Source organism: Astyanax mexicanus, chromosome 7 (assembly GCF_023375975.1).
Source record: "Astyanax mexicanus isolate ESR-SI-001 chromosome 7, AstMex3_surface, whole genome shotgun sequence".
Taxonomy (NCBI): domain Eukaryota; kingdom Metazoa; phylum Chordata; class Actinopteri; order Characiformes; family Acestrorhamphidae; genus Astyanax; species Astyanax mexicanus.
The window spans coordinates 5,473,060-6,626,492 of record NC_064414.1 but is presented as its reverse complement, the minus strand read 5'-3'; the positions used below and the strand labels follow the sequence as shown (position 1 = coordinate 6,626,492).

The 1,153,433-nt window shown below is 37.6% G+C and overlaps 15 protein-coding genes and 2 long non-coding RNA genes across 28 annotated transcripts; 11 read left to right on the top strand and 6 right to left on the bottom strand.

Moving 5' to 3' along the window:
* The first annotated feature begins 30,242 nt into the window (after positions 1-30,242).
* fndc5a (fibronectin type III domain containing 5a) lies at positions 30,243-50,825 on the top strand. 4 transcript variants are annotated; one of them, XM_022685152.2, is made up of 6 exons: positions 30,243-30,547; positions 41,930-42,045; positions 43,793-43,991; positions 46,050-46,139; positions 47,152-47,285; positions 48,991-50,825. In XM_022685152.2, the coding sequence occupies exons 3-6, from the start codon at positions 43,808-43,810 to the stop codon at positions 49,063-49,065; spliced, it is 483 nt and encodes a 160-aa protein (XP_022540873.1). In that variant the 5' UTR covers positions 30,243-30,547; positions 41,930-42,045; positions 43,793-43,807; the 3' UTR covers positions 49,066-50,825. The 4 variants fall into 4 exon arrangements, with proteins under 4 accessions (XP_022540873.1, XP_049337411.1, XP_022540870.1 ...); XM_022685149.2 differs by lacking the exon at positions 30,243-30,547 and adding an exon at positions 31,942-32,927 and having other exon boundaries at positions 48,994-50,825; XM_007228994.3 differs by lacking the exon at positions 30,243-30,547 and adding an exon at positions 31,944-32,927.
* Positions 50,826-58,060: 7,235 nt separating this feature from the next.
* Positions 58,061-100,460, bottom strand: LOC103024034 (collagen alpha-4(VI) chain). Of its 6 annotated transcripts, none has more exons than XM_049481440.1 (43): positions 100,372-100,460; positions 98,586-98,682; positions 96,816-97,418; positions 93,846-94,418; positions 92,823-93,395; positions 91,951-92,562; positions 90,451-91,020; positions 87,637-88,188; positions 86,122-86,697; positions 83,818-84,405; positions 81,629-81,972; positions 81,308-81,386; positions 79,809-79,945; positions 79,607-79,699; positions 79,443-79,496; positions 79,225-79,296; positions 78,531-78,557; positions 78,378-78,422; positions 78,229-78,282; positions 76,302-76,364; positions 75,784-75,849; positions 74,161-74,214; positions 73,855-73,890; positions 72,762-72,827; positions 72,541-72,603; positions 72,374-72,436; positions 71,682-71,744; positions 70,862-70,912; positions 70,096-70,131; positions 69,892-69,954; positions 69,168-69,230; positions 68,936-68,971; positions 68,226-68,262; positions 67,958-67,969; positions 66,232-66,725; positions 64,637-64,712; positions 63,724-64,383; positions 62,672-63,091; positions 62,410-62,554; positions 61,260-61,513; positions 59,575-59,745; positions 59,315-59,356; positions 58,061-58,673 (listed from the first exon to the last, which is right to left on the bottom strand). In XM_049481440.1, exons 2-43 carry the CDS (start codon positions 98,659-98,661, stop codon positions 58,492-58,494), a joined length of 8,844 nt encoding a protein of 2,947 aa, XP_049337397.1. In that variant the 5' UTR covers positions 98,662-98,682; positions 100,372-100,460; the 3' UTR covers positions 58,061-58,491. The 6 variants fall into 6 exon arrangements, with proteins under 6 accessions (XP_049337397.1, XP_049337395.1, XP_049337398.1 ...); XM_049481438.1 differs by having other exon boundaries at positions 62,410-62,788; positions 62,828-63,091; XM_049481441.1 differs by having other exon boundaries at positions 62,410-62,671; positions 62,828-63,091.
* A 16,435-nt stretch (positions 100,461-116,895) lies between these two features.
* On the top strand, positions 116,896-121,472 carry LOC103045954 (protein yippee-like 5). The gene is made up of 3 exons (XM_022685155.2): positions 116,896-117,060; positions 118,883-119,048; positions 120,507-121,472. Exons 2-3 carry the CDS (start codon positions 118,908-118,910, stop codon positions 120,729-120,731), a joined length of 366 nt encoding a protein of 121 aa, XP_022540876.1. The 5' UTR covers positions 116,896-117,060; positions 118,883-118,907; the 3' UTR covers positions 120,732-121,472.
* Positions 121,473-140,887: 19,415 nt separating this feature from the next.
* Positions 140,888-151,315, top strand: slc30a10 (solute carrier family 30 member 10). The gene is made up of 4 exons (XM_049481444.1): positions 140,888-141,489; positions 143,981-144,055; positions 145,370-145,609; positions 146,887-151,315. Exons 1-4 carry the CDS (start codon positions 141,006-141,008, stop codon positions 147,327-147,329), a joined length of 1,242 nt encoding a protein of 413 aa, XP_049337401.1. The 5' UTR covers positions 140,888-141,005; the 3' UTR covers positions 147,330-151,315.
* Positions 151,316-163,310: 11,995 nt separating this feature from the next.
* lclat1 (lysocardiolipin acyltransferase 1) lies at positions 163,311-189,028 on the bottom strand. The gene is made up of 6 exons (XM_049481447.1): positions 188,689-189,028; positions 176,865-177,045; positions 175,779-175,977; positions 175,449-175,595; positions 172,234-172,350; positions 163,311-166,661 (listed from the first exon to the last, which is right to left on the bottom strand). Exons 2-6 carry the CDS (start codon positions 177,033-177,035, stop codon positions 166,132-166,134), a joined length of 1,164 nt encoding a protein of 387 aa, XP_049337404.1. The 5' UTR covers positions 177,036-177,045; positions 188,689-189,028; the 3' UTR covers positions 163,311-166,131.
* A 14,627-nt stretch (positions 189,029-203,655) lies between these two features.
* lbh (LBH regulator of WNT signaling pathway) lies at positions 203,656-231,703 on the bottom strand. The gene is made up of 3 exons (XM_007228999.4): positions 231,562-231,703; positions 212,838-212,940; positions 203,656-206,490 (listed from the first exon to the last, which is right to left on the bottom strand). Exons 1-3 carry the CDS (start codon positions 231,588-231,590, stop codon positions 206,266-206,268), a joined length of 357 nt encoding a protein of 118 aa, XP_007229061.1. The 5' UTR covers positions 231,591-231,703; the 3' UTR covers positions 203,656-206,265.
* On the top strand, positions 206,736-207,897 carry LOC125802959 (uncharacterized). The gene is made up of 2 exons (XR_007440002.1): positions 206,736-206,797; positions 207,758-207,897. It is a non-coding gene; the product is annotated as an uncharacterized LOC125802959 (long non-coding RNA).
* A 74-nt stretch (positions 231,704-231,777) lies between the features above and the next one.
* On the top strand, positions 231,778-240,621 carry LOC103046574 (immunoglobulin lambda-1 light chain). Its single transcript, XM_022684797.2, has 5 exons — positions 231,778-232,211; positions 236,914-236,993; positions 238,343-238,627; positions 238,895-238,924; positions 240,125-240,621. The coding sequence occupies exons 2-5, from the start codon at positions 236,936-236,938 to the stop codon at positions 240,463-240,465; spliced, it is 714 nt and encodes a 237-aa protein (XP_022540518.2). The 5' UTR covers positions 231,778-232,211; positions 236,914-236,935; the 3' UTR covers positions 240,466-240,621.
* Positions 240,622-243,668: 3,047 nt separating this feature from the next.
* LOC111195996 (immunoglobulin lambda-1 light chain-like) lies at positions 243,669-246,110 on the top strand. The gene is made up of 4 exons (XM_049481458.1): positions 243,669-243,756; positions 243,923-244,192; positions 244,471-244,524; positions 245,430-246,110. The coding sequence occupies exons 1-4, from the start codon at positions 243,708-243,710 to the stop codon at positions 245,756-245,758; spliced, it is 702 nt and encodes a 233-aa protein (XP_049337415.1). The 5' UTR covers positions 243,669-243,707; the 3' UTR covers positions 245,759-246,110.
* A 4,040-nt stretch (positions 246,111-250,150) lies between these two features.
* Positions 250,151-270,081, bottom strand: sh2d4ba (SH2 domain containing 4Ba). Its single transcript, XM_049481457.1, has 8 exons — positions 269,867-270,081; positions 268,483-268,642; positions 266,483-266,630; positions 260,562-260,700; positions 258,941-259,244; positions 257,442-257,569; positions 253,665-253,885; positions 250,151-250,581 (listed from the first exon to the last, which is right to left on the bottom strand). The coding sequence occupies exons 1-8, from the start codon at positions 270,042-270,044 to the stop codon at positions 250,489-250,491; spliced, it is 1,371 nt and encodes a 456-aa protein (XP_049337414.1). The 5' UTR covers positions 270,045-270,081; the 3' UTR covers positions 250,151-250,488.
* A 45,335-nt stretch (positions 270,082-315,416) lies between these two features.
* LOC103044280 (4-galactosyl-N-acetylglucosaminide 3-alpha-L-fucosyltransferase 9-like) lies at positions 315,417-318,685 on the top strand. Its single transcript, XM_007260212.4, has one exon. It carries the CDS (start codon positions 315,423-315,425, stop codon positions 316,533-316,535), a length of 1,113 nt encoding a protein of 370 aa, XP_007260274.4. The 5' UTR covers positions 315,417-315,422; the 3' UTR covers positions 316,536-318,685.
* An 8,642-nt stretch (positions 318,686-327,327) lies between these two features.
* Positions 327,328-372,551, top strand: LOC103042542 (4-galactosyl-N-acetylglucosaminide 3-alpha-L-fucosyltransferase 9). 3 transcript variants are annotated; one of them, XM_049481445.1, is made up of 2 exons: positions 327,328-327,467; positions 368,571-372,551. In XM_049481445.1, exon 2 carries the CDS (start codon positions 368,579-368,581, stop codon positions 369,767-369,769), a length of 1,191 nt encoding a protein of 396 aa, XP_049337402.1. In that variant the 5' UTR covers positions 327,328-327,467; positions 368,571-368,578; the 3' UTR covers positions 369,770-372,551. The 3 variants fall into 3 exon arrangements, with proteins under 3 accessions (XP_049337402.1, XP_007260268.3, XP_022540880.2); XM_007260206.4 differs by lacking the exon at positions 327,328-327,467 and adding an exon at positions 362,398-362,520; XM_022685159.2 differs by lacking the exon at positions 327,328-327,467 and adding an exon at positions 362,398-362,524.
* On the top strand, positions 328,067-352,533 carry LOC125802957 (4-galactosyl-N-acetylglucosaminide 3-alpha-L-fucosyltransferase 9-like). The gene is made up of 2 exons (XM_049481448.1): positions 328,067-328,169; positions 351,131-352,533. The coding sequence occupies exons 1-2, from the start codon at positions 328,160-328,162 to the stop codon at positions 352,264-352,266; spliced, it is 1,146 nt and encodes a 381-aa protein (XP_049337405.1). The 5' UTR covers positions 328,067-328,159; the 3' UTR covers positions 352,267-352,533.
* On the bottom strand, positions 329,837-334,715 carry LOC125802958 (coiled-coil domain-containing protein 106-like). Of its 2 annotated transcripts, XM_049481450.1 has the most exons (5): positions 334,636-334,715; positions 333,900-333,988; positions 333,453-333,605; positions 332,837-333,028; positions 329,837-330,819 (listed from the first exon to the last, which is right to left on the bottom strand). In XM_049481450.1, exons 2-5 carry the CDS (start codon positions 333,973-333,975, stop codon positions 330,497-330,499), a joined length of 744 nt encoding a protein of 247 aa, XP_049337407.1. In that variant the 5' UTR covers positions 333,976-333,988; positions 334,636-334,715; the 3' UTR covers positions 329,837-330,496. The 2 variants fall into 2 exon arrangements, with proteins under 2 accessions (XP_049337407.1, XP_049337409.1); XM_049481452.1 differs by lacking the exon at positions 334,636-334,715 and having other exon boundaries at positions 333,900-334,009.
* Positions 335,362-337,898, top strand: LOC111195988 (uncharacterized). The gene is made up of 3 exons (XM_049481453.1): positions 335,362-335,456; positions 336,071-336,278; positions 336,907-337,898. The coding sequence occupies exons 1-3, from the start codon at positions 335,440-335,442 to the stop codon at positions 337,366-337,368; spliced, it is 687 nt and encodes a 228-aa protein (XP_049337410.1). The 5' UTR covers positions 335,362-335,439; the 3' UTR covers positions 337,369-337,898.
* A 38,178-nt stretch (positions 372,552-410,729) lies between the features above and the next one.
* On the bottom strand, positions 410,730-1,016,945 carry LOC103042844 (pro-neuregulin-3, membrane-bound isoform). Its single transcript, XM_049481456.1, has 10 exons — positions 1,014,533-1,016,945; positions 623,620-623,749; positions 513,601-513,674; positions 477,007-477,033; positions 457,176-457,278; positions 453,498-453,606; positions 438,389-438,507; positions 436,409-436,416; positions 425,698-425,878; positions 410,730-412,367 (listed from the first exon to the last, which is right to left on the bottom strand). The coding sequence occupies exons 1-10, from the start codon at positions 1,015,242-1,015,244 to the stop codon at positions 411,860-411,862; spliced, it is 1,971 nt and encodes a 656-aa protein (XP_049337413.1). The 5' UTR covers positions 1,015,245-1,016,945; the 3' UTR covers positions 410,730-411,859.
* On the top strand, positions 853,947-854,846 carry LOC111190571 (uncharacterized). Its single transcript, XR_002649126.2, has 2 exons — positions 853,947-854,225; positions 854,728-854,846. It is a non-coding gene; the product is annotated as an uncharacterized LOC111190571 (long non-coding RNA).
* Positions 1,016,946-1,153,433: the final 136,488 nt, after the last annotated feature.

Here is a 1,153,433-nt window from a genome sequence, read left to right as displayed (position 1 = left end):
AGATGTACCGTATGAATAGTAAGGGTTTGATTTTTTGGTCGGGGTGAAAAATGCTCAGATGTAGTCTTTAGATGTGGTGTTTAATATATCTGGTACCACCCAGTTACTTTACCTCAAAATGTACCAGTTCTGAGAGTTCTGCATATGTAGATTTTAATACTAAAGTAACACAGACTATATAGAAAGACATATGGAATTATTTAATGAACCAAAAAGTGTTAAATAAAAAAAGAATATGTTTTATTATTCTTTAAATTAGGCCTCTTTTTTGTGACATTTTTTTCAGGCAGCTTTATTAGGTTGAGTCACCTGGAATGGCATTCAGATAACAGCTGTGCTGAACTTCAAGAGTCAAGAGTTAACTACAGCTTGATGTAGGGCATGTCAGTTTGTGTTTGCTGTTGTAACGACGGGAAAAGTACGCCTTCGCAACGCGAAACTTCCAAAAGGCATGTACGAATTTTCTTAATTAATCATGGGCGTGTTTTGGGTGTAACGTGTCACCAATCAGCATGTCACTTGTCATTCCCTTTAAGAGCCAGGTGAGCTGTGACCTTGGCAGATTGCTATTTTAAAGGTGCAGTGTTTCTGCTCTTTTCAGCTTTTCAGTGGAAAATGACCTGCTTGCTCCCTCTGTGAAGGTGCATGAGCAGGTCATGTATGAGGACAGCATGATTATTTTATGTTATATTCTGTTTGTTGTTAATTTAAAAGTTAGGTTTGTGCACTGCTGCATGTGTAACAATGTACTCATGTTGGTTGTGTGTTTGTTGCCAAGATAGCAATGAATGTCTGACTGTTGATGTCTGGTGACTGCTGAGGTTGTTTTTTGTCAGTGAGCCGCCTGTGTTTTTCGTTGCTGAGATAGCAATAAGCCAGAAATTTCCAGTCCACCATGTCCACTGTTGTAGATACAGCTCTGGAAAAAATAAGAGACCACTTAACAAAAGAAGAGTTTCTTTGATTTTACCAAATTGAAAACCTCTGGAATATAATCAAGAGAAGGATTGATGATCACAAGACAAAGTTATAAAGTTATCCAAAAGCAGTGTGTAAGACTGATGGAGGAGAATATGCCAAGATGCATTAAAACTATGATTAAAAACCAGGGTTATTCCACCAAATATTGATTTCTGAACTCTTAAAACTTTATGAATATGAACTTGTTTTGTTTGTTGTCTGTAGTTTATAGAACAAAACAACAATGTTAATTTAACTCAAATATATACCTATGAATAGCAAAATCAGAGAAATTGATTCAGAAACTGAAGTGGCTCTGTTAGACTGTTGGCAATATGTGAGATAGCAATGAGCATCGCGATGTGCCTTGTGCAGGGTATAAATTAGGGCCCAAAGTGTTCTTACGATGACTGCTTAGAGCTATACAGCCTAGCCTAGCTTATAACATAGTAATGAGAACCTTCAATATTCCTGTAAATACAATTTCAGATTCTTAGCATTTTGCGTTGCTGTTCTATATGTTTTACTGGGTGCAGTCTGCTGTTACCATGGTCTAACAACCACTTTTTTAACAAGCTTGGTCATAATGTGTTGCTCTTTCTTAGCCATTGAACAGTTGGCATATTAGCATTAGCGTTTAGCTTTTCTGGCTTTATTTCATTTTCAACTCAACTAGCCATTTCATTAAGACTTGAAAGGCTTTTTAGTGAGCTATGTACATTTGGGGGCTATTTTGGCTCTGGTTAATTTTATTATGAATGAAAAGACATTGTTTCAGATTTACAGTTTGTTTATCACTTTAATGTACTGCACTCATATTTGTTAACTGTGCCAAGAAATACAGTTTTCCTTTTTTCTATCGCACCTTTTAACTTTAGGTAGTGCCAAGACCTTATATGGTTGAATTTCATGGTAGCATCTTCCGCAACTTATTCTGCTTTATATTATGTTTTCTAACTTTTGCATACCCAACAGAGTTTGAAGGTAGATATTTTGTGACATTTATTTAAGCTTATTTCTGGCGGAATATGGTCCATATTTAAGTGAGCCAGACTTAGACACAGTACCCAGACGTTCTCTAAGCTCAGTTTCTCAGGACCTTTTCCACCTCTGCTGAATATGATGAATATACCTGACTGTGTTCTGTAACTGGGGCAGACTGTGTCCCACAGACACAACAGCTGCATCCTACACCTTTACCATAGCAGCAGACAAACTGCTACCACCTTGCGTATGTCTCCAACCCTGCCTCAGGAGAGCTAACATTCTGCAGACTGCAAGGTCTATAACCCTAATCTCCTCCACCTGATTCAGCTAATTACCACCTTCAGAAGTCCTTGCTTGTTTGGATGGCGAGTGTTAGAGTGGTAAATGTTGTATGCGAGTTAAAGAATCTTCAATAAATGTGTAGTTTAATTAAGAGCTTTAATTAAAGGCAATAATCTAATCTAATAATTGTGTTTGATTAGTTAGATATTGACAACACATTGAACTATCTCTGGAATATTTGGTCTAAATGAGAATGGTGTGTCTGTACACAGCCAGCTTTTTGATTGGATGTATAGTTTTCCAAAAGCAATTGTCATACACCTTCCCATTGGAATGAATCCTGCATGTCATAGCGAACACCTTGGGAATGGACAGATCTACAGGTATTACAAGTGAGATTCAAACATTCAGAGAGTGAAAGCATTACAGTCTCACTTTGTAATAAGTGTCTTTGTAATACACAGTGAGGAAACTGTACATTAGGAATAAGACCGTTAGATTAGACAGTTTATAGATATGACCTCAAGCTCAGTTGTACTTGGGTTCTGCAGCAGGACAATGACCTGCTTTTGCATATCTCAGGTGACTCTGTTTGTGTCATGCTTGCAGAAATGGCTTCTTTCGCATCACTCTCTCATACAGCTTCTCCTTGTGCAAAGTGCGTTGTATTGTTGACCGATGCACAGTGACACCATCTGCAGCAAGATGATGCTGCAGCTCTTTGGAGGTGGTCTGTGGATTGTCCTTGACTGTTCTCACCATTCTTCTTCTCTGCCTTTCTGATATTTTTCTTGGCCTGCCACTTCTGGGCTTAACAAGAACTGTCCCTGTGGTCTTCCATTTCCTTACTATGTTCCTCACAGTGGAAACTGACAGGTTAAATCTCTGAGACAACTTTTTGTATCCTCCCCCTGAACAACTATGTTGAACAATCTTTGTTTTTAGATCATTTGAGAGTTGTTTTGATGAGCCCATGATGCCACTCTTCAGAGGAGATTCAAATAGGAGAACAACTTGCAATTGGCCACCTTAAATACCTTTTCTCATGATTGGATACACCTGGCTATGAAGTTCAAAGCTCAATGAGGTTACCAAACCAATTTTGTGCTTCAGTAAGTCAGTAAAAAATAGTTAGGAGTATTCAAATCAATAAAATGATAAGGGTGCCCATACTTTTGCACCGGTCAAATTTTGGTTTAATGCATATTGCACATTTTCTGTTAGTACAATAAACCTCATTTAAATCCTGAAATATTACTGTGTCCATCAGTTATTAGATATATCAAACTGAAATGGCTGTTGCAAACACCCAAATATTTAGAACTAAAAATGATTAAGATTAATAGGGGTCTCCAAACTTTTTCATATGACTGTAACAAAAAAGCAAAAACAAAATAAATCTTTTCCACACCACAGTAGGTTTATTGCATTTTTGACTTTGTACTTTTATTTCATCATGTATAAATTTAAGATAAGCGTGTATGTGCTAACCTACTGTTGCTAACGACACCGTGCTAAAAGCTTCTGTGCTGTTTGTGATGCATCTAAATTATGTAGCTCAAATTTCTGCAAAGTGTCAAACTGACAACCAACATAAGTAAGGTTGCATCAATATAAGCCTCTGAAGGTTGGTTTGGATTAATTATCATTTAATTACGATCCTTAATTGCCCTCACCATGAATCTCATTTCAATATCAGCTGGGAAATGCTTCATGTGCTCATGACCTTATAGACACTTCAAGTTAACCTTAAAATACCCTAAAACAGTTGGGCAAATGATCCGAAAATAACCGTCCAATAACTGAAGCAGCTCATATTACATAACATTTATGAAATTAAGACTCGGTTCTTTGACTTCACAAAGTGGCTGAGTGAGTTCAGCGGTGTCCCATTAAAGAGAGAGTGAGGTCGGAAAAGGGAATGTGGGAGATTCTGCAGTTTTGAAGGGGGCATATTAAACCTGTTTTTAAAGATGTTAGAAAAGGTCTACACAAAACATGTTCATGAAGATCATATACATGAAGAGATCTCACCAGCTCTATTCCTGCCAGTTTTAGACAGTTTCTTGTCAGTTTAGCCAGTTTCTTGCCAGTTTTAGACAGTTTCTTGTCAGTTTTAGACAGTTTCTTGCCAGTTTTAGACAGTTTCTTGTCAGTTTCAGACAGTTTCTTGCCAGTTTTAGACAGTTTCTTGTCAGTTTTAGACAGTTTCTTGCCAGTTTTAGACAGTTTCTTGTCAGTTTAGCCAGTTTCTTGCCAGTTTTAGAGAGTTTCCTGTCAGTTTTAGACAGTTTCCTGTCAGTTTTAGACAGTTTCCTGTCAGTTTTAGACAGTTTCTTGTCAGTTTTAGACAGTTTCTTGCCAGTTTTAGACAGTTTCTTGCCAGTTTCTTGCCAGTTTTAACAAATTTCTTGTCAGTTTTACACAGTTTCTTGACAGTTTAAGACAGTTCCCTTGAGTTTTCTCCAGCTGTTTTCTTGACAATTGGTGTCTTGCAAGATGCAGACAGTTTTCTTGCCAGTTTTAGACAATTATTTACCAGTTTTAGACAGTTTCTTGTCAGTTTTAAACCATTTGTTGCCCGTTTCAGACAGTTTGTTGAAAGTTTTAGACAGTTTCTTGCCAGTTTCAGACAGTTTCTTGACAGTTTCTTGCCAGTTTCTTGCCAGTTTTAAAGAGTTTCCTGAGTTTTTTTGCCAATTTCGTGGCAGTTTTAGACAGTTTCGTGCCAGTTTCTCACAGTTTCTTGCCAGTTTTAGCTGGTTTCAGACGGTTTCTTGCCAGTTTCAGGCAGTTTCTTGCTAGTTTTAGACAATTTCTGTACAGTTATTATGTCCCAATACTTATAGTTCAGTTCTCACTGTACATAAGGAAACACATCCCTGTGTTTTAGTGTTGTTTTCTATGATTTGATTTCACAAAACGTTTAAGTGATCACTAATCACCATCATCCAGGATTTCTTTTGACCACATTCCTTCCTTGAAGATGATGTTCCCCTGTTGTCCTTACACTGGATTGGAACATTGATTTTAGTAGTTTCAGCTACAGTATCCTTAGATGTTTGTTTCTGCTTGATGCATACCAATAATTTATACATATATTCTATTTTGTTTCCCAATTTTTTTATGAATGTGAAGCTACTGCATCAGTTAGGGTTAAAAAAAAGTTGTTGCCAGCTTAAACAATCACCTATGCAGTAATTGGATTATGTGCAAACTGTCCAATAAAAAAATGGTACTGTGTTGAATCAATGTAGTTTTGCAAAATATAATATACTTTGTTGCAATACTTTGTTTTATTTCTCATACCTATAGAATAGGGTGTGCTAGATTTGGAATTTGCAGAACGGAAGGTCATTCTCCAGGAGAATTAGAGACCACTTGAATAGAGATATGAATGTAATAAGTTTTGACCCTTAAAAGCATGAACTACCTCACAATTTCCTCTACAGGAAAAAATAACAGAAGAGATGAAGGAGGAAGAAAACAGTTTTCGTAGGGAGAAAGAGAGAGAAAGAGAGAGAGAGAGAAAAAAGTGAGAGTGAGAGAGCTTAGAAGTAAGTAATAGATTGTCCAAAACTGAGCTCACAATCCAAATATAGAAGCAGTAAGTGAGGGGTGTGTAAGAGACAGTGGAATTAAATGATTAATAGTTCCTATTAAAATGTTGCTCCAGCGTTGCAGGTAAAGTCCCCTGAAAAGCTCTTACTCACTTTGCACCATGTGGTTTCTCATCTCGAGTGATTTCCTCATCCATGAATAAGTTCCAGCGGTTATATAACCACGCTTCCGAGCGGGGACCGGAGAGAGCAGGGCGCTTCGCATTTCATTTCTTTTTAACACTCTTAGGTCTCTCATGGTGGGAACGCCTGGAAATGCCTAAATTATTTCTCACTCCCAGCTCACAAAAACACAAGCCGAGGCCTTCAGTGGAAAGTAGAGATACTAACCTTTCACTTAAGCGTTTGTAAGAAGAGGAGAAAATGTTGTATTTTGATTTTAATTTATTAAAAATCACTTTTGTTGTCCATGCATTTGTCATGTTGTGTCATCCAGTCAAATAATAAAAAAAAAAAATCCAAAGTGTTGATGTGAATCTTTACAACAAAAACATAAAATAAAAAATACATTAAAATAATAAATAAAACATAGGCATGTAAGGTTATTCTTTATTTTTTGTAATTATATGTTTATTGAATTTTACAAACATTACAGTTGTTTCAGAACAGATTTTATATCCACATCAGTATCAGAGGAAGTTAACATAGCACTCACTTAAACTGAAATAGATTTTAAAAATTATAATTAAATAAAAAAATAGAAGTAAGACAAGGCAAAATAGAATTAAATACAGACATGATACAAAAAAAAAGAATCACAGATCGTCCAGTATTTTCCAGACTGATGACCAGATTTCACTTTACTGTTTGAAAGACGAGGAGAAAATGTTGTATTTTGATTTTAATTTATTAAAAATCACTTTTGTTGTCCATGCATTTGTCATGTTGTGTCATCCAGTCAAATAATAATAATAAAAAAATCCAAAGTGTTGATGTGAATCTTTATGACAAAAACATGAAATAAGAAAGAAAATAAAAAATAGGCATGTATGGTTATTCTTTTTTTTGTAATTATATGTTTATTGAATTTTACAAACATTACAGTTGTATTAGAACAGATTTTATATCCACATCAGTATCAGAGGAAGTTAATAAAGCACTCACTTAAACTGAAATAGATAAAAAAATTATAATTAAATAAAAAAAATAAGAGTAAGACAAGGCAAAATATAATTAAATACAGATATAATACAAAAAAAAAAGAATCACAGCTCATCCAGTATTTTTAAGACTGATGACCAAATTTTACCAAATACTTTGTGTCTACTGTGGATTTCAAAAGTGAGTTTGATACTTGTGTCGACCACATATTGAGTGAGGGAACATTTGGAGATATCCACAGCAGTAAAATATAGCATTTTTTGGCTAGATATGACATATGAACATTTTTATCTAAAACTTTTCTCTCTCCAAAACGTTTGAATTTTTTTTAACACAAAGTGTTTGATTTGATTTCCTAAAACTCCTGAAAAGAAGTTCAGAAGTGCAGATTTTATCATTTTTATTCATTATTTATATATTTTGAGAGTTTTACAGATTTAACTAATTTTTTTTAAATATAATTTTCTATTACAATTACAATTAGAATTTTCAGCAACAGTTCTTATAAAATTGATATATATATATATATATATATATATATTTTTTTTTTTTTTTAATGTAATGCTTAAATAGAAAGCCTCAAGGTATAGGCGAGTAATATGATGCAGAAAGTTGACAAAAGTACCTACTTGTTAAGGGGTTAAGGTGTGTCCAAACCCTTGACTTTAGGTGCTGTATGTTATTTTTAAAGGCACACCAGTGAAAATTGAATGTTAATCAAATGATGATAAAACAGAAATCTCTACAGGATTAAACAGGCACACAAGAGCAGATGAAGACATGTAGGAACCGAGAACAGAGACGCTGGAGTGTTTTCAGAGCAGAATGGCATCGCCGGGATGCAGAAGGCGGGCATGACTCAGAGGAAGACGGAGCTGACGCAGTCCTCCCACTGTTCAGCGGGCAGCTGGCACCATTCACTCCCAACAAACACCAAAACCACTCCGTAACAAGACGGCAGGGAGAGCGGCATTCAGCTTTCTGCAATTTATGTCTCACTGTTGTTAAGGGACTTTGCGTCATTTTGGCAAGCTGTGCCAAAAAAACTGTGAAACACTTCCTGTGACGGACATTTAGAAAGATTTAGAAACATTTCTCTTTTCAAAACAACAGTTTTTCATTGATTTCATGCAACAGAAGGAAGTGTATATTCGAACCCGAGCATGACTCAGCATGTTTTTTTTTTTTTTTTTTACATTTTTAGCCCTTTTTGGAACATTTTGGAAGGTTGTCGTCATGTTCCTAAGCATTAACTACTTTGGAAGATCACATCGCAAAATCCTAAAGCCTGAAAATGTATTATTTACAGAGCATTTTTTTTAAAGAAGGACAAAACATTATTCCTTTAATAAGTTATTTTGTATCCAGTATAAATTACACATTACTGTTTTGAAGAGCCTATTTGCAAACATTGATCATTCATTTTTAATACTTGGTTGAGAATCCTTTGCAGGCAATGATGACTGCCTAAAATCTGGAACCCATGGACATCTCCAAACACTGGGTTTCCTCCTTTATAGTGAAAAAAATGAAGGGACCTTCAGTTCCTGAATCAGTTTCTGAATCAGTTTCTCTGATTTTTCTATTTATAGGTTTATGTTTGAGTAAAATGAACATTGTTGTTTTATTCTATAAACTACACACAACATTTCTCCCAAATTCCAAATAAAAATAGTGTCATTTAGAAAATGTATTTGCAGAAAATGAGAAATGGCTGAAATACAAAAGATTCAGAGCTATCAGACCTCAAATAATGCTGTTTAGAAATCAAAATTTTGTGTAATAACCCTGGTTTTTAATCACAGTTTTCATGCATCTTGGCATCATGTTCTCCTCCACCAGTCTTACACACTGCTTTTGGTGCAAAATTTGGTAAAATCAAAGAAACTCATTTTTTTTCCCAGAGCTATATATTAAAGAAGCTTGGTTGGCACATTTGGCTCAAGTTTACTTGAGTCTCTGCACGGATCGTCTTCATACTAGACTACATACATACTTTGTCTGCTTTGTTCTTACTGGAGTGTGTAGGGGGGGCGTGACGTGATGTGCAGGTGTGATGGATCACAGTATAAACCAATAAGGAGTCAGAATGGTACTGTATATGTTTATACTTCTTTATATCCAATCACAATCAGATTCACTCTATCTGGATGGAGAGATTTATCTGGATAGGTTTTTTTTTTAAACAATGAGAAGCAATAATGAAAGTAAATGTAAAATGTAAAGAGTAGAAAGTTCAGATAATTGTGTGAAAATGTAAAAAAGTAGAAACTAAAAAACTTTAAAACTACAAAATAAAATAATTACTCTCTAGTAAAGTGTAGATAACTGACATTTCTTGGTCAGTAAGGTATTAAAGTATTAATACTTCATTGTCCATTTGTGTCATGTGTCCATTTAATCTGATCTAATATTGGCTTAAGGTGAAGGAGCTCTTTTAAGGGGGTTATATGGTCAAACAGTGTGTGATGAGATGTTTTAGGAGGTTCTTCATCTTTTGGTTTAATCGCTGAGCTCAGTGATAAATGCGAGTTTCAACACCAGAGGAAAGCGTAACCGGGAGCGCTCTAAAATTAGGCCGTTCATTTTTTGCTGTCGCCGAACTGACACCTCGCACGGCGTAACGGAAAGGGTGTGAAGGAGCCGGACGCTCGGAGAGATGACAAATGACCTGACTGACGTGAATACAGATTAACGATGATCAATTACAGATTAAGTGATGCGGTGATGGATGAAGGAGCCGTGGCCTGTCATAAGCTGTAAAATTAGTGCTCCGGAATTCAGCGTGAGCTTCTAGTGCGTGGCGAAGGGATATCGAGAGAGAGACAAAGCACATCGATCTTACCATTTGACTTTTTGTTTCTTGCTTCATCTGGAAGTGAAGAATGTTCATTACAGAAAGAGGCTTTTACATGATGAAAGTAACATTGCTTTCAATGCCTTTTTGGTGGTCTTCTCTCTGGAGAGATGACTGATATATGCATAGTATCCCCCCTTTCTTTCTCTCTCTCTCTCTCTCTCTCTCTCTCTCTTTCATTACTCGCTGTGGTTTTTTAATGAAATGGACCGGGCACTATGCAACATGGTGGAGCCTTTCCATTAGATAAGCTCAGAAAGGCTCTGGTGGGCTACTTAGGTTAAAGCTCTGAACCTGCACACAAGTTGCTTCATTAGGAAGAGTGGGCCAGATGGCAGTATATATAATAATGATGGGTTTATGATAATACAGGCAAGACAGAATTTGAAGGTGACTGAGGCACACACACTCTTACATGCACACACACACACACACTCCTACATGTGCTGGTAGAGAGGAGAGTTCCATTGACAATTTATACTTTTACATTACTTTAGCTTGATGCTTATGTACCTTATATTATATTCAAAGTAAATCTAATTCTAACCATTCACTCTTAAATATGTATAGTTATAAAGAATGCCCTGACCGATGCCATAGAAAAAGCTGTTTTTTCTTTCTGTACAACAGAATAAAGAAGAACCCCAGCCTGCATGGAATAACCTGAGAAATGAACCCATGTTATGCATATGTTGTGTATCAAAGGGTTAAGAATCTTCTTGGGTACCACTTTAAAATAAGACTACCTTTATAAAGGGTTTATAAATGGTTTACAATTCGTTTATTACAGGTTACTAATTACATTGTAAATGCCTTAAAATAATTAATAATCAGTTATAACACATACATAGAAATAACAACAATATAGACGGCTGTGGGTTCACTATCTGGCAAACAACAGGTCATTGTTGCCCTTTCTACGCATGTGTTATAACTGACTGATATTCCTTAAATATATCTTGTTTTGATTACCACTTATCAGTATTTTCATTTTTACTTTAGTACTTTATCAAAAGTACTATCAATAGTTTTTACTATACCATCACTGATCATCAGTAAATTTTGCATTTCATTTGTAAATCAAGGGAGCAGAGTCTGGAGGAAGAGTGGAGAGACACACAGTCCAAGCTGCTTGAGGTCTAGTGTGAAGTTTCCACCAATCAGTGATGGTTTGGAGAGACATGTCATCTGCTGGTGTTGATCCACTGTGTTTTATTATCAAGTCTAAAGTCAGTGCAGTTTTGTTTTCCCCAAAAATCTTACAGCACTTCATGCTTCCCTCCGCTGACAACTTTTATGGAGATGCTGATTTCATTTTCCAGCAGGACTTGGCACACTGCCCACACTGCCAAAAGTACTAATCAGTCTTATATAATATTCTAATTTTCTGAGACCCTGACTTTGAATTTTCATTGGAAAAACAAAAAAAAGCTTAAAATAGATCACTCTGTGTGTAATACATCTATATACTATATATGAGTTTCACATTTTGAACTGAATTACTGAAATAAAGTAACTTTTCAATGAAGATTTGTGCTTAATAAAAACAAGATATTTTCTACAGCATACTTGAAATAGAAAATTATTAATTAATTACTTATTTAATTCAGTTTGCCAGCTTTTGTCAGATTTAATTCTGCATTTTTATTTTTGGTTAGATGATACTTTAATGAGCAGATGAAGTAGACAGTATAAAACTCAGTATAAAAATCAGTATGTGTTCATTATTCACGTTTGTACCTCTAAATATCTGTCCTTGGCTGTGCTTTCTACAATATTATTTATCAAGCCAACTTTGAGAATGATCACAATTTTATCTAACAGTCTTTTTTTCTATTATAATGTTTCTGATTGATATGGGGCTTTATTCAAGTTACAGTGCCCTATGCAATGTGTGTGATAAGCATATAGGGCGGTCCAGCTCTGACTAAAGGCATAATCAATTAATCCATTAAAAAGTCACAAAATTACCTTTCTGGTTTGATTTATGTAGAAAAAGAAAGCAAAAACTACTGTTTGAACAAACTAATGCGCCAGTTTTTCTTCAGCCTTGGTCATTCTTTCTTTAGATATTGAAGAAATCAAGAGCCATTCGCTCATGCAGCTCACCTACTAATACCGATAAACAGTTTTAAACTCAGGGATAGAGTCCATCAGACGCCATAAAGAAACTCACTTTCTCCAAATGGCTTTGGCTATGACATTTTTATGGAGTCCATTTGCCCAAGAGACTCATACGCCCACTCCATTTAAAAATGACCAGGCTATTTGACATCCTTAAAAATGGCGTTCTTCAAGGGCTCTTTAGGAAAGGCAATACTTAAATATATAACACTGACCACTCACAGGACATTTCCAATGCTTGAGGTGTTTTTTTCAGGATGGAGATCCAGTTTAATGCGGTTCTTTGAAGAATCCGTATGCAGGTGGCTTTATAAAGCATTTAAAAGGGGGTTACTGTAAGTGTGGGCTTTTATATGAGACTTTAATTTGTCAAAACATATACTGGCTGTAATCAGTTAAAAAAAAGACAATTTTCACCACTTATCTGCCACTCCTTATCTTGGTCACTTTTGTCATTGCTGAGCCAAATATGCCTTTGTTTCTTTATTTTATTGATCCTATGTTTTGCCACTTTACAGTTACAACCAAAAAAATACAGGTTATCAGCCAATAGTTGGCTTTTTGTGTTTGGTTTTTCTCTCTGAGAAGAATTTCTCTGTAGATTAGAGATTATTATAGATTATAGACCAGTGTGTTTTATGGGTTGTTGTGATGTCTTTAAAATTTTACTTCTAATTTCTATCCCATTTTCTCCCCCAATTAACACTGCCAATTACCCAACCCACTCATTAGGACTCCCCTTGTCACTAGATATGCCCCAACACAAGGAGGGTGAAGACTAGCTCATGCCTCCTCCAATACATGTGAAGTCAGCCACTGCCTCTTTTTGAACTGCTGCTGATGCAGCATTGCTAAGTAGTATCACTGCACTAACACTCAGAGTAAAACGCAGCGACTCGGTTCCGATACATCAGCTCACAGATGCAGCCTTGTGCTGATCCACATCACCCTAGGAGGGATTAGGGGAAAGAGCTCCATCTTCTGTACCCACCCAGAGAGAGAACAAAGCCAATTGTGCTCTCTCAGGGCTCCTGCAGCTGATGGCAAGCTGCATGACTGGGATTCGAACCAGCAATGTCCAAATCACAGTGGCAGCACCTTAGTCTACAGTGCAAATAATCCACTAGTTTTGCCTAAAGTGTTAAAAAAGATTGTCTTTAAATTAAGTTAAATTAAGTTCAAGTTAAAATCAGAGATTAATTAGTAGTCTACTTTCTTCTTTCTAAGGGTGGCCTTACTTTTAGAACCATTATTTCATCTAAAGAAACCTTAAAGAATGCTATTTTTAAAGAAAACATCGTACAGGAAGCTCCCATTTTCAATTTCACCCTGATACTTTTTTATGATCTACACAGTCATGCAGATTTGTGTTATTTACACCTGTTTACATGTGTTTGTGTGTGTGTCTGTTTATGTTTGTACAGTATATGCAGGACTGTTGGAGGTATGAGCATGTATGTAAGCTTAATCTTCATCCTTGGATGATAAATGTGCAATAAGATCTGAAAGCAGTGACAGCCACTTGAGAGATGCTCATCACAATGAATATTTCATCCTGCAGGAAGAGCAGCTACTGAGCTGAGAAACACGGAGGCCACGCGGAAAACACACACACACACACACACACAAACACACACACAGAAAAATACAGCTTCCGTTCTAAAGCATCTAAACACCTCTAATGAGCTAAGCTTGATTAGCTCTTCTGGGTACATGCTGAGCAGAAATCATCAGATTTTTTACTTTGCTTTGCTTTACTTGAGAAAAGACCCAGATGAACTGTAGCCTATTTGGAAACCTAAACCAATCAGAATTAATATAAAAATAAATGTTAAACAAATTAACACTGCAGGTACTGGACATCATTTTACAACATTTTATATCAGAAAGAAACTGGACCGGTTTTGACGTTAATTTATAATATTACACTGACATTGTGCTGACAAATCATGGGATAAGAACTAGCATAATGTCCCATGACTTTTGTCATATCACGTGCAAGCTAAAAAAAACAGTGCATTGACATTCAAGATACTTCTGTTGGGCCTCCTGCATTAAATGTAGTGCTTACAACCACTGACCAGATACCCCTCTTGAGAGTGCAACCTTCAGCCCATACAGACCAAATTTAACCACCACCAAATCTACTGTAGAAACAGATGGAAAGCTAAAGGGAACACAATCAAAATAATACATTTTTAAGTTCTGTTATGCTATGATGCAGTCCCGCTCTGAACCTTTTCACAGGAGTGATCACACTAGTCAAATGAGCCACTCTTTGGGAGGTATCTGTGCCTGGGCATGGCACAGATTGCCTAGTATGAGTAGACACTAAGTTTGAGGGTGTTTTTTTCTTGCCACTGTTGCCACCATCACCGTGTGTCTTTCTCATAAGAAGCTTGTACCTGTATCTCTTTAAATCTGCTCTGTTATCTTTTTATATTTGTTGTAAAACGTCCTATATAAATAAATTAGAACTTAATTGAATTGAAAGGTCTCCTTCTGCTAAAATACACTTTTTGTTCTTTGTGAAATACAGTAAAATAGGTCTCTCTGAGTTGTATATGATGCTGCATATGAAACTGTTCTTCAACCCCCATTGTCTGCAGTAGCTGGTCAAAGAAAATAAGGAAAAGATAATGAGTCAATTAGGAAAAGCACACAGGTCTACGTTAACCCGTGAAATAGTATTTATGGCCTTGCCAACCTTTGCTCGGGACTACCCACAGGCAAAGCTGAAGCTATGCTGAAGTCATTAGCTAAGAAGGTGACAGCTCTGTTTAAACAAGATAGTTAGAGTTAGTCTTGTGCAAGTAACTATAGGTTTAAATTGGATCTCCGATGGATTCTGCATTGCACAGAGACCTTAAAAGTAAAGTACAAATCTTCTTGAGAAACAATTGGCAGAATGAGCTCAAAAACTATCAGCAATCAACCACAAAAATACAGATTTGACCATCACTGCTTGTACCTCCAGTGCAAAAATAAAGAATCCAAACTTTAGAGAAGAAATATTTGCTTTTGATTCCACTTTTAGAGACTGGAGAATTTTCACCTGCACTCCAGTCATTCATTCCCTAATGCGCTCTCTGCTTCTGTAGCTTTTCGCTCAGGCTGAATCAGTGGAGCACATGTGGAGGACTTTCTCCATGGCTTGGCTCTTAAAGCTGTGTTTGGTCAGGGCTGGCTGGGCAGTGATAAGGAAAAGCTGTTAGTCTCTAGGCTGCATGGTTTATGAATGCTGGGAGGAAGCAATAGACCTTGAGCAGAGTCCCTACGTCTGTGTGTGTGGGTGTATGTGGGTATTTAGCTTTTTATGGGGACCAAATGTCTCTGGGTGAGGGTCGGTTTTTGATTAACGGTATAGACCTCTGAACTAATGCATCATTCGCGTATTAGAACCTCTGAATACTGGATGGTTTTCTATATGAGGTCACTGTCACAAAGACTTAGCCACAGCCTAAAGCCTTAAAGGTGCAAAATCTGAAATTTTATTAGAATTTGCAGACGCTGGTTATTACTCTTTACTGAGACAAAGCATGACTTGTCATGCTGCCCTCTGCTGACAACTTTTTTAGAGATGGGGATTTCATTTTCCAGCAGGACTTTTCCTGGCACATTGCCCACACTGCCAAAATTACCAGTTGGTCATTCTGAGACACTGACTTTTGGGTTTTCATTGTCTGTAAGCCATAATCATCAACAATAAAAGAAAAAGATTGTCTTTAAGTTAAGTTAAATTAAGTTTAAGTTAAAATCAGAGATTAATTAATCGTCTACTTTCTTCTTTCTAAGGGTGGCCTCACTTTTAGAACCATTATCTCAACTAAAGAACTGCCAAAAGTACCAGTTGGTCATTCTGAGACACTGACTTTTGGGTTTTCATTAGCTGTAAGCCATCATTTTAGTAACTTTTTAGTCATATTCTAATTATTATATAGGATATGTGATACTCTTCCTTATTAGACAAATACTGACATTTTTAAATGTAAGGTATGTGTGACATGCTTTAGTAAACTGGAATGCTGAAACCCTATATGCTTTCCAGCAAATGCTGATGGTTTCCCTGAATAAAAGGGTCCTAAAAAGAGTCTAAAATCTGACTTTTTAAATATTACCATAGCAACTAATTAGAACTATACATTTGTTTTTATTGAAATACATAGTGGAGTGGACTGTAGTGTCCGGAGCAGAGAATGAAGCAATACCCCCTCTGTGTAAATTAAGTCCCTCCCTGAACAAAACTACCAAAGAACAATATATATATATATGTATTTTTTTTTCTTTTTTTTGGGGGGAGCATGATAACTGTAATGCTATAAAAGCATGTTGATTTCAATGCCGTTTAACCATGTTAGTGTTGAAACCATGATTCTAACAAATACAGCAGCAAAGACTGCTGTTCTAGAGTAAAATCTTTTGGCAATAAATATATCATGCTATTTTAATGCACCTGCTTCAAGGGATGTATTTTTGTCCATTCTAAGTGTTATGAAATTTCCTCACAAATCCAGGCCTAACAGACCTGGCATTGCATATTAGACTGTATTTCTCAAATCCAGCAGAAAAAGGCCTGACTCTACACTCTATAACTGTAACTGAAGCCTTGGGGCCGAGTACAGATGATGAAGTGATTCTGAGATTCTGACCTGATTAACTGTAATTACTTCACATCTCTCTCAAATCCTCCAGCAGAAATGATCCTCCGTTAGAGATCTATTAAAGGGATATGAAGGCTTCCTGTATTGGGCTCTGGAGCTTTGGAACTGCAGTGGAGTCGATGGTGCTCCACCCAGTACCTTTGCAATACATTTGAGATGAGCTGGAGGGGAACTGGAGTGATCTAGATTGAATAATCTAGATTTAGTACCAAATTCAGAACTACAGCAGCTAATTCAGAACCTGAAAGTTACAGAACAACTCTAGCAAAGTCAAATACATCCAATACATTCAGACCCAGACCAATGAGTTCAATGCATTTAATAACAACACATGCACATTTAGAACAGTTGCAGCAAATTCAGGACCACAGCAACAAAATAACAATAATGACAATAATATTGAGATTGATTAACTGCATGCTTTAATAAAACAAGATTTAGATTTGTTCAATTGAATATATAACAAGTCCAATGACTGTCCAATGAAAAACAAGTATCTCTAAAACAGCAACTTTACATGAGAGTTCATGTAAAAATAGTTTTTTTTTATTTTTTCAGGTAATTTTGGAGCACTTCTATTGGTCCATTCATTAGGACAATTTTGAGATAGTCTAAGGGACAGTTTGTGCGTTCAAATGTTGTAATAAACAAAAATAAAACTAGACAAAAATGGAGACACTTGTTTTTCATTGGACAGCGACGATATTTGTATTGTGATGTTATGTTTTTACCATGTTGCTTACCCCTATATCATACCTTGTTTCTACACTAAAATTGCTTTATTTTATTCATTGTTGTGCTAACCCATCTGTCCATAGTATTTTGGGTTTTGCTCCCACTTTATGATAAGTGTCTCTAATAACTGCATAATTACAAATTAAAAATACATGTAATAACAGTGTAACTGCTGGTTAAGTACACATCATTACAGATTCTTTACGGCTGCATAGGATATGTTATAAAAAAGGGTCAATTAGTAGAATCTTATGATGAAATCTGAATGATTTTTAGTATTCAAAAATAATCACAGACTTCATGACATATCAGACAAGAGCTGTTGGAGAAATGTGAAATTATACACAATTAATTGCACACACAATATGACACATGTGTAACATGTACACTCACCTGATTGCACACATGTTAAGTTTGACATACACCAGTGGTTACACTGTTATTACATAGTGTGTTAATGTGTAGTTACACAGTTATTAGAGACACTTATCCACTTCATAATAAAGTGGATTCTAGGTTTCTTTTCAAAGTTTTCCTGTCCTGTCACAGAGTTGGTTCTTCGCGTATCAGTAAACTAAAGGACATTATCAATGACTTTTCTTCATTCAGCCTCTCGTGATCACTGATACAGGCTGTGAAAGAGCGATAGGAACACTATCACACTCGTTCGCTCGCTCTCTCTCTCTCTCTTTTTCTCACATAGCCACACTCCCACCCACCCACACACACCTGCCATGTCAGCTGGAGATAAGGACACACACACATACACACACAAGCACGTTCTGGATCTTGTGTCCAGCCAGATGTCCTGCCATGACAGCCAGCTGTGTCAGCTTATGAATATTCATAACCAGAGAAAAGATAAAGGCTGTGTGTTTATTTGTTGGAAAGATGCTCCTCAGTGATGTCGCAGGTAATCAAGCAAAACTATGCATTCTAATAATATTCATTTATTAAACATCATACTAATATATAATACTATTAGTGTAACCTCTGACTGCATTGATGCCCTGCTAGAGCTGCTCCAGTCAACTACACTTACTGACAAAAAATAATGCACCACTTATGTTTCAGAAAGATACAGTATGTAAATGATTACTGCTGTGGTTGATTGGGTACTGGATCTTTCCACAAGAGGGTTTCTCAGAGGCTACTCTTGGATAGTGTACCTCTTGGTGAGTGATCATTAACTGCAAGACCTGCCTCTGTGAAGCACATTTTGAAAAGCCATGTTAAAAGTGACAGACTTTTACAACAGCAAGACACTTCTTCAGATGAAGCACCAGTTTCTATAGGTCTAGACCATCCATTATCCAGCAAACATCATCTTTGTTTCAGTGGTGTTGGCTGAAAAACAAGTTCTTTTTGGGATCCAACAATGGTTGGGTTTGAGTACTGAGGCTCTTAATCATGTCTTTGCTGTGGAGCAACTCATTGCCCCAACTGCTGGTGTGATGATCTTTTTATTTATTTATTAATTACCCAACCCACTCATGAAAACTCCCCCCATCACTAGTGATGCCTCAACACCAGGAGGGTGAAGACTAGCACATGCTTCCTCCGACACGTATGAAGACAGACTCCGCCTTTTTTCATCATTGCCGGAGAGCATCACAGTACTTAGAGGTTCCAATACATCAGCTCACAGATGTCTTGTGCTGAGCAACATCACCCTTTGGCTTTGGAGTGATATGGTGAGAGAGCATCATCTACCCACCCAGAGGAAACAAACCCAATTGTGCTTTCAAAGGGCTCTGGCAGCTTATGGCAAGCTGCATGACAGGGATTCGAACCAGCGATCTCCCGATCATAGTGGCAGCACTTTTGATAGACATATGTGATGACTCCTCAGATCATCACACCTCATCATCAGATCATCACACCTGAAATGATCCTGCTGAAAAAAGGCCAGTTGGAAGCCTTGCCAATGCTCAACCAAGCCAGATTATGCCCTTGCTCGTTCCAGTTCCCAATTTTATTGCTAATCAGGCATTTATGAGCCCAGCTGGGATGCCAGCTTCAGCAGCATATGAGTGTAGAGCAGAATCTACAGACCCAACTGCAACATATGTGGCTATATGTGCTGCAGATGTCCATACAGAACCTGTATACCTCCATGCCCAACCACATGTCATATTGTGTCCAGTAGTAGAAGTGTCCAACAAGGTAATACACTGTAAAAAATTATGAAAGGTTGAAAAAAACTCAAGATTCCAAGGCAACTTACTGTACTATATTTTTGAGTTTTGAGGGCAACTAAATTTTTTTTTGTTTCTAAGAAAACTACCACCAGTTTTGCCTAATATAAGTGTTATAAAATGTGCATTGTAAGTTCTGCTGACTTTAGTTATACATTTATTGCGTCAATGACATGTTTTACATTAATCAAATTCATGTAGTGAGCCCAGCACCATATTTTTGTTAATTTAAGTTAGAAACTGGGACTTTTTAATGACTTTTTGTCAGCCATATAAGCTTGTAGTAATGCAAATATGACCATTTGGACCCAACCAGCATACAGTCACACCCTGATGGTAAGTGAGAGGTGGAAGGACACGCCCAATATGCAAATTGAGCGTGACCAACATCAGATGAAAACCCCTGCAGAACTGCTCTGTAGACCCCCTTCAACTAAAGAGTCAAAATTAGCATGTGCAAAGTAGTTGGCTTGGCCTTAACTAGGGTACAAGTACAATTTATACATCCTGACAACAGATTATTTAGTTAGACTCAATGCAGTTACTGCATGGAAGTGCCTTGAAGCAACAATATCTTTCCTATGATGCATTAGACCAACCAAATTAAAAGCAAGGTTGCCAAGTGCTGAAGTTTGCAGTGCTGAAAAAATGGGACATCCTAAGATCCATCACTCCATCACTAAAAAGTTCCAAACTGTTGCTGGGTGAAGCAACACCAGCACCAGAACTGAGCGACATAAGCTTCATAAAGTTATTATCATGGCCAAACTGAGTATTTTTTTCCTCACACTGGCAGGGATTTGGTGTGAAGGAACTCCAGTGGTCTACAAAGAGATCTGACCTTAAGCCCACTGAACACCTTTGGGAAGATTGTAACATTGATTTGAAGCCAGGCCCTCTCGTCCAACATCAGTGCCTGACCTCAAATGCTATGCTGACAGATGGCACAAAATTCCCACAGACACACTCCAACATCTTGTGGAAAGCCAACCCAAAAGAGTAAAGGCTGTTATAACTGGAAAAGGGGGTCATCTCTATAATAAAACCATCATTTGCACACTGTACAGCTTGATGTAAGTCATCTCGGTGTGTCTTTGCTATCATAACGATGGGAAAAGTACACCTTGTGCCACTCAAAAAACACGCGAAAGGAATTTTTAAGTGCCTTAATTAATTATAAATAAGTGTGTGCATACGTTTTGGGTGTAACATAAAATAAATCAATCAGTGTGTCACTTGTCATTCCCTTTGAGAGCCAGGTGCGCTCTGACTTTGACGGATTGCTATTTCAGGGGTGCAGCTACCTGAATGGACGTATTTAAAGCTTTTTAGCAGAAGAAACTGATTTGCTCATTCACACTTGTTCATTCTGATTATTGTTGATGTAAAAGTTTGCATAGCTGCCAACAGGCACATGCTATTTGTATTTAAAACATATTGGGGATGCACCTAATGACTTACTGCCAAGATAGCAATGAACATCTCACTGTTGACTCTAACTCTTTTCATTTGTTTAGTCATTGGTTCACTTGTGTTTTCAATTACCAAGATAGCAATATGCCAGGACTTTACCTGAACACGCCTCAGTTCCAGACCACCATGGCCATCGGCATAGATATATTCACAAGAACTGTTGCCATTTAAACAACACAGGCTAAAGATGTCAAAATAGGCTCTTGGCGCTATGTAAGATAGCAATGAACAGTATAACATGCTTTGTGTGGGATGTAAGATAGGGCATACAAGATTTTTGCATGACAGGTCAAGCACTATGAAGGTTACAAATACTTTTTGGGACTTTAAAAATATTTCATTGTAGATTTTTTTTTTACTAAAAGCAGAATGAGAGGCATTTTCAGATCTGGGCATTCCATGACAGTCTGGAATGACCAGCCACCAGATTTCATTGCTGTCAATTGATTCCTTCTAGGTGCATATCAAGATATCTTTTTTTTTGCCCAGCCATAGTTGTGCATGTCTGCATGTGTATGTGTGTTCAATGCCCAATACTTCCCTATCCCATTAGGAAAAGGCATTATTTCTGGCCTTGCTGTCCGAACTCTTCGCATTTTCAGCTTTTTAAACCCTGACATTAAAGCCATGGCTCTGCTGGGCAGCAGCTCGCTGCTGTTTGGGCTTCCACACAGAGATAAAGCAGAGTTAAGGCAGAGCTGTGGACTCCAGCTAATGCCAGAGCAGCCCAGAACACCAAGCTTTAGAAAAGCTTTATATACAGCCTGACTGATCACAGCCGACTCTTACCGTTATAAAAGATGAGGAATTACAGCCTGTTGTAAATGGAGGTGTTTTTACAGTACAGCCTCTGGCCAGACCACTTCCTCATCCATCTGCAAACTGTGATGAATGAAGTTTACTGCATTAGTGGTGAATTCAAGAATATCCAGAGTTACACTGACATGAAAAATGCCACAGGATAGCAGTATGTAAACTGATCATGACGTTTTACCTCAGGGAATGCTTGGGAACACCCACTCTTGTATAACTTGTCAATTTACTTTAATACAATTATTTATTAACGACCACACAATGTGTGTGATCAATTTGAAATTGAAGTTTATGTTAACACTTTCTATGAATGTCATTTCTATTAGACGTGGAGTGAAGGTGTGCATATATAGTGAGGTGAACGGGTGAAATCAATACTCAGGTGATTGACTTAATCATTTCATGGTGGTGCTGTGTGCAATGTCATGTGTTTGCTTAAGGGAGGGATGTCCGTGGGAAGTGCATTATGGGTATCGTAGTCTGGAGGCTGGAGATCGCAGGTAGACGATGGCTTGAGAGGAAATGGAAATAATAGTTTCGTATATACAGTAGGTGAGCATGAAAAATCTACTTTAAATTCCAGCTTAAAGTGTTAAGCTGTAAATTGTTGTTTTGGCACCAAGGAACTGATTGGTTGGCCAGTTCACGACAATTATGCTTATTATTGTTGTATCATCTGCATACTTGAGGCTGTGTTCATTTCAGAAATGTTTGAAATTTAGATTTTTAACATTTTCCTATTTTTTTTATTATGTTTTTATTTAAACTTTGGTTAAAAAAAGTTACTGTGTGTAAAAAAAAACACAGCAGACATAAGAGGACAAAGAAATGAATTAGTCTCTTTGGAAGCTACTTTTATCATAGATGTCCTTTTCTATGTGTGTGTGTGTGTGTGTGTGTGTGTGTGCGTGTGTATAAAGGATGAAAGGGAATATATAACAGTTTGGCCTTGTGGATAAATAAAGTATAACCTTGGTCTGTTTCTGCAACCACAACATCTTTTGCTGTCACTGAGAGGTGTAAGGTCAAATCCGCCAGATGTCTGCTCTCTCTACACCTCACACACACACACACACACACACACACACACACACACACACACACACACACACACACACACACACACACACACACACACACACAGGTGTGAACACACATGTCAAAAGCAGTCAGCCACAGGACATTGACACTAGAGATCAAAATCGAGTTACCTTGTTTTGGGACAGGATTCATTATTTTGATGACATTGCAGATCTGGAGTGATGTACATGTTTCTACACACACACACACACACACACACACACACACAAAAATGTTCTTTTATGCAACATCAATTACTCGTATCATTAAAACCAATCCCAGGAACCACAAAGAATCAGGCCAAGTTTAGCTGAAGTTTGAGTATTTTGAGCCACATTTGTTTTGTTAAACATGGTGGTGGTAGTTTGATACTCTGGGGCCTGGTCAACTTGCTGTAATAGATGGAACCATTCTGAACCATTCTGCTCTCTACCAGTAAAATCCTCAAAGAAAATGTCTGTCCATCTGGTTGTGACATCAAGCTCAGACATACACTTGGGTTCTGCAGCAAGACAATGACCCAAAGTCAACCTCGAAATGGCTTAAAAAATAAAATAAATCAAGGTTTTGTGGATTAGTGACCTTGTCAAAGCCTGATTAAGATGCTGTGGCATGATCATAAACAGGATGTTCATGCTCGAAATCCCTCCAATTTGGCTGAATTAAAGAGTGGATCAAAATTACTCCGCAGACATGTGAAAGACTCGTTGCCAGTTATTGGTAAAGCTTGATTGCAGTTGTTGCCGCCAGGGGTGACACAACCAGTTATTAGGTTTAGAAAAATAGAGAAATGGCTGAAATAACAAAAAGATGCAGAGCTTTCAGACTTTAATTAATACAAAGAAAACTATTTTATATTCATAAAGTTTTAAGAGTTCAGAAATCAATATTTGCTGTTTTTCTATGCATCTTGGCATGTTCTCCTCCACCAGTCTTACACACTTTTAGAAAAAAAAAAGTAAGAAAATATGGTGGAAGTTCAACAATGTTTTAGGGTTGTTTTGCTGCATCTGGCCCTGGGTGCCTTAACTGTTTCAGAGATGATTTAGAGTTTTAGAGAAGACCCTGTCATCAAGCCGTTACATTCTGATTCTTGTCAACGTGTCTTAGATACTTACAGGGGTTGGACAATGAAACTGAAACACCTGTCATTTTAGTGTTTCATGAGGTTTCATGGCTTAATTGGAGCAGCCTGGTGGCCAATATTCATTAATTGCACATTGCACCAGTAAGAGCAGTAAGAGTGTGAAGGTTCAATTAGCAGGGTAAGAGCACAGTTTAGCTCAAAATATTGCAATGCACACAACATTATGAGTGAAAAACATGGCCAGATTGTTTTGAATAGATGTTTTTCCTTAATTAATGAAATCAGCATTAAACCCTGCTTTTTTAATAAAAATAATAATAATAATAATAATAATAATAATAATAATAATAATAATAATAATAATAATAATAATAATAATAATAATAATATGTGTTTGTTAATCTAAAAAATAAATGTATGTTTAAAAAGCAAAAGCAAAAGACATCTGTAAGGGGGCAAATACTTTTTTACAGCACTGTACATGACACATATGGCAATGAATGTGGTATAGTAAACATCTTTCTGCCTCACTTTTATTCTTTACTCTAAAGCTACGCACACACACACACACACACACACACACACACACACTACAATTCACACATCACTAAAGTGAGTGTGAGCGAAAGCTTAAAAAGATTGAAATGATGCCCAATCCCAAATGAGCTCCTCATTCAGAGCTGGGTAATGAGATTAGTCTCTGTACAGTCAGTCACTCAGCCTCAGTCTGAACTCAGCCCAAAGAGACGAAAAGCCGTCTACACCAGCCAAACTCTGAACACACGCTGAGAGCTGAGGCAGGAGAAGAAACACAGAGCAGCCTGGATCTGTTAGAAATGCAGAAGTGTGGAGTCTGAGAGTGAGAACATTCTTCTGTAATCCACTTAGAAATCGTAATTTTAAAATAAGCTCTCAGAGAGTAAAGGCAGAACGGATATATAAAGTTAAAGAAACTTTCAGGCATATTTTCATTGAGAGATACTGATTGAAGAACAGAGCAGACTGTTGAGAGCTGAGAGAGGAACATATCACACATTTTTTTTTTATGTAGACAAACCATTGGTCTTCATTTCATGTATCTACATAAAAAAAAAGATACAGTCTACAGATTGGGTTGAGGTGGTCTGCATATGCCATCATTGAGACATTATTGAGGCTTCTTCTATCAAGAAACAGAAAGACAAGGAATAACGCAGGCAAGTCTGTGATCCGGGTTAAAATGCAAATAATACATCATATACAGAAACGCTTAAATAGTAGGATTATAACAGTCAAACGTTTGGACATGTTCTTATGCAATGTTTTTATTTTTGTCTTGTTTTCCTACATTGCAAACAAATACTAAAATGATCCAGACCAGAGACTGTAAAAAAAGATGGACGCCGTGTCTCCGTTCCCATTCATTCAATGAAAATGAAGCCAAAATCTTCTGCCATGTTGGCGATCCCGAAACCCGAGTCTGCGCAGTAGAGACCAGAGGAAGGAGAAAGACAGTGGAGAGACAGACTACTCATTTAAATAACCCCGCCCCTGAGGGCTGCCTCACGGTCACAGACTGCAGAGCGGAGTGGAGCGGAGCTGACGGTCTATTATTGGTCCCGCCCATAAGCAGCCCTTTTACCATAACCACACCTTTTTTGAAAAGAGCTCAATAACGTTTTAAAAACCGAATTCTGTGGGGATATAAAAATTTGACAATATAAGCAGAGATTACACTAGCTGCTGCATTTAAATAATGGAGGTAGTATTACAGTATATTAGAAACAAACGTGATTTAATGTCTGTTTTGCCATTGAAACCTATGGGGATGGGTGGAGTTACACAGCTTTCTGCAGCCGAACAGCAGGGGGCGCCCGACCTGTGGTGGCTTCACTTTTGAAAGGCTATGCTCTGTCCAGCTATACACAGTCTATGAAGAAATACACAAGGAATCATGTAGTAACTTAAAAGTGTCAAACAAACCAAAATACCCTGTGAAGCATTTAGATGCTCTTATCTGGGGTGCTGTTAACATATGATTTCTGAGGCTGGTAACTCTTGGTCTTTCTGAGTGTTCCTAATCAGAGACAGTCTTATTGTAACATTTTTGATGTATTTAAAGTATTTTTATTTACTTAGTTAATTATTTATTACCATAATATGGATTAAAACATTAATCAAATCACTGTATACTGACTCTACCTCTTCACAAAACAAAGCTGAAGCTGTCTGAGAAAATATCAAGATGTTCAAAACTGTCATGTAAGCAAGAGGTTACAACTTTTGAGAATCTAAAAAAAATATATAAAACATATTCTGGTTTGTTAAACATGTATCTGTTTACTAAATGATTCCATATGTTTTTCTTCACAGTTTGGATGATACTACTACGTATGAAAACGTACTATACATACAATGCAGAATATTTTTTAAATAATAAAAAACAACTGGATTTAAGGTGTTTCCAAACTTTTGACTGCTACTGTGTCTGGTACTGGGACACCTGCTTCCTTATGGTTTCTTCTGAAATCAGTGGCATTAAATATTGTATGCTGCTTTTGCTATAAGAACTTGTCCAGGAATTACATATGTATAATTGCTGTGTAGATTTGATTGTACATTGACATATTGTGTATCTGCCTATGTTTAAACTGTTCTTTTTTTTAAAGCAGTTTTGTTTTAAACCCCATTAGATTTGGGTTTAAAGAGCTGAATCAGTAAATTGTGTGTATGGAGGAACTCAGCTGTGTGTTTGTATGCAAACATGCCAGTGTTTTATCCAACGGAACAAGTTACTTCACTTCGCAGGAGATGTGTGTGTGTGTGTGTGTGTGTGTGTGTCTGTGTGTGTGTGTGTGTGTGTGTCTTCCCAGACCAGCTCTAACCTTCATGTCTAATCTCCCAATGTGTTCACCCAGGCAGAAGAGCTCCAGCAGGCATGCCTTTATTTATTCAGCCTCTTTATGTAACAAGGTTCAGTCTTGGGATGAAAGTCAGGATCCAAATTTTATCCCCCCTCAAATTTCCACTAACTGTTTATTTTCTGAATATCTATAATATTTGATGTTAGAAAATGAAACGAATGGTCTTTCGTGAACCCACAACCTTCTGGTTACTTCCTTGGGTTTCTTACTTCAATGTTCTTCGGTGGAAGCCCAGTGGTTTGAACCTACAACCTTCAAATTGCTAACCTGTGTCTCATATAATTATAACAGGTTGGTAGCTTTGTGGTTTGAACCCACAACCTTCTGATTGCTCACTCAAGTTTGGTTCTGCTAGGATTGTAGAACTGTAGCACTGTGGTTTGATCTCACCACCTTCTGGTTGCTGGTTACTGGATTACGTCAATAACCAATGGTTTGAAGCCACAACCTTCTGGTTGTTTATTTGGGTTTCTTACCACTAGACTCTATCTGCCTGGTTGCCCAGTGGTTTGAAGCCCCAACCTTCTAGTTGCTTGCTCAGGTTTGTTTTTTTTTCTACTAAGTTTTTAGGGCATTAGTCTTCTGTGGTTTGAACTCATAACCTTCTGGTTGCTCATCCAGTTTTATTACTGCTAGGTTTGTAGGATAGTAGCCCAATGATTCGAACACACAACACTGTGGTTCCTGGCTCATGATTTTCTTAAATCAATTTTCTATTAGCCTGTCAGAATAATAGTTAAAAAACAGAACCTTCTGGTTGTTTGCTATTTTCCTATTTGCCCAGTGGTTTGAACCCACAACCATTTGATTGCTTGCTTGTGTTTCTTACTACTATGTTTTCGGGTGGTAAACCAGTGGATTAAACCCACAACCTTCAAGTTACTAACTCATGTCTCTTGTGATTAACAGGCTGTCAGCTTTGTGGTTTGAACCCACAACCTACTGTTTGCATGCTTACACTCTTATTACTAGGCTATCAGCCTGGTTGCCCAGTGTTTTGAACCCACAGCCTTCTGATTGCTCTTACTAATACTAATTCCTAATACTAGGTTTTTAAGACATCAACTCTGTGGTAGCTGGCTCAGGCCTTTTAACTACTACTAGGACAGTATCCCTTAGGTTTGAACTCACAACATTCGGGCTGCTCACTCAGGTTTGTTAGTAATAGGTTTATAGGATGGTAGTCCATTTGTTTGAACCCACAACATTGTGATTGTTTCTACAATCAGTGATGGTTTGGAGAGTCAAGTCATCTGCTGGTGTTGATCCACTGTGTTCTATGAAGTCTAAAGTCAGTGCAGTTTTGTTTTCCCACAAAATCGTACAGCACTTCACGCTTTCCTCTGCTGAACTTTTATCGAGATGCAGATTTCATTTTCCAGCAGCACTTGGCACACTGCCCACACTGACAAAAGTACCAATTGGTCTTATATAATATTCTAATTTTCTGAGACACTGATTTTTGGGTTTTCATTGGCTGTAAGCCACAATCATCAACAATAAAATAAATAAACACTTAAAATAGATCACTCTGTGTGTAATACATCTGAATAATTTATGAATTTCACATTTTGAACTGAATTACTGAAATAAAGTAACTTTTCAATGATTTTCATTGGCTGTAAGCCACAATCATCAACAATAAAATAAATAAACACTTAAAATAGATCACTCTGTGTGTAATACATCTGAATAATTTATGAATTTCACATTTTGAACTGAATTACTGAAATAAAGTAACTTTTCAATGATATTCTATTTTTTTAAATGTACTAGTACATATCCTAGGTTAGTGCAGTGTTCTAGAGTTTTTACATTCAGCATGCCTATGTTATATTATCATTACTTTATTGTTATTATCATCATCTCTACACTTATAAGGGTTAAACCACAATAGTAGAAGCTCTGGAGGAAGTGTACACTCTCAAGCCTGCCTCCTGCCATCACACACACCTGGATGGTCATTAGATACCAGTAGAATGCTCAGGACATAAAATCGGGCTCAGATGGTTACTGAACCATACGTGGGGGGATGGTATAAAGGGCTCACCACTGTCCATCTGATAGTGCTGGTCTTCCTTTCCCTCCCAGCAGAGCTCAGATGGTGCACTCTTTGATTAGAGGTGATAAAGCCAGTGCTGTGGAACAGATAGAGCTGCTGGAAGCTGGCCGTCCACTCGCTGCTTAACGTGCGTTCAGTATGCTGAGTTTGGAATAGTCAAAGGAATTACGTGCTTCACTGAGATGTTGCGTGTTTGTTAACGGCCAGTTTAATAATGCTTTGTTGCTTAATGCTTTTCCCCACTGGCCTTAAAGGGGCAGTTTGACATTACGCCGAGTACCAGTACCTAGAAAAACTATGCAGTTTCAGGTCCCATGACTTTTGCCACCAAAGAACACTGCACTGACCTGTGGGATATGAGTGTGGGGTCTCCTGTACATACAGTCCCCTAGAAAAGTATTGAAACAGTGAGGCCAATTCCGTTCTTTCTTCTGTAGACTGAAAACATTTGGGTTTGACATTAAAAAATGAATATGCAGCTCTGGACAAAAAAATTAAGACACCACTTCAGTTTCTGAATCAGATTTTCTGATTTTGCTATTTATAGGTACATATTTGAGTGAAATAAACATTGTTTTTTATTCCATAAACTAGGGACAACATTTCTCCCTCATTCCAAATAAAAAAAGATATTGTCATTTAGAGCATTTATTTGCAAAAAAAAAGAGAAATGGCTGAAATAACAAAACAGAAAAAAAGATGCGGAGCTTTCAGACCATAAATAATACAAAGAAAACAAGTTTATATTCATAACGTTTTAAGAGTTCAGAAATCAAATTTTGGTGGAATAACCCTGGTTTTAATCACTTTTTTTATGCATCTTGGCATGTTCTCCTCCACCAGTCTTACTCACTTTTAGAAAAAAGAGTCGTCGTGATGTATCAAGAGCCATGGTATCCAGGGTAATGTCAGCATACCACCAAGAAGGACAAACCACATCCAACAGGATTAACTGTGGACGCTGTAAGAGGAAGCTGTCTGAAAGGGATGTTCGGGTGCTAACCCGGATTGTATCCAAAAAACATAAAATCACGGCTGATCAAATCACGGCAGAATTCGATGTGCACCTAAACTCTCCTGTTTCCACCAGAACTGTCCGTCAGGACAATAAATTATTGTGCTCTAAAACCAGGTGTTTCAGTTTTATTGTCCAACCCCTGTACATATGTGTGCTCAAGAAACAAATAGCAAGGCTGTTTTCTTGCTGTGTAATACTGCATATCCACCTTATACAAAATAGCATTGTAATTAGTTCATTAGAATGAATGTAAGTGGTTCTAATATTTTGGCTGATTGGATTGTGTTTTGTGGCTTGGTTTCCAAATGTGGGCTGAGAAGTCGATGGGACATTTTTGGAAATTGTGGATATTTTGGGTCTCTCTCTCTCCCCCACCTCTCTCCTCTCACACACACACCACACACACACACACACACACAAGCACACACACACACACATTCAAGCCACACACACACATACAGAGAGCTGACGCTTAAGGTGACACAGAAGACAGTCGCCGCTTTTGCCTCCAAGCACGTGCACCTCTCGCTTCTCAGCATCGTCCAAATCCGAGTCTGGAGCATCTGTGCGGAGGAAAGCAGGACAGGTAAGCTTCCGATGAGCCGCTCACATCCGTTAGACTTGAGTTCTGTGTGGCTGGTGATCTGGAGAGCGTGGGTTGAGTTGTTGACGATGTTTGCGTGTGATTAGAGCACATCGGGAGAGTTACTGCTGATTAAGGCACGTGTGGGTAGACTTAATGGAGATCAGAGCTTCAGTGCTGATTAGCTTGTGATGAGCTTGCGGCTGCGAGAATAAATAACGGCAGCGACTCTGAGTGATGATCTGATTCTACTCAAACTCAGGGTTTGGTATTTCCTTAATACAGTTCTGTGTGAAACGAATTTCAAGCTTTACTTAAGAAGCCTAGAAAAAAAGTCGCAGTAAAGAGCTTAGTTTATGTCGTATTATTATAGAATCTCTGTTATTTAGAATCACTTTACTAAATCCTTTTTTAAGCCGATGGTTATGTGGTTAAGTTTGTAAGTCTGAAGGACAGTGTTTTTTGACTTTGTTTGTTTATGTCTGATGCCTGGTGTTTTCTCACACACACACCTTAAAAGCACCTTGTCTTGAGTTCTTTTTTTGCATTAGGAGCTTTGAAGCAGGTCTGAAACAGCCAGTCAGTGTTAATGCCTGCGTAAAGCTCTTAAAAGGATAACTATGAATGAATAAGATGCAAAAGCATCTGATAAAATACAAATATATACCATCATAATTTGATTTAATGCCTTCTTCTTTTTCCATTTTTGCTTTATTCCATCGCTTAGCCTGTTAGCTTATCTCCTGTTTACAATTTGTCTGTAAAATAGGACATTTTACATTTTTCAGATTCATAATAGTTAATGGTCATTTTAGTGCATGTGATAGATAGATAGATAGATAGATAGATAGATAGATAGATAGATAGATAGATAGATAGATAGATAGATAGATAGATAGATAGATAGATAGATAGATAGATAGATAGATAGATAGATAAATACCAGAACGTGTAAACAGTGTGAGAAAAAACGGTTGGGGAAAAGAGATAGAGAGAAAAAAGAGAGAAGGAAGGAGACAGAAAGAGAGTAAGCTTAAAGAGAGTTGGCTTATCTAAAATATAGCTTATCTAATGTTTACATTTATTTAAGATAGATAGATAGATAGATAGATAGATAGATAGATAGATAGATAGATAGATAGATAGATAGATAGATAGATAGATAGATAGATAGATAGATAGATAGATAGATAGATACCAGTTTTGCTATACGCCATCGCTTAGCTCATGTAATGTTTATATTTAGGCTCTAAAATATGAAAATTCAAATTCTCTGATCCATAATAGTTACTGGTGTTTGTAGTTCATGCATCCGATAGAAAGATAGATAGATGGATGGTTGGATGGATGGATGGATGGATAGATAAATCATCATTTTATTAAATACCTTCTTTTCTTTTCAGTTTTGCTTTATGCCATTACTTTGCTTATCTTTTTGCAATGCAAACAGACCAGCATGTGTAAATACAGTGAGAGAAATGGTTGGGGGAAAAGACAGAAGAAGAGAAAGAGAGAGAGAGGGAGAGAGAGAGAGAGAGAGAGAAAGAAACAGAGAGAGGGAGAGAGACAGAAAGAGAGTAATTAGGACCACCCCTACACCCCCCTCCCCATCAGTCCAGGCAGCACGCTTCTTTTCCGCTGCTTCGATACTGCAAGCCACATTGGAACTGCTTTGTCTTTTATTCGAATTGTATTTGAATTCAGACTGCAGGAGGCTGGCTGGGGATCAGGCGGAGAGGACCAGAGAGCCCGCCGTTTAAACCAGACAATAAACCAGAGTCAGCACTGCGGACAGCGAACATGTGCTTTAAGCGCTGTTCTGAACCGCCGGTGTAATTGGTTGAGGCGCTGTCCGTGGTGCTGAAACCGCCACTGTTATTGGTAGTAGCGCTATCCGTGGTGCTGAAACCGCGCGTTTTATAGACATAGAGCTGTCCGTGGTGCTGAAACCGCCACTGTTATTGGCTGTGCCGCTGTCCGTGGTTCTGAAACCGACGCCGCTATCGGTAGTTGCGCTGTCCGTGGTTCTGAAACCGACGCCGCTATCGGTAGTTGCGCTGTCCGTGGTGCTGTAAACCGCCAGCGTTATTGGTTGTAGCGCTGTCCGTGGTGCTGAAACCGCCGCTATTGTTGGTTGAGGCGCTGTCCGTGGTGCTGAAATCGCCACAGCTTGTAGTAGCGCTTGTCTGTGGTCCTGAAACCACCTCGTTCATAATTGCAGCTCTGTCTACTAAGCTGCCGAAACCACCACGCTTTCACAAGACTGCCGACGGAAAGCATTCCTGCTCTGATGCGAGTTCAAGCCTTGCGATGCTCTGAAGAAGGATGGAGATGTTCACTGTGCTTTTCCTGAGCTCTTTCAGCGTCTCTTTGGTTGCAGCTGGTAAGTGTGAAGCATATTCAGCTGTTGACGAGGCAACAGGCTGCGAGGGCTGTTAATGCGAGGCTACTGTGGCATGAACTGTTGATTGGGTGGATTAGTCAGAATGCGTTGGGTCAGACTGAGAAGATAAAAGGCTGGTCAGTCATGTTCACGCATGCACATGGGTGTTTTTGGTTTTTGTAGCAATGCTTGATTGATTAGTTTAGATATAGATACCATAGATAGTATAGATGTGGAGCGGATATACAATACAGTAGCAGCTTTTTTTAGTAGCAGCATCTATGCATGCTTTATGACAGGCGGGTACCTGTTGCACTGTGACTGATGTATGGACATATATATACACACAGAAACTGTACATGCACGCACACAGCAGTGCATAGGGAACTTGAAGCAGCTTGACATTTCATCAATTGCCTCACAAAAAGATCCCCTTCCAATTCTAACTGTCCAAAAAGGACAGAAAAAAATCAATTCAATTCAATTTAAATATGTGCTCCTGTCATTTTTGTGCTATGTGTGTTGTTTATAAAGTCATTTTGTTTGAGTCCAAATGGATAAATGCAACCAAAACACCAGCGTTGACCAGCATTTTACCTGTAGTTTTTGTTAAAAGACAAAAAAAGAAAAATCCCTAAATATCCACAATATGACACAATATATTATTGCTTTCCATCCAAGCTTATTCTAGCTTGCAGTTCTACCAAAGCAGAATTTACTGCTCAAATTCAGCTTCTAGCACTTCCATAAATATGTAAAATATTCAACACTTTATTAAATATTCAACACACTTCTTCCCTCTCGCTTAAGCACCGAAATTAACTTTTCATAGACAAGATGACAAAACCTTACATCATGTCTGCAGAAGGATGAATACATCCATCAGCCATATCATATAAACCACTGTCTGATGGAGTGAACATCATTGATGAACTGGTTACAATGACAACTGACAAGAAGTGTAATGTGCATCTTAGGCAGTAAGTGAACAGTCAGCTTAAGAAGTTGATATGCGTGGAAGCAGGAAAAATGGTCAAGCATAAGGATCTGAGACACTTTGATGAAAACTGTAAAGGCTACATAACTGAGGCAGAACATCTTCAAAACATGAGGCAGGTCTTGTTAAGTGGTAGTAGTAAATTATCATTGAAAAGTTACTTTATTTTAATTCAGCTGATGTGAAACTCATATATTATATAGATGTATTACACACAGAGTGATCTATTTTAAGCATTTTTTCGTTTATTGTTGATGATTATGGCTTACAGGCAATGAAAAACAAAAAATCAGTGTCTCAGAAAATTAAAATATTATATAAGACCAATTGGTACTTTTGGCAGTGTGGGCAGTGTGCCAAGTCCTGCTGGCAAATAAAATCCACATCTCCATAAAAGTTGTCAGTAGTAGAGGGAAGCATGAAGTGCTGTAAGATTTTATGGTAAAACACTGCACTGACTTTGGACTTGATAATAAAACACAGTGGATCAACACCAGCAGATGACATGACTCTCCAAACCATCAGTGATCATCAGTACATTTTGCATTTAATTGGGAAATTGAGGGAGCAGAGTCTGGAGGAAGAGTGGAGAGACACACAGTCCAAACTGCTTGAGGTCTAGTGTGAAGTTTCCACCAATCAGTGATGGTTTGGAGAAGCATGTCATCTGCTGGTGTTGATCCACAGTATTATATCCATTATACATCTGTATATCCAAAATCAGTATGCCATAGCAATGGATGCAACTTTAATAGTTGAATGCATTTATTCACAAATATTTGTGCATAGTGTAGTTTTAGAAAACAATATTCATATATATTGTTATATTATTATAATTTATTTGTGAGTATGTTTTTCTTTTTTACTACTATTACTTAATATACAAGGAAAGTAGTACTACAGAAAGATAGGGTGTGGCTTTATTCAGGCTAAAGGTTACACTTATACACTAATATAATATAAAACACTAATATAATGTAGAATTACAATATTGAAAAAGATGACATCTGTTAATGTTTGAGTTATTAAAATTCTGAAAGCGATTAGATGGCCTTAATGCACAGAATTAAATATAGTAATAAACCAAAATAAATTGTAAAAAAAAAATATGTAAGGTGAACCTCTGAAAACTCTAATTCTAGTGTTTTAGTACATTAATTAAGATTTACTATATTTTAATATAGTGAATATAAACAGTAAACAGTTGTAAACACTGCTGTCAGTACGTTCCTCTAATTTTACAGTATTTTTCTCACCTTAAAAATGTCTAAACGTAAATTGGCTGGCCAAAAAAAAGTCTCCATCTGGATTTAAGTAAGTAAATGATGTGGGGTTGGTTGATGCTGCAGTTAGTTTGCAGGTTTAGGTTCAGCAACAGTATGTGCTGAAAGAATGAGGTCAGCTGACTACCTGAATATACTGAAAATAGACCAGGTTATTCCATCAATAATTTTTTTTCTTCCCTGACAAACACGGACATATTCCAAGATGACAATGTCAGGATTCATGGGGCTGGAATTGTGAAAGAGTTCAGGGTTCAGGGAGCATGAGATCATCATTTTCACACATGGATTGAGAGAGAGTTCACCACAGAGTCCAGATCTTAACCTCACTGAGAATATTTGGGATGTGCTGGATGGAGAAGTGCTGCTTTGTGAAGGGATCAGACTCTACCATCATCATCATCATCATCATCATGCTGCTGCAAGATCTTGGAGACAAATTAATGCAACACTGGATTTAAATAAATCTTGTGACATTGCAGAAGCTTATCAGGACCTTTTTTTTTTTGGTGGCGACTCTTTTTTTGGCCAGGCAGTGTATTATAGATGTTTGTACTCTTCTGCTGAAGTAGGTCTCACAGCAGGAATAGCATACAAAAAAACTAGTTTACTCTTATAGAAAAGCATATAAATAAACATGAGCATCTGTGGCCTGCAGTGATGATCAGAACTGCAGGTTTCTTACTGACCCCGAACTGAGGGAAGCTCCAGAGTCAGCCAAACACGTCCGGCGCATTAAAGCGAGTGGCTGTAAATTAAACATACAAATCTGCTTCAGGGGGGAGCTGGAAGCAGGGAAGCCCATGAATCAGAGGCTGCAGGGTTCGGTCCAGCTTCCGCACACTTGGCTCCAACAAGAGCCAAAGCTTTTACACTCCGACAGCATCGGTGCGCGACCGCATCACTGCCAGAGCACAGCGCGACCTGACAGCCCGTTTACTGAAGTGCAGGAGGGGAACGCAGTTCTACAGCTGCACTGCTGCACAAATTCATACACAGATATGCACAAGTCTGGGAATCGTGGTAATTGCCTAGAATTCAGAGCAGACTCACTAGTATTTTAAATCATTCTCAAAAAATGTATGCATTCTAGATTACATCATGAAAAAGTAGCAGGCAAAAGTTAGACAACACCATGTATTTCTTTGCATTTCACTCAAATCGATCATTAAGTTACATTTCTAACTGTGTGCATACACTGTATAAAAAAAAGTTTGTGTCCTGTGGGCTAAGCGCTGCCACTGTGATCAGGAGATTGCTGGTTCAAATCCTGTTCATGCAGCTTGCCATCGGCTACCGGAGCCCCGAGAGAGCACAACTGACCTTATACTTTTCTGGGTGGGTAGATGGCGCTCTCTCTCCCCTTACATTAATCCAAAAGGTGATGTCGATCAGCACATGGCTCACTGTCTGTCAGAGGAGGCATGTGCTAGACTTGTCTTCACCCTCCTGGTGTTGGGGCTTCACTAGCGATAGGGGAGTCCTAGTGAGTGGGTTGGGTAATTGGCCTTGTAAATTGGGATAAAAATTGAAATATTTACAGATATATATATCACAGATTTTTAGTCACAGGCTAAGATTTCATAAAGACTGTGGATCTTGCAGGGTCACTATTTGCAACAATGAGATAATTTTTTACTTTTATTTATATACACTGTTATTTTTTTATACTTTTCCATTCTGTCTTGGTATAAATGGAAAGACATGTGAAAGAGACATTCTTGCTCACTCCACAGCTACACCAGTTTCTCCTCATTTTCTACACTACAAAGACTGACTTAAACCTTTATTCCTAACCACTTTACACTGAACCACCTAGATGATTCGACCACAACTCGACTCTAGCAAGACTCTCATGATTTTATCCTGACACTGGAAATTTGCAACAGTGAAATCACTTGAAAATCACTTGGTTATTCGATGTCAACATAAATTAACTTGAAAAAAAAAAAGTTGGTAAATGGACCGACTTACTTAAATGAACTGAGTCCAGACCTCAGTATCATTGAATGTGTTTGGGAGCGCTTGGATGTGGAGAGATCTAATCTAATCCTGCTTAATCCTTTAGTTTGAACAGTCTGATTGTAATAACTGTGGAAAGATCTTTTGAAAAATCCAGTATGAATCTGCAGTGTGTGTGTTTGTGTGTAATTCTTACAGTTTGACAGTAATAGCAATCCACAATGTATGTGTTGTGTGTAATTTGTACAGTCCAAAGATAATGATTGTAATTATAAATGTGGGAAGCAAATTGTGAATAGTTTTTTTTACAGTAATAACTTGATTTTTAATTGTGTAAATAATTTTCAGTGCATATTGAAAAGGTCTGGCTGACCCACATGCCAACAGTGCCTTTAACTCAGATTAACACTGGACTAAGTCCTAGTTTCAGCAGTGAAGAATTAGAAAAATTAGCCATCTAACAGGCGAAGTGCTGTAATAAATTCATAGCTAAGATGTAAAATAATAAAAAAAACAGCTTGTCAATTAAAATTACAGGACAATTAAAATATAGGGATGTTCTAAAACTTTTGACCAGTAGTGTTAAAATCTAAATCACTTTGACAAGAAGCAAACTGTGATGTTATAGATGACTGGGTCAGAACATCTCCAAAACATCAGGCAGGTCTTGTTGTTGTGTTTCTGGTATGCAATTATCAGTTTCTACCCCAGGATCTGCCCTGACGTGGTGCATTAAGGACATCCTTGATGGTAATGGAGGCTTTGTTTCACAACTTACAGAACTTTCAGGAGTGAGTGCTGATGTTACTCTTGATGCCAGATACTGCAAGACACCTTCAGAGCTCTCGATGATATCAAGCCTCACATCTGCTGTGATGACCTACATAAACAGTAGTCAGGTGGTGTTAATGTTATGGCCGATGAACAAGTCATTAGTGGTAGTTGTCCTTCTGCGTCAGCCAGTCAGGGTTTATAAAACGTCTTTCATTCATTCTGTAAAGCGTATAATAAGCAGCATTAGTAATTACACCGTGACATGCAGGTTCACACTCGGCACTCGGCTTAATGGAGCTTTTAATTAAACAGAAATTGGTTGGACATTAAACATGGATTGGTAACAGCGTTTAGTTTTTAATGGTTGCTGAGAGAGAGCGTGACGATTTAACCGGACTGTTTATTACTCTCTATAAACTTGATTTAGCTCTCTCATCCATCCAGCTGTGAGGAGAACACTTCAGTGGAAACTGGGACTAAAATTGGCTTTTCGGCACAAAGGCAATTAAGGGCAATTTTCCAGTGAAGTGCAGAAAAGTGGAGTTTTGCAGAAGAAGTGTTTTACACCCATTTGCATCAAAAAAGATGAACTGACTCAGATCTGTGAATCTTGTTATATTTCAGAAACAAACGTAATTATGTATTTTTGATTGAGTTATAACTGTCCTTCCACTCACAAATTCACTCACTCATTCACTCAATCACTCACTCACTCATTCACTCAATCACTTATTTACTTACTCACTCAATCACTTATTTACTTACTCACTCAATCACTCATCCATTCACTCACTCATTCACTCACTCAATCACTTATTCACTTACTCACTCATTCACTCACTCATTCACTTAATCACTTAGTCACTTACTTACTCACTCATTCACTCAATCACTTATTTACTTACTCACTCAATCACTCATCCATTTACTCACTCAATCACTTATTCACTTACTCACTTATTCACTCAATCACTCACTCATTCACTCAATCACTCACTCATTCACTCACTCATTCACTCAATCACTTATTCACTTACTCACTCATTCACTCAATCACTCACTCATTCACTTATTCACTCACTCACTCATTCACTTAATCACTCATTCACTTACTCATTCACTCAATCACTCATCCATTCACTCACTTATTCATTTATTCATTCATTCATTCACTTATTCACTCACTCACTCACTCACTCACTCACTTACACTCTTTGTTAATTAAAAATGTTGCCAGTCTCTGACCATTCAACTCACTAATACAACTTTACTAAATATAAACGGCTGTATTTTTATTACTATTACTAAAACTACTGTATTTCTACTACTATTAAAGCTTAAAAAAACAACACAGCTCTGGAAAAAAGCCCACTTCAGTTTCTGAATCAATTTATCTGATTTTGCATATAAAAATATTGTCATCTTGAGCATTTATTTGCAGAAAATAAGAAATGGCTCAAATAACAACAAAAAAAAAAAAGATGCAGAGCTTTCAGACCTCAAATAATGCAAAGAAAACAAGTTCAAATTCATACAATTTTAAGAGTTCAGAAATCAATATTTGGTGGAACAACTCTGGTTTTTATCTTGGAATGATCTTCTCCACCAGTCTTACACACTGCTTTTGGATAACTTTATGCCACTCCTGGTGCAAAAAGCTTTTCAATTTGGTAAAATTAATAATTCTTAGGTGGTCTCTTATTTTTTTTTTTATTACTACCACAGTAACTGTTACTTCTATTACTACCATTTTTGCTATTACTCTCTACTACTCTTACAAGTATTACTATTACAATCATCATCAATAGTGGCTATCAACATCACTACTATTAGATTACTATCACTACTATTGCAAGTGTTACCTTACAAGTCCTATTATCACTACTTTCACAAAGAAGAGTAAAACGCTATACATACAGTTCACTGCCTTCCCCTCAAATATGCCACTGAATATCATATAGGCTACTATTAATCTCTCTCTCTCTCTGTCTCTCTCTCTCTCTCTCTCTCACACACACACACACACACACTCTTTTGTTTGGAGGGGTCTCTTACACTGTGAGCTTCGCTGTTGTACCTGACAGCACGTCACACACTCGTAAGATCAGAAACACACATCATCTTTGATGCCACACCATCACCCAGTGTGATCAAAGAATGAAGTCAGCTGACAACAACCACCCACACACACACACACTCTCTCACACACACACACACACACACACGTCTCCATGCTGACATAAAGACAAGAGCAAGTGTTTCAATACATACATCCTTTTTCATCATCATTATCATCAGTTCGGCTCAGCAAGGTATTCTACTTCTTTTATTCTAGACACAGCCATTTATGCACACACACACACACACACACAGACACACACACACATAGACACACACACACACACACACACACTGTAGTATATTGCCACTCGCTCACAGAAGTCCAGTCCAAGGCCCTTGACCCAGTTGTATTGCTCTCATCCATAATTCAACATTCAGTAACTTTATAAGCTCTATCTCTCTCACTTGCTCTTACACACACACGCACACACACACACACACACACACACACACACACACACACACACACACACACACACGCATAAACTTAATTCCATTGAGATTTTTATACACTGTAATAAAACAAGCACTAATCCCCTCCACCTCTCTCTTTTCTTTTTCTTTCTCCCTCTATTACTCCTGCCTCTTTTCTCTCTTTTCTGTCTCCCCCTGTTATCATTCTCCATCTCCATCTCTGTCTCCATCATACACCTTTCCCTTTTTTGTCTCCTCGCTCTATTTCTTGTCTTCCTTGGTCATTCTTCCTTCTGTCTTCCATCTCTCTGTCCCTCATCTGTGTCCTTCTGTTGTTGTTCTCACTCTTTTGTTTCCAACTCTCTCTCTGTTTCTTGTTTGCATCTCATCTCCCCTTGTCTCCTCTTTATCGTTCTTTTCTGTCTCTATGGATCCTCCTGTTGTCTCTCTCTCTCTGCCGCTCTGCCCTCTCTCCTATATCTGTCCTATATTTGTCTCTTTCCCCATGTCTCCAATTTACCTTGGTTTTCTGTCTGTCTTTTGTATTCCTCCATCACCTGCATATCCCCCAACTTCCTCTGCCTCCCCCTCTGTTGTTCCTCTCCTTCTGTCTCCCATCTGTGTCCTAATTGCGTCCACTCTTCGCTCTTCCGCATATCTGTCATCCTTATCTTTTTCTCTCCATATCCCTCTGTCTTCCATTTCTGTCTCCCTTCTTTTCCTATTTCACTTTTCCCCTGGTCTTATTCCATGTCGCATTATCCACCTGTATTTCCTCTTCTTTCTCTCTTGTTTACCCTTTTATCTCTCTCTCTCTCTCTCTCTCTCTCTCTCTCTCTCTCTCTCCTTATCCTGCTGTCTTCCATTCCTGTCTCCCTCTTTTCCCATTTTTCTTGTCTCCTGGTCTTCCCGTCGTCCCATCATCTACTTGTCTTCCCTCATCATTCTCTCTTGTGTACCCTTTGATCTCTCTCTCTCTCTTTCTTTCTTTCTCTCTCTCTCTCTCTCTCTCTCTCTCTCCTTATCCCACTGTCTTCCATTTCTGTCCATGTCCCATCATCCACCGGCCCCTTTCCCATTCTGTCCTCTGTACCCATTAATCTCTACCTTTCTGTCTCTCTCTCTCTTTCTTTCTCCTTATCCCACTCTCTTTCATTTCTGTCTCCCTCTTCTCCCATTTCCCTTTCTACTGGTCTTCCTTTATGTCCCATCATCTACTTGTCTTGCCATCCCTCTCTCTTGTGTACCCTTTGATCTCTGTCTCTCTATTTCTTTCTCTCTTTTTCTCTCTCCTTATCCTGCTGTCTTCCAATTTTTGTCTTTCTCTTTTCCCATTTCTCTTTTCCTCTGGTCTTCCTCCATATCCCATCATCTACTTGTCTTCCCCCCTCATTCTTTCTTCTGTACCCTTTTATCTTTCTTTCTCTCTCTCTCTCCCTCTCTCTCTGAAGACAGCTTAGCTCCTCCTGTGAATGTGTCGATCAGGGATCTGAAGGCTAACTCTGCTGCTGTGACATGGGACATCCCCGACGGAGAGCCGGTCATTGGATTCGCCATCACTCAGCAGGTAAAGAGAGACAGAGACATGTCTTAGAGACTCGTTTTAGATTTTAATAGTTACACACTATGATACAATAGTTAAAGAACAATATTTTTCTTAATAGTCTGTCTGGCAAACAGAAGAAACTTACTACAATAAGCCCTTTCAGTTTGTGGGATTTGACTGGACTGATTTTAACTGAGTTTAAATTAAAAAACGGATCCAGGTTTGAGGACCTTTGCTCTAGAGGATCAGTGAAATAACGGTTGTGAGTCTCCAAATAGGGCCAATACATAAGTCACACAATATAAAGCTTCCTACAGATTCTCAGCTCCCCTCCCTCTGGACATACAGCGTCTTCCAGATCTCAAATGTCTGTAAATATGAAGTAATGAACACAAATAGATTTAAAAACTACCACATTTAAGATCAGCCCCCAAACCAGTATTAAGGATCTCGATATCTCACATCTAACACATCTAACATCTTAAGGCTCTACCCCAGTTTGTGTTTTTCTAGGACAGTACATCCAAGGGAAGAACTGTTTGAGAGACGTTATTCTCAAAAGTCCCAGAAATGAAGCTTCTAAGAGGAAAGGAAAGTCTGAGCAGACCCTTCAGTCTAACAAAAATCCTCTACACTTTCACTTAAACTTGAATCACTCAGAGGCTCTTTGAAAAATGTGAAAGTGTTAATAGTTAATTTAATCACTGCTGTAACTCTGCTGTAGGTGACTATGGAAGTGTTGAGCAAGCTTCTTTATTTTTTGTTTTTTTACATTTCCATTTCCTTTATATGTGTGCTGTCAATGATGTCACACAAACCACTGTTTATAAGAAAACTTAGGAACTGTACATTTTGCAGTGAGAGGTTTTCAATCCACCAAGCTTTTGGTTAGAATTTTGAACAGAATAAGCACAAATAATTGCAAAATGACAAAAAAAGGCAAATAATGCAAAATAGACAAGATGATAAAAAAGTTTTTTTTTTTTGTTCAATTAAACAAAAAATATAGTTCAAATATAGTTTAATTGAATGTAAATCAGCACACTATGTACACCTCCGCTCATTAAACACACACATATGGACGTGCTGCAGAGCACAAACCTGACTTTAAAGTCAACAATAAACAGAATAAAGAATAAAGTAATATTTCTGTTCCCTTAAATGAGCTGCTGGGATATCTTCACAGCATGAACACACAGGTCAGTATTCTCTGCTGAGATGCACCAAAGTGCCTCAATGGTAAGAAAAAACGTGCCAAAGTCAGAGCTCACCTGGCTCTTAAAGGGAATGACAACTGGCACACTGATTGGTTTATTTCCTATTTCACTTAAAACACACCCATGATTAATTAAAATAATTAGTTCATGCCTTTTTGTGCATTTTGAGATGCGCAAGGTGTATTTTTTGCACATTTTTTTCACGATACCAAAGACACACCGAAATGCCCTAAATCTAAATGCTCAATTGAACGGTGCACTATAGATCACTAAAATAGGGCCCCAAGACTTTTAGTAGTTGAGTCAGGGTAGTGTCCAAGAACATGACAAAACATTACAACATTATGACGTTAATATAATTATTATTCATTATTATTTAAATGTTATTTTAGTCAAACTGAGGCAATGCATGCAATGCTTTTGAGTATGAATGATATTAATGCTTCTGTGTCCCTGTTTCTCTAAAATTCAATCAGAAAATACAAAATATAAACCAACAACAGTTTTATTAGTAATCAGAGGGTAATGCCTGCTGCTCTTTCTCCACACAGAAGAAGGATGTACGCATGCTACGCTTCATACAGGAAGTGAACACGACCACTCGGAGCTGTGCATTATGGGATTTGGAGGCAGACACGGACTACATTGTGCATGTGCAGTCTATCAGTGTGCGTGGAACCAGTCCAGCCAGCGAGCCAATACACTTCAGAACACCAAAGGAAGCAGAGAAACAGGCCTCTAAGAGTAAAGGTATACACACCCACATGCTGCCTAAATATATAAGCTATTAAACCTTCCCGGACCCTCAATTATTGCAGAAAAGAGCATGTTTGTGGTTTTACAGTTAAATAAAGTAAATATGCCTTTATAATAATACATGAAATTAATAATACACTCACAAAAAATAGGAAAAATAATTATGTTTTAATCCATTGTCAGGTCTTATTATCCATATATATTGTATTTTGCAGGTCTTTGTTCAACTGCTAAAAGGCAATACATGTGTTGACTGTGTGTAGAATAAGTAAAACTAACATACCTTGTGGAGGAAGCAGAGTAAACACTTTAAACTCTATTAACTGGATAAACTTATAAATTTAGGCTGCGCCTTTTTGGTCATTAATTATTTAGGTTTTGATTTTCATGTTCATTAAGTTAATTCTTTAATTATTTCTTATTATAACTTTTGTATTATTACTGTGCATAAAAAACGAAATAAAGAAAATAAAACCAAACATCTTGAGAGTACATCACACAGCCCTGTGTAGTGAATATCAAAACACTAACCGGATATCCCTCACAAGAGTACAACAACATTTTAAATGTAGTTAATTCCAAGAATACAGTAAGAAATCCTACACAATGACACATTACCAAGTTTGCCTGGAATAGTTAATGTGTTTTCCAGTCTGGACATCACATCGGTGATCAGTAGCTCCCAAAAGCTCACTTCTACGGTGGAGAAGCCATCATCTAATTCCATCATCAACGTATAAAAGCCATAATATAAAAGCTGATCAATCAGACAGGGAATGAAAGCATGTTGGAGCTCTAGATCTGTATCTATCGGGTTCTGTCCTGACAAAACGGGCTCGTTTGAAGCAGGAATGATGGAGTTGGTTAGCATGCAGTGACCGGCTCCTGCTCCCTCCAACGCCTTCAGAATCAATATCACTGATCTGATGTGTGGTATTTGCTGGATGCCTTACCAAGGGGAAGGGGGCTAATTGGGGATTCTGTGTGTTTCCTCTCAACGCTTTTGTCCTCCTGTCTCTACTACCTGGAATTTTAAAAGGCGGCCTAAGAGATTCCTGAAGACCCATTGAAGCCAGACGACTTTCCCCAAAGCAATTTGAAATGTCGGATTGCAACAGCGTGATACAGGGGAACCTCTTTATATGCAGCAGAACCTCAGCAGTTTAGATATTTTTTGTTTCTTTTAACAGATACATAGTATGTATATAATTTATATTTATATAGAAAAACAAACAGAATGTATACAGTAGTATTATTTTAGTTTTATAGTTACATATTTTTTATCATTATTATTTTTAAACAATAGTAAACAATAGATCAGCACAGCAGTGCAAATATTACACATTATAGCATGACCCTTGAGTAAATTATTGCAATTATACCACAGTTCCATTATCACTGTTTTTGAAAGATTCTAAGTTAAAGACGATCTGTTTGGTTATAAACACTCCAGGAGTTAAAATAGTTCCATTGCTGCTCTGTTTGTAGCTGCACAATGTTTGTTCTATAATTCTCTTTTATTAGTCTTTTGCATCATGGTCTGCCTTGAAAGAAAAAAAAAACATCATATTTAAAATACAGTATATTCTGTATATTAGTTTTAATTTAAGTTTTACTAAAACTATATTCTTAATGCTATACAATCTTTTGACATTTTGGCAATGTCTTCAACTATTCCACGATTCTTTTGACCCATGGCCAATTTATTAAATTTATTATTTATTAAAAAATATATTATAAAAAATCTGAATTATGAGTATTAAATATCTCGTCAACTTTTTAACACATAGTAGATACCTGCATTCACGATTTGATAATTTGTGAAGAATTATTTTATTTCCTTCACTTATGCAATATTGCCAGTATCACTGGCAGCACCAAAATCCCTGGAATGTGATACACCCAACCCCATGCTTTACAGCTGGCAAAGTGTCCTTTTCACAAAAAATCCTATATATTTTTTCTAATTAGATTTCTAGATCTCATCAAGCTTTTTAAGATGTTCTCTTCTCAAGTTTTTTTTTTTTTTTTTTTTTTTTCATTTTTGTTCAGACGAAGTCACCATGGAAGAGGTGGGACAGACCACTCAACTCAGGGCGGGGGAGCTCATCATCATTGTGGTGGTGCTAATAATGTGGGCAGGTAAGCGATGTTTAGCATGTAGATAAAGAGTTAGCTGGATGCAGGTAGATAGGCGAAACTGAGGTGATTAGGGGGGAGTTTATTTGAAGCTAGAAGCAAGGCAGATACATTAGACCCTGACAGACACAGAGACCCCACGCCCTCTCATCTGGCTCCCCTTTCCTCTCTCCTCCAATCACACACTTCTCTTATATCCTAAATACAACAGTGCATTTTTTACACCCAGTAAATACAGAACATTACTGCAGATTCACTGCAGTATATTTATACTTTCTTCTTGCATCTTCTTGCAACTTAAACACTGGAGGGAGGTGTGCATGTTCTAGCAGAAAATACAGACACTATTCTGAGTTTCTATTAACTAAAGATAACAATATCAAGGTTGGTTGTTTTATTCTGTACTGCGACAAAATGCTACCTAGCTTCAAAAATACATCCAGTTATAAAATAGAGTTGCAGCAGCACATTTACAGAACTTACAGAAGTCCTAAAGGTGTAGCAAAGCTTCCAATAAAGTGAGTTTTGGCAAAACTGTAATGTTGAGGCGGCAGTAACTAAGTAATTAAAAAAAAGTAATTAAAAAGTAACTTAGTTACTTTTAAAATCAAGTAATAAATAAAGTAACTGAGTTACTTTTTAAAGAGGTAATCAATAATCAGTAATCAGATACATTTTTTAAAGTGACTATGCTAGCAGGGGTCAGTAATGTGTCCTCTTTTGAACTCTGGTATGTCACCCATAATGCTGTGTGCATTGCAATATTTTGAGCAGAACTGTGCTCTTACTCTGCTAATTGAACCTTCACACTCTGCTCTTACTGGTGCAATAATGTGCAATTAATGAAGATTGGCCACCAGGCTGCTCCAATTTAGCCATGAAACCTCCCACACTAAAATGACAGGTGTTTCAGTTTCATTGTCCAACCCCTGTATGTCTAGATGTGTTTTTTGTACATCCCCTCTTTCTAAATTTCCCAATTTCCTAATTTTTTTTATCTCTCGTTCTTCGTCAGGTGTGATCGCCCTCTTCTGTCGCCAGTATGACATCATCAAAGACAACGAGCCCAACAACAACAAAGATAAAGCCAAGAATTCCTCAGAGTGCAGTACCCCCGAGCACCCGTCGGGTGGGCTGTTGCGGAGCAAGGTATAACCGCACCCCCTCCACCCCCCCTGCTCCAGAGCTCAGAGGACTGCAGGCAGGTGAATCGTTCTAGTACAAAAATGAACGGCATGTTCATCGCAGCTCCACTGGATCATCCCAAACCAGCAGCGTCATTTAAAACAAGTATATATGTTAAATAGGTTTAAGCAATTATAGCAAGAATGACCTGCATGAAAAGGTAAAATTACTTTAGTATCTATCATTTTACATAATATTAGCTTCAAACTAATATTTATCATTTGTCACCAAAGTTAAGCTGTAATATGCTATGAGGATAATTAGGCAGACTTCATCATGGCACACTATTTGACTGTGTAGCAACACATGCACCTTCATGAAGTTAAGAGAAGTTAAGCAGAAAGATAGGTGGCTCCTATCTGGGATGCTGTTAACTTGCAGTTTCTAAGGCTGGTAACTCTGAGCAACTGTGCAACAAAGGAAACTCTTGCTATTCCTTTTCTGAGGTGGTCCTGATGAGAGCCAGTTTCATCATTTTGTTTTTGATAGTCTTGTGACTGCACTTGAGGGTAGAATTCAAAGTTTTTGAAATTGTTCAAATTGACTGACGTTCATAAAAAAAAGTTTTTTATTAAGTTGCCATAATCTGGATTAGAACATTACTCAGATTATTCACTGTATACCAACTCCTACCTCTTCACAACTTTACAACTGATGCTCTCAAACACAGTAAGAGGCTTCAAGTAATTAACTCTTGACAAATTCAGCACAGCACTGAAAGCTAGAATTCCAGCTGTCTCTACCTCATATATATAAAGTAACTAATTTACGTTTAAATTACTTTTAAGTTACTGCCGCCTCAACAAAACTAATTTTAATGGAAGCTTCACTGCACCTTTGGGACTTGTATAAGACAAGCGCGTGATTGGGAGAGAGCATGGGCTCTGTGTGTGTGTTCAGTCCGAGTGCTAGTTTTAGCCTATTAGCTTGTTAGCTTGCTAGCCTGTTGTTATTTTAGCATGGTTGTGGCTGCCAGCAACCTTTGTAAGTTCCAGCTGTAAACGCCTTTTGTTGTCCATCCTTTCAACGCTTCCTGCTGGGTGCTAAAATAGCTTTTTACTAAGTAAAAATTAGAAAATAGTAATGCACAGTGACTTGGATAAGTAACTTTAATCTAATTACTTGATTGGAAATAATGGAAGTAATGCGTTAGATTACTCATTATTGAAAAAGTTGGTCAGATTAGAGTAACACTTAATAAGCAACACATTACTGACAGCAAGCAGTAAAGACAATGAGTTTTATCAAATTTGAAAGTTAGCAGCCAATAATGGACAGTCAATTTACATAAATTAATACCAGTCATTCTTATTGGTTAGGAGAATCTTTAGGCTCTTAAAATCAGTTTTTCAAATTCATTGACATTCTTCATACAAGCCAAGCTCTCAATATTCATTCAGACATCACCTCAATTACCGTTCAGCGCTCCATTACGTTGAAGGACATTCGGCCAGAAGGCTTGAAGGGTACAAACTGGTCACTTACACCATCTATCACATGTACTGCAGTGTCAGGGCTACTAATGCTCCCATTAAGCATTCAGTACTCCACATTAAACATAATTCTCCATTTAATCCAATGCATTATTCTTCTATACATTACCCACCCCCTCATTCTCGTGATATAAAGATCTATGTTCTCTTTTTTTTTCTCTTCTCTCAACTTTTAGCAGCAGCAGCAGCAGTTCCACAAGAACCCCACTGTCGGCCGGCTGTCACCATCCGTAACCATTATCGAAGTGTGATGGATTGGCGTCTTTCTTCAGCAAAGGACTATAAGGCTTCAGTGCACAGCTGATCCAGCTGCTCCAGATGATCCAGCTGAGCTGAGCTGATCTGATCGCTGGGATGTTCCAGGTGATTATTGTGGCGACTGGCTCCAGCAAGCCTCGGAACTGGGTCAGAAGAACTGGAGACCTGGCCTCAGCGAGAGGCTTTAGTGAAAGGTCTGAGAGAAAAGCCTGATGAGGGAAAGGCCACGGAGCGTCTCCCCCCGAGCCTCCACAGGTTTGGGGGTTTGGGAGATAAAGCGAGAGCCGTGGCCGGCCTGCGGAGAGGTGATTAACTCCAGCAGGGTGCCACAGAATGAAAAGCAGGGCAGGACGATGGGCTTTTCTGCGCTTCTTATCAATAAACAACCAGCTGCTTTTCGGCATCATCATACGAGCACGGCTGAGGAGATACAGGAAACCCATAGGCTGACATCTCTTCCGCTCTTTTCTTCTGCTCCTAATCCCTCCATTTTTCTGCAATTTGCTTTTCTTGCAAATTTCTTTTTTTTGAGTCCGGCTTGAGTTCCATGCTTGTTCTCAAAGCTTTTCTTAAGCTTTTCTCCTTTTACAGCTTTCTAATGATGCTTTCTAGTAAAGTGTTGATCATAATAGTCGTCTTTCATCATCCTCGTCGTCTTCAGCTCCAGCTTTTGTTTTTTATAAAGCTGTTTGTTTTATTGATGCTGAACATTTGGATTTTGCTCAGTTGAGATGTTGAATTTATAACAATTCTAGCACTTATACTCTAAAAAAAGTACAGATTAACACTTGATTAGCACTTAATTTAATAATGACAGACATATCTAAACCCATTTTCAATTGATTTGAATTAATGCATTTGAATTAAGCTTATATGGACTTTGTTACTTCCATGTAAAAGTGTTTATATCTATATTTCATGTTGACATACTATATTTTTTAGACTGTGTCAACAGTCAAACAGTGTATCAAATGGGTGTATACCTTGAGTGTATGTATGTGAGTGTATGTAAGTTAAAAGCTTCTAATCTTCTTATTTAAGCTCTTATTTAAGCTAAGAAATGCTTTTTATGTCATTTTTTCATATATTGTGTTTATTATATCATATAAGTCATGTTGGTAGGTTGTAGGTGAAATTTTTGCACCACTGCTACACACAGTTTGACAATTTCAAATTTCTTGGCTTAATTGCCAAGAAAATGGCATTTTTTAGAGTTTAAGAGGGTTCCTACTCTAGACACTTTGTTTTAAATCTCATTTAATGTCAGAACTCTTGTCATTTCCTTTAAATTTTTTAAAGATTTCTTCCTATTTGAGGTAGTTTTAGTAAAGTTGGTCAGATTCTTAAACTTTTAACCACAAAAGAAAAATCTTATACCACTGAAAATGTCCAATTTTAAGGCAAGTGAAAGCCATATAAATGTACAATTGTACACAGATCAGCCATAACACACTTTAACATTAAAACCACTTGCCTAAAATTTGGTAGATTCCCCTCATAAGCTCAAAAAGCCAGATATGACTTGCTATAAACTCCACAAGTCCTCTAAAGGTGTTCTATAGCATCTACCACCAAGACATAAGCAGAAAATCCTTAAGTTGTGTAAATCGTAAGGAGGGCATTTATTTATTTTCTTGGGTCCTTTAAGCCTGATGTTTTGTAGAGGTTCTATCCCGATAATCTAAGCATCATAATTCAGTTTCTGTCAAAATGTCTCAGATTTCCAATGTTTCCTTCTGCAAAACATCACCTTCAAAAATCTTTTAATGTTTATGTTGTTTCAACGTCACGGCTGATTTCTGTTTTCCATCTCTGATGTAGAATAGTTGACGTAATATTAGCAACATCGCTGCGTTTGCATAATAATGCCCACAGTCCCCTGAATTGTTTAAAACCTTTCCTCTCAGGGATGGAAGCAGAGCCTGTCCAGGGAATGGGGGGCTAATTTTGGAACATTGCTGTGAGTCTGCGGGGTACAAAAGAGAAAAGATCAAGGAATGGTGCTGAATAATATTATAGCCTCTCGCTGTTCTGGACGGCCCACATGGGAGGGCTTGTTTTTCTTTTTCTTCTTTCTGCTTATGTAACTCATGCACGAGTTCATGCATATGCGGTTAAAAATAAATAAAAGTTTTTTTTTTTTTTTTTTTTTTTTTTTTAGCAATGCCATAGAATAATCACTTTCAGTTTCACAAACAACATATTTCTTAGTAGGGATGCTCTAAAAAAACAGGTACTCTAAAAAAATTAAAGTGATTGTGCTGTTTTATCTGGTACTGAAAGGAAGCAAAACTGTCACTATCAACAGTCATAGACTGTGTTCAAACTGCAGGCAAATTGGATTAGATTTGTGTGTCTGGTCATCACAAGCATATTTTAAAGGGTTTATTTGGTAAACACATATAACTAACCGCTCTTGCTTTTGTTAGACCCTCATATTTTCTCCACTCTGCGTTTGATGAGGGCATATTTTGTCACATTGAAATGTGATTCAAGCATCCAAATTGCGATGCGTTTTTACAAATTTAAATTTGATTGTAATTTAATTTAAAACCACCTTTAAATGTTGTTTGGACCCTTTTTTTGGTGTGTTCAGGTAAATTTCTGGTGTGTTGATCTTTTGGCGGTGAAAAACACAGGTGCACCCCTGACTAATTAAAACCCTGACAACAGTCTATCCTCAGAGTCTATTCCTATAGGTGCGCCCAGTGCACATATCTTAAACACACACACACACAGATGCGCTGCAGAGCGTAAACCCAACTGAGCTGCTGGTGTACTGCTGCTGTTAAGATACGAAGGCGCCAAAGTCAGAGCTCACCTGACTCTTAAAGGGAAAACACACCCATGATTAATTAAGAAAATTAGTTCATACCTTTTGCGCATTTCGAACCACGCAAGGCATACTTTTTGCACCCTTATTATACCAAAGACACTCTGACACGCCCTAAATCCAGCTGCGTGACCCACAATTGACTGATGTGCTGTAGATTGTTAAAATAAGGCCCATAAGTGTTTTTTATCGCTCACCTCTAAAAATGCTGTTTGGTAGATAATTGTTTTTCACTGGACAGTGTTAATACGCCAAAAATCAAATCATTCTGTCCAGTTTAAACAGCTTCCACTTGTCTTTAAACAGCTTTAATATAAAATGTCAACACCAGCTTATCTTAATACCCTTTCACCTCTAGAAAGGGAAAGATAAATCATTTATGTGTGTTAATAGCCTTTAAAAAAAGGGTATTATACTTAATGCCAGAAAATGAGTACTTGTTTGAGAACTTTGAAAGTATTGTCAAGTGTAGTCATTAATATAAAAAGACCATCAAAAATGTTATGATGAAACTGGCTCTCATCAGGACCGCCCCAGGAAAGGAAGACCCATGTTGCACAGGATAAATTCATCAGAGTTACCAGCCATCTTGCTTTATGGAACCAAAAGTGGTTGTTCTATGGCATTGCTCAAAGTTTAGATACATTAATTATGTCACATTTATCATTATGTAACAGTATCAGTCTTTTTGATTCTGACTATTTACTCATTACTCCTCTTATTATCTTGTATCACTCATTGTCTCATTGTCTCTTACCACAGGCTAGATTCATAGCTTATATAGTTATCCGAGTTTTGATAGAAAGCTCATCAACTTGATTCCTGTGTTATCTTCTATTTATTGAATCGTTTTTTTTTTTGTTTTTTTTTATGAAGCGAGTTCTACGCTGCCTATTAAAGAGGAGCGGATCTGTAATGAGGAGGCTGATGATGAAAGTGATTAAGGAGCTGCTGTCTTGCCAGTAATTAAAGACTCCTGGGGAAGAAAGCCGGCCCTCTCTTGCCCTGATCAGTCGGTCAGAGCTAAAGGACATGTCTAAAGGACATCTAAACGTCGCCTCGTCTGTCTTACGGATGCCGATATCTCCTTCGGGGAGGACCTCTTCTCCAAACAAGGGCTGAAAACACTTCACATCAGCAATAATAACCCACAACCACCGAAGCCAAGACTGGATTTCCATCAATACTGTGGAACTGCACAGTGGCGATTTTGAGGATGGAAAAACAAACAAACAAAAAAAAAAAAACACTTTTTACAATCTATCGTACATTATCATTTTTTTATTCTATAAAAGACGGTATGTTCTCATTGGGACTGATATGAGAATGAGGCTAAACACCATTACACACACCTGTTCTCCATGTATCCTTAAAAGAGCTAGAAGAGCTATTGCTGTTATTTGAATTACCATTTAAATGTAGCTATATAATTATGTAGTTCATTAGTTTGTTATGTACAGTATATCGTTTTTCATAGCTGTCCAATGAAAAACAAATATCTCCATTTTTGGCGATTTTTTGTTTACTTCAAAATATGAACTGACAAACTGTCCCTTACACCAGGTTAAAATTTCTTTTTGAACGGACCAATAGAAATGCTTCAAAATGACCTGAAATAAACTATTTTTACATTGGCTTCCATTGATAGCTTAGATGTTTTTTTCTCTCTCCTGTAAAGTTGCTGTTTTGAAGATACTTGTTTTTCATTGGACAGTGACGATATGTGTTTCCATTTTTTTACATTCCGTTATAGATTTGGATTTGAGCCCTTAATGATAAATAATATGGTTGAGCAGATTCATAAAACTATTAAAAATCTCAAAAATGTCAGAACTGGAGCAACATATTCTAATAAAAGAGCCACTTATTTAATTTTTGTTTTTTTAAGTATACCACAGATACAAAGTAACAGAAACATAAATTGAAATTAAAATGAATTACATCTAGAAAAGTGCATTTACCCTAATCCCAGGTGGTTGCTGTGGTATCCCAAATAAAATTGCTATTGGGTTGCCAAGTGGTTACTAGAGGGACACAATGCTATTGCTTGGTGGTTGACATGGATTCGCTTACTGTTTGATACACAGTTGCTAAAGCATCATAGGTGGTTGCTCTGCAAAAATGCAACAAACAGTAATGTTGTATCCACATACAGTACCAGTCAAAAGTTTGGATACACCATAAATTCAGTAGTTTTTTTTTTTTTTATTATTTAAGAAAAAAAATCTGCATTGGAGATTAATACTAAAGTCATCCAAACTATGAAGAAAAAGTAGAATATGTTTTTTTTATATATATTCTTCAAAGCAGGCACCTTTTGGCTGGATTTCTTCACTCAGCTTTATGATTTAGAGTCACATGGAATCCAGGCTTTCAGTTAACAGCTGTGCTGAACTCTTAAAGAGTTCATTACTGTACTTTAATTTTGCACCCATCATTTGTAACGTTGTAAAGAGGAAGAGTTGTTATTATGGCAAGAACTACTCAAGTAAAAGTAAAATTAAAACTAAAAGTATCCTCTAGTGCAGTCGCAAAGACTATCAAAAATGTTATGATGAAACTGGCCCTCCCCAGGACCCCCATGCCACATAAAAGGAAGACCAAGAGTTCCTCTGTTGCACAGGATACATTTATCAGAGTTACCAGGCTCAGAAACCGAAAGTTAACAGCACCTCAATGCTTCACAGCATATTTTGGTTTGTTTCTTCACTGTCTGGATGACTTCAGTATACATTTACAATGTAGAAAAAATATATATATTTTAAAATATTTGCCACATTTGTATTGGATTGGGTTATATCTCCTCACAATTGCTCTCACAAGTATTTGCTTTCTTTAGGACACCAACAAAAATACAAATATGGGTTTAGTGATTTTCCTCTTTATTTATTGAAGGGATTTTTCTGCTCTTATGTTAAATCAGATCAGATATTTTATGGGTTTGAAACAGTGATATTTGCTCCAGCTATTAGCATGCAAGCTTATACATAAGGCTGGCCTTGTGTGGCAGTGAGCACTGAAGTGTATGATCCACAGATGTCTTTAATTTAATTATAAATGGATGGTGAAATCCATACAGAATCACATTAGGCCACCACTCTGCATGAGCAGATCTTACGATGGGAGAATTGAAGAATATGGTTTTATATGTTAATAACTATTCATTCAGTAATTCAGCCGTACTTTTAAAGACTGGGCTACAGAATTTCAAAGCTGCCTTAATAATAAAGCAAAAGAGCCAGTTTTCTGTAAATAATTTAACCAAAAAAAAAAAAAAGTCATAAACCCGATTTTACTCTCAGACTCTGAATATTTATGCATATTACCTTTGAATATGTACCAGCATGAGAGTTGAAAATATGGTATGTGACCCATGTAAAGATGACAGACTTGATAATGGTCTTTGGTCTAAGCTAATGGCCATACTTACATACTGTACATGTGCATTAAAGTAAGTATTCAGTCTTTATTTGTTGCATTCACAGCTGAAACGTTGAGAAATGCATTTTGTTTTAATGTAAATTCTATTGTCTACTCACCAGGGCCATTTCTGGACATGTTGGAGTGGGCCTATGCTCCTTAATAAATGTTACTGTGTGTTTACTTTATATGGTCAAATACAGGGGTTGGACAATGGAACTGAAACACCTGTCATTTTAGTGTGGGAGGTTTCATGGCTAAATTGGAGCAGCCTGGTGGCCAATCTTCATGAATTGCACATTATTGCACCAGTAAAAGCAGAGTGTGAAGGTTTAATTAGCAGGGTAAGAGCACAGTTTTATTCAAAATATTGCAATGCACACAACATTATGGGTGACATACCAGAGTTCAAATCAGGGACAAATTGTTGGTGCACATCTTGCTGGAGCATCTGTGACCAAGACAGCAAGTCTTTGTGATGCATCAAGAGCCACGGTATCCAGGGTAATGTCAGCATACCACCAAGAAGGATGAACCACATCCAACAGGATTAACTGTGGATGCTGTAAGAGGAAGCTTTCTGAAAGGGATGTTCAGGTGCTAACCCGGATTGTATCCAAAAAACATAAAACCACGGCTGCCCAAATCACGGCAGAATTTAATGTGCACCTCAACTCTCCTGTTTCCACCAGAACCAGAATAATATTATCAGTTCAGTGGTGGTGGCGCTAGGAGCTAAAGCGCTAATGGAGTTTTGGCTTATTAGTATAGATGTGTTTTAAGTCTAAACATCACAGCAAAAAAGTCCAGTGTTAAATTAACTCCCACAGAGCTATTTTCCAGGGTTTATATACTGTAGCTCCACACTCTTTGGAGTTAAATCAACACTTTCAAAATGGTTAAACATTTAACAGCTTGCCTGAGTTCCTTTTTAACTCAGATACATATTTTTTATCACCATAGATTGTTAGACTAAGAGTAAAAATAAATAAATGAGAAGAATTTTAGTCAATTGATCACAATTTACAGTACAGACAATGGTAACTTGCTCTTATAGCCTACAACATGAGGCTAGGCAAACAACCATTATAAAAAATATAATGGAATACCCAATGGAAGGTAGCCCTGGTGGGCAAGACTACACACTGATGGTAAGTTAGGATCTGGGGGACACACCCATTATGCAAAAAAGTTTAATTGGGCAGAGTTTAATTACATCTCTGTGGAGCTGATCGGGATCAACACTGAAATATTCAACTCTGTCAAATAACTCCAACACTGGACACCATTTAAATCTGAATGAGCTAAAATTACACTTTGAGAAAGAAACTATTTAACTCTGAAATTTAAACTCCCCTGTTTCTGCTGTGTACAGATAGATCTGAAATACACTGGAGCTTTTCTATAACCCAGCATCTCTCATCCTTCCCCACCACTCTACCTCTCTTTCTCTTCCTACCTCTGAGAAAAAACAATCGATAGACATGCCTCCGCTTTCCACAGGATACTGACGACCACTTGGCAAAGTCTGGGATTCTGGCTCAAAGCCACGGCTGCAGTTCTTCTGGCTTTTTTTTTTTTTGTCATTAAATCTTTCAAGGACATCTGCTTTGGTCGACTCACTCTCTCAGCGGACATGTCTGGCCCTGGAGATTTAAGCTGCTTATGTAGCGCTTTTCACTTCAGCTGCGATTTCCAGAGCAATCCAACTTTCTGAACCGAAAAGTGAAGCCATTCATGCAAGCCTTAAACTGTATCCCTGCACTGGTCTTATATCCAAAAGAAAAAAAACTCACAGTGTTGTTTTATGGGTTTGCTGCATAAAAAAACAAGTTCATACATGCTGTTACTCACAGTTTTAGGCAGTGCAGTGCTCCACAACTTTCTATTAATGAAATTAATTTCACAAAAGCAACAAATGGAGGACCTGTACATGTGTAGCACAAGGGAAAATATTCCTTACCATCTTTACATGCAGACACATTTCCTGTTCTCATTCAAGTAGTCCATATATTCATCAGCCTGTTTTTATACTCACTGCTATGTCTGAGATAAAGAAAATTCAAATTCATTGCCAAAATTGAATTTATGGGTGCACTTGCTTTTTATTATTTGGTGATAACCATGTTTTTTTAAGAAAACCCTAAGGTTACTTACTACATAAATAAGGCAAAGCTTACTCCTAATATTAAAAAAATAGTAGGGTTAATTTTGAGGGCATATGACAAAATAACCGACTGCACTGACCATTCACTTCACTTGTATGCAGTAAATTGTTGTACTTTTTTTCTAGTTCAATAAATGAACCAACACAAATGTTCTAAAATGACTTAAAATTATTTGATTTTATAAAAATGTAAGTGTTAAATCTGCAGATTAAGTTGCTTTAAACACGATCAAGGTTACATGTTTAAAATTTAAAATCTGAGCCGCTACAGTGTTATCTAAACAACAAGTAAAATACTCATTTTATGTTAGTTTATTACTTGAATTTGGATCAGTATGTCTGTGTAATAATTGTGTAATACTATAACACCAAAATAAGTGTTGTATACTATTACTTTAGATAATTGTTTTTTTATGGAGTGTATTGTCACTATCACACACAGTGTTTAGATGGAACTGGTCTCCTTTGTTCAGGTAATATTTAATCCATATTATTTGTTTAAAACTAAAAATTGAAGTAAAAAGTGAAAAACTTTAAGTAAACGTTTCATATTTAATATTAATGCACCCACAAAAACAAACTCAAAACAAATGTTTATGAAATTCAGCTTTTATACACATCCAGCAACATAAATATTGCATAGAACATGTTTTTAATAAACCAAGATGTTTTCTGGTGTTGAATATATTCAAGTTTTTCCTTTTTTCCTCTATAACAATATTTATAAATCCAAACCAGTAAAATACCAGTACTCATATAGACAATGATTAATACAGCTTAAAACGTTTGACTCGTAGACTTTCAGTGATGTCATGGATTTGTCATGGATTTGTTCTAAACCTGCTTACTTTTTGCTTAGAGCTATCAGAGTAGTGATTAAAGTTTGGTAAATTAATTGATGTTAGAATAAAAAGAAATCCATTTATAATTACCACTTAAATTAACTCCACAACAACCAAGGCTTTGGATGTTTTGTCATATCTTGCAGATCTTCTCCTCTCAGAGTCTGTTCGGAGCTTTTAAACAGCGAGCCTCACACTCCTCCTGGGTCTCGAACCTGTTGCCATTGCCTCCACATCCTCCGTACCAGAACCGTGTGCACTCCTGAATGGACGTGTCAAAGTGCCATTTCAGAGCAAAGTTATAGCATTTGCCCAAGTCATGAGGAAGCTGGCACACATCTGTTTAGAGAAAAAAAAAAGTATGACACTTTGCAATGTAAGGCTCTTACTTTTTTTTTTAAATATCGGTATGCAAATGTTTGGGACTGTCAAACTTTCTGCTACAATGAATAGAATTTGCAGTTGTTACTGCTGGGCATCATGGTTTTAATCAGTCAGTGGCGCACCTGTTCTTTTTAACCGCCAAAATAGCAACATGACAGAAATGTACCTGAACACACCTCACATCCAGACCACCACGCCCATCAGCGTAGATTTATTCCTAAACTCTGACGCTATTTTAACAGTGCAGGTGCAAGGCGTAAAAATAGACTGTTGACGGGGTGTAAGGTAGCAATGAGCATCACTACATGCCATGCACAGGGTGTACGATAGGACACATAGTGTTGTTTTTTACTTCTTTACTTCTTTTACTTCTTTTTACTTCTTTACTTCTTTCTATTCTATTAATATCTCATTTCAGTTTCATGAATGAATGAATGAATGAACACCAAAAGAGGTTTGGTTTGGCCCTGCTAACACTGATGCTATGCGTTACATGAGCTTATTTGGTGATGATATCAAATAAGCTCAAGCATGGAACACGTTTCAGCCTGCTACTGTTAAATTTAAATAAAAAATAATGCATGCAAGGGTGTTACCCTCAGATATTGATGGCATATCCTTAAGAAGACTTTCAATATCTGCAGGAATAAATGGAGAAATTCTGTCAAAAGATGCATCTTTATTGCTAAAAAATATTTGTCAGTTCAATGTGAAAAAATACGTCATGTGATAACAAGCATTTTACTACTTTTTACACTTTGACAACTAAACTCTTTCAGTGTGTGAATAAGAGACCATCACCTCTACCTCCAGCTATATACGGAGTAGAGGACTATAGCTTTTAATGCTAACTTACCCAGTCCTCCACATGTCTCAAAGCACTCAGCCTCTGTAAGGAAGCGATTGCTGTTACCATCGCAGCCGCCGTACCAGAAATGAGTGCATTTCCCTGTGCGTCGATCATAAAACCACCTGGGCTCATAACTTGTGCACACCGTGCCCATATCTCTATCAAGCAAACAGTGAGCTGAAAAGCAAACATTTAGAAGTAGAAAATCATTAACTGAAATTTGGATTCTTTTAAGGCATTAAGTTTAGGCACACAAAGATATTTTTTAAATTTGTGAAAAGGTCTACAAAGAACTGTCGCCATTATTATGTTAGGAATATGACTTGTTTCCTATTATTGTTAGAAAAAGTTTGTCTGCCATGAACTCAGGAAATAACTGAGAAAGCAATGTAATTACAGCTACATTCATTAGTTTTTTTCTTAATTAGTATGCTTCCAAAATAAGAATGATTGGACAGAAACCCTATCAGAAACAAGGTTAAGTTTAAGTAAAGAGTAGATTCAATTTAGGTTGGTGTTTAGGTGTTGAGTTTAAATTTCAGGTTAGTTTTAATTTCAGGTTGAGGTTAGGTTTTGTTGAGGCTAGGTTAAGCTGAAGTTGAGATTGAGGTTAGGTTTAGTTGGGGTTATGTTTAGTTGAAGTTTAAATTGAGATAGTGGTTAGGTTTAGTTGGAAATATGGTTAGGGAGGTTAGGTTAGGTTGAAGTTGAGGTTGAGATTGAGTTTAGGTTTAGCTGGGGTTGAGGTTAGGTTTGGTTGAGGATAGGCTTAACTGAAGATGAGGTTAGGGCTTAGTTGGGGTTAAGGTTAGATTTAGTTATGGATGAGGTTAGGTTTAGTTGAGGTTAGGTTTAGTTTAAGTTGAGGTTTAGGTTAAATTTGGTTGAGGTTAGGTTTAGTTTAAGTTGAGGTCTAGGTTAGGTTTAATTGGGGTTAATATTAGGTTTGGTTAAGGCTGAGATTAGGTTTGGTTAAGGTTAGGCTTAGTTTAAGTTGAGCTTAAGGTTAGGTTTGTTAACCTTGAGGTTAGGTTTAGTTTAAGTTGAGGTTTAGGTTAGGTTTTGTTGGGGTTAATATTAGGTTTGGTTAAGGCTGAGGTTAGGTTTATTTAAGGTTCAGGTTGAGCTTAAGATCAAATTTAGTTGCGGATGAAATCAGGTTTAGTTGAAGTTGAGATTAGATTAAGTTGAGGTTGAGGTTATATTTTAGTGAGTTAATGTTTAGTTGAGGTTAGGTTTAGTTAAATCTAATGTTAGATTTGGTTGACATTGAGGTTAGGTTTATTTGTGGTAAAGGTTGAAGTTAAGATTAGATTTAGTTAAGGTTGAGGTTAGGTTTAGTTGAGATTAGGTGTGACTGAAGTTGAGGTTAAGGTTAGGGTTAGTTGAGGTTGGGTTTAGATTAGGGTGGGCTTGAGGTGTAAGTTAAGTTAATGTTTAGACTTAAGTGTAGGTTCAGGTCATAATATAATTTTGGAAAAAGGTACTTTGGAACATTCTCTCTTTGAATAGTTTTTGTTTGTTTAAGATGCAGTAGTAATATGTTAATACTACCCAAGGGTTGCACTATATTTATTATACATTGTATGATTACTGAAATTATCTTTTTGTTGCATATGTAGCATACATACCATCGTTTGTGTATATTATATTTACAGTATAGTGTGAAAATGCAAGTATCAATTAAGTACCTTTAGATTTGTCTGGCCCACTTTGGTGCTCCTCTACCTCTTTCTGTTCTTCATCATTCTCCTTGATGATCTCAGAATTCTCCAGTGTTTCTGTGTTTGTCTTCCTGTGGTCATTAATGTATCCATCCTGATACTCGTACTGATCTACAAAGGTGGACGTTTCCAAAAATGGCTCCAGTGTAAAAGCATCAACTAAGATGTCGATCTCTGTAGTTGCTGGAATGATGTCCGGAGCAATGGTGTACAGGTCAACACTGATGCACAGAAAACATTTTGTAAGTGTGCTGAAAATACTCTCATTCACAAAAAAATATATATAATTTAATAAATTGCTAGAAAAGTCATCCTGCATCCTGTTGTGTAAATTGTATAAAAAAAATGTGTTCTGATTAGATATTGGGTCTGCCCACAAGAGGGCATACAATTGCTTCCGCCACTGCTTTAAATAATAAAGGCTCTCAGAGGCTAAATTAAGAGACCACTTCAGTTTCTGAATCAGTTTCTCTGATTTTGCTATTTATAGGTTTATGTTTAAGTTAAATAAACATCGTTGTTCTATTCTATAAACTACGGACAATATGTCTCCCAAATTCCAAATAAAAATATTGTAATTTAGAGCATTTATTTACATAAAATGAGAAATGGCTGAAATAACAAAAAAGATGCAGAGCTTTCAGACCTCAAATAATGCAAAGAAAACAAGTTCATACTCATAAAGTTTAAAGACTTCAGAAATCAATATTTGGTGGAATAACCCTGGTTTTTAGTCACAGTTGTCATGCATCTTGGCATCATGTTCTCCTCCACCAGTTTTACACACTGCTTTTGGATAACTTTATGCCTTTACCCCTGGTGCACAAATTCAAGCAGTTCAGTTTGGTTTGATGGCTTGCGATCATCCATCTTACTCTTGATTATATTCCAGAGGTTTTCAATGTTGTAAAATCAAGGAAACTCATCATTTTTAAGTGATCTCTTATTTTTGTCCAGAGCTTTTATATCATTATTACATTTTAATCCAACAATTCCTTGTTGGTGGTTAATATGTTAGCCAATTAATGTAGAAATACATTATTAATGCATTAACATTATTGTTATTATTATTATTATTGCCAAATTAATTGATTTTTTCTGTTTTTGACTGTGTTACCCATCTGGTAGACGAACAGGACCAAGCCCCTCAAATGGACTTTCAGGTACACGAACAGGACCAAGACCTTCATCTGGACTTCGTGGTGGAATTACAGGACCAAGTCCTTCAAATGGTTGTTCTGGTGGAATAACAGGTCCAGGACCTTCTTCTGGTCTTTCTGGTGGTATAACAGGACCAAGTCCCTCAAATGGCTGTTCTGGTGGAATAACAGGACCAAGACCTTCAAATGGTTGTTCTGGTGGAATAACAGGTCCAGGACCTTCTTCTGGTCTTAGCGGTGAAATAACAGGACCAAGTCCCTCAAATGGCTGTTCTGGTGGAATAACAGGACCAAGTCCTTCAAATGGTTGTTCTGGTGGAATAACAGGTCCAGGACCTTCCTCTGGTCTTAGTGATGGAATAACAGGCCCAGGACCTTCTTCTGGTCTTAGTGGTGGAATAACAGGTCCAGGACCTTCTTCTGGTCTTAGTGGTGGAATAACAGGTCCAGGACCTTCTTCTGGTCTTAGTGGTGGAATAACAGGACCAAGTCCCTCAAATGGTTTTTCAGGAACCTGAACAGGACCAAGGCCCTCATCTGGTCTATGTGGTACACGAACAGGACCAAGCCCCTCAAACGGCCTGGGTTCAAAAGTGCTGCACTCACTATTTTGAGAGGAGGGTTTGGGGAAAAAATCTCCTGTGAACAGATAGAAAATAGAAATATTGTTGACCAGATTCATATAAAACACCATCAGATCTATCATCACTATAACATACAGGCACTTTCTCATTCATTTTACCATTAAAATCATATTAACATCATATGTGGCATTCCTACAATGGCGATGGTCAAAGCCAGATCTGTACCAAGAGCTCTTAGAGCTTCCAGTATGGCTCGGCTCGAACCACTATCCCTCAAAACCCACAGTAAACAAACATTCGACTCTTCTCTGTGCTGGAGGACCAAGGTGGTGGAATGAACTTCCACTGGGTGTCAGAACAGCGGCGTCACTCGCGGTCTTCAAATCCCGACTGAAGACTTTCTAAAGAGTTTCTAAACGAATCATAAAAACTTCCTAGGGTTCCAAACATGATCAAGCTCTGTGTATCTCTTGATCCTAGTCTACAAACTAGTTATGGATATTTTGAAGTAAACAATAAAGCACTGTTGTAAGTCGCTCTGGATAAAAGCGTCTGCTAAATACCTTAAATGTAAATGTAAATTGGTGATTTAAACCCTACACTGAAAAATTTACAAGAAGAAGCCCAAAAAGAGGACGTGTACATTAAAGTTTGAAAAAAGTTTTTTTTAATGCAGATGTTTCTTACTGGTCAGCATGCGAAGGAAGGCTCTGAGGAAACGCCGGGCGTACTTCAGCTCTCTCCGTTCTAGCCTTCCCAGATGCACTAAGTGCTGCACCAGTGGAGTGGTGGTCAGTTCCTCAGCCTGAGTCCAGCTGAATCTGTCTCCCACCGTCAGTGTGAACAGCACCACATCCTGGCATTCACACAGCTTAGAGACGTAGTCCAGGTAGTCTTTGTCCAAGTACCCAGAGTCCTCAGCAAGAACTGCCAGCACCATTTGCTTCTTCCTTGGGGCTTCTACTTCCATGATAACATTGGTTACCAACCACTCCAAAGCCAAGTCAAGGCGCGATGAGCCGCCAGCTTGCCGCATGTCTTCGGAAATGTATCTTCCCATCATTTTACGCTCTGTGAACGTATTGAGGCCGAATACTTCCTGGACGCTGAAGTTGGCATAGCTGGAGCTCTGCTGGTAGACACCGATGCGGGCCTTCCCATCTTCGATTCTGGGGTGAGCACTTACATCCACTTCCTCCACCAGTGAGCTCAGGAGCTCCTTCATCTTTAAGTACTGATCAGCCTGCAGGTCTGATGTCGCATCCATCATTACAGTCAGGTCTACATCCACCTCTTCAGGTGGAGGGTTTAGAATGATGCCACAGGACTGGTCTGGGTTGCAGCGATCTGTGGTCAGAAAAGATTATCCTTAATTCCATATATTCATCCGCTTTCTACAGTACATCCACTCACTAGGCAATTTATGAGGTCTACCTACTTCACAGATCTGCTGTATTGGGTTGCACAATTACAGAAAGTACCTCTATATACACAGTTTTACACTTTGTCAGCCTCCTTCTACTTCAGGTACCATTGTTCAGTGGATTGTTGAGCTTGTTTTAAAGCAAGCATTTCTTTACTCATGTGCAAGATGCTTTACCAAAACAGATGATGCACTCTTTAATCCGATGGTGTCTCTGGGCATCAAAAATCATGAAGCTCCTGGTTTCATCTGCCTGAGAAGCAACAAACAGAAAAACAAAATAATACAATGCTGTATGCAGTTATTGTCCATTTTAGTCTATCTTCAAATAAAAGATAGCGAACATTCCTGGGTGCTAGAGATTGAGTATACCTCATCTGGCAACCAGGATTAAGGTCTGGTGATGGTGTTGGTGGTCAGTCAAATTTGGCCCAATCACATTTCTTATTTATACCCTTATCCATTGTTTTTAAGTGTTTCACTTTCTTTGGAACAGAGCTGAACAACAAAAATGAAATGGGACTACTGCAAAAATCTAAGGTGGAATGAGAAATTTAGGCAACAGTAAATTTAGCTAGCTCAGTACCTATCAACTAAGACATATTACTAGCTATTTGTTATGGTTTCTATAAAGACAAAAAGCCATAATGCATTAAAACTAATTAAACTATGTTTAAAAATTGATTATTATAATTTCTTACAAATAAAATACTATGTTTGTGGGTTTCTTTAGTGGCCTCTGCCACTATCTTGCTTGGGATTTTTCAAAACTTTGCGTTTGGTTGTTCATCAGTAAGGAGGCCCAGACTTTAAACCCAGAAGTCTGTTTTACATAACATTTATATTTATAAACAATACTCAACTATTTTGAGTTAGTTGAACATTTGTGGGCACATATACTGAACTATTCAAACTGAGATCTTTGAGTTGAACCAATTTATACTAACTGAGTTTAGTCTGTTGTCATTAACAGCTTCTTTTCCATTGGCTTCTGTCACAATCTATTTGCATACTGGGTGTGTCCAACAGTTTTTGACAAACTCTCACCATCAGTGTGTAGTGATTCCCCCTGGCCTACCTTAGAAATAAATCAAGTTCCCCTTTAGTTGTAAAAACTTGATGTTTTAATTTATGCTAACTCAAGTTTTCTTTCCCATTACTTACAAAAATTTTAGCAATTCCGCTGCCTTAAAAAAGTTAAGTAAACTCAACTTATCCGGTCTTACAGTATAACAAAAATAAAAAAAAGTGAAATCAACTTATCATTTAGTTGTAATAACTTGATGTTTTAATTTATGCTAATCTATTACTTAACTTTTTTAAGGCAAATGGTTTCCTCAATTTTTTTAAAGTAAATTCAACTTATCCGGGCTTACAGTGCATGTAGCCCTAACACTTGACCCTTAGGCGTGAACAAGGAAATCCCAGGGGTAGGGCTTAGTGGTAGTGGCAAGGGTGAAATAAGATTTGGCCAAAGTGTTCCAGGGTTCGATCACATTTTTTGAACCAGTCACTCAGAGATTGGGACCTGGTCATCCCTAGTTATAAACATTGGTGGCTCATTGGTTACAGCACTGGGTTATTGATGGCAGGGTTGTGGGTTTGATACCCAGCTGCCACTTTTGAGCAAGGCCTAAACCCAATGGCCTACCAGAACTCTCACAATAGAACTGTGTGTGTGTGATCGATTGTTCTAAAAAGCACAGGAAACATCTCAACAAGTTCTTATGTTGCCCAAAAAGGACAAATTCTCCCATTTCACCATGAACTACCTGGATGGCTCGCTCGATATCTGGAACAGGGTTGAAGGCAATGACTCCCAGATGAACATCTAAAGCCTTGAACTCCAGCATGGCCGTGTTCAGGGCAGAGGTGTCATCTGACTGCCCGTTCGTGAGGAATACTGCCACCTTCCTCACGAGCTTCCCATCTCTGACCCGTTTGAAGACGTTCTGAGACACGAAGCGCATGGCCTGGCCAATGTTACGACTGTTCCTGCTCCTCTGCAGAGACAGACCCTTTACTGCCTCCAGAAGGAGCTTCTTCCGATGGTAGTCTGAGAAACGGATGAGGTAATTGGTTTCACTGTTGAAGGAAAGCACAGAGACCCGAGCTCCTGCTGGACAGTTCGTCTCAGAGATGCTGATGTCCTCCAATAGAGACAGGGCTGCAGAACGCATTCTATCAAACACCTGAGGAGTTACACCAGCAGATGTGTCCAAAGCGATGACCAGCTCAGTGGGGTACACAGGACATTTGGTGTGACCTAGATGCAATGCAAGAAAACAAGTAGCAATACTTAAATACAACAATAGTTAGCAAAATAACTAGACAACCTTATATCAGAAACATTTAGGACAGTGTGGAAAATGTTAATTAAAGTAAACACATTGTTTCTTATTGTTACTTTGACTTTGATTTCAGACGGTATAAACTCTATATATTTTGTGGTTTACTATGTCTAGAAATGGCCTCAACATTGATGGGCTCAGTGGCATCTGGGAGGGACCATCAACTTTTTTTTCTGGCCAAATTCCAGATACATCTAATTGCTTGCTATCCTCAGTGTTATCCTCAGTTACACTGCCTGGACAAAAAAAAAAGGTTGCAACCAAAAAAAAAAAAGGTCACACACTCTAATGTTTGGTTGGACCGCCTTTAGCTTTGAATGCAGCACGCATTCACTGTTTAATTGTTTCGATAAGCTTCTGCAATGTCACAAGATTTATTTTAATCCAGTGTTGCATTAATTTCTCACCAAGATCTTCCAGCAGCATTAATGATAGTAGAGTCTGACCACTGCACAAAGCAGCTCTTCTCCATCCAGCACATCCCAAAGATTCTCAATGAGGTTAAGATCTGGACTCTGTGGTGAACTCTCTCTCAATCCATGTGTGAAAATGATGAATGATGATCTCATGCTCCCTGAACCCTGAACTCTTTCACAATTTCAGCCTCATGAATCCTGACATTCTCGTCATCTTGGAATATGCTCCGTGTCTTCAGGGAAGAAAAAATTGAATACATTGATGGAATAAGCTGGTCTATATTCAGTATATTCAGGTAGTCAGCTGACCTCATTCTTTCAGCACATACTGTTGCTGAACCTAAACCTGCAGACCAACTGCAGCTTTAACCCCAGATCATTTGCTTAGTTAAATCCAGGTGGGTTTTTTTTGGCCAGGCAGTGTATAAAACCTATTTTAAGTGTTGTGAGAATGATTGGCAACATTACAAAGGTAAATACTCTACTGTTTCAACATTTTTGGACTGTGCTGCAGGCCTAAAATGCAGGAAAAGATGTATGTTAACAAATAAAATGAAGTTGGACAGAAAAACTTTAATATTGTGGGTTTAAAATGCCGGCAATGAAAAACAATTCAAAGTAAATGTAAGAAACACTGCATTTGTTTGGTTTGCATAATCCATACTGTCCCAACGTTTTCTGATTTGGGTTTACTGACTGATACAGTATATGGGTATATAGAAAAGACTTACCTACACAGCAAGCTGTTGAGATATAAGATGTCACAATCAGACCCACAGAAAAAAACACTAAATTATGTATAAGAAACCACTAGATGTATATTGTCAACACACTGTCTAGTCTACTGCGTGTCCAAATATATGAGGACCCCTACTTCAGCCATATCATATTGGGACACCTGATTGTTTATTGTTTGTTCTGAAATTAAGAGTATTAAAATGCTTTATTCTGCATTGGAATAATAAAAAAAAAACAATTCCAATTAACCAGCTTACTTACCACAGTTTTCACGTACATAATTCACAAGCTCACATTCCTACAAATAAAAGCACAGAGTATAAAAAAAGTAAAAAAAGACCATAAAGTTCTATTTAACATAGATTATTAATAGATTATTCAAAATAGTGATTATATCAATATAATTAAACATTAAAGCAAAATATAATGAGAGGAGCCATAACACTGGCAGCGCATGACCCCTGCCCATTCGCCACAAATCACCATCTCAACAATATGAAGCATGGTGGTGGCAGCATCATGCTGTGAAGATGCTTTTTTTCCTAACTTGAGACTAAGCATCTTGGAGAGCCATGAAATCTGCTGATGCTTCCCTCTGCTGACTTTAACTTTTATGGAGATGCGGATTTCATTTTCCAGCAGGACTTGGCACACTGCCCACACTGCCAAAAGTACCAATTGGTCTATGATATATAATATTCTAATTTTCTGAGACACTGATTTTTTGGGTTTTCATTGGCTGTAAGTCATAATCATAAACAATAAAATAATTAAATGCTTAAAATAGATCACTCTGTGTGTAATACATCTATATAATATATGAGTTTCACATTTTGAACTGAATTACTGAAATAAAGTAACTTTTCAATACTCTATTTTTTGATATTCTATTTTGTTTGAATGCACTAGTATGTATATGTGTGTATATGTGTGTTTGTATATATTTAAAAAAAAAAAAAGTAAAAACATACAGTTTTTGAGCTGGTTCCTGATAATCCTTTAGAGCCCTAAAGAGACAGTAAACATTTTATCACAGTTAGATATTAGAGAAAAAATATTTTTTGAAGGTTTTTACACATTTCTGATTATAAACACATGATTTACACATAATGTACACATGATTTTCAGACCATTCATTCATTGATTCTTAACATAATCTTATTAATATAATATCATCACCAAAAACAGACTACCAATACTAACCCTGTGTCCAACTGGTCCCGTCTCTCCAGGATCTCCAGGACGTCCCCGAATGCCTCTGTTCCCCTTTTTAATATTAAAAGTTATAAGTTATTTTTTTTATTTAATACAACAACAATGTAAACATAATACTAATGTAGATATTATAAAGGTATTGCCCTGGTGAGCTTTACATATTGACTATAATGAACTAAAATAATAAAAGAAAAAAGATATAAAGCTCTGGAAAAATAATAAGAGACAATTTCACTTTCTGAATCAGTTTCTCTGATTTTGCTATTTATAGGTTTATGTTTGATTAAAATGAACATTGTTGTTTTATTCTATAAACTACAGACAACATTTCTCCCAAATTCCAAATAAAAATATTGTCATTTAGAGCATTTATTTGCAGAAAATGAGAAATGGCTGAAATAACAAAAAAAGAAAGTTTTTAGAGTTCAGAAATCAATATTTGGTGGAATAACCCTGGTTTTTAATCACAGTTTTCATGCAACTTGGCATCATGTTCTCCTCCACCAGTCTTACACACTGCCTTTACTACTGGTGCAAAAATCCAAACAGATCAGTTTGGTTTGATGGCTAGTGATCATCCATCCTTCTCTTGATTATATTCCAGAGAAACTTATTATTTTTAAGTGGTCTCTTATTTTTTTCCAGAGCTGTATCTAAGACTAAATCTAATCTATCATAATACATGTATTTCTTAATATCTATATTTTTTTACCGGCATTCCTTGGTGTCCTTTGGGTCCTGTGTCTCCAACAGATCCTTTAGTGCCATCTTCACCCTAGAATTAAAGCATTAAAGAATTTGATTAATGCAATCAGCACAGTCAATGAGTTTGAAAATATGCACATCATACAGTGCATTTAGATACAGAGTAGATAGCTACAGAAATGAGCACAGATACTGACTAAGGAAAACTTACCACCAAGCCAGGATAACCAGGGAAGCCTGGAGTTCCCTGCAGGAAAACACATTTCAGTCTGTAATTATCACAACACAGCCACATACAGCAAAACACAACCTAAAAACACTGATTCACATATAAAAGTATTGAAGAAGACATATAGGGCCCTATTTTGGCAATCTATAGCTGGATTTAGATAGTGTCGGTGTGTCTTTAATATCGTAAGGGCCAAAAAATATGTTTTGCGCAGCTCAAAACATGTAAAAGGCATGAACTAATTCTCTTAATTAATCATGGGTGTGGTTAATTTCGGGTGTAATGTGAAATAAACCAATCAGTGTGTCACTCGTCATTCCCTTTAAGAGCCAGGTGAGCTCTGACTTTGGCACGTTCGTATTTTAACAGTGCAGTGCTTTTGTGCATCTCAGCAGAGGATACTGACCTGCTCGTTCAGGCTGTGAAGATACACCAGCAGCTCATTTAAGAGAACAGCAATGTTATTTTTTTTTCTGTTTATTGTTGAGTTAAAACTCAGGTTTATGCACCTATAGGAAAGGATTCTGACGATTGACTGTTGTCAGGGTTTTAATCAGTCAGTGGAGCTCCTGTGTTTTCTGCTGCCAAAACAGCAACACACCAGAAATTTACCTGAACACACCTCACTTCCAGACCAGCACACTCACCAGTGAAGATTTATTTCTAAACTCTGAGGCGATTTTGATTAAATTCAATTAAATACTGGGTGTAAACAACTGTCAATAAAGAACAGACACTGGAACAGTACTTTTTGTCCTTTACGTCCTGGAGGTCCAAACCCATCTGGACCTGGGTGACCCTGGTAAAAAAAAAAAAAAAAAAAAAGTACAATTATGCATTATTATTTGTCATAATGTGGTAATGAAGAATCATTTAAAAAAACAAAAAGAAAATCCTATATTTTTACAATCTATTTAAAAACTATACAAAAACATAACATTAAATAACTGTATAACAGTTCAATAAATATATGTAATTGTACATTAATAAATGCAATTTCTATCAATAATAACGTACACACTAGCAATAATAAGTAATTATATTTTGAATGAGATTATAACTTTTTAAACATTTACTAAGTAAAAAACTAAATTAAGATTTTAAATTTTAAATACACTTTTTTGGTTCCAGTGTATTACATACTCTTCTAATGATTTTTCACCACATATAAAGACATGTCTTCTTTTGTTTAATGTAAAACATGTGATATATACAAGCCTAAGAAGATCTTATAACTTAAGGTATAAAATGCAAATTAAAATGTAACCTTCTGTAGAACATTTTTAATGGCTAAATATATAAAAGCTGTATAAATACTGTATTTTCTGCTATTTATTTGTCATAGTCAGAAAATAATTGAATCTGAATATCTGTGGACCAAATCTTAAACTACTTCAATCTGAAATTATAAAGAAGAAATAATGTTAACTACATGAATGTTCAACCTTTAGAAGCTAAGCAGTATTCCTGTTGCGTTGTTTTATTATTTAAATTTAAAAATATATTTGTTATTACACAGAGGAGAAAGTAAAGTCAGTAACACAGTAAATTAATTGGGACAAACTAACCAGAGCTCCTCTAAAACCCTCTGGTCCAACATCTCCTTTCTCACCAGTTTCTCCAGGTTCACCCTGAAAAATCACACGTAAAGATTACAAATATAGACATTTTTTTTTATCTGTCTGTTGTTTTTTACATACATTCTCTCCCAAAAACTTCCTGTTTCTTTGGTGAGTAAAGAGCTTCCATTTTCAATATTAGATTTAAATTTTCATATTTTGTGTAAGGGCGAGTTTTCCGTAAAGTTTCTCCAGCGCTAAGGCTGGGTGCAGAGTATTAGCATTAGCCGCTAACGGCAGCGCTAGCGGGACCTGATAGCGCTAAACTGAGGAACCATGAGTGTTCTGGTAACCCAGGGTGCTATCAGTTAGCAGTTTGCCCCATGTAGCTTGTTTTAACACAGCAAACACACAGACTACAGTCCCAATATACACACCTCTGAATAGCAAAAGAGCTAGCGCTTTGGTTAGCAGCTAATGCTAATGCTGCTGCTCCCAGCCTTAGTGCTGGAGAAACTTCACTGAAAACTCACCCTTATTAGGCTGTACTTCAGCAGAGTGGCTTTACTGCTCCTTAATTACCTGACTGGTAAAATGTATACATAAGGCTCACTGTTGTTTTTTGAGGGAAAATTAAAGGATTCTAAGTGTACCTTTTAGTTCATAATATACAATACATACAGGAAGAGAAAAATACACACCAGTGGTCCTCGGGGTCCTTGCTTTCCTACAGATCCTTTACTTCCAACTGGACCATAGAGTCCCTATAGAAAAAAAATGATGGATACATTTAGATATATCATACAGATTTACTTTAATTATTTATGTCATCAAAACATGTAAATAAAAAAATAATTTAGTATAATACCCGAACTCCAGGTAGACCTTGATCACCTGTCTCTCCTTTAAAGCCATTAGGACCAACTGGGCCCTAAAGAAACATAATAAACATAAAGCAAAATATTGTTAAATAGCAGAGGAAATGTTTTAATTCCCAACACCCTCATTTGCTCTGATATTTAATATTATATAAATGAAATAAATGACTGTGTAAAGTAAAATTCTGTACGTATATTTCCCACTCCTTACTCGCAAACCTGAATACCCAGGAAGACCCTGTTGTCCTCTTTCCCCCTTTAGAGTGGAGGTCAATCCCTAGAGAAAAAAAAAAAAAACACGTATTACACACTTACAATGCTAGTAATAAAATATAGAATTAAATTAATTTACATTTTATATTTACATTGAAAAAAATAGGTTATTTTGACCTATTTTGAGAACATACGGTTCGAATGTGGCTAATGGTTTACAGTTAACTATACTAACGTAATACATTATCAGTACATATTTTCATGCTGTAAAACAAACAATTACTTTAATTATTGTATGGTTTACTACATTGTGCTGTACAAACATTTACCTCAAAATGAAAATGCTAAAAAACAGATTGTGCCATTTTAGTCCAGGCTATACATTTTTCCTTTATACTTTATAATTAAGTTCAATACATGTTCACTATAATGCACTTCTGTAAAAAAAAAAAAAAAAAAAAAAAAAAAAAAAAAACAGTGAATACACTGTTTTACAAATTGATGTTTTAATCACATTTTAATTTAAGATTTCCTCAAGCATATGTTACTTAAAGATTTAAAGTTTGGATATTAAGGATTAAAAAATTAATTTAAATATAAATGTTACATTATATTCAAGCAAAAAATATTTTCTAGCCTTAAACTTGTACATTTACTTTTTTTTTATTTTAATTTTAGACATTTGCAAGTAAACACCAAATTAACAGTTTACAGTATAGCCAAAATAGCCACATTAATTCTTTCTTCCCAATGGACTAATCAAACTATATATTTAATAACATTACAATCTTAGTAAGAGGAAACTGGCTATTTTTCATAACCAATTAAATAAGTCACATTATTTTGCCACTATTGGGTACATCAAATACAGTAAAATAGAGTAATTGAATAGCTATAGAGTAAATATTGTAAATAAGTACATATTGTGCAGACTAAAGTAGAGTACTTACTGTAATTACTAATTACACACATAATCCATAATTATATATTTGCTAATTCTGAATATATCCGATTCCAACATTTATAAATGCAATTGGAAAAGTACATTTAAACACTAAACCCCTACAGTGAACACTCCATTATTACATTACCGGAAGACCTTCTGGCCCCTTCCTCCCAGGAAACCCCTGAAACAGGAAACAGAAACATCACTGTGAAAAACGCTGCTTTCTGGCAAACTGTATCCGTCCACTCCAAATATTTAAGTCAGGCGCATGCTTTCCTGATGACACGACGTGTCCATCAGCGCGTGACCCAGACAACACCGCAGACTCCAGCAGACAGACACTGCCAAAGCTTTCCCCAGAACAAAGATGAGCACTGCTAAGCTTAAACTAAACATCAGTACATTAGTGGAGAAGCTGCACTGAAGATAAATGAGAGGCTGAAGCACTCACAGGCTCTCCGGGCTCTCCTCGTCTCCCTGGAGCTCCGTCTGGACCCTGGTCACCCTGAGAAGAGAGGGCAGTGTGGAACATAACACAGATTTAATGAGAGGTGTAATGCATTTATTCATACAGAGAAAATTCGACCTTAAGAAAGTTTAAAGAGCCACTAAACTCTAAATCATATAGATTTTTTTCATAAATAGCTGAAATGTGTTCATTTGAAGTAATAAAACTGCTAATTTTTTTTTTTTACAAACATTTCCTAAACTTAAAAAAAACGCTTTTATTTTGGTCATTTCTGCCTCTGCAGCACCCTCTCAGGTTCAAATGTGTTATAGGCGTGGATGATGTGTTCGTATAATTTGGTACACAGACACATCACAATATGCATTTCAGACAATCAATAATACCAATAGCAATAATACCCTGCTAACGTCCAACAATCTGCGTCTCGGAGCTCAGTCAATCAGCTTACCCTTTTGCCCTGCCTCTAAACCCATACATCACCCAGTGACCCTCCCAAACCTCTCCGATTTTTAGCTTTTTTCAAATTTGAGCTAAGAGTCAGCAAACTTCAGGGGGGTTATTGTCTGTTTAACCAACTGATTTTGAGTGTATACTGTATAAAAACTTAATAAAAACTTTTAATCCTTTTTAGAAGGTTTTAGAAGTCTACCTAACATTTCTTGGTCTAACACACAAGAAGTATTTTTTTTTTTTTGGCTCGTGGAATCATAATACACCTGCACCCCTTGCCCTAACTCACCACCAGTGTGTAGCATTGCTCAAAGGCATCTAGCTAATGCTTTACAAAATGAGTATTTTTTCATTGATGTTTGATGATTGATTTCAGTCACTCAATAAGACTAAATATGACTTGCCTATCCAGAGGCAGGTTTTTTTCCCCTATTTTAAGGGGGACTTAATCCAGCACTAGTCATACTCTGCAGACAAGAAAATTGGTTACTTGCTCTTACAGCCTACAACTCAGGTCAGGCATTCATAAAACATATCTGAATAACCAAGGCAAAGTAGCCCTGATGGGTCTAAGACTACACATTGATGGAGAGTTAGATTTGGGGCACACAAACATTATGCAAATAAATGATTCATAAAGGAGCCAATAGAAAATGTGTACTTTTTGTGAAATGAACTAAATAATGTTAGGTAGACAGTATTTTACTCTAACTTTTTAAATTTGCGGTGTATAATGTCAAATATTCTATAAACCTCTATGCTAAATGGTGAAAAATTGCTGTGAGGAGGATTAGATTTCATCCAGCCTCACAAGAGCATCAGTGAGGTCAGGTAATGATGTTGGATGATTAGCTCTGCCACTATACAGAAAAGTATTTAATGGAGCTCAATTCCAAAATTTCAGAGTGTTTATAAACCTTCTAGCCAATGCTCTGGACTGGATACCTTTACCACACTCTATAAACCCTTTACACTAAATGAACATTTCATAATGAATTGATAAATGAAAGTGGTCCAGAAATGCTTGAGGATCTTGCTAAATTAATTTTCATCATAATTAGGAATATGTTCAACTTACAGAAAATACTCGAGTTTTCCTCTGAAGGATGATTAAAATGAACAAAGTAAAATTTAAGAAAACACTTAAACACTTACTGGAAGGCCGAGATATCCCCGTCCCCCCTTAGGGCCTGGCACACTGCTGTCCACTCCTGGAACTCCCTGTGATGGCAGTAGAAAGATGCAAGTAAAAGAACATACAGATGTCCAAAATATTCCAAAAGACAAACAATATTTTAAAATCATCAGTTTAAACATTTTCATCAATTCAGGTATAGTTTTAAAATAACAGAAAAGGACAATGCTCTGAAGCAAAAAGTTTGTGCACCCTATATGGTCAGTACTTTGTAACGTCCTCTTTGGCAAGGATCACATTAGTTCCTGAATTTTTATTGGAAAAAAATCATCTAGTTCAGATTTTTTTAGTTATGAGTTCGGCAAGTTAATTTTCCAGGTGTTGTGATGAACTCTAGCTCTCTGTCAGAATTTGACTCCCCTTTGTCTACACACACGCTTACTTTACTATTCGCAGATAACAAGATTTTTAGATCAAGGGTGCCCAAACTTTTGCATGTCATTATAAATACATTGCAATTAAAAAAAGAAGAACTCACAGCATCTCCTCTGACACCTTTGTCTCCTTTAGGTCCAGGGGTCCCTCGAACTCCCTTTGCACCCTATAAACACACATGAGAGCAGACAGAAGCAGCTGTATGAATGATGATTTATTACAATTATAGATGTCCGGAAAACCAGATGTTTTTCTCTGTTTTTAAACCGTCACTCCACAGAGTTCAGGCTAAAGCTAATGCTAATACAAACTGACACAAAACAGCAGATATTAATCCAGAGTGTGTACCATTAAATAAACACAGCTACACACACACAAACACACTTGCAAAAAATTACTTGACTGCAGTGTTTTAAAGGAACTGAGAGTTACATTTTCTTACAAATAAGAAAAATGTACTTTATTTAATTAAATTAAATAATCAATTGCATCAGATCTAACATATTGAGCCCTTTCAACAAAGAATCATATATCAACCATTAAATATTTTCATTACTACTGTATACTTTTATTTTAAGTGCCTTTATATATGAATACATGTGTTTAAATGAAGCACAATTGGGTTTTCTTAAGCAAATATCTTCCATTAAATCAAAATAAAAAAAATCACTTATTTGTCCTGAATTAAAGAAATGGTTGGTGTATGGTTATTTGTTGGATTGGCTCAATTATGGTACATAAATATTAACTACAAACCATAGATTCTGTAATCTATTTTATTACAAACAAACTGTGAAGCTCAAGTTTAATTTACTATTCAATAAAAAAAACTTGATTTACTCACTAATTCACTGTTTTCTGTCAGACTGTGTTCTGGGAATATATCCCTCCCTGAGATCCTCTAATATGCTTTATGATTCATGTTCAGGTAGAGCTCAACACTCCCACAGTTCAGGATGACAGCTGTTGGGTGCATAGGTCTAAATCTGTATCAGCACTTCACCACATATGATGGAATGCTGGGGCACTTTGACTGACCAGAATTTCACCATATCTCAATCTGGAACAGCTGGAATTCAGTGCACTCAGTTGGTAAAAATCTTAAAGGAGAAATGTGGTTCAAAATGGACTTGGGGTGTATTTAAACATGATAACGAGTATGAACATTTGTCAAATAGCCCAACTCCATTCGCCCTTCGTATTCCCAAACAAAGTGCTTTTTGCCGATGCTCTCAACAGGCTTATTATGCTAGTGATAGGGGCATAGTGCAAAAAAAATCTCAATGTTTACACCATTAACAAGCTCAAAGTAGCTCCACACTCCATTGGTAGAATTCTTAGGGCTCTGACAATTAATTAAAAAAACTAAAGCTCAAGTCCATTTTACACCAGAAACCTCCTTTAATGCCAATTAAAGGACCCTACAGGATAGACCACCACAGAGCAGCTAATATTTGGGTGGTGGGTCATTATTCTCAGCACTGCAGAGACACTGATTAGCATGGTGGTGGTTAGTGTGTGTTGTGTTGGTAGAGTGAGTGGATCAGATACAGCAGCAGTGCTGCTGGAGTTTTTAAACACTGTGTTTAATCACTCACTGTCCTCCACTCTATTAGACACTTCTACCCACAGCTGCTCCACCTTGTAGATAAAGTGAAGTCAGAGACAGAAGCCCTGAATCGTTTCCAAATAATACCTGCTCTATGGTGGTCTTGTGGAGTCCTGCCCATAACAAAATATGCAGAGAACAGGAGTACAAACTGCTCCTATAAGATCAGAACAGCTAATCAAATGTGCAATGAGTGCAGAGACAAGGAGATGGAGGTGATGTTATGGCTGATAAATGAGTCATTTGTTAGCTTGTGTTTAGATGGGATTCTCTGTTGTACAGTCTCTTGAAAACTTCATAGCTGATACTAAGGGTAACAATGTCTATTTTGCGCTGCTTGGGAAATTTCTCTAAATAAAGCACTGGTAGAAAGCTTGAAGGAGTACAATAAATCAGATAAGGTGTGGTGAAATGTGTTTACATGGCGCCCTGGTTCTCCTTTTGGTCCCGCTGCTCCAACAACGCCGTAGGAACCCTGTTCAGAACAGAGAACAAATTTAATGAACCAGTGAACTTGTAAAAAGTGGGAAACACCTGCAATGGCTAAGAAGACTACTGACAGAAACGCACCTGCTCACCATCCACACCATCCAGACCAATCTCTCCATCTTCTCCCTAATAGACACATATTAGAATACCAAAAAATGGTACCACTCAACAGGGTGGTTATGCACAGTGTAATTCCATAGTAGATGAAGAGCCAATTCTGTTTAAGTTACTCACCCGTTCTCCATTGTAGCCTAATGATCCCTGTAGAAGACATAAATGGGTGTGTTAATGATTTTAAGAAGCTCTGCAGAATCCAAATCTACTAGTGCATCTCAAAAAACTCATACACATATTATATAAATGTATTACACAGCCAATGAAAACCCTTACAAAATTGTCTCAGAAAATGTAAATATTATAAAAGACCAATTGACAGAGTAGGCAGTGTGTCAAGTCCTGCTGGAAAATGAAATCGCATCTCCATAAAAAGTTGAAGATGATGGTTTGGAGAGACATGTCATCTGCTGGTGTTGGTCCACTGTGTTCTATTATCAAGTCAAAAGTCAGTGCAGTTTTATTTTCCCAGAAAATCTTACAGCACTTCATGCTTCCCTCTGCTACTGACAATTTCATTTTCCAGCAGGACTTGGCACACTGCCCACTCTGTCAAAAGTACCTACTATTAAAATATCCACATTTTCTGAGACACCGTTTTTTGTGTAGTCCAGCATTGATCTTCTGGTGAAATTCTTAATCAGACTGATAAGATCCTGGCCTCAGATATATCTCCCTTCCCTAAAAGCTAGTGCGTAAAATTAGATCTGATTCTGCCAAACCTTTTTTTTTTTTTTTTGACATGGGCGTTTCCTCACATTTTAAAAACTTTAAAATTATTAAGATTATTATGAGTTTTTGAATTGTGAGATACCTTGAGGCCTCTTTTTCCAGGGCAGCCCTGGTGCCCATGAGTTCCATTTAGTCCAGGCAATCCTCTTTTTCCCTGTGGCAAACAAAAACATGGGTAAATCCATCAGGCTTAATTAGTAAGCCTCTGATAAGAAAATAAGGATTTTTTATTATTATTATAAGCACATATAAGCAATATTGACTGCCTACATCAAATAAAACACATTAAACTTTACAAACCATGCTTCCTTCGTCACCAGGATATCCAGGATGGCCCCTGAGTCCTGGGATTCCCTGTACATTCAAACAAAATTCATGTCTTATTGAAGACAATTCCAAAATTCCCATTTATTTACACAAATAATGAGACCTAGTTATCAGTACTATAAAAGGCTATATCAAACCTTTGGTCCTGTGACTCCACGGAGCCCCGTGGGGCCGAAAGGGCCGCTACACGAACAAGTCACATTGCAGCACACGCTTGAAGCCACACCCTCCTGCATAAAGAGCAATGGGAAAAGGAAAAGGCTTAGTAAGATCAAGCTGTTTAATTTGTTACCATATATATATTTTTTTCTAAATAATGCTAAATAAAATAAGACTTACGATCTGTTCCAACAGAGCATTGCCCACATTCAGCATGTTGATGGACAGGGGTCTATTATAGGTGAAACCTCGGCCGAACTCCAACTGCTGGTAGTTCACATTACCATTCAGAGCCACAATCAACAGTGCATCGACCCCTAAATCACAGAGAAGATGGTTTCACATTAACTTTTAGCCAGGCCCGTTGCAACAGGGCAAGCAAACATTTAATTTCCTAGGGTCCCGAGCTGGAATGAAGCTCCCAGATAACGACTGGTTAAGAATTGAACGCAATGACAAACTGTGTAAGCGTCCATTTAATTTCTGTGAAGGTCACTGCAGAAAAAAGTCCAACAACACTGTTATTGGAATCCCCTTTAAAGGGGCCCTGCCCACTAGTGGCAAAATATGAATTATCAGCAATTATGAAGCAGATTACTGTATTTTTCATATTATAAGGAATTTTCATGTGCCTTTTAATCCAGTGCATGTTATTTATGAATTTTACCAGTCAGGTTGTAAGGAGCAGTAAAGCCACTCCACCAGGGTTGGTTTCTCAGACAAAGATCAATTATAAACCTGGGTGATTCTGTATCCCCACTAAAAGAATATGTTCTATGCAGTTCTAGAACACTCTGGTTCTCAGCCTTTATGCTCTGCTTGTTTCTCTTCATGGTCCTCATGTAATTCCACAGCTTTCTTCTGCCCTCTGATGGCAGCCAATAATCATTGCAGATGATGGTATTACACATGAACCAAAAAAATAAGCTTTAGCATGGTGTTTAACATCCAGAGGTAGAATTTTCCATTTAGGCATTTGTTGGCCATCAAGATTTGTAATTTTCTACTGAAACATACAATATTTTAGAAGCTTGATCAGGAGAAAAAAGCCTTTTGAGAGAGGTCTTTTGCATTGCTGTTAAGTTTGATTTTATGAATTGGTCTCATTTAATTGATTTTAGTTACAGCCTCATAATGGTAATTTATAATAATTTACTAACAACTGAAAAATTGCCATTTATGTTCAGTAAAATGTACAGTATTTTTTTTACAGTGTAACCAAAAGCCTCTACAATGGGAGGCTGGGACAACTCTAACGTTTAAAAACTTAGATTTGAGGCCTCCGAGGCACTGGGAGGTGCTGCTACTTTGACTGGGAGATCGCTAGGACAAATCCAGGTCATGCGGCTTGCCATCAGCTGCCAAAGCCCAGAGAGAGCACAATTGGCCTTGCTCTCTCTGGGTGTGTAAATGGCACTCTCTCCCCACATCATTTCAAAGGGTGATGTCAATCAGCACAAGGCGTCTGTGAGCTGATGTATCGAAACCAAGTCGCTGCGCTTTCCTCCAAATGTGCTGACTATTTGGTAATGCTGCATCAGCAGCAGATATACAGCTGACTAGTAGCTAAATCGGTAGGATAATTGGCCAGATAAATTGTGGGAAAAACAGAAGAAAATTGGAAATGTATTGTAATATAATGAATTAAAACATCTTAAAATCTGAGACAGTCATCATACCGCTCTTTCTGAGGCTCTCTGAGCTCTCCTTTAGATGCTCCAGTGTATCGTCAAAGCCATCTGTAAAGAGGATCACCACCTGGAGAACAAACAGATAAACAACAAAGCCATATGTTTAGAAATGAGCTCTTTTCCATCCAACAGATCACAGACTGCCTTCTGTGTGGTCCATGCATTGCCTGACCTTTACATATCTCATTCCTTTTGTATTTATGTCTGCTTCCTGGGTTTTCCTGGGTCATTTCTTGTGTTGAATCCACCAACAAGAATCAAGCTCTCCTATTCGAAACAACAACTTCCTGAACCCATACAGTTCCTTACCTTCACTCCAGCCTGGGAGGAACTGAGCTTCTGCATGAAGGAGTTCAGCAGAAAGGCGTTGAAAGCCGTGGGAGTCGCGGGACGCAATTCCAGCACCTTCCTCACCACATTCTCATCATACTTTTCAAAGTTAAAGTCATCTAGAACTCTTCCATCGCGTCCAGAAACCACTCGGAAGCCAATCTTGGTTTCAATTTTGTCGGCAGGCAGGCAGCAGAGCGCCCCCATCATAGACAAGTGATGGATAGCTGCAGCTACAAGGGGCTCACTGTGTGGTCCCAGCAGAGGCTGCGAGCTTGTTCTGCGAGATACATCGAATCCAATACCAATGTCAATAGAGCAACCTAGGAAAAAAGGGGGAGGGAAAAAAAATTACAATCATTTACCGTAGTCAGTGAGTTATAAATATTTAAAATTTAGTTTACTATGACTTATATGATCTTATATGAGCGCGTTTTATTTTAAAGCAGTATCTCAATCATGGTCCTGGAGCAGCCCCACCCTCTCTCTGATGGTTGAAAATACTCACAAATCACTAGTGCCCTCTAAAAAGGCAAACATGAGACAAAGTGTCCTATTGGCTAAAGAATGACCATCAAGGGTGCTCTTTCTTGCTATGATGATGTACCTTCTAAAGAAAGATCATTTAAAAATATGTCTTAATGAGTGCCAATATACAGATGATGACTTTTTTCATTCATATTGTCTTATCAAATTAGGTTTTGTGATTTCAATAATTTTATTGAAACATGGGCACTCTAATCTCTAAAGGGCATTTTCATACCAGCACTATTTTGTCTGGTTAAAATGGACTCTAGTTAGTTTGTAAGCTTAGTGCGGTTCGATTGAACAGGTGTGAAAACAGTAAATCTGGAGTGGTTCGCTTGTGGTGATAACGTGATCCAGTCTCGATCTAGCCCAGTTATCAAATATGCTCATTTTATTTGAGCTAAACTGCTGATAAGGTGCAGTTTAATCGGATATATTAGCCAGGTAACACTAATTACCACAGCTATGAACAAACGCTGTGTCTACTCCATGCTGTTTACACGCACAGTCTGTGCTGTGTTCACTGCTCTCAGCCTCATACACGCTGGAACACAGAATCATCTTACTATATTTACTTTCTTGCTCTAGGCCAGACAGCTCTGACCAATCAGAGGAGATAATGTGCTTGTGTGGTTTACTGGTGTGCATTTTGGTGAGTAAGGGTTTGTGCCTGTGTGAAACCAAACCAAACAGAGGGAGAAAATACTTCAAGAAAACAAACTCATCTACCGATACGGACATAGAAAGCAATTATACTCGTCCCCCAATTTGAATTATAAAGTTATATATAACTGCTTTATTACTCCATGTGGTGGTGCTTATCAAATTAATAGAGTAAACCTGCAATAAACACTGCTGGTTGTGAAACTCAATAAATCCAATAAATCCAAAAATCCTGATATTTAAGATTACTTAGGAGTATTTTATCCTCCTTAGTAACACAGATGTTGTGAAGTATTTTAGAGAACTGTCTTGTGATATGTCGAGTATTGCAGAATCACAGTATTGTGATATTATCATTATTATCGTGGGCAATATATTGTGATACATGAAATAGTCTGAGTCTGTACTGTAGACATTCTGCCCTGCATATGTTAGTGGATTCCATGCTTTTACACACTCATTGCAACTATGAAAGGGATTATAAATGAGCAGTTTACTTAAATCAGGTGTTTAAAAGCAGGGAACGCACTAAAATGTGCAAGGTAGTGGGCCTCCAGGACCAAGACTAAGAAATGTTGATTTATGGTAATATAATAACTAAATCTAAATCTAATTTACACATACTATGTGTAATACTGGAGAAATTGTTAGTTGGTGAAATAAGCAATATATCTGTACCTAGCCATATCTAAGTACTGTACAAATTATTTTACATTTACATTTTACGGCATTTAGCTGATGCTCTTATCCAGAGTGACTTACAAGGTAATTCCTATTACAGAGTTGGGTCTATGTAGTGTTGGGAGTCTTGCCCAAAAACTCTTATTGGTATAGCACAGCATCCAATCACCAAGACCTGGAATTGAACCCCAGTCTTCCACATGGTAGCTCACTGGCAGGCGGTGGTGTTATCCACTGCACCACACCAACCAACCACACCAACCACAAATTATAAAATAACTGAGTGAATAACTCACCCTGTGGATCCCGAATTTCATCCGGACTGCAAATGGCTTGGAGCACCTTGGCGGTGGTGGTCTTCAGTGGAAGGCTCTCGAAGCTCTCAAGGAAGACTCGCTCTTTTGATCCCGCTATTTTCAGAAGAGCATGGCGGTTTATATTTTTGCCAATTCCAACGGCAAATATCTCAACATTCTTAGCTCTGAGACTTGCTAGAACACCCAGATCCTCCTTATCTGTCGCTCTGCCATCAGTGATCAGCAGCAAATTCTGAGAAACTCTAGCGTTCATCCTGCTTCCGTGCTCTGGCTCAAAATAGTCCTGGAGAAATCTCAAAGCAGTCCAAGTATTGGTGCTTTGCCTCCTTTGGGAAAGAGCTCGTATGCCCTGTTCAACTCCTGCTAGATTGATATATTTGTTCAGGTAGAAGCGATCCGGCGCCGCATCGCCGAATTGAGCCACACTAACTCGCCATCTGTCCTGAGCGATTTCCAGTTTTCTGACGAGGTTGATCAAAGACGACTTAAGAGTTCCCCAATCCAGAGCACTAACCGATTCTGATCCATCAATTAAAATGACTAGGTCCGCCACCTCCTTCTCACACACTAAAAAGACAAAAAAAAAAAAACGATAGCTTAGTAAAAGACAAGACAACTACTGTATATTAGATTCACCATACTTATGCAGAAAACAAGCATCACACATGGCACATACTAGTGAGGTAGCACATACACACACACACACACACACACAGTAACACACAGGGGGCACTAAAAATATTAAATTAAGCTTCTCAAAGATTTTTTGGCACTTGGCTTGACTGCACTCATTTTTTCCAGTATAATAAGTAGTTTGATGGGTGCATTCACTGTTGACCGCTACCTCACGCTATCTCATACTACCTCACTCTGCTATGCTCTACCTCACTATACTTTATTCTGCCTCACTCCCTCACTCTACCACTACTCTACTTTACCCTATATCACTCTACATAGCTTTAGTACAATGTATCTCGCTCCAATTCATTCTACCACACTCTACCTCATGCTATTTAATTTTACCTCAAGCTACCTCACTCTACCTCACTCTACCGCGCTCTACCACACTCCACCTTATGCTATTTCTTTTTTCCTCAAGCTACCTCACTCTACCTCAAACTTCTTTACTCCGTCTCAGTCTAACTTGCTTTAGGACAATGCACTTTGTTCCACCTCACTCTACCTCGCTTTACCACACTCTACCTCATGCTATTTCATTTTACCCTAAGATACCTCATTCTACCTCATACTTCCTTACTCTATCTCACTCTACCTCACTTAGTACAATGTGCCTCGCTCCACCTCACTCTACCTTACTCTACCTTATAATATTTAGTTTTACCTCAAGATATATCAGTCTACCTCATATTACTTCACTCCAAATCAGTCTACCTCACTTCACCACAATGTAACTTGCTCTACCTCACGCTAAATCGCTCTACCGCACTCTACCTCATGCTATTTCATTTTACCTCAAGCTACCTCACTCTACCTCATACTACTTCACTCCACCTCACTCTACCTCGGTCTACCACACTGTATCTTGCTCTACTTCACTCTACCTTATGCTATTTTATTTTACCTCAAGCTACCTCACACTACCTCATACTACTTCACTCCACCTTCAGTCTACCTAGCTTTACCATAATGTTCCTTGCTCTACTTCACTCTACCTCAGTCTACCACACTCTACCTCACACTACCTCATTCCACCTCATTCTACCTTGATCTACCTCGCTCTGCCTAAATGTACCTCACACTACCAATGTACCTCGCCTTACCCTCACTCAGCCTTGCACAACCAGTGCCTTCATTAAAGCAGAATTAGAAGTCTAAATAAAACACATTTTATTTGAAAAAGTTGTCCAATTAAAAAAACAAACAAAAAAAAGATGACATTTAGTTATTCATTGGAAGGGCTCAAATAATCGGTACCACTTTAAAATAAGACTACCTTTATAAAGGGTTTATAAATGGTTTACAATTGGTTTATTAATGGTTACTAATTAGGTTGTAAATGCCTTAAAAATCATTAATAATCAGTTATAACACAAACGTACAAAGAGCAACAATGACCTGTTGTTTGTCAAATAGTGAACCCACAGCCATCTATATTGTTAACAGCGATCTATATTATAACTGATTATTAATGATTTTAAGGCATTTACAACTTAATTAGTAACCATTAATAAACTCATTGTAAACCATTTATAAACCCTTTATAAAGGTAGTCTTATGTTAAAGTGGTACCAATAATTCTTCCAGTAATTTTAAGGGCGTCACCTGGTTTAGTCAGATTGCAGAGCTGCTGAGTGATAGGTTTGCACAGTGTTTCCAACTGACTGTATGTGTCCACATAAAATGCCCTCTGGTTGTTTCCTGCGATTCTCCTGAGCTCCGCCTCTCGAGCTCCTGCCACCCCAACAGCAAACATGTTGACCTCTGAAGCTGCAAGATTCGCAGGCCAGTCTGCCAGACTGAAGGAGTCAGCAACTGGGCCTTCTGTGATTAAGAACAGGACTTGAGGAACGTGTTGGGCACGCCGTCCTCCGTATGCCGCAGAGAAGTAGGGCAGTGTGGATTTTAGAGCCTGGGCTGTGTTTCTGCGACCACCAATGGTGCGCAGCTTCGAGATGGCCTCCAGAACCTCACTCTTTTTGTAGTACTGGTTCAGGGTGAACACAGACTGAGCTCGGTCTGCGTAGATGACGAGGCCAAAGCGAACTCGCTTTTCTCCGACCTCCGTCTTGGTCACTACAGTCTCCATGAAGATTTTTATATCCTGGAATGTTTCTTTGTTAATGGCGCCAGCTCCATCCACTAGGAAGATTATGTCTATGAGCTCAGGTCTCTTGCACTCTGGAGAAAAGAAAATAAGTCATTGGAGAGTTTGTAACACGGGTTTATATACATGATAGCAACAAATCCATTAAACTCTGAAGGTAGGAGATATCTAAAGGAACTTAGCAGATCCTTCAAAAATCTAGATATAAAACTTTTTAAAATGTTCTTTTTTTAGAGAAAACTTTGGTTGTTCTTCAATTTAACACTGTGGAGAATCCTTGGAAACATTTGTCTTTAAAAAAAAAAAATCTTGAAAGTTTCTTCAGGTTCCTCCATAGTTTCAGATTGAAGAACCCTTAAAAGTTTAGACATTGCAAACCCACAGTTTTTATGATTTCCAAACAATACTCAACTGTTATCAGTTAGATGAACATTTGCAACCACTTCTTTTCTATTGGCTTCTGGCACAATCTATTTGCATACTGAGTTTAACCGTTATAGAGACATTTTTTTTTAAAATGTTCATTTTTATCTATTGTTGTAAATAATTGTCATTTCAGTTCATATCTTTCAAAAAACATGAAAAGCCAGCTGAGAACAGGTTTAAAAAGAGAAAAATGTGTCTAAAACATACGTTTATTTTATTTTAGAGTTTAGAGGGTCACGTGACACAAGTTAGTTAACTGAGACAACAAAAGACATCAGTATGATTCATGCCTATTATTTCTCATCCATTGGACCAGTGTTTCCACACTGAGTGTGTCTCAGTCCCTATGGGTTAATAAACTACAGTAGAACCTGCTTTTAGATAAATAATTTTACTTTTTAGCTTTAGTAGCTACAGGAGTGTATAGTTTTTTTTTTACTTTGTTGAAATTAGAACTGAAACTGAACTCAAAGTAAATGTAAAAAATACTGTCCGTCCTTTTACTGATATGGGGTTGTATTTAAGTATGGGCCTTGTGTACTTCTTCCAGCTCTTACCTGCATGCAACATATTTATTGCTAACTTACCAGTATTGCAGATCATGAAGACCAGTTCGCTGCCCAAAACCTGAAGAGAACCAAAGGGATTTTCCAAGTATGCTGTCTCATAGGATCCCGAGATATCCAGCAGCTCAGATTGGCTAGCATGTCCCATACCGACAGCATAAACATTGACGTTCTTCTCTCTGAGAGCCATAGCGGGCGCTACCACATCATCTTTAGACGAGCTATCAGTAACGACCACAAGGAACCGTAGAACATTAGGACGTCCTCCTCTGGACTCTTCGAATGCCTGCCACACTTCCGTAAGAGCTCTGCCTGTGTAGGTTTTGCCTTTGAGCTGCTTTATAGCTACTATTTGCTTCTGTATCCTGTCTTTGTCATAGAATTCATTCAAAGCAAATTCCACTTTTGTGTTTGTGCTGTACTGAACGACAGCAAGTCGAACCCTGTTTTCTCGAATGGGAAGCTTTTCCACAGCAAAGTCAATCAAATCCTTTGCCTGCTGGAAATCTGCTGCGTCAACTGCATCTGCACCATCAATAAGGAAGACCACGTCCGCCAGGAGATCGTTGCAAGCTGTAAAAATGAAAGAAATAGGCAGAAATTCCTGTCATTTAGACTATGTATTTTAGTAGCACATGGCAGAACCAATGACTGTAAAAATATATGGACAATGTGATTCCATTCTCTTCCATTTTATCCAAATTTTACCATAGCATGCCTATTAGAGACCAGATTTGCCTATTCATTAGGTAGACCCACTCCATTCTCACAGTACAAGTGTCTCAGACTGCCTTCATTGAGTTTGCTGCAAAGCCTTTAGGATGGAAAGGAAGTAAAGAGTCCTTTTGCAGTGGGCACCCAGTTTTCCAAGTAATTGTTCAAATATTGTAATATTAAAAATGCAGCCATTGCAGACTACAGTACTGGAGCTATAATTTGCTCTTTTGATCAATGAGATTAACCGAACCTACTACAATCCAGTTTAAGAGATTTAGCATGAGCTTGTGATGATTAAATAAAAGAAAAAAAATCATGTATTAAGCCCGATTTAACTGAAAATAAACTTGATAAGAGCAATGATCATCACTGAGTATAAGTACTGCCAAGCCAAAACATCTAACTACTCTAACTGTTAACTGGCTGGCAGAAAATTCATTAAACCACAATGGCCATTTTACACCTACAGCAGTCTATGAATGTCTATGAATGTGACCAACAACACAATAATAAAACGATTATTTGTATAATAGTGTGATTGGCTAGCTAGTTTCTGATGGCTTGACTACAATTCTTCTCCATGTATCGAGCAGAAAAAGTCCTGTAGATACAAAAAAAGCTTCTTTTTTTACTTTTTTTTTCTTTTTTTTTTTTTTACTTTTGACCCAACTTTAAACTTACTTAAACTTACTTTACACAATTAATACTGTTAAGCCCAAACTATTAATAAGTACTTTAAAAGGAGTTTACTTTGTATGGATGTTATGTCATTGTGAAAATATTGTATAAACACAGCAATAATCCATTCCACCTTAAAAGCTGAAGTGGTCAAGTTCGAAGCACCTGTCTCTGTGTCTACACAGCAACATTTACTGGTGGACAGGTAAATTCCTAAAATCTAACATCTTCATGTGGGTTTTTACGGACGGCAGTAAAGCGTAATTAAGAAAGCTACAGTCATATGAAAAAGTTTGGGCACCCCTATTAATCGTAATCATTTTTAGTTCTAAATAGCTTTTCCTCACAGTGGAAACTGACAGGTTAAATCTCTGAGACAACTTTTTGTATCCTTCCCCTGAACAACTATGTTGAACAATCTTTGTTTTTAGATCATTTGAGAGTTGTTTTGATGAGCCCATGATGCCACTCTTCAGAGGAGATTCAAATAGGAGAACAACTTGCAATTGGCCACCTTAAATACCTTTTCTCATGATTGGATACACCTGGCTATGAAGTTCAAAGCTCAATGAGGTTACCAAACCAATTTTGTGCTTCAGTAAGTCAGTAAAAAGTAGTTAGGAGTATTCAAATCAATAAAATGATAAGGGTGCCCATACTTTTGCACCGGTCAAATTTTGGTTTAATGCATATTGCACATTTTCTGTTAGTACAATAAACCTAATTTCAATCCTGAAATATTACTGTGTCCATCAGTTATTAGATATATCAAACTGAAACGGCTGTTGCAAACACCCAAATATTTAGAACTAAAAATTATTAAGATTAATAGGGGTCTCCAAACTTTTTCATATGACTGTAGATAGCAGCTTAGCAGACAATAAGCTCCTATCTAGCTTTCTTGATTATGCTTAATTACGTGAATATGAGTGAGGTACTTTAGGCAGGCAAGGGAAATGATTACCAAAATGGAATGGTATGGCCTAAAACAGGGATGTTTGAAATCTTATTATAAGGTTCTCCCATCAGGCCTTAATACTGTACATTTATTGTAATGTATAACATTTTAGGTAGGAAGGAAATACCCCGAACTATAGTTTTTACCCCTTTTAGGGGGGTTTAAGTCTTTATAAAAGGGGGAAAACCAATAATTCACACCCTGGCCTTGCGTTTTCACAATATGGCTTTAAAAAAGGGTTTTTAAAACAGATTTTGGGGGAAAATCATGACTATATTAGCACAAGGAAAACTAACTGTTGGAACAAATAGAACACAGTGTTGTAAATTGCAAATTGTAGCATATAGGGATGGGTGGAGCTACACATCATACCGCAACCAACCAGCAGAGGCAGTAGACCTGTGCTGGTTTTACTTTTAAGAGAATTTGTACTGTCCATTTTTTTCTAAATTCATTGAGCAAAACATTTACACAACACAAACCTTCAAATGAGCAAATTTCTTTAAGGATTTTGGTTTTGATAAGCTTCAGGGCGTCATAGTTTTGGACATAAAATGTCCTTTTAGGGCTGCCAGACATGTCTTCCAGCTCAGCCGTGTCCGCATTCTTCACTCCAACAGCATAGATAGTGACGTTCTGCTTCCTCAGTTCTTCAGCAGGAACCTTCACCGGTGTCCCTACCGGCTCAGATTTGCCATCCGTGATCACGATCAGCAACTCCCGGACCTTTTCTTTGCGGGTTTGTTCGGCCTGCTTGAACAGAGGGATCATCGCATACAGTCCCAAATCGGTCCTGGTGCCTCCTCCCTCCATGAAGAGGTCCTTCACGGCTTTTTCCACAGCAGATTTGCTGTCGTAAGTGTTCAGGCGGAACACGATGGTGGCGCGGTCCGCAAACTTCACCACGCCGATGCGCACCTGATCTGGGCCGATCTGAAACATGTGAAGGAACTCTAAAATGAACGCTTTCATGTCATCAAAGTCATCGTAGGTGATGCTCCCGGATTCGTCTAGTAGGAAGTAGATGTCAGCTTCAGCAGTGAACTTGCAACCTGAATTTTAGAGAAGGGGGAAGAAATTGGTTACTCAGTTCCATGTACATGCTATGAATGTTTTAAGTACAAGCACTAAGTATTTTTCACACTATAAGGCGCAGTCAAAATTCTTTAATGACTATATCAAACTGTGGACTGTGCGTTTACTGTCTTAAAACAAGCTACGTGAGATGAACCACTTGCTAATATCCCCCTGACTTATCAAAACACTCAGGGTTTCTCAGTGAAGTGCTGTCAGGCGGCATTAGCAGCTAACCATGGCTAGCGCTAGCAGATAGCTACTAATGCTAATGCTGCTGTACCTAGCCTTAGTGGAAATATGAAAACTAAGCTGACTCTAAGTAAACTGAAGGGGTTTTCTCACCCAAATAAACAGTTTTCAGAAATCTGTGTATATTAATATTCAGCAGTCGTTTCACTTTTAAAAAAAATGTTTTTTTTTAAGAACTTAGCTTTACAGCTCTCAACACCCAGCAGCAAGACCTGCTGAATTAGAAAGAAAACATGGCGACACCCCTGTTCCTTACTAGTGTCGCATAATGCGCCTTATAATCCAGTGTGCCTTAAGTATGAAAATAGAACAGAAAATAAATATTAATTGATAGTGCACCTAATAAACCTAATAATAGAGCCTTATAGTGCAAAAAAATATGACAGTAAAAATGATTTCAGAACACTAAGGTCATTTTAGTGAGTACTATAGTAGTATGTATAATTTCTTTTTACAATCAGATCTTCTTCTCTAAATAACAGGTATTATTTAGCAGGTAATTTATGTGCTTGAAACATATTTCACCATTCATTTAGATCTGAACTTTTTGATCTAACAGTATTTCTCTGTTTTTCTCAGTTTTCGATGTAAAAATAGTTATTTTTTTGGTAGCAGGGACAGAATATTAAGAAGAGACCATAACGGAAGTTACACACCTTTCTGAATGGTGATATTTTTCAACAGAGGGATGAAAACACTGGAGATGTCTCGACAAATCCTCTTCGTTACCACGCCTGATAGTGCGTTGAGCTTCGTGAAATTCCCCACGCTGAACACAAATTTGTCCTGTGGATAGGATGCCATCTCTTTCAAATTATCAAAGCTCTTAATCCCCACTGCAAAAACAGTGACGCCTGACCGGCGCAAATCTGCCGCCGGGGCGCTGACGTCGTCCGAGGACTTTCCATCCGTGACGACCACGGCTATCTGCTGAACGTACTCATCACTTCGACTCCCTCTCTCCTTGGTAAAAACATAGTCTTTGGCGTACTTCAGAGCTTCTCCGGTGTTCGCTTTCCCTCTGCCATAAGACAGCTTCTTAACATGCTGCAGGATTTCGCTCTTGTTGGAGAAGGTGTTCAGATACACGTCTGCTCTAGGTTCATCGCTGTAGTCGACGATGGCTACCCTCACTTTGTCCGTGCCAACGTCCAGGCCTGAAATGGTGTTCTGGAGGAAGTTGCGAACAAGCTGAAAGTTTTCCGGCCCCATGTTGCCAGATTTGTCCACGATAAACACGACGTCTGCAACCTCAGCTAACCTACAATCTGCAAAAAAAAAAAAAAAAACATTAAAGAAGTAAATCACCTTGTTTTAGAGGTAGACAAACATCCCAATCGAGCGGGGAAAAAAATTTACCAAGACAAAAACAGAATGGCAGTCCCACTTTTGTCTTAGCGAAGACAACCAACGAATTCCAGCAGGCCTTGTTTCATAGTGTGGGGTTGCAATTTCATTGTACAACATTTTATTACTGCTGTAAGAACTCGTTTTTTAAGAATTTTAAAGTGTTACCAAACATAGTTACCTTCTGTTACCTTGTGCCCCTCTGGAGAATCAATCACTGCCTTGATTTGCTGTGGGAGCACCGGCATTGTCCTGGAATCTAACTTGTAGCTCAGTGTGGGACTAGCAATGTCCTTCAGCTCATCCATGTCCGGTCGACCCACGCCCACAGCGATCAGGTTCACAGGCTCCTTTTTGATTTGACGAGATGGCTGAACGACATCATCGACAGAACTGCCTGCGGTCGCCACCAGCAGGAACTGCTTGAAGCCCTCAGCGATGCGGCTGCCGGCAGCAGGGGTGAAGAAGCGTGTGCGGGCATGGTTAATGGCGTTTCCAATCCGCCGTAACCCTTTAGGCTTCAGCTGTAGATTCCGGATGCTTGACACGATCTCGTTCTTGGTCTTATCATTATCAAATAGGAATTCTTCCTCAACGTTCTCACTGAATTGTGCCAGGCCAATGCGGTTAGTGTTCTTCCCTACGTTGAGCTGGTTGACCAGCCTTGATATGAAGTTCCTAATTTGTTGAGACTCTTGTCTCGATGCTGCGCTGTCGACCAGGAAAAATATGTCTGCAAACTTCAGTGAAAATGCTAAATTAATGAGAAAAAAAAAAACATTTAGAGCTGTTAAATCTTTCATAAAAGTCTACTTTCTAACACATTAAGGTAAATATTTAGGCTCAATTATCCTTTAATGATATCATGATAAATAACAATATTTAGGTAGATTAATGCATAGATACAGTTCCCTCCAAAAGTATTGAAACATTATATTTACAATATATTACATTACATTTAGGGCATTTAGCTGATGCCAATATAGTGTTAGGAGTCTTGCCCTCTTGGTGTAGCACAGCATAGTCACCCAGAGCAGGTATTGAACCCCAGTATCCCACATTGTAGCTCACTGGCAGGCAGTGGTGTTATCCACTGTTGCTTGCATTAGTGATTTGTTAAGCTAATCCTGGTGTAATTAATCAATGCCAGGATTGGCAAAGCATTAGATAAGAACATGGAATAAACCAAAGATGTGTTATTTACCTTGTGACTGGCTATCGATAGCGATGCACACTTTTCTGCGCAGGTTCTCAGCCAGTTCCTGCAGCTTTTGGTTACTGTCACCGCTAAACAGGAACTCCTGCTGGGGACTATTAGCGATAGCACGTAGCTGCAGAATATTAGCCTCTCCAGTCTTTACTACGAAGGTGATGACTCCCTGCATTCTGAGCTTCTGTGCAGGCTCCTCCACAGCATCACTAGACACCCCATCAGTGATCAGTACGGCAATATGGGGGACGTTTTTCCGGGCCTGGCTGAAGAAGCCCTCCCGAATGAAGTCCAGAGCAGCACCGGTATTGGCCCTGCCCCTGCGGTACCTGATGCTGCCCAGCTTCCTCAGCAGATCGGCCTTGTCTGTATACTCACCCAGGAGGAACTCTGGGTAGGGTCTGTCGCTGTACTGGGCAAGCCCAATTTTCACCTTGCCCACATTTACGTCAAGATCCTGTATAAAAACTCGAAGGAAGCTCTGGATTTCTCTAAAGTAGTTTTCTCCAATGTTGTCTGAGGAATCCACAAGCAGGACGATATCTGCTGCAGCAAACTCATTGCACTCTGGGAGGAAAGGACAAGGTTTTAGTGTTCAATATTAGTAGTAGTAGGCAACAGTTTTTTAACAGTTTATTAACAGTTTAAAATAAGCAGAGTTTTAGAAGGTAAATTTGAGAGTTTGATCCACGCCCTTACTCCTCCCACACTCCAACCTATATAAACCATCACTTCTTCTCTACCTGCGTGTTGAACAACCTCGCGCCCACCTCCTCCCCATCTTCCTCCTTCATTTATTTTCTCCCCTTCTCTTCCCGTATCTCTTTGTGAGGGGGGTCTTCAGCTTCACGCTTTTCCAGCAAAGCTGCCCCGAACTCCTGCCCAATCATCTGAGTTCGCCCCCCTTCTCTTTTCCTTCTCGTTCAGTCAAGGCCGTGGGGAAATACTAGCAAACTTTTATTTATTTACTTTAACACCTTAACAGGCCTGAGCCCGTATACTGTCTGTCCTCTCTCTGCTTCACTTAATAATTTCAGATCAATAACAGGAATCAAACCCAAATTCTGCATGTTTGAAAACAAACATAAAATCTAGACAACCATAATAAAACAAAAGGTTTAGAGGGCATGAAAAGTTTGATTTGTATTCAGGAATATATTGATTTTAAAATGAAATTTTAAGACTTATATTCATTATTTTTTGACAGATGCAGATTTACTTTAATTTTTACAAATATTTTCTTATTCCATTTACAATTACAATAGTAATCCTTAAGATATAAACAAAAGGCCTGCCTGTTAATTAATCAAGTGATGTTATTTAACGTTCTTCCACAATAGTAATTTCTCTTCCTGATCCTAGAGCACCTTAAATGATTTTCTGCTATAAATGAGAACTATGCGAATTCTAACAGTAGATGGCACTACATATCAAATATCGAAATCATCCAAACTAGTAAAGAAGTTAATATATTTTATATTTATTTTTTATAACAGCTGCGTTGAGATCATCAAGAGTCAATTGAATTTTTTGCTCGCGTAATGTGTTTGTTGGTATACAGTGAATAGCTCTCCATATTATGGCAAGAACTAAGCAAAGAAAGAAAATACTTTAAGAAATGAAGGTCAATCAGTCCGGAAATATTTTGAAAGTAAGAACTTTCAAGAAAGTATCGTCAAGTGCAGTCAGAAAAAAAGATGAAATTGGCTCTCATCAGGACCGCCCCAGAAAAGGAAGAGCAAGAGTCCCCTCTGTTGCACAGGATAAGTTCATCAGTGTTACCAGCCATAGAAACCGCAAATTAACAGCACATAATTTACACCTCAATCAAAATGTTAACTAAATCTACATCTCAAACATAAAGTTAAACTGAACCTACATCTCAACCTAAACCTAAAATAAATCTTCACCTCAAACCTAAACCTAAACTGAACCTACAGCCCCCACTAAACTAAACCTACACCTCAACCTAATTCTAAATTGAACCAACACCTCAATCTAAACTGAATTTACACTTTAAACATAAACCTAATCTGAACCTACACCTCAGCCTAATTCTAAATTGAACCAACACCTCAATCTAAACTGAATTTACACTTTAAACATAAACCTAATCTGAACCTACACCTCAGCCTAATTCTAAATTGAACTCACACCTCAAACCTAATCCTAATCTGAACCTAAACTAAATCTACTCCTCAATCTGAGCCTAAACTAATCTTACTCCTCAACTAAACCTTAACTAAAAATACACTTCAAACCTAAACCTAAATTGAACTAAAACTATCCTTCATCCTAATCCTAAACTAAACCCTTACCTCTTCCTAAACCTAAACGGAACTTACACTTCAGGCTAAACCTAAACTAAACCTACTACAAGTGCAAACTAATTCCTTTCTTAAAGCTTCATAATGGAAAAAAGCAACATTAACAAAGCTGTAGAAACTCTGTGTTCTGCCTTCGGTACCACTTTAAAATAAGCCTACCTTTATAAAGGGTTTATAAATGGTTTACAATTAGTTTATTAATGGTTACTAATTAGGTTGTAAATGCCTTAAAAAGCATTAATAATCAGTTATAACACATACGTAGAAAGGGCAACAATGACCTGTTGTTTGCCAAATAGTGAACCAACAGCCATCTATATTGTTGCCCTTTCTACGTATATGTTATAACTGATTATTAATGATTTTTAAGGCATTCACAACCAAATTAGTAACCATTAATAAACTAATAAACTAACCATTGTAAACCATTTATAAACCATTTATAAAGGTAGTCTTATTTTAAAGTGGTACCCTGCCTTCTTCCTCAGGTACATGGTAGGTTATTCTGTGTATGTTTTAAATCTTAAACATTGTAATGTTGCAAAAATATAGTGAAAATATAATGGTATATTTGGGGTACTTGGGGTACATTTTACATTTTGCCATTGCATCACACTCCTTAAACCACCATTCTCACCTGGCACTGAGTTAATCTCACCCTCCCTCTCCACTGTGGTGCAGATCTCCTGAGTGACGTTCAGCATGATACCCTGCAGGGCTTCAAAGTCAGATACACTGAACAAATGCTGATCGTACGGCTGGGTAGCGATCTCCTTCAGCAGCTTCTCATCGGCGTCTTTGATCCCAATGGCGTATATCTTGATTCCCTTCTCCCTCAGCTCCTCGGCGTATGGCTCGACCTCGTCCTGAGAGTTGCCGTCCGTGATCACCACGGCGATCTGGGGCACGCCTTTTTTGGCTCGGCTTCCCGCGGCCTCGACGAAGTGATGTTGCAGGAGGAACTTCAGCCCCTCGCCCGTGTTGGTGCCACCGGTTTTGTACGGCAAGACCTTGATGAAGTCGAGAATCTCCTGCTTGTCCTCGTAGGTGTTGAGGGAAAACTCGGTACGAGGCGTGTCGCTGTACTGGACCAGGCCTATCCTCACCTTGTTGGGAGCAATGTCAAAGTGTGTCACTAGTGACGACAGGAATTCCCTGATCTGCTGGAAGTTGGTCAGGCCAATGCTGGCAGAGCCGTCCACCAAGAAAACTATATCGGCCATGGCCTCCTGAGTGCAATCTAATAGAGAGATAAAGAAGAAGAGATCAGCATGTTTCTAAATGTTGAAGAGATGATTAGATCAATTATCTAGTTTCACTATTCTGTTTCACTTAGCAGAAACATGTTAAAATTATATATCAGCATAATTAAACATAACAAAACATAACATAATTATTGTCGCTGTCCTGTGAAAAAAGGGGACTTTCAATGGAAGTCAATGTAAAAAGACTTTATTTCAAGTCATTTTGAAATATTTCTATTGGTCCATTCATCAAGAAATTTTGGCACAGACAGTTTGTTCAAACTATTGACAAAAATGAAGATACTTTTTTCATTGGACAATGATGATAAGTGGAATATTGGCTTACTTCATCCTTTCTGACTAATTATATGGAATAATGATCAGATTAAATATGTGAATAATGGGCTTATATTTTCAGTTTACTCACTAAAAAATTGGAATAGTGGCTTATTTCCTAATTTATCCAACTAATAAAATGAAATAATGGCTTCTTTTTTCTGTTGTCTAACTGAATATATGGAGCAATAGCTTTTTTCTATATTTTTTATGTTTTTTGACTAAATCTGTGAAATGATTGGCATGAATGTGTATTGTCACAATTACCAAACTGAATATAAGGAATAGTGGCTTTTTTGTTGACGGAATATGTGGAATAATGTCTTACTCTCATAATAATCTAACTGTACATGTGTGATAATGACATGGTTTCAGAATTTTCTGAGGGAATATGTGTAATTATGTGGCTTATTGTCACAATTATCTTATTGAATCTATATAATTATGGTTTAATTTTCAAGAGTTCTTACTTTCTAAATCATTCTTTCTCTAATATGTAGAAAATTATGCATTTTTAATGAAATTCTGACACATAACATATCAAAAAGTGTAATCCTTCTAATGGTAATTACTTAAAATAGAGGCATGTAAATGGGCTTTTTGTTTATTATTATTTTATTTTCCCCAGGCCAATAAAAGCTACAATATTCTCTGATTCACATTTCAATTATACAGCAAGTGATTCTTCTATCAACTTAACTCATAATATAGAGTATCGTGATAATGATCAGATATCAGTATCAGTATTAAAATACCAAATATTAAAATATAAAAAATGTATGTATTTGAGTATTTGTTATAATGCATATTAAAGATATTTTTCCTACCAACTTTCTGGCCATGACTGAGAAGAAAGTATGATGAGATGACAAAGACACCCAGCAATCCATGAATCCCTCCCATCGTTAGACCGATCCCACTGCCCTGAAACACAAGACCAGAGAGCTTCAGATACAGCCATGAAAACAGCCAATCACACGGTTCTGTCCCTTGAAAACGTTACATTTCTTGTGGATAAAAGAACACACAAAATGACTAATCATTTACTGGGGTTAAGCAATAAAATATATTGATATCATGACAAATATCTGCTGACTTTTATATAATTAACACTGAAAGATGATATTCACAAATAGTGAAGATAGTGAATCTTAGTCTGTGTCTAGTGTGTGACTTGTCTCTAGATGTGAGAGGGTGTCAGACTTTAGTCTATTAAAGTCTTTCAGAGAACTCTGCCCTTTATCAACCAAAGTGCCCTTTTGAAACTTCTGATTTTACTGAGGCCGGTTTGAAATGATCTTTTGAAAACCTGAGCGATTAAAAACGAGTGAAAACTGAATGCCCTGAAATCAGCTCGCACACACCCGACCTCTCTCTTCCACCTACCACCAGCCAGGTAACATACACATCACGTAAAACCGTACCGTTTGCCCTCTAAGCCCAATGTGAAATCATTTTGTTGTGCAGTAAAATGTCTCATACAGCACCAAACTACTAAGCATCTTTAGCCGACTGGTCACCAGATAAACTAGCCGCTCTACCCCAAATCAATGATAGATAACGTGAGGATGAAAAAAAAGGGCCCTTTTTCCCCCCTGAGCACTTGCCCCCCAAAATTTTGGTGACGCCACTGGTTAGCATAAGTTTACATTAGCAAGCTGAGGTAACTGACCACCAGCATGAGTCTGTCTCTGTACATTTCAGCTACATGTACTGTAGCTTTCTGTGCCTATATGCAGATATTAAGAAGAATATCAAGATGTCCGTATGCCTACACAATAACTAACATCTGAGTTGTGAATAATGAAAAAAAATTAAAACATTAAAAAATTGAAAATACACAGGAGAAATATGTTTACTGTAGAATTGTCAATTTACTGAATTTCAACCACAATGAGTTGTATATCTTCAGTAATATGCTGTATACATGTTCTACATAATGGATTTATTAATTTTCAGTAAAAAATGCAGTCAAAAACTTGTCACAGTGCTGTTTATACCATAAGTAATACAATTACACTTAATGTATACTTTTAATTACTGTACTGTAGTTGCTGTACTGTTATAGTTATTGTAGCTGTTTTCTATGAAGAGATATTAAAAGGTTTAGAAAAAGCCTAAAATTGGGGAACTATAAAAACTTCCAAACCACAGATAAAATAAATCTTAAAGGTTTCAGATTACACATTTTGAGTAAGGAAGGAAAAAAGAAAGAAAGAATAAACAAAAGACATAAAAGAAACAAGGCTGTAACATCTGTTGCTCTGGGGTAATATTGATTTTTTTTCTCCTATATAAAAGGTGATTTATATAGGATTCACCTCAGTTGACCTCCATCTTTGGAATTTTACCATTGTAGTTATAGTAAATAATAAAGATACATTAGTATTTTGCATTATAAGACTTGCTCCCTTTCCCTTAAATAAATCTTTACATAAGAATCAATATAATGAGCCCTTTCTTAATTTGAGATATATTGTTAAATACTGTAACTAGCTTTAATAAAGTTATTTTTTGTATGATTTTACACTGGAATTGTGACTTGTTAGCTGATAATGATGTTAAATAAAGTCATTATTGTAAATAAAGGTTTAGAAAAAGTAAAGAACTTACCCAGGCCGGCGATCAGTCGCAGAGAGTGAGAGACTCCCACCCAGTACTTCAGGACAGCGCCGAATCCCCCCGTCCCGACTGAGTTGAGTGCTTTATCCAGCCACTCCTCAATGATTTGGCATGACACGCACACACCCACACTTCAGACAGTCTCACACACTTAAGCACACACACACACACTTTATACTGTGCACTATAATTATATTAAATGCTTAAAATTGAGATTACTAAGCAGCAGTTTCATCCAATCACCCGATACACGTAGTAACCACCAAAATCCTAAGCAAAAACACTTCCTAAAAACACTTTAGCAACAATGTGAAATACTGTACAATAACACTTGCCTTAGCAACCACCTGGTACACCCCAGCAACCACTAAGAAGAAACATGGACAGAACATGATAGCACCCACTCAGCAAAACATTAGCAACCCATGACCCAGACCATATAGCATCAGGCAAAGCATCCACCTAGAACACCTCGACAACCACCCAAGAAACACCATGGCAAACACCATAGAACCCACTCATCAAAACCTAAGCAGCTATCTAAAATCCCATAGCAATCACCTGAAATACCTTAGCAACTATCCTAGCAACCACCTGGTTATACCATAGCAATCATCTTAATTTTTTTATAAGACCCCATAGCGCCCACTTAGCAACACCTTAGCAAACCACCTGGAATATGCTAGCAATACCAAAGCCACTGCATAGGAACACTGTAAAAACCAACAAGAATGCCATAGCAACTGCATATCAACCCCCCTCCAATCATTAGGCTTACTATTAAAAACACATTTAACCCTAGAAACCACGTACAAACAGACATGCTCTCACATGCATTGATCCACTTTACCAGCAATAAAACAATAAAGGCTACATTCACATAGCACGTAAAAGTGGCCCAAATCCAATTTCCTGACCAAATCTAATATTTAGTTCAGGCTGTTCCCAGAAACTGTTTTTTAATTTAACCCATATCTAACATCTGTCTGATTGGTGCTCACTTTGTAAGATGCACACATGTGCAACAGAGCAATGCTTCATGTTAAGTTTCGCTTTAATCCTTGTCAGAATTTTAAAAACTATGAATGAGTTCAGAAGCTTATCAGCGAGAATTCACTCCAGCTTCCTGGAAAAAAAAAACACGCTATTCACCTCAGGTGACAGGTTTTCATTTTTTTTTTCATTTTCCCTTGATATTGTACCTTATAATCCGGTGCGAAAACACGGTATATAGTAAACCATTGTGTGCAACCATTGTGAGCACATAGCAACAGCCTTACAACCATTCTGTGCTTTTTTTCATTTAAAAACATCCAACCAAAATCATACCAGTGTGAATCGAAACTGCAAGAACTGTGCTTGATTGTCTTTCATTTATTTATCTGAACATTTACTTTTACTCTTATTTGCACAAGTATTTTTTTTCTTGGCTGAGTATTTCAGGACTCTTTAACAGAGTCCGACAGAATTTTCATTGTATCTACTTTTACTGCTGGTGGTTTACTACAGCAGAATCACTCAGTAGATAATCACAAGCCCTCAGATTTATGCACCAAGGTGTTCCAGGCCATGTTCCCTCATTTTCCCTTCAAAGGAGCAGCTTGAAGTCTTCATCTGCTGAAGCAGGATGATGTGTTTGCATTCCTGGAGCAGAACGCAGACTGGAAGGTTAGTGCTGTCTGGAGCTGCTGCTGAGTTTTGCTCCTTCATATTCCCATTTTTGTACTCAGTAGCTGGGTTTCCCAGTGGTTCCCCAGTGCTGAGAAGCATTTTGGTATTAGGATTGTTCTTTGGTTTGCAGCACACACTAAAAGAAAAGGTATATATGTATGTATATAGATCCAAAGAACAATCCTAATACCAAAATTCTGCCATGCAAAAATTCATGACCACAGTATGTAAATGTATTTATTTCAGTGTTACATCAGTGGATGGCTTGGAAACCACCACCCCACTGATGTATAAGTTGTGAGGTGCTATCTTGTAAGTGAGGTTGAACTATGGCAAGCATATTCATGACACAGCAATGTGAATAATAAGGGCAGGCATGAGGTCTGATAGTGGGTGCCAGATGATGAGTCATTCGATTTCTTAAGATGCTTGGGCAACTCTGGCAGAAATTGCATCCATATTCAGTGCAAAAATTCTGATAAGAGATCCTCCACGTTTTACAAACATAGGACAATATTAATAAAAAATAATATAATTATTTACCTATATATATATATATATATATATATATATATATATATTTACTGGGGTTGGACAATGAAACTGAAACACCTGTCATTTTAGTGTGGGAGGTTTCATGGTTAAATTGGAGCAGCCTGGTGGCCAATCTTCATTAATTACACATTGCAAGAGCAGAATAGGGTGACATACCAGAGTTCAAGAGAGGAAAAATTGTTGGTGCACGTCTTGCTGGCGCATCTGTGACCACGACAGCAAGTCTTTGTGATGTATCAAGAGCCACAGTTGTAATGTAACCACAGTTACATTAAATTCAATCTTTAGTATCAAGCAATATTAAGAGACTGGATAAGCATTATTTTGTGTTAAAATGATAAAAGAGGAGTGTAATCACCCATCACTTCCAAGTACTCTGTCTCTACACTGCTCTTCACAGAGCTTACTGCTTTACACTAGCGGAGTTTCATTTTGTGTTTGAGATTAATGCAGATAAAAATGCATTTGATGATGCAGATTTAAAATTTAAGGTGGAATGACTTTATCTTCTATATTTTAATTCTGCTTTAAATCTTGGTTCATGCATGTTAAACTGTGGCTTTTAAGATTGTGGAAGACAATTTTATGTTATTGATGTTCACAATCGGACCTCGGGAAGAACAATTAACAATTTACTCCACGGCTGTTTTTGCAGTTTTTGCATCTTGTGAAGTCTTTCTGTCTGCTTTTCTTGTCCAAAAGGACAGTTTTGCATCTTCTTCTGATTGATATGGGACACTGACCCCATTTAATTTGTGGAACCCTATGCAATATGCGATGCATATGTAACCCACATTTTAACAGTAAGGGGTTACATTTTCCTGGAGCAGGGAAACACAGCCCCACCCAGGAGCTGCTGAGGAAAAAATAAAAGAGCTCTGCATGCTGATTGGAGCAGGCTGCTGTGTTGGTAGTGGCAGCGAATCGGGACTGAGCAATTAGCTGCCCCGCCTTCATCACTGCTGCAGTTCCAGTCCCCTTCCCCCCTTCTCTCTCTTTTCTCTCGTGCTGTGGAGGACTGGAGTAGTCTGGAGCCTGGAAGCTGCTTAAAAATAAAAACTGTGAGAAATAGTTTAAAAAACTTATAAAAGTGGCTAAAACCCAGTGAGATAGGAGGCTGCAAACCCCCCAATTTCAGTGAAGCTGCGGGGAAGTGAACGGAAAGGCAGTAAATGGTGAGCTAACCATGTGCTCAGTAGCTAGCTAACCATGTGCTGAGTAGCTAGCTAACCATGTGCTCAGTAGCTAGCTAACTGTGGTTCTCTGTACATTATCTGTATTATACTTGATTTATAGCAGTTAATATAAGCTAATAACTAAAAAATACTTTAAATTGGTTAATAAGTTGATAAGATAAGTTGGTTTTAATTAAGTTTAAGCTAAAACACGGTGCTAATTGAGTGAAATGTTTTTACTCATAGCTGTTACTAACTAGAGCTGGTGAGAAGACCCAGCAGAGATTCCAGTTCATTCCAGAGGTAAATCTTTTCCTGTGTTCTAAAAAAAGGGGTTTTATTAAAAAGTATTTTTGAACAGACAGAGCCCAAACAATTAATTAATTTTATAAAAAAAGTTTATTTACATTTATGTATGTTGTGGGTAGACACATATACATTTATTTACACAGAGGTTAAAACCTGAAAAAAAAGGTTAAGTTTAATATATGTACATAAAAATTGTTAATACTTACCTGTTGATGTTCTGAACCTGTGAAAGAAAATATTAATTATTATAATTATTATTTATGTTGATGTATGTATTTTTTTATTGTGTTAAGAAAGTGCTTGTGAAAAATAATTAATTAAGTAGGGATTTAGCCCCCTCTAGCTAAATTTATTAAAATTGCTACATTACCTGTTTTATTTAAACAGGTCAGGTTTTTTTGTTGGGGACCATCAGAGCCTGGGGAGACAGAGTCTGGTGGATCTTCGAGAAAATAGATGGCGAGCCACCCAAAGAGTGAACTATTCTTGTGAGATCTCATCTTCACTACAAACTGGTGAAGTAACAGGATAAAAGATTAAAAGACTTTCTAGTTTTCTTTTTCTAACAAGCACCAGCACTTTTATTACTTTTGTTTATTCATTTATTGTTTTCCGAGTTTTCTGAATTGTATATGGGTTTTGTGTTTTGTTATTTCATTTGATATAAAGTGATATAGGTGATAAAGGGTTAAAACAGATATAAGTCCTATTAAACAAACAAGAGATAATCCTAGCTGTCTTAAATAATAATAACCAATTACATCTAAAACCAAGATAATTAATACATCCTAAACTATAATAATTTGATTAATTAAGCATAATTGAGTACAATAATTATTATTATAATAATAACAATAATAATTAATTTAAATAAACTAACCAAGTTATATAAAATTACAACAGAGGTTAAACCCAAACCTAAATAATTTAAAATAAATAAACTCTGAGTCAAACTTGAGTATTTTTTTGAGTATATTTGGGAAAATCTGTAAAGGAAACAGGTGAAATAAGTGTTTAAAAATCTATCTGTTTAATTTGTTTATTACTGTATCTTCTCTGTATTTTTTGTACACTGATTTTTCCATCACGGCATTTTGTCAGTAAAGTGGGCTTTTACTTTTCAACCTCACCTTTGTCTCCTGTGTATGCTGTCACACACCTACCACCTCCCCTCGAATCTAGTTATACTGGTCTATAGCCTTATTGCAGCTTTCGTATATTCATTGAACCATCCAATTTATAGGTTTGTGGTAACCAGCTACATTGCTGATGGTAAAGCAGTTGCTGCTCTAGTTTACTACTGCAAATAGGTGTTACATTGTGGCGAGCCAGCCAGGAGGTGGCGCTGTTGACAGCATCTCAGGTATTTTTATTTAATTATCACTAAACAAATACGGGTTTAACAAATGGAGGTTGTACAAGAAAAAAACGTAACTGTATTAAATTCCCTTTTAATTAGTGGCCTAACTTACACAAAAATAGATGAAGAGCTTTTTGAGTACTTGGGAAAGTACGGATCTGTAGCTAGATTAATACCTATTGAAACTCCAGGGTCTGATTGCAGTGGACAAGCAATACTAGAGTACAGTTACAGTACTGCTACTAAGGCAATAGAATCATTACTGCCCCTAGAGTTCAAGAGCACATCCAGTCCTGAGATAGTTTTCCATGTAAGAGCCCTTTCCAGTGCTTACCCATTTGAGGCCAGTGATGAAGCAACCCAGTCACACCATAAAGAGCTACAGAGTACTGCCCAGCTGAGTGGCAGGGGTCTAACAGCACTACTGCATGAAGTGCTACTCAAGACAAGCAAGCCTGTGTCTCAGGTGATTAGTGGCAACAGCCTTGAAGTCAACAGTGAAGATGATAATGGGCCCTTTGTTAGTGTGGATCACCATGACCAACTTACCCCTGTTCGTTCACCTCAAGCAAGTTATTCTGTAAAAGGTAGTCCTGTGAAAACCACTGTAAGGCTTTCCACAAACAGTAAAGAGAATGAGTTTCATTCAAACCCTTCCAACATCTACCCTCCAGAGGTGCAAAGAGTGGTAGTGGAGCACGTAGTGAGAGCTGGAGAGGTTGCATCACATCCATATGGTCAAAGCAGGCTCAGAGCTTTCTCTGGAAGAGTTCCATGTCCTTCCAACGAGGTCGATTATGATGCCTGGAGAACGAATGTCGAACTCTTACTTCAAGACCCTTCTGTTTCAGACCTGGACCGATCCAGAAAGATTATTGACAGTCTTTACCCACCAGCATCAACAGTCATCAAATCATTAGGTCCTTCTGCATTGCCCAAAGCTTATTTGGAGTTGCTTGACTCTGCTTTTGGAACAGTCGCAGATGGAGATGAGCTCTTTGCTCAGTTCCTAAACACATTCCAGGATGCTGGAGAAAAACCCTCATCTTACCTGCACAGACTTCAAGTGGCCTTGATGAAAGCTACCAAAAGAGGAGGAAACACTGTCACAACTTGTGAAAGCCAGCTTCTGAAACAGTTCTGTCGGGGATGTTGGGATCAATCTCTTCTCATTGAGCTGCAGTTAAGGCAAAGACGAGAGAACCCCCCTTCTTTTCCAGAATTTCTTTTAATGCTGCGCTCAGAGGAAGACAAACAAGCAGCCAAAGCCCACCGTATGAGACAGCATCTAGGTATGCCCAAGTCCAGAGTAGCAACCAATGCACAGGTAGTCTCTACTGAATCATCTAGTGACAGCTATTCATTCAGTAACACTGATCTTTCAGCTGAAACCCAAAAGTTAAAAGAACAAGTCGCACAACTGCAAGCCCAGTTGGCTAGATTAACTCCTTCTAACACCAACAAGCAGAAGAAACCTTTCAGTAAGTTTAGACAATCCAATGGTACCAACACCAAACCAAACCCTTTTAAGTCTGCTGATACTGACCTGAAGTCCACAGCGAAGCCCAGACCAGGGTATTGTTTCCTATGTGGGGAGGATGGACATGTGGCTAGTTCTTGTGAAAACGAGGCGAACCCAGCTTTAGTACAAGCAAAAAGAAGAGAGCTCAAAGCAAAACAGCAGCAATGGGAAGAACAGCACAAGACACATTTAAACTAAATGCAGTCTCTGTTAAGGGACTGATGGAGACTGAAGAAGGTAAATGTCCCACTAAACGTAACGCCAGACTCGCATGTACAAAAACTGAAAACACACATATGCCCATTCCAAGAGGGCTTGTGGGAACTAAGTGCACTGCCAATGTACTTATAGCAGGGAAGAGTTGTAGTTGCCTTTTGGATACAGGGTCGCAGGTTACCACCATTCCCCAATCCTTCTACCAAGCTCATTTGTCTGATCAAGTCATCCAACCTATAACCAATCTGCTAGAAGTTGCTGGAGCAAATGGACAACCAGTTCCTTATGAAGGGTACATTGAAGTTAACATCACATTTCCCAAAGAACTTTCTGGAACAAAGGTTCATATTTCCACCTTAGCGCTTGTTGTTCCTGATTTTCGTCCTGATGAGTCATCTCAAGTGCTTATAGGAACAAACACACTTGATGTCCTTTATGAAAGATGCCATCGAAGCAAACCCCCTCATCGTTCGTCACCATATGGGTATCAAGCAGTTCTAAAAGCCCTTTCTCTCAGGGAGAAGCAAGCCATGAGTGGTATAATTGGAACAGTCACATGGAAGAGCAAAGAACAAAAGATCATACCTGCTGGACAGACCGTTTGTCTTCAAGGAGTTGTCCGCAGTCGAGTCAATGTTGATAGATGGGCTGTAGTTGAACCCCCCTCTACCTCTACCTTACCTGGGGGTATCCTGGTGTCACGTTGTGTGCTGACCATTCCTTCACACACACCCTACAGATTGCCAGTCATTTTAAAGAATGAGACATCACATGAAATTACCATCCCAAACAACCGCATCATTGCCGAGCTACACTCTGTTCAAAGTGTAACATCCGATTCAGCAAAAGCACTAGATGTCAACAAGAGGCCAAGTCAGAGCGGAAACCTCACTTTCTGTTTTAGTGAGATGTTACCTGTAGAGTGGCAAGACAGGATTTCCACGAAGTTGAACGACATTCCTGAAGTATTTGCTCAGCACGACCTAGACTTTGGTCACACCCAAGCTGTTAAACATCATATCAAGCTTCATGACAAAACACCCTTCAAACACAAGGCCAGACCAATCCATCCACAAGATCTGGAGGCTGTGCGGAAGCATTTGAGAGAGTTAGTTGATGCAGGTGTCATCCGCGAGTCAGAGTCTCCTTTCTCCTCGCCTATCGTAGTGGTGCGCAAGAAGAACGGAGAGGTCAGATTGTGCATAGACTACAGAAGATTAAACCTACAGACAATTAAGGATGCCTACGCACTTCCTAACCTGGAAGAAACCTTCACTAAGCTTACTGGGTCGGAGTGGTTCTCCGTACTCGACTTGAAATCAGGTTACTACCAGATTGAGATGGCGGAAGCAGATAAACCCAAGACCGCGTTCGTTTGCCCGCTAGGATTCTGGGAATTTAACCGCATGCCGCAAGGGATTACTAACGCTCCAAGCACCTTCCAGCGGTTGATGGAACGATGTGTAGGGGAGATGAATCTAAGAGGAGCACTCGTATTCCTGGACGATATCATCATTTTCTCAAAATCTCTGGAGGAGCATGAGGAGAGACTGATCCAAGTTCTGAACCGGCTTAAAGACTATGGGCTGAAGTTGTCACCAGAGAAATGTAAACTGTTTCAGACCTCAGTCCGCTATCTAGGTCACATTGTTTCCCGGAACGGTGTTGAGACAGATCCAGAGAAGATTGCTGCCTTAAAAACCTGGCCAAGGCCCAGAAACCTAAAGGAATTAAGATCATTCCTAGGGTTTTCTGGTTATTATAGAAGATTTGTCAAAGACTATTCTAAGATTGTGAAACCACTAAATGACCTGACTTCTGGATATCCTCCATTGAGGAAAGGAGGAAAGACAAACGACAAGGACAAGAAGTACCGGAATCCCAAAGAGCCTTTCCAGGGTCGCTGGACATCTCTTTGTCAGCAAGCCTTTGAAACAATCATCGATCGGCTCACCACGGCGCCTGTCCTTGGTTTTGCTGACCCCAAACTTCCATATATTCTGCACACAGATGCGAGCACCACGGGGATAGGTGCTGCACTATACCAGGATCAAGGTGATCAGCGAAGAGTCATAGCTTTTGCAAGCAGAGGTCTTACCCATAGCGAGGCAAGGTACCCCGCTCACAAGTTAGAGTTCCTCGCATTGAAGTGGGCTGTAGTGGATAAGTTTAACGACTATCTTTATGGGAACACCTTCTCTGTGATCACTGATAGCAATCCGCTGACCTATATTTTGACCTCTGCCAAGCTGGACGCCACCAGCTATAGATGGCTCTCTGCACTCTCTACATTCTCTTTCAGCCTACAGTATAGAGCTGGCAAGCAGAACTTGGATGCAGATGCTCTGTCTAGGAGACCCCATGGAGAGCTAGTTAATGATCCAATTTCTCAAAAAGAAAGCGAACGCATTCGCCAGTTTGCTCTTTCTCACCAAAAAGAATCCTCTGGTCAAACCTCTGATCAAGGAGTAGTGAAGGCTATTTGTGAGAAGCATGTAGCCATGATGCAACCTAACTTTGCCCTGGTGGAATCACTAGCCTTGAACCCTTGTGCAATCCCTGATGAGCTTTCTGAGGAGCAATCTCTTGTTGGATGCACTATCCTCCCACAGTTGTCCAATTCAGAAATTGCTGAAATCCAAAGAGCTGATCAAATTCTTGCAGCAGCGATAAACCAGCTAGAGACGGGTGAAAAACCTTCTCCTACCTTACGGCAGGAACTCCCAGACATCCATCTACTCTTGAGAGAGTTTAAGAAGCTAGAGCTGAGGAACAACATTCTGTACCGACGTAGGCAAGGAGGAGATCAGACGCACTATCAGCTGGTGTTACCATCGGAGCTCAGACCAGTTGTTCTACATCATTTACATGATGACATGGGACACATGGGGGTTGAGCGCACCCTAGACCTCATCAGATCCAGATTTTATTGGCCCAGAATGGCTACTGATGTCGAGCGGAAAGTTCAGACTTGCAACCGATGTGTCCGTAGGAAGGCCCTACCCGAAAAAGCAGCTCCATTGGTCAATGTGTTAACGTCCAGACCACTTGAATTGGTCTGTATAGACTTCCTATCAATTGAGCCTGACTGCAGAAACAAACAAGATGTTCTGGTTATCACAGACCACTTTACTAAATATGCAGTGGCTGTGCCCACCCAAGATCAGAAGGCACGCACCGTGGCAAAGTGTTTGTGGGATGTGTTCATCGTCCACTATGGTCTACCAGAGCGTCTACACAGCGACCAAGGTGCAGATTTTGAGTCCCATCTTGTCAAGGAGCTTTGTGCTTTGGCAGGAATTAAAAAGTGCAGGACTAGTCCCTATCACCCTAGAGGCAATCCGGTGGAGAGATTCAATCGCACATTGTTGAGCATGCTTGGTACGCTCAAAGACAAGCAGAAATCCCACTGGAGTGATTATGTGAAGGCCCTAGCCCATGCTTACAATTGTACCAAAAATGAGGTCACTGGATTTAGTCCCTATGAACTTATGTTTGGGAGACAACCTCGCCTGCCGGTTGACCTTGCTTTTGGCCTACCTGTGGGGAACAAACAAAAATCACCCCATTCACAGTATGTGAAAGCACTAAAGTCACACCTGGAAGAGAGCTACAGACTAGCAACTCAAGCGACAATGAAATCTGCTCACAGAAACAAGGTGAGATTTGATAAAATGGTCACTGAATCTACCCTTGATGTAGGGGACAGAGTCTTGGTAAGAAATGTTAGGGTCAGAGGGAAGCATAAGCTTGCAGATAAATGGGAACCTGCTGTACATATTGTTGTTAAACGGGCTGGTGAGCTTCCAGTATATACAGTAAGGCCTGAAAATGAAGACGGACGCCTTCGTACTCTACACAGAGACCTGTTACTCCCCTGTGGATTCCTTCCGGCAGCAGAGCAGGAAACTCCTACTCCACCCGTAAAGCCCAAAAGACCCAGGACACGCCAAACTCCTTTAGATGAGACAAGTGATTGTATGGGTGATCTAGAAGATGAGAACAGTGGCCAAGCAGCATCCTTTGGTTTCAGTCATTTCCAACCACCAGAAACTGTCAAAATCACCTATGAATACAACACAGCTGGGGCTGGGGAAAAACACAAGATAAGCCATTCACAGGATGCCCCAGACTTGCAGAACATCCCTGTGACAGTTCCTAATGATTCCATAGAGGTGGATTCACTAGAAAGAAACCCTGCTGAAGGAAAAGTTCCAAACCTACCTACATACTTACCTCAGTCCACCGATGTGGAGTCTTTGCCATTCCAAGATCCTACAGGAAGCCCTAAAGGAGAAAAAGATACAAGCTTACCTAGAGACTTACCTCTGTTGGCTGATGCCGAGTCCTTACCTGTTTCCGAATCACCTGAAGAGGAATCCCATTGTGTGAAGGAAAACTTACCCTTGTGCACTCAGTCTGGACTTGATCATGCAAATACCCATGAGAAAGATAGGGAGTCACAAGCAATAACTTCACCTGTGGATGAAAGGAACTCACCTTCGAACCAGTCAGAACTAAACTCTGCGAATAATGCTGACAACCAAGATGTTGAAGCCGCAACTGACAATCCTATTAGAAGATCAAGCAGAGAAAGGGTTCCAGCTCGGAAGTTTCATTATCCTGAGTTGGGTAATCCCTTAGTCTCAATTGTAACTTCCTTGTTTCAAGGATTGAACACTGCTATTGTACAATCCCTTAATGGTACACAGATTGATGATTGTGACTTAAGTATGCCAGTACCACTGATGGAGCCAGTGACCTGCCAACCTAACGCATATGCACCGGGACGTGCACATGTTTAAGAGGGGAGAGATGTAACCCACATTTTAACAGTAAGGGGTTACATTTTCCTGGAGCAGGGAAACACAGCCCCACCCAGGAGCTGCTGAGGAAAAAATAAAAGAGCTCTGCATGCTGATTGGAGCAGGCTGCTGTGTTGGTAGTGGCAGCGAATCGGGACTGAGCAATTAGCTGCCCCGCCTTCATCACTGCTGCAGTTCCAGTCCCCTTCCCCCCTTCTCTCTCTTTTCTCTCGTGCTGTGGAGGACTGGAGTAGTCTGGAGCCTGGAAGCTGCTTAAAAATAAAAACTGTGAGAAATAGTTTAAAAAACTTATAAAAGTGGCTAAAACCCAGTGAGATAGGAGGCTGCAAACCCCCCAATTTCAGTGAAGCTGCGGGGAAGTGAACGGAAAGGCAGTAAATGGTGAGCTAACCATGTGCTCAGTAGCTAGCTAACCATGTGCTGAGTAGCTAGCTAACCATGTGCTCAGTAGCTAGCTAACTGTGGTTCTCTGTACATTATCTGTATTATACTTGATTTATAGCAGTTAATATAAGCTAATAACTAAAAAATACTTTAAATTGGTTAATAAGTTGATAAGATAAGTTGGTTTTAATTAAGTTTAAGCTAAAACACGGTGCTAATTGAGTGAAATGTTTTTACTCATAGCTGTTACTAACTAGAGCTGGTGAGAAGACCCAGCAGAGATTCCAGTTCATTCCAGAGGTAAATCTTTTCCTGTGTTCTAAAAAAAGGGGTTTTATTAAAAAGTATTTTTGAACAGACAGAGCCCAAACAATTAATTAATTTTATAAAAAAAGTTTATTTACATTTATGTATGTTGTGGGTAGACACATATACATTTATTTACACAGAGGTTAAAACCTGAAAAAAAAGGTTAAGTTTAATATATGTACATAAAAATTGTTAATACTTACCTGTTGATGTTCTGAACCTGTGAAAGAAAATATTAATTATTATAATTATTATTTATGTTGATGTATGTATTTTTTTATTGTGTTAAGAAAGTGCTTGTGAAAAATAATTAATTAAGTAGGGATTTAGCCCCCTCTAGCTAAATTTATTAAAATTGCTACATTACCTGTTTTATTTAAACAGGTCAGGTTTTTTTGTTGGGGACCATCAGAGCCTGGGGAGACAGAGTCTGGTGGATCTTCGAGAAAATAGATGGCGAGCCACCCAAAGAGTGAACTATTCTTGTGAGATCTCATCTTCACTACAAACTGGTGAAGTAACAGGATAAAAGATTAAAAGACTTTCTAGTTTTCTTTTTCTAACAAGCACCAGCACTTTTATTACTTTTGTTTATTCATTTATTGTTTTCCGAGTTTTCTGAATTGTATATGGGTTTTGTGTTTTGTTATTTCATTTGATATAAAGTGATATAGGTGATAAAGGGTTAAAACAGATATAAGTCCTATTAAACAAACAAGAGATAATCCTAGCTGTCTTAAATAATAATAACCAATTACATCTAAAACCAAGATAATTAATACATCCTAAACTATAATAATTTGATTAATTAAGCATAATTGAGTACAATAATTATTATTATAATAATAACAATAATAATTAATTTAAATAAACTAACCAAGTTATATAAAATTACAACAGAGGTTAAACCCAAACCTAAATAATTTAAAATAAATAAACTCTGAGTCAAACTTGAGTATTTTTTTGAGTATATTTGGGAAAATCTGTAAAGGAAACAGGTGAAATAAGTGTTTAAAAATCTATCTGTTTAATTTGTTTATTACTGTATCTTCTCTGTATTTTTTGTACACTGATTTTTCCATCACGGCATTTTGTCAGTAAAGTGGGCTTTTACTTTTCAACCTCACCTTTGTCTCCTGTGTATGCTGTCACACACCTACCACCTCCCCTCGAATCTAGTTATACTGGTCTATAGCCTTATTGCAGCTTTCGTATATTCATTGAACCATCCAATTTATAGGTTTGTGGTAACCAGCTACATTGCTGATGGTAAAGCAGTTGCTGCTCTAGTTTACTACTGCAAATAGGTGCTACACATATCCCACACAGAAGTCAGTTCAGTGTTCTTAAGCTTTCATGAGAAATGGCAAAAGTCAAGGGACACAATAAAAGTTACATGTTACACCAAGACTTTTTGCATGCTAGTGTAAGTGCAATTGTATAAAATGTTCAGTTGCAGAATGAACTGGGTTAAGTGCATCACTTTTTCCATCCGCAGTCCGCGTAAGGACACTCAGCTGGACTGTGTGACAGGAGTCTGGCCGAACGCAACGAGCCACAAATAAGCCCTCTTAATGGAGCTAGTACAAACAAGGCATCAGAACCACAACGCAGCAGAATTCCTACACTGTGTATGAAGTAAACGCAATATAAACATTGATTAACACAGCACTAACATCTCTCTCACACACACACACACACACACACACACAGAGTACATCCCTTGCTCTATCATAGCAGATGTACGAGCTCTTCAGCACTTAATCATCCTCTGAGATTTCGTGCTTTTTCTTTTGCCTTGTCTTGTCATAAACATTTGTCAGAAACTACATCCAGCCACCAGTCAGATCCGATATTAATCCCATTTGAAACAGAACGCACTGCAGTACATCTGCTTCACACGTACGTGAACATGCCTTAGGACTGTACTTCTCAACCCTGCTCCTGGAGGTCCAGTGCTCTGCACATTTTAGTGTTTTCTCTGCTCCCAGAATACCTGATACAACTAATCAGTGGTGTATTTCTTAATAACGATTTACGAAAAAGTTTAGGAACTAAGTAACTTTAAGAACAGCAATTTTGCATCAGTTTCCCCATAAGCCTTCTTAGTCTCTAAAGGTACAAACAAGTGTGAAGTGCTTCTTTGCTAATTCCACCATTCATGTACAGTAGATATATAGTGCTATGCATTATAATGTTTGGGCATTCCTGGTCGAAGATACTGATAAAGAAAAGAATGGGTTAAACAAAATACCAGGGAATTCTGGAAGCAAACATTACATTATCTTTACAAATGCAGAAAAAGAGGGTGAAAAAATGGTATTGCTAAATTGCTAAATATTTTGATCAGAAGTGACCAAATTTTGCACACCACTGTATTTCCTGCATCTGCCATGTATATTTTAAATGTGGGTCATGCTTCTTGCCATCAGCAGCCGGAGTCTGAGAGAGCACAGTTGGCCAAGCACAGGTGTCTGTTGATTGATGTATCAGAGCCAGGGATCCGACGATTTCCTTCGAGGATGCTGGCTACCCAGTGATGCTGTGTTGGTGACGGTTTGAAAAGCGGTAGTGTCTTGCTTCACATATATCGGAGGAGGCATGTGGAAAATTCAGGGAAAATTAGGGTAAACTTAGTAATAAATTACAAATAAAAAAGATTAACATTTCTCAAGTACAGCATCTAATTTTGCAGTCTGTTAGCAGCTTTTTGAAGTGTGATGTCTGTAGAGAACTAAAGTATTAAACAGGGTGAGTTATCTCCCTTTAGGTCCCTCATGGTTAATCTACAGAATACAAGACTATTTAGTTTAGATTTTGTACCATATTCTACTGTTCACAGGGATTCTTTGAAAAGAGAGAAAAATCCTTTTTATTCTTGGATGGTGCAGTGTTCAGACAGTGTGATTCAGCTAATGCAGCATTGTGGCTAGTCTCCAAATGTTCTTTTTACTCTGGTTAGTCCTACAGTGAAGGTGCTGAGCTCCTTCCATGATGATCTAATCCAGTAGTGGAGACGCAACAAATGGAACAAATCCTCAAATGAAGTCAGAAAAAAGATTCACAACCAATGAGTCGTTAGATTAGCTATCTGTAAAAGCCTTCTTAGTGAGTTCCTTAATTTACAGTACAGAAATCTACGGGTGGCACTATGGATAATATTAGTATGCTAAGCAAAAAATAAAGAAAAAACATGTACATTCCTAGCACCACACAGTGGAATACAATGCAGTTAAGCTGATTGCATTTTAAAGACTTTTGTGTGAGATTCTAATACAAATTCAATAATCAAGTGCAGTAAAATGTAATTTAATAGTGCTTTTGTATTTAATTTTGGCGAGTATTCTGCATGTGGTGTTGTGTGGAAAAGCAATGCATCTTGTGGATTGCATTTACAATTTTTCACGGTAGAGTTTGCATTTTAATTTGGCACTAATTCCTTCATTAAGAAATGCCCACCTTAATACTGGAAGCACAAGGTACGGGTTTCTAAAAAAAATAAATGTCAGTAAATGAAACCATATTGTGAATGTTTTTTTGAGATTTATATTCGTTTAAATAAAGAAAAAATATTAAAAAAGCACAAAAACTACAGCACTCTGCTTTTTGGCTATTCGTCACCACATTACTGTTTTCAAACAAACACTTTTTTCATTTTATACTCTTTAGCAAATCTACCAAAGACAGATTTAATCAGACTCATAAATAAATAGACTGCTATTTATAGGTTTATGTTTGTGTAAAATGAACATTGTTGTTTTACTCTATAAACTACAGACACATTTTTGCCCAAACAAAAAATATGCAGAGCTAAATAGTGCAAAGAAAACAAGTTAATATTTATAAAGTTTTGATTATATTTCAGAGGTTTTTTTTATTATTATTTTATTTGGTAAAATAAAAAAAAAATCATAATTTTTAAGTGGTCTTTTATTTTTTTTCCAGAGCTGTATATATATAGCAGTTTCAAATAAAGTGGTCAGTAAATGAAGGCATGTTATGGATGTTTTTTTTTTGTGTAATTAGTTTTTTTAATAATCGTTTAAATACAATGCATTTTGTTATCAAATATATTCTAAAAAAAACAAAATAAATAAAAAAAGTTTAATAAAAAAAAACTACAGCGCTATGCTTTCCGGCTGTACGTTACGTCACCACATGCCCGGATGTTGACAGCGCTGCTGAGAGACAGCTGTAGCAGAAAAATATAAACAACAGAGACAGAGAGAGAAGCAGCGGAGGCGCATGTAGAGGCTTCATCTCTGAAAAACGACTTTAAAATCGACCAGAACTCACCACCGGCGGCTAGATAGGAAGAAATTACGTGTATTATTTCTACCACAGTGAAGGAGGGTAAGACTTGGCTGGGTTTTGTGGTGAAAACGTCAAAAGAAAAGGTTGTATCCGCAGCAGCTGCTGCAGCGTAGCTGTACTAAAGCCTGTGGTTAACGCTAAAGTAGTTATATATAACGCAGATAATGCAGCAGCACTTCATTCATTTACCCAATTCTGATGAGTTTATTACATGTAAAGGTTTAAATAAGGTTGCTAATGTTTTCTTATGTGGTTTTATGTGTTTTTTTATGTTGAGTTGTCTGTAGACGTGGCAGGAGCAGCTCTGAGGGGAGATAGTGTGGGGTTTTAGCCAAGCCTGTTGGTTTCAGTTAGACAAAGCTGAACTCTGGGTTTTAGCTTTCTAGCTAGCTATCTAGCTATGTAATCGAAATAAAGCTTTTTCTTTGCTTTTAGTTACTTAATCCTGGACAGTAGTACTGTAAAATATCCCCCAGGGTTTCTTATTTGGTCAGATAATTTAAGCCCAATCTTAAAAAAGCCTTTTTTTTTTTTTAATAGCTGAAATGTATTCGTTAATAGTAATAACACATACCAGTCCTGCTTAATTTTTTATAAACATTTCCTAAACTTAAAAATAAAAGGCTTTTATTTTGGTAATTTCCGCTCTGCAGCGCCCTCTCAGGTTCAGCTGTGCTGTACGTGTGAATGATGTCTTCGTGTACTTTGGTACTAGTGATCGGGGGAGTCCTAATGAGAGTGGGTTGGGTAGTTGGCCGTGTAAATTGGGGAGAAAAAAATTGGAATAAAATTATATAGAAAAAAATATTACTGTCCCCCTGCTGATGTCCAACCATCTGCATCTCACCGCTATCAGAGACACTGCTGCTACAGCTCAGTCAATCAAGTCTCCCTCCTGCCCTGCCCCTAAACCCATACATCACCAAGTGACCCTCCAAAACTACCCCTCCCATTTTTTTTGTCTTTTTTAAATTTTAACTGAGAGTGGAGTCAGCAAAATTCAGTAGGTTTAGTGCCCATTTAATGTTGATGTTTAGGTTCATCATGCTAAACTGAGACATACTTTTTTTGTGAATTGTTAATTTTATAGTTTTCAGCACATCTACCAAATATCATTTAAACTTCTCAACAATCTACAGTACACAAAGGAAATTATTAATATCATATTATATTGGATTATTGACTTCTGGAAAAATCTGGTGAAAATTCCTGTATTGGTTAATATTGCAGTATATATGTATTTTGTTTATATTGTCTAATTCTGTTTAAAAAAAAATCATTGCACTCTTTCTGTTAAACATATAAACTTCATTTCACTTCTCAAATATTACTGTGTTCATCTGCTCTATGATATATTTACCTGGAATTGCTGATCTTAACAACCAATGATTTATAAAGGAAAGTCATGAAAAATTTATATACCTAAATACTAAAGTGAAGTACAGATACGGGAAACAAATACAATTGCATGTACTATAATAAACGATATTGTTGCATAATATGTAATTACAAATTGCTTTGGACAAACAAAGTATTTTTAATAGTTTCAAATATGAAGCTGTTGCAATCAGAATATAAAAATGCTTCAATGTCCTATATAAATAAACCAAATATAAAATGCTTATAAAAAAAATAAATGTTTTTTTTAAATTGACACACCAGCTCATTCATGTTAATGGTTTCTCTTTGCTAAGTAAAATCACAGTGTGTCATAATATTGAGGTCTGCAGAAATGTGTGAGGTTACATATACTATAGGATAAGTCACTAATATAATTATTGTGACAGGCCTGTATGGAAGGCCTTGTTTTATTCAGTGAATGCATGGGCATCATTCCAAATGTGCCGTTTAATGTCTGCAGGTCTGTGAGAACTGAGGAACAAGCCATGGGTCGAATCTTCCTGGACCACATCGGGGGCACGCGGCTTTTCTCCTGCGCCAACTGCGACACCATCCTGACCAATCGCTCTGAGCTCATCTCAACTCGGTTCACTGGAGCCACAGGCAGGGCCTTCCTGTTCAACAAGGCATGTATCTGCACCTGTTAATATAAACACAGACATACACACACCACGACCAGTATACAAACATTTAATCCAGATCAAGCCTTAAGTGCCCTCTTGTGTGTGTGTCCTCACTTTGTTTACTGCTTGGAAGAGACTCTGCTGCTGAAGCACAAACATCTGTATCTGTCCGCTTACATTCAGTAATGATGCAATGTTTAGTGCATAGATGTACCACAAAATTAGCACCACAGGACATCATGCTACACAGTAAGTGGTAAATCAGTTAAAATATCATAGAGTGGTAAACTAAGAGCACTGTGCGTTTTTTTTTCTTCAACACTTGCAGAAAGAGACTATTTATGAAGGTTGACAAGGAAGAAATGTGGAAAAACCACTTGTGACATGTCCCAGGGGCAGTCAGAACCATTCAATAAGTGAACTCAAATGCCCACCTATATTAGATAATAGCCTCCAACAATCCAGAATAGACGTAAACAAGCACAATAGCTTTAGTCTATGATGTGGGTCAGTCCTTGCCTCTGCAGCCTATAAATGACTTGCCCAGACTCACCGGGGGCATGTCGCATGTGGGGGCAGGCCCATTCTTCCTTCTTCACCTAATCAGCTGACACACTGTTAAAATGAAATTAATGCTATAACTAAACCAATCCAAAGCTGTGATTAAACTTCCTGATAAGTAGTTAGCTCATTGCAATGTGTCTTAGGCCCCGTCCACACAATTATGGATTTTTTTTTTTTTTTATATTTTTTGTCTGTGTATTTAAAAACATTTTTGTCCACATAAGCAGCATTCTTTATTTATTTATTTATTTATTTATTTATTTATTTTTTAATGTCCCTGTCCACACATAAAAAAAAAAACATTTAAAAACGTTGAAATAAACATCCACAGGCGATCTAATAACAGTTTATTTCCCTTCAAAGCAAGGTAGAAGCATTTCCTAGACATTCGGACGTTTTCTCCCCACTCAGCAACAACTACAACTTTTTTTTTAATTGTCCAACCAGGTGCTTGTTCGTTTAGACCAGGTCTAGAATATCCATTCACGGCAAGGTTTTTATCTCCAGACAGGAGGATTGGAAAAAACTGCTCACAGCACATTTTACATTTTACTGCCTCCACTGTGTTAGGTAATGTGATAGTAACATTAAATTAAGCTTAGAACATAATATTATTAAACTGCAAATTGTAGAGAGAACATAACCTAAATCTAAGGCTGACATGCTGTGTGCAATCAGCATTTTCGGAAACCGTTGTTTTCCCCATCCACACAGCTCTGCTGGTAGCAGAGTTTTCAAAATTTTCTCCACCTTTCGACAAGCTCCATTTTCAGTGACTGAAAACGGCATTTTTAAAAAATATCCAGATTTAAGTGAACATCTGTTATTTATAAGCTTAATGTCCATCCATTTAACTGTCTGTGTGTGTGTGTGTGTGTTGTTGTTTCCTGCTACAAGGTGGTGAATCTGCAGTACAGCGAGGTACAGGATCGCGTGATGTTGACGGGACGGCACATGGTGCGAGACGTTAGCTGTAAGAACTGCAACAGTAAGCTGGGCTGGATCTACGAGTTTGCCACAGAGGACAGCCAGCGCTACAAAGAGGGACGGGTCATCCTGGAGAGGGCGCTGGTGCGAGAGAGTGAGGGCTTTGAGGAGCACATCCCGTCAGATGCTTCTTGAAAGCAGGATCCAAAGCCCCAGTCTCTCCAGTCGGGTGGACCTTCTTCACTACCTGCTCTTCACTATGGTGTACCGAGGCTTTGTGGTCATGTTTAATATCTATGCCCAGGTAACCTTCAGTATGTGTGTGTTTGTGTGTGTGTGTGTGTTTGCAGGGCTGCATCTTTGCCCACTCGTACCTTCCTACGCTAAAAACATCAGAGCTTAAGATGTGAGTATGCGATATGAGCACACAGAACAAAACACAGAGCACCCCAAAGCCCTTCAGAGTGGGCTTCTTGGTATCTTAGTGGTCCAATGCTGTACTGCACATGTTCCACAGCTTCAGAGTACATGTACTGCACCTTTCAGCTCCTCTTATCTCCTCAGTGGTGTTTACAGTGTCGTGCTCCATCTCACTTGGCCGTAGTATTTGTGGTTGCTCTGCGGTGGTGCTCATTTCATTGTGGTCAGGAGGAGGAACCTGGTTGGACTGAGAAAGTTCCTGAATGTTTCTTTTTGACCTGTAGGCCCAAAAGTGAATGTAATCGCACTGCTTTTGGTCTGTGGTGGAAAGTACCCCAGGCAAACCATAATAACTCCACCTAAATTTACAAATTTGGGATGTCTAGACTTAGACAATGTACTACTAATGAGCTACTAATGATGTCTGGAAAAGCCTAAAACACTGTAGATTAGAACCAGGTCCAGTTCTAATTGTGAGGATCTACCACCCTGAGGAGGGTTTTTTTTTTTTTTTAAATGGCACTGAAAGGAGACCTAAAGCTGTGTCCCAAATAAATACCAAAACTATAAGGCCAGTCGTGGTCGTGCTGAACCTGGTGATCTCCCACCCTGCAGAGAGAGATGAGCTCCAACCCTAACCTACAGTCTTAAAAACATAAGTGCTTCAGATGGTTCTTAGAGTATTGCCATTAAAAAATAACACATTTGATTCCATTCCATAAAATAACATGTTTGCAATAGAAATTAGTGAGTGCGAAGAATGTTTTAACAAGTTTAAAGAAGGTCTGAAGGTTCTTCAAAGCAAAAATGGCTTTAGACATGTCAAAATCTTCTTTTAAAGCTAAAAATGATGCACTAACCCCATATTATTTTAGGGCCATACCGCCCACCCCTAGTACACATGTAACATTATAGATTAAGAAACGTTAAATAGCCACACAACTTCAGAAATGGAATGTCTCGTCCATCTGTCACCCTCTATCAGACCTCTCTCTCCAATTCCCATTATTTACTTAGCCTTGCCATGAGCACTGAGTAGAACACTGGTCAGTGTTCAGTCTTAATAACAAGATCACACCTACAACATATTGGGGCTGCAACTGATGATTATTTTGGTAGTCAATCTGTAATCTCACTCAAACACTTTTGGAGTTTGAGTGAGCTGTTTGCACATCTACTATTGCGTTTCTGTCCCCAGCACTTTGTGTAATGCTGGACTGTTACAAATTAAAGATTAGTCAACAGTGGAATTGGTAGTCGACAAATTTAATTAATCAACATTGTCGATTATATCGACTAATCGTTATACTGTCTACTGACTAGCCTCATACTGTAGGTTTTTATTTGGTGCACTGTACTGGATATTCGTCAGGCTTCAGTTCTCTAAGCCTGTGTGAGGTGAGGATAGCGGACGTATTAAAAGCCACGGCTGATTCTATTTAACTTTACTGTATTACATTCTGGGAAAACAGTGATCCGGTCCAGGATCGTGTTTCAGTTGTCTCGAGAATGTTTGTGGTTCGGTGTATGTATATGTTGAAGGGGAATTCCACCAGCTTTATTAATTATTTAATTCCTGTATTTAATTTTATTAATGTACACAAAGCCATTTAGAAAGGTTTTTGTTGTGAAATTGTAATTGTAGTTATTTTAAATTTAGAGAAATGTGGGGACTATTTTACAGCTTAGTCCCCTGCATGTAGTTATATATCATGTAATGTTTTTTTTATTATTATCTACATTACATACACATTCATATTAAAGACATCAGAACTATGAGAAAACATACTTTTTACATAATTCCTTATTTATTCCTTCATACTTTTGGCGTCTTGAATATTAACATACCATTAAAAAAAAGGAAAAAAAAAACATTATATTAAATTTAATTAAATTAAACGGTACCGTATATTTACCCTTATAACAAATAACCAAAAATAATTTCTACCTTTTGGAGGAAATCAGTTATTGTTTATTTTAACATTTAATTTGGACAAATATTTACATTAATAAACTAAATTGTGCTTCATTTACACTTATATGTTTTCGTTTATAAGGGTGATTAAAATAAAAACACACAATAGTTAAAAATAACTGACTTCCTCCAAAAGGAAGAAATGGTTGATATATGAACAATTTGGGTAAATAACTCTATTTGATGTAGCTTCTGGAGAAATAACTCATTCATATGGTTGATTCTATTTACCACTGATGTAAACTCTGAATGACTTTGTGTACATTTAACCATTTAATTATACAGAATTATTAAAGTCCATAATCCGTATTTTTAAAGGAAAACCCCTGATAGTCCACAGACGTAAAAATGTCCCTGTTTGTTTCTGTTTTGTTTTACAGACGGTGAATTTAAAATCAGTCGTTTTTCTGTTCTTTTTTTAGTACAGGAAAATGCAAAGTGCTGGGAAACCACCATCTGTGGTAATAGGTGGTATAAAACGACAGCAGTAGATGGAGATTAGCTTGAAAAATGCTGAAGTATTTCTTTAAGTGAGTTGCTTTGAAGGTCACAGTCCATTATTTGACATTAGTCCAAAGTGACATTTGTTCTTATATGATTTATTATTATGGTTGCTATGAACGTTAGTGATTGGTGAAATCATCTTGGTTTCATCAGACTTTACTCTTTATGACAGTAGTTCTTAGTAAGTATATTGGGTTTATTGATATTGTTCTGTTTTATGCTTATTGGTTGAATATGAAGAAAAATGTTCACCTTAAAGACACGTGGTATGTTTTCTGCATTAGCTTTGTTTCCTGATGTTTGTTGTTACTTTTGAATAAACAGAATGTCTTTCAAAACCACTCACTGTAATTCTGGCTCTTTATTTAGATGTGTATCAACAGGTGTATTAATACTGAAACTTAAATTACACATCTGGACTCTATTGACTTAATTGACCTTTGAAGACAACTGATTGCACTGTGTTTTATTTAGGGCTTTCGGAATAAAGGGGGCTAAATACTATGGCATGTCACACATTTCAGATTTTTATTTGATAAAAAAATCTATTAATATCACTTAAAATCTCAATAAATAACATTTAGCTTTGTGGTTGTAAGGTGGCATTAGTGGTGTGCTGTATCGAATCAAATGCAATAATATCGACAACATTTTGGAATATCGTGAACGATATTATACCCTGAAATATCGTGTCATATCACCCACCCCTAATTATCACATCAGGGTACTACTTTTGCTGTTTTTAGCAAAAGAAAAATTCAAATTGTACTAATTTCTCATTATATATCTACTATAAGACATGTTATGTCTGTCCAGTATCATTTATTTTACTTTAATCCTGCATATAAGGAGATATTTGGAGTGCATCATTATAAGTATCATGACATTCTGGATCGTTGACTTCTGTTACAAATTTGATCTGTTTTAATATCTCAGTTAGAGGTGTGCCATATCATACTGTATGCAATAATAAAATAAATAAAAAAAAATGGTACCACTTTAAAATAAGATTACCTTTATAAAGGGTTTATAAATGGTTTACAATTAGTTTATTAATGGTTACTAATGCCTTAAAAATCATTAATAATCAGTTATAACACATACGTAGAAAGGGCAACAATATAGATCAGGGATGGGCAACTGGCGGCCCGGGGTCCGCACACGGCCCTCGTCATCACTCAGTGCGGCCCGCGAATAGATCAAAAATAATTTCATAATTTAAAAAACAAAACAAAAAAAAAAACGTAATTCTACTTTTGACCGCTAGAGGGCGCTGCCAAACAACCACGAAAATTGACATTGACATCCAGTCCATTGTGAGCCAGCAGGCCAAACCACAGCTCTCTCATTAGCTTCAATAAATGTTGGGCCTCTGTGGTCTAGTTTTCTGCTATTATTGAATGAGCTATTTGCAATCAGTTTTTAAATCTTTTTTGTTCTTTGTTATAAATGAGTTCAAATGCCTTTTGCACTTTTATAAGCAAATGTTTTGTCCTTGTTGCTTATGAAGGACTTGTTATAATGAACTTATTTTACACAGAGGAACTACTGTATTTGCAATCAGTTTTTTAAGCAAACTTTTTGTTCTTTGATATGAAGGACTTCCTTTTTGCACTTTTTTTAAGCAAACAGTTTGTCTTTTGCCGTATTAAAATGCATTAATATGCAGAAAATAGTTGTTGATAAATGTTGGTGCTGTAAACATACAGATATAAATTCATATAAAATTTGTTCTTATTGAAAATCATTTGTAGCGTTTTTCATATTCAATTATTTGAAGTGCGAGGTCATGTGGCCCTCCAATGGTCATGCTGAAAAAAATGTGGCCCTCTCCATCACGGAAGTTGCCCATCCCTGATATAGATGGCTGTGGGTTCACTATTTGGCAAACAACAGGTCATTGTTGCCCTTTCTACGTATGTGTTATAACTGATTATTAATGATTTTTAAGGCATTTACAACATTATTAGTAACCATTAATAAACTAATTATAAACCATTTATAAACCATTTATAAAGGTAGTCTTATTTTAAAGTGGTACCAAAATAATAAATTATCATTTTGTTGCAGTAGTGTATTCTTGAAATAATTTTTTTTTATTCAGTGTTTTATCATATTGCCAAGATTATTGTTATCACGAAAATACTATGAAATATTGTGATATATCATGGTATACCATATCGCCCACCTCGAGGTGACAAAAGGTGAAAAGTTCAAGGGGTATGAATACTTTTGCAAGCCACTGTAAATGAACTCTAATAATATTATAGTGGCCTAAATCTCCATCTTTGTCCACTAGATGGCCACAAATCCAAGTCTTGCTTCAATTGTCCTGAAAGACTTTGACCTCCCAGCAGCGGCTTATGGAGCTGTGCAGTGGAAGTGAATTCAAGCCTTGTCCTGGAATCAAATCAAGAGGGATTTTTATGCAAATCCTTTTGTGTACAGGACCAGGACCTTAATGTGTGTAAGATAAACCTGTGACACACTTTTCAGTTGTAGTGTGTCTGTTTCTCTGTACTTTATTATCCTCCTTTTTCCCTGTTTCTTTAATGGTCAGGACCACCACAGCTTTGCAGAGCAGCACTGCAGTGACACTGGCAAACATGGTGGTGGTGTGTTATTTGGCACAAGTGAATCTGATACGGCAGTGCTGCTGGAGTTTTTAAACACCTTAGTGTCACTATTGGACTATGAACAGGGTTGCCAGGTCCAACAAAATTATCCAGCAGAAAATCAGTCTAAAAGTCTAAAAGCTTAAACTAGTCCAAAATATGTCTGTCACACTTTTGAAGCAAATGGCAAAACAACTATGTTGTTGAGTGTACGACTTGTGTTATATTTTCTTTATAAGGCATTTATTATCTGCTATTGGTTATTTATTCTGAAGTGATTACTAATATTGTAACATTAGTGTTTTATTAGTTTAGTTATAACAGTTTTATTTCCCAGTTAAGAACATTCAATAGTAACATAATTTGCAAAAAAAAAAAGGACTTACTTTTTCTAACTTATTTCTGTTCTTTCCCCTCCTGAACTCTCTTCTCTCCTCTTTAACATTTTTTATCGCCTTGTGATTTCTCTCTCTCTGTCTCTCTCTCTCTCTCTCTCTCTCTCTCTCTCTCGTTTAATTGTTGATTGATAATAGTGTTGACTTGTACACGTTTGCCCGCCATGTTGACGTAACATCCAAGGCAACACCCATTTTTTACTTATTTGGCGACCACTGTAATTTTTAAAAGTAGCCCAAAAAAAAAACACATTCCCGCCACCCCTGAATTTTTACCCATGACAGGATTTTTAAACAAGCCCAGTTTTGCGGGAAAACCGCAAACCTGGCAACTCAGACTGTGAAAAGTCCACCAACCAGAAATATCCAGTCAACACACATCAGTTTTTATAATATGTAGAGGGTTAGGCAGCTGCTCAGAGAAATTTGTGGCTGCCGATTGTTTTAAGTAAAAAGTTGCATCACTTGGCTTTTCCTAACAATGACTAAAAAACAAGCCATAGCCCTAACAAGCTAATTAAGGTTTGAGACCTCGGTTACAAGTTATCTGAGAGCTCAAGTCTCTTGTGGTGCCTCAGCAAGTTAAACCTCCAGAAAAATATATGTCATGTATTTTAAATGTTTTGTTGTTGAACTTTATTTTTTTTTTATTTTTTTTATTTTTGTAGATGACGTTCCATATCAGAGGCTATATTCAGACTGCCAGCATAAAAAACACATTTTCACATATCTAGAGTCTAGTGTCTAGACTGATTTTTTGAAAGACTAGGCAGCAAGGAACTACATAAAATCCTGTTTATTTTTGAAAATTGGATCCAAACTACATTTGGGGGTGGTTTGAAATGTGATTACAATCATGTACAGATGCGTCTTAAGGCAAATTTATACTTCTTCGTTAAGCTTATGCATCTGTGACTGTTCTGGACAGCCAGTCCTGCCTCTGAATATTATAGATCAATTAGCGTTGAGTTGAGCGCCTGACCCACGACTGAATACACTGGCCATGCTCTCCATGGACAGGGAACTGGTCAGAGGGGGATTAATTACTTTGCAGCTTTAAAAGCCAGATGAGCCAAATTATTATACTAGTGAGTGATGTAACTTTTATAATTGTGGTTGCACTTATTGTGTCTTCCAAACTGTTTAATTATATACATTTTTGCTATAATGAACCCTGCCTACGCGATGCGGGGAGGGGAACTGTGATGATGTTGCTTGGGGTACAGTTCAGAACAGATTTATTGCTTGGGGTACAGTTCTCAAGCCAGAGCCCCCCCCCCCCCCCCCCCCCAGTTAGGAGTAATGAAGATGAGTGATGAAGATGAGGGTGGTGATGGGGTGGAGGCGGGTGCGAGGTCGAAAGTCACGTAGGTGAGCACTTGGACGGTATATATAAAGGACCAGGGGGAGGAGCTCGGGAAATTGAGGCGTGGTTCAAATCTCAAAAGTTTGTTAATTCTTAACAACACTTATTTATTGCACATCAGCAGTCTTTATTCTGTATCTGCTTCACCTAAAATAAAATACAGTATGATAAAGACTGAATTCGAAAGTTGGTGTGAAGGCTTAATTTAATTTGATAATTAATGCTAAAGTAATCTGACAGACGTTGACTGACAGTTCCGTCATTATAGAACCAAAATTCAACCTTTTATTCAAGAAGATATACAGACCACAAAGACTGTAAAGTATGTAACTTTAAGATAAATATTCATATTGCTGTATAGTGATTACTACAATAGGTAATGCTACATGAGATTAATAGAAAATAAAAAATGAATGCAAAGTGACATTGTCAAGTTAGCCAGCTGATTAATTTGCACAGTGCACACAATTTGACTACTGTCTAGTACAGTGGTATGAAAAAGTTTCAGGCACTCCTGATAATTTTATTGATTTTTTAAATAAATCATTGGTTATTTCATTTAAATATACAGTATCATATAAGAGATGAACACAGTGATATTTGAGAAGTGAAATCGAGTTTATAGGATTTACAGAAATTGTGCAATAATTCTTTAAACTAATTTAGGCAGGTGCATACATTTGGGCTCTCTAACCGAAAAAAATTATATCAATATTTAGCAGATATTTAACAGCCTCTAAACACTTCCTATAGCTTCCAATGAGAGTCTGGCTGCTTCTGGTTGAAGGTATTTCAGTCAGGTTTGATGGTTTCTGAGCATTAACAGCCCCCTTTAAATCACACCACAGATTTTCAATAATATTCAAGTCAGAACGTTGTACTTTTATGGCGATGCAGATTTCATTTTCCAGCAGGATTTGACACACTGCCCACACTACCAAAAGTAGGGTACTACACCTACACACTAAGAAAAGTAAGTACAGATTTGTACTTAAAAGAGTACAAAGCTTGTCTCTGGGGCTGTACCTTATATTGAGGTACAAAAAAGTACCTTTCAGTGAAAGTCCTTTTTTGTACCCATGTTTTTTGTTCCAGTAAAGATTATAAAGATTATAAATATTATCAGAAACTGAATATGGCTCAAAAACTTGATGATCCAAAATTGTCTGGCTTTTAATTAAAAAATGTGCAATTAAAATATATATTGTTTATTAGTACAGTGATACAGAATACTGAATGTAACTTTTGGCTGGTTAAATGGTACAAATTTGTACTTATTGCTGTTAGAAATGACTTTGAACAAATCTGACCCTGTAAAGACCAATATTGTACCTTTGAGGGTACAATTATGAAGAGTGTACCTTTGAGTACAAAAAAGTACTCCTATCGTACCTCTGTTTTTTAGAGTGTACCATACATTTTTGAGGCATATTAAGGGAAATATGATGAACCTTATCAATGCACTATAAGGAGAAACTGTGAATTTGTGAATTTGACATTTCTCCAAACTGTACCTTTAAACCCTGAGATGGTCAATGAACAACCACACTGCACACTCATGGATACAGATCTTTACAACCATCCCAAAGCAACAATTCCTTCACTACCACTATTTCTCCTTCCCTTATCTGCACACTCAGCTGCCCCCATGCTGACAAGTCAGTGTCAGCAAGTTTATTTCAGCTTTATCATTAACCCTTTCACACCCAGTGAAAGAGTCTCAGATAGAGCCAGGGTAATAACCGGGCTGTTTACTACAGTTAGAGCCAGGTGAGCTTTGCTGCAGACTCACGCTGCTGTGTGATATAATGGGAACGTGTGCAGGCATGGGAGAGACAGTGAGCAGGGTGAGAGATACTTATTAACCGTGTTTGGTTTGGACGCTTCTATCAGTGTTGAAGGTTGAAGAGCGTTTAAACATAAGCTCAACTCTTTCCATTCAATGCAATGTTTTTATTTATTTATTTATTTTTTACAGCCACTCATTTTCAAAGTGGTTCTCACTGTCAGAATTTTTGTATTTTTGTTTACCGATGCATTACGACATATCTAGGGCTATTATTGAGTTTTGTCACATGGGTTAAAGCAACAAAGGTCCTAATATTAAAAGAAAAATATAATGATGTGTACACTAAGCATCCAAGAATTGCAATGATTTTTTTTTTTGTTTAAATTTTATACTAGAAAAAAAGCTAAGGATGTTTCATGCTAATTTTGTTGTTTTAATAAAATAGAGAATTTAATATTTCTGAAAAAAGGAAAGAACCCCAGTGTAATTACAGAGTAATAACTCAACATGAAACTAATGGAATATCGTGTCCCATGACGCTGCTGGTCACAATCATTATCACCTACTGCGCTGCCCACTGTGGGTGGTAATGATGCAAATAAGTGAGGGTTCTATGGTTTCCATGTTAATTCCCCGTATTCGTCAAAAAATCTCTGTTATTATTTTTAATAAACATATATTTTTACATTAGCTTTTAATTAGGCCTTATTCTTATTTTATCTTTTCTACCGTTCATTTAGACCCTTTTTTTATTATTATAACTGTTTTATTATTTGGTTCTGGTATTTTTTTACCCTATTATTATCTTATTTTTATTTTTCTATCTTTTAATTAGATCTTATTTTTTATCTGTCTGGTTTCGGTTGTAATTTTATTATATCATAATTTTCATTAATTTGTTTTTTTGTATTACATTTTATTAATGTTCATTTTAATTTACTTTTTTAATGTCTTTCTGGCTTGTTGTGCTTGCTTGCTTGTGTGCTATTTCTTACTCTCTTTCTCCCTTTAAGCTGCGTTTTTATGTATGAAAGGTGCTACATAAATAAAGTTTATTATTATTATTATTATTATTATTATTATTATTATTATTATTATTATTATTATTGTTATTATTATTATTATTAGTAGTAGTAGTAGTAGTAGTCGTAGTAGTAGTAGTAGTAGTATAAACATTTCCCAAAATCAAACTTATGAAGGTGCATTAGAATTGTATTATTTATTTATTTTTTTCAGTTAATTTTTCAGTTAAGTGCTAGTTAATTCAGTTTTTTTTTAGTGTGATTAGTATTTCACTTTTTAGTGTGATTAGTATTTCACGTATTTCACTTTTTTAAATGTTTTTAATGTTTTTGTTCCATTGTTTTAAATTTTACTTTGGCTGATTTATTATTTATTTCAATTTAACACTTATTATTATTTTTTACATTTGATATTTTACCTATTACGTCTGGTTTAGTTAATTTCACTCTTGTTCATTTATTTCTGAGTAAGTTTTCTTAATTAGTTGTATTGTTTTTCTTGCTAATTAAATCCCCATTTAGTAAATTATTAAGTATACTGTTTTTTTTTTGGTGGTAATTTTATGTCTTACATTATGTTGACTTGTTTAATTTGCTAATGTACCTCAATTTTTTTAGCTGCTAAATTTCTTTCTTTTAATCTCTGTTTATTTTTAATAGTTTTAATGTCCAGGTTCTGTATATGTAACAGTGTGTATACTTATCTGTTGATCTCTGGGGAGCGGAAGTATGGGTTCCCTGCTCTTACAGACAGAATATATGTGGAGGTTAAATCAGCTCTGCTAAGCGGCCCTGCAGGACCAGAGCTCCAGACTTCAGTCTATCCTACAGAGAGCAGAACCTGCTGTGTTTTGGTTACCAGCCGTCCTCTGGGCAACATGCTGAGTCACAGTGATAGTGACGATAGTGTGAGTGAGTGCTATGCTGTGTGTGTGTGTTTGTTTTTGTACACTTTCAGGACCTTAAAACATTGCAACATGCAAAATGAAAGAAAAAATAGGGGGAAATTATTCTGATTCTTTGTTGCATATTTGATTAAAATGAGAAAGAGTAACAATACTCCTGAGACTGAGATTAGGCTTATCTGTAGTCAAAACAAAAAAATATTAGCATATAGGTTCTTACAAACAATCTTTAGATCCTAGAACATTCTGGCCACAAGTTCCACCTTGTACCCTCATTTATTTCTTATTTTCTCCCCAATTCAGCTAGGCTGATTGTCTTACCCATTCAGCTCCTACTTAGCTATAGATCCCCATCACTGGTGATGCCCCAAAACCAGGACGGTGAAGACTGGCACATTCCTCCTCCGATACATGTGAAGTCAGACTCCTTTTCTTTTCGAATTGCCGAGTAGCATCTCATAGTGCACTCGGAGAAAAGCGCAGCGACTCGGTTCTGATACATCAGCTCACAGACGCAGCCTTGTGCTGATCGACATCACCCAAGGAGTGATGAGGGGAGAGAGCGTCATCTGCTGTACACACCCAGAGAGAGCAAGGCAAATTGTGCACTTTCAGTGCTCCGGCCGCTGACGGCAAGCTGCATGACTGAGATTCGAAACAGCGATCTCCTGATTATAGTGGCAGCGATTAGCCTGCTGGACCACTCAGCATCCATCCCAATACTTTTGTTCATACAGCGTTCAATAGGCTCATGTTTAATTGTTCTAGAGAGTCTTATTCTTTTGGCAGTACTTCTCTTCATGGACTAGACAAGCTGTGGGTGTGCATTTGAACATTTGAACAAACAAACAATTTTTTACATGTTATGAGAGTATAGCCCCATGTCCTGTAAATGTATAAAAACAAGTGTGTGTGTGTGTGTGTGTGTGTTTATGGATGTGTGTACATGCATACCTGCATGCTGGGACTCACTGATGATTTTAACTAGTTGGCTGGTTCTGGTTACTGCCCCGCCCCTGTATCCAGCAGTGCCACCATGAGTGGCGTTCTATGTTCCTTCTTTTATTATTTATGTTTGACAACTGAACCCAAGACATTGAAATGGCCTGTTTTTGGTCTTAAATTAGAAACAGGTAAGAGTCCTACACTAGAGAGATAAAAAAAAACAGATGAGTAACCTATTCTTGATCATCCAGAAACATCTGAATACAGCTCTGGAAAAAATAAGAGACCACTTAATTTAATTTAACCTAATTGAAAACCTCTAGAATATAATCAAGAGGAAGATGGATGATCACAAGCCATCAAACCACCAAGCTGAACTGCTTGAATTTTTTGCACCAGGAGTAAAGGCATAAAGTTATCCAAAAGCAGTGTGTAAGACTGGTGGCATAAAAAAAGTGATTAAAATGTTGATTTCTGAACTTCTGAATAAAACAACAATGTTCATTTTACTAACATATACCTATAAATAGCAAAATCAGAGAAACTGATTCAGAAACTGAAGTGCTCTCTTAATTGTTTCCAGAGCTTTATTATAGCAACATATAAAATGTTGATTTAGAAAAAAAAAAAAAAAAAAAAAGATTACATGATCCTCGAGATGAGTAATATGACAATATTTTTAGCAAGAGTTTTATCATTTAATTGAGTCACTGCTGAATAAATCAAATGCTTTTTGATTCATGTATCGACTGAGGCGCAATGAATGAATGAAAACTTGTGTAAGTTCTACTAGGAGACTCCTTGCGCTTTTCGTCCAATCACCAGCTTTCATTTGCTTTTAAAAGCCCTAACTCACCTTCTCTTTTTTAACTCTTCCAGGTGCGATGTTGTGATTTTACTCTTTCCTCCATATGGCCTCAAGGATAATCCCGTCAGTTGCCCAAGGGATAGGCTCCGCCCACCTGCTTTCCAGTCCAAAAAAACTTTAATTGCAGATAGTATAGAGTAACAGTAAAAAAAAGTTTGCACGCACCTTCTCATCCAATGTTTCCTTTATTTATTTATTTATTTATTTAATTTATTTTCAATAGGATTAATAAGATTTATATTAAAGACATGAAATTAATTAAGGGACACATATGAAACTGTGTAGTAAACAGTAAAAAAAAAAAAAAAAAAAAAAAATTGTTCATCCTCCACATTATTCCTTATTCCTATTCTCTGAAACCTGATGAACTGAGATGGTGATTTGAGGTGATTTAATTGGGATGAGCTGGAGCTTCACAGCGTGCAGGAAAAGCAGCAACTATTGTTCAGCACCTCCAGGAACTCCTTCCTTCAAGACGCTGAGAAAACTATTCCAGGTGACTCTCCCTCCTGAAGATACTGAGATTACAATCTCACCAAGAGTGTGCAGATCTGTCCTCAAAGGTAAATGTGCTACTTAGAAAAATCTAAAGTATAAAACATATTTTGGTTTGTTTAACACTTTTTGTTAATAGAATAATTTCACATGTGTTCCTGTATAGCTTTAATGTAGCCTTCAATATTAAATGTATCATGTTAAAAAAATACACTAAATGAGAAGAGGTGTGTCCAAACAGTCTGGATGGTCCTTTTTTTGCCTTTGGTCTTCCAAAACAGATCTGGAATACTGATTCTATGGTTTCAACTGTGTCATTGATTGTCTGGCTCAGACAAGATGTCATATGGTTTAGCACATGCCTCTAAAATCGTATGTAATTTCCAGAGTAATTTACAGCATTGACACACCACCTTTTATCCCGCCAGAATAAATATCAGTAAAAAATATATATTTTCATATCTTCAAGCTGTAATCAAATATCTTCATCAGTTGTTGCTCTTTTAAAGTGTTTTACACTGTTTTATATACCATAACAGGTAACAATGTGTTATAGGATTTACTTAGTAAAGATCTACTGGTGAAATCACTGGAGCTTCATATGATATGGTGGTCAGGTCACTTCCCATGTGATGTCACATGGTAAAACCGTGAGTAATCAGGAATTCCACAGGAAGTGACTGAAGAGGAATAGAAAACTGAAGCTTATAGAGAGCTTATAGGTCTTGTTCAGTTTATATTGCCCATTTACATAATGGTATAATTAGTAACTAAGTTATATAATAGGTTATATAATAAATGAATTCCTGCTGCAGTTAGACCCTATAATCAGCACTTTCCCCAGCACTAGAGTTAAGATCAGGCCCAAAAACTCCAGCCCGACCCTACAATAGAATCAGAATTTGGTAAAAGGGCCAATAGAAATGCTCCAAAATGATGTGGATTTAAAACTTTTTTACAATTTAAAAAATCACCACCAACAATTCTTTCTATCACTTCTTTCTATTTTCTTTATCATGTTTTTCACTTTCTCACATGATCTGAACCTGGCAGAGGATTATTACCTTGTATCCAAATCCCATGATAAATGGACCAATAGAAATGCTCCAAAATTACTCGGAATAAAATCTGTTTACACAGATTTTTTTTTTTTTTTTACTAGTCGTGATAATCAGTAAAACAAATTAATTAGACTAATCACAACAATATTCTATGATAAACTGCGATTAATCGCACTTGTTCTTTTTAAGATGCAATTTTTATAGTTGATATTTATATGTAAATAAAAGAATGAATGTAAGAAACGTGAAATGCATTTATATTTATAGTAGTGTTGTGAATTAAAATACTAGTATATACTTGTATGTAGGGAGATGCCAAGCCAAGAATGCATGAAATTGTCTGCTAATCACCTCAATAACAAGCCCATTAAGGACATTTTCATTGTAGTTGGTTTCTATGGTCCGGATCAGCTGATGAGTTTGTTTATTTGGAGCGTTTCTACCACTGTTTGGTTTGTTTTCACACAGGCTTATAAACCTAAAAGCACCAAAATGCGCACCAATAAACCACACAAGCACAGAATCTAAAAAGATTGTGTTCCAGTGCGTATATCTGTGCAGTTTATAATTGCTTTAAACACAGTGTTTTCAATGGAATGTGCATCACAGATGTGAGCAGTGAACGCAGCACAGCTAGTGTGTGGAAACAGCATGGAGCAGCAGAGGCAGCATTTATTAATTGCAGTATATTATCTGTCTAATATATCAGATTAAACTGCAACTTATCAGCACAAGCGAACAGCTCCAGAAAAACAATCTGCGTGTTGGGCGGGGGTAAGGCACATTAAGGCGGAAGTCTGGGTCAAACTTGGTGGGGTAATTCATTGCGTTAAAAAGTAAACCACAAGTTAATAACACTGATTCCAAATAATCACATGCTTTTTTTTTATTGCAGTTTACATTGTGTCAGTGTGCTTTGTTTTTGTGACAGTGAGGAAACCCCAATCTGTTTTATTTTCTCTGCTGCTAGTGATGAGTTATAAATGAGATCAGATTAAAGTGTAAGCGGTGTGTCAGGGAGCAGACGTCAGGGCTCAGGTTTTATATTTAAACTGTCCCGACTGTGCTGAATACAGCTGAAGACACGTAAACTTGTCTGGTGGGAAATGATTAGACTGAGCTGTACTTCATGTCCACACACTTTGCTCTAATGTAGTGACGCTCTGTGGTGGAGTTTGGAGAAAAAAATGTGTACCAAACATATTAACTTACATTTTTAAGCACAGGACATTTGTGCACTTTGTTTTACACCAGAGTTCTTTATTACTGGTGTGGCGTCCCCCTGCCCTGCACATTTTAGTGGATTGCCTGCTGTAACACACTCACTGCAGCCCAAAGGGCGTTTGCACACCAGTTCTATTTGGTCCGTGTAAAGCAGACTCTGGTTCGTTTGCATTCTTAGGGTGTGTAAATATACTCCAGACAGATCTGACCAATCAGAGGAGACAATGTGCTCGTGTGGTTTATTGGTGCGCATTTTGGTGCATTTAGTTTTGTGCCTGTGTGAAACCAAACCAAACAGAGGGAGAAATGCTCCAAATAAACAAACTCATTAACTGATCAGAACCAGAGAAACAAACTACAGGTATGAAAACGCCCTTAATAGGCTTGTTATTGAGGTGATTAATATAATTTTTTTCCCTCTGGATTCTTTAAGAAAAGAAATGGTTCAGACGTTTACATCATCTCTGCCTGGATAGGTCTAAAGTCTAAAGTCATGGGATAGTAGTATGCAAATTTATCATAAAGTGTTACTTAGTAACTTCGACACCTGTATTGTATAAGTTGTGAGGTGCTATCTTGTGAGTAAAGTTTTGCTGATCTCACAGCGACTCGGTTACGATACATCAGCTCACAGACGCCTTGTGCTGATCGAGGGGAAAGAGCGCCATCTACTGTACCCACCCAGAGAGAGCAAGGGAGCAAGCCCAATTGTGCTCTCTCAGGGCATCGGCAGCTGGTGGCAAGCTGCATGACCGGGATTAAAACCAGCAATCTCCCAATCTTAAAGCCCTGGACCACCCGGCACTCATTGTGGTTTAATTTAATGTATGTTTTATTTAATACTTTTTTTATTTATTTAGACAGTTAAAAGCCCATTGTCATTGGTTTACATTTTTTTGTGTTTAAAATGTTGTTTTAATTTTGTTACACTTTACAATAAGGGTCACAACTAACAGTACTTGCAACAGTAATAATGTCTCAGTTAATTATTGATTGACAAGGCGTTTATGTAAAGCAGTACTAAATTGTAATGCTTCAGAATGTGGTTATTAATAATGAATTGAGACATTAAATGTTTATTGCCCTTCAATAATGAGATGCAATTATATAATCATCACATCAGTGGCATACTGTAATGTGGAATTAAAATGACAACAATATATTTTATTGCAATAGCTTCTTTATTTATTTTACATAAATATGCAAATAGCCTCTCACACCATGTGAGATGTCTGTCACAAATGTACTAATTAAAACTAGCTAAAATAAAAAAGTTATGTATTTATCACATCTGTTATATAATGCACACAGTCTTCAATCTTCTTCCATCTTCCTCGAGTCACTGCATATCTCACACAATCTCTCGTACGAATTATCTGATCTCACCTGCAAACTCAAGGGCACCAGTAATACCCCGTCCATTCATTTGACCCGACACCTTCAGAAAACTTTACAGCAGCTGAGTGGAACCGGAGCTCTGCTGCTCCCTCACGTACTCATTTAATCACACAGGAGTCGGCTAAGGTTACCGGACAGGAGTCACGCCTTTACAGTGAGCACACGTGTCCTAAAGGTTTTTTTTTTTTTTTTTTTTTAGGATTTCTACACAAAATAACCCATTACAAAAATCAACAGGGATAAAATGCATAAGCATAAAAAACAAAATACATGTGAAAAAAATACTGTAGAATCATTTTACAGCAAATATAAGATTTCATTTTACAATAAATAATAAGATATAATAGAATTAATTATTAAAAAGCAAGAACACACCTGTGATGCTGCTGGCAGTTACTTGCCCAAAATGCACAGGATTTCCCACAGGATAGACAATAAATAAACAAATTAAATAATATAAGATATAAAACAGACTAGATTACCTGGATCTCAGAGTCTTATCCCACTTCTGACACCAAGTTAATGGTTTACTCTCTCGTCTGTAGTAAAACAGTTCTGAAACAGACTGTGATTTACATAATCTTCATTTTTTAGCTGATAAAGTTTAGTTATGAATTTGGGTTATGTGGCTTACTCTGTGTGTTTATTGGCTGATTGCAAAAATTAAATATGACTCTGAGATTATCATTAACTCAAATTATCTGATTACTCAAGATTATGTAAACACATCGGCCAGATTACTGGGCATCACTGATGTTCTGCAGTAAACGGATTGAGGGCATGCAGAGACAATATTTTAGTAGTTTTGAAAAAGTTTGGGTCTGAAATGGTTTAAATATAAACTATTTATATTGTATATAAAAAAATAAAAAAATAATATTTTTTAATGCTGAATGCAGCACTCCATAGACCTGCATGGTCCTGCACGTACAAGCATCTTTCCCTGCTGTAGGAGATTTTTATCATTTAATTTTCCCTTAACAGCTGTGGAATAATGGCTCTTTTTGACCAGTTGGACTGGTCTAGCTTGTACAGTAGCCCCGAGTCAAAGGAATTTCTTTAGTTTTAAATGTTTTTCACCACCGCGCCTACTTTAGTTTGGAGGTTAAAGAGGTTAGAACACTTTACTGTCACAGCAGGTCTGCACATCTTCAGCCCTGGATGTAAAGGTTTTAGGAAGATAAATTAAACTGATATAGAAGTCCCAGACCATAAAATAAGTTTCAAAATCTAGTCTGGCAAAAAGATGTGGAACGGCAGAGAGGTAGAACTCGGTGCAAAACCTGGTTAACACAGCTGGCAGTCTATTTGTGTTTGTTAAAAATGTCTAAATTCATTTAATTCGGACAGGGATCAGGCGTGCACATTCATAATAAAGGATTTATTAAAAACAGGCTATGCACAATCATAAACCAGTAAAGGCAGGGTCAGCAACAGAAGGCAAAGACAGAATGGTCTAGACCAGGGGTTGGAAATGGGCGGTCCATGGGCCAGATGTGGCCCGCAAGCATTAACATCCGGCCTGTGAGGTTTTTTGAACTATAATGATCGATACTGTAATAAATAAATAATAAAATGTTTCTCTGGCAGCTTTTGTTTACATCCCTCTCTTGTCTCTGTCGCGTTCGGCATGACTTTAGTTTTCACCCGTTCTTGTTTTTCTAGGCTCCTTATCTCCTTATAAGGGTGTTTTTTCCAGACATGTCCCAATTCACTAGCTGGGACAGTGATAGTGTAATGGACCGCGACCCTGACGACACGGGTTCAAGCCTGTGTGAGGAGCGGTGTGTTTATTTATTTATTTTTTTCCTTTCTTCTTGGGGTTTGATTTGAGATCAAATGTTCTTCAATTGGGTTCAACAGCCCTCTGGGCTGGAGAGCTACTAGTCTGTAGCACTCCATCCCATTACACTTCCTTTTCCAAAACAGAATATATATTTTTTTTGTGGCCCACCACATAATAGCTTGTAAAATATCTGGCCCGCAGCCAAACTTATTTGCCGACCCCTGGTCTAGACAAACCAAGGTAAGTAAAGTGGTCAAGGGTCGGGTCACGGCAAGGATAATCAAAGGCAGGGCAAAACTCCTGCAGTCGGTAAACAAAAACAGGATCATACACAAAGAAACCAACAATAGAACGCGTTTTAATGTAGGGATAGCCTAAACAATTCTTGAAAATACAACACACAAAGAACAGGTAGAATGAAACTGGTACATTCTGGTACATTCCAGGTGTTTTAGACAAAGAATAAAGGTGAATGAGGTTTGACTGCAATTCTGTTGGGTTGATGATGTGTGAATAAGCAGATGAAGACTGAGTTTGCCTTTCTGATATCTCCATGTTCTCAGTAGCTTTTGTATCAGCACCAATAACACAACATCGGTTGCTCAGGGAACCAGCAAAAGCCAGCTAAATCTTTGGGACTGCTGCTTTGAGAAAGTGTTACTAAACATGACTATTACAATATGAGAAAAATAATGAGTTTATATTGATTGCAGAACATGCAGCCTGTGTCTTCAATCCATTGAAAAAAAAATTACATTGACATTAGAAAGTACTAAAACAAACATTTAACAAACTTAAACAGGCAGCACTGTGTACATAGCAAAAATTCACCCCCACATCCCCCACATGAACAAAGAACGGTATAAAATGTACAAAATGTAACAATAAAGTGAAAAATCATGGTGATCCATATTTATAATAATGTGTTTATTGAGATTAGATGTTAAAAATGTGCACAGGCAGTTTCGGAAATGCATGAATTCCAGTGAGGTACAACTTTGGGTCCTAGGGTACAAAATCCTAACCCTAAGGAACAATAAGTAAGGGTACACATTTGTTCCTATAAGTAAACTATAAAGTAAACTGTCTGTAACTGTCTATCTGTAACCTTCATGTTTTCCACTGATATTCATTTTTCAATTTGTTCCTCTATCCTACCTATAGTTTCATGCTTGTCCGTCGACTTCCTTAAGTTACTGTGTGTATTAACCATGTTTTTTAACTTAATTTTTGATTTCTTTGCATGGGCAAGACTATGCCCCTATCGCTAGCATTGTAAGCCTGTTGGGAGCATCTGCTAAAAGTGCTGTATTTCAGAAGGATGGGGTGAACGAAGGTGGGCTATTCTACAAAAGCTCATACGTAATCTTTATCATGTTTCAATACACCGCACCGGATTTCTCCTTTAAAGTGAAAAGCAACACTATAACCACTGTGAGCAGCACCTTCCTTAGCCCCGCCCAGTCCGTCTTACCTGTTGCAGGTGCAGCTGGGGCTGAATGTTGAGTGGATGGACAGAGGAGGGGCTGTAGAGGAGGAGGAGGAGGAGGAGGAGGGAGTGAAGAGAGGAGGCTTTAAAGGGAGCAGTGGGATCTAAACAAGCATCAAGAACCGCCGCTCTCCCTCCAGCAGGACGCAGGAGAATGTTCCGAGGTTTAGACAGACAGTGAGACAGCCATACAGACAGAAAAACAGACAGACATGGGTCGCTACACGGGTAAGACCTGCCGCCTGATCTTCATGCTGGTGATCACCGTGGTGTTCTTCGTGGCGGAGATCGTGGCGGGCTACGCGGGGAACTCCATCGCGCTGGTCTCGGACTCCTTCAACATGCTGTCCGACATGGTGTCGCTGTGCGTGGGCTTGATGTCCGCCCGCCTGTCGCGCCGCAGCGGCTCGGAGCGCTGCTCCTACGGCCTGGGCCGGGTGGAGGTGGTGGGCGCGCTCTCCAACGCCGTGTTCCTGACCGCCCTCCTCTTCTCCATCTCCGCCGAGGCCGTCAAGCGCCTCAGCCGGCCCGAGCCCATCGACGACCCGTTACTGGTGCTGGTGGTCGGCTCGCTGGGGCTGGCGGTCAACGTGGTGGGGCTCGTCATCTTCCAGGACTGCCGGTGGCTGTGCGGGAAAAACCGGCGGGGCGCGGGAGACAAGACCGAAGAGAAACCGGTCATGAACGGCGAAGCAGGTTCTCGTATTTTTCCAACGGTTTCTGATTATTATAAACCTATTTTCGCATCGTTTGCGAGCAAAGTAACGTGATTTTTGCGCTTTAAATCACTTTAAAACTAGAATGCGATTACTTTAGTTTATTTTCCACCTGTTTTTCGACAAGCTGTCTGAAAGCGCATCGCGATTGGCTAGTCGCTCACACTCACGAGCAGCGTCAGCCAATCGCAGCACGGCGAAGGCGAGACCGTGCTGAAAACAGGTGGGAAAATCCAAGACGTATAGAGTGATCTCAGCTACGAATGATGACAAACCACATGCTCGTGTTTTTTTTACGGTTTCTGCTCTTTCGCTTGTAAAAACAATATTTGTTTTAACGAAGTTAGCGTTTCAAATCACTTTAAAAGTAATCCACTTTAGTTTATTTTTCACTCGTATTTCGACAAGGTGGATGAAAACGCTTCGCGATTGGCTAATCCACAGCTTCAGCCAATCGTAGCACGGCGAAGGCGGGACTTGTCCGAAAACAAGTGGGAAAATCTAAGATGTGCGTAATGATTTGAGTGAGTTTACAGCTCTTATTAGATTTCTTTAAAGCCACAAACGATAAAAAAACACGTGCTCGTTTTTTCTACTTTTTTGCCATTTGCTTAAAAAAAAAACTAAAGTTTTAACGAGTTAAATGCTTCAAATCACTAAAAGTAACCAACGCTTACTTTTGGTTTATTTAAAGGCGGGTACTGTCGGAAAACAGGTGGTAAAAACCAAGACGATATGAGCTAGGAATGATAACAAACCAAGTACTATTTTTTTTCCAAATCACGTTTCTGCTCTTTAGATTGTAAAAAAAAAAATCGTTTTAACGAAGTTATCGTTTTAAACCACTCAAAAACAATCCACACTTATTAAGTTTATTTTTCACCATTATTTTGACAAGCTGGCAAAAAACGCCAAAAAATCGCGATTGGGTAATCGCTCTCACTCACGGGCAGCGTCAGCCAATCGTAGCATGGCAAAGGCGGGACTTGTCGGAAAACAGGTAGAGAAAATCTAAGACGTACATAATAATTTGAGTTATCGTTTTTTTTAAAGATACAAATGATGAAAAAACACGTTTATATTCTTTCTCTAAACCTATTGCTAAACCTAATTTCGCTTCGGTTGCGTCTAAACTAACGTGAATTCAACGTTTTAAATCACGCTGAAAATAGCCTACGTTTACTTTCGTTTATTTTCCACCCGTATTTCGGCAAGGCGGGATTCTCGAAAAACAGGTGGGATAAAACAAGACTTGCGTAACGATTTGAATGAATTAGCGACTTTTTTCTTACAAACAAGACAAATAAAACACAGTCGTTCGCATTTCCTCAGCGGGTGTTGCTATTTCTCTTGTATAACACTCTCTTAACGTAACTAAGGGTCTATAGCGTTTTACGTTTACTTTAGCGTTTTCCACACGTACATTTCTACAAGCTGGCTCAAAACACTTCGCGATTGGCTAATATGTGTCACTCACGAGCAACGTCATCCAATCGTATCACGGTGGAGGCGGGACTTGTCAAAAACGGGTGGGGAAAAAACAAGAGTAAGGTTGTTTTGTGAGTCAGCGGTTTTTGATTGGGGTTGTTTGTATCCCTGGTAGCAAAAAAAACATTGAATAAACGTTACTTTTCGGTTACATTGTATAATTTCGGAATGATTGGAGCTCTCAGGTGAAAGGAGTTCCCCACAAACAGCAACAACAACAACAACAACAACAATACTACTACTACTAATACTACTAATAATAACAATAAAAACAATAATAAATAATAACAATTATTATTATTATTATTATTATTATTATTATTATTGTCTTTATAGTTATTCTTATTATTTAAATATTACTTTCTACACTTCAATAATGCAAAACAAGCAATAAGAATAGACTACACATAAGATATACACTACCGAATGTGCAGATTTTTTATTTTCCAATATTAGCAATTACTTTATTTCTTTATTTCTCTTCACTGATGAAACTTAGACTTAGTCCAACCTTAAACTGAGCTAAAGTCTTTGTAAATACATTTGCTATCTACAGAATCATGATATTTTTGCAATTTGGTAGATCTCATTTTAGATAAATTCACATATTTCTTAAAAAAAAAAGTAATATAGCCAGAGAGGGGGCAAGGGTGCCACTGGCCAATTCCAGGAAGACCGATACAAATTAAGATGAGACTGACGTTGGCCTGACTGTGCAAACGTTTAACATTACTATTCAAGTGTAATAGGAAATTAGAACTAAGTATAAAATGTATATATAGTTGGACAATGCAAATATGTGTACAGTATTATTTCTTTGTGTTGTTGCTAATTTGAATACTGTCACAATGCATAATGTAGATCTTGTGGAGCTTATTTGTAACCTTGTCCACACTGTTCTCCCCAGATCTGTGTAAGTGGTTCTTAACCTCCTGAATGCTTCCAGCAAGTGCGCTCAGCACTCCTGTTCTGTCCATCCACAGGGCCCCTCGCCCATGAGGCTGATTCACCGCAGAAAGATAAGAACCAAAGTGAAGGACAACCACTAAACATACGAGGTAGGAGCAATCTTTACACTGATCTCTCTCTCTCACGCAGTGTGGGCAGTGTGCCAGGTCCTGCTGGAAAATGAAATCTGCATCTCCATAAAAGTTGTCAGCAGAGGGAAGCATGAAGTGCTGTAAGATTTTGTGGGAAAACAAAACTGCACTGACTTTGGACTTAACATAACACAGTGTTCCAACACCAGCAGACCAAGGTTTGGAGAGACATGTCATCTGCTGGTGCTGGTCCACTGTGTTATATCAAGTCCAAAGTCAGTGCAGTGATTTCCGGCAAAATCTATATCAATGCATTTTCTGAAATGTCCTACATAATTATTCTACAGAGACCCTAAAGTATTAAGACTAATTAGATTAAAGGAACTAAAATTATGGACTATATTTTATATAAAACTCTGGCAACAACTTGAATGTTATAAGGGAAATTATTGTTGAGTTAAGGGAACAATGTATTATACATATCTGGAAAAAATAAGAGAGCACTTAAAAAGGACGAGTTTCCTTGATTTTACCAAATTGTAATTTTTGCACCAGGAGTGGGATGAAGTTATCCAAAAACCAGGCCAAGATGCATGAAAACTGTGATCAAAAACCAGGGTTATTCCAGCAAATATTGATTTCTGAACTTTTGTATGAACTTGTATGAACTTGTAGAACTTTTAGAGTATGAACTTGTTTTCTTTGCATTATTTGAGGTCTGAAAGCTCTGCATCTTTTTTTTTGTCATTTCAGCCATTTCTCATTTTCTGCAAATACATACTCTAAATGACAGTATATTAATTTGGAATTTGGGAGAGAAGTTGTCTGTAGTTTATAGAATAAAACAAAAATGTATATTTTGCTCAAACATAAACCTAAAAATAGCAAAATCAGAGAAACTGATTCAGAAACTGAAGTGGTCTCTTTTTTTTTCAGAGCTGTATACTGTAATATATGTTATACATAGTATTAAATATAAACAGCTTTTTTCTTTTAAGCATGTTTGAATTTCTGTTCCACCTTAAACCGTCCTTCCTTAAGCTATTCTTTTAAGGAGGAATGGCACATTTAAATATTTCCTGAGTGTGAAATCCTGCTTTGTGAAAGAACCCACTTGTCCTGTGTGTAACGAGGGTTTTACATGTACTGTACTACTGTGCATGCATCTCATTAAACATATCTTCTACCCCACACAGAGTGTGTGCTGTGTGTGCCTCCAGAGAAACCAGGAACCTGTGTATTTCTTTTTTCTTGCTACACGCTTTTCACCCATTACATGCGTTTTCAGTCGATTACACTTGTTGCTCTTTCTTGCCCTCTTCGCTCCTTCAGGAGTTTTACTCCACGTGCTGAACGATGCGCTGGGCTCCGTGGTGGTGGTGGTGGCCTCTGTACTGTTTTATGTGTGGCCCCTACCCCCCGACGCCCCCTGCAACTGGCAGTGCTATGTGGACCCCAGCCTGACGCTGGTGATGGTGGTCATCATCCTGGCGTCGGCCATTCCTCTGATGAAGGAAACCACTACAACTCTGCTGCAGATGACCCCACCGGACATGACTGTTTCCACCATATGTGAGTATATATACATATATACATACATCTAAGATACCAATTAAAACGTGGCCATTGAGAGACACTTATGATGAGTTAAAAATGATGAGTTTTTTTATTTTTTTTTTATTTTACCAAATTAAAAAAACTAAAAATATAATCCAGAGGAAGATGGATGATCACAAGCCATCAAACCAAGCTGAACTGCTTGAAATTTTGCATCAGGAGTAAAAGCATAAAGTTATCCAAAAGCAGCGTGTAAGACTGGTGGAGGAGAACATGATGCCAAGATGCATGAAAACTGTGATTAAAAAACAAGGTTATTTCGCCAAATATTGATTTCTGAACTCTTTAAACTTTATGAATATGAACTTGTTTTCTTTGCATTATTTGAGGTCTGAAAGCTCTGCATCTTTTTTGTTATTTCAGTGATTTCTCATTTTCTGCAAATAAATGCTCTAAATGACAATATTTTTATTAGGAATTTGGGAGAAATGTTGTCTGTGGTTTATAGAATAAAACAACAATGTTAATTTTACTCAAACATAAACCTATAAATAGCAAAATCAGAGAAACTGATTAAGAAACTGAAGTGGCCTCTCCATTTTTTCCAGAGCTGTATATACATAATGAATCATTTTTTGTGCGCAAATTAATCACACTATTAAGTTTACAGTACTGTAGAGTACAGAATGAAGCATGGATTAAATCTCATAACTAACCTCTTCTTGCAGAATTGTTTTGGTTCAGCCACATTGGAGGGTTTTCAAGCATGAACGTGCTGTTTAAGACCATGGCACATCATCTCAATCTGACCTTTACTAGGCCACTCCCAAACCTTAATTTTGTTTTTTTTTGTTTGAGCCATTCAGAGGTGGACCTGCTGGTGTGCCTCGGATCATTGTCCTGCTGCAGAACCCAAGTACGCTTGAGCTTAAAGTCGCAAACTAATGGCCGGAAATTATTATTTAGTTTTTTTTTTTTTTCAGGAATTTTTTGGTAGAGAGCAGAATTCAAGGTTCCATCAATTATAGCAAGTTGTCCAGATCCTCAGACTCAGTCTGTCAGACTACCACCACCATGTTTGACATTCAATATGATTTTTTTTTTTTTTTTTTTTTTTTAAGTGGTGTGTTAATTTTACAGCGCGACACAAACAAATGTGACGGGACACAAACCTTCCAGAAGGACACTGTATAATTTTGTTTTTAAATCATATTTGCACTAATTCTATTTCTGACGATTTCCTTTCTTTCTCTCTCTCTCTCTCTCTCTCTCTATTTGCTTCTTGTCATCAGTGGAGAAGGTACGCCGGTTGCCCGCAGTGCTCAGCGTCCACGAAGCTCACGTGTGGGAGTTAGTCAAGGACCGCAATGTAGCCACCTTGCACGTCAAAGTGAACTCAGAATTCAACAAGTTTGAACTCAAGAGCCTCCAATCCCAGATCAGGGAGGTCTTCCACAATGCTGGCGTTCACAGCGTCACAATCCAGGTGGAGATCAGCGACGGTGAACTGGACAGCAGCCAGTGTAGCAACCCCTGCATGTCCAGCGACTGTCTCAAACTGTCCTGCTGCCCCACTGAGCCTACATTAGCGTCAGACAGCAGGGTGGACCAGTCCAGCATCCCCTTGGGAGAAGTGTCAATAGACTTGGGCGATGGTAATACAAATCTGCTTCGGGAACGAGACACTAAACACATAAAAGTCACAGGGAAAGTCACAGAAACCACCAAGTTTTAAACCTCGAGGGCTGGCTTCTCAGGTCAGGGCGTGGTCTATTCCTTGACTCAAAGAGTTTTGAGTTCCTATTTTTTTTTCTTTTTCTTTTAGCCAAAGAATATGGCTGCCGTCACTCTGAGAAGCTGGCCCTGAATGCTTCAGACTGAAGCAAAAACAAAGCAAAAGAGCAAGAGACAAAAACAGGCACCTCAGGGAGAGTTATAGATAGTTATAGACCTTCCACTAATGAGTGCAATGTTCAAACTACTACTGTATTTATTAACCTGCTGCGCTTGTACTCAGACAGACTGATAGAGAGATCGAGTAGTTAGGCTTTACAAATCAATTACAATCCGTTTCCTGCTGCACTCGTTGAAAGCTGTAAGCAAGGCGAACAGTGCTGGAAACCAACTGCTGATAGAAACTAGTGAGATTCTTCTTATTCATCATTTATTTCTAATTTTATACTGTTATATACACTTTCATGTTATTTTTTCTACAAATGATAGCAGCAGAACAGCTTCAGTGAAAAGTGCTATTGTTGAAGATTAAGTGTAATGTTAGAACTGGGTGGTGTAGCATAGTGGATAACAAGACTACCTACTGTCCCTGTGCTAGAGAGTAGGGTTTTATTCCCTGGCAATTCCACTCAAACCTACCATGCATGCTACACACTAAGAAAAGCAAGTACAGATTTGTACTTAAAAGAGTACAAAGCTTGTCGCTGGGGCTGTACCTTATATTGAGGTACAAAAAAGTACCTTTCAGTGAAAGTCCTTTTTTGTACCCCTGTTTTTTTGTGCCAGTAAAGATTATAAAGATTATAATCATCATCATCAACTGAATATGTATCAAGAACCTGATGATCCAAAATTGTGTGGCTTTCAAATGAAAAATGTATAAGTAAAATATAGATTGTTTATTAGAACAGTGATACAGAATACAGAATGTACCTTTTAGCTGGATAAATGGTACAAATCTGTACTTACTGCTGTTAGAAAAGACTTTGTACTTCAAAGGGAACACAATTGACCCTGTAAAGACCAATATTGTACCATTGAGGATACAATTATAAAGAGTGTACCTTTGAGTACAAAAAAGTACTTATATATCGTACCTCTGTTTTTTAAGAGTGTAATCCACTTAGTGTCTTTAGTCCGTGTTTTTCTTCACAATCGTATGAGCAGGCAGACTTTCTGTGGTTTAATTTGCTAATTTGTCATCTACACTCCCGACTAATCACGGCTTCCCTGTGCGCTACATGGCAAGCGAAGGGCCTGTTCAATGACTTCAGTTGTTCGCTTTCCCAATTATGCAATTATGCTACATTGTTTGTTGAAGCTATTTGAACGCCGGCCTTTGTAAGTAATATGCTTAGGTATTAATGCTATGTCCATTTTTCACTTTTTTAATGCATCAACTAAAATAACTCACTGTTTACTTGCTGCCTAATATTAGATCCAAATTTTTGTGCTTTTCCCAAAGTGCTGCTTAGTGGTGTGTTGGCAAAACCTACCAAAATCCAATCTTCTTTATCATAGGGTGGTATGAACAGCAAAAAGCACACTAAATCTAACGTTTTCCATAAAGAAAAGCAAGAAAATGGAAGACAGCAGCGAGTGAGGGTTTCAGTGGTGTAATAGAAGGAAACAGACATCATAAATATTTGATATCTTTGTACAAACTGAATTAGAAAGCTTGTCAGTGTTTCCAAAGAAATTTCGAAAGAATTGGCCAATTACAGCCACAAGAGGGCGTGGCTGCCATATCAAAGGATAATGGCATAAACGCAAACAGAAGAAGTGGCCCAATAAAGTGCCTGTTTTACAGTGGATTATCGCAAAAAAAGCCCAGCTCTCAGCCGCTGCATCAGATTAGGAGCATGTACTGTGCAGACAGATGTCAGATACAGGTGTGAACAACCTTAAAACACCTGTTGAGGATTTGGGATTTTGCCTGATTTACTGGTTGACCTCTTTTGAAGCATTTTTGGTAGGTACTGACCACTGCATACAAGGGACATCAACATCAATATTTCTATTTCTATTGATTTAGAGCGTTTCTGTGTGTCTTTGCTATCGTAACGATGGGAAAAGTACACCTAAACTAATCAACATTTCCCTTTAAGAGCCAGGTGCACTATGAATGACTTTGGCAGATTGGTATTTTAACGGCGCAGCACTTCTTAAAAGTGAAAACTGACATGTGCTTTGTTCACACTGCCTTGCCAAGATAGCAACGTCTGACTGTTGAATGTATGTCTAGGTTTTGTTCAGTCAGTGGCGCAGCTGTGTTTTTTGTTGCCAAGATAGCAATACATCAGAAATTTACCCAAACTATTTTCACGAACACTGTTATTAGTTAAATGGCTTGAAAATTGACTGTTCGCAAGGTGTAATGTAGCATGTGCAGGGTGTCAAATAGGATCCTATCAGTATCAGTAACTGATTGTTCACTTACTGCCTGCCATATTCCACCTCATGACTGGTGAAATCAATAGTTATTCCCGTTAATTCTCCCCATTCAATTTAGCTGAGCCAATTAACCCACCCACTCACTTACTAGGATGCTCCGTGAAGAGGGAAAGAGCGCCACCTACCCACCCACAAAGAGCACTGCTAATTGTGCATGGCTATTTGTGTTATCTGAGGGTAGATATGAAGCAATTCTGATTCTACTAGACTTTTCACTGAAGCTGTTTTGCAGTTTGATACAAATACAAAAAAAGACTGTTTAACAGAAACCTTTGCTGTAGCCTAAGTTTCTATAAGCTGCTGATAAAATGTCTTTCCACACCCCAGCTCAACTTCTCAGCCAGAAAAGTTGATGTTTGAAGGCCTCATAATGAATTCCCTCAGAAGTGAACATGTACATAGTCTGCATACTTTATGTAGTGAATGCAGCCTTGTTCCACTGCCATCCGTAGCTGTTAGTACTGCTGATTCACTGCTAAAAAAACAGAATGTAGCAGTTTTAGCAATTCCTAAAAAGAAATTATAACACTTTCTGGGAATTCTATGAGACTTAATATTAGACTTAATAATCAAATTCAACACATAACACATTATAATAATGCATTCATAAGGCATTATAAACATGGTTATACTGGTTATATTTCTGAGAATGAATATCACATTATAACCACGTTAACTATGCACTATGAACTGGAATTAATGTAATAATTTATCATAAACTGTACTTGTTAAAATATGTTACAAATGTAAAAATATTAAATAAAATATTATAGATTTGTCACTATTAATAGTACATTCTAATGATCTGTCATTTTACTTAGAGTGTACAGTGACACATATAATATAATACATTTTAAATTAATACAAACAATTATAATATTTAATATAAGTACAATTCATGAGTGGTTAAAAGTAATTATAGCATGCTTTGTTGAGGTTCGTGGTATTGATATATGTCATCTTATAAACATCTTATAAAGTGATAATGCATTATGATCACAATCCATAATGCATAATAAACCTTTTTTATAATAAACTATTTTTATAGGCTCTATGAATGCATTATATCGTGTTATAAATATGTTTATAGAGTCTAATAGACATGACATTAATAGAAAGTGTTACCAAAGAAACTGTCCCTATGTTTCCTCTCCTTCAGTCTTCAGTACTGCCTCTCTGCTAGCCTCTCTGGTAGCTACATGGCTAGCCACAATCAAACGGGATCACAACTTCCAATGGTTCTCCAGCTGCTGTATGAAAAGACACAGGCTGACTTTCCCCGATAGTGCCTACTACTGTTATACTACCATTATTGTGTCTTGTTTATTTTTTGTCTTTAAATGTTAAAATGGAAAATTCTTTGAAATTGTATTTAAGCTAAAACCAATGTAACGTTGTATTTGTATTCTGATGATCGATCTTTGGACCAGGATTAAGTACGGTGTACAATCATTAGCACTTGAAGGTTGTGCTTGTGACGTTAGAATGTACTGTAAATAATATTAAAGTGTGTGTTGTTTGTGTAGCATTGTATATATGAAGCAAGAGCTCATTTCTTGACAAAAAAAGAGCCGCAATTAACATTTTAATTTTCTCCAATAATTAGAATATAATTGAAAAAGTTACTTTATTTCAGTAATTCAGTTTTAAAAAACTCATATTATATAGACGTATTACACACAGAGTGATCTATTTTTCTTTTCTTTTATTGTTGATGATTATGGCTTACTGCTAAAGAAACCCAAAATTCAGTATCTCAGAAAAATAGAATATTATATAAGACCAATTGATTCTTCTGGCAGGGTGGGTGTTCTTCTGGCAGTGTGCAAAATCCTGCTGGAAAATGAAATCCGCATCTCCATAAAAGTTGTCAGCAGGAGGTTGAAGGTGCCAACAACAAGTGCAGCTCCTGCAGCTCCCAGCAGACAAATAATGGAAAAGTCTGTCCGTCAGACGTTCCCTCCCCGGAGGCCTCTTCACTCACGTACAGCACTCGTCACACACACTGTTCCACACACACGTCATCAGCCTATAGATACTGCCTCTTTCATCTGTTACACTGAAACGTGATGTATTATGATGCTTAGGCTAACTATTATGAAAGTGTTCAGATTGTATTGTTAGTTTTTACTGGAGTTATACTGGCTGCAGTCCATCTCCAGTGTTTAACTCCAACAGTTAATTTTTTCTCTGCTAACCCTTTGTATAAGTGCCAGTACTAGTGCCAGTGCTACTTATGGCAACACAAGTAGCACATTTTAATTGTAATTAAAATATTTGTGAATGTAGTGTAAAAATTTTGCATTTGAGTGTTTTTTTTTTTTGCTTTGGATTTAAGTATACATTTTTTTAAGAATATTTTTTAATTAGGACTGTTTTTTAACGCAATTAATTTCAAGACCAAGTTTGACCACCCATCGCACAGATTTTTTTTTTTTTTCTCTGGAACGGTTTACTTGTTGGTGAGAACGTGATCTGGTCTCGAGTCCAACCCAGCTATCAAATAAATTTATTTTTAATTGAGCTAACCACAGTTTAATTTGATAAATCAGCCAGATAATATACTGCTATGAACAAAATCTGCTGATGTCACCTTCACGTCCAACCATCTGCGTCTCACCGCTATCAGAGGCAGACAGCATACTGCTGTTGCTGCAGCTCAGCCAACCAGCACTCCCTCCTGCCCTGCCTCTAAACCCATACATCACCCAGTGCCCCTCCCAAACTACCCCTTCCATTTTTTTGCCTTTTTTAAAGGGGTGGGGTGTTATATAATAATTGAATTAATAAAATAAAATAGCTATTTATATAATTTTTAATATTTTAGAGTGAAGGATAACATTCCTCTGTTACCTGTTATATATATATATATATATTGTTACAGAGTGTTTGTTTGTAAAACCCAAAATACACTTTATTGTAATATTTTATATTAACCCATGGCCAACTTTACCTGCTTTAGTTTAACCCTTTAAAATGCATTGTCCTCTATACAGGCTACAGGTGTTGGTGATACAGAGCCCTTTTTTTCTGCAATAAAATAAAAATAAAAATTTACACTCCCCAAATTCTGCATGTTTAAAAATAGACGTAAAAACTAGACAAATATAATGAAACTAAAGATTTGAGGGAGAAAAACTGTTTGATTTGTATTCAGAATTTGTATTGATTTTAAAATGAAGTTTAGGAAAGAGACAATTGTATTATTTTATTAATTATATTTTAACATTAGCAGATTTACTTACATTTTTTTTGATAACACGTTAAAATAAGACTACATTTATAAAGGCTTTATGAATGGTTATAAATTAGTTTATTACTGGTTATTAATTAGGTTGCAAATACTTAAAAAAAAACATTAATAAGCAGTTAAAATATATCTATAACAACACATAAATAGAAATGATATATAGATAGATAAATAGGCAGACAGACAGGCAGATAGATAGATAGATAGATAGATAGATAGATAGATAGATAGATAGATAGATAGATAGATAGATAGATAGATAGATAGATAGATAGATAGATAGATAGATGGGTGGATGGATGGATGGATAGATAGAGAGATAGATAGATAGATAGATAGATAGATAGATAGATCTAAATACTTAAATTAAATTACTAAGTTGATTTATATGACTAAGCAAACAATGAATCACTGTTGCCTTTTCAATTGATGTGTTGTAACTGCTTATCAATGGTTTTTTAAGCATTTACAATCTAATTAATAATAATTTATTAACTCAATTATAAACCACGTATAAACCCTTTATAAAGGTAGTTTTTTGGTATATTTTCTATTATAATAACAGTTATGCTTTTCAGTAATGTTCCTTATCAAACACCAAAGCTTTTTAGGTAATGCTTGAATAGAAATCCCTAAGATTTAGTGCTGTAATGTCAGTTAGACAACTGTCAAAAATCTTGACCTGTTAAGGGGTTAATAGCTTGTCATTTAAAGAATATTCTATGAGGTTTTCTCTCTGTGTATCTGAAAGGGTTAAGCCCTGAAACCATCATTTTCTGCATGCTTTACATTCACCCGGTGTCAAATTCCTCTTTACAAAGACTCCAGGGCTCGAGGAAGCGGGTTTCGGTGTCAGGACCTCGTCAGCAGATTAACCTTTAGTTAATTAGTTATTAAGCAGAAAAATAGACAAGCTAAGAAAACATAAAATTACAGTAAATGTGTTTTTGTTTTTAATCTGGATGCAGCTGATCAGTAACAGCAACTCCTCTCTCTCAACACCTGATGGCACTAAGAGACAGAGAGATATGCACAGGCTTTCATTCAGGGCCACTCAGCCAATCAGGAGGCTCAGAGAAAGGGCAGATAAAGAATGAAGAAGAGTCACCACCTGAATACTGAACAAGGTTTATGATGGCTGTGAACAGGGCTCAACCAATCAGATTTCAGAACTGTTAGGTATAATTATGTGTGGGTAAAAGCTCCTGTGTGAACATCATTAGTTCAATGGCATGAAAAGACACACACACACTCACACACACATATACACACCTCATTGTTTTAGGCAGATTATATTGAGATGCCACATCTGATATTACACAACACAACACGCTATACACGCTATGAGTGTATATAGAAGGCTGTTGTGCGTGTGTGTGTCTTTTTCAACGTGGAAAATTAGGTTAAATGGGAATTTCAGTCTAATTCTAAAATTTAATGTATACATACACATTAATCTTGTTATGTAATACTCTGCTATGTGGGGACTCCAAATGGCCCAGCGGACTATGGTGCTGCTTCCACTACGATCCGACGATCCCTGTTTCGAGTCCTGGTTATGCTGCTTGCCATCAGCAGCCGGAGTCTGAGAGAGAACGATTGGCCATGCTCTCTCTGGGTGGGTAGATGGCGCTCTCTTTCCACTCATCACTTGCCTCACTAGCGTGACGTTGGTTGGTCAGCACAGGCGTCTGTAAGCTGATGTATCGGAGCTGAGGATCTGGTGCTTTCTTCCAAAAGCTACCCAGTGATGCTACATCAGTGACAGTCATATATCAGAGAAGGCACATGCTAGTCTTCACCCTCCTAGTGTTGGTGGGCTTTACTAGTGATGTATGGCATAATTTTCCAACTATTAGTCGAATAAGGTCTAATTTGACCTCGGTAAAAACACAACATTACCACATGTACTTTCTCAGAGCTCAGGTTAAAATGCAGTGCACTCAGCCCTCTTCCCTGCATATCCGACCTGAAAGCTGACCTCTTTCACAACCTCTTTCCATTCAGGCTGTGCAGGTCAAACCACTGCCCGGGTTTAGAATTCTGGTTTGTGAGCAGTTCTGCATGTTTTGTTTTGCGAAGCCTCGCAGCTAATAGTTACCCTCGGCTGCTGTAAGTGAAGCGTAGATACAGCTCTGGAAAAAAATAAGAGATCACTTAAAAATGATGAGTTCCTTTGATTTGAAAATTGAAAGCCTCTGGAATATAATCAAGAGGAAGATGGATGATCAAAAGCCATCAATCCAAGCTGAACTGCTTGAATTTTTGCACCAGGAGTAAAGGCGTGACTGGTGGAGCAGAACGTGCCAAGATGCATGAAAAGTGTGATTAAAAAACAGTGTTCATTTTACTCAAACATAAACCTATAAATAGCAAAATTGCTATTCCATTCGCTTCCATGTCCACAGGCGTATAATAAAACCAAGCACCTAGGAATGCAGAATTCTTCTACAAACATGAGTGAAAGAATGGGTCGCTCTCAGGAGCTCAGTGAACTCCATCCAGCGTGGTACCATGATAGGATGCAGCACCAAGATAATGAATGTTTTGGCAAATGGTGAGGAACACATTCATTAGGAAAGTTTAGTTCATAAACCCCAAAAATGTAATATAATGTAAAGTGAACATTCCTAATGGTGAGAAAAAGTGAAAAAAAAAAATGTATATTGGCCCTTTAAACCTATTTAACTGAGTGAATGAAGCTGCAGACCTTCCCATACCAGTCCTCCTTCTGGCAAATGAACCGAGCTTAATGCAGCTAAAAGAATTAAAGGCTATGCTAAAAATATAATAAAGGGAACTCATATCCGCAATGTTAATATGCCAGCACTACATGTTCTGCTCTGTGTTTATGAAACGGACTTTGCCTTAGGACTGCTCTGACCTACACTCTGCACTTCTGCCTGCTTGTAGCTCACAGCCTTCGGGAAGCTTTGTTCTACTATTACGACTCTGGAAGTAAACGTGTTAGTTAAAAGGTCTTTTTCTGCTAAAATACAGTTTTTCTTGTTCTTTGTGTAAAACTATAGGTCTATATGATGATGTTGTATATGATGCTGCATATGAAACTGTTTTTCAACCTTCATTATTTGCAGCAGCTAAGAAAAGAAAATCCTCAGAAAAACAAGTTAAACAGAGAGATGTTCTATGTGTCTTTGTCAACCCATAAGTTCATGGCCACGCCCACCTTGGCTCAGGACCGCCCACAGGCAGAGCTGATGTCGGGCTGCAGCAGAGCCGACACTGTCTTATCAGCTGAGGAGGAGCGTACAGCTTCTGTTTACACAGCTAGTTAGCGTTAGCATAGCTATAGGTTTAAATTGGATCTCTGGTTGATTCTGCGTTTTACAGAGACTCCGATGTGGTGATTTAAAATTTTTATATTCATTAAAACAGATGCAGAGCTACAGGATCGTCTTTTTTTTTTACACAACTGGAGCATAACTACAACTTTTTAGCTGGTTAAAAAGCGCTATGAAGAGCAAATGCTGAGTATAAGCACCTGTGTTTAACCTGTGTTTTTGATAAACTTAATATTCAATGTTGTAATTAATAAATGTGTATTTACTCAATGCGTTTTTTGTGTTTTTAACTTGGATTTAAAATGAAGAAATACAATAATAAGCCAGAAGTGAAACATCGAAACATTAATGGAATTTATAGATTTATAGTTTTAATTTTTTAGTTTTTAAAATCTGAGAATTTGTAGTTGTATTGAAAAGTGTCAGGTAAATTTTAGGTAAATTAATATATATTTTATAAATATACAAACTTCTCATTTAAATACTTATGTCAGCTTCTGAGTTCCACAGATGGTCAAATAAAGTTTTAAAATTGACTGCGGGGGGAGAGCAGGTAGGCGTTCTCTGCTGCAGTGCTGTTAGCCAATCAGAGGCGATATGTTTGCATGTATAAATATTCATGAGCAAGAGCCAAAATCCTGTCTTTCTTCAGAGACCACTAATTCAGTGATCTAAAGCAGGGCTGAATAGAAACACCGAAACTCTCTTTTAGGTAATTTACCTTCCAAGTTGGGTAGAAAATGGAATAAATAAAAAATAAATTATATAGAAATAAATTATAAAAAAAGAACAACATAGTGTGAAGTATAATTACCCACTGATATTTAGGAGTGTGTAAAACTGACAGTGAGGTGCTACTATTATTGACAGGAGATACACCTTGGTCACACTACCCCTACTAACCCTATGTGTGTGAACTCACACAGAGTTATATTTGTCCTCTACAGCAATGTGTGTGTGTGTGTGCGTGTGTGTTCAAAAGGTCACATTAGGTCGCCAAACCTGCAGGCCTGCTCTCACCTCTACTGCACAGCACTGCTCTCACCAGCACCTTCATTTCTCCTGGTGATGTCAAAACAGACAGCTAAGGATGTGTGTATGCACACACACATGTTGGTTTTGTCATACTTGTGAGGACCTTTAGTTTACATAAGAATAACAGTAGCTATTTTTTTTACTCTCGGTAACCAAATCTAACTAATAATAATTTCACTAGAATACTTCAAAATAAGGGTACATTAATTAACACTAGTTAAGACATTATTAACCATTACATAATCATTTAATTCATATCATGTATTATTATTTAGAACATTATGAAGCATTAAAATTTAGTAATGTTTAATTTAAAATGAACTGAGACATTATTTAACTATTTAACAATGTTTATTATTGTCATAAGTAGTGTTATTTGTCATGTGACCCTTATTGTAAAGTGTCAATAATTTCAATATTTTATATTAAATTAAAAAAAAAAATCAAAGTTGTGAAGAGCATCAAAATGTTCTCATTAACTGACCAATTACCAATTATGGCATCTAGTCCTGACAAAGATAGGAAAACATGACCACATACACATGCACACACACACACACACACACACTGACCCACCAGCCATATGCCTGTGAGCGGTGGAAAGGGCGTGGAGCTCAAAAGAAACAAAAAAAAAAAGAACAGCAGACCCTTTTTGCATTGACATCACACTGCATCACGTTACCAAGCAACGGAGGAGTCAACATCAGTTGTCAAGGCAACTCGCGTTTCACCTTCAAACGTCCTATCCCGTCGACTCCCCTCCGTCCCGCTGTCTGTAAGTGTGTGTGTCTCTAAGTGTGTGTGTCTCTAAGTGTGTGTGTGTGTTGGGGTTGTGTAACACATCCACCCTAAGACACTGCAGGCATGCGATTGTCCTCTGCTGCTGCAGCTGCTGCGACTCAAACACACTTTCAGAACCAGTACCAGCCTGCAGACTGCAGAGTACACTGAACTGGAACCATCAAAGATCCACTGTTCTCCCCCAGTTCCTTCTCCAGTTATGAGGAATGGGTGGCGTTACGTACTAAGAAAAAGTCGTAATCGAATAATTCACAGATAAAGTGATGATTTTACATTGTCTGCTGAGGAGATATAGGAGCATCTTTTTCTTTACACCACTGGAGCATAACTACAACTTTTTATCTGGTTAAAAAGCGCTTAGGAGAGGAAAAGCTGAGTATTTAAGTATTTAAATTTGTATTTTGTATATTTGAATATAATCTGCATTCCGATTTTTGATTAACTTGAAATATTTGATGTTGTAATTAATAAATGTGTATTTACACAACACCTTTTTGTGTTTTTAACTTACAATAATAAGAAATGCAATAGTACAATGCAAATGCATTGGGTAGATATGGTTTGAATACGGTTTGATCTATTTATTGAATTTATGGATTTATAGTTTTAGTTTATATTTATATTTTTAGTTTTTATATCTGAGAATTTGTAGTTTTATTGTTACAAAAGTGTTTCTTTCAGCAGCAAATTGCACAACACCACATGTTCAAAACACATTAAAAATATTGTTTAAAAAATTCTAATTTTTCAATTATTACAAAACAAAAAAAAGTAAACCAAAAGTCCTACATTTTAGGGGGGAAAAAAGTTTTTTTTCCACATTTAGTGATTTGTTTGACAATATTGTTTTATTCAGATACAGTACCCTTCAAAATTTGGACACGTTTCCTCACTCAATATTTTTAATACTGAATTCATTGAGGCTATGAAGTAACACATAAGGAATCATGTAGTAACTTAAAAGTGTTAAACTAAAAATACTCTTACATGGGAAGCTGTTTCTGAGGCTGGTAACTCTAATGAACTTATCCTGTGCAACAGAGGGAACTCTTGGTCTTCCTTACCTGGGGCGTTCCTGATGAGAGCCAGTTTCATCATAATGTTTTTGATGGTCTTGCCATGAAACTTTGACAGCAATTGAGGATACTTTTAAAGTCCTGGAAAATTTTCAGACTGACTGACTTTCTGATTGATTTCTACAACTGATGCTCTTAAACACATTAGGAGAACAAAAAGGAGAAATTTATGTAATTAACTCTTGACAAGTTCAGCACAGCTGTTAACTGAAAGCCATTCCTCGTACAGGCCACTGGATTTCCAACATGGCACCTCATGGCAAAGAACTCTCTGAGGATAGGAGATACAGAATTGCTCTCCTCATAAAGATGGCCTAGGCTTTAAGAAGTTTGCTAACACTCAGAATCTGAGCTACAGTTACAGTTTCAGCTAGAAAATGGCCAAAGTCCTACAGCAGTTTTTACATCAAAACCCATGTGTGCATAATGGGTGCTGCGGTGATTTTTCAGCATTGTTGAAATCATGACCTTTCTGAAATTTTAATGAATCTAAAAAAAAATAAATACATAAATGGTACAAACACGTTACGTACTTTTTTTGTAGTTTATTCAGATGTTGTACAACATTTCTGTACACAAGATTTAAATCTCAGATTTACAATAAGTCTATTTTTTTTATATTATGACTCCCACCACCATTGCACTCAAGAGGTATGACAGATAGTAAGTAAGATGAGGCTTGAAAATGAAAAAAGTTACTGTATTTAAACGACTTTTGATATAGATATTGACTAACTGATTTATTAACAGTGTGGTGAAAGACAACAGTGGCTGAAAAACAACACGTATACCTGAGGATAGTGACCGTACTGCGAGATTCACCAACAAACACAGAAATACAAACGGAAAACAAGAAACGAGAGAGCGCGATAGACAGACCGAGCACTTCCTATCATATTAAGACTGATACACAAAGAGAAGCTGGTGAACCTTACAGACAACAACATTCTCCATCACAGTGGGCGGATCTTCCTCTGTTGTACTTTAACCATGTAAACAGCGTCAGTCCGTCTGAATCGCTCAGCACTGACAACATGTAAAATTACTCTTTTTAACAACAACGTTTAACAACGTAAGACTACAGGATAATTACGACAAACTCTAGACAAAGTCTACTGTTCTTATTTTAATATACATCCGCATTAATTACAAACAAACAAAATACAAACAAACAAGAAAAAATTAATGGATTGTCAAATACAGTACATTCCTAAATGAGAGGCAAATGAGAGTAGAATGCAAACGTTTGGGCAACCCCAGTCCAAATATATATATCAGTTTAAACAGTTTAAACAAGGACCCTTAAAGGTTTTATTTTTATAACATGATCAGATTAGTTTAAGCACTGACAGATTAAACTTAGTCTGCAGAGCTTCAGCCAGTATTTTCTTATTTAAACTGTACAGCAGTACATCACAGAAATCTGTGTCGTCTTTTATCCTCAGAATTTTCCCACTGCCATTCCCCCAGTCCCATTTCCACACTCAGGGCTGCCAGGTACAGACAACAGAAGCCATGGAAATGGGTGAGCTGGCTGTTTTTTTTTCTTCTGCTAAACAGGTAATCACTGAGCTTCAGGAAGAATGCTAACCATATGTGGGTTATTTACCACCACACTATCATAGTAGAGACACTGAAATGTATATATTCGCTTATTAAAACCAGAGTATGACTGATTGGGACGTATTGCCATTTCTCAATCTGGCAACCCACGCGAGCTTCACATCTGGGGAGGAGCGGGTGGGTCAGAAAACTCTATCCAGTGTTTGGAAGTTGGACACTTATACCCATTTCACACATTCATACGCATTTATTTATTGATTGTTTATTTATTAAAAAAAGATCGTCCAAAATGCTTGAATCAAACATTCTTTTCAGAAATTTGAGCACAATTAGGATTATTTGTACTATTTTTTTATATTCTTGATTTTAGAGTAAAAAAATTGGGAACCAAAGGCCAAAAATGGAAGGGGTTAGTGTAGGAGGGGCACTAGGTGATGTATGGGTTTAGAGTCAGGGCAGGAGGGAGAGCTGATTGGCTGAGCTGCATATTAAAAAAAAAGGTTTTATCATTTTTAAGTTCATGTCATTTGATCTATTAAGTCTTACAACATATTTAGACCAAGAGTTCCCAAACTTCTACACTTCTACTACTGTATAACTTTAATAGTGAACATCCGGATAAATGAGTTTGTGACAGGTGGTCCTAACTTTTAAAAAGTTCTATTAAAAATCTCTCAGCCTGTTCTGACTGTTACTTTCCTATATTCCTTTACTGCCAGGAGGACAATGGGTCACAACCCAACATGAGGTCAATGGTAACATGGATATTTGTATGTTGTTTAACAGCTTAAAGCTGGGTCATCTGCCAGTTTTGACCATAATCATCATATTTCTCCAGATTTATAACTGATTTTGTTTCAGAAAAGTTGTGTCCTACATGTGGTTTATATGGATTTTTGATTGAAATTATATGAGATTTTTAAAGTTGATGTGTTTGTTTTTAGAGCAGTATGTTAGGTGATCACTACAATACCTGAATTTAAATTAAACAATATAATTTAGCACATTTCCAACTTTCCACATATTTCTCTGGAGCGCTGATCAAGGTTTTACATTAATGATTCAACAGATATGTTCTCTCAAATCTAGAGATCAGCACTGCCTCCTCTTGGACCAAACTTAAGCCTTAGACTACGTTCAGACTGCAGGCAAACCGGATTTAACTCTCAAATCAGATCTGTTGAGATGACTGTCCACACACTGCTATTTATAAGTTGTAAGATCGGATTTGTGTGTCTGGACATTACAAGCACATCTGCGCGAGATGCTGTGGTATCATGGTCGGTGTCGGTAACTAACCTTTAACCTCTGTGTTGTGAGTGATGCAAAAGACTAATTTGAGAATCCAGATTATATGGATTGTCCAGACTGAGACACATCTGTACTTATCCGATTGTACCCCATTTCACATGTGCACATGTGGAGTTTTATGTACTTATGTACAAAAAAAGGTAAAATAACAAAAAAAAAAAAGAAAAAAAAAAAAAGTGTGAACTGTGTCCAAACTGTGCCCAATTATGTCGCTGTCACACATTGGTGCCATGTGACTTGTTAAGAGTTAGATTGTCTCAGGTGTGAATGGGAAGCAGGGCTGTTAAGTTTGCTGTTTTGGGTCGAATTGATTTATACAGGCCACTGGATATTTAACATGGCACCTCATGGCAAAGAACTCTCTGAGGATGTGAGATAGAAAACTGCTCTCTTCATAAAGATTGCCTGTTTATATTCTAGTTTCTTTAAAATAGCCACCATTTGCTCTGATTACTGCTTTGCACACTCTTGGCATCATTCTCTCAATGAGCTTCAAGAGGTGGCCACCTGAAATGAAAAGTTTTCCAATAGTCTTGAAGGAAGGAGTTCCCAGAGGTGTTTATTAGCACTTGTTGCTCCTTTGCCTTCTTCACTCTATGCTCCAGCTCACCCCAAACCTCAAATCTGGATTGGGTTCAGGTCCGGTGACTGTGGAGGTTCAGCTCATTTTTTTTGTTAAGTACATAAAACTCCACATGTGTTCATTCATAGTTTTGATGCCTTCAGTGAGAATCTACAATGTAAAAAGTCATGAAAATAAAGAAAACGCATTGAATGAGAAGGTGTGGCCAAACTTTTGGCCTGTACTGTATGTCAAAAATCTGATTTGTGCTGGCAGCCTGAACGTAGCCCAACACATCTCAATCTATATCGGTATCTATTTCTGATCTACCTGTGGTGGTAGACTATAGGTCACCGCCTCACACTGGCGCTTAAACATTCAGGTCATTTCATTTCTCACCGCAGCGCTGCTAAAGCTCGGTCTTTGGTTTTCTTCATGCAAGAAGCATTTGCGGCAGCCAGGCTTCGATGTTCTAATTCTAATGCTTCAGATGTTGCAGGAGAAGGATACATAAAAAAATCTATTATTCTTCTGTTTATAAAGCATTACAAATGACTGTGGACAGACCAGATGACACAATGTCCAAGTGCTTATTTACTATAAAGTCTTTTTTCCCCAAAGACCTCTGAAAAAAAGAAAAAAAAAAACGTCATCATTTCAAATCCAAATAAGGCACTCCGGGTCTGAGCTAGTGTTGGCTACAGCAAGAAAATAGAACATATCTTTGGACAATCTTTGCTGTTCCAAACTCTTGTCTTAAATAGAGTGAAAATGTGACTTTTACTAACTACTAACTAAGTAATTAAGTACCTTATCATAAGACTGGCAAATCGCAACTATAGGATATAAGCTGATGTAACTGGATATTGGCAATGATTGACCAGTTAACACAGTAACCATGCTTCAGATATCAGTTGGTATTTACAGGTAGCCAAGTTCTAAAGTTCCTCTGCAATCAACAAAGGAAAACCCTGTGTTTTTTGTGACATAAAAAATGTAATTTTTTGAAACCGTAATTAGTAAATCAGTTTACTGTTCGCATGTTTTCCTCGCCACTAGAGAGCGCAATCAGTTAACTAACAGCAAGATCTGACGAGAGAAAACAAAAGATAAAAATGATTAGTAATCTAAAAATCGGTATTAATATGGTGTAAACTGTAGCAAAATATAACTTCAGTAGCTTTGGCATTAGCAGAGTACAGTTTGAGTAGAGGACGCCTCTGTTTTACCACACCAAATCAGGAAAAAAAAAAAAAAAAAAAACAGTATGGGACAAAAAGTAAATAAGTACAGCGTTTCTTGCATTTACTTTGATCTTTCTTTAATTGCAGACAGTATTAATCTTAGATATTTTGCATTTTATATGGTCAACTTTGTTTAATGTGTCTATTTAATAAACATCTACTCCTGCATTGAAGGTCTGCAACACAATTATATAAAAAAAAGTTGGGACGGAGGAAATTTAAGGTTAGTAGTAATAATAAAAATAATAAAAAAAAAACAAAAAAAAAAACAAACTCAAATATATTTTGTTGAGAAAAATGTATATTTCAGATCTTTTTGGATAAATTTGGATAAACAGATGCCATGTGCTCCAGACCAAAGATGAAAAGGACCATCCAGACTGTTATCAGTAGCAGGTCCAAAAGGTGACAGGGTCTGTTATGATAAGGCGTTGTGTCTGAGATGCAGCATTAATGCAGAATTAATCTTAGAGCAAAATATGCTGCCTTTAAGATCACATATTTTTCAGGGACGGTTTTCAACAAGACAGTGCCAAACTACATGCTGCACATATTCCAAAGTCATGTCTGTGGTATTAGGGGTGGGCGATATGGCCCTAAAATAATATCATGCTATTTAATGGTATTTTTGCGATAACGATACTCTTGGCGATGATACTAATAGTGCACTCCAAATATCTTCATATATCCAGGATTAAAATCAAATAAATGATACTGGACAGATATAGTCAGTCTCTAATAGATACATAATCAAAAATGCAAACAGTGTCATTTTTTTTCTTTTGCTAAAAACTGCGTTGTACCCTGTTTGTCGTACCCTGATGTGAAAGATATGGGCGTGTGATATGGGTAATAAAAAAATGTTGGCGATATTATTGAATACGATACGATATGGCATACCCCTGGCAACCATGTACTGTTACACACCTTGGAACACTTCATTTATCGCATGGTATCCTCTGCCCTAAAACATTGTTTAAAATGTTATGAGATGAAATGGCAACATTCCCAACTTTTTTTGCAATGTTTTGAAGACCTAAATGCAAGAATAGATGTGTATTAATACATTAACTGTGGGTTAATACAGTCCGCAATTAAATTAGAATCAAAGTAAATCATTTTCCATACTGTTTCAAGTTCGTTTGACTTATACAAAGTGTTGATTGACACTTAAAGGTATTTTTTTCTTTTTTCCATGCAATGTGATTGCAATGTACAAGAGCTAGCTAGCTAGCTTTTAGCATGGATGTGGCATCATTTAATTGTATTTTTGCATTGCGTTTAATGACCTCCAGAAACATCCATGAGTGAGATTATGCAAAGTGAAATAATCCCTGCAGAGAAAAATTGAGCTTACACCCGGAGTTCCTTATTTGACTACAGAAAGACGCATGACTTCTACCTATTACAGTTCTAAGTGATGTATTACATTATTACAGTAATTGGCTTAGCTACATTGGGACTCTAAAGAACGAGGGTAAACAACAGTGCCTTATCACACAGCTACGAGGAGGTATGGCTGATTTCCTTAACTGTAAAACAAAGAAATAAAAGTCTATAAAAACAAAAGACAAAAAATCGGGCCATTGAGAAAATCATAAAAATGTTGACTTACAAAAGTAAAATGATTTTAAAACATGGCTAGAATTGTTTTACGAGTGGCTCGTTGCAATATGGCAAGTAACACAAGGACTGAGTGATACTAAATAAGAAGATAAGAAGAACATAATGGTGATAAACCAGACATACAAATATAAAACATGAAAATAAGACTAAAATGACAGGAAAAAAGGCAAAAGAAGAATAATAGGGAGAATATTCAGAAAAATGATGGCGCAGAATTCCTCAGATAAAAAAGAAAACACATCCACGTCCTCGTCCCTCGCATACATGCACAGTGACTAGTGTAAAAGTATATATTTTAGATGCTCCACTTCCAGGCTGGAACAACAAACCCGTCCCCTCCCTTTCTGTCTTCAAGCCATCACCCGTCATTGCAGTACTGAGGCGATGCTGAAGAAGCAAGAACGCTCCTTGCTCTTTTTCCTCCTCCCTCCTCAGACGATGGTAGAGCGAAGGATCCAGGATCCAGGGTGGAAAAAGCAGAGGTACTAGAGACTCTGCATCCATTGTGCACCCAGCTGAAGGCTCCACCTGCCTGCGATCCAGCTCTGTAACGGGAACAACTGGATTTGGTTCAACGTCTCACTCTTTCTTCACCTGAGGTCCGTCCTTCGTTCTCTTCCTGTCTTCTATCTGGTTCTTCTCGTTCCAATGGCGATGGCATGCCAGCTCCATCAGCTCAACCCCACCCATGACCTTCTGCTGCACGAAGAAGAACGTCATCACCAGCAACAAGTATATTCTGAGCGGCGTCCACAGCCAGAGGCCGACGAAGGACAGGGTAATGAAGGCGGTCCAGTAGAAGAGGGAGATGGCTTTGACCAGCGTCACCCTCAGCTCGCTCTTGCAGGGCGGTACCCGAGCCTCGGGATTGTCGAACAGCCGCGGAGATGCGGCGTAAAACTCTCGGAGACGCTGCTCCTTCTCCGCCCAGCGCTCCTGGCACCAGGCCTGCAGGAGGTCGGATTGTTTGGGAAGGACGGACAGTGGGTAGCGCCGCACGTGGAAGTGGATCTCGCGTGGGAAGAGGCCCAGCACCAGGTGGCGCTCCGTCTGAGGGATGTTCTTCGGGTACGCCACTGTGATGTCGTGGACTGCGTCCAGGTTGTTTCCTGTAGAATGGAAAACAGAAGAGCAGAGATGAATTTTGAATGCATTGTTTGTGACTGTACCCATCTTCAAAAATTAGAAGTTTTAATTCTATCGTTTTTTCATTCGTTTTAAAATGTCTAGTTGTGGTCTTTAGTATGAATGAAATCCACATGAGCCGTTTTTGTGTTTCTGTATAGTCCTGCTTTAGTTCACTGAATTAGTGGTCTCTGAAGAAAGATAGGAACAAGCAACAAGAAAAAGTGGATTTTAGCAGAAGAAGACCTTTAACATGACACATACACAAAGTGCAGCACACTCAAAAGTACTAGTGGGAAAAAAAAAAACATATCGATATCACAATATACTGTATCATTGTTCGCAATACGTGCGGTCAAATATCTATATTTTTTATTGAAACAGACGACACTCCATCATCATGCCAGTGCAGTCACTGCAGTGCTGACAATGACCCACCATCCAAATAATAGATGCTCTGTATTGGTTTTGTGGGGTCTTGACCACTGAAGAACAGGATAAAATGAGAATAACAATAAAGAATGAGACAAACAGACACAGAACTACTAGGCTAGGGATATGTCCAGTGAGTGAATGTCCATATAGTATGATGTAGGAAGCGTAGGCTTTCTTTCCGTAAGGAAAGTGAACTACAAGAAGGAACAGCAGCAGGAGCTCCTCAGATAAAGTGCTGTTCACATGAGAGAGCAAGATGAGCATTTGAATCCACAGAGCTGAGCGACCATCACTAGCTAGCAATAAGTTATCGAGCTGTATCTGCTTCTTTGGTGGTGCTGTTCTATACAGCGCTCCGTAGTGTAGCGATATGGCGGTATGTAAAAAAAAAAAAAAAAAAAAAAGCATACCAGTTTTATTTTTTTCGGATAACCGCTATTCCGCCTTTCACTACAATATAGGGATTTGATTAAATATATAAAGGCCTCTTAAAGAGTCTATTAAATAGCAGCATTTATTAAGGATCATTAAAGATACATTACTTTAAAACCACCAAGTAGTCAAGCAATAAGTAAAAATAAGGAAATCCTGTATAGAAGAATAAGATGCATCATGATGTATCGATAATCGTTTTATAATCATAATGGTGTCTAAAGATTATACAATATATTGACATGATCTCAATAATTTTTAGCTGTCTCTGAAATCATCAACTGTGTTTTCTTGCACAGAAATTATAATTTGATTTAATTTAATTATATTAGAATGATAAAAGTGGCATAAAATGATTTCAAAATGACAATAATATAATTTATCGCAATTATTTCTGGGAAAACGAAGACCTATTTACATGTGATTTTCTTTAATGCCATATTGGCTGTTTGTCTTCAAAGAAAAGGTTTCGCCAGCAGCATTAAAATATATGCTGATAAAAAGGTCAGAAGATGAGTCAAGTGTGTTTTTAAGTAGAGCATTTTACCAAGAATAAACCTTTAATTTAATGCAATGTTCTGAACCCAGTAAGGAACGGATAGAAACAAATGACGACTTGAACCATTTTTAGATCATATTCACCCCAAAAAAAGCGCAGCCCACATTACTGTGGTATATTTCTGGCAGAACACTTGAGTGAAGCTGTTTAAATATAGCACATAATCTCCACTAGCACACATCCACATACGCCATCGCCGCTCTGCTTACACAAGAGAGAGCTGCCAGGCATACAGTAGAGTCAGAGCATGACAAATGAGTTTAATAGATGACACATGCTTTGGCCCACACACACTCGTACCCTGGTACATAGCCGACAAAAATAGAAGCGCCGGTGAGGGGCCGCGCTTGCGCAGGGGGCAGCATGGCATCAGCTCTTGGAACCGACTCTAATGCGCACGACATCAGAGAGGCTGACACACCTGTTTAGTGGTGCATTAGTGTAATACAGATCCGTCTGCTTCAGACACTTGGTGGGATGCCAGCTTTACCTCATTGCAGGGTGACTGTGACTGTGTTAGTGTGTGTGTGTGTGTGTGTAATGTAAAATATAATTATTCCTGCATTTTCCCTGATAATCATCTAGATTTATGTTCAAACGGCTCCTAAAAGTGGTTGTATGTTCATCGAAATACTAGTGACATTAGTCTAATAAGAGTCTAATAAAAACAAGCTCAGGTTATATAAATCCCGTATGAATCGAAGCGTGGGTAAATCTAAAGTTTTTGCATGCTCAAAAAAGTGTTTTATTTTGTTTGGCACAGACAAAAAGAAGAAAACCTCAGGTGTTAAAACGACATACACGTCATCATCCATCTAAAGGACTTCTTAGAGATGCAATGCTTCTCCTACCTTTAGCCAAATGGTAGCAAAGTAGCCTACATATGTGTTATACACATGCATTGTTATTTATTGTTACTATAAATGGGTTATAAGTAGGGATGCATGAATACATGGGATGCTCGATAGCATCGACTGCTGAAATTGTTTATGGAGATGCAGATTTCATTTTCCAGCAGGACTTGGCACACTGCCCACACTGCCCACACTCACATTTTCTGGGACACTGATTTTTGGGTTTTCATTGTCTGTAAGCCATAATCAATAATCAACAATAATAGAAATAAACACTTAAAATAGATCACTCTGTGTGTAACACATCTATACAATACATGAGTTTAACATTTTGAACTAAATTACTGAAATAAAGTAACTATATATAATATATATATAGTAATAATTCAACAGTAATAAATATATGTGTTTTTGTTGTTTTACAACAATAACAGTGTATATTTTTCTGTCTTAATCAGGTATCTTTCATTTTGTCTGATTTCTGCTTTTAGAAATTAATTTGTATGATTTTTATTAGTGCTTTTAGGTGATTTAAAAATATATATGAATGACAAAGTATGGCTGCATGATATTAGGAAAAACTAATATATATATATATATATATATATATATATATATATATATATATATATATATATATATATATATATATATATATTAGGGGTGTCACGACTTCGATATTTCAATGAAATCGATCAAAATTATGTCATGGTCTCGAGCCTCGAAGTGAAAAAGAGGATCGATGATCCCTCCCTCTAAGCTACGCCAGCACACGCGCTACGCAAATGGCGCAGCACGCTGTAGCTGACGCCGCGGTCATTGTGACTGCTCAAAGAGCAGCCCTTTCTCCAGAGAATGGGGACACTCTCATCTTCTTAAAGAAAAACTTGAAAATATGAAAATAACAGTTGTTTTGTCTAGCCTCAAATATGTTAATAGTTTTGATACCTTAAGGAGCATCTTTCTCTCCGATAAAGTTAATAATATATATTTGTTAAAGAAAAAAACTTGTCATTCTCAGGGACCGAGTCTTATTTGTCATGTTTAACTGTTATAGTAGGATAGAGTTCAGTTTGTTAAGGCTCTAATTGTTCTATTATTTTGTACATAACTGTTCCTGTATTTTTTTATTATGTATTTTGTTATGTTGCACATTGCTGTTTTAATAATGCACACTGCTGCTACCAAAAAAAAAGGCGTTACATATATATCTTAATTAAATTATTTAAATTTGACCATTAGTGCCTAATGTGGTGTATTACAGATCGCTTGTATCACTTTGCCTTTTAAAATAAGATATTGTAATAGTAAAAACTATTAGGAGAAACTAAATATATATATTTTTCCTGGAAGTCAATGATCAAACACAAAATATATAATATTGGACAGATAAAATCTGCTTCTGGTAAATATCAGAGAAAATTGGAAAGTGCTATTTTTTTTATCTTTTATATGATGCAGAAAAAAAGTTGCAACAATTAATAAAATCTTGCTTACATTGCAATGATGATACAGATAATATACTGTGCAGCCCTAACAGAAAGTTTTTTTACACTGTGCTGAGATGGTGGAAGACCCACAGACATGGACATACACTGTAACTGCAGCATTTTCAAGTCGGATCTCTAATATTTTATACCATTTTTATTATCATTCTGCTTTACTTAGCATTAATGTATTAAATATTACACAACATTTGAGGAATTGACCTTATCATCCCCTAATCCTGTTTTGCAATGGTTTAATAACACAGAAGGGTGCTGTCTGTTACCTTTGCCTCGCAAATAAAAACTCTAGCTCTGATTGGACGAAGTCAGCCAGTGGAACAGAGTGTACAGCAAAAGCACTGGTTCACTCTGTACAAGTTCAGATCTGACTAAAGATGGAAGTATGAATGCATGTATTCCCCATGCTGACGGGATCAGGTGCAGGACATTTCCCTAATTAGAGAAGCCCCCTGAGAGACAGCAACACAGCAGGAACAGAACAGCTGCAGCAAGAGGAGCATCACTGCTGCAGGTTTACGCTGCTCTTTTCAGTGTGTTCTTTTAAACATTATTGTTCAGACAATAAAGTTTAATTGAAAAAAAAGTAAAAAGTTGATTTATAACTATAAACTATAAACTAGATTAGTCCCTGTATGAAAAAAAGTCTTAATAAAAGATCTGCTGGGCTAACCTTTATTCTGAGCCTTTGTGCTGGAAACTTGGGTGGAAAATGATTAGCAGCGTATCATCAATACTTTATGTTTAGCCTTTGCTAAGCTGCAGCTTTGCTTAGCCCTAGCTGGTGCACTGGTTTCTTTAAATTGTGCTTTAATCATGCTTTTTCTCTCGCTTGTGCCAAACACATGATAGTTTGCTGTCGGAGCTTCACTTACAACTAGGAGTACCATATTTTCTGCACTATAAGGCACACTTAAAATCCTTTCATTTTCCCAAAAATTGACAGTGCAATGAATTCTACCAGTCAGGTTGTAAGTTGCAAAAAAGAGCCACTCCACTGAAGTACAGCATTATACAGGAGTTTCAGGGAAGTTTCTCCAGCACCAAGGCTGGAGCAGTACAAGCATTAGTCACTTAGCGCGCTGAGTGCTAGCTCTTCTACATTTCAGAGGTGAGTATTATCGGCCTGTAGGTTTCTGTTAACCCTGGCTAGCACTAACCACGCTAAGTGCTAGCTCTTTCTACCGTGTTAAAACAAGCTATGTGTGATGAACCGCTATCTTATATCGCCCTGGCTTACCGGAACACTCAGGGTTCTTCAGTTTAACACTGTCGGGCGCGTTATTCGCTAACTAGTCATCCTAGCATTTTAGTTAGCTGCTAATGCTAATGCTGCTGCACCCAGCCTTAGTGGAAACCTGGAAATCTAAGCTGTAAACTGTAAATAAACAGAAGCACTTTTCTCACAGAAATAAACAATTTACAGGAGAGAAATCTGTTCTGTGTAGATTAATATCCAGCGCTTGTTTGACTTTGAAAGAAAAGGGTGAGTGGCGAGACCTGCTAAATTATAAAGGAAACATGGCGACACCCCTATTACTTACTAGTGTCGCATAATGTACCTTATAATCTGATGTGCCTTATGTATGAAAATAGGCCAGGAAATAGAAAATATGGTAGTTTTTGCTATACTGGGTCCAAAATGGTTATTTGGACCCCAATAATTGTGGCTTGCAATGTAAATTCACTAGAGACACTCAATTTATTTTTCTAACAGGCAATTGGTTTACAATGGTTTAATGAGACGGAATGCAGAATAACCATCACTGACCTTTCCGAAGGGTGTCCACGATGAAGGTGAAGCCAGTCGTCCGTGGGTGCAGCACATACTCGTACTTGGGGAGACCGTTCTTTTCTGCAAAGTCATCACTTCTGGCACGAGTGTTATCTACAGAGATATGAAAGATGAGAAGGGCTGATGGTGGTTAGTTTATTATGTGTATTTAAAAATCTGATTTTGCATTCAGGGTTCATGCACTTTTTAACCAATGAATTTCCAGGATTTTTTAATGAATTTTCCATGCCTTCAAGGCACATTTTCATAACCATACGATTTTTAAAACACCAGTGCTGACATGGAAAATAAAACCAAAAAAATCTACTAAAACTACAATCAAAATTGATTATAGTAGGCCTAAAATGAATCTAATAAAAAGGTTTACGCACAATCGTTAATAATAAAATGTGTCTGATGTTTCCTAAGAGCTCCATTGTATAGGGCTAAATTACTGAACTAACTCAAATAGATTTTCTTCATCAATAACAAAAACACAAATATTTATAGACCAAATTTCCAAGACTTTTCCAAAACTTTCTAAGCATTTTTATTTTCCTTAAGGTATCCAGGGCTGAAAATTGCTTTATTTTTTCTTTCAAATATCATGACTTTTCCGGCTTTTTCATGACGGTACGTTGCCTGTAAGTACATTGCATATATCTGTAATCTCTACATCATGAATGTTTGTATCAAAAATTATCACATGATTTATTTTCTTTTCTTTTTTTCTTTTTTTTACTTTGCTTCAGCAACATTCTGCCAATTTATTAGGAACACCGCTACACAAGCCTTCTAATATTGCTGAAACAGTGAAACAATCACCCCAAATATGTATGATGACAGTTTCCTCATTTTTCCACCACTGAAGTTCTCCAATCACTGTTGCTGTCATTTTTCCATTTCCCTTCTACTTACTGGCTTAATTCCTTCTCATTGACGTAAAGGTCGCATAAATTCCAATCTGCCTGTTCAGACAGAGTCTGACTGCCGCATACTGGATACGCATCAGATTTCTCTCTCTCTCTCTCTCTCTCTATATATATATATATATACCTGCTGAATCTGCTGTGTAAATGTAGCCTAAGTGAGTATTTGTGCTCAGGCTGGGTCAGTTGGGTCTCAGACTGAAAGCTGCTTTGTGACTATGCCAGTTACATAAATAAACTTGACTTGACTTGCCATTTATCACACCTGATTCCACTCTACTAATCTACTAATCTCTGCAGTGCTGTGACCTGGGAGGAACCTAGTCTGACCCCTGAGGTTAGGTTTATTCATAACTGTAACTGTGGGAAACAAATATTAATAAATAAATTGGAGTTAATGCAAATGTGGACTATGGATTTTAGCTCTGGTCCAGAATTGTTACAGCACTCAGATCCATTAGTCCATTAGAGTTAGCGATGCACTAAATATTTGGCAACCAAAGTTATTTAGCAGAAAATGGCAAAAAAAGGCTTTTAATAACAGCCAAATAAGTAAAAAAAAAAAAAAATAATAATAATAATAATAATAATAATAATAAAAATTGATCCATAAGAATGACTCATTTATTTAAAGTCACACTGCAGCGTTTTCTTTAAAATTAGGATTTTCTTTTTTTTTTTTTTAGCACCGGCTGCAAAACCATACACTTCCTCTCTTCTCTACTGATGATGCTGCGTGTCAAAAGCTGCTGCATACAAAACAGGAGACAGTTGGATTGTGGGAACCGAGAAATGTCAGGTTTCAGTTCTTTTTCACGCTCACATACCCATATACTCACATGTATGGAATTACTACCTTCACCAACGGGCTGTTTAAACCAAAGGAATTGACTCTTAACTTGACTTGAAAGATACAACTTGTATAAATCTTAACTCACACGTGACTTCAGTAGCACTGCCAAGGTCAATTTGAAAATTCTGAAACAGCAACTAGATTTTTGATTAAAATAGCACTACTGAGGAACACTTGTGACTAAAATAGCACTGCTGAAGTTTTTTTTATTATTATTAGCATAGCACTACTGAAGTAAATGTGTGACTATAATAGCACTACTGAGGTAAAAGTTAAAGGAAACGCCATTGCAGGAGAACCAGGAGGAACCAAACTGCTGACACAGAGACATAAAAAAGCTAGATTGCAGTTTGTCAAAATGTACGTGAGTAAGCCAAAATCCTTCTGGGAAAATGTCTTGTCGACAGATGAGATCAAGGCAGCTTTTTGTTAAAGCTACATAATTCTACTATTTATCAAAAATAGAAGAAAATAACACAGTACCTAAAGTCAAATATGGTGAAGGTTTAAATATGTTTTGGGGTTGTTGTGCTGCATCATGAAATCAGAAAAAGATTGCCAAAGAATTTGGGGTGGCAATGTAGGGCCCAGTGTCAGAAAGCTGGGTTTGCGTACTACTAGGCCATGGGTCTTCCAGCAAGACAATGACCCCAAACATACTTCAAAAAGCACTCAGAAATGGATGGAAACAAAGTGTCGTAAAAAATCCAGATCTTCATCCCACTGAACACCTTTGAAGGGACCTTAAAACAGAAAGGTCTGCTGTTGGGAGAAGCACCCTTTAAATATGAGAGACCTGGAACAGTTTGCTAAAGAAAAATGGTCCAAAATTACAGTTAAGAGGTGTGAGAATCTTGTTGATGGTTACAGGAAGCGAAAAGGTGTGCAATCAAATATAAGGTTGAGAGAGCCAATCATTTTGTCCTGTCCATTTTTGGACATTGGAAATTATATCAATTTTGGCCTTTCCCCTCTTGCTGCTTTCTGTTTTTTTTTTTTTTTTTACAGCCGCTGTCCAATGTAAAACAAGTACCTCCATTTTGGCGATTTTAAGATTACTACATAATTTCAACAAACCAACTGTCTTATACACTGTGTCAAAATCTCTTAAAGAATGGACCAATAGAATTTCTCCAAAATGACCTGAAATAAACTTTTTTTTTTTTTTTTCTATTGAAAGTTAAGGATGTTTTTTTTATCTCCTGCAAAGTTGCTGTTTCAGAGATACTTGTTTTTTTCTAATTGCAATAATTTACTAGGAGAAATACTGTATTTCCTGGAACATTTTAAAGCATGACTATATGTAGTAGCAGCATCTCATCTGAATGAAATTAAGTAGCAAGCCAAGCTGACACAATTAGTTAGGAGGCTTTCAGCCACTTCACATGGTCTGACCCAAATGCCCATCTCTAATGCTGTGTGCGTCTCACCGGTGAGGTCAGTGCCCTCGGGGAAGAGGAGCAGCTGTAAAGGTTCCCTGATGTCACAGAAATACTCCAGCATGTTGGCCATGTGGCTCCGGTCCTCCTCCCATTTGCGCTGGATAAAGATGAAGGAGGCCACCTGCATCGCCCAGCCTGAACAACACGTACAAAACATACAGAAAAAGCACTAAATTAATGCACACAGTTATCCTCTCACTGCAAATGCAATTACTCAGTCTTTTATACTACAGTCAGAAAGCTATTGTTGATAGCAAGTAACAAAACAGTGTGTGTTTGTGTGTGTAAAATGGGTTTACGTAAAAGTGGCTCACCCACCAAAACCAGGCACAGCTTTTAGAGCCGCTTTCAGGCAGATCTTCTCCAGGCGGAGGTAGCTGTAACGCAGCAGACAGCACCACAGAAACATCCAGTCGAGCCGTGTGCGATGGTTCATTATGATCACACTGCGCTCGCCTGGCACAAAGCCATCTCCTGTTATTACCACCTTCACCCCAAACACCACCTCCAGCAAAGCCTGGGGGGCAACAAAGATAGAAAGAGTGTAAAAATGACAGAGAGAGAGAAAGAGACAGAGAGAGCTATCACTCAGTCTTGGCACATTTTCACTAAGCAGGAATAAGTCAGGGGACAAATGCTAAATGTTTCCATATTAACACACTTTTTTTCTTTTTTTCTTTTATTATTATTTATTATATTAAGTATAAACACTTAAAAATGCACCTTGTATAAATGCTCACTTTATCAATATTTGTGTAAGTACTGTTTTATTTACCAAAAAAATTTCACACTATAAGGCGCACTTAAAATCCTGTAATTTTCCCCGAAATCAACAGTGCGCCTTATAATCCAGTGTACCTTATGTATGAATTCTACCAGTCAGGTATTAAGGAGCAGTAAAGCCACTCTGCTGAAGTACAGAGTTATACAAGGGTTTTAGTGAAGTTTCTCCAGCACTAAGGCTGGGTGCAGCAGCATTAGCATTAGCTGCTAACCGCAGCGCTAGCTCTTTCGCCATTCAGAGGCTATAATAAAAGAACTGTGTTCTTCGTGGTTACCATGTTCAAACAAGCTACGTGGGAAAGAACAACTAGCTGATAGCTCCCTGGCTTACCTGAACACTCAGGGTTCCTCAGTGTAGTGCTGTCAGGGGGCATTTACTAGCGCTAAGTGCTGCTAACTGCGTCTAGCGCTGCTTCTAACCACGCCTAGCGCTGCTACTAACCACTGTGTAGTGGACATGTTAGTAAAGGTTTTATGTTGTAAATGAAACAGATTTTTGAAAGCTGTATTGTAGCCTTTTGTGTGTCTTTGTACAGTGGCTGTGTACAAACACAAGCAGCACAGCACTGGTGATACAGTACAGCGCTAAGAGTCTATCCAGTGCTGAAGATGAGAACATACCACAGGCAGGGTCAGCCAGGTGGCCACGATGCGGTCAGTGAGCCAGCGGTACCAGGCTGGAGACAGCAGCATCAGGGGCAGCACAGGACCCAGCATGAAGGTGCTGCCGAAGAAGCTTCCCAGAAACAGAGTGATCAGAAAATACAGGCCGCGGACAGATACCATCGCCATGCCTGGAAGACTGAGAGAGAGAAAGAGAGAGAGAGAGAGAGGGAGAGAGAGAGAGTTACCTCACATGTACATTAGTGAAGAAAAATATCACACAAAAATGCAATAAATCAAATAAATAAATAAATTAAAAAATCAACAAAGTATTTTCTTCAACTGTGCACAGAAAGAAGGAAAGAGAGAGAGGAACAGAAAAAGCAGGCGGGAGAGAGAAATGGATGGAGGGAGAGAGGGAGGGGAGAGAAAGAGAGATAAAGAGACAGGGAGAGAGCCGTGGGAAAAGAAAGTGAGAGAAAGAGGGAGAGGAATGAGGGAGAGGAATTAGAGAGAGTGAGAGAGAGAGAAAGAGACAGACAGAGAGAGAGAGACAGAAAAAGACAGAATGAGACCGAAAGAGAGAGAGAGAGAGAGAGAGAGGGGGAGAGAGGAGATTTTTCATTTAAAAAGATAGAGGGGAGGAAGAGAGGAGAGAAAAATAGAAAGAGAAAGAAAGCGACAGAAAGAGAGAAAGAGAGCTGGAGGAAATAGAAAGTGAGAAAGAGGGAGAGGAGAAAAAGAGTGAAATAGTGTGTGAGAGAGAGAGAGAGATAGAAACATAGAAACAGAGCGAAAAAAAAGAGGGGGGAATTTTTAATTTAAAAACATCTTTATTGAAACCAATAACTAGGACTAACAATCTCACGTGTACATTACTGAAGAAAAAGATTCCCAGAAATTCAATAAAAGAGAGAAAAGCAGGAGGGAAAGAGTGAAGGATAGAAAAAGATAGAGGGGAGGGAGGGAGATAAAGAGAAATGGAGAGAGCAGGGGGAAGAGAGAGAGAGAGAGAGCGAGAGACCGAGATTCCGATCAGTTCTCAGGACTCAATCACAGAACCTGAATGGAACACCCGTTTGACCTCAATCAGTGAACAAGCCAGTGACCAGCAGGCTGATGGAGCTGGAAGCAGCGAGGGCTGATTTGGAAAATCCTCTGGGTGAATCAATACATGGAACAAATGGAAACCAGTAACAATGACTGCGTCCATACAATTCACTCGCCAAGAAGATTCACCAGCAGACCAGACTGATAACAGTCCTGATGATTCACTGCAGGCTTAAATCACTGACCTCAAACAACAACGATCAATTAACACTCCTTTAAAAAGATCAAATCATTTAGAATGCGGTGAGCTTCACGATTACTCTTAAAACCTCAGGACCCATTGGTCTTGTTAAGCATGAGAATAAACACTGAAATGACAATACGTTCAAAAAAATCAATGCCATTTTAAAGCCACCAGGTGCAAATTTGTGATAACGATGCTAAAGACCTGTGATCTCTGAGCCTTGCAGACACCACTGCATCAAGAACGGTCATTATTTATCTATTGCTGACATAAACACATGGGCAAGGGATTACCTTGGAAAAATCACTTATCGTATGATAAATGAACACAATGTAGATCATTTTTGCTGTCCTCGATATTGCTAATGTGTTCATTTTGAAGTCAATCAATTTTAAAGCAATCAATCGCCCGAATGTCACTTAAATATTCCCTTTGTTGTTTTATAGTAGAATTGTTCAGAGGCAAAATACAAATATCTAAAATATTAATATTAAGTGATTAATACACAGAAGGTTTAGTTCACTAATCAAACTACAGAGACTCAATACAAATATTTCATAATTTATAATTTAACGTGAGATGTGTTTATATCTGTCAAAAAATGCATGTATAAAGGCACCTTACTATTTTGATTTGATTAAATTATGATCATTACGTTTTCAATTATAGCTAATGTCCAGAAAAATGTTGTAGTTTGAGAAACTCTGAATCGTCCACGTCCGAACTGAGATGCATCTTAAGGCCTATCCGGATGGGATTAGTTTTTCAGGGGGATATTTCACACTTTTATTCAGTGATAAAACCAGTGAGTTTTTAGGCTTTCTCGGTCACGTGACATCATGTTCAGTAGCTCCTCCATTTCCACTCGCTGTTGTGTTTACCCGGATCTCTGTGGAAACGTGTGCGTGGCAGTGGACAAATAGCTATTTTATTAAACGTGAGGTGACAAAACTCAGAGATGTGAGTCTGGACAGGACTAAAATTACCGGAGGACCACAGAGTTCAGCGAAAAACAGTAGGTAATTCTGCCTGAAATTTTCTTAGAGGACGGCTAAGAAAAACACATGTATAGTCGTTCCGGACGAGAATAAAATCACAGAGGATCCCCCATAAAGGAGAAAAATTCCCCAGGACCTCCTGAGAAACTAATTTCATCCAGATAGGGCTTAAGAATAAAAAAAAAAAAATCCCCCAACACCTAATAAAGAGTGTATTTGTTCACGGGTGGTCCATTGGGGGAACAAGCAGAGCTCAGGAACAAGACGTGCCCATTTTTATACTAATACTTTTGCACATCACACTTTTCAGATTTTTATTATTTTTTTTATTAAAATTGTTTAAATGTCGGCTCCTCACTGCTGATCTCTCATACAGCATTTTCTGTTATACCCTGTGGTAGTGTGAGGACATCATCACATACCCATTCTGCCCCAGAGTCATCTATACAAATACAACATCTCTATTGGAAATTAGATCTTTCCACTGTAATCAGAATGACATCATTTCACATTTTGGTTGTGTTCCAGCTGTGAGAACATCTGAACACTGATTAATCTGAGATTATTCCCTCAGGCAGACACCATACATTACTCCCTAAGCCTGCTCTCTTTCTCCATGACTCAGCACACGGCACAAAGGTGAAGAAAGGCTGTTCTAAAATCACGTTTTTCCTCTCAGCAATGGAAAATCTGAAATTAAAGACAGTGATGAGTTGGCAAATGAAATGCATGCGATTACACCCAGTCTCGATGCGCTCCCACGCATGGGACAGCGGGTCCGGGCTTGTTCACACACTGACTTTTGAGGCCTCTGGACAGTGGGATGTGGTGTGTCAGTGGAACCATGGTGTTTTTGTTAGGACGAAAAAGGGGAGGATGGAGGGAACAAAACTTTCCATTATTGTTACTGCATACAAAGTGGAAACCACGGTTTTGATTGACAGTTTAACTGTTCCTAACAAATAGAAAGTTGCACAAAAATGGGGAGAAAAAAAATACATAGCCTTAATGTATTTTCATTGCTTTTCAAATAAAAAAATGACAGACTACAATTTAAATACATATTTAATTATTTAATTGTGCATTTTTTATATTCCAGCACACTACATTTAATTACTTGCAGTGCTATGCAGTAGCAGTGCTATCCTATTATCAAATTTACCCCAGCAATGCTAGTTACACATTCAGCTATCACAGCAGTTCAATATTAATCATGAATTTACCTCAGCAGTTTATTCTGATCATGAATTTACCTCAGAACTGCAGTGTTAACCATATATTTGCTTCAGCAGTGCTACTAAAGTAACATGTAAGTGGAATGTACACAGAGACAGGCAGCCAGTCCTTTGGTAAACAAACTAACAAATGCTAAGGCTAATTTAGCTTAACTAACATTACAATCCTAGTCCTGTACAGCTTGTATCTTTCAGCTGAGAAACATCCATTGTGTGAAGAGACAGTACACTGGTACTAAGCATTTATAATTGATCATTGATGCTAAATGTTTTATTTTGTTTAATTCAACCCAAGCAGACTGCAAAAGCAAACAAGACGATTAATGATTTCTTTTGACACTATTAAATAAATTACATTACTGTATTTTTTACTGTATTTTTTTGCTTTTCAAACAAACAACTATCACAAAACTACAATTTAAATATATTATATTTACTGAATTTCCTGAGTATTTTCAATATTCTAGCACACTACAGTTAATAATTACTTGCAGTGCTATGCAGTAACAGTGCTATCCTAATATCAAATTTATCTCAACAATGCTATTCGATTTAGACATTTGGCTAGCTAGCCAGCTGCCACGGATAAAAAACTAAAAATCCAAAGGTTTTAGAAAACACTACAAAATAAACAAATATTCATTGATCGATACAATTTTTTTTTTTACATACTAAACACTAAAAAGGCCATTTTTGGATGAATATTTTTAGTTAAAGCTAAATATTCGGTGCATCCCTAACAATTAACGCAATCACAGAAATGTATATTACTAATCCAGCATGCAAGTGGTTGTTTAGACACATACTGATAAATGGGATGATGCAATATAATAACATTTTTATGGTTTTACTGTGGATGCAATCAGTAATTCCACGTGTGCACAGCAGGAACTCACATTCAACCTACTTTCTCCTGTTCTGTTAATTAAAACCAACTAGTTGAAAATTACATTTCTGAGGCCTCTGGGAACCGAGCTTCTCTGCGGTTTGGCGGCGAAGAGACGTGTCACATTGCATGCAAAGGTCACCAGAGGTGACCCATCCCTCAAAAACCTGCACTTAGCCGCTTGGCAATCTGCTGAGCAACAGTGGAAAATCCAGCAGACTTTGACCCCTGTTACTGTCCCTCCAAATCTACATCCAACACACACACAAAGTTAATTACTGTCTGTGGTGATGAGGGCAGGCCATGGGAGGGGTGGAAACTCGGCTTTGATTGCTTTTTTCCACTGCGCTGCATGAGAACAATATCTAAAAGAGTGAATGGGCTCGAGGCATTCGGCCAGGACAGTCGCGCATCACGTCTGTATGGTGGGTGATTAATGATCGGACCGCCACAGCATGCACAAACAAGTCACACACTCATTATAAGACTTAACGGTCATAAGTAATTTGTAAGTTATAAGTGACTGAATCAGTTAACAATGCCACTTCTCCATTACTAGAACCAAAATCTTAGTTTGTCAGAACCAATCACAGTGTAAGGCTACATTCACATTACCAGGCTAAAGTGGCTCAAATCTTATTTGCTCAATGTGGCTCAGATCAGATTTTTCCATGGCTGAGTGAACGTGCTAAATCTGATTTTTTCAAATCAGATTCGAATCACTTTCATATGTGGTCCTAAATCGGATACGTATCCAAACCATGGACATGCGAAGACTACTCAGAACAAACGAGTAGGCCTTTAATGACCTCGGAGGTAATTTAATAACCAGTCACAGGTGGCCAACAGAACCAATCACAGCCTGGAGAAAGTCTTACAACAAAAATGGAGACTTTTAGAACCAATCACAGCCTTGGGAAGATCTCCAAAAAAACAAATGATGTTCGGCCGAACCAACCACAGCGAATCCTAGGGAAGGTCCCACAACAAATTAGGTGGTTGCCGGAGCAAATCACAGCCTAGAGAATATATCAGACGAAAACAGTGGCAGCAGAACCAATCACAGCCTGGGGAAGATTTCAATACAATGTTGGGGGTGATAACCAATAACAATTTGGGATAATCTTAGAACAAATTAGGTGGATATTGTTTACAGAATCAATTACAGCCTGAGAAAAGGTCTCAGAACAAGTCTAGGTTATTTTTAAGAAACTTTTTTCAGACTGATCACAGCATGGGGAAGGTCTCAAAACAAGTATGAGGGTTGTTGGAACCAATAACATTATGACAAAGGTTTAAAAAAAAACAAAAATCTGAGAGTCAAACAAATCTGAGAGTGAAACAAATCAAAGCCTGAGACCATCTCAGAGTAAAATATGCATCTGTTAGAACTTAGGATATCAAGGATAAAATCCTGGAGGATGACACCAAATCAAAACCTGTGGATTATCTCAGAATAAATAAAAATGTGAGTTGTTAGAAACAATTATAGGTCGTAAAAAGGTCTCGGCACAAATGTGGGGGTTGTTGGAACCAACCACACCCTGGGAAACAAACAGGTTTTTTTAAGACCACAGCCAAGGGAGGGTCACCAAATCAAAGCATGGGGATCTTCACAAAATAAACAAGGGATTGTTAGAACCAATCACATTTTAAATAGGGCCTCAGAACAAAACATATGTTGGGGTTTAGAACCAATTACCACCAGGAAATATCATCTCAAGAGCAAAATAGTTGGTTGTTGGGACTTATCACAGGCTGGGGAAGGTCTTAGAACATGAAAGATGGTCTTTAGGACCAATCCTGCAACCTTGGCATGTGGGAGAAAAACTAAAATGTGTTTTATATTTGAGATCATGGCTTGGTCTACTTCAGTTCACTTCAAGTTTGGGTCTAAGGAATTCTGATTTGAGACTCCATTTTTCCACTTTCTATAGTGGCATCGGTTCTAGACAGATGACTGGTGCCATGTCTATAACAAAAATTCAACTTACCTAAACGTGCTTCAGCCTCAACCAGCACATGATCTCATCTTATTACACACAACTGCTTTCTGGCTTCATCCTCTCGAAACGCCCTGAACCTTCTACTACAGGGTAAAAAGAAAAGCTTATAGAAAACATAATGAAACACTGTGGTCTCCAGCAGAATCAATCAACGGCCAAATCCACCAGGCACTAAAAGCAAGTCCAGATTCGAGAGTGTGGAATCAACATTAGAGCGCTTCATTTGGCTAATGGAGTCATAAGCAGGATTTGCGGTGGGATGGAGAATGTAACAAGAGAGTTTGAGTGAGATACAGAGTGTACTCTGGTTACAAAACAAGGGGAAACAATTTCATTCTCAGCATTGTTTTCTGAAAAGAGTTACATCACAAATCACCTTCGTGCAGGGCTGTGCGATAGGGCTGGATGTTGTTTAAAAATGCTCGATACCAGAACCAATACGACACTTTGAATTTGGTACCGATACCAAAGCAATACTTTTTCGATAACCCTTTCTAAATTGTAACCAAAAAATACAAAAAAACACGATAATTATTACTAGATGACGTATTTATTTATCAGCTGACATGAGTAATCTCATTCTCATACTGTCACCATGAGAGACTCCATCTTATTGGCTCTTGTTGGAACAAACAGTGAGAATATTTGTGGCACTTTACTAAAAAAATGATTGCTTGTGCTTAAACTACAAACATTTTCCTACACTTATTGCTTTATGCATTTCAGTGTTAAAAAATCTTAAAAATATATATATCAGCATTATACTGCGAAAATTACATTGTGGTGTCCAACAGTACAAAATTTTCTGTTTCATTTTTTTGTTGATTTTTCAAACTTGGAGCTGATTCCTGTTACTGATCTGAAATGATTTAGTAGAGTACAGTGTTAAGAGTCCTGTAGGAGACTCCAAAGCCCTCAAAGTACTCAGAATGTAAAATTTTTTTTTTTTTTTTGTGGCAGGGAAAAGGGTTTCGTATTACCTACACCTGTACCCCATATACAGGCCAAGGCCTGTACAGTTAAAATCCTTTCATTTTCCCAAAAAGTTTCCCAAAAGGAGTTTCAGTGAAGTCTGCGTGTTTGGCGTGTTAAAACAAGCTATGTGGAACGAATAGCTAGCGGCTAGCGCTGCTGCTAACAACGCTAAATTATAGGCAATCTAAGCTTATTGTAAGTAAATGGAAGTGCTTAACTCATACAAATAATCAGTTTTCAGGAGAGAAATATGTGTAGATTAACATCCAGCGCTCGTTTGACTTTGACGTTTGTTCTAAAAATTACAGTTTTGTTTACTTAGGCCCTGTTGATTTAGAAGGGAAACATGGCGACATCCCTTAAAATGTGCCTTATAATATGGTGCACCTTATAGTCTTTAAATACACTAAGAGTGTTTTTATATTTACCTTCTTTAGTTGAGATATTTCGTTTTATAATACTGTCTACATGCAGTTTTATGTAGTATTTTGTTTAAACCAAGCCCACTGTTCTGATTGGATAATCACTTTTATTTCAAACAGATTATATAAATATGATTATATGAATATGTTTTTAGACAGTTTTTTCTCAAATTTAACTAACAATCACAAATATATCCCCTTACTTACAGGATTACAATATATTGAATCTTAACTCATCATATTACCAAGATCCTGCCAATACACAGCCCCTATACACTAATTACACTCTCTGTAATGAAATGTACAATTGGGTCAGAGTTGAGTTATTTAGCACCGACACTTTCCTTCATTTGAATAAAAGAATACATCACTGATGTGATAGAAAAAATGTATCACAATATGATGATCTCTCTGATGATCTCTTTCATTTTTTGGATTGAAATAATCCACAAAGTTCCACAGTTGCAACCTGAATATGGCAACCTTTTTATACAATGATTGATAACACAGTGTTTGTTACGATCAGCATACCTAAGCCAGACCTGATTCCCCCCCCTAAACACACAGTAGCAGCTGAGTCGGTTCCACTGCAGTGCCACTCCTGTGTGGGGAAAGAGGAGCACGCTGCAACTGCAATCAAATAATCATAGAGGAGACAAAGTGGAAACTGCAGCGTTCGTCCTTTAGTGCACGCACCCCGCAGCGATACCGGCTCTCCTCAGTCCTGCAGAGGCTCAGACGTCACTGCGGGTATCAGAGCAGCTGTAATTGTTGCGAGCCCAGATTATGTGATTTAAGCTATCAAAGCATCGAGTAGCCAGATCGCTTTTCCATTTAGTTAATGGGTTTACAGAGGAGATAGCTCATATCTCCATGGACTTATGCCCAAAGACCGCACACACACGTTTATACATGTCGTCACTAATTAACAACAAGGTGCTAATACAGACCTACAGAGCCTGTATACACCTGCTTACTTCATGCAATATCTGTATCTGTATTTTATCTTGATAAGACAAATGCTCGATTATTTTTTTTGCTAAACTGAAATACGATTGCTGTGTGGGATGGAATATGCTACAATAAGCTACACAGTTGTTTACTGGTTCAGCATGTTCATGTGCTGTGCTAAAGATAATTGTTTGCTTGTTGCTTTTAAATTTGCAAATTTTTCATCACATTTCTTCACAAATTTCTCTACGTTTTTGATTATAATGAGAGGAGATGTTTTTATATAGTTATCCTCTAGAAACCCTACGTCCTCATAAGTGGACATTACATTTCTGCTTTTTTTGCACCATGATAATAAATTATATATATATATATATATATATATATATATATATATATATATATATATATATATATATATATATATTTTTTTTTTTTTTTTTTTAAACGTTGACCCTTTGGCCTCATATAGAGATACTGCCCATAGCAACTAGTGTTCACATAACAACATTATACTCAATTGATTTAAAAAAAGATGGCAGGAATCCCAATCAAAATGTTTTTACAGCCAGTCCAGGCAGATAAATGGTCCAGGTAACAATTCTCATTGAATTTTATGTTTGAATGTAGTTAATTTTACTTACTGTAGAGTTGGGTCCTTCTGATCCCAAATGGCAAGGATAATTTTTTTTATCGTTTTACTACTGTCCCCATATAAGGACATTGTTTTTTTTTTTTGTTTTTTTTGCAAAAACGATTTCCTGTACAAAGACAAAGTTTAGTTTTTATGCTTGGTAGGTTCTGCTAATCTCAAATAGCTAGGATAAATTTAAAATAAACACTAAGCAAAAATCTGGGTCTCAGGATATATAGTGTGGCCCAAATGCACCACGGTAGGGCTGCAGAGTACAATGTCAAAAAAATGTATGTGAACTCTTTGGTTATTTGTTGTTTTATGCAACATATAGGCACCAAAATCATAAACATGATCAAAATTAAGGGTATTGACAAATGTGCCTAAACTAATAACACAAGAAAATCTTTGTAAAGCCAGTAGATGACCTTAATAACTTATTCAGGAGTCACGTGTTTGAATAGCCTAGTTGTAGTCTTGTTAAATAAAAATGTGAACCATGCATCAGGTATGAAACTCACAACTTTGTAATCAATATTCTGGTAACATTAACCACTGAGCCATCACTGCCCACAATGGGATGTCAAACATAAGTGTGGAAAATACACTGCCTGTCCAAAAAAAAAAAAAAGGTAATATTTGGTTCTATTCTAATATTTGGTTGGACCACCTTCACACATTCACTGTGGTATTGTTTTGATACGCTTCTGCAATTTCACAAGATTTCTTTCAATCCAGAATGTGAACGCTGCACAGACACTCTATGGTGAACAATCCATGTGTGAAAATGATGATCTCATGCTCCCTGAACCACTCTTTCACAATTCCTGGCATTGTCATCTTGGAATATGCCCGTGCCATTAGGGAAAAAAGAATCCATTGATGGAATAACCTGGTCTATTTTCAGTATATTCAGGTAGTCAACTGACCTCATTTTTTTCAGCACATACTGTTGCTGAACCTAAACCTGCAAACCAACTGCAGCAGCAACCCCAGATCATTTGCTTAGTTAAACCCATTTTCTGGACAGACAGTGTAATTAGCTTAATTCCATTAACAAAATGTAAAACATGTCTCACTATTTTTTTTGTCAAAAAATGCAACTTTAAACAAACTGTAATATTACAGTAAAAAATGCTTTTCTATGCCTTTTGATGATCAATTTTTAGCAACAGTAACACAGATAGATAGACAGACAGACAGACAGATAGACAGACAGACAGGTAGACAGACAGACAGGTAGACAGATAGACAGGTAGACAGACAGACAGACAGACACTCTGTTTATCCCGAAGGAAATTTAGAAATTTTGACCAGTGGTCAAACGTTAAAATGACCAGTGAACAAAAAAATACAAACAAAGCTACCCAGTTTATTCGCTTAAAACTTCCTGTTTCCCCCTCAACGTCTCAATGTAGGAAACTGCATTAAAAACAGCCTGGAAATCCTCCATAGCGTCTAAAACGTCAATAATTACAAGCCACCACTACTGTCACAGACTGCTGCACCTTACCGTGCTAATCAATTGATTAGCTTTACTGCATCACCTGGACGGCCCTCCCCGTTCTAAGCAGCTTATGTTCAACACCAGTGACCAACAGCCAGGTTAAGGAACATTACAGCAGCATTCACATTAAATTAATTAACCTAGTTAGCTAAACTAACTAACCTACATGTGTTAGACTGACTAGAAAAACTTAATGACAGCCCACATGTTAGGATCAGTCAGTCTATTTCATGTCAGTTAGCATGGTAAATAGCAACATAACCATCTATGACTGTACAAATCAGGCTAAAGCTAACTAGCTAACTTAGATTGTTTATTTATTAAGCTATCTAGCTAACTGTGGTTAATTTAACGCTACTCCAACGAACAGTAGTGACAACATGTATAATAGACGTCAAACTAATCAAATACATGTGTTTTCTTGCCAACACTGCTTTTAAAAACGTGTCAGGTTCAGAAACTTGACGTCTGTCAAGTCACGTTTGTTCCGTTCCACCTTAAATGCTGCATCAGTTACATTCAGCTGGTGTAGCATTTAAGGTGGAGCGGATAATTCGATTGAGACGAATGTTCCCAGCTAATGTCCATTTTCTACAAATACAATATAACGCAAGCGAAGTTAGTTAGCGTTCGCTAGCTAATGAAGAAGTCTAAGTAACTAACTTAGTAGTTCAGATATATGTCCACAAAATAATCTTAAAATTTAGCTGTTAGCTACGTTAGCTGTCTTTAGCTATTTTAGCTAAGCTAGCTAACGTCAATTCCTACTACTGTTAATACGGTTAATTAAACAGCTTTGCTAGCTAGCTAACGCTAAGTTAGCTAGCTAACCCAGCTAGCTAGTTAGCTAGCTTCTTGTCTAGTCCGGCTAGTTTGTTTTGGTCCTAATTCAGCCACTTAATAAGTGAGCTAGTTAAGTTAGACAGCCACCTACCCAGCTAAGGAGCCAACCAGCTCCCTCTGCTAACATCCAGTAGTTCAGGTCCTCAGCAGCCGAGTTACAGCATGTTCTCCAGCTTCTGATTGTGGTCCACAAATCGGTGAGATCCGGAGATCCGTCTACTCTACGGTACATTCAGGCGTCTCAGCTGTGAGGATGCTTGCGGTGGACGCCATGGTGACTCTTTACTATTAGTATAACCTCTCAACTCTGCCTGAAGTCGTGATCCAGGGCTGTGTCAGTCAGCAGGGGCCGCCGTTCTGTGTGTTTAAAGCTGTGGACGTTTGATAGAAACAGGGAAGTTCATGAACTTCTAGTCAACTTTAGGTGGAGTGCCATGTGAAGCTACTTACTGTCTTAATGCTTTAACTCTGTTTTATACACATAACCTCACCCAGAGACTTTTATCATGGTGAGAAGTGGGGCTGGGCATTATTTATTATTATTTACTATGTATTGTCAAAAGTATTCACATTCATTACTCAGTTAGAAGTACAGATACTAGGATTTGAAAATACTTCTGTAGACGTTGAAGTGTCAACTCAAGTAAAAGTGTAAAAGTACGGTTTCTTTTTAAACTACTTAAAATATAAAAAGTAAATTCCACAGGGTAATATAGTGCACTTAATCTTAAGCCTGTTCGGATAGGACTTTTTTTTCTCATGGGGTCCTGGGATAATTTTCTCTTTTATGGGGGGTCCTCTGTGATTTTATTCCCGACAGAAATGGCCATGTTCCTGTTTTTCTCAGACGTCCTCTGAGAAAATTACACGCTAAATTACCTACTGTTACTCCGTGGTCCTCCGGTAATTTTAGTCCCATCCGGATTCACATCTCTGAGTTTTATCACCTCCCGTTTAATAAAATAGCTATTTGTCCACGGCCACGCACCGTAAATACACTTTACGGTGTATTACGGCACGTTTTTCCACAGAGATCCGTGTAAATTATTGAAACTCAAATGAAAACAAGAGCTGTTTTTTTTAGCCAGAATGACCAAGTTGGTCATCCTAGTTAACTGGTTCAGTCAAACCAGTCATACTCACACCAATCAACCTGCTAGTTAACAAAGGGTGGTTTTCCTGGTTGTCCTACCAATTAATTATACTCAAAACAATATATTGGTCAAAAGTTAAGATGGCTGACAAACATGATTCATCATGGTCATCAAGCTAATCAGAGAGTGTGGTCAGGCTGGTCTTGATGGTCAACCACCTTGTTCATTCTGGTCAACCCTTTTGGCCAAATGGTTTGTTTAGCTTGGTCAGTTTGGTAATGGATGTTGAACCATTTATCCATTAAACACAAACAAAAACATACACTGTTCTCGTCTGGTAAAACTCATTGACCAATTTGGTTTGAAGAAGCTTGTCATATTGGTAGAGTAGATTTAGCTACTCAGAAAACAGCAGTACTATTAAAAAATGAAATCGGGGCATTTTTGACCCATGTTGTGCATTAGAAGTGTAGTGATATGAAAAGGGTTTTTATTTAATAAATTAATAATTATTAAAATAATAAAAAATTAAATACAGATGTATGATGATCAAAAGCAAGTCTATTTATGAATACATTGAATATTAAATAATTCAATTAATTTATTACGAATTAAAATAAAATAAAATCACAACCGGGGCACTTTTGACCCATGTTTTGCATCAAAGGGTTAAGATGGTCTGTAATGGTCAAGATGACCAGCGTAGTGTATATTAAATAAGATTTTAGTCATGCTTGTTTATGCTGGTATTTATGCTTGTAGAAAAGTTAAATCATTAAACATACATACATACCCTACGCTGGTCATACCCTATGCTGGTTAATTGGTTAACCATTTCAACCAGCTAGAGCTGGCCTGGCTCTTTATTTTTTCTTCAGTTTTTTCAGCTGGGGAGCTAAACTGCTCTTTTCTGCGGGGTTAAAAGGGGTTGGAAACTATTAAATATCCACTGCAGACACTGAACAAATATATTAAGAGCTTTGTCCGCTGTCTCCTTCAGACCGAAGACAAGCGGTTGTGTAACTGGGACCTCCATGAGTTATCATAGCACTCCATTTAAGGGCAATGGAAAAATGGACAGCTCAACAAATAAACCCTTTTAATAGGGGCCAATCCTGCCATCACATTATCTCAGCACCAAAGGATGTGTGTGTGTTCGTTCGTGTTCGTTCGTATGTGTGTGTGTGTGGCCCCTCTCGCAGTCAATCTCAAGACTTTCCATGACCTGGTCGCTGTGGCATGTGCTTTATCTAAAGGGGATTGAGGAGTTTATCTGTAAACTGTACAAGGGTCAGCACATCAACAGAGAGGTCAAACCAGAGTCCCACAAATCGCCACTGATGCCAACTTGGCATCTCCTTTTCTCTCCCTGAAGCCAAAGGCCAAGATGAAAAGCACCAAAAACATCCCATAATTAAAAACTGTCTGTCCACTATGCTAAAAATGGCCAGTGTTCGGGTCTTAGCTTACCTTACATGGTGTAACAGCAAGCATGAGACTCAGGCTACATCATTTCAATGGCTAGCTTCTACTGCGTTAAGGTTTTTTTTTTTACCTGCTAAGCTTCATTCTGATGCAAAAAGTTAGCCTGATAGCTTGTTTAGGGCATCTAACACAGTTAAACTCTACTATATGTTAACAAGCTAATTCTTGCTTACCTTGTTTTCAATGTAAAAGATGGGTACAGTTAGTTAGTTTCCAATGCAAGTTGAATAACTAACTTATATAAAATAAAATAACTTTTTTGCACATTTACTGTATCTAACACAAGATGTAATTATTTGCTAATCTTGTTTGCTATACACTATACGATTATTTTTGTAATGCAGCTGTGTCTCCACTCTTCCTCCAGACTGGTGGTCAGTGATGGTTTGGAGATCCATGTCATATGCTGGGGTTGGTCCACTGTGTTTTATAAAGTCCAAAGTCATTGCAGTGTTTTACCGCAAAATCTTACAGCACTTTAATGGGGAGCTTAAAGAACTCACTTTTTGATAGAGCACTTTTGTATCTCCAGTACTTTATACATCTTATACATGGTAGTTACTGTAGCTTAAACTGCGATATACAGCTCTGGAAAAAATAGACCACTAAAAATGATGAGTTTCTTTGATTTTACCAATTTGAAAACATCTGGAATATAATCAAGAGGAAGATGAATGATCACAAGCCATCAAACCAAGCTGAACTGCTTAAATTTTTGCACCAGTGGCATAAAGTAGGCATACAGTTATTCAAAAGCAGTGTGTAAGACTGGTGGAGGAGATCATGCTAAGATGCATGAAAACTGTGATTAAAAACCAGGGTTATTCCACCAAATATTGATTACTAAACTCTTAAAACATTATAAATTAGAACTTGTTTTCTTTGCATTATTTGAGGTCTGAAAGCTCTGCATCTTTTTTGCTATTTTGCCATTTCATTTCTCTTTTTCAGCAAATAAATGCTCTAAATGACAATATTTTTATTTGGAATTTGGGAGAAATGCTGTCTGTAGTTTATAGAATAAAACAACAATGTTCATTTTACTCAAACATAAACCTATAAATAGCAAAATCAGAGAAACTGATTCAGAAACTGAAGTGGTCTCTCTTTTTATTTTTTTTTATTTTATTTTTTTATTTTCCAGAGCTGTATATTTTTGCTTGTTTGTGTTTTGGGCGTGTATTTTCCAGGTTGTGATTGGTGGGTCTAAGTGCATTGTTTGTTAGCAGCATTAGTCAAGCATCTCCTATTGTAAACTAAAGAAAGACACACCAGGTCCAAATGAGAAATCTAATTATAATGGAATTATAATTAATTGCAATAACGGAAGCTTTTTCTTTGTTGTTGACACTCGCTCACATGGCTTGCTGTGAGCACATAGCGATATAGAAATCTCCAGTTCCCAGTTCATTCCGTCTGATGCACCAAATTCATTTCCCGTGAATCAGTCGCCCTTTTGTCTTCTCATCTCTGCCATTTCCTCTTGGCATATTGGATCAGCCTCATGTTTTGTCACCATTAGCAGAGCAATGAAGTGCACATGGAGGCCCAAAGCAAGGACAAAGCGGAGCCGTTTGTTTGAAGCGGCGTGACCTGGTCGCTAATAAAGCAGCAGATGACCAGATACGTGACAGAAAGCACTCCTCTTGGTAGTGTGGTGCTGAAGGATGTGCTGGAACACTGTTATTCAGAAAGTGGAATATAATAAAATGGATTTAGTTGATCTCAGGGATGTCTTGCCTTGTATTTAATGAGAGGGGATAAAACATCATAGCTTTAAAAGTACGATTAATCACAGTATTAATAATAATTGAACTATATAAAAGCCGACAGACTCGCTGATTGATTTAGAGACCTCGCAACCATACTCTTTAAACCATCACTGATTGGTGGAAACTTCACACTAGACCTCAAGCAGTTTGGACTGTGCATCTCTCCACTCTTCCTCCAGACTCTGATCCCTTGATTTACAAATCAAATGCTAAATTTACTGATGATCAGTGATGGTTTGGAGAGTCATGTCATCTGCTGGTGTTGATCCACTGTGCTTTATTATCAAGTCTAAAGTCAGTGCAGTGTTTTTTCCCGCAAAATCTTACAGCACTTCATGCTTCCCTCTGCTACTGACAACTTTTATAGAGATGTGGATTTCATTTTCCAGCAGGACTTCCAATTGGTCTTATATAATATTGAAACTTTCTGAGACACTGATTTTTGGGTTTTCATTGTCTGTAAGCCATAACCATTATAATCATTAACAAAAAAATTAAATAAACACTTAAAATAGATCACTCTGTGTTTAATACATCTATATAATATATGAGTTTCTCATTTTGAACTGAATTACTGAAATAAAGTACATTTTCAATGATATTCTAATATTTTAAGATGCACTAGTACCTTAGGAAAGATTAATCCAATTCTACAGTTAGCTGATAGCAATACTCCAGCCAGGTCTTCCATTGGTCAGCAGTTGGTGGAGTCAGCAGCACTTCCTGTGTAGGAAGAGCCAAAGGGCTTGCACGTAACACTGAAAAAAAAAATACTAAACAATAAAATTAACATCTTTTGAGATGTTTTTTAGTCAACATATTTACCATCACATACAATGACATGCCAGAAGTCATGACATAGCAGACTGTTAATTTGTCGAGCAACGATAGGTCATTGTCTTTAACAAATGATGTTTATAAGAATAAATCGACTATTTAATCATAAGGGACAATTTATTGTTAATTTGTAACAGCCCTGCGCTACACTAAGTAGATGGAACAATCTCAAGTCTAGGCATTGTGGTTATATTAGCATATACAGTACATGGGCATGCACATGCACTGCAGCGTTCTAGAGCTTTCCCTAGAAGTAGCACTTCATGATCAATTTACATACTGTACTGCTATCTCATGACTTTTTGCATGCCAGTGTATATGCTAATACAATGCAACAGTGCATATAACCTGTTCCTTTAAAGTACCAGTAACAGTATATCGGGCAGCGGGGTTCTCTGTGTGCAGAACTCCCCCATTGACTATTAATGGGAGTTAAAAGTGACCTTGTTCGTGACTCTGCGTGTGTGTATTCATTATGAGGGGGAGTCTTCGTGTGATTCTTAATGTGCTCGTGCGACCTTGTGGTGTCCTCTGAGTGTGTGTGTGTGTGTGTGTGTGTGGTGACTGACAAGAAGGGGGGAAAGGGCCTCAGGGGAGTCAGAAAGAAATGGTACAGAGAATTTTTTTTTGGACATTGCGTCTCAGCCCAAGGTTTATTTTAAAAGCCGGCTATTGATAGCGTTTTAATGAGACTTTATTGGAAAGAATCCGGCCACGGATTGTTGTTTCTATTCAACATTCTTGTCAACCTTTGACCTTTCCCTTTTTTAGGAAAAGAGAGGAAGGATTAATCATGCCAGAGAAGGGCCACATCACATTTATTTTCCTTCTGTCCTTCCTCCTAATCTGCATTCCAATCTCCAGTATTCCATTCCTCCTCAGCGTCCTGAAGCTTCTCTGTGCCGGTGATGCTGTATCCCGTTTAATTTGGCTTCGGGATCCACTCAGGAGGAGGCTCGCACACAGATATTGAGATATCATGCTTCTTCGCTGTCTGTCTGAGTGCACTTTTTTCCACCGTGGTCTCCAAGCGCAGAGGATTACCGGAGGACAGCGGCCACCTATTTATATCAGTGACGATGGATGGACGCAGACCGTTGAGCAGATTAGCACATTAAAATATTAAAAACACACGCATGCAAGCCGCACCAAACGGATGATGCAATGAACAGAGTAGCAAATCATCCATCTTTCCATCCTTCCATCCATCATCTATCTGTCCAGCTGTCTCTTTAGCCATTCAAACATCTAGACATCAGTCTATCCATCCATGAATTCATATAGCCAAAAATGGACCAAAAGACCAGACATGTCATCTTTTAACATGGTGAACAGCACAGTGGCTAAGTGGTTAGCACATTCACCCCCCCAGCCTTGGGGGCTTGGGTTCAAGTCCCTATCTAAATGTGGAATTTTCATGTTTTTCTGTGTCTGCTTGGGTTTCCTTTGGGGACACTGGTTTCCTCCCACAGTCCAAAGACAGAAAGATCAGAAAAATTGGATCTGCCGCTAATGTCTTGTTGCCAGATATCACAGCACTCGTTTAGAGAGTCCATGACTTGATGTGTCAATGGTGTTCTAGTGGCGTGGGGGCAGGTGGTTTTAATAAACATGGACAATTGTGTTAAATTATCCCACTTTGGGACTAATAAGATATATTTTTTTGTGTTATTGTCAATCGATTCATTCATCCAACCCTCCATCCTGTCCATCCATCCATCCATTTCTCTATCCACAATTGATTTATCCATTCATCCGTCCTGTCTATTTTTGACATCTATTTTTTGGCAGTCGTGGCTCAGAAGTTAGAGCAATGATTCAATGACAGCAAGGTTGTGGGTTCAATGCCTGGATTTGGTGGGCTGCCACTATTGGGTCCTTGAGCCTCATTGATCTCTGGGCACCACAGCGAAGGATGCCCACCACTTCAGGCATGTGTTCTACATCACTTTGTATGTGCCCTTTGAATTTACTCAGTAATGTGTTTTTTTCTGCATGGCTGGGTAATATTATCCCACTGTGGGACGAATAAGGGAATTATTATTAGTATTATCACTCCATACATTAAGCAATCCTTTTTATCTAGTCACCTGTGCACAAATTGTTTCATTCATCCATTCATCCATAAATCCATCAATTCATTCATCTATGCATCAATCTATCCATCTATTCATCAATCGATTTATCGATCCACACATTTATCTATTCTTTCTATTTGGTCATCTATCCATCAGTCTGGTAATCCATTCATCCATCCATCAATCCATTTACCTGTCCATCCATCTAATCCATCAAATCCACCTTAGCACTCAGTACAATCTGTGTAACTCAGCAGTGCCCACACGTTTATATATACAGACGTAACTAAAATAATCAGCTGTTTTCCACACAGCCTGTAGCGATCACTTTCCTTCACACTTGTACATTCCTGGGAACAGAATCTCCCTTTCCACACAGTACAGTCTGTGCAACACACACACACACACACACACACACACAAACAAGGACACACATTTTTTTTGAAGTCAAAAAAGGGACTCACACAGGTCAAGACCAACTATTTTCATGTAGATTGATTCATTCTGTTGTTGTGTTGTTCTGCTGTGCCATAAATCTAAATCTCCTCAATGACCAGATCAGTGTAAAGGACGATGATATCAGAGAGAGACAGAGGGCAAATGGACAGTCCTTGTTTCTTTGTGTGTGTGTGTGTGGCTTGTGTTAGTGAGAGATGAGTGAGAGATGAGCAGTGTGACGAGTCGGTCATATGGGCATTAGGTCATATGTTAATAATAAATAAGCTTTTTTTTGTACAATTTTAAAGAATAATACATATTATTGTCTTTATAGAATATGTATAGGCAATATATATATATATATATATATATATATATATATATATATATATATATATATATATAGTTCAGTTATTTATTGAGGAAAAAGATTCAATTGTACATATCTGTAAGTGGCAAAAATATTTGAAAATTTGCTTTGCATGTCTAGCTTCACTTTCCAATAAATGTTGATTAGCTCTGCCCATCGACTTGGAGGAATTATAGCCCATTCCTCCATACTAAATAGTAAAATAGAAAAATAAGCCCAAACCGTGAAGCTACCACCACTATGTTTCATAGAGAGGGTATGTTTTTTTATGATGGAATGCAATAGATGCAGGAGCATTAACATTATCCAATCTGAGAAAGGCCTTCAGTTGTTTAGAAGTTACCTTGGGTTGCTTTGTGACCTCACAGATCTTTGTTGATTGGACATTCCTGGAGAGGATGATGATGATGGTCTTGAATTTGCTCCATTTCTACACAATCTGTCTCACTGTGGATTGGAGGAGTGTGTTTTTTCTGAGGTCAAGATGTTGGATGATCTTAACCCCAACTCATCTCCAACTCAACCCAAAAGTATTGGATGGAGCACCATCATTCCAAGGAACAGAGTTCCACTGCTTCACCGCTCAATGCCGGGGTTTAGACCCCTCTAGCCCACACCTGGCATTAGTCACGCTGCTAGTCGGTTCATGTTTATCTACTCTGGGGAGTCTTATTCTATTGGCAGGTACAACCATGCATGGACTACATGCTGTTCCTGTTTGAGTTTGTACAACTGTGTCAGCAATAGTGGGTAAATGCATTTATTAAGACGTATAGTGTATATACTGTTACTAAAATGGGACACATGTATGACTGCACTTCTTAAGCTTGTATAAAAACAGACCTGTGTGTGTGTGTGTTGTTCCTGACACCTATAGCAAATAGCATTATTTCTGGAGAGAGAGAGAGGGTGCTGCTGTGTGTGTGAGGACCGAAGAGGGTGCGAGTGTGTGAACTCAAGTGACAGGCCTGGAAGTGTGAGCAAGGGGTGTGTGTGTGTGTGTGTGTGTGTGTGGAGTGGTTCAAAGTGTGCTGACAGACAAGGATCAGTGGCAGATTGTTTCCACTGGAAAGAATTCTAGGAATGAGAGAGAAGAGCTATCAGTGACTGAGCACTATGACCCTGACAATAATTTAAAACACACACACACACACACTCCAAGTCCATGTGGCTTGGAAAACACAAACATTGTCCAAAGTTGTTTTAAGCGTAGACTAATTATTTAAATTATATTTAGTATTTTACGTATTATATGTTCAGTACCGGTCAAAAGTTTGGACATACGTTCTCATTCAATTACACAGTTATCCTGTGTAACAGAGGAAACTCTTGCTCTTCCTTTCCTGGGGCGGTCCTGATGAAAGCCAGTTTCATCATCATGTTTTTGAAATCTTAACGACTGCACTTAAGGAAACTTTGATAAAAAGTTAAAATTTGAAATGTTTAGGATTGACTCACCTTCATTTCTTATGTAATAGTAATTTCTTTCTCAGCTTAGTTGAGTAGTTCTTGCCATAATATGAATTAGAACATTACTGTATACCACCTCTACATCTTCACAACACAACTGATGCTCTCAAACACATTAAGAGGGCAAGGAATTCAAGAAATTAATTGATCAATTAAAGCTGTTAACTGAAAGACATTTTAGGTGACTCTACCTCATAAAGCTGACTGAGAAAATCCAGCCAAGATGTGCAAAGCTGTCGTCTTAGCAAGTGTTGACTACTTTAAAGAATACAACACTTTTTTTGCTTACTAAATAATACTATATGTTTTTGCATGGGATGGATTATCGCTGGATACCATTAGGAACCTCTACAACTTTATGCTGAGACTGATAGTATGATGCATTACACATATATTACATGCTACTTCTGTACATATGTGTAGCTCAATACATATTGTCCCTGGTAACATTTATCTTTTTTCAGATTAGCATTGCAATGCAACACTTTTTTTTGTGTGTTAATTATTTATGATGGTTCATGTTTTACCATTTATTGGTCCATACAATTCACCATAATGGTCCAAACACTATCACTCTCCCATTGTGTCAACCCTGTCTGGGTGTCAGTGTTAGGCACACAGACAGAATGCCACTGTGTAGAGGTAATCACCTGATTTCAACCACACCTGTCATCCTGTTCATTCTGATGACTTTACTGGTTGCCTTAGTGAACTGTAACATTGTCCACTGTATAAATATAACTCTGCTGTGGGTAGCAGTTTTCCAGGAAGAGTCTAACAAGAGCCTCTATCAGGGTGGAATGTCAACTCACTCTTTCCAGGAAGTAACCTGAACACCTTGGCAGGGAACCATGTCTTCACTTAACCCCCCCTGTCCAACAATTGATCTGTGATCCGTGATCCATGAGCCATGATCCGTCTCTCCAACCTGTTACCTAACTGCTGGAAAGATGCCACAAGAAGGCTGAATCTTCTGCAACCCTGCAAATCCAAGCACCCCTGCACTTTAAGCTATAGAGCCCACCACCCCAAAGTCCTCCAACAAACACCAACTAATCCAAACACTGGAGATCAATTTGTATATGATTGTTGGATATGTCTACAATGTTCCGTTTTATACACACTGTTTAATTTGGATTGTTTGGTCATGTTCTAGAGGAGTAGGAAGCCTATGCACTAATGGTTCTCAAACTGGACCATAGGGACACCCTATCTGTCCCTAAGAATGAGTTTGATTGACATTTTGGGTTGATATTCTGTACTCATTTACATCACACCAATTCTGGAGGGCCTGCCGAAGAAAGCTGGCTATGAACACTGTGGTAAATTAGACAGGGCATTGTGAATGACAGATTATTACAAAACAGGGTAAGACTATTCTAGAATTCTAGAATTCTGTCTTATGGACACTTCTAGAATGTGCTTTTGTTCAGTGCCCTAGAATGCTCTGCCTCATTAACAGAGTTCTGGAAAACTTTTTTTATTCAGTACTCTAGAATGCTCTGCCTCATTAACATTGTTCTGGAATGTGTTTTTCATTCAGTACTCTAGAAGGCTCTGCCTCATCAACAGAGTTCTGGAAAGCTTTTTTATTCAGTACTCTAGAATGCTGTGCCTCATTAACATCGTTCTGGAAAGTGCTTTCATTCAGTACTCTAGAATGCGCTGCCTCATTTACACAGTTCTAGAAGGCTTTTTCATTTAGTCCTTTAGAATGCGCTGCCTCATTCACGCAGTTCTACATGCTCTACCTCTTTCACACAGTTCTAGAAGGCTCTGCTTCATTCACACAATTCTATAATATGCTTTTATTCAGTTCTCTAGAATTCTCTGCTTCATTCACACAATTGTAGAGTTCTCTTTCATTCATTGCTGTAGGATGCTCTGCCTCATTTACATTGTTCTAGAATGCTCTGTCTTACTCACACAGTTCTAGAAAGCTTTGCCTCATTAACACAATTCTAGAATATGCTTTCATTAAATGCTCTAGAATTCCCAGCTTTATTCAAACGGTTCAAGAATTCTCTTTTATTCATTTACTCTAGAATGATTTTCACACAGTTCTAGAATGGCCTGCCTCATTCTCAGTTTTAGAATTATCTTTCATTTAATGCTCTAGAATGATCTTCACACTGTTCTAAATGCTCTACCTTTTTCATACAGTTCTAGAAAGCTTTGCATCATTCACTCAATTCTAGAATACGCTTTCAGTGCTCTAGAATTCTCTGCTTTATTCACACAAGTGTAGAATTCTCTTTCATTCATTGCTCTAAAATGCTCTGTCTCATTTATATTGTTCTAGAATCCTCTATCGTATTCACATTGTTCTAGAATGCTCTTTGCAGCAATATTGGATTCTAAACTCTTGTTTTTTATTCCTGTTTAGAATTTACAGGTTATTGTTAATGTTTATATACAAAATATCCCAGTGGACTAAAGCGCTGCCACTATGATCCAAGGATCGCTGGTTCGAATCCCAGGTCACGCTGCTTGCCATCAGTAGCCGGAGTCAGAGAGAGCACCATTGGCTATTCTCTCTCTGGGTGGATGTTGATTAGTACAGGTGTCTGTTAGCTGATTTACCAGAGCTGGGTCGCTGTGCTTTGTTTTGAGTTTTTACAGGCTAACCAGTAATGCTGCATAAGTGGAATTTTGGAAGAGGCAGAGTCTTTCATAACTAGTGCATAACTAGTGATAAGAGGGGAGTCCCTATCACTAAAGTAAGGAAACTAATGTAAGGAAATATATATATATTTTTTTAATTTTACATTTTAGTAAAGATTATAAATGTAGTTGATTTGTCTGATGCACCCAGTTAAGGCTTAAGTCAGAAAAAGCAATGAAACTTATAAAAAAAATGTAAGTAATAAAAAGGTACTTACATTTACTTTGTCTTTTACCTGATTGCAGAGTATTTAAAACCAACATATTTCAGATTTTGTCTGCTCAACTTCATTTTATTTATTAAAATAGATCAATTTCTCTAGTTCAGGCCTGCTACACATTCGAAAGAAAAAGAAAAAAAAAACACATTTACAAGCATTTTATCATACTGTTTGTACTTTTGTCTGATTTGGGGGTGTAGTAAAGTATTCAGAGTAAGAAAGTGCAGTTAACTTTACTGAATACTGAACACTAGACTTTAGCTTGGACCCTCCACAGCAGCAACAACACAAGCCCCATCAGACAGCTGTTTGGTGAGAAACAGAGGCATGACAAATGTCAGCCTGCAGCTTCTGGAGAGGAAGTTTACAAAGCCTGAGGTGAGTTTAGGAAGGCAGGAAGGCAAGCTGTGGTTACTGCAGCTAAATACAGTATGCATTTAAATACTGCACACAAAACACACACACACACACACACACACACACAGTCGTGCACAGTGTTTTGCAGGAAGTTGCACCACGTCGCTTTAAAACCTCTCCATCAAGTGAGACGAGTTACTGCAAGGGAAGTGAAACTGAAAGGAGTTTAAAAGTTAAGCAGGTTTCCTGAAAGACACAGGCCAATGAGAAGAAACTGAAAAAATAGCCCCACACAGATGTACCCTTAAAATATGTCTAACTGCAGAAACAGCCCAAAAAAAAGCCACTCTGCTGAAGTGCAGTGTAATACAGGAGTTTCAGTAAAGTTTCTACAACACCAACGGAGTAGTATTATCATTACCCGCTAACCATGCTAAGTGCTAGCTCTTTTGCCATTCAGAGGTGAGTATTATCAGTCTGTAGTCTGCTGCTAACCCCAGCTAGCACTGCTGGAGCAGCGTTAGCATTATCCAGAAACCGAGCTAAGCGCTAGTTCTTTCGCTGTTTAAAGCGGAGTATTATTGGCCTGTAGCCTGTGTGTTGTTTACCATGTTAAAACAAGCTACGTGGGATGAACTGCTAGCTAATATCGTGCTGGCTTGCTGGAGCTCTCAGGGTTCCTCAGTGTACAGCGTTGGGCAGCGTTAGCCGCTAATCATGGCTAGCCTTAGTGGAAATGAGAAAATCTAAGCTTACTGTAAAAACTCACCCAAATAAACATGTTTCAGGAGAGAAATCTATGTAGATTAACATCTAACACTTGTTTGACTTTAAAATATTTTTTAAGAATTATAGTTTTACAGACTTTACAGGTCTACCTGCTGAATTAGAAGGGAAACATGGCGACACCCCTGTTCCCTACTAGTGACACTTAATGCGCCTTATAATCCGGTGCATTTTATGTATGAAAATAGACCAGAAAATATACATTTATTGATAGTGCACCTTATAAACAGGCATTTTTTCTGCCTTATAGTGCGAAAAACAGTATATATATATTGTTTTCCAAATTGCAGATTGTTCCCGTTCAGTAAACTATTATTAAAACTAGCTTTCAACATTAAAGGAGCAATCAGTAATAAATATATGCAAGTGTTTATTCAATTCAAACATTGTATAGAGTTTTCTGACCCACCCGCTCCTCCACAGATGCAAAGCTCATGCAGGTTGCCAGATTGACACACAGTGGCAATCAATGAGTAGCTGATCAGTGAATATATTTCCATTTCATTGTCTCTACCATGCTAGTGTGGTGGTAAATGACTCAGCTATGGTTAGCAACCTTACTGAAGCTCAGTGATTACCCGCTCAGCAGAAAAGTAGCCAGCTCACTTGTTTCCATGGCTGCAGCCACTGTTTGCATGCTGCGGTGTTCTGCACCTGGCAACCCGGGCTGTGCAAATGGGACAGGGGGAATGGCAGTGGGCAGAAGCGAAAGCCACAACACACACAGCTTTCCATGATGTAACACACAGTTCAAATAGAACATACTGGCTGAAACGAGAGCTGATAAGTGCTGCCAGTGCTTAAACTCAGCATGTTTCCTTAATATATTATTATACATCCTGATCGTATGAGTTACTACAAAAAAGATTTCATGTGTTAATCCGGATCTCTCCAAATCATCACTGATAGTAGAAACTTCACACTGGACCTCTAACAGTTTGGACTGTGTGTCTCTCCACACTTCGTCTAGACTCTGCTCCCTTAATTTACAAATGAAATGTAAAATTTACTGATGATCAGTGATGGTTTGGAGAGACATGTCTGTCATCTGCTGGTTTTGATCCACTGTGTTCTATTATCAAGTCTAAAGTCAGTGCAGTTTTGTTTTCCCCTTAAAATCTTACAGCACTTCATGCTTCCCTCTACTGACAACTTTTATGGAGATGTGGATTTCATTTTTCAGCAGGACTTGGCACACTGCCCACACTGCCAAAAGTACCAATTGGTTTTATATAATATTACATTTTTTTTGAGGCTTGATTTTTGGGTTTTTATTTGCTGTAAGCCATAATCAATCTTAAACAATAAAAGAAATAAACACTAAAAATAGACCACAATTTTTTGAGATGCACTAGTACATGTTTAAATGATTCTAGTTACTTAAAAATATTAAATCTAAAGGTTCCTATAGCTCAGACTTGAATTTAGACCTCCATATATGCAAAAAAATGACTCAAGCAAAGAAGCACAGACACGGATTTGCAAATTACGTTCAAAAATGTTTATTTACAACCTCTGTCCATCACAGAGAAAAGTGGTAACAAGAGAAATCAAGAATGAAAAAGATGGCAGCTATTCTCCCTGAGCTGTACACAAATACAGAGCGAACAAATCTACAGGTGCTTCACACAGGAGAGGGGGTCCTCAACATTACAACACACCGCCCGCCCAAAACATACACACTCACACACACACACATTCACCATTCACATTCACACACACACACACAGAACTTACATCAAAGCCTCTATACACAGGTTATGACATAAAAAAAAAAGAAATTAAATCAAAAGGAAACAAAAAACACTGAAATAAAGGCTAGCTGTCCCGCCTCTATACGCCAATATACAAGGTGCTCTCAGTGTCCAGGTGACCTTTCAGGACCTTTCCACTGAGGGGAGGAACATAAAAAAAAATAATAATAAATGTCAGTCAGGTTCTCAATGTGCATAAAAATAGCCCCCTCCTGACACCCCAGTGGAAGCAGGAAGACTCAATTAAATCAATTGCAGTATTTCAGTGGACAGAACGTAGGTCAGCTAATGCCTCCCGTAAAGAAAAGATAAACGGTGAATAAATGGAAGCGTTCTGATGTAAGAAAGGCTTTATAAATGACATCGATTAGATTTTTTTTCCTCCTTCACATCATCAAAACACACGTCCAACCGAACGCCACACGACTGCTATCAGACGAGAAAACCGGTATCTACAAAAAAAGACACACAACAGGTGCGGGATATTCACAGTGAAATGGATTATGTCGGCATACAGCAACACTATTTACAAACAGGAGCTGTGGAAGCTCACTATCGGCTGGTAAAGCAGGAAAAAGAATGAGAAAAAAAAAGAAATGTGAGAAAATAAATAGACGCATCTCAATTTGTATCTCAAACTAATGACCATTTCCTTCAACATCTCAAAATAAACATTTTTTTTAAGGTTTGTAATTTGAATTGACTGATTTTAAGCAAATACTAGATGTTCAAGAAAGTAAATCATTTGTAAATTAAAAGAGAAGTCCATTAATCCACATTACTTTCAATCATTACTTTAAGGTAACAGAATAAAACACTGGTTACATTTAGAAAAGATTGAACAGTTTCAGGGCAATTAGTGAAGATCTTGAGATAGTAGTCTTGTGTTATGTTAAGATAATAAGTCAGTATTATTGATGCAAAGTCAAAATTTGGACATACAGGTAAAAAAAAAACAAGAGGCAGAGAAAAAAGCATGGTCATGATTTTTTTCCTAATGTTATTTTTGGGAATAGGCTTCAAAAAGTATTTATTGCAAAGAGGACAGAGAGAGAGAGAGAAAAAAAAAAGATATATTTTAGGATAAACAAAAGTAAAAAATGACTGAAATTCCGGATTTTATCCAGAGAACAAAATATGTTTCCATAAGTGCTCTTCAATTACCAGTGATAAATGTAGACAGTTTCCCACTTCCTCACTTACCCTAGATGTAAATAAAGGCCAAATACATGTTTAGTATCCAAATTTTGCTTGTGTAGTTTGAGCTACTAGAACAACGTTAATTTTAATACCACTCAAAGTAAGGCCTAACCAACAGCAGAGTCTGCACCACCTTAATGAAGACCTGAACATGGTTTGAGCTGGTTAGGCGAAGTGTTTGAGGTTTAGGCATTGACTGCGAGTTTCCCCAACAAAAAATAAGTTTAGTCTTGGACTACACATGATGTTTAATGGAGATTTTCCATTAAAGATAAAATACAGTCTACAACTAAACTTAATCCCAATCTAGGAAACTGATTTTACAGTTTTCTACACCATGCTTGTCTTGGCCAATCTCAAACTAGAGGTAGGGATTTTGGGAAAACTGAGTAAATTTGAAATTACTTTCACCAAACCATTCCTTTAACTTTCCACCACTTTCTTTAGCTTATCTCAAACCCCACATTCCATCAGATCACCATCAACCATTACAACTCAATGGCAACTTCCTTAAACCCATTGACAAGTTCAACCAATCAGGATGAAGGAAAATTGACAAAAAAACAGAAACAAAGGCAAAAAAAAAAAAAAAAAAAAAAAAAACACTGGCTCTGTATCAAGTCCTAGTCAGAAACATCTCCATTGGTTTGCAGGAGGACCAGACGTGGCTTTCTTGAATTTTTCGTTCATCCGATCTTGAAGGAACGTCCTTGGTGGTCAAGAATTGACAAAATTGGACAGAAAGGACTATGGAGGTCCAGGACACCAAAGGCCACTCCAGTCTCCAGCACATATATGGCCGTGTGTGCTCGTAGATAATTAGGTCATACTGACGTGAGAAAAACAACATGGGAGTGTGTTAGTATGTAAACATTGGGGGACTACGATGGGGGGGCCTACATAGGAAACGTGCAATGTGGGTTTCATCATGTTTACTAAGCAAATGGGCCATATTCATGAATCATCTCATCCTTCAGGTTAGCACCAGGTGGAAGATCTGATCTGGGTGGGCGGAGGGAAATCCGAGACTTGAAACAACTTTCTTTAAGATTTTCGATGAATACAAACCATTAGAAGTGTGTGTTTTGTGTGGGGGTGGGTGTGTGTTTGTGAAAAATACATAGTCAGTCATTTAGTCCGTTCTAGTGCTGAGAGTTTTGCACTTGTCCCATTGGCTTTCCATTGCTCTCCTCCTCCTCTTCATCTTCGTCGTCATCTTCCTCCTCTTCCTCGCTGACGATAAACTCTTTTGGAGGCCAGCGCAGCTCCCCGCTCTCCACCTCGCCGTCCGTGGGCTCCACCACGATGGAGGGAAGGCGGTCCTTCACTTTGCAGCAGCGCTCGAAATCCGAAGGGTCTGGGAAGATCTGAGAGGGACGATAAGAAGGTTAACAAAGGGTTAATATGGGATCATCCTCAAGGATCTAGCAACATGTAATGAAAGCTTTTATTAGGGGTGTGCTGATCTGATAGATATTCAGTATCAGTATCTGTGCAGTACTGGGGAAAAAGGAAAAAACAAATGGATAAGGAGGCAACAGATGTACTGATGGGAATGAGGATAAGCAGTACATCAATTGCAAACACACCACAAATCAATCACACAGAGGGATGTGTCGTGTTTGTGAAGAGATATTTCTTGCTCGGAAGAAGGAAAGTACACTATGATCAGAGGTTTACTGGCTTTTGTTGACAGATGGGGAAAAAAAGAGTCAGTGGGACCACATTTAAAGAAAAAAAAAAAGACACTATAAGAGAAGGAAAGAGAGATATATCAAAAAGTCAGAGAGACAAACATGATTAAAAAGAGTGAAAAAGACAGGGACAGATAGAAACTAAAAGAGACAAAAGGGAAAGCAAGAGCGAGACAGACTAGGGAAAGAGAGAAGAGATAACAGCAGGGAAGAAAGGGACAGAGCTACAAAAAGAGGCAGACAGAAAGAAAGAGAGGGAGAGGATAGTACAATAAACAAAAGGACAAACAACAAGACAAGGAGAACAGAAAAGGACATGGAGAGACAGGAGAAAACAGAGCAAGGAAAAAGGGACAGATAGAGACAAAAAGAGGCAGACAGAAAGAAAGAGAGAGGATAGGGACAAGAAACAAAGAGACAGACAGACAAGAAGAACAGAGAAAGAGACAGAAGAAGAGTAAGGAGAAAACAGCAAGGAAAAAAGGGACAAATGGAGAATAAAAAGACAGAGAGAGAGAGAGAGAGAGAGAGAGAGAGAGAGGATGAGGACAAGAAACAAAGGGACAGACAGAGACGTAGAACAGAAAGGGACAAAGTGGGACAGAAGAGAGAACAGCAAGGAAGAAAGGGACAGATAGGCAGAAGGAGAGAGAGAGAAACAGAAAAAAAGAACAAACTAACGAATAGAGTGGGCGAAAAAGGCAAATTGAAACAAAGAGACAAAAAAAGAGACAAACACAAAAGGAAGGGAAAAGAGTCAGATTAAGAAAGGTTCAGACAAAAAGAGACATGCATATATAGAAACAGAGTGAGAAAGTAAAGGATGGATGAGGATTAAAAAGAGACAAAAAAAAGAGTGAGCAACAGATCCAGAAAGCCATGCAAAGACAAGAGACAGGGACATACAGAGACGGAGGAAGAAAGTACACTATGATCAGAGGTTTACTGGCTTTTGTTGACAGATGGGGACAAAAAGAGTCAGTGGGACCACATTTAAAGAAAAAAAAAAGACACTATAAGAGAAGGAAAGAGATATATCAAAAAGTCAGAGAGACAAACATGATTAAAAAGAGTGAAAAAGACAGGGACAGATAGAAACTAAAAGAGACAAAAGGGAAAGCAAGAGCGAGACAGACTAGGGAAAGAGAGAAGAGATAACAGCAGGGAAGAAAGGGACAGAGCTACAAAAAGAGGCAGACAGAAAGAAAGAGAGGGAGAGGATAGTACAATAAACAAAAGGACAAACAACAAGACAAGGAGAACAGAAAAGGACATGGAGAGACAGGAGAAAACAGAGCAAGGAAAAAGGGACAGATAGAGACAAAAAGAGGCAGACAGAAAGAAAGAGAGAGGATAGGGACAAGAAACAAAGAGACAGACAGACAAGAAGAACAGAGAAAGAGACAGAAGAAGAGTAAGGAGAAAACAGCAAGGAAAAAAGGGACAAATGGAGAATAAAAAGACAGACAGAGAGAGAGAGAGAGAGAGAGAGAGAGAGAGGATGAGGACAAGAAACAAAGGGACAGACAGAGACGTAGAACAGAAAGGGACAAAGTGGGACAGAAGAGAGAACAGCAAGGAAGAAAGGGACAGATAGGCAGAAGGAGAGAGAGAGAAACAGAAAAAAAGAACAAACTAACGAATAGAGTGGGCGAAAAAGGCAAATTGAAACAAAGAGACAAAAAAAGAGACAAACACAAAAGGAAGGGAAAAGAGTCAGATTAAGAAAGGTTCAGACAAAAAGAGACATGCATATATAGAAACAGAGTGAGAAAGTAAAGGATGGATGAGGATTAAAAAGAGACAAAAAAAAAGAGTGAGCAACAGATCCAGAAAGCCATGCAAAGACAAGAGACAGGGACATATAGAGACGGAGGAAGAAAGAGACGGTAAGATGTGGTATAGAAAGTGCAGCAGGAAGCTGGTGTGTGTGTGTGTGTGTGTGTGTGTGTCACAGCAAGCAGTAAAAGACTGATAATAAATCCCCCTCCTCAAACCCGACCCGACTCAACAGAGGCACAGCTGTGTTGTTTGCGGCAAAAGCGCTGTGAGGAGGCCTGGGACTGACACACAAACAGACGACTGAAAGGAAGACTGCAGGGGACGTCCAAAATAGAGCCCACCAAGGACGCTGCTTTGTACCAGATAGGACACGTAATTAAAAACAAACAAACAAGCAAACAAAAAGCCAAGAAGCTACGGGGCAAAATGAACTGAAAAGACCAGCAAATTACGAACACCACTCACATCCATTACACAGCGGGGTAGTCTGCACAGATAAGCAGGTAAACTAACATACTAACTACAGATACAATTCAGTGACAATTCCATAAGTTGATGTAAAGAATCTATCCTAGTTAAAAATATATATTTATTCACCTCTCAAACTTGTGTAAAATGAGGTTCATGGGCTTTACAAAACACAAATCATCTCACATAAAGAGATCTCACAGTTATATATTGCCATTCTCAGGTCGGTTACATCGCCCTCATCTGCTGAATTTCCATGAAGAGTAGGTAGAGATCCCTCCTTCAAACAAAGTCTGCTGGCTAATTCTGCTGTGTACTGTCTGATGTTCTCAACCAGCGAGGTTTCAAGAATCAGCTGAGACCGCCCCTTAAGCTAGATGTGAAAGGTTTAAGAAAACATTAAGTTGATGTAAAGAATATACTAGTTTAAAAAATAATTATTCACCTCTCTTTTTTTGCAAAAATGGTTGTTTACAGAACCAAAAGTGCTTCTAAATCTACAGCATCACTTAAAAAAAGACAAGTAAATCAGATGTTACAGGGGACACAAAATCTCTTTTTGCACAACTCTAAATAGATCTATGGGCTATAAAAAAACTTAATCATCTCACAGCTCAATTCTTGCCAGTTTCAGTCAGTTACATCTGACCCTAATCTTCTGACTTTCCATGAAGAGAAGGTATAGATCCCTCCTTCAGACAAAGTCTGCTGGCTAATCCTGCTTTGTACTGTACTGTCTGAGGTTCTCAAACTTTAAAAGGATTAAGAAAACCTTATGTTCATATAAAGAATCTATACAAGCTTACAAAGATATTTATTCACCTTTCTTTTGCAAAAAAGTGGTTTATTGAAGCAAAAGGGATTCTAATTCTATGGCATCACTTTAAGATAAATCAGATGTTATACAAGTTTGAATAGGTCTATGGGTAGCTTTATGTTAAGTCATCTAACATAAAGCTATCTCACAGTTCTATTCTTGCCAGTTTCATTCAGTTACATCTCCCACAAATGCTGACTTGCTATGGACAGTAGGTACAGATCCCTCCTTCAGACAAAGTCTGCTGGCTAATCCTGCTGTGTACTGTCTGAGGTTCTCAACCAGCAGAGCGAAATAGATGAGCGAGATTTTCTTCATAACATAAAAAAGCATAAAAAATAAATCCTAGTAGTTCGATTCAGTGGCTGGCTAGCTAGATAGCTCACTTTCCCATTCCACCTTAAAATAGTGCAATACACTGCAGGGGCTGCTGAATTTAAGGCGGAACCTGCTCCAACCCTTTCTGAAGACATACGATAAAGCTAACTAAAGTTAACTAGTTAGCCAGCAGCATCTAATTTGATTAACTTTATAGTTCCACTGCTATAGTTTCTATCTGTATCAAGTGCTTGAAGGTTTGTCCCAATTCTCTTCATGGGAAGAGTTACACTTAAAAACAAGGGGTAGGGATATAAAAGAGAAATGGGATTGAGCCTAAAGCACACAAAAATTTAAGACCAACTATAAAAAGGACATTTACCAAAAATACATGCAACAGAACACACACACACACACACACACACACACACACACACACACACACACACACACACACACACACACACACACACACACACACACACACACACACACACACACACACACACACACACACACACACACACACACACACACACACACACACAAACACACACACACACACACAGAGAGTCTGCAGCTTTAAATAGCTCTCCTCCGAGAGCCTGAAATATTCCTGCTTGCGTATCTAAGCCCTGCAGAACTTATTGCGGAGGGGTTAGCAAAACAAACCCCAGCACTGAAAGGAATGAGGGAGCAGAGGGGTACAAAAAAAAAGAAAGAAAAAAAAATAGAACCAGGACCAGATCTCTGAGGAGCCCAGCTAGACGTTCAGGCCACCCAGCCTCTGAGTTCTTCTCCAGGATGGAAAAAGCAGTCTTGAGAGATAAGCTAAAGTGGAGTCTGGCTAACATGCTAATGGGTTAGAAGAAGCAACAGTCGCTTACAGAAAATAAATGTTACCTTCTCTTATCAGGGTTCATACACTTTTTAACCAATACATTTTCATGATTTTTCCATGCCTTCAAGGTAAATTTTCATGACCATTTAAAAAAAAAAACATGCAGACATGGACACCAAAAAAAAATCAACTAAAACTATAATTAAAATAACTGAAGTAGGTCTAAAATGAATCTGATAAAATGTTGACACACAATCTTTAATAGCAAAATGTGTCAGATCCTGAGAAGTCCATTATGTAGGGCTGAATGTAAATTACTGAATTAACTCTGAGCTGATGTATTTGTTAGCTCAAAATACATTTTCCTCATCGATAAACTGAAACAAAAAGATTTGTAGACCAAATTTCCATGATGTTTTCTAAACTTTCTGGGTATATCTATTTTTCCAAAACTTATCCAGGCCTGGAAATTGCTATTTTCTAATTCCATGACTTTTCCAGGTTTTTCATGACCAAACGAACCCTGTGTTATGATTATAACAGCATATACTGTACATAGTGGTATATAAAAAAAAAGTTTGTCACCCGTGATCATTTTCTTGATTGTCCTTTATAAATCATTGGTTGTTCAGATCAGCAATTAAATATCAGTTAAATATACAGTATCATATAGCAGATGAACACAGTGATATTTGAGAAGTGAAATTAATTTTATAGGATTTACAGAAAGTGTGCAAAAATTCTTTAAACAAAATTAGGCAGGTGCATACATTTGGGCACCTCAACAGAAAAATGAAATATTTAATATTTAGTAGCTCCTCCTTTTGCAGTAATAACAGCCTCTAAATGCTTATTATCGCTTCCAATGAGAGTCTGGTTTCTGGTTTAAGGTAGTTTGGATCATTCTTCTTTACAAAACATCTCCAGTTCAGTCAGGTTTGATGGTTTCCGAGCATGAACAGCCCCCTTTAAATCACACCAAAGACTTTTAGTAATATTGATGATTGTTTTTCAAAGGAAGGCATGCCAGTTCACTTAAAGAGAAGCTTTTTATGTTTCGTTTCATGTGCATTTCAAGTCACTAGTATTTTACATACAATGCTCTCCCCATATTCCACTTTTTTTTTTAATAAAAAAAAAAAAATTTAAACATTTTCGAACCTTTAAAAAGCACTTTTATTTGTGGCCATTTCCGCCTCTGCAGCTCCCTCTCAGGTTTAACTGTGCTATAGGCGAGGATGATGTGTCCATGTACTTTGGTACGCAGACACATCATCACAATATGCAGATCAGTCTATCAATAAGAGGCACACTGCTGCTGCTGCATCTCAGCCAATCAGCTCTCCCTCCTGCCCCCCATCTAAACCCATACATCATTTAGTGCTCCTTGCAAAACTACCACTGCCATTTTTTTTTTTTTTGCATTTTTCAAATTTGAGCTAAAGGGTGGAGTCAGCAAAAATCAGGGGGTTTAGTGCCCCTGTAATATGCAAAAGTGTGGTTTAATCTGAACACAATAGTAAAAGCACCCCTGCAATCAGCAGTTTCCTTGAACTCATCACTGTTATTCTGAGCTTATTTTGGAAAACTAAAAGCTTCAGTTCTGAAAGGAAGCCCACAGTGGAAAGACAGCCCGGGGCTTTTTTTCGAAATGACTGGGACCTGAAAGCACTGAGCTGTTTCTAGAAATCCTAAAAGCTCCAAGCTGCTGTGTTTTTGTCTTTTTTTCTTTCTTTTTGATATATTTTTGTTCTTTCTGTGCAGATGTGATGTGGAGCAGAGGGCAGGTCGTACCTGGAAGGCGAGGCTCTCTTTGCCGGGGCTGAGCCGCATGTCCTCCATTGGAGTGGCGCTGATCATCACTTCGGTCATTTCACGACGCGGCACAAACGCAGGGCTGCAAACACACAAACGGAGAACGCAGAGGTCATTTTTTTGTTGGTATAAGCTGGTGGAGTTGTTCAGTTTTCTTCAATTTTGTTTGGTCTTTGCTTAATGTGTCCATAACTTATTTCCATACCATCAATGCACACAAATCACACACTGCCTGGGCTGAGCGAAAATGGTAAAAATATTTTATAATATAATTGCATTTATAGACAATTTTACTATACATACAATTTTTTTATGACAATATTTAGCCATTCAGACAATTTGCATATAAATAACTCTTATTCAAATTCTTCTTTATGCATAACACGATGATTTATATCCAGTTTTTGCAGCACATCATCCAGACTAACAGGATTTTTTTTAATAACAACAGCGTTTGCCGTGAAATGCACAGATGGGCAATGTTCATGAAGCACTGATGAATATGCTTATTGTCAGTATGATAACCAAATTTAATCACAATGTAATAAAATAGATATTGATATAATCCCCAGCTCTAAATATAATGTATAATTTTTCTTTATTTGTGATTTGTGACATATCCAGTTCTCCTAAGTTTGGCTTCAGTATTGTTTGTTTAGTACCGATTTAATATAATTTAATATAATGATCTGCTTAACTCAGTTTGATCAGAAGTGAAAAATGCTTCACAGCTTTAAAGAATCCAAAGAAAAATCCAAAGATTTACTGTAGAAATGCTGAGAATTTTAAATGCTGGCTAAAATAAGGAAGCAGTATTTGTTTTTATTGGGTGGTGTCCTTCTCCAAACTGTAAAACCGTTCTAAAGCAACACAATGATTTTTATATGGCCGATTTTGGAACATTGCTGTGAGAGTTTGATTGTGTTTGTTCATGAGACAGACAGTGAGGACAGGTACAGATGTTGGTTGATTGGTTGGTTGAGCTCTGCCACGCCAGCTTTTTTTTATTAAAAAGGTATTGATTGGAGCTTCATCATCATTTGAGAGAGCACGGTTCCATTACTCCACAGCCTCTAGACTGGCGACCTTCGGACTAGGGGTGGGCAATATTATATCGTATACAATATATCGTGAGACAGAAATATCATTTTATCATATTAAAAATCCATGTCGTGATAATAGGGCTGTTCTGTCTTAAAAGTAGTCTATTATTTACTGTAAAGCTTTAGGTGCATTTATTGTATAATTAATGTTTTAGTTTGCAGTTTATATGCATGCACTAAATAGTCTGCATTATATTATTTTATGCTATATTATTTATTTTGCCACATTATGATTATTCTGTTATACTATTATACTATATTCCTGAAATGAATTAATTATTTTAGTTTTCCTATATCGCCAAGTATATCGTTATCGCAAAAATACCCTGAAATATCGTGATATTATTTTAGAGCCATATCGCCCACCCCTACTTCGGACTGTGTGAGACATCTAAGAAGGCAACCACAAACCTTTGAAATGATGCATTTTATGCATGTTAAAATTCCAAAGTCCATTTACTGTAATCTGGCATGACAAACACTAGTTAGCATCCCCTTACAAGGTCCTCACACTAAACGTACTGACTAGTCTGTCTCTTTTATATTTATATATCATTGATATACATTTATACACCATTAAGTGTGTGCTGTTTAGTCTGCACTCAGTGAAACATTAAAAAACACAGAGGCCACTAGCAGTCAGCAGGACGCACCACAACTGGGCCAGTGGTTAGAACTGCAAAAAAGACTCCTCATATACTTTAAATACATTTATATACACACACATACATTTGTGTGTGTGTGTGTGTGTTAGCACCGGTGTACACACTTTATAGTCATTACGAAAGTAAGCTGTGGGTGTGCAGAGGACGCAGTCAGCCTGTGCACCACAGACGAGCTCGCTAATCTGGTACAGTGAGAGAGATGGACAGGGCCAATATATATATATATGACACACACTGGGGTTTGCATGCTAGAGATGGAGATGGATAAAACGCAACTTCAAAAAAAATCAAAAAGCTTTTGCGGGCAGGGTTTGACTCAAACATATATAAAAGTCATTAATAAGAAAAAAAAAAAAAAAATCACAGTGACTTAATGCTAGTGGTTTACAGGCCCTATAGTTTTGTAATGCATCAACAACAACAACACTGCCATGGCTTAATTTAACCATTTGAGGCAATTGGAAACATATTTTTTATTTATTGTATTACTTCTCTCAGGTCCTATACATTTTTGACCCATACATTCTTATGGGTAAAATCTATCCTAAAAACAGCTTACAATGCTCATAAATGTCATAGCTTTCCCCAAATGTCGTTTAGAAAATAGCGGTTCAGGAGATCGACGGTTCGAATCCTGTTTATGTAGCTTGCCATCAGCTACCGGAGCCCTGAGAGAGCACAATTGGCCTTGCTCTCTCCGTGTGCACGCTGTGATGCTACTCAACAATGCTGCACCATCAGCTGTTCAAAAAGAGGTGGGGGCTGAATTCACATGCATCGGAGGAGGCATGTGCCTTACATGTGTCTTCACCGGGAGTCCGAATGAGTCCTAATGAGTGTGTTTAAATATAGAAAATATCAATTAAACATTGGTTTTAAGGTCTAGAAAAGCAAGTTCCCCCCTCTTTATTTTAATCAGTAATCAAAATCAGGCCTTGTTTCAAGTCACATTTCATAACTCACATGCTCTTTCTTACCCTGAGCATTTTGGACACTGTTTACCCTTACTCACAAGATAACACCTCACAACGCACAACTCCCTGAGGTGCTTGATTGACTTGACACGCAGCACGACTGGTCAACTTGACCTCCACCAATCTTAACCCTCACTGACATCACAGAAGAAAGATATGGATGGTCAGGTCCTTTAAATGTTAATACTCCACTTATAAAATATACTGCATGTCCAACCCAAATCCAGATGAAATGCTCTTTAAATCCTCTTTTTTACGTCACCAGGTCATCTATTCCTGTCCGAGCAGAGCCGAGACTCGGCCGCAGCTCCTTTCTCACGCCGGTTATTTAAAGTCCGTCGGTGTAGTGGTCAGTGTGCAAACATACACACGCTCTCGCAGCCAAGACCGAGCCACAGATCAAGGGACAGCTAAACAAACGCGAGCAGGAGCGCTTACGTAAGCATCGGACCAGAAAAGCCTGTCCAGACAGGAAAAATGTTGCAGAATTCTCACAGAAAAAATGTTCTGGTACCGAAATAAACGCTACAGGACACGGAATCAGCTTCCGCCAAGTCTGCAGACAAATGCATATACTATACAGATTTTTTTTTCCAACTAAATAAAACATAATAATTGCACCAGATCAGCATTAATAGTATTGCAATTGCATTTTGTAGTTTTTAAAAGTTTTCACGAAGTTTGATCATGACTATGGCCACCGGTCTTTAGCATTCATAACAATTAACAAATTCAAAAATGAATAGATTAACTGATTTATGAATTTGAATGAATTGTAATAAAATAAGTACTTGTCCAAGATAAATTACGTTAATTGTATCAGTCATTTCCATTACAGTAGATAGTCAGTCACAGATATGAACAGATAGAACTTTGGGATACTAGTGCATCTAAAAAAAAATGAATATAGCTAAGAACTTAATTTATTTCAGTAATTCAGTTCTAAGAGTGAAACTTATATATTCAATAGATGTATTCCACACATCTATTGTGGTCTATTTTAAGCGTTTAATTCCTTTATTATTGATGGATGATTATGGCTTACAGCCAATAAAAAAACCCCCGCTAAAATCAGTATTTCAGAAAATTTTAATACTGTATAAGACCAATTGGTACTTTTGGCAGTGTGGGCAGTGTGCCAAATCCTGCTGGAAAATGAAATCTGCATCTCCTTAAAAGTCAGCAGAGAGAAGAAGTGAGAAGTGCTGTAAGATTTCCTTTAGGTTTGATAATAAAACACAGTGGATCAACACCAGCAGATGACAGACATGTCTCTCCAAACCATCACTGATTGTGGAAACGTCACACTAGAACCTCAAGCAGTTTAGACAGGGCGCACCTGTATATCAAAAGGCAATTCTTGATGAAACTTCACTTTTAATTAAAGGAATAAATATCTTTAAAATAAGCAAAATTAACAGGACAACCAATATTCTTCACTGCAGGTTCATCCTATTTATTTGATTAGCGCCACCACATGGATTAATGAAGCAGTAGCTTTATTGAGTCTTTGCGAGTTTAGAGATCCTATGCATGTTTTAATAAATATATTAACATTTAATTCCACCTATTTATACAATAGAAACTATATATATATATATATATATAGTATTTCGCAATATCGATATATTATGTAGCACCACTAATTCGAATATTCTAAACATTCTAAAATTATAAAGCACATCTGAAACTAAATATATCTTTTATATTCATACATATATACATACACATGTACATACACACACATTATACAGTTGTGGTCAAAAGTTTACATACACTTGTAAAAAAACATAATGTTATGGCTGTCTTGAGTTTTCAATAAGTTCTACAACTCTTATTTTTCTGTGATAGAGTGATCGGAACACATACATGTTTGTCACAAAAAACAGTCATAAAATTTGGTTCTTTCATAAATTTATTATGGGTCTGCTGAAAATGTCACCAAATCTGCTGGGTCAAAAATATACATACAGCAACAAAATTTGTCAATTTTGGTGATGTAGCGAGTTGTGTCAATCAAATTAGCTTCATGTCATGGCCTCTTCACTTCTTGTAAGTGATTCTGATTGACTACAGCTGTTGACTTCTCATGAGCCCATTTAAATAGGGCTCATTTGACCCAGTGATTAGACTCAGCTACAAAAGCTACAATGGGAAAGTCAAAGGAACTCAGTGTGGATCTGAAAAAGCGAATTATTGACTTGAACAAGTCAGGGAAGTCACTTGGAGCCATTTCAAAGCAGCTACAGGTCCCAAGAGCAACTGTGCAGACAATTATACGCAAGTATAAAGTGCATGGAACAGTTGTGTCACTGCCACGATCAGGAAGAAAACGCAAGCTATCACATGCTGCCGAGAGGAGATTGGTCAGGATGGTCAAGAGTCAACCAAGAATCACCAAGAAGCAGGTCTGCAAGGATTTGGAAGCTGATGGAACACAGGTGTCAGTCTCCACAGTCAAGCGTGTTTTACATCGCCATGGACTGAGAGGCTGCCGTGCAAGAAAGAAGCCCTTGCTCCAGAAAAGGCACCTTAAGACTCGGCTGAAGTTTGCTGCTGATCACATGGACAAAGATAAAACCTTCTGGAGGAAAGTTCTCTGGTCAGACGAAACAAAAATTGAGCTGTTTGGCCACAACACCCAGCAATATGTTTGGAGGAGAAAAGGTGAGGCCTTTAATCCCAGGAACACCATGCCTACTGTCAAGCATGGTGGTGGTAGTATTATGCTCTGGGGATGTTTTGCTGCCAGTGGAACTGGTTCTTTGCAGAAAGTAAATGGGATAATGAAGAAGGAGGATTACCTCCAAATTCTGCAGGAAAACTTAAAACCATCAGCCCGAAGGTTGGGTCTTGGGCGCAGTTGGGTGTTCCAACAAGACAATGACCCAAAACACACATCAAAAGTGGTAAAGGAATGGCTAAACCAGGCTAGAATTAAGGTTTTAGAATGGCCTTCCCAAAGTCCTGACTTAAACCCCATTGAGAACATGTGGACAGTGCTAAAGAAACGGGTTCATGCAAGAAAACCATCACATTTAGCTGAACTGCACCAATTCTGTCAAGAAGAGTGGTCAAACATTCGACCTGAAGCTTGCCAGGAGCTTGTGGATGGCTACCAAAAGCGCCTAGTTGCCGTGAAAATGGCCAAGGGACATGTAACCAAATACTAATGTTGCTGTATGTATATTTTTGACCCAGCAGATTTGGTGACATTTTCAGCAGACCCATAATAAATTTATGAAAGAACCAAATTTTATGACTGTTTTTTGTGACAAACATGTATGTGTTCCGATCACTCCATCACAGAAAAATAAGAGTTGTAGAACTTATTGAAAACTCAAGACAGCCATAACATTATGTTTTTTTACAAGTGTATGTAAACTTTTGACCACAACTGTATATTGTGGTTTGAGAACTAGCCCAGGACACTAGATAGATCTAGTGTCCTGGGCTAGTTCTCAAACCCCAATAAAATACACTGTGATCCATCCCTGTATCTTTCCATCTTTCCATCCCCGCATGCCTGCAATATCGAGCGCTGTGATGTGATGACGCGTTTATGATGCTGCCTCATGCCTGTTGAATGCGTGCGCCTGCTTTAAAGCCCTGGATTACCATCCGTAACCCCAGTAAATCCCTGTTTTACAAGCCAAACCCATGTATTTAGCATTTCGCACAAATGGGTTAGGAGTTCACGATGCCGCGAGTGATTGAGAACCGCCTGCGCGCCGCTGCGCCCGGCTCGGTATGTACATTAGAGACGGAAACTCGCATACTCCACATAGTCCGGGCTAATATTTGCTCAGTGCGAGCGCTGTTTGCCTCCTGACACCTTCATTACAAATGGCTGCGCAGGTTGTGCAGAGTCAGGCAGATGGAAACAGAATGTGACTGCACTGGAGAGTTAGCGTTCTGCATGGGGAGGGGGTCATCCTGTTCAGAAGAGCTATATTAAAGAATATGACTCATCACTGAGCGGCTGCTGAGCACCGCAGGCCGGCTTTACAGAGCTGGAATGAACCAAAATCTACTCCGCAAATGACTGCAGCACTAATTTTAGGCCTAAAAGTTCATTACATGCTGCATTCAGAGGGAAATAACCCAACAGCAACATATGATGTACACACTCAGACTCACATAGAAGAACCGGTTTTGGTTCCACAAGAAGGACTTCATGTATTAAAGCAGGACTAGGTAGAATTTCCTTGATTTTTGATCTTTTTAAGGAAGTAAAATTACAGCTTGAAACTCACTGCAGCGCTGCACTGAGGTGTAATAGAAGGAATAGCGGTGCTCTCCTGTCTGTGCCGGAACTCCTCTGACCTCAAACCAGACTCTGTAAGTTATCCTAGGCGGCCGCGACCAACGCTCGCAAGAACTGCGACCTGCTTTCCTACCTTTAGTTATTTAGTTCTACAAGAACTACTGGTACATTCTTTACAAACATACAGACACTCTGGCAGAAGCTGGAAAGAGGCCGAATATGTCCAGAAAACCAGAAAACGAGAAATCCATTTGAATCCAAGATGGCCGCCATGCACATCAACAGTTGTAAAAGCATCAGTATTATCCAGCAGGGGTACATGCTTATCCTGCATTTTCTGGAGAACTGTACCCGTTTATACAGTTTCTACAGATTTTCTACTAGATGTTAAAAGCATTGCTGTGAGGATTTGATTGCATTCAGCAACAAGAGCGATGGTGCATTGAACTGGATTTGAGAAGCCAGAGTATCCAAACTGAGACATCTAAAATGTGATTAAATATCAAACCACTTCTAAAACTGGTTTGGATCTGGTTTGCAAAATCTGCGAACCAGGATTTCATGCTTTTTTTTTTTTTTTGCTGTTCACACTGGGATATGCCAAAAATCAAAAATCTGATTCGGGCTGGCTGTCTCAACATAGCTTCAGAGCCTCTGGAGTTTCTTCAGTCCTTTCCCAATGTTCCCCCCCCCCCCCCCCCCCTCTCAGATCTTCTATATAGCATCACTCAACAAACCATTTTAAGAGCCTTTTTCTGTGTGTGTACATAGCTGTATAAACATTTATGGTTCCATTATGGCATCACTCAGAGAATTACTGTCTTGACTGTCTTAATTTTAAGAAGGTAGGATGAAATGAAAAAAATCTATATTTATAAATGCTGTGAAGAGAAAGCAAAAAAAAAAGAAAAATAGACAAATGCGGTGAGGGATGTGCAGAGAATTACCTAGACCTGTGCAGAAGAAGCCTGAAAGCTAAACACTCGAGCGCTGCCAGCGATATTTCAACTCCGAGGCCACATAAACATCCTGCTCGGCTAAGAATAACAGAACATCACCCTAATAAAACACAAAGGGGCACAGGAGGAGAGGAAGAAGGAGAGGAGGAAGAGAAAGAGAGCGAGAAAGAGAGAGAGAGATGGAGACAAAGCGTAACAATTCAATATATCACTGGTAAAAGAGTCCGGGCTGCTGTTGCTCAACATTGCCCCACTTTTTCTTCTTCTTCTTCGCAGTCGGAACTGGAAATTTCTCCGAGCCCGAGCAAAAGTGCTCTTCACTAAAACAAACATAAGCCAAACGCGTGGCTCCCAGCCAGGACGAAGAAGAAGAAGAAATTAGTGCTGGGAAGGTCTATTCTTAGCGGGGACAAAAAAAAAAAAAAAAAAAAGAATAAAAAAAAAAAAAGTGAGCAACATTTTCCAGCGCCCGGTCAGGATATTAATAGCGGATTGTTGACATTCGCACGGAATACTTTCAATCACGCTAATTCTCTGGAATTAGGATAGCATGAGAGGGGGTAAGGGTGCACATTAATACCAGATATCAGCTCTAAACCCTGTGCAAAGCATCACTAGAGTGACTATTAGTGCGAATGAAGGAGAGACGAACCAACGTCAAGCCTGGACACTAGTCCATTGAGTTTTACAGGATTGGAAAGAGGATTCCGTGGCCTTATCTCCCTCAGGCTGTTGTGCATGACGTACACGCTGAGCTCTAGAGCTCACGACGAGCACCTGCTCACCTAAACACGAGGCCCACGTGCCACGTGCCAAGCAGGCTAATGCCTCATCAGCCGGCGGGGCTGCTGGAAGACTGGATGATGGACAGGAGCTCTGGTGGATTGGCAGCAGCTTGGGCGCGGCAAGATGATTAAGTCAAAGTAGATATGTACACTAAGCAATCAATCAATCAATCAATCAGTCTCGATGTTACCACCACTAAAATTTGATTAGCCTTCTATCTTGTGATATACAGCTCTGAAAAAAATAAATAAATAAGAGACCACTTCAGTTTCTGAATCAGTTTCTAATATTTTGCTATTTGTAGGTATGTTCAAGTAAAATGAACATTGTTGTTTTATTCTATAAACTACAAACAACATTTCTCCCAAATTCCAAATAAAAATAAATAAATTAAATTAATTAATTAATTGTTTGCAGAAAATTAGAAATGGCTGAAATAACGAAAAAATAAAGACGCAGAGCTTTCAGACCTCAAAAGACTTTGATACTAGTCAGTATGTGAACAATTCTTGAAGCTGATTTGTTAGAAACGGAAAAAAGAAAAATAAGGGGCAAAAATACGATTCAGAGACAGTTGCTATAGAACTGTAAAACAAAATATCGCAATTTGATACAATATTGATATTTTCTTATACCTACCCCTACAGCTGAGTGCTGATTGGTTGAACCTGGTGTGCTTGGAGAAGGGAAATCACTCAAATATACAATTAGTTATTGACAAACAGTGGGATAGATGACTGATAAGAACATCTTCAGAACATCTCCAAAACATTAGGTACTATTCTTTTTTTTTTAATAGAATGTTCCCAGTATGCAAAAGATCAGTACCTACCCAGCATGGTACCTAAACGGGTATGTGGGACCTCTGATGCTTACAGTATAGAACTTATAGTACAGGTGGCATTCCCAAGCCATCCAATATTATACCTATAATATACTTATTATAGTGATCTATTTACATACTGCTGGTCTCTTGACCAACTAAAACAAGCTAGACAAGCTTGTCTTGAGAAGTCACAAATTTGACTGTGTCAAAACTTGAGACCAACATTTGGCTAACAAACCCACATAGACTATTGTTGAGCAGAATCCAATGGGTTCTAATCCCAGAGCTCATCATCTGGCTCGGGTCGGCTGAACTGCACTAGATGCGAACGTTTTCTTAAGCTCCAGGCAGGTCATGCAATGTTACCAGGCTGGCAGTCAAATCTCTTCATTCACTTTAACAGGAAACACAGGGCATACAGCCGAGAGTATGAGTGGATTACTCCGACCCTGAGCGGCTTGCGGGAATAAGGCTTTGTTCTTCAGTGAGTCGCCGGTAATTTCCTCCACATTGTGCATCATCTAAACAAGCGAGGACTGAGACCAGACATTATTCAGAAAGGTAGGAGACTGGAGGACATATCTGGGCAGATATCTGGAGTGCTAGCTGAGCAAAAGCTTTCCTCTGGGTTTATTTACAATGTAAATCATCTATGCCAGTCAAGCTATATACACTCAGAAAGTATATTATGGTCATTTCAAGACCACATAATCTCACTGATTTAATGACAATATAATGGCAAAATAAAGGGAAAAGTACTTTTTTCAATAACAGCTAATAAACGTATATATATGTTTTTAAATCACACATAGTTTAATGTATTGATGTCCTGGCCAATGTGCAATTAGTTCATTCCTATGTAAACAAGTACACAAGGAAACACAATGGACAAGATCAAGGTCGGCCAAAGTTAGAGGTCATGTTCATTTATTATACGATAAGTTGATAACGCAATTATCTAGGCATCCAGACGTCACGATTTTTTCGTTATCGACTTACAATCGTACAATTAACGGACAAGACCTCAATAATATTTGAAAATGTTTGAATAATGTTTGTTCACATTTGTCTCCCATTTCCTCCATAATTTATAAGCCCAATTACCCAACACCAGAAGGGTGAAGACCAGCACATGCCTCCTCCAACACATGTGCAGTCAGGCGGCGCCTCTTTTTGAACTGCTGATGATGCAGCATTGCTGAGTAGAATCACAACGCTTTCTGAGGAAAGCGCAGCGACTCGGTTCTGATACATCAGCTCACAGATGCCTTGTGCTGATCAACATCACCCTTTAGCGTGATGAGAGGGAAAGAGTGCCATCTACCCACCCAGAGAGAGCAAGGCCAATTGTGCTCTCTCAGGGCTCCAGCAGCTGATGGCAAGCTGCATGACTGGGATTCGAACAGCAATCTCCCAAATCACAGTGGCAGCGCTTTAGATTGCTGGTCCACTCTGAGCCCTTTTGTTCACATTTAAAAATAAAAGTGAACAAAGACTATTTAATTTTGAAGTATTGTTAAAAAAAGTATCAAAAAAGCACACTGAGATTTTTGCTGATGATACAATAATAGTGTAACTGATACAGGATTTATTTTTTGTTTTTATTTAAAATGTAATAATGAAAAATGTCCCACACAGGAAAATGTCCCAATTTTCTGTGATCAATGTATAAATGTCCATCAACTGATACAGACCATATGATCAGACCATCGTAAGGCATTCCCAATCTCTCTAAACCTGGACTAAAAGTAATTGACAATTAAATAAACGTTACTGATGGCCTACCCTTTGAACACAGTGGTATACTAAGTATAAGAGCATTGTGGGTAAGACAGACTTAGAGAGATAGAGATATACTGTAGAGATAGAGATACAGATCTTAGATATACAGTTTGTTCCCATGCCCTTGACATATGATACAGTAGACATATGATACAGTGTGAGAACATTTCAGAGAGTCACAACCAGTTTCAAGATGTGCCAAAAACAAGACTGTCCAATTCTATTTCAGGGTTTATGATCCACTATTTTCTGCTGACATCATTCATCCCGATACTGACTGCTAGCATCAAATTGGAACATTTCTACCGCTGGTTATTCCAGCGACATTCAGTCATCTGTATGAAATTAAAGATTTCGGATTAATTAATACAACCCTAAATTAGGGCTGCACGATATTGGAAAAGAATTACATTGCAAATGTTCTTTTTTTGGCGATATATATCGCAATATTAAACAATGCAGGGCCCATGACGTCACCAGCCCCGCCCTCACCTGTACCTGAGTCAGCGCTGCACACTTAAAACCCAAGAAAAAAAAAAGCAAAACAACAGTAATCGGCCCTTTAATTAGGCCTTTAAATGGCTTTTTTTTTAAAAGAGTTTTTTCTGGGATTAAAAGCGTGAATTCTGCTGCAACTGGAAATATCTGTGCCGCAAACCTGTGCTGGACTTATGCACATTGTGTCAAAAGCTGTGCACTTTGCTGTGTATTTACAAGCACGTGCCCAACCATGTGGATGGAGGCCATGTGGTTACCTTGTGTTAACCACGTTACTCCTATATGCCCCCTCCCCCTTGTGCTTCCCAGGCAGCAGCAGCCCATCCCTCACACAGACACAGAGACAGAGACAGCGCTGTGTATCTACTGTACTTCTTGTGTCAAGAATCAATCAAAACACTGCAACATGACGTGTTTGATTTGATTGCCTTAAGCGACATCACGTTCTGATGACGATGCTTAAATGATATATCGAGCAGCTCTACCCAGAATCCCTCAGTGCTGATCTACTGTACACACACACACACACACACACACACAGAAATGACGTAGACACACTGAACACACACACACTGAACTCATCCCTGCAGCACGCGCCGAGGTATTAGCTCCTGCATTACTCTCATTGTTTCCCATCTGCTGCGGCCGTAAATCTGAGCAGTCAGTGTGGCGGCCAGAGGAACGGAAGCTGGCGCCGGACACCCTCACTGGCCAGAGCACCGAACGGATGGAACTGACGTAGGCGCCGCGCCGGAGCCAGGAGTCCAGCGAGGGGTCAGCAGGAACGGAGGGAAGTCATTGCTCATAGCGGAGCCAGTGGAGCACTCTGAGACAGCAGAATTCACAGAGACCTGAGAGCAGCGATCCATAAAGAGCTAATTATCAGAATAGAACTGGACCAAGTTTGGACACACTTTCTTATTCACCTCATTCTCATTCAGTGTCTTTCTAAATTTCATAATTTCATTATTTAAATCTGAGATGGTGATTTTTTATATAAATTTGTTAAATACACAAAAAAGGTTTTTGTGCAAAGTTCAATAGTCAAATATTCAGTGTATATCTCTATTAATTATAATTTATTCAGTCATATCACCCACTTTTTCTACCTCACAGTTAGCTATATAAACGCTGCACTACAGTAGGAGTGGGCGATATGGCTCTAAAAGAGTATCACAATATTTATTGGTATTTTCGTAATACTGATTACTCTTGGCGATAGGACATAAAAATATATATTTCAAGAATACACTACTGCAACAAATTCAAATAGAAAATTAAATGTTGCTATTGCATACAATATGACATGGCACACCCCTCACTGAGATATTAAAAAATAAAAGAATTTTATCAGATTTGTAACAGAAGTCAATGATCCAGATAGTATACTCAATGATACTAATAATAATGCACTCCTCCATATATCTCCATATATCCAGGATTAAAGTAAAATAAATGATACTGGACAGATATAATCTGTCTCTAGTAGATATATAAAATGGGAAATTCAATAACAAGTTTAACTATTTTACAATACAATCCAACAAAAGTCTAAACTAAGTTTTGTGCAGCAATTTAAATCAATATGTAAGAAATCAGTTTTAATCAACAACAGCACAAACTTAGTAGACTTGAATTTACAGCAGGAGGCATATATGCAAGGTGTAGTTTGGCACAATAGTACCCAAATATAACTTATTAATTAAAAAATGGATAAACTTTGCAATTAACTTCCATTAAAAATGACCACAAAATGGTTTATGGATCCATGGCATCACTCACAAAACCATTTAATTGCATCTTCACTCTTGGGGTTGGATAGTAAAAAAGTAAATACTATATTTTTGCTGTAGTCAAGGTGACTACAAAAAAAAAAAAAGATAAAGTTTCTCTATGGTGCATGTTGAAACGTCAACCATGGAATTATGCAGATATTTTTGAAAAATCTGAGGAAACCCCCTCAAACTAGAAACTCAGCAACACTTTACTGTGGTTCGGTCTTAAAAGAGGTGAAGCAAATGTTAAAAAGGAAAATTACCCAAAGTTACCTTCAGTCAGACACCTACAGATTCACCCAGGTTTCCTTAAAAACACGCGTGACGGGGCTGAGAGAGCTTTTCGAGGCTGTTTAGAGAGGAACACAAGCGGTTCGAGCTGAGGAGAGCTACGTGAGAAGATAGATCAAGGGCCTCTGCAAACAAAACCACCAGCGACTGCAGAGAAACAGTTAACTGCAGAGACGCAGCAAGACAAGGGCTGAAATTCACTTTAGGAGGTTAGGTTCACACTTCCTGCCCAAAACACAACTCATAGTGGTTGAAGTGATTATGTAAAAACAATGCAACACTGACACATTGCTACTGCTAATGAAGGGTCACGATGTTAACCTGCTGTTTTGTTTTTGTGTTTTTATGAATTCTCTCAGCAACAGGTAAAAAGCTAGTCAGAAAAAAAAATAAAAATCAAAAAATGAAAAAAGTGGTGTGAGGCCTGTGTACTCCTCCATTTTCCTCTGAAGTAAGCTAATTGTTTCCTTCAGATGCTCAAAGGCTGAAAAAAAAAAACGAGCTAAATCCACAACCCCTGCTTTCTCACTGGGGTTTTCCACTGCAAGCTAGCTTGTGCTGCTAAACACATTGAGCAGAAGCTCAGAAAGTGTGAAGATCAGGGGAATAGGCTGCATCAGTAGTGCAAACCTGAACTGCGTCCCAAAGCTCAGGCTGCATTTCTGAGCCACAACAACACAGAAGACGGTTCTAGAAAGAAAGAACTTCTTGAATATAAACAACTACGGGTATACATTACAAACTAGGGGTGGGCGATACGGCTCTAAAATAATATCACGATATTTCATGGTATTTTCATAACGATACTTTTGGCGATATGACAAAACACTGAATTAGAAAATTATTTCGAATTTTATTATAGCATGCAATAGGATATGGCTAACTGAGATATTAAAAAAATAATAATAATAATTTTATCAGATTTGTAACAGAAGTCAATGATCCAGAATGTCAAGATACTAATAATAATGCACTTCAAATATCTCCATACATCCAGGATTAAAGTCAAATAAATGATAATACTGGACAGATGTAATCTGTCTCTAGTAGATACAGTATATAATGGGAAATGAGAACAGTGTGAATTTTTCTTTTGCTAAAAACAGCAAAAAGGTAGTACTTTGATGCAATAATTAGGGGTGGGTGATGGGGCACAATATGTCAGGGTATAATATCGTTCACGATTTTCAAATTTTTTGACGATATTATCACGTACGATATGATATGGCACACGTCTAATACAGACCAAAGAAAATTAAGATCCAAAATTATTTTAAGCGCCTTTTCTTCACAGTATAAGAAGTAGATTGGTGTGAGAGTCTGAATCTGAACCTCTACCTCACTCTACCTCCAGCTTTGGTGTGTCACATGATAAGCTCCCTCTGTTGCTACATTCAGGTAACACAGTTTGCTGGTATTCATGATGATGTTATTGCAGCTCTTTTAAAGAGTTTATTAAGAAAACACATATTATGATACCAATTAGATTTATTGTACAACCCAACAACCAATGCAAAAATAAACATTTAATTAAATAAATAAAAGCAGCCAACAGGCACAGTGCAAAACAAATCCATCAAGTTTGGCTCCACCACTAAATACAAAAGAAGGAATCTTTCTGAAACAGTATCACCATAAGGCACCACTACACCACTATATTCAATATTCAATATTATATAACTAAAGTCTACCAAGAAAGAGTCTTCATAGGAGGACAGTACTACCAAGGACATAGGCTGGAACTCCAGTCTGGTATCATGTTAAAAGATGACCTGATTGAGAACAGCCAAGATCCGTATAGGCAAGTCAGTTCACTCAGTGACCAACATGGAATGGATGCCATGATGAGCGTTGCAAGAACTCTCACATACAAACAGTGGTCAGTGGGTGGTGGTCTTCTCTTGTGACAATATCAGAGGGCCAAATGCGAGGCTAACGTAAAATCAATGTAATGGTGGATTTAAGCCAATGTAAAAACATTAAAAATAAGCCCGTGGGTCATTCACATGGATGTCTAACTCATGAAAAAGAAATGTAGTTAAGATACTGTGTTTTTCGGAGTATAAGGTGCACTTAAAATTCTTTAATCTTCGCAAAAATCATCAGTGCGCATTATGTATGAATTTTACCAGTCAGGTTGTAAGGAGCAGTAAAGCCACTCCGCTGAAGTACAGCGTTATACAGTAGTTTCAGTAAAGTTTCTCCAGCACCAAGGCTGGAGCAGTATTGGCATTATCCGCTAACTGCAGCGCTAGCTCTTTCACTGTTCAGAGTTGTGTATTTCGATCTGTAGTCTATACTGTAGTTTACCATGTTAAAACAAGCTATGTGGGACAAACCGCTAGCTGATAGCATCCTGGCTTACCAGAAGACTCAGGATTCCTCAGTGTAGCGCATAATTGGGTGCGCCCTATAGTCTGTAAAATATGATAACTTCCAAACATCGTACAACTAAACAAAATAAAATGCAACAAGCGCAAAATAAATAAAAAAAAAATGCAGAATTGATATAAAAACAATGCAAAATTTCTAATGTTAACCTTCCAAACGATTCAACCAAGGCTCAATTCAAATACACTAAGAAATATAAACAGTTATGTTTTAACTACATGTACATTAGATACTGTATATGGTGTATGAAAGTCAAACCTTGGAAGAATTAGGTAGATATAAGCTTTTTCTCATTCAAATCAATTTAGATTGATCAGACATGAGGGAGGCAGTCTGCTGTTTAAAACGACTGTAATTATTACACTAATATTTAGCTTGCATTGTTGTTATTCCATAATGACCAACAATCTTTAGATCCAATCCACAAAAATCTATAGACTTTATTTCTACTGTATGATAGTATATTGTAGTTTGTACAGAGTACACTGGAGCAGTCCTTTCACTGTGGAATGTGACCTTTTGTGCAGAATAGGAAGGTATCAATCTTGTGACTCACATCCACCGCAGCTCTGAACTGGAGTGGAAACAGCATTTTGCCTCAAATACATATGTATGTTCCACTGTGAGTCACACACTTTGCCTAATATATGGATTATGCTGTTATGTATTTGGCTGAAGCAAAGCTTTCTGGTGAATTTCAGTTCACAGTTTTACTGAGCGTAGATCATAAAAGAGGGGGAATCAATTGCACATAAACACATTTCAGGAAATACTTTCTAATATATTATGAAGGACTAATGTGAGAATTTATTTGTATTCAGCAGCAACAGCGTTAGAAAGCCTTAGATACTGGGGATGAAGTCATCAATCCATCCCAAAAGTAAAGGATGGAGCACCATCATTCCAGAGAACACAGTTCTACTGATCCACAGCTTAATTATGGCAGCCTTATCCATTAGGAAGGTTTGGCATCAGGTATGGTGTCAACAGGTTCATGATTATCTGCTCCAGAAAAATGGAACTGTGCAAATTAAATAAATGAAACGTAAACACAAAGCCATTTTTTTCTAAAAACGACATGCATGTTAGATACCAAAATCATGTAAAATTGAGCTTTTGGCTATTCAAACCAACTTATAGTCCCTAATAACAATACTCCTTTTTAATTAAAGGTTGCTACACACGTTATATGAATCTTGGATATTTTAAGGACACATAAAATTTGGTAAAAAAAAATGCAATCCTGCACAAAAAAAAAAAAAAAAACTTTCACCATTCGAACATACATTACAAAGCAAACCATTTTAGACATTACAGCAGAATGAAGCTAAAAGCAGTGTTTCAGCCTGAGAGCAACAAATCAGAGCAAAGCTCATTTACATACATCAGTCTTGTCATAGGGGTCATAGATCAGGAACACAGCCTGTTTCTTTATGGATGAAAACTGATTGGAAAAAGGTAATTTAAAACCAGTTTTATTACTTTTAGATATATAGGGCAGGAGCAACAAGTGATAATAAAAGTTTAAAATATATAGAACATAGCTACATATTTGTATTTATTTTTCTAACTACAAATCGTGGGCTACTTTGTCTTTTTTAAGTTGTTATTAATCAGAGTTTCTACAATTTTGTTATTTATAGGTATATGCTTGAGTAAAATGAACAGTGTTGTTTTATTCTACAAACCACAGACAACATTTCTCCTGGCTAAAATAACAAAGATGCAGAGCTATCAGAGCATAAATAATGCAAAGAAAACACAAGTTCATATTCGTAAAGTTCTAAGAGTTCAGAAATCAATATTTAGTGGAATAACCCTGTTATTTTTAAATCACAGTTTTCATGCATCTTGGCATGTTCTCCTCCACCAGTCTTACACACTGCTTTTGGATAGCGTTACGCTTACACTCCTGCTGCAAACATTCGAGCAGTTCAGCTTGGTTTGATGGCTTGTGATCATCCATCTTCCTCTTGATTGTAACGTTATTCCAGGAGGTTTTCAAATCAACAGTTTAACAACAACTTAAAGCAGCAGTAAACGCGGCATGCTTTGACAATCGCGTAAGTTATTAGCGTTTAATCGATTTGATTGATGCGATACAAAAACGCGTAAAATGCGTAAAATTGCGTTTCAACTAAAGCGCGTACGTAAACGTACGTACGTAATATTGCACGAAACGAAATTAAAACACGTGTATTTATTTATTTTTTATATAAAAAAACATGACTCGAGCATCGCTAAACTACACGACAATAGCGTTAACCTGCATAAGTTATCTGCATGGCTGCTTGTTGCACCCTAAAACTCTACAGTACTACAGACCCTTACAGACCATTTACTTCCATTATAACCAGAAATATTGCATATTATCTTAATATCTTACCAGTAGACTTGAGGACAATACACAGACATGTAGATCTTCAGCCTGGGGGCTTCACGAGCTTTCTTCAGCCTATTAAACAACAGGAACAGCAACAGCAGCTCCACACTCACTCACTGAGTCCATCCACAGCTCTCACACTATCCATCTCCGCCAGCTGAGCCTCAACTTTTATAAAAGGGGGCGTGTCCTACAGCTCTGACCACGCCTATTCCCAAATCTTCTCAATGGCAGCATGAGAATGAAAGAGCTGGCGTAGCTGCAGCATCAGCCTATCAGCGCGCGGCACCGCAGGCGCTGGATGACGACAATGGACAAGGCTCGTGCCATTGGACGGTGGAGAAACAATGCAGCACACGCAGCCAGGCAGACCGACACAGACAGGAGGATATGCTCTTCTCCAACTGGGAATAAACCACTGCTCCCAGTTTGACTGACTATATATATGCGTGCCTAGTTATTATAGAAGGTGCTACCAGTCTTTTTTTTAAGATTTTTTAAGGTTAAATAGGTTTAAAGTAGAGATAAATGAAGAAGAGACAGCTGAAGATGAGCTCTGACCCTGGTCCAGCCTTCATCCTCTGAGAGTCTCAATGACTCATTGAGCTCAGAGAGATGAGAGGTCTGGAGGATGATGCAGACAAATCATAACGGTTAGTATGAGGGAGCTATATATAAATATATATACAAAATATATATACAGCTCTGGAAAAAAAAATAATAATTTCATTGATTTTACAAAATTGAAAACCTCTGGAATATAATTAAGATGAAGATGGATGATCCCAAGCCATCAAACCAAGCTGAACTGCTTGAATGTTTGCACCAGGAGTGTAGGCATAAAGTTATCCAAAAGCAGTGTGTAAGACTGGTGGAGGAGAACATGATGCCACGATGCATGAATAAAAACTGTGATTTAAAAAAACAGGTTTATTCTATCAAATATTGATTTCCGAACTCTTAAAACTTGAATATAAATATGAACTTGGGTCTGAGAAAGGTCTGCATCTTTTTTTATGTTATTTCAGCCATTTCTCTACTATTTTCTAAATTTTATAAATGACGATACTTTTTATCAAATTTGGGAGAAATGTTGTTTGTAGTTTATAGAATAAAAGAACAATGTTAATTTTACTCAAACGTTTACCCATATAATAGCAAAATCAGAAAAACTGATTCAGAAACTGTAGTGGTCTCTTATTTTTTTCCAGGGGCTGTATAGAGGACACTTTTGGCAATATAATGTATGCACATCAGATTTATTATTTTTTTTCTGAAATATTGTTAAAGAATATGTGCAAACCTTTGGGAGTTTAACAGGCTCACAAATGCAATTATAACAAACATTTTATAATGAACTAAACAATGATTTAAAGCCTTTGTTTTCCCCTCATTATTGCAAAACACAAAACTGAAGCTCAAATTTTAGATTATCTCAATAATAAATCTCAATAATAGTTTGTCGCATTATGCCCAAAAAATTCTGCACATCAACCTTGATTTGTCAGCTTGTTATGGCAACTGCACTTGCACGTATCTCCACATCGAGAGGGAGTTTTAGCCTCTAGCACATGCTAACTCTCCTCCGCTCGCAGTGTAAGCAGCAAGCTGATTTGCTCTTGTTGTTGAAGGGTAGATTTTTATCTGTAAACAGACGTCATGGTAAGTGTTATGAGAACTCCCACATCTTTGTGTCAAAGCAGCATGAATTAATATTTATTTATTATACCACAGTTCGTTCCGACCCTGCAATGTGATTGGCTGAGAGGTGTTCTACGAGTACCGTTATCAGCCGGTAATGCACTACTGTAACCGAAGCTCTCAATGTATTACTCCACCACATGCAGGTAACCTAGAAACGTTGCAGCGCTTACAAGCCAAACAGCGCAGCTACAAACAGAGCAGCAATGGAATTATTTTAGCTTGCAGAGTGTTTATAAACAAGCCGATTGTTGGTTCGCCTGCGGCCTTGTGCCTAAGACCGCTGCACAGCAGTGTCAATATTATACCTTATAGCATTCCCTGTTGTGTGCTGTTGCTTAAATATCAAATTAGGATTTTAAATAAACTTTGAAGTATCGTAACACCCCTTGTACTGGTATTGGAGGTGTTAATAAGCACCCTCTGCTGAAATCGGGGTCAGTTGGCTAAACACAGATTATACATTAGCCTGTAATCTCCACAGATCAACACTGTCAACAGATCAGGAAGCTCTGGAGAAACCATATATATATATGTATATACATATTGAAACTACAGTATATGGTCACCAACTACAGCAGTATAAAGCCCCCAACATCCCAACATGAATATGTTGATACCATGCCTAATATCAGGGGTGTAAACCCCCCAGTGTTAGAACAGCTGTATAAGTTGTAAGGTGTTATCTTGTGTATCTTGAGTGAAGTTTAGTACTGGCCACCATGCCAGTTTTTCGATAATTAAGAGACTTATTTTTTTTTATTTGTCATCAATATTTTGTATGAAATAATAAGATTAGACATTTGACACATCTTTTCACTTTATGCAGTTTTTATATTTGTATATCTTATAGTTTTAAAAAAAAGGTAACAGAGTTGATCTGAAGATGGTGAGAGACACTAAAATGACATATTTTACAGAAAATAGATATTCTGTGGTATTAAAGTAACTAATCTTGAGCTTTTAGAAGAATTTTTAGATTTGTAAAAAAAGAAAGTGAAGACATTTAAAAATGTGAGGGTTTTGAGTCATTTAGTTAATTTCATATGAATAAAGAATAAAATGTGCCTAAAATCTAGGTCAAGCATTTTTAATAGTATTTTAGTGATAATTAGCAATATTATTAGATAGTGGGAGATAAAAAAAAAGTTCCCCTAATTTTAGAATGACTTATTTACACTTATTCTGTGGGTTCTGAGCCATTTCCTTCTTTTCTTTCTAGGGATATAGAATTACCAGTTCTTGCTACTCTTCTTTCTCAAATGAACAAAAGCAAAAATTAGGAATTTTTAGGAATTTTAAGGAAAAATCGAATGAGATCACCAGCAATGACATTGTACCGCCATTGACCTATTTAAACAGATTTTCTCATTGTTACTGTCCTTCACCTCTGTTCTTGATATGGAGGCCCATTCATACATTCCCAAAGCATCATCTCAGCATTATTATTATTAGTCAATCTTATTTTTATTGAGGTCACAGTGCCATCTGCTGGATTTATGATGTGTTGTGTTTAAATCCAGACTGGACCCTACTGGATATGTGTGGTACAACATTGTATTACTCTGCTGATGGAAATTCTGGGCAATTCCTCCATATTTCCACCCAAAGTTTGAGGTTTAATAAATGACATTCACAAAGGGTTTAAAGTGATAAATGTAATCATAAAGAAATATTTTGATTTAGACTTTATAAGAATGGTGGTGAATGTTTAATCATGTTTCAGAACCGATCCAAGGCATACTGGAACTGTGGCCACCTAGGGCCCCCATGCCACCAGGGCTTGTACAATGAAAAACACTTATCTCCAAAACAGCAACTTTACAGGAGAGAGAAAAAACCTTGTAAACTTTCAATGGAAGTCAATGTAAAAAGAGTTTATTTCAGGTCATTTTGAAGAGTTTCTAGTAGTCGGTTCATCAAGAAATTTTGGCACAGTGTAAGGGACAGTTTGTCTGTTCAAATTATGTAGTAAACTAAAAATATATAAAAATATATTTAAATATATTAAAAGTACATTATTATTATTTTGCTTTCATCAAATGTTTGAAAGTAAACTTTGATCATACTTTTTAAAAAGAACAATATAGTATATTTAAAAAAAATAGACTACTATGAAGTACACTTTTAGTTTAATGTAATTCAGTATACTTCTAAAATACTTATTTCCAAATATGCTTTTGTACATTTTCAGCAAAGTATGTTAAAAACAGCTGTTACAGTAGTTCACTTAAAGTACAATGTATCATGTAACTTCTTAAAAAGTAAATTAAATTACTAATAATTTAAAAAAATAAAATTGAATTTGAATTTCTAACACACTAAAAATTGTAGTACAGTATGTTAAAACATATATTTTATACCCAAAGATGTATACTAGAAAGGTGCTACTTACAAAAGACAGGAACAAGAAGCATATTTGTACTATAATAGTGATACAGTTCTAATACTCACTAAATGTATTGTAATTTTACTGTAAGCATGTTTAAAATATATGGTTACATACATGAAGTAATATGTTTAGATGTTACTTAAGATGTATATTTAAAATAGTTCCATTTTAGTACAGTTAAGTACACTAAAAGTATAATAAGTACAAAAAAGTTGTTCAATTTTAGCACTCTTTAAATATACTGATTAATAATAATAATAATGTGGCTACAAGATCACTTTAGTGCACTTTAGCATAATACTGCTTAGTATACTTTAATCTACTTTATTGTCACCAGGGTTGGTGCATTCTAGTTTGTGAACCCTTCATAATTTTCTACATTTCTGCATAAATATGACCTAAATCATCTTCAGATTATCACACAAAATCCTAATAACTCCTAGTAAAGGTTACAAAGGAACCCAGAGCAACTTCAAAGCAACTGAAGGCCTTTTTCACACTGGCTTAGGTTAAAGGTCATGAGTCCACCATCAGTAGAACACTGAACAACAATTCTGTACATGGTAGGGTTGTATGAAGAAAGCTTCTGCTACCCAAAAAAGAAGATTGCCTCTTGTCTGCAGTTTACTTAAGAAAGAAAGTTTCGTGGATCGATAAGACCAAGTAGAACTTTTTGGTGTGAAGAAGAGTTATGTGTGAAGAAAGGAAACCACTGCATTTTAGCATAAGATCCTTTTCCCATCTGTGAAACATGGTGGTGGTAGTATAATGGTTTGGGCCTTTATAATGGCTTGCCTTCATTGATGGAACATTGTACTTTGAATTAAATCTGATCATTTTAAAGGAAAATGTCAGGACATCTGTCCATGATTTGAATCTCAAGAGAAGTTGGGTCACTCGGCAAGACAATGACCATTTAAAAAAAAAAAAAAAGATAAAAAATAAAGTTAATGTTTTGGAAAAGCAAAGTCAAAGTTCTGACCTTAATCTTATGAAAATATTGTGGAAGGATCTGAAGTGAGCAGTTAATGTGAGGAAACCCACCAACATCCCAGAACGCTCACACACAGTGCTGAGATTCAGAGAGGAACTGAAACACACATGCAAATATACACAGATGCAGGTGCACACGCTCTCACCAACACCCCCATACACTCACACACACACCATCTACATCCATCCCTCCCCTCCACCCACTTACTGACTCAACGTCTCAGTCCTGTCCTTGTTATAAACCACTGTCTCTCTCTCTCTCGCTTCAGTTTGACCTTTAGTTTGGAAAAAATGACCATGATGATCCTCAACTTCAGCTCTATCGCTGGACTCCTGCTCACTCTGACTGGTAAGACCTTTCAATTCTAGAGTTTAGGACATTAAAAATTCAAATTTTATTGTAGTACATTCTTTAAAAAATTTGGTTCTTTTAGGGTTCTTTAGTAAGTATTACAATAGTAATAACTATATATATATATATATATATATATATATATATATATATATATATATATATATATACAGAACCATGACCACTTAGTGGGACAAACATGAGCAGGGAGGTCCCAAACAGATTTCTTCTTCCCAGAATCTGATTTGAGTCTCTAATGTTGAGGGTCAGCCATTACTGATGCAATCTGATCTGTTATTTGGATTTGTTCAATCATTTTATTTTAAGTAACAGTTTTAAAAAGGTAAATTCTGGACTGACGTAGTTTAGTAGAGATTTTATTATTCATATTTATTTATTTAAAGTGTGCAGCTAACTAAACTCTTTCATTTACCTTCTGAGAACTCTCCTCAGTGCAGCTTTAGGCCACAATATGATGCGATGCTCTGAACTCCATGGATGAATAAACATCTTGAAACTGGAATAGGAATAAAATAGGCTATACCTCAAAGTTTTTGATATGCCTGTATTGGTTCAGATCCTGATGCAATGGACCCAAAAGTGTAAAAAATAAATACATTTAAAAAATATATAAAATATATCTGTTTTTGTAGTCGTCTTTAATATTTGGAAAAAAAACGCATAAAAAGTTTTTTTTTACTAATGTATTCAGAGATATGCAGAGAAGTGAAGTATCTCATTTTGTGGCTTTTATTTATTGTGTGCAGTTTTAATATTTTATTTTATTGTAGCAACTTTTATACATGTAGTTGTCATGTTTCTCCTCAGTTTCTTAAAATAAATTGCTCTTAAATTCACTTTGCATGAATATTGTCGCTGTCCAATAAAAAACAAGTATCTCCAAAACACTTTACAACTTTTAATGGAAGTCAATGTTAAAAAAAATATATTACAGGTAATTTTTATATTTTAATATATTTTTTTCTATTGGTCCATTCATCAAGAAACTTTCGCACAGTGTAAGGGACAGTTTGTCTGTTCAAATTATGGAGTAAACTAAACATCGATAAAAATGGAAATCCTTGTTTTTCATTGGACAGCGATAAAAGGTTTGTTTAAATAGGTTTTTAAAAAATAAATCTTTTTGGGTTTTGTATCCTATAAAAGTGGGTCGCAGGCTGAGACCAGTTGAGAACCACTGCACTAGATCAGATCAGGACGTCTCTAGTTATGAGCAATATCTAATAAGACAATATCTCACCTATGTCTAAGTTTACACAAATTTACACTAACCACAGCTTCCACATGTTTCATTCACACTTATTAATAACTCTTATTTCCAGCAGGTCTGTCTGCGTACACACTGACACAGGAGAAGTCCATGTCAGTGACCCTGAAGAGCACAGTGAAGATACTCTGCACTGCAGAAGATGATACTAATTACATTTCATGGTACCAACAGAAAGCTGGTGCTGGTCCTCAGTTTTTGCTGGTTAACGATGATAGAGCAGATGATTTACCCAGCAGATTCACCTACACCGACTCAGGCAACCAGGACTATCTGAACATCAACGGAATAGAAGCTGAGGATGAAGCCACCTACTACTGTGGCTGCTTTAACAGTGCACACAGTGCTGCAGTCTAATGAAGCTCTCGTACAAAAACCCTCGGAGCTGATCTGAGCTTCTACAGGTCTATCTGATCACTGTCTGCCCAACATGATCTCTAAAACAAATGACTGATGACTTCAACACCAGTTCCATCTGAAATCGGATCATTTATCCTGTTTAACAGACAGGAATTCTGCATTTAAGAGTCACAGTGTGTCAGGATTCAGCAGCAGCAGTAACAGCCTGCAGCACTGAGGTTTTTGTACGGCCTTATAACACTGTGCGCAGATACAACTTTTGGCCAAGGCACGACTGTCGGTAAGTAAAACATTTGATCTTATTTGTTATTTAATGTATGTAACTTATACAGTTACAGCGTGTTTTAGTCTGTTTTATCTATTATTTCTTAAATGGCCCATAAGAATAAGAGAATAAGAGATAATATATGCATTTATACATTGGAAATGTATAAAAATTGGCAATGTAGTGTAAAGGATTTAAATAAATTTGGATATTTGGAAAAAAAAAATATTTTGAAATATATTTCACATTTCAATTACAAATACACAGCCAAATATTTCTTCCTATTTTTTTTAACAAACCACAGAATCATCATTCTACCAATTTTCACATATTCAATTTATTGAGTTTTAATATTTCAAAAGTGCTTACTAACTGCTATATAAAATTGATTCTCTTTTATATAGATTAAAAAATAACATTTAGATAATGTTATGTTTCCTAATTTGTATTTTCTGTTGCATATTGTATATATTACATGCATTTGGAAAATTTACTATAACTTGCTTTTGGAGTTTCATTTTGCAAATTTTATTTTTATTATAATTTTATAGTAAAAGCTCTTACTACAAGTTTACTATAACTACATTAAAGACTTTAATTTTGCTAAAACTTAGGTGTAGATTTTACATGTACTATAACTTTAGTCTAGAGTAAGATCATTTTGGAGTAATTTTGCTATAAAGTTATTTTTAATTTTAAGTTACTTATTACTTTAAATATTTATTTATATTCATTCTGAATTGTAATTTTAGAAACTTTTATTTATTAATTAATTAATAAACCAGTCTACATACTAATTTTACTATTATAAGTTAATATTCTAGATTTTAAATTTACTACAACTATTGTGGAATTTAAGTTGACTAAAACCTAATTAAAGAGTTACATTTTACTTTTTAATGTACTGTAACTTTATTCTGGATTTCTTTTTTACTGTATATTATATATTTACTGTATATTCTTCATCTTCTTCTTCTTCTTCTTCTTCTTCTTCTTATTATTATTATTATTATTATTATTATTAAGGTGTCTTTTAATTAGCTCATTCTTACTTAATTTTATTTTTATCTGTATAAACTGTAATCTGGTTCTGGACTTTAGGTTTGCTAAAAGATCTTTGTATATTTTAATTTTACAATATCTTTAATTTTACTAAATCTTGACTGCTGATATACATTTTTATAAACTTCTCCTGTGGTGTCTCTCTGTACTCAGTGATCTCTGACCTGCGTCCAGCGTCTCCTCCATCAGTGGTCCTGCTGTCCCCCTCTCAGTCGGGCTCCTCTGGAGGTGAGGTCAGTGTGGTCTGTGTGCTGCAGGGCTTCTACCCTGACAGCGTCACTCTGTCCTGGGCTGAGGACGGCAGAGCCGTGGCCGATTCTGAGGTCCAGACCGGACCGTCCCGGCGCCGGGCCGACGGCACCCTGTCCCAGAGCAGCGTCCTGAAGCTGAGCGCGGGACGCTGGAGCTCCGGACACGCCTTCACCTGCAGAGTGACCCATCCTGCACTGACCAGCCCACTGACCAAGAGCACCAGTGCAGCACAGTGCAGCTAGAGCCATCACATAATAATACACTCACATACATTTAATATAGCACGCTAATGCTAATGCTAACACAGCTAGCTAGCTATGTATTTGTTTATAAATAAAAGTTACGATAGAGGTATATGGTTTATTTACTGTGCTATGCTATGCTAGTATAATAATAATGTACTGCTGAGTTTTGTTGAATAAAATTTCTCATCAAACTCCTGAGTCCTGTATTTGATATTATTTGTATTCTGTACAATGGGTGTGGTCATTCAGGTGTTGGGTACAGTATATATAAACCCTCCCACATCCACGTGTTTGTGGATTTGCTTTTGTGCACTGTTTGTTGAAGCATTGAAATCTCCTTTCACTGGAACTAAGGATCCGAGCCCAGCTCCTGAAAAACAACCCCACACCATAATCCCATAATCCCCCCTCTACCAAATTTTCTTTAATACAAGTATCATTTTCATGGCAGTCAACAAACCCAGACTCTTCCATATGAATGCCTGACTGAGAAGCATTTTTCATCACTCCCGAGAACATGGAACATGATATATAATGAATTGGATGGTTGAGCAAATTATTTCGGCAATATATTGAATCAATATTTTAATATTGATACAAAATTCTAAATGTAATCAGTTAAATTACTGTATTTGGGAAGCTCATTCATTTTTTCTTTTTTATTGTAATAAAAAGGGCACATGACTGTATATATATATATATATATATATATATATATATATATATATATATATATATATATATATATTAATAACCATATATATACTTCCTCATTTTAACTATTTTGTTTTTTAGAAATTCATCATCATATCATCATACACCAGAATATGGCATGTAAAATATTGAAGCATCTGAATTGTCATCATCATTTTTTTTTATTATTATAGAAAATAAAACATTATACACACAATTATTGTATCCGTACTGTTATGTGTGTGTTTGTTTTTAAGTAACATAAAATATAATTTATGTTTTTAAGTAACACAAAATATCAGCTGTTTACAAACTTTTTACATTGTTTCAAATGAATGGACAAATGAATGGACCAATAGAAATGATAAGGAGTCTGCTTCAGGTTACCTAATGGAACTCCAAATCCCAGAATTCCAAGATCTAATCAATGTGATCCAGGTACATGTGTTGGAACTTGTATGTAAGGCCATGAAAACCACTCACATGTTACATGTTTGTTTATGAGTGACCAGTAAGGTATGCTGTGGTGAAAAGAAAAAAAAAATATTTAACAGAATTAAAAGAGAGATAGAATAAAATATATATATATTTTAATTCAGAGGACTGTTTATGTTGGTCACCATTTTGGTATTTTGGAACTATTTTATTTTTTATAAGTTTTTTTCCTGTTCCTGTAAAATGATCAGTTTTTTTTTTTGATAAACAGCATAGAACATGTATTAAAATCATAACATTAATTAAGAAATGTAGATTTTAAAATGACTAAACTATAAAATATCAAGAAATACTTTTAATACAATTAATATCAGGAAAGTCCTCTATTTCTATTTCTATTGGACAGATGGAGCTTATAATGTATAAACAACAACAACAATATATTTGGATACCATTTTGATCATTACTAAGAAATAAATAAAAAAATAATAATATTATATGTCATCTGATTTATATGCCATGATTCTAGATATTAGGACAGAACTTTGTTGGTAACAGTAGCTGATTCACAGCTGTCTGTTATAAATTCAGATCTGAAAGCAGAATTCTATTAAAATGAGTTTCAGTTTGAGCCTCCAGAGGTCAGATTTGCATGCAGTTTCTGTTCTTGTTCTTGTTCCTCTAACGGCTGGATCGTCATGGTTCACTTTCCACTGCAGTTTAAAAAAGAAGATGCAGACAGAGATACATCTTTCATACCTACTAATCAATGTAGAACTGCAAAGAAGTGAAAGAAGTTCTGTCGTTTGAATCTGTATTTCATGATAAACAGTTGAATAGAAATGCTCTAAAATCATTTGAAATAAAATTAATATATTTTTTATTTCCCTTTAGACACACCCATTCTTTTATGTTTTCTTTAATACTTACAACATGGTAAATTAATATTGAAGACTTAAAAACTATGAAGGGCACATATGCAATGTTACAGTACCAGAATCTGTTTTATTTTATTTTATATTTTGTAAAGTAGCAACTGATCTTAAACTCATCCCAAATGTATCTAAAACTCATCCCAAATTTATCTTAAACTAGTCTCAAACTGATCCCAAACTCACTCCAACTTTGTCCCATGGGATGAGTTTAAACTTATTTTAAACTCATCCCATCCTAACCCAAAACTCATCCTAACCTAATCCAAAATTCATCCCAAATTTATCTTAAACTCTCCCCAAACCCATCTTAAACTCATTCCAAGCTCACCCCTAACTCTTCCCAAATTCACCACAAACTCATCCTAAACTCATCGTATACTCATCCCAACCTAATCCAAAACTCATCTTAAACTCATCCCAAACCCACCACAGAACTCATCCCTAACTCGTCCCAAACCCACCACAGAACTCATCCCTAACTCGTCCCAAACCCACCACAGAACTCATCCCAAACTGACCCCTAACTTTTCCCAAACACATCTAAATCTCACACAAACCTATTACAAACTCATCTTAAACTCATTCCAAGCCCATCCCTAACTCTTCCCAAACCCACCACAAACTCACCCCAAACTCCTCCTTAACTCTTTCTAAACTGATCTCAAACTCATTTCAAACTTCCCCCAACTCGTCCTAAACCCACCACAAAACTCATCCCAAACTCGTCCTAAACCCACCACAAAACGCATCCCATAATCTTCCGAAAGTCAACTTAAACTTATCCCAAACTCAGCCCTAACTTTTCTCACGCACATCTAAATTTCCTCCCAAACCAATCACAAACTCACCCAATACTAATCACAAACTTCTCCCAAACTTATCTAGAACTCATGCATTACTCACTTAAAACTCATCTATGACTCATTCCAAACTCACCCCAAACTAATCCCTAAACTCTATCTTTAATGTAAAAAATAAAGAATGGTAATATATATGGATAACCTATCATAGTTAAAGTTGCTACCACATTGTCTCCAGGCACTGCACTTGCATGTGTGTTTAGTAGGTGGAGTCATGAGAAGTGTTATGCTGTCTCTCTTTATAAGAAGCTTTTGAAAGCATGCATTTTATTTGTGATCCTCTTCAGCATCTCCAGGTCTAACAGTCCTCAAAGCTATGATCCTCAAAACCCCTTCTCTGGCTGGACTTTTGCTCACTCTCTCTGGTAAGAAGCGTTCCTTTAATTATCATAAAAGGATAAAAAAAATATATATTATTAAAAAAAACATAAAGTGTTTATTACCACAGAAACTAAACTGATTTCGAAGTTAATCTGTGAAATGGACTGAAACAATATGGATACAATGTTTTATTTTCTTGTATTTTCATAGGGCTGGAGGCCATTGTGCATCTGACAATGGAGAAATCCATTGAGTTCACTGTGGGTCAGAACGTTCAGATTCTCTGTGGAAAAAGTGAAAATGGCTATAGGATTTCATGGTATCAGCAGAAGACTGGAGAGGCTCCTAAATTCCTACTTGCTGACAGCTATAGGGCCAGTGAGCTTCCCAGCAGATTCACCTACACTGACAATGGCGCAAAAGAATATCTGAACATCAATGGAGCTCAGGCTGAAGATGAGGCGATATATTATCATCTGTATCATCTGTATCATCTGTGACGATCATCACAGTGCTCCAGTTCAATGATCCACCCCTACAAAAACCTCCAGATCATCACAGCTGGTATTTAGCCTCCTCTGAAGAAGTTCAATAGATACGTTCTAGTGAGGATGACCTGGATCATGATTTCTCCATGATCTCCTCTATGATTTATGAAATATTTCTCCTGATTGGCTCGTTATTTACCCAGCAGAATGAGCACTCAGGTGATCAGAGGCAGCAGCAGTATTAGGGAACATGGCGGAGGTTTTTGTACGGCGCTGTCTCACTGTGGCATGGCAGCATTGGCGACGGCACAGAGTTAAGGATCGGTAAGTTCTATTTATTATTGTTTCTTCATCTAAAATTACAAAAAAATAAATAAAAAAATTAATTAATGATAGCTCTAATATATTTTTCTCAGGTTGTTGTTTGTTTTTTTATGAAAATTAGGCTTATGAAACTTAAGACATATGGTGTAAACAGACATATTATAAGGTAAAAATTGAGAACAGCAACAAAGGAAATACAAGTGTTTGTGTTTCAGTGAAGATATTCAAAATGTATGTGTAGTAATGAAAGAAAAAATACATACTATTTAAAAAGACAAGTTTTACAGTTGTGGTCACAGTTTTATTTCCCCATAAAAGCAGCACATTGTTAAAATGTTTATTTGTTTGTTTGTTTATTTATTTATTTATTTAATTCATATTATTAAAAAGCATATCACACATAACACATCTTTTAAAACATTATTAACAAAAAAATAGTCAGTATTTTAACTTTTTTTGATTTTGTGATTTAATTTTGTTTATTAAGCTATTTACAGAAATAAATTACAATTGCAATTTTTGAATATTCTAAATAATTAAAGCTTAATTTATCTTAATTATTTTTAAAACAATATTGTCCAAGTCTAAATGGCCTTTAGAATTAATGCATTCTGGACAGGAGGATCTTTTTTTTAAATAATATATATATATATATATATATATATATATATATATATATATATATATATATATATATATATATATATATATATATGTCTTAGGTTTATGTTTATGTTATATACTTATGTTATATATATATATATATATATATATATATTTATGTTATGTTTTATATGGTATATAAAATATTGAGATTAATTTATTGCACAAACTAATACAAATGCAAAATTCCTACAACATTCTGTTGTTCTGTTGTTCTAACTGGTCCTCCTCCTCTTCTGTAGCTCGTCCAGCGTCTCCTCCATCAGTGGTCCTGCTGTCCCCCTCTCAGGGGGGCTCCTCTGGAGGTGAGGTCAGTGTGGTCTGTGTGCTGCAGGGCTTCTACCCTGACAGCGTCACCCTGTCCTGGGCTGAGGACGGCAGAGCCGTGGCCGGTTCTGAGGTCCAGACCGGACCGTCCCGGCGCCGGGCCGACGGCACCCTGTCCCAGAGCAGCGTCCTGAAGCTGAGCGCGGGACGCTGGAGCTCCGGACACGCCTTCACCTGCAGAGTGACCCATCCTGCACTGACCAGCCCACTGACCAAGAGCACCAGTGCAGCACAGTGCAGCTAGAGCCATCACATAATAATACACTCACATACGTTTAATATAGCACGCTAATGCTAATGCTAACACGAAACAGCTCTTTCTGCATCATTTCCTTTCAAACTTATTAAAGAGAATTATAGAATGTTGCTTCTGAGTTATAAAATGTGATTTACTATATAGGAAATTTTAGTTTATTGAAAGGAATTTATATATATTTCATTTCTTTTACCTTTACAGAGTAAAATTCATATTAATGAGTAAAAGTCTGTGGAAAAGTGGAAATTAAACTTTTTGGCAGAATAAAATTTGTTGCTGATTAAAGTTTCTGTTGCTGAAGTTTTGCTGAATAACTGTACAATTACTGAACAATAATAATAAAAAAATCATCACTGAAGTGTTTTGAAGTATGATGAATATTTCCAAGTTAACAGTTTTAATTTGTAACGTCTATTTATTTATTTATTTTTAATTTCTAAGTAAAATGTATAATGTATTGTAATGTAATGTAAGTGTAATGTATGTCATTAGATACAATTAGCATTAACGTACAGTTCCAATTCAGAAAATATATCTTAATGAAATAATATTAATTTTAGCGTTTATTTATTGTTAAATAAATTAATAATTAGTGTATAAAAAATTATTTCCAAGTTTTCATAAGTGAAATTTAAGAAGTATGTAGTAGAAATTATGTTTATGAAAGTTTCCAGGTAAAACATATATATTAATTGGTAAATTTCATTTATGCATTTTTTTTTATGTTAATATTGTTTAATAACTATATAATTATGAGACAGGATATTAATTATATACTTGTAATTATATAGTTATTTTACAAAAAAAAGATAAATAAAAAAAAATCTGAAATATATTTAGATTTATATAATAATATTTATTTATATACATATTGTTTATATTTAATTAAGAATATTCAGTTTGGCTGAAGTTAAGTACGTTAAATAAGTTAAATAAGAGCATCAACAAACTGCTAATTTAAAGACTGGGACAGTTAATGTAAAATCTTGGTAAAATCTTTAATTAGGCCTATATAAAATATGATAAAATAATATAATTCCACACAAAAATAAAACATCAATTATATTATAATAAAATATAAACATTTCTGGGACAAAAAAAGTTGACAATATAATGAACCCTCAGAGAAAAACCTGAATCCAAAAACAGAAGAGAAGAGGTATTGCTCTTGTATCATGGCGCTCTCTGGTGGTCGTACCGGTTTACTACAGTAGAAATATCTCATTACTGCTGGTGATCTGAACATCTATTCTTATCAATTAAACAGGAAACAGAAAACTGAAACTGTGCACATCTTCTAACAGCTGTCAGCTTTATACAACACCTTTATAACACCACAGAGAAGTGTTGCACTATATATGGAGGAGGTTTTAATTCTAGAGTCTCTGATTTGCATGTGTTGCTCATTAGTGGTATAACAGCTGTAAATACACACTGCATACTGCATACATATATAAACTCACATACAGAGCACAGGTGATGAATAGTGAACAGAACATAGATATATGGCCTTTGTAGCTTCTAGAGTCACTGATATTGTGGCCAGTGTCCTGTGAGCTATATTTAATTACTAGGTGGAGTGAACGATAAGTGGACACCATGTTTAAAACTCCAGCAGCACTACTGTGTCTAATGTTCTCGCAGACATCCCAGGTACCCTTGATTATTTAGTCCCCTGTGGGCAATGGTAAAATCACTATTACAAACTGTACAGTGGGCACGAATTTCATTGTTTTTTTTTTTCAATTTTACCACACAAGGATATACTTTAGAGTAGTCTGAGGTGAAATGAGTTTTGATGGGAGCCATGATGCTCCTGAATGCATCCCATTTCCCCCACACTGAAAACTCTGTTTTGCATGCGCTTCACTGATATGCACACAAGGGGAGTGAGGATGAGGATGCCCCATAGGTGCTTGATTGGGTTTAAGTATGGAGATGTTCTTGGCCAGTCCATAATCTTTATCTTTGGCTTTCTGGTGATGGAAAACTGCCTTACAGCCAAGTTTTCAAAGTGGGAGATTTTGCTTGGCTTCAGAATGTCAAAATACAATTTAAACTCAAGGAGCTCCAGTCTATGATGCTACCAACACCATGCTTTGCTTGAATGTAGGCCTTAGATGCGCTGGCATTGAAACAGTTATGCTCGGAAACAGTTATAATTGTGCTCTCTCTGGGCTCCAGCAGCTGATGGCAAGCTGCATGATCAGGATACGAACCAGCAATCTCTGAATCATTTCAGCTCTTTAGATGTTCTTGCTGCGTTTTTGCAAGATTTCTGTATTTCAGCTGTGTGACCTTCTTTGTGGAGAGAAACCATTCTTTAAAACTACTTGAGGATGGCATGAATAGCATTAGCTTGGTAGTATAACAGGGAAATCTGACACCCAAGGCATGATGGCCTGACCACGTCCCTCACAACTACAGCAACCTAATTTCCAAGGAGGACCTTCTCAAAATTCTTTCCAAAACCTGATCCTATGAAGGCTGTTAGAACACGGGCTATGGACAGTATTTCGTTATTGAAATCCTCAGAGCACGAGTGTTCACCATCTGCGTTCAGTATGGAAGAGCGCTGGTGTGCTGAGAAGAACTAGCAGATTGGGTTTCTCTTTGTGGGAACGGAAACAGAAAGGCTATCTCCCGCATGGAAAAAGCTGTCAGGCCTATACAACAACTCTGATGGGAATACTACAGAAACTGCTTCTTTCTGCCAGGAAGAACCAGCTCCAGTATTTCTTTAATTCAGAGCTTTTCCATCCATATTTCCCTACCATTTCCTTTCAGACCCTGCATCCATTACAATGGACATTATGCATTTTCTTTATTTTCAAATCTTCCATTGCACATAACACTATTTGAGAGCTGTTGTCCATCATTATATACAGTGAATCAGCCAAAAAACAAGTTTATAAACCAATGAACCAGTACCAGAGTTAGCTTGGCCCCATCCACTGCAAAAACACTGGGAAAACAGTAACAGCACTAGAGCCATCGAGTAACAGGAAAGTAACAGCTAATATTACTCATTTAATGTGATTTAGAACACTTTTATAAATCCTTTTTTACTGTTTAGGGGTGGTTTATAAAATAAAAAGGTCAATATGAAATACAAAATATTTAAAGATTTTAAATATTTTATTTAATTGAATTTATTTGCTATATAGATTTTCTAGTAGAATATCAGAATCTTCTTTTCTGTGCATTACAGACAGAAAACAACATTCTTACATCTTACCTTTTTTCCATCACTGAAGATAATTTACGTCTGAAAGGGTTAAATGAAAAAGCATTTAAAAGATCTAAAAAGCATTAATTTATACAAAAATTGCTTTAATAGTACCAATCAAAAGTTTGGACACAATGTTTAGTTTTTTCCTGATGAGAGCCAGTTTGATCAAGTTTTTGATGGTCTTTGTGTCTGCACGTAAGGACATTTTCTGAGTCATTTTTACTTAGTTGAATATTTCTTGTCCTAATATGGATTAGAACATTGTTCATATAGTGCTATTCACTGTATACCTGTAACTCTACCTCTTCACAACTTTACAACTGATGCTCTCAAACTAGAAAGGACAAGAAATTCAAGTAATTAACTCTTGACTCTTGAGTTCAGCACAGCTGTTAACTGAAAGGCATAAAGCTGTGACTGAGATAATCTGTATATGTGCAAAGCTGTCATATAAGCAACAGGTGCTACTTTGAAGAAACTAAAATATTAATCATATTCTGGTATGTTTCTCTTCATAGCTTGGATGGCTTTAGTATTAATGTAGAATATTAAAAAAAAAAAATGTATAATAATGGCATTTTCCAAAATAATTTAGTTTTACATAATTATTATCATAATTTTTTTTTAGTTATACATATTATCACCATATTGTAATATTTTTTAAATGAAAATCAAAGTCCATATTTTTAAATACATATGTAAAAATATATATATATATATAGTTTGCTCCAATTTTTAATATGACTGCACACTACTGACATTCTTGAATTGAATCAAGAATGGTCATCTTTGGGGACAACTTCGGACACACCCACATGTGTATAATTCATGATGTGTTATCTTGTGAGTGAAGCTGAACGCTGGTCAATGTGCTCATGGCAAGGCAATGTGAATTATGGGGTTATGGAATATGCCCGAATATGGCATATCTTTTATATCTCTGAGCTCAGTACAGTGTTCTTCAGCCTTCATGGGACATGGGGCAAAATCCCAGGACATGATAACAGTTCTTGTCCCATGACTTTTGGCATGTCAGTTTAAAACCATTGTAGGACATCAGAGAAAGTTAGCAGTTAACTAATTACAAAAAAAAACATGTTTTTGAGCATGTACTGAATGTTTTTTTTATTGGTTAATAAAGTCAAGGTCAAGTCTTTGTGCATTTGAGCATCATCAAATACATAAATTCATACTGTAATGTTGGGATTTTTTTTATATATTCCAAGGCAAATTAATTCATATAATTCCATTCGTAGATAGGAAGACCATGTGTTCAAACGACCATCCTGGCATGGCCATTTTCATTTCCACAGAGTGCATCAACTGCCGTCCACAAGTTCAGTATATCCGTACGTCATGCTTCACGGTGCTCACTGAAACACATTAGCTTATGTATCTAATATATTAGCTTAAATACAAAATACACTTTCACTGTAAACGTCATTAACAATAGCTGATATGGTGCCCAGTTGAAGGTCTGGGGAAGTTATGGGAAGAGTCCTCCATAGTCTCCAGTGGATGAAGTCTGTTTGCAGGCCTCCTGTAACAGCTCCTTCCCCGTGGTGGTGATGACTTCCTCCTAAGAAAGGACAGTGAATAAAAGTGAATGCAAGCGTAATACAGTGGTGACAGTACTGAAGTAAATGTAATTCAGTACTGTACTTTACTTACTTTAACTTCCTTTAAATAAAATAAGTCTATGTTTTATCTGAAATGAGATTTTTTTCTAACAGACTTTTATAATTTAAAAAGATTTATTCATTTTACATTAATACTAAAGTCATACAAACTATGACGATAATCTTCTAATCCATATTATGGCAAGAACTACTCAACTAATCAAAGAAATAATTACAGGTAAGTCAGTCAAAAAAATTCAAGAACTTTGAAAGTGAGGAAACTGATGAAATCATTGGGACCTTCCCTGGAAAGGAGGAGCAAGAGTTCCCTCTGTTGCACAGGATAGGTTTATCAGAGTTACCAGCCTCAGAAATCACAAGTTAACAGCACCCCAGATAAGCTAAATGCTAATTGAGCACAAAAAGAAATAAGAAAATTGCATGAGAAGGTGTGTTCAAACTATTGACTGGTATTGTATGTATTTGTACACTTGAGATAATGACATAATATTTTATGTTAACCTTAGTTTGAGAAGATGTAGAGACGCATCACGATATGATATGATGACAAGACAGGACATGGTAGGGGTTGTGCTAGTCATCACCCTCCAGGGGTCTGGAGAAATCCCTGCTTAAACTATGGACACGGTTCATGAAAGACAGAATCTGGTTATATGATCCAGGTGTGATCCAGGCTCTAAGTAACCTTAGCTCCCCAGAGGGCATGAGGGTAGTTAGAGGGTATTAGAATTCTGCAAATGTATCGAAGCATTGGCCTCACACAATTTGGCTGAATGTAGTTTATACTTGGCAACCAGACTGTTGGCACATGCATCTCGGGCTAATTTCCATATTATATTTAGCAACCGGGGTGTTGGAACAAGCGGCATGCATGGGACAACTCCCATACTATACTTGGCAACCGGGGTGTTGTCAAAAGTACCATGAGCTGATTCCCATACTATTCTCAAGCACAAGCACAGTTGGCTAGTGCAGTGCTATATATTTGGCAACCAGGATGTTGGCACAAGAGGCACAAGACAATAGTTGTATTATATTTAGCAAATGTAGGTGTTGGCACATACTCCATACTCTGTAACCAGGGTATTGACACAAGTGCTGTTGGCCAATGCCAGTACTATACATTCGGCAACCAGGGTGTTGGCACATGCAGCATGGGCCTATTCCCATATTATACACAGCAACCGGGGTGTTGGCACAAGCAGCTTGGGCCTATTCCCATATTATACACAGCAACCGGGGTGTTGGCACAAGCAGCTTGGGCCTATTCCCATACTCTGCAACCAGGATGTTGGCAAAATTGCTGTTGGCCAATGCCAGCACTATAAATTCGGCAACCAGGGTGTTGGCACATGCAGTTCTGGCCTACGCCCATATTATACCCATATTGGCAAAAGCCACATGGGCCTATTCCCTTATTATACTCAGCAACCGGGATGTTGGCACAAGCAGCTTGGGCCTATTCCCATACTCTGCAACCAGGATGTTGGCAAGATTGCTGTTGGCCAATGCCAGCACTATAAATTTGGCAACCAGGGTGTTGCACATGCAGTTCTGGCCTACGCCCATATTATACCCATATTGGCAAACTCAGCAAACAGGGATGTTGGCACATACTTACCAACCAGGTTGTCACATGTTATACTCTGTAATGGGGTGTTGGCACATGTAGAACTTGCCCAGATATGTGCCCAGCATTTGGCTCAGATTCATACCAAAGTCAAAGTGGTATTTGGCCCAGAAATTACTCAAATGATTTTTGCTAGAATCCTAGAATACCTGGACGTGGCATTCAGTCTGCTTTACACCAACGTGCTAAGATATTAAGATATGCTGTAAGTATCAGTATTGAATATTTATCTGTATTTTAAATTTCAGCTAAAATCCCAGAGCATCTTTTAGAGTCCCCTTCTGCCTGCTCTTACTATTCTACAATATTAGCCTGGGGAAGAGAAGCCCTGCTGACAGTGGTACAATGCGTATCACATTTGCATAGAGCTAATGTCACAGATATCACTGTTTATGCCTCAGTCTCTGGCGGCTTGTGCTGGCAGTGAAAAATGGCTGAATGGTTACAGAGGTACGGGTGCAGTGACAAGTGGATTATCCAAACAACAGAACCCTTTTAGGAAGGTAGACACATGTCTGCTTTGTGGGGCGCTAATGGTTTACTGTACAGCACTTAAAAATAGATCTAAAAAACTACAATCTCACTGAATGCCTTGTTAAAAATGACCTGGTGAGTTTTACCAAATGTGACTTATCAGGTGAACTCTGGAAACATTACATTCTGGAGTATTAAACCAACATACTGTTGACTTTTTGCATTGGCTGCCTTCAGGTAAAATGATGCCAGGAGGCCTCAGTGTTTGGCATCTGTTACAGAATGCCTCTACACTCATTGTGGGAGGTTTCCCAGACCCACATTAAGCCTAAACTGAATTTAAATAGAGTTTGTTGTAAAACACCGTTAAAGAATTAAAGCCTCTACACCTCTAACTGATTCATATTGTAGCATTAACAGAGTGGAGTGATGAGGCCAAGCCATAGTTCCATATGGCAACTTTATTTGAACTGGAAGAGAGACAAAAATAACTATGGATGAACATTGGTTCTCTTTTTAAAATGGTGTTGGAGACCTTATTCTCCCTTTTACCCAACACCAAAAGGATTCATAACAACTAAAGAGTTCCTAAAGTGTCTAGCAACCACCTAGGTTCAATAATTTGAAAAGGCTGTAACAACCACCAGGAAAAAATTATGGGTAAAGGTGGGCAGTAACTGCCAATCTACAAACCCACTCAAAGCCCATGCCATTCTGGAACCCAGCTAGCCCAGATACCACCCATGTGAGCCCCACTCAAGTAATCTGACTAGGATATTGGTGGCACTAAAATTTGAATCTGTAGCAAACTGGAACAAGTCTTAAGGATGATGACATACCCACATTTAGGTCAGCAAACACAGGCCGATAACACGTTGGCTGAACTTCTGCATGCTCCACAGCCTTAAGCTAGCCTACCTTGTGGAAGTGGATGAGGTCAGTAAGAGTAGCGTGGCGGTTCTGGTCGACTCCCAGAAAATTGTAGCAGTCGCCCGAGGCGTCGATAAGGAAGTGCTTAAAGCCGCTGGCCGTGCGATACGATAGAGTGTATCCCCAAATCCTCTCGCTGACACGGACCAGGAACGACCCTTCAGCCTCGTTCATCAGTAACTTCTCGGATTCCTCTCGCGTAATGATTCCTGCAGGGGGAAACCATAGCCGTGAGATAAGGAGGATGTCTGTGAAGGCATTTTTGTGAACACTGACCCAAATGTCCATCATCGGTTTTGGAATTTAAGGTGTCAGGAACCAGTTTGAGCAGTTTAAACTTCTACAAGGGAATACTGAGGGTTCTGTATGGATGGGTTTAAAAATATAGAGTACCAGTCAAAAGTTGGAACATATTTTCTCATTTGTTTTATATAGATACATTATTAAGTGATCCAGACTATGAAGGAACACATCAGGAATCATGTCGTAACTTAAAAGTGTTACTCTTACAGTATCTGGGGTGCTGTTATCTTGTGAACATATCCTGTGCAATAGAGGAAACTCTTGGCATACCTTTCCCGGGGTGGTCCTGATGAGAGCCAGTTTCATCCTAACATTTATGACTGTCTTTTCGACAGCACTTAAGGATACTTTCTAAGTTCTTAAAATTCTTCCAATTGACTGGCCTTCATGTCTAAGTATTAAATATATATTTTTTTTACCAAGGTGAGTGGTTTTTCATAATATGGATTATAACATTACTTAAGTAGGGCTGTTCACTGTATCACTGTATACCAATTTTATGTCTTCATAACTTTACAACAGATGGGCACGAAATTCAAGAATTTAACTCGTGATGAGTTCAGCACAGCTGTTAACTGAAAGCCTGAATTCCAGGTGAGTCTGCCTCATAAAGCTGAGTGAGAAAATCCAACCAAGATGCGCAAAACTGTCATCAAGCAAGAGGTGCCAACTTTGAAGAATCTAAAATATAAACCAGGTTTTATTTACTAAATAATTCCACATTTTTCTTCATAGTTTTCAGGACTTACTTAACCCTTGTGTGGTGTTCGGGTCTGTGGGACCTGTTTTCATTTTTCATCAAATGATACTAAAAAAATATTTTTTCTAACTCAAACTCATTGGCATTGGCTCATTTTTTTGTGAGAAACATATATCAAAACACAATTTTGATAAACACACACTGTACACTCCCCCCCCCTACACATTTATATTACATACAGTATGTTTGGCCAGGGGTTAATAAACATTGCTTCATTTGTAAATTTGAAACTAAACAGATTTTCTACTCATATCTTGAGTTTAATTCATTTTCTTTTACATTTTATTAAAAAAACGAATAAAAAAAAGAGTAGCACTTTTTAAAAGAAATGTAACATACGAAAGGTAAAGGGCAAATATTAACCATGTAAGCTGTTTATATTGCTTGAAATTTAGGTGAAGCAAGCATGTGTAAAGCATTTTAATGTAGAATTGCTTAATTTTGCTGAATTAAATACAAGTAACAAAGTAAACGAGTAACAAAAATATGAACACCGCACAAGGGTTAATATATTAAAATGTAATGCAGAAAATAGACTAGTAGACTAGCCTGCCTACAGTCCTGATCTGTCCCAATTATTAAGTTTGTGGAGTGTGGAGGGCCTTTTAAGTGTGGAACATTTGTGAAGAGTTGTGAGAAACAATGGTGACTACACAAAATGGTAAAATAAGAGTCAAGGTAAAATACTGTTTTTAAAATGGTTTAAATCCATCCATACAGTCCCAACTTTTTTTTGAAAGATTTTTTAGTGTCAATAAAAGCTCCACCCAGAAGTAACCTAGAGATGAACCTTTTCACAATTCTTTGCACAAAGACTCAGAGTAACATCTGTTGTTATCTTGTCATCTCTTCACGAGACAAGGAATCAAGCACAGGTTGGGGAGTAGTTACCATGTTTCCCATAGTAACTGATCCAGCATTGTTGATTGTTGTAACTCTATCTGGTAAGCTGGGTGCTTGTCTGCGCACATGTACTCTTATCTAAAAGACTCTTCATTACGAAAAGAAAGCGCTGTGTTCCGATGGAATTTCTGACACTTGCGAGCCCATTAATCAGCTTTCTTGTCAATTAAGCAGGAGTCACCCACTATAAAGCATCCCGAAAGGACAAAGCACCAGGAGCCGTGCCAGTAATTAGCTTAGTAAAGCCTCTGAATTATTTAGGGCTCCCCTCCATCCCTCTCTCCTGACCGTGGGCCGATGCACACACCGCACTGCCCTCCAACTGCCTGTTAGAGAGTCTCTGGTTACAAAACCAGGCCATCTGTTCTCCATTTCACTCGCTCTGTGCATTGTTACACATGCAGGAGAGAAAAAAGACAAGCTTGTTTTCCAGTCTTAAGAGCAGTGATAGATGTCCTTGTTTTTTTAGAAACAGTGAATGACTTCACTCTCCAGCTCATTCAGTTCCACCCAAGGGACCCAACCTCCAAAAAATGTCCAGTTTTGAATAGACTGAAGTGATGTGATCATATTGAGGTTGTATGTTCCAGAATTTCCCTTTGGGGATCAATGAAGTATCCATCCATATGTCCATCCATCCATCCATGCATCCATTCATGCATCCATCCATCCATCCATCCATCCATCCATCCATCCATCCATCCATCCATCCATCCATCCATCCATCATCCATTTAGCCAGGCAGCCAGCCAGCCAACCATCCAGCCATCCATCCATACATACATCCAGCCATCCATTCAACAATCCATCCATTCAGCCATCCAGCCATCCATCCATCCATCCATCCATCCATCCATCCATCCATCCATCCATCCATGCATCCATCCATCCATCCATCCATGCATCCATCCATCCAGCCATCCATCCATCCATCCATCCATCCATCCATCCATTCATCCCTGCATCCGTCTATCCATCCATCCATCCATCCATCCATCCATCCATCCATCCATCCATCCATTCATTCACCCATCAATGCATCCATCCATCCATCTATTCATCCATCCATGCATCCATCCATCAATCCATCCATGCCTCCATCCATCCATGCATCCATCCATCCATGCATCCAGCCATCCATCCATCCATCCATCTATCCATCCATTCATCTATTCATCCATCCTCATAAAGCTGACTGAGAAAATCCAGCCAAGATGTGCAAAGCTGTCATCTAAGCAAAAGGTGCCACTTTACAGAATTTAAAATACAAAACATATGTAACACGATTTTGTTTACTAAATAATTCCATATGTTTCTTCATAGTTTGGATGTCTAAAAATAGTTTGGATGTTTAAAATGAACAATTTTAAATCATGAGGAAAAAATAATAGAAGGGATATTCAAACTGGTAGTATATACCCAATATCTTTACAAGAAGAGGAGCTGTGCCTATGGTTGGAGGCACTAAATAAAAAATAAAAAAAACATTCACTATTAATCTAAACCTAAACATACTGTTAACCTAACCTAAATATGCACCTTCACCTACATCTTAATCTATGCATAAATTTAATCTTAACCCTCATTTTAAATCTAACATTTACCATAGTGAAATGACGAATCCTTAACCTTTCTCCATTAATTTCATTAAATCTTTTGTTCTAATCTTCAAAAAGATCACAAAGATCAGTATTTCTCCAGCATTGTCTCCCAGCCCTGTTTTATCAATTCTTCTTCAAGTACATAACCAGACAATTGTGTGTATGTGTTTGAGTGTTGTTTGCTCTACAGAGTTTTACCGTGAAACCAGGGGGCGATGGTGTCACTGTTTCGTTCGTAGCCGGCTCGCTTGGGCTTCTGGTCTTCACAGAACCACAATATAACAGACTCTCTGCAGTTTGGATGAGGAGATCGCACCCAGGCAGGACTGGGGAAAATACAGAAAACATGAGAGTTATATTAGAGTCATACTAGCTGATAGCTGTGTGATATAGTGTATTTTAAGCTCATGTCACTTTGCCTCTGAACCATTTAAATATTGCTGTATGTTTACACGATGGATCAAAAGTTTTAGAACAGTCCCATTTTTTTCTTTTCATTTTTCAATTTGTTTAGGTCCAGTCAATAATCGGTAATGGTATTAAAAAAAGTATGAATGTTACACATTTCTGTATGTAGTAGTATGTAGTAAAAAAAAAGAAAAAAAAAAAAACTATTGGATCAAAATAATATCTAACAGCAATGGAAATAAACTAAGCTTTGAAAAGGAATAAAAATAACAATTTACAAGGCTTTGTCTGTAATAAAGCAAAGCTGGAACAGACTGTTTTAATACTCTCTCTATATACGCTATATACGCTCTCATATATAGAAAAACACACAGAAACACAGAGAACTCTGTAACTATTAAAAGTATACGTCTTTTCTTTAGAGAAATTACAGATGAAGCCAGAGAGCGGTAAGTACTGTTTCCTACAACTTCAAAAGGTTTGCTCTAGGAAACTGGAGAAAATTGGTATAGGAAGAGCATGTCTGACTGGTCTGTCTGACCCAAATGGCAACAGCAACTTTAGCCTTTAAAGCTCCACTAGATAGGATTGAGATTTTGTGCTCGTGGGTTGCAGAGTGTAATAAATTAGGCTGATTTTAGTTTCTCTTTCTTGTTTTCTGGCTTTCACAGACATATTCGGTCTCTTTCCAGCTTCTGCCAGAGTGTCTGTATGTTAGTTTGTAAAGAATGAACCAGTAGTCCTTGTAGAACTGTTAGAACTAAAGGTTGGAAAGCAGGTCGCAGTTCTCGCGAGCGTTGGTCGCGGCCGCCTCGTAAAAAACTTACAGAGTCTGGTTTGAGCTCAGAGGAGCTCCGGCACAGACACGAGAGCACCGCTATTCCTCCTATTACACCTCAATGCAGCGCTGCAGTGAGTTCCAAGCTGTAATTTTACTTCTTTAAGAAGATCAAATATCAAGGAAATCCTACCTAGTGCTGCTTTAACTCTTAGCCCCTTTAGCCTATAGCATGACTGGACTAAGTCTAAGTTTGAGCAGTGAAGAGAATACTTAGAGTTTAATAAAATAAAAAGATAATACAATAAAAAAGAGCAGCTTGTCTGGCCTATAGTAGGGCTGTAGTAGGTCTAAAACTGTGGGACCACTATGGAACACATAGGCACTGGACCATGAACTAACCTAATATTAAAAAAGTTCATTAAGACGTTTCTGAAGCAAATTGCAGCAAAAAGTACTAGTAATGTTTCTGATCGTTTTCTGCCATGACCCTGTGGTGCAAACCACTCACCTGTCCATCAGCGGCTGGGTCGCGATGGTGCTGTGCCTGCGGCTCTGTCTCCGGCGGTAGAGGGGCGGAGCCGCAGGCTGGAGGCCAGGTCGAGGACGGCTCTCGCTGCAGGGTGATGGTTTCTCGCTCTGCTCTATGGCTGAACTGTGCCTCCTGCCCATGTGGGGCTGCTGCTGCTGGAAGTGCCCGCTGAGGACGGCCACATGACCTTGCTCAATAGCTCGGAGAGAGTGTCGCTTATACTCGTCTCTCGCCCACTGGGCCTTCCTCGTCATCTCCTCGTCTGCAGCCTTCGAGCGCCGCACTGGATAAAGATAGGTAGACGGGGGTGAGTAACAGAAAAGTAACGCAATAGTTACTTTTACTGGTAACTAGTTACTTTTATAGTGGAGTAACTTAGTTAGTAACTCAGTTACTTTTTTGGAGACGTATCTAGTAACTATAACTAATTACTTTTTCAAAGTTTGCCCCTCAAACCTAAAATAACTTGGCTGTGGCAAAACTGCAATCAAGCTTTACCGATAACTGGCAACCTGCCACAGCTTCTCAATCATACTTGACAAGGCTGATCCAAAAGCTTCATTTAGTTTGTTTTTAAGCCATTCAGAGGTGGACTTTGGTGTGTTTGTGTGCTTCGGGTCATTGTCCTGCTGCAGAACCCAAGTATGCCTGAGCTCGAGGTCACAGGCAAACTGACAATTGACAACAAAGCAGCCCAGACCATCACACTACCACCACCATGTTTTATGTTCAGCATGCTGTCCTTTCTAAAATTCTGTGTTGGTTTTATGCTAAATGTAGTGAGACACACACCTTTAATAAAGTAACACTTTTTGTTTGATATTAAAGTTTGTTTGATAATCTGAAAAATGTAAGTATGAAAAAAATGCAAAAACAAAAGTGTAAAATCTATAAGAGGGCAAATAATTTTTCACACCACTGTATAAAAGCTCTGGAAAAAATTAAGAGACTATGTGAGTTTCTGATTCAGTTTATCTGATTTTGCAATTTATTTTATTCTATAAACTACCGACAACTTTTCTCCCAAATTCCAGATTAAAAATGTTGTCATTTAGAGCATTTATTTGCAGAAAATAAGAAATGACTGAAATAAGTTAAATGATGCTGAGCTTTCATTTCACAAGTTCATATTTGTGAAGTTTTAGGAGTACAGAAATCAATATTTGGTGAAATAACCCTGTTTTTTTACTTTTTAATCACAGTTTTTATGTATCTTGGCATGTTCTCCTCCACCAGTCTTACACACTGCTTTTTGGATAACTTTTTGCCTTTACTCCTGGTGCATCAAACTCTTTTTAATGGCTTGTGATTATCCATTTTCCTCTTGATTATATTGCAGAGGTTTTCAATTTGGTAAAATCAAAGAAACTCATCGTTTTTTAGTGGTCACTTTTTTTTCTTTTCCAGAGTTTTATACACAGTACAGTACAGTATAACAAAATAATACAGTAATAAAGTGGATGTTGAGCATTAGATGTTTATGTTCAGTTCAGATTCAGATACAGTATTTGGGTTATTAAATCATGTCCTATCTGTTATGCAGTGGCGGTAGGATGTAAATGAGGTTTGGGAGAAAGGGAAAGAAGTGAGAGGTACTTGCATTGTTCTTCCCACTCTTTATTATCCTGCTCGCTGTTCTTCCGCTCTCGCTCCAGGGAGATGTATAGCTCTCGCGCCCGTTTCTCCTCCACACGCCGCACCTCTTCCTCTCCTTTCTGCCGCTCCTCCTCCTCCCGCCGCTGCGAGCAGAGCACTCGTTCATTTCCGACACACACAGTCACCTCCGCAATAGCGGTTAGCATGCGACCAAATGAGCAGTCACCTTTCAGCACCGCCTTAGTTTACCACGCTCGCCCCAGTGGAGCAGGGTTTTTTTTTTAGCAACAGTAATCATGCGCTGGGGCTAATAGCACTGATAAATACATGCCCATAGTTCATCTTCTACGTAGTGGAAATAATTTGGCGGAATAATCCAAGCCCAGGGGTCTGACTTGCGCCCTTCTCGTAATGAGTCAATTAAACTTCATAATTCGTGTCAAGGGCTAATTGCCACAAAGGTGCGGCTTTGGAAGGGAGGCCCACTGGCTGGGCTGTTCCAATAAAGTAGAGAAAATTAAGAAAGAGCATGGGTATCCCAGTGCATTCCCTTTTTGACCAACTGCAACATGATTGTTCAATGTTTTACCTGCACAAGAAACTTGCATATCTCCACCAGAGATGATTAATATACATTACTTCAGCTTCCAACTCTTTTCACCAGAGTTCATTGAGAGAATTATACTGGAGATGACAAACGGGGAAGCGTCTGTTTGGGGACACCTGAAGAGAAATCGACCTGGTAGACTTCCAAGCCTACATAGGTCTGTTGATTTTAGCAGGAGTATATCTCCCATACAATGAGGCTCCAAAAAGGGAAAAACAGGGAAACATGGAATAAAGATCTGGGAGGGTTAATCGAAACTCAATCAGTTCAAGTCCAATAAATAACTTAAAAAAGTCCAAAGATACGTGCTAAACTTTCAAAGATTTTTCCATTTAGAATTTCAGAATTTTGTGTATTCAGGTAAACTTCTGCTGTGTTGCTATATATTTTGGTGGCGGAAAACACAAATGCTCCACTGACTGATTTAAACCCTGTCAACAGTCAGTCATTAGAGCCCATTCTTATAGATGCATGCAGCTTTAGAATTAGCTGCTAATTGTGCTATTTCCCCGTTCAGAGGTGAGTATTATCAGCCTGTAGCCTGCTGGTAACCCCGGCCGGCTAGCACTGCTGGAGCAGCATAAGCATTACCTGCTAAACGTGTTAGAACTTTAATCACCAAAAAAAACAGTTTTCAAAAGAGAAATCTGTGTAGATTAATATCCAACACTGATTTTGGAGGAAAATGTTTTTTGTTTACTTAATTTAGCTTAGTTTTAGTGTTAGCTTTATTGCTGAATTAGAAGGAAAACATGGCGACACCCCTGTTCCTTACTAGTGTCACATAATGTGCTTTAAAATACAGTGAGCTTTATGTATGAAAATAGACCAAAAAATAGACGCTTATTGATAGTACGCCTTATAATCTGGTGCACCTTATAGTGTGAAAAATACAATAATGTATATATATATATATATATATATATATATATATATATATATATATATATATATATATATATATATAATACTAAATAATGCAGAAAGTACATATATAGACTTGTGGAAATCCAACAGTAAAACTGTCAATTCATTCAGTGATAAATAAGCAAAGGAGACAGTGGTAATTAACAGAGTGACATTTTTCTTAAAATCGACTCTGAGAAATCCACTATACTTAGAGGCGAGAGCTAATAAGACTTAGCATAGCCAGCCATTAAAAGGTGTAAACATGTTGGTGTAATATCTGATTAGTAAAGACGTTTGTGCAGGAAGCAATCTTTGTTCTTTTCACCGTTTTTCACGTCGACATTCCTTTCCGAGATTTCCGTGAAGGGCCGGGAGAGAAAACAGTTAAAATTTTAATGACTCAGCTCCTTCCAGCAGGGAGGCCGATCTGCGCGCGGGCCGTGATAAACGAGCTCTTTAATATTTGATGAGTTTCTTAAGAAGATCTCATTACTGGGTCCTAAATAATCTGTGACCATCAAGGCCAGAATGGGGATCTATTGAGTAGACAATATTGAAAAATGTAGCTCATAGTACCCTGTCAGCCCTATCTCCAAAGCGAGCTTTATTATCCGCTTCTCTCTCTCTCTCTCTCTGATAAAGTTTCGGACGATAACGCCGCCCCTGCAGGCTCTGAGAGAAGAATTGCTCAGCGTTTATGGAAGCCGAGGCTCCAAATTTCTCTTTTCTCTAATCTAAATTAATGTCAAGCAAAGTCTTTCACACTAATGTCACATTAATTTGTTCCCTAAAGAAATTGGGTTTATTGGGTTTACGGAACTACTGTGTTTTTTTTATCTGTAGACAGAAAAATAGACTTACCTATCACAGGAAACTGACCAGTTATTTACACTGCAAAAGTTATTTTAGGGTTAATTAACCCCATAACAGGCCAGGATTTTTGTCAATTGTCTGCCTGACATTACACCACTGAATCTTGAGGATTTCTAATCAAGCATTACATAAAGCGCTTTCATGTTTGATAAGGAACATTAATAAAAAGCATAATTGCAATTATAATAAAAAATATAAAAGTAAAATCTGCTAATGTCTAAAAATTAAATTTTACAATAAATAATTTCCTGAATACAAATCAAACAGTTCATGTCTTCCAAACCTTTAGTTTTGTTTTGTTTGTTTAGTTTTTACGTCTATTTTCAAACCTGCAGAATTATATTATATTATATACAATTATTAAGTGGAGCAGAGAGAAAACAGGCAGTGTCCAGCCCAACTGTCCCTTCAATTTTTTTATGTTTTGTATCACCTACACCTGTAGCCCATACACAGGACAAGGCATGTTAAGGGGTTAAGTAGAAGTAGACATACCTTTAAATATCTCTCAATTACTTATTAACATTTAGTTTTTATCAACACTCTATCCCTACTCTAAAATCTGTAGGAATATTCAAGCTGCATGGGATGGATCACTGCAAGACACCATTAGGAACCTCTACAATTCAATGCCAAACTCTGGAAACTCTGGAATTGCAGGACTCATTGATTGAAATTCATTTTTCCTGGTAACATTTTATCTTCATTTAAAAATAGCATTGCAAACCAACAATTCCTTCTGGGTGTAACTACAGTTTTTTTGGGGGGAATGAGGTTAAATTCTCTTACTCATCAAACTATTGGAATGAAAGCAAGACCTGATGACAGTGATTGACAGATGGATGGGACATTCCATGTCTGAAGGTGTCCAGGAAATACAGTGTATCATACATCTATCTGCATTGTCATGTACTTATCTGGAATATTTCATAGAATGCATTAATAACCATACGGAATGGATCTTTAGTTTTTTTTATGTTTAAGTCTCTTCTTTGGGCATTATCTATCTATTTATCTACAATACATATATTTTCTCGTTTTAATGTTTAAGTGTCTTCTTTTGATCTGTCTGTCTATCTGTCTCTCTCTCTCTCTCTCTATCCGTCCATCCATCCATCCATCCATCTATCTGACAGCTAATGGGACCTGGCAGGTAGTGTGTCATAATTCCTATGAGGTCTGTGCCCCATTATATTTGGCTAATATTTGTAAATATATACCATATACTGTATATCCACATATCCACCCATTATTAGTATCAAAAGCCTTTAGAAATTCATTAGCTGCAGCAAGATCTGGAAGCACTCGGTTTGCATTCAACACATGGAAGCAGATCACTCCCCTGCTGGACTCTTATTCAGATTGTATACTGGGTTATTGATCGCTCAATCTTTTGCTCATATCTCAGGCGTCCAGTGAGATCTGGATGAATCCTCTCTGTACGTCTCTGACCTCGAACTCAGGGGGGCTAAATATTGCCGAGCTACTGGTGAGCAAATCATCCAGCAAATGAACGATCTATAAAGTGGATATCAGTGTGGGTCTTTTAAGAATCACTGGGTGTTTCGATTACTTTGAGGCTGCAATTGCCTGGTTTCTACAGTGTGTGCCAACCGTGTGTTCAATTGGTACCATGCTATTGGTTAATATTACACAGTTGTCTGTGTGAGAAGTTAATCTAAGCATACACTAGAAGACAGAACAGGAAAAAAAAGATTTTTTTAATCTTAAAGCTTTGGCCCAGAAACAGGAGCAAAATATCTGGATTGTATTAAAATAAGGCTTCTTCTTTCCATGATTCAGCTTTAATTTCTATTTTTGGATTGAAATTTCTGAAAGTTTTTCTGAGCCAATAAAGTGATTTCCAGTAAAGATTCATGCCTGTTTTTAACGCAGTGGCACCAGAGGCACACTGCTGGTCTTGTCTCTTGTTCAGAATGATTTCTTCAGATTTTCTGAATCTTTTGATAATATAATTTTCTATTCAAAAAGAGTCATGCGAAAGAACAAACAGAGTCGCCTGAGGTGTGCTTTTGCTTTTGCATACCTCAGGCGACTCTGTTTGTGGCGTGCTTGCAAAAATGGCTTCTTTCGCATCACTCTCCCATACAGCTTCTCCTTGTGCAAAGTGTGCTGTATTGTTGACCGATGCACAGTGACACCATCTGCAGCAAGATGATGATGCAGCTCTTTGGAGGTGGTCTGTGGATTGTCCTTGACTGTTCTCACCATTCTTCTTCTCTGCCTTTCTGATATTTTTCTTGGCCTGCCACTTCTGGGCTTAACAAGAACTGTCCCTGTGGTCTTCCATTTCCTTACTATGTTCCTCACAGTGGAAACTGACAGGTTAAATCTCTGAGCCAACTTTTTGTATTCTTCCCCTGAACAACTATGTTGAACAATCTTTGTTTTTAGATCATTTGAGAGTTGTTTTGATGAGCCCATGATGCCACTCTTCAGAGGAGATTCAAATAGGAGAACAACTTGCAATTGGCCTCCTTAAATACCTTTTCTCATGATTGGATACACCTGGCTATGAAGTTCAAAGCTCAATGAGGTTACCAAACCAATTTAGTGCTTCAGTAAGTCAGTAAAAAGTAGTTAGGAGTATTCAAATCAATAAAATGATAAGGGTGCCCATACGGTCAAATTTTGGTTTAATGCATATTGCACATTTTCTGTTAGTACAATAAACCTCATTTCAATCCTTAAATATTACCCCTTTTTCTTCCCTCCCCTCTCTGTTCTCTCTATCTATCTTTCTCACATGTGCTGAGACGCCTGGCCGGCCGGTCTTCCTGGATGTGTCCGTCTGTGGCTCCAGCTTTCAGGAATCAGCCCTGTCCTTCTACTCATCAGAATTATTTCACAACACTTCTAACTTCTGCTTTTTTTTCTCTTCCTTTCCTTTCTGTTTTCTCTATCTATCTCTTTTACATGTATGGAGATGCCCTGTTCCTGATGTTCCCAGCCTGGCTCTCCACTGCCCGCTGTGTTGTTCTCCAGATCTGCAACCCTGCACTGATTACCATTAACACACTCAGTATCTGTTTCTGTATTAGCCATAGCTCTATAGTTTGTGCCCATCACATTCTTATATTCATAAATTACTACCTGTTATATTAGCCATAGTTCACATTAATTCTCTGTACTGTTTTTGTTCTGTTATTTGTTTGTTGTTTGTTGTTTGTTTGTACTGAGCGGGTCAACCCGAGTAGGATGGGTTCCTTGGACTGAGTCTTGGTTCCTTCCAAGGTTTCTTCCTCTTAAAGGGAATTTTTCCTTGCCACTGTGTCACCATAAAATTGGCATCTCTGTGGTGCTGCTCATAAGAGGCATGGACCTGTTTTTCCTGTAAAGCGGCTTTGTGACAACCTTTGCTGTAAAAAGCGCTATATAAATAAATACAAAGCATATAATCAATTTTTTGGCAGATTTTATATGATTTATGGGAATGACGGTAATCACAATAGAGGTGGGATGTCTGATATTTACAAAAGCCAATCATTTTCACTAATCACGATGAAGCAGCTCACCTTCAGCTCTTCCTGTATTCGTTCTTCCTCACGTTTAGCCGCCTTCCTGTCCTCCGCTTCCTCCTTCCACTTCCCTGCAACCAGCCGAGCCTTCTCCTTAGCTACAGCATCTCTGAACTTCTGCTTGATTTCTGCTTCTTTTCTTTGCCTTAAGGAGACAGAAAGATGCTAAGAAACATTAATGACCATTGTTTTTCCCCCAGAAACTGGGATAAATGTTTAATTTTCTATACTTAATTTGACATATATCTAGCCTAGCAGTGAGGAACTGTGACTGATAGACTTTCAGTTTAGGCCATAAAAGTAAAACAAATGAAATAAAATCCATTTCTTACTACGCTTCCTCTGAGTTCAAAGACTAATTCTAATATCACCACTAACTCTAGCTTTATCACTTTCTAAGTCTTGATCAAGAGCTGGAACCATTGAATTAACAATGACTGATGTGTATATTTTAGAAATCATTACGCTTTCTCTAAACGCTCATAATGCCCTGAGGGTTTTACAGTAAGATCCAATCTTCCAGTATTCATTTTAAAATAGCACTCATATGTAATGTGTGAATATCATATACAGTATTAAACGTATTTATTAATATTTTAACCTCTTCATGTCTGTAATGCCACATTCCGAACCCCAGCACACTGGTCAGGCTGCTAATTCTCTTCTTAATCAGTACAGAGTGAATTTGAAATTCTCCAGATTTTTTTCTTCTGAATCTTTTGATGATATAATTTTATATACATAATTTAACATATACTGCGATGGATTGGCGGCCTGTCCAGGGTGTATCCTGCCTTCCGCCCGATGCCTGCTGGGATAGGCTCCAGCCCCCCCCCCCCCTCGACCCTTCACGGATTAAGCGGTTGACAATGAGATGAGATGAGAATTTAACATATATCTAGCAACTTTTAGTTTAGGCCATAAAAAACAAAATAAAACAAATGAAGAAGATCCATTTTATTATGCTTTTTCTGTGTTTTTAGACTATATCAAAGCTAACTCTATTTTTCTCAATAACAAGTTTTTGTCAAGAGTCGGAACCATTACACTAAAAATGACTGATGTGTATATTTTAGGAATCATTAGGCTTTCTCTAAAGGCCCATAGTGCCCTGAGGGTTTTTCAGTAAGATGCAGTCTGTTCATTTTATAGCAGCACTCACATGTAATGTGTGAACATCATATCGTTGCTGTCCAATGAAAAACACTTATCTCCAAAGCAGCAACTTTACAGGAGAGAGAGAAAAACTTGTAAACATTCAATGGAAGTCAATGTAAAAAAGTTTATTATGGAGATAAGTGTATTTATAGGGCAGTGATGATTTACTGTACAGTATTTAATGTATTATTATTTAATGTCTATAATGCCACACCCCGAACCCCAGTGCACTAGTCAGGCTGCTTATTCTCTTCTGAATCAGTAAAGAGTGATTTCTCTAGATTTTATTTTTTTTCCAGAATCTTTTGATGATATAATTTTATATACATAACTCAACATATATCTAGCAACTTTTAGTTTAGGACATAAAAAAAACTAAATAAAACAAATGAAAAAAAATATATATTATGCTTTTTTTGTGTTTTTAGACTATATCAACACTAATTCTAGCTTTCTCAGTCTTGATCAAGTCTTGATCAAGATTTTCTGAATTTAGATGATATAATGTAGTCATTGCAATTTTGCATTTAAGATATATTTTTAGATGCTGTTATGTTTTTGCAGATTAGTGAACCTCTGCCCATCTTTGTTTCTTAAATTAAAAATGCTCTTAAAATACTCTGAGCCCTATCTTACACCCTGCATAAGTTAACAGTCTGTGTTCATTGCTATCTTGGCACATGCCCATGAGTGTAAACACCAATTGTCACTCACACATGGACACACAGCAGTGCAGTGTTGGCAGCTATGCAAAGTTTATATCAACAATAAACAGAATACGAAATTAAAAACAACATTTATTCTACACCAAAAAGGTCTGAAGGTCTCCTGTTACTCACCACAGTTCCTGAGCTTCGAGCTGGGCCTGCCGTCGGGCTCTCTTCTGAATCAGCTCTCTGATGATCTGCTCGTAAGGTTTGTCTCCAGTATCTTCACCCATCACCCACACCCACACCTCACCGTCACCGCCATGCAGCCACTGCACACACTTTCTCTCACCTGGGGAAATTGGCATTGATCATTGTTAGAAAACCCTTTTGAGTAGATTAGTGGTTACTAGTGCTGGTTATTGTTCAACTTGTTGCTCAAGAAAGGGTTTGAAAAAGAACTCAGAAAAAGAAAGTTGAGGCCTACTGCCTAATTATTTTTTGCATAGTTTCACCCATACCCTCTTCTTCCACAGCCATGCTTTTGCAATGTGTGCAGCATTTGATTTTGCATTGTCTTGCTGAAAAATTCATAAACATTCCTGCCAAAGATGGTGGGCCCTATTTTAGTGATCTATAGGCAAACCGTCAACCGCAGACAGTGCAGTTTGATTTAGTGCATGTGAGTGTGTCTTTGCTATCGTAACAACAGGGAAAGTATGCATTGTGCAGCTTGAAATGGGCAATGTACTAATTCTCTTAATTAATCTTAGGTGTGTTTAGAGCGGATTGTGAAATACACCAATCAGTGAATCACTTGCCTGGTGGATTGGTATTTTAATGGCGCAGAGCTTCTGCGTGTCTCTAAGCTGCATGATCAAAAGCAATGATCAAACCAAGCTCAACTGCTTGAATTTTTGCACCAGGAGTGACAGCATAAAGTTATCCAAAAGCAGTGTGTAAGACTGGTGGAGGAGAACATGATGCCAAGATGCATGAAAACTGTGATTAAAATAAAAGGGTTATTCCACCAAATATTGATTTCTGAACTCTTAAAACATAAAACTATGAATCTGAACTTGTTTTTTGCATTATTTGAGGTCTGAAAGCTCTTCATCTTTTTTTTTTTTGTTATTTTAGCCATTTCTCATTTTCTGCAAATAAATGCTCTAAATAAGGAAATATTTTTGTTTGGAATTTGGAAGAAATGGTTTGCACAGTTTATAGAATAAAACAACAATCTTTAGTTTACTCAAACATATATCTATAAATAGCAAAATCAGAGAAATTGATTAGTAAGTGTGAAGTCTTTTCATTGTTTAGACAAAAACAAAGGATTTAATGCAAAGTATGAGAAGTGCAATATGGCGTGTAATTACACAGTAATTCTCAGGGTCAGAAAGAAAGCCTCTTTTTTTTCTCCCTTCATTTCTGGCTGGAGGAGCTACAACATGCACGCCGCTAGTTACCACAGCGTGATATCAGACTGACAATCAGCTTATGGAAGAGACCCAGCAACATTTGTTCACAAGCTCTTGAGGGGTCATCTGAAAAGGAGAATGCTGGCTGCTCTCACCCTCTTGCCGCGGTGGAGCTGGGCTCCGTTCCCAGCCATCCTCCTGACTCTCGCGCTCCGTCCAGCGCCGCACCTGCTCCTGTCGGATCTTGTAGAAGAGGATCTGCTTCTGAACCTCGTTCAGCTCCGCCAGCAGCTCGGGCTGCACGTACATGTCTCGGAGGATCTGCTGCATCATCCTGACCTCGGCCTTCAGGACCAGGCTGGGAGAGCTGCCAGTTGCTTTGAGGGCAAAAAAAAAAAAAAAAACATTTCAAATGAATGATTCAGAACCTTAAATAACCCTAGGTTACGTTTCAGTAAGTAAAGATTGTGCAATCTTTGCAGATGTCTGAAATGAAGTTGGTGGCTCCTACTTTTGAAACTTTAAGGGTCCTATCATGCACCCATGCTTATTGCTATCTTTACACCCTGTCAACAATCTATTTTCACGCCTTGGAAGTGAGGTGTGTTCAGGTAAATTTCTGCCATGTTGCTATTCTGGTGGAGAAAAACACAGATACACCACTGACTGAAATAAACCCCCGTTTGCTACACATATTTGAGTAATGTTCTAATACATATTAAGAACTACTCAACTCAAACTCAAAGTTAAGAAAAAAAATGACTTAAAGAAATGGAGGTCAGTAATCCCAAAAAAATTCAAGAACTTAAAAAAAGCATCTTCAAGTGCAGTCACAAAGACCATCAAACATTAGGATGAAACTGGCACTCATCAGGACCGCTCCAGGAAAGGAAGAGCGAGAGTTTTCTCTGTTGCATAGGATAAGTTCATCAGAGTTTCCTTGCAGAGTATTTTTGGTTTGTTTAGCACTTTTAAGTTACTACATGATTCCTTATGTGTTCCTTCATAGTCTGGATGACATTTACTGGTACTGCAATAATTTATCAGACATGAGTTAATAATCATATTTATCAGACAAATATGATTATTTAAAAAATACAGTAATAGGGGAATTAACTTAATGTACAGTTGTACAGGTTTCTGCAGAAATTGGCCATTAAATGTGTTCTGATCTTTATCTACGTCACAACAATAGACAAACACAGTCTGCTTAAACTAATAGCACACAAAAAAATTATATGTTTGCATGGCTTTAGATTTATTGAACACAAAATGTTAACATTCACAGTGGTGGAGGGGGGAAAAGTATGTGAAGCTTTGGATTTAATAAGTGGTTGATCCTCCTTTGGCAGCAAAAACCTCAACCAAACGTTTCCTGTGGTTGCAGATCAAACCTGCACAACAATCAGGAGGAATTTTGGACCATTCCTCTTCGAAAAACAGTTTTCGGTTGTTGATTCAGTTCGGTTGTTTTATGCTTTGGGTGGTTGTCCTGTTGCGTCATCCATCCTCTGTTGAGCTTCAGTTTTTCTGCGAAATCTTGGTAAAATGGGAATTCATTTTTCCATTGATGACGGCAATCCGTCCAGACGCTCTAGGATTCTTCCTCACCTCATTGATCATTCTGTGCTGTGCTCTTGCAGTCATCTTTACAGGATGACCACAGGTTCTAGTTCATGTTGAACTTTCTGTCTTACCGTGGACACATAAACATCAAGGCTTTTAGAGATCTCATGACATCCTGGCTCCAGTTAGCTCTTAGAAAAATCATTAGCCTAGAGGTTCACATACCTTCCCCCCTCCTCACTGTGAGTATGTTAACATTTTGTGACATTTAATGACCAATTCATGCAGAAATCCAAGTGATGCCAAAGGGTTCACATACTTTTTTCTTGCAACTGTAAATTTAAAATAGTTTATGAAAGTATGAAAAGTTTGCTGAAGAAGCTCTTCACTCATTAAGGTTAACCTTAATCTTAATCCATACCTTAAACATACCTCAGATACTGATCTGAATTAATCCCGAATCCTCATGTCGTTGTTTTTTTCAGATTCCTTAGTGATGAGCCAGCTTCAGGTCTCGGTCTGTGTCACAGAAAGCTGGACTGAATCCAGGAGGATCTTGATGAACATGGTGACTCAGAGTCATGGTCCAGAAAGCGATTGATGAGCGTGATCAGAATAGCTGTAGCTGAGCTGTGATGACCCCTGTCCTGCTGTCCTGACTCCGATGGGCTTTCAGGTGACTGCTGTCCACTGCTGAAGGACAGGACGAGGCTGCTGTCAACCAATCCTGCTAGAGCAAAACATGCCAGTGCAACTGGATCTGTGTGTGAGTGTAGGAGTGAGTGCAGGAGAGAGAGAGAGAAAGAGAGGAAGAGAGAGCAATCCTACCTGGAAACTAAATGGACCATTACCTGTCTCTCAAGTTCGTCACAATGTCCATCCTTTCATTATAAACAAGTGATAATTCCTGTAGTGTATTTTTAAAAGTAACTTCAATATAAAAAGTAAATATGTAAAGAAAAAAAGTTACTTTCTTTCAGTAATTCAGTTGAAAATGTGTGCAAATATGTGCATATCTCAGGCGACTCTGTTTGTGGCGTGCTTGCAGAAATGGCTTCTTCCGCATCACTCTCCCATACAGCTTCTCCTTGTGCAAAGTGCGCTGTGTTGTTGACCGATGCACAGTGACACCATCTGCAGCAAGATGATGCTGCAGCTCTTTGGAGGTGGTCTGTGGATTGTCCTTGACTGTTCTCATCATTCTTCTTCTCTGCCTTTCTGATATTTTTCTTGGCCTGCCACTTCTGGGCTTAACAAGAACTGTCCCTGTGGTCTTCCATTTCCTTACTATGTTCCTCACAGTGGAAACTGACAGGTTAAATCTCTGAGACAACTTTTTGTATTCTTCCCCTGAACAACTATGTTGAACAATCTTTGTTTTTAGATCATTTGAGAGTTGTTTTGATGAGCCCATGATGCCACTCTTCAGAGGAGATTCAAATAGGAGAACAACTTGCAATTGGCCACCTTAAATACCATTTCTCATGATTGGATACACCTGGCTATGAAGTTCAAAGCTCAATGAGGTTACCAAACCAATTTAGTGCTTCAGTAAGTCAGTAAAAAGTAGTTAGGAGTATTCAAATCACTAAAATGATCAGGGTGCCCATACTTTTGCACCGGTCAAATTTTGGTTTAATGCATATTGCACATTTTCTGTTAGTACAATAAACCTCATTTCAATCCTGAAATATTACTGTGTCCATCAGTTATTAGATATATCAAACTGAAATGGCTGTTGCAAACACCCAAATATTTACAACTAAAAATTATTAAGATTAATAGGGGTGACCAAACTTGTGTGTGTGATCCAATGTGTTATACATATGACTGTATAACACATTGGATCAACACCTGCAGATGACATGATTTCACATTTTATTTGAAAAACAAGGGTCTAGTGTGAAGTTTCCACAATCAGTGATGAATCATCAATCCTTTACCAAATTTCACAGTGGGTGCAAAACACTGTTGCTGAAAATTGGACTCATCAGAGAAGATGATCCTACTTTAATCTCTTATAGTCCAATCCTTGTGTTTTTTTTATTTGCAAACTTCATCCTGGTTCTTTTATTTTTTGCTACTCATTGATGAAGAGCATTTTTCAAATTTTACATGACTTAAGCCCTGATTCTAGAAGCATGTTTCCAACTGTTCTTTCAGAGCACTTCACCCCAGCTGCCATTTGCCATTCTTTTTGTAGGTCACTCGTTGTCATCCTGTCATTGCTGGCTGACATTCGAAAATAAGTTGACGGTCAACCTCCAGAACTGAAGTAGCTTAAAGTCACCCAAAAGCAGTGAGAAAGACTGATGGAGAGCATGCCAAGGTGCATGGAAGCTTTGATCAGTGTTGTTCCACCAAATATTGATATTTCCAAACTCTTTCTGAGTATTAAACATGTGATTGATGGTGATTAAAGAGAGAAAAAAAAGACATTTGCTTCCTGGTTGACGGTGCCAGGAGCCTGTTGGAGTTTACCTGTTAAAGGTTGAACTGCCCAAACATAAGGCACAGCCTAAAGATTACAATTTCTTTCATTTTTTATTATTGACTAAATATAATAGGAAATAAGTATGCATGAACTACATAAAATAATAATCTTTTCCTAATTCAAATATACTTTTTGTGATCCTTAGGTGTAAAGATAGGTTCATCCCAGCTCCCAGTAATAGACAGTAATAGAAATTCATCTTTTTAATGAAAAGTAATTGATTAATTCAGGTCTCTCAGAATGCACAGTAGATTAAGACCTCACAGATAAAAGTCTAGGACTTTTTCTTGCCTGAAAGTACAGCAGGCCCAGTGAGCATTTAAATTATGCATCACAGTGACATGTGTTCTCTGCTCGCTCTGAACCTTCCAAACCTGCAGTCGCACGGCTCATGCTAAATGGCAGCCGAATTGTGAAAGTTGCCACGGCTGACATTAATTGCTGGTAAATTGTGCCCTCACGGGAGGCACTCATAAATGATGAAAGGATCGAATAGCAAAGTCAATTTTTGATGTTGGTAAATAGAAGTGAGCAGGCAGAGACCCAGCTGAAGATGAAGGCCTCATTCTTCAGCTCCTGTCATTAGGCTGACTGCTCTCTGCTGCCTGTGCTCTTTATATGTTCACATGGTTTCCTTCAGACCAGAGTTTTACGGATTCTACACCAAGCCAAAGCTCAACCTTGTCCTTGGTTGTCAGGCAAAAAATATTTTCATCATTAAGTATTCGATGTTATTCAATGTAGTTGTTTTTAAATCTGTTTTATTGGATTTAACAATATAGCATATAATTTGTCCATGCACATCTCAATACCCACAATCTTATTTTTTTAAAAACCCTTTTTAAAAAAGGTAAAGTTTAGTAATAACAAGTGACATTTGTGGACCCAGGAAATGACATAAAATACATTGTATTATTAAGCATTGTGTCTTGTACATTGACCCAATTGCAAAAGTAAAATATATAATTAAAAAAAATAAATAAATAAATAAATTTGTTACCTGTCCCCACTTTCTGCCTATAAACTTTACTATGCAATATAATTATTAAAATCCTTCAGATATGTATTTTTTTGCATTGTTGTGTGACTCCAATTTCCATCTATGCTTTAAAAAAAAATATATATATATATATATATATATATATATTGCGCTCCCTCAGGGCTCCAGGAGCTGACGGCAAGCTACATGACCGGGATTCAAACCAGCAATCTCACAGTCATAGTGGCAGCGCCTTAGTCCATGATTATTAAGAAGATATCAAATAAACAAGAAATATCAGGGTTCCTTGCAGCGCTTTATAGTCAGAGCGGCCGGATTGACAACCGATGTTGCCACCTTAACTCCGCCCAGTGCCCAACCTCAGCAGACATATTGGAGAGGTGGATTATGATTTGATTAGCGGAGACAGTGAACCAGGTCTTCTTGTCTAACATCGATATCTGAGCTCACAAATGCACTTCTAGAAAAATGGTAAAAAAAAATATAAAAAACATAAACATAGTACTAAACCTAGTAGAAAGCCTTTCCAGAATTTCCAAAAGAGTTAAAGCTGTTAATGTTGCAGACGGTGGGCCAATATCATACTAAACTCTACACTGTAAACCCATACGTTGTTTGAACATAAAATATTTACATACAATTGGATATTTTGAGTTAGTTGAACGTTTGTGGGCACATAAACTGTACATTCAAACTGAGATCTTTGAGTTGAACCAACTTATAATAACTGAGTTTAGTCTGTTGCCATTAACAGCTTCTTTTCCATTGGCTTCTGTCACAATCTATTTGCATACTGGGTGTGTCCAACAGTTTCTGACTAACACTCACCATCAGTGTGTCGTGATTTCCTCTGGGCTTCCTTAGAAATAAATCAACTTCCCCTTTAATTGTAGCAACTTGATATTTTAATTGATGCTAACTCAAGTTTTCATTCCCCATTACTTACAAAAATTGAGCGAACCGGCTGCTTTAAAAAAGTTAAATAAACTCAACTTATCTGGTCTTACAATATAACAATAATAAAAAAGTTATATCAACTTCCTCTTTAGTTGTTATAACTTGATGTTCTAAGTTATGTTAACGTAAGTTTTCATCACCCATTACTTAACTTTTTTAAGGCAACCGGTTTCCTCAATTTCTTTAAAGTAAATTCAACTTATCCAGGCTTACAGTGTATGGATTCAGAATGGACTACATCAACTTTTGGGCTGTAATTTTCATTTAAACATAAGTATTGTTTAATACTGTAAGAATATTGGGTTTAAACGACAATTCTCTTTGGTTTTAACCTTCAGCGTTTTCATTTACTGGTAAGACTTATGAATATAAACCTGCTAACATAACATTTGCTAACATAAAAAAATGTGTTACAGACCCCAGATGGTAGAGTTAGTGTGTGTGTGTGTGTGTGTGTGTGTGTATGTGTGGGAGAAAGTCAGTAAAGAAGCAGGAGAGACTTGGGTTCCCAGCAAGTGAGGTGTTGCTTCTGTTTCACACATGGATATTTCAATATTAATATTCAGGATGCCCACAGTCCAACATAATGCTCTCCGTATGATACCACACACAAGCTCTGTTATGCTTTGCCACACAAATACAATGGCATCTATAAATAACACTTATTTATATGATTATCATGCTTTTACAACGCCTTAACAAGTAGCTGCCAATTACCTGGGTGCTAATTAGTAGCAATGGACTTTACATTATTATGCCTAATAATATTTAATAATGAATTTAGTGTCCATTGTTTATGTATAAAAACAAATACTATAGTGTATAAATAAATATATACTCTATATAATCTATATACTCTATATACAGTATTCTATATACTATAGCAGTGATTTATAAATATATGTACTCTATGTATAATTTATATACTCTATAATCTCTATATACTCTATATACTATAGCACTGCTTTAGACACGTGTACTCTATGTTTAATCTATATAATCTATTTACTTTACATATTCTATATACTATAGCACTGCTTTATAAATATATACTCTATATAATCTATATAATCTATATACTCTGAATATCCTATATGCTATAGCACTGCTTTAGACACGTGTACTCTATGTATAACCTATATAATCTATTTACTTTACATATTCTATATACTATAGCACTGCTTTATAAATATATACTCTATATAATCTATATAATCTATATACTCTGAATATCCTATATGCTATAGCACTGCTTTAGACACGTGTACTCTATGTATAACCTATATAATCTATTTACTTTACATATTCTATATACTATAGCACTGCTTTATAAATATATACTCTATATAATCTATATAATCTATATACTCTGAATATCCTATATACTATAGCACTGCTTTATCATTAACATTTAAAAGGTGTGTTTTCCTTTTATTGCCTCAGGTCAACATCATGCAGTTAGAACTCTTTTTTTTATTCAAAATTTAATTGTCTTAAAATAAAATTCTAATTTTAATCCTTGGTTTCATGTTTGTCAGTGGTGTTTAGTTCAGTATATTAATCTATATTCTGTATTTACATCTGAATCTCTATGATTGCTGTCGTGAACTGAATCCATTCTCTAAATGAATTCGCTGTTGGGAGCTAAATCAATGCGATTGGCAGAATGAACAGAAACATCTATAGGTGTTATAGCTGTGTGACTAATGGCGTTTTGCGCTATTTAAGCAGTGTTTACCTCTTTTGCTGCCTCTAATTTCCTCACCAGATGCCTGGATGCAGCAGATGCGTGGTGTGATATAGATGCGGACGGATTCCAGACCACACAGATGCTGTGGAGTAGACAAGCTGCAAATCCTGGCCTGCTTTTCTCATTATTGGAAAAGATCAATGTATGTTCAATAAATTGAACCTCTGAATGATGAAACCATGCACATGTTTTGCTTGTTTACTGGGTTGCAATGATGCATTGCATGAGATGTGGAGTGTAGACTCAATGACGTGACACCTGTTCGAGTGCAGCTGAACATAGCTGAACTATGTTTAATAAAAAAAAAGGTTTTAATGCGTAAAATTAGCAGGTATTAAAATCTGGATCTGTTACACAGTTCAGAAGTTAGCACTTTTTGTCTGAACCCAACCATTTTTTGTGAATAACAGTGAATAACAAAGCCTGTGACCCATTGACAAGAAATTAAATGTATTTTGTATTATATTGCTTCTTAATGAATCTTCAATCAATGATGATATTAAAAAAAAAAATAATAATAAAATAAAATAATATATATATATATATATATATATATATATATTTTTTTTTTTTTTATTTTTTTTTTATGGCTATTAAGTCTGAATTTAAAGAACCAGGCAAGATTCAAGCTGTGTTTGTATTCTATTTAAAACAATAACCATTTAATAACAAGAGTCTATGTGCACACAGGAAGACAGGGGGCAGTGTTGAACTGGCTCTCAATTTTTGGAAATCAGAAGAAAGGAGCTACTTCCAAACCGGCACCAATCAAGAGCAAGGCTCCCAAACATTAAGGACCAATCAGAAGCAAGGCTACCACGGCCAGCTTGGCACTACCCGTCAGTCACAGTCTAGTGCCAGGCTTTGAGTAATGGTGTCTGCTACTCCTTCTCTCGTGGTCCCAGGGTGCCTCTCTCTCTCTCTCTCTCTCTCTCTCTCTCTCTCTCTCTCTCTCTCTCATTGTTCTCTATATCTGTCTCTTTTCTCTCACTGCTTTTGCTCTCCTTTCTCGTTCTTTCTTCTCTGGCCTCGTTCTTTCACCTTTCTCTTGCTCTTTGGACTCCATCACTCAATTCATCTTTTTTTCTCAGCCATATCCATCCATCTGTTCCACTGGCAGAAGGAGCTGGTGGAGAATTTCTACACTGTGTGTAGGTTCTTAAAATATTAATAAGACTTAAAAGTGATATTTCCAACGTTAAAACATTAATATTACAGCAAATGCAACATTTTAAGCATCAATAGAGCAAAAAAAATGCTTTTATTCTATGTAAAGATAGTGGTAGTGGAGTAAAGATATCCTGGGCAGAAAATGAAGCCACGCCCATGTTCATGCAGGTTAGTCCCATCTTGTAAAAAAAAAAAAAAAAAAAAAAAAAAAAAAAACGAAAGGAAATGACCGCGCACATAGCACTGTGCATGAAAGATGACTGTCTAGGTCCAAACTAACACTCAGGGTTAGTGGCATTGCTAACAGCTGGGCTTAGCAGAGTTGGAGTCATGTGATGCTATCAGGGACAGCAGCCAGTATAGTATACACTAGGTTGGAGCAGGCTAGTCGTGACGCTAACAGCCAGCCTCAGCAGGGATGAAGCTGTGATGCTAAATAATGCAGCTGGGCTCAAAAAGTTTTACATAGGATAGCCGTGATGCTAAGAGCCAGGCTTGGCAGGGTTAGAGTGGGTTACTTGTGATGCTAACAACCTGATATGTACTTTAGTATCATATTACAATGACGGATACAGCTCAGTGTAAAGTGTAACGTATCGATTGTGGTTGATGAGCACTACAGCTTGGCTTATATCTTCAGCCACAAAGAGTTAAGACCAATTTTAGCATCTGCATCAAATCTACGTCAGTATCCACTGTTAAGATCCAGGCTTGGCAGGTTTGGAGTGGGTTAGTAGTGTTGCTAACAGATGCTAACAGTTGATATGCACCTTGTTTCTTCACATTCCTGCCTTTGCAAACTTTGTTTAACTATTTATGTGCAGAGTGATACCAACACAGAAAAATTATAAAGCAAAAGTATAAATGCTCAGAGCAACGTAGGCTATACACACTTAAAAAAAAAATTATTATCTTAAGTTAAATCAAATTATCTCATTCTAAGGCTATACATCTTATTTTCTGTCTTACTAAGCATTGTAAATTAGGTAAGAATATTATAGGAATAATGATATAGGAATAAGATGTCTTACTTTACTCATTTTTAGACTTTGAGATTGCTTTTTTTGGTACCACTTTAAAATAAGACTACCTTTATAAAGGATTTATAAGTGTTTTACATTTAGTTTATTAATAGTTACTAATTAGGTTTTTAATGCCTTAAAAATCATTAATAATCAGTTAGAACACATACGCAGAAAGGGCAACAATATAGATGGCTGTGGGTTCACTATTTGGCAAACAACAGGTCATTGTTGCCCTTTCTACATATGTGTTATAACTGCTTATTAATGATTTTTAAGGCATTTACAACCTTATTAGTAACCATTAATAAACTAATTGTAAAACACTTATAAACCCTTTATAAATGTAGTCTTATTTTAAAGTGGTATCCTTTTTTGTAATGCTATACCAAGATACTTAATAGAAACATATACATTTCAATATACATATATTATGTCTCATTTTTTATTAATGTATTTTTTTTTTTGCAGTGCACTCTCACAGGATACGCCATTAAGCTGTGCATCACTTCAACCTAGAAGTATAATCCAGCCTTTATATGGATAAAGAAATGAATATAGTGATAAAGGTTGGCTATTTTTTTAGCTTCACATTTGTTGTTGCCACATTCCATTCAGTGATGCTCCCCACTGTCCTGATTCACTCAGAATCCACTCCTTCCACTCTGCTTCTGCCACTTGTGAGCCACAAGTGAGAAATAATTCAACACAATGTGTGGTATACATCACTGGGAGATGTAGGAGGGATAACAGAGCGGCGGGAGTTTTATCACTGGCCTCTGATTGCATGTGAAACACACAAGTGAGAGCATGTTGGCAGTGACCACAAAGAGCAGTGAGCTGGGTAGAGCTTTAGTGGATGAAGGTCAGAGAGAGTCCATTTACCGAACTTCAGAACGTGGAGATGTGCTGAAGGTGGGATGTAGCAGCGTCTGGAGGGTCAGCATTGTTATACAGGATTAAAATGAAGAGATATAGGATGTGAGGCTTAGCGACACATGGCTGATGCTATGCAAACCTGCACTTATTGGATGACAGTTTAAATACATAGCTTTAATGCAAACCACACCCTAAAACAGTTACTATTACTATTATTATTATTAACAATGACATGAAAGGTTGTTGGATTGCAGTATGTACAGTTTATCAGTCATAAAATCCCCTACTTTGGAGGATGGGTTGAGATTCCCCACATCTGTATATGTTGTGAGGTGTTACCTTGTGAGTGTGTACTCGTGGCGACATACCCATGTCTGTTCACATGGACAAATTTAGCCAGATGCCACCAATCGCAATCATTTCCATCCACTGCACTGCACCATAGGCTGTGTATAGCTGGACAGAGCATCGTCTTTCAAAAGTGAAGCCACCACAGGTCGGGCGCCCCCTGCTGTTCGGTTGCAGAAAGCTGCGTAACCCCATCCATCCTCATAGTTTTCAATGGCAAAACAGACAACTTTCAATCACGCTTTTTTTTTTTTTTTACAATATACTGTAATTCTACCTCCATTATTTAAATGCAACAGCTAGTGTAACCTCTGCTTATATTGTCAAAATTTTATATCCCCCCAGAATTATTTTTTAAAATGTTATTCAGCTCTATTTAAAAAGGTGTGGTGGGGCCAATGACTGTATGAGCTCTGTGGAGGCAGCCCTCAGGGGCGGGGTTATACAAATGAGTAGGCTGTCTCTCCACAGTCTTTCTCCCTCCTCTGGTCTCTACTGCGCTCTACAGACTCGGGTTTCCGCATCGCCAACATGGAGGAAGATTTTGGCTTCATTTTCATTTAATGAATGCGAACGGCGACACGGCGTCCATCTTTTTTACAGTCTCTGCACTGCACTGTCCACTGGGGACGATAATACCTTCCATGACATATTCTGGGAACACATCACACTACCCACCCACCATCCATTATCACGCCTCACTCCAATTCATAAATCAGCTACACCCAACAGATAATAACTTCTCACAACATGTGCTTCCCACTGCTGGTGAGCTTTATGGAGAAGCAGATTTCATTTACCAGCAGGACTTGACAACTATGCACACTGCCAAAATGATCAATACCTGGTTTAATAACCACAGAATCAATGTGCTTGATTAGCCAGTAAACTCGCCTGAACTAAACTGCATAGAGAATCTATAAAGTATAGTCAAAAATAAGATGAGAGACACCAGACCCAACAAGGCAGATGAGCTGAAGGCCACTGATAAAGCAGTAATTAATGCAAAATAGAATTGACCAAATATTGAGTATTTTACTTTAGTAGGCCAACATTTCTGTGTTAAAATCAACCTATAATTTGGTCTTATATACAGTATGTATAAAATCTATTTATCTGAGATACCCTCTTGGACCCAATACAATTTTTTTAGGATATTACAAATTATTTATAAAAGACAATGACATGTATTTGCATCCATTTGCCCATGTTTTGATTAAAAAAAAAATAGCAGCTCTTTTTTTTAGTATACTACAAAACTATACTATAAAACAGAAATCCTATAAGGAAATTAAAATGTAGGATATTTTTGAACTGCATCAATGGTAATGTTGTATCATACTATATTAAATACATTGATAAATATATTTATAACACGTATTTTGGGATGTTTCTGACTTGTTCTCATGTCTTTAAATGCTGAAACAACCCATCATATTTAGAAAATACTTTTTAGAAAAAAAATAGAATAAAAACAAATATAAGTTTCCTCATCAGCACCACCCCCCACATGTGCTCGCCACACATAATGAGTCATAATTCAGTGTTTTGATTTACTCTATCGCTCAAAGAACAGAAAACAAGACAATAAGACATTTAAAAGATGGTGACATTTAAACATTACTTGACATTTAAACAGAAACGGCAGACGAGTAGACTCACAAATGATTCAGATCACGAATTAAGTGCAAACTCATTTCAATGATTCAAGACCATGGTAGGCTCTACCATTTCTATTTATATATGGTTTATGGTTTATTTTTGAACACAAAATGTGTTCCAGAGTGGAATAAATGCTTAAAAATCACTCATTCTGTGTGTAATGAATTACAGAATCAAATAAACTTTTTTATGATTATATTTTAATTTATTGAGATGCACCTGTAATCATACAAACATATTGATGTCCCATGACTTTGAGCTCAGTAGTGATTATCCAAGTAAAATCCAAAATAGTATTCTAGTTGTTGCGTTGAGTGGAAATATGTACTGTATGTGAGAAACAACTGTGTTAAAAAAAAAGAATCCGCAATTACTGAGAATCATTAGGGTTTAAATCACATGAATACATTGAATAAATAGAGTCATTTTGTTGACATGAACAAACGCAGCGTGTTCTGCTCTCAGAGATAATCAGCGCAGCTTTGAATCACTCCATCAGTACGTTTCGTTTTGTAGTTTGCCACTCGTTGTGCCCCAGACAAATGGTCTAAAACCACTGCCGCTATAATGATCACGGCTCTGGAGAATGCAGAACAGCGGTAATTGCTCTTTCTCAAAGCATCAGCCTCCACATTATTCACATTATAGCCAAGAAATGAACGTATAAAAGCAGCAGAAAAGCTGCAAAATTGAAATGGCACACAGTTTAGTGTCCTATAGCTGGTGCATTAGCTTTTCTAATGAACGGGGCCTGTTTCTTTCATGTAAGAGATAATGCTTTATCTTAGTGTTTAATGAAGCCCAAATACTTAATGACAAGGACAGAAATAGGACACTGATATTTCTAATATTTCTAATGATCAGAAGATGGGACACAGAAGAAATTGTAATAAATGAAAGGCGCAGACCGGAGGATGCGTGCCCTGAATGAGTTTATCGAGTCCAGCAGGGATAATCCAATTAGCCGGATGTCATAACAAAACCTCTTATCTCTCAAATTGGACAGAATGGTCAGGAGGGGAGCTGATGGACCAGACTAAAGGTGGAGACACACCAAGCTAAAGAGAAATAACCAAATAAGAAAACCCAACAAGTTCATTAAATTTAAAACTTTTGTTGTAACTGATCACCTAAGAAATTCTAAATTCATGTAAGTTAATATAATTTTTAAGCACAGTGAACTTTTTTGTGCTGAAAAAAAAAAAAGAAATCTCAAGTACTATATACTACAGTGGTTTTAGTACGAATAACATGATTAATGTAATGTCCACCAACTTAACCATAACACAAAATATTTTACAGTATATATATACAGCTCTAGAAAAACTAAATAAGAGACCACTTTAAAATGATGAGTTTCTTTGATTTTAACTAATTGAGAACCTCTGGAATATAATCAAGAGGAAGATGGATGATCACAAGACATCAAACCACCAAACTGAACTGCTTGATTTTAGTGGCATAAAGTTATTCAAAAGCAGTGTGTAAGACCGGTGGAGGAGAACATGATGCCAAGATGCATGAAAACTGTGATTAAAAACCAGGGTTATTGCACCAAATATTGATTTCTGAACTCTTTAAAAAAAAAAAAAAAAAAAAAAAAAAATCTGAACTCTTAAAAATCTTTTTTTTTCTCATTTTCTGCAAAAAAATGCTCTTAATGACATATTTTTATTTGGAATTTGAGAGAAATGTTGTCTGCAGTTTATAGAATAAAAGAACAATGTTCATTTTACTCAAACATAAACCTATAAATAGCAAAATCAGAGAAACTGATTTAGAAACTGTATGTATGTTTTGTTATATCAGTTGCTTTGCATAATAGTTCTATTTTAAATGTGATCGTTGGGTAAATAAAAGTGTAGATTTGTAGTTAGTCTTCACTTTGATTTTATTTTAAGTATTTTTTTAAAATGCTTATAGAAAAGTAGAGTATACAGTATGATCTACAAATTTACCTACGGTAGCCCAGGGGAAACACTACACACTGCCTCTCCTGCTACTCTAAACTTTGTGTAGATTGTGTAGGTACAGCATGCTGAATTTGGCAACACGAGGTAGCTTCGTGGCTGGGAAGGGGTGGGCGGGGCACACTACTCTCTGTGATGTTTTGAAATTGGACTGCTGTGGCCATTTCACACGCTCGCTCTCAGTTCCTACAGAATGTACCTTTAAATAAAAATGTTGACGTAATACAGGCTTCATTTATTTGAGTTCAGACAAATAGAGGGTTTACAGTGTTGGGCTGAGCGATGATCACGTTCCATAAGCCCCCCCCCCACACACACACACATTTCTGTGACTGACCTTGGTGCTCAGGTGCATGCTATTTACATAGGTTTATATACTGTAGGTGCATGCATGGCTCAGTAACAGCCTGGTTACAGAATTCCTGCACTTAAAGACACAGCAGCCTGGTTAAGACCATGACCATCAATGATACTATTACCTAGTTTTCTTGTAGTTATTTTATTAGAATTGCATTAGAATTCTATATGAGTAACATATCAGAATGTGGCTCAGCCAATCAGACTACACATCTGTTTTATAAAAAGTCAAAGTCTCACCAATATGAAATAAGACGAAAATGATATTCATTGTGGAGACATCATCTGGTCAACTTGAAGTTTTTATGGCTTCAGAGATGTCCTCTAAGCAGAGCTGTGTATCAGCAGTGTTCTAGGCCATCAGTAATAAGCATTTTATGTCCCTCTTTGAGGACAGGGCTTGAGACCAGGCCGGGTTTGATCCCTCTTTCAAGAGGCGGCGATCCAGCATTTAAATCAAAGGATGGCGCGCGATTGCCAGCATTGATTTTCATGTTTTCGCTAATGCCATGCTGTAGAACACTATCAGTGTGTCAGTGGCAGTAATAACAGATTGTAAAACTGCAGAGCTTCAGGGAAGGGTGTTATGAAGGATCTGCGGCTGAACAGCAGTGCCATATGGGAAGGGTTTCTTTTTTTTTTTTCTACAAAAGCAATTTAATCGACTTTAAAATGCAATTTACTGACTTTAAGAGAAAAAAAAAAGAAACACCTCACATAACCAAAAAATGCAAGGCAGTAAAATAACAATACAGGTTAGTTTACTCCGCGCTGTCAAAAATAACACAATTTTAAAAATAGTGGAGTTATACAATGTTTATTTCTTGGCCAGCATGACCTGACCTGCCTGTCCTTTTCTAATGTAAGCCAGATTCTTACCAGGTTCTTCAGAGTTTAGATTTAAACAGTACTCTACATATAAAACTAAGGCTACATTTAATTTTTTTTGTTTATTGTCATACTGTATGCAACCATTCTATGTCATTTCTGAGGGTGTGAAAACAGTAAAAAAACAATAAGTCAATAAGTGGTATTGACACCCGATTTGCAGTCATGTGATTATCTCTGTTAATCAAATAAAATGTCAATACCACATATTGAAGTGGCCCAGATCTTCATTAAAAATGTCAGTATCTATGTCTTTTTTACTGTTTCCACATCCACACAAATGACATATTAAAGTTGCATACGACATTTGCAGTCATGTGATCAATTAAATCAGAATTCATGCAACTTTTATGTCAAACAGAAGGAAAAAGACAGCTAGGAGAAAGGCAAATGAGCATGAGTAGACAGGAAAAAAAAAAACAAAGCGAAACTTGCATGCATGCTATGTCAGGCATGGGTCACATTAAAAAGATTTTGTGAACAGCCTAAACCAAATATCAGTAATTTATCTTCGCTGAATTAATTCTTTTTTTCTAGTAACCTTTTTGCATACATAGTAACTTTTCTGCATGCAATTTCTGCATACAATATTACCTAATTGCAATTATTTAATATAAACAATATTACTGAAATTTAAATATTTTCATTAAAACACACATTCAAATATTTACATAATCTCAAAGATTTATTTTGTAAACGGGCCAAGTCTCAATGTCTCAACAGATGGATGGCATGTAATATGTGTGTTTTAACTAAAAATATTTAAATTTCAGGAATTATGATATATTATGTATCATAAATTATTTGAGTAATATTGTTTAAATTAAGTCATTGTAATTAGGTAATATTGTATGCAGAAATTAAATAAAAGTGACTAAAAGAAAGGATTGATTCAGCTAAACAAATGAAGTAAAGTTTACTAAAAGAAAGGATTGACTGAAGTTCAGTTCACTTATTTACTCTATGTAACATTTAAGTCTTGAACCCGAGTTGAAGTTACTTAAATTTATCTGAAATTAAATTTACTTAAAAAAAGCAAATGCAGAAAGTTGCGAAACTTTTTTTTAAGTAATTTTTACTCATCATTTTTTAGTAGAATGTTAGATTTATGTACAAATTGATATTGTCTCCTCATCAGTTAGTTCTTCTGTTTTAATGAACCTCATTTACTTTTAGGAAGGAACCGCCTCCGTACTGATGAGGACAACTGGATTCTCAACCCCTTTAATACATAACATATTTTTTCTGCTGCTGCTGCTGATGCTGCAGGTGATTTTCCCGACTGTGCTCTGACTCATCTTGATTGTGAATGTATTGTGAACGTCATCAGAAAGCAGAGGCTCTTATTAAATTATCTCAAAGCGCCATCCACCTCATGCAGACTCTGGCTTTTCTGACCGTGAGTGCTGCAGCAGGACCGGTGATCGCAAGAGTCCATTGTTTGGGCCCATTTTGAGACAGTAGGGCAATCTATAGCTGCTCTGTAATGTCGCAGGGCTAGCATCACTGACCTGTGTAGTGCTACTGAAGGGCTCTAATGATACACTCCAGTGCCCTTCAGTGGCGCCCATTTACCACTTGCCGAGTGCTGGTTATGACTTCAGAGTGCTTGCTTTAAAGCTGGAGAAAGTGCTTTTAGATTTTTTCTCCTTTTCTTCTAGCATAGTAGCTTCACTATAGTTGTTTTTTGTTCAGATCGTATTATTGAACATAATATGACACAATATATGGAAAAAGTAAATTAAATTATGCCACAGTTAGTTCTGACATCGCAAAATTACATTATTAGCCGGTAATGCACTGTAACCAAAGCTCTCCATGTATTACTCCACCACATACAGGTAGCCCAGCATCGATGCAGCACTTACAAACCAAATACAAACCAAATGCAATGTCCTTATACACCACTGGGGGCCATTGGATCCAATAGAGACACAGTGCAGAAATGCCATGTCTCCAATAGGCACAGCGGGAAAAGACAAGTTCCACAAAAATAAATAAGCCCAGCGATTTGAAAATACGCATTATTACACACATTATCAGCCACCAATATCAGTTTGAGAGTTGTTATTATTAAAATAAAAGCATAAAGTACATATATTTTCCAGTTAATATGGGGTATTGTAAGCTGAATTTAAGGTGGACTCTTGTAATTCTGCAGGTCTTGCCGCTGGGGGGCGCCGACGTAAACAAATTTTAGTCAGTTACTGTAAACTGAAAAATGCATAAAATTTACTTAAAAAACATTTCGCAACTTTCTGCATTTGCCTTTTTTAAGTAAATTTAACTTCAGATAAATTTAAGTAACTTCAACTCAATTTCAAGACTTACATAGAGTTAATAAGTGAACTGAACTTCAGTCAATCCTTTCTTTTAGTAAACTTTACTTCATTTATTTTTCCTGAATCAATCCTTTTTTTTAGTAACCTTTACTTACAATATTACCTAATAATTCCTAAAATTATAATACAATTATAATATTTTTTAAACTGTTTTAAAACTGCAAAAGTCTCTCTGTCTCAACACATGGGTGGCATGTAATACATAATGTATAACATTGTAATAATGTATAACTATAATGCATAACTTGCAATCCATGTGTTGAGACAGTGTAATATGTGTGTTTTAACTAAAAGTATTTAAATTTCAGGAATTATATTATGTATCGTAAATTATAAGTAATATATATATATATATATATATATATATATATATATATATATATATATATATATATATATATATATAAGTTTACTAAAATAAGTTAAGTGAAGTTTAATAAAGAAAGGATTGACTGAAGTTCAGTTCACTTATTTACTCTATGTAACATTTAAGTCTTGAAACAGAGTTGAAGCTATTTAAATTTACTTAAGAAAAAGTAAATTCTATGCATCATTTTTTTCAGTTTACAGTACCTGACTAAACCTGACTGAACCAAACTCAGTTAAGGTTTCTCTCGTTTCTCTCACAAGGAAATGTTCAGGTGTTTTGGCTCATCTTTACTAAGGGCTTTTACAGTGTGAGCTGCACAGCACTGTGGCCATGTCTAATTAGAATGCAGCCGGTTGCATCATCTAGTACCCCTGGCTGTGAATTTGAAGGGGTGGAAGTATGAAAGCTCCACAGGATGCCTGTATTTCCGCCGGTGTGGTCCGGTTAATTCCAGAGACTCAGCACGCTGATTTAATGTGGGTTCCCTTTTTATTAGAAGGAGAGCTGCAGGTGGAGGGAATGGTGTTTAGAGTGACATCACTCTGCAGTATCTGCAGTACTGAGTGTTTATAGGGCACACCTCAGGGGGACTACCACTACTGTTGTAGCAGGGAAACACTTTTCAGTAACAGGTTTGTGTTTTTACTATTTTCTCTAACTTCCATCATTAGGCATTTAATAATTTCCCATATAGAAATGCTGGGGTTGGACAATGAAACTGAAACACCTGGTTTTAGACCACAATAATTTATTGTGGTGATGGACAGTTCTGGTGGAAACAGGAGAGTTGAGGTGCACATTGAATTCTGCGTGATTTGATCAGCCGTGGATTTATGTTTTTTGGATACAATCCGGGTTAGCACCCGAACATCACTTTCAGACAGCTTCCTCTTACAGCGTCCACAGTTAATCCTGTTGGATGTGGTTGGTCCTTCTTGGTGGTATGCTGACATTACCCTGGATACCGTGGCTCTTGATGCATCACAAAGACTTGCTGTCTTGGTCAAAGATGCTCCAGCAAGACGTGCACCAACAATTTGACCTCTTTTGAACTCTGGTATGTCACCCATAATGTTGTGTGCATTGCAATATTTTGAGTAAAACTGTGCTCTTACCCTGCTAATTGAACCTTCACACTCTGCTCTTACTGGTGCAATAATGTGCAATTAATGAAGATTGGCCACCAGGCTGATCCAATTTAGCCATGAAACCTCCCACACTAAAATGACACTAGTTCTATATTTGAAGAATGGGTATTAATAGGACTGGTCCATGAGTGGTCCAGCGTTTTTAAACGCTGCCACTTTGATCAGGAGCTTGCCAATCGAATCCTGTTCATTTAGCTTGCCATCATCTGCCAGAGCCCTGAGAGAGCACAGTTGGCCCTGCTCTCTCTGGGTGGGTACAGTAGATTGCGCTTTTTCCTCTCATCACTCCTAGGGTGATGTCGATCAGCACAAGGCTGCGTCTGTGAGCTGATGTATAGGAACCGAGTCGTTGCGCTTTCCTACCTTTAAGAAAATCCTAAAGACCAAGCTCTTGAAATATACTTTTCTTTTCGCACACGTTTGCCACTCAAAGATACTGGAGAAGTAATATTGGAGAGTTGTCTTCAATAAATAAATGTCCTCCTAATCTACCTAAGTTTTAGGTTAAATTTAGGAAATTTAAGAACTTTTAAGCAACTCTGTAGATCTGGACAGATATTGACTGCCCTTCTTTCTGGCTTCTGCTTTTTTTTAAGCTCTGTGTAAAGAAGCTAATTGACACGACCAACTTCTGGAAAGCAGAAGAAGAACTTACATGAACAGCAGAGTTACTGTAATGAGCTTGTAGCTCTGTCCTCGTTTTCCCTTTGACATTGTTGTGATAATGAATATCAAAGCGCTGCATTAATGATCTTGAAGTGCTGATAATTAACTTTTGTTTTTGAGCACTGATTAGAGAGACTGTGGCAGGGAAATCCCTGTAAGAGCGTGAGGAGGGAATAGAGACCGGAACTTTTGAAGACTCAAAGAAAACTCCTCCTCTTACAAGAGCATAAGGAAGAAAAACTAGCTGTGTTTCCAAACGTCTGGGCTTTAAAAACTCTAAGGGTTTTTACACCCAAAGAAATAAGATCGCATCGAGGACCTCTAGGACTCTGGGCTCGTTTGGGCGAGGGGTTTATTATTACAAAGCTGAGCTTATTACAGTACCCTCACTCAAGTTCGTGCTTTATTGTGCTTTATTAGCATATACTGTACTTACAGAAAGAAGAAGAAAGTACTAAATCTGCCCAGGTCTGGAAAAATAGTGTACTATAAAAAAATGCCCAAAAATAAAATCTTCAGAACTTTTTTTTCTGTTGTTTTCATTCAAATTTAAATCCAAATACCAGCCATATCTCTCAGCTGTAAAAAAAAAAAAAAGGATCCTTTTCTTTGGAATCACCTTATTTGATGCAGATTTCTGCAGTTATCTGATTATTTATGTAGTCATGTAAAAGCATACTCTGATTTCTTAAGTAATCTAAACATAACCAGATGTCTGCAGTTATACTATTATTCAAGTAGTCATGTGAAAATGTGAAGCTCATATCTTTTAATAGATGTATTAAACACAGAGTGATCTATTTTAAATTATTATTATTTTATTGTTGATGATTATGGCTTACAGCCAATAAAAACCCAAAAATCAGTGTCTCAGAAAATTAGAATATTATGTAAGACCAATTGGTACTTTTGGCAGTGTGTGGGCAGTGTGCCAAGTCCTGCTGGAAAATTAAATCTGCCTCTCCATAAGTGTGAAGTTTCCACAGTCAGTGATGGTTTGGAGAGACATGCGATCTGCTGGTGTTGATCCACTGTGTTCTATCAAGTCCAAAATCAGTGCAGTGTTTGCGTTTTCCTGGAAAATCACTCTGCTAAAAAAAGAAACTTTTATGGAGATTCGGATTTCATTTTCCTGCAGGACTTGGCACACTGCCAAAAGTACCAATTGGTCTTATATAATATTCACATTTTCTGAGACACTGATTTTTGGATTTTAATTGGCTGTAAGCCATAATCCTCAACAATAAAATAAATAAACATTTACAATAGATCACTCTATGTTTAATGCATCTATATAATATATGAGTTTCACATTTTCTATTTTTTTTTTACAATACACTAGTAAACATGTGTACCCTATGTAATTAAGTACATGTAAAACACATTGAATATAGTACAAAAATAATATAAATAAAAATGAGAGAACTAAATGAGAGAAAGCAGGTCTTAAAAAAGGGAACTTTTCTTTTTCTGAGTTACAGCACATACTGCAGACAGGATACAAGTAGGACAGGTTTACAAGGAACATTAGATCACACGGGAACAAACAATAAACCAGAAACTATAAAAATGCATCAAAGTTCTGAAACACAAAGAGATTTTTTTTCACTTGGCCTGTTTTGTCAAGATTCATAAAAATCAACACCTATGCAGCAGCCTGATTTCAAAACCGCAGCAACCACAACAGAGCTCTACAGTAGATACAGAAGACCTGATTTAACTACTGGTAAAAAGTTTTAGGACACCAACATTTTTCTCTTTATTTTTGTTAGTTAAGGTCTTTAGGTTCAGTCAACAACTGGAAATACAGCCAGTAAGAAGCAATGTAAAAAAAAATAGGCTTTGGAAATGGATTTTAAAAAAATGTCAATTTACGAAGGGTGTAGTAAAGTCTGTAGTAAAGCAGTGCTCGAATCCCGGTCATGCAGCTTGCCATTAGCTGCTGGAGCCCTGAGAGAGAGCACAATTGTCCTTGCTCTCTCTGGGTGGGTATATGACGAGCTTTCCTCTCATAACTCTTAAGGGTGATGTCGATCAGCACAAGGCTGCATCTGTGAGCTGATGTATCAGAACTGTTAGAAAAGTCGCTGCGCTTTCCTCTGAGCGTTAGCGCTGTGATGCTACACAGCAATGCTGCATCAGCAGAAGTTTGAAAAGAGGCAGTGGCTCCAACTTCCCATGGATCAGAGGAGGCATGTGCTACTCTTTACTTTTCTTGTGTTGTGGGATTGGGAGAAAATGGGTGAAAAAATCATTGTAAATCAAAGAAAGAAAACTGACTTCTCTTTTCCCACTCAGGAATACCGTCTTAACACAAGACTTTAGCATGCATATTAGCATCTGCTTGCATTCTAAGACATGTTTGTCCCATTTGGAGACTCTCCATTGCCAGAATTTCCTTTTTGGAAGCATATTTCTTCTCTGCCTCGTCTCATCACTATGCACGCTCACATCCTTGCTTTGGTCACGGAGTTACCCGCAGAGAGTCGGAGATGCACTTTCACAAACAAACAAATAAAAAAATAAGAATAAAGAGGGCTGATGACACTCTCTGATAGAATATTTGCACATTATGCTCCTTTTGTGAGCTCATAACAAAAGAGAGGCAAACTGCATTGGCGTCACGTCCGAGCATGCATCCACTCCAGAGCCGGCCGGCCGGTCGGCACACGCGGGCAGAAGCATCCCTTGGGTAATTGCTGTTTCTTGGTGACTAGACAGATCTCGACTGCAAATTCAAATTGCCAGCGCCTCTCGGAGGCATGCTCATAAATTTGAACACAAGCATTGGAATCTCAATTGGGACCCATACTGAGCGCAGCATGTTTTACCAAATGTTGATGTCGTAATTGTGCCCTGGAGTGGCAAAGCTCCATGTAACTGGTGTAATTGGCTGAACTGGCAGGGCCGTTTCAAATGGAGAATTAATGCCGGAAAGTAATTCTGCATTAAAACACAGTACACTCTAAGAAATATAAGTACAGATTTGTACTTAAAAGAGTACAAAGCTTGTCGCTGGGGCTGTACCTTATATTGAGGCACAAAAAAGTACCTTTCAGTGAAAGTCCTTTTTTGTACCCATGGTTTTTGTGGCAGTAAAGATCATAAAGATTATAAACATTATCATCAACTAAATATGGCTCAAAAACTTGATGATACAAAATTGTCTGGCTTTCAAATAAAAAAATGTGCAATTTAAATATATATTGTTCATTAGTACAGTGATGCAGAATACTGAATGTACCCTTTGGCTGGTTAAATGGTACAAATTTGTACTTATTGCTGTTAGAAATGACTTTGTACTTCAGAGGGAACAAATCTGACCCTGTAAAGACCAATATTGTACCTTTGAGGGTACAATTATGAAGAGTGTACCTTCGAGTACAAAAAAGTACTCATGTCGTACCTCTGTTTTTTAGAGTGTAGGCAACAAACTGGGGCACATTCTAATGCAAAAGCCCTGTAGCTCATAGCCTTTTCTAAATATACAATGATGGAAAAGGGTGTCCATCATTTTACCATGCATGAAATATTTTTTAGTTCAAAATAATATTTTAGTTCAAAATGCAGGGAGCCACAAAAAACTACTTTCTTGTTGATTCAGAATTCATTGTTCCATCCATGATAACAAGCAATTCTAATCCATGTACACCAAAACAGGCACAAATCATGATACTACCAGCACCATGTTTCACAGATGGTATAGAAGCTAAAAGAACGCCACCTGGATTTAAGTAAGTAAATGATGTGGGGTTGGTTGATGCTGCAGTTGGTCTGCAGGTCTAGTTCAGCAACAGTATGTGCTGCTGAAAGAATGAGGTCAGCTGACTACCTGAATATACTGAATATAAACCAGCTTATTCCATCAATGGATTATTTTTTTCTTCTCTGATGAACACGGCCATATTCCAAGATGACAATGCCAGGATTCATGGTGCTGGAATTGTGAAAGAGTTCAGAGTTCAGGGAGCATGAGATCATCATTTATCATTTTCACACATGGTTTGAGAGAGAGTTCACCACAGAGTCCAGATCTTAACCTCATTGAGAATCTTTGGGATGTGCTGGATGGAGAAGCGCTGCTTTGTGCAGTGGTCAGACTCTACCATCATCAATGCTGCTGCAAGATCTTGGTGAAAATTAATCCAGCAACACTGGATTGAAATAAATCTTGTAACAAGGATAACTTTCAAATAGCCATAACAGTTATCATATGTCATTTTTTTGTGTGTTTCCTGGTTGTATCAGTACCGTAGTGCTTTGAGAACTTAAGATTTCAGGACCACGTCTTTTACTGGGATTGTCACGCCTTGTGCCTGCACTGTTAGAATAGCGTCAGAGTTGAATAAATAGGAATACATTTACACTGATGGGCGTGGTGGTCTGGAAATGTTGTGTGTTAAGGTAAATTTCTGGTGTGTTTCTATTTTGGTGGTGGTGAAAAAAAAACACAGGCGCTCCACTGACTAATTAAAACCCTGACAACAGTCAATCATCAGAGTCCATTCCTAAAGGTGCTCCCAGTGCTGCATTCACCCACACTCATTAAACACACACGCATGGATGTGCTACAGAGCGCCAACCTGACTTTTACCTCAAAAAATAAGAAACAGAATAAAAGATAAAATAACATTGCTGTTCCCTTAAATGAGCTGCTGGTGTATCTTCACATCGAGAATGCTTAGGTCAGTTTCCTCTGCTGAGATGTGCAAAACTCCGCGCTGTTAAGTTAGGAACGTGCCAAAGTCAGAGCACACCCGGCTCTTACATTAGTAATTAGTAAATGCCTATTTTTTGTGCCCTCATGATACCAAACACACTTCAACACTTCCTAAATCAAGCTGTGCGATCCACAATTGACCGGTGCAATATTAATCGTTAAAACAGGCCCTCTGTTTTTTTTATGTTGCATTGGTAATTGATGAGAATGAACAGGTGGAGCTTCATTGTTCTTTTTTACTCTTTATCTGAGGAGCTCTTTATCTGTGTTTACAATATTCCACACAGCTTTCAAATCTCTCGGGGGTCTACATGACTTATGGTTGCAGGATTCACGTTTCTCATGGAGACTGCAATCTATGGAAAATCAAACGCTCCTGCTCTAAACAAACAAACCATAAATCAAAGAAATTAGGCTGTTAATATCTATACAGTGGACCTGTAAAATAGATGTGCTTTATAGAGGGGCCTGTGATTGAATGTATGAATGTATTTATATTTCCTTTCTTTAGGAAGGTTCAGGGTATAGTATTGGTAATTCCCTAAATCACTTACTGCACTTGGAATGATTTGTGTCCAACGGTAAATGTATACTCTCAAGAAGCATAAAAAAAGCATCTCACTACACTGAATAAAATGATGAATAAAATTTACTTAAATAAGGTTTCGCAACTTTCATAAACTTCGCAACTTCACCAAATATTGATTTCTGAACTCTTAAAACTTTGTGAATATGAACTTGTTTTCTTTGCATTCTTTTTTTTATTTAAGCAATTTCTTATTTTCTGCAAATAAATGCTCTAAATGACAATATTTTCATTTGGAATTTGGAAGATATATTGTCTGTAGTTTATAGAATAAAACAACATTTTACTGAAAAATATTCCTTTACATCTTAACTTATCTTAACTTGACACATTTTGAATGTCCAATATGATTTTATAATTGTAAAAAAAGTAACATAATGCATTTATAAATGTATAACATTATTTTTTTCTTTAATTCTGTTTCATTTTCTCATTAATAGTATGTGATTAAAAAGTAATGGAAAAGCTTGTGTTATAACATGTTCATTAGACCAGCGTTTCTCAACCTTTTTTCTATCACGGCACCCTTTAAATATATGCGAGATGTCAAGGCACCCCAGTTTACGGACGGGGGGGGGGGGGGGGGGGGGGTTGGGGGGCTGGGGGGGTGCTGGCGCAGTACTTCAGGTGAGAACGAGGGGTGTTGCTGGCGGAATATGAAATAAAATAGCGCGTGCATCGCGTGGGGGGACAAAAACTTTACAGTGTGTCCCAATTTAGGGGCTGCATCCTTCAGAGGCTGTATTCGAAGACAGATTGCGTCACAGCTGCACAGTAATACACCGCCTCTGTGGGTCGCATCCTTCAGAGTATGCTGCCTGTGAATTGGGACACACCCCGACACGAGCTGACTCTGGAAAGGAAATATGCACGTGAGGCGCAATATTTTGACGGCACCCCCGATGAAGCCAGACGGCACCCCAGGGTGCCGCGCCACCCTGGTTGAGAAACACTGCATTAGACCATTATAAGAGCACTATAAAAAAGCACTACATGAGTTTATAACCATGCTTATTACAAAACATTATTACTGAGTTCTTAATGAGTTATAACAGCATTTAAAATTACTTACAAATACAGGCTTCATAGAAAGTGCTACCGGAAATTCTAGGTAGTTCACGAGAACCACTTTAAACCTCATTTTAAGGAAAATCAATGTTTTCTTTTTGCTGTTTTCTGAAACCGAATAGAGGACAAAGAATAAAGCAACACACTGAAGGTCTACGTGTAGTAAACCTGAAATCTGTGAAGCAGCAATTCAAGATAATATCACTCTCTCTCCTCTTCTTTATCTTCCTCTAAACTAGGAACATTTTGGGCCCACAATTTCCTGCTCTTCTGAGCTTTTCAGACAGACCTTAAGAGTGCAAAGATTCTTCAAATGCAAAGAGCTTTAGATTTTACACCTTTTTTTTTAAGGTGCAATGATCATCCTGTCCTTTATAAGCAATATAAGCTCTCCACTCACCGGCCACTTCATGACTATATAGGTGTATGATTACAGACTGAGTCTGTCTCATATTTTACTGCACATGGAGGACAGTATCTGGACAGAGCTGAGTAGAATATCATAGAAAAGTTACTTTATTTCAGGAATTAAGTTCAAAATGTGAAACTATATTCCAAAGATGTTTTATATAGATGTATTCCACACAGAGGGATCTATTTTAAGCAATTGTTTTCTTTATTGTTGATGGATGATTATGGCTTACAGCCAATGAAAACCCAAAAATCAGTGTCTCAGATACTCAGAATATTATATATTATATTCTTTATATTTCTTAGCCCTTAATCAACCCTAAAATCTAACCCTACACCTAACCTTAACCATTAATCAACATCAATCCTAAATCCTAACCCTAACCTTAACCATTAATCAACCCTAAAATCTAACCCTACACCTAACCCTAACCTTAACCATTAATCAACCCTAAAATCTAACCCTACACCTAACCCTAACCGTAACCCTTAATCAACCCTAAAATCTAACCCTACACCTAACCCTGACCTTAACCATTAATCAACCCTAAAATCTAACCCTACACCTAACCCTAACCGTAACCCTTAATCAACCCTAAAATCTAACCCTACACCTAACCCTACCCTTAACCCTTAAATCTAACCCTACACTTAACCCTAACCTTAACCATTAATCAACCCTAAAATCTAACCCTACACCTAACCCTAACCTTAACCATTAATCAACCCTAAAATCTAACCCTACACCTAACCCTAACCGTAACCCTTAATCAACCCTAAAATCTAACCCTACACCTAACCCTACCCTTAACCCTTAAATCTAACCCTACACTTAACCCTAACCTTAACCATTAATCAACCCTAAAATCTAACCCTACACCTAACCCTAACCGTAACCCTTAATCAACCATAAAATCTAACCTTAACCCTAGCCATTAATCAACCCTAAAATCTAACCCTACACCTAACCCTAACCGTAACCCTTAATCAACCATAAAATCTAACCCTACACCTAACCCTAACCGTAACCCTTAATCAACCCTAAAATCTAACCCTACGCTTAACCCTAATCTGAACTTTAAATCTAACTCTAAACTCAATCCTAAAATGTTGAGGTTAGTGCTTGGGTTATAGTTGGTTGTTGGGTTACATTCAATAGAGAATCATTTACTTTGAGCATTTTCAAATGGACCGTCCAAGTAAAGTGTTACCGAACTTCATTTGGAACTGTAGCATTTGTAGAGCAGTTGTGCTGCCCTTTGGCCCCTATGGTTCCTCCTACTTAAATATTTTTCTTTAAGTATTTTCACCCTTAACCACCATCAGTTTATTCACAAACTGCTACATCTGCATTAAGGAGCCCGACACCTCACCACCTTGCAGACTTTTTTGACACGCTTAGAGACTCAGTGCACAGCCAAATATGGTAGGCGTCAACTTCTCATCACACCCACCAGTACAATGTGAGACCACCTGTCACGGCAGGTCACGCTCTCAAATCGCTCTTCCCGCACTCTGCATCTATCTCTCGCGCCGAGTCTGAAGCATGAAGCTAATCGTAGCATCACAGTCAAGTGTGTGTCTGGACTGTGGAAAAATAGCCCTTGAGCTTCAGCTTGTGCTTGTCGGAGGCTAACAACACACCTGCTGTATGTGTGGAACATGTGTGGGACATTAAAAAGTGCCTACCACACCAGAACACACTCTCAGAAAGCCCAGACTAAAGTGCGTAGACACTCCATCTAATCCTACCCTGCTGCATAAGACCCTTGAGACTGGCTTGAGATGCTGCTTCTGCATGTTCCAATTAGAGCCAACGCTGTACATTATTTAAAAAAGGACAGGGTAGGTTTGGTTCAGTTTAGCACTGACCACTGGAGGCCACTGTTTTCCTGCTTTGCCAGATTATGGTGGATTGTGTAAGATCAGAAATTCAAAAAAAGTGGGGTAAAATGAGCCACAGCTCCGTTTACACCTGATCACTTTTTCGCACCACTTTTTTCTATGTTCACACAAAAGGAGAAACGCTGCACACAGCAAAAAGGCAAGTGTTAAATTAACTTCCACAGAGTTGATTTTAACTATTTTTCAGGGTTTATATACTGTAGCTCCACACTCTTTGGAGTTAAATCAACACTTACAAAATAGTTAAACATTTAACACCTTGCCAGAGTTCATTTGTAACTCACAATTGTATTTCTTTAACTTCGTAAATTGTTTTACTAACTGTAAAGAGTTAAATATATATATATATATATATATATATATATATATATATATATATATATATAAATGAGAAGATTAGTCAGTTGATATGACTTTTTATTAGGACAGGTTAGCATGTAATTTTCCATTGTATTTCTTAGGGCATTACCAACACTCTCACAATTTACTGTACAAAGGATGGTAACTTGCTCTTATAGCCTACAATATAGTGGCTAGACAAACAACCATTATACAAAATATAACACAATACCCAATGGAAGGTAGCCCTGGTGGGCAAGATTTCACACTGATGGTAAGTTAGGATCTGGGGGACACACCTATTATGCAAATAACGTGTTTAACTGGGCGGAGTTTAAGTAAATCTCTATGGAGTTGGCCAGTATTTATTGGGTTTAGTGGGATTAACACTGAAATATTCAACTCTGTGAAAATAACTCCAACATTGAACACCATTTAAATCTGAATGAGCTAAAATGACTCTTTGAGAGTGAAAATCAACTCTCAGCTGTGCACAAATCCGGAATTTCTCAACAGATCTGATGTTGCTTAAAATTTGTATAAATCTTTCTTAACATTAAAAAAAAAAAAAAAAAACATTTTTATTGTGGTAATTTCCGCCTCTGCAGTGCCCTCTCCCAGGTTAAACTGTGCTTTATGCTTCACAATATACAGCTCAGCCAATCAGCTCTTTTCCTCCTGCCCCGCCTCTAAACCCATACATCACTTGGTGCCCCTCCCAAACTACCCTGCCCATTTTTCAGCCTTTTTTAAATTTGTGCAAAATTCAAATGGGTTTTGTGACTCTGAATTTGACACATAATTGTCTCACTTTCCCCCAAAATTAAGATTCTGATTGGTTCTGCTTTTGAATTTGACTCATTATTGTCTCACTTCTCCCCAAAGTAAAGATTCTAATTGGTTCTGCCTCTAAATTTGACCCTTATTTGTCCTGCCCCTTCCTGAAATGAAGATTCTGATTGGTTCTGCTTTTGAATTTGACTCATTGTTGTCTCACTCCTCCCAAAATCTAAGATTCTGATTGGTTCTGCCTCTAAGTTTGACCCTTATTTGTCAAGTCCCTCCCTGAAATTAAGGTTCTGATTGGTTCTGACTCTAAGTTTGTTTCAATGTGTCTCCCGTCTCCCCAAAATTAAGATTCTGATTGGTTCTGCATCTGAGTTTGACCCTTATTTGTCCTGCCCCTCCCTGAAATTAAGATTCTGATTGGTTCTATCTCTGAAGTTGACTCATAATTGTCTCTCTTTTCTCCAAAATGAAGATTCTGATTGGTTCTGCCTCTGAATTTGACTCATTGTTGTCTCACTACTCCCCAAAATAAAGATTCTGATTGGTTTGGTTTGACTCTTTTTTGTACACTCCTTCCCAAAATGAAGATTCTGATTGGTTCTGCCTTTAAATTTCACTCATTGTTGTCTCGCTTCTCTCATTCGTTCTGCATCAGAATTTGACCCTTATCTATCACGCCCCTCCCTGAAATAAAGATTCTCATTGGTTCTGTATCTGAGTTTGACCCTTATCTAACATGCCCCTCCCAGAAATGTGGATTCTGATTGGTTCTGCCTCTGAATTTCACTTATTGTTGTCTTGCTTCTCCCCAAAATGAAGATTCTGATTGGTTCTGCATCAGAATTTGACCCTTATCCATCACATCCCTCAATATAACAAAGATTCTGATTGGTTTAGCCTCTGAAAGTGTCTTTGTTTGGAAGTTTGAAACATGTATTATTAAGGGAGTGCACACAGGCCCTGAAGTTTTTTGGCACTGCTGAACGCGTGAGTTACTGCTGATGCATAAATTCATAAATGCAGAATACATGAAGATTACGAGAGGTTAAGTGCACAATTAGTGTTCTTTTACATGCTTGTCCAAGAAATTACAGCAGTGCAGTTTGTGCCAAAATCAAGCTGGAACTGGATCCAGCGCCTCCCAGATTGGATCTGGCACGTGTTTGTGTGTAAAAGCTCATCAATTGCTTCAAAAATGATAAAACCTCACTAATTCTATGCTTATCACAGCTGAGGGTGGATAATGTTTCTATGATTATGCTGTTCCATCAGGCTTCAAAAAAAGCTTATTAACACCCGAAAAATAAATCTAATTAATACAAATATTCATCTAAAAACAACATAATAAGGAGACACTGAGCTGTTCGATTGAGCTCCAGTTTTTGGAGACTGAAAATGCTCTCAAAGGTGGAGATTTTGGAAACTCCCTGAGTGGTGCTGTGTGAACAGAGAAAATATCACTCCATCCATCCATCCATCCATCCATCCGTCCAGCCAGCCAGCCATCCATCCATCCAGTCATCCATCCATTCATCCATCCATCCTGTTAGCCAGCCATCCATCCAGACATCCATCCATCCCTCCATCCATCCATCCAGTCATCCATCCATTCATCCATCCATCCTGTTAGCCAGCCATCCATCCAGACATCCATCCATCCCTCCATCCATCCATCCAGTCACCCATCCATTCATCCATCCATCCTGTTAGCCAGTCATCCATCCAGACATCCATCCATTCATCTATCCATCACTCCATCCATCCAGCCAGCCAGCCATCCATCCATTCATCCATCTATTTATTCATCCATCCATTCATCATGCCTTATTGGCATTTCTAGCATGTTTCTCAAGCAATCACAGACATTGACTGCTAGTCTACACCTTGCGCAAGGTGCGTCATGATGCTCATTGCTATTTTACACCCTGTCAACAGTCTATTTCCATGTTCTGTACCTGCACCTTTAAAATTGCGTCAGAGTTTAAGCATAAATCTACACTGGTGGTGGTAAGGCGTGTTCAGGTCAATTTCTACCACAATGTTTCTATCTTGGTGGCAGGAAATACAGGTGCGCCACTGACTGATTAAAACCCTGCCAACAGTCAACAGTCAGCCGTCCAATACTATTTTAGCCATGCAGGAGCACAAAGTCAACTTTTACATCAACAATAAACAGAATAAAGACCAAAATAGCATTGATGTTCCCTTAAATGAGCTGATGGTGTATGTTAAGATATCAACGTGCCAAAGTCATAGCACACCTGGATCTTAAAGGAAATTACATTTTTTGTGCCCTTATGATACCAAAGAAACACCAATGTGCCTTCCAATATCCAGCTGTGCGAAGCACAATTGACTGGTGCGCCATATAGATCGCTAAAATGGGGCCCATTATTTAATTACATTATGTTTTACAGGTTGATCTTCCTAGTTAGCAGCTGTTTTACTCCAGGGCTCTCCCACGAATACCTCGTTTGCTCAGTTTCTTTCTAATTCTGCTTCTGTTCTGGATTCATAAATTCTGACCTTATTTGATATGCTGTGCACGCACTACTTCCATGATGCTAATAAATGAAGCAAAGCGCTCACCACTCACTCACACACTCACACTCACTTCTGCTGCCACTGTTAGAGGAATTGGCTTTGATTGTGTGTCTGAATGCACCGGAGCCTAATTAAGCCGGCTTTGTGTGCTGTTTTGTTGTCCGCTAATGTGTGAATGTGAACCAAACCTCTGCTGTCTTCTTCTTCTTCTTCATCACCGAGGCAAACACATCATTTCCATGCATGTAAATAAATTCCCTCTCCGCAATCACGCTCTAATTTTCCGCGGAGGACGTCTACCCTTGCTCTTCGCTAATCTTTTCAAGCAGTCCTCTCAGGTCCATCCGGCTCTTAGGTGCTTATTTGTTTGCCTTTCAGTTTTGTTTTTTTTGTTGTTGTTTTTTTTTTCAGTACAAAAGCTCCGCTGAGGAAAATGTTGGCATGCTATGTAGCGAGAGTCAAGAGGGCTCACCACAGGCCTTGGGTTTGCTTCTTATTCGAAAGAAAAAAAAAAAAAAAAAAACATCACTCCTTCTAAAAGCATAAAACGGGGCTACAAATTATACATAATGCTCCAAAAAAAAAAAAAAAATGCTGGATGTGCTACGCGAACAACATGCTAAAACTTTGTATACCATGTACCACCAATAACCATGCTAAAACTTCCACCTACAAGCAATAAAGCAAATACAAGTATGAAGTACTAGAGACCCAGACTTGAGTAAAAGTACAAGTACTCTGTCAAAAAAGGGACTCGAAAAGAAGTAGAAGCGTTCTTTAAGCATCATACTTAAGTAGAAATACTAAAGTATTCAAAATTGTTTGTACTCTAATTGTCTACTTAAGCACTGAAAGTAAAAGTACAAGTACTATGCATATATATATATATCACCTATAACTATCACTATTGTAAAATCAACTAAAGCTGTTGAAGGCCAAAAGATTAGAGCAGCTTCATCAAACCTGGTGGCAGTGTAGAGCATCTACTGCTCTGAATTTTGTGAAAATGTGGGTTTGGCATGATTTATAACATTATTGTAATTTTAATGAGCAGGATTCTAGGGATTCTATTTTTTTGGGGGGGTTTTGAGAACACGTCGAATTAAATCAGAAACAAACTATTATGTACAGGGGGCAGGTTTGTTACTTTTTTTAAAACATATTTACAGATTATTTAAATATTTCTATCAAAAAATACTTCCTAAAGCTGAAATGCTACTCAAAAGTCAAAAATGTATTTTTCAGGGCATCTGAAAAATCGAGTCAAGAGGGCTCGATTCTCAATCCACCCTAATCTCAACGCAAACAGTCGACGCCACTCTGATTGGCTGAGGCAGCACTTCATCATAATTCAACAAGTCAAAAAAAGTTTGTTCACTATAAAACAAACTTTTACGTTTAGGGGAAGGTGTTTTTGAACCATTGATTTGAGCCATTGATTCAAAGTCTTTACAGAAGTTCTTTGTTTTCTCTGAAAATCTCTGACAAAAGCAGAAACAATGTCCGCCAGGCGTTTCAGCCATCATCCTGCACTGAGCAATAAAATACCATTTTTTATTTATTTTTTACCTAAATATGTATTTAAAATATGTAGTGAAGTAAATTGGAAATAGGTTAAGAACAGATACAGCATTTTACTATATATACAATAGTTAATTAGTTCTACTTCATTACTATACATCTCTGCCTACAAGCCATTTTACAGAAACATGTGTAGTTACCACACACATGCTTATCTATACACATATATAATCTAGACATAGTATAATCCACACATTCTGTATAAATAACATCATATCGGTTGCCAATTGTTCTTCTTCTGTTGTGTGGAGCTTGCCTGCTTTTGCAATCAGTAAGTTTGAATCACCAATGTATCTATTTTTTATGTATGTATTAATTTATTTGGAAATCCATTTTTTTTTAAATAATGGTAGGTCTACTTGTGATTTTAATTCATAAACGCCACCCTCGATTGGCTGAGGCCACACCCTTATCTCAATGCAAACAGTCAACGCCACTCTGATTGGCTGAGGAAGCACATGATCATAATTCAACAGGTCAAAAAAAGTTTGTTCGCTATAAAACAAACTTTTACGTTTAGGGGAAGGTGTTTTTGAACTATTGATTTGAACCATTGATTCAAAGTCTTTACAAAAGTTCTTCGTTTTCTCTGAAAATCTCTGACAAAAGCAGAAACAACGTCCGGCAGGCGTTTCAGCCAGCAGCGAGGTACGTCTTGACTGTTTTCCAGAAATCCCGATGGCAGTCTTGCAGCGCTGGCGCTCTGAAGGAGATGGCAGCAGAAAGGCTGTTGGCTGCAGTTTCTGCTATCTTTCCGCATGAGATACCATTAATCACTCAGCTTCCAGTGGTTTGGTTGGACGCTTCCAGTGGAGCTCACCCTGAGGGACAAAGGAACGCTCAAGTGATGTTCCTGAACAGCCGTAGAACAGGAGAACTGCCATCGTCCTACAAACTAAGCTCAGCTTATCTAGTGTCATTTAGAGCCCTGTTTTAGTGATCTATAGCGCACCGGTCAATTGCAGATCATGGAGATTGATTTAGGGCTTGTCAGTTGTGTCTTTGGTATCGTGAGGGTGCAAAAAATACACCTTGCACAGCTCGAAAAGCATAAAAGGCATGTACTAATTCTCTTAACTAATCATGGGTGTGTCATGGTAGGGGTGTGGGAGAAGCTAAGTGCAGAGATATAACCAAAGGGTTTTACTATAATTTTTGGATCCTTTTCCTTTATTAATAAAGGAAAATAAACAAGTGAACGCCCTTTCGGCGCGACAAAGCTAAATAAATAATGCCTCTGTCTGAAATAAAATAAAGACAGTAGAAACAGAAATCAAGAAAATAAAATTACGCTTTTTCTTCTGCGCCTTGCAGGGCTTTCCCTTATCTTTTCGCCTTGCAAGCTTTCTTTTATTTTCTGTTTTTTTATTTTGTTTTCTGTTTTTCCTTATCTTTTTCCCTTTCAGCCTTGCAAGCTTTCTTTTATTAATTAATTAATTAATTTATTTCTTCTTTTCAGCTTCGCAAACTTTTTTTTTTTTTTTTTAGCCTTGCAGGCTTTCTTTTTTTCTTTCTTTCTTTCTTTTCAGCCTTGCAAGCTTTCTTTTATTAATAAATTAATTTATTTTTTTCTTTTCAGCTTTGCAACCTTTCTTTATTTTTTTTCTTTCTTTCGTTTCAGCTTTGCAACCTTTTTTCTTCTTTTATATATAATTTTTTTCTTTTCAGCTTTGCAGGCTTTCTTTTATTTCTGTTCTTTTCCGCCTTGCAGGCTTTCTTTTATTTCTGTTCTTTTCCGCCTTGCAGGCTTTCTTTTATTTTGTCTTTCTTTCTTTTCAGCCAACCTTTTAGACAACCTCAACATCTGGATCCCAAACACAATTAATAAGCTGGCACAATAAAATTATTCCAATTATCTCTGATAAACAAACATCTCTATGGAAAACTATTGTATCTCAAGAGATTAAAAGGCCAGGCTGTTCTTCTTTTCCAACATAAGTAATCCTTTACTTTATTTACGAATATTGATCTAAATCAGACATGCCCAATGACCTCAACGCCAGCCAATGAAGTTGCTCACCTCAAAACAAGAGGCAGAAGATGGTGATGTTGCCTCACACACCTGAAAAGTTCTTGCAATGTGACAGTGTAGATGCAGACACCAATCAAGACTGTGAAAACTTTGATGCACATAGAGAGTCCAGTATGCATGTAGAGAATGTCTGGGGACAACAGAAAAGGTGTAACAGGAAAGGGTCTGGAAAATGTAATATACTGAAATGTAATGTTATGAATTAATTCATAGAGACTTATAGAACTAAGAGGCTTTAAATCATTCTGTTCATGGCCTTTCCTGTAAACAATTGAGCAACCACTGAAATAAAAGATATTTCAGTCCTCCCAGGACTGTTACAGTGGCCATATGGTGGATGACAAGTCTATTTGGATGCTTCTCAGCAGAACTGACAGATGCTTGTTTTTTGTGCATGAAAAGATACACAGTAAAAAAGAAGCACTTTGGCAAAACTAAAATCTATTTAGAGGCTTAATAACACATTTATAACCATTAAATAATACAGTTATAAAGTAATGCTCTAATATTTTTTAATAGCTTATGCCAGGACTTCTCAGTGAAGGTATTATTAGTGTAAAATGTTCAACGGATCATTCTTAAAAAGATACCTGTCGTATTTACTCCACCTCCTATTAAAGTGATGCCTTAAAAGATAAAGATGTTATACATGAAGCAAAGGTTTATCACTTTAATGCATAAAAAAGTGCATCAGAGTTCTTCATAAAACTAAAAAAAAACATACTTCTTAACAAGTGAGCAATATTCTGATGGCCGTGAGGAGTAAAATATATGTTTAGTGTTTTAATAAAACTAATAAAACGACTATAGGTAGCTCAGTAACATTTTGGCTGCTTATGAACAAGTAGTTAATGCATGTTTATAAGCAGAATTTGTTTGATATCTTCATATACTTTGAAGATATGATGATTTGTGTGGGGAAAACTACAGGAGATTTTTTATTTTTATTAAATTATCAAAATATATAATCAATAAGAGGTTATTTAATTTACCAAATAGTGAAAACCAATGGGTCATATGAGCCATTAACCAGCAGGGTTACAGTGTGTTAAAAAAAATCGGTACCACTTTAAAATAAGACTACCTTTATAAAGGGTTTATAAATGGTTTATAATGAGTTTATTAATGGTTACTAATTAGTTTGTAAAGGCCTTAAAATCATTAATAATCAGTTATAACACATACGTAGAAAGGGCTACATTGACCTGTTGTTTGTCAAATACTGAACCCACAGCAATCTATATTGTTGCCCTTTCTATGTATGTGTTATAACTGATTATTAAACATTAATTTGGAGTAATTTGGAGTAACTGGAGTAATTGTTTATTTTTCAGACGACTTTTTACTTCCACTTCCTACATTTTTACCCAATTATCTGAACTTAAACTACTTACATTTTTAAAAAAATAGCCTCGTTACTCCTATTTCATTTCAGCTTGTTTTTGATTCCGGTTTCTCATCGTTCAATAAAAAAAAAAAACCCTATCCAGATAAATCTCTCCATCCAGATAGAATGAATCTGATTGTGATTGGATGTAGAGCAATATAAACATATACCATTCTGACTCCCTATTGGTTTATACTGTAATCCATCACACATGCTCACATCATGTCATGTAAATCACATGATGTCATCATCGCCACTGATTCCTCAAAGTGTTAAAAAAGGGTCTTTCTCCACAAAAAAAAAAACAAAAAAAAAAAAAACATGCAATTTGCTTTTCCCCAACCAATATTATTTACCTTTAGTGCTTCAAGCATATTTATATGATGTTTGAAACCAAATAATATCAGTAAATGACTCAAACGTGTCCACAGAAAAAGTGTGAAACTACCTGCTTTACTCAAACTAACGCTAGGTATGGTGTGCGCACTACTTTATATAGTTTTATATAATTTTACTTGCACATTTTACTAAGTAGTTATTTTGCACTAAACATTTTTATTAATTTTGAGTAAAAAGTTTACATTTTTGTACATAGTTTTTTTGTGTGTCCTAAATAAAAGTATTTTACTCATCATTTTGTGGAATATATAACTTTATTATAATATGTGTTGTTATTATAAGTAGCTAAAATAAATATATAGTTTAGTAAATGAGTTTTGTTAATAGTTGGAATTTTGGCCATATTGGTCCTGATTAAAATACTGAAAGGCATAGGCTGCTCTGAGTGTCAGGTTTTTAGTGTCTACATGTATCCTAGAGGTGTGATTATTGATTATCAAAAAAAATAAATCCGCCTGATGCTGTTTCTCCATGTATTTTGTCAAAGTAATAATTACTAAGCCATGTAATGAACTATCTATCATCAATATTCTTATGCTTTCAACTCATAAACACTCTAGTCTAACCATTTTTGAAAATATATCTTAGGTGTGAATATATTCAAAGTCTATACTTTCAAAAATAAGTAAAAAAAAAAAAAAAAAAAAAAAAAAAAAAAAACAGGCGCTTGGTAAAATGTTGACCAAAACATGATCAGTTCCAGGGAAATATAACAATTCTGCTTCCTTTTACATTTTAAATGATTATATTTTTGAGCAGCCGTATGGCTTCTGGAGTAAAAGAGATCAGGGCATGTGTCTGTCTGATATAATTACTGTGTTATAAGACCTGAAAAAGGAACTAACAAAAAAAAAAAACTGAGAAAAAATAAACTAAAACAGGCTGGAGTTCAAAGGGTTCAACCCTGGAATCTACACCTCTACATACTGTATAGTAATGCATGCAAATATTTTAGACACCTTTGACTTTATTCAGGCTTAGAGTGTATCACTTTACACTTCCCCTCAATCCCAACAAGACAATATCAGGACTCCCTACGCTACTAGGCATAACTCACAAAACAGAGGGGTAGGATCATGTGGTAGAGCTGAGGGGTGAAATGAGAGAGGGTCTTCTTCTTCTACTTTTATTTTTTTCAAAGTAAAGACAAGCCCTAAAAACCTAAGAAATGTGATGCTATCTAATGGTATTTGATCTCCAGTCAAACACAAACATTTTTAGATGTTCCCACACTACCAGAACTGGTTGGGTACAGGACCGGGTATCGAAATTCAATACCAAAAACCACCGACCGACCGAAATGCATGTTTTCAATACTTTGCATAAAACTTGCATAAAGTCAACCATAGATAAAATCACCTGCTCTCTCTCTCTCTCTCTCTCTCTCTCTCTCTCTCCACTGAAAAAAAATCATGAGTAAAATTTACTTCAAAAAAGTTTCGCAACTTTCTGTATTTGCTTTTTTTAAGTAACTTTAATTTCAGATAAATTAAAGTAACTGCAACTCGGTTTTAAGACTTAAATGTTACATAGAGTAAATAAGTGAACTGAACTTCAGTCAATCCTTTCTTTTAGTAAACTTTATTTCATTTATTTTTGCTGAATCAATCCTTTCTTTTAGTAACCTTTACTTAATTTCTGCATACAATATTACCTCATTTCAATCACTCAATTTATACAATATTACTCACATCATTTATGATACACTATATATATATATATATATATATATATATATATATATATATATATATATATATATATTCCATTTATTCACAGTAAGGTTATATTTCCAATATTTTGTCTAAGGGTGAGTTTCCAGTGAAGTTTCTCCAGCACTAAGGCTTGGAGCAGCAGCATACGCATTGATTTTTTTTTGGGGAAAAAAAATAAAATAAAGGATTTTACCTTACCTTACCTTATAGTCTAAAAAATACAGTAATAAAATACAGCCATTAGTTTTCTAGTTTTTTGCTTTAAAAAGAATCAACTGTAATCTGCTTTGGAAAAGAGGTTGTTTGTTTGTTAGAATGAAAGGTGCCACTATGCTGTGATATTTATCTCTGTTTGCATCACTGCTATTTAATGCCTCCCTGTCTTTTTTTACTGTTGGCGTCCTCTTTTTGTTCTTTGTCTCACACCCGTATTTGATTCCAGAGCATTGTGTTCATCCTGTCTTTCATTTCTTTATCTTTTTTCCCCTGTAGGATAAACGACAAACTATTGATATCAAACTACATCCTATATTTCTCCCTATGCCCATATTTGGCATATATATATATATATATATATATATATATATATATATATATATATATATATATATATATATATTAGCATTTTGTGGTAAATTATTTAATATGTTCAGAACCCTATACATTTTATATATTCTTAGAACATGGCTGGAGATGTCATGCTTATATTACTATTCTACTACTACTATACTATTACTTTATTTAAGTATTTCAGCTCAAAATCTAAAACTCATATATTTTATACAGTATATGTATTACACATGGAGTGATCTATTTTAAGCGTTTATTTCTTTTATTGTTGATGATTATGGTTCACAGCCAATGAAAACCCAAAAATCAGTTGACAGCAGAGGGAAGCATGAAGCCTGGAAATTGAAAAGCAGAAGCATTTCTGAGTGGAGAAGTGATAAAATATAGTGTTTAAATGGTACCAGTGTGCTGGAACCACCATCCCTGCTAAGCCTAATACAAGATATATATATATATATATATATATATATATATATATATATATATATATATATATATATATATATATATATATATATATATATATTTTTTTTTTTTCATAAATAAACTAATAAATAAACAGGATGCTGTAAAATGGTTACAATCATGTCAGACCTCTGTCCATAACTAAATATGTGTGGTTATGGACCCTATATATGTTTTGCTGCATACCTTATTATGGTGGCATGGCACGGTGGTGGTGGTGTATCAGGTCTTAATGTGTGTTGGGCTGAAACGAGTGGATCAAAAACAGCGGTGCTGCTGGAGTTTTTCAACAATTATTACACACACACACATATAGGGGTTGGACAATGAAAGTGAAACACCTGGTTTTAGACGACAATAATTTATTGTCCCTACAGACAGTTCTGGTGGAAACAGAAGAGTTGAGGTGCACATTGAATTCTGTCGTGATTTGATCAGCCGTGGTTTTATGTTTTTTGGATACAATCCGGGTTAGCACCCAAACATCCCTTTCAGACAGCTTCCTCTTACAGCGTCCACAGTTAATCCTGTTGGATGTGGTTGGTCCTTCTTGGTGGTATGCTGACATTACCCTGGATACCGTGGCTCTTGATACATCACAAAGACTTGCTGTCTTGGTCACAGATGCTCCAGCAAGACGTGCACCAACAATTTGTTCTCTTTTGAACTCTGGTATGTCACCCATAATGTTGTGTGCATTGCAATATTTTGAGCAGTAAAATTGTGCTCTTACCCTGCTAATTGAACCTTCACACTCTAATGCTCTTACTGGTGCAATGTGCAATTAATGAAGATTGGCGACCAGGCTGTTCCAATTTAGCTATGAAACCTCCCACACTAAAATAACAGGTGACATTAACTAACCTCATCATGCCTTTTACAATCATTTAGTCCCTCGTGGGCATTGCTAAAATGACTGTTACAAACTGTACAGAAGGCAAGACTTTCATTGTTTTTTTTTTTTTTTTTTTTTTTACTTTTAGCAGACATGGATATACTTTAGAGTAGTCTGAAGTGAAATGAGTTTTGAAGGGATGCATGACTCTTTGCAGAGAATAGGCCAATCAGAACCCTCTCTATTTAGCATGTGCTTCATGAATGTCCACACGAGGAGAGCGCCTTTCTTTCATTCTTTCTCTCTTTCCCACATTTGATTGGGTAAAAAAGTCTGTGTCGCGTATGTGGGTGTTTTTATTCACTCCTAGGAAACTCGTTGTTGATTCCGGGTGATTTCATCTGATTTTTGGGCTTTGTGGGCATCAGGGAGCCGCAACTTCCGGGAGACTTGGCAAGTCTGCATATCAGTTTCACTGCAAAAACAAAAAACTTATTTACTTGTTTACAATAATGCAAAATGTCAGACAAGTCGATTTCCATTTCCTGTCAAAATTGGTTTATTATTCTCTCAGTTCCACAGTTTCACACTTAAGAACCTCTACATGTTGGTCCAATTTCCACAGTTTTATCAGTGTGGCTCTGGAGTTTTGGAGTTCACACTGCTTGGAGTCAACTCTTCCCAGAAAAAAAACTGACTCCCACCTCAAGATTCCTGTGCTTCAGCTCTAGAGGAGGGGGGTTGGGAATGGTAGGCCCGCCCCCACGCTGCAGGTTTCAGGTGAAGTCGTGTGAAATTGGATCCATGCTGTTGGGTTGAAAGCCTGAATGTGATCTTCCTACTTTATCTTCTTCACAACTTTCGGCAAACTTCCTTTTCTCAAATATTTCCGCGTAAGAAATGAAATGAATGCTCTCTGGTGAGTGAAAAAGTGTTTTACTCTGGAACTACGTTAGCTTCATGCTAACCTGACTGTAGATGATAGTAATTGTGTGTGGTGGAACTTGTGTGCTGGGTTTACGTCTCTGTTACAGTCCTAGCAGCTCTGGGAGGTTAAATCGAACTGATTTGATTAATTGAGTTACTGTTTGTAAAGCCATTTGATATAATGGAAACTACCAGCAGGTAGGCTTGTGCTTCTGTCAGGGCTTGCATAGTTTTGACTTTGAAATTGAAAGTAAATGTAAAAGAAACCTCACATAGAAATACTATTATTTTTTCATGTTATATTTTCAGTTGTTATGGAAATGGAAAATTGATCATTTATTTGATGAATATTAAAATGTATTTTTAATTTTGTACAATATCCCTCGTCAAGCTAACAAAATTATGTTCTTAGAACATTATCCAATATTATATTTATATATTATGTTTTGGAAAAAAAAAATCCTTACATTGAGGGAATTTTAAACAAAGTTGTTCAATGTTACGTTTACAATAATGTGAGAACCTTTTTTCATAACGTTTGGGGAACTTTGAACTATGTCACATTTTTGTAATGTATCCTTTTAGAAAGGTTCCATTAATCTTATTGTGGGAAGGATTTCATCTAACATTTGGGGAACTTTGAACAAGGTTTTGTAACATTTTTATAATGTTACATTATTTTTGTAATTGTGAGAACAATTTCTCCTAACATTGGAGGAACTTTGAATGAGGTATTATAAAATTTTTAGAACGTTACATCAACGTTATTGAGGAAATATTTTTTTTCTCCTAACATTGGGGAACTCTGCACCCAGTCTTTAAACCATTTGTAGAATGTTACATTAACATTCTTGTGAAAACATTGTCTACAAACTTTTTTAAAATGTCAAACTAAGGTTATTTTGTAAATGTTTTCACCTAACATTGAAGAAACTTTGAACAAAGTCTTGTTACATTTTATAAATGTTCTATAAACGTTTTTGTGAAAACATTTCTCCTAATATTGGCAGAACTTTGAACAAAGTTTTAGAATGTTGCATTGACATTAGAATTTTACATTAATGTTATTTTGGGAATGTTTTCTCCTAACATTGGAGGAACTTTAATCAAAGTGTTTTAACATTTTAAGAATGTTTTCTTCTGACATTGGGGAAACTTTGAATGAGTTTTTGCAACATTTCTAGAATTTTTCAATGTTTTATTGCAGGAAATTTGTAACAATTTTAGAACATTCCATTGACTTTTTTGTGTGAATGCTAGCAAATGTTGTGGGAATGTTTCCTGTTAGCAGAGCAGCCCTAAGTCCTGCTATAATCCTGTATACGGCTATTTAGTCTTAGACCAGCCAGCAGACGGGCGTTTATAAGATGCAGCTGGATCATGTTATGCTGTTAAACAATCTATAGTAGCAGCTTTGATGCATTTTCTTGTTAATACTCCTCTGAGGCAGACCTTATGAAAAGGAACCAACTAAGGCATGAAATTTGTTCACGGCATCTACAAGCAAAAAGTCAATATGTGCTGAGAAAATGAAACCTGGAGGCTCGGTCTGGGCTGGCTGAACAAAAATGTGTGGATAAAATAGACCAATTCTGCTTTAGAGTGATTTGGGAGGCTGGGGTAATTGCACATTTGTGTATTATTGTCTTGCAGTGGCTGCTGAGCTGGGAAAGCTGGGAAATGTGGTCTTATTTGCTTCTAAAAAAACAAGAAAACAATATGGTAATTAATTCCAGAAATGATATCACTGCAGCACTTTGTAAATGTTATTATGGTAATGGTTACAAATGTCAAGTATGGTAGATTTTAATGGCAACACCCTGGTGAAAAAATGACACTTAATTGGACTTAAAGCATACTCAGAAATGTCTAAGATTTATGTACTTACTTAAAATATATTAAAAGTTACAGATTAACTACAGAGATACAGGTTATGTAATTGCGCATATATATATATATATATATATAAAAATAGGAAAGAAGAACACATACATATATATATATAGTTATATACCAAATTATAGCTAAACATAAACCAGAATTATGAATGATTTTGCTACAGTTTATCTTGTGTTGGATTATTGTGATTTACTGTAATGCTTGAATATAGATGTGTCCAAATTGGGTTTTAATCTGCGTTTATGGTGCGTTCTGAGTGTGTGTCTAGAGAGAGAGAGTCTGTTAGTAGATTTTTCCAGTGACAGATGGTAATTTTTTGTTGTTTTTCAGCTCATGAGGATAATTTTCTTGGTGATGACGAGCCACATTAAGATTATTCTATTGTTTTGTAGTGTTGTATTAGCAGTGTTGGGCATGTTACTAATAAAAAATTATTAGTTATAGTTACTAGTCACTTCTCCAGTAACTGAGTGACTAACGGAGTTAATTTACTATAAAAGTAACTGGTTACCAGTAAAAGTAACTATTGCATTACTAATGCGATAACCTGGACGTTTTATTTATTCAAATCAAGCAAAATGTGTGGTCAATCGTAAATTAAAGATTTTTTATCAACCTTACTGTGATCTACAGTTCTATAAATCCGTTTTCAGCTTCTCCTCCGTGGCGCCGTGTATGTGAGGCTCGTATCACAGACAGCTGACCTTTTTGCCGGAGGGCGGGGCTGCGCTCATGCAGCGGCTCTCTCTATTGAAATGAATAAGATGTGTTGTGCTGGTGGACGGGCAGAGGATGCGTCTTTCTTGCGGGCTTTTCTTATGGCTCAGCAGCTTCATCCAACCTTACAGTACATTATCAAGCACAAGGCACTAAAGGCAGTATATTGTACCTACTACTTATATACCATACTAAACATTTACCTTTTTTTCTTCTTTTAAGGTTTCACCAGAATGCATCATTACTTGCTGATAATCACTGTCTGGCTTGGAGGAATTGGGACGTGCATGCTCTTCTTCCAGTACAACTGGTCAGGTTGTTCATTTCAAACTGTTCCATCTGATCTCGCACCAGTTTTTCGCCAAAGCACAACCACCAGCGATACCTCGCCATCAACAACCCCAGCAGATTCTCATCCAGAGAAACCCATTCTGCTGGTGTGGGTCTGGCCTGAAACGGACAGCTTCAAATTCGACCCCGTTGAGTGCAAACGCCGGCACGACATCGACGGCTGTTTCTTGACGGACGATAGAGATCTGTACAACCGTTCAGATGCGGTTCTTTTCTACCACAAGGGAATCAAAAAGGATCTGTCCAACCTTCCCCAGACTCCACGTCCTCCTTTCCAGAGGTGGATCTGGTTCAACCTGGAATCGCCGACCAACACTCGGCCGAAAGCTGGATTGGAGAACCTCTTTAACTTGACTCTGACTTACAGAAGAGACTCGGACATTTCTGTGCGATACGAAATGACTGTCAGGAAACGCCCATTTGAGAACATCGTGATCCCCAAGAAGGACAAGCTCGTCTGCTGGTTTGTTTCCAACACCAACCCCGGTACTGGAGCGTGGGCTAGAATACAGTACTACGAAGAGCTCAAGAAACATATCCAAGTGAATATCTTTGGAAACATGGCCGGACAGCGCTTAAAAGATGAGGACTACTACCCTACCATGTCCAGCTGTAAGTTCTACCTCTCTTTTGAGAATTCCATCCATAAAGACTACATCACAGAGAAGTTCAACGGTCCAATCGCAGCAGGGACTGTACCAGTTGTGTTGGGACCACCAAGAGAAAACTATGAACAGTTTGCTCCCGGTAATTCCTTCATACACGTCAATGACTTCCCCAATGCCTCACTCCTCGCCCAACATCTGCTTCAACTGGACAAAGACAACGAAGCCTACAGTCACTACTTCGACTGGAGAAAACACATCTCAGTGGTTCCTCACTATTCAATTTGGAATGAAGAGTTTATACTGCCTATCTGTCAAGCCTGCGATTATATTTCAAGACACAAAGAGTACAAGCAAGTGCATGATCTCTTCAATTGGTATTCTTCGTGATTATTTCCCACTATGATAGAGTGCAATCATTTATTTTATTTTTTTTTAAATAGGAACAAACATCCAAAGCAAGCAGAGCAGAATATATCAAACATACTGTATGATAATAAATATAATATAAAAAGAGATATGTCACTTTATTACCTGATATCCAGGGCACTTTAAAATAAGACAACCATTAATAAAATTTATGCCAATTTTAATGTTTATTTATTTATGGGTATTCTACATACACACAATTGTCAGCTCATATTAGTCTCTGCTATTAAAGGTCACATGTTCTTCTTTGCTGTTAAAGATCACATATGTTTTATATGTATCTACAGTAAAGAAAGAAAACACAGTTGTTCATAAAGGATATTGTCTTTGGCTCTGTTGTATCACTTTTATATGGCATTCAGGAAATTGAACTTCAATGCAAACCATCAGGTTAAGACAGCATGGTAAAGACAAAACAATCAAATCAAAGAAACAGACAAACAGACAAACAAATAGAATAACACTGTTTTTTTTAATTCTTTAATTCTTCATGTAATGTAATTCACAGTTATGTCCATCGATGTGAAACAGTTTAGGGTCATTGTTGTCATGTTTTTCATTTCAGAATTCTCCACACAATCTTTATTGAGCACCCTGCACCGTTTTCTTCCTCAGCTATGCCTTAAAATGTGCAAAATGTCCTCAGCACCTTATTCCATTATTATTAAAGCTGGCTTTAGCATACCTCAAGCGACTTGTGGCGTGTGCCCCAAAAAAAAGGCTTCTTCCGCATTACTCTGCGATACAGCCTCTTCTTGTGCAAAGTGCACTGAATAGTGAATAGTGAATAATGAACAATGCACAGTGACACTATTATCTGCAGCAAGATGATGTTGTAGCTGGTCTTGTGGTCTGTTGACTATGACTGTTCTTATAATCTTTCTCCTCTGCTTATCTGAGATTTTTCTTGTTCTGCCACTTCAGGTCTAACTAGAACTAGAACTGTGTCTGTGGTTCTTCCATTTCCTCACTGTAATGTTCCTCACAGTGGAAACTGCAGCTGAAATCTCTGAGATATGTAGCTTTTTGTATCCTTCATTTAAACCATGATGTTGAAGAAACTAATGTGGCAATTGGCCACATTAACCCTTTTATCATAACTGGATTCACCTGTGTGAATGTAGGTCAAGGGTCAATGAGCTTACCAAACTAATGTTGTGATCCAATAATGAATTATAAAGCTAATAAAAACAATAAAAAAGACAAGGGTGTCCAAATGTATGCACCTGCCTATTTTTGTTAGAATTATTAATAATTATTGCACACTTTCTGTAAATCCTATAAACTTCATTTCACTTCTCAAAAATCACTGTGTTCTTTTGCTATATGATACATTTAACTGAAATTGCTGATCCCAACAACCAATAATTTATTAAGTAAAAATCATGAAAATGATCAGGGCTGCCCAAACTTTTTTATACCACTGTATGCTAAAAACTGAAGATCTTATTTTAGAATAACTTATTTTATATTTTATTTTATCATCAAAGCTATTTGTGGATACTGCTTTAGTACCAAATTATGAGTAACATTTTATAGTAATTTTCATTAATATACCATTAACCAATGATTAATAATTTTAAGAAACTAAAAACTGGCAACATTAACTGCAATTGATAATCATTTGCCTGGTTTAAAATTCATATTTACTAGTGATTTATTAATCTTTAAATTCTGATTAGCTGATGATTTGCTATCATTTTAATATGAATATCCATGCTGATAAATAAGTGTCACGTGTGAACATTTGTTAATATTCAAATTCTGATGAACTACTGCTTTGTTCACATCTACTGATCATTAGTTTAAAATATATTAATGAAAGTTATTATAAAGTGTTACCCAATTAAAATTGCAATCACATGTTGACATCACCTATTTGAAATCACATCATTTTTTTTTATAATGTCATTACTAGCCATAAACTGCCCCCTTTTTAAAATGCCAAACTTTTTTTTCTGGAATGTGTTGTAGATCTGAAATGCAGGAATAGCTTTATATTCACAACTTCAATGTTCACCAGGCAAAACATGAAATATACTGAGTCCTTATGTCTGCATTCAAATACAAGTCAATGTAAATAAAAACAGCACTGTGTTTGTTTTGTCTTGTTTTGTTTCTGTTTTTTTTTTTTGTTTGTTCGTTTGTTTTTAATTTGCATTTTGCATATTGTCCCAACTGTTTACTGACCTTTACTGTTGCTGTGTAATGAAAGATTCAGTTACAGTGCGAATGTTAATTAGAAGTGAATTTGTTTCTGTATAATGTAGCTTTAATGTTTACAATATTACATTTACAATGTAAAAGAAGATATATTCAATTTAAAAAAGGGGGTGTCCAAACTTTTTTACTTTAATAAATAAAATTGTCATTTAAAAAGTGCTTTTTATATTTACTTAGGTTGTCTTTGTCTGATGTAAAAGTTTGTTTGATAATCGGAAAGATATCTATATGAGACAAAAAGCAAAAACAAAAAAAATATGTTGGGGTCCAATACATTTTTTACGCCACTGAACTTAGTAATATGAGGATGGCGACAATATGCCCTCGTTTTATTATTTTTTTCTGTCTTCTTCTATCAGTGGTAGACTAGAGTCAGGTGTCTGGTCTGTTGGTAAGTTGGTGGTAAGACGAGCCTGTTTTGTGTTTTATTATGAAACCGATAGCTGTAGCACCTGGGAAATGTTTATATTCTAGAGAACACATGAGGAAGTACAATCCAGTCAGATAGTTCCTTAGTTACCAGCAGATATACCCTGCTTCTGTCCATCTTTCCAATGGTTTGGTTTGATGAAACCTGTAAGAGAAACAGTCTAGAGGGTGCAGGAGTTAGACAAAGGCGAAGGCAGGGATGGGAATTGGCTTTAACTTTTTTATTTAAATGTATTTATTTAATTAAAACTGATAATACACATTAGTCAAAGTGCTCCTTTTCATAAGCAGTTTACTGTATGTCAAAGTTGCAATCCTGAAAAACACTTAGTTACAACACAATTTAATAAAGCATGTTTACTGTATATAAAAAATCATTTCTAATTTAAATTTCATACAACACTGTGCAACAATACATTTTACAAGATTTATAGAGGAATGTTAACCTTCTTAATTCTTCCTAATTTGGAATTAGAACCATGTTATTATTTGTTTTTAGGCAAATTAATTATTAGTTTGATTTATTGATATTTAACATTAGAATTTAGTTCAAATGAATTCATGTATGTTTAGAACAGTTCTGTTTACACTAGTTAAAAACAGAAATCCACCCTGGGTTTTGTTCCAACTCCCTGGGCGGCTCTGCTGAGGCTCAGCCAACAAAACCCTGGGGTGGGTTTTTACTTTCTGGACCTGAACTCTACCCTCCTCTGTGTGTAAGTAACTATAGGTTTACATAGGATCTCTGGTGGATTTGGCGTTTTACAGAGACTCTAAGACTCTAGATCAGTGGCTGAACTGCACTTAACAGAGCATGTATTACACATGTTGTAAAGTAACTTATGACATTGAAAAGATTGTTATTATCTGGATGGAGAGATTTATCTGGATAGGGTTTTTTTCTGAAATTAAACAGGAGTAAGGAGGCTATTTTTAAAATGAAAGGAACAGAAATTAAAAAATCATCTGAAAAAAAAAATGAAATAAGTTATAGATAACCAGCATTTCTACTTCAAATTTTCTAACGTAATAAATACGTTTTGATCCAGACTTGAGTCTAGTGCGAATTACCAGGTGAATACAAGCCAAATAATAACTGATTACAAACTATTAAAAACGATGTTTTAATCTTTAAACAGCACTATTCTTAAGCACATACAGGTTTTATAAATAAAATAAAACAACAGTAGCCCACAATATTTACCAAGGACTACATGTTGTTTGTAGAGGGGTGGGTTAAAGCACGTTAAGGGGGGGCTATAGCCCCCTAAAACCAGTCTAACCATATCCACAAGATTCACTGTGCATTCTTGTGAGCTAATAGTAACCTTACGGTAAGCCATTATCACAGACTTTGCATTAGTCAGGATCTACTCCACTGCTGGGCTGGTAAACTGATAGTTTGGTTGATCCTCTAATCAACCAGTAGTTTTGCCTGTAACCTGCCGTGAGAGAGGAAGGAAAGGACTTCCGAGAATTTACATAACGATGTACCCTGGGAGATGAGCGTGGTCAGGTGATTATTGTTAGCAGTGGCCACCGGACTCCGCCTTCGTCTGTTGTCATGGACACAAGTTAAAAGCAGAGCTGCTTTTCCTATCTCTGCATCCTACCTGCCGCCCGTTACAGTCTGTTTCACACCAAAGCCTGCAGATTTGTAGAGAGGTTTACACAATAAAAGTCTCTGCAGCACTTTATTTTTTGTTGTATTTAAATATGAAAAAAATACATTTTATTCTATAAACTACAGACAAATTTTTTCCCCCAAATTGAAAAAAAAAAAAAAAAAATATATATATATATATATATATATATATATATATATATATATATATATATATATATATATAGAGAGAGAGAGAGAGAGAGAGAGAGAGAGAGACCATGAGAATAGCTAAATGAGAGAAACTGATTTAAAAGCTGTGCTTACATTGCTACAATCTGGTTTTCTTTTTCTTTATCAAATAAAGTTGTTATTCTGAATATATAGGGCCTATCTTATACCCTGAGCAAGGCACGTCATTGTGTTCATTGCTATCTTACACTCCGCCAACAGTTTATTTTCACACCTTGCACCTGCGCTGTTTAAATAGCAACAGCACATGCTGAAATTAGGGGTATTGCTAGTGTATTGCTATCTTGGCAATGGAAAACACAGGTGCGCCACTGACTGAATACAAACCAAATAGACGTTAACAGTCTGATGTTCATTGCTATCTTGGCAGGGAATTGTCAAAACCGAGAAGCTGCACGTTGCACAGTTGACGGCTCACCTAAAGATCACTAAAATAGCCCATGATGTTTTTATGTGACACTTAACTTCATACAGGAAGAACCAGACAGATCAGCCATTCAAAGCACCCTACCAGAGCACCAGGACACCCTTATTTTTAGTGATAACACTGTTTATGGTATGTTATGGACACTACTGACTAAAACACACAACAGTGAAAAGGATCATTGTGAAAGTTGGCTCATGGAAGAAGGTGTAAAAAAAAGGGTGTTAATGATTAGAGAAAAAAAAGAAACCCAGTGTCCCAAACCCAGTGTTTATCAGTGGTGCTCGGTTTTCAAGGCTGCTGGAATTAAACATCTGGCTACAACAAAGCTGCTGTTAGAATGGGCTAAATTTTACTGACAACTAAAAATAAATTACCTAGGCTATATGGAGTTACATAATATAGCAGAAAATAGGACATATTTCAGTATTTCTGACAAAGAATTTACATTTCTTCTTGTTCCAAAGGTCTTGAATCTTAAAATTAACCCTTAAATTTGAACTTTAGGCTGTTTTGTCGTGTTTTTTCTCCGTTTTTCTCTGCTCCTCTTTCAGGTCTTATAACACAGTAATTATATCAGACAGACACATGCCCTGATCTCTTTTACTCCAGAAGACATATGGCTGCTCAAAAATATAATCATTTAAAATGTAAAAAGAAGCAGACTTGTTATATTTTCCTGGAACTGATCATGTTTTGATCAAAATTTTACCAAGCGCCTGTGTTTTTTTTTTTTTTTACTTATTTGTTACTTATTTTTTAATGTATAGACTTTAAATATATTCACACCTAAGATATCTTTTCAAAAATGGTTAGACTAGAGTGTTTATGAGTTAAAATCATAAGAAAATACATGGAGAAACTGCATCAGGTGGACGTTTTTTTTTACATATGTTTTCTTTGTGTGTCCTGATCAAAATACTGAAAGGCATAGGCTGCTCTGAGTGTCAGGTTTTTAGTATCTACATGTATCCTAGAGGTGTGATTATTGATTATCAAGAAAAAAACGTCCACCTGATGCTGTTTCTCCATGTATTTTCTTATGATTTTAACTCATAAACACTTTAGTCTAACCATTTTTGAAAAGATATCTTAGGTGTGAATATATTTAAAGTCTATACATTAAAAAATAAGTAACAAATAAGTAAAAAAAAAACAAAAAAAAAAACAGGCGCTTGGTAAAATTTTGAGCAAAACATGATCAGTTCCAGGAAAATATAACAATTCTGCTTCTTTTTACATTTTAAATGATTATATTTTTGAGCAGCCATATGTCTTCTGGAGTAAAAGAGATCAGGGCATGTGTCTGTCTGATATAATTACTGTGTTATATATATGAAATGGACTTGGGCTGTAGTGAAAGATAATAACAAGTATTATCTTTTGTTGAATAGTCCACCTCCATTTGCCCCCAGCAATCTGAAATACAATACTTTTAGCTGATGCTATTAACAGGCTTACAATGCTAGTGATAGGGGCATAAACAAAACACTATTTTTACAACATTAACAAACTCAAATAGCTCCAAACTCGATTGGTAGAATTCTAAGGGCCGTATCATTTAAAATAAAGCACCTTAATTTTCTCCTTACATTACTTTTACTTTTTACTTTAAGTTGTTTTTAAATCAGTACTTTTACACTTTTACTCAAAGAGTAAAAAGCTTAAGTTGATACTTCAAAAAATACTTCCACAGAAGTATTTTAAACCCTAATATCTACAATATAATTCTTCCTACTGTAGAGTAATGAATGGAGATACTTTTTTACACTTTTGCTGAACTGTGGCTTTGGGCGCTAACTTGAGTTTCACCTTCCCCGCCCAACCACACACACACACACACACACACACACACACAAACACATGCACACACTTCTTCCCATAAGGAGACATGTGTGAAACACTAGTATGTGAAACAGGCCTGACTTGTTCTTATGCCTGGGCAAGACGTGCTTTACTGAGGTAAATTAAGGAATTGCGGAACATTGTTAAGACCTGTTGTTTTCTTTCTTTCTCAAGAAGAGTGTGATCATGTCATTCCACGCCCACAAACAATCCTGGTGGTGCTTCTTTACAAAAGTCAAAATAGTACTTTTATAGTAGGATTTTATTTAATATTTTTGCCAGACATGTGCCAAGAGTTCTGTTGGCAGACAGAATAAACGATTTAAAGATTTTAAAGATTTGTTTAACCTCCAAAAAGCGAATTTTTTGCATGGCCTGCAATTTTTTTATTTTTTTATTTCTCTTTGCTATTTCAGCTAAATGGCACCTGATTAGAGCTTAGATTCTCTTCCCAAATCGGGGCTCAAAATAAAATAATCTGTGACGTAGGCATCTGTTTTTAATGCTATTTTTATATTTTAAATAAAGCTGTGCTACACTGTACGCCCGGATAAGCTGAATTCACTTCAAAACATATCATATGAGGAAAATTTAAAAAAGGTCGCCTTGAAAAAGTTAGGTAAAAGTTGGTTTTATATAATATTCAGATTTTCTGAGACATTGATTTTTGTTTTTTTTATGATGCATAAATACATTCTTGAAATAGATCACTCTGTGTGTAATACATCTTTATAATATAGTTTTTTTTATCTTTATATATAGAGTTTTACATTTGAATTACCGAATTTCTAAAATAAAGTCACTTTTTAATGATATTCTAATATTTTGAGATGCATTTGTATATATATATAAAATGATATAATTTTGCGTCTTATACAGTATTGCGTCCTCTTTAAAGAGCTTAAAATAAAATAAAAAAACATTACCTGTTATTTGAGTTGATTTGTGATGCAGAGGTATTCTTACCATTTGCCATCCTGTTATAATAATTCATCACGATGATTTGCCTTTTTTGCGGGAAATGAGAGAATTCCTTTAATACCGAAGAATACCCATATAGTAGTGATTAATTATAATTTAATAAAAAAAAATACTTATTCCAAAGTCTTTTTGGTTTTTAGTCGCAACACTGTTAGCATATGCTTGTTAGCAAGCAAAAGTGATTGTAGCTGGTTAGCTTTTAGCCTTGCCCACACTCGCTAGCCCAGATTTGTTTTTTTTTTTTATCTTTTGATGTGTGTTTAGCTTCAGATTGGTTCAGCTTAGTTGTAGTTGTAGGTTGAAGTTTCAGTATATATTTATTTAACAAAAAAGGGACCACTAAAGCATGAATGGAAAACAAACACAGAAACAAACTTAAAAACCAATAAAAACTAAGGAAACTAAATAATACTCGAATCAAAAACAAACCATACGAATACACAACAAAGTAGCACACAAAAGACTCCAAACAAAACACTGAAACAAAGGGGCTTAAATACACGAGGAGGGTGAGGAACAACTGGCACCAGTAAACAAGGGGGCGGGGTTACAAACAAGACACAAGTTGGCAACACTAATAACTAGGGCGGGGCTAGGGCGGAGACAGGACCATGTGCTTGCACAGCACATGGAGTAAGAAAACAAAACAAGGAAAATAGCAACGAACAGAGAAGCAGGACAGGAACTGAAAAATACAAGCCATAAAGTGCTAAAGGTGTGACCACAGTGGACAATTAAGATAAAGACAATTAAGACAATTCATTAAAGACAATTAATTTGATAAAGACTAGCATTGGCTAACATGTTTTAGCCTGTTTTTTTTTTCAGCTCTGATGCACAGCTCTAATTTAATTCTGATTGCTCTTTGAAGGAGGAACAGCAGTATTTGATATTTGTGGTTTTGCCACTTCCATGTAGTGTTCTTATAAAATAACTTCATTTTGGGAGGAGTAATATGCTTAAGCACCTCCCCTTTATGATCTAACTTCCTAAAAATACCATGGACGTCTCTTATGTGTCATGACAATTGTTTGCAACACTTCACTGCCCCGTCTTCTCCATTTATCTCTGCTATCTCTTCATTGTTCTGACTCTTCTGACTCTACTTATATAAGAGAGGGGATTTGCTTTCTAAGATACCGTATTTTTTGCACTATAAGGTAAACTTAAAATTTAACTTTAATTTTCCCAAAAATCGATAGTGTGCCTTTTAATCCAAATTACAGTGTTATTCAGGAGTTTTAGTTTAGTTCTCCAGCACTGAGACTGGAGTAGCATTAGCATTAGCAGCTAACCACTATTTCTTTTACAGTTCAGAGGGGAATATTATCAGCCTGTAGCCTGCTGCTAACCCCGGCTAGCTCTGCTGGAGTCGTTAGCTGCTAATGCTAATGCTCCAGCCTAGTGCTTGAGAAATTTGTGAATCTAAGCTTACTGTAAATAAATAATAATTAAATAATTAAATAAGTTTTCAGGAGATAATCTGTGTAGATTAACATCCAGCACTTGTTTGACTTTGAAACAAAGACTTTTTTTTATTTAAATTTAGTTTACTTAGGTTAACTTTACTTAACTTTGGCATGTTTTGAACTAGCAAAGTGACAGTTTTACCACTGAACAACTACACTCACTTGCCACTATATTAGGTATGCCTGTCCACCAGGTTATTAACAATGCAGTTCTGTGGGCGCAAGTGCCTCTTTGATGCTTGTTGATGCTTTCGTTTTACTGTAAGGTGAAGCCTTGTTTTAAATGGAAGTAACTCAACCCAAGACAATTAGTCCCCACCCACCTATTGCTGCAACTGTCCAAACCCTTTTTAAACAATGTAACGTGAAGACAAGCCCAACTTCTTCTCATGATTAAGAGACTACCACAGCTTTATCATTGACAGAAACACCAGAGGATGATCATAAGATATGTCACGCCTAATAAAAACAGGACAGACTGTTCAAAGTTCAGTGTGAGCTGCAGGGCAGTTCAGAAACTGGCACAGCACGAACAACCCTTTCTATTAAAAAAATAATTTGTTTATGTAAATTACATAAACAAATGTAAAAGAATGTGTTTGGAACTGGTTACATTTTTAGTTTTTAAATATTAATTCATATCTGTATCCAAAGGAAAAATCACATTTCAATAATCTTTTTCAAACCGAAATCTGACAAAAAATATATATAGTTTTTTCCTTTGAACATTTGTTTTTTCTGTATGTATAAATAACAACTAGTAAATATATGTAATAAATAATGGATTTGTTATATGGTTGGCATATGGTTGTTTATTGAAAAGGCTTGACTTTGTAATTATTTATACTGCTATGCTGCTTAAATTGTTTATATGACAAATAATAAATGATCATGTGGAAAATATATATATATATATATATTTTTTTTTATTTGGTGGAGTTGAGGTGCACATTGAATTCTGCCATGATTTGGGCAGCCATGATTTTATGTTTTTTTTTTGGATAAAATCCAGGTTAGCACCCGAACATCCCTTTCAGACAGCTTCCTCTTACAGCATCCACAGTTAATCCTGTTGGATGTGGTTGGTCCTTCTTGGTGGTATTGCGACATTACCCTGGATACCGTGGCTCTTGATACATCACAAAGACTTGCAGTCTTGGTCACAGACGCACCAGCAAGACGTGCACCAACACTTTGTCCTCTTTTGAATTCTGGTATGTCACCCATAATGTTGTGTGCATTGCAATATATTTTGCGAAAAACTGTGCTCTTACCCTGCTAATTGAACCTTCACACTCTGCTCTTACTGGTGCAACGTGCAATTAATGAAGATTGGCCACCAGGCTGCTGCAATTTAGCCATTAATTTTTATCTTATTTTATTATGTACACACACACACAGGTACATCCTCAATTGCAATTGTGCTCGTCACCACTTTTCACACTTCCTAGTTACGGCAGCGGAAATCCAACCCCTCCTGATGCTTGGGCCCCTGAGGTTTGATGCAGTTACCTGAGAGCAGGCAGTGGAAGTTCTCCAGTGGGTGGAGTAACACTGAAACTGAACACTCCTGGGGGGGAGGTGGACTTTCACAGCTGATCTTCTCTGCTGATCTGCTGCTTTTGTTGGACACCTTTCAGAGGAAACTCAGGAGTGAAGGATTTAAGGTAGGTAGGTTTTAAGGTTTCTTTTAAACAGTCTTATTTTTGGCAGATTTGGAAAGGCCAGATCATGCTTTTAATGAATACCCAGAATCCCAAAACTTACGGATATCAGCTTTAATTAAACTTGAAACTTTATGTTTTTATCAGCGATGTCAAACTCTAAAGTATGATATTTTGAACTGAATCGATTAATTTTAAGTACAATGTTTAAATACACTGCTTTTTAATTTTTTTGGAAAATGAAAAAAAAAAAAAACAATGTATTGAAGGTAGGTTACTACCTTTATTTCATAAGGAAGTGCAGTTAGGTTTACACTACATATTGTACCATAAAAAAAGATCCCAAAACACCCTACAGCACAAGAGCTAATAAAGCTAATGTATGCTAATGCTAATGAGTCGTCTGATGTTTACTCTGATCACAACACACCTGACTCTACTCAACGGCTCATTAACGGCCTGAGAAACACAGGAAGGACTCCCACCTCAAGCTTCCTGTGCTTCAGCTCTAGAGGAGGGGGGTTGGGAATGGTAGGCCCGCCCCCACGCTGCAGGTTTCAGGTGAAGTCGTGTGAAATTGGATCCATGCTGTTGGGTTGAAAGCCTGAATGTGATCTTCCTACTTCTTCCTATCTTCTTCACAACTTTCGGCAAACTTCCTTTTCTCAAATATTTCCGCGTAAGAAATGAAATGAATGCTGTCTGGTGAGTGAAAAAGTGTTTTACTCTGGAACTACGTTAGCTTCATGCTAACCTGACTGTAGATGATAGTAATTGTGTGTGGTGGAACTTGTGTGCTGGGTTTACATCTCTGTTACAGTCCTAGCAGCTCTGGGAGGTTAAATCGAACTGATTTGATTAAGTGAGTTACTGTTTGTAAAGCCATTTGATATAATGGAAACTACCAGCAGGTAGGCTTGTGCTTCTGTCAGGGCTTGCATAGTTTTGACTTTGAAATTGAAAGTAAATGTAAAAGAAACCTCACATAGAAATACTATTATTTTTTCATGTTATATTTTCAGTTGTTATGGAAATGGAAAATTGATCATTTATTTGATGAATATTAAAATTTATTTTGAATTTTGTACAATATCCCTCGTCAAGCTAACAAAATTTTGTTCTTAGAACATTATCCAATATTATATTTATATATTATGTTTTGGAAAAAAAAAAAAATCCGGTAGCACTTTATTTTACGGTACGGTAACTACCTAGTACTTAATAGGTAAATAGTCAGTAAATACCAGTGATTTTATGGTACGTACATAGTAAGTCTATAGTAACTACTAGTAAAACTACCAGGTATGTACAGCAGTACTTATTCAGAACTTAATGGTAAATATGTAGTACCTACAAATAATAATTATGTACTTAACAAGTACATAGTAACTAATAAAAAAGCTATAAAGTATGTACAACAACAACTGCTCAGATGGTAATACTTATTTTTTAGTACTTACATATGAATACTTTGAAAGTACATGGTAATTCATCTACAGCTACCATGTATGTACATCAGTACTTCGTACAAAACAATAATGATTTAGAATTGAATGTGCAGTAAGTACTTTTAATGTTAAAAATTACAAAGTTTGTACAATAGTACTTACATGGAAACAGGTAAGCATTATTACCAATTTAGCCATACTAAAACCTCTGCATTACAGTGCCTATTAGAGTTTACCAAGCTGTATCTGACTTTAAGAAATGAGACCAGAAAATGTAGGTTACCTGCCTTTGTGTTTCTAGTCCTCTTCAGGAGATTCTTTCCATTCTTTTTATGCTCCAGGAAATGGAAGATTTTCATATTTCATATTAATTGGCACATTCACTGCTAAAAGCTCTGTAAACCTGAGGTAACAGAACTGTACATTACTCTGAGTTACTGTGTGGTGATCAAGTAGTAGCTTTTTTATATACCTAGACTCAGTATACGCTAGCATGTTATAGTAATTAATCAGTAAGTAACAAGGACTAATATGCATCTTTTGCTCATGTAGCATGTAACACAACAGCATAAGTACAGCACAATTACCAGGTAAATACACTTGTAGATACTGAGTAATACTACAGAAACTGGACCGTAAAATAAAGTGCAGTTTTGTACATAGTAATTAATCAGATAGTACCTGTTATTTATAGCATGTAACCCAAAATACTAAAACTATAAGCAGAGCACAATTACCAGGTAAATACACTTGTATGTACTGTGTAATACTACAGAAACTGGACCGTAAAATAAAGTGCAGTATTGTACATAGTAATTAATCAGAAAGTACCTACTATTTTTCTGTAAAATGCAAAACACAAAAACATTTATACAGTGGAATTTTTCACAAGAATTAAGGTTGAAATGAATAAACTCACAGAGATTGACAACATTTTTGGCTGGTTTATTTATCAAATAACTACTGCAAACATATGTCTAGCAGAAAAAGCAAACAAAATAAATGCAGTGCATGCTTTAGTTAAGAAACATATTTAACCACACTTTTTTGGGTAAAGATTATACACTTTTTTAACAGGTAACAGAAGCCATGTTTTTAGCAGAACATCATTGCAAATAGTTTTGGCATACAAAAATCAACGGAAATTTCCAAACAAACATCAGAGAAAACAAAATATTATTTTTCTATAATGTTGAAATTTCTGCCAACTACTCCTCACTATTACTAGTAATGCCCTCAAAACTCCTCCTATAAGAGTGAACACAGCTACTGCTGCTTTTCCAACTGCTCCTTATACAGGAGGGATGGAGGAAAGCGCAGCAACTCAGCATTGATATATTAGCTAACAGACACCTGTGCAGATCGGCATCAAAATAGCAGTGATGTGGGAAAGAGCACCATTTACCCACCCAGAGAGAGCAAGGCCAATTGTCCTCTCTCAGACAATGAATGCTTATGGTAAGAATAACCTCAGAATAACTTCAGATTATAGTGGCCTTAATCTGTTGGACCACTCAAAACCCAGAGAAAACGAACTATAATAAAATGCAATGCAAAGAACAAAGGATGTTATGGTCAGGATGGTTAATTGTCTGCTTTTCTAAATTTGTACTTTATGGGCAACAGACTGTGCTTCTTTTTCATTTCTTCAATTTTTAGCGCAAGATTTGGATTTGAATCCAAATATTCTTTGCACCTTTGTGCATATTGTTGCAGAGTACCACCTTGAAACTCAGGGATTTGGAGTTCTGGTGTGGCAACAATCTGTAGCTCAGCTATGATGGCAGTGAGAGCGATTGTGTTTCGGTCGATGTTGCTTCTCTCACAGCTTCGGGAAACACTCTTGGTTCTCTGGAATGACCTCAAAATGGTCTTGTACCGTTGTAATACCTCCAACGGGGTTTGGACTGAAAAAGAGAAATTAAACTTTCTTTAGAAACTTAAGATATTAACACGATACACACTGAACAGAACAGTTGCTATGGTTTAACAACTATAAGATATCAAAGAACCAAAAGCATGCTTAAAATACTTGATTTCTAAAAATTGGGTGCTAAATTTGTGTAAGTAATTTTTCAGTAACCAATTTTGTTCCAATTAGAAAACAGTTTAATATATGCTAAACAACAGAGGAACACCACATTTCTATGCTGTAATTCTGCTCATAAGCTCTCATTTTTCACTAATTATGAAAGACTTTTACTTTTAAATGGGGACATGTCTGACATAATACAGGTTTGTCCTGTATGCAGTTGCACTGTCCTACAACAAAATAACAGTTGAGTTGATTCATGTCAATTTAAAATCTTATGAAAACAAGGCATGCAAATCAATGGCATTTAAAAAGGCAGTCAACCATTACATAAAAGAAACACATTAAGTGCTTGTGAAAAGATGACACACCCTTTATGCAAATAGATGTGCCAGGAGCCAATGGGTAGGTGAGAGTTTTACTCATAAATGTTGCACTGACAAAACATCAATCACACCCTAAAGATCAGCATTTTTAACTGAAACAGCTTGTCTGACAATGAAACCATCCATGCGGTCTCTTTTTCTTTTCTAAACTTCCGCAATATGGCCACCAAACCTGTCTGGAGCGGTAGACTGAATGCGGCTATAGAGCATTCTCACATCACAGCCTTTGTTATTATTTATTGCTTTTAACTTATCCGATCTTAAAACACCTGTAAAAAATTCTAACGTTTTTTTTTTCCTTCCAAGTAACTGGAATCTAAAACAGCCAGCAGGAAGTGTGTATATTTTGTTACCTGAGGAAATTTTACTATTTTTTTAATCATGGCAGCCATTACATTTTAGAATATTTAAATAACTTTTAAAGTAAAATCTTAACAAAGGTAAATACAAATTCTGCAGATTATTTCACAATATTCAACATGGCAAACTATTTTAAACAGATAAGCTGACTTGTATTAATCATCACAATCTTTCATTTAATGATCCGATCATGTGATCAAGGGTCAATCACGTTTTTTTGCTGAACTAAGATCAGCACACTGAGAGGAACTGACAATTTACATGAAATGCAAGAATTTCAGGAATTTAAAACTTCACACTGAAGAAGTTAATCAACAAATTTAACTTTATAATGGAAGATAATAAACAATACAGTCTCTCATTAAGCTTACTTCACCTATACATCTTCAATATAAACAAACTGTCCATTATGGAGCTCTTTTTTCAGCATGCTTAGCAGGGTGCTGTATGTTTACTTTTTGACCAAATTCAATAATTGTAGGGAAAAATACATTGAACCATTAAAAAGAAGAAGAAAAAAAAGCTATTTAATTATATTTACAAAGTACTATTAATACTGAGTCTAATGAAGAATACTGGATATTGGTATTCAATGTTTAAAATGACAAGTCTCTATTTTATTTTATTTTATTTTATTATTTTTTTTTGTTTGTTTGTTTGTTTGTTTTTTGTTTAGTTTTTTTTTTTTTTGTTTTCTTTTCTTTTCTTTTTCTTCTTCTTGTACCCCCCTCCTGTACCTCACACTCCGATCCTTCCAACCCTGAACTCCCACAACTATATCCACACAAAATATATATATATATATATATATATATATATATATATATATATATATATATATATAAATAATAATAATAATAATAATAATAATAAATAAAATAAATAAATAAATAAATAAAAATAAAGTATTAATTGTCCTCCGAAGAGGGGGGGTGGTGGTTGGGCCAAAAAAAAAAAAAAAAAAAAAAAAAAAAAAAAAATGACAAGTCTCCCTTTATAGGACCTCTTTTCTCCTAGAGTGTTCCGTGTCTTAATTTTGGTTGGATCACCCATTTGATAAACAGATAAATATCTGCAAGATAATTCTGCTCTGTGATGCCTAATGCAAAAAAAAAGAGCTTTTTTTCCATGTCAATTCAGTCTTACCTCTCCGTGCAAAGTCATCTTTCTCCTTCCAACCTTTGTGCTTTCTACTTTTGGGCTTGCGCTTGAGTTTTCTTTTTCTGCTCTTTGAAGATGCAGATGAATCGGACGAATCGGACGTTGAGCTGTCCTCTGTGTCTGAGCTGTAATCTTCATCATCCTTCCTTGCACACAGCTTTCGTTTTGCTCCTGAAACTATTTATATACAATATGTCAAACACAAAGAAAACAAAAACACAAAAATGGGTTCATTGTTTAAAAAAGCAAAAAACATACAGATTTCTGGACCTGAATGTAAAATACATCTTTTACCTGTGTGCTGTCATGCATTTTTGTGGGGCAGCTAAAGCTTGAACATAATTGGACCTTCACAAAAGGACAGTATCAAACCCACAACCTTGTCATTGAGGGCCCTGTGTTCTAATCGCTAAGCTACCACTGCTTGTACACTTAAGTGACAACAAACCTGATTACCTAATATTTTTTGGTTAAATTAGTATTGTTTGATATACTACTGAAAGTATACACATACATTTTAGTGAAAACATAATTTCTACTTTCTAATTATTATATGCTAAAGATTATATGCTAAATAAATAATGCTTAAGTCTTTTCTAACCTGTCTGTTTGGAGCTAAGGGTGTCCTTTAGTTGCTCTCGAAGAAAGTCCCGCTCCTCTTTCAAAAGTCTGTTTTCCTCTTTCAGTTTTTCCACCATTGCTGCAGCAGTTGGTGCAACATTTAAGCGGGGTGTTACTGGGGCAGATGGACTTACTGCAAAAAAAAAAAAAAAAGATAATGATGAATATACATCAGGACTACATCTATATCTATGTATATTGGTTAATATAACAGATAGCACTGAACTTGAGGTTAAATAAACTATAGGTTGAGGTTATGTATATCTTGGTAAGTAAACTGTTTTACTTCATCATCTTCCTCTATAAATAGTTTAACACAATCATTATTGTTACTTTAATTATTATTGGTTATCTCAATGTTGTAGGCCTGCATATTGAGCAAGATCTTTTATTTTTACAACCTGAAGAATGAAATATACACACCCACCTTCAACTATTTCACCTTCAGCATCACCTTGCTGTTTATCCTGAGCTCTGCGCCGTCCACGTCTTGTGTTTGGCATCCTCAATTTTGAACTTAAAAAAAAAGATTGATGCTGATTTACCGATTGACATACACACTTCAGTCTTAATACGTAGGGGTGTAAAGGATCACAAACCTCACGGATCAAATAAGAATAAAAAAAGAATTTAACAAAATGTACATTTGTTTTCTTTTTAATAAAACAAATAATTAAAAATAATATTAAATATGATTATTTTTGTTTATTTTATTCATTTATTGTACGTTTATTCTCCCTGTCCAGTTTTATACCTTTACTTATTTAATAAAAAGTGACTCTCCACTTTGATGGAGAGCTGTCTGTCTGTGGTTATCCTGTGGTGTTCATAATGATCTGGCATGATCTTCGCAGTGAAGTGAGGGTTGCTTAAACACTTTCAGCATTAAAGCCGGGGTCCTGGCTCAGTAATTAACACCACAGCAGACACGTGGGTAACAGTTTTAGTCTGTATTAGGACTAAATGTACAGTGCGGACCGAACCGTGAGGACTGATCCATTACACCCCACCTACACTGCACCTTTAATTACACCTAGACACGCAGCGCCACTGCCTAAACACATAAAACCCCCTCCTGCTGCTGTAAATTAGTCGTGTAGCTGACTAATAAACTACATTTCTAGCAAATACAGTAACCTAGCTGAGCTAACAGGCTTACTTACTGAACTGCGCCTCCAGGATTTCTGACTAAATCCCCCGGTACTCTCTCTAGCTTATTAACCTGCTTCAGACACGCATCTAAACAAGCTAGGTCCGCCCACAGCAGCAGTCCTCTCTGATTGGCTGCCTTTCGTTATTGCCCATCCAATGACCAAACTTCGTGCTGTTTGAAAACAGAACAAGCCAATTAGATACTACTTTCTTTAAATTTACCGGGCTTTAGTTGGCGCGTAGCGTCAACTACTCCAGAGCTCTGTATGTGCCCATAGAAAATAGTACAGAAAAATGAGTCTGATAAAAAAGCTCCTGCGCAGGACAGAACGAAAACACAGCAAAAAGAAGCTCATTAAATGGCTTCAGAAGGAGAGACTTCTTGCCAGAACACTGAAATGCCCTAGATGCGGGAAAAAGATGCATTTTAAGAAGAAAACCAGCATAAAGGATGGGTACACATGGTGAGTTTTTCTTTATTTATTTTAATGCACAAATAAATAATAAAAATAATAATAATCACCATCATCATTATTATATTTTTTTTATTATTAGTGTTGTTATTATTGTTGTTGTTCTTAATAATAATAATAATAATAATAATAATAATAATAATAATAATAATAATAATAATAATAATAATAATAATAATGATGATTATAAATAATAAGTTAAATTAATTTTTATTAAATTATGCACATATCTATCCCCATATACTTAGGATATGTAGACGGAATCATCATCGGCAGAATAAAGTTCGTTCCATTCGACACGGATCAATTTTTAGCCGAAGCCATGTTCCACTGGTGTCATATATGAAACACATTCACAGGTTGGTAAATTATACTCATACTTTTTATGTAAAAACTATTCTGCGTTGTTGTTTTAATAATATAAATGAAAAAATAAATAATCAATGTTACAAAGTAAATTCTACTGATTTACAGTTAACCTTTTCCAGGCCACATGTTAACACTAATTAGAATAAAAATAAATTATTTATGCTGAGTTTGGCATTCAGAATGTTATCAATGAGAAATGAATAGAAGTTATGTCAATTAGCAAAATATTATAGATGTACTTTTTAATTTCTATGGGTCTTTAAGTTGACATACATATACAAATATACATACAATGTTGATAAATATAAAGAATATATCTAAAGGATGCAAAATCCCCCTAGCATAACACAAATAATGGAATTCATTATGGAGTAATTGTCTTTCATTAAAAATAAAATCTTTAGAATAAACATGTGCCTACGTAACTTTGCAGACTAAGAAGGCTTTTGCAAACCAAGTGTAACATTTTAATTCTTAAAGTTATGTCTTATAAGGTAAGATTATTTGTTATCGGTAAAACCATAGTGTATAGGAAAGGATGTATCAAAGAGGGGGTGTTCTTTTTAACATGACTGCTTGTGAGAGCTTTGTCACTCTTTTCTAGATTTGCCCAAGGACTGCGGCTCCGGCAGGTAGACATGGTTGAGGAGGGACTTTGTGGTAGTAGTGCTACAATTACAAAATTAACCCAGAAGCTTAAAGGAGTGTGTGTCAATGCTATTCGCAAAATGAAGAGGCAAAAGAAGATGCAAATTGGTGGAGGAAGAACATATGTTGTTCTTGATGAAAGCAAGTTTTGCCACAAACGGAAGGTATTTCTTAGAAAATAATTAATTTTATTAATTTTATTTTGCAATTATGTTATGTTGGTTTTCTAAGTTGAACTGCTTCTTTAGCACTTGTCCACAACATTTGTTTATGTTTCTAACATTTCTAATATGTTGTCTATATAACTTTATTATTCCTTAACCTTTCTTTGGTAGTACAACTTGAGAGTTTAGGGTGCTTCTTGAACCACATTCTCCTGAGATTTAGCTCACATCCAGATATCTTGACATTTTCCTTCAGAATTTGCTGGAATAATTCAGAATTCATTGCTCCATAAACTATGGCAAGCCATCCTGGCCCAGATGCAACAAAGCATCTACTTTTAGGACTTTCAATAATCTGGTGAAGTTTTAGGTTATATATATGCAGAAAGATAGAACATTCTAAAGAGTTCACCGACCACATTGAAGCACCACTGAACCGGAACAGTATATTGAGCTACCTGTAATAGTTGCTAAATATGCAACAGAGAATTCATACATACGTAGTTTACTTCAATATATGTTGCTCGGATGTCAGCTCAGAAAAAAAAGAAACTACATACTAATATAAAAGGCTGGTACTACAATATGTCTAATAACTAATTTAACAAAACTGTTGCTCTGCTTCCAGTATGCACGTGGCCGTTTTGGAAACACCTGGCGAAGAAAAGCATGGGTGTTTGGCATGATGGAAATAAAGCGGAATCGCAGGAGACCCCTCCTAAAGGTGGTTAAGAGAAGAACAGCTGCAAAGTTGATTCCTGTTATTCAGAAATATGTGCGTTGTGGAACCACTGTGATCAGTGATGAATGGCCAGCTTATAAACAACTAGGACAACACGGTTACATTCATTATCAGGTCAATCACAAACGCTTCTTTGTACATCCACAAACAGGAGCACACACACAACACATTGAGCGAGCATGGAGAACATTCAAGAACGAAGTGTACCGTTACAGGGGTAACTTGACAAAAAAATCATTGAAAGACCAACTTGCATTCATTGAATGGAATTACTGGAGGGGAAAATCACATCCAAGAGGTGTCCTTGGATGTCTCTTTGAAGACATTGGACTGAAGTATCAGGTGTAACCCTTTAAACATCAAAACCAGAAGTAAAACGTGCTTCAACCAATATTGGATGAGGTGCAACCAAAAAGAAAAAAATGACTCTATATCAAAAATGGTGCAAAAACTTCTTTATTTAACTAAAAACATGACATTTTAAGGCAATGCTTCAAGGCCAACATCATGTTTTATAAAAAAAAAAAAAAAATGCAATAAGCGTTGCACAATTTTTGATGAACAGCCCCTTAAACTGCCAGGTTCTCCCATGTATCCAGTCTTCCATGTCTAATTACTGTTACATACAAATAAACCAGTTGGTATTTTTCCATGTAGGTACTGAACAGTAAGCCTTCAAATGTGATTAGCATTAAAATCATTGATAAAAAAGATGGTTGTATGAAATAGCAAATAATATTTGTAAGTATATGTACTGAAATAAATATTTTATTGATTTTATGGATTCACTCTGTACAAGCTATTTAACAACACACTTTCTGTTTCTTTTTTCTGTACATGCCAAAGTCAAAAATAAATTACTTACCTTTTCTACAGAATTTTTAAGGATCTGCATGTGAATTTCTTTAATTAGACTATTTTGTACAAAGGTTAATTTTATTTTACGGTCCAGTTTCTGTAGTATTACACAGTACATACACATGTATTTACCTGGTAATTGTGCTCTGCTTATAGTTTTAGTATTTTGGGTTACATGCTATAAATAACAGGTACTATCTGATTAATTACTATGTACAAAACTGCACTTTATTTTACGGTCCAGTTTCTGTAGTATTACTCAGTATCTACAAGTGTATTTACCTGGTAATTGTGCTGTACTTATGCTGTTGTGTTACATGCTACATGAGCAAAAGATGCATATTAGTCCTTGTTACTTACTGATTAATTACTATAACATGCTAGCGTATACTGAGTCTAGGTATATAAAAAAGCTACTACTTGATCACCACACAGTAACTCAGAGTAATTTACAGTTCTGTTACCTCAGGTTTACAGAGCTTTTAGCAGTGAACGTGCCAATTAATATGAAATATGAAAATCTTCCATTTCCTGGAGCATAAAAAGAATGGAAAGAATCTCCTGAAGAGGACTAGAAACACAAAGGCAGGTAACCTACATTTTCTGGTCTCATTTCTTAAAGTCAGATACAGCTTGGTAAACTCTAATAGGCACTGTAATGCAGAGGTTTTAGTATGGCTAAATTGGTAATAATGCTTACCTGTTTCCATGTAAGTACTATTGTACAAACTTTGTAATTTTTAACATTAAAAGTACTTACTGCACATTCAATTCTAAATCATTATTGTTTTGTACGAAGTACTGATGTACATACATGGTAGCTGTAGATGAATTACCATGTACTTTCAAAGTATTCATATGTAAGTACTAAAAAATAAGTATTACCATCTGAGCAGTTGTTGTTGTACATACTTTATAGCTTTTTTATTAGTTACTATGTACTTGTTAAGTACATAATTATTATTTGTAGGTACTACATATTTACCATTAAGTTCTGAATAAGTACTGCTGTACATACCTGGTAGTTTTACTAGTAGTTACTATAGACTTACTATGTACGTACCATAAAATCACTGGTATTTACTGACTATTTACCTATTAAGTACTAGGTAGTTACTGTACCGTAAAATAAAGTGCTACCAAAAATCCTTACATTGAGGGAATTTTAAAGAAAGTTGTTCAATGTTACGTTTAAAATAATGTGAGAACCTTTTTTCATAACGTTTGGGGAACTTTGAACTATGTCACATTTTTGCAATGTATCCTTTTAGAAAGGTTCCATTAATCTTATTGTGGGAAGGATTTCATCTAACATTTGGGGAACTTTGAACAAGGTTTTGTAACATTTTTATAATGTTACATTATTTTTGTAATTGTGAGAACAATTTCTCCTAACATTGGAGGAACTTTGAATGAGGTATTATAAAATTTTTAGAACGTTACATCAACGTTATTGAGGAAATATATATTTTTTCCTAACATTGGGGAACTCTGCACCCAGTCTTTAAACCATTTGTAGAATGTTACATTAACATTCTTGTGAAAACATTTTCTACAAACTTTTTTAAAATGTCAAACTAAGGTTATTTTGTAAAGGTTTTCACCTAACATTGAAGAAACTTTGAACAAAGTCTTGTTACATTTTATAAATGTTCTATAAATGTTTTTGTGAAAACATTTCTCCTAATATTGGCAGAACTTTGAACAAAGTTTTAGAATGTTGCATTGACATTAGAATTTTACATTAATGTTATTTTGGGAATGTTTTCTCCTAACATTGGAGGAACTTTAATCAAAGTGTTTTAACATTTTAAGAATGTTTTCTTCTGACATTGGGGAAACTTTGAATGAGTTTTTGCAACATTTCTAGAATTTTTCAATGTTTTATTGCAGGAAATTTGTAACAATTTTAGAACATTCCATTGACTTTTTTGTGTGAATGCTAGCAAATGTTGTGGGAATGTTTCCTGTTAGCAGAGCAGCCCTAAGTCCTGCTATAATCCTGTATACGGCTGTTTAGTCTTAGACCAGCCAGCAGACGGGCGTTTATAAGATGCAGCTGGATCATGTTATGCTGTTAAACAATCTATAGTAGCAGCTTTGATGCATTTTCTTGTTAATACTCCTCTGAGGCAGACCTTATGAAAAGGAACCAACTAAGGCATGAAATTTGTTCACGGCATCTACAAGCAAAAAGTCAATATGTGCTGAGAAAATGAAACCTGGAGGCTCGGTCTGGGCTGGCTGAACAAAAATGTGTGGATAAAATAGACCAATTCCGCTTTAGAGTGATTTAGGAGGCTGGGGTAATTGCACATTTGTGTATTTGTTTGAGGGGCGAGACTCAGTAATAAGGATTGCTGGTTGAGGCGGTAGACCATGGACTATGATCCCCGTTAAAAGATCAAGGCACTAGACAGAGAGATCCCTTCTTTCTTCTTTATTGAAGGTTGTTGGTCACTTTACAAAGTGTTTGTGTATGTATATGAGTGTGTGGGTGTGATGTATGTATGGCGTGTGTGTGTGATGTGTGTGGTCTGAAACATAAAGGAAATGTAATACAATGTATTAGACTACTGATATTATAATATTGTTCAACAATAACACATTAATAAATAAACTGTAATGTAGCATAATACAGTGACAGAGGTGTAATGTTAGTCATTATACAATTGCCAATACAATATTAGCAGATACTTAACAGCATAATGTTATGAGAATAAACAACGAATATTTACAAATTCAAGCAGTTCAAAGTAAGCTAGTCACACTCATAACAATAAACTGTGTAACAATATTAACACTACAAACAGTACATTCATCATTATTAAGCCATCAAGCATTCAAACTTAGCTGCAATGCTAACAAGAGACAGGGCTAAACTACTTAGCTGCAGGCTTCTTAGCTAACTCAACAACAACATATATTGTAATTAAAACTAACACAAACTGCAATATTAATCAAAATATCCATAACTAAGAAGGTGGAAATTACTCACATTTCCTCAAGAACGCACACACGATATGAGAAACACGCAAAGAAAGTCCCAGCAGCTTCAGTCAGTTCACTGGTTGCTCTATTGCTCATCAGTGTGACTGGGCATGCCCAGAACATGTCCTGACTGCATATCTTGACTGCAGTACCGCTGTTTCACCAGTAGATTGCATTCCACAATTGGGCTTTCTCACACAGCCGCCCCCAAATGTCTATCTTGAGGACATTTGAACTCCCAGAGAAAGTCCATCAGTTGGTGTCAACCTCAGAGTCACTGATCTTGGGCAGCTGGATGAGCCGGGCGACAGGTCGGACGTATGTCTTTTCCTTAACCTTGACCGTGGCTGTTCTGATGTTCCCATCAGCTCCAGGATGGACTTCGACCACTGTGCCCACTGGCCAGAGAGCTCGTGGGAGCTGTGGATCAACTATTAGAACGACCTGGTCCACGGCCAGCTGGCCTCCATCAGTCTGCCACTTAGATCGTCCCTGTAGGCTTGGCAGGTACCGCCGGATGAAGACTGACCAGAAGTTGTCTGCTAGAACCTGACTATGCCTCCATCGTCGTGTCCCCAGAATACTGCTTGAGTCGTACAAGGCCTGCGGCAATGAGGAATCACGACGTCCCATTAGTAGAACATGCGGTGTAACTGGGTCAGGGTCAGCGGCGTCAGCTGAGACGTATCCGAGTGGTTTAGCATTTAGAATCCCTTCCACTTCAACAAGAAGGGTGTACAGGACCGACTCTGGTACTGACTGATCTCGGAGGATGACTCTGAGCGCAGTTTTCACAGATCGAACTTCTCGCTCCCAGGCCCCGCCAAAATGGGGAGCACTTGGTGGGTTGAAGTGGAAGGAGATTTTCTGTTTTGCAAGCTGATCTCGCAGCTCAGGTGCCATGGCATCAAAGGCCTCCCGTAGCTCCCGTTCTCCCCCAACAAAGTTGGTACCATTATCACACAGGAGTTCAAACGGAGTGCCACGCCTGGCTATGAATCTGCGCAAGGACAGCAGGAAGGCATCCGTGTCGAGACTCTCTAGCAGGTCAAGGTGGATGCACCTGGTAGTTAGGCATTTGTAAATAATTCCCCACCGTTTCTCATTCCTGCGGCCGATCTTCACGATGAATGGGCCAAAACAGTCCACTCCCGTGGAGTAGAATGGGGGTTTGTAGATGCGCAGCCTACAGAGTGGTAGATCTGCCATCTTGGGAACGTCTGGCTTAGCACGCCAGAGCTGGCATCCCCTGCAGCTGTGCTGATGCTTCCGTATCGCCTCCCTACCACGCAGGACCCAATACTGCCTTCGCATCTCGGCCAACACCCGTTCAGGCCCTGGATGGAGAAGTTTGTCATCGAAGTCCTGGATCAGCAGTTTGGTGATTTGGTGTGCTGGGTCCAGAATAATCGGATGGATAGCATCTGCTTCCAGATCCTCTGCATGCCGCAGTCTACCTCCAACACGAAGTAGTCTTGTGGCTTCGTCATATTCAGGTGACAGTGTGATCAGCCGACTGTCAGCTGGGACATGTCGATTGGCCTTGAGGGCTTTTAACTCCCCAGGGAAAGAGTCCTGCTGAGCCTGGGCCAGGAGTAACTTCTCAGCGGAGATGTAGGTTGCAGCATCTACGGCCTGACAGTCACCAGAGGCAGCCGCCCCATGAAGGGATGTGACAATAGCCTGGACTAGCTCCTTCCAGGTCTGGAACTGCGCTGGATCAGGTAGGTCTGGGTTGCGAACCGCTGATGTGATACCAACAAGGGTGGACTTTCGGAGTTCAACAGAGTCAGGTTCGTCTTCTGCTGCTATGGGCATCACTGGCCACCGGTCTGGAGGCTGATGGAGGAAATCTGGACCATTAATCCATCGGTGTGGATGAACCATATCCAAGAGCCTCAGGCCTCGCGTTATGTCATCTGCCGGATTTCTCGCTGAATCTACATACCTCCAGCTGGCTACCTCAGTTAGAGTTTGAATCTCTGCGATGCGTGTGCCAACAAAGACCTTGTAACGGCACGACTCTGATCTCAGCCATTGGAGCACCGTAGTGGAGTCTGACCAGAGGAATGTCTGCTGGATGGTTATGGTCAGCTCTGTCTGGATAAGCTTGGCGAGCTGAGCACCAGTGAGCGCTGCACTAAGTTCCAGACGTGGCATGCTCAGGTGTTTCTTCGGTGCCACTCTTGATCTGGCTAGCACAAAGGAGATGTAAACATGATTTTGGTCATCAACGGTGCGTAGGTAGGCCACTGAACCATACACTCTCTCTGACGCGTCGCAGAAGACATGAAGCTCCCTGGATGCAGTAGGCTCATCAGCACATGGAGGTGTGTAAGTTCGTGGAAATTGGAGGTGGATGAGATCAGGGAGCTCCTTCACCCAATCTGTCCACTGCTCTCTCAGAGACTGAGGTTCGATTGGATCATCCCATCCGATGTCTTGCTTCCAGATATCCTGGATGATGACCTTAGCCCTGGTGATGAAGGGATTGATAAAGCCCAGTGGATCATACTGACTCGCTAGGGCTCTATAGATGTTCCTCAGGGTTGGTTTAAGGTGGTCCACTGGACGATACTTAAAGCTTAACGAGTCGGTGAGACAGTTCCACTGGAGGCCCAAGGTCGACTCCTGCATGTTGTTACTGCCCTTAGACAGCCAATGCTCACATCGGTCTGATTTGGCTTCTGGTGGAAGATGCTTGATCACTGCTGGCACATTACTCGCCCACTGCCTGAGATCAAATCCCCCTTCCAAGAGTAGCTTGCGTAGGTCTTCAATGAGAGCTTTGGCTTCAGCAGCAGTGTAGGTGCTGTGTAGACAGTTGTCCACATAAAAGGAGTGCTCCACAATTTTGACCAAGTTGAACTTGTCACCACAGTTATCTCGAACATGCCGTTGGAGGGCATATACAGCGCAACAAGGGCTGCATGTAGTGCCGAACGGCAGCACTCGCCATTCGTAGATAGTTGGCTCTTCCTCCCTCTGCATGTCTCTCCAGATGAACCTCAGCACTGGTGTGTCAGTGGGCTGCAAGCGGATTTGATGGAACATTGCCTTTATGTCTCCACTCACGGCGACTGAGTGCTGACGGAATCTCAGTAAGACACCAAGCAGAGAAGGCCCCAAGGTTGGTCCAGGCAACAAGAGCTCATTTAGTGACAGCCCTCGGTATTGGAAAGAACAGTCAAAGACCACTCTGTCCTTTCCGTTGTGGTGGACCATGTGGTGTGGTATAAACCATGACTCTAGCGACTGGCTGGCTTCTTCTGATGAGACCTTTGACACATAGCCTGATTCCTCCAGCTTACGGATCTCAGTGCAGTAAGACTTAGCTTGTGTAGGGTTCTTAGCAAGCTTCCGCTCTGTGCAGCGAAGCCTGGGGAGTACTGCGTCTGCAGGAGCCCGGAGAACTATGTCAGTCGTACGGCGAAGAAGAGGAGTTGCATAGCGGGGGACACCATCTACAGTCACTCTAGTGGTGGCTGTCTGGAGCAAAGCGAGAGCTTGCTGGTCTTGCTTTGAGCGAGTGACAGCTTTCTCATTGTAGGGCAAGGTATCCAGTTGCCACAGACGTTCCACGTTCCTGAGAAGCTCGCTGGAAGCTGAGGCTGTGGCGATGTGCAGGCACTGTTGGAGTCCAGATGATAGCTGGACAGTATCAACTGGCCCCTGAAGCGACCAGCCCAGCTTCGTGCAGATGGCAACAGGTGCGCCTGATGGTCCTGCGTGCACCGGTTGGACTGGAGTTATCAGGTGGGGCATATCAGACCCGATTAGGAGCAGAGGTTGGGCACGGTTCACGGAGGGTAAAGGAAGTCCTCTGAGGTGTTTGTATTTCTGCTGCAGCACACTGATTGGATACGTGTGCTCAGCAAGAGCCAATCCCTCTGCGGTAAAGGCATGGGGTATCAGGTGCTTCTCGTATGGCCGCAGCAGTGATGATACTTCCAAGGAGACTGAGGCGCCACTGAGTTGCTTAATGCTTTGGTGCACAGTCTGCAAGGGTAGAGTCTCCGGAATGCTGACAAGGTTGAGCTGTTGCACCACTTGAGGAAGGACGATGCTCCTCTCAGAGCCGTCATCGAGAACTGCATAAGTCTCCATCCTTCGGTCACCGTTATGGAGGAGGACCTTGACCACCTTCAGCATTACTCTTTGAGATCTGTTGGGTCGATCCAGATACACCTTTGTGGGGATTAGGCTGACCGTGTACACCTTTCGTTTGGTTTCCTGGACTGACTCGTGCAGGATGGTAAGGTGTGTCTCCTTGCAGGTTTTACAGGGGCGCTTAAGCGTGCACCGGTCCTCGGTGTGATTACGTCCACATTTTCGACACCGTTTGCCATCCTTGAGCCACTTCAGGATCTGATCAGTGGTCAACTTCTTGAATTCCTCACAGGAATTGAGGTAGTGGTCCTGACTGTCACAATATGGACAGAACGGTTTAATCTTGGGTTTGACCTTTGTCTGTGCAAACTCTGCAGAAGATGTCTCTTCTCTGATTACCCTGTCAGCTACATTGAAGCACGCAGTATTTGGCTTCTCTCTGGGTTGAGCAGTTCGCTGATCCTTCCTAGCTGGTCGGGGGGTATCCGTCTGATACAGGGCTGCTGCTCTACTGGAGATCCGCCTTGCTTGTGACTTTGTTTGGAGCCAGGTAGCCAAGTTCTGAAGGGTGTAGGTTTTGTCAGTGCCAGTCTGCAGAATACCATATCGTAGGCAATACTCAACGAAGCCATCACGGTAAGCAGGAGGCATCTTACTGAGCAGACGATCAACGTGGGAACCACAGTGGAGCTCATATCCATTCTGTCCTTCAAGTGTCTTTAACATGCCTACCAAAGACTGAACAGACAAGGCAAATGAGTCAAAGGCATTGGCATCACCAATTTTTAGAGCAGGCGTGTTAAGTATGGCACCTAGCTCACTTTGAACCAGCTGTCGTGGTTGCCCGTACTTATCTTGTAGAGCCTGAAGCGCACTCGTATATGGTGCTGGGTCATGCATGTACGCCTTGGCAAGCTGCAGCGCGCTTGGGAGCTTTATGTGTCCAATCAACACTTGATATTTATATTGCTCGCTGAGGTCAAGATTGCTCCCCAGTACACTGTCTAGTGCAAGCTTGAGCAGAGCAAAGTCACTTTCCCGACCACTCTCGAACACTGGAAGGGAAGGTCGAGGGATTCCAAGGGCTGATGCTATGAGTAACTCGGCTCCGGGTAGTGGTGTGTAGCCAGGGTAGGGAGCGGAGAGAACTGGAGCAGGCAGTTTCCCATGGTGAGTCGAAGAAGGTGGTAGAGCTCCATAGCTGGCATGCTGAGCAGTGTTGAGGAGCTCCATGGTTGGTTGGCTGTAGCTATAGGCTGGTTGGTACATTACTGGATAAGCAGGAAATTGTTGGTTAGAGTGTGCACTCGTTACTGGTGCTGGTCCACCGGGACGTTTTGACTCAAAGGATGACGCCACTTGAGGTGCAGGATGAGCTAGAGGTGCTGAGGTGATGACATGCATTGCAGGGTGTGGCACTGGTTGTGGCGCAGGAGCAGGTGTTACCACTGGGCCAGGTTGTAGTTTCACAGACATAGATGCCATGGGTACTGGACTTTGGGGCTGAGCTGTTGGGTTTGCTGTAGGAGTTGGTCTAGCTGGGGTGGCCACAGGTTGCGGCAGTTGCTGTGTTCCAACAGGAAGCGCCATAGAGAATGGAACTGGAGTGACTTGATGCATCACTTGTGGGGAAGGAATAGGTGGTTGAACAACAGGAGCAAGTGTTGGAAGTGACTGGGTTGACCGCAGCTGGGAGGTGGCTGGAAGTACGTCAACCTGTTGTACCTGCATTGGCGTGGGTAGGCCCAGGAAGGGTACTGACTTGTCGGAGTTTGAAGATGAATGTGCAGCTGTCCAGCTACTGGAAAGCATAGAAGAACGAAGCTTAGCGATCTCAAGGTCCTGTTCAGCCCTTGTCAGGCGCTTCTCTCTTTCTAGCCGCTTAGTGAGGGCTTCTCTGGCTTTGAGTGCTTCCTCCTGGAGTCGCTGTGCTTCCTTGGCTTGGTCATCCAGCATTTTACACTCAAAGTCAGCTTGAGTTTCATGCTCGATCATACGACGCATATCTTCCAGCTCCAACTGCTTTATTCTCTCTTCCAGGATTGCAGCTTGTGCGGTGGAGAGACCCTGATTGGGATACGTACCAACTGAGTAACATGTACGCCTACTAGATCTGCTATGCATGTATGAACTTCTGTTGGATGACCTGCTATGGTTACTGCTGTGGTGGCTGCTAGAGCGAGAAACAGCAGTTGGTAGGTCCATGTGCGCAGGTGGTTGGAATCCAACTTGGTAGTCATCCAGGTAAGCAGGTAAGTGACGTTCTCTCTGTGGACGTCTTCGGGGCTCTGTGTTGCCTGATGCTGCATTGTCCATGATCCTCCTCTTAGGTCGCACTCAATCCGGCTCGAAGGACCAATGTTTGAGGGGCGAGACTCAGTAATAAGGATTGCTGGTTGAGGCGGTAGACCATGGACTATGATCCCCGTTAAAAGATCAAGGCACTAGACAGAGAGATCCCTTCTTTCTTCTTTATTGAAGGTTGTTGGTCACTTTACAAAGTGTTTGTGTATGTATATGAGTGTGTGGGTGTGATGTATGTATGGCGTGTGTGTGTGATGTGTGTGGTCTGAAACATAAAGGAAATGTAATACAATGTATTAGACTACTGATATTATAATATTGTTCAACAATAACACATTAATAAATAAACTGTAATGTAGCATAATACAGTGACAGAGGTGTAATGTTAGTCATTATACAATTGCCAATACAATATTAGCAGATACTTAACAGCATAATGTTATGAGAATAAACAACGAATATTTACAAATTCAAGCAGTTCAAAGTAAGCTAGTCACACTCATAACAATAAACTGTGTAACAATATTAACACTACAAACAGTACATTCATCATTATTAAGCCATCAAGCATTCAAACTTAGCTGCAATGCTAACAAGAGACAGGGCTAAACTACTTAGCTGCAGGCTTCTTAGCTAACTCAACAACAACATATATTGTAATTAAAACTAACACAAACTGCAATATTAATCAAAATATCCATAACTAAGAAGGTGGAAATTACTCACATTTCCTCAAGAACGCACACACGATATGAGAAACACGCAAAGAAAGTCCCAGCAGCTTCAGTCAGTTCACTGGTTGCTCTATTGCTCATCAGTGTGACTGGGCATGCCCAGAACATGTCCTGACTGCATATCTTGACTGCAGTACCGCTGTTTCACCAGTAGATGGCATTCCACAATTGGGCTTTCTCACAGTATTATTGTCTTGCAGTGGCTGCTGAGCTGGGAAAGCTGGGAAATGTGGTCTTATTTGCTTCTAAAAAAACAAGAAAACAATATGGTAATTAATTCCAGCTATGATATCACTGCAGCACTTTGTAAATGTTATTATGGTAATGGTTACAAAGCTCAAGTATGGTAGATTTTAATGGCAACACCCTGGTGAAAAAATGACACTTAATTGGACTTAAAGCATACTCAGAAATGTCTAAGATTTATGTACTTACTTAAAATATATTAAAAGTTACAGATTAACTAGAGAGATACAGGTTATGTAATTGCGCATGTGTATTAAGGTTAATTTTGACTTGTGTAAGTACACATGCGTACCAGGGTGAGTGTACTTACACACGTAATAGAGCAAGTGTACTTACACATCTCAAAATTAACCTTAATACACATGTGTAATTACATACCCTGTACCTGTGTAGGTAATCTGTAACAATGTGTACTTCATAAGTAGTTACACTATAGTTACATAGTTTGTTACCGTGTAACTACATAGTACTAAGGGACACTTATTATAAAGTGGGGCCGAATATAGTGACAAAATGTAAAAAAGGTTCAAGGGGTACAAATACTTCTGCGAGTCATTCTACATTTATCAAGATCAAGACATGACTCATGTTGGAGTAGATCAAATTTTAAGCCTCCGCTACTTATTGCTTTGATGGTTCTTTGGAAAAGACAATGGAAAGGTATTGTTTCGGGTTTCTGTTCATTCTATTGTCATTCTAGCTTGACTATCAACAATTGTTGTGATTGTGAATAACATGCCCACATGTTTTACCTTCCTTAGAAATACACTCAATTTAGACATGTGAAGGAACAAAGACTTTGAGCACTATTTTAGCGTTCTATAGCACACCGGTCAATTGCACAGCTGGATCGCACAGCTGGATTTAGGGCATGTCATTGTGTCACAAAAATGTGTCTTGCACAGCTCAAAATGTACAAAACCACTTGTCGTTCCCTTTAAGAGCCAGGTGAGCTCTGACTTTGGCACATTCGTATCTTTATGCTGTGAAGGTATGTCAGCAGCTTATTTAAGGGAACAGCAATGTTATTTTATTCTTTATTCTGTGTATATGGACTCTGACGATTGACTATTGTCAGGGTTTTAATCAATCAGTGGTGCACCTGTGTTTTCCGCCACCAAAACAGAGACATGCCAGAAATTAACCTGAACGCACCTCACTTCCAGACCACCACACCCATCAGTGTAGATTTATTCCTAAATTCTGAGGCTATTTTAATGACGCGTGCGCAAGGTGTAAAAACAGTCTGTTGACAGGGTGTAAGATAGCAATGATCATTGTGACGCATCTTGCACAGGGCGTGCAATAGGGCCCTTTTTGTGTTTAGTTTACTGTGTTTAACTGTGTTGTACCTGTTGCATAGAAGCATAGAAGACCGTTTTGATGCATTTTCATAATCCATTTATAATCCTATTATTAAAATGTCCCTTGTAATTATGACACATGACATGTAAAGACAGTGAAATCTGAGCTAGTCTAGTTAGTGTATGGTTGCTATGTAGGTTCTGGTTGCTTTGCAGGTGCTATGTAAATATTCTCTCTCAGGGACAGTATACAAAGATGGACAGAACATTGTTTTTAAAGTGAAGCTACTGGTTGCAGTAGGATATGTAGCTCCGCCCATCTCCATACATTTCCAATACATTTTTTCCCTTTAAACTGTGCATCTCTTTCTAATTCTTTCTAATTCTACCAGTTAGTTGTTCCTGTGCTGATATATATATATATATATATATATATATATATATATATATATATATATATATATATATATATATATATATATATATATATATTTTTTTTTTTTTTTTTTTTTTTTTTTTTTGGCCCGCCACCACCCCTCTCTAGTAATACAAGAATTTCTTTAATATATTGTTTGTTCATTTGTTTGTTTAATTTATGTATACATATATACATTTAACATAGTTAAAATAGTTTGTTGCCAAACAAACAGACAAAAGCATACAAAGAAATAAAGAGAAAAAAAAACTGAAAAAAATAGGAAAGAAGAACACATATATATATATATATATAGTTATATACCAAATTATAGCTAAACATAAAACAGAATTATGAATGATTTTGCTACAGTTTATCTTGTGTTGGATTATTGTGATTTACTGTAATGCTTGAATATAGATGTGTCCAAATTGGGTTTTAATCTGCGTTTATGGTGCGTTCTGAGTGTGTGTCTAGAGAGAGAGAGTCTGTTAGTAGATTTTTCCAGTGACAGATGGTAATTTTTTGTTGTTTTTCAGCTCATGAGGATAATTTTCTTGGTGATGACGAGCCACATTAAGATTATTCTATTGTTTTGTAGTGTTGTATTAGCAGTGTTGGGCATGTTACTAATAAAAAATTATTAGTTATAGTTACTAGTTACTTCTCCAGTAACTGAGTTACTAACGGAGTTAATTTACTATAAAAGTAACTGGTTACCAGTAAAAGTAACTATTGCATTACTAATGCGTTAACCTGGACGTTTTATTTATTCAAATCAAGCAAAATGTGTGGTCAATCGTAAATTAAAGATTTTTTATCAAACTTACTGTGATCTACAGTTCTATAAATCCGTTTTCAGCTTCTCCTCCGTGGCGCCGTGTATGTGAGGCTCGTATCACAGACAGCTGACCTTTTTGCCGGAGGGCGGGGCTGCGCTCATGCAGCGGCTCTCTCTATTGAAATGAATAAGATGTGTTGTGCTGGTGGACGGGCAGAGGATGCGTCTTTCTTGCGGGCTTTTCTTATGGCTCAGCAGCTTCATCCAACCTTACAGTACATTATCAAGCACAAGGCACTAAAGGCAGTATATTGTACCTACTACTTATGTACCATACTAAACATTTACCTTTTTTTCTTCTTTTAAGGTTTCACCATGACTTCTTGGAGAATGCGTCAGTACTTGCTGATAATCACTGTCTGGCTTGGAGGAATCGGGACGTGCATGCTCTTCTTCCAGTACAACTGGTCAGGTTGTTCATTTCAAACTGTTCCATCTGATCTCGCACCAGTTTTTCGCCAAAGCACAACCACCAGCGATACCTCGCCATCAACAACCCCAGCAGATTCTCATCCAGAGAAACCCATTCTGCTGGTGTGGGTCTGGCCTGAAACGGACAGCTTCAAATTCGACCCCGTTGAGTGCAAACGCCGGCACGACATCGACGGCTGTTTCTTGACGGACGATAGAGATCTGTACAACCGTTCAGATGCGGTTCTTTTCTACCACAAGGGAATCAAAAAGGATCTGTCCAACCTTCCCCAGACTCCACGTCCTCCTTTCCAGAGGTGGATCTGGTTCAACCTGGAATCGCCGACCAACACTCGGCCGAAAGCTGGATTGGAGAACCTCTTTAACTTGACTCTGACTTACAGAAGAGACTCGGACATTTCTGTGCGATACGAAATGACTGTCAGGAAACGCCCATTTGAGAACATAGTGATCCCCAAGAAGGACAAGCTCGTCTGCTGGTTTGTTTCCAACACCAGCCCCGGTACTGGAGCGTGGGCTAGAATACAGTACTACGAAGAGCTCAAGAAACATATCCAAGTGAATATCTTTGGAAACATGGCCGGACAGCGCTTAAAAGATGAGGACTACTACCCTACCATGTCCAGCTGTAAGTTCTACCTCTCTTTTGAGAATTCCATCCATAAAGACTACATCACAGAGAAGTTCAACGGTCCAATCACAGCAGGGACTGTACCAGTTGTGTTGGGACCACCAAGAGAAAACTATGAACAGTTTGCTCCCGGTAATTCCTTCATACACGTCAATGACTTCCCCAATGCCTCACTCCTCGCCCAACATCTGCTTCAACTGGACAAAGACAACGAAGCCTACAGTCACTACTTCGACTGGAGAAAACACATCTCAGTGGTTCCTCACTATTCAATTTGGAATGAAGAGTTTATACTGCCTATCTGTCAAGCCTGCGATTATATTTCAAGACACAAAGAGTACAAGCAAGTGCATGATCTCTTCAAGTGGTATTCTTCGTGATTATTTCCCACTATGATAGAGTGCAATCATTTATTTTATTTTTTTTTAAATAGGAACAAACATCCAAAGCAAGCAGAGCAGAATATATCAAACATACTGTATGATAATAAATATAATATAAAAAGAGATATGTCACTTTATTACCTGATATCCAGGGCACTTTAAAATAAGACAACCATTAATAAAATTTATGCCAATTTTAATGTTTATTTATTTATGGGTATTCTACATACACACAATTGTCAGCTCATATTAGTCTCTGCTATTAAAGGTTCTTTGCTGTTAAAGATCACATATGTCTTATATGTATCTACAGTAAAGAAAGAAAACACAGTTGTTCATAAAGGATATTGTCTTTGGCTCTGTTGTATCACTTTTATATGGCATTCAGGAAATTGAACTTCAATGCAAACCAACAGGTTAAGGCAGCATGGTAAAGACAAACCAATCAAATCAAAGAAACAGACAAACAGACAAACAAATAGAATAACAGTGTTTTTTTAATTCTTTAATTCTTCATGTAATGTAATTCACAGTTATGTCCATCGATGTGAAACAGTTTAGGGTCATTGTTGTCATGTTTTTCATTTCAGAATTCTCCACACAATGTTTATTGAGCACCCTGCACCGTTTTCTTCCTCAGCTATGCCTTAAAATGTGCAAAATGTCCTCAGCACCTTATTCCATTATTATTGAAGCTGGCTTTAGCATACCTCAAGCGACTTGTGGCGTGTGCCCCAAAAAAAGGCTTCTTCCGCATTACTCTGCGATACAGCCTCTTCTTGTGCAAAGTGCACTGAATAGTGAATAGTGAATAATGAACAATGCACAGTGACACTATTATCTGCAGCAAGATGATGTTGTAGCTGGTCTTGTGGTCTGTTGACTATGACTGTTCTTATCATCTTTCTCCTCTGCTGAAATCTGAAATCTGAGATTTTTCTTGTTCTGCCACGTCAGGTCTAACTAGAACTAGAACTGTGTCTGTGGTTCTTCCATTTCCTCACTGTAATGTTCCTCACAGTGGAAACTGCAGCTGAAATCTCTGAGATATGTAGCTTTTTGTATCCTTCCTTTAAACCATGATGTTGAAGAAACTAATGTGGCAATTGGCCACATTAACCCTTTTATCATAACTGGATTCACCCGTGTGAATGTAGGTCAAGGGTCAATGAGCTTACCAAACTAATGTTGTGATCCAATAATGAATTATAAAGCTAATAAAAACAATAAAAAAGACAAGGGTGTCCAAATGTATGCACCTGCCTATTTTTGTTAGAATTATTAATAATTATTGCACACTTTCTGTAAATCCTATAAACTTCATTTCACTTCTCAAAAATCACTGTGTTCTTTTGCTATATGATACATTTAACTGAAATTGCTGATCCCAATAACCAATAATAATCAGGGCTGCCCAAACTTTTTTATACCACTGTATGCTAAAAACTGAAGAACTTATTTTAGAATAACTTATTTTATATTTTATTTTATCATCAAAGCTATTTGTGGATACTGCTTTAGTACCAAATTATGAGTAACATTTTATAGTAATTTTCATTAATATACCATTAACCAATGATTAATAATTTTAAGAAACTAAAAACTGGCAACATGAACTGCAATTGATAATCATTTGCCTGGTTTAAAATTCATATTTACTAGTGATTTATTAATCTTTAAATTCTGATTAGCTGATGATTTGCTATCATTTTAATATGAATATCCATGCTGATAAATAAGTGTCACGTGTGAACATTTGTTAATATTCAAATTCTGATGAACTACTGCTTTGTTCACATCTACTGATCATTAGTTAAAAGTATATTAATGCAAGTTATTATAAAGTGTTACCCAATTAAAATTGCAATCACATGTTGACATCACCTATTTGAAATCACATCATTTTTTTTTATAATGTCATTACTAGCCATAAACTGCCCCCTTTTTAAAATGCCAAACTTTTTTTTCTGGAATGTGTTGTAGATCTGAAATGCAGGAATAGCTTTATATTCACAAATTCAATGTTCACCAGGCAAAACATGAAATATACTGAGTCCTTATGTCTGCATTCAAATACAAGTCAATGTAAATATAAACAGCACTGTGTTTGTTTTGTCTTTGTTTTTGTTCTGTTTTTTTTTTTGTTTGTTTGTTTTTATTTGCATTTTGCATATTGTCCCAACTGTTTACTGACCTTTACTGTTGTTGTGTAATGAAAGATTCAGTTACAGTGCGAATGTTAATTAGAAGTGAATTTGTTTCTGTATAATGTAGCTTTAATGTTTACAATATTACATTTACAATGTAAAAGAAGATATATTCAATTTAAAAAAGGGTGTGTCCAAACTTTTTTACTTTAATAAATAAAATTGTCATTTAAAAAGTGCTTTTTATATTTACTTAGGTTGTCTTTGTCTGATGTAAAAGTTTGTTTGATAATCGGAAAGATATCTATATGAGACAAAAAGCAAAAACAAAAAAAAATATGTTGGGGTCCAATACATTTTTTACGCCACTGAACTTAGTAATATGAGGATGGCGACAATATGCCCTCGTTTTATTATTTTTTTCTGTCTTCTTCTATCAGTGGTAGACTAGAGTCAGGTGTCTGGTCTGTTGGTAAGTTGGTGGTAAGACGAGCCTGTTTTGTGTTTTATTAGGAAACCGATAGCTGTAGCACCTGGGAAATGTTTATATTCTAGAGAACACATGAGGAAGTACAATCCAGTCAGATAGTTCCTTAGTTACCAGCAGATATACCCTGCTTCTGTCCATCTTTCCAATGGTTTGGTTTGATGAAACCTGTAAGAGAAACAGTCTAGAGGGTGCAGGAGTTAGACAAAGGCGAAGGCAGGGATGGGAATTGGCTTTAACGTTTTTATTTAAATGTATTTATTTAATTAAAACTGATAATACACATTAGTCAAAGTGCTCCTTTTCATAAGCAGTTTACTGTATGTCAAAGTTGCAATCCTGAAAAACACTTAGTTACAACACAATTTAATAAAGCATGTTTACTGTATATAAAAAATCATTTCTAATTTAAATTTCATACAACACTGTGCAACAATACATTTTACAAGATTTATAGAGGAATGTTAACCTTCTTAATTCTTCCTAATTTGGAATTAGAACCATGTTATTATTTGTTTTTAGGCAAATTAATTATTAGTTTGATTTATTGATATTTAACGTTAGAATTTAGTTCAAATGAATTCATGTATGTTTAGAACAGTTCTGTTTACACTAGTTAAAAACAGAAATCCACCCTGGGTTTTGTTCCAACTCCCTGGGCGGCTCTGCTGAGGCTCAGCCAACAAAACCCTGGGGTGGGTTTTTACTTTCTGGACCTGAACTCTACCCTCCTCTGTGTGTAAGTAACTATAGGTTTACATAGGATCTCCGGTGGATTTGGCGTTTTACAGAGACTCTAAGACTCTAGATCAGTGGCTGAACTGCACTTAACAGAGCATGTATTACACATGTTGTAAAGTAACTTATGACATTGAAAAGACTGTTATTATCTGGATGGAGAGATTTATATGGATAGGGTTTTTTTCTGAAATTAAATAGGAGTAAGGAGGCTATTTTTAAAATGAAAGGAACAGAAATTAAAAAATCATCTGAAAAAAAAATGAAATAAGTTATAGATAACCAGCATTTCTACTTCAAATTTTCTAACGTAATAAATACGTTTTGATCCAGACTTGAGTCTAGTGCGAATTACCAGGTGAATACAAGCCAAATAATAACTGATTACAAACTATTAAAAACGATGTTTTAATCTTTAAACAGCACTATTTTTAGCATTAAAAAATAAAGATTTTGCTTTTTTTACGATCTTAAGCACATACAGGTTTTATAAATAAAATAAAACAACAGTAGCCCACAATATTTACCAAGGACTACATGTTGTTTGTAGAGGGGTGGGTTAAAGCACGTTAAGGGGGGGCTATAGCCACATCCACATCCACAAGATTCACTGTGCATTCTTGTGAGCTAATAGTGAGCTTACGGTAAGCCATTATCACAGACTTTGCATTAGTAGGCTGGTAAACTGATAGTTTGGTTGATCCTCTAATCAACCAGTAGTTTTGCCTGTAATCTGCCGTGAGAGAGGAAGGAAAGGACTTCCGAGAATTTACATAACAATGCACCCTGGGAGATGAGCGCGGTCAGGTGATTAGTGTTAGCAGTGGCCACCGGACTCCGCCTTCGTCTGTTGTCATGGACACAAGTTAAAAGCAGAGCTGCTTAAACCTGTTTCCTATCTCTGCATCCTACCTTCCACCTGCATCCTACCTGCCGCCCGTTACAGTCTGTTTCACACCAAAGCCTGCAGATTTGTAGAGAGGTTTACACAATAAAAGTCTCTGCAGCACTTTATTTTTTGTTGTATTTAAATATGAAAAAAATACATTTTATTCTATAAACTACAGACAAATTTTTTCCCCCAAATTGAATATATATATATATATATATATATATATATATATATATATATATATATATATACGTATATATATATATATATATATATATATATATATATATATATATATAGAGAGAGAGAGAGAGAGAGAGAGACCATGAGAATAGCTAAATGAGAGATTTAAAAGCTGTGCTTACATTGCTACAATCTGGTTTTCTTTTTCTTTATCAAATAAAGTTGTTATTCTGAATATATAGGGCCTATCTTATACCCTGAGCAAGGCACGTCATTGTGTTCATTGCTATCTTACACTCCGCCAACAGTTTATTTTCACACCTTGCACCTGCGCTGTTTAAATAGCAACAGCACATGCTGAAATTAGGGGTATTGCTAGTGTATTGCTATCTTGGCAATGGAAAACACAGGTGCGCCACTGACTGAATACAAACCAAACAGACGTTAAAGGTCACCTTCCGCGAAAATCCGATTTTTCTTGTTTTTTGTGGAATACAGTAGGTCTCTCCGAGTTGAATGTGTACACCTGCACATTAAACTGTTTTGCAGCCCCCATTGTCTGCAGGAGCTAAGCAAAGAAATCCCCCCTCCCCCCCCTCCGAAAAACGGGTGAATTTTGAATTATCTTTCTGCCTACGTAGGCAGAAACTCACAGACCAGCCCACCTTGGCTCGAGAAACTCCCAGAGGCGGAGCTGAAGCGACGCAACATCACCGCTCATCAGTTAGGAGGTGGGAGGCAGTGAGCGGCAGAGCGGTGGAGGGGCGTCGCAGTGCTCCTAGCCAATCAGAGGAGAGATATTTGCATTCTGTTTGCATGTATGAATATTCATGAGCAAAGCTGGAATCCGGTCATTTTGGACACACCCCTAAAACAGTCCATTAAAAAAGAGCTATACAGAGACACCTGAGCACTTTTTTTTTACAAAAACGGCTCACATGTCATACTAGAGACCACAACTAGACATTTTAAAATGAAAGAAAAAACGACGGAAGGTGAGCTTTAACAGTCTGATGTTCATTGCTATCTTGGCAGGGAATTGTCAAAACCGAGAAGCTGCATGTTGTACAGTTGACGGCTCACCTAAAGATCACTAAAATAGCCCATGATGTTTTTATGTGACACTTAACTTCATACAGGAAGAACCAGACAGATCAGCCATTCAAAGCACCCTACCAGAGCACCAGGACACCCTTATTTTTAGTGATGACACTGTTTATGGTATGTTATGGTCACTACTGACTAAAACACACAACAGTGAAAAGGATCATTGTGAAAGTTGGCTCATGGAAGAAGGTGTGAAAAAAAGGGTGTTAATGATTAGAGAAAAAAAAGAAACCCAGTGTCCCAAACCCAGTGTTTATCAGTGGTGCTCGGTTTTCAAGGCTGCTGGAATTAAACATCTGGCTACAACAAAGCTGCTGTTAGAATGGGCTAAATTTTACTGACAACTAAAAATAAATTACCTAGGCTATATGGAGTTACATAATATAGCAGAAAATAGGACATATTTCAGTATTTCTGACAAAGAATTTACATTTCTTCTTGTTCCAAAGGTCTTGAATCTTAAAATTAACCCTTAAATTTGAACTTTAGGCTGTTTTGTCGTGTTTTTTCTCTGTTTTTCTCTGCTCCTCTTTCAGGTCTTATAACACAGTAATTATATCAGACAGACACATGCCCTGATCTCTTTTACTCCAGAAGACATACGGCTGCTCAAAAATATAATCATTTAAAATGTAAAAGGAAGCAGAATTCTTATATTTTCCTGGAACTGATCATGTTTTGCTCAAAATGTTACCAAGCGCCTTTTTTTACTTATTTGTTACTTATTTTTTAATGTATAGACTTTAAATATATTCACACCTAAGATATCTTTTCAAAAATGGTTAGACTAGAGTGTTTATGAGTTAAAATCATAAGAAAATACATGGAGAAACAGCATCAGGTTTTTTACATATGTTTTCTTTGTGTGTCCTGATTAAAATACTGAAAGGCATAGGCTGCTTTGAGTGTCAGGTTTTTAGTATCTACATGTATCCTAGAGGTGTGATTATTGATTATCAAGAAAAAACGTCCACCTGATGCAGTTTCTCCATGTATTTTCTTATGATTGTAACTCATAAACACTCTAGTCTAACCATTTTTGAAAAGATATCTTAGGTGTGAATATATTTAAAGTCTATACATTAAAAAATAAGTAACAAATAAGTAAAAAAAAAAAAAAAAAAAACAGGCGCTTGGTAAAATTTTGAGCAAAACATGATCAGTTCCAGGAAAATATAACAATTCTGCTTCTTTTTACATTTTAAATGATTATATTTTTGAGCAGCCGTATGTCTTCTGGAGTAAAAGAGATCAGGGCATGTGTCTGTCTGATATAATTACTGTGTTATATATATGAAATGGACTTGGGCTGTAGTGAAAGATAATAACAAGTATTATCTTTTGTTGAATAGTCCACTTCCATTTGCCCCCAGCAATCTGAAATACAATACTTTTAGCTGATGCTATTAACAGGCTTACAATGCCAGTGATAGGGGCATAAACAAAACACTATTTTTACAACATTAACAAACTCAAATAGCTCCAAACTCGATTGGTAGAATTCTAAGGGCCGTATCATTTAAAATAAAGCACCTTAATTTTCTCCTTACATTACTTTTACTTTTTACTTTAAGTCGTTTTTAAATCAGTACTTTTACACTTTTACTCAAAGAGTAAAAAGCTTAAGTTGATACTTCAAAAAATACTTCCACAGAAGTATTTTAAACCCTAATATCTACAATATAATTCTTCCTACTGTAGAGTAATGAATGGAGATACTTTTTTACACTTTTGCTGAACTGTGGCTTTGGGCGCTAACTTGAGTTTCACCTTCCCTGCCCGACCACACACACACACACACACACACACAAACACATGCACACACTTCTTCCCATAAGGAGAAGTATAGTATGTGAAACAGACCTGACTTGTTCTCATGCCTGGGCAAGACGTGCTTTACTGAGGTAAATTAAGGAATTGCGGAACATTGTTAAGACCTGTTGTTTTCTTTCTTTCCCAAGAAGAGTGTGATCATGTCATTCCACGCCCACAAACAATCCTGGTGGTGCTTCTTTACAAAAGTCAAAATAGTAGTTTTATAGTAGGATTTTATTTAATATTTTTGCCAGACATGTGCCAAGAGTTCTGTTGGCAGACAGAATAAACGATTTAAAGATTTTAAAGATTTGTTTAACCTCCAAAAAGCGATTTTTTTGCATGGCCTGCAAATTATTATTTTTTTATTTCTCTTTGCTATTTCAGCTAAATGGCACCTGATTAGAGCTTAGATTCTCTTCCCAAATCGGGGCTCAAAATAAAATAATCTGTGACGTAGGCATCTGTTTTTAATGCTATTTTTATATTTTAAATAAAGCTGTGCTACACTGTAAGCCCGGATAAGTTGAATTCACTTCAAAACATATCATATGAGGAAACCTTAAAAAAGGTTGCCTTAAAAAAGTTAGGTAAAAGTTGGTTTTATATAATATTCAGATTTTCTGAGACACTGATTTTTGTTTTTTTTTGATGCATAAATACATTCTTGAAATAGATCACTCTGTGTGTAATACATCTTTATAATATAGTTTTTTTTATCTTTATATATAGAGTTTTACATTTGAATTACCGAATTTCTAAAATAAAGTGACTTTTTAATGATATTCTAATATTTTGAGATGCATTTGTATATTGTGGTAGGCCCCTGGGGTTAGGGGCGTGACCACTGTGACCCGGAAGGAGGAAGCTCACAGAGATACACAGACACGGGGATTAAATGAACTCAAAACGTACCTTTATTGGCTTTTAACGCCCTCCACCACACCCAAAATAACTCAAATAAACATCTACGGCCCAATGGGGCTCTAGAGTTTAGTAAACTTAACTTTAGTTTAAGTTTACAGGTCCGTGCAGCCTCAGCCCTCAGCTCCCCAGTCAAAGTCCCCCCAAATGATGGCGGAGGCTGAGTATATATGCCTGTCTCAACTGGCGGCTCAATCAGCCCTCATGCGGGCCAGCTGAGACAGGCATGGCTTTGCGCTCTGGCGTGGGGCGGACCCACAACTCCCCCGCCTCCTCACGCCACAATATATATAATGATATAATTTTGCGTCTTATACAGTATTGCGTCCTCTTTAAAGAGCTTAAAAAAAAAGAAAAAACATTACCTGTTATTTGAGTTGATTTGTGATGCAGAGGTATTCTTACCATTTGCCATCCTGTTATAATAATTCATCACGATGATTTGCCTTTTTTGCGGGAAATGAGAGAATTCCTTTAATACCGAAGAATACCCATATAGTAGTGATTAATTATAATTTAATAAAAAAATTACTTTTTTCAAAGTCTTTTTGGTTTTTAGTCGCAACACTTATAGCATATGCTTGTTAGCAAGCAAAAGTGATTGTAGCTGGTTAGCTTTTAGCCTTGCCCACACTCGCTAGCCCAGATTTGTTTTTTTTTTTTTATCTTTTGATGCGTGTTTAGCTTCAGATTGGTTCAGCTTAGTTGTAGTTGTAGGTTGAAGTTTCAGTATATATATTATTTAACAAAAAAGGGACCACTAAAGCATGAATGGAAAACAAACACAGAAACAAACTTAAAAACCAATAAAAACTAAGGAAACTAAATAATACTCGAATCAAAAACAAACCATACGAATACACAACAAAGTAGCACACAAAAGACTCCAAACAAAACACTGAAACAAAAGGGCTTAAATACACGAGGAGGGTGAGGAACAAATGGCACCAGTAAACAAGGGGGCGGGGTTACAAACAAGACACAAGTTGGCAACACTAATAACTAGGGCGGGGCTAGGGCGGAGACAGGACCATGTGCTTGCAGAGCACATGGAGTAAGAAAACAAAACAAGGAAAATAGCAACGAACAGAGAAGCAGGACAGGAACTGAAAAATACAAGCCATAAAGTGCTAAAGGTGTGACCACAGTGGACAATTAAGATAAAGACAATTAAGACAATTCATTAAAGACAATTAATTTGATAAAGACTAGCATTGGCTAACATGTTTTAGCCTGTTTTTTTTTTTCAGCTCTGATGCACAGCTCTAATTTAATTCTGATTGCTCTTTGAAGGAGGAACAGCAGTATTTGATATTTGTGGTTTTGCCACTTCCATGTAGTGTTCTTATAAAATAACTTCATTTTGGAAGGAGTAATATGCTTAAGCACCTCCCCTTTATGATCTAACTTCCTAAAAATACCATGGACGTCTCTTATGTGTCATGACAATTGTTTGCAACACTTCACTGCCCCGTCTTCTCCATTTATCTCTGCTATCTCTTCATTGTTCTGACTCTTCTGACTCTACTTATATAAGAGAGGGGATTTGCTTTCTAAGATACCGTATTTTTTGCACTATAAGGTAAACTTAAAATTTAACTTTAATTTTATTTTTTTACGTGCAATTAATGAAGATTGGCCACCAGGCTGCTGCAATTTAGCCATTAATTTTTATCTTATTTTATTATGTACACACGCACACAGGTACATCTCTGCTCTTCACCACTTTTCACACTTCCTAGTTACGGCAGCGGAAATCCAACCCCTCCTGATGCTTGGGCCCCTGAGGTTTGATGCAGTTACCTGAGAGCAGGCAGTGGAAGTTCTCCAGTGGGTGGAGTAACACTGAAACTGAACACTCCTGTGGGGGAGGTGGACTTTCACAGCTGATTTTCTTTGCTGATCTGCTGCTTTTATTGGACACCTTTCAGAGGAAACTCAGGAGTGAAGGATTTAAGGTAGGTTTTAAGGTTTCTTTTAAACAGTCTTATTTTTGGCAGATTTGGAAAGGCCAGATCATGCTTTTAGCTTTCAGAATAACCTGCAGTTAAACGGTATGAAAATCTCAGTTGTATTGCGTTGTACTTTTTTTACCTATGCCTAATGTTGAGAAAGTCAACATTAGGTCAACATTAGTTTAGATTTTTTATTTATTAAATGATTTAATTTTTTTTTTTTTATTGAATATATGTTTTAAAAAACAACAACATATTAACACTTTCAATCAGTTTACAAGTAAAACGCTACAAAAGGATTCATGTGTATTTATCTCATCATTTGTCTGCTCTACAGCTCTACAGTTGAGTCTAGTCCTAACTTATTATTATTTTTTTTTAGGTAAAATAAGAGAAAGTTTATTTCAATTATTAAGTATTTTAGAGCATTTTTATCAGTGATCTAATCATGCAGAATTGTTAAATACAGTGTATAGATCAGCAACTGAGTTCAAATAGTGGATACAAGTAAAAATAGACACAAATGAAGAAAGAAAATGACATAAAAACACAAAAACAAATGTCAACTAGTATATATTTTCTAGCATTATATTTCAACTTTCTTTACATACACAGTGATGTGGATGACAAAACAGTGCTTTCTGGCTTGGTCTAGTTTGATATTGAACAGTTACATGATGTGAAGATGTTGGTTTTATCATTTTTATTCTTATGCAAATTCCTACCATTGAAAAAACAAAAAAACAAAAAGGGGCATTTTCCAGATTTGTAATCATTATTTTTTTTGATAGATTTAATAAAATATGTTTTTAAAAATTCTGAACATTTACAAACAGTTCAGAAGCTAAAGCTACAAGCTATAATTGTCGAATAGGAAACCCGAGTACCAGAGAAAGGCAGACAGAAATATGAGCTAACCTGCTGTTGGGAAACATGAAGCTTAAATTAAATTGCTTAAGGGAGTTTCACAGCTTATTATTATAAGCTCGGAAGTAGTTTTCCACACTTTGGATTATGGAAAATAATACTTTCTATTCTATGTCGCTGTCCAATGAAATACATGTATCTCCAAAATAGAGACTTTTAAAGAGAAGGCAAAAAATGTGTATTAACTTTAGTATAAAAAGTATAAAATAAAGAATAATAACTTCAAATTTATGTTTTGGGTCAAACTGACTCGTTTAAAAGTTTGAAGATCTAGAAAAAATAGTTAAAAGTTTTTTTTTTCAGTATAAAACTTCTCCTGCTTGCCTTAATTAGTATAGTGTAATCAACATTTAACCCCCTGCAATAAACAAACACTAAAACACATTTCTGTTCTGTTCGATTTTAATGTTATGTAATGCTATTATGTCTAATATGTTGGTCTTTCAAAAGTAGTAAAGTAGTGAAATATAAAAAAAAGCTTAAACATGTCTTTTATTTATTTTTTCTTTATTTTTGAAAAAACTAGTGTTTATCCTGATTGAAGCATTACCTGTTAGAGGTGAGGAACATCATTGCACTAAATATTGAAAGAATAATAAGCAATGTTAGTTAGTTATAAAATATTCACACTGTTTGTTTGGATGTTTCTGAGTGATTTTTATTTGGGTTAATTATTATTTTGAATATTAATTGGATAATTAAACATGCACCGGATAAAGACTTGCTGTTTTGTGACCAAGAGAGCAAGGCTTTGTGATGCATCAAGAGCCACGGTATCCAGGGTAATGTCAGCATATCACCAAGAAGGACCAACCACATCCAACAGGATTAACTGTGGACGCTGTAAGAGGAAGCTGTCTGAAAGGGATGTTCGGGTGCTAACCCGGATTGTATTCAAAAAATCACGGCAGAATTCAATGTGCACCTCAACTCTCCTGTTTCCACCAGAATTGTCCATCGCCACAATAAATTATTGTGCTCTAAAACCAGATGTTTCAGGTTCATTGTTCAACCCCTGTAGATAAGCAAAGAAATAACGCTCAGCATGCAGCTGAACAACAGGGGCATTACTTTGCAAAAAACTGGACAAACAGACTGGTATATATACAAGGACACCAGTAATTACTCAGAACACAGGTGAGGCTGATCTAACAATCAAGTGCTGATTGGCTGGCTGAGACACATGACACACGAGAGATGCATTCTGGGAGTTGGAGTTTGTGAAGGTGGACAAGTCTGTAGAGACACTGGAAGGTGTGATCTTTTCATAGATCATTTAACAGAAGGGTACTTTTATCATTTTTTTTTCCACTGTAGAAGAGCCATGTTTGGTCATTTTCATGCATAAGATATATAAGATATATGAGATGGATTTTTATTATTATTATTTTTTTTATTCAGAGTGCTTTCGCCATTGGAAAAACCTGATATTCTGCAATTTTTGACGCTTCTTTGTGTTTTTATCATTTGCAAGATTTGTAACGCAACACTGATCTGCGAAGCGCCTGAGAATCTGAACCTGGAAATAAAAATACCCAGAAGCAAAAGCTGAGTGCGCTTAGTGACCTATTTCATGGCATGCACTGTACCTTCTCATTAAGACAAAACATACTCTCCATGCCTAAACGTGAAGCCCACTTGGTAAACAGATTAAAAACACACCCGACGGTTTGTTCAACCAACAAACACCTAAAGAGAAACCCAGTATTTAGCTGCATTGTGAATGTAAAAATTCACACACTTGCCCATGTGCCTCTCATGTTACTAGGGGCTTCCACAAGGGGCTTTCACTTGGGGCTTCCGCTAATTGCTTCCACTAGGAGCTTACACTAGGGGCCTCCACAAGGGGTTTCCACTAGCAACACCAGCAACAACAGGTTGTACAGGTTTTTAGGAGCTACAGAAGGTAGGAGCTGCTCAGTGCCTACATGTGTATGACCAGTAAATGCAGCAATGGCTAGTGCAAACATGTAGTGGAAGCATCTAGTGACTGAGAAGGGAGGGGGAGAGAACGCGAAACCTGTGCAAAATGTGGATAACCAACAGTTAAACCACTTGTGTGACACCTTAAAACATCTTAGGTGTGGTAAATTTTGAGACCCTATTGAACTGTATAGAGCTAGAGCTGCTGACAAGGGAGCTGTGTCTGACTCTAAAATAGTTATTGAATTAAAAACCTTTTGTAGTTTTTTTTTGCTGGTGTTTTTATGTTATGTAGCCCTGTTAAATGACCCTGTTATTTAAATCAGGTTTTAGAGGAATTTTACAAAAGTTTTTTTTTTTGTACAATACATTATCTGAGAGAACGTAAAACGTGTCTAAAAAGTGGATAACGAACAGTTAAACCACCTGTGTGACACTTTTAAAACATCTTAGGTGTGGTACATTTTGTATATACACAATTTACCAAAGACTTTAGACTCAAAAAGGCATGTGGAAACGATGCTAGGTAAAGCATGATGGGTTTTTTCTTGTGTCTTGATATGTGGTTAAAGTTTGTTAACTTAATTAAGCCCATTGAACTGTCCAGAGCTAGAGCTGCTGACAAGGGAGCTGTGTCTGACTCTAAAATAGTTATTGATAGTTATATAAATTAAAAGCCTTTGTATTTTTTTTTCTTGTAGGTGTTTTTAATTTATAGCTTATGCTCATGCAGGCACAGCTTAGATGCAGATAAAGACTCGATACAGACCTGATTTTCCAGTTGGAAACAAAAGCGCTGGACTGAAGTCTCAGCAAAGACTCATGTTCTCCTCTCTGGGTCAGTTAATATACGAAAAGACTTTGTGACTGATTGCCAGAGATTACTGGAGTATTATTTTCATTCCAATCTGCACTGTTGCCAGGTTTGATAAAGCTCTTTATCACTGAGTGAATCAAGCGATCAAGCTGGTTTTATACAAAGACCAACCAAACTGCTCTTATTTTCCACTGCTTTGTGTAATAACTACACTATCCCCACAGTACTGTACTTTTACTTTCAGTACTTCAGTGCTACATTTAACAATAAACTACTTAAGCAGTATGTTGAATACTTTAGTACTTCTACTTAAGTGTGGAGCTTAAAGAACCTTTCAATTTCTACTCAAGTCTCTTTTTTTTGATTGAGCACTTGTACTTTTACTCAAATCTGGGTTTTAAGTACTTTATACATCTTGGCTGATCAACCATGTAGTTTACAAACCACACCCACTAAAACTAATATTCCCACTAACAAGGAAAAAGGTGTATAGTGTCAGAAAGCTAAAACAAATGTTAAAAGACATTAAGAGACATTGGTAAAATGGGTTATCTGAGAGCTGAAAAAATATGATTTTTGCACTTTAATTGTATTAACCCTCCTGTTACGTTCTGGGTCAAATTGACCCGTTCTGAGGTTTAAAGATCTAAGAAAAAAGGTTAACAGTATTTTTTCAGTATAAAAACTTCTCCTGCTTGCCGTAATTAGTAAAATCAACATGAAATATGAAAACGGTTCATCTCACATATTTGCAACCACCCCTTGAAAAAACACTGCAGTGTTATGTTTCATTGTTATGTAAAACTATTGTGTTTTATATGTTGGTCTTTTTAAAAGAAATAAAGTAGTGAAACATTTAACAAAGTTTGAACATGTATTTTTTAAATGAAAAATATGAGTCAATTATCCTAATTGAAGCATTACCTGTTAGAAGTAAGAAACTCTAGTGCACTAATTATTGAAAAAAATAGTAATGGAGTTAGTAGTGAAATATTCACACTGCTTGTTAGGATTTTTTTGGGTTCAGACATCTTTTGGATAATTAAACATGAACCAGGTCAAACTGAGCCGTGAACACCATTGCTGTTCCTGATAAATGAACATAATAGGAGGGATAAATGTTGTTTAACCCTTTCATGCATATAGGTCACTACAGTGTACAGCTGTTTAATTTTTTTTTTCTTTAAATATGCTTGCAATTTTGGGCACTGCTGCATATAGTCCACTGTAGTGGAAGCTATTGCATCATCCTATACAAAAAAATCCCATTGGTTGGTCATTGTAATGGGAAAAAGAAGTCAATGAAATCAAGATGGCCGGCAGACAGGGAAAACCACCAAACACCTTGGCTATTTTTGTTTCTACCTTTTATAAAATTATATCACTGCAGGTAAAAAAATATATAATTACATCAAGTAACATCTAAGGTGACATATTATGTAAAGATTTTCGAAATTTTGATTTTATATTTGAGGGAATTGTAGATTAATCATCTGTCCACTTAATTGTACATCATGCATCATTAGCTATTTTTCAACTTTTATGCAATGTCAATTACTTCCAGTGTTGTTTTTAAAATAATTCATATTGTTTAATGTTTTGGCTGTAAATCAACTTCTTTAATTGAGGAATGTCTGCCAGTACAGACAGTTGCAAGCAGAGAAGTAGGGTCAAGCAGTGATAGTGAAGGTGAGTCTGGAAATGTTACTGAGGGAGTTGAGGCTGAGGAACGGAGATGAAGGAGATGAGGCTGTTGAAACTAAGGGCACCCCAATATCCAGTATGCCCCTGGAAACCACTGGCCCCAGCTCAAGAAAGTATAAAATGCCAGCACACGAAGAACCAAGTACATCAGCATGCAGTGTCTTGTAGCTTTGTGCCCTGTATGCTTTGGCAACCATCATAGAAAATAGTCTCAGAAATTAGCAACAAGCATGATTTGACAGGAAATATGATACATGCTATAAAATACTATAAGAGAATATGCTCACTTAACAGTTCAGAGACTTGACAAGAATACAGTATGATAATACCAGTCACAATCAAGATTCTATAAGGTTCTACGGTTCAGAGACATTTTCTTGTGTCACAATATCCTCCTCAGTTCCACTATTCCAACAGAATACCATATTACAACTGTATAACTGAATTACATTTGTGTTTTTTTTACAACAAAAAATGCATGAAGTACACTTGAGTGGACAGATAAATATTTCTTTATCGAATAAAGATAGAATATATATTTTTTTCAAACCTTGTTTTACATCCCTAAGGATGTATAAAAACACTTAGAAAAAAAATCCTGACTGAGTTTATTATAATTCATGCATGAGAGGGTTAAAATGTTTAAAATGTTGACTTAATTCTTCTTCTTCTTTTTTTTCAGAACCAGCAATGCCTCCTTCTTCAAAAGCACATCAAGTTGTCCTGATAGTAACATGCTGGCTTGGTGGAATCGCCACTTGTTTGCTGTTTCTCCAGTACAGCCAGAGGAACTGTCAATCTTTAGCTTTTCCTTCAAAGCAAGAAAAAACCTTGAGTGAAATAAGCTTGAATGGCATTAAAGATGATCCCAAAGAGGTTACAAAAGAGGCTCTCAAAGAGGTTCTCAAAGAGCTCACCAAAGAGGTTCCCAAAGAGGCTACCACTCCAGCAGTTCAGAAAGAAAAACCCATCTTATTGGTTTGGGTCTGGCCTGAAAACTTCAGATTTGACTTAAGCGACTGTCAAACCTACTACAACATCGATGGATGTCGTATTATAGATGATCGGAACCTGTACAACCAGGCGGACGCGGTCCTTATCTTCCACAAAGCTATCAGTTGGGATCTATCTAACCTCCCGCCATCTCCTCGCCCTCCTTTCCAGAGATGGATTTGGTTCCACGTTGAATCGCCGACCAACACTCACCGAATTCCAGGGTTGGAGAACCTCTTCAACCTCACCCTCAGTTACAGACGCGATGCCGATATCTCTGTGCGATATCCTCTCACTGTCAGCAAAACGCCAATCGAGGGGTTCCAGATTCCCAAGAAGGACAAGCTTCTTTGCTGGTTTGTGTCCAACACCAACCCCAGTACTGGAACAGGGACCAGGATGAAGTTCTATGAAGAGTTCAAGAAACATATCAACATAGACATCTTCGGGAACATGGCCGGAAAGCGCTTGAAAGATGAGGAGTACTTCCCTACCATGTCCAGCTGCAAGTTCTACCTGTCCTTGGAGAATTCCATCCACAAGGACTACATCACCGAGAAGTTCAATGGCCCCGTTTCCGTGGGGACTGTGCCTGTTGTGTTGGGACCCCCAAGAGAAAACTACGAACAGTTTGCTCCACATAATTCCTTCATTCACGTGAATGACTTCGCTAGTCCTTTAGAACTAGCCAATTATCTGCTTCAACTGGACAAGGACGACGAGGCCTACAGTCGCTACTTTGAGTGGAGAAAACATGTGACTGCAACCCGTCATCTGACCACTTGGAATCAAGAGTTCGTTACGTACATTTGCCACGCCTGCGAATACATCGGAGTGCACAAGGAGTATAAAGAAGCTCACGATATATACAAGTGGTATTTTTCGTGATGCAGAGCTGCACATTTATTTTTTATTATTTTTTTTTTTACAATGCTGAGACATTATAATGGAAACAAACCTCTACATGGGAAAAGCCATACATGGGAAATGGGCAACATAAAACAGTATATTGCACAATATTTATAACAAAACAAACAAAAAAAAAAACGTATTCTACCCTCAAACAAAGAACTTTTCATTTCATTTCATTTCATTTCAATTTTTTCCTATTTTCTCCCCAATTTACACAACCAATTACCCAACCCACTCATTAGGACTCCCCTATCACTAGTGATGCCCCAACACACCAGGAGGGTAAAGACTAGCACATGCTTCCTACAATACATGTGAAGTCAGACACCACTTCCTTTCAATCTGCTGCTGATGCCGAGCACCATCACAGCGCGCTTGGAGGAAAGCGCAGCGACTCGGTTCTGATACAACAGCTCACAGACACCCAGTGCTGTGAACATCACCCTAGGAGTGATGTGGGGAGAGAGCGCCATCTACCCACCTGGAGGGAGAAGGGCCAATTGTGCTCCCTCTGATCGCAAGGCTGCATGAGCGGGGGTTCGAACCTGCGACCTCCCGCTCATAGTGGCAGCGCTTTAGACCGCTGGACCACTCAGCACCCTTTAATGGAACTCTTAATGGAACTCTTAATGGAAGTCAATGTATACAATGATTGTATTCCTTTTGTATGCTGGTCTGCTCATCCTGGAACTTGAATATAATATAAATGACAAATGCAAGGTTTACACTACATCCAAAAAGGGAAAATGGAGGTCGAGATATCGAAACAAGCATTTTTGCACATATCGTGTCATAACATCAGATGTTTATTTTTAAGTGTTAATGGTTTCGTAAAAACATTTTGTTTCAATTTGTCCCCATTTATACCACAGTTATGAAGCTTCATTTCCATGCAGTTATTACAATGTAATTATAATGTATAAGCAAATTTTGCTTTCAGGACCACTTTCAGAACCAAGGCTAGGTCAAGACTGGTCAAACCGAGACTGAGACCAGGAATGGGTGAGATTGAGACTAGGCTGAGACCAGATAATTTTTTTTTTTTTAATTTTATACAAATTATGAGACGAAAAAGGAAAAACAGAAGTTAAATAATTTGTAACTCATTGTACATTTATCATCTTTTATTATATAAGATATCATGGGACATAATTATTCAATATATTTTGCTATGTCTTCTATATTCTAAAATATAAAATTAATCAATATATCCCTTCCAGACCTGCATTATCTCCAGAGATGTAAAATTTGTAAAAAAAAAAAAAAAAAAAAAAAAAAACGCTGTTACTTTCCCTTAATTACTCCAATACTACTGTTTTTACAGTGCAGTGGGCGGGGCCTAATTACTGTTTCATTGCTTTATAAACTTGTTCATTGGCTGGTTCATGGTCTATTCTAATGGACAACAGGGCTCAATTAGTGTTGAATAAAAACAAAACGTTTAAAAATGAAGGAAGTACATGATGTCCACTATAATGAATGCAGGGTCTGGATATGAATTTTATGGTGCTCGGTTTAATATTATCAGCTATCTAACTAGACAATAGTCTAACTGCACTTATGTAAATTAATCAGCAGTTAATTTGACATTGTCACCTTGCATTACATAATGCATCATGGTAAGTCACACAAACCAAACACTGCACTTGTAAGAGAGCACTTCAATTTCTGAATCAGTTTCTCTGATTTTGCTATTTATAGGTTTAAGTTTGAGTAAAATGAACATTGTTTTTTTATTCTATAAACTACGGACAAGATAAAAATATTAAAAAATATTTTGAGCACTTACATTCATAACGTTTTAAGAGTTCAGAAATCAATATTTGGTGGAATATCCCTGGTTTTTAATCATAGTTTTTTTTTTTTTTTTAATCTTGGCATCATGTTCTCCTCCACCAGTCTTACACACTGCTTTTGGATAACTTTATGCTGCTTTACTCCTGGTGCAAAAAAAATAAAGCAGTTCAGCTTGGTTTGATGCCTTGTGATCATCCATCTTCCTCTTGATTATATTCCAGAGGAAAAAAATAATGGAAAAAATAAAAGAAAGAAATAAAAATGAATGCATGGAGATTAAGCTTCATAACAGTCTTTAAAAGGGAATGATGTCAAACCTTGATACACTGTCAATTTGATTGTTGATGTGTACAATACAAAGATGTCATGTCATGTCATGTAAACCCTTCGCCTTTTCTCCTCATCAGACATGGTGGACTAGGTGCCATACAGTCCTCATCGAGATGGATGCTTGGTTTCCCAACCTTATTTGCAGTATTCTGTTCGCATAGATGTGTAAAAAATGGATGAAGGATGTATAGATGGTGTTTTTATATATTTATATAAATATATATATAAACTATTGAAATTGAAAATATTGCATTATTATTCTTTTTTTTTTTTACAGAGGTCAATTGTTGTGTATTTTGAAGAAGAGAGATACAACCTTCTTAACTTTCAATGGAAGTCGGTGTAAAAAAAAATATATATATATATTTTTTTTTTCAGGTTATTTTGTTAAATTTCTATTGGTCTATTCATAAAGAAATTTTGACAGTGTGTGAAGGACAGTTTGCATGTTCAAATTATGTAAACGACAATCGATTAAAAATCATGTCCGATCTGTAAAGCATGTCCAATAGCATCCCACGCATTTTCAATCAGGGATAGGTGTGGCCATGGCATGAAATCTGTGTTTTCAAGGCAAGCGTAGAATATGGTCTGAATTTAAATCAATAAAACTATTGAATTTTTTATTGAATTTTTTTGCACTTTGTGCGTCTCAGCAGAGATCCTGACCTCCGCGTTCACGTGTTTACCTGTGAAGCTATACAGCAGCTCATTTAGGGGAACAATAATGTTATTTTATTCTTTATTCTGTTTATTGTTGAGGTAAAACTCATCCATGTGTTTGTGTGTTTAACAAGCGGGGGTGTACACATGCTGAGCGCACCTATAGAAATGGACTCTTACTCTTGACTGTTGTCAGGGTTTTATTCAGTCAGTGGAGCACCTGTGTTTTCGACCACCAAAAGAAATTTTGCAACACGCCAGAAATGTACCTGAACACACCTCACTTCCAGACCACCACACCCATCAGTGTTTATCAGATTTATTCCTAAACTCTGACACTATTTTAATGTTAATGACACCAGCTTCTCTAGACATGCGATACATTGGAACAAACCATTGATCTTGGTGATCAATTGATTTGTTGGTCATCTCCACCAATAAAAATTGGGATTCTTGGTGAAAATCCTTAGAAACTGCATGAATATTCTGCATGAACTGCATTTGATGAACAGCAAGAACCCCAAGGCCTCTAGCCTGTTGCGTTACTCAGCGACCAGGGCAATGATTTGAATGAACTTCATGTAAACCAAACAAAAACCAACAGAGTAGAGCAAACACCAAAACCCACATCAGTATTGCGAGCTGAACACAGATAACAACTGCAGATACCTTGGATATATATAGAAAAGAATAGCATCGAGGAACAGCTTCGAACAATAAACCCAGAGATAAGTTACAGCGTGTACAAAGGTGACAGTAATGGCAGTGGGGCGGAGCTTAGATGGAAAGACAGCTGGAGGAAAGAATGGGGTGGAAAGCAAATGAGAAGATGAGCATGATAGAGAGAGACAGCTGTTAAACAGGTCCTTTTTGTTTTACATTTTTGGATTAATCATGCATATACAACTCAGAGAGACCTATAGTATTTCACAAAGAACAAGAAAAAGTGGATTTTAGCCTTTAGCCTTTTGGTGGAAAAGCACTAAATTAGTAAAATTGGCTGAGTGAAAACCCCAGAGAAGTAACTGAAGACAAAATAAATAAATAAATAAATAAATAAATACAAATAAATAAATCCAATTCAAGGTAGGTTTATAGTAATAAAACACAGTTCTGGCCCCAAACCATGATCCTCACTATGATTGAAAACATAATTTATAAGCAGCTTCTATCATAACAGGAAGTTTGCATTTCCAGGTTTACAAATATCACTTGTTCTCCATTGTTAAGATCTTGATTTGCATATCAAAGGTTCAGGTTGTGGTGTTGGTTTAGGATTTTACACTCTGTAAAAGCAATTCAACTGCTTTATTTATAGACATGCAAATAAATCAAACAAATGACTCCCATTAATCCTGAATGATATGATATAGCCAGGCTTTAGGGGCGGAGTTTAAAAGGGGCATGGAAGTGACATAACATCCAGAAAGAAATGTATTACAAAATCATATACAACGCCGATATTCCGACATAACTCACTGATAAAAATATGATTTTTTAAATAGGGACTCTTTGATGCCTGCAAAATACAGCTCTGGAAAAAATAAGAGATAAAAAAAATGGAATATAATCAAACCAAGCTGAACTGCTTGAATTTTTGCACCAGGAGTAAAGCAGCATAAAGTTATCCAAAAGCAGTGTGTAAGACTGGTGGAGGAGAACATACCAAGATGCATGAAAAAGAACTGTAATTTAAAATCAGGGTTATTCCACCAAATATTGATTTCTAAAACTTTATGAATATGAACTTATTTTTTGTCTTTGCATTATTTGAGGTCTGAAAGCTCTGAATCTTTTTTTGTTATTTCGGCCATTCGAAATTTGGGCGAATAAAACAACAATGTTCAATGCTCAAACATAAATAGAGAAACTGATTCAGAACTTGAAGTGTTTCTTCACGAACACACATGAAACACACACAAAAGCAGTATTAGGTAATTACTCAATTCTCTGAGATCACATCTGCATTTGCATCTCTGTCAAGGTATTTGAATGGAAAATTGTTGTTTTTCTTTTCTTTTATTTTTTTTGTTGGCAATTGATTTAGTACATACATCACATTGCTTTGTTTTAGTTGCTCAAATTAACCTTAACCCACAACTAACCGCAACATGACCTAACCACACCCTTACCCCAATTCCCTAATTGATTGATCCATAGTACAATGTAAAATTGACACTGTTTTCTCAATTCTTCTTTGAGTACCTGACAGACAGAAAAAAGTACAAATTTGTATTTCAAATTTTGTTTTGTATATTTTTTTATAATTTTTCCTGGTAGTGGATTTGATGTGATTTTGCATTATGTTTAGTCTCAGAGCAAAGGAGTAAAATGTTGAATGTAGCCATATGTAGCTCATCTTTTTTTTTTCTGAATGGAAATGGAACTGCATGAGGATGGGGTCCTCTAGTGGCATCCCCCTCAGTGATCTGTAGCAGCAGCCTGGTGATGAATGGCTCTGTGATCTGTTCACTCCATCAATGTCCCCATCCAGTGACATTTATAAAGCACATGACAGCCCTGCGAGTTTTTCAGAACGGAAGAAAGACTGTGTTTATCGATGGCATTCTCTCTGTGAATGGAAGAAAAGGCTTTTGAATAAACGACGGGAAATTAAAAGGTTAGATTATCCAGGGGTTTCGGAGTGATAAAGTAAGATGAAAAGAGACAAATAGGGGGATTTTAGGGTCGAGCTTTGGGAACAGACCGCTCACAGACGAGAGCTTACAGATAAATCATTACTGCATGAGCTATAGGCGGAACCTGGCTGCCCGTCAGGACTAGCCAGCCGGGAGTCTTGGGGATGGCCTGGCCTTGCTTGTCAATTCTCATATACACTACACTATGTTGTGAAAAGTGTGAAAAGTGCCCACTTTCCTGCATTGCGTTGGCTGATGTGAGGCTTGGATGGAGCTGCTCAGCCATTGGAAACCCATTCCATGAAGTTCTCTACGCTCTAATGTTATTTAACTAATCTGAAGGCCACATGAAGTTTGGAGGTCTGTAGTAATTCACTGCAGAGAGTTGGTGGTTGCTTGTTATGGACTAACAACTACTGCTTTTGTTCCCAGTCGCTTCCTCTTTGTTATAATATCACTGACAGTTGGCTGTGGAATATTTAGTAGTGACAAAATTTCACGACTGGACTTTTTGTACCATGCTGGAGTTCACTGAGCTCCTGTGAGTGACCAGACCTCCCTGACTCTGCTAAACATGTGACAATATGGCCTTCCCGCTCCCCTAGTTACTGATTGTTTCCACCTGGCCTATCTAGTATAAATAGTGATTGACTGCAGAAAGTTGCTAATGTGCTAATTGCTTCCACCTGCTATGTCTACTATAAATACCCCTCAGTTTGCTCTGTTCTTGGCCGAGACACACGACAGCCACTGGCTGATACCAAACACACAGTTTGTTAACAAAGGAAATAGGCTTACAGGAGTAGTCAAGGACCGGCAGGGTCAGTAACAGTAAGGCAGCAAAAAAAAAGGTGCTAAAGTGCTAATTGATTCCACCTGCTATGTCTACTAAAAATACCCCTCAGTTTTCTCTGTTTTCGGCCGAGACACACAGTAGTCTGGGACCGGCAGGGTCAGTAACAGTAAGGCAGCAAAAAAAAAAAAAAATGTACCAGAGCATATTCAGGCAAAACAGGGTCATACGCGGTAAATCCCGCAGAGAAGTGGCGAAGGCTAAAAAGAGTAGTCGAAAATACAAAAATAGTTCAGTAGCAGAAATAAAAGGGATAGAAAGAGCAAGGCAAATATTGATAGTCAAAAACAAAAACATGTTTGTAACATGGCATGGAACAGAGCAAACTGAGGAGTAGTTATACTGAATAGGTCAGGTGGAAACAATCATTAACGGGGGAGCAGGAACACTGTAGCATCACATGCTCAGCAGAGTCAGGGAAGTGTGGTGTAAGTGCATTCTGGGAAGTCTGGGAGTCTTTTTTGAGTAATTCAAAGTCCAAAGCAGGCAGACTGACAATGTCAGGACTGACATATCCACTATAAAAACTTGTGGCTTAAGAAGAACAAGTGTGATTAACTGCTGCTTTCTCCTCCCTCAACATTCACGACTGAAGAACCCTTGAGCCAGACACTTAACCCCAACTTTCTCCCTGAACTCTGAGGTGCTTGCCCCCACTTCCAGCTGGGTTTGGGCTCACTGCCCCTATTCACTAGTGTATATGTTCACTACTACAGTTGGGTTAAATTAGTTTTTAATCCATTCTCTCATCCTGACTCTGTTTACCATCTTTCTTCCTTCCTCTCTTATGCAATTGATCAGCGTCTGAAGTTAAGCTGTTTCTCTCTCTGCGTTGAAACTTTTCCCCGCCGCTGCCGGGGCTACGAACAGACCCTGCCGTCCCTCGAGGAAATCTTTTATTTAAACACCTCCTCCTCAACCCTGTCCCACAGGAAACAAAACTGGGTACAGCAGCCTTCCCTCCTGGCAATGTGGAATCGTGGAGCTGTCACCACCATGACAGGACAGTTGAGGCCAACCCACCACATGGCATCCTTATTACCCAGCGATCTCGCTGAGTGACAAGGCAGAAAATGTTGCAGTATGAAACATGAGCATGAAACCCACCATCATCTCAAGCTTTGTGATTTGTATCACCACTTTAGAGTTTAGAGCTTAGATCGTCTCATTTGTAGCTCAATCTTGCTGATATTCAGTTCAGTTAAAGATTGTAGCTCATCTGTTGTAGCATAGTTTGCAATTTTACAGTCCACTGTAACTTTCTAGCCCAGTGTCCATGAGGTTATTGGAATTATAATGAACGATAATGAAAAAAAAGTAAAATAAAATAAAATAAAATGCTTCTCTGGTGAGCTTTTGTTTACTTTCCTCCCCTTTCTCTCTCTGTCGCACTCTGCTTTTTTCCCCAAATGTTCTTGGGCTCCCTATCTCCTTATAAAGGCGTTTTTTTTTCCCTATACATGTCCCAATTCACTAGTCGGAGCAGCAGTAGTGTACCTTCGCAACCCTGAAAACATGGGTTTGATCCCACGTGAGGAGTGGTGAGCTTATTTATTTATTTATTTTTCCCTTACTTCTTAGGTTTACCTGCTTTGAGATCAACTATTCTGCAATTGGGTTCAACAACCCTCTGGGCTGCAGAGCTACTAGTCTGTAGCACTCTATCCCATCACACTTTTCGGAAATAGAATTTTTTTGTGGCCGCCACATAATGGCTCGGAAAATATCATATAATATATAATCAATAAATTCCAAAAAAAGACAGTACAACCCATGTCATAAAGATATGTTGGTGCAGAGAACTCCAAGCTATGTAGTCCCATTCATTCTTCCTGCAAACACATCTCAAACTGTGCTAAAAAATATCTCCACATACTCTCTATTGGCCACAGGTCAGGACAGGACAACTGCATCATAGTGAAGGGAGGATGAATGGGGTCATGTATGGTGATATTTTGATCGACAACCTACTTCCCTCACTAAGAGCATTGAAGATGGGTCGTGGCTGGGTCTTCCAGAATGACAATAACCCAAAACATACAGCCAGGGCAACTAAGGAGTGGCTCCATAAGAAGCATTTCAAGGTCCTGGAGTGGCCTAGCTAATTTTCAAACCCAAAACCAATAGAAAATCTTTGAAGGGAGCTGGAACTCAATGTTACACACTGCTTTTGGATAACTTTTTTTGCTTACACTCCTGGTGCAAAAATTCAAGCAGTTTAGTTTGGTTTGATGGCTTGTGATCATTCGTCTTTCTCATGATTGTATTCCATAGGTTTTCAATTTGGTAAAATCAAAGAAACTCATCGTTTTTAAGTGGTCTCTTCTCTTTTTTCTTCTATAGTTAAAGACTGACCAGTCACTGTCTTCCACTTTTCCCCCACAAATGGCATCCCAGCACTCCTCCATCCATTGCAGCAGTGTGATCTGTCTCAGGTAAGTGATTGCAGCGGTGTTGACAGTCAGCAGGCAGTGGAGAGGAGAGGTGAGGAAGAGAAGTCTGGAGAGACTGGGAGAGAGAGAGTGCAGCAGGGAATCAGACAGGCAGAAATCAAAGCCAACTGCTCTCACTTCTCATTAGACCACTTGATACTTACTCAGCCGGGGGGATCGGCAGACAGCTCTCCATATTTAAACATTAACGCAGCAGAATGGAGTAAACTCCAGGTGCACCTCATCCTGGCACGGATCAGTGCGAGGATTAAGGCTGGGTGAAATCCACATAACACTTTTTTCTCACCGGCCCTGAATTCCAATAAAGTGGATTCGCCGGTGGCTCAGGCCTCTTTTCCTCTCGCTGGAACTACTTGAAGCTTTCAGAGAGCGTTAGTCACATTCAGACTGAACAAGAAGAAGCGCTAAGAGGGCATCACTGATAGCCTTACACTCTAAAAAACAGAGGTACAATATGAGTACGTTTTTGTACTCAAAGGTACACTATTCATAATTGTACCCTCAAAGGTACAATATTGGTCTTTACAGGGTCAGATTTACATTTACATTTACATTTATGGTAATTAGCAGACGCCCTTATCCAGAGCGACTTACAACAGTGCTTCGATGTTTCTTCAAATATCCAAAGCTAGTTTGTAGACTAGGATCAAGAGATACACAGAGCTCAATCGTGTTTAGAACCCTAGGAACCTTTTTTTTTTTTTTTTTTTTGATTAGTCTAGGAACTCTTTGAAAAGATGTGTCTTCACTCGACGTTTGAAGACCGCGAGTGACTCTGCTGTTCTGACAACCAGTGGAAGTTCATTCCACCACCTTGGTGCTCCAGCACAGAGAAGAGTCTGGATGTCTGTTTTCTGTGAGTTTTGAGTGATGGAGGTTCGAGCCGAGCCGTACTGGAAGCTCTAAGAGCTCTTGGTGCAGATCTGGCTTTGACCATTGCCATCAAGTATGAAGGAGCTGGTCCGTTTTTTGCCTTGTAGGCCAGCGTCAGGGTTTTGAATCGGATGCGGGCAGCAACATGGAGCCAGTGGAGGGAACGCAGCAAAGGAGTCACATGACTGAACTTCGGAAGATTGAAGACGAGTCGTGCTGCCGCGTTCTGAATTAATTGTAGTGGTTTGGTGTTTAGATTTGTTTCCTTTGAGGTACAAAGTCATTTCTAACAGCAATACGTACAGACTTGTACCATTTAACCAGCTGAAAGGTATATTCAGTATTCTGTATCACTTTACTAATAAACAATATATATTTTAATTGCACATTTTTCATTTGAAAGCCAGACCATTTTGGACCATCAAGTTCTTGACACATATTTAGTTGATCATAATGTTTATAATCTTCATAATCTTTACTGGCACAAAAAATATGGGTACAAAAAAGGACTTTCACTGAAAGGTACTTTTTTGTACCTCAGTATAAGGTACAGCCCCAGCGACAAACTGTATACTCTTTTAGGTACAAATCTGTACTTTTCTTAGTGTGTACTGCATTTAACGTATAAAATAATTTCAAGTAATATGGAGTAAATATTAATTTAACCATTTGAACTCTAGGCTGTTTTAGTATGTTTTTTTCTTCGTTTTTGTTTTCAGTTCCTCTTTTAGGTCTTATAACACAGTAATTATCTCAGACAGCCACATGCCCTGATCTCTTTTACTCCAGTAGACATACGGCTGATTAAAAATATAATCATTTAAAATGTAAAAAGTTCCTGGAACTGTAAACCCATTTACAGTAATAAACCCATTATAGACATGTTTATTAAGCATTATGACCTGTGATCATAATACATTATAAGCTGTGTTTATAATATATATGTTAAAATAGTATATCTCTATCATTAATCATCTAGTCCTACAATGAAAGTCTGGCACTTTACTTAGAGCGCACAAAGACCTGTTATAATACATTATAATTGGCTATAACTAATATTATATTCAAGACAAGAATGGTAACACTTTCTATGAATTTCATCTTTATTAGACTCTATAACCACATTCATAATATATTATAATGCATTCATAAGGCATTATAAACATGGCTATACATATTTATAAAAATGCATAACCCACTATAGCCATGTTTATTAAGCATTATGATCATAATACTGTGATCATAATACATTATAAGCTGTGCTTATAATATATATGTTATTCATAGAAAAGGTTACCATATTTTAATTAGTTTGATGATCATTTAAGAGCGTCAACCATGCACTTTTTCACACTAGTATATTTGGATTTTGCTATTAATTTAAGTTCTATCTGAATTTCTACAGAAATGACTTCCCAAACTACTTCCTTTTCAGTAGAAAAAACATGCTCCTGCTCATGGATCAGTGCATTAGTGTCTTCACAATGTTAATGAGTCTTTTCGGTTTAAAGGAATTTAAACGGCATTTCATAGTAAATCAGTTACAAAAGTGGGAACAGCTGTGCTCATCAAACTTTATCACTCACCAAACGTTTTTCACACTCCTTAGTAAATATAATTCCAAGGGCTTTCAGTAGCACTTTAATCAAGGTGAAAATGAGAGAGGGATAGTCTTGCATGCGGATTTGAAGATGAAAGCATCTTCAAATAAACGTTGTGTAATTGAAAGGATAAAAAGTCAGAAACCATGAGGCTCACAGAGCCAGAGAATAATCATACTGAATTTCTACTTTCTTCAACCAGCCTGTAAACTCACAGAAGCTTATGAGATAAAATTTAAACCTACCGCAGAGGCTTTTTGTGCGTAGGAAACACAACATACATTTTTTTGCTTTTTGTTTTCTAATGCTACGCAATGCTTGAACAATGTCTCACCAGTAGAATGAGAGAAAAAAATACGAAAAAATAAATCAGAGTAAGTGCATATGTTCTGAGCTATCAAACTATATATATATATATATATATATAAATCATATATTATTGTATTAAGGTCTAAAATACGATTGAAAAAAAAAAAAAAAATATATATATATATATATATATATATATATATTTTTTTTTTTTTTTTTTCAATCGTATTTTAGACCTTAATACAATAATATAAGATTTTTTTATTCATTTATTTATTTGTTTTTGTAAACACATTGCTATTTAATAAATTTAGGATGACCACTGGGACACGATAATACAAATACAGACAGTAGATGATATAATGCAAAACATAGGTATACTATTATTGCAAAAGAAAATAAAAAAAGGAATTTTATATCATAAGATTCTAATATCTGACCATAAAACCATAATTACGGTTTTAAATATGCTTTTTAGTAACGTCCTGAATAAACAGATAATAAGCAGAAATCTGATTATGGTTAACTTAATCTGCACCTTGTGTACAAACATTGGAAAATCTTTGAAATACTTCTTAAAACCCATTTAAGTATTTTTTCTTTATTATTATTTTGACATTTATTCAGCTTACAAGGACATTTGGATGAAACAGGATCAATGATTTTAGTTTAGAATAAGGACTTTTATAAAATAACAAATTTAAGAAAGTTTGTAGAAAGATATTGCTGTTTATACAACGGTTAGTTCCTACCTCACACTCTGATTGGTTGAGAAGTGTTCTAGCCTTCTCACACTAAATCTGTTTCACTCCGCGGACGTGTTGCAGAGTAGCGGCATATATACACACAAGACATTTTTTTATCAATATCTCCACCAGCACCAGCACCAGCAGCAACAGCATTAGCTTAGCACAGGCTAGCGCCTAGCCAAAGAACGCTTGCCTAAATCCCGCAGTGCTGGCTCATCTTCTGTGGAAAAAAGAGAAAGAAAATCCATCAGTCTCTTCGGCTGCAGTCTGATAGCCGGAACGCAACCAGCCAGGCTAAGCTAAGCTAAGCTAATGCTGAGCTAAAGCAAGCTACGCTAACCTAACCACAGCTAGCTAATCAACACCACCAACCAGCAAACAGGCAGAAATGCTCACAAACGCGTCGCTTTCACATGAAGACGACTCAGCGAAGCAGGAGAGAAAAGTATCCGCATTATTTCACGCTCTTAACGTTTACATTTAACCCCCTTAATCCCCAATTTTGATTTCAAGCTAACGTATAAATTTTACGCCGTTTTGAAGCCACAGTTCTGTTACAGTTCATTTGTTGTGGAACTACTTTTTGGCGGAAGGCACAATTGGTATCAAAGCGTATTCATTATACATTTTTTAAAGGAGCCTTTTATTTTCTTTATTCATTTTGTAAAAAAAAATAATAATAATAAATACAATGTTGTATAAAGGCAATAGAACACAAGAGGGAGTGGGTTATCATGAATGACATCACAGCTGTAATTTGGTTCGGGATAACACACTTTCTCTTGTGTTCTATTGCTTAAATAAAGCCCAATGTAAAGTTCACAACATTATGTATATAATAATAATAAAATGAATTTTCTCAAAAAAGCCGCTTATTATTTAATTCAATAACAGTTCGTTACAAATGCACAATCCTGTACTGATACATTAAATGAAGCTGAAACACCGGAGTACATATGCTGACCCTGAGCGAGGTGAGCTGGATCTGAGTGAATCAGGAAGCCCGGCTCGGCTGTTCTGAGGTGCCCTCTGACAGCACCTGTGTTTGCGCTGATTTGGAGGGTGACCCCCTGCTGGAGAAGCGTATGTTGCAGGGAGCTGGTGATGTGATGGTGTGTGACAGAGTGTGTGCTCCAGCTTGAACTCAGGTCACCACATAGGTGTGGAGGCATCTGTGGGCAGCACTGATCAGCTGACCACTGTCTTTTTCCCCCGTAAAAAATGTGCTAAATTGTAAAAAAATAATGTGAATATTGATATGATCCTTTTTTAGGGTCTACAGGTTCTGCCATATTTAAGCAATAGAACATGAGAGGGAGTGTGTTATCGCAATTATAACATTACGGCTGTGATTTGTAGGTTGTAGGTCGTGTTCTATTTCTCTTATATAACAGTTTTTTTTTGTTTTTTTCTACAAAATGAATGAAGAAAATACATACAAAGAACCTTATGAAATTCATAATTCGCCAAAAAAGTAAACTGTAACAAAACTGTAACTAAAAAACGATGTATGGTTTATATAGGTTAACACCATGAACGTTAGCTTACAATCAAAATTAGGAATAAGCGAAGAACAGTGAAAGTTAAGGTGTTTGGTAAATGTTAGGATAGTGGAAAAAAAAACGCTAAAACTTCCCTCTGTCGGTTAGCTAGCCGGCTGGACTGTGGTTTGGTTAGCATAGCTTTCTTTAGCTTAGCATTAGCTTAGCTTAGCCTAGCCTGGCTGGTTACCATTCCAGATGTCAGACTGTGGCCGAGATTAAATGATGAATTTTCTTTCTCTTTTCCTTAGGCAACAAATCACTTTTTGGATGGTCACGCTGTCTCCTAAATGATTTAAAATGTAAAAAATCAGTATATTTTAAGCATATTTTACTCTTGAAACAGGTACTTTTCTATTTTTTTTTATCTTAGGGCAACATTACACAGATATATCCCAGGGCAATCATTCTGAAGCATACTGAAGCAAGCTCCTTACAAACAAACAAAAATATCATGCTAATTAACTAAGGATTGAACAAGTTAAGTTCTGATATCTTGTTTTGGGTCATCTGGGAGCTTAAGTTTTTTGGGGATATTATTTTCCCAGCTAGAAAATCTATAATTTTTGTTCTATGATATGTTTGTGTACTTACAGACTAATGTCCATTTTCAGTTATGACTCTTTGTAGAAAGTGTTTGACAGGTAGGTTAAAAAAACGCCCTTATTATGCCAGGCCCAGAATCTATTTAATTTTCTGTCTTTTTATTTTCTGCAGAGTAATCGTTTACAGCCTGCAGTGAAACCTTATGGTGTACAAGGATTTTCAACACAGTCTGAGAAGAAAAAAAAAAAAAACAGCACCAGTCTTATTTCTCTTTTTATTTTCCATGAAATGACTTTTATTCAATTTCCCCATCAGCCCTCCAACTCTAAACCTTCCAACTTCAGTTCCAAACGTTTAATTCATTAACAAAATAAAATAATATGAAAATAACAAGTAGATATTGCCTCTGTATTTTGTATGCTCTAAAAATGTGAGCTACTATTAGACCAAGAATAAAACGCTTGTTTAAAAAAAAAAATAATAATAATAATACTTTTGGTAATATGTCTGACTCCACATCCTCCACACTGATTTCATGCTGCTGATTGAGCTGTAATATCAAGCTATGATGCTTCATACTTTTGTTTTTGAAGGTGGCCACAAAATGAGCACCGTCCTTTCCCAAATAATTTCAAATATCGATCTCCGAGGTGCATTAAAAAGCCACCGAGGCTCTTAAGCAACATTTATGTGTATTGTGAGAGACTGTGTCTAAATAAAGCATTCTCCGGTGAAAGCCTGCGCCATAAAGTTCCTATTGAGATGCCCTCAAGCTAAACTGCCCAATCAATACTGATGCAAAGGGAAGTTAGCAAAGAAATCGATTGTTCCCAGAGGGAGAAATATGTTTCTGCCAAATCCATCAACAACCTGGTAAAAGTGCATTTGTACCACCCTCAGAGCCACTGCCTCCTGAAGAGATATGGCATGAGGTAGATAAGTATTTAAACTCTAAATAACATGGAGGACTGGGTCCTTACTGGTTTATGTGCAAACCCTGAGACAAATAAAAGTATACATGTGGTTTCTTTCAATCTTAAAGGTGCCAAAATGGAGCAATTCCACTGGAATTGGTACAGTAGTGCTCAATAGATTAAAGTTACAAGAAACTAATTACATGTATAAGGATTACCAGTTTATAAGGTGCAGTATGCGACACTAGTAAGGAACAGGGGTGTCGCCATGTTTTCCTTCTAATTCAGCAGGACTTGCCACTGGGTGATGGTGGTGGGGAAGGGAGTAAATAAGTTAAGTAAAGCAAGCCTAAGCTAAGTAAACAAAACTGTAATTCTTAAAAAAAAAAAAAAAAAAAAAAACATTTTCTTTGAAAGTCAAATGAGTGCTGGATGTTAATCTACACTTTCCTAAAAAAAAAAACATTTAATATGGTGAGTAAAGTGCTTCAGTTTATTTGCAGTAAGCTTAGAATTCCATATGTCAACTAAGGCTGGGTGCAGCAGCATTAGCTAGTGCTAGTTGCAGTTAGCGCTACACTGAGGAACCCTGACTGTTCCGGTAAGCCAAGGTTATATTAGCTAGCAGTTCATCCCACGTAGCTTGTTTTAACACGGTAAACGTGCAGACTACAGTAATTAAATCTGAACAGCGGAGGAGTTATCGTTTAGAGTGGTTAGCGGCTAATGCTAATACTGCTCCAGCCTTAGCACTAGAGAAATAAACTAGAACTCCTGTATAACACTGTACTGTTCAGTGGAGTGGCTTTACTGCTCCTTGTATGTATGTATGTATGTATGTATGTACTAAGAAATGTTAAGTGAACTTTACCTGTTTTTGCTGTGTTTTAACTGTTCCAACTCTGTGGTTGACTCCAACATAGCTGCCGGCTGCTACGCCAGAAGGCAGGCTACTTGATGTCTATGTATACACGTCTATGCTCATGATCAAAAAAGTGATGGCGGCACCCAGAGCTGAAGCTAGCATTATGGGATGTAAACAGTGTTTTTAATAAGCTTCTTCGTACTCTTTATCATGTTTTACTACACCAAAAATCCATTTTACACCAGCATACTCCTTTAACCATAATATACTGTATGACCAACAAGTTTATATAAGATAGCACGTGGGGAATAACTACACACACCCAGTATGCAATGGAAAAAAAGCTGCCAGTGACAACCAAGTTATAACTCAGTTATAATAAGTTATAATAAGTTGGTTCAACTCAAAAAATCTCTATTTCAATGTGCATGTTCCCACAAGTATTGTTTAGAAATATCCAAACTGCACTGTAAAGCCATACCTTGTTTGAACTCAAATGATTTAAGTCTGTTTTACATAAAACAGGATATTTCTAAACAATACTCAACTATTTTGAGTTAATTGAGTAAACAATTTTTGGCACATATACTGTACTATTCAAACTGAGATCTTTGAGTTGAACCAACGTATAATAACTGAGTTTAGTCTGTTGCCATTGGCAGCTTCTTTTCCATTGGGTTCTGTCACAATCTATTTGCATACTGGGCAGTGTTGGGAGTAACGGCGTTAAAACTAACGGCGTTACTAACGCCGTTACTTTTTTCAGTAACGAGTAATCTAACTAATTACTATGACTGTAACTATAACGCCGTTACCATTTCCGACACCCCGTTACTGCACGTTACTTTAGCCGCTCTATGAACTTTTTTTTTTTATTTCGTTTTGCCCTGGTTAACCCCTCCTCTGTCCGGTGAACTTGAGCTTCTGGCCGCTGTGCCTGTAGGTTTAGGTGGTTTGGCGTGGTGAAGTGAGGCACAATTGTGACGATTTGCGTGCTCTAATCAATTCAGTGATTGCCGTGGACAACCCAAGTTCCGAATTAAGGACGTTAAGCTCTTTTTAGCTGCTCCGGTTTTTGTGGTGCTGCTGCTTTCTATTTTAGAGCTTAGATTCTCTGCCCGAATCCCACCTGACCTGAGGACCGACCCGAAATCAGGCTCCTATTTTTATTTTATATAAAGCTCTGGTGTGATAATCACAATGTTGCTAAGTAACCAATTATTATTGTTCACTAAAGCGAACGAAATAGCGAAAATTGAAAGTGAAAAACATTTGTGTTAACTGAATCTAATAAAAACGGTAATTAAAAGGAAAAACATAACTATCTCGAACTGTATTTTGTGTTTATAAAACTAACTAAAACGAACTGAAATTACTGATAGAATACCCTCATTTTTGTGTTTAATTTATTTATAAGCGCTGTTGTACAGCGGAGTTGTACAGCGGGAGGTGTTGTGCCGAGCGTGCGGCACTCGTGGCCCGTTAGTTCTTGTGTAAAGCGCTCGCGCTAGCAAGCCCACCCTAAAATGAACAGAAAAAATAAAAACAAAATAAAATTAAACTATAATAAAAATGAAAACTGTAATCACGTAGCTCTGGGCGCACGTGAACGCCTCCGCGTTTGACTTGCAGCATTGTGTGTAGCTGTTCTTAAAAATCATTTAAATTAAATAATAGTTCTATGCTTCTATGTTACAGTGTTAATTAACATAATTCTGATTATATTTCGCTCATTCAATCAGCCCGAAAACAGACAGTTTATGGGGCGGATCGGGTCAGGCTCATAATGACAGTTTATGGTTCGGGCTTGGGCAGAATGTGCACGGGCTCCGGCTGGGTCGGATTTTTTGGGCATGATCTAAGCTCTATTCTCTTTTGGTGAAGCTGTTATATTAATACCATTTTAACGGGCATTAAATTGTTGTTTTTGTCCATTATTTTGTTTTATATATACATATTTCTTTTGAGTGTGGCTTGGTTTGTTAAATTTCATCCCCAGACGCGTTTTTCCGCTTTTTTCAGTATTACAAGTTTTAGTAATTTTCTTTGGTTGTGTGGAGAATTTCGTTTTATTTTTTTGAAATTTGTTAGATTATATTTTTGTCAACATTTTGGGTTTATTTTCGTTTGTTATTTTTTGTTATTTTTCTAATAATAATAGTAAATGCATAATTGATTTCCTTTTTTTGACGCGAATAATAAAAAGTAACGCGATAGTTACTTTTACTGGTAACTAATTACTTTTATAGTGGAGTAACTCCGTTAGTAACTCAGTTACTTTTTTGGAGAAGTAAGGAGTAACTATAACTAATTACTTTTTCAAAGTAACGTGCCCAACACTGATACTGGGTGTGTCCAACAGTTTCTGACAGACACTCACCATCAGTGTGTAGTGATTCCCCCTGGGCTACCTTAGAAATAAATCTTAAAACTTACCCTTTAGTTGCAAAAACTTGATGTTTTCATTTAAGCTGACTCAAGTTTTAATTCCCCATTACTTAATTTTTTTTTTTTTTTTTTGCAATCCGGCTGCCTTAAAAAAGTAAAGTAAACCCAACTTATCCAGTTGTAAAGTATAACAAAAATAAAAAAGTTAAATCAACTTCCCCTTTAGTTGCAATAACTTGATGTTCTAAGTTATGCAAACTTAAGTTTTCATTACCCATTACCTAACTTTTTTAAGGCAACCAGTTAACTTAATTTTTTTAAGTAAATTCAACAGTGTGGATGTGATTAATTTAGGGTGATAGTGAGGTTTTGAATAAGTTTAGCAATTAGTAGCATCCACCATGATTGGTGTGTCCATGACTGTACTGTATGTTCATGTAATTTAAAAAAAAGGATGCTTTAGTCACTGTTGGAGCGTCTTGTGTGTTTACTCCACAGCAGAGTTATTTCAAGTGCAAGATAATAGCAGCAAGGTGTCACGGCGGTGATCCTGATTGTCCACAATTAAAAAGCTCTTTGGAACGAGTCTCTCATTAATCTGCGTTAAACAAGAGGAAGTGCGCGAGAAGCCAAAGCGAGTGGCATAAATCATATCCCAGTGCTGATAAAGCGCCATTATTTTTGGGGCTCTTTCATCTCTTAATCCTCATTATTTTCAACTCACTCGAGCATGTGGCGGCCCTAATAAGGATGCGGCCTGGAGAATGTGGGAAATGAGAAAGATGCCTGGAGGAGACCGGGGGCTTCTGGGAGTTTCATCAGGCTTACGCTAGCCGGCATGAATATCAGGTCAGTGATTATAACGATTATTCTGATTCATAACAGCACACCTGAACACAAACGTGTAAATAAACCTGGGTGATTAAGAAACACTCGGTAGGAAAAAAAAAAAGAGAGCAGGGCACAACCTACACTGGAAAAAAAGAGAAAATAAATAAATAAAATAAATCAGAGCCAGAAGAAAAAGAAGAAATAATTCTGGCTCAAGGAAGCAAATTAAGGTCAGCAAAGCTAGAATATTAATCTTGATTTAAGCATTACTGTAAGAATTACTGGTACTACTGGTAATGCTTTTGGAATGCAGTTATAATGCATTAATTGGCATAATAATAATACATTATAATGGCTACCATAAGCTTGTATCATAACTTACTACTTATAGCAACCTATACACCATGGTATAAAGTACAGTACAGAAAGTACAGCTCTGGGAAAAAAGAGACCACATCAAAATGATCAGTTCATCTGATTTTAAATATATAGGTATAAAACTCCAAAACTAAAATTAAGGCCAGCAAAGCTAGAATCTTAATATTTGGCATAACTGTAAGAATTACTGGTAGTTCCTCTCTACCTCTGTTCATAAGCTTGGAAAAATGATTAGGTTCTCTGATTTTACATATAGATAGATAGATAGATTTATTTGTCAGGAATATGCCTTACTGTAAAGTCTTATAAAGCATTATGAGTGCTCTTTACTGGCTTTAAGTGAAGTGTGTTTTCAAATGCCCACAGTAAGGCATAATAACATTTACTTCATGTTTAAAAAGCATATGAAAAAAACTTGCTTCACGTAAAGTCAGTAATGAGTGTATATAAGGCTTTATAATGTGTTACACACTTATATAAAAGCGTAATTTGAGAAATCATAGCTGCATATTATAATGCATTATACCAAAATATACCAAATCTGTGTTATAGTGTATTACAACACTACATTGTACATTGTCTGTACAATGAACAGACATTATGAAGCATTATAAGCCCTTTCTTAATAAACCCTTATACTTGTAGTTTATAATGTGTTATGAAGGTCGTTGGAAGTACTTATGGGTTATTATACAGGCTTATTACATTCATTATAAGGTACTATGCATATATATATATATATATATAATGCATTATGAATATGAATACAGGGTTCATAGGACGTGTTACCAATCTTTTTTGAAAATTTATATTATTTTTAAATTATTACTTTATTCATGCAATTTAAAGCAGAAAGGTGAGGCTGTATGTTCACTGTTCTCTGTGGGTGAATCAGCAATATAAAGAGAAAACCAGACAAAACACAGACACGTGGGAGAGTAAACAAAAAAAGAGACTATCAGCAAACATGAGACTTGAAAGAAATGACGAAAGCAGCACAAGAGACAGTAACATCGCAAAGCCGAGGAAAGACAAGACAAACACTGAGAGAATGCAGGAGAGTGGGAGGAATGAAAAGACAGGGCAGTGTCCGCCAGGCCTCTTGAGGGAAAACATGGTAAGAATGGGAATAGAATGGGCTTTAGAAAAAAAAAAAAAAAAAAAAAAAAAAAACTCTCTGACCCAGATTCTGTCTGCTGTCTGAAACCAGTCGGTTTGAAAGCTTTTTTTTTTTTTTTATATATATATTTACGATGATCACAACTGTTACATATAAACCCATTTTGTCCAAGGCCAACTACAGACACTGTAAAGACTCTTATATGTTTTTTTTCTTCTACATCATTTTATTTTTCATTTTTATCCAATTTTGTCCCCAATTTACATGACCAATTACATAACCCACCCGTTAGGACTCCCCCTATCACTAGTGATGCCCCAACACCAGGAGGGTGAGGACTAGCTGCATGACCGGGATTCGAACAGCGATATTGGTATTGGCATATTTTTTTTTTCTTATTTTCAGCTTTTTAGTTGGTAATGTGCTTTAGAAAGGAGTAAGTAATTCATATTTTGTAAAACTTATTCCTGTTACTTTCATTTCTGTTACTCATAACATATATTATATTACATTATTATTTAAACAATATATATATATATATATATATATATATATATATATATGTATATATATATATATATATATATATATATATATATATATATATAAACAATATCTATTGTTTGAACATGCAGTCAACCATTGTTTTTACATTAACACTTTCATAAGAGAAAATCAAAGGAATTAGTGAATTTTAAATGTCTTATTAATTTTGGTAAAAAATGAACCTTCAGATTAGAAACCATGTACAAAATTAAGCAAAGCTGCCTGTGATTGACCAGTACATGTTTTAAATAGTTTTATATATTTTGTATTAGATTTGTATTAGTTGAAAAAAATATATAAAAATATATATTAAAAAAATATGTTTAACTTGGAAGTTTTACAACAAGCAAAAGGCACCCATTCATTGGAATGGCTCAGATATATATATATATATATATATATATATATATATATATATATATATATATATATATATATATATATATATATATATATATATTCACAAGCACTCTTGCTATTTAAACAGTGTGAAAATAGATTGTTGGTGGGGTGTAAGATAGCAATGAGCACTGTGATGTGCATTGTTACACAGGGTGCAAGACAGTAATTAAACGGTCTTAAAGGGCCAAGCTTTATATTTGAATAATATAAATTGCTTGCTTGATTATGGTATAAAAAAATTGAGAGATGTCATTACAGCACATAATACAAAATCTACAAAAAAAAGAACTTTGTAAGAGAAGCATGTTTCTTTAGATTTTGGATTTTGGATTTTAGATTTGGGCTCCCTGGAGGTGTTTTCCTCTACATCTCCACACAGAAAACAGAAGTAGGATATTGTGTGACTGCAGGGAATCTCATACAGCACATCCTGGTTAAAAATAACCCACATGAGACAAGCTTCTTTTACAGCTCCAATTGCTCACAGCTTGACACAAGCACACAAAAGACGATAAAATGCGCTTACGCAATCGAATTCGGCGGATTTATTTACCCCTTTCATATTTACGGTAAATGTGGCAGCTTATGAATCAACAAGCTCATTTGCATCAGGCAAATTGTGGCGCTGGGCGTACGAGCGCCGGCTTGATTTATGCTTTAGAAACGCCCACAGCCGGCGAGTTCACGCAGACGACCCCCCGCTGCTGGAGGCTACGGCTGCTGATTCTCTCACTGAGCTGGATAAACTGTCATTTAGCAGAAACTGATCCAGTGTCCTACACTGAAAAAAAAAAAAAATATAAAAAAATTTACGTAAAAAAAGTTTCCCAACTTTCTGCATTTGTTTTTTTTTAAGTAAATTTAATTTCAGATAAATTTAAGTAACTTCAACTCAGTTTCAAGACTTAAATGTTACATAGAGTAAATAAGTGAACTGAACTTCAGTCAATCCTTTCTTTTATTAAACTTTACTTCATTTATTTTTTTTTCTGAATTAATCCTTTATTTTAGTAAAATGTGACATATGACATGCATAATACCTTATAATGACTGTAATAATGTATAATAACTCATTAATACTTACAGCAATATTCATACCACATTATAAATTACAAGTGTAAGGTTTTATACAAAAAGGGCTTATAATATCTGTTCATTACTACATTGTAAAATGTAGTGTTGTGATGCACTAGAACACAGATTTGGTATGTGTTGCTATAATGTATTATCATAATATGCAGCTATGATTTCTCAAATTAAGCTTTTATAAAAGTGTGTAACACATTATAAAGCCTTATATGCAGTCAATACAGGCTTAAAGTGAAGTGTGTTTTCAAATACCTTTTCAAATGCCTACATTAACGCATAATGACATTTACTTTACATTTAAAACACACTTCACTTAAAGCCAGTAAAAAGCACTCTATATAATGCTCTATAAGACATTACAGTGAGACATAATAAATGTAATTTACATCACGTTTATAAAAAAAAAAAAAACATAATAAAACTCACTTCACTTGGTCAGTAAAGACTGTATATAAGGCTTTATAATGTGTTAAGCACTTTTTTAAAAGCTTAATTTGAGAAATCATAGCTGCATATTATAATGCATTATAGCAACATATACCAAATATGTGTTCTATTGCATAGCAACACTACATTGTACAATGTTCTTATAAGCTATTATACAGGCTTATTACAGTCATTATAAGGCATTATGCATCGCATATAATGCATTATGAATGTTTTTATAACTGCATTTCACTTAAACATAGACCTATAAATTAGAGAAACTGATTCAGAAACTGAAGTGGTCTTTTCATTTTTTTCGAAGTTTTAAGGCAAACCTTCAAAAATATCTTTCCATTTTTCTCCCCAAACCTATTTAATCTCAATAAATCTCCTCTTTTCTGACCCTGGTTCTCCACCTGTGTTCATTTAGAGACTGTGTGTTTGAGTTATTGAGTCTTGACGGCACCTGTCAGAAGAGGAAGCCTGCGTTCCTCTCACAGCAGGTGGTTTTATCTGGGAATGTCATTGGTAGATGTCACTTCACTTCTCTTTTAGAAAGGATGCACTCGAGTATCCTTCAGCCCTAAGCCCCCCCCCCCCCCCCCCCCCCCCGCCACTGGAGGGGGTATCTGAAGGACGCTGCGGCTCCAGCACTCGTCTCCTTGACTATTGGGACAGCACTTAACAAGACTGGCAAGCCAATACCTCCAGGTTGCTAGGAGACGAGGGAACAGGGGGAGGTGATGAAACCGGCCATTTGGGAAGCGAGCGACTCACACACACTGCTCTCACACACACACTGCTCTCTCACACACACACACACACACACACACACACCAAGCTCTCACACACATGGCAACCTCATGTACAGCTTAATACCTGGGCCTAAAATACAGGAAATGGGTTGAGAAGCTGGCTAACACTGAATCAGTATAAATTAATAATACAATTAATTCCATTTTCTTATATACTAAAATATAACATGAAAAAATATACAGGGGTTGGACAATGAAACCGAAACACCTGGTTTTAGATCACAATAATTTATTGTCCTGACGGACAGTTCTGGTGGAAACAGGAGAGTTGAGGTGCACATTGAATTCTGCGTGATTTGATCAGCCGTGGTTTTATGTTTTTTGGATACAATCCGGGTTAGCACCCGAACATCCCTTTCAGACAGCTTCCTCTTACAGCGTCCACAGTTAATCCTGTTGGATGCGGTTCGTCCTTCTTGGTGGTATGCTGACATTACCCTGGATACCGTGGCTCTTAATACATCACAAACACTTTCTATCTTGATCACAGATGCACCAGCAAGACGTGCACCAACAATTTGTCCTATTTTGAACTCTATTAGAAACTTCTACCTACAGTAGCTGCTCCACAGGACGTTGCCAACAAGTTGTTTCCTCAGTTTAAAACTCCACCAGCACTGCTGTCCCTCAGCGCAACTAAAATAATGGATACTGAGTGTAAAAACAAGAAGGTGGTCTCAATGTTATGCCTATTAGTGTGTACTCAGTTTTGTTTTACTACATACAGTAATTCCAAATGTGTAACTCCACAGATGTCTTGATGTCTTTCGTATTCAACCACAGGGTAGAAAGTTATAAAAATAAAGTAGACTACTGTGGATAATTACATGTCTGATTTGCTGGGATTAACAGTGTATGCACAGGGCTTTTCTTAAAAGTTTGGCTTTAATTTAGCAGTATGACACATATTTGACGATGTTGGCATTTTGCAACTTGAGTTTCATAAATTCTAAGTACAAAGCAAACAGCTGGCAGTTAAAAGCTTTTAAAAGTTAAGACTTTAAGACAGTATGGGCCCTATTTTAACAATCTTCACATGAACCTTTAACCGTGTGCCATCCAGGTTGATTTAGGGCGAGTCAATGTGTCTGTCAATTGCTATGGTAACGACAGAAAAAGTACACCTTCCATGTATGAGTTTTGGCCGTAAAGTGCAATAAACCAGTCGGCGTTTCACTTGCCATTCCCTTTGGCGTATTGATATTTCAGTGGTGCAGCGACCTAAAAGGACCAGACTGAGAAACAGCTTCATTCCAGAAGCTGTAAGATTCTTAAACTCCACCTTGCAACACACTGCAGTCATACAGGAATTCTCCCATATTTATATTAATGTCTATTTATCTATTTTATCCTTAATTTTATATTTAATTCTTTGTTTTATTTTAGAGTGGAAAGTAAAATATAATGGGTGGGGTGAGGTTTTGTAAAAAGGCAAAAAAGTAGGTAGACACAGGCTGAGAATATAGTATTAATAAGTGGAAATAGGAACAAGTGATAATACTAAATTAGTAGCAAATAAAATAAAGAAAAAACAGTTGAAAACTAATTCTGAGAACTAATTCTGAATAAAACAAAGCAACAAAAAAGACATTGTGTTTTTATGGGATATTCTTCAATCGAATTTCAACAGAAATGACTTGTTTTACAGGATAAACTTTATTTTTAAACTGAAGAAAAAAAGGTAAAATTATGAAAATTCATAAAATAAGGACATTTCCTGTGTACTGCACTAAACATATAAAACTAAACTTTTAATAAAAAGATTAAACAATACAAAATATTACATGCAAGTAACAAGAAGCTATGAATGTCACGTCCTGGCCTTCGTCTCATGTCTCTGTGTGTGTCCCACGTGACCTGTGCCCCTGTGTTCTGTCTGAGTACTTTTCCACCTGTGTCAATTTTTAGCTCCGCCCCCAGCCCCAGGTGTTTCCACTTCCCTTGTGTACTATAAAGCCTTCCTTTGTCTCTTGTCCTTCGTCGGTCTTTGCACTAACTCCTGTTGTCTGTCTTTCCTCGTTCCCTCGTTATTCATAGTGCTAGTTCCTTGTTTATCTTCGTTCGGTGTTTATTCCTAGTTTATTTTCCCTTGTTCTTATCTCGTTTATTTCTAGTACTTTCCCTGTATATATCCCTGCCTTGTTTAGTTTTTATTTTTTAGTATTTATTCAGTCCCTCGTTTGTTTCTTTGTTTATTTACTCCCGGTTTGTTTATGTTAGTTATTATCTATCGAGTTTAGTTCCATGTTGTTTTCCTTGTTTGTTTTTTGTTAGCCTCCCTGTTTGTTTTCTCATTAGTACTTCTTGTTTGTTTAGGTTTATGTTCTCTAGTCTCCCTCGTTTGTTTAGAGTTATTTCTGTGTTCCGTGTTTACTTGCATCTTTGTTTATTTGTTTATCTTGTTCTTTGTTATTTATATTATATATTTATTAGATTTCCCCTTTACCTGCACTTGCGTCCGTCTCCTCGTCTCCCTGCCTGGGTCATCCGTGACAATAAAACTATTTTTAATGTGTTGCAAGGCTAAAATGCAGGAATTAATGTATTTTAACAAATAAAATCAAGATGAGCAAACAAAACAGTAAATATCTTGATTTTATACTTTCTGCAATCAGATAAAAGTAAAATAATGAAACACTGAGGTTTTTTTTTTTTTCGTTTTATTTCAATACTGTCCAAACTTTTTTCTGGTTTGGGGTTAAATGTATAAACATTAAGTAAGAGTTAAGTAAAAGTTAAGCAGTAAGAAGTACATGTTTTATTTTTCACTGTGAATATTAACATGCTGTGTTAAAAAAAAACATGCATATACAACACAAACATATACAAAACAAACATATATTTGTGTGTAGTATAATTTTAGCAGACTGTGTTTGTCTATTGTTGTGACTGTTGCTTCGTGTATAAACTATGGAGCTTACTGGAATGGACTACTTTTGGATTACTGGACTTCTGTTGAAAATGTAACACTCACAACTGACCACACTTCTTCTAAAAAGACACTTTATCTTGAGAAGCTGATGAGATGATGAGATAGTGACTGCCTCGTCCATCTTCCACAGCGACTGAGTAATGAAGCAGGAATAATTGGCAGAATAAGAAAGAAAAATTATAATGATGGTGTTAATAATCAACAAACACAACAATAAAATTCTCTCTTTCTCTCTCTCTCTCCAACACATTAACACCCACTCACAACAAAATATGAAAGCCAGCGTTCATCTTCATCTCCATTCCAGGACCGGAATCTTTCCTCATCTTGATCAGCATTTAGAGAAGCATTGAGGAATCCACAAAAATATTCTAATACTTTTATGCAATTACTTGCAATCATATTTATGCAGGTATCTAATTATTAAATTGTCATTAAAAACAGCATGCTTTTATTTCCATTTCCTAGATTTCTAAGGCCTAAAAATTTGATTATAAAATGCAAAGAGAACTGAGAGATATTTAGCTTCATAACTGGATTCTAAACATAAGTATGCAATAAAAACAATATAAAAATATGTGTATTTAAAATCAATGTTTAGTGATAAGTTTCTTTGATTTTACCAAATTAAAAACCTCTGGAATATAATCAAGAGGAAGATGGATGATCACAAGCCATCAAACCAAACTGGATTGGAGTGGCATTAAGTTATCCAAAAGCAGTGTGTAAGACTGGTGCAGGAGAACATGATGCCAAGATGCATGAAAACTGTGATTAAAAACCAGGGTTATTCCACCAAATATTCATTTTTGAACTCTTAAAACTTTATGAATATGAACTTGTTTTCTTTGCATTATTTGAGGTCTGAAAGCTCTGCATCTTTTTTGTTATTTCATTTCTCATTTTCTGCAAATAAATACTCTAAATGACAATATTTTTATTTGGAATTTGGGAGAAATGTTGTCTGTAGTTTATAGAATAAAAGAACAGCGTTCATTCGACTCAAATATAAACCTATAAATAGCAAAATCAGAGAAACTGATTTTAACTTTTACTGACAAAATCAAATCGTCCAATAGGTGCTTTTTATTATTAAATTATTAAATTAGGGCGCCGAGTGGTCCAGCGGTCTAAGGCGACTATGAGCAGGAGGTCGCAGGTTCGAACCCCAGCTCATGCAGCTTTGCCATCAAGCTGCCGGCGCTCAGAGGGAGCAAAATTGGCCCTGCTCCCTCTGGGTGGGTAGATGGCGCTCTCTCCCCACATCACTCCTAGGGTAATGTCTGCAGCACAGGGCGTCTGTGAGCTGATGTACCGGAGCTGAGCCGCTGTGCTTTCCTCCAAGCGCGCTGGCTGCTCGGCAATGCTGCATCAGCAGCAGCTCGAAAAGAAGCTGTGGCTGACTTCACATGTATCAGAGGAAGCATGTGTTAGTCTTCACCCTCCTGGTGTGTTGTGGCATTACTAGTGATAGGGGGAGTCCTAATGAGTGGGTTGGGTAATTGGCCGTGTAAATTGGGGAGAAAAATGGGAAAAATTAGAAATAGAAAAAAAAAAAAAAAAAAAAAAAAAAATTATTGCATGCATGTAAATGCACTTATTGTGTCTGATTTATTGTGCTAGATTTTTTTTCCTTTTTTGTGAATAATTGTTTTATTAGTTTTTGGTTAGTCAGTATTATTTTCACAATAATATCAACATAATATAGAAGCAAACATCCCCTCCCCTACCTCTTCCTCTTGCCTTTTCCCTTAAATCATTAACGGGAAGAGATTAATAATGTTCCAGCGATCTGTAGCACTGCCACTATGGTCAGGAGATCTCTGGTTTGAATCCTGGTCATGCAGCTCGCCATCAGCTGCCGGAGCCCTGAGAGAGCACAACTGGTCTTGCTCTCTCTGGGTGGGTACAGCAGATGATGCTCTTTCCCCTCATCACTCCAAAAAGGGTGATGTCGATCAGCACAAGGCTGCGTCTGTGAGCTGATGTGTTGAAACCGAGTCGCTGCGCTTTCCTCCGAGTGTGCTGTGATGCTACTCGATGTATCGGAGGAGGCATGTGCTGGTCTTCACCCTCCTTGTGTTGTGGCATCACTAGTGATGGGAGAAATACAGCTAATAAAAAAACAAAAAATAAAAAAAATAAAGAGAAGCGCCACTGATGCATTCAAACCAATGCTGTGACCAAATACAAAAGCTATAATATTTGAATGGTGAACCATTATCAATCTGTCTCATCTTGCTATTTTCCAAAATAACCCTAGATATTCAGAATGAATTCAATAGAAAATAAGGGTAGAACTCTTCTCTAGGCAATGGATAACTACCAGCCCTGGTGATGAAGTGATTGTGTGGTAAACTAACAGCATGCAGAGCTCTATCTGCTGATGGGATTCCAAAGCCATTAGAAGTGCAGGCAGAAGAATATTATTATTGATTTTAATCTTGAATTACAGTCTGTTGAATCTGTCGAGTTATTTCTGCACAAAGGCTTATTATCTTCCTGGAATTAAAAAACCCACTGCAGGCATGTCTTAATAAAATGGTTTCATGGCTCGTTCACTGAGAAAATTTAAAAGTTATTTTTTAAGTGGTTCTTTAGAAAATAAACCAAATTTATGAAATGCATGGACTCCCAATGACCTCTGAATGTGTTCTATGGTATCTAGCACCAAGATTTACCAAGCAGCAGATTCTCTGTCATCAGTGTACTAGCTGTCCTTCCTTGGAGCACTTTTGGTAGGTCCAGTCTAGCTGTCAGGTATTAGTGTTGTAGTTGTAGGCTGTAAGAGCAAGTTACAGTTAAATTATAAAATCTAAAGGTCTAAAACAGAGCCCCATCACTGTAGTTTTACAAATGTAGTTCAATTAATGCATGCTCACAAAAGTTTGAAACTATTTAATTAAACTGTTAGTTAGTATTATTTTCAAGATATATCAACATAATGTAGAAGCAAACAACCCTCCCCTCCCCTACCTCTTCTTCTTGCCTTTTCCCTTAAACCATTAAGGGAAGAGATTAATAATGGTTCAGCGATCTATAGCACTGCCACTATGGTCAGGAGATCGCTGGTTTGAATCCTGGTCATGCAGCTTGCCATCAGCTGCCGGAGTCCTGAGACAGCACAATTGGCTTTGTTCTCTCTGAGTGGGTACAGTTGATGGCGCTCTTTCCCCTCATCACTCCAAAAGGGTGATGTCGATCAGCACGAGGCTGCATCTGTGAGCTGTTGTATCAGAAACTGAGTCGCTGTGCTTCCTCCGAGTGGGCTGTGATGCTACTCGGTTTGAAAAGAGGCGGAGTCTGACTTAACATGTATCAGAGGAGGCATGTGCTCTCTCTCTCTCTCTCTCTCTCTCTCACTCTCAGGTGAGTCATGGGAGAGAATTGTGGGTGGAGACTACAAAAGGACCTGGACCAAGATGGCCGACAGAGAGAGAGGACCATGCGGCACGCTCTTGTAGCCTATTTTATTGTATTACTTCTCTGATGTGGTTCATTTAACGCCTCTTTTTGGCTAAAAGACAACTCACTGTCTTGGCTGTACCACCTGGGTTTGCAAACAGGTAAGATTTACCAAATATTCTGATAAAATAAACCATGTTAAGTACGATAATAAAAAAAATGGCTAAAAAAGACGCCAAATAAAGTTGTATATAAAGTTCTCAAGACTAAATTCTTCAAAACCAATGATACTTGAAATAAATAAATAAATACAAAGTTGAGTAAAATAAGAGTGTTGTGTGGTAAATAATAAGACTCTTCAACTCAAGTTGATGACCTGAGTAGAGTTTTTTTTTGCCTAAAGTTTTCACAATTCGATCAAGGAAGAGAAGGTTTATTTAACTTGCATTCATTTACCTTTTTTTATACATTTCCTTTGAACCGTTTTACGGATATTTGCACTACAAACCAAATATGTGTCGAACTGTGTTTGCTTTCAAGATAACTAGTAACTGAATGCTCCTTGCAATGACTGTTATCTTTAGAAAATAAAGACTTCATATCCTGTTTAGGAACTTAGATAAATAGAATATCCAAGTTTTTACCATAAAAAAAATAAGTTTTGTTTTAGTGGTTCTTTAGTAAAACATTGATTTAGGTTTGGACTTGGTATCTGGCACTAAGACCTGCCAAGCAGAACATTCATTGATTCCCTGAACAAGCTTTCATTAAATGATTTTTAAAGAGTTATAAGTCATTTAAGCCATTTGAGTCATATTGTTACTTTTGGCAGTGTGGGCATTTTGCCAAGTCCTGCTGAAAAATGAAATCTGCATCTCCATAAAAGCTGTCAGCAGAGGGAAACATGAAGTGCTGTAAGATTTTCTTTGAAAAAACTGCACTGACTTTTGGACAACAAAGTAGCACCACTGGCTTTCATGTAAAGCCCCACTAGATAGGATTTTCTTGATTTTTTTTATCTTTTTAAAGAAGTAAAATTACAGCTTGGAACTCACTGCAGCACTGCATTGAGTTGTAATAGGAGGAATAGCGGTGCTCTCGTGTCTGTGCCGGAGCTCCTCTGAGCTCAAACCAGACTCTGTAAGTTTTCCAAGGCGGCCGCGACCAACGCTCGCGAGAACTGCGACCTGCTTTCCGACCTTTAGTTCTAACAGTTCTACAAGGACTACTGGTTCATTCTTTACAAACTAACATACAGACACTCTGGCAGAAGCTGGAAAGAGATCGAATATGTCTGTGAAAGCCATAAAACCAGAAAGAGAAACTAATCCGCCTGAAACATTTATTACACTCTTACAACTGTAGGGGGAGCCCACGAGCACAAAATCTCAATCCTACCTAATGGAGCTTTAACAATTACTTTAACAATTACTTTTGCACCTTGCTTCATAATGTGATTAAGAGCATCAGTTGCAAAGTAGTTAAGATGTAGAGTTACAGGTATACAGTGAATAACTCTATTTGAGTAACGTTCTAATCCATATTTTGGCAAGAACTACTCAACTAACTGAAGAAAAGCATGTATATATATATATAAAAATGAGGATTAGTGAAGAACTTCAAAAACAAATGTTATGATTGAAACTGGCTCTCATTAGGGCCACCCCAGGGAAGAAAGAGCAAGAGTTTCCTCTGTTGTACAGAATAGGTTTATAAGAGTTACCAGCTTTAGAAACCAATATTAACAGCTCCCCAGATAAGAGCATCTAAATGCTTCTTCACAGAGTATTTTGGTTTGTTTAACAGTATTTTTAAGTTACTACATGATTCCGTATGTGTTCCTTTATAGGCTGAATAAATTCAGAATTAATTTACAATATACAACACAGATTGTATATGGTTTCCAATGGAATATTTCTATTCAAAATGCTGTGTAGTCTAAGATTAGGACACTTTCTGGTCTTTTTTCCTACTTGGGAAAAACCCTAATAAGACATGTATCCGGTATCCGGTATCTGTCATGTATCTGTTCTGTACACAGTTTGCTCAAGGAAGTTCAAAAGTTTTTTTTGTGAAGAATGACGTTTAATCATAGTAGTAAATAAATATTTAATGAATTTTCATTGGAATGTTCTACTCATATTTGCACTGCATACCAGCCAGCATTACAAGAGTGTTTGCCTTCTTATGAAACAAGTCACTGCATGCCCGCACTGGGTCAACACTCTATAGGATGTGAACAAGGGATCCTGTTTCCGAGTTTTCAGGGTCTTCTACTGCTACTGATATTTGATTACCCATATAAAGTATGCTTGCTATTTAACTAGAATTCTTGAGTGGGGTTGAGAAACAATATCGTAATAAATGAACATCCAAATATATACACTAAAAAAACAAAAATGTATGTCATTGAAAAGTTACTTTGTTTCAGTAATTCAGTTCAAAATGTGAAATTCAAATCCTGCTGAAAAGTTGTCAGAAGCAGAGGGAAGCATGAAGTGCTGTAAGATTTTGTGGGAAAACAAAACTGCACTGACTTTAGACTTGATAATAAAACACAGTGGATCAACACCAGCAGATGACATGTCTCTCCAAACCATCACTGATCATCAGTAAATTTTACATTTCATTTGGAAATCAAGGGATCAGAGTCTGGAGGAAGAGTGGAGAAACACACAGTCCAAACTGCTTGAGGTCTAGTGTGAAGTTTCCACCAATCAGTGATGGTTTGGATGGGTTTTTTTTCAGATGCACAAGTAAATCTCTTTTTTTTTTCATCCCATTAGGTGATAACAAAAAGACCTTTCTGAGAAAAAGTTAGTAGTTTTAGCAGCATCTTATGTCAACAGCAGTTCAGGTTAAAGTAATTACATACCTGATAATTATAGACCTTTTTTTCTTGGTGATGATGATGTAAAAGGGTTAAAGCAATGTTTATGTTTTTTTAACTAGTCATTAGTTACTTTCAGAATTTCTTTAACACGATTTTATCCCTTACCATTTATTTACCATATATTAAGTTTTTCTAATTTAGTTTCATCAAACATGGACCATCATATGAGTCACTATCATCGTAGTTTTTAAAAGTGAACAACTTTTTAAAAAGGTTTGAACTGAAAAATTCCATGTGTTCACATCTTGTAAGGAAACTCTATTGTTCTCTATTGAAATTGAAAATGGGTCTTCCCATTTCTAAACAGCCAAGCCAGGAACTAGTTTAGGATTTTTTTTTTTTAAGAAGGAATAAAAGTGAGATTAGCTGACAATTCCACCTCATTCCAGTAACTGAGGACAAAGCCTCACATCAGAGGCCTTTTTCTGCCAATTAGTATGCTAGGCTAGGTCTGGTGCATTTGAAGGGGGGCTTAAAATTAATTGGTGTGAAACCCAGCAAAAAAATTACCCAGATTTGTTGGATTTTCTGCAAAATTCAGGCTATTTTATACCTATTCTTCAGGTCTATTCATAACCTTACACCTTTTGCAACCTGATCCCAAACCCTGGTCCAAATTCTGGTCCAAAACCATTAAACATCTGCACAGACACTGTAATGTATAGTAGTCTACTGAAATAAAGTTGGACAGACCTACCTGTTATCAGCCAAAGCTCACTGTAATCAAATTGTGTTGATTGGACATCTGGTAGTATATGATGATCATATCTGACAAAATTAAACATTTACAATGTTCCAATATTTACAGATCGTCATAAATGCGTGTGATGAGTCATGGTGTGCATTCATAACAGTCATAACTGTTTGACACAATAAATCCCGTGGTATTAACCTTGTACAGTGTGTACACATTATAATAAGCCTACTTTACAATGGGCTGTAGTCCAAGAAAAGGATTTGAGTCATTAATTATGTTCATGGCCTTGGACACGTCAACCTGGCAACGTTTTAAGACATTTCCTAGGAATTGCCTTCAAAGTACTCAGTTTTTTTTTTTTTTAATCGTCTGTTTCACATTTTTCCCAATTGGCCAATTGGCCCACCCATTCAGTTGCTACTCAGCTGTATATCGTCCATCACTAGCAATGCCACAACACAAGTAGGGTGAAGACTAGACCACGCCTCCTTCGACACATGTGAAGTCAGACTCCACCTCTTTTCAACCTGCTGCTGATGCAGCATTGCCGAGTAGCATCACAGCGCACTCTGAGGAAAGCGCAGCTACTCAGTTCCGATACATCAGCTCACAGATGTCTTGTGCCAATTGACATAACCCGCCTCGGAGGGATGAGGGTAAAGAGCTAAATGTGCTCTCTCAGGGATCCGGACAGATTCTCTCAATAAGCTTCAAGAGGTGGTCACCTGAAATGAAAGGTTTTCCAACAGTCTTGAAGGAAGGAGTTCCCAGAGGTGTTTATTAGCACTTGTTTCCCCCTTTGTCTTCTTCACTCTGTGCTCCAGCTCACCCCAAACTATCTGGATTGGGTTCAGGTCCGGTGACTGTGGAGGTTCAGCTCATTTTTTTGTTAAGTACATAAAACTCAACGTGTGTTCATTCATAGTTGTGATGCCTTCAGCGAGAATCTACAATGTAAATAGTCATGAAAATAAAGAAAATGCATTGAATGAGAAGGTGTGTCCAAACTTTTGGCCTGTACTGTATATGAACTCCCCCAATCACTAGTAACACCTCCAACACTAGGAGGGTAAAGTCAAGCTTTTATTAAACTGCTGCCAATGTCTGTGCCAATGTGCTGGATCCCCAGCTCTGATACATCAGCTAACATAAACCTGTGTTGACCAATGTCACATTGGGAATGATGAGAGGAGAGAGTGCAATCTACCTACTCAGAAGGAGTGGTCACACTGCCAATGGTGCTCTCTCTGACTTTGGCTCGACTGCTGATGGCGATTTGATCTAGCAATCCTCAGTTCATAGGAGCAGCTAGCAGACTACCAGCTATGGGTTGCATGGCTAGTCATTTTTCCTTGTTAAGTAGCTCTTAAATTGAACCATTAGCATTCTAAACTATCTAGGACTCACCCACCAACTTGCCTTACTAAAGTTACTGCTTCATTATTCTACATTATGGCACTAATAAAACAAATAAAGTAAACCTGCAGGGAAAAATATAGTTTTTTAAATTCTGTGAAATTCTAAATCAAATTGTCTTAAGCATAGGTTTAACTCTGTTCACTTGATTATTACTAATGTCACATTAGGAGTGATAAGAGGAGAGAGGGCCATCTACCCACTCAGAAAGACCATGGCCAATGGTGCTCTCTCAGACTCTGGCTGCTGATGGTGAGCAGCATGAGCTGGGATCCGAGCTAGCCACCCTCAGGTCATAGGGGCAGCACCCTGGCTAGCACTGCTGGAACATTATTAGCATTACTGGCTAACTGCGCTAAGTGCTAGCGGTTAGCCGCTAACACTAATGCTCCAACCTTAGTGCTGGAGAAATTTGCAAATCTAAGCTTACAATCAATAATTAGAAGCTCTTTACTTACCCGAATAAACTGTTTTCAGGAGAGAAATCTGTGTAGATTAACATCCAGTGTTTGTCTAACTTTAAAAGAACATGTTTTTGTCTTTTTTTTTATGAATTACAGCTTAGCTTTACTTAACTTAGTAAGCCCTGCTGAATTAGAAGGAAAACATAGCGACACCCCTGTTCCTTACTAGTGCCACATAATGTGCCTTATAATCTGATGCGCCTTATGTATGAAATTAGACCAGAAAATAAATGTTCATTGATAGTACGCCTTATAATCTGGTGCGCCTTATAGTGCAAAAATTATGGTATAATTAAAATACATTGAGGTAGAAATCAAGACAAGTGATTTTCAACACTGAAGATCCATCTTTATTGAAAAAAAAGAGAGTTAAAAAAATAAAATGAAAGGAAATAAAATGAAAAAAATCCACTATTTCATTTGAAGGGGGAAAAAATCATGAAAAGTCCGTTAAAACGAGAATGACCAAAAGAGAGCATTTCATTCTTGAATTTGAATTCGAATATGCCGTATGACATTCGGAATACATTTCTCCGGGTTTGTTTCACAGAACCACGAGACGTCTCGTGGGCTGAAGACTTGAGACGTTGAAGCACCCTGTACCTTGTGACTTTCACTGGTCTATTTTTCATGGTTCCTTTCATTTTTGAGGTGAGTTTTAAGGTTTTTTGAGGCTTTTTCTCTTTGTTTGGTGGTTCAACTCCAACCTTGATTTATAATGACACGTTGCTTTCAAACCATTCCAGCTTTCGATGAGCTTCAGACGGCTCAGATATTCTCTGGAGGAGTGTTATTCATTATTACACAGAAATCAGCTCTAAGAAAACAGTGAGTGATTTTGAAATCAGGTGTGAACAGGGTAAAATCAGGGTAGAACAGGACCTCCATTACTTCATAGACAATGCTTATAACAAGAAGTATAGGATAGCAGCAGCATCATCACTCTAAGGATTCTTTGTGGCCTGTTATGATGGTGCCCTCTACTGGTAGAAGAAGAGAAGAAAAGGAAACAAATGGAAAAAAAAAAAAACAAGAGCTGAGAACAAAAGCTGAAGTTTGGGCACCCCTGATCATTTTCATGATTTTCCTTTTTTAAATCATTAATTGTTTGGATTAGCAATTTCAGTTTAATATATCATAACGCAGATAAACACTTAGTTAAATGAAGTTTATAAGATTTCAAGAAAGTGTGCAAATAATTATTTAAACCAAATTAAGCAGGTGCATGAATTTGGGCACCCCAACAGAAAAAAATTATATTAATACTTAGTGGATGCCCCTTTTACAGAAATAACAGCCACTAAACGCTTCCTATAGCTTCCAATGAGAGTTTGGCTGCTTCTGGTTAAGGGTATTTTGGACCATACTTCTTTACAAAACATCTCCAGGCCATTCCAGAACGGTGTACCTGTTCCTCTAAATGAATGTGATTAGCCTTAGGAAAGTATAGTCTTGGGACTGTCTGTCTTAAGGTTCCCAATCTTTAATTTGGAATTAGGCTTACTTAATTTACTAGGCTCTCCAAACTCATGAATGAAGGTTTGAACAAGCAGATCCATTTTAAATGGAAATTAACTTTGATAAACCATTTATCTTCTACTGTTGAGGTGTTCTACAGAAGCTCCACAGTTAATATAAATGGTGTTGTAATAGATATCATAATATAACCACCTTTTTGTAGTGCAGCACTGACTTGCTTTCTACAAGCAAATGGAAATGGAAGCAAACCAACAACCATACTGTAGATGACCAGAACATCTCCCAGATAAGCCTAACCTCCTTGCCATTTTCAGAAAGATTATACTTTCATACCTATTTATATCAAGCATTAATACGGTAGAAGTTGAGTCAGCAAGAAAACATTTTTAGATATCTGGTACCAAGGGTTTTTTCTTTGTTTCGCAAGGTAAACACTAGAAGTGACACTAGAACAAGTATGACCTTGGTGAAAGAGTCAACTAATGAAAACCTTTACTTTATACTCAACATAAAATTCAGAATGAGAAATTCTCTTTCTTTGTCTGACTCAAATAACTCAAACTCAAATAACTTTTACCAAGTGGTGTGGTGGAGTGGTGGTGCACTGTCCTACTATACAAACATGATCTTCACGAAAGAGTTATCAAATATATATAAAAAAATGGACCTGTGTCCTTACTGAAATAAATAAAAGTAAAAATCCTTTTATTTTCCCCAAAAATCTGAAAATGGATGTTTATTGAATTTGGAGAAAAAAGAGTGCAGAAAAAAAAATCAGCTCTCTAACTGTTAAGCATGGGGGTGAATGGATCAAGTCTGGAATTAATTTTTCTTGTCTCACACACTACACTCAGAATAGACCCAAATTACATTTTATAAAGTAGTGTGGTTGAGTAGTGGTGCACTGTCCTACTGTATGCTAAAAAATCAGCATCCAAAGTTTCCAAGAGAACATCTAAACAAGCCAGGTGCAATTAAAAGGCATTGAGCAAAAGTATATTTAGACAAAAATGCAGAATGTTACCCAAAATTAAAACCTCTCCTGAAACTGTTAAGCATGGGGGTGGGTGCACCAACTAAAAAGTGGACAAGCAGATATTTTGAATGGAAATAAACAGTGCCATAAACTATGTTCTCCTATTGATGTGTTCTTCAGGCTCTCCACAATCAATAAAAACTGTGATGTTTTAATGCATAACATGACTTGACCATTTCCTGTTGCTCAGCACTGACTTTTACAAGCAGACATAGCAGTTCATTCACGACCAGAAGTTTGAAATGCTGAAGGGCATTTGAGTGGCTTCTCTCAGATAAGCCTAACCTTCAAACCAAGCAAAGGTCAGAAGAGATCAAAACCGACTTTTACCCATCCGCACCGAGGGTTCAATCTGTTACACTCTGAGAATCGGTGCATCTTTATTCCAGGCAAAGGGGAAAGGAGTGGCATTTGAACAAAACCTTTCTGTTGAGGTACAGTAGGTAGGTTGCCCAATTTAACCCCTGCTTACCTCAGTAGAAAGGTTTTACTCAAATTTCACCACTCCTTCACCTTCGACTGGAATGAAGACGTGGGATTTCTCAGCGGTTTGCTGGATTGCATCTCCAAGGGCAGATGGGTAAAGATGGGTCTGCTTTGATCTTCTTTGACCTTTCATTGTGACACTTGCTAAGCATGTTGAAATGAGACGTATTTATGGATAAAAGTATGGATCTGAGAAGATTAGGTGTAAATGGAGCTAGTTATGGATACGTAGCTTCAACCTTTCTTCCAGAGGATTCTGGTAGAATGCTACATAACCTAATAGCCAACCAATCACAGGCTTCCACCTACACCTAACCTCTTTCCATCCATCCTCCTCTTCCATGCCACCAGGCTGGACCTGCTCATTTACCAAAGGGTTTGGCTCCAAATCAGAAAACTCAACATAGATGGAAACAGAGATTACTAAATGTCTGGAATGTATGTGGTTGTCATTCGGACATTATCCTTTTTTAGACCCATATTTTGTTAGCTTGCTAGCTTACCTTGCTAACTGCCCTGCTAGTTTGTGCTTATCTGTTGAAAATGAATGGCCTGTAGTAGCTTTAGTAAATAAAGGCACCTATAGTAATTATAAGTAAGTTTATTTTTAAAAACTAGAATCCTGGGTCCTCATGTACTAAAGCTGCATACGTACAAAAACAATGCGTAGGCCAGTTTAATTTTGTATGTACAGTACATTTCTAATGTGTTTTAGCAACACTTAAATGTGATGCATTGCAATTGCAAAATAGCGTACGCAAAATTTTAGCAGGAATTCTACACAAGTCTTAGTACATGACGTCCTTGGATTTGGTCTTAAGACTGTTTAGACCACAGACTGTGTATAGTTGGACAGAGCATCGTCTCTCAAAAGTGACACCACCACAGGTCGGGCGCCCCCTGCTGTTCGGTTTCAGAAAGCTGTGTAACTCCACCCATCCACATAGGTTTCAATGGCAAAACAGACAACTTTCAATCACGTTTTTTTTTTTTACAATATACTGTAATTCTACCTCCTTTATTTAAATGCAACAGCTAGTGTAACCTCTGCTTATATTATCAAATTTTTATATCCCCACAGAATTCGTATTTTAAATCATTATTCAGCTCTATTTAAAAAAGGTGTGGTTATTGTAAATGGACTGGGTTACACCTAGCTGGGGTGGGACCAATGACAGTATGGGTGGGATCATAGACTGTGTGAGCTCTGTGGAGGCAGCCCTCAGGGGCGAGGTTATTTAAATGAGTAGGCTGTCTCTCCACAGTCTTTCTCCCTCCTCTGGTCTCATTTTCATTGAATGAATGGTAACGACAACACAGCGTCCATCTTTTTTAAAGTTTCTGGTTTAGACTGTTAAAAAAAAAAAAATATATATATATATATATATATATATATACTATATATATAATAATAATAAAAATTTAAATTTGATGAACCAGAGAGATATCACTCACTATCTCTAAACACATATTAAATGATTTTCAAGTTAATCAACTGTTGGAGTTTTACCACCTCTCCATTTATGTCATCCTTGAAGCTAAAGGCAATTAAGTCCCAATATAAAACAATGCCCATCAAGACTTTTAACTCACCGAACATCTTAATCCCAATCATTTTCTCCACATCGTACATCCATCAAATAAGATATCAGGGTGCGGCTTCAGGTTCTGTGAGCGAAACCCGTGAAATGTAGCCCTTGTTGGCGTGACTTTGCGAAAACAAATATCATTGACATGCACAATTTCGTGAGATCTGGGGCCGGAGAACCATAGTAAACAAACGAAGAGAAGAAGCTTCACCAAAAGATTCATTGTTCACCTTTTTTTTTGTTGTAAATTCAAAACAGAAATTGTTCGTCCCGATCCAAAAGTACCACACAAACTTTTTTTTTTTTTTTACCGTTTTTAGTTTTTTTTTTTTTTTACTGTTGTTTGTTTGCAACTGTTCCTTCCCGTTAGCCCCTCCCCCCTGGAAAGCAGCAGATCATTCACCAGAAACAAAAAAAACACACAAGCTCCTCCCCTTTTGACGCGGCAGAGAGGGCGCCCCCTGGCTTTTGGAGGGTACTGCAGACGTGTCCGTCTGTCAGATGTCCGTCCCTCGCCCTTCGTATACAGAAGGACTTGCCCGGGCTATGGTGTGGTGCATTTCTCCAGACCATACTGTCTGACGGTCTGACTGGCGAGGAGCTTTGAACACACTTTGAAGTACAAAACAAAGTAAAAGAAAAGAAAAAGAAAGAAAGAAAAAAAGAACCTGGACAGCATAATACTCCATAAAACTGAGCGACAGATCCGTCTGTTCCTCCGGAAGTCTTGAGGCAGTGTTCCACTGTCAGATTCAATGTCAATTTCTAGATTTAAAGTTTTTTTTATTTTTTTTTATTTGTCTGTTTGTCCATTTGTTTGTTTGTCCAAATGTTTGAGTTTAAGTTCTGTCATATTCCATGTGTCCTTATGTGAAAGAGGTGCATGGTTTCCAAGGCAGAATGAGATTTTTGAGACATTTTCCTTGGCAGGGTAAGTCAGGGATTTGTGGGTGCCGGTAGGTAAACTCAGTTGTTGAAGCCGTAGCTTAGCTTAAATTCCAAAGATGGAGATAGAGGTGCAAAAATAATGAAAAAAGAATCGTAATCAATCATAATCAATGGTCTGAGCCTGCAAGACGTGGTGGAGGAGACGTGGTGGAGGAGTCGGTAGAAAACGAACAAAAGTTCAGCATCATTCCCATTTTTCCTTTTTTGTGTACTTGGTCACCATTTTTAATTCTGATACATTTATAGCCATTTATATAGATCTATGTATATTTTTTTTATTTTTGTTACATTAAAAACACCATAGAGATGACAGACTATTTGGTTTCTTTTTTTTTCTAAGTAGAAGCTTCTCCTTTAATAAATGCATATAAATAATAATCTTTTTGTTCTTCAATTTCGAAACTGTCACTCCACACATTGATTTCCCCCATATTAGGCCTTTAAAGTGTTCCTTTTATGTTCGATATTCAACAGAATCAACACAATTCAACCATTTATTCATTCAGTTCAGTTCAATTCAGTTCAGGCAGACGTTTGGCGGCCTTCCTCTGGAGATGGGCGGGACTTTTGAGACTGGTCCTCAAATGACCCTCTCATTGACTGGGCTGTGTAGAGTCTTTGTGTGTGTCTCTGGGGGTCACTAACTGAGTCTCTGTGGGTCCGCTGGGGGCCACACCTCCATTCGGCCCTCCGTTGACGAGAAGAATGCACACTGTCTCTCTTGCCCCCGGAGGAACAGGAAACGCAGCGTCCTCCTGCTTCCTGTTGGCGTGGGCCGGCAATCTGAGTTGAGCCTGGGTCTCCTCCAGCAGGTGGGCCGCCTCCTTCTGCTTTCCTGGGCCGGTGGGTTTCCCTACAGGTGCAGAACTCTGCCCACTTCTGTTGGTGTTGTTGTTGGTGGTGGTGGTGGTGGCAGTTTGCATGCAGGAAACCTCGTCCTGGTGCGAGTGGACGGAGGGGATGATGGGAATGGAACAGTGCCGGTATGGAACAGGAGGACTCTTCCCAGGGACGCCAGAGCAAAGGTTCCTCAGGGAACCCATACCTTGCATATGGTGGAAAGAATCTTGATGCAGGTCACTGTCAGACTTCATGGTGTTCCTGGAAATAAAGAAAGAGAGAGAGAAGATCAAAAAGGGACACGATTTAGAACAGGTTTCCAGAGGTTTTCAACTTGGTAAAATCAAAGAAACTCATCATTTTTAAGTGGTTTCTTATTCTTATATTATTTTTCCAGAGCTGTATATATATATATATATATATACATATATTTTTTTTTTAAGATGATCGAATGTGAAAATTTGGTGAACATTACAAGCTAACATTTGCTTGTTCAGGTTTGTATGAATCAAACAGTCCCTACTTGCTTCCCAATGAATGAATAAATAAGCTACTGCAGGAAAGACTCACAAAATGACTGAACAACAGCATCAACATCAACATCCCTCCTCTAATCAGATACTCAGAGTGAGGATCATCACACTGAGCATACCATCATCCACATACAAGCTCCAGCTTCCACACTGCAATATTCATACAGCAGCCTGAAACAGGGCGGATGAAGTTCGGGCTGCTGAGGTGTTTGAGAACAAATGAATAAAATAGAGGCTGGTTTGAAACTATTGCCATTAATTATGACATTCATTCCATTTGCTCATCACCCAGAAGATGCCCCTCGTTCGCACTTCAGCTGGATGGCACGTCAGCCTCATGGACGGATCTGCAGGGGATTTATTCGGCATGCAGAACACTTCCACGACTGACAGAAGGTTCTAAAGAGATTCAAGCAAAATGGACCCTCCTCACTGCTAACGTACCGGACTGTGTCCCGTTCCTCTTATCACTCTGTAATAAATCATAATCCCAGTCAGCACGCAGCTTTCCACACCGCATCAATATTTAACCTAGAGTCCTGTTCGCTTGTAATACCCTAATCAGAGTTAAGCCTCCATCACGTGGGGAACCAATCATGTGAACTCTGCATCAGGAAGACAAAAGACAGCGTGAAAGAAGGAAGGGACAGTTTAGTAGACTTAAACTCTGATAATAATGAGTAAGAAGATTAATAAAAGAAGTGATCACTGTCTCACAGCCATTCGGGCTGTACAGTATATTTCATACATATCCAGTAACAATTCAACCTTTAAGCTCAAACGTTGCAATGAAATGAAACACCAATGTTGGGTTTTCTAAAGAAGTGGTTCTCAAACTATTTACAGGCTTCTTCTCTTTTCATGTCTGGAGAAGAATTTTAGGTCCCACTTTATAGTAAATGTCCCTAAGTACTATGTAGTTACACGGTAACAATCCATGTAATTACAGTGTAACTACTAATGCAGTACACATTACAGATTAACTACATAGGTACAGGTTATGTAATTACACATGTGTATTAAGGTTAATTTTGACTTGTGTAATTACACATGTGTACCAGGGTGAGTGTACTTACACAAGTAATAGAGTAAGTGTACTTACACATGTGTAACAATGTGTGTACCAAGTGGTACCAGGTTCGAGGTACCAAGTGAATTTGGTATCTGTTTGTACCTTACAAGAACCTAAATAATACCCAAGAACCTTTTGGAACCTTGGTAATCCTGCCATTGAAACTAAGGGGAATGCTTGAAAGTTTGTGAACCCTGAAGAATTGTCTATATTTCTGCATAAATAGGAACTAAAACCTCATCTGAAGTTTTATGTCTGGAGGATTTTTTTTAAATATTCCCTAACTTATACCTAATAAAACTCTTGTGATGCAATAAATAAAACATGTAGGTAAATCAGGTGGTTTCTTTCCAGCACAGATGGAGAAAAAAGTACATAAAAAATCATTTGTAACTAAGCAGCTAATTTGAGTAAACTTCTAGGTTCTTGGTAACCAGGTGAATTTGGTATCTGTTTGTACCTCACAAGACCCCAAATAATACCCAAGAACCTGTTGGAACCGTTTGCTAATCCTGCCTATGAACACCTAAGGGGGTGTTTAAAAGTTTGTCAACCCTATATTTATTCATGAACAGGGCCTAAAACATCTTTCTATGTTGTAAGTCCTGGTGTGATTGGGCATTCTGTTTTATTGAAAAAAAAAATGTGCTCTTTATATCACATGTTTGAGGAATCATATCGTTGCACAAACAAAGGAGAACTCTAAAGACCTAAGAAAAAGAGTTGTTGATAATCATCAAGCTGGCAAAGGTTACAAAACCATCTCCAAAGAGTTTAAACTCATCAACCAATGAAGTAAATTCAATGGTCACAGAGGTCACAATGGAACCTAGAGTAACTTCTAAGCAACTGAAGGCCCCATGAGTCCCCACCAGGAGAACACTGAACAACAACATCTCATGAGTGCTAGCATAGACCTGGAGCTCTAAAATGTGTTAGTTAAGGGCTACCAAAAAGTTAGTTAGTTAGTTAAGGGCGACCAAAGTTATCCAAAATGACTATTATGTAAAATACTCTACTGTAACATTAAAAACTTCAGCTTTACTGATAGGGCAAGCAAAGTTCAATGAATCCCAAAGCCTGCTTTGCCTATTGCCTATTTAGAGCTATTTTTTTGTTTGCGAAAAAATAAATATTTCAAATGTCAGCTTAGTTTCCAGAGCAGCCCATTTCAAAAGCCATGAGTGGCACGGACCATGCTGTGATCCCTCATTTCACGAATGCTTTATTAGTGGATTTATATGCAATTTCTTTGCTATTTTCTGATAGGCGGCTAAGAATAAATGTATAAACATTTAAGCAGCAGTTGGTCTGAGATGTTCTCCAGAAAAGGTCATGATATTATACCCTCTTTAGCCAATTCGTACCCTGTCCAAAATGCTTACTTGTTCATTAAATTCTGCCTTGGCCGTGGAGGGACATATTGCCCCAGCTGCTAGTGTGATTATCTGTGGAGGCATCACTTAGGGAAGTGGAGTGGTCACTACTATTAGTGATATGAGGGACACTAGCAACAATGCCAGCTTCATGAGGACCATGGACCATAATATGATTCCTCATTTCACATTTCAAATGCTTTCAGTCCTGACGCTATCAATCTGAACTCTAAACTTAACAACAAAGACTCCAATTCCCAGCATGCACTCACACCAGACTACTAGACTGGCTTCATATGAAGCTATTCCATTCCCACTCCCCTAGTTTCTGATTGTTTGCACCTGTTCTTTCATGTGTATCTACCCCTCTGTTTTCTCTGACCTTTCTAGCTCTTCTATTAAGTGTTTCTTTTGTTTGTTTCATTGTTACTGGCCCTTTTTTGTTGTGTTTGTTAAAGTTTCAGACCCTTATTTATTTATTTTTTGACTACTCTTTTTTGCCTATCCTTTTACCTTTTGGATTCCCCGTGTATGACCAACCCTTTTTCCTGCTCACTCTGGTATGTTGTTAACTATCGCTACCATTTTGATACTGACCCTGCCTGTCCCTGACTACACATGTAAGTCTAACCTCTTTGATATTTTTGAAATTTTTGATTGCTGTCTGCGAGTGTCTCTCTATTGCGAGTGGTTTGGCCAGCGTAACAAATGCTTTATAAGTAGATTCATAGGCAAGTTCTTTATATTGTGCTTAATAATTATATTGTGGTATTTTATTGGTATATTAGTCTTTATGTCGGTCTGTGAAAACATTGTATTTTCTTCATGAAATGCGTATCTATTTTGTTGATTAGTCTCCCTGTTGCCTTGGATAATTTCAGGAGTACCTTATGTCTTGACAGGGTTATAATTGTTTTGAGTTTTGAGTGACTTTCACATTCATACTATTTGTCTACTACATTTCTACATACACTTATGGATTAATTACTTCCTGTCCAAAACTGGGTACTGCTTAAGTGTTAATTCCTTTGGTCTAAATAAGAAAAAACGAAATGAATGAATGAAGCACGAATGCTGAATGAAGCACCACCCACTGCCATGCCCCACCACAAGGCCGAGGTCATTTTACAAAGCTCTTTTCAATCAGGACTCGAGACTATGCATTGATGCCGATGTTGTCAAGCAGATTCGTCGCCGCAGGTTGTGATTAAGTAGAATCAATTTTTTTTCTTTTTTCTTTTTTTTTTTTTGATCAGGTAGGAGATTAAAGCCATTGAGAGTGAAGCCATGGCGTGCAGATTTATCTCTTTTTAATGATGCGCTACCTGTAATCTCCTATTCAGTGTGTCTTTTTCCAGACACCCGCTATCCGTCTCTCTCCCGCTGAGGCAAAGAATTAGAGACTCTTGCTGCCTGGGGAAATGGTGGGAAAGAGTGGTGCACCAAAGTAAGTCAGTCCCTGTAAGCTGCGTAGCGTGGGCATCCTGGCCTAGCGCAGGGTTAATCTGTAATTTTAATAGATGCGACATGCACCGGGAAGCTGGCGCCCGGCCGCAAGTTAATTGGCAGTAGCGGGGAAGCTTGTTTTGAGGAAGCCAGGAGGACGGCTACAGCATGGATTAGCACGTCTGCTCGTGTTCTTCTCCAGGCTAATGACGGCTGAGGCGGTTGAGGCGGTTGAGGTGATTGAGGCGGTTGAGGCAGTTGCTCATTGCTATAGTATGTACAGTTGTATTGTCTTATTCTACCATGCTAAGCCTCGTTTTTCCCTGCTAGCCATGAATAAAGCCTAATACGAGGCTGAAAACAGGCACAGCCAAGGCCGTAAGAAAGGGCGCTACCAAGAAATATGAATATATGAATTATATGACGGATAACAGTCCAGCTTTGATGACAAATTCTACCAGAATCCACAGTAACACTTTCTACGAACCAGGTATTTATCAGGGGTGTGCAGTAAGACCCTTTTAACCCTTCGGAGAAGGAGTGACAATAGGTGCATGTGAATCATTACGTAATATTTAATCAGGAAATATATATTATAGTTATTGTAAACTATAAACATATACTTTATCAATTATCACAAATAAAAAAACAGCAACTACTACAAAGCATTACTCTTCGTTTTTGAGTTGCTACGGGACTCTTAACTGCACGCCACTGGTATCTATAAAGCATTATAAAGGCATTCATAAAGCTTCATAATACTTGACAAAAGCCTTTCTAACTACACATAAATGTTTATAATCTCAAACATAAAACGTTATAACACCACAGTATAAAGCTTTATATCACAAAGCGATACAATGCATTATAATATATTTGCATTTGCTGTTCTTAACATTAACATATTGGCGAGACCTGTTTCATAAAGCTTAATATATGTTGAGTTCATTCACATAATGCTTTATGAAAATCCACAGCTTTATAAAACAGGTCTCACCAATAATGTTAATGTTAAGAATCAATGTCAAGCAAATGCAAATATAATATAATGCATTATATCGCTTTGTGATATAAAGCTTTATACGGTGGTGTTATAACGTTTTATGTTTAAGATTATAAACATTTATGTATAGTCATAAAGGCTTATGTCAAGTGTTATAAGCATTATGAATCTATATCTATACCTGATTCATAGAAAGTGCTACCGAATGCACTCTAATGAGATTTTTAGAAGAGAACAGCAAATGCAAATATATTATAAAGCATTATGAATGGTTTATGAAGCTTTATGAATGCATTTATAATGATTTATAGATACCTGATTCATAGAAAGTGCTGCCGAATCCACTATAATGAGGTTTTTAGATGTGGACACATTGCCAAGACCTGTTAGACTGGCACCCAGGAGTTTCTGACCGTGTCCTTGCACCGTGAATCATTTACAGCAAAGGTAACCTTGTAACACTGAAGCAAGGCTGCATTAGGCTGGAAGTGCAGGACTCTGATGGATGTTATTAGAAGCTCACTCCAACGCGCCGTACGTGACTAGGTGGCTCGGGCGTCAGCCGTGAATTAGCATATTTGAATAATGACTATGTACTTTAACTCTCCGGCTTGAGGGGAAATACCAGCAACAATAACGCAGCGCCGAATACGCTCCCATTCAAAGCTATTTTACAGCGATAGCGGCGAAGTTTCTGACAGGCAAGGAACAAAGCTACGTACACATGAATACTGTATATGTTCTGCACCTAGAAAGACGTGTAGGATTGCTATGCTATTCAGAAGGGAAGGGAAAAGTTACCAGGATGAGCAAGAAATTGAATCGAATTTAGAATGATATGGGCAATGTTCATTGAGTTCCACATACACTGAAAAACAATATTTACTGGCTCAACTTAATGTACAGAACTATAAAATGTTGGTTGTCTCAGGAAAACAGGACAAAAGCAGAAAGAGTGGTTGTAGCCCCCAAATTTAGCTTGGCCTATTGCCGAGTAGCATCACAGCGCGCTCCGAGGAAAACGCATTGACCTGGTTCCGATACATCAGCTCACAGATGTCTTGTGTTGAGTGACATCACCCTAGGAGTGATGAGGGGAAAAAGTGCCACCTATTCACTCAAAAAGAGCAAGGCCAATTGTGCTCTCTCAGGGCTCCAGCAGCTGATGACAAGTTGCATGACTAGGATTCGAACCAGCAATCTCCCGATCATAGTGGCAATGCATAGCCTGTTGGACCATTCGGCACCCTATTACAGGCATTTTAAAGGTGAAATCTGGTGTGAAATGGCCTTGGGGTGAAGTGAAGTTACAATGCTAGTGTTGGGGGCAAAGAAATCACGATTTTACACCATTAACCTATACCAACAGACTTATCCCCAACTGAAAATGTGTGGATGCTATTGAACGCTCGCTCTATTAAAACTCAACCTCATTGCAAAAAAGTGCAAGAACTGAGTGATTATTTGAGCTGCATGGGATTGATTATCATTGATCATTGGACACCATTAGGAACCTCTACAACTTAATGCTAGGCTGAGATGTAGAGGTAGAGTCTAGTATGATGCATTACACATGCAATACACATGTGTTACACACTACAAATACAATAAATATTGCCCATATCAGTCTTTTTTCTTTATGAATGAATGAATGAATGAAGTTCAATATATATAGCACCTTTCCAGAAACCCAAGGATGCTTTACAATTTACACATATTACACACATCCATTAATAATCATCACTCATCCACACACTGGTGAGAAGCGGCAGCCAATAGCACACAGCGTACTCTCAACCGGAATAAACCCCGTCCACACAGAGGACTGCATTAGGCAATACAGCATTTACCCAGGACAGAGTGTCAGAGTATTTTAGAGTATCAGTATTTCTGGGCAATTAAAGTATCCAATTTACCAGATTAATTTAGCATTTTTTATTTTTTTTTTATTTTATGAGTTGTCGTTCTTGTCATTAAATGTATATATAGTTTGCTCATATGCAAAATAGTCCCTTTTCCTTTCACCCACCCTCCCTCGCTCTACCTCTCCACATCTCTCTCTCTTTCTCTCGCTCTTCTCCATCCCAGCCTGTCTCCATGACAACAGGCTCGTTCTCAGGCGATGGGTATTCTTGTGCAGGCTGTGGGACTACAACCAGAAATAGGCCAAAGCTGACACCCTATAGAGGTTCTCAGTGTGATCTAGTGGCAAGCTGGGGCCCGCACACCCAGTCACAGCTCACCAGAACCACGGAGCAATACCTCCTGAACTGGGCCAGAGGATGCCTGATGGGCAATCCTGGTCCACAAACTGGTCGTAAATATTCAGTAGCACTTTATTGAAGGACACTGTTAAGAAGGCTACATGATATCTCCATCTCCAAGTGACGAGTTCATGAAGACCAATGGCACCCATGACATTTTTCCAAAAAATGAAGCATTTCTCCCAGAACTTTATTGCAGTTTATGTTTATGTCCTCAAGAAAAAAAAAAAGATATAATTGATATAATTTCACATTATTTGCAACTTCTCCAATCACTTCCTATAACCATCAACCATCAAGTTTCTTATACCTTTAGAGCTCAATTCTTTTGCAAACTGCTCCAGATATCTAATATTGCTTCTCTCAACAACAAGTTTAAGATTTCTTCAGACCAATTCGTAACTCTCCAATGCTTTGTTTCCATCCATCCCTGGCTGCTCTTTTTGAAGTATGTTTAGGGTCATTGTCATGCTGGAAGACCCATGATAACCTAGGATGCAAACCCAGCTATCTTCAGATTTAATCTTCAGATTTAATAATGCCTTGCACATAGTCAAGGAACTCAGTCCCAGAGGCAGAAAAACATCCCCAAAACATCTTTGAACCTCCACCATATTTGACTGTTGGTTTCATGAGTGTTCTTTTCTTTGTAGGCCTTATCTGTTTTTGTTAAACAGTAGAATGATATGCCTTGTCTGAAAAGTTCTATCTTGATCTCATCTGCTTGTCTCAAGACTTCCCAAAAGAATTTTGGCTTTTTAATGTACATTTTAACAAGCTAAGTCTAGCTTTTTAATGTAGTTTATAATATAAATTAAGTTTCTGGAAACAATACTTTATTTTCTGGAAGGATTTTAGGGGTACCAACACTTTTGACCAAGTATATATGAACACATATATAGGCATATTCTCATGGATCGAATATCACAATTTTTTATCCCAGTCCCTTTTTGCCCCTTATTAGCAGACATTTTTGGCCAGCCAGAAGAATTGAGGAGAGTTCTCAGAAGGTAAAAAAAAAAAAGACTTAAGGCTCTATTGTACACCCTGCACAAAGAGTGTCACGATGCTCTTTGCTACCTTACACCATGTCAGAAGTATATTTTCACTTCTTGCCTCCGTGCTGTTAAATAGCATCTGAGCTTGGTAATATATTTATACTGATGCACGTGGTGGTGTGGAAATTAGTGTGTTTAAATAAATATTTGGTGTATTGCTATCTTGGCGACAGAAAACACAGGTGCGCCACTGACCGATTTAAATACTTAACAACAATAAACATAATAAAGAATTCTTCCCGTAAGATATGCAAAGCACAGTGCTGTTAAGATATCAATGTGCCAAAGTCAGAGCTCACACTGATTGGTTTATTTCACATTATGTGAAAGACAGTTAGTGCATGCCTTTTTTTTTGCGTTTTGAGTCGTGCAATGCATGCTTTTTGCGCCCTCACGTATGGTCAGTACATACTAACATGCTCTAAAAATTAAGATGTGCAATGCACAATTAACTAGTGCAATATAGATCACAAAAATAGGGCCTGAAGCTTTGTAAACTGATGTCAAGCTGACATAGCAGCTAACTGAAGTGACATTTCTTATTTTGTAATGAAATTAGATTGCCATGACATTTTAGTTCACTATAATTTGTAGCTCTTTTTCTATATTTGCTGTGTCAGGGTGACACAACACTAATGCTGTGACACAGCTTGCTAAGATCTGGCAGTGGGTCACACTGAGCAAAAGTGAGAACACGACTTTTGAGGTAACTATGACTTAAAAATGAAACTTCTGTGCAAATATTACAGTGGAAAATGTTTATATTAATTTTCCTACATAGTAAATGAATACCGATGTCATCCAGACTATGAAGGAACACATAAGGAATCATGCAGTAACTTATTAGTAAGTGTTAAACAAACCAAAATACTCTGTGAAGTGTTTAGATGCTCTTAGCTCAGCTGCTAGTGTGCTGATTACATTGAATTTTCTCAAAAAAAAAAAAAAAGAAAAAAAGAGGAAACTTGTTGCCTTAAAAACGTTAAGTAATGGGTAATGAAAACCTAATTTAGCATAACTTAAAACATCAAGTTATTACAACTAAAGGGAAGGTGATTTAACATTTTTTTAAATTTTTGTCATACTTTAAGACCGGTTAAGTTGAATTTACTTAATTTTTTTAAGGCAGCCGGTTTGCTCAATTTTTTTTTAACTAATGGAGAACGAAAACTTGAGTTGGCATAAATGAAAACATCAAGTCATTACAACTAAAGAGGAACTTGATTTATTTCTAAGGTAGCCCTGGGGGAATCACTACACACTGATGGTGAGTGTTAGTCAGAAACTGTTGGACACGCCCAGTATGCAAATAGATTATGACAGAAGCCAATGGAAAAGAAGTTGTTAATGGCAACAGACTAAACTCAGTTATTATAATAAGTTGGTTCAACTCAAAGATCTCAGTTTGAATATTACAGCATATGTGCCCACAAATATTCAACTAACTCAAAATAGTTTTTAAAAATATACAATTTAATGTAAAACAGACTTAAATAATTTGAGTTTAAGAGTGTACAACAGAAGCAATTCTTGGACTTCCTTTCCAGGGCGGTCCTGATGAGGGCCAGTTTCATCGTGACATTTCATCATAACATTTGAAATAAAACATTTCAAATTGACTGACCTTCATTTCTTTCCCTTTTTCTTTTTTTTTCTTTTTTCTTTACTTAGTTGAGTAATTAACTCTTGGGGAGTTCAGCACAGCTGTTAACTGAAAGCCTGAATTGCAGGTGACTCTACCTCATGGAAAATGCCAGGATGTGCAAATCTGTCATCTAAGCAAGAGCTGCCTGCTTTGAAGAATCTAAAATATATATAAAAAAATCTATTTTTTGTTCAACCCTTTTGTGTTTAATAAATAATCTCACATGCTTTTATTAATTGTTTGCATGGCTTTACTATTAATCTACAATTTAGAAAGAAAAAAAAAACAGAATTAAAGGTGTTTTCAATATTATTTTTTAATTGGCTGTAAGAGTGCCAGTCATGCCTTTTTTTGTATGCACTCCTTTATTAGACCTCACACTGGGCTATCTATGGCAGCACAAAATCCCAGACGCACCTTTCTGAAGTGTTTGTAGAGAAATGCTCAAAGCTAGCAAATCCACCCAGCTGGCACAGTTCCATATGCTTATAATGTGCTATAACATAATAAAACAATGTGCCGGCTGTATTTTACACAGCCCAGCTCTAAACGAGACATAAGAAGTATAACATACAAAATGAAGGTGTATTTTTATCCATTGTTTCCAGGCCTTGGAGACCTAAGCCATTGTCATTATAGCAGCAAAGTTAAGGCTGAGCCAATGGGAGGAAACCGTGGTTATAAGTGAGGATGAATCATAGGTGGATAACCTTTTAACTTCCAGCTTGAAGCTTGAAGTTCTCGGGAAGCCACAAGCTGTTTTTTTTTCCCCAGAAATCATCTTTTTTACTTATAAAATCAGGCTAATAAGGCCAAGAAGGTGATAGCTGATGGGGGTCAAAGCCAAGTGCCAAGATATACAGTACAGGCCAAAAGTTTGGACACACCTTCTCTTTTTCAATGCGTTTTCTTTATTTTCATGACTGATATTTACATTGTAGATTCTCGCTGAAGGCATCAAAACTATGAATGAACAAATGTGGAGTTTTATGTACTTAACAAAACAAAAATGAGCTGTCCTCCACAGTCACCAGACCTGATCCCAATCCAGATGGTTTGGGGTGAGCTGGAGCACAGAGTGAAGAAGGCAAAGGGGCAACAAGTGCTAATAAACACCTCTGGGAACTCCTTCCTTCAAGACTGTTGGAAAACTTTTCATTTCAGGTGGCCACCTCTTGGAGCTCATTGAGAGAATGATGCCAAGAGTGTGCAAAGCAGTAATCAGAGCAAAGGGTGGCTATTTTGAAGAAACTAGAATATACATATATTTTTTAGTTATTTTACCTTTTTTGTTAAGTACATAAAACTCCACATATGTTAATGTGCTAATTTTAATCATTTATGTTCCAAACTGTGTGTGTTTTAAAATATTAGTCAATAGTATTTCTACTGCTTCCTCATTTTTATATAAGCTATTGTTCTTCAGAAACATTAGCTAGCACCACTAAAGAATTGTGTGAATCCAGGAGAGCTTAAACAAACACTGAACTAGGACTATGTTCGTGAACATTTTAATTGGGACCCCCTGTATTTGATGCTATCACATTCTCACTTCAACTTAAGAGCCCCAGAGTTCCTCAATGGTGTGGGCAATCCTGTAAAGCTTTGCTAAGAGCTTGAACCATGAAAGTACCTTGAGATTCTACAAATTTGGAAGGTTACCAGTTCAGATTACGATCAGAACCAAAGACGTTAGGTTAGGTTTATGCGAGTCTTCAGTGGGAAGCCGGGAATCTGAAAGCACTTGTGCGGCCTTGTGGCTTAATGGTGTGGGAAACGCTTTTTTGAAGCACTGCTCAATGACTCAATCTGAACTGTAATGGAGGACTGGCCTGGAGGCACATTCTGACTCCAGTAATTACGCTCTAAAGATGGGAACTGTAACCACTTTTCCACCAGTGTTGGCTGGAGGGGAAGGACTCGAGTGAAAATCTAAACAAGAGCCTGGAATAAAATAAAACAAATGAATAAATGTATTAAACATCCTTGGCCATGGTTTGTCGAGGTCTTGGAAGAGGGAAAGAAAGTGATTTAAACCCAGGTGAGCAGTCAAGATGAAGCTGCAAGGTGCATGATGGATGGCTTGCCTAGATAGATAGCATACATCACTAAAATATGGTGTATAATAGTGTGAGCTTCACCAGGAAACTGGAAACTTCAAAAGTACTATAAGGTTCTGAGGCTTATTGGTACGAGCCATATCTGCTATAAGTCAGAAGTCAGAAGAAGGTTGTCAGTTCAAGTCAACTTCAAGACAAAAGACTTTATGTCAGTTTTTTTTTTTTTGTGAATCTTCAGTGGGAAGCTGGAAATCTGAAAGCACTTGTGAGGCTCCATGGATTAATGGTGTGAGAAATGCCTTTAAAGCACTGTGCCGCTGCCTGCAAATTCAGAGGACTGTCAGTTCAAATCATGAGAAGGACAAAAGACTATAGGTCACATTTCTCCAGTCTTCAGTAGAAAGCTGGGAACTTGAAAGTGCTGCGAGGTCTTTGGCTTAATGGCGTGGACCAGGCTTTTGAAGTCAGGAGGTTCTTAGTTTAAATTTGATTAAAACAAAAGTTAAAATATGATTTGGAGTTTGGCCATGTTTCTTAACAGCCAATGGGAGCCAAAGACAAGATGAGGTGACAGGAAAATATTCCATATTATTTCCATTGTCTTTGGGGTGGTTTTGCAGCATATCAGTGCACAAAAAAATTGAATATCATTGAAAAAGTTACTTATTTCCATGACAAACATCATTGACCATCAGTAAATTTAGCATTTCACTTGAAAATCAAGGGAGAAGAGTCTGGAGGAAGAGTGGAGAGTCACACAGTCCAAACTGCTTGAGGTCTAGTGTGAAGTTTCCACCAATCAGTGATGGTTTGGAGAGACATGTCATCTGCTGGTGTTGATCCACTGTGTTTTATTAAGTCCAAAGTCAGTCCAACTTCACTTTATGGAGATGCGGATTTCATTTTCCAGCAGGACTTGGCACACTGCCCCTACTGCCAAAAGTACCAATTGGTCTTACAATATATATATAATACTCTCATTTTCTAAGACACTGAATTTTGGGTTTTCATTGGCTGTAAGCCATAATCATCAGCGTCTAAACATTTAACTGGTACTGTATGTCCGCAATTGAAAGATGAATCAAGGCATCTATCATGGTTTAAATCTTCATGCTGATAAAACATCTCACTCACACTCTTCCAGATTCCACCTCCCGCTCCGACCCTTCCGCTTCCTGCAGGTGCTGGTAGGCGGGTCCAGAGTCTCTTGAGCCTCCGATTGGATTGAGTCGTCCTCTGGGAATGGGCGGGGTTCTGCGAGCTGCTAGGCGGAGAGTGGATCGATTGTTTCTTTGTTCGCCGCTGTGTGAAAGAGGTTCATAATAATAATAATAATGACATACAGTCGAGATTTACCTCATACCTGCATTTTTACAAATAGAAATTACATCATTTGATATACTAAAAAAGTATGTATATATTGAAGTTTTGAAATGCAGGCTAGAAAAAGTAAGTTAACACTTTAGTTCAAAATGAATTAATAGAAAACTAATGACGTTAAGTCTATATACTGCCTTTCAAGAAAGCCAAGGGATCTTTTAAAACAACACTCAACACAATCATTGACACTCAACACCAGTGACTTCTGCAAAACCAAATTACTCCAAAGTTCTACACAATATCACTTGATAATAATGTGATTAATAATATAGAAAGTCTTTTTGAAGAAAAAATGGTGTCATTTGATAACAGTTTGATTGTATGGTTTTATTGGACTCCAAAAACCTGGCTTATGCAAAACGAACACTAGAATGGTTTCCCATTACTCCAAATTGCTACATTAATATAACAAAAAAAAAAAAAAAAACAGAAAACATTAAATACATAAAATTAGATCTTTTTTGTTTAGATTTTTATGTTTTATAGGATTCCAAACTTTAACCCATTAATTTGCAGTTTTATTAATTCAAATTCCTTAAAAAAATATTTAAGATGTCAGTGGTGTTATTTGATATGCCTTTGATTTTTTTATTTTATAGAAGTCTAAATTCATGTTTGTATACAGCCTTTTTTGGGGGCTTTTTTATTTAAAATTTTTGCCATTTAGTTACTCCACATTCTCAAGATGTCAATGGTTCCATTTGATAACATTTAGATTTTTTTTCTTAGTTAAGATGGCAAGCTACATGACCAGGATTCGAACCAGCGATCTCCCGATCATAGTGGCAGTCCTTTAGACTACTGGACCACTCGCCACCCCACGAAAAAATAAAATTAAATAACGTTAAATTATGTTTATTAAGCTGTACAACTTGTTTCTTTTGCATATTCAGTCTTAGCAGGAGAAGCGTGAACCTCTTTTAGAGGCTGTACGTGTGACTTTAGTACATAAAGACATGTGACGTGGTCAGAAGAAGAACTCCCACAAAAAGGTCGTTTCAGCAAACTGGTACCAATAAACACCATATTTTATCCATATTCTTTTCCACTCAGAAATCTGAAAGAAAAAAGTTTAGAAACAAAACAAAAAAAGCAGAAGTTCTCATTGTTGCGGAGGAATTTCTAAGTTTTAGTTTATCGGTATTTAGAGGATGTCTTGCATGCACAGCCCTCATCAGGTCATGCAGTCGCATCTCAAAAGGTCTAAGATCAGGACCTTGACCCGGCCATTCCAAAACATGAATCTTCCTCTTGATAAACCCTTCGTTATTTGGTTTACCTTTGTGCTTTGGGTCATTATCCTGTTGCATAACCCAATATCTCTTGAGCCTGAGGTCATGGCTTGTTGCCCTTACCTAGACTCTGTTGTTTTACTTGAAGTTTTTGAATCATTCTAAAATAAGGCATGTATATAGCATTAATGAGAGTTTTTTTTTTTTTTTAAATTATGATTAAGTCACATATTATAATTTTGTATGCTCTGAATTTTTCAGATTTTTCTTGTATTGTCTATTGTGTTTCTAGATAAATCTGGTGCAACACATCTTTTGTTACTAAGATTAATGCCATTTTTGCATGATCCCTGACAAAATAAACACTTTTATTTAATACCTGAAATCACGCACCCAAATCTTGAGGTTTTCTACTAATGCATTACATTAACAAGTTTCATATTTTAATGATGTAATCTTACTGAAACACCTTAAAAAAAAAAAAAAAAAAAACATAAATACATTGCAATTAATTAAAACTGTCATACATTTATGTTTAATTGGTGCTTTTTTTAAACCTCAACTGGAATAGGAAGTGAACAGGGAGCTTCCCCAGGTGTCCATATGGAGTGTGCAAAGTCCTGTTATTATCAGATTACTAAAGAAAAAAAGGTTAGGCATTATCAATAATTAAGACATGTTACGGGGTTAAACAATAAACACAATTTTCGTAAAGTGTATTAATTTATCTTTACATCCATTGTTTCAGATGCATTATATTCTTGATGCTCCCTCCACCGTGCTTCACAGTTGTGATGAGTTTCTGATAAACATACTGTATGTTCCATTTTGTCTCACCTGTCCAAATGAATATATTCTCAAAAGCATTGTGGAGCGTCTAACTTTCATGCAATCTTCTATGAACAGGACATTTTTCTGTTTTTATTTTTTAATCTTTGACACATGATTTAACAGATTTAGTGGATATTTTGTAGAGATATCTGTAGATCTTTTGCAGTTTTTTTTTTTCCACACCTCTTTTGCGATTACCATTTAATTCTCCATTTAAAAACAATACAAGCGCATTTGTGTTATTAATTTAAGATAGATTGTGACAGTTTTGTTCATTTCAGATATTTAAATAATAACTAACACACAAGTTCAGGTAGGTCCAAGTGGTTCACTTACTTTTCAATGGCAAACTGTATAAAATGTGCCTTAAACAGATGCAGCCCACATCCATCTCATTTTATCATTTTATGATCTAAAAGAAATTGATCTTTTTTCAAGCAGATATTTTGATTTCTGCACAGTTCTGTTCAGTTCAGTCCCCCCGAATCTATTCAGTTAAATGGGAGAAAAATGGCGCAGCGTCTAGCGGCGCTAAAAACGCCTCCCCGCACCCCGACTACATTTAAAACCCCCTCTTTCAAAAATAGCGAAGCACTGAACCCTTCAGTTCTCTGACAAACGATGTGCTGTATGCAGAGTCACCATCTGCTGCGTTTGACCAACATTATAATGCCTCATTGCTGCTCTATCCACACATAAGGGCTGTATTCTCCACTCAATTACACCAGTTTCTCTCTCTCTCTCTCTCTCTCTCTCTCTCTCGTTCCGCCGGCAGGTGTGTTTTATGAAAACGTGGCTGGTAATATTGACACACACTCCAGTCAGTAAAGGGCTGGAGAGGCACTCGTGTGAAGAGGGCTTGCGTCCCTCCAGCCTGGCTGTCCTCGTTCTCACTGATCCCATTCCTAAACACGCCACTGAGCTGCGACAAAAACGACATCAAATTAGATCAATTCTGTAATTAAAACAGTCGAGACTCAGGAACCCTGTTTTAGCGTTCTTTAAGCTCCATGCAGCTTTATTTAGGGCCTGCCAGTGTGTCTTTGCTATCGTAACAACGAGAAAAGTATGCCTTGCATGGCTTTGAAGGTTCGTGGTTCAGAATGCATGTACCAAGGTTATAGTAGTAGCATTATAGCATTTTTCACTATAGATTAAATTTATGTTGTTTTCATTTTTTTTCTCCGATTCAGTTAATTTATTTATAAGCATTGTTTGTGATGTGTGATGTAATGTATGTCCTAACTGATATTTCAAGCAGCAATATTAAATTTTTGTGCACAGTTGGTTGTTTAACAGTAACTGAGTATATATATATATATATATATATATATATATATATATATATATATATATATATATATATATATATATATATTATTATATTATTATTTTTTTTTTTCTTTTGTTGAGTTTTACTACATAATATCTTTTTGTATCCTGCACCTCACAAATAACCCAACATATGAAAAAACTAAAACTAATACTAGAATTAATAAAAATGAACTAAAACTAAGCACTAATACAAAAATAAAACTAATAAAAACTAGCAAACCCATTCTTAAAACTAATTAAAACTAACTGAATTACATCACACATCACAAACAGCGCCTATAAAACAAAGGGTTTTCTGTTATTTCAGTTTGTTTTAGTTAGTTTTATAAACTCTCAGTTCAGTTCCAGTCAGTTACCTTTTTTTTTTTCTTTTAAGTACCGCTTCTATTAGTTTCAGGTAACAAAATATTTTTTTCCCTTTCAGTTTTTGTTATTTTGTTCGTTTTCATTAACGATAATAACCAATCAGCGTGTCACTTGCCATTACCTTTAAGAGCCAGGTGCGCTCTGACTTTGGCAGATTGCTATTTCATGGACGCAGCTCCTTGGACTTGGACGTGTTCAAAGATTCTCAGAAGGAGGACTCTCAGGAAACAGACCTGCTGATTCACACTTTTCCATTCTGTGTATTGTTGATGTAAAAGTTTGCATAGCTGCCAACTAATATAGACTAAGACAGAGTTTGTTGCACCATTTTAAAAGTCAAATTTAATGCTTTTTAAGACATTTTTAAGACGTCAATAAATATCCATATAAGATATATGGATCCAAAAATGTAGTCATAATTTCTTAAGTTCTCTCCCTGATAACATGAGCTAACTTTTTGCTGACGTTAGTATGCTAGCTAATTTGCCGCTAAGGTTAGCTAACTTTCTAACATTAGCTAGCTTGCTTAAGCTAGTTAACAACAATGTTCATTTTACTCAAATATATTTCTATAAATAGCAAAATGCAGAGAAAATGATTCAGAAAAGTGAATACACTATAAAAATTGAAGAACAGTGTGCCTCCAAGACCATGCAGGGCTGAGAAACAATGGTATAATGTTGGGTAATGTAGTGGATAACAGCACCATAATAGAAAAAAGTCTAGAAACACATTACATGTGCTTTTATTGGGTAAGCCCGAGGGTGTAGCACATATAACCGAATAAGGTCACTCACACAACGTTGAGATTACGTGAGTTATTGGAGTAGCGATGATGAGTTTTTCACCCTCCAATGAAATGGCTGCATTCGGGCTGAGTTTTTTTTTTTCCTCTCCAGCAGCGCCGTAATTCTCTCCATATCTAAATCCTTCCTTAAGCCGAGACAAGTGCAATCACTCAGACTCTGATGATCCTTTTGAAGACATAAGTTAGGGGTGAGGGAGGGGTGGTGGAAAGCGGCCTCTGCGAACGAATTACGGACGGTCACAGATTGCGAGAGCGCGCCACGCCGCAAACAACGGCCGAAGCGAGGCGAAGCTGTTGGTGCTTGAGCTTTAAAATGAATAGTGTGAGAGAGGGGATTATACGAGCTGGACGCAAATGGCTTTTTGGCCGCGGGCCCTGTTCAATACACACTTACAAATACAATTCCACTGATTTCTGATTGTTGAGATGCAAACAACGCTGCCACCGAGAGCAGAGCGAGCTCGAACTCAGAAGCTCAAACTTTTAGAACAATTCACAAACTCATTTGGCTTTTACAAGCCAACTTTTTTTTTTTTTACAGAGAATTACAGAATCAGTGATAGGAACCAGTGCAAAGAGTTTTAATGCATCTGCAATCAGTTTCCGGGTGCATGAGACTTAAATTAAAAGCTTGATTGAAGTATTGAAAGTTTTCCTCTTTTTCTTTTCTTTTTTTCTTTTCTTCCACTTCTTATTCATATTCTTCCCACTTTTGTCCAGTTAACTCTAAGACTGTAATTCTTGAGAAATTGCCTTAACGATGGGAAAAGTATGCTTTGCATGGCTTGAAAGTATGTAATGTACTCAAAAGTAATGTACTAATTCATAAACCCATAAACATGCCAATACCTCTAAGAGCCAGGTGTGCTCTGATTTTGGCGGATTGCTATTTCAGGGGTGCAGCTACCTGGACATGGAGTCAACTGACATGCACTATGGGTCAGCTCCAGTTTTTTTTTATTTTTTTTTTTATGTTTTTTAAGACCAGTCATCTTTTAGGCCAAATTATTGTCACCCCATATTTGAGCTAAAAGCTTGTGGACTTTGCTTTGCATTGCACTACAACATTTAGACACAAGTAATCGTATAAAGCATATCAAGCCTTACTAGCAGCCAACACCTAGTAACACCAGAGTAACACCTTACCTTAGCAACCCTCTCACAACTTCCTAGCAAATACCTAGCAATGGCTTAAAAAACACACACACACCTATACCATAACATCACCTTAGCAACCTCATAGGAACACCCTAGAAACCAACTCCTATACTATATTAACACCCTTGTAATCAGCTATCAGCAACACCTTAGCAACCATCTAGATTCACTTTCCTGAAGCCCTTTTGAAGGAAAGTAGGGGTTATGAACGGCCTTTAGCAGGCCGTTCATAACGCATGTATATGAAAAAAAAAAAAAAATCAGATCAAATCATTATTTTCAATAAATCATGTTAATGTTACTGCTTCTCTGCATCATGACACTTCCTGTACCATCTAGTGGTCAAATGCCAACATTACACTCAATTAAAATATTAAAATAAACTAAATAAAATTATATGTCCCCATTTGAGGACGTATTGAGGACATTTTGTACAAAGACAAAGTTATTTTGTTTTATGAATAAATGATTATTTTTTGACAAAGTGTATTAATGGTTACTAATTAGGTTGTAAATGCCTTAAAAATCATTAATAATCAGCTATAACACATACGTAGAAAGGGCAACAAAGACCTGTTCTTTGCCAGATCTTGTTAGATACTCAACTTACTTTTTCTTCTCCATCTAACTCAACTTGCTTCTCCATCTCCGTATTCTCCATCAGTCAACATCGGTTTAACCATTTAGCTCCCAAGTTTAATCATTCCACCACTAACTCTTTTAGTCATTTATAAACAACAGGTCTTTGTTACCCTTTCTATGTATGTGTTATAATTGATTATTAATTTTTAAGGCATTTACAACCTAATTAAAAATTATTTATAAACTCTTTATAAAGGTAGTCTTATTTTGAAGTGGTACCCATTATTTGAAATGAATCCTGTTCATCATTCCCAAAAAACACACTTAAATGAACATAAATCTGAGTAGGTATAATTACACCCAGAGGATTAACACACACTGTAGCTGTAGCTGAGTTCTAAACCTCTGCAGGTGGTATTTTTCTTACCTAATTGGAAAGTAAAAGTGAGAAAATTTACATTTCAAGACAAGCCCCCGCCCCCCAGACAATATACGTAATATTATATAACACCTGCACTGACAAAACACCTCCATTACACCATATAATGAGTGTAGACATGCACACACGCACACACACACACACACACACACATACACACTCAAACACACACACCTTATTCTGAAGCACCTGCATGAAAATTTCTTGGCATCTCATTACAATAGTTATTTATTTATTTATTTATTTATTTCTGCTTCTTAATTTAACTTACTGTTAATGAGGTGTGATAGAGCACTCCATTGTTGCATTTATCATATATTTAATTAGGAGCTGTAATCAATTACACTTGGCTACTCTAAAATCTTTATATAGTTTTTTTTAGCCATTCAAAGGTGGACCTGCTGGTGTGTTTTGCTGGTGGAACCATTGTCCTGCTGCAGAACCCAAGTACACCTGAGCTTAAGAATATCACAAACTGATATCTGTACATTCTCCATCATAATTTTATGGAAGAGAACAGAATTCATGCTTCCATCAATTACAGCTTACCGTTGTCAAGGTCCTATAGCAGCAAAGCAGCCGCAGACCATCATACTACCACCACCATGTTTGACTTGTGAGATGGGCCTTTGTGCTCTTTCTGGTCAGCAGTGGTTTTTACATTGGAACTCTCCCATAGATACCTTTTATGCCCGGTGTCTGCTGTTCTTTAGATACTGTTTCGGCTTCTTTTGTGACCTCCTGGATGAGTTGCCCATGCCCTTTCTGTGTAATTTTTCTTTGTGCACTAGTCACTCCTGGGAAAATTCACCACTGTTCCATGTTCTCTGCATTTGTGAATAATTGCTCACTCTATCAAAGCCTTAGAAATGGGTCTGTTTGATAATTTGCAGTATGTTTTTTTTTTTAACCCTTCTGTTAAAACGTTAATTTGTCAGGAGCAGCAGGAATAGTGTTCCTGGGTCAGTTTGAGCCGGTGCATGTATAATTATTCCAAAAATGCCAAAGAAATCCTAAAAGAAATCCTAACAAGCAGTGTGAATATTTCATTACTAACTCCATTACTAATCAATATTTAGAGCAATGGTATTCCTTACCACTAACAGGTACAGTAATGCTTCAAATAGAATAATTCAATCCTTTTTCATAAAAAAAAATACATGTTCTATTTTTTTTTTTCGTTTCCCTACTTTTCTCATTACTTTTGAAAGATCAACATATAAAACACACTTGTTTTACATACCATTAAAACATAACATTGCAATTTAGTTTTAGTTTTAGTTTTTGCAGGGGGTGGTTTCTAATATGTGAGATGAACCGTTTTCATATTATATGTTGATTATACTAATTAAGATAAGCAGAAGTTAGTTTTAATTAGTTTTAAGAATGGGTTTGCTAGTTTGCTAGAAAAAAATACTTTTAACTATTCAATACTTTTTTTCTAGATCATCAAACTTTAAAACATAACATACCATACCAAAAGCAAAAACAAAATAAATATGTATAAAAATGCTATTTTTTTAGGCACTGTAGTTTCTTTCATAAACTCTGAACCTTACTTTTTCTGAAAAGGAAATCTCTCTATTTGTTTCTTCTCTATATTTTAATGAGAGTTGTCATCTGTGAAATTGGCTCATACTAGAAAATATATCACAGTTTGGATGTCAATTCTGTTGGTTACTTTAGATGCATTTAGGACACATTATGAATCATCATCAACCCGTCAACGTGTGCGCATAGGAAACTGGTGAGAAAAAAATGAACAAAACGGACAAAATCCAGCAGATACTTCACTCCTCATAATCGCTGCTGTTCTCATATGATTTGTGCTGGTGGTGTATTTATATAGGAGAGGTTTAGGGAAAGACGGCGTGTGTGTTTAGTCGTGTAAAATGTCGATTCTGCTCAGATCAGTTTTTATCGCAGGCTTTGAGGTTTCACTTGTTGGAGCTGCAGCGTTCCAGAGCTCTCTGATCAGCTCGGTGAGTCGAATCGGAGCTGAAGGGAAGAAATGACAGGGGGGGGAAATACACAATAATATCAGTATCACAGCCCTGAGGCGTGAAATCCATACTGGACGCCATTTTCCAAACACGAACTGAAGATTCAGACAGCTCAACCTTTTCCATTCCAACCCGATCAGACCTGCCGTTCTGACTCTGTTGGCCGCTGTCGCCGGCGATCCTTTAGATTTAGTTTTTTTGCTTTGTTTAAGGATGAATAGTTCTTGTGACAGTATACAGTGAAGTACCAAAGCCTGGCCAACCTTGGTCAAAACTTCAATTTTTACTACTGTGACAACTGTAGATAAGTGTGGATTAGTGTGAAGAAATGCAGCCAGAGCCCTGAGAGAGCACAATTGGCTTTGATCTCTCTGGGTGGGTACAGTAGATGACGCTCTTCTTTCCCCTCATCACTCCTAGGGTGATGTGGATCAGCACAAGGCTGCGTCTGTGAGCTGATGTATCAGAACCGTGTCATTGCGCTTTCCTCTAAGCATTTGCGCTGTGATGCTACTCGGCAATGATATAAGCATCAGCAGCAGTTGGAATAGAGGCGGAGTCTGACTTCATATGTATCGGAGGAGGCATGTGTGCTAGTCTTCACTTTCCTTGTGTTGAGGCATCACTTCTGTAGTGATGGGGGATATACAGCTGAGTAGCAGCCGAATGGGTGGGACAGCTGGCCAGTTAAATTGAGGAGAAAATGGGAGATTTTTTTTTTTTTTAGTTTAACATCCTGTAGTGTCAATTCAATTTTATATTCATTTATTTGTTGCACAAATATGACTATTAGAAGAAAGACCACAAAGAGCTGTTATAATACATTATAAATAAAAATATATATAAAATATATGGTACCACTTTAAAGTAAGACTACCTTTATAAAGGGTTTATAAATGGTTTACAATTAGTTTATTAATGGTTACTAATTAGGTTGTAAATGCCTTAAAAATCATTAATAATCAGTTATAACATATACGTAGAAAGGGCAACAATATAGATGGCTGTGGGTTCACTATTTGGCAAACAACAGGTCATTGTTGCCCTCTTTACGTATGTGTTATAACTGATTATTAATGATTTTTAAGGCATTTACAACCTAATTAATAAACTTAATAAACTAACTGTAAACCATTTATAAACCCTTTATAGAGGTAGTCTTATTTTAAAGTGGTACCAAATATATAATATATATTTATAGTATTATACAGGGTGTGTTTATATGTTGGAAGTTTTTTTTTTTGTCATAATGCAAATTTCTGAAAGCTGGGACTGAGTTTATTGGTATTGACGTGTAACATGTTATGAACACTAATCTATTAATGAATTATGAGCACAATTCATGATGCATAATAAACAGGGCTTTGATGGGTTATATGGGTTTCATAGGACAGCGACGATATTATAATGCATTATACCAAAATATGTGTTATAGTGCATTGCAACACTACATTGTAAAATGTACTTATGAGCTATTATACAGGATTATTACAGTCATTATAAGGTATTATGCATGTCATATAATGCATTATGATGAATACAGGGTTCATAAGAAGTGTTATCGTGTATTTTTTTTAGAACTCTCCGACTCCGGCAGCCAGAAAGCAGCAGCGTTTAATATATTAAACACACAGTTGATTTCAATTCTGCAGTGGGCCGATAAATGAGACTGGAGGTGGTCGGTGGCGGCTGCATTCCGATTCGTCTTGATCTCCTGCTCTTCTGCCTGGCGTGTCGGCATCACCACCAGAAATTCATATTAAGGTGTTTATCACCAATTACAATTACGATCTTTCTTTAGCATTCAATAAAAGTGCAATTATCACAGGCGGCGCTGCCGTGAAGATAATTCCATTTCCTCTCTGCTGCCTTTCAGCACAGTTACAGTCAGACATATCCTACTGGTGTTTTTGTGCCCATCATTACAATTGCCATTATCATCAAGCGCGTGTCTAAAAGGCCGTAAACGCGTCGCTGGAACGCGAGCCGCCGATGAATTTCTGCCGATTCGCATTCCAGGCTGAATCAACATCGGCCTTGATGACTGAACCTCAACTGAGAGCTGATTTGCAGATCAGATATAGATTAGATATGTGGACAAACCTGTGCATTACCACAAATATAAAATCATCATAAAAATATAGTGTATGTTGCATAAAGCTACATTCATACTAGTGCAGGGGTGTCCAAACTTTTTTTGTTGGGGGCCAAAAGGAGAAATATATTTGAAGTTACGGGCAACACTCTGTAATAAAACAAATAATGAAATATACCACTTTAAATAATACTTTTTTCCTGATTACTTTCATTCACACACCATTTTACTTGACATTATCTTTATCTATCTTTGACAGTGTTGTGTAAATTACGATGTTTTAAATTGATGTTTAATTTCATGATGTCTCTTAATATTAAACTCCTTAATTACGGCAACTATTAGACTCTTTTGCCCCGTTTATCTGCGCTAGAAATGTGCACCCTCTCCGCTTTTAGACTCTTTTGCCCCGTTTTTCTGCGCTAAAAATGTGCACCCTCTCCGCTTATAGACTCTTTAGCCCTGTTTTTCTGCGCTAGAAATGCACACTCTCTCCGCTTTTAGACTCTTTAGCCCCGTTTTTCTGCGTTAAAAATGCGCACTCTCTCCGCTTTTAGTCTCTTTGGCCTGTTTTTCTGCGCTAGAAATGCGCACCCTCTCCGCTTTTAGTCTCTTTGGCCCGTTTTTCTGCGCTAGAAATGCGCACTCTCTCCGCTTTTAGTCTCTTTGGCCCGTTTTTCTGCGCTAGAAATGCGCACTCTCTCCGCTTTTAGTCTCTTTGGCCCGTTTTTCTGCGCTAGAAATGCGCACTCTCTCCGCTTTTAGACTCTTTAGCCCTGTTTTTCTGCGTTAAAAATGCGCACTCTCTCCGCTTTTAGACTCTTTAGCCCGTTTCTGACACCTAGCGTTCAAACTTTGAATCTCACATTATAGAAACCTGCTTAACAGCGGGCCAACTTTCATTCTATTTCTAAAATACCTCGCGGGCCGCTCCAAAAAAGGAAACGGGCCGCAAATGGCCCGCGGGCCGTAGTTTGGACACCCCTGTACTAGTGCATCTCAAAAAAAAAAAAAAAATAGAATATCCTTGAAAAGTTGCTTTTTATTTCAGGAATTCAGGAATAGACTGTTGGTGGGGTGTAAGATAGCAATGAGCATCACACCGGCACCTTGCGTAGGGTGTAAGATAGCGCCTTTAGTGTTTTTTTATTATTTATTATTATTATTTTAATGCATTAAAACCTCAGAAATGTTGATAGGGCCCATCTTCCAGGACAGGTCAAACCTGTTTAGATGTTTTTTTTTTTTTTTGTTTTTTTTTTAGGTCTAATCTGACCTTTCTGTTGAGGTTTGTGTACCAGAGCTGTTCAGACATTGTTTGGGTGTTTGGCCGATCTCATAACAGACGTGACAGTGGCAGAAGGGTAGATACAGCAAGATGTATCTCCCAACAAGGTGTCCCTAAAAGCAAGATATTTCTGAATCCACCCTCTAATCCTGTAATCTTGAACTAATTTGACATAACGTCCCCCAGTCTTATAAACATAATTCACTGATGAACCTTCTGAACCTCCACCAGGAGCTCATTTGCAGATTAGATTAGAGATATGGACAAAACTGTGCCAAAAGCAGTTCACTAATCACTAGTAGACTCACCTGTGGTGTCTTCCTGCTGATAGACTTCTGGGAAGGGTTGAAGCGGTGGAACTCGGAGCGAAGCTGGACTCGTGGACAGAACCTCGGAGTGGTGGGGAGGACCTTGTGCTTTTACAGTACTGCAGAAACAAGAGATATGTCTAATTAATATCTAATTAATAATAGGTTCTCTTTTTTTTTTTTACTTTACTTTTACTTTATACACTATGGAATGGGCCTCTGTTGATCATTCACTGCCTAGATAGCAATGAACGTCTGACTGTTAATGTCTGAGTAGGTTGTATTCAGTCAGTCTTGCACCTGTGTTTTCTTGTTGCCAAGATAGCAATGCACCAGAAATTTACTTGACTGTTGGCAGGGTGTAAGATTGCAATGAGCATCCCAACGCACCTTGTACAGGGTATAAAATAGGACCCTTAATGTTTTTTTTTATTATTATTTTAATGCATGAAACGTCAGAAATTTTAATATGTTGAAAATAATTTGCTTACTTTTGATAATTCCACCAAAAAACAATCCACATAGGAGGAGTGATTAATGGATGAGAACAGAAAAGTAAAAACAGAAAACCTAGTATACCTAGCATGCCAATTGGTAGAGATGGTGCAATTCTACATTTTCTTCCTTAATGATTGACAGTGAATCAAACGTCCTCTACAAAATGATTGTGGGGACATTAAAGGATGAATTATTTGATATTAAGACTAATAAAATTCAGTGTTTGTCTTTTTAGGCCTGGTTTTCTATGATATCTTTCTTTTCCCAAACTGTACCAGTTGAACTTTGTTCATGTCTATTGTTGGTCCACCACTGGTCACACTTTTAGTTTATTTTTTTTTTTTTAGCACAGTCTAATTTGACCTTTCAGTTGATGTTTGTGTACCAGAGCTGTTCAGACATTGTTTGGGTGTTTGGCTCTTCTCAGCACAATAATGGTAGACACAGCATTATGTGCCCCAACAAGGTGTCCCTAAAAGTGAGGGGTTCCTAAATCCAGCCTCTGACTCCCTCTAATCCCATAATCTTCAACTAAATTGACATAACGTCCCCCAGTCTTATAAACATATTTGACCTGTTTAATGTGCTGTGTTATAAAGAAATGTGTGAACTCTCCTCGGTGGACACACCAGTAAATCCTATTGCAGCTCCACACACTGAAAGCTCTTCCCCATAAAATCCCATTTCTGCAGCCAATGCACCACAAAAAAAAAAAAAGTCTAAATGTCACTGTGGTACTTAATCTTCTCTCGCCCGTGGAGACACGAGGAGCCGGGCAGAGGAGAGAATCCGCGAAAAGAAAAAAAAAAGAGAGGAAGAGAAGAAAAGAGAGAAATATTAAAGAGGAAAAGAAAAAAAAAGAATGAGAGAGATGTAGTGTTGTAACAAGATGTAAAAATAAGAAAACATAAGACATGTATGAAGAAGAAAAGAACTAAGTAGAGACGAAATGTGGACAAATGTGAAGAGAAGATCAAAACAGACACAAAGAGAAGTGAAAAAAGAGAAGAATGGACAAAAAAGATGGGAAGTGAAGAACTGAGAAGGAATAAAAACAAGAAGAAAAAAGAAAATAAATGATATGAGAAAAGAAGATAAATAGGTAAAGTAGATTAAATAACAGATTAAAACATAACAAATGGAATAACTTAGAAAGTTAGAATAGAGATGAAGAGAGCAAATATGAAGAGCATAATAGAGCCATGAAGAGAAGAGAAAAGAACAAAAAAAGAACAAATTGGAAGAAAGGAGAAGAACACATAAGAGAAGAGAACAAATGAGAAGAAAGAACAAGTAACAAGAATAGGAAATAAGAAATGAGATCATGGGAGGATAAAACAAACTAGAAGAAAGTTCTAAATTCTAGACAAGACAAGAGCAAATTAGAAGATAAGAAAAAGGTAGAAAAGAGAAGATAAAAGAAGAGAAGAGAAGAGTAAAATGAGGACAAATGAGAATAAAGCTATAAAGTAGAGACAAGAAAAGAGAAAATAAGAACATTAGAAAAAGTGAGAAGACAAGAGAAGAAATGAGAACAGAAAAGAAAAAAGAAGAGAACACAGAAAAGAAGAATAGATAAGAGAAAAGATGACAAGAAAACAATGTGAAGAGAGAAGTACAGATGTGAAGAGTAGAGAAATGTAAAGAACGCAAGAGATGTGAAGAAGATATGAAGTAGAAACATAAACAAACCAAATAAGAAGATAAGAAAAGCTAGAAAAGAGAAGAGAACCAATGAGAAGAGAAGAGTAAATTGAGGACAAATGAGAATAAAGCTATAAAGTAGAGACAAGAAGAGAGAAAATAAGAAGAAGAGAAGAAGAGAAGAAAGGAGAACAGAAAATAAAAAAGAGAACACAGAAAAGGAGAACGGATAAGAAAAGAGATAAGAGACAAGAAAACACATGTGAGGAGAAAAGTACAGATGTGAAGAGTAGAGAAATGCGAAGAACGCAAGAGAAGAACGATATGAAGTAGAAACAAAAACAAAGCAAATAAGAAGATAAGAAAAACTAGAGGAGAAGAGAAAAGAAGACACAAATAAGCAATGTAGAGATAAGACACAAATTAGACAATAAAAGAAGAAAAGAAGAGAAGAAATTAGTAAAGAATAGAAGAGAACAGAGGAGGACAGAAGGAAAACCAATAAGCGAAGTAGAGATACACAAGTGAGATGAGATGATGACACAATTGAAAAGATATAAAAAGGGAACTAATGACAAGGGAGGAGCAGAGTGGTGTCATAAAGAAATAAAGAAAATAAATGAAGGGAAGGAATGAGAAGAGGAGGAGAGGAAGAGGGTAAGAGAGGACACATGGCCGGCTGTAGTGCAGATGTGTGAATGAAGAACTCAGTCAGGGCATTAGAGTCAGTGTAATTGGATAATGCAGTGGATCCAGCTCAGCACATCCAATGTGTGCGTGTGCGCTGCCTGATGGCGGTCACGCGGGGGGCAGTATGTAGAGCACAGATAAGCTTCTATTAAAGCACTCTTATACAACCGGGAGCACACAGCTCACTCTGCACCAGCGTGGATTTCTGTTCACAACAAAACTTCATCAAAGGGAGGGTCCTGCTGCCGCCCCCCTGCCAGAGGAACACTCTGAGTTACGCACAGTAACTAATGCAGGACTTTTTGGAGTGAAACGCCTTGAAAATTGCAGTAAAAAGAGATTTTGGCAGATCTGTGTTAACCCTAGAACACTTGTTAAATGTTAAAATTAGTAACACCATCACTAATGTTAGGTTTACACTGTATGACAAGTTTTGGAACCCTTCTTTTTTTCCCATTTTCTCCCCAATTTACACGGCCATTTACCCAACCCACTCATTAGGACTCCCCCTATCACTAACGCCCCAACACACCAGGAGGATGAAGACCAACACATGCTTTCTCCGATACATGTGAAGTCAGCCACCGCTTCTTTTCGAGCTGATGCTGATGCAGCATTACTGAGCAGCATCACATTGCGCTCGGAGGAAAGCGCAGCGCCTCGGTTCTAAAACATCAGCTCACAGACGCCCTGTGCTGTGGACATCACTGTGGACATCCTAGGAGTGATGTGGGGAGAGAGCGCCATCTACCCACCCGGAGGGAGCAGAGCCAATTGTGCTCCCTCTGAGCGCCGGCAGCTTGATGGCAAAGCTGCATGAACGAGGGTTCGAACCTGCGACCTCCCGCTCATAGGAACCCTTCTTTAATTTTACAACATACAACATCACATAAAATAACAAAAGAGATACCGTGGATGATCCTATACTATAAAAAAGCAGAAAAAAGAATTGTAAAATCGGGTAATCCTTAACAGGTAATGTCCTAACAAAAAAAGTAATAACTAAATAATGATGCTGGGAACTTGGTCTTGGGTCTTTGGTAAACCACCCACTCCTGGGACATGTGAGCTCCTGATTTAAACACACAAACACTAACGTACAGTACATCAGGTAAATTACACCCATAAAACATTTTACTCTCCATCACTAACACCTGATAAAAAACACCCTTACTCATGTCTCTTAAAAAAAAAAACATAGATGGGAGGAGGAAACCAACCATAACAATAATGACATCAATGTTCATTGCCCTGAAGTTACAAACCCAAAGTCCCATACAACTTAGACAGCAGCAACACAATGAAAATCACATGAAAATGATGTGTGTGGGTAAAAAACCAACCGGCATCAGCATTCTAGGGTTAAAGAAATAAAGTGCTGGAAGAAAAGTAAACATTACCAGGAACACTATTTGTCTATTTGGATAGTTGTCTTGCTGCAGAACCCATGTACGCTTGAGCTTGAGTTGTGTGTAGAGTTACATTCAATAGAGAATCATTTAGGGCATTTTCGCTCCAGCGCCTTCCGGTTAAAATGGAAACCAAAACTTGGTTTGTTTGTACTTTTGGTGCAGTTTCTTTCAGTAGGTTTTAATTCAACAATTGTACTCAGGTTTGGACCAAAACAATGGAGGTGGCCGTTGTCCACTCCCAAAAAAACTCTGAAGCAGTTTGTTTGTGGTAAGAATGTGTTTCGTTTTCGATTTGACCCAAATGCCAAACATACCCTTTTAATTTTAGCTGAACTGCTGTTCAGATGCAGCAACGTACAGAATTATTACATGACGGCTGCTAACATTAGTCCTATGCAGTGATAGACAGGTGGTTATTTAAGCAATAGAACATGAGAGGGAGTGTGTTATTCACGATAACCCATGACCTCAAGTGTTCTATATTGCTTTTATACATCAGTTTTTTTTGTTTTTTTTTTACAAAATGAATAAAGAAAGCAAAAGACGCTCTGTGCCTTCTGCCAAAATGTAGTTCTGCAACAAGTAAACTGTAACAGAACTGTAACTACAAAACAGTGTATGCTTTATACAGGCTAACACCACCAACGTTAGCTTAAAATTAACATTTTTTGGGTTAAGTTGGTTGGTAAAAGTTAGGACAGTAAAATAACTCTGAAACTCTCATCTCCTGCTCCGCCTAGTCCTTTTAATGTGAAAGCTCCACGTTTGCTATAGCTGCACCTGCTAGACTGTGTTAGGTTAGCATAGCTTACTTTAGCTTAGCATTAGCTTAGCTTAGCCTAGCCTTGCTGGTTATGATGGATTTTCTTCCTTTTATTTCAGAAAAGACGAGCCACCGCGGCAGGCCGCAGGTGAGCGCACCTTGGCTGGATGCTAGCCTGTGCTAAGCTAATGCTGCTGGTGCTGCTGGAGGTGATTATACAAAAATGCCTTCTGTGTATATGCCCTGTAACCCTGTATACTATGCAACTTGTCCGTGGAGTGATACAGTTTAGTGTGAGAAGGCCGTGTTAGAACACTTCTTAACCAATCAGATTGTGAGATTTTGAGAACTAACTGTTGTATAAAACATTATAGCTGATTGCATTCTTCAGTCCTGTCTTCAAAAAAAAAAAAAAAAGTATTTTAGAGGCAGTAGAAGCAGGAGTTTTATAGGTGTGATGATGCAGCTGGGGTGTTTTTGGACTGTTCAGGTTGGAGGCTGTTTGAAAGAAGCCAATCTCTCTCTCTCTCTCTCTCTCTCTCTCTCTCTCTCTCTCCATCTCTCTCTCTCTCTCTCTCTCTCTCTCTCTCTCACAGCAGACAAGCAGTGACCCCTCTCCGCAGGCCAGCTCCCCGAGCTCTCCAAACAAGAAAAACAGTGTCTGCTACACCCCCTCACCCCCTTTTCTCTTTTTCTCTCTCTTTTCTGTTTTTTTTTTTTTCTCTCTGTTCTCCAGACTGAAAGAAAAGGTCAGTAGATGAATCTCTCTTTCTGTCTGCTGTGATATAAATTCTTACAGGTGTTTAAAATTAAACACTAAAATGTCCCCACTAATGCACTGAAGCCAAGGACAGTGCCTTTACTTTAACTGCTGCTGGAAAGGCACTTATTTATTTATTTATTTATTTACCGTATTTTTCTGAGTATAAGGCGAACTTAAAATATTGTAATATTCCCAAAAATCAACAGTGTGCCTCATAATCCGGTGAAAATTCTACTAGTATGAATTCTACCAGTTAGTTATTAAGACAAAGCAAAATCACTCTGCTTATAACAGTGTTATAAGGGTGAGCTTTTCATAAAGTTTCTCCAGCACTAAGGCTAGGTGCAGCAGCATTATAAGAGTTCCTCACACTGTAACAATATCAGGTGGCATTTACTAGCGCTAACCGCGCCCTGCACTAGTGCCTAACGCTAGCAACCAACCGTGGCTAGTGCTGCGGTTAGCGGCTAATGCTAATACTCAAATCTGCACCAGAAGGAATTGCCCAACAGGAATCTTAGCACATTTTTCCTGCAGAACTGCTTTAGCTCAGTCTTGTTCCTTGGACATCTCAAGTGTGCATCTCTCAAGTGTGGACAGCTCAAGTGCGCATCTTTATGTCGACCCTATAGATCATATGAGATCTGCACTCAGAACTTGGCCTCTCCAAAAGGTGGATTTTGAAATTTAAGTCATTCTAATCTGGACTTGCTCTTGCTCTAGTGATTTGGGTCATTGTCCTGTTGTATCACCCAACTTCTACAGAGTTCTGTAGCATTTTATTACAATTAGGAATTCATCTTATCCTTAATGATTGTAAACTAATTGTAAACAGCTTAATCTCAATCAGAGATCATCTGAAACTCTTTTTGGTGTAGCGTGGCTCAAGATCAGAGAGCATTTTATGACAGTTTTTGCAGAAAACCATAAAATTGCAGTGTTCATATAGGGTTTCTTGCTACTGTATTCGATTTTAACAACTTGATTTTTTTCCACTAAATGTCAGTGAGTGTCAGGGATCGTAGGCAGGAAGACATGGAGGCGGACATATGTGCAGGTAAGGGAAATATATATATATTAAATAATTAACACAGAACCAAGGAAACAAACCAAAACAAACGAGGGGGTAACGATAACATACAACAGGGAGGCTAAACAAAGAAACAAACTAATAACTAAAACTAGATAACAGAACAAGGAAAATAAACAAGGAACTATAGATACGGCAGAATAAACTAACAGGGCAGGGAAAATAAACAAGGAGAAATAAACATAGAAATAAACGAGGAATAAACAAGGGCTAGGACTGAGAACACGAGAACGACAATACAACAGAGGTTGGTGCAAAGACAGACGAGGACAAAGTGACAAAGGGGGACTATAAATACAAACAGGAAACACACACTAAACACGAACACCTGGGGAAAGGGCGGAGCTACAAATGGGACACACGTGGTGGAAAATTACTGGGGAAGAAACACAGAGGAGCACGGGTCACATAGGGAAATAACACAGAGACATGAGAACAGACAAGAAACAGGACCAGGATGTGACAGTGAGTTTATTATTATTATTATTATTATTATTATTATTATTATTATTATTATTATTATTGTTATTATTATATACTATTTACTATATACTTTATAAAAGCTGTTTATTTTTACTGACTGTCTCTAACTAAAAGCTTTTGTTCATTTAACATTTATCTGTATTCTATTAAGTAAATGTCAGTTGATTGTCACTCAGATTCTGAAGCGCCTGATGTCTGATTAATTCAATTCAGATTTAATGTGGAACATTTTGAAAGGCATTAACATAATTCATGTTTTAATTATGTAGATTAGAATAGAATGTTGAAAAAAAGGGAAGAGGACAGATGTAGTGTGATTACAGCAGCACTGAAATAGACTCATTCACTTTATTACAGCTGGCAAGATGCTATTTATGTTTGTTGCGTTGCAGGAACCCTCGCATTCTGAAGAACACACAGGAACAGTCTTAGTGTACTGGTCAGGTTCTTTCAAAACAGTTAAACTACATATGTATATTGTGTAGTAGCCCATGTTATTTATTTTGTATTTGGTGATGTAATATCCTATGGCATTCCCAAAATAACCCTAATATCTAAAGAAAGGATGATAATAGAAAGGAACATAAAGGACATTATGTCCTAAATGCATGTATTTGTGTAAGTTGAACTCACTACACTGAATAATTATTATAATTATAATTAAATATTAGTTAGTTACTTAAACCCTTTCAAACCCTGCGTCCATTACAATGGACATCATGTACAGCTCTGAAAAACAATTGAGACACAGTTTTTTTTATGCATCTTGGCATCATGTTCTCCTCCACCAGTCTTACACACTGCTTTTGGATAACTTTATGCTGCTTTACTCCTGGTGCAGAAATTCAAGTAGTTCAGCTTGGTTTGATGGCTTGTGATCATCCATCTTCCTCTTCATTATATTCCAGAGGTTTTCAATTTGGTAAAATCAAATAAATTCATCATTTTTAAGTGGTTTCTAATTCTTTCCCAGAGCTCTATTTCTATCTCTATTTCTTTAATGTAGTGTTGCACATAACCCTAATTGAAACTAACTGCCCATCAGAGTAGAGCATGAACTAGCCAATAAATATGTTTATAAGCCAGTGAAACAGTAGCTTAGCCCCGCCCACTTCACTGGAACATAAACAGCAGCTAATTTCTAATTTCTAATTTAATGTAATTTAGAGTTTTACTCTGTAGGATTTTTTTCTGTGTAGGAACGGGTTGTAACATAAAAGGTCAATATGAAATATAATATTAAAAATGTTAAACACAGGCTTTCAATTAAATGGATGTAAAAATAAACAATTCAATATTTTAGTTTAATTGGATTTAACTGGACTTTAGTATTAGATTCTTCTTTTGTGTGCATAACAGGCAGATTATATTTTCTATCACTGGAATATAACTCTGATCTGAAAGGGTTAAAAGGAGCATGGTCTGATGAACCATCACATTTAACAGGTGTGGTATGTACAGGACAACCCACTATCTTATGTGTTGCATCTCATTGGCAGGGCTTCCAACTGTCATTTTCCAGCAGGATAATTCTCATCCACACAAAGCACATGTTTCCCAGGAATGTCAGAAGTATTCAGTCATAAACACTGATTGATTAAGTGGCTTCTTCTTTCATTTTCAATTACTTTGCAATGTTATTGTTGCCCATATCCCATTGTTTTCCCAACATAGCCCAGAAATATCTCTAAAGCAAGGACGATACTAGAAAATAATGAACCTAAAGTACAGTGTGTCCTCTTAAATTAGCATATGACCTCGGTGAAACCTAAATGCATACATTTGCTTCAGTTAAACTCACTGCACTGAATAAAATTAGTATGTAAAAAGAGCATTTTCAGTAAAGATAATAATGAATTCCCTGCACTGCCTAATGCATTTGTTTCTATGAAGTAAACAAAAAGTCCACCTCCTTTCAGTAAACAGTGACTCATCTGTTCAGTCATTCTATTAAAGAAAAAGGAACTGCTCTCGCAGTCTGAAGGACTGTTCAATACGGACCATTATGTGCCAAAAGAAAAGCTCTGGGGGCAATCATGCCTGAGAGGTTTGTGCTGGTGAATCAAACGGAATGAGAATGATCGGTATATAATACAGCATCCTCCCAAATGTCTCAGATGTTCATTTTATTCTAGATGACCCAGTTTCCTCCGAAAACTGAATATAACCTCCATTAGAATTCCAAAAAAGCAACTACTTTATTTGTAATATACAGAAAGCATGAGAAGATTCGATATGTTTCGATTATAGATCATAAGGGTGATTCAGAGTAGGGAGATCATGAATAAGATACTGTAAAATTGTGAAGCTACCATATGACCAAACCAATCAAGGGGGAGGTCTTGGAACAAATCCAGGAGGTGTTTAGGACCAATCCCAATCAGGGGGAGGTCTTAGAACAAATACAGGGGATATTTAGGACCAATCCCAGAGAGGGGGAAGTCTAAGAACAAATAAAAAGAGATGATTAGAACCAATCACAGTCAGGAGAGGTCTTAGAACAAATACAGGGGGTGCTTAGGACCAAAACCAGTCAGGGGAGGGCTTAAAACAAATACAAGAGGTGATTAAAACCAATCCCAGTCAGGGGAAAGTGATGGAACAAATACAGGAGTTTTTTTAGAGCCAACCCCATTCAGGGGAGGTCTTGGAACCAATAAAGGAAGGGTTTAGGACCAATCCCAGTGAGAGGGAGGTCTTAGAACAAATACAGGGGTGATTACGATCCAACCCAATTAAGAAGAGGTCTTGTTACAAGTCCAGGAGGTGTTTAGGACCAATCTGAATCTGAGAGAGGTCTTGGAACAAATATAGCAGGTGATTTGGTGGGGGGGTCTTAGAACAAATACAGGAGGTGTTTAGGACCAGTCCCAGTCAGTGGGAGGTCTTGGTACAAATACAGGAGGTTTTTAGAGTTAACCCCATTCGGGGGAGATGTTGGAGCCAATAAAGGAGGTGATAAGGATCAATTTCAATCAAAGAGAGGTCTTGGAACAAATACATGAAGTGTTTAGGACCAATCCCAGTCAGGAAGTGGTATTTTAACAAATCCAGGATGTGATTAGGACCAATCTAAATCAAAGAGAGGTCTTGGAACCAATACAGGAGGTGATTAGAACCAATCCTAGTCAGAGGCTTATCTCAAAGCAAATAACGCAATGACTGGCACATAGTAAATGGGACATAATTAAACAAAACTATATGGGAACAAGATCATCAAGCACAACAAAGCTAAAACCTCTCGACTTTAGATACAATCATCAAAGCAATTGCCTCTAGTGAATGACAGCATGTAGCTAATGCTACAAAAAGGTACAAAAGAAAAACTCTTGACCTTCTCTTTTACACTGCTCACGGCAGGTATTTACCACAACAAAGCAAAGGTTACATAAGGTGTAATAAATGCGCCTCTGACATCTCTGAGGGGCAGTTACGCTTCAGAAAAGGCGAGAGAGAGTGTGTTGAGGTAATAGATGTTTTAATCTAGTGGAAGATAGCGCCGGCCCGCTAATGCCCGAGCTGGACACTTTGTGTCAGGCTGTTATGATTTGTGGGGTGTGCGCTTGGGAAGATATTTTCCGTTTGCTGAGTACTCGGCGAGTGCTGGGAACACCAGAGGTGAGCTGCCTTAATGGACAGAGCCAGGGACACTAAAGGCAGGACGGACGGTAATTGGTTTGGAGTCAGAAGTGTATCATTCGTGTCAGGGAAGGCCGCTCAACTCATCCGACCTTTTGACAGGAGTAGCCGCATGGGATAGCATTAGCTACACTGGGTAGGGAGCTTGCACTTCCAAAATCTAATCAGAAATAGGTTCATTTGCTATGGAAGCAACAGCATTATACTGACACTGTCCAACTTCAGAGCTCCGACGATGTAAAATAACTCAATTGAACCTCTCCAGACCTTGTTTGGTACCAGACCAAGATCTCCTCCTCTAGCTGGTCTCAGTCCGGTTCTTTTGATCCGCACCCAAATGCAATTACTGTTTTTACACCTGCTCAATCGAACTGCACTAAAGTTACAAACGGACCAGAGTTTGTTTCAACTGGACCAAATAGTGCTGGTGTAAAAACGCCCTTTATCAACATCGAATGGCTTTGATGTTGAAGGATGACACAATGTTTAAATGGAGACTTACTTTCTAACGTCTTATATAGTTTTCAACAAATAATACCAATAACTAATGAGTCTGTGTGTTTATACATACAATTGGTCTCTTATGACGGTCATTATAATACGCTATGTGTGCTACATAATGCATTATGCATACAGAATTCATGGGAAGTGTTACCAGATACCAATCTCTTCACAATTTTGTTTCAACATCTTAGTTTTCCGCATCAATTTCTGCTTAATTAGTTTTCAACAATTAATGCTAATAACGGTAACACTTTCTTTGTCTCTCATGTCTATTAGAATCGAATAAACCCTTTAGAATTTGCTAGTTTTACAAGTCCTACAAACAAACAAAAGAAAAAATATCCAATATTACATTTTTGTAAGAGGAAAATAAACATTGTCTTACTGCATGACCCACCTTCTCTTAAGATTCAGTTCATGAACAGATATCCTGATATTTTTCTTCTCTGGTGGCTTTTCTGATGTAATTTAGAATTCCTTGTTCCATCAATGAAGGAAAGTCATTTTGGTCCATATAATACTTCCACCACCATGTTTCACAGATGAGATAGCTAGGATTCTTATGTTAGAAAGCAGTGTTTTCTTTCTATAAATATAAAGCTTTTCATTGAAACCAAAAAAATATATTTTTTGTATCATCCGTCCACAAAACATTCTTCCAAACAGCCTTGTAGCTTGTTCAGGTGGCTTTCGTTTAATGTTCTTCTGATGGTGGACTTATGAACATTAAGCTAATGTGAGAGAGGCCTTCAGTTGCTTTGAAGTCACCCTGAGGTCTTTTGAGACCTCAATGACTAGATAGGTAGATCACTGACCACTCTTGGGGAGGGTAACAATGTTTTTGAAATTCCTCCATTTGTGTACTGTAATCTGTGTGGTTGTGGATTGGTGGAGTCCAAATCTTTTTGGATTTTGGCTTTTTGAGCCTGATTATTATCCAATTGATTGGAAACACTTAATGCTAGTTTATCCTTCAAAGTAATCCTGCTAATCCTAGAGGTTTACATACTTTTGCCATTCACAAATATGTTATACTGGATCATTTCCATCAATAAATAAATGACCAAGTATGATATATATATTTTTTTTATCATTTGTTTAGCTGTGTTCTTTTTATCTACTTTTAGGACTTAAGCAGAGATATACAATATTCTGAAGGGATCATAAACTTCAGAGACCCACTGTTCTAAGTGTATTTTTGTAGGCAATAGGAAACCACAGCATCTAGAGCAAAACTACTTGGACACATAGAGTAAACACAACTTCTCATATCCTGTAACTGGAGAGGGGATCAAATCCACAACCTCAAACAATTCCACTGTACAGTATACAAGAACCACGTGTGTCAAACACTGTTGATTTAGATTGAGGCTTCCAAAGGTACTGGACATTTACTGTGATGCAGGTTTGGTAGCAGTGCTTCTTATATACGCAGTGCTTAATGTCAATATATATTTAAAAAAAAAAAAGAAGAAATCATCTGTCACAGGAAAAAACAATAAATGTCACGGGAGCACCGTCTCCATTCTATTTCTACGAGGAAAAAAAAAAAAGCTGGAGCATCCTTGTCAGCAGAGCGTTTTTGATTGGTTGGCTTGGCATTTGCGAGTCTCCTGACAGAGTGTGTGATTGCTTGTGAGATTAAGCATCCCTGAGTCACTGAGTTTGACTGACATTCAAATTACAGCTGTGTTTGCTATGCAAACAAGCCAGATTGGCTTATGTGAGATGGATCTGTCGACAGGAGCTATTGGGCAGGTGATAAATGGGAACAAAGCCCTCCCAGGAGAGGTGAGCGACTGACTGACTGACTGAACAGGTTTCAGTCCCAGGAGTTACCCACGGGTTACCCCAGGGGCTGCTGGGCAGGGCTGGGGAGGGTGCACCCAGGCTGACAATGCAGTCATTTGAACGTATGCGGCCGCGACCAACGCTCGCGAGAACTGCGACCTGCTTTCCAACCTTTAGTTCTAACAGTTCTACAAGGACTACTGGTTCATTCTTTACAAACCAACATACAAACTAACGAGAAGGAGAAACTAAACCGCCTGAAACATTTATTACACTCTACAACTGTAGGGGGAGCCCACGAGCACAAAATCTTAATCATACCTAGTGGAGCTTTAACTTCCAATTCATGAACAAATCTGGCTGTAATTGCGTTTCAAATAAAAAATGGAACATTACATAGTTTCTGGCTGTCCAGACCATCAAAAATTTAACTGGATACAATATAGATATGCCAAAAATGTAACCTGTTTGAACACAGCCTTAGATGTTCCCTCAAAAAATCCTGCAGGAAAATACTTCTATCTTTTTTTTTTTTTTTTTGTGAAAGAGTAGGGATTAGAATTGCCTCTCTAGAAATCTCTATACCAGTGATCCTCTCAGAAAGCATCGCCCCCTATGGGAAACTAGTCCCAGCTCTTAAATTATGAATAACACATATTTACAGCTTAATTAATTCATGAGTTCTCCACAAAAATAATGTTTCACATAAATGTTCGCCTTCGGGAACTCAGCAACTGCCCAGTGGCGTCTATTATTTGTTTATTGTGCTTTTAAAATTCATATTCAGAGACATGCATCGATATTATTGTTGTGGTAACCTACTGTGCAGTATAAATGTAGGGGTAACTTTTAATAGTTCTCTAAGTGCTTTAGCCCTCCAGTTATATTCTAATGAATAGAACAGCATTGAAGTTTCCAGGTCAAATTGATCTGTGTTTAGTTATGTGTAACAATTTAAAAAAGCAGTTAAAACAGTATTTTTCTACATAAACATTATTTTTATTAGTTTTGCTCAATTTATATAAATATCATCAATATTTAGTTTATCCCTTGTAGATAATGATTCACTTATGCTTATTCATTCTTAAGTTTTGGTCTACATGATATATTTTTAACTGTGTACGCCTCTGTTGTCACTACTGGGCCAAAACTAAACAATGCAAATAAACACATTAAATTAGTAATTTTACTTTTTTTTTTTTGTGAGATCTGATGAAAATGTCAAAGGCGCACATATGTTCACAGATCAACAGGTTGTTTGAAAAGGATAGATAAAAAAACAGACAACCAGGAAAACAAGAGAAAAGCACGAGCAAACAAATCCAACATTAGTGAGTCAAAGGTGAAGTTGAATAAATATAAGCAGATGATTAAATCCACCAAATCAATCAGACCCTGGCAAACAAACCAGGACAAAGGACGAAGGCATGGATAAACAGCAAAATCCAGAAACCATTAACAGGAATCATAAACGAAACATTCTAACAGAAAAGATACGGTAATACCCAGTATGCAACTACAAGGGTTTGTTGGCAATACTTCGCAAATTGAAAGTGAAAACAGAGGGTTATGTATACACAGGTAAACAGAGCTCACAGGTGAGCGGAATCTAAATTTCAGGTGACTGTGATTGAAAAAGGAAGCTGTCTGTTATTGGTGGAAGGTGAGCATATGCGAGACAGAGTTTTTTTTTTTTGTTTGTTTTGTTATTATTTATGTCTTGAGAAATACAGTGAGAATATTTACCATTCTAAATATATGTAAATGAGTGATTAAATTTGTTAAAATCCAAAATTAACGGATTAAAAGCCAAGGGTCTCCCAGGCACTTACGTTTTGCAGCTGGAGGCCAGATTTGCAGGGGAGGCTGGAGGAGCTGTGGCTGTAGTTCTTCAGACTGCGGCTTTCCTTCAGATGAGCCTGAAGCTTTTCCCTGCGTCTCCTGCAGGGGGCAGAGTGATTGTGAATGGATCTGGTCATTATAGCTTAAAAAAAAACAATGAATTTAAGATGTGTCCAAACTTTTGACTGGTACCGTAATGCACTATAAAACTATAAAAGACCACTTAAAAAAGATGAGCTTCTTTGATTTTACCAAATTAAAAAACCTCTGGAATATAATCAAGAGGAAGATGGATGACCACAAGCCATCAAACTAAGCTGAACTGCTTGAATTTTTTGCACCAGGAATAAAGCAGCATCAAGTTATCCAAAAGCAGTGTGTAAGACTGGTGGAGGAGAACATGATGCCAAGATGCATGAAAACTGTGATTAAAAACAGGGTTATTCCACCAAATATTGATTTCTAAACTCTTAAAACTTTATGAATATGAACTTGTTTTCTTTGCATTATTTGAGGACTGAAAGCTCTGCATCTTTTTTGTTATTTTAGACATTTCTCATTGTCTGCAATTAAATGCTCTAAATGACAATATTTTATTTGAAATTTGGGGGAAATCGAACATATACCTACAGTATAAATAGCCAAATCAGAAAAACTGATTTAGAAACTGCAGTAATCTCTTAATCGTTTCCAGAGCTGTAAATGCATTTAAAATGTCTTATCAATACAGGATTAATAAAAAAAAAATACTTTTTAGAGTTATTTCAGTGTTTTTAGCATCACCACATGAGAACTAATTAAATAAAAATCATAAACAAATAAAAATAAATGGCTCTTTTGATGGTTGGCCATCAGATGAAACATTTGAGAACCCCTGATCTACTGTATTTCACACATTCCTGCATGTTTAATCCATAATAATTCCTCAAATCTAAGATCACAGATAATCACTTGGGTAATAAATGAATTTACACAATCATGGCCTGTTTGTGCTTTAGGCAGTCAAACATGTCAGTATGTAATTTTTATTTTAAAACTGTAGTGAGTGATTTTCTGGCTGTTCTGATCTTTAAGCCCTGAGTGACAGCAGTCCGTTATTCCTGCCGTGTCTGTCCAGCGTCAGGATGGACAGGATCTCCTGCCCGGCTATGTGCTTTCAGGTAGAAAATTAGAAAGATTTGATCAGCATTTAAAATAGTCTCATTCCATGCAGAGATCAAATAGCCAGACTAATAAGCCATAAGCTGCAGTATATTTGGCTGCTGCTGCATGTTCCATACAGCGGACAGTCTGTGGGGCTGCTTTGAAGATACCGACACGGCACATGGATAATGAAGTGGGCTGCAGTTCGCAAAAAAAAAAATCAATCCATGTTCAACCCTAAAACTGATGTATTTATTTATTATTTATTAATTCATTTACTCATTCATTTTTTAATTCATTTAGCTAGTATTATTATATACATATTGAATTTTTTAAACCTCCCTCCCTGTCATTTAATGGTCCATAGAGCAGCTACAATAAGGTTGGAAGTTTATTCTCAGCACTGTACTGATACTGGCATGGTGGTGGTTAGTATGTGTTTTGCTGGTTTGGGTAAATCAGACAGAGCAGTGCTGCTGGAGTTCTTAAACACTTCAGTGTCCATGCAGGACTGAGAAGAGTCCACCAACCAGAAATATCCAACCAACAGTGTCCTGTAAGCAGTATCCTGTGGGCAGCATCCTGTAACTGCTAATAATGGACTAGAAGATGACCAACACAAAGTTTGCTGGAACAGTTTCAGAGCTTCTTTCTCTGACTTTACTTTATCTACAAGGTTGGAGCTGTTACAGTAGGAGTGTGTAATAGAGTGGAGGACACAGTGTTTAAAAACTCCAGCAGCACTGCTGTGATTTTGATGCTATTTGTTGATGGGGTTGTGGTAGATTGCTATTTGTTTATGGTGGAGATCACATCACTATTTGTTGATGGGGAGATCACAGCGTTATTTGTTGATGGGTAATTTAGGAGATTATGATGCTATTTGTAGATAAGGGGGTTTGCAGCACTATTTGTTGATGGGGGAGATCATTGCACTGTTGGTTAATTGGGGCAGATTGTGGCGCTATTTGTTAATGAGCAGATCACTTCACTATTTGTTGATGGGGGAGATCACGGCGCTATTTGATGATGGGGAAGATTGCGGCGTTATTTGTTGATGAGTGATGTTGGAGATTACGACGCTATTTGTTGATGAGGAGGGGGTTTGTGACACTATTTGTTGATGAGGATGATCGGTACGCTATTTGTTAGGTGATGGGTAAGATTATGGTGCTATTTGTTGATAGGGTAGGTAGTAGCACTATTTGTAGATGGGCAATGGGGAGATTATGGCACTATTTGTTGATGTGATTATGGCACTATTTGTTGATGGGGAGATCATGGAGCTATTTGTTGATGCAGGATATTGTGGTGCTATTTGTTGATGGGGAGATTGCGGCACTATCTGTTGATGGGATAGGTTGTGGTGCTATTTGTTGATGGGTGATTGGGAGATTGTGGCGCTATTTGTTGATGGGTGATGGGGAGATTGTGGCACTATTTGTTGATGGGTGATGGGGACGTTGTGGCGCTATTTGTTGATGGGTGATGGGGAGGTTGTGGCGCTATTTGTTGATGGGTGATGGGGAGGTTGTGGCGCTATTTGTTGATGGGTGATGGGGAGGTTGTGGCGCTATTTGTTGATGGGTGATGGGGAGGTTGTGGCGCTATTTGTTGATGGGTGATGGGGAGATTGCGGCACTATCTGTTGATGGGATAGGTTGTGGTGCTATTTGTTGATGGGTGATGGGGAGATTGTGGCGCTATTTGTTGATGGGTGATGGGGAGGTTGTGGCGCTATTTGTTGATGGGTGATGGGGAGATTGCGGCACTATTTGTTGATGAGGAGATTGCGGCAATATTTGTTGATGGGATAGGTTGCGGCACTATTTGTTGATGGGGGTTATATCACGACACTATTTGATGATGGGAAAGATTGCGGCACTATTTGTTGATGGGGGTTAGATCATCATGCTATTTGTTGATGGGGTAGATCGTGGCACTATTTGTTGGTGGGGGCAATTGCGCTGCTATATGTTGATGGGGTAAATCACCGTGCCATTTGTTGATGGATAATGGGGAGATTATGGCATCGTTTGGTGATGGGGAGATCGCGGCACTATTTGTTGAAGGGGGTATGATCCACTATATTGTTTATAATTTGCGGGATCAGGATGCCCCTATTAAAATGCGTGAGAATCTCTGATCTTCCAGGATAGGTAGGGCCCTTGCATACAGCAGGTACAAGTAGCACCTTGGTATTGAAGATACTCTTCTGCCTGATTTAATTTCAAACTGGTGTTTCAACCCAACTCTGGTCGCCAAGAGGAAGGCTAGCTCATATCCGGATAAAGCCCAGTCCCTCAGGATGGCCTGTGCTAAGCCCAGCAAAGTGATGTAATTCAAAGCTGTTTTTGAAGGAGCTATTTTTCATGAGAACCTTGTTCTACCTCTAGATCATTATGTTTCTTGGGTTGTTCCTTGCCAGATATTGTTAAAGTGCCCTTTCCCTCTCTTTCTCTCTCTCTCAGCTGTTAAGACTCCAGGAGCACATTAAACACTTACGATGTTTGAGCTATACTCACTTGTTCCGGCAGTAGAGAGCCATACAGAGGGTTCCCAGGAAGCTGATCCCCATGGCGATGCAGGTGATTGACAGCACTTGCCTCTTGTACACTTCTTTGCTCTCTGTTTGGGAAAAGATAAGAAAAAAAAAAGAAATACTGAACAATGAGTATGTTTACAAGCACTTAATCTGATTATGAATGGATTTCTGCATTGATCTGTGCAGAGATTTGCGAGATGCACCATTTTTCTGGTGCCTTTCTTTTAAGCACTTCATAAAGAAATGAAAATTCAAATTTAACACATAAGGAATCATGTAGTAAACGTTTGGATTGGCTCAAACTGGTAACTCTGATGAACGTATCCTGTGTAACTGAGATAACTCTTCACCTTCCATTCCTGGGTCGGTTCTGATGAGAGCCAGTTTCATCATAATGTTTTTGATGGTCTTTGCGACTGCACTTGAGGACATTGTCCTTTCTTAAAGTATTTTTTCTATACTTATATAAGTATTTCTTGCCGTAATATGGATTAGAACATTACTCAAATAGAACTATTCACTGTATAACTGTAACTCTACCTCTTCACAACTTTACAACTGATGCTCTCAAACTAACATTAAGAGACACGAAATTTGAGTAATTAACTCTTGGCGAGTTCAGCACAGCTGTTAACTGAATGCCTGAATTCCAGGTGACTCTACAGCCAATATTCCATTGCATGTCTATTAAACGCAACTGAGGAAATGATTATCGATTGAATGTAAAGCTCAATCCAACCAACACAAATACTAATCTTAACTAATCTTATCATTAGGCTAGATTTAGATTTAAGATTTAAGGTTAAGGTCTGGGTTGGGGTTGGGTTTAGGGTTAGATTTAAGGTTTAGGTTAAGGTTTAGGTTGGGGTAAATTTTTAGGTTTGATTTTTGGTTGAGGTTAGGCATTAGGTGTTAGGGTTAGAATTGGGTGTAGGCTTTGGTTCTATTTTGAAGAATTTACTCTCAATTTTAGGTTGCATTTTATAGACATTCAGGTAAATGTTTGTTGAATGTTAATGTGAATTTTAGCATCTACTCTATGTGACATCTATAATGGACCATAACGTTCTTGAAATTCTAAATTCTTGACAGGTGGGTACATTATGAGCTCTAAAGCACTGTAAACATTAGGGGCGCGAGTGCATTTGATTGGCAAAATGCTCACTTATGATCTGGCACAATGCGCCGGGTTATTGGCTGGGAACAATATCATCAAATCAACGCAGTTGAAAATCAAGCCCTGAAAGAGGCTGATTGGAAAGAGCAGAGTAATGAGTGCTGTTTCTCCATGGGGACTGGCGTCACTGGAGAAGACTTAAGGCCTTAATGGACACCATTAAGCATGAAAAATGGCAGCTGTCTCTTCTCATACGAAAGAGTAAATCACGCTCGGCTTCACAGCCATTAATAGGCAATCAATCAGATTATGCTCAGACACAACAGACTTTACAAGAAAGGTGCCACGAAAAATCACATTGGGAGCAGCGATTGTGATGAATGGGCGCTCAACACGGAGCCAGTGTGATTAGAAATCTGATGATTTCATTTATGAGGAAGGTCGTAATTGCAGCTGTACAATAAACATTTGAGATTGTGAGAGAAAAAGATTTAATAATCTTTATTATTATTAAGATAAATTCTTGATGACCCTACAGGACATTGCATTGTCAATCATTTGTGTCCTTTCTCACCCGAGGAGTAAAATCAACCATTGAAAAGTTTAAGAAACTTAAGCTAATTTAGATTTTGGCAAGACAATCAGAAAGGGTTTGGGGAAATGTAGACTTGTACTCATGTACACTTAATCATACAGTTATCTAAACAGCCAATCATGTTCCAGCAATGCAGTGCATGACATCCTGTAGATAAAGCCCAGCAGCTTCAGAGCTTCAGATAATGTATATAAAGCATCAACCATCAGAATGCAGATAAAATGTGTTTGGTAGGTAGTTACTTGGATAGATGGATGTATGGGTGGATGTATGTATGTATGTATGGATGGATGGATGGATGGATGGATGGATGGATAGATGATTAGATGAATGGATGGATGGGTGGATGGATGGATGAATGTATAGATGGATGAATAGATGAATAGGTGGATGGATGGATGGATGGATGGATGATGGATAGATGGATAAATGATTAAATGAATGGATGGATGGTGGATGGATGGATGATGGATGGGTGGATGGATGGATAAATGATTAAATTAATGGATGGATTAATATATGAATAGGTGGATGGATGATTAATGAATGGATGGATGAGTAGATGATTAGATGAATGGATAGATGGCTGCATGGATTAATAGATGATGAATAGATGGATGGATTGATAAATAGATAGATTGATGAATAGATGAATGGGTCGATGGATGGATGGATGGATGGATAGATGAATGGATGGATTGATGAATAGATAGATGGATGGATGGATTGATAAATAGATAAATTGATGAATAGATGAATGGGTGAATGGATGGATGGATGAATAGATGAATGGGTGGATGGATGTATGAATGATTGGATGAATGGATAGATGATTAGATGAATGGATGGATGAGTGGATGGATTGATAAATTGATAGATTGATGAATAGATGAATGGGTGGATGAATAAATGAATGAATGAATAGATTCATAGAATAGATGGGTTGAATCTCATTAAAAGAACTGACCTTTTATCAGCCAAGAACAGAAAGCTGAGGCTGCAAATCTGGTCTGATTAATCTGTTTTTTTTTTTTCTATGAATTCCTACACATGGTAGATGATGGATCAAAAATTGGCACCAACCGCATGAATCCCTAGACTCTGCCTTGTGAAAACCTGCCTTGTGTCAACAGTGCTTGAATGCCACATCCTTATTTAGTATTATTACTGACCCTGTGCATCCCTTCATGGCCATGTTCGACCATTGGTCTTACATGGCTGAATCCAGCGTGATGTTGATTCACTGTGTTATAAAGCAAAACTAAAACTGAACAAGAATCTAACAGAACAAAACTTTGTGAATGTCGGATGCCCAATGCCTCATTTATACCTGATGCATTGCAAAAGTTGCAGTCATTTATGAGGCTAAAATGACGTCATGCATTCGAACAAGCCTTCATGTATCAGTTAATTGCCATGATGCTGAGGTTGTGTTTGGTTTAACTCCGCCTCTTTGTACAATTCACATTGTTTTCATTGTTTTTTTTACACCTAGTGTCCTAGTGGACAGTAGAATATGAACACCCTCTGATTTGAGCAACTGAGCTTTACGTTGCATTCTCATTACGAAAAATTAGTGCCGTTTCCATCATCATTTACTCTTACTAATACTTGATGCAGACAAAATAATACAGGCCTAATGACCTTGTGCTTTCACACAGCAGTTACATTGTCAGGGGACCTGAGGTAAAAACCTAATGCTGCTCCCACATTGCACTTCTTCCCTTCCATCAGCACCTCTTATCCTCTTTGGTGGCTAAAGTAAAACCTTAACAAAAAAAAAGAAATAGCTGGAAATTGCTGAAATAATTGGCAATAAATCCTTTTCCTTGCAAGGTGCATCTCTTTTATCCAGCGCTGCATGGATTTCTCTTTTTCTTTTTTGTTATTTTTAAACTCGGTTCAAGTCATTTTCTAAAGTGAAGTCCCCAGACTGTAACAGCATGTCACATTTATTTATTAAACTTTTTAAACTCTTTTCTTTTACTTCTGTAAGACACATTTGGAGTGCCCAGGGAGTACAACATTAATGTTGTAGCTGATGGAAAAAGAAAATTGAACATTAGCTTGAGACTTGAGAGTTTTTAATAGGTAGTGCTACTTAATAATAGCAATAGTTCTTCCCTGAAAACCGTAAATCTGTATTTTCCCTTTAGAAAAACACTTATAATTGAAATTATATGGAATGTCATGGCAATGTTGGTCTTGTAATGATGTCTTTGACCTTTGGCCTGAATATCCAACATATATCACATGCCAAAAGTCATGGGATAAAAGTATGCAAGTATGCAAATTGATCATGTAGTGTGACCTCAGGTGACAGCATTGGAATGCCCAAATCTGTATAAGTTGTGAGTTGTTATCTTGTAATAAGGCCTGATAGTGGATGCCAATTGGATGGGACGTTTCATTTCTAAAGTTGTGCCATTTCTACATTTGTTGAGCTATGACTTCTCAAATTAAGCTTTTATATAAATATGTAACATTTAATATTAAGCCTTTTATAGAGTCATTACTGACTTTAAGTTAAGTGAATTTTAATATGCTTGAGAAAGCATAGCTGCATATTATAATGCATTATACCAAAATGCATCCAAATCTGTGTTATAGTGCATTACAGCACTACATTGTAAAATGTTCTTATGAACAGATATTATAAGGCATCACAAGCTCTTTCTTTATAAACCCTTATACTTGTGGTTTTGTGTAATGTGTTATGTACTTATGAATTATTATCCAGGCTTATTACAGTCATTGTAAGGTACTGTGCATGCCATATAATGCATTATAAATGCATTTCTAATATATTATAAATACAGGGTTCATAGGAAGTGTAACCAAATGTTAAACACAAGCATCCAATGCAATGGATTAGACTGTTAGAGTCTTCTTTTGTGTGAATTGAAGACAGAAAACAGCATTCTTATTTTTCATTTGGTAACACTTTCTATGAATGTCATCTTTATTAGACGCTATAACCACATTCATAACATATAATAATGCATTCATAAGGCATTATTAACATGGCTATAAATGTTTATAAAAATGCATAACCCATTATAGCCATGTTTGTTAAGCATCATGACTTGTGATAATAATACATTATAAGCTGTGCTTATAATACATATGTTAAAATAATATATCTCTATCATTAATAATCTAGTCCTACAATGAAAGTATGTCACTTTACTTACATTATAATTGACTATAACTAATATTATATTCAAGACAAGAATAATTTATCAGTGGTTGAAAATATATTTACAGGATTACTAAGGGTGTTTAAAAGTTGGAAGCTTTTTTAGTCATGATAAAGTCTGTAAGCTGGGACTGAGTTTCTTGGTATTGATGCATAACATGTTATAAACGCAGCTTAATATTAATGCAATATAATCACAGTTCATAGTGCATAATAAACATGGCTATGATGAATTATACATTTTTATAAATATGTATAGCCATGTTTATAATGCCTTATGAATGCATTATAATAGTCTTATAGAGATGACATTCATAGAAAGTTTTAGCAAAAAATCTTCTAAGAGAAAAGTGGTCACATTTATGACCTTCTGCTGAGGTTTTCAGCAGTTCCCCAAACATAAACTTCTGCACAATGAGTATTGTTGCAAAATGAATGTTTTTTTTTTTTTTTACAGAAAACCTTGTAAACCCAATAGGTTTACAAAGGCTAAATTCATTTTTTATTATGGTTTCTCATACAGATACTCTCATGCTGGCGTAACTTTAGCATCTAGCCCATACAATTAAACTTGTAATCTGCCATAACGAAATCATTTCATTTTCAAATTCCTGAAAAGTAGCGCCGTGTTAATACGACTGACCTCCACAAGTGTTTCATTAAGAACGTCAGAATAATGGCTTCCAGAGAGCGGGCAATTTATCTCAATTACATGGTGGCGAACGCTTGGCGCCGTGCAACCCCAGCGAGTGGCGGTTTTCCTTGCGCCGCTATCCTGTTAATTCAAGAGGTTGCTAATGAAAAAAAAAGTACCAAAGACAAATAGGACTGCTCTTTTTCTCACTTGAGTCTTTAGCTGTTATTCTTCTGCTTAATTCATACAGAGACTACTTGGCGGATATACAGTACTAAGCCTTTGTGGAAGGATTTGGGGCCTAATTGGTACAATTCTGCTTAATAAAGCATAGTCAAAATAAAATGTGAAATAAGCAGATTATGTGCTGTGTTCTTATATATACTAGTGCATCTCAAAAAAATAGAATATCGTTGAAAAGTTATTTGATTTCAGTAATTCAGTTGGAAATGTGAAACTCATATATTATATAGATGTATTACACAGAGTGATCTACTATTTTAAGCGTTTATTTCTTTTATTGTTGATGACTATGATTGTGGCTTACAGCCAATGAAAACCCAAAAATCAGCATCTCAGAAAATTAGAATATTATATAAGACCAACTGATACTGTTGGCAGCGTGGGCAGTGCGCCAAGTCCTGCTAGAAAATGAAACCCGCATCTCCATAAAAGTTGTCAGCAGAGGGAATGAGCATGAAGTGCTGTAAGATTTAATTTTTTTTTCCCTTAATTTTCTTCAATTTCCCGCTCATCAATAGTGATTTCACAACACAACATAAGGAGGGTGAAGACTAGCACATGCCTCCTCCGACACATGTGAAGTCAGACTCCGCCCTTTTTCTGATGCTGCTGATGCAGCATTGCCAAGTAGCATCACAGCGCTAACGCTCGGAGGAAAGCGCAGCGACTGGGTTCTGATACATCGGCTCACAGACGCAGCCTTGTGATGATCAACATTACCCTAGGAGTGATGAGGGGAAAGAGCGCCATCTACTGTACCCACCCAGAGAGAACAAGGCCAACTGTGCCCTCTCAGGGCTCTGGCAGCTGATGGCAAGCTGCATGACCAGGATTCGAACCAACAATCTCCCAATTAAAGCAGCAGCCCTCAAACATTTTGCATCAACATTCTCTAAAGATGCAGAGCTGCAGTTATGCGATATGCTTGGTCATTAGGAGAAGCGTGATTTACTCCATTGTTTCTTCATGCATGCTGCGCTCATCCCGCCAGCGTTTGCCAGGCTGTTTCTCTGCAGTTTTTCAGAGGTACTGCACTGAATCGAGATGTCACCGGGACATGATTTGTCCAACTTGTCACTCCATGTCAGCTGAAAGACTTTGTGCTTTTCTCTGACCTGTCAAGCCTGAGGACGAGAGCTTCAGCAAAGAAAGTCTTAGTGAAGCTCAGGGAAACTTTGCCCTGAAACTATATTTTCATTTATTTTTGAATGCATGGGTGCAGAAATTTGCGATTCAGTTTACACCTTGGAATAAACCCCACGGTTCGGTATGTTTTCGGTATGGTTGGTGGAAAAGATAAAGAGGCTTTGAATTCTGTATAGCCTCACCTTTATTGACTTCATAATAACAATGGAGCTTCATTATAACCATGTTCATTATAACTCATGCTGTCATCATGAGAGGCTCCATCTATTGGATCTTGTTGTAAGTACACATGTGTACTAGGGGGAGTGTACTTACACATGTAATAGAGCAAGTGTACTTACACATGTGTAACAATGTCTTTGTACTCAATCAGCCCTAATTACATACTAGACAATAGCTGCTGGATAAGTTTATATTCAACTTATCACACACACACACACACACACACACACACACACACACACACACACACACACTATTACACATGTGTAAGTACACAAACACTATTACACATGTACAAGTACACTGACTCTATTACTTGTGTAAGTACACTCACCCTGGTACACATGTGTGCTTACACACAAGTCAAAATGAACCTTAATACACGTGTAATTACATAACCTGTACCTCTCTAGTTAATCTGTAACAATGTGTACTTCATCAGTAGTTACACTGTAGTTACATGGATTGTTACCATGTAGCTACATAGTACTTAGGGACACTTATTAGAAAGTGGGACCCATTTTACATATTTATTAGATTTTTTATTTTTATTTTGTTTCGATATCTGTTATTATTAGCCATTGGTGATGGCTCAAAATAATAAATAATTATTTATAAATAATGATTAATTCTATGAGAACCAATGGTGAAAAAAAGGTCATAATCAGACATACTGATACAAAATAAAAAACGTAATTAATCACAAAAGTTAATTCGATTTAAACAGTAGAGCAGAACAAGACAGTAGAAAACAACAGGCTGGCTTTGTCCTGTTCATACAATCCATAAAATCCTCCATGTCCTCAGTATCTTTTTTCATCCTGAGTAAAAGGCAAAGTAATGGGCTAATGCATATTCATGAATAACACTCAGTCAGTACCTATTTTCAGGTGCCAAAATGGACTAATGGCAAATGAAAGAAGCTTTTTTACGCTTTCTTCAAATATAGCAGTGAATAAAGCCCGGTAGGCCTGACTTTACACCACTCGCATTACATCCATCACGGAAAAACATCAAATCAAATCAAATAAAATATTTGGTAACACTTCCTAGGAAACCTGTATTCATAATGCACTATATGACATGCATAGTACCTTATAATGTCTGTAATAAGCCTGTATAATAGCTCATAAGTACTTACAGCCACATTCATAACATAACAAATATAAACTACAAGTTTACAAGGGTTTAAAAAGAAAGGGCTTATATCTGTTCATAAAAACATTGTACAATATAGTGTCGTAATGCACTATAACACAGATTTGGTATAGTTCGGTATAATGCATTATAATATGCAGCTATAATTTCTCAAATTAAGCTTTTATAAAAGTATGTAACACATTATAAAGCCTTATATACCGCCATTACAGACTTTAAGTGAAGTGAGTTTTCATATGCCCATTAAACGTAAAGTAAATGTTATTAAATGCCTTTTTGTAGGCACTTGAAAACACACTTCACTTAAAGCCAGTAAAGAGCACTCATAATGCTCTATAAGACATTACAATAAGGCGTAGTAAAATTTACTTCACGTTGAAAAAAAAAGCATATGAAAACTCACTTCACTTAAAGTCTAAAGTAATGACTGTATATAAGGCTTTTATAATGTGTTACATACTTTTATAAAAGCTTAAAAGCTGCACATTATAATGCATTATACCAAAATATACCAAATCTGTGTTTTAGTGCATTACAACACTATATTGTACAATGTTTTTTTTTTTTTATTTGAACATGTTTAAGCTCTTTCTTTATAAACCCTTATACTTGTAGTTTATGATGTGTTATGAATGTCACTGTAAGTACTTATGAGTTATTATACAGGCTTATTACAGTCATTATAAGGTATTATGCATGTCATATAATGCATTATGAATACAGAATTCATAGGAAGGCACTTACTATAGGCACTTGTAGGCACTTGAAAACACACTTCACTTAAAGTTAGTAAAGAGCACTCATAATGCTCTATAAGACATTACAATAAGGCATAGTAAAATTCACTTCACTTAAAGTCTGTAATGACTGTATATAAGGCTTTATTATGTGTTACATACTTTTATAAAAGCTTAAAAGCTGCACATTATAATGCATTATACCAAAATCATTATACACCTGCAATCATTCCGGCTATCACTCACACGATCAATGCCTCTTTAACTTCTGGTGTATTCCCCACTGCTTTCAAACAAGCACATGTGACACCACTGCTTAAAAAGCCTTCTCTCAACCCCGCCCAGGATGACAACTACAGACCGGTCTCACTGCTACCCTTTCTCTCTAAAACACTAGAAAGAGCAGTTTTAAATCAGGTCTCTGGCTTCCTCTCCCAGAATGACCTTCTGGACCAGAACCAATCTGGGTTCAAAAAAGGACATTCTACCGAGACGGCTCTGTTGTCTGTGACTGAAGCGTTGAAAACTGCCAGAGCTGCAGGTCAGTCCTCAGTGCTCATTCTGCTGGACCTCTCGGCCGCATTTGACACAGTCAACCATGACTTCCTCCTAACTATACTCTCAAACATGGGGATCGCAGATAATGTGCTGTCATGGTTCAGATCATACCTCACTGGGCGCTCGTTCAAGGTGTCGTGGCAAAGACAGCTGTCCTCAGCCCGCTCCTTATCCACTGGGGTTCCCCAAGGTTCGGTACTGGGACCCCTTCTCTTCTCCATATACACCACCTCTCTTGGTCAGGTTATCCGCTCACACGGATTTTCCTACCATTGCTTTGCTGATGACACCCAGCTATACCTGTCGTTCTCACCTGAAGATCACTCAATCTCTGCACGGATTTCGCAGTGTCTCTCTGACATATCCTCATGGATGAGGGAGCATCACCTTCAATTAAATCTCTCAAAGACTGAACTTCTGGTCATACCAGCAAAACCATCTTTTCAACACAAATTCTCTATAAGTATCGACTCTCTCTCTCTCTCACCGACAAAGGTTGCTAGGAACCTGGGTGTTCTGGTTGATGACCAACTCTCCTTCACGCACCATGTGGCCTCAGTTGCTCGCTCCTGCCGCTTTGCGCTCTATAACATCCGAAAAATTAGACCGTTCCTGACGCAACAGGCCACCCAACTCCTGGTGCAAGCGGTCGTCATCTCACGCCTCGACTACTGCAATGCCCTGCTAACTGGCCTCCCGGCCTGTGTAGTAAAACCACTCCAGATGATCCAGAACGCAGCAGCACGTCTGGTCTTCAACCAGCCAAAACGGGCACATGTCACCCCGCTGCTCATTGAGCTCCATTGGCTACCAGTTGATGCTCGCATCAAATTCAAAACTCTTACAATCGCCTACAAGGTGATGACAGAACAGGCTCCTTCCTACCTGCACTCGCTCCTGAAGGCTTACGCTACCTCCCGGCCGCTGCGCTCCTCCAGTGAACGTCGCCTAGCTTTGCCAAACATTCACACAAAGCAATCCAGACTGTTCTCATACAGAGTTCCCCAATGGTGGAACAAACTACCTTCCACTACCAGATCAGGAGAATCTCTCACTATCTTTAAGAAACTCCTGAAGACAGAGCTCTTCAAAGAGCACTTACTCTCCTAACACCTCTAACACACTAACTACTTCTAACCTCATTTCCTTCTTCCCCTCCTTCACTCCTCTATCCTATTATTCCCCTTTGTCCTCCTTTTATCCCTATCCAAAGATGTTTTTCCTTTAAACTTATTTTACATTGTACTTGACTATTGTAAGTCGCTTTGGACAAAAGCGTCTGCCAAATGTAATGTAATGTAATGTAATGTAATGTAATGTAAAAATAAACCAAATCTGTGTTTTAGTGCATTACAGCACTATATTGTACAATGTTTTTATGAACAGATATAAGCCCTTTCTTTATAAACCCTTATACTTGTAGTTTATAATGGGTTATGAATGTCGCTGTAAGTACTCAGGAGTTATTAATCAGGCTTATTACAGTCATTATAAGGTATTATGCATGTCATATAATGCATTATGAATACAGAATTCATAGGAAGGCACTTACTATAGGCACTTGTAGGCACTTGAAAACACACTTCACTTAAAGTTAGTAAAGAGCACTCATAATGCTCTATAAGACATTACAATAAGGCATAGTAAAATTCACTTCACTTAAAGTCTGTAATGACTGTGTATAAGGCTTTATTATGTGTTACATACTTTTATAAAAGCTTAAAAGCTGCACATTATAATGCATTATACCAAAATAAACCAAATCTGTGTTTTAGTGCATTACAGCACTATATTGTACAATGTTTTTATGAACAGATATAAGCCCTTTCTTTATAAACCCTTATACTTGTAGTTTATAATGGGTTATGAATGTCGCTGTAAGTACTCATGAGTTATTATACAGGCTTATTACAGTCATTATAAGGTATTATGCATGTCATATAATGCATTACGAGTACAGAATTCATAGGAAGTGTTACTAAATATACATATTTTTATTAAATAAATAAATAAATGAATGAATGACCCCTTGACACTCACGCCCGACTCCCCCAGCCTCACCATGTGTCCACACAGATCCAGCTGCACCCTCTTTAAGGAACGCCAGGCGTTTAGATTTAGCATTTTTACAGCTCCAGCAATCACAGAGAGCTTCCATTCAGAAGCAGCTGCTCCCAAATCCAGCGAATGTGAAAAGGTTAATAACAGAGCGGTAAATGGAGCACGCACTGCGGACCTAAAGTCCACTCGGACGCCGTGCTATTAAACGCAAATGGCCCGTCTTTAGTGTTTGTGCTGGCATGACAGATGTTCATTTAACAGATGCACAGATTTTTATGACCGATTTTTACCGCACTTCTTATTGCATTACGAACCCTCAGATTCATAGTCTCTTTAAAGGAGAACTCCGGTGTAAAATAGACTTTGAGTGTAGTAAAAAAAAAAACATTAAAGTACTTACCTTTGATGAATAGCACATCTCTGTTATCCCACAGCATTCCGAGATCAATACAATTTAACTAAAGGGTTTGTCCAAACCCCTTTCAGACTGGGTGACATGGGGCATAATTTGCCCCCGGTAAATTTCCACTGCTTTTTCCACCGTTATCCAATGTCTTAAAGTAGCTCCACACGAGGCATTAATAACTTAAAAAGTGCACAAGACAAGAAGCTTATTAAAAACTGCCACTGTTTACATCCCATAATAAGTGCTTCAGCTCCGAGAGCCGCCATCACTAACCTGATATTAATAATAATAATAATAATATTCTGGTTCTGGTTGAAACAGGAGAGTTGAGGTGCACATTGAATTCTGCCGTGATTTGGGCAGCCAGTGTGGTTTTATGTTTTTTGAATACAATCCGGGTTAGCACCCGAACATCCCTTTCAGACAGCTTCCTCTTACAGCGTCCACAGTTAATCCTGTTGGATGTGGTTGGTCCTTCTTGGTGGTATGCTGACATTACCCTGGATACCGTGGCTCTTGATACATCACAAAGACTTGCTGTCTTGGTCACAGATGCTCCAGCAAGACGTGCACCTACAATTTGTCCTCTTTTGAACTCTGGTATGTCGCCCATAATGTTGTGTGCATTGCAATATTTTGAGCAAAACTGTGCTCTTACTCTGCTAATTGACTTCACATTGCCAGCCTCCTGGCGCCGGCTGCTACGCTATGTTGAGTCTATGTATATATATCTGTCATTATAAGTACAGTGATGGTGGCGCTCAGAAACTCGCGTTATAGGATTTTTAATAAGCTTCTTGTGCATTTTTTTAAGTTATTAATGCCTCTTTTTAAATGTCAGGGCTCTCCGGATTCTACCAATGAAGTGTGGAGCTACTTTGAGCCTGAGTAATGGTAGAAAAAGAGATTTATCGGGGCAAATTGTACCCCTTGCCACCCAGTCTGAAGGATGTTTGGACAAACTGTTAAAATTTCTGGATCTCGAAACGCTGTGGGAGAACAGAGGTGTGCTCTTCATCAAAGGTAAATACTTTTTATTATGTTTTACAACACAAAGAGTCCATTTTACACCGGAGTTCTCCTTTAGGTCAGTAGCACACCTGTACAGTGGATATTATATAATCTATACTGCTATACAAGCTGTACACTGACAACTACTCTATTCACTTATCTGAACAAGATTTTTCGACTAGATTTAAGACAGCTTTATGTGCCAATATCTCGTTTTATTGCAGAATATAGGTTTGACAAGGAATTTGTAAAGCAAAAAAACAAATCAAACACAAGAGAATATGCAGTGTTTTACGTGTCAGATATGACAAATTCTTGCCTTCCCAGATAAAAGTAGAAAAATCAGAGCTTTTTTTTTCTGAAGCAGCTCAGATGTTTTATTGTTTTTTTTTCTGCTCCTCATGATGAATCTTTCTGAGACTCTGAGGCTTCAGGCTTCTCGGATGGAAATGGAAAATCAACATAGGCGAATCCGGACTGACTGGATCGCACGTGAGCCAATCAGCTGGCAGCACTAAGATCTCCTCCACGAGAGAGTTCGCCAATCAAAATATTGACATTTGTGTAGACGTTGCATTAAACCAGAAGAGCTTACAGAAGGCCTGGTCCTGGTCTTCAGAGGCTACGAGATACAGTTCCTTCAACCGGGAAACAGCCGAACCCGCCCTCAGACGACTTGAAAGCTCTGAAAGCCGAGATGTCGGATAGATTATGCTAATACGGGCCTCGCGCTTTAGACTAGCGCTGTAATGAAATATTGACAAGGTATAGAGTGCAAGTCAACAGCGTGTACATGAGCTAAAGCCTTTCCGCTTTCAGATCCATCTCCCACTTCCACCAAAAAATAGGTCATAAACAGAAATACACAATCAAAGAAATAACACTCAAGTTTGCAGCTGAAACAACAAGGGCAAAACTTTGCAAAAGGCAAAACAAACAGAGTGGTTTATATAAAAGGGAAAACAGCTGAAAGGAATCAAAACTCAGGTGAGCCTGATCTACCAATCTGGTGCTGATTGGCTGGCTGAGACACATGACTGAGAAGTGCATCCTGAAATTGGAATTTGTGAAGATAAAACATTTCCTGAACTGATTTGAATCTGATTCACGTGGTCCCCATACGATTCAGTTTGATTTTTGGTTTGATTAGATTCAATATTGATTAATTTACGAATATTTCAGTTACATTAAATTATTAAAAAGTAGGGCCCTGTATCACAACTGATTTCCTTAATCTACCATCATTAGAAATATTGTCTCATGCATAAATAATTAACCCACAGCAGTTACACTACTTTTATCTTTATTACAGCTTTGCTTTTTACCAAAATAAGCTAATTTGAGGTTTATAAGGTTTATATAGTTTCTAATTTCAGATCAATCTTTTTATTTGGTTTATATGAATTATTATCTTATCATTAAAATAAAATAATTTAAACAGTTTTTTTTTCTTTTAATTAATGCTTATTAAGACATAAAAAAAAAATATTTTTTTGCTAAACAGACAAAGATAAAAATTTTCTTCGTATAGATTTTGGTTTAAAACTAAGATAAAAAATTGTAATAAAAAAAAAAACATTTATCTAAGGTCTTTATTTTTTTTTATTTAATGTTTTGTTGTTTGTTGAAGCTACGTTCCATTTTGGTTGAAGGTAAAATTCCATCTTTTTGATGAAATGTCTTTGCATAACAGCAAATTTTACTTATTTCACATATTTTCTATTGCTTATTTTATACAAACAAACACATGAGCGATGTTCATCAAGAGGGACCTTTAATAAATAATGCTACTTTAGCATTAGCATTGGTGACACTCTGTGTGGGTTTGTTTGCGTGTTTTTCTCTCAGTCGGGCGGAGATATAGCCGCAGTGCTGGAAGGCTTACAATAAACACTGAAGTCTGAAATCTGTGCTTTGTTTTGTTGTTTTCCTTCAAGGTCTGTCTGTACGCAGAGCACAGCGTTTCAAATGAAAAGTCAATAAAAGGCTTTTAAATAACAGTAATAATTGAAGAAGATGTTTTTTTTTTGTTGTTGTTTTGGTTGTTTGTGTTATAATGTAATGTTATGTTCTGAGATTTTTATGAGTGTGATTTGTTTTGAAAGCTTGACTGTGAGATATATATATATATATATATTTACCGTGTAACTCCAATAAATAACATTAGGGGAATTGAAAACGTATTAAATCTAGTCAGTTTATTTATCTATACTTTTAAACAGTTTGGAGAGTTCAGTCTAAGGGCATTTTCACACCTAACGCTGAAAGAGACAGTGACTGATTGTTGAGTTGTTTTTTTCAGGTGTTGTGCTGAATCTGACTCTCTTCAAACACGGGCGAATCAGGCAACAGAATGAATTTAACCCATTCACCTTCAATTTCACTTATTTCTGTTTATAAATAAAATGTTAATCTACAGATACAGTAGATACAAAATCACAGTTTGTTTGAGTGAATGAATGAATGTGATTTATTATGTGAGTAAGTGAATGTGTGAGTGACAGAATGAGTGAATAAGGGAATGACTGAATGAGTGAGTGGTTGAGTATTTGAGAGTGTGAATGAGTGAATTAATGAGTAAATTAATGACTAAATAAGTGAGTGAATGAATGAGTGAGCGAATGATTGAGTATGTGAGTAAATGAGTGAGTGAGTGAGTGATTGAGTCAGTGAATCAGTGAGAGAATGAGTAAGCAAGTGAATGAGTGATTGAATGAGTGAGGAAGTTGTATCTATTCTCACATATGAGTAAGTGAGTGAGTGACTGTAAGAGAGTGAGTGAATGAGTATGTGAGTGAATAAATGAGCGAGGAAGTGAGTGAGTGAATGAATGAGTGTGTGAGTGACTGTGAGAGAGTGAGTAAGTGAGTGAATGAATGAGTATATAAGTGAGTGAATGAGTATGTGAGTGAATATTTGAGTGTGAGTAAATGAGTGAGTAAATGAATTAGTGTGTGAACAAGTATTTGAAAGTGTGAGTGAATAAGTAAGTGAGTAAGTGAATGAGTATGTGAGTGAGTATTTGAACGTGTGAGTGAAAGAGTGAGTGAGTGAATGAGTGAGTGTATGAATGGGTATTTGTAAGTGTGAGTAAGTGAATGAGTAAGTGAATGAGTATTTGAGAGTGTGAGTAAATATGTGAGTAAATGAGTGAGTGTATGAATGGGTATTTGTAAGTGTGAGTGAGTGAATGAGTAAGTGAGTAAGAGAATGAGTATTTGAGAGTGTGAGTAAATGAGTGAGTGAATGAATGGGTATTTGTAAGTGTGAGTGAGTGAATGAGTATTTGAGAGTGTGAGTAAATGAGTGAGTGAATGAATTGGGTATTTGTAAGTGTGAGTGAGTGAATGAGTAAGTGAGTAAGTGAATGAGTATTTGAGAGTGTGAGTAAATGAGTGAGTAAATGAGTGAGTGAATGAATGGGTATTTGTAAGTGTGAGTAAATGAGTGAGTAAATGAGTGAGTAAATGAGTGAGTAAATGAGTGAGTGAATGAATGAGTATTTGAAAGTGTAAGTGAGTGAGTGAATGAGTATTTGAGAGTGTGAGTAAATGAGTGAGTGAATGAGTGAGTGAATGAATGGGTATTTGTAAGTGTGAGTGAGTGAATGAGTAAGTGAGTGAGTGAATGAGTATTTGAGAGTGTGAGTAAATGAGTGAGTGAATGAGTGAGTAAATGAGTGAGTAAATGAGTGAGTAAATGAGTGAGTAAATGAGTGAGTAAATGAGTGAGTGAATGAATGAGTATTTGAAAGTGTAAGTGAGTGAATGAGTTAGTGAGTAAGTGAATGAGTATTTTAGAGTGTGAGTAAATGAGTGAGTGAATGAGTGAGTGAATGAATGGGTATTTGTAAGTGTGAGTAAGTGAATGAGTATTTGAGAGTGTGAGTAAATGAGTGAGTGAATGAGTGAGTGAATGAGTGAGTGAATGAATGGGTATTTGTAAGTGTGAGTGAGTGAGTAAGTGAGTAAGTGAATGAGTATTTGAGAGTGTGAGTAAATGAGTGAGTGAATGAGTGAGTGAATGGGTATTTGTAAGTGTGAGTGAGTGAATGAGTGAGTGAATGAATGGGTATTTGTAAGTGTGAGTAAATGAGTGAGTAAATGAGTGAGTAAATGAGTGAGTAAATGAGTGAGTGAATGAATGAGTATTTGAAAGTGTAAGTGAGTGAATGAGTAAGTGAGTAAGTGAATGAGTATTTGAGAGTGTGAGTAAATGAGTGAGTAAATGAGTGAGTAAATGAGTGAGTAAATGAGTGAGTAAATGAGTGAGTGAATGAATGAGTATTTGAAAGTGTAAGTGAGTGAATGAGTAGTGAGTAAGTCAGTGAGTATTTGAGTGAGTATTTCAGAGTGTGAGTGAAAAAGTGAGTGAATGAGTGAGTGTATGAACGAGTATTTGGAAGGGTGCGTGAGTGAATGCGTGACTGAATGAGTAAGTAAATAAGTCAGTGAATGAGTCAATGATTGAGTGACTGACTGACTGACTGACTGATTGAGTGAATGAGGGAATAAGCCAACTGCCTAAATTCTAAAAATAAATCTACAAATAAGCTAAATAAAATTATTGCAGTTCAGCAAAGGATTTGTGGGGCTTATCATTGCTTCACATCAGTAGGAGTGTGTGTGTGTGTGTGTGTGTGTGTGTACTCTAGTGTTTGTTGGTTTATGATTAGGCTCTGTTATCTCCATTGATTTGGATCATATGTGAGAATAGATGATGAATCTGCTTTTATTGATTTAACCCCTGTCTGTTGGAGTGAGCTGGATTTGCCGGGTTAAAATCATCCTGCATCTTAACCTTCTGCTACAGTCAGTCTTGGCTCCACTACTCTGTTAACTTGGGTGGTTTAGGAATAAAAACTGGCAGCCGAATCAAACGGCGATCTGGCTGAATTCTCCCTCCCAGGACTTTCCACACACTCCTGGAGTTTTCATACAGAGCCGTTCTGTTAGTTACAGGGCCAACAACATCGCATCTCCAGCAACTCTCCTCTGACTGTTTCCAAGGAGACTGCAGAGCATTAGTATTCTGCAGGGATGAACGAGGCAGATGATTGGAGGAGAGCGGGAATCTGAGCCATATCTACATCCCTGAAATCCGTACATCTGAATCCCAGAACATGACAAGTGTGGATAAAGGGATGGGACGTGATTATCATAGATGATTGCGGAGAGAATGGAAGAGCGGAGAGGATTTGAATGCTTCAGTAGGGTCTCTAGTAGAGGAATACATTCATTTTAAACATGTACCACAAACACAGAGGGAGATGAGTTGACTAGTTTAACAGAAATGACGGAAATGAAGGCAAACAATGATTGTAAAGTCCATTTTCTGATAGCATGGACCATTGTTAATATTAAATCAATAAATCAATCAATTAACCTTTATTTCCACTCGATAAATACAGTGCATTGAGGGTAACCCTCATTTTCAATGTAGCCGAGCTTATATAAAATTAAAGGGATTGAAAATTACGTTTAAATAATAAAAAACAAGCAAACAATGTAAGATTTAATTAAGAAAAAAATAAAATAAAATAAAATAAAAGGATATGCAAACAGGCTAAAATGTAGAGCAATAAAACAAAGAGATAAATACGTGGAATAATAAAATATAACCCACAGTTAAAGAAATAAAAGACTAAAATAACCACAATTATAAAAAAAGTAAATGGAGGAACTAGAATAAATAATAATAGTAGATAAAAAATATATATATATATATATTAAAAAAATTAAAGGACAAAAATAAATAAATAAAAAGGTAAAAGGCCAAAAGTAAAAGCAGTAACATAACAAATAAAATGATAAATTGAATGAAAAATAAATCAAATAAAAGGGCTAAAAGGTAAAGCATAAATTTGGATAAATAAAAAAAGTAAAAATAATTAAAATAAATAATAGGGTAAAATAAAAACTCAAGTAAAACTAATGTTACTGGTTCCGAAATCTACTTTTGTTGGTGAAAATGCGGCAAACGGTTCAAAATTAGGTTCGTGAACAAACACTGTTTTAGAAAAGTTCACAATGTTCCTTCTGACCATCTGATTTTCAGCCTCACACACAGTCACACAAGATAGCACCTCACAACTTGTTGTGGTGCTTTCTCAAGCTGTCCCCTGAGGTAAAACTTCATTGTTGTCAATCTACAATAAATGCTGCTATGCAACTGGCTTCTTTAATAAGTTAAAGAATCAAAATAGATCAACAGAATCTCAAACCTGAGACAAATTCATAGCCTCATAACTCCGGATGTGGATGCGAGTCACGTTCAATCATGCAACAAGATGCAATCCGAAGGCTAGAGTCTACAGATTAAGAAAATATATTTAAACTGTATTTCTGAACTGCGCATTTTTTTACAAAGATAACAAAAGAAACATCAACAGATTTTGACACACCAATGGACGTTCGTCCAACCCAGAGGGTCAAATTCAGATGTTCTTCTTTGAACTTTTGCAATAAGGGAAGGTTATTTGATCTTATCAAAAATATATATCAGTTATAGCAATTTAGCTCTTCTAAAGCATGACCTTAATTTTAAAATTTAGACGCACACAAACACACTATTCCATTCAACTACACAAGAAAGGAATGCAAGCATGTGCATGGACATCCTTGGCACTTGCACAACAGCAGCAGTCTGAGTGTTCCTGGCAAACACTGAATCTCCCAGCATGAGTCATTGCCAACAAGTCAACAAGAAAAAAAGTTTTTCTTACCCATGAACTCGATACCCAAGTGGTCCGCTGTTCCAGCGAAGAGCGAGGAAGAGAAAGAAAGAAAGAAAGAAAGAAAAAAAGATAAAAATAATGTTATTAGCAACTTTCTACAAAACACAACATACAGTCTATAGCTTTTATATGCTTGCATAACTCTAAAATATATACAGTACAGGCCAAAAGTTTGAACACACTTTGTCTTTTTCAATGAGTTTTCTTTATTTTCATGATTATTTCCATTGTAGATTCTCACTGAAGGCATCAAAACTATGAGTATATAAATGAACACATGTGGAGTTAACAAAAAAATGAGCTGTCCTCCACAGTCACCGGACCTGAACCCAATCCAGATGGTTTGGGGTGAGCTGGAGCACAGAGTGAAGAAGGCAAAGGAGCAACAAGTGCTAATAAACACCTCTGGGAACTCCTTCCTTCCTTCAAGACTGTTGGAAAACTTTTAATTTCAGGTGGCCACCTCTTGAAGCTCATTGAGAGAATGATGCCAAGAGTGTGCAAAGCAGTGATCAGAGCAAAGGGTGGCTCTTTTGAAGAAACTAGAATATAAAAATACTTTTTTGTTAAGTACATAAAACTCTATGTGTTCATTCATAGTTTTGATGCCTTCAGTGAGAATCTACAATGTAAATAAACATAAAAAAAAAACAAAAAACGCAAAGTTAGCATTTTGCATTTAGCATGGTACACAAGTGAGTACTGTAAGGCTGTATTCTAAATTGTGGCTCTGAATTTTGCTTAGTTAGTAAATCCCAGAGCACAGTGTGCAGTAAGCATGAAAGGGTGCATTGGCCACACAGCCCTTGGGTAGGTTTCCCAATAATGGTGGCTCTCAGGGTTAATAAGTGGGTTAACGAGGTTTTTAAGTGAGTTAGACAGATCCTTAAGCCAGTAGCACACCTCTCTAGCAATTACGCTAAGTAAGCAAGCAAGCAAACAAGAAAGCATACCAAGCAGAAGTACAGTACATCAATAGTAGCGTAATAGTTTTGCTTCAGCTGTAAAATACAAACAGCAGAAACACTGTGCACAATATTATCTGCCTAGTGATATTGTTATTATATTAGAAATAGTTATTTAGAGCATTTATTTGCAGAAAATGAGAAATGGCTGAAATAACAAACAAAATGCAGAGCTTTCAGACTTTAAATAATGCAAAAAAAACAAGTAATTTTTTTTTTTTGAGTTTAAGAGTTCAGAAATCAATATTTGATGGAATAACCCAGGTTTTTTAATCACAGTTTCTTGACATGCCAGTCTTGGCATGTTCTCCTCCACCAGTCTTACACACTGCTTTTGGATAACTTTATGCCATTACACTCCTGGTGCAAAAATTCAAGCAGTTCAGCTTGGTTTTATGGCTGTGATCATCCATCTTCCTCTTGATTATATTTCAGAGGTTTTCTAATTTGTAAAATCAAAGAAACTCGTCATTTTAAGTGGTCTCTTATTGTTTTTCTAGAGCTGTAGGTCAAAATTATTTAGTTTTTTTTTTTATTACGTTTAACTTCCATTCTACTCTATTTACTTACATGGGATTGGGAGGTAGGCACCTTGACTTACACAGTTCCCCTGAACAGTCATTTTAATGACAATTAGAAAAAATATTCTTCATATAGTGTTATATAGAGTTTTCTCTTCTTTGTTTGTTATAAAAATGTAGAGTAACTGTGAATTAGGGTTTGCTCAAAAAACAGTGTATTATCTCTGCAATCAAAAGTTAAGTTAAAGAGTTTTTTTTTTTTTTTTCTGATAGAAGGGAAACCTGTTATAGGTTCAATATGGTAACACAAAAAGAAAAAAAAAACTGTATTTTTTGCTATATAGAAGCTCATATTGGTAAGAACGTGTTGCCGTTTCCATTCATTCAATGAAAATGAAGCCAAAATCTTCCTCCTTCCATGTTGGTGATCCTGAAACCCGAGTCTGTAGAGCGCAGTAGAGACCAGAGGAGAGAGAAAGACTGTGGAGAGACAGCCTACTCATTTAAATAACCCCGCCCCTGAGGGCTGCCTCCACAGAGCTCACACAGTCTATGGTTCCACCCATACAGTCATTGGTCCCACCCCGGCTATAGGTGTAACCCAGCCCTTTTACAATAACCACACCTTTTTAAATATAGAGCTGAATAACGTTTTAAAAAACGAATTCTGTGGGGATATAAAAATGTAAAAATATAAGCAGAGGTTACACTAGCTGTTGCTTTTAAATAATGGAGGTAGAATATACACAGTCTATGGTAAGAATGTAAATAAAAAACACCACCAAACAGGAGCCGGTCCAAAGTCCCGTGTTCACCTATATCAGAGTGTCTTTTTTATTTTCCCCTTCGCGTGTTTGGTTGACTGTACTTTTAAATGGCTTCTCCAAACTACAGTGCTCTGCTTCACAGCTGCCTGACTTTCTGATTTATTTTTCCCCCTCTTTCTAATGCAGTCGAGCAAACCAGCACAGCATCGGAGCAGCAGATCAGATCTTTCAAGCCTCTGTGAGCATGTCTGGAGTGAAACAGAGATAAGAGAGAAACTCAGATCTCACAGCGGATCATACACGCATGCCCTTTGTGCTCTTCTTGATAAAACCAGAATGATTTAGATGCTCCCTGTTCCCACTATCTCATTCAAACTGACGCTACCCCATATACTGTATATACATACACATTCTAAACAAGCTCCAGCTTTAAATTAGTCATGTGCAGGGACGCAGGTCGAGATGTGAAGCTCCAGAAGCTCCAGATGCTGCAGTGGATGCGACTGCCGCTTGGATCTGTCTATGGGAACTGTGGTAAAAAAAAAAAAATAATAATAATAATAATTTTATCAGTAAATATCAGGTGTCGTGGGCTAGCGAGAGAGAGATACGAGCTAAAATTACATTTCTGTCTAGACGGCGTGGCTGCGGAAGAAATGACGTGATATTTAATGGCAGAATTGTAATGAAGTTTTAGGAATTGCTGTCTGCAATTCTAAAAAAAAAAAAAACATAACCATTACCACACGAGTCTTTATGTAGAAGTGGAAACATGGGATCATTTTCAAATGAAACTTTGCTTTAGAACACTGTAAAACTTTTTTTACAGCATTACTATATATCATATTTTTTTGCAATATATGGCTCACTTAAATTTTTTTAATTTGACCAAAAATAGTTATTAATGCACCTTATAATCCAGTGCTCTTTATGTATGAATGTATGCATTATACCGGAGTTTTAGTTTAGTTCTAACCCCTCTAACTGCTGCTAACCCCCAGCTAGCACTGCTGGAGCAGCATTAGCATTATTCACTAACTAGTCACTAACGCTAGCTCTTTTGCACATTCAGAGATTAACATTAAAACAAGCTACGTGGGATGAACCGCTAGTTAATATCTTCCTGGCTTACCACAACATTCAGAATTCCTCAGTGTTGGCGCAGTTAGGTGGCATTAGCTCCTAACTGTGACTAGTGTGGTTATCTAGCTGGAAATCTAAGCTTGCTGTAAATAAATGGAAGCACTTTACTCACTGAAATAAATGTGAGAAATTTAAGTCGCCTGAGGTATGCAAAAGCACAAAGCACACCTCAGGCGACTCTGTTTGTGGCGTGCTTGCAGAAATGCCATCTTTCGCATCACTCTCCCATACAGCTTCTCCTTGTGCAAAGTGCGCTGTATTGTTGACCGATGCACAGTGACACCATCTGCAGCAAGATGATGCTGCAGCTCTTTGGAGGTGGTCTGTGGATTGTCCTTGACTGTTCTCATCATTCTTCTTCTCTGCCTTTCTGATATTTTTCTTGGCCTGCCACTTCTGGGCTTAACAAGAACTGTCCCTGTGGTCTTCCATTTCCTTACTATGTTCCTCACAGTGGAAACTGACAGGTTAAATCTCTGAGACAACTTTTTGTATCCTCCCCCTGAACAACTATGTTGAACAATCTTTGTTTTTAGATCATTTGAGAGTTGTTTTGATGAGCCCATGATGCCTCTCTTCAGAGGAGATTCAAATAGGGGAACAACTTGCAATTGGCCACCTTAAATACCTTTTCTCATGATTGGATACACCTGGCTATGAAGTTGTCAGTAAAAAGTAGTTAGGGGTATTCAAATCAATAAAATGATAAGGGTGCCCATACTTTTGCACCAGTCAAATTTTGGTTTAATGCATATTGCACATTTTCTGTTAGTACAATAAACCTCATTTCAATCCTGAAATATTACTGTGTCCATCAGTTATTAGATATATCAAACTGAAATGGCTGTTGCAAACACTCAAATATTTAGAACTAAAAATTATTTTTCATTCATTTTTCATTTCAGGCAGATTGACAGCTTAACATTATGTGTTAATAAGGTCCTGCAACTAGTGTTCCTACCTTTACTGTTCCTACACACTCTCTAGTGGACTAGTCCAACAGGAAAATACTCCTCTAAGATACTTGAAGCATCACTTCTTACACTTTTTTTAACATTTAAAACAACATGCTTCATGTTCAAAAACTAGATTAGAAATGATTACACAATTGGGACGCACCCCGTATGTTGCTACACTGCTTGAAGGACACAGTACATAATATATATATTTATAAAACAGAGCCATGTGGCCTGTTACTGATTCAACAGCATCATATGGAGACTTCCTAAAAAGACTGTGGTCTTCCTGCATGAGTGAATAAACGGTACGAAAGGGCAGCAATATGGATGACCCGTGATGTCACAGCGTGAGGGGAGGCAGACGGTGGGGCAGGTGCAGACTGTAGGGTTTCGGACTTTTACTTCCCCCGTCCACCTGTATATCCACACAGCTCTAAAAATAAAGCCCGTCCACCTGTCTGTTCCACAGCTACTCCTTACCCATACACAATTATCTCAGGGAATAGTTCTTGGGCGGCAGGTGTTTACGCTCCGAAATCGGAGGATTTTCCACTCCAGTTCTCCTAAACTTCAGCAAGGGTCAGAATTTATCCATGTGGATACGGCTTTAAACAAACAGGCCTGAGGACAGATATTCGTGCTTTATCGCACAGCCAGCTGGTGTAAAACTGGCGCTAAACGGTGAGACGGGACATGAAAAAAAAAAACAAACCAAAAAAAAAAAACGATACAAGCGTATTCAGCTTCTTCTGTCTGAGAGAAACACAGAAGCTGCAACTCTAAACTGTCTTAGGACCAATCCCAATAAACCCATTTCACCCCTTGCCCCTATCCTTTACCCTTACCCCTCTATTTTGCGTGTGCATGCCAAGGAATAAGGGGTAGGGGTAGGGGGAAGGGATAAGGCTTGTTAGCCCTTGAAACTGAGATTCTTCTGATTCACATTTCAAACAAATGGGTTTGAGAATCTCTGGTAAGAAACCCACAAATGTAAGTATTTTCCTTGTTAAAAAAAAATGATGATTAGCTCTATTTCACCATACTTTAATGTATGGTTTCAATGTTTTATGGCCAGATTCTTCATAACAAGCATAAAAAAAAAGATCGCTAGTATTTTGGCTCAGTAGCTAGCTAGCTAGTTAGCTAATTTTCTCATTCCACCTTAAATGCAACAGTGCAAGAGACGGCAGGGGCTGCAGCATTCGAAGCAGAACAGAAAAAGTTAAATAAAAGCTAATCAAAGCTAATTTTAGCTTACTCTATCTATCTTGTATTAATTGTAGCTTGTAAACAAACCAAGCAGAATGTATTAATTTAGCTATATCACTATATAGCGATATACATACCTAGATATATCTCCTCTCTGCCTGTGACATCCTGTTTTAAGGTGTTGTGTGATATCGCTAATGGAATCAGTGCAGGGAGCTAGCCAAGGCTACCGCTTCACTTCCTTTTGTCCTTGAGGAAAGCACTCGACCGTAACGGCCTCAGCCACCGGCTAGCCGTGGAGATGCATCACAGTTCCTTTACGCTCGAACACCAACTGTCCAGCGTAAGGGTTCTCCACTGAAATAGAGACAAAACTATTCATCTGCTGAATGACGGTGTCCCAGGGAATTTATCTATATTACCGAAGAGCAGTTCAATTGCCGCTACTGTCAGTTGGAAGCCTCTCTTATCTGTAGGTTTCCATCACAGAGGACCGGACTGTGAGATCTTTCTTCTTCTTGTTATTTCATGTTATTTAGCCTCCTCTCCATCTCTCACTTGCTCTTTCTCGCTCTCTTTCAAGTCCTCCCCCTCTTTTTTTCAGAGCAATCACAGTCAGCATTCTTTGTGGAGTGGTTGTTAGCTCTTTGTAAATCTATAGGTGTAAAGTTGCAAAGTTGCAGCATGGAAGAAGTGCTGCAATACGTCATGTTCCTTCCCAGTCCAGTAAAATTAAAAAGGTGTCCATGAGCAGAATGAAGGCATCACAATGCAAACTAATTTAAAAGGTGCAAAATAAAAGGTCCTCATAGTCCCTGGTGCCAAAATATCACCATAAATATGACCAAAATGCACAAGGTTATTTGGCTCAAACTGCAAGCGTATTTGCATATGAGATAAACATTTTAATGAAAGGAAATCATAAATAATAATAATAATAATAATAATAATAATAAGAAAAAATGTCCAAGTAAAGTAAATAATGTGAGATTTCAACAATATTACTGTTTTATTTTAGCAAGATATGTTTGGCAAATAAGGGTGAAGAGTTTCGTGATAAGAAGGCCTCGTCAACTGTTAAGCATGGGGGTGGATGCATGCATCATGCTTTGGAATAGTGTTACAAAAAGTGGGACTGGGGGCAATTTAGTGGTAGAGGAACTGATGCATTTAATTAAAAAAATACTGGCAAATTTTGGAAACAAACATCACACCCTCTGTACGTCAGAATAATCACCCTAAACATACCTCAAAAAACATAACTATGCCACAATAAGTCAAGTGGAGCAAAACTTATTTAAACTAATATTCCATGATTCTCTTTACATTCTCTCGGTATTCTTGTGGAGTGGTTGTTAGCTCTTTGTAAATCTATAGGTTGCAGCATGGAAGAAGTGCTGTAATACAGAGTTTGGACAATGAAACTGAAACATCTGGTTTTAGACCACAATAATAATTTATGTTTTTTGGATACAATCCGGGTTAGCACCCGAACATCCCTTTCAGACAGCTTCCTCTTACAGCGTCCACAGTTAATCCTGTTGGATGTGGTTGGTCCTACTTGGTGGTATGCTGACATTACCCTGGATACCGTGGCTCTTAATACATTACAAAGACTTGCTGTCTTGGTCACAGTCTTTTGAACTCTGGTATGTCACCCATAATGTTGTGTGCATTGCAATATTTTAAGCTAAACTGTGCTCTTACCCTGCTAATTGAACCTTCACACTCTTACTGCTCTTAGTGGTGCAATGTGCAATTCATGAAGATTAGCCAACAGGCTGCTCCAATTTAGCCCTGAAACCTCCCACACTAAAATGACAGGTGTTCAGTTTCATTGTCCAACCCCTGTACGTCATGTTCCAGCCCAGTCTGGCGAAATGAAAAGCTGTCCATGAGCCGAATGAAAGCATCACAATACTAAAGCACATCTATTATCTATCTAATCGTTCTCCTACGCATAAACCCAGAAACGAACGACTGGAAGGTCAAGAAGCCTGCAGGTCTACACAAACACTCCACAGCAATGCAGCAGCGCAGGTCATTTCCTGTGATGAATGGGTTTAATGAGGTGTTTGTCCTTCAGATAAAATAAAAACACAGTTATCTGTTATCTCTTTCTTACCATGAAAGCAATGCTTATATTAAAAAGAACACATTATAGAATCTGGAGGAGTGTTCACCAACCTACAAAACCTGTGAAGAACTGTGAAATAAGACAAATCTGCCAGTTTTATGTGGGATGTGTATAAATGTGTGTTTATCTGGGCATTCAGTACAGATTCATGTACAGATTAAGATAGACTTTCTATATTAGAATTATGTTGTCCTCTATCTGAGAAGCTCCGCCCACTACCTTTGTGAAGGCAGCTGTGGGGCCAAGCTGTCTGATAGCAGAATATGTTTTTCAGGCCTACTTTGAAAATGGGTGCTACTTGTTCATTTGTTTATTGGTTTATTTTATTTGGATGTAATGATAGCAGCTATTCTTCCTGGGGTACATCAGACATAAAACACGCAAACAATATACATACACAAAAAAAAAAAAAAAAAAAAAAAAAAAAAAACATACTCTAAGTACATTTCAAATGTATACAATAGAAAAAAAAATATATATAAGGTAAAAAAAAAAAACAGTAAAAAAAAGTAGAAATAAAATGTCATCATAAATCCAGTATCCTCACTATTCCTATTGAAAAAAAAAATTCCCTACTCTACTTTTCACTTTTATTTATTTATTTGATTTAACGCTTAGGAATCAGTTAAATAGTGTTTTTTTTTTAGTTGTTGTTTTTTTAAACATATTTTATTATCAGTTTTGAGCAGTGAGTCAGGTAAGGAGTTCCATTCTGTAATAGCTCTGAACATCACTGTTCAACACACGTAATTAGTTTTATCTCTAGGTAATTAAAAGTATTTTTTTGTTGAATATCTCATTGTTTTGTTTTTTCTCTTTTAGTCGTATAAATTGATCATAAAGGCTCAATGGGTATTTTATCTCACATTTATATGCCTTGTTAGGGCATATAAATAATAAATAAATGTGTAAATATGTTACTTAATAATAATACTTAATACTTTTCATTCATTATGTGCAGTATGATTAATCAAACTGTAAGAATGTGAATTCTTACACATTTTATTTGAGGCAACAAATAAAAAAATACCCAAGGTATAAATGAAAACAAAACAGCAAAAATAGGCTTTAAAATAAGTTTCAAAACGTACTTCTTTACATATTACTTACTTAACATTTAGGTGACATTTAGGTAATAATTACAAAATATATATATATATATATATTTTTAAATACTTAAAAACCATGCTGTAGAGGATCAATAAAAGGAAATCTCATCCACTGTTAAGCATGGGGGTGGATGTATCATGCAATAAAAGTTATTTCATGGTCAATAATCTGGATTTGTGGGTGCACTTTTTATAAAGCTGAGCAGCAAGAAATCCCAAAAGCCTTTCACACAAACTCCAAACGTTCCTTTATAAGATACATAAGACTCAAGGACATCTAATGAAACATTTAGTGAAATCTATCAAAAAATACAAAATGTGACATTTCGACAAAACGACAGCTGTAACTGTCTTACGAAACAACTTACGAAAAAATAATATATATATAAAAAACTATATCAAAAAAGAACATGGACCTGAGAGTTTTTTTTCCTTTATATTTGTGATAAGGAAGTCCTTGACGCTGTTAGATTCACAGTGTAGAAGAGTAGCACATCTCCAATACTAATTCAATTCAGTCAAAGTAATGTAATACACTTGATTGCTTGTTTGTTGTTTGTAGTAAAGTAGTAATAACAATGAAGTAAACCTGCAATAAAGGAAAATACACTGTATGTTTGAGCGAATATAAAGGGGTGAAGGATTTTGTAGAAAGAAAATCTTGCCAACTGTTAAGCATGGGGGCGGGTGGATCATGCTTTGGACTTGTATACAGTATCTTATCAATAACCACAAATAAAACTTTTTAAATTTTATCACCAGCCAGACAGATAAGGACCAGAACCAGACAGAGACAGCTGGATAAACTCAAACTTTTTTATTTTCTTAACAGGGAATTAGCAAACTCAAATTAAAGTGTTATTTTTTCTGTAGAGAGGAAAAGCAGCGGTTGGGCGAGGGAGGGAGAAACACACCGGCAAGGAAAAAAAACAAACACACCGCAAAACACCGTTGACTCCCTGGCTGCACACACTGAATTGGACAAAAAAAAAAAAAAAACGATTTGTGCAAACTCTAAGTGTACTTGCAAATATCACATGCAAGGACACTACAAATAAAAAGCACAGTTCCTTTCCATAAAATAAAAAATGCCCAAGTAAATAAAGTGAGATGTTGGTTTTGCATTTGAATAGAACACTCACAGGTATAAAGATGAATCAGGAGGTGAATGGTCTTGGACCTGAGAGTGCTGTCCTTTATCTCGGTGGTGATGAAGGCCTTGATGTTGTTATATTCACAGTACAGAAAAAATAATAATAAAAAAACGTCTACTGGTGAAAAGTAGCATATCTACTGTAATAATTCCCTCTTTCTCCTCCTCGCCTGAGCTCTGGCCAAATCCAGTCAGAAGTAAGCCACTCTCTGTTCCGTTTTATTGTGTTTCACACAAAGTCTGCTGTGACAGCGACACAGAGGACACTGTCATTTCCCAGATTTTCTAAATGTGACCAGAATACTGTGACAACTCCTCGCGTTTCTCTTTCTTAAAGCACACAATGCTCCGTCCTCTCCTAAATGACAGTCCTCGCACTCCAGCTGCTCAGATAATTAAAGAAATGTAAATTAAGACGCATTTGTGCCTCCGACTGACGACGGCAGGCAAGAATATAAAGTTGTTTCTTTTGCAGAAATCGACAGAAATTAATAGCTTTGTAAATTGCATTAAACTGATAACTTCATACAATAGATAATTACGCCTCAATTTCACCTAATCCACCAACCACAGAGCTCTTTAAAAATGACACTACTTGGAAAAAACTACACGTTTTCACGACTCCAAGCCAGATCTAACAAACCATTCAATCAAGGACTTACAGGGGTCGGACAATGAAACGGAAACACCTGGTTTTAGAGCACAATAATTTATTGCCCCGACGGACAGTTCTGGTGGAAACAGGAGAGTTGAGGTGCACATTGAATTCTGCCGTGATTTGATCAGCCGTGGTTTTATGTTTTTTGGATACAATCCGGGTTAGCACCCGAACATCCCTTTCAGACAGCTTCCTCTTACAGCATCCACAGTTAATCCTGTTGGATGTGGTTGGTCCTTCTTGGTGGTATGCTGACGTTTCCCTGGATACCGTGGCTCTAATTCCCTCTAATTACCTGTATCATATTTGTTTACATGGTTAGAACTGGACATGGAATGGTACTGGTTTAACTGGACCTAGCTTTTCACCTATACCACTGGTAATGCTGGTAAGTTTGATCAAGATTTTAGATCCAATATATTGGATCCAATATATTGAGCTAGTGTTACATGGTCACTAAACCATCCTCATCTCAAGTTTAAAAAAGGCTAAAAAATAGGAGGAGGGGCAGTGGGTGATGTATGGGTTTAGAGACAGGGCAGGAGGGAGAGCTGATTGGCTGAGCTGAGCTGTTTGTCAGCAGGGGGACGGTATTATTGAATATTGACTGATCTGCATATTGTGATGTCATGTGTCAGCGTACCAAAGTACACAGACACATCATCCTCACCCATAGCACAGCTGTACCTGAGAGGGCGCTGTAGAGGCAGAAATTACAACTATAAAAGTTTTTTTTAAGGTTAGTAAATGTTTATAGTTTGGTATGTTTTATTACTTCAAAGGAACAAAATTTCAGCTATTATTGGAAAAAAAAAAAAAAACATGGTTTAGAGTTTAGTGGCTCTTTGAGGACTTTTTGAGCAAGATTGCTTTCAGGCTTATTTAACAAACCTAGTCCTAACAAAATGGCATTTTGGGTATTTTAGCTCCAGCATATTCAACATTTACTTTGCAGATCAGATGTTATCCACATGGTATGGCATTTTTATTGATTTATCAGGACCAAGCTTATGCAGATCTGCCTCAGAGAATTTCCTCTAATTTGACGACTTTCAAGAATTCCTGAACAACAAACATTAAGAACGCTGATTGTGTTTATAGTATGTTGCTCCTCTGAACTATGTTCGGAGTTTTTGAAATGTCGCGTGGCGTAACAGTAGAAGCAGATGATTTATTTATTCACAGCGACTCTAATGAGGAAACTTGACACAGTTCTGATAGGTAAGAAGAGTTTCAGAATAATTGTATTCTCCGGTTATTTTTTTTTTCTTCTCCGGCGGATTTCAAAGGATCTCATTTTTGATGAAAGTCGAGAAAAGCTCCTCCACGCTACTGATGAAGATAATGTGCAGTGAGGTGCTTCCGAATGTCTCGCACGGATATCTGATGGAACAGCAAGGTGTACACACGCCTCCCTGAGACTGTCCCCTGCTCTGATATGAGCCCCGATAACAGGAGATTGGGTCTTATATCTGAAATCTCATCTTGCCAAACACACACTTGCTGTAATAAAAAGAGAACGATGGAGGAGGTGTGGAGTAGATGTGTGGGGCCGAAAGCAACGGGAGTCAGAAAGAAGAGGAAGAAAAAAAAAAGCAAGGAAAGACAAGGAGAAACCACAGGCAGAGGCATTGGCGTAGGAAATAGGAAATAGGTGGATTTGTCCCACCAACAAAAATGATACAGAAAAAGCAGAAAAAGCAGAAATTGATTTAAAATAATCTTTTTTGAAATTTTGAAATCAAGCCAACATATGCAACCCCACAATGAAAAGCACCTCCTCTCAAGAGCACACTTCTAATAATAGTTAGTTAATAATAAAAAGCAATTACCTCACGGCGCTGCCGTGAAATGGTGCTTTTCCTGGCGGGGGTGCAAATTACGACGAAACACCAGCTTTTTACACGCGAGGTCAGAGATGAGAGCATTGAATCGCAACAATAACAATATATATATATATATATATATATATATATATATATAAATATATATATACTATATATAAAAAAAAATATATATATATATATATATATATATATATATATATATATATATATATATATATATAAAAGACTTTTGGATAATGTTTTGTTCTGCTAACAGACTGGGAGAGTTTGGGTTACCTAATGATGTTTATATTAAGTGCTGCATTCTATTAATAAAAAGGACATAATCTTAAGAACTGATTTTAGTAGATTAATTAGATTTTTTTTTTTTTTAAGCGTGGAGAAAATGTAGTAAAGTATACAACAGAATTGACATGACAATACTACTACTTCTACTACTACTACTACTACTACTACTACTACTACTACTACTACTACTAATAATAATAATAATAATAATAACACAATTTGTTGTTATATTATTTTAACTGATCAGTTTTGTCATATATGTGTATACATCAGACATTGCACACATCATTTTTTTTTCTAACAACAGTAAATGTAATGTGGAGTAACATGTTTAGTTTGTAAAGTGGCCTTTAGCTGAATTTAACTAATAATAAACAGACCAAAAAAAAAAAAAAAAAAAAAAAAAAAAAAAAAAAAAAAAATATATATATATATATATATATATATATATATATATATATATATATATATATATATATATAGTGATTTAGAACAACATTTGAGGAATTATTTTACAGTTAATAGCCCAAAAAGAAAAAAAAAAAAGAAAAAAAAAAATATATATATATATATATATAATTTATTTTTTTTTTTTTACAGTTAATCGCCCAAAAAAAATATATATATATTTTTTTTTTCTTTTTGGGCTATTAACTGTAAAATAATTCCGCAAATGTTGTTCTAACTCACTATAGGGTGGGCTTTGATTTAGATTAGCAAATGTGTTCCCTCCAATGTTAAACCCACTTCTACGCCTTTTGGCACAGGTATCGATGGAGAAAGACAGAGCATGAGAGAAAGAAAAGAGAGAGAGAGAGAGAGAGAGAGAGAGAGAGAGAGAGAGAGAGAGAGGGAGAGAAAGAAAGAAAGAGAGAAAAGGGAGAGAGAGAGAGAGAGAGAGAGAGAGAGTAGGGCAGCAAGACAGTAAAGGTCACAATGAAGGACATGATTATCTGAATGTGGACTGAGTTTCATCGGATTCCTCCCAGCCCCCACCCCCCACCTCCTCCTCCTTAACATTTCAGGACAGCAGGTCTTATGCCAGCCGCGGTCTCCACAGACACACACTGACCACCAGCTCTGCAGTCTCCACACGTCAACACCTCAGCCTCAGGTCACACCAGACACGAGCAGGTGAGCCGTACCTGATGGTGGCTGGCCACCGCAGACCGTAATTAAACAGTGGGCTATTGAGTCGTGCGGAGGGGCTTTTGACCAGCATGAAGCAACAGAGCTCACTGGAAAATCAAATTTGCAAGGCTAATGTAGCTAACAAGCAATGTTAAGATAATATCTCACTAATTAGCACTGAGCAAACTACAGTACAGGCTGCAGTCTACTGTACAGCAATCATCACACTCTTTAGCCTTTAGAGCTGTTGAGTATTTTTTGTAGTTTCTGTCACATTACAACACACTGAGACAGAGAAAAGGTACAAAGCTAAAGCTAAAAACAGAAGCTAAAACCTACAAGCTGTGCAAGCTTGAATTTCACTACGTTTAATTGAATTAATTTGTTTATTTTGCAGTGTTATAATTAATACATAGAGAATAAACAGAGACTAATTTGTGTAAATGAGCCAGAGTTAGCCCTGAGTAAGCATCTGTAGCCATTTTTAAAAATGGCAACCTAAAATAAAAACAATTAGTCAAAATATCACATTCAAGACAACACAAAACAGAAAAAGAGCTCCAACAAAGGCAACACAAATAATGCAACAAAACATAAAATTACATTACATTTGGCAGGACACAAATGGTCATTAGGCAATGTATTTTCTAATGTTCTCATGCAGTATTTGATTGCTAACAAGCCACAGTTCCAATTGAACAGTAAAAACACAACAAGTATTGTAACGTTTGGAAATGGTGGAACCATGGGTCCGCCTCATGATCCACAGCCCCGGTCTGCCCCAGCTGGCACGCATTGGACTGGTCAAGTCAATATATCCATATATCCAGAAGCAAGATACCCATATTAGAAAGGCCAACCCTCCAAAAGAAATGATTTTTTTATGAGTATATTTGCGATACATTTTGTGAAAACAAGTTGTGACATTAAGAAATCTGCTTGCAAGACAGCTCACATTGTGAAACAAGCGACCACAATTTCTGGAATGTCAGAAATCCCTCCTCTTGTCCAATTGCTCATTCGAAGCTCGTTTGGGTAGTTGGACATTACTTTTCCGCTCTCAAACTGCATGACAAACGATGCACGATGAAGATACAATTTAGCCTGATCATGAAATTCAGTTGCATCCAACCAGATCTGGTTAAAATTGGGCTAAAATAATGCAGTTAAGTCACATCCATGTACAATATACAACCTAGGTTTGGCCCAGGTTTAACCCCTTCTGGTATAATTGTCCCTATTGAACTGACCCCAATGGAGCCATCTCTGACATCCATATATAAGAACAACAAAACGGAACCCATGGATATAACATTCTGGCTCCTAATTGGGCTGCACACACACCGTCCCCACATAGACATGTTATGTCTGGGTTATTAAACCAAATGAAGATGTTCAGAGATGCTGCTCGTCTGATGTAATGCGTTGATAGTTGGTGTTGGTGGTGATTCTAATGCACAGCAGCACATTTTCAGGCGTATTTTTAGGCCTCAGACTCGTTCAGACATGCAAACACTCACGCTTGGTTGGGTTGTCAGTTTGTAGAAATTGATATGAATAGTATGCATTCTGTTCGGTTTTCCCCCGACCATGAATAAATTCCCAAACAAGACACTGTCAAAATACATCGAGCCATATATGACAACTGTGCTGCATTCATTTCTTATATTTTTCTCCCCTCCACCCTGGTGAAAAAAAAAAAATAATATATATATATACTTAATTATACTTAAAACATATTGAGAAATGTCTAAGTATGCTGTAAATATACTAAAATATTTATGTACCTACTTATTATTTCATCAAATGTTTGAAAGTTAAATATGATTATGCCTTAAAAAAAGTACAATCAAGTGTATTTTATATAAATAAATAACTATAAAATACAGTTTAAAAGTTAAACATTTTAAAGTTAGTTTAATTTAATTCAGTATACTTCTAAACGAGTTATTTCCAAATATACTTTTGTACATTTTCAGCTAAGTGTTAAAACCAATGAGCTATTAAGGAGCAGTAAAGCCGCTCTCTAACGCTGAAGTACAGAGTTATGAGGGTGAGTTTTCAGTGAAGTTTCTCCAGCACTAAGGCTGGGTGCAGCAGCATTAGCATTACAATTAGCATTAGCCGGAGAAGGAGTCCTGCAGGTCGGTGATTGAAACAAACCAGCAGGACCTAAAAAGTAGAGTTTACCTGTACAAACAAGCCCAATACAAATAATGCAACAAAACCACAATTCATTACGATAACTTTTTTTTAACAACAAGAAGCAACAAATGGTCGCTAGGCAAATTATTTCTAGTATTCACATAATTGATTGTTAACAAGCCACAGTTTCAACTGAACATTAAAAGCACAATACTGTAAGGAGGTGGAGGAACCGTGGGTCTGCCCCACAGCATGATGCACAGCCCCGGTCTGTCCCAGCTGGCACACATTGGACTGATAAGGCAGCATTCAAACCCTGTTTAATTACAGTGGGGTCAGTAATGACAGTGGGGTCAGCAGATTTCATCAAATCTGGGCCTTGAGTTTAATTTTAAGTTTTTGAGAATTTAAGAATAAAAGTCTTCATAAAGACAAGCACAGAAGTTTTGATTTTATGATATACCATATTATTTCTGTATAATGAAAAATACTTATCTCCAAAACAGCAACTTTACAGGAGAGAGTAAAAACCTTGTAAACTTTTAATGGAAGTCAATGTAAAAAGAGTTTATTTTAGGTCATTTTGAAGAGTTTCTATTGGTCCGTTCATTCCGAAATTTTGACACAGTGTAAGGGACAGTTTGTCTGTTCAAATGATGTAGTAAACTAAAAATCGACAAAAATGGAGATGTGTTTTTTTATAGGATAGTGACGATATGTTTCAGACTATAAAGCTTAAGACGTGAAATCCTTTAATTTTCCCCTTAAAATCATCAGTGTGCCTTATATAAATCCATTGCGCATTATGTACTGTATGAATTCTACCAGTCAGGTATTAAAGAGCAGAAAAGCCACTCCATTGAAGTACAGCATTATGAGGGTGAGTTTTTAGTGAGCACTAAGGCTTGGTGCAGCAGCCTTAGCATTAGCATTAGCCGGAGAAGGAGAAAAGAGATCTATGAAGATAGACAGATCTATTGTGAGAGCTAGATAGAGGAGGAAGAAGTGGAAGAAAGAAAGCCATAACAGGCAAACCAGCTTGAAGGCAAAAGCAATTGAAGGAGAAAAAAATACAACAGGCTTTAGCTGCAGAGGATAAAGATAAAGCGAGGGGACGTTTAGAAGCTGGAGTCAAAAGCAGATATTGTGTTTCTGCTCTCTTGATCTGCAGACGAAACGAAACGAAACGAAAGCAAACGAAGCCCCCAGAGACTAAACACTCCTTCCCAAGCTCGCCTGAAGCTAAAAACTGACCGGCCCAACCTGCTTTAGCGAGCGCTAACTGCGCTAGAATCCTGCGAGCTGCCGAAACAGCCAGCTAATTTGATTCTGCTGCACAGCGGAATCAAATGGAGTGTGTATGTGTGTACGTGTGATCACATGTGTGGGAGATTCTGAGAATTGGCAGGCCAGTAAAAGCAGATTTATATTCATGTAGGTGAAAAAAAAAGAAATGGAAGAAAGCATGTCCCTGAGCAGTTTCAGGGAAGGTGAACTGATAAATTATTCAGCCGCCAAAGATTTGATTTGCGCATCGCTGTAGTGCCGCATGCAGTAATTCACTAATTCAGAATATCACAGCCGTGATTTAATTTGTTTCCTGGCATGAAAGATAATGAAAACGTAGACGAGGGAATCTGCACACATGAACCTCGGTTAAAGAAGCCTTTTATTGAACTGTAAACTGAGTCAAACATACAGTAATTATAAGATGAATCTACAGTAGAAGCATCAAAATGTACTGTACTGTACACTGACATGCCAATTTAGTCTTAGTAAAAGTATCAAAAGTATTAGCATTCATTACTCTACAGTAGGTAGAAGTATATTAGAAGTATACTCAGGGTTTAAAATACTTCTGTAGAAGCTTAAGTATCAACTCAAGCTTTTTACTCTTTGAGTAAAAGTATAAAAAAGTACTGGTTTCAAAACTTACTTTTTATACTTTACTACTTAAAGTATAAAAGTAAAAGTAATGTATGGGGAAAAAATAATGTCAGGATTTGCCGGCAGGGAGAAGAAATGTATTAAATAAATAAATAACAAAGAAACAAATAAACAAAAAAAGAAACAATAACCAAAACTAACAAGTGAAACAAGAGAACATAAACTAAACAAACAACTAGGCAAACGAAGGAAACTAATAACTATAACTAGATAAACAAAACTAAACAGGGCAGGGATATATATATACAAGGAAATACACAGGAAACTAGAAAATATCAAGGATAAACAAGAGAATAAAGAAGGAGGGATAAACACAGAAATAAACAAGGAATAAACAAAGGCAATGGCTACGAAAACGAGAAAGCAAACGCGGGAAAGACAAACAACAGGGGTTAGTGCAAAGACCGACGAATAAACACAGACAAAAGGGGACTACTTATACGCACACCTGGGGAGACATTTAACGAGGGGCGGAGCTACAAATGGGACACACGTGATGGACAATTACTGGGAAAGAGACACAGAGGAGCACGGGTCACGTGGGGGAAAACATACAGAGACATGAGAACAGACAGGAACAGGGCCAGGACGTGACAAATAAAGCCATTAAGAACAAAAGCTTAAATGTGCAGAGTCCTAAAGTGCACTACTCAAGTACTTCTACTTAAGTATGGTTATAAAGTATATGTTTTTTTATTAATTGACACCTCTAGACTGTGGATCAAGGAATGTTTCATGCCTGCACAACTTCCAAGAAATGAAATTTCCAGGGTTCAGCCTCACAACTAATACACAAATGTGGGCATTGCTGTTTTTTGTGAAGTTTCTCCAGAACTAAGGCTGGGTGCAGCAGCATTAGCGTTAGCCACTAACCGCAGCGCTAGCTCTTTTGCCATTCAGAGGTGAGTATATTGGACTGTAGTCTGTGTATGTAATGTGTTAAAACAAGCTACCACTAGCTGATAGTGCTGATACACTCAGTCTAGCACTATCAGGTGATATTTACGTTCTGCTAGGGCCGGGGTTAGCAGCTAATGCTAATGCTGCTGCACCGAGCCTTAGTGCTGGAGAAACTTTACTGAAAACTCACCATTAGACTGAATATTAGAAATCTAAGCTTACTGTAAATAAACAGAAGCACTTTACTCACCCACATAAAAGGTTTTCAGGAGAGAAATCTGTGTAGATTAATATTCAGCATTTTTTTTACTTTGAAAGAAAATGTTTTTTTTTAAGAATTAAAGTTTTGTTTACTTAGGCGCCTCCCCATTAGAAGGGAAACATGGCGATATCTTTGCTCACTTCAATGTAGAACTTCTTACCAGTGTCGCTTAAAACACCCTTGACCTCTTTCTATGACACTCCATACCTCATCAACTTCTAAAAATGCCATCTGTCTAAATCATGTTGTGGATTTCTGCCAATAAAAGCATTTTTTGTGGATTTGTTTGTTTGCTGTTCTTCTCTCCGTGCTGTAGATCTAATTACCCCCTTGTAGCTTTGTTTCTGAAAGCTTTTCTGCTGAATATATTTACATTAATACAAAGTTTCTCATGTATAGATCGCCTGCGGGGGATCTGTCTTTGCTCATCACTAATGATTTGGGTTTTTTGGAGAGATGGCATTCATTTATATTAAAGTTTCAGCCCATGCTGCTCTGTTTTACACTCACACACACTGCTATGGCTCTGAATTCATGCCATTGAGGTGGTGTTAATTATTTTAATGTGATAGCAATGTCATTTGCATGGCTGGAGTCATGAACTAAAAATAAAGGAATTAAATCTCAATAGGGCTTTTTGAGTGAAAAATAACTTGTTAATGAATGTCCACAAGCTAAACCTAAATATATCTAAATATAGATAACAAATGTTGCCTAAAAGTCCAGTTCATGAAGAACATTGAATAATTTTAAGTGCACCTTATAATGCAAAAAATATGGTAGATATATTCATAAGAACGATGCAAGCAAAAAGCGTGGAAATAAATTCATGAGTGTTGGCGGGGTGTAAGATAGCAATGCGCATTGTGACGTGCCTTGTTCAGGCTTGTTCTCAGCAAGAATCTTACATTAACAGTGACCAAGGACCAAGAACTTGGAAGCTGAATTGAATATAAGAATTGAATTATTCTTAAAGGTTTGTTTTATTTAGGATAGTTCTTCTCCAACTGGTTTTCAGCTTCAGCAAGAAGATCCATTTGTCATGGCTCCAACACAACAAGCAACATTTAAACATTGTGATACAGTAAATATTGTATTTGGACCTTTTAAAGGCATCCAGAGGACTGATTGGAGAACTATTGGTCTAGACAGCTCACTGTAAACCCACAAGTTGTTTAAACTCAAATAATTTAAGTCTGTTTTACATAAAATATGGATATTTCTAAACGTTACTCAACTATTTTGAGTTAGTTGAACATTTGTGGGCACATATTATACATTCAAACTGAGATCTTTGAGTTGAACCAACTTATAATAACTGATTTTAGTCTGTTGCCATTGGCAGCTTCTTTTCCATTGGCTTCTGTCGCAATCTATTTGCATACTGGGTGTGTCCAACAGTTTCTGACTCACCATCAGTGTGTAGTGATTCACCCGGGGCTACCTTAGAAGTAAATCAAGTTCCCTTTTAGTTAGTTAGCAAACCGGCTGCCTTAAAAAAGTTAAGTAATCTCAATTTATCCAGTCTTACAGTATAACAAAAATTAAAAAGTTATTACAACTAAACTTTACAACCCTTTAGATGTTCTAAGGTAGGCAAACTTAAGCTAACTTAAGTTGTGGTAAATTAAACTTATCCGGGCTTACAGTGTGGCAGGATGCCTGCAGAATACTGTATATCTACTGGCCTCTTAAAGTAAAAAAAAAAAAAAAAAAGGCTAAAACTATCTCCAAAATAGCTATTCTTCTTCTGCAAATCATTAGTCAATTAGCCAATCTCTGGTCCTTGAGTACATAAGGATATGTAAAGTGATTTAGTGAGGGTTTATTAAAGCATGAAGACTGTTTACTGTTATATATAAAACACACTGGAAAGAGAAATTCAACTCAAACTACGCAGAAGTACCTTAGGCTTGGACTACGATGGACTGATGTAACAGCATGTTCTTTTTCTGTGGAAAACACGAGAATGAAGCTAACCAAAAATGACGAGGCAGTCTTGCGAAATGCCAAAGGTGGCTGTCAATCAAAATCAGTCTCATAGCGGGACTCAGTCATGCCGAACCTTTGTTTCTCCACTCCATGACAAACACACATTGGATCTTGTGCCCATACCAAAAAAATAAAAAAATAAAAAAACGGGCGAATCGGACCAGGTCCAAGTCCCCGAGGTCCGCTGTGTCAGTTCTGAACACACCTCTCTGGGCAACCTGGTGGTGCAGGCCCGGCTTAGCCGGCCGAGTCAGCTGCCCGAGGCTGGAATCTGTCTCAAAAGTCATCTGTCAGAGACTGAAAAGACTGTTCGTGATATTTGAGCTGCAGTGAAGTCGACCAGGTTTCCGCGGGCATTTTTAACGTGATTACAGCGTCCAGGAGACGACTGGACAGCTCCATGCACTCGCCATGTGCTGTAGATGGCATGACCTTTTAAAGATGGATGGTTTGTTTGGCCATATGTACCAGTTCTGCAGGGCATATTATGCTGTGGTCCATTAGCTTGGATATTGTAGCTGGGGATGACGACACAACTGAGTTTACTGTACTAAGTTTAAGTGGTTCGAATCCCGGTAATGCAGCTTGTCATCAGCTGCCGGAGCCCTGAGAGAGCACACTTGGCCATGCTCACTCTGGGTGGATAGAAGGAGCTAGGGTAGATTCCCCTCATCACTCCTAGGGTGATGTGGATCAGCACAAAGCTGCGTCTGTGAGCTGATGTATCAGAAGCGAGTCGCTGCGCTTTAATCCAAATGTGTGCTGTGATGCTACTTGGCAATGCTGCATCAGCAGCAGTTCAAAAAAGAGGAAGCATCTGCTAGTCTTCACCCTTAGTTACCTGAGTCAATATCAGTATAACATTTTTGTTTTTTTGTACATTTTATACAGTTTTCTTTGATATAAGGAGTTTGCTATGTCTGCAGTGTCCAAGTTGAATAATTTCAATAAACTTGCTTTTTAAAGCAATAGCAATTCTATTCCTCATTTAGCTATTTTTATGTTCATTTGCAGTTTCTGAAGATGGTAATTCTGATGAATTTGTCCTGTGCAGAAGAGTCGGTTCAATTCTTGTTTTGTTTTTTCTTTCCTGGGGCGATTCTGATGAGTGCCAGTTTCATCATAATGTTTTTAATGGTCTTTGCAATTGCTTAAAGTATTAAAAGTTCTTAAAATATTTTGAATACACTGACCTTCATTTCTAATTTTTAATCTGGATTAGAACATTACTCAAATAGAGCTATTCACTGTATACCTGTAACTCTACCTCTTCACTACTTTACAACTGATGCTCTCAAACACATTAAGAGGCAAGAAACTCAAGTAATTAACTCTTTACAAGTTCAGCACAGCTGTTGACTGAAAGCCTGAATTCCAGGTGACTCTACCTCATAAAGCTGACTGACTGGAGCACCTAAGAGACATTGCTCAGCCACAACATTAAAACCACCTGCCCTACTGTGTTTTGTGTAGCCCCCCCATAAAAATGGACTCCACAAGACCTCCTGAAGATGTCCTGTGGTACCTGATACAAATGAATTAGCAATAGATCTCCTGCAAGTCCTACAACCTTCATAGATGTTTTGGAGATGTTCTCACACAGTCATTTTGGCTCTTGTCAAATTTTCAATATGTTTCCATTCAATTTGATGATTACAGCATCCATTAGATGGTGGATCTTTGGATTCTCTTCACTCAATAAATCTATCTGTTTAACATGCAGGTTCAGAAGGCATTTTATTTGACTTGCAAATACACTCCAAAGACAGCGCACTATGCGTTTGTGTTTGCTCTCAGTAAACTTGTTAGGTGCGTAGACAAACAGTCGGAATATATTAGCCAGCCCTAATGTGTGCAAATCGAGCTTAAAGACGTAAGTGGTTTGCTCCCGAAGCTTAATGAGTGTGTGTGAGCGCGGCTTTTCGATTAGGATTTGAGAGCACGGGGCCGCTAAACATCTCAAACTGCAATTGATTAAGCCGTTATGATGATTTTATCAAACGCGATAAAGCAGCTCCTGAGTCTGATTGCTGAAGCTCCACTGACACTTTATCATCACTGCTGTAACTGTAGACCTGCAGAAGTTTAAAATCAGTGTTTTAATATAAAAGCAGTTCAGCCGCAGAGAACAGTGTAAAACCATCCCTGTGTTTAAAAGAGAAGTGCTTTCAAATCATTCGTAAGACAAGATAACATTTAGATTAATTTACTGTAGATATAGATGAATATTACATTTTCTTTCTTTCTTTCTTTCTTTCTTTCTTTCTTTCTTTTTTACTTCAAAGTTTTGTTTCTTATTTTCAAGTTTGTTTGTTCTGATTTTCTTTCAATCTTTTATCAAGCTTTCTTTCTTTTTTTTTCAAGTTTTTTTCAAGATTTCTTTATTTCTTTCTTTTATTCTTTCTGTCTTATTTCCAGTTTTCTTTCTTTCTTTTTTCTTTTTTTCTTTCTGTGTACTTTTTCTGTGTTCATACTACCTAACTAGACATAACTTTTTGTTTCATTGTTTTTTTCCTTACTTTTCCTTTTCTTTATTTAACTTTTTAACAAAAAATTAATTTAGGTTTTATCTACTTTTCTTATTTGAGATTTTTCTCCTTTTATCTTTTTATTTTTTTTATTTCTCGCCTTTCCTCACATTCTTACAATGTCTTTCTTCCTTTTCTTCCTCGTCCTTTTATTTTATCTCTCTAACTTTCAACTTTCAAGCTTTCTTACATTTTCTTTCTCATATTTTGATTTTCTTTATCATTTCTTTCTTACTTATTTTTTCTTTTATACTATTTTTTTCTGTTTCTTAATGTCAAAATTACTTTGTACTATTTTGTTCCTTAATTTTACTTTTTTACATTTCCTTGTTCAAATTCTTTCTTTGTGTTTTCTCTACATTTTTTCTTTTATAATTTCTTTTTCTTTCTTACAGTGCCTTTTTTCCTTTTTTATCTATCTAACTTTCTCTGTTCTATTTTTTTGCCTGTTTTTCATGTTTAAGCTTTCTTGTGTTTTATTTTTTCTTACTTATTTTTTATTTTTCTTTCTTTTTATTTTCTTTTTTACTTACTTTCTTTCCTTCAATCAATTTTGTTTTTATTTCTACCTTTTTTTTCCTTTGGTTCTTATTTTTTGACACTTTTAGAACCTTTCTTAGTTTCTTTCTGTCTTTCGTTCTTTATTTTGATTATTCTTTTATTCTATTGTTCTTTCTTTCTGTCATTGTTTTGTTGGAGCTTATTACTTTTTGATTCTTTCTCAATCTTTTACAACATTCTTTCATTTATTTCACCCTTTTTACATCTTTCTTTTCTTATTTTTCTTGCAGCCTTTTCACATTACATCAGCCCTGCCGGGCAGGCTGTCATTCTCAGCGCTGGTCTGTCACTGGCAGCAACAGGGGAAGGCTGTTCTTTTTTCAGCCTCTTTACCTGCGATCAGCAAGGTGCTCTGGAGCTCCCCGCGGCCGGAGGATTACAATGGAGAAAGAAGCACCGGGGCAAAGAGAGGAGACAGTGGCCTTGAGCCGGGACAGATGACTGACAGGTCGCAGGACAACAGGGAGAAGAACAGGCTCAGGGTGAATTATTAAAGCAGCGTCTCATAATGTGTTCAGACATGCAGGAGAGAGCTGGATGGACGGAGCAGAGCCTGTGGTGATGCTGAAGCTTGAAATCGGATCAACGTTGACCTGCTTTGACTGCAGTTAATGATCTAAAGATACCTGGTTATTAGATGTGGACTGAATTATGACACAATACTATTAACAATGAACAATATATAACCTTCCTTAAAGCTTCTATCTACTTTTTCAACACAACCACACAAAACCTAGACAGTACATTTATTTTTAAAAGTAATTTTTTTAATTTGAATATAACAAGTTTAGAAACCCTCATACATGTGATCAATACTAAGGATGCTAATTTGTTTCTTTGTTTGTTTCTTTCTTTTTTTCTTTCTATTTCATCTATAATTTATTTCTTACTTCCAACCTTCACTTTTGTTTCTTTCCATCTAGCTTTCTTCTTTTTTTTTTCTTTTGTTTCTTTTGGCTTCTGTTCATTTCTTTTAACATTCTTTTAATCATGCTTTTAATTTCTTTTCACACATTATTTTTTTTCCGTCACATACTTTGCATACCAAGAGTATACAGTATATTGAACCTTCCGTAAAAATCTCCTAGTTATTTTTCAACAACCCTACAAAAGCTATTCGTTTTTAAAAGTACATTTTGGATTTTTAATATTGGGCGCTAAGCTTATCCTTGTGATGTCATAAAACTATATGTTGTAACAAAATACCAAAGTGAGGTGTAAGACGAGAAGAAAGTCTTATAATAAAGACTAAAGGGATAAAGATATCATAGCACTATGGTTGCAGAGATTATGGAGTCTTATTTTACTGATCTATAGGTTATCCATGAACTGTGCACTGTGCAGTATGATTTAGGGCATGTCAGTTTGTCTTTGCTAATGTAAGGATGGGAAAAGTACACCTTGCTCAAAAGGCATGAAATAATTTTCTTAATCAATCAAAATGTTATTTGGGCGTAACATGTAATAAACCAATGAGTGTTTCCCTTGCCATTCCCTTTAAGAGCCAGGTGCACTCTGATTTGCTTTCTTTCTTTCTTTCTTTCTTTCTTTTTTCCAACCTTCACTTTTATTTCTTTCTATCTAGCTTGTTTTTTTTTTTGTCTTATCCTTTTAATACCTCTTTTTCTTTTTTTTTTCTTTTTTTACATATTTTCTTCTTTTAATCTTGCTTTTGTTACGACCCCTGGTCGTATTGGTTTTTCTTTGTGTGTCCTCTGTGCTGTTTGTGTTTGGTTTTTGGTTGTAGGACCATGATTGGCCACCAGGGGCGCACTCTATAAAAGGGCAAGAGAAAACCTGACCTGGGAGAGACGTTCAGGGCTCCTCCCCTTTCCTGACCTGGAACAACTTCCTGCTCAGACCAACCCGGCACCTCCATTTTGTTTTCTGTGTGTTGCTTTAGTTTTTGCTTCAATATACGTTAGTCTTTGGGTAAAGTAGGGGGTGAGTGCCATTTTGTTTTGCTACCTTTTTCTCCTGTTTTGGTGACAGGGATTCAGGGTAGTTAATGTATTTTGTTTTCTTTATTTTGCAGGTTCAGTTAGTTTTCTTTGCTTGTTAGTTGGTTTTTATTTGTTATTTTGGCCTATGCTCACTCCTGAAGTCACATTCCCTTATTTTTTATCAATAAATTCATCCTGTTTTAATTCATTTTCAGTGTCTGGTGTTTGGTCTGGCAGAGGGTCTGGGGAAAGAGCCCACTCTCATTTTCTGTCATGGCCTGACCCTAGACCGGGTCGTAACACTTTTTATTTCTTTTTACTTTTTCTATGCGCAAATCTGACAGACAGGGATTGGAATCTTCTCCTGTACACGATTTGAACTCTCTGCTGTAAACTCCATGAGCAGTAGTGACCGATGCATAATCCAACCAATCTATACAGTACTGAGATCCTCAAAGATGGGCACCATTGTATGCTAATGGATGTCTGTCAATCACGTCCAGCACAAACGCTGCCTTTATGAAGGGTTGATATATTACACATATATTAGAGTCAAAATGCATGAATCTTGTTTGCTTTGATCGCGGCAAATCAAATACATGGTGGTTCGGTGACAAGCGTTGAATTGATGCCAGATGGAGGCTATATTAAGCTGCTGCCTGAACGTTTCTCAGGTAGCAGTTGGTGAAAGCGTGGCAGGCTTCACTCAGCGTCGCTCTGGTGCCTGATTGCACAGAAGAAACTGGATATATTTTGTCAGTTCTGCCATTCATTTCAATGACGGCAGCATTATACGATAAAATTCCTCACAGTCGCTGTTGCGAGAATGAAAATATATGTGAAATCCGCATACAAGTCGCGTTTTTGTCATTAGCAAGCATGTTGACGGGATCCATACCTCAGCGTAAACGGCCTATCCGAGGCTATTACCACAGGCTTGCATAAATACTTCACATGCATGAACAAGGAGGCCCTGGCAGATGAATTGCAGCAATCAATATAGATTTCCTGTTCTGCTCGTGCTATTCTTTTCTGTGCGGGCGAATGTAAATTGGCTTTGGCGACGGCAATCCATTAAGACCCACGAGCACGGCAATGCTACATTTCACCCCTCGCTCGGTCAATGAGAAGACCGAAGGCAACATGCCTGCACGCCTGCTGGATGCTGGAATCATAATGCGGGACCACACGTGTACCAGGCGACGCCGTAATATGGAGAAATATTATGGCAGCAAGCAATGATGCGTTTGTTTAACTATGACATAAAGCAAGATGATAAATCGCCACATGAAATGGTAATTACGTACTTAATACTGAGACACATTGTGTGCTCACGGGTTTTTAGTCTGGGTTTTTTGTAAGCTTTCCACTACATGTCTAAATTTACACAGAATTAAATGGAATTAATAGTACTTTAGTACTTTCAATTACTGTAGGTTATTTAAACAAGATCTCATTAAATATGTACAGTGCAAAAGTACTAGATACTAGAAAGTTAAATTAATAAAAAAAAAAAAAAAATCTGCATTGTAGATTAATAATAAAGTCATCCAAACTATGAAGAAAAACATATGGAATTATTTCGTAAACATAAAAATGTATGTTTAATTATTATTTAAATAAATATAATGTGATAACAGTGTAATTAACAATGAAATTTGCATTGCTACATATTGCTATAACTGTTTTAATTGATTTTTTTCTTGTAACTTTTTATTTATTTTAATATTTTTGTCTTTTTATTTATCTAATTTTATGTTTTACCAAAAGGTAAAACATAACCCCCCCCCCCCCCTTATTTTGTATTTATTTTATCTCTTTATTTATTTTATTACTTGTTTTACATTTGGCCTTTTACCTTTTTTATTTCATTTATTTCATCCTTTCATTTTTGATACTTTTTAAATGTATTATTATTATTATTATTATTATTATTATTATTATTATTATTATTATTATTATTATTAGTAGTAGTAGTAGTAGTAGTAGTAGTAGTAGTAGTAGTTATATTAGTATTATTATTATTATTATTATTATTAGTAGTAGTAGTAGTAGTAGTAGTAGTAGTTATATTAGTATTATTATTATTATTATTATTATTATTAGTAGTAGTAGTAGTAGTAGTAGTAGTAGTAGTAGTTATATTAGTAGTAGTAGTAGTAGTAGTAGTAGTAGTAGTTATATTATTATTATTATTATTATTATTATTATTATTATTAGTAGTAGTAGTAGTAGTAGTAGTAGTAGTAGTAGTAGTAGTTATATTAGTAGTAGTAGTAGTAGTAGTAGTAGTAGTAGTTATATTATTATTATTATTATTATTATTATTAGTAGTAGTAGTAGTAGTAGTAGTAGTAGTAGTAGTAGTAGTTATATTATTATTATTATTATTATTATTATTAGTAGTAGTAGTAGTAGTAGTAGTAGTAGTAGTAGTAGTAGTTATATTAGTAGTAGTAGTAGTAGTAGTAGTAGTAGTTATATTAGTAGTAGTAGTAGTAGTAGTAGTAGTAGTAGTTATATTATTATTATTATTATTATTATTAGTAGTAGTAGTAGTAGTAGTAGTAGTAGTAGTAGTAGTAGTAGTTATATTAGTAGTAGTAGTAGTAGTAGTAGTAGTAGTAGTAGTAGTTATATTAGTAGTAGTAGTAGTAGTAGTAGTAGTAGTAGTAGTTATATTAGTAGTAGTAGTAGTAGTAGTAGTAGTAGTAGTAGTAGTAGTTATATTAGTAGTATTAGTAGTAGTAGTAGTAGTAGTAGTAGTAGTAGTAGTTATATTAGTAGTAGTAGTAGTAGTAGTAGTAGTAGTAGTAGTAGTAGTTATATTAGTAGTAGTAGTAGTAGTAGTAGTAGTAGTAGTAGTAGTAGTAGTAGTTATATTAGTAGTATTAGTAGTAGTAGTAGTAGTAGTAGTAGTAGTAGTAGTAGTAGTAGTAGTTATTTTAATTCCAATCTGTTACTTTTTGTGTTAATGATTGTGGTGTTATTTTAGTCCTCTATTTCTTTAAGTTTGGTAATATTTCATTATTTTAATTATTTTAATCTCTTTGTTTTAGAGTTTTACATTTTATCCTGTCTGCATATCCTTTTATTCTGAATTATTTTATTTCTTCTCAAATAAATCTTATATTGTTTGCTTGTTTTTTTATAATTTAAACTTATTTTTCAGTCCCTTTTAATTTGGTAAATGCTTGGCTGTATTGAAAATGAGGGGTACCCTCAGTGTACTGTATTACTGAGTAGAAATAAAGATTGATTGATTGATTGATTAATTGATTAATTAATTGACAGATTTTTTTTTCTCCAACAGCTTTTGTGCTGTATGTATTTTTTTTTTGCAATTGTTTTTAAATACAAAACAAATAGTTCAATATGGAAAAATACTTTAGATTTCAATATATTAGTACATTACATTATATACAATATATTCAGTACATTACCTGTACAACTGTAATAAATCTGTAGCAATATGTAGTTGCAATGTTATTACATGATAGTTAATGTGTAACTATACAGTTATTCGAGAAATTTATTATAAAATGGCACCAGTGGTTTAAATTTAGTGTTTGTAGAAGAAAAGGTAGATAGTAGAGGTCGAGGATTTTTTTTTTTTTTATCCAGTGTTAACTGCTTCAGGCCGAGCCTGTGAGCTTCAGCCTTGTGCCTTCAGCTATTTCATGGGTAGAAACTTTGGCTGCTGAAAGATGAATGAATGAATGAATGAATGAATGAATGAATGAATGGCTCAATTAATGCATTCCAGTGTCAATCGACTGGTGCACCTTGAACTAAAGCTAAATTCTATTAAATGCATTGGGTATCCTTGAGTTTTGAATATTGATGTAATCAATAATGCCGGTAACTATTATTGGAAATAAATTAAAATTTTATAGTCATGAAACATATAAAAAGAAAAAAAAAGTCCATTATTTCCAGGGTGACTCAGAGATAACTCCTGACACTCTGAACCACCAACACACCTTTTAATTCTGATGCCAATTACTGTGTCTTTTCACTTCTCAATGCTGGGAATTTTAATGCCCTTTCACTTAACAGGCGATGTCACTGCCATCCAATTTTCTCTGCTTTCACTAATGTGTAGTGACAAGGTTACGGGGCACCAAAGGGCCACGAGGAGCAAAGGAAGGCCATAGGATCATTCAGTGCAGGTTTCAGAAGATGGAAGTAGGAAAACTACTTGGTTATGTGTCAAAACTTTTGTCTTCCACTTATTTCTACCCTTCATTCTCTTCCTTATTTACTCAAAAGATGCATATAATTATTTTAGTTAGATAGAAGCATCCATATTGGAATTAAATGATTTCTGTTTTTATAATTTTTTTCCCAAGTTTCTCTCCAATTTACACTGCCAAATACCCAACCCACCCATTAGGACTCCCCCTATAACTAGTGATGCCCCAGGAGAGAAACACTAGGAGGGTGAAGACTAGCACACGCCTCCTCCGATACATGTGAAGTCAGACTCTGCCTCTTTTTAAACTTCTGCTGATGCAGCATTACCGAGTAGCATCACAGCGCAAACACTCGGAGGAAAACGCAGCGACTCGGTTCTGATACATCAGCTCACAGACGCAGCCTTGTGCTGATCCACATCACCCTTTGGAGTGATGTTGAGAAAGAGTGACATCCACTGTCCCCGCCCAGAGAGAGCAAGACCAATTGTGCTCTCTCAGGACTCTATCCGACAGCAAGCTACATGAACAGGATTTGAACCTGCAACCTTCCGTTCATATTGACAGCGCTTTAGACCGCTGGACCACTCGGCGCCTTTAAGTACACTAAAAAGAATGATGAGTAAAGTTTACTTAAAAAAAAATTATTAATTATTATAATTACTGAAATTGAAAACACAATGGATGGCATGTAATACATTATTTATACTAATATACTAAAAAGATAAATGAAGTAAAGGTTACTAAAAGAAAGGATTGGCTGAAGTTCAGTTCACTTATTTACTCTATGTAACATTTAAGTCTTGAAACTAAGTTGAAGTTACTTAAATTTATCTGAAATTAAAATTACTTTAAAAAAAAAAGCAAATGCAGAAAGTTGTGAAACTTTTTAAAAGTAAATTTTACTCCTTTTTTTTTTTTTTAGTGTAGCACTTTTTAACTACTGAGTCACCACCGCCACTGTGCTGCAACAGGTTACAATCACTAACTCTACACCGACTTCATGCAGCTGAAAGATATTGGTTTCTGAAGTGGCCAATTACAGTGTATATATAATCATATTCTGAGCCAGCCTTGCACTTTTTCACCCTGGATAATGATGTAAGTTCTTTTTTCTGCCTCATGCCGTTGGCACTGTGACCCAGACTATGCCCTGCAGGCGCACCTCTAAAACACACACGAGTGAAAGAAAAGAAAAATAAAAGAACGAGAAGAAAGAGAAAGATGAAAGTGAACAGAGAGAGAGACGGTTTGACCGGAGGAAGACGGGTCCTGCTTATACCCTCACCTCAGTTTACCTCCGAATATTGTTTCATTTTCTACTCCAACATTTTGGAATGAGAGTCTCGGAACAATCTATTCCAGCCGACCCAATCTCAGTCCCGGCCGGTCTTAACTCCGTAATCTGAGGAGTGTCCTGGTTGATTTGTATTCAGGTGGATAATGTCACTGGGCAGTGTGTCGCTTTCTCTTTATCCAGAGTGGAGCAAATGGGAAGATAATCTGTTGTGAAGACTTTGATGCTGAAGTCTGGGCGAGTGCATTGGAGTTGGGGAGGAAGAAATAGAAACAGAGAGGAAGTGATGTCTGTCTGCTGAATTTAGGGATACAGAAAGTGTCGTCTGGTTCTGTGGTAGACTTATGGTTCCAACTGACTGACTGCACTAACTTATCTGAACTAAAAGTGGATTTATTCTTCTGATTTAAGACAATGAAGAGCCTACGGTGTTGCCTGTCAATGGGCCTATGCCATTATGAGCATTTATACTTGTGCATTAGTGTCACACCTGCCTTAGCTCATTCTACCGCTCCTGCCGCTCCCGGTGTACCTGGGAGTGATATTTTCCCCAAAGACTACAATCCCCGAACTCTATGGACTACAAATATGATGACGTCACCGATCACATGCCGTGGCGCTGCGAGACATCACCAGAATGGTAATTTGGCGCACCTGTTCCCCAGCCTACTTAAGGACGCTGTTTTTCATTGTTCTTCTCCACGTATTGCCTCCATGCGAACTCCCTTGCTATTTTCTATGTGTTTTTTCCATGTTTGACCCCTTTTGTGTTTTTTGACTTGATTCTCTCTTTTGACTCTTGCTTGGACTCTGTTTACGCTTAAGGATTATCTCTGATAGTGTTTTTTGCCTGGTTCCCAACCCTGCTAGCTGATATGTGTATTTATTAATTAGCTTTTGATTCTTTTTGATTCTTTTTGATTTGATTCTTTTTGTACATATTTGTATATAGTATAAATAAAAGTTCTTTGGCACTATAAGGCACACTTAAAATCCTTAAATTTTCCAAAAATCGTTAGTGCGCCATTTAGTCCAGTGCGTCTTATGCATGAATCTTACCAGGTCAGGTATTAAGGAGCAGTAAAGCCACTCCGCTGGAGTACAGCACTATACAGGAGTTTAGCTTACTTTACTTAGTTACTTAGTTAGCTTCCCCCCACCACCACCCAGTCCCGAGACCTGCTGAATTAGAAGTTCTAGCTCTCTTCAAATGTTGACTAAAGACCCATGTAGTCACAGGTTTCAAAATTAGCATTTTTCTTTTCTAGGTGTCTATACAGCATCACTACATTATGTCTGAAACACTATATGATACCAAGTTTCTGCAGCTACAAACAGTATCTGCAGAGGGAGGGGTGAGTACAGATAAAGTATGACATGTGGAATATCCAGAATTTAACAAACTATTATCTAGATTACACTTAGCCAACAGCATCAGGAGGCTGCTAGAAGTAAACACCATTTGTTTTCCAGGGTTGCATTTATGGCACTGTTCCCACCTTTCGGTGTGGAAGTCCACGGTCAAAATGTGCGTTTAAACACAAGAAAAAGAATAAATAATACTATCTCTATAAACGTACGGGACCACTTTACCAAAACATTGCATGGCTGGAGTGGGAAACTGCTTGTTCTACTGTGTCTAATTCGATTTTTCTAAATCCCGATGTGCAACTTCTTGACCAGGCGCCAGGAAATATAAGTTAAGATTTGGCATCTTTACAGTGCAACAGCAAGCCGAGCCATTTACCCAGTGAAAAAGATTAGAATATCAACCTCAAACATGAAAGAAACAGAACTATAAAAGAGAAACAAGGCTCAAATATGCAGATACTGTAGTCTAACCTTGAGAGGAAGAATACCGTATAGGAAGCAGTCTGAATAAGATTTGAAAATCAACCTAAAGCTATGCTTTTATATTGTAGAAAATATGTACAGTGTATTCAAGATTGATGCTTCAGACTGTATGTTTATGTTCATGGTCATACAGTAATGAGTTTGAGATTTAAATATGGATTGGATCACTGTTTTATCAAAGCACATGAATGAAAGTTCAAAAGTAAAGAGCCTGATGTTGAATAGGTGACTCATTTTGATTTGTTTGAGTTGGAAAATAGTAAAGATTGAATTGAATATTTAATTGTAACTATATAAAAAGAGTAGTAGGGTTTGAGAGGGGTAGTTTAACCCTCCTAACACTGGGCATAAAGTAATTTGCTGGACATGCAGTAATCTGATTGCTGAGGTCAAGATTAGTGGTACCAGGATTGACACATATTTGAGTAAAAATCATGAATAGAGATGTTTTAAATAAATGCATGCATATATATATATATATATATATATATATATATATATATATATATATATATATATATATATATATATATATATATATTACACATACTGTATGCGTAGCTCAATAACTAGCACTAAGAGATGCACATATCAGTCTAATCAGTCTAAATATTCAATAGTTTATTGTTTCTGATAGCCTTTATCTTCTCTGGAAATAGCATTGTATTTCAATACTTACTTTTGAGCACAACTATTTTTAATGCAAGTTTTAGTACTAATATTGATGTAATATAGTATTACAAAGGTCAGCATTTGGCAACAAGATAAAAAAAAAAATCTATATCTCAATAAAAAAAGGCTCAGTGCCCAATTTATTTTAGGTTTCCCAGGATACAAGCAAGCCTGAACCATAATAAGTTTCTGATTTTGGTAACACTTTACTTGGATGGTCTATTTTATGGCCTTGTTGATGCTTAACTGACATTCAACTAACACTGAATTGAATGACCATTACATTTAACTTAACCCTATGTTGAATGTAAATGACTCAAAATAGAATCTAACCCTACTCTAACCCTAATCTAACCCTAACCCTAACCTTAACCCTTAATCAACCATAAAATCTAACCCTACACCTAACCCTAACCTTAACCCTTAATCAACAATAACATCGAACCCTACACCTAACCTTAACCTTAACCCTTAATCAACCATAAAATCTAACCCTACACATAACCCTAATCTTAACCCTTAATCAACCATAACATCGAACCCTACACCTAACCCTAACCTTAACCATTAATCAACCCTAAAATCTAACCCTACACCTAACCCTAACCTTAACCTTAACCCTTAATCAACCCTAAAATCGATTAGAGTTTGGATTAGAGTTGAATGTAGGGTTATATTCAATAGAAAATCATTTACTTTCACCTTTTAGTTCATTTGCATTTAATAGACAGGTAGTTGAATGTTAGTTGAATGTCAGTTGAGCGTCAAAGAGGCCATCAAATGGACCATCCAAGTAAAGTGTTACCCTGCTTTTGAACAAAAAGGTAAAATCTGGATAAACAGCTTTAGAATACATCATTCTGTTTTGCCGTAAGAGCTGGAGAAGTATTTTTACTACAGCTGACCTGACGATGTGAACTCTGGACAGTATACACTACTCGACATATGGCTCACGACTTGGCGCAGTCGTCACAGTGCTAACAGCTCGAGTTGGGACAATTCCAATGCATAACAGTTCATTAACACTCTACAGAACCCAAACACAACAATACAGAGAATCTCCAACATCTCAGATTCAATTAAACATCGCAATACAGCAGATCTCCTATTATCTTCAGAACAATGGCTTATTGTTCGGGCTGATAACAGACACATATTTACTGAGAAGCTGAGATGTTTACAGATACGACTCGTGTCAGATTTTGGAGGAAACCACTGCCTGCAATGTCAGACTGAAGAGGACTGAATCTTTGATGAAGTCAGTATGAGTGTATGAGCTACTGGGAGGGTGCAGATTCATTTCCAAGGCTTCTCAGATAAAAAACTTGGGGAAAAAATAGGAAGTTGACATTTTTAGAACTTTCTAGCCAAACCCTATTGAATTCCTTCAGTTTGAAAAAGTTCTTGTACCTAGTGGAACTGAATCAGATACTATTTGCCCATCTAAACCAAGAACCAACAGATCAAGACCGTGTCATGGCCAACCCAATCTCTTTAGACCTGAATCCTATTGGAAAACCTTTGGAATATAATGAAGAGGAAGGTGGAAGATCATTAATTCATCAAACGAAGCTGAACAGCTTGAATTATTGCACCAGGAGTGGCGTAAGGTTACCCAAAAGCAGTGTGAAAGACTGGTGGAGAGCATGCTAAGGCAAATGAAAGAGGACGAAACATTAAACACCATCAGGGTTATTCCACCAACAATTGATGTATGAACTCTTCCAAAGTTTTTTTGTATTATTTGAGGTCTGAAAGCACTGTATGTTTTTGTAATTTTGTACATTTCTCATGTTCTGCAAATAAAAAAATGCTCTTATTTATGATTTTTAAATTGCAATTAAATTACAAAGCTTGTCGCTGGGGCTGTACCTTATATTGAGGTAGAAAAAAGTACCTTTCAGTGAAAGTCCTTTTTCGTGCCCATGGTTTTTGTGCCAGTAAAGATTATAAATATATTAAACATTATAATCAACTGAATATGGATAAAAAAACTTGATAATCCAAAATTGTCTGGCTTTCAAATGAAAAATGTGCAATTTAAATATATATATAGTTTATTAGTAAAGTGATACAGAATACTGAATGTACCTTTTGGCTGGTTAAATGGTACAAATCTGTACTTATTGCTTCAGAGGGAACATCTGACCCTTTAAAGGCCAATATTGTACCACTGAGGGTCCAATTATGAAAAGTTTACCTTTGAATACAAAAAAAGTACTCGTATCGTATCTCTGTTTTTTTTTAGTGTGCAGTAGAACTTTTGATTACTAAGGTCATGGCTAGTGATAACAGATTCAAACACTTGTATATATTAGCACATAAAAACACCTCACAAAGTCAGAAATTCGCATATGTTTGTAAATGCATTAAAGAAATAAAAAACTTGAGCACTTACTCGGATCAGACAGGATGGAGTCTGTCTTGGGCAGGAACTGGTCACAGCGAATCCCCTGGAAACCTTCTTTACATCTGTGGAAAATACAAACAAAAAGAACTCATCAGGACCCCACCTATAGTCAATTTCCATGCCTTGCATCGGCATCTTGAATAGCAAAGCTGCTTGTGAATATATATATATATATATATATATATATATATATATATATATATATATATATATATATATATATATATATATATATATATATACAGAACTTCAATGGATGTGGTGGTTTGGAAGTTTCCTTTGCTGAGAAGTAAAGCATTAAAATAGCAATGCATCAAATTCAGGCTCTTAAAGGGAACGGCGAGTATTTGCCTTTTGCGCACTTTGAGCCGTGCAAGGTGTACTTTTCCTGTTGTTACGATAGCAAAGCTGTGTGGTGCACGGTTAAAGGCTCGCTTATAGATTTCTAAAATAGGGCACAAGGTTTGCTAAAGCAAATAGACCATCAATATTTAGGAAGTATATTAATATTTGAATAATAAATAGACGAAAAACAGAAGTAGCCTTATAACAGCCGAAGAAGAAGGAATGAAAATGACAGATTCACCTTATGTCAAAAGTAAAAAAGGAGGAGATTTGCAGATAAAAATAAAGCAAATTTTAAGCACAATCAAGACAAACATCCTGCAGATCTCATGTGAACTGTTCCACTGAAGGCCAAACCATTAGAGTTAATATTTCCATTTCTCTACAAGGCAGTGACATCTCTAACAAAGAGAGTTCCTTACTCGTGACTGATTTAAATGCAGTGTCTCGAACATGAAGGTCATTGTCAGGATTTAAATCAAGCTTCGGTGCGTTCTGTGGGCTGTGGGTGGTAACTTCGTCATCGGGACATGATTACTCAGTCACGTTCAATGGAAAGTGCAAAGCCTTGATGTGTGAGCAGGGGGTGTATTCAGCTTGGGTTGTTAGTCAGAACAGTGTTGACGTTCTTTTCAAAGCCACCACAGTTCATGCGCTACAAATATCAGCATACTTGACATTTCTGATCACCAGGCAGTTGACACTGTGAGCCATAATGGTGCTGGTTTGAGCCCACAAAGCGAATTCCTTTAACAGAAGCTTGGAAACGATACAACAACCCTCTACAAAGGGAGGAACTCATGGCTTGGCATCAATATCATCTTGTTTTTATTGATAACTCAAACTATTCAAGCAGTTAAACCATTTTTATAACGTCCTGCAACCCAGGAGGTTATAGAGTTTTGCTTAGTGTGTGTTTTTAATTTATCCTAGGTTTTGAGATTTGAGATTAGCAGGACCTACCAAGTATTAAAACTAAACTTCGTCTTTACAGGAATTGTCCTAATATGGGGACAGTAGTAAAACAATAAAAAATTACCTTTGCCATTTGGGATCAGAAAGACCCAACTGTAGAGTAAGTAAATAAACTTTCAAACATAAAATTCAATGAGAATGGTTACCTGGACCATTTATCGGGCTGGACTGGCTGTAAAAACTTTTGATTGGGATTCCTGCCATTTTTGTTTTTGTTTTTTATCAATTATGTATAATGTTGTTATGGGCAGTATCTCTATATGAGGCCAAAGGGTCAATGTTAAAAAAAAAAATATATATATATATATTATCATGGTGCAGAAAAGCAGAAATTTAATGTCCACTTATGAGGACGTAGGGTCTCAAGAGGATAAAGTTGATAGTTTTTTTGTGTTATGCATATTATAAGTGGCAGTCTGTATTATTTTGTTTCTAAAATAAAAAAGCAGAAGCATTTTTGAATGTGGAGAAGCGACAAAATATTGTGTTTAATGGTACCAGTGTTAAAAAGAAAAACTACCATTCCTGCTCAGCCTAATACAATATATTCATTCTAAAAACTGGGGTGTCGGGCCACTTTCCATGAGAGTTCTTCTTCTGGTCACGTCACGCATATCGTCTTTACGTACTTACGTCAGACGTACAGCCTCTAAAAGAGGATCCGGCTCAGTTTTACTGAACGCAAGCGGCTGGTGGAGCAATGGAGACTTCAGAAGAGGAAACTCAGAGCTCAGTAGCTCATTTAATCAAAGGAAAACCAAAGAAACGAATGTCTGTTATTGTTTCAACGCTGAAACAAAGTTGAATCAACATTTAATATTAAATGGCTGTGCAAACATTGAAATTTAAACATTGAATCAACATAATGTCCTCAACCTTCTGCCTTTTGAATCAGCATTTTACATTTTATCACCATATTATTTCTAAAACGCTTGGATGGAGGAATGAAAAAGTGTTTTACTTCTATTTGCAGTAACTGCTTTTTAATTTTACATCATGTTTATGTTCTATTAATTTTACTGTTTTAACGTTTTTTTTTAGATCAGATGTTCAGTAATCAGATTGGAAGTGGTGGGTAACTTTCTTTATTCTCAGATTTACTGCAGTGATTTAAGTTTATTATTAACACTCTGTTAATTATAGGATTTCCGGTACCACTTTAAAATAAGACCACCTTTATAAAGGGTTTATAAATGGTTTACAATTAGTTTATTAATGGTTATTAGTTTATTAGGTTGTAAACGCCTTAAAAATCATTAATAATCAGTTATAACACATACGTAGAAAGGGCAACATTATAGATGCCTGTGGGTTCACTGTTTGGCAAACAACAGGTCATTGTTGCCCTTTCTACGTATGTGTTATAACTGATTATTAATTATTTTTAAGGCATTTACAACCTAATAAACTAATAACCATTAATAAACGAATTGTAAACCATTTATAAACCCTTTATAAAGGTGGTCTTATTTTAAAGTGGTACCGGAAATCCTATAATTAACAGAGTGTTAATAATAAACTTAAATCACTGCAGTAAATCTGAGAATACCATTAATAAACTAATTGTAAACCATGTATAAACCCTTTATAAAGAGTCTTATTTTAAAGTGGTACCGGATTTTCTAGTTTTAGTGAACTTTGGTTTATTAAAGGTTGAACGTATGACGTTGAAACAACGTTTCTTCATCAACATTGATTCACTTTTCAAAATCAACACCAAATCCAACACTGTTTTAACTTTAACATCAACATCAATGATTCAACGTTGAAATGCCAGCTGGGAAGATACACAGATGTGGGCATTTCTAAGACGTACTAAGACATACTGCTGTCCCGTGACTTCTGCCATGTCATTGTATATACTATAAAAAAAAAAAAAATAGCAGCCCCTTTCTAAGTGTGGTCTGTTCTACTATATAAACCCTATTATCCCTCGTTGCTCGCTGTCCTTTCTCGTCCTTTTTTTCCCGCTCCCCTGCTCTCCTGAGAGGCACTGTGGGATAATCCCTGTCAGGCACTTGAGTCAGGAGACAAGAAGAAAAGAAACGAGAAACATCCCTCGCTCCAAACGCCAGAGGAGACACACACACAAAAAAAAAAAATAAATAAATAAAAACACGTCCATGACCTTTAGTTTACACCATGGACGACAATAACAACCTAAAAGCTTACGCCAGCCCCTCCACCAATGACCAACCAAATACCAAACCAAATACCAAAGACCCTTTAGAGCCGCTTCAACATCTCTAGTTCTATATATATATGTATTTCCATCTGCTGGGAACAAAAGAAAAAAAGAAAAAGAAAAAGGAAATACAAAGGTAGAACATGTTTTTTTTTTTTTCACATGTCAGGCACATACGCAACACTTCCACTGCCTCAGCGTTTTTTTCTCACCCAGGCCATCAATAACCATGAAGGCTCAGTGGATGCTTGGGATTTTCTAGATTTAAAATCTTTTTTTCCCTCCTTTTTTTATTAGAGCTGTACGAGCTTTCGCAGATTAGAGTGGACACCGATTCATCAGAAAATGAATAATTTAAGGAAAACTAAATGAGAGATTTCAAAGAAAAGCCATTTTCAAACCGTGAGAAGAAAGGACCCGCCGTGACGAGTCCGGGCGAAATAATTACCTGTGAAAGTGTTGGAGAGAGAATTCAGTAATGAAGCAATTTGCAGAGGTTAATTTATTTAAGGTAGTTAGTCGGATGTAAAATCTACATTTATTTAATCAAAGAAATCAAAAAAGACTATTGTCAGGGCCAGGAAGGGATGAGAACAGCACAGGTAAAAGAAAAAGCCTTTATTGAAAATTGGGTAACACTTTATATGACTTATATATCATTTTCTTTAATATATTTTTAACTAATGATCAGTAGATGTGAACAAAGCAGGGCTTCATCAGAGTATTATTTGAGTATTAACAAATGCTCCCAGATGCTCACTTATTTATCAGCATGGATATTCATACTAAAAATGTTAGCAAATCATTCATTAGCTCATTAGATTAGATAAATTTGAACATTAATAAATCGCTAGTAAATATTTATTTTAAACCGGGCAAATGATCAAATTGTAGCTCATGTTGCCAATGCGTCCCTTAGTATTTACAAATGTGATAGCAACTTTTTAGTTTCTTAAAATGTGAAAAATAACAGTTATTAATCATTAGTTAATGGTATATTAATGAAAGTTATTATAAAGGCAGGGTATAAACCAAAATACAAAAAAAATAAATAAATAAAAATTGTAAGGCAGCAAACATACTAAGGGTATTAAGACCTAGCAAGGCAATATCAAACTGTAAAAGTTATACACACAATATGCTCATACACACAATATACACAGAAACATAGGTTAGAATAAGGCTTTGTAAGTTTCACGGACTGAACCATATCACATACTCTGCCAGAAGCGTGTGTGTGTTGTAAAGGGGTAGTTATAATAAGTGCAACAGGTGAAATAAATATTCTGGTGCTCTGGTAAATTCATTGTGTTGTGTCATGTGATAGAGTGAGTGAACGATGAATGCCAGTATGTGGTGCATTCTGGGAAATGTAGTCCGTGGATGTTAGACACAGGTGCCAGCTAAACATATTACCATTTCTACCTTACAAAGTAGTTAAGGGCACTGGGGGGATACATCATCAAAACAAAACAACAAAAGCCTATATTGTAGTTTTATTGTTGATTGTTCAAGTTTATAAGCTACTAACATTTAATAGAACAGCTATTACAGTATTTTGGTGGTGAGTCATCCTATAAATCAGATGCAGCAGTGCTGCTGGAGTTTTTAAACACCTCAAAGCAACTGCTGGAAACTAAAACTGTGGACATGTAGAAGATGCAGGGTTTAAAACCTCCAGCAGCACTGCTGAGTCTGATCTACAGTACTTGTACCAACTCAAGGGCTCAAAAGTGGCAGCTTTGTGAATCTTAGTATTGAACCAACAACCCAATTATCAATAACCTGGTGCTTAAACTACTAAGCAACCACTTAAGGTAACACTTTATTTTAAGGAACACAAATTAGGCACTTATGAATGTATTATTATTTGCTTAATAAAGCCTTAATTAGACATTTGTAAATTATTTATTCATTACTTATTAGGCTTTATTCTGTGTTAGTGTTATTGGTGCTTAATGGGCTCCTTGCACTCACGGCTCTGACGCATTTCCGTTTTCAAATAATGCGGCTCGGACGTTTCCGGTTGTATTGTTTACATTCGCCTGTATAGGCAAAACGTACATTTTTTACTAGCGAGAGGTCAAAATGAGTATCCAGCGTGAAGTTTTCAAGCCGTTTTCAGCACTGTTGTGTTCCTTTTTGCACGGCGTCTGCTAAGTTTTAAGGAAGCTTTAAGCTAATAAATCTAATAAACAGTGGCTAATGAACATTTTTCGGGACCACTTTACTATTTCGCCGTTTTAAAGGTCTGTAGCAAACATTTCATACCAGACTACCTGGTTAAACCAGAAACGTCAGAAGCTTGGAGACGACTGGCAAAGCATGCAGTGCCACTGCTTTTTAAATGGAATAATTAACGTTACAGCACCCAGGCTCCATGTATTTGGGAGAGGAGATCAGCGTACTTGCCTGAATGATCCACCAGCTAGCATTTATTATTATTATTATTATAGCGAGATATTATTATTATTATTATTATTGTTGTTATTATTATTATTATTATTATTATTATTATTATTATTATTATTATTATTATTATTATTATTATTATTAATATTATTAAAATGTTATAGCTAGCATTTGTATTCTTATTTTTTACTAATATAGCTAGCGTTTTTATTATTAGTATAGCTTGATATTATTATTATTATTATTATTATTATAGCTAGCATTATTAGACTTCCATTTGATAACAGGAGAAACTATCAATAATGCACCTAGCAAGCTAGTTAGCTATACTAGCTAATGCTGAGCTATGTGGGCTAACGTAAAATATAAGAAAAAAAACTTTGTACTGTGTAGGTATGATATAGTTTATAGGCATATAGTTTAAAGCCTTTCTCTAGTTTTCTAGTGGTAGGCTTTACTGGTCTCCTTGACGTTGAGGTTAATTTTTAGAAGCTCTTGTAAACACCAGCTGATAATATTGCCATAACGAGTGTATTGGAAAAGCCAAACAGGAAACGCTGGAGCAGCACTGATGAGAATGCGGAAGTAGTTGTGCAAAGAGCGCATTAGTGGTCTGTTATGTGGAAATGACTAAAAATGGCTGTATTCGTTCTTATAGTGCACAATAAACAGTTATGTTACATCTAACAAAAAAAATAATTTCTGTCTATTTAGTGATAAATGATAAAAACAGAACCTCACATTTTGGTCTATTAGTGACTTATTAAGCCCTTATTCTCAATAAACTGCAGCACAGCCATAACCTTACCAAACTCACATAGATCAAAAGTTAATGCTGAATAATCTGCTTAACAGGGTGCTAACATAACTGTTTATTGTGCACTAAAAGAACTAATACAGACATTATTAATCATTTCCTCATAACAAACCCCTACTTTAGCACCGATAACACTGAATACACAGAACAAAAGCCTAATAAGATGTGAATAAATCACTTACAAATGTCTAATTAAGGCTTTATTAAGCATATAACAAGACATAAAATAAAGCATTACTATTATTTTGTTTTTCTTCATTTTATATTTTATAAATTATTTACTTTTTATGTCACATTTTTACGTCATATTTTTTTTTCTTTTTACACATATATTTTAGTTATCTATATTAAACGTTGGTTTTAAATTTGTATTTCTTTTATTTCTTTATTTATTTTAATATTTTGTTCCTCATTATTTTTAATTTCTTATTAAATATTTTCAATCCCATCAGCATTGTAAATGAGGGTCACCCTCAATGTTTTCCTGAGTGAAAATAAAGGTTGATTGATTGATCGATTGATTGACTGATTGATTGATTGATTGATTGATTGACATTCAGTGCTGTAAAAACTGTTCAACCATTAAAAACACATATTAAACACCGTAATACTAAATTACTAAATTTACTTACTAAATTCTATATATAAGGATCTGCAAAGATCCTTATTTCATGAGATAATTTGCTTCCGGCATGTTCACGTATGTCTGTCTGTCTGTCTGTCGCACGTAGTTACGTCTCAAACAGCCACCAGTCACATTTACACTAATTGTGAACGAGGTGGTACGATCGGACCGTGAGTCAGCACCCGGGCGGAGCGGTGGCTTCTCCAGAGTCTGTGTTTTGTCATGCTGGAGCATGTCTGCTCAATTAAGTGGCGTCAGAGGGACCCGGGGCTGAGGAGAGTCACGGAGCCCGGAGTTTGCAGAAGCACCATTTGCACCGGAGGAGCATCATTAGAGCGGAGAGGCCTGGTCATTAGGCAGTGCTGTGTATGACAAGGCGTACGTGGCAATTAAAGCTCAGACAGCGGTTCCGGCGGGTTCGGCGGCGAACACGGAGACGGGTCACGGTCAAGAACACCAGGGTCAAGGAGAACTTCTAAAAAAAATCTACTCTGTATCATTTTTTTTTTACACCAGTTAAAATGCAACTTGCTTCACTTTCTGAAAACTTTTTTTTTTTTTTTTTTTACTGAATTGATGATTGGACATACAGTATTTAGTCTACCCTAACAAATGTTTCTAAAATAAGGGAAGAAGTTTAAAATGTTTCCTTTTTTCGGCTCAGTATTAATATAAAATGCATTTGTGTCCATAGCAGAATCATTTAAATTCCATAAAACCTTCTTTTATATATTTTTAGGATGGTTGTCCATGCCCAAAGTGCTGCCTTTAAGCTGAATAAATCTTTTAATTCGTAAAAAAAATAAAATAAAATAAAATAAAAAAATACAAAAATAAATAAATAATAAATAAATAAATTAGTACACTCCTTTTTGCGTGTTTCGAGCTGGGAAAGGTGTATTTTTTTGAGCTCTCACGACAAAAAAAAAATACTGGACACGCCCCTAAATCAAGCATTAAGATGTGCTATAGATTGCTAAAATAGAGCCCTTATTGTTTAGCGCTGGGATATTGGGTTCAAGTCCCTATTGGGGGGGGCTTCCATGTGGGAGAAAACTGAAGTTCTGTGTCAGTTTCTACCAGGAACATGGAGATCAGGGAAATTGGATGTTCTAGATTGTCCTGGTGTATTTGTATCACCAAGAAAAAAATAAAATAAATTGGAAGCCAAACAAGTACAATATTTTATATTTATTTTTTTTTCACTTGCTTAAGCCAGTTGATTTAAGATCTTGTATTATGAATAGAATGAGTCATATTAGTCAGATTAGCTGGCACACTCATAATTCCTTTTCATTAAATCACCAATTTGTGCAATTCATAGAATTTTAAATATTAATAGTATGCTTATAATATATTAACAGCACATTAAAAGCCCATCCGAAGGTAATTAATAATGCAGTCAGCCAAATGCTATTATCATGAAAATGTACGTTTTAATGAAGATTAATATTTTAAAGTATTGTCAAGAAAGCCCAGCTGCTCACATCATGTATGATGATCTAATAGATTGTACAACTGTAACCCTCTCAATCAAATACCCAGTATTTACATGATTAATAACATGGCTTAAAAAAAAGTTTTATCAGTTTACCACTGAAAATTCAACCTCACCAAGCAGCACTAGGGACCTTCTTCTCATTCAATGCGTTTTCTTTATTTTCATGACTATTTACATTGTAGATTCTCACTGAAGCATCAAAACTATGAATGAACACATGTGGAGTTTTATGTACTTAACAAAAAATGAGCTGAACCTCCACAGTCACCGGACCTGAACCCAATCCAGAGGGTTTGGGGTGAGCTGGAGCACAGAGTGAAGAAGGCAAAGGAGCAACAAGTGCTAATAAACACCTCTGGGAACTCCTTCCTTCAAGACTGTTGGAAAACTTTTCATTTCAGGTGGCCACCTCTTGAAGCTCATTGAGAGAATGATGCCAAGAGTGTGCAAAGCAGTAATCAGAGCAAAGGAGGGCTATTTTGAAGAAACTAGAATATAAAAATACTTTTTTGTTAAGTTCATAAAACTCCACATGTGTTCATTCATAGTTTTGATGCCTTCAGTGAGAATCTACAATATAAATAGTCATGAAAATAAGGAAAAAGCATTTAAAAAGAGAAGGTGTGTCCAAACTTTTGGCCTGTACTGCATATTTATAGTGTTTTATCAATCATTCACAGTAGTGAAAACAATGTCCAGAGATGTCTAAACCTTTTCATGCCACCATATAGACTGGAGAGTGAATGTATGGCACGTTTTAACCCTTGTGTGGTGTTCATATTTTTGTTACTCGTTTACTTTGTTACTTGTATTAAATTCAGCAAAATTAAGCAATTCTACATTAAAATGCTTTACACATGCTCGCTTCACCTAAATTGCAAGCAATATAAACAGCTTACATGGTTAATATTTGCCCTTTACCTTTCTTATGTTACATTTCTTTTAAAAAGTGCTACTCTTTTTTATTAGTTTTTTAATAAAATGTAAAAGAAAATGAATTAAACTCAAGATATGAGTAGAAAATTTGTTTAGTTTCAAATTTACAAATGAAGCAATGTTTATTAGCCCTTGGCCAAACATACTGTATGTAATATAAATGTGTAGGGGGGGGGGGGGGGTGTACAGTGTGTGTTTATCGAAAATGTGTTTTGATATATGTTTCTCACAAAAAATGAGCCAATGCTAAGTTTGAGTTAGAAAAAATATTTTTTTAGTATCATTTGATGAAAAATGAAAACGGGTCCCACAGACCCGAACACCACACAAGGGTTAAAATGTTAACAATCATGCAAATCAAAGTCTTTTATTCTTTTACTTCAAAAAACAAGGAACACCGACTTTCCCCCTGATCCAGCACTTTTAAGGCGGGGCTGCTACAGCTGTAGACACAGATATGTTGTGTGGAGGACAGTCGATGGCGTGCTTCAGAGGCTTGATTTATGTGGAGAGATGTGACATTCAGCTCGGCGGGGGGTGCTTGTGTTACTCAGCATGCAGTGCTGGTGGCGCGTCTCTGACATCTCTCTCTCTCTCTCTCTCTCTCTCTCTCTCTTAAATCCTCTCTCTGTCTCTCATTTTTTTATTGTCGCACATATAAAACACATTAATGCTACATGATAGATTGCAAAGTCCTTAGATTGATTTTTTTTTCCTCCGCTGTGATGGGCCGTCACTGTTACATCGCCCTCTGGATAAAACCTGCTCATGTTTTTCGCAGCATGTGGCACCGCTCTCTCGCGCTCTCTCGCGCTGTATGCTTTAGAGTGGCTGCCCCCGCCAGTGAAAAAGCAATATAGACGAGAAAACAAATACGCTGTTTAAGATATCATGAGGTAAAAGCTGAATTTGGGCTTGCAAAGAAAAATATTTAGCAATATTTCCCACATAAAAATAATTGCTGTTTACAACACCAGCGAAAATACCAATTACTTCACAGCATGGAAACTTTGCTCAGTACATAATAAAGTAGATATATTTTAAAGCAAACCTTTAAAAATATAAAAAAATGAAGTTTAAAATGTGTAAAAAAAAAAAAAAAGAATTATTGCTAGTGATACAGTAAACAAACAACTCATGGTTTTCTATAGTTATAAGGGATGGCACGATATATGTATTGAAAATATATATATATTGCAATTTTTTTAACAATATATATCACAATATTAAACAATTTGTCTACGTCTTGTGTCAAGAATCACGTTCTGCAGTGTGACTATCGTGCATGCGCACATTGCGATGACGATGCTTTAACAACACATCGTGCAGCCCTAATAGTTTTCTATTAGTTTAATTTATTTATCTGTTATTTATCAGTTTCTCTGATTTTGCTATTTATAGGTTTATGTTTGAGTACAATGAACATTGCTGTTTTATTCTATAAACTACAGACAACATTTCTCCTAAATTCTAAAGAAAAATATTGTCATTTAGAGCATTTATTTGCAGAAAATGAGAAATGGCTGAAATAACAAAAAAAAAAAGCAGAGCTTTCAGACCTCAAATAAAGCAAAGAAAACAAGTTCATATTCATAAAGATTCAATATTTTGGTTGAATAACCCTGGTTTTTAATCACAGTTATGGCATGTTGTCCTCCACCAGTTTTACACACTGCTTTTGGATAAATGTATGCCTTTACTCCTGGTGATGAATTCAAGTAGTTCAGCTTGGTTTGATGGTTTGTGATCATCCATCTTCCTCTTGATTATATTCCAGAGGTTTTCAATTTGGTAAAATCAAAGAAACTCATCATTTTCAGATGGGCTTTAATTTTAAAGAGCTATATAGTGTACCTGTGCCTGTGCTATTAAAAGGAAAATGAAATGTTTGAATGCTTGAAAGGAAAGAGGAAAGGTCCACTCTGCTGTAGCTTTTATATAAATATATATATATATTTTTTTTCAGCTTTATAGCTTTTACACCGCTGCAATGCTTTCTGAATAAAGCCTGTTCATGTTTTACACAGCATGTGGTTCTTCTCTCTCTCCTGCTGTTTGATTTAGAAAGGGGGTACAGAAGAAAACAAGTAAAAAAGCAAAAAAAGTCTGTGAGAAAAGAAATACACTATTTAGGCTAACATTTGATACGATTTAAATCTGAGTTTATTTCGACTGCAAACAAATATATATATATATATATATATATATATATATATATATATATATATATATATATATATATATATATATATATATATATATATTTATATATATAGGTGCTTTATATATAGGGTTCTTTACAAAATGCCATTGAAAAACCTCTAGCGCTGCTGCTAACTGCACTAAAATACTGGAAATCTAAGCTTGCTTTAAATAAACATAAGCGCTTAACTCACCCAAAAAAAAATAATGGTTTTCAGGAGATAAATCTGTGCAGATTAACATCCAGCAGTTGTTTTTAATTTAATTTAATTAATTTATTTATTTATTTATTTTTTTATATTTATCAAAGTTAGGCATCCCCAGTGGTGAGACCTGCTTCAATTAGAAGGTAAACATGGCGACACCCTCGTTCCTTACTATTGTCGCTTAAAATGCGCTTTATAAAAGTATGAAAACAGACCAGAAAATAGACTTGCATTAATAGTGAGCTCCTTATAGACCGCAGAATACAGTGCTTTATTATACAGTATACGAAGATTTGTATACTGTATCTGGGCTGGCCAACAGTGGCTCAATCACACAGTATAATGCAGATGCAGAGGAATCTGTTAGCTAATGCAACAGAGCTGATGATTAGTGTTCTCCTACAAGCATGTTAAGCTTCTAAATAAAAGTGATTTTCTAGGTTCAGGGGACGCAGTGGAAGCACATACAGTACTATACCCTTCACCTTCACAGTAGTTTGCATGCTAGTAGCATTGTGTCTTGGGGACACCTAGCTGTTGGGTGGGGATCAAAAAAGTGACTAAAAAAGTTTTGAGAAAAGAGAGAAAAGTGGGGAAAGTATATGTATTGCAGCTGGCTGCTACGGGCTACAGTTGCTTAGTGCTTTTATTTTTTATTTTTACATCAACCCACAATCTGTTTAATTGCTTTTTGAAGATGGTATATAAGCTCTCTCTCTCTTTCTCTCTCTGTTTTCTTTCTCTTTCTCTCTTTGCCTTTGTCACTCGCTCTCAATTTCTGTACTGTTGCTCATTTAAAAAGTATGGTAATGCTACAAGATGGCTTATGATGGTGTTCGATTGATTTTTTCTTTCACTTTTTTTACGGTTCTCACAGCATGTGGCATTGTCATCTCTCTCTCTCTCTCTTTCTTTCCCTTGCTCTGTCGCTCTCAGCCTCCCTCCATCCCTCAATATCTTTATTGTCGCACATATAAAACACCTTAATGCCATATGATGGGCTGTGATGTCTTCTGATTGATTTTTTTTTTCCCCCGTTTGAAACCCTGACACTCTTGCATTACCCTTTGGATAAAATGGGTATTGGATGTTCCTCACAGCATGTGGTGGTTCAATGCTCTGGTTATTTCTCTCTCTCTCTCTCTCTCTCTCTCTCTTTCTCTCTCTCTCTCTTTCTCTCTTCAGCCCCCTCGTACGCCCAACCTGCTCTGGCGAATATTCATTAGTCTCGTAGACCAGGCGCATGGAAATGGTAATCTTTCTCGAGGAGGCAGGATGTATTGAGTGTTGCTTGCTTTTTAATTAACGGTAAGTCATTAATTAGCGGGAACAAACAGCGGAGCGGTGGCACCGGGGCGGCTTTGGATCACACCAACTCAAGGCATGTGAAGAGACGGCTCAACAGCCAGAGATAAATATAAATCCAGCAGGCCCCAGAGCTGTCAGGCTCAACGCAAGAACGCGAGGACGAGAACGTGCCGCTAATGACTGGGCTTATTTATCGCTTTTAGAACAACCACATGGACCCGTTCTACGAAGAAGTGCCATGTCTTTAAGCAGAAAAACTAGCTAACGTGTGAAGCGGAACGAAAAAGAAACGAGAAAAAAAACATTCAGAACAAGCTCATTTAGCAGCTTAACACGTAGTTAACACGTGTGTTAGCCTTTGCCGCCAAATGATACCCAATCAAAATGCGATACAACAGTCATGTAGCTATTAGTGTCGCATTTATCGCCTGATGGAGCTAACGTCAAGACCCGTTTTAACTCTGTGGAACCAGTGAAATGTGTTTAAACTCATTTTTAAATAGTACTTTTCATATTTTTAACACATTTTTGGCATTCTAGACTTGGAGCTGAATTGACTCGACTGTTTTTGAGTAACCTGAAGGCTTGAAGAACATCAGCACATTCTGAGATCTAAGATCTAACTCTAAGATCTAAATGTTTTTGGGCAACACTTTGCTTGAATGGTCCATGGTTGACGCCATTGTAGATGCTCAACCCTATACCTAACCTTACACCCTAACCTCACCTTTTAAGCTTTTAAGAGCTAGGTTTAGGGTTAGAGTTAAGTTTTAGGTAAATGTTAGATTGAGTTGGGTTAGGTTTATATTTTAGGGATAATCAAAGGTTCAGGTTAAGGTCATCCAAACTAGGAAAATAAAAAAAACATATGGAATTATTTAGTGAACAAAAACGAGTTAAACAAACCAGAAAATGTTTTATATTTTAGATTCTTCAAAGTAGGCAACACCCTTCCACAGTCCCGTCCATTAAATCAGTTGAAGATACGCCATTTCAGTCTATTGATTGAGAACCTCAGACAGTACACAGCAGGAATAGCTAACAGACTTCTTCTGAGGGAGGGATCTGTACCTACTCTCCATGGCAAGTCAGCAGATGAGGGAGATGTAAGTACTTCCAAATAATGAGTTTCTGTTCGAATCCTGTTCACGTAGCTTGCCATCTGCTACCGGAGCCCTAAGAGAGCACAATTGGCATCGTTCTCTCTGGGTGGGTAGATGGTGCTCTTTCCCTTTATCACTTTAGTGTGTGATATCGATCAGCACAAGGCTGCGTCTGTGAGCTGATCTATCAGGAGCGAGTCGCTGCACTGTCCTCCAAGTGCACTGTGATACTACTCAGCAATGCTGTATCAGCAACAGTTGAAAAAAGAGGCGGAGTCTGACTTCACATTTATCTGAGGAGGCATGTGCTAGTCTTCACCCTCCTGGTGTTGGGTCCTAATGAGTATGTTGGGTAATTGGATGTATAAATTGGGGAGAAAATAGGAAAAAAAAAGTTATAAGTTAACTTCTGAGGGCAATTGGTCAGATTGGATTTTATTTATATGTATAAGAATACTTTAATATCTGAATACTACAAATGTTTCAGATTTTTATTAATTAAAACCTTTAAAAAATACGTACTGTATCGTTGTTTTTTGTTTGTTCTTTTACTTCAGAATGTCTTGCTACTTTGTGTTGGTCTACAGTATCTTCTAGAGTGAAATCCCAATAAAAGTTTGCAGGTTTCAAATGAAAAAAAAAAAATGGAAAAGTTTAAGGAGTATTTTTTTCCTAATTTTTAGAACCTATACAGTAAAGTATGGTGATTTTTTTTTTCAAAGTGAAATAATCTCCACCAAATGTCCAGTTAATACTTTTTAGAGCCATAAGCTACCATTAGGTAGAGTCAGGTAAAAAACACAGGGGTTTGCCAGGGGGTAATATATTACCAAAGCTCTAAGAGCACAAAGAAGCTATTGGAAGCTATTGAAAGTGCTCTGGGAGGTTTCAAACTAAAAAATGGGATTATGGATTGCACCCTCCAGCCACTGAGCGTTTTGTCCACTTTTATACCTGTGGCCTCATTGTCCATTTACACGTACACAGAAGGTGAACCAATCGATTCTCGATGGCGTGAAAAAGCTATTCAGAAGGGCTCCTGTGCTGAGCCATTTCCTGGGCTGGGCAAAATTTCATTTGAGTGGGCTGGGCAGTGGGATATTGCTGCAACTTGCTCTGCTTATGCCATCATTTTCACACATCCAGCGCATCACGCCGTGCCGTGGAGTGAGCTTGGCAGGCCGGAATGAGGATATCTGTTATTGTTAGCGCTGATTCCGCCATTCATTTGCCGGGATCCGCTATATTGCTGATTGAGTAGAGCTTAGGGCGTAGAATAGCTCCCCAGAAAGTGCTGGAAACTGCACAGGTATAGCTGGCCAAGAGCCCAAACAAGAGGTTAAGCTGTAGCTTCTCGAGCATCCATCCACATCCTGTCAATACAATAGGCACCGGGCAGCGCTATTTTCCACAACTTGACTTCCACAGCTCGGAGAAAGAGATAACGGAAGAAGAAACAAATCTATTTTCCCTCTTCTTCTCTTATCACATGGCTGCAGTCTGAGAGGATCCTTATTACATTTATCGCTACTGTTTGAACAATCACAGTCAAATTACGCTAGATCCACTTTTAGAGGTTTCTCGGTTTCCGCATATCACCACTCAACGGCATGTCATCATATCACGAAAATACGCCCAACATAAAGCAAATGATTTCTCTTTGTTTTAATACAATTCTGGAAAGTGGTGTTTGAAACTGTGAGCCCTATTTTAACCATCTACAGATGACCCATTAACTGTCACCCATCACCCATCACAGTGCAGCTTGATTTAGAGCATCTTTGCTATCGTAACAACGGGAAAAGTATGCCTTGCACGTCTCTACATGCACAAAAGTCATGCACCTATCTGCGTGTTACTTTCTCTTTAAGAGCCAGGCCGAACATAAAACATAAAACAATCAGGATTGGCCTTAATAAAATTTCTCCTTGATTTAATACAATCACTACTCTATCTTTTGATGAGAATCTGGAGTATTCTGGAAACTGGTGTTTGAAACTACGAGCCCTATTTTAACCATCTACAGATGACCCATCAACTGCCACCCATCACCCATCACTGTGCAGCTCGATTTAGAGCATCTTTGCTATCGTAACAACGGGAAAAGTATGCCTTGCACGTCTCGAAACGCACAAAAGTCATGCAACTATTACTTTAATGAACCATCTGTGTATTTTGGGGGCATAAAGTGCAATAAACCAATCTGCGTGTTACTTTCTCTTTAAGAGCCAGGTGCACTCTGACTTTGGCAGATTGCTATTTCCAGGGCGCAGTGCCTCTCAGCAGAGAAAACTTTAACCTACTCGTTCAAACTCATCCATTCTGTTTTCCACAGGTCAGAGAAAGAGAATTGAAGAAGAAACAAATCTATTTTCCGTCTTTTTTTCTTATCACACGGCTGCAGTCTGAGAGTATCCTTATTACATTTATCGCTACTGTTTGAACAATCATAGTCAAATTACACTAGATCCACTTTTACAGGTTTCTCAACGGCATATCATCATATCACGAAAACAGGCCGAACATAAAGCAAACGATCATGATTTGTTTTAATAAGATTTCTCCTCGTTTTAATACAATCGCTACTCTATCTTCTGACGAGGCGATTAAATATGTATATCCGCCGGTAATATCCAATATTCTTTCATTTTCCTGCCCATGAGGAGGCTTTGCTAATAATCCAGGTATTAATCTGATCAAATTGGGCTTGTTATGATCAAGACCAAGTCCAATTTTGCATGTCTGTCACTGAGCTTGCCAAAATGAGAAGAGTCAGGTTTCGCTCTACGCTGAGCTGAGTGCTGTAACTAACGGAAAAAAGAGAAGATCCAGACGTAGAAAAAGGTGCAGTTCTATTTATTACATCAGGAAATCTCATGATAATTAAGTAAGGCTCAGTCTAAGCAATTCTAGACTCTAAAGGCTTGTCTATGATACCTTGACTAATCTGATAAACCATCACCCAATGGGTCCACAGCTTATATCAGATCTATTATAACTGTGACAAACTGTGGACCACAAAACTGCTGTTCTTCCTTCAAACTATGTTAGTCTAGATTTTTCTCGATAAACTGTTTCTTCTGTGCCCATGTTGCTCTCTGTGTTTGGTTACCTTTCCTCCTCCATGCCTGTGTGTTCCGCCCATGTCTCCACCTTAAGTATTTTCACCTGTGTTTCATTTGTAGCTCCGCCCTCTCGTTACCTTTGCCCAGGTGTTCCCAGTTTCCTTTCCCGCCTTGTGTCTGTATTTATAGCCCTGTGTTTCCTGTTTCTTTTATCGGTTCTTTTACGTTTCTACATCTGTTTGGATGGTGGTTTTCTTTTTGGCTTCTAGTCTCTGTGCTTTTTTGTAGTGTTTCTATGGTTTGTTTATCTCATTTTATTTCTGTTTTGTCATTGGTTTTCTGCTTTTATAATACATTACTTGCTTTATTTGCGTCTGCTCTCCACATTCTCTCCTCACCCCTGCTGCACCAAACCTGACAACTAGACAACTGACAATTTTAAGCCTTTATTTATTTTATTGTTGATGATTATGGCTTACAACCAATGCAACCCTAAAAAAATCAGTGTCTCAGAAAACTAGAATATTATATAAGACCAATTGGTATTTTTAGCAGTGTGGGCAGTGTGCCAAGTCCTGCTGGAAAATGAAATCTGCATCTCCTTAAAAGTTGTGAGCAGAGGGAAGCATGAAGTGCTGTAAGATTTTGTGGAAAAAACAAAACTGCACTAAAACACAGTGGATCAATACCAGCAGATGACAGACATGACTCTCCAAACCATCACTGATTGGTGGAAACTTCACACTAGACCTCAAGCAGTTTGGACTGTGTGTCTCTCCACTCTTCCTCCAGACTCTGCTTCCTTGATTTTCAAATGAAATGCAAAATTTACTGTCAATGGTAGGTGTGTCATGGCTACTACTTTTAACTTGTCATACAATATATGGGCCTTTTAACCTTGATATTAACCACTGTGATCACAATGAACTTCACTGTCATGACCGAGCAGGGAAAAGGCAAGCACAAAAGAAGTGCAGGTTTTATTAAAAAGGGCAGATCCCAAAATGTCAAAAAGTCAAAAACAATGCAGGTTGGCAACAGAAGACAAAAGCTCTAAAGAATGAAAATACCAAAATGTACTCAAACCTGTGAGGGTCAAACACAGTAGAAAAAATGCAAATGGTGACACAGGTAAAAAGTCAAAACATGAAAAAACAAAAGTTGGGATGTTGGGAAATCAGGTGATTCAGACCGAAACAGTGCCATGCAATCTATAGTGGATGTATTCTGAGAGACTGGAGTATTCTAGAAAGTACGAGCCCTATTTTAACAATCTACAGATGACCCTTCAACCATCACCCATCACTGTGCAGCTTGTTATCTTTGCTATCATAACAATGGGATAAGTATGCCTTGTACCTCTGGAAATGCACAAAAGGCATGCACTTACTCTTTTAATAAATCATGGGTGTGTTTTGGGCGTAAAGTGCAATTAACCAATCCACAGGTCACTTTCCCTTTAAGAGCCAGGTGCACTCTGACTTTGGCGGATTGCTTTTTTTTCAGAAGCGCGGCTCCTGGGACATGTTTAGCAGCTGTGTTGTCAATTCACTGCCAAGATAGCAATGAATGTCTGACTGTTGACATCTGTCTAGGTTTATTTCAGTCAGTGGCGTGCATGTGTTTTCCATTGCCAAGATAGCAACACGCCAGAAATGTACCTGAGCACACCTCATTTCCTGACACCAAGCCCAATCTGCGTAGATATATTCACAAGCACTGTTGCTATTTAAAGAAAGCAGAGGCTGAAAATTGAGGGATGAAAATTTTATTGACTGTTGGTGAGGTGCAAGATAGCAATGAGCATCAAAATGTGCCTTGTCCAGGATGTAAGATAAGGACCTCACGGGTGCTGGAGTTGCCAGGTGTGACATTAATCAATGTTTCTGGCAGTCGAAAAAAATAACCAGTGCATTTATAACTGCACCTCCACAAAAAAAAAAAAAAACAGAACCCCCAAAATATTATTAAACAAAAGCTCACTGTCCTCTAAAAGAGTTGAATTGCATTATTGTATTAGCGACATTAAATAGACAAAATATAAATAATACTAATATAGTTTACTGCAACTGTTTCTGGAACAGTATAGCGTCTATTTAAAATACTGTAGTTATTGAGAAAGGCCTAAACACAGTTGAGATGAATCAGTAATCAGGTGATGAAGAAGAGTAATAGAGTGGTGAGTGGCAACCTGGGTAGTGTAGTCCATGGGTTTGAAGTACACTGAACAAAGGTGATGAGTAAAATTGACTTTAAAAAAGTTTCGCAACTTTCTGCATTTGCTTTTTTTAAGTAAATTTAATTTCAGATAAATTTAAGTAACTTCAAGTCGGTTTCAAGATTTAAATGTTACATAGAGTAAATAAGTGATTGTAATATTGTAAAAAAAATAAGTAATTGTAATTAGGTAATATTTTATGCAGAAATTAAGTTTATTAAAAGAAAGGTTTGATTCAGCAAAAATAAGTTAAGTAAAGTTTACTAAAAATAAGGATTGACTGAATTTCAGTTCACTTATTTAGTCTATGTAACACTTAAGTCTTGAAACTAAGTTGAAGTTACTTAAATTGATCTGAAATTAAATTTACTTAAAAAAAAGAGCAAATGCAGAAAGTTGTAAAACTTTTTAAAAGTAAATTTTACTCATCACTTCTTTTTTCAGTGCAGTTTAAATTTCATGGACTACACTACCCAGGTTGCGACTCACCACTATGTCACTCTTCTTCATCACCTGATTACTGATTCATCTCAACTGTGTTTAGGCCTTTCACACTAACTACAGTATTTTAAATAGACGGCATACTGTTCCAGAAATAGGTGTAATAAACAATATTATTATTATTATTATTATTTATGCATAATTTTTTCAGTGTATAACCCTGTAACATTGGTTGTCGTATGCTAACTTTGCTAAAAGTGGGCTGGCTAAGGTTTCATGAAGGGATCAGTATAAACACTGCTAGTGCAAATTTGCGTACATGACTGCTCACAAGCCTCTAGCTTTCACTTTCTCTCTTCTCTTTCTCTTCTCTCTCGCCCTCTCTTACTGCCCTCTCAACCGAGATGAAACATGTTTAATAATTCACACTGAGATACAGACAGACAGCAAACTCGAATAAAAACATCTCGACCCTCATCTTCACCTTCAGGCAACCCACACCTCCACTTCCAGAGTCCAAAAAACCTGAGAAGAGGCTTCTTCCTCCGCCTCAGGCTGAGCATCTCTCGTGGCAGCGTTGACTTTGCGGCGCATTTGCGTCCGCCGCCGTCGTCTCGGAAGCTCGCTCTTAAACTGAAGTTAAGTGGGACGTTAGCGGATGCATCTGAGACAGCACTTGTCGGATAAGAGCAGAGTTATGAACCACTGATCAAAGCAAAGGCGATGATGACAGACAGGCCGGAGCTGCATTTTGCACTAAAATGGAAATGGTATGACAACCATCACTGCCGATACAAAAAAAAAATAAATAAAAAACTACCTGGCCTGTAGTTTAAAGATGACAAAAAGTGAAACACCTCTATTTCCCTTGGTATAGAATTTAAAATTTAATTAAGAAAGTTTGGAGTTCTAAATGCAGTATATAGAAGTGACAAACTCTGAAACTCAAATCTCTTCATTAGAAACAGGCCAGTCCTATGTACATACATTTAGCCGGCTAGAATACTAGAGAATAGAACAGCAGAGAAGAAAACAGTAAAGGAGAGAAGAGAAGGATCCAGTAGATAAAAGAAGAGAAAACTAGAGAAGAAAAGAGTAGAGAAGAGTACAGTAGAGAAGAGTACAGTAGAGAAGAGAACATTAAAGAAGAGAAGAGAATAGAACAGTAAAGAAGAGAAGAGAACGGTAAATGAGAGAAGAGTAGGATACAGTAGATAAAAGAAGAGAAAACGAGAGAAGAAAAGAGTACAGTAGAGAAGAGTACAGTAGAGAATAGAACAGTAAAGTAGGGAAGAGAACAGTATATAGGAGATGAGAAGAGAACAGTAGAAGAGAATAGAAGAGTAAAGAAGAGAAGAGAACATTATATAAGAGAAGAGAACAGAAGAAAGAGAAAAGAACAGTAGAAAAGAGAGAAGTGAGGAAAAGAACCGAACAGTAGAGGAGACAATCATACAGTAGACACAAGAAGAGTACAGTAGAGAAGAGAAGAGTACAGAAGAGAAGAGTACAGAATACAAAGAGAACAGTAGATAAGAAAATAGTAAAGATGAGAAGAGTACGGTAGAGAAGAGAAGAGTACAGAATAGAAGAGAACAATAGATAAGAAAACAGTAAAGAAGAGAAGAGTACGGTAGAGAAGAGAACAATAGAGAAAAGTAGAGAAGAGTATATTGATTGTTGGGATGATCTAAACGAGGACTAATTCTGAGGCAGTTGGGGGCGTGGCCTGCTCCTCTGTAGAGAGGCTCAGGGGAGTTACAAGTGTATAAAGCTATAAAAGCCTGATAAAGCAATGCAAGACTGTGTGAAGGAAACAGGCCTGTTCCAGACAAGCCCTCCATAAGCCACACTAAAGCCCGGATTCTCCACTCTGAGACCCTGGACCCAACCTCCTGATCTCACTGATACTCACTGATACTCTCTCTCTCTCTCTCTCTCTCTCTCTCTCTCTCTCTCTCTCTCTCTCTCTCTCTCTCTCTTTCTCTCTCTCTTTCTCTTAGATCAAACCTCCATAAAGACTAAGATAACCTGGCCATTCAAATGTGCTGCTTATCAGTAACTACTGGATTACAGTTCCAGCTCACAGCTTAGCTCCAGTTATAATCTGCGGCGCCCGTGATTCGCTGATGGAGTTAATAGAATTTCTCTTGTTCCCATCATTATTATTATTATTATTATTATTATTATTATTATTATTATTATTATTATTATTATTATTATTATTATCAATGCTTAAATGACTCATTTCCAGCTATCCAGAAATGTTATAAATAGGGATATTATAGGAAAATGTGGTAGGAAGGTAAAGGTCCTAGATAAAAAAAACAAAACATCTGAGGCAATTTTTCCAATGCTAAAAATATAGATGATAAATACAAAAATGACTAAATTGATGCATAACCTGTATTCAACTATATTTACTATACTTACTAGAGCCACCCCCTGTCCCCAGAATGGTGCCGTGACCCGGATAATCACGATGATTTAGATTTTCTTTTTTTCTAAATTGTACACTGATTAAAAAAGTAATAATAATGCATTTCTTAATGAAATATACCCACCAAATGTAAAAAAAAAAGGTATACAAAATTTATAAAAAATAAATAATTTAAGTAACTTATCTTGACAGTAGAATACTGTATACTTGTGCTGACAGCACAGATGAGACACCACTGTCCCCAGAATGGTGCCGTGACCCGGATAATTACAAAGATGTCATACTGATTTTTCTTTTTCTGAAATAAAACTGATTAAAATAATAATAATAATAATAATAATAATAATAATAATAATAATAATAATAATAATAATAATAATAATAATAATAATAATAATAATGCATTACTTTATTAAATATGTCCACCAAATATAAAAGAAAAAATAGATATAAAAAAACAATATTTTTATTAAATTATCTTGACAGTAGAACATTCAACATTTAAGAAGCAAGTATTGCAGTATTCCGAATGTTCATATAATGATCTGCTAACCAAAAAAATAATAATAATAATAATCTAGCTATGTTGCCTGGTTATATGACTCTTAAAACACAAGGACAATATCTTACTGTGTTACAGTATCTATATATAAAGGTTTGATGGCAACACACATAGACCAGCAGTAAGGGTGAACATATGCATACACTCTTTTTGAAACAACTGTTAAACATGGTGGTGGGAGCATCGTGCTCTGGGGCTGTTTTGCCACTAGTGGACAATGTGGATGGAATAAAATAAAACAAGAGAGGCTACCTCAGAATGTTTCAGCTTAGAAAAAAAGGTTCATAAAAATGTGTTTTTAAATTGAGTTTTTCCATCTGAAATCATTTGTCAATGAAAGACAGCATTTTGAAGGAATAATAACCCAGTGAATGTGAAAAAAAAATAGTCTGCTTTTACTATTTTCAGAGAAATAATAATTCAAACGTTTTATGAATAAAAATAATTACAGGAATAAAGACCCAGTGATGCACTTAGAGTTCAAATTCTGTCACTGAAAACACTTTAATCAAGGACAGAATTCTAAAATAAATAAGTAATAATAAAAATAAATAAATAAATAAATAATCCTTTCATTTAGCCAACACCATCATCTTCAGAGTTAGCAAACAACACAGTAGTGTCATTTTTTTTTTTTTTTTTTTTAAACTGGGCCATCTTCTCCCCCGCTCTGATGAACGTGAAATTACAGCCTCGCAACAGAGTTCCATATGGAGAGTAATTACGGCTTCAGTGCGTCATGTCAAAGACTTAAGCTTAATCGGAGCACTCGCACTCTGAAGTGGATCGCAGCGGAAGAATGTGAACCAAGTGGGACTTGAGGCTCAGAAGTGATGTTATTGTAAAGTAATGACAGGTTTAGGTATATATATATGGCTGTGCGTGATAGGTCTACTTTATTAAATACATTCACTGAGATCACTTTCAATCTCTACCTGACTCACAGGTTACTATTCACAATATTCACACAATTACAGTGGTGTAAAAAAGCATTGGCCTTCTTACAGATTTCTTTTGTTTTCGCATTTTTGTCATACTTACATTTTTCAGATGATCAAAAAACTTTAATATCAGAGAAATATAACATGAGTAAGTATAAAAAAGCACTTATTAATTGATGATTTCAGACCTGTAGAATCAAGAATCACAAGAAGTCTCAAAGCAACTAAAAGATCTCAAAAAAGCAACACATGTATGCCCTGATCTGAAGAAATTCAAGAACAGATGAGAAAACAGAAAGTCATTGACATCTATCAGTCTGGAAAAGTTTACAAAGTAATTTATAAAGTGTTTGGACTCTAGCAGACCACAGTTAGAGCTATTATTCACTAATGGAGAAAACATGGAATGCTGCTGAACTTTTCTAGGAGTGACCGGCTGACCGAAATTACTCCAAAAGGGCATCAACAACTCATCTATGAGGTCACAAAGGAACCCAGAACAACATTCAAAGAACTGCAGGCCTCACCTGCCACAGTTAAGACCTAAATAACCTGTTATAATTGTACACAAACCTACATAAACCAATAAATACCTATATAAACCCACATAAAGTCTTACATAAACCTGTACAAACCTACATAATCCCTTAAAAGCCTTTACGACCTAAAAAAAACCCTATATAGATGTACACAAACCTACATAAAACTACCAAAAACCTTTATAAACCCACACAAAGTCTTGCATGAATTTGTATAAAACTACTTTATCCCAAATAAATCTAAATAAACATGAATAAACCAACATAAATCATCAAAAGCCTATATAAACCCACATAAAGTCCCTTAGAAATCTGCATTGTCCAGCATAAGCCAACATAGACATGCATACGACATAAATTATTATGTGAACATGTTTAAACCTACATAATCCCTTAAAAGCCTACATAAACATGCATAAACCTACACATGACATCATAAAAGTTAAATAACAAACATAGGCAGCCCTAAATAACCCTTTAGAAATGTACACCAACCTACATAAACCTTCAAAAACCCTCATAAATCCACATAAAGTCTTATATTAACCTGTATAAACCTACAGGTACATTATCCCATGTAAGCCTACATAAACATGCATAAACCTACATAAAACAACATAAACCTTCATTGCCATTCATATGTAGACCTAAATATCCCTTTATAAACGTACACAAACCTACATAATCCATCAAAAGCCTAAATAAACCCACAAAAAGTCTTATATGAAACTGGATAAACCTACATAATCCCACATAAACCTACATAAACCTTCATAAACCTACATAAAACAACATAAACCTTCATTACCATTCATATGTAGACCTAAATATCCCTTTATAAACGTACACAAACCTACATAATCCATCAAAAGCCTAAATAAACCCACAAAAAGTCTTATATGAAACTGTATAAACCTACATTATCCCACATAAACCTACATAAACCTGCATAAACCTACATATGTAAACATAAACCTTCATAACCATTCATATGTAATCCTAAATATCCCTTTATAAATGTATACAAACCTACATAAACCATTAAAACCTTTATGAACCCACATAACGTCTTACATAAAGTCTGAATAAACCTACATAATCCCTTATAAGCTGGCAAAAGCCAACATCAGCCTTTATGACAAGCTAAAGTAAGTCGTATAGCTTTGTGATCATTGCTTTTCTGTGAAGTATTAATGAATGTCAGAGGGAGAGGGAGGTATAGAGAGAGAGAGAGAGAGAGAGAGAGAGAGAGAGAGAGAGAGAGAGAGAAAGAGAGACAGAGAGAGAGAGAGAGAGACATAGAAGACGAGTGGCAGCGGTGCTACATGGTGACTCATGCACCACCTGTGTTGAGAACGACATGCTTTTTTGAGGAAAGCTGTCGGTTCTCCAGCTTTTAGTTTTAATCATGTTTGGATCCTGATTTATTCTTATTTTATTTTTATTTCAATTTTTATTGTTATTCTTTTGACTTCTTTTTGTATTTTCTAATTTGTAAAGCACTTTGAATGACCGTTGTGTATGGAAGGTGCTATAAAAATAAACATGCCTTGCCTTTTACAAAATTATGAGGTTTTTAAATTTTGTTTAAGACAACGACTTGTCATATGACCCTCATTGGTGCACCATTCATATTTACATTTACAGTTATTACAAGGTTATTTCTATTACAGAGTTGAGCCAATCTAGTGTTAGGAGTCTTGCCCAAGGACTCTTATTGGTGTAGACCATCATTTGGTCACCATGATGTAGTAGCTCACTGGCAGGGATTGGTGTTATCCATTGCGCCACACCAACCACCATTCAAAAGTATTAAGCTATTAATCAGAAACATCATGTGAACCACTAATAAAGAGCTAATGAAGAATAGCTGACCCAAAATCACCCTGGATAAAGCTGGACGTTCCTGGCATGGGTTTCCGCAGTGTGGCTCTCCAAAGCTAACGATCAACTCCAAACTGATAACGGTGCCAGAATGTGATGTTACAGAGTGTAGTGCACCCAAACAAAGCGCTGAACCTTCGAGAGGTCGTTTTTAACGGCGCATTCCACAGCTCTCCAGCAAACCACGAGTGCCACTCAGAGGCTGTTGTTTACAGACAGTTCGGTCGTTTATTTTACTTTATGGCTCTCGTGTCTCGTAAATGGGCAGGTGCCAGATGTGTAGAGATGGCCGGGTGGGCCGTCGAGCCGTCGAGCCGTCCGCATCTCCTCCAAGGTGGGCGGCTGCCCATTTGTATCATTAAAAACTCTGCGAAACATCACATCACCCCGGCGGCGGCCTCATTAGGGCATTTCCGTAACGTGCAGCTAACATCTGCTCTGGCTAATATAATCAAAGTCACGCTCATATATCACCCTGCTCTCACGTGCGGCGTGAGGGGCAACGAGGCCATGCGTGATAGAAGCTAGACATGTCATTTCATTCTTTTCTAATAAGTGCTCATATATTATTTGACCTCTTTGAGACTATAAATGACGTTTCTGAAGCCATCTCAGAAGGTCTGGAAGGTTAATTGCAAATTACAGAATTTCTTACAGCAACGGTGGAGCTGAACATCTTTTATATACAGTATTTTCCTTTTAGTCCCTTTTTTTCTGTATAGGTGAGGTGGTTCTATTTTCTTCCAGAATATTGCATGTTGGATTCCCCTAGAGGTCAAAACCATCTTTGCTTATATAGCAATAGTTTCATGCTAATGGTCTGCTGTGATTACTGCTAGTGTGGAAGTAGAAACATAAAAAGGAGAAATAAAACTATGTCAAATTAGAGATGTCAAAAATTCTAAAAACTAGACCTTCGAAACAAACATAAGCATTCAAAACAGCTTACAAATTACATGAACCTAAAATAAAAAATAATAAAAAAAAAATTGGAAAATTCCTACAATTCATGGAAGGGTCAACCTTACAAACCACATGCGAAAAGCTAAAAGCTAAAAAAACTAATATGTGTCAAATGCTAGTGGATGTAAAAATATACTCTTTGGGTTCATAATCACTGAGAGGTTTTATAAAAAAATATGTAATAAGGCAAAAAGTCAAAAGCAAAACATGAGTCAAAATCAGCAAACAAATCCATAGGGCAAAACATTTAGCGGACATGTTAGTTTATCCACGAGTCCTCAACAATGGACCATCCAAGTGAGGTGCTATTGTTGTATCCCAAAAATTGCTCTGAACCTGCTTTAATAGGCTTTATATGAAGGGGTCTTCTATAACATGATAACCAAGCAGATCAACCCACAACAACAGAAAGACCACCAAGCTCGACAACCAGCATGACCAGCATGACCTAAATCAAATGCAGCTGAAGAAAAACTGAATCTAGTGAAGAGTTGGTTAGCCACTTTGACCATCAAAGACCAGCTTAGACCATTTTAAAACAGCTACCAGCAAAAGCAGATCCCAGCATAAACTGGAAACATGCCTACTTGTCTGTTGGCAGTGCCCAATAAGTCACTAAAATCCAGAGAAACTTCCTTTTGAGTGATATATCTGTCACAGTTTAGCCCGTGTCTGTCTCGTTGTGTCTCCCTCTCCTGGTCTATTGTGCTCCTGCCCCTCTGTTTTCCTGTCATGTTTCCCAGCCATGTGCTACTGTTGTGTTTTGGTCCTGTCTCCGCCCTAGCCCCACCCTGTCATTAGTGATTTGTAACCCCGCCCCCTCTTGATTGATCCTCAGGTGTTTCCAGTTTCCTGTTCCCTCCATGTGTATATAAGCCCCTTTGTTTCAAGCCTTCTTTGTCTAGTCTTTTGTTAGTTCGTTTGCTGTCTGTGATCAGGTTTGTGTGATTCCTTGCTGTGTGTCTGTCAGGTTGGTTTTTGTTTCTAGAGTTACTGGTTTCTTAGTCTTGATTTATACTTTATTCTCATCTTTGTTATTTTAGTTATTTCAGTCTTGTATTTTTGTCTTGCGTTTACCCGTGTTTATTTTCTGATTATATTCAGTGAAACTTTGGTTTATTTTGTTTGTTTGTTAGTTTGTTTTAGTTTGTTTAATAAAATAATTATTCTGCACTTACGTCCATCCCCTCACTTGTGTAACATAAGACTAGACCTAAAAATATGGACGTAGCAGAATATCTTCGCAGAGGTGGGCAGGGTTTGGGGGAGGAGTACTGGACCTTCGAAAGACTGCTTGAACTGGATGAATACCTGTTCCAGGCTTCCCAAGTGCGTGGTCCATCCTCCCCAGCTCCAGCAGCACCCGCCGCCTCTGCTTCCGCGCCTGCCCAAGCTGCACCCGCCGCGCCTGCCCAAGCTGCACCCGCCGCGCCTGCCCAAGCTGCACCCGCCGCGCCTGCCCAAGCTGCACCCGCCGCGCCTGCCCAAGCTGCACCCGCCGCGCCTGCCCAAGCTGCACCCGCCGCGCCTGCCCAAGCTGCACCCGCCGCGCCTGCCCAAGCTGCACCCGCCGCGCCTGCCCAAGCTGCACCCGCCGCGCCTGCCCAAGCTGCACCCGCCGCGCCTGCCCAAGCTGCACCCGCCGCGCCTGCCCAAGCTGCACCCGCCGCGCCTGCCCAAGCTGCACCCGCCGCGCCTGCCCAAGCTGCACCCGCCGCGCCTGCCCAAGCTGCACCCGCCGCGCCTGCCCAAGCTGCACCCGCCGCGCCTGCCCAAGCTGCACCCGCCGCGCCTGCCCAAGCTGCACTCGCCGCGCCTGCTCAAGCTCCAGCACCAGCAGCTCCCGTTGCTCCAGCCTCAGCTCCAGCAGCTCCCGCTGCTACAGCTCCAGCACCAACAACTCCCGCTGCTACAGCCACAGCTCCAGCTCCTCCCGCTGCTCCAGCCACAGCTCCAGCTCCTCCCGCTGCTCCAGCCACAGCTCCAGCAGCTCCCGCTGCTCCAGCTCCAGCTCCAGCAGCTCCCGCTGCTCCAGCCTCAGCTCCAGCACCTGCTGCCTCAGCCTCAGCTCCAGCACCTGCTGCCTCAGCCTCAGCTCCAGCACCTGCTGCCTCAGCCTCAGCTCCAGCACCTGCTGCCTCAGCCTCAGCTCCAGCACCTGCTGCCTCAGCCTCAGCTCCAGCACCTGCTGCCTCAGCCTCAGCTCCAGCACCTGCTGCCTCAGCCTCAGCTCCAGCACCTGCTGCCTCAGCCTCAGCTCCAGCACCTGCTGCCTCAGCCTCAGCTCCAGCACCTGCTGCCTCAGCCTCAGCTCCAGCACCTGCTGCCTCAGCCTCAGCTCCAGCACCTGCTGCCCCAGCTCCAGCTCCAGCACCTGCTGCCCCAGCTCCAGCTCCAGCGCCAGCAGCTCCCGCTGCTTCAGCTCCAGCGCCAGCAGCTCCCGCTGCTTCAGCTCCAGCGCCAGCAGCTCCCGCTGCTCCAGCCTCAGCTCCAGCACCAGCAGTGCCTGCCGCCCACGTGGTACCCACTGCTCCTGACCCTGTGCCCGCGGCTCCGGCCGCCTCTGACCCTGTGCCCGCGGCTCCGGCCGCCTCTGACCCTGTGCCCGCGGCTCCGGCCGCCTCTGACCCTGTGCCCGCGGCTCCGGCCGCCTCTGACCCTGTGCCCGCGGCTCCGGCCGCCTCTGACCCTGTGCCCGCGGCTCCGGCCGCCTCTGACCCTGTGCCCGCGGCTCCGGCCGCCTCTGACCCTGTGCCCGCGGCTCCGGCCGCCTCTGACCCTGTGCCCGCGGCTCCGGCCGCCTCTGACCCTGTGCCCACTCCCAGAACTTTGTATGCCCCCAGGCCTATCCCCAGGCCTGCTCCCAGGTCACGGGCTCCTAGGCCCGCCCCAAGGCCCCCGGACCTCTGCCCAAGAACTGTGCCCAGGCTGGCCCCACAGACTTTAGCCAGTCCTGGGCATCCCCAAGTTTTGTTTGTTCCCATGTCTCTCCCTGTCCTGGTCCCAGTGTCTGTGTCTGTTCCCATTCCTGTCCCCGGTGGTTTTTCTATTCCCGTCCCTATCACCATATTCGTGTCAGTCCCAGTAAGTGTATTTGTCCCAGTTCCCCTGCCCAGTTTTGTCCAGTCCCAGTTCCCGGCCACTGTCCAGTCTGTGTTTCAACCCCCTATCCAGTCTCCGTCCCTGTGTAGTGTCCAGCCCTCTGTCCAGTCTACTGTCCACTCCTCTGTCCAGTCTCAGCCCTTTGTCCAGTCTGTGTCCCCTGTCCAGTCTAAGCCCTGTGTCCAGTCTTTTGTCCAGGCCTTGTCCTCTGCCCAGTCTCAGCCCTTTGTCCAGTCTGTGTCCCCTGTCCAGTCTAAGCCCGGTGTCCAGTCTTTCGTCCAGTCTCCGTCCCCTGTCCAGTCTTTGTTCATGTCCCCTGCCCTTTCTGCATCCCTGCCCAATGTACAGCCCTCTGTCCAGTCTCAGTTCTCGTCCCCTGTCCAGTCTCTGTTTTTTCCGCCTCCCCAGTCTCCATGCCAGTCCCAGTATGTTTCTCCTGTCTAGTCTCCTGTCTCAGTTCCTGCCCCTGTGTTCTTTCTCTGGTCTTGTCTAGCCTTGTCTTGTTTTTTTGTTCCCTCTCTCTCGGCGCCTCTGGTAGTGGCGCCGTTGAGGGGGGGTAATGTCACAGTTTAGCCCGTGTCTGTCTCGTTGTGTCTCCCTCTCCTGGTCTATTGTGCTCCTGCCCCTCTGTTTTCCTGTCATGTTTCCCAGCCATGTGCTACTGTTGTGTTTTGGTCCTGTCTCCGCCCTAGCCCCACCCTGTCATTAGTGATTTGTAACCCCGCCCCCTCTTGATTGATCCTCAGGTGTTTCCAGTTTCCTGTTCCCTCCATGTGTATATAAGCCCCTTTGTTTCAAGCCTTCTTTGTCTAGTCTTTTGTTAGTTCGTTTGCTGTCTGTGATCAGGTTTGTGTGATTCCTTGCTGTGTGTCTGTCAGGTTGGTTTTTGTTTCTAGAGTTACTGGTTTCTTAGTCTTGATTTATACTTTATTCTCATCTTTGTTATTTTAGTTATTTCAGTCTTGTATTTTTGTCTTGCGTTTACCCGTGTTTATTTTCTGATTATATTCAGTGAAACTTTGGTTTATTTTGTTTGTTTGTTAGTTTGTTTTAGTTTGTTTAATAAAATAATTATTCTGCACTTACGTCCATCCCCTCACTTGTGTAACAATATCTTAAAGGTAGGAAGAGCTTTTCAGAAATTACCAGAGCTTTTGAGAGGATAATACTTCATACTTGGTGGGCTAATGCTGGCTAACTCCTGCAGAAGGGAGGAGTAGAACATCATGTGCATTTTATTTAGGCTTTAAGTTTTTTTTAGTTGCTATGCTAGCATTGCAAAACCGGATGAGGCCGAGGTTCGCCATGCACTGCTGCAGAATATATATATATATACGCATATATATCTGCCTGACAAACATATTAAAAGCCAGTTTTAGGCCTTGAAAATGCCCTTGGATATGCTGAATAAAAACGCGGCAAATAAACAACAAATAAAACGCCAACCATTACAAATCTCTCAGCCTCGTATTCCAGCTAATGGTTTTGGAGGTCAATGAATCATGTCGAGATACAGCCAGACCAAAGAGGAGGAATAAAGGATAAAGGGGACTATTCAGAGTTCTTTTTCTTGGATAAGATCTTTCTTCCTTCCTCCTTCCTCCATTATCTGTTCTCTCTAAACAGGAAGTGCTGGGCTTGTTTATGCATTCATAGCCGGACGTGTTATGGGCACTTGCAAATGTGTCACGCTTAATTTACGCCGGGATGGCTGGGGCTTATTGGCTGTAAATGTATTGCAGCAGCATAGCGGAGGAGATATTACAGTAGTAAAGGCTGCGTTCGGGAGACTTGCCAGCAGGTATAATTGGGCCGACGGTGAAGCGTTGGCTTTGAAAGCGGCTGGCCTACTTTTGTTTTTTAACCCTCCTCCTGTTATTTTGGTGGGAAAAGACTTGGCAAAGCTTGCAAACGAACAAATCTCGCACCAACTGGAACGGGCCTGCGTGAGTGAAAACGTCTTCCACGTGAAATCTCCATACTTTAAGGTGGAACAAGACAGCTGGCTCAGGGATTGTAGATATACGCAACATAAATACGCCATAAGGAAATTCTCGCTATAGCTTTAGGTAATGACAGCAGGCATGGAAGCGTGTGGTTTGATAGGGCGTGGTCAACTGACTTGGAGATCAGAATGTGTTATCAACATCTGGCTAAATTGGAGCAGCCTGGTGGCCAATCTTCATTAATTGCACATTACTGCACCAGTAAGAGCAGAGTGTGAAGGTTCAATTAGCAGGGTAAGAGCACAGTTTTGCTCTAAATATTGCAATGCACACTACACTATGTGTGACATACCAGAGTTCAAAAGAGGACAAATTGTTGGTGCACGTCTTGCTGGAGCATCTGTGACCAAGACAGCAAGTCTTTGTGATGCATCAAGAGCCACGGTATCCAGGGTAATGTCAGCATACCACCAAGAAGGACCAACCACATCCAACAGGATTAACTGTGGACGCTGTAAGAGGAAGCTGTCTGAAAGGGATGTTCGGGTGCTAACCAAAGACATAATACCACGGCTGATCAAATCACGGCAGAATTCAATGTGCACCTCAACTCTCCAGTTTCCACCAGAACTGTCCGTCACCACAATAAATTATTGTGGTCTAAAACCAGGTGTTTCAGTTTCATATATATATATATATATATATATATATATATATATATATATATATATATATATATATATATATATATATATATATAGTAGCATCAAAATCGCATTAATAAATAAAAAGAGAGTGCAGCTTTTCCATCATGACTGTATATAATAGAATAATACTGAGAACAAAATCAATATCAATACTCTCTTTACACCAAACAGACGCCATCTTTAACACAGGACCCCCCCCCCCATCACCTCCCACCTCCCCGCTCTCTGACCAGGTAACAGGAAACACATCCATCCATCATGTTCCAGCAAAAGAGAGCATGGTGTCTTTAAAAGGAATACTCCAAACCTTCTACAACCTACAGCTTCCACTGGAATAACAAAAACAAAAAAAACACACACACAGGCCTCTGTATTTACAATTCATCAGCTGCACATGAATAAAATGTGTGGCATCTAAAATTCTTCGGTTGAAGGCAGAAGCCAGTAGACAGCAATTACATTGATGTAGCATGTTTTATTTATGCGCGAAAGTACGACACATCTGAGTCATGTAAATCCAAAACCACTTTAATTCTCTTTGTACAGTCGATTACCATCGACAGTAATTTCACCATCTCCCTGAACTTCAAAAAAACCAGAAAACACTAAAATGTCATAAATATACATGATTCATTCTTTCAGGAATGCCACTAGTTTTGCAGTGTGATGAACACAGCATCAGTAGTATCAGTATCAGTGTTCAGTTAACAGCTGTGCTGAACTCATCAAGAGTTAATAACTTTTTTTTTTTTTTTTTTGGCTCTTAATGTGTTTGAGAGCATCAGTTGTAAAGTACTGAAGAGGTAGAGTTACAGGTGAAAAGAACTACTCAATTAAATTTCCTAAAGAAAGGGAAAAAAATACTTAATATCACTGAAACTATCCTTAAGACCATCAAAAATGATGAAACTGGCACTCATCAGGAATGCCCAAGAAAAAAAAGTTTAAGAAAAAAGTGACACTATAAAAAAAAGTATAACGCACTTTAGAGTGGGGGGTGTTGGGGGGAAATTAGATGATTTTGGATTTTGCTCAAGAATATTCATACATGCCAACATATCGCCTCTGTTCGGCTTACAGCACTGCGAAAACAGGAGGCAGCGAGAGGGACAAGAGTTAGAAATGGTAAGAAATGTAAAAAATTTAAAGACATTTTTACACTAATAACAGTCTTTACAATGTCATATGTTACTTTATAACATGTGTAATAATGCCCTGCTTAAGTGCAGTTCAGCCAATGACCTAGTCTTTAAATCTCTGCAAAACACAAAATTCACTGGAGATCCTATTTAAATACACGGAAGTGTGTAAAAATTTTAAGTTTACTACATGATTCTTATATGTTCCTTCATAGTCTGGTTGACTTCATTATTCATTAACATATAACCCTATCAAAAAATGTGGCATGGGCTTAAAGAAGAACCCATAGCGTAACCAAATATCTGGCCACTGCCATTTTTTATCTTTACCCTAAAATGGTGGTGCCCAAAGATTAGCTTCCTGTACAATTTTAAAGTTATTAATGGCTCATTATAAATGTAAGGGGTCTCCAGATACTACTAATGGGGTTTGGAGATACTTTGAGCCTGGATAAAGATGTAAAAAATCTATTTATCTGCAGGGGTAAAATATGCCCAATATCATCTATTTTAAAGCATGTTTGGACAAACTGTAAAACATTACTGGAACTGGTGGGCTTTATTTAACAAAGGTGATGTTTTACAACACCAAAAGACAATTTTACACAGTTCTCCTTTAATAATTGGGTCCAAACTGGAAAACCAACTGGTAAGGTTGGAAAGGTGGTCTATATTCAGCTAGAACTCTAGCTTTGTTACCTTGTTGATAGCTAACCAAAGAGTCTGATGCGATTTGCTAAAGGCCCTGTCCCACTGCGATTGCGTCTAAATATCCACTAAAGTACGTCCAAATTTATCAGAAAACACTGCGTCCACTGAGTGAACTCATATAGACGCAGCGTCCAAATATAGTGCGTCCAAATTACGTCCATATTCCGTCTAAATTGAAGTTGGACGTCGACTTCTAAATTTGTACGTCGACTTCCACTTTTTGGACGTCGACTTCCAACTATATATGGTTGTTTTTTCTAGTGAATCATCATTTCTTCTTGAGCTACAAGAGAGAGCACATCTATTCTCTTCTACACAACCATGGACCACAGATTCATTGCAGTGATGGTGCAGCAGCAGAACATAGAACTGAGAACTGAAACTGGAACTGGGAGCTGGAACTGCCTCCTCGGAAAATCGCTTGGCGGCGGCCGTCTTAGCGGAACCATTCCTCTTGGCTGTCATCTTGGAAAGTGTGGAAAAGCGATGGACGCCAGAAAAATATTTTTATGGACGTCGACGTCCACCTGTACGTGCCGTCCAAATATCCACTAAAATACGTCCATACTGCGTCTAAATATCCACTAAATTATGTCCATATTAGTCGCCGTCTATTCCGAAAATTTTGGGAGGTACCAAAACCACTTTTGCGTCTAAAGTGGACGGCAACGTCTAAACTACGTCCACTTGGACGGTGCCGTCCAAATATCCACTAAACTACGTCCAGATTGCGTCTAAATATCCACTAAATATCCACTAAACTGCGTCCACTGAAATTTTGACATACTTTAGTGGATATTTAGACGCAATCGCAGTGGGACAGGGCCTTAAGGAACATTAACTCAATAACAGAAATGCAGTATGTATTTCTTTATGGCAATTATGGAATACTTAAACGCAACGTATGGGCACATTATATGTCCAAGGTACAATTAATTTAATTCTCTGGTATATGACTCTCCCAACAGAGCTCACTTGGCCTTTCAAACCACCTTCTAATGATTCAGCATGACCTTATCCAGGTCTAATTGAATAATAAATGGCCTCATTCTGTCAGTGAATAAGTCACTCATAAGAGCTCTATTTTCACAACACATTGTGCCATTAAACATGCTTTATACTCTTCGGTACCTTTAATTAAGGGGCATATTTATTTTAATATATTACTCTGCAGTTGTTTTACTCCCCATTTTAAGATACTCAGTTGAACCTGACATATCATGCTGTACCTATAAGAAATGCAACAAAATAAATGGGCCAATTATAACTGAAACTGAAACAGTACTGTAAAATTCTTGACTCTTCATATTTATATCCCAAGACTTTACAATAATGATGTGCAATAAAATATTAAATAGCAATGATGCAATAAGAACATAAGAACAATGTTTTTCAAACAAGTACACTATACCAACTGTTAAGCTTGGTGGCGGTAGCATTCCACTATGGTGCTACAAGGATTCTTTCACATAACCTCAAACCATCAGCTTGAAAGTTAAGACATAGACACACCTCACAAAAAAACTCTGCTCACTAGAAACTAGAAACAGTGAAACATATTGGGCCATTTCAAGTGAACATGGTGTTGTTGATACTGGAGAGCAGCTCATCACCTCTATGCTTGCTAGTTATGGAACAGGAACCAGTTCTTGTGACTGTGGCTATTCCTGAGCTAGCAGCTCAAACTCAGCATAAGCAAAGCAAAGCATTATGCGGTCCTGATGAGAGCCAGTTTCATCAAACCGTTTTTGACGATCTTTGCGACTGCAATTGATACTTTCAAAGCCATTTAAAAGCCAGGTGACTCTACCTCATAAAGCTGACATACAGTAGGCTGTCGTTCACAGTTTGGGTGACTTTAGTAATAATCTGCAATGTAGAGAATTGATAAAATAATGAGAAGAAGATTCAATTCTGACTGGTAATCTTTTAATGAGAGGACACACAATGGAGGAAAACTGTTTGTTTTATGGAAACTATTTTTTTTTTTCAGTTTATTTATTTATGTTTTGCAAAAAAAAATGCAATAATTCAAATAATCAAACTGTCATTTAAATGGTTAAAATCCTGAAAATTATTATTTTTTTTTTTAGTTTTTGGTAGTTTTGAGTAGGTTTGAAATAGATTAAGTGATTTATGAAAAAAAAAAAAAAAACACCCGTAGTGTGGGAGGTTTCATGGCTAAATTGGAGCAGTCTGGTGGCCAATCTTCATTAACGGCACATTGCACCAGTAAGAGAGGAGTGTGAAGGTTCAATTAGCAGGGTAAGAGCACAGTTTTGCTCAAAATATTGCAATGCACACAGCATTATGGGTGACATACCAGAGTTCAAAAGAGGACACGTCTTGGTGCACGTCTTGCTGGCGCATCTGTAACCAAGACAGCAAGTCTTTGTGATGTATCAAGAGCCTTGGTATCCCGGGTAAGGTCAGCATACCACCAAGAAGGACCAACCACATCCAACAGGATTAACTGTGGACGCAAGAAGAAGCTGTCTCTGGTGCTAACCCGGATAGTGTCCAAAAAACAAAAAAACACGGCTGCCCAAATCACAGCAGAATTCAATGTGCACCTCAACTCTCCTGTTTCCAACAGAACTGTCTGTCGGGACAATAAAAAGTGTAAATTTTTGCCAAAAAGGTGTACAGAAGGTGCAAAATTTGAGGAGGGCATGAGGGTTAAAATACCTAAAACATGTTTCTTTGACACTTCTAATGCTTCCAAAAAAAAAAAAAAACTTAATACAATGTATTATGATTCCACGGCAATTCAAGGCCAAAGCTTTTCGAACAAACCGCATCCCTAAGCCAACAGATAGAGAAAGAGAGAAGGAAAGAGAAGAAGAGCGCGAGAGCTATTTATAAATAAATAAGCTATTTCACACACAGCAAAGTCTAGGTTATGAAATCCTGTGTGAAAAGCCGCGGCCGGAGCGCGAGTGCTGAGTATCCTGAAGCTGAGCTGGCCTTGAGCCGCGAGTTAAAGGAACAGAAGAGGAGCGACTGAGTTCTCTGTAAGCAGCTCAGGCTCCTTCATCAGCCTCTAACAGGATTTGCTGTCCCTCAGAACCCTAATAGAGGAGGGTGGGCTTTGCTCCCTGAGCCAGCAGCTTCTTTCCCCACATCCCCAGTGTGCTGAGCAGCCGGGCAAAAAAAAAAAACAAAAAAAAAACTGCTCCTCAGGCAAGTAGCAGGCCCAGCGTGATGGCACCACAAAGCCTGCGGTCAGTGGGGAAAAAAAAAACCCACGGACAGATCAAAGTTTCTGGAGGAACTTGGCAGTGGCCTGTCTGACAAAACTGTCTGAAACGGCATCAAATACCCCAGTAAGATCCGGGGTCTCGCTCGGTTATAGCACACTCTCCAGGGGGGTCGTGGGCTTTGAAGAGTCCTGCACATATGCTACAGTATGCAGAGGATAACATTAGTCAAACTCAACTGGTTCCTCAAAGACTCGAAGAAAGTAGTGGAGACTTCTTTTCTCCAAGAACTAAGATCTGTAGGGTCTAAAGAACATTTCTGAAGTTGTAATGCACCTCCATATACTGAGGAAGTGTTAAACGATGAGATCTGAGAGCTTGCAGGGTGATTACAGATGCATCGCAAGCCTCCGACAAATATAGTATATCTAGCAGGTTCAACAAATGTTAAACTTGGTGTTGGTAGCATCATGCTTGGGGTTGTACATTGAATCCGAGTACAATACCTCTCAATTCTTAGGCACAATCACAGTAAACGTGGACCCATTGAACACATTTGTGGCGATTAAGGCTTTTAGAATGGCGTTCCTATGTTTTGGCCCTAACCATATAACAAAATTGTGTCCTGGGCCGATTTTAAAGGAGAACCCGTAACATTGCCGTTATATCTGGGTGCCACCATCTTTTACCTTTATCTTAAGATGGATTTTAATAAGCTTCTTGTGCACTTTTAAAGTTATTAATGCTTTGTTTTCAATGTCAAGGCTCTCCAGATTCTACCATTAAGCTGTGGTGCTACTTTGAACCTGGAAAGAGATTGGTGTAAAAAGCGATTTATCTGCAGGGGCAAAATATGCCCCATATCTTCCAGTCTAAAGCATGTTTGCTTTAGAGTTTGGACAAACTGTAAAAAAATGACTACATCTCGGAAAGCTGCAGGACAACGGAAATGGACTATTCAACAAAGGTTAGCACTCTTTATTATATTTTACTACACCAAAAGTCAATTTTACACCAGATTTCTATTTCAATAGTTGAGTCCAAACTGGCCAAACGGAACTGAATCAATCAATTTTACAAAGAATGGTGGTCTATATTCAGCTAGAGCTCTAGCTACTCCAGTAGCTTTGTAATAGCTAACTAAAGAGTCCGACGCAATTTGCTGAGGGAAATTAAACACAAAACCAGTCAGTGACTCTAAATCCAGAAGTGTGGGCCAATTTCAATATACTCTCCAGAGTGCTAATCACACTCAGCTGTTTGTATCAGTCAATTATTTAGTTTGTATAATAGTGCATCTCAAAAAATATATATAATAAATAGAATATAATTGAAAATTTGCTTTATTTCAGTAATTCAGTTCAAAGTGTGAAACTCATTTATTATATAGATGTATTACATACAGAGTGATCTGCTATTTTAAGCGTTTATTTCTTTTATTGTTGATGATTATCTATTATCTATTGGCTTAGAGCCAATAAAAACCCCAAAAAATCAGTGTCTCAGAAAATCTGGCTATTATATAAGACCAATTGGTACTTTTGGCCAATTGTGTGGGCAGTGCGCCAAATCCTGCTGGAAAATGAAATCTGCATCGCCATAAAAGTTGTCAGTAGCAGAGGGAAGCATGAAGTGCTGTAAGATTTTCCGGGAAAACAAAACTGCACTGACTTTAGACTCGATAATAGAGCACAGTGGATCAACACCAGCAGATGACATGACTTTTCAATGATATTCTAATTTGTTGAGATGCACTAGTAAATTCTTGTTCAGTTTCACACATTCCTATTGCCAAACCTCTCCAACTGCATATTAAGCGTTTTTTTTTTTTCAGTTTCTTCTGTGTATTATCTTTTCTTTGCCTTTTACTCTTGGTTACTCACTTTTTTTAGTCTTTATCATTGGGTTGTTTAGCTTTTCTGGTTTCTCTGTTTTTTACTCTTGCATGCTCATTTGGTTTTGTCTTTGTCTTTGTATTGTTTGTTTTATTCCAATCTTGGATATACAAGTACGAGTGTATGTACAATATATCAATAGAGTATCAAGTTGGAACGTACTATACATATTAAAATGAAAAAATAAAAAATGATGACAGTTTGTTTTTCCTAATATTAAAAAAGTTAATGTTAAATATGTATTGCATGTATTTTTTACTGAATTAAACAATAGTTGAGCCTTTCCAGTGAATAACCATCTGAAAAATCAGTTACTAACTTTACTTTTTTTTTCCATAGAAAACTAAATTGTGCTTTATTAAGACATACAGTATAGTTTCTTAATAGTTAATATATCATTGTTCTTTGGAAGACCGTAAATGTATAGAATAATTAAATATACTGTGATAAAAGACCCTCTTTGTCCTACAACAGTACCCTGTAGTTCCGACTCCATCATTCTCTAGTACCCAAAAGTACCCATATATAGATTAAATCCCTTCTAATCTACAATGAAAAGCAATGTAATGTATAGAAAAGCACCAACAGAGTCTAAATATCTCATTATTTCATCCACAATCAATCTCTGAGCTCACTCTAGGTCTAACATCTTAATTATATTAAATAGCAGCCTAGCGAACAGTGCTGTGTATGTGTGTATGTGTGTGTGTGTGGGGAATTAGCCGTTAGCGCTAACTCCCTCTTATAATCCCTTTCAGCCGCTGCCTGCATGCGGCTCCTCACGTCTTTCTGCCACCTGGTTGCCAGGGCAACCACTTCTCTATCCTGCGGTAGGTGGAAACGTGTTCTCCAGCAACGTGTCGGCCGCCTTGTTAGCGTCGGCGCTGCTTTAGCAGCTGTAAACGCAGCGCTAGCAGAATCAGTGCCGCTACACACTGGCAGAAGGTAACAGCTGCAACCAGCTACAACCGTCGGCAGAGACAGCCGTTAAATAACGGTGACAGCGGAGCTGGGAGTGAAGTAGATACGCTGTATGTATCCGTCGAGCCTTTCCCTCTTTACCTGGTGCGACCAATCGGATTCTCTCCATTCGGTTCCTGAGTGAAATTGCACTGGATCCAGATGTCACCGCAGAACCTGTGACAGCTGGAGGTGAGAATAGGCCTCGTATAGAGCCATTTACCAGATTTCTCCGCACTCTGGATATTAAGCTGAGACAAATCGTGCACAGAAAGATGCGTAGGCGAAAAAACGAGAAAACGAGAAAACGCTAAGCCAAATTCTGTACTGTTCTCCACAGTCAGAACAATACATTCAGCCTTTCTGCTCGGTTCTGCCAATAACATCTCCCAACCCACATAGAAAACTGGGAGATAAACAACTGACACGCCACTGAAGAGGCACTGAAGACTATGGCGATGTTTAAATGCCAAGAACTGCAGTCTAGCATCATGTCAGAAATGCGTTTGAAAAGTCTCCTACACTCCAGAAGCTTCCAGAAATCCTTCAATGACCATAATAACACATTTAATGCCAATATTTTATACACAAACTAGGGCTGTTAATGTTAAAGCAATAATGCACAGGGTTAACTACACCAACCTCCACTAAACTGCCCTGTTCCACCCAACATGCAGATTTTTTTTTTTTTTTTTTTTTTCTGGAGGGGTTTGCTTGTGGTGAGAACCTGATCTGATCTTGTTCCGATCCAGCTTTCAAATAGAATTATTTTTAATTCAGCTAAACTGCTGATTAGGCGCAGTTTAATCTGATATACAGTATTAGACAGAGAATAAACTGCTATGAACAAATGCTGTCCTTGCTGCTCCATGCTGTTCACACACTGCGGTAGAGTGCGGTATGTGCAGCGTTCACTGCTCACACAGAATCTTCTTGCTAATGCACCAGACAGCTCTGACCAATCAGAGGAGAGAATGTGCTAGCTTGGTTTATTGGTGTGCATTCCGGTGCGTTTAAGTTTATGCCTGTGTGAAACCAAACCAAACAGAGGGAGAAACGCTCCAAATAAACATAAACAAACTCATCCACTGACCCGGACCACAGAAACCGTTTCACTACATTTGTGAAAATGATCCTTTTATACTCAGCAAATTAAGTTCTAATTCAAAAATCCTTACAACCAAGCTGAGATGATTATAAACAATAAAGTAAAAAAAAAAAAAGTTTTTTTTTTCTATCCCATTTATCATGCTTTTTTTTTTTTTCAGTGGCCCACGTTGGCTTGATCTCCCCTTTAACATATGAGCATATACTAGTATTTTAATCGACACAACTAATATGAACATCATCGACAGCGACGAAATCCACTATAAAAAAAGATCTTGCATCTTAAGAAGAACAAGTAGAGAACATAGAAACTCCACCCAGATAGGGACTTGAACCCAGGACCTCAGCTTTGGGAGGCAAACTAACAACTGGGAGTGCTAACCATTAACCACCATGGTGTTGCCCAAGAATGTGCTTCAAACGGTTCTCATGTCAATCGATGCAATAGGAGAACCACTGCTGGTTCAACAAAGAAAGGATTCCCTGTAGGAAAGCCTCAATATTATATATTTTTTATAAATATTATAGACTTCTTTTTTTTATTATTATTTCTTCTGCAATTACAGGATCACAGCTGGATCTGAAAAAGCTCTGACTGGCTATGAATCATCAGAATCCATCCCTGTCCACTAAAACACATTACAATGATGAGGGAGTAAGAGCTCCTCTGGTGGTCCTACCTGAAACATGGACCCCTCAACTCCTATAGGCCTACTGTGCCTGAGTGTAAAGGAAGCAGATATTACCCCACAGCATCTTCTGACCTGACACCAGGCCATGCTATGGATCGTTGTTGGAGGGAAAATCCTCTTTGCGGTATGAGATATAGTGCGTATCCAGAGGGAACATGGCATAAGCGTCTATTTACATGCAAATAGGAGCTGCGGGGGGCTTCGCAAGCTTATCTTTACTCCCCATGCTTATCAGAGGCAGCTGTCAGCACCGCTGGGCCCCGAGCGGAGAGGCCCTTATGCTCTTACACTCTTACACCAGAACATATACGACAGAACAGGAGTGTAAAAGCAGAGCGGCAATGATTACACTTTTAAAATTAAGAGGCTTCCAACGATTCTTGGAGGGATTCCATAAACTAACCACTTTTGGTCTAAACTTGAAACCATATCTGCCAACCCCAAGAAGTCTATGTCTCATAAAGTGGGTTTCCAACCAGTTGTCCTGATCTAGTACATCCATATCAATGGGAAAGGGATTGGATTTTAAACCAATGTGATTTGTGCATCCTTGTATATACAGCTCTAGATGAAATAAAGCGACCACTTCAGTTTCTGAAACAGTTTCTCTGATTTTTCCATTTAGGTAAATGTTTGAGTAAAATGAACATTTCTGTTTTATTCTATAAACCACAGACAACATTTCTGCCAATTTCCAAATAAAAAAAAATCTCATTTAGAGCAGTTACAGTATTTGCAAAAAAATGAGAAATGGCTGAAATAACAAAAAAATAGTATCCAGATGTCAAAGTATGCAAAGAAAACAAGTTCATATTCATAAAGTTTTTAGAGTTCATAAATCAATATTATGGAGAAAAACTCTGGTTTTTAATCACAGTTTGCATGCATCTTGGCATCATGTTCTTTTCCACCAGTCTTACACACTGCTTTTAGATAGCTTTATGTCTTTACTCCTGGTTCAAAATTCCAAGCAGTTCAGTTTGGGTTGGATGGCTTGTGATCATCCGTCTTCCTCTTGATTATAGTCCAGAGGTTTTCAATTTGGTAAAAATCAAAGAAACTTATCAAGTGGTCTAATGATTTCTTTTGTTTTTGCATTTTTGTCATACTTACATTTTTTTTTTAGATTATCAAACAAACTTAAATATCAGACAACATCATAACCTGAGTAAATATAAAAATCACTTTTTAGATGATGATCTCATTTATTAAAGGAACAAAAAAAACCTATCCAAACCAGTCTAGCCCTTTTGGAAAAAGTGTTTGCTCCCCCATAAATTAACTGTGATTAATCATACTTTTTAGAAAGCTGAGTTAAATTTAACTATTTCATCACAACCAGCCCTTATTACTACCAGACCTGTAGAATCAAGACATCACAACATGACAACATGAAGCAGATAAATATCTTAAAAAAGCAACTCTCAACGCTTTATATCTGAAAAAAAATAAAAAAATATATATGTGAGAAACAAAGTTATTGATCATCTATCAGTCTGTAAAAGGCCACAAAGTCATTTCTAAAGCTTTAGAACACTGGTGAACCTTCCCAGGAGTGGCTGGCTACCAACATTACTCCAAAAGGGCATGGACAGCTCATCCAGGAGGTCACAAAAGACCACAGAATTACATTTAAAAAGCTGCAGGTCTCACTCGCCTCAGTCAGTGTTAATGATTCAATAATAGGAAAGAGAGTTTCTAAACTATGTAATAATCTCTTTATAATGGAGCCTTATTTTACAGTGGTACCTAATATGGAAATAGTTGAGCTAATGCTAGTCTGAGCTAACTCAGATAAATACAGTTGGTTGGTTAAATTTTTTCACCAACACAGCACAATTTTATTTGAACTACTTACTAATTTGCGCTCATTAAATTAAAATCTGCCGTGTCATATTTGATCCTCCAGTGTTTGGGAGAAGCCTCCTCAGTCTTCACTGATGAGTCTGTGACTCTCAGCAGTTCTTAATTCTGCTAATGTTGCACACCTGATTCAGTTCATCAGGCCTTCAGCATCTGAACGGAGGAGTGAAAGGGATCTGATTAGAGCTGCAATAAAGCTCAGCAGGAGAATCAGCAGGAGTTAAATGAATGAAGAATCAGTTACTGCACGCATCACTGCTACTCATATTTACTCCCAATCCGCTCACTAATGCATCAATTCTACCTGTTATATGCTTTTTTTTAAATCAGGTTTAATCTTAATTGTCACGTTTGAACTTAAAATAAAAATAAATCGCTAAATATATAAAAGAAATAAAGGAATAAAACAAGAGAAGTTTAAGTAATCGCTTTCAGGTGGCTGCTAGGTTGCTGTGTATTGTTCCTGCTGGTTGCCAAGGTGGTTCTTGGGAGTTTATATATTTCAGGTGGTTGCCAAGGTGTCCAGATCAATACTATTCCAGGTGTTCCAGGTGGTTGGTATGGCAGTTGTTAAGATGTTGCTGAGGGTGCTATGGCTTTGGATGTGCATTTTACTTGCATGAAGAGATGAAAGGCAATTGCTATGTTACAGTATTTTGATTGGTTGCTAAGGTGCTTTGTGTGGACGCTAAGGTGTTGCTAAATGTGTGGTTCCTGATGGTTCTTAGGGACTATAGTATGTTTTAGTCCCTAAGAACCATTAAGAACCACAAATTTAGCAACACCTTAGCATCCAAACACAAAGTTCCAAGTTGTTGCTAAGGTGCTCCAGCTGTTGCTAAATTGTGTTGCTTTGGTGTTTTTTGGTGGCTGCTAGGTTGCTGTGTATTGTTCCTGCTGGTTGCAAAGGTAGTTCTTGGGAGTTTATATATTTCAGGTGGTTGCCAAGGTGTCCAGATCATTACTATTCCAGGTGTTCCAGGTGGTTGCTATGGCAGTTGTTAGGATGTTGCCAAGGGTGCGATGGCTTTGGATGTGCATTTTACTTGGATGAAGGGATAAAAGGCAGTTGCTATGTTACAGTATTTAAATTGGTTGCTAAGGTGCTTCGCGTGGACGCTAAGGTGTTGCTAAATGTATGGTTCCTGATGGTTCTTAGGGACTATAGTATGCTATTTGTATTTTTTGGTGGCTAGTAGGTTGGTTGGTTGGTTGCAATGGTACTTCTGTTAGGACGTTATAAACATTGTTGTTTTAATCCTGGTTTTCAATCACAGATCTCATGCATCTTGGCATCATGTTCTCCTCCACCAGTCTTACACACTGCTTTTGGATAACTTTATGCTGCTTTACTCCTGGTGCAAAAATTCAAGCAGTTCAGCTTGGTTTGATGGCTTGTGATCATCCATCTTCTTCTTGATTATATTCCAGAGGTTTTCAACTTGGTAAAATCAAAGAGCTGTATATAGAGTATATACAGTGGCTTGCAAAAGTATTCCTACCCCTTGAACATTTTTTTTTCTTCGCATTTTTATGATCTGTGACCTGTCTGATGAGTTCCTTGGTGTTCATGAGGCTGTTTGTTCACTAGAGTTCTCCAACAAACCTTTGAGACCTTGACAGAGCAATGTAAATTCATTCATATAGACTAAATTACACACATCTGGATAAAGGAGGCTGAATACTTTTGCATGTTACACTTTTCAGAATTACCAGAATTTGATTTCAATTTTGAATTCAGTTTTTGTTCCACTTCACAGTTCAAGGGGTATTAACACTTTTGCAAGCCATTGTATATATGTTTAAATGCAGGCAGTTCTTAATGCAGCTTTTCTGTAGTAGGAGTAGCGTGTTCCCGGCATCACTCTGTTAAGCTTGGGAGGAGAAACAGGGTCATGAAAGTGGAGACAATTGGAAATTACATCCATTTACGGCTTAAAGTCTCCCAGCCCAACTCCGGCGGCGGGTCCCGGTGCCCGTCGCCATGGTAACGGTGCCATACGGGGCAGGAGTTGCCGGGATAATAGGAGGCGGTGGAGAGGAGAGCCTCTGGGGAGCGAATCTGCATCCTGTCCTAATACACTTCACGCTTTCAGACTGCAGGAATTCAGGGATTATAAAGGAAGCTGTTCCGATAAGCTCACAGCTTTAGAACGTCTGTATATAAAAAAAATAAATAAATAAAAAAAAATACTTCTCCCGACCTTCAACCCCTCGGCCCGCCCGGATGTGTCTGGAGCCCGCGTGAGGGGGCGTGGCGAGGCGGCTCTGCTGCAGGGGGAGCTGCTAATTAGCAGGATTAATTGATGTTTTGATTTACGTGTAAATAGCGGGACACTGTCGGAGCCGCCGCCCAGGGAGAGGATGGCATGAAAGTGGATTAGCGGTGTCGGAGCGGTCGGGGTGGCGGTAAGAAGGAGAACTCTAATGTGATGTAATGAGGGGAAGCTTATGCAGGAAGCCGGAGCGGAGTCTGGAACGCCGGCCACCTCTGCGGAATTCTGAACGCCAGGCCTCCGAGGCTCTGAATCACTTTGTAGTCGGTGATACAGGCAAATAAGCTGTTTTCACCACTTAGGAAATTTAATATCATTTTATTAAGCTGAATCTGAAAGTAAACAGAGGTACGGAAGTGGTCCAAAGCTCGTCTACTAACACTAACTGGATTATTTAAAAAAAGAAAATCAATTAATCAACAATTAGAATAGGTAGAATACATTTTATTCCTATATCTTTAACCTCTAACCTGTGCCTTGAGACCTATTGTACGTCCTGCGCGAGGCGCGTTGTGAAGAATATGCTCATATTCAAATCAAAACGATTATAAATCATACTATTTGATATGGATTTATGGCTCGGGGGAAAGAGGGGATGAGAGCAGAATTGGAGGATAAAAAAAGAACAGAATAAGGATGCCGTCATCTTTTTCTGACATCAGCTTCCCTCTAGACGTTTAGTAAAAAACTCCTCTGATCTGACAGGATGTTGTGCGTCTGGCATAATACTCCCTTTCTTTCTCTCTCTCTCTCTCTTTCTTTTTCTTTCTTTAGTCCCGCTCTCTCCCTCACCTCCGTCCACCCCACCGACCCCCCGCAGCTGAATAATTCAGAGTAAAGCCTGTGTTTTAAAGGAGGGAGAGGAAGGGGAGAACAGAGGGATGATGTTGGCGGGTGGAGGAGAGGATGAATACTGGATGAGGGGCAGTAACTCGGCTCCGGCTGCCCCCAATTTATTTATTTGATTAGCTCCAGCTTTGGCCAAAACAGTCGCATGCACAATAAGCAGCATGCAAATGAGCACAGAGTCTGTCTCTCTCTATCTCTCTCTCTCTCTCTCTCTCTCTCTCTCTTTCACGCAGTCTCTCTCTGTAATCCTCTTACTCAGTCTTTTTTGTGTCTATGTCTCAGGCTTCCCCTGTTGTTCACCCCTCTGTTTCTCTCTCTCTCCCCAACACACTTTCTCTGTCTGTAGGTCTCTGTATGTCCTTTTAGACTTTCTCTCTTTTTTCTAACTTCCCCCTATCTCTCGTTCTTCGTTCTCCACCTCACAGGTCCCATTGGGCTCTCCCTCCCTCCTTCCATTCTTTCTACTGTGTCTCTTTCTCTTTTTCTCTTTGTTGTGTCCCCCCACCTTTCGCTCCTGCTCTCCCACACAATCTCAAACGTCATCACATAGGTCTCACCCCTCTCTCTCTCTCTCTCTCTCTCTCTCTCTCTCTATTTCTTGCTCAAACACACACTTTCTCTGTTTGTAGGTCTCTGTCTGTCCTTTTAGTCTTTTTCTCTTTTTATGCAGACTGCCCCTATCTCTCGTTCTCCACCTCACAGGTCTCAGAGGGCTCCTCTTCCCTCCATTCTTTCTCTGTCTCTTTCTCTTTTTCTCTATGTTTGGGCCCCCACTTTTTGCTCCCTCTTTCCCACAAAATCTCTCAGTCCCATAGGTCTCTTTCTCAGCATCTCTCTCTCTCTTTCTCTCTCTCTTTCTGTCTCACTAACACACTCTCTGATAGATCCCAAAGGTCTCTCACTCCCTCCATTTTTCCCATACACTGGTCCCATAAGTCTCTCTCTCTCTCTCTCTCTCTCTCTCTCTCTCTCTCTCTCTCTCTCTCTCTCTCTCTATTTCTCTCTCATTTAAACACAGGTCCCTTAGCTCTCTCTTCACCGTCTCTTTCTCTCTCTTTTTGTTTTTCTCAGGCTGCCTCTTTCTCTCATTCTCCACCCCTTTCTCTCTCTCTCTCTCTCTCTCTCTCTCTCTCTCTCTCTCTCTCGGTTGTCTGACTCCCTATCCCTTCCTTCATTTTCTCATCAAAATATCTAACATATTGGTTTTAACTAATTATAATAATTTGGTTTACCTGCTTTGAGATCAGCTGTTCTGCAATTGGGTTCAACAACCCTCTGGGCTGGAGAGCTGCTAGCATTCTGTAGCAGCACTCCATCCCATTACACTAACATTCTCTAAACTAGTGAACATTAAGCATAGAGAGCCTATGTATCTGATGATGACAGAATTTAGTAAAGTTCTTTATTCTATTCACTAAACCGGAAAACATGAACAAAACATTAATCTTAGTGTAAAAAAGAGCCTTGAATCAACTAAATGTAGAATAGCCAGTAGCCATGTTGGACCAGGTTGTTAGTGATGTGGGAGAAGGCCTGTAACCAGGGTGCTAACATTACTGTAGTGGTTTGGGACGAGGCCGGTATCTGGCACGAATATTCACATCTCTCCATTTTGCATTTAGTTATATAGTTATGATCTGTTCTGCAAATAAGCATAGGGGAATGATTAAAATAAAAAAAATCCATATGTCTATCACTTTTCTTTCTACTAACTCTCTCTCTTTCTGCTCGTTATCTCCTTTTAATTCTCTCTAAATCTGAATTCTCTCTAAATCTATCCCTACTTCTCACCATTCCACTCTCTCCCTTATTTTTCCCTCTTTCGCTCTATACAGGTCTCTTATGTCTCTCCCTCCCATTCTCTCTCTCTCTCTCTCTCTCTCTCTTTCTTCCTCCCTCCCGCTGGAATTCATTACTGCTGCTACTATGGCCAGCAGTTCAAAGTCGCCAGCTTTGCGATGCCAAAAAACAACAACAAAAAAAGCAAGAACACAGTGGGCACTGAGAACCGCAGTGAGGGTCCTCAGGCTCCTGAAACTGAGCTTCAGAGAGGGAGACCCTGGGGAGCTGTCTGTGGTGCTGATGATCTCTAGCATGTTCAGGGCTGTCTGACTTGCTGATACACTGATTTATTGCAAGAAAATCAAGGTAGGTACAGATAAAGACTAAAAAAGATACATATAAAGTTTGATATAGATATAGATTGAGTAAAATAAAGATTAAGATTGAGGTAGGTATAGATAAAGATTGAGGTAGTTATAGATAAAGATTGAGGTAGATATAGATTAAGATTGAGGTAGATATAGATTAAGATTGAGGTAGATATAGATAAAGATTGAGGTAGATTATAGATTAAGATTGAAGTAGATATAGGCTAAGATTGAGGTAGCTATAGATAAAGATTAAGGTAGATATAGATTAAGATTGAGGTAGATATAGATTAAAAGTGAGGTACATATAGACAAAGCTTTAAGTAGATATAAGTAAACATTTAAGTAGATATAGGTAAAGATTGAGGTAGATATAGATTAAGATTGAGGTAGATATAGATAAAGATTGAGGTAGATACAGATTAAGATTGAGGTAGATATGGGTAAAGATTGAGATAGATATAGATAAAGCTTTAAGTAGATATATGTAAAGATTTAGATAGATTAAGATTGAAGTATATATAGGTAAATATTGAGGTAGATATAGATAAGGCTTTAAGTAGATATAGATGAAGAGATTGAAGTCGATATAGGTAAAGATTAAGGTAGATATAGATTAAAATTGAAGTAGATACAGATAAAGATTGAAGTCAATATAGATAAAGATTAAAGTATATATAGATTAAGATTGAATATTTATATATATATATATATATATATATATATATATATATATATATATATATATATATATATATATATATATATATAGGTAAAGATTAAGGTAGATGTAGATAAAGCTTTAAGTAGATATAGATAAAGATTGAAGTCAATATAGATAAAGATAAAAGTATATATAGATTAAGATTGAATATTTATATATATATATATATATATATATATATATATATATATATATATATATATATATATATATATATATATATATATATATATATATATAGGTAAAGATTGAGGTAGATATAGATAAAGCCTTAAGTAGATATAGGTAAAGATTTAGATAGATATAGATTAAGATTGAAGTATATATAGGTAAAGATTGAGGTAGATATAGATTAAGATTGAAGTATATATAGGTAAAGATTGAGGTAGATATAGGTAAAGCTTTAAGTAGATAAAGATTAAGATTTAAGTCAATATATGTAAAGATTGAGGTAGATATAGAGAAAGCTTTAAGTAAATATATGTAAATATTGAGGTAGATATAGATAAAGATTTAAGTAGATTATTAATAACCCCTTCTTCTTACACTGAATGACTAAGTCCAAATTTGTAAAGCCCCCCTGATTTCGATCACTCCCTTTACCTTCCATCTTGTGTAACAGGAAGCTCAGCCGCTCCAGGCTGTGTACTCTGGTTCATGTTGCACACCTCTCGGCGAGGGATGAGTCGGAGGATTCCCGCTCAGTGTCTCATGTAGAGTTATCCTCTGATTTACTCACCATGCCACTCTCAGCTTGGGACTGCAGCTCCATGGGAATTCTGTTTGTTTTTTTTACCTTTTTCATCTGACAGCTCAAAACTGCTGTTAGCTGTTATTTTTCTTTAAAAAAAAAAAAAAAAAAGCAAACTTGTTTCTGTCAGTTTTTTTTTTTTTTTTTTTTTTTTTTTTTTGCCTGATGCTATCCACCCCCACCCACCCCTTCTGCTGAGCCCACCTGAGGCCTGCACTTGAGCTACGCTGGCATTAGCTGCTTGGGTATGGCTAGGCCCAGGCTGATTTTCCACCACCCTGCCTGGGTAGCGATGCAGTAAGTGCACCTTCAGTGCAACATTATATGTCGATGATGCCCTTCTACAAGTGGCTCTCACTTTATTGAACGCTCACTTCACTGTGCTTTTTTACCAGGACAATGTTAAGTCTACATACGGGTGATGTCTCAAGAGCTTGACTTGTCTCAAGAAACAAGATACAATGCCAGCCAATGGACAGCCAAGTTAATTTTTCTCCATCTTCCCTGGACAGCATTGGAGTTAATGCACTTTCAGGTTGCAGTCAAAATGGGTTATTGTCAGTTTATCAGCTGTGCTAAAACTACAGTCTGTGCTTCTTTTAGCATAAATTCTCAGCACTAAACAGACCTGTCTCCTACATAAAGATGTTGCAAAATCAAGAATTTATAGCCTACAAGGATTCAAGACGGTTTGGCCATAGACAGAGAAAGATCAGGCTGTAAAACCTTGCCTGTAATAAACTGACTGGATGAAGCACGTCATTGTGGGCATCCATTGCTTATCCAATATGATTCTATGTCAGACCTGTTGTCAGATAAATAGATACATCTATAGGTGCAGGTCCTACAACCAGTGACCCTACCTATTCTGAACTTTTATGCACTATTTCAGCAGGACAATGCAAATCCAGATACTGCTGCCATTTCAAAAGCTTGCCTTTAAGTCACAGATACCATGCCATGGTCAGTTGTATTGCCAGGCCCATTAGAGAAAACTGTGTGGGATTCTGTTGGACATGCTTTCAACACGCCATCTCTAACCCAATGGATTGTCACAGGACACCCTTAAGAACCTCTACAACTCCATACGACACATGCAAGACCCTCAACTTCTCCACTTGTATCTCAATAAATATCAAGCTCTATACCCACCTCCACCACCTACCACTAATAATAATTTACCACTACCGACTCTATATACCACCCATATTTATAGGTTGTTATAATACAGCCTATGAAAACATAGAACATTTTACAAATAAGGAAAATAAAGGAAATCCCCTGTCAGTTCAGGCCATACCAAAGCTGTGTGATACATCTCTTTTTCTTCCCTCTCTTTCCGTAGCTAACGTTCAACACACTCAGCATTTTTCCCAGTCTAACATCAGAGTCTATTTTAGTGCTCCACAGCCAAACAGGGCATACGTGTAGCTGTGCTTTATTATGCTGACCATACACATATTAATTATTAACAGAGAAATGCTATTAAAAAAAAAATCCTGTTGTACTTTTAACTACGGATTTGATCCAAAAATATCTTAAACATCATGAAACTATATGGCACATCAGACTTCATGGTAGACATAATTGTGGCCTAAAAAGGTTCTATCTGAGTCCAAATGTAGGCCAACAGAAAACAGTCTGAACCAGACTGTAGCCCACAAATTTAAAAAAGTTTGAAAAGTTTGAGCCCAATACTAGCCCAAAAAGATTTTATCCATCTGTAGCTCACATAAGAACCATCTATGCCCAATAGTAGCCCAAAAAGGTATGTATGAACCCAATTGACTGTAGCTAAAGAAATTGTTTTCAATTTCCAATGTGAATGAAATCCAACATGATCTGATCTAAACTTGACTGTTGCCTAAAAAAACAATTTGAATCTGAGTGTGACCCAATAACATTTCAACTGGAATCATCTACACCAGACAGTAGCCCCAATATATATATATATATATATATATATATATATATATATATATATATCTATATATTTCAATCTGAACTTAAACCAGCAAAACCCAATCAGAATTTGACAGAATCTGAACCTGAATGAAGCCTAATCCCAAAACAGGAATCCATGCATGGACCAATCTGAACCCTAGTCTGAACAGTCTGAATGTCTCTCTGGGTTTAAACAAAGATTTCCTAACCTTTGTGTCATAGACTGATATTTTAACATCTCCCAGAGGATCCATGACAAACATAAACTTGCAAAGAAGAAATAAAACCCAGGTGACAGTTATGACTCATGACTCAGAGGGTCTGAGCATCAAACGACTGACCTGTGACAAACACAAACTTCCGTTCTCCAGAGGCCTGTTTAAAAAAACCTCCTCAAAAGAAATTGAGAAAATTTATTGGTCATGACGGGCACTTCTTTTTTGGTCTGGGGCGCAGGTACCGTACCAGTACAATGGTCCAACATGAAGCCACTGCCAACCCTTCAGCCTGGAGGCTGTGGAGAGCATTGGTAGATTGCAGATTTGATTTAAAGAGCTGTGTGGGAGGCCACGAGTGGCACACAATGAAGAGGTCAACTCTATCAGCCTGAATGAGATGGACCTAATGCAGAGGGTCAAAGGGTTCAAAAGTCTGTCGGGTTCATTCAAACAGAACACAAGAGAAGAAAGGTAGAGTCACTAATGCAACACAGAGAATGACCCTGTAGAACGACGTGACTTAAACTATGGTAAGTGTTCCATTGATGGTACGTCAAGCATCTCAAGAAATACACCAAATGACCTTAGAAACTACAGAACTATAATAATCAGTAGAACCATGTGAAACTCAAAAACACAAAGTGTTGCATTAGAATACATAGCTAAAGTTCTAGGTCTTGGTTCACTGGTGGTATCCCAGTTTCCTTAGAAAATGTACCACATGCAGAAAAATAGTAAAAAAAAACACCTTTCCTAACGTTTCATAGACCCTACAATAGAACCCAAGAAATAAAATCCCCACAAGTTTTACAATTCAGACTAAAAGGCGGACCGGACTGTAAGGCACACTGTCAATAAACATCTATTTTCATACATAAGGATTATAAGGCACATTAATTGACACTAGTAAGGATGCCTACATTAAAGTGAACATGGGGGTCACCATGTTTTTTTTCTTCAAATTGGGAAGCTGGGGGACGCGCCTAAGTAAACAAAACTGTAATTCTTACAAAAAAAACATTTTCTTTCAAAGACAAACAAATACTGGATGTTAATCTACACAGATTTCTTTCTTGAAAACTTATGTTTATTTACAGTAAGCTTAGATTTCCAACATTTTGTCCAGGCAGGACGCAAATGCCGCCCGATATCGCCACACTGAGGAACCCTCAGTTCCAGTAAGCAAAGGCGCTATCAGCTAGTAGTTGATCCCAAGTAGCATGTTACAACATGGTAAACCCGCAGACTACAGTACAATGTTCTTACCTCTGAATGGCAAAAGTAGAACCATGCTGAGGCTAGCGGCTAATGCTAATACTGCTGCTGCACCCAGCCTTAGTGCTGGAGAAACTTGATTGAAAACTCACCCTTATTAAGCTGTACTTCATCATAAAGAGTGGTTTTACTGCTCCTTAATACCTGACTGGTAGAACTCATACATAAGGAGCACCAGATTATACACGTTGCACTGTTGATTTCTGGGAAAATTAAAGGATTTTCCCTTTAATTGCACCTTATAATCTGTAGATTGTAAAAATGTGCATCATGCATGATTGCATGGTTTTGTTATATATATATATATATATATATATATATATATATATATATATATATATATATATATTTTTTTTTTTTTTTTTTTTTTTTTTTTTTTTTTTTTTTTTGAGGTAACTTACTGTTAGATGCCAGAAGTTGGTGGCTTGTTTTATGTGGGCAAACTTTATTTTTCTATGTTGATTTCAGTCTATTGGTCGTCTAAATACCCACTCAATAAATAAGCAAACAAGCACAGAACACCATGTCCAGGAGAGGATTCTCTGCATCGTTTGTTCCCCACTTTATCGCTCGTTTTTTTGTTTGGCCGGAGACTCGGCTTCGCTTGAGAGCAAACCCTCGAACGTCCACGTTTATTAGGCCACCGCCACGCCGCCGTGTTTTGAGAAGCCTGTTTAAAGCCTGTTTGATGAACTCGCTAGATCAATAGCATAATAGCTGCAGAAAGAGCCAGACGGCATCAAATATTTATCCCCGCATGATCCTGTCCAGGCCTTCACCCAAGGTCCACCATGACTGCTGCCTTCAGGTCTGTGGACACTTATTCATAGCAAATTTTATGGTAGCGCTCTTGACTTGAGTTGCTCAGACAGAACGAGCATCTCTGGACCTCCTCGGAGGGGCAGAATTCAGTCAGGGGGCGGAACAGTGAAGTGATGTGAATGAAGTGATGTGATTTGATGTGAGCGGCTCAGGGAGGGAGACGATTAGGGCTAAGTTTCATTAGCTTGCTGACAAGTTGCGACTGAAAGCACAACTTGAAGGATGTTGTTTTTTTAGGCCAGGAGAGTCCAGTTATTTAACCCTTTGAGGAACTTTCTGTTACAACCCTTTATGCTTATATGAACAGGATTAGTTTTTCCTGGTGGGGTTCTGAGGTAAAATTTTGGGTACCACTTTAAAATAAGACTACCCTTATAAATGGTTTATAAATGGTTTATAAACTAGATTATTAGGTATTATTGATTAGGTTGTAAATGCCTTAAAACCATTGATAAGCAATTACAACACATCAATTGGAAAGCCAACAGTGATCCGTTGTTTGCTTAGTCATGTAATTCAACTCAAGTCATTTAATGCATAGTAAATAGTTAAACACACTTACAAGTTAAATGCTGATTGATGGAAAACACAAAGTAAGATCAGATCAGTATCTAGAAAGATCTGAGGTTTGACAGTAGAAATGAGTGTGGAATCACTACTTTGCCATTTTTTTCTATCCATGTTGTTATTTATTTATTAACTGGTTATTAACCATTAATAATCTCCTTTATAAACCATTCATAAACCCTTTATAAAGGTAGTCTTATTTTTAAGAGGTACCAATTTTTGTTTTATGGTGCCAGTGTGGTTCTATGCACAATTTCTTATTCATTGACATTTATTGGATGTGTGAATTAGCAGTGCAGTGTCTTTTTTAGTGACATAGGGATTGGCAAAAGTCATGGGATATGATACCAGCTTCTGTACCATACCTTCTGAAACATGTATTATTAGTGTAGGCCATATGTTTTTTTTTTTTTTTTTTTTTTTTTTTTAACATTGCTACACAGTATAAAACAGTTCAATCAGCAGATCAAATTAGATCAGCATCTAGTAAATGTTGATCAATACTGATTATTGATAAGGATTTATATGGTCAAATCAGCTCACAGTGAAGGACTGAAGGACTGTCAAAACTCAGCTGGACTCCATTCTGTGTAAATGCTGCTGCTGATTGGTGGCAGTACCATTATCTGACAACAGGAGGAGATGTAGGGATGAAGATAAGAGAGAGAGTGTGTGGATAGAGAGAGAGAGAGAGAGAGAGAGAGAGAGAGAAAGAGAAAGCCAGCTCCTGATTCAAAGGCTGAGAGATCGTATACATTCTGTACAAACATATATATATATACAGCTACAGCACACAGTGAGAAAGAGCGAGAGAGAGAGAGATAGAGAAAGAAAGAGAGAGCGAGAGAGAGAGAGAGAGAGAAAGCGCTGGATGGCGAGAACATTGTAGCAGATGGATACACATAATGAGAAGAGGCGGTCTTCTCTGGCATCGGCTGTGTTTACATGGCCCAGAGAGAAACAAGGAGAGAGAGAGAGAGAGAGAGAGAGAGAGAGAGAGAGAGAAAGAAAGAGAGAGAGAGAGAGACAGAGAGGGAGAGAAAGACAGAGAGAGAGATGCTTTGAAAAAAAGGGAAAAAAAAGGAGGGGAGGGACTGATGAGGTGGGGTGGGGAAATGGAAGGGATGAACAGAATTTGAGAGACAGAAAAAGAGAGAGAGACAGAGAGAGAAAGAAATTAAAGGACTAGTATTCAGCATTTTTGTGTTTTTAAGGTCTGCCGTAAGGTTCTTGCACTATAAACAACCCCAATTCCAAAGTTGGAATGCAATATAAACTCTGAATACATGTGCTGTAAATAAAGCAGAACAGTAGGTACAGATCCCTCCCTCAGGTGAAGTCTGCTGTCTAAAATGACCAAATATTCAACTGATCTAGTGGGTGGGGCTCTGGTGGGGGTTGACAGGTTAGGAAGGGGTGCCAGTGTGGTTCTATGCACAAGCATATGATTCCCTACGCCGAACTCTTTCAAATGATTTACAGAAAACATATGAATGGATTTTTTTTTTTGAGCTTGAAGTGATTATAGGGGCAGTAAAGACCCAAATAAAAATCAGTAAAATCAAAACCATGCAAAAAAAGTGTGTTTTGCATAATATGCCCTCCTTAATATGCAGATTTTGTCCACTCTGATTTGTTCATCATATGATTTATGCATTTTAAAAGGCCAGTATGAAGGAGGTTTGGAGGGAGGGGGGTTTGATGGAACATAATTACAGATGAAGATAAAGAGCTTAATGAAAGAGCAGGTAAGCCAGCGGATTAATTGAATATTAAATTAGCCTTGCATATTGATCGCTCTGCTGGAGCTGAAACGGTCACGTCGCATATCAGGGGGATTCAATTACGGCCCGATAATCAGCTATAAGTTCCTCAGATCAGAGAGTCAGACAGACAGACAGACAGACAGATAGACTGATCTCTTCTTCATCGGTAGTCTAATCTAAAGCAATCTTCCTTTTATCATCCTTTTTTGTCTATTTCTCAATATTTACCATGAGATTCTTTGGTAACACTTTTTTTATGACTCCTGTATTCATAATGGAGTATGAATGCATTTTTACTTGCATTATATTTCATACACAATACCTTATAATGATAATATAATAATTAATAATAATCACAAGCTTGTATAAGAAATCATAGGTAGGTTCAGTACCAGTCAAAAGTTTGGACACATCTTCTTTTATTGAAGGTTTTTAATTATTTTTTTCTACAGTGCGAATTAATACTGAAGTCATCCATGAAGACTATAAAGAAACACATAACAAATCATGTAGTAACTTAAAAGTGCTAAACAAACCAAAATACTCATCCTGTGCAACAGAGGGAACTCTTGCTCTTTCTTTCCTGGGGCAGTCCTGATGAGAGCCAGTTTCATCATTATAATGTTTTTGATGGTCTTTGCAGTGACTGCACTTGAGCGTACTTTCAAAGTTCTTAAAATATTTCGGATTGACTGACGTTCCTTTCTTAAAGTCATTTCTTTACATTTATTTAATTGACTAAATAATTAATCTGTATAGCTTCCTTTTATTCTAATAAAGGGGTGCCAAACAAAGTCTATTGGCTGGAACCAGCCTAATTAGGGTTGTAGTAGAGCTACAACAAATACATTTAGAACCCATGCTCTCAACAACATATATTTAATTGAATTAATACCATGTCTCTAAACCACATTAACACTAAAATATAGACATGGACAGTGATAAATTCAAAGTCTAAAGCACAGAAATCCAATCGGAATCCTCATTCCAGGAAGGGGTGGACCAACAGAGTCTAACTAAGATGGAAAACCATTAAAAGAAATGCTGCAGCTCATTAAGTACATGGCTATAATTATTACAATGTACAAACTAATAATAATACAATAATATGTTCCAAATCAAGATATATTCTAATTTTCTTCAGAAATGTTAGCTAGAACTGTTAGAACACCATGAATCCTGCAAAACTAAAACAAACTCTGTCACTGCACTGCATACTGCATAGTTCAAGAATTAGCATCCCAGTTTCTGTTAGCAGGCCTTTTGCGCTACATATCATTAATATATGTTTAATGTATGAACGTATTCTGTGGTAGCTGGCATAAATTATGTGAAGCGTGAAGCGAATAGATGTTGCCAAACATGTCAGACCTCAAACAGAATATAGAAAAAAAAAAAGCTGCCAGCTTGTTAGCAGTTTGCCAGCACACTAGTTTATAGGAACCCATTCTCATTGTAGCTCCAGCTACTCATTAGTGATAAAGTCCTCATCAATAATAATTTATCAGTGAACCGTTAATTAAATTTTAAGAGACCATATTTCCTCTCCTGGCCGGATTTCTTTTGGTGGTGTTCCATTCTTAACCAAAACCATAACTACAGTATCTTCCCAGGGTCCTTTCTTCCAATGCTTTTTATTGGATTAACAGAGCCTCAATATTGTATTTTAAAGAAACCTTTTTCTCAAAAAAATATATTTGATGGAGTCAAACATGGAAATGCTAATGTCCAAGAATCTAGATCTAGAGAATTAATTGGATATTTAAGATCAGAATAAGTACTATAAGTCATTATAAGTATACATAGATATCTTTCTTAATTCCTATTGCATTTTAATGGGTGCCCATTGGTTCCCATGAGAATTTGGTACCTTGATAACAAAATTACCTTGGAAAATATATCTGTAGATACAGTACCTTGGGAACATATGTTTCTGGAAAAATGGGGCCTTGGGAATACAAGGCCAAAAAAAAAATGGCCCAGGGGATACGATGCCCTTGAAACATGCTGTCATTGTCAGATAGAATCCTGCAAAATTGCCATCATACAGAAATATATATATATATATATATATATATATATATATATATATATATATTGCATTTCATCAGAAGTCATAGTGAATAATGTTTTTTTCCAAATGATTTAGAGCATTTATATTCGCCATTCTTTGTGATTTTCAAACCAACAAATGAAATGGAGATAAATGGAGAAGTTAACCGGGACTATATGTTCCTGAGAATATAGGGCTATAGAAATATAAAGAGCCCTAGACACATATGGTTCTGCAGCAAATGGGCCTTGGGAATATATGGCCCAAAGGGATATGGTGCCTGGGAACTTATGGCCCTTTGGAAAATAGAACCTTGGGAATATAAATCCCTGTAGAAATTGCTCTGGGGATACAATGCATTGGGAGTATAGGGCCATGGAATGTGCAGCACTGGAAATATATAAACCTGGTAGGAGAGGGCTTGATGTATATATGCACTCTCTTTGCACTCTATATATTAGAATATATATAAAAACCCTGATATATTGGCTTTGGGGTGTCCTAGTGACATAATATACTGTATATCCCGTGGTATATGGTATTAGGTCATTGAGGACTTAGAGTCCCAAGGTATATGCAGGTACAGTATATATCTTGGAAATATATGACCCTAAGAGTATAGGGCTTTGTTACTCTAAGGTCCTGAAACAAATTGTTCTGGAGGTACAGTGTCCTTGGATCATATAGGGGCATGGAAATACACAGCACTGAGAACTGAATCTTATAATACAGACCATATATATTGAAATATACAATGTCCTGGATAATGGCTTTGAGGATCACTTGGGATTATATAACCCAGAGCACATACTAGGTGTTTGAGGGGATTATGGACCCAAAAATATAGAACATTGGGGATTTATGGACATTGGGAAATATGAAATCTTGGGAAGATCCTGAGAGTATAGTACAGTATGTTTTATAGGGTGATAAAAGGTATTGGTATAAACCTGGCAACATGGTGCATTAAGACCATTTATGTTGGAACAAATAAAACCCTGGTTCAATGTCTTAGGGGATGACCTGGGATTATATATTCCAGAACACATGCTGTGTGCTTGAGAATTTAGGGTACTTTGAATTATGAAATATTGGGAATACATGACCCTGGGAATATAGGATTTTGGTCTTGTATGGTCCTGAGACATAGGGCTTTGGAAATGTGGAGCACTGGGAACTAAACCTTGTAATATAGACCATATATATTGAAATATACAAGGCCCTGAACGATGGCTTTGAGGATCACTTGGGATTATATAACCCAGAGCACATACTAGATGATTGTGGGGGTCTGGGACCCAGAAATATAGAACATTATGGATTTATGGTCCCATGAAATATAACATCTTGAGAACACAAGATCCTGGGAGTAGAGTGTAGTATATATTATAGGGTGATATAAGGTATTGGTACAAACCTGGCAACATGGTGCATTAAGACCATTTATATGAGAACGTATGAAACCAATGTCTTGGGAGTATATAAACCAGAACCCATACTGTGTGCTTGGGGATTTAGGGGACCAGAGAATATAAAGTCCTGAAAATATATGATCCTAGGAAAATAGGGTTTTGGCACTGTAAGGTCCTGAGACATAGGGCCTTGGAAATGTAGAGCTCTGAGAACTGAATCTCGTAATATAGACTCTATGTGTTGAAATATACAAGGCCCTGAACAATGTCTTTGAGGATGCCCTGGAAATGGTATATACCCTGGATACATATTGTACATACTGTAGGTCTTTAGGGATTTAGGGCCCCAAAAAAACATGGAATCTAGTGAAAAAAGATTCTCAACTCAGACTATTTATTTCCTGCCAGAATCAGCCATGTGTTCTCAAACTGACCAATAATAAATGTGGCTAAATGCTAACTGATTTGCCTTTTAATTGTCACCATATGCCTCTCTTGGCATGCCTGCATTCAATCCAAGCCATGTGCCTCATTGTTTCCAAAAACAATTCACCGTCCCTTTTTTTGTTTGTACCTCATCTTCTGAATATGCATACTAACAGATGCAGGTCTAACCCAAGGCACAACACGTAAACATGGCTAAGCACAGCATTCCTCATAGAGATGTTCACATCGTGTTCCTCCTGTCAGTGTTTCTTGACAAACTGCGCCACATTTCTTTGGTTTTTGTCACTCTGAGCGTGGCAGGAATCACAGTTTGGCTCGTACGACTGCAGATGAGCAGAGCTCTTTGGCGTAATTGACAGGCTGTGAGCCATCTGTGCCAGAGTCCGAGGGTGTGTGATGCGCAGGTACGCTAAAGAAACGAGGGAATTCCAGGCTGCAGAAGGTTGGAGACAGATGAGAGCGGATGTGTTCTAGTTTACACTGCCAGATCCTATGAGTATCTAATGGCGCAGCTCCATTGTTTAGCGCACAAGCTTGACCAGACACCACTGATAAACCAAGCGATGTGGATGAAACCGCATGAAAAGCGAGCAAGCAGTTAACAAGAGCTGAACAAGAAAAGCTCAGATATCCCCTGTGGTGGTAAAATACCAAATTTAATCAGACCAGCCATCCTGCTGGCAGGCCAAAATTTCAAGCTGTGTTAAGATCATTGCTTTGACTCAAAGAAACGCAGTTGTTTTCCAGCAAAACTAGCAATACTCTGCTAATTAAAAACCACAAGTGTGTAAAATCGTAAGAAAAAAATGAAAAGAAAGTTCTCCATTGTTTCATACACTAGATCTGCATTCATTTGCTTCAGAATGAGGGCTCTGCTGTGTTTTCCCCATAAATTATGTAAAAAGCTCCAATTTGTGTTCCTTTGGACCAATATCCCACTTCAAAGAAACTCCAAAGAGAAAGTCCAAAGATATTCAGATGCTCCTTTGGAAACACAGGTTCCATTATCTACATAGAAAAGCATTGCCAATGTAGGCCAAGCTCACCATGCCCAATGGTAAATGGCATTCTCTGGATTATTGAAGCATCTTCAAGAACTTTGGTGAGAACCCCTGGTCCAGAACCCATCCAATCAACATAGATACCTGTTCTAATGTTTGTGTGGCTGAATGCAGAATGCGGTCATACCCCTACGATAATACAGAAGTAAAAAATATAAAATAAAGTTGAAAAAACTGTTCAAATATCTTCCTTTGGACCAATGCCTTATATCAAAGAAACGCCAAAATCCGAAGGCTTCCAGATGCATGTTTTGAAATACAGCTTCTATTGTCTCCATAGAAAAGCATTGCCTATAGTATGTGATGCTCTGGAGCATTCACACATAAGCTCAAGTTCACCATGCTCAATGGTGAATGGCATTATCTGGATTATTGAAGCATCTTCAAGAACTTTGGTGAGAACCCCTGGTCCAGAACCCATCCAATCAACATCGATACCTGTTCTAATGTTTGTGTGGCTGAATGCAGAATGCGGTCATACCCCTACGATAATACAGAAGTAAAAAATAAATAAAATAAAGTTGAAAACAATATGTAAAATGTCTTCCTTTGGACCAATAGCAAAGAAATGCCAAAATCCAAAGGTTTCCAGATGCATATTCTGAAATACAATACTTTATATTATCTCCATACAAAAGCAATGCCTGTAGAATGTGATGCTCTGGAACAGTCACACATAAGCCCAAGCTCACCATGCTCAATGGCAATTGGCATTCTCTGTAGTGCTGGAACACTGCAAGAGTTCAAGAACCTACTGGATGAGCTGAAGTAGCATCCAGGAGCCAGAACTCCTCCAACATCTGTGCTGGATCTGACCCTGGGTCAGACTGCACGTGAGGCTGAATCTAGTTAAATCCTCACAGCCATGTTCGGAAGTCTAAACTGTGCCAGACTCTTTCCTGTGCCACAAAAAAGAATTGCCAAAAGAATAGAATGTTCTGGAGCATCTGTACATGGTGAAAAGCAATCTTATTATGTTTCTGATGGAGCCAATGTAACAACTTTAGGGATGAGGTAGAAAAGCATTCTCGATCCATAACTCATCTGACATCATTTGATGATGAATTGATCTAATGTCTGTGTGTTTGGATGCAATTAAGTACTCAAAGCAATGTGCCACAATACAAAGAGGGTGAAGACTAGCACTAGACTAACTAGATTAACATGCCTTCTCCGACACATGTCATCACAGTGCATTTGGAGGAAAGCACAGTGACTCGGTTCCGATACGTCAGCTCACAGACGCAGCCTTGTGCTGATCGGCATCACCCTAGAAGTGATGAGGTGGGTAAAGAGAGCTATCTACTGTACCCACCCAGAGAGAGCAAGGCCAATTGCGCTCTCTCAGGGCTCCGCCAGCTGATGGCAAGCTGCATGACAGGGATTCTAACCGGCAATCTCCCGTTCATAGTGGCAGCATTTTATACCACCACTCGGCATCCAAATGTGCAAAATTGTGTTGTTTTGGACCAATATCTTCTCTAATGTTCGCGATCCAGAACTCCTTCAACATCTTTTCCTGACTTAGTGTCAGTGTGGTAAAAATGCTCTGGCGCCTAGTGTCAGAAGCCTGCAATAATGATGTAAAAAAAAACATCATTAATACCCATAAAATTATCCAATCTTGGGCATAATTAGGTGTCTTCAAACATAGCAATTCATTGACATATAGTACCCCCCCCCACCCAACAACAAATCTCCCTTTTGTTCACCTATACCCCCCCAAGAGCTTTCAAACCAACAACCTGAAATTAAAGATGGGACTTTTTACAGCACGATAGTACACACTCCGGAAACCAGCGCAGACCACACTCGCCCCAACCGTTTGCTGAGGAGCAAACTCTCAATTTCTAGCGATCCTTTTAACCGCCCTCTCTCCATTCTGATCCAATTTCCTCTCATCATTTATTCATTAGCCCTATTTATTTAGCTAGCAGTCCCCGGCCTGCCGATCAATGGCTTATTTACTGAGAGCGAGCGGCCATTCTTAAGAGACGCAACGTTATTAGAGGCAAAGCCAGATTAACCAGGGCTTCAAGAGCGAACCAATAACCTAATGAATCAAGGATGAAGTCATTTAGCCATACTGCGTGGAGCCTCGGGTCAATGCACACATTGACCTCTAGTTTAAATTCAGGTATTCTCACATATGTTGTTCATTATATAGCAACCAGGTTGTTGGAGAATGGTAGGAGTTTAAAGTGTAAATGGAACTGAAATCGTGTCCCATGACTTTTGCTATTTCCAATGGAAGCTAAAGAATATGTGTTTAGGGCCGTCTGCATTGAATATGGATTTGATTTCTGATTTCCAAGTCCACGATTTCCAACTGATCACAATTATTTCCACCCACTGTCCAAACATGGACACTAGTAAATGCCCACATAACTTCCAGTAAAAGAATGTCCCATCCATATGACACCTACTATCATCCCTTTCCAAAACTACTGATAATTCACATTTCCTTGCCATGAGCATGCTGGCCAGTGTTCAAGAGTATGCAGCCTCAATAATAAGATAACACCTCACACCATATGCAGGTGTAGTCATTCTCAAGCCACAACTTCATCAACACTTGCTCAATACTGCTGTCCAATGTTTATTTTCTATTGTTCATCTTCCTTACAAAGATATTTGGATGACAAGGAATTTGAGGAACCCTCAAAGACACTATATCAACTGTTAAGCATGGTGGCGATAGCACAATGCTCTGTTTTGCTGTCATGCAAATGCAAAAGCCTTCTGAAGAAAGTTTTATGTTTAGATGAGACCGAGATGTTTGGAGAAGTGTGGAGAAGTTAAGGTGTTTAAACTTAAGAATACTGAACCAACTGTAAAACATGGTGGTGGTGGTATCATGTACTGGGAAATGGGCCTTTTCTGCTACCAGTGAAACCTGATAACCTGCACTAATTGGATGGATTTGTGAAAAAGGAGGATAACCTAAGAATTTTTCAACATTAACTCCAACAATTATCTACAAAACTTGGGCACAACTCGGATTTTACAACATGACAATGACCCCAAAGACAAAATAAATTTAAATTGAATACAAAAAAACAGACTTATATTAAGGAACCTTTGATGGTAGCATGATACTCTAGTGCTGTCTTGCTTCCAGTGGAACTGAAAGTTGTAGTAGTAAAATACAACAATGCAAAAGCCTTGTGAAGCAAAGTTTTATATTTAGATAAGACAAAGATGTTTGGAGAAGTAAAGTTAAGATTTTCAAACTAAAGAATACTGTGCCGACTGTAAAACATGGTGGTGGTGGTATCATGCACTGGGGAATTGAGCTTTTCTGCTGCCAATGAAACTGGTAACCTGCACAAAGTGGATGGAATAGGGAAGAACATTAACTCCAACCATAATCTACAGCAACTAGACAGCAGCTTAAACTTGGACACAACTTGGGTTTTACAACATGACAATGACCCTAAAGACACAATAAAGGTGCAGTTGATTACATAAAACAGGCTAATCTTAAAGAACCTTTGTTAAGTAATGGCCTTCCAAATTCAGCTGTACGTTCATCTGTCTTAATAAATGACTCATCTTCACTTTCTACAGTATCTATCTGCCCCAGGTTAATCCAAAATTGCCCCACTGGTGCCACCAACACTCCTTTACCACCTCGGCCTCTCTCTTCTCTTCTCCATGCTTGCTTTCTGTTTTTTCTTCATGTGCTGCGCCGGCATTCAATTACCGCCATATAATCACTTTTCATCCCCAAGGCTTGACGTGTCCTCCGGTCCAAAAGAGAGAGAAAAAAGTCTAATTACTCTCTGACCTTGACACCACCCAACCCCCCCCCCCCCCCCCCGTGCCTTCCTCCTCTCCTTCTCCGAGGGTGTAGGTTTGTAGGTGGATGCTCGGCTTCAAAAAATAAAAAATCTGAGGCGTGATGTTCTCCCCATGCTTCGATCCATGCCTCCTCATGATGGTGATCTACAGCGAACATTACATTTCCTTTTTATGAAGCTGAATAGCCCCAAAGAGCTGCTGGACAACATTACACCATTATGCCAAAGATAAGTGCGTAAACGCTTCATAAGCACACAGTGGAATTGGTTTATTTTTCCACGATGGTGCGTTATCCTTCACCACAGCCCTATAACGGTATAATCATCCCCTGCTATAATTAACCTAGAGGCAGGTAATCATGGCTTAGTGGATACTGATGACTGGACTGGGTTTGACACCATCAGCAATTTAAAAGATCATTGAGATTTTTAACATTGATCTTTGGCTTATAACAAGCCCCTCTCACCGTTTTTACGAGCTCATCTTTTTAAAGGAACATCCTGCTGAAAAAAACTACTGGATTCTGTGAATGAATGACTAAAATACATGAAGAACTTAAGAAGAGCCTTAAGTCTACACTGAAAAAAATGATGAGTAAAATTGACTTTTGAAAAAGTTTCGCAACTTTCTGCATTTGCTTTTTTTGAGTAAATTTAATTTCAGATAAATTTAAGTAACTTCAACTCAGTTTCAAGACTTAAATGTTACAAAGAGTAAATAAGTGTGATGGGCAGTGCTGCACCACTGGCCACCAGCAGGGGAGCTGGGCAACAGAGGGGAAAAAGAAGTGGCATTGGGTCCCGAAACTCCAAGTCCCAGAATCCCCAGCGGTGATCAGTGGCAACCAGCGACACCTGTGCAGCACTCTATATAAAGCCCAGTCAAACCACTCATTCTCGTCGCACCTTTAAAGAGGGGTGACCGGTAACAGAGGGTGTAAGAAAATAAAATAAAAGAAAGAAAGAAAGACAGAAGAAAATAAAAGAAAATAAAAGAAAGGAAGAAGAAAAGAAAAGAAAAGAAAGTCGCACAAAAAAATATATAAAAGATCTCAAAAGAAAGTAAAAGTAGAGGTCTGAGCTGTGCTCAGTCCGTTTTGAGTTTGATTGTGTTTTGGTTTGAGTTATTTGAAGCTAAAAAGCTGTGTTTCAGTTGTACATGCCATTTTGTGGCATTTCCTTTGTTCTGTTTCCCGCCTTTTTTTTGTGCACCTCTTCAGAGTTTTGTTTTCCACCTATTTTCCAGTTTCCTCTGTGGAAAACCAAACCAAGTTCCACAAGCACACCCTTTTGACACAAACAATATTAAAACATATTTATAAATATCAGAAACAATTGAGTAATCAAATAATTATAAATATACCTAAGCAAACATATATGACTGAAGATATAAATTATTAAATACATCCCAATACAAACAACCATTTTGCTCTGCACTTGGATCCAACACCACCCTATCCCGTAACAATAAGTGATCTGAACTTCAGTCAATCCTTTCTTTTAGTAAACTTTACTTAATTTCTGCATACAATATTACGTAATTACAATTACTTAATTTAGACAATATTACACTTTTAAAAGAATGTATTACATGCCGTCCATGTGTTGAGACAGTGTAACTATGTTACAGTGTAACAGTATTTTAACTAAAATATTTAAATTTCAGGAATTATAATATATTATGTATTATAAATGATTTGAGTAATATTGTATAAGTATATGTATTAAGTAATTGTAATTAGGTAATATTATATGCAGAAATTAAAGTAAGTAAAGTTTACTAAAATAAAGGATTGACTGAAGTTCAGTTCATTTATTTACTCTATGTAACATTTAAGAATTGAAACCAAGTTGAAGTTACTTAAATTCATCTGAAATTAAAATTACTTTTTAAAAAAAGCAAATGAAGAAAGTTGCAAAACTTTATTAAAGTAAATTTTACTCATCATTTTCTTTCAGTGTACAAACTGCTGCTGATGCAGCATTGCCAAGTAGTCAGCGCACTTGGAGGAAAGTGCAACAACATCATCCTAGGAGTGATGATGGAAAAGAGCCCCCAAAGAGAACAAGGCCAATTGTGCTCTCTCAGGGCTCCGGCAGCTGATGGCAAGCTGCATGACCGGGATTCGACCTAGCGATCTCCTGATCAAAGCTTCATCTTAACCTTGTTTTGAAGCGCTATTGACTTTTCTTGGCTCAAAGGCATCTGGGATGCACTATTACACATAATATCACACAAACATGTACTATGTGGTCAATTGTGTATATTCTTCTTTGGAATAAATCAACAACAAGTCCAAAACCTCATGTGATGGATGTAATTCAATGTGCACTGAAAAGTTCACTAAGATTTTAAAGCAACATATGCAGCCTAGAAGATTAGAGACTTCCATGCAATGCACAATTATATGCTGCAAAGAAAAGTAATAAAAAATAAAAATAAAAAACTTTATATTTGAAGAACATTAAAGGCAGAATGTTGGACAGAGTGGACCTCGTTGAATGCTTAGTGTACCTAAAAACTTCAACCCACTATCAAGCCTCCCATAATTCCTGTCATCTTGCCACCAAAACACTCCCTGACAAAAAAAAAAAAACACCTCACAACTTCACAACAGCTGTGAGCATTCCTGAGCCATACCCTAAGGCAGGGGTCTGCAAAAGGCAGCCCATTAGCCAGATGTGGCCCACAAGCATGAAACATCTGTCGGCCAGATGTTTTTAGAACTAGAATTATAGTTTTAAGAACTATAATTAATGATAATGAAAAAAAAAAAAACCTAAATAAAATGCTTCTCTGGTGAGCTTGTGTTTACATTCCTCCCCTGTCTATAGTTTCCACCAGTTCTCGTTTTTCCTCCTGTTCTTGGGCTCCCTATCTTCTTATAAGGCCCTTTTTTTTCCCGACCGTGTCCCAATTCACTAGCAGGGAGAGCATTAGTGTATTGGACCATGACCCTGATGACACTGGTTCGATCCCGCATGAGGAGCGGTGTGTTTATTTATTTATTTTTTCCTTTCTTCTTTCTTCTTGGGTTTGCCTGCTTCGAGATCAACTGTTCTGCAATTGGGTTCAACAAACCTCTGGGCTGGAGAGCTACTAGTCTGTAGCAACACTCCATCCCATTACACTTCATTTACCAAAACAGATTTGGCTTGGAAAATATCTGGCCCACGGCCAAACTTAATTGCCAACCCCTGCCCTAGGGTAACACCTTATGACTCAAAGGTTTTAGAACCACTGTCTTGTTCTATTGGCATATAATGTCAAGCAAAGATTTCATGAGTAAATGCTGATTAGAAACAATATAAAACATATTTTTTATACTATTTCTACTAGATTTGAGATTATTTCATGTGCCAATACATCATTCATCATATTCTGATTCCACTATCCTAAGGTGGTTTCAAGGCTTGGTTCCTCTCAGTGGTTCTTTCCCATGCTCCTTTGGTTCATTGAGTTTTATATTTATTTAAGTTTTTTTTTCATATTTAGTTAGTCGGCTGTATATCCCCCATCCTAAGTGATGTCACAACACAAGGAGGGTGAAGAATAGCACATGCCTCCTCCAATACATGTGATACATGTGGACATCGAACTGTTGCTGATGCATCATTGCTGATTTGCATCACAGTGCATTTGGAGAAAAGCGCAGCGACTTGGTTCTGATACATCAGCCCACAGACGCAGCCTTGTGCTAATCCACATCACCCGAGGAGTGATGAGGGGAAAGAGTGCCATCTACTGTACCCACCCAGAAAGAGAGCAAGACCAATTGTGCTCTCTCAGGGCTCCGTCAGCTGATAGCTAGCTGCATGACCGGGATTCGAACCAGCAATCCCCCAATCAAAGTGGCAGTGCTTTAGACTACTGGACCACTCGATGTTCCCTTTGATTAAACATTTAATTGATAAGAGAAGGCATATGTTCCTCTTGGGTTAAAAAGTCATGGGATAGCAGTATCTAAAGTGATCATGAAGTGTTACCTAATGGGACTGCTTTGGAATGCTCACACCTGAATAAGTTCTGTGGTGTTATCTTGTGAGTGAGGTTGATTGAACAACGACCAGTGAGCTCATGGTAATGCTAGGTAAATTCCGGAAGTTTGATTAAATGCACTATAATGCATTCGTAAGGCATTATAAACATGATCCTAAGCTTTTTTAAGACTAAATAACAAGGTGAAGCCATGCTTATTATGCATCATAAACTGTGTTTAAAAGATATAACAACCTGAACAAATCTGCCTTGTTTATGCATAATATACTTATATTAAATATTATTAATTTATTATTAATTTATTATGTATTATTCATTTGTAATAATGTATTATAATGTGTTGTTGTACACTCTAAGTGTATTCTAAGGAATGTAATATTAGTAGCATATATATGATAATTTAACCCAGATGTGTCGTTTATATTACAAACGCAGCTTATTATGCATTATAATCAAAATTCATAATGGATAAAAAAAAAAAAAACATGGCTATAATGTGTTATAGATTTTTTTTGTACATATTCATAGCCATGTTTATAATGCATTATGAATGCATTATGATGTGTTGTGAGTACGTTTATTTAGTTTAATAGACATGTGACAGCAATCCAGCCTGTGGAGATATTATTAGCAACAGATACATGATAATTTAACATATGTGTATTACAAGCACAGGCTATGATGCATTATAATCACAATTCATAATGCATTAAAAACATGGCTATAATGTTTTATAGATATGTTATAATACAATGAATTATTGGACATTCTTCACCTCATGCTAACCATGCTAATCATTTTTGATTGTCTTTCAAACCCAGGCTAAAAAGGCCTTGTGAGGAATATAGAGATTTCAAGTCCACGAAGACACAAACGGGCAGATCAAAGATGTCTCTCCAGACTTTGTGCTACTATCTCTTGCAAGAATAACTCAAAAAGTAACCCAGAAAAAAAAAAAAAAAACTTCCTCCCCATCAAAGGCAAAAAGGTGACCGGTAACGGCAGTGTGACTGGAATGGGCTGAGTCCATCTGCCCTCCCTCGTACCTCTCCTCACTGTCATAAATAAAAATCGGACGCTGGCCTGGAGTCGGCCTGCTGCATTTTTCACGTCCTAAGGCCACCGGGGCTCCAGCGAGCGAAGAGAACCAGGAATCTGAGCAGACATGAAGGAGAGGGGGATCTATGCGGGAAGGGTACAGATAGAGAGAGAGATAAAGAAAGAGAAATAGAGAGTCTGTGGACTCCTGAACAGAAGAGCACAGAAGGTGAGATCAAGGTCATATAAACCACCCGGATTAGAAGCCAAAATCTGTAACACTTTAATTGGATGGTCCATTTTATGGCCTTGTCAAGTCAAAGTCAAAGTCAAAGTCAAAGTTGATGCTCAACTGACGACATTCAACTAACACTGAATTGAATGTCCGTTAAATTGTATTTAACCCTATGCTGAATGTAAACAATTCAAAATAGAACCTATCCCTACACCTAACCCTAACCTTAACCCTTAATCAACCCTAAAATCAAACCCTACACCTAACTCTAACCTTAACCCTTAATCAACCATAAAATCAAACCCTACACCTAACCCTAACCTTAACCCTTAATCAACCATAAAATCAAACCCTACACCTAACCCTAACCTTAACCCTTAATCAACCATAAAATCTAACCCTACACCTAACCCTAACATTAACCCTTAATCAACCATAAAATCAAACCCTACACCCAACCCCAACCTTAACCCTTAATCAACCATAAAATCTAACCCTACACCTAACCCTAACCTTAACCCTTAATCAACCCTAAAATGTCCGTTAAATTGTATTTAACCCTATGCTGAATGTAAACAATTCAAAATAGAACCTATCCCTACACCTAACCCTAACCTTAACCCTTAATCAACCCTAAAATCAAACCCTACACCTAACTCTAACCTTAACCATTAATCAACCCTAAAATCTAACCCTACACCTAACCCTAATCTTAACCCTTAATCAACCCTAAAATCAAACCCTACACCTAACTCTAACCTTAACCCCTAATCAACCCTAAAATCTAACCCTACACCAAACCCTTACCCTAACCTTAACCTAAGCTTAAAATCTAACCCTAAACCCAATCCTAAAATATTTGGATAAGCATTTGGGTTAGAGTGGAATGTAGGGTTATATTCAATAAACAATCGTTTACTATCACCTTTTAGTTCATTTGCATTTAATAGACATTTAATAGTTGAATGTTAGTTGAGCATCAAACAGGCCATCAAATGGACCATCCGAGTAAAGTGTTACCCCAAAATCATCCCTGCCTTAAAAGAACAGGCTAGTTAAGCAACATCAAACAGACTGTAGAAGATCCAGACTCCTGGATTACAACTACTACTACAGTTAACTATGCAACATGTTTTTACTTCATTTGTATTCATACCGGTGAGACGCAGCGAGAAAAGCACATAAGCAAGTCTATTTGAGATTATTTAAAGAGGAACTCTGCTCAAAATTAAAAATTGAACCATCGCTGCTTCTGTCGTAAACATGGCGACTAGCCTGCAGCAGTGCAGCTGTAGTCTGTGGAGCGAGACCTGCTAGTTGAAAAAAAAAAGGGAAAAAAAACAACCTTGTCATTCCATGCTTTTATTTATTTATTTATTTTTTGTATTTTGTACTTTTCCTACATTGTAAATGAATACTGACTTCCTCCCGACTATGAAGGAACACATAAGGAATCATATAATAACTTTAATGTGTTAAACAAACCAAATACTATGTTTTTTTTGTTTTCTGAGACTGGTACCTCTGATGAATTTACCGATTGCAACAGAGGCAACTCTTGGTTTTCCTTCCCTGGGGCAGATCTAATGAGTGCCAGTTCCATCGTAAGGTATTTGATGGTCTCTTCGACTGCAAAGTTCTTGAATTTTTTCAGATTGACTTACATGTATTCATTCATTTCTTAAAATCATTTTTATCTTCATTTAGTTAGAGTAGTTATTGTCATAATCTGGATTAGAACATTACTCAAATAGAGCTATTCACTGTTCACCAACTCAACCTCTTCACAACTTTACATACGACTAATGCTCTCAAACTAAACACTAAGAGGCAAGAGAGTCAAGTAATTAAGGTCATGACGAGTTCAGCACAGCTGTTAACTGAAAGCCATTCCAATTGACTACCATTGGAAATGCCAAGATGTGCAACGAAGAAAAATTGACTGCTAATGTATACTGATGCAACACAATTCCCATATACAATAAATTGTCTGTTTAGGATACTTTATTGAGTTTGGTAACTAGTTTTTATTACATTTTCTATCCATACGGTACATTTTGACTTGGTCAATAATTTTGAAGGGTTTCTGGCTTAAGTGTGCATTTTCAGAGCTTTGTGATCCATTTTTTGTCTATTGCTTGGACAGTGCACCATTGATACACCTCTTGCACCTTCCCATTGGCTCCAGGGACAATCTATTAAGCACATTGGGTACATTTTTCTCAGAAAGAGAATAACTGAAGTATCACATTTCTCTATACCGTACTGAATACGTAGATGCATTCTGTAGATCCTGAGCACCTCACCCATTCCATTTAAGTTTCAAATCCTGCCACTGTGCCACAGAATACACTTTAGCTATAACAAACAGCTCCATGACAACATGATACTGCACTGAATAGACTCAGGAAAGGCTGACAGTTCCACTTAACTTTAGATTCCCCACAGAGGTGTTTCAATTTTTCCCGGACTCAAATGAGCACAGAGAGTGAGACAGTCACTGTCTAGACATCATGACTGGAAAAATCATGCTTCCATTAACAGCCAAAAGTATTAGTGCTGGAAACTCCTAAAAAACCCGAAACTAGTTTGTAACGGTAGTGTAGATGGTTTCTGAGGGTCTAAGAAGAGTCACTGTAGTAGGAAAGCTGATCAAATGCAGTAGTTATGATTAACCAGATACCCAGATACAATAGGGGTATAGGTTGCCCAACTAGAAACCAGAATGTTTTACCCCAAACACATTAACAGTATAACTGCTGGACACATGCTTGCACTATTAATAATTTAATGAATATATTTTAAACCAGTCAGTTTCACTGCTAGTTTTAAAATTTGGTCAGACATTGACCATTAATGAAGGGCCAGAAGATGCCCATGGCCTACAAGATGGGTTACAATCTCTCACTGCCCACATCTCTTAACTGCATAAAACTCCCAACTAATGGTTTGAAGATCACATCAACAATCATGTGACAAGCTCATTTGGACGATGCTGCTATTTTTCACCAAATCTAAAAAAAAAAAAAAAAAAAAAGGTCCATTATAACCGAGAGTGAGCGAGAGCCTGCCGTGTTTGTGTGGTCTATATCCCTCCATTGATGCGTTTAGGCTCATGAATTAAGGGCTCAGGCAGGAGGATGTATTATCAGTCATCCTCCAAAGCCCCCCCCCCCCCCCCCCCACACACACACACACACACACGCCATCCGACCACAAAGATTTATAATGCACATTAGGGCACATTCAGTTTACTTCACACCAAATCGATCTGTTCCTTAGATCTCCATAAGCTGTCTCACAGTATACTAATAGAAGGCTGTAAAGTTCCTTTGTGGCCTTTTTTAAAAGCCTTCAGCGTCTGCTTCCCAAAGCTTTGATGCTCTGCGTTATCTGGTATGTTAAAAAAAAAAAAAAAAAAAAAAAAAAATATATATATATATATATATATATATATATATATATATATATATATATATATATATATATATAACACGGTAACACTTCCTATGAATCCTGTATCCATAATGCATTATGAATGCAATCGTTCATAATACCTTATAATGACTGTAATAAGCATGTCGTAAGCATGTAAGTACTCATAAGTATTTATAGCGACATTCATAACACATTATAAACTACAAGTATAAGGATTAATAAAGTAGGGACTGCACTATAACACAGATTTGGTACATTTTGGTATAATGCATTATAATATGCAGCTATGATTTCTCAAAATAAGCTTTTTCAAAAAAAGTATGTAACACATTATAAAGCCTTGTATAGAGTCATTACAGACTTACTGAGTTTTCATATGCTTTTTAAACATGAAGTAAAGTGTATTATGCTTTATTGTAATGTCTTATAGAGCATTATGAGTGCTATTGACTGGCTTTAAGTGAAGTGTGTTTTCAAGTGTCTACAGTAAGGCATAATAACATTTACATTTACATTTGCTTCACTTGTATAAGGCTTAAATATGTGTTACATACTTTTATAAAACCCTAATTTCAGAAATCATAGATGCATATTATAATGCATTATACCAAAATATACCAAACATGTGTTATAGTGCATTACAACACTACTTTGTACAATGTACTTTCTTTATAAACCCTTATACTTGTAGTTTATAATGTGTTGTGAATGTTACTGTAACTACTTATGAGCTATTATACAGGCTTATTACAGTCATTATAAGGTATTATGCATGTCATATTGTGCATGATGAATTAACATACATATCTCCCACGGTTTTAGCGTGTCAGTGAGTTTTCCAACATAACCCTTCATATTTTCCTTTACTGATTGTGTTATGTTTTATACAATTGAGCTCAGAGCATTCATTTTGACGGACAAGGACATCACAGACAAGGTCGCCTCCTTTCATTCTCTGGTCTTATTTTGTTTATTATTTATTTTGCTGTATATTTCCAGAGTAAGTACGCACTCAAGCAAAAGGCGCAATATCTCAAACCTCATTCATATTCATCACAGCGAGGACTTCTGGCTGAATACACAGAGGTCAAAATGGAAAAGAAATAAGTTTTGAAGGCACTGTGTGAAGAGCAATATTAGCATTTGATTATAACTGCTACAATATATCCATGTAAGCATTCGCGCTACGGCGCTTCCAGCAATCTGCAGCATTATGCTTGCATTGTGGTTATTGCGAGTGTTTCTGATGCGACTGTAATCCAGCTTTTTTTCCGTGTTTATTATTATCATCATTATCATTTTAGTGAGTGCGTCTTGAGGAGAGCATCCCCAATCCCAGCTAAAATTATAAAGAAATAAAAGAAAATCAATGCAGGATGTAGCCTTTGCTGTGTTGTGGCTTTGTATTGCAATGATCAGCCATAACATAACAAAACCACTGCCTAAGTCTTTGTAGATCACCAAATTTGCTCTCACCAACTTAAACTTAACTTGGATAACCAGTTTTTCAACCACTTTAATCAAAATGACCAGTCTAGACTATCTGACACCATCATTAGGGGTGTATTCACCTTTGGATGACCAGCTTATCCACCAACCTGACCATCATAAAAAAGCCTAGACCATCTAAAACCAGTATAGGTTATATGTTTACCCCTGTTTACCAATTACCAACTACCCTGACCAACAAAGGCCAGCTTAGACCACAGTATTTGAAACCAGTATAGAGTATGTGTTTTTTTTTCCAACTAACCTCAACATTTTAGATCAACGTAGACTATTTGGATGTATATTTATTTTGTATAATCAGCCTTTCCACCAACCTGATCACTGATCACCAATATAAACAATCTAAAATCATCATAGGATACATGTTTTCCCCTAGATGACCAGCTTTCTTAGCAAAGACCAGCTTAGAACATCTAAAACCAGTTTAGAACATCTGAAACCAGTATAGGGTCTGTGTTTTCCCTCTGGTTGACCAGCTTTCCCACCAACCTCACCATCAGACACAAGACTGACTTAGTACTGAAACAGTATTGGGTGTATTTTTACCTTTGGATGACCAACCTGACCACCGAAGACCTGCTTAGACCACCTGAAACTATCCTAGACCATCTGAAACCAGTATTGACTGTATATTTTAACCCTTGAATGATTCACTTTTCCACCAACCTGACCGTTAGCGACCAGCTTAGACCGTCTGAAACCAGTTTAGGGTCTGTGTTTTCCCCTGGATTATCAACTTTTCAACCACTCTCACCATCAATGTCCAGCTTAAACCATCTGAAACCAGTATTAGGTGTATATTTACTTCTGGAAAAGAAGCTACCACACCAACCTGACCCAAAATGACCATCTTAGACCATTTAAAATCAGCTTAGACTATCTGAAACCAATTTAAAACATCTGAAACGAGCTTAGACCATCTGAAACCAGTATTGTGTGTGTATATATATATATATATATATATATATATATATATATATATATATATATATATATATATATATATATATATATATATATATATATATATATATACCTTTGGATGATTAGCTTTTCCACCAACCTGACCATCAATGTCCAGCTTAGACTATTTGAAACCAGCTTAGACCATCTGAAACCAGTATTTGGTGTATATTTACCTTTGGATGACCAGCTATTCCATTAACCTGCCTATCACTGATCAGTTTAGGCCATCTGAAACCAGTATAGGGTATGTGATTTCCCCTGGATGACTATCTTTATCAACCTGACCATCGATGACCAGCTTATACCATCTGAAGCCAGTATTGGTGTATATTTACCTCTGAATGACGAGCTATTCCACCAATCAGACCATCGAAGACAAGCGTAGACCACCTGAAACCATCCTAGAGCATCTAAAACCAGTGTTGGGTGTATATTTACCTCAGGATGACCAGCTATTCCACCAATCAGACTATCAAAGACCAATTTAGACAATCTGAAACCAGTTTAGACCATCTAAAACCATCTTAAGCCATTTAAACTCAGCTTAAACAACCAAAAAACAGTATAGATTATGTGTTTAACTCGGAATGGTCAGCTTTTTAACAGCTGAGTGCACTCATGACCCACCGAACTGATGTTTTGGACAAGCCGAGGCTGGTGTAAATGTTCAGAGTGGGATAATGATGCAGTAACAGCACTAACTAAGAGCGCCAACACATCTCTACACAACCACATCATTATCACCGGGTGCTCTGTCTTCACCATCATTAACTCACTACCACACCTGCAATTACAGCTCTCTTTCTTTCTCTCTCTCTCTCTCTCTCTCTCTCTGTCTCTTGTTCTCTCTCACTCTCTTTGGTTTTATCTTTCTTTTCTATCTCATTTGGTCTCCCTTATATAAATGTACTGACTTTTTGTAACATATCTCTTTCAGCTTTTTTCCCTTTTTATCCACCACCCTCTCGCTTCCATTTGTTTTCTCTATCTCTTCATCCTCACTCTTGTTCTTTCTCTTTTCTCTGTGCCTCAGCAGCTCAGCATGTACTCTGTAAGAGCAAGATTCAGAAATGGGTTTTGGTTGGCTGGATTTTGCACTTGATTTACCCCTTTTTATTAGGGTGCTCTTTTCATGTTGTGTTTCTGACTTCTGTGCAATGCTTTTAGGATTTTTTTTCCCCACCCGTGTGCAAAAATACCCTCAGCGTGAAGAAAACAGCTTAAAGAGCTCATGCTGTACACAAACTCCATACATTCAGAGGAACATTCAGTGAACATTATCATTATCAACAACAAAAAAAATTAAAAAATGTCAAGTTCACGGTCAAAAGCCCTGTTCACACCTGGCGCTAATTATCCACCCTGGGCGATTCAATCTCCAATGATTACCAAAGGGCATTACCATTCACAGTTGGCATTTATAAATGAGTGCTTGTGATCTGATTTCTCACATCATTTCCTCTGGAGGAGGCGTGGCCGGTTGTGAAAAAAAGTTTCCAGTGTTCTTTGGATGGAGTCGTCAGTCCAAATCCAGAAAAGGCTCATTAAGACTATGAAGGAACACATAAGGAATCAACATACTCTGTTTTTTAACTGGGATGCTGTTTACTTATCCTGTGTAACAGAGGTAACTCTTGCTCTTCCTTTTCTTGGGTGGTCCTCATGACGTTTTTTAATGGCCTTCGCGGATTTTTTGCAAAATTGAGGGCTATTCACTGTATACCAACTTTACCTCTTCACAACTTTACAACTGATGCTCTTAAACACTTTATTAAGAGACAAGAAATCCAAGTCAAAGTAATTAACTCTTGAAACATTCAGCACAGCTGTTAACTAAAAGCCATCACTGATTGGTGGAAACTTCCCACTAGACCTCGAGCAGTTTGGACTGTGTGTCTCTCCACTCTTCCTCCAGACTCTGCTCCATTGATTTCAAAATGAAATGTAAAATTTACTGATGATCAGTGATGGTTTGTTTGGAGAGTCATGTCATCTGCTGGTGTTGATCCACTGTGTTCTATTCTTTAAGTCTAAAGTCAGTGCAGTTGTCTGCTGACAACTTTTATGGAGATGCAGATTTCATTTTCCAGCAGGACTTGGCACATTGACCACACTGCCAAAGGTACCAATTGGTGTTTTAGAATATTTCAATTTTCAGAGACACTGATTTTTGGGTTTTCACTGAGAAAATAAACACTTAAAATAGATCACTCTGTGTGTAATACATCTATATAATGTATAGGTTTCACATTTTGAACTGAATTACTGAAATAAAGTAACTTTTTAATGATTAACCAATGAGAGAAAGCAAGAGTTGGCTTAAGATGAAGACCATCAGCATTACAGCACTAAACTCAAACACAAGATCCGTGAACAACCGTACCTGGAACAACTGTACAAAGGCAATGATGCTACACAAAAGCTTTTTTTTTTTTTGTGCATGGCAGAGATTTCATAACCACTCTCCATTCAGTCACCACTGATGGATTTTTAATGGCAGCCACAGCTAGCGGACGTGCTAGCTGCCTCTCACGACACACCTTATCCATTACAGAGCAGAAGAGGGCCGTGAAAATGGAGCACCCAATTAGCGGCGCTCCTGAGCACCTCACGAAACGTAATTTCGCAGAGAAAAGAGAGAAGCACTTTTTCGCCAGCAGATATTGTTTTACGCCTTCTGCTTTACCAAGCCGGCATAGGCTGCCTTCCTTTGTAGAGCTCTTCTGCTTCAGACAGCCCAGGGCCTCCTCCATCTCATTAACAAGAGCAGGAAGAGAAAGTAAACAGAGCAGCTACTTTGTACTGAATCAAAAAAAAGAAAAAGAAAAGAAAAAAAAATACACACAGACACGGAAGGGAAATGGAGGTGTGGAAATCTAGACCCAGAGAGGTCACCTCTTTGCCATCACCAGCAAGCAGGATGAAAGCTTTCAAAGACTCCATGCCGCCGCCTCATAGGGTGCAACGGACAAGAAAAGGTTGATGTGTGAGGCTGAACTGGGGCACATTCCCAGTAGGTCCAAGCTTTTCCGTGGCTCAAGGCTAATTCCATGCCTCAGACTAGCTGTGTTTCCTTATTTCATCATGTCCATGGTGCTGGTAGGGCTGTGGACAAGGTGTGTGCTGAATTTGAAGGTCTATCAATGGCCAGTGTTGGCGCTCCATCCAAATCGATGTGAGACCGGCAACCTTCTGGTTTGCAAAACTAATGTTGAACTATTTCGCCACATTTCCACCAACAGAAGTAGGTTCTTTAACCAGAATCGCTCTTTTGAAGGTTGGAACCCAACGAAAAATAGGTTCTTCAGCATGAACCATCATTGGTACTGTTCACTGCTTCTGTAGAATGCCCTCTGTTGATGACGTATGATGTACTGTTTTGAGGGTTCCACTAAAATTGTTGGAAATGAGGGCTTATAAGCCTTAACTGAATTGGTTCAAGGAAAATCACTGTGTGTAGGGCATCAAATTAACTGTATAAAGTTCTTAACATAAATGATGTTTATGAATGTTCTAATTAATTCTTCTTCGAATCTAGTAAGAAGATAACAGTATACATGAATGTGGATTCATTGTTCGGTACACAACAGGCCACTGTTTCTCTTTCTTATTTGTGTTATAGCTGCTTCTTGATGGTTTATAACCTAATTTATAACATAAAAACCTCTTTGTAAACTATTTATAAACCATTCTTTATAAAGAAACCAGTACCACTTTAAAATAAGACTACCTTTATAAAGGGTTTATAATGATTTATAATGATGTTGCCCTTTCTACGTATGTGTTATAACTGATTTTTAATGATATTAAAGCATTTACAACATAATTAGTAACCATTAATAAACTCATTGTAAACCATTTATAAACCCTTTATAAAGGTAGTCTTATTTTAAAGTGATACAAAGCTTTGTATGGTTTGGAGTGTAGAGTGTAGGCACCCTTTTGGCACAATTCACATTCATAACAGTCCCTGTATTTGTCGTCAGCTGGGAGTTTGTCCTGTTTTGCGTGTACTCCCTTACTGAGACACCTGTGTTTTGAGTGGAAAATAAGTGATGACAAGGTAAAAAAAAAAGGGCTTCTCTTTTATATGCAAATCTTCAGACGAGCTGCAGGTCTGAGGTAAAGTATTCTCGCCAGGTCTTCTTTTTTCATTCCTTTGCTTCATTCACTCTGCCTCAGTCTCAATTCCTCACAGTCAGACTGACCTCCTGAATTTGAGAACTCTGCTGCAAATTGAATCATGATGGAGTGGCTGTACACCAGTCTGGAACACATCCCGCTACCGTGACTAGATTACAGTTGTCAATCAGTCGAAACTGGGAAACTGGTGATTCAGTGTTTCTGTTTTGGAAAATAAAGGCAAATACAGATTGAATTACTCTTCAGAATGGGGTTTGTTTTACATGGGGTTGTGGAACAAGGTCATTTTACCTCAGAATATCAGTAAGTATCGCTGATTCTCACAAGACATAAGATCTTACAGAGATTGGAAAGGATGGGTTTGAACTTCCATCATGGAAACAAGAATGCACCTAGAGCATGTTGTACTGCTTACAAGTTGATAAAGCTTATAAATCTTAACCAATCGTAACCATTCTCTTAGCTGATGGGCATCATGAAAGCTCAGGAGGTAGTTTGAGAACCACAAAATTCTGGAATTGGATCATCAAAGTGTCCCTGTTCCTGTTTCAAGTTGGTTGGAGACAAATCTAGACTCTATAGAAGGACTTCTAGGACAGGTTTAAGAACAGCTGATCTATAAACATCTGAATTATCTTATTCCAGGGATAAAACAAGACATAATCCAGACAGAATTGATTCAACTAACTTTCTGAACAATCCTGATGAGTATGGACTCTCCAGACAAGTTCATAACTTTAAAGCCGCAGTTCTATCAAAACACATGACTCATTATTGTCCAAGAAGGCGCCCATTTGTTTGTGAAAGGTCTTCTAGGACAGGTTGGAGAGCCACTGATCTGTAAGCCATCTTTTCTTTTTGGAATATGACCAGACACTGGTTATGAGCTATGAAATTTAGGATCATTAAAATGTTCATGTTCCTGTATTTAGTTGGTTGGAGACAAATCTGGACTCTATAGAGGTCGTCCAGGACAGGTTTAAGAACAACTGTTCTATAAGCAATCTGAATAATCTTATTCCAGGGATAACACCAGACACAATTGAGCTGAGCTATGACCAGACCTGATAAACTATGTAAATTAAACAATTCTCATTAGGACAATCCAGACAGAATTGGTTCAACTAACTTTCTGGTCAATCCTGATGAGTATGGACTCTCCAGACAAGTTCATAACTTCATAACCGCAGTTCTATCACAACACATGACTCATGCTTGTCCAAGAAGGCGCCCATTTGTTCGCAATCAGCAATTGTGTTTCCCTCTCCAGCAGTGTCAGTTCAGTTCAGTAACGTATTAATTGAACAAGGCTCGATGTCCAATACCATCTGAGCACAGAGGGGCGAATGGTGTGTTTGGTGATGGATGCTTTGCCCGGCTCGGTGACACGCTCGCCATTACTCAGAGGCAATAAAACCCTCACTTTGAGCCCAGACACGTAACGGACCCCAGGCAATATCAAACGCTCTTCAGTACACAATAAGCCTGACACGTCTGTGGAGCGAAATGAAAAAGAATGACACAATTACTCCTATGTCTCTATAGAAGGATATTATTCCTGCGTTGCATGGAGTGGTGCCGCCGTTAATTCGGCCACTGCTTGATCACTGCCCTGGCTCCATTCAAGGTGAATTAGGATTCATTAATCACATGCAAACAAATCTAATTGTAGCACTCTTACTCCGGCGGAATAGAAAGGCTTTTAAATGAATAGAACGAGGTGAATGCAGATGGCTCGTCTGTTAATCCCAGGCAACAATCTTAGATTTAAGAATAAGAGTGTCTACGGTTTCATCAGCTTATTGTTTGCATATGGTACACTGCCTGGCAACCTGGATTTAACTAGTAGCAAATGATCTAGGGTTGTAGACTTGCAGTTGGTCAGGTCTAGGTTCAGCAACAGTATGTGCTAAAAAAAATGAGGTCAGCTGACTTCAATACCTGAATATACTGAATATAGACCATGTTATTCCATCAATTGTTTTTTTTTTCTTCATATTCCAAGATAAGACAATGTCAGGATTCATGGTGCTGGAATTGTGAAAGAGTGCAGGGTTCAGGGAGCATGAGATCATCATTTTCACACATGGATTGAGAGAGAGTTCACCACAGAGTCCAGACCTTAACCTCATTGAGAATCTTTGGGATGTGCTGGATGGAGAAGTGCTGCTTTGTGCAGTGGTCAGACTCTACCATCATCAATGCTGCTGCTGCAAGATCTTGGTGAAAATTAATGCAACACTGGATTGAAATAAAGCTTGTGACATTGCAGAAGCTTATCGAAACAAAGCTATTAGAGCTAAAGGCGGTCCGACAATATATTAGAGTGTGTGACCTTTTTTTTGTGGTGGCTACTTTTTTTTTTTGGCCAGGCAGTGTATTATACTCCTTTTCTCCCTGTTCTTAAATGATCAGGACACAGACCAATCACATAGCAGCTGTTAATTTGGTGGCATGATGGTGTGTTTTTTTTTTATTTTTATAATGAGCGTTGTGCTGGTATGAGTGATTTAGATACAGCAGTGCTGCTGGAGTTTTTAAACGCTGGAGAGTTTCCACTTACTGCCCACTACTACCTATAGCTGCTCTACCTTACAGATAAAGTAAATTCAGAGACAGAAGCACTGAATCTGTAAACTGAATCACAGTTTACAGTGTTGGTCATTCTCAAGTCCTTCACCAATGGTTGCAGAACACTTGGTGACCACATACTACCCATCCTGGTACTCATTGATTACGTCCCAGAAAATAAAGCTCACAGACCATTCCACTTCTCTCTGTCCAATGGCATAATGGCAAAAATCACAAAATATTTTTGTATGCATCATAGAGATCCTGTATGATTAGCATTTAACGATCTCTCATTAAGAGGTACACTATCCAAAAGTAGGCTCAGAGAGTATACAGTATGACCAGCTTGATCTGGAATGCTAAATCCTGAAGACCTTCCATCCTGAAGAATTCCTATCCAGCACACCTGGTTCCAACATCCTACTGAACTTGAAGGACTTCATTAACTGAAACCAGTATGTTAGATTTGTTATGTTATCCTTGTGATAAATTGACCAGTTTGGCAAAGTGCAGTCTTTCAATTGTCTACAGACTCTCAGGGACCCCCAAAGTGTCCACCTACTGTATTTCCTCTATCCCTGTTCTGAGAATTACTGGTTAGAATTTGAACTGTCTACAGGGTCCTCGTAGACTTGTTTGTGAAGCACTCTTTCATAGGCATTTTCAGTTTAAACAAGAGAGATGCAGCTCTATTTTGAGAGAACTGGCAAGCTCCAAACGTGACCATTTCCATCTGTCACCAAACCACTGTGTAAATTTGCTGAAACATGGCTGCTTGTCCAGCTGCCTTGTGCATTGTTTGCTCTACTGCAGGGGTGGGGAACTCAGGGCTGGAGTCCAGAACTCTAAGCTGAGAAGCTGAGCTCTCTGCTCGGATTCTGTAGAGTTGAATTATCTGGGTTGAAGCAGGAACATACACTAGCTCTATTATGTTGTTTATCATACAGCATCCTAGCGATATATTATATGTGATTAAAAAAGTGATTTTAGTTTGGTCTGAACTTAAAAAAGTAGGTGTGGAGGGTGTGCAAACCAAAAACAATTTGCATTAAGTTAACCAAGATTTGGTTTGTTTGCAAACTCTTTTGGGCCAATAATTATATTTTATATTGACCTTTTAATGTCAAATCCCATTTCTACACAGTAAAATAAACAAAAATTAGCAAGAATTAGCTTTTATAATTTAGCCTTGTTGGCGTTTTTTTTTTTTTTTTTTTTTTCTTCAGTGAAGTGTGCAGGCTAAGATACTGTTTCATTGGCTTATAAACTTATAAATCTATTTTGATGGACAAAAGTTAGTCTTAATTATAATACAATAATCTCCCTTACAATGATGTCCATTGTAATGGACGCAGGGTTGGGAAATGGTTAGGATGCTTTAAGATTGGATGAGTCTTTCACTTCCATTCATACAGTTTGTGGATTCTTGTTATACTTTAGGCTCTCAAGTAGAAATAAAGCCTTTTTTTGGTTTACTGCTGGTTGATTATTATTTTTTGTCTATTAAATGTGTTTATCCTGCCAATCGATAATGAATTTATCAGTGGGCCTACTCTAGATGGCAAGTTCCTTCCAGACAAGTGTAGGTGTTGGTTTCAAGTTCTTCTGTCCTGTTGGGGCATGAACACCACAACACCTCCCCAACAGCCACCAAAGGCTTTCATTTGTATCTGACACCAAGATTTTTAATTAGCTGCAGATCCTTAAAGTCCTGTAAGTCCTGTAAGTTGTGAGGTTGATGGGACTTCCACAAGCATTAGTGAACCTTGGTCACTCACGCCCCAATAGTCTTTATATATACATAGTCTCGATTTACCAGTTGTCCTTCCTTACCAGAAACAAGACCCAACAAGATCTGCCTGGTGTTTTGTAGATGTTTTGACCCAGTTATTTAGATAACAATATGGTTCTCAAATGTCTCAACATGCCAATTTAATGCGATAACCATTATGATTAAAATTAGAATTCACTTCACTTCCCATCAGTGGTTTCAATGCTCTTGTTCAAATTCTCCTCCGCACAAGAACTTCTCATGTGAGGCACTGCAAATTTGGTGAATGCTAATCTTTCGAGACTGGCTAACGTACAGATCTCAGCTTGCTGCGGTGAGTAAAGTAGCACGCTCTCGCTACAGGCCCAGATGGAATGCGATTACATGCAGCCTGCGTGTCTCGCGATGCGCCGCGATGATTGTCATGCAGTTTCTGCCTCATAAAACTGTCTGTGAGGAGCAGCAGAGCAGCGTGATGCTCTCCCTCGCTCCAAAATCCCTCCTGAGCGAAAGACGAGGTTTTGGCGTGAGGGTTTTTTTCCGTGCTCCGCAGGCTCAGCTTCAGGATCCACTTCAAAAGAAACAAACAACAAACATCTCGGCTGAAAGTTGCCCAGGAAACTGCTAGCTGAGGAGCGGCTAAGCCACTAAACTGGGGACAACCACTCACCTACAGTTGCCAACCCAACTTGGCAGTGAGACGCTAATACAGCACATTTGCAAGAAAAAGTATGTGAACCCTTTGGGATTATACTTGGATTTCTGCATAAATTGGTCATTAAATGTGTTCTGATCTTCGTCTAAGTCACAACAATAGACAAACACAGTCTGCTTAAACTAATACATCACAAAAAATATATGTTTGCTTGGTTTTATTGAAACACAAACACACACACTTACTCAATGCATCAACGTTATGGGGTGTATTTGTTGTTAAATTTGCCTGCAATGTATTAAATTATGATAAAAGAGATTTATGATAACATTCCTCTGCTCAACTGCATTTCATGTATTAATATACAGTACCAGTCAAAACTTGGGACACACCTTCTGATTCAATATATTTATAACACATAAGGAATCATTAATCATGGTAACTTAGAAGCGTTTATCTAAAATACTCTTTGAAGCATTTAGATGGTTTTTATCTGGGGTTCTGTTAACTTGCGGTTTCTTTTCTTTGGGCTGTCCTGATGAGAGCCAGTTTCATCATAGTGTTTTTGACAGTCTATGTGACTTTACTTGAGTACACTTTTATAGGTCTTTACATTTTTCAGATTAACTGATTTTTTTTTTCCTTTTTATTAATTGAATAGTAGCCAAAATATGCCATGATATGGATGAGAACATTACTCATATAGAGCTATTCACTGTATACCAACTCTACATCCTCACAACTTTTTAACTAATGCTTTCAAACTAACATTAAGAGACAAGAAATTCAAGTAATTAAATCTTGATGAGTTCAGCACAGCTGTTAACTGAAAGCCTGAATATTCCAGGTGACTCTACCTCATAAAGCTGACTGAGAAAATGCCTGTAAGATTTGCACAGCAAGGGAGATGCAGAGGCCGACACAATGATGAGTATTATTTAATAGTAAAGCAAAATACAGTCAAACAGGAAACAAACCAGGAAAAATAAGGACGAAACTGAAAAAAACTAGATCAGAATATGAGGAGATAAGGAACAAGAGACACTAAAACAAAGGGGCTATAAATACAAATGGGAAACAGGAACAGGAAACAGGAAACACCTGGGGTAGGTAACAAGGGGGCAGAGTTACAAAAGGAACACAGGTGAAAACACTCAAGACTGAGGCAAAGACACATGAGGAACACATAGGGCCATGTGTAGGGGAGCGTGTGGGAAAAAGAACACACAGGAGACCCGAAAAAGACAACTACTCCTTTAAAGAATAAAATTATATATTATACATAATATAAAATATATAAAATAGGAAAAAAAAAATACTAATAAATAATTCCATATGTCGATGTATATGACTAGTATTAATCTGTAATGCGAAGCATTTTAAAATAATCAAAATAAACACTGAAAACACTGAATTGTTTTAAGAACATCCTCATATAACATATAACCAAACATCTAATCCAATAATCTTTTAGGACCCTTTATTTTTATGACTCTGATCTCACCCACGCCTGATCTTCAGGCTGAAGAACTGGACAGCCCACTCTTAGAAAGGTCTCCAGGACACGCAGTTCGATTACATGAACATTTCCACTGGAAGCGAAGGAGACAAATCCACCTCTCCAGATAAACCGACACCCTCCACTCTCCTCCAATCAATCCTTCACCCCTGTCCTGTGAACTATAAATAGAGGGATGAATGGACGGCTGGAGAGACGGACACGTCTATCCTTCCAGCGACACGCTCCCCCAAAACCTAGCAGAGCCACAAATGAATACATAGATCAGTGCGATCGCCCTCAGCTTCAGCACTTTATCATCACACTAAATATTTCAGCTCCCTCGTCCACTCCAGCCATCACTCTGCTGCTCCACTGAGGAACTCAGCACTACTGCACTCAGTAGGGGTGGGAGGAAAATAATGTTTTGAAACAGTTTCTCTGATTTTGCTATTTAGAGGTTTATGTTTGAATAAATGAACATGGTTGTTTTATTCTATAAACTTCAGACAACATTTCTCCCAAATTCCAAATAAAAATATTGTCATTTAGAGAATTTATTCATAGCAGAAAATGATAAATAGCTGAAATAATAAAAAAAATGCAGACCTCAAATAATGCAAAGAAAACAAGCTCATATTCATAAATGTTTTAAGTGGTAGAATAACCCTGGTTTTTAATCATAGTTTTCATGCATCTTGGCGTGTTCTCCTCCACCAGTCTTACACACTGCTTTTGGATAACTTAGTGCTTACACTCATGGCGCAAAAATTCAAGCAGTTCAGCTTGTTTTTTTTTATCGGCTATTGATCATTCATCTTCCTCTTGATTATATTCCATTGTACTGTATATAATTATACAATTATACTAGCAATAGCAAAGAGACAGTGTTTATTGAAATGCATTCTATTTTATTGATAGCTAAATTATAACTAAAGGGATGAAAGAGAATGCAAAGCTTCTCAGCACCTCAGGAAAGGAAGATCAAGAGTTACCTCTGTTGCGGCCTCGAAAACCTCAAGTTAACAGCTCCCCTGCTAAGATCCATATGTTTCAAGACACAGATGAAGTGAGTCTTTTGAGGATAGCTCTCATTTTCTAGCAGTGCAGCTCCATCTTTACAGTGTTTCTTTGTAAATGGACTCATCCAATCTTGTATAAGTATCAAATCCAATATTAAAATCATTCACATATTGAATATTAGATGTAGAAGGTTATTCCAGGCTATTTATGGATTCAGATACTAGTCCACAGCATACATTAGGATTTTTTTTTTTTTCGTATTTTTCAGTATTCTTTCATTGACAACATATTGTAAATCTAGTCTTATGAAGTGTTCTTAAAAATAATAACCCATTATTTTAAGATTTTTAATTTTTTTTTGCCTTCATCCTTTTAAAACCAACAATTAGCCATGAAGGGACTTGTTCCTACCCTTCCTTCACCTCTTGTAACCTTCTGAAGCTCATCCGGTCTTCTGAATTCTCTTTAATTTCATCAGCAGAGCAGGCCGCCGCCCCCGTCAGCACAATCCTCCCTCTCTTCAGGTTTTTGAGGTGTTTAAGTGTTTATGGCATATATGGAAAGTTAGCCCAGGATGTTTTAATTACTTTTTTGTCCTCTCAGTCCTGGATATTTATAGAAGAAAATCACAGTGTCTGAGAGCGAACGAGGGAGCGAGGGAGGCGAACGAGAGAGAGAGAGAGAGAGAGAGAGAGAGAGGCCTGCACAAACTCAATGGGAGTTTTTGGGCGAAAGCAAGGTTCATTTGCATCCATTTGCATGTAATTAGCACATCAAACCTCCTGACTTGAAAGGAATGCCTTGATTAGAAACACCACCATTTCTCTTCCCATCATACAGACTTGCACTTTCTGTGTTCGGTTGTGTGTGTTAGGCACTTTTAACCATGTTTGTCTGTGTGTGTGTGTGTGTGTGTGTGTGTTTTCAGTGTTCATTACAATGTTTGTCCTTCGACCAAAGAAGATGCATCACTTTTCCTCATCCTCTCTTGACCCTCTCTGACTCCACCTTCACCTCTCCTCTCCACCTCTATGATCAATTCACACACTGTAGTCCCATGACTTCTGCCATGTCTTTCTTTCATTCTCCTTCTTTCTCTTCCCCCTTTTTAACCAATCTTCCCATTTACCTCTCTTTATCCATGTCATATCAATCCTTCCTCAAGCCTCTCTCTCTCTCTCTTCTTATTCTTACATTCTCTCACCCTTTTCCCATCTTTCTCAATCTGTTTCACCCCCTCTTTTTTAACCAATCTCTCTCTCTCTCTCTCTCTTTCACACACATCTCTCTCTCTTCTTATTCTTGTATTCTCTTACCATTTTCCCATCGTTCTCTATCTCTTTCACACCTCTTTTAAACATAACTCTCTCTCTCTTTCTCTCTCTCTTTCTTTGTCAAATTCTCACTGTCTTTTTACTGTCCCCATTTTTCTCCCTTTTCCAACCAGCCCCTCTCTTTCTATTTTACATTTCCTCACTCTTTTCTCATCTTCTTTCTTCATCTCTTTCACCCCCCTCTTTCCAATGAATCCTTTCTTTCTTTCTTTCTTTCTTTCTTTCTTTCTTTCTTTCTTTCTTTCTTTCTTTCTTTCTTTCTTTCTTTCTTTCTTTCTTTCTCTTATGCTTCCACAGTCTTTATCTCTCTCTCTTACTCTCCCTCTTACTCTCCTTACCCTGAATGCTGATTGGATGCTCTCCGCTATCTCTCCTCGTTAACACAATCACTCAATTATCTGGTTAAATTGTATTAATTAAAATAACATCACTAATCAGTGGAAGGGTTCAGTAAATTTCACAGCAGCCCAACCTTCGCCTCAGACCAGACCGGAGGTGGAAGAACAAAACCATCTCATTCAAGATTTATTCAAGCAGAGACATGGCAACCCACAGACGGATCAGAACCAAAAAGCAAGGGGTAGCTTTGCTTTTCCCAATGTGGGTGGGTGTTCCTAATAAAGTGGCCAGTGATCAATTATTGGATGTTTCTAATAAAGTGGCCATCAGTGAGTGAAAGCATAAGGTTTGTATAGGTGGATATCTGTTTCTAATAAAGTGGCCAGTCCGTGGAAGTACAAGGTTTGTAAGTGAGTGGGTGTTTCTAATAAAGTGGCCAGTGATCAATTAGTGGATGTTTCTAATAAAGTGGCCATCAGTGGGTGGAAGCACAAGGTTTGTAGGTAAGTGTGTGTTTCTAATAAAGTGACCAGTGATCAATCAGTGGATGTTTCTAATAAAGTGGCCAGTGTGTGGAAGCAAAAGTTTTGTAGGTGAGTGGGTGTTTCTAATAAAGAGGCCGGTGAGCAATTAGTGGATGTTTCTAATAAAGTGGCCAGTGAGTGAAAGGTTTGTAGGTGAGTGGGTGTTTCTAATAAAGTGACCAAAGAACATTTACTGAACATTATGGTTAATGTTTTTGGAATGTTCTATCTGTTTCTGGATGTTCATAGAACGTTTTTGTGGAATGTAACTTCAGACATTTTTTTCTAATGTTAGTTTTCTTCTGTTTGGGAATGTTATGTGATACATTTTTAATAACTTTTAATTAACCATTATTACATCACACTGCATTATTCCTCCTGGAAACTTTTCAAAACATATAAAAATGTTCTTATAACTTTCTTTTTTTAGCTGGAACATGCCTCTTGTCCACACAAGATGTTCCAGCTAGTTTTCAGTAGATGCTCTAGTGCTCTTCGCTGGCACATTTGTGCCAGTGTGAAAACTGTATATAGCTGTATATAGTGGCTGTTCATGTGCTATTCTGTCTTGGCGTGGAGGTGTGGAGTGTTCATAAGTCTATTATTGCGTTGGTGTGTGTGTTTGAGTGTGTGTTTGTGTGTGTGTATGCCACGTCCCCCTTTGATGAACTATCCAGTGAAGTGCTGCTGACAGTTAGACCTCGACCTTGCGCTGTCTGGAACCACACGGGATGAAGTTTTGGAGGTTCGTTTTATCCTTGAATACGGCGTCTTGGTGGCGAAACACTTAGCGTGATAAATCATACTTAGTGTTGCGAGGGGAAGCTGTGAGGTGGACGCCATTGAATGCTGATGGCTAGATCTCTCTCTCTCTCTTTCTCTCTCTCTCTCTCTTTATTTTTTTTCTCTCTGTATCTTTTATGAAAGACACTTAACCCTTTGAACCCTAGACTGTTTTGTTGTGTTTTTTTTCAGTTCCTCTTTCAGGTCTTATAACACAGTAATTATATCAGACAGACACATGCCCTGATCTCTTTTACTCCAGAAAACATACGGCTGCTCAAAAATATAATAATATAAAATGTAAAAGGAAGCAGAATTGTTATATTTTCCTAGAATTGGTCAAATTTTTTTACCAATTTTTAAACTTTTTTTATTTTATTTATAGACTTTAAATATATTCACACCTAAGATATCTTTTCAAATTTGGTTAGACTAGAGTTTATATGAGTTGAAAGCATAAGAATATTGATTATTTGAGTTCATTAAATGGATTATTAATTATTACTTTGACCAAATACATGGAGAAACAGCATCAGGCGGAGTTATTTTTCTTGATAATCAATAATCACACCTCTAGGATACATGTAGATACTAAAAACCTGACACTCAGAGCAGCCTATGCCTTTCAGTATTTTAATCAGGACACACAAAGAGAACTACTGTATATACAAAAATGTAAACTTTTTTTAGTCTAAATAAATAAACATGTTTAGTGCAAAATAACTACTTAGTAAAAATGTGCAAGTAAAATAAAGACTATATAAAGTAGTGCGCACACCATACCTAGCTTTAGTTTGAGTAAAGCAGGTAGTTTAGTCACACTGTTTTTTCTGTGGACACTTTTGAGTCTTTATTTACTGATATTATTTGGTTTGAAACATCATATAAATATGTTTGAAGCACTAAAGGTAAATAATAATATTGGTTGGGGAAGGAGATTTTTTGTAGATTTAGCTTTACCGCACTGGGATGTCATCAATATTTTTAAAAAGAGTAAGCTCCGCCCTTTCTAACCATATATGGATTATGTTTATGTGTGAAAGGATTTCCTGAGTAATCAAGCTAATAGAACTCAAGGTGCAATTTTGAATGGAAAATCCATCCGTCCGTAGGGTTCTAAGGGTTAACCCTTTCAGACCCTGCATCAAATACTATAAACATCATAAAATAAATAAATAACTAACTAAATAAAATCAGCGACTCCAACATTAGGTCATATCAGCACCACAGAACAAATAAGGTAAATAAAGTAATACAAGCTCATTTTTGCTCATTTGATTGTATTTTAGAACATTTTTTTTTATCATATTTAGGAATAAAAACTACATTAAATAATTTATCCATTGGATTTATTATACGTTTTATTAAACACATGTTACTGTTCACAGTGCAAGGTGGAAAAAGTGTGTGAACCCCTAGGCTTATTACTTTTGTAAGAGCTAATTGGAGCCAGGAGTCATCCAACCTCATATTATTTTATATTATATTATATTATATTATATTAGGGTAGTAGAGTAGGTAGTAAGCAACATTCTAATACAGGTCTGAAAGGGTTAAAAAAAAAAGAAAATTCAACCCCCAAGAAAACTCATTCTGCTGTATCCTTTGCTGTGCCTGTTCTATATATATATATATATATATATATATATATATATATATATATATATATATATATATATATATATATATATATATAAACACATTTTCTAAGAGGTATATGGCATGCTTTAATACACAGAGAAACTTCTTTTTCTTCTCTACATTATATGTTAGGTTCTCTTATTATTATAAATGAATTTTCAATAGACTCTCAAGATCTCATTTCTCAAGAGCAGTTACTAAGAGTTTTGAAAAAAAAAAAATACTCACATCCTTTTTTCCTTCTTCTTCACATTGCACTTCACTTTTTTTTTTTTGCAAAGAAAAACACATTTTAATGCAATTTCACATTTTTTTTCTATTTATTTAAATGTGTCAGATTTTTTTTTTTTTTTTTTTTTCAGAATTAAAAAAATTGTATAGTCTATTTTGCTTGTGGCATCTTCCTAAAAATAAACCATAAACATTTATTTATTTATTTTTTTCATGTTTTTCAGGAAACATATGACATAAAACATATGACAGTTGCTATGGATATAAAAAATAAATAAATAAATACAATATATATATATATATATATATATATATATATATATATATATATATATATATATATATATATATATATATATATAAATATTTGAAGATTATAGTTTTTCATACAGTTGAGCAGTAGAACCAACCAGAAAAAAAAAAAAATCCTAAATCAAATTCTAAATATTGTGTAATATAATAAGTGGTTCAGCACTCTATGGCACTGCCACTATGGTTGGGAAGTGGCTGGTTCGAATCCCAGTCATGCAGCTTGCCATCAGCTGCCGGAGTTCCGAGACAGCACAATTGGCCTTGCTCTCTCTCTAGGTGGGTACAGTAGATGGCACTGATTCCCTTCATCACTCCTACGGTGATGTGGATCAGCACAAGGCTGCGTCTGTGAGCTGATGTATCAGGACCGAGTCGCCGTGCTTTCCTCCAAGTGTTAGCGCTGTGATGCTATTCGACAATGCTGCATCAGCAGCAGTGAGAAAAGAAGTTGAAATTTGACATAGAACATTATAAAAAAATAAAATAAAAATGGAACTCTGTTGAATTTATTACCAGAAATGTATTCCTGTCCCAGCAGAGATGAATCCGCACGTTCGTACAAATATGTCTCCAGCGTTAAGAATATATTAATGCTAAGAATATAAATGGAATGAATATAAATCCTAGATGAAGTGTTTGTGCTTCTAGCTGCTTGACGAAGATGACAAGTACCTTTCAGCGCTCAATTACTGCGTTCTCTTTACCACTGACAAAAAGCGCAAACACTCGGAGCAGGAACTCAAGCAGAAAGCTGCGATTGCATCTGTAAGAAGTGCGTCTTCTCCAACCTCCCTCGCTTCCTCTCCTTTATTCCCCCTCTCTCTCTCTCTCTCTTTTTCTTTCTTTTTCCCATCTTTCCGTTGCTCCTCCTTTCCACAACAAAGCTCGCTGCCAGCCCTTCCTTTTCCATCGTCTCTCTTTAAATGTTATTCAGCTGAGCTCCTTCTCTTTCAGTCTTATACAATATTTATTCCAACCAATCCAATGCGCTCGCTCTTCCTGCCCCTCCCCCTCTCCAACACAGAACCAAAACACTGCAGCCATTCAGTAAGCACTTATTTACTTATTTACTACTTGTTTGTTTGTTTATTTATTCATGCCGCCGCACAAACACAAACTGCACTTTATTTGATATCATCCAGAGCTAAGTATATTATACAGTAAGGATATTTAGTGAACTAAGAGGAAGATGGATAATAAGTAGAACTTGAGTAGAACTTCCTCTTTCAGAGTCCATCCAGCATCTACTAAAAAGGACACTGTGGTCTAAAATATATTTCTGAAGCTCCAAATTGACAAGAGGCAAGCAACAGTAAAAATAATAAATATATATCTATGGACCCTCTGCACACTGTAAACCCATACGTTGTTTGAACTCAAAATATTTAAATCTATTTTACATAAAATATGGATATTTCTAAACATTACTCCACTATTTTGAGTTAGTTGAACATTTGTGGGCACATATATACATTTAAACTGAGATCTTTGAGTTGAACCAACTTATAATAACTGAGTTTAGTCTGTTGCCATTGGCAGCTTCTTTTCCATTGGCTTCTGTCACAATTTATTTGCATACTGGGTGTGTCACCATCAGTGTGTAGTGATTCCCCTTGGGCTACCTTCGAAACAAATCAAGTTCCCCTTTAATTGTAATTAAAACTTGATGTTTTCGATGAATTTATGCTAACTCACGTTTTCATTCCCAATTACTTAAAAAAAAAAAAAAAAAAAAGAGCAAACCGGCTGCCTTAAAAAAGTTAAATAAACTCAACTCATCTGGTCTTACATTAAAACAAAAATAAAAAAAAAGTTAAATCAACTTCCCCTTTAGTTGTAATAACTTGATGTTCTAAGTTTTTATTACCCATTACTTAACTTTTTTTAAGGCAACCGGTTTCCCCAATTTTTTAAAGTAAATTCAACTTATCCAGGCTATACAGTGCAGGAATGCTTTAAAAACACACTCTCCACGGGTCACCATGCCCAATGCCAAATATGTCCTGTGGAAGTGAAAAACCCTCCTGTACTGTGCTGTGGGACAATAAACCTACATTCTCTCTTGAGTGACGGAGCTCCATTAAATACCTCTGTGATGAGCTGGAGCTCCAGAACAAATCTTCCAACATCAGTACCTGACCTCGCTAATACTCTCCTGAGGATAAATGCAATCAAATCCTCTTCACACATGTTCCAACATCTAACGTAAAGCCCTCCCTGCAGAGAAGAGGCTGTTACGGAAAGGGAAACAGCACCAAATCCCTGTTAATACCCTCAATTTCAGAAGCAACGTCGGGATGAGCAGGTGTCTACAAACCTTTGAATAAATAAACCAAAGCCAGCACAGCTCATACACTCGCAGCATTAATAATAATGGAGAGGAGGGCTTTACAAACCCAACAGAGAAGAGAGATATGACTGATTTGCACTGACAGGTGATGTCATCTGCTATCTCAGAGTGCTATACGTATCAGGAGGTTAAGACGTGCTGTCATATCTGATTTTTCTGCCCACGTTTGATGTGTTTCTGATGTTCTAAACTGTAAAAAAAAAAAAAAAAAAAAAAACAGCAGCGAATGAGAAAGGCTGATCCAATCTATGTAATTCACCCTGACCTCTGAACGCAACCTCACTGGATGCTGTGGATGCTGTGTTTTGAAGAGGAAAAATCTCGCAATTTTTAGTCTAATATCTGGTCGCAGCATTTACCAACTACACAACAGGTTCTAGGCAGTTTTGACCAAGGAATCCAAGGAAATACATCAAATATATTAAAACAATACAAAAAATATGCTATAAAAGATGACAGGAAATGCATATTAAATTCTGGATTGTTCATGTATTAAAAAAAAAAATACAGTGTCACTACTCTATAATATAATGCAATTACCGTATTTTTCACACTGTAAGGTGCACTTAAAATCCTTTAATTTTCCAAAAAATCGTGGGTGCATCTTATCTAGAATTTCCTCTCGGGGATCAATAAAGTATCTATCTATCTATCTATCTATCTATCTATCTATCTATCTATCTATCTATCTAGCTATCTAGCTATCTAGCTAGCTAGCTAGCTGCTAACCCCAGCTAGCACTGCTGGAGCAGCATTAGCATTAGCCATTAAGCGTGCTAAGCGCTAGCTCTTTGACTGTTCAGAGGTGAGTATTATCAGCATATAGCCTACTGATAACCCCAGCTAGCACTGATGGAGCAGCATTAGCATTAGCCGCTACCCAAGCTAAGCGCTAACTCTTTCGCTGTTCAGAGGTGAGTATTATCGGCCTGTAGCCTGAATGTTTCCCGCGTTAAAACAAGCTACATGTTGTTTTACCCAGCCGTAGTGAAAACCTGGAATTGTAAGCTTACTGTAAATAAATGGAAGCACTTTATTCACCCCCCCAAAAAAAACAGTTTGGGAAATCTGAGAGAAATCTGTGTAGGTTAACACCCAGTGCTCGTTTGACTTTAAAAGAAAGAGAGTTTTTTTTTTAAAGAATTACAGTTATTTTTACCTAACTTAAATTAGCTTAACTTAGAATTGAACTAGAAAGAAAACACGTCGACACCACTGTTCCTTACTAGTGTCACATAATCCAGTATGCCTTATGTATGAAAATAGACTAGAAAATCAATGTTCATTGACCGTGCATTTTATAATCCAATGCGCCTTATGTATGAAAAATACAGTACTAGATATTTTAAATAGTTGAAAATGGGTTACATCCTGTACGAAGTCACACTTTGCGATAAATGAAACTGTAACTTGCTCTCATGGTCTAGAACACAATGGCCAGGCAGTCAGACATTATATAAAACATAACTGAAAACCCAAGAGAAGGTAGCCCTGGTGGGAAAGACTACTCACTGATGGTGAGTGATGCACTCTTTTACACCTATAGGGAACTACACTGAAATTACTTAAGATTTTAGGGGGTGTTAACAAGTTGTACACAATGTGTTTACACCGTGTGAACACAGCATAAGCTCACAGTACCTCTGGAAGGCCACTCCCTCACCAACTTAATTTACCCAAATTCATACCTATAAAACCCCAATGGGCTCCTTGTTGACTAAGACCATTCGTAGCACCACTACAATCACGCAACACAATGCACTTCTTCACTAAAGTGACATAACTCCATAACACTAGCCTCCATGGTATACCTATACCCAAGCCCCATTGGCACCATTAGTCAATATTATAGCCCATCATAATCACCTGTCAAAGCTGCTGAGCCAGATATTAGATATTAATACACTGCATCAAATGGGCAAACACACTAATCCAACAAACCTACTCATTATCCATTATCGGAATAACATTCTCAGTCCTTAATGGATGTTTTTTTTTTCTTTTCTAATATATTTTGAGAATTAATGTATTTATTTAGCATGCAAAAACAGCCCTGACTGTTGAAGCATAGACTCCATAAGACATAGCCAGCATTACATTTTTCTGCAATTTGTGCTAGGTCTACTGTGAAATTAGACCAGGCGGCCTAGCCGTTGCTTCCCACTCTGCATCAATGAGCTTTGGGGCACTCCTGACCTGGTTGCCGATTGATTGGTGGTCCTTCCTTGGAGCACTTTTGGAAGGCACTGCATACAAGGAACATCCCACGTACCCTGTTGTGATATTCTGGAAATGTTCACAGCATTGACAAATATTGTCAAAATCAGTCAGATCCTTAAAGTATTTATTTGTCCATCTGTCTGTTTGTCTGTCACCAAGAAGGATTGCAACACTATTGGTTATTGGACAGTGTTGGATACATAATTTGAAATGAGTATGCTGATTTTTGTACATAAGTAAGTAAGCATGAATAAGACTTTGGCCTAAAAAAATGTGGTCCAACATTCGTGGACCTCACCGCAAAAAAAAAAACACAAGTAAGAAGCAGAATGTCTGTGACTGTTCTGTAGAAGATCAGTCAACTGGAAACACAGCAGGAGCTAGCAGATAGCATCATCCTCAAAGACTGGAAAAAAGGATGAAGTTAGCAATTCACTGGTGGCTAAGCATCGCCTAACTTTCTTCCAAAGTCTCCTGTCATAAAGCAGCTGGCACGTTGTGGGAGGGTGGGCTAGCGTGGACTAGGCTGTTAAGCGTCTATATCAGAAGTGCTATGTGCTATGTTCTTTTTTTTTTTTTCCTTGAGAGCTACTCAGTCTGTTCACAAAGGCCCTACAACATACTCCACCGGTAATTGACTTGGAGCCTCCAGGCTTGACGGATACAGACAGTGGGCTAATTGGCTTATCAGACCATCACTCAAACCTGTTCAAGGTCTAGACCTCCGTGTCCCTGTGTCTCTTAGCACATTTAATGAATGTCACCATTACTCGGACTTCTTTCCATTATGCCAGGGTGGGGTGTCATGTCAGGACCCCAACCCACCCTCCCCCCGAGACCTGAAGAAGCTGCTGAAATGTCAGCGGGACTGACAGCACTTGCTGCGCTGATCAATGGGTTACAAATTGCATGCCCTGGATTTAGCAATAGTTTCTTTTCAGTCTGAATCTTCCTCAAACTGATAAGATTTTAGTGGATGTCTTGGAGAATGAGACACTCCACAAGTGTTACCTCAGGGAATGGCTTGGGAAGGATGTTGTGAGGTGTTATCTTGTGAGCAAGGCTTAAATCCAGTGTCTTTCCATGTGCTTACAATGTGCAAGGCAATGTGAATTATCGAAATTTGGGCGTAAAGTGGTCAGTGTTTTTTAAAGCACTGCCACTATGATGGAAGATTGCCATCAGTTGCAGGAACCCCGAGAGAGCACAATTGGTCTTGCTCTCTCTGGGTGGGTAGATGCCACTTTTTCCCCTCATCACTCCTAGGGTGATGTCACTCAGCACAAGGCGCCTGTGAGCTGATGTATAGCAACCTAGTCGCTGCGCTTTCCTCCGAGCGTACTGTGATGCAATCCAGCAATGCTGCATCAGCAGCAGTTCAGAAAGAGCCAGTGGCTGACTTCACATGTGTCGGAGGAGGCATGTGCTAGTTATCACCTTCCTTGTGCTAGGTAGCAGCTTAATCGGCTTAGCTAAATTGGGAGAAAATAGGAAAAAAGTTATTGGCCCCTACTATTGTAGCTTTAATTGTAGCCTAATGTACCCTTTCATCAATGGTTAGGGTCTAACCACCGGCTCATAGCCATTTGAAAGCATTTGGGACCCAAATTTCATATTTTGCCGGCTGCAAGAATAAAAAAAATTGGCTAACTGGCTGCTGTCAGCAACTAGTAAGAGCACCTCCTTTAGGGGGATTGTGATAACAGTGTCATTGTACTTTCCTGCTTTGACCATCACAGAATTTAAAGAGGCACTTACACAAGTTGGCATTGTTTTAAATTCTTAACCAGTTGTTTTCTGGGGGCTTCAGGCCAACTTGAGGCTCTAGGCAATTGATTGGTTTGCTTGCCTTGTTGCAACGGTCCTGCACAGACCTACTCTTGGTTGGACAGTCTTTGGGAAATAGGCCTAATCTGTCAACTCTGCAATGGTCTTGACACCTGTAACCATATTTATGTCAATGAAGGTGGCAGTAAAGAATAGCGTGTCAAATGTATTGTTGTTATTACTGTTAGTTACATGGTTATTACTAATGTATTACACATAAACATTAACAAATCTGTATCACCTTATTGAAGACATGGATGTTGGTCGGGAGAAGTCTGTGACTACTGTTTTTTAGACTTTGTTGAACCAGGTACTGATGATGTTTGATAAGAATCTGTGGTCTTTACTTAACACCTGAGCAAGCCCTGAATTGACGTAAAAGTAAAAAAAAACCTTCAGGACCAGAACTGTCTGGAATCACTGTGCCAGAGAGGTGGTGGACCATAATTTTGAAAGTGTATGATGTAAATAAGGTTTTCTAACAAGGTTTTAAGTGGCAGAGATTGTTTATTGTTATGAGTATAGTCCATTTTGATGTCCTTATTGAAATTGAGAATCTTTTGTTTTATCTCTCAAAGGGTTTTTCTCAGCAACTAAAAAACCTTACCATACAATCCATGATTGTTACTTTATTGTAACACTCCTACCATGGCCTCCTGCTGAAATCATGCCCTCGCTATATCACCTTGTCATCTTGTCCTCTGTTTTTTTTTTTTTTTTACGGGCAGGAGAAAAAAAAGAATAAGATTATCCATCTACATTCTGAAACAGTATACAGCAGCATCCAGCAGCCTTGTGAAATGAATCCAGTGCGCCATAGAGCACACTTTCCATAGAGGCAGTGGGGGCAGTGAGCCTCAATGATATTGGCAGGGGCTTTCCTCGGCTTTCAGGCGCGCTTTCAGACCCAGCAGTGGCTGCGGAATGAAAGGTGGGATTGGAGCGGTGCTGCGGTTGCGCTGGAGAAAGGCTTAGTGTCTGCACTAATGAGAGCCGGGCTTTTACACGCTGACTGGAGGCAGGAAAATCCAATGTCGACCTCCGAGATGGAATAAATAAACAGAGCTGGAGTGCACAGCTCCGCTTGCTTAGAGAGCAGCTTTTCTTCTTTCCCTCTCCACTGGCTCTTTTCTTCTAAATATTCCTGCTGTTGCAAGGCTGTGCTGCCCTACAGAGACAGCTGAACTAGGGTGCACTGATAGAATAACTCATATGACCTCTAATGATCCAATAGATTCATCTCATTTGAAATGTTGTACATATACAGGGGTTGGACAATCAAACTGAAACACCTGGTTTTTTTTTTATTTATTGTGGTGACGGACAGTTCTGGTGGAAACAGGAGAGTTGAGGTGCACATTGAATTCTGTCGTGATTTGATCAGCCGTGGTTTTATGTTTTTTGGATACAATCCGGGTTAGCACCCGAACATCCCTTTCAGACAGCTTCCTCTTACAGCGTCCACAGTTAATCCTGTTGGATGTGGTTGGTCCTTCTTGGTGGTGACATGCTGACATTACCCTGGATACTGTGGCTCTTGACACATCACAAAGACTTGCTGTCTTGGTCACAGATGCGCCGGCAAGACGTGCACCAACAATTTGTCCTCTTTTGAACTCTGGTATGTCACCCATAATGTTATAGTGTGCATTGCAATACTTTGAGCAAAACTGTGCTCTTACCCTGCTAATTGAAACTTCACACTCTTACTGCTCTTACTGGTGCAATGTGCAATTAATTAAGATTGAACACCAGACTGCTTCAATTTAGCCATGAAACCTCCCACACTACTGTTCAAAAGTCAGGTGCGCTGCTGACGGAACTGAACATATACACATGCTGGCTGAGGGTATCCAGGCGAAATGTGGAACAAAACTTTGTTTTACAGCTTGGCTCAGAATACATAATACTTTCCTAAAAATGAGAATTCCTTGTTACTTTTAACTGTATGTATGTTTATTTGCATCTTTTTAAATCATATTTGGTGCTTTTTTCAGACAAAAACACTCTTATTGCTAAGATAAATGGATAAGTTGTACAGCGGCAAGACTAGCGTGGCTGTCTGTGCCGCTGTACAACGCCCTCTATTGATGACATATGATGAGACGTTTTGAGGGTTCCACTGGGCTGCTTTGATTAAAAGCACCATGGTTCTTATAAGCCTGAAAGGAACTGGTTCAAGAACCAGAATTCTTTTGGTGGAAAAGCACTAGAAATCACTTCTTCTAGTCTTGGAGTTAGATGCCCAATTCCAAGACACTAGGCAAAAATGATCCCCAAAAATGATCTGGTCGTTTTCAAGTTCAATGCTGTTCCATACCCCACTGGTTTCTAGCATAAAAAAACACTTTTTCTCTATACCCCACTATAATCTGTATCTCCCAACCTTCACCTGGCTGCTCAGAGCCCCTCAACACTAACGTTCTTCTCCAGCAGAAACCCGGGGAGCGTATTTCTCTCACTGGGTCTCATTGAGCTGTATGGCATACACTCTGCCAGTGTGCCCTGCTGCTGGCACTTCTTAGAAGCACAGTGATGTAAGTGATGTGAAAGTTGCGGAGAGCTGGGAGGCATATCCAGGTTTTGTGAGAGGTGGCAGAATGTGGAGAGGATGACTCATAAAAAGGCTTGATTCCCGCAGGTATGTAAACAAAAGGCTTTGTAGACAGTTCAGCAACCAACAAATAGCTTTCCTTAAATGGGTTCTTTAGGGGGACCGATTTCTAGATAGCATAGGAATGGTGGGAATCTCCAGATAGTGATTTGCCAGACAGTCCGGATAATGGGAAACAGACTGGGGGCTTCTGGTGTAAATATGAATCGTGGCTTTGTTAGACGTCTTGTAATATCTTCCTAACTCAACTGGAGAATCCAATATCATTGTGGTTTAGTAAGCGCCATTCATCTCAATACAATGAGAGAATGGAGCGGATTGGAGTCTCATCGATCTGTTGTTGCTCGCCTCACCGATGCTTCATCTTCTGAAAGCTCAATAGTTCACAGATTGTTTTCTGAAAGCTCTCCTTCTGAAAATGTCAAATTGATAGTTCAGTTTTGAACAAGCTCCAGATTGGAGCTGTAGATCACATCAACATTTGGATCCAATTCAGGAATTTAGACGGTTCATCAGCTCCTGGTTGATTCTGGCAGTCGACTACATCTTCTACTTGGTTATAGACTCCTTTCAGTGGTAGATACTCCAGGTTCAGAAGGTAAAAAAAAAAAAAAAATCCATGATTTCCAGGTTTCAACTACCTAGCTGGTTAAAGCTTCGGTAGGTTGACAGATTCAGGTTGACAGATTTTTTCCTTTCTGGACCTGGATTACCAGAAAAATAAAATCCGCAAACAAAATTCTAAGAATCAAAATGAAAAAGAAAATGTTACAAATTTAACAGGAAAAAAAAAATATAGCAAATACTATGCAGCACTGAAAAAGAGACCACTTTCTTTTGATTTTACCAAATTGAAAACCTCTGGAATTTAATTATGAGGAAGATTAGTGATCACATGCCATCAAACCAAGCTGAACTGTTTGAATTTTTGCATCCGAAGTAAAGGTGTAAAGTTATCCAAAAGCAGTGTGTAAGACTGGTGGAGGAGAACATGCCAATATGCATGAAATCGAATTAAAGAATATGAACTTTCTTTGCATTATTTAAGGTATGAAAGCTCTGCATCTTTTTTGTAATATCAGCAAAGTTTTAATTTTCTGCAAGTAAATGATCTAAATGACAACATTTTTATTTAGAATTTGGGAGTAATGTTGTCTGTAGTTTAAAGAATAAAACAACAACTCAAACATAAACATACAAATAGCAAAATCGGAAAAACTGATTCATAAACTGAAGTGGTCTCTTAAGTGGAGTTATGTATCCATAACTAAATTTTGGGAGTTGATCCACGCCCTCACTCCTCCCACTTCCTTCCCTATTTAAATCGTCACTTCCTCCCTACATGCTCGCTGAACAACCTCGCAGTTGAACGACGGTTCATCCTCTGGCTTTCTCAAAGACTACAAGGTCGCACTTCCAACACTCAGTTGCTGGAGTTCCCAAGCCTTTCACAGTCAGACCTCTTCTTAAATCCTTGCAGCGGTCGAAAGATCTGATTAAATTTTTTGGGGCTTCGGCTTCACGCTTTACAGCGAAGCTGCCCCGAACTCCACCCCAATACTCTGAGTTCGCTCCCCCTCTTTTCTTCTTCTCTGCCCAGTCAAGGGCGTGGGTCAATACTAGCAAAGTGGAGTTATGTATCCATAACTAAATTTTGGGAGTTGATCCACGCCCTCACTCCTCCCACTTCCTTCCCTATTTAAATCGCCACTTCCTCTCTACATGCTCGCTGAACAACCTCGCACCCACCTCCTCCCCATCTTCCTCCTTCGTTAATTTTACTATTTTTCCTCATGTATCTCTTCATCAGAGGGGGGGCTTCGGCTTCACGCTTTACAGCGAAGCTGCCCCGAACTCCACCCCAATACTCTGAGTTCACTCCCCCTCTTTTCTTCTTCTCTGCCCAGTCAAGGGTGTGAGTCAATACTAGCAAATTAGTTACTTTACTATTCTTTCCAGCTATTTGAAAATTATTTCAGTTTGGATTTTGCCAGTATTTTCTTTCATTTTTGTGTTTTTGTGGATTTTCTGTGGATTTTGCCGCTAAAGACTAAAGATTTTTGCTTCTGGACTCTCTCATTTGCTCGTTTGCTTCTCATTTGCTTCTTTTGGCACAGTCTTTACAGGTGAATGGGTTTGCTATAAGTACTTATGAGTTAAAATAGAAGCTTATGACCACCACTGTAAACTTAACAAAGTACTCTACACTGTTAAAATGAAAAAGTTGAGAAAACTTAACATTTCAAGGCAAGGCACTAGATATTTGAGTTTTGAGGCCAACTAAAACTTTTAGGTTTTTAAAGAGAAAAAAAAAAGACAGTTAAGTTAAGTTGTGCTAAGGAAGATTGAAAGATGCTCGATAGGACAAGACAAGACAAGACAAGACAAGACAAGTCTTTGGTTTGTTTTATCTCTTACTGTACAACTATAACAGTAATGAACCAAGCTCTGAACATCTTTCCTTACAGTGAAGATCAACATTTTACTACCCTTCTTCTTCTATCTTCTTCTTATATCTGCTAGCACTTTGCTAATTATATGTAAATTTAACTTCTGCTCACTATAGGAAGTTCTAACATGAGTTTATGGAGAGAGTCATTAATATTAAATGTAATTTTTGTGCATCGCGTCTTCACAAAACTCACCGCGATGGGTTTTTCAGAACAAACCCGGAACATGTAGCTTTCAGTCATAGAAAGTGAAGCGTATTCTATCAGAGCGCATATTAATGGAGGTTTTATGCCTCCACAGTGCGAGTCTAGCTCCATACAAATCACAAGCGGCAGGCAGACGGAGCTGCTGCCCACCTTGGTCGCTCTAACAATGAGTCTGAGTGGGTAAAAAGCACTCCAGCTCACTTTGAAAGAGCGTTCACTGGTGAAAATGTCAGAGTGGGTCAGGAGGAAACTGAACAGCTTATTATGAGCTGACCTTGGAACGGGAGCGAGGGAACATGAGGCACGAGGCGGCATCCGAGCCATTCGTTTAGCTTCTCTGCTGCATAAGTTGGAGCGCTTGTATCACTTCCTGTTTAAACAACTTCAAGGCTGACCGGCCAACGCCACTTTATTCACTTTATGTTATGCACCACAGGTGTTTCTGTGGCAACCGTGAAAATGTCATTAGAAGAAACGTGTGACATTTGACACTGTATCTGTAAGGTATACACTTAAAAAAAAGTTTCTAAATGGTTCTTTAAACAACTAAATTATTTATTAGCTAATTAGCTAATTCACTTAATTAGTTAATTAGCTAATTGTTCATTAGTTAATTAGCTAATTTACAAAGTGACTCATTTATTAAGTTATTCCAGTTATTCCAGAGGTTGACCAATGTAGTGTTAAAACAATGGAGTGTAGCCCAGCATAGTCAGACCAGGACCAGACCAGGAATTGAACCCCAGTCTCCCACATGATGTGGTAGCTTACTAGTAGCAGGTAGTGGTGTTATCCACTACACCAAAGCACCCACAATTTACTAATAATGCTTCCTGAGTTAAAGGTAGTGCTTTCACAATAAATCACATTGAATAATATTGTTATATTATAACAGCTAGCTTAAACTGCATTTCCCTCGTACAGCAAAAGACAGAGAGCGCTCTTCACATTTGTCTTCTCAGTTGTCATGTGACATAACTAGGCTGGAGATGGAGCGAGGCAGACTAAACTACTGCACTTTTTACTTGGGGACAAATAAGTGAAGCAAACTAATTTATATTTAATTTTTTTTCTCCTAATTTATCTAGGCCAATTATTTCACCCATTCAGCTGCTACTCAGCTGTATATCCTCCATCACAGGTGATGGCACAACACAAGGAGGGTGGAGACTAGCACATGCCTCCTACTCCAACACAGGTGAAGCCAGATTCCGCCACTTTTCCAACTGTTGCTGATGCAAAATTGACGAGTAGCCAACACTCCATCAACCTAGGAGTGTTGGGAAAGTGGAAAAGAGGGATCTACAGTACCTAGGTTTCCAGCATCTAATGGCAAGCTGCATGACCGGGATTGGAACCAGCAATCTCCCGATCTTACTGGCAGCGCTTTAGCCTGCTGGACCACTCGGCACCCTCTAATTTAGAATCTAAATTCATTCATCAATATCAGGATATTCAACATGGTAATCACATACTGCATTTGTTGTCCATATTGTAGACCATATACACTGCAAAAAAACTAAATCTTAGCAAGTGAAATTTTCTAAATTTAAGGCAATAAATCTTATTTTCTTCTCTGATAAGACTTTTTGTCTTACTAAACATTGTAAGTGTTAGATTATTTTGCTTATTTTAGGGATAATTATCTTAATCATTCTTACTTAGAATTTGTACCTTATTTTTAAGTAATTTGAACTCACAATAAGCACAATCAAGCAGCAATCAAGTTATTCTGATTCTTGTGTCCAAAAACAGTGACATTTTTGCTTGATTTAGGTGTTACTTCACTCATTCTGAGACTTTGCCATTGCTTCTTAAAAGAAATCTTACTAAGAAAATTTTGCTTAATATACATATATTTGTCTTAATTTGCATAAATTTTGTCTAGTTTTTTGCCAATGGATTTTTTGCAGTGTAACACCCCCTGGGACCATAATTAATATTTTACAGGACATCAAAACACGACTAACTATGCAGAGGGTCAACAACACTCTTCAGCAAAAACACTGTTCAGATTGCAAGCAAATCAGATTTGTTTCTTGTGTCAGAAATGTTATGAGATATGAGATGACGCCCCACACTGTGGTATTAAAGTTGGTACCAGTTCCAAAACTGCTCTTTTTGGATCCCCACATTTCTGTCACTTCTCTGGATTTAATGAGGTTGTTGTTTGTTGCATTGAAATATTTTGAGTATATGAGTAACCAGAGGATCTGGACTGAGATATGCCAAAAATCTGATTTGGCTTGGCAGTCTGAACATAGCCCATGACTACTGGCTTAGATTATTGGAAGCCATATTCAGTCTTGGAGACCTCTAAACTCTGGGTTGAAGTTTGAGTACTTTATTTATTCTAATATTTCTGATCCAACCAATCTCTGAATTATACAATTCTTCTTCAACTAAAAAAGGGAAAACCGATGCTTTGGACTGCTCCTGTTTCTGAAGCTTAGTATGAAGACCACAGCACAAAGCTCCTCAGGTTGCAGCTTAATGGGGTGTTTGTTCAGGGACTTAATTAGTGGCAGACATTTTTGAAGAGGTTAAGCACCTTCGTGCAGGAGTCAAATAAACAGAACACCTAGAACAACTCTGCCAATTACCAGCACTCAAATGAGAACACTTGTCCCCGGCTTCCTCAGGACCCGTCCGTTTCCACTGTTTGCTTATTCCGCCTTTAACGAAGGAGATGCCTACTCATCCAGAACCTCTGGCATTTATTTGACTTTCATGAACAGGCAACTAGCTCAAAAATGAAAAAAAAAAAATGTTGGCACAGTGAGTTCATAGACAATCCAGCAGAAATGCCTACCAAAAACGTGCCCGTCTACCGCTTCCGTTTCCAGGTTTGGGAAAAGAAGCAGGCATCACCAAGGCAACCTGCCTATAATGAACTTCTGCAAAGTGCCACTTTTAATTAGCAGGGAAGGGACCTCAGACAATTCTCAGGCTATGACAGAGCTGTCATCGTTAGCATGACTAAGCGCTCCGAGCAAGAGGCAGAGTCCCAGAGAGAAATAATCATAATTAGATGGAGATAAAGAAGGAGAAAGAGGAAAAGAAGAAAGAGACGAAAAAAAAAAGCAAGAGCCAAAACACTAGAACCGTCTGACAAATTGTTCCAGAAGGATCATTCTTTCGGAAAATGGAACATGGAAAACCCCATCAGTTTAACACCATTGAGCCAGAGCTTGACTCCTTATTCTCCCCAGTTTCCTACCTGCAGTGCTTGTGAGGGCCACTCAGGGTCTCGATGACGAAGCATTCCCCGTCATTCAGGCAGTAGGCCAGGTCTTTTTCCTGACAGGGCTTGAAGTGCTCCGATTTCAGAGGTGGGAGGGTAGGGGCCGCTGCGAAACAAAGAAAGGGAAACACAGGTGGCTGGTTAGTGCTGAAGACGTTCATCATACACTCAAGATATTGCGAACATACACTGTAAAAAGTGAAGCATGGAGCTGTTCATTCAAGCTAATAAATATGATTGAACACATAGTACAATTATTGACTTTATTGTGAAACTCAACCTTTTTGAATTTTGATGTGTCAATTTTGATTCAGACTAAATTAATTACAATTCTGAAGGAAATAAACCAAATGTTTTGGTTCCACTGAAATCATACTCGAAGAAAAGAGATAAGGATGTAATATTTTTAATTTGAATCAAACATGAATTGCGCATGCGCACTGTGGAGCACGGGAGAAGTTGTAGAGAAGTGCTTCAGAGCACTGAGGGAGAGAGGGAGAAAGTGCCTGAACGCGCTCGCGAGAGAGAGAATGAGAGAGGGAGAAAGTGCCTGAACGCGCTCGCGAGATAGCAACGCATGCTTATGGTATTGTGGCGTCGGGACTGGAGGGGGGGCGCAAGGAATTATGGGAGCTCACCCTGTTGGGGGAAGTGGGTGTTTTTCTGCGTGTTTATGTTACTGTTTATCCCAGAGTTTCATGTCATGTTTTATTATCACTGTTCTAGTATTATTCATGTAGTTATCAGTTATGTGGTTTGTGTAAGTGCCTCACCCTTTGTGTGTTTTCTGTGTGTGGGAGTGGGGTTAGCTGCGTTGGAGCTGTAGTAAGTTTCACTTTCAAAAGTGGAATCCCATGTAAATCCAGCTCTTAGTGTCCTCCTCAGAGCAAAATAAAAAGAGCAAGAGAGCACTGAAACGAATCTCGCTGGTAATCCGTCCTCTTCCACGCCACAGTAACTTCTGGAACTTCTGAATATGCTGTCATGATTTTTTTTTAAGTTCGGTTCAATTTAAATGTATTAGTTTGGTTCCGAAACTGAAATGTAAAGAATTTAACTTGGATCAAGGTGAATAATTAATATTGGGTCGAGTGAAGTAATATGGTTTATGTCAAAATAAAATAATCAGGTTGTAACAATTGACTTTATTTAGATTGAGTGAAGTCAAATAGTTTAGATGCAACAAATGGACATCATTTTTTTTAATTTGAGCAGGGCTACACTTTTTACAGTGTACTGTAGGCCCTGGATGATGTACAGTGGTTGGACAATGAAACTGAAACACCTGTCATTTTAGTGTGGAAGGTTTCATGTCTAAATTGGACCAGTAAGAGAAGAGTGTGAAGGGTTCATCAGCATGGTAAATATTGCAATGTACACAACATTATGGGTGACATACCAGAGTTCAAAAGAGGACAAATTGTTGGTGCACGTCTTGCCGGCGCATCTGTGACCAAGACAGCAAGTCTTTGTGATGTATCAAGAGCCACGGTATCCAGGGTAATGTCAGCATACTACCAAAAAGGACAAACCACATCCAACAGGATTAACTGTGGATGCTGTAAGAGGAAGCTGTCTGAAAGGGATATTCGGGTGCTAACCAGGATTGTATCCAAAAAACATAAAACCACGGCTGATTAAATCACGACAGAATTCAATGTGCACCTCAACTCTCCTGTTTCCACCAGAACTGTCCGTCAGAACAATAAATTATTGTGGTCTAAAACCAGGTGTTTCAGTTTTTTTTTTTTTTTTTTTTTTTTTTGTCCAACCCCTGTATATCTAAACCGAGGCCAGGGAAACACTGTCCCAGGCTACTGACCCGGCCTGTAACTTCTCTAGGACTATAACCTAAATGCTTTCCCATTACTCCGAGCAGAATCTGTCATTAGGCTGGGCAGAGGCAGCGCTACAGCGTACGGTGTGCAGCGTTAATACAATGCGCTGGGTGTTTGCTTTTCTGCTGATCCGTGACTGTGGGAAGATGGATGAGGGAGAGGGATAATCGCTCTCTGTGGCTTAATGAGATTAATATAGGAAGCAGTCCACTGTTCGGGAATAAGACTCCATCATGATGAATAGAATCAGGCCCCGCGTTCTCGCCAAAGTCGAGAGTAATATCAGAAGCCCTGTTCTTTTTACTCTCCCCTGACACACACACACACACACACACACACAATCATTCCACTACTGAGACATTGATCTGTCAGCACTGTGATTGTAAAATCTCAAAAAGCGCTCAGACAAATCAGACGACTGTCAGGGAGCTATTGTTCAGTATGCAAACACATGTATTCATATGCCATAATTTATAATCCATGGTTAGTTTATTAGTTTATCACTATTTGTAATCATTTCTATTTAAATAATACATGTATAAAGATTATAATCTACAAAATCAAAAGGTTTTATTATAATATGATTAATAATTTTGTATTTTGGTATTTAATTAAAGGCACAATTTCTTTTATAACGCTTCGTTATACTTGATATAGCGGTAACACTTAACTTGGATGGTCCATTTTATGGCCTTGTTGATGCCCTACTGACACTCAACTAACACTGAATTGAATGTCCATTAAATTTAACTTAACCCTATGTTGAATGTAAATGATTCAAAATAGAACCTAACAGTACACCTAACCCTAACTTTAACCCTTAATCAACCATAAAATCAAACCCTACACCTAACCCTAACCTTAACCATTAATCAACCCTAAAATCTAACCCTATACCTAACCCTAACTTTAACCATTAATCAACCCTAAAATCTAACCCTACACCTAACCCTAACCTTAACCATTAATCAACCCTAAACTCGAACCCTAAACCTAACCCTTACCCTAACCTTAACCTAAGCTTAAAGTCTAACCCTAAACCCAATCCTAAAATATTAAGATAAGCGTTTGGATTAGAGTTGAATGTAGGGTTAGATTCAATAGAGAATCATTTACTTTCACCTTTTAGTTCACTTGCATTTAATAGACATGTAGTTGAATGTTAGTTGAATGTCAGTTGAGCATCAAAGAGGCCATCAAATGGACCATCCAAGTAAAGTGTTACCGATATAACAACATCAGTACCATAGTTAGAGTGGTATATTATTAGAAAGGTATACCATAGTTTTACAACTGTTATACTACTTTGATTTTATTATTCCTTGCACCTTCACTTAATACTGGTATTATCAATGCAAAATGCAACTTAACAGAGAAATCAACCCATTTATTTTGTACAGTTTGACATCCAATCAAACATTCTATTATTCAGGAAATTAGATAATTTATCCATAGTAATGAATGTATTGTTACCAGCCCAATCTTACATAAACTTCAATTAAGAAATTATTTAACGCTTTAAATATAGCTTTGCGATGGGTTGGCTCACATAAAGGCTCACATAAACATGTGAACAAGGTAGTGATAGTATTTTATGGGATGCTACATTAGGAGGTGGGGCTTCAGATTGGTTCCCCCCAAAAATTATGCAGAATATGAAAGTTGCGTCAAATAATCTGAATATTTCTTGCACCAACACTTCAACCAGTTGGTCTTCATGAACACTGGAGGATTTAACCATGAACCATTGGAGGATTCAACTTCTTCAAGGCAGCACACAAGCACTCAAATGCTTGCCTAGTCTTTGCAAAAGCTTACAATTCCCACAGAAGGGGATGATGGTAGAAAAGTAATGCTTTCGAAGTGGTTTTCAGCCACTGGGCCAGGTAACCTTGTCAAAATAAACGGCCTCAAGAATACTGTTAGATTCTCAAGAAACACATCAGGCAGTCTGCCTGAAAACCTTGGTCTTGGGCAACCTTTGGCATCTCATTCAACAGAGATTCAAGTAAATGATCTAAAATGTACAACCAATGTGAACATGGGGCAGGGTTGGTGAACACTGCTTTAAAATGGGCAAAACACTGAAAAAATGTGTGCTTGCTTACGATTGGATGCGTATGGATTCTACCAGGAATTGGGAACTCAGGACCAGAGTCAAGAACGGTTTACTGACTAACAGCCTTATTTTAGTGATCTAGATCTGATTTAGGGCATGTTGGTGGTATGTCTTTGGTATCGTAATCATGGGTGTGGTTAAATTTGGGCGTAACATGAAATCGTCACCAATCATTAGTGTGTCACTTGCTCATCATTCCCTTTAAGAGGCAGGTGAGCTCTGACTTTGGCGCATTCGTATCTTAACAGCGCGGTGCTTTTGTGCATCTCAGCAAAAACAGATACTGACCTTTGCGTTCAAGATGTGGAGGTGCACCTTCAGCTCATTTAAGGGGACAGCATAATGTTCTTTTATCAGTTGTTCTGTTTATTGTTGAGTTAAAAGTCGGGTTTGCGCTCTGCAGCTTGAAGCACACATGGCACATCTATAGGAATGGACTCTGACTGTTGACTGTTGTCAGGGTTTTAATCAGTCAGTGGCGCACCTGTGTTTTCAGCAGATGAACACACCTCACTTCCAGACTACCACGCCCATCAGAGTAGATTTATTCCTAAACTCTGACGCTATTGGCAGTTGAAAATAGACTGTTAATGGGACTGTTAATCAGACTTAATCAGGCAATTACCCATCCAGTTGAATCTACTATGTTTGAGAACGAAAATTGCCAATTTAAGCAGGAATTCTAGAAAACTGAATCTTGCTGGATGCAGAGTTCCATAAACCAGAAGCACATTTTACAATGACAGATTTAACTTATCTCAAAGGTGATTTGTTCTGGAAATTCGCAACTAATATAGTGGGTCTGGGACATGATTCTCACTCCATACCACTCCATTCTGAACATTTCTGCTGATAATCCAAGCACTGCAACATAATCAGAACAGGGAGAACAGATGCCGCTCAAAACAGAAGCATGGTCAGATTAATATTACTAACAATATAACAAGAAAAAGACTACTAGACACAGTCATGATCAACCCAGTCAGTTAAAAAGCTTCATAGGTACACAGCATCACGATGTACCAAGTGCCCACTGAACCGGGTGTAATGAAACCTGGAAATGGACCGTAATGGGCCTTCTCAGTATACTAAGCTTGGAGAAACTTTAGCGAGAACTATGTGTCATTGTAAGTTCTTGTCCTCTGCTAAAAGCTTTTCGCCCCATCTCTTAAGAGGTCACTTGCAATTTCCTGCCTCAAAAAGACGGACTGATTCTCTTCTTTCATTCCACTGACCATTCAGTGCCAATAGCCCTTTCATCAGCTGATTGGTCCAGGGCTCTTTTATTTATTTATTTATTTATTTATTTTTATCCAGCCCTTCACGACAGAACAGGACAGAACCCAAACCCATGAGGGCCAGAATACTGCATTGCTTTATCTGCAGGGTTTTGGGCATCACCAAGAAATGTTAATGTCGATGTGTAACCTACTTGAAAGTAGACTACAAACTTTAGATTTAAGATAAAAAGATAAAACAAATATATTAAAGATCTGCATCTTAGTTGAACCATGTGCAATAAATGTGTTATGAATTGCAATGCACGCTAAAAACAAACAAAAAAAAACATGCAAACAAATATCCTTATTCATTAATATAGCTTGGAAGTTCCAAACTATTTCCAACAAACCGTTAACTAAAGATTCTTATCAGCTTACCAGAAATGGCTAGAAAATCTTTTTACCAGTATTTTACTGTGAATGTAACCAAAATCTGCCCAGGTTATCATGGCTACAGGTGCATCTAAAAAAATATCATTGAAAAGTTACTTTTTTTCAGTAACTCAGTTCAAAATGTAAAACTGAATAGATGTAATACACACTGAGTGATCTATTTAAAGTGTTTATTTCTTTTATTGTTGATGATTATGTTTTACAGCCAATGAAAACCCAAAAATCAGTGTCTCAGAAAAGTTTAAAATTATATACCAAGACCAATTGGTACATTTGGCAGTGTGGGCAGTGTGCCAAGTCCTGCTGGAAAATGAAATCTGCATCTCCTTAACAATTGTCAGCAGAGGGAAGCATAAAGTGATCTAAGATTTTTTTGGAAAAACACAACACTGACTTTAGACTTAATAATATATCACAGTGGATCAACTCCAGCTGATGACGTGGCTCTCGATTTTTTTTTTAGATGCACTTGTATAATTGTCAATGTTAGCATTGTTAGCGATTGCTATAGGTAATGATACATTCTGCAGCCTTTTGTACAGCAAACACAATTTAATCCTGTTCACAGATAGAGGTGATTTTGTCCACAGATTAGAACATAGATAATAAATAGGAATTAAACTGTATAAAATTAGAGTATTGAAGTTGATAAGGTTCTTCTGACTTTGAGTTTAAAATTGGTGGAGTTGAACATAAACAAATCTAAACTTCTTGCTCTTTTCCATTTGTTTTAATATCAGGAATTGACAGCAGTTTACTTTACTTTTGAGTAGTGTAAGTTAGCAGGCATTGGTGACTTCTACCACCTGGAAAACACCAAGGGCCATGGTGTTCCATCCACCAATGTGCCCAAGGCAGAAATACCCCTAGCACAGGGCACCAGTTCATCACAGGGTATCACACAAAATCATTCATTCATTCAGGCTCTCACACCCAGGGGCAATATAGACTGGCAAGCTCAACTACTGTGTGTGTTTTTGTAGAAGGCTGGAGGAAACCCAGAAGAATCCCCTCACACCAAAATCCTCACAGACAGTGAATAGAGTTGCGATCACACCCACAAACCCAGAGCCCTGGAGCTACGCAACACATCAACTCCCTGGGGTGCAACCTTACCACCCTGAAAAAAACACACCTGATCTAGCCTTCAGTCAGCTGTATTGGATTCTAACTCTACAGAGTGAAAGATTTCCAACACCAAAACTGGACAACCCTGTTTTAGAAAAAAAAAAAAAAACTGGCCAAATTGGGTTTCTTTACAGTGTTCTTTATCAATACTAATGTGACTTGATTTGGACTCTAGCCAACGGAGTTGTGGCTTGACTTAAACTATTGTGTGCAGACTTGTGAGTTCATTTGAAATATAGGCTAAGGATCTGTGGTTTGACTGGGACTCTAGCCAAAAGACTTGTGACTTGACTAAGACTTATGTCTAAAGACATGTGGCTTGAATAAGACTCTTGTCTAAAGACTGGGGACTTGAATTGGACTCTAGCCAACAGCCTTGTTGCTTGACTTGGACTCTTGTCTAAAAACTTGTATCTTGATTTCTAGTCTAGGCTACAGAAATGTAGCTTGACCAAGACCTTTGTCTAAAGATGTGTAGCTCTTGTCTAAAGACTAGAGATTTGATTGGACTCTAGCCAACAGATGTGTGGCTTGAATTAGACTCTTGGCTAGAGTCTGGGGGCTTGACTAAGAGTCTTGTCTAAAGACATGTGACTTGACTTGGACTCTAGCCAGCAGACATGATTGGACTCTAGCCTAAACACTTGTGGCTTGATGTAGACTCTTGTCCAAATACTTTAGGCTTGATGTAGACTCTTGTCTAAAGACTTGAGACTTGATTGGACTCTAGGCTAAAGACTTGTGGCTTGACCTGAACTCTAGCCAACAGACTTGTGGCTTGACTTTTACACTAGCCAACAGACTTGTGGCTGTAATTGTATTCTTGTCTAAATACTTGTGCCTTGATTTGGACTCTGGGCTATAGACCTGTGTCTTGATTTGGACTCTAGGCTAAAGACTTGTGGCTTGATTAGACTCCTTTCTTAAGACTTGTGACTTAAATTAGACCCTTGTCTTAAGACATGTGGCTTGACTTGGACTCTAGCCCGCAGACATGTGGTTTGACTTGAACTCTAGGCTAAAGACTTGAGACTTGACTTATATTCTTGTGTAAAGTCTGGTGACTTGACCTAGACTTTTGTCTAAAGACTTGTGGCCTGAGTTATACCAATAGTAGGAATTCTTATCATAATCCAAACCCTGGTCATAATCCTAACTTCTGAGTCTAATCTTATGTTTGTCCTGGATGTATTTGACCATTACCTTCATCCTGCTCATAATGTAGGTGGCTACAATATAGTCAGAATGCCTTATGTAAGAGACCAAAATGAGTCTGAGTGGTACATTTCCTCCCAAGTCTAGACTCATGATTATAACATTAATGCACTATGGAATAGCATCCTTGAAATACAGTAACTCATAATGGTCATTGTGAACTCTAACACAAGCATGTATCAATAAGCCCAGAGCCTGACAACCCACATCTCAATCCATCAGTGACTCACTGAGGAGCTGAAGCAGAGCAGAGTCACGTAGCCAGGCATTCATACACACTGAAAACACGCTTTCGTGAAATAGAACTGTTCAAAACACACACCTACACAAACACAACAAATAGGAGGAAGGTAAAGCTGTCCCTAAAGCCAAGCCAATCTCCGAGAAATAACACCTTCCCTCCTTAGACAGCCACTCCACTACTACACATATTGCCTCGTCCTATGAATCTGTAACCTGAGCTCAGAGGCTAGAAGACATGTCAGTGTGTGTATATGTGTGTGTGTGGGTGGGTGGGGGTTTGTGTGTGTGTGTTACGGGGGTGTGGACAACTGCCAATATTTCCCCCAGCCCTGAGTAATCTAATAAAGACAACATAGCTCTTCTTCTGCCTTCATATAGCCTTCCAATCAAAACCTGATAAAAAAAAAAAAAAACTAAAATCAAAACTGGTGCCATAATTTTGACCCTGGCCCTAATCCTAATTCTGGCTATTAGCATAACTCTGGCTCTATTTCTGACTATGGTACTGACTTCTTATGTCATACTCCCAAAATTATATGAAATAAATGTTTATATGACATGCTTTAGTTGTAATTATAGTATTTAAAACACCATATATATGCTTTATGAGAGGGAAAACTGTTATTTAAGGTATGAAAGAACATTTCCAATGCATAACATGTCTACTACCCTGTAATAAATGTGGTAATAATGGAAATTGTAGATGGAAAGATTGATTTTTTTGTCATATTGTGAGAAATAGCATAGGCTAGTCGTAAATATCCTACTACTGCTTTATAAGCATGTTATTTAATGCTTATAAATGTGTTATTAAGCCTCTGTGCAGATAGCCTTTAAATATAGTGTATCTGTAAGTTCTCATGTAACAAATTCAGGTATCAGTTCACAACTTCACATTCCAAACAAATAAAAAAAAAATGATAGCCACTTACTTCAGCATTAACTTCGGCTCTATTTCTGACTCTAGTACTGACTTCTTATGTCATACTCCCAATATGATATGAAATCTATGTTAATATGTCATGCTTTACTTTTAAATATAGTATTGAAAACATCATATATATGCTTAATGAGAGGGGAAAGTGTTATTTAAGGTATGAAAGAACATTACCAATACATGTGGTAATGTGTTGATTGTATTCCGCTTAATGAAGGGGATATGAATGGAAAATGTAGATGGGAAGATTTAATTTTTGTCCTATTGTGAGTAATAGCATAGGCTAGTCGTAAATATCCAACTACTGCATTATAAGCATGTTATTCAATGCTTATAATGCAATTCAATGTTATTAAGCCTCTATATAGGTAGACTTCAAATAGTTCAAAAAGTTCTCAGGTGACAAATTCAGGTATCAATTCTTCACACTTCAAATAAGTTGAACACAAATCATAGCCACTTACTTCAGCATTAATTTTGGCTCTATTTCTGAGTCTAGTACTGACTTCTTATGTCATAATCACAGTATAATATGAAATACGTGTTCATATGTCATGCTTTACTTATAAATATAGTATTTAAAACGTAATATAAATGCTTTATGAGAAGAAAAACTGTTATTTAAGGTACGAAAGAACATTTCCATTACATAATATGTCTATTTTTTGTCATGTTGTGAGTAATAGAATAGGCTAGTCGTAAATATCCAACTACTGCTTTATAAGCATGTTATTCAATGCTTGTTAACGTGTTATTACACCTCTACATAGGTAGCCTTCAACTAAAGAGTATCTGTAATGTCTCCGATGATCAAATTTAGTTTAAAATAAATTAAAAAAAAACTATTGATAGCCACTTACTTCACTTGTGCCCGTTTTGCCTTGTCCTACTGTATGTATCTATAGCCTAAACTCAGAGGCCAAAAGACATGTCTGTGTGTGCATATATATATATATATATATATATATATATATATATATATATATATATATATATATATGTGTGTGTGTTAGGGGGGTGTGGAGAACTGCTGCTATTTCCCCCAGCACTGAGTGATCTAATAAAGACAGCAGCTCTTCTTCTGCCTTCATATATCCGTCCAATCAAAAGCCGCTGAATCATCCCCGCTGATATTGGCCCGGCAGGTCGGCGAGCTCCAGAGCCACCGTGGCGTGAGGAGTGTGTGCTGGTGGCTGGGCGTGTGTGTCTTTATAAAGCCGGGCTCACTCTTTCGCCTCTATATTATGCTGTAGTCAATTGGAGCTGCTAGCATGCGGAGACATAAAGGCAGTCGATAGCATGCATGCGGGCACAACCGCTGCACCAGGGGCCTGAGCACCGAGTTTACCTTTAGGGGTGCTGTAGTTCATGTCGTGCCACAAAGCAGCCCGTGCCATCTTTCTGAATTCATCCAGATGTCTTGCAAGGAAGTTAGAAGTGATCGATGCATTTCTAGAGCAGGATAAGAGCTCAGTAGCATCACAGTGCCCTCGGAGGAAAGCGCAGCGACACGGTTCTGATACATCAGCTCACAGACGCAGCCTTGTGCTGATTGACATCACCCTAGGAGTGATATGAGTAAAGAGCACCATCTACTGTACGCACCCAGAGAGAACAAGGTCGATTGTGCTCTCTCAGGGCTCCGGCAGCTGATGGCAAGCTGTATGACCTGGATTCAAACCAGCGATCTTGTGTGTTGCTACAGCTTCATTTACGCTGCTTTCCTAAAAAAAAAATAAATATTTATTTCTTTAACATTTCCATTTTTTTTTTCCTTTGAGGGGGTGGTTGACACCCCACCATACACACTGCAATGGCAACCTTGACTTCCTGTGTTACCAGTTCCACATGACAACAGTTATGGTGCTAACATTTTCTATGTACACTACAGCTTTAGTCCACTTGTGGCGCTGTTTTTCAGCCATTTGCACATACAGTACTATTTTCACTTCAGTTCCTGTCTGTCCAAATGTGGCACTGTTTTTGCCTAATGAACACAAACTGTCTGCCATGTACTTGAAAAAGAATTGAGAAAACAGTGTTACTACAGCTCTATTTATGCTGCTTTTCTAAAAATTAAATATTTATTATTTTTTATATTCCCCATTTTTTTCTTTCTTTGCTTTGAGGGGGCATTGGACACCGCACCCTACAAGCTGCAATGTCCACTTATGGCGCTGTTTTACAAAATGAACAGAAGCTGTCTGCCCTGTACTAAAAAAAAGAATTGAGAAAACAGTGTTGCTACAGCTCTATTCACGCTGCTTTTCTATGAACATATAAATATTTTTTTTTTTACATTTTTCATTTTTCTTTTCTTTTCCTTGAGGGGTGGTGGACAGCCCACCCTACATGTTTCAATGTCCACTTGTGCGCTGCTTTAAAGACATTTAAACATATTGTACTGTTTTCACTACAGTTCCTGTCCACTTGAGGCACTGTTTTGCCAAAGGAACACAGTGTTGCCAGAGCTCCATTTATGCTGCTTTTCTAAAAATTTAATATTTATTATTTTTTATATTTCCCATTTTTTCTTTTTTTCCCTTGAGGGGGTGTTGGACACCCCACCCTACAAGCTGCAATGTCTACTCGTGGTGCTGTTTTGCCAAATGAACACAAGCTATCTGCCATGTACTTGAAAAAGAATTGGGAAAACACTCTTGCTACAACTCCATTCACTCTGTTTTTCTATGAACAAATAAACATTTAATTACATTTAATTACATTTTCCATTTTTCTTTCTTTTCCCTTGAGGGGTGGTGGACAGCCCACCCTACAAGCTGCAATGTTCACTTGTGGTGCTGTTTTACAGACAATTGCACATATTGTACTCTTTTCACTTCAGTTCCTGTCTGTCCACTTGTAGCACTGTTGTTGCCAAATGAACACAAGCTGTCTGCCATGTACTAGAAAAAGAATTGAGAAAACAGTGCTGCTACAGCTCTATTTATGCTGCTTTTCTATAAAAAAAAATATATTTAATTTTTTACATTTCCCATTTTTCTTTCTTTCCCTTGAGGGGTGGTGGACAGCCGACCCTACATGCTGCAATGTCTACTTGCGGCGCTATTTTAAAGACATTTTGTACTATTGTCCACTTTTGGCACTGTTTTTTTGCCACATAAACACAGCCTGTGTGTCATGCACTTGAAAAAGAATTGAGAAAACAGTGTTGGACACCCCACCCTACAAGCTGCAATAGCAACCTTGGCTTCCTGTGTTACCAGTTAGGCTAAACAAGCATTGGAGACGCAGAGCAGTGCCACATGACAACAGTTATGATGCTAACATTTCCTGCATAGGAATACACTCATGTTTACTGCATTAATCATTTAGCTTGAGTCGATGCGCTGCATTTTAAATGTTAAGGCCGGTGCCAGGGTAGACTCTCCCTCGCCCGCCTACAGGAGGGGCACATTCTCCTCTCCTGCTTATTTCTAAGAGGCCTGTGGCTCCCTGGAGTCCCATAGAATTCTCATCCAAATGTCACCTTTTTACTGAGAGTGTGTGTGTGTGTGTGTGTGTGTGTGTGTATAAATGGTCTATATATCCAATATGCAGGAAGACACACAGGCTGCAGGGACGTTAATAGTTGAGAGAGGGAGGAGTTCTGGCCTCTGGCTCACTAGCAATTACACACACACACACACACACACACACACACACACACACACACTCACAGACTGTGGGCTGTGGGCGTGGAGCTTCCTCCGAGGCCGCCGACGCTGCTGCATTGCAGATGTGATGAAGAGCAGAGATGTGTGACAGAAAAGACACACACACACACACACACACACACACACGCAGACGCACACATCCAGCTGCAGACACACACTGACACAGACATACACAGTCTCTCGCTCACAGACAAGGTGTAAACACACTTTCATCACTGAAAAACTGATCGCTTCCTTCGTCAACTGCTGCCAGATTTGGGGGTGTGGCGCTGAAATGGAGCCTAGTTTATCCGTCTACAGAAAAGCTCCTGCCTTTAATTCTGTTTTTTCGAATAAACATAAGCAACCAATTCAATAAATTAATTCAAATTTGACCATAAATTTACCTCAAAATATTAGTAACATTTGCCCAGATATTTCGTACATATTGGATATGAATCACACAATGGCTCCCATCCATGGGTGGCGCTCTTTTAAGGACATTTACACATACTGTACTAAATGCATACTATATACAGCTTCTGTCCACTTGTGGCGCTGATCTACAGACATTTTCAAATATTGTACTATTTACACTTCAGTTCCTGTCCACTTGTGGCAATGTTTTGTTGCATGAACACAACCTGCTCTATCATGTCTACCATGTACTAGAAAAATAATTGAGAAAACAGTGTTGATACAGCTCCATTCATGCTGCTTTTTTGAAAATGAAATATTTCATGCAGAAATAAAAAAAAATAATTTCACATTTACTTGGATGGGGGTGTTGGTTACGTATAGGTTTAGGTTCAGGTTCATCTTTCAGCTTCCACTGAGCTTTTCTAAAGTCATAGGGCATGATAGGAAGTCCATTGGGAGTACCAGCTGTTTTATATTTGCCCTGTTTGTTGTTTCAAGCAGTGAATCCTTCAGTTTACTAACTGTTAAGATAGGAAAAGCAAAAAGCTGGTAATTGCGATGAGCAATTGACCGGTGCGCTATAGATAGCTAAAACAGTGTCCAGTAAATGAACAGTTTTCAACAACTTTTATCAAGTTTACAAAAGAGAAACTGCACTATATTCTGATCATTTCAGGACACATACTAACGCTAAATTATATTTTTGTGCTTTTCTGTGTATTCTCTTCTGTGTAATCTTTTAAAGTTGTCCTATAAAAAACACTTCTCTTTATTTTTGTCGATTTTTAGTTTACTACATAGTTTGAAAAGACAAACTGTCCCTTACACTGTGCCAACGTTTCTTGATGAACGGACCAATAGATAGTCTTCAAAATGATCTGAAATGAACTCTTTTTACATTGACTTCCTTTGAATGTTCACAAGGTTTTTCTCTCTCCTGTATAGTTGCTGTTTTGGAGATTTTTCAGTGTTTTTCAATGGACAGTGACGATATTCAGGTTTCCAAATGGCTTAATGTAGAATTACTCTACTCTTTCATGTATTTCTTTATACTTGGGACGAATTATGTACAATGTTGTAGCCAGATTAGCACATTTCAGCTGTTCTCATTGCTGCCACATTCATTATACTCTCATATTTGTCTCCATTGAAAATTAATAGGAGGCGAAACAAAAAAGAAAAAGAAACTCTATTAAAGCTTGTGCTGCTCTGGCTGCCAGCGCTATACCAATAGCCATCGGCAACGGCTGGCAGCGGTACTATATGTGCATCCATCTGCAGCTTAACAAGTAAACGGCCTCTGTCTCTCAGATAGACTCTACTTCTACCTTCTGTCGACAAGTTTCGCTCTCTAACTACACTGAAAACAAGTTTAGCAACTTTCTGCATTTGCTTTGTTTAAGTTAATTTAATTTCAGATAAATTTAAGTAACTTCAACTCGGTTTTAAGACTTAAATGTTAGATAGAGTAAATAAATAAACTGAACTTCAGTCAATCCTTTCTTTCAGTAAACTTTACTTAATTTCTGCATACAATATTACCTAGTTACAACTATTTAATTCATACAATATTGCTGAAATTTAAATATTTTTTAGTTAAAACACACATTCAAATATTTACATAATCTCAAATATTTATTTTGTAAACAGACCAAGTCTCACTGTCTTAACACATGGTTAGCATTTAATATATATACTTTTTTTATGTATACTCAATAAAAATATGTATTACACGCCATCCATGTGTTGAGACAGTGTAATAAGTGTGTTTTAACTAAAAATATTTAATTTTCAGGATTTTTATGAAATTATATATCGTAAATTATTTGAGTAATACTGTATAAATTAAGTAATTGTAATTAGGTAATATTGTATGCAGAAATTAAGTAAAGTTGACTAAAAGTAAGGATCGATTCAGCAAAAAATTAATTAAGTAAAGTTTACTAAAAGAAAAGATTGACTGAAGTTCAGTTCACTTATTCACTCTATGTGTAACATTTAAGGGTCCCACTTTATAATAAGTGTCCCTAAGTACTATGTAGTTACACAGTAACAATCCATATATAACTACAGTGTAACTACTGATGAAGTACACATTGTCACAGATTAACTACAGAGGTACAGGTTATGTAATTACACATGTGTATTAAGGTTAATTTTGACTTGTTGTAAGTACACATGTGTACCAGGGTGAGTGTACTTACACAAGTAATAGAGCAAGTGTACTTACACATGTGTAACAATGTGTGTGTACTCAATCAGCCCTAATTGCATACTAGACAATAGCTGCTGGAGAAGTTTACACTCAACTTATCACACACACACACACACGATTACACATGTGTAGGTACACACACTGTTACACATGTGTAAGTACACTTACTCTATTACTTGTGTAAGTACACTCACCCTGGTACACATGTGAACTTACAACAAGTCAAAATGAACCTTAATACACATGTGTAATTACATAACCTGTAGCTCTGTAGTTAATCTGTAACAATGTGTACTTCATCAGTAGTTACACTGTAGTTACATGGATTGTTACCGTGTAACTACATAGTACTTAGGGACACTTATTATAAAGTAGGACCCATTTAAGTCTTGAAAGTCTTGGGTTGAAGTTACTTAAATTTATCTGAAATTAAGTTTACTTACAAAGAAAAGCAAATGCAGAAAGTGGTGAAACTTTTTTTCAAGTAAATTTTACTCATCATTTTTTTTCAGTGTACTCGTACGAATAAATCGATCGCTGTCCGTTCCACACACAAGCTACTTTTCATATCTAACCCTCCACCCAGCCTTCTAGCCGTCGCTTCATCCGGCCGTCCATCTGGGCGTCCGTGCCGGGCTCCCGTGGCCCGACTCCAGCGGCAACAGCATGGGCTCTTTTGATTAGCATTCGATGGCCTCCTCGCTAAAGTGCATTAGACTCTCTCAAGCTCATAAATAAGCAAGCTAGCCTGTAATGCGGCCATCTATATGCTGCCAAAATGGAGATCTCTCTCTTTCTCTCTCTCCCTCTCTCTCTTTCTCTCTCTCTCTCTCTCTGTTTTATCCGCAGGCTTAGTCACACCTGGCTTTCCCCGCACTGTGCTGTGGATTAGCGGCCGCGCAAACACAAACACTATAAACTGCCCCTAGATGGAGTTGGCTGCCTGGTACGCTAGCAGCCGGGCTGTCTGATCTGACCGATGGCAGCCTTCAGAGTTGGACCTGGACAGTATTTACAGGCTTAAAGGAACACCGTAAAACTACAAAATACAAAATACAAAATATATAATTGAAAAGTCACTTTATTTCAGTAATTCAGATCAAAATGTTAAACTCATACATTATTTATAGATGTATTAAAAACAGAGGGATCTATTTCATGAATTTATTTATTTTATTGTTGATTGTTGATTATGGCATACAGTCAATAAAAGCCCAAAAAATCAGTGTCTCAGAAAATGTGAATATTATATAAGAATTATATAAATACTTTTGGCAGATGTGGAATTCATTTTCTAGCAGGACTTCTAGAGGCACACTGCTTTAGTTCATCAGTCTTTAGATCTTCATCTTCATAAATTTCTGTTTTGTAGAGGTTAATTTTCAGTAAGATAAGGAGGAACAAAACTAAACTGTGGAATAATTTAAAAAATTCTCAAAAATAAAAAAAATAAAATAAAATAATCTATTGTGTAGAATATAATTTAATAAATGCTTTGTAATTTTTTTTTTTCATGTATGTATACTCATTTACTGTTTTGGAATTATTCTATAAACTACAAACAACATTTCTCCCAAACTCCAAATAAAAATATTGTCATTTAGAGCATTTATTTGCTGAAAATGAGAAATGACTGAAATAAAAAAAAAATGCAGAGCTTTCAGACCTCAAATAATGCAAATAAAACAAGTTCATACTCATATGATATTTTTTAAGATTTCAGAAATCAATATTTGGTGGAATAATTCTGTTTTTTAATCCCAGTTGTCATGCATTTTGACATCCTGTTCTCCTCCACCAGTCTTACACACAGCTTTTGAATAACTTTCAAGCAAATTCAAGCAGTTCAGTTAGGTTTGATGGCTTGTGATCATCCATCTTCCTCTTGAATATATTATATTATATTATTTTTTTAATTGGGTAAAATCAAAGAAACCCATTACCAGAGCTGTATATATAATAATATAAATATTAATAATATATCAGTTTTTCTTTTTTCTTTTTTTTTTTTTTTTTTTTGCGTACTTGCATATGTTCTTTTATTTGTATTTTGTGTTTGTTGTTTTTTGGTTGTGCAAAAATATTCAAAATTCAGAATTCAATATTCAAAAGGCGAATGGCTCTCAGACATAGTGGTCCGATTCATTATGGGAGATGTAGTCTCTTTACTTATGGGCAAATGTTATACCAATATAATGTATCCTACTACATTCATTATAAATCCTGTTAGGAAATACCTTACTAAGCCAACAAATCTCTCAACCTCTCAACATCTACATAAAAAGAGATATAAATACATAGTGGGATAATTAGACTAATGGCTCACAGACAGACATAGAGGTCAGATGCATTATGGGAATTGTAGTCTCTAAAATTTAACAGGCCAAAGAACGCAAACGGAGAGCACGCCAGTGTGACACTCAAACTACAGAAGTTAAAAAGAATGAACTTTAGACACTGAACTTGTCAATTCCTTTGTGCTCCTGTGACTTGATATCAGTCTGCTTTCAAACACTGGCTCTGCTTTGTTATCCAGCTTTTGCTACACCCTTCACTATCTGACTAAAATCAATTCCCACCGATCAGCGTCTGGCTTGCAAATGTCACCCGCTGTGCTTTTCTTTATGGAGCAGGATCTCATCTTCAGTAGTGTCACAAACCTAGCAAGATACAGCGGCATCAAAAAGCCTTTCCAGGCCCATCTAAATGGGGTGTTGTAATAGCTGCATTGTCATTTCTAAAACTGTATTAAAGCACCAAATCAGAAAAGCTGCTGATAGATTTCACACTATATTTGTCAGTACCCTCACAAAGACATAAAGGGGTTGGACAATGAAACTGAAACACCTGTCATTATAGTGTGGGAGGTTTCATGGCTAAATTGGAGCAGCCTGGTGGCCAATCTTCATTAATTGCACATTATTGCACCAGTAAGAGCAGAGTGTGAAGGTTCAATTAGCAGGGTAAGAGCACAGTTTTGCTCAAAATATTGCAATGCACTCAACATTATGGGTGACATACCAGAGTTCAAAAGAGGACAAATTGTTGGTGCACGTCTTGCTGGCGCATCTGTGACCAAGACAGCAAGTCTTTTTGATGTATCAAGAGCCACGATAGCCAGGGTAATGTCAGCATACCACCAAGAAGGAGGAACCACATCCAACAGGATTAACTGTGGACGCTGTAAGAGGAAGCTGTCTGAAAGGGATGTTCAGGTGCTAACCTGGATTGTATCCAAAAAACATAAAACCACGGCTGCCCAAATCACGGCAGAATTCAATGTGCACCTCAACTCTCCTGTTTCCACCAGAACTGTCCGTTGGGACAATACATTATTGTGGTCTAAAACCAGGTGTTTTAGTTTCATTGTCCAACCCCTGTACAATCTTCAACAAAAATATTGAAACAACAATAAGGACAATCCCTATATTTCTGCTGTAAACTGAAAACATTTAGATTTGATGTAAAAAAAAAAAAAAAAAAAAAAAAAAAAAATTGTGTCCATCTTTTTACCATCTCTGTGTGAAATCCAAATGTTTTCATTTATGGGATAATGGGTCTCACTCTCAATACTTTCAAAGGGGACTGAACAGACAGACAGACAGATACTCAGATAGACAGAGAGACAGATGGATATGTATATAAGAAAGGAGGGAGGCTTCTGTTCAAAGGCGTGTTATCTTGACCCTGTATCAGTGTATTGGCCCACATCAAGAAGTCAAACACGTTTCTATCAAGCAAGATGAGCTTTATCAGGATCGATATTTTTGATCTTCTCTGGCCGTCTTTGTATCGGGTGGATTGATCTGTTGTGTCTGATCCGAGTCTCTGGAGTCCAGTCTTTCTTCAGCTGCAAAAACAACTGCAGTGGCAGTTGATTGCATCAGTGCAGCAAGACGTCAGATAGCATGTTTCTCCTTATAGACCTGAAAGACCAACGTGGAAAAAAAAAAAAATATATATATATATATATATATATATATATATATATATATATATAACAAAATCACCAGGGTCCTGGTCTGGTTTCCTTGGCCAGGCAGAACAAAGATTGGTAGAGATGCTGGAGTGATCTTTACTGAGTAAACAACAGAGATCACACTCTGAGAGAGTGGTCTTCAAAGACATGCACACTGCAAAAGTCAGGGGATAGCAGTATGTAAGTCTAGACAATGCTCACACCTGTATAAGTTGGGAGGCATTGTCTTAAGTGTGAAATTTAAGATATTGGGGAATGGCCATTGTGCTCATGGCAAGGCCACATGAATTATCATTGGATTTGAAGTGAGATCCCATAGTGGGTGCAGATGGATGATAGGAAATTCCATTTCTAAAGTTGTGAAGGCATTTAACATTCCTTGACCCACAGTGCCACATGCAGAGGTGGAAAGTAATTAATTACATTTACTCAAGTTACTGTAATTGAGGAGATTTTATGATCCAAATTATTATGTGGAATAATAGTTCATTAAAAAAAAAACTATTTAATTTGTTTTTACTTTTTTAACATCAAATAATTAAAAGTAACTATGTAACTTTTACTCAAAGTGCATTTTAAATTAAGTACTTTTTTACGTTTACTCAAGTAGATTTTTAGATGGGTAGAATTTTAGCAAAGTAAAGGTACTTTTACTTAATTACAATTTTTCTGTACTTTTTCAACCTCTGGTCACATGTGACCATGTCATACAAGACACTGGGCTCTATTGTACACCCTGTGCAAGGCGTGTCGCTATGCTAATTGTTATCTTACAACCCGTCTAAAGTATATTTTCATGCCTTGCACCCGCACCGTTACAATAGCGAGATTAGTCAGAGATTAGGAAGGTATCTTCACTGATGGGTGTGGTGGTCTGGAAGTGAGGTGTGTTCAGGTAAATATCTGGCATGTTGCTATATATTTTGGTGGTGGAAAACACAGGTGAGCCACTGACTGATTAAAACCACGTCAGCAACAGTCAATCGTCAGAGTCCGTTCCTATAGGTGTGCCATGTGTGGTGCGCATTCCAACATGTTGGAAACAGCTGTTTCCTTAAATAAGCTGCTGGTGTATCTTCACAGTGGGATAATGTAGGTCAGTTTCCTCTGCTGGGATGCACAAAGTGCCCCATTGTTAAGATACGAACGTGCCAAAGTCAGAGCACATCTGGCTCTTAAAGGGAATGGCAGGTGACACACAAATTGGTTTATTTCACATTATGCTCAAAATTAACCACACCCATGATTAATTAATAGAATTGGTACATGCTTTTTGCGTGTTTCGAGCTGCGCAAGGCACATTTTTTGAGCGTTCCACAATTACTTTTGTTCATGTTTATATGTTAACAGTATGGCTCTTTGTGCGTCTCAGCATCTCTTTGGTTCTTTTGGTTTTTTGAGGCTTCATCTTTTCCACAGAAGGTGGTGGGTCTTCAAACTTTGTAGACATGTCTTACTCTACTACTCTACTCTACTGTTGCAACTCTGGTTGCAAATTGCAAACGGACAATTTTGGCATCACTCCTTTTGAATGGATAGGAATGGAACCATGGCGTCCATGTTTTTTTCACCAGTCATTGGGTCAAACTAAAATATTGCAGGCTATTAAAAACCACCAAGTCATCGTTTCCTTCCAGAGGAACTCGCAACACTGTCCGCACCACTGCTCCAAAAGATCTTTAGGGTATTGTTTTATTTAAGAAGCTCACATTTAGCGTCTACCACGCCACAGTAATAGCAGTGCATGTTTCCACCAAGGATATGAAGTTGTGGCACACCATCACTCATCGCGAGCCGCCGGCCCCAAGCAGTGTTTCGGAAAAACGAACGCACGCATATTCCGTGACCTTCCCGAAAGCGTCGGCGGGAATGAAGGGGAAAACACACGTCCTGCCTGAGCTGAACTACAAAGCAGCAAGCATGTCTCCTGATCTGAGAGAGATTAGAGACTAAAGAACCTATAGGGCGTGTTAAGTCCTTCACTAAGTTCGGTACAGTAGTGTCAAAGACTTCTGAACACTGTCTGTACGAAAGTCACGGGAGAATCATTGGAATCCCTACCTTTGTTCCTTTATACCTTTTCAGCTCAGTATCCACTTGATGAGTACCTTATGAGACACTTCATAGAGGGACTCTATAGGTAGCTATAGCTGTTTTGATCAGTTTTGTCAGTGTTGTTGGTTTGATTTTGCGAGTCAGGGACAATCTTATCAATCTGAACAAATGAGTACTTATTTGGACTAATGACAGTCCTAGAAAGGCCTTTTTTGATGTTCTTTGCTATCTTACACTCCATGAACAGTCTATTTTCATGTCTTGTACCTGCGCTTGTACTCTACTGATGTAGATATATATAGGTGTGATGGTCTGAAAGTAAGGTGTGTTTAGGTAAATATCTGGCATTTTGCTATATATTTTGGTGGCGGAAAACACAGGTGCGCCATTGACTTATTAAAACCCTAACAACAGTTAACCATCAGGGTCCTTTCCTATAGGTGCACCCAACACCTTTTAACCTGACTTTTAACCTCAACTATAAACAGAATAAAGAATAAAATAACATTACTGTTCCCTTAAATGAGCTGCTGGCGTATCTTGCACATACCTAACACACAACATCATGCTCCAAATGCACTATGAATGACTAAATAAATGAATGAAGTTTAACTTATATAGCGACTTCTAGAAACCCAAGGACACTTTACAATTCACACATTTTTTTATGTACAACCATTCGAAGTCAGCACTTATCCACACACCGGTGAGAAGCAGTAGCCAATAGCGCACAGCGTACTCTCAACCGGAAACGACCAGGTGGAATCTCGTTGGGAGCACAGTGAAACATACATTTTACACACACACAGACTTACATACATACCACACACCTCACACATACACACCAGATCAATTTAGAGTATCCAATTTACCAGATCTCCATGATTTTGGACTGTGGGAGGAAACCGGAGTCCCCAGAGGAAACCCACACAGACACAGGGTGAACATGGAAACTTCCCCACCCAGATAGGGACTTGAACCCAACACGGGTAACACAAAAGTAACGCAATAGTTACTTTTACTGGTAACTAGTTACTTTTATAGTGGAGTAACTCAGTTAGCAACTAATGAACTTTTTTGGAGAAGTAACTAGTAATATAACTAATAATATAACTAATTACTTTTTCAAAGTAACATGCTCAACACTGGGACGCTCAATGCTGGGAGGCGAACGTGCTAACCACTAAGCCATTGTGCCACTACAGATCGCTAAAATGTGATGACCTTGATGTAAACGTCAGCAGCATCACCAAACACTACAAAAAAAAAAGACATGCCTTACAACAGTCTCTGCACTACATGCTTTTAAGAAAAGAACTACTGAGACTCGTCTTTCTGTTGCATCACTTCCTCTCCTCGCAGACTAGAGCCCAGAAATGTTCTAATCGATGCTCCGACACCTTTCACATGTGGGCAAAGCTACGAGTTTCTTAATTAAGCTGAAGAGGAAGCTATTACTTTTGGGACAGGTTCAATTGTCTGCTCTCTGCTGCCTCGACGGCTATGCATGTGATAATGGGAGAGGGGAGAGCAGGGGATAGAGGGAGGGCGTGAGAGAGCGAGAGACAGATAAAGAGAGAGAGAGAGAGAGAGGCGGCGGTAGAAGGCAGTCTGGCTCTCTCGCTCTCATTTTCACTCTCGCTCAAAATAGGTTTCATGAGGAAGGAGAACAGTGTTCATGTTTAATTTAGTGAGAGAAAATAAGATAGGGACTGTTCGGATGAAGGGGGAGGAAAGGGCTTGAAAAGAAGCCGATTTTCCTGCTGGCGCTGACGCTGACGTCGGCTCAGGTGCGCACTGTACAGCTGCTCTGTTCAGAGTCGAGACACTCGAAGGAAATTTAAAGAAATGTCCTAATTGACAAAGCTGCGCACCTTGCGTCTTGAGCCTGAGGGTTCGTGTATTTACTGTAGTTCTTTGTGGGGACCGAATGTCAAGAGAAATGTGGAAAACAGAAACATTTTGACAACATTGTGCTGCTTCCCATTGGGACTGTGAACCAGTTTAAGAAACAAAACCAGAAACACAGTTGTTAATCTGCTTTATGTCTTTATTTTAAAATGGCACAGTGCTGCAGTAGGTAGATAGTGTGTTCCACACAGCTTTAGGGGCTGTGGGTTGTTTTTTGTGGGTTTGTCACTTCAGGTACTTTAGTTTCCGCCTAACTCTGCCCAAAGTTGTTACTCGATATGCATGTTCTTGGGTGTTTTTGCGTTTTACTCAAGATCGCATTTACTCTCAAACAGGCAAGACTACGGACAGATAAAAATCACAAAGTTTATTACAAAAGGGAGTAGGCTTACAAGGATTGTGAGGGACATGCAAGGTCAGTAAGAAATTAGCAGCAAATGTAAACAACATACCAGAGAGTAGTCAGACAAAGCAGGGTCATATACGGTAAATCTAACAACACAAGGGACAAGGCACAAGAGAGGTCCAAAAATACAAGACCGTTGGCAACAGGTAATCAATAGAATGGGCAAGGCAAAAGACAATAGACATTAATACAAAAAAAGGTCAGTAACACGGAAGGGAAATCGATGAAGCGAATCGTAGAAGAGCTATGAAAACTAGACTCAATACTCAGCAAAGGACTGAGCAAACTGAGGGGTATATATGTACACTTATGAGTACAGATGGAGCCAATTAGAAACCTGGAGTGGAAATGCCATAGCATCATGTGATCAGCGGAGTCAAGGATGTCTTGTGTGGGTGCATGCAACTGTCAGAACGGACATTTACCAAGAGTAGTGCCTGGAAGTGTGATTGGTGACTCGCCAGTGCATCTAGAGTGGTTCTTCTTTCAAAAATAAGGCGAAAAACATAAGGCATCAAATTTTAGTTTGTATGATTGTTTTAGTTCACTGCTATGTTGAGAGGCTTGTATACCTTGTTGTGGTAGCTTTAACCAAGCATGGTAGCTTTTAATAATAGTGGCTAACCTACAATAAAGGGGGATTTTATGTATAGTACACAGCACGGTTTTATGTTCTTGCAAGGTAACCGTCCAAGAACATTCTTCCCAAGAATACAAGTCAATTCTTTGCATTATTGGTGTTGAAAAACACCTCAAAACACATATGGTAAGTCAAATGAACAGAGCCAAGCTAGCTGTAAGTTTAAATCGGTGAAGGTTACTTACTCTACATGAGGTGGAGTCACCTGGAATGGCAGTTTTAGTTAACAGCTGCGCTGAACTTGTCAAGAGTTAGTGACTGTCCCTAATTTCTTGCCCTCTTAATAAAGTGTTTGAGAGCATCAGTTGTAAAGTTGTGAAGAGGTATACAGTTGGTATACAGTAAGTAGCTCTATTTGAGTAATGTTTTAATCCATATTATAGCAGGAACTTCTTAAATAACTAAAGAAAAATGCCTTTAAGTCTTTAGGAGCTGAAGGTCAGTCAATCTGGAAAAAAAACGTCAAAAATGTTAAGATGAAACTGGCCCTTATCAGGACTGCCCCAGTAAAGGATGTCACATGTCACAGTTTTATCTCATGGTGAACCATGGTCTTTAGTCTATTATTACATAAGTAAGAGGTGTGACCACCTTTTTTTTTCAACGTTTTATAACACCAATGGAGTTCATTTCAGGCCTTGTACAATAACCAAGATCTAAAAACCTGTGGATTTGGGTGAAAGGATTGAGCTTTCCCTGAAAACTAATAACACAATGGCAGTCAGAGTCCTGAGTGCATTTTAGACTGACCTTTAGTTCAATATTGATCAACGTTGTGCATCACAAATGGCCCAAATTCAGTTTAATCCCTCAGTTTAATACTCATGAGGCTCGCATCTCACCGGCCTATACCTGTTAAATATGGAAACTGAGGTAAGCCGATACACCGGATAGGAGACAAGAGAGGAATTTTCCGAAGTGTCCACTCCGAATGAAGAAAATAAGGATCCAAAAACCAGACAAGTGGAAAAAACAAACTTGTTTTTGGACCATGCCATGTTTTGAGAAGGTTCCTGAAACTCCCTGAACTGACAGGAAGCTGGCATAGAGGAATAACACAGGCCGTCAGCACTGTAGCACTTCCACTATTATTTATTAAAGTTGAAGTGTTTTAGTCTGCAGAAGCAAACAAACTGCAAACACAAGCAATACTGAGAGAGAGAGAGAGAGAGAGAGAGAGAGAAAGAGAGAGAGGGAGGAGAGATGACGATGTTGTGAAGGACAAGGGCACTCAGCGTTCAAGTGCAGAGGAAAGCACTAAAAAGAGAGTAAACTGGACATCTATAAACGTTAACCTTTCTTCTGACCCAGCTCCTGCATTATTAATCGAGCCCTCGTCAAGGATACGCTCAGAGGCCTTGCCTTCAGATCTTTCCATAAAGTAGTTAGATGTAGAATTTTAGGAAATAAACACGTTTTTTTTTTTTTTGCCTCAGTTTGTACTAATATACAGTGTTGGGCACGCTACTTTGAAAAAGTAATTAGTTACAGTTACTAGTTACTTCTCCAAAAAAAGTAACTGAGTTACTAACTGAGTTACTCCACTATAAAAGTAACCAGTTACCAGTAAAAGTAACTATTGCGTTACTTTTGTGTTACTCGCCCCTGTAACCCACGTAAATAGGTAGTAACGTTAGTAAAGTTAGCATAACAAAGTAACTTTGAGGTGATGGAAGTAACATTAGCTCTATTACATGAGAATGATGAGCAATGGCTGATAAAATAGCAAACAGTCAAGACTGAGAAGTGCTAGAAGAGCAGCAAGTGTATATTTTAGGCTACATCATTGTATTTTAGATATAGTTTTATAGAGTTTTGTAGCCTCTATGCTGTGGTTTAGCATGTTTTAAAAAGCACTAAAACAAGTGAAATAACAGATTTTAAAACTGATAAATGATCAGTTAATGTCAGGGTTTGACCCAGGCAGAGAGACGTGGAGGCGGACGTATTCACAGGTAGGGCGAATTTATTAAATAAACAAGTAAACAAGAAACAAAGAAAAACAAGAAACAGAGGCGAGCTAAAACTAACAAACAAACAAGAGATACTAAAGATAAACAAACGGGGAGACTATAAAACTAGGCAGGATAAACAAAACAGGGCAAGGGAATAAACTAGGGAAAACACAGGGAACTAGAAAATAACAGAATAAACAGGAAGATGAATATATACTACAAACAAATAGGGAGGCTGACGAAAACAAACGAGGAAAACAATAAGGAACTAAACTAGATAGATAATAACTAACAAACAAAGCAGGAGTAGATAAACAAAGAAATAAACTAATAACTAAAGCTAGACAGGGCAAGGGAGTAGACAAGAAACTAAACAGAGCTAAGAACTTAAACAGGGAATAACTACTAAACTAGGAACAAAATAACAAGGGAAGAGAGCTAACGGCTACGAGGAACAAGGAAACACTAAGAATCTAAGAAACGCAGAGAAAGAGACAAACGACAGGAGACAGTGCAAAGACCGACCAGGACAAGTGACAGAGGAAAGCTATTTAACTAAACAGGAAACACACTGGGAGTGGAAACACCTGGGGAAGGGGTGGAGCTACAAATGAGACATGAGGTAATGGAAAATCACAGGCAGAACACAGGGGCACGGGTCACGTGGGACAACACAGGCACGAGGACAGACAGGAAACAGGGCCAGGCGTGACAGTTAACTTAAAAAAGTAAGTGTAAAAAATATAAAAGTAATATTAGCAAAAGGTATGCCCACATGCTTTTAAGACATAGCTGCATTGCATGAATTTATAAAGCAGCCCTGTTCGTAGCCTGACACAAATACATGTTATAGCTGTTTAAAGGAGGAAGCACCTTTAACCTGAAGAATTAGAATTGAGCTGTTATATAAGAGAAGATCAGAAAATACATATTAGACATGAATTCAATAAAAACGCTTAGAATCAATTTAAATACGCAGAGCAGACAGAAATGATGGCGTTAACAATAGACTAAACAAAAGACCTAACTTCTTATATTTAATATGTTGATGATTCACTATGCTTCTATGTAACGCTACATACATAAATTATAAGTCAGTTGTGCTCCAAACCAAAAATGCCAGTGCCGATTTTTTTCGTCCCAGTCCTGCCCTGACCACAGTACAGTGACACAACTAAACCATAACGCCCATTTCAGTGTACTTTAAAAATCTGAGAGCGGTTTCCCAGGAGAAACATAGCTCTGTTTTGAGTTTAGCGCTAAGTGTTGAGAAAGAGCCGTTTGAATGATCTACACTCTACAATCATCCGGCACGTCTGCAGGGCTCCATCCAGGACGTCTCGCCCAGAGTTAGATGGATTAACTTCATAAGCTCAGGTTCGTGTGAAGGGCAGCAGCTACGTCAGTCACCGACTCCAGCGTTTCAAGCCAAAACGGTTCAACTCAGCGTCGTCCCAAAGGACCTCCATTAAAAAAAAACAAAAAAACAAAAAAAAAACAAAGTGAAGTTCTGATGAGTTTGCCGTGTCTGGGCTGCGTCTGAAGGAGCCACGTAGGAACAAGTTTCCTAATGACAGCAGGTTCTTTGATAGGTTTCATCATAAAGGGGGACGTGGGAGCTGCTGCAGGGGGTGGGAGGTGGAGTGGGGCAGTTGATGAAGTGACTTTTGAAAAGATCATGTTTGTTAGGGAGATGTGTTACAGTAACGTTTTCTGGGAGGTTCTGTAAGGAGGGCATTGTAAAAATAAATAAATAAATAAAAATAATTGTGTGCATGCCTCTGAATTCTTGCATTCTTTAAAAGTGTTTTTATGTCATTCTTCTAGAGTGTTGAGTATTAGTTTGTCTTATTTGTACTTATTTTGTACGTATTTGTTTTTTAATATCTGTCTTTTGTCTTCTATCTTGATTCCTCTAGATGATTCTTCACTGCAATGCAAATCCATTCGCAAAATTGTACAATATATAAAATATTGTACACTACAGGGGTTGGACAATGAAACTGAAACACTTGTCATTTTAGTGTGGGATTATTCATGGCTCAATTGGACCAACCTGTTGGCCAATCTTCATTAATTGCACATTACTGCACCAGTAAGAGCAGAGCGTGAAGGTTCAATTAGCAGGGTAAGAGCACAGTTTCACTCAAAATTGCAATGTACACTACATTATGGGTGACATACCAGAGTTCAAAATAGGACAAATTGTTGGTGCACGTCTTGCTGGCGCATCTGTGACCAAGACAGCAAGTCTTTGTGATGTATCAAGAGCCACAGTATCCAGGGTAATGTCAGCATACCACCAATAAGGACGAACCACATCCAACAGGATTAACTGTGGACGCTGTAAGAGGAAGCTGTCTGAAAGGGATGTTCGGGTGCTAATCCGGATTGCATCCAAAAAACATAAAACCACGGCTGATCAAATCACGGCAGAATTCAATGTGCACCTCAACTCTCCTGTTTCCACTAGAACTGTCCATTGAGACAATTAATTATTGTGGTCTAAAACCAGGTGTTTCGGTTTAATTGTCCAACCCCTGTATATTAAAGCTATACAGAAACACCCGTGGAATTATTTTAGAAACAAAATGTTTTATACTTTAGATCCTTCTAAGAAACACTGTTGGTATTGTCTTCATGAGGGAGAGTCACCTGGAATAGTTTTCTCAGCGTCACTGGGTAAGGAAGGAGTTCCTGGAGGTGCTGAACAATATTAGCTGCTGCTCATCTCAATAAAATCACCTCAAACCACCATCTCAGTTCATCAGGTTTAGGTTCAAATGTGTCCCTTAATTATTTCCATGTACTTAATATTAATCTACAACATAGAAAAAAAGAGAAAAAAAGATATTTGAATGAGAAGGTGTGTCCAAACTTGACTGGCTTTGTATGTAAATTGAAATGTACTGTATATGCTTATATTAAGCAAAAAACACACCTTTTTGACTGGTGACTTTTTGTCTTGAGTCAAATTCAAATGACCTAAAATAAGACTGATTATTGTCATTATTTTTAAAATAAGCAGAATTATTGTACACTTTTTTTTTAAATATGCTTAATAAGACATACATTTGTATTAGATAAAAAAAAGTATTGCCTTGAAATTCCATTATTTTACTTATTTGCATAACATGAGTGTTTATTCATATTTCAAGTGATTTTTCTGTTCTTGGTTCTTCTCAGTGTTTTTTTTTTCTAAAGATTTAACTGTAAAATATATAAGAGTAAAAAAAATATATACATATTCATCTATGTTTAAAAAGAAGTGTCACAGGTAAAAGTACCCCTTATCATAATTTTTGCTTGGGGCCCCAGGGGCCCAAAGTCTGTACTGGCTTTTTCTCTGAGTGAGGAGGAAAGAGCCGAAAATAAAAAAAATAAAAAAAGTAAAAGAAACAGTAAGGTATCACAAAAGGCTACATATTTGTTTTTTAATGTTGAGCATAAATGTGTTTCAAGTGGTTCTCAAACAAATTCTGTATAAACTTTAGCTGATTTGTGCCCAAATCTCTGTTTAACTGTAACTGAAGAGCATCTTAAAGCTCTTTATGTTGTTTTCTTAATTTTAAACAAATAGGAAACATCCCATAATAGCACTTCTACTAACAGCGGGCCACTGTAAGTCTGTAACCACACATAAAAATAACCTACAATGAGCTGAAAGCCTCTGATTTGATTCGTTTAAGCGCGCGCACACACACACACACACACACACACACTATCCATTATTGTAATCAGTACTTTGCCCTTTGCTGATTAGACAGTTTTGAGTTAACCTCTCTCTCTCTCCCTCTCTCTCTCTCTCTCTGGGGATAAAGCCTGTTTTCTGGTCTCTCCTCCTCCGTGTAGTTGGAGAGCAGAACAGGCTGGTGTGTGTAAAGCGCTGCCCTGCCTGGAGGGAGCTGAACTGGGCCGGGTTTTTCTTTGTCCTCGCCAAACAAACCCAGGCTAAAGAGACCTGAACCAAACTGTGCAGTGATAACAAGCAGTCGATAACCTGAGAGCTGAGAAAATGTCCCTTTATTTCCTCCAAACCATCTGACTCTCCTGTGGTGAGATTAGTGATGTAACAATGCAACAACACACTGAACTCATTGAACTGACTCAACTGCACTGATTTTCAAAAGTTAGAACCAATTATTATCAATTATAATATTTTTATCATTATTAAGTTCTTTGTCTGGAAGGATGTTTAAAGTTAAGGACTTTGAAAAATCATATTTTTATAATTATTGTGATTTTAAGTGGAGTGAGTTAAAAAGTAGTAGAATGAGTTAGAGGTAGTTTGGGTGAGGTAGAGAGAGGAAGAGTGAGGTGAAGTTTGAGGTAATGTGAGGTAGAGCAAAGTAGGGTGAGGTTGTAGAGGTGTGTGTAGAGTGAGTTAAAGAGAGGTTGAGTGAGGTAGACTAAGTCAGAAAGAGGTAGAGTGAGATAGGGACAGTAACAGAGCATTAGAGTGAGTTAGAGTTACTTAAAAAGTGAGTTAAGGTGAGGCAGAGCAAGGTAGGGTGAGGTAGTGCGAGTTAGTGTGCATAAAGTGAGTTAAAGAGAGGTATAATGAGGTAGACTAAACCAGAGAGGAGTAGAGTGAGGTAAAGAGAGTTAGACTGAGGTAGAGTAAGGTAGAGTGAGGTAAAGTAAGGTAGAGCAAGTTAGGGTGAGGTAGTGCGAGTTAGAGTTGAGTGGTGCATAGAGTGATGGTTAAAGGGAGGTAGAGAGAGTTAAAGAGAGAGGTAGAGTGAGTTAATGAGAAGACTTTCTTGGCCTGCCCAGTCACCAGATTCACCATTAATTAAGCAATTATGGCACCAGGTGGGTCACCAGTTTGAGTTTGCAGGATCTACAGTCACAACTACAACATCTGTATATAAAAGTGCTTCAGAATATCATTAAAAAAAAAAAAACATCTATGCCTTCAAGCTCAATCATCTTTCATCCTCTATCCACCAATAAAAACAAATACTTTTACTTTAATACAGTTCTTTAATACATTCTTACATATATCTTCATTACACTTACATATATACGGTTTAATTTAATTTAACATCCCTTTTTTTGGTGGGTTCTATACATAGACAGCACCTTTCACTCATCCAGCTACAGCAAAAACACACATTTAAAATAGAAATGAATGTGAGCCCCCTACCAGCACAGGGATGCGTTCAGTTCCACCTGATTTACCCTCATTAAACACTGATTTACCAAACCAGGTGTTGATATGGTATGATTATCATATGATAAATATAAATAACACCAGACTCCCCGGAGGAGAGCCTTTGAGATATTTTATGTAAAATCCCAGATATGTAAATCCGCAGCTTTTTGGTACGAATGTTATTTTTATGTGTTCTAATATTAACTTTTCACTGGGTAAATAAACGCTTACTGCTCAGCCGAGGAGCTGTTTTTTTTCTTCTAATTTCCACAGACGCCTATAAAGGGTTATATATAATAATTGAACGATATTTTACTCCTTCCCTTTTTAAATGCACTAATTTATTGGACAGGAACACAGCAGTGCACATTAATAAACAGCGTCGACAGAGCTGTGAACGAGCGAGCATTAGCCCGCCGTTCTCTTTTCCATCTGCTGTTCCTGGCCAGATGTTAAAAAGCCCCTTAAAATAGCTCAGATTTAAAAGCACATATTTAACTCTGTCATACAAACAGGCTGATTACAACCACAGAGCACACAGTGACACGACACCAGAGCTGTTTTTCTTCTTACTTAATTCATGCCCAACAGCGAGAGAGAGAGAGAGAGAGAGAGAGAGAGAGAAAGAGAATAAGTGAGAGTTTAAACAGTGACTAAATATTCAGACAGTAAAAGAGCAAAGCAAAAAAGAGCAAAGTAAAAATAAGCAAGCAATTAAGATTTTATCAAATTGAAAACCAAACCTCTGGAATAGAATCAAGAGGAAGACGGATGATCACAAGCCAACAAACCACCAAACTGAACTGCTTGAAATTTTGCACCAGAATTAAAGGCATAAAGTTATCCAAAAGCAGTGTGTAAGACTGGTGGAGGAGAACACGATGCCAAGATGCATGAAAACTGTGATTAAAAACCAGGGTTATTCCACCAAATATTGATTTCTGAACTCTTAAAACTTTATGAATATGAACTTGTTTTCATTGCATTATTTGAGGTCTGAAAGCTCTGCATCTTTTTTATTGTTTCATCCATTTCTCTATTATTTTCTGCTTAATAAATGCACTAAATGACAATACTTCCATCTGGAATTTGGGAGAAATGTTCTTTGTAGTTTATAGAATAAAACAACAATGTTAATTTTACTCAAACATAAACCTATAAATAGCAAAATCAGAGAAACTGACAGAAATTGTATACCTTCGCTTTTTCTCACAAAACAAAAAACAAACAAAAAAAATCATTAGCTCAAAATGTATAGAAACGAAAAACACTTGTTTTGTGTACCCTCACGATGTTTTGCATTTTTTTTTCACAAAACATGCATTATCTTGCAAAGTTTTGCATTCCTTTGCAAACAAACAAAAAAACACTTACAAAAATGGTATACCCTCAAAAGGTTTTGCACTCCTTTGCAAAATAAATTGTTCTCTCGCAAGTTTTGCATTACCCCAAAAAATAATTCACTCTCACACAAAAGTTTTGCATTCTCCTACAACATGTTTACTCTCTCACATATGTAAACAGTTTACATTCTCTCACCACAGAAACTGTGATCCTGACCTAAAAAAAGTATTTCCTTAGAAAAGCAAACAAAAATGTTATTCCCCACAAAGTATTGTATTTGTTTTAAAATAAAGACACTCTCTTGCTAAATTTTTGCACTCCCTCCAAAAAGCAGCATTTTTTTCAGGCTTTGGGATCGGGAAGTAATAGTTAATTCTCATTAGATTATCCAGCTTTATCATAAGAGATGAAAAATGAGAAGAGATGTGGGGACCACAGTGCTCTGTTTCTCCTCTCCTCCCTCATCCATTCATCTTCAGCTCCACCCCTATTGCTCTTTAATTATTCCTTTTTGGCCGTCCCCACCCCTAAATGAATTGTCTGAAGTCCCAAAACACACTCACACATTCACACACACACACACACGCCGGGCCGTCTCCCATGGGGACAGTGGTTATTTATTTTCGCAGCATCCCTATCCTCTAATCTCTCCGTGTGCAAAGTCGGGACTAAAATTCCTCCCCTCCTGAATAATTCCTCCGCTCCTGCTGAAAGGTTAATGAAGTAATTAAAAGTCTGTTTGGGGAATTAAGAGCAGAGAGTGAAAGTGTTTCGCTGCTCGATCGTTTTTTGGGATAACTTTCGCTTGGCGCAGGTGCAAACATCTGCAGAACGTCCTGAGAAGCGTAGTGACCTTCCTAATCGATGTGTCGCATGATGTCAATGTACTTTAAAATGAGTTACTGATTCCTTTGATCAGTCTGTTAGCCACAGTTTGGCTCTGTTAGCCAGCATCAGCTATGTTCAAGCCTACACTGATCAGCCAAAACATAAAAACCACTAATGTGATGTAAAATTGAAATCGAAAACCTCTGGAATATAATCAAAAGGAAGATGGATGATCACAAGCCATCAAACCAAACTGAACTGCTTGAATTTTTGCACCAGGAGTAAAGCAGCATAAAGTTATCCAAAAGCAGTGTGTAAGACTGGTGGAGGAGAACTTGACAAGATGCATGAAAAATATGAACAACAACCAGGGTTATTCCACCAAATACTGATTTCTGAACTCTTAAATACGTTATGAATACAACTTGACAACACCCGCAACTGTATAAGATAAGAATTGTTAAGTTGGAGTAAGGCCTAAAAGTGGGTGGGGCCAGATGGACGGAACATTTCATTTCTGAAGTTGTGCAGACATGTAACATCCCTCCCTCAAAAACGTGTCCAAGGAATACGTCATAGAAGGCAGCACTGTCGGTGGCAATGATGGTGACCAGCATTAGGGCTCAGGGGTCAGGGCTCATAGAAGGCCACTTCAGAATAGCCCAATGTTTTCCTCTTAGACATTCTTGAATGTTTTAGTTGTGTTTTAGCATTGAATTCTGTCGTGATTTAAGCAGCCGTGGTTTTATGTTTTTTGGATACAATCCGGGTTAGCACCCGAACATCCCGTTCAGACAGCGTCCTCTTACAGCGTCCACAGTTAATCCTGTTGGATGTGGTTGGTCCTTCTTGGTGGTATGCTGACATTACCCTGGATACCGTGGCTCTTGATACATCACAAAGACTTGCTGTCTTGGTCACAGATGCGCCAGCAAGAAGTGCACCAACAATCTATCTATCTATCTATCTATCTATCTATCTATCTATCTATCTATCTATCTATCTATCTATCTATCTATCTATCTATCTATCTATCTATCTATCTATCTATCTATCTATCTATTCTCAAAACACATGGATAAAGCTATTGGCCTAAAAAGTTTTTGTTATTAATTTCAGAACACTGCTAGTTACTGGATTACCAGATTTTTCATAGTGAAAAATATTGATTATGACTTTCTTACTTGCCCAGGGCTACTTTGAATTATATTGCTGATTTAATATGATTTAATAGTGCGATAATTTGAGATTATTAGTTTAAGATCCATAAGACTGTGAAGTATGACTGCAAACAGTGGTGCAGAATTAGCACCAGTATTAACATTAACATTATGCTACTAGCTTTAGTCTTTTCGCTCTATTTGACTCTATTTGAATTCTCTCCATCTTTTCTCTCCAACACACACACACACACAACAACACACAAAAACACACACACACACAGGTGTATGACGTAAATGCAAGCTAGCAAAGCCATACCATCTCCCCACTGTGAGTTTTAATTAATCTCTCTGTGAGGGGCAGGCAGCCGTGGACCTGAGAGAGCACGCGAGAGAGAGAGAGGGGTGAGGGTCGGCCATAAACGTGAGCTAATTTAGAACAAACACACCGACTTTAGGCTCCGTAAAGTGAAAAAAGATCAGCTCAGATCCAACTTTAAACCATTCTCTAAGCGGTTGATGAGCTTAGACCAGTTTAATGTCTACCGCTTGACGTTTCGCGCTTCTCTGGAGCTACGTGGCTAATGTGGCTGACAAGTAATGGAGGCTAATCTAGTTAGCATGGTGTAAACTGCTGGCGTAAATGCTGGCACACTCACCTCTGGCTTGTGGAGGTGTTCAGCGATGTCTAATGGACTTGTTTATGTGCTTTCTGACACTGTATGACTCACTGTTGTTTAGAAACAATGGCTAAAGCACAGGCCGACTCGCAGCGGAGCTGTTTCACAAGATTAATTTAGCAAACTGCTAATGGTGATTATTTTCAGGTCACAGAAGAATAGGTCGCAGTTTCGCATAGAGCTACATACTGTACATCTTCAGGTATGTTGACTTTTTAAGTAAAAAAAAGGAAAACTAAAAGAACTGCTATGCTCTTAGTTATCATTTTGTACATATATTTAATAGAAAAATGGTCTATAAGTGTTTCAATTTTGTTAGCTTTTGGCTATTGTGAAATACATTTCTATATTATTATTTTTATTTACATTTCTATGCACCAGTATGCATAAGGGAAAAAAAATATGTCCAGTTTAGATTTTAACCTACATATACAGCTCTGAAAATAATAATAATAATAATAATAATAATAATAATAATAATAATAATAATAATAATAATAATAATAATAATAGACCAATTCATTTTCTGAATCAGTTTCTCTGATTCTGCTATTCATATGTATATATTTGAGTAAAATAAACATTGCCATGGACATTTCTCCCAAATCCCAAACAAAAAATATATATATTATTTACAGCATTTACTTGCATAAAATAAATAAAAAAATGGCTGAAATAACAAAAAAGATGCAGAGCTTTCAGACCTCAAATAATGCAAAGAAAACAAGTTCATATTCATAAAGTTTTAAGAGTTCAGCAATCAATATTTGGTGGAATAATCCTAGATTTTAATCACAGTTTTTATGCATCTTGGCATCATGTTCTCCTCCACCAGTCTTACACACTGCTTTTGGATAACTTTATGCCTTTACTCCTGGTGCAAAAATTCAAGCAGTTCAGTTTGGTTTGATGGTTTGTGATCATCCATCTTCCTCTTGATTTTGTTCCAGACGTTTTCAATTTGGTAAAATCAAAGAAACGTATCATTCTCATTGGACATATCTTCATCCTGTACAACAACTTATCCTGTACAACAGAGGTAACTCTAGCACTTCCTTTTCTGGGAAAGTCCTGATGGGAGCCAGTTTCATCATAATTGTTTTTGTCTTTGGTCTTTGCAAATGCACTTATGAAAACTTTCTTAAAGTTCTTGATTTTTTTTCAGATTGACTGACCTTTATTTATTACAGTATTTTTTTTCTTTACTTAGTTGAGTAGTTCTTGCCATAATATGAATTTGAGCATTACTCAAATAGAGCTATTCACTGTATACCTGTAACTCTACCTCTAACTCACAACTTTACAACTGATGCTCTCAAACTAAACATTAAGAGGCAAGACATTCAAGTAATTAACTCTTGATTAGTTCAGCACAGCTGTTAACTGAAAGCCTGAATTCCAGGAGACTCTACTTCATAAAGCTGACTGAGAAAATCTAGCCAAGATGTGCAAAACTGTCTAATCTAAACTTAAAATAAATATATAAAAAATATAAAACATATTCATAGTTTGGATGACTTTATTATAAAGGTGTTAATTAAATTACTTTACCAGTTTTAGAATTCTAAAGTCTCCAAAGATGGAAATAATGTGTCTTTAACGTTAACTTTAACATCTTTAATCACATCGCCAAGTGTGACAGTACCTTATTTTTATAATTAAATGAGTTGGCGTATTGTCATCACAGAAACTCAAGGACGCAAATATATTACATTTATTTACAATTAGCTTTGAGAGACGTGCATTTAAATCTGGCAACATGCTGATGTTTTAAAAGTTTCGCAAAACTGTCTTTACTGTCTTTATATATAACTGGAAAACTGTATTTTAAAAAGGATAAAGACATATCTTAGAGACAGACTCTAAGAGAATTGACATATTTAAGCCCGTAAAACACTTAACTACTAATTAGCATTCTTTCAATGGAATGACTTGTCTGCTGTTTTAGCCTTGCAGCGTACTTTAGTATATATTTATAGTTTTTGGTGTCACAACTCATATAAGCAAGCGCATGCATTTGTGATTGCTGAACACCTCCACACGGTTGAGGCATGATGAAAACGCTTGCAGATTTAGTCATGCAGTTAGCACCACGCTAATTAAAAAAACATATTGTTATAGTAATATTTTCCTTTACTCATTAGCTACATTACATCTATGAATCTTAAGAAGCTCAAGACTAGTTTCTGCTTGTTGTAGATGATATTTGATAGTCAAGGTAGATGAAAAGCTGGTCATCCAGGTCAAAATATATCATATATTTCAGAATATATATTTTATATATATTTCAAAATATATCATATGCAGCTAAGCTAGCTGGGTAACCAGATTTCTGGTTACCTGAGTAGTGTATTATGCATTTGATTTTGGACCTATTTTTCATGCTGGTCAACAAGCTTGATCAAGCTTGGTCATACTGGGTTTCTTACTTGCGGAACAGCAAAAAAAATATTGTTTGTCATCTTGTGCTGGTCTAAAAAATCGAATATAATTAACCAGTTTGACAAAATTATCTAGGCGCTGAGTGGTTCAATGGTCTAAAGCACTGTCACTATGATCAGAAGATCGCTGGTCCTCCGAGAGCGCTGTGATGCTACTCAGAAATGCTAGTCTTCGCCCTCCTTGTGATGAGGGATATATAGCTCAGCAGCAGCCGAATGGGTGGGACATCCAAAGCGACTTACAATAGTCAAGTACAAAAGTAATATAAGTTTAAAGGTAAAACATCTTTAGATAGGGCTTAAAGAAGGTCGAAGGGAAATAATGGGATAGAGGAGTGAAGGAGGGGAAGAAGGAAATGAGGTTAGGTAGGTAGTGTGTTAGAGGTGTTAGGAGAGTAGGTGCTCTTTAAAGAGCTCTGTCTTCAGGAGTTTATTAAAGATAGTGAGAGATTCTCCTGATCTGGTAGTAGAAGGTAGTTAGTTAGAGGTGTTAGGAGAGTAAGTGCTCTTTGAAGAGCTCTGTCTTCAGGAGTTTATTAAAGATAGTGAGAGATTCTCCTGATCTGGTAGTAGAAGGTAGTTAGTTAGAGGTGTTAGGAGAGTAAGTGCTCTTTGAAGAGCTCTGTCTTCAGGAGTTTATTAAAGATAGTGAGAGATTCTCCTGATCTGGTAGTAGAAGGTAGTTAGTTAGAGGTGTTAGGAGAGTAAGAGCTCTTTGAAGAGCTCTGTCTTCAGGAGTTTATTAAAGATAGTGAGAGATTCTCCTGATCTGGTAGTAGAAGGTAGTTAGTTAGAGGTGTTAGGAGAGTAAGTGCTCTTTGAAGAGCTCTGTCTTCAGGAGTTTATTAAAGATAGTGAGAGATTCTCCTGATCTGGTAGTAGAAGGTAGTTTGTTCCACCATTAGGGAACTCTGTATGAAAACAGTCTGGATTGCTTTGTGTGAATGTTAGTTTGATAAAACGAGGCGGCCGGGAGGTAGTGTAAGCCTTCAGGAGCGAGTGCAGGTAGGAAGGAGCCTGTTCTGTCATCACCTTGTAGGCGATTGTAAGAGCTTTGAATTTGATGCGAGCATCAACTGGTAGCCAATGGAGCTCAATGAGCAGCGGGGTGACATGTGCCCGTTTTGGCTGGTTGAAGACCAGACGTGCTGCTGCATTCTGGATCATTTGGAGTGGTTTTACTACACAGGTCGGGAGGTCAGTTAGTATGGTATTGCAGTAGTGGAGGCGTGAGATGACGACCGCTTGTACCAGGAGTTGGGTGACCTGTTGCGTCAGAAACTGTCTAATTGTCTAATCCTGTCGAAGCGGCAGGATCGAGCAACTGAGGCCACATGGTGGCAGAGTAGTGTATGATGCATTTGATTAAGCTACATGATTCCTTATGTGTTCCTTCATAGTTTTTTCAGCATCAATTTACAATGTAGGAAAAAAGAAGGCGTATCCAAACCCTTGACTTGTACTGTATACACTGTTAGCGTGTTTAATATATTAGCTTTGTACATTAGCCTTGTATCGAATAGACTGTCAGGAAGTTGCTTCACAACATCCTGTTCCTTTTCAATTGTGTGGACGATGTTTCGGCTGGAGAGTGAGAAGATACAGAGCTGAGATTTGGGAATAAGAGTGGCTCAGACAACAACAAAAAACAACAACAAAAACAACAACAACAACAACAACAACAGCAGCAGTAGCAGTAGTAGCATCCCTCTCGTCCAGACGTTTACCTGACAGGGCTTGTAAGCAAACTAGCATCTGAGCTGCAGAATCTCAACGGTCCATAAGCAATGTAGAGACACACACACACACACACACACACACATCCCAAGCCATTACTTTGCCTGTTTTACTGCTCCACACCCCACTGCTCTCTAACCACCCCCCCACTCCACCCCTTGCATTATCACATATCAAACCAGTGAGCAAATCTGATTTCAGCTGAGACTCCCAAATCTCATCATTTCCCTCTTTTTATCTCACTCTCGCCGTCTCATCTCTCTCTCTCTCTCTTTGTCTGCCGCAGCTCTCGCTGAATATTTATAGAAGCATTATGCAGCCTGGTTGATGAAAAAAAAAAATAAAAAAAGGCCTCCTAATCAACAGTTTAGCCGAGAGTGAAACAGCAGGGTTGACCACAGAAGACAGATGGACACCCTCGCGACTGATGACCCCGCCGGTCATTCCGCTTTTCGCTATCTATGCACGCAAACAGGGCGTATAACTGCACGTAGTACGGAATAAAGGGACGAGTTCACGTGTCCACATGTTCACGACAGACACACCAGCATGAATCAAGTCAGCATCTTAACTAATAAACCAATTTGTTCAGCCCTACTGAGCCTGTGACACTGCCGTGGTGGTGGTGGTGGTGGTGGTGGTTACTGTGTTGTTATGCTACCACAGTTAGTTCCAACCCTGCAACATGATTGGCTGAGAGGCATTGTATGAGTGCCGTTATCAGCCGGTAATGTACTGTAATCGAAGCTCTCCATGTATTTCTTCACCATGTACAGGCAACCTAGCAACGATGCAGCGCTTACAAGCCAAACTGCGCAGCGACAAACAGAGCAGCAATGGAACTATTGTTTATAACAAAATAAATTGTATTTTCTCGTCCTCTTTAACTTAAAATCTTTCAATAAACAGTGATAATGGAACTGTGGTATAATCGCAATAATACACTCGATGTTCGTGCTATATTGTGTAATATTGGCACTGCTACAATCACCTAGCAACATTCTAGTAAGCATTTACATGTATGTAGCAATACCAGAGCAACCTTTAAGCAACATCAAATAAGCCACCTACAAGCAGTGTATGCACTCTTCTAATTGTATTGAATATAGACTTAACATTTAAATATGGGATTTTTTATCTACATTTTCCAAAATTTCATGATAGGTGGACCAATAGAAATGCCTATTTATACCTATTACCTAAACTAATACCTATTTATAGGTATTAGTTTGAACATTGTTGTTTTATTCTATAAACTATGGACAGCCTTTCTCCCAAATTCCAAATAGAAATGTTGTCATTTACAGCATTTATTTTCAGGGAAATGAGAAATGACTGAAGTAACAAAAAAGATGCTCCTCCACCAGTCTTACACACTGCTTTTGCAGAAATTTATGCCACTCCTGATGCAAACATTCAAGCAGTTAAGCTTGGTTTGATGGCTTGGCTGTTCCAGAGGTTTTCAATTTGGTAAACTTAAGAAACTTATCATTCTTTACGGTGTATATAGGCTGGTAGCATTTCCTGAGATGAAAACTCTTTCTAGGTGTACATTTCTATCGATTTAAAGCTACATTGTCTCCCAGGGTTACTGGTCTGTTACGTAGCATGTTAGCTACATCTGATTAGCCTTACTTTAATGAGGGCTGGAGGTTGCCCAGTCCTAAAGAACACAAAGCAACAAATAACGAGGGCTCATTAACAGCTGGTTTTGTTTACCTCTGTAGCATGAAGTCTTTTGTACATTTGGACTTTGATTTGTTCTGTTGTGTTCGCCTTTGTTCAAAGAGAATCAGCTGGACACGACTGAGTCACCTCTGCCCCCGGCGTGAAAATGAATCAGCCCTCCAATGTTCAAATTAATCGAACAAACCGCGCTGAAAGAACCAGTTCAGTAAAACAAATGTAACCTCCCATCATTAATGAGCGCAAACCTGCCGAAAATACAGCTGCTGTAGCGGGATCTCATTTTGCTGCTCAAGCTGTGATCACCAAAATAGGACCCTTAATGGCTTTACAGGTTTAATGGGTTAATGGCAATCACAGTGTGAACGGGAAACACAGACAGATTGGGCTTTTTTTTAGCAGATGTGGAGGTTAGCTTCCAGCCGTGAGAGAAAAAAAAAACAAAAAAACAGGCCTGCTCCCAAAACGTCAATCATGCTTGCGCGAGACGTGGAGCTTTAACCTGCACAGGAACTAAAATATGATCATAAATCCACCCTGGAAACACATAAGCTGACAAACAATGACCTCAAAAGGGTTTTTAGACACTTTAGTCATTAAACAGTTGGTCGATTTAATGGTCAATTTAAGTTCTTCATACAGTGTTCGACTAAATTAGGCCTGTTTCTGAGGAAGACACTTTTATCATCAAACAGATGGTAGACTCTTTGTGCAGAAAGAAATAATTAAAAAAAAACAAGGCCTGGAGAAGAATTCCTCCCAGACTGTGCTGAGGGAAGTGTGGAGTAGGGATTTATTATGTTTACACATCGCAAAGCATATATTATGACCTGATTATTCCTGTTTTCTGCCAGTTTTTTTTTTTTTTTTTTTTTGTCAGCTGACTCATCTCACATTCTCTGAGATATCTGAGATAACTTCAGCAGATGTTTCAACAATCTCAAGATTGTTAACAAGCACCTGGCATACCACAGCAACCGTCTAGCAGTCACCTAACAACATTCTAGCAACCACTTACTACGTAGCAACAACACAAATCACCACAAAAGGGTTTTAAACTGAAATTTCAACAGGACCTAGAAATCACATAGCAACCAACATACATAACGTGGCATAACACCTAGCAACACCATAGGAGCTACTTAGCAACTAACTAGAAATCACATAGCAACCAATCGTGCAATCATATTCCAGGATAAAACAGCAACAACTTAGCGACCTATAGCAACCGCATGGAAACAACCTAATACCATACCATAGCATGTGACTTTACCACAGCAACCCCATAGCAACAGACTGGCATAACATAGTAACCACCAGGAAACTAATACCCACATGGCAACTATCTAGCACTATCATAACATTGTATCAACCACCTATGATACCAGAGCAACCACCTAACAACACCATAGCAACCACATGCTGTAGCTCTAGACTTTTCCAGACTAAAAAAAAATATCTTTTTTTTTTAATTATGCTGATTTGTAAATCCGTGCAGCAACATATAAGTACAGTTTGTACATACAGACCTACAGTTTGCACCTATATGTTAGGTATTTCTGATTATGTGGCCAATAGTGTAACTATACCATAACAACCATGTAGTAACACCATAATAACCACCTGGCATATTAGAGACAGCACATCATAACTACCTTACCTATCACTATGTTGCATTACAGAAACCACCCTGGGATACAACAGCAACTCCATAACAGCCAACTTTCATAACATAGCTACTACATAGTAACACCATAATAACCACCTGGCACAACACATAGCAACAACAGCAACGGGATACCACAGCAACGGGATACCACAGCAATCCCTAAGAAATGAACTGGCATAACATAGCAACCACCAGGAAACCAGTACCCATATGGCAATTAACTAGCACTATCATAACACTGTATTAACCATCTACAATACCAGAGCAACCACCTAGAAGCACCATAGCAACCACATGCTGTAGCTCTAGGCTTCTCCAGACTAAAAAATACCTTTTTAAATCTGTGCAGCAACAGATCAGTACAGCCTGCACATATACACCTACAGTTTGTACCTATATGTTGTATGGTACTTCTGATAAATAGGCCAATTAGTGTAAACAGCAACCACCTGGGATACCACAGCAACCCCATAGCAACAAACTGGAATAGCATAGCAACCACCAGGAAAACAGTAACCATATGGCAACTAACTAGCACTATCATTACATTGTATCAACCATCTAAAATACCAGAGCAACCACCTAGCAACACCATAGCAACCACATGCTCTAGCTTTAGACCTCTCCAGACTAAAAAAATAACTTTAAGTGATGTAAATGTAGCTGTGAATCTGTGCAGCAACAGATCAGTACAATCTGTACATATAAACCTACAGTTTGTACCTATATGTTATATGGTATTTCTGATAAAGTGGCCAATTAGTGTAAACAGAAGCGCACTAAATGCACAGGCAGCCCAATGCAGGTAGTTCACACTTGCTGTTTACACGCAGTACACATGTACCAACACCACAACGATTTGTTAGGACTTGCAATCTTCCCACTGTAAGAAGCAATTAGTGCCTGCTTGAGCTTTATACTTAGGCTTCGCTATGACAGCTCACACACACACACACACACACAAACACACACAAACACTTGAACACATCACATATACACACATACACACACACACACACACACACACACACTCGATCGCATACACACACACACACACACACACACACACAAAGCCATAATAAGCCTTCCAAACAGCCTGCTTGACATCCTGTAAAAAGGCTGACTTGCTTGACCTTGCCAACAACCTCCATATAATAGCCGCTCCTTCTGGACCACCATACATACAACCATACATACACAGTGTATATATATATATATATATATATATATGGTCTGCCGCCTACGAACAGTTCTGCACATACACACAGCTGCGGACATCCATAGGGGCATCTCTGTCGAGTTTTCTTCTTCACGCCGTGTGGAGATTACATCACTCTTCAGTGGGTTCATCTGCTCCATGTTAACCCCACAGCAGTGGCTCTACTGTTGGGGTATCTACAGTACTGTATGTTGACGTTCTTTCATCCCTAGAAATTCAGCCAGCTTTCTAAGAAAGTCCATTTCAGGGAATCATCCATGAAACCTTTTTTTTTTCATTCCTGAAAACTTGGCACAAGATTTATGAGCATAAATTGCACAGATTTCACTTGCTATTACTTTTTCACTGCTATAATCTACGCCTTTACATTACAAATGGCCACAACATAAGATAGTCCTTGTAGAGATTGTGATCTCTATATGTCTTTAAAAAAAGCAAAAAAAACCCAAACAAACAAATAAAACAAAACAATATGAGGAAATCATGTTCAACTGAAAAAAAAAAAATCAATAAAAATAATTATTTATGTCTTGCCGATTGTTAAACAGTGATTAGGGTCATTGTCTTGTTGAAGTATCCAGCTCCCGGTGCAACTTCAACTTTGTTACTGAATTTCGAACATTGTCCTCAAGAATCTGCTGATAATGACAGATTTTGACTCAAGAATTTGCTGATTTTGACTCAAGAATCTGCTGAAATTAACTCAAGAATCTGCTGATATTGACTGATATTGACTCAAGAATCTGCTGAAATTAACTCAAGAATCTGCTGATATTGACTGATTTTGACTCAAGAATTTGCTGAAATTAACTCAAGAATCTGCTGATATTGACTCAAGAATCTGCTGATATTAACTCAAGAATCTGCTGAAATTAACTCAAGAATCTGCTGATATTAACTCAAGAATCTGCTGATATTAACTCAAGAATCTGCTGATATTAACTCAAGAATCTGCTGATATTAACTCAAGAATCTGCTGAAATTAACTCAAGAATCTGCTGATATTAACTCAAGAATCTGCTGAAATTAACTCAAGAATCTGCTGATATTAACTCAAGAATCTGCTGATATTGACTCAAGAATCTGCTGATATTAACTAAAGAATCTGCTGAAATTAACTCAAGAATCTGCTGATATTGACTCAAGAATCTGCTGAAATTAACTCAAGAATCTGCTGATATTGACTGATATTGACTCAAGAATCTGCTGATATTGACTCAAGAATCTGCTGATATTGACTCAAGAATCTGCTGATATTGACTCAAGAATCTGCTGATATTGACTCAAGAATCTGCTGATATTAACTCAAGAATCTGCTGATATTGACTCAAGAATCTGCTGATATTGACTCAAGAATCTGCTGATATTGACTAAAGAATCTGCTGATATTGACTCAAGAATCTGCTGATATTGACTCAAGAATCTGCTGATATTGACTCAAGAATCTGCTGATATTAACTCAAGAATCTGCTGATATTGACTCAAGAATCTGCTGATATTGACTCAAGAATCTGCTGATATTGACTGATATTGACTCAAGAATCTGCTGATATTGACTAAAGAATCTGCTGATATTGACTCAAGAATCTGCTGATATTAACTCAAGAATCTGCTGATATTAACTCAAGAATCTGCTGATATTGACTCAAGAATCTGCTGATATTGACTCAAGAATCTGCTGAAATTAACTCAAGAATCTGCTGATATTCACTGATATTGACTCAAGAATCTGCTGATATTGACTTGAATCCATGTGACCCTCAACTTTAACAAGATTTCCGGTACCTGCACTGGTGACACAGCCCCACAGCATGCTGGAACCACCACCAAATTTTACTATGGGGAGCAAATGTTTGTCTTGGAATGCTAAGTTCTTTTTCCGCCATCCATACTACCATTCAAATAACTCAATTTCTAAATTTCATCTCTTTAAAAAAGATGCAAGAAAACAATTATTCTCATGAGGAAATCAACGTTCAATTGAAAAAAAAATTGCACTGTCTTTCGACATTTTCTATTTTCTTTATTTCTCACCAATTGGTGAGCAGTGTTTAGGGTTGTTGTGTTGTTGAAGTATCAACTTTTCATCATTGATTCTTGAACCATGTTCTCAAGAATCTGCTGATTTTTACTGAAATCCATGTGCCCCTTAAGAATTATTAGATATACCATATAAAAAAAATATGAACTGATTTAAAACAAAAAGGAAAATGAATTTTGAACAGTTGGAACAGCAAGGATGCAAAGTACAAAAAAATAGTCCTTCCATTTGTATTGCTGTTGTATTGTTCTTTGTTCACTGGTTGGTAACCAAAGAAAACCATACCGAGTTGGTACAGTACGGAATGTTCTTCCATTGCTTTGACTACACTGAACTCTACAGTGTTAAAAATATAACACTGCAATAAACAAAGACATATCCTTCTGTGAGTGTCTTTACTTTTGACTGGTAATGTACATGCCAAGATACCCGAGAGAGGGTCGATATGTTTCCTCGGTTGCTATCAAACCATCAACATTCGCTATTTATTTTGACTGCTGGAAGAGAAGCAGTAGGAAGGTGATTTATCTGTTCTTCCCCTATGGAGCAATAGAAGCCATGAACCGCTGCAGAGGCAGAAATAATAAAAAAATAAAAATAATAATAAAAAAAACACTATGAACTAGCTTCTGTGGAGCTTCTGTGGCGAGGTTTCATTGCTTGTTTACCTAGCCTAGCAGCTACCTTACCTCACTCTTCCCATTCCTACATGAATATACAGGGGTTGGACAATGAAACTGAAACACCTGGTTTTAGACCACAATAATCTATTGTCCCGAAGGACAGTTCTGGTGGAAACAGTAGAGTTGAGGTGCACATTGAATTCTGCGTGATTTGATCAGCCGTGGTTTTATATGTTTCGGATAAAATCCGGGTTAGCACCCAAACATCCCTTTCAGACAGCTTCCTCTTACAGCATCCACAGTTAATCCTGTTGGATGTGGTTGGTCCTTCTTGGTGGTGTGCTGACATTACCCTGGATACCGTGGCTCTTGATGCATCACAAAGACTTGCTGTCTTGGTCACAGATGCACCAACAATTTGTCATCTTTTGAACTCTGGTATGTCACTCATAATGTTGTGTGCATTGCAATATTTTGAGCAAAACTGTGCTCAATATATATATATTGGTATTTCTCCTCAATGTGAACCATAAAGAAAGAGTGTAGACCATCGCACTTTACCTCACTATCTCCTCGTCTGTTTTTGGAATCAGCTACAGAAATCTGCCTTTTTTCCCCCCACAATTCCTTGCACACTTAGCTGGGCTCTACATTAAAAGGGAAGGTGTTGGAGCCGAGAACAAAGACCTGGAGAAGTGCACCAGCACCTCGACTATTCTCTCAACACCGAAGAAATGGCACTGAATTTATGACGAGATCCAGAGAGGACAGTAAAAGCCCATGCTGCTTCCATTCTCGGCAGCCAGAAATTCCTCCACTGGCCTGAGAGGAGCATTAGCACAGCCTGCAGCCATTTGTTCCAGCTCACTGCGTGTCTCACTGGTCATCTGCACACCTATTTTTGAAGCGAAAGGAAAGAACAAATCTGTGCTTTGACGTCAAGATTTCAAGTATTGCTAACTCGGTTTCTTCCAGCAGAGCAGTAGGGACAATATTCTGGGGCTTTTCTGGGCTTGTACCCAATGTCCACTGATGTGCCGCTAGATGTGGCACATTCAGTTCAGGTTTATTGAGGACAAAGAATTGCTTGAATTGCTTGGGCCCACCTGGAATTTATGCAATTTGAGCTCTGAAGGAGTTATGTAGGCTATGACTAAGGCTACACTTTCACTTTTAGCTGGTTTTGGATGGTCTTCAAGAACATATGTATACTGGTTAACCAGTTTGTGACCAGAATAATGTAAGTTGTATTTGATTTTGGACATTCATGGCTTGTACCATTAATATCTATTGATGTGCTGCTAGATGTGACACATGCAGTTCAGACTTTTTGAGGACAAATGACAAACAATAGCTTGAATTGCTTGGGCCTACCTAGAATTAATGCAATTTGAGCTCTGAAGGAGATACGTGGGCTAAGATCAAGGCTAAACTTTTGCTGTTAGCTGGTTGCTGTTGGATGGTCTACAGTGAGTTGGTCTTTGATTGTGTTTGGTCATTAAGAACATGCTGTATATTTACTGGTTATCCAGTTTGTGACCAGAATAGTGTGTGTTGCATGTGATTTTGGCCATGCTGTTTGTTAATGGTTGCCATGCTGGTAAACCAGCTTGGTCATGTTGGATAAAAGCCCTTCGACTTTGGTTTGGGAAGGAACGTGTCAATTTTGTTTTGGGAATTTTACAATTCAAACACAATGACTAAACCTGGTAAATCAGTAGAGGGGTTGGAATTCAACAAACTGCTAGATCCTGTAGAATTAGTTCTGTAAGAACTTCTGTAAAGTTGAAGAGCCTGGCTGTAATCCTTCATCATTGACCAACTCACCACTGGATTGGCAATTTTTTTGCAGTATTCAATTCACAAACCATTATGGTTATGCTTTAATTACTTTAAAAACTGGATCCATGACCATCCTTTGAATGTTGGATTGGGCATCACCCAAATAAAAACCAGAAACTGACCAATGGTGAACAAGGACAAGACTGACTAACAGGGAGTGTGGAAGGTATGGGTTCCTAATAAAGTTAATGGAGAACATGGTTTCAACATGGTAATTTGGAATAAATGTGCAGATGCTTTGCACTGGCATCCACAACGTGGCCACTGATTTCTCTGTACACCATTGGCACCATCACTGATTGAGCTATAAGCCTGCAAAGCTACCTGAAAACGAAGAGAAAGATCCTTGATGCCAGTTGTGACAGATTGGGGTCAGGGAGCGAGAGAGATTGATGAATGAGGGATACCGGGGTTCAGACAGACGGAGATCTGGGGTCATTTGGACAGAACGAGTGGGTTTGCGATGGGTTTCCCACTGAGTTGGCAAGAAAGGGCCTCTGCAATCTTTGATACCCATCTCACACAAAGCTGTAATCTCCAACGAAGCCCTGCCTCAACCTCAAAAATGGAAACCTGCACTTACACTCTTCAGACGTGCAGAAAAGCATACCAACTATCCTTTTTCTCCATTTATTCATGAAGAATACTGTACTGCCATACGTCTACTTTCAAGCATCGCGATTTAATATTCAGCCGTGTTTCTAGTGGATTTGCCTAGATTGAGTCTGCAGACGCCTCCCGCAGAGCTTCATCCTAGACGCGGAGCATTCATCCATAGCCGATGTGGGGTATGGCAGGAAGGATGAAAAGCAGGCATCAAACTTTCAAAAAAGCCTCACGTCATTTGGGGCAGAGTGTGAAGTTCAGGCCAAAAACGTAATGATGACATACTGCTATAAAGCTTGCATATGGTTACAAAAAACAAAGAGACTGTTTCAATTGCGGTTTGAGTGGTTTGGATCTGTGGTCTTTAAAAAAAGGTACCAAAAACTAAATTAAAGAACTAAATTTGGATGGTTTCCGAGTTGTTTGTCAGTTTACATGGATAATTCTTGCCAGATGCCGCTGGTCACAATCATTCCCACCAACTGCCCATTCCACTGTTGGTTTGGTAATGTGTCTAGGATGTATATTTAGTACATACAGGACACTGTGGATTAAGGAATATTAAATAACCACACAAACTTCAGAAATGCAATGTTGCATCCATCCATCCATCTTGATTTTTTTAGCAACACTACAAGCAGAACATTGCATTTAAGGTAACTGCTACAGTATGTCTTCTGAACTGCTCAACAAAGACTCCACTTCCCAGCATGCACTCACGCCAAACTTCCCTGACTTCCCTGCTGAGCACCTGACACTATGGCGTTCCTGCTCCCCTACTTTCCCCTACTGATTGTTTCCACCTATAGTATCCAATATAAATACCCCTTAGTTTTCTCTGTTCCCTGCAGAGTATTGAATCGAGTTATCTAGCTCTTCTACAACACATTTCCTTTGTGTATTGACTTTGTTAAAATTTTCGCCTTGCCCTTTCTATTGTTTATTCGGTCTCACACACATATACTGTATATGACAACATGGCGGTTGACACGTCCCTACGTGATTTGATTCCCAGACAGAAAATGGCTCTGCCTCAACAGCGGTTACAGGGAGGGTCTCGGCGACAAACACAGCTATGAACAAGTCCTCTCTGTTTTGCATACAAATTGTGCATGCATAATTCATGAAGAGTGTGTGATTTACATGTTGAGGCATACTTCAAGCAAGCTGCGAACCAAAGAGGAGTGTTGATTCCCAGAAAAGATGTGACTGCAGGTAATTAGCCACACGCCCAGCAGCGGCGTTAAATATTCGGAAAGGGGGCTGTTGACCCGTTTGAAAGGTCCGGGCGCTCTCCGAGACGGATCCAGGCATTTGAAAGCGCTCGAGTTTTGAGGTTCATCGCTGAAACATTTAACGTTTCTAAGAAGGGGTCATAAGCAATGTGGTAATGGGCTTATTCCTGGAATACTGACGACTGTGAAGCTCACTCCTTGAACATGAATAACTTACATAAGGCACCAGACACCTAGACTAACATAGTTAAAAGATGCAGCGCCAGTACAGAGCTTACATTAATACCAACAAATTGATTTAATTAGGGAAGCATATTGCACTCAGCAGGAACTGGATGTGTGAGTCTCACAGCTGCTGGATCTTGCAGTGTCAATGTTCAGAACAGCACATAGAGCATACAGTAGACATAGATAGAGATATAAATAGCGCACATGCATCCGGCAGATGCTAGACTTCATTCCATTCGGAGAGCGGAATGATACATCGGTGAAAAAAGGGTAAGGTTTTAGCTTTGGTTCAAGATTAAGGCTGAGGTTCAGTTTAGGTTTAGGTTTAGATGTAGTGACTCCATATACAGGTGCATCTAAAAAAAAGTAATATAATTTATTTCAGTAATACAGATCAAAATGTGAAACTCATATGTTATAAAGACGTATTACACACAGCATGATCTGTTTTAAGCGTCTCTTTCTTTTTTTGTTGATAATTATGGCTTACAGCCAATGAAAAAAACTAAAAAACAGTGTCTCAGGAAATGTAAAAAAAAATAAATATAGACCAATTGATACTTTTGGCAGTGTGGGCAGTGTGCCAAGTCCTGCTGGAAAATGAAATCCGCATCTCCATAAAAGTTGTCAGCAGAGAGAAGCATGAAGTGCTGTAAGATTTTGCCGGAGATCACTGCACTGTCTTTGGACAGTGGATCAACACCAGCAGATGACAGACATGTCTCTCCAAACCATCACTGATCATCAGTAAATTTTACATTTCATTTGTAAATCAAGGGAGCAGAGTCTGGAGGAAGAGTGGAGAGACACACAGTCCAAACTGCTTGAGGTCTAAAGTGACGTTTCCACCAATCAGTGATGGTTTGGAGACTCAGTGCAGTGTCTACCAGGAGATTTTACAGCACTTCCTGCTTCCCTCTTCTGACAACTTTTATAGACATGCGGATTTCATTTTCCAGCAGGACTTGGCACACTGCCCACATTGCCAAAAGTACCAATTGGTACCAATTTTCTGAAAATGTCAGTTGAATGGTACATGAGAAGCTACAATGCTCTGAGCGCCGCCATTGCTGAACCTAAAAAAATAACGTAGACATATACATATATACATAGATTCCGTATAGCCTGCCTCCTGGCGCCAGCTGCTACACTATGCAGAGTCTATGTATATATACTGTATGTCTATATCTATAGCGGCGCTCAGAGCTGAGGCTAGCATTATAGGATGTAAACAGCGTTTTTTTTATAAGCTTCTTGTGCACTTTTTAAGCTATTAATGCCTCGTTTTAAATGTCAGGGCTTTTCGGATTCTAGCAAGGAGAGGTGTGGAGCTACTTTGAACTGGATAACGGTGGAAAAAAACGATTTATCGGGGCAAATTATGCCCCTTGTTACCCAGTTTGAAGGGTGTTTGGACAGACTGTTAAAAAATTCTGGATCTCAGAAAGCTGCGGGAGAACGGAGGTGTGCTGTTTATTAAAGGTAAGTACATTTTATCATGTTTTAGTATAACAAAAGTCCACTTTTACACCGGAGTTTTCCTTTAATTTTGTAAATGCTTGGCTGCATTGAAAATTAGGGTTATCCTTAATGTATTTCCCAAGTGGAAATAAAAGTAAATTAATTGATTGATTGATTGATTGATTGATTAATTGATACGTACCAATAGCACACACTACACTATCAGAGTCAGCGCTGTGCCGAGAACAGGTCAGATCCCAATCTCCCAATTGATAACGTTAACCTGTACGGCAATATATGGACCTCAATATATACATCTACAGCATAAAGTGAATTTGTATAGCAGGTGGAGCTTAAAGCTGGCAGTCAGTGAATAAGAGCAGCAGGTGAGGGTTTCTAATAAAGTGGATGCTGAGTGTACTGTATTTCCATTGTCCCGACCTCCTCGGACGGAGTGATTACTTTGCTCAGTTGAGGAAAAAAATCACTCTGGGAGGAATCGTGAGGAGTTTTGACGACTCCTTTGGTCCAGCGAAATTGGCAGGATTTGAACATTTGCATGCATAGATGTGACTGGACTGCTGAGCAGATAGAGTTCATATGCAAAAGCATCCCAGGATCTGGAGCTTATTAATAAAACTCACAGCGTATGTCCGTCCCAGCCATGCTTCTGGGCTGGTCCTGGAATTTTTCCATTTTTGGAAATACACATAAATTAAATTTTACATGAAAAAACTGGAGTTTTAAAACTGATTTTAGACTGTACAAATCAGGTGAGGTGTTTGGATGCACTTTAAGACTGACTACAAGGTAACCAGTATGAATTATTCATCGTACACTATGCAACTAATACAGTAATACAGGTTTATGTTCTGAGAACATAAATTTGTGTGTGAAGCGTATTTCATGTATTATGCTGTTTTTTTTCTACGTTTATCTCAATATATGTTCCCTAGCAACCAGTATGAATTATTTAGTTTCTACTACAACAAAGATACAGTAATATGTAATTTATGGTTAGTGAAAATAAGGAGCCTGAAGGTATAACTTGTGTAATTTTACCTTACCCTTATTGGTACCACTTTAAAATAAGACTACCTTTATAAAGGGTTTATTAATGGTGTACAATTAGTTTATTAATGGTTACTAATTAGTTTGTAAATGCCTTAAAAACCATTAATAATCAGTTATAACACATATGTGGAAAGGGCAACAATGACCTGTTGTTTGCCAAATAGTGAACCAAATAGTGAACAGCCTTCTATATTGTTGCCCCTTTACATATGTGTTATAACTGATTATTAACGATTTTTAAGGCATTAACAACCTAATTTGTAACCATTAATAAACTAATTGTAAACCCTTTATAAACCCTTTATAAAGGTAGTCTTATTTTAAAGTGTAGTGTAGTACCCACTTATCCATTTGATGACTATGTGCACTATCCCTTTTATGACCAGTATGAATTGTTATACCATATATTTACTATGAAACTAATATGTTGTTTATGTTGCTACATAGTGAGCGAGGAACTAGGATGTATATTTCAACATTCTACACTTTAGAAGCAGCATACTGTTATTAATATCTAATTTATCTTCAGACTTAATATTTTACTAACCAGTATGAATTATTCCTTAGCATCTATGAAAATTAGCAAAGTCCAAAATGCTAACACCTTCAGATGCAGACATATTATCATATTATTCATCCTAAACCATGCTCCCCAGTAACCAGTATGAATTATTTAGTAACCACTGCAGAATTAATTTGTAATATATGTTCTGTGAGAGTGAATATGCTGTTATCCATTTGAAGCCTACATACTCAAAAACCAGTATGAATTGTTCTCTAACTACTACAGTATTCAACAAAAGTAAGTACACCCCTCACATTTCTGCAACTATTTTCATTTATTTAATGATGATTAATGATTATGACTTATTATGACTAAAAACCTAAAAATCTCAGAAAATTTGAATATTAAATAAGACTAATTGATACTTAGATACTGAGATTCTGAGATTTTCTGGGGTTATCACTGGCTGTAAGCCATATTCATAAACAATAAAATAAATAAATGCTTAAAATAGATCACTCTGTGTGTAACACGTCTATATAATATATGAGTTATATCACATTTTAAACTAAATTACTGAAATAAAGTACCTTTTCAATGATTTTAAATTTTTTTGACATGCATTATTACATACAAAAGTGTTGGCAGCCCTCATGCAGCCCAAGATCATGATGCTACCACCACCATGCTTGACTGTAGGCAAGTGACAGCTGTGTTTGTACTCATCAGACCACAGGACATGGTTCCAGTAATCCATAGTCTTGGACTTCTAGTCTTCAGCAAATTGTTTGCGGGCTTTCTTGTGCATCAGCTTCAGAAGAGGCTACCTTCAGGGATGACGGTCATGCAGACCAAGTTATTGCAGCGTGCAGTTTCCAGTTTGAGCACTGCATGCTGACCTTCCACTTCTTTAAGCTCTGCAGTAATGCTGGCAGCACTATTTTTTTTTTTTATCAACCTCTGGATATGATGCTAAACATATGGACTCATATATGACTTTGGCTACTGTGCTGTATCTCACTTTTGGCTTTGGCTTTAGCTTAAGGTCATAGCCCAAGCCATATTAGTAGGAAGAATAATTCTGTTTCTCACATCCTCAGAGAGTTCTTTGCCAGGAGGTGCCATGTTGAATATCCAGTAGCCAGTATGAGAGAATTGTAACTCGAACAACACAATTGGGCACCATTTGGACATATTCACTGTGAGGTGAGTTATACTTACACGTCAGAAACATTATACTGTTATTTATCTTAAGATTTTTTATTCACTAGCCGGTATGAATTATTCCTAAAGATCTATGAAAGTCTGTAATTTAGGTTTAATGCCAGTGAGGAGCTGAAATTGGGGAAACATAAATCTTTTACACCTTTACCTTCAGGCTTCTTATTTTACAACTTATCTTATTCATCTTACAACTTATTACTCAGCAACCAGTATGAATTATTTAAGAACTGCTACAAAATGAATGTGTAATTTATGTTCAATTAGAGTAAGGAACTGAAATGTGAGCCTGAAAGTATAAATCATGTATTTCCACCTTACACTTCACATGAACAGCATCCATATTAAAAGTACTGTATATATTCAGTAACCACTATGAATTATTTTATAACCATGGAATACAGTGACATTAATATGTGTTTTATGTTGCTTTGCCAGTCAAATTGGAATTGGAATACCTCACACTTTAGATACTGATACTGTATTATGATGTTATTCATATTACAACTTATTTTTCAGTTACCAGTATGAATTATTCTGCGACTATTACAAAACCCATTTGTAATTTATGTTCAATGTAATTGAGAAACTGAAATATGCATTTGTAATATAAATCATTGACACCTTTACCTCCAGGCCTTTTATCCAGTTATTTATCTTACAACATATTACTTAGAAACCACTATGAATTATTCCTTAAATTTGATTAAATTAGTGTAAAAAGTGTAACTCAAGGATTAGAATCTAACGAAATAAAATGTAGGTTAAAATAAAATCTTAGTAACTTAGTGGGGGAGATATCGGATAAACAAGCACACAGTCCAGTTAATAATAAATTACATAAATTAGATTTTAACTAAAAAACAACTTAAAAAAAAAGTAAACTACACTAAAGTATACTTTAAGCAGTATTTCATATCAAGACATAAAGCTCTGGAAAAAAAATAAGAGACTACTTAAAAATGATGGATTTCTTTGATTTTACCAAATTGAAAACCTCTGGAATATAATCAAGAGGAAGATGGATGATCATGAATTAAGCCATCAAACCACCAAACTGAACTGCTTGTATTTTTGCACCAGGAGTAAAGCAGCATAAAGTTATCCAAAAGCAGTGTGTAAGACTGGTGGAGGAGAACGTGATGCCAAGATACATGAAAACTGTGATTAAAAACCAGGGTTATTCCACCCAATATTGATTTCTGAACTTTCAAAACTTTATGAATATAAACTTTTCATTTTCTTTACATTATTTAAGGTCTGAAAGCTCTGCAACCTTTTTTTTTTGTTATTTTAATAAATGCTTTATTAATATTATTAATAAATTACTTTTTTAAGCATATTTCATTTGATGGAAATAAAGGGAAAGTATATTTAATGTGTATTTTTTTTAAATCATTAACACCTTTACCTCCAGGCTTTTTGTTCAGTTATTAATCTTACAACTTAAAAAACTTAGAAACCACTGTTAATTGTTCCTTAAATTTGATTAAATTAAAGTGTAAATTAGGATTGTGAGGAATTAAATGATTAAAATGTAGGTTAAAATAAAATCTTAGAAACTTAGTGGGGAAGCTATCGGATAAACAAGCACACAGTCCAATTAACTATAAATAGCTAAATGTAAAGGTTCAACTAAAGTGTGTAGCCAACTTTTAACAAGAAACTGAATAAACTGCAACATCATATGCTGAATGTACTGTATCTGCTAGTATAATAATAATAAAAGGTTAAATAAACAGTTCTCACGTATTTTGCTGTGTACTCGCTCCACATCATCAGAGCTAAGCTAATGTCTGAATGGCCGCTCAGCCCCTTGAAATGAAACGGCAAATTAAGAAATGAAAAACACGGGATTTCTGAAGCGGCGGAAGTAATCCGCCGCAGCTAAGAACCCGCTGCTCTCTCTGTCAAATGTCTTCTGCAGCCTGTTCAACACGATTAGTATTTTTAGGCAGATAACGCTTAATGAGGCAAAACTTGTCGTAGTGCTGTGATTAATTTGGCCGGCGAGTGAAAGATAAGTTAATTACGGTCCAATCTGCAGTCATGTTAGTCTCCCCGAGTCAAAATCTTCTCCAGGAGGCGTGCGCGCACACACACACACACACACACACACACACACTTGCATTTAAGTATATTTTTTGAAAGTATACTTAACATGAAAAAGTGTATACTTTTAACATTAAAAATAATACACACTTACTTACATACTATTTGTACTATTTTGTTAGAACTTATGGCAACTTAAGTCTATTCCAATTGTAATTAAGCTATATTAAAATACAACATAAAAGCATTAGATTTTTTTATATATGTTTTTTAAGTATGTGTTTTTTTTAAACATTATATGGTAACACTTTATAATAACTTTCATTATTATATTTTTGATATCTAATGATCAGTAGATGATGTACAAAGCAATAGTTCATCAGAATTTGAATATTAACAAATGCTCACATATGACACTTATTTATCAGCATGGATATTTATATATTTAAAAAAAAATGTTTGCAAATCATTCATTGGCTCATTAGAATTTAAACATTAATAAATCGCTAGTAAATATACATTTTAAACCGGGCAAATGTTTATCGATTGCAGTTCATGTTACCTATGTGTTTATTAGTATTTACAAATGTGATAGCAACTTTTTAGTTTCCTATAATGTGAAAAATAACAGTTATTAATCATTAGGTAACGGTATATTAATGAAAGTTATTGTAAAGTGTTACCCAATATTTTTAATAAAATGATGCATATATTGTGCACACCTTAATGCTTATGAAAAAAAATACACATAAGTTCACACATAGGCAATATTTAATGCCAGGAATAAAGGCTTAAAGTTATCCAAAAGCAGTGTGTAAGACTGGTGGAGGAGAACATGATGCCAAGATGCATAAAAAAAAAACTGTGATTAAAAACCAGGCTGTCGTAAAGATGGGAAAAGTAAAGAAATGTACCTGAACACACACCTCATTTTGAGACCACCATACTACTTACGCAAATAATGCAAGCGGTGTGAACTGTTCCTGTAGACTGTTGGTGGAGTTTAAGATAGCAATGAGCATTGCAACGTGCCTTTAAAAAAGGGCCATTTGAACTTTAATACAATTTGTACTTTTATTCAAGCGAAGATCTAAAGGAAGGACTTCTTTTAATAAATAAGCCCTGAATTCAGGCGACTATGAGTAATTTGACAGTTGTAATGAAGCCACTGCTTTATTATCTCCTACACAAGAGAGCAAATTAAGTCTGGAGTTGATTCTATCTGCGGCATTTACGTCTGCTGATCCCGCCGATGCTGTCTGTCAACATCAGGACCAAATAACTGTCAGTAAAATCAGGAGGCTGAAAGTCAGAACAAATCAATCAACATGACACTCACTCAAATGACAGTGGACGTACTGCAGTGGACATCCTGCTTTCTGCAGTTCATTTCAGATGCAGTGTGCTTCAGCATGTTGGCTTTGGCAAAGCTTGGCTTTTTACATGAAGGAGATCTTTAGGATAAAGTAGGCTTTGAGAAAAAGCCAGTAATGGGAGAGGGCATTGGCTTGAATTGAACCGTTAAAGACACTTCTGGCTGTGTTTCCTGTAGGATAATGAAGCCCAGCATTGAACTAACAATATAATAATACAATATAACTATAACTTAAAGAATGAGCATTTCCCAAAACTTTTTGAACCACAGTATTCTAAACTATTCATATTGAAATCATATCGTAATCACTACCAACACTGCCAATTTTAAAAACCTAGGTTGCTGATACCACTAATAAGAATATGTTGTCCTCTCCCAACACTACTGCTTTTAATGTAAAAGAAAATTAATATTAAGGACTGCTACTTAAAAAAAAATACATTAGGAGATACATGATCCAAACACAAGACATTCTCATATTTCTTACAATAGGATTTCTATTAGTTTTCAGACTCCTGTTATTGTCTCTATGAGAACACAATCAACATAAACTAAAGTAACTTAACCACATGTCTGCAACTGTAGTTTGAGGAACCATGGAACCACAGTTTTGGGAAACAGGAGCTTAACAATGGTTTGCTCTATATACAGTACATTATCAATGTGTTGTACCTAAATAGCATTTAGAACATTGACCCAGAATGGATACTCACTGTGTGGGAAGAAAACCTACATGGTAATAGGAAAAATATGGAAACTTCACACAGGTGGGGACTTGAACCGAAGACCTCAGCACTAATAGCGCTTTTCCAACAAAAGAACTATGGTTCTTGTACCAGTTCCGTTCAGAAGTTATTTTTCGGTGAACCAGCTCATGTTTCTAACAGTTTTTAGTGGAACCATCAAAACTTCACATCATACTTAATCAACACAGGGCGTTGCACATCGGCAGTGAGAAGAAACGGTCACGGTTCATGCTAAAGAATCTAGTCTTCTTTGGTTTCCTCTGAGAAACAAACGTTCCTGGTTCAAGAACCTACCTTTGTTAGTGGAGACGTGATGAATGGTGACAGAATGGTTCCATATCGGTTGAAAAGCTATAGAATTAAACATGCTAAAGATAGAATGGCTTTGACAAACAACATGATGATACAAAACCATCCATCCATCTTGGTTGCGTTGGGTCTGGAGCCTACCCTACATTATTGGAAGCAAGTACAGAACCAAGACAAGGCACCACTCCATGGTAGGGTTCTACACACAACCATTCACACCTAGAGACACTAGACATGAGCGCAATTAGTTCTGGGAAACGCTTGCATTAAAACGGCACTGTTTAAACTATTTACTTTATGGTTTTCGGAAATGCACCCCAAGTTAGCTCTGTCTATAGCGTAACAGGAATACATTTCATAAAAGACGAACAAACTGTGAAGGAAAGGAGATATTAGAGGATGTAGAGGAGTGATGGAAGAGCAGCAGATGAAGGAGGTGAAGAGGAGAGAGAGTTAAGAGCAGATGGTTGCTGGACTAATTACAGAGGAATCTGAGAGCGAGGCAGGAACACCTGGATTAGCCAGAGACTCCGGAAATGGACCAGCTGAGAGACCACCTTCATTCATTACTCTTTGATTGTGGCTAGGAGAGAGAGAGGGGGGCTATTCCCATAATTATCCCTGTGGACCTCTGAAGTGCCGTCCTTTCAAAGTTGTAGTCATAGCTACAATGTTACAAACTCACATTTTAAGGCCCTTTAAAATAGATATAAAGCTGTTTTTTTATCAGTAGAACAGCAGTAACCAACATTTATTTTCCTTTCTTTTAAACTAAAAGCAGTTGGTAGGGGATATAATATTTTAAACAATGGTATCAGTGTCCTCGTATGACCATGCCTCCAGCATATAATCAATTTATGCTACTTTTAGCTTTTTTTTTAGCTGCTTTCATAGCTTCTATACTTACTTTGGCTGGTCCATCTCCCTTCTCTAGTTGGCCTAGCATTTAGTCTTTTTTGCCTCTCACTCAACTTATACACTCACTGTTTTTGGTCTTTCACCTTCCTTTAGCTGGCCTACCATTAGCTTTTAGCTTTTTTAGCAGCTCACTCATCTTCTGTACTCACTGTCACTGGCTATTCTTTCTTCTCTAGTTGGCCTAGCAATTGCTTTTAGCCTTTTTAGCTGATACCTTAGCTTCTACGCTCACTGCGGCATTAGCTTTTAACCTACTAGATGCTCCCTGATCTTCTAGTACTAGCGTCTACAATCATTGTGGCTGGTTCTTCTCCCTTCTTTAGTTGTCTAGCATTAGCTTTTAGCCTTTATTGCTGCTCTCTCAGCTTCAACACTCACTGTGACAGGTCCTTCTCCCTTTTCTAGTTGGCCTAGCATTTTTAGCAGCTTCCCTCAGCTTGAGCTCACATTTTTTGAGCCTCTTCCTTCTGGAGATGGTCTATATTGAACATTATTTCTTAGCGTTTTAATCTTTTGCTTCCACTATCTCAAAGATGCCATTGCATTTAGCCTCAAATGTCAATCACCAGTAAGCTGGGTGTATTTAACTACATTTTAAAGGCTTAAGGAAAATGAAACAAGACTGTTTTCTAGCAGTTATTGAGCTGTTTATAGTTGTTTGAGTTGTTTTTGGTTCTGTCGGATGTTCTTTTCAATAAGATACAACAGTGTCTGAGGTTTTCACGTTCATGCCCTAAACTCTCATTATTTCCTTCTGCCAAAAAAATACAGTTTTCCAATCTACACCCCCTTTAAAATGTATGGCAACAAAATGATAATGTTGTTTACATATCAAATAAAATGTGCAGTTTCCCACCGTAGAGAAATATCTTTAATAAGGGAGAGGAGTAGTGACACAGCATTTGAGTTAATGAGGGAAAAGTAGCCGTACCTGGATTAGTCACAGGCTAGGCTAGGCTAGCAGGCTAGCACTGCTTAAGCAGACATAATACCGGCTGAGGAAGAGGGCCCTGTGTGAACCGCCGAATGTGATGACCTTACATCGATTACTGCTGTACGCTGACTCAATCCTGCCAGGCCCTAAATATAAAAGCAAATCCCTTCAGGGTAGATTTCGGAAAACTGGATTTACTATCTCGGGTTGGTTAATCCCATCCATTGTGGGTGCAGTGTGGTGGTTATGCTGCCTAAGGGGGGGGGGCAATATAGCTTAAATATAATGTGTGTAAGTGTATAAATACAGCTATGGATAAAAAGAAGAGACCACTTAAAAATGATGAGTTTCTTTGATTGTACCAAATTGAAAACCATCAAACCTATACTTAATTGTACTTAAAACCTATTGAGAAATGTCTAATATGCTGTAAATATACTAACATATTTATGCACTCACTTGAAATATAATAAAAGTCCATTAATATTATACTGTCAATAAATGTTTGAAAGTAAACTTTGGTCATACTTCTTACAAAGTACAGTTTAGTGTATTAAAAAAAATAGATTACTGTGAAGTAAACTTTTAGTAAAATGTGATTCAATATACTTCTAAAATATTAATTTTTCAATATACTTTTGTACATTTTTAGAAAAGTGTGTCAAAAACAACTGTTACATTAGTTCCCTTCAGTGTTGGGCACGTTACTTTGAAAAAGTAATTAGTTATACAGTAATTATAGTTACTTCTCCAAAAAAGTAACTGAGTTACTAATGGAGTTACTCCACTGTAAAAGTAACTAGTTACCAGTAAAAGTAACTATTGCGTTACTTTGTGTTACTCGCCCGTAAAAAAAAAAAAAAAAGAAAATCAATTATGTATTTATTTTTATAATTAAAAAAAACAAATTAAAATAAATCCAAAATGTTGACAAAAATATAATCTAATGAATTAAAAAAATAAACACAATTCTCCACACAACCAAAGAAAATTACTAAGACTTGTAATACTGAAAAAAAAATTAAAAAAAAAAAAAAAAAAAAACCGGAAAAACGCGTCACGGTGTCACGGAGACCCAGGCAGGGAGACGAGGAGGCGGACACAAGCGCAGGTACGGTGAAATCAGTAAATAATAATTTAATAAATAAATATAAATAAACCAGGAAACGAGAAACAAGTAAACACTTAAACATAAAACAGGGAGATATATACAAGGATCAAGGGAGTGAACTAAAATTAAACTAGATAAACAAATAACCAAAAACCAAAACAAACGAGAGAAACCAGAGAACATCAACTAAACCAACAAGAGATAATAAATAGCAAAATAAACTGGGAGTAAATAAACAAAGAAACAAATGAGGGACTGAATACAAAGAAACTAGAAACTACCAAGAATAACCAAGAAGATAAACAAAACTAAACAGGGCAGGGATATATATTTACAAGGGAAAACAAACAAGAAGCTAATACTAGACAGTGAAAAACTAGGCTGGACAATAATAAATAAACTAAGCAGAAAGGAACTAAACACTAAGCAGGGAACTGGGGAAACGAGGAAGAAACAAGAAACTAGAAAACTAAACAAGAAATAAACACGGAGCAAGAACTAGGGCTATGAAACGCAGAGAAACACAGAGAGACAAAACAACAGGGGAAGGTGCAAAGACCGACGGAGACAAAGTGGTAGACGAGGGCTATTTAAAGAAACAGGAAACACTCTAGATTTGGAAACACCTGGGGAAGGGGCGGAGCTACAAATGAGACACACATGGAAAAGTACTGAGACAGGAGACACAGGGGAGCACAGGTCACGTGGGGAAGACACACAGAGACACAAGACGAGGCCAAGATGTGACACACGGATAAAATGAAACAAACCAAACCACACTCAAAGGAAAAATGTGTATATAAATAAAACAAAAGAATGGACAAAAACAACAATCTAATGACCATTAAAATAGTATTTATATAACAGTTTAACAGGCAATCACTGAATTGATTAGAGCACGCAAACCGTCACCATTGTGCCTCACTTCACCACGCCAAACCACGTAAACCTACAGGCACAGCGGCCAGAAGGTCAAGTTCACCAAAAAGAGGAGTGGTTAACGACTTCCTAAACCCTCCCACTACCCCTTTTTATAGGGTTAGAGCGACCATCCCACCATCAATCCATCTTTTCGTCCTTGTGAATCACACGCACACTTGCGCCTTTGTCTGTATGCGCGAAGTAAAAAAAAAAAGTGAGCTGCTAAAGTAACGTGCAGTAACGGGGTGTCGGAAATGGTAACAGCGTTATAGTTACAGTCAGAGTAATTCGTTAGATTACTCGTTACTAAAAAAAAAGTAACAGCGTTAGTAACGCCGTTTATTTCAACGCAGTTATTCACATCACTGGTTCCCTTAATGTAGAATCATGTAACTTTATGTAACTTTTTAGAAATTAAATAAAATTCTACAATAATACATTTTAAAAGTTTAAAATACTCTTCGGGTTTTACAGTGTAAAACTGAGGACGGTTCAGTTGTGCTCTGCAACTCTTTGCCCAATCACTCCACTCCTATAACTTACTGTGTGAGAACTTGCTAACTTTCCTCCTTCGAGCTGAAGTGCCACCCACGGCTCGGCGAGGGGGAGACCCGCCTCCAGCTAATGCTTTACTGAGTGCAGCTTTGCCACGGGGGTAAACTGTGGAGTTTAGAGTTCAATTTTCTCTTGGAGAGGACAATAAAGCGAGGCACTATCATCTATATGCTAGTGTCTGGAGGGAAGCTGTTAGCAGCATGCTCGCACAACAAACCCTCACTTAAAACAGAGAGAGGCGTGCCACAGAGACAGATTACTCAGCCCTGAAATGAGGCCTGCTGTGTTAAAACCACAAACGTCTCTGAGGGACTGTGTCTCACCTCCACATACACACATACAGGCTGGTCATTTTGGTCTAGTGGTGTCGATCTGCTCATCTGGAAAACCAAAGCAAGTGCTCCAACCTTTTTGCGCTTCATTGGCCTCATTAGCCTGTAGTGCTAATTGGTGGGATTGGTGGGATATGAACTTTAAATACATATTAGCTATGTTAGACTCATAACGTAACAGCGTAAGTATCAGATCCCACTATTGGTTTGATACTTTAGTCTCATACAGGGGATTAGCTCCCCATCACTAGTGATGCCACAACACAAGGAGGGTGAAGACTAGCAAACGTCTCCTCTGATACATGTGATAAATCAGCTACCACTTCGTTTTAGCATCAGTGCACTCTGAGAAAAAAGCGCAACAACTCGGTTTCAATACATCGGCTCACAGACGCATCCTTGTGCTGATCCACATCACCCTAGGAGTGATGAGTGGAAAGAGCGCCATCTACTGCACCCACCAAGAGAGAGAGAGCAAGGTCAATTATGCTCTCTCAGGGCTCCAGCAGCTGATGGTGAGCTGCACAAACAGGATTCAAACCAACGAGCACGCTGTGATGCTACTCGGCAATGCTGGACTAGCAGCAATTCATCAGCAGAAGCTGGCTTCGCATGTGTCAGAGGTGGCGTGTGCTAATCTTCACCCTAGGGACAAATGGCCTAGCTAAATTGGGAAAAAATGTGAAAAAATATTAAATCTAATAATAAAAAAAAATGATAATTGACCATTCACTTTACTTTCAAGCAATGAATTATTGCAGGCAGCCCTACATAAGGTAGACTTATGAAGTGGACTTTCAGTGACATGGTTATTCTCCTATAGATTCCAGTACTTCTTAGTTACATTAGCCTGATAGCACCAGTGCTAATTTCCGAGGTACAGGATTCCACTACTTGTTATCTAGCTATGTTAGCCTCATAGCATCAATGCTAATTTCTGAGGTACAGGATTCCATTACTTGTTATCTAGCTATGTTAGACTCATAGCACCAGTGCTAATTTCAAATCAAAGAATGAAAGAACTAGAAAAGATGTCTAGTGAAGGGAGAATTTTAATTTTATTTTTGTATTGTTCCTAATGTTAAGGAAAACTTTGTTTTTTGTTACTGTTCCATTGTATCTAAACAAATATGTTGATGGTGAAAATAAAGTATTTTGTTGTCAGGTACAATGTTTGGCGAAATTTTATATTAGGTCTTTTGAATCTTTTGGATCTATGAAGCTTAAATATTAAAAAGTATCGGTATCGGTACCGATATCGGCAATACTGACCCTGCATTTGCACACTGGCCCAGTATTGCACACCTCTACTGCCAACAGTACCAATTGGTCTTACATAATATATTAATATTCTGAGACACTGATTTTTGGGTTTTCAGCTATTTGCTGTGTTTGTGTTTGTGTGTGTTTGTTTGTGTGTGTGTGTATGTGTGTGTATGCAAGCTTGATTGGCCAACAAAACCATCACTAGCTTTACTGTGAATCATCGGCTGCTCCTCAGGCCAGACTGGTTCTTACAACCAGCAGGAAGCAAGCCCAGTGTCCAATGTCTCCAAAATTCAAAAAGACAATGCTTCCATGCTACTCAAAGCAAATGCCCACTCAACGCTCTGACGGCCAAAAGCGGCTCTGGCTAGTCACATTAAGCAGCGAGCGAACGGTCAGCGAGTGGCCGATAGCAGCCGGGCAGGAATCAGAGGAGCTGGTGCGATACGATGTGGCTCCTCACTGGAAGACAAGCAGCGAAGAGAAGAGGACGAGTGCTGCAATCACTCCCGTCTTCTCTAAAAGAGGCTACGGCCCATTTCATCTGTACGTCCGCTCCCCGCCTCGCCTCCCCTGTCCGCCTCCATTCCAGTCTTGCGGAAAACACTTTTTCTCTTTTATATATATGTGCTGACGCTAAGCAAACCAGGACAGCAGAAACAGACATGGCAACCCAGTTCACCTGTCCTACCTGACTGTGGATTTATTGTATTGTATTTTTATTGTTTTGCTTACTTCATCATTCAAACGATAATGCTGAAGATGTCAATGCTGAAGAAGGAAGCTTCTAATGAAATGTAAATTTAAATCATTTAGTTTAAATTTACGTTATAATTTAAAAGCTGTGTCCATCTGTGTAATTGCATGGAATGATTAAAAAAAAACATATATTAAAAAATACATGTATTCATAATTCCTCATTTGATTATCATTGGTTGCCTCTCATTATGCCTCATTCAAAAAAACAATCCAGGCTAAAAAAACGACTTATTACTTCTGTATAAATAGGTGGAATACATTATATATATATATATATATATATATATATATATATATATATATATATATATATATATATATATATATATATATATATATGTATTCCACCTTTATATATTATGTATATAAGATGCTGGTTACTGTACAAAAACAAACAATGACGATATAAATAAGTGAATTAATAACAATAACAATTATTGGTCTTTAAAAATGGGTCTTACAGAACATAACTTTATTAAAGGAATTTTGAGGGGGTTCTTTCGGTTATGTAATGTTACCCCTATTAGCACATTTTAGGGGTTCTTTGACTTGTGAAGGGAGTCTTATAAAAATATATTTAAAATATATGTCACACCTTAGCTTTTGTATGTCTTGTTTTTTTTTTCTTTCTTTGATGTTCCTGTCCAGCTTTTCAGCTTGTTTCTCTTTTTCTCAGGCTGTTTTATTTTCCTTGCCATGTGTTCCTTAGCATATGGCTCTGTACTGTTTCTCTCTTAGTCATTAGTATTTCCACCTGTCCCATTTGTTACCCCGTCCCCTCATTTTCTTCCCTAGTTGTTCCCACTCTCCCAGTTTATATGCAAGTCATTTTTACTTTCCATTTCAACAAAAGAACAAAAATAAAGACTAAAAAACAACTAAAAAATGAGAAAATGATCAATGATTGTGGGAACTTCACACTACCTCCAGACTCCGCCAGGTCCCTTGATTTTCAAATAAAATGTAATATTTACTGATGATCAGTGATGGTTTAGAGGAGAGACATGTCATCTGCTGGTGTTGATCCACTGTGTTTTATTATCAAGTCTAAAGTCAGTGCAGTTTTGTTTTCCCACAAAATATTACAGCACTTTGTGCTTCTTCCCTCTGCTACTGATAACTTTTATGGAGATGCAGATTTCATTTTCCAGCAGGACTTGGCACACTGTCCACACTTCTGAAACCCTTTATAACTTGGTGTTGTTGATGTCTGTTATTAACATTTGTAAAAAAAAAAAAAAATGTGTGTGTGTTTAAGGTTTAAATTAATCCTAATGTTGGGACTCTACATCAGATACTTCCTATTGTACTGTGAAGGGGTTCGTCGACTTTGTACTAATAATGGAACCCACTTTGCATTATTATAATGACTACAATTACTGAAATTAATTATTAAAATTAATGACAAGTCATTCAGGCCATAATTAACCCATGCATTGCTATACATCATCACCCCTCACGTTCCGGCCGGTGTGATATGAAGCTAATATGAAGGCAGCGTCCTTGAGGAGCTCCTTTAAAGGCGGCACTGGAGACTTCATGCATTATTGAGAGGCCTGACCGCCAGAATGCCCGAGAGGAAGAATGTTTTAAAGGAAAAATCAGAACATGTGCATACAGGCACACGCGCATCTGCAGGGCCACGCTGTTTATATAGCCTACCTACAGTATTTTACTGATTTATCTGCATATTTACCATTAAAAATGTCCATATTTGTTGCTGATAGATAAAATCTGCATAAATTATATTATAATACCATGTTACAGCTCAATCTTTTCTATTAAACTGTAAAAAAGAATGATTTTTTTCCAGTACATCATTAATTTGAGTAGTGAAGAGAGAAACAGAGCTGTAGATGTTTTAATTGGCAAAAGTTGTATAACACTAAATTAATTATAATCAGAAATAAAATCAGACCAGAAACTTGACAAGAAACGTCTCCACAAAAATCATTAAACAATATAATTACTTCTAGCTGCTCTCAAAATAGTAGTACAAAAAATATATGTTGGCCTTTTTTGGTTCTGCAAAGAAATTAAATGTTTGCTCAATTCAGCCAAAAGTTTTGCCTTTTGCACAATCCTACCAGCTATTGCAAAGTTTCTTGATCTTCCAGACCTCAACTTTTCCTCCACCATGTCTGCCATTTCTTAATTACATTACAATAGGAACTGGGGAACGTTTCTCTAGAGCGTTTCTCCCTCTGTTTGGTTTGGTTTCACACATACGTGAACCTAAACACAACAAAATGCGCACCACCAATAAAGCACGCGAGTACATTGTTTCCTTTGACTTTTTGAATGCATGGCTGCAAGTAGTGAATGCAGCACAGACTGTGCGTGTAAACAGCATGGAGCAGCAGAGACAGCGTTTGTTCATAGTTGTGGTAATTAGCGCTATCTGGCTAAAATATCAGATTAAACTGCGCCTTATCAGCAGTTTATCTCAAATTAAAGTATAAAAGTAAATTTGACAGCTGGGTTGGATTGAGACCAGATGACGTTCTCACCACAAGCGAACCACTCCAGAGTTCGTTTGGGACCAGACCGAGACCACCTCCACTAGCAGGTCTTGGTACAGTTTTACTGGGCACAAACGAACCGCTTTTGAGTCCGTTTTAACCAAACTAAATAGTGCTGGTGTGAAAACGTCCTAAAAAAAGTTAGCAAGCTACATTCTTGCTATACATTGTTTTCTACAGGTTCTTATGTTTCACTCAAAAAGATTGAGAAATCACAAGGGGAGGAACTTGGTCTTTCACTTCATATTGTCCCCCCCCCCCTCTTCCACTCAGGATTGCCAATGTACCTGCCATTTTTTCCCAACAATGACTGTAAACAATCCGTATATAAAAAAACAAGTTAATTATGTCTCAGAGCTTGTTGAAACATTTATACAATTAAAAAAAAAATTATTATAATTTATTATAATTGACATCTTGATTAGTAATAAAGCCATCATAATTCAGTTCACATTGGTTAATCACATACTTACATACCCAGATTACAGATTATACATGCCCATGTGGGACCAGAATATAGATAAACATGGGCCCTCTCTCTGTTTTGTACACTTTACATGGGACCTAGAGGGGACTTATGTATGATTAGAATAAGGTGGGTGGTAAAAATGGGGCTCATTCAGGAACTACCAAAACTTCTTATTTATTTATTTATTTATTTAATAATTTATTTATCTGCAGTCGCAGTGTGCTGCCAATAGGCGGCAGTGTTGAGCGTATACAGATAACACAGAAGCTGCCCAGTAACTCTGAATGGACAGAAATAGCAGCAGCACCGGCCCCGGCATTACCCGAGCGTCTCCGAAGAAGAGCAGCAAATGAATGGCATTGTTTTGTCTGCTTCCGATGTGATTCATCTCGTCCTCGCAGGACGTCGAAGCCGTGATACCCCTCCCTCTCCCCCAAGCGCCACAACTCAACCCCACCCCCCCCCCTCCTCCATCTCCCCAGAGCTTTATATATATGCTAATGCATTAACAACAGCTGGAAAGCACATTTGAGTCCATAAACTCAGTATAGAGCACGCTGGCTTTCGTCGAGCTCATACATATGCACCTGGTGGCATATCTACCTCCAGCCTGGACCGTATCCATTTCCCTGCCAATCATGTGGGCGTCTCTCGGCCTTGTCCATCACTTCATTTAGCTGTAAGGATTGTCTGCGGTAAGAGCTATCATGTCCAATTTCACGCTAGATAGAGGAGAAAAGAGGAAGGAAAACATGAGGGCTGTATCACCCAAATAGAACAGAGAGAGAGAGAGAGAGAGAGAGAGAGAGAGAGAGAGATGTGGAAAGCACACAAGCTGCCAGGAGTATTTTTTTTTTCTGGGCCATCTCCTAATAAACAAGCAAACACTGCGCTAGTTCTTTCAAGTCACACTCAATGTTCAATGTTATAGCAAACTGCTGAGCCACTGGAAACACTGGGAAGTGATGAATTGCTAAAACTCTCAACAGCTAAGCAAACCCCCACTAAAAATATGTCTTGGATTAATTGGGTTTCCCCGTCTAAATTTAGCTGTTGGCCCTATACCAACAGTTATGTACCAATTGTACTGTAGGTCTCGCCATGCCCTACCTACTGTACATGTGAAGCTAGCACTTGCTTAGCTTACTTCAAAACATTTGGCTTAAGTTTTCTGGGCCGGAAATGGATTAAAGGTGTTTACACACCTACCTTGTTTGGTCTGGACTTTATCAGGCTTTTCAGTTTGGTCTAAACCAAAGTAGTAGGTGTGAAAGGGACCAAAAACCATGGTCCAATGGACCAAAGAAGTGGTCTCAGTCCTACTGAGCTACTGAACAGTGGTCTGGTTCGTCTGCGGTGTGACTTTTAGACCAATTACAAGAAGTTGTTGAGAAAGTCTTTAAACAAACGAGAAAAAAAAAGAACTAGTGTTGTGCCAAAGGAGACGCAAAGGGAAGTCGGATTCTGTCTAAGTTGCTTTGTCTTCTCAAACACTGCTAAAATTGGTAGGGATTAGTAGTTTTGAGTTTTTATAATTTTTTATTCTACTTGAACTACAAGTAGAGTGACACATAATTTAATAATACTGCCTTTATTCATGTAGATCATATAACAGCAGCCGTAAAACTGAAGAACACCGCAGTCTAACCCTTCACTCTCATTTCATACTCCCCTACTAAGATCTTTAATGCATCACCTGGTACTTTCTCACCACCCCATGTTTTAATCAGCTAAAGGCCAGCACTCCCTCACCCCTGGCTGACATGCAATACGGGTAATTGCCTGGAAAAGAGGTCATCCATGTGCGGTGAGAAGACAGAGGTCCAGTATGTGAGTGAAAAGGCAAAGGGGCAAAACGTGACTTGACCGCAGTATGGACGTGCAATGCATTCCAAAAAGATACTCACAACATTTAAGATGCTGAAGACGGAAACAGAAGAAACTGCTGTTATATTGCAACATATTTTAATTGAGATGAGATGCATAGGTAACATTTCTCTTGCTTTGTAAAACACGATTGGCAACATTTTATTGGGTTGCATCTTCAAATAAACAGACATTTTGCTCTTTGATCAAATGCAACACTAGTAAGGAACATGGGTGTTGCCATGTTTCCCTTCTAAATCAGCAGGTCTCGCTGCTCGGTGGTGGTAGGGGGTAACTTTGTTAAGTAAATATAAGTTAAGTAAACAGAAATGTATTTCTTACAAAAAATAAGAAAAAAAAAATGATCTACACAGATTTCTCTCCTGAAAACCTCCTGTTTATTTGACGGGTGAGTAAAGCGCTTCCATTTTTTCACAGTAAGCTTAGATTTTCAGATTTCCACTAAGGCTGGGTGCAGCAGCATTAGCCTTAGCAGCTAACTGCTAGTGCTAGCCATGGTTAGTCCTAGTAAATGCCTCCCGACAGCGCTACACTGAGGAACCCTGAGTGTTCTGTTAAGCCAGGGTGATATTAGTTAGTGGTTTGTCCCATGTAGCTTGTTTTAACACGGTAAACACGCAGATTACAGTTCAATATACTCACCTTTAAATGGCGAAAGAGCTAGAATTTGGCATGGTTGGCGAATAATGCTAATGATTTTTGGAAAAAATAAAGGATTTTAAGTGCAAAAACTAGGGTAGTCTTTTTACTTTTGTGAAAAGGCAGAGTATGTGGTACTTACCACTTAGTATCTGGTTTAGTATCTGGTCCTCACCACTTAGTATGACATGAACCTACAGTTCTTTAAAAGCAGCTAACAATCTAGCATTGAGAGTGCACTGTGTTAGAAAAGAGCATGGACCATCCAACCTCACCCAGACTCCTGGCCATTGATGGCTACATCATCACTAAGGGTCATCACTAGCTGTTCTTTATCAGCAGATCCTGTTGGCCATGTGATGGTTTGTACGATAATCCCGTCTTTATGTCTTTATATTTAGATTTGCAGTGAAGAAATGCACAAATATTCCTCCCCCATGGCTTTTCAACATCTTGTTGAAGGTTCTTTGTAGTTCTACGCATCCAAGAGAACTACAGATCCCACTTCTGACACCACTGTGGTGAAATAGAAGTCACAATAAAGAAAAGTGCTAATGCTTAACTTTTACTGAGCTTGCTCTTAAAATGGGTGTGTTTAATAAAGTAAAAAAAAAAAAGACTCCAGGGCATGACTGGCCACTTTCTCTCCTCCTAAAAAAAGCAGATAATTAATGTTTTGTTTTGTTATTTTATTCAAATGCTCCTTTAAGTTCTTCTGTACAAGCAAAAAATAAATGCCTGCATAGCACAAAACTGTTTGTTTAGTACAAGATAACAACTTTACACATACAATTCAGATTTTTTGGACAAAAATGCATCTTAAACCTGCTGCCAATGGCTTTTTGCCTCTGGCCATAAGAGAAACAACTAAAAACGGTGCAATTGTGTCAGCTCTGAACAAAAAACAGCATTATTGGCTCATTAAAAGCCAACTGCGTTCTCTTCCAGAGGACCCCGCAGACCCATTGACAAGAAAATGTGACAGAGATGGGCAGTGACTCTTTTTATCAACACAAAAAAGCCTTCCGAGCAGCATTTGGTCCATTTAAGCAGCACAGCGGGTCCACAGCGGAGCACTCGTTGTCGACCGGACAATGAAACAAAGGCTCATGCACAAGCTTTTGTAAAGAAGATCAAACATGGGTTATAATCAAAAGAAAAGAGATAGTAAAGTAGCATCTTTAAATAAGAGTGTGGTGCTCATATATTCATGTTTTGTTGCAACCCTCTTTAAGGGATGCCGCTGCTGACTGAGTTAAACCCAGTCACACCACATGGACATTATTCAATCACTTAATTCTCTATCTATCTATCTATCTGTCTGTCTGTCTGTCTGTCTGTCTGTCTGTCTGTCTGTCTGTCTGCCTGCCTGCCTGCCATGCAAGCCCAAGCCATGACACTCCACTGTGCTTCACAGTTAAGCTGTTATTTTAGGGATCAAGTGCAGATTCTTTTTTTTTTTTTAATTCAGACTAAACTTTTCCATCACATTAATAAAGGTCAATCTTTGTCCCAACAGTCCATAATCAGTCAGTAGGCTTTTCTCTGTACTTCATGGCAAATTCCTAGCTTTTCTTGCTAATTATTATTATTTATTTTTATGTAATCTTCTAGTAAAGTCTCTGTACTTTTATTAATGAAGTCTTCTGTGAACAGTTGATCGTGAGACCTTCACTCCTGCCCTCTGGACGTTGTTGCCGATGTGACAGCTATTTTAGGATCTTTCTTTTCAGGTAGTGCACTCACAATGTTTCTCTCATCAACTGCTATTGTTTTCTTTGGTCCACCTGTTCAACATACGTTCCTTAGTACACCAGTGATGACTTTCTTATTCAGGACATGTCAAACAGTTGTGCAATGGCTCTGATTGATTTTCCATCTTCACTCATGTTCACGATTGCTTGTTGTTGGTTACTCCTCTACTAACTACAAATGTAGATATTCAGTGCTATTTATTGTTTGACTAATTAAACTTTTGCCAGTTACAAGAAAAAAAAAAATGGGTAGATTCATATAAAAAGCGTTATCTTCTGAACTGTGATTTGGATCAAGATGTAAATACCTGGAAATAAAAGCTGACATGTTGATGATTCGTCTCATCTTTCAATAATGTCAAAAGCATAATCCAGGGATCTGCCTCACTGTTCCAATACTTTAGTAGGGGACTGTAGCTGTTGAAATTAAACTGATTTAAAAGTTGCTGATGTAAGTTTTAAACTTTTATAAAGGAACCAGAGCTTTTACTGAAATTTGGGTGCAGCCCAATGAGCCTAATGAGCATTACCCAGGGAGATGAGAGCAGGAACTGAGATTAAAAAGGAACTCCCTTAAAACAACGAGGAAGCACGGGGCAGAATTCTGCCAGCAGAACAGGAAGTCTTAGTGAACTACTCGGATATACGCAGCCACAGATCCACACAGGAGAGGCTGGAGTTTGCAGTGAATCTGAAGGTGGTGTGTGGATTGGTGTGGAGTAAATGGTCCCATAGCTAATGTATCTGCACAGTGTAAAGTGGCACATATTAGCAGGTTAGATGCAGTAAAATTACTATATAAAGCTGAGAGACTACTTCAGTTTCTGAATCAGTTTCTCTGATTTTGCTATTTATAGATATATGTTCATATTTATAACATTTTAACGTTCAGAGATCAATATTTAGTGCAATAACCCTGGTTTTTAATCACAGTTTTCATGCATCTTGGCATCATGTTCTCCTCCACCAGTCTTACACACTGCTTTTGGATAACTTTATGCTTGGTTTGATGGCTTGTAATCATCCATCTTCCTCTTTATTATATTCCAGAGGTTTTCAATTAGGTAAGATCAAAGAAACTCATCATTTTTATTCCAGAGCTATATATATATATATATATATATATATATATATATATATATATATATATATATATATATATATATATATATATATATATATATATATATGCAGTATCAGTCAAACTTAGGACACACCTCTTCTTATTCAATGTGTTTTTTTCTGTTTAAAAGGTTTTTCATTGTAATTTTTATAGTAGAGTCACCTGAAATAGTTTTTTCAGCGTTTTCTCAGCGCTCCAGCTCATCCCAGTTAAATCACCTCAAATCACCATCTCAGTTCATCAAGGTTTAAATCAGGAGATTGTAGAGATATATATTTTTTTAACTATTTACTACATTAAAAAAATGATGAATTTCTTTGATTTTACCAAATTGACAACCTCTGGAATATAATTAAAAAGAAATGGATGATCACAAGCCATCAAAGTAACAAGCTGAACTGCTTGAATTTTTTTTGCACCAGGAGTAAAGCAGCAAAAAGTTATCCAAAAACAGTGTGTAAGACTGGTGGAGGAGAACATGTCAAGATGCACAAAAAAAACTGTGATTAAAAAACAGAGTTATTCCACCAAATATTGATTGCTGAACTCTTAAAGCTTTATGATAATGAACTTGTTTTCTTTGCATTATTTGAGGTCTGAAAGCTCTGCATCTTTTTGTTATTTTAGCCATTTCTCATTTTCTGCAAATAAATGCTCCAAAAAAGGACATTGAAGAGAAATGTCTGTAGTTTATAGAATAAATTAACAATGTTTATTTTATTTAAACATATACATATACAACTGATTCAGAAACTGAAGTGGTCTCTTAATTTTTTTTTTTTTTTTTTTTTTTTTTTTCCAGAGCTGTAGATGTCTTTCTGCAAATTGAAGACATAATCTGACCAGCCATTAAAAAAAAAAGAGAGAGAGACTGTAGCTCATAACTGATTGATGTTTCTTTCTGATTTATAGCGATTTCAGCAGAAACAATTGATAAAGATGATAAAGAATGTTTGTGTTGGTTAGATAAAACCCTCGCGTCAGTCATGTTCTTCCTCTGATTGGATCTGCAGTCCACAAGGCCAGTCGTTACATCGCGCAATTTGCTAAAATAACTGTGGGGCTACTATAGGATCTAATATGATTTAAATCAGAAATGAAAACATCTGCTGAACATGATTGCTGTTTAGACTTGAAAGGTAGTATGCGCGTATAGGATAAACACAGCACAAACCGAACACCATCTGGCTTCAGCTGCACGTTAAATCAAAACCAAATTGCTATATTACACATCCTGCTGTCTTTATTAAATGAAGGGAGGACAGTGAATGATTTTCCACAGCTACAGTAGGTGTAACTTGATTAACGCTCATATTCTGAAGGCTGTAGTAAATAGCATAGGTGTGTTGTAGGGGTGGGCAATATTATATCGTATACAATATATCGTGACACAGAAATATCATGATATTAAAAATCCATATTGTGATAATAGGGCTGTTCTGTCTTAAAAGTAGTCTATTATTTACTGTGAAGCTTTAAGTGTATTTATTGTATAATTGTTTTAGTTTGCAGTTTATATGCATGCACTAAATATTCTGCAATATTTTTGGGTGCATTATATTATTTTATGCTATATTATTTATTTTCCCACATTATGATTATACTGTTATACTATTATACTATATTCCTGAAATGAATGAATTATTTTAGTTTTCCTACATCGCAAAAATACCCTGAAATATCGTGATATAATTTTAGAGCCATATCGCCCACCCCTAGTGTGTTGTTTTCTGTCAGGTAACCAAGGTTGTCAATGTTGGGATGTTAAGTAATCAAAATTCAATTCAATGTCTTCTAAATGTTATGTCATACATCCTATTGAGACTGTGACTGTGTTATCTATATCTGATTTCTAACCAACATTTAATGTCTGTATAATGTTGGAACCTGATAAAAACAAACGTTTTTAGCGGATCTGTGATTTTTTTTATTTTTTTTATTTCTTTTTGTTTATTGAAAATATAAGCAGTGGGACAGGTCAGTACAGTGGATAATGTGAAACACAAATATAGACCATATACACATAAAAATAAACATAATTATGCTGAACTCTGATTCAATATAGGCAAAAGAGAAAACATAAAAACAAATATATAATTGTTTTTTTATTTTTTTTTTTTTTAAAGAAGAAGCCTGTTACGAAAAAATTCTAAATTGGCTCATAATATCTTACCATATATTAAGGGTAGTGGATCTATGATTTTGACTCTTAGCTGCCCGTACACCGCTCGTTGCTATCTTACACCCCGTCAACAGTCTATTTTCATACATTGCACCCACACTGGATATACAGCTCTGGAAAAAAAAATAAGAGACCACTTAAAAATGATTTATCAAATTAAAAACCTCTGGAATATAATCAAGAGGAAGATAGATGATCACAAGCCATCAAACCACCAAACTGAACTGCTTGAATTTTTGCACCAGGAGTAAAGCAGCATAAAGTTATCCAAAAGCAGTGTGTAAGAGTGGTGGAGGAGAAAAACATGATGCCAAGATACATTAAAACCAAATAGTCTATTATTAATAGTCAAATATTGATTTCTGAACTCTTAAAACTTTATGAATATGAACTTGTTTTCTTTGCATTATTATTTTTTTTTTCTGTTATTTCAGCCATTTCTTATTTTCTGCAAATAAATGCTGTAAATGACAATATTTTTCTATGGGATTTGAAAGAAATGTTGCCTGTAGTTTATAGAATAAAACAACATTGTTCATTTTACTCAAACATTTAGCTATAAATAGCAAAATGAACTGAGAAACTGATTCAGAAACTGAAGTGGACTCTTGTCCATGCTTGGTCCAGAGTAACAGAATTTACAATATCCCATACTCACACAATAAAAAAAAAAATACACTTCTTATGTACTTCCTGCTAGTCTGCTTCCATATCTGACCTCATCTACTCATCCATCCCCGCTTCCTCTGAGAGTCCGAGTCTGATTCCGAGTCTGAGTTCAGTAAAGCCAGACAACGGCTCTGCTGAATCATTCATTCAGCCTGTTTTTATCGGAGCTCATGATTAAGTGAAGTCATCGCATTTAGAAATCATCAGCATGAAGGAGTGCGGGAGCTAATTACACCTGATTGCTATCTAACTCATCATCAGTGTAATTGTTATAACAGAGTTAACCTTTGGCGTTGGTGGAAGGCCGGGGTGGAAGTGTAATTGCACTCGTAGGGAGGTCAGAGTTGTTGCTGAAGCAGAACATCCTTCTCCCCGTGCAGTTCAGAAAAGCCTGGGAACAGGGGTTAAAGAGGTGTTTGGAAGCTGGTGAAGAAGTGGGGGGAACACATTGTTGAGGGAACTTGCTAGATAGATTCATGTATTGTATTTTTTTTTTTAGATTATGAAGTGCACTATCAATAAACGTCTATTATCTGCTCTTATTTTTATGACTATTAGGTGCACTGCAGGTGTTAATTGTACTTAAAACATATTGAGAAATGTCTAAGTATGTTGTAAATATATTTACTTAAAATATATTTAATGTACATTAATATGACGCTTTTATCAAATGTTTGAAAGTAACTTTTTACTTTTTACTTTTTTACTTTACTTTTTAAGATGTACAATATAGTGTATATATTGTATAAAATAAACTACTCTGAAGTACACTTTTAGTTTAATGCAATTTAATATATTTCTAAAATACTTATTTCCAAATATACTTTTGAAAAAAAAATATTATATACTATTTTTAGTTTGTTAAAAACAGTAGTTCACTTAAAGTGCAATGTATCATGTGACTTTTAAGAAAGTAAATTAAGTTACTACATTGGTAAATAGAAAAAATAATAATAATAATAATAATAATAATAATAAAGTATATATATATATATATACTAGGCTCATTCCTCTACATGTGTGAGTGTATCCGTAAAGCCCACGTGTTAATTAAAGCCAATTCTCAACCTTGAGGTTAAATTCAAGGATAGCGGTGTAATATTTCATGCATTAATTAAGGTATTAAGGTAGCTAATTAAAGTATTAAGCTCTTAGTCCTGACTTATCTCTGACTTGTTTTGGCCTCTCCAGGCCACAGAAGCTTAACTTTGGTCAAAATGTACCCTGCGAATGTCTATATGCGTATGAAAATGACAGTTATGCTCGTCATATCATAATATTATGCACATTTTAATTCTATTTGACATAAAAAAAAAAGTTTTATTCCTGCATATATACAGGAGTAGGGCCAGTGTAGACATAGAGCCTTAGATTAGTATGGATGAGCCAACTATCTGCTTTAAATTTAAATCCAAAAGTAATTGAGCGCTATGTCTATATACTGTATGTAACCCTTTAGCATATGCTACTAATAAATCAAGCTAAAAATAGCTTTTGCTGGTAGCTGGTTTTTAATGGTTTAAGCTGTTTTTGTATTGGTCAATGTGGTGGAAAAGCTTATGAACATTTCAGTCATTTAATGTGAAGTCCCAATTTACGGTACCAGTCAAAAGTTTGGACACACCCTCTCATCCCAAGTCATCCAGACTAGGAACAAACGAATAAGAAATCATGCTGTAAACGTGTAAAAAGTGTGTAACAACCAAAATACTAATGAAGCATTTTTATCAGTAGTTCTTATCTGGGGTGCTGTTAACTTGTAGGTTATGAGGGTGACAACTTTGATGAGCTTATCCTGTGCAACTCTTATCTGAGGTAACTCTTGGTATTCCTTTCCTTTTAGGGCAGTCCTGATGAGTGCCAGTTTCATCATAGTGCTTGATGCTCTTTCTGACTGATCTTGAGGATGCTTTCAAAGTTCTTGATTTTTTTTCTACATTGACTGACCTTCATTTATTTAAGTATTTTTTTTGTTCTTTAGTTAGTTGAGTAGTTGTATACATTTTAGTTTTTTTCTCTGCTTTTTTTGTGTTGTTCCAAAACACACAAACTAAATAAACATGTGTACAACAAAACATGTACTTGTGCATCTATACAAAAAAAAAAAAAAGAATATCTTTGAAAAGTGACTTTATTTCCGTAATTTAGTTCAAGATGTAAAACTTATTTCTCTTATTTTATTGTTGATGATTATGGCTTACAGCCAATGAAAACCCAAAAATCAATCTCTTAGAATATTAGAATATTATACAGTATAAGAGCAATTGGTACTTTAATAAGTGTGGAAGCCAAATCCTGCTGAAAAATGAAATCTGCATCTCCATAAAAGTTAATAGCAGAGGGAAACATGAAGTGCTGTAAGATTTTCTGGAAAAACAAAAACAAAACACTGCACTGACTTTAGACTTGATAATAAAACACAGTGGATCAACACCAGCAGATGACTTGTCTCTCCAAACCACCACTGATCATCAATAAATTTTGCATTTTCATTTGTAAATCAAGAGACCAGAGTCTGGAGGAAGAATGGAGAGACACACACTCCAAACTGATCGAGGTCTAGTGTGAAGTTTCCACCAATCAGTGATGGTTTAGAGGAGAGACATGTCATCTGCTGGTGTTGATCCACTGTTTTCTACTATATTCATCTTGAATTCACTTCCAGTTTTCTGTAAGTATATCATGTCGCCCTGCTCTTGTTCCTAGCTCATTTTTATTCTCTATTTTTCAGTCTTTCTCTGTTACCCGTGTCTTTTATTCCCCCTCCTTTACACCTATTTATTTCCCTTTGAAGAATAGATGCTAAAATTGAATGTAGTTGATAATAAGGTTGCAGAGCACAGACGTAATAAAAGCAAAACAAACACAGCGGTAGCGGCTCCTGGAGGCTGGCCATTCAGCACAGCAGTCTTACCCAGACCCAGATGCACTGCAACACTTCACTGTTGACTCTCAGCTCTCATCTCGGTGGACAATATAACCAAATTACACATAATTGTAGATTCCAAACAGCCTGGGCTGCATCTTTACTGGAGACTGTGGAGTTTGGATGAAATGTCCTCAGCTTTCAAAAATGGGCACAAATCTGGCCAGATAAGGTCTATCTGTCTTGGAACATATCCATAATACTTGGCAATCAAAAGAACTGAGAAAGAACTGAGCCAAAATAAATGTCAAAAGGTATCCTTAAGGTGTTTGAAAGAAATAAGTAAAAAAAAAAGACCAAATAATTGATATTGAGCAATGTCTAATTCACTTAAAGCCATATTGCAATGTTTTGCAAAGTCTTTAATATTAGAACTGTTTTAAGCAGCATGCCTTGTAGTTTGTTCAAATTACTAGGGATGCACTAGAGATTAATATTTGGCAACCAACATAATTTGGCCAAAATGAAGCCAATTGACCCCATGGAAAGCTGACAAACTGCCAGCTAGGCCTGTCACGATTAGAATTTTTTTGTGGACGATATATTGTCCCAGAAATTATTGCGATACACTATATTTATGTAATTTTAAGACTATTCAATTCCACTGACATAATGATAACAGAATAGCATAAAAAGCAATTATACACTTTTTAAAGACAGTAAAAAAGTAATTAATCATTTATTATGAATAGTTAGGGAACGATATGCGTATTTCTTAACCTACTTTAGTCCACACTGTGTGTATGGAGTCAAAATAAACACAGTAGACGAATAATATCACGAGTATCAAAAATTATTGAGTTCATGTTCATTTATTGTACGATAAATTATAAAATATAAATTATATATTGTGATAGGCCTACTGCAAGCTCATTTTTACACTGTATTGACATTAAAGTTAAACAAAATAAAGTATTCAGCTCAATTTATCATGCTTGGTATTAGTTTACTCAGTTTTATGAATCTCTTCATAACATATGTGAGCTCTACAGGTCTAGGATAGTAACGTTACCTGAGCTAACTTGAGCTAGCTTTAGCAATTTGTTTGTTTACCAAAAAACTGACTACCTTTCTAAGTGCAGATTTTACTCTCATGTTTTGTTGGTGTTTTTTTCATTTGTAAATCAAGGGAGCAGAGTCTGGAGTAAGAGTGGAGAGACACTCAGTCCAAACTGCTAGAGGTCAGTGATGGTATAGTGTATATGGTCGCTGTCCTATGAAAAACACTTATCTCCATTTTTGTCGATTTTTTGTTTACCACATAAGTAGTAAAAAAAAAGTGATTGAAAGTTGTCTGTTTTGCCATTGAAACCTATGGGGATGGGTGGGGTTACACAGCTTTCTGCAACCGAACAGCAGGGGGTGCCCGAACTGTGGTGGCGCGTCACTTTTGAGAGACGATGGTCTGTCCAGCTATACACAGTCTATTATTTGAACAGACAAACTGTCCCTTACACTGTGCCAAAATTTCTTGATGAACGGACCAATAGAAACTCTTCAAAATGACCTGAAATAAATTTTTTCCAACTTTTTACATTGACTTGCATTGAAAGTTTCCAAGGTTTTTTCTCTCTCCTGTAAAGTTGCTGTTCTGTAGATAAGTGTTTTTCATTGGACAGCGATGATGTACAGTTATTTCACTTTCTACCCACATTTTTCAATTTTATTTTAAATGTTAAACTATATTTTGGCACAGTTAGCAAAAACTCTCTGGGTCAAGTGTTTGAGAAGCCCTATCCGAGAAGTCCTGTGGGGCTGCAATTGTAGAGGTTCAGCTGGAGGCGTTAGCGTTGAGAAGCTTTCCAGCCCCATTGATTTCATATGCAGTCCGTGAGCTCAACCTAGGCTTCTGAGGCGCACAGCTTGCGCTGATCAGTTTACACAGTTGGTTACGTGCTGAATGGCAAGGGCTATTGCTTGTTATTCGCATTGTGATGCTGGAGGAAGGGATCACCTTCAAAAGCGGCGTCCTGTTTGAGTGGTTGGAGCTGTCTTGGTGCGAGTGCGGCGATGAGGCCCTGTCAGAGCATTAGGATATAAGAAACAGGCTGTGAAGGGCATGCGTATATACATTCGCCCACTTCTGAAAAAAAAAAAAAAGCAGCCGCTCAAATATAGACAATGACTAATATAAACACGCTGGCGGTGGATCTCTGCCCGTCGTAGCGTGAAGGTAGGTTTGAGCTGTCTCCACCCCTGCTGAGATTTACACTCGGCAGCAGGTGAGCCATTAAACAAAAAGGGCAGGAAATCTGTCGCTTTCGGAGACGTCCGTAACACCAAGCAAGAAAAAAATGCTTAGGCTTTCTCCACGCTTAGGCTGAGATCAAATGGATCAAGCAAATCAACGTGCGAGCACACTCCGCTAGTCAGATGGCTCCTATAGCGTGTAACATCTAAATGATTTAATTGATTATAATTGCCGCTACATGCTCATCCTAATCATTAGAACGTCCACCATCTCGTTAAACCGTCATTCACTCTGATTCAGGGGTAAGCGAGGGTGACAAAGGCCAGAGAAGGCCTTTGTTAGTGTGCTTTCTTCTGACTGAAAGCAGCTGCGCTAGCATTTGCACTACAGTGGCTAGTGTTTTAATCAAGACTGCTAGAGCCGGACATGTCGAGTCCGTGTCAAGACCAAGACTTTTAGTAGTTGAGTCCGAGTCAAGACCAAGACTTTAAGTAGTTGAGTCCGAGTCAAGACCAAGACTTTTAGTAGTTGAGTCCTAGTCAAGACCAAGAACGGTGAAAACCAAGACCAAGACTTCAGTAGTCGAGTCCGAATCAAGACCAAGACTTTTAGTAGTTGAGTCCTAGTCAAGACCAAGACTTTTAGTAGTTGAGTCCTAGTTAAGACCCAGACCGGTGAAAACCAAGACCAAGACTTTAGTAGTCGAGTGCGAATCAAGACCAAGACTTTTAGAAGTCGGGTCTGAATCAAGACCAATACTTTTAGTAGATGAGTCCGAGTCAAGACATGAAAAGTTTTAATAATTTAAACAGAACAATATCTAATTAATTGTATTTCCTCTAATATTGGATTGTTTTAGACAGTAGCTGTGCTGAGGTAAATTTGTGATTAGAAATGTATTGTGATAGGAAAATGCATCAAATCGGCGAACAGAGGATGCCTGTGCTGATCAACATCACACTAGTCAGTGAGGGAGCACCATCTACCCACCCAGAGAGAGCATTACCAATTGTGCTCTCTCGGACTCTGGCTGCTGATGACCAGCAGCGTGATTTGGTATACTATCTGAAAAATCCCTGAATTATGAATAATGACATCTGGACCTTAGTCTGCTGGACCATGTGGAGACTAGGCCGCCAAACAGTTTTGTGGACTCAAGTACATCTAGCTAACCATTCTCTTAAAAAATTAGCCTTCATGTTCAGAATCGGTTATCCTAGAATTGGAAAAATTGTGCCATTGCTGTGTAAAAAGGCCCCACCTCACAACTTGCACACATGCTTTTGCTGGTAATGTCTTGGTGCCAGAAAACCTTAAGAGGTCTTGTGGACCTTAAGAGGACTCAATGCTTCAACGGAACAGAGCTGTTTTGGTGGTTAAAAAAAGAGTATCTACACAATATTAGCTCAACATCACTTCCATAAATCCTCAAAAACAACACAATACATAACACATATATCTGCCAGAGCTGCTCTAGCTGGTATCGTCTTCCCGACATTCATAAAAGAGCAAAGAGAGACAGAGAAAAAACAAGTGTGTTGTGTTTTTAACAAGCTCAAAAGGCTTTCATGTTGTTTTAACTGATGCTGTGTATTCATCTTTAAGCTTTAATGCCAAACCTGCTACAATCAAGAGCAAACAGAGCTGTTTAAAATGCAACAGGACTGACTCACCCCGCTCCGTCTGTAAATACCACAGAGCCCGATACCAGCCAGATCCGCTACACGGCAGTTATTAATAATTATAAGTCATTCCGCACCACCTCCACCTCCACCACCAACCCGACCCCCTCAGGCCCTGGGGCTACAGCGTGCATTGTGTTGTCTGTAGCATGTGTGCCAGTGTGTATTATTAATGCTTTCTGATGAAAACAAATCTTTTATTTATCCTGGGTATTTATCCTGTGTCCTGGATTAGCGGGTTTAGCATCAGCATGGCTCTCCGAATCTCTCAAGGGACGTTTTCCCAGAGAGACAAAACCTCTATCATGACCAAGACTTTTTGTAGTCGAGTCTAAATCGAGATCAAGACTTTTAGTAGTAGAGTCCAAGTCGAGACCAAGCCTTTTAGTAGTCAAGTCCTAGTCAAGACCGATACTTTAGTAGTTGAGTCCAAGTCAAGACCAAGACTTTTAGTAGTTGAGTCAGAGTCAAATCCAAGACTTTTAGTAGTCGAGTCCGAGTCAAGACCAAGACTTTTAGTATTTGAGTCAGAGTCAAATCCAAGACTTTTAGTAGTCGAGTCCGAGTCAAGACCAAGACTTTTAGTAGTTGAGTCCTAGTCAAGACCAAGACTTTAGTAGTTGAGTCCAAGTCAAGACCAAGACTTTAGTAGTTGAGTCCGAGTCAATTCCTAGACTTTTAGTAGTCGAGTCAGAGTCGAGACCAAGACTTTTAGTAGTCGAGTCCGAGTCAAGACCAAGACTTAAGTAGTTCAGTCCGAGTCAATTCCAAGACTTTTAGAAGTCGAGTCAGAGTCGAGACCAAGAATTTTAGTAGTTGAGTCCGAGTCAAGACCAAGACTTTTAGTATTTGAGTCAGAGTCAAATCCAAGACTTTTAGTTGTTGAGTCCGAGTCAAGACCAAGACTTTTAGTAGTTGAGTCCTAGTCAAGACCAAGACTTTAGTAGTTGAGTCCTAGTCAAGACCAAGACTTTAGTAGTTGAGTCCTAGTCAAGACCAAGACTTTAGTAGTTGAGTCCTAGTCAAGACCAAGACTTTAGTAGTTGAGTCCTAGTCAAGACCAAGACTTTAGTAGTCAAGTCCTAGTCAAGACCAAGACTTTAGTAGTGTAGTCGAGGCTGAGTCAAGACCAAGCCTTTTAGTAATCAAGTCCTAGTCAAGACCAAGCCTTTTAGTAGTTGAGTCCAGATCTAGACCAAGACTTTTAGTAATTGAGAATTAAAGTTAAGAATAACTAAAGCCCTTCCCTTTGGGGGTGAATTATTAGCGTATGCTATGCTAATTAACATAAGCGTAAGCACGCTTGTGTTATCAGTGTTTGCTTAGCTTTCTGATTGGTTTAATAAGTCTGACACAGCGCATATTCAACAGTTTGGGTTTAAATCCAAGCACCGGAACAAAAGCATAGGTCAAAGAATACACACACACAGATATATTTTGAAAATGATTGTGACAGGGATGTTTTGCATATCAAAACTCAAACTGTAGCATCACAGAACTCAAAGTTTTCCATTCAGGTTTACTTAGCCTTGGCTAAAGCGAGGTGAGAATCCTTTTTTGAAAGCTTAGCATTAGCCCCGAGTCACATCCGAGCATGAGAGAGGCAGCGCGGCCATGTGTGAAAGCAGACGAGATGGCCTGCCCGGAGATTACTCTGAGGACAGCTCCAGTCCATTGCCTTTAAGGAATCCTTCACTTTGTGGAGAATTAAGGTCATCGTGCTGCCCTCTGTGGTGCCTGTACACCCACTGAGGGCTTTTAGCCCTTATCTTCTTCAAGCAGCTAGTGCTAGTGCTGTAGCTACATGCTAGCCTTCTCCAAACAAAGGCAAAATAAAAAAATAAATAAATAACTAAGAAACCAAGAAGAAAGAGCTAAACACAAATCTACCAGTAGTGTAACTCTTCTTTTTGTAGCTTTATGGCTAAGCTAACGCTTACCACACCACACAAACTGCCTGAAAGGAGCTGCGTTAGCCGTTTGCTAAAGCTAAAACTGGGAAAACAGCCTCTGCTTCTGATGTTCTAAATGATTTTTGGCTCCACAGGACTTTGAATGTTTACAGCCAGAGACATTGTGCGAGATTTAATGGGCAATTCGATAAGGTTTCAGGGTCATTCTGTTCAATACCCTGAAGAGTGTTTTCTGAGACGCTAACAGTGCTAGCTGCCTGAAAGAGATAAGCGCTAACAAACCTCCACAGAGTTTTAACAGATATGAGTCTGTTAATTCTCTCAACAGGGTTTTAAATAGATTTTTTAGTGTGTTTGCTAGCACCCAGCTGTGTGTATAGCCAGAGGAAAAAGTGAATGCACAGCTAAAAAAAAAAAAAACATACTGTATGTTTCTGAAGTTTTAGGTCAAAATTAAGGCAGAAAAATCGGAAATCAAAAAAGGGATCACAAGGTTTCAAGCACCACTATACTGAATAATGATATACAGTATGAGTGATACAACACGTAGAATTCTCTTATCTCTTGTTAAGCATATTCACTTTTGAGAAATGAAAAATACTTATTATGGACAGCAGACACTTCTAGGAATAAGCATTTATACACATTTTACAAATATTTTGTCTACCAGCTTTTTTATTATAGCGCTATTGATCATATGCATCACATTGTAGTTCTATAGTTATAAATGTCAGTCTTATTGTGTCTACGTATATGCTATTGTCAGGAACCCACAGTCCTTGTATAGTCCTTGTCCTCTGCATACATTATTTATTTTAACAGCTTTAATAGATTTTCAAAATATATGTATTTTTCAGATTGTATTTAATTATTTTTAGATTTAGCAGATTTAGCAGATTTCCACATGCATATGTTATTGTCAGGACCCCAAAGGACCACCACAGAGTTGAATAGATGGAGTTGAATTTTATAAAAAAAAAAAAAAAATGCAATATAAAAATCTTAATATTTTAAATCTGTTAAAGCTATAAAAACCAATTGAAGCTAATATTTTAAAGTTTTTAAAATCTACTGTAAATCTATTGAAGGTACTGAAAACATACTAAAGGTACAGAAGATATACCAAATATACTGAACATCTATTAAAACTACTGAAGATATACTGAAGAAACTGAAAATCCACAAAAGGTATTGAGAATCCAGTGAAGCTAATCAAAATCTGCTAAATCTACTGAAGCTACAAAAAATTAAAAATAATCTAAAAAAATATTTTAAAAATCTGTTGAAGCTATAAACATCAATCAAAGCTATAAAAAATATATTAAAGCTACTAAAATCTACTAAAATTCTCTTGAAGCTACTCAAAATCTGCTCAATCTACTGAAAATCGGCTGAAGCTAATCAAAATTGTCTGAATCTACTGAAAATCTACTGAATCTACTCAAAATCGGCTAAATCTACTGAAAATCTACTGAAGTTGCTGAAAATCTGCTTAATCTACTGAGTCTACTAAGTCTACTGAGGATATAGGAAACATTCTGAACATGTACTGAAACTACTGAGAATCTACCAAAAGTATTGAAATTCTACTGAAGCTACTCAAAATCTGCTAAATCTACTGAAAATCTATTGAAGCTACAAAAATTAATTGGAGCTACAAAAAAAAAATCAAATGCAATCTAAAAAAATATTTTGGATAAAATCTGTTGAAGCTACTGGAAACCTTTTGAAGCTACTAAAATCTACTGAAAAGGTATTAAAGCTACTGAAACCCTATTAAATCTATTTAGAACATACTGAAAAGACAAGAATAACCACATCTAATGCAGGAGGCGCCACATGAACGTCCCATAGGTCAGTCCATGGGACGTGGCAAAAGTAATGGGACACAGTATTAGCTCCTCTCCATTATCTCAGTCTAATTTTACATTAGATCTTAGAGTAATATATAATGCTATAAAAAAACACATAACAAACACCTCATCATCCTGCATCTTTCTAGAGCATGGTAGCGTCTGTTTGTGCGATCGGAGTGCATTAGCATTAATGACGTCTCGGCTGATGCTAATGGAGGTCGAAGGGATGTTCTCCCTTTGGCATGTTCTGATGAAGTGGGTGCGCATTAAGACGCTTGGCATCGGGCTGTATGTCATGACATTGTGGCTCCGGTGGCCTATAGGATGGGAGGAAATGGTCCATTTGAATGAGTGTCATGAGAGTTGACGAGATGTTCGGCATGTCAGAGCCTCTCGGAGATACATGGGTTTGTTATGGGCCTTCCCAGCCATCTCCTTCTCTCCGTACTTCTGTATATATATATGTCAATCACTTCCACGCCGGTGACAGGGACGGTAAGATGAGCTGGTAACTATGCAGAATGCATCATCCCAGAGACATATACATGCCTTTAAATCCCTGTCATGCAGCAGCTCATCATCCGCACACGGATGGATAGATGGATTCCCTGATCCTTCACAATGAGGTATGCCATTAAGAGCTGACGGATGACAGTAAACAAGTAAAACCACCTGCCTGATAATGTGTAGGTTGCTAAAACAACTCTGATTTGTTGAGGCATGGACTCCAGAAGACCTCTGTAGGCGTTCTGTGGTATCTGCCACAGGCAGAAGACGTGAGCTGGAGATCCTGCAAGTCCTGTAATGGTAGGTTCATGCTACATAACGTTATAATTTATTCTTAAACAAGTTAAACAAGTGCTAGATGTTAATCTACATAGATTTCTCTCCTGAAAACTGAGTAAAGGACTTCCGTTTACTTAGAGTAAGCTGTGCTAGCAGCATTTAGCAGTGCTTAGCGCTAGTAAATGAAACCCGACAGAGCTACACTGAGGAACCCTTAGAGTTCAGGTAAGCCAGGGAGTATACTCACCTCTACATGGCAAAAAGAGCTAACGCTACTGTTAGCAGCTAATGCTAATACTGCTCCAGCCTTAGTGCTGTAGAAATTTCACTGAAACTGCTTCTTACAACCAAACTGGTTTAATTTATAGATAAGACGCCACGGATTATAAGGTGTGAGATTGATTTTGGGGAACATTTTAAAAATTAAAAATTTTAGGTGTGCCTTATACCCTATACTATATGAAAAATATTGTATAGAATGGAATGGAATGCTCCCAACACTACAAGTGTGAGGAAACTATGCATGTCTCCTCAGATACTATACATGTGAAGTCAGACAACGCCTATTTCATAACTGCCGTTAATTGATAATGCGTTACCACTAGAAAGCTAACTTTTACCAACCTTGGAGGAAAGCACCACATCCCCAGCTCTGATACATCAGCTTAACAGACACCTGTGTTGACCAACATAATACTTTTAGCAATTTACCCACCCAGAGAGAGCAAGGCCAATTGTGCTCTCTCGGACTCCGGCTGCTGATGGACGAAAAGCCGCGTTCCGCATGACTCTGGATTTAAACCAATGAAAGCCTAGGGTGGAGTTACACAACAGTAATTACCTTAAATATAATTTTATACCTCATGCATCATCTCATCCATAGTCTTTTCTTTACCTACAGTTTGTTTCCATTTATGAAACTAAACTGATCTATCAATACAATCCAGGATGGGAGCGTTTTATAACAACAATCAAATACTTTATATAATAATCGAAAAAGTCACATAATTAACACATACATTTTTGTGTCTAATTTCTTTATTTTTCCAGCTTTATCTGAGACAAACTCCTATAAAAAAGACCCCAAAATAAAAACTTTACTCTTATTTTTAGAGGGATTGGGACTACATTTTTAGGGGTGATTGAAACCCCCTAAAAATGGTTCATTGTTAGAAGCTGCTGTCCTGCTGATGACAGAACTAATAAGAGAGAGAGAAAGAGAAGAAGAGATAGGACTCTATCTATCTGTATCTTTCTTTCTGTCTCTTTTTTTTACGGTAAGGAGGTTGAAACCAACTTTCCTAATGATTTTAATGAAGGAAGAAGATTATAATAACCAGGCTCACTGACTGTCCCTAATTGGATCTTTGTGAATCTCTCTCTCTCTCTCTCTCTCTCTCTCTCTCTCTGTGTGAGTAGAAGCGTAACAGGTAATTGAGCCGGATGGGCCTGATGTACGTTGAAATTGTAAGTCATGCCATGCGAGGGGAAGAACGATAATACACGTTCTGTAGCCGGAAATGAGAAAAGTGTAAAGGCGTTCAGAGAATGTGGGAGTCCATAAATCATTCCTAATGATGAAGAGATAACCTGACGTATAAGATAAGACGAGAAAAAGAGGAACTTCAAACATTCTGTTCTACACAAAGATTTTGTACACAACGTTTTATATAACTTAAAAAAATGAATATTAATTTGTTAATTTTGACTACAGGGTTTACACTATACAAACAAAAGAACTGAGACAGCTCTGCAGTTATTGTGCAACAGAGCGTTGGACATTTTTTCTGCACTATGCTTCTCAACACTCGAACACCCTGCTCTGTAATTTAACATGACTGAATACTTGAAAAAAAAATGAACAAATATCTACTAAAAAATCTGACAAAGCAACAAAAAAAAAACAACTGAAACTACTGAAACTCTAGTGTATATATTTTTAAAATCTGTTGAAGCTACCAAACATCTAGTGAAGGTCCTGGAAATGAAATGTCATTAAACGTCTAAAAGTCTACTAAAGTTACTGAAAATCTACTGAAACAACTGAAAATCAATTAAAGCTGCTAATTTATGGGGATTTATGGGGAAATCTATAAATCTAAACTACTAAAAACTATTATAAAAATCTACTGAAATCTATGAAATCTATAAAAAATATTGAATCTAGTGAAAATCTATTGAATCAACTGAAAACGTATTGAATCCACTGAAAATATATACTGAACCTTCTGGAAATCTACTAAATCTACTGAAAGTCAACTAAAACTACTAAAAATCTACTAAAACTTGATTGAAGATACTAAAAATCTACTGGAAATATATGTAAAAAAACCTTCTGAAGCCAAATTCATGGGAAATCTATTGAAGCTACTAAAACTCTGTTGATGCTACGAAAACTATTAAATCTACTGAAAATCTATTGAATCTTTAAAAATACTGAGTCTATAAAAATCTATTAAAGATACTAAAATCTATTGAAGCTATTAAAAATCTTTTGAATCTACTAAACATCTATTGCATCTATAAAAATTTACTGAAGCTACTAAAAACTAAATTTACTACAAAAATACTGACTCTACTGAATTTACTGAAAATATACTGGACCTACTGAAAATATACTGAATCCACTGAAAATATACTGAATCTGCTAACATATTTATTGCATCTATACAGATCTATTAAAGCTACTAAAAATCTAATGAATCTTCTGAAAATATACTGAACCTACTGAAAATCAATTGAAACTACAAAAAATCTGCCGAATCTAGTGAAAATCTTGTGAATCTACTGAAAATCTACAGAATCTACTGAATCCACTGAAAATATACTGAAAAAAAAAACGTCTGAAGCTACTGAAAATCTACTGAAGCTACTAAAATAGTCAATCATACCTACTAAATCAGGATTTATTTTTTCACACGTAAAATGTGTGTCATATATCATACATAATATCATACAGATCTGCAGGACTTCCCATCTGTAAGTATAGAGATTACAGAGCTTATAATTAAAATGCTTATAATCTTAAACTAGCTTAAAGGTTTTTAAGTAATAATCTTCATACCAAAAATGCTAATTCTGTTTGAATATCTTCAATTGATTAATACTGGAGCTTTCATGAGCTACACAGTGTAAACATACAGTACATCCAACGTGACTGTGTCTAAAGGCTCTTTGTATTTCTACAGGTTTTAAAGCAGAAACACAAAAGACAGAAGACTTCTGACTCCAGCCTTTCAGAAAGAAGAGACGTGACATCACGGAAGGGAAGAGGAGGCAGAGGGAGAGATGAAAAGATGAGTGGATAGTGCAGTGAAGAGAAAAGTAGCTGTCAGGTCGATCTGATTCATCACTTCTTTACAGCAGTGTATGAGTCAATGATCACAATTCCCCAAAGCTGCGAGGCACAGCCGAGCAATCAGGCTGCACTCGGCTTAACTTCTGTACGGGATTATGTACATTGAGGGAGTCGTTGTTGCACAATAAAGCCAGCCAGCATGGTTATGAAACCCTGATAGAAAGCGCAGACTTTACTTTCCGTCTGAAATCAGTGGAGAAATCAATAAGGCGGTTAGGAGGTTTCATCAAGGCGACAAAGTTACTTTTAAAAAGCTTTAAGAACTTCAAATGTGTTCCCAGGTTTATTTCTACATTAAAATGAAGAATCACATTTCATTTTCTCACAGACAAACTTCACACTGGCCAATTTAAAAGAAACATCTATCTTCCACTTTCCCTTATTGGCCACTTTATTAGCAACACCCGCCCTGTTTCAAATACTAACCTCTACCAAGCACAAGGTAGGTATTTCTAATAAAAACAAAGTAGGTGTTCTTAATTAAACGGACAGAGTGAAAGTATTATGTAGGAGTTCCTGATCAAAAGGAAGTAAAAGGTTGGTGTTTCTGATAAAGCGGCCAGAGAATGGAAGCAAAAAGTAGGTGTTTTTAAGTGCCCAGTGAGTGGAAGTACAACATAGATGTTTCTGATAAAGTGGCCAGTGAGTGGAAATACAGTACAAAGTAGGTGTTTCTAATAAAGTGGCCAGTGAGTGGAAATACAGTACGAAGTAGTTTTTCTAATAAAGTGGCCAGTGAGTGGAAGTACAAGGTAGGTGTTTCTGATAAAGTGACCAGGAAGTGAAAGCAAAAGGTAGGTGTTTCGGATAAAGTGGCCAGAGAGTAGAAGCCAAAAGCAGATGATTTTAATAAAGTAGTCAGTGAATGGAAATAAAGTGCAAGGAAGGTGTTTCTGACAAAGTGGCCAGGGAATGGAAGCAAAAAGTAGGTGTTTTTAATGAAGTGCCCAGTAAGTGGAAGTATAACATAGGTGTTTCTGATAAAGTGGCCAATAAATGGAATTACAATACAGAGTAGGTGTTTCTGATAAAGTGGTCAGTGAGTCGAAGAACAAGGTAAGTGTTTCTGATAAAGTGGCCAGTGAGTGGAAGCAAAAAGCAGATGTTTTAATAAAGTGACCAGTCAGTGTAAGGTAGGTGTTTCTGATAAAGTGGCCAGTGAGTGGAAAAACAGTACAAGGTAGATGTTTCTGATAAAGTGGCCAGTGAGTGGAAATAGAGTACAAAGTAGGTGTTTTTAATAAAGTGGCCAGTGAGTGGCAATACAGTACAAAGTAGGTGTTTCTAATAAAGTGGCCAGTGAGTGGAAATACAGTACAAAGTAGGTGTTTCTAATAAAGTGGCCAGTGAGTGGAAATACAGTATAAAGTAGGGTTTTCTAATAAAGTGGCCAGTGAGTGGAAATACAGTATAAATTGGGTGTTTCTAATAAAGTGGCCAGTAAGTGTAATTAGAATATATGGTAGGTGTTTCTGATAAAGTGGCCAGTGAGTGGAAATACAGTATAAAGTAGGGTTTTCTAATAAAGTGGCCAGTGAGTGGAAATACAGTACAAAGTAGGTGTTTCTAATAAAGTGGCTAGTGAGTGGAAATACAGTATAAATTAGGTGTTTCTAATAAAGTGGCCAGTGAGTGGAAATACAGTATAAAGTAGGTGTTTCTAATAAAGTGGCTAGTGAGTGGAAATACAGTATAAATTAGGTGTTTCTAATAAAGTGGCCAGTAAGTGTTATTAGAATATATGGTAGGTGTTTCTGATAAAGTGTCCAGTAAGTGTAATTAGAATATACAGTATGGTAGGTGTTTATGATAAAGTGGCCAGTGAGTGAAATTAGAATATATGGTAGGTGTTTCTGATAAAGTGGCCAGTAAGTGGAAATACAGTACAAGGTAAAGCAAAAAGTAGGTGTTTCTGATAAAGTGGCCAGTGAGTTAAAGTACAGGCTAGGTGTTTCTGATAAAGTGGCCAATGAGTGGAAGAAAAAAGTTGGTGTTTCTAATAAAGTGGCCAGTGGGTGAAAACAAAATGTAGATGTTTTTAATAAAGTGGCCAGTGAGTTGAAGTACAGGCTAGGTGTTTCTGATAAAGTGGCCAGTGAGCATGTATGACTCATAGCTCAGTGATCACTATCAGAAAGGAATGGCCTTTCTGTCGGACAGATGAAACCTGCGCAGTCGACAGCGCATTCATCTGTAATCAGTCTGCGAGCGGAGCTGCAGGAGGGCCGCTCAGGGACAAAGAGGCAGCGGCAGCATATTGTCGTTTATTATGAAAACACATTCGTCCGCATTCATATTCCGAGAGCATGCAGATCATATCGCCTGTAAGAGCACACCTGCACACAGCATACAGATGTGTGACTGACAGCGGGCTTTAGGGGGGTTATAAAATACCAGCATCATTCATATACCCACACACACACACACATACACACACATACACACACAAACAAATGCAAACATATACAGCTCACCCCGTTTAACCTCTGTACATATATACACACTCTATCAGTCAATATCAGTATAGCATTCCAGTTCTACTTCATACTACAGGTCCCTTATAACTATGTAGTTACACGTTAACAATCTGTGTAATAACATTGTTACTACTGGTAAAGTATGCATTGGTACAAACTACTAAACATATTAATATTGCATCATATGCAATTGCATAACCTGTATCTATAAAACAAATATTAATCTCTTTTAATGTGTACTTCATGAGTACTCTTATGTTATTACATGTATTGTTAATATGTAATCACACATTTATTAGAGATACTTATAATAAAGTGAGCCCAACATTCCTATATATATATATATATATATATATATATATATATATATATATATATATATATATATATATATATATTTTTATATTTGCTCTGATTGAAGACATAATTACACATACAGAGGAATATTATCCCTCACTTTAAAGAACTGTAAATACATTTTATACAATTGTCTATGTATTTATTTGGCTATGTTCATATGTTTAAAGATGTATTTTCTGTCTATCCTGTCAAGTTTGGGTAATCCCGCCCCATTAAAAAAAATAAACTTTTATTTTCAGTAATGAATAATATTATTCTTTCTTTAAATAGCTCATTACATTGTTTTTGCACTCATTTTAAAATGCCTAGTTGTGGTCTCTAGTATGAATGAATGCCATGTAACCTGTTTTTTTTTTTTTGTTTGTTTTTTTTGCTCTGGTGATTCAGTATAACGCTGCTTTAGTCTGGTGGAGGAGTGGGCTGGAAAAAAAACAATAGGATTTCAGCTCTTGCTCAGAATATTCATACATGCAAATTTATCACAGCTGATTGGCTAACAACACTTTGACACCAGAAGGCAGCGAGATGGACAACAGTTAGAAATGTTTTAAAATAAAGACATTTTTACACTAATAACAGTCTTTGCAATGTCATATGTTACTTTACAGCATGTGTAATAATGCCCTGCTAAGTGCAGTTCAGCCACTGACCATGTCTTAGACTCTCTGTAAAACACAAAATCCACCGGAGATCCTATGCAAACCTAGATACTTAGACAAAGGTGGAAAGTCCAGGTCCAGAAAGTAAAAATTCACCCCGGTAAAGTGGATTTCAGTTCTCTTTCCCCCAACATGGAATGGGCACTGTTCTGGTTCATGCACCTAAGTCTGAACCATTTGGTGCATGTCCACTAACAAAAGTAAGTTCTGGAACCCAAAAAGTTGACTATAGATAAGAATATTTGGTTATTTTTCTGTATCCTTGTTTCCACTAGAACATAGGCTGGTTTACTTTTAAGCCTGAACAAAACAATGACAGGAAATACAAATCGAAATTAAGAAGTGATTTTTGTTTAATCTGAAGTCTTACAAAAATGATAAATTCTTCATCAAAATATAACGTTTTTGGACCAAAAGGCACATTGTTCTGATAATGGCCCTCTTATACATACAGCTCCACATTCAACAGTTCGTCTGAAAGTCAGGTCTGATTTAAAGATGCTGTTTTTTTTTAACGAATGCTTGCAGATCATAAATCATAAGAGGTGGACGGGGGTTGAAACTGAAAGGCCTGTATTGATTGGGATGCTACTGCTGCAGAATACCGGCTCTTCAGAGGCCTGGGCTGATAAGGGTTGAGATTATAGGATGATGGACGGGGTGATTGATGGATTAGTTGTTTATTTATGGCTGTCATGATTGCTCTACTCAACTCAACGCAGTTTTAAAAATGCACTTTCTTGATGTATTAGCAGTGATCCCACGGAAATCTTTTTTTTTTTTTTACCATATTGTACCATATATTTTCATTTATATTTCTATAAAAAAGTTATATTTAACTTGGATAAATATATTGTTATATAAGATATATGCATTAATACAACAGCACTGTACAATAATAATAATCATTTAGAAGGGTTCACATAAATTCACTACACTTCATTTAAAGTAATTGCAATGCAATTTAAGTTGAAGTATTATAATACACTAGAAAAGTACAACTTTTTAAGAAAAACCTGGGCTTGCTATGGTATACAAAGTGGTTGCCATGTTGTTCTTAAGGCGGTTCCTGTGGTGTTGTAGGGTGATTTCCATGACATCCCAGGTAGATATTAGTTTGGTGTTATAGTTTTCTAGAGTAGTTCCTATAACTTTTTAGGTAATTGCTATGTGGTTGCTTGGCAGCTATTATGGTATCCTAGGTGGTTGATAGGGTATTGCAATTTGTTGCTGATGTGTTGCTGACTGGTTGCTATGGTACTCCAAGGTTAATACCATATTCGACTTATAGTATCTCAGGTGAATCCTAGATTGACGTGATGTGATGTGATGTGATGTGATTATTATGGTATCCCAGATGTGTCCTATACTGTTGCTGGGTGGTTGATATGGTCTTGCTATGGTATACAAAGTGGGTGTTCTTGTTGTTCTTAAGGTGGTTCCTATGGTGTTGTAAGGTGATTGTCATGGTGTCCAAGGTAGGCATTAGATTGGTGTTATAGCTTTCTGGGGAAGTTTCTATGTTCTTTAAGGTAATTGCTAGAAAGTTGTTATGGTATCCTAGGTGGTTGCTGAGTGAGGTGTTGTTGAGTGGTAAATGATTGATGAGGTGTTGCTGAGTGGTTGCTAGGGTACTCCCAGGTTAAAACCACATTTGATAAAGAATCCCAAATGAATCCTAGATTGGTGCAAAAGTGATGCTAGGTGATGAGGTTATTATGGTATCCAAGATGATTCCTATAATGTTGCTAGGTGGTTGATATGGTTTCCATTCTAGATGGGTTCTAGGAGCCTACTAGCAGGTGCTTCCTATAGAGTTGCTATGTTGCTAGCTGGTATTTCAGGTTGATGCTGGGTGTTTCCAAGAGGGTTGCTGTGATACCTTAAGAAGTATGTTAGTGGTTACCAGTGTGTTTCAATCACTTTGTCACTTTCCTTTGAGAAAATCCATGCAGAAATGATAAGTAAAAAAAGCTAAATACAATCTGAAAACACAAACTTAGATTTTTTTATTTGATAATCAGCTCAGTTCTCGTCATGAACAGATGTCCTCAGTTCCAGCACTGTTTTAGATTGGCAGAAAGGGGACATTAAGGACAAATACAGAACATTAGGGTCAGCTGGGGATATTTTACACTTTTTTTCCATTTGGAGATGAGCAAATTTGAACAAATCCACAAAGTGCCATGTACATTTTGCCTGCAGCTCTATTATTTAACAGCATTTACATAGTTATCTCCATTTCCCCGCTGACCAGCAGGACGCTAAGAATAGTCCATGTCCTTAACTGACTCACTGTCTGATTCACTGAGTCATTTCATTTCTCAAAACTGAACACACCAATGGAAAATCACTACTGTTCAATCACCACACATTTTTAAAGGTAGATATCTATTGAAGTTTTGGTACCACTTTAAAATAAGACTACCTCCATAAAGGGTTTATAAATGGTTTACAATTAGTTTATTAACGGTTAGTAATAAGGTTGTAAATGCCTTAAAAATCATTATTAATCAGTTATAACACATACGTAGAAAGGGCAACAATGACCTGTTGTTTGCCAAATAGTGAACCCACAGCCATCTATATTGTTGCCCTTTCTACATAAGGCACTGTACTAAAATGGAACTATTTTAAATACACTTAAGTAATATTTAAACATACTACATGTATGTAACCCCATATTTTAAATATGCTTACGGTAAAATTATAATACATTTAATGAGTATTACAACTGTGTTATACACCAGGTATATTTGAAATGTACTAAGAATTGACGTTAAATACAGTATATTTACATTAGAGTATAAATATGTTTTTTGTTCCTTTCTTTTGTAAGTAACATATTTCAACTATACTTCTTTGGGAATAAAAATATATTTTAATATACTGTACTACAATTTTACTACAAAGAAATTTAATTAACTTTCTAAAAAAGTAAGTGAACTACTGTAACAGTTGTTTTTAACACACTTAAAACGCTAAAAATGTACACATGTACACAAGTATATTTGTAAATAAGTATTTTAGAAGTATATTGAATTACATTAAACTAAAAGTGTACCATATTTAAATATGCTTACGGTAAAATTATAATACATTTATTGAGTATTACATCGGTATCACTATTATACATCAGGTATATTAGAAAATGTACTAAGAATTGATGTTTAATATATATTTAGAGTAGCACACTTCTTTGGGTATAAAAATATATATTTTTTAATATACTGTACTACAATGTTTAGCATGTTACAAATCTATGTTATATTTTTTTAAATGTAGTAAATTCATTTACTTTCTTAAAAGTTGTATGATACATATTTTAAGTTCACTTTAAGTGAACTACTGTAACAGTTGTTATTTTAACATATTTTGCTAAAAATGTACAAAAGTATATTTGGAAAAAAAAGTATACTGAATATAATTAAACTAAAAGTTTACTTCATAGAAGTCTATTTTTTTTATACCCTATATCGTACTTTTTAAAAAAGTTAAAAAGTTTACTTTCAAACATTTGATGAAAGCTTAAGATTAATGTACTTTTAATATATTTTAAGTAAGTACATACATCTGTTTTTACATATATTTACAGCATACTTAGACATTTCTTAACATGTTTTAAGTACATTGAAATATATATATATATTTTTTTTTTCACCAGGGCTGCCTTTAAAAGTTCAAACTTTCTGTAAAGAACAGGAAACTTTATGTCTTTATGACAGAAAGAAGGATTGAAAGCGATTGGGACTGAGAGAGCAGCGGCAGAAGCAAGGGAACAGAAGAAGAAGAAGAAGAGATATGGAGCGAGAGAGCTTTGGTTGGAAAAGTGAAGATTAATGCTGCAGTCAGCCTGAGGAGGGACCGGGTGTGGAGAAGCATTTCAGTCTGTCTCTCGCTGGTGAAACGGTGGGAAAAAGCGGGAGGAGGAACGGTACGTGAGAAGCCTGCCTTCAGCAGGACTAATCACATCTTGGTGCTCCAAAGCCTGAGGGCCAACTCGGCCCCACAGTGGCCCCGACCGGCCCAGCATCAGATTTGCCCCTGCCACTCGGGTCCCTTCAGTCCATCCTCTCGTTCCCTCTCTCACTCTCTTTTTCTCGTTCCCTCTCTCACTTATTTCTTTTTTTTTTTGATACTTTCTATCTGGATTCTTTTTTTTTTTAATCAGCCTCCTGCGAATTTTGCAGGAAGCTTTCAAACCGTGTGTTTGCTTCACTCGCTAGCCCTGCCGCTTCATGCTAACTTTCGTTTTTTCTCCCTTACTGTTGCTCACACCTGCTTGGGCAGCATAATTCTGTTTCTTTCTTGTGTTGTTTCCCGTCCCTGTTTCACACAGTCGAGTTCCCCTATAAATTGAACTTTCCTGAGCTGAAACAAGTGGTCATTTCCCCCAAAAAACAAGCTGTAATTAACATGTGAAGCATGCTAAGGAGGTAGCTCGGCTGAAAAACTGACTAACCAGCTAGACAGACTGTCACGTCTGGTCTGTAGGCACTCCTGATCCTTCCACACTGAGCTCCAACGGAGGTTTACAGCCTAACAACTACACTACCCAGAACGCACCACACGCTGACATCACGCACACACCTACGAATGTGACACGTCACCTGCTTCCACCAGGAAGCCTCGAGTATTGATTACCCCAGGGTATTTAAGGGCACTTCACGAACTCCTTGCTGACGCGTATTGTTGGTTCTACCTCATTACAAAGCGTTACTGATTACTTGTCTCTGATATTTCGTGTATGACCTTGCTTTTGTTTTTCTCGACGCCGAATTTTGGATTATCTCTGATTGTAGATTTTTCTGTGTATGACCTGGACTGTTTCACGTTTTTTGATTATTGGATTATCTCTGATGTTGGCTCCCTCATGTTTGAACTCTGGACTGTTTCTCACTCATGGTATGGTTATTTCTACGTTGCTTCTGTTTGCCGGTGCTCTAAGTGTGTTTGTACGACTACCCGTTTCTCTGCCCAGTGTTTTAATAAACAACCCCTTTTACTGTATCCACGAGTGACTGTATTCTGTGCACACCATGACACAGACTAAGGATGTGCTACTTCCATTTTTATTCCAATTTCAAATTTTTGGTATTTTTATGGTTGTAATGTTTTGCAGGTGAAGCTACATTAATTCTTGATTTTTGAGAGCTGGCCTCTCTCTTATGCATTTTCCTAGCACAAGGTGACAGATAGCCCTCTGACAATTGGCAAGATGAGGGAGTATGGTCCTCAGGATCCTAGAATTTCATTTCCTGGTGAAGGGTTGTTAGGTGTGGTTTCAGGACATGAAGCTAGAAAACCAGTTTACCAGTTTACCAGTTTAGGCAACCTTCTTGACCATGCTGGTTGACCGACATGACCAAGCATGTTGACCAGCATCACCAAGCTGGTTGACCAGCATAAGCATCATCACCACATTTGATATTAACAAGTGGTCATCCTCTAAAAAAAACAGGATGTAATTGTGATCATGTGAACATATAAAGCATGCTAATAAGTTAGCTTAGCAGAAAAAAAAACAATGTATAATATTGCAGAATATTTTACATTTATTCATTATTTTAATTCTGTAATTTAAGCAGGTTGCTTTTGTTGCTTTTATGATTTAGGATTTCAGATCTTTTAGGATTCAAGTCTGTCATACAGTTTATCCCTACAAAAAAAATCCTATCCAGCTATCTCAAGCTAAGTGGCTAGAGTGGCGAAGTGGATAACACCACTACCAGCCAGTGAGCTAGCCTATCACGTGGGAGACTGGGGTTCAATTCCCGGTCTGGGTGACTGAATGCTGCGCTACACTAATAAGAGTGTGATAAGAGCATTAGATAAATGCCTTGAATTAACGAAATAATTTAAATGGCTTTTATTTCCATTTGAGAGTACGCTGTATGTGATTGGCTGCTGCGTCTTGCTGTTGTGTGAAGGATGAGTGTAAATGATTATGTAGATTAATTATTGTAAAGAACCATTAGGTTTCATTCATTCATTCCTTCATTCATTCTTTAATAAAAGCAACACTATAAAAAAAGTCTGTGTAGTTGTATGTTAACTATCATGTAATAACAGTGTAATTACTGGGGAAGTACGCATTGGTACAGATTGTATACAGTCATACAGGTTATGTAATTGTCTGTTATGTAATCTGTTACAAACATAGCAGAATATTATGTCCAATTTACTATTATAAATTGTATAAATATATAAATATTGTTTTTTTTTTATAATATTAGTAAGAATTTTGTAAAAAAAATACATTTTCACACAAAAATGAAAATTGACATTGACACGTATACAATTGAATTAATCTGTAGCTGTGTGTCTTGTTCACTAGTAGTTACTCTGTTATTACATGGGTGTTAATGTGTAACTACACAGTTGTTAATGACAAATTTTAATAAAGTGGGTCCTAATAATATATTTCTTAATAATAATAATAATAATAATAATAATAATAATAATAATAATAATAGTAATGGAAATGTAGCGTGACAACGCCAACATTAGTTGATGATGAAAGCACGCTCTGACTGGTCACCTCTGATCACTGTGGTTTATGTTAATGAGTTAGCAGCTCGTTAACCTTAGCTGGTCTCATTTAGGTTCTGGAGGTGGTTGACACACGCTGCTCACTAACCCAGCATTGTTTTGGATTAATTAGAGGGCGACTTGGTAATTCCCTCAAGTAGAACCACCAGGAAGGTTTCAAATTAATTTTACAAACCCTGGCAACTGGCAGCTCCCCAGCGACAGCAGGGTGGGAGTGATAGAAGCGAAGCGAAGGGAGGGAGCGAGGGAGGATGGGTGAGTGAGGGAGGGAGAGAAAGAGTAAGAGATTGAATGTAATAAAAGTATCTGACATTTGTGAGAGTGAGTGAGTGATTGAATGCAGTGAGAGGGTGTGTCCTTTCATGTGTGAGAGAGGAAAAGAGATAGAGAGAGAGAGAGAGAAAAAAGATAGAGAGAGAGAGAGAGAGAGAGATATTGAAGGAGGGCAAGCAATGAAAGATGTTAGGCTCAGGCACACTTGAATAGTCCTCTCGTCTTAGTTCGTCTCCATCTTTATCTACCTTTCCCCTTTTCTCCCTCTCTCTCTTTATCTCTCTCTCTTTTTTCTATGGTCTTGCAGTGGCAAAAGGGCTGGCATAATCATTTAAGGGCAAATTGAGTCCATCAATAAGATGGCACAGTGGAAAAGGCGCAATGATAGGCCATTAGGTAGGGCTACGGCCCACTCTTCAATTGCATAACAGTCTGTCCACCCACCACAGAGGGTTTCCTAGCTTAGTTTAGCACAGTCACAGTGTGCACAGTCAACTCTTGTCAACCAGTGATGGTCCAACAAGTTCAGCCACTGGATGATAAATGTTGCTTAGGAAACCTGGAGACCCGTAGAAAAACCCCTAACACAGGGGTCTCCAATGATGGTTCTGCATGGCTGGTGCTTGGTATGGACCATCCTTGTGGGGCAACATGCTCATGTGGGGCTCACATGAGTAAAACAGGGGTTAGGTGGGTTCAAGATGGGTTTCAGATGGGCATGGGCTATAGCTCTAAGTGACTATTGTACCAAAACATTTCCAAGCTTAAGTTGGTCCTATCATGGACTCATGTTCAGTATTTAACCCACCGTTTTCAGTCATCATCACTGACATCCACTTGTATGACCAATCCAAGGAACCCAAGGACAAAACCCACTGGTTCCTAGTTGGGCAACCAATACAGGGAATTCTCTTCAAGGGCATGTTTTGCCATGTTAAGTTTGTTGAGTTTTAATTTAAAATGCCTACTAAGCTTGTTATTTACCCGATAAGTAAATCCAAACCAATACCAGATCAAATCAGGTGCTTTTGAGAAGGTAAATCAACAAACTATGTTGGACATTGACCCTCCTGAACTCCAGAATTGAAAAAATCTCAGCCCAATTACACATGTCCACATTGCTAGTAGCTTTTCAGTGGTTGACACAGTGTGCACAGTCAGCTCTTGTCAACCAGTGATGGTCCAACAAGTTGAGCCTCTGGATGATAAATGTGGCTTAGAAAACCTAGAGACCCGTAGAAGAACCCTAACCCAGGGATCTCCAGTGATGGTTCTGGGCTGATGATTGGTATGGACCATATGGAGGGGGGAAAATGCTCATGTGGGGCTCACATGAGTAGAACATGGGTTAGGTGGGTTCAAGGTGGGTATGGTCTCTGAGTGACTTTCTACCAAACCAATTGCACAATTTGGGCAATTTACTACAGCCCAGCCTAATCTTAAATTGGTCCTATCTAGGACTTATGTTCAGTGTTTAACCCACTGTTTCTGCCCATCATTACTGATATTCAAGTGTATGGCCAACCCAAGGAACCCAAGGACAAAACCTACTGGTTCCGAGTGTGGCTACCGATACAGGGAATACTCTTCAAGGGCATGTTTTGTTTGTTGAGTTTTCTTTGCAAATGGTTACTAAGCTTGTTATTACTGGATAGGTCAATCCAAACCCGAAACCAGGTCAAATAAGATGTTTTTGAGAAGGTAAGTCACCAAGCTATGTTGGACACTGGTCCTTTAAGACTCCAGAATTGTCCATCTCCACATTTAGACATATGTAATTGGGCACAGTTAGATATTTTTGAGAAATAAATCCCTCTCAACCTAGTGATGTGCAATGTTCAAACCCCAGTGTCACATATATATTAAAATGTAAGTAAAATTTGACAGAAAGTAGGCATGTAAGGATTCAACCAGAGAGGGATTTGAACCCATGTCTTATTGTTTGTAGAACAGCCACCTAACTGGGTGAGCTATCTAGTAATGGTAGCTAATAGGACCCAAGATCAGATTAACTCCCTTGTTTGAGCAAAGCAGGTCTGTTTAGAACATTCCAGGACAGGTTGAAAAGAGGTGAGTCCCAGAAATGGGTAGGAAACAAAAGATAAGCTCACACCATGTGTACGGGTTTTACTGGGAAAATGAACAAAGGATGCCACAGAGGAGCTGGCTTTCCTAGAAGCGAGGGAACATGGACAAACAAAACGAAATGGCTCCTCCAAAAATATAAGGAAACGACATTGCCTTCCTTCCAGAGCTAAATGGACCTTTTTCTTTTTTTTTTAAGAGACGGAAAGAAGAAGAGAAGAAGTTATAGAAACCCAAGATCTTGAAAAACACTCATACACAAAAAAAGACAAATGCAAGAGCAAATACTGGTCTGTGTTTCTTCATCTTTTAAAGGCAAGGCACAAGTGTTACTGGTTTGGCCTGATTGCCTCCAGAAGTCACCTGTTGACCCCATCTGGTGGCTGAAGGCTGCCTAGCCCTGGAGCCAGCCCATACAAAGCATTTTACAGCATGAAATTAGTCATTAGTAATTAGAATTTCCAAGCCCATTTCACAGACCTATCACTTACCCAACGTCATGCTTGCAGAACCACACTGGCCTCCCTGGTCTAAAAGGTCATGCCAAACTTCACTGTTATACCTATAAACCTGATTGTACACCAAACACCTAGTTCCTCCAAAGCAAGCCCAAAGACATACACAGCTTTATACAGTACAGTTTTCCTGTTCAAGCATCTCCGATTCATCAAACCCTCTTAATTGCAAGGCTTACTCAAAGCAAGAGCATCACCAAACCGAGCTGGCCCTCGTTCCAAGGAATCCCTTTAAAGAGCCCTTTAAAAAAAAGCACAGTTCCAATCTTTTAAAGTCCCCACAGCCGTGTCCTTTCTTGAGCTGTTTCTGTGGAGTGCCTACACAGGCCGCTAGCAGAATGTCCTTTGTCAAGCTCCGGCCAAAATCTGAGACGCCGGCATTTGTCTTCCCTGCGATATGTGGGAACAGGTTGAAAGCCATTCATCAGCTCCAAACACCTGCCATCAGTTTGTTGCTAAAAGCAAAGACTCTGTTTGTTCCTTGTCGGGCGCGAGAAGGAGATATAGCGAAAGCTTGAGTTTTTGCGGCAGAAAGGTCAGGCCAATGCATCAAGCTCATTTCCAGCTAGATTTTCAGCCTGAGAAATACCACACTCACCTCCGACATGTCAGTTATGACTGGCTGCAAGTGTGGAAGGAGATGCGAGTATATCTTATAGGTTGAATTGGATTCTGAATTGGAATTGGATTTGGAGCTGCCTACACATAGAAAACTCATTCATATTCGTACAATGGGTTGATTGCGCAATTCCATGACTGATTTTTATTTTTTTTTATGTACATACATTCACAAAATGTTGAGAATAAGCCTTGTTTGTCAGCTGCTTTCTACAATTTTGCTTGGACGCAAATACTTAAGCGGTAACAAACTCTTCCTTTGTGATGTATGGCTTGAATGAACCAACCACATAACCCTACATGCAGCACTGGGAGTGAACAGCGCCTCACCACAGACCACGAACCATAGACAACCAGTATTAGGAGGACACAAAATCAATGTTCTAGACTTCTTTAAGTCTCAGAAACAGCTTTTACACTTGGCTAAAGGTAACAAACTCAAGCAGCATCTCATTCATATCCCACTCAAGTGTTTTTTTTTTTTTTCAATAAACCAGCAAACATCCCAATGTGTCCACAGCACATAAAGTAATGGAAACCGTTACAACGCCGTAAACAATGCTGATTTCTTACCACCAATGACCAACACTGAAGGTAAAGAAGGGAAAAACTCAAAAGCAACCGTGCTTGGTCATCAACATCCAGAGAAATGCTTCAGCAATGTAGAGTAAATAATCAGTACTTACCTAAAAGTGACAAATACAGTGGAGAAGAAGTTGGTATCCAAGCATCCAGAAGGCCAAAAGAGGCAGCATAATGGGGGAACATAGAGAAAAGAGAAGAAGAGAGAAAAAGAGAGATCAGTTAGATACAGTGAGAACTTAATTTTTGAATTATTTGAAAGCATTTTAATCATTACCCTCAGATTGTATTCTCTTAGGCTGTGTAAACTCATTAGGTAAAAGTCGCCCAAATTCGATCATCTCACCAAATCCAATGTTCCAACCTCTATCTTACACACAACTGAAAAGTTGAACGCTGTTAAACTGTCTGCTATGCACAAAAAGGCAATGCTTCACATGAAGATTCGGTTTCATCTTCTCTAGGATCACAAGAGCTGTTACATTTTTTTAAGCTTTTTATCGATCTTTGACTGCATTTGGACATATCAGTGCGACACAAGCTTTCTATTTTAGTTTGAACAGAGCTATCACTATTTGCACAACTATTTATGAAGACTGTTACATTATTTTCCCTAAAATTTTCACAAAAACCCTAACTCACTGCTGTTTTCCATTTTTAATTCTATGTTCTACTCAGATCATTGGTTTCTGTCTTTTTTATATAAATCTTGCATGAATTTCAATGAACGCATTGAGTTGCATTGTAACAAATCTGATATGCATTGGATTTCTAAACCACATATTGAAGTGGCCCAAATCAGGAACTGAAAATGCCAGATTTAGTGTGTTTCTGCTGTTCACACTGCTACACACACACCACATCTATATCACATATGAAGCAAAAGAAGTAGAAGAAGAAAAAAACTTGCTTTCAAAAGAAAATCAGGTGGATTCAGAGGCCTGCAACTCTACTGCAACAAACGCTTGGGTCACTGCAAATGTTCAGAAGGCAAGGCAAGTTGATGTGGGCTGGCTAACAACATGTATATATGTCTGGTCTGTTGCCATAGAAACAGGGAGGATGGATTTTTACCAGGATACTGGTGTGAAATTGATATTCTCAGACAGAACAGGAGGTAATATTCCTTCACATCAGCGCCGGTCTGACTGTGACGCCGTCAATCTTGTGCCACTTTTAAGACCTAGGCCTTGACCTCTTGAACCCTGAGAGTGGAGTGGCAGCTATGGCAGCTATCAATGTGGATATCGTAAAGCAGATGTTTCTGATGTTTTTTGACTGAGATCTGAGCTTTTTTAAAAACAATAGAAGATGTTCTATGAGATTATTTTATTATAAAACTCTAGGAGTGGCATAAAGTTATCCAAAAGCAGTGTGTAAGACTGGTGGAGGAGAGAATATGCCAAAATGCGTGACAACTGTGATTAAAAACCAGGGTTATTCCACCAAATATTGATTTTTAAACTTTTAAACTCTCATTTTTATCATTTTTGTCATTTCAGCCATTTCTCATTTCCTGCAAATCTAAATTATAACTTTGGAATTTGTGAGAAATGTTGTCCATGGTTCATAGAATCAAACATTTCATTCACTTTACTCAAATATATACCAATAATTAGCAAAATCAGAGAAACTAATTCAGAAACTAAGGTGGTCTCTTCATTTTTTTTTTTTCACGAGAGTTGTATATATACTGTATATTTCCAATGCATTTCGTTTTTTTTTTGAGATCTCACAAAACAAAATGAAAGAGGAAAGAAAGAAAGTTCATATAAATGATTAAACATACATAATTAAACTGAGCACAGAAATAACAAAGAGTCTAAAAGTCTGGACTGGGAAATGATGCATATTCTTCTGTTATTAATAAACTCTCTCATTATTTTACTTTGCAAAAGGGCTCATTTTAACGATTCATAAACTTAAAAAAGAAGAAGGATACACTCTTTTGAAGATCTAATATGATTTAATAACACACATTCCAAGTGGGAGCCATATTAATAAACAGTTTTATAATTTTAAGTATTTAAGCCGAAGATGCTCCCTCCACTCTTCAGTATAATCGTCTGCAATCATGCAGAGGGTACTAAAGAATACAGTGTAGGCCTATTACTGTGAGACGACGCCTTTCTAAATTGTATGCACTAGTGCTTAAAAAGTGTAATAAAACTCACTAAACCATGTGCAGTGAATGTGATTTATTAGTTTGGCATGTTCTGAAGTTGCTGTAACTCCATTTAACTTGGCTCATCCTCTATTTAACCAGAAGATCGCTTGGTATTAACATCTCTTTTTAGAGGAGACATGGCCAGGTTGGCACACTATTCCAGTTACTAAAAATTACATCAGTATATTTACATAAACATATTCAAAATACAGCTCTGGAAAAAAATAAGATATCACTTAAAAATGTTGAGTTTCTTTGAGTTTCCCAAATTGAAAGACGGATGATCACAAGCCATCAAACCAAACTGAACTGCTTGAATTTTTGCACCAGTAGTAAAAGCATAACGTTATTCAAAAGCAGTGTGTAAGACTGGTGGAGGAGAACATGATGCCAAGATGCATAGAAACTGTGATTAAAAGCGAGGGTTATTCTTCCAAATATTGATTTCTGAACTCATAAAACTTTATGAATATGAACTTGTTTTCTTTGCATTATTTGGGGTCTAAAACCTCTGCATCTTTTATTGTTATTTCAGCCATTTCTGTCATTTCAATCATTTTCTGCAAAAAAATGTTTTAAATTATAATATATTTTTATTTGGAATTTGGGAGAAATGTTGTTTGTAGTTTATAGAATAAAACAGCAATATTCATTTTATTCAAACATATACCTATAAATAGCAAAATCAGAGAAACTGATTTAGAAACTGAAGTGGTCTCTTAGATTTTCCAGAGTTTTAATCAGTCAGTGGCGCACCTGTGTTTTCCGACCCCGAAATAGAATCACTACACATATTTACCTGAACACTCCTCATTTCAAGACCACCTCACCCATCAGGGTAGATATAATCCTAAACTCTGATGCTATTTCAACAGTGCACAAAACACAGGGCGAAAAAATAGACTGTTGTCGGGGTGTAAGATAGCAATGAGCATTATGACGCGCATTGGGCAGGATGTACTCTAGGGCCCTCAGAGTTGCTTAAGCATTTGTTCTTAATGGCTTTATTTTTTCCCCTTACATTACTTACTTTTTACTTTCATACTTTAATTAAGTGGTTTTGCAAACTTTTACTTAAAGAGTAAAACGCCTGAGTTAATACTTCGACTTCAACAGAAGTATTTTAAACTCTAGTACCAACAGTATACTTCTACCTACAGACTAATGGATGTGAATACTTTTCACACCTTTGTATATACTGTAATGTCTAAAAAGGTATGTATAGGTAAGTGGTCAATGAAAATGTCCTTTAAATGTTTTTTTTTTTTATTATTAGAATTCCACATGTGAAGGCCATAATGTAGCATGTTTGGACTGCTGAGATTGCGCCTATGCATGCTTATTGGAATTCCACCTGGGATTGATTTTGATGGAAGCTTCTCGGAATGACACTTCAAAGCGCGAGCCCGAGCTATCCCCTGCCGACTCTCTGTCATTCCGTAATTGGCACCGACATCAAGAGCAGGAAGTCATCGGGCCCACTCCACTCTGGACTCTTCCAGCAGGCACCGGAGCCGGCGCCCGTCCAGCCGCTGATCAATGGCGTAAGTATGGAGAGGCTGCTAGCTGTGGGAAAATGCAGACTAATTGGAAACTTGGAGGCGAGCCAGGCGGGGAAATTTGCACAGTGATGAGATATTCCCCGCCATCATTTATATATGCTGTTGGCGCCGGGCTTGGGAAAGAGTGGTTCTTTTTGTTTTTAGGGGTCTTTTTTTGGCTGTAAGCATGCTTCGGTGCGGCGCTCGCTCCAACATGGTGTTCCATTTGGAAGCGTTTTTTACCCATTTGCTTTATTATTCATTAATCAACGCAAATGCTCCGCTGATGACCTTCCCATTATGCATAATTCAATCTTGTATTTTCTCTCAATTTCATTTATAAATGATATTTACTGAGAGAGAGAGAGAGAGAGAGAGAGAGAGAGAGAGAGAGAGTGGGAAGAGCGAGAGAGAGAGAGAGAGAGAGAGAGAGAGAGACAATAAGGGCGGAAGCAGGAACACAATCAAGATCAAGCGCTCCGCAGTATAAACAGTTGACGAGATAAACAGCTTTTATTGCCTATTGATGCTGACAGCAGGCAGCGGGATTCATTCCTTCTCTGGCGAGCGTTTATCTTGCCGTTCACAAGATCGAAACTCAGGATAAAGAGCATGTGTGTCTCCACAAGTCTGAATTATATTGTTTATATTGTGTATAAGGAAGGCTTAGGACAGAAAATGAAGATTATAAGACTTACAAAGCATATAGTTACCGTGATATACTAGTGCATTAAAAAAAAAAAAAAACATATTATTGAAAAGGTACTTTTGAAAAAATGCTCTTCTTCTTCAGTAAATATGTTTAAAATGTAAAACTCATATATAATATAGATGTATTACACACAGAGTGATCTATTTTAAGCATTTTTTTTTTCTTTTACTGTTGATTGTTGATTATCAATGAAACCCAAAAATCAGTGTCTCAGAAAATGTATAAGACCAATTGGTACTTTTGGCAGTGTGGGCAGTGTGCCAAGTCCTGCTGTAAAATGAAATCTGCATCTCCATAAAAGTTGTCAGTAGCAGAGGGAAGAAGCATGAAGTGCTGTAAGATTTTGTGTGAAAACAAAACTGCACTGACTTTAGACTTGATAATAAAACACAGTGGATCAACACCAGCAGATGACATGTCTCTCCAAACCATCACTGATCATCAATAAATTTTACATTTCATTTGTTAAATCAATGGAGCAGAGTCTGGAGGAAGAGTGGAGAGACACACAGTCCAAACTGCTTGAGGTCTACTGTGAAGTTTCTACAATCAGTGACACAATCCCCTTAAACGTATAAATATACAAGTATATACTAGCATTTTAATTGACACCACTAATATGCTGTAAATGTTATTGCATTTAATATATATTTTTACATTAATTCTTTTATTTACATTTAAAGAGACATTAAACCCTAAATCCTATATTTTTGTCATTAATGGCTGACATATAACAATTTTTGTAAACCTTTTTCTAACCATTAAAAAACGCTTTTATGGTGGTAATTTTTGCCTCTGCAGCGCCCTCTCAGGTTTAACTGTGCTATAGATGTGGCGGATGTCTCTGTGTACTTTGGTAAGCAGACACATCACAATATGCAAATAAGTCAATCAATAATACCAATAATACCGCCCCCCAATCTGCTCTTCCTCCTGCTCCGCCTCTAAACCCATACATCACCCATTGCCCCTCTCAAACTATCCCCCTCCCCATTTTTTTGCCTTTTTTATATTTTAGCTGAGGGTGGAGTCAGCAAAAATCAGGGGGTTTAGTGCCCCTTTAAATTGTCACTATAATAGAGTTAAAGAAAAAACAATTCTAATGACTAATTACAGATCTAATTACATTTTTTAATCGATTGACACCACTAATATATATATATATATATATATATATATTATATATATATATATATATATTATGTATAGGTTTCACACAACAATTTACTCTTATAAAACACATAATTTATACAAAAAAATAAAAATATTTCCAGGCCAAATAAGTATAAAGCTGGTGGGGTGGATCGAGAATAAAGAAAATTGAAAAAAAAAGAGAAAATGAAACCTGAGCTCTGACAATAAAGAACGTTCAGATGGAATATGATGTACAGACTAAAAAAGAAGAGAAAGAGAAGCAGATTATTTTTTTTTCTTCCCACCAGGGATCCCCCGGTCCTGGTTTGTTGACGTGTATGTAATTGCCTATAAATCATTAATATTAGTTTTTCACCCTTATTGCCTAGAGCCACACACTCCGCTAGAGGATGTACAGTGTGACACTATGCTGATTACTACATAGAGATATACACACACACACTCTTACACACACACTCTTACACACTTACACACACCATTCTTCAGTGCTGTTACTATATGGTGGAAGAAAATGACACAGAGGGGTACAGGTAACTGGATCTCCTGGGATTTGATGTAATTATAACGCTGAATGAATTCCAATACCTGTGACCTCCCGAGGCATTTACGACTGGAGGAATCGATCAGGGGATTCAGAGCAGAATCTATGCAATTTCACTCTGCATGTCAAAGTAGTGTGTGTGTGTGTGTGTGTGTGTGTGAGAGTGTGGAGTGCTTGTGTGGGTGACACACACTGCATCAACACGACAAACTGTCACTCCTCAAACCTAGCAGGTGAAAAATAAGCTAGAAAAAAATGATTTCGCTTCTAAATAAATGATTTCTCAACAGAAAATATTACATATTTTAAGTTTATACATCTATATAATTGTATATTGGTATTTTGTTGGTAGTTAGTTAGTAAGTAAATGCTAATATACTTTTTGATCTCAAAACACAAAACCACTGGTTATATCAAGTCCAAAGTCAGTGCAGTATTGTTTTACCAGAAAATCTTTCAGCACTTCATGCTTCCCTCTGCTACTGACAACTTTTATGGAGATGCAGATTTCATTTTCCAGCAGGATTTGGCACACTGCCCACACTGCCAAAAGTACCAATTGGTCTTATAATATAATATTCTACTTTTCTGAGATTCTGATTTTTGAGTTTTCACTGGCTGTAAGCCTTACAAAAGTGCTTTGTTGTTTACTTTTAAAAAATATATTTAGCTACTTTGTAGAGGCTAAACTAAAAAAAATATGCTAGAAGCTAGATTCTGCAAAAAAATAGTATAGAAACCTACACTGTAACCCCAAAAAAAAAAAAAAAAAAAACTTCTAAACTTTAAACAAAAGTCAAAGTCAATAGAAGTTTATTTTTGAGGTCATTTTGAAGTATTTCTATTGGTGCATTTATCAAAACAATTGTGACAATGTAACGAACAGTTTGTCTATTCTTATTATGTAGTAAACTAAAAATCAACAAAAATGGAGATACTTGTTTTCATTGGACAGCGATGATATACATTCAAACGTACTGTAGATCTTTGAGTACAATCAACTTATAATAACTGAGTTTAGTCTGTTACCATTGACTGCTTATTGTCTATTGGCTTCTAGGAAAATTATATTTGCGTACTGTTTCCAGTTATATATATATATATATATATATATATATTGTATATTATATATGTAACATATATTATGATTTACTACCGGACTTCAATGTTTTGCATACAATTTTGACATAATTAAAACTAAAAGTTTGAGTCTAATTAACTACATTAAAAATACAGTGATCTTAAGAAATAATAAAAAAATAAACAATAAACAATACAGTACTTAAAAAAAAAAAAATCTGTCAAACATTGTTGGTTTGGGAAATATTGGGGAGCAGAGCGCAGTTGAGTCAGGATTAAAATAAAGCGATAAAATAACAGCTATAAAATATTAACGTCCATCTAATTTGGTTGCCCTGTAAAGCAGGTCACCGGCTCACACTGAGCTACACTTGTGGGAGGGGGAAATTTATCTATATTGATGTCCTTTTTACATTTTTAATGTTGTTTCTAGATTACAATGTTGCGCGGTCAATGCAGAATATGAGGCAATTAATGCAGATCCAATCACTTTCAGCCAGCTGGGAAAGTGAATTACTGACAAGGCCCGGTGACTGCTGGGATATAAATACAGAATGGAGGTCAAACAGGCTAGAAAATACAAACATAAACTTAAGACCCTGTATATGCTTCATTTTAAGATGATAAAAAAATAAATTAACAGATTAATCCCACCAGAAAAACTGTGGCAAATTGAATAAATCTTAATATAACTACTGCATTTAAATGATTTAAATTAATTCCAGACCACTTACTAACTTACTATTATTCAACATCTGTCCACAGAGATGTGAATGCAAGTATGTATACAGCAGCATGCACGATTAGACAATTAGGAAAAGACCACAATGCAAAAGTTTAAGAACCCCAAGACATGTGAGCTGTAAGACATTTATATACAGTAGAGGCCAAAAGTTGCGTTTTCATTATTTTTATAACTATTTACATTGTAGATTCTCACTGAAGGCATCCAAACTATGAATGAACACATGTGGAGTTTTATATACTTAAAAAAACAAATAATAATATATATTCTAGTTCTTCAAAATAGCCACCCTTTGCTCTGATCACTGCTTTGCACACTCTTGGCATCATTCTCTCAATGAGCTTCAAGAGGTGGCCACCTGAAATGAAAAGTTTTCCAACAGTCTTAAAGGAAGGAGTTCCCAGAGGTGTTTATTAGCACTTGTTGCCCCTTTTCCTTCTTCACTCTATGCTCCAGCTCACCCCAAACCCTCTGGATTGGGTTCAGGTCCGGTGACTGTGGAGGTTCAGCTCATTTTTTTTGTTTAGTACATAAAACTCCACATGTGTTCATTCATAGTTTTGATGCCTTCAGTGAGAATCTACAATGTAAATATCAGTCATGAAAATAAAGAAAACACATTGAATGAGAAGAAGGTGTATATATATATATATATCCCAAGGTTTCAACTGGTTTCTGTTAATAATAGTAGTGTTTTTTCCCCTGTGTTGAAAACATTGAAATGAAAGATAACAGCATAAGTATAGCTAACAGCCAGAAACATGGGAAGCTTGGGTGCCCAAATATCTTATAAGATGCCTCAGTAGATACAACAAAACATCAGCCTTGTTTTGTTGTATCTATTACATACTCCACTGCACAGGTAGACACTTCTCCATGAACACTTTCTGTACATCCGTTCCATTAGCAGCAGTTATTTTAGACACAAAGTGCAGGGCAAAATACGTCTTAGTCTATGCTGATTCACTCTCATTATCTGAAACTGTGGACATAAATACTTAGTAGAATCAACATTCATATGTTTAAATGACATGGGAGGCTGTAATTGAGGGGTAATTTAGGCTTTAGTGGGACTAGGACCTACGATAGGCATGTGACCTACGATAGCTTCAGCATGGAATATACTTATTATATAGGCTGTCAATTTCAAAGCGTGCATTAATGCATGCGATTAATTTGTAATCAGTAACGCTTTATTATTTTTAAAGTGCAAATTAATGATGCCACCAAGTTTGACCCTAACCTTTTTTTATCTGTAGCAGTTCACTTGTGGTGAGAACGTGAGATCCGGTCTTGATCCAACCCAGCTATTAAATACACTATAACTATAACTATAACTATAACTGCCACTTACATACAGTAGCATCACTGGGTTGCCAGCACACTTGGAGGAAAGCGCTGGATCCCCAGCTCTGATACATCAGAATGGATGCCATCTAGTGTCATCTATGCATCTATGCTAGAGAGAGCATGGTCTATTGTGCTCTCTCAGACTCTGGCTACTGATGGCAAGCTGCATGACTTGGATTCAAACTAGTAGGCCTCAGATCATAGTGATAGAACCTTTCAGAACCTTGAAACTTGTACATTTTAACGATTCACCAAACATTGTTGGCAAATATTGGGGAGCACAGTGCAGTTGAGTCAGGATTAAAATAATTAAAAATAATTGCGGTGAGAACGTGAGATTTGGTCTTGATCCGACCCAGCTATTAAATATAGTAGTATTAAACATACTTCTTTTTAATTGAGCTAAATTGCTAATAGGCCTCTGCTGCTCCATGATGTTTAGACATACTGTACTGTGCAGCGTTCACTGCGTATATCTTGAAAACACTGTTTGAAAGCACAGCAGCAATTTTTTTAGCGGTTTGTGTTAAAGCAGCTTCAAAACTGTGAAAAAACAAAAAAGTCAAACGAGCACTGAAAGTTCATCTATGCAGATTTCTCTCCTTAAAAACATGTATTTGTGTGATTTACAGATTTATAGCTTAGAGTTCCAGTATTTTAGCATGTTTAGCAGCAGCACTTAGCGCTAGTAAATGCTGCCTGACGGCGCTACACCGAGGAACTTTGTGTGTTCCGGTAACACAGGGCGCTATCAGCTAGCGATTTGTCCTACGTAGCTTGTTTTAACATGATAAAAACACGCAGGCTACAGTCCGATATACTTGCCTCTGAATGGCGGAAGTGCTAGCACTGCTATTAGCGGCTAATGCTAATACTGCTCCAGCCTTGGTGCTGGAGAAACTATACTGAAACTCCTTTATATCGCTATGATTCTGCGGAGTGACTTTTCTTCTACTTCTACTTCTACTTCTACAACCTGACTGGTAAAATGTATACATTAGATGCACTGGATTTAAAGGCACATTGTTGATTTTTTTTTTTTTTTTTTAGGAAAATACAGGATTTTAACTTCACCTTATAGTGCGAATACTATGTTACCTTAATTTGAATTGTTTTTGGCCACGATGCATACAAAAAAAAGTTTATTAAAACTGAACTGAGCTTCGTTAGCAATACTAGAATTAACAAAGTATTAATAAAGTATTATTTTTCATTAAAAAAAAATAATAATTTCTACTGGTTTATCCTCACAACAACACCACAATAAAGCCCTTCAACAAAAACCCAGCAGGCCCAAAGTGCATATGCGCAACATCCCGGTACATGGACCCATACAGGGCGGTAGATTGGGCGCATGCTGCTCATGTAGATAGAGGATTAGCATTGCTAACCTTGTAACACGGAGCTCCCTATACATACTGTGCAAAACTAATTAGCCCTGTTTAAAAGAGCTGACTGTGGCTGAGAAGCCTTTCCAAGGGCCTTGTGTGTGTTTGTCTTGGAATATCTGCATTGTTTTTGCATCGAGACAAGCTGCGGCCTCCAACGGAGGCCTGTAATCCAGTTATAAAGGACCCTTTATGCTCTGGCAGGCAGTGCTGAATGCCTGTAGAGGGGCTGTTTGAACAGATGCCTCATCACAACCTTAGGTTACAGCTGGGACCGCTTTGGATAGCGGTCGTACTGGTCATAATTTGCTGGCCTTGGAGCCTTGTTATTACTTTAGCAGGTTTGTTGCAACAGGAAAGGCAAACCAAGCAATTGCCTAGGGCCCCCGAGATGACCTGAGACCACCAAAAATCGACTGGTTATGAATTTAATGCAGAAAAAACGACCTCAGAGACTGTTTAATTCCTGCGACGGTCAATGCAGGAAAGTACAACAACACTGTTATCAGAATTGCCCTCAAGTGGGGGCCTCCCACTAGTTACTGACAGTAACTACAGCATATAACCAGACTGGAACATGTTCAGCAGTATCCATGCACACCAGCTGTTCACTGATCATAGAAACAACACACCAAAACCTTAATGTATCCTTTATATTTGACAATATTTGATTAACTTTGCTTGTCCCTATACACTGTAAGCCTGGATAAGTTGAATTTACTTAAGAAAATAGAGGAAACCGGTTGCCTTAAAAATGTTAAGTAATGGGTAATGAAAACTTAAGTTAGCATAACTTAGAAAATCAAATTATTACAACTAAAGGGGAAGTTTTTTATATAAATAAATAAAATACATAAATCAATAATATATATATATATATATATATATATATATATATATATATATATATATATATATATTATTATTATTATTATTATTATATATATACTCAACCTATCCTTTATATAGTATTTGATCATATTTGATCAACTTTGCATGTCCCTACTCCACGCACTGAGAAAGAGACGAGGTGCAGTGCTTTTTAAAACACTTTGGCTCATTGATCAGATGTTTTAAATTAAAATGTTATTTAATTTTTGACGTTGGCACAATGCCATGTGCTCTGCATTGCTTATTTTCTCAAAATGTGACCTGGTGATAAAAACAAATGCTAACATATACCATTATAGATCTATGTAGGGAGGAGATATGGTATGTGATGGGGTCCGTTTTGCTTGGGACCCCCAAATGCCTTGAAACAGCCCTGTACTTTAGCATCCAGTATGAATCACATAGACACATAGATGCCGTGAAAAAATACTGGAGAAAAAGCCTGACCAACTGTAGCTTTTGGCCATTTTATTCATTGGGTCATATCACTCATAAGAGTCATAAGAACCATATATTTTTTTAAGAAGTACTGAACAATATTCACCAAATATTTTATTTATTTTTTTATTACAGATCTCACAGGGTAAAGTTCCATCCCATGAAGCATTATGCCCGCAACTAGAAATGGGCTACAAATTTCTCAAGTCTGTTTTTCAGAAAATAAAACAAAGAGCAGCATTTCCCAACAGGATGGCTTGCGAGAAACAAACCCATTGCTCTAGGAGACAGATCTCATAATGCGAGAGACTTTTACCGGTGCCAAGATTGCTAGCAGGAAAAGCCTGGCAGGAGTGGTGGGAAAAAAAAAAAAAAAAAACCTATCCATCAACCGGGTAAGTAACTGGCAGCCATATAAACAGAGGGGGAGGAAAAAGGAGTTTCAATATTGTCATCTTCCAGGAGGGATACCATGGGGATTCAGGTTTAGAGTTATAGTTATAGTCAAAGTATGAAAAAAATATTTGAATATAGAGGTATTATTTTAAAATGGCATGATGTAAGATGTTCAACATCTCCATATTGTAGTTTATAAACTCATGTACAGTAGCAGTCAAAGTTAGAATGCTTCAGAATATGAAGAAACACATGAAAAATCATGTAGTAAAGTTGTCTGGGCTGGTCCTGATGAGAGCCAGTTCCATCATCATAATGTTTTCAAATGTTTTTGTGACTGCACATGAGGATACTTTCAATGTTCTTGGAATTTCAAACATCTTGACCGACCTTCTTTTCTTGAAGTAAATTTTAAAGTATATTTACTTAGTTGAGTAGTTCTTGCTTCTCATAATATAGATTAGAACATTACTCAAAAAAAGCTATTCACTGTATACCTGTAACTCTACCTCTTCACAACTTTACAACTGATGCTCTCAAACTAAACATTAAGGAACAAAAAGGTGTCGTAACAGAGATAGAAATCTAGATAATACTCAGCGAGGAGCAAAGAAAACAGAGGGCTATATATACAGGTGAACACAGGTGCGGGAAATGAACAATCAGAAGGCTGAACGCTGCAGTGTCACGTGTTCAGCTGAGTCATTGTAGTCCATGGGCTCTTTAGTAGAACAATTGTCCTGAATAGATAGATTGACAGCGTCAGGACTGATACATTCTAAATACGTCAATACCACAGCAACCCATGAAGGCTTTTGATGACTTAGCACACAATCTGATCCGATCACTTGCCAATAAAAGTACAAACCTGATTTAAAAAAAAAAAAATCTGATTTGCCTTTAGAGTTAAAATAACCCTTGTTTCATCTCCTAAGCAAAGTGTGATGGTATAAACTAAATAATTACAAATATGCACTCATGCACCAAACACTAAGGCACTAAATATCTGCACAAAACATGATTTAATTAAGCTGTTCAACTGCAGGCTAATTATTCAATCATTAATTCTATCAATGCAGAAATCTACTCATTAATCTAAAGGTCAAATCATGAAAATGGACTAACCTGAGTAATACAACACAAAACATGATTTTACTGACATTATACAAATACCCTGGAAAAAAAGCCCTTAATTAATTAGAGGGCATTCGTGATTTAATTAAGCAAACTCTATCAGAGGTGAAATCTAATGTTTTCTCCCTATTGTGTTCTGATTTAAAAGTTAAAGAGTTTTAAAGAATGTAAATCAAGGCTCTGAGTGGACCAGCGGTCTAAAGCGCTGCCACTATGATCAGGAGATCACTGGTTCGAATCCTGTTCATGTTGCTTGCCATCAGTTACCGGAGCCCTAAGAGAGTACAAATGGCCTTGCTCTCTCTGGGTGAGTAGATAGCACTTTCTCCCCTCAGCACTCCAAAAAAGGGTGATGTCGATCAGCGCAAGGCTGTGTCTGTGAGCTGTTGTATTGAAACCGAGTTGCTGCGCTTTCCTCCGTGGCAATGATGCATCAGCAGATGTTCGTAAAGAGGCGGAGTTTGACTTCACATGTGTCGAAGGAGGCGTGTGCTAGTCTTCACCCTCCTGGTGTGCTGGGGCATCACCAGTGATAGGGTCCTAATGAGTGGGTTGGGTAACTGGCCATGTAAATTGGGGAGAAAATTGGAAAAAAAAGAAAGAATGTAAATTACTGATATATAATAAATGTCCATGACTGAGGGTTGGGGGGTTCCAATCTTGACCTCTGCCCTATCAAAAAATGCTGTACATAGATTGTGATTAAAAGTAAGAAATTTGTAATAATTTCTTAAACTAAATTCAGTTAAAATGGCTAAGGGTCATTTAATCAAATAGTCAAATCAATGACAGTGCCATACTTATTGACGACATCACATGTACTGAAGGAGATATGTCTTTGTCCCCACTGTCCTACTGTTGGGAGCATTGCAAGTGAGAAATGAGAGTATGGATACTCATTGCTATCTAACACCTACACCCTACACCAGCTTTTAATGAGTATATCTTCAAAAATAGGGCCAATACAGATTTCCTAATGTGAGTTTGCACTTATTCTATGAGTTTATTGGCTGGTTGCAAATCAAAAATCTGATTATTATTATTATTATTATTATTATTATTATTATTATTATTATTATTTTGCATGATCTGATTGCACAAGATAATTGGTTTACTAGTAAACTCCGATGTTCTGCAGTAATTGGCTGTATAGTACACTATTTTAAATCTTCAATGGCATACAGTAATAATCATTTCATAAGCAAATGCAATGATTAAACTGGAGCAATTGGCACTTGGCACTAGACATATCCCAGTGCAAGCATATCCCACAAGACAATGCAGTGTTCTTTATCTTCCATTAAACAAAGCATCGGCATTGGCAATGGCATTTCTGTTTATATATGCTGCCCTTTTAATATATGCATTCAGGTACTTTATGTTGCACACATGTAAAACCAACACAGATGTAAAAAAGTAGTGGACAGTCATGCAGAAAATATTCTAGTTCATTGTTTAAAATGTGTTAAATTACATACAGTAATAATCATTTCATAAGTAAATGCAATGGTTGAACTTGAGCAAATGGCAGCAACTCTAAACATATCCCAGTGCAAGTCAATGCATTGTTCTTTAGCTTCCATTGAACTAAGCATCGGCATTGGCAATGGCATTTCTGTGTATATATGCTGCCCTTTTAATGAATGCATTCAGCAGACTCTGATGTAAAAAAGCAGTGGACAATCGTTAAAAAAGCCTTAAATTACATAATAAATAATTTTATAAGCAAATGCATTGGTTAAACTGAAGCAATTGGCAGCAACTCTAGACATATCACTGTCTAAGCCCAGTGCTGCATTAGATCTTAAAGGCCTCTAATTTCTCTACAGCTCTGAATCACACTCTCAGACAAACACGGCTGGTTATTTGTTCCCGAAGCCAGACTGCGATGACTGGCCTTTCGCTGTGCCCTGGTTCCATATTTCACCCGTGTCTGAGGATTTGCTGCTAGCCGTGCACTGCATCCCACATGCTCTTTTAGACCCCGCCAAACCGAAAGGGAATAAACGCCGTCTCGCAGACCACCAAACACCACGAAATCACCATCTCGGAAAAGCTGTGGGCGTGCACACTGGGACTTATTTCTTGGGACTCAGCTTCAGAGAATCAAAGTGCTTTTCTAGGATCTGTTTTGTCTTTTCTGTGGAGATGAATATGGTTTGAAATTAAATAATATGCCCTGCTTTACCGATCTTTAGGCTAACAACCAACTGTGCAATGCGCAGCTTGATTTAGGGCGTGTCGGTGTGTCTTTGCTATAGTAAGGTATGCCGAGTAAATCTCGAAATACTTAAAAGGCATGTGCTAATTCTCTTATTTAATCATTGTGTGTGTGTGTGTGTGTGTGTGTGTGTGTAACAAGTGAGGGTGTACGCACGTTGAGTGTGCAGCATGTGGTGCATCACCAAGATAGGAATGGACATCCGAATGTTGACTGTTGTCAGGGTTTTAATCAGCCTGTGGTGCACTTGTGTTTTTTTCACTGCCAAAATAGCAATACGCCAGAAACTTACCTGAACTCACCTTACTCCTGCAATCTAGTTATGTTTCAAAGTCTTTTATCGACAGTAGAGACACTTTTTTCCAACAAAAGCAAGATAAACTCGTAGAATGTTTTCTGAACATTAGAATTGACAATCTAATAATGTTTATTCTGTAAACGTTTCTGTATGTTTTAGATGTGTTACATTTTAATTTAACATTGCTGCAACATCACTTAGGTCAATGTTTTAACTGTTAGTTTTGAGAATGTTACTTTTCATAATGTTAGTATCCCACATGCCTCACCAAGATAGGAATGGATGACTGACTGTTGACTGTTGACTGCTGCCAAGATAGCAATACGCTAGAAATTTACCTGAACTCACCTCACTTCTCCAATGTAGTTGTGTTTCAAATTCTTCTGTGGACAGTAGAGACAGCTTCTCCAACAAAATAAAGATATACTCGTAGAATGTTTTTTGACATTAAAATTACCATTCTAAAAACATTCTGAATGTTTTAGATATTTTAGGCTTTTATTTAACCTTTCTTAAAGATTGTGGTAACATCGCTGCAACATCACTTGGGTTAATGTTTTAAATTTTGGTTTTGCAAATGTTACTTTTAACTTTTTTTTTATGTTACTATCCCTCATTCGTCACCAAGATAGGAATGCATTCCTGACAGTTGACTGTTGACTGTTGTAAAGGTTTTAATCAGTCAGTGGCGCACCTGTGTTTTCTGCCACAAAGATAGCAATACACCAACAAATATACAGTTTACCCGGAAATATCTCACTTCGAGAGCCCCACGCCCATCAGTGTAGATATATTCTTAAACTCTGTCGCTATTTTAATGGTGCAGGGGCGAGGTGGCTGTTTACAGGGTATAAGATAGATGGTAAACCATCAATATGTCACATATTAAAAACACAGCTAAACGTTCTTATCATGCATATAAATATTGTAGTACTATATTCTGTGTGATTTATTTTTTTTGTATAAAGTACATTTTAGCACTACTTTCTCCCCTACTCTCTTTCTGCTTGTAACATGGGTATGGGTAAGAGACCTTGGAAGGGTGAATCAAATGTTTTGAGGACATCTTAGAAATGGAAATATGAAATATGGGCTGAGACAGGAATGGATTCACTGGCCCTCGTTGCTTTGATGCTCACTGCTTCATTCATATCCAATGCACTGGGCTCAAACAATACTTATCGTCTCACTGACCAATTATTTATGGCCTGCATTGTATCTGCGATGTGTGAAGTAGCCATTTTTCCATTTACTCACACACACACTAAGCGATGGAGTGTTGTGTCTGATACGCCGTGCATTGTGCAGGGAGTGAATCAGAGCTAATGCGTTGCAGGAAGTGGCCCGGCAGCTGAAGCCCTACTTCTTCCAGCTGAAGCACCTGAGCCTCTGACCCTCACACATGCGGAAGTATCGTAATTGGAACACCCCACTGTTCTGAAGAGTGGAAGAAGAGGCCTTGTTCTCGTAATGCATCCTTTTTTTTCAGCACTTTTCTGCAATGTAAACGAAACTAGAGCCTCTTAAATCCTAAAGAGCCAAAAGTGTACTTTGGAGCGACGCCATGGACCACTTTTGGTTCCCTAGCGTATAGCGTATAGCATATAGCGTATAGCGTGTCCATAGCAAGATCCGAATGAAAAACTTTCTAGGTTGTAGTAAGTTAAAAAAAAATATATGTAAAATTTACTTAATTTTTTTTAAGTAAATTTAATTTCAGATAAATTCAAGTAACTTCAACTCAGTTTCAAGACTTCAAGTAAATAAGTGAACAGAACTTGAGTCAGTCTTTATTTTTTACCTAATTATAATTACTTAACTTATACAATATTTCTCAAATAATTTATAATGCATAATCTATTATAATATTAGTTAAAACACACTTATTACACTGTCTTACAATGGAACGGAAAAAATAAAAAATAAAAAACTTAATAAAAAGCTGGAAGATAGAAGATACCTCTGAAGTTGCCAGATTAATCCAGTCAAGAACCAATAAAGAGGATACTTTATTTTTTTTTTTTTTCTGTCAAACAGAAAAACACACATATGTGGACCTATTTTTTTTTTCCTTTTTTTTTGCATCTGGATTTAGGGTGTGTCGGTAACAAATACGCCTTGCATGGCTCAAAATGTGCAAAAGACATGTACTAATTCTCTTAATTAATCTTGAGTGTGTTTTGGGTGTAATGTGAAATAAACCAATCAGTGTGCCAGTGGGCATTCCCTTTAAGAGGGAGCAGGTGAGCTCTGACTTTGGCATATTTGTATCTTAACAGTGTGGCGCACTTGTGCGTCTCACCAGAGGATTGGGCGGCTGACTGTTGACTGTTGTCAGGGTTTTAAACAGTCAGTGGCGCACCTGCATTTCCTGCTGTCACAATTCCAGACCACCACACCAGACCATCGGGCGTGAAAATACACTGCTTACAGGGTATAAGATAGCAATGAGCATTGCGAAAGACCTTGAACAGCGTGTACAATAGCGATAGGGCCCTCGGAGTCACAAGTTTCCAGTCATGACCAGACAGTCCTTAACAAAAGCAATATTTCATAATACAGTTGCATCTGTAGACGAGCAGGCGCATTATAGAGCAGACATGTCTGAACATTCTGGAAAGGTCAGGAGAATCCTCACAGGACTGGTTCACTGGAGATGCTAAATATGGAGGGATAAACAGGGAAGCACCGCTGATTTATTTCTTTATTTATTTGTCTCCCATTTCTGCCATGACCCATTCAGCTCGCCCGCTCGAAGACAAAGACTGTGCAAATCCTCGCGAACAAAGGATAAGACAAAGCATGCAGCATCTAAAAAAACATGCAGCATCTAAAGCTGATTATTACTCATTGTGTTCTTTACACGAGATAAAGCTCCATTAATGCAGGAGATTACTGACTTGGAATGAGTTCAGTTAGCTTGATTCTTTGTGTCGCCCAGAAATGAACAGCATTAAAAATTTTACCTTAAAAAAAGATTAAGACGTAGACTAACCAGATCATTAAAACCAGCTCGTTTTTACACTCATTGTCCATTTGACCATTTGTCCACTGATCATAAATAATGGTGGTGTTTTAGCGTGGGTTGTGCTGGTACACGTGGATCAGATACAGCAGTGCTGCTGGAGTTTTTCAACATCTCAGAGTCACTGCTGTAGAGCTTAGATCAGGCCTGACCCGGGCCGAGCCTGAATTAAACCTGAATTAAAAAGAGGACAAATTGTTGGTGCACGTCTTGCTGGCTCATCTGTGACCAAGACAGCAAGTCTTTGGATGTATCAAGAGCCACGGTATCCAGGGTAATGTCAGCATGTCACCACCAAGAAGGACCAACCACATCCAACAGGATTGACTGTGGACACTGTAAGAGGAAGCTGTCTGAAAGGGATGTTCGGGTGCTAACCCGGATTGTATCCAAAAAACATAAAACCACGGATGATCAAATCACGGCAGAATTCAATGTGCACCTAAACTGTCCTGTTTACACCAGAACTGTCCATCGGGACAATAAATGATTGTGATTTATAACCAGGTGTTTCAATTTCATTGTCCGACTAGCTAGTGGAATCTAAGCTCTATACTGCTGGACTGAGAATAGTCAAAAAAACAATGGCCAGTGGGCAGCATCATGTGGATACTGTGTTTAAAACTCCAGCAGCACTGCTGCAGTGTCTGATCCACTTGTTCCAGTACCCAAATAATACAGTACCTGTTCTGTGGTGGTTTTCTATCCTGTGGAGTCCTGAGTATTGAAGAACAGGGTAAAATAAAGATAATATATGAAGTATGCAGAGAAACAGAACTAAATTAGTGGTTCTATATGATCAGTGAAGCAGTTGAATGGGCAATTCCTGCACAGAGATAGTGTTAACGCTATGACTGTTTGGTCTATATATTCTATATGTATCATTGTTAATGGGTAATGGTGCGTTTATTTTAAAATCTGCTCGACTGGAGCTCATCCTGGAAGCCGGTGGGTGAAAATCAGTGGTTAGTGTTCGGAAAAAAAAAGTAGAAAATCCAGTCCTCTTTAAGCAAAGGTCAGTCTCTCGGTCAGTCATTCACACCCCTCTGAGATTCAAAGACCCTAGAAAGGTTAACTAATTATTGTAGTTCTCCTTCTCTTGAGAGAGACTTTTGTGCTTTTATTCCAGACATGCAGACATGAGTGGCCACAAGCTCACAGCCAGTGGGACATTTAAAGTCCTGTTCATGTGAACAAAAGTCCATATGAACTATTTGTGCCCCTTTTTCCTATGGAGGGAACCCTGGAATTGGGGTCTAGACCTTTTCCTTATGAAGGAGAGCCACATAAGACCCTACTTGTTCAGTAGGGCCACATAAGACCCAATTTTGTTTCCATTAAGAACATTTTTGTTAAATACAAATGTGTGTAAGAACCAATTTTTCTTTGGCCAAAGAAAAATATGTGTAAGACCTGCATCAGCAGCCAGAGTCTGAGAGAATATGACCAGAGATAATTTTGTTTCCATAAAGAGCTGTATTTTTCACATTTTTTCGTAAGGGGCACCAGATTATAAGGAGCACTATCAATGAACGTCTACAGCTAATGTCACCCGACAGCACTACAATGAGGAATCCTGAGTGTTTCGGTTAACCAGGGTAATAGTAGCTAGCGGTTCGTGCCACATAGCTTGTTTTAACATGGTAAATATGCAGGCTACACTGAAAAAAATTATCACTTAATTTTTTTTTCAACTTTCTGCATTTGCTGGTGGTTTGCTGACATTACCTTGGATACCGTGGCTCTTGATACATCACAAAGACTCGCTGTCTTGGTCACAGATGCGCCAGCAAGACGTGCACCAACAATTTGCCCTATTTTGAACTCTGGTATGTCATCATAACATAATGTTATAGTGTGCATTGCAATATTTTGAGCAGAACTGTGCTCTTACCCTGCTAATTGAACCTTTACACTCTGCTCTTACTGGTGCAATAATGTGCAATTAATGAAGATTGGCCACCAGGCTGCTCCAATTTAGCCATGAAACCTCCCACACTTTCATTGTCCAACCCCTGTATCTGTCCCATGCACAACCAAGCTAAACATCTCAATGGGCACCTCCACACTTCACTATTCTGTCACTGTTTCCTTTTACACAAAGGAGATACATTATTACTTTATAATACATATTATTAGCTGCGGAGCATCAAGTGCAAAACAACCAGACTGAGGAACAGCTTCCTTCCAGAAGCTGTAAGACTCTTAAACTCCACCATAACTCCATACTTTATCTTTTACTGCTCTAATTCCATTTTCATGCTGCTATAGCAAACTTGCACTCTGGACTTCATGTTGCTGCTACCTGTCTACTCTTGGGGTATTTATCTATTTTGTATACTGTATTTTTATTGTATTGTTTTATTTTATCTTATTTTATCTATATATCTATTTTAACAGCTCTTGGGTGTAAAGTGGATCGTGAGATCACAATTTCGTTCCACCTCATGTACCACATGTGATGCGAATGACTATGATATCTCCTTGAATCCTTGAGATCTCAATCAGATCACTCTTCATTCTTCTTTTTCCCCCTTTTCTTCTCTCCATCTCTCTTTCCTTTGGGTCTGTTATATTGTTTTAAGAAAGTGAGAGCAAACAACTGAGGTAAATGTCATTCCTTCTTATTACGAGCAAACAAATGCCTTTGGGCTTTCTAATAAATTTGTGTTGTCTCGTCTCAAGCTCTTTCACATCTTCCGTCAGGTCCTCTTTTTTTTATCTCTGCTTCACAAACATGGCATTTTCCCTGCACTTAGGCTTTATGGACCTGGACAGGGAACAGATGAACAGGGAGGAGGAGAGGAGAGTGCTGGGACTTTCTGCAGAGCTTCAAATGAGATGTCACAGTTTTTAACCAAGTCGTTGAAATTCGGCGACTTGCTGAGGGTCAAAGTTCAGCCTCCAAAAGCTGGACATCGAAGCTACAGCCAGCCTGTCCTCGGCAGGGAAGTACATGAGGAAGTGTGTGTGTGTGTGTGTGTGTGTGTGTGTGTGTGTCGCAGGGCAGTCTGGTGGCAGGGTCGTTTGATTAGAGGGAGCGCAGTTCCTGTCTGCTTGGCACCAGGGAGCCATTAATCTCACGCTGGCCCAATGTTTCAGAGATGAGGAAGCTAGTGCCACTGACCTGCTCTCCAAATACACCCTAACCCACAATGCAATGCCATCCTCCTCAGGCACAGTTTCTCACCGCCTGGCAACTCCAACTTCACTCTACACTTCAAACTGCTCTGTAAACCCTAATAAGTTTATTTAAGTCTACTCAAATCATTTGAGGTCATTTCTTTTTCAAAACTATTTTTTTGTTTCTTAGATATTTATAATACTGTATGGAGTTGAACCATCGTTCTTCTTTAGGTTCAACAGACAAACCACAAGTACTTGACACTGAAAATGTGGTGAACCTGAAACTTAACTTTTTAAAGTAAAAAGTAACTTCAACCGCTCTATCTTACTTGTTTAGGTATGATTAAATTAAGTTGTTTTCACTTAACATACAGAATGCATATTGTAGTTAAAGGAGCACCACCAAAAAAAAAGGAAAAACTTTCCGCCCTATTTTGCATTGTTTGGTGTCTGGACACTGAAAAAAGGGAAATTTATGTAAAGAAGTTTCACAACTTTCTGCATTTGCTTTTTTTAAGTAAATTTAATTTTAGATAAATTTAAGTAACTTCAACTCGGTTCCAAGACTTAAGTGTTACATAGAGTAAATAAGAGAACTGAACTTCAGTCAGTCCTTAATGAAAGTCCCTTAACCCTCACCACTCCAATATTTAAAAGAACAGGATGAATTGATCTGCAATTCATTGTGAAATGAAGCTTTAGAGTTCACATTCTCTTATACGATCAAAGATTCCTCCTAGACTATCATGTATCAAAGATATAAACCCTATAAACTAAGATCCACCAATATTTCTACACTGGTAACAACTAGGTAACAACCTATTCCAGAAAATCCCAGATTTATACAGTTGATTTTTGCATATTTAAACTCTTAAACTCTAAAACACCTTTGAATATCATTAAGAAAATCTGCTCAATAAACTTTGTTTTGCATAAATGTTCCGCAACAGCCCAATGGCTTCTTTTGAGCCTGTTTTAAATCAACAAGTTTTCTGTTCTTGTCAAGTATCAGGAAATGTGTCAAATTTGTTTTCCACGCTAATCAACTCTAAACAAGACGTACGGTGAACAGAGATTAGTTTGACTAATCAAGTGTTTCTTTTAAGCAGTGGAGGCTAGCTCAAACGGAAATGTTCATAAACAACAACAGACAGCATCAAAGCTTTAACCCTGTATTGTAAATGGTTGGTGAATTTGCTACACTAATCTGCTCCCTGGTTGTGATTAAATGGCTGAGTTTGGTTCCTTACGATGGGTCCAATGATTTTTTTCCCTAGAAAGCTCTGGTCACAAAGCAACCATATCTAGGAAGAAGTGGATATGAAGATGGATGGATGCATAGATGGATTGCTTTTCAGTAACTTCATGCAAAGTAAAAGCAAACACTTGAGCTTCAAGAATGGAAAATCACTTGATCACTTTATTGGGATGGTCCATTAAAGATGGCTTATAGATGTTGGTAACACTTTCCAATAAGGGTACATTAGTTAACAGTTCTTACAACATGTATTGTGTCCTGATTCATTAATATTTTAGTTAACGTTAGTAATGTTTAATAGTAATGTTTAACTTGTCATTTAATAGTTTAATAGTTATTACATGCATTACTTAACCATTTGACAATGCTTATTACTGTCATAACTATTGTTATTTGTGACCCTTGTTGTAAAGTGTTACCTAGATGTTTACCTAACATTCAACTTGCATTCAACTGCATGTTTTCTATCATTTTATTTCTCCCTAATTTACACGGCTAATTTCCCAACCCACTCATTAAGACCTATCACAAGTAATGCCCCAACACACCAGGTGACACATGTGAAGTCAGACTCCACCTTTTTTCAAACTACTGCTGATGCAAGACCTGGCAAGCTGCATGATTGGGATTCGAACCAGCAATCTCCAGATCATAGTGGCAGCACCTTAGTCCAATGGACCACCTGGAGCCTATGCTGGTGATTTCTGTATCTACTGTATCAACTGTAGATTAACCCTCTAATCTGATGGTAATTTATTTTGCTCTTGCTTGCTCTTTTTTTGCTGTTTGAGGTTCATACACTCAAAATAAATCTGCGAGGCAGAATTTGGAACAACACCTGACTATGCATTATACCAAACTGACAACATTCTACACACCAATCAGGGACCAGTATGGGGGTGTGACAAAGAAGCAAAGTTTACTTGCTACCCTGTAGAGTGAAAACAAGTCGTATTGTACTAACTGAACAAAAAATACAGGTTACATGTACAGTACAGGCCAAAAGTTTGGACACACCTTCTTCTTATTCAATGCGTTTTCTTTATTTTCATGACTGATATTTACATTGTAGATTCTCACTGAAGGCATCAAAACTATAAATGAACACATGTGGAGTTTTATGTACTTAACAAAAAATGAGCTGAACCTCCACAGTCACCGGACCTGAACCCAATCCAGATGGTTTGGGGTGAGCTGGAGCACAGAGTGAAGAAGGCAAAGGGGCAACAAGTGCTAATAAACACCTCTGGGAACTCGTTCCTTCCTTCAAGACTGTTGGAAAAGTTTTCATTTCAGGTGGCCACCTCTTGAAGCTCATTAAGAGAATGATGCCAAGAGTGTGCAAAGCAGTAATCAGAGCAAAGGGTGGCTATTTTGAAGAAACTAGAATATAAAACATATTTTCAGTTCATCTTTCACCTTTTTTTGTTAAGTTACAAACACATTATCATTTTACAGGTGTCAAAAGGCCATTAGAGGTTAAAGATCAGGACTAAAACTTAACCCTTTCACTTCAGTACTTCCAATATCTAGTCTGCATCTTTCTACACAAAAGCTCCCCACTCCTGATTTCTCTGTAATCTACCTCCTCTGCCTCTTCTCCTCCACATTTTAAACATCTTCTCCTCATTACTATTCTTATTATCTCTCATTATAGAGCTGAAGGGCTGCCGCGAGAGGCAGTGAGACAACACCGTCCAACTCCCAACTAAATTACTAAATTAAGTTTTACCCTGCCTGCCCTTCACCCATTCTTCTCAGCACATTCAATCCTCTGAACCTCAGTCCAGCAAAGGAGGCATCATCTGGACTCCTGACCTGTTCTCAAAAGATAATAGGAATGTTGGTTATAGTCGTTAGTGCAGTAATTACATTTATTGTCCCGAGCTGTTTGAGATGTTGTGTGTGCGCTTTAACATCTATGTATTTTTTTAACCAAATGAATGTTCTTTCTTTCTGTTCTTTCTTCATAAGTGCATTCACACACTGACATGCTGAAAGCCATTGGATAGCAGTATTTAAATTAGCATAAAATGCTACCCTAGGGGATGCAAAAGTTTTAAGAGTATTATCATTCATTACTCTGTAGGTAGAAGTATACTGTAGATACAAGAGTTTAAAAAAAATACTTCTGTAGAAGTATTTTTTGAAGTGTCAACTCAAGCTTTTTACTATTTAAGTAAAAGTGTACAAGTACTGGTTTCAAAACTAATTAAAATACAAAAGTAAAAGTAATGTAAGGAGAATTAAAATACCATTAAGGACAAAAGCGTATTCAGTGCCACTGGAGCCTATAGTGCAATACACCCCCACCCCTACACCAAAAAAAAAAAAAAAAAACATTTTGGAATGCACCAGGCTCCCTGTTTCAACTCCATAAACAGTATGCCCATTGGAAATGAATGTATTTTAGTGTAATGTTAAAGAAGCTTAGTTGGGACATTTTGTTCATGTTAGTAGCCTAAAAATGGGGGGAAAAAATGGGGGAAGGCCTTTAGACACTATCATGGTCAGGCTGGTCATTGAGGTCTGATGCCCATTAGAATAGACCATGAACCAACCAATGAACTTGTTTATAAACCAATGGAACAGTAACTTGGCCCTGTAAAAAGAATAGTTCTAGAGGGAGCCATCGAGGCAAAATAACGGCCGATCTTTACTAATTAAATGTGATTTACAACACATTCAATCATATTTTACTTTTTTTTTTTACTATTGGTTGGTTTATGGGATGTTTTATGAAATAAAAAGGTCAATATGAAGCATCAGATATTCCACACAGGCTTTAAATGCAATGGAAAAAAAAGAAGAATTTCACATATATATATATATATATATATATATATATATATATATATATATATATATATATATATATATATATATATATATATATATATTTATTTTTTTCATCACTGGAGATCTTTCTGGTCTGAAAGGGTTAATTATATTAACTTCAGTACCTCAACAATGAGCTCTTGCAAAGCCACACAAACTCCAATTCCAAGTCATGACAAGCAAGGACAAGCACTTCCACCCTAAACACCCTAAACAACTCTAGGGAATGGATTTAGTTTAACCCTTGTGTGGTGTTCATATTTTTGTTACTCGTTTACTTTGTTACTTGTATTTAATTCAGCAAAATTAACATTTTACATTAAAATGCTTTACACATGCTTGCTTCACCTAAATTGCAAGCAATATAAACAGCTTACATGGTTAATATTTGCCCTTTACCTTTCTTATGTTACATTTCTTTTAAAAAGTGCTACTCTTTTTTTATTAGTTTTTTAATAAAATGTAAAAGAAAATGAATTAAACTCAAGATATGAGTAGAAAATTAGTTTAGTTTCAAATTTACAAATGAAGCAATGTTTATTAGCCCTTGGCCAAACATACTGTATGTAATATAAATGTGTGTGTGTGGGGGGGGGGGGGTACAGTGTGTGTTTATCGAAAATGTGTTTTGATATATGTTTTTCACAAAAAATGAGCCAATGCCAATGAGTTTAAGTTAGAAAAAATTATTTTTTTTGTATCATTTGATGAAAAATGAAAATGTGTCCCACAGACCCGAACACCACACAAGGGTTAAGGACGCAAAGACAAATCATGACCACCAATGCATTCGATAAGACAGGGATAACCACTGCCAGTGTGGAATTTTGTGTCCATTCCTCTGGGATTTGAGCACAGGAAGGGAAAATGTCTCCTACGTTGGAACAAAAGAGTCCGGGTCAGATTAAATCAAGCGTGCCGGAGAGTCATCCCGGCCTAAACGAGCAGCCAAACAACAGGCTCAGCCAGAATTGGCCCGGAACACGGCACCTATACTCCAGGAGCCGCGGCCAGTCTGAGAGATTATTCATGCGCATCAAATCAGATAAACATCCTCCCAAATCTGGGTCTCGCTAAATAATGAATATAACCACTGTGTATGTGAGCACACACCCCCACCGCATTAGTGTGTGTATTTAGCTGGAAATTACAACCCTGCTCTAATTGTGCCCTCTGATGGATGAATTCAGCCCCCGCCAGTCTGCGCCGAATATTGAAAATGTGTGTTTTCATGCTAATTTCTGCATTCCGCCGCTGTCCCCACAGAGGCGAGCACCTCCTCTCCCGCTCATCCTCGATTCATCTGGCGAACGAGTGTCATCTGGAGAGAAAATTTACACGAGCATCACTCCCTAAATTGCGTTGCTGAGAGGAGACGAGTGGGAAAAAGGAGAGAAAAAAAGATGAAAAGTGAAAGTTGATTACGTGCGAGAGATTTCTAATTACTTTCGTGTCATGCTTCCTGAAAGCAGACTGCTGTAAACAAGCAGCAAATAAAGAAAAAAAAGGCGCCGCGCCACCACGTTCAAAAACATCCGACCTGCAGCCGGTTCAGAGCAGACCAACCTGAAACCTCTGAATGAGAGACTTCAAACGGAGACTGAGGGGGGCAATTAATTACGAGCAGCATTCTGCATTACTGGAGCAGGAAAAAATGCTTAATGGAAGACGACTGGAGCTTCAAAGCTTTCGCAAAATTTGCGTTTCCTCGCCAAACAATAGCACCTGCAGGGTATCTAATCACTGAGGCTTCCTTACTGGGTATGAAATGCTGCAGAAATGCAGGTGTTCCGCTGTTTTCCACCCATACCAGTAAAAATCAGAGAGAGAAAGGAAGAGAGAGAGAGACAGAGAGAAAGAGAGAGAGAGAGAGAGAGAGAGAGAGAAAGGAGAGTCAAACGTCACACTTAAATTTCACAAAAAAAATCAATCAATCAAATCAGAGAGAAAAAAGAGTGAAAGAACAGAGAGTCAATCATCACACATTCGTGAGAGAGAAAGGAGAGAGAAAGAAAGAGGAAGAGACATAGAGAGAGAGAGAGAGAGAGAGAGAGAGAAAGTAGAGAGAGTCAAACATCACACTTAAATTACTCAAAAAAAATCAATTAATTAACGAGTAAAATAAACTCAAAAGAAAGAGGGGAGAGAAAGAGATAAAAAGGGTGAGTGAGAGAAAAAAGACTGAAAGAAAGAAGAGAGAGAGAGAGAGAGAGAGAGAGAGAGTTAGAAAGGGAAAGACATATGTCACACTTAAATTCTGCAAAAAAAAATAAATAAATCAATGAGTAAAATACACAAAAAAAAGCAGACAGAGAGGATGAAGAGACATTAGGCATAATATGAATAAATTAAAATATACAGAAAGAGAGAGAGAAAAAGAGAGCGAGAGAGAGGGAGAGAGAGAGAAAGAGAGGGAGTCGAACATCACACTAAATTTTCCGCAAAAAAAAAAAAAAAAATCAATCAATGAGTAAAATGAACTCAAAAGAAAGAGGGGGAGAGAAAGAGAGGGAAAGACAGACGTCACATTGAAATTCTGCAAAGAAAAAAAAATCAATAAGTTAAATTAACCCACCCCCCCCCCCCCAAAAAAAAAAAAAAAAAACAGACATAATGAAGAGAGATTAGGCAAAATATAAATAAATTAAAATATACAAAGAGAGAAAGAGAGATAGAGTTAGAGAGAGAGAGAGAGAGAGACAGAGAGAAAACCAGTGTGGACAAAACCACAGAATATAAAAAATATATATAACAAATGTACTGTTATTACCTATTTATTCCATATTATTACACATTTATAAATGCTACACACACTTTTTTTTTTCCTTTTCTTGTCAATTATCATTCATAATAATTGCTAATCCAGCAAAAAACTCAAGTCCTGTTGTTGTAATTGTATCCATGTATGTAATCTTTCTTTCTTTTTTTTATGTGTATTTTGTTATATGCAATCAAACAGTAATGGATATGATATGATATGATATTACAGGGTTAGTTGTCACTTAATTGCTTATAAAAAGTGTGTAAAATCACTGTACAGCAGGCCTGAGTGAGTGAGGAGGAGATCAGGAGCCAGCTGGCTTCAGACTGAAGCTCCCTCACTAACTCATCTTCTCGTGCTGGGTGCCAAACTCAGACAGAAAAATAGCTGTGAGCTTCATTACCTGTGGGATTCATGTAGTGGAAGATGCGCTCGTACTTTGTGTAAAGCTAATGCAGCTGCCAAGATCTCAACGCTTACTAATGCACTATTATCACTATCCACTCTCTTACTGCAGTCACTATTTACACAGACTGCCTGTCTATCTGTCAAGATGGTAACCATGCACAAAATTAACAATAGCAAGGTCTCAATTTAATTCAGAAAAATATAATATAATGTATTCACAGGGGTTGGACAATGAAACTGAAACACCTGTCATTTTAGCGTGGGAGGATTCATGGCTAAATTGGATCAGCCTGGTGGCCAATCTTCATTAATTGCACATTATTGCACCAGTAAGAGCACTAGAGTGTGAAGGTTCAATTAGCAGGGTAAGAGCACAGTTCTGCTCTAAATATTGTACACAATGCACACTACAACATTATGTAATGGTGACATACCAGAGTTCAAAACAGGACAAATTGTTGGTGCACGTCTTGCTGGTGCATCTTTGACCAAGACAGCAAGTCTTTGTGATGCATCAAGAGCCACGGTATCCAGGGTAATGTCAGCATACCACCAAGAAGAACCAACCACATCCAACAGGATTAACTGTGGACGCTGTGATAGGAAGCTGTCTGAAAGGGATGTTCAGGTGCTAACCCGGATTGTATCCAAAAAACATAAAACCACGGCTGATCAAATCACGGCAGAATTCAATGTGCACCTCAACTCTCCTGTTTCCACCAGAACTGTCCATCACCACAATAAATTATTGTGCTCTAAAACCAGGTGTTTCAGTTTTAATTGTCCAACCTCTGTATGCATGCATGTATAAATAACCATTCTTCAAAGTGGGACATAAAATTATTATTATGCACCTACTGCATCTATCTATCTAGTGTCAGTCTCAGTCTAGATTTGGTGTGTGTGTGTGTGTCTACTCCATTTGATGCATGTGTGTGTGTGTGTGTGTGTGTGTGTGTGTGTGTTCTGCTGAGAGAGAGATGTGTGTGTAGATGGAGTTATCAGGCTGGGCAGATGTGAAGGATGAGAGCTCTCAGACAGCACTAATTTTAGCTCCTGCTGCAATGTAGGTGACACAGCGCAGCCACTGTAAACTCTCATAAACACAAACACTAATACACTCATAAGAACGGCAGTAAATGGAGCACACCATGCAAATACACGCCCCCCCCCCCACCACCACCACCACCACTCGCCATGCACGAGTTTAAGCACACACCTCCACAATACATAGACAGTATTCATCTAGAGAAGAGTACAACCAGTAGAAATTATATGGTTTGCAAGGAAATTAAGTGAAAATATATGATGTTGTTGATACTGGAGAGCAGCACATCACCTCCAGACATTAGCTGAATGCTAGCTATGGGAATATGGCTACAGTAAACAAGCCTCATGAACCCCCAGCATTTCCTGTGCTAGTGTCATAAAGAATATGTGCTAGGCTAAACATTAACAACAAAACAACACATTTTTTTTTTTTTTAACTCAAAAAAAGGCAAACCTGGGAAAAGTGGCAGGGTTCAAGCTAACGGCTAACTAGCTACAGCTATCTCTTCAACCTGCTATCAGCATACCATGCTAAGATGACACAACGAGAAAATGACAGCACTATCCAAAAAGAAAGACAACATTAAAACTATGATTGGATAAGAAATCTCAGCATAAATTAATGAGATGGGAGAGGCTACTCAATTTATGCACTGCCATCACCGACAAAAGCTACACAAACAACATTGAATTGCATCCTGATTGAGGTTGATGACACTAAAAGAGGATGATAACCTTATATAATAGTCTTATAACCAACTAATAGTAATAATAATTAAATTTGATGAAATAATGAACCGGTTAATTTGTTGAATCCACAAGATCATATATCTGATGGTGTTCTGTGGTAACTGAGACACTGAGAAAATTATGTAAGCCCTGTAAATGTTGGAGATGGGGAGATTTCACAAATTGGCCAGTTTTGGAGATCTGATCTGGTCCGATCATGTAAAAGCATCTCAATTTAGCCCTGTATCTCTTCCAAAAAATGGTACCAACCCATACTCCCATAACTAGCACCCAAAGGTTGTGTCATCTTAGCATGGTATGCTGTTAGCAGGTTGAAGAGATAGCTGTAGCTAGTTAGCCATTAGCTTGACCGCCTTCACTTTTCCCAGGTTTGCCTTTTTTTGAGTCTTTTCAGAAAAAAAAAAAAAAAACGTGTTGTTTTGTTGTTAATGTTTAACCTAGCATATATTCTTTGTGACACTAGCACAGAAAATGCTGGGTTCATTAGCCTTGTTTACTGTAGGTGATGTGCTGCTCTCCAGTATCAACAACATCATATATATTTTTTTAACTTAATTCACTGGCAAATTTGATCATTTCCTGTTCTAGTGTGTCAACAGGGATGTGTGCTAGACTAAGCGTTAACACTGGCCAATGCTAGCTTTTACCTCTTTATCTCTTCTCTCCATTTTCCAAAACAAACTCTGGAAAACAAATACTGTATAATCTAAAGTTACTGTATCTTTACAGCTCATTTTACAGAAGGTAAACTATGAATCTTACTGACTCCTGGGAAAATCTAGTAATAATTGCATTGCTCTACCAACCCATTTACAACTAATCCTGTCTAAAGAGGGCTAAAGGACAGTTTCAAATACTTCTATAACTCTGTGTCAGGTTCAAATAACAAAGTTTGACAGGCCAGTGTTACCTGCTTTGCATAAGTAATCCAGTCAGGTCTGGTTGTTATTGCTTCATTTAAAGGCCTCCATTGCATTGCATTTCATCATCAGACTCATCAGCTGTCTTTTGTTGCCGCTTGAAAGCGAGTGGAGTGGGAAGCCAGGACTGTACCCACAGGACAGCGCAGTAACGAAACAATCCAGACGAATGCTCCAAACCATTTCCCCTCGTATTGGGGGATAGTTAGAGCTGTTTCGCAGCCACTTCAAAATCTGCATCGCTCTGCGCGCTTATTGGAAAAAAAAAAAAAAAAAAAAGCATGCTGATTGAAAAAAAAAGAAAAAAAAAACGCCCTGTACTTTTGTGCGTGGCTGTAAAGAGATTTGATTTATGTCCTCGTCTTTATATATTCATGACCGTTTTTTGCCGCATTCCATCGGAAATGAATGATTTAGCCGCACACAGTTGTGATTGAAATCCAGCCCAGATGTCTGATTTGGCTGATTTGAAAACCACTCGAGTTCAAGAGCTTGGTGAATACAGATTTTTTTGTTGTTGTTCTCGTTCTGCTGTTTCTCATTCCAAAGCTAGTGCAGGCATTGTCTTGGAGGCTTGAATAGAAGTCCCTGTTTTGACATCAGTGGCATTTCTTTGCGATAAGAAGCCTAAATAATCTGCCTTTGAAGTGCATGGCCAGCCGAGCAGATTGACAAGATACTGTGTTTCCTTCCCAATATTTGTGGTGCTCATCAACTCCAGACTCTAGTTTAGTCCTAGTTCTGAGAGTATGTGTTGCTTCAGGAAACAGACCTTGTGGAACCAGGGTTTACTGTGCCAGGGTTAAAGAAGATGAACTCAAAATTGTCACACAATGAAGCAAAAGCCTTCAGAGCAATTGGGATGCATGCTAGGCTAAATCATAAAACTAGCTAGTGCTTGTTTTCACCAAGCTTGCTTCTTAAAAAGTAGATAGATCACTATGCTAAACCAAACTGGAGCTATACACATATCTGAAGGAAGAGCATTGGTTTATATTTTTACTGGTAAAATCTGAGAAAGCCAAACCTGGGGAATGAGTGGAGGCAAGGCTAAAAGCTAACTGGCTACAATCTCTTCAGCTTGTCTGATTATATGACTGATTTGGTTGATTTGAAAACAACTTGAGTTAAAAAGTTTGATGAGTACAGATGTTTTTTTGTTTTTTGTTTTTTGTTTTTCAGACTGTAGCTAAGGTCTAGGTGTATAGGTTGCTTCAGGAAACAGGCCTTGTGAGCCCAGCAGTGTCCAAAGAACATATATTCAAAGTCTTTGGTTAAATTTAAGCAGACTGGACTGTAGTTAAGTGCTAGTTATTAAAGTATGGGTTGCTTCAGGAAAAAGGGGTTCCATATTGTCACACAATGAAACTGAAAGCCTTTGGTTTAGCTACAGCAAACTGTACCTAAAGAGACACCAGTAAGGAAAAAAAAACTGGCTTATATTTTTTGTCAGTAGGAATTGAGAAAGGCAATACTGGGGAAGTGAGTGGAGGCAAGGCTAAAAGCTAACTTGCTACAATCTCTTCAGCTTTTCTGATTATATGTCTGATTTGGCTGATTTGAAACCCCCATGAGTTCAAGAACTTGGCGAATGCAGACTTTTTTCTTTGTCTTATTTTGCTGTTTGTTATTTCAGAGCTAATGTGGGCATTGTCTCTGAGGCTTGAATAGAAGTCCCTCTTTTGTTGTCAGCGGCATTTCTTTGCCGCTAAGAAGTCATAACCTGCTTTTGAAGTCCATGGCCCACCGAGCAGAGTGACAAGATTCTGGTACTTTCTGGTCATAGTTCTGAACCAAACTGAAGTTAAACAAACATCTGAATTCGAAACACTGGATTATAATTTTACCTGTTAAATACGAGATAGCCAAACCTGGGGAAGTGAGTGGAGGAAAGGCTAAAAGCTAACTGGCTACAATCTCTTCAGCTTGTCTCATTATTTGTCGGATTTGGTTGATTTGAAAACCACACAAATTCAAGAGCTTCGCAAACAAATGCTAGTGCGGGCATTGTCTCTGAGGCTTGAACAGAAGTCCCTGTTTTGACGTCAGTGGCATTTCTTTGCCGATAAGAAGTCATAATCTGCTTTTGAAGTGCGTGGCCGGCCGAGCAGAGTGATGAGATACAGTAATTCTGTCGCCGGCTCGCACAGATTGTTCCAATGTTTGTGCTGCTTGGGCAGCTGGGTACGGTCACAGCTCTGCAAATGTGGACAGCTCTTGTGACCTTGTTGACCCAGCTGTAGAGGCGCTGATGCATTCCACCAAAATAAACTCAACTCAACAGTAAACACAGACGCGCAGAGGACAAAGAGCAGAGGGGACGCGTGGGGGCGGAGTCATTAGGGATTAATGAGAAAAAGGGGAAAAGGAAACTGAGCGAAAGGGCCTGGAGAGGTCAGTTTACGGTCAGTTAAAAGACACGGCACAGTGCTTGACAATGACTTGGGTTTGACAGTGAACAAGACATCATCTCCTTATGGATATTTGCAAGAGAGAGGGGGAAGAGAAAGATAGAGAGAGAGAGAGAGACAGAGAGAGAGACAGAGAGAGAGAAAGAGAGAGGGCAAGAGACAGAGTATGAGACAGATCGAATAGGACAAGTCAGTCACTTACAGAGTTCAGGCCAAGGCTAAAGCACTAAACATAACAAACACTACAGAAAATTGCTCTGAAACATACAGTGTAGCGATAAGACAGGAACTTAAGTGGTCCACTAATATGCTACTTCACGTTAAAGATACATCAGATCATAATCATTCCGTCTTCTACTTCCAACTGTAGCCCAACAGCACTCTCTCCGAACCCGACTGGTTAATCCAAACACAGCTCTTATTATACTTATAATCATGTTCCCAAAGATGTTCTGTAGGAATTGCTCTGGGAGTATGAACCAATCCCAAGTAAAGGAATTTGCGTACTTTTAAGGTCTTGTTGATGGGTGATTGTGTCTTAGGGTGAGGCAAAATTAGACATTAAGTTCTTGATTTACTAATCCATCCATGTTCCTTCTAAATTGACCAAACTGATTAATAAAAGAGGCAGTGATCCTTCACATTGAGAGGAGACAGCTGAGGTGGTGTGGGCTAAGGTGGTCTAAGAAGAATGCCCACTGGTGCCAACAGCTACATTTTTTTGTTTTTACATGCCCTACTGATAATGATAAGACAACGAGAAAGATTGCAAACCTGTCTGTAGTCCAATAATAAAAAAGAAGAACAGAACAGCAAAACAGAACTTGTGCACCCATTACTCTATTCACAAAGAGATGCTATGGGTAGTGCTCCAAGAGAAGGAACCAATGCCAAGTGGAGGAATTTAAATATTTTGATATCTTGATATCTGATGGGAAGAGGGAAAGATTGTGGTGAAGATAAATAGGGACATAGGCCTCTTTGCTTGCCCTACTGACCAAAATAAATGGATAAAGATGGAATTTCTGCCTGAACCCTAAAAAAATACCCCAAAAATACCTCAATACCCAATCGAAAAATCTGTCTCAATCCAAATGTAGACCACATTTCTTATAGTAATGCTTGTGTTCCCAAAAGACATTCTATGGGTAGTGCTGCAAGAGTATGAACCTATGCCAAGTAGAGAATTTAAGTATTTTTACATCTTGTTGATGGGAAGAGAGAATAAGAGATAGCAAGACTATAACTGGTGGAGGTGGTGGAGGTGACTAGGGACATTGGGCGCCAATAGGCCTCTTTGCTTGACCTACTGACTATAATACTAGAATGGTGATGGAGTTCCTGCTCAAACTCTACAGAAAAACCACCAAATATACCCAACAATACCTCAATAGCCAAACAAAACAAAACAAAAAAAAACATCCTGTCTCAATCCAAATGTAGACCACAATTCTTATAGTTACTGTATGCTCATGTTTCCAAAGACAATCTGTAGGAACTGCTCCAGAGGTATGAACCTGTAAAGAATAGAGGAATGTAAGTGTCTCAAGATCTTGGGATAAGAGATTATTATGAGATTGACTGCAGATTTTGTCCAGCAGCTGCAGTAACGAGGGATATCTATAAGCTTTTTGATAGCTCTGTTAACAATGGGAATAAAATGAATGATATGATGATAACATTAAAGTATCTTGAGGTCTTATTGATGACTAAATTTCTTGAAGAGTGATTTCTAGGAACTCTAAATCTTGACTAAATTGGCTAAAATGGTTTTAGAGGCTCAATGTGGAGTCACTGTCCTTCATATTAAAAGGTGGCAGCTGATGCAGCGGGTTTAGGCATCTGAAAAGAATCCCCACTGGTGGCCTCGTGTTGAAGGTGTACCAGGTAGACCGTTGATGGAGGTCTTGTTAGAAGGATTAGATTGACTACATGTTAGAAACAGCTGCTAAACAGCTGAAGTAATGAAATCTCTATAACAGACCACAGTGGTGGGAAGGAAGCTGGACCATTGGGCAAAGATCTCAATTTACCAGTCAGGAAAGAAACACCCACTGGTTGCCTCTCGCTGAAGGTGTACCAGGCAGACTGAGGACTTGCTAGAGGGATTATATCCCAGTTGGCCTGGAAGTGCCTAGGGATTCCCAGAAAGAGATGAGCTGGTGGAGGCAGCCAGGGCCAGGCGTGCCCGTAGGCATCTTTGCTTTTCCTGTTGACAATGTCAAGATGACGATGATGAAAATTCGGTCTGAACCTGACTGTAGCCCAACCAGAGTATTTGCTGTGTACCTGTACCACATCACAGTTGTGAGAAGGGAGAATGTTCTCAATTTACCAGTACACCTATAGTCCCTCACCTATGGTCAGGAACTTAGAGATTTCTCTGAATTGCCCAAAATGATTTAAAAGATACTTTTAAAGAGTATAGTGATCGCTCCTTCAAGTTGAGAGGATAGAAATGCCCACTGTTGCCTCCTGCTGACAATATGCTGTCAGACTGAGGACTTGCTAGAGGGATTATCTCCCAGTTGGCGTGGGAGTGCCTAGGGATCCCCCGGGATGCGCTGGTGAAGGCAGCTAGGGACACGGAAGCCTGTGGGCTTTGTTGCTTTCCCAGTTGACAATGTCAAGGCGATGATAAGGACTGTGCCCAACGAGTATTCTGTTTACCCCAAACGTCTCAATTTTAATTGATTGATTCCTATTAATTGCAGAACAGATGTAAGAGATTGTAAGACTATAACTAGACGTGGTGGAGGTGACTAGGGACATTAGGTGCCAATATGCTTGCTCTTTGCTTGCTCTACTGACTATAATAAGAGGATAATGATGGAAATTCGGTAACACTTTACTTGGATGGTCCATCTGATGGCCTTTTTGATGCTCAACTGACATTTAACATACTAACATTCAACTGAATGTATATTAACTGCGACTTAACCATATGTCAAGTGTAAAAGATTCAAAGTAGAACATAACCCTACATCTAACCCTAACCTTAACCCTTAATCAACCATTAAATCTAACCCAAAACGTAACCATTAATCAACCTTAAAATCCATACCTACACTTAACCCTTACCTTTACCCTTAATCAAGCCTAAAATCTAACCCTACACCTAACTCTAACCATGACCTAAACTTTAAATCTAACTCTAAACCAAAACCTAAAATGTTAATGATTGGAGTTTGGGTTAGAGTTGGATTTTGGGTTACATTCAATAGAGAATTTACTTTCACCTCTTAGTTTAATTGCATTTAATTCAAATGTTAGTTGAATGCCAGTTGAGGACCATCAAATGGACCATCCAAGTAAAGTGTTACCGGAAATTCTGCCTGAACCCTACAGAAATACCCCCAAAAATACCCCAAAATTACCCCAGAAAGTAGACAAAAATAAAAAAGGGTATAACCAATGCTATGGAGATAAGTACTGAGAAAAGTACCAGAGTAGCCCAAAAAAGATGCTTACTACCAACACTATCTACCACCACCCCAGGAAGCTTTGGGTTTTTGGCACCCGTAGTCCCATACTGCTGGGTGGGAGGAGCAGCAGGCCTATCTGTCCATACTCAGTTCAGGCAGATGGCTCTATAATGCATGGATGGGCTTGCAGCCCTAGAGTGGAACATTTTCTGCCTGGCTGTTTGTTTTAGAGGCAGAACCTGTGGCACCAGTGTTCAGCTTTCATTTAGCCTCAGTGCTATATTCATCTGCTGTAAAACCAGACAGGAAAAAAAAAAAAAAAAAAAAAAAACGTTAAAAAGAGATACAAGACGCAAAAGCAATTAGCTGGGAAACAGGTGTGGTGGGTTGATGGGGCGGTTGTGAGTTATTGTGTTGGTACAGTGGAAGAGCAGAGGGGTGTCTGGGAGTGTTTCAGTCTCTAAGGGAAAAGAACAGTAGCTCACAGGAGCTCTGGAGAGATTCAATCTCAGGAACCCCCCCATACTGTGTGTACAGATGGCATCCCGGCCTTTACCTGGCTGCGATCCAACTGTGCTACCTGCATAGAGTCCTGTGGGGAAAGTGGGGAAGTGTGAGCTGGGCGTATACATGTTTATAGACTGCTTTAGATTTCTAAATTATCATTTATAGAGTGAAAAACTTACTTGTACACTGGAAAAAATGATGAGTAAAATTTACTTCAAAAAACGTTTCGCAACTTTCTGCATTTGCTTTTTTTAAGTAAATTTAATTTCGGATGAATTTAAGTAACTTCAACTCGATTTCAAGACATAGATCAAATAAGTGAACTGAACTTCAGTCAATCCTTTCTTTTAGTAAACTTAACTTATTTTATTCTTGCTGAATCAATCCTTTCTTTTAGTAACCTTTACTTAATTTCTGCGTACAATATTAGCTAATTAAAATTACTTAATTTCTACAATATTTTATTTATCAAATAATTTATGATACATAATATATTATAATTCCTGAAATTTAAATGTTTTTATATTTTTTATATTTTTATATTTTGTATACTAAAAAAAATGTATTTCATGCCATCTTGTGTGTTGAGACAGTGAGACTTGGTCTGTTTACAAAATAAATATTTGAGATTATGTAAATATTTGAATGTGTGTTTTAACTATAATATTCAAATTTCAGGAATTATAATATTCTATGTATCATACATTATTTGCGTAACTAATCAAATGCATATGAATGGGTTCTTGTGGTAACAAGGTAGGCGTCAGAGAGATGTAATAATAATAAAAAAAAAACTAAAAACTATTTTTTTAATCATTAGGAATTAGTAGTAAAAAAGAATAGCTTTCCAATAGTTTTTTTTTTTTTATTATCTAAAACTTGAATCTCCAAGGACAAAATTGGAACAGTAAAAAAGCAGCTTCTCACGTTCGTGGTAGATGTCATGAACACACCTTCAATTCTTTTTTTGTTTGTGCTGAAAACCGCAGTGATAATGCATGCATGCTCCTTCCATGGTGATCAAAGTTCAGCCAGGGGCAGTTTGGCCCCACCGCCGCTGTTCTGGCACCTGCTGGGTTTCGCTGCGTTTGTTGTTGTGAAGGCTGCCCACCTCGGTGAGCTTATACAGGAGAGAAACCAACAAAGCCTCCAACAGGGGTTTTACAGGCATGAACTACAGAGATTACAGAATGGCCTGTCCAGTTAATTACAGGATAACAATCAGACAAGTCCTCCGTTATAAACCGTATCGCTGTATCTGTCAGTTCACAGGCAGACACGGGTCAATCCAGGCTTGGAGGCTTAGTGCTTGTATGAAGAATCTGCCCTAGTAAAAGTTGGGAGATGCTTGGCTTTTTTTAGGCAAGGCAATGCAAGCGTATTTGTTGAGGCAAGTTTGTTTGAATAGCACATTTCACACACAGTGGCCAAATCAAATATAAAACTGATTTTAAAGCTCCACTAGGTAGAGATTGAGATTTTGTGCTCACGGGCTCCCCCTACAGTTGTAGGGTGTAATAAATGTTTCAGGCTGATTTTAGTTTCTCTTTCTCGTTTTCTGGCTTTCACAGACATATTCGGTCTCTTTCCAGCTTCTGCCAGAGTGTCTGTATGTTAGTTTGTAAAGAATGAACCAGTAGTTCTCGTAGAACTGTTAGAACTAAAGGTGGGAAAGCAGGTCGCAGTTCTCGCGCGCGTTGGTCGCGGCCGCCTCGGAAAACTTGCAGAGTCTGGTTTGAGCTACTAAACTACTTTAAAAACCGACAAACCCAAGTTAAACAAGCTGAACAATTGACAAAAGCACAGATTTAGAAATAAAGCCAAAGTCATGTATTTATTCCCTATCCTTTCCAATGAAGCTGGTGTGTTAAGGAAAGTTTTAAATTAGACTTTTTTTTCAGTCTATGCATCTTAAGGAAATGTGGATTTTACAAGGGCATGGATTTACCAAAAATACAATGATCAATGTACATTAATCCACAGTTAACAAGTTGTATACAAATGAAAATAAAAGTCCAGGACTCTTTTATTCTAGCTTTTATTACTAGAAGTAAGAAAATCCTGTAAAAGAGTCTTAGAAGAGTCAATCACCCAACATAACAGCAAAAGAACTAGAGAAGGTCAAACTCAGAAAGAAAGAAAGTGTGTCCACTATTAGAAAAACATTGCAATGTTCATGAAATAATATTGCACACCCTCTTCAGAACCTTATTACACCTGTGAAACATGGTGGAGGGTGCATCATTGTTTGAGGCCACTTTACATTAAAAGAAAGGACTAAAAGGTGTATTAAAACATGTTACAAGATACATGTATACAGGTAGAAGAAATTGTGACTTATCCATTTTTCTTATAAATTAATGCAGATATCCTGGTCATTCCAATGGGATCAATTATTACTATAGCAACTAGCAAAAAATAATAATGCAGTAGGCATGGCTAAACCTAATCATTTCACATCATTATTCTAATACTATAATCTTCACCCAACATTGCTCCATTTTTTTAAATGAAAATTAAGTCAGTTGCGTCAATTATAGTGAAGGAAAGCGCATCATGTCTATAAGCAGAGGTCACATAGGGATAAAACGGCCCTACCCCTGGTCACTGTCCCATCAGGGTGGGTTTCGCAATGTCCCATGGCTTGAGATTATGGCCTGAACGCGTCACTGATTACACCGGCGTGGCGTACGCCACCGTCCAGGACGAGGAGATAAGCAGAGGCAAAGCTGGACTTGAAAAAGGCACCAGTTCTGAGAAGCAGGCCGAGGGTGATGTTTGTATTGGATGCTAAGCCGTAAGAAGATTTAGGGCTGATATCACACGCTTTCTTTCTCTCTCGCTCTCGCTTTCCCTCTCCTTTCGCAATGATCAGTGAAGCTGAAAGAGTAAAGATGATGCTGGATTACCCGAGGCGGGGGGTGGGGGGGGGAGCGGTGTTTGGAGCTGAAGGCAGACTAGAAGAGATTTCATGCAAAATAAAAAAAAGAAGAAACACAAACTGAAACACATACAGATAAACTCAACACCTCTTTACACCAATATGAGACTTAATACTGGATCAGAGAGAGGAAGAGAGAGAGAGAGAGAGAGAGAGAGAGAGAGAGAGAGCAAGTGGGGAAGTGAGTAGTGAAAGAAAAAGAGAATGAAATGGAGAAATGACAGAAAAGAAAAGAAACACGAAGCAAGAAAAACAGGAGAAAAGGAACTTGCAGTTAAGGGAGGGAAAGAAAAAGAGAGACAGAGAGAGAGAGAGAGAGATGGGAAATGAAGGAGATGGGGAAAGAATACAGACAGAGAAGCAGACAAAAGAGAGTGTCAGAGAAAAAGGGAGGGATAGGAAAAAGAGAAAGAGAAACAGAGAGAAAGAGAGAGATAGAGATAGCAAGTGAGTGGTGAAAGAAAAAGAAAATGGGATGGAGAAAGAGAGAATAAGAGACAGGAAATGTCAGAAAAGAAAAGAGACACAAAGCAAGAAACACAGGAGCAAAGAGGAACTTATCGAAAAGAAAGAGAGAGAGAGAGAGAGAGAGAGAGAGAGAGAGAGAGAGAGAGAGAGATTTCTTAGGTAAAATTGGAAATGAATCATGAAAGAATAAGATGCACTGATAGAAAGAAACACAAAAAAGAGAGTCAGAGATAAAGGAAGAGAGAGAAAAAACAGAGTGAAAGCAAAGAGGGCAATAACGAAAGAAAAAGAGAATGGGACAGAGAAAGAGAGAATACGAGAAAAAGAGGAAATGACAAAAAAGAAAAGAGACACAAAGCAAGAAAAACACAGAGGCAAGGAGGAACATACCTACATAGGTAGAAAGATAGATAGATAGATAGATAGATAGATAGATAGATAGATAGATAGATAGATAGATAGATAGATAGATAGATAGATAGATAGATAGATAGAGAGGGCAAAATAGTACGATATGAAGAAAGAGAGATAACAGATAGAAAGAGAAGTGCAGATTGACAGGTACAGAGAGCGAGAAACAGAAAATATAGATAGTTATAGAGTGAGAGGTCCAGATAGACAGATAGATAGCAAAATAAAAACATAAAAAAATAGTAATAATTAAAAACATATATGTAAAAAGCTAAGTGTATGTGCTGTTTAACAGCTATAAGCTAAAGCAGGTGAACCCTTTTACCGTGGTTTAAAATATGCCCGATGCCTGAGGGTCAAAATGCGTCTAGAACAAATAGATAAAGTGGTTTAATGACCCGCGCAGAGCTCTGAGTTCTCCTGACCCTGACCCGCCACAGTCTGAGCAGCCGGAGATGAAGGCTGTTTATTTCAGTTAAAAACAGCATCATCAGCTCCAGACAGCTCCATCTCTGAGCTGCAGCTGTAATGAGCTCATCTGATCACCGCGCTCCGCAGCCAGCATTCATTCTGATGAAGAAGAGTCGGGCCCGGCCGCAGGGTGGAGGACAGCTGACGCTAAACGATGCTGGAGCATTTCGGGGCTCGTTAGTGTCTGGATCACACTGATGTTAAGTGAGGTGGGATGCTGGGTCTTTATTTATTGGGTGTTCTTGCAAATCGGACACAGTCCACAGTTCATGGGAGGGGTCAGAGTACGAGGATATGAAAAACAGCACTGGTGATATTCAGAATATTCAGCTACCAATAACTACCCAGTGAGAAATTATAAAGTAGTATTATGACATGATTATTTTTGAGGTGGTTTAGTGTCCCATGACATTTGCCATCTCCCAAGGAAGCTACAGAACGATGCACTTGTCTGTTTGCATGGACAATTCTAGCCAGATGCCACCACTCACGATCATTACCACCGACTGTGGGTTGTAATAATGCCTCATATGCCTCATATTCATGGTGCACAAGTGACTCTGTGTTCATAAAGAAGTCTTAAATAGCTACATAGCTTGGAAAATGGAATGGAAATGGAATGTCCCATTCATCTGGTACCCACTATCAAACATACCTCCAAACTCTGATCGTTTGCGTTGAATTGCCATGAGGATGCTTGCCAGTGTTCAACCTCACTCACAAGATAGCACCTCACAATATATATATATATACAGAACTGGGTTTTCCCAAAGTCGTCTTCGGTATAGTAAAAATAGTGCTGTAGTAGTGACCTTCTTTAGTACAAGTCAACAACAAAGCATTTGAAACCCATTTACTGTATTTTCAACAATTGAGTGTAGACGGTCTGTACTAACTGAATCATTTGGTTAACATTGGTGGTCCAGCGGACTAAGGCACTGCTACTATGATTGGGAGATCGCTGGTTCGAATCCTGTATATGCAGCTTGCCATCAGCTGCCAGAGCCCTGAGGGAGCACAATTGGCTTTGCTCTCTTTTTGGGTTGGTAGATGGTGCTAATTTCCCCCTTTATTACTCCTCTAAAAGGATGATGTTGATCAGCACAAGGCTGCATCTGTGAGCTAGTGTATCAGAACCGAGTCACTGCACTTTTTCCTTCGAGCGTGCTGTGATGTTATGCAGTTCGAAAGGAGCTAGTGGCTGACTTCACATGTATTGGAGGAAGCATGTGCTAGTCTTCACCCTCCTGGTGTTGGGACATTACTAGAGTTCTAATGAGTGGGTTGACTAAAAAAACAGAGGAATAATGCTTTAATAATAAATTGCAATACATATTAATAATATTTTACCCTGTCGCAACTCCTGCTTTAACCATGATACTGTAAGATAACCCTACTACCTCCCAGTGAGTTACCACATCATGTGGGAGACTGAGGTTCAATTCCCTTTCTGGGTGACTACTCTGCTCTACACCAATATGAGTCATTGGGCAAGAACTTCTAACACTACAACACTGGCTCAACTCTGTACAAGAAATAACATTGTAAGTCACTCTGGACCAATGCTTTTTGTCTTTTATTGCTATACTGGCCCTTTAAAAAGGTTCTTATTGTTATACTGGCCCTTTAAAATGTTCTTAAGCATGGTGCAGCTTTATTTATTGCAGTCAGCATGTTGTTAAACTGTATTTTCCCATCAGTCGCCTGCTGTTCGCCGGTGTGACTGGCTGACAGAAACAAATAGGCCTTTTCCGTTGACAAGCATGGGTTGGCGGATCATTGGGAGTAGATGAAAGAGTGAGCTCCCGAGCTAACAACGTTCACAGGTTTGCGTATTTTACTACCGAGATTCGCTCCATGCAGAAATTGTAATGTGCGAACCACACGCGAGTGACGGGCGGTTTGCAGGGAGGCTGCGGTGGCTCCGGAATGAGATACAGGGTTAAAAAGCACGTTCTGGAAAAGTAAGTGCACTCGACCCTTGCCGGATGTGGCTGTCAGAATGCTAAATAACCACCAGGAGATACGCTGATGCATATCTTTGGTACATGGACACGGGCGCAGAATGGAGTTTTGTGGAGTGTGATAGGAACTCCTGCAGTGACTGACAGGCTTTCATATGAAGCCCGTGTCACTCTGATGGATTAGCGCTCATCTCCAAGTGTATACTCTTCACTCTAATCCCGCGAGGCCCAGCTCAACGCTGATATCAGCTCGGAGGAGTGCGGCGCTGGGCACAATATTGCCGACTTCTGATGATATTGCATTCGCTGCTCTGCGGGAAAAGAGAGAAAGAGAGAGAGAGAGAGAAAAAAAAAAAAACGAGGCGGCACATGAAAAGGAAGAAGGAAAACTAATTTATTAACATTTCTTCTTGTGCCAAAAGGTTCATTTCATGCTGGCTGGATAGAAAGTGTTCAGTGTTTGCAAGCATCTTCAAAGTCACCTTGCTTGTCTGGAATCGACGACTGAAGCGCCTCAAAGGCACGCGGGCTCTGCTCGCATCCAAAGCGGCCGCATTAATGCAAAACAACAGAACTGACAACAGCTGTAGGGCTCTGCTGTCCCCAGCGGGGCCGGTATATGGACTGGGTGCTGGTACAGTTAGATCGTTGGTGTAAAGCCAGGATTTGGTGTTTGGTGTTTGATGCCACCAAAGCAATGTAGTCCACAGCTCTGGTGTCTAAAGCTTGAGCTTCTTCTTTTTTCACAGCTTTGTGCTGGAGCTATGTAAACTGCGTTATCCTTGGCATCACCACTAATCCCCAACAGACTTCTTTTATTGGCTCTGTCAGGCTTAAAAAAAAAATGTATCTTCAGTATTTTACAAGCTGTTTGACTTTTTCATATAGTTTGAAGCTGAGGGTTCCTTTTTTTTAAAACATTCCATATTGTGCAGACCAATAGAAATTATATAAATTCATCAAGAAGGTGGCATGAAAAATCTGCCCTAATGCAACTCATTAATCAAAACCTTTTAGAATACAGTTCCAGAACTCCAGCCCTTCTACCTTTATGTAAATGTTGGATCCAAACCTAATCCGTTCCCCACATCCAGGTTATTTCAACATTTACATTCAGATGTCCTTGATTGGCTGAATAGAGTGCTTTAGGTGTATCTGATATTTGGGTTGAAGGACTCAGGGAGGGAATTGCTGAAGACCACTGCAATTCCATCATAATGCTCCTTTAGGTTCAATATTAAATAAAGCTATGTATGAGTATAGAGTCGTTATCCACACTCTGAATTTCATAGATATGTATTAACATTTTATAAAAGCATTTGGATGTTGGCGTACTGTATCACTGGAATTTATAATGGCAGTGTAGACAATTCTTTAAATGAAACATAGCACTCATATATTTGTTGTTTTTTCATAGCTAATTTCTCCCACTTTAGCTGCACACCTATTCTACATTGGTCATTTGGTGGTTCCAGGTCCACAATGAAATTGTATGAACATTTTATGAACTTTTTTGGCTCGACACATGTTCCATTTTCAAGGCAGGGACTATTTCATCAAAGTTTAGGGAATATTCCCTCAAATTTTAGGAACTATTCCATCAGAGTTCAGGGACTATTCCATCAAAGTTCAGGGACTATTCCATTAAAGTTTAGGGACTATTCCATCAAATTTAGGGACTATTCCATCAAAGTTTAGGGACCATTCCATCAAAGTTTAGGGACTATTCCATCCAATTTAGGGACTATTCCATCCAATTTAGGGACTATTCCATTAAAGTTTAGGGACTATTCCATCAAATTTAGGGACTATTCCATCAAAGTTCAGGGACTATGCCATCAAATTTTAGGAACTATTCCACCAAAGTTTAGGGACTATTCCATTAAATTTAGGGACTATTCCATCAAAGTTCAGGGACTATTCCATCAAAGGTCAGTGACTATCCCTTTAAAGTTCAGGAACTATTCCTTCAAAGTTTTGGGACTATCCCTTTAAGGTTCAGGGAATATTCCATCAAACTTTAGGGACAAAGTTCAGGGACTATCCCTTTAAAGTTTACGGACTATTCCATCAATTTAAATCCCATTTTGACCAGGGCTATATTTACAAGGCAGGATTCACCACTTTTAAATGTAACAGCGTCCCCATGATTTTCAACTTTTTTTTTTTTTTTTTTGTCAAAACATGGTCAAATTCACACCGATATTTCAATTCTGTTGATACTTCTCCTGAGCATTGCAGTATATGAGATGTGTGAATATCTCCTATAAATATTTAAGCGATATTATTTAAAAGAACGAAGGTAGTTCAACCACCAAAATTGGGTTGTGAGCCCACGGGGTTAAAAGAAAGGTGAATATAGTTTATTCTGAACTAGGCCATCAACGCAGTTTCTGCCTGTCATGTTTCCAGGCTATAACGGCAGCTTAGGATCAGCCCAGCCCATACGGGACGTACAACCAGACGAGGAAACAAACAAAGTCTCTAAATCCGGCTGTAAGTCTGCCAGAACAGTGCAGTGTCTGCAGGGGCTCCCCAGGGGCCCGCGGGCCCAGCTTGGGTCCCTCCCTTTGCAGGCTGTTTCCTGATGCACGGAGCTGAAACAGGGGCTTCCTTCTGCCCAGCTCGAGATGGGGGCTCAGGAAGAGGTCGGTCGGATACGGAAAAGGCTTTCATGTGCAGATGAGGCACAGCAGGAGGGCCCAGGCTGGTTCTCCTTCACCCTCGTTCTTTCACTCATTCCCCCTCTCTGTTTTTTTCCACTGTCTCCCACCGTTTCATATGCTGAGAACTGTGGAAGCATGATTCTATTGGAATTTCATTAATAGTGCATCCCTTACACCTACACCTACTTGTACTATACACTGTGCCCTATCATACAACCCGTGCAAGGTGTGTTGCGATGCTTGCTGCTATCTTGCACCCCTTCAATATATATGTATATACATATATATACATATATATATATATATATATATATATATATATGTATATATATATATATATATATATACATATATATATATATATATATATATATATATATATATATATATATATATATATATTTACTGTCTTCTGCTCTATGTGAGCAGAAACACAGGTGCGCCACTGATTGATAAAACCATGACAACAGTCAACAGTCAGTCTCCTTTATACCTTCCTTAGCCATACACTGTTAAGATACCATTGCGCCAAAGTCAGAGCGTACCTGCCTCTTAAAGGGAATGACAAGTGACACACTGATCACACTGTTCATTTTGTCCAAAGCCCACCCATGATTAAGTAAGAGAATCAATATGTGCCTTTTGCGCATTTTGAGCCACGCAAGGTGTATTTTTTGCACCTTCATGATACCAAAGACGAACAAAATCATGCTAAATCCAGCTGAGCATTATGCAATTGACTGTTGCACTATAGGTCGCTAAAATAGGGCCCAAGTAAATAGCATGTATCTGATCAATATCAGGGTATGTAGTGTGTTTTACAGCAACTTAAAGCAGGACATAGATCATCAGTTAAGGTGGTCAGTTATGAAAGCTAAACAATGGCAACAAAGCCAAAAGATCATTCCACAGCAAAATGATCTCAGGTCGTGTTTGTGCATTTCCACCAAGTGGTCCACTTGGTCCACTGATATGTCAAACATCATGGGATAACAAAAGTTTCTTCAAGCAGTACCATATAGTAACCCATTGTGGTTCCATATAAAAGTGTTTTGATTAAACTTAACACTTTACCACCTTTCGATAGAAACCCAAGAAATCTAATGGTGCTTTACAATCAACACTTGATACAATTGCTAGCACTCAACTAAAGACATACACACAAGTGCACAGCATACTCTTAACTGGAAACAACCACACAGTTCAGAGTAACCAATTCACTTGATCTCCATGTTTTTGGGCGATGGGAGGAAACCACCATGGAGCATCACATTGAGAACATGCAAACCTCACCCAGATAGGGACTTGAACCCAAGACTCCAGCAAAGCAACAGCAGGCAAACAAGGTAAAAACTAAGCCAAGTCCAATTAAGATTTGTGCCCAGTTCTAAGAGTGTGATAAACTTTTAAATGGGTGTCCAACCAAGGTTCTTCACACTCATATCTTGGAACCAGTGAATTGTCTCCAAGATTTCCCCAGATTGAATCGCGCTAATCACTCTAATGAACGCAACCAGCACTGGGCCTGTCTCAGAAACAGTCCACTAATAAAAAAAAGCTAAAAATAATTGCGCACGACAACAGATGGGCTACTGAACCTCCCCGTGCAAAATATACTGTGCCTGTTGTACGAAGTGAACATCCAGCACTGTTTTTGTTCTGCCAATGGCCTGAAAGCACAATCGCTGAACTCTCTGTATTTGCTGTCAGCTTGCAAATTAGTCTGTTTAGTGCCAAGCATGAAAAAAGCAGTAAAAAGCCAAATTAAAAACATTTTGGACAAACTGGGTGTGCAAGACTGTGTGTGTGTCCCTGACAACTTCGATGAAACAGCCTAATTTAAGAGCACATATGCTTCCTGGGAGAGGAAGCAGTCAGGGGAAAGCTTGTACACACACTCTTCGGTCAGAAGCTAACACTCCTGACCTTATTAAAAGACCACACCGGCACAGAGTCAACACCAGCTAATTCCACTGTAGACCTGGAAATTGTTTAATAATCTCATTTAATTTCATTCCATCCCTTCTATCTTAGCTATTTCTCTCTACCTCTCTCTCTATTGCTCTTACTCTATCTTTCTCGCTTTATAATTTTTTTTGTCACTCTTGCATTCTCTTTCTGTGGCCAGATTCAAATTTTGTCACATGCTACGTATTGAATTGGCCAGTAGACATACTGTTTTAAAGAACATACACATGCTAGCATCAATCTCACTTTTCTCCAGAGAGTTATTAGATCTTGACACAGATTTACATTTGTTACCACCTTTTGTTTGCCATTTTTTTTTTACCATATTTCTGTACAGTTCACTACTGTACTTCTTTACCATCCTTGGGGAAAGTTGGGTGATGCATTGGTAGGTGGCTTTTAGATTTGGTGTGGTGGGGAGTTGGTCTTGTGTTGGTGTTTTTAACAGGTTCTTAAACCCCTAATTGGTTTACCTACAACAGTGACTTAATTCAGGGACTATTTTAGAGTCAGACACAGCTCCCTTGTCAGCAGCTCTAGCTCTGTGCAGCTCACTGAGCTCTCCACACAATTAAGCTTAACTAAAGAAAAAAAAAAAAAAAAAACGTTCAACCACATTTCAACACACAAGCAGAACCACATCATATTTTCATTAAATCATTTCATATTTATCCCCACTGAGATAGCTATCAACCAAATACACAATTTACCTCTTCAAAGATGTTTTAAAGTGTCACAAAGGTGCTTTAACAGTCCATTAGCCATATTCTGGACATGTTTTGAGCACCAATCTTGCTGCTGTGCCACATGGTAGAATTTGCTTTCTCTCTCTCTCTCTCTCTCTCTCTCTCTCTCTCTCTCTCTCTCTCTCTCTCTCTCTATATCTATCTATCTATCTATCTATCTATCTATCTATCTATCTATCTATCTATCTATCTATCTATCTATCTATCTATCTATCTATCTATCTATCTATCTATCTATCTATTTCTTCCTTCCTGCCCAATACTGAGGCTTTTGACTGACCAATCATCTTGCGCCAATTAAAATGACTTCAATAACTAGTGAATTAAAGTATTTGTGCACAGATAATCTATTGTACAAACAGTACAAATGTACTGTACATAAATATATAACAGTATATATAACACTTTTTAGACATAACAGGGAAATTCAACAGGGCTAATGACATGGGGTCCAAACACATACCCCTCATATTCAATGGTGTTGATCCCCATGGTTTACACTACCACACAGCTACACTCTATGTGTCTCTAAATTCTAAATAATTTGCACACTGTCTTTATATTAATAACCCTCATATTGCGTAATATACTATTTACACTGGGAAGTATCCGTATTTTGTAGTTAAGTAGAAACACATCAATGGAATTTAACAGTGGAATAAAAATTCCTTGTGGATATAAACACCAATAAATGGCCAATAAATGTTATAAGCAGAGCCCTTTTTTTACTTTCCACCCCAACACCAGGATGGTGAAACATGCCTCCATACTGGTGAAATAAGCCCAACAAAACCCCAACAAACAAAAAAGAGCTAAAAAAGTACAACAATGTTCCACCACTCCATACTTTGTTACATCTTCCTGAACTCAGGAACATATCCTACACTCTAAAAAACAGAGGTACGATATGAGTACTTTTTTGTACTCGAAGGTACATTCTTTATAATTGTACCCTCAAAGGTACAATATTGGTCTTTACAGGTTCAGATTTGTTCCCTCTGAAGTACAAAGTAATTTCTAACAGCAATAAGTACAAATTTGTACCATTTCACCAGCCAAAGGGTACATTCAGTATTCTGCATCACTGTACTAATGAACAATATATACTTACATTGCACATTTTTTATTTGAAAGCCAGACAATTTTGTATCATCAAGTTTTTGAGCCATATTTAGTTGATGATAATGTTTATAATCTTTATGATCTTTACTGCCACAAAAACCATGAGTACAAAAAAGGACTTTCACTGAAAGGTACTTTTTTGTGCCTCAATATAAGGTACAGCCCCAGCGACAAGCTTTGTACTCTTTTAAGTACAAATCTGTACTTATATTTCTTAGAGTGTATAGTAAAATAACTGTTAAATAAGCATTGCTTGTTCCAACAGCATCAATTTTCTGCACATCTCCATTTACGTATTTGTGTTTATTTAAAGGAGTGAATTTCGAGTGAGTTCAGAACGAGGTGAGAATTGAGTGGTTTATTAGTGGTTTATTAGAGTGTGTTATGGTGGGATCAGACACAGCAGTGCTGCTGGAGTTTTTAAACACCTCACTGCATTTTGTTGTGGAGTGAAAGACAGAAACAGTCGAAATGCAAATTCCTTGTGAATATCAACACAATTGGCCAGTAAAAATTATAAGAGAAGAATGGTGAAACATGCCTCAATAACTGGTGGAATCAGATAGAAAAAGAGCTAAAAAAAAAGTACAACAAAGCTCCACCACTCCAGACTCTGGTACATCTTCCTAAAGTCTTGCCATCAGACCATTTTGTTTTATTATTTAATTAACATACATTGAAATGTAACTTTTTTTGCCATTGTAAAATAACTGTAAAACAAGCATCAATTGTTCCAACAGCATTCATTTACTCCATTTTATCTCCATTTATGTTTTTGTCTATCAGTGACCAAGAGGTGGTTATTTAATAGATGGACTGTTATGTCCAGATTTTTTTTTTTTTGGCCCCGCACTCACACAAAAACCCACACACACAAAAAAAAAACCCAAACACTGGAGTGGATATTGGAGTGACCAATGCGCCATCACAGTCCACCTTCAAAGCAACACTTCATCTTCAAAGCGAGCCTTCCCTCTATCTCTGCAGACAGCAGATATACAGCCCGAGAAGAAGAAGAAGCTTCTACAAAGAGAAGAAGATGAACAGAAAGAGCCATATTCTATACAATACGAACAATACAATGAGCCAGAATACAACAGAAACTCTTTACTGCGCTTTAATGTCTTGGTATTGACGTTGATTTGTGAGTTTATGATGCTTTATGAGTGAAATCCAACATGACTAGGATGTGTTACACATTTAAAATAAATAAAGCCATGTTTTTAATGGCTTATGAATGCATTATATCATTATATTGTGTTATCATAGAGTCTTATGGAGTCCAATACATTCCTAGAAAGCAAGAAACTGTTTCTTTACAGAGCAATGAGTAACTTCAACTTCTCTACCACACTGTGTCTGCCAATCATCTGCGGGAGGATTTGTAGGCTGTATAGACCATAGACCAAAGATGGGTCTGACTCAAGCAATTCACATATAAATACTGATAAATAATTCATGCACATGGAATAAAATACAATCATTGACAATACATTTGAGCAACAAGCCCAGCATAATTGATTTAAAAGGCCTTTGTCAGCAGACTGATGGAAACAGATAAGAAGTGTTTTTTTTTCTTTTCTACAGAGAGAAGTTTTATAAATCTACAGACAGCGTAGAGAAGAAGCGTAAGGAAAAGGTCAGTTGTATTCTTGGCTTTGTGAAATAATGAGGAGATGTTCTGACATGTTGTTGCACAGATTTTGCCAAAGCAGTGAATTTCAGAATGAGGTATAGTTAAGAACTTCAGCTTCAATGTACAATTTTCGGCACATCCATCTTTGGAGATACAGTATGTTGTAAGCTATCTCTAAAACTGTATTATCAAACCAGTCAAAATTTGGATATACCATAAATTAAGTATGTTAAGTGAGTGTGTTGTGTTGATATGAGTGAATCAGACACAGCAGAGCTGCTGGAATTTTTAAACACCTTAGTATATAAGGGGGGTTGCTAGAGTGATGCTAAATATGGGTGTTTTCCCTGTACAAGTGCAATGAGCTCCTGCGTGACTAAGATATGATTGGGTGGCTGACTGTTGACTGTTGTCAAGATTTTAATCAGTCAGTGGAGCTCCTGTATTTCAGACCACCAACCCCCACAGGTGTAGATTTATTCCTAAACTCCAATTCTATTTTAACAGCGTGGGCACATGGCCTGAAAGTAGACTGTTGACAGGGTATAAGATTGCAACAAGCATCGTGTTGCACCTTGTGCAGAGTGTACAATAGGGCCCTAATACTTAATTCAGTGTTGTTGTTTTTTTTTTTTTACTTTATTTGGTGTCTTTCTATATCACTGACCATGAAACAGCTCTAAAACAATCTAAACTCCTTCAACAAACTCTTATAGACCTGCTACTGACACCGAAGCCTGTAACTGGAGATTAACTGGATTAGAATGAGATCTAGGGGCCAGATTTATTTCTTAAAGTTTTAGATTGAATATAGGGTTAGATTGAATATTGGTTAGATTGAATATAGGGTTAGCATAATCAGAGGAAGTAAGATATTAGGTCTATTGTAGGTAACATATCAAGTATAGCACATCTATCTACTAAATGTGAGTTATGCATTAACAGTACGTCTTCAAGATATTTACCACAATATTTATCATTTTATTCAGAAGCTTTACTACTGATACTACATTGATTGTTTTTTACTGTGTTACTGATGCATTGTTAAGCATTTATTAAACATTTATAAAGGACCACCCTAAATAAAGTGTTACAGAAAGAACCCTTGGACTAGAGGATGACCAACACAAACAAAAAATGAGTTCCTGTCTCTGATTTAATGTTATACATAAACAGGGTGCAGGAGATGTATGTAGCAGTGTCTATTTGAATGGAGAACCATGATTGGACATAGTGTTTAAAAACTCCAGCAGCACTGCTGTATCTGATCCAGCTGATGGGCGAACAACAGGACCGGCATCTCAGTTTACCACACTTCCTATGTCCATGAACCCCTGGATCTGCAGCCTTTATCTAGGCAAAAAACATTAATTACCAAAAGCTAAACTAAACAAGTTATTTTTAGTCTAGACTTAAAGATTGAGACTGTGTCTTAGTTCAGAACATATTTGGAAATATTATTTCAGAGTTGGGGAGCTTTATAGAGAAAGCTCTTCCTCCTGCTGAACTCCACTGAATTTTGGGAAGTACTAGGAAACCAGCAGAAAATCACAGGACTCGATTAGGAACCTCTACAACTCTACAACTCATATCATTGTCAATGCAATGCTGACAATTATCTCCCACCCAAAATGCCCTGCAATACAAAAACATATATAATGTATGACATTACACATATATGTCTAACCAGATATTATATCACTCACAATTCATCATATTTCATTATTATGGTTTACCATGTATCCATGCTCGCTACTTAAAGTAGAAAATAAATAAATAAATAAATACAAAGCAGTGGCCATTAACCTTCCTGCAGGTCTCCCAACAAACCCAAATCTACCACACATTCAGCTCATTCAGCTAATCAAGGACCTCTGAAGCCAATAATTAAGAAGTTGGGGTGGGGTTGATTAGGGTTCGAACCAAAGACTGTGTGAACACAGACCTCCAGGAGCAGTTTGGATGGCCGCTCATGCAGAGCCATTTGAGGTTCATTTACAAGGTTCACAGTGTCCAATTTTCACATATTAGAGACATTTAAGCCCAGGCATTTTAGGTTAATTACAAAAGCAAATTAATTAATTCATTAAATAAACAGTAAAGCCAAAATACAAGCTCTGCTGCTAATTTGGTGCAAGGAAATATTTCGCAGGAGGTACTATTGGTAGGGCTAACTGATGTACAGCTGATTTTTGATTCAATCTGTTCTTCCCATTTGTCTTCTACTCGTAAAATTTGTCTAATGCCACTGGCTTCAGCACAAGCTCAAACCTAGAAAAAAAAAAACTACAGCAAAAATCACAATCCTGAAGATTGCCAGTTCCATCAGTTTCGTTTTTAATGTTTTGTTAATTTTTCTTTTAAAAGTTATTTGTTTCTTTACTTAGTTGAGCAGTTCTTGACTCTACCTCTTTACAAATTTATACCTGATGCTCTCAAACACACTACGAGGGCAATAAACCTTTTTTTTTAAATAATTTACTTTTGATAGTTCTAATGACTTTAATACTAGTCTACAATGCAGCACTGCATTTGAAATAAGTTCACACTTTTGACTGGTACTGTACTTCATGGTTAACAGATAGAGAAGTATTCTTTTTTATGGAATTCCGCACGTCTTTGTCTTAATGAAGGTCATATTTGCGTCAGTATTGCTGCACAGTATAACAGTGCACCACTACTCTAGCAAATTTCCTTGCTCTACCAAGTATCTTATCTTGGGTGAGACCTTTTTTCCGACAACAGCCATGTCTTAATTACTGTACATTATGAACTCAGGTAACAGGTACCTGAAAATACAGCATTGCTATCTTCTTTAAAGTCTTCTCCTGCTTTGTGGACATCAGTTATGTTGATTTGGTTTAGAGTGCTAGGTAGCTGCTTAGAGGAGCTCATGGCTTCTTGTTCTTGTTGGGACAAGGCTGACAATGTGAGCCCACTGAATTTCACTGTTACTAATCCCTTCCCATGTTGGGAAAGTCAATAATCATCTTCTAGTCTTTTAGTCCTGCCATTATCTGCTTCTTCGCCATGTTAAAATATACAATATACTCTTCCCCGGTTGGCTAGATGCAATGTGGCGGACACCCTTGATTTCATGAAGTTGAAGCTGATGAGCTTTTCCTCCATACGGTCTCTCTTCTTCAAAATGAATAGGATGCATGGAAGCAGAATGGCAAATATATATGAAGAAGGCTTTGATAGATACAGTATTTGCATCACCTGGTCTTTTTTATACCAATGACAATATTACCAACAGACCATAGCCAAAACAAACTAAACAAACAAACAAACAAAAACATGGTAAAAGTTCAAATCTAAAAGCTCAAATCTCTGGGGCTGCCAGAATACTGTATGTGCATAGTGTTCCTTTTCGTTTTTCATGCCTCTGGTTTAGTAGAATCTACAAAGAACAGAGTGATCCCTCCCATAATTCTCTTGTAGTCAGTTTAGAAGTCTTATTTTGGTGTTTAAAAGCAAGGATAGATGCATTAAAATTCTGGTCATGTTCAGACCAAAGCAATGTCTTTATTCCATTTCTGGCCATGGCTACCGTCCAGATCTACAGTACAAAATGTTATCTTCTCAGATCAAGTAGAAATGGAACTGATTCAAACAAGGTACGATATATATATATATATATATATATATATATATATATATATATATATATATATTTTTTTTTTTTTTTTTTTTTTGGTACTTTTTTGTGACTTCTGTGTTTGCTGTTCCTTTTTCCGCTCTCAGTTGCTGTTCCCAGCAATCAGTGCTCACAAACTATGCCAAACGATTTTCTTGCCAATTTCAACAGAATTGCGCTCGACGGCCTTGCTCCTGAATCGACGGCAATCTCTATTGTGCGTCCCTCTCGTTTAGCCTCCATTCGACAAAGGGACTAATTTAATTTCTGTAGCAAATCTCATTGTGTAATGACTTTGATGTACGCCCCACAATGGTAGCGTCCTCTGCAAATTGCCCATGAATATGTGACTAGAGGATAATGGTCAGTATTAGAAGTGTTCTCTACACGATGAATGTTCAACTGAGGTCTTCTTTTCATTCTTGCACTTTTTAAAAAGTACTACATTCACTCCTTCTTGGTCCATTGCTTGGAAAATGAGGATTAAAACGACTACTGTCACGATAACAGTTTTTTTGCAAACAACATGTTGTCCCAGAAAGGATTGAGATAAACAATATTGTTGGCATTTTAAGACCATTAAATGACACTAATATAATAATAACATAATAATAGGAATTACACCCTTTTAAAGACAGTAAAACAATGTGCGGCCACGGCCTGTCCCAGCTGGCTCGCGTTGGACTGGAATAAAGACCTTGCTTTATTTTGTAAGTGCAAACACAATGGATGATATCAAAGATGAGTTACTAACTAATGAATAAAATGACTTACTTACTTAAATAATAACTCAGATCAGCTTAACACACATGTTTCTACTCTATATAGCACCAACAGGTTTTAAGAGAACTTCTAAATTATCTTAGAAGAAGTAAAGTGGGAAATATGGCAATATTTATTATTATTTATTATTTATATAGACTTTCCTATCATATCATCTGTCACATTCCTAAATTCTCCCCATGCCTCTGTTGAGACCAGTAACTACATTTCCCAGAATGCTCCACTCTGGGTCCATCACTAACACAGGTGTTTCCACTTCCAATCAAAGACTGATTGCTTTCCCAGCTTCCCCTGAGTACTGATTAGAAACACTTGTGTTTTTAGCTCTGTTTTTATGTATTTATGTATTTATCACTATGCTTTTCACTTGTGTTTTTGTGTTTGGGAAGTATTGAAAACTTTTTTTTAGTTTATTAGTTAATGACTGAGCATGTTTTTTGCATGTTTTTTCTTATTTTTGCCTGTTTTTAACAGTTTTTTGCTTACATTTTAAAAAACTGTATAGACTAAATTTGTTCTAGGATTTTTTAGGAATGCCACACAATGTGATTTCCATTATAAGGAAGAACATTTATTGTTTTTTGAGTTTGAGTACAGTTCTATGCATTGTAAATAATTCATGCCTTCACTTTTACTTTTAAGAACCCCAAAATCACCCCTTTTTTAATTGGGAAATACATGGAATTTGGTAGAATGTATTATTACGCAGTCATTATGCAGTAATACACTACCCAATATTACACTACACTCCCTATAATAGCTTATATTGTTCTATACTCCCCTATACTTCCCCTATACAATTCCAATAATGACTAATGACTAATACATTATGGTGGAATCATGTAGTACCTTCCAATGTCATGGTATAAAAAAAGCGAAAATCTTTTGTGTGATTATTGCAAAAAGATTGCATGTGTTTACAGCATTTAAAAGCTAAACTGGGTATGAATATACCCAGACGTGGGAGGTAGATTCCAATTTGGGAGCAGAAGACCTGGCAACATGGGTGAAAGAATCAATTAGCCAGTGAACTGGATGTTTATAAGCATCACCCACATTGCCCAGCTAATGTATGAATGAGTATGAATTCACTAAACAACCCATTATTGAGAATTTTTTCTAAGAAGTTAAGGATCTGGCAACCTGAAGCTTGATGAATTGGAAAATTAATCAGGAAAATGTATTGTGTTTTTCTGTGTGAACAAGATTAGCTTACATAAATTTTACTTTAGTGTTTTTTGTACATATTTGCATTTTATCTTGCTAAGGTGATAATACCTCAATACATTTACTTAAATATATGTTTATTTGTTATTCTGCTTTACCTGTCTCCTCTACTAATTAAAAAAAGGACAATGTGAAAACTGATCATTTTTGAGTAAACTCTACTTTATGCTCAAAAAGAAACAATAAACAACGACTAGATTATTCACAACACGCCAGAACGTACTGATTTCAAAACTGGGCATTAAAAACAGACCTTTTTTGAAGATAGTTCTAATGAAAATGCTTAAAAAACATCTTTTTGATGAGGCCGTTGCATCAGACTGACAAGCCCATTTTCCAAACTACTCAGACCTCAACAGCGTTCATTAGCGTGATTTATGGCGGAGCCAGAAAAAGACATTTAATTATGATTCTTTACCTTGATTATGAGATTCAGTCAAGTGTTGAATATGTTGACTGTAATAATAGGTTGTGTTAACTTGAATAATCAGAGTCAGGGGTTGTAGGTGATGTCCGCCACGGAAAAATATGCACAGAATCATACATGTTCTGCTGAGAGCTTGATTTTCCTGCTAATGCATGGTTTTATTTTATAAATTATTTTATAATGACTCATATATTGGGGAGTCATGCAGCTCTTACAGAAATCATTGCATGGGGGAAAAAAGAGCTCTTTTAATGTTGTTATTGTGAAAATTAGTCAATTGCATTAAATATTGCATTATAAAGGTATAACAAAGGGGACACATTATGCAAAACTCACATTTTGCTTCATTTTCTTCCCCCTTCGGTCTCAATTGCCCCCTATAAACCCTCCAAGCACAAACAAACAAACAAACAAAAAACATTTTTTAACCCCCACCAGAGCCTTTACCACTAGATCAGTTGAATATCTACAATTTTGGTCATTTTTCATTGATAACTTTAGATAGTTCACAGCAGGATTAACCAGCAGACTTCTTCTGAGGGAGGAATCTGTACCTACTGTCTATGGCAATTCAGCAGATATGTAAGGAATATAATTACTGTATTTTTTTTATACTTTTTGAGTTTTGTACTTCTATAGCAGTAGACAATACTCCCTTGTATGTATCTACAGTATATAAGTTTTATCTCCCTTCTGTAAATCTGTTTATTTTTAAATACATATTTGTCATTGGATAGTCATTGAATAATATTCTCCCTATACTAAAACATAGTCCAATATACTCCCATCTATGCTACCCTATACAGTTCTATTAATGATTCATGTACTGTGGAATCCTGTAGCATCTAGCGATGTCATGGCACAGAGCAAAGCATTGTGGGAGAAAAAAAAACTATTTTGTGTGGCTATTGCAAACGAGCTGGAATTTCTGTCGATCAATTTAAAACCGAATGAATGCACCCAACATAAGAGGAAGATTCCAATATTGGATGCAGAAGACCTGGCAACCTGGGCGAGAATGATTATTTTGTTTATTTTTTTATTTTTTTTCCCAGAAATCAATTAGCCACTAAACTGGATGCCTGTAGGCATCACCCACATCGCCCAGCTAAAGTGAGAGTATGAATTCTCGAAAAACATCCCATTACTGAGAATAATATGAGTCCCGGGAAGCTTTCCTGGAAGGTAAGGATCTGGCAACCTGAAGCTGGGTGGAATTTACTCAGGAATCAATTAGGCGGTAAACGGGGGCTCCCACAGCAGAGGAGAGCCCATTACTGAGGGACAGGGGAACACATCCATGCCTGTGCACCCCCCCCACCCCCCACCCCCCACATCCAGTCCCCCCACTCCGGCCCACACTCCACCGCCTGGCCTTCTCTCAAAACCACTTTCACGCTCCAGAACTGCCGAGTGACCTTAAATTGGTTCCGTCAGGAATGGTAGTGAGACGCGTCAGGGAGCACTTAAGAGCTGCCGAGGTCTGGTGGACCTGGCAACCCGACAGCCAGAAAGACTACATAGCCGCCGCGATTGGCCACACACAAGGAAGAACTAGAGAAAGAGATGCAGGGAAGTTCTTGAGAAGTTGATCAAGCAAAGCAAGACAAGGGGAAAATAAATGAAAATGTCTTGGACTGATAATGGACACAGGATGCAAAATTCACGGTTTCGTGAACAGAATTCATAAGCTCACATGTTTGTGTGTTTCTGTATTTTGAGAGCTTATTGGCTGACTGAGCTTGAAAATGTGACCAAGCCCAGCCTCTTTCTCAGGCATGTCAATATGTGCATCTTGAAACGTGACAGTACTGATGAGCTTGTGAACACTGAGCTTGGAATAAAGAGTGAATAAAGCGTTTTAGTTGGCTCTTCTTATCTGAGGCTGGTAACTCTGATGAACTTATCCTGTGCAACAAAAGTAACTATTGGTCTTCCTTTCTTGGGGTGGTCCTGATGAGAGCCAGTTCCATCATATCGTTTCTGATGGTCGTTGCGGTGACTGCACTTGAGGATACATGAAGTAAAAAGTTCTTGAAATTTGAAAGTTTTGGACTGACTCACTTTCATCCCTTGAAGTAAATTTTCTTCAAACTAGTTGAGTAATTCTTGCCATAATATGGATTAGAACATTACTTAAATAGAGCTATTTTTCACAGTATACCTGTAACTTTACAACTGATGCTCTCAAACACATTAAGAGGCAAGAAACTCAAGTCATTAACTCTTTGACAAGTTCAGCACAGCTGTTAACTTAAAGCCTGAATTCCAGGTGACTCTACCTCATAAAGAGCTAGAGTTACTACTTTGCAGAATCTAAAATATAAATATTTATAATATTCTGCCCACACTGCCAAAAGTACCAATTGGTCTTAAATAATATTTCACATTTTGTGAAACTGAATTACTGAAATAAAGTAACTTTTTAATGATTTTAAAGTTTTGTAAGATGCACCGGTACACAGCCATGGAAAAAAATAAGAGACCACTTAAAAATGATTTATCAAATTAAAAACCTCTGGAAAATAATCAAGAGGAAGATGGATGATCACAAGCCATCAAACCACCAAACTGAACTGCTTGAATTTTTGCACTAGGAGTGGCATAAAGTTATCCAAAAGCAGTGTGTAAGACTGGTGGAGGAGAACATGATGCCAAGATGCATGAAAACTGTGATTAAAAAGATTTTAGAAATAATATAATAATGTAGTTTATAGAATAAAACAACAACATTCATTTTACTCAAATATATACCTATAAATAACAAAATCTTTTAATTGTCTTTTAACTAAAATGGTCTTTTTTTTTTTTGTTCCATCTACAGCCCTGGCAGTTTACTGCTAACTTTTGTACCATTTAATTTTGTTGGATTTTGTACCATTTGAGGTTATTTATAAATAGAAGCAAAAGAATGGCGGTGTTCTAACAAATTTGAAGCGTATTGTATGCTTCCTTTTATTCATATACGAAACTCTACCATGCTACTAGTTTGCACGATTGTGTCAAACAATTTCTCAGTTATTAAAAGCTCTAAATAGTGGACTTGATCCCTCCCAGACGGCAAATCCGTTCAGCAAAACAGCATCAGCATCAAGGTCTGAGGAAAACAGATTTCCTCAGAAAAGTTTTAGTAAGCCAGAGTGACCAGATTTACTGTAGATGGCCAATCCTGTTGCGAGGCTCTGGGGAAAGAAGAAGATGAAGAAGAAAAAAAACGAAATGACAGTTCCAAAAAACATGTGTTGACAAGATTTGGAGCAGACATTCCAATCAAAATCTCGCAAAAACGAGGAAAAATCTAACCGCATTTGTTGACCGCATTAACCTTAGAGTGTGGCAGGGCCACGGTGGCCATTACTGGCTGGTGGATCTCCCCGCGGACCTTCTGGCAGACAGCGACTTAGCAGAAAAAAAAAAAGAAAAAAAAAAAACATCTCTTGCCATTAATGTCTGTTTTCGTTTCCTCTCGTGTCTGGCAAATAAACCACTCTTCCCTGGACCACTTAGCTCGATGATATCAGTCAGCTCTGATGCCAGCTTCTGGAGGACGTGCCCTCCCAGACGCGGGCGTTTCAGGAGAAGGCTCAATCAATAGGACATTTCTTCCTCGTCTGACACACTCATCTTGCCCTTTCTTTCAATTTCCCGAGGATGAAAAAAAACAACAACAAAAAAGAGGTAAAAAGACATACTCCTGCGCTCAGCACAGAGAAACACAGCTCAGCTCCTGACAGCTGATGGAGGGGGTTCGGGAAAGTTTGAGGAACCTGACAGGCTCCAGTTGGCTGTACTTTGTTCTACATTTGTGACAGAGAGAGAGAGAGAGAGAGAGAGAGAGAGAGAGAGAGAGAGAGAGAGAGTGGAAGGAAAGTGAGGAAGTGCGGGAGATGCCTGCATGTCACTATACCTTGCCTACACAGCATTTTTATATCTTTTTCTCCTCCTCCTCCTCTCCTCCGCTGATTCTAGGATTTATGACACATCTGATGACGTCTGTATACGAACACCAAAAGCCAGCAGCACACGGGCGAGAGTGGAGCTCAGTGGAAAGAGAGAGAGAGAGAGTAGGAGGACGAGAAGATAATAAGAAATGCCCACACATTTACCTTAGTTAAGTCAGTTCTATTCAATTCTACTTGAGCTTAATTAAACCTTTTAGTTTCTTCTTATTTAGAACCCTTCTTAGAACCTTACGGACAGATCGAACGTCCAAAATCGCACCTTGTGTTCTCAGCTCAATTACTCAGGAATCCCTTCACACATTAATATAATCCATATTTGGTTAGGAAGGGCGGAACTTACTCTTTCTAAAAATATTGATGACATCCCAGTGCGGTAAAGCTAAATCTACAAGAAACCCATTGAGGAAAAGATCTAAAAAAAGTGAAAAATCTCCTTCCCCAACCAATATTATTTACCTTTAGTGCTTCAAACATATTTATATGATGTTTCATATAAACCAAATAATATCAGTAAATAAAGACTCAAAAGTGTCCACAGAAAAAACAGTGTGACTAAACTACCTGCTTTACTCAAACTAAAGCCCATTTTGACATAGTTTTGCACATTTTTACTAAGTAGTTGTTTTGCACTAAACATTTTTATTTATTTAGACTAAAAAAAGTTTACATTTTTCTATATAGTTTTCTTCGTGTGTCTTGATTAAAATACTGAAAGGCATAGGCTGCTCTGAGTGTCAGGTTTTTAGTATCTACATGTATCCTAGAGGTGTGATTATTGATTATCAAGAAAAATAACTCCACCTGATGCAGTTTCTCCATGTATTTTGTCAAAGTAATAATTAATAAGCCATGTAATGAACTATATATCATCAATATTCTTATGCTTTCATCTCATAAACACTCTAGTTTAACCATTTTTTAAAGATATCTTAGGTGTGAGTATATTTATATAAGTCAATACATTTAAAAATAAGTTAAATAAAAACAGGCGCTTGGTAAAATTTTGAACAAAACATGATCAGTTCCAGGAAAATATAACAATTCTGCTTCTTTTTACATTTTAAATGATTATATTTTTGGGCAGCCGTATGTCTTCTGGAGTAAAAGAGATCAGGGCATGTGTGTGTCTGATATAATTACTGTGTTATAAGACTTTAAAGAGGAGCAGAGAATAACGAATGAAAAACACACCAAAAAAGGGTTCAAAAGATTAATGACTAAATCAAGGTCTTATCAAGGTTGAATCGGTGTTGAAATGCTGTATGTTTTTTTTTTTTTTTTCGATTTTGAGGGATAAATCCCACATTTAATCAATTAATTAACATGTTTTTTTTTTTTTATCACTCAATGACCTACAGTATTCTAATGTATGTAAAAAGAGGTATAATAAAAGGTGCCCTTCAATATGTCTCTTATTTTCTCCATATTTAAATAAAGCTAAAGCTAAAGCTGTCCACCTGGCCATTGTATATTATATAGTCATCTCAAGGTTGAATAAATGTTGACTTATGTTTCAGTTTTGAGGTTAATTAACTTTGGCATCGCGACATATACTATAGATTAATCTTTTCATTCTACTTAAAACTTTACACATTTTACAGGTGTGAGTCAGTTGAAAGAATTTGAAAGTGTCAGGAATCATATGTTTTTTTATATGCACCCACTAGATCAGTTGAAGAAACACCATTTTGGTTGAGAAGCTCAGACAGTAAACAGCAGAATTATCCTGAAGACTTTGTTTGAGGGAAGGATCTGTACCTACAGTCTGTGGCAATGTAAGTTTTGTGTTTCTATTGCAGTGAAGCATAGAGTAGCTTGTTTGAGTTTTGCCATTTAGAACAAGCTAACACCAATGTTTGGTCAGCAACAGCTTATTTGCATTAAAGTGACAAAGCCCTTAAATGACTTATTCTAATAGGGCAAACAGGCAAGAATAGAGATAGTGGGATAGAATAGAAATAGAATAGAGATAGTGTTATAGAACAAACTTTGAGTGTATTATTGTGATTATTCCACAGTTCCATTATCACATTATCACTGTTTATTAAAAGATTTTGAGTTAAAGAAGACGAGAAAATACGATCTGTTTGGTTATAAAGACTCTGCAAGTTAAAATAGTTCTGTTGCTGCTCTGTTTGTAGCTGTGCTGTTTGGCTTGTAAGCGCTGTATCGTTGCTAGGTTACCTGTATGGGGTGGAGTAAAACACGGAGAGCTTCAGTTACAGTAGTGCATTACCGGCTGATAACGGCACTCACAGAACGCCTCTTAGTCAAGGAAACACATTGCATGGTCAGAAACTAACTGTGGTATTATAAATGTTGTTCAACCACGTTTCAAAACTGAAGGTCAATCATATGATTGAGTGCCAGCTGGGTCTGTTCTATTTTTTTTTTCTTTCATAACAGAGATTTAACACAATGGATTGTCTTTTTAATAGTCTTCTATCTTTGTTTTCTGCCCTTTATTTTATGTCATCCCTAAAGACGCTTTTGAGAAGTGTAGTGCTAACAAGCGCACGTGTGAATCTATGCCATCCCGGGTGATATGCCAACACTCTCTCCTTTCTTTACAGCTCCTTTCCACTCTTCCTTCCCTCTGCAAATCTCTTCCGAGTCACCTGGTTGACCAGCTGAAGCCCGCTAAAGCTTCTCGGCAGGACGCTGGGCCTTCCTCGTCACGTCTTAGCATGACGCGGTGAGCGCCCGGCAGCATGACACAACGATTCCAGTCAGGCATGCCAAAGCGCCGTGCCACCCAGGCGGGAGATTACGCCAGCAGCCGAACGCCGGCTGATAGTGCAGGCAGAAGGTAAATCTTTGACCTGGCTGTGGATTAGAGCCTTTGTAATATGCTTTCATCAAAGCCCTTTCAAATCCACCCGCCCACTCCCGAGCCTACGCTTCTCATAGGATCCTGCTGTATGGCCTGGAAGTGAACGGGTGATGAATCGGGAAGGATTCAGCATTCTCTCTCTCTCTCTTTCTCTCTCTCTTTCTCTTTCTTTCTCTCTGTGAAATACTGTATATACACTGTAAAAAATAAATAATAATAATAATAATAATAATAATTACTGTAGGTATACTGTATGACTTCCTGTGTAAAATTGTACATCGTCGCTGTCCAATGAACAACACTTGTCTCCAAAACAGCAACTTTACAGGAGAGAGAAAAAACCTTGTAAACTTTCAATAGAAGTCAATGTAAAAAAGAGTTTATTTCAGGTCATTTTGAAGAGTTTCAATTGGATCATTCATCAAGAAATTTCGGCACAGTGTAAAGGACAGTTTGTCTGTTCAAATTATGTAGTAAACTAAAAATCGACAAAACAATGTATATCATAAAAATGTCAAATTACATGTCTTTTGAAGTAAATAAAAGTAATTTGAATGTCATTGCACTATTGTCTTCTGTCTTACGTATGTCTACTGTGTCCTTGTTGTATTGTACATATAATGTCTCCCTTTATTTTATATTATATATCCATTTTCTGTACTTGCTCTAATTTTTGGGAAGTGATAGATTTTACATTCTTTTTCCGAGTGAAACCACTTATATTACCACAGCCTAAAACCCAGCCAGGTGGATAAAACTGCTATGAAACTACTTTATGGTGAGCCCTCTAAACTGAACATCTAATTAACATAGCCACGCCCCATCGTCAGCCACATGCTGTTGTGCATGCTGGGTTACGTTGAACCCTGCCCTCCAGTGAAAAAGCAGCGAGGCTTAACTTTATTCAAATGAATCCGGCGGCCGCGCTGCATCCAGCCAATCAGGGAACAGCAGGCTGTGATGTCACACATATAACTGGCACCTTTTAACCACAGAATAGAAGCTGAAAATGGGGGAATATAGATTTACAGAACTACAGATCACAGTGAGGTTGATTAAAAATGAAAAATATTAAACTTATAATTGACTACTACTCCTGTTGCATCCTTCAAATTAAAAATTGTCACAGACACGCCCACATCCACATGAGCTGAGAGATCCGGCACAGCGACATGCGTTGAAGGAAAGTGCCAGTGGACACGGACCTTTATAAAAGAGGCCACAAAACCAATAAAAACACACAGAAACACTCTCACACCATCACAGTACATTCCAGCCAAGAGGAATAAATGCTTGTGAACAAAAAACAGTGTTTAAGTAAATATATATATATATATTTTTACAGTTAAGCAGCCCTGAAACTTAATTAATCAGTTAAACTGAAGATTTTTATTATTTCCAGAAAAAATAATAATAATAAAAAAAATATATATATATATATTTTTTTTACAGTGTACTCTCTCATCCAGAACTGCTCCTACCCCGCTCCGCCACTGGGGTCAGTAGGGATTTGCTCTGTAGGTATACGTGACAACTGCGAGCCGGGATAAAAGAAGTAAAGCAGCTTACGTCCGCTCTCCCCTGCGCCCGCAGATTGGCGATTTAGCTCCGATTGGGATGAACAATGCGGTCCTGCAGCCGGCTGAACAGCGCCGGGCAAGATATATACATTTGACTGCTTTCATGCAGTGTTCAAGTGTCCCTTTATACTGTGTGTGTGTGTGTGTGTGTGTGTGCGCACATATGCAGCATGTGCGTCCTAATCTGTACTAATCCCTGCAAAAGAGGATCCAAAGCCCTAGCCCCTGCCTCTGTATCCTCTAATCTGAGAGACAAGACCATGACGACGCCTGGACTTGCTATAATAGCAAAGAATTTGCTGCCCTAAGTTGCTCTACTTGCTCAGTCACATCATGAAAACCTCTATAGTAACTGATAGGGATGACCCAATCTGTCGGATTTACATGAAGAAATACATATGTACCTCAGTTGCATATAATAAATATATGTTTAACTTATTCACTTAATTAATTCATACTGAAAACTTATCATTGTTGTTATTGTTTTTTTTTTTTTCCACATGTTTGGGAATGTCCAAATGTAGCATGTAAATTATATGGATTTCTACAGTAAATATATTACTAAAATGGATATTATAAATGGTCACTAAACTTTAACATTTCCTTTAAATGAAGGATGCTAATAACAGGTTTTTACAGCTACCCAGAAAAAAATACGTTTTTAAATTTCACCTCAGTTTTCAACTATACAATTTTGGATCTTTAAAATTACCTAAAAAAAAAAACAAAACACCTTTATCACAATAATTCCTGGGACGATATATATCATCCTCCAAAAAAAAATCAGGACAAACCTACGTTACAGACAATAATAACAAAGCAAAATCTTTGACAGTTATAGTAGTAAATATGAGACCTTATGTGAATTTATTGTGGACTAGCTTTATGTTGATTTTTTTATGTGCTTTTTTAATTTTGTTTTTTTGTATGGTGTCATAAAAGGGCAAGGTTGCTTGTTGTAAACTGTCAAAAGCAGTAGTGTACAGTTTATAATTTCAAACAATTGCCAGCCTTTTCTTTTGGCTAGGCAAAAAGAGATGTCTAATTAGAAAAATAAGGGTCAGCAACGGTAAAGGAACAGAAGTAGGGGCAAGGCAAAAGAGTAGTTAAAATTGCAAAAACGAGTCGGTAACTAGATTTGATAACCAGCCTTGAGCTGCTGAAAATGAGGGGTATATATACAAACAGGACCAGGTGTGGGTAATCAGAAGCTCGGCGAGTTAGAGCGCTGTAGCGTCACGTGATCAGCAGAGTACAGAAGGTCTGGAGTTGAAGTCTTTAGAGGGTGTATCAGAGTTCATGACAGGAAACTTAGATTTCAAGCCGTTGTTATGCTCCATATATATATATATATATATATATATATATATATATATATATATATATATATATATATATATATGTGTTTTTTTTTCTGCTTGGTAAAAAATACAAAATCCATTTGTTTAACAGATCGCAAACCCTGATCACCAAAAAGAAAGCAACCTATAGACGATGATAATGAAATTTGATATTTTTAAGGTTGTCCAAATTAACTGATGCTGATTGCTGATTTAAGAAGCACTGGGAAATAAGTTGTATAATTATACAATTTAAAGAGATAATAGACAATGATCTTTAAATAAAAAGCAGTGAGAGTCTTATCCACTGAAGGCAAGCTCTATCTGTATCACTGCCAGAGACACAGAAAGAGATGCATAGAGCTGAGAAAAAGAGATGAGACGGCAGGAATAAAGACAATACGATGTGAGAGGAGAGAACTGCAGAAACATCTGCAGCGCCGACATCTTCTCCTGCTCAGCACAAGAACAGGAACATTGTCCACAATGCATTTTTCTCCTGTACAAATGTTTGAGCTTTGACCCACTACCATATACAGTAGTGCGACTACTGTATTTGATGGGTTAGCATAGCTATTAGCATGCCATGCTATGATACAGTGGCTTGAACTTTTCCACATTTTGTCACCTTTGTTAAAACCACAAATTTAAATGTATTGTATTGAGATTTTAGGTGACAGACAAACACAGAGTATTACATAAGTTTGAAGAGGAATGAAAATAGTAAATAAACACTTATCTCCAAAACAAAGCAACTTTACAGGAGAGAGAAAAAACTTTGTAAACTTTCCATGGAAGTCAATGTAAAAAGAATTTAATTTTAGGTCATTTTGAAGAGTTTCTATTGGTCCATTCATCAAGAAATTTTGGCACAGTGTAAGGGACAGTTAATCTGTTCCAATTACGTAGTAAACTAAAAATTGACAAAAAAATGGAGATGGTGTTTTGCATAGGACAGCGACGACAATGGTAGAGCCACCATTCGCTGCAATTCTAACTATTCAACTTTGTTCTCATCTGATCACATCACCATCTTCCATATGTTTGCTGTATCAACAGTAGCTTTCTTCTTGCCACTTTTCCATAAAGGTCAGTTTTGTGGCGTGCACCAATTTTTAGTCGTCCTGTCGACAGATTCTTCCACTGGAGCTGTGGATTTCTGCAGCTCCTCCAGAGTGACCATGGGCCTCTTGGCTGCTTCTCCGACCAGTGCTCTCCTTGCTCAATCTGTCAGTTTGAATGCACCATAACCATATTTTTGTAGGTTTTTTTGTAGTTTTTGTAGAATTTTTTCTATGTTTGGATGATGGATTGATAAAACATCGCTCCTTAGTTTACTTTAGGTTATTTTGAAGAGTTTCTATTGGTCAATTCATCAAGAAATTTTGGCACAGTGTAAGGGACAGTTTATCTGTTCCAATTATGTAGTAAACTAAAAATCGACAAAAATGGAGGTAAGTGTTTTTCATAGGACAGCGACGACAATGGTAGAGCCACATTTATAACTATACAACTTTGGTCTCATCTGCCCACATCACAATCTTCCATATGTTTGCTGTATCAACAGTGGCTTTCTTCTTGCCACTTTTCCATAAAGGCCAGATTTGTGGAGTGCACAACTTTTTTTAGTTGTCCTGTGGACAGATTCTCCTTCTAGAGTTGTGGATTTCTACAGCTCCTCTAGAGTGACCATGGGCCTCTTGGCTGCTTTTCTGACCAGTCCTTGCTTGATTTGTCACTTTGAGTGGACCATGGCCATGTTTTTGTAGACTTTTTGTAGTTTTTGTAGAATTTTTTCTATGTTTGAATGATGGATTGATAAAACAGTGCTCCTTGGGATCAAGTTCAAAACTTGGAATAGGCTATATATTTTAAACTTCTTCTCCACAACTTTATCTCTCACCTGTCTGGTGAGTTCCTTGTTCTTCATGATGCTGTTTGTTCACTAGTGTTCTCTAACCATAAACCACTGAGGTCGATACAGAAGAGCTGTATTTATACTGAGACTAAATTACACACACAATAGATCTACGAATCTATTCATTTATTCAGTGACTGCTGAAGGCAATTGACTGCACTGGATTTTTTATTTAGGGGGTTCAGAGTAAAAGGGGGCTGAAAGCACCTCCTGATTTTGCCAAGTCGGGGCTGTCCTCAGGGCAACAACTTTCATGATGTCCCAGGACCAACAAATCACACCAGCCAATCAAAATCTGAGTCTTATTTTCAAATTCAACTGAAACAGGGGGGAGAGCTAAGCTTCCAGTCTTCAGGTAGGCACAATGTTCTTACTTTTGTGTATTTTCTTGTTATAAATTGATGGTTAGGTATGAATATATTCAGCTTTTCTGTTTATTGAATATAACTACCACAGGGAATGTTAGCAAACTTTAGCTATGTAAGCTCAGTAACTTTGTGAGCATTTAGCTTGTCTGATTACTGAGGCTACTGAGCCAGTTAGCTAATGAATTATCTGACCATATCATGAAAATAGTCACATTGTATTTACATCGAACAGCACTTAGCCTCTTTGGTAACACTTTACTTGGATGGTCCATTTGATGGCCTCTTTGATGCTCAACTGAAATTCAACTAACATTCAACGACATGTCTATTAAATGCAAATGAACTAAAAGGTGAAAGTAAATGATTCTCTATTGATTATAACCCTACATTCAACTCTAATCCAAACACTTATCTTAATATTTTAGGATTGGGTTTAGGGTTAGACTTTAAGGTTAGGATAAGGTTAGGGTAAGGGTTATGTTTAGGGTTAGATTTTAGGGTTAATTAAGGGTTAAGGTTAGGGTTAGGTGTAGGGTTAGATTCTATTTTGAATCATTTACATTCAACATAGGGTTAAGTTAAATTTAATGGACATTCAATTCAGTGTTAGTTGAATGTCAGTTGAGCATCAACAAGGCCATAAAATGGACCATCCAAGTAAAGTGTCACCGCCTGTTTTAATATAACAATTATGATGAAAGCTAGCAATAATTAGCTATATAAATACATTACTGTTGTCGTAACAGAAGCTAGCCAAGGGGCTGAAATAGTTTTGCACATCACACTTTTCAGATTTTTTTTTTTTTGTATAAACATTGTATATCATTTTTATTTCACCTCACAATTGTGTGCCACTTTGTGTTGGTTTATCACTTCAAATCTCTATAAAATACATTTAAGTTTGTGGTTGTAAGTTGACAAAATGTGAAAAAGTTTGAGGCCCTGTTTTTTTTTTTTTTTTTACTGTAGAAAAAGAAGGAACTGGAAGAAACTTCAGAGTTAACCCCGCCAGACGGCCTGCAGCACAACTGTACGAGCACAACTACAGACAAGGCCAGTGAGTAACAGATTGAATTAAGTTCTGAAAGACTTACCTGAAGGGGTGAACATGAACACAGCGAGCGGCACGGACATAAAGAAAATAAAAGAAGAGAAAAAAGAGAGAGAAAAAGAGAAATAGGGATTAGAACAAACAACAACAACAGTACAGAATGCTTGTAAATAGTCACTTGATGCTATTTATTACGTTATCTTCACTTGCTCAGAAGGACTATCAATGCTTTTTTCTTTGTCTATTAAAAAAAGGAAAAAAAAAACAAATAAATAAATAAATAAATAAAGGATGTTATTTTTCAATTACAGCAATTGTACAAATGAATCGCAAATTAGGCTTTGCGCTCTGGGCCTGAAACGTGCTTCCCACATTAAATCCCTCCGAACGGAGGGAACCCGCAATCGCTCTGAGAGAGAGATAGGAGACGAGAGCGAAGCGGCGAATCCCGACCGGACACACCAGAGGACCAGAGGTGTGGTAATGAATAGACAAAAAAAAAATTGCTTTTTTAGTTAGTTTTCAACACATAGAAATGGTTATATGTAGTGATTATGAATGTATAATGTTTTTTTGTTGGTTTGTTTGTTTGTTTGGCTGTTTGTTTGTTTTTTTTTGTTTTTAACTAATGGAAATTGTTATATGTTGTGGTTATAAATGGAAATCATTTTTGTTTTGAAAATTGTTCTATGTAGTTCTTATGAATGGGCGATATTTTTGGTTGGTTGGTTGGTTTGTTTGTTTGTTTTTAACTTATGAATATTGTTCTATGTAATACTGATGAATGGGTGATATTTTTGGTTGTTGGTTGGTTGTTGGTTGGCTAGTTGGTTGGTTAATTTGTTTGTTTGTTTTCATTTAACTCATGGAAATTGTTCTTTGTAGTAGTTATGAATGGATAATATTTGTGTTTGCTTGTTTCCAACTCATGGAAATGCTAATATGTAGTGGTTAAGAATGGATAATAATTTTATTTGTTTGTTTTCAACTGATGGAAATTGTTCTATGTAGTTCTTATGAATAGGAGATATTGTTTGTTTTTTTGTTTGTTTTCAACTAATGGAAATGGTTATATGCTGTGGTTATAAATGGAACTCAGTTTTGTTTGTTTGTTTGCCTGTTTTTAAAACTCATACAAATGGTTATATGTAGTAGTTATGAGTGGATAATACTTTTTCTTTGTTGGTTTGTTTGTTTTCAACTAATGGAAATGTTTAAATGTAGTGGTTATGAATGGACAATATTTAATTTTTATGGTTTATGGTTATAACTACTGTAAATGTAATTAGTTATGTCATGGTTATGGAAGGACAGATTTTTTTTTCTACTCATTTGTTTAATTACATGTTCTCATCTGCTATAAACAGTTATGAGTATGAATGGACAATGTGGACTTTGTGTGTGCGTTTGCAAATGCTGTTAGTGGTTATATTATGGTTATAAAGGAACAATGATTTTTGCTTTATGGGTTTGTTTGTTCACACTTTATAATAGGTATCTAATAAATGTGTAGTTACACAGTAACAAACATGTAATAACAGTATAACTATTGTTGAAGTACACATTGCTACAAATTTGTCACAGTTTCACAAGTTATAAATTGCACATGTGTCTCAACATCAATTTTGACTTGTGTGTAATTGTGTTTTTCACGTGTAATACTTTGTGTGTGTGTGTGGAATAAGTTGTGGTATAGTTGTGGAATAATGCAAATATTCTGCTCTGTCTTGCTGACATACTGTAAGTATATAACCTATAATTAAATTAATTAAATATATAACAATGCGTAATTCACTGGTCGTTACACAGTTATAACATGGCTTGTAAATGTGCAACTAGACAGTTACTAGAGGCGCTTATTATTATTAAAGTTGGATCATTTGTTCTCTACTGCTGTAAATTGTTTTGCCATGAACAATGAATGAACAATGATTTGTTTGTTTGTTTGTTTGTTTGTTTGTTGATATAAATAGCAAAGGATAATTTTCTCAGGTTAAATTGCATTTAAAGCAAATTTGCCAACAAACACAGCGAGATGGCGCAATTAAATTTAATCAGCCTCCTAGGAAGCTCTCTTACACACACACACACACACACACACACACACACACACACACATATCGGTTTTACCTAAACCGCCAAAACAGTAGGAACAGCACTTTCTGGGAGAGGAGTCCTGCTGTGAATAATCCGAACAACGTCCCACTCAGACTAAAACAGCCAACATAACACACACACACACACGCACACACACACACACCACACTAATGCAACATGAAAGGTTGTATAATACATAATACACAGAGCTATGCAAGACAAGAGACTCGCAACCAGGCGCAATAAGACGAGATTTAAAACAGCCTGACACATGGGAGGGATATCTCTTTCTCTCTGCAGAGGAAAACACACGGGCAGGTGTGCGATTGTGTGCACACACACACACACACACACACAAACAAACACACACACACACACACACACACACACATCACACACACACACACACACAAACAGACTCTGTCAGTGCTGTCTTTGTATTAGCATCATAGAAAAAGAAAAAAAAGAGAAAGGGACAGAAATAGAGAGAGAGACCATTAAGTTTTCTTCTTCTTTTGAAAATGTGCATTAAAAAAATGAATGAATAAATCAAAGACAAAAACACCTACATTAAAAAAAAAATTATATATATATATATATATATATATATATATATATATATATATATATATATATATATATATATATATATATATATATATATTTATATTGATGCTAAGACAAGGTAGAAAGATCAGAATGTCAATAAAGTCAAATATAGAGAAAAAGATTGATGGAAAAGGGTTTCTTAAACAGGCACCTCTGGCACTTCTGGCAAAATACAGTTTTCATTACTTTCATTTTTATTGCTTAACATTCTACATATACACAGCATTACACTGTTCACACACTCACACACACAAATGTTTTGCAACTATCCTATACTTACACTATACACTATACTACCCTATATCCCTTATAGGACATTACAGTACCCTATATTATCCTATATAACTACTCTATACGCTCTAATTCTTAAAAAAAAAAAAAAAAACATACAAATAAAAAATAAAGTAAATTAACTCAATGTTAATCTACACAGATCAAATTTTTCTCCAGAAAAAAAAAAGTTTATTCATTTAAGTAAAGCAATTCTGTTTGTTTAAAGTAAGCTCAGATTTCCAATATTTTAAAGTTTCTCCATCACTACGGCTAGGTTTAGCATTAGCTGCTAACTACAGCGCTAGTGGGATGTAAATGCATCCTGATAGCGTTAGACTGAGGAACCCTGAGTGTTTCGGTAACCCAGGGCGTTATTAGCTAGCGGTTTGTCCCACGTAGCTTGTTTTAACATGGCAAACCCCCAGACTACAGTGCGATATACTCACCTCAGACAGGGGCAAGAGCCAGAGCTGCGGTTAGCGGCTAATGCTAAAGCTAATGCTGTTGAACCCAGCCTTTAGTGCTAGAGAAACTTTACTCAAAACTCACCCTTATAACTGTGTACTTTAGCAGAGTGGCTTTACTACTTCTGGTAAAACTCATACATAAGGTGCACTGTCGATTTTTTGGGGGGAAATTTAAGGATTTTAAGTGCACCATACAGTCCAAAAAATATGGTAGCTGTTTCTAATAAACTGGCCAGCAAGTAGTGTACAGTATTTTATGCTCGAAGGAACACAACTTATCTCCCAAGTATCTGGCCAGAGGAGACCATTTCCATTTCCATTTCCATCGACGTCACACCACCTGCATCTGGAATGCTAATTGCTATGCTAATTCCTAAATAGCCACTGGTCAGACGGACCCTCGTCCATTTCTGGAGCGAGGAGGGAGGCTGTGTCCTGTGATGAAGTGAGACAATTACAGCCTTCATAGTTGCTCACTGATGACTTTTTAATCTGGCTCTAATCACTGTGACATAATTGTGACGTGAGGCGGGCAGAGAAAGAGAGGGTGGGATGGAGAGAGTGTGAGAGGGAGAGAGAGAGAGAGAGAGAAGGAGAAAAAAGGGGGAAATGAGAGAAGAGAAAGAGAGAGAGAGGGCAGGCGATCGTCTCGTCCGCCGCTGTAATGTGTTAATGATGATTAAAGTGCTGAGTGCCTCGCACCGCCCAGCTCTGGCGGCCACGTCTCACACGGATGCTGCAATCGCGTGAAATCACTTACATGAGTGATGGAGAGAGACAGGAGGAGAGAAAGTGGAGGAGACAGAGAGAGAGAGAGAGGGAGGGAGGAAGAGGGATGTGAGGGATTGGGGCAGGGAGAGAAAGAGAGCAAAGCGAGAGAGAAAAAAAGAGAGAGAAAAAAAGATTAAGAGGTCAAAGATGTATCAAGAGTATCAAGAGACATAAAGCAGGAGAGGAGTAACACACTATAAGCCTTTATAGGTTGACTTAACTTATATATAACTTTATAAATGGTTTACAATTAGTTTATAAATAGTTACTAATTAGGTTGTAAATGTCTTAAAAATCATTAATAATCAGTTATAACACATACGTAGAAAGAGCCAAATAGAGCCAAATAGTGAACCCACAGCCATCTATATTGTTGCCCTTTCTACGTATGTGTTATAACTAATTATTCATGATTTTTAAGGCATTTACAACCTAGATAGTAACCATTAATGAACTAATTGTAAACCATTTATAAACCCTTTATGAAGGTAGTGTTATTTTAAAGTGGTACCAATTACTTTATGTATATTTTATTTTGTTTAATGAAAACATGAGTCATAAATCCAAAAATGTTGAAATGTTTGAAATATTAATAATAATAATAATAATAATAATAATAATAATAATAATAATAATAATAATAATAATAATAATAATAATAATAATAGTAATAATAATAATAATAATAAAAAAACAATCTTGTTTCTTCAGCTGCTTCTGGCAATGAACTCTACTGTAGGGAACTGTAGGGAACTCCAATTCCCATAATTCCATGGACTCTGACACTAGTCACTCCACTGATCACATGGCAACACCACCGAGAGCCATGTCACAATTTTGTTAAATGTTAATTAGTTTTAATTGCATGTTTATTTGTACATACAGTACCAAAAGTCAAAAGTTTGGACACATCTTCCCATTCAATTTTTTATTATTTTTATATGTATTTTTTCTACATAGTAAATCAATACTGAAATCATCCAGACTTTAAAGAAAGCGTAAAACAAATGAAAATACTCTGTGGATTCTGAGGCTGGTAAATCTGATGAAATTATCCTATGCAACAGAAGTAACTCTTGACCTTCCTTGGGGCAGTCCTGATGAGAGCCAGTTTCATCATAGCATTTCAGATGTTCTTTGCGACAGCACTTGAGGATATTTTCAACTTTATTTCTTAAAGTCATTTTTGTTGAGTAGTTCTTTACTCAACTTAGAATCGTGCTCAGTTATGACTATGTACAGTACCTTATGCTTTTCTTTATTAAAGCCTCTTTTGCAAATCCATTATATAACTCTAATCCCGGTTTGGTAGTGACACAGATTTGTGTTTGGTTTATTGCAGTTTAGAATTAAACAACAAAATAAAAAAAAATCAATGTTAAGGAAATATTGAATGTAACAGAATGAACCCACTTTTTTTCAAATCTATATTTAGTTTTTAATGGAATAGTATTAGCTATATGTCAAATACTGACAGCATAATTACAGTATGTTGCAATACTACACTACACTACTACTACACTACACTAGGCAGGTAAACATCATACAATATATGATCTAATATATGAAGTTCACCTACGGTAGCCCTGGGGGAATGACTATACACTGAAGGTAAATGTCAGTGTCTCAAGGACATAACCTGCATGCAAATAGATGGAGTAAGTCAATGGCAATCGACTAAACTCAAGTCAAGTCATTTTAAATTGAATTAACTCAAATATGGCATTTGAGTATATAAAAGGACCTCAAATGTCCACCTAACTCAAAATTGTTGTGTAATGTTTGGACATATATTCAGTTAGTTTCATATATAACTATAAATATATATATATGACTTGGGGTTTACAGTGTAGCCCTGTGTTCAGAATGGGGAAGAGAGAGGAAATAGAGTGAGATACGCCAGAGAAAAAGTGAGAGAGCTAGAGAGAGAGAGAGAGTGAGCCAGCCGACCCTTTGATGTGCCTCACTCTTGGCTGGTGTCTGACTGATACATGGGCAGATAGTGTCGGACTAGCGGCGTGAACCGCGGCCAGTAACTGGCACAGCAGCTGGATAAAGCCACTGTCCAGACGAAGCTTCCAAACTACAGCTCTTGGGAGGAACCTACGCAGTCAATCAGGCCAATCGAATCTTTCTTTCCTGATTACATCGTCAGCTGGCCAAAGTGAGTGTCCAACTGTGTTCTACTGGTGTTAATTTATAATTATTGGGTGCAAAAAATGAGTAATGGAGTGAGGTTGACACATTTAGTCTGTATCTGTTAGCATACATGCTAATAGAACTAATGTTAGTCACTGGGTGGTTCTATTATACTCTCTATACAAAGCAGTGATCATTCAGATAACAGAAAGCCGAGAAGTTTAAGAACCTTTATGAAGGTTCCGTTAGAAAAATAGTAGAGGCGAGTGTTGAACCCACAACCTTGTGGTCAATAACCCAATGTTTTAACTACCACTGACTCTCTGTTAAAACAGTTAAAACTGTTCTAGATGCACATTCTAGCATGGAAAGCTGGTAGCAGAGAGCTATGATGGCACCGAAGGAACACAGAAGGCGTAGGGACCTTTCTGAAAGTCCCAATAGTGTCTTGGATCTGGGTAATGGATCTAGAATCCATGTGATCAATAGATCTAGAGTCTTGAAATTCCAGTATGGAAAGCTGTACAATGGTTAAATGGGGTACAATGGTTCCAAAAAAGGCCCTGGATCTGGGTATAAAACCCACAATCCTGGCATCAATAATTCAATGACTGTTGGAAACTGATGAGTCATTGGAGTTTTAGAGATTCCAATGAATTTGCTGATTCAAAGCTAACTTCAGGGATCTACCAAGGCACACACTGAAACAGAAATGGCTTAGAGCTAATAGTGGCAGCTTAGTGAAGCCTAGTATCAAATCCATTACTTTGGGATCAATACCCACCACTCTAAAAAAAAAGTTAAAACTTTAAATTCGTTCTTTCTGCAAATTCCAGAAATTTGGGTCATAACACAGGGATAGCTATGGCACCTCTTAAATCCTTGCTTAATGCCCCAAAAGTGACAGGTAGCAAACCTGGACATTGAACATACAACCCTGATATCAATGATACAGTGATCTAGTCCTTTAGCCATCATTAACTTTTAAAAAATGGCTTCTTTTTCAGGTTCCAACATGGAAATCTGGGATCCGATGGAGCAGAAAAGGCTGGAGCTTGCTCAGAGGTTCAACAATGGTTGCTCAGTAGATTGGGGTACACTGTAAGCCTGGATAAGTTGAATTTACTTAAAAAATTTGAGGAAACCGGTTGCCTTAAAAACGTTAAGTAATGGGTAACGAAAACGTAAGTTAGCATATCTTAGAACATCAAGTTATTACAACTAAGGCAGCCAGTTTGCCCATACAGTCATTTGTCCCACCCATACAGTCATTGGTGCCACCCTGGCCAGATGTAACCCAGCCCTTTTACAATAACCACGCCTTTTTGAATAGAGCTGAATAACGTTTTAAAAAATGAATTCTGCTGAAGTATAACTAAAACTAAAAATATAAGGTTAGAGTACAATATAAGGTTAGAGTAGCTGTTTCATTTAAATAATGGAGGTAGAATTACAGTATATTGGAGAAAAAAGTAAAAAAAATGTAATTGAAATTTGTCTGTTTTGCCATTGAAACCTATGGGGATCGGTGGGGTTACACAGCTTCCTGCAACCGAACAGCAGGGGGCTCCCGACCTGTGGTGGCTTCACTTTTAAGAGACAATGCTCTGTCCAGCTATACACAGTCTATGGCCTATAGCAACTGAAAAACGCAGACTAATGCTTTGAAAGTATAACATATATGCTTACAATTTACTATCAATATAACCTAATATATATTTCCTGATTAAATATAATGAAATGATTTACATGCACCTGTTGTCACCCCTTTTCAGAAGGCTTAGAAGGACCTTAGTTCACACCACAGCACAAACTTGAGATAAGGGTCACTGAAGGTCTTGAAAGCTACACCAGTGGCATCCTTCAGAAATAATGGTCACTTTTCTCTGTCGCATTCCACCGAACGGAACAGCCTTCGGTGATATAACAGCCGAGCGATGCTGCCTTCCCTCGCTGCAGCCAAGGCTCTGGGACACAGCTGCTGTTTTTCAAATATCAGAGATGAACATTAATAAGACGAGTGACACAGCTGCTGTGCGGTGAATGGTTGAGAGCTGTGTCAATTCGCAAACAGCTAACTGAATCAAATGATGTTAAATACAGTGCTTAAACAGGGGGAGCTCTATAAGGCAGGGGTTGCAGATTCTGCCCGAGAAGCGTCGCTGTGGCTGCGGGTACATATCTAGTCCAATAAAGCAGAAGCAGATCCTGATTCCACTTGTTTATTTTGAACAGAGATCAGATGTGTTGAAATGAAAAAAAAAAAAAAAAAACCTGCAGCCACAACAGCATTTCACAGATAAGACTGGTGACCCCAGGTCAAAGGTGTGATCCGTCCAATCAAAGTCTTAAATTACGACTAGAACAACAAAATAAAAATGCAGTGCTATCTGACCTTGAAACGATGGAAGTAAATAAGCCGAAATAAACTACACAACTGGTGGGAAGCAGCCCACAAGCATACCTGAAGGTAGTTCTAGGAAATTTGTTGGTCATTCTTTACTATAAACTTGTAAATCTTGAGATGAAGAAGATTGGTCAGGTCCTCTGATCTAAGCCAATGTGGAAGCCTTAGACCTTCTGAGAAGACCCAGTGGTGATTGTTAAGATTTAATGGGAAACAAAAGCCAAAAACTGATGACGACACTTGTCTTACATAAAAGGGCAACACAAGATGGTTAGAAACATGGTTGTATTAAATATAGTAAAACTATTAAACCTTTAAAAACACTACAAAATGCTTTATTTTACGCATATAAAATGCTTTACTTTTACCAGCCCTGGTTCTAGACTGCTTTGCTTTGGGGGGCAGTAGGACATAATGGGTGGGCATGCATTATAAGGTTTCCTGCAGTGTATATTTATTGAATGAACCATTCATAAAATACATGCAGAGGGGTATCAAGGAAGGAGTCCGTGTTAAGAGAGATTAGCTGCTACTAACCAAGTTAAAGAAGGAAACATCTTCACTTTGCACAGCAAAGCAAAGCGTTTCTGTGATTGGCTCAGATATTTTTTCTGAGATAAATTAAAGAAAATAGTCTTTGCTTGCATTGCACTTGGAACCGGCCCTGACTTTTACCCTTGAGTATTGTGCTCGTACAAGTGGATAAGATACAGCAGTGCTGCTGGAGTTTTTAAACACTGTGTCCTACATTCTGTTAGATGCTCCAATTTAGCTGATCCAGCTTGTAGATTTTAGAAATTAGAAACAGAAGCTCTGGATCTGTTGCTGCACACTTTGTGTTGGTCATCTTCTAGTCTCTCATTAGTGCTCAGAAGACGCTGCCCACAGGACCATTTCTGGTTGGTGGACTATTGAGGTGTTTAAAAACTCCAGCAGCACTTCTGTATCTGATCCACTCACTGTACCACAAAAACACATTAACACAGCAGGTGAGTGTAGAAACAATGAGCTGGTCATAATATTATAGTGAATTTATAGAATATATATATATATAAAATTAGATTTTTCCCCATTTTATTTTAATAAGCAGTGCTGCATTTGCACAAGTAGATTAGCCACTGCTGCTGCAAAGTTTATAATGCATTATTTAATGCTTTTTTTGTTATGAAACTGTGTGAAATGTGAGGAGCGTTACACATCTTTAGACGTCCTGTATTTCTTTCTGTTGCTTTGAATGGATGCAGAATGGACGGGGTTTGTGTGTATCGGTTGATAACAGGTTTATGTGTGTGTGTGTGTGTGTGTGAGAGATAGGAGAGTTAGTGTGTTTCAATACAGAGAAATGAAAGGAACCAGACAGACAGCATCAGAAGAGAGAGAGAGAGAGAGAGAGAGAGAGAGAGAGAGAGAGAGAGAGAGAGAGAGAGAGAGAGAGATTATTGCACGCACAGGATTACTGAAAAGCTGTGTATGATTTTATTAGTGAATTGTGCATTTATGTGCATGTGTCTATGAGAGAGAGACAATGAGAGAGAGAGAGAGAGAGAGAGAGAGAGAGACAGAGAGAGAGAGATTACTGCAAGCAAGCACAGGATTACTGAAAAGCTATGTATGATTTCATTGGTGAATTGTTCATTTATGTGCATTTTTGTATGAGAGAATGGGTTGAGAGAGAGAAAAAGAGAGAGAGAGATAAAGAGAGAGAGAGAGAGAGAGAGATGATTAGAGCATTTGTGCATATATAGCTCTACTAAGAAATGTGTGCGTCTTTGCAAGATTATATCATTTGCATGTATATGATGTCATTGGTAAATATGGAATAGCCTACCTATGACTAACTATGATTTTATTAGTAACTGCTGATTTTATTAATTACTTTACAATTTGTGTTTCCTTGTTTGAGTTCACGTGTGAAAGAGACTTGGTATATTGTGTAGTGAAACATAATAAAGAGTACTGCACACCTCTGTTTACCACTAGCATTCCGAAATACAGCACTTTTAGCCGATGCTCCTAACAGGCTTACAGTGCTAGTGATGGGGGCATAGCGTTGCCAATGCAAAACAAAGAAAAATAATCTTTATTTTTACCCCATAAACAAACTCAAAGTAGCTTCACATATTGAGTCAAATATCGGTTCCTATTACACATTTAGAAAAAGTATATAGCTCTGGAAAAAAAAAAAAAAAAAAACATAGGAGACCACTAAAAAAATCTGAGTTTCTTTGATTTTACCTAATTGAAAACCTCCGCAAAATAATCAAGAGGAAGCTGGACAATCACAAGCCATCAAACCTGAAGCTGAAAACCAAGCTGAATTGCTTTAACCTTTGCACCAGGAGTAAAGGCATAAAGTTATCCAAAAGCAGTGTGTAAGACTGGTGGTGGAGAACATGATGCCAAGATGCACGAAAACTGTGATTAAAAACCAACCAGGGTTATTCCACCAAATATTGATTTCTGAACTTGTTTTCTTTTCATTATTTGAGGTCTGAAAGCTCTGCATCTTTTTTGTTATTTCAGCCATTTCTCATTTTCTGCAAATACAGTAAATGCTCTAAATGACAATATTTTTATTTGGAATTTGGGAGAAATGTTGTTCGTAGTTCATAGAGTAAAACACCAATGTTCGTTTTACTCAAACATATACCTATAAATAGCAAAATCAGAGAAACTGATTCAGAAACTGAAGTGGTAAAATATACTTTTTTCAAAGTATAATGAAATACAGATTAAGCTGGTAGAAATGTATGTATACATAGAAAAAAGTATACTTATCTGCATAAACTGTAATACTCAAGTACACTATTATTATATTATTAATATATTTAAAAACACAACTTTTTTCAGTATGAAAAGCCCTTAGGGTTAAGCTACAGTAAAGTGGGCTAGCCGTAGTCATCACCTCACTAATGCGATATCTCTGAGACATTACTCTTCCTAGCTGCATTTTACAGCCTAACCCAAAAATTGAGTTTTATCTATCTGTGTGTGTGTGTGTGTGTGTGTGTGTGTCTGTGTGTGTTTAATGTGTTTATGCTGAGCAGTGCCTGCACTCAGGTGTCCCAAGGCACTTAATCTTTTCATGGATCAGAAGACGGGTGGAAAAGCAACCAGCAGACACAAGAGCACCCTCCGCACACACACACACACACACACACACACACACATGGTCATGCTCTGCTGCACAACACACAGGTAAATAAAATCACATAGCCTCCTCAGGGACCCTCTGCGCTCCTGGTCTACAGGCGATCTGGAATGTGTTGCAAAAATAACTGCACACTTCTCATCAGTAGTGCCGTGTGCAGCCAGTGTGCAGCCAGTGTGCAGCCAGTGTGCAGCCTGCTTTTTATTTAATGCTCTGCAAGCACTAATCAGAGGCCTGATAACGTCTAAATACCCCCTCCCTCAGCGATAGCCGCTGCTGATCAAGACATATGAGCCCATATTATAAACACTCCATCACTGCAGCAGCATGCTAATTCACAGACAGCCCAGCGTCAGGTGGAGAGAGTGATGAATATCAGTCTAGTGCTGTTAATAAAAGAGTAAATAGGGGACTGGCAGAAGATCGGCTTTAATGACAGTGGATTATTATGGAGTGTGTGGAGGTTCAAAAAAACACTCAAAACTCTCAAACTCACCCTATCCTCAAACTTCTCTCTAGACTATCAATTTTACAGCATTTTTTTTTTAAATAAATGCAGTTTAAGGGCTCTGTCACTTTCACGGAAATAAGCTTTTTACACTGGGCATTCACCACACGTTGGTGTTAGCTTGTGCTAACTGTCAAAACGTGAGCAACTAGCAAGCTAGTTCTTGCTTAACTGCGATAGAATTATTTGAAGGTACTTACAGTTCTGGAAAAAAATAAATAAATAAATAAGAGACCACTTCATTTTCTGAATCAGTTTCTCTGATTTTGCTATTTATACCTATTTATAGGTTTATGTTTGAGTAAAATGAACATTGCTGTTTTATTCTATAAACTACTGACGTCATTTCTGCCAAATTCCAAATAAAAAAATGTCATTTAGAGCATTTATTTGCAGAAAATGAGAAAAAAAGTTCAAGTTAAAAAAAAAAACTCTTAAAGTTTTAAGAGTTCAGAAATCAATATTCAAATCAGAAATCAATTTATGCATCATGCATTATTATCGTGGCATGTTCTCCTCCACCAGTCTTACACACTGCTTTTGGATTTTGGATAAACTTAAGCAGTTCAGTTTGGTTTGATGGCTTGTGATCATCCATCTTCATCTTTATTATATTCCAGAGGTTTTCAAATTGGTAAAATCAAAGAAACCCATCATTTTTAAGTGGTTTCTTTTTTTTTTTTTAGACTTCGAGGTTCACCACTAGGTCTGTTTTAAGGCATTTGGAAACCCCAAGCAAAGTGGACAATTTTTATTAACCCTTTCAAAAAAGTTGCACTAAGTAGTTTGTTGCTAGCATTGACTGCTAGGCGGGTAGCTAACATTACCCATATACTGTATTTTGCTGCTAGCCTACCTGCTGCTAAATTACATCATTTTTACAAGACTTACCACTGTCCTGTTTTTTTACTTCTTCTTGTTTTCTCTCCCTTTTTTCTGGCTTTGGGATGAAGTTTCTGAAATCTCATATTTTGTCGCCTGCAGGAATGACGAACCTGGCTGCCTGGCTGCAACTTTCAGAAACTAGTGTGAGCGCCCCCTTAAGGGGGATTCTGATTCTGATAACATTGTGTTGTTCTATTTTAATGCATTGACCATCACAGAATTTACAGCGGCTTTCACACAATTTGTGATTGCATTCGGTTCCTAACCAGTTTTTGTCTTGGTGCATTAGGCAATTGATTGGTTTGCTTGCCTCGTTGGAATGGGCCTGGATGATGGTGGCTTCACTGCACTGCACTGCACAAAAAAAAAAAAAAAAAAAAAAAACTGTCTATGAGCAGCTGGGCGGCTGCATTCTCTAACAGTACACAAGAGAGATGTTTCAGTTAAAGTGGATGGTGTGTGTTTAACAGCCGTATTGTTTTAAGAGCAAAGGCTTAAGAGAAAAGTGCTTATCTCCATCTCCTCCAGCATCATGATAGCCTCTCTCGCCCCATCAATGCTGCCTTCATCCCCTCTGCTGATGCTACCTACTATCTATCTCTCTCTCTCTCTCTCTCTCTCTCTCTCTCTTTTCTCCTAAACTCAGCAGGTAGATGCCAGACAAGCTGCTGGGCCTCATGGGATATCACACCCGCTTACAGAGGAGACAAGCAAAAGCCTTTGATAACACATCAGACGGAGAAAGAGAGAGAGAGAGAGAGAGAGAGAGAGAGAGAGAGAAAGAAAGAGAGACAGAGAGAGAGAAAAAAGAGAGAGGCTAGGCCAAAGCAGTCATAGTGCATACAAACACTCACTCTCACAACTGGGTTCTGATGCTTCCCTGTAGAGCGCAGAATGGCTCATCACAGGGTGGGGTGTAGGGGAAGTGCATTAGGCTCTGTTTACACGCTGCAGGTAAGGGTGCCGCATGTTATTCTTCCTTATCTGGTAAAATTGCTTTCTGCATGGTTTGCAGTACAAAAAAAAAAAACCTTTGATGAGTAAAATTTACTTTAAAAAAGTTTCGCAACTTTCTGCATTTGCTTTTTTTAAGTAAATTTAATTTCAGATACATTTAAGTAACTTCAACTCGGTTTCAAGAGTTAAATGTTAAATAAGAGTAAATAAGTGAACTGAACTTCAGTCAATCCTTTCTTTAGTAAACTTTACTCCATTTATTTTTGCTGCATCAATCCTTTCTTTTAGTAAACTTTACTTAATTAATGCATACCATATTACCTAATTACAATTACTTTTTTTTAGTTAAAACACACATATTACACTGTCTCAACACATGGATGGCATGTAATACATTCTTTTTAGTATACTAAAAAGAATGTATTACATGCCTTCCTGTTTAAAAAAAAAATCTCTCTTTGAGATTATGTAAGTATTTGAATTTGTGTAAATTTCAGGAATTATAATAGATTATGTATCATAAATTATTTGAGTATTATTGTATACATTAAGTTATTGGAATTAGGTAATATTGTATGCAGAAATTAAGTAAAGGTTACTAAACAAAAGGATCGATTCAGAAAAAATAAAAAAAGTAAAGTTTAATAAAAGAAAGGATTGACTGAAGTCCAGTTCACCTATTTACTCTAACATTTAACATTTAAGTCTTGAAACTGAGTTGAAGTTACTTAAATTGATCTGAAATTAAATTTACTTAAAACAGCAAATGCAAAAAGTGAAACTTTTTTAAAAGTAAATTTTGCTCATCTTTTTGAGTCTTGAAACTGAGTTGAAGTTACGTACATTTTTCTGAAATTAAATTTACTTAAACAAAGCAAATGCAAAAAGTTGCGAAACTTTTGGGTAAATTTTACTCATCATTTTTTTTTTTCAGTGTAAAAACTCGCCATGTGGTGCTCACATGAGTGGAAAGTGGACTAGGTGGGTTTTATTTTGTACATTGTGTGTCACTACTGGGATCCACTTGGGTTTCCCAAATGGTTTCAGTCATTGCAGCCCACCTTTATCTCACAGGGTTTATCCCCCTTGAGATATGGAGTCTCCAAGACTTCTCAAGGTACCTGCAGTATCAGACACAAAGATTCTTGAATTCTAGGATGCAATGGATAGGAATAATGCTTGTTGTTACAACAGATCCAACAAATCGTACAGATGCAGGGTATTACTTAAATCTGGGGACATAGAAGACCAGCATGGACCCCAAAAGTAATGTCCTCTACAAGAGCTCTGATGGTGTTTTATGGAATCAGGCATAAAGACCTTTAAAGCTCTGCTAGGTAGGATTGAGATTTTGTGCTCGTGGGCTCCCCCTACAGTTGTAGAGTGTAATAAATGTTTCAGGTCGGATTCATTTCTCTTTCTCATTTTCTGGCTTTCACAGACATATTCAGTCTCTTTCCAGCTTCTGCCAGAGTGTCTGTATGTTAGTTCGTAAAGAATGAACCAGTAGTCCGTGTAGAACTGTTAGAACTAAAGGCTGGAAAGCAGGTCGCAGTTCTCGCGAGCGTTGGTCGCGACCACCTCCCAAACCATTTCAAAACAGCTTGTATATTCAGGGAATACCATCACCATAAAGGGGCTGTCCAAAAGTAGACTGATGAGTTTCCAAATTCCTGGCACAAGTTTGTGGTTTGTCCCTTTTTAAATTACTGTCAGTAGGTACTCAAAACTACTGACTGGGAGTCCTCCACAAGCCTTGAGGTTTGTCCAGTAGCCAACAATGAAGAATGTACCATAAAACATGAAGCAACTAAACAAATAAATTATAACTAAATGGAATCAGCTAGCAAATTCCCAATGCAAATCCAAGCAAACATTGTCCAGTAAGCTGGATTTCTACAAGCTATCTCTAAATGTCTTTAAATAAACTTATTTCTGAGGTAACTATGTCCCTTTTTTTACATCTAAACTTAAAATAAACTTTTTTGCACTGAGACATGCATGGATTTTATTTGAAAAAGTATTTGCAGCAGAATGAGAACCATACAGAATGAGAAAAAAAAAAAATAGATGAGTGTAGCAGTTTTACATCACTCCCTTTTCCCCTGATTCCCCCTCTCTTTAACTCATCTCCATTTTCTGTTCTTTTCTTTATTTATACTGTTATTTTTTACATCGTCTCCCCAGCATTTACTAGTTAATTCATCTTCTCTTTCCCTCATCTGCCCTCTCTATTTTCCTCATCCCCATTTCCCTTTCTGTCCATTATTCATCCTTTTTTTTAACTTTTCACTTATCCTTTCTCTCTTTTCTTGATCTACACACACACTTCTAACCTCATCTGCCCTCTCTTTACTTCATTCCCCCTTTCTTTATCTCATTTTATCTCTTTTTGGCTTTGATTCTCTCTTTTTCTCTCCTTTTTCCTTTACTTATTACTTCTTTACACTCGTTTTACATCCTCCCACCTTTCTTTACCTTATTTCTTACCTCTTTACCCCAATCTATCTCTCTTTTTTACTTCTTTTTTTTTTACTTCTTTTAATTCCCCATTCATGCCCATCCCACCACTCTTTATTGCGACCTCATATTTTTATCTACTCTTAGTGTTTCATTTTAATTACAGCAGGTGTGTGCTGCTGTAATCTCTCTCTCTCTCTCTCTCTCTCTCTCTCTCTCTCTCTTTTTATTACAGTCACAGAATGAAACTGAACCGAAGGCACAGTGTCTTCCGGCATGTTCCTGAATCACAGCAACACTCAGCAAACAGCCCACAGCTGACTTTATTTCCCCTGTTTTAGAGCTAAGCGGGACACGGCACGTCACGCCGCCTTCAGTCACTAAATGTTTTTACAAAACGACTAATGAAAGATGCATTTCATTAAGTGTGAGTGGAGAATTTCCATCAGGCATAAGTGCACAGCAATTACCAGGTGTGACGTTAAACCATCTGCAGTTGTGTGTGTGTGTGTGTGTGTGTAAATGCAAAGCTTTTAATGTGTGTTCAAGAACAGAGAATGTCAGAAAAGGTGTGTATAGCTTTAATTTTGTAAATGAAAAGAGCCAAAATAATGGAGAAACCAGTTATTTAATCAGGTAAAGTGAATACCAACCAGCCAACTTGCTCATGTAAAGCTGACTTAAAGCCCACCCGTGTATATCCCCCAACACAAGAAGAGGGAAAAGACTAGCACATGTCAGGCACTGTCTGTTTTCAAACTGCTGCTTGCCGAGTAGCATCACAGCGCGTTCAGAGGAAAGCTCAGCGACTCGGTTCTGATATATCAGCTCACAGACGCAGCCTTGTGCTGATCCACATCACCCTAGGATTGATGAGGGGAAAGAGTGCCATCTACTGTACCCACCCAGAGAGAGAGAGAGAGAGAGAAAGAAGAACAATTGTGCTCTCTCAGGGCTCCGGCAGCTGATGGCAAGCTGCATGACCAGGATTTAAACCAGCAATCTCCTGATCATATTGGCAGCGCTTTAGACCACTGGACCACTCGAGTATAAAACTGAGATGACGCCCATGTTTAACCCTCCTGCTCCGATTTCAAACCCTATAAGGGCTCATTACTAACATCACCAATAAACATCTCCATTCCCAGTATGTGGTGGCCAGTAGCCATTAAGTGAGGCAAGTGGTTTTAATGGTATGGCTGTAATCTGTAATCTATTATAATCTAGATAGATAGATAGATAGATAGATAGATAGATAGATAGATAGATAGATAGATAGATAGATAGATAGATAGATAGATACTTTATTGATCCTCGAGGGGAAATTCTAGTAGTAGTATTACTAATCTATAGTAATCTATCTCTTTATATTGTTCATGATCCAAATAAGGTAATATTGCTTCTATTATTTATTCTTTCATCCATATTTCTTCACTTCCACTTAGTCCCAGGCGTGATGTTACTTCATCCGTAGGTGAAGAACTTGATAAAGTTCCAGATGAATAAAACTGGAATAGACTGGAAAGATATATGCAAATGCACATGCTGGAAAATCCATAGTTTGACTTTCCATAGTTGGTTGGGTTTACAAATCATGGGTTTTTAACTCCCAACAGTGAATTCTGCACAGTTTACAGACTGTAATTGGGATTAGTTGTGGTGGTTCCATTGGTAGAGCATAATTTGCACTGTTGGTGTTGGGTTCTAAGGTGGATAAGGGTCTCCACCAGTGAGCTCCACCATGGTAAGTCTTAAATCACGCTGTCTCCAGTTTGGAATGGTGAAGTCTAGTGACACTTTCACTTTCTACATTGTCCACAAGAATTCAAATTGAGATTCATTGTTTAAGATCGCATCTGACCACCTCAAACCCTAGTAGTGGTCCACAGAATGTCGCCATAGAGTCACCATACACACTGTGACTACTCGACGATAAAAAAGCTTGGTGTGTGTGTTCTGCTCTGCCAGAGCTCTAGGGGGTAAAAGCTGTTTGTCTTTAGAGGTGTCACAGTAATTTGTGCAGCGCTGTGTTCTTAGAGGAAAGGCCGAGCAGGTTGGCTCCCAGCAGGCCTCTCCTCACTCTAATTGTCCACTCCTACGATGTGCCGACTCAAGCAGCGTGCAGTCAGTTTGCATTTTAAAACACCTTTTATTCTGGTTTTCGGACCTTAAAAATACACAGTTTCCCTTTTTCATCTAAGTGTAGAAGATTAGTTAAAATAGGTTTGGTTTCCAAGGTTTGCTTCTGGAGTTTTACTAATGTAAAATGATCCAGTATCTCCAGTAGAGACAAAAATGCAGTATTGAAGCAATGACCTGTGGGATATGTGTGTAGGATTTCGTGAATTGACTGTTGATGTGATTTTTGTCCACCTGGACAGTTTTAACCAGATGCTGCCAGTCACAATCATTACCATGCACTATGCTGTCCACTGTGAGTGGTAATGCATTCGTTGGTGTATTGTGGATTCAGGAGTGATGAAGGTTTATCCGTCAGGGACTCATTATCAGACCCTCACTTACTCACTCAAATTCACATAATCCTCATCACCTTGCCATGAGCACATTGGCCAGCATTGGAACTCACTCACAACTTATACAGGTGTGGCCATTCCCAAGCCAGGTTACACTTCATTCACTAAAGTGTAAAATATTCCAAAAGCAAATCGGCAAAACTTTTATGTTATAGTCTTGACTTGTTAATACATTCAGTGCCACCTTAAACTCAATGCTTTTTTTATTATATTTAAACATTCTACATTGTAGATTAATACTAAAGTCTTCCAAACTACGAAGAAATGCATAAAGAATGAGGTAGAGCCACCTGGAATTCAGGCTTTCAGTTAACAGCTGTGCTGGACTCATCGAGAGTTAATTACTTGAATTTCTTGTCTCTTAATGTTTAGTTTGTAAAGTTGTGAGTTAGAGGTAGAGTTACAGGTATACAGTGAATAGCTCTATTTATAGAGTAATGTTCTAAATCATATTATGAGAAGCAAGAACTACTCACTGTAAAGAAAAAACTAAATCTAAAAAAAAAAAACCTAGAACAGTCGCAAAGACCATCAGAAACATTATGATGAAACTGGCACTCATCAGCACTGCCACAAGAAAGGAAGAGCAAGAGTTACCAGCCTCAAAAAAAAAAAAAATACACTGTATAACACAAAGAGGCCACCAATATGTCAGAATGGACCATCTGGATCAAATGCAGCCCACGTAAAAAATAAAAAAAAAAAGAAATAAACCCAGTCAGCAAATAAAGTTTCTTAATCTATTTCTATTTCCTTTTTTTCATTGCTTCCAAAATGCAGACAACTGTGGAAAATCCCGTCAATATTCTTCTCTCTCACTGTAGGTGCCGACACAGTGACACCCTGAGAAAGGACTTATTGAAGTCTGGTTGGTGCCAGAGCAGTGAATTCTCAACTTTCCTTTTTTTTCCCCCGTCCGTTTGTTTCTTTTTGTCAGTTTTGCTTTAAATTATCTTTGCTCCTCTGGGCTTTCTCCTTGTTCAGAGGTATTTCATTCCCGCTGCCGTCTTTGAAGGTAGAAATCGAGCGTTTCTGCTCAAGCCGTCACTCAGCGAACATGGATTGATTTTGCTTTGATGAAAGCTGACTTTCCTTGAAAGCAGTCCGTACTTATGCTGTTTAAAGTTAGCACCTTGATGTTCGCACCCTGTTTGCGTTGCGTTTGTTGGTTCGAGACATACGAATGAGCTGTTATTTCTCTCTAATTGACTTATTGTTTGGTTTTGCAGCTTTTTACCACTTATTTACTGAGTGCATAATGTCTGAAAGAAGTGAGTTATTGAAGTTACGTAACAAAACTGTGCACATCATTTCAGAGTGTGTTACATCAACATTATAGGCCATGCAATTTGACTGAAAGTCAAGAAATTGGGATTTACTGACAAACAACAAGACCTTAAAGGAGAACTCCTAAGGAAAGTGTAAAAGGAACTTTTGTTGTAGTAAAACATGGTAAAGTGTACTAACCTTTGTTAAGTAGCATAGCTCCATCCTCCCATAGCTTTCTGAGATCCAGTATTTTTGTGCTTTTTGACCAGCACTTTTTAAAACTGCATAGTAGGGGCATATTCTGCCCCAATAAATTGCTTTTTAAATCGTTATCCAGGCTTAAAGTAGCTCCACACCTCATTGCTAGAATCTGGAGAGCTCTGACATTTAAAATGAGGCATTAATAACCTAAAAAGTGCACAAGAACCTTATTAAAAACACTGTTAACATCCCAGAGTGCTGGTAAATGTCCAGGCGCCGCCATCACTGTACTGATAATGTCATAGACATATATATATACATAGATTCTGCATTGCCTTGTCTCCTGGCGTAGCAGTCGGCACACAGTGCATTTATTAAACACTGAGAAAGGTGTTTAATACACCTATAATAATCACAACTCTACCATCTTTATCATGTTTCACTACACCAAAAATCAATTTAACACTAAAGTTTTCCTTTAATAATCTCAAATGCATGTTCCTTAAAATTGCCACTTCTGTTTTTTTTTTCTTTACCTCATTACTAGTCCTAAACCTGGGCTTGTACCTCTTATATTACATTATTTCAGTGTTTTTCAGTTCTGGCCCTACAACCCCTGCCTTTTATTGGCCATTAACTCATCCTTTCAGAATTGCAAGTGTTGTATCATAGCAGGAAATCCCTTAAAATGTCCAGGGCATGGTATCGCCATGACCAAAATTGTGGCTGGTTTAAAAGTTAGGGCGTTTTCACACCAGCTCTATTTGGTTCGGTTAAATCAGACTCTGATTCATTTGTACCCTCACACTTGTGTTCAACAAAATTGAGCATGAGTTAATGTACACAGAATTCAAACACATACAGCTGCTCGTCCAGGTTTCTACAGCCAGCAGATCAATTCCTCCATTCCTGTAATATATGCATGTGATTTCTAGATTTCCACACTTTAATTAGTGTAGGATCCAAAAAAAAATCCAGCTTCCAGAAGATTAGCCTCTGTGGCAGCCTACCAGCCTACCTACTTTCTGCAGCTTTCTGGGATGGAAGCCTAACCCTACCAATGGTCCAAAAAACAAACAATAAACTAATTACAGCAACTATAAAATGCCATATCAATGTAGCACAAGTGCATTTAAAAAGTGCTAGACATTGCCATGGAAAAGATGTTTTCAAAGCTAGAATTACTGTGTATTAAGGGTATGGTGTCCTAAGATCTAAATGTACTTTTCTGCTTTAATGGTGCATCACAGATGTGTACTAATTTGTCTATTTGTTGTTAAACAATCTGTAATACTGATTCATTTAACCACAATACACATTTCCACTGGGGAAAAAAGTTGATGCCACTTTTGGATGTTTTTTTCCCTCATTACTAGTCCTAAACTTGGGCTTGTACCTCTTATATTACATTAATCTAGTGTTTTTCAGTCCTGGACCTGCAACCCCTACTTTTTATTGGCCATTAACTTGTCCTTTCAGAATTGCAAGTGTTAAATTAAAGCAGGAAATCCATTAAAATGTCCAGGGTAATCAGTAATCATTGTCGGATTTGGATGAAATAAACCGTAGCATGATCTGTCAGAGTAGGAGGTCTTAGTTCAGTTTCAACCGAACGCTAAAGTTGTTTAATTATGTTAAGAACGTGATCCAGCCTTGATCCAATCCAGCTTTAAAATATACTTATATATGCTTACTTATACCCAGCTATCAAATATACAAACCAAGGGAGAAAACACTGCAAATAAACTAAAAGTGTAAAAAATGCCCTAAGTTTATGCTTTAAAAAACGCCACATAACATTAGCTAGAGGCGAGACTAAAGTGACTGAAGATTTGCGAAGTGAAAGTTTGGACCTTTGCCTCCTTTTTTATGAAAACAAGCAAAATAAAGTAGGCAACAGGATGCAAACCTGTGATGGAACAGGCTGGTATATGCCCACCACCTAAAGCTGCTTTCAAATGTGGGACAAGCACTGCTGCCAAACTGGCAATAAACACACCCATGCCAAAAAAAAATAAATAAATATATATATATATATATATATATATATATATATATATATATATATATATATATATATATATATATATATATAAATAAATAAAATCAGTGCTTGAAACTGACTCCGATTACAGCCATTAAACGGCTATTGGCACTACGTAAAACCTGACAGGATGGGCGAGGGTCCAGTAGGCTTGATCGTGAAGCATGTGAATTGGGCCCAGAGAGGGCAGTTCAACCTGTCGAATCGTTGTACAGTTTTTCCTCTGTTCCTCTCTCTCTCTCTCTCTCTCTCTCTCTTTCTCTCTCTATCTCTCTCGTTCATACACACTCTCCGTCTCTCAGGAACCCTCCAATCAAATGGCCTGTTTGTGTGGCTGTTAAAAAATTAAAGACCTCATATCAACCGGACTATCTGGGCCCGGCTGGAGAGCCCTTTTTCATACTACATTTCTGCATTTATTCTCTCTTTTCATTACCCACACCCCTCCTTTTCTCATAAGTAAGGGTTATTGCCATAGCACGATGAGACAGCAGAACGGCGGGGATCTTTCCTTTTGCTTTTTTCATTTATTTGCTGAGTCAGAGGCCTGGGATTTTATGGCGGAAAAGACTTACTATGGATGAAGGAGCCGTCGCCATGCTAATTTCTGGCACTTCTGAGACGTTATAGCAATTTCCCTTGGTCTGTTGGTTTGAGACGTCTGGTCTGAGGTGTTAACCCTTAACCCTTTCTCAACTGACTGTTATTGCATTATTTACAATTCAGAAACACACAGGGGTTGGACAATAAAACTGAAACACCTGTCATCATTTTAGTGGGGGAGGTTTCCTGGTTAAATTGGAGCAGCCTGGTGGCCAATATTCATTAATTGCACATTATTGCACCAGTAAGAGCAGAGTGTGAAGGTTCAATTAGCAGGGTAAGAGCACAGTTTTGCTCAAAATATTTCAAAGCACACAACATTATGTTATGGTGACATACCAGAGTTCAAAAGAGGACAAATTGTTGGTGCACGTCTTGCTGGAGCATCTGTGACCAAGACAGCAAGTCTTTGTGATGTATCAAGAGCCACGGTATCCAGGGTAATGTCAGCATGTCACCACCAAGAAGGACCAACCACATCCAACAGGATTAACTGTGGACGCTGTAAGAGGAAGCTGTCTGAAAGGGATGTTCGGGTGCTATTCCTTTAAAATAATTTCATTTTTAATTATTTTTACATTTTAAATGATTATATTTTTGAGCAGCCGTATGGCTTCTGAAGTAAAAGAACTCATGGCATGTGGCTGCCTGATATAATTACTGTGTTATAAGACCTGAATAAGGAACTGACAAAAACTGAGAAAAAACACACCAAAACCTTCCATGGATCCCAGTAGAATCTGGATTCTTTGCTAAAGATGATAGAGTTCTGGTCTGTTGCATCCCAGGTTTTGTAATTGCTGTAGTAACAGCATAACTGCTAAGCACTACTTCAGACCTGGAATCTGTCTGACTGGTCTTCAAATGGTCCATTTAGGACTTGTCAGAGGTTCATCTCAAACAGCTCACTTGAGTCATGTGGGGTCAGTCAGGGAAGGCATCAAAATGCAGCACCAAATTCATCAGTGAACAGCTCACAGGCTCATCAGTGAACAGCTTCCATGACCAGACTGTTGAAGATCATTAGCAAGCCGAAGAAGAGGTCATTTTCTGAGGGCTTCTCTGACATTATTTTACTTTCCGTTCAAGAATCAATTCTTGCTTTTTAAATCTCCTCATTGAGGCCGAAGAAGCTGCATTCAAACTCTTGACAGTTAGCAGGAATCTCATTATTTCAATCCCAGAAAGAATTAATTGCATTGCCAGGGGTCAAGAAGAGGATTCTCTACGGGCATCAAGGATGTGACACCAGTAGAATGAGTTTTCCTTGTGCATGCGTTAACCATTATCCATTCATTCATTGTAACCATTGTGGTAACCATTCATTATGAGTCTGAAGTTCTAATTTTTAGAAATGGCAATGTTATAGTTTTAATATTTTTTGGATGAGATTAGTTTTAGCTGGGGAGGTGGGGGAAATATTATTTTACTAAATTAAGTCTGTAAAATTTATGATCAATGGGAAATCTTTGCAAAAATGATATAGGACAAGGATGGGAGTCGCTACTCGATTTATGCACTGCGGTCACCTCCAGAAATTTGGTGTGTACAACCAAAAAAAAAAAAAAAAAAAATACAACCAAACGCTTCCTTGAGTGCCTCTATACTTCAGATAAGACAAAGAATGAACGCTTAACCCACATTTTGATATGCATAAACATGGGATAAAAAAAATGAAATTATTTTTTACGGCTGATTTTACAAAGGTTGCCATTCTATTTGTTTTATCAAAGATAAAATCACTACCGTGATTTCCAGCCAATTGAGCATACATGACTATAAGCCACAGTTTTAATTAAACAGGTTTTAATTACACAAATAACGCTACATACCATGAACAGTTCTGCAACATGGCTGGTTTAAAAAAAAAGACAACAAAAAATACAGTAGCCTACCAGGAAAAGTCACGAGAGTAAAGTCGCAAAATTAAAAAGCAAGAATTAAGAAGCTTGTCAGGAAAAGTAGTATTTTACGCTTATGATCTCTTACAGGGCTGCTGTGATTTCCATCAGTTACAACCATTTCTTACCTGCTGCTTATTGATGCTCTAGTTTAAAAGTTCGATAATACACTGTCCTAATTTTGTGATCCTAAGGTTCCAAAGGTTCTGAAGACTTAAATGACCAGGGGTTTCTAAGCCATTCACAAATAAAACTATTCACAATTTGCACCCAAAAACTACTCAAGAAAAGCCACAAAAATAAAAACATTTACAATGTGTCAACTCAAGTGGGGTTTATATAACATTTGGATATTTTATAGCTCTTTTTTACATAAGATATAACTACACATAAAATTACTAAGATGCAATTACAGAAGTGCCCAATTTGTTGCACACAGCCACTACTGTATAAGCATTTCAAGCTACAGATACCAACTGGAATCTGTGAGAGTTAACACAAAGAGCAAGCCAATGAACTGTGAAGAATACGGCCCCAGACCATAATGCCGAAACCCGCTTTACGCACAGAATCCCATGTTCTACATGCAGTGAAAGCCAATTGACTCACCTCATGAGCTAAATGAGCCAGCACGGTATTACTTTGAGGCAATACACTGCATTTACATAAGTGTGGATGTGTGTTGCCGCCACCCCAACCTCTTCCCCTCATAACTGTTTGTGAGGAAATGGAGTATGACAATGGAAGTTGTTCTCCTGGAGTCGCAGATATAAAAAAAAAATGGAAAGGCGTAAAAAAAAAAAAAAACAGCACACAAACGCATGACCCACATCTGCCAAGGCTTTTCGGAAAGCCTGAAAAAAAAGGAAAAGAAAAAACACGCAACCTGCTATTGACGGCGAAAAACCCGTGTACGGAGAAATCACCAAATCTGCAGTTCTAAGGAGACGCTGCATAATGCGAGTGGAATTGCTTTGATTGTGACCAAACGCACAGAGTATTCAGCATTCAGCATGCAGCGTGGAGAATATCAAAGGCTCGTACTGTCATATGAGTCCTCCCAAAAAGAACGCAAAATATAACGTAAAAACTCAGAGGACAACATATCAGCCAATACATACTAGTGCATCTAAAAAGAAAAATAGAAAACCATTGAAATGTTACTTTATTTCAGTAATTCAGAATATTATATAAGGCAAATTGGTACTTTTGGCAGTGTGGGCAGTGTGCCAAGTCCTGCTGGAGAATGGATTCTGCATTTCCTAAAAGTTGTCAGCAGAGGAAAGCATGAAGTGCTGTAAGATTGTCCATGAAAACACTGCACTTCCCTCTGCTGAAACTTTTATGAAGATGCGGATTTCATTTTCCAGCAGGACTTGGCACACTGCCCACACTGCCAAAAGTACCAATTGGTCTTATATAGTATTCTGATTTTCTGAGACACTGATTTTTGGGTTCTCATTAGCTGTAAGCCATAATTATCAACAATAAAACACTTAAAATAAATCACTCTGTGTTTAATACATCTATATAATATATGAATTTCACATTTTGAACTGAATTATTGAAATAAAGTAACTTTTCAATGATATTTTGTTTTTTTTTTGTTTTGAGCTGCACTAATATAAACAGGGATGCCAATCATTCAACCTTACTTACAAGAAAACACCTCACAACTTACATACAGGTGTGGGTGTTCCAGAGCTGTCTTCTGAATTAACACTTTATTGTTAGTTAACATGCTGATACCCCATGGCTTATTGCGTGTCAATGTTTAACACATTTGTTTCCATTAAAAGTATTACTTTTTTGTTATGGAAACAAGATTATTTTTGCTATGTTTGCTATTTTTGCTATAGCATCACTCAAAGTCCCATTTGAAGCATGGACATGGTACAAGCCAATAAATTGGGCTTGACCTACTGAGAATGACCAGGACTGAATGACCTTCTCAAGTTCACAGAGATTAAGGGACATCTATCATCTGTGCAAACAACTCTAACATGGCAAATCCTAACATCCCTAAGGATCTGCAGATGGAATAAAATATGCCATCAAATATTTATGTACATCTTAAGTGAACATTTGTACCAAAACTCAGAAGTTATAGAAGTTTAGCCATAGGTCACAGTTCTCCAATGGGTAGCAATAGGTGCCATTTAGGGTCAGTTTTGAAAAGTTATACTACATCGATCTTTCAAGCTTGGATCTTCTGAAAGAAAGCTTGAATCTTTGGACCACAGTTTAAATCTGGTAACCCACGTCAGCTAATCGATTGAGGCTTGAATGTGAAATTGTAGAAGAGAGACAGATATCAGAGGAAGGTCTGGGAGGATGAATGGAAGGAGCCTTAAAGATCAAAGAGGAGACGGGTGTAGGAACTATACGTAACGTTGTCTGGAACTCCAAGGAAGTTCATGTTGGGACACCAATGGATTAATTAGCCACATTCACTGACTATTCACTAGTCATAACTATCTTGTCTTGTGACTTTTGCCACTTTTGTCACATGGAAGCCAAATAATACAGCACTGACCTGTTGGATATGTGTGTTCAGAGTGTCCTGCATTAAATATGGATGTAGATATGATATCATTTTTGCCAGAGGTGCCAGAGATGTTCACAATCATTACCACCCAATGCACACTGTGTCCACTGTGGGTGGTGAAGGTAAAGACCTCACTTAAACTTCCATATTTCACACTGCCACTGTCTTGCTATGAGCATTGCTCAACCACACTCACGAGATAACACCTTACAACAGACCTAAATTATCTTCAGTGATGGGAAACAAATGTAAAGTGCTGTTTTCTGTCTGTAACACACAGAAAGAAAGACTCTAATACTCTACTTTAAAAGCTATACAGCAAATTAATCTATAAATACATCTGAACATAAATTAGGCGCTTATTAATGTCTTATTATTTCCTAATAAAGCCATAATTAGACATTTGTATATTATTTATTCACTAATTATTTATTCACTACTAGTTATTTTAGCACCCTGTTAAGCAGATTATTAAGTATTAACTATTATATACTATAGCTAATTTGAACAGAACCTCACTTTAGAATATGGTGCACATCCTGGTCTATAAGTGACTTATTAAGGCCTTATTAACTCAATAAACTCCAGCACAGCCATAACCTAGCAAAACGTACGTAGATCGAACTGCTGCCAATTATAATAACACTAATAACATGTAGAATTAGCTAATAGTTAATAATGCTTAATAATCAGCTTAACAGGGTGCTAAAAAACGGTTTATTGTACACTATAAGAACTAATACAGCCATTATTAATCATTAATAATTAATGATTAATTCATCATTATTAATCTTTTATTTCATAAATCATCCCAAAAAAAAAACATTCCCAATCTCCAAAAAGTGTTCTAAATCACATTAAATTAGTAAAAATGAGCTCTTATTTTGCCCTTAATGGCTCTAGTACTACTCTTTCTCCAGTGCAGTGGGAGGGCCCAAGTTACTTTTTATTTCATTGGTTTATAAGTTTTCTCATTGGTTGGTTCATGATCTATTCTGATGGACAATAGCTTTCAAATAGTGTTACTGTATGTGCAACATAACATTAAAAAATAAAGAAAATACATGATGTCCATTGTAATGAAAGCAGGGTCCATAAGAGTTAAAAAGAAACTTCTAGCACAAATATGACAATAGATACATTGCGATATGGGGTTTACAATTATAATTGTGGGATCCTTGAAGGTCAGGACCCTGACTTGCTGCCCTATAAAGTCTTTTTGATTGGTCACAGCAATGAATGACAGTGTTAAGAGTGTCCTTTAATCATTACTTAATCATAACTCCATTTACAGACTCTATACTGCATTATGTATCCTACCGAAGATAATGACTTTTACTTTTTGATGTTCCTGCCAAACCCAGCATCCTTAGCTGCTCATCTACAGTCTCCACGCTACAGTGAGGACGTTTAATTACAGCACGGTCTAAATTTGGAGTTGATGATGTCATGCCTTCCAGAATTCTGAGCTCATCCCTATTAGGGCTACATTTCCAACTGTGGGGGCATCTGTTCACTGGCTACTTTCGCTTATGCTGAGCTCAGTTGGTGGTTTGAATGTGTGTGTGTGTGTGTCTGTGTGTGGATGAAAAGAGAGAGAGAGAGAGATGAAAAGAAAGACAGAGAAAGAGTTGGAGAGATAGATAGATAGATAGATAGAGGGCATCGAGGAGTGATGGAGAAGATTGACAGTGTTGGACTGGAGTCACCGCTGCCCTGCGGTTATAGGCAGATCAACCCAAGCTTTGATCAGGAGGCAGATTTCTACTTTCATTCAAATCACTGGCGCATGACCTTCGTACCTCCAGAAAGCCCGGAGGAGACGGAGGAGGAGAGTGAGGTAGGATAAGGGTAGGCCAAGGAGGACGATGGAAAAGTGAGGAAAAGAGGGGAATACAAAATAAAGAAAATAATCTGATAACAATTAGAGCTGGAGGTTACTAGAACATTAGAGGCCTTTGGAGGCTTTGCTACTGTATGTGCAAGGCAGTTGTTTAAGGCTTCGTTTTTTTGTTTTCATTCCACCTTAAATGGTGCTGCGGTATCGGACATGCGCTAGCAACATAGAGTGGTATAGCTACTGCATCATTTAAGGTGGAATGTAAATTCACTCAAGGCATTTTTTACACCTGTAGTTGGTTCCTATGGTCCGGATCAGTTGATGAGTTTGTTTACTTGGAGCATTTTCTGCTTGTGTTTGGTTTGGTTTCACACAGGCAAAAACATTAACGCACTAAAATGCACACCAATAAACCACGGAAGCACCTTCTCTCCTCTGATTGGTCAGAGCCGTCTGGAAAATGTGCAGCTGTTCTTTCAAATAGTGTTTTTTTAAAGGGACATGCAGTGCTTATTTACACATAGTAAATGGAGTTCCATGACTAAGAGCAGTGAACGCAGCACAAACGCTGCATGCAAACAGCATGGAGCAGGAGCAGAGAGAGTGCTTGTCCATAGCTGTGGTATAGCTCAAACAAAAAGAGTATATTTGATTTGATTTGGGTCGTCTCAAGACCAGATCACCATGATTTTACCACGTTTTTACGTACGTTTTGATATGCACCCGAGTTGGATTACTGTTTACACACCTGCTCAATGAAACCATTTTAACTGGACCAAATGGTGCTGGTGTGAAAACGCCGTAAATTTTAAATAAGAATATGCCTAATAACAAAGCATAACAAGCCAACGTTTAACACATTTGAGCATTAAAGGTAAAAACCCAGGAAGAGGATAAAGGAAAATAAAAAATTTAAAAATACTACTTAATTTTATCTCCAATTATCCACTCCCACTGACCACAAAATAATAAAAAAAAAACAAGAGCCAACTAGAACAGACTTGGCTAGTCTAAAAATCACCACAATCTTCCATGTTTAGCACCCTGAAGGAACCTAAAAGAGCAATAATGATGGCCTGAAAGGATTCTTGCAGCCTGTAAACACTGATAACATGATCCCATATTTGATCTCCTGTACTACCCAGTCCTGATTCTCTTTACCAAGCCCTTTTTAAACCCCATCTAGAGCAAATTCCTTGATTAGCTCCGAGTGAGGTTCTTTAGCAACAGTGTAAAGCTTCCAGAAGAAAGGCTAGGGTGGTTGTCCTTTCCTATTTTCCATCTTATTTGCTTCAGAAAATAGATAGTTGATGAAGTTATGAGGTTGATGAGGTGAGTAATGGAGTCTACAAGTGTGCTTAGGTAACCATTGGCTTCACTATGACTTCTTCTGGAAATCCATTTAGGTCACTTCCAATCAGCCTGTACCCGAATCAGATTCGCAGGGAGTCCAGATACCAGCATGCGGTCGCAGCTCGCATCCAGTGATGAAATTCGCTATTCTCAGCACCACATAATGGGAGATCTACAATTCAGAGCCTGGAGATACCATGCGAATGGGTTTCCTCTTCACCTCTTGACCAGTGACAGCTGTCCTGAAGCAACCTTCCTTCCAAACTTCCTCATTACAGGCTACCATCGAACGGACCCGGCCAGAACAGGTCACAACTAATGAGGAGCACAGATCACTCCATCAAACATCTCTGCAGTCGTACTGGTTTAACATGGAGCTCAGGAGCTCGGCAGGCAGTTGCAGTGCAGCGTATACCGCTCGCTGTAGTGGTTGCTATGGACACTGGATGTACTGTAGGGGTGACGGGTTAAAAGTGGGAAGTTGACTCTGCAGTGCCTCACACCTTTATGTTCTTTGGGTAGTCATTAGAAGACAACCCAAGGTTTTGCTTATATGACTGAGCATAAAGAATGAAAAACCATTTAAATAAATACAGTACCAGTCAAAAATAGTTGTTGAGTAGTTCTGGCTTCTCATAATATGGATTAGAACATTATTAAAATATGAAGATTCACTCTAAACCAACTCTACCTGTTTTCAATTTTACAAACTGATGCTCTCAGACACATTAAGAAGGCAAGACACTCAAGTAATTAACTCTTTTCGAGTTCAGCACAGCTGTTAACTGAAAGCCTGAATTCCAGGTGACTCTACCTTATAAAGCTGACTGAGAAAATGCAGCCAAGATGTCCAAAACTGTCATCTAAAAAACAAATCTGAAATATAATACATATTCTGATTTGTTTAACCTTTTTTGTTTAACCTTTTGTTTACTAAATGTTTTTTTTCTTTATTTTATGTTTTAAAATAATGAAAAAACACTGAATTTAGGAAATTTAAGGTGTATAATTTTTTTTACTTGCTGGTGTGTAACTAAAATTGGATTTACAAAATATTAGGTATATGGCTTACTCAATATTTTGTATCCTGAATGACTAGTGCCGAGTGCTACAGCGATCTAAAGCCCTGCCCTATGATTGGGAGATCGCTGGTTAAAATCCTGGTCATGCAGCTTGCATCCTATCAGCTGCCGGAGCCCTGAGAGAGCACAATTAGCCTTGCTCCCTCCACATGTGTAGTCTTTGGCGGTCTTTTCCTTTATCACTTCTAGGGTGCATCTGTGAGCTGATGTATCGGAACCGAGTCGCTGCGCTGCGCTTTCATCCAAGTGCGTTGCGATGATACTCATCAGTTCTAAAAGAGACAGTGACTGCCTTCACATGTGTCTGAAGACACTTCTTATGTTGTGAGGGATAGACAGCTAAGTACCAATTTCGATAGAAACTCTAATTGAGCAAATAAAGCAAATAAATCAAGCACAATCATCCTTCTACTGGTGATAACACTATAAGAGCAATGGATTCAGAGACACTGGAAAGAAGATTCCGAGGGGCAGGCGATGTTTGTGAGAGATCAAAGGAATCCCAGGCCCATGAATTTCAAAGGAACACGGGCACCATATTGGATTCTCTAAGCTACTTTGCTCCTGAACACACTGAACCAAAGGCACTTTTTATGTCTAAACTTTATGTTTCTTTTTTTTTTTTACTTTCTTTCCCAGACTCTCACCCAAGCCCTTAGGCTTACCTTAATCTTGCATTTTCATTGAGCAGAACACAACAATGGCCCTGCAGGCGCTCACCCAAAACAACCAATTGCTATTGCTTCTCTACAGATAAGAACCCTGCAACCTTCAGTATGACACCTCCATATAGATATATCCATAAATGTCTTGTTGAATACAGGACTTATAAGTTGCAGACTACAGTATATGCAATACAGCAAGGATTGGCTTTATCTTTGAACTTTTCCACTTCCTTTCAGTTTACTCTTTAATGGATAGAATGTGATTAACAGGCATCCATCAGTAGGACTCATATCGCATTTCTAATGGAATGGCAGAATGTTATAGGATGTGAATGCAGCATCAAAGGGAAGTAAAAAAAGTATAAATCAAAGTATAAAGAAACCACAAACCAAATAAGTTTGGCAATAATGTGGCAATATTGAGAGCAAGGTAAAATATTGATTGTTTAAAAAAAAAAGTAAATATATATATATATATATATATATATATATATGAAAGCAAAAGAAAAGTTTACTTATATATATATATATATATATATATATATATATATATATATATATATATATATTTTTTTTTTTTTTTTTTTTTTTTTTTTTTTTTTTACATGTAAACTAATACTTAAAATAGATTTTCGCAATCCAATATTGCCAAAAAATATATTACAATACTTAGAGATATTGATATGTTTCTATGCCCCTTTATTTTACAGTATATTAAGTTATATTAGTTATATTCCAGTGATGTAAAGATGTAAAAAATGCTGTTTTTTGCCTGTAATGCAAACAAGTAATACTGTAATAATACTAATATTAATTCTAATACTCTAATACTGTATTTTTTTTTTATTATTTGATATTAACCTTTTTATGCCACATACCATTCCTACACAGTAAAATAAACGAATTAAAGTGTCTAAATAACATACAAATGACAAAATTAGCTCTTATTGCTTTGCATTGTTGGCTTTAAAGCGCTGTCACACTCTAATGCCTGTGCTGCCATTGTTTTTTTTTTATAATTTTCAGTTATTTTTTCAGTGGAGTGGGAGGAGCCAAGCTACTGTTTCATTGGCTTGTAAACTGATTCATTGGCTGGTTCGTGCTCTATTCTATTCTAATGGACATACAGTAAGCTACAGTCTCAATCAGTGTCATGTGCAACACAACATTTAAACTAGAGAAGATGAAGATGAAACCAAAACTTCACACGAAGCTCTGCTCTTATCTGTGCGTGAATGTCAATTTAAAAGAGCAAACTTTTTAGAAAAATATCTAAGATAGATCTTATTAAAAAGTAAAAAAAAAAAAAAAAAAGATTTGACAAGAAAACCCGATTTCTCCCAGATATAAACTGGATTTGGGCCATTTCCCCTTGCTGTGTGAACGTAGCCTAATAATGCTACACCGTTTATCCAAGAATAATGAGAGTCTTATAACTTCAGGTAGACTTCAGGGTTTGATTAATTACCATAAGCTCTTGCAGCTTTAGGACTGTGTTACCAGACACACTCCAGCTTCTAAAAGCAGAGACCCTCGCGATCCCCCGGCTGAGAACTAGGTGAGCTGAAAATGTATTATCCGAGCCACCAGGATGGAGCTTTCATTTCCTAAAATTGTGAAAACCCACCATCTCCCCAAACCCAGACATGTCCTGTGGTCAGCTGTAAATCCTCACTTTAATGACTTACACCTGAGGTAAGCGGACCCACAATGCCAGGAAAAAAGTGAAAATGCTATATTGAATTGCGCTAATGGACCTTTTTTGCTTCCAAAGCAAACAAAGGAGAAGGTGCTCCCAATTTAGCCCACAGCCAGCAACGGCCATGCTTTCTGTTTCGCCTGATTTCTGCCCAATCGGCCGTCCACCGTGTGGTATGGATGAGAGGTTTTCTCAGACTGGCTAATGCCAAGCGGACGGTGTGTTAAATTAAATCTACAGCGGATGACAAGGAGGGGTAATAATGAACACGTCCCTGTTATTCAACGTCCATTCTTCATTTTTTGCAGATAAAACCCTGATAAATCTGTTTAATCCTCAGGAACTTAGAGATAAGGTGACATCATGTAAAAAAAAAAAAAAAAAATATATATATATATATATATATATATATATATATATATATAAATAATTAAGGAGTGGCCACGACTTATTAAAGTGTGGGAACAAGTTAATTAAATCATAGCCATTAAGGCATGGCCGAAAGTTATTTTGTTTTACATCTAACAAAGTGAGCATCTCTTATGGGTTTTTTACAATATGATGCCTAAGAAAGGTAAACAGGTCTGCATACTGTTTGCGTCTGAGCCAATCAGCTTTTAGCATAGAATTAAGTGTCTTTTACTTAGAATTATGTCATGTCTCAATGCAAAAGACTCCTAAATATCACTATAATTTATTCCCCCCCAAAAAAAAATCTTCTCCATTTTTTTTTTTGTTCCCATGCCTTAATAAGTAATTCCCATACATTAAGATCTCAGTCCCATGCATTAGGACCTCGTTCCCACGTCTTAGGATCTCATTCCCACGTCTTAGGATCTCATTCCCACGCCTCAGGCGCTCTGTAGTGCCTCATAGCTTTAACAAAGGAATACTTAAAAAAAAAAAAAAACTTATGAATTTTTATTCTTATTTATCAAAAAAAAATTACATACTGCACATAAATAACTTTTTATATATTGCAAACATATATACTGTATATTCAGTGATCAGTGTCTGAAAAGAGTATGGAGGTTGTAATATCAATGACATCAATGTCAATGGCTACTTTCTTAAAGGGGCAGGGTTATCCAAGGATAGATGCCAGGATGGATAGAAAATTCATGGGAACATGTATTGTAAGTAGCTTGATATATTTACTAAAATATATTAAAAATGTGATTGTATTATTTAACCACTTAAAATAATAATTCATCTTATCCAGGCTGCACTGCTGATATGGCAAAAAAAAAAAAAAAAAAAAAAAAAAAATCTCCACCCCCATTAAATACAACTGAGTAGTAAAATATATTTAAAAAAAACTACTTTTTTAAAGTAAAGCTGAACATTCCTAATATTCCTATATCTGAAATAACATGTTCAATCACAGCACATTTTGTCAAATGTATTGGTACCCAGTGTGAGTTGCAGCAGACCTGTATTTCATCCAGTAGCTGCAAGACTATAGTTTTTTTTTTCTTCAGTGTAGAGTGTAGGTCTGTGCCTTAATGAGGTCTGGGATTTCACAGTGTCTTACCATGATTCACAGCTTTAACACGACTGGGAAAGTTTGGTACCACTGCATAGAACCATGAGCCCTTTATCATACCTATTAAGTTGCTGAAAAAAAAACATAGCAAAACTTTAGTGACCTCTTTTTTGCATCTTTATTGTAAAATCTGTGTGGAAATGTTGCCAGTAGATGAGTAGTAGTTGGGATTTGTGTGTAAAAAAAAATAAAATAAATAAATAAATAAATAAAAAATTCTCAATACTTTAACTGTGTTAAATGGCTTCATGTTATCTTCTTCACCTTCAAGGGTTTATTTCTGGACATCATTAAAGTACACTATACTGCCAAATATACTAGTGCATCTCAAAAAGTTAGAATATCATTAAAAAGTTACTTTATTTCACTAATTCAGTTCAAAATGTATTAAACACACAGAGTAATCTATTTAAAGCATTTATTTATTTTACTCTTGATTACTATAACTTTTTCGCAGTGTACCAAGTCCTGCTGGAAAATGAAATCCACATCTCCATAAAAGTTGTCAGTAGCGGAGGGAAGCATGAAGTGCTGTAAGATTTTGCGGGAAAACAAAACTGCACTGACTTTAGACTTGATAATAAAACACAGTGGATCAACACCAGCAGATGACATGTCTCTCCAAACCATTAACATAAATAACCTAGTTTCAAACATAATATTCGATTCGATTGTTTCTGTCTGAACTGGCTGTAGAAACTTTTGACTGGGATTCCCATCATTTTAAGTGTAATGTTGTCATGTGACTATCACTACATAGTACTGGCAGTGCCTCCATATGAGACTGAAGGGTCAACATTTTAAAATCAATTAAGTGTAATGGTGCAGAGAAGCAGAAAAATAATGTCCTCATATGAGGACGCAGGGTCTCGAAAGGGTTAACGCCTTATAAATACATTTTTTAATGCTTTATGTAAGTGTTTCTAGAGTCTTATTGACCTAATATTTGTGACATTCATGACCGAAACATCTTAGAAGTAATATTTGAAGAACATAACCCTCCTGTTATGTTATGGGTCAAATTAACCCATTGTAAAGTTGGAAGATTTAGGAAAAATACAGTAGTTAAAAGTATTTTTTCCGTATGAAACTTTTTTTTCTGCTTGCCTTAATTAATGTGTAATAAACATATGATATGAAAATGGTTAATCTTACATATTTGCAAGAAACCACCTGCACCCTGCAAAAAACTTAAACTAAAACTAAATTGCAATGTTATGTTTCAATGTTTTGTAAAACTATTTTGTTTTATATGTTGGTCTTTTAAAAAGTAATAAAGTATAAAGTGGGGAAACATTAAGAAAAGTTTAAACATGTATTTTTTTTTTTTTTTTTACTGAAAAACAAGTAAATAATCCTAATTGAACCATTACCTGAGGGACATTCCAGGATTTTGGTACATTTCCTGTCCCACCACTTAAGTTTCAAATGTATGTATCCAAAATATCTAAATGACTATTTTTTTGTGAAAAATGTACTTGTTATAAGACAAACTGTAAAATATGGTGGAAAAATAAGATATTAGATATTATTCAAAAGACCGAATACCTTTGGACCACCTAAAAAAAATGGCCGTTATCTCTTGTCCCACACATTGGGTGGCCAAATCCTTTGGCAAATTTAACAATTAAAATTAGCTCTAAATAAATTACTTCCTCTTGTATATTGTTGATATCCATCTCCTTTACTTATGAAAACAACTTCTTTGGTCTACATTGTTTTGCATGTTACAGTTTTTATGCTAATAAGTTGTGTCCCACAACATGCGCACAACCCTGTTACCATAAGGAATTTTACCTGGCAGAGAAAGAGTTAAAAATATTTGTCTACTGGCACAAAGGAAGTGACATCACAAGGACATTTTCTGCCCACATGGCAAGACCAAGAGTAAGTGCTCTAACAATTTTCAAGTTTTTTTTTTTTTTCCAAATATGTTTTTGTCCAAGTTGTGTGTGTCACTCAGTGAACTCAACCCTGTTACTCATATTGTAAGACTAATAATGAGTAGAGTCAAAATTTACTTTATATACTTATATAACCATGTTTGTCCTTGATCTTGTAAACATAGCTATATTTTACAGTTAGCATCTGTTCCTGGGTTAAACCACAACTTAGCCTAGATTTGCAACCCTGTTACTCGCAACTCTGTTACTGTAAGTTACCAAATACATTGCATAATCTAATTTAAAAACTGCTTTGATACCTGAGCTTGACGAATCAAACGTTTTGATAGTCTATTACCTGTATTTAATAAATATATGACTAAAAATGATCAAATTCAAGATCAAATTTTCAGAAGTGACCAACCCTGAAATGTACCAAAATCCTGGAATGTCCCCTGATAGAAATAAGAACACACCATTACACGAAATATTGATAGAATAATTAGTAATGGAGCTTTTTAGGATTTTTTGACCCGGTCAATTTGTTAATGCAAAGGATGAAAAGAGATCCTTCAAATACTGTAAACCAAGGTGAACTAAGAATCAAGGTAATGATGAAACACAAGGTTCTGCTTTAGCGCAAAGTATCATTTTCATTTCTTTGGTACTGCGTTTCTTTTGTACTGCATTTTGTACTTTTTTAAATGGTTCCTGTTGTTCTCAGACGTCTGCCGAGACCAAACGTTGAGCAGAACAGCTATTTTTGAGCTCGCCCTCATGTCTCAGCTCATGACCCACCGCAAAGGACAACGGGATTTGCTCACAGACATTGTTTTTTTTTTTTTGTGAACGGTTATTAAATACTGCATTTCAACCTGTGTGTGTGTGTGTGTGTGTGTGTGCGCATGTCTGTGTGTTTGTGTCTCAACTGTCTGGAAAGTAGCCCCTGTGTGCCTGAATTTAGGAGTCCCAATTGAAGCTCTGTGAGACAGCGGCTGCTATTTATACCCCCAGCTGGAATATCTGTGATGCTGTAAAAAGCCACCGTCGCCGCCATAACCTCGGCTTATCACAACCTCCAGCCCTGCAGCGTGAATAATGGCACTAGCTTTGAATGTGTGTGTGTGTGTAGTTAGGTGTGTGTGTGTGTAGGTAGGTGTGTGTGTGTGTGTGTGTGTGTGCACAGCTGGGGGATCCACACTCATCACAATGATAGTAGAACAGCTGCGGCCTCACTGTACCCAGGTTAACCATAAAGCATCCCCACCCTGTCTTACCAACCTTTACACCACCAGCAGCCCTGCAGCCCTCAATCCCTCTACACTACATCCACACAACTACATCCACTGTTAGGTATTAATTAATGCTGGTAACACCTTTATCTCTTTAAATCTCTTTATGTAGAGACCTTGACCCTAAAACACTAACGTTAAAATTAGTAACACCATTGATAACGTTGGGTACATACTGTATACAGTAAGTTTTGGAACCCTTTTTTAATTTTACAACATACAACATCACATAAAATAAAAAAATCTAATAAAAAAAGGTACCATGGATGACTCTATAAAAAAAAAAGATGAAACATGGGAAAATCAGGTAATGTCTCAAAAAAAAAATAATAATATCCATAAATGGAGAGAATATGGAACACAGGCTAGCCCAAATTACTTTAAAAGGTCATGAACAACTCATCTAGGAGGTTGCAAAAGGACCAGAACAACATACAACATGCCATAAAATTAAAACAAACAAAAAAAAGGTACCATGGATGACTCTATAAAAAAGATGAAACATTGGAAAATCAGGTAATGTCTCAAAATAAATAAAAAAATGCTTCTGTGAACTTGGTCTTGGGTCTTTGGTCCACCCATTCTGGGACATGTGAGCTCCTGATTTAAACACACTAAAAACACCAACATCAGGTAAATTACACCAATAAAAGTTGTTACTTTCTATAACTAACCTTGGATTAAAAAAAAACAAAAAAAACTAAACAAAACCCATGTCTCTTGGAAAAAAAAACATAAATGGGAGAAGGAGGGAATCAACCATAACATTAATGACATCAATGATCATCACCCTGAAGCTCCCCAAAGTCCCATACAACTCAGACAGCAGCATCACAATGAAAATCACATGAAAAAAAAAAAATACCGTTCTTGGGTTAAAACATTTGAGGATAACATTTCACTGTAGATCAGTATTAATAAGCCTACAGTGCCGTACAATAAATTTTTTTTCAGAATGTCAAACAAATGTTTATATCAGATAAAAATATCCTGAGAAAATACAAAAAGCAATGATGAAATTATGATTTTCTTTATTAAAGGTAAAAAAGAGCATCCAATCAAATCTGGCCCTGTGTGAAAAAATAAATGAATTAACTGTGATTGTGATTAACCATTTTTTTTTTTAAGCTAAGTTATCTAATTTCTCCAGCCACAATCAGGCCTGATTACTGCCAGGCCCGTATAATCAATAAATCACTTAAATACAATTGACAGCATGAAGCAGAACACATTATGCCCACAAAAAAAAAAAAAAAACAGAATCTATCACTCTGGAAATGGTTATAAAGTCATTTCTAAGGCTTTGAGACTCCATTGGACCCCAGCGAGAGGTATTATCCACAAATGGAGAAAATATGTAAGAGAGGCTTACCAAAATTACTCCAAAAGGGCATGGACAACTCATCCAGGAGGTTGCAAAAGGTACCAGAATAACAAATAAAGAATAAAGAAGTGCAGAGCACACATGGCTCAGCTAAGGTGTTAATGTGTTAATGTGTTTATGTTTATGGTTGAAAAAGTTTTTTTTTTTTCATGGGAGAGTTCCAAAAAAAAAAAAAAAAAAAAAAAAACACTGCTGACCGAAAACAACACAAAGTGCCCTCTCACATTTTAAAAAAATAATAATAATAAACAAAATAAAAAAAAAATTATGATGATCTCCAGGACTTTGGAAAATTATTCTGTGGACTGAATAGTGAAGTGGAGTGGCATAATCAAAGTCTTAAACAGGCAGTACATGTTCAAAACCCCTCCAATTAATTAAACTAATCCTGAAAAGAAGAATGGGCTAAAATTCCTTCACAGAGATGTGAAAGACTTGCGTTGCGTTGAGTTTAATAGACATTCTAATAGGAAAAAAAAAAATACAATTATGTAAACTACTGTAAGTTTGAGGGGTATGCACATAAATTACATTTATCATTTTGTACATTTCATCACGTTTACAAATGTCTTAAATTAAAAGTTAGGTAATTTATCAAACATTGCAGGTAAAGGCAAATAATACCCATGACTTGTCTACTTTATTAAGCTCTATTACATAAAATTAGGCATTATATAAGTATCCCATCTCTGTTTAATGTCTTTGAGAACTACATTATGTAATTTCCTTCATAAAACCACTTACTTAACTTAACTGGATGCTGACAAAAGTATAATAATTTAATAATAGATCATACAGATACGGAACATATGTTTTTTTTCCTTACTACTTTCTTACATTTTTTTAGCCCAATCACTGTTCCTCTCAGGTACACGATTGCTGTCTTTACATCGTTTTAAACTATAAGCCACACAGCATAATTCAAACAACTCAAATCCACAGACTGGGACAAAGAGCCCGGGGCTAAAACTTGAATATATCCGGGCTTTGCTGAATTAATCTACAGAGCTCATTGTTTTCACTCCAGGCAGTGGGCTGCCCTGAAAGGCATATTTTACTCTTATGACTGCAAATGGCTTATTAGTGTTTAATGATCATGCTCAAATGCTCAAATCAATTGGCGTCCCTGTGCAAGAGGTCTAACAAATGATGCCCTATTCTCCAGTCAGCTGTGTGGAGCAGTGCCACCTGTACAATTGATCCCAACCAACTCCTGCACAAGTATAGGGTATATACCCACCTCTGAGAAGACTGGTTTATCATGTACCCACACGAACATGTAACCAAAGACTCATCTGTGTAGTTGGTGTTTGTCTTGACCTCGGGTTTGACCCTGATTGCAAGAACAAAGACTATTTCCTACGTGAGGGTAGTATAGGATTTAGAACATTAACTTCCACATTTTACTTACACAAATCAGTTTTTAGATCCATTCTATAGGCATTCTATAGGTTTCCATCTATCCAGACATCAATTTATCACTGATTCCAAGCCTCAAATCTTAGCATTCAAGTTCCAAGTCAGTGTTAGGTAAAATCTACGGGAGTAAAGGAAGGCTAGGTCCATTCAAGTAAGAGTTAAAGTCGAGTCAAATAAATTTCTGAGGGAGTAGAGGCAAGTATTAAGGCCTAAGCCAGTGCCTTTGAATTTCAAGTCCAGTTCTTAGGCAGTAAGTAACTCTAATGTTTATTCCTGGGTCAGTAAAGGACAGTCTATAGTTCAAACATAAGACTACAGGTAGGTCTAGAGTCTATTCCAGAGTCAGTACAGGCAAGTCTTGAGACTAGTCCAAAGTCAGTAATTGGCAAGTCTAGAGACTAATCCAGAGTGAGTATAGGCAAGTCTAGAGACTAGTCCAGTGTCAGAACAGGCAAGTCTTGAAACTAGTCCAGAGTTAGTACAGGCAAGTCTTGAGACTAGTCCAGAGTCAGAACAGGCAAGGCTCAAAACTATTCCAGAGTCAGTACAAGGACGACTAGTCCAGAGTCAGTAATTGGCAAGTTTTGAGACTAGTCCAAAGTCAGTACAGGCAAGTCTTTAGACTAATTCTGAGTCAGTAATTGGCAAGTCTTGAGACTAGTAAAGAGTCAGTACAGGCAAGTCTTGATACTATTCCAGAGTCAGAACAGGCAAGGCTCGAGATTATTCCAGAGTCTGTACAAGAAAGTCTTGAGACTAGTCCAGAATCAGTACAGGCAAGTCTTGAGACTAATCCAGAGTCAGTAATTGGCAAGTTTTGAGACTAGACCAAAGTCAGAACAGGCAAGTCTTGAGACTAGTCCCAAATCAGTACAGGCAAGTCTCAAATGTAGTCCTGGGTCATTACAGGCAAATCTCAAGTTTAATTGATTCCTGGATTAGTACAGATGAGTTTTAAGTCCAGTCCTAAGTTAAACCAGTCTCAAGTCTCAAGTTCAGCCCTTGTTTAGTACAGGCAAATCCCAAATCGAGTGTCCATTTAGTATAGGCAAGTCTCAAGTTTAGTCCCAGGTCACTACAGGTCAATTTCAAGTTAAATATGGAGTTTGTGTTGGCAAATCAATTCATAAGTCAGTACAGGCATGTCTATATACAATACTAAGTACTAAGAGTCCATCCAGAGCATGCAAGTCTCAAGTAAGACACAAGTCTGAAATCTCAAGTTGAGTCCTAAACAAGTCAATATGCATTATTTTGCAATGAACACATTAGTAAGTCCAAGTTCAAAGTCTTTTCTGGCAGGTATGGAATTAAATGTTGATAAAGGCTTTTCTCAACTCTAGTTTCAAGTCAATACAGTAAAATATCAAGCCAAGTCTAAAGTCTAGAGTCTTGAGTCTTAAACAAGCCAGTTAACAGTGAATTTGAGTACTCTGCTAATCCTTTGTATGTATTTGCATTTAAGTCCATTATGATATATAAAGGTAAGAATCTGATAAGCTATACTGATGATAGTATATTAGAATATATACTATTATGTAACATTGGTGTGTACTTAACTTTTTCTCCTTTTATAGTAGAAATGCAAGTAAATCTAGTTAGAGATGAAAGCAGTATTTCTAACACCATTTCTAAGCTCAGTCTGAATCATATCCAGTAACAGAACACTGAGCATCTCCCCAGCAAGCCTCCTTTAATGACTAACGCTAGAGATTGAATTAAAGCCGGAGTGAAGTGGACCTCTGGTCTCGTGACAGGCTGAGTGCTGTGCGTTATAATTAGACGTAGCTTCGTTGGGTTGGGGGCGTGCTGGCTGAAACCACCAGTGTTCACCACTGACAGTAATTATTCCACTAAAACAGGATAAAATATACAATGTGCAGACAGAAGAGTTTCTATAGAATTCTACAAAAGATGTGGCTCATAATTTTTACATTTTTGTATAATAAAATGTTATAAATGTAATGTAATATAAATCAAATAAATAAACTGAACCATTGAACTGAAACTGAACTGAAAATTATTCACAATATCCCTCATAATTTCATATCTTTTAACTCTTTGATGATCTCGCCATAACTGTCAACTGAATCAAATTAATAGTCATATTGAATTACTTGAATTAAGCTATTAATAAATAAATATCTAATCAATAAATACTTTTGAATAAAAACACAGAAAGTGAAAGTGTCAATTTATAAAAAAAATAATAATAAAAAATTAAATCAAAAGCATTGCAATGTGCCTTGGGCAGGATGTAGAATACAGGGGTTAGACAATAAAACTGAAACACCTGGTTTTAGACCACAATAATTTATTGTGGTGACGGACAGTTCTGGTGGAAACAGGAGAGTTGAGGTGCACATTGAATTCTGCCATGATTTGATCAGCCGTGGTTTTATGTTTTTTGGATACAATCCGGGTTAGCACCCGAACATCCCTTTCAGACAGCTTCCTCTTACAGCGTCCACAGTTAATCCTGTTGGATGTGGTTGGTCCTTCTTGGTGGTTAATGCTGACATTACCCTGGATACCGTGGCTCTTGATGCATCACAAAAACTTGCTGTCTTGGTCACAGATGCTCCAGCAAGACGTGCACCAACAAATTGTCCTCTTTTGACCTCTGGTATGTCACCATAACATAATGTTGTGTGCATTGAAATATTTTGAGCAAAGCTGTGCTCTTACCCTGCTAATTGAACCTTCACACTCTAGCGCTCTTACTGGTGCAATGTGCAATTAATGAAGATTGGCCACCAGGCTGCTCCAATTTAGCCATTAAACCTCCCACACTAAAATGATGACAGGTGTTTCAGTTTCATTGTCCAACCCCTGTATGGTCAGCAGTGTGTTTAAGAATGCATGGAATGTGTTTATTATGTTGATTAGAAGCATTTAAATTTATCATTGAACAATAGCAGATAAATGCAGGTTAATTCTGCACGTTAGCAGCACCATCACTGGGCATTGATTCCATATGTATCCAGATGCTTCCGCTGCATCTGCAGTCCTGGTGTTTGTCCAGCAGCTCATGCGAAAATGAGCCACAAATGCATTGTTTATGCAGGGAGGTGATTTGAGCCACATAAGTGTTTTTCTAAAGTGTGTGTGGAAGCAGCAGGTGAGCACAGCGGTTCCTTCATACGTGTGCGCGCGCATGCACGCGTGTGACCGTGCATGCGCGTGTGCCGCTTTGGGTTTTTTTTGCCGCCGGCTTGCGGCGGGCAGCCTGCCCGCCTCGGAATAGTGTGCCGTCAGCCGAATGCAAATGTGCAGCGGTCTCACGCAGCGAGAGATGCGCTCTCCTGGGTTAGATTAGAGCCGAGGAATGCGCGGCCGGCACAATGCGACAGAATGAACAACAAACAAAGAGCCACCCTAATCTCATTTTAATGACAAATGCTCTGCTGCGATGGTGAACGGCTGGAGAAAAGGAAAAATAAAAAAGTGCACCGCTGGGACTCGGTGGTACAGACATACGGTGGTCCGACTTTTTTAAATGCAGGGATATAGAATGTACAGTCGATAATGTAGGCTCACTGCAGAGCAGGACAGGCTAATTACCTACTTTTGTACAAAGTTAGACTGTCCACGTTGTTGGAAACACCCCCATTCACTTCTACTGACTAATTTATGAGCTTCACCCACCCTTTAAAAGCATTCATCACTGGCCAGTCTTTGAGCACAGGTCCAATCTTGGGGTTTAAGAAAGTGTCAGTGGCCATAAACTAATTTTTTATGAAAAGCTAGAGAATGGCTAATATGATTGGGTTACAATTTCCAAATCTACACCAGCAGGGGGAGCAAGAAAAAAAGTGAGTAAGGGAAAGTATGGGAGTATGGGAGTACTGTCTCATAATTATATATGTAACTCAATTACCAGACCGAAGATCTATGGTACTATAGTGAATGTATCAGTGCTGTATCCCAATGCAACTCTATTAAAAGAGCTGAACTCTACTTAAAATCATGAATGCAATTTTTTAAGATAACTCAATTACAGTATTACAGTGAAATTAACCATTCTGTAGTGGTAGTATAAATGAAATATTACAGTCTAACTCAATTACAAGAGTAAAAAAAATGTACTATAGTGAAAGTAACCACTGTATTATTTAATTTAGCTAGATTAATAAAGCAGCACTGCACTCTAATGAAAGTATGGATACTATATCACAATCTCAGATAGATAGATAGATAGATAGATAGATAGATAGATAGATAGATAGATAGATAGATAGATAGATAGATAGATAGATAGATAGATAGATAGATACTTTATTGATCCCTGAGGGGAAATGGGTACGGTTGGGGATGGGTACAGATTTACAATCAAACTTAAATAAAAAAGCAGAAATGTTAGTATAATTAAAATTTTGCTACTATATCTAACATAATCAAAATATCAGGTACTGTACTGCAAATATGATTGCAATAACTCAATCATAAGAGCATAAATTGTGCTATTGTGACAATTTGAGTACAACATTACAAACTAACTCAAATAAAATAGCAGAAACTTTGCGATGGGTACAGATTTACCATTAAACTTAAATAAAAATGGTAGCAGAGATTGTAGTATAGTGCTAGTGTCAGTACTGTATCTAACTTAATCAAAAGACCAGGAGCTGTACTACAGTGCAAAAATGAGTGCATCTCATCATAGTGCAACTCAATTGGGATGGATACAGTTTTACAATCAAACTCAAATAAAAAAAGAGAAACAATAGTGTAGTGATAGTGCTGGTACTGTATCTAAGTGCAAAATTGAGTGCAATTACTCAATCATAAGAGCAGAAATTTGGCTTATTATTGTAACAATATGAGAATAGCATTACAAACTAACTCAAATAATAAAGCAAAACGTTTGCGATTGTTAAAATATGAGTGCAGTGTTACAATCTAAGTCAATCATAAGAACACAAAATTGTGCTATTGTGACAATATGAGTACAGCATTACAAACTAAAACTCAAACTCAAATAAAAAGCAGAAACCTCTATAATGTAAGTATAGGTAAAGTTTGACAATTTAACTCAATTCAAAAAGAGCAGAAACTACTGTAGCAGATATCTGTAAAATATGAGTATTCGGTACCACTTTAAAATAAGACTACCTTTATAAAGGGTTTATAAATGGTTTACAATTAGTTTATTAATGGTTACTAATTAGGTTGTAAATACGTTAAAAATCATTAAAAATCAATTAAAAAATGTGGCTGTTGGTTCAGTATTTGGCAAACAACAGGATTTTGTACATTTCTACGTGTTCTATGTGTTATAACTGATTATTAATGATTTTTAAGGCATTTACAACCTAATTAGTAACCATTAATAAACTAAACCATTTATAAACCCTTTATAAAGGTAGTCTTATTTTAAAGTGGTACCGAGTATTCTGTCACAATCTCAAATCTCAAACACACGTAAATAGTGAAACAGTGTATAGTATACTTTATAAATAAGAAACACAAGGGATTTACTTGTTATTATGAAATCATCATAAAACTATGCTGATTTCAGCAGGTATAAGAAAAAAGTACTCAGTGCACTTTTTCGTTTTTTTTTAAGTGTTTTGCATCCACTGCTCCCCAAATGCCCTTGCTGACGATTGTGCATTCCCCACATGTTGTGGGTCGGCCCGGCTTGGGCCGCTTTTATCGGACGGTCTCCCCGGCCATACTAATTACCCGATAAGGCAAATACGGCAGTTTTCCCGCGGCGCGCTCGGCCGGGCTGCCGGAGACGGGATGCGGCAGCTGTTCAGGCACTCTGCACCCAGCAGTTAAGTGATACCTTTGAAAGGCCGCGTGCCAGTCATCCGATATCAAGCGTTTTTATCAGCCTGCACCTGACACACATTTTAACATGCAGAAAAGAGAAGGATGGGAGGTGGAGAGGTGGATAAAGAGAAGAGCCCGATAAGAACTCGGGGTCTTAAGATGAAATACGATGCGTTCCGCAGAGCTGGTTGCTCAGGGCGAGACAGACAGCAATATAAACAGATAAATGAAAGAGGGGTTAGAAGAAGAAATATGGACACCAAGGGGGGGGGAGAACATTGCATTAAGCGGAAGGATGAGGGGGACTCTTCTCCGGGCCCCGGCGGAGAAATCTGACACTAATCAGAAATATCATCCCAGCAGCCGCTCGCAAATAGACTTCGAAAAAAGAAAAGAAGAAAAAAAAAGTGCACAAATGATCACAACTCAAAGCTGGCAATGGACTGGCACAAACGAGACATGTACTCATATCAACTCTCAACTGTACTCCAGTCTGGGATTATTTTATTAAAAATGCCTGGCAGCTCTCCAACTCCCAAATTCGTCATTACAGCATTACAGACGCTAATTTAACAAGACAGATTTGTGAAGTAGAATCTCTACTCTCTACTCTACTCTAAAAATAACTCAGAATTAGAGATGAGCTGATCGATACTGAAGCACACTGCCAACAGAAAAAACGGGATCTCTGGAGTCTGGATTACTTTGGTACATAGACTGTGTATAACTGGACAGAGCATCGTCTCTCAAAAGTGAAGCCACCTCAGGTCGGGCGCCCCCTGCTGTTCGGTTGCAGAAAGCTGTGTAACTCCACCCATCCCCATAGGTTTCAATGGCAAAACAGACAACTTTCAACCACGTTTTCTTCTAATATACTGTAATTCTACCTCCATTATTTAAATGCAGCAGCTAGTGTAACCTCTGCTTATATTGTCAAATTTTTATATCCCCACAGAATTCGTTTTTTAAAACGTTATTGAGCTCTATTCAAAAAAGGTGTGGTTATTGTAAAAGGGCTGCTTATGGGCGGGACCAATAACAGACCGTCAGCTCCGCTCCGCTCCTCTCTGCAGCCTGTGACCGCGAGGCAGCCCTCAGGGGCGGGGTTATTTAAATGAGTAGGCTGTCTCTCCACAGTCTTTCTCTCTCCTCTGGTCTCTACTGCGCAGACTCGGGTTTCGGGATCGCCAAAATGGCGGAAGATTTTGAATTCATTTTCATTGAATGAATGGGAACGGCGACACGGCGTCCATCTTTTTTTACAGTCTCTGCTTTGGAATGATGGAGGTGCAGCCAATACTTTTAGATAGTGTAAAGTGTGAAGATTGGGGGATTTGGGGGAGTTGGGGGGATGAACAGCACATGATGCTGACCTCTCTGAAATTCTTAAGCGATTTCTTACCTACAAAAAAAAATGCAGTAAGTGTTACTCATGGCCATTTTTAGCATCTAGCTATTTAGCTATTTATCTAACTATCACATAAAATATACAGATACCTGCTTGGTAGAAGTTATTAAACTGGTTCATGTAAGTTCAGCGTCCTCAGCCTGGCAACCTGAGTGAGCTTCGTGTTTGTGGAGGGGTGGGTGAAGCATACAACTGTCTCCAAGGTTTTAAATAGGATTTCTGTAGCCATTTCACCCACTTACTCTTTAATTACTCTTAGGTGATGATTTTCACCTATAACACTGCCTGCTACTGAATTATTACTCAATTTAGCTACAAATGTGATTATAGGTCGAGCGATTTTCTTACGTACAAAGCAAATTAAAGTAAAAAAAAAAGTTACTCATGTCCATTCCTAGAAACTAGCTAGCTATTTAGCTGTTTATTTGTCTGTCTATCGTATAAAATACAGTCAATATAAAGCCAGATACCTGTTTGGTAGAAGTTATTGAACTTATATTTTTTTTATATTGGTTCAGCGTCCTCAGCCTGGCAACCAGAGTGAGCTTCGTGTTTGTGGAGGGGTGGGTGAGGCGTACAACACTCTCAAAGGTTTTAAATCGGACTTCTGTAGCTATTTCACTCCCTTACTCTGTAATTACTCTTAGGCGATGATTTCCAACTATAACACTGCCTGCTACTGAATTCCATCTATATATCAGATAAGTAAAATTTGCAAATAAAAAGAGCAAATTCCTATATACAAAGTGAATTACAGTAAGTAAGTTACTTATGTCCATTCCTAGAAACGTGCTAGCTATTTAGCTGTTTATTTGTCTGTCTATCGTATAAAATACAGTCAGTATAAAGCCAGATACCTGTTTGTTAGAAGCAGTGATGGTATAGTTACTTTGAAAAAGTCATCCGATTACTGATTACTGATTACTCCTTTAAAAAGTAACTTAGTTACTTTATGGATTAATTGATTTTAAAAGTAACTAAGTTACTTTACAAGTTACTTTATTAGTTACTTTCAGCAGCTGCAGACACCACCTCCCACCGCCTTAACATAAACATTATAACCAGTTTTGCCAATATTCCCTTTATTGGAAAATGCATTTTTAACAGCTCTCCTCTGCCAATCAAATTTGTGGCAGACCGCTGCCACAAATATATATATATATAATATATATATATATATATATATATATATATATATATATATATATATATATATATATATATATATATATATATATTTTTTTTTTTTTTTTTTTTATGGCTGCATGATATTGGATCATTGAAATATTGTATTTTACAGTATGTATCTATCATTAAAAGTTTAAGATGAGGACGATAAAACAGATGCAATCTATACAGTTAAGGTCTTTAGGGAATATAGTAATAATAATAATAATAATAATAATAATAATAATAATAATAATAATAATAATAATAATAATACAAAAAGAAAAAATCAATTATTTAAATTACTTTCCGGAAAAAAAAAAAACACTTAAAACTTTAAAGGTGATTATTATCACCTTCACTTATAATACTGCATGCTACAGAATGTGTTGCACTGCATCTATATTTGGTGGAATTTATGTTGGGTTTATATATATATATATATATATATATACACCGTATATAAAGCGAGATGTTTGCTTCGGGAGCTGTAAATTAAAACTATTTGTCACTATCACATTAATAAACCCACACTCTCCATTTGAATCGCTCAACCCTTAGGCGCCAGCCTGCCGACTAAAATATATAATCTATCTTTGGGGCACGACTGAGCACGCAGTCCTTCAGGGTAGATGGAAGTTTATCTAATAAAGCTCTGATTCATTTTAGGCTTTAGTTTATACTTCACAATTTGGTATATTTAATGTATTTAAAAGATAAATACATTATTAAATAAATAAATAAAACCTTGCATCGATCGCCTGCCTCACGTTCAAATGAAGGTCAGGAGGTCATGAAAGATGCAAATACAAACTGACATGGCAGAGGAGAGGTCTGTAGTGCAGTCAATCAATTGATTAGTATGCATGCATTTATTTTGTTAGGTGTCATTTACCATTACTGGGGAAAATGTTATGCTCTGGAACCAACAGGCAAGTATATGAAGAGATCCAGGAAGAGTACCAGGAACTGGTAGGTGCTATTTGGTAAACATTCATTTATCTGTTTTTGCAAAATTAACCCTTTATACAGTGGCGTGAAAAAGTATTTGCCCCATACAGATTTTTTTGTCATGCTAACATTTTTTTCTGATTTTCAAAAAACTTTAATTATAAAAAAAAAAGTTTTTAAATATTAATTTTATTTATTAAAGGAAAAAAAAAACAATACGTTCACGTTATGTCCAAAAGTACATTCCTTTCGCACGGTTCGTGCCACACAAAGTGTATTCTTTGCACCCTTGTAATACCAAAGACATCAAAGACTATAGAGCACTAAAATAGGGCCCAAGAAATAATGTAGTAAACTTAAAAATGTTAAACAAACCAAAATACTCTGAGAAGCATTGGGTGCTCTTAGTGTATCTGGAGGGCTGGAACCAATAGGCAAGCATATGAAATATTAGCTGCGGTCCAATCTGAAGGGAGCTGCCCAACTAGGCAGCATTTGCAGGCAGCATAGGCGCGCTCCCGAGAAAAGGACTGTCCCATTCGGAAGGTAGCATGTGCTGCCTACCTGGGCAGCTGCCTTATTTTACCCCAATTCTGAAGGCAGCGTGAGATGTATCCTTCACGGCGAAGGCAATCCCATGATGCATTTCACCAGCTCAGAGTTCCAGCGCTCAGATTTAAAAACATGGCGGACGGAGCCGGCCTGCCACGGAGTTTCTGTACAAATGTAAGTAATTCCCGCCTGTATTTCCACTCACCGCTGCGTGGGTTTATCAAACTAGCATATTTTAGACTGTTTTAAGTTGTTTTCCATCGTTGTTTTCGCCTGTACTTCATTTAATGTAAGACCTGACCGGCGGAAGCTACCGTTAGCTTATCGCGCTAATTTACCGGGTAAGCTAACACGCATCTAGCCGACTTACAGAGTACCAAACGCGGCTGCAGCGCTGAGGAAACCCCCGCTAGGAAACAAAGATACCCTGGCCGTCCAGTATAAAAAGTTTTAACTGTTTTAAGTCACTGTTACGTATAACTAAGTGATTTACTGTGTAAATAGTGTAAACGTGTAGAATAACCTGTAATTTAGTGATTTAATGCGTAAACAGTTTAATTGTTAGAGGGAATAACTAGATTTACCTGTAACTGAGTGATTAATTGTGTAAATAGTGGAATTATGAGTGTGTTCTCCATAAACCACTGTTACTAATTCAGATTTATTTTTTCCACAGGGATGAACGTGGGCCGGGGAAGGTGAACGCTGGTCAGACCGGCTGGAGGCAGCGTTAGCTCCCTTTATGAATATATATTTTTTTCTTTGAATGTAATAAAGTTCTCTCTCTTAACATTATTATTTTTGCTTGCTGTGTTTTATAGTCACTATGCTTATTGTAGTATCACATCTCAACTAGTGGGTATGGGTAAATAAATAAATAAAAAGTTTATGAATCATGTGTTTTATGCAACTAAAAGGTAAAGATAAATTAGCTGACTGTGTATGAATGTACTATTGTGTGAAACGTAGCTTAGTTTGATTATTTAGCTCTGATGGCTCATACAAAATATTTATTATATTATGGTTTCATTACTCATGCATTTCTATGAAGCATCTAATCAAAAATAAATTAAATACATAAATATAACTGACCATACTCTGAGAATTAAGTGAGGAAAAGTGTAGAATTAAAGTAAATCATGAATATTTAAATATATGTAATATTTGGTTGAGTAAAAGAGAAATAGCTGCCGCTGCATTGAGATTTATCCCGAGGTAAGTGATCATTAACTTTAGTTATTTATAAACAGCTCACGAGCACAGCGCGTTAGACGTGATGACGTATGCTGACTCCAGAGCGTGTCCCGAACGCGCTGCCTTATAAGATCCCTTATGGGTGAAAATGCTGCCGAACGAGGGAGCTGCCTTTGAAGGCAATGACTACCTAGGCAGCTCCCTTCAGATTGGACCGCAGCTATTGATGATTTCCAATTACATTAAGTAATAGCATGGTTCTTCCACAGATATTAGGTAAAGTGTTCAGTACTTTTCCAGTACTTTTGGGACGAGTTAGGGATGAGTTTGGGTAAAACCCGTGTTGATACCTCCCCCAGCTTATTCGTTTTGCATGCTCTAAACTCGGGTTCAAAGCTAGTGCTGACTCACAAAGCAAGAACTTAAAATATGATTTTAAAATGCAAATAAATAAATAGATAAATAGATAAATAAATCTATTGTGAGAGACAGGCAGTCCAACAAGGTTTAAATGATGCAGTTAACAGGATTTGGAGTGCACACACAGCTGTGTTCAGGTCAGTAAACCTATGTGTTTGATAAACATGTGGAAACAGGATCAGCCCTCTTCAGCAGACCTCGTTTTCTCCTCTTTAAGTGTTGACAGTGAAGACGTGCCAAACAGACTGCGGGCAAGTCGGGCCCTGGCTCTCCACACAGGAGCCACTGTAAACACTTCACTGTCTGAGGGTGCTAAAGGACGGGGCTTACAGAGCTACATCGACGTTTTACAGAAATCCATGCTGTGAAGCACTGAGGCTTGGTTTAGCTCCTCAGTCCTGACCTGAGCTCTGTATTGACTGCAATATATATATACGGACAAAATCTGCCAGTCTGCGCCCTACAGGAGTGTGATGTACAGTACCAGTGTACCAATGTGGACACAGCTTCTCATTCCTACATTGTAAATTAATACTGAATTTAGAGTGTGAACAAACACATTAGGGGTCCTAGCATTGCTATCTTACACCCCGTCAACAGTCTATGTTCATGGCTTGTGCCTGCACTGGTAAAATAGAGCTGGAGTTCAGAAATATATCTAGACTTATGGGAGTTCAGGTAAATTTCTGATATTTTTCTATGTTTCTTGGTGGTGGGAAATTTAGATGCTCAACTGACTAACTAAAACCCTGACAACAGTCAACAGTCAGCCGCCTGGCACACTGATTGCTTTATTTCACGTTATGCCCCAAACACATATATGATTTATTAAGAAAATCGTGCGACACACTCTAGTGATACCAAAGACACCAAAGACTACAGATCACTAAAAAAGGGCCCAAAAAATCATGTAGTAACTTAATGAAAAAATAAAATAAAAATACAATGTGAAGCATTTGTCTAGGAGGCTTATCTGGTACCTGATGAACTTGTGCAAAACAGGTAATTCTCCCAGGTCTTCCTTTCCGGAGACATCCTGATGAGAACCAGTTTCATCATAAAGTTTTTGATGGTCTTTGCTTTGACTGCTTTAAGGAAACTTTTTTGATAAGTTCTTCATTTATGTTCAGATTTACTGACCTACATTTCTCAAAATATTAATTTAATCTTTACTCAGTTGAATATTTCTTGCCATAATTATAAGTATTATAACATTATTAAAAAGGGTTATTCACTGTATACTGACTCTTCAAAACTTCTTCATAACTTTACATCAGATGCTCTCAAGAAATTTAAGTTATTAACTCTTGAGTTAATTGGAAGCACAGCTGTTAACTGAAAGCAAATAAAAAAAATGCAAGGGGTGATATATGTTTTATATGATTTTCTTCATAGTTTTGGTGACGTTAGTATCAATCTACAATGCAGAAAATGTTCAAATAATGATATGAAACCCACAAAATGTAAGATGTGTCCAAACTTGTCTTGTCTTGTCTTGTCTTGTCTTGGATAATCAAAACATGTATAGTTTGATTGATGAGTGCACCTGAATACTGCAAGAAAACTGATGATATTTTTTCTATTCGTATGCCTTTTCTTTAAACCAAAGCTTTCAGATATTATTACACCTTCTGGAAAGGGCTTAAAGCTCTTGAGGGTTCCCTACTGATGCATTGTATACACCAGACAGCCCGTCTACTTCTGAGTTTGTGCAACAATCCAGACATATGATTAGGAAACACTCAAGCTGCGTTTATTGCCTTAATGTTTGCAGTGGTATTGTTTAGTAAGTACACACACACACACACACACAAACTCAGAAAACCTTCGGAAATGCCCACCATCTCGTATTATAAGTGCCTTTTTCGAACAGGCAGGATATAATCAGAATAAATTACAATATGCATGTTCAGCTCCCTCCGGAGAGAGGCAGCAGGGGTTGTCTGGATTCCGCTCAGTCCGGAACAGTCATTACAGGAACAAACAACTCTCTCACACTCATGCTAAGATCTTAATGGCCAACTAACAGGAAGAGAGATAGGAAAAAAAAACAAAAAAAACGCCCCACCACTTCCACCCCGCCTTCATTTCCCATTCACTTTAAAAGGCTGTCTGAATCTCTGATCAGACCTGTGGAGGGCGGCCTTTATCTCTGCTTGCTGTCCCATCAATAATAAGGCAGAGAGCTTTGCTGCTGCTTCTGGAGTTACTTATCTCTGAAAGTCCAGTTATTACCTTCCAAACGAGGTGGTGAGAGCGTTCACATGCACTTTAAAATCTGTTTACTGCGGAACATCGCTGCAGTTTGCCAGCAAATCGATCGACATGGTTATACGGACTTGGATAATCAGATAATGGGAAAACATTTACATGATTTTACTTTGCAACCAGCCAATAAACTCACAGAACTCATGTGCAGTAAGATCTACTTATGATTGAAACTAATATATATGTGTATATATATATATATATATATATATATATATATATATATATATATATATATATATATATATATATATATATATATGAACATACAGTACACCAGCTAGAAGATGAACATTCAGTTTGGTTGCCTGCTCTTTTCTTGTGTGACCTCCTGGATGAGTTGTCCATGCCCTTTTTCGAATAAGGCCACTCCTGGGAAGGTTCATAAGTGTTCCATGTTTTCTCCATTTGTAAAACAATAGCTCTAGCTGTGTTTTGCCTGAGTTCCAAAGCTTTAGAAATGATTTTGTAACCTTTTCCAGGCTGATAGATGACCAATGACTTTGTTTTTCAATTTTCTTCAGATTGCAGCATGTGTCGCTTTTTAAAAGCTTTTACCTGCTTTAAGTTGTCAGACATGTTCTATTTAAGTGACTTCCTGGTTGTGGTTAGTAGTGAAATTGAACACAGCTTTCCAAAAAGTGTGATTAATCACAGTTAATTAAAAGGGGGGGGAGGGGGTATCTAAATTCATAAAGAGCTGGATTGGTTTGGATAGTTTTTTTTTTTTTCCTTTAATAAATGAGTTTCATTATTTAAAACATGTTTTTTTTATGTTTACTTAGGTAATATTTGTCTGATATTAAACTTTGTTTGGTAATTTGAAAAATGTGAGTAAGACAAAAATGCAAAAAAATTGCAGATCTCCTCAGATCTCATGAACTACTAACAATGCACCTGGTTCAAGGTACCAAATTTTACTTGGTTTGCCATTGGAATTGTGCTCTTAAAGACAGGAATACCCCAGATAAGCCATGGCTCCAGTCTACTGCAGGTTACCATACACATCCATTACATCACTTACATCAACTTATCCATCCATCTTCTTTAACTCTTCCTCCAGGTCAAGGATGTAATGGGAATCACATTGTGCAGGTTGGGAATACCCCCAGACAGCCTGAGACACCTCCCAGTTCATCACAGGAGACCAAACACACCCATTCACCAACATCCATCCATCCATCCATCCATCTATTCATCCATCTTCTTATCCAACCATGTCCTCCTGTTCATAGTTACAGTGGGTCTGGAACCATTATGGAATCATTGGGTCCAATTCAGGTATAACCTCCAGACAAAGTTCCAGAGGGTATTCCAATTTATTCCAAGTCACTCACACCTCACACCTAGAGGCAGTTTAGCAGTCAACTGATCAGATCAACTGTTCAGATTAATTTGGGGCAAAAGGTGGGGGAAAGTAACAGATCTTTTCAGGTGTCCTGGTATGACAAAGTGAGCTGGCTGACTGGAAGTGCTGTAGTAAATAAAATGTACTGTTGGCCATGCCTCTTGATGAAACCATCTCAGGGAGGGTAGAATTTACGTATGAATAAACGGACAAATTTTAAGACGTAGGCCGAAATTAAGCTTCCCCTCCTTGAAAGACCAGCATCCGCCACATCCTGTATATACAGAACAGTTCTCAAGCAATCCTTCTGTCCTACCTGCTTCATTACCTGCTGCAGAGGCAGGGGAACGTACTGAAAGGTCTCTGGTTGCTGTGGATTCACAGTCACATTGGCAGCGTGGCAGATGGGCCTGCGTGACCCTGCCAGGCTTGATTCCGGTGCACACCAGCATGTTTCCAGCGGCGGCGTGTGCCACTGCCCGGAACATTCTGGAATTTTCCTACAGGACCACCGGGGAGAGATCGGGAGCAGTGACCCTTACAGGGGTCAAGGATAGAGGACAGATCATACAAGTGCTTCTTCCTTCTTTCGGTGCACCCGTCACCATCACCACAGTGTGAGTCAGAAGTTTGGGGTCATGTGAAGACTTTAGGGCTGTATGTCACACAAATTGTTTCGGTAACACTTTATAACTTATAACTTTCATAAATATACCATTAACTAATGATTAATAACTTTTTTTTTAATTTGTCACATTTTTAGAAACTGAAACGTTGCTATCACATTTTTAAACACTAATGAACGCATTGGCAACATGATCTGCAATTGATAAACATTTGCCTCGTTTAAAATTTGTATTTACTAGCAATTTATTAATGTTCAAATTGTGATGAGCTATAATTTGCTAACATTTTTATTATGAATATTCATGCTGATATAAAATAAGTGTCATGTGTGAGCATTTGTTAATATTCAGATTCTGATGAACTAGTGCTTTGTTCACATCTACTGATCATTAGTTATAAATATATTAATGAATGTTATTATAAAGTGTTACCATGGTTTCTGTCTATTTATCCTATCGATTAATATGAATTCAAAAGGTTCTAACCTCTTCAGACCTGCACTTTTGCTTAGTGTGCATTTTTAATTTCTGCTAGCTATTTGAGATTAGTTAGACCTAACAAAAAAAAAAGTTTTTTGTCTACAGAAAGTTGCTTAAAAAAAATAAATAAATAAATAAATACCTATGTCCTCATATGGGGACAATAGTTTTTTTCAAGCTACAGAAAAGTGCATACAAGCAGTGATCCTCTTTTGCTTGGTGCATTTTCCATTTTTGTTCTTTTGAAACTATCAAATATGAAAGGAAAAGTGATTTGACTGTAATGCATTGGACCCACCACAACACCATGCAAGAATAAGCTAAAAAGAAGATACAGCTGCAAGAGAAAGTATGTGAACCCTTTGGAATTATACTTGGATTTCTGCGTAAATTGGTCACTAAATGTGTTCTGATCTTCATCTAAGTCACAACAGTAGACAAAAACAGTCTGATTAAACTAATACCACACAAACAATGATAAATTATATGTTTGCATGGTTTTATTGAACACAACATGCTTACATTCACAGTGCAGAGTGGAAAAAAAGTATGTTGTCCTTTTGCAGCAATAACCTCAACCAAACGTTTCCTGTAGTTTTGGATCATTCCTCTTTACTAAACTGTTTCAGTTCAGCAATAATATTCTTGGGAAATCTGGTGTGAATTGATCGCTCTCTCTTGAGGTCACAGGTGCCACAGCATCTCAATTGGGTTCAGGAGGTCAGGACTCTCCAGAAGGTGTATTTTCTTCTGTTGAAGCTGTTCGGTTGTTGATTTACTTCTATGTTTTGGGTCGTTGTCCTGTTGCATCATCCATCCTCTGTTGAGCTTCAGTTGATGGACAGATGGTCTTAAGTTTTCCTGAAAAAGGTCTTGGTTAACTTGGAAATTATTTTTTTCTGTTGATGACGGCAATCAGTTCAGGCCCTGAGGCAGCAAAGCAAAGCAGCCCCAAACCATGATGCCCCCTCCACCATGTTTCACAGTTGGGATGAGGTTTTGATGATGGTGTGCTGTGCCCTGTTTTCTGCATACATAGCATTGTTGTGCGTTCCTTCGAAACAGCTCAATTTTGGTTTAATCTGTCCACAGTTTATTTTTCCAGTAGTGCTGTGGAACATCCTTTTGCCACTTTGCACTGTGAATGTTAACATGTTACGTTAAATAAAACCATGCAAACACATAATCATTTTTGTGTGGTATTAGTTTAATCAGACTGTGTTTGTCTATAGTTGTGACTTCAGAACACATTTATTGGCCAATTTATGCAGAAATCCAAGTATAATCCCAAAGGCTTCACATACATTTTCTTGCAACTGTAGAGTAAATGCATGAAAATACACTAAACACAGAATCAGATTAAAACGTGGTCCAGTCTTTAGAGGTCTGTAGTGAATGTGTGTGTGTGTGTGTGTGTGTGTGGGTGTGTGATAACCAGTAACAGCAGACAGACAGCACAGTGTATATTGATCTGGTGTGTGTGTGTAAGTTAAAGAGTCTGTGTCAGCAGTAAATCACTCTCTCTGAGACACTGACCTCGCTCACCCGCTGAGCAGAGCAGAGCAGCAGAAGGTCAGAGAGATTAGCTTACAGCTTATAGAAAAAACCCAAACACACACAATTACAATATATAACATAATATAGCATAGTAGTAGGGCATAGAGAAAAGCTGCTTCTGCGTCTGAAGATACAGCATATATGTTTATGCCAGTTATTTAACCAAAGTGGCCACAGTTATACCTTGTTAAACATTAATTTCAAATTCTGCACTTCAATCAATGTTACATTTTTATGTTTATAGAAGTAGCAATACTAATATGTGTTTTGTTTATTAGTTCTTAAGAATCTTTCTTAATAATTTAATATTTTGTCATTTAATGCCTCTGAAAATAAGGTTCTACCATAATTTCTGGGCTATTGAGCACACCTGATGTCACGTCTGGTGCTGTTAGCTCCTCTGTCCCTTCCACACCAAGCTCTAACGGAGGTTCTCAGGTTAACAACTACACTACCCAGAATGCACCACCCGCTGACATCACGCACTCACCTGATCACGTGACACCTCACCTGCTTCCTCCAGGAAGTCCCGAATACTGATTACTGGCACTATAAAGGTGCACGCCATACAGACTACCACGCCGCGTATTGTAGGTTATCCTCGTACAAAGCGTTACTTATCTATTGTCTCTGTTTACTTTGTGTATGACCTGGACTGTGCTTTCACCACCGCCTCTTGGATTATCTCTGATACTGGATTGCTTTTGTATGAACTCTGGACTGTCTCTCGTCTATGGTATGGTTTTGTCTTGCTCTGTCTACTGGTGATCACCCCTGTTTCTGTATCGACCCTGATTACATCTGTTTATTCCTATAATAAACATCTATTGTTTTTATCAGTATCTGCGCTTGTCTGCTATTCTGTTCTGACCATGACACCTGATGTAAGCCACACCCACTAGTAAATAAAATAAATAAATGAATAAATGAATAAATGAATAATTAAATAAAGAAAGAATTTGTACATATATAGGCTGTATCTGACTGTAAGCCACAGTTGTCTGTCCACGTTATATAACATGTTATATTTACACAGAAATATGTTCTGATAATGACATTCTGATAACTCACGACATGTTTCTTCATGTGGATTTTTCAATTTCTTCCAAAACAAATAAATAAAGAAATAAAAATCTGGAGATCTGATTCGTCCGACCACAATCCGCTGTGTGATGATCCATGATCCATACCAGACTCCTCTGAGCCTAAAGACATTGACACTGCTTCTGCACAAGGTGAACATAAGGCAATCGATTTCATGTTTATGTTTAAAGGTAGAAGATTAATTATTAGCATTGTTTTAATATGAAACAAAAAAAAAATATGAATTATGAATGAATTTATCAAAATGGCCATTTTATTAACTGACTTGTATAACAGTATATAGATATTGCGAAATGTATACTTTACAGGAGAAGAAAATGTATTGTATATTTTTTTATCTCAAAATGTGTATTGTTCAATTAATCTGAAATGTTAAAATGACTAAATAAATAAATAGTAAATAAATAAAATTATGGAAGATTTTTGTGTAAAATTCAGCCAAAATAGCAACAATAACTTTTTGAAAATATGTCATCGGATGTCCCCGTCCCCATCTGAACTTTTGAAAAAAAAAAAAAAAAATTGTCTTTAATTGATAAATGGCAGCAAAACTGACCCCTACTAAAATATTCAGCAGAGATATTGACTGTGTTCTAAGTCAATAACCTCAGGGATTGAATTAGTAATGAAAAAAGAGCTGTCTCTGGAACTGAGTCAGCAAATCCCAGCCGTTATGTGTTACACAAAATCAATTATTGGTTCCGAATTCTATATTAGTTTATATATTGTTTTTCAGGGTTGATGTTTAACTCTAACTAAACATTGAAAGTGTAAGAGGTGATCATAATGAGATAAAATAATTTCTAGTGATTATAAATTGAATCATCCATATGTGTAATCTTTCTGAAAATGTAGAACCACCCTCAATAGCAGCAGATCTCACACTAAATGGACAGAGTAAAAGCAAAAGTGTTAAATTTTACAGTATTAAAATCACAGTAATAAAATAAAAGTGCTCATTTTTAAGCCTGTTGGGTTAGAGAGTGGATAAGGGTCTCCACTGAAGAGTTGGTGTATTATGAGGGAACCATTGTGTCACGTCTGGTGCTGTTAGCTCCTCTGTCCCTTCCACACCAAGCTCTAACGGAGGTTCTCAGGTTAACAACTACACTACCCAGAATGCACCACCCGCTGACATCACGCACTCACCTGATCACGTGACACCTCACCTGCTTCCTCCAGGAAGTCCCGAATACTGATTACTGGCACTATAAAGGTGCACGCCAAACAGACTACCACGCCGCGTATTGTAGGTTATCCTCGTACAAAGCGTTACTTATCTATTGTCTCAGTTTACTTTGTGTATGACCTTGCTTTTTGTTTCTCGACGCCGATTCTTGCCTCTGCCTTTGACATTGGATTGTTTGTGTATGACCTGGACTGTGTTTTCACCACCGCCTCTTGGATTACCTCTGATACTGGATTGCTTGTGTATGAACTCTGGACTGTCTCTGGTTTATGGTATGGTTTTGTCTTCATTGCTCTGTCTACTGGTGATCACCCCTGTTATTGTATCGACCCTGATTACATCTGTTTATTCTTATAATAAACGTATATTGTTTTTATCAGTATCTGCGCTTGTCTGCTATTCTGTTCTGACCATGACACATTGCTTGTTTGGCAGTCTCTCCTATTCTAAATAAACATTGCTCAAGATAAATCTGTAATATATCCTGTGGTATAGTAGCTTATATGTTATAATAATATTTATAAGCATTTTCATAACATGTAACAAGGTGTGAGTTAACAACAATTCTTAAAATAATACATGTAAATGTACAATATGCTAAAGTAAATTAAACTTACACTGCCTAGAATTGAAACATATTTAAATGAACACTTTTGAAAGTTGTAGGGTAAAAAAAGAGTAAAAAATTACATTTAGATATTGTAGCATTTATTTTAACACTGTAGTGAGTGTGACCAGGTTAAATTAACTCTTACTTTTTACTTACATCATAAATTTATTTCCAGCATATTTTTGTATTCTTTTTGTAAGTTCTTTTTTTTGTCTTTACATCATTTTCTATAGTACCATATGTACAGTATATTGTCGCTGTCCAATGAAAAACAAGTCTCTCCATTTTTGTGGATTTTTAGTTTACTATTTAATTTGAACAGACCTACTGTTCTTTAGACTGTTTCAAAGTTCCTTGATGAATGGACCAATGGAAATTCTCCAAAATGACCTGAAAACATTTTTTTTTACGGTACATTGCCTTCCATTGAAAGTTGAGTAGGTTTTATCTCTCTCCTGTAAAGTTACTGTTTTGAAGAATATACTTGTTTTTCATTGAACAGCGACATAATATTGTATAATATTGACTTCTAATCAAACACAGGCACTGATAGTACTCAGGTGACCTGCTTCCTGGAAGTGTGATGTGTTGTCTCATGTGATCGGGACTGGGTGTAGTGTTTTTGTGCGGTGCTTTCTGGGCAATGTAGTCCGGTGACTGCAGATACTTTTTTTTTTTTTTTTTAGACAGCAATGATATATTGTATAAAAATTAAATTCTAATCAGACTTGTTTGCATGCTCTAAATGATTGTATACGACAAAAGTTGCAGTTCTGTACATCTTATTTTCTGAAAAAATAAACAATAATGAGCACAAACGCAGCGTTTACAGATCAGAGCTACTAATTAGAGACAGAGCGGCTTAATAAGATTATGAAGAACAAACACTTCCCTCCATCTTCTTATGAACTGGTAAATCATGTGCAGTATTAAGGCTATCAATCTCATACGGATGCGAGCTATTTATTGTGTTGCATTTCCACGGTCGACTCCAGTCATCAAATTACACTCTAATCTAGAGACGCTGGAGTTGTCAGAGTTGTACTGATCACGCACACCGTGACAAACAATACAGAACAATATGGAATCAAACAAAAAGGCCTGACGTCCTTTGAAGCGGAAAGCTGTGCATCCCATTGCTCAATCAGAACCGAGGACCATTACGTGTCCTGCAGTGTTAAAAGAAACCATTTCAGAAACATTTAAAAGACCTGCTGGCAGCTGAGCTGCTGCCAGACTTGACGCTCTTTGTCTTTCAGAGAGGGAGAAGGGTTTACAGGCAGTGTAAACAGGGCTTTGTTTGGTTGAGTTTCCGACACATGCTTTGTGGGATGACAGACTCGCCATGCGAGACTCTGGGGCAGAACCATGGGAGTTTGACAGGCCTGATATAAACCCTTAAATTAGTGTTTTCAGCAAGAAAGAAGAAGAAGAGGAGAGGAAAAAGCCTAAAATAGTCTTCAAACAGATGGCTTCTCAAATCACACCGAGATACCGTCTTCATGGTCCCTGAAACTAAGGACATCCTGTTTTTTTTTACCATTGGAAAAATCCTCAACTCATCCTCCCAACTTAACCCAAGTTAACTCCAAAAAACACTTCTCCCACTGTGGTGTAAACCCACAATTATGGTACTTATGTACACTCTGCACAAGGTGTGTCGTGATGCTCTTTGCTATCTTACACCCCGTCAACAGTCTATTTTCATGCCTTTAAGATTTAGGTCCATTAGGTCGATCACGAAACTCATAGTTGTGCTACAGAAAACAATAATCAACTTACTCAATAATAAACAGAATAAAGAATAAAATAAATTGCTGTTCCCTTAAATGAACTGCTGATGTACCTTCACAGCGTGAACACGCAGGTCAGTATCAGTTTCTGCTGAGAAGCGCTAAAGCGATGCACTGTTAAGATACGAACGTGCCAAAGTCAGAGCTCATCCGGCTCTTAGAGGGAATGACAACTGACAAACTGAGTGGTTTATTTTACGTCACACACCCAAAACACACCCATGGTTAACTAAGATAATTAGCTCATGCCTTTTGCATGTTTCAAGCTGTGTAATGCATATTTTTTGTGCCCTCAAGATACCAAAGACACAAAGAAACACCGTCACGTTAAAGCTGATGTCCATACGCTTTGGGATTTGGGCGATTTAGGGCCCTCTTTGGTGAGAATGGGTAATTGCACCCGAACATGCAACATCATCAAATCATTTTAAACTGGGCGTGTGTTTTTAAAGCGGATAAATTCGATTGCAGGTTATGTTCAGCCAGAGAGAGAGAGAGAGAGAGAGAGAGAGAGAGCACTCAGTCTGAAACTTCACTCCTTCGTTTCTTTGGTTTTACTATGAGTGAATGAGCTACTGAGCTCTAAGTTTCCTCTTCTGAAGTCTCCATTGCTCCACCAGCCTCTCCTGTTCAGTAAAACTGAGCCAGATCCTCTTTTAGAGGCTGTACGTGTGACGTAAGTATTTAAAGACGTGGTGTGACGTGGCCAGAATAACTCTTGTGAAAAGCGACCAGACACCCCAGTTTTTAGAATTAATATATTGTATTAGGCTTAGCAGGGATGCTCGTTCCAGCACAGTGGTACCAATTAACTAAATATTTTGTCTCTTCTCCACGTAAAAATGCTTCAGCTTTCAGCTTAGAACCAAAATAAACCAAACAAAAAGTTGCAATTTTATCATGTTTATAATAATAATGTTTATCGTAAACTTTTGCCCTGAAATCTTAAAGAGCACTACAAAGCCTAGAGCACTGCTTTCCATATGCTGTGCTCCACAGGCAACAATGGAAAAGAAGAGCACTTTGAGAGAGTTGAGAAAGATGGCGTCTGAAGACCCCCTAACTCTGCACAAATAGTTTTCTGAGAGGGAATCGCTGAGAGGAAACCACACTTTCTTTCTGCTGCCAACAGCTTACTTTGCTTTAGCTAACATGCTGCTTGATGTAGGCCGACGTCAACATCTAAGCAAGCTATATATAAAACATAGAGCAGCTTATGTATTTTGCTTTAAGGTAAACTACAACTTAGAGGTCACATTCTCTCTCTTTCTGTCTCTCTCTCTTTCTCTCTTTCCTTCTCTCTCTCTCTCTTCTCTCGCCCTCTCGGGAGACGGTAGACAGCGAGCCATGTGGAGAGCGAGAGCTTTCTTCTTGCCTTACTGACAAGTGTTAGAGGAATGTGACAGGTGTTGCCAGGCACTCGGGCTGTGTGGATGCGTTTGTCTGGAGAAATAACTGGAGTAGTTTTCACTCCAGGATGGCGAGAAGAATGTGGTGAGGAGTGACAGCGGTGAGGGTGTCATACAGCTAGAAATAGCGAGACTGAAAGACAGAGGGATAGAAATTGGAGGAGAGATAGAATGCACTAATTATTACTTTGCTTCGACCCTTTTAGACCACTGTATCGCCACTGACCAGTGGGCTATTCTCAGTATAGAGACACTGTGGGCGTTTACCATTAGCATGTGTTATACTGTACCTGTGCATCAATCAAGTATAATATTATGACTATTACTATATTATGTCTACACCCATTATAATTGTTTTATCATTGGATAGAACCATTGGGATGCTTGAGGGATTACTGATGAATGAGTTGGGTCATAAGCTCAAAAACTTGCTTACTAACTTAACTTATCAACCCTCCAAACCTTAACCATGAATCAACCCTAAAATCTAACCCTACACCTAACCCTAACCTCAATCCTTAATCAACCCTAAAATCTAACTCTACACCTAACCTTAACCCTTAATCAACCCTAAAATCTAATCCTACACCTAACCCTAACCTTAACCCTTAATCAACCCTAAAATCTAACCCTACACCTAACCCTAACCTTAATCCTTAATCAACGCTAAAATCTAACCCTACACCTAACCCTAACCTTAACCCTTAATCAACCCTAAAATCTAACCTTACACCTAACCCTAACCTTAACCCTTAATCAACCCTAAAATCTAACCCTACACCTAACCCTAACCTTAACCATTAATCAACTCTGAAATCTGAACCTACACTTAACCCTAACCATTAATCAACCCTAAAATCTAACCCTAACCTTAATCTAAACTTTAACCCTAAATGTAATGTTAAAATGTTAAGATTAGAGTTTGGGTTCGAGTTGGATGTTGGGTTACATTTAATAGAGAATAATTTAATTTTACCTTTCCTTTTAGTTCAATTGCATTTAATAGACATGCAGTTGAATGAGGCCATAAAATGGACCATCCAAGTAAAGTCTTACAGACTCTTATAGCCACCATAAACAGATCTATCAGCATCTAATGGGGTTGGGTAATTTGCCTTGCAAATTGGCGAGAAACCAGATAAAGTTGGAAATAAATTATAAGAAAAAGAAAATGCACAATCTGTTTTTTCAAGAAGACAGGACATCAGAAAGCGATCTGATCAGTACAAAATGTATATTAATGTTATTAATAAGTGGAAACAGGTTCTGGAATTATATTGTGTGTGTACTGTTGTTATGAATGTTTTACACATCACCTAACCTGCTTGGTTCAAGAGCATATCCCCCATCCAAAAATATCCCAACAGCAGAGTCTCTGTGGTCAGAAAACAACCATTTATGAAGGGCTGCTACACACTGTGCTTCAACAGATGGGCTCCAGTCTCTCAGGGGTGTCAAACATGGCCTGCAGGCCTATTAGAGGTTCTAATCCGGCCCACCACATGAATGTGTAATTCATCTTCCCAAGGTCGTGCAGAACAACGATGATGAGAGAGCCATTTGCCCACCAATGTTCAAAGCGCTGGGGCGATGACCCACCACTTTTTGATTGAGCTTAGGTCACTCCCCAACTGCAGTGACTGATGACCAACAGGCATGATCAGAAAAACAGTTTGAAACAGTTCAAATAACGTCCGACATGAAGAAACAGTGGTTCCAACCCCAGACAAGCAAATTATGCAGCACCTGGAACCTGATCAGACAGTATAAACTGGACCCAAACAGACAATATAAGAACCTATAGTTTTCTATCAGTTAGACACTATAGACTGACATCTGACTAGAGACTATAGACTATTCCAAATTAGACACTATAGACACTATAGATAGTTAACAGATCGTAGATCATATAGACTGACTCCTGATCACTTAGTACACACACTATAGACTAGTACTAGATCAGACAGTATAGACAGATACCTGATCAGACAATATGGACTGACTCCTGATCAGTTACTACATACACTATAGACTGGTACTAGATCAGACAGTATAGACTGATACCTGATCAGACAATATAGACTGACTCCTGATCAGTTACTACAAATATAATATACTGGTACTAGATCAGAAAGTATAGACTGACTCCTGATCAGTTACTACACACACTATAGACTGGTACTAGATCAGACAGTGTAGACTGAGACCTGATCCGACAATATAGACTAACTCCTGATAAGTTATTACATTCACCATAGATTGACTCCTGATCATTTACTACATGCACTATAGACTGGTACTAGATCAGACAATATAGACTGACTTCTGATCAGTTACTGTAGACTGGTACCTGATCAGACACTGTAGACTGACTCCTGATCAGTTACTACATACACTATAGACTGGTACCTGATCAGACACTGTAGACTGACTTCTGATCAGTTACTGTAGACTGGTACCTGATCAGACACTGTAGACTGACTCCTGATCAGTTACTACATACACTATAGATTGGTACTAGATAGTACCAATATAGACTGACTCCTGATCAGTTACTACACACACTATAGACTGGTACTAGATCAGACAGTGTAGACTGATACCTTATCAGACAATATAGACTGACTCCTGGTCAGTTACTACATACACTATAGACTGGTACTAGATCAGACAAACAGTATTGACTGAATTCTGATAAGACATCATAGACTGGTTCTTGATCTAAACCTTAAGGCTGTAAAGTGATCAGACACAACATACACGGCAGATTGGTACACTGCCAGACACTAGCTTAGACCCAGGTGCTATGGACTGGTACCTTAACTGGAACCCCAACCCTAACTCTGTCTCTGGTACTTGGTCAGACACTATAGACTGGTAACTGACACTATTGACTGGCCCCAATCAGTCACTAGACTGATTTGTAACCAGGTATACTGGTCCTTGATCAGACACTGCATGCACTATAGATTATTACCCTATAAGACTTTGTGGTCTACACCCAGACACTGTGGACTCGAACCTATCAGACACTATAGACTGGACCCAAGTATAACACTACAGAGTCAAGACTCAAATATACACTAAACTAGTAGCCCATCAGACAGAAACTATTGACGCTATAGCCTGGTGTTATCAGACAATTTAGATTTGTACCTAATTAGACACAATAGGCTGGTATATTAAAACAGATCCACTTGTTGGTGGTCAAAACCCAACCAACAAATGTTACCCTCCAATGGTGTCTGTAAAGAAGTATCAAACATGGCTGGTAGGAGCAATAAATGTTCTAATCCAGCCCACTAAACAAATTCAGAATAAGAGTTCTTCTTATTCTCATGGTTCTCATGAGAGCATTGACAATGAAGTCGTTTCTAAGTTGTTGGTCCCAGGCCACCATGCAAATAGATAATAACTATATCTATTCAACTCACAGAACCATTACCGTAACGTACCGTAGTGTTTCTATGCCTTTACATGATGAACAATACTGATTTAGTGCTAGTCCCTGGTCCCTGGAGATCCACCACCCAATAGAGGTCAATTCCAACACACCTAACTCTAATATTCAGATGCCCCTGAATGCCTCCACTGTCTGGATTAAGACTAATAGTTTATGGTTGGTGCTTGTTAACTCTACTGGGAACACATCTAATTTAGAGTATGTCTACATAATGGGTCATCCACAAACAAACGAATAGAGCGCTGTATATGAAAATAAATAAAGTGACTAAGTGAAGGAAAAGACCATCATGAGCACAAGCCATTATCATTATGGGGTGACCTTGTGTAGTGTTGAGTGTGTGTTTCTTTATTATTGTGTGTGTGTGTATTAGTGTGTGTATATCCCTTCAGCAAAAACACAGGATAATACCATATACTGCATGATTAGTAATGGATTTCACTTTCCGGCCTTCAGGGAACCCAAGCCAGACAGTCCCAATATATATATATATATATATATATATATATATTTTTTTTTTTTCCTCCAACCCAACCGGCAGCACATAGTTATAGAGCAAATATCTGGACCATCAGGGGGTCCCTGAGAACCGCTGCTGTATGACATGATGAAGTATAGCGTCGCCGTGGGAGCAGATCCTCTCCATAATGGTAACTTCGCAGGAGAAGGAAGAACGTTGTTAACTTTTAATGCAAGTTAACGAGTCGATGCATCAATGTTCCTGCCCATAATAAATATTCAAACACAGCCTCGCTGACAGCGTGTGCGCCGAGATTAGTTCCCCTACAAAACGGATCTATACCGCAATATGTCCCTACCTATATTAAAACATTGATCTCATCGTATTCCGGCTCTTACACATCTAGCGAACATTCTCCCTATAACAAATGAATATACTGCAATATGTTCACACCTATATTAAATATTGATCACACTGACGCATCCAACACTTCTACATATTCTACTAATAACAAAACAACTCCTCCGCACAGTCTTTTACTGAAGAGTTTTATGTTATGTCTTCGTTGTTACAGAGCTATACACTCTTTAGCAGTACTTCAGCATTACTGTCCTTTAAAATAAAATATTTATTTTATTACAAATAAAAATAAAATATCACATACATTAAGTCTAAAAACAGAGTAGCCAGGTAGGTTTTCCCTTAATTTTTTTTTTTTTTTTTTTAATTTTTCATTTATTTATTTTTTGGCCACATTACATTTTTATCCGTTATATATAGTATATAAGGTTCAGACAGTACCAACTCTGCATTAATATTCATTGATTTAGGCTCATTTTTTTGTTTCAATGGATCAATAGATCTATTGTTTTGGATAATCTGTTCATTTTAAAGATGTGTAAGAACCAGTTAGCTAAATAAATGTAAAAAAAAAAAAACCTGTCTCTAAAGATATACTGGCGTGTGTAGTCTCTCTTTAAGTTATAAATGTGTAATAAATGAGCTTCATCATCAGCAGATACATGTATGTTCATGTATCGTAACGGATATTGAGAAACACTACATTCAGTGCATCCCTATGAAATATAATTGCAATGCTTCCTTCTGGGTGCAACTATTTTTGGTGAAATATATACAGTTTTACAGGCGTTTAGGTGCAGGTTTTCGGTGTTTGTATTTACTGAATGTAACTGAAACAAAGGCTTGTGTGGTTTCTAAGTTGATTCTAAAAAGCAGCAGAGCTTTAAATGTGAGCGAACAGCTCGGAAAACACAATAACAGTCCTAATCACATTTCTGATGCGTCCGGATGCTACAGCATAATTAATGAAATGCACACACTCAATGCGCGCACTAAATAAATCAACTCGTCAAAAGTAATAGAATTGCGCTGTTTGAGGATACCTGGAGGCCACTGGGAAGATTAAAATCCAGAACGCCGCGACCACGGCGGAGAACGCGTCGATGCGCAGGAGACGGCGCTAAGTAAACACGCGGTGTAGACATCTGCGATCAATGAAATCTTTGAGGACAATCACTTTCTGTTTTTTTTTTTTTTTCTCTCTCTTCCCACTGATTCCTAGAGCTGATACTGGCTTCCTTTGTATTCCGCGGGTTTGATAACATTAAGATCCTATCTGATGGAGGATCCCATTAGAATGTTCCGTTATCTCGGCCTCGAGCAAACATTTCACTCAGCGCGAGCTCAGCCGACCGCAGGGTTCCCCAACTTCCTCGCTGAGGGTAAACACAGCAGACATTTACCTGCTCATCCTTCTACGAAACTCTGTTTGAACCGACCGGCGAAGTGTATCGCTCGCGTTTTTCCACGAGAGGAGGCGTAAAAGGTTGGCGGCGGATCACGCGTGTTTAACCGAGTGACAAATGGATAATGCTTATGCCGTTAGCCACGGGCGCCGTGAAAGGTTAGGCCCCTGGACAGTCAGTGCAGTCAGTGGGTGAGCATGAGAGCGAGAAAGAAAGAAAAAGAGAGAGAGAGAGAAAGAGAGAGAGGCTGAGAAGAAAAAAAAAGAGACTAGCAACCCGTAAGCTAAGGGCGCCAAGCTGAAGCCCAAACGTTGCGGCGCCCCGGTCCACCCGAGCCTGACGAAATGCCATCGCAGAGTGAGATCGCTTACAGTTCACAAGCACCTGACATTTCTGCACTGCCTCTTCAAAGGTCAAACTGATAGGCTAGCCAGGAGCTAGCGGCGTCCGCACGGGAGACTCATTGTGGAAAAACAAGGAGTGCAAGGACAGGAACAGCAGGGCCGTACTGAGGTTGGGACACATCCATTATATATCGTACAGGTACATGGACACGGTCACGGTCGCTATACCACCTTAACATTCCCGACACAAGGACGTTGGTAGTCTTAAGCGCTACCACTGTGATTGGAAGATCGATGTTCGAATCCCGGTTTTGCAACTTTGCCAGAGCCCTGAGAGAGCAAAATGTGAAAAGGTGGGGGGAAAAAAAGTGTCTATTAGCTGATTTAATGGAACCGAGTCCCTCCTTGTGTTGTGGCATCACTAGTGATTGGGGATATACAGCTGTATCAGCTGAAAGGGTGGGACAAATTTGGAGAAAAATGGAAGAAAATTAGAAAAAAGAAAAAAGAAAAAAAGAATTCCAGGCACCAGTGATAGTTTTAAAATTTTCATATATCTACCACCTTTGACCTGGTCAAAACATTGTTCCAACAATCAGCAGCCATGAGCTCCTCTAAGCAGCTGCCTAGCACTCTGAACACTAAAATAAATGATGCCCACAAGGCAGGAAAAAAGTTTAGGATAGTCAACAATGTAATTAGTCAATGGTATTGTAGCACCAAACTCTTGTAGGAAGTTTTAGCTAGTTCTTTGGCACACTGTTCTACTGTGCAACAATGAAAAACACAAGTATTTTTAGAGAAAATACTGTATTTTTTGGACTATAAGGCGCACTTAATCAACCCAAAAATCAACATTGTGTATGAATTCTACATGCCAGATATTAAGGAGCAGTAATGCCACTCCGCTGAAGTACAGCATTATAAGGGTGTGAATTTTCAGTGAAGGTGAAGTTTCTCCAGCACTAAGGCTGGGTGCAGCAGTATTAGCATTAGCCACTAATTCATAAATGCTGACCATGCAGGCTGCCCAACCCAAACCTTTGGATAAGGACTGCTTACATGATTTGTCATTTTGAAACTGTAAAAGATGAAAAGAAGCATCAGAATAACTTATTTTTCTGTATATTTTGAGATCAAATTTACTTAAATAATGTGAAAATTAAGTAAGACTGATTAAGATCATAAAAAACATCTTACACTTACTATGCTTAGTAAGACAAAAATAAGACATTACCTTGAAATTAGATAATGTTACAAAATAAATCAATAAATCAACAAATAAAAGCACTAAGGCAAAAACAGTGACCTGCATTAAAAAAACAAAAACAAAGTATACATGCAAAACATTGCCACAATACGGACGATTAAGCTATGCATCGCAACAGTAAACCCAAAGATACAGCAGCACAATGAAAAATCACATAGGAAATGATGTGCAATAAATCTGCAAATTTGAAAAAAAAAAAAACAACAGACAGCAGACAGACAGCAGCAGCCAATTCCAGTAAAGTAACAAAAAAAAATCAAAAATAAAAGTGACAAATTGGTAATATAGCAGTAAATGTATTTAAAAAGCAATAGATAATCCAAAAATAAAACTGTAAATGAAGAAAGAAATTGTAAATTTGAAAAAAAATGTACAACAAATCTAAAAAGCCAACATCCAACCCAATCCAACACAACATGCAACTTACAAAAAAAAAACAGCACAACCACAAACAAATCCACGCTAAAGCGAATCTGAAAACACGACTTCAGATCTGTGAAAGGAAGCGAGACGTGGCGGGAGCGTGTTGAGCCGCAAATGCTCGTTACTGACTGATTGCAGTGTGCTTCAGTCTGAGTGATGGTGGAAAATTACAGCCTATAATTTATGAACGTATTTGATAGAAATGAAAACGTGCCGCACTGGAAGAAGTACTCAATTTGTTTGGGCTCTCATTTCCTGGGAATAGAGTTCCTGCAGAAGCTTTTCATATCTCTCTTCTGCTCAGGGATCAGCCTGTTCTGATTTGCTGTCACTTATTCTGATGATTTGATGTTGTGTTCTTGTTTCAGAAAGAGAGTTTTTTGAGTATCTCAACTCAAATCCATGAACACTCTATACGGTTTCTATTTAATGTGCTTTTTGTTTTTTGTTTTATTTATATTTCAAATTTTCTCCTGTTTTTCTTCCAATTTATGTGGCCAACTGTTCAACTCATTTAACTGCTACTTAGCTGTATATCCCCTATCACTAGTGATGCCTAAAACACCAGGAAGATAAAGACTAGTACATGCCTCCTCCGATACATGTGAAGTCAGACTCCGCCTCTTTTTAAACTCCTGCTGATGGTGTGGTATTACCGAGTAGCATCACAGCGCACTTGAGTGAGTTCTGATACATCAGCTCACAGACGCAGCCTTGTGCTGATCGACATCACCCTTTGGAAAAGAGCACCATCTACTGTACCCACCCAGAGAGAGCAAGGCCAATTGTGCTCTCTCAGGGCTCTGGCCGCTGATGGCAAGCTGCATGACCGGGATTCAAATCAGTGAGCTTCCAATCATAGTGGCAGCACTTTAGACTGCTTTTGACCACTTTAGACATTTTATGGTTTGGATGAATTTAATATTAAAAGTATTTATATTTGCAATGTAGATTTTTTTTTAAATAATGAAAAAAAAAAAAAAACAGTAAATGTAACATGTGTCCAAACTTTTAAATGGTAATGTATTAGTAATATCTTTAAATAAATTTAACCAGGCAGCACTGCAGACATGACAAAAAACCCACCCTAATATCAAAGAAAATTGTATAAAATGTACAAAAAGGGCTTTAAAGTAAAGTTTAACATTCCTTTATAAGTGTAATAACATGTTTATTCACAGTAAACATTGAAAAAAATATTGTGTTTGACAGTGTTTGTATGAAATTTAAAATACAGTACAGTGTATATTGATATTGACCCCGATGTATACCAACTAAAGTGTACCCATGAAATATTTGTTCATATTTGCTATTTATTTATTTATTTTATTATTTATGTATTTACAAATAACAAATAATGTATATTCTCATTTGTATATTTTCCTATTTAAAATACCTGTAGCCTATGAACTGAAGGAAAAAAAAAATAAAATATATATATATATATATATATATATATTTTTTTTTTTTTTTTTTTTTTTTTTTTTTTGACAAATCAACATATGTTTCTTAAAGCGATAATGTAAATCCTGAATGAATATAAATGCATTGTGAAGTGAAGTTTAACATTCCTCTATAAGTGTAATAACATGTTTATTCACAGAAAACGTTAATTAATACCGTATATTCTTATTTGTGTATTTTCCTTTTTAAAATTACTGTAGCCTATGAACTGAAAAAAATCTTGTCTGCAGGATTTTTTTTTGCTTTCAAGGGTATATATATATATATATATATATATATATATATATATATATATATATATATATATATATATATATATTATGTTTATTTTTGACAAATAAACATATTTCTTACATGTTTCTTAAAGCAATAATGTAAATCCTTTAAATAAATATCAATGCATTGTGAATGAAATTTAACATTCCTCTATAAGTGTAATAACACACAGAAAACATTGAATGAAATTTAAAATACAAGGCATACAGTACAGCATATATTGATATTGACCCAGATGTGTACCATACTGTACACTGGCGCTATTCACTATGCTCACACTAGAGGAACTCGTGCTAAGGTGGTTCAGATCATGTGCACACCTTAAGAGATTCACTTTTTCAAAAATGTATCACGACAAATTATGCTGGTAATTTCTTCATGTCATTTCTCCCACAGAATAGCTGCAGTTAATCAGAAGAGACAGAAAATGAATTAACCCCTGCTGGACCTGGTGGTGTACGGGTGACGCCAAGGACGGTCATGTGACAGCTATAGGATGGGTATTTAGTGCTAAATGATTATGCTGGGATTGAAGCTCTGGACTGGGCCACTGACCCGTACTGCTCAAGGTAAATGGCTTTGTAATATAACCCATCTGTACAGACTGAGTTTCAGGACGGGTTCTGGTCTGTAATGGACATTACGATTGTTTAAGCACCTCTTGAGGAATTAATAATCATAGTTTAGAACATTCGCACTCATTCATACTCATTCATACTCATTCATACTCATTCATACTCAGCAGACTTGAGCAATTTCATGATATCATCACCACAATGTCAACCGTCCTGACCAGAGATTGTGGTCAGCAATCAATCATACGGCCTAAAAATGTCGTATATTAATACAGTATGTTTATGATATTCTATATGTAGTGTAGCTCTGAATCTCTTCTTTATCTTATCAGATTCATCTTTTTCATCCATCAATGCCTCATAGGTTTGACAGATATATATATATTTTTGCCTATCAATTATTTCTCACTACATTACCCATAATGCACTGCACAAGCACATCACACACCAACACTGCATTGTTCCTGAAAAAAAACTTAAATGTATTTAAAAATACTTAAATATTTAAAAAGTAATCTCCAATGGGGGCAAAATATGCTAAAAACTACAACAGCAACAAGCAAAAACTAGGCGTTTTTCAAAATGTTATTTTAAAATCTAGATTTTGGAGCCTATGAATTGAATTTAACTGTTCTTTGCATTTAAGGAAGTCATCTTTCAGCCTGTAAAATTGGTATTATCGTCTCTTTCTGTGAAAAAAAACAAACAAAAAAAAAAACATATTTGACAAATAAAAATATGTTTCTTAAAGCGAATAATGTTAATTCTTCAGATTACTATAAATGTTTAATTAATTGCCTTCCAAAAAAGACTTTGTAAATGAGCTTTATAAATGTTCATAGTGTAACAAGTATGTATATAAGTTTTTTTTGAAAACAACCCAAAAACTACTGCAAGGCATTTTGCGACTGGATTATTAAATATTACTAAATATTAAATATTAAGATTTTAAAAGTTTAAATGTTATTGTGTCTTTATTGCACCTGTAATTCCTCAGATAAACCGATTATTACTGTTATCATAATGACTAAGTTCTGACCAAGGCTTAATAAAGGATTTTAAACAGACAGTCAAGATTTTCACTACAGCCAAAGTCATGTTCTCGTATGGTTACCAATCATTACATTTACATGACATTGGTTTATTTTATTTTTGTTACATTTTAATTTGATTTAATTCTTGTTGTGCCTTTTCTATTGAAAAGAAATAAATTAATTTGCCTTTTTCTCATGCTTTTTCACCCTTCACATTTATACAAAGAGAAAATAATGAAAAAAATACAGTCTGAAAGCTCTCAATACTAATTGTAAATTGAATGCAAATGTAATTCATCGTATACTTCATTAATGTAATTAGCTGAAATCAAAGGCTATTGTTTAATTGATTATACAATATGAAGAATTATGTAAAAGATAAGATAATATAAAGCCAATGTGTAGAAGTGCACTCCAGAAAGGAAGTGCTGGGCCTGAATCTCAGCCCACACTGGCTCATCTCTTTCAGTGCAGCATTAATGCTGACGACAGTTTCAAGGACATCATCAGGGTCTGTGGAAGGGCCGTATTAGCCATCAGTCCCACCTGCGGGGGATGGGCCATTTGTCTGAGTGACAGCTACAAGCTTCTGCTACAAACCAATCAGTGGCGTAGAGCGGGCGCCATGTCTCAGTGCAGGACAAAAGCCCCGGGATGTATCAGTGCTATTAAACAAACAGGGAGGACACGCGGAAAACAGGAGAAGACCCAATAACCTGCAACCCAAGAGCTGTAGAACATGGAATATGATTAGATCCAGGAAAGCAGTGACAGCATGGATGGATATTCGGCATCTGGCACAGTGTATCCTGGGTCATGACCTTGAACAAGACATTTAAAGACCCCTCACCAAGTGCAAGTGTCCACTTGCATATACAACTCTGGTAAAAAAAAAAAAAAAGAATGAATAAGAGACCACTTCAGTTTCTGAATTAGTTTCTCTGATTTTGCTGTTTATAGGTAAATGTTTTATTCTTTTAGGTTTTATTCTATGAACTACAGACAACATTTCTCCCAAATTCCAAATACAAATACTGTCATCTAGAGCATTTATTTGCAGAAAATGAGAAAAGGCAGATGCTTTTAGATCTCAAATAATGCAAAGAAAAAAAAAAGTTCATATTCATAAAGTTTTAAGAGTTCATAAATCAATATTTGGTGGAATAACCCTGGTTTTTAATCACAGTTTTTGTGCATCTTGGCATCATGTTCTTCTCCAACAGTCTTACACACTGCTTTTTGCTTTTGGAACTTGATTATATTCCAGAGGTTTTCAATTTGTTAAAATCAAAGAAACTCATCATTTTTAAGTGGTGTCTTATTTTCTTTCCAGAGCTGTATGTAGGTGCCAAACACCTGTATATATGATGCATCATACTGGCACAATAGATTGCAATGGTCATCCCTGTATCAACTGTTACTGTAGATCAACTTTTATTTAGGAACTCGCTTAATTGACAGCAATCTACAAACCAGTATTGCTAAGCATAGTGAGACACAGCTCATATGCTGTAGGTGCTGATGGCAGGATGTAGCAAAATTATGTAGTGAGCAAGAAAGTAAATATAGCAAGAAAATACTGTGCTAAAATTTGCATTTTACATTTCATCACCTTATTATTTCTAAAAACGGTTGGATGGAGGAATGAAAAAGTGTTTTACTTCTATTTGCAGTAACTGCTTTGAAATGTAACACTATGTTCATGTTCTACTTGTTTTAGAGTTTTAGTGTTTTTGAGATCAGATGTTCAGTAATCAGATTGGTAGTGGTGGGTATAAACTTTCTTTATACTCAAATTTACCGCAGTGATTTAGGTTTATTGTTAACATTCTGTTAATCATAGGATTTTCTAGTTTTAGTGAGCTATGGTTTATTAAAATTTGAGTGTATGACGTTGACACAACATTGCTATATAAAAAAAAAACATTGATTCCGCTTTGGTTGAAACCACTGTTGGGTCCGTGAATGACAAGCAATTCACTGTTGTCACTTTCTAATGTATGTCTGTGTGACTGACAGCTGGAATGGTGCACTGGAGCTTCAAAAGAAGACACATCTTCACTCCCCCGCCCTCACGTTGGTTTGTCATACAGCTATCGTACAGCTCAAGCGTGCAAATGATCATGTTATGTTTGCTACATGTAGCATGGCTAGAAATAAAGCGTGACGAATGGAAATATTCTACACACACTAACACAAATATATACACACAAACACACACACACACACACACTTTGGGAAGCTTTTAGCGATCTGGTTAGTGGGCAAGCCTTGTGTAATTGGACTCTGGTGTAAGACTGACCACTTGGGCTGGCACAGCAACAGAGATTTTCTGATCTTTCGAATGGTGTTTACAAACTGGGAACAAAACAGGAAGCCATTTCACTGGGATGTGGAACAAAAGAGATGGGACATGTGGGACGTGTTTGGCACACCGGTTACGCTACAATTCAAATCCTGAAAGATGGATTTGATTGGATTTTTATCCATTTGAGATGATATAAACCCAATATAATGCATGTTTTATGAAAAAAAACAGTTGGTACTGCATTTACCACTTTGAAATGCTGTGATTTCTTCTTACAAAACTTAGCCCATATAAGCCTATGAATGGATTTACCATCCAAAATCGCACCTTAATTACTCAAGAATCCCTTCACACATCAACATAATCCATATATGGTTAGAAAGGGCGGAACTTACTCTTTCTTTAAAAAAAATAGCCAAGATGTGCTAAACTAACAAAAAAAGAAAAAAAAAACATGCTGATGAACTTTTCTTTTTTTTTTTTTATCTTGTGCAACAGAGGAAATCTTGGTCTTCCTTTCCTGGGTCGGTCTAGTTTCCTCATAACGTTTTTGACAGTCTAGACTGAATGACCTCTATTTCTTAAAATATTGTTTTCCTTTACTTAGTTGAGTAGTAATATGGATTGGAACATTGGAACACAAGAAATTGATAAAAAAAAAAGCAAGAGAAATGAGAAAGAGAGAGAGAGAGAGAGAGAGAGAGAGAGAGAGAGAGTGAGCAAGAGAGCAGACGTTTCTTCTGTCCTCGTCTTTTTTCAGCTGTGCGACAGTTTGGCTAGAGGCTCATGAGGGTGGAGTGGTCTAATTAAAGCAGTGCATTAATTTCATGTGCAGTTGAGGGAGGAGGCTCGGCCGGGGACGAGGAAATGAAGCTTGCATGTGCCGAGCTTGTTACTGTCATAGCACATTGATTCTTCGTGTTCTCAAAGGTGCGCATGAATAGACAGACACATTTTTTTATTTTTTTTTACAATGTCAAGACATGGCGTAATCACGTAGCCGTATCCCATGTAATATTAAAAAAAAAGGTCACACACTCTAATATTTGGTTGGAGCGCCTTTATCTTCGATTGCTGCATGCATTCACTGTGGCATTGTTTCAATAAGCTTCTGCAATGTCACAATATTTTATTTCAATCCAGTGTTGCTGGATTAAATTTTCACCAAGATCTTGCAGCAGCATTGATGATGGTAGAGTCTGACCAACCGCTGCACAAAGCAGCTCTTCTCCATCCAGCACATCCCAAAGATTCTCAATGAGGTTAAGATCTGGACTCTGTGGTGAACTCTCTCTCAATCCATGTGTGAAAATGATAAATGATGATCTCATGCTCCCTGAACTCTGCACTCTTTCACAATTCCAGCACCATGAATCCTGGCATTGCCATCTTGGAATATGCCAGTGCCATCAGAGAAGAAAACATCCATTGATGGAATAACCTATAATGTTTTTTGATGGTGTTTGTGACTGCACTTAAAGATAGTTTTAAAGTTCTTGATTTTTTTTTTTTTTAGATTTACTGCTTTTCCTTTCTTTGAGTAGTTGATGTTATTATATTGCCATATTATGGATTCGAATATTACCTAAATAGAGCTATTCACTGAATACCAAATCTACCTCTTCACAACTTTAAAACTGATGCTCTCAAACTAAACAGCAAGAAGCAGGACATTCAATATCATTCCGTATATTTTCCTTCATAATTTGGATGATTTTAGTATTAATCTACAAATCAGAGCATTTTTAAATAATGATTAACAACTGAATGTACTTATTCTGTGCAACAGAAGTAACTCTTGCTCTTCTTTTTATTGAAGTGTTCGTTCCTGATGAAAGCCAGTTTCATCTTAATATTGCGACTGCACTTGAAGACACTTTCAAAGTTCTTTAATTTTCAGATCGACCTTCTTCTGACCTTCTTTTTTTTTCTTTCTTATTTTTAACTTTTATCGTCAAATTATACATCATTCATCTCATTTCTTTTATTTTTTTTTAACTATATACAAAGCCAGGGACTGCCAGGGAAAGCACACATCAAAACTAATAGGTTATACGTCAGTACATATTAGTGTATAGATGACCCTCTTTTCTATGAATTGTTGAGTAGTCATATTGCCATAACATGGATTGGAACATTAATATTGAATATTAATATGCCTCTTTACAACTCAAACACACTAAGAGGCAAGCAATTCTATATTCTGTTATTGTTGTTGTTTATTTCTAGATATTTTCTTTATGATTTGTTCTAAAAACAGATCATTTTAAAATACTTAACCCTATATACTATAGCTATAACTATATCTATTGCTCTGGGATGCAGTGTCTGTGACTGAGAACCGAAGGGACAATTGAAATTTCATCTGCAAAAATCCTCATCGCCTTGGTGCCTCAACTTGCAAATGCCACCATGTGCTGTTTTTATACCTACCTGGGGCAATCCGTGCACTTGCACGCATCCCCCCCTGAGACCAAGCAGACCCATATCAAACCCCGCTCTATAACACCTGAATGTCATTGCTTCCTGCCTGTCAAGGTGAATTCAGAATAGTCTACAAAGACGAGTGATTTATTTTTATTTTTTTTTGTCAAAGCACTATGACTCAGAATGTAATCACCAGATACAGACGCGTATAAGAACGAGGCCACGGTGGCCTGCGAGAACTCATCTCAGCCTCCGTCTGGAGAACGCTTTTTCAGTCTGTCAGAGTCCCAAATAAGACTGGAACAGGATCTACTGCTGATAAGAGGAGCAGATAAGCTCAGATAAGCTATTATATGTTGGCAAGGCTCGCGGTCGTTAAGTGAAAAACTGCAGTCGTAGGCCTTTCGCCGTGCTAAGCTGTTAGCATTAGGCTAGTGTAATGAGATAACCTGACATTAGAATCCCATTAGGGATTAACTGATACCGGAGCAGTGGGCTGATGTTGCTCTCCAACTAAAAAAAAAAGGAAATAAACATTAATTTAAATGTTAAAATGAGCAGTTTACTTAAGTTAGCATCAAAAGCATACAGTGTTCCAACTATTTGAAGTCATTGATTTGAAGGGCCAACAGTTTACCATGCACATGGTTCTAGGTTGAATGTTCAAGCAATAGGTTGAACTATGAATTGTTACTGATGGCGAGCTGCATAACTGGGATTTGAACCAGAGATCTCATAATCATAGTGGCAGCGCTTTTGACCACTCAGCGACCGTATGTTGACACTTTAATTTTGTATGACTTGGATTTGTGTTTTTCTTTTAGTGTTTAGTATTTATCAATCCCTTCTCCTGTATTTTTTTTGTCTACATTGTAACTTAACTTAGAGAAAATGAAGCATTATGTGTTCAAACTCTTTTAAGTCATTGATTTAAAGTGCCGACAGTTTACCATGAACATGGTTTTAAGTTGAATCTTCAATTAATAGGTTAAACTATGAATTATGTGTAATAACAACGTAGTTGCACATTAACAAACATGTAATAACAGTGAAACTACTAGTGAAGTACACGTTGTAGTGATTGCAGTTGTACATGTATTATATAAGATCATCTAAGCTCATCTGTAATTATAGTGACATACAGAGCCTACTTTATACTAAGTGCATCTAATAACAGTGTAGTTACACATTAACAAACATGTAATAACAGTGTAACTACTAGTGAAGTGCTTATTGTCTCAGAATATCATTTGTGCAGGTTATATAATTACCTATGTATTTTTATTTATTTTTTTATTTTTTTTGCATCTTCTCATGATGAAATCTAAATAATTTATAATTTATGACTATAATAATAGTTTTCACCAGAAGTTACGCAGTTACACTGTTATTGAATGCTTGTTAATGTGTAATTACATGATTATTAACACTTAGCTAGCTAGATAGATAGATAGATAGATAGATAGATAGATAGATAGATAGATAGATAGATAGATAGATAGATAGATAGATAGATAGATAGATAGATAGATAGATAGATAGATAGATACTTTATTTATCCTGAAGGAAATTTAGGAAATTATAAAGTAGGACCTGTACGTCACTATACATACAGATGAGTTATTATACATGATGTATCAATGTGTATTTTACACTTATTCAGGAGTTATGCTGTTATTATATGGATTGTTAATGAATAACTACATAGTTATTAATAAGACACTTATTATAAAGTTGGACCATATCATTTTCTGAAAAATAGATTTTTAAGACATTATGACACCTCTCTGTAATAAGTCATTACATGCTTGTATTATATAATATACAGTATGGAGTATTATACACAATTATGGCAATCACCATACGGTATTATATATGCCATGCAATGCATTATAGATACAGGATTCCTAGTAAGTGTTGTTTAATATCAATTACAGAAGCCAAAATTAGCTCAAGTTCTTCACATCCTCCTACAAGGAACCCGTTCCATCATTCTCACTTCCTGCTGAGTCGCTCAAATCTTTTCATTTGTCTTGTTTGTCTTTAACAGGGGGAATCAATACCAGCCTTTTCACTTATATGCTCAATAACATACAGTACTCAAGAGACTGTGAAATGGACATCAATATGGTGCAACGGCTTCAATGAAAACTTATGAACCTGCTACAGCATCCATTTGCAAGCTATACCATTAGCAAGTTTCTCCTCAAAGTCCTAAGAATACGAGCAAATTTGCCAGTAGATGAATCATCAGGGTTTTAGATTACTAGGTCATTTAGGAACAGGTTTTGTGAGGTGTTTTCTTGGGGTATGCAATGCTCAATGGCAACCAACGGACCAACAACAGAGTCATGGGTGATCAAGACTCATTGATGTTCTTGGAGCTTCTATATAACAATTTATAGGACTTAAAAGATCTGCTACTTATGATAATCCTAATACAATATATCACAGGAAACCTTCAGATACATTAGATTTTGGTATTACATACTTTTGGAGGTTCCATTATATATATGCCATTATATTGGAGGAAAGCGCAGCGATGCAGCGACTCGGTTCTGATAGCTCACAGATGCTTTGTGCAGATTGACATCACCCTAGAAGTGATGAGGAGAAGGAGTTCCATCTTCTGTTCCCACCCAGAGATTGCAAGGCAAACTGTACAGCTCTCAGGGCTCCGGCAGCTGATGGCGAGCTGCATGACTGGGATTCGAACCAACAATCTTCCGATCATGGTGACAGCAATTTAGACCACACCACTCATCGCCTCTAGGTTTTTGTGTTGGTGTTACTTAGTTTCTTTGGACACATCATTCTTATACTGTAATTAAATGTATGGTCTTGTTTCACTTTCCCTGCTATTCTTTTGAATTTTGATATACTGTTATCAATCCTTTATTGCATATATTAATTTGCCTACACTGTAAATAAGGGTCACCCTCAATGTATTCAAAGTGAAAATTAAGGTTTATGGATTTGTTTAATAGATTAATTAAAGCAGTAAATAGCATCAGTGTGCTACTGCTACCATTCCTGCAAGATCCCTGTTTCAAGGACCTGTTTCTGGTTTCTGACAGCATTTCCTGGATATCTGAGCAAATCATTTACTCTGAATAGAGACTGCACCACAATGCATGTTTTAAAAATACTTTTCAGCACCACCTGTGCAACCTGTACAGATTATTACTTTGAGTAAACACTTTACAAATCCACATTTCTACCTTACTTTTCGTTTGAAAACTTTTTTTTTTTTTAGTTCCCAACACCACCGTATCCCACATTGCATCTCTTTTCTATTTTTATAAAAAAAGAAGTTCTGGCCTTCGAAGTAGAATTCACTCAGAACTCCAAGAGTTTAAGTTCTGAGAGCTCTCTTTATTCCTACAGTGTCTCAACTACACTGTAAAAATAAAACAAGTTAAGAAAACTCAAAATATTAAGGCAACTTACTGCACTACATTTTTGAGTTTTGAGACCAACTCAGTTTTAAAAAGTAAAACTCTCAAAAATCTCACCAACTTATAAAATGTAATTTGTGTCTTTTGTTGGCCTGATTTAAATCCTACAAAATGTGTATTGCAAGTTTTGCTGAACATCCTTTAGGACCAACTAAAAAAATAAGTTTTGCCAATAAAATGTTTTACATGAATCGAAATCATTTAGTGGGTGCAACGCTATACTTTTGTTAATTTAACATAGCAACTGGGTAATTGAAATTTATGACTAACACATATCCACCTTATTGTCAGTTATGTAAAACTATTGCAATTAATGCAAATGTAACCAGACTGACTTGGCAACACAGAATATAGTAACCTGCTCTTACGAGCTTCAACACTGAGGCCAGGCAGTTACTATTATATAACAAATATGCAAATTCCAAGAGAAGGCAGCTTGTGGAGAATGCTTACACACTGATGGTGAATGAAAGGTAGAAGGACACGCCCAATATGCAAATAGTGTGATAAACATTGCTCCATAGACCCCAATCAAATAAAGGGTCAAACTGAGAATGTGCAGAGTAGTTGGCATGGCCTCGACTAGGGTTCAACTACAGTTAGTCAATTTTGTCAACACAGATTATTTATTTAGACCAACTTTTAACAAGAAACTTAATGAGGTAAGTTGGGGTGATTAGTTTGCTATATTTTAGGATGCAGTTCAATATTTTTCATTTCTCAGCTGACTTAAAAATCACATTAAGCAGAACAATTTTAAGTTTTGTTTTTTACAGTGTACATGTTGCAGGTAGGGTCTTAACTTTCTCAACTAGTATCCTCCTGACCTGATGTGTTCTATAAAAGTCAAACTAAAAATTCAGTCTGACCAAGTCTGCAAGTCTGACCATCACTCACTCATCCAGTCATGATCTTCACATTATGCAGTGTCTATATAACCACTAGCGGTGTATTTAATTCCTGATGGCTGCAATGAGCTCACAGTCACGCCTCCTACTGAGCTTCGATTTCTGTAATGACTGACATGTGATCATTAAAAGGCCATCTGCACCATCTGCATTTCTCTGGCTGTAATGGACCATAAATGACTGAAAATGGCAAAACCCACATCCTCAGATGTCACCTTTGCCTCTCTCGCCTGGCGGACGAAAGTGCTGGAAAGAAAACGCTTTCTCCCCAACCCGTGAACTGCAAGCATGCAAAATTATGCCTGGAAATAGACCACTGACGTAAGCCGGGGCAATGGAAAACAGATAAAAAAAAAGAGGACCATCCCTATACTGGAATCTTTCTTCCACCCTTTGTTACCTTCCCATCTAAGGCCATTCCAGAGTATTACTGCAGTAAAAAAAAATGCCGCTACAGTTCTGCTTATCGGCTCATCCGCAAGTCCGGTGTCAAGTGCATTTACTTCCTTTCTCCTGCCGCCTTCGATTCCGATAATTTTGCGGCGATAAACATGAGATGCACAAACACGTTTTTAAAAATTGAACGCAAATTAATAAGTAAAGGCGAGAGAATTGAATCGGCACCTCAGCTGCTCCTCACAAGGAGAGTCATTTGCATCGCAGACTGGGTTATTACACGTCCTCTAATCAAAATACTGGATTCCATCAGCGACTCTCGATCCGTCGCCCCGCAGTCGAGACAGGTGTAGGCAGGCAGAGAAAGTGCAGAAATGAATTGAAGTGAACTGTCCATCAAACGCTGTATTGCGACAGGCAAGGAATTCACCTGTAACTGCTGTACTATTATATAGAAGCCTCTGGTACTTACACTTACTGTAATGCCTTTTGTAGCATGGCATCAGGTAGCTGTCACTGCTATTGCTTTTGTGTCCTACTATTGGAATTTAACGGGATTGTGACATTCAAGACGTTGGGCTCTATAGTACATCCTGTGCAAGACGTGTCGAGATGTCAACAGTCGATTTTGTTTTATGCCTTGAGAGCACAACCTTTAGGAATATATTTTTGCTGATGTGCATGGTGGTCTGAAAATGAGGTGTGTTTAGGATTTCTATCTTGGTGGCGCCACTGATTGATTTAAACCCTGAGAACAGTCAACAGTCAGCTACCCAATCCTATCTTAGCCATGTAGGAGCGCTGTACACATGACTTGATACCAAAGACACACCGACATGCCCAAAATCAAGCTTTGCGATGCACAGTTGACCTGTGCGCTATAGATCTCTAAAATAAGGCCCTTACACTTTCACGAGAAGGTCTCTTCAAGCTATATTTAAGGGTTTGAACTTGCTTCCAACCATTCACTTCTTAGTCCATTCCTTTCTCCAAAATGGCAGAAATATCAAAGTCTTAGCTTTCAACGATAGGCACTTTTTAAGATTTTATTCGTATAGTCATTCTTGAGCATTTTATTGGTCAATTTTATAAAGAACAGCTGCCAGATTAAGATTACTTTGAACCTGAACTATAATTTGTGTTTAATTATTTGTGCGCAATTGTTTGTGTGTAGTAGATGTGAAGCTACTAACATGAGCCTAATGCCAGGTCTGAGATAGAAGGGTATAAACTGTTTGAAAAATACAAGTTGGGAAGTTTGGAAGAAAAAAAAATGAATTCCTCCTAGTAGAAAGTATCCCCTGCACAGTACAGACAGTTACTCCAGCAAAAGCAGGATCAACCATATTTAATTTCAGAAAAGAAAACATGCAAATAGTTTCGTTTTTTTGCAACACAGCAACAATATTCTTACTATGCAATAAATTTTATACAAAATAATTCAATCTTTGTACATGTAAATGTATATAATTAGAATTTCAGTGCTTAAAGTAATTATTGGTATGACCTACACAGCTTTCTACAAGCAAGCTGAGCTAGGCTCCACTAAAGCCTCTTAGCACAGAGCTGATCCTTACACAGGTCAAACTATCCTTACAGGGTCAAGTGAGCATCATACTGAACACTCTTAACCATTTAATCTGATCAGAAGCTGGCTGCTGAACAGTTAAAGCCGTGTTAATGCTTTGTGAATTTCTATCTGTCTAAATATTTAATAGAAAGGAACTAAAGGAGTGAATAAAACTGAAGTAAAAGGGTCATGTATGGGACCATAGAGCTCTACACCAATTGTTTCCAACTCTGGTCCTGGGGGACCCCCTGTCCTGCACGATTAAGTGGTTTTCTGCTTTAATCCACTGCCTTTAACTTAGAAAAAAGGGCTCAAGGTTAGATAATTAGATGGTTTAGGTACGTTTGGAGCAGGAAAAACAATGAAACATGTGGGACAGGATGTCCTCCAGGACCAGGGTTGAGGACCAGAGCCTTGGTTTAAGTGAATAAAATATAGATTTTATGTAACAGTACAATACTGAACTTGGCGTAAATGGTGCTTAAAGATTGTCACATTATTTTAATGGAATATAACATTATTTGAATGTGTTTTTATGGTGTTAAAAATTCAATGGCACACTGTAAAACCCAATAAGTTCAGAAACTTAAAACTTTTGTTGTTCATGTAATCACATTTTTAAGTACAACAAACTGAACAAATATATAAAATAAATTAAACATTTCCTGAACCGATATATTTTATTTACAAACTTTTAAACGTTTTGTTTTCAAGTAACTACATTGATTTTAGTACGTTTTTTTAAATTAATAATAAAAATAAAGAGATCACTTCAGTTTCTGAATCAGTTTCCCTGATTTTGCTATTTATAGGTATATGTTTGAGTAAAATAAAATTTTTTGTTTTGTTCTATAAACAACAAACAACATTTCTCCCAAATTCCAATATATATATATATATATATATATATATATATATATATATATATATATATATATATATATATATATATCATTTAGATCATTTATCATTTAGATCATTTATATATTATTTTAATCACAGTTTTCATGCATCTTAGCATATTCTCCTCCACCAGTCTTACACACTGCTTTTGGATAACTTTATGCCTTTACTCCTGGTGCACAAATTCAAGCAGTTCAGCTTGGTTTGATGGCTTGTGATCATCCATCTTCCATCTTCCTCTTCCAGAGTTTTCAATTAGGTAAAATCAAAGAATCTTATAATTGGTCTCTAAGTGGTCTCTAAAAAAAAATTCCAGAGCTGTATATAATTTATTTTAGTCTCGTAGACAGGTAAAATGAAGCTTAACTGAAAGATGGAAAGAGAAAACTGTGTGTGTGTGTGTGTGTGTGTGCACCTCTTATGACCCAAAGCATAGCACTTCATCTGTCAAACATGGTGTAGTGGGTATGTATGGCTGCCAGTGGAATGGGATCACTCGTCATTATTGATGATGTGACGGCTGATGGCAGCCTCAGGATGGATTACGGAGGGAACAAAAGCCTTGTAGCTGCTCAGAACTGACCAAATGCCTCAAACTCAGTGCATGGTGCTTTACCTAGCAGGGATTATTATGTAAAGCGTTGGGTCAGAGAATTAAATAGTGTGATATTCTTGACCAGCCAAGTCAGTAACATGACTGTAACTGAATCAAGCATAACCTTTCCGTATTGAAAACCAGTGGAGCAATGTAGCTATGACCAGTTTCTACTGCCGAGCCAATGGTTAACAAGGTGTTGGTGTACTATTCTGATACCGTGATTTCAGAGTTAGCAAATTAGCATTCTAACTTTGGAAATTGAGCTTTAATGGCAACCCCAGGCATTGTCTTACTTTATCCAACATTACTACCGCATCCAACATTACTACTGACTACTACTGACTATAGATTCTGCTGACAACCCTAAAATTTTGGTCTAATTGAAGAAAAAAGGTTGAGTCAATAAAATATTATTTGTAAAGCAAATACACCATTTTAAGTTGGTCCAACTCCATATTTTGCATTGTGCCAGCTACACAGTGTACACAGGGTATCATCAAGCATTGCTACAACAGTGCTAGCGTGCTGGCTACTAGCATTAACCTACATTGCTTCTGGCCTCATCCTACATTGGTACCACTGTGTTAGCATGCTGGCTACTGGCCTTAACCATGAAATTAGCACCCCAGTTACCAGTCTACCACAGCGAGGCTAGCAAGGCTCAGCTAGTTAATCAGTGTATCCCAACATAATTAAGCCTTCAAAAAGATCTTTAATGTTTTGCATGTTATCATAAAAAAACATATTTGCATTTTACATTATACATTTTACTTCTTTATTAGAAACTTGTTTAAACATATAATAATAGACACTGTATTTGATCTTCCATATAGCTATAGATCTTCCCTATATAGTACTGATGTGATTGTTAAAGTAAAGAGTTCTAGTACATACTGTAGCTAATGAGTCTGAGTTCCATTTTTAGCAAATGACTGAAAGCTAGTTACCCTATCACTCATGCTCACATTCAGAGGCTTATCTCAGATTTCCAGAAGGCATGAAGCGATTTTTGCCACAAAATCGGTCGATTGGAAATCAAAGCATGATTCATTGATTCCACTGTCATTTCCTAACCACATTGGTGATTACTCTGACACATAACGTCTTCAACTGGAATTCTGAAAGCTGATAAGAAAACTCATTTAGTTGCATCTTAGTAGACATCATAGGAGAAAATAGAATGTGTTCCATTGGGTGTACTATTGGGTTCTGCAAGATTAATCCATTTTAACAATGACATGTGAAAAGAACCAATATTTAATTGAGTTGTGTTGAGTGTGAATAAACTCAAGTTTGGTGAAGAACCTTTAAATCAAGTGATGGCAAAGGTTCTTTAAATCTACACTTCTCTATCTCCAATGTGGTTCTTGCCTTGGGGCTCCATTCAAATAATCCCTTAAAACACCTTTATTTCTAGGAGTGTAGAAGGTCCTGATTGTTTCTGTTAAGTGTAAATTTATAATGATTGATGTACGTTTAGAGTTCTTTAGTTTGAAACTGTGGAGAAAACCACTTTAGATGCTTTGATAGACCTTCAAGAAAAGGTTTTATAAAGAAAATGTTACTTGAAGCACCTTAAGCTTTTTTTATTTCTATATTTTCCCCATGTTCTCCAAATTTGGCTAGGCCAATTGTCCAACCCATTCTCCTGTTATATCATCATTACAGGTGATGCAACAATACAAGGAAGGTGAAGACTAGCACATGCCTCCTCCGACACATGTGAAGTCAGACTCCGCCTCTTTTTCAAAATGCTGTTGATGCAACATTGCCGAGTAGCATCACAGTGCTCTCGGAGGAAAGCGCAGCGACTCGGTTCTGATACATCAGCTCACAGATGCATCCTTGTGCTTATCAACATCACCCTAGGATTGATGAGGGGAAAGAGCGCCATCTACTGTACCCACCCAGAAAGAACAAGGCCAATTGGACTCTCTCAGGGCTCCGGCAGCTGATGGCAGGCCTTGAGATTTCTTGAATGGGTTCCTCCATAGTTTCAAAGTGAAAAACCCCTAAAAGTTCCTAGAGAATTGTTGCAAGTGCACTGCCAAACAAATGAATATCAAAGGCAAAAAGTAGAACCCAATGAATGCATCCCTTTAACCTGATAGAGCATCACCAGGGAATGGAAATGGGATATCCTATTACTCAGGATGTTTGTAGGTAATAGACTTCAGGCACTCACTGATTTATAAGGTTTGCAAACAAGAAACAAAGTATAACAAGTGGATTTAAGATTCAGCTACTTTGTGTGAACAAAAAGCCAATGATTTATTAAATGTTTGCCCAGCAGAGATGTAAATACACTGTAATGAAAGTTGACATTTAGAACCTAACCTCAGTGTCATTGTTCCATTTCAGAGCCAAACAACAGAATGTGTTTCTCTCAAAAAATACATTGTTTCTAATGGGTACCACTTTAAAATAAGACTACCTTTATAAAGGGTTTATAAATGGTTTACAATTAGTTTATAAATGGTACCTAAGTAGGTTGTAAATGCTTTAAAAATCATTAATAATCAGTTATAACACATACATAGAAAGGGCAACAATGACCTGTTGTTTGCCAAATAGTGAACCCACAGCCGTCTATATTGTTGCCGTTTCTATGTATGTGTTATAACTGATTAGTAATGATTTTTAAGGTATTAACAACCTAATTAGTAACCATTAATAAACTGATTGTAAACCATTTATAATCCCTTTATAAGGGTAGACTTATTTTAAAGAGGTACCTTCTAATGTTTATGTTAACTTTTATTCGATTTTACACAGTATTAAACTGATATATTTAAGAATTATTATTTGCGAATATCCAACTTCATTTTATCATTTAATTATTAATACAAATCCATGCCTGTAACACATTTGAAACAAAAATTGAGGTGGGGTACTAACAAAATAGCTGCAATAAGAGTAATTTGCAATTTGCACAAACTCTTGGGGCGCTGGGGTCTTGGGTTCAAGTCCCTATCTGTGTGTGTTTCCTCCAAGTACACAGGTTTTCCAGGGGTGTTGGAATGTTCATTGCTATCTTACAACCAGTCAACAGTCTATTTTCACAACTTGCATATGTACCATTAAAAAAGCGTCAGAGATTAGGAATGTATTTAAGCTAATGGGCGAGGTGTGTTCAGGTAAATATCTGGTGTGTTTCTGTCTTTGCGACGGGAAATACAGGTGCACCACTGACCGATTTAAACCCTGAAAACAGACAACAGTCAGCCGCCCAATCCTATCTTAGCCATGCACATGCAAATCCAGCTTTTACCTCAACAATAAACAGAATAAAGAATAAAACAACAATGCTGTTCCCTTCAATGAGCTACTGGCGTACCTTCACACCTTGCACTGTTAAGATATCAATGTGCCAAAGTCAGAGCTCACCTGCCTCTTAAAGGGAATGACGACTGGTTTGACACACTGACACACTGATTGGTTTATTTCACATTATGCCCAAAACTCACCCATGATCAATTAGAGAGAATTAGTTCGTGCCTTTTGCGCATTTTGTGCCCTCACGATAACAAAGACACACCAAGCCGCTGTAAATCAAGCTGCACAGCGTGCAATTGAACAGGGCTAAAACAGGGCCCGCAAAGTTTTAGCTCTAACACTGTACATTTATGTTGTTATTTTCTGAATTCAAATCCGCAGAAAACCAGAATGTGCTGCAATCTCAAACTCATACAACCTGCGCTCTACTCTAGCTACTCGTCCTATATTTTTGAGAGTCCTCACTGAATATTCAGCGCAACACAGCATTCTGCTAACCGAGGCCGGGACTCTGACCTTTCCTCAGAGGCGAGACTGGTTAAAAAGCAGCGCTAACAGCTCAGAAACGCTGACGGAGGCGCTTCCGCTTAATACTGTACGTGAGCAACGGCCTCAATAATGCTGCATGCAAATGAACTGCTGCAATGTAAACAGAAAGCGAGGCGCTACAGTTTTCACCAGTTGAGATACTGCAGAGGAAGGAAGATGGGCTGATCATTCCAAGCACTAAAGGTTGATTAGAGTGGGCCCAGAGGGCATCGTTCATTCGTTTATCATCACTAAAGAGAATTCAAGTGTACTGAGAAAAAAAAAAGTATTGTTGGCTTAATTCAGTCAAGTCATCATCTTGCTTGGTTGGTTCACATGACAATATGTTACTTGACTCAGCTGGTTATTTAAAGCATTGTGGGTTTACAGTTTATTAAAATTACAGTTAGAAAAGTGAATTTATATATATATATATATATATATATATATATATATATATATATATATATATATATATATATATATATATATATATATATATATATATATATACAGCTCTGGAAAAGACCAGTGGAAGAGACCACTTGAGTTTCTGAATCAGTTTCCCTGATTTTGCTTTTTAAAGGTATATAATTGAGTAAAATGAACGCTGTTGTTTTATTCTATAAACTACAGACAACATTTCTCTCAAATTCCAAATAAAAATATTTTAATTTAGAGCATTTATTTAAAAAAAGAGAAATGACTGAAATAACAACAAAAACAAATATGCAGAGCTTTCAGCCTTCAAACAAGTTCATATTCATAAAATTTTAAGAGTTCATTTTAAGAGTCCACCAATTTTTGGTGGAATAACCCTGGTTTTTAATCACAGTTTTCATGCATCTTGGCATCATGTTCTCCTCCACCAGTCTTACACACTGATTTTGGATAAGTTAATGCCTTTAGTACTGGTACAAAAAATTTAAGCAGTTCAGTTTGGTTTGATGGCTTGCGATCATCCATCTTCCTCTTGATTATATTCCAGAGGTTTTCAATTTGGTAAAATCAAAGAAAATCATCCTTTTTAAGTGGTCTCATATTTTTTTTCCAGAGCTATATATCCAATCATATGTACATTTAAAATGATATATATTATTCTAAAGTACAGTAACTTGTTCTTACAGCCTACAACATTGAGGCCTTGCCACTATCCACTGTTTAAAAGTGCAAATGCACATCCAAGAGAAGTTTGCTTTCAGTGACAGACAACACACTGATGGGAAGTGAAGGGGGAAGGCCACGGCCAACATGCCCAATATGCAAATATGCCAAGTTCCAGGGGCCAATGGAAAAGAATTTCCCATTGGAAATCCAAAAAATAGGATACAGCCTTGGTGTGGGTGTGAAATATTAACAACAGTACATTTTATTGGGTTGAACTTGCTGGTAAATTCCCTCAAAATGAAAATACAAGTTAATTTGACTTAAACACAAAATTAAATTTTTTGGAGTTAAGACCTTAACGGTAGTCTTATGGCCGTGTCATGGTGCACCAGCAGCCGAGATGAGCCAGGAATGGCCGGTGGTGCACAGGATAAAAATTCACGGAGATTGCTTTGAGAGAAGAGAAGCTTGCGAATCCATGCCTCAGCCACACGACTGTCCCTCGAGGAATGCAGGAGAAGATAAGGAAGTGGGCGCCGGTAGTTGTGTAGACTTCCAGGCACCTGCCAGATGGGTCCCCGTGGTCCTGTCTGCACCGGGGTCACCGGTGATAAACTCACAGCTAAAATTACTGAAGCGATGAGCTCTGTGTGTTCCTAATAGATGATGAGTGGGCTACGACCGACTGGGTGGATGGAGGATGAGGCGGAGTGCTGTAGGAATTGGTTTGGGGTTGAGGAATGTTATAAATATTCCATCTGGGAGGCGGAATTGCTTGGGAATCGGAGGATTTTTTACTACTGATGAGGAAAAACAGCCTGGTAAGACTCACAGTGGGCGATCAGATGGTTATCGTTACTGTGATAAAATAGAGCCTAGAGTGTTTCATGGGAATTGTCGGTGCTTAAAAAAGGAAGTGAAAGAAGAAGCACTTATAAAATCAGCCATAGTGACAATTTACATAACTGTGATTTTTGTATTAATATATTTAAAGGTATTATATAATTACCAGTGCAGACAAAATTTGTAATTTATACAGTACCAGTCAAAATTTGGACACACCTTAAATTCAGCGGTTGTCGAATCCCAGTCATGCAGTTTGCCATCAGCTGCCAGAGCCCTGAGAGAGCGCAATTGGCATTGCTCGCTCTGGGTGGGTATCACTCCAAAAGGTGATGTCGATCAGCACAAGGCTGTATCTGTGAGCTGATGTATAGGAACCACTAATCGCTGTGTTTTCTTCCAAACACGCTGTGATGCTATTCGGCAATGATGCATCGGCAGTTTGAAAGACAGGCAGTGATTGGCTTTACATATGTCAGAGCTAAATGGGTGGGACAATCGGCCAAATAAATTGGGAGTAAAATGGGAGAAAATTTGTAAAAAAAAAAAAACAAGGGTTTTAAGGGTTTATTTTTTTTTCTTTATTGTAGATTAATACTAACAGCATTAAATCAACTGCATTAAATCTAACAGAATTGCAGTTTGAGTTGGCTATATATATACATATATATATATATATATATATATATATATATATATATATATATATATATATATATATATATATAATAAGCTACAGTACAGTTCATGCACAATGTACTGTACAATATCCATTCAGAAGTACCTTGTCCTCGTGCTTTACGACTTGCATCATTTGGTAATTGAAAATGATGCAAAAGGACTCCGGCACATTCATGTCGCTGTGGAAGAAGCTCAGCCCAGCTCGCTGCACCTCATTGGTTCATTACGGCCGGCTCTCATTGGTGGTCTTGACCTTGTGTCAAACACAGCGAACCTACAAGCCGGGCGATGCATTATTTACGTCATGAGGCTTCAGCAAACAACGGAGCAACGGAGGCGCAATGGTCCGTTTCGCACTCAGAGCTGTTGCTCTTTTCTCCTCTCGCAAGTGTAACGGCTGCAATTCTTGGCACGCAATAAAACGGCCTTCCATGGGAAGGTCGAATCACCTCAAGGCACGAGTAACAAGCAGCGTTCAGTACATCGTCGGCATGCACCACTGGAGCGCTTCCCATTCGGATGCTTGGGATTCTCGACGCTATTCCTGAGCCACCTTTTTATTTTTTATTTTATTTTCTCCTACACTTAAAACTGAAAGAAATAAGTTAAATCTTAAAGAGCTGAAAATAACACTGTCATGAAAAAAACTCACTCATATGATTACAATCACTACAATGCAAAAATCTGTACCACAAAGTCTAAACGTGTCAATTAAAAATAATAGATATATTTTTATAACCAACCCTAGACCAGCAGTTCTCAAACTGGGAGCCTTTTCTTTCTGGATGGTCACAATGGACCAAAAGAAAGGGGGCATAGAAACTATTACAGGTCATATCTCTTTTATACTGTGTATAATTTTAAGTTATGTCCATTTTTTTTTATTTAGCCATATCATAAAAAAATAGTGCCTGATTAGAAAAAAAAAAAAAAAAAAAAAAAAAAACGTCCGTAGGGTTCTAAGAGTTAACCGGACCGCCAGCGCTAACAGCGGACCAGGACAGGCACAGGCACGGTCCTCCCGGCTTTGTCAGGAGCAGCCGACGAGCCCTGACTTCCAATCATGAAGAAGAGGACCCTTTTTAAGCGTCTCGGAAATGGGTGCCTTTCATTTGCTAATGCGCCGCTGCTGCAGCTGGTGGGGGTGTCAATGGGTCTCTTTCTGCGGCTTCGTTTAAAAGAAACAAAAAGGTCAAATCCTTGATTGAAAATGTATGTGTTCTGAATTGATTCTCCTCATACGGGAGGGAAAAGAGGAGGTGAAGTGGAGCGGATGGCTGTTTGCAAGCACCAACCTATGAAGCCTAAAAACTGACACAAGCGTCTGAATATGAATTTTGGGTGACACTTTATTTTAAGGAGCACAACGCTTATTAATGTCTTATTATTTACTTAATAAAGCCTTAATTAGACATTTGTAAGGTAACAATTTCTTTGAATGTCATCTCTATAAGATTCTATAAACATACTCATAACACATTATAATGCATTCATAAGGCATTATAAACATGGCTATACATATTTATAAAACTCTATAATTCATCATAGACATGTTTATTATGCATCATGAACCGTGATTATAATGCATTAATAGCTGTGTTTATAACATGTTATACATCAATACCAAGAAACTCAGTCCCAGCTTGCAGACTTGTATCATGACTAAAAAACCTTCCAACTTATAAACACACCCTCAGTAATCCTATAAACATGTTTTTAACCACTCATGAATTAGAATTGTCTTGAATATAGTATTAATTATAGTCAATTATAATGTATTATGACAGGTCTTTGTGCGCTCTAAGTAAAGTGCCAGACTTTCATTGTGGGACTACATTATTAACGATACATATATACACAATTTTAACATATCTTTTATAAGCACAGCTTATAATGTATTATGATCGCAAGCCATAATGCTTTCTGAACAAGGCTATTATGGGTTATGCATTTTTATAAATATCTATGAATATTTATAAAATGCAAAACCCAATTACAGCCATGTTTATTATGCACTATGACTTGTGATCATAATACATATTATAAGCTGTGCTTATATAATATGCATGTTAAAATAGTATATACATATATTTGAATTTTTCCTTACAATTTCAGCTGAATCGACCAATAAAGCATCCAGAGCATCAGCAGCTCCACGCTGAACCTCTGAAGCCTGATCACAGCAGCTCCTACACCTAAACGATCCACTATCTGCAATAAAGCGCTTCGTTCCTGAGGAAACAAAGATGGCAGAGAATAAAAAGCAGAAGAATCGTAGAGCGTACTTTCATTTGTTCTGATTAATCAAATCTGAAAATAACTGTGCTCCAGCAACTCGGCAGTTACCATAGATACCATCTCCGAGGAGGAGGAGGATGATGAGGATGGAGGCGTCTTTGTCTGTAGGATCTCCGCAGTGACGGTCAGCGAGGAGGCCAATCAAACAGCCGGCGGTCTGCCCGGGCGGATTCAGCCCGTCTTTATCAAATGAACATGTTAAAAACTGTAGCTCTGACTCAAAGAGTCCATAACCTCTAATTCTGTCTGTCTGTCTGTTGGTCTGTCTGTCTGTCTATGAAAATACAAGGGTTTTGTGGAATCTTTGTATGTACTATGCATTGATGTACTATGTATTTACGAAATATTAGAACAATTTTGGGTCATTGTCTTGGTGCAAGGCGCACATTCACCTGAGATTCAGCTCACAGAAAGATGTCCTGACATTTTCCTGACATTATCTTGATACTAAATGTGATAATACTGATGCTACCGCCACTGTGTTTCACAGATGGGATTGAGCTCAGCATTATGTGTACTGTATATTGATGTATGTATATAAAACATTAAACTTGAACACATAATAATTGAAAAAAAAAAATAGCCAATATTACATTCAGACTTTGACTTGGTCATTACAAAAAAACATTAACGTTATTCTTCTTAAACCATCAATTGGCAGAACGACTTGTGTGCTTAGGGTCATTGTCTTGCTGGATGACCCATGTTCTCTTGAGATTCAGCTCACAGACAGATGTTATGATATTGTGTGTGTTGATTGATGTTCTAATAAAATATTGTTCTCTTAAAGAATTTCCTGATATGATTTGGGGTTCATTGTTGCATTAATGATTGCAAGCTGTTTTTATTCAGATGACACTACCAACACCATGTTTAACAGGTGGGACACGGTTCTCATGCTGGCATGCAGTATTTTCCATGTTATTTAAATCAAAAAGCTCTATTTTGGTCTTTTTCATGAGTTGTTGTTTTTCTTTTTTTTGCAATTGCATTACTCGTTTTTGTTCTGATTGGCTAGCTTGCACTGTGTTCCACTCAAAAACGTGTTTGAAATGTAGTTCTCCTTATAATTTTAGTGTAAATTGGAGGAGCTAAAGTGTATATATTATATGTCTATATATGTATGTAAATGTGTAGGCTATGTGACATTACAAAAGCAATACATTATAATGTCATTCTTCATCTAAAGTGATTGGAAATGGGTAAATGTATTGTCTTAATCAATATATTATACATTGCAAAGTCCTGAATTAAAATAGACTGTGGTATTAGCAGAACAGTCATCATATATGAACTGGGGTGAACACTGAACAGTGTTTAGGAACTTTTATTCTAGTTATGCATTTTAATTTCAGAAAAGCACAGAAAAAGCCTCTTTAAGAGCCTCTTTTTCTTCATAACAGTGAGGTCTAATTTCCTGATTGAAAAATGTGGGGATGAGTCACGTCGGCACGCTGCTGATTTTGTCACGATGTTTGCCAGCAGTGCATTCTTGCTTTCGTAAAACTGTTATTCAGAGATCACATACAAAATCTGTGTATTTCTTTTCTAGATTGTTCCAGTTTTATGTCTTTAGATTATGTGGTGGTATGCAGCTTGTGTGCATGTGTTTACTATTGACTAGCTAACATTCTTAAATGTGTCTCACATGGGTGGTGGGTTCCAAATGGGCATTGGCTCTAAGAAAGGTTGTTACCTGGATACAGTTGGGCTTCCCAAATGGTCCCCATCTTTACAGCCCTCTTTAATCTCACATGGGTCCCTTCTAGGCTCCATGTACAGTTTACAACCCAGATAGATCCCATGTTTAGCCACTCCTGGTCCAATCACTGACCCTGATGGAGCTCATCACTGACGTCCATATGGGTCTATGTTGGGCCAACATGGCGCTTGTGGACAAAGAAAAGTTTGAGAAGATTACATTAAATATTAGCTCAACTATAATGCACTGTTTGTATATGTAACAAAGCCCAACCAACTCATTTACACACTATATATTTATCTTTTCAGCCTTCAGCGGTTGTTTTGACCTGAGCTACTACCAAAAATTGAGTTATTCCATGAAATTGGTGAAAAGGATATATACAATGCATTAAACTCATATATAAAATGTTCTAAAGTGTTTCCAAAGCATAGAAATATTCATTCAATTGTTATTTTTAACATGCCACAAGAAAAAAAATGATGTTTATTAGAAGTAGAATACTGTTTTTTTGATCACTGATCATTGGTACATGTCTATTTATATGTGTCTATATTGAGCAGAAAAAAAAAAAATATATATATATAGCTAAAATAATACAAAATACATATTAATAAAGCATTTTATTCTCTCTATGAAAAAAATAAAAAAGAGACCACTTAAAATGAGAGTTTATTTTTGACCAATTTGACCAAATTGAAAACCTCTAAAATATAATCAAGAGGAAGATGGATGATCACAAGCCATCAAACTGACAAGCTAAACTGCTTGAATTTTTGCACAATGAGTAAAAGCGTAAAGTTATCCAAAAGCAGTGTGTAAGACTGGTGGAGGAGAACATGATGCCAAGATGCTTAAAAAAACTGTGATTAAAATCCAGGGTTATTCCACCAAATATTGTTTTTTTCCGAACTCTTTTCTAAAACTCTTTATGAATATGAATGCTCTGAAAGCTCTGCAACTTTTTTGTTATTTCAGCCATTTCTCATTTTCTTCAAATAAATGCTCTAAATGACAACATTTTTTATTTGGAATTTGGGAGAAATGTTGTCCGTAGTTTATAGAATAAAACAACAACGTTTTATTTTGTCATCCCTTAGCAATAGAAACATATTACTAATTTTTTTTGTGCGTTAACCAATCATTTGTACTCAAAAATCAGTATTATTATATTATAGGGTCTTTTTACTTTCTCCTGCAGTAAGTACATGATATGCATACTTTTTCCGCTGCTGCCATCACGCCGGGCTTTGACAGACAGGCGTATATAGCAGGGTCTACTTCGTCCGGAGTGACTAACTCAGACAGGCGGTGTTTAGTTGAGTGAGTGAGCCATCCAAGAGTGGAGATCAATGTATAAACATATTATTGATTCCGTCCCTAATTGTGGCCTATCCATTCTGCCGTGCGATGGTGCTGAAGACTTATTAGAAGCAGGCAAGCCACCATCATCATCTGTCTCTCTGGAGTAATGGTCTATAATCGCCCATAGCTTTTTTTTTTCTCTCTCTTCTTTCTCTCTTTCTCAGAGAGCCTTGACTTTATACTGGATGACTCTGAGCAATCAGGTCTTTTTTTTCTATTTCACATTTTTTTTTTATTCACCTGTTCTCAAAACTGAACTGACTTTCATGGCCCTAGAACTGGCAGGAGAGCCAGTATTCTTCTATAATTAAAAAAAAAAAAAAATTAGGTGTTTTAAGGGTTTCTTCAAGCAATACCACGATTAGCCTCATCAAAAACTATAAGCCTTATTCACCTACAATTCTTATAAAAGATCATTTTCTTTAAAAAAAAAAGAAGCCACTTAAGAGCTTTCATGAAGACTCTTACATTCAGCATATTTATTTTCTTACCTAAGATACAATATGTTTCTTTTTTATAAGAAACGAGGAGATCAATCATCATGATCACTTGGGTGTGACCTATTCTGTGGTTTAAAGGTTTAAAGTGAGATTTATAGCATTTAGCTAAAACTCTTATCCAGAAAAAGTAGTGGAAGGAGTAAGGAGACCCCAATCCATTCAATTAATCAGAATCAGGGCCAATCCAGCACAAGCCGAATGTTTTGACACTTCAACTCTTCTTATTCAACCTTTTATTTTATTATTTTTTTTAATTTAGTGTATACATTGTAGATTATAAATTATTAAAATGTCTCGTTCCATCATTTTTTTCCATTCATTTTAAAATGTCTAGTTGTGGTCTCTAGTATGAATGAACGCCATTACCAGCGCTATTGGTTTGGTAACACTTTCTATGAATGTCATCTCTATTAGACTCTGTAACCACATAACCACATTAATAACATGTTATAATGCATTCATAAAGCATTATAAACATGGCTATAAAAAGGGCTCTCAAGTTTTAAAGTTTTGTGGGAGTGAGATTGGTGGTGGAGACAGTTCTTCCACAGTTCTCCTTCAGTTGTTCACCGACATGTGTTTCAGAACTTTTGAATCGGACAGTTCTTCACACCTGACACTCTGGCTGAAACTCCACCCTCTTTGACTAGGTCTGCCTAACAACATAGCACTCTATATTCTGATTGGCTCAACGAGAGTACATTATAATATACAGCCGATGGATTGGCAAGCGTGAGAAATACCATGTGTGGCGTGTGAGCGTGTGAACTCACTGAGGTGCGTGTGTCACACGCTCAAAGCGTGAGACTTGAAAACACTAGCTATACATATTTTTAAAAATTCATAACCCATTATAGCCGTGTTTAATAAGCATTAGGTGTTTCTATTTAGCCCTGCTTTATATCACTGAAGAAAGACAGTATTTGGCTTTTGTTCATGAATATTCATACATGCAAATATATCGTCTCCGATTTGCCTGACCACCACCTACAGTCAATTTTACAGCTCTAAAACTCAAAGAACAACATGTTTTTTTTAGAGATACAGTCGTAGTTGTAAAGATATAGCACTGAGTGTTCGGTAAAGTTAACCAATAAACTTCGCTAAACGTCCGACTCTTAGTCTCGCGGTCGAAACAAATGTTATTATAGTCGCAGTGTGAGCGAAGACTCGGTAAGAACGCAGGTATCGGTAAAAGGCAGAATCAACCGGAGATCCAATTTAAACCTATAGTTACTAGCTATAGTTACACAGTGCTTTTCCTGATCGACTTGTCTGTCTGAGCATTTTCTTTTACTATCTACTGCAGACAATGGGGGTTGAGGAAGAGTTTCATATGCAGCATCATATATATAACTCTGGGAGACCTACTGTATTTCACAAAGAACAAGAAAAAATGGATTTTAGAAGAAGGAGATTTTTAAAAATGAAGGCAAACATATGGAATTGCATCCCTTGACCTAAACCTGATCAACTGAGATGGTGATTTTAGGATGAGACTAGTGTTCAGCACCTCCAGGAACTCCTTCCTTCAAGACACTGAGAAAACTATTCCAGGTGACTCCCCCTCATGAAGACACTGAGATTAAAATAGCAAGTACCAAGAGTGTGCAGATCTGTCCTCAAAGGTAAACGTGATAAATATCTAAATTAATAATAAAAAAAAACTTTTTTGAAGATATTGATATATTGATATTGGTTTTAATGTAAAAGAGGAGCAAAATTTGAAGAAACCTTTAAAAGATCATTGTCCTTTTTAAGACCGTTGGATCATGTGTAGAAGATAACGGAAAGCATAAAAAGAGCAGCCGGTTAGGAAGAAGGTGGCTGTTCAAACAAGATGGCGCCTTCTGCGCTTTGTCAAAGCTGGACTGCCATAAGCTGGACAAAAGGGGAGGAAAAAAGGCTTTGTGTTAACACCTGTCTGGAAAGCAGTAAATTAAAGCAGGGATGTTGTTTACACGGCGGTGGGCAAGGTCCAGAGCTGCCGGCCACTGTCCGCAGGAGGTGCCTCCAAACACAAAGGCTTTGGACAAGGTTAAATCCGGCAAGCTGCAGCAATTCGGGCGTGTCAGACACTGGATTTTGGTTTGCTCGGTTAGCCTACGCTGCTAGTGCTAAACCAGCAGTGCAGTGAATATAGTAAATACAGCTCTAGAAAAAAAACAAAAAACAAATTGAAACCCTCTGGAATATAATCAAGAGGAAGGCGGATGATCACAAGCCATCAAACCTGAAGTTGAACTGAACTGCTGGATTTTGGCACCAGGAGTAAAGGCATAAAGTTATCCAAAAGCAGTGTGTAAGACTGGTGGAGGAGAACATGATGCCAAGATGCATGAAAACTGTAGATAAGAACCAGGGTTATTCTAGCAAATATTGATTTCTGAACTCAACTTTATCAATATGAGCTTGTTTTCTTTGCATCATTCGAGGTCTGAATGTTTTGTTTCTGTTTTGTTATTTCAGCAAATAAATGCTCTAAATGACAATATTTTAATTCGGAATTTGGGAGAAATGTTGTCTGCAATTTATAGAATTAAAACAAAAATGTTCATTTTATTCAAACATAGACCTATATATAGCAAAATCAGAGAAACTGATTGAGTAACTAAATTGATCTCTTAATTTTTTTTTTCAGATCTGTATGTATAAGTTGTGAGGTGTTATCTTGTGAGTGAGGTTGAACACTGGCCAGATGTATAGGACATTACATTTCCCAAATACCAGTTGTAGTATGGTTAATACTGATTGATAGACAACAGATCGAATATATATAATAATATATTTATATATATATATATATATATTCGATACCTCTTACCTTGTCCCTACACTCACTGTCCATGTAATGAGCTCCACCAACCTTATGAGTCCACTACATACTAGCAACAGCGCAGATGTAGTAGCTCTTCTGTTGCTTCACACATTGTCAGCTATCCTCTACTTCACTTATTGCTCCCTCATTGGTCGGTATATGTCCATAAGATTGAGTAAGACTTCACCAATAGTATTCCTCAGTGAGGTTTGCATCAAGAATATGTTGGTACATAAATCTATAAAACAATCATCCACAGTGCTGGCTGCAACACAAGGTCAAAGCATGATGCATCCGCACTCATGTTTAGAAGTTGGCAAATGCTCTTTTTATAAAACTTTTCCTGAAGAGAGGTTGCAATTTAGGATAGTCTGGATGGTGGATAAGCAGCTGCACTCAAGTTCTAAAGTAATTTAATCACAGTTTTCATGCATCTTGGCATCATGTTCTCCTCCACCAGTTTTACACATTGCTTTTGGATAATGGATTTATGCCTTTACTCCTGGTGTGAAAATTCAAGCAGTTCAGTTTTGTTTGATGGCTTGTGATCATCTATCTTCCTCTTGATTATATTTCAGAGGTTTTCAATTTGGTAAAGTCAAGGAAAAACATAATCTTTTTTAAGTGGCTTCTTATTTTTTTTTTCAGAGCTGCATATGGCTGTTCCCACTCCATTTTCTATTAATATACAGTATGTTACACATATATACTGAATTCCACTGACTTCTGGTACTTTTGACCCTCAATCACTACCAGTCTTATCCTCTTTTAGCAGTGCATGTAACGAACACCGAACCCAGGAAATGCGGAAGGACGTGCTGAATGTAGAGAAGTGATTTATTTACGAAGTAAAAAAACAGTGTAGCAGTAAAACAGGACATACCAAAATAAGTAATGGGCCAGGCAGGGGTTTAGCAACGGAGAGACAATAACGCCAAGAAGGACAAGGCTAAGAGAATGGACTGGAAACAGAGCAGGAGGTCAATAAAAAAAGACATTAGTAAGAGGGCTAGGCTAAAGAGTGGTCTAGGAGCAAAAAAAAAAACAGGTCAGAAACTGGAAAACAGGAAAGCAATAGAAAACGTGTTGTATAAGAGCTGGAGAACCAAGTAATACTCGGCACCAGAGGCAGGAAACAAAGGGGTATATATACAGGAACACACAGGTAGTAATAACGTAATTGTCCAATCAGAAGAGTCATTGTAATTCATAGGTGGAGCATGCTGGGAGTTAGAGCCTTTGGGGCAAACAGGGACTAAAGCATGCAGACTTTTTTTCACTTTGTTTAAAGAGTAAAGCCTTAATTCTAGAAACTTTTTGCCGAATTAAACTATTTGGTTATAATCCCGGGAATAAACAGCAACACATACTTTATCTCACCACCCAAGTTGCTTAAACAGCATGTTAGGGTATTTTGTACTTAATTAGCACTATATCCCTTAAATTTGCATACAATGCTCGTGTCTCGCTGCATCCCGGTGCGCATCACCCTGTGTAGTTTGGAGCTCATGCATATATTATCAGATTGGGGTGAAGGGAAACGTTTACGAAGCGCGGTCGCTTTCGGAATGACGGATCGGGACATAAAGGAGAGAGAGGCTCTCTCTCTCCGGCGCTACTGATGGGATGTGATCTGCTTAGTGTTGCAGTCAGATGATGAGAGGATACAGTGAAGTGCCTGGAGGTGCAGATCAGTGCAATGTGTGCTAAATGGCAAAACGTCAAAATATTCAAAGTGCATCTAACCCAGCAAGAGCCGTGCAGTCGTTCGTTCAAGAGAGAGAGAGAGAGAAAGAGAGATAGAGACAGCAAAGGCGGGGGTGGGGGAGTTGACTAGGGGTTGGGGGGTTGCTGGGGGGGGTATGCTGTAGTGTGTGTGTATGTGTGTGTAAGAGAGCTTCTTTTCTGTTTGTGTATTGCTAAGCTTGTGTTCTGCCTCACATATTCCCACTCCCTCAGGGCCAGCAGCTCCATCCGCATCCACACAACAGCCAGACTTCTGTGAACAGTAACAAAGTACACAGTAATAACACCACCCTCACACACACATATACACACACTCACACACACTTCTTTGGTTTTATCATACTGAATAATGTTTCACGCTGAACACGTTTCATTCTCCTCCTATATCACATATCCCCACCGCTGAGCCTTTTATTGGTCGGCGTCTGGCATACTCTATGTAGTGTGACTCTATTATGTTCAATGGTGCATCAAAAAAAAAAAACAAAAAAAAAACGCAGAAAACAAAATGTAGCATTGCATAATGCAGAAAATGCAGATGCATTACAAACAGCACACACAAAAATGCTTAGCACTGTTGCTAATGTAAAGATGCATGTAAACCTTCTGTATCTTCTACTGTCAATAAGAAAACTTTTACGATTAGCTCTCTACCCACTTGCTACTATAAATCAGACTTGCCACAATGACTACAATGGCAAAGCTCATTTGTGGCAGTATGTTGATGTGAAGAGAGGAGTGTGGGGTGAGATTGTGGTCCTAAATATTGACGAGTGGGGTGGGGTGGTTGTGGTTATTGGGGAAGGTTGCAGTTCTATTTGTAGATGGTGGGTGGGTAGATTGCAGTGCTATTTGTTAATGGGGAGATCACAGCGCTATTTGTTGATGGGGAGATCGCGGCACTATTTGTTAATGGGGAGATCGCGGCACTATTTGTTAATGGGGAGATCGCGGCACTATTTGTCGATGGGGAGATCGCGGCACTATTTGTTGATGGGGAGATCGTGGAACTATTTATTGATGGGGAGATCACAGCACTATTTGTTAATGGGGGAGATCGCGGCACTATTTGTTGATGGGAAGATCCCGGCACTATTTGTTGACAGTAGGATATCGCTGAGCTATTGGTTGACAGGGTGGAGATTGCAGTTTTATTTATTGATGGGGGATTGCGGCTCTATTTGTTGAAAGGGTAAGATCGCAGCACTATTTGTTGAGAGTAGTTGGGTAGATTGCAATGCTCTTTGTGAATGGGGTAGATCATGGCGCTATTTGAAGGCGGGGGAGATTGCGGCACTATTTGTTGATGAGGAGATCGCTGAGCTATATGTTGACAGAAGGATTTCGCTGAGCTATTGGCTGACAGGGGGAGATTGAGCCGCTATTTGTTGACAGTAGGATATCACTGAGCTATTCGTTGACAGGGGGAGATGGCAGCCTTATTTATTGATGGGGAGTTTGTGGTGCTATTTAATGACAGGGGGAGATCGGGGCACTATTTGTTGACAGTAGGATATCGCTGAGCTATTGGTTGACAGGGGGAGATCGCAGCCTTATTTATTGATGGCGAGATTGCGGCACTATTAAATGATAGTGAGAGATTGCAATACTATTTGTTAATAGGGAGATCGTGGCGCTATTTGTTGATGGGAGGGGGGTGGCGTGAAATCGTTGTGCTATTTGTTGACAGGTAGGGGGAGATTGCGGTGCTATTTGTTGATGAGGGGGATATCACAGAATTTCTGGTATATTATTTATAATTTGTGGGCATCAGGGATCCACTTCTACAATGCAGTGTCCCTGAACTTCCGGGATAGGTAGGCCCCCTGGGACTAGCTAAGACTTGTGCTTATGGAAGAGCCATGCTCTCAACCAGCAGCTCTGTGAGACACTCAGCCACAACACATACAAACAGAGCTTTACTAACCACTAGCTCTCTGCTAGTTATTAGTAAGAGAGAGTGAAGGCAGGGGAGGGATGGTTGGAGGTGGCTGGGGGGGTTGCTGGGGGGGGGGGGTACGCTGTAGTGTGTGTGTGTTTGTAAGAGAGCTTCTTTTCTGTTTGTGTATTGCTAAGCTTGTGTTCTGCCTCACATATTCCCGCTCCCTCAGGGCCAGCAGCTCCATCCGCATCCACACAACAGCCAGACTTCTGTGAACAGTAACAAAGTACACAGTAATAACACCACCCTCACACTCACACTCACACACACACACACACACACATATACACACTTTCTGGTTTTATCATACTAAAAAAACCCAGTACACATTTTTTATTCACCTCCTATATCACATACTGTATCTCCACCATGTCTGTTGGTTCACTTCCGCTGAGCCTGTTATTGGTTGGCGTCTGGTTATTATATGTGTATATTTTACTATCCATGGCTTGCCTGTGTTCTATCAATTTCATCCCTAAATACTAGAAACAAAAAAAAAACTGACATTGCAATATTTTTCATCTTATGATTTTTTTTTTTTTTTGAAATGAATTGATGAAGTTAAAAAAAAAAAAAAAATTTTACCACAAGTCAATGTTTCAACCTGTCCCAATATATAAAATACACTCTATATATCCACAATTACAGCAAAAATTAATATTTTGACAGATTTAGACAGACTTTGGTGCATAGTGTAATGTAATGTCACAGAAATTGAAAAACATAATCTATTATCTTTTTTTTGTATTAAGCAGTGAAAAATATTGCAACACATTATATTATTATATTTATATTTTATTTATATGGCATCGCACACACTCTGTGATATGGCTATTGCACATGCCCACATTGTGATGACAAATCTAAAATGATATATTGTTCAACCCTAACAGTTTCTGGTAATTTTTTTTTGTTGTAATTTTCCCAGCCTGGAGAAGCACAAAGAAGTACTGTACTTTTTGTTTTTAAGCACATGGCTCAGTTTTGTTGTTGTCTTGTCTTTGCCCCGCCCCCTCGTTATCTTCCCCAGGTGTTCTCAGTCTCTCTCAGTTGATGTAGAGCCCCATTTTTACAGTGTTTTGCTGTCTTTTTTTGATTTGACGTTTCATATCATTTCCATGCACTAGCCACATCATTTTTTCTTTTTTCACAGAATTGTTGGTCACTTTCCACCTGAATATATTATATTACGTAAATTATTTTAGTATAATATCAACATCATTTCAGATTACAATCCAACTATACTGTTTAATTCATATCAAGCCCTAAAAGAGTACAACAAATTAAAAAAAAAATACTACTACTACTAAGTAAATTAATACTTTTGGAATGTAAAAAAAAAATATATATATATATATACAAAGAATAGCTTTATATAATAATCTGAGATTATAATATATAATAATATATAGAGTGTTTATATTGATAAATATTAAGATGACTTCAATTGGCAAGATTTAATTTAATGTAATATATGGTTTCCTTCATTCTGTGGATGCCAAAAAAAGAGGTACACACACACATGCACGCAAACACACACACACACACACACACACACAGGAACTGACACACCATGCCACTGTGTCAGTGTGGCTGCAGGCTGTGCATCCCTTCAGCATTCAGCATCAGCTAAATCTGCTTAGCATTCCTACTGCCGGCATACTGCTACAGTAATGCTCAACACAGCAGGAAAAGAGCGAGAGTGTGTGTGTGTGTGTGTGTGTGTGTGTCTGCTTTAATCTTTTGTGAGGACCCAGCGCCTCCCGAATGGCAGGAATACATCAAGAGGAGCGTCTAAACAGGAAATCAGGCTAAAGTCGATTACTCTATTATATGATCATATTCACTTTATTAAAGCAGGCACGGAGCTTATAAGCACCAGGTTATCATCAAACTGCATGCCTAAATCATCACACACTCGCCTCGGTCCTTATCAACTTCTTACATAATCTCAAACGGACTTGTTTATTTGGTCTCTCACACTGTATGACGCACTAGCTACGTCTTCATTCAAAGGATTCTTCTTCTTCTTTTTTATCTCTTACGATTGCAAACATTTTAAAGCTTCAGAAAACGCATTGATGTTGATACAGAATTGGAAATTTTCTGTAATATTAATCAGTTACAGTTTTTGATTTTCTCTAGTGCATAAACAGTTTGTCAGTACCAGAAATGTTGCGAAAGCCTGCCCTAGAGAAGTTGGCAAGGCTGCATCCCAAACCACCCACAAATGCAGTAAATAGTGAACAAAATCAATGTACTTTTTTTTTCAACTTAACTAATTAGAGTTAGAGTAAGTAAAGTGTGGAAGTGTGTGATTTGGGACACATCAGAAGTGTTCATACTAGTCTTGACTAGTTTTGCTCTATTTAGTATGCACCCTAGTCTTAGATATGATTTTCATACTAGTGTTTATACTACTATTAAACCTGATACGATTTATACTGCTCTTGAACTTGATAGAATTCATACTACTCTTGGACTTTGTAATGTTTTTACTAGTCTCAAACTTGGTATTGTTCATTCTTTTCCTAGACTTGTTATCATTTATACCAGTCTTGAAATTGGTTATGGTCATCCAAGTCTTGTATTTGGTAACGTTTATACAAGTTTTGAACTTGGTAGCATCTGTCCTAGTCATAAACTTGGTAGTGTTCATATTTGTTTTGGAAATGGTAGCATTTATACTTGTCTTAGTTGTGTTTATATTTAGACGTGGACTTGGGAGTGTCCATATGTGGATTTTCTTAGACAAGGTAGTGTTCAGGTGTCTATCCCTGGACTTTCAAGGCCGCATTCATTATTTTCAAGTGTTTAAACTAGTCCTAAATTTGGCAGTTTTTATCTTAGAAGTATGCATCCTAGTCTTAGACTTTTCATACTAGTGTTTATACTACTATTGAAGCTTATAGCATTTATACTGGTCTTGTAGTTGGTAATGGTCATACATTCTTGGATATGCTAGTGTTTATACGTTTATAAGTCTTGAACTTGGTTACATCTGTACTAGTCATGAACTTGGTAGTGGTAATACATGTTTGGTAGCTTTTACACCAGTCTTGTATTTGGTAATGGTCATACTACTCTTGGACTTGGTGGTGTTTCTACTAGTCTCAAACTTGGTAGGGTTTCGTTCTTTTCCTAGACTTGGTAGCATTTATACCAGTCTTGAACTTGGTAATGGTCATACTACTCTTGGATTTGGTAGTGTTTATACAAGTCTTGACCTTGGTAATGGTCATACAACTCTTGCATTTGGTAGTGTTTATAAAAGTCTTGAACTTGGTAATGGTCATACTATTCTTGTATTTGGTGGTGTTTTTACTAGTCTTATACTTGGTAGTGTTCATTCTTTTCATAGACTTGGAAGCATTTGTACCATTCTTGAACTTGGTAATGGTCATACTACTCTTGGATTTGGTGGTGTTTTTACTAGTCTCAAACTTGGTAGGGTTCATTCTTTTCCTAGACTTGGTAGCATTTATACCAGTCTTGTACTTGGTAATGGTCATATAACTCTTAGATATGGTGGTGTTTATACAAGTCTTAAACTTGGTAATGGTCATACTACTCTTGGATTTGGTGGTGTTTATACAAGTCTTAAACTTGGTAGCATCTGTACTAGTCATGAACTTGGTAGTGGTCATATCTGTCTTGGACTTGGTAGCATTTATACTAGTCTTAAATGTAGGATTCACATTTTGGACTTGGTTGTGTTCATACTTAATATACTTACGTAAATACTTAATGGAAATAGTAGCATTTATACTAGTCTTGGACCTGTTTATATTTGGACTTGAACTTGGACTTATATGTTTCCATATGTGGATTTCCTTAGACTTGGTAGTGTTCATGTTCAGGCCATGTCTATCCTTGGACTTCCAAGGCAGAATTCATACTTTCCTTGAACTTGGTAGTATTAATAATTGAACTTTCCAGTCTTGCCAAACTTTATTTCGGAGTCTGATGAAGATCAATTACTGCTCTGAAACACTGTTTATCTTTATTACTCATAGCTCTGGACTTCCCTACTTATCATAGCTGTGTTGCGAAAGAAGAAAACTTCAGGCATTAAAGATCTCTTGGCTGGTCTGGAACATTTGCAATAAGTGGAAAGCTGTGCATTTTATTTCCTTTAAAGAACAAACAGAATTTATGAATACATTAATATTTAATCAATAAAAACAATGCAATGAAGTCTTATTTGGTGAAATGAAGACTCTTAAACTAACACAATATATTTTTAACAAGCTTTTTTTCACCACTGTTTACTCTACTAAAACACTGCAATGTCCCAAGACTGCACCAGGAATACACAATCACACACACACACACACACAATCACACACAAACACACAATGGCCTGGCCTTCACATCATACCTCCCTGGTGGCCTGACAGAGCTCCCTGTGTGAGTAATGGCCTCAGAGGAGCAGAGGGAGAGGGCATTTATCTCTCGAGCTCTCTCTCACACACACACACTCCAGCATACACTCTCATAAACACCCAGTAAGGAAAGGGATAGCTGACAAAGAAGAGCCACAAGGGACGAAACATCCTAAACATTACAAACATTACAAACACTCTCCGCTCTGCTGGAACTCCAAATACTCCATATCAACCACCTCAAGATCTCAGCAAGTCATCTTCAGTGATTAGTCTCTCTTTTGTCTCAGTAGAGATGACCAGCGAATCCATGTGTGGAGGCTCTATGGAAGCACCAACATCAACCCAACTTCATACCATGCCAGATCACATTTGGCCTTCCATTACAGAGACTTTTGATACCCCAACATTATATTAATGAAGTCCTGCAACCAGTGGCCCTACTTTTTCCGAACATACTTTTTCTGGTCTGGTCAGTTTTATCATGTATGCATTGATAGGTTGAGAATGGATCCACCATCCAGAATATCCAGCCAAAAGTGGTACTGTATCTGACCACTGATGAATGCCCATTCCATCAAAACTTGTTCTCTGAAATAATGGAAGAAGCAAAAACAAAGACAACTTCATTTTTTTTTTACCTGCCGGTCTGTAAAGCAGTGGAATCAGCTGGTGTGTCAGGACTTTAAGACTATTTTACTCAGGAGAAGCCAAGCATTGCCAAAGATCACTGGGGTTTCTAAAAAGCAGCTTAAATTAGCTTATCTTTCTGTCACAAAAAGGTGGTAAATGTCTCAAAACCACTAGAAACAGGGTCATATTAGAATCCAGACAAAGGAGCCAGTTTGGTCTAGTCTCAGTTATCATGCATGCATTGCTAGGTTTGGAATGGATCCACCATCCAGAATACCCAGCCAAAAGTGGCGCTGTAGTCCAAATCTGATCACCGATGAACACCCCTTCCGTCAAAACTTGTACTCTGAAGTACTCTGTCCAACAAAAAAAATCTTCTTTTTGTTGGACAGATAGCTTCCTGTTATTCAAGCTGCCTGGAATTCAAGCCCTTTTTCTTAGAAGCCAAGCATTGCCAAAGATCACTGTCATTTCTTAAAGGCAGCTTTAAATTAGCTTATCTTAAAGAAACAAAAAGGTGGTTAACATCTTAGAACCACCAGAAACAATCAGAATCATATTGAAATCAAGACAAAGAAGCCAGTTTGATCTAGTCTCAGTTATCATTCATGCATTGCTAGGTTTGAAATGGATCCACCATCCAAAATAACTAGCCAAAAGTGGCACTGTAGTCCAAATCTGACCACTGAACTCGTACTCTGAAGTAGATGAGTAGCAAAAACAAAGAAATTCTTCTTTTTTTGACAGATATCTTCCTGTTATTCAAGCTGTCTGGAATTCAAAGCCCTTTTTCTTAGAAGCCAAGCGTTTGCCAATGATCACTGTCATTTCTAAAAATCAGCTTTAAATTAGCTTATCTTAAAGAAACAAAAAGTTGTAAACGTCTCAGAACCACCAGAAACAATCAGAATCATATTGAAATCAAGACAAAGGAGCCAGTTTGATCTAGTCTCAGTTATTATGCATGCATTGCTAGGTTGGGGATAGAACTATCATTCAAAATATCAGCCAAAAGTGTGGCTGTAGTCCAATCATTGACCACTGATGAATGCCCATTCTATCAGAATTTGTACTCTGAAGAAGTGAAGTAGCAAAAACTATAAGATAGCTGCCTGCTGGTCTGTAAAGCATTGGGATCAGCTAGTATGTCAGGAATTTAAGACTCTTTTCCACAGAAAGCAAAGCATTTTCAAAGATCACTGTCATTTCTAAAAAGCAGCTCATAGTAGCTAATCTTAAAGTAACTAAAAGCTGGTAAATGTCTCAGAACCACCAGAAACCGTCAGAATCATATTGGAATCACGCCAAAAGAGCCAGTCTGGGCTGGTCACTTGTATCATGCATGCATTGCTAGGTTGGGAATGGATCCACCATCCAAAATATCCAGCCAAGAATGACGCTGTACTCCAAAACCGACCACTGATGAAGGTCTAGCAGATGACTAACACAAACTGTGCATCAACAGATGGCCTACAGTCTCTAACTGAAGAACACCACTGAGGCAGGTATGAGGTAGCAGTTTAGTGTAGAATCGACTGTAGAATATCTACATAGAGTTTAGAAGACTATACACTCATTACACATTCTACCCACCCCTGAGGTGAAGCCACAGGCCTGCTAGCTTTTCTAACTCCTCCAGATCCTACCTCCAAAGAGTAGCCTTGGAGTGATGCCACATAACAGCAAGATGGGTACATACAGTACACCATAGGAAAGCAAGTGAGCTCCAATGCTCAGAAATAAGCATATAAATGCCAATTACATAACATGTCTGAAGGCATTAATAAAGAGTGAAGAATTATGACAATTTCCATCTCCATGGATGTCTAGTCAAGTCATTGTTCATTGGTACCTGTTGGTTGTGGATGTCTGAATAGACCAATTGACCATAATAGCATTTAAAGGGTCAACTAAGTGCAATGAATAACCATTTTTTAACCAAAAAATGTATTTATTTTTTGTTTATTTTTTAAATATAATCTACAGGCACACAACATTATTAAACATTATCCTGACATACATTTTTTGTCATCAGACGTCATGACCAACATTCAACCTGAAATGAATGTCAACGGATGTTGGTGGCCAGCTGGATAGTCACATGACTGCCAAAACTGTATGAGTGAAATGTTTCCATCTTACTATTTGACATCAAGTATGTGGGTAGTGAGTTGACATTTTGTAAATTGCACTACTTAACCCATTCAGACTAGCATTTAGCACATAATGCTAATTAAATGCTATTGTCTATCAGCCAATGAATAGTTAACATTAGCTTCACCCCACCCACTTCATCAGAAAAAAAAATAAAAATAAAAATGAATAAATAAATGACAAAAATCAGCAACTCAGACATTAGGGCATTGCAGCAACAGTCAACGAGAAAAAAGTAAGAGCTAATTTTTACTTTACTTTTTAGTTTTATATGATTTAGAACTATTTTATCATGTTAATGTGACTGTTCAAGGATAATTTGTGAAGTAAAAAAAGGTCAAATTGACACAAGTAAAATGTTAAAACTCACAGGTATTCATTTTACCTGGTGTTTTTGTGCCCCTGAATTTTGACATTGATAAGACGCCATATTGGCTGACTTAAAAACATGAGAAGAAGAGAATAAAGGTGAGAAAAACGTCACAGACACAATCAATGCTGGAAAACCTGAGGCCCATTCCCCAATGGCCCATTCCATCAAAACCCATACACTGAAGTAGTGGAGTAGCAAAACTACAGAAAACCTCTTTCTTTCTTTTTTTTTTTTTGCTTGTTTGTTTGTTGTTCTCTTTTCAGGTCACAGATAGCTGCCTGCTTGTCTGTAAAGCAGTGGGATCAGCTGGTGTGTCAGGATTTCAAGGCCCTTTTACTCAGGAGAAGTCAAGCATTGCCAAAGATCGCTGTCGTTTCTAAAAAGCAGCTTATACTAGCTTATCTTTCAGCAACAAAAAGGTGATAAATGTCTCAAAACCTCCAGAAACCATCCAAAAACATATTGAAACCACCACAGAGGAGCCCAGCTGGTTCCCTATAGAACCAGGTTTGAAAATGAGATCTGTAAGTGTAAAAAAAGAAGCCCTACAATGGTTTGAAGTATATATATATTACATCATCAATGGTTTTATGCCAATTTAATTTTGTTCATCATAGAACATCTACTGTACATAATCTGCTTTTGCACACATACAGCTCTGAAAAAATAAAATAAATAAGAGACCACTTCAGTTTCTGAATCAGATTCTCTGATTTTGCTATTTATAGGTATATGTTTGCGTAAAATTAACATTTTCGTTTTATTCTATAAACTATGGGCACCATTTTTACCAAATTCCAAAGAAAATATTGTCATTTGGAGCATTTATTTGTAGAAAATGGCTAAGAAAAGCCTAAAATAACAAAAAAAAGATGCAGAGCTTTCAGACCTCAAATAATGCAACAAAAAACAAGTTCATATTAATAAAGTTTTAAGAGTTTAGAAATCAATATTTGTTGGAATAACCCTGGTTTTAAACCACAACTGTTTTATATGCATCTTGGCATCTCCTCCACCAGTCCTACACACTGCTTTTGGATAACTTTATGTTTTACACTCCTCGTGCAAAACTCCAAGCAGTTCAGTTTGGTGGTTTGATGGTTTGTGATCATCCATCTTCCTCTTGATTATATTCAAGGGGTTTTCAATTATTGTTATTATACAGTATAATGGTTTTCTTACAACCTACAGTCTATAGAGCAGCTACAGGATTCTATATTGGTGACGATATGATTTTTTTCATCAGATATCTCATTTCATGTCTCATTTGCTTGTATACAGATCTTTAAACTTTACAAAAAATATAAATTTCTTCTTTGTTCTCATTGTTCTATCGTTCCATTCATCACCAAATGCTCCCTCTACGCATAGAGCAGCTGGTGTTTTCAAATTGCATCAGAACGTTACCAGATTTACACCTCACATCAATGATCTGCTAAAGAACACTATGCGATCAGCCGTTTGTGGATTATTAGCTGTAAATGCAGTGTACACGCTTATTTACTGCCTTTCCCTCATCACTCAGGCCCTGTGTAGGCGGCTAACAGAGGCACTTTTTCATTCCCTGGTCTCGGCGGGTTTCATTATAATGTTTACGACCAGGAATTCAGACTCGCAGTCTCGCACGGAGGCTGCCCACATGTGCGTAAACGTCATTCAGGGCCCTGGTTAGAAAGGCATGAAGAAGTAGAGCAGTGAAGCTTCATGGGCTACGTGCAGGATCTGCATAACTGCCCACACCTCGGATGATGTCATCAATAAAGCAAGACGAAGAAGTTTGAAAAAAAAAAAGCATGTGGAAACATGTGTGAGCCAGTTAGCATGGGGGTATCACTTTAAAATAAGGCTCCTTTATAAAGGGTTTATAAATAGTTTACAAATAAGGAGTTTACTAATGGTTAATAAATAGGTTATAAACCATTAATAAGCAGTTACAACACATAAAAAGAAAGAAAAGAAATGCTTACTAGATCTTACATTGAAAAGAATTAAGAGACCACTTCAATTTCTGAATAAGTTTCCCTGATTTTGCTATTTATAGGTTTATGTTTGAATAAAATTAACCTTGTTGCTTTATTTATAAACTACAGACAACATTTCTCCCTAATTCCAAATAAAAATATCATGTCATTTAGAGCATTTATTTACAGAAAATGAGAAATGACTGAAATAATAATAAAAAAGAAATAACAAAATAAGATGCAGAGCTTTCAGACCTCAGATAACGCAAATAAACAAGTTCCGATTCGTAAAGATTTAAGAGTAAAGAAATTGATATTTGGTGGAATAACCCTGGTTGTTTTTTAATCACAGTTTTCATGCATTTAGGCATGTTCTCCTCCACCAGTCTTACACACTGCTTTTGTATAACTTCATGCCACTCACTCCTTCAATTTCAGTTCAGTTTGGTTTGATGGCTTGTGATCATCCATCTTCCTCTTGATTATATTCCAGAGGTTTTCAATTTGGTAAAATCTATTTAATATATATATATATATATATATATAATGTGATCTCTTAGTTTTGTTTCTGTATCAGTTGTATCTTAACCATAATCAAATATTAAATGGCTAAACTGACTTTCTATATCATTTTACTAAATATGTTTAAAAAGTTATTTTTACTGTTGTTCTTTCTTTTTATGTGTTTTAAATGTATATAGCCTGTGTATAAATGTGTATTTTAATAACAAAATGGAAATCCAATATGCTATTTATTATTGTTAGATATTATTAGAAAAAAAAATAATTGTGTTGCTTCAATGTCAATGATCCCACCTACAGAATTAAAACTAACTGAGCAAAAATTTATATATTTTAAAAAGTTTTCATTTGGTCTGTTGTTTCCCCGGTACCACTTTAAAATAAGACTACATTTACAAAGGGTTTATAAATGGTTTACAATTAGTTTATTAATGGTTATTAATTAGGTTGTAAATGCCTTAAAAATCATTAATAATCAGTTATAACACATACGTAGAAAGGGCAACAATATAGATGGCTGTGGGTTCACTATTTGACAAACAACAGGTCATTGTTGCCCTTTCTATGTATGTGTTAAAACTTATTATTAATTATGTTTAAGGCATTTACAACCTAACCCTTTATAAAGGTAGTCTTATTTTAAAGTGGTACCGTTTCCCCAAATCCAAGGAAACGGTAGATTGGACCTTGCACTTTTTTAACTGCAATTTGCACAGCTCTATTTCTTACTGTGTTAGCCTCCTTTATTTGTTAGCAACAGCATTAGCACTACAATCAGTGTTAGCATTAGCTTTACAGCCCCAGGTCAAAGACACTAAACACGTCCTTGCTGATTGACCACATTAAGGTAGACGGAAAAACTCTACTTTACTGTTCAATAGATTTATTTTTCTTATTTTTTGATAAACTACACTCTCACAAAAAAGCGACACGACGTTCTACTTTAGCTTCCTGCAGCAGAAGTGGAAGGCTTTGAGCTAGGATTCTCCAGGTAGCTGCTGCGGCTCACACATCATTAATTAAGAGATGTAGCTTCAGGCCCTGAGTCCCAGTGGAGAGGGGAGAAACGAGTGGACCACAACCATGAGCAGAGACTACACGCATGAGAGAGAGAGAGAGAGAGAGAGAGAGAGAGAGAGAGAGAGAGAGAGAGAGAAGAACATGGAGGATGATGCATCACCCACACATAGACACGTACTGCAACAATGAATAGTGTGTTGCTCTTCCATGTGTTCCATGATCTGTGTCTTTCGTAGGAGGTATATAAAGGTGGCCATGCTCCACCATACACTGTAAGCATGGATAACTATTATATAATTTACTTGAGTAAATTGGAAAAGCACAAAAACTGCTGCTTGCTCTTATAGCCTACAACATCAAGGCCAGATGCTAAAACATAAGATATGTCTTACACTTTACCTGAGGTATCAAAGGGAGGTACTACACACTGACAGTAAGCTTATTCAGCTCAAAGATCACATCTAAATGTACGTATATATGTAGCTGCAAATGTATTGAAATGTCGATTTGTACATAAAACAGACTTTAGTTTAATCAAAATGAGGATTTTGCAGTACCTTAACACCCAACATGGACCAATAAACAATAGCTTTGGTCCATTTTCTTTCAGTTTGATCTTCTTGCAAAAGAAAGAAATAAAGTTTTTTTAGAGAAATACCAGAAATGGCCATTAAGGACCAGTTCCAGAGGGCCGCTGTTCACCAACCAACGTACTTTTAGTATAACCTATACAAATTTGCAGTGAAGAACCTTTGATGCCGTTTACAATCTTGAACGTTTCACAATTCTATAGACATCAATCACTTATTTTTTGTTATCTTGTGAGTAAGGTTGACCATTGGGCAGAGTGCTCATGGCAAGGTGAGGTTATGAAATTACAAAAGTTGGAGTGAGCTCTACTAGTGGGTGCTAGATGGATGGGACATTCCATTTTTGGGAATACTGTGCATCATAAAAGGCTTGTAGGCATTGACACCCATAGTGGACAGCGCAGTAGGCTGCGATTTTTAGGACAGCCAGTGACTGGCTAGAAATGGACATCCTGAATCCTATTGGTCCCATCATATTCCATTGGTAAGTAAAGGATTCCTAAGAATCCACGGGTCACAAAATGAATAATACAAATTCTAATCCTAATTTAATTTGTCATGTCACTGTAATGCACAACCATTGCTTTCCCATGGTAACCCTAACCCTAACCCTAAATCTAACCCTACACCTAACCCTAACCTTAACCCTTAATCAACCCTAAAATCTAACCCTACACCTAACTCTAACCATAACCCTTAATCAACCATACAATCGAACCCTACACCTAACCTTAACCTTAAGCCTTAATCAACCCTAAAATCTAACCTTACACCTAACCATAACCTTAACCTCTAATCAACCCTAAAATCTAACCCTACACTTAACCATAACCTTAATCAATAATCAACCCTAAAATCTAACCATACACCTAACCCTAACCTTAACCCTTAATCAACCCTAAAATCTAACCGTACACCTAACCCTAACCTTAACCCCTAATCAACCCTAAAATCTAACCGTACACCTAACCCTAACCTTAAGCCTTAATCAACCCTAAAACATAACCCTACACCTAACCCTAACCTTAACCATTAATCAATCCTAAAATCTAACCCTACACCTAACCCTAACCTTAACCCTTTATCAACCCTAAAATCTAACCCTACACCTAACCCTAACCTTAACCCCTAATCAACCCTAAAATCTAACCATACACCTAACCCTAACCTTAACCCTTAATCAACCCTAAAACCTAACCCTACACCTAACCCTAACCTTAACCATTAATCAATCCTAAACTCTAACCCTACACCTAACCCTAACCTTAACCCTTTATCAACCCTAAAATCTAACCCTACACCTAACCCTAACCTTAACCCGTAATCAACCCTAAAATTATCCAAATAGGTGTTACCGAACCTTTAAGGTTTAACGATCTTCTGCCAATTTAAGGACTCTTTACCAAATAAAGCAAGTGTAAGTACCAGCCTTCAAGAAATGTAGTATTAAATGTAATTAAATATATTAAATGTAAAATGTATTATTGAATGTGGCATTCAAAAAAAAATAAATAAACAAATGAATATAAAGATCACAAAGTCAAAAGCTGATGTAGCAGCACTGTGTATAAAGCAGTACCTCTGTAGCTCGCATTTGCTCTGAAACTGTGTCAACACTAGCGGAAGAAAATTCGATTTCTCAGCCCTGGCAATCACAGCACAAATACTTTCAAACATCCAGAGCTGTGTTAAAGGCTGTGTGCATTCGCCGAGCTCAGGCAGCCAGCTGTAAAATCCAGCTTTCAAATCTTTCCTTTTTCACAAGCTCCATCCTTGACCCGGACCATTCAGAGCAGTAAGCAAGTCACACAAAGCGGTCCGCTCCTTACATTAGCAATGGTTCCCCCCAACAATGGCTTCTTTTCGGACAGGATGCTTGAACTGGACAGCGGGAGCCGGTTCAACTCTTTACAAAGGGCTGGTTCAATCCCAGTTTGTAGATTACTGCATTTGAAATTTCCTGCTGGGAGCAAAGGGACTTGCCTTGCTTTTCCGTGGGGATGATGGCTTTCTGAAAGGTCTAGTTTGTTGTATTTTTTTGCTGTGTGTTTTCAATCAGATCCTCAGTATTTCAATCTTGAGCATAGCATGGTGGTATTGATGTACAGTACATGCAATGGCCATGTGTTTAGAAACATATCGACCCTTCATTTCATGAGGTAATGGTGTCACAAGTCAAGGCATGAAAACTATTGTAGATTCAAGGTCTAGATTTTTGGAAGACCTTTCTTTTGGAAGACCTGTTTTGGTTCCATCAAGAACTATGTTTGTAAAATAAAGATGTACTAAGAGTTAAATGCCTTTCACTTCATGAAATAATATATTTTACCAGTTGAAAGGTTCTATGGCATCTCTCAAAAGAAGCATTTCATTTATTTCAAAGACCTAGACTTGCAGAACAAATATAATAGTCTTTAATCACTTCATACTTTATTAAACTGTCACCAGAAAACAAAACTTATAATACACTATATCGTCAAAAGTATCCACTCACCTGCATTCTGTTTGGTGATGTAAGGTTGGGATGCAGGTGCTTGGCCAATGGGGGAACCCCATTCCAAGAAGCTTTCTATCCTCTATGATTCTTAAGATGGTCTGAAAACCAAAGTTTGGAGGCCTGTTTCAATTTGTAGTTGTTGGACTTGTTGGACAGGTGGCATTTTATCAGTGTACCATGCTGGAATCACTGAGCCTCTAAAAGAGTCCCATTCTTTTGCTAATGTTTGTAGAAGCAGTCTGCATGCCTAGGTTCTTGGTTTTATACATCTCTGGCCATGGAAGTAATTGGAACTTGAGTTCAATGAGTTGGATGGGTGAGCAAATTTGCCAATATTGTGTTTTTTTTTTAGAAAAAGCAGAGGTTGCCATTATAAACTGAAATTTTATGATCTTGAGGCGGACATCACCCCTCCTTCTTGTAAACCATTGTAGAGATATCACCCCCCTTCCCTTTCACCACCATCCAACTCTCACTTTGTCTTTGTCTCTCTCCCTAACTCAAGTTTCAAGATTCAAAGTAGCCTTACTGGCATGACTGGAATGGTCTTCGTCCACTAGAATCCACTTTATTTTGTTCTTTGTGTGAAATACAATAGGTCTCTCTGAGTTATATATGCATGCTGCATATGAAACTGTTGAAACTCTTCAACCTCTATTGTCTGCAATAGCTAAGAGTCTGACATTAGGCAAAGTTTAAGGGTTAACTTTATCTAGCACTCAGTTCTGTATCTTTACAGCTAAGGCTGTATCTCTGAAAACATTTTGCTGCACTGCTGTTAGCCAATCAGAGGTGACATTTTTGCATGTATGAATGTTTATGAGCAAGAATGGAAATCATGTCTTTTTTCAGAGACCACTAACCCAGTGAACGAAAGCAGGGTTATACAGAAACACCGGAGCACTTTTTTTCACAAAAAACATCTCACGTGCCATTCATGCATACTAGAAAACACAACTAGACATTTTTAAACAATGGAATGAGACCTTTAATATAAGATAAACCAAGTTCTTCATTAAATATTAAACGTTTCTACTCATGAAGCCATGTTTTTTTGGATTATTGACGCACTCTAACCCCAGAGCGCATTTCTATGTTACTGATGCATAGAGCACAACAACTTTCCACCCAGACCGGTGATGATTTGGGTAGAAAAGGGCTGACAAACTGTGCATGACAGTGCGTCTATAAAATAGATGAACCATTGAAAGTGGCCAGTAAGTGAAAGTACAAAGTGGGCGTTTCTAATAAAGAGGACGGTGGGTGTAATCCTGTCTGAGTAGTGAGGTTCGTGCTTGATTAACTGTAAATCGTTTGCCCACGGAGGCTCACAGCAGAACACAGCGCAAAGTCAAGGGCACTAAAAGGAAGGAACATACGGGGAAAGCCCATTAAACCAAACCTTTCAGAAGAGCCAAAATACATTCTTTCATAATCTTTCAAGGATCTAGCCCCCAAAAAACTTAGAACTAGCTTAGAACTAACTGCCCACCAAGCTTTTTACGTAAGAGGGCATCCAACTTTGCACTGTATTGCTCTGGGTAAAAGCATATCCACGTTAACACTTCTTTTTCCTGCATTGTCCTCGGCATCTTAGTGCCTGTCCGAAGTTCCGAAGTGCTGCTTCCTCCCCGCACCTCCGGGGGCCAGGAAACAAATGGGCACAGCGTGGGTGGCGTCTGCGGAAAGGTAATTATTGAATTATTCAATCAGTCAAGGGTCTTTAAAGTTTCATGACCGCCCATTAGCATCTTAGAGAGCACCAGCGGAAAACCAAAGTGTGCGCGCAGGGCTTTAAACAGGAGCGGGCACCAGGCGGCTCTGACCTACATAGAGACACCACAGAGCTTCACTCAAAATGAGACCGCCTGACAGGAACGGCAAGGGGCGGCTTAGGTTCACTGGAGACTAAGTAGATGACGTACGCCGAGCTCGTTTCGATTCAGATAGCGGAGCCCATGCTTACCGCTGGGTTTCAGATTGAGCGTAGTCATGAGGTAAGCTAATACCAGAAAGCTTCTGGGTCAACAAAAGGAAGGATACCTGGACCATATAGAGATGTAGATCATTATAGAATAGAAAGAATTGGCAAACACTGAGTATAATTATATGGATTAGGACTAATTCATATCATATAATAAGAGGAATGGTTTCCAGTTTGAGGTGTTCCAATGGATGTCATTCGAAGGTGAAAGCTGTATCTGCATTCGATACAGACCAGCTGTCTAATTCTCAGCTGTCTAATTAGTTGGAAGCTCTTTTAGTAAGATAAACAAGATGAGCCCAAGAGTGATGGAAAAATCTGCAGAGAAAAAAAATGTTTTTGCCCTGACAAAAAAAAAATCTACTGGTAATATGTTTCGACCAGAAAACGCTTGCAGGTCAAGGATGGAGTCTCTAAAATGGAAGCTTTTTAAGTACTTACAGCAGAGTGCTAGAGCTCACCGAATTCATGAGATTCCGCCGATATTGGAATGTCTTTGCACTGTGATTACCTTGTCGGAGAACTGTTTGGGACTGTTTGAAGCAAATGAACTGTAACTTTGAACCTCTGTGAACTTACTGGCACCTTCCATTTTTGGTTGTAGACTCTGGTTGTGAACAAGACTCTAACTCCACTTCTTAAGAAGATTCTTAAATAGTCTCTAGAGTAGGATTTTGTGGTTGGAAAAGGATGTCCCCCTTTTAAGAATGCAGCTTAAAGATAAGACGAGCTTTGGAAGAACTACAACTGCTGTAGATTTGTGTTGATGCCTTTTTTTTTACAATAATTGTGCTAATAATGTGCCAATACAGCACAAAGATACTAGATTTTAATCTTCATTGCTATGAGGATAATAGATTTTGACATCCACCTTGTGTAGACAATTCAGAAGCAATCAAGACATGTCGATATTGTTTAGCCCTCAACATTAGTGGGTACGTTAACTGGTTCAGGAGGATTCCCATTGGGAATTTAAAGGATGAAGTTTAAAAAGGGCCAATCACGCCACTGTCTGTCGATTGTTGGAAAAAAAAGGTAAGACTTAAGTAAGGTGGCGAACAATGTTTTGTTTTCCCCACAAAGCCAGTAATACACACTATGTGTGTGTGTGTGTGTGTGTGTATGAGTATGAGCATGCCTGAACGCATCAGTAGCGGCGAGGTGAGGTGAACTTTCTCTGCCCCGCTGTTCACTTTTAGCCTATGCATTTCCTCCCCACTGGGGCTGTGTTTGTGTTCGGGTTGGTGTCTTTTTTACCTCCCAACCTCTCCTTCACTTTGTTCTCCCTCCCCTTTCATCCCTCCCTCCAGCTCGGACTAATGGGCCGGGTAAGAAGAGATTCCACAGCATGCTCTCCTCTCTGTGGAGGGGAACGTTTGGCCCATTACCTCAGCCCTCTGGACGCTACATGGGCTCAGTGCCTGTCTCCACCTCCGAATAAAAAAGGCTCTCCCAGGCCTCGGAGAGTAGGAGTGCTCGGATCAGCAGTCCAGAGACTTCCCCTGAGCCGGCCCATCAGTTCAGGCTATTTGCTGGGTCTGGCTATAACCAGATGCCACGTGGATGTCTGGAGATGATGGGGTTTCTCCAGAATAATGGGCAATATGTTGAATCGGACATGGTGGGGTTTTTCCAGATTGAGGGGCAGTACAGTGAACCGGAGATGGTAGGGTTTTTTTTCCAGAAAAATGGGTAGTACGTTGAATCAGACGATGATGGGGTTTACCAGAAAAACAGGCAGTACTTTGAACCGGAGATGGTAGGGTTTTACCAGAATATGGGGCAGTACACTGAACTGGCCGGAATAAGGGGGCAGTACTTTGAACCGGAGATGGTGTGGTTTCACCAGAATAAAGAACAGTACAATGAACATTGAATCAGCCAGAATAAAGGGCAGAATGTTAAACCGGAGATGGTGGGGTTCCACCAAAAATAAGGGGAAGTATGTTGAACCAAAGATGGTGGAGTTTTACCATAATAAAGGGCAGTATGTTAAACTTTTCCACAGGGTCATTGTTTGGCATGGGAAACTTACATACTGTAGATTCTTAGCATGTTTAGCTAAAAGTAATTGGGGCCTTAGAACTATTAAGTGTGCCACACAATAGATCTGGGTGCTTAATGTTTACAGTAGAGAACATTTTGGAGACCATTTGTTGGTCTGAGGGAATTGCCATTTTACTGCCTTCAATCAGCATTTGTAGATTGTACCCGGTGCTAATGCTGTGGTAGCAGTGTAGGATGAGGCTACTTATCAGCAAGTTAATGTCATTGCAGTGATATGGAATTAGTAGTGATGTAGGATAAGTCCTGTTGCTGGCATACTAACCTTGATGTAGGAACAGGGGACTAGCCTGTTAGCTGATATGCTAACACTGTAGAAGTTGTAGGAATGAACAGGAATGTTGTACAAGGCAAGTCGCTGGTATGCTATTGAAGGCTCTGGTCTTGATATTGGATAGAACCCAAAGCTGGTGGAGTAACACCATAGTAGCAATTTAAAATTAGGCAATTGGCAAATGTGCTGATGCCATTGTTGCAATGTTGGATGAGGTCAGTCTCTAAAAAGTTTTTTTTTTTTTTTTTTTTTTTGCTGCCTTCATTCAGTACTCAAGGAGTGCAGTCTGTGGCAATGCTGCAATAGATAGCAATGATGGTTGGGGCTAGTTGTTGGCATCCTAAAGCCATGGTAGTGATGTTGGACAGGGCTGATTGATATTGGATGAGGCTGGCAGCCAGCGTTAAAACATATGTACAGTTCTTAGATTTGTGTGTAGATAAGATGCTTCATGTTGCAAGTTAAGATGCTAACGTGCTAACATGCAACGAGACACTGCACTTGCTGGTCTTGATTTAGCAACACAGGAAATTTTTAATGAATGAAACCCTAACTGGTTTAATGGGTTCATACTTGCTCAGAGCAATGGTGTAAGCAGTATCAATGTTCTATATAGACACATGGCAGTTTAAAGCTATTTTTTTGGTATTTAAATGGTTCTTCATAGTGGTATATGTTAAAAAAGGTTTTCACCATCTCTGCAAGTCAGTTCCACTTCAGTTTTAAACACTACACAGTAACTAAAGGAACACTAACTACCGAATCCTGTCAAATCCTTCTTGCTTCCAGTCTTTTCTTATGTTTATTTTGCTATCAGCGGCTCCTATTGATATTTTCTTCAAGTGACTCATCCGCGTAAGAACAAAGACCCTCCTGTGACGGCTGTGACAGTGAGCTCAGAGCAATAATTCGCAAAACCCAGGCATTTGTTTTCATTAGGAGCAGATCGGCGTATCGATACTGAACCCTTAACTCGTGAACAATCAGTTTTCTTTAGCCCGGCTACATATTGGGAGTTCAATGAGCCGTTTTAAATCGTAATGGATGGGAGGTGGAGCTGGCTGGACGTACAGTAATTGCTGAGTCTGTTTGTTAGGGCTTTACCTGTAATCATGGTTAGAAGCTGTAATGAGGTCAGGCCGGAAGCTGTCAAGGTCAACACAGGCACATCCACTGTCGCAGTCAATAACCACATGCTGGCTGGGGTGGAAACATGAGAAACCCTCCAACTAGATAAAGGAATTCGATGGGCGGAAGAACATTATGAGCACCAGGGGAGGAGAACCATGCATGGGGATGAATAAATGAATGAATGAATGAATGAATGACTGTGCAAAGATCTATTTTTTGGAAAGAATATTGGTTACTTTGACCAAGACCAAGACCAAGACCAATGGATTGAAAAACAACAAGACTGTAGTAGTAATAAAAATAAGTAGGCATTGAGCAAGAGGCTGGAGATATACATGTATGTACACTTGATGATGTATATTTTGATGTGATTTACTTAGTTTTGAAGAGTGCTATAGAATCTACAATTACCATAATAGTGATTGAAACAGGTTCAAAAGATGCTCTATGTAGTACTGTACTGAACTGAGTCCATGGTTGGTCCATCTGCTTCCATTCCATTGAAATTAAGCCAAAATCATTTGCCAAGTCATCAAAGCAGAATTTTCATTGCACAATAGAGATAAGAGAAGAGCAACTACTATCTCAGACTGCCTTCATTGAGCTTATAATGCAGACAAAAGAATCAAAAACAAAAAAAACAGGATACCCAGTTTGTTTGTGATTAAATTAAATATTTCACAAGTAAAAAGGGCAATTCATGTGTTTTATCGCCAAACAATTTACCTTTCTGTCAAATTACAGAACCGGAGCTCATCTCTGTTTACTCTGTTCATTGCTGAGACAAACCAAGGCTACAATGGTCCAATTTAAAAAGTAAAACGGTCCCAAAAAAGTAAACCCAATATTTACAAAAACAATAAGTTATTAAGTTACTTTTGGACACTTTAGAGGGGGAAGGGAAATAACTGCACAGCACCCACTTAGCAATGACCTGGGATTTCATAGCAACCATGTATCCAAATATTTTTTGGACACTATTCTACTACCCAACGTTTAGACAATGTTTTTTGGCAAGTTTTTGGACTTTAGCTTTTGGCCAAACATTTTTGGACTTTAGCATTTAGCCAAAAGTTTTTGGACTTTAGCTTTTAGTCAAACATTTTTTGGATGTCAGCATTTAGCTAAAAGTTTTTGGACTTTAGCTTTTAGTCAAACATTTTTTGGATGTCAGCATTTTGCCAAACGTTTTTGAACTTTAGCATTTAGCCCAAAGTTAACAGAATAGCAACCATTATTCACTTTTTAGATAGAAACAGCTTAGCAACCATTTTAATTGTTCAAACCTTAACAACCACCTGGTAAACCATAGCAACAGCACAGCACCCACTTAGCAATGACCTGGGTTTCCATAGCAACCATTTGAATGTTTGGACACTACTCTATTATCCAAAATTTAACATTAAGCCAAATGTCTTTGGACTTTTGCATTTAGCCAAAAGTTTTTGGACTTTAGCTTTTAGCCAAAAGTTGATGGACTTCAGAAGACTTTAGCCAAACATTTTGGACATTTTAACGTTTTAAGCACGCTTTTACAAGCCAACTTAATGTTCATTCACAAACTTTCCCTTTCTATTTTACAGTTTGATATACTGTAGGTATCTGCAGGTAATTCCTAATGCACAAAACATTATTTGCAGTACATATCCAAGTACGTATCCAAGTTAAGTCAATCAGCACACATGCAGAGGGAAATTATAATCTATATTAAACACAGCGTGGTGTTGGAGTATTGGAGCATTATGATATTAGATATAATTTATCCATTCATTATATCATAATGACTAATGCATGGGTAATGCACGGGACTATGATAGCAGTAGTAGAAACATTAGCTATGGACCGTTAGCATTAGATTGAACTACGTATGCTTTAAACACAGTGTTGGGATGAAGGGACACGGTTAGATACATGCCTCCTATAGGAACAGTAAGGCATGGCCATTAGTGTAGCATGGTGGTCACCATTAATATTTCATATATGTCAAGTGACTCGATGCTATAACTGCCTTGCACTTTATTTTTAGCCTCTGTTTCAAGTTTCTTTCTGTAACAGCATAGAGCAGATGTGGTTTCCAGACCAAAGTTTATGGACAGTGAAATACTATTATACTGCACTCACTTGGTGTTTTATCTTAAATCGAGGATAGTAATGAAAACAATACTGAACTGATGTCCTTTTACAGGGGGATTCTAATTGTAAAATGTTTTAATCATATATATATATATATATATATATACATATATATACAGAACCCCCATGTGTGAGTTTCCTGGATAGAGTGACTAATTGAAATTGTCAATGGAGGGACAGTGGTACTGTGAAAAGCTTACCTTTTGCATCCTGTGTTATTTTGTTCAAAAAGTGCATCTTTCCTATTGGCTCCCCCAACTCTCTAACCATCTGTGTGTAGTCTTTCCCACCAGGGCTATCGTTCCTTGAGAATCCAATTATATCTCATACAGTATAATGGTTGACTGCTGGATAAGAACTGCAATGAAGTAAAACTACAGGATTCAATATTTTTTTTGTCTTTTTGTATTTTTGTATTTCATGATTGTTTAATTTTCAATTTTGTTGACAACATAAACAGATCTGGAAAAAAAGACTAATTAAAAACATATAATCAAGAGGAAGATGGATGATCACAAGCCAACAAACCAAACTGAACTGCTTGAATTTTTGTACCAGGAGTAAAGCAGCATAAAGTTATCCAAAAGCAGTGTGTAAGACTGGTGGAGGAGAACATGAAGCCAAGATGCATGAAAACTGTGATTAAAAACCAGGGTTATTCCACCAAATATTTCAAGATTTCTGAACTCTTAAAACTTTTTGAATATGAATTAGTTTGAGGTCTACAAGCTCTGCATTTTTGGATTGTTATTTCAGCCATTTCTCAGTCATTTTCTGCAAAGAAATGCTCTAAATGATATATATTTTTTCCTTTGTTTTGGAATATGGGAAATTTGAAATGTCTGTAGTTTGTAGAATAAAACAATAATGTATATTTTACTTAAACATATACATAAAAATAGCAAAGTTAGATAAAATGATTCAGAAACTGAAGTGGTCTCTTAATGCTTTTTAGAAAAAGGTTTACTCACAATATATATATAAAAGACATAAAATAATATAGTTTCAAACCATTCAAGAAAACGTTCAATTGCAGTATATTATACAGTAGAAACACTGTAAATTAACAGTAACATGCTGTAATTTAACTCATATACAGTAACTGTTAACATCAATTACAGTAGATTATATACACTGTGAATGAAAAGTGAATGCTGCTAATTAGTTACTGTGATTTTACTGGACAATTTTATACATTGCATGCTTGGCTGTGTGGATTTGATTGCATTCAGCCACAGCAAGATTACCTGCAACTTGTTCCAGTGTTACTGGATTGATGGATATTCACTTCAGTCCAAGGCTTGTTGGGTTTACACCCAATAATTTGACTTTAGGCTCAATAACTTTCTACATAGGCAGCTTATAAGCACCTTTAAGTAGCCTTTAAGTAGCTTTGTTCACTATTTAAAGTGGCATCCAAATCCTTTTGTAAATAAACTGTGCTCAGCATACTCCCTAACAGCAGCTTTGGAGCCTCATTTTGCCTCCTATGCCACGATGCTCCCATCAGCTCACTGGCCCCCATCGCCCCATACACATCAATCTCCTCGACACGTTCAGAAGCGCTCTGGGATCCATGCTGGTCTGTTCCAGCTGCCCGTCTTCACCCACCCAAGGCCCAGAAACGACCGGGAGTGGAATAATGATGGCCCCGGTCCCCTCCGTGTTGTTGTTCCTGGCTCTTATTTTTATTCCGATGCCCGATCGATACGCCCACAGCCACTTTCAAATCAGCCGCGGCCCAGCGAGTGAGAAAAATTACCTGCGACGATGGGAAAATTAAACAGTAATTGGCTTTTAGAGCCTTGCGCAGCCCACTGCGCATGCAGCAAATCCTTATTTTCAGCACACCCTTGACACACACACACACACACACACACACAGCAACACACAGCAACACACTAGATTTATTCTCTTGCAAGACGGCATAAAGTTTAGTTCCCGCAACAACACATCCATGGAGAGGAATTAATAAGACATTCATTTTTCTAAAGATCAGCAAGATGAGCAGCATCCTTTGAAGAGTGTCCTATGACCTGTGATGGATGAACGACTAGAGGTTGACCAACACAAATAGGGTGGAGAAGCTAAATATGAGTGTCTGAGGGAAATCAGAAACGAAGGGATGGAAGGGAAGGGAGGATAATGGAGGCTAAGATAAGGAAACTGAAGAAAAATGAATCAGAACAGAATACAAAAAAAAACAAGGAAGGGAATGAGAAAACAATAGAAAGTGATGGTAGAGAAGGAAAGGAAGCAGAAAACAAAAGGAAGAGAAAAAAGAAGGCTAGCAAAGGGAAGGAATGTGAAGGGGATGGAAAAGAAGTGAATTTAAGGGAAGGGGGTAGCAATGGAAGTGAAGGAATGGGAATAGATGGAAAGAGGAGTGAAGGGTTGTGTTAGAGAACTGTGTTCGAGAATGGATTTAAATGAAATAGATCAGAACAAGAAAAGAAGGGATGGGAAAGGAAGGGTGATAATCAAGGATAAGTTAAGGAAACATCAGAAGAAAATAAAAATAAACACAAGGAAAGGGGTAAGAAAACAAGGAAGTGAAAGAATGTAAAGGTGAATGAAATAGAAGCAAATTATTGGGAAGAGGTAGCAATGGAAGTAAAGGAATGGGAACAGATGGAAGAAAAGTGAAAGGACTGGAAGTAAAGGGAAGGGTTGGGATGGCATTGGAAGGGATGGTATGATGCAATGAAAGGTAAGGATAAGGAAAAGCTAGATAAGGAAACATCAGGGATAGGAATGAGAAAACGAAGGAAGAGAAGGAATATAAAGGTGAGTGGAATAGAAACAAATTAATAGGAAGTGAAAGAATGGGAAGAGAAGTTGGGAAGAGAGTGCAGAGGGTGGTGAAGGGTGGTGAAGGCTGCACAGAGGATTGTTGGAGTTAGCTTCCCCAGCACCACAGACATTTACACCTCCAGGTGCAGGAAAAGGGCCACCTGCATCAGGAAGGATCCCACCCACCCAGCACACGCACTTTTTGTCCCACTCCCCTCAGGCCGGAGGCTGCGGAGCATTAAGTGCAAAACAACAAGACTCAGAAACAGCTTCATTCCGGAAGCTGTAAGACTCTTAAACTCCACTTAACAACACACTGCACTGACACCAAGGACAAATACTGTTTACTGTTTACCAACATGGTCACTTTACTTGCACTGAGACACTTTATCTCCACTGCTATAAACTAGAAAATGTCAAGGGACACAAACTGTGTAGCAACAAAAGAGCCCCTATCTCCGACTTTACATCTACAAGGTGGAGCAGCTACTGTAGGAAGGAATGACTAATAGAGTGGAGGACAGTGAGTTGACACACTATCACTGGATTAGAGAATGGATTAGAATAAAATGGATCAGAACAAGAAAAGAAGGGATGAAAAGGATAAGGGATAATAAAGGCTAAGATAAGGAAACATCAAGGATAGGAATGAGAAAACTAAGGAATGGGAAGGAATGTGAAGGGGATGAAATAGAAGCAAATTACTAGGAAGGGGTAGCAATGGAAGTTTAGAAATGGAAACAGATGGGAAGAGAAGGAAATGGATTGGAAGCAAAGGGTGGGATGGGAAGGAATGGTAAAGGAAGGTATAGGGAGGGAAAGCTACAGAAGGTAAGGAATGGCTTGGAAAAGCTAGAAACAAATGGGAAGGGACACAAACTGTGCAACAACAGATTTCTCTCTCTCTCTCTCTACTGTATTTTTTAAATATAAAATTATATTAAATACAGACAACACAGTAATTATTTTGTACTATTATTTCATTTCAATGGCCCATTTAGCCATTTAAAAAAAGCCACTTTCAGCACCACACTAGTGGACAGCTCCCTCACATGCAAGTGTAATTTCAGCACCACTCACTATCGAACAGCTCCCAATCCATGTGTAATAAATTCAGCACTAGATATGGTGGACAGCTCCACCAGCCTCTACTAAAGCACTGTGCTTCTCCCCTGACTATCTTCATCCACCCAACATCACGCTCCTAAGGGCTCCGCCGAGGGCCGAAACCCAGCGCAATATCAAGTCTATGGGTTTCAATCTTTGGCCTAACAGCGAGTCAGAATCAAATCTGATTTACTGGCTGCCAATTTGATTCGAGAGCAATTTTGTTTTATTTAGAACAATCCAGCCTAACTCGGTAAACTGTGATTTGATTCAGAGTGCTGTCTGTTTTTTCGTGGAAGACAGAAGGCTGCCAGGCACTTACCTTCGCTCTGGCATATTGGCAGTGCTGGGCTGAATTCCATGCTTTACTTTCCCTCCAGTACGTTTTCGGGAGGCAGCATGGGTGTGGCGAGTCAATCGCAATTTTCAGAAGTCGCGTTTATATCAAGAGCGAACAGAGTGCAGAGAATGATTCGATTAAATGTTTCAATGCACATTAACTACAAGGAACCATGATTGATGAAACATTACTACAGCTAGCCAAAGCCTCGGCCTTGAGTACAGCAGCGTCAACAGCTCTATGTAGGCCCTGCGCAGGCAGTTATACACACTCTTAGGTTTAATTTCTAGGCAAAATTTCGGTCCCACTTTATAATAAGTGTCCCTAAGTACTATGTAGTTACATGGTAACAATCCATGTAACTACAGTGTAACTACTGATGAAGTACACATTGCTACAGATTAACTACATAGGTACAGGTTATGTAATTACACATGTGTATTAAGGTTAATTTTGACTTGTGTAAGTACACATGTGTACCAGGGGGAGTGTACTTACACAAGTAATAGAGCACATGTACTTACACTTGTGTAACAATGTGTGTGTACTTACACATGTGTAATAGTGTGTGTGATAAGTTGAGTGTAAACTTATCCAACAGATATTGTCTGATATGTAATTAGGGCTGATTGAGTGTTTTGAAAACTAAAATATTTTTTTAGATTTGATCATGAGAAGAAAAGGATGTCAGCATATCATCCCCTCAGGGGGAAAGTACTCATTGATATCCAGCACATTACCTTACTTTGTTAGCTCACCTAAAGACTCCACTTATGTTCATTCAGAACAAAAACCTACAGGTTTCCATCTTATAAATCAAATCATTAAACACTCCTTCTTTTAATATTTAATGTAATGTTTAACTATACTTAAAATGTAATATAATTAAAATGTTTCTAACCTTTATCTAGTTTTAATGGTATGATTATGTTGCCATCACATTATCAGGGATCAACCCCTCTATAACCTTGCAGATCTATAACAGCAAGTTTCAGCAAACTGAATTGTAAAGATAAAACTCCTAAATATCCTATTTATTACACTATCCCAAAAGCAGTACTCTGATTAACAACCTGTAATTTACCAGTACTTACATAATAACTACACAAGAACATTTTAAAGTGTAAAATTAAAATGCTATATAATAAATATTTTTAACTTTGGTACATGTATATCATATGTAACAGCAATGTACATACACAGTACTTACACAATAACTACACAGGAACATTTTAAATTGTAACATTAAAATCCTATATAATAAATATGTTTAACTTTGGTACACATATTTCATATGTAACAACAATGTACTTACACAGTACTTACACAATAACTACACAGGAACTGTCCACTTATTTTAAAGTGTAACATTTAATGTACTTACTGTGGGATATATATGTTTAACTTTGGTACACATATTTCATATGTAACAGCAATGTACTTACACAGTACTTACACAATAACTACACAGGAACTGTCCACTTATTTTAAAGTGTAACATTTAAAATACTTATTTTCGAATAAATGTATTTAGGTTTGGTACACATATATCATATGTAACAGCAATGTACTTACACAGTACTTACACAATAACTACACAGGAACATTTTAAATTGTAACATTAAAATCCTATATAAGAAATGTTTAACTTTGGTACACATATTTCATATGTAACAACAATGTACTTACACAGTACTTACACAATAACTACACAGGAACTGTCCACTTATTTTAAAGTGTAACATTTAATGTACTTACTGTGGGATATATATGTTTAACTTTGGTACACATATTTCATATGTAACAGCAATGTACTTACACAGTACTTACACAATAACTTCACAGGAACATTTTAAATTGTAACAGTAAAATCCTATATAAGAAATGTTTAACTTTGGTACACATATTTCATATGTAACAACAATGTACTTACACAGTACTTACACAATAACTACACAGGAACTGTCCACTTATTTTAAAGTGTAACATTTAATGTACTTACTGTGGGATATATATGTTTAACTTTGGTACACATATTTCATATGTAACAACAATGTACTTACACAGTACTTACACAATAACTACACAGGAACTGTCCACTTATTTTAAAGTGTAACATTTAAAATACTTATTTTCGAATAAATGTATTTAGGTTTGGTACACATATATCATATGTAACAGCAATGTACTTACACAGTACTTACACAATAACTACACAGGAACTGTCCACTTATTTTAAAGTGTAACATTTAAAATACTTATTTTCGAATAAATGTATTTAGGTTTGGTACGCATATATCATATGTAACAGCAATGTACTTACACTGTACTTACACAATAACTACACAGGAACTGTCCACTTATTTTAAAGTGTAACATTTAAAATACTTATTTTCGAATAAATGTATTTAGGTTTGGTACACATATATCATATGTAACAGCAATGTACTTACACTGTACTTACACAATAACTACACAGGAACTGTCCACTTATTTTAAAGTGTAACATTTAAAATACTTATTTTCGAATAAATGTATTTAGGTTTGGTACACATATATCATATGTAACAGCAATGTACTTACACAGTACTTACACAATAACTAAACAGGAACTGTCCACTTATTTTAAAGTGTAACATTTAAAATACTTATTTTCGAATAAATGTATTTAGGTTTGGTACACATATATCATATGTAACAGCAATGTACTTACACAGTACTTACACAATAACTAAACAGGAACTGTCCACTTATTTTAAAGTGTAACATTTAAAATACTTATTTTCGAATAAATGTATTTAGGTTTGGTACACATATATCATATGTAACAGCAATGTACTTACACTGTACTTACACAATAACTACACAGGAACTGTCCACTTATTTTAAAGTGTAACACTTACTCTGACAGATCTGCGTTGGATTATAGTATCCTAAATAGTAATTTAACAGTCACTACCTAATAGATCACTTTATGAAAGTACACAATCACAAACATACAGAACACAATAGAAATGTTTATCCAATGTTTTAACAATAAAATTATCATGATAAAATAAAACATTTCCAATGAACCTCTATTTCCCTACAGCAAAAACAAACAAAAAAAAGCTCATGAATTCATGAGGCATGAATAAAAGTTCAGCATCCCTGCTTGAAGAAGCTATCTTATCATTGGAGACAATACACCTCCCACTTGTCCAACACCTGTAACACAAAGGAAAAGAGAAGTTAGAGATGATGCAAAAAAAATAAACATTTTTTGGACAATAATGCACAATTATTCATGAATTTTACCTGTCAGGTATTAAGGATCAGTAAACTCAAGTGGTGTACAGCGTTACAAAGGAGTTTATAAAGGAGCAGTATCAGCATTAGCTAACTGTAGCACTAGTTTTTTCGCTGTGCAAAGGTGCGTCATTGCTGTTTTAAAACAAGCTACATGAGATGACCTGGTAACTAATATCGGCCCGGCCTACCGAAACATGCAAGTAAAGGTGACATTAAAAAAACTAGACAAATAAAACTAATGAAACTAAAGGTTTGGAGGACATGACCTGTTTGATTTGTATTCAGGAACATGTGGATTTTAAAATGAAGTTCAGGAAAGAGACAATTTTATAATTTTATTTGTTATATTTTGACATTAGCAGATTATTATTTTTTTTATTTTCTATTACAATTACAATTACATTTTTCAGTAATGTTCCTTATCAAACATGAAAGCTTTTTATGTAATGACTAAATAGAAATCCACGAGATTTAGTGGTGTAATGCTAGGCAAACAATTAACAAAAATCCCGGCCTGTTAATCTACATAAAAGTATAAAATTGCAAAATTTTCAAAACATGAACTACATCTCACATCATCTTTTGTGCACATTAATTAGATCAATTTGATAAAGGAGAGATCACTTGAAGTAGAGAAATGTCACATCTGGTGCTGTAGGCGCTTCTGTTCCTTCCACACTGAGCTCCAACGGAGGTTTTCAGTCTAACAACTACACTACCCAGAACGCACCACCCGCTGACATCACACACACACCCACTCACGTGACACCTCACCTGCTTCCTCCAGGAGGCCCGTAGTATTGATTACCTACCCTATTTAAGGACACTGCGCGCACACACCTGTGTCGCGTATTGCCTGGTTTCTACCACTTTACAAAGCGTTATTATTCTGTGATTGTTTTCCGTGAATGACCTTGCTTTTTGTTCTCGACTTCACTGTGGATTATCTCGTGTATTACCTCCCGACTCTGATATGGTCTTAGCCTCCAGGTATCTGTTTGCTGGCGTTATATGCTTTCTGTTTTGACTATCCCTGGACCCTGTGGATTTTTAATAAAATCTCAAAACTGGTTCCGTGAGTGTCTGTATTCCGTCCCCATCATGACAAGAAAGCTCAATTAAGTAGAAACATCCACTAGATCAAGTTTTTAGTTTGGACAAATATGAATCTGAAAAACTACAAATAAATGCTTTTTTATATAAAAAAAATACACTTAAGTCTAGTTTGCTTCTAAAAAGAAATGGTGAACAGGGCTGGACAATATGGCAAAATGTAGTTATTGTATTGTGGTGGATATGTTTTCGATAGCTGGTTATAAAGGCAGGTCTCTGAATGAAAACACACAGATCAAACCCACACTGCAGCTTGAGTCAGTTAGCTTAATTTTGGAATTGGCTAGATAGGGAGTCCAGGTTTAAGAAAAAATAAACTATATCTATATATATATATATATATATAATGTTCAACTTGCCCTGATGTGCCTGATCATTTAATTTTCAAATTGTGTTTATTAATTTGGGATTGCAGGACTGTGATCTATAATGAACGAAAATTAATTTAGCTAACTAGTTAGCTAGAAGCTGGATGTAGTGGATAGCCATAATTTAGTACAACACTGTATGTTGGTAGTTTAAAGCAGTTTTTAAACCCTGGACACTGCCCTAAACTGATTAGCTAAAAAAAACAGTCCTTTACTGAGTTTACCTGTTATCCCTTAGCCCCCTATGGAGCTTCATGTTTCTCCAGCAGTGTGTTAGACACATCATACCACCACTTACCTTATTAAGTGCATTTATAGAAAGCTCTATAATATGTTGTATAATACAATGCTGTAATCTGACTTCTGTTCATTTGTAGTTCACAGTAAGACCACATGTCCTGACTTCTGCCAAAAATCTCTATGAAACGAAAAGTTACTTTCTTTTACATAAAAGGACACCATCGTAAGAAGTGCACTTAGAATAAACAAATTAAAAGCATAGGACCCAATGCTTCTAAGTATTTTTTAAGAGTGAAGAAAATGTAAATATACAACATATATTGTTATATTATTTTAAATATTAGGTGATAACTGATCAATTTTAATAATATTAATATAAACATATTTTTTTCTATGTAAATGTAATGTGGAGTAACATAGAGTAACTTAGGTTGTTAAGTCACCTTTACTTGCATGTAACTAATAATAAACAGAATACAGAAAAAAAAATATTTTTTGTGATTAAAAGTAATTGGGTGTCTGCCAACCACCCCCCCCCCCCCAAAAAAAAAATCAAGCCCGCTCCTATGCCCTTGTGTGTGTGTGTGCCAGCAATGAAGTAGCTAATTACATTCATTAGAATTAATGTCCACAAAATTAATATATAGCGAGTATTTTATGTAAACATTATATATTTAAAAAAATGTTTGGGGTTATATTACACCAGCCAACTAGTCCAGTGTTTTAATGTTTTGTGTGGGCTGATTAACTCACCTTTTTCCTCAGCTGCTCTGGCAGGCATCTTTTTCCTTGCTGGTCTTGGAGGGGCCATTTTATGAAGCATTAGCAGCAGCAATCTAATGTAAACATGCAGGAACATTTACTCTTATTTCAGACAAAGTTCCAGACTCAAACACTGCAGCTTCTCTCCTCCACCGTCAGCGCGCGTGCACACACACGCGCACACACACACACACACACACACACACACACAAACACACACACACACACACACACACAAACACACACGCACACGCACAAACACACGCACACACACACACACAAGCGCGCCCGCGCGCGGCTCTGCTCGCAAAAACCGGGGAAATATCGCGTTGCCTCAACAGCCAATCAAATCCGTCCGTGCTCATCCAATCAGTGGAAAATACCGGGAAATTCAAAATCCAAGTCCTCCACTAAGGCGCGCGGATCGTCAGAAAAAAGCGAAAATAACAGAGTTAACGCGGATAATGCTGATATATTTTAAAGTACAGCATACGATGGTTTGTTTAATTCACTGCTTTAAAAACGGTAAAGGAAACAGACGACTAATTAATTGGTTTTGTAAGTCAGGACTGCTGTACAGAGATCCGCCCTGCTCCTGCTCCTGCTGCTGCTGCTAATGGGAGGAAGATGAAGCTTCAGCACACTGCAGATCAGACGGGCTTAAACGGTAAGATCTTTCATACACTATCACAATTACACATTACAGCATTCTACACAAAATACTGCTTTTAGAACTGCAAGATGTCTTCTTTTTTTTACTGGCTAAATTATGCTATAACATAGTTAATATATTGACTGAATGAAAGTGTATAAATTTAAAGTTACAAAGTTATAAAGGTACAGCGTATTATTATTATTATTATTATTATTATTATTATTATTATTATTATTATTATTATTATATTGTTTTATTATTACATTTTTATGGAAACAAAAAAGGCAACAACAGTCACATTTTCCATGAACAATGCACTGTACTAAATGGCTCTAACTAACTTTCTAACTACTAAAGATTTCCTCCATAAAAGTAAATCTGCTAATGTCAAAATATAACAAATAAAATTATAAAATTGTCTATTTCCTGAACTTCATTTTAAAATCAACATGTTCCTGAATACAAATCAAACAGGTCATGTCCTCCAAACCTTTAGTTGTATTAGTTTTATTTGTGTAGTTTTTTTGTCTATTTTTAAACCTGCAGAAATTGGGTTGATTCCTGTTACTGATTTGGAATTATTAAGTTGAGTAGAGAGAAAACAAACCCTCACATTTTCACAATATAAATAACTTACTTCACTGCAAAAATCACCTACACCTTTAGCCCGTATACGGGACAAGGCATTATAAGGGGTTATTTTACACTAAAGCCATGTTCTTGCATAAAGTTTAATGTCTAAAGCAAAGTTCTCTTTCTCCAATAGAAAAACCTGACAGCTATCTGGACAAAAATATAAAATACAGAAAAGAGTGAATATTAATATAAATGAGAATGGGTGTGCAAACCTATATGTATATAGAGCTCTGGAATAAAATTAAAAATGAATTTAATAATAATAAAAAAATTCTGAATCAGTTTCTGAGTAAAATGAACATTGTTGTTTTATTCTATAAACTACAGACAACATTTCTCCCAAATTCCAAATAAAAATATTATCATTTAGAGCATTTATTTGCAGAAAATGAGAAATGGCTGAAATAAAAAAAAAGATGCAGAGCTTTCAGACCTCAAATAATGCAAAGAAAACAAGGTCATATTCATAAAGTTGTAAGAGTTCAGAAATCAATATTTGGTGGAATAACCCTTACTTTTAATTACAGTTTTTATGCATCTTGGCATGTTCTCCTCCACCAGTCTTACACACTGCTTTTGGATAACTTTATGCCACTCCTGCTGCAAAAAATCAAGCAATTGATTATATTCCATAGGTTTTCATTTTCTTTCTCTTATTTCTTTCCAGAGCTGTATATAGTACCAGTCAAACGTTTGGACACACATTCTCATTAATGTTTGTTCTTTATTTGAACTATTTACTGCATTTTAGATTAATATCAAACACGTTTGCAGGTAGTTATTAGACAAAAAAGTGTTTGGTTTTCACAAACGCTTGATACAAAAACTCAACCCAAGTGGTTTGGGATGAATTGGAGCTCAGATTGTGTGAGTGAGTAGAACTAAATGAAAAAATTACATTTTCAGGGCTTTCAGAAAACAAAGCATGGTTCAGCATTATTTATTTGTAATATATTTTATTATTATTTTTAGTAAGAAACATGTAATTCAGCATGTATTGCTGCTGGGAGCGATTCTGCGAGAATTAAAAAATGCTTTTTTTAATTCTTAAAAAAAGCATTTTCTTTTAAAGTCAAACGAGTGCTGGATGTTAATCTACACAGATTTCTCTCCTGAAATTTGTTTTTTAAACGTAGGTTCTAACATATACTAGCACTAAGCGCTACTAACGACTGCTGAGTGTTTCGGTAGGCCGGGCCGATATTAGTTACCAGGTCATCTCATGTAGCTTGTTTTAAAACAGCAATGACGCACCTTTGCACAGCGAAAAAACTAGTGCTACAGTTAGCTAATGCTGATACTGCTCCTTTATAAACTCCTTTGTAACGCTGTACACCACTTGAGTTTACTGATCCTTAATACCTGACAGGTAAAATTCATGAATAATTGTGCATTATTGTCCAAAAAATGTTTATTTTTTTTGCATCATCTCTAACTTCTCTTTTCCTTTGTGTTACAGGTGTTGGACAAGTGGGAGGTGTATTGTCTCCAATGATAAGATAGCTTCTTCAAGCAGGGATGCTGAACTTTTATTCATGCCTCATGAATTCATGAGCTTTTTTTTGTTTGTTTTTGCTGTAGGGAAATAGAGGTTCATTGGAAATGTTTTATTTTATCATGATAATTTTATTGTTAAAACATTGGATAAACATTTCTATTGTGTTCTGTATGTTTGTGATTGTGTACTTTCATAAAGTGATCTATTAGGTAGTGACTGTTAAATTACTATTTAGGATACTATAATCCAACGCAGATCTGTCAGAGTAAGTGTTACACTTTAAAATAAGTGGACAGTTCCTGTGTAGTTATTGTGTAAGTACAGTGTAAGTACATTGCTGTTACATATGATATATGTGTACCAAACCTAAATACATTTATTCGAAAATAAGTATTTTAAATGTTACACTTTAAAATAAGTGGACAGTTCCTGTTTAGTTATTGTGTAAGTACTGTGTAAGTACATTGCTGTTACATATGAAATATGTGTACCAAACCTAAATACATTTATTCGAAAATAAGTATTTTAAATGTTACACTTTAAAATAAGTGGACAGTTCCTGTGTAGTTATTGTGTAAGTACAGTGTAAGTACATTGCTGTTACATATGATATATGTGTACCAAACCTAAATACATTTATTCGAAAATAAGTATTTTAAATGTTACACTTTAAAATAAGTGGACAGTTCCTGTTTAGTTATTGTGTAAGTACTGTGTAAGTACATTGCTGTTACATATGATATATGTGTACCAAACCTAAATACATTTATTCGAAAATAAGTATTTTAAATGTTACACTTTAAAATAAGTGGACAGTTCCTGTGTAGTTATTGTGTAAGTACTGTGTAAGTACATTGCTGTTACATATGATATATGTGTACCAAACCTAAATACGTTTATTCGAAAATAAGTATTTTAAATGTTACACTTTAAAATAAGTGGACAGTTCCTGTGTAGTTATTGTGTAAGTACTGTGTAAGTACATTGCTGTTACATATGATATATGTGTACCAAACCTAAATACATTTATTCGAAAATAAGTATTTTAAATGTTACACTTTAAAATAAGTGGACAGTTCCTGTGTAGTTATTGTGTAAGTACTGTGTAAGTACATTGTTGTTACATATGAAATATGTGTACCAAAGTTAAACATATATATCCCACAGTAAGTACATTAAATGTTACACTTTAAAATAAGTGGACAGTTCCTGTGTAGTTATTGTGTAAGTACTGTGTAAGTACATTGTTGTTACATATGAAATATGTGTACCAAAGTTAAACATTTCTTATATAGGATTTTAATGTTACAATTTAAAATGTTCCTGTGTAGTTATTGTGTAAGTACTGTGTAAGTACATTGCTGTTACATATGATATATGCGTACCAAACCTAAATACATTTATTCGAAAATAAGTATTTTAAATGTTACACTTTAAAATAAGTGGACAGTTCCTGTGTATTTATTGTGTAAGTACTGTGTAAGTACATTGTTGTTACATATGATATATGCGTACCAAACCTAAATACATTTATTCGAAAATAAGTATTTTAAATGTTACACTTTAAAATAAGTGGACCGTTCCTGTGTAGTTATTGTGTAAGTACTGTGTAAGTACATTGCTGTTACATATGAAATATGTGTACCAAAGTTAAACATATATATCCCACAGTAAGTACATTAAATGTTACACTTTAAAATAAGTGGACAGTTCCTGTGTAGTTATTGTGTAAGTACTGTGTAAGTACATTGCTGTTACATATGAAATATGTGTACCAAAGTTAAACATATATATCCCACAGTAAGTACATTAAATGTTACACTTTAAAATAAGTGGACAGTTCCTGTGTAGTTATTGTGTAAGTACTGTGTAAGTACATTGTTGTTACATATGAAATATGTGTACCAAAGTTAAACATATTTATTATATAGGATTTTAATGTTACAATTTAAAATGTTCCTGTGTAGTTATTGTGTAAGTACTGTGTATGTACATTGCTGTTACATATGATATACATGTACCAAAGTTAAAAATATTTATTATATAGCATTTTAATGTTACACTTTAAAATGTTCCTGTGTAGTTATTATGTAAGTACTGGTAAATTACAGGTTGTTAATCAGAGTACTGCTTTTGGGATAGTGTAATAAATAGGATATTTAGGAGTTTTATCTTTACAATTCAGTTTGCTGAAACTTGCTGTTATAGATCTGCAAGGTTATAGAGGGGTTGATCCCTGATAATGTGATGGCAACATAATCATACCATTAAAACTAGATAAAGGTTAGAAACATTTTAATTATATTACATTTTAAGTATAGTTAAACATTACATTAAATATTAAAAGAAGGAGTGTTTAATGATTTGATTTATAAGATGGAAACCTGTAGGTTTTTGTTCTGAATGAACATAAGTGGAGTCTTTAGGTGAGCTAACAAAGTAAGGTAATGTGCTGGATATCAATGAGTACTTTCCCCCTGAGGGGATGATATGCTGACATCCTTTTCTTCCCATGATCAAATCTAAAAAAATATTTTAGTTTTCAAAACACTCAATCAGCCCTAATTACATATCAGACAATATCTGTTGGATAAGTTTACACTCAACTTATCACACACACTATTACACATGTGTAAGTACACACACATTGTTACACAAGTGTAAGTACATGTGCTCTATTACTTGTGTAAGTACACTCCCCCTGGTACACATGTGTACTTACACAAGTCAAAATTAACCTTAATACACATGTGTAATTACATAACCTGTACCTATGTAGTTAATCTGTAGCAATGTGTACTTCATCAGTAGTTACACTGTAGTTACATGGATTGTTACCATGTAACTACATAGTACTTAGGGACACTTATTATAAAGTGGGACCAAAATTTCCAATCTACACCAATTTGTACATTTTTAATGCAACATCACTTCTAAAACTGTAACATCATACAAATGTTGCTTTACGTAAGTAACTTTCTACAATATGAGGACATCCTCTAACTTAAATTGCCTTTTTGAGTATTTGAGTATTTTTTTTTTCTCAAACCTCTGAATGCATCCCAATCGTGGAGTAATTAGTAATACTAACTAGTTTTTGACTATGAAGCATGTAGTAGTAGAAGTAGTAGTAGTAGTAGTAGTAGTAGTATTTGTAGTAATAGTAGAAATACTAGCAGTAGTAGTAATATTAGTAGTATTAGTAACATTAGTAGTAATAGCAGCTGTACTAAAAGCAGTAGTAGTAGTAGAATTAGTAGTATTAGTAGTAATAGTAGTAGTAATAGTAGTAGTCGTAGAAGTAGTAGTAGTAAAAGTAGCAGTAGTAGTAGTAGTAGTAGTAGCAGTAGTAGTGGTAGTAGTAGTAGTAGAAGTAGTATTAGTAGTAAAAGTAGTAGTAGTAGTAATAGTAGAAATAGTATAAGTAGTAGTATTATTAGTAGTAATAACAGTAGTACTAAAAGTAGTAGTAGTAGTAGTATTAGTAACAGTAGAAATAGTAGCAGTAGTAGTAATATTAGTAATAATAATAGTAGTCTTAAAAGTAGTAGTAGTATTAGTATTTGTAGTAGTAGAATCAGTAGTAGTAGTAGTAATATTAATAGTAGTAGTAGTAGTAGTAATATTAGTAGTTGTAAAAGTAGTAGTAGTAGTAGTAGTAGTAGAATTAGTAGTAGTAGTAGTAGTAGTAGTAAAAACGGTAGTAGTAGTAGTAGTAGTAGTAGTAGTAGTAAAAGCGGTAGTAGTAGTAGTAGTAGTAAAAGCGGTAGTAGTAGTAGTAGTAGTAGTAGTAGTAGTAGTAGTAGTAGTAGTAGTAAAAGCGGTAGTAGTAGTAGTAGTAGTAGTAGTAGTAAAAGCAGTAGAAGTAAAAGCGGTAGTAGTAGTAGTGTAGATAAAAGTAGTAAAGTTGAACAAATAATATATTTTATATATGGAATGTGGTTTTAATGGCTACTACTATCCTACAATTCAATACAGAAACCAAAAAGGGAGGAGCTACTCACATCTAGAAACAAATAAAAATATGTGGACAATGGTGCAAATGATGCAGCATTCACAATGGCAGAAACACTTGCTTGAACTGTATTTTTAGTATAAACCAGGTTAGCATGTCGATATTATTTTGTATACTGCCTGTCAAACCACACTATTAATATCAGTATATGATATACACCGTATAACATTAGCAAGTATTATATACAGTAATTGGGGCATAGTCTGTTGCCTCTAGCTTGCTCACTATAGGGGTTCAGATCCAGATCTCTGGAAAGCTGCTTTGTGACAACACCCGCTGTTAGACGTGCTATATAAATAAACCGGACTTGACAAGAAATGTCACTAGAAGAGAATAGAAAAAGAGACAAGAAGGGATGAGATGGGAGGGAGCAGTATAGAAGCAGAGAAAAGAGAACTGAATGGAGGGCACCGGAGTGGAAGGAAAGAGAATGGGAAGGGAGGAGAACAAAATAGAATAAAGGAAATAGAGAAGGAAAGGGAACAGAATACAACACATGTAAAGGTAAAAGAAAGATAGAGAAAGAAAATTAATGTAAAGAGAAATAGACAGATGAAACAGAAGTGAAGAAAAAGAAAGGTGTAGTTTGTAAGTGGGGATTTGGAAAGGAAAGAAAAGGGTTGGGATGGGATGGAATGGAAAGAGGTACAGAAAGGTATGGGGAACCATATAAACAGATAAGGAATGGGAAAAGGTAGAAAGGAAGGAAAGGGAAGAGTTGGGATGGAAAGGAATGAGAGGGGGAGGTTAGAGAAGGGATAGCAACAAATAGGAAGGAATGGGAAAATATACAGTCAGATGGGAAGGGATGGGATGAGAAGGTAGTGAAAAGGAATGGGAAAGGAATGGGAAAGGGAAGTGAAGAGAAGGGAAGAAAAGGTAAGAGAATGGAAGGGCTGGGAAGGTAAAAAAAGGAAAGGGGAGGAATAGAATAGAAGGAGGAGGTAGTGAATAGGGAGAAATGGCAAAGAATGGTGGTGAGGAAATTAAAATGGAATGTAATGAGAAAGAATTTAAAAGGAGGAAATGGAACAACATGCAACAGAATGGCAAGAAAAAAATAAATGGAATGGATAGAAAAGGAAAAGAACAGAATAGAATAATGAAACAAAATGTGGTGGAATGGAACAGAAGGGAGTGCAATGGAATAGAATGGAACTGAATGGGAAGACATGGAAAGAATGGGAATAAAGTGTTAAGAAACAGAGAGCAGTGGAATTGAAGGGAAGGGAAGGGAAGAGATGGTAAGGGAGAGTGAGGAAGAGAAGAGAAGAGAAGAGAAGGACAGGAAAGTAAAGTAAAGGAAAGTAAAGTAAAGGAAAGGAAAGGAAGTGAATGGAATGAAATGGAAGAGAAGAGGAGAAGAGAAAAGAAGGGATGGGAAGGTAAAGGAAGGATTAAAAAGGAATGAAGTGGAAAGGAATGGAATGGAAGAAAAGAGGAGAAGGTAATGGAAGGGAAGGGAAGGAATGAAAGGTAAGGTGAAAGGAAAGGAAAGGAAAGAAGGAGAAAAGAAGATAAGGGAAAAGAATAAGGCAAGAATAAGAAGAAAGGTAACAGTACAGTGGAACAGAATAGAATGGAAAATAACAGAATTGAGTATAACTGGAAGAATTGGAAGGGAACGGATTTGAACAAAAGAAAAGGGAATATAAGAGGAGGTGATGTCACAAGACGAAAAACACAAAAAAAGTGTAAGGAAGCGAAAAGAAGAGACAAAAAGGAAAAACGGAAGACAGAGGAGAGAAAAGGATGTATGAATACACAAAGGCAGGTTACGCAAGCACGCCTCCAGAACCAACAGCACACACTGGCTGCTGATAAGCTATTCCTATTTAACACGAGCCTCATTATTGCTGAGAGGGGGAGAGAGAGGGAATGCGATCTGTGGGAAAAGAGTGAGAGAGAGAGAGAGAGAGAGTGAGAGAGCGAGTGAGAGAGAGGTAGAGAGAGAGAGAGAGAGATGCAGGGCAAGGCTTTGACCTTGAGGAGCTCAGCAGGCAGCAGAGTAAGGAGCCTTTCAGACGATCTGAGCCACTATTTCTTTCCTGATTGAAATGGAAGGGCTTCTCACATTCTTGGCACTGTCCGGCCCATATGTCCACCCTATTTCCTCTCTTCATCTCTCTCTCTCTATCCATCTCTCTTCCTCTTCTCTCTCTTTTCCAGGTTTTCTCGCCCATTTTTCACTAAGTGCTCCATCCACAAATGTGCTTATGGTAAGGTAAAGTTGAGAGGTTGAACACTTTGAGTAACTGGAACCATTTTTCCCTCAGTACAATATGCAGTTTTATTTTATTAACTGTGATGCAGTTAGATTCTGAAATGCACTGCCAAGCTTAAATATAATAGAAGTCTATCTATAGCATTGTGTGGAATGTTTTACGTTGTTTCTGTGAGGTTTTGATGGAGTAGATGCGATTGGCGCCAGTCTATATCCAGTGTTAGCAATGGATAGCCTAGCATCTCTCTTTATAAAATAAAGCAACACAATCTGCCTTCATACAATATGTATTAGCTCCAGGCTTTTATCATGCAATGCACAACTCTGTACAACAATGTACAACACCCTAGTGACCACCTGAGAATATCATAGCAACCACTATTGCAATCACCTGGATCACCACTTGAGTATCATGGCAAACAACCATAAAACTACCAATAAACACCAAAAAAGCAGCATCATAGTACCCATTAAACAACAGCTGAAACAACCACCTAAAATACCCTTGTAAGCATCCTGGCAACCACATGGAATCCCACAACAACCACCTATGAACACATACTGTAACCACATGAAATACAATAGCCATATTGCATAGCAATACCTTAGAAACCACCAGGAACCCCATAGAAATTGCATATCAAAAACCACACAAACTGGTAATTTCAGTAATTTGGTTCAAAATGTAAAACTCATATTATATAGATATATTACAAACAGATAAGTGTAATATATCTAATATAAACAGTGATCTATTTTGAGTGTTTCTTTATTTTATTGTTGATTGTTATTTATGGCTTACAGCCAATGGAAACCTAAAAATCAGTGTCTCAGAAAATTAATATAATTAAAAGAAAAGGCAAATTGGTACTTTTTTTTGGTAGTGTGGGCAGTGTGCCAAGTCCTGCTGGAAAATGAAATCCACATCTCTATAAAAGTTGTCAGCAAATGGAAACATAAAGTGCTGTAAGATTTTCCGGGAAATTCATCAAAAAATCATTAAATAATTTCACATAGTGTTCCAAGTTAGATGGATTATTAAATAATGGAAATGTTAAAAGTAACATTTCCAAAACAGAAATGTTAAAAATGTTAAAAAACAATAATTCTAAGAACATCCAGAAAACTTTACAGATTGAATGTTTTCAGAACATTAATTGTAACATGCAGAAAATGTTCTACTAACCAAAACATGATAGGAATTGGTGCTAGAAGTAGTGGAAACTTATATAAAATGTACAATTACCAACAAGTAGGGAATTTCAGGCTTTTTCTCTGCATTTTTCTCCACTAAAAATAAATAAATAAATCCGCCGAGAGACTGAAGTCGGAAACTTCCCAATCCCAAGTTAGTCATGAAGGAGAATAAAACTCTAGCAGTGCTGATAAGTCTCCGGTTGTACTTGTCATTTTCAATCCATCCCTCGCTCCCTCATTACCACTCTCTCCATGTCCTCTATCGACAATTCTCACACTCACTCAATGTTCCTCTCTCTCTCTCTCTCTTTCTCTCTCTTTCTCTCTATCTCTCTTTTTCTCTCTGTACTGGAGAAAAGACAGCAGGAGACTCAGAGGGAGCCCTCATCAGATACTGCCACAGGCCTTGCTTATTTAACGATAAACCATTCTCTCGGCTCCGCGTCGCAGGATCCAAAAGCCCACCCCGTGCCTTTAAACATATGTTCCACTCTATGTGGGGCAAAACGGGACGGAACTGCCAGCCTTTTAAAAAGGAGGATTACTTGCCTGAGCACAAAAGCGACAGTAAATTCAGCCTTCCTCTCCAAAGGACACAGATTGTGGCAGCAAAACTCATTTTCTGGAGCAGTGGAAGACGCAGAGAGTGCTGCATCATGGCTGCCGCTGATTGCAGGGCTGCTACCAGTGATGAGTCTTGATTGCACGTTTTCAGTGTGAGATTTTCAGTGTTTAAGGACGCGTGAGTTTGAGTTTAAGGTTTGTTTTGTTTGGTTTGCTTGTTATTGTAACATGGTCAACTGGAATTAAAAAGCTAAGTTAAAGTTATAGATAGATAGATAGATAGATAGATAGATAGATAGATAGATAGATAGATAGATAGATAGATAGATAGATAGATAGATACTTTATTGATCCCCGGGGGGAAATTCTTGAAATATATAAATATATAAAATATCTGGTGGTTATATAAAATATCTGGTGTTTTTTAAGGCACAGTATGCAATCCTTGGTTGGTTTTCTTGCTAAGCTCCATCTACAGGTTAGGAGAAAACGTTTTTCTATCATGCTGCTGTTCCTCCAGTTCAGTTCTCCACTTGAGAAGCCCAACTGGGAACCAGATGACCTGTCAGGGACAGTTCAGGGACCTAGAGGTGTTAGATATACAATAGACCACACCTGTAGTTGTTGATCCAGTGTGCTCATTGGGTCTAAATGGGATCTATGTTGGATTGAGGTGAGTTGTAATGATGGGATCCATTTGTGAATTCCACTCAGAGCCCCAGCCCACCTAAAACCAACCAGCAGCACTTTTAGCCGATGCTCCCAGCAGAATTGTTATGCTAGAAATAGAGGCTTGGCGTTGCCCATGCAAAGAAATCGCTACTTTCTACAAAATTATCAAGACTCAAAGTAGCATCAGACTACTAGCGTCCACAGTTTAGTCCATGTTGGCTTTAGGATATGAATATGTCCCTGTCAGAAACAGTTCAGGGACCTAGAGGTGATAAAAATAGGCCCCACCTGGGTTGTAGACTGTTCATTGGGCCTAGATGGGATGCATGTTGGACCACCTCAGAACCCAAGCTCACCTTGAAACCACCTTGCCTACATTTTACTCAAGTAGAAGACACCACATTAAGATGCAGGCTGGGTATCTGCATGGTTTTATACATGAATGGATAAGGCAGTAGTGTCATAAACCAATTATATATATATATATATATATATATATATATATATATATATATATAAATAATACTAAGCAGTTGATTATGTTTTGATCAAAATTTGCGTCAATGGGGTTCAAAGGGTTAAAGGAGAAATCTGGTTTGAAATACAGCTCTTTTAGCTAATGCTCTCAACAGGCTTGCAATGCAAATGATCTCATTTTAATTGACAGGACCCTTAAAATTCTAACAATGAAGTGTGAAGCTACTTAAAATAGTGTAAAAATAGTGCTATCTTTGCATAGACAAAACTATGCCCCTATCACTAGCATTGTAAGCCTGTTGGAAGCATCGGCTAAAATTGTTGTGGTTCAGAATGCTAGGGGTGAATGAAGGTGTGCCATTTAATAAAAGGTTTGTAGTTGTTATCATGTTTCACTACACCCCATGCAATACAGTCCATTTTACACCGGACTTCTCCTTTAAACAGATGTCTATAAATGGTTAAACCAAGACCCTGTGGTCCAATGATTAAATGCAATGTGACTGTTCTTTCGGCTGCGTTCCAACATACCCCACTCCCATCCTCTCACAGTCTCACGTTCCCTCACAAGCTTTCCAGAAAGCGGCTCACGCCTCTCCTCTTCTTGTCAGCACATGAATCTTAGCCAGGATCAGCCGCAGCTCGTCTGGGCTCCAGAACGTTCCTAGCCGAAGGCGGCCGTTCAATCAATACACCCTTTCAACATGAAAATGAGATATGCTGCAATATCCATTTCCCTCAGCATCGATACATTTTCACTTACGTACAGTAGATGAGTCTCACGCGAGAACTTGTGTATGCATGCAACCATAAGCCTGTATGGTACCTTATTAATGACCTTTCAACATGTAGTTCATTTTAATTTGAAAACTGAAACACCTGTCATTTTAGTGTGGGAGATTTCATGGTAAATTAGAGCAGCCTGGTGGTCAATCTTCATTAATTGCACATTGCACCAGTAAGAGCAGAGTGTGAAGGTTCAATTAGCAGGGTAAGAGCACAGTTTTGCTAAAAATATTCCAATGCACACAACATTATGTAATGGTGACATACCAGAGTTCAAAAGAGGACAAATTGTTGGTGCACGTCTTGCTGGAGCATCTGTGTCCAAGACAGCAAGTCTTTGTGATGTATCAAGAGCCACGGTATCCAGGGTAATGTCAGCGAGATACCACCAAGAAGGACCAACCACATCTAACAGGATTAACTGTGGACGCTGTACGAGGAAGCTGTCTGAAAGGGATGTTCGGGTGCTAACCCGGATTGTATCCAAAAAAAATAAAACCATGGCTGATCAAATCACGGCAATGTGTCCAATGTGTCCAACCCCTGTAAATGTGTAAGTGTGTTTCAAATATAGCATTTTATTCTTTTATTTCATGTTTTTTTTTTCCGTGCAGTCTCACATGACATCACTTCTCGCACTCTGGATCCTACTGAGCCACTCCCACTCTCACACTTTCCTTCTGTCTATGAGATCCTGACACCAACAGCCTGCTTTCTCACCCCTAAATATAGCCCAGCACCAGCAAGAAGTTGCAACTGCACCCATCCTCCTGACAATGAATGTGTTTTTACTGGTTTAGTGGCTTAGGAAAGAGTTCTAGCTTCTGTGGTAGGAAAAAGGAAAAAAAATCTATTTAAATCCTAATGTGAAAAGATGTTCTTCATTTTATTAAGCCTAGTTTTGGAGAATGCAGCATTTTAAATGGAAATTCTTCATTGAAACAAACAAACAACAAAAATATTAGTCCAGGACTAGGATTAATTAATATACAGCTCTGGAAAAGTAATTCAGTTTCTGAATCAGTTTCTCTGATTTTGCTATTTATAGGTATATGTTTGAGTAAAATGAACATAGTTGTTTTTTTTTCAATTCTATAATCTACGGACAACATTTCTCCCAAATTCCAAATAAAAATATTGTCATTTAGATCATTTATTTACAGAAAATGAGAAATGGCTTTCAGACCTCAAATAATGCAAAGAAAACAAGTTCATATTCATAAAGTTTTAAGAGTTCAGAAATCAATATTTGGTGGAATAACCCTGTTTTTTTAATCACAGTTTTCATGCATCTTGGCATCATGTTCTTCTCCACCAGTCTTACACACTGCTTTTGGATAACTTTATGCTGCTTTACTCCTGGTGCAAAAATTCAAGCAGTTTAGCTTGTCAGTTTGATGGCTTGTGATCATCCATCTTCCTCTTGATTATATTTTCCAGAGGTTTTCAATTTAGTAAAATCAAAGAAATTCATAATTTTTAAGTGGTTTCTTATTTTTTTTTCTAGAGCTGTATGTTCATTAAATCAACCTTGTAAGTTTAAAGGGCAATTCGAGATTGGAACTGGTCATATGGTACCACATATTTGGATCTTAGACTACAAAATGCAATGCATATAAACTGTTGAATGTTTTTTTTTTATATATATAAAATACTGTAAATACAAAATACTGTATTTGATAACAGATTTCAATACAAAAATAACATATTTGCTCAATAAAAAGATAAATGTCCTGTGCAAAATATGGAGTGCGCATCTAAACTGTGTATTACAGTAGCAAATTTGAAAAGTTTGAATTTATGAATTTATGGCCTAAGAAATAAAATTCAATTGAAATATTTACTATAGGACCTTTAACACTATAACATACGGTATGTTAATGACTTTGTCTGTGATTGGCCAGCTTAAGTTGGACCTCATTCAGGCAGAAATGGGCTCAACTCAGGACAGTTCAGGACTGTTTCCACACACATGTGCCGGGTGGGCTGATTAGGTGGGTCGACCAGCGTTCACTTCAAGCTTGTTTTTTTCATATAAAATAGATCCAATTTTCTTGTTTTTCTGACATACGGACCCTTTAATGTGTGGCGTAACCATGGAGTCCATATGCCAATCAGCGTCGGGCGCTGGAGGTGCCGCGGTGAGGTCACGGCAGCGGAGCGAGAGCGAGGTGGGCGGCTGGCGTACAGTGTGGGTGCAAGTGTGAAACTCTCTCCAGCAGCAGCAGCAGCCAATCAGGCGGAGCGTTATCAGGAGACCACCGCCATCCCTGTGCGCGGAAAGAAAGAAACGCGTCTGGTTTTATCATTATTTTTTATTTCTCTCTCGGCATGCGGCGGCGAGAGCGCTGGTGGAAGAGAGGTGATCATATACACATTTACTCCCACTCGTTTGATTGTTGGCTGTCATAATAGCAGGGTGAAACGTTAATTCTGCCACATTCAGAGTAGGGGTGGAACAGTTTACCAGTATAATGACACAGTATGAGCTGCAATTATGGAGAATGTGATGGAATAGGATGCCGTCATGGAACCCAATTATAGCTGCTTCTTTAGAAACGTGTCATTTTCAAGAGCAGCAAGTAAGTAACCCTGTCTTTAAAACAGAAAAAAAAAAAATTCTGATTTTTTTTTCAAGGTTTTTCAAGGTGTTTTTAGGCCTTTCAGAAAGTTGGAAACACTAAGTTGTACCGCACTGTTGTTGCTGCTGTTTATATAAAGCATTTGACATGATGTATGGGAGAATTACAGCCTAGAACTTCACACGTTTTAAAAATTTTTGGTACCACTTTAAAATAAGACTAACCTTCATAAAGGGTTTATAAATGGTTTACAATTAGTTTATTAATGGCTAATTATTAGGTTGCAAATGCTTTAAACATCATTAATAATCAGTTATAACACATACATAGAAAGGGCAACAATGACCTGTTGTTTACCAAATAGTGAACTATATTACACACCCTTCTATATTGTTGCCCTTTCTAATTAAGTGTTATAAGTATAACTAAATAATGGACACGTAACGTAAGCTGCTGTTTGATTGGCTGATAATTCTCAGCTCTGTTGGACGACAGGCCTCAATCTGTGTTAAATGCAGGAATACACAAGAAAAAAAAACTAGAAAAAAACACAGAAGAAAACAGATGTTGTCTGTCACTCATCCAGTGCTGTCTTCAATTTATATATATATATATATATATATATATATATATATATATATATATATATATATATATATATATATATATATATATATATATATGAATTTATTGTATTTTTCACTCTGACAATGACTGATAACTGATCACTGCAGTAATTGAATTAGACTGAAATTTCAGAGAGAATTAAGCTCAGTGAAAAAAAAAGAATGAAAGAATGTGTGTGTGTGTGTGTGTGTGTGTGGGGGGGGGGGTGCAGTGTTCTGGTCTTGCTGAGTTATGGCAGGGTCGAAATGGTGCGAGCAGAAATCGATATGTGCACACTATTATAGTACAGTGAAGAAAAATACATTCACCATTTACTGAGCGTTTTTAATTGGGGTATCTAAAGGACGTACATCATTCTCTCGGCCCCCCGCTGTGCACGATCGATACACACCGAGATGACATAGATGAGCTACAATAATATATGTTTTGATTTGTAATCAGTTACATGTGATCTGACACGGCAAGGCAATGCTAAAACACTTTCTATGAATATCAAGCCTTTAAGACTTTATATACATACTTATAATGCATTATAATGCATCATAAAGCCTTATCAACATGTCTATAAATATTTCTAAACATTCATAACCCATTGTAGACTGTGTTTATAATATCTATGTTAAAATAGCATATATCTATCATTAATAATCTAGTCCCACAATGAATTTTTTTGTCACTTTACTTGAAGTGCACCAAGACCTGTTATAATACATTAATACAAGTGACTATGACTAATATTATATTCAAGACAAGTATAATTCACAAGTGGTTAAATAACATGTTATAAACACAGCTATTAATGCATTATGATTCTTCGATTCATCATGCATAATAAGAATGGGTATTATGCGTCATAGATTCCCATATTTAAATGTATAATCATGTTTATAATGGCTCATGAATACATCATAATGTTATGAGAGTTATGTAGAGTCTAATAGAGATGACATTCATAGAAAGTGTTGCCAATTTTTTTTTTAAATCTGTGATTTTAATGCAGTTTTTTTATTAAATTGTCAGCATTACTAAAAGACCAAAATACTCTATAAACACATATTTATAACACGTTATAATGCATCCATAAGTTATTATAAACACAGCTTTGAATATTTAAAAAAAAAATGCATAACCCTTATGGCCATGTGTATTATGCATTTTCAATTCTTCGTACTACGACAAACGTTTTGAGTTTAGTCAACCTATTATGTTTTACAGTGCAGCTATGAACTTCCTCAGGAGGTTTTACAGTGACCCTGAGAGACCCCTGACCTAAACATCACCACATTTCTGCAGACAGACTTCAGAAGAGCAGTGGAGCAAGACTGTTCAAAAAATAAAAATCTCACAAAACTGGAAGCCTTTTGCATGGAGAAAATGTCTTGTTTTGGTAAAAATCCTCCAAATAAGAATCAAAAGACTCTTGCTTGTTAAAGTGCAATACATACCACAACCACCCGTCCAGTGCTGTTATGAAAATCGACTCTGTGATAGTACTCTTCACCGATCCTCAATGAGCTCTAGATCAAAGCGCTGCTCTGGTCAATGTGAAAGCTTAATTCTGTGGTCAGTGAAGCGTTTTTATCTGAATCGGGAGGCAGATTTTAGACTGTTGACCTGCTGGTAGATCCCACTAAGGGAGAAATCAGATCTTTTGATGCTTTATAAGAATTTTAAAGACGTGTTTTTTTTTTTTTTAATAGATAGTAAATAGATTATATAGTTTGTACACGATTTAAATTCAGTTGTAGTTTAACACATACTGTAGGCTGTAAAATAACATCTTCCCATCTCTAACAATTAATGGAACTTCTTGCCCTCTTAATTTTAGTTCGAGAGCATCAGTTGTAAAGTAGTGAAGAGGTAGAGTTACAGGTATACAGTGAATAGTGAATATTTGAGTAATGTTCTAATCCATATTATGAAAAGCAAGAATTACTCAACTGAGTAAAGAAAACTAATTAAAAGACTGGAAGAAATGAAGGTCAGTCAATCTGAAACATTTCAAGAACTTTAAAAAAAAAAGTATTCTCTTGTGATGATGAAACTGGCACTAATCAGAATTGACCTAGGAAAAAGACCCAGTTCATTAGAGTTACCAGCCTCAGAAACCGCAAGCTAAGAATGCCACTCCCCAGAATAAGAGCACCTAAATATATTTATATTTTGGTTTGTTTAACACTTTTCAACACGTTTACTACATGATTCCTTATGTGTTCCTTCACACAAGTAGTTTGGATGATTTTAGTATTCATTTACAATGTAGGAAGCAAATAAAAGCAACAAAAACATTAAATGAGAATGTACCAAAAGCAAATTATTACTATTTACTAATATTTACCAATAAAAAGGATTTTTAAACATTTTCTTTACAAAGAATGCCAATAATTGAAGAAAGACAAGTTGGGTTCTTCACTCGCGCCATTTGTAAGTATTGGAAACAGTGTAGTTTACGCTGAAAAGGAGAAATGAAGCTCATTCAGAAGTTTGTAAGGGTGTGTAAAGGCTTAAACTAGGCTTATGTCAAGTCTTTACTATGGTATAGTAGAGTATAGTCAAGTAACACAACAGAGTAGGGGATTGTAGGGATATTAAGTTCATGCAATCTTTTTTTAAGTTGTTAAATTTAAGAAAAAAACAACTTGCTAGTAAGAGACTCTTGATGTTTTTTTACCATTTATTTGTATACTGTATAGGTTTATTTAAAGTTATATAAAATACTATACAAATTCTGAAATTTAGGATTCAACAATACTCTAAATTATACTACTCTAACAGCTTGACCATGTTTCTCAGATTGTCAGGGTACTTACTCTCATTTTACTGAGTAACTTTTATAGACTAAACGTGTTTGATATTTGAGATTAATTCAGATAATCCCCAATAAATCCCCAGTAAAAAGATTCAAACATTCAAATAGTCAATCCCCATTGGGATGACCAGTATACTGTACATCTTCCATGTGCTCAACAGGCTAATTAGCTTTACCTGGTTAATACAACGAGAGCTGAGGACTGTAATAAATGGGTTATAAGTATTTTATAAAAGGTTATTACATAAATTCTCTTGTTTTGTTTTCCCCATTAGCCAATCAGCTACGATAAACCTGGTATACTGTGAGATTCTCTGGTTTTCAGTGGTGACAGTGTTGTAGCTTTGCCCTCCCATATGGTGGATGATGTATAGCGCATTGGACAGATTGCACCAGCATCCGTGTGGTTGGAGTGTGAAGGATTACCTTGGCACGGAGTGTATGTTCAAAAACTGTATGATTAAATCACTTTGGCATGTTTTTATTAGATTTTTCTTTTTTTCAGTCATGTTGAATGCTAATCCATTTATCAGGAATGTGCAATTATGCGCTTGAGAAAAAAAAAACATGTACTTGGTGTTTTCACCTTGAGAGTCTTGGCGTATGGAGCCAAATTGCTCTATTGTACAGCTTCAATCAAATCACTTCGGCATGTTCTTTCACAGCTTTATTTTTTTATTTTTTCAATCATGTTGAGTGCTGGGAGTCTACTCTACTACAAAACATGTACGTTAGCTCTTGTTTAAACTGGCTTTTTCACCTTATTAGCTGCTAGCACAACCACCGCCACTACCACCACAAGAAGTTGCTCTTTTACACCACCTTTTCTTTAGATAAATTCTTGGAATTGTGACCATCATGGCTAAATTGGAGCAGCCTGGTGGCCAATCTTCATTAAGGAGCAGATTGTAAAGGTTCAATCCCATTTCACAACTTACCCCTACCCCTCTATTTGGCACGTGCATGCCAAATGGGGTGTTCCAATTCTTGTTAGGCTGGAGGGGTAGGTTAGGGGAAGGGAAAGGGCTTGTTAGCCCCTTTAAACTTTAAGATTTTTTTCAAATGCACACTTCAAATGAAGGGGTATAAGAATTAGTGATGAATCGCATTATTTTACTAAAGTTTACTGTGTAGTTTCAATGTTTTATGGTTGAATTCTTCATAATGAGCATAAAATGATTGCTAGTAGTTTGTCTCAGTAGTTATCTAGCTAACTAACACCCCATTCCACCTTAAATGGTGTAACAGACATCAGAAACTGCAGCATTTAAGGCAGAATGGAAAATAATAAAATAAAATAAAAGCCCTTTCTGAAGACGAACAATAAACCCTAAAATTAACTAGGTTACTGAACTCCTGATGATGTATTGGGTGCTTGTCCCAATTCTTAGCGGGAGGATTTCACCCCTTCCCCTCGTAACTTTTAAAACAAGGGGTAGGGGTAAGTGGTAGGGCCAAGGGCTGAAGTGGGATTGGGCCTAATTTAAGATAAATTTAGCATTACCAAGCCCTTATCCAAACCTCTATAGAAAGTTTAATTCTTATACCTCTTTTCCACCAACAAAGTGCGGGTGCCAGAGCCATGTTTCCACTGCTTTAAGGAGTCACTCACTACATATGTAAATGTGGGTGTGTTCCATAAACCAGAAACCACCTTTTGGCCGCTCGCATCACAGGTTTGCTGGTTCCAGACCAACAAGATTGTGGGGCCAGAATGGCACCAAACTTTCCTGCCAGTAACCAGTGATTTTGTGGTAGAAAAACACAGAACCGTTCGAGAAATTGGCCCCAGCATTGGCACCAGTGAAAAAGCACCCTTTCAGCTTCTACAGGAGTTTAAATACATTCAATTCCTTCTCAGAAGCTATATAACAGAAAACCAAAGCTGTACCAATGCAGCTGTAGCAGGACTATATATTTTCTTAGTTTTTCTTCAAGTACATGGCAGACAGGTTGCGTATATTTGGCAAAACAGTGCCCAGGCTAGAGCTTCTTTTATTTTAAAACTATTTAATGAATAAATTTCTCTGGATTCTTGGCTAATGAAACTGTATTGCTCAATTACTCAATTGTACAGTAAATCAAATTACCTTGACATGTTCTTTTCATGAGTTTTTTTTTTTTTTTTCAATCATGTCCATCGTTAATCCATTTCGAAGGAATGTGTCATTTTATGCATTTGAGCAAAATATGTACCTTAGCTCTTTTTTTTTTTTTTTTTTTTGAACAGGCCTTTTCACCTCATTAGCTGCTGGCGAGGCCACTGCCACAAGCAGTTGCTCTTTTACCCCTGTCTGTTTTGTCCCCATCTCTGCTTTGAATAAATGACATTCCAGTTTGATTGGGCTTTGACCCTTTCCTCTGAAATGTTGCCATGACAATGACCTAATGAACAACACACGCAAACACACACACACACACACACACTCTTTGCACAGTGCTCCCTATTTGGTGCCGTCACCCTGCGTTGATGCGTGAGCATGCAGATTGATGAAATCAATTGCAGCGCTGGCCCTGGGGCCCGAGCACACGTACTGTTTAATTTTCCACTCATTCGCTGCCTAATTACGCCACATCTCTGTGTAATCCACTGCAGCGTTTCCTCCGGGTAAAGGATCATATCTGATACCTTTTGGCACTTCTAATTTGATTTTACCTACGTGATTCGGCGCGTGGGCAACAACAGCTGTGACCATGTGCGTTTGTTTGTTTGCCGCTTGCGTGTTTACACTAGCAAAAATCTCAAGAGGAATTTGTTGATATGTGACTAAAAGTTACTCTGAGATATGTGTAAAGTGTGTCTAAAAATAGTTCGAGCCTCATGCATATGCATGAATTACTGACGTAAAGAGACGAGCAGAAATCGTCAACCTAGATTTAACATTTACCAGACCTCAATTCTTATCATAGTAAATTATAAAAGTTTTACCATCCACTTCTGCAGGGGTTTCTGTCCAAAGCAGCATGAGAACTGAATAGAACTGTACCAACAGTTTTTTGAGGGGTCAGCACGGTGGCTTAATGGTTAGCAGCAGAATGTTCGCCTCCAAGCACTGGGGTCATGGGTTCAAGTCCCTACCTGGGTGGGGAAGTTTCCTACAGGGACACCGGTTTCCTCCAACAGTCCAAAAACATGGAGATCAAATAAATTGGATACTCTTAATTTACCCAGAAAAATGTAATAATCTGAATTGATCTGGTGTGTATGTGTGTGGTATTTTGTATATATAATTGTGTGTGAATGTAAATGTATGTATGTTGCTGCTTGCTGTAAGCTGTAGTGTCGAATGCAGTCCTCCAGATGAACTTTGGGGTTGTTTCCGGCTGAGAGTACGCTGTGTGCTATTGGCTGACGCTCCTCACCGGTATGTGGATAAGTGCTGACTATAAATGTCTGTGTGTATCATTTAAGATCTTAAGATCTTTCACAAATAGAAATTGAATTTTCAATTATTTACTTTAATTCTAAGTCTTATTCACTAATCAGTATGATATAGCATATAATATCAGTCAATTTATTCAAGCCCATTTATCCAGAATATGATAATGACTACGAAAAATTCAGTGTTGACTGAATGTATCTATCTAGTGGTTGATGCCACAACACAAGGAGGGTGAAGACTAGCATGATACATGATGCAATACATGTGAAGTCAGCCACCACGTCTTTTTGAACTGCTGATGATTAACACTGCAGCATTGCTAAGTAGCATCACAGAGCTAATGCTTGGAGGAAAGAGGAGTGACTCGGTTCTGATACATCAGCTCACAGATGCAGCCTCGTGCTGATCGACACCACCCTAGGAGTTATGTGGGGAGAGAGCGCCATCTACTGTACCCACCCAGAGAGAGCAAGACCAATTGTGCTCTCTCAGGGCTCTGGCAGCTGATGGCAAGCTGCATGACCGGGATTTGAACAAATGATCTCACGATCATAGTGGAGTCTATTCAAGTCTATTCTATCTGCTGTTGTGATCTAATTTAAACTATGAATGAATGAAGGTTATAAGTTAAATTTAGATGTTCTAAATGGTTGAGGCATCTAAATAGCATATTTAATTTCTGGCCATTGAGAAAGAAAGTGGGCAAACTTGTGAAATACTGAGGGAAAATTCCATATGGATCTAGGGCGTCGGCCACCACCGACTACCGTGTACGTAAATATACTGAACACACTCACAGTTTCATACACTGCTGCAATAATCCTACACACCACAGCTCCTGTACATCGTCCAACCTCAAACCGTCCAACGTTACCAGCAGACGCACAAACAAAACCAACAGCCCCCACCGCAGTCGCTCTTGTCTAAGTAAGGCTTGCAAACCTAGCAGTGGGTATTATTAATGTACAGTGTCCTATTTTTCCCCGCACAAGCCGCCAGACGCCGTCTGTGGAGACTCTCTGTTTAATTTTAAAGCTTCTATTGTCTTGAGGCTCCGAGGACGACCTGTAAAATGTCACAGCTCGTTTTCCGCCTCTCCTGCAGCCTTGCAGAATTGGGTCTGAAAGCAGGGATCTCCTAAAGCATCACAAGCCTGAGTATAGGTTCATATGAGAACACGGATAGAAGCTTCCCTTTTCTTTTGCTTTCTGTAAAGAGACAAACCCATTCATCAAAGCTGGAGCTCATTAAGCAACTAAATACGTCACATTCCAGGGAGGGTCTGCTCTCATTTACTGTACATATAACATTAAAGATAATGTTAATAAAGTATAAATCTACAAAAATTTCTTGAGGCTCCACGTGGTCCAGCGGACTAAGGCACTGCCGTTATGATTGGGAGATCACTGGTTTGAATCCCGGTCATGCAGCTTGCCATTAGACAATTGGCCTTGCTCACCACAAGGCTGCTTCTGTGAGCTGATGTATCGGAACCGAGTCGCTGCGCTTTCCTCCGAGATGCAATGCATCAGCAACATTTTGAAAAGAGGTAGTGGCTGAATTCACATGTATCTTAGGAGGCATGTGCTAGTCTTCACCCTCGTGGTGTTGGGGCATCACTAGTGATAAGTGGGTTGGTTAATTGGCCTTGTAAATTGGGGAGAGAATCCGATAAAAAAAAAAAAAAAAAAAAAGATTTTTTGTATTGTATTGTATTGTGTTTATTGCCTATATTCCATAATGGAATGAGTGTGGTGCACAGAACAGTAGCACAATCATTTTCAAAACAATTATAATGAAATCTAATTATTTAAACCCCTATTATCTATAATTACCCATAAACCCACTTATGTTTCTTGCTGCATCTTTATACAAAGATGTTTGAGTTTATACGTATTAATAGAAGAAGTATAAATCAGGATTCGGCTCTGCTCGCCGCATCAGGGCCTGCACTCGTGATGGAGTGCACGGTAATTACTATGCAGCCATGCATGAAGCACATGCTATTGGAAGCCGTGCCGTTTTTTTTTGCGAGGATGGGAGCGTGGACGGGCGAGTCTGAGCAGATTTTCTCATCGATTCGGCTTCGTTTAAGAAACATAATGCATTTTTAATGCGGGAATTTGTGCACAACAGTTAGACGACATATTTTTGGGGAAAAACTGAGAGGAAAAAAAAGAGGCGAGAGGGACGGCTGGATGTTGACCAGGCGTGCCAGTGGCCCTGCTGCTCCGAAATGGCTAATTTTTTCACTTCTGCTGTAAAAAAAAAGTAATTACTGTCAGTACAGGCTGTAATTACACCACAAAGAGCAAGAAAGTAGTAATGCGGTGGTGTCCCTGATGACAGAGTCATCAGTTTAATGACTGCTTTTGAGCCGGATCCATAAATGAAATGAAAGCCTTGATGGACAAGGCCAAAATCTGAAGGAGAAATATCTCTCAGGCTCGCATGGACAAGAATCAGAGCGGAGGCAGATCGAGTTCAGCCTGCTGTGCTGTTAAAGAAATAAAAGTGTTTTTGTTTATTTCTCTCATGAATATTTGAAGCTAAGAAAAAAAAATTAACGTTTTGTGGTATGGTTTTAGCAATAAATTTGTATTTTTTTTTTAAGTAGAGTTTATGAGTTGTCAGGCTTGCTGTTGCTCAGTGAGTTTCAAGTTTCCAATGGGCTTCTAAAACCATTTGTTCCCTCTCCCCTTTGCACAAAGTGACTTGTAGTGATCCACAACCAAACCAACCAACTAGCCCTCAGAAAGGTATGAAACATAATATAGATAGTATACTCTGATCAATCTTAGACTTAAAACCATCAACCTGATTCTGCCTCTTCCAAGTATGGACGACTAAAGACACATGAAGATGTCCTGGGCTATCTGGCAACAAGACATTAGTTGTATCATTATTACAAGTCCTGAAGATTTTAAGGTAGTTGGACCTCAATGATTCATATAAATGAGCTTTGGGTGGCCATGATCACTGGTTGACCTTTATTGGAGCATTGTTGGTAGGCAATGACCATGGCACACTGGGAACCCCGCACTGGATTGTATGGTCTGATGTTTTGGAGATGTTCTGACCTGGCCATCTATTCTTTATAAGCACTTTAAGAACTTTAAGGACTGACTGTTTAGTGGTTTTAAGGTGGTTTTAAGGATCAAACTCATAACAATGTGCAATAGACCAGTAGACCATTCATATCACACCAGTGACACTGACCATGTAGTATCCTGATGAGCAATTAAGTGTAGGCTTATAAACTCCACTGTGTAAAAGTCCTACAGCCACCCATTCAAGTTTTTACTTGTGTTCCCTGGTCATGGTCTGGAATCAATGGCATGGCACCTGTCAATCACAAGGATCAGGGATGTATAGCAGCCATATTAAAGTATACAGTACAGCATCAATAAAATGCATGCTCTGATGCTCTGTAGGTAAGCAATTATGTAAATTGTAAGTATGGATTTATGTAAGTACATTGTGGATAGCCTAGCTGGGGATTAAGGATGCACAGTAATGAGGGCAAAAGTTCAGTAGATTTGATTTGTTCAGGCTTGTTCAGGGCGTGGCAGGCATTGAAGATGCTCTGACCCAGTCATCTCAATATCATATTTATGTCATTTGTGTCAAAGAAACGCAGATTTTAATATAGTATTTGATTATTTTCTGCTTAAAGTCTCATTCCATGTTTTTTTTTTGTTCATTTTAAAATGTCTAGTTGAGGTCTCTACTAAGGATGAATGCCATGTGAGCTGTTCCGCTGATGCGGTATAGAGGTTAGAGTCTTTGTTTAATGCAAAATCCCCTGGAGATCCTATGTAAACCTAAAGTTACACACAGAGTCCAGAAAGTAAAAATCCACCTCTTGTTTTTTTTTTTATTTTGGCTGAGCCATAGCAGAGCCACCCAGGCAGTTGGATTTTTACTTTTAACTAGTGTAAATAAAACTGCTTTACAAATACATCTACCTGTCTCAATTGTACCTTGCTAACGGTGTCCCATAGACCAATTCTAACCATTTCTTCCTTTGATAGCTCTGAATTACTGGGCAAAGCAAATGACATTGATGTGATATTCGCACAAATAACATAGGAATTAACTGCCATGCTGTTTCTAGTGCTGTTAACTCCAATCTGATGAGACGTTGTTTGCCTGGACACTTTAATAAAAAAATAAAAAAAATACATTTCAAAAACTGAACTGTTTACTTGCTGCCTTGTATCTTGTGTGTGCAAATTTGAACTTAACGTAAGATTCATTATTCACGCATTAAAATACTCAACTTTTAGGTTCATTCCTCAATCAATTAGTTTTTTTTTTTTTTTTTTTTATCTGCTTTTCCTGGTTGTGCCCGTGTTGAGTCCAGAGCCTACCTGGAATCAATCATTTTAAAGTGTTCTGTTGTAGGTGCTTCAGTACAATGCATGCTCTGATGCTCTGTATGTAACAAATGTGTATTAATGAATAACTATGGAATTATGTAAGCACATTGTTAATGGCTAAGCTGGCTAGGGATTAGGGATGCACAGTAATGAGGGCAAGAGTTCAGCAGATTTGATGTGTTCAGACGCAGGGCATGGCTGGTCTAGTGTGAGCGTCCATATCCAGTTCTTCTCCAGACCCAAAGAACGAGCTATCTTTGTCGCTCTGACGCCCCTGATCCGACTCATCGGCTAATTGCTGAAACTGTGCGTGAGCCGAATTAATACGGTTAGCGTTGGGTGTGAGGTGAAAACGTAACATTACCCAGTGTTGGTGAGTGGGACCCCCTGGCAGGAATCGAGTGAAGCTGGTGATGCAATGGCTCCCCCCCCCCCCCCCAAGAGAACGAGGCAGGCTGATAGGAATCTGACATATTATCGACATGCTCCTTCCCCCTCAGTTTCCGTAGATCTTCTGTGCTTGAAAGGTTGCGGCCAATGTCTTTCTCAGGGGACTTGACAGCAAAGTGCAGTTTGGCCCTGAAGCAGGACAAATGCCGTGCAGTGAAATACAGGACCCGCCGTATGTATACAATACACTTCTAAACACTGAGTGCCGACCTTGAGGCCTTGAGTTATACCTGGGAGGATCATCATTCAAACGGAGAGCAGCCTACAGTAGAGCGTTCAGCCACTCCACTTTGTGTAAGCAGCGCCGGTTCCGAAACTCCACATCAACATCTTGAAGAATCGAGCGGTAGGAATCCCACCCACTCCACTTCTTTGCCCCATGCTCCTATTTCACGGGGCAAAGGACAGTGACTGATTGGCAATATGCCCCCTTCCTTCCTTAAGACGGTAGAGCCGATTCCAGTCCAGTGGCGTTCCTGCCTCACCCAGGTGAGGTAAATGCCACGAGAAGAGGAGAGGAATTTTTTTCTTTTCTTTTACGGCCTATAAATCTCTGCACACGGACCCTGGCGCCCACTCCCCTGACTTCCCACGGGGGATGCTGGGAGATTTGTGTGCTATGCTTCCCAGTGGAAAGCGGGACAAGAAGTGATGAATGTGGGCCAAAAACGCCAAAGAACCTCAAAATACATCAACCCCCCCCTGTGCTGCTGGTAGCATACAGAATCAGATTATTACCAGAGTATTACCACACAGGGTACACAGGGGTGTGTCAAGGGTTCATAAATAAAATCAGTGGTTCTATACTAGAAGTCAAAGAACAAGTCAAAGAACCATTGTTAAAACACTTAAAAAAAACTTTAAAAAACTGGCAACACCCTACTTGGATGGTCCATTTTATGGCCATGTTGATGCTCAACTGACATTCAACTAACACTGAATTGAATGTCCATTAAATTTAACTTAACCCTCTGTTGAATGTAAATGATTAAAAATAGAACCTAACCCTACACCTAACCTTAACCTTAACCCTTAATCAACCCTAAAATCGAACCCTACACCTAACCCTAACCTTAACCCTTAATCAACCCTAAAATCGAACCCTAAACCCAATCCTTAAATATTAAGATAAGTGTTTGGGTTAGAGTGGAATGTAGGGTTATATTCAATAGAGAATCATTTACTTTCACCCTTTAGTTCATTTGCATTTAATAGACATGTAGTTGAATGTCAGCTGAGCATCAAAGAGGCCATCAAATGGACCATTCAAGTAAGGTGCTGCCAAAACTTTTTGCAGATGTTCCATAGTTGTTTCAAGCAGCATTTGGACTTAAACTTTGTAAATGGTTCTTTCTGTAGTTACATGTTGTCCATCATTTGGAAGAATCCTTTATACGAACCATTTTTATAAAGATATGCACATAAAATGCACCTTCCTGATACTGAACACACTGTTGAAAAGTGTCAGCCCCAGTATACTCTTAACCAGAAAAGACTGACCACAGTCCAATGCCAGGACACTCCAGGGCAATTTAGTCCACAAAGTGCATTTGGAAAACATGAAAACTCCCCTCAGGAATGGACTTGAACCCATTACCCCAAGGAAAACCCTTTTCAAATGGTCTTATTTGAAAGCCTTAGGATGTTCCGAGACCAATTTGGACAGTTTCACCAAAATAAGGAACTTTTTGAATGGTTGAATGAAAGCCATGCATTCATTACACTACACTCTAAACACAACGCAAAATTTGCTGAAAAGCAGCAACCAATTGTGCACATCAGTACTTTTAACCAATAACGATGCAAAAATGTGCATCTGGAGGACTGCATTGAGAAGTTACAAACTTCTCCCAGGACAGAGTGGCCATTCATATTTGGACTGATCAATTCCCAGAGGACACAGAGAGAACAAGGAAAGCCCACCCAGGTTGGGACTTGAACCTAAGACCCTAGTGCTCAGAGATAAACGTGCTAATCCCCAAGCCACCTAGCCCCAAGCCTCTTTTTACCCCTCAAAGGAGCTTCCCACCATAATAATTCATGGGAACTTATTCATACACTATAGAACCCTTTTACAGAACCTTTTACTGTAACACCACTCCATCCATGCACACAAATCGTATACTGCTAGCTCTAAAAGAGCAGAATATTTGAAAAAAAGTTATTTATTATTGCAGAATGTCAATCAAAGGCAACAAAACAAAAGAAAAAGTATCTGCAGCATCTGTAGGCGTACCATTACCCGTGCACAAATATATAGTGGGATACAGTGTTGCGTGTCATGATTATTCTACACAGCTTGCATTGTCCTCCTACTCTTTCAAGTTGCGCAATACCACATGGGTTCACATTACGAGGCCAAACGCACACGCGCTAATGCGCAAATAGCATATAAGCCCACGACACACAACATGATCCAGCAGGCCAGCAGCTCCCATATCTAGGAAAATGACTGACATTTACAGTCTGGACACGTAGGACTGAGGATATTATGACAAAAGTGAGGAAAACACAAAGCTCGTTGAGAACAGAGGAAAAGGACAGCTAAGCCATTCAGGTCAGAAAGAGAGAGAGAGTTTCATTAACCTCGCCGTAATAGCGGTGGAGCTTTGGCTGAGCCGGAGTCCGCGGTGAGACACGGGGGTCAACTCAGAAATGCCACAACAAACTGCTGAAAGATTTCACTACCTGTCCAACTCTGCCTTAACCTGCCAATTGCATACTTGTCCAACATCACCACCAAGCCCCTGGTGCATCTTTCAAACCCTAGAACACTAACAATAAAATTAGTAACACCATCACTATTGTTGGATATATGCTGGATGACAAGTTTTGGAACCCTTCTTTAATTTTACAACATGGAACAGCACATAAAAAAATAAAAAAGGTACCAGGGATGACCCTATAAAAAAAAGGAAAATCATGTAATCCTTAACAGGTAATATCTTAACAAAAAAAAAATAAAGCTGCTGGGAACTTGGTCTTTGGTCCACCCATTCCTGGGATATGTGAGCACCTGATTTTAACACACAAACACTAACATCAGATAAATTACACCCATAAAATACGTTACTCTCTATCACTAAGATGAAAACTATACCCCAACGCTGCCTCTTAAACAAACCATAGATGGATGGAGTGAATCAACCATAACATTAATGACATCAATGAGCATTCTAAAGCTACCCAAAGTCCCATGAAACTCAGACAGCAGCGACACAATGAAAATTGTACGCAGGAACGTTGACGTTGATTGGTCGGTGACTAATAGTGTATGGTTGCCAGTCCCCGGAGTACGACATGAAACGAAGATAACTGCTTAATCTGACATAGTGAACATTGTGAGGGACAAAAATGTTGTGTAGTCTGAGCTTGGCATTAACTTCAACATTCACACAGCACTAAGACTAAGACAAACTTCCATCCATCCATCCATCCATCCATCCATCCATCTATTTGACAGTGTGCTACTCCCAAGGTCATGGAGCAAGACTAGCAGGTAAAAGTAAATAGAGTTTCCAGGACTTACCATTCATAACAGACCAACTCAAACCAAATCTGGCCTATTTTAAAATCCCAGAACTATTCAAAACTATACATACCCTTTCACCATTAAGTTCAGCATTCACACAGAACTCACAAGAATAACCAATCACCCATCTATCTATCCATCCATTCATTCATCCATCCATCCATTTGACAGTGTGCTTCTCCCAAGGTCATGGAGCAAGACTAGCAGGTAAAAGCCTGCAGAGTTTCAGAAAAAAAGCCCATTTGCGACCCCTTACTACTTAAAAAAGTACAGACTGGCACACTGCAAGTTTCCTGTTGCTAATGGTGCCTGTGTCAGAGCGGCATCATTTCTTGCCCTGCAGTGTTTGACCAGAAAACTGAAGACACTCTCCACATGGAGTAACCTCGCTAATGTTCCTCGACATTCCAGAGGGAGCTCGAACTTAGGCCGGCTTCACAAATGGCCTGGAGATGTTATGAGCACTATCGTACTCCCACACTGGGGCTTCAATGTAGATAGAGAGAAAGCAAGAGAGAGAGAGAGAGAGAGAGAGAGCACAGTGAGGGAGGGGAATAGAGATGGATATGGAGCAGCATGCTATGGCACTTTTCCAGCAGCGTGTGCATGCATGTAAGTTCATATGTGGGTTGATTGGTGCAGGGTGAATGGGTGGATGGGTGGAGGGGGGGTTGCTATCCATGGGAACTCCATGGTAACAGAGAGAAAGAGCGAAGGATATAAGCCTCTTAGCCTAGATTTACATGGCGCTCGGCACATCCCTCCGCACATATGCCCGCCTCGCCGCTCAGCGCTCCCGTACTTCATTCAGCTGCAGACGATAAAGCTGGAATTAGATAGCAATGATACCTATGATATGGGCGGCGGGGAATATCATTGCCAGTGGAGTTAGCTTGGAGGCTAATTAAGCTAAAGGAGCTGATAAAGTTTAACGCTTGGCTGACCATCGCAGGAAGAGATGGGACAATTAGCCGCACATGCAGCTGGACCGCCGAGATATAATGGTCATGTTATGCCATTGGAGGGGTCATTTAACGGAAAAGTGTAATTTGCTTTCCCTGGAATTCCTGGTTGAACGAGCATCCATGCATAATGTAAACATTGTTCCCAAATGGACTTCCCATTTCCCGGTCTGCGTATTCCATATAGGGGGAAATAGCCAGCCGTAGTTTAAACCAGAAACAATACACAGAGCAGCCAAATCAGACTGAACAAAGGTACTCCATGGCAACCATCTAGCCTCTACAGTGTATACAGTATATAGCAAATAGCTAGCAACACCCACATTTCAGCAAGCAAGCAACTTGCAACACCATAGCAACCACTAGACAACTCCATAGCAAAACTGTGCAACCCACTGCTATAAACCAGCTATAAAAAAAATCAATTAAAAATGTATCAACAGCCTAGGATACCATAAGAACCATTTAGAAACACTGCACAACATACTGTAGTATTAATACCTAAGTAACTACCTAAGTGATAAACCACATGGTTTTGGAATGGAATACCACAGCAACCATCTAAAAACAGCACAGCAACCAGCATTATACTGTAGCAGCATTGATACTGTAACAACTACCTACTTAGCAACCAATAAACAAGCCCATATCAACCACTTAAAAAAGTACGTAGCAGCAATGTAGCACCTACCAGAATTACGTAAGGGTTGAACCACTTAAGGGTTGAAACCATTCTACCATTCGTTTCTACTTAAAGGCACAAAACTAACATGCTATTTTTATTATTTTTAAAGGGAAAAAAAAGCTTAAGGACTTCACGTCAGGAGAAGTACAGTAAGATTGAATACGTCCCCGTGAGTTGTCAATGTGAGAGTGTTTATTCAGAACAGAGAGAGGTTTCACAGGAGAGGTTTCACATTGCGACAAAGGCAAACTCAAGGCCCTCTTCATTTTTCTACAGCCACTCTGTTCCTCCAGAGAAATGCGAGACTCTGTTATGAAGACACATCCAGAGAGCCGGTCCACTCCTGCCCTGTGTCCGATCCCCAAGCACCACTGGTGTAACGAGCAGACAGAGACGGGGTAAGGGTCAGCATGGCATAGACTACAGATCAGGCCGGAGAGAGGAAACCAGACAGAAACAACCTAATCACAGCCGGCGTTTTGTGCTCTACAGCACGCCAACACTACAAGCTGCTGATCGGAAAAATACTCTACAAACCAAAATGAATAGCAGCAAATGCAAATGGACCTTACTATATTGTCAGTCAGGTACAGCTATAAGGCTTCTGCTTGCTAAGGTCACAAGTACAGCAAAGCAAAAACCTTCAATCATTGGCATATCTCACAATGTCAGACCTGCCAACCAAACCAAACAAAAGTTTCATTTCTGTTGGTTGATTCCCTCTGGATGCAGGTTAACTTCCATTCAAAGTTAGGGACACTTTTGCCGTCTACTGTGAAGTCACTATTTCACAGGTACACATCACAAACCACAAGTTTATTTTTAAAGGGACTAAGCTTACATGAGTAGAGAGGTACAGGCAGGGTCGGTAACAAAATGGCAGCAAGTAAGAAAAAAAAAAGTTAGTTAGGCAAACCAGGGTAATGCACGATAAATCCAGCAATACAAGGGAGTAGGCAAAAGAAGAGTCAGAAATACAAAAAGGTCAGCAACAGGTAATCAATAAAATGGGCAAGGCAAAAGACCATAAACTGAGTTACCAAAAAAAAAGGATTGGAAACAAAAAGGCAAAATACAATGGAACACAGAGCAAACTGAGAGGTATTTATACAGGGAAGACCAGGTGGAAACAATCAGTAGCTCGGAGAGCGGGAACGCCGTAGTGTCACGCGATCAGTGGAGTGAGGGAACTTCTGTGTTGGTGCATGCTGGGAAATGAAGTCACTAACTTTGCAGATGTTTTACTTGAAAATACTGTATGTCCTTAAGTTGTTTAATTTAGGTCATATTTACACAACTAGATAGATAGACAGATAGGTGTCCATGCCATGCAAAGAGCTTTTGTCTACGAGCCGGGAGGATTTTATGGTTCAAGGACAACTGAGAAACGTGAGACAGTTACAGATATAAGAAAGAATTGATTTTTCTCCTTTTTGCTGCTCCCATCGCTCCCTCGCTCTCTTTTACACTCGTGTGTGAGTCAGGAACTGCTGGTGTACTGCAAGGATTAACAAGCATTACGACTTCAGTGTAGCCTAGTTGCATGCTAAATGAACATTCCTAACTAAGCTCAAACCTACTGACTCAAATTCGATTTAAAAACTGAATCTGTTCAGCTCTGGAAAAGATAGAATGTTTTTTTTTTTTTTTAAGGGAGCTGGGTTCTTTGTGTCTTGTTTGTTTGAGAAGATCTTCATTTAGCGACGATGCTCAGGACACAGGTGGAAGACAACTCAAAGGTTAATTGAGCAAAAGAGTAGAAGACGTTTAGCAGCTGTGTAAACAAAAGGGGCATTGCAGGTATTCTAGCAACTGCAATCATTTCTTCAGCCGAAGCTGTTAGATCATTTAATCAGCTGCAGTTTCTCTAAAATACAAATTCCTTAAAGACTTACTAAAAGCCCAGCTGGAATGATTGTCGTGCCAACTGGCATACCCACTAAAAACTACAGCCTAACCAGCCATTTCAAGTTGTTTAATCACATTCCTTCAAACACCACATGTACTAATTGTGATAGTTCAATTATGAAGGTTTGTCTTCAGTGAACCTGAGAACCCCAAGATCTATGCATCTCAAGACTCCTATTCCAACCTAAAATACTCAAGGTTTTTAACATGCCAAAGACCTGACATTTGACTAGAACTTGCACTCCTCACTTTTGAGACTAAAGTCAAGACTACAACCCCAGAAAATCAAGGCTTAAACTCTTGCCTTACTTAGACTGCACCCAGTGAACTCAGATTTTCGGCAACAGCTACTTATAACTTGACTTGAACACTTTACTTGAGCTCCAAGACCTGAGATTCAATTAAATTCAGACTTGTATCCCAAAGATCTGAGACATACCTAAAACTTGGATCTTAAGACTTGACTTGGACCACAACCCTAGAGACTCAAGCTTTGACATAAACTTATACCTTCAATGCTCAACCTTGACTTGTACTTAGAGCCTTAGAGCCTAATGCTAACCATACACTAGACGACTTCGAAAAGACTCTGAAAAGACTTTTAATAGACTAAAGACCCTCTAGATTCTGTCATATCTAAAGGCAAGTCACAGACTTTTTACTCACAAAATAGTCACAGGCTAAGATTTTGCAAAGACTGGGGGTCTTGCAGGGTCACTGTTTGCAATCCTTCATTTAGTGTCTCTTGTTCACTGCACCAGTTTTTCCTCCTTTTTAAACTCCAGGAGAACCGTGGTTTCCAAGCCATCGGCAGAGTCTCATCCATGTCCAGTTCCTCACGCTTACCTTGCGGCTTCCCATAGCTCTTTTCCTATTAATTTTTAACCTAGTGATTTTTCTCATCACTATTTGTGTCAGTCAAGTCTCAAGACTTACAATAATATTAAACAGGGTTGATTTTATCTAAACACCAGGACAAAAAAAGACTTAAACCTTCAACCCCAACACCTTACACATAGCGATCTAGATGACACGACCGTAACTCAACTCTTACAAGACTCCAGGCACTGGAAGTTTGTTAGCAACAAATTGATTGATAATTTGAAATTGATTGAAAATCTTTTGGGACTTAACCTCAGAGACCAAAAACTCAATTCAGCCTCACAAGTCAGAGATTTAAGACTCAAGTAAGAAAGGAAAGAAGAAAGGAAAGAAATAGCATGATGGACGTTTCACACAACGCAGTGATTAAAGATGACCAAAGGCAACTTCGGGACCAATCCCTTTTCAATTTTAACAACTTCCACTGCTGTCCTCTGTCCTCTGACCAGCACAACAACTGTCCCTGCTGGAAAGCAGAACATTCCTAAGCTTCGAGACGAAGCCAGTTATTCTTCATCGAAAGGCACCCTACGGCAGCAGAAAATGGCCGTGACATCATCAACAGAAGATGTGGACGGTGGCTGAAAGTGCACAGGACAGAGACACAGGTTTAGTGGGAGAGCCAATGGGAATGGTGGGTTTGTTCCCCCTGCTGCTTCAATTTTTCCCTCAAATTAAGCAGAAAGAGGACAAACATTGCTTGGCTTTGAACTGTGACAGCCTTCTTGAACCTGTTGTATTGCGCCTTTCCATGCTATTTAACAGATCTCGGCCTGCGACTGGACAAAAGTGGAAGGAAGCTCTATGTTTGGATGTGTGGAGCGAGAGATTCAGAAAGTCAGGGGAAAAAAAGAATGAATTTAAAAAGAGCTACGGGGCAGTCGATAAATAAATGGGATGTGACACAGTTTTGGTACTTTTGGACTGAAACAAAGAGATTAAATGCAGTGTGGCAACTATAATTTGAGGGTAGCGATTTACAGCTATAGGGGAGAATGGACCATGGAGGAACTCTGTGTGAATAACGTGGACTTCTCATGTTGTTATACAGATTTAAGTAGAATGCGCCTTTGGCCAACTTCTCTTCTTTACAAAACTTTTCTTCCTAATTGTGTTCGATTACTGAGTCCCAGAATTCAACCCTACAGTCTTACGCACAACTCTGGGCATCTATTTTTGTTGATGTTTTAAGTGGGAATAAGGCCAAGATTCTTCTATATATTTGGAGGTACCTGTAAAATTAAGGTTAACTGGAGCAATGAATGCTATGATTGGCTGATTATGTATTACTCCTCCAATGATGACTCCTAGTAATGATGCAGCACTTACAAACCAAATACAAATCAAATGCAATGTCATTGTACACCACTGGGAGCTGCTGGATCCCATAGAGGTACAGTGCAAAAACTCTAAGCCATCAGCCACCAATATCAGGTTAGGAGTAGTTATTATTAATGAAATACAAGCTTAAGTGTATATAGTTTCCAGTTAATATAGGGTATTTAAAACTGAATGTAAGGTGGTCAAAAACAGGGGACCCTTGTAATTCTGCAGGTTTCGCCACTGGGGGCGGGAAAAAAAAGAAAAAAAACATTTTCTTTCACACTAGCATAGACAAGCGCTGGACTTTAATCTACACAGATTTGTCTCCTAAAATAAAACGTTTATTTGGGTGAGTAAAGCTCTTACATTTATTAACAATAAGCTTAGATTTCCACAATTTTGACTGAAACAACCAAAAATAGAGTGTTCCACACTAATCTAGCAACAATGCAGTGCTCAAAAGGCTAATTGTGCTCTCTCAGGGCTCTGGCAGTTGATGGCAAGCTGCATGACTGGGATTCAAACCAGCAATCTCCCAAAGCTTGCAAAGCTTGCAATAGCAGCTATGAAACAGAGTATGCGTGGAACTGAGAGAAAGAGAGAGAGAGAGAAATGTTGATTGTATTGTAGGACGACTGTAACAGTGAGGCCCTTCAGCTGTGCCACCTTGAGAATAAGTTAGCGAGAGTAATTAGAGCAGCTGGGAGAAAGGGGAAGAAACGGAAGAGATCCAGAGGAAAAACAGGGGAAATAGGGAGAGAGGAGAGGACGGGGTCTTTAGGGAAGCAGAATGACGGCAGTGGGGAGGGAGCAGGGGGCTGGGTTTTTGGTCGTAATCTGCTGGGGCTTGTCCTGAGATGAGGCTGTTAAAAGTGGTTATCTCCAAAGACCAGACGTGACAGCTTTAAAGGACACAACACTTTCCCCCTGACACGAAACAGAGCGTACACTAAGGGCAGCGGGCTTGGCTATCCTCATGAGACTGGTTATGACCTAGCACTGCATGACGTTCTGCATCTGCAATACTGACATCAAAAAAGCGTTATATAGCATAATAGGCAGGGGTATAACAGGGGTATATGAAACTGAAACATCTGGTTTTAGACCACAATAATTTATTGTTCTGACAGACAGTTCTGTTGGAAACAGGAGAGTTGAGGTGCACATTGAATTCTGCCATGATTTGATCAGCCGTGGTTTTATGTTTTTTGGATACAATCCTGGTTAGCACCCGAACATCCCTTTCAGACAGCTTCCTCTTACAGCGTCCACAGTTAATCCTGTTGGATGTGGTTGGTCCTTCTTGGTGGTGACATGCTGACATTACCCTGGATACCGTGGCTCTTGATACATCACAAAGACTTGCTGTCTTGGTCACAGATGTGTCAGCAAGACGTGCACCAACAATTTGTCCTTTTTTGAACTCTGGTATGTCGCCCATAATGTTGTGTGCATTGCAATATTTTAAGCAGAACTGTGCTCTTACCCTGCTAATTGAACCTTCACACTCTGCTCTTACTGGTGCAATTATTGAAGACTGACCACCAGGCTGCTCCAATGTAGCTATGAAACCTCCCACACTAAAATGACAGGTGTTTCAGTTTCATTGTCCAATATATGTATATATGTATATATATATATATATATATATATATATATATATATATATATATATTACCCATTACATTACATCATGACAACTACAGAGCTAAAAGATATCTGAATGCTTTACATTTGTAAACATGCAATATGCACAAACACACACACACACACACACACAATATCGTAAACACGTTTTGCACAGCCATTATATCTGATTCTACTGAGAGAGAGTCTAATGGATTCATTAATCTCTCATGAGTGTTTGGTTACATCACACACAAATGCTCATATTACCACTGCTGTCTATTCCTCTCTCTTTCTCTCGCTCTCTCTCTCTCTCTCTCTCTCTCTCTCTCTCTCTCTCTCTCTCACACACACACCCAAACACACACACACACACATGCAAACACCAGCTGAGTCTGTCTGTATACAAGCTACTTTTCTCACCATTATTCTACCTTTCTACCACTCATTTCTCTCCACAGGGAGCTCTCCGCTCTGTTACAAGCTAGACATGCTTACGAAATCAAACACACACACACACACACACACACACACACACACACACCTTTGCTCCTTACACAATAGCACATGCAATAATATATGTAATCAAACGTAAGATCAGCCCAGAGTACTTTTATTGTATTGTAACACTATATTTGAAGGCTTCTTACGTAGAGACGTAACACATGCATAAGCTCTGAATGACTCATGTCTCGTAAATAACATTTATAACAAACACATATAAAAACACATACAGGACATTGCAAAAGTATAGCTCATTGTACTTGTATTGTATCATCTGTATTGTTTTAAACACTTAATTTGAAGTATACCTACATAATGCCTTTATAACATATGTATAACCACTGAATAACATGTTTATATCCCAATACCGTACATTTATGCACAGTATATTATACTACTTATAAAATATAATAAGATGTTTCTTAATTTTTTATATTTTAAGGGTGTTTTCACACCTGTACTTGGTTTCTTTGAACTGGATTAGTTGATGAGTTTATTCATTTGGAGCATTTCTCCTTTTCTTTGGTTTGGTTTCACACAGGAATTGACCCTAATGCACAAAAATGCGCACCAATAAACTATGCGAGCATATTGTCGCCTCTGATTGGTCAGAGCTGTCTGGAGCAGGAGCAAGAAAGTAAATATATATTTTTAATGGGCTGTGCAGCACAGATGAATACATAGTAAACAGAGTCGTGCAGCTATAATTAGTGAATGCAGCACAAACTGTGCTTGTAAACAGCATGGAGCAGCAGAGATTAGCATTATTAGGCTAATATATCAGATTAAACTGCACCTTATTAGCAGTTTAACTCAAATTAAAGGAGTATATTTGATAGTGCTGGAGTGAAATCTCCCTAAGAGCTGTTCTTAAACTAAAGTACCATACATTTTAGCATTTATAACCCTGTTATAAAGCATATGTTTGTTTATAAATGCTGGTAAGAACTCATGTATATCAATTGGATTCATTATTGTGATGCCCTTGAACTCATACTACAAGATGCTGCATCTTATCCAAAGTATCTTTCATTAAACTGATCTTATTAACAAAAACGCTGCCTTATAAGCCTACTTAAATGTAATTAAAACAATGCATTATAACAGTGCAAAACATGTGTTGCAATGGTTTGGTTATGTCAGTCCAAGGTCATTTAATGTGATTTACAAACATCTAATTTTGTTATCTTGGAAGCACAGGCATATGCTTTTACAATATACCCAAGTATATAAGGGATTAGAAACATATTTTTCAATGCTTATGAAGTGTATATATGTAGATAGCCTGCAAATCAAGAGCTACCACATGCATCCCCTCCACTCTATTGATTATGCAGTTCGGTAAATGCCAATCTAATGTGATATTATGGAAATTTGCCGTGGTGTTTGACTTCATACATATTCATGAGGCTCCCTCGTGTTCATCTAATCATGGGCTTAAGCAAAGGTCAGGGAGGAGGGGCTTCTGGGTTTGTCTTCCACCTAATCACAATGTAAACACAAACACATGGGGCAGCTTGGAAAATGGCATTAATCATTAAAACATGGTATGCTAATGACTATAATTGCAGTTTTATATTTATTATAATTTACAGAATAATTTTAAAAGAAGTGATTTTACTCCAATCTCTGATTTAATCGCTGAAGCATGGAGATGACTGGCATGTATCTAACAAACAAAATTACGTGTATTTAACTCTAAAAACACTAATGTAGGAGTGAATGGGTAGCTGCTTTCACTTTTGTCACGTCAGTCCAAAAAATATTTACCCAAAGTTCCGGGGATCGTCAAGATATTTGTTAGTATATGTGAGATGGGTAGTTGTGTTCTTTTTGGTCAGCAGTGTATTTTGCTTTTGGTCCATTGGATCATAAGCATTGACCTTAACTAAGGCAAATCATTAAATGTTGGGGTTATTTTGAGACCTCATGGATGAGTTACCCATGCCCTTTTGGAACATTTTGGTCAGTCAGCCACTTCTAGGAAGGTTCACCAGTGTTCCAAGCTCAATATCTGATTTAACTGATATATATAAGGATACAGCTCTTTAAGAACATAAGAAGTAATCCTAAAATAGGTTGTCTACTGTTTAAAAAAAGGGCATTTTATGACTTTTATTTGCAACTATTTTGAATGTTTAGTGGGGGTGATTGCAGCTTAAGGGGAATCTACAGATTCTTGAATTCACAAATCCAATTCACTTACTTTTTCTAGCCTGCATTGTAGATGTTCATAACGATTTTCTTAGATTCTTCCAATTCCAAAAACCTCTGGAATATAATAAAGAGGAAGATGGATGATCACAAGCCATCAAACCAAGCTGAACTGCTTGAATTTTTGCACCAGGAGTAAAGCAGCATAAAGTTTTCCAAAAGCAGTGTGTAAGACTGGTGGAAGAGAACATGATGCCAAGATGCATGAAAACTGTGATTAGAAACCAGGGTTATTCCACTAAATATTGATTTCTGAACTCTTAAACCTTTGTGAATAGGGTCTGGAAGCTCTGCATCTTTTTTGTTGTTGTTATTTCAGCCATTTTCTCATTTTCTGCAAATAAATGCTCTAAATGAGTATATTTTTATTTGGGATTTGGGATGAATGTTGTCTGTAGTTTATGGAATAAAACAACAATGTTCATTTTATGCAAACATATACCTATAATTAGCTGCAGTAGCTTTAAGGTCATGGCTCATGGGGGTATAATATACATACAGGGGTTGGCCAATGAATCTGAATCACGTGGTTTTAGACCACAATAATTTATTGTGGTGACAGACAGTTCTGGTGGAAACAGGAGACTTGAGGTGCACATTGAATTCTGCCGTGATTTGATCAGCCGTGGTTTTATGTTTTTTGGATACAATCCGGGTTAGCACCTGAACATCCCTTTCAGACAGCTTCCTCTTACAGCGTCCACAGTTAATCCTGTTGGATGTGGTTCGTCCTTCTTGGTGGTATGCTGACATTACCCTGGATACCGTGGCTCTTGTTACATCACAAAGACTTGCTGTCTTGGTCACAGATGCTCCAGCAAGATGTGCACCAACAATTTGTCCTCTTTTGAACTCTGTTATGTCACCCATAATGTTGTGTGAATTGCAATATTTTGAGCAAAACTGTGCTCTTACCCTACTAATTGAACCTTCACACTCTGCTCTTACTGGTGCAATTATGTGCAATTAATGAAGATTGGCCATCAGGCTGCTCCAATTTTAGCCATGAAACCTCCCTTAACTAAAATGACAGGTGTTTCAGTTTCATTGTCCAACCCCTGTACATGTCCATGCAACCAAATTCACAATGAGATCAAAAGCTGGTGGTCCTGACCCTACCAACCATTTCAGACTGGCACAGTGGGCAGCTGAGAGCCAAAGTCGGGCACATGGAGCTGTGTAAGTGGCTGGAGTTCGCAGAAAGCCGGGCACATTTGATTCTGTCAGCATTAAAGCCCGAGCCCCTGCTTATTCCTCATTTCCTGCAGCTGCCGCGCTATCGTGTTTCAAGCCATTACCGGCAAAGCCTGGCCATGGGAGAGATCTGCCATCGTCTACAACCATCCATCACTGAGTGGCCCCTGGCCTTCCACTGCGCCAAACACAGCACACACTCTCGTACACACACTCTCATGCACAAGGAGTCTGCAGCAGAGGCAAGGCCATTTCACATCTACAGCCACGAAGATGGCCTGCTGCCTCATATCCCTCACACTCTCTCTCTTTATCTTTCCACCCGTCTATCCATCTATCTATCCATCCATCCATCCATCCATCTGTACATCCATTCACCTATCAAGCCGTCTATTCCACAACAAGGCTGAATCTTTGTCCATTATTGCCCACTTCTTCCACCCATTGCAGACAGGTACATGGGTTTATTCCACTTCACTGAGGACAAGTGGACCCTCTGATGCTCTCTAGTGATTACTGTCGCACAACAGTCCAGCCAATGGCACCATCACCAGCCACCAGCAGAACCTGTTTGTTCACTTGTGGTGTAAAAGAGCCTAAGCTGACTTTTACCAAACACAAGGAAGTAGACCTGTCGATAATTGCAATATCGATTTATCGTACAATAAATGCAAAACATGACCTCAATCATTTTTGATACTTGTGATATTGTCTACTGTGTTTATTTGTATGTTTGTTCACACATATAACAATGAACAGTATTTTAGCTAGTCATGCATCAGTAACTGTGACTACGTACACACAGTGTGGTCTATATATATATGTATGTGTGTACTCTTTCCCAGAATCAAGAACCCAACACCGCAAAAGTTCATCATCCAAGCTTGACCGCAGGAATAAATCATTCCCAACTTGCCGCCTTCCCCCTTCACAACAGCACACACTGCTAGGTTTTACGTGGACCTCACCCGCCTGTCGCAACGGGCCAGTAACTGGCAGCAGTGGTGGTGGCTGCTTCCAGCATCATACATCATTCTCCCTTAAAACTCCCAGAGTAATTCCACGGAGCCGGCCAAGGAACGGGCGGGGAAGCTGGCGTCTCAGCGCGGGTTAATAGGTGAAAGGAATGGGCCGCCAGAGGGCCTCGCTGCTCTAATGAGGGTGAGAGGCTTTCCAGTGGCCCAGCTTGGGGAGTCTGGCACCAGGTTCTCAGATGAAAGAGAAGAAAAGGAGGGAATAAATAAAATGCAGTCCTCGAGAGACGGAGTCGGCTTCAAAGACCGCCCACAGGTAAACGTTCACCTCCGAAACCAGGCCCAGTGCAAGAGAACCGGCAGAGCTTTAATCGGATCAGGACGTATTCATGGCTGAGCAGAATGGTAAAGATTTATCAAATGAAACTGGGCTTAGTAGGTGATGAGGGCCTCAATAAAGTGGAAAAGCTAGAATAGATCTCAAACTAAACAAAAGGTGTGATTGAAACCTAGGCAATATGTGTTGTGTAAATCAGGGATGTCACAATTAAAGCAAAAAAAAAAAAATCCATGAAATAAAAAGTCACCATTGCACAACAGGTAAAAGTGGTCCAAATCCAATTGCTGGCTGTTCACATATTCTTTTTAATATAACCCATATCTGACATACATCGGTGTAAACAGTTCATGCTCCTAAACTTGACACTTGAAACTGCACGAACAGGCAATACTTCACAAGAAAGTCTAGTTTCATTTTCTTCAGTATCAAAGGAGATGCAGTATTAAGGAAGTACATTGTCTACTGACCTGTACTTTGGAAGTGCCCATTTTTTTTTTTTGTGTCTTTCATGCTTTAAACGTTATTGTTTTGTGTGCTTTATTGATTTGTTGTTAATGCTGCAGCCTTCTCCATTTGCCAGGTTCAGAAATATGGATCAGATCCTTCTTCTCAATTATTTATGAGGTATGTTGCCTATTTTGACACATTTTTCCCATCACTTGTACCCCTTATTCACCGCTGTTGTCCATTTCCCTTCTCTTTCCTTTTATGTTCTTTGACAAAAAAAGTTGCATCAATTCTGATTTGGCTCTGTTCTGATTCCAATACCATGTATCCAAGTGTCCTATTGAGACTTAACATGTCAAATTCTGTCTTTTTTTTGCTATTCACACAAACACATCATCAAATGTGGCCAAAAATGTTGGATTCTGACCATTTCGACCTGCTGTGTGAATGTTAAACACATAATAAACCAAGTCTGGTGGTTGGTATGGATAAAGACCTGCAACCTCTTTGGCCTAAATCTATTCAAGTCTACCCCTGTCCTACTAGCTTGATTGATAGGAGCTTTGACAGTTTGATAAGTGAAGGTGAGTTGTCTGTTTTGGCACTCGATCCTTTTTGAGGCTTGAGAAGAATAGTTTCTGATTGCTACAGCTATAGTTACAGGTCAGCCAGGTCAGGGTGTTCTCCACGCTGTGTGTGCCTGGGTTGAGAGTTGCCTTCTGCTGTTTTTATCCTTCAGGGTTTGAATTCAGGCTTTTTGAAGTGGATCTGATTCGGACCTCCAGACTTACTGGACTTTCTCTTCTTTGGACACCAAGTATTTACCTGTTGCTTCCGACTTACTTGTTTTGACTGGTAGATGTGGGGTTTGGTGTTTGGATAATATGGCTGTTAAACACGGTTATGATTTAAAAGAGGTTATTGCTACTAGTGGGATACATTCAACAGAGAATTTAGTTTCATTAAATGGACATTTAGTTGAATGTTAGTTGAACACCTACAAAGCATCTGTTTTCATTGAGTGCACTGATTGCAAAATACAGAATACAGATCGAACTTAAGGTTGCTATGGGCCCAATCGTACACCCTGCTTACCCTCCTACGACCCGGACTTTTGCACGGTATGCATTTTTTTTATTTATCTTTGCTATTTGGGCTAATTAGTACCTGATTAGTGTAAAAACAAAGAACTATTATTTAACATGATATAGTCTCTGAGAAAAAAAAATATGTCCACATATGAGGACTTTAGTTTTATACTTTGATAGAACACGATGAAGTCGCAATCAGTAATGATGTGCAAAACATTAAAACACTATTTTGTGCTTTAACACAGCATAATTTTTTGCTTAGAAACAACAGCTCATTTGAAGTGCTGCTTCAACACGAAGACATAACAAAGTAAAACATATTTACTGTTCATTTAAATTTCTGAACAAAATCGAAACTGTAATGTGTTAAACTCTTCTGCCACCATTAGGTGACAGTAAAATGGCCTCATATGAGGACACCAGGCTCTTGTAGAGCAAAATTTAGTCTTGTGGTCTAGATAACCCAAAACGTGAGGTCCACACATGTGGACGGCACGTCCTAGGAGGTTAAGGCCGTGTCGTGATGCTTGTCATTATCTTACACCCAGTCAACAGTCTATTTTCACGACTTGTGCCTGTGCCACTGTTAAAACAGCATTGGAGATTGGGAAACGCACAGGTCAGTCTCCTCTGCTGAGATGCACAAAGCGTTGCGCTGTTAAGATACAAATGTGCCAAAGTCAGAGCTCACCTGGTTCTTAAAGGGAATGACTACTGACACGCTGACTGTTTAATTTCATGTTACGCTCAAATACACACCAACCTGCCTTAAATCAAGCTGTGGGATGCACAATTGACTGTTGCACTATACAATAGGCAAATCAGGCCTATATTTGTCTTTAATACCAATATACTGTATGTCCAGGAAAGCAATACTTTTGATGCCATAGTGGTAGATATGGAGAAGCCTGTGGCGTCCGTCAGTCCCACAGATTAGTTTTTTTTTTCTTTTTTTTTTTTTAAACAAGGATTTAACTGTAAATGACCAGTGATTATGTATGTATGTCATGCAGACATGCTATATATATATATATATATATATATATATATATATATATATATATATATATATATATATATATATATACTGTGTCTATATTCTGAGAGCATTATGTGATTATGCGATATACTGATATACTGTGGTGATTATTGGCGAGGAACACTGATAAGATTTTCTAGATTTCATATAGAGGATTGAGGGGTTAAAGACGAGATAAGGGAATAAGTGAGAGAAAGAGATGGAAATATACATATATATATATATATATATATATATATATATATATAAACACAGAGGGGACGAGGTCACATCCTATTAATCTAGCAGTTGTCTAGCCTGCAGCTTAATACGGAACGTATTCCGTGGGAGGCCGCAGTCTGCTGGACGGCGCTTTTGTCCGGCAGCTTGCTGCTCACTGTCTAGCCCACTGGCACCTGCCATTAGGACTCGCAGTGCTGGCTGCTGATATTTGTCCTCATAAATAAAAGATTTCTCCATCGTGCTCTTTTTCTCCGAAGTGTCCCAGCCCTCTCCCCTGTCACCGAGACAGGGACCAGGCGCAGAGCCACTGCTGTTCATATCCGAGCGGACGGCCATTTTCCTTTCAGCTGCCGCATCCGTGCAGGAGGGGGGTTTATTGATCCTGCTGTTACTGATACAGTGAGTTGGGCTCCTGTGGAGTGAGGAAGAACGAGGGGAAGAAGACAAAAAGGATGGTATGCCTGTGGTGCCAAGAAGACAGGAAGAAGAAGGGCATGATTTTAACTTTCAAAGCTCATACAGCTAATACATTTATTGGCAAACAAAATAATAGGTTTAAAAATTGTTAATTGGACCAACACCAGCAGATGACATGGCTCTCCAAACCTCTCCAATCACTGACCATCAGTAAATTTCACATTTCATTTGGAAATCAAGTAGGCAGAGTCTGGAGGAAGACTGGAGAGACACACAGTCCAAGTTCCTACAATCAGTGATGGTTTGATAGAGAGACATGTCATCTGCTGGTGTTGGTCCACTGTGTTATACAGTATCAAGTCCATCAAATCTTACAGCACTTCATGCTTTTATAGAGATGCAGATTTCATTTTCCAGCAGGACTTGGTCTACCAACATAATATTCTAAGTTTCTGAGACACGGATTTTTGGCTTTTCGTTGGCCCTTGTCGTCAATGTCCAATGAAAAAACAAGAATCTCCGTTTTCGGAAGTTCTCCAAAAGGACCTGAAATAAACTATTTTCACATTGATTTCCATTGAAAGTTAAGAAGGCTTATGTCTCTTCTAATTTTTTTTTGTTTTGAGATACACGTTTATTTATTTATTTTTTTTTGGACAGTGACGATATGGAAGAATAATAAAATGTATATTTATTTTGTTGCAGTAGTGTCTTTTTTATTATTATTTTTTTTTAGTTCAGTGTTTTGTCATATCACCAGGAATATCGCTTTCGTGAAAATACCATTAAATATTGTGATATTATTTTAGGGCCATATTGCCCACCCTTACTGGTAGGCAGCCAAAACCAGGTGTCATATCTAGATTTTGGCTGTGGACTCCATAACCAATAGTAGAAATAATGCAAGAAATCTGTGCATTTAAAGTTCCAGGTGTGAACAGCTATGCATTTTGGTGATCACTTGAGAATAATTCACTCAGGATGCATCTTACTGCCAGGTGAGAGCAAGGGCTTAGAAAGCGAAGACTAAAGCTAAACAAGATGAGATGAATGAACTGCATCATTGTGGAGAATTCCATAGTGGTGTCTCCATGGCATCTTGGTACTTTGTGCTCCTAAAAAGCTACTTCAGGCAAAATTAATAGCACTAATTTGGCGTTCCTTCAGAAAGTCCTTATACAACCTCTTTAGTCAGTTTTATTAATTACCAGGTACATCCATTGAAGCAAGGTCTTCGGAGGGACAGTGCCCACCACTGACAATGTTCTTTCCTCACTGTGTTTATAGAAGATAAATAAGCTCACACTTTTCACTACTGCTATAACTCATCTTCTGCTAACAACTAAGCAAGTCTCTGAAGACCTCTCAGACAAGATACAGGTACAATAAAATCCATTAGGTTGTAAAGTAGTATTGCGGCATGCCTAAAAACTGTTTTCTGTAATCAACATTCTCCAGTGCATTGTGGGTATGCTCAGTAGCGATATCAGTAGCAGTAGAGAAGTGACAAGTGGACGGTAAACAGTGTCCAAGTACAGGCAAACCTCTTCACTGTAACCTAATCTACACCCAGCCTGGTTTCAAGAGGAATTCATACATATGCAACTAAAAAAAAAACACAATTTTAAGAGACATACAGTTCCTACTAAATGTACTACTAGTGCATCTAAAAAAAATGATTATCATTGAAAAGTTAATTTTATCGTTCATGATTATATCTTACAGGCAATGAAAACCCAAAAATAAATGTCTCAGGAAATTAGAATATAATATAAGACCAATTGGTACTTTTGGCAGTGTGGGCAGTGTGCCAAGTCCTGCTGAAAAATGAAATCCACATCTCCATAAGTACCAGAGTCTTCACAGTACTTTATGTTTCCCTCTGCTCTGAGACAAGCCAAAGAATACTGGTAACACTTATTCAAACACATAAACACTTAACTCAATGGCCACTTTATTAGAAACAGCTATCATGTGATTCTAGTGACTGGCCTCTTTATTGGAAATCCTTGCATTGTTTGTCCATTTACTGGTCACTTTATTAGATTAACCGACCTACCTTTTTTACTTCATTCACTGGCCCTTCATTAAAGGATTAAAGCAATTATAATTATCTCATGCTTAATTTTAATGGGGTATTTTATTAGAAAATGGTATTATATACTCCCATTTACTGGCCACTTTATTAGAAACCCCAAGCTTGTGCCTTAACTCACTTAGCATTTTATAAGAAAACCCTTCTACCCTCTACTTTCACTACTTATAGAATGTAGAAAGCTCTACATTTTACTTCCGCTCACTGGCCACTTTATTAGAAACATCTACCATGTGTTTCTCGTCACTGGCCACTTTATTAGAAACACCTACTTTGTAGTTGAACAATGACAGTGAACAATAACCCATGATTACCATTTTTGTTCGTTTTGCTGCAAGACCACCCGTCCACCGTCCACACGGGTTAGCTGGTATGATAACATGGTATGATTACAAGCTAAGGAATACTAGTAACACTTAAGGCTGGTGAGCAATCAAAACCAGGAGCCACATCTGAATTTCAGCAAAGGACTCTATTCAAAGAAAACTGGAAGTCCTGTCTTGTTTTTTTTTGTTTTGTTTTTTTTAATAAAAAAAGAACCATTAACTTTGGAACAAAATTATATGATGTATTAACTATAAAATAGGAGATACTGAGTCACTCTGACATAATTCCGATAATTCAACAAATCCGAGAAGGGTAAGGACAAAAGGCAAAATCCGAAATACAGAAAAATGGGTCATAACAAAAGGGCAGACAGGAAAAGGTTTGGAAAAACGCTCAGTTCGCAACATGAGTCAACAATACCCCGCAAAGTACAGACGCCAACTGAACCCTATATATATACAAAACATAGAATTACTATGAACCGGAACAACTTAGAACACAGGTGACTCAGAACGGGGGAGAGTAACGCGATTGGGTGAAGGTAAGCGGCTGATGGTGACATTATCGCCAGAGGGTTTTTTGGGAAATGGAGTTCGGGAGTGTGGAAGGAGAGTCTAGAGACGTGACATCCGTATTGCATTATGGTACAAACATCTAGCATCATTCTGTTAATAATCAAACATTACCGAACGCTATGCCATTCCAACCTGAAGAGCCTCTCGTAGAGCTGAGCTCCATCACATTGAGATGTTAACGCTAAAGTGATCACTATTCTGCTTACTCACTCACTTACTCACCACCAGATCCTCAGTTCCTCACATCCACTCACTCACTCACACAAATACACACCAACGCCACCAACGTGTCAATTCTTCACCATCCAATACTGTCACTCAGGAACTGACAGCTTAGTCAGGGACGTAAATGAACTCCATTCATAATGAGCCTCCCTCCAGAGGCTGTTCAGCCCCTGCCACTCATTCACTCTCTAACTCAACCCCCCTCCACCCACCCACCACCACCACCACCAAGACCTCCATTTTGTGTCAGTCCATTTGGACAGGCAGTGGGGCCATTTGCTCATGGCGTGTCACCGGCCAGACCGACCCAAGAGGAGGTGCAATAGGTTGATGATATGATATGATGTGATTATTATGCTCTTCACCTTCTTTTCTACAGATAACGTATCTCACTGCTGCACTTTATCAGGCTCTGGTGGCAGCCCTGGGCTACATACATTATTCAGAGAAAGACAACAGACTCCTTCAGAAACACCCCCCACCTCATACTTTGGCTCAGTGGCCACTATATTAGATACACCTTCCTTTAGTGTTCAGTCAATGGCCAGATTCGTAGAAAAACATAAATTGTGTTTACACTAGAGCTGAACAATTAAGGTGAACAATTACCCGCTATAACCATTTTTGATTGGTTTGCTTGGTTTGTGTTTCAATAGTTCAGTGGTTCTCAAAAAAGTCTTAGGAGCAAAATCTACATAATGTAAAGCTCTAGGAAGCATCTTTAACTGGTCCAGAATCATTATTATCTCATTATCTTTACAGGTTAACTTTTTTAAACAAGGAACCTTCCGTGTCACTTCATTCACACCTAATGTTAAAGCTAGATGGAGAGGGGTTGCTATGGTAGCACAGGGGTTGTTATGGCCTTGCTAAACAGTTTGAACTGTAACTGTCTCTATATATTGGAAATGCTATTAAAGTAAATATAGAATCACTATTGGAAACACCTTTTTTTTGTGCTTCTGCTGACTTCTGCTCACTTTATTAGAAACAGCAACCGCATGCTTCTATCAACTGGCCCCATTTACTGGTCACTTTATTAGATCCACCTACCTTCTGTACTTCAATTCACTGCTTCTTTATTAAAACATATCTTGTGCTTTCCTTCATGGGTAACTTTATTAATGTCACGCCGCCTCAGTCTCCTTCTACACTGTCGGACTCCATTTCCCAGAATCCCTCTGATTATGACGTCAACAGCACCCGTTCGTCTTCACCCAATCGCATTACACTCCGACGCTCTGATTCTCCCATGTTCTGAGTTAGTTCCGGTTCATCTCTATCTGGCTCCGGTATTTAAGGCAGCAGTTTGTAAACAAACACCGCGAGGTATTGCTAACTTATGTTACATACTAAGCGTTTTCCTGTATATTGTTTTTGCCTTCTCGTTACGACCCTGTTTTCGGATCATCGGTTTCTGTCTTTGTTTTGCCCTTTCTGGATTTGATGTATGGTTGGACTGCTTCTCGGTTACGAACTCGGACTGTATTTTTGACTACGTTTTCTGTCATCTGTGAGATCACTGTTTGCCTGGCTATTCTGTTAGCAGTGTCTGTTAGCCATCCTGCTAATAAACCTGTCTGTATTTTTAACTCGGCTCGCGTCACTCCTCACTACCTGGCGTCACAATTAAAAACAGGTACTTCTCCCACTTACTGGCCACTTTATTAGAAACACCAACCTTGTGCCTCAACTCACTGAGGTTTTAACGTATTTTATTAGAAAACCCTTCCCTCTACTTACACTACTTTGACACTAGTTTGGGCACACCTTTTCATTTAATGTTTTTATTATTTTAATTTTTACATACAAAGAATATTGTAATCATACACTTAAGGAATCATGTAGTAAACTAACCAAACCAAAAGACTCTTTTTGGGCTCTTATTTGGGGTGCTGTTAACTTGCGGATTTTCTAGGTCTTCTTTTCTTTGGGCGGTCTTTGCGACTACACTTTTTTTTGGATTGACCCTCATTTCTTAAAGCATTTTTTTTCTTTACTTAGTTGAGTAGTTCTTGCTTCTCATAATATGGATTACGACTCAGCATTACTCAATTTTTTTTTTTTTTTGCTGTATACCAAATCTACTTATGCACTTTACAACTGATGCTCTCAAACACATTAAGAGGCAAGGAATTCAAGTAATTAACTCTTGACAAGTTCAGCACAGCTGTTAACTGAAAGCTATTGCAGGTGACTCTTCACTAAATAGTTCAATTTGTTATTTTTCATAGTTTGGATGACTTAAGTATTGATCTGTTGACTGGTGCTGTATATAGGCTGCAGTTCCAAGCCTGAGCCCTTGGTGTTCAACAGGTTGCCAGGTCTAGAAAGCGGCAGCGCCCGAGATGACGTGTCCCACGCCCCAGGAACCAGACGGTAGTTGGGCAGGGACACGCCACGTATGGGTTCTGTTGGGCAGCACCCACACATATCATATACATGCACTGTGCAACCCACTGAGACCATACAGTTACACCATTCATCAGCCCAGCACTAGACACCAGCATGAGTGTGTGTGTATGTGTGTGTAGCGTGTGTGTGCGTGTACGAGTGTGTGTATGCGTGTCCCGACTTTAATCTGCCATCTGAGCCGAGAGGCCGTCGGCTGGCCACTGTCACAGTGCGATGTCATGTCCTCGGGTTCAGCGTCCCTGTGACAGATCTGCCACGGCGATAAGCACGAGAGAATAAGAAGAGGGGGAAGGAGAGAAAAAGAGAGGGAGAGAGAGAGAAAATGAGAGAGGGAGAGATGAAGTCTTAAATGGAGAGGGCACATGGAGCAAATCAGTGCTGAGAGGAAGGAAGGAAAGAAGGAAGGAGGGAGGACTGCTTAAATGGAAGAGCTTGACCGAGCATCCCAGCGGCGTGGCTAACAGTGAGTGTAAGCTAGTGACCGCTAAAGAGAAAAAGAGATGATTAGCATTATATTTGAATGTATTTTCAATGCCCAATGAGAAAATAAGAAGTTTCATGCTCCATCCTACTGTATTTTAATTTAACACTAAGGGCCCTATTTATGCGATCAGTAGTGCACCGCTCAATTGCGGATCCCACAGCTTGATTTAGGGTGTGTCTATATGTCTTTGGTATCGTGATAGCTCAAAAAATACGCCTTGTGCGGCTCAAAACACGCAAATATAAGAACCAATTATTCTAATTAACAATGGGTGTGGTTAAATTTGGGCGCAACGTGAAATAAACCAATCAGTGTGCAACTTGACATTGCTTTTAAGAGCCAGATGAGCTCTGACTTTGGCACATTCATATCTTAACAGTGCAGCACTTTTGCGCATCTTAGCTTAGGATCCTAATTAACATTAATTTACCCTGTGAAGATACACCAGCAGCTCACTTTAGAGAACAGAATGTTAATTTATTCTTTATTCTTTCTATTGTTCAGTTGAACTATGGATCAAAGGTTTTAGAAGACTGCGAATTTTTTACCTTTTTAGGAAAACTGATTCAGAAACTGAAGTAGTCTCTTCATTCTTTCCAGAGCTGTATATACATATGACGTATGTATTTATATATTTATATATTTTCCAATGATGTATTAACAAGGGGAGAAATGATTACTAGATTACTACAGTCTTAAAAAAATAGGCTTTTGAAACCTTTGATCAGTTCAATATACAGTAATATAGGCATATTAAACAGTCATGTAGTAATTTAATTGTGTTAAAAGATGATAAGCACATAGTCTTTAACGTGTCTGCCATGCTGTTTGTTGCCATGTTGTTTGACACTGAGCTTGGCTTGGCGAAACTTGGCGAAACTAAATGCATGTGTAATTACTATGTAACAAACAGTAATAAAGTGCAATTACTTGCGTAATTGTGTAATTACAACTAAGCATTACAAACAAAAAGGCAGGCGTAGCTTCTAAGTGAAGTGGCCTAAGCTCGACGAGGCGGAGGAGAGCTCTCCAGCTGGAGAAGAGTAGAAGAGTAGAAGAGTGCAGCTGGGGCCTTTTTTTTCCGTTTTTTTTTTTTTTTTTTGGTTCGCCGAACAGGTGAGCAGACAACGCCGTGCGCTTCAGTTTCAAAAACTGTCAAATTAGAGCATTCGCAGAAGTGGATACGAGCGATTCTTTTTCCGCCCGTTCAAAGAGACACCACTCATACTGCCAAAACAGCCAGTTTAAAAAATGCTCGAGCGAGAAATGGGGGAAAGCAAACACTCCTGCTTATGTCCTCGACGCGTCAAAGCGTGGAACACCTGAGTTGTGGGCTGAGCTGCGAATGGTACGCGGCTTTAATTGCGACGCGCCTCTCGTCGCAGACGCGGCGCGCGAGCAGGTCGGCCCACCATATGGCCTTTTAGAGCCAAATAAATTGAGAGAGAGCTTTGCTGTTGAAAAATGTGGGCGTCGCACTGTACAGCATATGGTCCGTGCTGATAATGGAACACTGTACTCGACGGCAACTTTATTAAAAACACATCAATTGTGGCTTCTCCTTGCTGGTGGTGCTTAGCAATCTCTTGCACAGAGATTGTAGCCCATCTGCCGATGCAGAGTATGTGTTCTGTGTCCTGTAGACCATTTTTAGTGGGCAGTCTCTGAATGAATAGCTCACTTTGTCTGGGAGATTAAGTCTGGACCTAGCAGGGTTAACAATCATGTTTATGTGCATTGCGGTCGAGGTGGGCTGCGTTTCTCAGATACTAAGATATAGAAGAGCGTTCCAAAGTGATGAAGCCTTCCTACGCAGCTGACTATCAGAGCAATGTTAAGGACGCAGCTGATGTATCCTTCCAAGACAATGGTTACCCACAAGTTTTCATGCATGTACACTGTGAAGGAAGCATAAAAATCGGACAGAAATTGCATGAAATAAAGTTCTCAGAGCTTTAATCTCATTAGACTGTTCCATATGTGTGACCAATAGGCTACTGAACATCTTTACAGTCTTTAGAAGACAGCCCTTCTAAGTGCCAATTATACCTAGACTAAAATAAAAAAAAAAAAAAAAAAAAACATGATTCATTAATCTACATCATTCATAATCATTTGTGTGGAGCAAGGTTCTTAAATCCTGGTATTGGGGACCATGGCTTTTCCTTCTCCAACAAACCCTTTTAGAGTTGCAGTAGATGTTTTAAATCAATGAAAGATCTAAAAAAGTGCAGAACATAGGGTCACCCGGACCAGGATTAAAGACCCAATGGTGTAGAGAGTCTATCTTATCACACTACACATATATAAGCTTATAAAACAGTAGAAATAGCAATACTTCATGCAGCACACAAAGCAGTATTCCCTCCCAGCCACCAAATGCAGGGCGAGTGAAAAGAAAAGTGCACCTCATTGCTAATCAGGCCTCATGCATTAAAGCTGATATGCACCAAACTGCTGAATGGCACAAGCCCAGAAGACAATTGCGCGTGAATCGATATCTCATAACAGACTCGGTCGGCACTCTGCCTCGTCCCTCCGGTAACGCCAGCGGTGCGCTGGAGACAGAAAACCAGGACTTCTTGATTGCCGCTCCGTAAGCCGTACAGTAAGCATGCGCCTTAAAAGAATAGATCAATTTTCTTCAGCGCTGATATTAATTCATAGATAATTATCGACAGTGCAATTACGGGGAGCTGCAACGTGGCAAACCTATCGGAGCGTGAGAAGTTTGATTTAAGTTAATTACAGTTATATACAGTGAGCTGAACAAGTCTTTATTCTCGTTCTCGCAATCAGGGCTGATTAGTAGCGATGTACCATCAGATTGAATGAAGCCTAAGAGCATTTTCACACCTGGAAAAACCTGAACCAAGACCTAGTTTAGCACAATAAAGAACTACATATATCCCGTCATAATCACACACACACACAGTATGTGGACTGTGTCTCCCTTTACTTGAAATATCGGCTTTTTTTTTAGATGTTATGGCAAAAACTTCTTCCTCACACAGTAAAATAAGAATTATCAATTTCCTCCGATTCCTTTAATTTGGGATAATCTACAGTTACAGTCGATACAGGAATTGATGGTTGCCTTCCTCAACTTCTTATAACTGGCTCAAAAGTCCAAACCATCTGAATAAAAGTGTGCTTTCACACTGCAAACAAACCGAACCATGGTTTAGTTGATGTGGGTCAAAACCACCTCTTTTATTTCAACTTTCAAATTTTGGTCCTTTGGTCCAGACTGTGATTGGTGGCACCTTTTTTTCACACCTATCTATCTTCTATCTTGGTTTAGACCAAACAGAAAAGTCAGAAGGTCATGACAAATAAGGTAGGTGTGAAAGCTCTATTATCTAAATATAGAACAAATAATTCTAGAACAAATAGTCCTTTGGTTGTTTTTCCTCTGTTCTTATTGGGTGCTTAATTTCTCATGAGCCCACCTACTCCTTAATGTTTCTATCTGTGCTTCATTTGTAGTTTGGTATCATTAAGAAGTTTTATTAAAATTGTTTCTCATATTTTCATTTGTATCCATTTCTTTCTTGGTTCTTGGTAACTTTAAGTCGCTTGTATTTATTTAGTCCAAAAGTCTGTTTCAAAAGATCTTAAGAAGTGGCAGCTAGGGAATTAAGGGTTCTTACTTGCTATGCTAAAAGCTAACCCTAGCCAACTGGCTTTACAATGCAGACCAGGATACTAGCACTGTCCCAAGAATTCTCAGAAATACATAAGCTGCTAAAAATCAATAGCAATATTTATCATTACTTTATTTGAATGGCCCATTATAGACGCCTCATAGATGCACGACTTAACATTCAATCGACATTTAACTAACATGCAATGTATATCACTGCACACAAGCACCTCTAGGAAGTCAATCACCAGAATATTGATTACACCTGTGTACACCCACATATATACAACCTAAGTATTGTTGGTTTGCCTTTCTACAACACATTTATCCCTTGCCTGGTTTATTGTCTCTTTTACGACCTTGTTTTGTCTGCCTGCCCTCTGATATATCCTTGGCTGTGTATGACCCTCAGACTGAGTCTTGTTTATGGTATGTTAGCTCCCTCTTGCTGCTGTTTACTGTCGACCCTGGTTGTTTGACAAATCTTTGCATTAATAATTATTTTAATAAAGTTTCTATGTGAAAATATAAGTAGGTTAATTCACAGTGAGCTATAATGTGGTGCAATATAGGAGCAATTTACCACCACATGCAAAGTTGAATAGCATCTATGTGGATGATAGAACACAAAAAAATGTAAAACAGAATAATCGTTCTTTCCTTTTTTTAGTTAATAGTCTCAGGTTTTGCTGCAGTATTTTTATATGAGCTTTTAGCAGCAACAAGCCATTGCTACACCAGGCCAGTGTTCTATTTATTTATTTTTTCTTTCGTACTTGGCACCATTCGTACTTCGTGGAAGTGAGCGTCCATATCCCCGGCTCTGGTTGGCAGGGGTTCAAGGGGACGACTGCTGGCTGAAGTTTTATGGCTCTGTTTCGCCATGCTGGTCAGCTCTTTTTTTTTTCCTCACCAATGTCTCTGCAGAGTAATGCTCTACAGGGCCCCCGGCACTGGCTAGTGACCACAGCAGCCATCAAAACGGCCCTGACATTTGTTTGTCCACAGATGTTAAACGGCTTGGAGGTGGCTGGCGGAAAGAGGGAGTGAGGGAGTGAGGGGGAATGGGAGGATGGGATTGTGGGAGGCAGTTAGATCCCGGGGAAAGCAGAGTGTAATTGTGTTTATTAATGTTTGGCTGTAAACGTCCAGATGGCTCATATCTTTAATTCGGACACGATTCGTACATATGGCGTACGCAATTCACGATCGCCGTAATTAGTCACGTAAGAATGACATCAGGTCGCTCTGTGACACGCCAAGCGCCCGGGTATAATTCACTGGACGGGGTAAATTGAAAGTTGGGCAAATGGGATATGATAAGTGAGTGCCTCTGCATTACTGAAGCCAATGAAAGCTCTATTATAAAACCCAGCCCATAATGATCTCCTATATGACTGATCTGGGCGCACAATCTCCGTGACAGAAACTAAACCTGTGGTAATGAAGACAAAGTGACTTCCGCTTCCGCTCGCCTTGAGCATAATGGATAAATTGCTCATTGTTTTCTTCTAAACAGCACATACATCTTTGAGCCTCACCCGCTTAACTCGAGTAGCTGCCGAACGCGTTCGTTACTCCGCAATGCAAACAGAAGCGTTTCATTTATCAAAATTGCGGCTGAAAAATAACAGAGTCATACTTAGCGCAAAGTCCATGAATATTCCACAGGCCTCTCGTGAGAGCACGGCTATAAAAAGGCAGGGAAATGAGAAGCATATGGGCCAACGTTTCTGCAAATCCAATGCTTCACAAGTGCTGCTCCAAATGAAGCACCTGGAATCTGAACTGCAGCACTGCAAAGCTCCTCCCTTGTGCCTGAAGTTTGATAAGTATGATCCCGGTGGTTCTCAAAAAAACGTTCTTGGACCACGTGCCACGTACTGAACCACCCATGATCAACCTCTAAACTCAAAAAGTACAGCCTACAGTACACAAGTCATTTCTCAGATTTCGCAAATGTTCTCAGAAATGATCCACCTACCTCAACCACTGTAGGCTGTAAGATGTGATCTCCACACATCCACATCATGCATGTCATCTCTTTGCTAAGAGTTCTTCACCAATTTTGTGGAGGTTGCTGGCTTTTGTAAGCTGGGAGAGTAGGATGTTTGATCAATCATTGTTTCTGGTCAACACAGTATGCCTACTTTATCGTGCTACTGCATGTGGTGAACTGTAGGGTCTAAGGTTTATTGTTCAACTGTTAAATCAAATCCAAAAACTTTTGTAGTGTGAATTACTTGGTAACCAAGTTAGCTTAGCTTAGCATTTGTTGGTGGAGTTCAACAGGGTTCTATTGTAGGGCACATGAAACTGATAGTGATAGTAACAGTACTGTAGTTTTGAGAGTGAAGAACCAATGGTTGTGCCTACGTACAAAATCTAAATCTAAATCTAAACTTATGAATATAGTCATCTAACATAGATATAGTAATCTAACATACTTGATATATACTGATCAAACACTGGTCTAACTCTTTGTAGTCCATTGGTTAATGCATTCTTTGTCGGTTATCATCATGACTCTTCATTTATGGTCAACTACTGTCCCCAAGTGTTGTCTTTATATGTCTGAAAATTGTTTGGAAGATCTAAAACTATCTAAAACTAAAGATTTTAGTGATTAGTAATAGTTGTTGACAGTAAGAGGCTGTAAACTATGATCTATGCTGTAAACTATGATGTAAGCGTTCAACCATTCACCATAGACCTACAGGCCTGGTGCTTAAAAAAAGACATGACCCTGGTTAATTGAGTAGTCTTTGCCTTGTGTTGTGTTGTGTTTTTTACATTGAAAAAATAAAATGTTCTATTTGTTTTATTTGGATAGGTTTCACATCATTGCGGTGATTTCCATTGGTTGACTGCAGAAAAAAATGAAATTGGGACTAATCCAAGTATCCAAGGACTTTTTAATTGATTGACAATTGGTTACCTTAGTTGTAGCTTGACTTAATCCTTTGTTTTTACCTCTTAGTTCTAGTATATGACCTTCTGCATCATTGAAAAACAGATTGTTAATTGATCATGAATTCATATTTCAGAGAATGGCTGGGAATCACCCACATCTGTATAAATGATGAGGTGGTATCTTGTAAGCGAGGTTAAGGTCTGACCAATGTGCTCATGGCAAGGCGTGTGAATTATGGGAGTTGAAGTTGACCTGATTGTAGATGCCAGATGGAAGAGACATTCCATTTTCAAATTTGCACAGTCATTTAACATCTCTAGATCTGGTGTACTGGAAAAATGTCATTGGAGGTATTAATTTCCACAATTTCCATAATTTCCAGCGATGTCTGGCTAGAATGGTCCATCTGAACATACAATAGGCTCTCAGGAAGCCTTACTTACATATCCCACACGTACGTGTAGCATTATCTTGCTTCAATTGGATGTGGCAAAGATCATAAAACAAAATACAGTATGTAAGTAAAGTAAAAATACAATAATACAACTATAACTAGAGTTCATAAAGAAGCCAGTCCATGCATATGCTTCCAATAAGCCAGTTACGCACCACTGTTTTCGAGTCTGGTACCTTATTTAGTGGGCAATAAACAGAAGTAAAAGGTTGTGCTTCTAATAAAATGGACAGTGAGCAAGGTCCAACAGAATACCATGCTTTCAGTATCTCAGTAACTGTGTGTAGATACAGTAGATATCTGCTAATATGTTGGTGAGGGACCTCAGTTAGATATAAGCCTCTCTTGCAATGCAATCTCTCAGATTCTAAGCTACAACTCATATACAAATTATCAAAGCTCAGTAGAAACCTTCAGCCTGGAACCAGAGAGGCCCAAGGAGCTCGACCAGCGCACATTACTCCACAAATCTGCATTAATTAGTTCATCTTAACGCGGAATGTTTTATCAGAAAGCCTCTGCAGAGCATAGACTTCACTAGCATTAAACCACTTTGTAACTTTTCATTATTTGGGGTTCTGGAGGACCCAAATCATCTCACCTCACCCCACCCCACCCAAAGACACACCTTCAATGAAGCAGAAATCTGAGCTTCTGAAGACCCTACGAGATGCTAAGCCGAGCGATTCTTCGTTTTCCCATGAACCAGCAAAGCTCACACTATTAAGCTCCCAATCTTTCATCTCTTTCATACTTTTTTTTTTCCTCGATTTCTCAGGGATAAGACATCTCTCCTCCTCTTTTCTCTGGGATAATTCTTCAGCGAGCTCCCTCGTCAATTATTCAGCTTCTCCTCTACATATTGAACATGTTTCCTTTTCTCCGCATTAATATTTAAGGCTCCTTTGCCTCCTTAGGACATCTCATGAGGATAAATCAAAGTGACATTAAGTTTTATTGAGACAGTCTCGTTGTGAAATTAAGCCCTAATGGCGTTGGAAGCCGGGCCCTTTTTTTACGGCCGTCCGTTAAACGAAGACAGAAGACAGGGAGACGTGACAAACAGATCAGTTAAAGAATCGCGACTCGGGGTACTTAATTTTTACGTAGATTTAAGGGGAAAAAAAGATAGTAAACTCAGGCGGGTTGCCCGTTCACACTTAAAATAAAAGGTTACAGAATACAGAAGAGTTTCAGTCTGGACAGCTTTTAAATGCCCAGTTTGTTTATGTTATCAACATCATGCAATGACCTTAAATTATCTGACATGTCCAAAACTATATAAAACAAAGAAAAACATTTTTTTTAGAGCATTTCTATTTGTCTATTTATTTTACATAAAATTTGGAACCAAAGCAAATAGCTACAAGAGACTGTTTATACCCTAACTAAAACCTAAGCCTAAACTTAAACTACACCTTAATCTAAATCTAAACTTAACCTACACCTTAACCTAGATCTAAACTTAACCTACACCTAAACTGAGACCTAAACTTAATGTACACCTTCACCATAACCTAAATATAAACGTAGCCTACACCTTAACCTAAACCAACACCTTAACCTTAAACTAAACCTAAATTTAACCTACACCTTAACCTAAACCTCAACACAACCAACACCTTAACCTAAACCTAAGCAAACCCAACCAACCAAAGTTAGCCTACACCTTAACCTAATAATAAACTTAACATACACCTTAACCTAAACCCAAATGTAACCTACACCTAAACCTAAAGTTAACCTACATCTTAAGCTAAACCTAAACTTAACATACACCCAAACCGAAATCTAAACTTAACTTTCACTATAACCTAAATATAAACTTAGCCTACACCTTAATCTAAACCTAAACTTAACCTAACCTTATAACCTAAACCTAAATTTAACCTACACCTTAACCTAAACCTCAACATAACCAACACCTTAACCTAAACCTAAGCTTAACCAACCAAAGTTAGCCTACACCTTAACCTAATAATAAACTTAACATACACCTTAATGTAAACCCAAACGTAACCTACACCTAAACCTAAAGTTAACCTACATCTTAAGCTAAACTTAAAAGAGTTATTGATCCACTTGGATCTCATAGTTGGGAATCAACTATTAATGTTTTAAAAGAGATATAAAGTTATATCAAGAGACCAGAGTCTCCTGGTAGAACTTCTAAAAAAGCTTTAATTTCTATAGGATGAAGAGATCTTAAAAAATTAGATGTTTTAAGAGCTGAACACCAGACAAAATCAAAGTTTTTAAGCCATTTAATGCAGTGAGGATTTAACAACAGCTTTGGAGTTAACCACACTGACATGTTTATGGCGCTCTGTAAAGCCCATGACATTGTTCATGGGTAATGGTCAGTGGCAGCTGGGGGCTGACATGGCCAAATCCATAGAAACAGAATCCATTCCTATAGACTATACTCATCCTCATCAGGCTAATGTTACAAAACAAAGGGAAGAAATCAATGGCCATTAAGTGGCACTCAAGTGGAACAGGAAGTGAAGGAAAGTGTGGTCTGACTTTGGCTGAGGTGGGCTGTTTCGCTTGATGTGGTGACCGAATTCAGCGATTTCTATAGCCGATCGATTGGGTTCAGATCGAGTCTTTTCCATGCATCAGGCATGCTTTGGATTGAGGTCACATTGAAGCAGGTGCATCTCACTCGGGCAGCTCGGCTCAGTGTAGTACGTTGCTCTGGTGCTCTGGTGCACCTGAGTCAACTCTCCAGCTCATTACCGGAGCCTCACACACTGAATCAGGTGTGCTGAAGCAAGGAAAGCACTAAAGCCATGCGGTGCTGAGAGTCTTTGTTCTGGCAGTGCTGCAATTGTGCTAAACGACCAAAGATCATATACAGTGGTTATATTTGAGTTTCTACCAAGCTGAGGTTCTTGGTCTTTTTCACTCTGCGACTCCAGAGCTATACAGATCTGATTATCTGCACATTTTGCAGGGAAAACCTTCCTAGCATCGCGTTCACAACACCCCCAAGGGAGTAGTTCAGGAACCCTTTGGGGGTCACAACCTCAGAATAAGAACCCCTATACAATAGTAAAATTGAAGTATAATGAATGTCTTTATTGTCATTATCGTTGTATTCAACAATGAAATTGAAGTGCAAAAGGCATTTAATATGAACACAACAAACTCTGGGACACAAAAATTATGAATACAATTTACTCAGTTGTTTTTTTCCATACTATTACTCAATCTCAAAAAGTCACTTTTAGCATTTCATTGAAAAGGTCATTTTTTTTAGTCATTCACTTTAAAATGTGAAACTCATATATTATATAGAGGTATTTCAAACAAAGTGATCTATTCTAAGCGTTTTTTTTTTTTTTCTTGACGATTGATGATTATGGTTTACACGCAGTGTGGGCAGTGTGCCAAGTCCTGTTGGAAAATGAAATCCACATCTCCAAACAAGTTGTCAGCAGAGGGAAAAAAGAAGGGAAATTCTTACAGCACTTTATGGTATTCATATAGGTGGTAATTTATCTCCATGGGTTTTCTCGCCATAGAGGTCAGCCCATTACCCAAAGCTCCACCCCAGCAAGAAATAACTAATCAATGAGCTGATTGGTGGATCTGGCGTGTTGAAAACAGAATAAATACTAAAATGTGTAAAGCAGCAGCTCATCCAGCTCAACCCAGCTGTGGGAACCAATGACCTACACAATGGACCATCCACAGCAATCAATAGCCATTGTATCACTTTGATTATGGACAACATAGACATACACAACCATAACCATAGCTCCTAACTTAGCGTGGACCTAAGGGGACATCTGGGAAAATGGACCACCTTTAAAGAATTCAGTTTAACTGGGTTAAAGAGTCATGCTTCATAAAAGTCTATAAAGATCTCAGGTTAAGGTTTAAGGAATCTTGACAAAATTCAAGGGTTTTTAAATCAATTAATCAATTTTCCTAGAACTTCAAACATCAAACCAACGAACCAACAGCAACTCTGTAGGAGTGCAGGTAAGTCAATATACTCAATCTCAGTGGGTTTCAAACTAAATAAACATTTATTGTGCACAGTCAAATAGAGTTTCTTAGACACTGGACTGCATTACAGAGGCACTTATTTATTCTCAGAACTTGACAACAGACCTCCTGAGGATTGACAGTGAGTAAAAAACACAGGATGCTGAAAGAAGTGGAACTGAGTACAAGTGGAAATAGTACGTTTTAGTAGTAATACTACCCATAAACAGAATCCAAACATCCAAATCTTATGTACATTAATGGGCCCTATTTTACAGATCTGTGCATGTTTCCTCATTGCACCGCTCAAAAATAGTGAAAGGCATGTACTAATTATCTTAATTAACCATGTGTGTGTTTCGTACCATTCCCATTAATTCCCTTTAAGAGCCAGGTGCACTCTGTATTTGGTATAATTGCTATTTTAACAGCTCAGAGTTTCTGCACTTCTGTGCTTCTCAGCACTGAACTGCTTGTGTACACAATGTTTAGCAATGTATCAAGATTTTTTGTTTTATTTTGTATTCTGTTGATTATTGATGTAAAATTTAGATTTGCACACTGCTGCATGTTTTTTGTGTGTGTGACGAACAATAGCAGTTAACATCTGACTGTTAACTGCTGTCAGGGGTCAGTTAGTGGAGCACCTGAGTTTTTAACTGCCAAGATAGCAATACGCCAGAAATTGACCTGAACACACCCCACGTCCACATGACCACGGCCATCAGGGTACATACAGTATATTCATAAACTCTGTCATTATTTAAATAAAACAGGCTCAAGGCGTGAAAATAGACTGTTGGCATAGTGTAAGATAGCAATGAGCATCGCAATGTGTTTGTGCAAGGTTTAAGGTTAAGAAGGCTGTAATACTGTGAGTTGTGTATCTCACAATTTAACCTCATATTCATTGGTTATGTTTCAGTCTTGACAGTTTTTTTTTTATATATGACATGAAGTAGCCAATAATGATAAAGATAAAGATAAGGAGTGAGAGTTGAAAAGCCTAACATAGAACTGCATTCTCTGAAGTGATGGTGCTCTATTACACATCTATTACACAGCTATTACACATCTCTTGCATCCAACAGTACACAACTGTTTTTCTTTTGATTTTTGATCCATAAAATTCCTCAAAACCATACAACCATTCCAACATCTTCCCAGGCAACATGATAATGTGGGGCATGTTTGGGTAGCTCAACTGGGAACTATAAGTTTCAGTGCTAGTTCTAACAGGAAACTCCAGTGCTCTTCACTCATATCTCATATCTTAACCAATCACCAGCTTCCACCAGCCTTTATATGACCTCCCCTTACACGTCCTTCTCTTTATGCAGACGCTGTTTCATTTCCCATACTTCCTTCTCACCACCTACAGTTTGTTCCTACCTGCTGCCCTAGATTTGGCTCCGCCCCTGCCTCATACATATGGGGCCTATTCCAAAAACGTTACGTTAATTGTTATGTAATACATTGTTAATATTATCGAAATTAAACCTGTTATTTTTATATAATATATTCTTTTCCCTTTTTTGAGAGATTATAATATTAGATTGCTCCTGTTCTGTAAAAAGTAGTGGTGATGACCTCAAGATCCCAGAATTTCAGTCATTCTAGTGATAAAAAAGAACCAAATACAAGAGTTTTCCAGCATATGACATCACTGCCGTCCACTGAAAAAATATATGTACGTCTCTTTTTCTCTGTTTTTAGTCTTCTCCATAATTAGAACATGATAGCTGCTCTGAACAATGAATTAATAAATATGGATTAATATTCCAATAGAAATGCCCTAAAAAGGACTTGTATTACACATCTATTACATTGGAAATGAGTTTGTAGAACTAGATGGGACCCATGTGGGATTAAAGTGGGCTGTAATGATAGGGCCCATCCAAGGGCCCAACTGAGTGCCAGTAACAACACATGTAAACCCACTTAGCCCATGTTCCACCCATGTGAGCCATACATTAGCATGTTGGAGTGGAACTATATATCTGAAAGCCTTCAGAGATAAGGAAAGGCTCTTGCAGCTGAAAACCAGGGCAGTAACTGGAATATTAGCCTAGATTACAAAAGAAACTCTAAAGGAGTGTAAAGTATGTGTATTCATTGTTGTCCTATTTTAACTTCTCAAGTAGGAGATCTGCAGTTGACTCAGCAAAGGGGGGGGGGGTGCTCCCCATTAAAACTTTTCATTTTGGACAGAGTCTACAAAGTGCCAACTGGCTTGGTGAGATAACTCCACAGAAATGTCATAATTGGATCTCGGGGGAACAATAAAGCACAAAGAAAGTGTCGTACACCCATAAAATCTAAAGTTTGTTTAACAGTGATGTGTGAGTTTTTTTGAGTATTTTGATATGTGAGAGTGTGAAGATAAAATCTTTAAATTGGTAAACGAAGGTTCTTCATGTCTTCTAGTCTTTTCTATTCCCTATTGGCCCCAAAGTATGATCTAAAACCCCACAATGCTAAATAAAGTTTATGGGAAATCCCTATACTACGTATTGTAACCTGAACAGTTTAAACTTCAGACTAATTTCTAATTTAATTTCTATTGTCAGTTTAATTTAATAACTGTGTGTAAGTTTTGCATACTCCATATTGTTGGTGTAATTTGAAAATTATTATTATTTTTTTCAATTCAGATCACTGTATGTAGTAAAATAAATATCAACAAATATTTGATACTTGTGTTTATCACGGATTTCAGCAGGGAGGATTTGGAGGGAGGGTGTAAGTGTGAGTTTTTGTTTATCGAAAAAATAATAAGGAATACAAACCAAGAAACCATAAATTCAAAAACACAAAACTAGAAACAAAAGAACAAGAAACAAAACTAGCAACCATGACAGATGTGAAGACGTAAAAGAACCGACAAAGGAAACAGGAAACACAGGGCTAAAATACAGACACAAGGTGGGAAAGGAAACTGGAAACACCTGGGAAAGGTAACGAGGAGGCGGAGCTACAAATAAATCTCGCAAAGAACACAGGAATAAATAGACAAACAGAAGGGCAGTAAAAAATACAAAGACAAAACATGAAATAACACATCCTTTGAGCAGCATCCTTTAAGCAGCATCCAATGCCCATTAATTACGACCTACAGGACTTCAACTGAAACAGTTTGACCAGAATTTAATTCAAATCAATATTGCTTTAATGAAATCTTCTCAAAGTATTGTCCGGTCCTTTATCTCACACAGTCCAGGCCCGGTACAGGTGGAAAAGCTGACGCGGTACAGACCCCCTTGCCTGAAGTAAATGTGGCAGTAGATTAAATTTCTTACTGGAGAGGCCGTTTTTTCCTCTGGAGTGATGGTAAATTAATCTGGATAAAGAACGGAGAGGGAAGCAATCCGGTAGAGTGCTGTCGAATGATGCAAAGTCACTGTGCAGCGCTCTGATCCAATATTCATGGCGGAATACAAAAGAGATCCTTTTAACCTGCAGCAGGGGAGCTATAGAATCCCAATTGAAAGGTCTCTTGGTTGCAAAAGTTCAGAATAACCTGAGCGTCAGGACCTATATGCTGCTGACTATAAGGAAAGGTGTGTGGTAAGCACTTCAGTTCAGGTTCAATCAGCTTTGACTGATTTGTACTTAGCTAAATGTGTTTATGGAATAGTTCTTGAGTTATCAATGTATCAATGAAAAGCTCATTTAATTTTGTTTTGCTGTGGTGGTGGTGGTTCAGCTTCATAAAAATGACATTACTTCGAAAGGAGCCACCATAAAATTAGAAGTTCTCTAAGGCAGGGGTTCACAACATTTTGCAACTCATGGAGCCTTAAGCCCAGTGCAAAATTGTCCATGAAGCTTTAGCCATTTTAACCATGTGGAGCTTTAAACCTGCTGTTATGCTAATTTGTCAGGAACACCAATGTTCCAATGGTGTTCACAATGGTGTTCCTGGGTCAGTTTGACCCGGTGCATGTTTAATTATCCAAAAGATGTCAAGAAACCAAAAAAAAAAAAAAAAAAAAAAAAAAAAAAAAAAAAAAAAAAATATATATATATATATATATATATATATATATATATATATATATATATATATATATATATATATATATATATAATCATAAATAAATATTTCATTAGTAACTCTATTACTAATTATTCTATCAACATTTTTATGCAATTGTGTTCCTTCTTCTACCTCTATTCTTTTTTTAGTGTTTAATAATGTATTTTGAGAGACCAACATATAAAACACATTTGCATTACACTGAAACATAACATTTCTAACAGAGATGTTTATGTGAAGAATCTCTATCAAATCAAAAGTGCTTCTTCTATGACATTGCTTAAACAAACCTGAGTAGCATACAACTCTGGAAAAAATAAGAGACCACTTAAAAAAGATGAGCTTCTTTGATTTTACCAAATTGAAAACCTCTAGAATATAATCAAAAGATGATCACAAGCCATCAAACCACCAAGCTGAACTGCTTGAATTTTTTGCACCAGGAGTAAAGGTATAAAGTTATCCAAAAGCAGTGTGTAAGACTGGTGGAGGAGGGAATGCCAAGATGCATAAAAACTGTTTTCTTTGCATTATTTGAGGTCTGAAAGCTCTGCATCTATTTTGTCATTTCAGCCATTTCTCATTTTCTGCAAATAAATGCTCTAAATGACAAGATTTTTATTTAGAATTTGGGAGAAATGTTGTCTGGAGTTTATAGAATAAAACAACAATGTTCATTCTATTCAAACATAAACCTATAAATAGCAAAATCAGGGAAACTGATTCAGAAACTGTAGTGATATCTTATTTCTTTTTTTTTCCAGAGCTGTATATGTTATGTGTCCCTATATGAACGACTTAATTACTGAATGCAAATTAGACATATTGTATCAGTATAGGTTATATGTAAATTGATTATAATTACTACTGAACATCTGGCAGTGTTATAATACATATACATACATATATGTATATATATATATACATACATACTGCATATCGTTGCTGTCCAATCGGAAAAAAAAGAAGTATCTCCAAAAGAGTACACTCTAAAAAACAGAGGTACGATATAAGTACTTTTTTGTACTCAAAGGTACACTCTTTATAATTGTACCCTCAATGGTACAGTACTGGTCTTTACAGGGTCAGATTTGTTCCCTTTGAAGTACAAAATCATTCCTAACAGCAATGAGTACAAATTTGTACCATTTAACCTGCAGCCAAAACAGGTACATTCAGTATTCTGTATCACTGTACTAATAAACAATATATATTTTAATTGCACATTTTTCATTTGAAAGCCAGATGATTTTAGATCATCAAGTTCTTGATACATATTCAGTTGATGATAATGTTTATAATCTTTTTAACCTTTACTGGCACAAAAATATGGGTACAAAAAAGGACTTTTACTGAAAGGTACTTTTTTGTACCTCAATATAAGGTACAGTCCCAGCGACAAGCTTTGTACTCTTTTAAGTACAAATCTGTACTTTCTTTTCTTAGTGTGTAACTTTACAGGAAAGAGATAAAACCCTTTAAACTTTCAATGGAAGTCAATGTAAAAAGGGTTTATTTCAGGTCATTTTAGAGAATTTCTATTGGTCCGTTCATCAAGAAATTTAGACACAGTGTAAGGCACAGTTTGGTGTTCCAATTATGTCGTAAACTAAAAATCAACAAAAATGGAGATACTTCTTTGATTTCTTTGGACAGCGACGATATATTCTGGCATTATACGTTATTTTAAGAGACAATGTTTCCATTAATGCACATTCCTATTCTACAGCAATACAGCGGGAGTCTCTAGAATTATATGTTTCAGTTTAAAGACTAGAAAATAACCCTTCTCATCAATTTAAGCAAAAATAAATACAAAAAAAACATAAAAACACAAATTACTGCTTTAGCACAGAGAATGTGTGTTTGGGGGGTGGGGCTTTCTGTCTTGGGAAAGACAGCTTGATTGTATTTATTATCCTATTAATCAGTAGCTGTCAGGACTGGTTGAGCACAATTGGTTGCCATTGGTTATACTGTGTATTTGCATAACGCATAGAGGGAGTTGTAGTAAAAGAAGGCTGATGAATGGAATATGAAACTGTGAACAGATGATATCAAATCATCAATTTTCAACCCTGTCAAACCAATACCAATGTCACATGATGAACAGCATATTGAATGTTGATCGTAGATCAGAAAGCCACTTCTAATTGATTGTGTTTTAAAGAAAGCCCAATGGAGCATTGAGTTGAATGAATGAATGAATGGATTTTCATCTAAACAATTAAACAAGTAACCCATGGCTTTGTAAAGTTGTATAATCAACAGTACTGAAAACTTGACTCATAGATAAATTGTTCATGAAGACATTATGAGCTAAACTTTCATATCTTATAATATCATATAAAATACCAGTGCATCTAAAAAAAAAAAAAAAAAAAGATTTTGTGGGAAAACACTGCATTGACTTTGGACTTGATAATAAAACACAGTGGATCAACACCAGCAGATGACATGTCTCTCTGTCCAAACCATCACTGATCATCAGTACATTTTACATTTCATTTGTAAATGAAGGGAGCAGAGTCTGGAGGAAGAGTGGAGAGACACACAGTCCAAACTGCTTGAGGTCTAGTGTGAAGTTTCCACCAATCAGTGATGGTTTGGTGGAGAGACATGTCATCTGCTGGTGTTGATCCACTGTGTTTTATTATCAAGTCTAAAGTCAGTGCAGTTTTATTTTCTCGCAAAACCTTACAGCACTTCATGCCTCCCTCTGCTACTGACAACTTTTTCACTAGATGTAGATTTCATTTTCCAGCAGGATTTGGCACACTGTCCATACTGTGAAAAGTACCAGTTGGTGTTATATCATATTCAAATTTTCTGAGGCACTGAGTTTTGGGTGTTTTGAGATGCACTAGTATTTGCTGTACTTTAAATAAAAATGAGGTCTATGCAGAGTTTTGTATGTTTTACTAGACATGAAAAAATGATTTCATGTTTTTCATATATGATGCAATCAATGAAGCTGAGCAAAATTTCCAGGTTGGGATCAATGTAAAAGCCGAGGCTAAAAAAAAACATCCCCTAAGAAAGAGGTGGAAGTCTTCCAAATACATGTGGGATCAACAGTATTGATGAACCGACATGTGAAGGAATTGGTCTTGAGGAAGACATTGCCCTTACGTCATCTTTGTTGAAAAAGGATTTCAACAAATCTCTTTTTATTAGGTTATTATATTTGGTTTGTGGCTCACGTCTTGAACAGTAAACAGTGTACGCCTGGATAAGCTGGTTTTGATTACATAGTATGAGCAAACTGGTTGCTTTAAAGAAATATTCAATGCTTAAAGAAAATGAAGGTTTGGTGAACATACATAAACTATATTAGTTTAAAGCCAAATACTGGCAGTATATGCGGCAAAACAGAAAATGTCTAGCACATAACCAGCTTTTACATCCTACAAAACATTCATACAATATATTTGAGCTACAACTTACACATATTTATCCTTGTGTAACCTTGGGGAATGACTACACACTGAAGATGAATGTACACAGGACAAGAGGACACACTCAGTAAGTTGATTCAACTCAAAGATCCAATTTTAATACAATAAACTGGCCATAAATGTTTAAATAACTCAAAGTCGTTGATTTTTTTAGCTACTTAATTTCACTGAGTTGAAACTTATTTAGGATTTATTTTGAAGCAAACTGAAGAAATTGTAAAACCCTCTTCATTAAGAGTTCATAAGGACAACTTAAGATGCAAATCTAAAGCTACTTCCTTATTGAAATGATTAAAAAAGCTTAAAGTAGACTGCAGTATTAGACCAAACTAGACATGAGCCAACACATAAAACTGGATAGAATTGATTGATGGCTGTGATTCATTCAGCCCATACATTTGTAGTGGTCTTTGAGGACTTCAAACAACAGAAAAAAGGAAACATTATGCAAGGGAAATGTACAGCTCAGCAATGTCCCCTTGTGTGAGATGATTACACTGGAGCACCATCATGTTTAACTGAGTCTTTTCAATTATACACAAATGAATAATGTGTTGGTTTTACAATGCGTTCATGCATTCATAATAGTCCATGGTAAAGCTCTTTGAGTAAAGCATCCTGATTCATTCAACACATATCGATGTTTTCACCATCTCTCAGTGCCATTAGACCAGTTCTGCATGAGCAGCGGTTGCTGGTGAGCATGTAGTTGCACGGATTATATTGTTTTTAGGGTATCTCAGCCAAAGGGAGTGGCCCGTGTGGAGTGGTGAAGGCTCTGCCAGTCCCTCCCTCTGCACAATCACAGTCCATACCCAGACCAATCTCTCGACCGCCACTCTGCCTCAGTATACCATGTGGTGTACGTGCACAACGTGTTTAACATATACTTACAACATACTGTACATATACAACATTTCCAATGTCACATTGTATGCCATTATGCCTAGCAACAGAACTTACAGGGCTATCTATACACTCTATACACTAAGATGAGAATACATACTCCAAGTCTCCAATTCTCCAATGGGTCCCTTGAAATATATATATATATATATATATATATATATATATATATATATATATATATATATATATATATATATATATATATATATATATATATATAGGATAAGGTGTATTACAAAGGAGATTCAACACCAATGGTTAATTTGTGAATCTGATCACTTTCTGCCACAGTGAGATTAAAAATGAAAAGCTAAGAAATCGAAGAAATCACCAACCAAATCAACACCAGATAAAACCTCGTAAGAGTTGAACAAAACCACATCACTAGGCCCAGAGCAGCAAGAGAGAAAGCAAAAGCAAAAAACAGCTAAACATGACTCACGTGTCTTGCGGCTGATGTGGGTCCGAGCCGGAGTAGTAACAGGCCTCTCGGTAGATGACTGTTCACGGGTCCACATTTGGGTAGAGTCGTTGAGGACGGTGGGATTCGATGGAGATGGACTGGAGGTGGATGTCCGGCCATTGGAGGTGGTGGTGAAGGCCGTGGTGGTGGTGGTGAAAGAGGGACCCCGCGGGCCAAAGCGCTGGGTAGTGCTTTTCTGGGTCACCTGACTTCCAGATGCCCCACTACCCCTTTGGGACGGGTTGGCAGGTGTTCCAGGTCGAGTTTTGCCCCGCACCGAAGTGGTAATCCCAGGGCTGCTGGAGCCAACTGGCCCAATAGTGGTGGTAGTTGTGGTGGTGGTCGTATCTGAACCCTTGGGGAACGAGCTGGGTTTAGACAAGAAGATTGGGTCCTGTCCAATTCCCTTGGCGTCAACTAGGTCAGTGGGCACGTAGTCCCTCACAGAGCCCACCACAATCCATTTGAGCAACATGAGGCTCAGGCCTAGGCCAATGAAGCCAATAAGAAGAGGCACTGCACACAGCCATGTCTGCTGCCGAGGCCACAAACCACACCGCAATGTCCCAGCACGCTCAGGGGCCTGGCCCTGCTGCTGCCGGCCGCCTGAGGCCCCGGTACTCTCAGGCTCCTCCAGGATCACCCCCACCACCCCCGAGCCGGTGGTCACTGCTCCAGAACTCTCACTCATAGCCCTCCGAGGGTCAGCCCCTGGGCCGGGAAATCAGGAAGCAAAAGAAGCTCCAGTTGCCAAACATTTGGGCGTGACGAAAAAAAAAAAAAAAAGCAATCCCACGAGAGGGCCAGAAGCACACTCAGACACAAGACACACTCACAGACAGTCCTTAACCCCACAAACTCAGGTTATTTTTTAAATGTTCTAATATTTTTTAATATCTAATATAATAACACAAACATGAATCATCTCATATCTACAAAGACAAAACCCTTCTCCAAGGTTGCGAATAGAAAAATTTGATACCTCCTGATTGATTTGATACGATTTTTCGAGTTTACGGGGTTAAAGCACAGGTGCAGGATGCCACAAACACACATACACACACATGCGAGCACACACACACACACACACACACCCTTATACACTAACACAAACTCACAGGCACGCAAATACACACACCCAGTAGAATTCCGGAGGTAGGAAAAAGCAATGCTTGCAGAATCCGACACGGGACGATCCTCTAGTCCAGTTCCAGAAGGCGCAAGCAAGCGAGTTCCAGATCCAAGGGTGAAGCGGATGAGGGTCAGGGGGGGAAATGCGAGATGCGAGGCAGAGGAAGTAGTGCAGAGAGCTGGGAAGATGTGTGTGTAAGCACAAGGAGGCTCTCAACAGCTCCCGATGCAGCAGCAACACCCCTCTATTAGTGCCCCTCGGATACCTCTGTTGAAACAGATGGCACCACCAGTGCAAAACCCATCCCAACAATTACACGCAATTTAGAGCTTTCACAGTTGTTTCTTCAGAAGAACGGGGGGCTGTCGCACCAGAGGGTCTTCTTTCTCGCCGTCTTGTTCTCCGACTCTTGTTAGCCCCTGCTGACTCAGCTCCGCACGTCCTGGAGAGCCGCGGTGCCTAGTGTCCCCCTGCCAGGGCTGGACCTCCTGCGTGCGAGCGCACCATCCATACAGGGTGGGGTGGTTGTAAGGTTTGGGAGGCAAAAAAAAAAAAGCTGATTTTTATTCCAGAGTCACTGGAGGCAAAAAAAAGCGAAATATCCAAGCAGCAGCACTGTCAGAGGGGACAGCAGTGTCTACGGCAAGGTTGGAAAAGCAGAAAGAGGTATCGCATCCCAGTACCTCCGGGATGAAAGGTAAAAATCCATTCTCCCGCAAGCAAGCTGTCCTCCAGCGCTCCCTTTCCTTTCCGCCAGTCGTCGATGCAACACGGAGCAGAGAGTGTGCCTCTACATTCCGCCACAGAGGGAAAGAGACGGAACGAGCGCGAGATGGTGAGAGAGAGAGAACGGCAGGGAGGGGGGAGAGGCAGAGAGCGCTGGAGACAGGAGGCAGAAAATAGAGAGAGAAAAGAGACAGAGAGAGAGAGGGATGTAAAATCCACACATTCTGGTCTGAGCTCCTCAGCTCCTCAGCTCCTTGGTCCAACTCTGCCCATTGCGGCTGCAGCTGTCCGTGGCTGCTGCTGTCCGGTCCTGATTTTGAGGGTCCTTAATTAATCCTTAGGCGATTGCTTTGTTGCCCTGTTTGCCTGTTTGGTTGCTTGCATGCGTGTGCATCTCTCGCGTTCCCGGGACTGACAGTGCGGTGCTGTCAGTCTCCTGCACCGGACACCACAGCCTGGCAAAGCACGGGCGCTGCTGCTGCCGCTCCTGCTGCTGCTACTGCTGCCGCTGAGGATGATGCCGGGAGAGGGAGAGAGAGAGAGAGAGAGAGAGAGAGAGAGAGAGGGAGGGAGGAGGGGAGAGGGAGCTGGAATGAGAGAGCATGAGAGAGAGAGAGCATGAGAGAGAGAGAGCGTGAGAGAGCGAGAGAGAGAGAGAGCGAGAGAGAGAGAGAGCGAGAGCGTGAGAGAGAGGCAGTGGAGGATTATAGCAGGGAAGAGAGAGAGAGAGAGAGAGAGAGAGAATGGTTGATAGAGAGGAAAAGGGAGCACGTGAGGCAGAGTGAGAGTAGAGCAATGGATAATGAGAGACATAGAGCAAGGGTGAGCGAGAGAGAGAGAGATAGAAAGAAAGAGAGAGAGAGAGAGAGAGCGAGAGAGAGGCAGGATTTTTTCACCTGCTCTGTACTTGCGCAAGGAATATTCTCTGCCTCATCAGGACAGAAAAAGAGAGAGAGAAAGAGAGAGAGAGAGAGAGAGAGAGAGAGAGAGAGGCAGTAGAAGATTATAGCTGGGAAGAGAGAGAGAGAGAGAGAGAGAGAGAGAGAGAGAGAGAGAGAATGGTTGATAGAGAGGAAAAGGGAGCACGTGAGGCAGAGTGAGAGTAGAGCAATGGATAATGAGAGACATAGAGCAAGGGTGAGCGAGAGAGAGAGAGAAAGAGAGAGATAGAAAGAAAGAGAGCTAGAGAGAGAGAGAGAGAGAGAGGCAGGATTTTGTCACCTGCTCTGTACTTGCGCAAGGAATATTCTCTGCCTCATCAGGACAGAAAAAGAGAGAGAGAAAGAGAGAGAGAGAGAGAGAGAGAGAGAGAGAGAGAGAGAGAGAGGCAGTAGAGGATTATAGCTGGGAAGAGAGTGAGAATGTTTGATAGAGAGGAAAAGAGAGCAAGAGAGGTAGAGCGAGGGTAGAGCAGTGGATAATGAGAGACATAGAGCAAGACTGAGCGAGAGAGAGAGAAAGGAACACAGACATATTGGGATAGAGAGAGCGAGAGAGAGAGAAAGAGAGATAGAGAGAGAGACAGAAAGAGAAAGAGGCAACATTGAGGAGGACAGATAAGCACTGCTGTTAGGAGGCATTCACAGGAGGCATTTGTAAAGAGTAAGGATGAGTGAGATACAGAGAGAATAAAAGAGAGAGAGAAAAAGAGAAAGAGAGAGAGAGAGAGAATGGCTGACTGACTGATCCGTGCCAGTGTTCTGCAGCATTAACAGACAGAGAGATTACTGAGTGCTGTAAACAGCCTGATTCTGAGTCTCCCTCTTGTCTGGACTGCCAATCACTCACTCTGCCCCACCCCCTGCTCAGCTACAGGAAGAATGAAGGGTTGATAGAGGTACTGTGTGGGGTAAGAAATAAAAAAGAGGATAAAGTAAGGCATTGTTGGTGAGGTTTGAGCAATATTTTGCTATATTATGAATAACCCTCCTATGTTCAACACCTTTAAATAAGCAGTAAATACGTATAATTTTATTTACTTCATATTTAGTTTCTTTTCCTAATTTCATAGGGACAACTGGGTAAACATAACATTAATGTGATGGTATGATTTCTGAGTCCTGTACACATTGTGTATACATCTGTGCTCTTTGGGGTCAATTTGACGTTGATGTATGGAACAAGTGGGTTCGGGAATGAACCTTTCTTTACAATTCAGATTTTCAATTTTATGTAAATCAATGAGATTTTATGGTGATGTGCATATTTCTCCATAGTCACATGACATGCATCCTGTATGTAAAGGGGGTGGGTAGGGTGGGGGGTATTAATTTAAGTCTATTTAAGTAGTCAGCCAATAGATATGGCATGTGACATAAACTTGGGTAACAATTTAATTATTACATAATTATTTTCTGGAGTTTAAAATTGCTGAGTTCAAATTGACCCCGAGCATAATACGTGTTACTATTGTTGATAACATATAATATTTTATGTGGTGATTTTTTTAATGCCTATTTAAAAAAATAATAATAATGTTCTATAGTTTAAAATTGCTGGGGTCAAATTGACCTCAAACATAAAAAAAGATGTAAGTAAATTTGAAGGTAACAGGAGGGTTAATATTGCTTTATGTTGTAAGGAACACTTTTGATTCCCTAAAAATGAATGCTTTTAAAAGAGGTGTGTATACAAGTAAGTGTGTAAAAAAGTGTGAAAAACCTAATGGTTCTACAACAAAACAACAGATGAAGCATCTTTAGGTGGATACTTTAATTGTCTCCTGCACATTTACAATAATGCCAGTAATAGAACCAGGGATTGGCTTAAGATATATACAATTTTAATGCTAGATTTTCCAACATTATGCTGACATGTCTAAAATCATGCGAAAGCTTATGTAAATTTACCATGAATTACAGTTTCCCCTTAGTGAATAACTTGGAAATGCACACTGTAAACTGCATAAGTTGTGAGGTGTTATCTTGTGAATGTGAAGTTACCATATGTGTAGCAGGGCAACACACAAGTAAGGAAATTAAAGCAGACATGCTTTGTATTTCCATCTGTAAAAATACTCTATGCATTAATATGTATCTGATAAAAAAAAAAATATCTGGGGTTATTTTACAGGATTTTTGAAGCACACAATGCATATTCTTAATTTAATAATGTGTAAATCAGTTTTCCTTGTGACTGTAACTGTAATTACATACTATATGCATGTTGTTAACATGTAATAACATATTAATAGCATATCAAATGCTTTACATAGCTAAAATAGACTTTGTTGCAGATATACAATGACTAAAGGAAATAAGGGGATGCTAGTGTGAGTGTTCATGAAAAATAAGTCTTATAAATAATACAATTTTTTTTACATATCAGTAATGAGTAAAGTAGTTTTATTATATACATTTTATTCATTAGAAATTATCGATTTCCATCAAAGTGCAAAATGTGCATGTCACACCAATGATGATATTAAACAATATCAAACATATACAATGAAATATGAAGATGATTCATTATTGCAACTGGATAGAATTGCATATTTCAGTGCTTTTTATCAAATTTGCATTTGTCAAACATTTCTCCCTTTTGTTGTTTTGGGATAAATATGTTATTTTATTGATTGGTTGATTGATTGATTTTTTTTTTACATTTTATTCAGATTTCTTTATTCTGGAAGGCACTTAAAACACACAAAAGTAGTAAAATTAACAGCAGTAAATTAAATATGGCTATTCATTGAAATAGCCACATTTCAGCATTTTTATATGCTATTAATATGTTATTACATATTATGTGCATGTAGTTAACATGTAATTACATATTAATAGCATATCAAATGCTGAATATAGCTCAAAATAGATTTTGTTGCTTTGACTTTTGTTGTTTTGGGATAAATATGTTATTTTATTGATTGGTTCATTGATTGATTTTTTTTTACATTTTATTCAGATTTCTTTATTCTGGAATGCACTTAAAACACTTCAAAGTAGTAAAATGAACAGCAGTAAATAAAATATGGCTAATCATTGAAAGAGCTCAATCATCATTTATATAAACACAACTGGTTTGACTTAGTTTAAAACACTGGTTGGTAAATTAGTCTTATTTCGCTTAATTAATTATTAATGAATAGTTTATTTAATAACCTATTGCATGTTACACAATGAGCAAAATATGGGGCAACCAAAAACTGAATCATTAAAACAATTATTCATTCACTTGTTTTTTTGTGTTTTTGGCACTGCAGCTATGAGTGACTGTTTGGAACTAGTTTTAAATAACAGTAACAGCGGTCGGTAACATAGTCTTGCTATATTTAATTTCCCTTGTCTTATTCACTGAGTCAGTTCCTTTTTTTTTTTTTTTTTTTTTTGACCTCCTCCGCAAATTGCCCATCTGCTGCTCTCTGCCTGAGCAATAAATCATGGAGATTTTATATTTGTTTTCCACTCAAATCTTAAATAAAACTAACCTCCACAAAGCCTCTGCGTTGGGACTCCCAGAATAATATTTATCCCATCCAGTCTTGTACATGATTATACAAGCTTTATTTGAAAGTAAAATTTAATCTATGGGTTTCTTTCTACATTTGTTTAGAAGCGAGATAATCAGACGAGGCCTCGCGTGGCTCGGAGAATCTCCGGGTTGCCAGAGAGCTTCTGCTGGCAGATTTCACTACGCAATGACCTATACATCCCCCCATCCTAATACATCCTAATCCTGAACGACGTTTATGACATGTAACCTCACGCTCAGGCAATGTGCCATTTCATGTCATGACTTTCTGACATCACTAAAGGGGGTCGTTCATCGTGAGCTTCTTTATACAGACCCTCTACATACCAAACAAATTCATCATTTCTTTGCATTAATATTGTTTTAATTCCCTTGGTGGATTTCCTTCACTATTTTCTGTTGGGAAAAAAAAAAAAAAAAAAAATATATATATATATATATATATATATATATATATATATATATATATATATATATATATATATATATATATATAGTGGATTTGTTTTAATCCCTGTTTTGGGTGTAATAAAATTGCTAGATGACCACAGGAAGGGCCAGGGATTGAGAAACCTTCAAGTAAAGGAATAGTTGCCCTGAAATCACCAAAATTCTGATGCAATTTTGTTTTTCAAACCTGTTAAAAACACAATAATATAATATATACAGTGCCCTCCATAATTATTGGCACCCCTGGTTAAGATGTGTTCTTTAGCTTCTCATAAATTGAGTTTTGTTCAAAATAATATAGGACCACGATGGGAAAAAAAAGTAAAGTCCAACCTTTAACTCAAGTAAATTTTAAGGGGGAAATAAAATCCCTGACTAAGAAATAATTATTCTTCATAAAATCACCTGTTCCACAATTATTGGCACCCCTAACAATTCTTAGGAAATAAATTTAATAAAAGTATTTCTGTCACTTCTACAGTAGTTTACGAAGTTGATCAGAGTATGTAGGAACATTTAATTAGTAATTCACAACTTCCTGTTTCCCTGGGGTATAAATATGACGTGACACAGAGGCCATTTATCTTCAACATGGGAAAGACAAAGGAACATACCATTCAAGTGAGGCAGATGTGTGTTGACCTTCACAAGTCAGGCAATGGCTACAAGAAAATCGCTACTCGCCTACACCTGTCCATATTTACTGTCAGAGGAAATATTAAGAAGTTTAAAACAACTGGAACAGTGGTAAACAAGCCTGGACGAGGACGCAAGTTTATTTTGCCACCACGCACAGTGAGGAGGATGATAAGAGAAATAAAAAGTTCTCCAAAGCTCACTGTTACAGAATTGCAACAAATGGTAGCTTCTTGGGGTCACAAAGTCTCCAAAACAACCATCAGGCGCTATCTACATGCCAACAAGCTGTTTGGGAGGCATGCACGGAAGAAACCATTTCTCACTCACAATCATAAACGCAAACGTTTGGAGTTTGCTAAGCGGTACTGGGACTTCAACTGGGACCGTGTGCTTTGGTCAGATGAAACAAAGATAGAGCTTTTTGGCAACAAATGCTCTAAGTGGGTCTGGCGTAACACAAGAGCTGAGTATGCAGAAAAGCACCTCATGCCCACTGTGAAATACGGCGGGGGATCAGTGATGCTGTGGGCCTGTTTCTCTTCTAAAGGCCCTGGGAACCTTGTTAGGGTGCATGGCATCATGAATGCTCTAAAATACCAGGACATTTTAAAACAAAATCTGGTGGCTTCTGCCCGAAAGCTGAAGATGGGTCGTCACTGGGTCTTTCAGCAAGATAATGACCCTAAACATGTGGCCAAATCTACACAGAAATGGTTCACCGCACACAGAATCAAGCTCCTCCCATGGCCATCTCAGTCCCCAGACCTCAACCCCATTGAAAACCTGTGGGGTGAGCTGAAGAGGAGAGTGCAGAGGAGAGGACCCAGGTCGTTGGATGATTTAGAGAGAATGTGCAAAGAGGAATGGTCAAAGATCCCTCTTTCTGTATTCTCCCATCTTGTGAAACATTACAGGAGAAGATTAGGTGCTGTTTTGTTGACAAAAGGGGGTTGTACAAAGTATTAACATCAGGGGTGCTAATAATTGTGGCACACATGATTTGATGTTAAATAATTATTTCTTAATGTGGGATTTTTTTCCTACTGAATAAATTCACTTCAGTTAAAGGTTGTATTTTACTCTTTTTTCCCATCGTGGTCCTATATTATTTTGAACAAAACTCAATTTATGAGAAGCTAAAGAACACATCTTAACCAGGGGTGCCAATAATTATGGAGGGCACTGTATATATTTTTTTTTCACAAGCATAGCTATTGAAATGATACATCACAACTACATACAGTATAACTCGTTTAAATTTCCAGTATGGAAAATGAAACATGAAGCTGTTTTTTACATTTACAGTATTTTTCTGACTATAAGGCGCATTTAAAATCCTTTAATTTTCCCCAAAAACATGCCTTATGTATGAATTATAACAGTCATGTATTAAGGAGCAGTAAAGCCACTCTGCTGTAGTACAGCATTATAAGGGTAAGTTTTCAGTGAAATTTCTCCAGCACTAAGGCTGGGTGCAGCAGCACTAGCATTAGCTGCTAACCATGATAAGCGCTTTACTCTCCCAAATAAACAGTTTCCAGGAGAGAAATCTGTGTAGATTAACATCCAGCACTCGTTTGACTTTAATTAATTTATTTATTTTAAGAATTGCACTTTTTTGGCACTTTCCCCCGCTTCCCCATTAAAAATGAAACAGGGTGACACCCCTGTTCCTTACTGGTGTTGCTTAAAATATAGTTTGTAATCCAGTGTGAACCCATTAGAGAACCCATTAGACAATAAATACTAAAGACACCATCAGAGATGTTGCAGAGCCCAGAGACGTTGAAGCCGCTTTTGGAAACTGTAATAATATGAGACTTCTGTTTTGCACACTATGAACCCTATTTTATTGATCTATAGATGAGCCGTCAACCATGCATCGTGCAGCTTGTTGTAGAGCATGTGCGTGGTTCGAAATGCAAGGTCATGTACTAATTCTCTTAATTAATCATGGGTGTGTTTTGGGTTTAACATGAAATAAACCAATCAGTGTGCCACTTGCTTTTCCTTTTAAAAGCCAGGTGTTCTCGACTTTGGCGTATTGCTATTTTCACGGCACATCGCTTCTGCGCTTCTCAGCAGAGGAAACTGATCTGATCGTTCACATTGTGAGGGTTCATGAGCAGGCCATTAACAGGAATAGCAATGTTATTTTATTTAGTATTCTGTTTATTGTGGATGCAAAAGTTGTGTTTCTACTGGCATGTCCCAATGTGGTAGAAAGATGGTTATAGATGTCTGACAGTTGACTGTTGTCAGGGTTTTAATCAGTCAGTGGCGCACATGTATTTTTTGCTGCCAAGAAACAATACGCCGAGAAATGTACCTAAACATACCTCACTTTCAGACCACCATGGCTGTCAGAAACTCTGTTGCTATTTTAAGTGTGAAAATAGAATGAACATACAGTTTTTCCACTAAAAATTAAATATACTGTCTAGAAAAAAACAACAACAACAACCATACGGCACAAGTATGGCTGTTTATTATTATAAATATTCATAAACAGTCTCTCAGAAGAAAAGCAGAATAACATGCAGCCTTTCTATTGTACTGTCCTAATTATCATGAATTATCATAAGTCTTTTTACTCCAAACTGCAAAATGCCTGAAGTTGCACCGAGGGGCTGAGTCGGGAGGTGTTCTCGAGACCGCTGGCATTTATTAGCTACCATATACAAAATGTTACAGAAATTACACAGAAACTATTCCACATGAGCTGCTGAGATTCAAAAGGAAATTTTTAACAGGCTGCAGGGAGTGATTTAAAAGGAAGCGCTAAAGTGTGCTGAAGAAATACTCTAGCGTTCCAGTGGGATGCAAAATTTGGGCGCCCCTGCTGAAAGCGGCTCTTTTCGTGAATAGTTATTTAGTGAGAAGGAGATAAATTTATCTAATTTTTCAACATTTTCAACATTTTAGAGTGATTATAATACATTATTACAATTGTACAAACAAAACAAAGATTGTGAAAAAGAAAAAGAGCACAATTAAAACAAAGGAAACAGTCGCAAATGGATGACTCAACAAACATCATCCCAACAATCAACGTCAATGGGCAAAAACCAATGTTCACAATTTAACATATATTCTAAACATTATCATTGGGATACCCCTTGGGATTAAACCAAAAACATAATTGTTATCTTTTTATAGTAAGTAAATACACTAGTTTCAAAATAATTTCTATGAGGATCTGGCAGAAGAAACATTTGACTGGGATTCCCACCATCTTGTTTTGGTGGAGGTCAAGTTGATCTCTGAAAGATCATGAAGACACTATTGCTAGAATGCCAAATCCATTGTTGTCCATTGATTGTCAGACTGTACAGTATAGTGTAACACCTTGACTTTTACACCAAAAAATTCTACATCAAATGTTCTCATTTTTTTTCTTATAGTAAATAAATAAATAGCCAAAACTAATACGAGCTATAGCTACAATACCTTACCAAATTTTGAGTACCCTGTAGCAATAATACTCTAATACTTCAGCAGCTACTCCATATATTTTGAACAGCTGCTAGACTTTTACAGTAAATACTTAGACACTAGGCATTTACTATACTCTTGAACAAACATTTTTTATTCATAAAATATTACTCATATAGAGCTATTTACTGTATACTTGTAACTCTACCTCTTCACTACTTTACAACTGATGCTCTCAAACACATTATTAGGAGGCAAGAAATTCAAGTAATTAACTCTTGACGAGTTCAGTACAGCTGTTAACTGAAAGCCTGAATTCTAGACGACTCTTCCTCATTAATCTGACTGAGAAAATCTGGACAAGATGTGCAAAACTAAAGTCATCTAAGCAAGGGAAGCTCCTTTGAATCTAAAATATAAAACATATCCTGGTTAATTTAAAACTCTGTAACACTTTACTTGGATGGTACATTTGATGGCCTCTTGACATTCAACTGATGCTCAACTGACATTCAACTAACATTTAACTACATGTCTATTAAATGCAAATGAACTAAAAGGTGAAAGTAAATGATTCTCTATTGAACTTAACCCTACATTCAACTCTAATCCAAACGCTTATCTTAATATTTTAGGATTGGGTTTAGGGTTAGATTTTAAGCTTAGGTTAAGGTTAGGATTAGTGTTAGGTGTAGGGTTCGATTTTATGGTTGATTAAGGGTTAAGGTTAGGGTTAGGTGTAGGGTTAGGTTCTATTTTGAATTATTTACATTCAACATAGGGTTAAGTTAAGTTAATTTAAGTTAAATTTAATTTAACTGCCATTCAGCGTTAGTTGAATGTCAGTTAAGCATCAACAAGGCCATAAAATGGACCATCCAAGTAAAGTGTTACGAAAAACTATTTTAATAATGAAAACCACTTAATTTGAGGTGTGTCAAAACCTTGGTATTGGTATATACAGAAATATAATGTATTTTTCTTTTTTTTTTTAAGTTATTAATGCAAATTTACAAAAAGTATTCCACAGTCTCATAAGGCACATTTACAATACTTTGTAACTTCTTATTAATGCAATAAAATGAATGAAAAATGCTTTATTATTATTATTATTATTATTATAGCAGGGAAATTTTGCAGTAGCACCTACATGAAATACCATATAAACCACCTACAGTAGATGTGACCCATGAAAATCTTAAAAAAAAAAAAAAAAAATATATCAGAGTATTCCTGGTGTGTCTGTTCATTCTGGAAAGACGTCCGGGCTCGCCGTCTGGTCGCTGGGAGCTGATGAGACTGTGCTTGGCAGTCTGTGCGTGGCTGGGAGTGAGTATTTACTCATCAGTCATGTATCTAACCTAATGCCTCTCATTAATGACTGACAGAGCGCTGTGTATTTGTACCTGTCTGATTTGGGAGCCATCAAACTGCCAGCTCACATCAACTCAGTGATTAGACCAGCGCCGTGCCGACGGGCTCTTTCACCAGCATGTCACACTCACACACACACACACACACACACACACACACTGGTCTAGATAAGGTCAGGGCAGGACTTAGAAAAGTACCTTAATTCACGCTGACTCTAATTTAGCATGATTAAAAATGCAACAGGGACGATGAGAGAACGGGGGACAGAGGGGACTCCAAAGGGGAAGCTCTGATGCGACAGTTACATGAGTGTATCTGTGTCTTTTGGCACATGTTATCATGTGATAACTAATTATATTTGCCAGAATTGATTTACCATATTGTCGCTGTCCAATGAAAAACAAGTATCTCCATTTTTGTGGATTTTTAGTTTACTACATAATTTAAACAGACAGACTCTCCCTTACACTGTGCCACACTTTCTTAATGAATGGACCAATAGAAACTCTTCAAAATTATCTGAAATAAACACTTTTTACATTGACTTCCATTGAAAGTTTACAAGGTTTTTTCTCACTCATGTAAAGTTGCTGTTTGGGAGATAAGTGTTTATCATTGGAAAGTGACGATATGCAACTGTATATTCTATTGTGAAGACCAACCAAGCAACCATGGATGGAGTAGCGTACCATATCGACCACTCAGAAAACCCCAGACACCCAGAAAAAAATAACCATGTCATCAATATGCACCAAAACAGCTTCCTCTCTAAAGCATTCCTCAGTTCATGCTGAATCTAAGTTAGTATAATTATTAACGTTTTTTTTTAAAGATAATTCTATGAATTACTCAATAAGGCCTTAACAACCACTTAGAACCCTTTTAAACCACATCAATCATCTCTCATCAATTTGAACAGGTTATGACACATTTTGTTTGCTGTAATGTATCTGTAAAACATTTAAATAGACATAAAAACAGCCTTCCCAACCTGGAGACTACATTAATTTCTGCGTAATCAGATTTTAAATGATTATACTGTAAATGCACTAGAGATGGAGAAAATGAGGGTAGGGTAGAGTGCATTGCAACACCCTCATAGCATCCACCATTTAATGTATCCACCACTCACATTTAATGTATCCAGCAACCAATAAGAGACCACTTAAAAATGATTAGTTTTTTTTTTTATTTTACCAAATTAAAAACCTCTAGAATATAATCAAGAGGAAGATGGATGATAACAAGCAATCAAACCAAACTGAACTGCTTCAATCTTTGCACCAGGAGTAAAAAAGGGATAAAGTTATCCAAAAGCAGTGTGTAAGACTGGTGGGGGAGAACATGATGCCAAGATGCATTAAAACTGTGATTAAAAACCAGGGTTATTCCACCAAATATTGATTTCTGAACTTGATTCCTTTGCATTGTTTCTTTGCATCTTTTTTTTTTTTCTTTTTTCAACCATTTCTCATTTTCTGCAAATAAGTGCTCCAAATGACAATATTTTGTGTACTGATATCATTCAGCATAGTTGATTGTAACTGATTGTAACACGAAAACGTTGTTTTATCATTTTTTTAACTGCATTTCACACATTTAAATCACCTTTAAGTGCATTGGGAATACACAGTATTACTGATGAGCATATTTGAATCGAGTACTGCATCTATAATCAACGTATCAATTTTTACCCCTGACCCAAAGCCCACAAGCCCAGTTTTTTTTATTAGCTGTAGTTTATTAAAACACAAATCTTTAATTAAAATATCACTCTGAGACTGTTTCATTAGTTAAAGCGAACCTGCCTGACACAATCGAAAATGTATTTGTCTAGAGGCACTCCTGACCCATGAGTAAACTCAAGACTGAGAGTGGGAGTGAGTCAACCCACACACTGCTCACACACACACACACACACACACACACACACACACACATACACACATACACACATACACTGCTCAAACACACACACATAAATACACTGCTCACATACACACACACACACATGCACAATTGCACAAACGCATTCTGATATTATTGCAGTATACAGTACATCTACTGCCTTCTGCATGACAGTGCACTTGCTTATCAGTTCCTGATATTATTCTGGAGCTTTCTACAGCTTTCCTTCCTGCTTCTGGAGTATCATGAACCTCCTCCATGTTCACTCAGTTCACCTGAGGACGCCTCGTTAATGAATTCAGCAGTTGCATCATTCCTTTCGGGGGTTGGGAAACCACAGAAACTCCAATACCAAGACTGAGAATAACTCAACTACACAACTGGGCAAATGTAGGTTGCCAATGTTGCCAAAGCTGGAACAGTAACAGCAGGAGAAGTCATAATTGAGCCTGTTTGAGGGTAACCATCTCACATAACTGGATTTGTTGCATAACTTAATCAATAATAACCTGGTTTACACTGCTGAGGCAACCCATGCCGCACACCTAACCTGATCTCTTCTCCAGGGTAGGTTTTGTGCTGGAAGTCTATAGACTACATTCAGCTTTACGGAATTGGACAGTGTCAGATTAGAAAGATCTGTTGGACCCACTTTATCTTCTGATTTAGATGTGAAAACATGTCATTAGAACGTTTAGAACCTTCCGTGTGTTTAAACATCATTTGGTCTAAAACTGTTAAAGGGGGAATATTATGCAAAGCTCACTTTTTGCATGCTTTTGCGTGTGAATTTTTTTGTGAATCACTTGGTTGAAAAAGTGTGGTTGTAATGAATCATATGCTTCTTTGAATTTTTTGTTTGGATGTCTCCCTTATTGTGATGTCACAATAAGGAACCCTGCATAGAACCAACCTGGCACCACCCCTCACACATGAACCCCCACCAGAGCTAGATCAGTTAAAACAATGTGACAATTCGGTCTGCTGGTTGAGAACCTCGGACAGTACACAGCAGGATAAAGCAGAAGACGTCGTCTGAGGGAGGGATCTGTACCTATCTGTACCTGTCCACGGCAAGTCAGTAGATAAAGAAGGTTTGAGCACTTTTAAATAATGAGTTTTGTGCTTCAATCTCAGTTTGCCCAGCAAAATCCTATTTGCATAAAAGTGGCAGAACCCTTAAAAGGCTCAGTTAACTTCACAGACATGTTTTGTACAGCCCATAGACTTATTATTGTGCAACTTGTTTAAAAAGAGGCATAATATGTGCCCTTTAATGTGTTTTACCAATATTTTGGAAAAAAAAAAAGTGTCAAATCGTGAGATGAAAATAATGTATTGTATTCAGTTTTGATAATTTGCTTTTATAGTAAAAGTGAAGCAAAATATTACATTTTTATATGTAAATTAATGTATTGCTTTTATATCTAAATTAGTTTATTAATTTATGATCTCATTACTGTCATTCAAAGCATACTATGACAAATTGAGACTTTCCTATGAATAATCATAAATCAACCATTTCTCTTTTAGGGAGAAATCAGTTACTATTTGTTTAAGAAGACAAATACTACTACTACTACTACTACTACTACTACTACTAATAATAATAATAATAATAATAATAATAATAATAATAATAATAATAATAATAATAATAATAATAATAATCTTTGATAGCCAATTGAAAACCTCTGGAACATTATCAAGAAGATGGAAGATGGATGATCACAAGCCATCAAACCAAGCTTAACTGCTTGAATGTTTGCAAAAATTATCCAAAAGCAGTGTGTAAGACTGGTGGAGAAGAACACGTCAAGACGCATGAAAACTGTGATTAAAAACCAGGGTTATTCCACCAAATACTGATTTCTAAACTCTTAAAACTTTATGAAGATTTTTTTGTTGTCTGTAGTTTATAGGATAAAACAGCAGTGTTCATTTTATTCAAACATAAACCTATAAATAGCTAAATCAGAGAGTTTTTCTCAGAAACTGATGTGGTCTCATTTTTTTTTTTTTTTTCCAGAGCTGTATGCAGAGAAACAGAAACATATTTTGATATAACTGTGTTCACCTTACAAGCCTACCAGCAGTATACATGTTAATGTCTTTTATGTTTAAGCTAAAGCCGTTTTTTTTAAGTGGTGATAAAAGTGAATATAAATCATTGTTAGCTCAGTTGAAGTTGAACATGCTATTAAAGGCAGACCCCAGGGAGTCGTTTATTCTGCAGAAAGAGCTACTGTATGTTCACACATGCAAACACACCACACATGATCACATGATTCACTTTTACACATTTATTTCTACACGTTTCTTTTTTTATCTGAATGCAGAAGACACAGAAACAGACACATCTGCTGCCCAGTCGAGCGGAAAGCCAGGCCAGATCTGAAGCCGCCAGGAAACACAGGCCACGTTAACCTCTGCAAAAGGTCAGTCGGGGTCATTTGTCAAAATCACTTTGGCACTTTAGGCTTCAAAAACATGCTCATGCTCACGGCATCGTCAGGATGTGATGTAAAAAGAAGCATGCTGTTGTTTCGCTTTGCAAACTATCTCAGCATGGGAGCATCTGAGTCTTCAGAATGTTGACTAATATTTAAAATAACTGAGCAATAATTTATCGAGTATCAATCAAAAGTTTGGACATTCAGTCTGTTCTCATTCAATGTGTTTTCTTTTCTTTTTTAACCCTTGTGTGGTGTTCGGGGTCTGTGGGACCCGTTTTCATTTTTCATCAAATCATACAAAAAAAATATTTTTTCTAACTCAAACTCATTGGCATTGGCTCATTTTTTGTAAAAAAACACATTTGTAATCAAAACACATTTTCGATAAACACACACTGTACACCCCCCCCCCCCCTCCACACACACACATTTATATTACATACAGTATGTTTGGCCAAGGGCTAATAAACATTGCTTCATTTGTAAATTTGAAACTAAACAAATTTTCTACTCATATCTTGAGTTTAAATCATTTTCTTTTACATTTTATTAAAAAACTAATAAAAAAAGAGTAGCACTTTTTGAAAGAAATGTAACATAAGAAAGGTAAAGGGCAAATATTAACCATGTAAGCTGTTTATATTGCTTGCAATTTAGGTGAAGCAAGCATGTGTAAAGCATTTTAATGTAGAATTGCTTAATTTTGCTGAATTAAATACAAGTAACAAAGTAAACGAGTAACAAAAATATGATCACCACACAAGGGCTCATTTGTGATCCCCATATATTTTCTATCCAATTTAGGAGGCTAATTACCCAACCCACTTATTAAGACTCCAACTATCACTTATAATACACTCAACACTAGGAGGGTGAAGACTAGCACATGTATAAATGTGCAGACAAAATAACTTTAAAACATATTTTATTAATAAGCATAGTGTCTTGTAATAAAAAATATATATTAATAAACACTGAAAAAATAGCATTTGTTACCTGTCCCCACTCTCTAACTACAAACTAAAAAAATATGATCAAAATACAAAAAAATCAAAAAACAGATTTTAGTTGTGTTAGCCCATCTGGAAAATTTGGAACAAACAAAAACAGGAAGTGACATCAGCTGGTTCTTTGGAAAATCATGGGAAGACCAAAATTAAGTTCCCTTATTAGTTTTTTTTTTTTTATCTGTATATTTGATCTTATTGTAACTATGACTGAGGAGCTCAATCTCTATCTAAACACTCTGTCCTGTTACCTAAATTCATTCTTAGATCTCATTTGTTTATTTTTAAAAAAATGCACATTTTGGGAAAATCAATCAAAAATGTGCTCTGTGTCCTCATGCTATTAGCATAGCCGCCATATAGCTATTTTAGCTGTCATACTTTTGCTAATTGTATGCTAAAAAATGATTTCTGTTACTTTCAGTCCTGTTATTCAAAACATAAAAAGTAACAGGAATGAGTGCCAGTAACAGGAATGCTTTTGTTTTGTTTTTTTGTTTTTTTTTCTCATTAAAAAATATCAATTATTTGAACATGCAGTAAACCAATTTCTTTAGAAATAAAGACTTTCTTCAAAGAAAATCAAAGGAATTAGTGGACTTGCTTTTAAACATGCTTTTTAAATGAGTTTCACATGTATTTTTAACCATTTTCAGCTTATAAACCTTGAGAAAAAAAAAAAAAAGTAAAAATTAAGTAAAGCTGCCTGAGTTTGACCAGTACATGTTTTGAATTGTTAAATACATGTGCTATTAGATTCAGAGTTAATATATATATAAATAAAAGTTAAATTTGGAAGGGTTACAACAAGCAAATGGCACCCATTCATTGGAATGGCCCATATACTACTGTATGTTTATAGTATGTTTTGCAGCACAAATGCTTAAATTACCAATAAACAATTAACACACTTACAACAATTAACCCTTGTAATTGAACATTACAATATCGCACAGTAATGCGTCTGCATACTTTTGACAGACAGCCTAACAAGCTTTATCTTCCTAATCACAGTCGTTTCAATGCAGCAGAGATTAAGATAGCAGAAGACGCGATCCGCACGATCCTGCTTTCGTCTCTTCTGAGGCTTCTTTCAAACACCTGTCTCTGCATATTGCCGGCGCCGGGAGAGATAGAAGATAGAAGCCAAAAGGAAAGAGCTGTCTAGACAGGTGTAGGTGGGTGTCGGAGTGGAGGCAATCCAACAGGGAACAAATGAGATCAGGTCAGAGATGACACATCTCTCTGCAAAGATAAAAGATTAGAACGATCCGGCAGTGCCTTAAAAAGGTCATCCATCCAGCGGCGTGACATCTTCACCGGTGGAATGACAAAAGGGCCCACAGGTCGGCGGAAGCGTCACACAGCAGCTCTGCCCCAACTACCAGCAGCCACCACTAAACCGCTAAAGTGGTCGAGGAGGACTCTTATGGAGCACAAAGGATAATAGCTCACAAATCAAATTCATTCAAGAAGAAAAAGAAGGAAAACAGACAGATTTTTAGATTAGCAAAAGAATCAGACTTCCCAACGTATCTCCCAAATTCTAACTTTACATAACAAGAAAAAAAAAGTTTTCTGCCCCACTTTATTATAAGTGTTGATAATAAATGTGTAACTACACATTAACAAACTATGTAATAACACTGTACCTACTGGTAAACTTGTATATAAACAAATGTATTACAGTTCTACAGGTTATGGTATCTACACATGTGTCAGTGTCATTTCCTTGCCCTGTTTCCTGTCCTCCCATGTCTCCACCTCAAGTGTTTTCACCTGTTTCATTTGTAGCTCCGCCCTCCTTGTTACCTGTCCCCAGGTGTTTCCTGTCCTTTTCCCTGTGTATATATATATATATATATATATATATATATATATATATATATATATATATATATATATATATATATATATATATATATATTGTCGCTATCCTATAAAAAAGCACTTATTTCATTTTTGTCGATTTTTAGTTTAATACATAATTTGAACATAATTTGTCCCCCAAATTTCTTGATGAACGGACCAATAGAAAATCTTCAAAATGACCTGAAATAAGCTCTTTTTACATTGACTTTCATTGAAAGTTTTCATGTTTTTTACATGGTACTAATTCTCACAAATATTTTTTTGCTAATATTTTAACTCCTATTTATTTACAACATTCTAAAGCATTCAAATCAATGATATATTTCTAAAAATATATATTTTTAATAGTAAACAGTATTAAACGATTGAGAAATTGACTTTGGCAATGTTAATTACTGCCATTTATTCCTGCCATATAATACTAATATAATAAAATATGTTTACACTGCTAATTGTAATTGTTAACTGAGATTTCCAGCTCTGAAAGGATATCTGCAGGACCTGAGGAACAAAAAGTCAAACGTCTCCATGAGGCTGTTCATGTGTTCATCATCCTGCAGACATTTGTTCCCCACATGGAGCTGACAGCCACACACACACACACACACACACACACACACAGGCAATCACGACTCGACCTCAGGTACGTGGGCGGACAGAAGGAAAGATGGATGGGTGGCGCAGAAAATGTCAAAGGTTGCAACCTACCGGTGTGTGAGTCAGGGACATCACATTTACCTTCAGATCTGCACTCTACACCCTCCTTAAACCTTACACTGCAGCGTTTAGTGCTCTAGTTTAATAATAAATATACTGTTAAGTGTTTTAATCCAGTATGAATTTGCATTGTGCAGTGTTTTTTGTATTTATTTATTTATTTATTTATTTATTTATGTATTTATTTATTTATTTATTTATTATATGGCTGGGTTGTAAACATAATAAAGTCATTTCAATCCAGTATGAATCTGCAGTGTCTTTGTTAGTCAGTCAGTCACTGAGTGGGTTAGTTAGTTAGTTAGTAAGTAATAATTTCAACCCAGTATGAATCTGGGAAACATACAGTGTTTTCTTTGTTGGTTTGTTTGTTTGTTTGTTTGTTTTTATATGGAAGAATACATAATAAAAAGAACATAAAAAAGAACATAACCTAGTATGTACTTGCAGTGTCAAAGCGATATTTTGTTAACTGATAGATAGATAGGTAGGTTGGTAGGTATGTAGGCAGGCTAATTTCAGACCAGTATGGATCTAACAATGTATATTTTTGGAGTGTAGCAGTAAAGTTTGTGGCATGATTTATATCCAGTATGAATTTGTAGTCTAAAAAAAACAGAAGGATAAAATAATTTGAATGCAGTATGAATCTGTAGTGTTTTATTTTCCCAGTGTCAAAATGATATAAAACAATATTTTGTTACATGATTTCAATCCAGTATGAATCTTGAGTGTGAATCTTAGGTTTTACAGACTTTGTAGTTTGACAGGATTTATTGTAAAATACTTTCAATTCTTCCTGTGTAGATTTAAGTCTAACAATCTTTTTTTATTTATTTTATTTTATCCAGTGTGTATCTATAGTATGTTATAGTGTTAGTCATGACTGTAAACAGGTTTTGTACTTTTTTGTCCAGTATGAATCACCAGTACACAGTATGTATGCAATGAACCAGCAATAATTATGCCATAATTTTAATCAAGTCATAGTCTGCATTGTTTTTTTTTGTTTGTTTTGTTTTGTTTTGTTTTTATCATTTTTACAGTTTTACAATAACGACTGTAAAGTGTTTGTAATTTTTTGTTCAGTATGAATCTGCAGTGTGTGTGAGTCTCCTAATGCCTGACTCTTCCACTGATTCCTAGCATTAAAACGGAGTGTTGAACATGCTGTTTAACATGAACACGACTAGACTTCTTTTATTCATTTATGCCTTTTAAATTATACCGCAATTCATTTTTCCTTCAGTCTCCCTGCATAATTTTCAAGAGACAGAGAGAGCGAGAAAAGCGAGAGAGAGAGAGAGAGAGAGAGAGAGTTTTGCATCATCATTTTGCAGCAGAAATATATTCTTCCTCTCTTTCTTAAATCCATTGTTACATAACGTGTGTTTAAGAAGAAGAGCTCGTCAAGCTCTTTTAGGATTTTGGGCAATTCCCTTCATGTTCTGTCTCTTATTCAAAAGTCTTTATTATACACACACTACATATTGAATTACCCACCCATATTACATTTAGAAGCCATAAAATTAATACCATTGACAGAGCAGGAGTCTACTGTACTTACACTGCCTCGTCTTTCAGTCTTTTAGATTGCAGCACACATTCACTGTGGCATTGTTTCAATAAGCTTCTGCAATGTCACAAGATTTATTTCAATCCAGTGTTGCTGGATTAATTTTTCACCAAGATCTTGCAGCAGCATTGATGATGGTAGAGTCTGACCACTGCACAAAGCAGCTCTTCTCCATCCAGCACATCCCAAAGATTCTCAATGAGGTTAAGATCTGGACTCTGTGGTGAACTCTCTCTCAATCCATGTGTGAAAATGATAAATGATGATCTCATGCTCCCTGAACTCTGAACTCTTTCACAATTCCAGCCCCATGAATCCTGACATTCTCGTCATCTTGGAATATGTCCGTGTCATCAGGGGAAAAAAATTAATACATTGATGGAATAAGCTGGTCTATATTCAGTATATTCAGGTAGTCAGCTGACCTCATTCTTTCAGCACATACTGTTGCTGAACCTAAACCTGCAGGCCAACTGCAGCATCAACCAACCAACCCCACATCATTTACTTACTTAAATCCAGGTGAATAGGCAATGTATTAGGCATCAAGAGAACAATGTGATTGTTATATTCTACATGGCTAGGTTCAGCAACAGTATGTGCTGAAAGAATGAGGTCAACTGACTACCTGAATATACTGAAAATAGACCAGGTTATTCCATCAATTAATTCGTTTTTCCTTCCCTGATGGTTTGGACATATTCCAAGATAACAATGGCACCAGGATTCATGGGGCTGGAATTGTGAAAGAGTGCAGGGTTCAGGGAGCATGAGATCATCATTTTCACACATGGATTGAGAGAGAGTTCACCACAGAGTCCAGACCTTAACCTCATTGAGAATCTTTGGGATGTGCTGGATGGAGAAGAGCTGCTTTGTGCAGCTGTCAGACTCTACAATCATCAATGCTGCTGCAAGATCTTTGTGAAAAATTAATGCAACACTGGATTGAAATAAATCTTGTGACATTGCAGAAGCTTATTAAAAGCAATGTCACAGTAAATGTGTGCCAAAATCAAAGCTAAAGGTGATCCAACACAATTTTTTTTGCCTGTTGGCAGCTGTGCAATCTTTTACTTCATGGATAAACACAATGAACGAGAACCATTGGACATGTTCAGGTAGCTGCACCCCTGAAATAGCAATCCGCCAAAGTCAGAGTGCACCTGACTCTGAAAGGGAATAGCAAGTGACACACTGATTGGTTTATTGCATGTTCACGTCCAAAACACACCCATGATTAATTAAGAGAATTAGTACATGCCTTTTGTGCATTTTTAGCCACTTAAGGTGTACTTTTCTCATCGTTATGATAGCAAAGACACACAAAAAATTCATACTTTCTCTCCATATTGTACAGCCCTAGTCTTCCCTCTTTAGAACTGGGCTGTGGAGCAGTGGAACATTGTTCTCTAGACCGATGGAGCTCAATTCAATACCTACAGCATACCTACAGACGAGTCAGAGTAGCAGAGCTAATAATCCAGCATCAGTATCCAGCTCTTGAGGCTGAATGCAATCACTGTAGAGGCGAAGGGCAAAGGAGACGACAAATATTGACTAAAGTAATTTACCCTTCTGTTTATTTGCTTGTTTGTTTTTCTGTTTTTCCTGCACATTATTCATAATTTCATAAAAACACCCCATTTCAGTGTTATTTTATTAGCCTTTTAACGGCAAGACCGCCATGAGCTACTATTGTGCTATGATTAGAAACACTCTGGAGCATCTAATTATTGGCCGCAACATGTTTTACATTTGAATTTGCATTGTTTTTAAATAACAGTGTGTGTCTGAGTGTGAGTGTGTGTGTGTGTGTGTGTGTGTGTGGGGGATAGGGGCATTTTATTCTACTGTATCAAAATAAAACTGGTCTGACTTTAGAGAAAAATGAATCCAAAGTGTGATATATGAGACTAATTTCACAGATGCTTACACATTTATAATAATACATATATAAATTATATATTTTTCATTTTTTATAAAATGCAATTTAATACTAAGGTGATCCAGACTAGGAAGAACCATATAAAGAATCATGTTGTAACATAAATGTTAAAGTTAAACAAACCAGAATTTAGCTGCTTTTATCTGGGGTTAAGCCATTAACTTGTGGTTTTTGAGGCTGGTAACTCTGATGAACTGATGATCCTGTGCAACAGAGGTAACTCTTGCTCTTCTTGCCCTATGGCGGTCCTAATGAGTGCCAGTTTCATCATAACGTTTTTAATGATCTTGGTGACTGTACTTGAGGATTGAGAAGCTTTTCAAATGTCTTGTTTTTTGACTGACTTTCATTTCTTAAATTATCTTTTTTCTAAACTTCTTAATCTTAGTTTTAATCCCAGCTTTAAATGTCAGGGCTCTCTGGATTCTACCAATGAGGTTCAGATAAATTTAAGTAACTTCAACTCATTTAATTCAAGACTTAAATGTTACACATAGAGTAAATAAGTGAACTGAACTTCAGTCAATCCCTTCTTTAAGTAAACTTTACTTAATTTCTGCATACAAAATCACCTAATAACAATTACTTAATTGATACAATATTACTCAAATAATTTATGATACATAATATATTATAATTCCTGAAATTTAAATATTTTTAGTTGGAAAAGGCTAAAGATTTATTTGGACAAAATATGCCCCGAAGCGGCCATTGTAAAGAGTTCTGGGCAAAAATCTTGTTTTTACTACAACAAAAGTCCATTTTACACCAGAGTTCTCCTTTAACTTTTCCCAGTAACAGAGATTTCAACCAGGGTACTCAAAGATTTGAATGGCACAGTGCATCATAAGGATAGAGCTGTTGAATATCTATCTCTCAGCGATGATCTGCAGCTCAAAGCGTGGAGTTTTGCGCTAACAGCCTCTTGATCAGTCTAATCTCTATAAAATTGATAAGCTCTATAACAGGCATTACTGCTGGCTTTAAATACTTGGCAGGCTGTCTCTGCTGACTGCAACACTGCAAACTTCATTACTTCCCCACTTCACAGCTCCTCAGCTAAACTAACAAACAGGATAAAAACCAAGGAGCGAGAACCGAGACGCTGTTGATTTGATTTCAAAGTGATGACACAACACTTCCCTTCCATCACTGATGCTCACGTTATCTCTCTATCGCACTGATAAGTGAAAGGCATGTGAAAGACGTGACTTAACTTAGCTTATCAGCACATCAAGCACACTAGATCATCACTTTCCAGCTAACCTGAAGCACATTTGCACATATGTGATGCTAAATATAGATATAAAACTGCTTTAGTCGGGTAGAGGACTGGGGAGGGGTGGGGAGGGTGGTAGGATTTCAGCTCTTGCTCATGAATATATATATATACATTGCAAACATTGCAAGCATATCGCCTCTGATTGGTCAACAGAACTGCGACCCCAGGAGGCAATGAGATGGACAACAGTTAAAACATTTTAAAATAAAGACATTTTTACACTAAAAACAGTCTTTTCAATGTCATATGTTATATGACAACATGTGTTATAAGTGCAGTTCAGTCACATAGAAAATCCACTGGAGATCCGATGTAAACCTAGTTACTCATACACAGAGGTGGGTAGTCCAGGACCTGAAAGGGGTGGAACTTTACTTCTATGTGTTTTTTAAAGACATTTAATTGAACCAAATTGAAATGGTGGTAAAAAATTCTAGCCTGCATGATGCACTGACTCTTTTGAAAGAATCGAAGCAAATCGTAATGAGGTCAGAAATTAGCATTATGGCTACAAGCTGGTAAATTGTAGGTGACATTAGCACCACGCTGATCTGAGATAAGGGTGGCCTGTGGAGAAGGAAGGCGAGCGCAAGTAATGATTATATATTGACTAATGCCAATCTCACTCTACTGACCACTTTCTACAGCTTTGAATCTTGTAAAAGCGTGTGTACTGGGTAAGACATTTGTAGACTGTTGAGTTAAAAGAGAGGAAATAGGCTGATAGACGGTTGTGAAGACTTGTCATGACCATGTGAACAAGGGAGAAATCACATGTGAAGGATGTTTTATCGAGTGAAGACGCTGCAGACATTGTTCTACCTCCAAAATATGGTTATTTCATTGTTATTCTTATTCTCTATTTTTATTTTTTTCTGGAAATATTGCGTTTTTTCTGGAAATACTATATAAATATATTTTTTTTCTTTAAATATTTTCTTGAGGTTTTTTTGTTTTGTTTTGTTTTCTCTATATTACAAGTTTATTTCGAAATATTACAACAGTTGTAATGCTGAAGCTGTAGGAACTGGTTAGTAGAGTGAGATTGGCATTAGTCAATATATAATCATTACCTGAACTCAATCATTGCCTTTGTTTCTCCACAGGCCACCCTTATCTCAGATCAGCGTGGTGCTAATGTCACCTACAATTTACCAGCTTGTAGCCATAATGCTAATTTCTGACCTCATTACGATTTGCTTCCATTCTGTCAAAAGATTCAGTGTATGTTTGGTTAAATTAAACGTGATTTTATTCCTAAATATTTTAAATAAATATATAGTATACCTGTTCAGCCACTTTCAGCACTGCAGTGATTAGCACTGATCAGCATTTTGGTGGTGTATGAGGTGTTAGTGTTTGTTGTGCTGGTACGAGTAAGTGGATCAGATACAACACTATGTTCACTCACTATTTACTCTATTACACACTCCTTACTCAAGGTACATTAGTCGATGCACCTTGTAGATAAAATAAAATCAGCTCACAGGACATCGCCCATAGTATACTGTTGGTTGTCTATTCTCAGACCAGCAGTGGCACTGAGGAGTTTAAAAACTCCAGCAGCACTGCTGTTTCTGATCCATTCACTGTACTAGCACAACCCACACTCTACTAACACCCCATACAATGTCTATCAGTGTAAATTACTGCAGTTCTGAGAGTAATGGTCCACCACCCAAATAATAATAATAGTAGCTGCTCTGTGGTGGTCTTTCCTATGGGGTCCTGAGCCTAGAAATACCTAGAAACGAGAGAAGAAGCTGAACGTCTGAGAGGGTTGTTTTGACTCACACTGTCCTGATAGTACATTACATTACATTACATTACATTACATTTGGCAGACGCTTTTGTCCAAAGCGACTTACAATAGTCAAGTTCAATGTAAAATAAGTTTAAAGGAAAAACATCTTTGGATAGGGATAAAAGGAGGACAAAGGGGAATAATAGGATAGAGGACTGAAGGAGAGGAAGAAGGAAATGAGGTTAGAAGTAGTTAGTGTGTTAGAGGTGTTAAGAGAGTAAGTGCTCTTTGAAGAGCTCTGTCTTCAGGAGTTTATTAAAGATAGTGAGAGATTCTCCTGATCTGGTAGTAGAAGGTAGTTTGTTCCACCATTGGGGAACTCTGTATGAGAACAGTCTGGATTGCTTTGTGTGAATGTTTGGCAAAGCGAGGCGACGTTCACTGGAGGAGCGCAGCGGCCGGGAGGTAGCGTAAGCCTTCAGGAGCGAGTGCAGGTAGGAAGGAGCCTGTTCTGACAACACCTTGTAGGCGATTGTAAGAGTTTTGAATTTGATGCGAGCAGCAACTGGTAGCCAATGGAGCTCAATGAGCAGCGGGGTGACATGTGCCCGTTTTGGCTGGTTGAAGAAGTAGTGAAATCCAAGAACACTGAGTGAATGGAAAGCCAAAACCAACAAACCAAAATAAGAACTGACAAAAAAAACTCAGCACAGGTTCCAAAATAACAAGCAAACAGAACTGAACAGGCTTAAGCTAAAATAACAACACGGAAATAAGGGATGTGGGAAACATAAACAACCTCAACCAACTCAATACAAAGTCAAATTTCAAATAATTTTCCCTGTTTTATTGCACTATGTAGGTCAATAAATAGCAGCATTTACACCTTTTAGCAGAGCTGCATATATATTTACAGTACCAGTCTATGATCCAGACTATGGAGGTACACATAAAGAATCAAGTGGAAAAAAACTAAAATACTCTGTGAGGCATTTAGGTGCTCTTATCTGGGGTTATTAAGTTGTTAACTTGCGGTTTCTGAGGCTGGTAACTGACTGACTGACCAACTAATCAACAGAAGTAACTCTTGGTCTTCCTTTCCTGGCGCTGTAATGAGGAGAGCCAGTTTCATCTTAAAGTTTTTACTTCTCTCTGTGACTACACTTGAGCTTACTTTTAAAGTTATTGAAATTTTAGAATGAACTGATCTTCATTTCTTAAAGTATTGTTTTGTTTTCTTCCATGCAGCTTGATTTAGGGCGAATCATGACAATGAGAAAAGTATGAGGCTCAATGTTTCAATTGCCATTCCCTTTAAGAGCCAGGTGCACTCTGACTTTGGCAGATTGCTATTTCAGAGGCGCAGCTACCTGGACTTGCTCAACACTTCTCAGCAGAGAAAACCGACCTGCTCGTTCATGCTTGTTCATTCTGTTTATATATATATATATATATATATATATATATATATATATATATATATATATATATATATATATATATATATATATTCTAGTTTGCTAACCATATTTGTCCTCATAATTTTGATGACTTATATTGACTTACTCTACAATGCAGCAAATAAATAAAAATAATGAAAAACTACTGAATTTAAGGTGTGTCTAAACTTTTGACTGGTGCTGTATGTATATATATATATTGTCGATTTACAAGTTTGTCAGTAGTGCACCTGTTTTTTTTCTTTTTTTTTTTTTTTTTTTTTCATTGCCAAGATAGCAATTTGGCCAACATTTAACTGAACAGACTTTATTTCACCCAACTTTGGTGTAGAAAATAATTTGCTTTTTGAATGACAGGCAAAAAGTGTGAATGTACACTGTTAGCAGGGTGGAAGATAGCAATTAGCATTGCCGTGCACCTTGCACAGGGTGAAAGATAGGGCCCTATTTTGTATCTCTCTTCTGTAAAGCTGCTGTTATTGGATATAGCTATTTTTCATTGGACAACGACGGTATGTTTATATTATTCATGGACAAGGATTTGGTTTGGCCCAGCTTTTATTGCTAATTGGCAATACTGCCTTAAACCATCAAGGAAGAAAAAAATCCACTGGGAAGAGGGAGGTGCAGTTGGACTACAAATCAGACACTTCCCACTAACAAATCAAATCACAAATCATACGATGAGGCAGCACTGACTTCTTCTTCCCTTCAGGCATGCCGAGTGCAACCAATCAGGATTGCCGCACTCAATTCCTCCAGGAAAGCAGCTCCAAATGTCATCAGGACTTCATGATGGTTTGGACTGGCGAGAACAGTTGAGTCCTAACCTAGAGATTTACATCACCTCAGCTCTGCACTGGCCCTGGCTGATTGCCTGTATTGATCAGTGAGAAGGAACCAGCCTGGAATCCCTTAACGCCTCCAGACGCTCGCTAACAAACACTCGAGCGGTTGCTAAGGCTCTTCTCCCATCTGGTCACCAGCGCACTAGAAGCTCTTCTCAAATTGTTTCTCCAGTGTGCCAGCCATGTTCCACATTAAACACAGCAGAATGAAATAGAATGGATTTTTTTTTTTTTCTTGGTCTGGAGGTCACATGCAGTCTCTTTAGGATTTCATCACGGGATGTTCTGACCTAATGAAGGTCCTAATAACTACACTATAGGTTTCGAGTATAACTAGAGGGCAGTGGCGATTGCTCTAAGACTGCAAGGGAAGCTCAGCTTCCCCTAAAATGTAAAAAAATAAGTGATTAAATATATACTGTTGTGTGTACATGTCACTGATTAAATATGCGCTACACCGCGCTGAACTTAGTTCAGAATCAGCTTCTTATCACTGGTAACGCCGCGGCTTTCCTCTCACTCATTCCCGCAGCTTCACAGCGCTGCTTTAAACAGTGCACAGACTTCAATAGCAGAGCAAAGCGCGCGAAGAAACGAGACGAGAAAAGTCAACCTGAGACTTTTCTAATCCTTATAGCAGCATTTTCTTTGTTAAAAATGACTAGCGACAAATCCAGCTTCTATTTCTGGTGCTTTTCTGTAGCTGCTTGTGTTTGGAGACTGACTTCTATCACTCTTTCTGACTTCTATCACTCTTTTTGTGTATTGTGTTATCATTAAACTAATTTAAATTAATAAAGGCATTATTCAAGGAAATTAAAACTGTCCAAAAAGGAACTAAATTTACCTGCATTTTGTTCCTTTACCAACTTTAAAGATTTTGCGTAATGTTTTTTTTTTTTTTTTACTGATCATTTTATGTTTATTCATGTCATAGCATCTTTTTTATGTAATTGTTCAATGTAAAGAATGGGTACCTTTTTGTTGTGTAGTGAAAACTTGAAAATAATGCCTTTTGTTTACAAAAAAAAAAAAAATAATAACATCTCAGGGAGAGTAGAATTTTTGTATAAATAAAACTACATATGTTAAAATGTAGGCCGAAATTGAGCTTCCCCTCCTTGAAAGACCAGCATCCGCCACTGCTAGAGGGGTTTCTAGAATGTCATTTTTGCAGAAATCCCACCCAGCAACATAGAGCAACGTGCTCTAACCCCTGAGCCACCACTGCCCAATTGAAAAACTTTGTAATCCCTATTTAATCAACACTAATCAAAACTACTGTCCAATCAGTTTTAACTTTTATTTCTTGAACTGAAATTCGAGAACACAATATTGTGTATAACAAACAAAATCATATTGCAGAAATAACACCTACACCTACAAGTACTGATATGCACTAATTGTGTGTTCTACAACTCAAGTATTTAAAATAACCTTCAAAAAACTAAATCACATGATGCCTGCAGTAGAATTGTATAATTTCAGATACTTTGCTTTTTTTTTCTTTATCTTTATCTGTCTTTATTGCTCAGTTGCTTTATAACATTTTAATAAACGAAAAACTAAACAAAATTTAAAGGCTAATGTGTTAATACCTTGACTACTATCTGTAGCTCCGCCCCCTCGTTACCTTTCCCCAGGTGTTTCTAGTTTCTGCTTGCTAGTTTTGTTTCTCGTTTCTAGTTTTCAGTAAGTCTTGGTGTTCTTGGTTTGTTTCCTGCTTGTTTGTTTTTTCTAGTTTTGTGTTTATTCTTTGGTTTCTTGTTTTTTTTTCTTATTAAAAAATAAAATAAAAACTCTATTGGGACTATTGTGGCTATTGGGACTATGTAAGCATTGTTTTACTGAGACTGTACAGTCCTGGTGCATATGTGGACTGAAAAAAAAAAAAAAAAAAAACGCATTGAAATGTAAAAATTTTGATGTGATTTCGCTCAAACACTGATGCTCATCTGCAGCCAGTAAACAAAATCACATGATGCCTGCAGTAGAAGTGTATAATTTCAGATACTTTGCATCATTTTTTTATCTTTATATGTCTTTATTGCTCAGTTGCTTTATAACATTTTAATAAAAAGAAAAACTAAACAAAATTTAAAGGCTAATGTTTTAATACCTTGACTACAAAATCTTCTAAAGCGGAGCTACTATCTGTAGCTCCGCCCCCTCGTTACTTTTCCCCAGGTGTTTCCTGTTTCGTCCGTCCCTTTGTTCCACTGTTGGTGTCAGTTCTTTAACACCTACACGTCAGTCATGATTGCTAGTTTTGTTTCTCGTTTCTAGTTTCCAGTAAGTCTTGGTGTTCCTGGTTTGTTTCCTGCTTGTTTGTTTTTCTAGTTCTGTGTTTATTTTTTAGTCTCTGTTTTTTTTCCTTATTATTAAAAAAACAATAATTAATACTCTATTGGGACTATTGTGGCTATTGGGACTATGTAAGCATTGTTTTACTGAGATTGTACAGTCCTAGTGCATATGTGGACTGAAAAAAAAAAAAAAAAAAAAAAAAAACGCATTGAAATTTTTAAATTTTGATGTGATTTGGCTCAAACACTGACGCTCATCTGCAGCCAATTTAGCATCCAGTTCTCTACTTAAAGCCTGTAAATTCGTTGCCTTTTCTGCACGCCAGCTTGATCTTTGGCATCGATTCAACTCAATTCCACAAACATTTACATAAACTGGAATAAACAGGCACCGCGAGTTTGCAAAGGTAGGCTCTTAAGAGGCTTTTTGAGCTCTTTAAACAGCAGATGTTGGAACAGGGAAATTCATTTCCCCATCAAAACATCATCTCTTAACTGTCGGAATGTGTGAATGCAATTGAGCGTTGCAAATTTGATGCAGCCTCACCTTTTAGTCATTACTACCTAGAAAGCGTGAAGCGCAATTTCCGTCGGCGAATGATGACATCCGCACGATAATCCCATGTACACACTGCAACTTATCAATTATGCAAGGGGGTCTTAAATCGCTTTTCCTTCATTTTCCGAATGATTAGCGGCTCATCACACAGTTTCCTCCCAAGAGGTCTGACTGGGTTTTGGGGGGATTTTAGATCATTTTTTGCTCTTTACAATCAACCTTGATTATAGTGCCATATCTGCTTCACAGAACCAAGCCTTTGAATACCATGATGTTGGACCTTCTAGAACAGTGTTTAGTTTCTAGAACATCAGCCACATTAATGCTGCATTTCACAATTGGGAACCCAAAGGATTTTTGATTTTGAGCTACAGTGTTACACGGTGTACGGTGGCTTAGTGGTTAACATGTTTGCCTCCCAGCACTACGGTCTTGGTTCAAATCCTTATTTGGGTGGAGTTTCCATGTTCTCCCTGGGTTTGTTTGGGTTTTCTCCAAGGACTCTTCCCACAGTCCAAAAAACATGGAGATCAGGTAAATTGGATACTCTAAATTGTGCTCCAGATAAACTTTGGGGTTGTTTCCGGTTGAGAGTACGCTGTGCTCTATTGGCTGCTGCTTCTCACCGGTGTGTGGATGAGTGCTGAGTATGAAACGTTGTGTGTAAAATTTACAATTTAAATTGTAAAGCGTCCTTGGGTTTCTTGACAGGTCCATAAAGGCATGGATGAGCACATTTGATGTGCAAGAACTTGACTGGCCTGACATCAACTTGATAGAGCAAGTCTTCTCAATCAACATCATTTTCAAACCTTTTAAACTAACTTCTGGAAGAATAGTCTAAAACAAATTCCCATAAACACATTCCTAAACCTTGTGGAAAGCCTTCCTAGAAGAGTCGAAGCTGTCACAGATGCAGATGTTTGGCTGACATCAAATGAAAGTGTAGTTTATGCCAACTCAATTGACAACTGTGGCAAATATTTGATGACATAAAGTAAAAATGGACTGGTTACTATCCCAAAAACAGTTTTGATGGACATTTCACAACCAAAACCAACATCTTTTACTGCTTATTTGATTGCGGTTTAGAGATTCTCCACTTGTCAAGCCCATACCAAGCCTGATTTCATTTCATGTCAAAAGCAATTCCATGTCTGAAAGCTCGGTTTATTCCTAAAAGGCTGGTTTTCTTCTGCTGCAGCCAGTCCCACATGTACACGGAAAACAAACAAACCATTTGTAGTCCCACTGATGGAAGAGGAGCAGCTATTAACGAGTGAGCTGCCCTGATGGACTCATCACACACCATATGACTCCTGCATTATGTATTGAGAAGAACTACAAATAGATTTCTCTTTTTTTCCCTCCAACTCTCTGCTTTGTACTTCCTTCTAGTTCTTTTTTTTTCTTCATTTCTTTCTTATATGTCTTCTTCTTCTTTTCTTCTTCTCCTCATGTCTCAGCCACATACAGGACACACCTTTTCCTCTCACTGGGTCATTCAGCAGCCTCTCCCAGTGTCATTTCTTAGAAAGGCCTTTCAAGTGGTATGGAATGGATAAAGGAAGTCCTCGGAAAGTCACGTGACGCGCCTCCACGCTTTGATCTGAGAGGCTCCTCGGGGGCCGGCCGTGCGGGAAAGTAAAGAAAAGGCTCCATTTCCAGCTTCCAAAATGGAAGAAAGCTACTTACGAAACTTGTGAATGAGGCCACTTCTCGTCCATAAGCCCCTTCTCGCTCCCTTTCCTGAGCTCACCCTAAAAAAAAAGTGTAAATTTTTAATGCCAGCAAAGTCTCATGCTGGCGTCTTGTGTAGCACACGGGGCATTAGTGAGGCCAAATGGGTACAAACTGCAGAAGTCAGTCTCAAACAAATGGGAAGTCTTTTTTGGACTTTGTTGCCAAGTCTCCACCAATAAAGACTTAGTAGGTGACCTCTTACATATCTGAAGTTCTGCTTGGGTCTAATGTACGGTGCCCCAATTCCAGAAGATCCTCCAATCTCCTGAACCCTGTGATATAATGACCCTAATATTAATCCAAAAAGTTTGAGGGAGCAGCTTTTAGCCTTGAGTCGAGTTATCCAGTACACCTTATTCTACCAACCCTGCAGGCACTTAACAGTGTTAGACGTTATCCTGACGTCCAATTTTTGTCATCTGATGTCATGACCAACATCCAACCAGAATTAACGTCTACTGATGTAGGTGGCCATCTGGGAAGCAGCTGGGCTGATTGGCCAAGATTATAAACCATCACGAATAAAATAAACACCTAATAAAATAAAATAAAATAAAATACTGTATGTGTCATGTGATTAAGTATGTGGATAAACTTTATTATTCCTGGAAATTCCTGCTATTTAGTTGAGTTTTAGAAAACTGACTCTGAACATGTAATTTGGAAACAACTGTAAATCTATTAAGCTCTGTGTTTGCCTAAATCAACAAACTCAATAAAAAGATAAACAAATAAAAGTTGTGAGATTACTATTACAGACACACAAGCTATGAAGGAACATACAGCTCTGAAAAAAAATAAGAGAGCACTTCAGTTTCTGAATCAGTTTCTCTGATTTTGCTATTTATAGGTTTTTATTTGAGTAAAATGAGCATTGTAATTTTATTCTATAAACTACAGACAGAATTTCTCTCAAATTCCTAATGAAAATATTGTCATTAGTATTGAAAAAATAAAAAAGGTCATATTCATAAAGTTTTAAGAGTTCAGAAACCAATATTTGGTGGAATAAACCTGTTCTTTTAATCACAGTTTTAATTTCAAGCATCTTGGCATCATGTTCTCCTCCACCAGTCTTACACACTGCTTTTGGATAACTTCATACCTTTACTCCTGGTGCAAAAATATTCAAGCAGTTCAGCTTGGTTTGATGGCTTTTGATCATCCATCAAAAGAATCATTTAGGTGCTCTTATCTGGGGTGCTGGTAACACTTGCTCTTCCTTTCCTGGGGCTGTCCTGATGAGGGCCAGTTTCATCATAACGTTTATGATTGTCTTTGCAACTACACTTGATTTTTTTTCTGTACTAAGTACTTCCATTTTCAGCCATGATTCTTTATTGGGGTTTGGAGGGTGGGTTTTGGTTTCAAAGCTCCTGTAATCCTAGCACCAAGCTATTGAAGAAAGCCATTGTGGTATAAATGCTAGAACAGTAGAAAACTGGTAAGCACCACGTTGAAAATGTATTTTAAGATTGGGGGTTGTTTTACCACCAAATTAGAGTAGCCTGAAAGCCTTTGGTGCTACATTTTTTGTTCAATCAGATAAAAAACTAAGGATCTTTGCCCAATAATAGTATAGATATTTAGTGTATTCAGTGTCACTGGTTTCCAGACAGTCTACTGACAGCTTTGAGTCAAGAACAAGCAACAAGCAGATCAAACTCATCATGCATGCACACACACACACACACACACAAACACAAACACACACATACACACACAAGAGAGGCCGACCACAGAAGCTGTCCCATTAACAGCAGAATACTAATGTGGTTAGCCTGGGCGTCGTGTTTCTCTGCAGGTAGGAACCCTCAGAAAGCCACAGTGTGTCTCGGCCTCAGAGGAACGCTTGGGAACAGCACTCTGACTGTCAGTCTGTAAAGGCCAAGCACGTAACCCAGCGCACCTCTCACACTGAACTGTCAATAAAATGACCTCCCTACAGCAACGATGCAGCGCTACGACCAGAAAATAGCACCACACCTTCAGACCATCTCCCTGAACAATAGAATCAGGAGCACTGAGATACCCTGCACTGTAAGCCCTGATACGTTGAGTTTACTTTAAAAAATTGAGGAAACCGCTTGCCTTAAAAAAACTTATATTAGCATAACTTATAATATATAATTATTACAGCTAAAGGGGAAGTTGATTTAACTTTTGTTTATTTTTGTTATACTGTAAGACTGGATAAGTTGAGTTTACTTAACTATTTTAAGTAAAGCAGCCGGTTTGCTCAATTGTTTTAAGTAATGGGGAATGAAAACTTGAGTTAGCATCAATTAAAACATCAAGTTATTACAACTAAAGGGAATTTATGATTTATTTCTAAGATAAAGCCCAGGGGGAATCACTACACACTGATGGGGAGTGTAAGTCAGAAACTGTTGGACACACCCAGTATGCAACAGACTAAACTCAGTTATTATAAGTTGGTTCAACTCAAAGATCTCAGTTTGAATGTATATATGTGCCCACGAATGTTCAACTAACTCAACATAGTTGAGTATATCCAATTTTTTAAGTAAAACAAACAACGTATGGGTTGACAATGTGTAGTGTGCTGTGGGGGAGGGGCAATCAGGTGCCAACCTTCCATTTATTAATATATAATTGATTAATGATTAATAACTATAATTTTTCTTATTTTAAGGAGCAAAGTAGTTGCTAACAAATATTGAACAGACATTGAAAAATGTCTGTTAAAACATTAAAACCTATTATTCCATTAGAATAATTATTAGAACACACATTTTTTTGACATTCAAATCCTGTGTATAGAAGGTCAAATACAGTTCTGCTAATAGAGTCTAATTAGTGATGAATAGATCCTTACTTTAGAATAAGGTACCTTGATTCTTATTGAGAAAAGGTGCATCTCAAAACATTTTAATACCATTGAAAAGTTTTTTTTAAGCTTTATTTCAGTAACCCAGTTCCAAATTTGAAACTAATATATTTTATATAAATGTATTACACACAGAGTGATCTATTTTAAACATTTTAAGTGTTTTTAAATGTATTGTTGCTGATTGATTATATTATACTATAGGTAATAATGTTTTGTCTGTTATATATCCTGCTACACAAGTTACACTGTGGACACTGTGGATCAAGAAAAAGTTAAATGCCCACACAACTTCAGAAATGGAATGTACCATCCCTCTGGCAACCACTACAAGGCCTCGCTCCAAAACTTTGCTTGATAATTCCCATTACCTTGTCACGAGCATTCTGGCTATCATTTAATAGGGAATAAAATAGTGATAAAATCTAACAAAATAAAAGATCACTTAACAAAAATGATGAGTTTCTTTGATTTTACCAAATTGAAAACTTCTGGAATATAATTAAGAGGAAGATGGATGATCACAAACCATCAAACCACCAAACTGAACTGCTTGAATTTTTGCACCAGGAGTAAAGCAGCATAAAGTTATCCAAAAGCAGTGTGTAAGACTGGTGGAGGAGAACATGCCAAAACATGAAAAAAAACTGTGATTAAAAACTGCTCTAAATGACAATATTTTATTTTGGAATTTGGAAGTAACGTTGTTTCTAAAATCCGCAGTTTATAGAATAAAACAACGATGTTCATTTTATTCAAACATAAACCTATAAATAGCAAAATCAGAGACACTGATTCAGAAACTGAAGTGGTCTCCTATTTTTTTTTATAGAATATCTACACAAACAAATGTTCTTGAATTGCTGATATGATACTACACTTTAATGCTCTTACATTTTTTCCCCACTGTTTTTATTTAATTTCCACATTCAGGTTCCAGCTTGCATCTCTTCATCTGCTTCCCTCACGCATAACCGTTTTCATCTCCCTTCCATGTTGCCATCTCTCTGTAATCAAGGCTTCCTCATTTGATTGTACACGCACTGAATTCCAATTAATTTCTTTTTTTTTCGCTCCAGTTTTTCACTTCCATTTAGCCCCATACTCATCTGCTTTGCTTATCTGCTGTAGAGCAAGGTTTAATCTGGACGCAGGTTCTGAACAGGAGGTGGGCACTGCGGTGCCAGAGGAGGAAACCTGCGCTGCAGTGATGGTTTCGCATGACTGCATTGTTTGCAAGGAGAGCCAGATGTTCGTTGCTGACATAATGGGTTAGGTTGGCCTGTTTTAGGTCAAAAACGATTGAATGTTTCTTTTTTTTATGTGGTGGAATGTGTTCTTCTGTCTTTTATACCCTCAGAAAAGTGAAGGGATTTTTGACGTTGGCTTTACATAAAGAACATTGGCTGATTGGAAACATACAGTCCAATCCTAAAGTATTGGAACAGCAAGGCCAATTACTTTTATTTCTGCTGTAGACTAAAAACATTTATATAGTTAAAAGAAAATCTTATCTGAACCAAGTCTTAAATAGTCTTAACTAGTATTAATTAATCATTATTAGTTGATGTTATTTCTTAACCATTTGACCCTGTTTATTACTGTCGTAAGTACTGTTATTCCATGTACCCTTATTATAAAGTGTGAAGTGAATGCAAACTACACTTGAGAAAAAAACACACTTAATTCACTTCACTTAAACTCAGGAATGACTGTAAATAAGGCTTTATAATGTGAGTTGGACCAGCCTGATGGCCAATCTTCATTAATTGCACATTATTGCACCAGTAAGAGCAGAGTGTGAAGGTTCAGTTAGCACAGGTAAGAGCACAATTTTGCTCAAAATATTGCAATGCACACAACATTATGGGTGACATACCAGAGTTCAAAAGAGGACAAATTGTTGGTGCACGTCTTGCTGGCGCATCTGTGACCAAGACAGCAAGTCTTTGTGATGCATCAAGAGCCACGGTATCGAGGGTAATGTCAGCATACCACCAAGAAGAACCAACCACATCCAACAGGATTAACTGTGGACGCTGTAAGAGGAAGCTGTCTGAAAGGGATGTTCGGGTGCTAACCCGGATTGTATCCAAAAAACATAAAACCACGGATGAACAAATCACGGCAGAATTCAATGTGCACCTCAACTCTCCTGTTTCCACCAGAACTGTCCGTCACCACAATAAATTATTGTGGTCTAAAACCAGGTGTTTCAGTTTCATTGTACAACCCCTGTATATAGATTTTGACCAAATTCACCTGGTCTCATGGATTCACCTTGAGAGAAATGTTCTGAAAGATCTGTAGACTATGAAGTCAGCCAGCTCCAGATGAAGTGTAATGTGACCTCGGCTTTAAGAAAAAAAAAAAGAAGGAGCAAAAGTTCACCACTTCCATCTTTTGAAGCTGTTCAATTATGAATGGCCTCTTAAATATTTTGCAGCTGTCTGAAGCCATCTCTGACTTTTGACCTTGTGGATTCTGTGGATTTTCAGACAAGCTGGCTGGGAATCTGAGGTGAAAAATGAGAATGAGGAAGAAAAAAACTCCACCGGGGGAATTGTTTTCTTAGGAGGGTTTAGGAACATTGGCGCAGCACATGTTGTCCAGCTCGCATAAAAGGTGGACGAATGGAATCGTATTAATCTGGACTTTGATCCTCAGGCTGAACACTGTGCTCAAGTAAATAATGAGGAAACTCCCACGCTTTTCTCACTGTTCGTCCTCCCGCTGCGCTCTGCGCTCAGGTTGCAAGGCAATGTCACCTGCAATCCTGCTCATTAGAGCCGGCGGAGACGTACACACACTCGGCGGTGCACAGCCGACGCCACACGCAACTAATGAACCAGGTCCAAAGGCTCACGTACGCTCACGCATACGACCAAGCATGACTAATTAACTGCTCCAGCCCCCTATTTCTTTCTATTTCTTTATAGATACCATATGCACATGCATACAATGCACCAGTACACACCCAGTATATACACACAGCAATAAATCATAACATTATGACCATCTCCTTCTTTTTTCTAATGGTGATAGAAACCATGTGTGTTGAACTGGAATGCCTGAATCAGACACAGCAGTGCTGCTGGAGTTTTTAAACACTATGTAGAAATCATGGTACACTCTAATGATGCAACGGTACAGTGTGGCCACTGTTCGGTTCGTATCGCGGTTCTTGGGCCACGGTATCGTTTCGGTTTCGATATATCAATATTATAGTGGTACCACTTTAAAATAAGACTACCTTTATAAAGGGGTTATTAAATGGTTTACAATTAGTTTAATAATATTTACTATTTCGGTTGTAAATGCCTTAAAAATCATTAATAATCAGTTATAACACATACGTAGAAAGGGCAACAATGACCTGTTGTTTGCCAAATAGTGAACCCACAGCCATCTATATTGTTGCCCTTTCTACGTATGTGTTATAACTGATTATTAATGAACCGTTAATGAACTAATTGTAAACCATTTATAAACCCTTTATAAAGCTAGTCTTACTTTAAAGTGGTACCAAAATTGTACCACTGATTTCAATTTGACAATGTTTCCAAAAAAAAAAAAAAAAAAAAGAATAAACTACTAACCCCATGTAAGGACTTCCTGCTCAAAGACAAAGTCATATGGCAGGAGTTCCTGAAATACAGTAAATGCAATAGAAGGGCAGATTTTGTTCATCACCTAATAAGCAGGGCTGCACTGGTTTGGTTAAACTGCTCCATCCAGCCCCCCTATTGGTTCATAAAAGCAGACACGTGCAGTCACGACTCAATTACAGCCAGCCACACCACAGTCGCCCATACCATGAATCACTGCTGCTTTTTATAGCAACAGCAAGTACAGTAACAGTAATCAGCCGGCCAATGCCTAAGCAACAAGTAGCAGCATCCAACAGCCCCAGCAACAGCCTGCTGTTAGAGCTGAAATTCTGAAGACATGTGAAAAATAAAGACATCCCAGAAGGCATTCATCATGGTGTGTCTGAATGTGGGCATTTTACGTCAGTTTACCAAATAGAAATGCAATATTTTCTTCTGTAACAACTTTTTTTTTTCCTCAAACCAATAGTTAGAGCACCAATAAAAGGTCTGGACACAACTTAACCCTTTCAGTCCCTGCGTCCATTGCCATGGTCACCATGTATTTTCTTTATTTATACATAAAGAAGAGCTATAAATAAATTTGAGAGCTGTTGTTCCATGAACCAGCCAAGGAACACAATTATTACCCCCCAAAAAACACTGGAAAACAGTAGTACTAGAGACATTAAAGCAAAGGGTCAGCTAAGTAATTTGTGCTAATTTAATTTAATGTGGTTTGAGCACCTATCAAAGGTCTGGACACATCTTAACCCCTTTACTGTAGTCCCTGTGTCTATTACAATGGTCATCATGTATTTTCTTTATTTATACATAAAAAGAAGAGCTATAAATAAATTTAAGAGCTGTTGTTCCATGAACCAGCCAAGGAACACAATTATTAACCAATAAAACACTGGAAAAACAGTAGTTCTAGAGCCAATAAAGCAAAGGAACAGCTAAGTAATTTGTGCTAATTTAATTTAATGTGGTTTGAGCACCTATCAAAGGTCTGGACACATCTTAACCCCTTTACTGTAGTCCCTGTGTCTATTACAATGGTCATCATGTATTTTCTTTATTTATACATAAAAAGAAGAGCTATAAATAAATTTAAGAGCTGTTGTTCCATGAACCAGCCAAGGAACACAATTATTAACCAATAAAACACTGGAAAAACAGTAGTACTAGAGCCAATAAAGCAAAGGAACAGCTAAGTAATTTGTACTAATTTAATTTAATGTGGTTTGAGCACCTATCAAAGGTCTGAACGCATCTTAACCCTTTCAGACCATGCGTCCATTACAATGGTCATCATGTATTTTCTTTATTTTTTTAAATGCTTTGTTGCACATAACACTATTTGAGAGCTGTTGGCCATCAGAATAGACCATGAACCAGCCAATGAACAAGATTATAAACCAATAAAACAGTAACTTGGCCCCGCCCACTGCACTGGAAAAAAACAGTAGTAGTACTACAGTTATTGAGGCAAAGTAACAGCTAATTTTTACTTATTTAATTTAATGTGATTTAGAACACGTTTTAATCTTTTTTTTTTTTTTTTTTTTTTACTCTTCAGGGATGGTTTATGAAATAAAAAGGTCATATTTTTGAAATTGAAAATATTACACACAGGCTTCCAATGCAATGGAACTAAACAAAAAAGGAAGAACTACAAATTATTTTAGCTATGATTAGTATTTTACTTGAAATATAGATTATATAGTAGAATATTAAAGTTTTCTTTTCTGTGCATTACAGAGAGAAAGTATAATTTTTGTATATATATTTTTTCCATCACTGGAGATAATTCAGGTCCAAAAAATGGTTAAATTTAGTTTTGTTTATTTTTATTATTTTAAAATGTACTAAATTGTAAATTAATACTAAAGTAATGCATAATATGAAGGTTTGAAAACACCTGGAATTATTTAGCAAACAAAAAAGTGTTAAACAAGCTAGAATATATTTTATGTTTTAGATTCTTCAAAAAGTAGCTCCTCTTGCTAAGATAGAGACAGCTTTACACATCTCTGCTGAATTTTCTCAGTCAGCTTTATGAAGTAGAGTCTCCTGGAATTTCAGGCTTTCAGTTAACAGCTGTGCTGAACTCATCAAACGTTCAATTACTTGAACTTCTTGCCTCTTAATGTGTTTGAGAGCATCATGTAGGAGCAGTAGAGAGAGAGTATTAGTTGATAGCTGTAGTAATTATCTGGTTATTATACCAGATTAAACTATATCTGAAGAGCCAGTCAGCTCAAAGTGGTGAAATACAGCTAAGAGTTTGGTCAGATTGAAGTCAGGTGATGATTTCACCATAAACTAACCACTCCAGACGTTTCTAAGAGTCTCATGGTGGTAGTTTTGGTCTACATTTGAGTGTGGTTACTGTTTCCACACCTGCCCAATGGGAATCTCATAAACGACTTGTTGAACTATTCAACTGTGGATCTTTGTATGATGTCACAGATCATTCTAAAACGACATCATCTCCAGCAAACACGTCCCTCATGCCCAGTATCTTCTGTATATTACGTCAGAAAGTCAGAAATATCAGAGATCATTCTGCTGTGAGATTTGGCACCATTCTGTCAAAGTTGCGCTCTGATCACTTCAACTTTTTTTTTTTTTGCTCAGCAGAGTAAACACAGAAAGGAGAGCAGATATGTACAGTAAGCAAGTAATGTTGCATGAAAAGCACATTGTTTTGTATGCTTGGTTTTCTTCAAGTTCTATCAACTTCTTAGTTAGTGTAGTGTGTGATTTTCGAGAGGATCTCTGAGCAGGCAGTGCTCTCCATGGTGCTGAACTTTCAGAACCAGAGTTTTGGACAGCTCCCAATCCCACCACAGCCTTCTGCACCGCATCCAAACCAGGGGCTTTTTTCACCAGATTGTGTCAGAGATTTGCGACCATTTTCACTTGCAGTTCATAGATTTTGTAGGAAGTGTTTTGCTCGCAAATCACCAGAATTTCTGCAACTACATCAAAGTTATCACAGATAAAGGTTTACATATAAAACATTGCATTGGCTTTGGTTGTGCAGAGACTCATGTGAATCCAAAAAGAATTGCATCACAATTGAATCACAAGGTCACATACAATTACTTTACCCATATAGTTTGGGATGAATTTGAGATGAGTTTGGGATGAGTTTAGAAAGAATGTTAGGTGAGTTTAGGTTTAGTTTTGGGTGAGTTTGGGAAGAGTTTTGGAAAAATTTGGGATTAGTTTGGGATGAATTTGGGATGAGTTTAGGAAGAATTGAGGTGAGTCTGGGGTGAGTTCAGGATAAGTATGGGATGAGTTTGGGAATAATTTGAGGTTAGTTTGATATGAGTTTGGAATGAGTTTTGGATGAGTTGGGGTGTGTTTGAGAAGAGTTTGTGTGAGTTTAGGATAACTTATGGATAAGTTTGGGAACATTTTGAGGGTAGTTTTAGATGAGTTTGGAATTGGTTTGGGATGAGTTTGGAATGAGTTTAGGATGAATTTGGAATGAATTTGGAATAAGTTTAGGATTAGTTTGGAATGAATTTGGAATAAGTTTAGGATTAGTTTGGAATGAATTTGGAATAAGTTTAGGATTAGTTTGGGAAGAAATTGAGGAGTTTGGAAAGAGAGTTTGGAATGAGTTTGGGAAGAGTGTGGAATGAATATAGAATGAGTTTGAGATTAGTTTGGAAATAATTTTAAGTGTATTTGGGTGAGTTTGGAATAAATTTAGGGTGAATTTGAGGTGAATTTGGGATGAGTTTAAGAAGAGTTTGGGAAGAATTTGAGGATAGTGTGGGATGAGTTTAGGAAGAGTTTGTGGGGAGTTGTGGATTAGTTTAGGATGAGTTTGGAATAGGTTTGGGATGAAATTTGGATGCATTTGCAATGAGTTTGGAATGAGTTTAAGGTCAGTTTGAAATGCTTGATATAAAAAGCTGATTCTGATTTGTGTAACACCTTTTTTGTTTATTACAGAGTTCAATATTTAATGTGTCTTTAATATTGCTATACAATGTAGAAAATCATATAAATAAATAAAGCACTATGTGTGAAAGGTATAGTGCAAACCACTGAAATATAGAGGCCAAAACAAATGAAAGAGATACAGGCTGTCTTATCATTTAAGCTGCAGGGAATGTACCTCCTTACCACTTCACTACAAATATAGCTTTTTTTTTTTCCTTTCAACACCACAAACCACCCACTGTCGCTTTTCAGAACAAGTCTGAAGAAACCTGCTTTTCCAGCAGTATCTATAATAAATAAACCTGCCCTTCAGGATGGTTTTCTGATTCTGAGTTTGGGGTTTGTGTTCTGTCTGCATGAAGCCTGGAAAGCGTTGGGCAAGTCATTTTATTCTCTTTTTTGTGAGAGTAGAAAACCTGCGAAAGAAGGACCTATTTTCCCCCCTGTGCACGGCACATTGTGAGGTTTATTGCTATTTTACACCCCATCAACAGTCTGTTTTTACACCTTCCACCTGCACCATTTAAATAGCAACAGTGCTTGTGAATATATGTATATACATCGATAGGCATAGTGGTCTTAAAATGAGGTGTATTTAGGTACATTTCTGGTGTATTTCTAACTTTGGCAACAGTCAGAGAATGCCTGGCACTTAAAGGGAATGGGAAGTGACACACTGATGGTTTATTTCAGGTTATGCTCAAATCACACCCATGGTTAACAGATAGCGCTGACGCCAGGCTGGAGCAGATTGAGCTAATTAAGGAGGAGCTAACAGCTCTTTTTACTCTGTTTACAGCCCTGTTTGCTTTGTTTACAGCTCTGTTTACTGAGCTAGTTTGTGTTAGCTATCTTGTGTAAGTAATTATTGGTTTAAATCGGATCTCCGGTTGATTTTGCATTTTACTGAGACCTTAAATAAATACTAGGGACAAGATAGCACAATAGATTGTATGATATAGAGTGAACTCCGGGGCTTTGATGTGGTTACCAAGTCTGAGGACAGAGTTAATTAATGATAGCAACAAATGCAGCTCAGCTATTAATAACCTACTATTAATTCCATACATTGTTTCCCAATCAGTAGATTGAGCATGGGCTTTACCATTGGCTAAATATATAACTCGCATTCTAGTAGCTCTTCAATCTTGGTTCCCAGTTTGCGTACTGGTTTATTTCAGTGTCACTGACACCACCATTTAGAGATGCTAATTAGCGGCTCGCTCCTGCCTTTCAGGAAAAGCAGTTGAGGGACGAGGTCTACTGCCTGCAGAGCTCTACACATGAATAGCGCTGAACCGAGGCTTCGCTTTGAAGTTGTTGGTTCATCAAATAGATAATGAATTGGCCGGACACTGTGCCAGTTGGACGAGGCCGCTTTCACGCTGAGCCTGTCATATATCATCTTGTAGCCGTCCATGAAGGTTAGCTCTCGGTTTAATTAGAAATGCCACAACTGTTTTTTTTTTTTTTTTTGTATAGAGATCAGGGGATCATATCATATTACTCTAGTGTTTTTTTTTTTTGTTAAAATATGAATAAAATTCAATATTATTCATTAAAGCTCTTCTTTTTAACATGCTGTCAAAATTATTTTTCTATTATAAGAAAGTATTGCAAACTCTATTGCAAATTCTTCTTTATCCAGTTTTACATCAGAAAAGTAATACAGTTAGTCACAGCGAATGTCGTCAAACAAACACATTCAGTCACATGACTAAGAGACAGTGATTCAATGACAGCAGGACAGTGCAGAAACCCATCACAGAACTTATACAACCAGATAAAAACTGGACTAAAGCTTATTTTAGGTTTAAATCTAAACTGTTACCTCCAGCATATTCAGCACACTACTATGGGCAGTGCTTAAGATAAATCACCAATTGTTTGCAAAAAAATAAATATATATTTTTACTCAAATTAACATCTATTATGTCTATTTATCAGATGTCAAAATCATCCGAACTATGAAAAAAACTTCATTTAATTATTTAGTAAACAAGAAAATGTTAAACAAACCAGAATATAGTTTTATATTTCTGATTTCTCAAAGTAGAACCTCTTGCGTAGATGACAGCTTTGTACATCTAAGACGTAGAGTCATCTGGAATTCAGGCTTTCAGTTAACAGCTGTGCTGAACTCGTCAAGAGTTAATTACTTTTAATTCATTGAATTTCTTGCCTCTTTATGTTAGGTTGAGAGCATCAGTTGTAAAGTAGTGAAGAGGTAGAGTTACAGGTTTACAGTGAATAGCTCTATTTGAGTAATGTTCTAATCCAGATTATGAGAAACAAGAACTACTCAACTAAGTAAAGATAAAAAATATGGTCACGAAGAAATGAAGGTCAGTCAATCTGAAAAAAATTAAAAATAAAAATCAAGAACTTTGAAAGTATTCTCAAGTGCAATCGCAAGGACCATTAAATACTGTGCATTATGATGGAACTGGCACTCATCAGGACTGTCCCAGGAAAGAGAGAGCAAGAGTTACCTCTGTTGTACAAGATAAGTTCATCAGAGTTTCTAGCCTCAGAAACCACAAGTTAACAAACAGCTCCCCAGATAAGAAGCGCCTAAAAGCTTCTTCACAGAGTATTTTGCTTTTGTTTAACACTTTTAAGTTACTATATGATTCCTTATGTATTCTTTCATAGTCTGGATCACTTCAGTATTTACTTACAATGTAGGAAAAAAATATAAATAAATGAAAAAATATATAGTAATAAGCAGGTGTGTCCAAACCTGAATGGCACTGTATTGTAATAAAATATAAAAAACCTTTAGGCTGCGATGCACACCACACAATTACTTAAAAAAAATAAACAAATAAAAAAAATTAAAAAGGCAAGACCCACAATTAAAAATTAGATCAATGTAATACTGACTCTTTCGTTTCCATTTACAGTAAATATCCATTGTATAAAGCTTATTCTTGAGGAGCAAAATAACGGATTAACTCTCAGAATTCTGTTGTGATTAATACATTTGGTCCCACTTTATAATAAGTGTCCCTAAGTACTATGTAGTTACACGGTAACAATCATGTAACTACGGTGTAACTACTGATGAAGTACACATTGTTACAGATTAACTACAGAGGAACAGGTTTTGTAATTACGCATGTGTATTAAGGTTAATTTTGACTTGTGTAAGTACACGTGTGTACTAGGGGGAGTGTACTTACACATGTGTAACAAGGTGTGTGTACTCAATCAGCCCTAATTACATACTAGACACTAGCTGTTGGAGAAGTTTATACTCAACTTATCACACACACTATTACACATATATGTAAGTACACACACGTTGTTACACATGTGTAAGTACACTTACTCTATCACTTGTGTAAGTACACTCACCTTGGTACACATGTGTACTTACATAAGTCAAAATTAACCTTAATACACATGTGTAATTACATAACATGTACCTCTCTAGTTAATCTGTAACAATGTGTACTTCATCAGTAGTTACACGGTAGTTACATGGATTGTTACCGTGTAACTACATAGTACTTAGGGACACTTATTATAAAGTGGGACCATACATTTTTTCATTGCTAAGCAATTTTTCTCACCTCACCTATTTTTATGTTCTGTTTTTCATATTGTTTTTTGTTACTATTGTTTTGTTTTTTACACATATCTCATATCTCGTATTGTGTCGCCATACAGCTCGTTACAAAAGAACTGTTCTAGTTTGAATGAGCTAATGAACATGATTCATATCTGAAAGTCTGAAATAGCCCACAGGAAGCCCTTAGGCCGTTCTGACCAACCGGCTGAAATATTTATAGCAGGCTTGGTCAGAGCGTTGACGTTCGGACGCGTATCAACAGAAGTTCATTTTGTCGTGTTTTTCGAAGCTTTTCTTCATTCTTATTTAATTCCTGTCGTACGTCTGGGCTCTTCTCAGGCGTGGACGGCGGCTGCTCTCCGCTCAGGTGATGGAGGTCGTGGCGTGAGGTCGTAACGCTGATGGAGCTGGAGGGAAGTCGGCCTCGTGGGGAGCTTTGAAGTGGGACGCCTGGCTTATCTTTCGTATGCATACGTACGCTACACCTGTGGCATGCTGATTTTCTCATATACGGAACAAGAAAGGGTTCCGGATGGTTAGATATTCTTTAAGATCCGGAGCCTGACGCCCGAGGTGGAACGTTCCCCCGGTTTAAGGTCTGTTACAAATGTCTAACAGAGGAGAATACCTCTGAGGCGATATGGCGCTGAGTTCCTGAGCCACATTTGCTACAGGAAATGAGCTATAAAGGCAGGATGTGTCTGTGAAGAAGCATGGAAGAGAGCTGTCAGAGGAATTGAAAGCAGGGTGATGGAAATGTGCTGGAAACCAAACCTTTCACCCTTATTTCTGCCAAGATGTCTGGTGCTGGATGAGACAAAACACATACAAAGACATAATCAGCTTCAGCTCACTAAATGAATCCACACATATATATATATATATTTTAAAAAGTATACTTAACATAGACAGGTTCATACTTTTTAAAAATTTAAATATGTACTTAAATACATACTGTGTGTACAGGGGATGCACAACTGGTTTTAGACCACAATAATTTATTGTGGTGACGGACAGTTCTGGTAGAAACAGGAGACTTGAGGTGCACATTGAATTCTGCGTGATTTGATCAGCCGTGGTTTTATGTTTTTTGGATACAATCCGGGTTAGCACCCGAACATCCCTTTCAGACAGCTTCCTCTTACAGCGTCCACAGTTAATCCTGTTGGATGTGGTTGGTCCTTATTGGTGGTTTTATGTTTTTTGGATACAATCAGTTTACAGAATTAACTTTTTTGTATACAAGCAGTTTTTGGGCTGTTCTGCATGGCTGTTATTGTCCATGTTATTGTTTTTTATTTTTTTTCTAGGCAGTTTACATACTGTCGTTAAAGTGTAACTAAACCCACTGGGTGAGACAGTATGGTGATGTATAGGTTTAGGGGTGGGGCATAAGGGAGAGCTGATTGGGCTGAACAGTGTGCCTTTGATAGCGGTAAGATGTTAAAAATGGTTGGACGAGGGCGCAGCAGAGGTGGAAAAAGCACAATAAAAGCATTGTTTTTAAGTTAGAAAAGGTTATAAACATAAAAAAAAGATGTTCTGGCATAGTTTATAACTCCAAAGTTAAGTACCAGGCAAGTAACTGGTAGTATGTTGCTGAATAGAACCTTTATTTTTTGTATCTTTGCAAAGTATTGCCAACTATTCCCATTGCATAATGTGTGTTATGTTTTTGTGCATACCCTGTTGTTGTTGTTTTTTTTGTTTGTTTTTTTTTTGGTTCTCTCGTACTTTACCTCTATATTTTGGTTGACTTGGTTTTGTTCGACCTGTTTACTGGAAATCACACTAAATTATACTAAAATTTTAACTGTATTGTTCACATACACCTTATCGGTCATGCAAGGCTTAATGGCTGAAATCCAAAGATAAAAAAAACATACCCTTTTTTGTTATTCGTTTTCATTGGAATCCATTGAAACATCTTCCCTCAATCAAACTGACATAAAACTGAGGTCACTTATTCTGGAGAAAATTCAATCTCATTTTTGCTGGAACAGCCAGGCTGTATATCCAGCACATCACTTGGATTTTCTTTTCCCGTCACTCCGAGCAGACACAAACCGGTTCCTTCACCCCTCTGGCCCCGATTGGCTGCACTTCATTGGCACATAAAAGAGGGGGGATAAACACTCGCTGCTCGTCGCGTTCAACCTTCATAAGGAACATCACTCAAGGCCCGCGAGCTGAATTCTTTATGAGTCCTATCTCTCCACCAATTTAAGTTATGTATTATTTAGCTTACCTGTGATGTTTTGAAGCTGGCCCCCTGACGACCTGAATAATGGATGCCTGTGGAGATGTCTGTGGTAGTCTAAAGAGGACGGCGATGGGGTGATGAAGACGAGAAAGCCTGTCCACCTCCATCTTTCTTTTTATAAAGAGGTCGGATCTAATCCATCCACTCCCTTGGAGTCAACGTGCCGCCATCCACGTGCTTCGCTATTTGCTATTCCAGCCCCTGTCGTTAGCATGACAGGTCAATGAGCTTCCACTCATTGGCCACCAAATGTAAACGTTATGCTTAAACATAGAGTAAAGGTGTCTAAATGGTCGTTGCCTTGATTATATGGAGGTTTTTGAAAGATTAAAAATCCACAATTTAGCTAGGCTAATTATGCCACCCACTCAGCTGCTTAGCTGTACTTGGTAATGTCCCAACACCAGAAGGGCAAAGGCTAGCACATGCCTCCTCCAATACATGTGAAGTCAGCCACCGCCTAGAAGCAGCATTACAGAGTCGCCAATGCACTCGGAGGAAAGCGCAGCGACTTGGTTGTGATACATCAGCTCACAGACGCCTCATGCTGATCAACATCACCCAAGGAGTGACGAGGGGAAAGAGCGTCATTTACTGTACCCACCCAGAGAGAGCGCAAGGCCGATTGTGCTTTCTCAGGGCTCCGGCAGCTGATGGCAAGCTGCATGACCGGGATTCAAACAAAAGTATTTATTTTTTTACTTAGTTGAGTAGTTCTTTCCATAATATAGATTAGAACAATACTCAAATAAGGCTATCCACTATATACCAACTCAAACACATTAAGAGGCAAGAAATTAAGCTTAAGCTTAAATTACTTACTTAGTAATTAACTCTTGATGAGTTCAGCACAGCTGTTAACTGAAAGCCTGAATTCCAGGTATCTCTACCTTATAAAGCTGACCCCAGCCAAAATGTGCAAAGCTGTCATCTAAATAAGATTTGAATTATTTGAATAAACAAAAATATATAAAAAAAAATATTCTGGTGTTTTTAACACTCTTTATTGGTTTACTAATTAATTTTGATATGTTTTTCTTCCTTATATTTTGAATGTTTTTTTTTTTATTATTAATCTATAGTATTAATCTATAAAGCTGACAAGTTCAAATAATGAAAAAAAAATCCCACTGCATTTAAAGTGTGTCCATATGTTTGACTGGTATTGTATACAGTATATACTGTATGTATATATGAATTTTGTTAGAATAAGTATGCATTATAACAGTACAGAATGCACTGTCAGATTACACATCTGTTCTCTCTGGATTGGTGATCTCCCAATATTCGGCTGTACCCTTTAATGAGCCTATGTCACGGTCAAGATCGAGTGATTGGGCTATTGGGCAGCATGGTGGCTTAATGGTTAGCACGTTGAATTCCCAGCACTGGGGTCCTGGGTTCAAGTCCCTATCTGGGGGGAGTTTTCTTGTTCTCCCTGTGTTTGTGTGGTTTTGCTACCATGAAGACCAATAATGATTTGTGTATTTAAATATCGACTTGAGTTTTCTAAGAACCTTCTTATTATACCAGTGTTGTAGAAGAGTTTCAAGTCCAGTGATCTCAGATTCACCACAAGGTTGAGAATGGTTTATCACTCAAAAAATAGGCCAGAAACAATAGTGCAGAGACATACATGCCAAAGGTATTGCTTTAGAGCTCTACTAAGAAGCAGAACAGGTGTCTTTCCTCGAAATCTGAGCAGGTTAGGCTGGTTCCTGCAAGAGAAAAAGTACAGAAGACAGAAATATGCTGTTTTCTGAAGCAAGGAAGAAGTTCATGCGAGGTCAAAATCAGCAAGAAAGGCAGTTTCAGGGTTGCGTGTTGGAACATTTCTGAGGTGACCCTTTTATTCTCAGCACAGCTTCCTTTCTTTCCTTTATTTTTCTTTGAACCACAGTTGAACTCAGTGAGGTGAGAAGAAAATGTTATAGTAAAAAATCGTCTGAATCCATAAAAAAGGTTCTGGCTAGCCTTCGGAGAATGTTTTATATATGCTTCATTAAAAATCCCAACCATGGAAACCCATTCTGCTTGCGTACGGTAAGGGTTCTTGAACAATTCATGTTTTCTTTCTGCTTCAGCCCTTACATGATGGTCAGTTTCTGACCAAAGAGCTTTTCTTGGCAGGATGTAATTGGGTGTTGGCGCTGCTCTGAATCCTGAAATTCTCTGAAAAAAATCTAAAAACTATGTCTGATATATCTGTTTTAGTACCACTGCTATACCAGATTAAATCAGAATGAATCAAATATCATCTGCTGTAAAGACGCAATCTTTTCATGGGTTTTCCATGCATTTTTCTTCAACAAAAAACGCAAATCTAAATGTTAAATGTAGCTCCCAAATACTGTCCAATGGAGGCTAAAGAACGCTGATGTATTCCTTGTACATTTGTCACACTCTTGATTTAAGATGGTTAAATCTAATCATGTGCAAGTTTATAAAAATAAAATCTACCAGGTCTCAAACTCCAAACTCTGCAAACTCATTATCATAGTCATTAAACACTGGCCATAGTTCAGTCTCACTCACAAGATAACACCTCACAACTTATGTCACAATACAAGGGTGTGCATTCTCAAGCCAACGGATTTAATATGCAGTGTAGGGCACAAAGTGGTCCAGCTGTCTAAAGCTCTGCCATTATGATTGGGAGTTTTCTGGTTCGAATCCTGGCCATGCAGCTTGCCATCAGCTGCCGGAGCCTTGAGAGAGCACAATTGACCTTGCTCTCTCTGGGTGGGTAGATGGTGCTTATTCCCCTCATCACTCCTAGGGTGATGTCGATCAGCACGAGACGTCTGTGAGCTGTTGTATCGGAACCGAGTCACTGCACTTTTCTCCAAATATGCTGTAGCTACTTGGTGATGTGTTGGAGGAGGCTTGGGGGATATGTGGGATATATTTAATGAGGTATGTCCAAACCAATAACACAAAGAAACCAAAAACACAAAGACTTTGTGTTTCAAGGCCACAGTTGAATACTAATCTATAGGCTAATCTTACTTCAGGATTCACTTGCTTACTTTTGCAGTGAGCTAAACCACATAATATCCCCAAAACCACCATAGATATTAACAGTAAATGAAAACACCTGGAAACAACTCTCTAGACTTTAGGTTTAACATGCACATGCACACACTGCAGCAGGTGTCACAAAGCCAGCCAAGAATAGCAATGTCATCGTTAACAAAAAGGTCACTTCTCTTAGTTGTGGAGTTCCATCATGTCGGTGGCTTGCTCTTCCTTGGGATTCCAGGCATGGCCTGTCCTTTGCTGGATACAGTGACCTCCGGGCATTTTCTCGCAAAAAAAAAAAAAAAAAAAAACTTCAATTTCCGAAGTATATTTCCAATTTCCTTACGTCCCACCAGCAGGGCATCTATGACGCACATTTTTTTCGGATGCGCCACGCTGAGATTGCTGGGAAAATGAGGAGGCTGAGCACAGCGTGTTTGATGAAAAGTACAAATCAAGGGTACATGCCTCCATTTGATCCCATAGATCACACAGAGATCACAGGCGAGTTCCTAAAAAACCAAAGGGTATGTGGGCGGGTGGGTGGCTGAAACGCCGGGCAACTGCAAGTTTTGTTTCCTACCTAATAAGCAGGGGTTCAAATCTGCCATTAGAAAAAAAGAAAAAGTTAGGAACCAATATTAGACAAGCGCATTTACCAATTCAAACTTAAAACTGTGAAAAGTAAAAAAAGTACTGCCTCTAAAACTCTAAAAATGTGGGTAAAACTTCCTATGAATCCCCCTTACATAATGCATTACATGGCAGTCTAAACCTGAGACTCTGACTTTTGTCTGCTGTCAATTTTTCATTTTTTCCAAGGTATTTGAGAACAGTAGGACCTAACTAGTATACTAAAGTAACTAAACTTTGTATGAGAAGTTGTGGTAACACTTTTTATGAATGTCATCTCTATTAGACTCTATAACCACATTCATAACATATTATAATGCATTCATAAGGAATTATAAACATGGCTATAAATATTTATAAAAAATCATAACCCATTATAGCCATGGTAATTATGCATTGTAACACATTATAAGTTGTGCTTATAATATGTATGCTAAAATAGTTTATATATTTATTATTAATAATCTAGTCCCACAGTGAAAGCCTGTCACTTTTCTTGAAGCGCACAAAGACCTGTTATAATACATTATAATTGACCATTACTAATATTTTATTCAAGACAAGAATAATTAATGAGTGGTTAAAATATATATTTGTAGTATTATTGAGGTTTATATTATTGTGTTTATTAGTTGGAGGCTTTTTTAGTCATAATACAGTCTACAAGCTGGGAATGAGTTTCTTGGTATTGGCATATAGCATGTTATAAACACAGCTATAAATGCATTATAATCACAGTTCATGATGCAAAATAAACATAGCTATGATGAATTATACATTTTTATAAATATGTATAGCCATGTTTATAATGCCTTATGAATGCATTATAATGTGCTATGAGTATGTTTATAGAGATGACACTCGTAGAAAGTGTTACCGAAGTTGTTTTTTACTGTAGTAAAAGTAGTTTATTTTAACACTTCCTTTTATTGCTAAATGCATGCTATATGAAGGTAGATATGTTATAACACATACAGTAGACAAACTTGGATAAAATTGGATAAGAATTTTTATCTGTTCCGGACTGGCTGTAGAAACTTTTGACTGGGATTCCCGCCATCTTGTTTTCAATCAATTGAGTGTATTGTTTTTACTTGACCATTAGATTGTTTTTTTTTTTTCAATTATCTTCAAATTTAGCTGGGCCAAATCTCCCACCCGTTCAGTTCCTACTCAGCTACTCATTTCCCTCCTCACAACTGATTCCACAACATATGGAAAGTGAAGACTAGCACATGCCTCCTCCGACACATGTGAAGTCAGAACTCAGGTTCTGATACATCAGCTCACAGATGCCTTGTGCTGATCAACATCACCCTAGGAGTGATGAGTGAATGACTCCCATCTACCCACTAAGAGAGAGCAAGGCCAACTGTTCTCTCTCGGAGTTCTGGCAGTTCTGATGGCAAGCTGCATAACCTGGATTCGAATCAGCGATCTCCCGATCATAGAGGCAGCACTTTAGAGCACTGGACCACTTGGCCCAAGAAGCAGAAATGTCTTTGAAGGCTTATATAAGCTATATAAGTTGTTTATATTTTCTGTTTCGTAAAATAGAATTGTGGAGGCTCTGAGACTTGAACTCAGAGATGCATCGATTGACAAGCAAATGCGATTCTGATATAGTCTGAGAATTTCTTAGCACACTAAATAGTTTCCTGTGAATTTGGAACACCACCACTCTAAGGTCAGAGATTTACCCCCTGCAGTGTGAGCTATCAAACCGTTCCATGCTGGTCTCTGATCAGAACAGAGGAGTGTTCCTGCATTGTGCCACCTCAGATCAAAGGCAGATGGAGGACAGATGGAAAGCAGAATTCCCCAGGAACAATGAGGAGCAGAAAAAAAAAAAAGAAGAAAACCCTCTCTCCTCTGTTTCAGAGGGTCCGCCGTGCTCTTCCAGAGTTACACACACAGCGGGCTCACCAACCTGGGGCCATTCCCGAGCCCCTTATATAACACCACTCTCTGAAATTGGATTATTAATCCGTTTTGGAATTAGTTCTGCCTGATGTTTTTTTAGTTGCATCTAATAAACATTTAGGCCCATCAGACGATTCTGTGGGAATCGGGGCTTTAAAGGACGAATCTGCTGGACTTTGGGGCTCTGAAAGGTTAAATAAGGGCTGTCAAGACATCTGCTTCTACTGCGCTCTACTGAGTTTTAGGAAAATTAAAGGTATTATTACAATGTAATTACATGTATTTACTTTAATTACACAACATAATATACAGTTACATAATAATTAAACTTTACTGTACACTTTTAAACAATGTTCTTCAATAATTCTTTGGTAAAAGCTGTTAAAGGCCTGATGGGTTGCATGTTCATGATTTGTATGTTCCTGATTCTACTTTGTTGTTTTTGTTGTTTCTTTACAAGGCTGGATTTGGAATCAGGTAATAAAGGTAATAAATAACACAATTGCTAAAAAACAACTAAAGTTATTAGTGCAGATGCCTTTGTTATCTCTTTAATATGGAAGCCCAAATTTTAAAAAAGTGAACTGCTATCTGAGATAAGCCCAGATAAGTTGAATTTACTTAAAGATTTTGAGGAAACTGGTTGCCTTAAAAAAGTTAAGTAATGGGTAATGAAAACCTAAGTTAGCATAACTTAGAACATCAAGTTATTACAATTAAAGTGAAACTTGATTTAACTTTTTTTTTGTTTGTTTTACTGTAAGACCGGAAAAGTTGAATTTGCTCTTTTTTTTTAAATAATGGGGAATAAAAACTTGAGTTAGCATAAATTAAAACATCAAGTTATTACAACTAAAGGGAAAGTTGATTTATTTAGTTGAGTATTGTTTAGAAATATCCAATTTTATGTAAAACAGACTTAAATCATTTGAGTTCAAAGACTGTATGGGTTTATAGTGTAGTATCTCAAAATAATGACTTACTTTCTTAAAATAATGAGATAGCAGTTTGCTTGATAATAATAAAAAATGTGCTGGAATATTTTACATTTTTTAGGCGCCATTTTTTTACTCTATTACTCTCTCATTTACACTATTTCTCTCACTCTCTCCTTCCCTCCTTTCCTCTCACTCTCTCTTTCGGTCTTTCTCACACACACACACAAATGTTTCTCTCTCTTTTTCTCTCTCTCACTAACACTCTTTCTCTTACTCTTTCATTCCATCTCTACCTTTTCCTCTCTCCTACACACACACTGCTCTTTATCTATCTATCTATCTATCTATCTATCTATCTATCTATCTATCTATCTATCTATCTATCTATCTATCTATCTATCTATCTATCTATCTATCTATCTATCACATGCATACTCTTTCTCACCCTCTCTCGCTATCTCTCACTCTCTCTCCCTTTCCCTCTTTCTCTCATACTCTCTCTCTCTTTCTCTCTCTCTCTCTCTCTCTCTCTCTCTCTCTCTCTCTCTCTCTCTCTCTCTCCTAATGCTCTAGTTTTCTCTCCAGCTGCAGGCTGGGCTAGAAGCCAGCTGCCTACCCAGGGTGTGAGAGTATAAAAAGGGACAGAAACACAGAGAAAGAGAGAGAGGGAGAGAGGGAGAGAGAGAGAGAGAGAGAGATGGAGAGAAGATAGGGCAGGAAAGAGCACAGACAAGCTGAAGAGAGAAAGATGCAATCTTTACCATTTACTGCCCACTCCTCTACTCTCCAGAGAGAACCGTGGACGTCATCCAATATCCATCACACACACACACACACACACACACACACAATGTATCTTTGGAGGGTGTAGCTCTGTGGACTTCTGACATCTTCATGAAGAAGGCAATGAAGGAGGGGAGGCTCACACACGTATACACACCACACACGCAAACACACACACACACACACACACACACACACACACACACAATACACACACACACACTCCCACAGATCAATGTGATGAGACGGTTTCACCAGAGAAGCATGCGCTCGCTTCCTCAGACCCGTGCACATCCTCCACCTTTATCTCACACTAAATCACTCTCACGTGAGTCAGCCCTTCAGCACAGTGCGGGGATTATGGAGTCTGAATCAGCCTCAGGTACAATGTATTTACCTCATTCTGGCACTTCTGCAATACATACTGGGTTTAAACCAGAATAGTTCTCTACATGTGTTTTATAAATATCTTTTTATATATTTTTTTGTTGGATGTTGTGTCCAAAAATAATTAAAAAAAAACCTTCTAATTTTAATAGAGATAAGCACACAGACACAGACAGTACATTTCCTGTTTAATTCCTTGGGATTGTTCATTATTACATTCTTACAATAAATGAGATTGTTTCATTATTACATTACATCAACATAAATAATACAGCTTCACACTAAAAACACAACAACCATCACTGATTGGTGGAAACTTCACACTAGACCTCAAGCAGTTTGGACTGTGTGTCTCTCCACTCTTCCTCCAGACTCTGCTCCCTTGATTTACAAATGAATATAAAATGTACTGATGATCAGTGATGGTTTGGAGAGACGTGTCATCTGCTGGTGTTGATCCACTGTGTTTTATTATCAAGTCTAAAGTCAGTGCAGTGTTTTCCCAGAAAATCTTTTATGGAGATGTGGATTTCATTTTCCAGCAGGACTTGGCACACTGCCCACACCGCCAAAAGTATCAATTGGTCTTTTATAATATTCTAATTTTCTTGAGAGACTCATTTTTTTTTTCTGGCTGTAAGCCAGAATCATTCATCAACAATAAATAAAATAAATAAATGCTTAAATAGATTTCACAGAGTTTCACATTTTGAAATGAATCACTGAATAAAGTAACTTTACAATGTTATTCTTTTTTGGGAGTACAGTACATCTGTATTGGGTGCTTAAAGAATTGTCCCAATTCTTTGAGGGAGGGATTTCACCCCTTCTTTGTATAACTGTGTTCCAAGGGGAAGGGTTAACCTTGAAAACAAGGAGTAAGGCTACAAAATAAAAATACTGTCCATATTTACAGTACAGGCCAAAAGTTTGGACACACCGTCTTCTCATTCAATGCATTTTCTTTATTTTCATGACTATTTACATTGTAGATTCTCGCTGAAGGCATTAAAACTATGAATGAACACATGTGGAGTTTTATGTACTTAACAAAAAATGAGCTGAACCTCCACAGTCACTGGACCTGAACCCAATCCAGATGGTTTGGGGTGAGCTGGAGCACAGAGTGAAGAAGGCAAAGGGGCAACAAGTGCTAATAAACACCTCTGGGAACTCCTTCCTTCAAGACTGTTGGAAAACTTTTCATTTCAGGTGACTCTACCTCTTGAAGCTCATTAAGAGAATGATGCCAAGAGTGTGCAAAGCAGTAATCAGAGCAAAGGGTGGCTCTTTGTTAAGTCCATAAAACTCCACATGTGTTCATTTATAGTTTTGATGCCTTCAGTGAGAATCTACAATGTAAATAGTCATGAAAATAAAGAAAATGCATTGAAAAAGAGAAGGTGTGTCCAAACGTTTGGCCTGTACTGTACATTATACACAGTTATTGGTTTTGACTAATAGCCTATGTTACGGATAAGGAAAAAGTAGTGTATATTTAAGTTAAACATTACTGCAAGTAAAAAGTAGCAGCAGGAAAATGCCGGTGATGCCGGGCAGGGCTTCTGTGTCTTAAACTAAAGTCGAATGACACCTGCGGCAGTAAAACAACAAGTCCCAAATATATTTCTCCCAACAAACAACCCGAGTCAGCCGGAGTGACAGGCCGAGGCTCGTCTGGAGCTTACCTTTTGCAGCAAGAGCACAGCGAGATAAGGCCTCGCGAAGCCGATTATTCCGCCGGGTCTGGAGCCGTCGCAGCTCACGAACACACACCTGCAGTCTGTTTACTCAGCAGAGCTCTGTTCTCCATTGGCGGGGAGCAGGAGATATGGAAATGCACGCAAACGCAGCCCGGCCCAAACTTATTCAAAGTATCCCGAAAGTAGAATTCACACAGGTGACGCCTCCGAGTGAGCATATTATATTCGGTGAATTCAGCACATCCAGCCCAGGAGCCCCGGGTCTACTGTAAAACTCCACGTTCCAGGCATAATCCATTATTTGTTAGCTTCTCTTAAAGCTGCTGCGCTAGGTGGAAGCTGCAGAATACAGAAGAACTAAAGCTAAAGCTAAAAATACTCAGGAAATTCACCTCCGGACGCGAGGCTCTCTCTCTCTCTCTCTAAGCTGGAGGCCGAAATCTGCCGTGGAGCGGCTGAGGCACGCAACATAAACCAGACTTGAGTGGCTGAGCGTGGCGTCTGACCTCGCCGGGTCTGGAAACCTGAGCTGCAGCATGAAAAGGTCACAGATAGAGCCCTCACAATGTGTCTGAACTGACCACGTCTACAGAAAGTAGTTACACTGGTGTCAAAAAGGTTCTTTTGGTACTTTGGAGTGAAGCTAAAGGACCCAATGTTTCAGGCTTTGGACTAAAGGTAAAGTGAAGAACACTGATTTGTTGGTTATATATTGTAGATACAAGTTAAGGGAGGGATCTACTCTACATAATAGGCAGGAAGTGGACAGTCAGGTCATGAAACTTGAAAAGAAAAATGACAGGAAACTAGTTGTGATAACCAGATGACCAAAAAGTGGCCAATGAGTAAAAGTAAAAAGGGTGTGGTTTCAAATAAAAAAGCTAGTTTTGTGGAAGTACAACATATTTATAAGGAACTTCTGGGTGAATGTATTGGGTGAAGTGACCAGTGGGTGAATGTATGTAATATGGTGTATGTAATAAAATGGCCAGTAAAAAAATATATGCAATTGGTGTTTTTTTTTTTTTTTTTTTTTTTAATAAAGTGATCCGTAGTGGAAGTATACTGTTCGTTTTTCTGTATACAATTGGCCACTTTTGACATTTTGTAATAAAGTCACCGGTGTGTGGAAGCACAAGGCAGATGTTTCTAATAAAGTGGCCAGTGAGTGGACATATGTGACAGAGCAGGGGTTTCTAAGAAGTCACCAGTGTGTGGAAGCTCAAGGTAGGAGTTTCTAATAAAGTGGCCATTGAGTGGACATATAATATTGGTGTTTCTATTAAAGTGGACGGTTAATCGAGGGATAATATAGAGGTCCCCAACATGTAGTCGATAAATGGAAGCACAGGGTCTGTGGGTGTTTCTAATAAAGTGGCCAGTGAGTGGAAGCACAAGGTTGGCATTTCTAATAAAGTGTCCAGTGAGTGCAAGTATGTGTTTGTAATAAAGTGGCCACTCTGTGGAAGTGTTTCCAATAAAGTGGCCATGGCCTAAAAACTCAAGTTAGGTGTTTCTAATAAAGTAGCCAGTATGTAACATATGCAATCGTGGACATATGTAATTGTTGTTTCTATTAAACTGGCTATTAAGTGGACATATGGGATTTGTGTTTCTATTAAAGTGGCCAGTAAGTAGACTTATGTGATCAGAGTTTCTTATAAAGTGGCCAATGACTGGACATATGTGACTGGTGTTTCTAATAAACTGGCCAGTGAATGGAAGTAGTATGTACAGGTGATGTCATTATTATTCAGCCTTGAATAGATGACTAAAGCCTGTATTTTTAATGTGCAGGAGCTGCAGTTGCCTCTATTCACAGTCCAGAGCTCTTTAGTAATTAGAAAGCGCGAGAGCGGCGAGACAGAAGGTGAGGGAGATTTGCTGATGCTCAGCCTCCCTCTCTCGGCCGCTCGTCTGGCTGCGGATGTGCGGTCAGACTGAGTGACATTTCTGAGCGTCTCGGTGGAATACTCACTGTGTGAAGGTGAAGTCGCCTCCTGAGCGTCTCAAATGCTAACTCCTCGTCGCTGGAAGACGTGACCCGGCAACAAGCTCCCAATCACAGCCTGTGGGAGAGAGAAAAGCTGTCTCATGTTTTAGCAATGAGTGCATCTCTGGATCATTAGGTTCCAACATAACAGAGCAGCCGGCGGGGGCAGCAGTGGCAGCAGTGGCAGAGAACAGTGCCTGGTTTATAGATGCAGTACAAAACGTAGTACAGTAGTAGTAGTAGTAGTACAGACTACATAGAAAGAGCATTATCTATGTATTATTATTATACTATATATATATATATATATATATATATATATATATATATATATATATATATATAGTACCAAACAAGATGTCATTAATTAGAGCACGCTAGCATGTACAGGTGCATCTCAAAACATAGAATATCATTGAAAAGTTCCTTTATTTCAGTAATTCAGCTCAAAAAGTGAAACTTATATGTTATATATAGATATATCACACACAGAGTGATCTATTTTAAGTGTTTATTTCTTTTATTGTTGATGATTGTGGATTAAAGCCAATGAAAACCCAAAAATCAGTGTCTCAGAAAAAAAAAACCTGTATACTTTGGGCAGTTTGGTCAAGTCCTGCTGAAAAATTAAATCTGCATCTCCATAAAAAGTTGTCAGTAGCAGGAAAACAAAACTGCACTGACTTTAGACTTGATAATAAAACACAGTGGATCAACACCAGCAGATGAAAGGTCTCTCCAAACCATCACTGATTGGTGGAAACTTCACACTAGACCTCAAGCAGTTTGGACTGTGTGTCTCTCCACTCTTCCTCCAGACTCTGCTCCCTCGATTTACAAATGAAATGTAAAATTTACTGATGATCAGTGATGGTTTGTATTTTTTTGAGATGCACATGTATTGCTTTAAAAGGCTTTTTTAAATCTACTAGAATGGAGGCATTGAAACATTGTATTTGTATTTCCTGAACCTAAACCTAAAATTAACATTCTTTATCCAAGGCTCATAAAAAACGCTCATAGGATTTACTTAAAGAACTTAAATTCTTAAATATATTACACAACGAGTGCATCTTCCTTATTGGTTCCTGGTATCATTTATTTGCATAATGGGTGCATCTCCTGCCCCTAACTCACCATCAATGCTTCAACCAAGGCTACCTTCCCTTTGGGTATTTATTTTTATTTATTGCCTTTATCTGATTATCTGATATTTAGTCACACAGACCTGCTGACTTTTATTTTATATTATTTATCAGTGAGTTTAGCTTGTAGTATATCTGTTTCTTAGTACTGGATAAAATCTCCCTGCCACCATTGTGACAGTCAATTTTCCCACTGCACAGGAAAATTAAGTTAGAACAAAGTCATACTATGTAGTAAAGAAAATAGTAACTTGCTCTTATGACCTACAACAACTGTGGCTGGGCATTCCACCATTATTTAAAAGGTTGTTATCCGTATCGAAAATGAACGAAATAACGGAAATTGAAAGTGAAAAAAACATTTATTTTAACTGAAACTTAAAAAAAACGGTAATTAAAAGAAAATGGTAACTAACTGGAACTGTATTGAGTGTGACTAACTTAAACTAACTGAGATTATATGTAAAATATGCTTAATTTTGTCTTTGTTAATTTATTTATCAGTGTTTTTTGAGTCGGTGATTCTGGTAAAAACAAGTGAAACCTGTAGAGTTTATTGGGTATCTGAGTTTTTTTTTTTTTTTTTTCATGTTCATGTTGTCACGTCTTGGCCTCGTCTCGTGTCTCTGTGTGCATTCCCCACGTGACCTGTGCTCCCCTGTGTCTCCCGTCTCAGTACTTTTCCACATGTGTTTCTAATTTGTAGCTCCGCCCCTCGTTACCTGTTTCCCCAGGTGTTCATTGTTTCATGTTTAGTATAAATAGTACTTGTTAGTCTATGTTTGCTGTCGGTCTTTGCACCTTCCCCCGTTGTTTGTCTTGCCACGTTCGCTATAGTTATTTCCACGTTCTCTAGTTCTTCGTTTTGTATTTATCTCCGTTTATTCCCTGTATATTTCTAGTTTGTTTTCTTGTTTGGTTATCGGTCACGTTATTTCTAGTCACGTTTAGTTCCTGTTTGTTTCTTTGTTTATGTTGTATATATTTACGTATTTATCCCTTGTATATATTTCCTCGCCCTGTTTTGTTATTATCTGTTTCACGTTTTTTCCCTGTTTGTTTATGCACCTATTTATATCCGTTATTCCCCTGTTTGTTTATTTGTTTCTTTGTTATTTAATAAAGTCTGGTCTTACCCGCATTTACGTCCGCCTCCCGTCTGGTTCCCGCGTTACACATGTGAGTTCTAGTCTATTTTAAGTAGCAGTATTACATGCATTTGTGGACAGGTGGTGGTTTAACAGTAACTGTTTGTTTTTTTATGGTTTCTTCTGTTGAGTTTTTATTTCTGCACCTCATAAATAACACAACGTATGAAAAAAATGAAAATAATACTAAAACTAATGATAAGTAAACTAAAACTAGGCATTAATCAAACAATAAAATCTAATAAAACCTAGCAAACCTGCTCTAAAAACTCATTAAAAGTAACTGGATTGGAGAAGGAGAGGTCAAAACAAAATAACATTAAACTATAATAAAAAATAAATTAAAATCTATTATAACCTTGCTGAATACCCCAAGTTAAAATGTTTCCAGAATAATTGTATACATCAACAAGTTATAGTTGACTGTCCTAGTAAGGTGCTTGTTTTTTGTAAAAAAAAAAATATATATATATTAATATTATTGCTTCAACCAAAAAAGACCAACACTCACTGACCGGCCAATTTATTGGAAACCCTTTTAACTTTTTTTCTCGAAATTTTATTGGTCCAGAGGCTGTAGCTGTCCTCTAGCTGTCAGTTTCTGACCACGGAGCTGCTCTTTGCTGGGCATTTTTTGGTGAGAAGGTGACGCTGGGTAAATGTCATAAAAATGACCATGTTCTCCAGCATTGTGGGGACATTCAGTCCTAGCTAGGAGACAAATACACCCCCCCCCCTACACACACACACACACTCTCTGTAACACAGATGCGGTGTGAGCAGGCAGGAGCGATGCCAGGGGCTGGGCCGCTCTGAAGGCTGCAGAGAGGAAGGTGTGAGGAGCGTTTGAGCTCTGTCAGGCTGAGCTTGCCCTTTACAGTGACATGCTGATCGGGGACGGCCAGCTGAAGGAGGGACAGTGGCTGGAGATACCGACTCCATATGCTTCCCCGAGGGGAGGGGCCTCCACCCTCCTCCACCCTCCTCCAGAGCCGGCCTGCTCCTGCTCCGCTAACGGGGTCAGCCCGGGGTTAATTCTTCCTTCAGGGTTGCAAAGCACCACTCAGCTTCAAATGCAATATTCCCCTGGAAATTATCCGCCCCCCTTCCTCCCAACACACACACACACACACACATATACACTAAAAGACACACACACATCCACACCTGTCCAAACCAGTCTTTAAGGTTCCACATAGAACCTTAAAGACCCTCCTCACATGGCAGTTACCTGCCATAGTTGCACATATATATGTATATATTTATGGGCTGGGAGTGGCTTGGTCACTTAACGAAAAGGAACAGAGATGCTGGCCACAGTGGATTGGCCAGTCCCTTTCAGAATGAGCCAATTAAGGGCTCTGTCACTTTTATGCAAATAAGATGTGTAATTAGTAGTGGTGTCAATCGATTAAAAAAAATTAATCCAATTAATCACAACAAAATTCTGTGATTAACTGCAATTAATCACGTTTGTTTTACTTCAGACGCAAATTAAAATTTTTATAGTGGACATTTAAATGTAAACAAAAGAATGAATGTAAGAAGTGTAAAATGCAATTATATGTAAGTTATATTAGTGGTGTCAATTTAAATTATAGTATATACTTGTATGTTTGAGGGAAGATAAAATCAACGTACAGTGCAGGAATAAAGAATGCAGAATAAATTGGATTGTAAATGTTTTAGAGGATTTCTATATTCGAACCTAATGTGATGAGTATAAAAATCTCACAGGGCAGGAAAGTGCGGGTGTGTGCATGTGTGTCTGTGTGTGTGTCTGCGGGAATGTGTGTGTGTAAGAGAGAGAGAGAGGCAGAGAGAGAGAGAGAGAGAGAGAAACAAAGCTCTCTGACCGGGTCTGAGCTGGAAGTTCAGAAAACGCTGCTGTTCAATCGTTGAGCCAGAAAACAGATCAGTGCTTTGAGCGGGGGCATATATATATATATATATATATATATATATATATATATATATATATATATATATATATATATATATATATATATATATATATATATATATATGCAATCTAAGTAATAACCAGGGTATAACTAAGTAATAATAAGTATGTAAGAAAGTAATAATGAATTTTGTAAAGAACAAAATGAAACCCGATACATGTTTCCTCCCCCCTGTTGGATTATCCACTATCTCGCGTTATGGGATGTGAACAGTGATTTTAATAAGCTTCTTGTGCACTTTTTTTGTGTTATTAATTCTTTTTTTTCAATGTCAGGGCTCTCCGGATTCTAGCAAGGAGGTGTTGAGCTACTTTGAGACATTGGATAACGGTGGAAAAAGCGATTTAATGCGGCAAATTATGTCCCGTGTCACCCAAACACAAGGGTGTTTGGACAAACTGTTAAAATTTCTGGATCTTGGAACGCTGTGGGAGAACGGAGGTGTGCTGCTTAAAAGTTAAGCACTTTTTATCATGTTTTACTACAGCAAAAGTCCACTTTACACCAGAGTTCTGCTTTAAATCGACCAAACCAATGAATCTCACATGAAGCTGATGCTGACGCTGATCACCACCAAAATAAAAGTCGGTAACACTTTACTAGGATGGTCCATTTGATGGCCTCTTTGATGCTCAACTGACATTCAACTAACATTCAACTACATGTCTATTAAAAGCAACTGAACTAAAAGGTGAAAGTAAATGATTCTCTATTGAATCTAACCCTACATTCAACTCTAATCCAAACTAATATTATCCAAACTAATCTTAAACTAATCCAAAGTAATCTTAATATTTTAGGATTGGGTTTAGGGTTAGATTTTAAGCTTAGGTTAAGGTTAGGGTTAGGTGTAGGGTTTGATTTTAAGGTTGATTAAGGGTTAAGGTTAGGGTTAGGTGTAGGGTTTGATTTTAAGGTTGATTAAGGGTTAAAGTTAGGGTTAGGTGTAGGGTTTGATTTTATGGTTGATTAAGGGTTAAGGTTAGGGTTAGGTGTACGGGTAGGTTCTATTTTGAATCATTTACATTCAACATAGGGTTAAGTTAAATTTAATGGACATTCAATTCAGTGTTAGTTAAATGTCAGTTGAGCATCAACAAGGCCATAAAATGGACCATCCAAGTAAATTGTTAACCTAAAAGTCTTGTCTCATACAATTGTCTTGAATATCAATAACGGGAGCAAGTCCGTCCATCATTCGACCAGTTCTTTCTGACGTGGCTCGCTGCTTCATCCTCCAGAGTCGGCCACCAGTGCCCACATCAGCGGCCAAGCCGCCTGCTGCCTCAGAGACATCACAAAGAAGGCACTGAAATGAGGCCTACAGAGAGCTTGTGTCTGTGTGTGTTTGCATGCGTGTGGCACACTTCAATTGGCCAAGAAAATTTCCATTTCAAACGGACATCCCCAGGGAAGGAGACAACCTACCACAAACTTACATGGAATTTCAATGGGGAAGCATGGCACAGTCAAAGCTGCAGGTTCCGTCTCAATAAGCGCGAGCTTCGGCCAAGACCGAACGCGGCTATTTTCGCGGGAAGAGAAAAGAAAAAAGAAAAAAAAAATCTGCTTTAGCGCGCCCGTAGAGCTAGCATTTCCATTTATCCTTTAATGTATTTTGCTCTGGAGCAGCTTACAGGTCAATATGTTAGATGAAGTATTTGCTGCATATGAGCTATCCCTATGCACTCTAATGTGATTTATAGCATCGGGGGAAGAGGCGGATTACACAGCAAGGCGCAGGTCAGTTAGCCATTCTCCTGTTATCCACCTGATGCACTGAAACGCAGTTGCAGCTGCTGCTGCTGCTATAATGCTGGATGCAAGTGATCGTTTTGTTTACACTGAGGACTGTAGTGATCTTTGGCTCGGAGGTCTCCAATGCTTTCTACGTTCTAATCTTTCCGAGACCCTATAACACAAAAACGAGGAGCTAACAGCCAGAACAGAAGTCCAGCAGCACAATTTGCTGACTTTCTGACTCTTGCATGCCTAGTAAATTTAGTAAATCTAGTAAATCTAGTAAAAGCAAGTATTGAGTGAGTTGAGGGGTTCAAGGTGAGCTTCAACAATAAAAGCACAACTAAAACAAGAATCTGGACCTTTAGGGTTTTCTCCTACATTGTAAATTAATACTGAAGTCATCCAAACTATGAAGGAACCCATACGGAATCATGTAGCAACTTAAAAGTGTTAAACAAACCAAAATACTCTGTGAAGAAGCATTTAGGTGGTCTTATTGGCGTGCTGTTATCTTGCGGTTGGCCCTGGCCCTTCTACATTTTGAAGAAAACCATCAACAGTTGTGCCAACTAATAGTTTAGATATTCAATTTTTCATATACAATATTTGAAATATTACGTTTTTCAAGATTTTTCCAACAAAAGTTGTGTCAACTTGTTATATTGTGTTCAGATCATTTATTTTACATATGCATATGAAGAAAGCCAAGTCTCACCAATTAAAAAACTCACTTGTGTTTAGTTGACCTAATTTAAGTTTTGTAAAATGTGCATATTAAGTTTAGCCGACAACTCAAGATCAACTAAAGCACTTTAAGACCAACTTATAAGTAATACATTTTGGCAAATAAATGTTCTACAATAGTCGATAATTACAACAAAAAATCAATTAGTTGTAAAAACATGCAGTTGATCTTGGGTGGCCCTGATGAGAGCCAGTTTCATCATATCATTTTTCACGGTCTTTCTGGCTGCGCTTGAGGATACTTTCAAAGTTCTTAAAAAAACTCTTTACATTACTTTAAGCTTAAACAGTTATACAGCATTTAGGCAGATGTGTAGTAACTATCAGTTAAGAATTACAAAATAAGAGTTTCTTTATTATTCTAACTTATTTATTTATTCTAAGTAAGTTATTCTAACTTAAATTAGACCACAATAAATTGTTGGACCAACTGCATTTGCCACAATTTATTACTCAATTTAGTTGGTCTTAAAGTGCTTTAGTTGATCTTGAGTTGTCAGCAAAACTTATTATGCACATTTTACCAAACTTAAATCAGGTCAACTAAACACAAGTGAGTTTTTAATTGGTGAGACTTGACTTTTTTCATATGCATATGTAAAATAAATGATCTGAACACAATATAACAAGTTGGCACAACTTTTGTTGGAAAAATCTTGGAAAACTTAATATTTCAAATATTGTATATGAAAAAATTAATATCTAAACTATTAGTTAGCACAACTGTCGATGGTTTTCTTCAAAATTTAGAAGCTTATGTTCAAAACCCAACATTTAAAAAATCTTGTGCATTACGTTGTCTTGTAATTTTGTCTTGTAATTTTTCTCAGCTATTTTTTTTACTATTTTTACAGTATGATCATTTATCCAGATCAATCCCGACATGGCAAAGTGGTTTACTGTACACTGTATAAAAACCCTCTTGTTCTGAGAATACCCTTAACATAATTTAAAATACAAAGACCAAAAGTACAATAATAAATATTTAATAAATAACAGCCATCATCCCCGCACATGATTTCGCTTTCAGGAATCTGTCAGCGAAAGGCCGTGCTTAGTGTGCAAATTTGCAAACAAATTGTTGGTAGAGTCGGAACAGCACAACAAAACAGCTTTAACCTCCAACACAAGCAGCTCATAAGCAGTGATTAACTGTTGCACGAGTTGCAGATGTGCTAATGGCACACATTCGTTGTTAATTTAGCAAAGAAAGCTGCTGATTAATACACCGAATAGCTATTAAACCCAATCTTAATCACTTGCTTCACCATCTCCTTCATCTGCTCCCACACTCCAGATGATGCTTTCACCCCTCGATATGACTGATCATTGCTAGGAGACTCATTTGCAGCAGGATGGATAAAAATGGATGTGATAAAAAATGAGATGAGGTCTGTACGTGTGTTGGAGGAAATGAAAATCTGTTGTGCTCAGGTTTTTGAAAGGGAGTTATCAACTAAAAAAATGATTAGAGATGATTAGAGATCTAATATCCCCAAACTGTGGACTTACCTTCCAGAAATGTCTAGGAATGTTATGATGTTTAAAAAAAGAATCTCATTGCTTTGATTATTCAGACTACACAACTCTGGTTGGCAAAAAAAAACAAACAAAACAAAAAAAGACTTATTTGTTCGTATAGTGATTTTTTTTTTTTTATTATTATCAATTAATAATTAGAATTGGTAATGGACCAAAGGAGGATGGGTCCCCCTTGTAAGTCTGGGTTCCTTTCAAGATGTTAAACTTTAAAACAGTGGTTCTTAAACTGTGATACAGGTACCACTGGTGGAACTCGACGCATCCCAAGGTGTAACACTAGATTATATGTTCACATTAAATATTAAGAACCAAAATATATAACATTTCCAACTGTAGTTTTCTTAACATTACATTAGTTTGTGTTTAGTACATTATTATTATTAGACTTCAGACCTTCATCACTTTTAGTACTACAGATATATATATTTTTATATTAGTTTAATTGGCCCTAGACTAAAACCCTGTGGAATGCCACAATTTATGCGATATAATAACCACCCACAACAGTTCATAACAGTATCTGCATTACAGTTAATAGCTAAAAAAGGTAGTAAAAGACTGTAGTTCACTGCTTGGCACTCTTGTTCATTTTCCTCTGACTAAATCTTGATTCTGAGATTTTTTGTATTACTAAGCAGAAACAATAATTAATAAAACAACTTAAACTACCATAGACAGCAAAAGCAGACACGCTCCACACAACAGGTGAAACCAAAAAACATTGGTAAAAGTATTATGAGATTGTCACGGTTTGACCCAGGCAGAGAGACGAGGAGGCGGACGTATGTGCAGTTAAGGTGAGAATTTAATAAACAAAGAGACAAGTAAACCAGAAACAAAGAAAACAAGAAACAGAGGCGAGCTAAAACTAACAAACAAACGAGATACTAAAGATAAACAAACGGGAAGACTATAAAACTAGGCAGGATAAACTAAAACAGGGCAAGGGAATAAACTAGGGAAAATACAGGGAACTAGAAAATAACAGAATGAACAGGAAGATAAATATATACTACAAACAAATAGGGAGGCTGACAAAAACAAACGAGGAAAACAATAAGGAACTAAACTAGATGGATAATAACTAACAAACAAAGCGAGAGTAGATAAACAAAGAAATAAACTAATAACTAAAGCTAGACAATGAACTAAACAGAGCAAGGATAATTACAAGGATTAAACTAAGATAGACACGGAGAGAAACACTGAGAGAAACACTGAGAGAAACACTGAGAGAAACACTGAGAGAAACACTGAGAGGAAATCTGGGAACACGGGAAGACAAACGACAGGAGACAGTGCAAAGACCGACCAGGACAGGTGACAGAGGAAAGCTATTTAACTAAACAGGAAACACACTGGGAGTGGAAACACCTGGGGAAGGGGTGGAGCTACAAATGAGACATGAGGTAATGGAAAATCACAGGCAGAACACAGGGGCACGGGTCACGTGGGACAACACAGGCACGAGGACAGACAGGAAACAGGGCCAGGCGTGACAGAGATGTACATTATGTGTGTGGATTACATGTCTAGATTACTGAGTATAAGCATTTGAAATGGCTTGTAGGTGTTTTTTGGAAGTTTTAATTTGGTCATTGGGGATACATGGTGAAAAAAGCAAAATAAAATAAAAACCCTGCTTTAGAACATGTTTGTCTTGTTTCCTCTTTTTTTTGTCTCTTCTGTTCTTGTATTGTTTCTTCTTAACAGTCCCTAGTGTCCATGTCTTCCCTAGCTTATTTGTTTACCCACTCATGTGCTCTTTAACACGTCTCTGTTTTGCTACTGTCTTGTATCTAGTCATTTTGTTCAAGTCTAGTCACTTATCAGTTTTATGTTTCTAATTTCATTAAAAATGACAAGTTTCCATCAGATTCTTCTTGTCACTGTTATCTTTGACTTCATCATGGAGTTTATGTTTTGTGTTGTTTAATCTTTGTCTTATTACCACATGGTTGTGACATTAATTGCCAATGTGCTAAACAAATAGATTTGATGACATTTAATGCTGTTTAGAACAAAATTATTCTACCACAAATATAGATAGATGGTCTAGAATCATGACAAACAGAACCCAATCAAATTTCAGTCTCTTCCACTGTGTTATAGTATCACTGACAGTTGGCTGCGGAATATTTAGTAGTGAGGGAATTTCACAACTGGACTTATCACCTGTCACGGTACCACCCTAAAGTTCAGCCAATATGCAATATGTATAGGATCCAAATTTAGCTTCTTTAGCTAAGAAAAGAAGCTATGGGGGCTAATGTTCTTTCAACAAACTCTTCTGTCAATAGTTACCCAAACAAATTCCCTGAATACTTCAGACTTCTCGATTTGGTTTAGGGCACAGTATGACTTTACTCTGAACTATAAAAATGAGCAAAACTTCCCTGTGTAGCTGAATGCCCCCGTAGAATCCAATGCCCCCTCATGCCGGCATAGTACCTCAAACAGGCTTGTAAAAATAAACTATCATTGTTAGATTCTGCACTTGGCTTTAGGCAATGTTCTGCTGCTCTCTGTGAATGGAAGTTCAATATTAACAGTAACTCTAAACAAAAACCCTACAAATCGAGAATGTCAAGTCAAGAGGCTTTTATTGTCATTACATCTGAGTACAGGTACACAGTGTGATGAAATTACGTTCCTCCGGAACCATGGTGCAACATAGAACCACAAGCAATAGACAACATAAAGTGCAGGAGTGACGACAGTGCAACATAAAATTATAAAATTATAACACTAAATAACAATAAATACAATAAATACAAAAGACGAGACAATTTAAAGACAGGACAGTGCAGTACCGATACGGTATAATACGGTACATGTGCCGTGGAGGGTTGAAATCCGGCACAACACCACACCATCTACACTGTGAACATTACAATGTATTTAAAGCCATCCACTGTAATGTTGTCTTCACCGACTTAGAGACAAATTAGCAATATCCCATGTTAGCTAAAGGATGCTACACTGACCTGTGGCTGTGAGGCCAACTGAGCTGCTAGCCAGATAGCAACATTGATACAGCTTTGATTATTCCATTGCTATCAATGTATTGAAACATTGATCTCTGAGATCATAATTCATGTATTTGTAAGCATTTTGGTTGATTTAGCATTGACAAAACATTTCATATATATATATATATATATATATATATATATATATATATATATATATATATATATATATATATATATATATATATATGTACTGTATTAAACTTTACTGAAAGTTCCATACATAAAAAAAAAAATGTAGTCTATACTTTCAGCTTGTATTGTGGTCTTGCAGTGTAGAAACAGCCATTTAAATAATTATAAATATTAAATAATATTGTTTAATTATCGATTAATAACCGGTAGTGGACCAAAGGAGGATGGGTCCCCCCTGTGAGACATCATCAACCTTAAAAGATGTGATGTACACACAAAAATAATGTGTATTCAATGTTTTTTTTTCTTTCTTTTTTTTTTATCAGAGTACGTTAAGAAAAAAAAAATGTTTACATTAATCACAACCTCCCAGGTAGCTGTTAGCTGTTAGCTGGTGCTGGGCCACTAACTGCATTCCAGTGATCCATTTTGGGCTTCATAATAAAGGGCCCAATGGCAAATCATACTAAAGCAAACTAAAACAATTAAGAACATCCCATTTTTTATTTTATTGTTTGCTATTTTGTTTTATTTGGATTTTACTAAGTACATTTTTGATCAAAATATGTTTAAATGTCTACATTATGTTAAATGCTTCTCGTTTTTAAGTTTTTCCTTCATCTCATTAACCAAGTTTTCGTAAATGCATTGAAAAGATTACTGATAAACTCTGATAATATTCTGTTGTAATTTGATTATGAAATGCAGGTTAACACACTCAGGGCCCTGTTTAGTGATCTTTAGGAGAGCTGTCAACCTGCCATCATAGCAATGAACAGTCAGTGGTGCATCTGTGCTTTCTGTTGCCAAGATAGCAATACAACAGAAATGTACCTAAAGACACTTACAGTAGTTTCGAGACCACCACACCTATTAGCAAGAGGTGCAAGGCATAGGAAAGCAATGATCATCTTGTGCAAGATATAAAATAGCATTCTTGTAGCCTTTTTGAAGCAAAAAAGGTCAAATTTGGACACCAAGCCAGTCTTGGCCAGTCTAGAACATCTTGGGTGGAAAATATTGAGTGAAAAATATATTCTTTTTCATTTCATAGAAGAAAGAGGGGGAAAACAGCGAGAATGACGATTACTAGTTTGTTATTTCAGTTTTCAGGATTGTCCGTCTCACTATAAGAAGAGTCTCCTGAATTTCGTTCTTTCCTTCTCTTGAAAACTAGTTCCTTTATCGTCTGGCGAAGAAAAGTTAAATCTCTCCAGAACACACTCCTCACAACCAGCATCCAATTATACCCGTCCGCTTCTCGCGCTGACCCTGTATTACGCCGAGCAAACTTTAAAGGAGGCTGTTATGTGCCGGGGCTTGAATTAAGCGATGCGGGAGTGAGTTTTCATTAAATCTCTCTCATCTCCTGCTGTAGAGCGTTATCGGGCGCGAGAGCCCGCGATGCATCGAGGCACTGCAGAGAGAGAGAGAGAGAGAGAGAGAGAGAGAGAGCCAGAGGGAAATAAAGTGCATTATACACACTCCCTATGTGCTTTTTGTGCTCAACCTGAAGCTCCCAAGTAAAACCAGGACAAAGAGAAGTAAAGAGAGAGAGAGTTCGTACACTATATGCCCTCTCTAAAGATTACTGTTAGTTTTAACATATTGAAAAAAGACTCTTAATGAAATATCTGAAACATGTATTGCTAAAAAAAAAAAAAACTTTTATAAATGGCTTACAATTAGTTAATTATTCGTTACTAAATAGGTTGTAAATGCCTTAAAAGCAAGCTACTCCTTAGCATTTAGCTTCCCAGAATTTATGTATTTATTTATTTATTTATTTATTTATTTATTTATTTATTTATTTATTTATTTATTTATTTTTTGCTATTTGTCTAAAAGAGTCAGAAAAAAAAGTAATGCCTCTGCTGTATTAGAGGTGCAGTCCACAAGACCTGTCTGATGTTTTGGAGATGTTCTGACCCGGATGACTCACCTTTAAGAACTGATTGTTCACTTGCTGCCCAATATGGAGATCCCACTCCATCAATATTATCATTTATTAGAAAAGCTTCTCAAACCTGCTGTTCTGAGAAGAGCTGTAAATGCGGTGCCACTTTAAAATAAGACTACCTTTCTGGATGGTTTATAAATGGTTTACAATCAGATTTTTAATGGTTAATAATTAGGTTGTAAATGCCTTAAAAATCATTAATAATCAGTTATAACACATACGTAGAAAGGGCAACAATATAGATGGCTGTGGGTTCACTATCTGGCAAACAACAGGTCATTGTTGCCCTTTCTATGTATGTGTTATAACTGATTATTAATGATTTCAAGGCATTTACAACCTAATTAGTAACCATTAATAAACTAATTGTAAACCATTTATAAACTATTTATAAAGGTAGTCTTATTTTAAAGTGGCACCGTATGTACAGGTCTGCTAAGAACAGCAGGTTTGAAAAACTTTGCATATAAATGATAATATGGATAGAGTGGGATCTCCATATTGGGCAGCAAATGAACAATCAGTTCTTAAAGGTGAGTTTTCTGGCTTAGAACATCTCCAAAACATCAGACAGATCCCGTGGGCTGTACCTGGTATACAGCAGGGACAGTAGCAGATTTTCTTTTCCTACCCTTGCAGACACCTAGCAAAAAATAAATAAATAAATAAATAAATAAATAAATAAAATCAGGGAAGCTGAATGCTAAGAAGTAGCTTGCTGTATCAGGGCTGGCCACAAGGGGTGACAGTTTTTTCATTATCACTCATCATTTTTTTTTTTTTTATCTTTAAAGCTCTTTCTGGCCATTTTTCACCACACATAACAAATAACACAATTTACCAGACTTGAGCACCCTTTAGGTACCAAGATTATAAATATTTTTTTTCCTGAACTGGAAAAATCAGCTTTTAGTGCTTTTGTTTGGTTGGTTGGTTGGTATTTTTAGCTGTCTTTTATTCATTTCTATTTTTATTTTGTTTTAGTTATTGCTTATTCACATTTTACTCTTTTATGTTGTACATTATATTTCATTTATTTTATTTTTTTATTTTTTATTTGATTTATCTGTTTGGTTTATCATTTTGATTACTTTTCATTTTTGATAATTTTTTTTTATGATTCCTACCACTGAACTCTTAATTGTATCTTAAATGTATTTAATGTAAATGTATTTAAATGCTGTGTCTATTTATTAATTTATTTATTGACTTAATGTCAATAAATTGATTGATTGTCTGATTGATTGGTTGATTGATTGATTGATTGATTGATTGATTGATTGATTGATTCGTTGATTGATTGATTGATGATCGATCGATCGTTTGATCAATCAATTGATTGAGGTGCCTGGAAGGGTAAGACAAAAAATATATAAAAACCTGCCAACCCTTGTGTACCCTGCACATTTATCTTTGAGGACAGATCTGCACATTCTTGGTATTTTAATCTTTTTCGAATATTTTAAAAGGGAGAGTCACCTGGAATTATTATTTTTTTCAGCATCTTGAAGGAAGGAGTTTCTGGAGGTGCTGAACAATAGTTGCTGCTTTTCCTTCCTTCACCCTGTGAAGCTCCAGCTCATCCCAATTAAATCACCTCAAATCACCATCTGAGTTTCACCATCAGGTTTCGATCAGGGGTTTAATGTGGTGGACCACCAACACGTTTTAAACGTATGATTTAAATGTATGTATACTGCGTAATTCCAAATGTGTCCCTTTATAGTTTTCATGTATTTAATATTAATCTACAGTGTAGAAAATTAAATTGAATCAAGAAAAACACTGAACATTGAATTGCAGTTTGTACAATGCTAACTAGTGAGGTACAAGCTTCGATTATTTGCCCCATTAGCTTTGTAGCTCCAGTGCTGGACAGCAGAATCATCAGCACCCGGACGTGTCCTGGATGACTGACTGTGTTATTTTAGCTGTGTGTGTGAGTGTGTGTGTGTGTGTGTGTGTGTGTGTGCAAATGTGAGTTTTGGCTGCTCTGTGGCTTTTTTATTATCTTTTATTTGGCCGAGGCTTTATGTATCTGAAATGCTTCACGCTAATGGTGGACTGGCGCTTGTGTCGGTGAAAATTCCATCAGTGGGAATGGTCACGGTATTCCGATGGGGTCAGCACACGTGATGGCAGCGTGTGTTCACGTGTGTGTGTGTGTGTGTTCTTATCTTTCCTTTGAATGTGTTACGTGTTATTTCACGGCTGCTGTGTCCTTTCTTAAATCTTATAAAGGGTGTGTGTAAGTGTGAGTGTGTGTGTAAGTGTGTGTGTGTGTGTGTGTAAGTGTGTGTGTGTGTGTGTGTGTGAGCGAGAGAGTGCATGCCCTCATCTTTCCTCTGGGTTTTTATGGGTTATTTTATAGCTGCTACCCTTTACTTCCAGTCCTGTAGTGTGTATGTGTGTGTGTGTGTGTGTGTGGTAATTAATTTCTCTCCTACTTCAAAGGACTGAAGACAGGCCCGCTTGTCCGTGGATGTCCCAGAGGTGCTGCTGGAGTAGGGTCAGAACACTGCTCAGACACTCACACACACACACACACACACACACACACTTACTCTCACTGGTTCCCCACAAATTAACTGCACTGAAAGTTTACATAGAGGATAGATCCCAATGAGCCACAACATTATGACCATCTCTGTTTGATATCATTTGGCATTCTGCTTGATGCTAAAACAATATATGATCATGTAGTATCCTGTGGCACAAGGAAATTAGTAGTACATTTTTAGCAAGTTATGTGATTTTAGCCTAGGTTTTCAGTAACCAAAAGTTTTTCGTTGATAGGAAAATTGGCAATCTCTGAAAACTACTAAACTACTAAAAAATGCTCACCGAGTTGTCACCGGCTGATCTCCAACCAGTCACATACACCTAGATCAGGGGTCGGCAATTTAGTTTGGCTGCAGTCCAGATATTTTCCAAGCCATTACATGCTGGGCCACAAAAAAAAAAAAACCTCTGTTTTGGAAAATGACGTGTAATGGGATGGAGCGCTACAGACTTGTGGCTCTCCAGCCCAGAGGGTTGTTGAACCCAATTGCAGAACTGTTGAATTCAAAGCAGGTAAACCCAAGAGGAAAGGAAAAAATAAATTAATAAACACACCGCTCCTCATATGGGATCTGACAACTTTTTGGTCTCCTTATATCACTTTTAAACTCTAGAACAGGGGTCGGCAACGGTTCTGGTTGTTCTTGGGCTCCCTATCGTCATATACGGAAGTTTTGGTAACACTTTACTTGGATGGTCTCATTTCATGGCCTCTTTGATGCTCAACTGACATTCAACTAACATTCAACTGCATGTCTATTAAATGCAAATGAACTAAAAGGTGAAAGTAAATGATTCTCTATTGAATCTAACCCTACATTCAACTCTAATCCAAACGCTTATCTTAATATTTTAGGATTGGGTTTAGGGTTAGATTTTAAGTTTAGTTTAAGGTTAGGGTAAGGGTTAGGTGTAGGGTTTGATTTTATGATTGATTAAGGGTTAAGGTTAGGGTTAGGTGTAGGGTTAGGTTCTATTTTGAATAATTTACATTCAACATAGGGTTAAGTTAAATTTAATGGACAATAAATTCAGTGTTAGTTGAATGTCAGTTAAGCATCAACAAGGCCATAAAATGGACCATCCAAGTAAAGTGTTCCCGAAGTTTTTTCCCAGCCGTGTCCCAATTCACTAGCTGGGGCAGAGGTAGTGTATTGGACCGCGACCCTGGCAACATGGGTTCGATCCCACGTGAGGATCTGTGAGTTTATTTATTTACTTTTTCTTATTTCCTTTCTTCTTGGGTTTACCTGCTTTGAATTCAACTGTTCTGCAATTGGGTTCAACAACCCTCTGGGCTGGAGAGCTACTAGTCTGTAGCACTCCATCCCATTACACTTCATTTACCAAAACATTTTTTTTTGTGTGTGTGGCCTGCCATGTAATGGCTTGGAAAATATCTGGACTGTGGCCAAACTAGTCTATATTGATTGAAACAATTAGCAATGGAGTTTAAAAAAAAATATTTACACTGCTTGTAAGGATTTTTTGGGACATCTTTTGGATAATTAAGCATGTACCCTTGCTGTTTCTGACAATTAACATAATATGAGGGTTAAAATTAATGGAAGGTTATGGGGTCGTATGTTGCAAAAAAAAAAAAAAACAAGTGCACGACTCTGGCCTGGCACAAAGTACATCTATCCATGAGATAGAGAAAAGCTCCAGCTTCTATCTCCACACAGCTGCCCTCCAGCGTCGCTGTTAATGACCCCACAATCACCCGCTGTGAGACACACAGTCCAAGCTGCTTGAGGTCTAGTGTGAAGTTTCCACCAATCAGTGATGGTTTGGACAGAGAGACATGTCATCTGCTGGTGTTGATCCACTATGTTACGTATATCAAGTCTAAAGTCAGTGCAGTGCTTTCCTGGAAAATCTTACAGCACTTCATTTTCCAGCAGGACTTGGCACACTGCCATACTCCCAAAAGTACCAATTTGTCTTATATAATATTGACATTTTCTAAGATACTGATTTTTGAGTTTTCATTGGCTGTTTGAGACCTTAACCATGCTGCATCCATGACCGTGTCCGTGTCACCTTCTGGCCAACAACCAGACAAGTTATATCTGGTTATATCATTGGCTGTAAGCCATAATTATTAACAATAAAACAAATAAACTGGATGCTGTTGTCTGGATATTTCTGATTGTTGATCTATTCTCAGTTCAGGAGTGACACTGAGGTGTTTAAAAACACCAGCAGCACTGCTGTATCTGCTCCACTCACTCAAACACACAGCAAACACACTCTATTAACACACTACCACAACGTCAGTGTCACTGTAAAGCATGGTGGAGGGATATTATGGCATGGACATGGACAAGTGGCTGCTAATGGAACTAATATAACCAGATATAACTTAGTTGTTGGCCAGAAGGTGACACGGACACGGGCATGGATGCAGCATGGTCATGGTCAGCATGGTGTGTCCAGGAGTGTAGTAGAAGTAGGTGTGCCAGTATTGAAAGTGGTTCCAGTAGCAAGATCCAATATTCGAGCAAAACACTGATAATTAATAAAAGGCTAGAGAAAGTTGGAGCTAATTGAATATAATTCTAATATAATGGCAAAGTTTCCTCACAAAACCAGAATCACCCATAAAAGGGAAAAAGCACACACACACACACACACACACACACAAAGTCCCTCTCCAAAGTTTTCTCCCTGCTTTAGCTGGAGGATAAGTCCATTTCCTATAAAATGAAGCAGAGAATGTGGCGAACTGGCAAAGCCAAATTACACACGCCTATAAACCCCATTTCCAATAAATTCCCCTCCCCACTGGCTACAGAGTTCCAACTGGAGCATTGCTAATGTCTCAAGAAGATAGAGGGTGAAAAAGAAATGGTACGTCCAGCTTCTATCAGGGTCTACAGGCTGGACTATTCCAACTATTCTGGACCAGAGGAACTATCAAATACACAAATGTGCTAAATGATTAAAAAGGGCTATTTATGTTACAATAACTGTTGACAGAATTTAATAGGTAAAACATTTGCAGTACTTTTTAGAATATATAAATATGATAATACTACCTGAAATCAGAAAACGCTTAAAGAAACGCAGTTGGAAATTGCACACAAAAACATCCAGCTTTTTCTATATTATTTATAATTTGTGTTTTTCATCGCAGAGATTAAGAACCCAAGATATTTCCTTTTTTTTTTTTTTTCCTGATCAATTTTATTTCATTTATTTGTATACATTAGTTCTGTCAACTTTAACATGTTATCACGCACACAATTAATCAGGGAACTTTTTTTTAAACATTTAATGCAATCATCAATCTTTTTACCAATTTTAGTCCCAACACCCTGCTATATTTTACTCTTTTTACAGAATACACAATGAATTAAAGAGGTATTAATGCTTTTTTTTAATTGGTATGGAATGAGGTAAACACTGCATCGCTGCAATTAAATATACATTAGTACATAAATATAGTTTAAATATAGATTAAATCTACAGTATATATCAATATAAATAAATGACTTCACACTTCTGTGAAGTTTGACATTTTTTTCTCCTGATTGTTTAATGCACAACATTTATTTTTTTAGTATCTAAAAGAAGTATCTTTCTTTCTGTATTTTTTTATATTTTGTATTGATGTTTTTGACTTTTTTTGAAATTCAACTGATGCTAGCACATTTTTAGTTTACGAAGAGAAATAGGTGTTCAAAGACAAGTAAATGAGCTACTGGCTGCTCACTGTTAAGATACGAATGTGCCAAAGTCAGAGCTCACCTGGCTCTTAAAGCATGTGGGAAGTGACAACCTGATTGGTTTATTTCTCATAAGTAGCCCAAATCTTTCCTCTATTTTATCTGTTGCATGCCTAAAAAAGCAGGAATTGATCTATATTCACACAATAAAAAAAAACGTGAAATATCTGAGGTTTTGATTGGCTACAAGGACAGTGATTGTGGACATGTAATTGCCCATCCAAAATCCTAGCATGACACTCAGGGAAAGACATGACGGTTGTACATGCAGTGCATATTTGACTTCCTGGTCCTTCATCCTTGAATGATTTCGATTCATTTATCATTTATGTCATGTTCCAAGAGCTGTTCTAACTTCAAATGTAGCTCAGCTTGACCCATCATCCTTCAGGGAGCATGATGACATGCATGTAGACTGTTCTATGTCCTGGACTTGAAGGGGTGGAACAAATTACTCTGGGTGTGCAAAATGTTGAGTCACTAGCCGTCTTTAAACACTAATTGTTTCACAGTTACAGGGGTTGGACAATAAAATTGAAACCCATGTAATTTTAGTGTGGGAGGTTTCATCATGGCTAAATTGGAGCAGCCTGGTGGCCAATCTTCATTAATTGCACATTATTGCACCAGTAAGAGCAGTAAAAGTGTGAAGGTTCAATCAGCAGGGTAAGAGCACAGTTCTGCTCAAAATATTGCAATGCACTCAACATTATGGTTGACATATCAAAGTTCAAAAAAGGAAAAATTGTTGGTGCACGTCTTGCTGGAGCATCTGTGACCAAGACAGCACGTCTTTGTGATACATCAAGAGCCACGGTATCCAGGGTAATGTCAGCATACCACCAAGAAGGACCAACCACATCCAACAGGATTAACTGTGGACGCTGTAAGTGGAAGCTGTCTGAAAGGGATGTTCAGGTGCTAACCCGGATTGTATCCAAAAAACATAAAACCACGGATGAACAAATCACGACAGAATGTGTAACTTAACTCTCCTGTTTCCACCAGAACTGTCCATCACCACAATAAATTATTGTGGTCTAAAACCAGGTGTTTCAGTTTCATTGTCCAACCCCTGTAGTTGAAGTGTGGATGTTGAGTATTGTGCTTATTTAGTATCCATTAGTTGCAGTAGTAGCTTATTGGTAAATTGCGCATTGCACAGCTTGATTTAGGGGGTGCCAGTGTGTCTTTGGTATCATGAGGGCATCATCATGTTGTCAGGGTTTTAATCAGTCAGTGGCGCACCTGTATTTTCTGCTGCCAAGATAGAAACACTCCAAAAATTTAGAGTACCTGAACACACCTCACTTCCAGACCACCATGCCCATCAGTGTAGATACACTATATTCCTAAACTCTGATGCATGTTGTACAATAGGACCCTGGATCTTACAACATTTAGATCCAACCCAATTTCCACCTCACTTGAACTAATCGCTTCCTTCAGAACTCCTGCTCTGGTTGAATAGAATGTATTAAAGCCTGTTCCTTTGTTATTCTTTATGGATATTTTAAGGCATTCACAGAACGAGGCGTAAACACAAGGCAGCTCATGCTTCTGGGAAACCGTTTTTTATTTATTTTTATTTTTTTTTCAGCCTGGTGAAGACAATAGCATGAAAGTTTGGCTCCAACAATCAAACAACCCAACACAGCAGGAAGCTACTCAATAATTTTGTTATAGAGCTCCAACTGAGCTTGATTCTCCTTCATTTAGAATGAAGTGAATTGTGTCGCACTATTAGAGTGGTTGAAATGCTTGATTTGGAGGCGTTTTTTTTGGACATTTTGTAAATTGCATTTGCGTCTGGATCTCATTAAACTGGCAGAAGGAAACTTCTTGTTCTTATGCCTCTTTTTACACATGTTAGAATAGGTTTATGGGCTTTACAAAACATGTTCATGAAGTTCTTTGCACAAAATCACTTTCAAATAAAGAGATTGCACCAGCTCTATTCTTGTCAGCTTCAATCTCTTTCAGAATTAACATTTTAAGGGCAAAATGGCAAAACATGAGCAAGCTACTTCCCCCTTAATTAGGATAGAAGCTCAAAACATCTCTCTTACCCCAAAGTTTACACCAACGCTACAAAACTTGGATGCAATTCTTGCCCTCTTGGTTTAATTCATGTGGAATGGGATGTGTTAAAGCCTAGGAAATGTGTATACAGGTTGTTGGAAAGTTTGTAGACATCCAATAGTCACAAGACAGTTACAAGAACATCAGCAAAGTCAGGAAGTTGTACCACTAGAACTCGCCCAAACATATTGGTTTGACCACCAATACTCAAGAAAATGCAGTATTTATTAACCATAGTCCTGGAGGCTAACTACTCCAAACTTGGCATGGCATTTGGCATGGTGACGGTATGTCCCATTCTATAGACCATATTTCTTTGGACACTATACACCTTTATTAGAAATATATGATTGATCAAAGTAGTTACATTTACAGATTAGAAAGATTACTGGATACCAGTTCTGGATCTATTGTTTTGATAGAGTGTGAAGGTTCAATTATCAGGGTAAGAGCACAGTTCTGCTCAAAATATTTTAGTGCGCACAACATTATGGGTGACATACCAGAGTTCAAAAGAGGACAAATTGTTGGTGCCCGTCTTGCTGGCGCATCTCTGACCAAAACAGCAAGTCTTTGTGATGTATCGAGAGCCACGGTATCCAGGGTAATGTCAGCATACCACCAAGAAGGACCAACCACATCCAACAGGATTAACTGTGGACGCTGTAAGAGGAAGCTGTCTGAAAGGGATGTTCGGGTACTAACCCGGATTGTATCCGAAACATATAAAACCATGGCTGATCAAATCACGGCAGAATTCAATGTGCACCTCAACTCTCCTGTTTCCACCAGAACTGTCTGTCACCACAATAAATTATTGTGGTCTAAAACCAGGTGTTTCAGATTAATTGTCCAACCCCCTGTACTATCGTATCATGAGATGACCTGTGATTCCCACCCCTAGTCCAGCTGTTACACCCATAATACAATACCATTCCAAGGTCTTCTTCTGAATTCTGTAGTGAGCTAAAGTTGAGGCTCTGCAGGAGGCTCCATGTTCACTGCATGGTTCGGTAGAGCTTTATCTCACCATGGAGATCACAGCGCTGTAATTTTGCACAGCCTCGGTCCCTCCTTGAGGACAAAAGGATGATTTAGAAAAGGGCTGATGAGCATGAGATGACTATTACACTACAGATGATGCTCGGCATGCATCTAAAATAAAAGTAATTAAAGCAGAACCATAAAAACAAAGCCCCGATGGCCAATAAACTACAGTTAATTACTGTACTTTCACACAAGCCTGTTTCTTTGTTGTTCTTTACGGGTGTTTTAGGGCACCCGCAGAATGAAGCATAAACACGAGGCTGTTCCTGCTTCAGGGAAACAGTTTTCTGTTCAGTCTTGTGAAGAAACTGGCCTGAAAGTTTGGCCTCAGCAGTCAAAGAACTGAAAACAGTGGGAATCTACTCAAGATCTTGGTTTTAAATTCAAAATGTGCATGGTTCTCCCTTAAGATTTGGGACAACCCTTCAAGAACCTTTAAGAACTTAGCTGCTGATTAACTAGTTAACTTTAGGGCGTCATATGTCTTCAAAAAAGGGGGCAGGTGGTTTAGCAATTGATTATCATTGTCAATTCCTTAATTTCTCTGTAATAAGGACCTGAACTTAGCTTTTATTTGCTTTTGGTTTATTTTACTTTTCCATTCCACCTTAAATGCTGCAGCCTCTGCTATCTGTTGCACCGTTTAAGGGGGAATGTAAAAGTTAGCTAGGAACTTACAGTAGATGAACCACTAGCAATCTTTGTAATGCTTGCTATGAAGACAATGAGCATAAAACATTAAACATACTAATTAAAGTATAGTACTTTCAGGGTTTTCATATTTTTTAACAGGGAAAACATTATAACATTGTTATAAGACGGTCATATATATATAATAAAAAAAATAATCTTTTCTTAAATTTCAGATATTTCAATTTTTGCATTTTGCAAGTTGGATTATACAATCAGAAATGTGTAAAATTGACAAATCTAAAAATCATGTGAAGAGTCTTGAGTCTGGATTTTTCTTGAAATTATGTTTCCAAAAGGTTGAAATAAAAGACTAGATTTCCATTTTTTTCCATTCAGTATAGTAAAGGAGAAATGGGTTTTTATTCATTTTTTCAATTATCTATTTTTTTGTTTCGGCCTTTTAAAAACAACATTTTAAGAAAAATTAACAGTTGAATCTTCTCTCGATTTTTTTTTAGGTTTGTCTTTTTATAAATCTTGTGACACAAATCTGATGGTATAATCCAACAAATGCAAAAATTGAAAAACGGATGAAAACGTATTTATTGTACACTTCACTACATTAAAAAAATAAATAAATAATACGTTTTTTGCATTAAAAAATAGTATTTTTGCATTAGCCTAAAATGGCCAGAAAAGTTTATATTATATTATTTCTAATTTTCTGATGTTTATGACCTAAAAAGCATAAACTTATGGAACTTCTAGAATCAGACTACTATAACACTTTTTGAAGAGCTTTAGAAGTTTTTAAGTGCATAAAAATAACTAAAATGCAAAAGTCCTCTCTAACCCCCACAGGATGCACAGCTAGCACTTGTCAATGAGCCGGTGGTTGGCTGCCAAACAAGCACTTGTTCTTTCTCAGATGCTTTATTTCCACTCAAAGTATCTCAGTGGCTCATTCAATCAATTGTCAGAGACGGGACACAGAGGCCCGTTGGGAATTTCGCAAGATAACCAAGCTTCTTCCATATGACTTGAACAGTTTTCTTCACAGCCAGACTCAAAGCACTCAAATTTAATGACCTGAGAAGAGCATGCAACGCTGGACTATGCACTCCAGGTCCAAGGACAATGAGAGCTGTCTGTCAACTTTTCCTATTACTGAGAAATATGAGAAGTATGAATATCAGCAGGTAAAAACAAGCCATTAAAGGTTGTCACGCTGGTATAAAATCCTCTAGCACCTGTAGAAAGTCATTGCATTTCAATGGAGATCCATAGGGAGGCTACATTATAGACTGTCCTTTGGTAACAAGTGTGAAATTACACTGCATTCAATTTATTTCAGAAGTTAAAAGAAGGTTGGAGCTGGGATTCAGTATTCCAATTAAACTTTCCAATAATGTTACACTGTTTAAAAAGAAATAGCTGAAAGTTTTTTGTATTTTTTTTTTTCAGAACAATCTTTAACCTGTGTGTTATTGATACATATGGATTTTATGAACCCATATAAAAAGATGTGCAACAATTTTTCCCCCAGGTTATCTTTGCTAAATTGTCTCTGGTTTACGCAGTTTTTGATATCAGTTAATAATGGAGGTTGGACAGAACTGTCTGTACTGTCTGATTTAATTAATAATTAACTCGAATATACTATTAATTTTAGTACTGTTAAGGCGCAAAGCAGCCATCATGGATTCTGAACTTGGTGATGGTGAGGTTTCAACTGGGGTGTTCCATTCGAAATGGCATACTTAGACCTTAGGAATGCCAACACCTACAGTAAGTTAACATTTAAGGTATGATTATTCCATATAGGACCACACAGGAAACATTTAAGCCATACATATACAGTTGTCCAACAAAGGTAATGGACAACTAGGTACAGCCTTTGTCCACTGCAGCCTCAGCTTTCTGTTCTTGGTCTTGATATCCCATTTGCCTCAAATTTCTGCTTTTCTGCTCACTACAATTATACAGAGTTACTGTAGCCTTTCTGTCAGCTCCAACCAACCCGAGCACTCTCCATTGATCTATTTCATCAGTATGGCAGTCAAATCAGAAACAGTTAAGCTGAAAACCCCAGGAGATAAGCAGTTAAGCTAGAAGACTTGAGGGACAAGCATACAAGAAGAAAACTGTATTAGAACAAATGTTAACTATTTAAAAAAAAAAAAATATATATATATATATATATTTCCAATAATTCTAATATTTTGTAACAGATCCTGCCATACATGGGAGACGGGGTGATGCTCAATGCTTATGCTAATCTGAAACCTAACTATAAAGCTACTTAACTTAAAACTTAAATCTAATCCTAAATCTAAAAAACCTCTTAAGGTTAAGCTTAGGGTATAGGGTTAAGTGTTGGGTTGCGTTTAATAGAGAATCATTTACCTAATCATTCAACCTAATGTTCAGTTGCTTTAAATGGACATTTAGTTAAATGTAAGTTGAGCATCTACAAGGTATCAACAATGGACCAGCCAAGTAATGTGTTACCCAATATTACCCAATACGATCAGTTGAGGAGACGTCATTTTGGTCTGCTGGTATTACGAGCACCATGCTTCGTTTGATGGAGGGATCTGTACCTACTGTTTGTGACAAGTCGACAGGTGAGGGAGTTTTTTTTTTTTTTTTTTTTTTTCGCTTATATCTAAGAATAACCATTGCATGGCCAATAGCTTATTTGCATAAAGTGACAGAACAATTAAATGGCTCATTCTAAAAAAACTGATGAAACTGGCAAGAATAGAACTGGTGAGATATAAGGATCTACTAGTACTGGGTAAAGTCTTCTTTGGCTTTTAAATCAGCCATTTTTTTTTTTATGGAATGGATTCTACAATATATTGGAAGCATTTATCCATACACTGCTGACATACAAATTGATTAGCTGATTATATAACTTAATTAATTATGTGTACAGGTATATTATCCCAATAATAAAGGGCTCCATAGCATTATCCATCCATCTAGTGTAAAATAACACCTGTATAATGTCTTTGAATTCCAAATATCTCCAAAAGTTTTTCATTTTATGATTTTAAGGATAAAAGAGAAAAGTAGAAACAAATCTTAACCTAAGAGTTGAACCACGCAAGCTTTGCCCATTTATAAACACAGCGAAGCAGAGAAATCTCCTTTGGGTATTCCTACATTTTTTTTCTAATGTTCAGTAAGGAGCCATTCGCTCTGAGCCATCTGCCCCAAAGCACATCAGAAAAAAAAAACGGTGGCCAACGGTGGAGATCATTTTTCTTCCTCTTCACGCCAACCGCCACCACAGACGCTGGGATTCAGAGTAAACAAAGGCTATATAGGTCACCTTCCCTCCATTTTCAGCTAAAGAAAAATGCACTGTTAGAGTAGAGGAACACAAATACACTCCCCCGGGTAATCTCATACCTAATCCAGAAGCCTTCCTCCATGAGAATGATCGCTCAGCCAACAGAAAAAGCATGTTATCAGCGGACTGTCAGCAGCAAAGTGATGCTTTTCCAGCCCCACAGACATAAAACACACTAACTCTCACCCAGATACGCACTTAATCGCACACTTCAAGCAAGCTATTGCTTCCACTCCAGTCTACTCATGCCGAAGTAGTGTTGTAACCACAGTCCAGAAAAGATCCGAAACTGAGCCTGGTGCCTCTGCACCTTTGCAGTGCCACCAGGTGGTTATATCCACTCACACAAGACCAGCCTCATATCTCTTTAAATGAAGGAGAGGCTAAAATACGCTAAACTGAAGGTCCAATCAGCATTTGAACAACCTATTGTAAATCACTGATAAAAAGAAAAACAAACAGTTAAAGCATTTGGCTTAATAATGCAAAAAACATGATTTCTTGACTTGGTATGCACTGTTAAAATAAAAATAAAAAATGTTAAAAAAACAAAACAAAAAAAAAACAGTCATTTTCCAGCAGCAGGGGGTGCCAGAAAATGTCTGTAAAAAGACAGAAAAATATTTTCGCATTTAAAACAGATATAAACCGAAATTGTGTTTACTATGATTAACAACTATTAATGTCATTTTACAAGAACTTGTTGTTCAACAGATTTTAATTCTTGAAAAAGTATCATATATTCCTTATAAAACAGAATAATGATTAATTTTACAAGAAACTGTCCTATATTTACATGAAATCTTTCACTTTTAACATTTTTTTTTCTGAAAATTACCTAATTGTAGTCCTCATTTCTTTATTTACAGAGAAACTATAAAATGCAGGTTGTATTTTCATTTTGCACAAAAAAAATGACAATACATTTTAGTGAATGTGTCCTAAATGTTTTTTTTTTTTTCATAAGTTGTATATATAATTTAGCAATTAATAAACCATGTTTCTTTTTTTTTTTTTTTTTTTTTTTTTTTTTTGTTGGCTTAAGTTAAACGGGTGAATACTTTTTCAGAAATAGAATATGATGGCTTTCGACATGGTGGCCACAATATGCCCATAAATTAAAGATCACCATTAAACTCCCCCTAACCTGCTATGTGCGGCAATGTAAAAAAAAAAAAATAATAATAAATAAATAAATAAATCTGCGCAAGTGAAATTATCGTATTCAGTCTTTATTGGAATGTTCACTTTATTTTAAGAACTGTAATTTGAACTCAAAATGAGCTCAAAAAGTCACTAGTCAATCTATTTCGCTTGATTTAGGTCTTACTTCAATAATTTTAAGACTTTTTGATTATAGCTTGTTTTAAGAAATCACCCTTTTGGCAGATGTTTCTGCTTAATTTAAGATTTTTTTTTTTTTTGTCATATTCCCATTTTCCCGTTTTGCTTTTGTGAACTTATTTTAAGTTCTTATTTTAAGCAGCTTTTGACCCTTGACCCTGTAGTTTCTCAATCCAAAGATCGGGAGTTACAGTAGGGGGACGTTATCAACCCCAGAGTTAGTTAGAGTGCTACTACAATAAAACTACAATAAAATGTTGCTGCAGTTTGACAGGTTTCAATACGTATATGTTAATTAAAACTGTTCAGCACAAGAGAGGGGAAGCAGATATGCAACAGTGCTCAGCTGTAAACCTCGTCCTTTTCCAGAATTTCTTTTTACCAAGAACAGCCAATCAGCACCTCAGAAACAAAGCCAGGGATGATTCAGGCATGTCTGAGGAGGCCAGCGAGCGCAGGGAGCTCCAGTAATGATGGAGATTTGCAGGTGAGCGCTCTTCCCGCTGCGCCTTGGGGATCGGGGTGGGATATCAGCATGCATGCAGGCGTGAGCCGAGCCTTGGGCTGCTCTTAAAGCACACACTGAGACGCCCCCCGCTGAGAGGAGGGTGATGGTGATGAGAATGGTGACCTGAGCTGGAAGACTTGCACTAGCAACAGGCAAGCAGTAACCAGGAGGCAGGCTGCCAAATTGTGTGTGTGTGTGGGGGTTAACTGTATTGTACCTATGATGTGTGTGTGTGTGTGTGTGTGTGTGTTGAGTGTGTGTGTGTGTGCATTAAATGTGTGTGGTCCCTACCATACTCTTCCCACTGCAGGCCCACTCTCAGGGTGCAATGATTGGGACAGCAGCACTCAATCTCACAATCTCAGGTTGTTAGCGGCAATCACGGCCAACACGGGTACAGTCACGCCTGCCTCCCTCGCTCCCGCAGAGGAGGAGAACAGGGATGGTTGGATAGATGGAGGAGTGAAAGCAAGCACTACTCCTCTCGTGAAGTCCTGACTTTTGAGAAAACTGATATATTATTTTCTTACCACGCAATCCAGAAGAACATGGACATGTAAAATGGACTTTTGGTGCAGTAAAATATGATAAAAAGTACTTACCTTTGATAAATAGCACACCTCCATTCTCCCACAGCGTTCAGAGATCCAAAAATTGTAACAGTTTTTCCAAACACCCTTCAGACTGGGTGAAAAAAAATAAATCGCTTTTTCCATCGTTATACAGGCTAAAAGTAGCTCAACACCTCTTTGCTAGAATCCGGAGAGCCCTGACATTTAAAAAAACAACTCATTAATCCCATAGCGTGAGCTTTAGCTCTGAGCACCGCCATTACTGTACTGAAAATAACTCAGACATACAGGGTTTGGATAATGAAACTGAAACACCTGTCTCATTTTAGTGTGGGAGGTTTCATGTTTAAATTGGAGCAGCCTGTTGGCCAATCTTCATTAATTGCACATTATTGCACCAGTAAGAGCAGAGTGTGAAGGTTCAATTTTCAGGGTAAGTGCACAGTTCTGCTCAAAATATTGCAATGCACACAGCATTATGGGTGACATACCAGAGTTCAAAAGAGGACAAAAAAAAATTGTTGGGGCACGTCTTGCGGCCGCATCTGTGACCAAGACAGCAAGTCTTTGTGATGCATCAAGAGCCACGGTATCCAGGGTAATGTCAGCATACCATCAAGAAGAGTCAACCACATCCAACAGGATTAACTGTGGATGCTGTAAGAGGAAGCTGTCTGAAAGGGATGTTCGGGTGCTAACCCGGATTGTATCCAAAAAACATAAAACCACACTGGCTGCCCAAATCACGGCAGAATTCAATGTGCACCTCAACTCTCCTGTTTCCACCAGAACTGTCCGTCACCACAATAAATTATTGTGGTCTAAAACCAGGTGTTTCAGTTTCATTGTCCAACCCCTGTAAAAAAATATTACATTTCTGGATCTCAGAAATGCTGTGGGAGAACAGAGGTGTGCTATTCATCAGAGGTAAGTACTTTTTATCATGTTTTACTACAACAAAAGTCCATTTTACACATTTTACACCAGAGTTCTCCTTTAATGGCTAGTCAGCCTTAATCAGACTGCACGTTTGGAAATAAAATGTCAAAGGTTTTGTGAGAGGTTCATTTATTATTTAAAACAAAAGCAACAACAAACTAAAAATAATAATTCCAGAAACATGTGTAACTGAATTTTGTTGGATTGGCACGCCAAATTTTAATTAAACCAACAAGAAAGAAATACCAATCCCACCCTGGTTTGAAACACGGAGAAAATCGTTTACCAAACCCATGAAACAAATGCTGCTAATCAGAGGGGCACGTTTTATACCTGGAGAAAATATTAGCAAACGCTGTAATAGCTCCCAGAGGCCATGTTAGCCTGCAAATAACATCTATTCTTACTTGTACTTGAAAATTCCCTGCTGTAACACACACACACACACACAATTACACACACAGATGTTAAAAGAATATGCACCACTCGATAATTACTTGGTTACCCGGGTGTGTTGGAACAGAACACAAATAGTAAATGAAATTCTGGTTGCAGAACTGAGAGCAAATAGCTACTTATGCTAATCAAGAATATTTTATGTATACAGTATACAGTATATATATATACAGAGTCAAGTTTGGGCACTGCTGGTCAGTTTTTCTGTAATTTTAGTCATACTTGCCATGATAAGAATATTAAAACAATGATGATGGTTTATGTAAAGGGAAACGTAATTACCAAAAGCTAAACTGTCACAATACAGATTAAAATTTAGCTCCCCAGTGCTGGCAGCACTCACATAGCCCCAGATTATGAGCCTTCTTATCTTCACCATGCTTCACTGTAAGCAATGGATAGTTTCTTTGGTACTCCTCTCCAGGGCATGCTGGCCACCATCGGAAGCAAACAAGTTTATTTTGATCTCATCAGATCACAGGATATGGATCCAATAACTCAGGCTCTTAGACTGCTTGTCTTTAGCAAATCGTTTGCAGGTTTTATTGTGCATCAGCTTCAGAAGAGGCTACCTACCTTCGAGGACAGTTGATGTAATAAAGGGCATATGGTCTGAGCACTGCAGACTGGCCTCCGACTTTTTTCATTTCTATTTTTTAAAGCAACCTTTGGATATTACGCTGAACATGTGGTCTAAACTTCTTTGGTCGACCTTGGGGATGAATGTTCTAAGTGGAACCTGTCTAGAAAACTTCTAATCAAGACTTTTTATAGCCTAGGCCATATTTATGGGCAGCAAAAAAATATATATATGAACGCCATGAAGTGTCATAGTGAATATCCAGTGGCCAGTATGAGATAATTGTACTCAAAACACCAAATTTAACACACCTACTCTTCATTCACACCTGAGACCTTGTAACACTAACGGGAGTCACATGATACAGAGAAGAGAAAATGGCTATATTGAGCATTTTCACTAAGGAGTGTACTCACTTTTGTTTCCAGTGGTTTAGACAAGCTGAACACTGACTACTTTACACTGTATCAAAGTGTCATGTCTTTAGTGTTGTGACAATAATGAAATATTTATTTTAAAAAAAATTGATGAAAGCTGTGTTCACTTTTTTAAAGAAAATACTATACCTCCTTTTTATTGCTCACTAGGTCTACCTTCTGCAAGACAAAAGGAAGAGCCGAGGGATCTTGTTGAGGACGACTATAATACGAAATCCCATCCTTCTTCCACTCAGTCACAGATCAGGAACACGTAGACACTCACAAAAAGTCCTCTCTCACCCTGTCCTTCTCATTTCACACCTCCCCTTCTGCCTGATAGTGTGCAGGCCTCGTCGTGCAAACCAGTCATTAGAGACCCACAGGACTAACATTAATGCAGTCTGTATCTCAGCTTCTTCTCATTGCTCACAGGGTCAAAAGGTCCTTGTACATTTCTAACTAAAGCACACTCAGAAACTGACACCAGCAATATAAAAAAAAAAAAATAAAAATAAAACAGAAGAAATAATAGTAGCACTGACATTTGGAATCAGCTTATATTCCAGAGTTCGACTAAAACTTAATCTATTTGGGCAATAGCACTCAAGAAGTCGAGCTTAAGATTTTCCGGTAACACTTTATTTTAAGGAACACAAATTAGGCGCTTATTAATGTCTAACTATTTGTTTAATAAAGCCTTAATTAGATATGTGTAAATGATTTATTCACTACTTACTAGGCTTTATTCTGTGTAAGTGTTATTGGTGCTTAATTAGCGGTCTGTTATGTGGAAATGATTAATAATGGCTGAATTAATAATCTGCTTATTGTGCACTATAAGAACTAATACAGCCTAAATTTCTGTCAGGGCAGACCAGGCAGGGAGGCGGATGCAAGTGCAGGTAAGGGCGTAAGAAATAATAATTCATTAAATAAATAACAAAGAAACAAACAGACAAAGAACAAGAAAACAAACCAGTGAAACAAGAGAACATAAACTAAACAAATAAAAAAACAGGGAGGCTAATGAAGGAGAAACTAAAACACGACAGAATAAACTAACAAGTAGGCAACCGAAGGAAACTAATAACTATAACTAGATAAACAAAACTAAACATGGCAGATATGTATATATATATACAAGGAAATACACAGGAAAATAGAAAATAACAAGGATAAACAAGAGAATAAACAAGGAGGGATAAACACAGAACGAGGAACTAGGGCTGTGAAATACAAGGAAACACGGAATATAAACAAGGAAACACAGAGAGACAAAACAACATGGGAAGGTGCAAAGACCGACAGCAAACACTGACACAGAAGGACTATTTAACACACATGGGAAGTGGAAACACCTGGGGCTAGGGGGCGGAGCTACAAATTGACACAGGAGGAAAACTACTGAGACAGAACACAGGGGCACAGGTCACGTGGGACACACACAGGCAAGAGGACAGACAGGAAAGAGGGCCAGGACATGACAATTTCCTTCAGGATAAATAAAGTATCTATCTATCTATCTATCTATCTATCTATCTATCTATCTATCTATCTATCTATCTATCTATCTATCTATCTATCTATCTATCTATCTATCTATCTATCTATCTATTAATCATTTCCACATAACAGACCGCTAATTAAGCACCAAAAACACTTACACAGTATAAAGCCTAAGTAATACGTAGTGAATAAATAATTTACAAATATGTAAAATAAAGTTTTGCCTTTCTCTATCTACTTTTCTTCAAATAAACTTGATGATGTTTTAGGTCATAGTTATGCAGAAATTGAGAAAATTCCAAAGGGTTTACAAACTTTTAATCCCCACTTGTATTCTATTCTGTTCCAAAAAAAAGAAATTTAGATTTTTTATTTTATTTTATTTTTTAAAGTAAGGAAAGTGCTATAGTACTATAGGAAGGTCAAATTTCCTTTTTTTGCTAAAGTTTATGAACAAGGAGTTTCTTCTACTGTTTAGCCACTAGGGATATCCGGGTACTCCACTACCCACAGCATGCCGTCCTTCAGACGCCCAAACAGCAACAGCACACACACACACACACACACACACATACACACACACACACACAAGCACTCACAGCACAAAGACTCCGGCAGCCATGTCATCAATTACAGCTGTGCTCTGCCCCGTCTCTCCCTCAGACACACTCATAATATACATTAAGCGGCACATGTTTGGGGAGGAAATTAGCACCAGTCCAATTCACAGCCTGCCCAATTGGCAGAGCATTAGCATACTTGGGAGGGCCTGGTGGTGGCGAGCGAGCCCCTGTGCTAAACAGATAAGGACATTAAAGCTCTGGCAAGCCAAGGTTCCTCTCCCTCTCCTCTCATTAATATTTCCGGGCCTTTTCATCTCTTGGCTGAAGCGCGTGTCTGGGGAAAGGGGTATTAAACTTATCTCCACAATTACCACTGAACTCTGAGAATTGTATCATTTCTCAGAGTAATATAATGTCAGGCCTCAGAGAGAAATCTCCCAAAGCTTTTATGCATATTCCCGGGCTATCATTCGCCCGGCGTGAGGCGCCATGAATGCATTAGGGAGGGAGGATATCTTCATGAAGCCATTCCTTCGCTAGCCTCCCAAACTCCTGCAGCATGCCAACGCTCACACTCACACTCCTGCAACGGCTGTCGTTCCAGAGAGAGCAACCCTAGACTGTGTGGTGTGTCAATAAGTGCATTAACTTATTTGTAAGAGGCTTGAAGTGTGGGAAAATTGAGAACACCTACAGTGGCATGAAAAACTATCTTTTTTTTTGGTCATACTGATGGTCAAACTTTAATACAGTTGCAAGAAAATGTATGTAAACCCTTTGGGATTACTCGGATACTTGGAATATTTCTGCAAAATTTGGTCATTAACCCTTGTGTGGTGTTCGGGGTTTGTGAGACCCGTTTTCATTTTTCATCAAATGATACTAAAAAAATATTTTTTCTAACTCAAACTCATTGGCATTGGCTCATTTTTGTGAGAAACATATATCAAAACACATTTTCGATAAACACACACTGTACACCCCCACTCCTACACATTTATATTACATACAGTATATTTGGCCAAGGGCTAATAAACATTGCTTCATTTGTAAATTTGAAACTAAACAAATTTTCTACTCATATCTTGAGTTTAATTCATTTTCTTTTACATTTTATTAAAAAACTAATAAAAAAAAGAGTAGCACTTTTTGAAAGAAATGTAACATAAGAAAGGTAAAGGGCAAATATTAACCATGTAAGCTGTTTATATTGCTTGCAATTTAGGTGAAGCAAGCATGTGTAAAGCATTTTAATGTAAAATTGCTTAATTTTGCTGAATTAAATACAAGTAACAAAGTAAACGAGTAACAAAAATATGAACACCACACAAGGGTTAAAAGTGTTCCGATCTTTATCTAAGTCACAACAATAGACAAACACAGTCCACTTAAACTAATAGCACAAACACAGACGATTAAATTTTTCTTAGATTTTGATTAGATTAGTTGATTTATACAACCTTAAATCACTTAAATAAACTATTATTTTTTTATTAATATTATTATTAGTATAAACCAGAGAGTGATTTCATGTTTTGTCTGATCAACTTATTTTTTTATTTTTTTATTAACATAAAACCAATTTCTACATTTCAGACCATTTTGCAACAATTTCCCCCCAAAAAAGAAATACAAACAACATTTTTATTATAAAGCATTTACAATGTTTAAGGTCACAATCCCTTTTCATTGGTTCAGCACCAAGGATACCAAGCGATTTAGCATTTTATTTGTTTTATTGTAAAGATAAAGGCTTTAAAAAGATGGACAGAACCAATTTAATACTCTGTTGGGAGTGACTAAAGTGCAGGGGTATACACAGCATTCAGAGAGGTGAACAGGTGGAATCAATACTCAGGTGATTTGTGGTCTGGGAGGTGTCATGCAACCAGTCAAATGAGGGATTGAATGTCACTGAGTGATGTCGGTGTGAAGTGCATTCTGGGAAATGGGGTCCGGAGCCAGGAGATCACTTATAGACACATTTGCAAGAGATTTAGAAACACTTTTGGCACCTGGTGTGAAAGATGATTATATTATGTTTCTTGTTTCTTTAACCGCTTAACAGGCCAGGATTTTGGTCAATTGTCTGCCTGATATTACAGCACTAAATCTTGAGGATTTATATTCAAGCATTACATAAGAAAAAGCTTTCATGTTTGATAAGGAACATTACTGAAAAGCAAACTTGTAACTGTAATAGAAAATATAAAAAAGTAAAGGAAAACTATTCATGTCAAAATGCAATGAAAACACTGCAAATCAAACAGTTCCTGTCCTCCAAACCTTCAGTTTCATTAAGTTTGTTTAGTTTTTTAATGTCTATTTTCAAACATGCAGAATTTGGGTTGAGTCCTGTTACTGATCTGGACTTTTTAAGTAGAGCATAGAGAAAGTGAACAGCTAGCTTCTCCAAGTGTCCTGTAGGAGATTTCCAAGCCCTCAATTTTTCAGAATGTAAATAAGTTATTTTACTACACCTGTAGCTCGTAAAAATCATCGTAAAATGCATAAAATGCCAATTTTTAATCTGCCCCCCTCCTGTGATTCTTTAGTAAGTATTACTATATATGTATACAAGAATAAACCCTGGCAAAGCAAGCCACCATTTCTCTTCTCTTTTTTCTCTCAATTTCTTCAGGATTCATACTGTATTCATTTATTTTTTACAGTACTACACGCCAGCATGGCTTAAATAGCTAAAATTACTGTAAATAAGAAGTGTTTCATAGAGCCTCAGATACAGATAGAGAGAGATAGAGGATGTGTTGTTGTTCCTCATGCTCAAGCCTGTTTAAATCCCACCTTATAACGGCTACAAGGCCTTAATTAGCTTTTTATTTCGGCAGCTGCGGCCGGGGCCGTCGCCGTCTGCCCGCAGCTTCGAGCAGGCAGGCAGCCATGCTTGATCTGCACTGCGGAGTGAGGTAATGATGAGGCCTTTTAGTCAGCCAGCAACAGGAGGCGTCGGCCCACCGCTTCCTCTTCGCTGCCAGCACCGCGACGCGGGCATTTCTCCTTAATTGAGTAACACATGAGAGCGGCTATGAAGTTTGAGGGGGTGGGGGTTTGGGAGGAGGGCGGTGGGTGCGCTGTCCTTGCACGAGGTTTGAAGAAAAATTTCCTAACGCGTCCCGGAGGAGGGCGTGTTGGTGAAAGGCCATTGCATTAATGAAGCAGCGAATCCCAAGCCATCGTTTATAACTTCAAAGAGCGAACAAGGAGAGGTTGTAGCGCTGAGGGCTAAACGCACTTGGAAAGAAGAAATTGACAACACTAACAATCAGTCTGCCGCTTTTTAATTACAGGAGGACGTGTGGCTGCATTTGTGTGTGTGTGTGTGTGTGTGTTTGTGTAGGTAGGATGCATTGCTCAGCCTCACATAGTAGTAGTAGTGGGTGTTGTCTCTGTGGGATAATTAAAAGGGTATAGTGATGTATAGTGTATGAATCCTGCCTGCAGGATTTATAACAGCAGATTTAGCTTTTCTCTCCAACCTTTCAGACGTCCAAGCCAAGTTTAAAGGTGTAGTAGTCTCCCGGCTGTAATTTTACCACTTTGATCATGTGGAGATTCATTGTTACAAAGTAACTACAAAGCCAAATTGAGAAAGTCTTAAATAATACAGTAAAAAAAGAGCATGTTGTGATTTTAATCAGTTTGACACTCATAGTTCCTTGTCACTTGTCGTTTTAAAATAGCGTGATTTAGGAATAAATCTGCACTGATGGGCGTGGTGGTCTGGAAGTGAGGTGTGTTCAGGAAAATTGCTGGCATGTTGCTATCTTGGCGGCAGAAAAAACAGTTGCGCCACTGATTGAAATAAACCTGGACAACAGTCAAACGTCCAGTCAAGTCCATTTCAATTGGTGAGCCATGCTGACAAAATATATACCAAAAATACCAAATTTGAGAGCCAATGGGTTTTTCTAAACATTTTCGCATTCTATAAACTTATTTGGAAAGCCAATAAGACCCAATAACTTATATTCAGTGACATTTCAGGGTAGTACCAAGAGGTTGCTTTAAAAAAGCAGCTGCATGAGTGCTGCATGAGTGCTGCCAGCGTTGCTGCAGAGCGTAAAGAAGTGGGGGGTTTGCCTGAAGTGCTCAGACTATACACATTAACTACATACTGAATCAACACAGTCTGCATGGTACTGTTCTAGAAGAAAAAAAGCCTCTTCTGAAGCTGATACACAAGAAATTATGTTGCTGGCTAACTGAAAGGCCTCATCATTACCTAATTCCAGAGTGCAGATCAAGCATGGCTGCCTGCCTGCCTGAAACTGCTGAAATTAAATGCTAATTAAGGCCTTGTAGCCGTTATAAGGTGGGATTTTAATAACTTGCATTTCAGTGCCTTTCCCAGTCACTGGATCTGAATCCAGTAAATTTAGAGAATTTAGGATTTGGCAGAACTTTTCTGTAATGAAATTTAATGAGGTATTATCACCTGAAATTGGCTGGCAAGCTCATAGAAATGTTTTCTGCTATGTTTTAAAAATAATCTGGATATATTTGGATCCTATCTCCGTTAAATTGCTTTCTGCAGGCACGTAGAACCTAAAAAAAAGAGAAGTGAAGCTCTTCATGCCAGTGTTTCATCGCTGGCTAGACAGCGAAGCAATGCCAGACGCTAATTGTCAATATGCTGATGCCTTAATTATGGTCATGATGTGTTCTGCCATCCAACCGGCTCGATCAGACACGGACTACACTCAGGTCTCTGAAAGGCATTTTTCCCCGCAGACAGCCTGTGATTAATCAATACCACAACAGCCACGCTTTGGGCATGTTGCTCCCTGCTATCAGGCACATGACTGCACACTCATTGTCCATATTATTGGAAACACCTACTCACCAGCCTCTTTATGGTGCTCCACCTACTTTATAGGTCCTAAATTACGGACCGCAGCCTTTCTGTTGTCGTGCTCAATTTGTCAGCCGCTCTCCACCACATTCATCACTGGTCAGTTTCTCATTACGTGAACGTCTGCTGACCAGATATTATGGGAGTGGATGGTGTTGGTGGAATGAAATCTGGAGGCACATGTTGATTAAATGCCAAGAAATAAACAGCATGCATTCACCTAATTATATGCCATGAAGATTTTACTATAGCATCCTCTAATTGGGTTCATCATTTTGTTCTGTTTGGATTTCCTTACTTTTGGTTGGCCTATTTAAAAGGACTTTCAAAGAGCTCGTTAATATAATTCTCCTGGGATGACAAGGAAAAAATGACTTGAAATAAGCCTGAAAACCTTAGCTTTGTGAACTGTTTCTTCAACACAAGTCTCAAACCCAATCACATTAGCTTGACCAATATTCAAAACTGTGGTGAGCATATGTTTTTTTTTTTTTTTTTTTTTTGATTGGACATATTCTTTTGGGAATTTTAATTTATTTCTGCAGGACTTTTACAGTTTTTAACATCTGTAAATTCCATATTTTTACCAATACAATTAGTTTACCTGCATCTACAGTATTTTACAGTATCTACTTTATCTTAAAATGTATTTTAATGTCTTTTTTACTTCTAATTTTAGCCACAACACAAGAAGTGTGAAGACTAGAACATTCCTCCCCATTGTCGACCAAAGAAGTTCCAAAGAGTCCATGTGTTCAACGTAGTATCCAGAGATTGGTTTAAAAAATAGACACATTTGTGCTGCCAGCATTGCTGCAGAGCTTGAAGAAGTGGGAGGTCAGCCTGAAGTGCTCAGATCATATAATATATCAGGCCGTATGCTACATCAACTCGGTCTGCATGGTACTGTCCTAGAAGGTAGCCTCTCCTGAAGCTGATACACAAGAAAGCCTGCAGCAAAAAAAGTTTTGCTGAAGACAAGCTGTACAAAACAATCTATAAAATTCACAGCATTCAGCAGAAGAAACACTGTCCTTTCCTTCTCCATATTTGCAAAAGCTACCCTACTAAACGTAACCTCAGCAGCATTTATAGTCTGATCGTGAACACGGCCATTAAATGCTGAGGCTCAGAGGTCAGAACTCCTCCAGACAGCCGTATATTCAGGGTCGAACAGCAGCGAAGGTGGCAGACTGGGTTTCTCTCTGGAACACCTGCTGCTTTAAGCAGCAATGCTAATGAAGCCACATCCGCTAGTTTCCGTCTGGCCGAGCTGAGCCAGGCATATGGAGGGGAGGGTCCCGTGCCAGTGGCGGGGGAGGCAGTGACACCAGCCAAAAGCTCCCGGGCTCCTCAGACGAGCACGCCGCAGGTAACCTTCAGCCCGACTCAAGAACGCAGACTCAATCTGTGGAGGAATTCTTTTATTGAGGCTCACAGAATCAAATAATTCTGGCCAGACGCTGACAAGGAAATTGCTCCTTGGGTCTCTTAGCTTGCTCGTTCGGCCTCGCTTAGCCCGCCGGTCATTCCGTACGTAATTTTTAATAGAGGCTTATCAAGGTGGAGAAAGAATAACTCTGACATTTTCGAGTTATAGTCCTCCAGAGGCATTCGAATTCCAAGGCCGCTGGAGCCACCTTCAGTGTCTTCCAGACAAATTCACACCGAGACACTCTTAAAACTTACAATAAAATATCAAGCGCATATTCCATCTCCTTATTTGTTGGTCCTTGGATCAAAGGTACTATTAACCCCTTCATATCCAGACCAGGTCCCTTTGCTGAAAATAAATTAACAGCTTCATCACCTCATGCTGGTCATGTTTTTTTTTTTTTTTTTTTTTTGAGTTTACGTTTGATTGTTTAGCTACAAATCTACAAGCATGATCAACCTGACCAAACTAGACCACCAGCATTTCCAGCACCCTGACCAATAAAGACTAGTTTGGACTATTCAAAACCAGTTAACAGCAACAGGTGTAAACTGGACTTCTTAGCAGGATCTTATGACTTTTAACTTTCCCTATAGTAAGAAATAATAAATTAATAATAAAACATCCTCCTTAATGAGCTAATTCATATAGAGAAATGATCATTAATGTGAAACAATGGGCTCACTACCCTTTACATGTTGGTGCCAAATGGACATGGAACATCAAATAAAAAAAATCATATCTAAGAATATACATAATTTATCATTATTCTGTCAAGCCTTTGTACAACACTAACATCCAAACACTCTTCAAACTATATATATATTTTTTTTTTCTTTTCTTTTTTTACTTTTTAACCTTTTTTTATTTTAGTGGCCACCAGAAAATGAATTATCTGACTGGTTTTATGTGGTACAGTCTGTAGGGTGGTTTTGTTACCCTCAAAAAAAAAAAAGCAGATACAAAGGATTAATTGAGCTACAATGGTGAAAGGATGTAAAAAAGCACCACAAAAAAGGAAAGCAATATAGATATGAACAAAATGAGAAAAACGAAAGCCAAAACCAGCGTAAGTTTGCAAAGTTTGATACAAACAGAACTGATTGAACAGGTGAATGTGATCAGTATTCTGGTGAGCAGAAAAGAAAAGTCACCCAGGGTAATACTAATGATTTTAACATAGAAAAAAAAGCACATTGAGAATGTGTGTGAAAATTCAACTTTATAAAAACAAATAGATCCATATCTTCTTTCTTTAGTCACATATCTCTTTTGCAAAAATCTTTTTTTATGGGTCCAATCCAATAATCCTTTATAGCATCTTTATTTTTAAAAGTTAAAGGCTGTGAAGGTGTAGTTTGGCGCCTAAAACTATGCTGGAATTCTTGATTTATGGATTCAAATATATTTTACTCTCACTTTTACTTTTGCATCTTTGCTAGTTACACTGTGAATGTTTGATATATACCATAAATTATGTAACAGCTACTGTAAATAATGATACATCTATACAGTTTTAGGAGTCAAATAAAATAAAAAAAAATGACACTTGATGATAACTTAACTGAATATCCTAGTATTTTTCACCACATCTGTAGTGATTATCATATGCAGATGTTTTGCTAGTAATGCCCATTTAAATCACATTTTTAATTGAAGCCACTGCACACCCAGCATCAATGCAATGCAAAAACTTTAAATTGGTTCTTACATTTTATATACGCCAGTAATCCCACAGTGTGAACACTGATCATGGGGTTGGAAATTGGCCACAATGCAATTCCAATGAGTATCAAATGCATTCAGTGCAGGTGTGATTAATATAGCACATTCATTCACAATTTGTCACGTCGATTTGCTCAGGCTCACTCCATTATAACTCCACTTGACGCCGCAGCCACAATGGTCTGCTAATCGCCACCTTCTGAAAGCAGGATGTTGGCTAATTCCCTGAAATCGCTGACCAATTTCCGAATGCTGTTCGTGTTCATTATGGGCATACATTAACACTAACACTGTTCGTGGCAGCCTGTGGTTTCACCATTCTTGTGCAAATTAAAACCATTAAGTAGGAAATGTTGGTCTCGTTTAATATTCATTTTCACAAAAAAGTGTGTAGTGACACATTAACAATCTATATAATAAAAATAATAAAGAATATACAGAATAAAAGTTAATAAAGAATAGCTACAAATAGTTGTTTGAGTACTCCAATTTTTGAATCAGTTTCTCTGATTTTGCTATTTATAAGTATTTGTTTGAGTCAAATGAACATTGTTGTTTTATTCTATAAACTACAGACAACATTTCTCCCAAATTAACCCCAAAAAATATCTATTGTCATTTAGAGCCTTTTCTTAATTTGTAGAAAATGAGAAATGGCTGAAATAACAAAAAAGATGCAGAGCAAAAATCTATATTTGGTGGAATAATCCTGGTTTTTGATCACAGTTTTTTCATGCATCTTGGCATCATGTTCTCTCCTCCACCAGTCTTACACACTGCTTTTGGATAACTTTATGCTGCTTTACTCCTGATTCAAAAATTCAAGCAGTTCAGTTTGGTGGTTTGATGGCTTGTGATCATCCATCTTCCTCTTGATTATATTCCAGAGTTTTTCAATTTGGTAAAATCAAAGAAACTCAACATTTTTAAATGGTCTCTTAGTCAAGACGACATGAAGGTAAAATTTTTACCACCAAAATTACCTCTAAATCTTGAGGATTTCTATTCAATCTTTAAATCAAAAGCTTTCATGTTTGATAAGAAACATTATTGAAAAGCAAGACTGTAATAGAAAATATGAAAAAAATCCACTACAGATGTCCAGATATTTTTGGTAGTAGTCCATATCGTCGCTGTCCAATGAAAAACACGTATCTCCATTTTTGTCGATTTTTTGTCTTTTAGTTTACTACATAATTTGAACAGACATACTGTCCCTTACACTGTGCCAAAATTTCTTGATGAACAGACCAATAGAAACTCTTTAAAATGACCTGAAATAAACTCTTTTTACATTGACATCTATTGAAAATTTACAAGGTTTTTTACTTTTCTCTCTCCTGTGAAGTTACTGTTTTGGAGATTTGAAGAGTGTTTTTCATTGGACAGCGACGATATTGAGGTTTTTTTTTTTCCCTTGTGAAACATTAACAGTGTAAGTAGTTGGGTCTGTGAGCCGATATTGACTTCTTCTTCTTCTTCTTAACCACCAAGCACACGACATCCATCACCATTCACCACTTAGCCAGGTTGCTTTTAACAGCTGGATGCTCTACAGTAAACACACAGCAGGAGCAGCGGCTGCTAAACGCAGACGACAGTACTTACTTGATAACTGTGATAACTGTGTTTAACCAGTCAGCTGCCTGCATGGCCTGTAGCTCCGCCTATACATCCCCAAACCCAGCGTGAGGAGGAAGCAGAAGTCAGCATGAGCGTTTAAGTGCGGGAGGGACCCTCAACAGTGACAATTACAACAAAATGAGGGATCGTGGCTCCTTTAAAGAAACGGCAATGCTATTTTATTCTTTTTTTCTTTTTATCGTTGAGGTAAAAGCTGGATTTGTGTGTGTAATGAGCAGAGGTGTAGACACACCTCTACAGAGTTGGGGGCTGACTGTTGACTGTTGTCAGGGTTTTACTCAGTCAGTGGAGCACCTGTATTTCCCACCGCCAAGAAAGAAACATTTACCTGAACACACCTCGCTTCCAGGCCACCACGCTTATTAGTGTAGATATATGTCTATACTCTAAGCAATGTGAAAATAGGCAGCTGACAGGGTATAAGATAACAATGAGCATTGAACTCATTGAACTGACTCAAAAACCTGAATTCAAAAGCTAACAACTCATGAACTCAAGTTAAAATCACAAAACTTAACTTAAATAGTTAATATAAATATAAAAAAGTAAGTTGTCATAACTTCTTGTTAATTTTTTTTACTGTGCATATAATATAAGAATAAAACTAAGAATAAATGAATAAATAAATGTTAAAAGGTAGCTGTTCCTTTTAACTTTTAAAAAAATGAAACTTCCTAAAAAATTGAAAAAATATCGAAAAATACTTGATCATGCTACACATTTAAGGACCTTAAACTACAAATTGTGTTTATTTGTTTCCTAGTCCAGTTTGTGACCTGCTCCACTTTTCCACCCCTCGAAAAACAAAATAGGTTTTAAGGTGATTTTTTTTTTTTGCTCAAGCTGACACAACAATCCCGAACAATGGCCATGTACTGTCTACAGAATTACTAATGTAATAACTTAATAATTCATTTCCTACTGAATGCAGGGCCGCTACAGGTTTCATTAATATTCATGCGGCGCAGCGTGCTTTCCCCCGACTTTTCAAATGTTTGCCTTCGTTTTCCTTTTAAACAGTTTCTTTTCAGATTCTACATCAAATTTACACCCTGCATTTAAATGAGACGCACTTATACAGTCGCGCTTTTACAGCGAGAAACATCGAAGGAAAAACGCCTCAAAGAATCAGCGATATCTCTGTCCGCTCTCGGCGCTGACAGCGGAATTATCTCAGACAGAACGCGGCTGAACAGGAGGTTCGCATGAAGCCAAAAGTGAGGTCAAAACAACCGAGTAGAAGGTTTCAAAAGATGGAAAAAGAACATTTCAAAAGAACAATCGCTACACCCCCCATCCCACCCCGGCCCCCCGACAGCATTAGAAGAATTGTTTTAAAAGAACAACTTAGTCAAGCAGTTCTCAACAGAAAGGAGAATTTCACTTCAACTTTTTTTTTTTTTTTTGGCGCCATGAGATTTGCTTTGCTGAAGGGTGTTGTTTCTTTTTCTTATCATTTTTGCTGATGCTGGAAGTTTACGAAAGAAAACTGAGCAGATTTTGAAAAGTGGAAGCAAACTGTTCTACTGTGCAGCAACACCTACACAAATAAGACCATCAACATTGTGTTTTTTTTTTCATTTATTTATTTATAAAAGAATGTCTTAGAAAGATTGAAAGATGCATTTGGAAACAACTCCTGTAGATTGATGACATTATTATTTTTCTATATTTGTTTGGTATGATTGAAGGGAACAAAGGGCAAAAGGTTCAAGGATAAGAAGACTTGTTCTTCTTAAACGTTTACAGAAATGTTGACAAAAATTACATACAGAGATGGTCACTGACTTCAGCACTTCCTATATGGTAACCAGAATTTTAAAGTACATGCTCCATTCATACTCCTATTGATGCAGTTAAGTAGTTCTGTGCCCCTAGCAGAGAAACACGAGCAAAACATAATATTCCCACCTTCACGCTTGACCCAATGTGTTACCAATGGTTTTCTTAGTGACTGTGGTCCCAGCTACCTTGAGATCATTAACAAGTTTCCCTTGTGTAGCTTTAGGCTGGTCTCTTACCGTCCTCATAATCAAGGATACCCCATGAGGTGAGATTTTGCATGGAGCCCCAGATAAATGTCGATTGACAGTTAATGTGTACATTGTCTTCTTCTCACCCAGTATCTTACTTATGGTTTTGTAGCCCATTTCACGAAGTGCATGATGGTGAGTACATTATGTTTTGTGGGTGTTTTTTTTTTCTGCTAAGAACAAAACAATAATTCACAGCATCAATGGGAGAATGGATGGAGCCATGTAACTTAAAAATTCCTGGTGACAACCTCTTTCCATCCACCAGAACATTAAAAATGGGTTTTCCAGCATGACAATGACCCAAAACCTACAGCCAAGGCAACAAAGGAGTGGCTCAAACAAAAGCACATTAAGGTCTTCAGAAATTAAGGTCTTTATCCCATGGAACACTTATGGAGGGAGCTGAAGCTCTGATTCGCGAAGCTTTAAAGTCTTAATGATTTAAAGATTATCTGCAAAATGGACTACAACAATGTCTGACTGCTACGCTTTGTCAACAAGGGTTTTGCCACAAAGTATTAAGTCTTGTTTGTCAGAGCTATCAAATAATTATTTCTATCTGCATAATGCAAATAAAATGATCTCTCACTGTTTAAAATAACCTACCTTTAAAATTATAGACTGTTCATGTCTTTATCAGTTGAAAAACTTACAAAATCAGCAAGGGATCAAATTATCATTATTTCCTTCACTGTATTATTAAGGATTATTAAGGGCCCAAGCACCTTACAGTACGTTTTATATCTGTGCACATCGTTGATATCTTTTGCACCTGACAAAGTGCACAAAATCTCTCAGGTGTATAGATATAAGTGCAGGGTTGCCTCCGATGTTACATTAGATAGCTCTCTGAAATGTATAAGATCCATTAGAGCTCACAGAAGCCTGGGTGCACTGGAGCGTTCCTTTACATGTTGAAGCATGTACGCCACAAGCTCCAAAAGCTCCTAAAGCTAGACGTCGTCAGTGCATGCAGGTGCATTAAGGACCCAAACACCGTAGCTCACGCACCTAAACGGCATAAATACATAAACCTGACCGACGCGAACTGACGCGACTTAACTGACGCAGGAATTGAAATGTTGTGTAGATGGGCAGAACATAAATCTAATGCATAAGCTACATAAAACACAAGGATTAAAGTGTCAGTTTTAAAATGTCATCCATGTAGATTGGTCCTACAGTATATAGCGAAATGCACTGCACTACACACCAACAATCACAGCTGACATTTCGTATTCATTACACAGAGCCAGTGTAGCGAAATGGCCTATCCTGACTTCCTGAGGCTATATCTTCCCTTCCAGCATGGTCTCCAATGCACAGGAGACGAGAACATTCCACTAATAAGAGGTGATATGTCTAGTTCATTTGACGAATTATGCCGAAGGTAATTTACCCAACAGCTGAAGACTGGAGCAGCGTGAGAGTATAAGAGATTATTCCCATATTTTCCATAGCGCCCACTTTCGGATACAATCTGGAACATTGGCGCTCCATTCAAGCATGAATCGTATCGAAGCTAATAATTCAAAATAACTGGCATCTCCCAAATTGCCTGGTTGTACGAGCTACCTTCAAACCACTTCTTCCACGTCTCACTTCTTCCACGAGGTCGCTCCTCTGACAGTTCATTAAGGTTAACACTCTATTACCTAAAAGAAAAAAAAAAATATATATATATATATATATATATATATATCACAGCTTATGAGAAAACATTTAAACATAGCCAAATTGGATTTATAATAGAGGAATTAGATCACTAAACGCTAAATGCTAACAGGCATGCTACTCAATACTGTAATAATGTAAGCAGGGCATTTTAAAGGATTTAAATGAAGAAGAATATACATCCACAGGAACGTAAGACAATATATAGTACAATATTCACTTAGGCCCAAAAGAATTTGGGCAGTGCAGTGCAGTGTAGTGGCATGCAGAGCCCATATTATGAAGATTTGTCCAAAAATGAGAAAAAGACGTGACCTAGATGCATTCCTTTAAACGACATGAAAATGAGGTCTGGCTGTAATCTTAGCCACCCTTATGGACAAACACAACATAACTAAACTAGCAACACCCAAGCAGTTGTACTGTTTATGTCTTTTATTGTGTATTTTGAGTTAACATTCAAAGTGCAGGCTAGAAAAAGTAAGTGAACATATGTCTTAACAGATCTGTCTGGGGTGAATTTGGAATGAGTTTGGGGTAAGTTTGGTGTAAGTTTGGGATGAGTTTTGGGTAAATTTGGATCTAGTTTGAGAAGTTTGGGACGGGTGGGTTTGAGATGAGTTTGGTATAAGTTTGGGATGAGTTTTGTGTAAGTTTGGGATAAGTTTGAAATGTGTTTTGGGTAATGTCGAATTTAGGGTGATTTTGGTATTGGTTTGAGATGAATTTGGGATGGGTGTGGGGTGAGTTTAGTATAACTTTGGGATGAGTTTGGGATGAGATGGGTGTAAGTTTGGGATGAGTTTTGAGTAAATTTGGAATGTGCTTAGGATGAATTTGCAATGGGTTTGGGATGAATATGGGAAATGTCTGGTGTGAGTTTGGTGTAAGTTTGGGATGAGTATTGGGTAAATTTGGAATGTGTTTAGTGTGAGTTTGGAATGGGTTTGGGATAAGTTTGGTGTAAATTTGGGATAACTTTGGCATTTTTTTGGTTGCACTGTGTTGGGCTGGGATACCATGTTTGCTAGTGCAACGTGCCAGGCGTCTTATTTTTCGGACGTTCACGTAGAAAGGATTTTTTGCAAAGTAATTTTGGAGCTATTCTACTTGTTCATTCAACATGAAAAAGCAAGTAAAAAAGTAAACAACCAAAATAAACTGAGAGAGCTGAATTCTAACTGGTTGGATGAGTTTCACTGGTGTGTAACAGGGTGTGAGAGAGGCTTCAGAAAAAAAAAAACAAGTAGGAAATAGATCATAACTCTTGGTAAACCTGTCTGTATGTGTGTATCTGTATAAGACTGTGTGTGTGTGTGGGGGGGGGGTAAGACTGTGTGTGTGTGTGTGTGTGTGTGTGTGAGAGAGAGACGGCTGGAGCCGAGACTCTGTATAAACTCTGCAGGCTGATTTAGAGTCCTCCTGTGCTAAATGAAGCTTGGCGCTAATGGCTCTCGTCAGTATTGTTTTAATGGACTTGCTCACAGAGCAGTGGTCAGCAGCGGGAGGGGCAGGGGGGCTTCATGAGGAGGATGAGGGAGAAACACCCTGTGAAGGATGATTTGCTGTGATCTGTTCAGCTCAGAAAACCAAGAATAAAGCAGCCAGTGTGCAACGTACAATCTCAGTACCAACTCTTATACAGTTTATATTTATCTATATTGTAGATTATAACTAGAAACATGAAATTTATACATAGTAACTCATATGGAGTCACCTTTTTATCATTTTTGTTTTTGTCCTCTACAATCACTCGACCTAAACCCAGCTTAGCTTGGGTGAATTTGGATGAGTTCGAGATAGGTTTGAGGTAAGTATGGGATAAGTCTTGGGTCATTTTGGGATGGATTTTGGGTGAGTTTAAGATGAGTTTGGGAAGGATCTTGGTGAGTTTAGAATGAGTTTGGGGTAAGTTTGGGAAGGATCTTGGTGAGTTTAAGATGAGTTTGGGAAGGATCTTGGTGAGTTTGGTGAGTTTAATATTTGTTTTCCTCCACACTTACTCAACCTAAACCCAGGTTAGCTTGGGTGAATTTGGATGAGTTTAAGATAAGTTTGAGGGGAGTTTGGGATGAGTCATGGGTAATTTTGGGATGGATCTTGGTAAGTTTAAGATAAGTTTGGGATGGGCCTAGGGTGAGCTTAAGATGGATCTTGGGTGAGTTTGTTATTAGTTTGATAAGTTTTTGATGAATTTGGCACAAATTTTGAATGAGTTTGGTTTTGGGTTTGCAATGAATTTGGAATGGGTTTCTAGTGAGTAAGTCTTTTTTAAAAGTTATTCTACTGTAAACAGATCAAACAATTTCCCTGTTCCTCACGAACTTCACAGGTCACTGTGAATGTGTCTCTTTTAGATTCTGCAGGTTAGAGAAACAGAGCGCAATGAAACTCAGCGCTAACAAGCCCCAAGAAACCTGTGAGATGAGAAACGGTGCTGCCGTTTACTTTTCCAAACTACCGCTGATGCAGAAAACAGCAAAGCAATGGAGGAGGTGTCAGAAATGAGAGGGAAGCTAACAGAGACACTGCAAATTGAAATCTCAGCGTAGACCTCAAGCTAAACAAAGGTGTTGAGACAAGCAATCAGAAATTATAACTGCATATACAGAAGGACTGTTTAATCTCGCTGTGCGCTCAACTAAATAGGACGGTAACGAGACGCAGTTCAGGGAAAGGTTGTGATAAAGGAAGTAGGAATTAATTGTCAAAGTTTTACACTCTTAAAAAACTGTCTACTAAAATGTCGCAAAGCAAAATCCTAGTTGGGGCAAAGCGTTATATAAAAAAAAAACTGCCTACTGTACTGTTGATCTTATGCATGCAACCAAAACATTTTCCATTTTACTGAAACAGTTTTTTATGACACTGTTACTGTCAACTTTGGCTTGTTCAGGACCTTTTTTAAAGCATTGAATGAGGAAGTAGTTTCTTTCAGAGTCCCTTACTGTCTCTGTATGCATGGACAATTCTAGATGCAATTCCAGATGCTGCCAGTCACAATCATTACCACCCACACCACCTGCACAACTTTCGATTTTTTTTTGGAATGTCCCATCCATTTGTCTATGGTTGGTGTGGTGCCGTGGATAATACCACCGCTTGCCAGTGAGCCGCCATGTGGGAGACTGGGGTTCAATTCCAGGTTTCGGTGACTATGCTGTACTACACCAAGAAGAGTCCTTGGGCAAAACTTAATTTCTCAAAAAGTTGACGACATACATGCAGCGTTACTTTTTTTTTTTTTTCACTACACAATTACGTACTACATACTAAGTTCATACTACATAACGTCACTATCCAATGAAAAACGAGTATCTCCAAATCAACCTTCTAAACTTTAAGACATAAGAAAACATTGTCAGCTTTGTATTGCACGTGTATTGTTGTTACATCTGTTGTCTACAAAACGTTCAATAAAAATTACAAAAATGATTACAAAAAAAAGAAACTGAAACTAAACAAATTGTAGTAATTCTGGATGTTGTAAAGAATTATTTCATACCTAAAGTTGTTATTTAATCACAACAATCATTTGTTATAAGGAACCACACACCAGACCTTTTCTTCATGCATTTTTTTTTTTTTTGCAATGCAAAACCACATGCTGTACCAATATCGCAAAGGCATGGTTGATAAAGAATGGGTTGTGAATGGAGAATGGGTGGAGAATGATGATGAGAGCAAGCAATATTTGTGTTTTAATTGTTCTTGATACAGTTGTAAGCCAGGGTATGTTTGGCTATGCTACGCTATGCTACGCTATGAATGTACTATGGGCAGTCACAGTCGCATGAAGCACTAAATCAAAGAGGTAAAATAACAGGGTGGTGGTAAATAGTCTTGTAAAACTTGTATTTGAGCATTTTTACCCTGACCAAACTCACAAACATATTATTTATACGTTAAAAAACAACTAAAATACATTTGTAGGCATCTTTAAGGGTGTATTTCTAGTACTTCTAACCCAGCAACAGTTCTGTATTCCAAGTTCTTTTTTGGCTTGCAGTGCAATATACTGTACATGCCTATTCATTTTACAGCAACGATCAATCAACCTAATTACCCACCCACCTCCACACTAATTTCTGTCTCATTATGTCATATTCACAGTGGTTTGCTGCTGTGGGCTGTATACAAAAGAACACCAAAATAAAAAAAAGCCTCTGCAACTTCCAAGACATTTAATATAGACAATAAAGAGTTTTTTTTTTCTATTTTTTTAAGGGCGCTATTTGCCTGGCGGAAATCTACAAGCCCAAACACCGCAAATAAACTGCAAGTCGTAAGCTGTGGAAGGCGGCATGAGGGACTTTTGTTATTTGCTGGGATGTTTGCAAGCGGAGAAAATGATTGGATGATGCATGCGAGATTTGAACAGAGCTGGAGAGCCAAATAAGGCTTAGCTGCGAAAATCAAAGCAATACAGGGCAGATTTTTAAAACACGACATTATGCATTCTAAACAGGGGCTTACCATTTCCATATAAATGCCAACAAGCTGAAATTTCTTACTCCAGCTTTGCATTATTGTGAAGTATCCTTCAAACTCCCCTCTCAGGGTTCTTTTGTCTGGCGGGCGGTGGAGTTTCTAAGACCATGCACTGTTTAATCCCTAGGAGTCGCGGTTAAAGCCAGCAATAATAAAGTCATTTTTTTGCGAAAAAAAAAAAGCTCTTACAGCCATGTAGATAGAAGGTCTAATAATGTCATGTCTGTAATTTGAGCTAAATGTAAATTATCACCGCTATCATGCTTTTTGTACAGTAATTAAGTCGCGAATACTGCTGTAATAATCAGTTGCATGATTGTACAGGGTGCTACCAGGTGGTGCAACTGTCTAACTGTTGGCCCTTTCATAAGGGGATCATTGAGCATTTTGTGATGCTTAGGTTTACAGTAAAATGAAGGTGTATTTAATGCAATTTTGCTTGACAAACCAACCCAAAACTGCTCGGAACAGCCTGAAATAATATAATAACAACCTGAAATATCGCATATCACACAATAAAACTTGACAAATTACCAAAGGAACCAACTCAACATGAACTCCACATCTAATAACACTGTTATTAACAGTTAATAACATCACAACCTCTTGAAATACCATACCAATTGACAATCAAAAATCAAGCAAGCACCTTGGCAACCACTCCAATTATTGTAACCTAAGGTGCTTGGAACATTTTAGCACCCCCTGGAAATACCATATAAACACTGTATGCCTACAGCCTACAGTAGGAACTATAGAAATACCTCAGCAATTGACAAAATTTTGTCAAGTTTGACAGATTTGAACATCTTGAATGTCTTGAAACATGATAACAACAAATATCACACTATAACAAATGATAACATACCTTAAGAACCACCTTGAACACAAAAGGAAGTTCTCAGAAAAAAAAAAAACCTTTATCAGGCCCTTTCAATACCATATAAACCACATCCAATACAACTGTTATTAACAGGTAATAACATAACAACTTTACAATCAATTAAACTTTGATTAAGAACTAGAAGAGCTAGGAACACTCTAGCACCCCCTGGAATATGATATTGAAACTGTAGGTCTACAGTTCAGCAAGTGCCTAAAATACAATAACAGTCACCTAAAGAAACTGCTAGAAAACGCATATGTAATATTACAGCATTTTATGACATTTTTACTACTTTACATCCAGCCAAACAACAGAAATAAGGACTTTACCGGTAAATGACTAGTCTAACTAACTAAACTAAACTAACTAAACTTCTTACACATAAGTATACTCTATCTAGACCACATAAAGATATTACAAACTATTCAACAGCTTTTTTGTGGCAATATTAATAAAAATACAGCCCTGTAAATGTAACTAATTATGTATTTTTTGTCAATTTGCTTGACAAAAACCAACCCAAATGGCTATGATGTAATATCACAGCATTTATGACATGTTCAATACTTCAAAATCCATCCAAAAGCAGCACATAAAGATATCAAAAACTCCTTTAGATACCTTTCTGAGGCTTTATTAACTGGCTTTGTCAGGTCCGATTACATTTTGCACACAAAGTTGGCAGATAATAATGCAATTACATAATTAGGCTTTAAAAGTACATCAGAATGACAGTAATAAGTCCGGACGTCTCAGGGAAAGCATAAACACAGCCGGCACGCCACGCTCCTTTTAAGCTTGTCACCTCACATTGGTCAAAACAGGCCCTTTTGTTTGCTGAGTTCTGCTCTAATTGGCAGTAGGTGGGTTTGGAAGGGCTTTTTGGACTGGGGGGGGCGGGTACTTGAGGGTGATTGAAAGAGCGTGTTTACGGGGAGGCACTGCAAGAAATGCTGCAGGCAGAGAAAGAGAGAGAGAAAGAGAGAGAGAGAGATAGAGAAAGAGAGAGAGAGAGAGATGGAGACTGAATGGATGTCACAAAAACTCAAGCTTTGTATAAGTAGGTACACTGTGGCTCAAGGTGAGGAGTAATTGCCAGATCATTTGTGGCGATTTGGAGCCACAGCGCCGCTTCTGCAAACACACAGTGCTGTATTCGTCTCCTGTCAGCGGCCGCCGGCGCGTAAATTACCTTCGCCAGGGTCTTACGGAGAAAGAGAATTCATGCAGCCTTGGCAACAAACAACTTTCAGGCAGGTGGTGAACACTTTCTGAACAAGACTCCAGATACTGATTGCTGTTGTTTCACTGAACAACAGTATGTTGCTATGTTTAGGTTTGAGTTGGTAACAGTACCAACCAGATGTTTGTAGATGTGCAAGTGAACAAATGGTGTACTTGGGCCATCAATGGAATTGCTAGTCAACTGGTTGGGAGCAATAAAGTGGTCAACCAGCATGGTACCTGATACTATATACCTGTCCTACACAGCACATGTCTGGAGTTAAAAAATCTGGAGTTAAACAAAAATGTGTGGAAGTGTTAAATTGTGTGAGTTTACTCTCCAACTTAAACTATACGTTGAGTTGAGGGGAACTCTTTGGTGGTGTAGAGTTTATTTCAGAGTTTATTCCAAGGTGTTGAGGAGCGTGACTGAACTCTCTAATGGGCGTGTCCCCCAATCCTAGCTTACCATCAGTGTGAAGTCTTGCCCACCAGGCCTACCTTCTACGGGGTATTCCATTATATGATTTATATGATGGTTGTTTGTCTAGCTGATGTGTTGTTGGCTATAAGAGCAAGTTACCATCTTCTACACTTTTAAGTGTGACTGTAAAGTGCTGGCAATGCACTAATAACTGCAATACAATGCAGGATTAAAGTTCCCATACAATAAAAAAAGATAATTAAAATACACTGGCGTGCGCTTTTTGTGAATGAAATTGTTGTTGTGTATTAGTAATGATGCTTTTTGTTGTCATTTTTACCCTTAAACCTTACAAGGTTTTAAAATATGTCATGACTTGTGTCCAGCCCATTAAAATAGTGTCAGAGTTTAAATGCTCACTGATAGGCGTGGTGGTCTAGAAGTAAGGTGTGTTTAGGTGCGCCACTGTCTGATTAAAACTCTGTCAAAAACAGTCAACAGTCAGCCACCCAATCCTATCTTAGCCATGTGGGAGTACCATGCACGTTGCTCACACTGAGTGCATGTATACCCCCCGCTAGGATGGCACTAATTTTTCTTTTCTCTTTTTTGGGGGTCCTCTGTGATTTTATTCCCCTCTGGAATGACCGCGTATGTCCTCTGAAAAAAATGAAATGCTGAATTATCTACTGTTTTTCGCTGGAATCCATGGTCCTCCGATAATTTTAGTCCACTGCCTCGCGTTTCTACGGAGATTCACGTAAAAACACAACAGCGAGTGGAAATGGAGAAGCTACTGAACGTGATGTCATGTGATCGAGAAAGCCAAAAAACTCACTGGTCCTCCTGTTTTGTGTTTTTCAATTGCAGTCCGGATGCAAGAGTTTTATCACTGAGTAGAAGTGTAAAATATTTTTCACAGATGTCTCTCTTGAGAAACCCCGTCCAGATAGGTCTAACTTTTATTCACACTTTTTAAGAATATATACTAACATAAAGAAAGAAGAATATACATTTTCCCCACAATACTGCACTGTCGGACTGTTGGATATGCATATGTGGGGCTCCTGCATTGAATATAGATGTGATTTTTGAACAGTAGATTTACTTTTTTGTTTGCACGGACAATTCCAGCCAAACATCACTGGTCACAACCATTACCACCCACCCAATGTGATGACCACTGTAGGTGGTAATGCCCTTCATGATGAATTTCCAAGTACAAACATGACACTGTGAACTTTGAGAACTTTAGAAATGAAATATCCCCCACATCTACATCCATTCCCAGGCTTCACTCCATCTCGCTAGTGTTCACTCACAAGATAACAAGACAACACCTTACAACCTATGCATGTGTGGGTGTTCCCAAGCCATTCCTCTGGGGTAACACTTTTTTAAACACTCAATCACTATCGTTATGTCTTTGTACAGTATTGTCTGATATAACTACATACTTTTTGCGCATTTGGTTTCAAGAAGTTTAGCCTTTGGCCGAGTTTTAATCCAGTTTTAATCCAGTTCCAGGAGGCGTTACATTACGCAACGTGGGTGAAATGTAGCTTGCTGTCAGTCTCAAGCTACTAAAGCCGTGTGAAAGTTTCACGAACCTCAGAGCCAAGCTAAGACAGGCTATCTCTGGGCTATCTGGCTGAACCCGGGCGCAGCCGTTAGCTTGGAAAAAAACACAGGATTCGTACTTTTTTTTGTTGACGTCTCTTGAAGAAAGCAAGAGCAGAAATCATGCAGAGTGGGACAGGTTCTCCATCTCTCCCTTTATCCTGCCAGTATGACCTCATTTTCTGGATCTTCCTGTTGCATAATATGACACCCTGTGCACTCGACTGGCCTCAAAGTTTTACTCTTCATTGCACATCGTCACGCATACACTGAGCTTTCATATCTCCTTGAGATATTGCCAGACTTTCACCCTACTTAACTCTGCTTCGCCTCAGGTGTCACAGGAGGCAATTCACAGCCAATCTCAGACACTGGATTTGAACCCTTTAACTCATTAAAAGTCGCTTTACCCTGATGAGTTCTTGTGCTCAGTGTACGTTCACGATCATAGTATAGGGCTATTCTTCGCTAAATCAACCTTTTTTATTTTACAACCTCTATTTCATGGTTTAAATTATTGATGCGTGCAAGAGAGACATATCCTCAAGAGCAGTTGCGAGGACCATCAAATGCATAATGATGAAACTGGCTCTCATCAGGACAACTGCAAGAAAGGAAGACCAGGAGTTACCAGCGTTAGAAACCGAAAGTTAATAGTACCATAGATAAGAGCCACCTAAATACTTCACAGAGTATTTGGTTTATTTAAAACTTTTCTTTTAGATTTACTATATTATTCTTTGGGCCATATTTTAATGAACTATAGATATATAGTAAAAAACATACTCCAGTATATACAGATGCAGCATTTTAGTACTTAAGTACTGTAGTGAAGCAGTTAAAAATAATACTCCAGTAGAGAATAGATGTAGCATTTTAGTACTTAAGTACTGTAGTGAAGCAGTTAAAAATAAGATTCCAGTAAAGATACAGCATTTTAGTACTTAAGTACTTTAGTGAAGTAGTTAAAAATAAGATTCCAGTAAAGATACAGCATTTTAGTATTGAAGTACAGTAGTGAAGTAGTTAATAAAATAATACTTCAGTAGAGAATATATATAGCATTTCAGTACTTAAGTACAGTAGCGAAGTAGTTAAAACTATTACTTTAGTAGAGTATAGATACAGCATTTTAGTACTGAAGTACAGTAGTGAAGTAGTTAAAACTAACATTCCAGTAAAGGTACAGCATTTTTGTACTTAAGTACTTTAGTGAAGTAGTTAAAAAATAATACTCCATTAGAGAATAGATATAGCGCTTTAGTGCTTAAGTACTGTAGTGAAGTAGTTAAAAATAATACTCCAGTAAAGGTACAGCATTTTAGTACTTAAGTACAGTAGTGAAGTAGTTAAAAATCATACTCTAAGAGAATACAAATACAGCATTTTAGTACTTAAGTATAGCAATGGAATAAAAATAATACTCCAGTAAATACAGATACAGTATTTTAATCCGAAATTACAGTAGTGAAGTAAAAATAATACTTCAGTTATTATTATTTCTTAAGTACTTTAGTGAAGTTCTTATAAATAATACTCCAGTAGATACAGATACAGCATTTTAGTACTTAAGTACAGCAGTGAAGTACTTATAAATAATACTCCAGTAGATACAGATACAGCATTTTAGTCCCTTAATACAGTAGTGAAGCAAAAATAATACTCCAGTAGATACAGATACAGCATTTCAGTACTTAAGTACAGTAGTGAAGTAGTTCTACTTTATTATTTTACATCTCTGCTTGAAAATAGTACTTGTATCTCTGTTTCTTCATGTGATATCAAAACTACTGGGACGACAGCATTGAGATGTCATGTAACGAAAGTAGGAAAGTAGGTTTTAAAGCTGTTTTTCATGTTTTATTGTGTGTTTTTTCTGTCTCAGCATTAAAGGGCTGAGAGGATGTAGATGTGTCATCTCACTGCTGTCAGCAGATCCCATTTAATCCTTAATTACACTTTCCAGATCCCCAGGGAGAGCTGTGTACCGCGTACATGTGACACCCAATCCGGTGTTCTCCATTGCATTCTGAGTCAAGTGATGCCTCAGCGCGATATGGGTGTTAATGCATGTAAGAACAATCACCAATCCACATGCTATCATGCACTCTTTCATCTGGATGCCGGCGTCCGTGTGGCCCCTGTAATTTGAGCATGATGTGTGAAAAGCAGTCATTACTGTCAGATAAGGAAGATTGTGTGGGTACTTTGGGGCTCAAATAAGGGTGATGACTCAAGGTGTAATAAAAGTCCCCTTCTCAAAGCATCACGCGAACAACAAGCCTGATACCTTCATTGATCTTCCATGCATGGCCACAGTGGAGGAGAGAGATCACATACTGCCTGAAAGCTAAGTGATTCTGGGAGCTCTTGAATGGAGCAAATGCTGAAGAAAGTTTTGTCCCATCCCTGGGAGCACATTCAGCCAATGACAATCATCGATGTCTGCGAGTCTAGAAGAGCACATACAGCTCAGGCTTTTAATGGTTGGGAATGAAGTTCTTTTCAACCTGGTCATTTGCAGTTCACATATATACCTGGAAAAATAAATGCTCCCCAGTGGTTCTTGGATGTACAGTTCTGGGGAAAAATGGTTAAAGTTAAAGATAAAGACAAAAATAAAGGTCGTGTACTGTGCTGTTTTTTTTTTTTTTAATCTAATTTTATGTTTTACCTTTTAGCCCTTTTATATTATTTTACTTTATTTATTTATTTTTTTATTTGTTTTGTTACTGCTTTTACTTTTGACCTTTACATTTTTATTTCATTTCATTTTATTTCTTTTTTTTCCTTTTATGTTTTTTATATTTTTTTTTACTTATTATTATTATTATTATTATTATTATTATTATTATTATTATTATTATTATTATTATTATTATTATTTATTTTAGTTCCATCATTTACGTTTTATAATTGTGGTTATTTTAGTCCTTTATTTTTTTTATGTTTTATTGTTATTTTTCTGTGCTTAAATGTTATTATTCTACGTATTTATCTCTTTGTTTTATTGCTCTACATTTTAGCCTGTTTGCATATCCTTTTATTTTTAATTATTTTATTTTTTTCTTAATTAAATCTTACATTGTTTGCTTGTTTTTATAAGTTAAACTTAATTTTCAATCCCTGTAACTTTATTCAAGCTCGGCTACATTGAAAATGAGGGTTACCCTCAATGTATTTACTGAGTGAAAATAAAGGTTGATTGATTGATTGATTGATTGATTGATTGATTGATTGATTGATTGATTGATTGATTGATTGATTGATTGATTGATTGATATACTGTGCACTTCCAGAACATCAAGCACTCTTGGCCAAAGATCTGCAAAATCTTAACTAACCATCAAACATTTCAACACAAATCATAAACCTTAACAATAATGTCTACCAAATCTCCAAAAGGTCAGTCAAATATTTCCAAAATCCCAATTAAACATCTCTAACTTCTCAACATAAGCCTACATTTTTCTTTTTATTTCAACACATACCTACAAAATCTCAGTTCACATTTCCAAAATCTCTATTACACACAATCAAGTCCATTTTTTAAACATCTCCAAAATTTTGGCCAATCAACACAAACCATAAATCTCAACACCAATGCCTCCAAAATTCAGTTAAACATCTCAACACAGGCCTTAGTTCAACATTTCCAAAATTTTAACATATAAATACAAAATCTCAGTTCACACTTCCAAAATCTCAATCACACACCCACCCAAGTTCAACTTGTTTCAACAATCTCCAATCTCCAATAATTCAATGAAACCTACAAAATCCTAGTCCTAAACATCTCCAAAAGCTCAGTAAACACATCTGTAAAAACCTCAAGCCAACATCTTTAAATACTCAAACGTTTCCAAAAAATTGGCCGAAGATCTTAACTTTTGGCAAAATCTTAACTATACATTAAAAAAATTCTACACTGGGTGCTGAGTGGTCCAGCGGTCTAAAGCGCTGCCACTATGAGCAGGAGGTCGCAGGTTCGAACCCCCGCTCATGCAGCTTTGCCATCAAGCTGCCGGCGTTAGAGGGAGCAAAATTGGCCCTGCTCCCTCTGGGTGGGTAGAGGGCGCTCTCTCCCCACATTACTCCTTGGGTGATGTCCACAGCACAGGGCGTCTGTGAGCTGATGTATCAGGACCGAGCCGCTGCGTTTTCCTCCGAGCGCGCTGGCTGCTTGACAATGCTGCATCAGCAGCAGCTCGAAAAGAAGCGGTGGCTGACTTCACATGTATCAGAGGAAGCATGTGTTAGTCTTCACCCTCCTGGTGTGTTGGGGCATCACTAGTGATAGGGGGAGTCCTAATGAGTGGGTTGGGTAATTGGCCGTGTAAATTGGGGAGAAAATTTGAAAAATTAGAAATAAAATTATATAAAAAAAAAAAATCCAAAACAATCCAAACAAAAATATCTCCAAAATATCAGCCAAATTGTATTCAAATATTTTCAAAATCTCAGTAAAACATCTCTAAAATCTCAATACAGACCTTGTTCCAACATGTGCCAAATACCAGCAAATACCTACATAATATCAACTCACATTTCCATTTTTTTTTTCTTTTTAAATCTCCCATATCTCCAAATTCTCTAAACAAACCTCCAAAATCTTAATCAAATGTCTCTAAGAACTCAGCAAACACACCTCTAAAACCTCAACCAAACATCTACAAATTCTCAGACATCTACAAAATCTCAGCCAAACATCTACAAAATCTGGCTTATTCACTACAAACATTAATCATCTCAACTACACAGCAAAAAATCTCCAAACATCTCTACAAATCAACCAGACCCCAAAAATCTTAGTAAAAAAACAACAAAACAACCCTAAAATCTATAAAATACTATGACGCAATCTTTGCCAAAATCTGCAATATTTATATCTGTGTAGTGTGAAGCTGCTTTAACACTTAACGCTGATTTTTATTTTTCTCTGGGCTTTCAAGCACAGTGTTTTCAATGGGATGTTCAGTGCAGATGTACACATATTAAACTGCTGTGAGCACTGTGAGCAGTGAACACTGCACAGACCACACTCAATGCGTAAACAGCATGGAGCAGCAGCAGAGACAGTGTTTGTTCATTGTTGCTGTGGTAATTAGCGTTATCTGGCTAATATATCAGGTTAAACTTTTCCTTATTAGCAGTTTTGCTTAAATAAAAGCAGTATTATATTTGATAGATGGGTCTGATTAAGAACAGATCATGTTCTTACCACAAGCGAACCGTTTCAGAGTTCGTTTGGGATTGGACTGAGACCACACCTCCTCAATCAAACCGCAGCAAAGGTACAAGCGAACCAGAGTCTAAATAGCGCTGGTGTAAAACGCCCTTAATTATCCACACTGCATCTAAAATCTACATTATAATCATTTAAACACACTGTGATTGGTGGTCCAAAAAACAGAAGAAGCACATGCCAGCCTGAACCTTTCCAGGTTAATTACCATCCTGTAACAGCAAAGCTGTGGGTGGGAATTGGCCGTGATTAACACGGGGGAGATAAATGGCTAAAAATGATTCTTAAGGCTGCTGATTTAAGATGTGCCATTTACAAGAAGTAATTAAAAAGTGTAATTTGCTTGAATAACAGGTAATTAGGGTGATATCTAGCAGACTTGAAGCGTTGTGAGATAATTAAGTCCTAGAGAGAGGTGCATCAGGTCTCTCAGAGAGAAATCCCCAAAGACTCCCGTCTGCAATACAGGTGATTCCACATCTATCCAAAAATCAATGTATGCAGACAATGATCAGTATCTGTGGAATAACATATGAGTGAATGTTTGTGTCTGTGTGTGTGTGAGAGAGAAAGAGAGAGAGAGAGAGAGAGAGAGAGAGAGAGATAATGCTTGGTGGATTTACTGGGGTCTCCAGACCATATTCAAATCCATATGCCTGACAATTAAATCTAAGCTATTGGCAGATGCACTGGCCTTACTGCACCAATGCCTTAACCTCATGAGATCTTTTAGAGTCCCTAAGCCTGTTTACAGCTGTAGATCACACTCGTCCTCACTGCCCGTCCCTCTACTTCTACTGTCTTTCCTCGTCTTTAACCCTTTCTGATCTTAAAGAAACACACAGTTAATATGGGCTCAATATAACTATGATACCATTTAAAACCATTGAGTATGAAATTGGCATTTTATCTGTAGAGCCTTTCTTGAGTGTGGCTCTTCAAACCATCACTGATCATCGGCAAATGTTACGTTTCATTTGTAAATCCCAGACTCTGCTCCCTTGTAAATCAAGGGAGCAGAGTCTGAAGGAAAAAAACACTTAAAATAAGAGGCCACATAAAAATTTGATTTTACCAAATTGAAAACCTCTGGAATATACAGTGATCAAGAGGAAGATGGATGATAACAAGCCATAAAACCAAATGGAACTGCTTGAATAGTTACACCAGGAGTAAAGGCATAAAGTTCTCCATAAGCAGTGTGTAAGACTGGTGGAGGAGAACATGCCAATCTGCATTAAAAAAAAAAACTTTGTATAAAAACCAACCAGGTTTCTTCCACCAAATATTGATTTCCAAACTCTTAAAACGTTATGAATATGGACTTTGTATTTGCATTTTTTTGCGTTCTTTGAGGTCTAAAAGCTCTGCATCTTCTTTTTTTTTCTTCAAATAAATGCTCTTAATGACAATATGTTTATTTGTAATTTGGGAAAAATGCTGTCTGTAGTTTATAGAATAAAACAAGAATCTTTATTTTAATCACACATATGCCTATAAATAGCAAAAAATCAGAGAACTGATTCAGAAACTAAAGTGGTCTCTTAGTTTTTTTTTTGTTTTTTGTTTTTTCCAGACCTGTATATAATATGTGTATATAATATATAATATATAATATAACTTTTCAATGATGTTAAAATTGTTTGAGATGCATTTCTCTAATGTTTTTCTCATCTAATAATACAGGGTTTGGACAATGAAACTGAAACACCTGTCATTGTAGTGTGAGAGGTTTCATGTCTAAATTGGACCAGCCTGGTGGCCAATCTTCATTAATTGCACATTATTGCATCAGTAAGAGCAGAGTGTGAAGGTTCAGTTAGCAGGGTAAGAGCACAGTTTTGCTCAAAATGTTGCAATGCACACAACATTATGGGTGACATACCAGAGTTCAAAAGAGGACAAATTGTTGGTGCACATCTTGCTGGCGCATCTGTGACCAAGACAGCAAGTCTTTGTGATGCATCAAGAGCCACGGTATCCAGGGTAATGTCAGCATACCACCAAGAAGGACCAACCACATCCAACAGGATTAACTGTGGACGCTGTTTGAAAGGGATGTTCGGGTGCTAACCCGGATTGTATCCAAAAAAACATAAAACCACGGCTGATCAAATCACGGCAGAATTCAATGTGCACCTCAACTCTCCTGTTTCCACCAAAACTGTCCGTCACCACAATAAATTATTGTGGTCTAAAACCAGATGTTTCAGTTTTAGCCTTTTTAAATAAAAATTAGGTCTCTAATGGAAGTCAGCTCTTGCAATTCTCAACTTTCAGGAGTTTTAAAGCTGTAACGCCTGAAAAATTCAAAGCTCCAACAAGGCGCCACTGTCATTTTCTTTTAATTCTCCAGCGCCGCTGTCTTTTCTCCTCCTGTGTTTGTACTTTGGTTCTTCTTGGGTCAGTCCTCCTCCTCCTCGGCGCTGGGAATTCACCGCCAAGAAAAACCACGGCCCGGAGGCCCGAGCGCCTGTAATGAGGGTTTCTCTCTTGCTTTCTTGCTTTCTCTCTCTCTCTCTCTCTCCGTTTCTCTCTGTCTCTTTCGTCTGCCTCTCTTTTCTTGCGAGCCCCCCTCCTGACCAGGCTTATCAGTGCGGTGGAGACGCTCTCACACACACAGAGCAGTCACTACACACACGCCGCGCCGTTCATATTTCCCCTGACATTTTGCCATGGCCCGTCCGCTTTCATCTCCGTGTGCCGGGTGAGCTGGAATCAGTGTGGTGGGCTTCTCTTATCTCCACCGCACACTCTTCCCACTCCTGGAACAGAGTGGTCTCACACACACTCTCACATACATGAACACACACACATAAACACACACACACACAGATATATATATATATATATATATATATATATATATATATATATATATATATATATATATATATATATATATATATATACACACACCACAGCAGGATAGGACGAGTGATAAGGGAGAATAAAAACATGACAATCGAGCCACGACTATTATATACGCACATTACCAGACACTCCTGAAACACAGATACATACAGATACAGACATGAGAGAGCTTCCTTACAGAAGTTTGGAGTGAACTTCACTTCAGAAGTTTAATAAAATAAATAAGTGAAATTTAGTCACAATTTATAAGAAGTTCCTCCAATAACAGTGTAGTTACATGGTAATAATAATGTAATAACAGTGTAATTACTGGTGAAGCATGCATTTTGTTAAAAAATAAATAAATTACATAATTTCTTTTGTGTTCTTTCAGGATGACTTCAGTGTTCATTTGCAATGTAGGAAAAAAAAGAGGTGTGTCCAAATTGTTTCAGTTTTGTACTGTATAATAAAATATTTAAATGAAAGTAAATGTTAATTAAAATGATCACAAGCCATCAAACCAAGCTGAACTGCCTGATTTTTTTCACCAGGAGTAAAGGCATAAAGTTGTTCAAAAGCAGTGTGTAAGACTGGTGGAGGAGAACATGATGCCAAGATGCATGAAAACTGTGATTAAAAAACATTGTTTTTCCACCAAATATTGATTTCTGAACTTTACTTTTTTTGTTTTCAAGTTTTCTTGTTTTCATTCATAAACAGAAGTGGTCTTTTATTATTATTTTTTTCCAGAGCTGTATTTTCTTTCTTTCTTTCTTTCTTTCTTTCTTTCTTTCTTTCTCTGAATAAGTCCTTTCGCTATATTTCTGTCAGATCCATGGCCCAGACGAACATGGTCGTGTTCTTATAAAAAAATAAATAAATGAAATTAGGTCAACTTTTATAATAAGTGTCTTTAATAACAGTGTAGTTACACGATAATAATAATGTAATAATAGAATTATCCAAAAGCAGTGTGTAAGACTGGTGGAGAAGAACATGATGCATGATGCATGAAAACTGTGATTAAAAAACAGGGTTATTCCACCAAATATTGATTTCTGAACTCTTAAAACTTTATGAATATGAATGTGTTTTCAAGTTTTCTTGTTTTCTTTCAGAAACGGAAGTAGTTTCTTTCTTTGTTTCTTTCTTTCTCTATATATTCTTTCTTCTCTGGATAAGGCTTTTCACTATATTTCTTTATCAGAAGTGGAAACCGTTCCAGTTCATTTCTTTGTTAGAGTGTATATAAACATTGATGTAATTGGTAGTGGAGTGTACTACTCTGAGGCCTTTGGCATACTTCTTTAAGACGTGTTGTTGCCTCAAGTTTTAAAAGAATTTAAATGTTTTCAGGAAAGGTCAAAACCATTGCACACTTTAAGCAATGTCCCGACTTTACTCCATGATTACTCACTAAATCACTGCACTGCAACAGTAATAACTGCTAGCCATAGTAACAAAGGTACGTATGTGCAGTATGTACCAAAAAAAATACTTGGAATTATTACATATTTACCCATCAAACACTATGATTTTAATGTACAAGAAAGAGGTTTAAATTGGCCTGATATTCCAAACCCGTATCTGAGGACTTTGTGAACCCATGCTCTATTATTCAGCAGTATGCAATAAATCCCTCCAACGTTTAGTCACCAAGCTACTTTAGCACTTTAGCATCACAGCCAGGCCTGACAGCCTTATTTCTCCAGAGAGAGAGAGAGAGAGAGAGAGAGAGAGAGATTGCCTGGTTTTAATCGCTAAAGGAGAGCAGTGTTATCTGAGTTAAGACAGTAATAGGGGGGCTGATCTTTGTAAACAAAGCTGTTTGGCTTCAGCCGATAATCCCGCGGCCGCGCCGCTGCATCTCTAGACCTGCAAACATCTGCACACATCAACCTCTCAGCTAAATATCATCAAAAAACTTAATGATGAAACTGGCTCTCATCAGGACTGGTCTAGGAAAGTAAGACCAGGAGTTTTTCTGTTGCACAGGATACGTTCATTAAGAGTTAACAGCTCAGAAACTGTAAGCAAATGCTTTTTCACAGAGTATTTTGGTTTGTTTAACACATTTACTTTTTTTTTTAAACTACATGATTCCTTATGTGTTCTTTCACAGTCTGGATCACTACACTATTCATTAACAATGTAGGATAAAATAAAATAATAAAAACACTGAATGAGAAGGTGTGTCCAAACTGGTCCAGACTGGTACTGTATATTAAAGGGATAGTTCGGTATTTTTGACATGAGTCTGTATGGCATCATCATAACCAGTGTCGTGCATCCACACTGACTTACCCCCCACAGCGTCCTGTGAGCCGAGTTCTTGTCCAGTTTAGGTCAAAGCGAAAGTAGTCCGGCATGTTTGCTGGGGTCAGGAAAATAACTCCTTTTTCTTCCCAAAGCAGTACGTGTTCAAAAGAGTGATTTATTTACATCACAAAAAACTAACCCTGCAAAAGTCACGCCTCGTAAATCACTTGGGTCCTACTTTCTCTCGTTCCATATCAATGCGCGCAGCGCTGCAACCTGACAGCTAGCCTACGTGTTTGGGTCGCTTTGTTTACTTCTCGCTTGTTGACGCGTGCGCAGCTCGCTGTCAGAATGACGCGCACTGATACGAAATGAGAGAAAGTAGGACCCAAGTGATTTACGAGGCGTGACTTTTGCAGGGTTAGTTTTTTGTGATGTAAATAAATCACTCTTTTGAACACGTACTGCTTTGGGAAGAAAAAGGAGTTATTTTCCTGACCCCAGCAAACATGCCGGACTACTTTCGCTTTGACCTAAACTGGACAAGAACTCGGCTCACAGGACGCTGTGGGGGGTAAGTCAGTGTGGATGCACGACACTGGTTATGATGATGCCATACAGACTCATGTCAAAAATACCGAACTATCCCTTTAATATATTTAAATAAAAGTAAATGGGTAACGCTTTCTTTTACAGTACCCTAAGTTCTAGGTATTAACCAGGTAATAGTGAGGTACAAACTCTGAAGTACTAAGTAATTATTTTTGGTAACGAGATGGTAAGTACCAGGAAAGTCTTGCCTAATTACACTGAAATATCTAGGTATTAACCAGGTAATAGTGAGGTACAAACTCGGAAGTACTAAGTCATTATTTTTGGTAACAAGATGGTAAGTACCAGGAAAGTCTTGCCTAATTACACTGAAATATCTAGGTATTAACCAGGTAATAGTGAGGTACAAACTCGGAAGTACTAAGTAATTATTTTGGGTAACAAGATGGTAAGCACCAGGACAGTCTTGCCTAATTACACTGAAATGGAACTAGGTAATAAACAGGTACATGGGTGGTACAAACTCTAAAGTACTAGGTAATTATGTTGGTTAACAAGATGGTAAGAACAAGGCCAGTTCAATTTAATTACACTGAAATGTCTCACAGGTTCTAGGTAATAACCAGGTAAGTGTGAGGTACTAACCCCAGTAACATGATGATAAGTACCAATACAGTCTCCTTACACTGAAATATCTCGCAGGTTCTAGGTAATAACCAGGTAAGTGTGAGGTACTAACCCCAGTAACATGATGATAAGTACCAATACTGTTAATTTTAATCAGTCTCTATTTATTTGATTTAAAAATAAAAGGTCAATACCTGATAACAGAGAAGAAATAGCTTATTTCTCTGAGTTCTTACCATTTAGTTCAACAAATAACCCTCTGTAGAACATCCTTCTGTAAGTACCATATAAAACACTGTGTAACTAACAGAACTTTCTGCTTAATAAAGGAGTAAATGGACTGTAAAAGAAAGCAGAGCTTATTTTTCTGGTTTTACTCAGTTCTTACCATGTAGTTCAACAAATAACCCTCTGTAGAACATCCTTCTGTAAGTACCATATAAAACACTGTGTAACTAACAGAACTTTCTGCTTAATAAAGGAGTAAAAGGACTGTAAAAGAAAGCAGAGCTTATTTTTCTGGTTTTACTCAGTTCTTACCGTGTAGTTCAACAAATAACCCTCTGTAGAACATCCTACTGTAAGTACCATATAAAACACTGTGTAACTAACAGAACTTTCTGCTTAATAAAGGAGTAAAAGGACTGTAAAAGAAAGCAGAGCTTATTTCTCTGGTTTTACTCAGTTCTTACCGTGTAGTTCAACAAATAACCCTCTGTAGAACATCCTACTGTAAGTACCATGTAAAACACTGTGTAACTAACAGAACTTTCTGCTTAATAAAGGAGTAAAAGGACTGTAAAAGAAAGCAGAGCTTATTTCTCTGGTTTTACTCAGTTCTTACCGTGTAGTTCAACAAATAACCCTCTGTAGAACATCCTACTGTAAGTACCATGTAAAACACTGTGTAACTAACAGAACTTTCTGCTTAATAAAGGAGTAAAAGGACTGTAAAAGAAAGCAGAGCTTATTTCTCTGGTTTTACTCAGTTCTTACCGTGTAGTTCAACAAATAACCCTCTGTAGAACATCCTACTGTAAGTACCATGTAAAACACTGTGTAACTAACAGAACTTTCTGCTTAATAAAGGAGTAAAAGGACTGTAAAAGAAAGCAGAGCTTATTTTTCTGGTTTTACTCAGTTCTTACCATGTAGTTCAACAAATAACCCTCTGTAGAACATCCTACTGTAAGTACCATATAAAACACTGTGTAACTAACAGAACTTTCTGCTTAATAAAGGAGTAAAAGGACTGTAAAAGAAAGCAGAGCTTATTTCTCTGGTTTTACTCAGTTCTTACCGTGTAGTTCAACAAATAACCCTCTGTAGAACATCCTACTGTAAGTACCATGTAAAACACTGTGTAACTAACAGAACTTTCTGCTTAATAAAGGAGTAAAAGGACTGTAAAAGAAAGCAGAGCTTATTTTTCTGGTTTTACTCAGTTCTTACCATGTAGTTCAACAAATAACCCTCTGTAGAACATCCTACTGTAAGTACCATATAAAACACTGTGTAACTAACAGAACTTTCTGCTTAATAAAGGAGTAAAAGGACTGTAAAAGAAAGCAGAGCTTATTTCTCTGGTTTTACTCAGTTCTTACCGTGTAGTTCAACAAATAACCCTCTGTAGAACATCCTACTGTAAGTACCATGTAAAAACACTAACTGTTACACTCCCCAGGCGTGGGTTAGGCTATAACAGTTTGCGACCCCGGGTGAGCAGGGCCTAGATCAGCTGAATACAGGAGTTCTCAGCTTAATCTCTTTATTTAACAACATACACAAACTAAACCACTTTTACTTTGGTCTCTTTTCTCTTTCTTTTGCAGTTTCACATACACATTGCATCTCATCTGCATTTTACATACATTCACAGAGAATCCTTTTTTTTTTAACTTTTTTTCAGTTAACAAAACTCTGTATATCACAGTACATATTACCTTTACTTTTTAATCAGCAAACCCTCTTAATACTGTTTCTACACACAAAAAAAAAAAAATATATATATATATATATATATATATATATATATATATATATATATATATATATATATATATATATATGAATATAAAAATACTACTCTATATTAATACATTTACATATGCATACATATACCAATACTCAAACTTCTTTCATATTAACACACTACATTACCAAAAACACCTTTAACTTTTACTGAGCACACTAACTACATCTTAGTGCTTTTAAATCTCATTTTAAGCAGAGTTTCTAATATTTGTATCTGCATAGAGTGTATAGAATTGACCAAAGTATAAAACTTGAACAAAGTGTATAAAAACATGATTACTTAGAGAAACCTTAAACTGTAGCTTATCTAGCTGTAATAACTCATTATTGTGGTTGGCAGAGGCTCTATATTTACTTTAACAAGGCCAAACTGGCTCTTAAAAAGAGAATAAAATTGACTTGACTTTTAATAAACATGTATTTAACTAACAGCGACTGCTAATGCTAGCGTATATGTATAGAGAAACAATAGGAATGAAGGCGCGAAATTAGCCCGAGCTACTTTGAGAAACAGCGACACACGGGCACAATTACCGAGCGAAAATAGCTAAAACTAGAGCGCGAACACACGAGAGATAATTACAGGCTTAAACACGGTTATAGAGCGAAGTTAGCGACCGAAAGAGCGAGAGGAATAACAGCGGGGAGCCGGTAAGGAGCGCGGTTAGCGGGGGCAGTGGTTAATGCTAGTGGCAGAGGCAAGAGCGCCGGCCAGGCGCGCGGCTCGCGGGCCGCGGGAGTGAATGCTCCCCGGTGCTGAGCGTCCACCAACACACAAGACCATAGCGGCTCATATTACACAGCAAAACCTTTTAACGAACATATACACTCAAATATCCCTCTTATAGTGCTTTGGAAACATTTATACTTGCACAGTTCCACATATTTCCCCACCTGGATACAGAGAAGACACGGTGTTCCCAGTGTGAGTTCTCAGCTGAATCTGAGACCCATCTCCTGTTGCTCACCTAAGCCACAGCCTAGCGCCCGCCCCCTGGCACTGCTCCCCCTACAGGACTGGATGTTTCACGTTTCACATACAAAAACCCATTCAGAAACCCAAAAGAATATATATTACATGGTACTTACAGAAAGTTGTGTCACATTTAAGTAGTTATTATTTTATATATATATATATATATATATATATATATATATATATATATATATATATATATATATATATATATATATATATATATATATATATATATTGAAATATATATAATAACTACTTAAATGTGACACAACTTTCTGTAAGTACCATATAAAACACTGTGTAACTAACAGAACTTTCTGCTTAATAAAGGAGTAAAAGGACTGTAAAAGAGAGCAGAGCTTATTTCTCTGGTTTTACTCAGTTCTTACCGTGTAGTTCAACAAATAAGCACTTCAAAAAGAACAACATACAACTTCAAAACAAAACAGAACTGTTTACTGTTTATTATTTATCTCTTTTTTGACACAACCAAGCATGCATTACTGAACTTATATATATACAATGAAAGCTGAGGACAACTTTTATTGGGGTAAGCAGCTTGCGGGCAGGAGCTTGCCTTCGCCCCCTTGACCCTTCCAAGCCACTTCAAATTTTCTATTTCTCTGATCTTACTATGTATAGGTACATGTTTGAGTAAAATGAACACTGTTATTTTATTCTATAAACTACTGACAACATTTCTCCCAAATACTAAATAAAAATATTGTAATTTAGAGCAGAAAATGAGAAATGGTCAAAATAATGAAAAAGATGCTTTAGTGCTTTCAGATCTCAAATAATGCAAACAAAAGCAGTTAATATTAATTTAGAAACAACTATAATAATGTTTTAAGATTTCAGAAATCAATATTTGGTAGTTTTAATAACCCTGATTTTTAAGCAGTTTTAATTTATATATATAAGTTAAATATATATATATATATATATATATATATATATATATATATATATATATATATATATATATATATATATATATATATATATATATATATATATAACATGTAAGACCTTATTCTACAAATTATGTTTAAAAAGCACATATTCAACACTTTATTCTTATGGTATACTTTTTCACCCTTAAACCTTGTAACATGCTCTAATGTCTTTAAACATATGGCCAAGTATTCCATTCCTGTGCTGTCTTCCTAGTGAAGAATTCCACTCTATAAACCTTAAATTCATTTTTAGGGATTTCTCAGTCAAATAAATAGAGACTGATTAAAATGAACAGTATTGGTACTTATCATCATGTTACTGGGGTTAGTACCTCACACTTACCTGGTTATTACCTAGAACCTGCGAGATATTTCAGGGTAAGGAGACTGTATTGGTACTTATCATCATGTTACTGGGGTTAGTACCTCACACTTACCTGGTTATTACCTAGAACCTGTGAGACATTTCAGGGTAAGGAGACTGTATTGGTACTTATCATCATGTTACTGGGGTTAGTACCTCACACTTACCTGGTTATTAGCTAGAACCTGTGAGGTATATCAGGGTAAGGAGACTATATTGGTACTTATCATCATGTTACTGGGGTTAGTACCTCACACTTACCTGGTTATTAGCTAGAACCTGTGAGGTATATCAGGGTAAGGAGACTATATTGGTACTTATCATCATGTTACTGGGGTTAGTACCTCACACTTACCTGGTTATTACCTAGAACCTGTGAGACATTTCAGGGTAAGGAGACTGTATTGGTACTTATCATCATGTTACTGGGGTTAGTACCTCACACTTACCTGGTTATTAGCTAGAACCTGTGAGGTATATCAGGGTAAGGAGACTATATTGGTACTTATCATCATGTTACTGGGGTTAGTACCTCACACTTACCTGGTTATTAGCTAGAACCTGTGAGGTATATCAGGGTAAGGAGACTATATTGGTACTTATCATCATGTTACTGGGGTTAGTACCTCACACTTACCTGGTTATTACCTAGAACCTGTGAGACATTTCAGTGTAATTAAATTGAACTGTCTGGTTCTTACATCTTGTTAACCAACATAATTACCTAGTACTTTGGACTTTGTACCACCCATGTACCTGTTTATTACCTAGTTCCATTTCAGTGTAATTAGGCAAGACTTTTCTGGTACTTACCATCTTGTTACCCAAAATAATTACTTAGTACTTCCGAGTTTGTACCTCACTATTACCTGGTTAATACCTAGACATTTCAGTGTAATTAGGCAAGACTTTCCTGGTACTTACCATCTTGTTACCAAAAATAATGACTTAGTACTTCCGAGTTTGTACCTCACTATTACCTGGTTAATACCTAGAACTTAGGGTACTGTAAAAGAAAGCGTTACCAGTAAATGTAAAGTTAAATTGAATTTTACTTACTTTCATAGTTGAAACATTTTTTAATAATGATATACTTTATTCCGCTGAATAACTTTTTTTTTTTACCTTTAATTTAAAGCATTGTGCCTTTACAGTATTTGCATCTATCACCTCCTATGAAAAATATATACAAACACTATGTTTAGCATTGAAACTAAATTAAAGACCACTTAAAAATGATGAGTTTCTTTGATTTTACCAGATTGAAAACCTCTAGAATATAATCAAGAGGAAGATGGATGATCACAAGCCATCAAACCTGAAGCTAAACTGCTTGGATATTGGCACCAGGAGTAAAGGCATAAAGTTATCCAAAAGCAGTGTGTAAGACTGGTGGAGGAGAACACGATGCCAAGAACATGCATGAAAACTGTGATTAAAACCAGGGTTATTCCACCAAATATTGATTTCTGAACTCTTAAAACTTTATCAATATGCACTTGTTTTCAATTTCTCTTGTTTTTATTTAGAATTTTCTCCAGAGCTGTATTTTCTTTCTTTTCTTTCTCTATATATTCTTTCGTTCTTCTCTGAATGAGGCTTTTCACAACATTTCTGTCAGATCCATACCCTAGACGAACATGGTCGTGTTCTCATTAGAGTCAGGAAGGATGAGGAATCTGAAAAGCTAGTTCGGGTACAACACTTAGCTCTAGTAATTAAAGGCACCATATAGTACTAATCCTCTTTCAAAAGCCGCCCACTTCAGAAATGGAGACAAAGCCATTAAGCTGAGGCACAAAGGCAAACAGCCTCTCAGAGCGGGAAACCCGGACGAGCCGTACCACTCACATTAACCCCATATGGAGAACAGCGATGAAACAAGAGGCATTTTGTGAGGAAATATGTCACTCATGCCATTCATGTCTCAAGGACTGACTGCAGGAAATAAAGGTAGACTCTTCTTTCAGTACTATAATAAGAGAGGGCTAAAATAGGGTGCTAATTAAAGAAATGTTACTGTTACTGTTACTTGCAATCAGGTTTTATTCAAGTTTAGCAGAAATGCTTATTATACAGGACCAGTCAAAAGCTTGGACACACCTCCTCTCATTCAATGTTTCCCTCCTTTTTATGATGTTTAAGATTGTACATTTGGTAATATTGAACACTATGTTAAAGCTATACAAAATATAAAATGTTTTATATTCTTCTAAGTACCACATTTATTTTAGAGGACAGATCTGCACACTCTTGGTAGTTTAGCAATTTCTCAGTGTCTTTATCAGAGAAAGTCACCTGGAATAGTTTTTCTGTGTATTAAAGGAGTTCCTGGAAGTGCTGAACAATAGCTGCTGCTTTTTCTTCACACTGTGAAGCTCCAGCTCATCCCGAATCACCATCTCAGATGATCATGTTTAGATCAGGGATTGTAGAGGACAAACACTTACTGTTTAATTTCTTATGTGTCCCTTTATTGTCTGAGAATCGTCTTGATTGCTTTGTGTAAATGTTTGGTAAAGTTAGGTAAAGTTTACTGATGGAGACATAGATTTTTACATTAAGGAGAAAGACAAAACTGGAGTAAGATGGTTTCATTGGTGGGGTACTGAGCTAAGAGACCTTTTTTGTTTTCCTTGTCTCTGATGAAACTAAATTAGAAGACCACAGGAGGACATGGCTGCTGCCTCAAAGGAAAACGACAAGCTTCAAAATATGGAATTTAGAGAAAACAAAAATGCAAACAAAGCAACGAACCCTTAGAAAAGCAAGTTTAAAACCGAAACTTGATGTGAAGCATTGCTCTTTTGTGAATTAGTGCTATTGGTGTTTAGGAGCATGAACTGTTCAGACAAATGTAGGACATAATAAGGTAAATCATAATAAACACTGGAGTTGGTGAGAAAATTTAATTTGATCCACTTCACCTGCAGTTTGAACATTGAAGATTGGAAGCTGTAGGACATTTGTCTGAATCCTGTCAGGCAGGTAGAAGAACTTATTAAAGCATTTGGGTTGATGAAGTCTTTTGGCCGGAGTCCTATCACTGATCGATGAAAGCAAATTTCGAGCAGTTTATAGACATCAGGGTCTGCCAATAAAAGGTCTCACACCACATGATTGAAATGTCTGTTCTGATGCCTGCCTCAATCTCAATCTCAATCTCAATCTCAATCTGCTACGAATTTATTCAGCTATTATCTGTTTCTGCTTTTGCCCTACTATCTCCCAGCGGTTATTAAGTGTTATTTGTTGTACACATGGCTACAGGAGCTTATTATCACCACTGTCCAATAAAAAGTAGCTCCATTGGCATAAGACTGTGTATTTTTTTTTTTTTTTTTACATTGACTTACATTGAAAGTTAAGAAGGTTTTATCGCTTTCCTGTAAAGCTGCTGTTTTGGAGATACATGAAGCCTAGTGGTAAAACATAGTTTTGCTTCTGTCTAGATTTTACTCTTGGGGCTTTTATTTTGACACTTCCATTGAGACCCAGCTGGTGTGGTGTCAGATGTGCACTTCAGACACTGTTGTTAGAGGGAATGGCCACCTTGGTAAATATGGTATAAAAATACTTTGTTTTATATATATATATAGTCTTCATTTTGTGGATCTTGGTTCTGGATGTCACTTTATTTGTGTAGATGGCTGTAGATTGGACCAAGTGAGGGGGTTTCTTCATAGTATCTGTGCTCATATGCATGGTAAGTATGTTCTATATAAATCTATATATCTATATATCTATATATCGCTTACTCAGCTCAAAGGAAAACTGTTTGAACTTGTTTTTTTTTTTTTTTTACTGTGATTTTTAGAAGAGCTTTGAAATGGACATAAGTTCTCTTGAGTGAAATATGCAATGCCATCCATTGAAATAAGATATAAGAGATTTTGTTCCTAAAATCACTACCGTATTTTTCTTAGTCTTTATTTTTAGTCTTTGTTTATTGTAAATAGTTTGTTACACTCTATTCTTGCCAACTTTTTCCTGTGTATGTTCAGATTTAGCAGGATTACATACATGTTTTACATTGGACACCAACAATATATGAATGAAAAAAATGCATTACTTTCATTAGATTCACAATTTTTAATGTAATTGACTAAAACATGACAAAAATGCTTGAAATTTTTGTCAACTGAATCTAGACTAAAACTGAAATATGTGTCAAAAACTACTATACTAATATACTAATAACAAAATAAAAAAGAACACTGAGATACACACTGTTAAAATTATTTCAATAATCCAGTCTCAAACCAAGATCATCACAAGCTCTATCTGGATGGGATTCGTTTCTTAGGGGGGTCCTGGAGTAATTTTGTCTTTTATAAGAGGTTCTGTGTGATTTTATTCCTGTCTGGAACGACCATGTATGTCTTTTTTTTTCAGACGTCCTCTGAAAAAAAAATTACAGGCTAAAGTACCTACTGTTTTTTTTGCTGAACTTTGTGGTCGCGGGATTTTCGTCAACTCACGTTTAATAAAACAGCTGTATGTCCACTGCCATGCACTGTAGGTACACTTTGGGTGCATGTGTTTCCACGGAGATCCATGTAAAACACAACAGCGTGAAATGGAGAAGCTACTGAACATGATGTCACGTGACCGAGAAAGCAGAGAAAAAACTCACTGTTCCTTCTCCTGTTTTTTTTTTTTTCAATTGCAGTCCGGATGCAATTGAGTTTTATCACTGAGTAGAAGTGTGAAATATATGTCACTACAAAAAGTTATTCCCCACCATATATCTCTACCTACATTAGCGTCCATTAGTCATAATTTACATGTATCGCTACTAATGCCTTTTCACACAAAGGCTATGTAGCTACAGTAGCTGTCGTGAATGCTAATCGAGGGAACGAAAAAAAAAAAAAAGGTTCCAGTGTTATTAAACTGTCACACATATATGAGGCTATAGAGGTATGAAGGAGTAATGTCCAACAGCTGCAGGACCGCAGGCAGAAGTACACATCCTCTAAAAGTGCGTGATCTTCTGCTGTAAACAACAACAAACACAGAACGGCGTTCACCTGCTGTGAACCCGAACGTCGGCTCAGAGTGAAAAAGCCAGAATCCGAGAGAGTGCCGCCCCTGATTCCTAAAGCAGACGATTCATCCAGACCACACACCAACACCCCCCCCCCCCCCCCCCCCCCCCCCAAAACCAAACCCCCACCCCACCACCGCCGAGCCTCTGTTTAAAGAGCCTGCCGGGCCAGAGGAGGGTTCTCTCAGCAGAAGCAATGATGGGAGCCAATAAACAGCCTTTTATTTGCTTTCTTTTTACAGGCCACAGAAAGCAGGCATTTGCTTGTGAGTGCCGTTGCCAAGGAGGGTGTAACATTTTGCGAGCATCTTGATAAAAAGCGCGAGACGAGAAAGCAGTGAAAGTGGAATTTCATTAAATCAGCCCTGATTCTTGAACATGGGGGGAAAGAGCAGGAGAGAGAGAGAGAGAGAGAGAGAAAGAGAAAGAGAGAGAGAGGGAGAGAGAGAAAGAGGGCGAGAGACATCACTCTCCTTATCATTAAATTGCATCAAAATTGTAAGGCTTTTATTGTGTGGATTGTGTGGATCGATTCACCATGTACATTTTTTTTTTTCATCACCATAAGTACCAAGGCTACACAATATATTACAGTGCTGGGAAAATGATTTTCCCACATATAGATTTCTTTTTGTTGTTGCTTTTTTATCATACTTACATTTTGCAGATTATCAATAAAACTATTAATAAAACTCAAGCAAACATAACCTAAGAGTAAATACAAAAAAATAAAAAAAACTTTTTCTTAAATGTTGATTTCATTTATTAAGGGAAAAAAAAAATTGTTATTCAATTTCACTAGCCACAACCAGGCCTGATTTTTGCCAGACCTGTAGAACCAAGGGATTACGTAAAAAAAAAAAAAAATTAAATTTTGTCTAACAAACAAGAACGCCCCTGATCTAATGATCTGAAGAAATGCAA

Excerpts from the sequence above, each read along its gene's own strand:
- fndc5a (XM_007228994.3), top strand. The coding sequence starts at position 32,870 with ATGGAGATGTTCACTGTGCTTTTCCTGAGCTCTTTCAGCGTCTCTTTG. Across the intron at positions 42,046-43,792 it reads GATTCGCCATCACTCAGCAG|AAGAAGGATGTACGCATGCT; the intron begins GTAAAGAGAGAC and ends TTCTCCACACAG. Across the intron at positions 43,992-46,049 it reads ACAGGCCTCTAAGAGTAAAG|ACGAAGTCACCATGGAAGAG; the intron begins GTATACACACCC and ends ATTTTTGTTCAG.
- LOC111195988 (XM_049481453.1), top strand. Across the intron at positions 336,279-336,906 it reads AGTTTTGCCACAAACGGAAG|TATGCACGTGGCCGTTTTGG; the intron begins GTATTTCTTAGA and ends CTCTGCTTCCAG.
- lclat1 (XM_049481447.1), bottom strand. The coding sequence starts at position 177,035 with ATGGCGATGGTATCTGTCCGCGGCCTGTATTTTCTGATCACTCTGTTT. Across the intron at positions 172,351-175,448 it reads CGAGGGCACTGACCTCACCG|ATAACACTCGTGCCAGAAGT; the intron begins GTGAGACGCACA and ends ATATCTCTGTAG. Across the intron at positions 166,662-172,233 it reads CGTGGACACCCTTCGGAAAG|GAAACAACCTGGACGCAGTC; the intron begins GTCAGTGATGGT and ends TCCATTCTACAG.
- LOC103044280 (XM_007260212.4), top strand. The coding sequence starts at position 315,423 with ATGCATCATTACTTGCTGATAATCACTGTCTGGCTTGGAGGAATTGGG.
- LOC103024034 (XM_049481437.1), bottom strand. The coding sequence starts at position 98,661 with ATGGGAGGGATTCATGGATTGCTGGGTGTCTTTGTCATCTCATCATAC. Across the intron at positions 63,092-63,723 it reads CTTCCTTCGCATGCTGACCA|GAGATTTTTTCCCCAAACCC; the intron begins GTAAGAAACATC and ends ATCTGTTCACAG. Across the intron at positions 59,746-61,259 it reads TGGGCCAGACAAATCTAAAG|CTCACTGTTTGCTTGATAGA; the intron begins GTACTTAATTGA and ends TTTGCTTTTCAG.
- sh2d4ba (XM_049481457.1), bottom strand. The coding sequence starts at position 270,044 with ATGATGCAGCAGATCCTCCGAGACATGTACGTGCAGCCCGAGCTGCTG. Across the intron at positions 266,631-268,482 it reads CTCGAAGCTCAGGAACTGTG|GCAAAGAAAAGAAGCAGAAA; the intron begins GTGAGTAACAGG and ends TGTCTCCTTAAG. Across the intron at positions 260,701-266,482 it reads GAATACAGGAAGAGCTGAAG|CGGCGGGAGGAGGAGGAGCG; the intron begins GTGAGCTGCTTC and ends CTCTGCTCGCAG.
- LOC103042542 (XM_049481445.1), top strand. The coding sequence starts at position 368,579 with ATGCCTCCTTCTTCAAAAGCACATCAAGTTGTCCTGATAGTAACATGC.
- LOC125802958 (XM_049481450.1), bottom strand. The coding sequence starts at position 333,975 with ATGCCAAACACAAGACGTGGACGGCGCAGAGCTCAGGATAAACAGCAA. Across the intron at positions 333,029-333,452 it reads CCTTAGCTCCAAACAGACAG|TTTCAGGAGCAAAACGAAAG; the intron begins GTTAGAAAAGAC and ends GTATATAAATAG. Across the intron at positions 330,820-332,836 it reads AGATGACTTTGCACGGAGAG|TCCAAACCCCGTTGGAGGTA; the intron begins GTAAGACTGAAT and ends TCTCTTTTTCAG.
- LOC111195996 (XM_049481458.1), top strand. The coding sequence starts at position 243,708 with ATGATCCTCAAAACCCCTTCTCTGGCTGGACTTTTGCTCACTCTCTCT. Across the intron at positions 243,757-243,922 it reads ACTTTTGCTCACTCTCTCTG|GGCTGGAGGCCATTGTGCAT; the intron begins GTAAGAAGCGTT and ends GTATTTTCATAG. Across the intron at positions 244,525-245,429 it reads CGGCACAGAGTTAAGGATCG|CTCGTCCAGCGTCTCCTCCA; the intron begins GTAAGTTCTATT and ends CCTCTTCTGTAG.
- lbh (XM_007228999.4), bottom strand. The coding sequence starts at position 231,590 with ATGTCTGTGTATTGTCCTCAAGTCTACTG. Across the intron at positions 212,941-231,561 it reads TATTGTCCTCAAGTCTACTG|CCCTGCGTTTGTGCCGCGTC; the intron begins GTAAGATATTAA and ends GTGTGTTTGCAG. Across the intron at positions 206,491-212,837 it reads AAGAGAGCCTCGCCTTCCAG|ATCTTCCCAGACCCTTCGGA; the intron begins GTACGACCTGCC and ends CGTCCCTCTCAG.
- slc30a10 (XM_049481444.1), top strand. The coding sequence starts at position 141,006 with ATGGGTCGCTACACGGGTAAGACCTGCCGCCTGATCTTCATGCTGGTG. Across the intron at positions 141,490-143,980 it reads GGTCATGAACGGCGAAGCAG|GGCCCCTCGCCCATGAGGCT; the intron begins GTTCTCGTATTT and ends GTCCATCCACAG. Across the intron at positions 145,610-146,886 it reads CATGACTGTTTCCACCATAT|TGGAGAAGGTACGCCGGTTG; the intron begins GTGAGTATATAT and ends TCTTGTCATCAG.
- LOC103042844 (XM_049481456.1), bottom strand. The coding sequence starts at position 1,015,244 with ATGAGTGAGAGTTCTGGAGCAGTGACCACCGGCTCGGGGGTGGTGGGG. Across the intron at positions 457,279-477,006 it reads CTTGGGTATCGAGTTCATGG|AGAGCAAAGAAGTGTACAAG; the intron begins GTAAGAAAAACT and ends TTTCCCAAACAG. Across the intron at positions 438,508-453,497 it reads CTGGCCTCCAGCTGCAAAAC|TACTGTAAAAGCACAAGGTC; the intron begins GTAAGTGCCTGG and ends TTGTTTCTGCAG.
- LOC103046574 (XM_022684797.2), top strand. The coding sequence starts at position 236,936 with ATGACCATGATGATCCTCAACTTCAGCTCTATCGCTGGACTCCTGCTC. Across the intron at positions 236,994-238,342 it reads ACTCCTGCTCACTCTGACTG|GTCTGTCTGCGTACACACTG; the intron begins GTAAGACCTTTC and ends TATTTCCAGCAG. Across the intron at positions 238,628-238,894 it reads CTGCTTTAACAGTGCACACA|ATACAACTTTTGGCCAAGGC; the intron begins GTGCTGCAGTCT and ends CACTGTGCGCAG.
- LOC103045954 (XM_022685155.2), top strand. The coding sequence starts at position 118,908 with ATGGGTCGAATCTTCCTGGACCACATCGGGGGCACGCGGCTTTTCTCC. Across the intron at positions 119,049-120,506 it reads GGGCCTTCCTGTTCAACAAG|GTGGTGAATCTGCAGTACAG; the intron begins GCATGTATCTGC and ends TCCTGCTACAAG.